At 38.4% G+C, this 1,026,071-nt stretch overlaps 4 protein-coding genes and 1 long non-coding RNA gene across 8 annotated transcripts; 3 read left to right on the top strand and 2 right to left on the bottom strand.

Moving 5' to 3' along the window:
- The first annotated feature begins 75,730 nt into the window (after positions 1–75,730).
- On the top strand, positions 75,731–501,397 carry STAG1 (stromal antigen 1). Its single transcript, XM_036851044.1, is given in 35 exon segments — positions 75,731–75,926; positions 196,073–196,183; positions 202,332–202,434; positions 219,598–219,762; positions 253,867–253,908; positions 253,910–253,964; positions 302,872–302,948; positions 334,792–334,996; positions 350,343–350,494; positions 352,728–352,801; positions 376,693–376,816; positions 401,103–401,201; positions 401,717–401,796; positions 407,229–407,336; positions 410,341–410,455; positions 424,569–424,686; positions 433,671–433,774; positions 448,861–448,953; positions 449,055–449,144; positions 449,308–449,511; positions 450,507–450,577; positions 452,011–452,098; positions 460,576–460,656; positions 475,244–475,336; positions 477,693–477,867; positions 479,586–479,725; positions 482,833–482,934; positions 485,603–485,751; positions 486,835–486,963; positions 490,638–490,843; positions 494,617–494,791; positions 496,995–497,105; positions 497,658–497,772; positions 499,263–499,343; positions 499,431–501,397. Coding segments are annotated over 34 exon segments (3,777 nt in total). The 5' UTR covers positions 75,731–75,926; positions 196,073–196,154; the 3' UTR covers positions 499,455–501,397.
- Positions 501,398–504,946: 3,549 nt separating this feature from the next.
- PCCB (propionyl-CoA carboxylase subunit beta) lies at positions 504,947–589,498 on the bottom strand. Its single transcript, XM_036851045.1, has 15 exons — positions 589,245–589,498; positions 586,650–586,769; positions 585,589–585,657; positions 582,775–582,831; positions 580,661–580,774; positions 566,967–567,077; positions 551,464–551,572; positions 550,069–550,189; positions 548,093–548,174; positions 527,422–527,545; positions 508,358–508,465; positions 508,014–508,114; positions 507,489–507,587; positions 506,574–506,673; positions 504,947–505,547 (listed from the first exon to the last, which is right to left on the bottom strand). The coding sequence occupies exons 1-15, from the start codon at positions 589,428–589,430 to the stop codon at positions 505,426–505,428; spliced, it is 1,623 nt and encodes a 540-aa protein (XP_036706940.1). The 5' UTR covers positions 589,431–589,498; the 3' UTR covers positions 504,947–505,425.
- A 29,140-nt stretch (positions 589,499–618,638) lies between these two features.
- MSL2 (MSL complex subunit 2) lies at positions 618,639–648,941 on the top strand. The gene is made up of 2 exons (XM_036850849.1): positions 618,639–618,994; positions 645,042–648,941. The coding sequence occupies exons 1-2, from the start codon at positions 618,853–618,855 to the stop codon at positions 646,631–646,633; spliced, it is 1,734 nt and encodes a 577-aa protein (XP_036706744.1). The 5' UTR covers positions 618,639–618,852; the 3' UTR covers positions 646,634–648,941.
- Positions 648,942–649,881: 940 nt separating this feature from the next.
- On the bottom strand, positions 649,882–860,853 carry PPP2R3A (protein phosphatase 2 regulatory subunit B''alpha). 4 transcript variants are annotated; one of them, XM_036850212.1, is made up of 15 exons: positions 860,734–860,853; positions 816,135–816,228; positions 808,529–810,991; positions 780,677–780,943; positions 772,682–772,785; positions 766,635–766,737; positions 732,724–732,798; positions 726,423–726,509; positions 722,606–722,762; positions 717,317–717,365; positions 716,768–716,857; positions 678,169–678,344; positions 676,766–676,884; positions 674,980–675,086; positions 651,645–652,525 (listed from the first exon to the last, which is right to left on the bottom strand). In XM_036850212.1, exons 3-15 carry the CDS (start codon positions 810,521–810,523, stop codon positions 652,399–652,401), a joined length of 3,456 nt encoding a protein of 1,151 aa, XP_036706107.1. In that variant the 5' UTR covers positions 810,524–810,991; positions 816,135–816,228; positions 860,734–860,853; the 3' UTR covers positions 651,645–652,398. The 4 variants fall into 4 exon arrangements, with proteins under 4 accessions (XP_036706108.1, XP_036706107.1, XP_036706106.1 ...); XM_036850211.1 differs by lacking the exon at positions 816,135–816,228 and adding an exon at positions 829,049–829,203 and having other exon boundaries at positions 860,734–860,850; XM_036850210.1 differs by lacking the exon at positions 816,135–816,228.
- A 69,549-nt stretch (positions 860,854–930,402) lies between these two features.
- Positions 930,403–934,983, top strand: LOC118894936. Its single transcript, XR_005019793.1, has 3 exons — positions 930,403–930,517; positions 930,738–930,814; positions 934,819–934,983. It is a non-coding gene; the product is annotated as an uncharacterized LOC118894936 (long non-coding RNA).
- Positions 934,984–1,026,071: the final 91,088 nt, after the last annotated feature.

Raw genomic sequence — 1,026,071 nt, 5'->3', positions numbered from 1 at the left:
AAGGTGCTAGCTGTGGGAAAAGATAGGAAGTGACTGCTGGTTTTTCCTCTGTCCTTCCAGATCCACTCACCACCCTGTTCTGTGACTCAGGGCTGACTTTTATGGGCGACATCAACTGTCCTCTGGCTTTTGCCTGGTTTTGGCCAATAGGAGGCATGTGCAGCAGGTCCATCACAGGGCAGAATGTTGATCACAGGGCAGGATGTTATTCAGGACCTCTCCCCTACATTCTCAGAGGGCCATTCTATTAGCAGTGGCTGCATTCTTTATCTGAACGCCATTACTCCAATCCTGTGGCCCTCTCCTACAGTTCATTCTTAGTTCTCTTTACCACTTGCTGCCCTTGCCCCTGCAGGCCTGGCTCCCAGATGTTTCCTTTAACCCTGCCCACACCTTTTTAAATAGTCTCTTCCTTAAATTCTCAACTATCCCCTGGATGTGCCATGCCATCTTTATCCTACCACTTTTTTCCTACCATTCCAGGACTCTATAATACTCCACTGCGGTTGGGAAGATTCATAAGAAAAAAAAATGTGTCAAAGAAAGATGGGACTTTTGGGACTTCCCTGGTGGTCCAGTGGTTAAGACTCCATGCTCCCAGTGCAGGGGGCCCTGGTCAGGGAACTAGATCCCGCATGCTGCAACTAAGAGCCCGCATGGTGCAACTAAAATATCCTGCATGCTGCAACTGAAGATCCCGCATGCCCCAACTAAAGATCCTGCATGCTGCTACGAAGATCCCACTTGCCACAACTAAGACCTGGTGCGGCCAAATAAATAAATAAATAAATGTTGGAAGGAAGGAAGGAAGAAAGAAAGAAAGAAGGGTCTTTTAAAAGGTGAGATGTCTCCCAGAGTCATCTTGATAGCTCCCAGGCTCCAGGCAGCCATCATGCTAGGTGATCTCCCCACCAAGTCCCCCAGCCTGAGGGCATTAAAGACAGTTTGAATAGACCCAAGAATGGGATTCAGACTACTCAGAATCAATGTGTTCCACAAAAGGGCTGGGGGTCATCTAAGTGTCCAGCACAATAGAACTTTTGGGTGCCTCTTGATGGGAAGAGACAATCTAGATCTTTATGGAGCAAGTGCTGGTGCTCTCCCAACTGCAGCTGGGCTGCTTTTGAATGAATTGATAGCCTTAGGACACTTAAAAGAGTCTTGGGCACAGTGTCTGAAAAATGTGTTTATGAAGGAGCTGCTGAGTGACGCAGTTGTTGATGAGAGTCTCCGGCTGTTTCAGTAGAAAACCCAAAGAATGTTCCCAAAGAGGGAGGAAATAAAAGGCAATAGAGTGAGTAACGATTGCCCCTAGCACTCCATGTCAGCTGGGTCTGAATCCAAGGCCTGACCATCTCTCTGGCTTGTAAAAACGATCAAACTGGTTTAACTAGTTCAATTCTTTCCCCATCCCACCCCTTCAAAAAGCACACAGACAAAAACAAAACAAAACACCGAGGCACTATCTTGGCAAGACTTACCCAAAGGTAACCCCAGGAGTAGCTGCTTGCAAACAGAATTAATATCTCCCCTATTTGTACTGAGTACAAATGAGACCAGAACAGAAAATTAACAAGTATCTTTGGCCTTTCATCGTTTTGAAGAGGAAGTATCCTTTGTTGTTCAGAAAGCAACCTGGGCATTAATTGTGCTGATCTAGGTAAGGAGTAGAGGAACAGAAGCAAAAGGAGCCTCAGAAGGCTAGACTCATCCACAAAGCTCAGCTAGATTTTATGTTTCTCTTGGAGGAAGTGGGGGAGAAAGAGAGCCAGAAAAGTTTTGAGGATGGGAGTGAGAAAAATGAAGATGTAGAGTGATCTGAATTTGAGAGGTTTGAGACTAGGAATTTAGCACAGCTGCCATTCTGAATGATACTGAGAGATACTGAGAAACAGGAAGAAGGATTTTTAGATGTTTTGTTATGTGTAATAAGTGGAATTCTTCTTTTGTGCTATAATATTGAGGACTTTTTCTGACAATTGTAAAAAACGCAAACTGATTTAACTGAAAAATCTATAAATAGATAGTTTCAGGTATGGCTGGATCCAGGGAGCAAACAATGTCATCAGGATACGGTCACTCCTTCTCTCTCTGAGGACTTCAAAGAGTTTATTCTCATGTAGTGATTTTTCCCCACCTCCCCACCTTTCCTCAGTGTTGAAACTATATCATCCTTATAGCTAATCATTCCAGTAGAAACAAAGCACATATTTCCAAGTAGTTCCAATAAAATCTTATTATGTCTCATTAGCAAATTCTGGATCATATACCCAACCATATGCTTTAGTCTGGGGACAAAAAATGGGGGAGGAGTCATTCTCCAAAGAAAAATCAAGGTTCTATTATCAGAAAAAAACCCATAAAGTGATGGGCAAATTTGGGTGTCACAAACTGTGATAACAATATGAAACAATTTCTAAGAATATACTGTTAACATAGGAAATACACAAACAAACAACAACAAAAAAAACAAGTACAGACCAGTGTGGAATGTAAGTTGCTGTTTGTGTAAAAGAGGGGGACTAGAGAGTGAGAAATGGACAAACAGACAGACCAATAGGCAGGTGGAAACATAGAAATGATAGGGACATACAAATATACATGTCTAGAGAGAATATCTCCAAAAGGATACACAAGAAAAAAAAAAGTGATGGGCAGATGAAAAAAGAACATGTCCATTATAGGTACCTCCCAAAGAAACTTCATTTAAGACTTATACTGATTTTCAAATTTTTAATACTAGACTAGTGTTTCTTTTGAAAATGACATCATGTTGACATGGAGAGCAAGGCAGCTGAAGTTCTTTCAACCTGAAAAATAAAGTGAAATATTTTGCTGTTCCTACAGAAAGAGGTGCCAGAAAAGATTTTTAAAATATATTTTGTTTTGAGTTTCCATATACATACAGACTTTAAGAGGTCTGTTTTCTGATCCCAAAAAATGTTTCAAATTCCTCAAAGCCTGAAGAATTTACTAGAGTTCCTGATTACCATTGTGAAAATACGTGTTTCCTCCATCAGCACCACCACCACTTCACTCTTGCAGTTAGACACAAAGCTCAGTTCTTGTAGCACTCTGGGCCAAACAACTAAGAACTCGTTTGTATATCCACGCAGGGAGGCACACAGTAACACCCCATTTTAGGAACATTCAGACTTTTATCAACCTCCAATACCTGGCACACCACAAATCTTGAAATAAGTGAGGCAACTTGGCTGTCTCAAAATTCAAGCACTTGCCTTAATCTTCAAATTGTGTACAAAACAAAGGGCACCAAAAATAAGCACAGTTATCAATTTTCCCCCAATCAATTCTTTCTTCATTATCATTTACTACTCTATTACCACATTTGCTCACTTCACCAATTACTAGTTCTGAGCTTCAGATTCCTTATCAGAAAAGGGGATAATAATAACCTACTATACAGGGCTGTTATGAGTATTAAATTAACTAATACATGTAAAGGGCTTAGGACAGTGTTGGGCACCTAGTAAGCACTAAATTAATGTTTGCTATTATGATTACAGGGTCCCAAAAGTAAATCCCTCTAGATAAGGAAAACGAGTAAAAGGTCTGTATGGAGATCATGTCTGAAGAGAATGCTGTATAAGGAGAGCAGCTCTTCATTGAGCTTCAGAGACCATAAGGAAATGTGAATCCAGTGTTGAAAGATCTTCTATTTTTTAAATATGGGGTAGAAATCTTGATTTTTTTTTTTTAATTCTTTCTGGGATGGATTTATTTGTTTATTTATTTATTTATTTTTGGCTGCATTGGGTCCTTGTTGCTGCGCAGGCTTTCTTTAGTTTCGGCGAGTCGGGGCTACTCTTCATTGCGGTGCACAGGCTTCTCATTGCGGTGGCTTCTCTTGTTGTGGAGCACGGGCTCTAGGCACACGGGCTTCAGTAGTTGTGGCAGGTGGGCTCAATAGTTGTGGCTCACGGACTCTAGAGCACAGGCTCAGTAGGTGTGGCACACGGGCTTAGTTACTCCACAGCATGTGGGATCCTCCCAGACCAGGGCTCAAACCCATGTCCCCTGCATTGGCAGGCAGATTCTTAATCACTGCACCACCACGGAAACCCTTGCTTGTGGTATCTTAGTTCCTGGACCAAGGATCGAACCTGGGCCCACAGCACTGAAAGTGCCGTGTCCTACCACTGGACTGCCAGGGAATTCCCAGAAATCTTGATTTTTAAATGAAATTTTCTGGTTATTAAAAATGCAAATGCATTCATGATTTTTTAAAACTCAACAAACTAGGAATAGAAGAAACTAACTCACCATAATAAAGTCTATATATGAAAAACCCACAGTTAACATTACACGCAATGGTGAAAGACTAAAAGCTTTTCCTCAGGAATAAGACAAGGATGCCCACTCTCACCACTTCTATTCAACATAGTACTACAGGTTCTAGCCAGAGCAAATAGGCAAGAAAAAGAAACAAATGACATTGAAATAGGAAAGGAAGAAGTAAAATGATTTCTGTTCACAGATGACATGAGTTTATATGTAGAAAACCCTAAATACTCAAAAAAAGACTGTTAATAAATTAATTCAGCAAAATTGAAGGATACATAACCAATGCTCAGAAATCAGTTGCATTTCTATACACTAACAATGAACACTCTTAAAAGGGAATTAAGAAAAAAATCCATTTACAATAGCATCCAAAAGAATAAAATACTTAGGAATAAACTTAACCAAGGGGATGAAAGACTTGCACAATGAAAACTAAAAAACTTGGCTGAAAGAAATTAAGACAAAAATAAACGGAAAGATACCTTGTGTTCATGGACCGTATGACTTTAAATTACTAAGATGTCAGTACAGCCCAAAGTGATCTACAGATTCAATGTAATCCCTGTCAAACCTCCAATGATGTTTTTTGCAGAAATGGAAAAATCCATCCCAAAACTCATACAGAACCTTAAAGCCAAAAAATCTTGAAAACAAAGAACAAGTTTGGAGGTCTCACACTTCCTAGTTTCAAAACTTACTGTAAAGCTACAGTAATCAAAATTGTGTGGTATTAGCACAAAGACAGCCATATAGACCAAAAGAATAGAACAGAGAGCCCAGAAATAAACACATATGTGGTCAAATGATTTTTGACAGGAGTGCCAAGACCATGCAGTAGGTAAAGGGCAGTCTTTTCAACATTTAATGTTGGGAAAACAGAATATCCACATGCAAAAGAATGAAGTTGGATTCTGCCCTTACACCATATACAAAAATTAACTCAAAATTGATCAAAGACATAAATGTAAGAGATAAAACTCTTAGAAGAAAACATATGGCAAAACTCCATGACATTGGATCTGGCAATAATTTTTTGGATGTAACACCAGAGGAACAAGCAAAAAGAGAAAAGATAGCTAAGTTGGACTTTATCAAAATTAAGTGTCTTTTGTGTGTCAAAAGACACTATCAACTGAGTGAAAAGGCAACCCATAGAATGGGAGAAAATATTTGCAAATCATGTATCTGATAAGGGATTGATATCCAGAATATATAAAGAATGCCTACAACTCAACAACAACAACAAAAGCAACTGATTAAAAAGTTATCAAGGACGTCCCCGGCAGTCCAGTGGTTAAGACTCCCCACTTCCACTGCAGGGGGCGTGAGTTCGAACCCTGGTCGGGGAACTAAGATCCCACATGTTGCACAGCACAGCCAAAAAAAAAAGTTATCAAAAGCCTTGAATAGACATTTCTCCAAAGAAAATATACAAATGGCCAATAAGCACATGAAAAGATGTTCAGTATCACTAACCATTAAGGTAATGCTAATCAAAACCACAATGAGATACCACTTCACACCTATTAGGGAGATTATTATCAAAAACAAAAACAGAAAATAATAAATGTTGGTGAGGATGTGGAGAAACTGGAACACTTGTGCATTCCTGGTAGGAATGTAAAATGGAATACTCACTACGGAAAACAGTATGACAATCCCTCAAAAAATTAAAAATAGAATTACCATATGATCTAGCAATTCTACTTCTAGGTATTAAATGTAGTGAAAGCAGGGACTTGAACAAACATTTGTAAACTCATGTTTGTAGCAGCCTTATTCACAATAGCCAAAATGTGGAAGCAATGCAAGTGTTGTCAGATGAATAAGCAAAATATAGAATGTACATAAAATGGAATATTATTCAACCTTTAAAAAGAAGGAAATTCTGTCATATGATACAGCATGGATGAACCCTAAGGACATTAGGCTAAGAGAAGTAAGCCAGTAACAAAACAATTAATGTCGTATGATTTATATGAGGTACCTAGAGTAGTCAAGTTCATAGAGACTGAAAGTAGAATAGTTGTACCTGGGACTGAGGGTGGGTGGGGGCTGAGGAACAGAGGATGGGGACTTAGTGTTTAATAGGTACAGAGTTTCAGTTGGAGAAGATGAAAAAATTCTGGAAATGAATGGTAGTGATGGTTGCACAACAATGTGAATACACTTTAGAACTGTATACTTTAAAATAGTTAAAATGGTAAATGTATGCTATGTATATTTGCCATAATTTTTAAAAAGTTAACTTAAAAAATACAGATACATAAACACTGTCAAGCACATCCACAACCACAAGTCACAGTACTCACAGAGGAAAATACGGGCTTACAAAAAAATTAAAAATCACATGAGGAATCACCAATAGAGAGAGTCAAGGAGATGCAGCAGGGAAGATTAATTCTGGTCCTGGTTGCTTCTTACTGGCACTATGGATCCCCTGATGTCTGGCTGTGACTCCCAGAGGATTCCCAGCCCAAGTAATTTGCAAGCATCTTTTGGCTGCGAAGTCACTTTGCTGCCACCATGGTGACAGACCAACTAGCACCATCAGCTACTTTCTATATCCCTCACAGTGCAGGCAGGAGCCTCTGGATCCCTTCCATACTACACAAGAGTATGAGTAGAATGATGAGAGTCACCTCGGCTCCTCCTTGTCTATGCCACACTGCACTTTTCCTCTGCTTTAGTCATCCTGTGTTGGTGCAGAGGCACCTTGGGGGGCTTCCTCCTCCCACATTCCCAACAGGGAGTAGAACAGAAGCCCCTTCTACTCTCAGCTTCCTCCACAGTCTATTCGATAGCCTTGGAATTTCTGCCTGGAAGGTTAAAGTCACAATACAAGGGTCTACCTCTTTACTCCCAATCTCTCTCACTTTCTTCTCCTTTCTGCACTCAAATAGCAAAATGAACTTGACTCTTTTTTTTTCTCATTAAACTCCTTTTTAGGAGTCCTAATCCTGCCCACCCTAACCTACTATGGTTAGTAGGTACCTTTGGCTGACTAGAGAGAAAGTCATATACATGGAAATATAAAGAGATGAACATGTTGTATATTATTTTAAATTAAGTAAAATGGACTGATTTGGGCAATAAAGGGATATAATTGCTCATATAACTGAACAGTCCAGAGTTTTAGGCCCAGCTTTAAGCAAATGCTGAAATGATGGGATTAAGACTCAGTTTCTCTCTGTTTTTCAAATCTACTTCTTCATTGTTGACTCCATTCTTGGCAGGCTTCTCCCCTCGTGGTTTCAAAATGACTATCAGAGGCTCCAGGACCCACATGCTTTCTTCTTCACATAAAAGGAAGAAGAGCACTTTCCCTCTTCCACTTTTTGAACCAAAGTCCTGAGCTTAGCCTGGTTGGATTTGTCCTTCCCTGATCCAATCATTGTGGTAATTGAGATGATGCCTGTTAGCTTAAGTTAAACACCACATCCCATCTGACATATTCCATTCCTAAAGCAGAAGAGGGGTATCAAGTTCCCCTGAAGCCCATGGATCTTGCAAATAAACATTAGATACCATTACCAGGAAAAAGGCGAATGTGTGTTGGGTGACCAAAGATAGCGATGTCTACTACCTCCAATGTCTACCAGATCTGATTTGACTTACTGCTCAACAAGACTTTATTAAACTAAACACTGAAAAAAAAATGCAAAACAGAATCAAGTTAATCTTAGCAACTCTTCCCCACAGTACACGTCCTTTCTGACTCCTGACTCCTGTTCTGGGAAATTTCTTTTAAAATAATATCCTAGTGTCTGCACTTGACACACCAAAATTTGCCTATCTATCTCCTGGGTGTCCTGGACCACTTCTCTCATCAGTGTCTGTCCTTGCCCTAGGACTTGGTTTGAACCCTAGGGGCTTTATGAGGAACAGGAGCCCGCCCATGTGGGCAGGCTGCCAGTCTATGTGTCCACACCTCCTTAAAGATCATTAAAGTGGTTCATAAACCACCTAACAGCCGAAGTAGAGTTTGCTCTAATTTTTATCACATTCATTATTATTATTTATTTATTTTTATATTTAATAATATCTGTAATATATGAATCTTTCTGCTTCAATTTGACTGTGAAAATACAAAGAAAAAGAAGGGGGCCTGCTGGGAGGTGGGGGGTCACCAGAACCAGGTCCAACAGAAGTACTAGGGGTAGAGGGGGCTCATCCCAGCTTCCTACCTTTGCGCCTCTGCCATTTCATTTTTTCTCCCCTCTGCACCCTCTCTAAACACAGGTGAAGAACAATAACCAGCCGGCCACCAAATTTTCTATATGCAAAATAACCTCTCTCTTCTCGCTCCATTAATCCTCAAAGACTTTTCCACTTTAGAACTTGAGATGTGATTGCTCACACTGGGTATTTAATATCATTTGTAATAATCAGTGTGATAAAAATTAGAGCAAACTCTGCTTCAGCTGTGAGGTGGTTTATGAACCACTTTTGCTTTGGCTGTGAGGTAGTTTATGAACCACTTTAGTGATCTTTAAGGAGACATGGTGGCGCAGATGGGCAGCCTGCCCGCGTGGCAGGTGGCGTTGGGCACGGGCTCCTGACTGCGGGGTGGGGGGGTGGAGGGGGAGGCCTGAAGGTGGAGGCCTGAGCTCTATTGTTAGCTCTGCTGCTCTGCAACTGTGTGACCTTGAGCAAATCAATTAACCCCTCTGGACCTACCAGTTCCTCAGCTCTAAATAGCAGGATTAAACTTGATGTTCTCTAAGCTCTTTTCACCTGCAGCATTCTAAAATGTTCAAAGAAATTGATTATGTTTTGTTTTGTTTTGTTTTTGGCTATGTTGGGTCTTCATTGCTGCGCGTGGGCTTTCTCTAGTTGTGGCGAGCGGGGGCTACTCTTCATTGCAGTGCGCGGGCTTCTCATTGCGGTGACTTCTCTTGTTGCGGAGCACGGCCTATAGGTACACAGGCTTCAGTAGCTGTGGCACGCGGGCTCAGTAGTTGTAGCTCACGGGCTCTATAGAGTGCAGGCTCAGTAGTCGTGGCGCACGGGCTTAGTTGCTCCACGGCATGTGGGATCTTCCCGGACCAGGGCTCGAACCCATGTCCCCTGCACTGGCAGGCGGATTCTTAGCCACTGTGCCACGAGGGAAGTCCCTGATTTTGTTTTTAACAGTTCACAAATGAGAAGTTACCAGTAAAGAGTTCTTATCTTTTCTAGAACTGGAAAGATTGCCAAGAGACACTCATTCAGGCTGAAAGGGGTTAAGGAGGAGGTGGAGTGTAAACAGTGAACTACAGGGTGATCAGATGGTGGAGGACAAGCTCCTGTGTGGGTCCTGACCCTCCTCTGAGTCTCCAGTGAGCCTCAGAGAGCACCCGCACAGCCTCGGGGGCTGTGTGCACTTAACCGCAAGAATCCCCATGCTCTTTGGCCTGGGGAGAGGTTGAATATTCTAGATTCATAGGATTCCCTTCTTCTGAAGCTCCTCCAGGGACCCAGTCCTCTCTCCCACTACCTCTGTTTCCCAGAGGAGGGCCCTAACTAGGGGGAACATCCAAGGTGTTGTCCCATGACACCTAAATTAGAATGACAATTGGAAAGCTTGAAGTAACCTCTGCTCTCTCTCAAAAATCTCACTAAAACAACTAGGAAGGGATTTTTTTAAAAAGACATATATCTACAAGGACCAAGAGAAAAGGAGACAACAACAACGGAATTTTGGAAGTTAGAAAATGATTGAACAAGCAGTAAATGGCTTAGCAGACTCTAGTAAATGGAATCCACAGTCAGTGATGGTGGAAGGTAAGAAGCAGCCCAATTTACACTGCAAAACCCAAAAGGTCATGAATTGGCAGCACCAGATACCACCGGAAGTGAGGTTGAAGTAAGGGATAGAGATAAAAGGGATGGATTGAAGGTTCTTTTAAGAAGCTGTCAGTTCCCCAGATGTCCCTCCCAATCCACACAGCAAAGAAACTACCTCACTCTCGTAGGAGACTGGAGGCCTTCCCTCTGAGAGCGAAGAGGACTGCTCTCTGGAGAAGGAAAATCTGAGGGTCTCTGCACTGGGGGACATCAGGCCCAACTGGGGATAGGGAGATCCACATGGAAAACAGGAGAGTGTGAATGTTCACATACTGAATGTTAAAACCACTAGTCCTCTTCTACCTCATACCTCCCAGAATAACGGCAGCCAGGCATGTACTCTCCAAGAGCCTGGAGGATCCTTCTCTGAGTATTCCAACAAGCTCAAGAGAGAGACTTGAAAATTCTGACATAGGGATTTGCTAACCACTGGCCCTGCTAGACCACTATACAGTGAAATCCACAACTGACAAGCCCAAACCCATGCTCTCAGAGCTCCTAATCAGCTTTTTATGCCCTATCTTTAAATATTAGCAGAGGCCAAAAATCACCACACATCTGAGGAAAGCCTCAGAGAGACCAAAACAAAGATAATTTTGAGGAAACAGAGCCTAACCTGGGAGAAAAAAAAATTTTTTGTAATAACCAAAATTCTCAGAGAGAGTGATATTACATCAGTGAAAGAGGAAAAGTGTATATTTATAAAAAGAATATTCAGAGAACACAAAGGGAGACTTGAAAATTTAAAACATGATAGTAGAAAGTTTTTTAGAGTTAGTAAAAAGATGGAAAGGGACAGTTTCCCATGATGTGAAACAGAAGGACAAAAAGATGGAACACTGGACAGAAAAAGTAAGACAAATAGAACACCTACTCAGGAAATCCAAATAAAGAGTCCAGAAAGATAGAACAGAGAAAATAGAAGGGAGGAAATAATCCTTGAAATAATTCAGGACAATATCTTAGAGTTTGCAGATCGAAAGGGCCTATAACCCCACATAGTTCTCAAAAACAGGCCCACATCAAGGCATATCTTAGTGAAATTTCAGAATCCTAGGGACAAGCAGAACATCTTCAAGCTTCTAGAAAGAAAATAAACAAAAACAAAAAAATTTTTAATAGGACATATAAAAAATTAAAGGCAACACAAACAGATGGAAAGATACACCGTGCTCTTGGATTGGAAGGATTAATATTGTTAAAATGACCATAGTACCCAAGGCAATCTACAGATTCAATGCAATCCCTATCAAAATATGAATGACATTTTTCACAAAAGTAGAACAAACAATTTTAAAATTTGTATGGGAACACGAAAGACCCCGAATAGCCAAAGCAATCTTGAGAAAGAAAAACAGAGCTGGAGGAATCAGGCTCCCTGACTTCAGACTATACTACAAAGCTACAGTAATCAAAACAGTATGCTACTGGTACAAAAACAGAGACAGATCAATAGAACAGAATAGAGAGCCCAGAAATAAACCCATACACTTACGGTCACCTAATCTATGACAGAGGAGGCAAGAATATACAATAGAGAAAAGACAGTCTCTTTAATAAGTGGTGCTGGGAAAACTGGACAGCCACATGTAAAAGAATGAAATTAGAACACTAACACCACATACAAAAAGAAACTCAAAGTGGATTAAAGACCTAAATGTAAACCATGTTTCCTAGAGGAAAACATAGGCAGAACAATTGTTGACATAAATCATAGCAATATTTTTTGGATCCATCACCTAAAGCAAAGGAAATAAAAGCAAAAATAAATAAAGAGGACCTAATTAAACTTAAAAGCTTTTGCACAGCAAAGGAAACCATTAACAAAACGAAAAGACAACCTACTGAATGGGAGAAACTATTTGCAACTGATATGACCGGTAGGGGTTAATATCCAACATATATAAATAGCTCATACAATGCAACATCAAAAAAACAACCTGATTTTAAAATTAGGTAGAAGAATTGAATAGACATTTTTCCGAAGAGGAAATGCAGATAGCCAACAGGCACATGAAAAGATGCTCAAGATCACTAAGCATCAGGGAAATGCAAATCAAAACCACAATGAGATGTCACACCTGTCAGAATGGCTATCATCAAAAAGAACACAAATAACAAATGTTGGCGAGGATGTGAAAAAAAGGGAACACTATTGTACGCTGTTTGTGGGAATGTAAATTGGTGCAGCCACTGTGAAAAACCTTCATACTGTTTTTCACAGTGGCTGCACCAATTTACATTCCCACCAATAGAACTACCGTATGACTCAGCAATTCCACTCCTGGGTATATATCTGAAAAAAACAAAAACACTAATTTGAAAAGATACATGCACCCCAGTGTTCAGAGCAGCATTATTTACAATTGCCAATATATGGAAGAAACCCAAGGGTCATCAAAATATTAATGGATAAAGAAGATATCGTACATACACACACACACACAAACGTATACAATGGAATACTACTCAGCCATAAACAAGAATGAAATGTTGACATTTGCAGCAATGTGGATGGACTTGGAGGGAATTATGCTAAGTGAGATAAGTCCGATAGAGAAAGACAAATGTTGTATGATATCACTTATGTGTGGAATCTTAAAAATACAGCAAACTAGTGAATAAAAAAAGAAGCAGACTCACAGGTATAGAGAACAAACTAGTGGTTACCAGTGGGGAGAGGGAAGGGGGGAGGGGCAATATAGGAGTAGGGGAGTAAGAGGTTGAAACTATTATGTATAAAATAAGCTACAAGGCTATATTGTAAAACATGGGGAATATAAGCCAATATTTTATAATAACTATAAATGGAGTGTAACCTTTAAAAATTGTGAATCACTCTTTTGTACACCTGTAACTTATGTAATATTGCACATGAACTATACTTTAATAATCAATCAATCAGTCAGGAATTAGAATTCTTAGGGCTTCTTGACAAAGCCCCTGCCATGTGCTCCAGGCAAATTTTCAGGACTCTACTTGTCTCTCTCTCTCTTTTTCTTTTCTTTTCTTTTTTTTTCTGGCCATGCTGCACAGCTTGTAGGATCTCAGATCCCTGACCAGGGATTGAACTCAGGCCATGGCTGTGAAAGCCCAGAATCCTAACCATTAGGCCACCAGGGAACTCCCTTCATTGCTCTACTCTTAAATATGAGTCAAAGACAGAGGCCAAAGGAAAATTATAAATGATGGTAGTAGAAGACTAAGTCCTGTTTAAAAGTTTAAAACTCCCTCCCCTCTCCACTACTCCTTGAGCAGCCAGTGGGATGGATAGAGCCAGCGCCAAGGACCTGTCTGCAAGCCATCTGTTTACTTTTCCCTCAGACTTCACCTCTGTCACCCAACCCTTCACTATTCACTGCCTCCACCTCTCTCTCTCTCTCACTCTCTCTCACATGCACACACACACGTGCACACGTGCTGGCTTGATTTGAGAACATGCATCATGCTGCTTTTCTTGATAGCAAACATTGTTAATTATGGCTCTGCCTAGGGAATAGGCAAAGATCCCAAGAGCTCAGGCCTTGACAGTAGGGAGCTGCACTTCTTTCTGGACAAAGAGTCAGACTAGATTTAGTGACAAATTCTAAATTGCTATGAGACTTTCCCATTTCCTTGAAGCATAATGCTCCATCGATTGATTGCAAGCTGAGTCATATACTGAATCTGCTTCTCACACTGTCAGCGGGAAGTGTAATTCCTGAATGACTCCCAGCAGACATTTATAGATTTTTCAGTCTGTTGAGTTATAAAAGATATCCAAAACCTTTTTTTTTCTGAAGACCTTTAAATAAATCTTGATCTCAACAGCTAAGTCATTGAACATAATTACATTCAACACACTGGGAGTAATCTGCATAGAAGCAAGAGTTAAGTTAATGAAGATAGAAAAACAATTAAATAAGTGTGTAAAGAAACAAAGAACAGAGGACTGAAGACTGGAGTTCTGCCTTGCAGTTTGCTCTTGTTTAAGAGGTAGAAGAAAGAACAATAACTATTTAAGGAGATAGGGCAAAGATGGGAATAGGGACTTGGTTAGGGTACCAGGACAGAAATCAAAGAAAAAGAATACTTCAAGAAAGTGCTGGGGAATTAGTGCTTCCCCATCCTCACTACAATGCAACAGCCCTTAATCAATGACTAACTGAAGTTGGTGTATAAATATCCCGGATCCCACACTCCTTAGGAAAACTCTGAGCCCATGTTCTACACTGACTCCCAGAGTTCCCCAGAAGCATTAAGTTCTAGTCACTCACATTGGTAATTGGCTTGATAGGGTGCCATTTATTGGCTTTCTTCCTTTTTCTTTCTCACTTTCCTACACCCCTACTGTTGCTTCCTGGCATCATCTCCAAAAGACTGAGATGAGAAAAGGCCACTGATAAGATAGCCTAAAGATTCTTGAGAGATCAAGATCTGTAGAATGGAAAAGGCAGAAGCCATACTGCTGGATTCTAAGGGGAGAGTTCGAGATGAGGAATAAGAGACAGGAATGGAAAACTCTTTCCAGAAGTTTAGCATTTAGAGGAAGGAAAGAAATGAGGGGGGGATATTAATGGGGCAATGGGACTGGGCAAAATTTTTTTGTTTACATCTATCTAGGAGAGATCCAATGCACATTTTTAGACATTTGACTCTAGGACCATTTATGTCTTTCTGGAAGCTCCCCTCCCTCTTTAGGCTCACCTTCTACCTCTCTCCTGTTTTTATCACCTCTTTGGCTAGCTTCTCTTCTTTGCCCAGACTTGAGTGTTTGTTTTTCTGAGGATACTGCACTTGACCCTCTCCTTATCTTTTTCTATACCCTCTTTCTGGGTAATCTAACCCTCTCCCATGACTTGAACTTCCACCTATACACTACTGATTTCTAAATTTGTATCTTCAACTAAGACTCCTTTCCTGGACTCTACACCCAACTGCCTACTTTATCTATCCAGCAAGCAGCTCAAAATAATCATGCAAAAATTGAACTTCCCATCTCCTCAAATTTATTTTTTCTTTGTATTTGATTGTTGAATGGTACTAACATTCATCCAGTTACCCATATTGGAAAAGTGGAACTCATCCTGAACCCTACCCTCTCTTTCATACCTTGTTCAGTCTCAGTCAGTAATTAAGTTGAATAAGTCTTTCCTTTTCTTTAACATTTCCCAAGTCCACCCATTCCTTCCATCTCCATGTTCCTGCCTGAGTTCAGGCCATTAGCATCTCCTTCCATGAACCATAAAGGTCTCATACTGGTCTCCACTGCTTTAGGTCTTACCCATTTAATATATTCTTCACACTCCTGCCAGATAGATTGCCTGCTGTTTAAAACCTCTCCAGTCTTTGTCACACGCATGTGTTGGGAGGGTGGGGTGGGGCAGGGGGTTTTGTATGATAGAGAGAGAGAGAGAAAGACTTTACAAGAATGTTCATGGACAGAGTTTGGGAAAATTGTGTCAAGGACCCCAGAATTCTGAGTCCGTTTCCATCTCCCTTTCTGTAGGTTCAAAACAAGACAACAACTCTACCAAAGGTAATTACTCCATTGGAATCTTTTTCTGGGTTTAGCCCCTGTGAATCAGGATAAAGATAGGAAAGACATCCCCTGGTATTTTTTATCTATGGATGATAGCCACCAGTGGAGGGCCCAAGGTTAAGAAGCAGAGCTGAAGGAAGGTCATGATCCAGAGACAGAAAGCTCAAGGCACAGGAGCCCTCCTAACACAAGCATCTTCAAGGCAAAGGCCAACATGCCAAGACACAAGAAGGGGATTTCTTTTTTCTTAGAGAACTCTTGTTTAGAAAGTTGGTTGTGGACTGGGGAGGGAGACACTCCCATCCTAGACCCCACATGGGTCGGCAACAACATCTCCTAAAACAGTGATCTTCAATCTGAAGCCTGTGCAGCGCTACAGGCACGTGAAGACTTTCTTATTTCTTTTTTTCTAAATGAGTGACGTGGGTTTGTATCCTGCAGGTTCTCCTATCCTACCTACTATTTTACAGTTATCCTTCTCCCTCTTTACAAAAGAAAGTCAGACCTGAATCTTACTATGGTGCACCAAACCAGGGTGTGCGTGTATTGGGGTAAAGGGGGTGCATGTTTGGGTGCTGGTGCTGAGAAAGTAAATAACTGGATAACAAAACTTTTTGTAAGCCAGGTGTTTCCTATTCTTTCTTCAATAAAATTGAAGGAGGATCTAAGCAAGTTATCAGCTGACAGCTCAAAGAAAATAAATTTTTATAATATATCATTCTGTTATTTTGTGGTGTATAACTTAAAAGGAGTTTGAAGCACTGAATGACATTTGTTTATAACAAGATGCCTTCCATTTCCATCATCTTATTTATATATATAAGATTTTCAGGGCTCACACATATATAAACAAACAAAAAAGGAATATGATTGATACTGGATGCTGTCTCATTCCAGCAATAAATAATTTTCATCTATGCATTCATGCACCAATTTTTAAAATAGCCCTCCACCTCATTAATAAACTTACTTCAATAAATTTTAATTTTGATATTTAGTATTACTTATCAAAGTTTGTGATATATTTATATTGTTTTAATCAAATATGTACTTATATTAATTGTAATGATAACTCAATCCAGAAGAAATATTTAAATAAAGTGTAATGGTCATAGCAAATGTTTTAAAATTCCATTTCAATTTATATACACAATTTTGTCACAAAGAAGTATGATAGTGTGATCAATAAAAGATTTTCAAGCATAAAAAATACTAATTTTGTGAAGGAAGTGCAATGGAAGTATAAGTTCAAGAAGAAAAAAAATGCAAATGCAATTTTGCAGTGCAAAATTTTCTACTGAAAAGAGGTTGCTCATGTATGTTTTAAATGGATATGGTTGGAGGATGGCATTGCATTGCTTGGATATTTAGATTCCACAGGATTCATTTAAAAGAGTGATATAACAGTTTACTTTTTTATTTATTTATTTTTAACTGCGTTGGGTCTTCATTACTGCGCGCGGGCTTCTCATTGCGGTGGCTCTTGTTGCAGAGCACAGGCTCTAGGCATGCGGGCTTCAGTAATTGTGGCACGCGGGCTCAGTAGTTGTGGCTCACAGGCTCTAGAGCGCAGGCTCAGTAGTTGTGGCGCACGGGCTTAGTTGCTCTGCGGCATGTGGGATCTTCCCAGACCAGGGCTCGAACCCGTGTCCCCTGCATTGGCAGGCGGATTCTTAACCACTGCGCCACCAGGGAAGCCCATAACAGTTTATTTTAAAATGCCAATATTTATAAAGTGCCAGAAATTATATCCTTTGCCATGATTAAACTTATGATAAACATGTTAAAGGTCAACTTTAAAATATGCAAAATATGCACAGTATACACAGTTTTCAAATAATTTTAGGGAATTTAAGAGCAAAACTGTTTGAAGCCCACGGAGTTAAGATTCTGTTTTGTTTTAAGTTAACCAAGACCAAAAAAGACCACCATCACCATAAAAGTGTTCCTGGTCCTGATAATGCTCTTATCACTGGGGATAAACTTCTTAGCATTGAGCCAGGATCATCAAGTTCTGCCCATTTCAGATTCCATCAGCTTCCTATTTGGCTAGCCACCTCTCTTTGCCTCATTTTCCACTCGGCATCCCCTGTCAACTCCAGACTAGAGCCACATGAGATCCTTACAACTCCCCCGCAGACCACCATCACATTCCATACCTCAGGCCTTTGCTCAAACTGCTCCTTCCGCCTGGGATGCCCCTCACCTCTCTCCTCAGTTCCCCTTCTCCATCCAACAGGGAATTTCTCCCTCAAACTGTCATTCATAACTGGCCCTTAATTTAGCATAACCAACCATGCCAGTTTTCCCAGGACTGAAAGGTTTCCTCGGGGGACTTTCCTGGAAGTCCAGTAGTTAAGACTTCACCTCCCAGTGCAGGGGGTGTGGGTTCAATCCCTGTTTGGGGAGCTGAGATCCCACATGCCTCATGGCCAAAAAACCAAAACATAAAACAGAAGCCATATTGTAACAAATTCAATAAAGACTTTAAAAATGGTCCACATCAAAAAAAAAAAAATCTTAAAAAAAAAAAAGAAAGATTTCCTTGGGATGAGGGACTTGCAGTGCTAAAACCAAAGTAGTCCCAGGCCAACCAAGATGGTTGGTCACCTCACTGTTCTACGTTCAAGGGACTCACAATTTGGCTTGGGAAAAGTGACCCCAACTTTAGGGTGTTAACTTCTGTCTTCTTCCTACTGACCAACTTTCACCTGTGGAAGACAATCAGTCTTCCATACTCTGAGAGCACTTTCTTAAGATAATACAATTCAAATGCTTTAAGCATTTAAGTCACCGTATTCCCAATTACCAGCTCACACTTCAAAGAGCAGTTACTCTGTCATCTCAAAAGAAACACTCTCTTCTAATTAATTAAACTCATTAAGCTTGCATATGCAACTCCTGCCAGGGCATGCCTAAGATTATCACTCCAAAATAATTTATCTACAAAGATTGGGGCTCTTAACCTCCTAAAAATAATTTTGAGAGAAGCATTATAAATTTCCTGTGACTGTATGAATGTGTGTGTGGGGACGTGGAAGATGGAAGGTTGATTCTAAACCACTGAAGAGTTTCCAGAATTTCCCAAGTTAGAATGTGGTCAGAAGGGAAGAAGCCGTAGAGACGTGTTACCTGACTGAACCTCAGTATCCAATCCAATAAGCCTAATAACACCTATTCTATTAAATTATTGAAAGGTTGAAAAGAGGCAGTGTAGCAACTTAGTTAGGAGCACACATTCTGGAGTCAGGCAGCCTGGGTTTGAATGTTGTCTCTATAGCTTACTAGCTATGTGACCTTGGGCAAGTCACTTAACATTTCTGTACCTCAATTTCGTCATCTGTAAAGTGGGGATAACAATAGAAGATGCCTCGTAAGCTTGTTATGAGAATTAAATGAATTAATACGTGCAAAGTGCTTAGAGCAGTGTGAGGCACATAGTAAGTGATATATGTGTTTGTCAACTGAGTGCACGGAAAGTGCCTGGAGCATTAATAGGAGCCCAGGAAATGGAAGCTATTATTGTTTTTATAGACATTCTTTCTTAGTGGCATCTCTAAACTTTCAGAGACTAACTGGATTCAACAGAAGTTCAACAAATTACTGAACCGTGAGAATAGATTTTCTAACTCTGCACTGAGAGTCCTTTGTTCAAATTATTTAGGGCTCACTGAGAAAAGACTTTGAGAGAAGAGGTTTTTCTGCATTGATAAGAAAGTCTGACAATTGACAACAGAATTATTTTAAATAAATTGTTTTATATTAGCAAGGGTATTGCTGAGGTTTTCATTCCAAGTATTTTATTTCCATCATTGTTCTGCCTGCCTGGGAAGGAAGCCAGCATTTGCAGCATGGTTCAGAGTCCAGGTCAGCAGGCAGCCTTCCTCAGCAGGGCTCCCCTTGGTACACAGGACTGTGAAACCAATTTGGGTTACCATGGTGACTAAGGAGCTTCCAGAAATTTTCCAAATGAACATTCATTCAGGACATCAACAGTCACGGCCTGGGGGGAGGAAAAAAATGCGCTGTCCCCGACCCCACCAAGTTCACAAGTCTATTGGAGAGTAAGAGTGTTTTCAAAATCATTATCTTAAAAAGATGATTTTAAAACATTTTAAAGCTTCTGAAATCAGACGTGTCAATGGATGAGTTCATTTAACGTTATGGGTTCCCCTGACCCAGATATCTATTGCTAAGTTAATAGATTAAAAGATATCTTACAATCTGTAACTTTTTGGAACTGAAGAAATTTGGTATACTAGTGTGCCCTTTGCTATGACTGAAGCACATACAAAGGACAGAAGGGGCCAAGCATTAGAGGGAGGGAGAAGCAGCATGAGTGTAGTTGAGCTCCCCAGGAAGCTTTCTGCAAATTTCTGCCTTGGTTCTTTTTTTTTTTTTTATAAATTTTTTTATTTATTTATTTTTGCCTGCCTTGGGTCTTCGTTGCACGGGCTTTCTATAGTTGCAGCGAGCGGGGGCTACTCTTCATTGCAGTGTGCGGGCTTCTCACTACAGTGGCTTCTCTTGTTGTGGAGCACGGGCTCTAGGTGCACGGGCTTCAGTAGTTGTGGCACGCATGCTCAGTAGTTGTGGCTCCTGGGCTCTAGAGCACAGACTCAGTACTTGTGGTGCACGGGCTTAGTTGCTCCGCAGTATGTAGGAGCTTCCCGGACCAGGGCTCGAACCCGTGTCCCCTGCATTGGCAGGCAGAGTCTTAACCACTGCGCCACCAGGGAAATCCTACTGCCTTGGTTCTGAATTATTTGGATACAGAAAAAGATACAAGACTCTACCAGCAGGATGCAAATCAAATTGCCATCTCTCTCTCTCTCTCTCCCTCTCTCTCCCTCAACATGGCACACCAGTCTTACCTTATGACAGAAAGATGAGAGGAACAGGACTTGGTGGTGGCACGGCTTGTGCCCACAGATGGCCAGCCTGTGAGCACTCATCCCTGGCTCTTGCAGCCCAGGCAGCAAGGAGCAGACCTCCTTGAGGAGACTCTGTAGCATCAGCTTTTAGCGTGCCGATCAGGGGCACCTCCAATCACACTAATAAGGAGCTCTACAATTAAGGCCCTACATATACCACAGAGTGCCAGCACTGTACTCTTTCTTGTGCACTGGAGGGATAGTACTGTCCAAAACCAAGAATAGCAAACACTTACATAGCCCTTCCTATGTAAAAACTCTGACACTGTTCTGAGAGCCTTACATAGCTAATTCATCTAATCTACACAACAACTTTATAGGTAGATACTATTACTATCCCCATTTTACCGATGAGAAGATAAAGGCATAGAGGTGAAGTAACCTGCTGGCAGCCCCACATTCTACAAGGTGCTGAGATTTGAACTTGGTCTGGCTTTAGAGTCCAAGTTCTCTACCTTCTGCTGCCTCTCAGCCTTGCTGTGAGTTAGACAAGCACACATGGGGAATCCAGGACCATGCACAGACAACTCTTTACTTTGACTTTCATGGTATATTCCCACCCTTAGAGAGTAGAGAGCAGGGAGAAGGAGTAAAGGTGGGAAAGGCTTCTGTTGAACTTCAATGTTTAGTAACTCCCACAGGTGTGGGATGAGGTGGGGCGAGGGTTCCTGACTCTCAGACCACCCCATGTGGCCAACTCCTCGTAGCTGAAAAAGAAACGTCTCCCCTTTGCATCCTTTCCAGCCCTCCATCCACAGCCCTTTCATTCATTTACCCAGAGGCCTTCAGGGGCCACGAATGTTAACATTAATAGAGAACTAAAGAACAAATTCTCAAATTTAAAAACATTAAAACATATGCCTGACAAAGAAAACACTTCTGGAGATAGAATGTAGACCGGGGAAGTTGCCACGTTGCAATCGCTGGTCTATTTCTTTGTTTCCTACTCATAGCCAGAGCCTCACCCCTTTCTGGTGCTCAGCCTCCAAGGAACTGTCACCTAGTCATCCTGCCCCATCCTAATCCCTTGCAGGATAGGCCAGATGAGGCTTCGTTGATCTGGGTCTTAAAGGATGGGTAGGAGTTTGTCAGGGAGGAGTCTGACAATGAAGAAAAATGTAGAAAGAAATAGCAAGAGCAAAGGCTGAGAGGTAGAAAACTTAAGAGACTGCTTGAGGGTCTGTGGGTATTTTATGTGACTGGAGAGTTTGGGCATCACATGAGGCTGGAGAGGGAGGCAGGGCCAGGTGTCAGCAGGATTCCAGCATCTACTGAAGAAACTTAGCTTTTACCCTGGAGTCGGTGAGAAGCCCTCAGAGCTTTTAAGTTGGAAAGTAAGATGCTCTGATTTCTGTTTAGAACCTTCACCCTGACAGCTGGGAGCTGCAAGCAGGCCAGGCTGTTTGAACCAAAGCAGAGGCTCTCCGGATAGAGTGCAGAGGTGCCAGAGATATTTAGCTTGTAGGAATGATAGTGTTCAGTGATAGGGGAGGAGAAGGGGAGAGAAAATTGCAGTGTGGATAATGTTAGAGCCGGCTCAGGAAAACAATCTAGAACATGATACTTGAATGTCTTCGTACAATCTGTACCATTTTGACTTAAACTTACCCTTGAATTGTCTCAACCTACTATGAGTAAATCCCTGTAGAACTGCTTAAAAGCTCATTCTTTCCAGTCCAGTTGTAATTGAGTGGTCTAGTAGAGGAAACAACACAGAACCGGTTGTGAGGAAATGTGGAGGTAACACAGGGAGTAACATGGCAGCAGCAGGTGGGCAGGTAGCCTGTGTGACCTCCATGATTCCTGGTGGCTCCCATGCTCTCTTGGTTTCTCTCTCTCTCTCTCTTTCAGAGCTTCCAACTGGCACTGCCCCTCTTCAGTCCTCTAGCCTTTAATTAACTGGATCCTCAGGGGCAGGCACCTCGGGACTATTTAGTCAATGCCCTGAAAGGGCAGAACAACACCTGGTCAGGGGGACTCCAATATCTCCAGATTCAGGACAATTATCAGAAGAGAGAAGGGCCAGATGGGTAACAGGGAAAACTGCTCTTTGAATCGAGGTCCCCCCTGGGGAGATGAGCTGTGGGTGACAGGACTCAAAGGTTTTGTTCAGAACGAACCATAAGGATTGGGAGGCATGACGGTCAGCTTTAAGCCACTTCACAAGGGACAGTGCCTGGGCACCAGAGAGATGAAATTCAGCAAATAAGAAAAGGCTGTGGCCTTTAGCTGCAGGGGTAGTGAATCCAACTGCCTACAGGGACCATGCAAGAGTGGGATGGGCTAGGGAAGACTGTGGCACCCTGCAGCCCGGGTGCCTCATCTAGAGGGGCCAACTCCTACTCAGATTCAGCCAAGACCACGTGGGAATGTGGGCCCAAGGAAGGGAGAGTTGCCAACTTCTCAAGAGGAGGGAGAACTTCAGAGTTTTATGAGCCATCTCCTGATTTGGGGATGCTGGCAATTAATTCAAAGTTTAAAAACACTGAGCAGGCCAAACAAAGCTCACTTGTGGGACAGATTTGGCCCAGCAGCTACCAAGTTGCAACCTCTGCTCAGAAACTTGTACATTAAGCTCTGAATTCCAACAATCTGGAGCTAGAGCAGGAAAGATGGTGGAGCTATTAGGAAGTTGGAATGAGGCAAATGGTTCATCAGACCTTAGGAGTCATTAGTCCAATTCCTAATTGCATAGATGGGGAAACTGAGGCTTGAGAAGACAAGTACTGAAGGGCACACAGTTTCAGGCAACCTATGGCATTTGCAGCAAGAACAAGGAGACTCAGATCAGGTTCCAGAAAAGCAGCACTGAGCCAGCCTGACTGGCATTTGCTCCTGTCCCCTCAGTCTCCTGTTTGCTTATTTGTTTCTGTTGCCTACTTTGCAGCTGTGACTGATACATATGTCCTCTCCTGAACTCTGCATTCTCCCCATTGGACTCCCGGAGACTGTCTTGAGCTTCATCTGGAGCCCTGCCCAGACCTCTCGGCCTGGAGCTGGTGCTATTTCTGAGTCTGTTGGCACTGTGGGCGCCACCCCCCACTGTCCCTGGGCTCCTCCCTGGGCCTGTGTGAGCCCCACCTGTGCTGGCTGTGACACACAGCTAGTAAGGGGCAAAAATATGGCTTGATCTCACTCTGCCTGAGTCCTATGTTCTGTCCACACAGACACACAGCTTCCCAGGCTTACTATCTCCCTGCAGAATGGAAAGGCAGGTTTGAATATCATTTTTGTGTGTGAACTATAAAGTGAGTTTGAGTACATTTCAGTTTTGCTCTTTCTTGCCCATTTTGCCCTCTCATAGTCAGGGACAACTTACCCGTTAGGCACAGCAAGCACAGCGTCGAGGGTCCATGGTACTCTAAAGGGACCACAAAATGTTTTCATCTTAATTTCTTTAAAACTCATAATAAAAATAAATACAATGAATATATAAAACCGAATCCGGTGTACTTAATGCCAGTGAACAGTACACTTCAAATGGTAAATTTTCTGTTATGCGTATTTTAACACAATAAAAAAAAAGTGAATGCAGCCTGGATTGTATTCATCTTTATACCAACACAGTCGTAAAATACAATTTTTAATATTTTTTATGGGAAAAGGGTCCACAAATTCAAAATTCCAGGACCCGTGAAAGTCAGAATTCAGCCCTTGCTAATAGTGAGTATTTGGCTAATTCATATCAAAGATAAGTTTCATACTTATGGACCAAACCATATGGACTGTCCCTTGTCCATGGCCTTGAGAGCCTAAGGTTACATGTGTGAAGGTTACACACCATGATCCAGGCTCCTAGCACCTGTCACCTGGTGGCAGCTACAGAGATTGTTCAGGTGAGATGCTGAGGACAGTGGCTATGAGAACTTTGTCAGTTCCAGTCTCCACTGTACAGGTTCCCCTTTCACACAGTGAAGCCGGATCCTTGGAGGTGATCAATTTTATTCCAAAGTTTGTTTTTTTTTTTGGCCGCACCGTGCAGCATGTGGGATCTTAGTTCCCAGACCAGGGATTGAACCTGTGCCCCCTGCAGTGGAAGCACGGAGTCCTAACCACTGGACTGCCAGGGAAGTCCCCCAAACTTCCTTTTGACGCTTTTTTAAAATTAGCAAATCTTTCTCTTGGTTTACCAGAACAGCCTTCTGGTGGCTCTCCCTGACTTGACTTTTGCTCCCATCCAACCCAGTATGACTTTTGTAAACTTTTATCTCCCTAAAATAAGATTATTCAGTGACTCCCAATATTTTCATTATTTCAAAAGCTTGATGGAAACCCCACTTTTACTCATGGCAAGTAAAATGAACTAACTCAAAGTTGCTTGAGTTTGGGCTAGAATTGTACCAGCACACTTGGTATAATTAATAAATTTTGAGAAAACAAATGGATTTTTTTCTTTCACACATGGGCCCTTGGGGAAAAGTTCATGAATGGGTCCTGGGAAGTGCAAAGGCCTGGGGTTCCCTGGAAATGTCTCAGCAGAGCTGGCCTGACCCTTCTGGGAGGGCAGCTGCTACTCCAGCCACAGAGAAATTACTGACTAGCTGACTACAGGAGAGGGGGAGGGGACGATGAGGAAACATCACATTAAAATTCAATGCAAAGTGAAAGCTTGTCTTGAGCAAGAGTGAATGACTCAGCAAGAAACCTTTTTCCAGGATTTGGTTACTGCTCTCTGCAATTCCTATATTAAATAACAAGCACATACTTATTATTTACTTGAGTAATTTCATTACTCACCAGATGGCAAATAAGCAACAAACACATTTCCTAGAATGTTTTTTAAATCCTAAAGTGAAAGGACTGCTTAGGGTCACAAATACTTGGTGCATCTTGTCATTGAGGGGAACTTGGCCTTAGGCACCGTGAAAGAGGTTTCGGTTTTTAAGTCTAGTTCTGCTTGTTTGTCTGTATAGTACATAGTTATCATCTCCCCCTCCCAATTTTGGGGGGAAATAATAAATACATACATACTCAGTTCACTCTTTTCTTTATTTAAGTAATACTTATTAGATACCTTCATTGTGCTATTCTGGACCTAGGGGCTGCAGCAGTGAACAAAATCAAGGTCCTTGATGAAACAAATTCAGGAATTCAGGTTTATGTGGTATAGGTGGGCATGTGACCTTGGTTATTCCTTAGCATAATCTCTCTCCTTAACCATCATTCAGTAACGGACTCAGAAATGTGCACGTGTCTCAGATGAGGTTCCCTAGAAGCAGAGCCTGAGGCAAGGATTCAGATGTAAGGAAGACAGGTGTGCTCTTAGGAGAAACATGTAAGGGAGTGAGGGAAGCAAGATAGAGAAGAGGAAGGAGACAAGAAGAGAGCTGGTGTCAGGTAAAGTCCAGATTTGACCTGATTTTGTTTCTGGAAGGAGAAGCTTGCCTCTGGAACACAAATTGCACTACAGAGTTGTTTCTGCCTGGAGGCAAGGGGCTGCCCTTTTGTACCTCCTTGTCTGTCAGTCACTGATCTAGAGATAGAGGCAGTGTAACCTCCCCGGCATCCTTGGGTTAGGAGGCTCTTATTAACCAAGGGCAACTCTCGTAAGTCAAGGTCACAGGTTTAAGCTGCTAGCCACAGCCTCAAACAGCTGTGGGTGGTGGGAAGAGGGATAAGGATGGGAAGGGTGTAACAGCTGATAGAGGGGATCTGGATGGAGCACCAAAAACATCTACTACTGCGTGTGTCTCAACCAGGCTAATCTTAGACTGTGAGATTCACTTCTGGAACTTCTGTGGGAAACATTGGGAAAATAACCACTCCTTTTGCTCATTGTGAAATTAGTAGGATGCATGCCTGCAGCTGCTTAAGCCCAGGAAGAGTCCACTGAAAGGAAATAAGTATAGAGAAATGTAGAGAGACAGAGTCCTGATGACACTGAGTCTCATGACCAGCTGTACAAACAGGCATGTGGCCTCGGCCACTAGTGATGTCCAGCTGGGCAGAGTGTAAAAGCTGAGTCCCAGGGGCACAAATATTTAAAGAGAGAACCAAAGAAGAAGCACTCATGGAGGATACTGGGGTGTCGGAGAAATGGGAACCTAAACTGAAGAAGACGTTTTGAGCCTGTGTCCGTAAGGTTTTGCATAAATTCCTTTAGGGAATTAGTTTAGTAGAATATTTCTGGGTAGCACATTCCCCCTTTTTCTAGATCTCCTGCGACTGTGAAATGAACATGTTCATTTTTGCCTCAACACCCTCTCTTGGAAATGATCCCTTGCATAGCTCCTGCTCAGCCTGGGATCCTGCCTCCTCTGGCCACATTTTATTAGAACCTATGGAAACCAATCCAAAGGCAACCAAATTCCCTAATTAAGCTAAGCTGAAAAGCCCAGTGATTGTCTCTGATGGATATTTTAATTAAAAAACCATACAGTGTGAGCCTAAATCAGCACAGGGACAAGCCAGCACCACAGCTAGTAGGAAGCTAAAATAATGAGAGAAGAGTCACCTTGGGAAGAAAAAAGAAACCAGTCCTCACAGAGAAACAGATTAATAAAGCAAATGCAAAAGAAGTGGAAACCAAGAGCCATACAACTTTGTGAGAACTGAAGGGGTAGCGTCACATCCTGACTTTCAGTTTTGAGTCCCATGTCACCAGCACAGCCTCATTTCCTGACCTCAGATGCTTAAGACACTGTCCATTGGCCTCTTATAATAATGTACACTTCACATAAGCTAACTCAAGTGACCTTCTGTTCTGTGACCAGTCCTTTCTGAATTATGAGGCAAAATGCCTATCACATCTATGTGGCCCATTAAACAGATGTGTATTACATTTAGACAGTATGGTGGATGGATTTATTGGCACCAGTTCTTCACTTTGTCTGCATCCACACCCTTTGCCATGTGACTTTACAGTTCCTCTCTTTAGAGGCAGGATATATTTCTCCTTACTATGTGCAAAGTTTTGTGATTCTGTTTGGTCAAAAGGATATTATCGGACACTATGCAAGGGAAAACTTGAAATATGCTTGTGCAATTGGGCTTGCCCTCTTGCATCTCTGCTATCACCATGAGAAGAACTGTCCCCAGGTAGCTACTGCCTCATCAGCCAGAGCCTTAGAATGAACACATATGGAACATGTCTGAGCCGTACTCTTAATGAAGACCCAAACACAGGTGAACCCACAGCTTGAAGCAGAGCCATCCAACCAAATCCAGTCTAGATCAGCCAACTCTCAGATACACAAGCAAGAATAAATGAGTTTGGGATTATTGTTACACAGAATTATTACAGCTATAGCTCACTGACACATACACTAACAATTCCTGGAATATTGCAGCCAAGCAATGCTATTACCACCTTTCTACACTTACTGAAATTTCCTTGGCCTTACCCTCAGTTCATAGCAGGATGGTGTGGTGGGCTCAGCTTTGTGCATCAGGCCTCATAGTATCCCAGCTGACATGAGGTTCCACTGGACACAGAACTTTCATTCTTTTCAGGGTCCACGCTAAAATCATCTTCTTCAAACTCATGGCTCAATCCTAGCAAGGCTGGTGGATCTTACCTATAGCGGGTGCTGAGTTTTGGAGCCTAACTGCAAAGCAGTGCCGACTATCTTCTTTCTGCCACAACCAGACCATGAGATAGTTAAATGAGAAGGCCACCAGACACTGGTAGGTAATTTACATAAATTCTTTTGTTTAATCCTCATAGTAAATTTTGACGTATTATTATAAAATGTTATGTTATCTCCACTTTTCTTTGGAGATTGAGAGAGTTTGAGCGATGTGCCCAAGGTCACCAGCTGGTTAACGGAAGAATGAATCAGGTCTCTGGTCTCCTAAATCCTAGTTGGTGTTTTTCCCTCTGCATACCAAGGTGTCCTCCACCCCGATGTGTCCAGTTCCCTTCAGCCCACATCAGCTTAACCCAGCAGGGAGGGAACTCAGTAGTCATGGAGTCAAATTCTCTTACTTCAGAAGAGAGATTAAGTGAGATTAAGGTGGCAGAAGATTGGGGATTAGAATTCAACCTCGTGACTGAAATTGAGGGCATGTTCAGGGCACTAAGCTGTCCCAGTTCTTGGAAGGGACTAACATTCTTTTGCCAAGGAAAGAGTATTTATTTTACAAGGTCAAACTGTAAAAGAAACACAAACACAAACTCTGCCTGGTGATTGTCCAGTGTATTCCAGTTTATGGAGCATTTTCACATCTAAGATATCCCTTGAGACTCCCACCAGCCCTGGAGGTCACCAAGTCCTATGCCCTCTGTCATGTCTCCCTGGAAACTCAGAGTGATCGAGTGTTCCACTCAAAACAGACTGGGACAGGATGAGGGCCAGCTTCTGTTCTGCCTCCTGGCTACATGCAAGCTGAGAGAGGCCCTTCCTGGAGGTTGCAGCTGCACACTGTGAATGCAGGCTGGCTGCACTCACCCTCAGCCTCTGTTGGCTCTGCATTTCTTGCATTGAAAGGTGCCAGCAGGCTGAGGGCCAGAAGAAGATCTCATTAAGGAGTATGAAACATATGCTTCACTGCTCCTTTGTTGCCGTCGGACAAGAAGACTGAAGAATTAAGCATGGATGAATTTCTGGAAGTGAACAAGGATAGTGCCAGAATCAAGAGTACAAGAGAAAACACCAACTTTTTTAAAATTACAAAATCCAAACTTGAAGAGACAGTAAGGTTTCAAGCTGCTGGCTAGTTGTCTACCTTGGAGCGATTCCTCTGCCCTTCTCCATGCTCCAAAGCTATGTTATTTCTGAAAAATATCCTCCAAGGATTAGCAATGCTTTTGTGGGACTAGTTAGTGATGCATCAGAAATCAGAATAGAACTTTTAAAACTTGAAGTTAGGATTCTCCAACTGTATTTGTACTTTTCTGAAATACAATGTGGAAGGCTACCTCCTTCCATCTGGACAGCTGGGCCATTCGGCTCTGGTGAGTTTCTCCTTGGTGAATGTCATGGACGTGGTAATCTGCCACTCAGATCCCTTTCATTGCAGGATTGCTGCCCCAACTACTAGGAGTGCTGTTAGCAGACAACCTTTGACCATCAGTTCCTTCAGGGGTTGTCTCATCTGTAGAGATTAGCTTCACCCAAGGTTAGTCTTTCAGGGCTGACCATTCACCCAAGGTCAGTCTCAGGACTGGCCATATCCAATGAAGAAAGATGGAGGAAATAAAGACCTAGCCACCTCAACCCGACTTGGGAAAACTTTGAAGGGCCATTCTCACTCTGAAACTCCATTTGAGGGAGCCAAGCCTACCGTTGGGCTTGCATCACAGTTTGATTTCTCGCTCTGTCAACTCCTGCTTCTTTCCCCTTCATTCAGCAAGAGTCGATCCCGAGGGCACTTCCCATAAATATCCAGCACACTAAACTCCATCTCAGATCTGCTTCCTGGAGAACATAATTTGAGATAAATTGTTTCAATATTTTTTTCAACTTTTAGATGATTTTTAGAACAGGTTTAGGGTCACAGCAAAACTGAGCAGAAGGTACAGAGATTTCTCATGTAACTCCCTGCCCACCATACACACAGCCTCCCCCAGTACCAAAATCCCACACCAGAGTGATTCATTTGTTACAATTGATAAGCCTACTCTGACACATCATTATCACCCAAAGTTCATAGTTTATATTAGAGTTTTATAGGTTTTGACAAATGCATTATGGTATGTGTCAACTATTATGGTGTCATACAGAGTAGTGTCATTGCTCTAAAAACCCTCTGTGCTCTGCCTGTTCATCCCTCCCTCCTTCCTTTATTCCTGGCAACTGGTGATCTTTTACTGCTTCCATAGTCTTGCCTTTTCTAGACTGTCATATGGTTGGAATCATACAGTAGGTAGCCTTTTCAGATTGGCTTCTCTCACTTAGTAATATGCATTTAAACCTCTTTCATGTCTTTTCATAGCCTGATGGCTCATTTCTTTATAATGAATAATAATGCATTGTCCAGATGGACCACAGTTTATTTACCCATTCACCTACTGAGGGACATGTTGGTTGCTTCCAAGTTTTGGCAATTATGAATAAAGCTGCTGTAAACATTCCCATGCAGGTCCTTGTGTGGACATAAGTTTTCAGCTCCTTTGGGTAAATACCAAGGAGTGTGATTGCTGGATTGTATAGTAAGAGTATTTTTAGCTTTGTAAGACACTGCCAAATTGTCTTCCAAATTGGCTGTACTCTTTCGCATTCCCACCAGCAATGTAAGAGAGTTCCTGTTGCTCCACATCCTCATCAGCATTTGGTGTTGTCAGTGTTCCAGATTCTGGCCATCCTAATATCTATATAGTGGTATCTCATTGTTGTTTTAATTTGCACTTCTCTGATGGCTTGTGCTGTAGAGCATCTTTTCATATGCATATTTGCCATTGTGTATCTTCTTTGGTGAGATGTCTGTTAAGGTCTTTGGTCCATTTATTTGGGTTGTTTATTTTCTTATGGTTAAGTTTTAAAAGTTCTTTGTATATTTTGGATAACAGCCCATTATCAGATGTGCCTTTTGCAAATATTTTCTCCCAGTCTGTGGCTTGTCTTCTGATTCTCTTGACATTGTTTTTGCAGAGCAGAAGATTTTAATTTTACTGAAATCTGGCTTATAAATTATTTCTTTCATGGATTGTATCTTTGTTGTAGCTAAAAAGGTATCACCTTACCCAAGGGCATCTAGGTTTTCTCCTATATTATCACCTAGGAATTTTACAATAAGTTTTGCATTTTACATTTAGGTCTATGATCCATTTTGATTTAATTTTTTTGTGAAGAATGTGAGATCTGTGTCTAGATTCTTTTTTTTTTTTCTGCATGTGGATGTCCAGTTGCTCCAGCACCATTTGTTGAAAATATATTTTTTCCATTTCCAGTATCATCTTAGCTCCTTTGTCAAAGATTAGTTGATTATATTTATTAGGGTCTATTTCTGTGCTCTCAGTTCTGTGCCATTAATCTATTTGCCTATTCTTTTGCCAATATTGCGCCATCCTTATTACTGTGGCTTTATAGTAAGTCTTGAATCTGAGTAATGTCAATCTTCTAACTTTGTTCTGCTCCTTCAATATTATATTTATCACTCTGGATTTTTTGCCTTTCTACATAAACTTTGTTTATTGTTTAAAATTCTTAATTTTATTTTTTCCGAGCTTTATTGTGATATAATTGATATATAAGATTGTGTAAGTGTAAGGTGTACAGTGACAATTTGATATATGTATATATTGTGAAATGTTTGCCACAATAAGGTTAGTTAACACATCCTTCACCTCACATAATTACCATTTTTGTTGTTCTTCTTCATATGGTGAGAGCATTTAAGATCTACTCTCATAGCAATTTTCAAGTATACAATAAGGTATTGTTATCGATAGTCACCATGCTATGCATTAGATCCCTGAAACTTATTCACATTATAATTGAAAGTTTGTAACCTTTGGCCAACATTTTCCCTTTTTCCCTACCCCCTATTCCCTGGTAACCATCAATCTGCTCTCTATTTCTATGACGTTAATGTTTTTAGATTCCACATATAAGTGAGATCATATGCTATTAGTCTTTCTCTGTCTCATTTTACTTAGCATAATGTCCTCCAGATTCATCCATGTTGTTGAGAATGGCAAGATTTTTTGTGACAGAATAATATCCCATGCAGCTATATATATATATATATATATATAATCACATTTATATATAAACAATCACATTTTCTTTACCCATTCATCCATGGATGGACACTTTGTTTTCTTGTCTTGACTACTGTGAATAATGCTGCAATGAACATGGAAGTGCAGATACCTCTTCAAAATAGTGATATCAGTTCCATTGGATATATACCCAGAAGTGGGAATACTGCATCATATGTAGTTCTATTTTCAATTTTTTAAGGAACCTCCATACTGTTTTCCATAGTGGCTGCACCAATTTACATTCTCACCAACAGTGCACGAGGGTTCCCTTTTCTCCACATCCTTGCCAGCCTTTGTTATTTATCTCTTTTCTTTTTGATAATAGCCTTTCTAACAGGTGTGAGGTGATATCATGTTGTGGTTTTGATTTTCATTTCCTTGATGGTTAGTGATTTTAAGCACCTTTTCATGTACTTGTTGACCATATGTATGTTTTCTTTGGGAAAATATGTATTCAGGTCCTTTACCCAAAACCAAATTAGATTATTTGGTTTTTTGCTATTGAGTTTGTATGAATTCCTTATATATTTTGGATGTTAACCCTTTATCGGATATATGGTTTGTAAACACTTTCTCCCATTCCTAGGTTACCTTTTCATTTCATTTCATTGATTGATTCTTTGGAGGTGTCTTTTTGTTTAATGTAGTCCAACTTACTTACTTTTGCTTTTTTTTTTTTTCTTTTCTCCTTTAACACCTTTATTGGAGTATAATTGCTTTACAATGTTGTGTTAGTTTCTGCTGTATAACAAAGTGAATCAGCTATATGCATACGCATATTCCCATATCCCCTCCCTCTTGCATCTCCCTCCCACCCTCCTTATCCCACCGCTCTAGGTGGTTGTAAAGCACCGAGCTGATATCCCTGTGCTATGCAGCTGCTTCCCACTAGCTATCTATTTTACATTTGGTAGTGTATATATGTCAACGTCACTCTCTCAATTCATCCCAGCTTACCCTTCCCCCTCCCTGTGTCCTCAAGTCCATTCTCTATGTCTGTGTCTTTATTCCTGTCCTGCCCCTAGGTTCATCAGAACCATTTTTTTTAGATTCCATATATATGTGTTAGCATACAGTATTTGTTTTTCTCGTTCTGACTTACTTCACTCTGTATGACCCACTCTAGGTCCATCCACTTCACTAGAAAGAACTCAATTTCGTTTCTTTTTATGGCTAAGTAATATTCCTTTGTATATATGTGCCACATCTTCTTTATTCATTCACCTGTTGATGGACACTTAGGTTGCTTCCATGTCCTGGCTATTGTAAATTGTGCTGCAATGAACATTGTGGTACATGTCTCTTTTTGAATTATGGTTTTCTCAGGGCATATGCCCAGTAGTGGGTTTGCTGGGTCATATGGTAGTTCTATTTTTAGTTTTTTGAGGAACCTCCATACTGTTCCCCATAGTGGCTGTATCAATTTACTTTCCCACCAACAGTGCAAGAAGGTCATTTTCTCCCCACACTCTCCAGCATTTATTGTTTGTAGATTTTTTGATCATGGCCATTCTGACCTCTGCATACAGGTCTTTTGTCTCCTTAGGTAGGTTTTTTCCTAGGTATTTTATTCTTTTTGTTGCAGTGGTAAACGGGAGTGTTTCCTTAATTTCTCTTTCAGATTTTTCATCATTAATGTATAGGAATGCAAGAGATTTCTGTGCATTAATTTTCTATCCTGCTACTCTACTAAATTCATTGATTAGCTCTCATAGTTTTCTGGTAGCATCTTTACGATTCTCCATGTATAGTATCATGTCATCTGCAACATTGACACTTTTACTTCTTCTTTTCCGATTTTTATTCCTTTTATTTCTTTTTCTTCTCTGATTGCCGTGGACAAAACCTCCAAAACTCTGTTGAATAATACTGGTGAGAGTGACCTTGTCTTGTTCTGATCTTAGAGTAAATGGTTTCAGTTTTTCACCATTGAGGATGATGTTGGCTGTGGGTTTGTCATATATGGCCTTTATTATGTTAAGGTAAGTTCCCTCTATGCCTACTTTCTGGAGAGTTTTTATCATAAATGGGTGTTGAATTTTGTTGAAAGCTTTTTCTGCATCTATTGAGATTATCATATGGTTTTTATCCTTCATTTTGTTAATATGGTGTATCACATTGATAGATTTGCGTATGTTGAAGAACGCTTGCATTCCTGGGTAAACCCCACTTGATCATGGTGTATGATCCTTTTAATGTGCTGTTGGATTCTGTTTGCTGGTATTTTGTTGAGGGTTTTTGCATCTATGTTCATCAGTGATTTTGCCTGTAGCTTTCTTTTTTTGTGACATCTTTGTCTGGTTTTGGTATCAGGGTGATGGTGGCCTCGTAGAAAGAGTTTGGGAGTGTTCCTCCTTCTCTTATATTTTGGAAGAGTTTGAGAAGGCTCTTCTCTAAATGTTTGATAGAATTCACCTGTGAAGCCATCTGGTCCTGGGTTTTTGTTTGTTGGAAGATTTTTAATCACAGTTTCAATTTCAGTGCTTGTGATTGGTCTCTTTATATTTTCTATTTCTTCCTGGTTCAGTCCCAGAAGGTTGTGCTTTTCTAAGACTGTGTTCATTTCTTCCAGGTTGTCCATTTTATTGGCATATAGTTGCTTGTAGTAATCTCTTATGATCCTTTGTATTTCTGCGGTGTCAGTTGTTACTTCTCCTTTTTCATTTCTAATTCTGTTGTCTTGAATCTTCTCCCTTTTTTTCTAGAAGAGTCTGGCTAACGGTTTATCAGTTTTGTTTATCTTCTCATAGAACCAGGTTTTAGTTTTATTGATCTTTGCTATTGTTTCCTTCATTTCTTTTTCATTTATTTCTGATCTGATCTTTATGATTTCTTTCCTTCTGCTAACTTTGGGGTTTTTTTGTTCTTCTTTCTCTAATTGCTTTAGGTGTAAGGTTAGATTGTTTATTTGAGATTTTTCTTGTTCTGTGCAGTAGGATTGTATTACTATAAACTTCCCTCTTAGAACTGCTTTTGCTGCATCCCATAGTTTTTGGTTTGTTATGTTTTCATTGTCATTTGTTTCTAGGTATTCTTTGATTTCCTCTTTGATTTCTTCAGTGATCTCTTGGTTATTTAGTAGCGTATTGTTTAGCCTCCATGTGTTTGTATTTTTTACAGTTTTTTTCCTGTAATTGATATCTAGTCTCACAGTGTTGTGGTCAGAAAGGATACTTGATATGATTTCAATTTTCATAAATTTACCAGGGCTTGATTTGTGACCCAAAATATGGTCTATCCTGGAGAATGTTCCATGAGCACTTGAGAAGAAAGTGTTTTCTGTTGTTTTTGGATGGAATGTCCTATAAATATCAATTAAGTCCTTCTTGTCTAATGTGTCATTTACAGCTTGTGTTTCCTTATTTATTTTCATTTTGGATGATCTGTCCATTGGTGAAAGTGGGGTGTTTAAGTCCCCTGCTATTACTGTGTTACTGTTGATTTCCCCTTTTATGGCTGTTAGCATTTGCCTTATGTATTGAGGTGCTCCTATGTTGGGTGCATAAATATTTACAATCGTTATATCTTCTTCTTGGATTGATCCCTTGATCATTATGTAGTGTCCTTCTTTGTCTCTTGTAATAGTCTTTATTTTAAAGTCTGTTTTGTCTGATTTGAGAATCACTACTCCAGCTTTCTTTTGATTTCTATTTGCATGAAATATCTTTTTCCATCCCCTCGCTTTCAGTCTGTATGTGTCCCTAGGTCTGAAGTGGGTCTCTTGTAGGCAGCATATCTATGGGTCTTGTTTTTGTATCCATTCAGCCAGTATATGTCTTTTGGTGGGAGCATTTATTCCATTTACATTTAAGGTAATTATCAATATGTATGTTCCTGTTACCATTTTCTTAATTGTTTTGGGTTTGTTATTGTAGGTCTTTTCCTTCTCTTGTGTTTCCTGCCTAGAGAAGTTCCTTTAACATTTGTTGTAAAGCTGGTTTTGTGGTGCTGAATTCTCTTAACTTTTGCTTATCTGAAAAGGTTTTAATTTCTCCATCAAATCTGAATGAGGTCCTTGCTGGGTAGAGTAATCTTGGTTGGAGGTGTTTCCCTTTCATCACTTTAAATATGTCCTGCCACTCCCTTCTGGCTTGCAGAGTTTCTGCTGAAAATCAGCTGTTCGCCTTTTGGCGATTCCCTTGTATGTTATTTGTTGCTTTTCCCTTGCTGCTTTTAATATTTTTTCTCTGTATTTACTTTTTGATAGTTTCATTAATATGTGTCTTGGAGTGTTTCTCTTTGGGTTTATCCTGTATGGGACTCTCCATGCTTCCTGGACTTAATTGACTATTTTCTTTCCCATGTTAGAGAAGTTTTTTACTATAATCTCTTCAAATATTTTCTCAGACCCTTTCTATTTCTCTTCTTCTTCTGGGGCCCCTATAATTCAAATGTTGGTGTGTTTAATGTTGTCCCAGAGGTCTATGAGACTGTCCTCAATTTTTTTCATTCTTTTTTCTTTGTTCTTCTCCCTGGCAGTTATTTCCACCATTTTATCTTCCAGCTTACTTATCCGTTCTTCTGCCTCAGTTATTCTGCTATTGAGTCCTTCTAGAGTATTTTTAATTTCAGTTTTTGTGTTCATTACTGTTTGTTTGCTCTTTAGTTCTTCTAGATCCTTGTTAAATATTTCTTGTATTTTCTCCATTCTGCTTCCGAGATTTTGGATCATCTTTACTATCATTATTCTGAATTCTTTTTCAGGTAGGTTGCCTATTTCGTCTTCATTTGTTTGGTCTTGTAGGTTTTTACCTTGTTCCTTCATCTGTAACATATTTTTTTGTCATTTCATTTTTTTTTTCTCTTTTTGATGGGTGGCACTGTATTCCTGTCTTACCGGTTGTTTGGCCTGAGACATCCAGCACTGGAGTGTGCGGGCAGTTGGATAGAGCCGGGTCTTGGTGCTGAGATGAGAACCTCTGGAGACCTCCCACCGATTTGTATTCCCTGGAGTCTGAGGTTCTCTGTTAATCCAGCAGTTTGGACTCGGAGGTACCACCACAGGAGCTCGGGCCCAACCTCCAGCCTGGGAACCAAGATCTCGCAAGCTTAGTGGCAAGGTAAAGAAAAGAAAGAAAAGAAAAGAAAGGGAAAAAATGAGCAGTAGAATATCAAAGAATAAAAAACAAAATAAAATTAGAAAGATACAAAATATATTAGGAAAAATAAAACTATAATTGAAACAACTGCAACATGGGAAAATAAAACCACAATAGAAAAAAGAAAAAAAAGGGGGAGTAGGGTGGGGAACAAGCCAAAAGGAGAGAACAATAACAAAGTATAAAAAGTAAAGTAAAATTAGAAAAATAAAAGATTTATTAGGAAAAATCAAAATATAAAACTATCAACAACAATGAATCAACAAGGTAAAACAGAACTCCAGTCTAAAAGAGGAAAAAAAAAAAGAAAGCCTTGGCTATGGGGGTGGAGTTTAGGTGGGGGTGGAACTTCGGCAGGGGTGGGGTTTAGGGTAGGGCGGGACCTAGGCTGGTGGGGGGCTGAAGTTTGAGCATGGGGTGGAACCTAGGCGGGCGATGTTCAAGTGTGGGGTGGGGCCTCTGCTTAGGACCTGCACGCTGAAGGAGAGAGGCAGCACATGGAAAGGAGGGCCTCTGGAGTGTGGAGTTCCAGAGTTTGGAGGTAGGGCCCTGAGTGAGGGTGTGTGGGTGTGGTTTAGGCCCAAGGCTTTGGAGGGGGTCTCCGAGTGTAGAGGTAGGGCCCTGGGTGGAGTGTAGGGGCGGGACTTGGGTTCTTCGTAGCAGGAGGGAGGCTCCGAGGGCAGAGGATTAGGCCCAGGATCCCAACAGACTCCCCAGTGCCTAAATGGACAGGGAAAGCACTGGCCACATTCTCTTCCATTCCTTCACGGCCCTCCCCCACCATCTCCTCCACGGTCTCCCCCGTCACCACTGGACCCCTAACCGTGGGTGGGTCCCTCTGGGTGTAAGAACTCCTCTCCTCCCCCAGCCACCCCTCAGGGGTGCTGGTCCTGGAGGTCCAGCCTTTACTTTTGCTCCCCCTTCCCTCCCTCCCACTCCCTCAGGACCCACATGGCTCAAGGGGGCCTCAGTGGGCAGAGGATCAGGCCTGGGATCTCAGCAGGTTCCTGGGGGCCCAAGTGGGCAGGGGAAACCTGGCCATGCTCCCTTTTGATCCTCTGCCCTCCCAATGGTTCCCCAATTTCCCCCTTCTGGCTTGGGATCCCTTCCCCTTCCCCAGCCACCTCTCCAGGGTGCCAGTCCCGTCGTGCCTCCACATCTCCTCCCCCTTCACTCCCCCCACACCCCACATCCTACCCAGTCGCTGGGGGTTCCTCCCATCCCCTTAGGTGTCCATGGTCCCCCACTGGTGCCTGGTAGGTGCCCTAGTTGTGAGAAGATGCGAATTCCATGTCCTCCTAGTATGCCATCTTGACTCCACCCCCACTTTTGCTTTTGTTGCTTGTGCTTTTAGTGTCATATCTAAAAAATCATTGCCGAGACTGATGGTAAGGTGTTTTTTCCCTGTTTTCTTCTAGAAATTTTATAGTTTTGGGTCTTATTTTTAAGTCTTTAATCCATTGTAGGTTAGTTTTTGTGAATGGTGTAAGATAAGGGTCTAAATTCATTCTTTTTAATGTGAATATCCTGTTTTCCAACACTATTTCTTGAAGAGAGTATATTATCTCCATTACATATTAGTTGACCACATATGTGTGGGTTTATTTTTGTGATCTCAATTCTCTTCCATTGGTCTACGTGTATGTTTCTGTGGCAATACCATGTTGTTTTCATCACTATAGCTTTGTAATAAAAGTGTGAAATCAGGAAGCGTGACGCCTCAAGCTCTGTTCTTTCTCAGAATTGCTTTGGCTATTTAGGGTCTTTTGGGGTGATTGCAAATGAATTTTACGATTGTGTTTTCTATTTCTGTGAAAAAAATGGTATTGGAATTTTAATAGTAACTGCTTTGAATCTATAGATGACTTTGAATAGTGTGGACACTTTAACAATATTAACTCTTCCAATCCATGAACATGAGAGATCTTTCCATTTTTTGTATCTTCCTCAATTTCTTTCACCAATATCTAACAGTTTTTGGTGTATAGACCTTTTACTTCCTTGGTTAAATTTATTCCTAAGTAGTTTATTGTTTTTGGTGTTATTCTAAGTAGAATTATTTTCTTTATTTCTTTTTCAGATAGTTCATTTTTCATGTAGTTCATTTATATTCATCAGGGATATTGGCTTGTAGTTTTCTTTTCTTGTAGTATCCTTATCTGGCTGTGGTAAAAAAGGTAATGTTGGCCTTGTAAAATGAGTTTGAGAGTGTTCCTTCCTCTTCAATTTTTTGGAAAAGTTTAAGAAGGAATGGCATTAGTTCTTTAAAAGTTTTGTTGTATTCACCCATGAAGCCACCTGGACTTTTGTTTGTTAGGAGGATTTGATTACTGATCAATCTCCTTACTTGTTGTTGGTTTGATTTTCTATTTCTTCATGATTCAGTCTTGGTAGGTCGAATGTTTCCAGGGACTTATCCATTTGTTCTAGGTTGTCCGTTTTGTTGACATATAATTGTTCACAGTAGTCTCTTATGATCCTTTGTATTTCTGTGATATCAGTTATAACATCTCCTCTTTCATCTATAATTTTATTCATTTGAGTTCTGTCTTTTTTTCTTGGTAAGTCTAGCTAAGTTTTGTCTATTGGTTATCTTTCAAAGCAAACTTTTAGCTTCATTGATCCTTTCTATTTTTTTCTATTCTTTATTTCATTTACTTTCGCTCTGATTTTTCTTATCTCCTTTCTACTAACTTTGCAATTAGTTTGTTTTTTCTTTTTCTAGTTCCTTGAGGTGTAAAATTAGGTTATTTGTTTGAGATATTTCTTTTTTTCTTAATGTAGATATTTATCACTCTACACTTTCCTCTTATCACAGCTTTTGCTGCATACCATAAGTTTTGGTATGTTGTGTTTCCATTTTCATTTGTCTCAAGATATTTTTTGATTTCATCTTTGACCTATTAGTTGTTCAGGAGTGTGTTGTTTAATTTCCACATATTTGTGAATTTTCCAGTTTCCCTCCTGTTATTGATTTCTAGTTTCATACCACTGTGGTCAGAAATGAGAGCTGGTATGATTTCAGTCTTTTTAAACTTGTTATGATTTCAGTCTTTTTAAACTTGTTAAGATTTATTTTGTGACCTAACATATGACCTATCCTGGAAAATGTCCCATGGGCTTTTGAGAAGAATATGTATTCTTCTACTGTTGGATGGAACGTTCTCTTTATGTCTGTTAGCTCCATTTGGTCTAAAGTATAGTTCAAGTCCAATATTTTCTTTATTAATTTTCTGTCTGGAAGATCTTTCCATTGCTGAAAATGGGGTATTGAATTTTCTTACAACTGTTGTGTTGCTACCTATTTCTGTCTTCAGATCTGTTAGCATTTGCTTAATATATTTAGGTGCTCTGATGCTGGGTGCATATGTATTTATAATAGTTATATTCTCTTGGTTAATTGACCCCTTTCTTTGCCTCTTATAGTTTGTGACTTAAAGTCTATTTTCTCTTTTGGTATTCAATTTGCATGGAGTATTTTTTTCTATTCCTCCACTTTGAGCCTACATATGACCTTGAAGCTAAAGTGGGTCTCTTGCAGCAGCATATAGTCTGGTTTTTTAAAAACTTTGTTCATCTATTTGATGCCTTTTTATTGTAGAATTTAATCTATTTAAATTTAAAGTAATTGTTGATAGATAAGGACTTACTATTCCCATCTTGTTAATTGTTTTCTAGCTGTTTTGTACCTCCTTTGTTTTTATTTCCTCTCTTGCTGTCTTCCTTTGTGAACTGATGATTTTTCATAGTGGTGTACTTTGATTCCCTCATCTTTATTTTGTTTGTACCTACTATAGGTTTTTGTTTTGTGGTTACCCTGTGGCTTACTTGAAACATCTATAACAATATGTTTTAATCTGATAACAACTTAACTTCAGTCACATACCTACCCTTTTACTCTACCCTTTTACTACTCCTCTCCTTCTTATGTTTTCAATGTCTCTATATTGTGTATCCATTAAGAAATTATTGTAGCTATAGCTATTTTTAATACTTTTGTTCTTTTACCTTTATTCTAGGGTTAAGTGGTTAACACACCTCCATGTTACAGTATTAGAGTTGTTTTTTTTGTTGTTGTTCTGGATGTGCCACATGGCTTGTGGGGTCTTAGTTCCCTGACCAGGGATTGAACCCCGGGCCCACAGCAGTGAAAGCACCAGCTCCTAAACACTGGACCCCAGGGAATTCCCTAGAGTATTCTTTTCTTTTCTTTTTTTTAAAAATAAATTTATTTTATTTATTTATTTTTGGCTGCGTTGGGTCTTCTTTGCTGCACGCAGGCTTTCTCTAGTTGCGGTGAGCGAGGGCTACTCTTCATTGCGGTGCGCAGGTTTATCATTGCAGTGGCTTCTCTTGTTGTGGAGCACGGGCTCTAGGCACGCGGGCTTCAGTAGTTGTGGTGCACGGGCTTAGTTGCTCTGGAGCATGTGGGGTCGTCCCGGATCAGGGCTCGAACTGGTGTCCACTGCATTGGCAGGCAGATTCTTAACCACTGTGCCACCAGGGAAGCCCATTAGAGTATTATTTTCTGATGTGTTGTGTTTTCATATGTTTTCATGTTACTAATTAGCATCCTTTTGTTTCAGTTTGAAGAATTCCTTTCATCATTTCTTGTAAGGCAGGACTAATGGTGATGAACTCTGAGTTTTTGTTTGTTTGGAACAGGCTTTATCTTGCTTTCATTTCTGACAGGTCAAGTATTCTTGATGGCAGTTTTTTTCTTTCAGCACTTTGAATATGTCATGTCCCTTCTCCAGGCCTGCAAGATTTCTGTTGAAAAACTCACTGGTAGCCGTATGGGGGTTCTCTTGTATGAAAGAAAGTTTTTTCTCTAGCTGCTTTAAAAATTCTCTCTTTGTCTTTGATTTTAGACTGTTTTATTATAATTTGTCAAGGGGAAGATCGTTTTGGATTGAAAGATGAAATTAGCTTCATGAACTTGGATTTCCAAATTTCTCCCCAGGTTTGGGAAGTTTTCAGCTGTTATTTCTTTAAATAAGCTTTCTACTTATTTCTCCCTCTCTTCTCCTTCTGGGACTCCAATGATGCATAGATTGTTTACCTTAATGGAGTCCCATAGGTCCCACAGCTTTCTTCTTTTCTTTTCATTCTTTCTGCTCTTCTAACTGAATATTTTCAAATGATCTGTCTTCAATCACATTCACTGATTCTTTCTTCTGCTTGGTCCAGTCTAGTGTGGAAGCTCTCTATTGAATTCTTCAGTTTAATTCTTTAATTTAATGCTTCAATTTAATTCTTCAACTCCAAAATTTCTGCTTGGTTCTTTTTTGTTATCTATCTCTTTGTTAAACTTCCCGTTTTGTTCTTATACTGTTTGCCTGATCTCATTAAATTGTTTATCTGTCTCCTTTTATAGCTTTTGGGCATCTTTAGACCAATTATTTTGAAAATTCATGTACTTCCACTTCTTTGTGGTCAGTTACTAGAAGCTTACTGTGTTCCTTTAGTGGTGTCATGTTGCCCTGATTCTTTGTCATCTTTGTAGCCTTTCATAGGTGTCTACACATTTGAGAAAGAAGTCACCTCTTCCAGACTTTATGAACTGACTTTGGTAAGGAAAGACATTCACCTGTGGGTGGGGTACACAGGAGCATGCTCTGACCCGGGGTCTAGTGGTGTAAGGTGTCATGTGCAGGGACATGTGGCAGCTCCAGGTCTATGGTGTGTGTGTTGACAATGGCTCAGGCTGATGGGGCCCACGACATTGACAAGTGTGTGGTCTTTTGTTGTGGGGAGTCTACAATGGTTGCAGTGGCTTTTGGGTCTAGCAGCTGGAGATCAGGGCAGGCACTGGTCGTGGCTGGAGCCAGTTGTGTGCACACACTTGGCTGTGGGAGCCAACTGCAGGTGTCTGTTTAGTGGCAGCGGATGTTGCAGACACACTTATAGTGGTATGTGGGAAAAGCTGCTGGCATCCCCTGAAAAGCTGGTCACTGGAAAATGCAGGGGCTCCCACCACATGGTTGATATTGCGAGCGCCTGTTCCTAGCTGTCTCTATATGTCTGTATGTCTCTATATCTCTATATGTCTACATAGCTCTATATGTCTCAGCTTTGCCAGTCTCTGGGTGGGGTAAAACTGAACCAGGTCCTTTGTGTATTGCCCCCAAAGGCTGGTTGTTCATCCTGCTCTCCCTTTACTGATGAGGAGAATTCTTTCTAGCTGGGGAATTCCCTCTTGGAGCTGAGCAGTGCTGACCTGGGGGATAGGATGATACAGGCAAAATGAAGCTGTTCTTTCTTCCCTTTTTGTGAGTTCGTCTCAGGTTTAAAAAAATTTTTTTTTCCTACTGTGTTCCTGAAGTTTCTTAAGTGGAATCCTGAGGTCTCCCAGGCTGTTTTTATTTGTGAATACCCATCTAATTGTTGATTTTTGTGGGAGGACAGAGACTGGTGTCTCCTACACTGCCATCTTGGTGACATCACCCCATATACAATTTAGAATCAGTTTGTAAATATCCACAAAATAACTTGCTGGAATTTTATTGGGATTGTGTTGAACCCATAGATGAAGTTGGGAAGAACTGACATCTTGACAATATTGAGTTTTTATCATGAATGGGTGTGGATTTTGTCAAATGCTTTTCCTCCATCTATAGCCATCTACAAACCAAGTTGAGAGGCTTCAGAAGAAAAAAACTTTGCTGACACCTTGATATCAGACTCTTAGCCACCAGAACTGTGAGAAAATAAATTTCTGTTGTTTAAGCCACCCACTCTGTGGTACTTTGTTATGGCAATCTTAGTAAACTAACACAAGGACTAATTTTAAACACGTTTTGAACTGATGATGCTCACTCATTAGTATGTTGTTAATGTTCCAGTTGTAGTAGCACATCTTGAGTTTTATATTGTCTTTGTCCATATCAATATGTGGCATCAAATCAGCCAGAAAGTTAAACACAGAAATCCTGACAAATTCTAGTTCATGGAAATCCCATCAAAAAAAGGTTAAGAATGTATTAAGTATTTATAGTTATAAATGTTGTGTCACTAAGAATAAGAATAGAATTACCTGCTTATAATTGTTCATGTGTAATGATTGCTAAAATATTCCACAGATTAACATCTGGATCTGTATATTTCAAACCATATTTCCACTCCTCATATACTTCCATTGCCAGGTTCTATGGACAACTTCCTAAGGCAATCCATCCTCTAACTTCATACCTTCACGTCATGATCCCAGGTAAATCAGTATATTGGACAATAGGAGTTCTCCTGGAAGGCATTTCTAACCCAGGACAGCAAGAAATAAATGACTATATATAGAATTGACTGATGAGTACATAAATACCCTTCACTAAATCCAAACTAAGTGTTTCTCCTACTTGAGTTCCCCTTAATCAGATTCCCAAAATGTTCATGGCCATTCCAATGCTATACAACTCAAGAGGTGTGACACAGGAGAATTATAAGTGGAAATCAATTTCTTATTTTTGCAAAGTTTACAAAAATATATCACTATTAGAAAATTCTTCTAGTGTCCTCCCTGAAGCTCTGGAAGAGGTGTGTGCATGTCAGATCCCTGAAGCTTAAGTTCTAATGATTTCATTCTAAATCTGACTCTGCCACTGTGAGACCCTTCACCCTAACACCAATCGGGAACTATTTACATGGTCCTCTGACCTGCCCACTCCTAGTGCTTACCTAATTTGCTGGTCTCATCCCTCTCAGATCAGTGTAAAATTCTGCCATAACAATATCAAAGTCAAAGGCTCCTTCAAGAATTTCTGCCCTATGTTCCTGTCCATAGCCCCATCCCGTTTAGGTTTATCATGGTCTTCTTCCTGAGTCTCTCTATTTTGTATTCTAATTATCCCTCAGTATTGTCACAATACAAAGTGACACCATTGCTTATCACCTCAGACACTTGAATAGACCCTGAAAGAGGAGGATCAAGGAGGAGGCAGAGTATGGGTGAGCAGGGATGGGGAACCATGACCAGAAACACAATGGCTTAAGTCAGGAGGAAGAGCTGTTTATTTTATTTTTATATTAAACATGTTCCTTGTGAAAAGTAAAAATAATATAGACAAGTTTAACATGAAAAGTAAGAATCCCCCCCACTGTGAAGCCCTAGTCCCTTACCCCATAGTTAATCAGTAACCATGGTTAATGATTTCCTCTGGGTATGTATCTGAAGGATTAATTTTAAGAGAGAGATAATAACTCTGGCTTGAGACACATTAAGTTGAGGATTATGATGTTACATCTTGGTGGCAATGTTCCAAGAAACAGCTGGATATTTTAAATAGGCAGCTGGAGAAGTGAGAACTAATGAGGTAGATCTGGAAATTTTTTTTTCCGCATTGTTAATGGTATGAGAGTGAAGGAACTATGAGGGAGAGAAATGAGAGGTAGAGGAAAAAAGAGCACAATTCACAACCCTAGGCAACATCCACATTTCCGAGGTAGCCAAGGAAAGCTAGCCCTTGAAGGAGACAAATGCAATAGTCAGTGAGGTAAGAAAAGTTGAGAAATGCTTCTGTATTTTAATGATATATAAACCCTGCTTCCCCGTGAAAATGCAATATAAATATACCTGGCAGCCAATATTTCTACTGACAAGAAAATTTATAGCAAACATAAATACATTTTATGCTGTATTCCACTGCAGAACTTTCTGTTGCTTGCTCTTATTCACCAGTCTCCTACTCTGAGTTTCTGTATGCTGGAGTTTGGGCCTCAAGTCCAACATAGACATGTGGGGACCACAGGCTCTCCCCGTGCCTCAGCTTTCTTTTCAGTTCTGCCCTCTAGCCATTGTGGAAAACTTCTCCTGTTTCACTGTGGTAAGCAGACTTCTAAGGTGGCCCCAAATGATCCCCCAACTCCTAGTATTCATGCCCTTGCATAATTCCCTCTCCTTGAGTGTGGGCTAGACCTAGTGAGTTGATTCTATGGAATAGGTGATGGGACATCATTTCCATGATTAAGTTATAAAATATTGTAACTTCTACGTTGCTAGCAGATATTCTCTATTGTCTCTGGGTTTGAACATTTTGAGGAGGTAAGCAATCATGTAGTAGAGGACCATGTGGCAAAGAACCGAGGGCAGCTTCTAGCTCATAGCCAGCAAGGAACTGAAGCCCTCTGTCCAACAGCCAATGAGTTGTTAGCTTGGAAGCTGATTCTTCTCCAGTTGAACCTTCAGATGAGATCACAGACCCTGGGCTAAAATCATGATTCCAGCCTTGTGAGATACTGTAGAGGACCCAGCTCAGCTGTGCCCAGATCCGTGACCCACAGAAACTGTAACATGATATATGTGTATGGTTTAAAGTCACTAAATTTTGGAGAAATTTTTACACAACAATAGATAACTAATAAACATACCAAACCCCTAATGCTGGTTGTCTCAGAGTGTCCCAAATCTCAAGTGTTGGGCTCCAGACATGCAGAAGGGCCAATCCAGAAGAGTGATGCAGAAGCCTGAACCAGGACAGTAACAAGGGGAATAGAGAGGGGTAGTGCGTAGGAAGAGTAGGAAGCAGGAGCAGCTAGATTTTATCAACTGGATGGTGGGGGATTCAGAGGAGGAGGCGACCTGGGCTTCCAGGGGGAGGATGGGGCTATTCACTAAGGAGTGGTATACAAAGGATGAGGTGATGGGGACACGGTTTTGCATATTATGATCTGTTCTCAAACTAGCAAAAAGAAGTTTAGTTTCAGACTTCTTTGACCTGCTTAAAAGCAAATCTGTTGGGAAAATGTGTAGGGGGTATATACACTGTATTTTTGAAGCTGGGTCATGGATATATGAAGGTATACTCTTCATTTTACAGTTTCCTCAAAATTTGTACATGTTTGAAATTTTCCATAGTAAAAAACATTTAATGGAAAAGGTTAATAGCTAGATGGATCACCTAAGTCTATCTAAAGGAAAAATGAAGAGAGAGAACGTATATTAAAGATAACAGGCAGAAGAAGAAAAATCGAATAAAAACAAGACAAGCAGCCTGGTGGGAATTCCCTGGTGGTTCAGTGGTTAGGACTCCCCACTTTCACTGCTGAGGGAACGGGTTCAATCCCTGATCAGGAAATTAAGATCCCACAAGGTGCACGGCACAGCCAAATTTTTAAAAATAAAAAAATAAAGCAGCCTGAGAAGTTCACTCAGCTGAAGAGGACGGTAGCTAGAGCTTTTAAGGGGACCTTATGACCTTGGCCACTGAAGGCCCAGAGTCAGCCTGACTCTGAGCTGCAAAAACAGTCCCACCCTTGGGCTTCCCTGGTGGTGCAGTGGTTACGAATCTGCCTGCCAATGCAGGGGACATGGATTTGAGCCCTGATCCGGGAAGACCCCCCTTGCCATGGAGCAACTAAGCCTGTGCACCACAACTACTGAGCCTGCAAGCCACAACTACTGAAGCCCGTGTACCTAGAGCCCGTGCTCCGCAACAAGAGAAGCCACTGCAATGAGAAGCCCGTGCACCACAACGAAGAGTAACCCCCACTCACTGCAACTAGAGAAAGCCTGCAGGCAGCTACACAGACCCAACACAGCCAAAAGTAAATAAAATTTTAAAAATGTTTAAAACGTATATTAAAAAAATGAATGTTTTAACAGTAAAAAACTAAAAATAACCTAAATGTCCACATGGTACATTGAAATGCTATTCAGCCATTAGAAAGAAAGTGGATGTATATAGATAAATAATCCCCAAACTCAGTTGTTAGAGAAAAAGGATGATGTAGAACAATGTTAATATTGATAGTATGCTCTCATCTGTGTAAAAAATTTTTAAATGTAAAAAGGGCAACATGGACACAAAATATTTCTTATGTCTGGATGCAGACATAAGAGATCTGTGAAAATATTTCCTCTGGGGAGGGATCTGGGGGATCTGGAATGTGAGGAAAGTTTAGTTTCCCTTGCATATACCTTTTTGCAGTGTAATTTTCTATTTTAATAATCATGTGCATGTATATTACCTTTTTTAATTAGAAAAGATTAAAGATTTTTAAAAGGACCAGCAATTCCAATATTCAGAAATATTTATTGTTAATATTTTGATATAATTTCTCCCAGTCTTTTCCTTTGTGAGAGTACATGTATGTGTGTGTAGGTACATATACATTCATGTGTATAGGCTGATAAGAAACAATCCCCAAGATAATGTCAAAATTATCAAACTGTACGTATAATCTTATATATTAATTTCTACCATTTATTAGCATTATATTGTGATATTTTTCATGTCAATGAATATTCTTTGAAAACAAACAGTATTTTGAATGGCTATAAAATGTATACACACAAACATATAACATGTACATGTGTGAATCATTTATGTTGTTTATTTTTTTTTAACATCTTTATTGGAGTATAAATGCTCTACAGTGTTGTGTTAGTTTCTGCTGTATAACAAAGTGAATCAGCTGCATGTATACATATATCCCCATATCTCCTCCCTCTTGCGCCTCTCTCCCACCCTCCCTATGCCTCCCCTCTAGGTGGTCACAAAGCATGGAGCTGATCTCCCTGTGCAATGTAGCTGCTTCCCACTACCCACCTATTTTACATTTGGTAGTGTGTATTTGTAAATGCCACTCTCTCACTTCGTCCCAGCTTACCCTTTCCCCCTCCCCATGTCCTCAAGTCCGTTCTCTACATCTGCGTCTTTATTCCTGTCCTGCCCCTAGGTTCTTCAGAACCATTTTCTTTTTCTTTTATTAGATTCCATATATGTGTTAGCATACGGTATTTGTTTTTCTCTTTCTGACTTACTGCACTCTGTATGACAGTCTCTAGGTCCATCCACCTCACTACAAATAACTCAATTTCATTTCTTTTTATGGCTAATATTCCATTGTATATATGTGCCACATCTTCTTTATTCATTCATCTGTCGATGGACACTTAGGTTGCTTCCATGTCCTGGCTATTGTAAATAGAGCTGCAATGAACATTTTGGTACATGACTCTTTTTGAATTATGGTTTTCTCAGGGTATAAGCCCAGTAGTGGGATTGCTGGGTCATATGGTAGTTCTATTTTTATTTTTTTAAGGAACCTCCATACTGTTCTCCATAGTGGCTGTATGAATTTACATTCCCACCAACAGTGCAAGAGGGCTCCCTTTTCTCCACACCCTCTGCAGCATTTATTGTTTGTAGATTTTTTGATGATGGCCATTCTGACAGGTGTGAGATGATACCTCACTGTGGTTTGAGTTGCATTTCTCTAATGATTAGTGATGCTGAGCATCTTTTTATGTGTTTGTTGGTGACCTGTATATCTTCTTTGGAGAAATGTCTATTTAGGTCTTCTGCCCATTTTTGGATTGTGTTGTTTGTTTCCTGGATGTTGAGCTGCATGAGCTGCTTGTATATTTTGGAGATTAATCCTTTGTCAGTTGCTTTGTTTGCAAATATTTTCTCCCATTTTGAGGGTTGTCTTTTCGTCTTGTTTATGGTTTCCTTTGCTGTTCAAAAGCTTTTAAGTTTCATTAGGTCCCATTTGTTTATTTTTGTTTTTACTTCCATTTCTCTAGGAAGTGGCTCAAAAAGGATCTTGCTGTGATTTATGTCATAGGGTGTTCTGCCTATGTTTTCCTCTAAGAGTTTTATAGTGTCTGGCCTTACATTTAGGTCTTTAATCCATTTTGAGTTTATTTTTGTGTATGGTGTTATGGAGTGTTCTAGTTTCATTGTTTTACATGTAGCTGTCCAGTTTTCCCAGAACCACTTATTGAAGAGGCTGTCTTTTCTCCATTGTACATTCTTGCCTCCTTTGTCAAAGATAAGGTGACCATATGTGCATAGGTTTATCTCTGGGCTTTCTATCCTGTTCCATTGATCTATATTACTGTTTTTGTGCCAGTACCATACTGTCTTGATTACTATAGCTTTGTAGTATACTCTGAAGTCAGGGAGCCTGATTCCTCCAGCTCCATTTTTCTTTCTCAAGATTGCTTTGGCTATTCGGAGTCTTTTGTGTTTCCATACAAATTGTGGAATATTTTGTTCTAGTTCTGTGAAAAATGCCATTGGTAGTTTGATAGGGATTGCTTTGAATCTGTAGATTGCTCTGAGTAGTATAGTCATTTTCACTATATTGATTCTTCCAATCCAGGAACATGGTATATCTTTTCATCTGTCTGTGTCATCTTTGATTTCTTTCATCAGTGTCTTATAGTTTTCCGAGTACAGTTTTTTTACCTCCTTAGGGAGGTTTATTCCTAGGTATTATATTCTTTTTGTTGCAATGGTAAATGGGAGTGTTTCCTTAATTTCTCTTTCAGATTTTTCATCATTAGTGTATAGGAATGCAAGAGATTTCTGTGCATTAATTTTGTATCCTGCTACTTCACCAAATTCATTGATTAGCTCTAGTAGCTTTCTGGTAGCATCTTTAGGATTCTCCATGTATAGTATCATGCCATCTGCAAATAGTGACAATTTTACTTCTTCTTTTCTGATTTGGATTCCTTTTATTTCTTTTTCTTCTCTGATTGCCATGGGCAAAACTTCCAAAACTAAGTTGAATAATAGTGGTGAGAATGGGCAACCTTGTCTTGTTCCTGATCTTAGAGGAAATGGTTTCAGTTTTTCACCATTGAGAACGATGTTGGCCTTGGGTTTGTCATATATGGCCTTTATTATGTTGAGGTAGGTTCCCTCTATGCCCACTTTCTGGAGAGTTTTTTTCTTTATTGTAAATGGGTGTTGAATTTTGTCAAAAGCTTTTTCTGCATCTATTGAGATTATCATGGTTTTTATCCCTCAATTTGCTAATATGGCGTATCACATTGATTGATTTGTGTATATTGAAGAATCCTTGCATTCCTGGGATAAACCTCACTTGATCATGGTGTATGATGTTTTAATGTGTTGTTGGATTCTGTTTGCTAATATTTTGTTGAGGATTTTTGTATCTATGTTCATCAGTGATTTGGCCTGTAGTTTTCTTTTTTCGTGCCGTCTTTGTCTGGTTTTGATATCAGGGTGATGGTGGCCTCCTAGAATGAGTTTGGGAGTGTTCCTCCCTCTGCTACATTTTTGCAAGAGTTTGAGAAGGATAGGTATTAGCTCTTCTCTAAATGTTTGATAGAATTCACCTGTGAAGCCATCTGGTCCTGGGCTTTTGTTTGTTGGAAGATTTTTAATCACAGTTTCAATTTCAGTGCTTGTGATTGGCCTGTTCATATTTTCTATTTCTTCCTGGTTCAGCCTTGGAATGTTGTGCTTTTCTAAGAATTTGCCCATTTCTTCCAGGTTGTCCATTTTATTGGAATATAGTTGCTTGTAGTAGTCTCTCATGATCCTTTGAATTTCCTTTTTTTAAAAAGTAAATTTATTTATTTATTTTTAGCTGTGTTGGGTCTTTGTTGTTGTACGTGAGCTTTCTCAAGTTGCGGCAAGAGGGGGCTACTCTTTGTTGCGGTGCATGGGCTTCTTATTGCTTTGGCTTTTCTTGTTGTGTAGCATGGGCTCTAGGTGCACAAGCTTCAGTAGTTGTGGCATGTGGGCTTAGTAGTTGTGGCTTGTGGGCTCTAGAGCACAGGCTCAGTAGTTGTGGCGCACAGGCTTAGTTGCTCTGCAGCATGTGGGATCTTCCCAGACCAGGGATTGAACCCATATTCCCTGCATTGGCAGGTGGATTCTTAACCACTGCACCAACAGGGAAGTCCCTGATCCTTTGCATTTCTGCAGTGTCAGTTGTTATTTCTCCTTTTCCATTTCTCATTCTGTTGATTTGAGTCTTCTCCCTTTTTTCCTTGATGAATCTGGCTAAACGTTTATCAATTTTGTTTATCTTCTCAATGAATCAGCTTTTAGTTTTATTGATGTTTGCTACTGTGTCCTTCATTTCTTTTTCATTTATTTCTGATCTGATCTTTATGATTTCTTACCTTCTGCTAACTTTAGGTTTATTTGTTCTTCTTTCTCTAATTGCTTTAGGTGTAAGGTTAGGTTGTTTATTAGAGATTTTTCTTGTTTCTTGAGGTAGGATTTTATTGTGATAAACTTCCATCTTAGAACTGCTTTTGCTGCATCCCAAGGCTTTTGGGTCATCGTGTTTTCATTGTCATTTGTTTCTAGCTATTTTTTGTTTCTTCTTTGATTTCTTCAGTGATCTCTTGGTTATTTAGTAGCATATTGTTTAGCCTTCCTGTGTTTGTATTTTTTACATTTTTTTCCTGTAATTGATATCTAGTCTCATAGCGTTGTGGTCGGCAAAAACACTTGATATGATTTCAATTTTCTTAAATTTACCAGGGCTTGATTTGTGACCCAAGATGTGATCTATCCTGGAGAATGTTACATGAGCATTTGAGAAGAAAGTGTATTCTGTTGTTTTTGCATGGAATGTCCTATAAATATCAATTAAGTCCATCTGCTCTTATGTGTCATTTAAAGCTTGTGTTTCCTTATTTATTTTCATTTTGGATGATCTGTCCATTGGTGAACCTGGGGGTGTTAAAGCCCCCTACTATTATTGTGTTACCATCAATTTCCCCTTTTATGGCTGTTAGCATTTGCCTTATGTATTGAGGTGCTCCTATGTTGGGTGCATAAATATTTACAATCGTTATATCTTCTTCTTGGATTGGTCCCTTGATCATTATGTAGTGTCCTTCTTTGTCTCCTGTAATAGTCTTTATTTTAAAGTCTATTTTGTCTGATATGAGGATTGCTACTCCAGCTTTCTTTTTTTTTTTTTTTAATCAATTTATTTATTTATTATTTTTGGCTGTGTTGGGTCTTCGTCTCTGTGCGAGGGCTTTCTCTAGTCGTGGCAAGTGGGGGCCACTCTTCATCGCGGTGCGCGGGCCTCTCACTATCGCGACCTCCCTTGTTGTGGAGCACAGGCTCCAGACGCGCAGGTTCAGTAGTTGTGACTCACGGGCCCAGTTGCTCCGCGGCATATGGGATCTTCCCAGACCAGGACTCGAACCTGTGTCCCCTGCATTGGCAGGCAGACTCTCAACCACTGCACAACCAGGGAAGCCCTCCAGCTTTCTTTTGATTTCCATTTGCATGGAATATCTTTTTCCATTCCTTCACTTTCAGTCTGTATGTGTCCCTAGGACTGAAGTCGGTCTGTTTTAGACAGCATATATATGGGTCTTGTTTTTGTATCCATTCAGCCAGTCTATGTCTTTTGATTGGAGCATTTAGTCCATTTACAATTAAGGTAATTATCGATATGTATGTTCCTATTACCATTTTCTTAATTGTTTTAGGTTTGTTTTTGTAGGTCTTTTCCTTCTCTTGTGTTTCCTGCCTAGAGAAGTTCCTTTAGCATTTGTTGTAGAGCTGGTTTGGTGATGCTGGATTCTCTTAACTTTTGCTTGTCTGTAAAGATTTTAATTTCTCTGTCAAATCTGAATGAGATCCTTGCTGGGTAAAGTAATCTTGGTTGTAGGTTTTTCCCTTTCATCACTTTAAACATGTCCTGCCAATCCCCTCTGACTTTCAGAGTTTCTGCTGAAAGATCAGCTGTTAAATTTATGGGGATTCCCTTGTATGTTACTTGTTGCTTTTCCCTTGCTGCTTTTAATATTTTTTTTTGTATTTACTTTTTGATAGTTTCATTAATATGTGTCTTGGCGTGTTTCTCCTTGAATTTATCCTGTATGGGACTCTCTGCACTTCCCGGACTTGATTGACTATTTCTTTTCCCATGTTAGGGAAGCTTTCAACTATAATCTCTTCAAATATTTTCTCAGACCTTTTCTTTTTCTCTTCTTCTTCTGGGACCCCTATAATGTGAATGTTGGTGCATTTAATGTTGTCCCAGCAGCCTCTGAGACTGTTCTCAATTCTTTTTCTTTTTTCTTTATTCTGCTCCCTGGCAGTTATTTCCACTGTTTTGTCTTCCAGGTTACTTAGCCATTCTTCTGCCTCAGTTATTCTGCTATTGATTCCTTCTAGTGTATTTTTAATTTCATTTATTGTGTTGTTCATCATTGTTTGTTTGCTCTTTAGTTCTTCTAGGTCCTTGTTAAACGTTTCTTGTATTTTCTCTATTCTATTTCTGAGATTTTGGATCATCTTTACTATCATTACTCTTAATTCTTTTTCAGGTAGACTGCCTATTTCATCTTCATTTGTTTGGGCGTGGTGTGTTTTTTACTTGCTCCTTCATCTGCTGCATATTTCTCTATCTTCTCGTTTTGTTTAATTTACTGTGTTTGGGGTCTCCTTTTTGCAGGCTGAAGGTTTGTAGTTCCCATTATTTTTGTGTCTGCTCCCAGTGGGTGAAGTTTGTTCAGTGGCTTGTGCAGGCTTCCTCATGGAGGGGACTTGTGCCTGTGTTCTGGTGGGTGGAGCTGGATCTTGTCCTTCTGGTGGGCAAGGCCACGTCCGGTGGTGTGTTTTGGGGTGTCTGTGAACTTAGTATGACTTTAGGCAGCCTCTGCTAATGCATGGGGTTGTGTTCCTGTCTTGCTAGTTGTTTCGTATGGGGTGTCCAACACTAGAGCTTGCTGGCCTTTGGATGGAGCTGGGTCTTAGTGTTGAGACAGAGATCTCTGGGAGAGCTCTTGCCGATTGGTGTCACATGGGGCTGGGAGGCCTCTGGTGGTCCAATGTCCTGGACTTGGCTCTCCCACCTTGGAGGCTCAGGCCCGACGCCCGGCTGGAGCACCAAGACCCTGCCAGCCACACAGCTTGGAAGAAAAACAAGGAAAAAAAAAACCAAACACGAACAGATAGAACCCCAAACTGAATGGTAAAAACAAAACTAAACAGACAAAATCACACAAAGAAACATACACACATTCATAAAAAGAAAACAAACAACAACAAACAACAGAAAACAAAACAGGCAGACCAGTAGGACAAAGGGTAAAAGCAAACTTAAACAGACAAAATCACACAAAGAAACACACACATACATACTCACAAAAAGAGAAAAAAGGAAAAAAAAATTTAAATTAAAATAAATAATAAAAAAATAAAAAATTTAAAAATGGAAGAGAGCAACCAAACCAATAAACAAATTCACCAGTTATAACAAGCACTAAAAACTAAACTATGATAAACAGAAAACCAGAAACAAATCAGATGCAGAAAGCAAACCCCAAGTCTACAGTTGCTCCCAAAGTCTACCGCCTCAATTTTGGGAACATTCGTTGTCTATTCAGGTATTCCACAGTTGCAGGGTTTATCAAGTTGATTGTGGGGATTTAATCTGCTGCTCCTGAGGCTGCACAGAGAAATTTCCCTTTGTCTTCTTTGCTTGCACAGCTTCTGGGGTTCAGATTTGGTTTTGGCCTCCCCTCAGTGTGTACACCACCCTCAGGAGTCTATTCCCCGCCCACACAGGAGGGGTTTAAGCAACAGCTGATTAGGGCTCTCTTGCTCACTCAGGCCAGGGAGAGTGAGGGGTATGGTAGTCATAATTGGAATGCAGGGTGAGCCTGTGGTGGTAGAGGCCGGCTTGATATTGCCACAGCCTGACGCGCTCAGTGTGTTCTCTCAGGGAAGTTGTCCCTGGTTCACGGGACCCTGGCAATGGTGGGCTGCTCAGGTTCCTGGCGGGGGGTGGGGGGGTGGTGTGGGTAGTGACCTGCGCTTGCACACAGGATTCTTGGTGGCAGCAGCTGCAGCATTAGCAGTTCATGCCCATCTCTGGAGTGTGAATGGATAGCTGCGGCTCACGCCAGTCTCTGGAGCTCGCTTAGGTGGTGCTCTGCCTTCTGTGGGTACACAGAGCAGGAATCCCCTCTTCTCACGTACCCCAAAACAATGGTCTCTTGCCTCTTAGGCAGGTCCAGACTTTTTCCCAGACTCCCTCCTGGCCAGCTGTGGCACACTAGCCCCTTTCAGGCTGTGTTCATGCAGCCAACCCCAGTCCTCTCCCTGGGATCTGACCTCCGAAGCCTGAGACTCAGCTCCCAGGCCCCACCCACCCCAGCGGGTGAGCAGACAAGCCTCTCAGGTTGGTGAGTGCTGGTTGGCACCAGTCCTCTGTGCGGCAATCTCTCCTTTTTGCCCTCTGCACCCCTGTTGCTGCACTCTCCTCTGTGGCTCTGAAGTGTCCCTGCCCACCCTGTCCCCCCCAGTGAAGAGGCTTCCTAGTGTGTGGAAACTTTTCCTCCTTCACAGCTCCCTCCCAGAGGTGCAGGTCTCATCCCTATTCTTTTGTCTCTGTTTTTTCTTTTTTCTTTCGCCTTACCCAGGTATGTGGGGATTTTCTTGCCTTTTGGGAAGTCTGAGGTCTTCTGCCAGCATTCAGTAGGTGTTCTGTAGGAGTTGTTCTACATGTAGATGTATTTTTGGTATATTTGTGGGGAGGGAGGTGATCTCCATGTCTTACTCCTCTGCCGTCTTGAAGGTCCCTCTCTATTTTTTTCTTTTTGACTAACATAAGTAAAGCTGTAATAAATATCTTTGTATATATTCAATTCCATTAATTTATTTAATTCCATTTTAAAGTAGTTTCTAAGAATAAATTCCTCAAAGTAGAATTACTGGGAATTAAGGGCCTTTATACATATGGTTAAATTAATTTCCAGAATGTTTACACCAGTTTACTGCCCCAGCTGTGGAAGAGATTGTCTATTTACGACAAAGTTGATTTTCCAAAATGAAAATAGCTTTGTTGCACTTTTTGATTATAAAATCAACGTATAATAAATAGAGAAATTCAGAAAATACAGGACAGTAATAAAAAGGAAAATAAAAATCACTATCCAGAGATACTCACCGTTAATACTAAGGCATACATCCAGATTTTTTCTCACTATATATTAACTTGATTTTGTTTAACTTAATGTTTCTTTCCAAGCTAATTGATCATATGGAGGTACAGTATCTTTTTAATAGGTACACAGTAATCTATTAGGAGGATATACTATAAATGGCTGTCTCAGAATATGTCCCCTGGGAAGCAGACTCTGAGGTGAATTTTAATAGGCAGGATATTTATTACGGAGTGCCCTTGGTATCAAAATCCATGGAAGGAAGGGGAAAGAAGCAGAATTGAACAGAGGGAAAAGTTAAACTGGGATGCAAACCAATGAGAGCCTCAGCTGACCTCACAAGGAGTTCTGGTGCAGAGTTATCCCAGATTAGACTGAGATGACCAGGACCCTGGCACTAACTAGTCACTGGATATGGGCCATCCTGGGAAGGGACATGCCTCTCCACAGCGGAGGCAATCCCCAAAGGAGCTAATAGAATTCCTGGAAGTCAGGGTAACAAATCCTTCACTGAACATGGATCTGGGCAGCATATCACATTGCCAACTGCAGTTGAAACCAAGCAGGACCCTGCAGGACCTTACTGGAGATGGGCCCCCATATCCCCCACCTTATTCATAGAAAAGCTTTAACCTCCTAGGCCTTCCCCAAGTTCCAAAGAGCAAATTTAATCAGAAAAGGAAGAAAATGCAGAAAGGAAGGAAAAAGTCAAGCAAGACAAAATAATAATAGTTTAGCCATAAAGCAAAGTTAAGGTCCTTTAATTCCTCCTCAAGGGCTATAGATATTATCCTGACCCATATCCTTGAGTTGTTTTGTTGATTGTGGGTATAAATTGGTACTATCCTTTTGAAGGGCAATTAAAATTAATGATACAATTTAAAATCCATATACCCATTGACCCAGCAATTCTACTTATCTTCCAGATGGAAGAAGTTAACTGCATAGTGACTGCTAGCACATAGACCCTAGACCAGTCAGAACCAAACTAGAAGGTTGATGATTGAGATTCCCAAAATACCACCCGGTCACCTCACCAGCAACGATCAGAAGAATGTCCCCTGGCTGATCAGGCACCATGGGACTCTCTCCCTCAACTTGCCTTTAAAAAACTTTCCCCCAAAACCATCAGAGAGTTCGAGTCTTTCGAGCATGAGCTGCCCATTCTCCTTGCATGGCCCCATGTTGGGCATCTTGCAATAAATGTTATACTTTCCCTCACTACAACCCAGTGTCAGTAGATTGGCTTTGCTGTGCATTTGGCAACTGAACCCGAGTTTGGTTAGGTAACACAGTCTACCCGTTGCTCTATTCAGATATACTTATTCATTTATGTTCTTGGAGCAGAAACACCACAATTAGGATGGGCCTCTTCTTCTGTGGGAAATACTAAAAAGGAAGGTTAATGGCACAAACTAAAACCCCTAACTGAAGCCAGCTAGTCTCTGGCTTCAACTGATACTCATTGTCTCTTTCTTTCTCCATCCATTCTGGGTTCCCCTTAACCTAAACTATCATACCTGCTGGGCTGGTGGCATGACCCAGACCCTCAACCTTGAATGGTATGAACCCTGTCACTATGTCCTTCTTGCTCTGAGATTGCTACACTAGTCCACTTATGGTCAAAATTGGGCAAGAGTTCACCAAGAGGTGTGCAATTGGATCACCTGAATGCTAAACATATTCCTCTCTACTTCCATATGTAATCTTCTGATGCCAGAATGGTGACTCCTCTTTTTCCCCAATGGTCCCTGGAGTCAAAGAACACAAAGAAGTTGGGTTAGCAGTCATAGCTTATAGTTCACTGAGAGTCTTGCTGTGTTCCCTGATAAAACTGTGTTGCCTTTGGAGACCTATACCTCCAACTCTGCAGAATTGGGAGACAATTTTCCATGGATCTCTCGTGTTTCTGCTCATCTTACATGCAGACACCAACAGCTTTTGTTCTGAACTATTTTTTCAAGGATGTTTGTATAGGAACAACCTTATAAGATAGAGATGGTATCTCTCTTCAGAACAAAAGACAACTTTTTTTTAAAAAAATTGAAATATAGCAGGGACTTCTGTAGCAGTCCAGTGGTTAAGACTCCACACTTCCACTGCAGAGGGTGCGGGTTCGATCCCTAGTCAGGGAACTAAGATCCTGCATACTGCACAGCACAGTGGAAAAAAAAATTAAAAATTAAAATAAAATTAAGTAAAAAATTGAAATATAGTTGATTTACAATATTGTTTCTAGTGTACAGCAAAGTGATTCAGTTACATATATTTTATTTCAGATTATTTTCCATTATAGGTTATTACAAGATATTGAATATAGTTCCCTGTGCTATACAGTAGATCCTTGTTGTTTATCATTTTTATATCTAGTAGTGTGTATCTGTTAATCCCAAACTCCTCATTTATCCCTCCCCCACTTTCCCCTTTGGTAACCATAAGTTTATTTTCTATGTCTGTGAGTCTGGTTTTATTTTGTAAATAAGTTCATTGGTGTCATTTTTCTGATTCCACTTATAAGTGATATCTTATGATTTTGCAAAAGACAGCTTTGTTTGGTGTTTGATATAATAAAGATAATACCTCCGTCTGGGGAAAAGTTTGGGCAGGTTGTTTGATAAAAGTTTCTCTAAACTCAGAGTATCTCAGCCATGAAGCAAACCCACTGCATGTACAGCTCTATCTAGACCACCCCACATCTTCCTCATGGTTCTTGGGGAACAAGGAAAACTAGTGCAAATGTAAGCCTCATGCTGCTTGCTGTGCTGTGAACAATAAAGTCTACTGACTGACCCAGGAGTCTCATGTCTTCTGCCAGCATCCTCAACAGTGGCAGGCTAACTTGTCAGCTTGCAAACTGGGTAAAATCTCAGACCCTTCACAGTTCTTGACAACTATGTTATTACTAAGGGTGGGAAAATTAACAGCCCTGGGGCAGAAATGTTATCCATTCCATGTATATGAGAACTGTTTCTGATTCTCTTTTCTGAGACAGATGGAAAAGAACATACTTGTCAGTTTAATGGTCGCATACCATGTACCTGCGTCTATGTTATTCTGCTTTAGCAAAGAATTGTATCTTGTATTTTTCTCCAGAATCAGTCTGGTTTTTGCAGGGACCAGACTGGTGAATAAAATGGAGGTATGGGGAATTCCCTGGCAGTCCAGTGGTTAGGACTCCATGCTGCCACCTTCAGGGGCCCGGTTCGATCCCTGGTCAGGGAATGGCCTTGTGGAGTGGTCTAAATAAATAAGTAAATAAATAAAATTCATCTTAAAAAAATGGAGGTATGATGGGGATCACTAACTTTGCATCTTGTAGATCTTTAGAAGTGGCAATAATTTCCATCATTCTCCCCAGCAATACTTTTTAAAATTTATGTCTACTAAGGGAGGGGTAAGTTTCAGAGGCTTCCAGTTGGCTTTCTCCATTATGATAGCTGTTACTTCATTGAGCAAGGACCCAATGTGGGAGTCGTGCCAACTGTGAAGTATATCTATTCTGCTTGTATATGTGACGACTGAAGAAATGACTAACATGTGAATCTATAGGCCATTTGGGCTCACTGTGACCTGGACCTTGGATAGGACTTCATTTTACCTGGCCCCCATGTGCACCTACTCTGAAAAGGAGACCATGATGATTCTCTGGATCTCCAAGTATAAATGTCAATCCAGACTCTATGATCAACAGTCCTTGAAATGTTTATGTATTCTCATTTTCCCAGTGCACAGTTATCTGAGTAAATGGCCTTAGGTCCAAGGGTTCTGGAACAAGCTTTGGCGAAAAACTGAGGAAATCATTACTGAGTACATTTGCAATGGTGTTACAGGTTTTCTTCCTCCTGGGGACCTGATCTCTTCTTAAGTTAGTGAGCTCCAGGTCTAAACACAGATTCATGTTTGGAAACATGGCAAGGAATCATGATTTTACCTGGGGCGATTATCTCAGTCTCCTGACTATGCAGTTTTGAATTCAACTGATGATACAAATTGAGTGGTACCCTTATTGACTGCCCATTTATTTTTCCCCTAGGGACATCATATTCTATTAATTGTCTGCATAATTCTGTGTAGGTCACTTCCCACTGGCTGCTTCTCTGAATTTATATTACAATAATTGTCCTACTTGGCTTCTGACCATTAAACAATACAACCTGACCTCTATCATTTGGGGGTCTTATTATCTCTGTTGCTATCAATAAACCTAGTTCCTTAATGGTTTCCTTTACCATCAGCTCTGGCTTATAGAAAGTCACCGTGGAGCCTCTTAATGAGACTGGTGCCCCTCACAACAGTACATTTCTTATGTCCTTACATATGGTGTAGCCTCCTGGCCTTCAGTAATCTGATCATCTGGTGGGTTTTCATCCTTACATAGTACATGGTCTGTAGCATGACCAATTGTCTGATTCTTTGAATTCTTTCTTCCACTGTCTGTCATGGCAATTATGGCATTTTAACCCAACTTCCTATGAGCCATCACTTTTTCCGTGCTTCTAGAAATCATCCTAGTAGCAAATTCACACTGTCTCCTGGGTTTTTTTTAATATGTATTTTATTCTTCAATTTGTTAATATGGTGTATCACACTGATTGATTTGCATATATCAAAGAGTCCTTGCATCCCTGGGATAAATCCCACTTGATCATGGTGTATGATCCTTTTAATGTGTTGTTGGATTCTGTTTGCTAATATTTTGTTGAGGATTTTTGCATCTATATTCATCAGTGATATCAATCTGTAATCTTCTTTTTTTGTAGTATCTTTGATTTTGGTATCAGGGAGATGGTGGCCTTGTAGAATGAGTTTGGGAGTATTCCTTCCTCTGCAATTTTTTGGAAGAGTTTGAGAAGTATGGGTGTTAGCTCTTCTCTAAATGGTAGAATTCACCTGTGAAGCCATCTGGTCCTGGACTTTTGTTTGTTGGAAGATTTTAAATCACAGTTTCAATTTCATTACTTGTGATTCGTTTGTTCATATTTTCTATTTCTTCCGGGTTCAGTCTTGGAAGGTTATACCTTTCTAAGAATTTGTCCATTTCCTCCAGGTTGTCCATTTTATTGGCATAGAGTTGCTTATAGTAGTCTCTTATGATGTTTTGTATTTCTGCAGTGTCCACTGTAACTTCTCCTTTTTCATTTCTAATTTTATTGATTTGAGCCCTCTCCCTCTTTTTCTTGATTAGTCTGGCTAAAGGTTTATCAATTTCGCTTATCTTCTCAAAGAACCAGCTTTTAGTTTTATTGATCTTTGTTATTGTTTCCTTCATTTCTTTTTCATTGATTTCTGCTCTGATCTTTATGATTTCTTTCCTTCTACTAACTTTGGGTTTTGTTTGTTCTTCTTTCTCTAGTTCCTTTAGGTGTAGTGTTAGATTGTTTGAGATTTTTCTTGTTTCTTGAGGTAGGATTGTATAGCTATAAACTTCCCTCTTAGAACTGCTTTTGCTGCATCCCATAGGTTTTGGATCATCGTGTTTTCATTGTCATTTGTCTCTAGGTATTTTTTGATTTCCTCTTTGATTTCTTCAGTGATCTCTTGGTTATTTAGTAATGTATTGTTTAGCCTCCATGTGTTTATGTTTTTTACGTGTTTTTCCCTGTAATTGACTCCTAATCTCATAGCTTTGTGGTTGGAAAAGATGCTTGATATGATTAATTTTCTTAAATTTACTGAGGCTTGATTTGTGATCTAAGATGTGATCTACCCTGGAGAATGTTCTCTGTGCCCTTGAGAAGAAAGTGTAATCTGCTGTTTTCAGATGTAATGTCTTACAAGTAGCAATTAAATCTATCTGGTCTATTGTGCCATTTAAAGCTGTGTTTCCCTATTAATTTTCTGTCTGGATGATCTATCTTTCCATTGGTGTAAGTGAGGTGTTAAAGTCCCCCACTATTATTGTGTTACTGTTGATTTCCTCTTTATAGCTGTTAGCAGTTGCCTTATGTATTGAGGTGCTCCTATGCTGTGTGCATATATATTTATAATTGTTATATCTTCTTCTTGGATTGATCCCTTGCTCATTATGTAGTGGCCTTCCTTGTCTCTTTTTTTTTTTTTAAACATCTTTATTGAAGTATAATTGCTTCACAATGGTGTGTTAGTTTCTGCTTTATAACAAAGTGAATCAGCTACACATATACACACGTTCCCATATCTCCTCCCTCCCGCGTCTCCCTCCCTCCCACCCTCCCCATCCCACCCCCCCCCCAGGTGGTCACAAAGCACCGAGCTGATCTCCCTGTGCTATGTGGCTGCTTCCCACTAGCTATCTATTTTACATTTGGTAGTGTATATATGTCCATGACACTCTCTCACCCTGTCACATCTCACCCCTCCCCCTCCCCATATCCTCAAGTCCATTCTTTAGTAGGTCTGTGTCTTTATTCCCATCTTGCCACTAGGTTCTTCATGACCTTTTTTTTTTTTTTTCCTTAGATTCCATATATATGTGTTAGCATACTGTATTTGCCTTGTCTCTTGTAACATTCTTTATTTTAAAATCTATTTTATGTGATATGAGTATTGCTGCTCCAGCTTACTTTTGATTTCCATTTGCATGGAATATCTTTTTCCATCTCCTCACTTTCAGTCTGTATGTGTCCCTAGGTCTGAAGTGGGTCTCTTGTAAACAGCATATACATGGGTCTTGTTTTTGTATCCATTCAGTGAGCCTGTGTCTTTTGGTTGGAGCATTTAATCTATTCACATTTAAGGTAATTATCGATATGTATGTTCCTATGACCATTTTCTTAATTGTTTTGGGTTTGTTTTTGTAGGTCCTTTTCTTCTCTTGTGTTTCCCACTTAGAGAAGCTCCTTTAGCATTTGTTGTAGAGCTGGTTTGGTGGTGCTGAATTCTTTTAGCTTTGGCTTGTCTGTAAAACTTTTGATTCCTCTGCCGAATCTGAATGAGATCCTTGCCGGGTAGAGTAATCTTGGTTTTAGGTTCTTCCCTTTCATCACTTTAAATATATCATGCCACTCCTTTCTGGCTTGTAGAGTTTCTGCTGAGAAATCAGCTGTTAACGTTATGGGAGTTGCTTTTATGTTATTTGTCATTTTCCCCTTGTTGCTTTTAATAATTTGTCTTTAATTTTTGTCAGTTTGATTACTATGCGTCTCAGTGTGTTTCTCCTTGGGTTTATCCTGCCTGGGACTCTCTGCGCTTCCTGGTCTTGGGTGGCTATTTCCTTCTCCATGTTAGGGAAATTTTCGACTATAATCTCTTCAAATATTTTCTCAGGTCCTTCTCTCTCATCTCCTTCTGGGACCCCTATAATGCGAATGTTGGTGACTTTAATGTTGTCCCAGAGGTCTCTTAGGCTGTCTTCATTTCTTTTCATTCTTTTTTCTTTATTCTGTTCCATGGCAGTGAATTCCACCATTCTGTCTTCCAGGTCACTTATCCGTTCTTCTGCCTCAGTCATTCTGCTACTGATTCCTTCTAGTGTATTTTTCATTTCAGTTATTGTATTGTTCATCTCTGTTTGTTTGTTCTTTATTTCTTCTAGGTCTTTGTTAAACATTTCTTGCATCTTCTCGATCTTTGCCTCCATTTTTTTCCCGAGGTCCTGGATTATCTTCACTCTCATTATTCTGAATTCTTTTTCTGGAAGGTTACCTATCTCCCTTCATTTAGTTGTTTTTCTGGGGTTTTATCTTATTCCTCCAGCTGGTACATATTCCTCTGCCTTTTCATTTTGTCTGTCTTTCTGTGAATGTGGTTTCGTTCCAGAAGCTGCAGGATTGTAGTTTTTCTTGCTCTGCTGTCTGCCCTTTGGTGGATGAGGCTAAGAGGCTTGTGCAAGCTTCCTGATGGGAGGGACTCTTGGGGTTTTTTTTATGATGTTAAATCCTTAGTACTAGGAGAGTGCTTCCAAATCTAATTTCTCCCTTATCCAACTTTATATTCCCTTCTTGTTTATCAAGCACCCTCAAAATTCAATCCTACATATAGTCTCTCAATTTATGCTGACTGGATTTTAAAGCTCCTTTTGGGTATAATCCCTTTCTTACATTATTATATCCAGCACATTGAGGCTTATCATCAGTTAAGGCCTACGGGACAGGAGACAACCTGAAAACTAATCTTGAGAGGGAGAGCACTTGTTGTCCTGATGCAAAGAGGTCTTTTCACCATTGCTGAACAATGGAGGGAAGTGATAGGTCTAAGTAGAGGAGGGCAGGCCTCTTCTGGGAATATCCTCATCTACTGTGTCAAGCCCCATTCTTTTCCAACCAGGCCCCTGACCTTGGCTTAGTATATCTGTCTTGGCTAAAAGTTTAATCTTTGGAGCTTAGCCACCCTGAGTTTATTCTGGTCTCCCACTGCAGGAGATGAGAGCCACTCTATGCACTACCAAAGAGACCCTGTAGTCTTCATTTTAGCTTTCAATTGGTGGTTAATCACTCAGCTTTTCATTATCTTTTTACAGTGCATTAATCTGGCTAAGGAATAGTCACCTGTTTTAGTCAGCTTGGACTGCCATAACAATATACCACAGACTGTGTGACTTAAACACCAGAAATTTATTTTTCAGATTTCTGGGAAGAGATCAAGGTGCCAGCCAATTCAGTTCCCAGTAAAAACTCCCTTCCTGGTGTGCAGACAGCAGCCTTCTGGCTATGTCTTCACATGACCTTTCCTTCCCTGTGTGTGGTGGGGAGAGAGGGGAAGAGGAGGGAGAGAGGAGAGGAAAAGGAAGGAGAGAGGGAGGGAGAGATAGAGAGAGAGAGAGAGAGGTGTCTTCCTCTTCTTATAAGACCACCAATCCTATCAGATCAGGATCCTACTCATAAGACTTCGTTTAACCTTAATTACCTCCTAAAAGCCCTATTTTTAAATGCAATCTCATAGGGGGTTAGGACTTCAACATATGAATTTGAGGGGAGGGGGACACAATTCAGTCTACAGGAACAATTAATTTAATTGTCCTTATAGTTACTATTTTCCCCATATTTCTCAAGTACCTGATACATCGTATCAGTTAATACATAGCCTTCCACTAGTGTACCAACCTGAAAAGTTTTAACAATTGGACTGTAATCGTGTGATGGGCTCCTTATTGTCAGGTGGGCAGCTAATGATCAAACTCCAAGACCCCATCTTAGGGCCTACTTTCTCAGATCTCACTCCTGACACTAACCATCACAGGTTGGTTCCTGGGAGGCAGACTATGAGATAGAGTTTAACAGGCAGGATATTTATTAAGGGGTGCCCTTGGAACTAACACTTGTGAACCAGAGAAGAAGGAAGCAGGATTGGGCAGAGGGAGAACTGAGCTGTATGCAGGTCCCATAGTGAGGTCAGGAGATTAGAATTGATCTTCAGAGTTGACCCAAGTTGGCTAAGATGGTCAGGCTCTTATACCCCAACTTTGTTCAGTAATTGAATGTGGGGCACCCTGGGAAGGGGCCTAACCTCAAGCGATGTAGCTTTCTGCAAATGTAGCAATCCTGAAGCTTCCAAAGACTCTGCCAACAGCACCCAGTACCTGGGACAAGTCCTTATAGTAGGGGGATCTGGGCAGTGCATCAAAATGCCCACCACAGGGGTGAAGCATTTAAATTTCTCACTCCTTTTGTTTTCATAGAGGGAAGAAATTTTCTACTCCCCAGGAGGAAAAAGAATGAGAAGAATTCAGCATCTTTCTCTTCCCAGAGAAGTAGGAATGACTTCTCTGATAGATGAGATTAGAAGGAATCAAGCTTAAAAGACTAAACCTTTTCTGGGCTTCCTCTGTTTCTGATTCTGTCTAACTTCCTTTCTGTTTCTCTTTATCCCCTGGCTTGTCAGTAGGATTCAACAAATTCTCTGCTCCTCAATGTTATAAGCTTATGGGGACGGCCTGAATCTCACGGAAAAGCTTGAGGTTGTCCAGTTTTGCTTATGACTGGGTGATGAATGTATTCCGCTGTGTGAGGGGACCATTAGCAAGCCCATTTGCCAACCCAAAGGTCTTTCTCTAATTAGCTTTATCCAAGCTAATTTTTATAAACTGTATTTATTATGAAAATTTCAAACATGAACAAAAAAGAGAGAGTAATACAATGAATAATCATATAATCAGTATCCAATTGAACAAATAGCAGGATTTTTATTCAAGTCAATATTTTGATTCCCTCCTGTCTTGATTCCTGAATTTTATTTTTCATTTGTTTCCATACTTGAAAAAAAAAATTAAGAAACTTCACATACAATCTGGATTTGTGACTGCCCTTGGGGAAAAGAAAAAGAAAAAAGGAAACCCTGGCCACACTGGACAGCCTGGCAACCACCAGCTGATTCTGAGAAGCTACCTGCTTTAAACTGGGTTCAAGCTCTCCCGTTTGTCATAATCTCCACCCATCCCAACATGGATACCAAGTGTCAGTTTGCCACTCACCATAAAGCTTAAACTGCTGATATTATTATGTCAAATTTTCCCCTCCTCCCTACTTATTTATATTATCTGTCTGGCTCCTGTAGGCATTTGAATTTTTGGTCCTTGCTCTATGGACGGCATTTTTAGTCTACCTACAAAAGATCAAATCCAGTAAAACATAATCACAGTGTTTGAGTGTTCATAACAGCTTTACTATAAGAAGAAAAAATTATGTACAAAATGTCCATCAGCATGTAAATGGACATATTGTAGTCTAATCATATGGTGGAATACTACAGCAGCACTAAAATGGAATGAATGATTGCTATACACAACCATATGGATGAATCTCAAAATAATTGTACTAAGTAAAGAAATAAAACAAAAAAGAATTTTATATAATGTATTATTCCATTTATGTAAAATTCTAGAAAATGCAGTTAACCTTTAGTGACAGAAAGCAGCAGTGGTTGCCTGAATGGATGAATAAAGGCAGGGAGGGATGGATTACAAAGGGCTATGAGGCAACTTTTGGAGTTGATGGATATATTTATTATCTTGATTATGGTGATGGCTCCATAGGTTTATATAAGTTACAGATCATTAAATCACACACTTTAAATATGTGTAGTTTATTATATGTCAGTCACACCTCAATACAACTGTAGCAAAATAAAACTAAGCCCTCAAAACAAAACAAACAAACAAAACACCAAGTATCTGCCATATATACTAGTAAGTGCTCAATGCATGTCTCCCTAAATACCATTGACAGAAGATGCTTATATTCATTAATTGTTTACATGGATTCAGAAAAAAAATTGCAGTTCTGGTCCTGGTAACTTGCTATTAAATTTTGATCCATAGAAATGTCATAACAGGACTTCCCTGGTGGTGCAGTGGTTAAGAATCTGCCTGCCAATGCAGGGGACATGGGTTTGAGCTCTGGTCTGGGAAGATCCCACATGCCACGAAGCAACTAAGCCTGTACGCCACAACTACTGAGCCTGCGCTCTAGAGCCCGTGAGCCACAACTATTGAGCCCACATGCCACAACTACTGAAGCCATCGCACCTAGAGCCCGTGCTCTGCAACAAGAGAAGCCACTGCAATGAAAAGCCCACACACTGCAATGAAGAGTAGCCCCCTGCTCACCGCAACTAGAGAAAGCCTGTGCACAGCAACAAAGACCAAACACAGCCAAAAATAAATAAATAAATAAGTTTTAAAAAAATAAAAAAAATAAAAAAAAAAAAGAAATGTCATAACACTAAGATTAAAGAGAAAGTCCAAAAGCTTCTGGAAATGGATAACAGTGGCTGCTTCTTGAGAGGAGAACTAAGAGGGTAGGGGAAAATGATAGGTAAGTAACTTTTTAAACTGGTCACATGCATGTAATATTTATATTTAAAAAGTTCTTTTTCTCAATGTAATAACAAGGGTTCTTATAAGGGGCAAGTCAGAGAGAAGATGTGACCACAGAAACAGAAGTTGGAGTGATCTGAGGAAGCAGCCATGAGCCAAGGAATGTGAGCAGCCTCTAGAAGCTGAAAAAGGCAAGGAAGTGGATTCTCACGTAGAGCCTCCAAGAGAACTCAGTCCTATGGACGCTGTTTAGAGCTTCTGACCTCCAGAACTGTAAGATAATAAACTTGTGTTGCTGTAAAGCCACTAAGTTTGTGGCAGTGTGTTACAACAGCAATAGGAAACTAATATTAGACCACAGTTCATCTCACAATCCAGATATCACTTATGTAAGTCTGATTAAATTAGTTTGAAACATGCAAAAAAAAAAGTTCTTTTTAAGAAATAATGATTTTCTTTAGGGCTTCCCTGGTGGCACAGTGGTTAAGAATCCGCCTGCCAATGCAGGGGACATGGGTTCGAGCCCTGGTCCGGGAAGATCCCACATGCTGCAGAGCAGCTAAGTCCGAGCACCATAACTACTGAGCCTGCGCGCCTAGAGACTGTGCTCCACAACGGCAATTTGAAACCCTACGAGAAATAAAGCCAAACAAAGCAGCTTACTGCCCAAGTGTGAAGCAAAAATATTTGGGCAGGGGATAATAAGGGAAGAGAATCCATTTGATCCTGATACTCTGCACATTTTCCTTTGAGTGGCTTTCTAGTGGATGTGACAGATGTCTTGAAGAGAAGAAAATGTAATCCTGGCACTCTTCATAGCCTGGAAGTTGGCTGTTAATTTTGAGTCAACTAATAGACAAAACACAAAAGATATTGACTGTGTTTAAGGGAGGTGAGTAGAAGGTGGGAAGGAAGAATGGTGGTATTAATATTGGAGAGTTGAAATACTATCTAAGGTTGAAATATTATCTAGAGTTTCACAGTGTACTATTGAAAGTTACAAAGATAACCAACAAAAGAGCTAAAATTAATGTAACTCTTAAATGTGGGAAGACTGGATGTTAACATAATCCTTATCTTTTGTACCAGGGAGTCGTTAGATATTGTCTAAAGCTGATGTAAGCATATTTAGAAATACTGAAGTAATCACAAACAAAAACATGCAAAAGAGGTTGTCCCTGGGGACTGGTCCTAGAGGTAGAAAGGATTAGCATGAGATTTGTTGCTTTTCATCATAAATTCTTTTGTGCTATCTGATTTGTTACAATTTAATTTGTTTCTTTTTATTTGTTGCCATATGTGCATTTCTTTGACTGAAAAAAGAAATTAGAGGCTGGTTGCTCTGTTTATATGGAAACAATATTTCGGACATCTACCTTTATCAAGGTTGACTCCCTAAAATATGTCAGGCATTATTCCAGATCTTTTAAAATGAAATTCCAAGGACACCAAGACACTTGGACTAAGCAAATGGTTGTTCTACTGATACTTTATTCTCTACCCTAAATGATATTTAAGAGCTCTTAACTCTACCTTCACTAGTTCCAGCCCTCTGCTTATGAGATTTCTTTTTTCTTTTTTGCTTATGAGTAGTTCTGTTCCTCCATTTTGGGGGGATAGAGTTTTGCCCAGGTTACTGATGCTGAAAGAGGAGGTCTTCTGGCTCTGTCTTATTACCAATCTTGGGACAGAATTAATTGCTCATGTTTAGAAGGAATTGAAAAAAAAATGGTATGGAAAAATCATGGTTTAATCTGATAGGTAGGACACTATGGCACATTACTGCCACCAGTTGGCAGCACAACTTAATTGCAAGAGTAGAAAAGAAGGGAAAACCATTTCTGATTTTTGTGAAAGTCTAGCTGATAAGCAACGGTAAATATCCTGTAGCCAAGTGAAAAATGCAAAGGAAGAATACTTGATTTTGGGAGAGTAAAATGGGACAGTGGTCATGATCCCCAAAATACTATGTTTTAGATATTCATGTGGTATGTGGAAGTAGTCAAAATGAAGTGTGAGAAAGCATAATCAGAAGATTTTTCTGTAGTCTAAATATCCAGTAGCTGTGTTTGGAACTCTGTAAAAGGCATGGAAAAGGGAATAATCATGAATCAAATGTTACTTTGAAAAGTTTTTCTTACAAGATCCATATGAGGAAAACTACAAAACTCTGATGAATGCAAACAGAAAAGAACTAAATAAATGAGGAGATGGATAGGAAGACTCAATATCATCAAGATGTCAGTTCTTCCTAACTTGATCAATAGGTTCAATGCAACCCAAATCAAAATCCCAGCAAGTTATTTTATGGATATCAACAAACTGATTCTTAAGTTTATATAGAGGGGCAAATGACCCAGAATAGCCAGCATAATACTGACAGAGAAGAACAAAGGTGGAGGACTAATGCTACCCGACTTCAAGACTTACTATTAAGCTACAGTAATCAAGACAGTTGTGATATTGGCAAAAGAATACACAAATAGATCAATGGAAAAGAATAGAGAGCCCAGAAGTAGACCGCCATAAATATAATCAATCCATCTTTGACAAAGGAGCAAAGGCAATACAGTGGAGTAAACATAGTCTTTTCAATAAATGTTGGTGAAAGAACTGGACACCCACATCCCAAAAAAAAAGAAAAAAAAAAGGAGAATCTAGATAGATTTTACATCCTTAACAAAAATTAACTCAAAATGGATCATAGACCTAAATGTAAAGTGCAAAACTATGAAACTCCTAGATGATAACTTAGGAGAAAACCTAGATGACCTTGGGTAGGGTGATACCTTTTTAGGTATCACCCAACACCAAAGACATAATCCATGAAAGAAATAATTGATAAACTGGACTTCAGTAAAATTAAAAACTTCTGCTCAGCAAAAGACAATGTTAAGAGAATCAGAAGACAAGCCACAGACTGGGAGAAAATATTTGCAAAAGCACATCTGATAAAGGACTGTTATCCAAGATAGACAAAGAGCACTTAAAACTCAATGGTAAGAAAACAAACAACCCAATTTAAAAATGGGCCAAAGACATTAACAGACATCTCACCAAAGAAGATATACAATGGCAAATACGCATATGAAAAGATGCTCTACAGCACAAGCCATCAGAGAAGTGCAGATTAAAACAACAGTGAGATACCACTACACACCTATTAGAATGGCCAGAAACTGGAATACTTTCAACACCAAATGCTGATGAGGATGTGGAGCAACAGAAACTCTCTTAATTGTCGGTGGGAATGCAAAATGGTACAGCCACTTTGGAAGATAATTTGGCAGTGTCTTAGAAAACTAAAGATACTCTTACCATATGATCCAGCAGTCACACTCCTTGGTATTTACTCAAAGGGGTTGAAAACTTATGTCTGCACAAAAACATGTATAGGAATGTTTATAGCAGCTTTATTTATAATTGCCAAAACTTGGAAGCAACCAGCATGTCCCTCAGTAGGTGAATGGATAAATAAACTGTGGTACATCTGGACAATGAATTATTATTCACTATAAAGAAATGAGCCGTCAAGCCATGAAAAGACATGAAAGAGGCTTAAATGCATATTACTAAGTGAGAGAAGCCAGTCTGAAAAGCCTACCTACCATATGACAATTAAAAAAATCAGTGGTTGCCAGGGATGAGGGAGGAGGAGGGAACAATACACAGAGCATGGAGGATTTTTAGGGCAATGAAAAAACTATTATGATATTATAATGATGGATGTATGTCATTATACATTTGTTCAAACCCATAGAACGTACAATACTAAGAGTGAACCCTAAGGAATCACCTACGGACTTTGGGTGATTATGATGTGTTAATATAGGTTCTTCCTCAGTAACAACTGTATCATTTTGGTGAGTGATGCTGATTACAGCAGAGGAGGCTATAATGTGTGTAGGTAGAGGGTATATGGGAAATCTCGGTTCCTTCCTCTCAATTTTGTTGTGAACCTAAAACTGCTCTAAAAAATAAAGTCATTAAAAAAAAAAAAGTTCTGTGAAAGGAATGCCATCATTATTGTCATGAAACAAGTTGGCTGATCGTTTTTTACTTTAAGCAGGACTCTAAGGTCAATGGAATAACTTTGAAATCTTCTTCATGCTAAAATTATCCAGAAAGGAAAAAGACATAAGTTCAGCCAAATTTTAAAAGGAGTTCTGCCATCTAAATAGTCACAAACTAGCTTTTTATGTTATAAGACAAAGATCTTCACGTTATTGGTTAATAAATGTTAGCCATTTAGTCTGTAATGCATTTATATTACATTTACATTAATGTGTAATTCTGTAAATGCAATTTTAAGTTTATAATATTAAATTTAATATTATATTTTTGGACCAGGTTGGCTAAAAGATTGAGTTGAAATAAAAGTTTAATGGGCATGTGCTTCTTTAGACATCTAACCTATCAACCTGAATCTTCAAAGTGGGCCAGGTCTCATTTCAGATCATTTGAAACGAACAATGAGGTAGAAATTCCAAAGGGCACCAAGAAACTTGGACTAAGCAAATGTTTGTTCTATTGATACTTTATTCCCTATCCCAAATAATACTTAAGAGCCCTTAGCACCTATCTACACTAGTTCCAGGTATTCTTTCTGACATTTTGTTCATACCTCTGACTTGAAGCTGTTAATGAAAACTGTGGTGTTTGAAAATCTTTGCCAAGAACTTTGGAATCTTGATTAAGAATTTCATGAAAGCAGAGGCTCCTGGGAAATGTGTGATTCTGCCACAAAGTTAACTTGTTATAGTACCTATTACTTTATCTTACCAAATAGCTAAAGCTTGAATGTATCTGAAATTACAATGCTATTAAGAGAAATCAGGAAACTTGAATAAGAAAGGTGCATTATTTTAAATGTTGAATTTTGGGCTGGAGCTGAATTTTGGGCAAGAAAGCTGAATATGAGGAATGTTAGTTAAGAGAAAATCAGGAACAGATAGTAATTTAAAGAGACTTTTGAAGAGAAAGGACAGTAGAGGAGAACAGAGAGCTAGGAGTTGAACTATGGATTGGAAAAAAGAGGAGGCGCTAGCCAAGGAATCAGAAGACCAGGAAACCAGGTAGGTTGTAGACGCCAGGATTGTCTTAAAAAAGGGGGAAATAAGGTTTCAAGGAGGGGATTAGGATTGGGTGTGCCAAGAAAAAGAGGATGTGGTTGTGACCTGAAAGTGTAAATTCAGTTTGTTGTTATCGGTGAGATTGATAAAAGCTAAGGAATAAGGTGGAAATGAAGGCGGGAGACTGCTTCTTTTGAGAAATGTGACAGTGAAAATAAGGTTGATAGTATTGTAACTGGAGGGAGTAGGAGTACTGAAATTTTAAAAATGACCATGGAAATTGCTGAAAAACAGAAGCCAATGGCAAGATGTTGAAGATATAAGACCCTAGGAAAGTGGTGGAAGGAGGAAATGGGAAGGGACGGCATACGTAGTCCAGGAAGAAAGACTAGCTTCGGAGGGAAGGGGAGAATGGGTTAATTTGGAGAGAATTTGAGAGGTCATGAACAGGGTGTGGTTACAGATATTTCAATACGGAGAGAATATCAAACCGGAATTGGAATTCCATAGCTTTGAACCCTGGAAACGATGATTTTATCTATTAGTATGGATTGGGACTGGCACCTTAACAAGGAAAGCTTCAATAGTCCTTGGGGAGAATACGATAGGAAGTCAACCAAAGATGAGTGAAAAAAATTCTAAGTGGGAGTGCAGTCACAAATTCATACCAACCAGGCAGAATTGTGACTTCCTCCAGTGAAAACCCACACACCTGTGACCCTTGGGAGAGAAATCAGAAATAGGGGTAATCTACTGGAGACTGGCCGTTAAGACTATTAAAAGAGTTGAGCGATTCTAAGGCAATACAGAAATAGAGCTGGGTATAGTAACAGAGATTTAGTCATAAATGGGGCTGATGACCTGGGAGACTAAGGATTCACTTTTGTATTCAAAGTTGTGAGTGGGTGAAAGGTAGCAGCCACGGCCACAGAGAGGCGGGTGGAGAGTAGGGAAGAGGCGACATTCAGCGGCATATTTTGGTCATGATCTCACGTTAGTCAACTGTTTCCCTTTTGGCAGCTAAAAGGCTAGGATTTTCACGTCCATTTCACAGCTACTGACAGTAGTCCTAGGCTGTGGAAGTTGAAATCTGATTCCAAAGCAGAGGCTATATTTTCCCAGTCTACCTACATTCTTGACTCACTAACTAGCCAATGCTGCCGCCTTATGCAAAGCCGGCACCACGGAGAAGATCTGCTTTACAGAGGCAGGGACGACGCCAATCGGCCTGCGGCGAGCAGTGTTGGGTCTAGATCGGCGGCGAGGGAGGTCCCAAACAGTTCTCGAAACCTTTTCACCCGCGCCGGGGGAAGCGCCTCGTCAACAATAAGTCGCTAGTACAATGCTAAACTCTGAGGCCCTCGTCAAACCTAAGAGAGGCGGGAGCACAGTTTTGTGCCGCCACCCACTCGCGTTTCCGCAGAGCTCGTCCCGGGCGGGGGATGGGGGTAGCAGGAGCCGGGCGGGGCTGCGGGGAAGCGCCAGTCCCGCGACCCGGGGAGGGGCCTCGGTGAAGGGGCCGAGGGCGGGTTTCCCTCCCAGGTCTCGGAAAAGCTCCAAAAATGGCGGGCAGCAGCTCAGCTAGCGGGGCGCGCAGGCGCTGCCGCAGCCATCCTTCCGCCCGCCTCGGGCGGCCACGAACCGTCCACACCGCCCTCACTGAGAGGTATCCGCCGCTCGCGATTGGCTGAGCTGGGCCAGCGCTCCGTGCGGGGGCCGGGCCGCCACGCAGCGGCCACGTTTCCCGCCCCGCTGGCGCGCGTGCGCCTAATCCCCACAGGAAAGCGTTTGCGCGCGTCCCCGCCGCGGCCGCCAGCTCGCGCCTCAGCTCCCTCCCCTTTCCGGGCAGGTCCGTCCCGTCAGCGAGGCAGTAAGCACGGCGGCCAGCAGAGGGCGGTCCGGACCCAAGTCTGCAGCGGCGCCATTGGCGTGTGGAAAATGCCACCAGATGGCGGGTTAGGATTGCAGCTCCGTTGAAGGCGCGGCCCCCGCTCCCGAACCCCCGGCGACCACCCCGTAACAACCCCCCCACATCGGGAATAACACACCGGAGACTTTTGGGGGGAAACTAGGTCGACGGCCGGCTGCGCCCGGATGGGCAGCTGAGGTGAGTGCGGGCGGCGGCGGCGGCGACGGCGGGGGGCGGGAAAGAGGGGGAATGCGGCGGCAGCGGCGCGGGGGCTGGAAGCGCCGATCCAAGATGGAGGCCGGGAGAGAGCGAGAGAGCGCGATCGGGGAGCGGGCGGGCCGGGCGCGGGCCCCGCGCGGGGGAGGGAGGCCGCGCGGGCCTGTGCGGGGCGCGGCGGTCGCCGGCCGTCCGGGAGCCGGGGGGAACGACTGTGGGCGCGGCGGGCGCCCCGGAGCCCTGGTCGCTCCGCACCCCTCTCGCGGGCCCCGAAAATTGTGCCCCCGCCCGTTCAGGCACTACGGCGACGGGCGCGGAAGCCTTTGTGGCGCGCTCGGGCCCGCCGCCAAGCCCGCCCTCCGCCCCCCCGCCTGGACTCTCGGGACTCGCCCGCGCCCGGCGGGGCCGGGCCGAGGCGGGCTGGTGCGAATGCCGCCCGCCGCCCTGCGTTTCTGCGGTGTTTTAGCGGCGGTGGCGGCGTCACATGACAACGAGCTCGCCTCGGCGGAGGGGCCGGGGGGTCGCTCGGCGTGGCGGCCGGCCCAGGCCTCTTCTCGGTGGGGTGGAGCGAGGGGCTGGCGCTTGGGGCAGAGGGGACGTCGAAGCCGGGCTTTCCCGCTGTCTGCCCTCCCCGCCCCCGACGGAGGCCTCCTTGTGAAACGTGTCCAGGCCGGAGCACTGCCCCGCTAGTTTGCCAGCCCCCCGGGAGACGAGGCCAATAAAAGTTGTTTTCCCTCCTTTCTCGGGGTGGGGGGGTGGTGGTGAAGAGCTGGGAAACTGGAGTGCCTGGAGTTGGACCTGGGCCTCGATTGGAGGGTGCAAACTGGGTGCTTCTTGTGTGCTGTAGGGACTAAGAAATTTTCAGGTTTTAGGATTGTCACGTCACCCCTTCCACCAACATTTGAAATTTTATCGATTTTCTTCACATTGCAGAGAATCGTGCCCCGGGCGTATAAATCATGGGATGGTTTTGGACGCTTATAGACTCAAAACGATGCTGTTTGTATGTGACGACAGCGAATTATTTGCTGTTAAAGTCGATGTTAAGATGATGAATATATGGTTTATTCCTTCTCGTGGTTGTGACTAGAAAGGACTTTATTTTGCATCTCTTAGCAAACATAGTGTTTATGAAAGTATTTGACTTGGCATAAAGAAAAGTTGTGTGATTTGTAACTTACGTGGAATTTGACTACACCTTTTAGATTTTCGTGTATCTTTTTAAGAAAATTGCAAATTCTGATGGTGAAGCACTTAGGAAAATACATATAACAGTGAAAATAAAAACCTGTGTATTGTATGATACATTGTACCACGTTCTCATATTTATAACGTACGAAATGTTCAGGCTAAAAAAATTTGCCCAACGGGGGAAATAGTGAAAGATTCGGAAAGGTTGTTTACTTGCTTTGTATTTTTGAGAATAGTTATAACACAAGTTGTTTGCTATCTAAATAAAGTACTAGAAAACCGACAAGCGTTTTGCTAAGGTTTTTTCATTACATTTCAAAATGTACATTAAGTTTATTCAAATGGTCTACCCATGGTCATTTTTACAACCAAACTACTTTTGAGTGGAAATTTCTCAGTATCCACTTTAGTTTTGACCTTCTGACAAAGCTAAGGGGTATTTAAATAGATGTGAAATACGGGAAATTGTTATGTTACTAGGAATGCTTCCCTTGAAGACAGTATACAGGTACTGTTGGTTTGAATGGCTCTTTTAAAGCCTTAAGGGGGCTGTGGTAGGGGAGAGAGAGCCCTGGACTGAAGTTACTTTAAACATACCCTAGGTTTGTGATCTTTGGGGTGTCACTCTTCCAGCCTTTCTTTCCTCATCACTAAAATGAAGGTAATAAATTATATGGTAGTTGTATAACAAGCAGTGTATGGAAAAGCCCTTCTTAATTATTAAAACTGTAAAAATTTATGTAATTTTATAGTTTTAATCTTTTCCCTTGATTCTAGATCTGTATATCTTCATAATCTGTATCTGTGAGGAGATACAGTGCACTCTGGAGAAAAAGATGTCTCTTCCCCCTTTTTATCCTTTTCTGCTTTGTCTTATGTTGATGGAGTGTATTAGTTTTCTTTTTATGTATAGCAAAGTACCACACATTTACTAGCTTAAACGGCACCCATTTATTAGCTCGCAGTTTCTGTAGGTGAGAAATCTGGGTACTTTGGGCTCTCTGTTCAGCATCTCACCAGGCTAAAATCAAGGTGTTAGCTGTGGCTGCAGTTCTCATCTGAGGCTCAGGACCTTCTTCCATGCTCACTACTTGTTGGCAGAATTTCCTTGTGGCTGTATGACTGATGTTGCCATCTTCTTTCTAGCTGTTGGCCAAGGACCTTTCTCAGTTCCTTACCACATGTTCATGTAGGCATTTCACATCATGGCTGTTTGCTTTCATCCAGGCAAGCAGAAGTCAGTTGCTCTGGCTTACTCTTTCTCTGTCCTTTGGACTACCTTTTAAGACCCCTTTTTAAAGCTGATCTGATTTGGTCAGACCCACTCAGGAAGATCTCCCTTTTGGTGAACTCAACTGATTAGGGAACTTAAATACATATGCAAAAGTCTATTTGCCATGTAACAGTCACAGGAGAGATGTTCTATTATATTTACAGGTCTCTCCCACACTCAAGGGGAGGGTTATATACTAGGGTGTGGGTCATTGTGGGTTGTTAGAATTTTGCTTGCCATGGGGAAAGAAGTATCTTTACAGTTGCTTCTTTAGAATCTGGATGTACAAGAAGAGCACATAGGCAGAGCAGTATAACCCCACCTGGTAAGTTTACTCATACTGGTTTTGTCTTCATGCTTTTTCCTTTTTGTATTTCATGGTACCTCAGTTAAAGTGCGTCCCTCTATAAAAGCATTTTATTGCATTTAGAGGAAATTAAAAATAAAAGTTAAAAAGTTAAGTAAAAAGAAAAAAGGCAATAGAGATTATCTAATTCTCATTATTGTTTGATATCTATTGTTTTACTCATTTTAGGGATGAGATTGAATCTCAGGGAAGTTAAGAAATTTAAATGCCTAAGATCACACTCTTATTAAGTGACAGGTAGATTCATAAACTCATTACACCAGACATTTGCTGTGGTGTGATTGGTCCAGCAACTTTTGAAGAGGGAATTATGAAAAAGAATAGTTATTTAAAATAGAGTAGGGATATTATTGGTGGACAAAGAGGGTAGCAGAAATTGGTCATGGTATGCGGGAGGTTTAACAGTCCAAGAAGCAAAATACCTTCAAGAGGAGGCAATTAGGACAGTTTTAGTTAAGAATAACAAGATTTAGAGACTATAACCAGGAGTTAAAATTGTTTGGGAGATACAGCTTAATTTCTTAATAAAGAGGTAATATAGTAAGCACTTGGAAAATCTTTGTTAGCTGAATTAAAATATGAATCTCTAGAATTTAGATGATTCTTTGTACTGTGACGCTCTGTAGGGAGGAGTAGGAAGCAGAGACCTAAGAGGATGCTCTTGCATAAGCCCAAGAAAGAGATGATTCTTGAGGTGGGAATTAGGATGTATCTACAGAGAAGGAGGGATCAGTTTTCTGTCATTTTGGTAGTCAAGAGGATAGGATCCCAACTTCCTATGTTCTAGTGCTGAGAGAAACCTTGTCTTATTGACAAATGTGATTCTTTTTAAGTGAGCTTTAAGTAGGTCATAGACCAGTTCATTTTATAGAATCCTTTTTTTGTTTCACTCCTTATTTCTTCTTTCAGGTTTCTTCTCCCTCTTCTAATTCTTTAAGCCAGTTAGTGCTTAATGGACATCTCAATCCTACCTTCTTTATAAGATACATCTTTAGTACTGTGGGCCTAAATGATGTACCAGTTAGTTGCCCAAATTTCTCTAAGGAGTTTTGCTGTAATTAAACAGCTCTAGAGGTGGCTTTTAACTTGCTAGAAGCTCAGAGTTACAAAAACATTTTATGTTGTGACCCAGTACAAACACACACACCATGGAAATAATGTCTAACCTTTATGTGGTACACGCTGAGTTTTTAATTTTTTCTTTTTTTAAAATTAAGAATGCTGGTTGCAACTCACCTATGTGGTATCATGACTTACAGCAACCCACAGCTGAATTATAATCTCATTGGTAATTGGGAGAGTGCAAAGTAGAACCATAAGAAGAAATCATTTCACTTCTATCAGATTGGCAAACATTAAAAATTCTGATAATATCAAGTGTTAATGAGAATGTGGGGAAATTAGACTCCCAGTTTTGGAGGGACATAGTCATTTTGCAAAAGAAAATGACTTTTGTAGTAAGTTGAAGAATACATGAACCATAAACCTAGCAATTATACTTATGTCTTTATATTTCTGATGAGAGATATTCTTGTATGTTGGGGTAGGTGAACAAAAATATTTGCAGTAGCCAAATTTAGCAGCAAAGTGCTCATCATTCTACCACAGGTTTTCAAACACCAGTGGTGGTTTTCAAATGTTCATCTTGATGCCTAGGATAACCTCACTTGATTATAGTATATTATCCTTTTTATGTTTAATATTTTGTTAGGGCTTGAGGATATTTCTTCATCAGGGATATTATTTTGTAGTTTTCTTTGGTTGTGATTTTTTTTCAGGTTTCAGTATTAGGATTATGATGGCCTCATAAGATAAGCTGGGGAGGTGTTCCCTCTACTGACTGAAAGACTTTGTGCAATATTCCTTGACTGTTTGGTAGAATTCATCAGTGATACCATTTGAACTTAATTTTTTTTTTTTTTGTGGGAAGACTTTTGGTAAATTCAAATTCAATTTTTTACTAGACATAGGGTTATTCAGATTTTGTTTCATCTTATGGTAGTTTTGTTGTATTTTTAAAGGAATTTGTTGACATTAGTTGTTTATACGATTCCCTTGTTATCCTTCGATTGCTTGTAGGATTTGTAGTGATATCTCTTTAATTTCTGGTGTTGTTAATGTGTTCTTTCTTTTTTTTCTTGACCAGTCTAATTCTTGGTTTATCTATTTGTATCTCTTTTTAAAAATAACATTACTAATTTTCTCCATTTGTCTTTTCTCTCTCGTTTGTTTCTGTTCTTTATAATTTTCTTTCCCCCATGTATTTTGCTTTTCTTTTTCTAGCTTATTAAAGTGGTCATAGATTTCAGACATTTCTTGTTTTCTAATGTAAGCATTCAAAGCTATAGATTTTCCTCCAAGCACTGCAATATCCCACAGATTTTGGTATTTTTATTATCTTTTAGTTTGAAATAGCTTCTGATTTGCTTTGTGATTTCTTTGTTGACCCACGGATTATTTAAAAGTGTGTTGTTTAATTTTCATGTATTTGGGATTATTTTAGATATCTTGTTATTGATTTCCAACTTAATTTTATTTTGAGGTCTTGAGATATATTCTGTATGATTTTAATCTCTTTAAATGTACTGAACCTTGTTTTATGGTTCATCATATGGTTTATCTTGGTAAATGTACCTTTCACACTTGAAAGAATATGTATTCTGCAGTTGATTAGATTAAGGTGCTTTGGTAGCATTTTTCAAATCATTTATGTCTTGGGTTTTGTTTTATTTGTTTGTTTTGTTTTTTTAGTATAGTTCTATTCAGTTGCTGAGAGGAATGTTAAAATATCCAACTGTGACTGTGGAATTATCTGTTTCTCCTTTAATTCTGTTAATTTTGGCCTCATGTATTTTGAAGCTCTGTTATTAGGCACATAGAATTTATGATTATTAGGTCTTTCTGATGAATTGGGCTTTATGAAATGTCCCTGTTTATCCCTGGTAATAGTCTTTGTCTTAAAATCTGCTTTTTCTGATATTAATATAGCCACTCCAACTTTCTTGAGCTTACTGTTTCTGTAGTGTATTTTCTTCCATCCATTTACTTAAAACTCTTTTTTCCTTTGTATTTAAAATGTGCCTCTTGAAGGCAGCATATAGTTGAGTTTTGCATTTTTTATCCTTTCTGACAGTATGGAAGTGGAATCTGTCAGTTATAATAAACATTGATTATGTGCTAATGCCTGTCAAGAACTGAAAGTTCTGAGATTTTACCCTACTTGCAGGCTAAGTTAATCTGCTACAGTTTAATGGAGTCATGAGACTCCTTGGTCAGAGATGAAGAACAGTGCATTACAGCAATAGCAGTAGCCACAGCTATTAGTGTCAAATCTTGGAGCCCCAGTTTGTACACGGTAGAGTGAAGATGTGACACTCGCACATGCATTGGGTTGTGTTAGAGGAGGGGAATCCCAAGCTTAGAGAAACTGGAATCTTTATAATGGGTTGTAAGCATACCCGCTCCTTTTCTCTGAGGGAGATGCTATTTCTCTTTTCCAAGATTCTACAAATATACTTGAAAAGATTGGATCAAAGGCAGTCGGTGCCTCTGTTTTCAAGATAGGCAGAAAAACAAGAGACCCATGGAGAATTGTCTTTCAAAACTGCCCAGTGAATTTTCTCAATTTCCTCTATGTTATTAGCTTAGATTTTTCTTTTATTTCTTACATGGCCCCAACCTAGCTTTCCAGCTCTATCTCTGCACTGTACTTCTCTGTAGGTTTTATGCTCTCACCAATTAGATTACATACTTATATTCCCCCCCCCACCCCCACCCCATGTCTTTGTTCTGGGGTATAATGTGTGTGTAAGAAACACTCATTGAGTGTTTACTGTGTACCAGTTAATATTTTACAGTAACCCTCTGAGGAAGTTGTTATTATTATGTTGCTGTTATCTGTTTTACAGGTTAGATTAAACTTATTTAATCTTAAATTAACTAAATTAAGTTTATTAGATTTGCTTAAACCTCTCAAGTTTGTGATGAGGGAGGGACACATTGTAGAGAAGTTTTTGGAGTACTCTGTTTCTTGATGTTAGTAGTAGTTACATGGAGTGTTCACTTGATAATTCTTTAAACTGTTATCTAGATTTTATGTATTATGCTGTATAATTGATATAGCTCACAAAGAAAAGAAAAACAGAAAAAACAAACACTGAGTTGTAGAATCTGTGTAAAATCTTTCCTGATAACTTCAGCCAACAGTTATCACTGTCTTTGTATTTTCACTTACTGCAAATGCATTATTGCATTTATTGTTGGCACCATAAGATTTGGTAAGTGGTGGTGTTCATAAGGCATGGTATTATGTAGACTAATTGTTCCAAGGCCAGACAACTAATAAATGAGAGAGCCAGGATTTAAACCCAGACTTACTTTCAGAACCCACACTCTAAATCTTTTAAAAGGGCATTTTTATCTCAGCCTTATTTATGCTTTTTGTAATCCTTTGCATTTTGAAGTTTATTTTACAGAGATTTGGTTTTCTTTCTTTTTCTATCATATAACAGTCATGAGGTCTTGAGTAGAACATTTAATTTCTAGAGGCCTTAGTTGTCTTATCTCTGTGATGGGAATCCAGTTAAGATTCTTTCAGCAAATATTAATATGAGTGCTTACTTCATGACTAGTAGTGAGTATACAAAGTTGTTAAATACATAGACTTTGCTTTTAAACAGCTTCTGTTTTACGGAGAGAGATTAAAAACCAAAACCAAACCCCAAAGCAACAAAACAAACAAATAGGGATACTACCTGAAATGTTGTGAGGGCGTTAGGTTCAGGATACTTTGGAAGCATAAAGTGCAGAGGTAAGAGGACAAGCCCTTCTCCTTGTCAGGTCCCCCCAAATGATAGATTATTTTTAATGGGTCAGGAAGAGTCGGAAGAGTTTTTCAGGGTAGTCCCTTTATTTTCTAATTGAGATAACAATACTTAAGTATTACCTGTATTATTTTTAGGCTCTCTGACAAGATTTCTCTTCATAATTGTTGAGTTGGTTTAAAGGTTCAGGTAGAGGTTTGAGACACCACTGCTTGTCTCCTCAATCTTAGGCAGAAAAAAAGTTTTATACATAGTCGAGCATAAACATGACCTGATTGTCTCTTTTGAGGTAACTGATTCCCTCTGTTATTCTAAAGCTCTGTCGATTCTATTATATCATGTTATTATTTTTTCTTATTTCATTTAGAGTACTGAGAGGTAGGCTTTCTCTGTTCTCCAGTAGAGATAGTACAAGGTAGCATATGTGCAGAAATTCTTACAACAGAATGCAAGATACAAAAGCTGAAGAATATCTTAAGCTGTGTTCTGCTTTATTTTTAAAGCATAAATTAACTTTCAGTAAGAAAATGCCTTACCTTGTACTGTTAGGGATAGTTAAAAAGTTTGTATGTTCACAGATGAAGGAAGCATTATCACATGATTAAGGGCTAAGAAAGCCATTATACATTGTCCAAGAGAGTTCCTGACACCTGAATTACACGGCCTGTGTCAAATTCTAACTCAGCTCCTTCCTAGGCATGTAAACTTGGGCAAATTCTTTAACCTCTCTAAATCTCAGTTTTCTCACCTGTATAATGGAAGTAATAAAAGCATGTCTCATGGATTGCTGTGTCAGTTAAAAAGTTAGCTCTTAACTATTAGACTATGTTGCATTGTATATAAATCCAAAAGACATTAATCTTAAATTTAAAAGGTGAATAAAATTATAATCCAGATAAGTCATAAGATTACTTTCCAGAAGCAAATAATTTTAATTAATTGGTTCTTATTAGCACATAAAGCTAGTTTAATAATAAACTATTAATGAGAGAGGTCAGAGGATGAGGTATTCAGGTTAATAGAGAGGTGAGAGTTATAGCCAGAGTTTTCTGCTTATTGTTAAACGTATTTTAAAAATCAGGCTCTTTTTTTCTTTAGAAAGTACTGTATCTTGGAAAGCCATTGTAATGCTTCCTTGGTAATTGAGAAAATTTGAAGACTGTATCAGGATTTTTATTTACGAATATTAGCTTTGCATGTATAATTTTGGAAACAAAGAGACTTAGGAATGAATCTTTACCAAAAGCAAAACGTAATCTTGAAGGTTACCTCTTCAAGTTCCTAGACAAAGTAAGATGGTTAGATAGCTGCTTTTCCTCTCATAAAAATGGGGTAGAGGGAACAAAACCTGGATTAATCTGAGTTTTTTAAAAAAGTTTTGGATATTTAATATTTTATTTTATAAATGTAAAGGGAGTGTGATATAGGAGAGAGAAAACTAGTATAGGGCCAGTGACTTGAGTTTTACTTACAGCTTTACCACTAACTGGCTGTGTGTCTTTGAGTCACTACTTCTCTGAGCCTCAATTTCTTCGTTGTAAAATTAGTTTCCAAGATTCCTGTAAATTTTTTAGTCTGTGTTGAAATAATCAGGAGATCAATTCTGAATCAGGTAATGCAAAGTTTTTGATTTTAAAGACTTTAGTTTTGAAAAACCTAAGTGTGTTATCAGCAGGCCCTTTTGTCTCATCTTCCAACAGGTTATTAGAATAATTCATGCTTTCCCCTAGCTGATTAGTGTACAGACCAAATATGTTAATATTTAGATAGTATTTATGGTTTTTGGTTCCAGCTATGGGTGTGTGTTTGCTTCTTTATTTGGTGAGAAAGAGATAGATTAGCAAGTGTCTTCATATAATTTTAGTCATTGTGAGTCATTCAAACGTTTATTGAACATCTACAGTGAGCCATACACTGTGGGTATAAAAACATTAAAGCACAGTTCTTCTTTTCCTGATGTACAGAGAAGGCGATTCAAGACTCAGAACTTAGGTGTGATAATAACCTTCTCCAAAAATCCTTTCCAGACAGCCTTATTGTCCCTTCCTCCCATCGTCTCTCCCTTTCTCAAATCCAGGATCGATCTAAGGGCTCTTCCTTTGTGTTTTAGTGGTAGGCTGTGCCAGGGCTGCCATGACTGGTTGTGGAATTGGTGGTGCTCTGCATAAAGGTGTCATGGCCAAGGGGCTAGGTGGGGGCTGAAATCCAGGTTTCATTCTGCTTGACCAACTGTCCATTTGCTTTTTCAGCATTTTCTAATTCGCCTGCCCAAAGGAGGCCTTTTCCCCCAGTTCTTGCAAAACAGTCTGTATATGGTAGCAGATATCTAACCTGTGCGTTAGTATACCATTAAGAATATTCTGTAGTGTGTTTTTTTTGGCAGATAAGTTTTATAGTAGGTAATAAATGCCTTGAGGTGGTTTGTTGAAGTGAGCAAATGCTTTCTGAAGGCAAATTCTTATATAAGTTTTGAAAGAAAAGTGAAAGTTAGCCAAGCAAGAGTGGGATGATGGAGATGGGAATGGCATTTCAGGTGAATATACAGGGACAATGTAGTGATGTAGTCTAGAACTCAGTGGTTCTTAAATTGTGCTCCCTGCCTCAGCAGTATTAACATTACCTGAGAACTTGTTAGAAATACAAGTTCTTGGTCCTCACCCCAGTCCAACTGAATCAGAAATTCTTGAGATAGAGACCAGCAATTTGTGTTTTAACAGTGATTCTAATACAGGCTGAAGTTTGAGAGCCACTACTATAGCCCACTTCTTGAGGAAGCATTATTTGAGTGTGTGTGAGGAGCTTGGGGTTACCTATAGAGGAGTGATTAAAATATAGAGCTGTAAGCAGTGACCAGAGTGCCTAGTGTGCCAAACTAGAGTTTGAACTTTGTCCTTAGGCCAGTGGCTGCACATTAGAATCACCTGGGAGCTTTAAAAATATACCAAAGAATGGTTGGGATCTACCCCAGACCAACTGACATCAAATCTCTGATTTTCTGATGCACAGAGGGTTCTGAAGTACATAACTGTCAGAACTTGGTTACTGATTATAATAGTACACATGTTTATTGAGAATGTGTCAAATACTATGTCGAGTAGCATGATAATAAACACAGCTATCTTACATAGGTATTACTCACATTTCACAGAGGACGTAAAGTACCTTTTCCCAATATTACCTAGCTAGGAAGCGGTGGATTTGAGTCCAGGTTTTTATAACTCTAAAGTCTAATCTCCTAAGCAACTTTTTTTTTAAACCTGGAGTTCATAAACTTAGATGGGAAAATAATATTTTCATTTTCCCTAACCTCTGAGATTTAGCATTTTCTTCAACTTTGAATGTAGGCAGCAAATCACAGTTGTATGAGCATTGCTGTAACTTTGTTACCAATAGAAATCAGAAATATTTTCATATTAAATTACAGATGTTGCAGATATCTCAAAATATCTTTTATCCTAATCAGTGCTTTAAAATTGGGCCGTTAGACCCCCCTCTAGATCTTTTGTTTACTGTGTTAAAGAAGCACATACAATACTGTATCACAAATTTTTTTTGATATGTTGATCATTATATTTGAATATAATTAATAACAAATTCCTTTTCTAAGTATGATAGCCTTTGCAGAGAGTGTTTAGTAGAGCAAGGTAGACAGGAAATAAAAAAATTGTTTTGTTATCTTGTCGAATAGAGATCCTTAAAAAAGTCTCTCTTTCCTTCACCACTTCTCTTTTATTTGACTTGTTAAATAGACCAAAACCCAAGTTCTTTGTTACCTGTCAAAGTTATTAGATTAAAAACTCCTTTGGGTTTAGAGTGTTTTTTTCCTAAGCACTTCTTAAAAAATTAGAGAAGATATGCATTATCTCATCAGGCATTCTAACTATCCTGTAGTCTGTTATAGTGCTGTTTAATAGAACTTTCTGCAATGATGGAAATGTTTTGTATATGTGCTATCCATTATGGCAGGTGTTAACCATAATGATGCAAAGAAGCAAAATAACAATAACATTAATAGTTAACATTAATAGCATTAATAGTTAACAGTATTGGTAACATTAATAGTTAACAGTATTCTCTATATACCAGGCACTGTTTAAGCATTTTACATACATTAACTTGTGTGATCCTTACAACAACCCCATGAGGTGGGTAGTATTGTTAAGTCTTAGTTTACAGATGAGGAAACTGAGGCATGGAGAAGTTAAGTGATTTTCCAGAGTTCACGTAGCTAATAATTAGCAGAACTGGGATTCAGACCCTGGCAGTCTGGCTGCCTTTATGTTTCCTTTATAATATATTGCTTTACCACTTTCCTCAGACCTCCCACCCCAAATGCATATACAGAATGCTGTCAGAAACAGTATATTAAAAAGGAATTTAAGATAAATCATTTTGTTCTAATTATTAGCTAAAAGTTGTGCAGTTTCCTATAAGGAGACTTGTATTTGTATTAGATGTATTAGGTATTTTTAGTAACCAACACTGATATTGTTAAACAGTAATTTATATTTTTCCTGAATTTAATTTAAAGCTGGGTTCAGAAATTGAATATTCATATGGTTATTTTGTTTACTGAAGCTAATTGAAGTATAATTCTGAAGTCATTTTATGATAAATTGGCTTTGCTTAACGGATATTTTGCTTTCCTCAGTCAACATACATATATGAATGACTAACCTGTGTTACACCTAGTATGGTATGTTATGTTCCTGGAGGCCTGGAAGGGGAGAGGTATCTCTTAGGTACAAAATTACATTCTTACTGTATTCAGGGCGAGCTGGTGGTAGAGTGATATTAAAAGGGGCAAGAGAACTGTCATTTTTCAGTTATCTGTATAGGTGTTGTGCTTGGTGCTTTACATACAAAGCCATCAGTTATTGAATACAGGTTGTTTACCACACCCATCCAAGTGCTTTAGATTCATTACATATGTCATTTAATCTGCACCCAGTGCTTCAGAGAACATGATGACGACAAAGATACTTTATGGATGAGGGCTTTGTTAGTCTCTTCCTCTCCCCTCCCCTCTCCTCCCTCCACTTCAAGGGAATGATCATAAATATAGGTGGGGAATGAGAGGGGGGTGGAGTTGAAGTTATTGATACCAACTTATCTAGTATTTAAGGTTCTCGAGTTAATAAATTTGTTCATTTCATTTTGCCTAGATGCTGGAAATAAGGCAGACAAGGTATTTGTCCTCATGTGAGAGACAGTCAATAATCAGGTAAACAAAATAACCATACACTGTGTTAAAAGCTGTAAAGGGAACAAGTGAGGTACTGTGATGGGTAATAATGAGATGCTAAACAGAGTCAGGAAAGGCATCTTCGAGGATGTTAAATTTAAGCTGAGCTTGCACATAACCTGGCAAGAATGATTCAGGCACAAGGAAGAGCAAAGGCAAAATCTATAGCAGAAATGCTGTGGTATTTTAGGAACTGAAAGGTCATTATGGAGGGAGCATAATGCAGGAAGAATATAGTGGCTTCACCTGAGGTTAGAGGGGTAGGCCAGAATCTGGATTACATAGGATACGTTTGGGTGAGCAAGGCTCTAAGGACTGCAGATTTTATTATAAGTAAAATGAGAAGTCACTGGAGAGTTCTAAGCAGAGAAACATTTAAGAAACATCCCTCTAGCTCGGTGATTCTCAACTGTGGGTTATATATTTTGTTTCCAAGGGGACATTTGGCAATCTGCAGACACTTTCAATTGCCACAGCTGGGGGTGATGGTGTATGCTACTGGCATTAGTGGGTAGAGACCAGGGTTGTGGCTAAATATTCTGCAATAGTACAGGACAGGGCTTCCCTGGTGGCGCAGTGGTTGAGAATCTGCCTGCTAATGCAGGGGACACGGGTTCGAGCCCTGGTCTGGGAAGATCCCACATGCCGTGGAGCAACTAGGCCCGTGAGCCAGAACTACTGAGCCTGCGTGTCTGGAGCCTGTGCTCCGCAACAAGAGAGGCCACGATAGTGAGAGGCCCATGCACCGCGATGAAGAGTGGCCCCCGCTTGCCACAACTAGAGAAAGCCCTCACACAGAAACGAAGACCCACCATAGCAATCAATCAATCAATCAATAAATCTTTAAAAAAAAAAAAGAAAAATACCCCCAGAGTTGTGGGTTTATTTATAATAGTACAGGACACGCTTCCTCCAGCAAAGTATCGTTGGCCCAGAATGTCAACGGTGCCAAGGTTGAGACACCTCTAGCTGAGGTGTGAATGTTGGATTGTGCTGGGGGTGGAATGGAAGAGGGGAGGGTTAGGTCGTTGCAGTGTTCAGGTGATGGTGCCTGGGCTGTGGTTGCAATAGAGGTAATAATGAGAAGTGTTGTGATCCTTTATGTGTTTTGGAAGTGACGAGTCAAGAATGATCTCCAGGTTTCTAACTTTAAAAACTGAGTGAATGGTGGTGCCATCCTAAGATGGTAAAGAGCAGGAATGAAGGGTTCTAATTTTTAAAATCTTATTTCATGGAACCTGAGTTGCCGTTAAGAGACGGCACAGCACTATTTTATGTACAATAAGAAGGAACATGCCGTATGCCTCTGCAGTCTATAATTGGTCATAGCAGCCACTCATTGCTTTGAAATCTTCTATCCCCAGAGACTTGACAGTTTCTTCTGCCTTCATTTGCATTGCTTGGCATGTGATAGGCTGTCCTTTGGCATGTGTCTCAGTAACAAAGCATAATACAACTTCATCTACTTGTGGCTGTTCTCATATCCCATAAATCACTTTATCGTTGCTTTGCGAGAAAACATGGAATTGGGATTATTACTAGCAATAATGAAATTTGATTTGCTAATCTCAATTTTTGTACCTTTTGTACACAGTAACTTTTCAATGTCAAGACATTTTAAAGGTAGTTAAACTCAACATGCATGAAACTAACAATGCAGATAACAGTTTATGACAAGGTGAACAGCTATGTCTGAGTTATGGATGAACAATGACAGCTAAGTTTAATTACTCTGTCCAGCACAATTACAAAATGCCATTGGTTGTGAGATGCATCTTTACCTCAGAAATGTTAAAATAGGGGAAAATGCATATATTAGAGTGGATGAAATACAGTAGATGGTGAGAGGCATCCCATACCAGCCCATTAAATGTATGATATGGGTTGAAATGGATTGATAGCACTACTGATGGTCCTAGTGTTAATAGTATAAATGGTTTCTGTGTATGGACGCTCACCTTTTAAAGATCACTGGCAGGTGAAAATTTGCATTTGCAATGAGCTGTTTAGACAGTGGTAGAATTTGTTGAAAGAATGGATACAGAGGGTGACAAGTAAGAAATAGTTCTTAGGCAATATTGTAGAAGCTAAGTGATGAAATTAAAGCAATGAAACTCCATGTGTATGTGTGTTTTGAGGCTGTATGCCAGTACTAGCAGCACAGTTTTACAGAGTAGAGGTATAGGCAAATACGTCTTAATTTTGGCTAGAGAACCTAGCTGCCGTTTTTTTCAAATTGCACTATAATTTCTAGTTTAACTTACATAGCTTTGGTAAACAGTTTGCTAACAGTTTTGCTGCATCGTATTAAGAGGACAGTAACTATCACCTAAAACAGATACTGAAAGTTTATTAACCAAAACAAAGTTCCTGTGTGTATAAATGGTGTGTGTGCACATGTATGTTAGTAATGTTTCTTTGACATGCAAAAACCAAATCTCTTACTACCACCACGCTTCACGAAAACAGCTGTGGCTCTTTAGTCCAAACTGTAGCCAGGCATCTCAGAAACATCAGGTATTCCTGTGAGGTCTGATAGTGATTCTCCGCCCCCCCCCCCCCCCCCCCCCCGCTAATAACCATATTGGTTAAGTTGCAAATACCCTACTATGACTTTATCTTACTTGTTTGGCACTTAATTAATACTGTTTGTATTGTGATAAACTGATAATTCACATGTGGCTTTCTTTTCTATACTGTGAAGTGTCTTCAGGGTAGGAACATGTTGCTTTTGTGTGCTCCATAGCAGCAGAGCAAGCACATTGCTGGGCAAAATAATAGACACTCAATAAATGGTACTTAAATTCAACCAAATTAAATAATTTAGATTCATATCATATACTAAGTTTGATTGTTATGATTTAAGCCTTTTTATTAGAGATTATTTCATTACAGCTTCAGATGTGCTGCAAACATCATTCTTTGCTGAGATTAATGCCTTTACTATGCTGTTTGTTCCTAAATCTTTCCAGCCACCTTTTTCCTGTTGACTTTGTTACTACATTCATTTATTACATATTGTTACTGACCAGTTTCACTTTAAGGTCAAGCTAGACAGAGCTTGGAAATAGAAAATAATTCTTTTGTCATATGACCTCACTTTAAACAGATACACACACACCATTAAAGGGTGGTATACTGATGTATGGGGTGAGCGATATGCTTACAGTTAAGAATTTTGGTAAAGGTTCATTGATTCACTAAGAAATTTGGAAACTTCCTTAGTTAAACTATCATTGGAAAACAAATCTTTGGATTTACATAGAAATGTTGAGGAACATATAAATTTGCAATTATAATACTTTAAGCATTTGACCTTTTCCATTTGGAACCTTTCTAGTTCCTCTAAAAAAGGAAATTTGAATTGTTAGGCAGGCATTCCATTTTCTAAAATAATAAGAAAAAATGGTGCTTTGCTGTAAAAGACCTATTCATGAATTTCTGCATATGTTGTTGAATTTTTTGATTTCTTTTTGAACATAGACATTGACAGTTTCTTTTCAATCTTATAGAGCCTTCTAGTCGTTTGACACCTCTTTTGTCCCCTTCCTGCCTTAATTTTCTTAGGTAGCTTGGAACCTTATGTAACTTTTGGAATATGCTGAGCTGCTTTGCACTTTTGTCTCTTCATTGCATCTGTCTAACCGATACTCAGCCACAGATCAGTTAATCTTTTTCATTTCTGTGTACCTGGCTCTGACCTGCTGAGCACATCTGGAGAAAACCTTAACTTTGCAGACTGGAGCCACTAAATATTCATGCTCACCAATCTTAATTGGACCCTCAACATTACCCAGTAATTCTTCTTTTTTTCCTAGTTAGTTCTTTCTCATTTCTCATAGCAGTTATTTAAAAATTTCTACTCTCTTGTAGCCCCCTTACCTAACCACTTACCCTCTCTTTCTCAGTAGACGACCTTATCTATTCATTGATAAACTTGGATTTAATTACTATTTTATTTTTGGAAGATGTTGAAATGATTGAAATGAGGCTAGGATAGAGATTACTCTGACATTTGTTTGCTATGCCCAACCCTTGAAAGCATACAGCAAACTAAGAAATTTTAGAACAAAATTTGAAATACGTATCTCTGTAATAATTTTGGTTGAATCTACTGTGGGCTAATTTTAGTATAAAATCACTTTTCCAGTTATACTTACATTCTTGGAGTAGTCTTATGTTTTGAAATTTAAGATTAAAAGACGTTCTTCTGTGTTGTGTTAAAGGTTCCAAATAAATATCTTATGCCAGCTTTAAAAATTGCCATGTAACTTGTTAATACATAAAGTACACTGCTCATAAGTTTGATGAAGTTTTACCATGTAACCACCTCCCAGATCAAGATCTAAAACATTTCTAGCACCCCCAAAAGGTTCTCTTCTCAGTTATTTCTCCCTCCCCTCCCCCAACCTATTCCAGCTTTTGTAGCCATCAGTTAATTGTGCTTTGGCTTCTTTTGCTCAACATGATGTTTGTGAGATTCATCCATATTGTGGCATGTACCCACAGTTCCTTTTTTATTGCTCTGTAGTTTTCTGCTCTATGAATATACCAAAACGTATATCCTTTTGTTTTTGGTGCATGGACAGTTGGGTTCTTTTCAGTTTTGGGCTGTTATGATAAAGCTACTGTGAACAATCTTGTACAAGTCTCTTGGTGAACATATGCCCTTATTTTTTTTGGATACATATACCTAGAGTGGAATTGCTGGGTCATAGTATACTTCTCAATACCTCTTTTGTAATGGAACCAAATCATTAACTTCACCCCTGTCTATCTATAAGTGATTTTATTTCTTTTGGTAAAGAATACAAAAAGAGCATTAGGTTTTCTAACAAGATTCTAATAGAAGGCACTTCCTTGTTTTTATTTACATATAAAATTAAAATTTTTCATTTGGTTCCAAATGGAACTGTTTTTGTTTCTGTTAGTACTTGCTTCAATATTGTTTATAAGTCTTTATTTTATTTATTTATTTTTGGCTGCATTGGGTCTTCTTTGCTGCACGCGGGCTTTCTCTAGTTGCGGCGAGCGGGGGCTACTGTTCGTTGCGCTGTGCATGATTCTTATTGCAGTGACTTCTCTTTCTGCAGAGCATGGGCTCTAGGCGCGCAGGCTTCCGTAGTTGTGGCACATGGGCTCAGTAGTTGTGGCACATGGGCTTAGTTGCTCCACGGCATGTGGGATCTTCCTGGACCAGGGCTCGAACCCGTGTCCCCTGCATTGGCAGGCAGATTCTTAACCACTGCACCACCAGGGAAGTCCCTGTTTATAATCCTTTGTTTATAAATTTCCTTCCTTTATTCAAATTTGAGCATTTCTCTCTACTATAGTTTATCTTAATCTCTGTAAGATTATGTATCTTATTTATTAAAGGGTTTCTGACTGCTTTTAAGACTGCAGAAAATAATCATTGATTTTTCTGGTAGAAGCACAGGCTTTCTTGGTTTTATTGGGTTGGCCTTTTAGACACTTGCAGTGTCTAAAGTGGAAGGAACAACTGGATTTGGAGACTGGAGACCTGAATTGTAATCCAGGTTAGTCCATTTATTAGCAGCATGTCTTTTTGTGAATAACTTTAACTCATGGACTCACTAGTATTGGGAATAAGCATGTGTGTCCTGGTCATCTCAGAGGATGCTGGATTAGTAAATGGGCTACTGTAACAGTGCTCTATGAACTATGAATATAAGCAGTTGTCTTTTGGGGGGGACATTTTTTATGTTTGCAGATTTCTGAGCAGCATTCATCTAGTTTGTAAAACAAACAAAATACAAATTGCAGTTTTCAGAGGCATGCAGCAGGGCAGAAGAGTGTCTCTAAGGAAGGCTGACTGCCTGATGCGTCAGTTCTTAAGTGTGGCAGGAACTGATGAACTATGTAGCAGACTCTGGTTCTCAGAATTGATATGGTTAGAAGTTCAATTTATTATTTAAATGTAGGAGTGATTTAGGTTGCAGGTGAAGTCTGAGGTATAAGTCAGGGTGTCAGGTTATTGATACACATTGAGAAATGTAATTTTCAAATGAAGTGGACTGTCCGTGCTCATCAGTCATTTCATTTTCCTCCTGTTGGAAAACCTATGTCAGACACAGATTATAATCTGAAGATTGACCAGTAAACCTGGAATTAACCCAAAGTGAGTTGGATCATCTTAGTTTTCAGTATTATTGAGCTGTGATAGCCTGATATATATGTCTGAACTACAGCAGATCTGGGTCAGAACACTATCCAGAGACAGTGTTGGAGACAAACTGCGAGATTTAATTTGTTTCAACACTCTTCACTATTCAGTTAATTTGGTTTCAGCTTTCATATAGTCATGGACAAGAGCTAGGTCCTGATTCCCATGCCACCTTGTTTGTATTTTGTGTATTTACTTTTTCATTCTACAGATGATTTATCTCTTGATGTTTGATTCTCTAATTTAATTCTCACTGTGACTTTACCTCAGTTTTAAAGGAGCCTTTTCTGTGTGTCCCATATACTGCTTCACTAGTGGATTTAATCTATCCTTGCAAAGTTGAGTAAGACATACGTTGCTTCTAGTGCCCCCTTACTTCTGGATATAGGAAGAATAAGGATTTTGTAGTCAAGCCTGGATTTCACTATTGGCTCTGACATCTATTTAGCTGAGATTTTGGTCAGGTTACTTCTTAAAGATCAATCTTTCCATTCATTCATCATCTCAGAGGCACTGTAGTCCCCCTGCTCCTCCTTCCTGTCTTTTCCCTTCTCCTTTACAGTTATATTGAGGTATAATTTACATAACAAAATACTCTTGTTTTTAAGTATATAATTCAGTGATTTTTAATTTACAAAGCTGTGCAACCATCACCACAGTCTAATTTTAGAATATTTCTTTTTTTTTTTAACATCTTTATTGGAGTATAATTGCTTTACAATGGTGTGTTAGTTTCTGCTTTATAACAAAGTGAATCAGCTATACATATACATATATCCCCATATCCTCTCCCTCTTGTGTCTCCCTCCCACCCTCCCTATCCCACCCTTCTAAGTGGTCACAAAGCACTGAGCTGATCTCCCTGTGCTATGCGGCTGCTTCCCACTAGTTATCTGTTTTACATTTGGTAGTATATATAAGTCCTTGCCACTCTCTCACTTCATCCCAGCTTACCCTTCCCTCTCCCCGTGTCCTCAAGTCCATTCTCTACGCCTGTGTCCTTATTCCTGTCCTGCCCCTAGGTTCTTCAGAACCTTTTTTTTTTTTTTAGATTCCATGTATATGTGTTAGCATATGGTATTTATTTTTCTCTTTCTGACTTACTTCACTGTGTATGACAGACTCTAGGTCCACCCACCTCACTACAAATAACTCAATTTCGTTTCTTTTTATGGCTGAGTAATATTCCATTGTATATATGTGCCACATTTTCTTTATCCATTCATCTGTCAATGGACACTTAGGTTAGATTAGAATATTTCTATCACCCGCAAAAGAAACTCCATAACCATTTGTAGTCACTTCCCATTTTCATCCCTAAACCTAGGAAACTACTAATCTATTTTCTGTATCTATAAATTTGCCTTTTTTGGATAATTCATATAAATGGAATCTTAAAATATGTGGTCTTCTGTGTTTGGCTTTTTATATTTAAGTGGTTTTGAAGGATGATCTATATTATAACACATTTCAGTGCTTGCCTTTTTATTGTTGAAGAGTATTCTTTCCATTTTGTTTATCCATTCACCAATTGATGGTCATTTGGGTTGTTTCCACTTTTTGGCTGTTGTGACCAATGCTGTTGTGAAATTTGTGTACAAGTCTTGGTGTAGATATTTTCATTTCTCTTCCACTGATACCTTGGAGTAGAATTGTTGGGTCATATAGTAAATTTATATTTAACATTTAAAGAGATTGGCAAACTGTTTTCCAAAATGGCTATACCACTTTCCATTTCTGCTTATCAATGTATGAGATTTCTGAATATTTTGGATGTCTTTTTGATTAGATTTTAATATCACACATGATATTAGCTGCCATAAGCAAACAAGAATCAGAGCATCACAGGATTTTACTACTCTAGCTAGAAAAAAATATTAAAATTATACTTACGTTAAATGCAAAAATATAGTGCCGAATGTTTAAATACCTAGACTTTTACTAGGTGAATGTAATTATTTGAAAAATTTCAACACAGCAAGACAAAGCATTCTGTAGAACTGTGGCCAAAATTTATTACTTTCTTAAAAATAACTTTTAATTATGGAAAAACCTAGAACATGCAGATGAAGACAGAGTAGTTCAGTGAATCCTCACATACTCATCACCCAGCTTCAAAACTGTTTTCTTGTCCAGTCTTTTTTCATCTATACCCATATCTGTTCCCCTCTCCCCCATATTATTATTATTTTTTTCCCCATATTATTTTGAAGCAAACCCTAGGCATCTTAAAGATAAAGCCATTGTCACACCTAAAGCCATTAGTAATAACTCTTTACCAAGAATTTACTGCTTTAGAAGAGAGATGCAGAAAGAAAAATTTAAGTATGTCTACATTTAAAAATGGAAATACTTAAAAATAGATTTCCAACTCAGGAATTGGAGTGAGAGAGAGAGAGTGAGTGTGTGTGTGTGTGTGTGTGTGTGTGTGTTTTAAAGAAATGTCTCCCTTTTTAGGGATTTTTCGGTCCTATGTTTTCCTCTTCTCCCCCCTAGAAAAAAGTCATAACAAAGTTTTGAGGGTGTAGAGACTGGGGTTGTTTTCATTTGGTCCATTTACATGAGGATAAGTATCTTTAGAATATAGAGTTAGGTTAGAAGGAATTTGCCACTTCTCATTGGATTCACTTTATTGCAGCTTTAGGGAAATTGTTTTTGTCATTTACATTCAAAATTGAACTCCTAAGTTTTAACTTTCTGTATTATGATTTCTGACTAGGATTATAGATCCACTGGATACTCCCAGATTCATAGTCTGTTTTTTGTTTTGTTTTCTGAAAAGACTACAATTTTTCTTTTCCTGGTACATAGAATTTTTTTCTTATTAGTACTGAAATACCTGTAACATCAAAGTCAGTGGTAACTTTATGATAAATGTGGGCTTTAAGATTGTCTAAGGGTTAAAATGAGGTTAAGTAAGTGCATGTGGATTTTTTGGGGGGTGTGGGTGTTGGGTAGGGTTGACAAGACTGTGTGGCATCATACTCCATGCATTTACAAAGGAGAGCAACGAGAAATGGAAAAACAGAGGGCAACTATTTTATTAAGTGCCTGTTATATACAATTCATTGTGATAATCCATTTACATAAATTCCTGCTTAATCCTTACGACAGTGCTGGAAGGGTTGTATGTATTACTATCTTCATTCCTAGCCAAGGCTCAGAAATGTGAAGTGTTTTGCAAAAGATATAGATTGTTATCCTTACTTTATAAGTGAGGCAACTAAGGCTTGCAAAAGTGTAGTAATTTGCAGAAAGTCTTACAACTAGTTACTGTTAGAATTTGAGTCTAGGGCAGTCTTAATTTGAAAGTTCATGCTTCTTTCTACTATGGGCAGTTGTATACCAGGGAGAGAATGCACAGACGTTTTTACTCTTTTTCTGTCTTAAGCATCGTAATGTTAAGAGCTGCTTTGGCCAATTAGTTAATTAGAATATTGTTGTAATATAGCCATGTTTGTGGGTTTGGTTAGTAATTCATTTAGGCTTTACAAAAAAGTAGAACTTGAGTTATTTTTTTTATCTGCATGGCTAAATTGGGTTTGTGGAATAAGCATCCCAGAAGCACATGGTCAAAGCAATGGGTCATTGACTTGTTTTCAGAACTTCACTTATTCAGGTACAAATGTCAGCAGTTTTGCCATTTGCCAGTTTTAGATTAAAAACTTTTGTTTAGTGTTGCACCTGGAACTATTCCTTAGCCACTGGTGGTTTGCGTATCACTCATTGGAAAACTCAGATTTGGAAGATTTAACCCTAAGGGTTTTATCTTTTTTCAAGATAAAATAAGCTGATAGAGAAAGATTGAGCTAAGGAAGGTGCAGGCATTCATACTAAGCAAGAGCAAGACCAGAGCAGAAAGCATATGAGACCAGGCCCAAAGTGACTTCTTTATCTAAGCGATACGATTCATATCAATTTATGTATACCTTTTATACCTTTTTTAGCTACAGTAATTGTCTAAGATGTCTAGTAGATTTTTGCCATTTATTTGCCTTTTGAAAAGAGCTTTCAATTGTGAAATAAAACACAAAGTGCATCAAACATAAATGTACTGCTTAGTTATTATAAAGTAAACATTGTGAAACTGATTTGGTCAGGACCCAGAACATTGTCAGCACTGGAGAAGCTCCTCCACTGCATGCCCATTTGCATTACAGCTCCATCCCTTTATCTTAAATGAACAGTTATCCTGATTTTCTTGGTTATAATTTTCTTGTTTTTAAAAATATTTCTGCCTCTTTAGTCTTTATCCCTAAATGTTATAGCTCGGCTTTGTCTATTTTATAGAGGTTCACATGGACAGAATCACACTATTTTTTTTGTGTCTTGCTTCTTTCAGTCGATAGTGCATTTGTGAAATTCCTCCAGGTCGTGTGGACCTATAGTTCTTTTTTTTTTTAAATTAATTTATTTATTTTTGGCTGCGTTGGGTTTCATTGCTGCACACGGTCTTTCTCTAGTTGCGGTGAGCGGGGGCTACTGTTCATTGAGATGCGCAGGCTTCTCATTGCAGTGGCTTCTCCTGTTGCGGAGCACGGGCTCTAGGCACGCGGGCTTCAGTAATTGTGGCACGCGGGCTCTAGAGTGCAAGCTCAGTAGTTGTGGCGCACGGGCTTAGCTGCTCTGCGGCATGTGGGACCTTCCCTGGACCAGGGATTGAACCCATGTCCCCTGCATTGGCAGGTGGATTCTTAACCACTGCGCCACCAGGGAAGCCCTGTAGTTCATTTATTCAGTATTCAATTGTGTGATTATGCCACAATTTATCCATTCTACTGTTGATGTACATTAGATTATTTTCAGTTTGGGGCCATTACAAATAACAAATAACGCTTCTAAGAACACTCCTGTATATATTTTTAATGCACACGTGTTACCATTTCTGTTGTGTCTATATCTAGGAGTGAAATCTCCTGGTCCTAATGCATGTCATCAGAAAATGCCAAGTTGTTTTCCAGAGTGGTTTTACCATACTTTATTTCTGCCAGCAGTATATGGGAATTCCCTTTCCTTTATTTTTCTCCCCAGCTCTTACTGCAGTCTTCTAAAGTTTTAGCCATTTTTGAGGGTTTTAATTTGTATTTTCACTGGGTACTAATGCTGTTAAGCACCTCAGTTTTGGCTCTTTTTACAAGCTATTTTGTGAAGTGATTGTTCTTGTCACTTGTCCGTTTTTCTATTGAATTGTCTCTGTTTTGATTCATAGGGCTTCTTTATATATTCTGAATATTGAGTCCTTTGTCAGTTTAAATAGATCCCTAGTATCTTCCATTTTGTAGTTGCCTAAGGTGCCATTTAAAATGGTGTCTTTTGGTGCCAAGAAGTTCTTATATAGTTACATTTATCAGTCTTTTCCTCTATGCTTAGTGCTTTTTGTGTCCTGTTTAGAAAAACCTTTCCTTGCTTGGAGGTTATGAAGTTATTTTTCTAAATCATCTAGAAGCTTTATTTACTTTTCTTATTTAGGCATATACTTTATCTGGAAATGATTTTTGTGTGTGTATTAGGTCAAGTTTTAATGTTTTTTTTTCTTAAATGAAATAAACTGGCTTTTATGAAATTTGGAGTTTTACCAGTGAATACTTATTCTATCTTGTTCTATTCTTTTTTTTTTAAAATTTATTTATTTTTATTTATTTATTTTTGGCTGTGTTGGTTCTTCGTTTCTGTGCGAGGGCTTTCTCCAGTTGTGGCGAGCGGGGGCCACTCTTCATCGCGGTGCACGGGCCTCACTGTCGCGGCCTCTCGTTGCGGAGCACAGCTCCAGACGCGCAGGCTCAGTAGTTGTGGCGCATGGGCTTAGTTGCTCCGCGGCATATGGGATCTTCCCGGACCAGGGCTCAAACCTGTGTTCCCTGCATTGGCAGGCAGACTCTCAACCACTGCGCCACTAGGGAAGCCCTTTAATGTTTTTTAATATGGATATTCAGTTGTCCTGTCACCACTTAGGAACAATCAAACAAAAAAATCTGAAATCTTTCCTATTGCTCTGCAGTGTCATCTTTTTATAATTCATGTTCATATAGGCATGCTTTGTCTCTGGGCCTCCATCCTGAGTCTGTTTGTCTATCTTTGCCCTAATATCATTGCCTTATTTATTGAGTTTAATGTTGATTCAGAATATTCTACAAAGCAAGTCTTCCCATTCCCAAGACTTCTTAGTCTATTTCTTTGCATTTCATGTGTATTTTAGAACTATCCTGTCAGTTTCTCCCTCCCCTCCCCGCAACAACAACAACAAAAATAAAACCCCCAGCCAAACCATAAAACCTGTTGGAATTTTGATTGGGATTGCATTGTTGCTTTAGATCAGTTTTGGGGTGGGGAGAAATGACATCCTTTATAGCTTTCTGGATAGAAGTTATGTATCTTTTGTTAGATTTATTATTAGGTATTTAAATTTTTTAATGCTATTATAAGTATTTAATTTTGCTTTTTTTTTAGGTGGACTCACAGAAATTGGGATACTTTAATCAGGAGGTTTTTTTTTTTTTTTTTTTACATCTTTATTGGAGCATAATTGCTTTACAATGGTGTGTTAGTTTCTGATTTACAACAAAGTGAATCAGTTATACATATACATATCTTCCCATATTTCTTCCCTCTTGCGTCTCCCTCCCTCCCACCCTCCCTATCCCACCCCTCTAGGTGGTCACAAAGCACGGAGCTGATCTCCCTGTGCTATGCAGCTGCTTCCCACTAGCTATCTATTTTACGTTTGGTAGTGTATATATGTCCATGCCACTCTCTCACTTCGTCCCAGCTTACCCTTCCCTCTCCCCGTGTCCTCAAGTCCATTCTCTCCATCTGCATCTGTATTCCTGTCCTGCTCCTAGGTTCTTCAGAACCATTTTTTTAAATATGTGTTAGCATATGGTATTTGTTTTTCTCTTTCTGACTTACTTCACTCTGTATGACAGACTCTAGGCCCATCCACCTCATTACAAATACCTCCATTTCATTTCTTTTTATGGCTGAGTAATATTCCATTGTATATATGTGCCACATCTTCTTTATCCATTCATCTGTCGATGGACATTTAGGTTGCTTCCATGTCCTGGCTATTGTAAATAGAGCTGCAATGAACATTTTGGTACATGACTCTTTTTGACCTATGGTTTTCTCAGGGTATATGCCCAGTATTGGGATTGCTGGGTCGTATGGTAGTTCTATTTGTAGTTTTTTAAGGAACCTCCATACTGTTCTCCATAGTGGCTGTATCAATTTACATTCCCACCAACAGTGCAAGAGTGTTCCCTTTCCTCCACACCCTCTCCAGCATTTATTGTTTCTAGATTTTTTGATGATGGCCATTCTGACTGGTGTGAGATGATATCTCATTGTAGTTTTGATTTGCATTTCTCTACTGATTAATGATGTTGAGCATTCTTTCATGTGTTTGTTGGCAATCTGTATATCTTCTTTGGAGAAATGTCTATTTAGGTCTTCTGCCCATTTTTGGATTGGGTTGTTTGTCTTTTTGATATTGAGCTGCATGAGCTGCTTGTAAATCTTGGAGATTAATCCTTTGTCAGTTGCTTCATTTGCAAATATTTTCTCCCATTCTGAGGGTTGTCTTTTCTTCTTGTTTATGGTTTCCTTTGCTGTGCAAAAGCTTTTAAGTTTCATTAGGTCCCATTTGTTTATTTTTGTTTTTACTTCCATTTCTCTAGGAAGTGGGTCAAAATGGTTCTTGCTGTGATTTATGTCACAGAGTGTTCTGCCTATGTTTTACTCTAAGAGTTTGATAGTGTCTGGCCTTATATTTAGGTCTTTAATCCATTTTGAGTTTATTTTAGTGTATGGTGTTAGGGAGTGTTCTAATTTCATACTTTTACATGTACCTGTCCAGTTTTCCCAGCACCACTTACTGAAGAGGCGGTCTTCTCTCCACTGTATATTCTTGCCTGCTTTATCAAAGATAAGGTGACCATATGTGTGTGGGTTTACCTCTGGGCTTTCTATCCTGTTCCACTGATCTATATTTCTGTTTTTGTGCCAGTACCATACTGTCCTGATTACTGTAGCTTTGTAGTATAGTCTGAAGTTAGGGAGCCTGATTCCTCTAGCTCCGTTTTTCTTTCTCAAGATTGCTTTGGCTATTCAGGGTCTTTTGTGTTTCCATACAAATTGTGAAGTTTTCTGTTCTAGTTCTGTGAAAAATGCCAGTGGTAGTTTGATAGGGATTGCATTGAATCTGTAGATTGCTTTGGGTAGTAGAGTCATTTTCACAATGTTGATTCTTCCAATCCAAGAACATGGTGTATGTCTCCATCTATTTGTGTCATCTTTAATTTCTTTCATCAGTGTCTTATAATTTTCTGCATACAGATCTTTTGTCTCCTTAGGTAGGTTTATTCCTAGATATTTTATTCTTTTTGTTGCAGTGGTAAATGGGAGTGTCTTCTTAATTCCACTTTCAGATTTTTCATCATTAGTGTATAGGAATGCTAGAGATTTCTGTGCATTAATTTTGTATCTTGCTACTTTACCAGATTCATTGATTAGCTCTAGTAGTTTTCTGGTAGCGTCTTTAGGATTCTCTATGTATAGTATCATGTCATCTGCAAACAGTGACAGCTTTACTTCTTTTCCGATTTGGATTCCTTTTATTTCTTTTTCTTCTCTGACTGCTGTGGCTAAAACTTCTAAAACTATGTTGAACAATAGTGGTGGGAGTGGGCAACCTTGTATTGTTCCTGATCTTAGAGGAAATGGTTTCAGTTTTTCACCATCAAGGATGATGTTGGCTGTGGGTTTGTCATATATGGCCTTTATTATGTTGAGGAAAGTTCCGTCTATGCCTCCTTTCTGGAGGGTTTTAATCATAAGTGGATGTTGAATTTTGTCAAAAGCTCTCTCTGCATCTATTGAGATGATCATATGGTTTTTCTCCTTCAATTTGTTAATATGGTGTTATCACATTGATTGATTTGCATATACTGAAGAATCCTTGCATTCCTGGGATAAATCCCACTTGATCATGGTGTATGATCCTTTCAATGTGCTGTTGGATTCTGTTTGGTAGTATTTTGTTGAGGATTTTTGCATCTATGTTTATCAGTGATATTGGCCTGTGGTTTTCTTTCTTTGTGACATCTTTGTCTGGTTTTGGTATCTGGGTGATGGTGGCCTCGTAGAATGAGTTTGGGAGTGTTCCTCCCTCTGCTATATTTTGGAAGAGTTTGAGAAGGATAGGTGTTAGCTCTTCTCTAAATGTTTGATAGAATTTGCCTGTGAAGCCATCTGGTCCTGGGCTTTTGTTTGTTGGAGGATTTTTAATCACAGTTTCAATTTCAGTGCTTGTGATTAGTCTGTTCATATTTTCTATTTCTTCCTGGTTCAGTCTCGGAAGGTTGTGCATTTCTAAGAATTTGTCCATTTCTTCCAGGTTGTCCATCTTATTGGTGTAGAGTTGCTTGTAGTAATCTCTCATGATCCTTTTTATTTCTGCAGTGTCAGTTGTTACTTCTCCATTTTCATTTCTAATTCTATTGATATGAGTCTTCTCTCTTTTTTCTTGATGAGTCTGGCTAATGGTTTATCAATTTTGTTTATCTTCTCAAAGAACTAGCTTTTAGTTTTATTGATCTTTGCTGTCGTTTCCTCCTTTTCTTTTTCATTTATTTCTGATCTGATCTTTATGATTTTTTTCCTTTTGCTAACTTTGGGGTTTTTTTTGTTTTTCTTTCTTTAATTGCTTTAGGTGTAAGGTTAGGTTGTTTATTTGAGATGTTTTTTGTTTCTTAAGGTAGGATTGTATTGCTATAAACTTCCCTCTTTGAACTGCTTTTGCTGCACCCCATAGATTTTGGGTTGTAAGCAGGAGTTTTATAGTAAATATTTTTTTTTTAAGTGCACCTTTTTAAAAAAAATTATTTTTTTGGTTTTGGCTGCATTGTGTCTTCGTTGCTGCATGCGGGCTTTCTGTAGTTGCGATGCGCAGGGGCTGCTTCATTGCGGTGCATGAGCTTCTCATTGTGGTGGCTTCTCTTGTTGTGGAGCACGGGCTCTAGGCACCAGGGCTTTAGTAGTTGTGGCTCATGGGCTTAGTTGCTGCGTGGCATGTGGGATCTTCCTGGGCCAGGGATCGAACCTGTGTCCCTGCATTGGCAGGTGGATTTTGAACCACTGTGCCACCAGGGAAGTCCCTAGTACAATTTTTTGTGAATAGAATTTCATTCTAGTTTTAAGTCAAAATTTCCAAAGCATCTCTAGCATTTTTAAAGCCTGAGAGAGTTCCAGATGCTACCCAAAATAATTGCTTCTGATAATGACATTTTCCTTTTGTTTTCAAAGAAGCTGGACAAAGTGATTATTGTGTGTTGTGATAAAAATATACTTCACATGATCATTTCACTTAACTCAGTTTGGTTGAGTGGATTGTATTTCTTTTTGTATTTGGCTTTTAGTTGGATTTACAGTTTTAAGCTACTCGTAAAAATAGTTGCTTAAATGGTTTATTTACTTTTTTAAAAATACATTTATTTGTTTATTTATTTATGGCTGCATTGGGTCTTTGTTGCTGTGCTTGGGATTTGTCTAGTTGCGGCGTGCAGGGGCTACTCTTCATTGTGGTGCACGGGCTTCTCATTGCGGTGGCTTCTTTTGTGGAGCACAGGCTCTAGGCACGAGGGTTTCAGTAGTTGTGGCTCTCGGGCTCTAGAGCGCAGGCTCAGTAGTTGTGGCGTGTGGGCTTAGTTGCTTTGCGGCACGTGGGATCTTCCCTGACCAGGGCTCAAACCCGTGTCCCCTGCGTTGGCAGGCGGTTCTTAAGCACTGCACCACCAGGGAAGCCCTTTACCATTTTTCAGTTTTAGATTTTTCTTCTTGGCAAACTTTACTTTGCATTAAATAGTTTCTTCTGGTCTCTGGTTGTAATGGGGTAGGGGCTGTGACCTAAGTAAACATTAACGTGAAGTCATTATGCAAATTACAACCTTGTTGCAATGAATATGAAATATAAAAAGACTTTTAAAAATTCTAGGACTATGGAAAGGAAACAAAATACAGTGTAGGTTTAATCCTGCATTGTGGTGTGTATGTGTGAGAGAGAGAAAAAATTAGACAGGAACCCTGGAATTGGAGCACTGGAATAGAGTGTACGAGAGAAAAGTATCAGAGAATAAAGGTGTAAAATAAAATATCTTGCAGAAGAGAATGGTAAAATAATATTTTAACAGCTTATACGTTTTTGGAAAACCATTATGAATTCAGACTTCAGTACTGTGGGAAAACTGATCTTCAGAAATAAACATTTTAATAAAAACTTATACATTGGAATTTTGGGTGGGTGCACTTTCCTAAACCCAGCATATTTCTAGGGGTAAATAGGCCAAAAAATGTTGTATTACATTTTATGAAAAAATTCTGTGATACTGTGATACTTACATGGAGTTCTCAAACTCTTCCTTAATTAGGGCAAAGTTCATTTAAGCTGGCAGAAATAACCATAGATTGTTTATGTAAGTCATACTGTAATCTGACTTTCTCAGATCATAAATTCTCCATCAGGGTTGGTTATAAAGTAGGTAATTGTAAACATTCACATACCTAAAATAATTGTAAGAATTTATCACACATTTAAAAGATTATGTGACTCTTTACTACATATTATTTTTTGGGGGGGTTGGAGGGTTGAACTAGGCACCTAACAATGGTACAAGCACCAATATAGTAAGCAGTGAAACTGTTTATTTCAAATTAGTGTTTCATAGTTCATACTGGTTTCCCATTATCCTTTACTTTTTTTAAAAATTGAGAAATTCATATACAATTAACTTTTTTTTTAAACTAATTTATTTATAGATATATATATATATATATATTTTGGCTGTGTTGGGTGTTCGTTTCTGTGCGAGGGCTTTCTCTAGTTGCGGCAAGCGGGAGCCACTGTTCATCGCGGTGCGCGGGCCTCTCACTATCGCGGCCTCTCTTGTTGCGGAGCACAGGCTCCAGACGCGCAGGCTCAGTAGTTGTGGCTCACGGGCCTAGTTGCTCCGCAGCATGTGGGATCTTCCCAGACCAGGGCTCGAACCCGTGTCCCCTGCATTAGCAGGCAGATTCTCAACCACTGCGCCACCAGGGAAGCCCCACAATTAACTATTTTAAAGTGTGCAATCCAGTGACATTTAGTGCAGTCATACTGTTGTACAGCCACAACTCTCTAGTTTCAAAACAGTTTCATAGCACCAGAACACTCCCCATATCCATTAAGTAATCACTCCCCACTCCCCCCGACACCTGTTAAAAATCAATCCCCCCGCAAGCCCTTATCTGCTTTCTTTCCCTATGAATTTGTTTATTCATGGTATTTCATATAAATGGAATCATTTAATATATGTTTGGCTTTCACTTAGCATAATGTTTCAAAGTTCATTCAAGTTGTAGCTTGTATCAGTACTTATTCCTTTTTATGGTTGAATGATAATTTTATTTTATGTGTGCCATTTTATATAAGGGACTTCATCTGTGGATTTTGGTATCCGTGGTGGGGTCCTGGAACCAATTCCCTGAGGATACCAAGGGACAGCTGTACCGCAATTTGTTTGTTCATCTGATGCGCATTTTGGCTGATTTGTCAATAATGCTGCTATAAATATTTGTGTACAAATTTCTGCGTGAACGTATGTTTTCATTTCTCTTGGGTGTATACCTAGGAGTGAAGTTGCTGGATCATGTGGTTAATTCTGTGTTTAGCCTTCTGAGGAATTGCCAAACTGTTCTTGATGGTGGCTGCACCGTTTTACATTTTCACCAGCAAGGTAGACTTCCTGTTAGTCCACATCCTTGTCAACACTTGTTATTTTTATTCTTATTGTTTTGATTAAAAAAATCAGTATCGATTACTGTAGCTTTGTAGAAGTTTTGAAATTGAGGTGTGGGAGCCCTCCTACTTGTTTTTCCTTTTCAATATTGTTTGACTGTTTGGGGCCCCTGCAATTCCATATGAATCTGAGGACTGGCTTTTCCATTTCCATATCCTACTAGGTGGGAAGTAGTATCTCATTGTAGCTTTGGCTTGAATTTTCTTAATGACCAGTGAAGTTTTTTGTTTGTTTGTTTTGTTTTCCCAATATGTTTGTTGGCCAGTTGTGTATTATCTTTGGAAAAATGTCTTTTCAAGTCCATTGTTGATTTTAAAAAATTAGGTTATCTTTTTGTTGTTATAAGAATTTTTTATATATTGTGAATACTAGACCTTTATCAGATGTATGATTTGCACATATTTTCTTTCAGTCTGTGAACTTTTAACTCACTTGATAGTGTCCAGAGTTTTTAAGTTTGATGAGGTACAATTTATTTTTTCCTTGAAGTACTTGTGCTTTTGGTGTTACCTCTAAGAAACCATTGCCAACTGCAAGGTCATAGGTTACTTCTAAGTTTTCTCTGAGAGTTTTATAGTTTTAGCCTTTATATTTAGGTCTTTGACCCATTTTTAGTTAACTTTTGTATGGTGTTAGTTAAGAGTGCAACTTCATTCTGTTCCATGTGGCTATCAAATTATCCCAACATCTTTTGAAGAGACTGTTTCTCCTTTATTGAATTGTTTTGCATCCTTGTCAAAAATCATTTGACCATAGAAGAGGTATGTTTATTTATAGATTCTCATTTTTTTCTCTTGGTTTATATATCTGTCCTTGTACCAGTACCACACTGCTTTGATTACAGTAGCTTTGTGGGAAGTTTTGAAATTAGGAGGTGTGAGCCATACAACTTTGTTTTTCGTTTTCAGTATTGTTCTGACTATTCAGGGCCCCTTGCAATTTCATATTAATTTGGGGGTTGACTTTTCCATTTCTGCAAAAAAGGCTGTGGGAATTTTGAAAGGGATTGCACTGAGTCTGTAGATCACTTTGGGCAGTAGTGCCACTTTAGCAATTTTAAACAGTGTTTCAGTCTGTGAATATGGGATGCCTTTCCATTTAATTAGGTTTTCTTAATTTCTTTCAGCAGTGTTTTGTAGTTTTTAGTTTACAGGTCTTTAACCCCCTTGGTTAAATTTACTTTGGGATGTTTTATTTTTTGGATGTTATTGTAAATGGAATTGTTTCTTAATTTGCTTTTTGGATTGTTCTTTGTGAGTAGAAACACAGTTGATTTTTTTATGTTGATCTTGCACCCTGCCCTTGGCTCAGTTTGTTTATTAGCTTAGTAATTTTTTTGTGGATTCTTTGGTATAGTTTATCTATCTATCTATATCTGTCTGATCATGTTATGTACAACTAGAGGTGGTTATACTTCTTCCTTTCCAATATGGATGCCTTTTAATTCTTTTTCTTGCCTAATTGCTCTAGTTAAGACTTTCAGTACAATGTTGAATAGCAGTGGGCTTCCTTGTCTTGTTTCTGATCTTAAGGGGAAAGCTTTGATGTTAACTGTGGGTTTTTCATAAATTTCTTTTATCACGTTAGGGAAGCTCCCTTCTATTCCTAGTTTTCTGAGTGTTGTTTTTAGCATGAAAGGGTGTTGAACTTTGTCAAATGCTTTTTGTGTGTGTCTGTTGAAATGATTGTGTTTTTTCCCTCCTAAGTTCTATTAATATGATTCATTACATTGATGAAATTGTGTGAGCCACCCTTGTGCATTCCTGGGATAATTCTCACGTGGTCATGGTGTACAGTCCTTTTAATGTGCTGTTGTATTGGGTTTGCTGATATTTTGTGAGGGTTTTTGCATGTATATTCGTAAAGAATATTGGTGTGTAGTTTTTTTTCCTTGTGGTATCTTTGTCTAGCTTTGGTGTTAGGGTAATATTGCGCTCATAGAATGTGTTAGGAAGTATTACAAGTAAATCTTGTAATTTTTGGAAGAGTTTGATAGTATTGGTGTTAATTCTTAAGAAATGTTTGGTAGAATTCACCAGTGAAGCTATCTGGATTAGGCTTTTCTTTGTCTGGAGGTTTTTGGTGATTGATTCTCTTGTTATAAATATATTGATTTTCTTCTTGAGTTAGTTTGGGTTTGTTTCATTTACATTATCTGATTTGTTGGCATCCAGTTGTTCATAGTGTTCTCTTATAGTCCTTTTATTTTCTGTGAGATCGGTAGTACTGTCATTTTAATTTCTGATTTTAGTTATTTGCATTTTGTCTTTTGTTCTTAATCTAGGTAAAGATCTGTCAGGTTTGTTGATTTTAATTGTTTTTCTGTTCTCTGTTTCATTTATCTCTGTTCTAGTCTTTATTATTTCTTTTCTGCTGGCTTTGGGTTTTGTTTTGCTCTTCTTTTTCTAGTTCCTTAATGTATAAAGTTAGGTTACTGATTTGAAATATTGCTTTTCAATGTAGGTGTTACTAGGTGCTATAAATTACCTTCTGAACACTGCTTTTGCTGTATACCAAGGTTTTGGTAACTTGTATTTTCATTTTCATTAGTCAAGTTATTTTCTAATTTTCCTTGTGATCTATTCTTTGACTTGTTTCTTGTTTAAGGGTGGGTTTATATTGCTATTTTCCAGTTTTCCTTCTGTTATGGATTTGTAGTTTCATTCCATTGTGGTCCAAGAAAATATGTTGTAGATTTCAGTCTCTTTAAATTTACTGAGGATTGTTTTGGTACCTCACGTGTGGCCTATCCCAGAGAATATTCCATGTGTATTTGAGAAGAGTGTATGTTTTTCTGTTAGGTGGAGTGTTCTGTATATGTCTGTTACATTTAGTTGATTTATAGTGTTACTCAGGTCCTCTATTTTCTTATTGATCTTCTGTCTAGATGTTCCAGCCGTTGTTGAAAGTAGGATTTTTAGAGTCTCCAACTATTATTATTCAACTGCCTGTTTTTCCTTTCAGTTCTCAGTGTTTGCATATTATTTTGGGGCTTTTTGCTTGCTTATAATCATTTTCAATTTTTTGACCGAAAATCAGTAACTGAACCTGGATAAATGAAGTGAATTATAACTGAATTTGTAGTTGAATTTATAAGTTATACCTGCTAACTTAATTTAGTAATTTAATTTAATTTAATGTTGGCCACTATTGGTTGTAAATAATTTTAACAATTAGTGATTTTCATTTAAAAAGATGTAAAAGAGTAGTTAAATTAGGTTTGAATCACTAATTAAAATCTAATTAACTTGTATAGTGAAACTGGGGGCAAAGAAATAGCTCTTCATATTTTACGATGTTAATTAGCAGACTTCATTTGAAGTTTCAGTGGTAGAAAGAATGGATTTGTTAAATGATTCTCACCAAAGTAATAGCTACCTTTTACTGAGTGATTCCTATATTCCTAGGACACTGAAAGATGCCATTATATGATCTATTTTAATCCTCAGAGCATCCCCATAAGATAGGTATTTTCTTTATCTTTTCATTTGGGAAAATTGATGCTCAGAGAGGCTAGGTGTATTTACACAGTGGGGTGGCTAGTACCAGTTATTAAGTGGCAGAGGTAGGAAGCAAGTTCAGGTCCTTCTGGGTCTGTTTCACTAAGCTGCTTTTGATTATGGGATACAGTGACTTCTAGGACTTCTCTGAAAAAGTAGAAAGAACACTACTTATTCTGGAGAGGTAATTTTCCTATAATGAGGTATTGGGTACTGATGTTTTCATTGAAGAAGAGGTTCTTTTTTAATAAGATTTTTTATAATTGTATACACATGTAGATATTTGAGGATAGAATAGTGGTGGGGGTGTGTAAGCTAGGGGTTAAGTTTTAATCAGGAACCAAAATATTCAAGGATAAAAGGCAGTTTTTTTTTAAAGTCCATTTTAATATATTGCAGGCAAATTGGATATTTTAAAAATAAAGTGTATTTAAAGTTTTTTGAAGATTCAGTAATTCAAGATCGGGATTGTTAAATCTACTTAAAATAGTTGAGAAAGCACATAAAATGTCCTTTTAAATTGTTCTTGAGAGACCTTGTGTTAAATTTCTTTCTAGCAATCCCATTATAAGTAACAGAATCATTGAATCATATATCCTGTAACTGGAAGGGACTTTTGAAATAATCTACTTGTGTATGTCCATCTAGTAGATGAGAAAACTGAGTTGGAAAGTTTCTAAGGTTAGAAACCCAGTTTAGTGATCCTTTTTCTTTAAGTCCCCTTGGTGCTTAGTTGCTCAGGATTAGGAATGGAGACTAGCATGAGCATCCAGAAATAATTTTCTGCAATTACCAGTTCTAGGCAAAGCTTTCTAGACAGGGAGGAAGAAATAATTTGGGAGGTATGGCAAAAAGGAGAGAAGCTGGAAGGACATTGTCGTATTTTAGGAGTGTAGAAGAACATAGCACATCAAAGAAAGGGAAGAATAAACTGTTCCTTTTCAACAAGTGGGCAATTTTGAATATTCTAAAGTAAATTTATAGGCATTAGCGGGCAAGAGGAAGAATTGGGGGCATATAACTTGGTAACAAGCTTAGAATTTTGAAGGTGGTGATATGTAGACATGATGTGGTTACTTGGTAGGGCCCTCCTTATTTCTTCGGATTAAATAAATCTATTGATTAATCTGTTAATTAACTCTTAACTTCTTGTTCCTCTGAAAGTATTTTTCTTTTATTAGAGAAACATGGATGTGAAGACTTAAAGGTTATGAATCACAACCTGTAGTATTTATTTTTTATATTTTAATTCATTGGTTGTCAGTATAGTGATCGGGGTTATATAGCATCAGAAGTGTCTAGGGAGGTTTTTTGGAAAGCATATATCTATTTATGACTCCCCCTGATAAATCAGAATGTGTAAATGTAGGGTCAGAGTAGAGAGGAAGATACTATTTATATTTTGGAAAAAACTACCCAAGTGATTATTCTGCATCATCCTCCTACCTCCTCTCTCAAAAGAGGGTTTGAAAAGTCAAACTAGGGCTTCCCTGGTGACGCAGTGGTTAAGAATCTGCCTGCCAATGCAGGGGACACAGGTTTGTGCCCTGGTCCGGGAAGATCCCACATGCCGTGGAGCAACTAAGCCGGTGCGCCACAACTACTGAGCCTGTGCTCTAGAGCCCGCGAGCCACAACTACTGAGCCCATGCACTATAACTACTGAAGCCTGTGCACATAGAGCCCGTGCTCGGCAACAAGAGAAGCCACCGCAATGAGAAGCCAGCTCACCGCAACGAAGAGTAGCCCCCACTCGCCGCAACTAGAGAAAGCTCGCGCGCAGCAACAAAGACCCAATGCAACCAAAAATAAATTAAAAAAAAAAAAAGTCAAACTAAAATCTTGTGTCAAAGACAGGAATTTGGAGGAGTCTGAATTTGGAGTTGATCAAGAGAACCTTAAAATAAGGATGAGTTTTAAAATATGTTTATTTAACTGAGAATGTTAAACTGAATTGATGTTTTGGATAGGAGATATGACACAGAATGATGTGTCACAGAGGAGGACTTGTTCAGTTATCTTTAGAAATAAAACTAGAAGAGGTCAGAGATAGATCATAGGTAGATAAACAGAAGTGAAATTTCGGTAGCAAATGAACTACAAATGTCAGCAGAATGAGGAATGGGTTTCTTATTTAAACTTTTTTTAAATTAAAAAATCAGTATAGTAAATATGTGAGTGTTCACCATGTGACAGGCTGTATTCCAGATAAATCAGTGAACAAAGAAGGCAAAGATCCCTATCCTAATGGAAGTTACATTTCAATTTGAGGAGGAGGGCACAGTATAAACAATAGCTAAACATAAGTAAATAAAGTGGTAAGTATTCTTGTAAAAGAAAAAAGTAGAGCAAAGTAAGAGCATTGAGAGTGTTGAGACGTAGAAGGTTGCAATTTTTATTAGAATGGTAAGAATAAAGCTATTGAGAACCAAAGACCTGAAGAAGTAAATATCTGCTGTAGATATTTGATGGTAGGGAAAGTTAGCTTCGCAGATACCTGGTGGTGATGTCAGTGTAGGGAGTCGCATAATACAAACCAAGAGCTTGGGAAAGATTTTTAGACTAAAGATAAAAAATTGAGATTATTAGTTTAGATGATCTTTAAAGCTGTAAGATTACATGTTGTCATCTGCAGGGACTGGGTATAGATAGAGAAGAGCCCATTGGGTTGTTTTGCACTGGGGTATGTACTCAAATCTTAAATAGTTGGGGAGGAGAGGAGGATCCAGTGAAGTTGTTACCAGCAAAGGAGGACAGGTAGAAGAGTAAGGTATTCTGGAAGACAACAGATGTTTTTAATTTTGACTGTGCTGCTGATGGGTCAAATTGAGGACTGAGTATTGACCATTGGGTTTACCAAAAGGGGTTAATGGTGACCTTGATTAGCTGTTTTGGTGGCATAGTGGGGAAGAAGTCTTGTAGGAGTGAGTTTAAGAAAGAATGGAATGAGAGATGTTGGAAATAGCAAGTATAGACAGTTAAAATGGGTTCCAGAGAAGATTTTTAAAAGAAATTGAGGGAGACTTCCCTGGTGGTGCAGTGGTTAAGAATCCGTCTGCCAATGCAGGGGATACGGGTTCAAGCCCTGGTCCGGGAAAGTCCCAGATGCCGTGGAGCAACTAAGCCCGTGAGCCACAGCTACTGAAGCCCGCATGCCTAGAGCCCATGCTCTGCAATAAGAGAAGCCACTGCAGTGAGAAGCCTGTACACCGCAAGGAAGAGTAACCCCCACTTGCCGCAACTAGAGAAAGCCCGTGTGCAGCATCGAAGATCCAACACAGGCAAAGATTAAATAAATAAATAAATACATTTATAATAAAATTTATAGAAAAAGAAATTGAAAATGTTTTTCTATGCTGAGGTGAATGATCAATTAATGTGTGAAAAATTGATGTAGGAAAAAAATTGAGGAATTGTGGGAATATAACCTTGACAAGTTCACTGGAGGGAGGCAAAGTATGTGGGTGCAGGTGCCGATGAGTGGGTAAATGTAGGGTTTTTAGTTTGTGGAAGTTTTGTGACAGTTTGTCTTTTCAGTGAAGGGGGAAGCTGAGCAAAGATGGGAAAAGATTTGTTGTAGGATTGAAGAGAGACTTAATGTGGGTGTGTGTGAAATGGTTGTCTAGGACAGTGGGAAAGTAAAGTGCTCATTATTTAATTTTTTTTCAGAACTATATAAAGTAGAATATGAGAATTCCCATTCACTTTATTATCTGCCTCCCCTTCCTGAGAGGTAATTACTGTTAATGGTTTTCTCTGTATCCTTTTGTTACCCCTTTTTTTCTAGCTACTTAAAAATGTATGCTCACACATGTATACAATTAACAAAATGTAACTGGGCTGGATAACGTTGAATAGACCCCCGTAAATGTCCATGTCCTCACCTCTGGAACCTGTGAATGTGACTTTTGGAGAAAGGGTCTTTGCAGATATAATTAAGGATCTTGAGGTAAGGTCATCTTGGATTAAGGTGGGATTTAAATCCAATAACAAATCTCCTTAGAAAAGAAGACAAGACACAGCGAAGCAGACCATGTGAAGTCAACAGATATGGGGAGAAGGTGATCTGAAGGTGGAAGCAGAGATTTGAATCCACAAGCCAAGGAACACCTGGAGCCAACAAAAACTGGAAGAGGCAAGGAAGGATTTTTCTCTAGAGCCTTTGTGGGGAGTAGGGCCCTGCCTACACCTTGAGGACTTCTGACCTCTAGAACTGTGAAGAATTTCTGTTCTTTTAAGCAATCAAATTTGTGATAATTTGTTATGGCAGACCAAGGAAACAAATATAATTCATATTATACATCTTTTTTTATAGCTTTTAACTTTTTATTGTGAGCATCTTTCATATTACTGCGTAAGGATAGATTTTGTTCTTTTATAGCAACTGCATTGTATTTCCATAGGATGAATCTACTATGCGTAGCATGTCCATGCATGGTATAGTATGGACATTTAGCTTATTTCCTATTTCTAGTTCTTTAATAAACAAATTTGTTTTTAGATCTTTGTTGTTTAAGTATATTTCTGTCAAATTCCTACAAGATCTGCCAAATATGCCCTCCTAAAAGATTGTTTTAATTTATATTCTCATCTTCAGTTTGAGTGTTGCTAACACTGAATATGATGAATCTTTAATTTCTCTTATTTGATGGGTACAAAATAGTATATTATTGTTTTTGTTTTGCTTTCCTTTAATTGCTAGTGAAATTAAATATTTTGTCATGCTTGACCATTTGTAAAGCTGCCTAAAAATGATACTCGTTGTTTAAAAGAAAATATCAAAGTATAATAAACTTTAAGTATATTTTTAAGAGACAAATGTATAATTTTCTTTTCTTTTCAGTTGACAGTTATCTTCCTTTATTAGTTTAATCAAGTTTAAGAATAAGCCTACCCTAACATAAAATGTTAAAAAAGGAGGGGAGGGCAGGGGGGGGCTTTGTAACCTTTGAAGACAAAAGTAGAATCTTGTGAATGTAGTTTGACATGTTGAACTTGTATAAAATACAGGTAATCCTGCATAATATGAAATTGTTCAACTCACAGAAAACTGGTATTTTGTAACTATTAGAAGACCACTTTTGTTATGAATTTTAACTCTTACCACTTAAAATCATGAGTTCTAGGTATAACTTCTCACACCATTCTTCTTTAAACCCTATGCCTAGATTTCTTTTCTCTTCTTCCCTCCCCTCCCCTCTTCTTTTCTTGTTTTTTCATGTAAACCATGACATAGACCTTTCATAGTAAAAAATTTTGGTATCTTGTGAAAATCAAAGAAATCATCATAATGATCCTAATTACTGAAATTAAATATATTCAGAGCATCTTAAGTTATTTTAAATGAAGATAAATAATCAGAGAAGAAAGATTTATTGCTCCTATTGTCATAAACAGAAAATATGGCTAGTGAATTAAATTGCAACTTGATCCCCAGTCTGAAGTTAAAAAATGAATTACTTAATCAAGAAACTCCTATATAAACTACCTCTTCCAACACTGAGGATTTGATTCATCCCTTGGCTCTTCCTTTAACTAAGTCTCCTTACTTATGATAGACTGGTGTCTGTTGATTCATAGGTCTGGGAAAGATGGCCCAGATTCAGTATGCTCTGTCTTAAGTTACTGTTCTAATATATTCATTTAATTCAGAATACTCTATAAATTTTGTGAATTTTGTTCAAATTTTGAAAAAATTTTAATCTTTATTTTTCTTTACTTTTTGCATTTAGCCAGAGGAGATAGGGTGAAAAATGACAAATTGTCATAAAATTAAGAAAGGCTAAACAGTTTGGGAATGGTGCATGATGAGGCAAGTCAGCAGCATTTAGGAATGAAAGTGAATGAAAGAGTTCTTGTCTTTTTGCTGTGAACATAGTTATGAAGGACACTGAAAAACATTGAAGGCAGTGAGGAGCACCAGGCCAGTATGGTCAAGTGATGATGAGAAAATGCAGTTGACTGATTCTCTAGTTTGGAAAAATTTTTGATTATCTGGATGAGTAAGAAAAACACTCCTGTATTTCTTTTCTTTACTACAATACTGAACACTCTGACCAAATGTGTCGGTTATCTGCACATCAAGCAATTCCATGTCACCAGCTGGGTATCCTAAAATTTTAATCAATTCTGACAGTGTTTACCTGGAGGTAGCATCAGATCACACAAGTAAAGACTTAATCCCACAAGACCAGAGCACCCGAATCCTCCCCCAACCCGCCCCCCGCCGACGGACACACATACACATATCTTCAGACACCAGTAGCTAGCCCAGGTTGTTTACTTGTCCTTCTGACCAACTGGTTGTAAATGGAGGTTCCCACGACTTCCTCCTTGGATTCAATTAATTTGCTAGAGTGGCTCATGGAACTCAGGAAAACAGTTTATTTGCTAGACTATAGGTTTATTATAAAAAGGATACAACTCAGGAACAGTCAGATGGAAGAGAGGCATAGAGCCAGGTGTGGGGGAAGGAGCGTGGCACCCCCTCCTCCACGAGTTCATCAACCCAGAAGCTCTCTGAACTTCTTCCTTTTGGGTTTTTATGGAGACTTCATTGCACAGGCATGATTGATTAAATTATTGATCATTGGTGATTAATTTAATCTTCATCCCTGCTCCTCTCCCCTCCCTGGAGGTCAGGGGATGGGGTTGAAAGGTCTGATCCTCTAACTACGTGGTTGGTTCCCTGGCAACCAGCCCCCATCCTTAGAGGCTTTCTAAAAATCATCTCATTAACATAAACTCAGGTGTGTGAAAGGGGCTTGTAACGAATAACAAAAGACATTATCGCTCTGATCCCTTAGGAAATTACACAGGTTTTAGGAACTCTGTGCCAGGAGGACCAAATATATATTTCTTATAAATTACAGTACAAAAATGGATAAACAGTCAAACACAGAATCCTTAAGTATGTGAATAAAGCAGTTATCTCAGCAGAGGCATTGTCTCCCTATAAAATTAAGTAGGCTGGTGGGACCTTAAAGGGAGATATTTTTAGTAGGATCAAAAAGATGGTTTGATCTCTCCAGTAAGACAGCTGGCTAGCAAATAGTACTAGTATCAAAGTATTTTCTAATGTGAGCAAAATAGGAAACTGTTTGATTCTTGACTATACAGCAAGTGTGGTTGAATTGTTACATACAGAAACTCAGGAATGAAGATTTTTGCTTAAGAGTCTCTGTGGGAACAGCATTCTGCCCTCATTTATTATTCTCATACCTTCTAAAATGATTTCTCATCACAGGAGATTTTTAGAAAGAGGAACTCCAGTTTTATAGGAAATTCTACATTCCTGAAGCAATGATTTCCCGTGCTTTTAAATATATAGATTAAAATAATAAGAAAACAAGAAAGTGTGTTCTCCACAAACTTGTTTACTATTTTATGATGTGAAATAGGATTCTAAGAAGAGAAAATGATACATTCAGGAAGTAAGGGATCATCTTAAGGAGAATTACTTTACACCTATTGTTTCAGGAATCAGTGGGTCTTAAGGTGGGGGTCAATCACTGGTTTTTAGCAATTAATCTAATAAAATAGCATTGAGAAGCAGAAGAATATAGGTTTACGTCTTGGCTTCTTATTTGATTTTTTGGGGTAAGTCATATACCTCCTTTAGTCACAGTTTCCTATTCTGTAAATTGATAATGATGCCTGTTAATGGGACTGAGAGAATGTATCTGAAAGTGATTTGTAAACTGTAAATATGATTTGTAAAACATATATATCTATATAGAGATATATATGTTTTGTTATATATATTCTGTTTTTAAAGATTGTAAATGGAAAGCCAGGGGAAGATGGGGGAAAAAAGGAAAAGAAATGTCAAAAGTGAAGTCTTATAGTATTAAAACTCAAATAAAATTTTATCTTAGTTTTTAAGTTTTACAGAGAGTATTTAATACTAAAATGAGTTTTTAATAGCAAAAGTAGACAGTTGGCTGACCTATAATTTACTTTTCTTCAACAAATGTTTAAAAATAATCCAAAACAAACAGAACCTATGTTAGTGCTCAAGTTTGATAAGCATCGGATTTTCTATAGTTGTAATGTGTATTTCAATAAAAAAAAAATGATTGTGGCTATCTCACTTGCACCAAATATACCTCGTTTATTTATTTAAATATTTGCTGTGTAGTCCAGTTTCTATAAATATATGCTCTAACTTCTCTATTAAACAAGATACAAATCTAGGGAATGCAGTCAGGCTGAGGAAATTTTGGTTTCTTCGTTTTCTATTCCTCTTAGTTGCACAACTCCAGATTTAAAAATGTCTGGGTTGTGTCTAACTTCAAAATGTTCAAGTAGATGAGTTTTACCAGTAATAAAAAAGTACAGTACATTGTGGTAGTAGGTTGTAGTCATTATTTGTGATTGCATGATTTTTTTTTTTTTTTAAATCAGAGATCCTTGGGCTACTGACATTAGAAATGACTGGGGTGCTTGTTAAAAATCTGACCTCTGATGCCAACCCAAGACTTACTGAATCAAAATAAACCTTGGTTACACATTAGAATTATCTGGGGAATTTAAAAAATACCGATGGCTGGACCCCACCCCAGAAAATCTGATTTAATTGATCTGGAGTTGTGGCTAGGGGTTCTTAAAACGGTGTTAGAATTACCTGTAAGGTTCTTCTGGGATTGTTGGGCCCCAAACTGAGAGTTTGTGATTCATTTGGTCATGTTTGGGGCCTGATACTTCGCAGTTCTAATAAGTTCCCAGGCAGTACTGATGTCAGTCCAGGGACCACACTTTGAGAACTGTACTCTGATTGAGGTTATGAACCACCTATTTTGGAGGATATGTAATATTAAATGAGGAAACTTAGTCCATAAGGAGTATAGGAATTATAATAGATTTCAAAGTGAAAAGTGTTGTATGGTAAGCTCTAAATTTTGATTTGTAAAGCAGAAAGGTTATTACTATATTCATTACATTTATAAGTCTAAAACCTTTAAAGTTTATTTACAATGAAAAAATCCCAAACATTATAAATAATAAGTTATCAAAAAGAATATCCTTAGAGATGTTGCAGAAAGCAAAGTTTTCTCTCTCATGTCAGGTTTATTGAGGTTTACATATAGTAGAAATTACTCTTTCATGAGTTTTGACAAATGCATCGGTTGTGAAACTATCAACAGAATCAAAATACAGAAGAGTTCTAACAGTTCTCTCATGCCCCTACGTGGTCAGCTCTTCCTCCAACCCCATATAGTTCTGTCTCTTTCAGAATGTCATATAAATGAAATCATCTAGCATGCAACCTTTCGATTCTGGTTTCTTTCACTAAGCAGAGTACATTTGAGATTCATCCATGTTGTTGCATTTATCAATACTTCATTTCTTTCTTTCCTTTTTTTTTTTTTTTTTGTAAGAGCATTTTAGGTTTACAGCAAAATTAAGCTGAAAATGTAGAGAGTTCTTGTATAGCCCTACCCTGCACACCTCCCACCATTCCCAGCCTCCCTCACTAGCAACAGAGTGGTTCAGTAGTTACAATTAGTGAACCTGCGTTGACACGTCTTTATCACTCAAAGTCCATAGTTTACATTAGGGTTCATTTTATTGTATATTTTTGAGTTTGACAAAAGTATAATGACATGTGTCAGCCATTATAGTATTATACAAAATAGTTTAACTGCCCTAAAAAAAATCTGTGCTTTGCCTGTTTATCCTTCCCATCCTCTTAACCCCTGGCAACCACTTTTTACTCCATAGCTTAGCCTTTTCCAGAATGCCATTTAGTTGAAATCATACAGTATGTAGTGTTTTCAGATTGGCTACATCACTTAAAAATATGCATTTGCTGTCATTTCCTGACTTGATAGCTCATTTCTTTTTATTGCTGAATAATATCACAGTTTATTCATTTACATGCTGAAGGACATCTTGGTTGCTTCTAAGTTTTAGCAATTATGAATAATGCTGCTATAAACATCTGTGTGTATGTTTTTATGTGAACACAGGTTTTCAGTTCATTTGGATAACTTTCAAGGAGTGCAGTTGCTGGATTGTATGGTAAGGGTATGTTAGTTTTGTAAGAAACCCCCCAGCTGTCTTCCAGGTGGCTATACCGTTTTGTATTCCTGCCAGCAATATAAGAGAGTTCTTTTTTTTTTTTTAATTTGTATTTATTTATTTATTTATGGCTGTGTTGGGTCTTCGTTTCTGTGCGAGGGCTTTCTCTAGTTGCGGCAAGTGGGGGCCACTCTTCATCACGGTGCACGGGCCTCTCACTATCGTGGCCTCTCGTTGCGGAGCACAGGCTCCAGACGTGCAGGCTCAGTAGTTGTGGCTCACGGGCCTAGTTGCTCCGCGGCATGTGGGATCTTCCCAGACCAGGGCTCGAACCCGTGTCCCCTGCATTGGCAGGCAGATTCTCAACCACTGCGCCCCCGTGTCCCCTGCATTGGCAGGCAGATTCTCAACCACTGCGCCACCAGGGAAGCCCTATAAGAGAGTTCTTGATGCTCTACATCCTCATCAGAATCTGATATTGTCAGTGTTCCAGACTTTGGCCATTTCGATAGATGTGTCTTCTTGAGTATCTTTTCATATGCTAATATGCCATCTGAATATCTTCTTTGGTGAGGTGTTCAAATCTTTTGCCCATTTTTAGATTGGATTGTTTGTCTATTTTACTGTTGAGTTTTAAGAGTCCTTTGTATATTTTAGATAACAGTCCTTTATCAGATACATTGTTTACATATTTTTTTTTCCAGTCTGTGACTTTGCTTATTCTCTTGAGAATGTCTTGCAGAGGAGAAGTTTTTAATTTATCAAAGTCCAACTTATCAATTTTTTCCTTTTATGAATTGTGCCTTTGGTGTGGTATCTAAAAAGTTCTCTCCAAACGCAAGATCATCTAAATTTTCTCCTATGTTATCTTCCAAGGGCTTTATACTTTGGCATTTTAGATATAGGCCTGTGATCTATTTTGAGTTAATTTTTGTGAAGAACATAAGATCTGTGTCTAGATTTATTTTTTATTTATTTTTAATTTTTTATTTGGCATGTGGAAGTCCATTTGTTCCAGCACCATTTGTTGAAAAGATTTACTTTTTTCTCCATTGTGTCACCCTTGCTCCTTTGTCAAAGATCAGTTGTGACTGTATTGGTGTGGGTCTATTTTTGGGCTCTCTGTAATATTTTCTTAATCTAGCTGTCTGTTCTTTTGCCAGTATCACACTATCTTGATTACTGTAGATTTAAAGCAGGTTTTAAAGTTGGGTGGTGTCAGTCACCCTGACTTTGTTCTTTTCCTTTAATACTGTGTTGGTTCTTCTGGGTCTTTTGCCTACCTGTTTAAGCTTTAATATGAGTTTGTGATATACATAGAGTAACTTGTTGGTTCTGATTGGGGTTGTGTTGAATCTATAGCTCAAGTTGGGAAGAACTGACATCTTGACAGTATTGAGTCTTCCTATCCATGAACGTGGAATAGCTCTCCATTTATTTAGTTCTTGGATTTCTTTCATCCGTTTCATCATGATTAGTTTTCCTCATATAGATCTTGTGTATAGCTTTTTAGATTTGTGCCTGAGTATTTCATTTTTTGGTGCTGATATAAATGGCATTATGTTTTTAATTTAAAATTCCACTTGTTCAGTGCTGGAATATAGGAAAGCAATTGACTTGTATATTAACCTTGTATCCTGCAACCTTGCTATAATTGCTTATTATATAGGAGTTTTTTGTCTATTCTTTCAGATTTTCTACATAGACAATCATTTCATCTGTGAATAAAGGCAGTTCTGTTTCTTCTTTCGCAATCCATATACCTTTTATTTCCTTTCCATGTTTTATTGCATTAGCCAGGGTTTCTAGAACAGTGTTAAAAAAGAGTGATGACAGGACATCTTTGCCTTGTTCCTGATCTTAGTGGGAAAGCTTCTGCTTTCTCAACATTAAGTATGAGATTAGCTGTAGGTTTTTTAAAAAAAATTGTGTTAAAGTACACATAACGTAAAATTTACCATCTTAATTTTTAAGTGCACATTTCAGTAGTGTTTGGTACTTCCATATTGTTGTACAACCAATCTCAGAATTCTTTCCATCTTGCAAAACTGAAACTCCATATTGGTTAAACAACAACCTCGTATTTCTCACTCTCCACAGACCTTGACAGCCACTGTTTTACTTTGTCTCTATGAATTTGATTACTCTAGGTATCTCATATAAGTGGAATCATATGCTATTTGTCTTTTTGTGACTAGTCTGTTTCACTTGGCATAATGTCCTCAGGGTTCATCCATGTTATAACATGTGTCAGAATTTTCTTCCTTTTTAAGGCTGAATAATATTCCATTACATGTATATATTGTGTCATTATCCATTCACCCATCAATGGACACTTGGATTGCTTCCAAGTGCTATTGTGAGTAATGCTGCTCTGAATGTGGGTATACATGTATCTCTTTGATAGCCTGCTTTTGTCTTTGGTGTATACTCAGAAGTAGAATTGCTGGATTGTTCATTTCTTCTTTAATTTCTTTCAACAACTTTTTGTAGTTTTTAGTATATAAGGCTTTTGCTTTCTTTGTTACATTTGTTGTTAAGTATTTTATTTATTTCTCGGTTTGCCAATTTTATTTTTTATTTAAAAATTTTTTTTATTGAGGGACTTCCCTGGTGGTGCAGTGGTTAAGAATCCTCCTACCAATGCAGGGGACATGGGTTTGAGCCCTGGTCCAGGAAGATCCCACATGCCATGGAGCACGTAAGCCCATGTGCCACAACTACTGAGCCTGCGCTCTAGAGCCCGCAAGCCACAACTATTAAAGCCCGCATGCCTAGAGCCCGTGCTCTGCAACAAGAAAAGCCACCGCAGTGAGAAGCCCACATACTGCAACAAAGAATAGCCCCCACTCACCACAACTAGAGAAAGCCTGTGCGCAGCAATGAAGACCCAATGCAGCCAAAAATAAATAAATAAATAAATAAATTTTTTAAATTGAAATATGATTAATTTACAATGTTGTGTTAATTTCTGGTGTACAGCAAAGTGATTCAGTTATACATATATAAATATGTAATTCATTTTTTACATTCTCTTCCATTATAGGTTATTACAAGATAATTGAGTGTAGTTCTCTGTGCTATACAGTAGGTCCTTGTTGGTTATCTACTTTATTTATAGAAGTGTGTATATTTTAATCCCAAACTCCTAATTTATCCCTCCCCCCTTCCCCTTTGGTAACCATAAGTTTGTTTTCTATGTCTGTGAGTCTATTTCTGTTATGTAAATTAGTTCATTTATATCATTATTTTTAGATTCCACATGTAAGCGTTATCATATGACATTTGCCTTTGTCTGTCTGGCTTACTTCACTTAGTATGATAATCTCTAGGTTCATCCATGTTGCTGCAAATGGCATTATTTCATTCTTTTTTTATGGCTGAGTAATATTCCATTTTGTGTGTGTGTGTGTGTGTGTGTGTGTGTATACACACACACACACACACACCACATCTTCTTTATGCATTCATCTGTCAGTGGACACTTAGGTTGCTTCCTGTCTTGGCTGTTATAAGTAGTGCTGCAGTGGACATTGGGGTGCATGTATCTTTTCAAATTATGTTTTTCTCCAGATATATGCCCAGGAGCGGGATTGCAGGTAGCTCTGATATTAGTTTTTTAAGGATTTTTAAATTTTTGATGATATTGTAGATGGAATTGTTCATTTTCAAATTGTTCATACTCAGTATATGGAAACACAGCTTATATTTGTGTGTTTATTTTGTATCATATAAGTTTGCTAAATCTTTAAAATTAGTACTGAAAGCTTTTATTGTGTGTGGAATCTTTAGGATTTTCTACATATAATATTATGTGATCTACAGACAGTTTTACCTCTTTTCCTATTTGGATGCCATTTATTTATTTTTCTTGCCTAATTGCTGTGGTTTCTAGTACTGTGTTGAATAGAAGTGGTGAAAGTAGGCATCCTTAACTCCTTCCAGATTTTAGAGAAAAGCTTTCAGCCTTTCACTATTAAGTATGATATTAGCTGTGGGTTTTTCATATATGGCCTTTATCATATTAAGATAGTTTCCATCTATTCCTCGTTTGTTGAGTGTTTCTAATCTGAAATGGTGTTGAATTTTGTTAAGTGCTTTTTCTATATCATTTGAGATCATCATGTAATTTTTCCCCTTCATTTGTTAATGTGGTGTATTACACTGATTGATTTTTTAAAATAAATTTTTAAATTTATATTTATTTTTAGCTGTGTTGGGTCTTCGTTGCTGCGCATGGGCTTTCTCTAGTTGCAGCAAGTGGGGGCTACTCTTCGTTGCAGTGCGCGGGCCTCTTATTGCGGTGGCTTCTCTTGTTGTGGAGCATGGGCTCTAGGCATGCTGGCTGCAGTAGCTGTGGCACGTGGGCTCAGCAGTTGTGGCTTGCGGGCTCTAGAGCTCAGGCTCAGTAGTTGTGACGCATGGGCTTAGTTGCTCTGTGGCATCTTCCCGGACCAGGGCTTGAACCCATGTCCCCTTCATTGGCAGGCAGATTCTTAACCACTGTGCTACCAGGGAAGTTCCACATTGATTGATTTTAATATGTTTATCCATCCTTGCTTTCTAGGAATAAATTCCATTTGGTTAAGGTGTATAATTCTTTCAGTATGCCATTGTTTAGCTGAGTCTTGAAACATTTTAAAAGATGAAGTTATCTTTGTTTATATAGTGCCAGTGTTAGTAAATGACAGAGGCTATATTCATTTTATAGAAAGTTTGTATAACCTGGTATTTCAGTTCGTATTTATGATCTCATGCCTATATACTGCCTTGCTTGGATAATGCTTGATTTAAGGGAGTATACTGTTCCCCTAAGACTACAGGCAGATCCATAGTATAACTGAATGGCTTAATTTCACATATGAAAGCTGCTCATTTAAATCATACAATTAAATATTGGTGAGTTTGATACACTTTTCAGTTCTAGCATAAAAGAGGCATATTTTGCAAGTAGGGCATGGGTAAAGTTGTCATTTTGTAGCATTTTGAACTATAATTCCCAGATTAATATATTTTTAGTCAGAGAGTTACAACTTTAAATGATTTTATTTTCTTCTGTAGAATTCAATTGATAGTTCTTATTCATATATTTTTACCATGTATAAATTATTGTGTGTTACAACAAGCAATGCTTAGTTTTCTTTATTATATGTAAGTGTAATTCTTTAATCCTTATATTGGACAAAATTTGTATCTTGACATATCTGCTTAAAATAAAAAATACTTACTTTATAATTTTTACATGAAGACAAATGAGAACTTATCCTCCTGTGCCATTCTTTTTGGCTTAGCTCTAAACTTTCCCTTCTCACTGCATCAGAACTACTTCCATCCTAACTGTGTATATAGCACAGTATAATATATTGGTTCATGTTTATGTGTCTCTTCATATAACTTATACAGATATTTGTATTCCCAATTACATATATAGGCTTGCTGTGATGATGAGTTTAAAAAGGTGCGATCATTATATATACTTTTCTGCATCTTTCCGTTTTCACTAATAGTACCTTAGAGAAATCCCCCATCTAAGGAATGACTCTGCTGTCTGTCTGTAACTTTTATTCATTATTTTCATAACTCCAAAAGACTGCTTCATGGTGTGTTATATAAAATTTATTTAGCCATTCCCACATTTATCCAATATTGTCTTCCTAGTTTTTTGCCACTTTAAGCAGTGTTGCATCTTTGAATATATGTCCTTACTTCCAGATGCTTTTATTTGTGTGGGATAGATTTCCAGAAGTAGAATTGCTGGGTTTAAGGGGTTTTATATTTTTTATTTAAGTAGATGTTGCCAAATTGCTTTCTACCAAAATTTTCCACTAGCAGTGTGTGAGAATACTTTCTCCTACTTCACTGCCAGGAATTGGGCTATAGCTTTTTAAACATTTGCCAGCCCAATAGGTGTAATGTTTATCCCATTGTTATTTTTAATTTGAATTTCCCTGAGTACTAATGAGATTGGGCATCTTTTCTTACATGTGAGGACATGTAATTTTCCTCTTTTGTGAATTGTTGTTTTGATATCCTTTGCCCGAATTCTATATGGGTTGTTTGTCTTTTACAGATTGTAAGAGCTCACTGTGTGTTAAAACATTAATACGTCATTACCTCTGTTGCAGATGTTTTTATTTCTCCCCAGGTACAAAAACTTTTTTATGTGAACCCCTTTATACTTTTTAGTTTTGAATTGTGAATAAGATGTTTCCCAGCTTTTTTTCCTGCAAGATTTTTATTTTTATTTTTTACATTTCACATTTGTCTTGAGTTTATTTTTGTATGTCTTATAACATTAGGGCACCCAGTTTTTCTTCAATATTACCAGCACTTTAAAAAAATTTAATTAAGCCATCCACTTCCCACTGACTTGAGTGATTGCCCTTATTTTATTCAAAATTTTCATTTTTATGGCACTCTTTCTCAGTTTATTATTTTATTGATATTGTTCTATTTCTATATCAATACTTTACTGAGTTGTTTTCTGTGACAATAATGTTTTCATATTTGAAGCACGTTCCAAGTTACCCTTGTTTTTCATCTTTGGTTTGCAGCATTAGTTCTTATATATAAATGTGGTCATTTCTTTCTTAAAAATATAATAATTTAAAACCCATTTGGATTCTAATTTGAATTACATGAAATTCATTACTTAATATAGGGGACAACTGACATGCCTATGATAGTGCTTTCTAAATATATGGTTGTGCTTATGATTTTGATAGGAATGTATAGTTTCCTTAAATTTAATTTAGTGCCAAATTATTTAATTCATTCAAAAGTATTGTATAGGTCTTGCTGCTGTTGTAATGAGAACATTTTAATCTCATTTCCATTTCTTTCTCCAGCACAAAAACTATTGATTTTTGTATACTGCTTTTGTCTCCAACCATCAGGTGGTAAATGGATAAAACAAAATATGGTATACAACAAAACATTATTTAGCCATAAAAAGGAATGAAGTACTGATTCATGCTTTAGATAATATAGATTAACCTTGAAAACATTATGCTAAGTAAAAAGAGCCAAACCCAGAAGTTCACATAGTGTATGATTCCATTTATATGAAAATGTTCAGAATAGGCAAATCCAGAGAGGCAGAAAGTAGATTAATGATTGTCAGGGGCTATGGATAGGAGAAGTTACTGCTAATGGGTGTAGGGTATCTTTTGCAGATGATGAAAATGTTCTGGAATTAGATAGTGGTGATGATTATACAACCTGGTGAATAAACTAAAAACTACTGAATTGTGTATTTAAAGTATACAAGGGTGAATTTTATGATGTGTGAATTATGTCTCAGTGTTTAAAAAGAAATATGACTGTATTTATTTGTATCAGTTAGCATTGAATTTGGTATTAGGTAACAGAAAACCAGACTACCCTGGCTTGATAAAATAAGGCTTCATTTTTCTTACATAACTGGCTTGTATTGCTTCACTGGTACATTGATATCAGAACAGGTATCTCCATGATTAATTTTTGGCTTCTTTTTCATGTTTGCATATGGTTGATATGGCTCCAAGCACTGGAAGATAGAGGAAGGGGGGAAGCAACAGTGATTGTATCAGTAACTCCAAAGCAGTCTTCAGATCTCAAGGCTGGACCTTGTTAAATGGTCACTCTTGGCTGGAAGTTGGTTGGGAAAAAGGAAGTGGTGGGGAGTGAGATTTGGGTCAGAAAGTTCCTGGCACATGAGCTTTCCCATCTAGATCCTTATTTAAACTAATATCATTTAGTGTTTCACAGTTCAAAAAGATATTTGTTGTTGCTTTCGTAGTCTCAATTATATTCAAGTTGTTTTCCCAGTTCACTTAGTTTTTTTCTTTTAAAGTAGTCTACATTTTCAGGGGTTGTTTGTAGCATTTGTTTATTATGGAAAGGGGAAGAGGGAACTAATTATTCAAGACTCCATTTAGCTTTGTTTTTAACAGCTTTATTGAATTAGAATTGACATACAATAAAGTGTACATATTAAATTGTACAATTTATTAAATTTTGACCTAAGTGTACACCTATGAAAACATCAGTCACCGCAATTAAGTATTTTTTATTAATGCCCCCTTTATTGAGATGTAATTGATGTGTAACATTATATTAGTTTCAGATATACAACATAATGATTTGATATTGTATATATTGCACAGTGATCACCAAAGTAAGTCTAGTAAACATCCATCAACACAAATAGTTACATTTTTTTTTTCTTGTGGTAAGAACTTTTAAAACTTTCAGTAACTTTCAAATATATAATACAACATTATTAACTGTAGTCACCATGCTGTATATTAAATCCCCTGGGCTTACTTATTTTATAACTGGAAGTTTGTACCTTTTGGTCACCTTCATCCATTTGCCCACCCTGACCCCTTGCCTCTGACAACCACCAATCCCCTCTCTGTATTTATGAGTTTGGTGTTCTGTTTTGTTTTGTTTTTAATTTTTTAGATTCCACATTTAAGAGATAGTGTAGTACTTGTCTTTCTCTGTCTGACTTATAATGCCCCACGGTCCATCCATTTTTCACAAATGACAAGATTTTCTTCTTTTTTATAGGTGAATAATATTTAATTGCATATATATAGTTAGATACATATGTGTGTGCACATATGTACATGCACACTTACATCTATATATAATATATCATGTTTTCTTTATGTAACGTGCAACCTAGTTGCTTCCTCCCATATCTTGGCTATTCTAAATAATGCTGCAATGAACATGGGAATGCAGATCTCTTCAAGACAGTGTTTTCGTTTCCTTTGGACAGATACCCAGAAGTGGAAGTGCTGGATCATGTGGTAGTTCTATTTTTAATATTTTGAGGAACCTTCATACTGTTTTCCATAGTGGTTGCACCAATTTATATACCTACCAACACTATACAAGGGTTCCCTTTTCTCTACATTCTCACCAAGACTTATTTTTTTGATAATAGCTGTTCTAACAGATGTGAAGTGATATCTCATTTTGGTTTGATTTGCATTTCCCTGATGGTTAGTTATGTTGAGTGTCTTTTCATGTACCTATTGGCCATGTGTATGTCTTTGGAAAAATATCTATTCAAATCTTCTGGCAATTTTTAAATGGGATTTTTTTTTTTTTTGCTATTGAGTGGTATGAATTCTTTATATATTTTGGATATTAACCCCTTATCAAGTATATGGTTTACAAATATTTTCTCCCATACAGTAGGTTGCCTTTTGTTGATGGTTTCCTTTGCTGTATAGAAGGTTTTTAGTTTGATATTGTCCCACTTGTTTGTTTTTGCTTTTGTTGCCTTTGCTTGTGGTATCAAATCCAAAAAAATCATTGCCAAGACTAATGTCAAGGATCTTACCACCTTTATTTTCTTCTAGGAGTTTTACAGTTGCAGGTCTTACATTCAATTCTTTAATCATTTTGAGCTAATTTTTGTGAATGATGTAAGATGGTGGTCCAGTTTCATTCTTTTGCATGCGGCTGTCCAGTTTTCTCAACACTATTTATTGAGATTGTTCTTTCCTCACTGCATATATTTGGCTCCTTTGTCATAAATTAATTGACCGTATATTCCTCAGTTTATTTCTGGGCTGTGTATTCTGTTTCGTTGATCTGTGTGTCTGTTTTGATGCAGGTGTCATACTGTTTTGAAATTAGGGAGTGTGATGCCTCCAGCTTTGTTATACTTTCTCAAGATTGCTCTGGCTATTCATGGTGTCCTATGGTTCCATACAAATTTTAGGATTGTTCTATTTCTGTGAAAAATGCCATTGGAATTTTGATAGGGATTACACTGAATCTGTAGATTGCGTTGAGTAGTATGGACATTTTAACAGTATTAATTCTTTTAATTCATGAGCATGGTATATCTTTCCATTTATTTGTGTCATCTTCCATTTCTCTCATCAGTGTCTTGTAGTTTAAAATGTACAAGTTTTTTTCTCTGTTAAATTTATTCCTTGGTATTTTATTCTTTTTGTTGCAATTGTGAATAGGATTTTTGTTGTTGTTACTTATTTCTTAAAATCAACTTTATTGTGGATAGTGTTTATAAATGTTTGAACTTTAAGTGCATGGTTTTAGTTTTGACAAATGTGTAGGTTTTTGTAACCACCACCACCACGATCAAGATGAAAAACATTTTTAGCCCTCCAGAAAGTTTTGTCATGTTCCCTCCCAATCATTTACACCACCACTCTTATCTCAGGCATCTACAGTTCAGCTTTCTGTCAGTATATGCGACAGAATTTTTAAATAGAATATATAGAATCATAAGTGTATATAATTTTGCTTCTGGCTTCTTTTGGTGAGGCATTGTCTTTTAAAAGTCATGCATGTTGTTGCATGTATCAGTAGTTCTCTCTTTTTTATTGGTGCATAGCATTCTGTTGTATGGGTATATTCAGTACATCTGTTCACCTGTTGTTGGACACTTAGGTTGTTACCGATTTTTGGCTATTAGAAATAAACTTCTTGAAAATTTGTCTAGAAGTCTTTCTGTGGACATAAGTTTTCATTGCCATAAATATGTCAGTCTACATTGCCTAAAAATGTCATTTCTGTATATGACTATACCATTATCATGTCTAAGAAAAATAAGAGTGATATTTTACTATGCTACTTAGTTCGTGTTCAGATTTACCCAGTTGATTCCAAAAGTCTTTCATAGTGTCTTTTCCTCCCCTTGTATGTATGAGTAATGGACCACGTCAAGGCCCATGGTTGTTATGTCTTTGTTCTCATGTAATCTAGAATACCTCATGCTCTTTTCCCTCTAAGATATTGACTTCTTTACTAGACAAGGCTGCTTATTTTTAAAACATCCCAACTTTTTTTTTCTTTAATTGTTTCAGAGATGTTCTTTAACTTGGTCCTCTCTTTTCTGTATTCCTTGTGAACTGAAAACATAGAATGACTGTGTTTGCTGAAAATCTTTAGTTATAATTAGTTTATACTGTAAAATCTCTTCATCTTCTGATAATGTCGAGTATATTCTGAGACCAGGATGAATAGACCTTTCATTTCTTATTTCATTTTGGGGAGGAAAAACGATGCTAATTATAATACATTATAATTATATAATTATTAGATAATACATTTTATAGTACATTAGAACACATGTGGTAAGATCTAAAAGGAGTAGAAGGTTAAACAAAGATGAATTTAGGTCATCAGAAATGACTGCTTGATGTAGGATTTAGAAAATTGTAATGTAATTGGGTCCCACAGCCCCTATTATAAGTTGTATGTATATGCTACAGTGCCACTACCTCAATATTTTAATCTCTTTTCATAACTAATATCTAAGGAGAAAGGGGGAAATTTTCCACTTCAAAGCCTGCCCATTAGATGACACAGTTCTTGGTCTCCAATTTTGTTTTCCCTGTGCATGAAAAAAACCCACTGGGTAAATTTGGAACAATTTTAACATCAAAAAGAATAACTGTAATTGATTATAGAAAATCTGTGGATCCACAGGGCTACTCGGAAAGACAGAAAGAGAGAGAAACTGACTTGCTACTCCAGGAATGTACATAGGAGAAACTCCTTATTCTGAAAAAACGGTTAAGTAAAGGTAAAGAATTAAGCATTTCTGCTGCATTTTTAGGCAGAGCTATAGTTTATCCTTGCTTGTAAGTAGAAGTTGTTTGTTTTTTTTTTAATAGAAAAATGCCAGTGAATAAATAGGGAAGAAATAAAAGAATTAGAAAATTACCATTTTGCAATCACTAATGAAATAACTGATTCAGAAACGGATCATCAATGGATTCTAACACCATTAAATGAAAGATATTTTGGGCAACAATATCACTCCACAAATTGTAAAGGGAAAGATCTGGTAAATCTTACCATCTTATTAACTAAATGATCAGATTCATCATCACTAACAGTGGAAAAAAAATTGAATTTATGTTCCCACTTCAGCGGGAACATATAAAGTACACAACATTGCTTATAAACTATCTGTGCAAAAAATGTTTAACCATAAATTAATGAAGCATTTAAGACAATTTTCATTTCACAAGACCTGAATACTCCATGTTGGTATGCTCTGTGTAGTCTGGTTTTCCTTTTATCGGAATTACTAGTTTAGGCAGCCTCTTCACTGGGGCCTTTGTCTGACAATGCTCTTGTATTCAGAATCTGAAGTTTATCTCCTTTGTCTAACAGTGCTCTTGTATCCAAAATCTGAAGTTTATCTGCTATACTAATTCTCTTTGTTTCTTCTTTTGACTAGGCGGGTGTGTATGTATGTTTTGGGGTGGAGTGGAGTGATTGGTACACTTGCTCAGTGCTTATCTTGTTCCAAGTTCTCCAGTTGTTGATTTTTACATGTTGGTGATAACACTTTTGTTAATTTCTGTGTTTCGTGGTAAAGTTTTAATGGAAGTATGTGGATGTCAAAAATACAAAATAGCAAAATTTTGTTATAATTTTTTTCTTTCTCTAAATTGCAGTGCTTAAGAAAAGTACATCTAATATATACATATATGTCTGTTTAGGCATATAATGCATCTGAAAAGATACTGACACAATTGGTTACAATTGTGGGTCCAGTTGCCTTTGGGATAAGGGGTTGTAGGAGTCTTTTCATTATGTATCCTTATTTACTTTTTAAACCCCACCCCCCAAATTTAAGATCTTCTTTTGTATTGAAACACATATATCTGTGTGTGCACATACATCCATTAAAAATGCTGTTTCCGTCTTAACTGATACGTTTAGCAGGAGCAATAATTTTCAGTTTGTGGGCTTCATTTTTGTGGACTAATCTGAACTCTCATGACATTTCTATTATTCTAGTTAAGCTCATGTATGTTGGCTAGAATGCCAACTCCAGGTCAGGGAAATCTTTGCTTTGGTAAGCAGTAACCAAAAAAAAAAGTGTTTCTGCATATTTATTTGAGTGAAATTATAGAAATGTGTTTTATTTGAATGGGTTACGTGGGTCAGCTCATGTTTCAGCAGCTCAACTTCCTCCCACCTCATAAAGCACTGGAGATGAGAATATTAATTTATTCCTTTATATCGTTTGTTCTGCACTTAACATCATTTGTATCTATTCATCATTTCAGTATATTACTTTCTCATTAAAATTCTTCTTCAATAGTCCTTCTATTTTTCAAGTATTTCTTAGTGTATCTTTACATTTTTCTTAGTGCTGTCAAAGGAGTTATCTAGAGATATGTTGGGTCCAGACATTACTTTTGTCCTTTACTTCCTATCCATCTGCATCAGTGAAGATAATAGTAGGCTGTATTGAGAACCAAATAGAGTATGAGATAGTACCTGTCATAGATATATAAAGCATCTGGAAGAGAAAAAACATGAGCTATAAGGTATATACACATTTTTGGTAATTTATTTTAAAGAGAAAAAAAATCCCATTAAAAACTTGAGCCTCTTTGTTTTTGTGCTGTTTCTGGCATAGTCTTTATAAATGCAAAACAAAAATAAACAGTTCACCAAGAGCTGGAAAATCCATCCATTATTGGAACTCTTTGTGGGGTCAGTTAACATTTATCCCAACATTTATCCCAACATGTATTGGGATACATGATTTTTCTTCAAAGTACAAGTTGATTAAAAAAAAAAGAAAAGAAAATCTAGAGTTCTAGCTCTTTAAAGTGAACGTATTTTTATTTGGGTAAATTAGAGTACTGGAGGAATGTGTGAATTTTGCAAGAGCCTTACCAGTGTAGTCTAAAAATCAATTATGAATCAGTGTTTTCCCCTGGCATTGCCACTTAATCGCTTGGTGACCTTGGCCTCATACACCAAATTCTGCATTTATTAAATGGGAATACTAGAATCTCTTTTGGCTACAGGGGTGGAAAAACCAAGAGAGTAATGTGAAATTATGTGCTTTTTACTACATACATTGCTGCTAATGTTGAATGAGTCTGTAAAATTGAAATGATTAGTGAATAATTTGACTGTAAATTGTTGCTGACACATATATTCAAATCATTGAAAATTTCCTGAAAATTACGTAATATGTCTTAGTTATTTGTGTGCTACCAATAAGTGCTATGATTTCACTAGTTGAACGTAAAGATGTTATTTGGAATAATTAAATGCATGTGTCGTTCCTTAATGGGTAGAGTGGTCTTTGAAGTGAATGTTATAATTTGTAAATGTGATTTATTTGGGGAGATAAGCATATTGCTTTCTTTTTTTTTAATTGAAGTATAGTTGATTTACAATATTGTGTTAGTTTTAGGTGTACAGAAGAGTGATTCAGTTATACATAGATATATATCTATTTTTTTCAGATTCTTTTCCCTTATTGGTTAAATATTGGGAAATATTTAAAATATTGAGTATAGTTCCCTGTGCTATACAGTAGGTCCTTGTTGGTTATCTATTTTATATATAGTATCAAGTTGGCCAAAAAGTTTGTTTGATTTTTTTCTGTAAGATGGCTCTAGTAGAGCTTAGTTGTTTTTAACTTCACTTGAAACAATTTTGTTAGGTTGTATGTGACAGCTGTCATATCAGTGTGCATTTAAAAAAAGACTTATCAAAATTGGTGAATTTTTGTGTAGCCATTTTAATATTGAAGATGGAAGAAAAAACAACATTTGCAGCATATTATGCTGTATTATTTCAAGAAAGGTAAAAAAACGCAACTGAAACAAAAAAAAGGTTTGTGCAGTGTATGGAGAAGGTGCTGTGATTGATCGAATGTGTCAAAAGTGGTTTGTGAAGTTTCGTGCTGGAGATTTCTTGCTGGACAATGCTCCAAGGTCGGGTAGACCAGTTGAAGTTGATGGCGATCAAATCAAGACATTAATTGAGAGCAGTCAATGTTATACCACGCGGGAGATAGCCAACATACTCAGAACATCCAAGTCAAGCGTTGAAAATCACTTGCACCAGCTTGGTTTTGTGAATCACTTTGATGTTTGGGTTCCACATAAGTGAAAAAGATCTTCTTGACCATATTTCCCCATGCAATTCTCTACTGACATGTGAACGTTCTGTTTTTAAAACAAATTGTAGTGGGCGATGAAAAGTGGATAGATACTGTGCAGTAATGTGGAATGGAAGAGATCACGGGGCAAGCAAAATGAAACACCACCAACCACAGCAAAGGCTGGTCTTCATCCAAAGAAGGTGATGTTTTGTATATGGTGGGATTGGAAAGGAGTCCTCTGTTATGAGCTCCTTCCAGAAAACCAAACAATTAATTCCAACTAGTACTGCTCCCAATTAGACCAGCTGAAAGCAGCACTTGACAAAAAGCATCCAGAATTAGTCAACAGAAAACGCATAATCTTCCATCAGGATAATGCAAGACCCTGTGTTTCTTTGATGACCGGGCAAAAACTGTTACAGCTGGGCTGGGGAGTTCTGATTCATGTGCCATATTCACCAGATGTTGCACCTTTGGATTTCCATTTATTTTGGTCTTTATAAAATTCTCTTAATGGAAAAAAATTTCAGTTTCCTGTAAGACTGTAAAAGGCACCTGTAACAGTTCTTGGCTCAAAAAGTTAAAAAGTTCTGGGAAGATGGAATTGTGAAGTTGCCTGAAAAATGGCAGAAGGTAATGGAACAAAACGGTGAATATACTGTTCAATAAAATTCTTGGTGAAAACGAAAAATGTGTCCTTTATTTTTACTTAAAAACCGAAGGAACTTTTTGGCCAACCCAATAGCGTGTATATGTTAATCCCAAACTCCTACTTTATCTACCACCCCCCCCACCCGCCCCTTCTCTTTGGTAACCATAAGTTTGTTTTCTAAGTCTGTGGGTCTGTTTCTTTTTTTGTATAGAGGTTCATTTGTTTTTTGTTTCTTTTTCTTTTCCAGATTCCACATATAAGCAATTTTGTCTTTCTCTGTCTAGCCTTGTAAATGTGATTTTTTTTGTTGTTAGTTTGTAAGAGGCCAAATAATTTTTTTTGGTAATATAGATCTGAAGTTGTGGGAAGAGACAAGTTTTCAGTTCAGGGCTTTTATTTAAACAAATTTTTAAGAGAGCTTACTCTTCCTGATTACCAAGATCTTGTAATGGGAATCGGAAAAAGTATAGAAAATACAAGTAAGCAAAAAAGGAAAAAGTTATAATCTCACTACCCAGTAGGTAACTTCTATTATAGCATTTTGATGTTTATCCTTCTAGTCTTTTTTGTTTGTGTTACAGGTTTACACACAAGCACAAGAGTTAATTCTAAACACACATTGGTTACTTTTTTCAATTAAAAGTAACTTTTTGTGACAGAGGCTGTTTTTTTTTTTTTTTTTTTTTTTTGGCTGCTTTGGGTCTTTGTTGCTGCATGCCGGCTTTCTCTAGTTGTGGCTACTCTTCATTGCGGCGCACGGGCTTCTCATCGCGGTGGCTTCTTTTGTTGCGGAGCACGGGCTCCAGGCCTGTGGGCTTCAGTAGTTGCAGCACGTGGGCTCTAGGGTGCATGGGCTTCAGTAGTTGTGGCGCACAGGCTCAGTAGTTGGGGCTCGCAGGCTCTAGAGCGCAGGCTCAGTAGTTGTGCATGTGGGATCTTCCCGGACCAGGTATTGAACCCATGTCCCCTGCACTGGAAGGTGGATTCTTAACCATTGCGCCACCAGGGAAGTCCCAAAGATGTTCTTTGAATTTTTTGGTTTTTTTGAATTCTTTTTAGCATTGCAGTCATTTGTTCAAACTGATTTTAGGGAGAAATGTAGTAAATAAAACTGATAAAAGTGGAGCTGCTTTGTTGAAAGTGGGATGGAAATCCAAAACTTCGGTATTTGGCTTTCTTCACTAGCCTGAACAGTCTGCCTTTGAGATACCTCTGAAGAACTCTAGGGCTTCTTATAGGAAGTATAATTGAAAATTAGCATTTGCTAATATTTTTAACGGCTGCAGAGTATTCCCTTATATGGCGTCTGTGACAGCCCTATAGGTGTTCTGCTTAGATCTCCCTGGGAAGAAACCTACCTTTAAGGAATATTGTTAATTGACAGCCTCCAGGCCACAGAGCCTTTGGGATATGCTGCAGCATTGAGCCATGGCCACATTCTTCCTGGGCAGCTCCCTGCCAGTAACTGAGCACAGCAGGATACTAGGGTCTAGCTGTTTCTTCCCAACGTGGGACTTCTCTAAGGCAGTCTTTGTGCCTAAGCTCCCTGTTGGGCTGGCAGACCGGAGCTGCACTGGTCTGAGGCTCAAACACTATAGTCAGACCTGCATTGCAGCCTGAAGGCTTTCTCTGCCTATTCAGCTCCTGCTCATTCTCCCCTTAATTCTTTTTTTTTTTTTTTTTTTGACTGTACAGCATGTGGGATCTTACTTCCCGGACCAGGGATCCAACCTGCGCCCCCTGCATTGGAAGTGCAGAGTCTTAACCACTGGACTGCCAGGGAAGTCCCTCCCCTTCATTCTTTTTTTTTTTTTAACAGATTCTTTTTTTAAAATTAATTAATTAATTAATTTATTGGCTGTGTTGAGTCTTCGTTTCTGTGCGAGGGCTTTCTCTAGTTGTGGCAAGCGGGGGTCACTCTTCATCGCGGTGCGCAGGCCTCTCTTGTTGCAGAGCACAGGCTCCGGACGCGCAGGCTCAGTAATCGTGGCTCATGGGCCCAGTTGCTCCGCGGCATATGGGATCTTCCCAGACCAGGGCCCGAACCCGTGTCTCCTGCATTGGCAGGCAGATTCTCAACCACTGCGCCACCAGGGAAGCCCCTCCCCTTCATTCTTAATAGGCATTTTTCATGATGAATTTCTTCACCTTCTAACTCGATCTTGGGTCTGATTCCCAGAGAACCTGACCTGATGCACATCCAGGCGTGTGTTTACTAAATATATTTAAGAGTTATAGATGTAATACATGTCCATGGTTTTAAAAAAAGCAGAGAAATGCACAAAATGAAAAGTAAACTATCTACCCCTTTCCAAAACCCTCAGAAAACCATCTTTACAAGTTAATTTTTATACCAATATCATGTTCTCACTTATATCATTATTTCTTGATTTATCAACTTTAGGTAGTATCTGTTATCTTACTGTTTTGAAAGATCAGGGAATTAGTGTATCTAACATTCCTTTTATCTTTCCTCCTCCATCTTTTAATTTTTGTTAACTCGTGATGTTATTATTTTTACCTCATCAAAGCTTTGTTTATATTTAGTTATATATCTGTAATTTAGACTGTTTTGACTATAAATTGATTTTAAAAGTGATTTTAAACAATAGCATCTGCTATATTATAATTATATAAGTATAATTTAGTTGTGAACCAAGTGATTTATTGAAACTATAAAGGAGGAATGTTGTTCTGTATATTTTAGCTTCTGCCAAAGAGTGTCTTCAAGTTTCATTCTAGATGCTCAGCTATCTCTGTTCCTTCTTGATCATGTTGTCTTCTTTATGGTTAAGAACACAAGCCACACTACTTGGGGTTGAATCTCAGCATCAGTAGTTACTGGTAATGTGATTTTGAGCAAGTTACTTAACGCTCTCTGTGCTTAAGATTTCTGATCTGCAAAATTGGTGTAGCAGTTCTTATGTTGGCTTTTGATTGCCAATTAAGAAATTACCACGGGCTTAGCATCTTACAGTTTCCATAGGTCAGAAATTCAGTGGGCTAGGCCGAGTCTGTGCAGAGTCTCACAAGGCCAAAATCTGTTGGCAGGGCTGGTTCCTTTCTGGAAGCTTTAGGAGAGAAACCATTTCCTTGATCATGCATATTGTTGGCAGAATTGATTTCCAAGTGGTTGTAAGGACTGAGGTCCCTTTTCCTCCTGGCTGTTGACTTGGGAAAGGGGAGTCATTCTCAGCTTTTAGAGGCCACTCACATTCTTTCGGTTATGGTCCACTTCATATCAGAAACAGCAATGGAAGGTCGAGTCCCTCTCAAGCTTTAAATCTCTCCTGCCTCTTCTGCTGATCCTTGACCTTCTGCCGTCTTCTTTTTTAAGGGCCCATGTTATTTGCATTTGTGCCTACCCGTATAATCTATGATAATCTCCCTGTTTTAAAGTTCCTAACTCGTTTCCCATATAGTGAGATGTGTGCAGGAGTAACTGCAGGGAGTAGAGATGATGGGGGCCAAAATCTTGCCTACTATAGTCCTCGTTCTGGCCTCTGTGATCCATATCCATCTCACATGTAAAATACATTAACCCCACCTCAAGGTCCCCAAAGGTCTCATCCTTCTTAGAGTATCAATTCAGAGTTCAGAGTCTCATCTAAATCTCATCAGCTCAGAAGTCCCATGTTTCATATCTATTGATAAATTGTATACATCATGTATGGATGAAGCTCTCTTGTTGTGGACCTGTGAAACCAAAAAAATCGTTATCTATTCCAAAAATACAGTGGTGGGACAGCCTTAGGATGACAGTTATTAGTCATTTCAGTTCAAAAGGGAGAAAATAGAAAGAAAAGAAAGCAGTCACAAGTAACTTTAAAAACCAGCTGGGGAAATACCACTAGATTTTAAGACCTGGGAATAATCCTCTGTGGTTGGGACCTTTACCCTCTGGGCTTGCATCTCTGCCCTCTCTTTGGTTATTTTTGTTGTTTGTTTTTTCATCTTTTGTTTTCCCTTAGATTTGTTGATTTTTGGCTGTCTATCCATACTCATGAAAGAAAGATTAAGTTGGTCAGTGAGGTTCTTTCCTGTAGGTTTGTTTCATTCATAGGTTCCTTCCTTAGACTGTGGCATGTGGTAGGCTTCTTTATTTACTCTAAGGCATGAATTCTCAAAGGGGTAAAAATTGATTATGGGGGTAAAAAAAAAGTGGCCCCTTTTAAGTATATATCACAGATATACATATAGTATACAAACAGATACACAGTATATCTGTGGTACTAAAATTTCATGGAGGGGGTGATCGGGGAAAATGTTTAAAAAGCTCCTTAGTGGGTTGATAATGGAAAGAAAGGTGGGAAAAGTGCTTTTTAAGGTATATATGGTTGAGGAGGAGGCAGACTGTTAGGTAGCCACAATTGCCAAACTCATCGTAGCTTACGTGGGGAGTGGAATGCTTTAGTGTTTCAACTGCTTCTCCGCTTTTTTTTTTTAGTCTTCAACACCCACCCTAGGAACCCTCCACAGACCTGCACACTTAATTTCGAGTAATAGCCTTCTGATTTTAAAAACTGTGATTCATAGTATAATTTACATTGAAACTTAGCACGCACACACACACACACACATATATATATAAATTTATAAATATATAACTGAGTAAAAGTTCCATGAAATGGTATATACCCTCACTTTGTATTTTCTGTTTTATTCATTATTGACTGTTAGAAATTGCTAGTTGTAACCCAACAAAATTATTTCAAACCTATTTGAAGAGCACTTTAGTGCCTGGGCTTAATCCTGAGGCTAACAGCCATTGCTCTCAGCTTTTTCTTTAAGCAGGGAGAGTTGACTGAATCATTTGGAATGCAGTTCATTAATTACTGATGTACTGATTTATATTCTGGATGATACCTCACCTTCACCTCCTGCTTTGTGTTTTAAGCTTGGAGCCTCTCTTTGACTTTGTTGGAAAGATGCAAACTGCTATCTTGGTTGTGGTTCCCTTTGCTCACTTTTTATTAATCTGATTTTTTTATTTTCCAGGTATCACCCAAAATTTCTGATATGATGATGGAATACTTTTTCTTCCATACGTTTGTGATTTGATTTATATTCTTAAGGCACATTTGTGTGCTCAGTCTGCCATCTTGAATTGGAAGTCCTTTAGTTTATTTAACAGGCCTCAAATGTTATATTTTGGTGTTTTCTAATTTTTCTAAAAGTTTATGATTGTTAAATCTGCGTGCATAGCCATGATTATTTTTAAGAATGTTTATAACATGTTGACTGCCTGTGTGACAGATCTACTTACCTGCAAAATCTTTAATTCCCCCTTTCACTGATGCTAACTGGTTGAGCCATGGATAAGATAGGTTGTCACTGGAGAAGCTGCCAGAGGTTTTTGAATTCCAGTTCTGTCACTTATTAGCTCTCTACCTTTGGGCAAATTACCTCATTTCTCTTTACCTGTTTGCTTATTCTAAAGCAAGGTTAGTAATATGTACCTCTTAGGGTGTTGTGATAATTAACTGTTAGGGCATATTTTAAAAAAATCTTTTAAGACAGTGCTTGGCATGTAGTAAGCATTTAATAATTGTTACTTGTCTATATCATCATCATAACCATACTCATCTATACATATGTGTCTTTTTGCATAAGAAGAAAGAAACGTCATTTTATTTTATCCTCTTGAACAGTTTTTAATCTAGGTTTCATAGATGAACAAGTTCCTCCTTTTTTGGGGGGGTTGTTTTCAACCTACTTGATTTTTATTTAAAAAATCTAATTCTTTTTTGCTTTGCTTGAATTATTAAGCTGGGAAATTGACATAGCTAAGAATGAGTTAACTAAACTAAGGAGAGAAAGGGTGAGAGGTGACTAGAGAACCATCAGTTAGGATGAAGGGTTGGAGATTGTAAACCATATTCACTTACTTGGGCCTTGTGGATATTAGATAAAGGTAGGGGATATAGAGTTGGATTGTCTGGGAAAGAACATTGATTCCACAACTTACTGGCTATGTGACTTGGGGTGAGTTGCTTAACTTTTCGGTGCCTCAGTTTCATCATCTGTGAAGTGGAGATAATAAGGGATGTTGTGAAGATCCTATGAATTGACACATATAAATTGCTTAGAAGAGTTAAGCTGTTAGTAGTTTTAATATGTTGCTGGGATTTTGAATTGTGTTTGGCGTTCAGGGTTTGTGTAAGTGTAAGAAATACAGGGTTGAAATAAGGGTGAGATTTTTATATTGAAAGGAGACATGTACTATGTTTTCTACTCTTTAGAAGTGAAATAGCATTTGGAACAAAGGAATTATCTAAGTTAATGAATATTTCATTAACACAATAATACTTTAATCATTGGGCCTTCTAGGGTTGTTCTTAGGTGTCTGGGGCCACACCTGGTCACTGCTATGGTGACTTGTTGCTAGTTGTCTCATTTAATAGATATTAAAATATTTCTCTTTCATTTTTGTTATGCCTTGTTTTTTGAATTTCTGCTTTAGTAATTAACAGTAATTAGCCCATTTATTTATTTATTTAGATTTTATTGACGTATAGTTGATTTACAATGTTGTGTTAATTTCTTCTGTACAGTGAAGGGGCTCAGTTATACATATATATATATTTTTTTATTGGCATATAATTGCTTTACAATGTTGTGTTAGTTTCTGCTGTACAACGAAGTGAATCAGCTATATGTATACATATATCCCCTCCCTCTTGAGCCTCCCTCCCGTCCCCCCTCCCAATCCCTCTCATCTAGGTCATCACAGAGCATGGAGCTGAGCTCCCTGTGCTATACCCAGGTTCCCACTAGCTATCTATTTTACACACGGTCATGTATTTATGTCAAACCTAATCTCCCAATTCATCCCGCCCTTCCCTTCCCACCCTGTGTCCATACCTTCGTTCTCTACACCTGCGTTTCTATTCCTGCCCTGGAAGTAGGTTCATCTGTACTATTTTTCTAGGTTCCACATATATGCATTAATACACGATATGTGTTTTTCTCTTTCTGACTTACTTCACTCTGTATGACAGACTCTAGGTCCATCCACATCTCTACAAATGACCCAATTTCGTTCCTTTTTATGGCTGAGTAATATTCCATTGTATATGTGTACCACATCTTCTTTGTCCATTCATCTGTCAGTGGGCATTTAGGTTGTTTCCATGACCTGGCTATTGTAAATAGTGCTGCAGCGAACATTGGGGTACATGAACATGGGGTACATAATCCAAAAGATTTTGGATTATGGTTTTCTCCGGGTATATGCCCAGTAGTGGCATTGCTGGGTCATATGGTGGTTCTATTTTCAATTTTTTAAGGAACTATTCTCCCTAGTGGCTGTATCAATTTACATTCCCACCAACAGCGCAAGAGGGTTCCCTTTTCTCCACACCCTCTCCAGCATTTATTGTTTGTAGATTTTTTGATGATGGCCATTCTGACTGGTGTGAGGTGATACCTCATTGTAGTTTTGATTTGCATTTCTCAGTAATTAGTGATATTGAGTATCCTTTCATGTGCCTCTTGGCCATCTGTATGTCTTCTTCGGAGAAATGTCTATTTAGGCCTTCCACCATTTTTTGATTGGGTTGTTGGTTTTTTTTGATATTGAGCTGCATGAGCTGTTTTTATATTTTGGAGATTAATCCTTTGTCTGTTGCTTTGTTTGCAAATATTTTCTCCCATTCTGAGGGTTGTCTTTCGTCTTGTTTATGGTTTCCTTTGCTGTGCAAAAGCTTTTAAGTTTCATTAGGTCCCATTTGTTTATTTTTGTTTTTATTTTCATTACTCTTGGAGGTGGGTCAAAAAAGATCTTGCTGTGATTTATGTCAAAGAGCATTCTTCCTGTGTTTTCCTCTAAGAGTTTTATAATGTCCGGTCTTACATTTAGGTGTTTAATCCATTTTGAGTTTATTTTTGTGTATGATGTTAGGTAGTGTTCTAATTTCATTCTTTTACATGTAGCTGTCCAGTTTTCCTAGCACCACTTATTGAAGAGGCTGTTTTTTCTCTATTGTATATTCTTTTTCATATTCTCTTCCATTATGGTTTGTTACAGGATATTGAATATAGTTCCCTGTGCTATACAGTAGGACCTTGTTGTTTATCCATCCTATGCTTAATAGTTTGCCTCTGCTAATGCCAGACTCCCATTCCTTCCCTCCCCTAGTTCCTATTAAAATTTTTTTTTTTCTTTGAAGTTGTACAAAGTTTAAAGTTAAAATATGTACAAAATAGAATCTTACATTACATTAATTTATAGTTTCTTTTTAGAGTATGTTACTCCAAATATTTTTTTTTCTAGTTTTTGAGTATTAGGTACTCAAAAGTATTAGATTTTTAGTAATTTCAGTATGATTTACCTAGTTATCCTATTTGTAGTAACTTTTTCCTGATTAAAAACGCTTTGGGTAATACTTTTTATGCATTCTGTTTATTTACATGAATTAGATGTTTGAGTATAATTTTAGAAATAGATTTTTCAAGACTGCTAAGTTTTGTGTCCTATTTTTTCCTTTAGTCATGTATATTCATTAAATATCAATTTTGAAGTTACTTTGCAGATACAAGTTTGTTTTTGAAAGTTTTTTATTGCAGAATTGCACACTATTCCATGACTTCGCTGGTTAACCCTGGCTAGCTGTGCATCTCTTTATGAGAATGAATTTCCCTAGTATAGTCTTTGAAGAAAAGATGTCTATCTCTGATGAATTGCCAAAAGAATGATTTTTCTTAAAAACAGTAGAATGTCTTTTGTATTTACTATGCCTGCACATCTTTATCTATGTAGTGTGTGTGACACGTACACACATGCATGTGCCATATGTGCACTGAAAAACGTTTTAATCTACCACATTTAGGGTCAACTGTTTTGTTAGTAAAATTGTGTGAAAATTTGGCAGTTTTTATTATAGCATATTATGTTCATTCATTACCCTTGATGGCCCATTGCTAAATGTAGTTCTGATTATTCTTATTTCCTTTCCTGTATCAGTTTTGTGCATTAATAAACAAGCTGTGCATCTATTCTTTGTATTCTGTGTTATTAATTATAAGCTTGATTTTGATATTTATAGAACACAATAACATTTTGATTCAAGAATATCAAATATTCCTTTTGTTACAGAGTAGTTACCCTGTTAAAGGTAGGTGAGTTTTTCATTTCATTTGGGTAATGTGCTCTGTTGAGCTTAGGTTGTTAATTGATAGATGTGGTATCCTCTCTGTGAGAGCTTTTAAAATGCATAACACGTATTTCGGAAAGCAGCTGTTGCTATGGCAACTCTCGGGTCACTTGCAGCTCAGCTTACATGATTGGCTGTTAATGGAGTCTAATATGCTTGAGAAGAGAATTGAGCAAATGAAAGAGGGTTTTGAAGGAATCCTCTTAAACCTCTTGAAGTTTAACAGACTAGCACACAAAAATTTAACACTTATATTACTGTTAAAGAATTTACTGGAAGTAGTTTTATGAATAATGAAAATGAGACAGGAAAAATATTTGAAAAAATAATTTTCCGAACCCTTTTAAAAAGCATGTTGGAAGCTTTTGTTGTCACTTTTCTTAATTTTACTATTGTTTAAAGAAACACTCTCAAAGCTATCAGTTACATTCTATATTCTACCCTCTGTAGCACCTATCTCAGAGGAGTTAATTAGATTGAGACATGGAAAGGTTGTTAATTGTGCAGGGTCAGAAAGAATGGTAAAACCAGGAATAAAGACTAAATTGACTGGGGTTAGATTAGAGGCTGCTCTCACTTGGATTCTTAAGGTAGTCTCATGAACCTGCCTCTCTTAGGGTTATAGGAATGGTGTGAAAAGGGAGGTGGTGGTGTGTACTTTGGATTTTGAGGCCTGTAAAGTAAGTAAAATCAAGTCTAATTAAGAACTACCATAATACAAATTAATAGAGCCATGCAAATTGGCACAATAATATCTGTCTTGTTACATGATGGAATTTTCATCAGTATCTACTTACCGCCTCTTTTGTAACTGTGGTGTTAGAATGAGGGCAGTTTTACTAATTTAAGTATCTGCTGTTTCTACTTTATGTTAGGGTTTAAAATTTTTTTGATTATGGTGGTAGTGCTGAAATTGATACACTAAATAAGTTATAGCTATGTTAGTTTGTATAGTTATATTAGATTTTCTAATTTTGCTAGCAAAAAATAACTTGTGATAAAAATTAATTAGCACTTAATAAATCAAAGGTAATTTAGGGTATTACTATTTCCTTTATTAAGGAAATACTTTGGGATATTAAAGAAAAACTTTTCATAATAGACTACATAGAAATGTAGGGTACCCCCATTAATTTTTTGACGAAACACTTTGGAAGTTCAATAAATGACTTCTAAATACTAAAATCTGTATGTCCATCATCAGTATGACCTTTGGAAATATTTTTAAAAATCATTTGTTTTTAAATGATAGTGACCATGTGACCTGATGACCATAGGTCCTGGTCTGCTTTGGGCTGTTCTGGTAGTACTGAATTATCCTGTTACCTAATGAAAATATTAATAGCACTCCTATTTTATGTTTAGTACAAGGAAATATAAAGAAAAGTACTGGAAATCACATATGAATCCGTAGCTCATAGATAGCCATTATTAACATTTTAGTGCATTTCCTTTTCAGTCTTTTTCTGTGTACATGACTGTATATAAAACATGCATAGTAGAGGTCATCCTTCATATATTTTCCTTCCATATAATATCATTAACATTTCATGTTTAATATTTTATAATCATTGTTTTAGTGGTATATAAAATATTTCATGAGTAACTGCTCTCCATTTGTAGGGCATTGTTGTTTCCAGTTTTATTTTTATTTTTTTATATTATAAATGGTTCAGGACAAGTGAACAGCTTTACGTGTAAAAATAGTTACATTTATTTTTATTTTAGGATAGATTCAGAGAATAAGAAATACTAAATCAAAGATTATTGATATTTTAAAGGTCTGAATATATGTTAGTTGCTTTCTAGAAGAATTTTTAAGTTTTTTGTCTTTTGAAGTTATTTTAAATATACTTGTTGAACCCCAGGTGCGGAGTATTGAATTAATCCTGTCCTCAGTTCATGGCACATGATAATTATTGACTCATTTAAGGTCTTGGTGTCATTTTATTTATTTCCTTTTATCTGCATTATCCATTCTTTTCCCTGTCTTTTCATAGGCATTTATTTAACATGATTGATATATATACATCTATTTGTGTGCATTCTTTTTTTAAAAAATTAATTATTTTTGGCTGTGTTGGGTCTTCGTTGCTGCAGGCGGGCTTTCTCTAGTTGCGGCGAGCGGGGGCTACTCTTTGTTGTGGTGCACGGGCTTCTCATTGCGGTGGCTTCTCTTGTTGTGGAGCACGGGCTCTAGGCCTGCGGGCTTCAGTAGTTGTGGCACGCAGGCTCAGTAGTTGTGGCGCTCGGGCTTAGTTGCTCCGCGGCATGTGGTATCTTCCTAGACCAGGGCTCGAACCCGTGTCCCCTGCATTGGCAGGTGGATTCCTAACCACTGAGCCACCAGGGAAGTCCCTTGTGTGCATTCTTGTGAAACATACATTGCTGTCTTGTGTGGATTTTTTCCAAGTCAGACATAAAGCAGAATTGGCATCATTTTATTCTTCGCTATTTTTCCCACCACTCAGCATTGTGTTTTAAAGATCTATTCATGTTGCTCTATGCCTATCTTGTCCATTGAATCTAATGGCTTCTTAGTATTCCATAGTGTTCATCTGCCATGTTTCACTTAACCATTATCTCAGTGCAGTGATGGACACTATAATTCCTCCAGCTCTCTGCTAACACAAACAGTGCTGAAAAAGAGCTTCCTTATACATGTCCACTTATGGATATATATTCAAGATCTGGATTCCTGGGTTATGTGTGCATATACTCAGTTTCACTAAATAGTGACAGATTACTCTTCTGAATACTTGCACCAGCCTGTACTCCCACCAGGAGTACATGAGGATTTCTGTTTTTCCACTGCAGATAAATTCCTGGTGTGCTCAGTTCTATCAAAATTAGTAGGAAAGAGCCAACTACTTCCAGGTTCCAGGAGTGTAATTGTTTTCTAGGCACTTCACTTCAGTCTTTCCAGGGTTGTCTTTGCATTGTTTTGCCAGGTAAGATAGTGAAGTGGTTTAAGAGTATGCATTCTGGACCCAGTCAGCTTGGGATGAATCCTGGCTCTGTCAGCTAGTAATTGTGTGACCTTGGGCTTGCTTAACCACTGGATGCTTCAGTTTTGTAATTTGTAAAATGAAGTTAAGAGAAATTTCCTGCCCTTGTGAGGATTAAATTTGTGAATATATGTGTAGTGTTAGAATAGTGGCTGGCACAGACTAGATGCTACATTAAGTGGGTTACTGTTAGTTACCAAAGTAAAAAAAAAAATCCAGCTGGAATTTAGAAGGGAATTGCATCAAATTGATACATTTGAGGGAGAAATCAAATGGTAAAAGAAATGGTAAGTTGCCTCATCCAAGAGCATGGAGTGGCTCTCCATTGATCAAAACTTTTTATGTATTTTAATAACAGATTTTCTTTTGTTTTTCCATAATATTCATTATTCTTGATCACTAATTTTTAATCAGGGTCATTTTGTGTCCCCCAGGGACCATTAGCATTGTCTGGGGACATTTTTGGTTGTCTTGGAGACAACTTGGGAGTTGCTACTGCATCTCGTGGGTAGAAGACAGGGATGCTGCTGAACATTGTACAATGCACAGACTAGCCCCCACAACAAAGTATGATCTAGCTCAATACGTCAGTAAATGCTGAGGTTGAGAAACCCTGTTTAGATATAATGTTTTTTGTTGTTGTTGTTGCCACTGTGAATTGTGTATTTTATTTTCTAATTGGAAATGTTATGAATTTTCTGTTACCTTGTATCTGGCAATACTGCTGGACTCTTTAGTTGTGTAGATTCGGGTTATTTGTCAGTGTTTGTGTAGATTCTGGTTATTTGTCGGTGTAGATGATCTGGTCTCTTCCTTTCTCTTTCTCTTTCCCCACTCCTCCCTCTCCCCCTTTTCTCCTTTTCTTTTTTCTTGTAGCATTGGCCAGGACCTTTACTATGGTTAAATGGTATCAGTGATAGTGGGCATCTTTGTAGTGTTCCCAACTTTGTAGAATGAGTTTAAAATTTCTTAACCTTAACTAACACCAGAAATACAAGAGGGTGTCAATCTCATTTTACGATGCCATTATTGAGTATTACCACTTAAAATATGTTTTTGAGGGGAGAATGCTTAACTTCACTATTGATCAAAGAAATATAATTTAAAGCAATAATGAAATGATGTTTTGTATGTCACTAGTGATGTCAAGAATTTTTCTACATGTGCATTAGCCAGTTTTCCTCTGTATCTTTGTCCTTTGCCAGTTTGCTTGCTTATTACTGGTTTCACTGTTTCTGTAAGTTACCACTTTTTCAGATGTTAATATTAACACTTTGTCTTTTTGTGGTTAGTTTTGTAGCTTGCTTGTTTGTTTTGATGTGCAGAGTTTTCATTTTTATGAAGTCATATCTACTTATCCTTCCTTATTAAGATCTTTTACTGCTTTGATGCACAAGATGACCCTTAATTTCCTGAAACTTTCTTCTGAGACCTTCCTGTGATCTTTCCACTTACATCTGTGATATTTTCCTGGTTAAACAGGGGTATTCTTATCAATCCTTTCCCTTTTGTTCTGAATCACTCACCTGACTTCAGGTGTTACTTCTCCTGAAGTGCCAGAATTGAAGGTGATCGTAAATATTCACTGTCCCCCTCACATGCTCTTCCCCCTCCCCGCTGGTTTCCATAGAGGTCAGCATTTTATGGAGGTATCTCGGGGGCCATTGGAACTTTGCACTGAGATGTGAGCTTGATAAATGGGCAGGGTTCAAGGCTTCCTACCTTCCTACTTCAGATGTATACATATATGTATATGTATATATCTGAAGCACTTTGCTGTACACTTGAAGCTAACACAACGTTGTAAATTAACTATATTATAATTTTAAAAAATCTTAGAGTTATCTTTTATTGCATGTGTAACAGTTGTTTATAGTAAGTACAGAGAAGCAAAAACAAGGAATAAACGTTGTTCATAACTTCACTCTTCAGAGATATTCATTAGTCAAATCTTTTAAAATGAACTTCGTAAGAGTCAACTATTTATTTTCATATTTATCCTGTGTATGTTCTGGTAAGTTTATACATAACTTTTAATTTTTGTGTTGTTATTATGAACTTTGGAATCTTTATTTTTTGTTATTTTTATTCAGGTTTTTTTTTTTTGTATAAAAACACGTTCATTTTTCTCTGTTTTATTGGCTTCCTTACTGAAGTCTTTATTAACTCAAACTGGAGTCTTTCAATAATACACAAACAAAATGAATAGAATGTTTGAGGGAGGAAATAGCATGAGCAAAGTCATGAAAGTGTAAAACAGAAAGGTGTTTGCAGTGAATGACAAGTAGTTTGGTATTACCAGAGACATAAATTAAAAGTCAGGGAGAGATTGGAAGTGAATCTAGGGAGGAGCCAGATCATTAAGATTTTTGTTTGCTATGCTTACGAACTTGAGTTTCATCCTAGAAACGATAGGGAGTTATTTGAAACTGATCTGGTGCGATTAAATTAATATTTTAAACAAACCAGTCTGGCTCTGGGATGGTGTATTGAATTGAGGGAAACAAGAAGAGTAGGAAACTATTGAGATATTCATGGGGACAGTGGGGGGCCTTTATTAGGGCAGTGTGAGAAGGATTAGAGAGGAAGAGGTGGATTTAAGATACATTTTGCTGGTAAAATGGGCAAGATTTTAAGGAGGAGTCAAGACTGATTTCAGGGTTTCTGATTTTCCAGCTTGGGTGACAAGATGATTCCACTAGATGAGATGAATAATTTGGAGGAAAAACAGAATTTTAAAATTTAATTTTATTAAGTTAATTTCTTTTTTTGAAAGACTGGGAGGTGGGGGTACTCTTGAGAAGAGAAGCTCAGTTTATGGACTGTCGTGACAAAAGTCACAATTTTGCAGCTAAGAAAAAGTATACAGGAAGAAGTAGTAAAATCAAATCTGAAATAAGATTTTGGAGTCATCAGGTACTTTAAAAATCGGCATAAACAACATTTAAACCTGTCCAACATGTCTAAAGGATGCATCACATCCCATAGGTTATTTTATTTGTTGTTGCATGAGGTCAAGGATTGGGGAATTTTGGGGAGGTTGTGGGAGGGGAATACTCCCCCAACCCAGGTGACTCAGTGACTTCTGTGGTAGTTAAAAATTATGCTGTAGTTGAAAAGGATACTATAATGTAGACCTGTATTTTTTATTATTATGAACTTTTTATTAAGGAACATTTCAAGCATATACAAAAGTAAATGGAATTATATAGTGAACCCATATGTAACTATTACCCAGCCTCAGCAGTTATAAACTCATGGCTAATAGTGTTTCATCTGTGTATCTCCAATCCTATATTCATTTGAAGCAAATCCCTGACATATTTCATCTGTAAATATTTTAGGATGTATTTATAAAAGATAATAACCTGAAGAAACATTTAAAATATTGATAATTTCATAATATCCTAGTGATTTTTTTGAAAGAGTAATTCAGCAGAGAATTAGGGCTAAAATAAGATTAAGAAAAAGCAAAACAAGAGGGGGGAATGAGAAGCAAGGAGATGGGAGCAATGAATATAAACTGCTTTTCTAGGAAGGAAAACAGAGACTGTGGTACCTACCAAGGATAGCGAGCTGCAGTCTTTCTCTTTTAAGTGATAAGGGGACACTTGAATGGTTTGTAGGCTTAGGGAAAGAGATAATAGAGAATGAAATAATGATACGAGGGGATAGAGCAAGAACAAGAAGAAGGATACCTTATTTTTCTGAGATAATATTAAAGAAGAGACAGTGAGGGAGAGGCAAAAAGTTGAGCAGATATTTCATTACTAATGACTGAATTTTTTTTTTTTAAATGAACTTCAGGGAGGGTGCAAGTTGGCCATGGGAAAGGGTCTAAAGATTAAAATTTGGAGTAGTTGTTGAAGAGAATTAGAGAGGGAGTCTATCATGGACAAATAAAAACATTGCTTTAGTGGAATTAAGATTCCACCAGAAATTGTAGACCACAGTTTAGAGTGGTATTAATTTTCATGACTCTGATCCTTTTTCCAACACTGCTCAATAGCTTGGATGTTTAAGAGAAGATAGTTTGTGGGTTTGTTTTAGGCTTAGACTTTTACATGACAGGTCCTACAGAAGGACCAGTGGTAAAAGGTGTTGGTGAGGAATTGGTTTAGGAGATCATTCACATGTAGGCTTAACAAGGAAAGAAAATGACAGAGGGACCAGGTAGACAATGGTTGGTACTAGGTTGTGTGTGTGAAGTTGAGGAGCAGATATAAGGAAAGAGTGGGCATGAGACAGCTGTGAATATGGGAAGATTGGGTCAGATTAATTAAGTGTTTGGCTGTGAAAATTGGTAGATAAAGTCCGAAGGCTGTGTGTGAAGGTCTTTGGAATTGAAAAGGTTCAGGAATCTTGAGACTTGGGTTTTAGATAGATGTTGCCCATGCTGGTAGGACATATAAGGGCAGACTTCTGACCAAGATGTAAACATCTTCAGTGAATGTGAAGAGCAGTGGTAGGTGATCAGGAAGTGAGTAGATGACACTGATGAGGAAGATTAGAGCCTTTACACACTTGGAGGGCAGGAGTGATAATGGTTTAGGAGAGACAGTGGGTAACTAAGAGAATTCAGATTGTGGGAGAATATTTGTCCTAGTTTTCAGCTGAGTTCTAGATAGCTAAGATATCTCTATACGAAGATATCCAAGATCTTGGCCTTACCATAAATTTCAAAATAGTCATGTATAAATATAAAACAAGGCAGTTTTATAAATAGGTGCCATGAATGCCATGGGCAATAATATTCTAGGAAACTTTTGAAAAAAAGATTTATCACTTCATTCTGTGAATGCAACATTTGAGATGTTAAGAGATACAGAAATATGGAAAAGGGGGTGGGGTGGTGGTGGTGTAGGTGAAATGGAGGTGGAGAGTGGTATGAGCACAGGCAATTGGGGCTGAAGACAACAAAACTTAACATTTTACCTATAATAGATCAGGGGGGTAGGGGTAGTTGGAGAGGAAAGGTAGTAGGTTTAGCACCAAAAAAATCCCACTTTCATATGTTTAGCCTTTTCACCAGATTCTCGCAACTAAAACCTAGTTCTTCTGTAAGAATATTCCTTATAGTCCTTTTGGGCGTGGGGAGAATAAAAGATACAGCTCTGAGCAGCGATATCAAGGGAGTGCTCAGTATAATTTATGTTTGCCATTCAACATGCTCAATAATTTTGGGATTTAATGCAAAACATTATTTGTCCAGATATGTGTCCCAGACATGAAATCATTCATACTGTACAGGTTCTAGTTAGTAGAGACTTTGCTGTAGTCTCTTGAGTACCCAGTGTAATAAGAGCATATGACAGAAATACTGCATGTTTGTGAGAACTGAGACATAAGAAATGAGTCTAGTAAACTGTTAATTAAATGTAACAGTCTGCATTAAACCTGATCATTGTATTAAACTGTATTAAGCTACCACAATGATAGTACCTTAGAATTCTGTACTTAGTACAGTAGTTTTTGCCTCTTCGCTAATTCCCTGAATCACTACCATTGAAGATAGTAAGCTTGGCAGTGGGGAACACTAGAGAAATAAAGAGGAGAAACCTGATCAGAGGCATTCCTGGAGTATATTTAATCCAGGTGATTGCCTGGGTAGCTGGCAGGCTTGGTGCTCCAGTGAGCAGTGATGAAAGGGTATGGTTATGATTATTCTGGGACTTTTATACATATACTTTACCTTACTTTTTGCTCCACCCCTAGTTTCAGTGGAATACCGAGAAGCCTTCTATTGGGGGAGTACTCTAGTCTGTTCTTCAATCTCTGCTGAAGTTTTTTCCTTCTTAAGTTAATTTTCTCCTAATTGTGGAGCGTAGTATTTATTAACAGTAAATATACAACTGTATAGGGCTTCCCTGGTGGTACAGTGGTTAAGAATCCGCCTGACAGTGCAGGGGGCACGGGTTCGAGCCCTGATCCGGGAAGATCCCACATGCCACCGAGCAACTAAGCCCGTGTGCCACAACTACTGAGCCTGCGCTCTAGAGCCCGCGTGCCCCAACTACTGAGCCTGTGAGCCACAACTACTGAAGCCCGTGCTCCACAACAAGAGAAGCCACCGCAATGAGAAGCCCACGCACCACAACGAAGAGTAGCCCCCGCTCACCGCAACTAGAGAAAGCCCGCACACAGCAACGAAGACCCAACGCAGCCAAAAAAAAAGTAATTAATTAAAAAAAAATACAACTGTATAACCTATAAGTTTGCATTAAAACAGCACGGCATCTTGACTTAACCTACAATTATTAAGTTAAATGTCCTTTGAAACTCACTATTTGTGATCATCAAACTCTCATGGTATGGTTGCAGGCTACGCAAATTTAAATTATCCAAAATTGAAATAGCATAATCTAAAAAATTAAGTGTCTGACATTTTGATGTACAGAATTTGATAGACGATTCTATTAAAGTAAGAATCATAATTTCAAAGTTGATATGCCTAATAAATTGTAAACTGTCCGCTCCATTGCCATATGGCCATAACACTTAAGTAAAGAAATACCTTCCCTGCGTTGTCAAGAATAGTCACTCTGTTCCAGCCTTTTACATTGGCCATTACACTTGCACATCCTTCAAGTCTTTGCTCAAATGTTATCCCCTCAGAAAGTCTAAAACCATCCTCTTAAAGTACTTTATCACCTCCTATCACTTTGCACAATCTGAAGTTATGTTTATCTCTTTTATTTTCTGATTCTATGAACTGGAAATACCAGCTTCTTAAAGAAAGGGATTTCATCTAATTTATTTACCCCTCTATGTTCAGCACTTATTTGGAGCATAAGGAGTTTGCATAGAATATAGGAGTTGCTCAGTAAACATTTATTAAAACGGTGTTGCATGAGTAACTTCTAAATGATACTTTTATGGAATAGAGGGGTGTTGTGGGCTGATTTGTGTCCCCCCTCAAAAGATACGTTGAGGTCCTAACCTCTACCTGAGAATGTGACTTTATTATTTAGAAATAGGGTCTTTGCAGATTTAATTCAGTTAACATGAGATCATACTCAATTAGGATGAGTCCTAATCCAGTTTGACTGGTGTCCTTATGAGAAGAGAGAACAGAGACAGAGGAAGGAGAATGCCATATGAAGGCACAAAGACTCATGGACACAGTGAAGAGAACCATGTGAAGATGGAGGCAGAGATTGGAGTTATACTGTAATAAGCCAAGGAACGTCTGGGGCTACCGGAAGCTGGAAGAGGCAAGGAAGGATCCTCACCTAGAGGCTTTGGAAGGGAGCATGGCCCTGTCAGCATCTTGATTGTGGACTTCTTGCCTCAAGAACAGTGAGAAAATAAATTTCTGTTGCTTATAGCCACCCCAGTTTATGGCACTTTGTTATAGCAGCCCTAGGAAAGTAATACAAGGGAAGAGCCTTGGAAGTGCAAAATATAAGCATAAAAGATAAAAGAACTTACTACCATTGTTGTAACCTCTGGCTTTTAGCATTCTTTGGTTAGTAATTTTCTTAATGGGATTGAACATTTATGGCATTTTGAGGCATGTAAAAATATCATTGGTTTTATCAGAAAGTTTTTTTTCCCTTTAAGGATTTATTGAAATTCCATTTGTTGCACAGTACAGTCCCATGGAACTCTATGGGATATGCAAATAGTTTAAGTGCAATTTGGTTATAATGAGTTAGAATAGTTACCATTGTCTCAATCTTCAAGAGACATAGATTATGTTGAGTAGCGGGAGGGGAGGGAGAACCTACTAGCACTCAGGCTCAGCTTTTGTAAATGAATTACTAAGAATGAAGGAATGTTTTGAACCCGTGGGAGAAAGTGGGAAGATTGAGAAAATACCTCACCGGTTTTTTCCTTCATGTTCTTAGATCTTTTAATGAGGTGTATTTTAGTGTACAGTTTGGGAGTTATTTTGGATTTTTCTCCTTCCCTCCTGAAATAATTTCAGTTAAGTTCCAAAAGTAATACAGAGGTTTATCCTCTATATCCTTCACCTAGCTTCCCCAAATGCCAATATCTTACATAATCACAGCACAATTATCAGAATTGGAAAATTAACTGATACCATATTATTAACTAATATGCAGACCTTATTCATATCTCATTAGTTGCCCTGCTAATGTCCATTTTCTGATCTAGGATCCAATCTAGGATCACACGTTGCATTTAGTTGTCATGCCTCTTCTCGACTGTGGCAGTTTCTCAACCTTTTAAAGTCTTTCATGACTTTGACACTTTTGAAGAATACTGGCCAGTTATTTTGTAGAATGTTGTAGAATGTCCTTCAGTTTGGGTTTATGTGATTATCCTCATGATTAAATTCAAGTTTTTCTTTTTTTGGCAAGAATACGGCGGAACTGAAATTGTACCCTTCTTTGTTCCTCATATCATGAGACCCCTGTTGAAATGTCTCATTATTAGCGGTGATAACTATGATCCCCTGGTTAAGGAGGGGCTTGCCTGGTTTCTCCACTATAATATTACTGTTTTCCTCTTTGTAATTAATTAGTGTCAATATCTTGTGGGGAGATACTTTGAGACTATACATAAGTTTCTCACTATACTTTTGCCTACCAGTTTTGGTATCCATTAATGATTCCTGCCTGAAAAAATAATTATGATGTTTATTAAGTGGTGATTTTTCTCCTTTTATCATTCCTTATACATTTATTTATTCTACTGTAAGGAAAAGCTTTCCCTTTCCCATTATTTACTTTTCATTCAATTTTTATTTATATCATTATGGACTCTTAGATGATTGCCTTATTTTGGGGGTTGTAATTCATTATAGTTCAGGTTTTTCTAATTATACCGGTGTTCAAGATGTAAAGAATTTTTCAGAATTTAAGATAAAATGTTACTTGCTGGTAGAGTAGTAGATTTGAGGAGAACTCACACATAGCTCTCTCTGGATTTAAAGTTAACAACACAAAATTAGATACTTTAATTATTGTTCAATAAACAATGTTCAGATTTTCCAGTTATGAAAGAACTTTTCCTAAACCAACCCACAAAGCAATGAGCCACTACAATTTTATATCTTTTATCTGGTTTGGACCTCATTCTTTTTTTTTTTTTTTTTTAATTGAAGTATATAGTTGATTTAAAATACTGTGTTAGTTTCAGGTGTACAGCATAGTGATTCAGTATTTTTGCAGATTATATTCCATTATAGGTTAGTACAAGATGATAGGTATAATTCACTGTGCTATACAGTATATCCTTGTTGCTTATCTATTTTATATACATAGTAGTTTGTATCTGTTAATCCTAAACCCCTAATGACTCTCTCCCCTTCCGTCTCCCTTGTAACCACAAGTTTTCTGTATTTGTGAGACTGTTTTCCATATACATTCATTTGTATTCGTTTTTAGATTCCACATATAAGTGATGTATAGTATTTATCTTTCTCTATCTTACGTAATTCACCGAGCATAATATTCTCTAGGTCCATCCATGTTGCTGCAGATGGCAGTAGTTTGTTCTTTTTTTTGTGGCTGAGTAATATGCCATTGTACATTTATACCACATCTTCTTAACCCAGTGTCTGTTGATAGGCACTTGGGTTGCTTCCATGTCTTGGCTATTATAAATAGTGTTGCTATGACCACTGGGGTGCCTGCATCTTTTCAAGTTCAAGTTTTCCTTTTTTTCCAGATATATACCCAGGAGTGGAATTGTTGGATCATATGGTAGTTCCTGTTTTTAGTTTTTTAAGGAACTGCCATACTGTTTTCATAGTGGTTGCAGTGATTTACATTCCCCCCAGCAGTGTACGAGGGTTCCCTTTTCTCTACATCTTCTCCAACTTTTGTTATTTATAGACTTTTTGATGACAGCCATTCTGACAGGTGGAAGGTGATACCACATTGTGGATTTGATTTGCATTTCTCTAATAATTAGCAGTGTTGAACATCTTTTCATGTGCCTGTTTGCCATCTGCGTGTCGTCTTTGGAAAGATTGGACCTCATTCTTTAAAGTTCATTTAGTCATAAGGATTTATTAAGAACCCATTTCTTCCTGATCATGGTCCCATAGAATCTTATTTTTCACTGCTTCATCAAACTTAATAGGCACATATTCTTCCCTCAAAAAACTAAGAACCTGTCATGGATTCTGTGTATTTTTTCTGTCTGACTGAATTTTAAGTTCCTTAAGAGCAGGCACCATAATTTAAACATTTTTGGATACCAACATTGTCTCACATTGCCTGGCATTTAGTAGATTTTAAATACCAGTGGGGGTATGGAATGGAGGGCTCCAGAAGACGATGGCCTTGGCTTTTTAAGTTTGTGGGATTTTTTCCCCTGTGAAACTAAGCATATAGAAAACTATTCTAGAATGCCTCCTGGAGACTACAGATTCATCCCTAACCCAGAGAACAGAAGTGTGCATGCTGCAGTGAGAAAAGTTTATTATGTTGTTCTTGTTTTGAAAATTAGAATTAGTATTAGAAAGCCAGTTTTGCAAATTAATATTGTATAAGCTGAGTTAGTGAAAGTTGGAACAGTGATTAATGTGGAAAGAGAGTTGATTAAATAAGACTTTAAACTTGAGCTATAAATTATGCATAAATTTAAAATTTTTCTTTATGAAAAGCTTTAATAATGGAGTAATACACATATTTTAGCACCGCCCGGCTAGCTCAGTCAGTAGAGCATGAGACTCTTAATACACATATTTTAAGGGGAATTGAAAAAAAGGTTGCCCTTTAGTGATGTTTTCTTAACCAGGTTAAAAAAAAATTACCCTATATGTTTTTGTTAAATTCCATAAATTTTTTCTTAGGATGGTGGTAAGGTGTGGTTGTTGTTTCCACACTTTTGAAATAATTTTTATATGAAAATCATAGGACTATATTCCCATAAGTATTTTTATTTTTTCAGAAACTCTTTTAACAGTAGATGTTTATTTACTTTAGCCAAAGGACATATTTGGAATGTTTTTATTAATCCTCATGTGCAGTTACTAAACTGGTGATCTGTTTTTCTTAATGAAGCTGTTAGTTGCCAGACGATTCTTATTTGTATGAGTAAGTATATCCATTAGGAAAATATTTAAAAGAATGTAGCGTTTAGCTGGGGAGAAGTTAAATGGTGGTGGTATTTGAATTTTGGGAAAATTTTAATTTTTAAAAATCACAATGTAGTTTTCATATAAAGCACATGGGAACATAAATTCCTGTAGTTCTGATAGATCAGTTATCTATTTGCAAGCATATTCTCTATTGTATATTTAGTATAGGATGATTCAGTGTAAGGAACTTAATTTCCTTGGGGTTCATTTTTACTTGTTTGCTATCTTAAAGGCTGATGGCATTTTTTTTTTTAAACTAGATCTATTTTTTAATTTTATTTTTTAAAATTTATTTATTTATTTTTGGCTGCGTTGGGTCTTCGTTGCTGTACACAGGCTTTTTCTCTAGTTGCGGCTAGCGGGGGCTACTCTTTGTTGTGGTGCACGGACTTCTCATTACAGTGGCTTCTCTCGTGGAGCATGGGCTCTAGGCGCACGGGCTTCAGTAGTTGTGGCATGCGGGCTCAGTAGTTGTGGCTCAGGGGCTCTAGAGCGCAGGCTCAGTAGTTGTGGCACATGGGCTTAGTTGTTCCGCGACATGTGGGATCTCCCCACACCAGGGATCGAACCCGTGTCCCCTGTGTTGGCAGGCGGATTCTTAACCACTGCCACCAGGGAAGTCCCTGCTGGCATTTTTAATGCTATTTAAATTTAGAGCAGGCCAATCAATAACATATTTATTTGTAGTCATTTAGTTGTATAATTTAATATGGTTTAAGATCATTTTGGAGGGCTTTATATTTAACTAAATTTATTTGAATTTAATTTTTTCTTAAAAATGATAATGGATACATATCTGTAAAGCTTTCTTAAATTTTGATTGTTAGATTAATAATAAAGATGAGTGAATGTCTTGATTCTGCCACAAATCCACGTATTATATCCCTGCAGTCTTTGAAGTTTTATGGTTTGTTTCTAATCTGCTTTGGTCTTGATATATAGTACTTTATATAAGATTCTTTTCTCTTGGTTCCACTTTGTGTGTATAATTTTACTCCTGTTTCTTAGATTTGTTATTTTGCATCTGACTTTGGATTCTGATTTCTTATCAAAGCTCTAGTTTGGATCTGTTCAATTGATGCCTTTAGATTTTTCTACCTTTTTCACATAGTACACCTGCCTGTTGAACTCATGAAACCTAACTCAGGAGGCCTCATTCTTCTCTAGAGAGCAACCAGAGGTGGAGCTTGCTGTATGTAATCTGACTTCCTTTCATAGCTCCAGTGCTGTACAGATTTCCAGAAATGAGAAATTTCAGTTAAACTAAAAGGTAATTTGTATGTTAACCAGTTCTATGTAAGTGGTTAGAAATTACAATGAGAAAAAGATACCATGCACAATAGCATTAAAAACAAACTTACTAATGAATTCGCTATTTATTTACCAGTTTATTAATGTTACGTCAGTGTCATGGTATATATTTATTTTTTACACTTGCTATATTTATGTTTTACACCCTTTCTGGGTGCCAGGTACAGGCATTTCCTTAGGAACAGGAAGAGAAGACAGTTCTTCCTAAAAGATGATAAAATCTCCTAAAGAGCTAGAAGTGCAACTGAATCACTTAAATTATGTGGCAAGTTGCTGTGAACTTAAAACTGCCCTAAAAAATGAAGTTTATTAATTAAAAAAAAAGACCAACATAGAGTGGGGTGACAAAAATAAGGAGCTGAAAGAAATTTGTGACACTTATTGTTTACAAAATAATACATGAACACACACACACACAAAATACAAGGCAAAAGTTACTCTCAGTGGTATGTACAAGGTGGTGTGAAGCTTATTACATCAGTAAGTGTGAGACCTAACCCTGCCTAGATTACAAGAAGGTTAGAGCTTTCCAGTTTGCTTCAGGAAGAGTGGAGTATTGGTCATGAGGTAGTATTTACACATACACAGAAGCAGAAGAGAATTGGTTTTATAAAAGAAATAACAAGCACTTTGGAATTAGGAGTAGAGTAATGGGAGAGGAGCAACGGAAGTTGCGATTGTAGGAGAGCGTTAAGATTCTTGGTGTTATCTCTTGGTTTTGGAATATAAGAACATAAAGTAATGGGAATACTAAAAGTAAAGGGAAAGTGTGACTAGATATGAAGAAGATATGGAGGCAGCGTTTTGGGAAATAGTTTGAGGTTTATTATGAAATTGCATTTTCAGAGGTTAACATGTAAAGCTTTGGCAGAGATTGGTAAAAACAGAAAAAGTTCAAAGTTCTCTGGATGTGACAAGAGTCTTATTTAGGCTTGTCATTTTCCTTTAGTTTAAGGACATTCATCTGTGTTGTAGGGTTGTATGTGTGTTTAAGATCATTTGTGGGGGTTTTTTCAAACAACTTTCTTCCATTCCTCATATACTCTATTCCTCCATCTTATCCCTTAACTCCTTGCTTGGCCTCCCGCCTTCCCCCTCCAACCATCTTAATGTTTAATGTCACTGCTGAATAAGTCACAGTTACTGAGAATGCAACCCTCAACTATTTTTGTGTTTTCTTTTAAAGAAAAAGCTGCTGATTTTGGTGTGTTAACTCGGAGAATTCTCCTCATGTTCAGTTTTGCATCATGTGCTTTCAATTATATTTACATAATATATATGCATACACACATACATTGTTAATTCAACAAATGTTTACTAGGTTTCAGGCATTAAGAATATAGTAGTGAGCAAAAAGAACAAATACTTGCCCTTGCAGAGCTGACATTCCTTTATATTTTTATCTGCTCCTTCTTTCCGTAGCTAGGTGTTAATATTTATTAAAGAGTTGCAGGCATTCTTCCAGTTACTCTTCTCAGCAACCATATGAAGTATGCTTTTTTAAAATGTTATTCCTGTTTGAGAGGTGGGAATACTGAGGCATAGTAAGCTGCAGAGTTAGAAAGCATATCATTCTAAAGGCCCTGACAGTCTGGCTCCAGAGCCCAAACTCTTAAAGCCCTCTGCTATATTTCCTTTTGATTTTAAGGCTCTGTTACCTAGCGATAGTAAAAGAAGGGGATAGTTTTTTAGAATACTTTATTAGAAGAGAAAAGAGGAATAACGAGCCAATTTGCTGTTACCAATGAACTTTTTATCTCTGTCGCATTGAGCACGTAATTCAGTTTTGGTGTAAATGATCTTGTCTCTTTAATATTTGAGATTTTCAGGATTAATGTTTTCTGAAGTTTATTACTTCCCCATTTCTTGTGTCATAACGTTGCATATTTCCTATTTGGGTCATCTTGTAGTAGGAATTGCTATGTAACTTGGAGGCTTGAATTCTATCTGGCATTCTTTTTATTCACTGAAAGAACTAGAAAATCTTTCTCATTTGTAGGCTAAATTTTACTGGGAAGAGAGATTGGTACTTTGTATTCTTGATTGGAATCTACTTAAATTCTCTATATTATGAAGTATACATTTATGTATGTTGTATTGGGCAAAAATTTTTCTCTTAATATCTTTTATTTGCTATTGTAAACATAGGTAACAAACATAATTCTGGTAAAAAGAGTAAATGAAATGAATGTAATACTTATATGTAGTTACAGAGTAGTACTTACCAAAATTATTAAAAAGCAGTTTTAGAAATATTATCATTTTAATCATTGTTTTGTTTTGCAAATCATGTTGCGCCCCACTACCACCTACCCATGTGAGTATGTGTGTACACATTCACTGCTAAGAGATTCTTTAAGACAACTCAGGTAAAATTTTAGGAATGATAAAAGAGGGGCCTGAAATAATTAGATTGTATTATATAAGTCTTTACTTAGAGAGTGAATTAGTTAACGAGAATTTATAAAACGGTGTTACTTGGGAAAGGTACAGTCTGGGAGTTATATTCTGCATTTTATTTTTCTTCCTCTCATCATTTGTGGCACAGTGCATGGCAAACAGGTAGGGGTACTGCATGTTTAAGTAGATGGGGCATTGTGCCTCTGTATCTGTTGTGTACACATGCACTCTTGCACAGATGTGCTTAAATCCATATGGGATCATAAAATTGACCAAGGATATGAATTAACATCTGCGGAAAACTTTAATCTGCTAATAAATTATTTACTGTTTCTTTAAAAAAGACTTTATTTTTAAGAGCAGTTTTAGGATCACAGCAAAATTGAGCAGAAGATATGGAGACTTCCCGTATATTCCTTGTCCCCATGTACATACATTCTCTCCCACTATCAACATCTTACACCATAGAGGTACATACATGTGTTTAATTGATGAACCTACATTGACATGTCCTTATCACCCAAAGTCCATAGTTGTATGTTACTGCTCAGTTTTGGTGTTGTATATTCTATGGGTTTTGAGTAATGTATAATGATATGTGTCCATCATTATAGTATCATACAGAAAAGTTTTACTGCCCTAAAAACCCTCTGTGCTCCACCTGTTATCTTTCCTGCCCCTTAACCCCTGGCAACCACTGATATTTTTCCTGTCTCATAGTCTTGCCTTTTCCAGAACGCTGTGTAGTTGAAATCATATAGTATGTAGCAGTTTCAGATTGGCTTCTTTCAGTTAGTAATATGCATTTGAGTTTCTTCTATGTCTTTTCATGTTGTTTTTTTTTTTTTTGGATTAGTGTTATCATACTATATTTTTTCCTACCCTTTTACTTTTTTTTATTTTTAATTTTTATTATTTATTTATTAATTTTTGTTTATTTTTCACACACACACACTGTATTTTATTTTTACAAGACATAAATAAACTGACACCAAGCATTGTAAATGGATGACCACAACAAAAGCAACAATGATTGCAATTACCAAACACGAAACACACTCATACTATGTCATAATATTGACATTCAGTCCAGTAATCCTCCACTGTAACAGTTCCTTTACTTTGCAGTGAAATTGATCTGTATATTTTTTGCCTCTGAGTCCTTGTGGGAATTTTTTTTTTAAATTCAGACAGAAAGTCACAAAAATTACACTCATCCTCATCAGTTCACTCAGTCCCATGTAATTAATTTTTTTTTTCATCTTGAACTTTTGTTAGCACTTATATGAATTCATCAGTTTTCCATTATAGTTCTGAAAATTCTTATTCATTCAGTTCAGGAGTATAGTCAGTTACCAGAAACCTTTACTTATCAGAGTCTTCTCCACGAATTCCTTGAAGATGAAACCCTTTTATAGGAACATTTTTGCAAAAGCATCAAAGTACACCCAGAACTCTCTGTAAATGACAAAAGAGTTAAAAATGACCTTGGTTAAAGATTTGATTAAAGTTCATAATAATGCAGTTGACAAGGAAATTTAGTTATTTCTGAGATATACATTTTAAAGTAATAACTAGAATTATGACTTATAATATTATACCAGAACGTATAAGATTTTTAGAAATTTCATGTAATGTCTGAAACATTTATTATAACATATTTCCATACAAATAACCAAAAGAAAGTTTAGTATTAGTTTTTGTTTGTTTGTTTTATACTGCAGGTTCTTATTAGTCATCAATTTTATACACATCAGTGTATACATGTCAATCCCAATTGCCCAATTCAGCACACAACCATCCCCACCCCACCGTGGTTTTCCCTCCTTGGTGTCCCTACGTTTGTTCTCTACATCTGTGTCTCATCTTCTGCCCTGCAAACCGGTTCATCTGTACCATTTTTCTAGGTTCCACATACATGCGTTAATATACGATATTTGTTTTTCTCTTTCTGACTTATTTCACTCTGTATGATAGTCTCTAGATCCATCCACGTCTCAACAAATGACTCAATTTCGTTCCTTTTTATGGCTGAGTAATATTCCATTGTATATATGTACCACCACTTCTTTATCCATTCGTCTATCGATGGGCATTCAGGTTGCTTCCATGACCTGGCTATTGTAAATAGTGCTGCAATGAACATTGGGGTGCACGTGTCTTATTTTTTTTTTAAAGTAAAGCCATTTCTTTTTTCTTTTTTTAAAATTTTATTTATTTATTTATTTATTTTGGCTGTGTTGAGTCTTCGTTTCTGTGCGAGGGCTTTCTCTAGTTGTGGCAAGTGGGGGCCACTCTTCATCGCGGTGCGCGGGCCTCTCACTATCGCAGCCTCTCTTGTTGCAGAGCACAGGCTCCAGACGCGCAGGCTCAGTAATTGTGGCTCACGGGCCTAGTTGCTCCGCGGCATGTGGGATCTTCCCAGACCAGGGCTTGAACCCGTGTCCCTTGCATTGGCAGCCAGATTCTCAACCACTGCGCCACCAGGGAAGCCTGCATGTGTCTTTTTGAATTATGGTTTTCTCTGGGTATATGCCCAGTAGTGGGATTGCTGGATCATATGGTAATTCTATTTTTAGTTTTTTAAGGAACCTCCTTACTGTTCTCCATAGTGGCTGTATCAATTTACATTCCCACCAACATTGCAAGAGGGTTCCCTTTTCTCCACACCCTCTCCAGCGTTTGTTGTTTGTAGATTTTCTGATGATGCCCATTCTGACCAGTGTGAGGTGATACCTCATTGTAGTTTTGATTTGCATTTCTCTAATAATTAGCGATGTTGAGCAGCTTTTCATGTGCTTCTTGGCCATCTGTATGTCTTCTTTGGAGAAATGTCTATTTAGGTCTTCTGCCCATTTTTGGATTGGGTTGTTTGTTTCTTTAATATTGAGCTGCATGAGCTGTTTATATATTTTGGAGATTAATCCTTTGTCTGTTGATTCGTTTGCAAATATTTTCTCCAATTCTGAGGGTTCTCTTTTAGTCTTGTTTATGGTTTCCTTTGCTGTGCAAAAGCTTTGAAGTTCCATTAGGTCCCACTTGTTTATTTTTGTTTTTATTTCCATTACTCTAGGAGGTGGATCAAAAGAGATCTTGCTGTGATTTATGTCAAAGAGTGTTCTTCCTATGTTTTCCTCTAAGAGTTTTATAGTGTCCGGTCTTACATTTAGGTGTCGAATCCATTTTGAGTTTATTTTTGTGTATGGTGTTAGGGAGTGTTCTAATTTCATTCTTTTACATGTAGCTGTCCAGTTTTCCCAGCACCACTTATTGAAGAGACTGTCTTTTCTCCATTGTATATCTTTGCCTCCTTTGTCATAGATTAGTTGACCATAGGAGCGTGGGTTTATCTCCAGGCTTTCTATGTTGTTCCATTGATCTATGTTTCTGTTTTTGTGCCAGTACCATATTGTCTTGATTACTCTAGCTTTGTAGTGTAGTCTGAAGTCAGGGAGTCTGATTCCTCCAGCTCCATTTTTTCCCCTCAAGACTGCTTTGGCTATTCGGGGTCTTTTGTGTCTCCATACCAATTTTAAGATGATTTGTTCTAGTTCTGTAAAAAATGCCATTGGTAATTTGATAGGGATTGCATTGAATCTGTAGATTGCTTTGGGTAGTGTAGTCATTTTCACAATATTGATTCTTCCAATCCAAGAACATGGTATATCTCTCCATCTGTTGGTATCATCTTTATAGTTTCTTTCATGAGTGTCTTATAGTTTTCTGCATACAGGTCTTTTGTCTACCTAGGTAGGTTTATTCCTAGGTATTTTATTCTTTTTGTTGCAATGGTAAGTGGGAGTGTTTCCATAATTTCTCTTCCAGATTTTTCATCATTAGTGTATAGGAATGCAAGAGATTTCTCTGCATTAATTTTGTATTCTGCAACTTTACCAAAATCATTGATTAGCTCTAGTAGTTTTCTGGTGGCATTTTTAGGATTCTCTATGTATAGTATCATGTCATCTGCAAACAGTGACAGTTTCACTTCTTCTTTTCCAATTTGTATTCCTTTTATTTCTTTTTCTTCTCTGATTGCCGTGGTTAGGACTTCCAAAATTATGTTGAATAATAGTGGTGAGAGTGGGCATCCTTGTCTCGTTCCTGATCTTAGAGGAAATGCTTTCATTTTTTCACCATTCAGAATGATGTTTGCTGTGGGTTTGTAGTATATGGCCTTTATTCTGTTGAGGTAGGTTCCCTTTATACCCACTTTCTGGAGAGTTTTTATCATAAATGGGTGTTGAATTTTGTCAAAAGCTTTTTCTGCATCTATTGAGATGATCATATGGTTTTTCTTCTTCAATTTGTTAATATGGTGTATCACACTGATTGATTTGCGTATATTGAAGAATCCTTGCATCCCTGGGATAAATCCCACTTGATCGTGGTGTATGATCCTTTTAATGTGCTGTTGGATTCTGTTTGCTGGTATTTTGTTGAGAATTTTTGCATCTATATTCATCAGTGATATTGGTCTGTAATTTTCTTTTTTTGTAGTATCTTTGTCTGGTTTCGGTATCAGGGTGATGGTGGCCTCATAGAATGAGTTTGGGAGTGTTCCTTCCTCTGCAATTTTTTTGGAAGAGTTTGAGAAGGATGGGTGTTAGCTCTTCTCTAAATGTTTGATAGAATTCACCTGTGAAGCCATCTGGTCCTGGACTTATTTGTTTAGACCATTTTGTCTTCCAGGTCACTTATCCGTTCTTCTGCCTCAGTTATTCTGCTATTGATTCCTCCCAGTGTAGTTTTCATTTCAGTTATTGTATTGTTCATCTCTGTTTGTTCTTTAATTCTTCTAGGTCTTTGTTAAACATTTCTTGCATCTTCTCGATCTTTGCCTCTATTCTTTTTCTGATGTCCTGGATCATCTTCAATATCATTATTCTGAATTCTTTTTCTGGAAGGTTGTCTATCTCCACTTCATTCAGTTGTTTTTCTGGGGTTTTATCTTGTTCCTTCATCTGGTATATAGCCCTCTGCCTTTTTCATCTTGTTTTTCTTTCTGTGAATGTGGTTTTTGTTCCACAGGCTGCAGGATTGTAGTTCTTCTTGCTTCTGCTGTCTGCTCTCTGGTGGATGAGGCTATCTAAGAGGCTTGACGGGAGGGACTGGTGGTGGGTAGAGCTGACTGTTGCTCTGGTGGGCAGAGCTCAGCAAAACTTTAATCCACTTGAGTGTTGATGGGTGGGGCTGGGTTCCCTCCCTGTTGTTTGTTTGGCCTGAGGCAACCCAACACTGGAGCCCTCCTGGGCTCTTTGGTGGGGCTAATGACAGACTCTGGGAGGGCTCTTGCCAAGGAGTGCTTCCCAGAACTTCTGCTGCCAGTGTCCTTGTCCCCACGGTGAAACAGAGCCACCCACAGCCTCTGCAGGAGACCCTGCAACACTAGCAGGTAGGTCTGGTTCAGTGTCCCCCGGGGTTACTGCCCCTTCCCCTGGGTCCCAGTGCACACACTACTTTGTGTGTGCTCTCCAAGAGTGGAGTGTCTGTTTCCCCCAGTCCTGTCGAAGTCCTGCAATCAATTCCCACTAGGCTTCAAAGTCTGATTCTCTAGGAATTACTCCTCCCGTTGTCAGATCCCCAGGTTGGGAAGCCTGACGTGGGACTCAGAACCTTCACTCCAGTGGGCGGTCTTCTGTGGTATAAGTTTTCACCAGTCTGTGAATCACCCACCCACCAGTTATGGGATTTCATTTTACTGTGATTGTGCTCCTCCTACCATCTCATTGTGGCTTCTCCTTTGTCTTTGGATGTGGGGTATCTTTTTTGGTGAGTTCCAGTGTCTTCCTGTCGATGATTGTCCAGCAGCTAGTTGTGATTCTGGTGTTCTTGCAAGAGGGAGTGAGAGCATGTCCTTCTAGTCCTCCATCTTGATTCCTCCTCCGTTTTTTCACGTTTTGGTAACTCATTCTTTTTCATGCTGAGTAATATTACATTGTCTGCATGTAACACAGTTTATTTATCCATTCACCTCCTGAAGAACATCTTGGTTCCTTCCAGGTTTTAGCAATTTTGAATAAAGGTGCTAAAACATTTATATGCAGATTTTTGTGTGGAGATGAGTTTTTACCTCCTTTGGTTATATACTTAGGAGCATGATTGCTGGATCATATGGTAAGAGTATGTTGAGTTTGTAGGAAACTGCCAAACTCATCCAAAGTTGCTGTACCATTTTACCTTCCCGCCAGCAGTGAATGAGAGTTCTTGTTGCTCCGCATCCTTGTCAGCATTTGGTTTTGTCAGTCTTCTGGATTTTCACCATTCTAATGGGTGTGTGGAGGTATCTTACTGTTTTTTTTAACTTGCAATTCCCTAATGACATATGATGTTAGGTATCTTTTCATATGCTTATATGCCAGCTGTGTGTCTTCTTTTGTGAGGTGTTCGTTCAAGTCTTATGCCCACATTTTAAGCAGGTTGTTTGTTTTCTTACTGAGTTTTAAGAATTCTTTGTGTATTTTGGATACTTCAAATATTAGAAAGACAAAAATATCTTGAAAATATTAGAAAGACAAATGTCTGGAAAGATATTATTTCCCAGTCTGTAACTTGTCTTTTCATTCTCTTGACAGTCTTTTGCTGAGCAGAAATTTTTAATTCTAATAAGTCCAGTTTATCAATCATTTTTTCCCCATAGCTTGTGCCTTTGAGGTTGTATCTAAAAAGTCATCACCATACTCAAGGTCATCTAGATTTTCTCCTGTGTTATCTTAAAAGTTTTACTTTTCAGTGTACCTTTTGGTCTTTGATCCATATTGAGTTAATTTTGTGAAGAGTGTAAGATCTGTGTTTAGATTCTCCTTTTTTTTTTCCCACATGGATATCCAGTTTCAGCACCATATTTTGAAAAGAATGTTTCTTCCATTACCTTTGCTCCTTTGTCAAAGATCAGTTGACTGTATTTGTGTGGGTCTACTTCTGGGCTCTCTGTATTATTTTATTAATTTAGTTGTCTATTCTTTTGCCACTATCACAGTCTTGTTTACTATAGACTTAAAGCAAATCTTATATTCAGATGATGTCAGTCATCCAACTTTGTTCTTGTTTATTAATAGTGTTTTGGCTATTCTGGATCTTTATTCTTCCATATCACCTTTAGCATCAGTTTTTGGTATACAGAAAATAACTTGTTAGGAAATTGATAGGGATTGTGTTGAATCTATAGACCAAGTTGGGAAGGACTGACATCTTGACAATATTGAGTCTTCCTATCTGTGTACATGAAATAGCTATCCACTTATTTAGTTCTTGGATTTCTTTCATTGGAGTTTTGGAGTTTTTCTTGTCTAGATCTTGTCCATATTTTGTTGGATTTATATCCAAATATTTCTCTTTTTTGTGGTGCTAATGTAAATGGTGTTGTATTAATTTCAAGTTTCACTTGTTCATTGTTTGTATATATGAAAGTTCATGACTTTTCTATTCTTTCAGATTTTCTTATAGACAGTCGTGTAATCTGCATACAGAGAACGTTTGATGTCTTCCTTCCCAGTCTGTATACCTTTTATTTCCTTTTTAGCTTGGACTTCTAGTACAGTGTTGAAAAGCAGTGGCAAGAAGAGACATCCTTGCTTTGTTCTTGTTCTTAGAGGGCTATTTTCTCACCATTATGTGTGTTGTTAGGTGTAGGAATTTTGTAGATGTTCTTTATCAAGTTGAGGAAGTTCCCCTTTGGTTTAGTTTGCTGAGAGTTCTTTTAAAAATTATGAATAGGTGTTGGATTTTATAAAATGTTTTTCCTGAATTTATTGATATGACCATGTGGTTTTACTTTGCCTCTTGATGTGATGGGTTACATTATTTGATTTTCAATTTTTAAGTAGCCTTGCATACTTGGGATAAATCCCACTTGCTTGTGGTGCATAATTCCTTTAATACATTTAAAATTTTTGATTTGCTAGTATTTTGTTGAGGATTTTTACATCTGGGTTGATGTGAGATATTAGTCTGCAATTTTCTTGCAATGTCTTTGTCTAGTTTTAGTTTTAGGGTAATACTGTTCTCCTAGAAGGAGATAGGAAGTATTCCCTCTACTTCTTTCCATCTTCTGGAAGACATTGTGGAGAATTGGTATAACTTCTTCCTTAAATGTTTGGTAGAATTTACTAGTAAACCCATTTGGATCTGGTGCTTTCTGTCTTGGCAGGTTTTAAAATATTGATTCAATTTATTTTATAGATATAGGTCTGTTTAGATTGTTTCTTTTTGTGAGTTTTGGCACATTATATCTTTCAAAGAATTGGTTCATTTCATCTAGGTTATCGAATTTGTGAGCATATTCATAGTATTCTTTTATTATCCTTTTAATGTCATGGTATTCTGTACTGATATTCTCTTTTTCATTTCCGATATCCATAATTTGTGTCCTTTTTTCTTAGTTAGCCTGGCTAGAGGTTTATTGATTTTATTGATCTTTTCAAAGAACCATCTTTTGGTTTTAGTCATTCCAGTCATGTTGTTGATTTACTGTTTTTTCAGCTTCTTCTCTAATTTTTATTATTTGTTTTCTAATACTTAGTTTTTATTTAATTTGCTCTTTTTTTTTCCAGTTTTCATAAGATGGAAGCTTAGATGATTGATTTTAGATGCTTTTTCTTTTCTAATGTATGCAGTCAATGCTATAAATTTCTAAGTGTTACTTTTGCTGCATCCTATAAAGTCTGATAAGTCGTATTTTCATATTCATTTAGTTGAAAATGTTTTTAAATTTCTATTGAGATTTCTTCTTTGACTTGTGTTATTTAGAAGTGTGTTGTCTAATCTCCAGGTGTTTTTGGATTTCCCAGCTATGTTTCTATTAATGATTTATAGTTTAATTCCGTTGTAGTCTGAGAGCTTACACTGTATGATTTCTGCTTTTTCAAATTTGTTAAGGAATGTATTATGGTACAGAATGTGATCTGTCCTGAGAATGTTCCATGTGAGCTTGAGAGGTATGTGAATTCTGCTATTGTTGGATGAAGTAGTTTATAGATGTCAATTATGTGCAGTTGATTGATGGTGTTATTGAATTCACCTGTGTCTTTATTGATTTTCTGCTTGCTTTTTACTAGTTTTGTTGCCATTTTTTACCCCTTAGAAGTTTGACAAAATGAGGGAAACAGCTCTTTTGCATTTTATTTTGAGTGTGAGAACTGATGGGAGAAGTGGAAGAGTCAGGAGCCCTGAGAAGTAATCAGGTCAGCTTAGAAGACAACATTGGTGATGATGAGAGGTGTACCTTAGGTATTAGAAAAACTTTCAGAGTGAGTGAGAGACATATATGTTCTTTTAGGTAGAGTATCTTCAAAACCAACATAACTCAAAGAATGGGGAGTTTTCATTCTTGAAAGTGAAAATTAGCACAATGTCTAGCATGTAGGTAGTACTTGGTAGGTACTTATTTAATGAATATTGGATGTTCTCAGTAAAGAAAAGAAAAGCAAAAGCAAGTTGGTTACAGAGTGATACCAATTTATGGAAGACTGCCTATAAAAATGGAATAGATGGATGTATGACCAATGATGAATTCCAAGATTTCTAGAACTATATGAACAATGTTTAGGATGGCTTATGAAAAATATACTAAGTACAAACAAGACTTTTAAAGCTATGATTAAGAACAAAAATAAAGGCTAAGGGATGGTAAAATGTTAAGTGAAAGATTGGTACTCATCATTTATTTATACCTTCTCCACCAAGGGAAATATTTTTAAAGCTGTAGAGAGTACCCAGAACAAAATGTACAGGTTTCTAAGACAAAGTTGGATGTGCTTAATAAAATGAGACTCAATTAAAAGAAAAAGCGAATAAGAAGGCACCAGATTATTTTATTTAAGTAAAATATCCATGAACTGAGATTCTCAAAATTTTGCAAGTGTCCTGAAACCATCACTAGACATCTTGGTATATGATCCGAAAACCTGGCAGTGGACTTTATTTTCAAAGCAAGAGGGTTAGAGGCAGGAAGGGTAAGCTGATGTGTTCTGCCTTTTAAAGTTGTACTGGTGTGAAATTAAAACTGTACTAGTTTAAATAAGTTTAAATATATAATAAGTATGTTTTTATATTTAATACAACATATATTAGTAAAAGGAGTATAATTAGTACAGTATTTTTAGAGGGTAATTTGGCAGTAAAAGATTGCATGAATGTGTTAAAAATGTTCATTACAAGGAATCCGTCCTACAAATATGTTTGTCTGATTGAGGAAGAATACATGACAGCATTGTTTACAGCAGTCAAAAATTAGAGACAGGCTAAATTTAACCCAAGGAATGGGTTAAATATACTTATGACACAAGTATTAAGAGATGATATAGAATGTCCATAGTGCTTTTACAAGTGAAAAATGTAAATTGTTTATGAATATGTAAAACATTTCATATTTGTGTTTCTTATTAAACTTGTGTAAGTTTGTATATAGGAATTAGGTATTATGAGTCTTCTGACTTTTTTCTATTTCAAAATTGTTTTGGCTATTGTAGTTCCTTTTTGTTTCCATATTTATTTGAGAATTATCTCAATTTCTGGAAAAGATCCTGGTTGGATTTAAAAGAAGAGTTTTAATTTGCATACGTAGTTCACCCGCCAGATTCTATTATGCTGTCTCTTTGTGGTCAATCCTTTTTTCCCCCAACCTCTAACAGCCACTGATCTGTTCTTTGTCTCTGTGGTTTTCCAGAATTACCTTATAAGTAGAATTCTACAGTAAGTACATAGTTTGTGTACTTGAGACTCATCAATATTGTGGCATACATCAATAGTCCATTCCTTTTAATTATTGAATAGTATTCCATTTTGTGGATATGCCAGTTGTATATTTATATAGTCATTCAATTAAGGACGGTTTTGGGGATGTTTCCAGTTTTTGGCAATTATGAATAAGGCTGCTATAAACATTTGAGTACATGTTTTTTGTAAGAACATAAGCTTCTTTGCACCTGGTAAATATCTAGGAATGGCATTACTCAGTCATATGGTTAGTGTGTGGTTAACTTTTAAAAGGATCGCCAAAATGTGTTTCAAAGGGATTGTGCTATTTTTGTATTCCCTCCAGCTATGTATGAGGTTTCCAGTTGTTCTGACTCCTCACCAACACTTGAAATGGTCTTTTTAATTTTAGTCATTCTAATAAGTATGTAGCAGTATCTCATTGTGGTTCTAATTTCCATTTCCCTAATGGTAAAGAGCATCCATTGGAATATTTGTCACCCTTTTATCTTCTTTGGTGAAGTGTCTGTTCAAATCTTTCACCCATTAAAAAAAAAAAGGAACTGTTTTCTTTCTTATATTTGAGTTTTGAGAGGTCTTTAAATATTCTTCCTACAAGTTCTTTGTCAGATATGTGATTTGGAAGTATTTTCTCTCAGTGTATGACTTGTTTTTTCAGTCTCTTAACAGTGTCTTTTGCAGAGGAAAAAAAAGTCCAGTTAACTGTTTTTTGTTTGTGTTTTTATGGATAATGCTTTTGGTGTCATATTTAAGAACTCATTACCTAACCCAAGATGACAGAGATTTTCTTAGATTTGTTATCTTCCATTTTGTGATTATAGCCATCCTAATGAGTGCAAAATGGTATCATATTGTGATTTTCATTTGCATTTCTCTAATGATGTTGAGCCTCAACCCTTTTTATGTGCTTCTTGGCCAATAATATATCTTCTTTGGAGAAGTGTCTGAGTCCTTTGACCATTTTTTTAATTGGAATATTTTGTCTTGTTGGATTGTAAGAAATTACAGTTGACCCTTGAACAACATGGGTTTTGAACTATGTGAGTCCACTTAAACACAGAATTTTTTCAGTAAATACATACTACAGTACTACACAATCTACAGTTGATTGAATCTGTGGCTGCAGAACTGTGGATATGGAAGGCCATCTGTAAAGTTATATGTGGATTTTCAGTGGTGTGGGGGGTTGGCGCTTCTAACCCCTATGTTGTTCAAGGGTCAACTGTGTATCCTGGATATTAGATTCTTGTCGTATATATGATATGCAGATTTTATTTTCTCCCATTCCTTGGTTGCCTTTTGACTCCATTGATAATGTCTTTTGATGCAGAAAAGTTTTCAATTTTGATGAAGTCCAACTTTTTTTTCTTTTGTTGCCTGTGCTTTTGGTGTTATATCCAAGAAATCATTGCCAAATCTAGTGTCATGAAGTTTTTGCCCTAGTTTTTCTTTAAAGAGTTTTATAGTTTTAGCTCTTACACTTAGGTGTTTGATCCATTTTCAGTTGATTTTTGTGTATGGTGTAAGGTCAGGGTTTAACTTCATTCTTTTATATGTGAATATCCACTTTTCCCAGCACCGTTTTTTTGAAAAGACAGTCTTGCCCCTATTGCATGATCTTGGCTCCCTTGCCAAAATTCATTTGACCTATTATGTGAGGATTTATTTCTGGGCTCTCTCTTCTTTTGGTCTGTATGTTTGTCTTTATGCTAGTATCACACTGTTTTGATTACTTTTACTTTGTGATAAATTTTGAACTCAGGGAGTATGAGACATCCAACTTTGGTCCTTTTTTTCAAGATTGTTTAGGTTTTTAAGGGTTCTTTTCTTGAGATTCCATAAGAATTTCAGATGGAATTTTCTGTTTCTACAAAAAACTAATTGAGATTTTGATGATGATTGTATTGAGACTGTAGATTGTTTTGGATAGTATTGATATCCTTATAATATTAAGTCTTCCCATCCATGAACAAATCTTTTACCTTGGTTAAGTTTCTGTTTAAGTATTTCGTTTATTCTGATGCAATTGTAAATGTAATTTTTTCTCTTCCTTTTTGGTTTCTTCATTGTCACTGTACAAAAATAGAGCCGATTTTTGTGTGTTGATTTTGTATCCTGTAACATTGTAAACTTATTCTAAAAAAACCCCACGATTTTTGTATGTTATGTTGTTATCTTGCACCTGCAACTTTTTTCTATTAGTATTTGGTTGTTGTTGATTCTTTGATATATTTGAAAAATAAAGTATTGTCTGTGAATAGTTTTATTTCTTTATCTATTTGGATGCAGTTTATGTCTCTTTATTGCCTAATTCTGCTTGAACATACAGTAATTTGTTGAAAGCTGTGGTGAAAATGGACATTGTTGACTTCTTGATTTTAGGGGGGAAGCTTTTATTTTAGTCATTCAACATTGAGTGTGACGTTACTTACGTGTTTTTCATGAATGCCCTTTATTATACTAAGAAAGTTCCTTTCTATTCGTAGTTTTTTGCATGTTTTTATCAGGAAAGCGTTTTGGCTCTTTGCTGTCCCTTGAGATTTTGTCAAATACTATTTGTCATAATTTGACATGATTATTAAAAAGAAGGAAGAAAGAACCATGTTATGTATTTTATTACATTGATTGGTTTTCTAATGTTGAACCACTGCCATGGTATACATATTACGTTTAATATGTGGTTGATTCTGTTTGCTAATAATATGTATATATATTTGAGGATTTTTGCATTTATATTTATAGGGAAAATTGGTTTGTAGTTTTTTTTTTTTCTTTTGATGTGGTGTGTTTGGCTTTTGTATAAAAGAAATGCCTCATAGATTGAGTTACAAAGTCTTTCTTCCTCATATTTTTAGGAAGACTTTGAGAAGGATCAGTGTTATTTCTTCTTTAAATTGCTTATAGAATTCACTAGTGAAGCCATCTGGTTCAGGACTTTTTTGTTGGGAGATTTTTGATAACTGATTCAATCTCTTTGCATATTATAGGTTTGTTCTGATTTTTTTATTTTTGCTTGAGCCATTTAATACAGGTTACGCAATTTATTGGCATGCAATTTTCTGTCCTATTCTTCCACAGTCTTTTTATTTCTGTAAGGTTGATAGTAATATTCCTGCTTTCATATATGATTGTAGTTATGTGCATTTTCTATCTGTTTTACTTACTGAGTCTATCTAAGTTTGTCAATACCATTGATACATTAAAAAAACCACAATTTTTGGTCTTACCAATTCTGTTTTTTCTCTAGTCTCTCTTGTTTATTTCTTCTTTTATTTTTATTATTTCTTAAATTTTGCTGCCTTTACATTTAGTTTGCTCTTGTTTTTCCTATTAAGGTACAGAGTTAGGTTATTGAATTCATTAAAAAACATTTTTTTAACACCTTTATTGGAGTATAATTGCTTCACAGTGGTGTGGCAGCCTGTGCTCTACAACAAAGTGAATCAGCTATACATATACATACATCCCCATATCTCCTCCCTCTTATGTCTCCCTCCCACCCTCCCCATCCCCCCCCCCACCACCAGGTGGTCACAAAGCACTGAGCTGATCTCCCTGTGCTATGCGGTTGCTTCCCACTAGTTACCTGTTTTACATTTGGTAGTGTATAGAAGTCCATGCCACTCTCTCACTTCATCCCAGCTTACCCTTCCCCCTCCCAGTGTCCTCAAGTCCATTCTCTATGTCTGCGTCTTTATTCCTGTCCTGCCCCTAGGTTCTTCAGAACCATTTTTTTTTTAAGACTCCATATATATGTGTTAGCATATGGTATTTGTTTTTCTCTTTCTGACTTGATTCACTCTGTATGACAAACTCTAGGTCCATCTGCCTCACAACAAATAACTCAATTTCGTTTCTTTATATGGCTGAGTAATATTTCATTGTATATATGTGCCACATCTTCTTTATCCATTCATCTGTTGATGGACACTTAGGTTGCTTCCATGTCCTGGCTATTGTAAATAGAACTGCAGTGAACATTGTGGTATGTGATTCTTTTTGAATTATGGTTTTCTCAGGGTAGGGTATATGCCTAGTAGTGGGATTGCTGGGTTGTATGGTAGATCTGTATTTAGTTTTCTAAGGAATCTCCGTACTGTTCTCCATAGTGGCTGTATCAATTTACAGTCCCACCAACAGTGCAAGAGGGTTCCTTTTTCTCCACACCCTCTCCAGCATTTATTGTTTGTAGATTTTTTGATGATGGCCATTCTGACCGGTGTGAGGTGATACCTCATTGTAGTTTTGAATTGCATTTCTCTACTGATTAATGATGTTGAGCATTCTTTCATGTGTTTGTTGGCAATCTGTATATCTTCTTTGGAGAAAGGTCTATTTAGGTTTTCTGCCCATTTTTGGATGGGGTTGTTTGTTTTTTTTGGTACTGAGCTGCTTGTAAATCTTGGAGATTAATCCTTTGTCAGTTGCTTCATTTGCAAATATTTACTCCCATTCTGAGGGTTGTCTTTTCATCTTGTTTATGGTTTCCTTTGCTGTGCAAAAGCTTTTAAGTTTCATTAGGTCCCATTTGTTTATTTTTGCTTTTATTTCCATTTCTCTAGGAGGTGGGTCAAAAAGGATCTTGCTGTGATTTATGTCATAGAGTGTTCTGCCTATGTTTTCCTCTAAGAGTTTAATAGTGTCTGGCCTTATATCCATTGGTCTTTAATCCATTTTGAGTTTATTTTTGTGTATGGTGTTAAGGAGTGTTCTAATTTCATTCTTTTACATGTAGCTGTCCGGTTTTCCCAGCACCACTTACTGAGGAGTCTGCCTTTTCTCCATTGTATATTCTTGCCTCCTTTATCAAAAATAAGGTGACCGTATGTGCGTGGGTTTATCTCTGGGCTTTCGATCCTGTTCCATTGATGTATATTTTTGTTTTTGTGCCAGTACCATACTGTCTTGATTACTGTAGCTTTGTAGTATAGTCTGAAATCAGGGAGCCTGATTCCTCCAGCTCCGTTTTTCTTTCTCAAGATTGCTTTGGCTATTCGGGATCTTTTGTGTTTCCATACAACTTGTGAAATTTTTTGTTCTAGTTCTGTGAAAAATGCCAGTGGTAGTTTGATAGGGATTGCATTGAATCTGTAGATTGCTTTGGGTAGTAGAGTCATTTTCACAATGTTGATTCTTCCAGTCCAAGAACATGGTAAATCTCTCCATCTGTTTGTATCATCTTTAATTCTTTCATCAGTGTCTTATAGTTTTCTGCATACAGGTCTTTTGACTCCCTAGGTAGGTTTATTCCTAGGTATTTTATTTTATTTTTTTCAATGGTGAATGGGATTGTTTCCTTAATTTCTCTTTCAGATTTTTCATCAGTGTATAGAAATGGAAGAGATTTCTGTACATTAATTTTGTATCCTGCAACTTTACCAAATTCATTGATTAGCTCTAGTAGTTTTCTGGTAGCATCTTTAGTATTCTCTATGTATAGTATCATGTAAACTGCAAACAGTGACAGCTTTACTTCTTGTTTTCCGATTTGGATCCCTTTTATTTCTTTTTCTTCTCTGATTGCTGTGGCTTAAACTTCCAAAACAATGTTGAATAATAGTGGTGAGAGTGGGCAACCTTGTCTTGTTCCTGATCTTAGAGGAAATGGTTTCAGTTTTTCACCATTGAGAACGATGTTGGCTGTGGGTTTGTCATATATGGCCTTTATTATGTTGAGATAAGTTCCCTCTATGCCTACTTTTTAGAGAATTTTTATCATAAATGGGTGTTGAATTTTGTCAGAAGCTTTTTCTGCATCTATTGAGATAATCATATGGTTTTTATTCTTCAGTTTGTTAATATGGTGTATCACATTGATTGATTTGCATACAGTGAAGAATCCTTGCATTCCTGGGATAAACCCCGCTTGATCATGGTGTATGATCCTTTTAATGTACTGTTGGATTTTGTTTGCTAGTATTTTGTTGAGGATTTTTGCATCTATGTTTATCAGTGATATTGGCCTGTAGTTTTTTTGTGTGTGATATCTTTATCTGGTTTTGATATCAGGGTGAAGGTGGCCTCGTAGAATGAGTTTAGGAGTGTTCATGCCTCTACTATATTTTGGAAGAGTTTGTGAAGGATAGATGCTAGCTCTTCTCTAAATGTTTGATAGAATTTGCCTGTGAAACCATCTGGTGCTGGGCTTTTGTTTGTTGGAAGATTTTTAATCACAGTATCAATTTCAGTGCTTGTGATTGGTCTGTTTATATTTTCTGTTTCTTCCTGGTTCAGTCTCGGAAGGTTTGCTTTTCTAAGAACGTGTTCATTTCTTCCAGGTTGTCCATTTTATTGGCATATAGTTGCTTGTAGTAATCTCTCATGATCCTTTTTATTTCTGCAGTGTCAGTTGTTACTTCTTTTTCATTTCTAATTCTGCTGCTTTGAGTTTTCTCCCTTTTTTTCTTGATGAGTCTGGCTAGTAGTTTATCAATTTTATCTTCTCAAAGAACTATTACTATTGTTTCCTTCATTTCTGTTTCATTTATTTTTGATCTGATCTTTATGATTTCTTTTGCTAACTTTGGGGTTTGTTTGTCTAGTTGCATTAGGTGTAAGGTTAGGTTGTTTATTTGAGATGTTTCTTGTTTCTTAAGGTATGGTTGTATTGCTATAAACTTCCCTCTTAGAATTGCTTTTGCTGCATCCCATAGGTTTTGGGTGGTTGTGTTTTCATTGTCATTTGTTTCTAGGTATGTTCTGATTTCCTCTTTGATTTCTTCAATGATCTCTTGGTTATTAAGTAGTGTATTGTTTAGTCTCCACGTGTTTGTATTTTTTACTGATTTTTTCCTGTAAGTGATATCTAGTCTGATCGCATTGTGGTCGGAATAGATACTTGATACGATTTCAATTTTCTTAATTTACCAAGGCTTGATTTGTGACCCAAGGTATGATCTATTCTGGAGAATGTTCAATGTGCACTTGAGAAGAAAGTGTATTCCGTTGTTTTTGGATGGAATGTCCTATAAATATCAATTAAGTGCACCTTGTTTAATGTATCATTTAAAGCTTGTGTTTCCTTATTTATTTTCATTTTGGATGATCTGTCCATTGGTGAAAGTGGGGTGTTAAAGTCCCCTACTATGATTGTGTTACTGTTGATTTCTCCTTCTATGGTTGTTAGCATTTGCCTTACGGACTAAGGTGCTCCTGTGTTCGGTGCATAAATATTTACAATTGTTACATTTTCTTGGATTGGTCCCTCCATCATTATGTAGTGTCCTTCTTTATCTCTTATATTAGTCTTTATTTTAAAGTCCATTTTGTCTGGTATCAGAATTGCTACTCCAGCTTTCTTTTGATTTCCATTTGCATGGAATATCTTTTTCCATCCCCTCACTTTCAGTCTGTATGTGTCCCTAGGGCTGAATTGGGTCTCTTGTAGAGAGCATATATATGGGTCTTGTTTTTGTATCCATTCAGCCAGTCTTTGTCTTTTGGTGGGAGCATTTAATCCATTTATATTTAAGGTAATTATTGATATGTATGTTCCTATTACCGTTTTCTTAATTGTTTTGGGTTTGTTACTGTAGGTCTTTTCCTTCTCTTGTGTTTCCTGCCTAGAGAAGTTCCTTTATCATTTGTTGTAAAGCTGGTTTGGTGGTGCTGAATTCTCTTAGCTTTTGCTTGTCTGTAAAGGTTTTTTTTTTTTAAACATCTTTATTGGAGTATAATTGATGTACAATGGTGTGTTAGTTTCTGCTTTATAACAAAGTGAATCAGTCATACATATACACATGTTCCCATATGTCCTCCTTCTTGCGTCTCCCTCCCTCCCACCCTCCCTATCCCACCTCTCTAGGTGGTCACAAACCACTGAGCTGATCTCCCTGTGCTATGCGGCCCCTTCCCACTAGCTATCTATTTTACGTTTGGTAGCGTATATATGTCCACACCACGCTCCCACTCCGTCACAGCTTACCCCTCCCCCTCCCCATATCCTCAAGTCCATTCTCTAGTAGGTCTGTGTCTTTATTCCCGTCTTACCCCTAGGTTCTTCATGACCCTTTTATACCGTATGTTAACACATGTATATGGAATCTAAGGAAAAAAAAAATGGTCATGTAAAGGTTTTAATTTCTCCGTCAAATCTGAATGAGATCCTTGCTGGGTATAGTAATCTTAGTTGTAGGTTTTTCCCTTTCATCCCTTTAAATATGTCCTGCCCCTCCCTTCTGGCTTGCAGAGTTTCTGCTGAAAGATCAACTGTTAACCTTATGCGGATTCCCTTATATGTTATTTGTTGTTTTTCCTTTGCTGCTTTTAATATTTTTTCTTTGTATTTAATTTTTGATGGTTTGATTAATATGTGTCTTGGCGTTGTTCTCCTTGGATTTATCCTGTATGGGGCTCTCTGCGCTTCCTGGACTTGAGTATTTCTTTTCCCATATTAGGGAAGTTTTCAACTATAATCTCTTCAAATATTTTCTCAGACCCTTTGTTTTTCTCTCCTTCTGGGACCCCTATAATTCGAATGTTGGTGCATTTAAAGTTGTCCCAGAGGTCTCTGAGACTGTCCTCAATTCTTTTCGTTATTTATTCTGCTCTGCAGTAGTTATTTCCACTATTTTATCTTCTAGGTTACTTAGCCATTTTTCTGCCTCAGTTATTCTGCTATTGATTCCTTCCAGAGAATTTTTAGTTTCATTTATTGTGTTGTTCATCACTGTTTGTTTGCTCTTTAGTTCTTCTAGGTCCTTTTTAAATGTTTCTTGTATTTTTCCATTCTCTTTCCAAGATTTTAGGTCTTTACTATCACTACTCTGAATTCTTTTTCAGGTAGACTGCCTGTTTCCTCTTCATTTGGTCTGGTGGGTTTTTACTTTGCTCCTTCATCTGCGTGTGTTTCTTTGTCTTCTCATTTTGCTTAACTTACTGTGTTTAGGGTCTCCTTTTCGCAGGCTGCAGGTTCGTAGTTCCCATTGTTTTTGGTGTCTGCCCCCAGTGGCTATGGTTGGTTCAGTGGGTCATGTATGCATCCTGGTGGAGGGGACTAGTGCCTGTATTCTGGTGGATGAGGCTGCATCTTGTCTTTCTGGTGGGCAGGTCCGTGTCCGGTGGTGTGTTTTGGGGTGTCTGTGACATTATTATTTTAGGCAGCCTCTCTGCTAATGGGTGGGGTTGTGTTCCTGTCTTGCTAGTTGTTTGGCCTAAGGTGTCCAGCACTGTAGCTTGCTGGTCATTTAGTGGAGCTGGGTCTTAGCGTTGAGAATGAGATGTCTGGGAGAGCTTTCGCTATTTGATATTACGTGGAGGTGGGAGGTCTCTGGTGGACCAATGTCCTGAACTCGGCTCTCCCACCTCAGAGGCACAGGCCTGACACCCGGTCGGAGCACCAAGACCCTGTCAGTCACAGAGGTCAGAAGGAAAGGGAAAAAAAAAGAAAAAAGGAAAGAAAAAAATAAAGTTATTTTAAAAAAAGAATAATTATTAAAAATAAAACAATTTAAAAGTGACAAAAGAAATGAGGAAGAGAGTAACCAAACCAAAAAACAAATCCACAAATGATAACAAGTTCTAAAAACTATACAAAAAAAAAAAAACAAAAAAAAAAACTGGACAGACAGAACTGTAGGACAAATGGTAAAAGCAAAGCTGTGCGGACAAAATCACACACAGAAGCATACACATACAAACGCACAAAAGGAGAAAAAGGAAAGAAATATATATATCGTTGCTCTCAAAGTCCACTGCCTCAGTTTTGGGATGATTTGTTGTCTATTCAGGTATTCCACAGATGCAGGGTACATCTAGTTGGTTGTGGAGATTTAATCCGCTGCTCCTGAGGCTGCTAGGGGAGATTTCCGTTTCTCTTCTTTGTCCGCACAGGTCCTGGGATTCAGCTTTGGATTTGTCTCCACCTGTGTGTGTAGGTTGCCTGAGGGCGTCTGTTCTTTGCTCAGACAGGATGGGGTTAAAGTAGCAGCTCATTAGGGGACTCTGGCTCACTCAGGCCGGGGGAGGGAGGGGTACAGAATGTGGGGCAAGCCTGCGACGCCAGAGGCCGGCATGACGTTGCAACACCCTGAGGTGCACCGAGTGTTCCCCCCGAGAAATTTTCCCTGGATCACAGAACCCTGGCAGTGGTGTGCTGCAGAGGTTCCCGGGAGGGGGTGTGGGTAGTGACCTGCACTTGCACACAGGATTCTTGGTGGCAGTGGCTGCAGCATTAGCGGTTCATGCCCGTCTCTGGGGTGCGAGCTGATAGCCGCAGTTCGCACCCATCTCTGGAGCTCGCTTAGGTGGTGCTCTACCTTCTGTGGGTACATGGAGCAGGAATCGCCTCTCCTCATGTACCCCACAACAATGGTCTCTTGCCTTTTCGGCAGGTCCAGACTTTTTCCCACACTCCCTCCTGGCCAACTGTGGCGCACTAGCCCCCTTCAGGCTGTGTTCTCGCAGCCAACTCCAGTCCTCTCCTTGGAAGCAAAGCTGTACAGACAAAATCTCACACAGAAGCATACACATACACACTCACAAAGAGAGGAAAAGGGGAAAAAATAATATATCTTGCTCCCAAAGTCCACTTCTTCAGTATGGAATGATTCGTTGTCTATTCAGGTATTCCACAGATGCAGGTACATCAAGTTGTTTGTGGAGTTTTAATCCGCTGCTTCTGAGGCTGCTGGGAGAAATTTCCCTTTCTCTTCTTTGTTCGCAGAGCTCCCGGGTTTCAGCTTTGGATTTGGACCCGCCTCTGCGTGTAGGTCGCCTGAGGGCGTCTGTTCTTTGCTCACACAGGACGGGGTTAAAGGAGCAGCTGCTTCGGGGGCTCTGGCTCACTCAGGCGGGGGGAGGGAGGGGTACGGCTGCGGGGCGAGCCTGCGGCGGCAGAGGCCGGTGTGACGTTGCAACAGCTTGAGGCGCGCTCTGCATTCTCCTGGGGAAGTTGTCCCTGGATCACGGGAGCCTGGCCGTGGCGGGCTGCACCGGCTCCCGGGAGGGGCGGTGTGGAGAGTGACCTGTGTTCGCACACAGGCTTCTTGGTGGTGGCAGCAGCAGCCTTAGCGTTTCATGCCCGTCTCTGGGGTCCGCGCTGATAGCCGCGGCTCGCGTCCGTCTCTGGAGCTCGTTTAGGCGGCGCTCTGAATCCCCTCTCCTTGCGCACCAGGAAACAAAGAGGCAAGAAAAAGTTTCTTGCCTGTTCGGCAGCTCCAGACCTTTTCCCAGACTCCCTCCCGGCTAGCTGTGGTGCACTAACCCCTCCAGGCTGTGTTCACGCCGCCAACCCCAGTCCTCTCCCTGCAATCTGACCGAAGCCCGAGCCTCAGCTCCCAGCTCCTGCCCGCCCCGGCGGGTGGCAGACAAGCCTCTCGGGCTGGTGAGTGCTGGTCAGCACCGCTCCTCTGTGCGGGAATCTCTCCGCTTTGCTCTCCGCACCCCTGTTGCTGCTCTCTCCTCCGTGGCTACGAAGCTTCCCCCCTCTGCCCCCTGCAGTCTCCGCCCACGAAGGGGCTTCCTAGTGTGTGGAAACCTTTCCTCCTTCACAGCTCCCTCCCACTGGTGCAGGTCCCGTCCCTATTCTTTTGTCTCTGTTGTTTCTTTTTACTTTTGCCCTACCCAGGTACATAGGGAGTTTCTTGCCTTTTGGGAGGTCTGACGTCTTCTGCCAGCGTTCAGTGGGTGTTCTATAGGAGCAGTTCCACGTGTAGATGTATTTCTGATGTATCTGTGGGGAGGAAGGTGATCTCCGCGTCTTACTCTTCCGCCATCTTTTCCTCTCTCCCAGTCCTCTCCTTGGGATCTGACCTTCGAAGCGCGAGCCTCAGCTCTCAGCTCCCACCCGCCCCAGCGGGTGAGCAGACAAGCGTCTCGGGCTGATAAGTGCTGGTCGGCACCGATCCTTTGTGCGGGAGTCTCTCTGCTTTGCCCTCTGCACCCCTATTGCTGCACTCTCCTCCGTGGCTCCGATGCTCCCCCCCACCCCCGCCTCTGCCAGTGAAGAGGCTTCCTAGTGTGTGGAAACTTTTCCTCCTTCACAGCTCCCTCCACTGGTGCAGGGTCCATCCCTATTCTTTTTTCTCTGTTTTTTCTTTCTTCTTTTGCCCTCCCCAGGTACGTGAGGAGTTTTTTGCATTTTGGGAGATCTGAGGTCTTTTGCCAGCGTTCAGTAGGTGTTCTGTAGGAGTTGTTCCACATGTAGATGTATTTCTGATGTATTTGTGGGGAGGAAGGTGATCTCCACGTCTTACTCTTCCACTATCTTGAAGGGCTCCCTCATTTTTTTTTTAATGTAAACATTTACAGCTGTATTTCCGTTTGAGCACTGCTTTTGTTGCGTCTCATAAATTTTGGTATGTGGTGGTGTTGTTTTCACTGGTCTCAAAGTATTCTAATTTGTCTTGTAATTTTTTCTTTAACTTCAGTAATTTAAGAGTGTGTTGTTTAATTTCCACGTATTTGCAAATTTTCCAGTTTTCCCTCCTGTTATTCATTTCCACTTCCTTTCCATTGTGCTCAAAGAAGACAGTTTCTATGACTCCAATCTTTTAAAAAAGTTACTGCGACTTTTTTGTGGCTTAGTCAGCTATCCTGGAGAATGTCATATGTGCCCTTGAGAATAATGTGTATACTGTTGTTGGGTGTAGTGTTCCATATATGTCTATTACGTCTGTTTGTTTTATGGTATTGTTCAAGTCCTCTGTTTCCTTATTGATCTTCTGTCTGCATCTTCTGTGTTTTTTTGAAAGTGGTATATTGAAATCACCAACTATTACTATAGTGATTATCTATTTCTGTTTTCGATTCTGTTAGTGTTTTTGTCATATATTTTGGGACTCTGCTGTGTGGTGTATATATCTTTTTAATTGTTATATCTTTCTGATGAATTGATCATTTTTACTCAGTGTATTTTGTCTGATATTAGCATAGCCACTCCAGCTTTCTTTTGGTTACCCTTTGTATAGAATACTTTTTTGTATCTTCTTGTTTTCAATCTCTGTGTATTTAAATTTAAAATGAATTTCTTATAGACAGCGTGTCATTGGATCATTTTATTTTTTTCAAAATTTATTTATTGGGCTTCCCTGGTGGCGCAGTGGTTGAGAATCTGCCTGCCAATGCAGGGGACACGGGTTCGAGCCCTGGTCTGGGAAGATCCCACATGCCACGAAGTGGCTAGGCCCGTGAGCCACAATTACTGAGCCTGCGTGTCTGGAGCCTGTGCTCCGCAACAAGAGAGGCCGCAATAGTGAGAGGCCCGCGCACCGTGATGAAGAGTGGCCCCCACTTGCCGCAACTAGAGAAAGCCCTCGCACAGAAACGAAGACCCAACACAGCCTTAATAAATAAATTAATTAATATTTTAAAAAAAAATTATTTATTTATTTTTGGCTGCTTTGGGTCTTCTTTGTTGCATGTGGGCTATCTCCAGTTGCAGCGAGAGGTGCAGAGTTGCGGTGCACGGGCCTCTCATTGCAGTGACTTTTCTCTTGTTGCGAAGCATGGGCTCTAGGCCCGCGGGCTTCAGTAGTTGTGGCACGTGGGCTCAGTAGTTGTGGCTCGCGGGCTCTAGAGCGCAAGCTCAGTAGTTGTGGCGCATGGGCTTAGTTGCTCCGTGGCATGTGGGATCTTTCTGGACCAGGGCTTGAACCCATGCCCCTGCATTGGCAGGCGAATTCTTAACCACTGCACCACCAGGGAAGTCCCTGGATCATTTTAAAACATTCCATTGTGCCAGTCTATCTCTTAATTGATTAGTTTAATACATTTATATTTAAGGAGATTGTTGATAAGGAAGGACTTTTACCATTTTGCTATTTTTCTTCTACTTGTTTTATATCTTTTTTGTTGCTCAGTTCCTCCATCACTGCCTTCGTTTGTGTTTGATTTTTTTCTAGTGTACGATTTTCATGTTTTAAATATTTTAAATTATCTTCGTAGTAATCATCCTGGTGATCAGAATTAATATCTCACGTTTATACCAATTTAGTTTGAAATGATAGTAACTTCGCTTTTTATTCATCTATTCAGGCATACCTCAAATGCATTGCGGGTTTGGTTCTAGACCACCGCAGTAAAGCAAACATCACAGTAAAGTGAGTCACTTGAGTTACTGTAGTCTGTTAAGTATTCATTACCTTTATGTCTTAAAAAGCTATGTACATACTTTTATGTACATACATAAAAAACACTTTATTGCTAAAACATGCTAACCATCATCTGAGCCTTCATCAACTTGTAGTCTTTTTGCTGGAGGAGGGTCATGCCTCAGTGTTGATGGCTGCTGTATGTTGGTGGTTGCTGAAGGCTGGAGTGACTGTGACAATTTCTTAAAATAAGACAACAGTGAAGTTTGCCACATTCGTGGACTCTTCATTCATGAATGAATTTCCTGTAGCATACAGTGCTGTTTGAGATCATTTTACCCATAATAGAACTTTTTTCAAAATTGGAGTCAGTCCTCTTAAACCCTGCCACTGCTTTATCAGTTAGGTTTGCATAATATTCTAAACTGTTTGTTGTCATTTCAGCAGTCTTGTCAGCATCTTCACCAGGAGTAGATTCCATCTCAAGAAACTATTCTCTTTGCTCATACATACGAAGCAATTCTCATTTGTAAAAGATTTTTTTTTTTTAGCAAAGAAAAGTAACTTTATTTTTTTTAATCAGTCATCGGTTTTATACATATCAGTGTATACATGTCGATCCCAATCATTTGTAAAAGTTTTTATCATGAGAATTGTAGTAATGCTGTCACATATTCAGACTGCACTTTTAATTCTAGTTCATTGCTATTTCACTACACCCACAGTTCTCTCCCCCACTGAAGACTTGAACCCCTCAAAGTCATCCATGAGGGTTGGAATCAACTTCTTGAATACTCCTGTTTATGTTCATGTTTTGACCTCTTTCCATGAATCACAAACGTCACTAATGGCATCTAGAATGCTGAATCTTTTCCATGTTTTCAACTGACCTTGTTCAGGTTCATCAGAGGAATCACTATCTGTGGCAGCTACAGCCTTACGAAATGTATTTCTTAACTAATGAAAGTTGAACAGTGAAATGACTCCTTGTGGTCTGCAGGATGGATGCTGTGTCAGGAGGTGTGAAAACAAAGTAACTCTCACTGTGCATTGTTAGCAGAGCTCTAGGTTGATCAGGTGCATTGTCAATGAGCAGTAATATTTTGAAAGGAATCTTCTTTTCTGAGCAGTAGATCTCAAGAGTAAGCTTAAAATATTCACTAAACCATGTTGTAAACAGATGTGCTGTCATCCAGGCTTTGTTTCCATTTCTAGAGCTCAGGCAGAATAGATATAGTGTAATTCTTAAGGGTCCTAGGATTTTTGGAATAATAAATGAGCACTGGCTTCAGTTTAAAGTCACTAGCTACCTTAGACCGTATAAAGAAGGCATGCTTGTTTTTTGAAGCTTTGAAGCCAGACACTGACTTCTCCTCTCTACCTATGAAAGTCCTAGACGGCATCTTCTTCCAAAATAATGCTGTTTTGTCTACATTGAAAATCTTTTGTTTAGTGTAGGCACCTTAATTACTTATTTTAGCTAGATCTTCTGCATAATTTGCTTCAGTTTCTACATCACCATTTGCTGCTTTACGTTGCACTTTTATGTTATGGAGACAGCTTCTTTCCTTAAGCCTCATGAACTAGCCTCTGCTAGTTTCATACTTTTTTCCTGCAGCTTCCTCACTTGTCTTAGCCTTTGTAGGGTCTTGCTCTGGATTAGACTTGGACTTAAGGGAATGTTGTAACTGATTTGATCTTCTATCTAGATTCCTAAGACTTTCTCATATCAGCAATAGGCTGTTTTGCTTTCTAATCATTCACATGTTCACTGGAGTAGCATTCTCAATTTTCTTTAAGAACTTTTTCTTTTCAGTTACAAGTTGGCGAACTGCTTAGTGCAAGAGGCCTTGCTTTTTATCTGTCTCAGCTTTTGACATGCCTTCTTCGCTAAGCTTAATCATGTCTAATTTTTGATTGAAAGTGAGAGACATACAATTCTTCCTTTGACTTGAACACGTAGCAGCCATTGTGGGTTTATTAGTAGGCCTAATTTCAATATTGTTATGTATCCAGGAATAGGGAGGGCCACGGAGAGGGAGAGAGACAGAGGAGTGGCCGATCAGTGGAGCAGTCATAACACACACAACATTTATCAATTATGTTTGCTGGCTTATGTGGGTGTCATTCTTGGCACCCTAAAACAATTATGATAGTAACATTGCTGATCACAGATTACCATAGGACACATAATAATAATTATGAAAAGTTTGAAATATTGGGAGAATTACCAAAATGTGACAAAGAGACATGAAATGAGCAAGTGCTATTGGAAGAATGACAGTGACAGACTAGCAGAGTTGCCACAAAACCTTAAATTTGTAAAAAATGCAATATCTTTGAAGCTCATAAAGCAAAGTGCAATAAGATGAAGTATACCTGTAATAACTTGTAAAATTTTGCTCCCATCCCCATCCCTCACTTATATTATTGTTATAAATTACATCTTTTGATTCAAAGAAATGGAAAGATGTCCATACTCTTGGATTGGAAGAATTAATATTGTTAAAATGCCCATACATTTTGGACAAAGAAATCTACAGATTTAATGCAGTTTGTATCAAAATATCCATGACATTTTTCATAGAGCTAGAACAAATAGTCCTAAAATTTATATGGAACTGCAAAAGACCCAGAATTGCCAAAGCAATCCTGAGTAAAAAGAACAAAGCATAACCTTTCCAGACTTCAGACTATACTACAAAGCTACGATATCTTATAATAACGTATAATGGAAAATAATCTGAAAAAATGGTATAACTGAATCACTTTGCTGTACACCTGAAACAAACACAATATTGTAAATCAACTATACTTCAATTAAAAACTAAACTATATCTTTATACATTGTGTATTCATTAACATAGTTAAATAAATACTATTTTATTATTTTTCTTTTAAATCATAAAGGAAACAAATACAGGAATTACAAACCAAAAATAAAATAATACTGGCTTCTATATTTACCTGTGTAGTTAATTTTTCCAACGTTCTCCTTTTTTTCTGTGGCTTCAAGTTATTGTTTATTCTTTATCTCTGCATGAAGGAGTTCCTTTGGCGTTTCTCGTAGGGCAGGGCAGGTCTAGCAACAAACTTCCTCAGTTTTTATTTTCCTAGGAATGTTTTAATTTCTCTGCCATTTTTGAGTGATAGTCTGCTAGGTATAGAATTCTTTTTTTTTTTAGAAATTCACATTCTTTTATTTATTTATTTATTTATTTATTTATGACTGTGTTGAGTCTTAGTTTCTTTGCGAGGGCTTTCTCTAGTTGTGGCAAGCGGGGGCCACTCTTCATTGCGGTGCGCGGGCCTCTCACCACCGCGGCCTCTCTTGTTGCGGAGCACAGGCTCCAGACGCGCAGGCTCAGTAGTTGTGGCTCACGGGCCTAGTTGCTCTGCGGCATGTGGGATCCTCCCAGACCAGGGCTCAAACCCGTGTCCCCTGCATTGGCAGGCAGACTCCCAACCACTGCGCCACCAGGGAAGCCCTAGAATTCTTGTTTGACAGTTTTCTTTCAGCATTTTAGATATGTCATCCTACTGTCTTCTGGCTTCCATGATATTTAATGAGAAATTGGCTGTTAGTCTTACTGTGGATTCTGTGGATTACTTGTATATGACGAGGTGGATTGTTTTTGTTTTTGTTCTTCCTTCAAGATTGTTTCATCTCTGGCTTTTACAGTTTGACTATACAGTTGACTTTTGAATCACACAAGTTTGAACTGCACCTGTCCACTCTTACACAGGTGTTTTTCAAAAAAAACTAAAATACTACACAGTCTGTGGTTAGTTGAGCGGTGATGTGGAACCACGAATACGGAAGGCTGACTATAAAGTTATATGCGGGTTTTTGACTGTGCAGGGAGTCATTGCCCCTAATCCTGGTGTTGTTCAAGGGTAAACTGTAGTTTGTATCTGTGTGACTCTTTAAAATTTTTTTTTAATTTTTGTACAATTTTTAAAGGTTACCTTCCATTTACAGTATTACAAAATGTTAGCTATATTCCTCATGTTGTATGATACATCCTTGAGCCTATCTTACACCGAATAGTTTGTACCTCCCACTCCCCCACCTCTATATTACTGACCCAAACCCCACCCCCATCCTCCCCACCCCCACCCACTGGTAACGACTAGCTTGTTCTCTATATCTCTGTGTGTGACTCACTTTTGAGTTTCTCCTACTTGGAGTTCATTTACCTTCTTGATTGTGTAGGTTTCTGTATTTAATTTTAAATTGCTAAGTTTTTTGCTGTTGTGTCTTCAGATACTCTTTCTACCTCTTTCTGTTGATATACTTTTGGAAGTCTGTCTTCTCTGGAAGTCTGACTTCAATATCTGGGCTTACATGGAGATGATTTGTTTGGAATTCTTTTTTTGTTGTTGTTAATGGGTCATATTTTCACATTTGTTTGTATGCCTTTTTATTTTTTTTGTTTTTTAAAAACTGGACATTTTGAATGTTAGTTTTGTAACACTAGATTCTCCTCTCCTCCCCATGCTTTACTGTTGTTGTCTTTTCAAGGGCTGCAGTCATTTCTTTATTTACTTTTTTCTAAACTGTTTTTGCAAGGACTGTATTCCCTGTCATGTGTGGTTACTGAAATTTTGTTGTCTGGGTGTTTAGCAGTGATCGTCCAGATTTCCTTAGTTAATGGGAATTGGAAAAATGTAATTTCTTGTTTTTTGCAGATTGTCTGTTAGCTGAGGTACTTCTTCAGAGGTTAGGCAGGCTACCTACAGCTTTGCCGTAGTATTCACCTTGTGCTTGCACAGAGAGCAAAGATCAGCTAGAGTTGCAAGCGTGTGCTCCTCAGGTCTTCTCTAAGAATTCATCCAGCCCTGGGCATTCAAGTAGCAGTCTACATTTCCTGGTATGTGCGATATCCCTTTAAAGTACTTATTCCTCAAATATCTTACTCCTCTGCCTTTTTATTTTGAGGCTTTTTAGATTGTCTGATATTTATGTAATCCACTGTCTTGCCCCTGGCAGCTACTTTTATTGTATGTCTTTAAATCCTTTTGAAAGATGATACTCTTTCAAAAAAAAAGGAAGCCCTTCAAAACACTCTGCCAGTTTTTGAGAATGGGTCCACGGTGTTCTCTTTGGCATCAGCAAGCCGTACTAGTAACTCTGTCTGCTGTCGCTGTGGGCACCATAGAGTTGGGGGAGGGGAGATGGCATACAGGTAAGCAAAAATACTACTGTGCTCTCTTATCAAATAAAATAGACTGTTAGGCACTTCTCTCTTTGTCATAAGTTTTTATTAGATTACAGATGTCCATAAAAGATGTCTTGTCATTTTTTTTTTTTTTTTTTTTTTTGCCAAGCTAAGAGTTGCTTCATTGGAGGGCCTAATTCTTGAGGTTTCTTACTCCTCCATTTTCCATGACATCATTTCTTTTTTTCATTTTTGAAAGATTGATAATTCAATGTTCATGTTTTTTTTCTCTCCACTCTTCAGTTTTATTCCATTGTCTTTCACCTTACATAGTTTCTACCAAAAAGTCTGATAAAATTTTTTGTTTTTCTGTGTGTGAGGAATTATGTTTTTTTAGTTTCCTTTTGAATTTTCTTTCATTTTTAGCAATATTATATTTTAGAGTATTCTTCTTGGGAATTCTCTGATCTTCCATCTGTGTTTTAATGTCTTAAATTATTTTTGGAAAGTTCTCCTCTGTTATCTCTTCAAATATTTATTTTGCTTTGATCTTTCTCTCTCCTTCTGGAATTCTAGTTATACCTATGTTATTCTATTAGGTATTGTGTCATGGCCTGTCTTGGATGCTCTCTTTTGTCCCACTTCCTCTGCTACTTTTTTTTTTTTTAAATAAACTTTATTTTTTAGAGAAGTTTTACGTTCACAGTAGAATTGAACAGAAGGTAGAGAGAGTCCCCCTATAACCCCTGTTCCCACATACGTATAGCCTCTCCCACTATTAACATCTCATATTACAGTGGTATGTCTGTTACAATCAATGAACCTATGTTGACATGTCATTATCACCCAGTGTCTGTAATTTACATTAGGGTTCACTCTTTGTGTTATACATTCTATGGGTTTTGATAAATGTACAGTTAGATGTACCCACCATTCTTGTATCATACAAAATATCTTCTCTGCCCTAAAAATCTTCTGTGCCCACTTAGTCATCTCTCCTACCCCATAACTTCTGGCAATCACTGATATTTTTACTGTCTCCATATTTTGCCCTTTCCAGAATGCCATATTGTTCAAATCATATGGTATGTAGTGGTTTCAGATTGGCTTCTTTCAGTTAGTAATATGCATTTGAGCTTTCTCTGTGTCTTTTCCTGGCTTGATAGCTCATTGCTTTTAAGTGTTAAATAGTATTCCATTGTCTGCATGTACCACAGTTTATTTATCCATTCACCTATTAAAGGACACCTTTCTTTCCTGTTTTGGCAATTTTGAATAAAACCGCTGTAAACATCTTTGTGCAGGCTTTTATGTAGACATAAATTTTCAATTCATTTGGGTAAATACCAAGGAGTGTGCTTGTTGGTAGTACTCGTTGATTGTAGTCTGTATATTCTGGCATATTCATTTTATTCTAAAGTAATTTTCAAAAGACCTAAATAGACATTTTTCTGAAGAAGGTATATAAATGACCAAAAGCTACATGAAAAGGTATTCAACATCACTAGTCTTCAGGGAAATGAAAATCAGAGCCATGATGTATCACTTCACACCTCTGTTAGGATGGCTTTTATCAAAAAGATAAGAGATATATTCTGGTTGAGGATGTGGACAAAACGGAACCCCTTCACTGTTTGTGCAAATGTAAACTGGGAAAGCCTCTGGAAAACAGTATGGAGGTTCCTCAGATAATTAAAAACTACCATATTACACAGCAATCCCACTTCTGGGTATATATCAAAAGAAATGAAATCATTATCCCAAAGAGATAGATGTACTCCCATGCTCATAGCACCATTATTCACCATAACCAAAATATGGAAACAACCTTATGTGACCATGGACATATGAATAAAGAAAACCTGGTGTGTGTATGTGTGTGGAATCACTTATATGTGGAATCTTGAAGTGGGGGTGGGGAATTCATAGAAAAGTGGTTGCCAGGGGCCAAGTGATAGGGGAAATAGGGAGAGGTTGGTGAAACGGTACAAACTTTGTTATAAATGAATACGGTCTGAGGATCTAATGTATAATATAGTGACTATAGTTGATAACACTGTTTTGTATAATTGAAATTTGCTAAGAGAGTAGAACTTATTGAATGTTGGGACCAAAAAAAAAGGAAAAGTAAATATGTGAGGTGGTGGATTTGTTAATTAACTCAATGGGGGAAGCCCTTCACAATGTATCCATATATCAAATCATCCCGCTGTAAGTATCTAACAGTTTTATTTGTCAGCTGTACCTCAGTAAAGCTGGAAAAAATCATTTCTTTCTTTTTTTTTTTTTAATTAACAGGATTACCTTTGAGGTTATTTTGGAAGTTTTGAATTGTACAGCACTTGATTCTTTGCTCCATTGTGGAAAGATCTTTACAGCAATGATTACTTCAGAGTTACCAGTGTTACAGTAAGTATTATAGCTTTCTTTTATTTTTTTTAAATGCATGTAACACTTTTTTGTATCAGAATGCTCTCATTAGTAAGACACATCAAATATGTTCTCTGATAGTTGGGCAATATGTTTGAAGTAAAAGAACTATTAGAGGGTGTAATTACTATATCCATCTATAGCCCTTGCATCATAATGTCAGCATGTTCTGTGTTACTGAACAAAAAACATGTTACGCTGTCTTATATTAGGAGTCAGCAAACTATGAACATGGGCCAATCTGGCATGCTGACTGTTTTTGTAAATAAAGTGTTATTGGAATAGAGTCACACTGATTCCTTTGCAGAATGTTTATGACTATAAGTTGTAATAGAGAGTGAATTAACCTGCAGAGCATAAATATTTTGTTTGGCTATTTACAGAGAAAGTTTGTAGACCTCTATCCTGTATCACACTGTGTGTCTAACCCTCTCACCCCCATGCCAGAGCTTCTTTTCCCTGAGATTGAGATTGTGATTGGTGAATCCTTCTTGGCATTTCTGGTGGCATCTCATTATTAGATTTTGTTAGGGTTGTAGGACAGATCTAGAATTTGATCTTAGTATGAATTCTCTGGGAGATGTGACTAGGGTAATGGCAGATACTTTTCTTTTTATAGGTGTCATTAAGCTACAAATTAGGAATCTGCATACTGTGATCCTATATGATAACAGTGCTTTAGATATAATGAAAGTGACCAACAGTTTATGTAATTATTTATATGTTTTTATAGTCCCAGATCATTTATATGTGTCTTCTCCAAGAGACTGTAGTCACCTTCCAGTTGGTCTCCTGGCCTACTGTTTTTCCTCTGGAGCTCTAAGACAAAAAGCTATCCAAATTAGTTTACGTGCTGAAAACCCATCAGTACCTACCCTCCTTTGTTTGTCCAAATATAGGAGATATAAGCCCTTTTTATTTACTTAACTACAAGCTTCTTTATTAGCCTTAACTTGAACATAATACCAAGTTTGGAGGTCTCCATATAGTATTTGTACTTTTGTTTTTCTTAATTCTGCCTGCAATGCCTATGTGTATCTTTCCTTACCTCGCCATCTTGGTAGTCCTGTGGGTCTTGGCTAAAGTATGCCTCCAGCAAAGCTCCTCTGACTCCTCAAAGTTGGGTAGGTTCCCTCCTGTGCTCCTGTCATACTCTACCCTTTTTTTTATAGCGTCATACTTAACATAATGTTTTATAACGCTTTCTTATTGTTTTTGCCTGAACTTTGTGCCTTTGTGCTTTATTTTTGTATGGCCAGCTCCTAGCACACTGCTGGGTATTAGGCAGACCCTTTGTAAAATATCTCTTTGATTAAATATGAAACACAGGTTGTATTTAAATAGATTATATTTAACAAGCGATTGCATGGGCATGATATTATTTAACATCATGTTTGTAGAAAACTTTTTTTCATAAAAATGTAAACTTTTAATACGATAATGGATAGTAGTGATCTGGGAGATAGGTAAATGAAATTTGCTTTTAATCTGTCAGCTGGAGATATACTCTTGGTCAAGTTGAGATCTAAACCATTTATTGAGCACATAAAACAATTTTCTGAGGATATTATCTTCATCAATCCATCTAACTATACCATGTCTACATTGTAGAGGAAAGGAAACATGATATGTCTCTTAGTATTGGTAAACTTCAGTTTCTGTCATTTGTAAAGTGAAGATAATATATTGGAAATTAATTTCTAAAGTCTCTTCAAAAACAGACAAATCTTTTGATCTCATGATCGTTAATGTTCAATTCAGTAGCGATTTTTCTAATGGAGACACTAGAAAGGTCACTCTAGTGAATGATCTTATTACTTCTTGGCTTGCTTAGTCATTATAATGACCAATGAATTTGTTACCTTAGTGTGTTTACTGTTGGGTTGGCCAAAAAGTTCGTTCATGCCTTTTTCCATTACATCGTTGGAAAACCCTGAATGAACTTTTTGGCCAGCCCAATATTAAGCATCATCAAATGTTGTCAATTACCACATATTATATATTCCACCAAATGTTGTAGTACAAGGAACTGTGTTAAGCTCTGGGGAGAAAGAGCAAGTGGAAAAGACTCAGTCCTTGTTGCCATGAAGCTTATATAGATAGATATTAACCAAATAGTCACAAATATATAGATTTAAACTGCCATTGGTACTATGAAGGTAAGCTAGAGGATTTTATTAGAATTTTAACACATGCCTTGATTTAGTCTACTTTTCTAAGGAAGAAACATGATTCTTAAACCTGAAGTGGAGGGAATTTGGGGGAAGAAGAAGGGATCAGGGTATTAATTCCAGACTGAAGGAATGGCATGTGCAAAGACCCTGAGGTAGGAGGAATCATGGTATGTTTGAGGGACTGAAATAAAGCTGTTATTTTTCTTTTTTCAGGATTGAGGATGGAGAGTGGTGTGAAATAAGGATTGCAAGTAGGGTAGGGCTGTATCATACAGGGACCTGCTAGGTCTTATATTAAGAATTTTGAGGTTTTTATCCCCTAGAAGCAGAAGGAAACCACTGTAGGGTTTTAAGCATGGGATAGACATAATAAGATATATACTTTGAAAATCACTGTTAGTACAGTATAGTGATTAGATTGGAAGTGGCAACAGAAGAAGCAAGGAGTCCTATTAGGAGAAAGGTGTTGCAGTGTCCAGGCCAGGGATGATAACAACTTGAACTAAAATGATTACAGAGGAAATGGAGAGAGGAAGACAGAATTTAGAGAGTTTTAGGGAGCAAAAAAAATCATTTATAAGGTTTGATCTGATTCTTCCATTCTCTTCATTTATGTCCGATAGTCTTATAAATGTGCTTTTTGTAGAGCAGTTGGTTGATGTTTGAATTTGCATACTCCTTGATCCAGCATTCTGTGTCTATTCTAGAGAGATATTTGTTGATGTGTAATAAGAATTAATGTGCAAGGACAGTTGTTACAGCTCTGTTTGTAATAGCTTAAAAGTAGAGACAATCTAAGTGCTCATAGATAGGGAACGTATTACGGAGTACCATTCAGGAATCCTATGTATTTGTATGGAAAATTCCTATTAATTTAAATTTTAAAAATTAAAATATATTGTTTTGTATTTATGTATATATATACCAGAACATAAATATTTATGACAGAGTATTGATGAAACTGTTAATAATCTTGTTCTGCAGATTGAGGTTCAGAGTTAGGGCATGGTGAAGTGAAACTCCTCCTTGTATTCTTATATCTTCTCTTGCTTGAAATTAAAAAACAAAAATTTATGTATCATATTCTAATAAACAAATAAATGTACATATATATACTAATTGGAGTATGTTAGTTATCTGTTGGTAATAGCTGTCACCTTCTAAGCTGGCTGAAGTTTGCGGAATTAGAAAACAATTGTACTTTTTTCTTTTGTCAGTAAACTATATTGCTCAAGGTTAAATTAATTTCACTGATGGGTCACATATTATATGATGGAACCAACCTGCTTTTGTAGTTGCCTGGAGATTTCTATAAGCATCAGAAGCACTAGTGTATTCTGTCCACGTAAGAGAAATACAAAACGTATTATTTGCATTCTAGTATCCTGCTGTGGAGATAGAGAATTCACGTTTACCTGGAGATCTAAGTGGACCCTGCCACTTGCTAGTTGTGTAAATATGGACAAGATGATCAGGTTTCCAGATCTTTTGTTTCCTCATCTGTAAAATTGGGACAAGAGTATGTTTTCTTACGAGGGTTTGTGCATATTTATTCTAGATAATGTATATAAACCGGCACACAGTATATGCTAAACAGTCTATTTGGACTGTAGTGAGGAGAAAAAGCAGAATGATTTATTGTTCTTTAGTAGAAATGAATAAGATCAACTAGATCAGTGATTGAAAAACTTACTGATAGTGGCTCAGAAGCCTGTTTTTATAAATATTATTGGACCACAGCAACATCCATTCATTTACGTATTATCTATGGCTGCATTCATGCTATGGTCCCAGAGTTGAGTAGTAGATACAGAGACCTTAAGACCCCTAAGCCTAAAATATTTATTATATAGCCCTTTAAGAAAATGTTTGCTGACCCTTGGACTAGATCAATATTACTTATAGTTTTAAATACCAGATTACCTTTGAAGATTTGCAAGCAGAGAAGGAACATGATATGAGAATATTAGTGACAGTAGTGTGTAGAGTGGCTTGGACAAGGGGAATAGTAGAAGCAGGGAGATAAGTTGCAATTAATTCAAGAAGTTGTGATTATGGTAATAATCATGAAAAGAATGAGAGACAGAGTTAGTACACAGAGGACAACTCAGGAGGACTTTAACTGATGGCACAAAAGGAAGACTGATGTGATTATAGGAATTTGAGTAGGACAATAACAAATTTATATAACAAAGCACACTTGGGCATTAACTTACTAAATCAGTTAACCAATGGTATTGCCATGAGCAGAAAGCTAGAAATAGTCAGAATTGGACTTAATTTTATATGTGTTATTTGGTGAATTTGAGGTGGCATGCAAAGAAGCATGTTACACATGCAGTTGAAAATCTTGAATTACAGATAGTCAGGTCTGTGATAATATACTGAAGTCATTTGCATAAAAGTTACACATCAAATGGATGAGCTCTCCAAGAGAGGGTAGTTTAAAGGGAGAAGAGCAAACAGTAATGAAATGAGCTTTGGGGAATCAACACAAGGAGAGAATGGAACTAAACCTTCAGTGGCGCAGTTTCAGTAAGTTGTGAGTTGAGCTTACCCTTCCTTCCATTTGCTTTGTACCCTTCCTGCTATTTGCAGTTTTATGCAGATCCTTTATACAGTTAGTAATGTAGAATTCAGTGGGGATGTTTTTGTTAATACTATCTGTACCTTTTTAGTGCCATGCTGGGGCCAGCCTGTACTGGCCTGGAGAGCTGAATATTAAATTTCCGGGAATTTTGTGACCTCGTTCAATATAACATAGCCATTATAAAAAGTTAAATTATGCAAACTTAAAATTAATTAAATCATGTTAAAAACAAAAGTAATAAATACTCAAAACTCATCATTTCCTAATTATTTTACATCCTACTATTTTCTGTGCTCTTGAGGTTTTTATTTACACCTATTATTGTATGTATGGTGGAAATACTTTTTAGTAGTGTACTGCTACTGTTAATTACTTCTCAACTCTGTATTTGGTGATGTCACTTTGGTAGTTTGAATTTGGCTGCGGTGGGAGCATTCACATTATAAAAATCAGCAAACACTACAAATCAGGGCTCAGTTTATTGTTTTGTTGTTTGTGGACTCAAAGTGATGGAGAAATTGTTAATAACAGATTAAACTTAAAGGTGTATCAAGTCTATAGTCATTACATTATGATACCACACAAAATTGAGGATGTATCCTTCTAGTGTTCGAGAGCTATTATGTATTCCGTTCGGTAAAAAAGTTGCTCCCAACGTTGACCAATGAGTGAAGTTCCCACAAATGTCTTTGTCATTTCATTTGCATTCTATTCATTAAAGTGAACAAAGATATCAACTGTCTTTCATGTCAAAACACTATTTGTTCATCAGTTGCAACCATAGGTGAGCTAGGGATACAAGAGTTTGGCAAAATTATCAAAATCATTTTATATGAATCAATTCGCTGGATAGAATTTACAATAAAGAATATTGTGCATTTTATTATTGTTTGTAAGTTGAGTGCTCTGCATCCTTTATATTGTTAACATTTCTAATAATTTATGCATGTATTTTTTGAAGAGCCAGTTGTTAAACATTTACCAGCACACTTTTATTATTTTATAAAATGTATAAAATTTCTCCCAAGCCTTTATCTTTTTTATATTGAAGAATTAGTCTTTTGCAATTGTTATTTTGCATTTATATGTTGTATAGCAGCTGCCATTTCCACAGTCATTTCCTTGTCTGTATTTCTCTATTTGGGGAATCATTTTATTCAGTGTTATGTGATATTAGCAGGGAGGGTAACATTTTCAATTTGCTAAAGATTTTTTCTGAAAGTGGAAGTATAAACCACTTCTAATCAGCCATATATGTACATATAGCAGGAGGTAAGGAAACCAGTGGAACAGAGCTGCATTGTATTATAAATAGGTATGTATTATTAATTTGTTCACTAAAATAATATATCATATTTTCTAGGGATTCAACTAATGAAACTACTGCCCATTCTGATGCTGGCAGTGAACTTGAAGAAACAGAGGTCAAAGGGAAAAGAAAAAGGGGTCGACCTGGCCGGCCTCCAGTATGTATATACTTGTCTTCTTTGTTCCTTTAACGGTTACCAAGTAAAGGGACTTGATATGAGCTATTTGTTAATTCTAGTATTGTTAACACTTTTTCAGATCTCACTGACACATCAGAAATTCTTGGAAACTTTGCTTCATAAATTGGCTTAGTAGTAGAAAAAGGAAATTAATTATAGTATCTTTTTTGCTTTCCATGCTTCTCTTGTAAATGAATGGTGGTCCATGTGAAGGCATTGAGAAGATGATCAACATGGAATGAGGTGTAGTTAGTTATGATTTCTTTGCCTTTTATTTTTAGATGCAACTCTGATTTCCTGTGAGCTCCTAAGTATGCATTTTGGTAGTATTTGGGTCCAGTCTCAGAATATATTCTCATTTATACATGATTGAGAAGTTTAGAAAAGCTCTAGGTATCCTTACTTTGAGGTATATCTTTATGTAATCTGAGTACACAAGTTGTCTTTTAATTGAAGGTGGTATAAACTGTCAGACAGTAGTATCAATGTGTCATTGGGTTACGGCTTGTACTATTTTACACTCACCTTTATGATGGGATTTGCTATTCATAGTTTTAAAATTTTATTTTATAAAATTTCTTATTATGGAAAATTTTAGCCTCCTTCTCTAGGAGGCATAATAGTGTAATAAACCCTCCATATAACTATTACCTAGCAGTTACCAAGTCATGGCCAGTCTTTCTTTCCCATGTTATTTTGAAGGTCATTCTAGACTTAATTCCATCTTTAAATATTTCAGAATGTATCTCTAAAAGATAAGGGCTTGCTTTCTCTCTCTCTTTTTTAAACATCACTCCAATATCATTATCATAATGCAAGATAACAGTATTTTAGTAACATCACTGATTAACACATTTAAAGTTTATAATCATTTCATAAATATTATCTTTTAAAAAATAGTTTGTTGTTTGAATCATGATCTACTTATTGCAATTGATGGTTATGTTTAACCAGTTATTATATATGTATGTCCTTTGTAGTGACTTAAAAATTTTTTTTATGTTATTGCTGTTCTATCAGTATTTATCTGTTTGCCACAGTTTTTAATTAGCTTCGGTGAAACTCCATAACTTTTACTTTTCCAGGACAATCTAACAACAACAAAAAAACGGATAGAAGGATGACTTCTACAGTTTTCTCTACACTTGCTTTTATCCTCCACCTTTATTTAAAGGGAGAAAAATAGTGGAGGAAAAGACATATATTATAGTCACTCTTTATAATCCTTCTTAATTTTTAGAAGTATTTGGTGGTACAGTGTTCCTTAAAAAAACGTTTTGGGAAAAGTGAAGAAGTCTTGTACTTAGAAGCTGGAGACTATTTTAGTTCCCCTTACTAGTATATGATTTTTCTAAGACTATAGGTGAGTTGCATTGCTTTCTCTAGGATTCATAGGTTATAGGTACCAAATTTGAAATAAGACTAAAGTTTCTTGAAGGTTGTAGAATAAACTGCCTACATGATTGCTTACTTGAATTTGTTCCCCTCCAATTAAAATTCTTTACTTGAAGATTCAGATTAAGTGCTGTCTTCTTGAAGAAAACCTTTTATTTTTTTTCCCTTAAAGAGAATTTATCACCCCTTCAGCAGGCTATTGTATTATTTTTTATAACCTATTTAATTTTGACTTGTCTACAGCTGTATCCCTGTAATATTTTGCTTTCCTGATGAAAAGGAGTCTGTGTATCCAAATGCTTAGCTCTTTTGTGGTTAGAAATTAGATTTTATTTTTAGTGAAATTGCTACTACATAATCTAGCAGGTAAATAGTACATGTTCATCCCATGTTTATAGAATTGAAAAAAAATCAGCCAGCATAGGATAGTAGCAGTCTAGAGACTTGTGTTAGACTTTAGTCCGTATTTTCACACTCCTTAGTTCACATGGCTAGCTATATACTTCCACCTGACTCAGACCCATTTCTTGATCTTGGAAACAACAGAACTTCCTGAGTTTCTGCTCTGGGGTTTGTACTGAACTGAAGCTTTTTATGTCATTTAATCTTCACACCAATACTAGGAAATAGGTCTTATATGCAGTTTACAAAGTAGAAAACAAAAATAGAAAGTGGTATTTTGCATAAGGTCACAACATTGCATAAGTAGCAAAGCTAGGATTTAAATTCATAACCTACCTCCCAAATTTTCCCTCAAGAATGCCAAAATGCCAAGCTGTTAATTAAAATTGAGAGGTATAATTGTCAGAATGATCATATTTGAGTTATTCTACAGTACCTGTTCTGAAGATTGCTTGGACATTTTCTATCGACTGGCTCCATTTTGAACAATTCTGAGTTTTGACTGATACACTCTTTGTTTAGCTATTTTAATACTGTTCATACTTGTTAAGAGGACTTCATGGATCTCTGGTTTTATTAATTTACTCAGTCAAATGAAAACAAATAATATAAGGACCTCTGTTTTGGACAGTATTATTTTCTTTATTTCTAAATTCTTAGGAGACATCTCATCTTTGGTATTTCTTTTCAGTATACTGTTAGTTCAGAGACGTTTGTTTCTTATTAAACCACTCGTATTTTGCAGATGTCCTAATTCATATTTGTTATTATTGTGGCTCTCTATCCAAGTGATTATTGATCTCTAAACAAACACTATATAGTATCATGTTTATTCTACCCCTGTGATTGTATTAGCAAATAATGGACATCATTTTCTCTGTCTTCACAGTACTCCCTTGGTGATGTCCCATCTCATGACTTTAAATACCATCTCTAAGCTTATGTCACCCAGATTTTGTCTCCAGCTTGGACTTTATCCCTGGACTCCAGACTCATATTCAGTGCCCATTGAGAATCTTCATTTAGATATTTAATGGGCCCAGGATGTTTAAAAAACCAAACTTTCAAGCTTCCTAGCCCCTGCTCACCCCTTTTCCATAATGGCAGCTTCGTGCTTCTGGCTGCTCAGCTATAAATCTTGTAGTCATCTTTGAGTCTTTCTTTCTCAGCCTACATCTAGACTATCAACACATCCTGTCTAATTGATTTGCAAATTGCATCAGTCATTTTTTTCTACCAACACTGGATTCAGCCACCATCATGTGCCTTTGCTGAAACTTACGAGGTGTGCTCCTTGTCTCAGGGCCCTGTGTCATCTTCTCAGTGGGGCCTCCCTATGGATGGTATCTAGAATTGCGTATCTTCCCTCCTACCCAAAGGGACTTACTGTCCCTTTCTTCCGTGTGTGTGTGTGTGTGTGTGTGTGTGTGTGTGTGTGTGTGTGTTTTCCCCTTTCTCTGTAGTACTTACTGCCATCTAACGTAGTATACCCTTTACTTATTTGGATTTTGTCTGTCTCCCCCTACTAGAAGGTAAGCTGCATGAAGGCAGGGATTTTTATCTGGTTTGTTTACTGCTGTATAGTAGTGTTCGACTTTCAGTAAGCGTTTATTGAATGAATGAATGGTGTTTAATTTTGTTAAATCATCACTCTTTTTTCCGTCAAGTGTTTAAAATTCTTTTTATTTTGAAATAATTTCAGACACAGAAGAATTCCAAGAATTCTGCAAAGAATTCCTATGCAGATTCTTCATGCAGATTGTCCAAATGTTAGCATGTTACTACATTTGCTTTATCATATTTTTTTCTATATATACACAGACACATAAATATAAATATATATTTATATATAAAAATGTATATTTGATACCAATTATTATTTTTGAAAGTTGCAGACATGAAGCCACTTTACTTTTAATGCTTTAGTATGCATTTTCATAAAATCAAAGATATTCTACACAACAACAGTACATGTTTGAAAATCAGGAAAATAATATTGATATAATACTGACCTTATGTACATACACTTCATTCAGATTTTGCCTGATGTCCTAATAATGCCCTAAGCAAAAGAAAAAATATTTTTTTTCCTTCATTTAGGATCCAGTCCAGGATTTCATGTTGCATTTAGTTGCCATGCAAATCAGCACATCTGTAAGCTAACCTATCTTTAGTCTCTGGTTTAATGTTTTATTAAGGGTTTTGTTCTCTTTATTCTATTTAAGTGAGAACCAGCACTTATATTCTCAACATTATTTAACTTTCATATTTACGTAGGCTGAGTAGGAAGGGTAAATAAAAAGAGATACATTTTTACTTTTATGTATATATATTCATACACATAGAAGATGGAGCATAGCATACACAACAAAATATTAACAATGAGTATCAGAAGGAGAGGTTAACAGGTGAATTTATTTATAAAAATTGGATATTCTAAATTACTTGGTACTTTTGTTTATAATCTTATGAATTTCATGATATCATTTATATATTTTACATAATTTTAATGGCTACATAGTATTGTGTGTAATTATTTATTTATATAGTCCCCATTGTTGAACATTTATGTTAAAAATTCTTCAGATTTAAACCATGCTGACATAAACTTATATCTCAAAAATAAATACTTTTTATCCTAAATTCTTAAAAGTAGAATTGATTACTCAAAAGATATGCCATATGTTTTAAAAGTTTTTTTTTTTTTAAAGCTTTTACTTTTTTTTTTTAATTTTTTTTTTTTCTTAATTTTTATTTATTTATGCCTGTGCTGGGTCTTCGTTTCCGTGCGAGGGCTTTCTCTAGTTGTGGCAAGTGGGGGCCACTGTTCATCGTGGTGCGTGGGCCTCTGACTGTCGCGGCCTCTCTTCTTGCGGAGCACAGGCTCCAGACGCGCAGGCTCAGTAATTGTGGCTCACGGGCCCAGTTGCTCCGCGGCATGTGGGATCTTCCCAGACCAGGGCTCGAACCCGTGTCCCCTGAATTGGCAGGCAGATTCTCAACCACTGCGCCACCAGGGAAGCCCTGAAAGTTTTTGATGTGTATTATTGGGTTGCCTTTCACGCAGCAAAATATATGGCGTTACCTGTCTTATAGTAAGTTGAGTTGAGTATACTGATTGTTAAATCTTTTCTAATTTTTAAGTACTGTAACATTTCATCAGTATGTTCTGAAATATTGGTCATTTGTGTTTCCGAATTGTCTGTTGGTCATTTTCCATACCACTTTTTCTATTTATTTTTCTAAGAAATAGAAATCTCTTTTTAAAATAATTTTTGTGGCTTAAGCCTACATACTTTTATGATCCCTTTTGGAAATGTATTTATCAGTTGGACTTGTATCTCCTCTTCTCTGTCAAATCAGCTTTGTTGTTTTATTTTGAAAATTTTTCATTTAATTAGAGTTTAGTTCTGACTTCCTTAATTTTGCTAAAAGATACCATAATTTTTCCAGGAATCTAGAATTAAAATGTGAGTCACCATTTAATTTCCTCATCCCAAGTCCCTTCCCCTCTCTCCTATATGTAATGAGATTCCGAATCTCATGAATTTTTATTTCAGTGTCTTGTACATCTGTCCCTTCTTTTACATTTCCCAAGCTCCTTTCTTTAGGCCTCACTTTATAGGAGTCTGTATTATTATGTTCCTGCTTTTTAGTCTTTTCCTTTTTCCATCCTATCCTTTTTAATACTGCCAGGTTGACCCTTTTTTTTAACTTGTTCCAATAGCAAGAAGCACCTTTATTTGGGGCATGTTCTTCTAACTGTTATTTTATTGTGTTTCCCAACTCATAACCTTTTATTCAGTCAGATACATCTCTTTTGTCCTTCTGTATGTGGCTTGTGCTTTTCCACTTCTATACTTTAGCTCATGGTGTTTTTTTCTTTCTGGAATCCTTGTTTCCTAAATTCTATTTATGCTCATCTTACTAATTTTACTAATCTTACTTAATTCACTAAGTCCCAACTTGCAGTTCATCTCTTTTGTGGAACTTTCCATGGTTACCAGTCATGGGAAGTTATTTTTCTTTTCATAGAACCCTTCCAACACTTATCTTAAACCAAATTTCCATGAAAAGTCTTTTTTTAATGTAATTTAGTTCACTGTAGTTATCTGTGTTTCTGTTTTGATTGTATGTTTTTAAAGATTTTACATTAAACTAGTCCAAATATGTTGATGTACATTATTTGTGAAAGGATAGAGGTTACTTTACATTCATAGCTTATGAATAAATTCAGGTAAGGCACAAAGGATTAAAAAAAAGGTGGTATATCTCTGTCTCTTAAAGTTTGTAGAAAACTTATTGCACATTTAGACTGCAGCTTATCTTATATAGAGCTTTTGGGATAGAGTAATTTTGGATAATCTTCCTGTAGAGCTATGCCAATTTTTACTTTAAAAAGTTTACCAGAAGTATAGATACACATTTCTTTTTTAAACATCTTTATTGAAGTATAATTGCTTTACGATACACATTTAAATTAAGTAGTATATAGTTGTAGTAAAGCATTTGTCCTAAAGATTGTTCTAAACTCTGACTTTAAATTGCATCATTTTCACAAAGTGAAGGTTGTATAGGTTTTTGAAACTCTGAGCGTATTTTCCATAAAATTCATAACTTGATACGTTGAGGCAGGGTTTGTTTCAGGTAGTTTTTTTTTTTTTCCCTGCAGATACTCGTTCGCGTCTTTTTTTCTTTCCCCCCACTGTGTCCCTTGAATTAGCTGCAGCAATGAATACCTGAACCCTAGTTTCTTTATTACAACCCTATGGACCATAGATACCTCACTTACACTGTGGTTTATGGGATTTGAAGCATGAGTGTTCGTCCTCCACCACCAATTGACAAAATTGTATTAGGATGTTGAAAAATAACATCTATCTTAAACACTATGAGTTCTTTGAAAGGTATGTGTGGTACTATATAGAAGGATCAACTTTTTAATATTTTTGGTACATAGTAACTGCATGATGAATGTAGAAATAAAAGAAAAGTTGTGTTGAATGAGTGAAAAAATTGTTTCCTAATATCTTATATTCTGTAGACTGAATCAATTTGATTTTGCTTGCTAATGATTAGATTAAGGTTATGCATATTTGACAATAATACCACATTGTCACTTGGGCTGTTGAGCATGAATTCTTAAAGGTGGAATAAATGAGACTCCATGAGATAAGACATTAGAAGCTAGACATGCACACTAGGTTGAGGCACATATTAGGGAAGAGATCCACTTTCTATTAGTGGAAGAAAGATTTCCTAGGCAGGTAGTAGTTGGGGTAGATGGAGTAAGCTGATCATGTTCTACCAGGGAGACTATATCTCTGGGATGAGTGAGCATGTAAAGATCTGTGCTGAGCTACATCTGGGCTAGAGCTAGCATCTGTGTGGTCTGGCAGCCTGTTGTGGGGGTCCCACCTAATGGCCTGGGATTCAAGGATAGGACTTCTGTCCCTGAGACAAACTGATAATGGACAGAACTCTAGCTCCAGAGGAACTGGGTTACTGGCTAGGTTACTAAGGCATTAGTAACCTACCAATTAAGGCAAAGGCTCAGTTTTTCTTTTTTTTTTGTTTTTTTGCTATTAATTTATTTACATTGAAGCATAGTTGATCTACACTATTGTGTTAGTTTGAGGTGTACAGCAAAGTGATTCAGATTCTGTATTTCAGATTATTTTCCATTATAGGTTATTATAAGATATTAAATATAGTTCCTTGTGCTGTGCAGTAAATCCTTGTTGTTTATCTGTTTTAGTAGTTTGTATCTGTTAATTCCATACTCCTAATTTATCCCTTCCCCCCTCCCTTTCCACTTTGGTAACCATGTTTGTTTTCTATGTCTGTGAGTCTGTTTCTGTTTTGTATATTGATGCATTTGTATTATTTTTTAGATTCCACATAGAAGTGATATCATATAATATTTGTCTGACTTATTTCACTAAATTTAATATTCTCTGGGTCCATCCATGTTGCTGCAAATGACAATATTGCATTCTTTGTATGGCTGAGTAATATTCCATTGTATATGTATACTACATCTTCTTAAGCCAGTCTGACTCTTGATGGATACTTGAGTTGTTTCCATGTCTTGGCTATTGTAAATAGTGCTGCTGTGAACATTGGGGTGCACGTATCTTTTCAAATTGGAGTTTTCATTTTTTCCTGATATATACCCAGGAGTGGGATTGCTGGATCATATGGTAGCTGTATTTTTAGTTTTCTTAAGGAACCGCCATACAGTTTTCCATGGTGGCTGTACCGATTTACATTCCCTTCAACAGTGTAGGAGCGTTCTCTTTTCTCTGGACCCTCTCCAGCATTTATTATTTCTAGACTTTTTGATGATAGCCATTCTGACCGGTGTGAGGTGTTGTGTTGCATTTCTTTACACTAAGAATGAAATGTCAGAAAGAGAAAGTAAAAAAACAATCCCATTTAAAATTGCATCAAAAAATACCTAGGAATAAACTTAACCAAGGAGTTGAAAGACCTATATGCTGAAAACGATAAGACATTGATGAAGGAAATTGAAGATGATTCAGATAAATTGAAAGATATCCATGCTTTTAGATTGGAAGACTTAATACTGTTAAAATGTCCATACTACCCAAAGCAATCTACAGATTTAATGTAATCCATATCAAAATGCCCATAACATTTTCATAGAACTAGAACAAATAGTCCTGAAATTTATATGGAACCACAAAAGGCCCAGAATCGCCAAAGCAGTCCTGAGGAAAAAGAACAAAGCTGGAGGCATAACCCTTCCAGACTTCAGACTATACTACAAAGCTACAGTAACCAAAACGGTGGGTATTGGCACAAAAACAGGCATTATAGATCAATGGAACAGAATAGAGAGCCCAAAAATAAATCCACATGCTTATGGTCAAGGAATCTATGACAAAGGAGGCAAGAATATACAACGGAAAAAAGATAAACTCCATCTCTTCAACAAGTGGTGTTGGGAAAGCTGGACAGCTATGTAAATCAATGAAATTAGAACATTCTCTTACACTGTGTGCAAGAATAAACTAAAAACTGTTTTAAAGACCTAAATATAAGACGTGACACCATAAATCTCCTAGAAGAAAACATAGACAAGACATTCTCTGACATAAATTGTTACAGTGTTTTCTTAGATCACTCTCCCAAGGCAAAAGAAATAAAAGGAAAGATAAACAAATGGGGCCTAATCAAACTTAAAAGCTTTTGCACAGCGAAGGAAACCATCAACAAAATGAAAAGACAACCTAGGAACAGGAGAAAATATTTGCAAATGATGTGACCAACAAGGGGTTAATACCCAAAATATACAAACAGCTCATACAACTCAATATTGTAAAAACAAACAGCTCAATCAAAAAAATGGACAGAAGACTTGAATAGATATTTTTCCAAAGAAGACATACAGATGGCCAACAGGCACATGAAAAGATGCTCAACGTCGCTAATTGTTAGAGAAATGCAAATCAAAACCACAAATGAGTTATTACTTCACACTGATCACTATGACTCAGTTCTTAAGATGGCACAAACTCAAAACTGGACCAACAAGCAAGTTTGATACAGAACATCACCCATTTCTTTCATTTGAGAGCACCATGGTTCCTTTGTCCAGGAAGGAGACTACATCAACAGGTGTCCTGACCTTTGTAGCACAAAAAAGTGTAGCGAAGGGAGCTTGGAAAGTCACAACTAAAGGGTAATGTATATATTTTTACCCTTTGAAATAACTGTCACAGTTCTTAGTTTTCAAATCCCCCTTAGAGCACTGCCCCCAATCTCTATACAAATGTGTTATTTTATTGAATGGAATAAGTATACCTGTGTTCTGAGACAAGAATTATTCTCAGGACTGCAAAATTGTGCCCCTTGGGTATAAGCTAAAGATTGCATATATCCTGTTATGCTGTGATCTTTCCTCTTCCTTACTCTTTTTATTGGGCACAGTTTTTCTGAACATCAGCTTTTTGGTTTATCTTTCAGCATCTTTACTGTATATTACTGTATGGGTCTGTAATAGGAAAAATCATTCTTGGATAATGGGATAAAATACAGATAGACCCTAGATAAGATCAAGTGGATTTTTTTACCTTCTTATTCACCCTTTATAACCAGTGCTAATAGGCTCCCAGGTTTAAAAATTATGGTTTATTTTCTCTTTATTCATGGAGTTTAGTTCCTGCTATATATGTACTAAATATGTGTAACGATGTATGTGTCTATGACACATGCAAACATTCCTACATGTGCACAAGCTTATTTGTTGCAGCATTATTTGTAATAGTAAATGATCCAAAACAAAATAAATGTTCATCAATAGGTTATTGGCTAAATAAGTTAATGTATATCTATGTAATGGAACACTGCAGCTTTCCGAAGAGTCAAGACATTCTCTAGGTCTTTGCTATAGATTAAGTATAAAATATGTTGATAGTGAAAATAGAATGGTGCAGAACTGTGCATACATAACATAAAATATACTAGATACATGGAAATGTATTTGCATTTTTTTTCAAAAAAAACTTTTTATTAGGTGAAATACACTTGTGATTTACCAAGTTACGTTTTTAAGTGTACAGTTCAATGGCGTTAAATATATTCATATGCAGTCATCACCACCACGCATCTCCATAACTTTCTTCATCTTTTAAAACTGAAACTGTACACGCATTAAACAGTAACTACTCATTCTCCACTCCCCGCAGCCCCTGGCAATCACCGTTCTAGTTTCTGTCTCTTGTGATTTTGACTAAGTACTTCATGTAAGTGGAATCATACAGTATTTGTCTTTTTTGTGACTAGCTTATTTCACGTAGCATAATGTTCTCGAGATCCGTTCACATTGCGGCATTTGTCAGAATTTCCTTCCTTTTTAAGGCTAAATGATATTCCATTGTATCTATATTCCACATTTGCTTATCCATTCATCCACCGATGGACACTTGGGTTGCTACCAAGTTTTAGCTATTGTGAACAGTGTTGCTGTGAATAAGGGTGTACAAATATCTTTGAGATCCTGCTTTCAGTTCTTTTGGGTACATATCTAGATGTGTTATTGGTGGTCATATGATTAATTCTATTTTTAATTTTTGAGGAACTGCCATACTGTTTTATACAACAGCTGTACCATTTTACATTCCTATCAACAGTGCATAAGAGTTCCAGTTTCTCCACAACCTTGCCTAGACTTTCCTCTTTATTTTTTTTTAAATTAATTTATTTATTATTTTTGGCTGTGCTGGGTCTTCGTTTCTGTGCGAGGACTTTCTCTCGTTGCGGCAAGCGAGGTCCACTCTTCATCGCGGTGCGCGGGCCTCTCACTATCGCGGCCTCTCGTTGCGGAGCACAGGCTCCAGACGCGCAGGCTCAGTAATTGTGGCTCACGGGCCTAGTTGCTCTGTGGCATGTGGGATCTTCCCAGACCAGGGCTCGAACCCGTGTCCCCTGCATTGGCAGGCAGATTCTCAACCACTGCGCCACCAGGGAAGCCCCTCCTCTTTCTTTTTGATAGTAGTCATCCTAATAGGTGTGAGATGGCATCTCGTAGTTTTGATTTGCATTTCTCCTAATTATTAGTGACGTTTAGCATCTTTTCACATGCTTATTGGCCATTTGCATATCTTCTTTGTAGAAATGTCTATTCAAGTCCTTTGCCCATTTTTTAAAAAAAGTTTATTTATTTTTGACTGCGTTGGGTCTTCGTTGCTGTGTGCGGGCTTTCTGTAGTTGCGGTGAGTGGAGGCTACTCTCTGTTGTGGTGTGTGGGCTTCTCACTGCGGTGGTTTCTCTTGTTGCAGAGCATGGGCTCTAGGCACACGGGCTTCAGTAGTTGCAGCGCGTGAGCTCTAGGGTGCATGAGATTCAGTAGTTGTGGCGCATGGTCTCAGTAGTTGTGGCGCACAGGCTTAGTTGCCCCGTGGCATGGGGGATCTTCCTGGGCCAGGGATCGAACCTGTGTCCCCTGTGTTGGCAGGCGGATTCTTAACCACTGCACCACCAGGGAAGTCCTCTTTGCCCATTTTTGAATTGGGTTGTTTTGTTGTTGTGTTTTAGTTCTCTGTATATTCTGGATATTAATATCTTATCAGATGTATGATTTACAAATATTTTCTCTCATTCTGTGGGTTGCATTTTTACTCTTTCCCCATTGAATGGTCTTGGTACCCTTGTCAAAAATTATTTAATCATATATGTGAGGGTTTATTTCTGGGCTCTGTATTCTGTTCCATTGGTCTGTGTATCTTTATGCCAGCACCACACTGTTTTGATTACTCTAGCTTTGTAGTAAGATTTGGAATCAGGAAGTGTGAGTCCTCCAACGTTGTTCTTTTTTCAAGATTATTTTGGGTATTTGGAGTCCTTTGAGATTCCCTATGAATTACAGAATGGATTTTTCTGTTTCTGCAGAAATGGTCATAGGCATTTTGATAGAGACTGCATTGAATCTGTAGAAGATCACTTTAGGTAGTATTAACATCTTAATGATATTAAGTCTTCCAACCCATGAACATGGGATGGGTTTCTCTTTATCTATGTCTTCTTTAATTTCTTTCATGTGTATTTTTAAAATATGTTTAAATGTCTCTGGAATGACATATAGGAATGAATAATTTTGGTTGAAAGAACCAATCTTCTTTCCTAAGGCTTGAGGGTAAGAGTGGGCAAGTTTTCATTGTGTAACGTTAATCACCTTTTGAATTTTTAGCCATGGGAATGCATTACTCAATAAAGAAAAATAACATTCCCCCCTCCCCTCTTCATATGCACACACAAGTGCTCATGCACATACCTGCCATAGGGAAGACACCTATTTTTCCAAAGAGTGAGCACAGAAACAAGACTTGTTAGGAGGAGCCAGGATCTATCAGCTAAAAGGGATGAATGCATGAAATAATTATATTTTCAAGCAATTTTAAATTGGTCGGTATGGCAAGATAGTAGCCTATAAATAGGGATCTGGTGTGGTAGAGGACTGAACAGGTAATAATTGATAGCATTACTTGCTGTGCTGAGGACTTTGGACTTTAACTTGATGGTTATGAGAGTCATTGGAGATTAGAGATCAAATAAAGAAGAAAATAAGTGTTGGAGTAAATTTGTAATATAAGGATTACTGTGGTTATAGTATTAGAATGGCATTGTCTAACAAATGTGATTTGAGCTACATCTGTAATTTAATATTTTCTAGTAAGTTATAAGAAGTGGGTGAAATTAACTTTAATAATATAATTTATTTAAGCTAGTATACCTAAAATATTATAATTTAATCATGTAATCAATATATGAATGAGATATTTTATATGCTGTTTTTCATACTAAATCTTCACAACCTTGTGGATAGTCAAAACATTGCTCATCTAAGTTTTGAGTAGCCATATTTCAAGTGCTCAGTTAGCTTTGTGAGGCTAGAGACCATGATATTGGGTAATGCAAGTATGGAGATTTTAATCAGGAGACAAATTCTCACTAGTAATTCAAACAGAAAAATTTACTGTGAAGAATTACTATTTATTGAAAAGTCTTTAATCATTTATCGCTCAGGAATTGCAAATTAATACAACAAGGAGATATCACTATATGCCTGTTAGAGTGGCTGAAATCTAAAAACCTGACAGTACCAATTTCCTGGCAAGAATGCAAAGCAGCAGAAGCTCTCATTCATTGCTGGTCAGAATGCAAAATGGTATTGCCACTTTGGAAGACAGTTTGGCAGGTTTGTACAAAGCTAAACATAGTTTTACCATATGATCCAGTAATCCTAGGTGTTTACACAACTGATTTAGAAGTGTTGTCCACACAAAACCCTGCATGTGAATGCCTATGCAGCTTTATTCCTAACTGCCAAAAATGGTGGCCAAGATGTCCATCGTTAGGTAAATGGATGACAAAACATGGTACATCCATACAGTGGAATATTGTTTAGAGATGAACAGAAATGAGCTATGCAACCACTAAAAGACATGGATCCATCTTAAATGCATTTTGTTAAAATGAAAGATACCAGTATGAGAACGCTATATGCTGTGCGATTCCAATTATATGACTCTCTGTAAAAGACAAAACTGTAGTGGTGATTAAAAAAAAATTTGGTGTTTGACAAGGCCAAGTGAGAGGGTTGAATGGATGTGAAGCACAGGCATTTTTTAAGGTAGTGAAACTTTTCTCTGTGATACCATAGTTGTGCATACATGACAGTATGCCTTTGTCAAAGCCCACCAAACTTTTCAGAAAAAGAGTGAATTTTATTAATACAGATGTTTAAAAAATCATTTATAAGGTAGGGGGAATACCAGGATGGAATGTAGAGTGTAACAGCGTAATCTCTTTTGCAGTGAAGGGAGGAGGGAGAGAGTTGCTGACTTAGGTAACTTTGGAAATGAGTCTGTAAGACTAAAGTCAGAGAAATTGTACACAGTGTATATAAGAACTGCAGTCTAGTTCATAAAGTTGTTTTCCATGGGGTAGGGCTTAAAATATTGCCCTACGTGTATACTGAGGAGAGCCAGATTTCTCATTGTTGGAGTGGGAGTTTGTCGATGAGCAAGGGGAAGAAGCATCCGTGTGGTAATGGATTAGAGTTGGAGATACCAGTTCCAACTTATGTTTAGCTTAATATAGATAACAGATCATTGCATACAGAAACATTTATAGTTATGTGTATATATATGGAACATACATTTCTTTGTTTTGTCTGCTTACGGGTCTAGAAGCAAGGGCACTTAGTATCAAGGAGCCAAACCTAGTGCCCAGATCTTCATCTCTAGTAAAATTCTCTAATAAAAGGAACCAGGGCTCCTTGGAGTATTACCTGATTCTAAAACTGGAAAAGAGAATATACAGCATGAGCCTGGAGAATGATGTGCTGCCAGAAAGTAACCAAGTGCTAAAAAAATAAAAAACAAAACGCACAGAATGATGGGAATATGTCAAATGGACACAGGAACCAACTGAAAGATATCTTAATGGCCAAAGCTGAAGCAAGTTGAACAACAAAATAAAATAGTATTGAATTATAATCCAAAAATATAAAATGAATGTCGATGAGTCTACATTAGTACAAATGATTGAGTGAATGGGTGAGAATAGACAGATCTCTCATACTGAAGAATTTCAAATGGTATGCGTAAATGCTCTACCTTCAAGGAGGTGGATCAAGGAGGTGGAGCATAACTCCCCACCCCTTAAATGTGGGATGCACATAGTGACTTTCTTCCAAAGTATGGAAAGGAGAGGAAAAGTAACTTTACAGTGGAGAAACCTGACAAATACCACCTCAGCCAACTGATTAACAGGTCAACATTAAGAGTGATAAATCATATTGTTAGTATATACCCTTGATATGAGGTGACAAAAATGATACTTCGTCTCTCACGTCTTCCTCTCCAAACCCATAATCCCAGTCTACTCATTAGAAAAACATCAGACAAACCCCAGTTGAAGAACATTATATAAAATATCAGTACAGTACAAAATCCCTGTACAAAATTCTTCAAAATTGTCAAGGTCACCAAAACCCAGGAAAGTATAAAAACTGTTGGAGCCAAGGGGAGCTTAAGGAGACATGATGTGAGTATGTCTAGGTGCCCTGGATGTTCTCCTGGAACAGAAGAGGTCATTAGACAAAAACTAAGAAAATCTGAATTAAGTATGGAGTTTTGTTAATGTATCAATTTTGGTTCATTAATTATAACAAATGTACCATACAAATAGTAAGGTGTTAATAATAGGTGTAATTAGACGTGATATATGTGGGAATTCCTTGTACTATCTTCACATTTTTTTTGTAAATCTAACACTGTTCTAAAAATAATTTATTTAAAAATAAGCAGTAAATTCATTATATATTAATCCACACACACAAATGGTTGTCAGGCTGTTAACTATTAAGAGGCGTGAAAGAGTACTGTGAAGAATACAGGAATAGAGAATGAAGGGAGCAGGTCCTGTGAGCAGGGAGAAAAGCCCCTCCACGTTATGCTTTGTAGTGTTCCTCCAAGGCCCTCTAGTTATAAGCCTACCAGTGCAGCATATGACAAAAGAGAAATGTTTACAGAGTGGGGCAAATTAGAATACATTTGGAGATGAGGAACAGTAAATTGATAACTGAAGCAGGCTATTATGAGAGTGAAGTAAACCACTCAAGAGAGACTATAAAGGTTGAGAAGATGCTCAGGAGAGACCTAAGGTAACACTGACAGGTAAGGAGTATAAGGAGGGAAAAGATATCTGAAAGACAAGGGGGATAACATGGCCTGTTGAGAGAGTTTCAAAAAATGTCTGTTGGGCTTCCCTGGTGGCACAGTGGTTGAGAATCTGCCTGCCAATGCAGGGGACACGGGTTCGAGCCCTGGTCTGGGAAGATCCCACATGCCGCGGAGCAACTAGGCCCGTGAGCCACAACTACTGAGCCTGCGCGTCTGGAGCCTGTGCTCCGCAACAAGAGACGCCGCGATAATGAGAGGCCCGCGCACCGCGATGAAGAGTGGCCCCCACTTGCCACAACTAGAGAAAGCCCTCGCACAGAAACGAAGACCCAACACAGCCATAAATAAATAAATAAATAAATAAACAAACAAACAAACAAACCCCCCCAAAAAAGTTTAAAAAAAAAGTCTATTATGTTTAGCAACATTACTTTTACTGGTGGGCTTGGTGAAGCAGCAACCCTGATGAGTTTATATATGAATGAAATTTATGGGAATAATAACAGTGACTGCAAGCAATTCTATCTTGACTCTAAAGGTGAGACACAGATCAGGTGATAACTAGTGTTGACTTCTTTTAAAAAATTGGGGGCGTGGGATGGGTTGTTAATTGAAGAATGTAAACTCTGTCAAGGCAGAAATGTTTGCTGTATTTCTAGTATCTAGAATGGTTCCAAATATGTTCAATATATATTTGTTGTATGACTGGATAAGAAATATTTGAGCACTTTAAGTCGAGGGAGAAGTTGAATATGCAGCTTTTTCCAAGTAATGTTTTATTGGACAAGGTTTCTGAGGAAATAGAATATTGAGGAAGTTAGGAAGAAGAAAATGTCAAGAAGGGGGCATGGTTGGGGCATGGTTAAAATGTTCAGCATTGGCATTATTGTACAAAATATTAAATCTTTTTCTTTTAACTTTATTTTCATGCCATGTATAAATTAACTTGTACTTTGCTGTTTGTACTTTGTTTTTATCAATGAAAACATTGTAAAGCTTCCTTTGGGATTATGTCTCTTATCTATAACAGTGCTAACTTCCCTTTCACAGGATCAGACATAATTTGAGATCATTCTGCATAAAGCAAAGTATGCTTGCATTTAATTTAACTTTTCCTCATCTTTTTATTCAGTCTACAAATAAGAAACCTCGAAAATCTCCAGGAGAGAAGAGCAGAATTGAAGCTGGAGTTAGAGGAACAGGCCGTGGAAGAGCTAATGGGCATCCTCAACAGAATGGTGAAGGGGAGCCTGTCACATTATTTGAAGTGGTGAAACTGGGGAAAAGTGCAATGCAGGTAAATTTTAAGTGTTTTTATCTTATTAATAAAGAAATACAGTCAATAACGTGGAACCTATTTGTGTATATATTGACATTTTATATACTCTTGTTGATTGTGTAATCAAGAAGTTTATTAACTTAAAGGTTTTTCTTTGCTTGTTTTGTAAAAAGTGTCAGGAAAGGCATTTTGTTTAATAGTGAGTTTAACATTACAAACTTTAGATTACATTGTGCTGAATAAAGTAACTTGCATGTAACAGGAGCTGCCTAAGAATTTTTATTACCTTAATAATATGTATTTTTTTAAATTTTTGAGTTAATATAAGTAACATATGTGTATTGAAGAATATTTGAAAGAAGAAAAGGTATAAAAAACATTCCTAAGAGTGAATTAGGAATAACCACAGTTAATACTTTATGGTTATTTGTGTGTGTGTGTGTGTGTGTGTGTGTGTGAGAGAGAGAGAGAGAGAGAGATCTGTTACAACCTTCTTACTCTCTTTTCTCTCTCCTCATTGACTCAACAAATATCATTAAATAGTTTAGAAGAGCATATCTTCATTGGCTTCTTACTAATTCATTACAAGGATAAACCATGATTATGTGTGTCTTTACATTTTTTTCCACTATTTTAAAACTTATCATTTGTATTTACTTCCCCACATCTTTTTTTCATTTTAAAGTACCAGAGGTAAAATTATTTCATTAAAGAATATTTCTTAACTGTGTGGTAATAAATACCATTTTACTCTCCAAAAAGTTGTACTAGTTTATCTTTCACCAGAAGTGTAGCTAGCAATTGGATATTTTATATTTAAGAATTATTTGACAACATAGGCAAAGATGGTAATTCATTATTTTAATTTGCGTTTTTTTGATTACTAATGATTATATGTTAAATCTTTTAATTTGATACCTGCTCATTTTTGATACTTCATTTTCAATTTAAGTTTTAAATTTAGGTAATTGATGAAACAGATTTATTTTTAGAACTAAAAGCAGGCAAGTTTTCATTAGTATACCTTCTATTTTTTAACCTGTACTTCCCTTTGAATTCCTTAAGGGAGTTTAGTGTTCACTGCTTTTTATGTATGTTACCAGATTGATGTGTTCAAGAATCCTGGAATTTGTATGGGAAGGGAGGGAGGTGGAGTGGTGGGATGATGCTAAATAGTAAAAGAAATACTGAATTCCCAGTTACCCAAAGCAATGGACAACTTTAGATTACATAAGTATAATTTTAAAATATATTAAGTGACTTTTAGCCCTTAAGCTTGATAGTTTCTTTATTATACTGTAATAGAAAAATTGTTAACAAGCTACAGAAATACTATTTTTGAGATGTGTTTATTGCCTCCCACCCTTACATGGAAACACAAGCAGAAAGATGAAGGAAATTAAATTAAAAAATTGCATTTCAGTATTCTGCTTTTCTTTTTTCATGCAAAACTTTATTTTTCCAACTTTTACCTAATAGGAACAAAATCTTCAATATTTAATATGAACAAAATCTAGTCATCTGTATTTGATACACACTAGTGAGTAGTGTACATTTTTTCTTTTTTGCCCAGTATCTTCTGTATTCTTCATTCACATTACTCTTCCCTGTTGCTGTTTCCATACTTTACTCTCTGCTTAAATTCTTTTGGATTCATGTTTTATGAAAGGTAAAGATTAGTAGTCAGAGCCTACTGCTACTTGCATAATTTGGTTTTAAGTCACTTTTTCAACTTTTTCTCACTATTCTTCTATTGAAGTTGACTCTAAGTATTTTCTACTTTGCTGTAATTTTTTATTATTCTTTTATGTTTTTCTTTCCTAGCTATATTCAAATTAATCTGCAAACTTCTGTAATTTTTTTTACTCAGCGTTCTATTGTGGGCATTTTTTCCCATGAATTAACCTTATAAATTTTAATAATTATATATCATTCCCTAACGTGGCTGGGCCGTGATTTATTTAACCAGTTTTCATTTGGGCTGCTTTATTGTTAAGGAAGAATAAGTATATTTAAGATAACTATTTAAGGGTAGTTCTATTAAAAATAGTACTTCTTTGAATATCCTTATATATCCCTCTGAAATGTGCACGTGGGAATCCTTTGTAACATAAATTCCTGAAAGTGGTTGCTGAGCAAAAGGAATGCATGTTTAAAAAACTCTGATGCAGGTCTTTTATTGAAGCTGGCACACTAATTTAAATGTTTATTACCCCTTCACTTCAAACATAAAGTAGTGAAAGATAAAATATTAAAAAGAGGGTAGACATTAATGAGTTTAGAAACTAAATGTTTAAGGTAGCAGAAGCAGGCACTTGTAGCCAAGAGTTTGGCTCTTGTGTGTTAAAAAGATGAAAGATGCTTCATGAAGGGTAGAGGAATAGAGTTAGGCTTAAAATACATGAAGCCAGGGCCTAACACGAGACTCCATACTTGTAAAGGAGACTGAAGAAAGCCGCTGAGAACTAACTGCTGCATAGGCTAAGGCTTATGTTTAGGGGGATTGTATATCTCAGGTTACCCCTGAGACTCTTGTTTATGCTTAGCATCCATGTAGTTATTAGTAGAGACTCCTTTAACACTCAAGAGGGTCCTAGTTTGGATAATAACTTATACTAAAACCCCACTTTTAGGAAATCATGGGCTGAAGGAAGGGAGAGGACAGACATAGTCCTTATAATCAGGTCCTGAATTAAAATGACTACTTTCTTGGTTGGAGACTGGGTCTGTAAAAATCCCCTGTATCATCTTAGACCAGGAAGTTCTTTCTAAGCCCACTATATGATCTAGTTGTGCAGTGGAGTGAGTAGAATGAGCAGAGATAATCACAAAAACATTGGCTAGGGAGGGATGAATAATAAAAGAAATAAGTATATTTAAGATTCTAGAGAGATGAAAGAAGAAATTCTAATACCAAAAAGGAAATAAACTTAGTAAATTGGTTTTACTGAAGATAAAAAGCTACGTTAGATGCCATCAAAGGGAGAATTGAGGAATTGGCATTCATTAGGCATTCATTTAGAATGTAGCCCAGAGAAATAAAAAAGTAAATATGAAAGAGCAGTTGAGTGACTTTGATGTGGATTGAAAGGGTTCCAAAATATGCAGGGGAAGAATTCTGAGGGAATAAAAGAGACATAGTTTTTGAAGAGGTACTTTTGTGGAAATTTACAGTCACATTTCCTCGGATCTAGAGTTTGTTCTCAGGAGTCAACAAGATAAGTGAAAATCATTACATAGCTAGTAATAGTACAGGCATTCCTTGTGTTTTTTTGTTTTTTGTTTTTTCCTGTGCTTCACAGATACTGCATTTTTTACAAATTGAAGGTTTGTGGCAACCCTTCGACAAACAAGTCTATCAGCACCATTTTTCCAACAGCATTATTTTTTAATTAAGGTATGTACAGTGTTTTTTTAGGCATAATGTTATTGCACACTTAATAGACCATAGTATAGTGTAAACATAACTTTTATATGCACTGAGACACCAAAAATTCACGTGACTCTCTGTATTGTGATGTTTGCTCTATTGCAGTGGTCTGAAACCAGACCTGCAATATGTCTAAGGTATGCCTGTATAGTATAACTAAAATATTGAGGATTGAAAGAAAGTCTTGAAATATTTCATTAAAGAATGCTTGACCCTTTTCTCTGACTACAATGCAATAAGGTTGAAATACACAAAATAAATTCCCCTTCTACATTACATTATACTCAAAAGTCTGGAAAGTCACTTTTAAATAATTCATGTGGTAAAGAGGAAATAAACAGTTGAAATGTGAATGTTAGTGAAAAATTGAGGCCAGCTAAAGCACTACTTGAATAAATATACAGTCTTAAATGTATTACTATTAGCAAAAGTAGTACAAACTTAGAGAAAGAAAAATAGGAAAACTAAAATAATTAGGAAGAAAGGAATAATAAAAGTAGAAATGGAAATTAAACAGAAAAAGAAATGGTAGAAAAGGTCCTCTAATTCAAAATATTGGCAATTTCAGTTCAGTGCATTTTTAAGACTTAGAGGTTTTATCTTAGGAATGCAAGAGTGGCTTAATGTTAGAAAATATTTTACTGTTATATAGCAGATAATCCTGGGGGGAAATTGATATAGAATGTTTAGAAAAATCATTTGATAAAATATAGCTGATATTCATAATGAACAATAACTCTTCATGAATAAACAAACAAGAGGGAAATTCCTTAGCTTGGTAAAGTTATCACACAAAAACCTTATAGCTGACATCACGGCACTTTTTTATTTTTTTATTTTTTATTTTTGGCTGCATTGGGTCTTCGTTGCTACGTGTGGGGTTTCTCTAGTTGCGGCAAGCGGGGCCTACTCTTCATTGCAGTGCGCGGGCTCCTCATTGTGGTGGCTTCTCTTTGTTGTGGAGCACGGGCTCTAGGCACATGAGCTTCAGTAGTTGTGGCACTCGGGCTCCATAGTTGTGGCTTGTGGGCTCTAGAGCGCAGGCTCAGTAGTTGTGGTGCACAGGCTTAGTTGCTCCGCGGCATGTGGGATCCTCCCAGACCGTCCCCTGCATTGGCAGGCGGATTCTTAACCACTACGCCACCAGGGAAGTCCCTCACATCACGGCATTTTAAAAAGGGAAATTTAGATGAATTCCCAGGAATAAGCACTAGAGTATAACAATTGAAAAGGAAAATACAAATTTTTCCGTATTTGCAGAATATACAATTGTCTATGTAAGAATTTCAACATAAACTAGAGTATTAGAGCTAATGAGTGATCAGCAAAACTCCTAGAGAGAAAATTAACACTAAAAAAAAAAAAAAATCATTCTGAACATGTTAGAGGAAACAATAGCCCATGTAAGAAAATAGTAAGGAAAAATGAATAAAATTTTGAGTGGAATAGAATAAAATTCTGTTTCATACTCTTCATATTGAGTGACATAAAAATGTCTGGAAGATAGTGAGAGTCAGTAAGGATGTAGAGTAACAACTAGTGGGAGTACAAATCTGTGTAACCCCTTTGGAGAAAAATTTGACAGTATTAAGAAAAGTTGAACGACCTATTCATTTTTCATTCATTTAGCAAATATTTAATGAGTGCCTACACTGTGGGCAACACCTTTTTCTCTTTTTTATGTCTTTCTTTTTTTAACTGAGGTACTTTGAAGAAAGGGAATTCAATTCCTAGATGTAACCTTTAGAGAAATTTTTGTGTATTTTTATAAATGAGGCAAATACAGGAATTTTTATTGCTACTTTGTAAAAGCAAAAAGAAAAAAAAGGAAGTAAAAAAAGTCTATGAACAGGACAATTGATAAATAAAATGTGGTATATTCAAACACTTCAAATGAGTGAGCTAGAGCTCTAGGTACCATTATAGATAAATTTCAGAAATGCATTTTAAGGGACAAAGCAAGCTACAGAATGATACATAATATATTGTACTGCTTATATAAACACATATCTAAGTTTATTTAACATCAAGTTTATGTTATTGGTTACTTACTGAGGAGATAGGAGAAGGAGAATGGGATCAGATGGGTGTATGTGGGGTACTACAGCAGTTACTGAAAAAAGAAGCAGAAAGAAACAAATATGGCTGTAAAGTATTAAATGTTGTTGAAGCTGGATACCTTCTTGTCTATCTTGTTTATTTTATTATTTGAAATAAAAATGGATAGCATTTCTGAAATGCCCCCCAAAAGGAGGGCTTATAATGTCCATATATTTGGAAAATGACTCTATCCCTTCCCCTTTGGAGAGGTATGAAATGTGAAGGTTGTGATAAGATTTGTGTTAAAGAACCTGGCGTCTTTTATTTATCCAGCATTCCAGAAACCTTTGATTCCTACAACTATTTATGACCATTTTCTCTTTTAAGTCTTTTCTCCTTATCAGAATTGTGAAGAATCAGTTTTACTAGCTTAATAGATACTTGTTACACACCTCCTGTAATCAGATGCTGTGCTAGATAGTTTCTGAATGTACAGAAAAACAACCACTGTTTTGCCCTCATGGGAAACAGGTGTTACAGAATACTTTAATACAACAGATATACTGAGTGGGTTGAAAACTCTGAAAATTCACTTGGGCACGTCTAGAGGACAGGGTTGTGGAAGGTTTGCCTGTATAGCTAAAACTTGACCTGAGACTTGAAAGATGAGTAGGAGTTAGCTAGGCAGTAGCAGAGGGCACTTCTTATAGCAGAAACAGGGCATGCAAAACTGAAATCTCTACCCCTACAAAGAGGGCGTAGATGGCCAGTAAAAATAGAGCTGAGAGAAGCTAGATTCTGAACATTGAACGTTTTGACTTTTTGTGAAATTGATGGCATTTTAGAAAGAAAATAACATCATATTTAGCATTTTAGAAATACCTTTCTGGAAGCAATACAGGTGATGATTTGGGGTGTGTAGGGCTGGAAGAAAGACCAATTAGGAAGCGCTTTTTTTTTTCCCCTCCCCCTCCAGTGATCCAATTGGGAAGTAATGAGAGTTTGCATTTATAGTGTCAGTGAGGGTGAAAAGGAAGAGGAAGTGACCGATTCTATAAATATTAAGGCTGTAGGATGCTTCTGAAGGATGAGAAAGAGGACAGAATCTAAGGTAATTCCTAGTTGTTTGACTTGGGGATATTCACTGAAAGGAAATTTTTAAGAGTATAGGTGTTAGTAGATGGGTATGGGAATAGTTTGGTTTGGACATTTTGACTTTTAGGTGCATGACACTGACTATATGTTGAATTTTGGAACATTCAAGCTATTAATCTGGTGTTTGTTGCTTTAATAGTTATGAGTTAGCATTTAAGTGAATTTCTATAATCCATTGGCATTTGCATTTTGTACCTCCAGACTTCAACTAAAAATGTTGGACTACAGTTCCTTCATTCAACAAAAATTCATTGAGAGCTCTTGTTTCAGGCATTGGGTTAGGTACAAGAGATACAATATGAACTAAACTTGCCTGACCCTCAGTCTGTGATTAGTCATTCTCTCTCTTTTAGGGAGGAAACTTTGTTCTGATGTTAAAGAAAAGTATGAACTTTTATAGGACATTCATTTCTTCTAGTTCCCAACTTACAAATGGGTTAGATGCCAAATCTCAAGGTATCAAATGCAGAGGAGTTCTCCCCTAAGATTTGTGTAGGTGAATTTTAATTACTCTATGTCGACACCAAGGAAAGTGAAAAAGCACCGATGAGTTTATTAAAATCTCACCTGTTAACTTGTGTTTGAACTGACAGTTTATTTAGTGACTGTATGAGAATTGAATGCTTTTCTGAGCTATTAATAGAATGGATAAATGTGTCTATAATACGTTTTGAATTTCTGAATGTTCATTGAAAAGCTTAAAAGTTTCAAGAAGTATTAAAATGGCTGAAGAATGTCTTAAGAAGTTTAATTATAGAAGAAATGGTACTGAAACGTTAGAGGGGAGAACAAATGTACTATTGACTGAAATGAAACTTTATAACAAAGATGGTCAAGAAATATTGAAGGAGGGAAATACTACAGTGAAGAGGAGTAAAACCTTATAGAACTAAGCAAATATAAGTACTTGAATAGAATCAATATATGAGTGTAATACAAGAAATATGTGCTTATAGCTGCAACCACTACAGTGCAGGATATTGGGTACGGGACTTAAAATCATGAAAAAAATATTAAAACATTTATTCAGATTTTTAACAACATCATAATAAAAAATTTAAATTTAACATAAAAACATTTAGATTAAGTTTAGCTGAAGGTAAATGTGGAAAACTGAAAATAACAGTAGTTTAAACAAGACAGTTTATTTCTCTCATACGTAAAAGATCTTGGATAGATGATCTTTTCCATGGCAGCAGGTAGACTGTCAAAGGATTGAAATTGTTAATACTTTAATACTTTAATAATCATTAAGGTATACATAATCATAACTTTAGCAACTGTACATTTTGATGTTTATCAGAAACGAATTTTACATAACAAAAAGGAAGAAGCTGCCAGGGCAGCACAATTGCAGTCTCTACCCCAGGCAGCAGACATTGGGTTCTGTTTTAAGCCCTATGAATATCTTTCTATCCTATTTCTCATTCCTCTGTCTTGACCCTTGTGGGAAGTCTGGGCCTAATGTTCCTACTAATGATAACAGCCAGCCACATTGCACATCACGTGTCCCATGAATAAGTTGATGTTTTAAGGGTGGGAGTGCTGCTGGTGCCAGGCACTGGGCTCTTGAGGCGAACTGCTTCATTTTAGACTTAGTTCCTGCAGATAAAGCCATGCACGAATGGCCACAAAAGTGGTCAAAGCCTGGTGAAGCCTAGCAAGCATACCTTTGTGGATGTTGATTGCTTACAGAGCCCCAAATGCGATAGAAATGGTGTTTGAAGGCCCACCAGTGCAGCATAGATGTCATCGTGCTGGTGGGTGAACCTCATGGGCATCCATCATGGCATCCATGATTTGGAAAAAGAAGACCTGAGTCTTCAGCACAACACTCTTGTTGCAAAAGCATCACTGCCAGGATGCCCGTGCCTTTTAAACTCAGATTGGGAAGCTGGGCTGCAGTGCCTCTTTTGTGACTGCTGCTGGCTCCATTCCAGGTACATGCCAGCACTACAAGCAGCCCACCATCTATATTAAGCAGTAACAGAACACCTCTTAGAAGACCCTAGATGAGATGGACACTGGATGAGATGGACATTGCTAGCTCTACCTATATTGAGAGGAGGGTAGGGTTGAATTACTCTTCTGTGGCTGTAGCAGTCTCAGTATGCTCTTCTGTGGAAGTCTCCTGCTGGTAATCTCTACATGGATAAGAAATCCACCCCAACCCCCATGAAGCTTTGACAGCTAGCTCCAGTATTGTCATTGTGGAGGTCCTGGTGGCCATTGTTGTTGGCATTGCAATCCTGGTGATCACCATCAGGTTTCCACCTGATGGGGAAGTACAAGAAGGCAGGAATGAAGGACTGGGGGAATTGAATATACAACCCAGCATAGGTCTGTAGTGGGGAGGGTCAGAGGACAGTGTCCAGGACCACTTCGGCGTGAAACTTAATTCTTGACTCAAGACAGATACTTTCTCCACCACCATCCCCTTCTGCTCTCCCTCCTCCCTCCATCCTAACAATTCTTGTCCTAGGGCTACCTTTCTTTCTGACTTTATCTCCCAACCTCTCTTGAAGAGCTGTTTCTATTATTATTCCTTCTTCCTCTTGGTCCATGGACAAGAAATCTCATTCTGTAAATGCAGACACAAGAATGTCATCTTTGATTATGTTTAAAATAAAAGGTTAAAATGACATCCTGGGATCATTTAAAAGTGGTGGAATACCTTTTGGAGGCTTAAATGACTTTAGGTGAGGAATAGTTCTATCTCATTATAAAGGAAAGAGTAGCATCTTCATCCTGAACTATCTACTAGTTTATCTACTGCTTATCGATGAGAAGAAAATTTGGCTTTATTTGGGCTTGCATAATGGCCGTATCGCTGTCTGTTACACCATGAACACATATGCTTCTCACTTAAAAGCTAATCTTATTTTAGTTGCCTAAACACATTTTTATTTGTTTGAGAAGAGACTGTCCAGATACTTTTGGGGTTTGTTCTTCAGCTCACCTCTATTATAGTTGATATTAGTAATGTTTTATTATGTAAAAATGTTTGTATATACTTTGTCATTGGTAATTTTTGTGACTTTCTTAATATTACAAACAGTGAAATTTAGTAAAATATGAGGGAGACATAAAGCAAGAGAGAGTTTGAATTTGTCAGAATTATGCCAATTTAAAAAGAAAACCTTAACTTTTTTTTTTTTTGGATCCTGTGGGAGGTTATACATAGGACGAAGGTGAAATAAATAGAACTTTACAAATACTAATTGGATAAATGAAATAGTTACATTAATCAAGGTATTATCACACCAGGGCCCTGTATCTTAGAATCACAGTATCTTTTTTTTTTTTTAAACATCTTTATTGGGGTATAATTGCTTTACAATGTTGTGTTAGTTTCTGCTGTATAACAAAGTGAATCAGCTATACATATACATATATCCCCATATCTCCTCCCTCTTGCATCTCGCTCCCACCCTCCCTACCCCACCCCTCTAGGTGGTCGCAAAGCACGGAGCTGATCTCCCTGTGCTATGAGGCTGCTTCCCACTAGCTAGCTATTTTACATTTGGTAGTGTATGTCAGTGCCACTCTCTCACTTCGTCCCAGCTTACCCTTCCCCATCCCCGAGAATGACAGTATCTTAATTTGAACTTCAGAAATGTTCAGATTTTATAGCCCAAGGTTTTCCCCACAAATGATTATATTTTTATAAAATAATCATTGTTGATCCCTTTTAGAGATTCAGCTGGATTACCTTTGAACTCCTTCACTGTTTAAGCTTCATGGTCACATCTCATCATCTTTTGCATCTCTTAAACATGTGGAACTGGTCCAGACTATTTCATAATCAGTTTAGTGCCTTAAAATTCTGAGGATTTTGAGAACAGTTGTAAGAAAGTTCTAAACATAAACTGTATTTCTTGCAGTTTTTGTGTTTAGTTACGTAGTATTTGAATTATTAAGTTGTTTACTGTTTCTCAAAGATAGATGTACATTTACATTTATCTACTGTTTACCAACCCCAGTAGAAAAATGAGCAAGTGAAGAGAGTCTTGTTTTGCTATTTGTTGAGCAATGTCAGTATTTTTGTGAGAAAAGACGTTAACATTAAAATGTTAAGTTTCTGATTCTTCCCTGAGTCTATCTTTAACTCTTGCTTTAACCTAATAACAACCTAATAACATGTGTGATTAACTGTAAGCTAATTTTTTAAAGTGCTTTAGCCCTGATATCCCCCATTTTCCTAGAATGAAAAGTAATATGTAAAATATACAGAATGTTTTAGGGCAGAAGATATAAATTGCTTTTTTCATTTCATAGGTATTTGAAAATCCTCAAATGATAGCTTAATATTTACTTAAGAGTGAGTTTTTGATTTTTTGTTTAGTTAGAAAGACTCTCTGAAATTTGTGGATGTTTTAACCTGTCCCCAACAATTCTAGCATCTACATAGTTAGAGTAATATACATACTGTAAAAAATAAACCTCAGATATTGGTGGCATATCATGATAGACATTAATTTCTCATATATGTAACCATTCGTATATATGTAACATAAGAATTAGTGGTAGGTGTCTTTCCTTCATATGGTGACTTAAGGATCCATGCTCCTTCCATTTTCTGGCTCCTCTTTCCCTTAGAGCCTCAATGTTGTTTGCATTCAGTGGCTGGAAGGGGAGAGAGAATGGAGCACTACCTACTTCTTAGATGCTTTTGGTCCCCCTGTTTACATTCCATTGATGGAAACTTACCAGTACTACAGTGAGCCAGGTAATGGAGTCAATGTCTGGGTAGTTGTTACCCAGTTTGGTATACACTGTGAAGGGGAGAACACATAATTGTCATACTCTGGTTACTTTTAGATAATTAGAGGGAAGGTATACAGTAAATATTTTGATTATGTTTAATGTCTTCAATACAGAGATTATAAAAGCTGCTGATTACTGCTAAGATAAGAGCATTAACTCCTTATAAGTTATTTAGAACTAAAGTCCTAAGTTGAAGTTAGGGACTCTAGGAATTTTCACAGCCTCTATTCAGTTACGTCCAAAGTTACCTACTGTTTTTCATGTATTTAGCTTTAGTAAACACATTGCTGTTGTTATTTTTTGTGTTGTTGCTGATGTCAAGCTTGTGGCTTTAACTTAGGTGTTTCAGATATTATTAGTCTTCTTCATGATATCCCCTAACCTTCCAGAGGTATCATCCACAAGTATATCACATTTTATATAGATGGTCTAGGACACATCAAGTAAATAGAGATATGACTGTTGCTGTATTTGTGATTATGATAGTGAAATATTTATAAAAGATTATGTATATAATGGGTTTACTTTATGAAGTCATTTCAAGGAAAAATAGCCTTTATTTTACATATTTATTTGTATTTATAAATTGTTTATAGATATTTGAATATATGGAATATGGTGCTTTCTACTAACTTTATTTTCACAGAGAGTACCTAACTTATTTTAATGCTTCTGGTCAAAATTCCTTACTTATAGCTTCAGTAAGAATTGAAATACAGAAAACATTATATGAATAAAGACATATTGAAGTATGAGACCTTTTTAGAATTTCTTCTTTTGTCCACCTCAGTAAATTTGGATTGAGTGTGCTTGTGCAGTTTCTTACCCTGTACACTAACTTTAATCATGTATAAAGCAGAACCCTTCAAAAATTTTTTTTCATGATTTGTGTCCAAACTGCTGAAGAAAACTATATATATATGTTGATATAATTCCTTATCATTTCCTGGGCTTTGGTCCTAAGCCTTTGAGATGGGAAGACAAAAAGGATTTTCCTCCCGATGAGGACTTTTGATCTAGTACAGGATTTCTTAACCTGGAGTCAATGCTAGAATTTTTGATAAGCATGAACAGAAATGAGGAGAGTGGTAAAAAAATTTGGAATTGATTTAAAAAAATAAGTGCAGAGAGAAAACTGATCTGGGACATTTAAAAGGATTGTTAATGGCATTGAAGACTAAATTTGTAACAGTATGACTTCATATAATTGTTTGATTTTCCTCCTGCAGCCCTGTAACCGGATATTAGAAACGTGAATTTACTGTTTACTAGAAGGAACAAAAATGTAGGTTTTGATCCGTGCCAGGAACTCCTTTTCAGTAGTTATAGTCCTTTGAGGGTTCTGAATTGCTTGAAACAAGACAAAGACTAATCGGACATGCACAGTCTTAGAAAGTGTATATAGATGTTGTGTTGTTTGCAGCATCATTGGGCTAGGATATGAATGTTTCCTAACTGGCTGCAGAAATTCTGGACTATGTGAACACACATTTTCAAGAAAGTTAAAAGCTACATATCCTCTATTAAAACTCCAGCTTTCACTCTTCACTCAGAGATACGTGCCTTGGTGTGTTTCTTGCTGGCTTCTCCTTGTGAACTCTGTTGTCTTATGACATTAAACTTGATCGTGCTTAGGTCTTTTCTTCCTGTCCGTTTTAAGTAGGTCTGACAAATATTAATCTGTATTTTTACTAAGATCCTATATTTTAACTGACAAGAGTGTGATTAACTGGACTAGACAGGGTTATTCTGGGCGATATGATAGGAAATCATTTACCTATAATATCCACAAGCCTAACTTTGTTTATGAAACACCATTATTTCATAATTTAGGTATCTTGATTTTAGAAGACACATTAGAGACAAATATTCTGTACTTTGAAAGAGTTGTTGCCAACTTTATGACAACTCACGCATTAACAGCAAAACAGGTGTATTTTCACTACAGTTATCTGTCTTAATAATCCATGTCATCATATCCACCCATGTATCTTAGATTTGTATGCTATGATATCACTTCCTGGTCATTCAGAACCAGCCATTTCACACCTTTCCCCACACTGCATACAATAGCAGATTATTCTTCAGTTATATTAAGCTCTGGCAAGGTTTTTTTTTTTAAAGATGTTATTTTAGAAATCCTTTTAGAACTATTCGGTTTATAAAATGTTGCTGATATTTAGTCATTTCATAAATTACAGCAGGAATTGATGAATCCCAGAGTAAAATGGAAGAGAGAAAAAAGAACTAGGATGACTTTAACTCCACTTTTCTGCTGCTTGTGCAGAAATTCCAGAATAACCTTCTATTAGTAGTTGAAGCCATCGTCAACACAAAGCAGTTGAGAGTCCTGGCAAGAGATTGAAAGGATGTATAATAGGATTTAGGACAGACTTTTCTAGCATAATTATTAATAGCACCCTCTTTCACCCTGTAAGTGTTGTAGTTTGTATGATAAATTGTAATGACACTGTAAGAATTGGTAAAGAAATGAATGCAAGATAAAGACGTTAGAGGACTAAAGTTCTTGATGAGGCTCAAAAGGCAAAGTGTGAGTGTAAGACATTCTGTACTAAATGGACAGAGATCATACCAGGTAGTATGGAAATTTAATGATTTCAAAGATGGAGTAGTTCTTAGATGTCTAGGATGTGAATGGAGAGTTTGAAGTAAAAACATTGATGGTTTTTTAGACCAACGGAAGTAAAAATTGTGTATCTTAAGATATCAGATATATCTTTATTAACATTGTTGAAATGGCTCTGGATGGCTTGATTGGGGTAGAGGGGAAGACTTTGAACCAAGAAACAAAGGTTCAGTGACTGGGGGTGGAGAGAGGGGTGACTCTAGAGGCTACTTAATGTATCACAAAAAGGAAAGTGGTGGTAGGACGGTAAGCCACCTGGCATGGGTCTTAAAGGCTGATGAGTTTCAAATGCTGATAGATATAGGGTGGCTCGGATATGACAGTAGTTAGGAGAGGCAGTTATCTTAAAGCACAAAAAAGGAAGTACTGTAGTATTCTGGCCATAGGGAAAACAGCCAAGTTTCAGATTGGGCCAAGGAGGTAGAGACAGATTTTGTGAATTGGTTGAATATGTAGAGGAATTTTACAGCGAACTGCTAGTTCCGGATGTTTTCAGAGGAAATAGTTGGGAAGGAAAATCAGTGGAAGAGTGAATTAAGAGAAAGAAACCAAGAACTGTGTAGTATTCTAGAGTAGGAAAAAAATGGGATAACTGTGTTTTTAATGGTTGTAGATGATACAGATTACATAGTCATTTTAAGAGATTTACTGACTTCAGGGTTCAGAATAAACTTGGCTTAAAATGGTTTGAAAATTCAGTGTATGCTGTCCAGGTGCTTTTAGCTTTGATTGACGTAAAATGGACACCTATTATTCAATAGTGGGGAAAATACTGCACTGTTAGAAGACAAAGTTGTCATTATTTAGCTGGGATGGTCTTGGGAAAGTCACCAAACATCTTTCACCTGTAGTTTCCTTATCAGTAATTGATGTTCTGCCATGAGGCTTCTTGTGAGAATAAAATGAGGCTGATTTATGTCAGTGTATTGTGATACAAAATATTTTAGTCATGCTTGGTTTATGATAAAATTCAAAGCTCACCTTTCAGTGAGGCTTAATGTGGTTTTGAATCCGTATTTTGTGTTTGTATTTTGTATTTGTAGATATTGTATGGAATTCTAGAATACATCATGTTAAAATTTAAGTTAAGGCTGGAGAAAGTTATAAGGAGAAGGATTCTGAGAGGTTACGTTTTGAGCCAAGAAAGACCTTGCCAAGCATATGTAATGTCCCTTACCACAAATTAATCATGTTCTTTTAAAATGTGTATTAGAGAATTTACCATAAGAAAATGCTGCTTAGAATAAAATGCTGAGGTTAATAAAAATAACTCATTTGGACATTTTTAGTTGATTTCTTTTGATATCAGTATCTCTTCTAGCTAGGGAGTAGTATGACCATGCAAAGAAGCATAGCAGTTCAGAATAGTTCCACATATTCTCTGACATAATTCACGCAAAAGAGAAAAATAAAGGCATGTAATGAGTGTCTCTTTCTCATTTTTTGTTGTTTCTTTTTTTACTATTAAATTGTTGGCAACTCTTTGCTTATCTCTCAAATTATATTTGCTGGTTCATGAAATACAAACCTCTTGAATCACTAATTTAACTTAAAGTCTGACATCATTAGGAAGTAGCAGACCACATTTGCTCTTCAGTTTTCCATTATCAGCTCCTGCTGATGGCTTACCGAAAAACAGGTGGTCAAAGTTAACTATTATTTGAAAAACATCTGTTCAATGTGAGGCAAACTCACTTAGCTTGCCTTAAAGTATGTACAGCTTCTTCCAATCATGTTTAATGCAGGAACTTCTCTCATACGAGATACTAGCTAGATACTTATGATAGGCTTGTTTCCCTCCCTGTCCCGCCCCCCCCCCCCACCAAAAAAACCCCCAAGATTAAATGTTTTTGGATATCAGGAACTGTGGCAAGCACTTTTTGTATCCACTATACCACCGTCCACAGTAAAATGCATATATTCAACATTTATTAAATAGTTGACAAATAATGTTAATCACCTCACACCAGTCAGAATAGCTATCCTCAGAAAGTCTACAAATAACAAGTCTTGGAGAGGATGTGGAGAAAAGGGAACCCTTGTACACTGTTGGTGGGAATGTAAATTGGTGCAGCCACTATGAGAAACAGTATGGAGTTCCTTAAAAAACTAAAAATAGAACTATCGTATGATCTGGCAATTCCACTCCCGGGTATATATGTGGAAAAAATGGAAACACTAATTTGAAAAGATACATGCCCCCCAGTGTTCTTAGCAGCAGTGTTTACAATAGCCAAGATATGAAAGCAACCCAAATGCCCAATGGATGAATGGATAAAGAAGATGTGGTATATATATACAATGAAATATTACTCGGCCACAAAAAAGTGAAATCCTGCCATTTGCAGTAATGTGGATGGACCTAGAGAATATTATGCTTAGTGAAATAAGTAAGACAAAGAAAGACGATACTGTATGATATCACTTGTAATGTGGAATCTAAACAGTAATACAAATGAATGTATATGCAAAACAGAAACAGACTCACAGATATAGAAAACAAACTAGTGCTTACCAAGGGGGGAGGGGCAAGGTAGGGCTATGGGATTAAGGGAAACAAACTACTATGTCTAAAATAGATAAGCAAGAAGGATATATTGTATAGCACAGGGAATTATAGCCATTATCTTGTAATAACTTTTAATGGAGACTTATCTGTAAAAATACTCGATGACTATGCTGTACACCTGAAACTAATGTAATACTGTAAATCAACTATATTTCAATAAAAATTTTTAAATAATACAAATGAATCTATATACAAAACAGAAACAGATTCACAGACAGAAAACAAACTTATGGTTACCAAAGGAGAGAAGGAGTGGGAGAGGGACAGGTTAGGAGTGTGTGACTAACAGATGCAAACTATTATACTGTATATAAAATAGATAAGCAACAAGGATTTACTGTATAGCACAAGGAATTATATCAAATATCTTGTAGTAACCTATAATGGAATATAATCTGAAAAAGAAAAACTAAATCACTATGCTGTACACCTGAAACTAATACAATATTGTAAATCAACTATACTTCAATTAAAAAAATTTTTTTTTTAATGGTAGAATTTTGAATCCCCAGGATTTTGTTTCTTTGATTAGAAGTAAATCAATATTTTTCTGAAATATTTATTGTTCATTAGTATTTCCTTTAAAAGTCTTAAAATTCATTTATGTATATAATGCAACACCATTCAAAATCTTAGGGATTAATTTTGAAATTGCTGAAGTGATTGAGAAGAACAAATTACACTTAGAAAATTCTGAAAATGAAAAGTAACAAGGGACTCACTCTACCAATTAATAGGCTGTACGTAAAGCTACAGAAAATATTAATGCACGTGATTGGCTCAACAACTGGCAAATGGATCAGTTGAACACAGACAGACCTAAGTATAGATGATAATTTAATTTGTTAAAAAACGTGTTGTGCCTGTTTCTTTCTCTTCATAATTGTCACTTGATTAACAACTTGAAAAAAATGCAGAACTTTAACTCCTATCATGCACCAAAGTCTAAATGTAGTAGAGAATTAAATATAAACAATGATGTCATAAAACTATTAGAAAAAAATTGTATGAAAAATTATTGGATTTGAGAATTATAAAAGTTAAAAAGCAAACTTAAAGCAAATATTTCACTTATTTAAAAGCCTTTAGTATTTAGCCTTTTACCATTATATAATATCTATTTTCTGTTTATTGCTTTTAATCTTAAATGCCAATTTTATGTTAATATTACCACTTCAGCATTTCTGGTTTTGTTTATTCACCTAGTATTTTCTTGATCCATATCTTTATTTTCTTCTTTTTATAAGCCAAATTTTATTTAAGTAATATATGTACATGATTTTTTAGAAAAATCAAAGAGTACAGTGACCAAATTGCAGTCGGTCATGTCTTTCCCTACCCATTCCCAGTCCTGCTCCTCAGAGTAATGTTTTTATTTCTTTTAGCTTTTTCTTCTGATATTTATTCTACATAATTATTTAGTGTCATTTTTGACAGCAGTTTGCTAATTGAATATGATGAACAGAAAGTATTAAGTACAAGCAAACCTTAGAAAGACATATACAAAATAGAGGGCAGTAACCCCCTAAAAACATTAGGGGCCCCATGGCCACCTCAGTTAAGTATTTGGGCATTCAGTGGTTGGGGCATGTCATCAAAATAGTGAACTAGTGTGATGTTTTATGGAATGTAAAGATGATCAAGATATCTGTGCACTGTTTTGGTGGTCAGACTCAAGTGTTGCCCCTGGTGGCCCCCACCTCCTGCTATTCATGTTCTTGACCCATCCCTTTGAGTGTGTTGAGACCTGTGACTTGCTTCTAACCACCAATTATAGCAAAGGTGATGGGAGGGCAATTCTGTGATTACACTATGTTATGCAAGACGCTATCTTGCTAGCAGGTTTGCTCTCAGGATTCTCCTTGTTGGCTTGACAGGTAATTGATCATGTTGGAGAAGCCCACGTGGCAAGGAACTTCTTGGCCCTGAGAGTTGTTTCCAGCCAGTAGCCAGCAGGAGGTCAAGGCCCTCAGTCGACAACCAACGGCAAGGAAAGAAATTCTCCCAACAACATAAGTGAGCTTAGAAGTAGATTCTTTCCCATTTGAGCCTCCAAATGAGAATGTAGCATAGTGAATATCTTGATTGCAGCCCTATGAGACCCTAAGCAGAAGATTCAGCTGTGCTGTATCTAGATTCCTGACTCTCACAGATTGTGAGATGTAGATAACCAAGACAACTGTTTATGACAAAGCAGGAAAATTAACACAGTGCTGAAGCAACACTGTGAAAGTTATACTTTTGTCCATTCCAGGTAAAAACAACTTACTTTGAGTGGTCCTTGTTAATTGGAGAAAAAGGCATTAGCCAGGTTAGTAGCTGCTTATGAAGTGCCAGGGTCTGCAACTGCCGTGAAGGTCACCACCTGATTAAGCTTATGATGATCCATAGTTGTTCTCCAGGATCCATCTGACTTCTCTGTTGGCCAAACTGGTGAGTTTAATAGGGGTATGCTAGGTTTCACCGCCTTTGCCTCTTTGAAGTTTTTGATTAAATTCTGTAATTCCCCTGGGGATGTAGTATTGCTTCTAGTTTATTATCTTGGTAAAGAGAGGAAGTTCCATGAACTTTGCTTTAGACATTCCTACCATAATGCCTCTTATCCCACGGGTCAGAAAGTTAATGTGGGGTCCTTTCAGTTGCCAAGTATGCCTCTTCCAAGTATATATTCAGGAACCAGGGAAATAGCCACAGGGTGAGTCCCTGGACCATTTGGGCTCACTTTCAGTCAGACTGGAGTTAAAACCCCATGTATCACCTGACCCATGTATCATGTATCACCATAAGCCTCTAATTTAACTTGTGGACCACAGTGCCAGGAAATAAGGGCGATTCAGAGACAGTGTCTATTAATAAGAGTATTTCCTTTTTACAGTACATAGTACCTCTGATTAATGGCTGCAAGTCTCTGGGGAAGGATTAGAGGAGGGTGTATGGTGTGACTTGCAATAGCTGTGCAGGGTCCTTTTTCAAGGGACCTGGTTTCCACTTTGTTCAACTGACTCTGGATCTGTGAGCTAACCCAGGTTTAGTAACTGGTGAGAAGGCTATATAACTCTCCAGTGTGTTGGAGACAAAGTTAGACTTCTGGCTACCAGACCTAGAGTTTTTCCTGTTATATAAATTAAACAGTATTCTACTAGGCTGCCCACCTGTTTTGTTCCTAGGGACACTGTAATCAGCTGCTGCCAAAAATTTCTGTGGGCCAAATCATTCTGGTGACAAGTACATCCCTGCCTCCCTTTACAGATAATGTACCCACCTTGTCTTTGATGATTAAGTATAGCCACTTGGGCTGTATTAGCTTGGCTCTCATCATCTCCATTGATGATCTTCTTAATGACCACATCCCCTACACTCATACCAGGCTCACAAAGGAGAGTAACCACAGACCTTTGTAAGAATGGGAGATGTAGCTCCTCCCTTCACTAATTGCTTTCTGGGCCCTTTTGTGTAACATAGTTGAGGAATAGCAGTATGAAATTCTCACGTGATAAATCCAGTCCAACTCCCTAAATCATTAGATTCTTTCCTCCCTCCATCCATATCAATGCCAGGAAAGCTCTGGCATCTCAACCTTTAAATCCAACTTTTAGTGCACCAACTAGATAATTAATAATTAGAGCCATTTTCAGGTGCATGGACTAATGTAGTAAATCTGATATCTCTACTAAGTGCACCCATGTCAATTAATTTGTCCTGATGTAGCATTATATTTCATCCTCTTTGGTCAAATACTTCAGGAATCTACTCCACACATGGTTCTCCAATTTCTGTTGGGTATGTAAGCTATTTCCTCTTGGGTCATAGTGTGTACCTGTACCCCTGGAGCATGCTGAGGTTTGACCGTAGTTATGGATCTAATGGCAAAAGGAGTTGGTTGTGGTGGGTCTTCAGGAGAATGAGCATCCTCCTTCAAGGCATCTGCCCGTGTGAGATCATCAGAAGGTTTTCAAGCCATGGCAGGCTAGTGTTCTTAGATGCTGGAAAGCAAGCTACTTCCACTGGTATGAGAGGCTCCCAATTAGTGGTGAGGGGCTAAGGGAGTGGGAAAGAGGTCAAAATTGTTAGTTTCATCTAAGACCAACTAGATATCTCCATTCTAATTTCAGGATCTCATTCTTTCCCGATCAAGGTTTTATTTTTCAAATGAGAAACTTGATGAGATTGAATTCAGCTGTTTTTGTAATTCAGCAACCTACACAATTAAATTTTTAGCTTGACTTTCGGCAATATCAGCCCCATACGTATAAGAAGAGATTCTTCCAGGGGAATCATGGAAGCTCTCTGGTTCTCACACTGTTACTTAAGCTGAGAGTTAATGGACTTGAGCTTGTCATTTTCTAAGTGCTCAGTTGTACACAGAAGTATCTATCTCATACTGTTGTCCTCACAGTTATCACTACTGCTGTAATAGCAAACATAGCAGCCACTTAAGTTCCCAAGGCATGTGCTTGAGTTGACACTTCATCACAATGAACCACAGGTGTTAGCTTCACTGATTTTCTGAAACTACTGTATGCCATAGATTACTAGCATCCCATTTCCTTGGCGAGCAGCTCAGCCCTGTGCTTAATCCCAAGGGCATGACCAAACCAGTCCCCAAATCTTATCTTTACTGGTTTATCATCTGGAACCACTCCTGGGACTAATTCTGTACCAGTCTGGATTCAATCAGAAGTCGAAACTACAGAGTAATTTGAATTGGTAATATGCATTATACATAATTGCTAAACTATGATAGAAGAGTTAACTATAAAGATGTAAAAATAACACTAAGTCTCCTAGGGCTGAAGGAGATTTCTCAAGGAAAGACAGCCTTGGAAGAGAGGGGTTCCCTTCCCCAGGCGGGGGTTCAGACCTTGTTGGAGAAAGTGGACTTAAAGCCTGTTGAATGACAGAGAAGTTCACTGGATTGCCTTAACCAGAGCTGGTTCACAGTTTCTGGGCAGCAGGAAACAATATTCTGAGGTACAGTCATGTTCAGCATGGTAGACAGTTGTACAGTGAAAGATGAGGCACTGCTGCCAGCATGAGACCTGAAGCATGCCAGTGTCTCTGTCAGTAGGGCTGCATCAGGAGGGTAATCACTAATCCCAGGCTGGAGTACAAGGTTGCCAAAGGACTGCATACCCTTGGCGTGAGCCTGGGACAAACACCACTGGATTTCCTTTTATGCACTTGCTGCTATTGGACTATGCAGCAAGAGCAAGAAAAGCTACACTCTGCCCTGTCGAAACCAGGAAGAGAAAACCCCTTTCCTTCTGCAGTGTCCTTCCAGAGCTCTATGCTAATAAAGCTTAAATAGTGCTTGCTGTGAAAGAGAAATGCTTATAAAGTCCAGTTCATTATTATAGAGCAGATACTGAAGGGTAGCTTTGGAGCCGAGGCACAGTAAATTGATAACTGATGAAGAGGCTTTCCTTAAATGTCTGGTGTTGGCAGCTATTTGCCTTCTTAAGAGAGAGGCATTGAATGCAGATTAGATGCTCTGTATGTTGAGGTGGAGTTTGTATAGATTATCTGACTTTAACTGTTGGTCCTGACATTTATGAGATTTTCTCTTTTTCCTTGGAATTTATGAATTTTATCTTGACTTGCTTATATGTGTCATTTTCCCATTAATTCTGGCAACAACTAGATAAGCTATGTTAATGTACAGATGTAAATCTTTCACTGATCAGGTGGTTTTTCCTCTTAAAATGATCAGTTTAATTGTATTCTCTTTTTTCCCCTTCTCAAACACCTGTACTTGTTAGTCTTAGATATATCTACCAAATCTTTTACCCCTTACCTCATGAATTCCATTTCTGTATTTTTATTTTGTGTTGAGATTTTTTTTTCCCCATTCAACTTCCAGGACGTTAAATTCATTCTCGGTAGTGATTATTCTTAGGTTGATCCAATGAATATTTAAATTTGATAGTCTTTTTTTTTTTTAGACTTCCAGAAAGTCTTTTTATGCTTTAAATCTCCCATCTGTTTCATATATACCCAATTTACTTTTTCTTTTCTCCTTCTTGATTGCTGAGTCTTTTAGGCATATTATTTTGCTTTGACTTCTTAAGGCTCTTTTCAATTTGGGTGGTCAAATCCAAATTATTAGGATCCCTCCATTGGCACAAATTCATATATAATAGGTGTTGCCATGGTCTCCATTCCTGTGAGTATCACACTAACCAACAGTTCTGTTAATTGGATAATGTTTTCCCAGGCTTAGGAGTAGGAGGCAACTCAGCTTATTGTAATAGTCCCCTGCAATTCCTCTGAGGCCAAGAATATAAAAACTTTACATTAAGAGAATTGATATTTAAAATGTCATTTTAATTTATCTGTACCATTTTATTTAGACATCGCTATTACAGTACTCAGCTTCAGACCTAGTTAGGTTATCAGATTAAACTGAAAAGTATACTTGTTGACAGAAGCTTTCTATTTCACAGGCTGAATAATACAAAACAAAAGAAAAACAAAACTAAGATTAGCATCAAGTAAAAGTATGAAATGGGAGTTATTTTTCTGAAAATGGCATTGAAATGATATTACAATCTGTGATTCCATTCGTAACTCTGGAATAAAATCTGGCCTGTCATGTGATGTCACACCATTTATCTGAGCTTAAAAACAAATTTCTCTAAGTTTAGGTGATAATATAGTTGTGTAAAAGGACAGTGATATGATCATATTGGCCAGAAACTGCAGTTAGTTAAAACACAAAAATCAACAAGAAGAAAAAGCAGCCTTTAGAGAACTCTGAAAACCAAGAACATTTAGCTCATATCTGAGGGTAAAATAACAGTCTAGTTTCATGGAGTAATAAAGAACTCTTAGTCTACCTATGTAGTATTTATTTTTTTATTTGCATTCACAGAAAGCATGTATATGATATTACTAAGGGCTATGGTGAAAAAAATCATCTAAATATTAATTTATTATATAGTGATTCTTGGTTGGGAAGAGGGAGGGCCCTTTATTCATTTAAGATTGCTAGTTAGGGTCTTTAGTTTATGAAGAAACTATATTGCCATCTGCTTGTATTTCTCCAAAGCAAATGAATCTACTCTTAAGCAACAGTATAGAATACTAATTCTCTATGACCTTGTCTGTTTAACCAAGGTCCTATCAAATGGTCTGCCGAAAGAAGTATATTTATCTAATAGAGTTTGAAGAATGTGCACTCAGTGTACTGTGTAGATATCCATATTGAATTGATTATCTTTTTTTTAGGTTTAGTTTATAAGAAGCTTAGAGGCAGATTTAAAACTCATTTTTAACCATGACATTGACTGTTCTGTTTCACATATTTCTATTTCCTCTTCTTATCCTTGACATTTTCTTTTGTTTTCTCTTTAGTTTTTCTTTCTCAGTTTTTAAAATATTATACTCCTAACTACTACAGATTTCTTCTTATACTGTAATATGATAAAATCATACAGCAAATGTCATTATATTTATCATTTGACTGTTATCTGTGATTCAGATGCTGGCTTATGGTTTCCCTTTAAGGATCTGTGGCTAAGTTCTCAGAGATTTTCATTTTAGTAAAGTCTTAGGTTTAAACTTCTTGGAATGAATCAAGGGCAAACCTGTCAGTGTCACAGTTTGAATTTTTGCATATCTGTTTGTATGCTACTATAAATGCATGTGTGTGATACCATTTACTTTAAAAGTAGAATCATACATTTCTCTTTTTACTTAATATGTCACAAATAACTTAACTGTATCATTAGTGCTAACGTATCAATACAGCTCATTTGTATAGTTACATTTTATTCTAGTTTGGTGAAACCTTCTTTTATAGACATTTAAATTGATAATATTTTTGCCGCAATAAACAGTACTTACAGTATCCATGCAGGTGAGTATTATTTCTGTGTAGGAAGAAGGCTGCATATAAATATTTATAGCCAGAGGGGCAGATTTTGGCAGAGATGACTGGCCACTTAGCAAAAATTTATTTTTCTTTTTTCATTGTGGAGAAAGTTCCAGGAGGGTACTGGCCAAAACAGACTTCATGTTTCTGCTCCCCTTTTATCTAGATGTGGCTAGTTTACAAGTTCTTGCCAATGAAGTATTAGAGAGAGTGATAAGTACTACTTCCAAAGCTGAATTACAGAAATCTGCCATGCTTTTCTGTGTTTACTTCTTCCATCAGCTGGATATTGACTTTTCAGGATCAACCTTAGAAACCTCTTAGGATAATAGAGCCTCTGTCAGCTTAGGTCCCAGAATGATTGTGTGACTATACCTTGTATTTTAGATGTTCTAAGGCTATGACCTTCTCTTTGAGAGGCTGTGGGTATGTTATTAGAAATGTTTCTTCTTGTAATCTTGGAGTAATATCTTTCCTTGCTCCCTAATTGAGGACAACCAACATTTAAATGTAATGTGTGTTTCTTAAGGTGGAAGCTTAAATCATTGATTTAGAACTTCTTTTATTATAAAGTATGTGAAGCTATAAACTTCCCTCTAAGCACTGTTTTACCTGCATTCTACAAATTTTGATATGTTGTATTTTCATTATCATTCACTTCAAAATATTCCATAATTACCAGAACATTTGGGGATATTTTAGGTAACGTTTTTGTTACTGATGTCTAATTTAAATCCATAATGGTCCGAGATTTTCCATCCTTAAAAACTCATAAAGACTTGCTTTTTGGTCTTTTGGTGCATGTTCAATGTGTACCTAAAATGAATGTGTATTCTCTAATTGTTGGTGTTGTGATTATACATGTTGATTAGGTCATGTTTATTAGCAGTGCTGTTCAGATCTTCTATATGTTTGCTATTTTTTGTTTGCGTGTTTGCTTCTGTTATCATTTACCAATAGACATACAGTAAAAATCTCAACTATGGTTATCGATTTGCATATTTTTCCTTTCAGTTCAGTTTTTGCTTTATGTATTTTGGGACTCTTGTTATTTGGTATATAAAAAATTATAATTGTTTTATCTTCCTGATGAATTTAGTACTTTATTATTATAAAGTATGTTTTTTTAGTAATGTAACACTGACATTTATTTATTATTTTATTTATTTATTTATTTATTTATGGCTGCATTAGGTCTTCGTTGCTGCGTGCGGACTTTCTCTAGTTGCAGTGAGCGGGGGCTGCTCTTCCTGTGATGCGTGGGCTTCCTCATTGAGGTGGCTCTCTTGTTGTGGAGCATGGGCTCTAGGCTCAGGCTTCAGTAGTCGTGGCTCGTGGGCCCGAGAGCACAGGCTCAGTAGTTGTGGCACACGGGCTTAGTTGCTCCATGGCATGTGGGATCTTCCCAGATCAGGGCTGGAAACCCGTGTCCCTGCATTGGCAGGCAGATTCTTAACCACTGTGCCACCCAGGGAAGTCCCATAAAATAGTTTTTTTTTATGTTTGTAATTCCTGTTTTGATTTCTTCGTCTGCTGTAAAACATAGTCATACAGCTTTTTTTATAGTTAATGTTGCATTGTATACATTTTTTTTCTCCCTTTAGTGCAACCTATCTGTGCTATTATATTTAAAGTGTGTCTCTTGTAAATATCATGTGATTGATTTTTATTCAGTCTGGGTAGTTTTCTTTCAAGAGGAGTGTTTATTAGTCTATCTGCTTGGTTTTGTTTTCTTTGAGAAGTTTTTATGTTGCTTTTATTTGAAAGATACCTTTTGGCCAGATACAAAATTCTAGATGGGCAGTTTCTTCTTTTTTATTTCCTCTACCTTTATTGAGATAAAATTGACTATAAGATTGTGTAAGTTTAAGGTGTACAGTGTGTTGATTTGATACATTTGTATGTTGCAAAATAATTACCACCATAGCTTTAACTGACATCTCCATCCCTTCACATTATTACCATTTGTTTTTTCTGGTGAGAACATTTAAGATGTACTCTTTTAGCAACATTCAAGTATATAATACAGTATTATTAGCTATAGTCACTGTTCTGTATGTTATATCCCCAGAATTTGTTAATCTTTCAACTGGAAATTTGTACCCTTTGACCAACTTCTCACCATTTCCCTTACCCCCAAGCCCAGGTAAATACTACTCTGTGTCTATTTCTCTTGAGTTTGGCTTTTTTTTTAGATTCCACGTATAAGTGATATCATATAGTATTTGTCTTTCTCTGACTTACTTCACCTAGTACAGTGCCTTCAGGGTTCATCCAAGTTGTTGCAAGTGGCAAGATTTCCTCCTTTCTCATGGACGAATTAGTATTCCATTGTGTATATACATACACCACATTTTCCTTATCCATTCATCTTTTAACAGACACTGAGGTTGTTTCCATATTTTGGCTATTGTGAATGCAGTGAACATGGAAGTGCAGATATTTTAATAAAATCCTGATTTTAATTCCTCTGCATATATACCCAGAAGTGGGATTTCTGGATCATATGGTAGTTCTATTTTTTAATTTTTTGAGGAACGTCTGTACTGTGTTATGTAGTGGCTGTACCAGTTGGCATTTCCACCAACAGTGCACGCCCTCACCAACACTTGTTATCTCTTATCTTTTTAATAGCCGTTCCAAACAAGTGTGACATTAATATCTCTTTGTGGTTTTGATTTGCATTTTCCTGATGATTAGTGATGTTGAGCATCTTTTCACGTATTTCTTGGCCATTTGTATTCCTTCTATGGAAAACTATTCAGTTTCTCTGCCAACTTTTATTTATTTATTTATTTATTTTTGGCTGTGTTGGGTCTTCGTTTCTGTGCGAGGGCTTTGTCCAGTTGCGGCAAGCGGGGGCCACTCTTCATCGCGGTGCGCGGGCCTCTCACTATCGCGGCCTCTCTTGTTGCGGAGCACAGGCTCCAGACGCGCAGGCTCAGTAGCTGTGGCTCACGGGCCCAGCCGCTCTGCGGCATGTGGGATCTTCCCAGACCAGGGCTCGAACCCGTGTCCCCTGCATTGGCAGGCAGACTCTCAACCACTGCGCCACCAGGGAAGCCCTCTGCCAACTTTTAAATTGGATTTTTTTGCTGCTAAATTTAGTGATTTATTAAATTTGATTTAATATAGAAATGCAATTTTATGTAGTATAGAAATGCAACTGTTTTCTGTTTGTTGATTTTGTATCCTGCAACTTAATAGGTTTATTTGTTCTAACAGTTTTTTGATGGAGTCTTTAAGATTTTCTGTATGGAAGGTCATATCATCTGAAAAAAAGAAAAGTTTTACTTCTTCCTTTTCTATTTGGATACCTTTTATTTTTCTTGACTGATTGCTCTGGCTAGGACTTCTAGTATTATGTTGAATAGGCGTGATGAGAGTGTTTGTTGACTCTGGTCTTTCCTGATCTCAGAGAAAATCTTTTCAGCCTTACACTATTGAGTACTGTTGGCTGTGGGTGTTATATATGGCCTTTATTGTGTTGAGGTTTGTTCTTTCTATACCCAGTTTGTTTTAGAGTTTTTATCATAAATGAATACTGTATTGTGTCAGAAGCTTTTCCTGCACTTATTGATAGGATCATGCAGTTTTTATCTTTTATTCTATTAATGTGGTGTATCACATTTATTTTTGCATCTTGAACCATCCTTGCATCACAGGACTAAATCCTGCTCTATCATGGTATATGATCCTATTAATGCATCGTCGAATTTGATTTGCTAATATTTGTTGAGGATTTTTGCATCTATGTTCATCAGGAATATTGGCCTTTTCTTGTGGCATTTTTTGTCTGGTTTTGGTATCAGGGTAGTACTGGCCTCATAAAATGTGTTTGGAAGACTTCCACACTCTTCCTTTTTTTGAAAGAGTTTGAGGAGGACTGGCATTAATTCTTAGAATGTTTGTTAGAAGTCACCAGTGAAACCTTCTAGTCCTGGACTTTTGTTTGTTGGGAGGCTTTTAATTACTGATTCAAACTCCTTGCTAGTAATTGGTCAGTTTAGATTTTCCATTTCATCGTGATAAAGTATTACTAGGTTGTATGTTTCTAGGCATTTACTCATTTTTTTCCTAGGTTGTCCAATTTGTTGGCATATGATTGTTCATAGTAGTCTTTTATAACCCTTCGCATTTTTGTGGAATCAATTGTAACATCTCTTTTGTTTCTGATTTTATTTTTTTGAGTTCTCTGTCTTTTTTTCTTGGTGAGTCTAGGTAAAGGTTTGTCAATTTTGTTTATTTTTTCAGAGAACCAGCTTTTAGTTTCATTGATCTTTTCTGTTGGCTTTTTAGTCTCTATTTCATTTATTTCTGCTCTAATGTTTATTATTTCCTTCCTGCCACTAACTTTGGGCTTCATTTATTCTTTTTTTTTTTTTCAAGTTCCTTGAGGTGTAAAGTTAGGTTGTTTATTTGAGATTTTTCTTGTTTCTTGAGGTAGGTATTTATCACAGTGAACTTCTCTCTTAGAACTGCTTTTGCTGCATCCCATAAACTTTGGTATGTTACATTGCCTTTTTCATTTGTTGCAAGAGAAGAAGAAAGGAATAGAGAGGAACTACAAAAACAGCTTGAAAACAATGAACAAAATGGCAATAAGCACATACCTATCAATAGTTACTTTAAATGTAAATTCACTAAGTTCTCCAATCAAAAGATACAGAATGGTCGAATGGGGAAATAAATAATAAATACATTCTGTATTGAATTCTTCACTACGGTCATTGTATTCTTGTTTCAAAATTTTCTGTTTGGTTCTTTCTTTTGTTTTCTGTCTCTTGTTGAACTTCTCATTTTGTTTCTTGTATTTTTTTCCCTGATACATTAATCTTTTATATGTGTTCTCTTATAGCTCTCTGACCATCTGCAGAACAATTATTTTGAATTCTTTGTCAGGCAATTCCTGGCTCTTCATTTCTTTGGGCCAGTTACTATAGGCTTACTGTATTCTTTGGTAGAGATATATTTCCCAAATTCTTCGTAATCCCTATTGCTTTGTTTTCCTGTTCATGCATTTGAAGAAGCTGTTACCCCTTCCAGACTTTATAGACTGAATTTGATAAGGGGAGGCCTTTCACCTGTGGGTGAGAGGACACTGGATCATGCTGTGACACTGGGTATAGTGATGCAGGGTGACAAATGTGGGGGCATGTGGCAGCTTGGGTCCATGTGGGCATGATGTGTCTTTAGCTCAGGCCACTGGGGTCCACACTGTTGACAACTGTGTGGTTCTTGATAAGCACTGTGGGGGATCTGCAGTAGTTCTAAGCAGTGCCTCTAGATTTGTCAGCTAGGGACCAAGGCAGGCTGTGGTAGAGGCCAGTCACAGGCACCCTTGTAGTGATGAGGGCCACTGCAGAGAGCAAGGATTGGGGCCAACTGTGGTCTCATTGGCTGAAGTGGAGTCCCTAGCCATCAGCTTCCTCTCCTATGGTTTTTCTACAGTCTCCCCACAGGTGTGCACACTGCATTGGAGGCTGGTGGTGGGCATTGGACAGGGGTATGCAATGCACAGCTTGGGGTGGCTAAGTTTAGGTGGGCATGCTGGTGCTGGCCAGTGACAGGAGGCAGGACCTGATCTGGGCCCACAAGAAGCTGTGGGGTGCCTTGGTTTTAGGTGGTGCTCACCGGTGGCTGCATATCCCTCCCTTCTGCCACATGCATGCTCGTTGCAGTGGAGGCCAATGATGGCTGTCAGGCTAGTAGTGCACAGTTGGAGGGGCAATCCCTGAGCATGGGCACAGTGGTGGGGTTCAGAGTGGGTGGGTGGTGTTAGGCTGGTATCTTGCATTTGTGCAGCTGCATCAGCCCTAGTTGGCTGCACGTGTGGCTCCCTGGCTCTGCTGTGGGTGGGTAGGGATTCAGGTGGCTGGCGTCTTATACTCTCGCAGCTGTAGAGAGCTATAATGTATATATTCTCTCTCTCTTTCTCTTTCTGTATTTATTTATTTATTTATAAAAGAGCATATAGTGGCTAATAGTGTAGGTCTTGGTATTGGTGGGGGAAGGGTGCAGAGAGGGACTCAGGAAGTTGGCATCAGTGAACACAAACACAAATACCTGTGGGGGAAAAGCTGGCAACATCTGTGGGGGTCTACAATGGCCTTTGACTTCCTCGTTGGTGAAATTTGCTGAGTTTGTCTGAAGAGCAGGTCTCTGTGAATTGTGATCCCTCTGGCAGCTTGTCTGCTAATAATAGCTTCTGCTTTTATTCCTTGTTCCTAGCCAGCTCAGTACATCTCAGGTTTGCTGGTCTAGGTGGGGCGAAACCAAAGCAGGACCACTGTACGTTGCGCTGTGAAGCTGGAGAAGCTGGTCAGTCACCCCACACTTCTTTTCTTGGCAAGAGGAACTCTTTCTAACTGGGAAGTTCCTTCTGAGCACTGAACAGTGCCAGTTTGGGGAATGGGATGATGCAGGCAAAATGGAGTTACCTTCCTTTTCTTCTAATGTGATTATTCTCAGTTTTGTTGTTCTTAAAACTTCGTAAGTGGACTATAGAGGTCTCCTGGATCTGGTTTTATTCTTGGATAGCTGTTCAGACGTTCATTTTTATGGGACGATGGAGAAGCTGGGTTTTATCCCCAACTGACGGACAGTTTTTTCTTTCTTTCTTTAAATATGTCATCCCATTATCCACTGACTTTTATTATTTTTAATGAGAAGTGTGCCATATATCTTATCCTTTTGTCTCCTGTATGTACCCTATGGATGCTTTAAATTTTTTTCTCTTTATTGAAGATTCCCAGCTATTTAGTTTTGATGTACCTTATGTAGTTTTTTGTTTTATCCTCTTCTTTTCCCCATCAGCCAAGGCCCTATATATTATGACAGGTTGTATCATCCATCCACCTGTGCCCATACTTGGCAGTGCCTCTAATACTCATCAGTCTCTGCCAGTCTAAGAAGGGCTTGTCTCTCTGGAGTTAGTTGTTTAGATTCCTTTGCCCCTACATGTCTCTGATAAAGGTATAACTTCGTTTCTTTCCAGGTGAATAACCAATTATATCAGTATTATTTATTAAATAAACCACCCTTTTCCATCTAAAATTGAAATATCTCTTCTGTTACAGCTTGTTTTAAATATACCTGGATCTGTTTCTGTGCTCTGTTGTCTTGTATTACTTTTCTAGGCGTACATTGTTTTCAATCTATATTGTTTTCAGTATTTTTGTATTGTTTTAATATTTCTAATGCAGGTCCCTCCTCGTTAGTCTTACTTATTCAGAATGTTTTGGGCTCTTCATATATAACTGGTGGGATTATAAATTAACATTTATGCTTTGGGAGCTAAAGAAAAATTTGGTCACCGTGTTCAGAGTGCGTTCACAATGCTGGGCCCCATATAGAAGTGGGGAGATGGCTTCCTTCTCTGCTGTGTGCCATACTTCATTACCTGGGTCACAAAGCATTTCTGCTTTGCTCCTGAGTCTCAAAGTCACTGCTAACCTGCTCTATCCATTCTTAGGCCTCACCATCATTTTTAGCCAAGAGGGCCTGTACACATTATGCAACAGAGGTGAACCCTGAACAGATACCATGCCGTTCTTTCTTTTTCTTTTTAGCCTCTCCTACCACCGTTGTATTTTCTTTGTACTTTTAAAACAAAATCTTCCAGACACTGATGTGATGAGACAGAGAAACAGTGTTATATACATCAGCAGTTAATAATAAAGTCCTCCCTTTCATATTAGAGAAGGAAATACAATTGCTCCTCAGTAGAAGAGATCATTAAAGAAGGGAAAGGGGTATGCTCCAGCAGAATGGGTTAAAATAAAAGGACTGACAACACCTGGTATTGGTGAGGATGTGGAGCACCTAATATCATACATTGCTGGAGGATGTATAATTTAATACATCTGTTTTGGAAAATTGGATGACATTGTGTACTGGCCCTCAATATATATGTATTCTGTTTGTTAATAAGTCTGCTACTAGGTATATATACAGCAGAAAAAATGTTTATGTCAAACAATGTGTACAGGTATGTTCATAACAATTTTATTTGTGATAGCCCTAAGATGGAAACGACTCTCATGTACATCAGTAGTAAAATGTGTTATAAAATATGCTATATTAATACAATGAAATACTATCCAGCAGTACAAACAAGGAATTACTGATAACACATACTATAACCTGACTGAATCTCACTGATAAAACATTGACTGGAAGAAATCAACACAAAGCAACAGTATTATATGAATTTCAAAAACATATCTACTGTAAAGGAATATCGTTAAACTATTGACATTTTGATGGTTACTGCTGAAGGGAACATGAGGCAGCCTGTTTCAGTTCTGAAATTTTTTTATATTTTCATTTTGGTTATGGTTATACAGGTGTATGTATATGTAAATTTTCATCAAGGAGTAACTTAAGATTTACGCACTTTACTGTATATAATTATACCTTATACCTAAATACAAAAACTAAAATTGATTTAAAATTTTTTTAAAAATTATTTTATTGGTTTCTCCTGTGCGTTTCCCCCACCTCCCACCCCCAGAAGAACCCGCAACAATTCTGCCTGGTAGTATGCTAAGTGAAATCACATTAAATTTTTCTAGCAATTTGGAAAGACTTTATTGATACAACACTAAACCTTTTTTTAAAAATTCAGTATATGAAACTTATTTAGGTCATTTTCTATATCCTGTAAGTTTTTTATAATTTTCATCATTAAAATTTATACAGTCTTTGAGTTTGTTTTTAGATGATTTTCATTGTGAACAGCCTTCTCAGTCTATTTATATTGCTTATATATTGCCAATATTAAAATTTTATTTTGTACATTTATCTTTTGTCAGTTGTCTTGTCAAATTTTTTAATTCATCTTTCAAGTCAGTTTGGTAGAGACTCAACTTTTCTTATCAACTATAGGAAAGGAGAATTGTGTTTACTAATATTTTACTAATTTTTGCACAAACTAAAAACTTTTAAAATCTGTGTTGAATGCTTAGGGATGCATCCTTGCCTCATTCTATTTTAGAGCTGAAAAGTGTTAAGGATTTCAACAGCAAATAGTTGTAGTCTTGTCTTTATGTTTCCAGCATATCACATAACACTAGTTTTTCTAGACATTTTTTATTAAGCTTGGCTGCAGGATTTTTATCAGATACCTTTTTGAGATCTAGTGTTAAAATCATTTATTTTTCTTTACGTTGTTGATAAATTGAATTGTTTGAGTTCTAATATTGAGTCATCCTTGTATTCCTGGGGAAAAAATGCATTTTATTAATATGGTGTGTATTCTTTTTAATGCTCTGCTGGGTTTTCTGATACTCAGAAAAGCTTATATCTATGTATAAGTGAAGTTACTTTTTTGTGTTATTTTCACAATATGGTTTGAATATTAGTAATCTATAGTTGTTTATAATTATTGGACTTCATATTGACTGGTAAGTCAGACTTATATTGTGCTCTATTTTGCACGAATTTCTGAAACCTAGTAATTTACCTTTGAATCGCCTTTCAACATGAGGGACTCTCTACTTTTATTTGGCTACAGAGAGATAATTTAGGTAAGTAGTTTTCTTGTTAAATAGATACACATGGAAAACAGGACTTTTTGAAAATTTATTTGCTATAATATAAATTTTTTAATTTTAATTTTAGGTTTTTTCCCCCCACAGTCTGTGGTCGATGCCTGGATTGAATCATATAAACAGGACAGGGGACATCGCACTTCTGGATTTAATCAACTTTTTTATCCAGTGTTCAGGATGTCGAGGTACAGAATGTTGGAATAAATGATGTACATTAAGACTGTCAGTCCAGCAGTGTCAAATTTACTTTACCTTGTGTTAGTCATTTTATAATTCATCCTGGAATTATGTGCTCATCTTTTTCTGATAAAATTATTTTTATTTAAGTATATATATTTTTTTCTGGTTTGGTTTTACTCAACAGACTTCTGAATTTTTTAATATTTTGAAGGAAATCTGAAATTAATGAATTTATGAATTGGCTTTTTAGGTCATAAGATTTTATAATTAATATTTACTGATATTATTTGTATCTGTGCTCCATATTGTAAACTGTACTAGTTGCTAAAATTCATTATTTTGAATCCTCATGTTATAGATGAAATGCTTGAAGCTTAAATAATTCAAGGTAACATAAGTATGAAAATCAGTTTTCTTAAGTTTGCAGTCATTTGGAATCCATAGACAATTTGTTAAAAGTAAAGTTTTATTTTTATCATATTAATAGATAACTGATAGATACTTTTCTTCTCTAGAATAAATATTAACAGGTTAAATTGTACTATATGGGGAAAATCAGTTGGTAAACACCGTTCTTTACTTATTAATACAGAAAGAATGGTTGTCTTTTATTGAGATCACTGATCAAATTGATTTCTTGAAGGCTTTCTTATTTCTGACCAAGTTATCGCTCACCATATTGACATAAGAAGTTTTATCAAATATTTACAGAGTACCTAAGTTATACTAAGCACTGTTCCAAAGTATACAGATATTATCAGAAGTCTCTGGCCCCAGTATTGAGTACGTTTAATTTTAAAGAAGGCTTTATCCTCAAGAAAAAGAGGGAAATATACCAATAGTTTACTAAAGTGCTCAGTGCCATGAAAGTGATAATAATAAAACTGGTTACAGTTTAATGACTAGTATGTGCCAAGCTGTGTGCTTTACATACATTAGCTCATTTAATATTGGTTTGACACTTCTATCAGCCAGATGTGATTTTATTCTGTAGTTCAGGAAACTGAGAATACAGGGCTTAGATTAGTTTTTGGACATCATACAGTTTGTAAGTGCCAAATTCACGATTTAGATTCAGGCTTGTCTCAATCTGAAGTCTATATGTCTAACCAGAGGGTAGTGTGGGGATAACGAGGAGGAGCTTCTGATCCATCCTAGGCTGTGTGTTTCTGTGTATGTGTGAATGTGGGGATATTTGTAAGAAAATGCATCTCAGAGGAAGAAACTCTACCCTGGGACTGAGGTTGAGTAAGAGAAAATTAAGGAGGAGGAGAAGGCCAAAGTTACAGATTGTGTAAAAATTCCGGAAGACAAGAAAATACAGCACACTCCAGGACATAAAGAGAGTTTATGGCTGAATCCTAGAGCATAGAGACAGGTGAGGATTGGCAAGAGATTAGTTTATTAGAAGGAAAGTGAGTTTGTTAATTTTACAGTCTTAAAATGGGAAAGGCAAGCACTGAGTGATGTGCTTTACATATGTTATCTTGTCTAAACTGTGAAGGGTCCTGTTAGATTGAGTTTTGATTTTAAAACAACCGGTAGTCTTAAAAAATTTTCCTTTTGTAATTCATTCCCATGGTTCAAAAAACCAAAAAAAAAAAAGATATGTAAAGGAAAGAGCCTTTACCACTTCTTGCCTTCCTATCTATGTCCACAGAGTTAATTGCTCTTAACTACTTTGTTGTATATTCATCTGTCTATCTATATAAATAGGAAATATATGCTCTTTCCGCCCCTCCCCCCCCCAAAAGATACTGGTGTATAGAGAGCTTTCTTGGTTTCCTTCCTTCCCTCCCTTCTCCCCTCCCCTCCCCTCCCTTCTTTTCCAGCATCATAGCATTCATTTCTTTGTGTGTATGTACAACAATTTATTTAACTAGTCTTCTGTTAACAGACCATTGCATTATCTGTAGTCTTTTGCTGTTACAATGAGTAATTTTGTGTGTACCTTATTTGCTCCTGGTGGAAGAATGTCTGTAGGTTAATATATTTGTAATTATATTAGATATTGCCAAATTTCCTGATACGGGAATTGTACCCATTTTTACTCCTATCAGTAATATATGAAAATGTCTGTTTCTTCTTGGTCTTTTCAACAAAGCGTTTTTATCAATTTTTGTATTGCTCTTAGGAATGATTTAAAATATGTCAGTATGATTTTTAAAAATTGAGGTGAAATCACTTAAACAATTAACAACCATTTTAAAGTGGGCAGTTCAGTAGTTTTTAGCACATTAACAGTGTTGTGCAACCACCTCTCTCTAGTATCAAAACTTTTCTTTTTATCACCCCAGAAGAATACCTAATATTCATTATGTAATCATTCCTCTTTCCCTTCTTCCCTGCAACCCTTGGCAATCACTGATCTGCTTTCTACTCCTATGGATTTGCCTGTTTTAGTCATTTTATGTAAAAGGAGTTGTCCAATATGTGACCTTTTGTTTCTGATGTCTTTCATTTAGCATAATGTCTTCGAGGTTTATCCAAGTAGTAGCATGTATTGATAGTTTATTTCATTTTATGTATATGTTACAATTTGTTTATCCATTCCTCTGTCGATGGACATTGGGTTGTTTTCACGTTTTGGTTGCTGTGAATATTGCTGTGAACATTCATGGACAGATATCTGCTTGAGTACTTATTTTTTAAATCTTTGGTGTAAATACCTAGGAGTGAAATTGCTGGATCATGTGGTAATTCTATTTTAACTTTTTGAGGATCTGCCAGACTGTTTTCACAGCAGCTGCACCATTTTAAATTCCAGAAATGTATGAAGATTCTTATTTCTCCACATCCTCTAAAACACTTTTATTTTCCGATTTTTAAATTTTACTGACCTAGGGGTTATGAAGTGGTTTCTTATTATGGTTTTGATTTGCATTTTCTTAACCACCAGTGATCTTGAGCATCTTTTCATGTACTTTTGGCAATTTGTATATCTTTTTTGAACAAATGTGTATTTGATCCTGTGCTTATTTTAAAATTAGATGGTTTTTATTTTTGTTGTGAGTTATTAGAGTTCTTTATACATTCTGAATATTAAATCCTTATCAGATATACAACATGCAACTGTTTATAACTTGCAACTATTGGCTTCCCGCTCTGTAGGTTGTTCTCTTCACTTTCTTAAAGATACTCTTTGATGAACAAAAGTTTTAAATTTTTATGAAGTCCAACTTACCTGTTTTTTAATTTTTTTGTTCATGCTTGTGGTGTCAAATCTAAGAATCCATTGCAAATTCTAAGAGCCTGAAGATTTATCTCTATGTTTTCTTCTAATAGTTTTATCATTTTAGATCTTATATGTAGGTCATTGATCCATGGTTAATTTTTGTATTTGGATGATTTAATTTGTATTTCTCTTACGAGTGTGGCTTGAGAGCCATTTCTATTTCTTTTTCTTGAATTCTCTGTTCTTATTCCTTGCCACTTCCTTTCAGCTGTTTTCATAGATCCTGAAAAAACATTTGACAAAATGGATTTTAAAACATTTTAATAAAACAGACGTAGATGCATATTTTCTTAATATGTTTAAGAGAGAAAACTTACTGTCTCTCACATCAGTGCAGTATAGTAAAAATCTAAAATAGACCCAAGTACCTGTGAAACTGTAGTAAGCAGATATTAAAACATATGAAAGAAGAGAACTACAAAATACAGCTACACCAAGATACCATTTTTGCCTATCAGATTGATAAAAATTAAAAGTCATAACAACACTCTGTTTTTTAGACTGTGAGGAAAGAGACACTATTACATTGTTTGTTGGAATACAAATTGATACAATTCTCATGGAAAGAAATTTGACATTATCTACCAAAATTACATATGTTTTTATCTTTTGACCTAGCCATCCTGTTTCTGGAATTTTGCCATGAAGATATACCTCCAGTTTTATAAAAACAAATTCACAGGGTTACTCAATACCATATTGTTTGTACTTGTAAAATATTGGAAACAACCTAAATGCTGAGATATAGGACAGTGATTGAATAAACTTTGGTACAACTTATACAATGGATTTTTTTGTCATTGCAAAAAATTATGAGGAAGATCTCTGTGGACTAATGCAGGGAGATTTTCAGGATACATTTTTAAAGTGCAAAGTGCAAAAGAGTGTCTAAAAGTATTCGAGTTTTTTTTTAGAAGAAAGAAAGGGAAATAATAGAATATACACATGTCTCTGGTCACTTGACCAAAAAAAAACAAAAAAAGATAAAATAGAATGATTGGCTGCCCATTGGGTGTGTGTGTGTATGTAAATGAAGTGGAAAGCTTAGAGGGAATTGGGGTAAAGGGATGACACTTACTGGAATATACTTTTTGAATAGTCTTGACTTTGGAGTTATCTTCATGTTTCGCATACTCAGAAAGAAAAAAAAAGAAAAATCAATAAAGATGGAGGGAAAATACTAAAACTGGATGCTATCAGAACAGATGAACCATGCCATGCCGTAGCATAAATAACATAACCACACTGACGAGTGTAAAAAGTATAAACTAAAGTAAATTTTGAGCTCAGTGCCCACACTGTAAAACTAGTGGGGGAAAGTGAAGAACACAGTATTTACCTCCTCAGATTGTCTCCTTACAAGATATTTATTATGGGTAAAATGGTATTGATACTTTACCTGTACAGACTTGGTAGACATCACCATAAACAAATGATGAAAGCAAACACTGCCAGTTATAGAACCAGTTAATAGCATGTACTTCGTGTTATGCACCTAGAAGAAGAACTCAACCTCACTTTTGTAGTATTCTTGCCAAAAGTTTAGAGTCTAAATCTACTCATGAGGAAACGTTGGATGAGCTCAAATTGAGATATATTTTTCACAATAACTATCCTGTACTCTTTAGAAGTGTCAGTATCATGAAATACAAAGAAATGACTCAGAGAACTGTTCCAGATTCGATACTAAAGGAACTGAATGCAGTGCACGATCTTAGATTTTTTTTTGGTAAAAAGAACATTATTGAGACAAATACTGAAATCCGAAATCAGTTCTGTGGGTTAGAACATACATATTAAATTGTTAATTTCATCGTTCTGATCATTGTACTGTAGTTGTATAACATTTTTGTTTTCGGGGGGAAATATACACAGGAGTATTGATGAATAAAGGGATATGTAAAGAGTGAAAGAAGGATAAAACAAATGTAAAATGTTTACATCTGAGAATTTGGTGATGGATATTCAGAAATCCCTTGTACTTTTCTTACAACTTTTCTGTAAAGTCTGGAAAGTAGAAAATGGAAGGAAAAAAAAAAGCCTTTTAACCCCAAAGCCAACATCATGCTCAAGGGAAACTAGTAGAGTCATTTTCACTGAAGTCAAACAAGGCAGGGATGTCCACTCTCACAACTCCTATTTAATATTGGCAATATAAGCTGACACATTTGGATAATAAAATGAAGTATGATTACTATTTAGGAGTAATATTGAAAGTTTAGAAATTTCAAGAGAAACTGTTTGCAAAACTAATAAAGGCAATATAATAATTCTGAAAGAGGGAGATCAAAATGGCAGAATATGAGGATGCTGAGCTCCCTTCCCCCCATAAACACCTCAGAAATACAGTACATGTGTACCTACTGTCGTTGAAACAAAGTGTAGGCTGGGAGAAAGGCTTTTCTATAACCAAGACTGTAAAGAAAGATCCACATGGAGTTGGATAGGAAGGGAGGAGAAATGATCAGGTCTGGACTTGCACCCTAGTGAGGAGAGGATGTCAGAAGCTCGGGGATCCTCCTTGGGGAATGAGAAGTTTGAACCACATACTGGTCTAGAGCTGGTTCTGACCTGGCCTTACTTCTGAACAGGGCAAGTGTGGTCCAGGACTGGATGGCTTCACAGGGGAATTCTACCAAACATATGAAGAATAGCTACTACCTATCCTTCTCAAACTTTTCCAAAAAATTGAAGAGGAGGGAACATTCCCAAATTCATTCTACGAGGCCACTATCACACAGATACCAAAACTAGACAAAGACTACAAATAAAAAAAAAAAGAAATTACAGACCAATGTCTCTGATGAATATAGCTGCAGAAAACCTCAAGAAAATATTAGTAAACCAAATTCAGCAATATATAAAAAGGACCGTACACAATGATCAAGTTGGGTTTAATATAGGGACCCAAGGATGGTTCAACATTCGTAAATCAATCAGTGTGATACGCCATATTCACAAAAAGAAGAATAAAAATCACACAATCATTTCAATTTGACAAAATTCAACATTCATTCGTGATAAAAACTCTCATCAAAGTGGGTATAGAGGAAACATGGCAACGTAATAAAGTCTGTTTATGACAAACTCACAGCTAACATCATACTCAGTAGTGGAAACCTGAAAGCTTTTCTTCTAAAATCAGAAATAAGACAAGTTATGCCCACTCTCACCCCTTCTATTTAACATAGTATTGGAAGTCTTAGCCACAGCAATCAGAGAAGAAAAAGAAATAAAGGAATCCAGATTTGAAGGGAAGAAATAAAACTGTCACTATTTGCAGATGATATGATACTATATATGGAAAACCCTGAAGTCTCCACCAAAATATTGTTAGAACTAATAAATGAATTTAGTAACATTGCAGGATACAAGATTAATATACAGATATCTGATGCTTTTCTAAACACTAGTAATGAACTGTCAGAGAAGACAAAACAATTCCATTTAAAATCTCATTGAAAAGAATAAAATACCTAGGAATAAACTTAACCAAGGAGGTGGAAAATCTATACTCATAAAACATTGTTGAAGGAAACTAAAGATGATACAAAAAAACAGATACCCCATGTTCATAGATTGAAAGAATAAATATTGTTAAAATGTCCGTAATACTCAAAGCTATCTACAGATTTAATAGAATCCGTATGAAAATACCCATGACGATTTTTACAGAACAAGAATAATTCTAAAAAGTATATGGAACCACAGAAGACCTTTAATGGCCAAAGCAATCTTGATTAAAAAGATTAAAGCTGGAGGAATCTTGCTCCCTGATTTCAGACTATGCTACAAAGCTATGGTAATCAAAACAGTATGGTACTGGCACAAAAACAGACAGATAGATCACTGGAACAGAATAGAAACCAGAAAGAAACCGACCCACATGTGGTCAATTAATGTACAAAAAGGAAGCAAGAATATATAATAGGAAAAAGACAGTCTCTTCAAAAAGTAGTGCTGGGAAAACTGGACAGCTACATGAAAAAGAATCAAACTGGACTGCTTTCTCACACCATATACAGAAACAAACTCAAAATGGATTGAACACTTATATGTTAAGACCTGAAACCATAAAACTTCTGGAAGAAGTCACAGTCCTCTCTTTGACAGCAGTCTTAGTAATATTTTTTTGGATGTTTCTCTTCAGGCAAGGGAAACAAAAGCAAAAATAAACAAATGGGACTACATCAAATTTAAAAGCTTTTGCACAGCAAAGGAAACTGTCAACAAAATGAAAAGGATGCCTACTGAATGGGAGAAATATTTGCAAACAATATATTTGACAAGGGGTTAATATCCAAAATACATAAAGAACTCATAAAACTCAACATCAAAGAAACAAACAATCCAATTAAAAATGGACAGAGGACCTGAGTAGGCATGTTTGCAAAGAAGACTTACAGATGGCCAACAGCCACATGAAAAGATGCTCAGCATCACTACTCATCATGGAAATGCAAACCAAAAGCACAGTGAGGTATCACTGAACACCTGTCAGAATGGCTATCATTAAAAAGACCCACATCCGTGGGAATGTACTTTGGTGTAGCCATTATGGAAAACTGTATGCAGGTTCTTCAAAAAAATGAAAATAGAACTACCATATGACTTAGCAATTCTACTCCTAGGTATATGTCCAAAGAAAATGAAAACACTATTTTGAAAAGATATATATACCCCAGTGTTCATAGCAGCATTATTTACAATGGCCAAGATATGGAAGCAACCTAAGTGTCCAATAATAGAGGAATGGATAAAGAAGATGTGGTATATATACACAGTGGAATATTACTGAGTCATAAAAAAGAATGAAATTTTGCCATTTGCAAGAACATGGATGGAACCAGGATTTATTTTGTCTAGTGAAATCATTCAGATGGAGACAGAAAACTATTCTATGTTATCACTGACATATGGACTCTAAAAAATAAATGAATAAATATAACAAAACAAACTGACTCATAGAGAACAAACTCAAGTTTACTAGTTGGAAGAGGGGTGGGGGAGGGGCAAAATAGGGGTAGGAGGAAACTACTATGTATAAAATAGATAAGATGCAACAGCATATTGTACAGCACAGGGAGTATAGCTAATATTTTATAACTTTAAATCCATAAAAATATTAAATCACAATGTTGTACACTTGAAAGTAATATAATATTGTAAACTACTATACTTTAATAAAAGTGTTACAAAACAATAAAGTAATTTGGTAAGTTATTGAGATGGAGATACTATAGATGAGTTAGTATGTTTGTTTTTTATTAGAGTAGGCAGTTAGAAGGGATAGAATAAAAGATCTTTTTAAGGGGCTTCCCTGTGGCGCAGTCGTTAAGAATCCGCCTGCCAATGCAGGGGACATGGGTTCGAGCCCTGGTCCGGGAAGATCCCATGTGCCGCGGAGCAACTAAGCCCGTGCACCACAACTACTGAGCCTGTGCTCTAGAGCCCGCAAGCCACAACTACTGAGCCCACGTGCCACAATAACTCAAGCCCGTGTGCCTAGAGCCCGTGCTCCACAACGAAGAACAGCCCCCTCTTGCCACAACTAGAGAAAGCCTGCGCACAGCAACGAAAACCCAACACAGCCAAAAATAAATAAAATTAAATCTTAAAAAAAAGATCTTTTTAAGATAACAAATGTGGAAAATGTTGGAAATTATTTCAGATCTACACCTTACTTGATAATGTGCGCCAAGATAAATTCCCAGTGCATCAGGAGTTTAAATATAAAAACAACAATAAATAGCAGAAACAAACTAAATTTTTTTTTACAAAAAGAACAAATAAATACGAGAAAGAAAGAAATAATAAAAGCACTAGAAGAAAACATGGAATAAATTTTTTATTACCTTGGAGTGGTAATAAAATGTGACTCAAAATTAAGTGTAAGTCAAAATCTGTAAGTTATAAAAGAAATGATTGATGGATTAAACTACAGTTCAAACAATATTGGAAACATTTGCATGGTGGCACATTACAGGGGAATTTCAGAAGGTGAAGGACACATGGGGAAATTTTTTTATATTATTTATTGAGATAAGGTTTGCATTTTATAAGGACTCCTTGTGTTGCAAAGTAATTTCCAGTATCTACATTGGTGTTCTTTCATATCAGCCCATTTTCCTCTAACACTACATAAGAATCAAGAACAAAAAGATGTTAAAATTTTTGGCTAAAGTGGGATGAGAAACAAGTAAGGGAGGAAAAAGTTACAAAACTTATTTTCCTACTTTTTGACTAGAAGGAACATCCCTCAAATGACACGACAAATTGGAACACCATGTTGTGAGTAGTTTCAGCAGCCCCTCTTCTATATTGCTCTCTTATTACTATTTTCTCATCTCGATCCTTGAGTCTAGGGTGTGGTATTGGTTTCCTACGTTAGCTATTTTAAGTTGCATCAGCAGACCTAGCTGTTTCCTTAACCTTTCTCACACATCTGTGTTCTCCTCATTAAAACCTCTTTATTTAAACCATCTGGAACGAATTCTTTTTACTGCTGGAACCCTTAGTTAAAATATACTACTGACTAAATCAATGTGTGATAATAGGGTATATTCAGTATCAAGTAGGAAAGATCGCAAAGGAGAAGTTCATTCAAACACTGTTCACTTACAGTTATGCATTTTAAAAGCTATGTAACTTCATAAATTTTCATAGAAATAAATTCTGAGGAAACTAAGAACACAATGATAATATTAATATTATGTATAACAAAATAAAGATATGTTATCTCTATATTCAAAGTATTATCATTGTTTAAAACACCACTGGTAAAGGCATATATATTTGGGTGTATTCTAGCACCAGTATATTCTAGCACCAGTATATAACAGATTTAAGAAATATATTCTTATTTCTTAAATCTGTTATATACTGCATTCTAGCACCAGTATATAACAGATTTAAGAAATATATATCAGAGGTATTGATAAATAGTTTTCAGTGACAATGTGATTTTTTTAGTTATTAAGGATGTGTTTCTTAAGCTTGTTTATTATGGGTTAGAAATACCTTCTTAGTTGGTTATAACAAGTAATGGTTCTGTGTTGCAGTGCTTGTTCCTAACAGTGGATTTCCAAATGCATGAGGGCTTTCTAGGAGGTTAGGATTGCTAGAGAATTGATCTCACCCAGGAACGGTGACATCAAGAGTTTCCTGAATTTCGCATCTCATGGGCTGATTACCGTCTCAGTAATTTTTTCATGGTGTCAATAGGCCAAAAAAAGCACCTAAAAGTTTCTTTTCAGAATAGTTAGTTCCAAACAATTTAATTACGTCCTAACAACTTACTATTAGTCAAAATGATAAACATAATTTTGGAAGAAAAATTAAAATTTCATTCTATTCTTAAATAATCACAATTACTTACTAATGGATATAGGTACGTGTTGGGCACTGTCCAGCCACCCCAACCTTCATTGTTCATATCTGGGTGGGGGCAGGGCAGAAGTTGAGAACCATTGCTGTACATCAGTGGGGGATGAATTTACATCTTTATAAAATCCACTCTTCCAGTTCATGATCACTGTATATATTGCTCCCTTTATTTAGGGCTTTATTTTCATTCAACATTTTAGAGGGTAGTTTTGTGTATGAGTGAAAAGGTGTTAATATATGTGTTACCAAAATTTTTATTTCTGGACTTTAGGCATTTAAAAAATTCATTATAAATAGTATCTTTTTTTTTCTTAAGTAGACTTAATTTTTTTTGTAAACCGCAAACTCCTATAAAAAATAAAGCAAAAATTACAGAGTTCCCACATACCCTTCTTTCCTCCCCACAGTGTCCCCTATTAACATCTTGTACATTTGTTAAAATTGATGAACCAATATTGATACATTATTATTAACTAAAGTTCATAGTTTACATTAGGGTTTGTCGACTGAAAAAAATGCACAACCTAAAAGTTGAGAATTATGTTTTATTTTGTGGACTTGCTGAGGACTTAAGCCCAGGAGATTAGCCTCTCAGATAGCTCTGAGGAACTGCTTCTAAGAGGTTAGGGAGGAACCAGGGTATATACGAGTTTTTGCAACAAAAACCAAGTAGTCAGCACATCAAAATATTACTGTTAATTAAAGAAAAACTAGACATCTCAAGTTAATGAATTTAGCACTTTCTTATCTATGGGAAGATGCAAGAGTCTAGGCTCCTTGAAATCATTCCTTTGATATGCACCTTACTGTCTTAGGCCAGTATCCTGTTTTTTTAATATCTTGATTCCCCTCAGGGTGCACAGTGGGGAGCCACGGCAGCACCTGATGGCTTGATGGCCATAACATCTTTGTTTACTAATATTGCAGGAGAATTTCTTAGTCTACAGGTGCACTGTAAATTTCTGTAGGTTTGGACAAATGCATGGGGAATCTATCTACTACTATGGTATTAAACAATAGTTTCACTGTCCTAAACATCCCTCCTATGTCCCTCCTATTTATCCCTTCCCCAACTCTCTACCCCTCATCCCTGGCTACCACTGACCCTTTAAAAAAATTTTATTTATTTATTTATTTATTTATTTGCACCAGGACTTAGTTGCGCAGGCAGGCTCCTTATTTGCGACTCGCGGGCTCCTTAGTTGCAGCAGGTGGGCTCCTTAGTTGCAGCTCCAGGGCTCCTTTAGTTGCAGCTCACCGGCTCCTTAGATGCAGCATGTGGGATCCTTAGTTGCGGCAGACGGGCTCCTTAGTTGCAGCTCACCAGCTCCTTAGTCGTGGCACGTGGGATCCTTAGTTGTGGAATGCGAACTCTTAGTTGTGGCAGGCATGTGGGATCTAGTTCCCTGACCAGGGATCAAACCCAGACCCCCTGCATTGGGAGCATGGAGTCTTATCCACTGCGCCTCTAGTGAAGTCCCTGATCTTTTAATGTTATATCTAATATGCATACTTGAAAGGAATTTAACTTGATCATGGTGTATTATGTATATGTTTTTTTACATCTTTATTGGAGTAAAATTGCTTTACAATGTTGTGTTAGTTTCTGTTGTACAACAAAGTGAATCAGCTATATGTATACATATATCCCCATATCCCCTCCCTCTGGAGCCTCCCTCCCACCCTCCCTATCCCACCCCTTTAGGTCATCACAAAGCATCGAGCTGATCTTCCTGTGCTATGCACCAGCTTCCCACTAGCCATCTATTTTACATTTGGTAGTGTATATATGTCAATGCTACTCTCACACTTCATCCCAGCTTCCCCTTCCCCATTCGTGTCCTCAAGTCCGTTCTCTACGTCTGTGTCTTTATTCCTGCCCTGTCACTAGGTTCATCAGTACAATTTTTTAAGATTCCATACATATGCGTTAGCATACAGTATTTGTTTTTGTCTTTCTGACTTACTTCACTCTGTGTGACAGACTCTAGATCCATCCACCTCACTACAAAATAACTCAATTTCGTTCATTTTTATGGCTGAGTAATATTCCATTGTATATATGTGCCACATCTTTTTTATCCATTCATCTATTGTTGGACTTTTAGGTTGCTTCCATGACCTGGCTATTGTAAATAGTGCTGCAGTGAACATTGGGGTACATAACTCTTTTTGAATTACGGTTTTCTCAGGGTATCTGCCCAGTAGCAGGATTGCTGGGTAATATTGTAGTTCTATTTTTAGTTTAGTTTTTTTTTTTTTTAATTGTTTATTTTTGGCTGTGTTGGGTCTTCGTTTCTGTGCGAGGGCTTTCTCCAGTTGTGGCAAGCGGGGGCCACTCTTCATCGCGGTGCGCGGGCCTCTCACTGTCGCGGCCTCTCCCGTTGCGGAGCACAGGCTCCAGACGCGCAGGCTCAGTAGTTGTGGCTCAGGGGCCTAGCCGCTGCGCGGCATGTGGGATCTTCCCGGACCGGGGCACGAACCCGTGTCTCCTGCATTGGCAGGCGGATTCCTAACCACTGCGCCACCAGGGAAGCCCTATTTTTAGTTTTTTAAGGAACCTCCATACTGTTCTCCATAGTGGCTGTATCAGTTTACATTCCCACCAACAGTGCAAAAGGGTTCCCTTTTCTCCACACCCTCTCCAGCATTTATTGTTTGTAGATTTTTTGATGATGGCCATTCTGAAAGGTGTGAGGTGATACCTCATTGTGGTTTTGATTTGCATTTCTCTAATGATTAGTGATGTTGAGCATCTTTTCATGTGTTTTTTGGCAGTCTGTATGTCTTCTTTGGCAAAATGGCTATTTAGGTCTTCCGCCCATTTTTGGATTGGGTTGTTTGCTTTTTTTTTATATTGATTTCCATGAGCTGCTTGTATATTTTGGAGACTAATCCTTTGTCAGTTGCTTCGTTTGAAAATTTTTTCTCCCATTCTGAGGGTTGTCTTTTCGTCTTGCTTATGGTTTCCTTTGCTGTGCAAAAGCTTTTAAGTTTCATTAGGTCCCATTTGTTTATTTTTGTTTTTATTTCCATTACTCTAGGAGGAGGGGCGAACAGGATCTTGGCTGTGAGTTATGTCATAGAGTGTTCTGCCTGTGTTTTCCTCTAAGCGTTTTATAGTGTCTGGCCTTACATTTAGGTCTTTAATCCATTTTGAGTTTATTTTTGTGTATGGTGTTAGGTAGTGTTCTAATTTCATTCTTTTACATGTAGCTGTCCAGTTTTCTCAGCACTGCTTATTGAAGGGACTGTCTTTCCTCCATTGTATATATTCTTGCTTCCTTTGTCAAAGATAAGGTGACCATAGGTACGTGGGTTTATCTCTGGGCTTTCTATCCTGTTCCATTGATCTGTATTTCTGTTTTTGTGCCAGTACCATGCGATCTTGATTACTGTAGCTTTGTAATATAATCTGAAGTCAAGGAGCATGATTCCTCTAACTCTGTTTTACTTTCTCAAGATTGCTTTGGCTCTTGGAGGTCTTTTGTGTTTCCATACAAATTGTAAAATTTTTTGTTCTAGTTCTGTGAAAAATGCCATTGGCAATTTGATAGGGATTGCATTGAATTGGTAGATTGCTTTGGGTAGTATAGTCATTTTCACAGTGTTGATTCTTCCAATCCAAGAATATGGTGTATCTCTCCATGTGTTTGTATTCTTTTTGATTTCTTTTATCAGTGTCTTACAGTTTTCTGAATACAGGTCTTTTGCCTCCTTAGGCAGTTTTATTCCTAGGTATTTTATTCTTTTTGTTGCAGTGGTAAATGGGAGTGTTTCCTTAATTTCTCCTTCTGATTTTTTGTTGTTAGTGTATAGGAATGCAAGAGATTTCTGTGCATTAATTTTGTATCCTGCTGCTTTACAAATTCATTGATTAGCTCTAGTAGTTTTCTGGTGGCATCTGTAGGATTTCCTATGTATAGTATCATGTCATCTGCAAACAGTGACAGTTTTACTTGTTTTCCAATTTGGATTCCTTTTATTTCTTTTTCTTCCCTGATCGCCATGGCTAAAACTTCCAGAACTATGTTGAATAATAGTGGTTGAGAGTGGGCACCCTTGTCTTGTTCCTGATCTTAGAGGAAATGCTTTCAGTTTTTCACCATTGGGAATGATTTTGGCTGTGGGTTTGTCATATATAGCTTTTATTATGTTGAGGTAGGCTTCCTCTGTGCCCACTTTTCTGGAGAGCTTTTCTCATAAATGGGTGTTGAATTTTGTTAGAAGCTTTTTCTGCGTCTATTGAGATGATCATACGGTTTTTATCCTTCAGTTTGTTAATATAGTGTATCACATTGATTGATATGGGTATATTGAAGAATCCTTGCATTCCTGGGATAAACCCCACTTGATCATGGTGTATGATCCTTTTAATGTGTTGTTGGATTCTGTTTGCTAGTATTTTGTTGAGGATTTTTACATCTATGTTCATCGATGATATTGACCTGTAATTTTCTTTTTTTGTGACATCTTTGGTTTTGGTATCAGGGTGATGGTGGCCTCGTAGAATGAGTTTTGGAGTGTTCCTCCCTCTGCTATATTTTGGAAGAGTTTGAGAAGGATGGGTGTTAGTTCTTCTCTAAACATTTGATAGAACTCGCCTGTGAAGTCATCTGGCCCTGGGGTTTTGTTTGTTGGAAGATTTGTAATCACAGTTTCAATTTCATTATTTGTCATTGGTATGTTCATATTTTCTGTTTCTTCCTGGTTCAGTCTTCGAAAATGTTATACTTTTCTAAGAATTTGTCCATTTCTTCCAGGTTGTCCATTTTTTGGCATATAGTTGCTTGTAGTAGTCTCTCATGATCCTTTGTATTTATGTGGTGTCAGTTGTTACTTCTCCTTTTTCTTTTCTAATTATGTTGATTTGAGTCTTCCTTTTTTCCTGATGAGTCTGGCTAATGGTTTATCAATTCTGTTTATCTTGTCAGAGAACCAGCTTTTAGCTTTATTGATCTTTGCTATTGTTTCCCTTGTTTCTTTTTCATTTATTTCCGATCTGATCTTTATGATTTCTTTCCTTCTGCTAACTTTAGGGTTTTTTTGTTCCTCTTTTTCTAATTGCTTTATTTGTAAGGTTAGGTTGTTTATTTGTGATTTTTCTTGTTTCTTGAGGTAGGATTTTATTGCTATAAACTTCCCTCTTAGAACTGCTTTTGCTGCATCCCGTAGGTTTTGGGTGGTCATGTTTTCATTGTCATTTGTTTTTAGGTAATTTTTGGGTTTCCTCTTTGATTTCTTTAGTGATCTCTTGGTTATTTAGTAGCATATTGTTTAGTCTCCAGTCATGGTGTATTATATTTTTAAAATTATTTCTAGCTTTAGTTTGCTAATATCTTGTTCAGAATCTTTTACATTTGTATTCACCAATTAGATTGGCCTGCTATTTTCCCTTTTTATTCGTTCCATTTCAGGTTATGTTATCAAGGCTTTGCTAACTACAAAAAGTGAATTATATGAAATATCTTCTTTTTCTGTTTTCTGGAAAACTAAATGAAGTTGGAATTGTTTACAAAACATTTGATAGAATTCACTATTGAAACTATATGTGCCTGAAATTTTTTTGTTGGAAGACTTTATTGATTCAATTTCTTTAACTGATTTAGCACTCTTCAGGTGTTTTATTATTTTGACAAGTTATATTTTTCTAGAAAATTGCCCATTTCATCTAAATTTTCAAATTTATTTAATAAAGTTGTTTGCAATATTCCCTTATATTTTTAATGTTTATATCTTCTTGTGATGTTTCCTTTCACTAGTTTAATTCCAGATGTATTTTAATTTTCCTTTTCTTTGACTCATGGATTACTTAAAAGCATATTTCTTAATTTTCAAACATGAGATCTTCTGGTTAACTTTTGTTATTGCTTACTTCTTGGCTTAATTGACTTGAGACCAGAGAAAATGTTCTGTATGATTTCAGTCCTTTCTTATTTGTGTAGTGTTGTTTTAAAGTTTTATGGTCAGTTTTTGCAAATATTCCATGTGTACTTGAAATTAATGTGTATTATGTATTTTCTAGGTACAGTTGTGTCTATTAGGTTAAGGTTGTTCAATAATAGTGTTAAAGTATTTTATACTTACTGTTTGCTTTTCTCGAAATCTCTGAGAGAGATATATTAAAATCCCATATCATGATTGTAGATTTATATATTTGTCCTTGAAGGCCTCCCCACTCCCTCACTCTCCCCTCCAGATCCTCTCCTTCACCCATCCCCATTATGTTTTTAGGCTCATACTAATATTGAAATAATTCTTATAACTCAAATATTTTATATTTACTTAATGCTCTTCTTTATCTCTGGCAGTGCTTTTTTCTAAAAGTCTGTTTATTTAAATTTTAATGAAGCCCACCACCTGTTATGGTTTTCTGGTCCCACCTTTTCTGCCTTTTTGATTTCATTGTTTCTGTGTATCTTTACCTCTTAGATACCTTTTGTAAACAACATAAACCTGAATTGTATGTTTTTATTCAGTCTAAAAACTGTTTTTTTTTTAATGGTATCACTTAATCCTTTTTTACATTTAATATAATCACTGGATATTTGGTTTATTTCTTTATTTTTCTCTTCTTTGTTGTCTTTAGGTCTTTCATTCTAAAAGAATTCCTTTTTTATCCTCTACTACATTGGAAAGTTTTTATATTCTTCACATTCACTTAATGGTTACCCTAGAAATTATAGAAGTAATACTTAACATATGCAAATCTAAAGGTAATTACCACCTTTATCCTTTTCCCAGACAGTAGAAGCACCTAGAATATCATAATTCTTTGATAAGAAAGAATTACTTTCTTTCTTGTGTTGTAATTTAAATCTTAGTTTTCCCATTGTAATTATTTTTTTTAATAAAATTATTATTTATTTAGTTTTACCCATGTTCATGCCACTTCATCTGTTTTTTTATTTTTTCTTCATTTCATATGTATCTGGGATCAATTCTGCCTGATGGGCACCATTTAGAAATCCCTTTGAAGTTCTGTTGGAGATTTTGTAGACTCTGTTGAACTTTGTCTGATATGTGTTTAAGTTGTCTTTATTTTTTAAAATATATTTTGATGGGTATATAATTTAATATTAACAATTATTTCCTTTCAGCACATTGAAGACTTTCACTGTCTTCTGGCTTGTATTGTTCTTGAGAACTTGGAATAATCATTTTTCTCTTTTTCAATATTTGTTTTTCCCAAAGTTTAAGATTTCTTTTTGTTTTTGGTATTCTGCAGTTTTAACTATATTATGTTCTAGGTACAGAATGTGTTTCTTTTGTTTGGTGATTTTCATCAGTTATCTCTTTAAATATTGCTTCTTCTTATTTTATTTCACTTCTCCCCTAGTAACTTTGTTTGAACTTTGCATACTGTTTTCTATTTACATTTCTGTATTTTAAAATTTCTGTGCTGATTTCTGCGTAATTTTTCCCATCTTCCACTTCAGTTTACTCTTTTTTCATCTGTGCCAATCTATTTTAGTTACTGTGTTGCCCATTTCTAGAAATTATAGCTACTTCGTTCTTTTTAAAGAAAAAGAAGTTCATGGAATTGTTCTCCATGTATATTCAGTCTTGTATTTTCCTTTTTTAACAAGTAAATTTATTTCTTTTATAATTTGTATCTGATAATTCTAATATTTAAGTATAATTCTAACTTATAATCTGTATTTGATAATGTAACTGAACCCAGGTTTGACTGCTCACTGCTCATAAGCCAATAATTTGAGAGACAGGTGTCAATAAAAAGGAAAGGTGCTTTAATCCGAAAAGCTGGCAATCTGGGGTGATGGTGGACTCGTCTCCAGAGACCAACTCCAAAGATTCTGCTCAGCCATGACAGTTTTTAAAGGGATAAATGGAGGCAGAAGAATCTCAGGGAATCATTGAGGCAGGAGGTTGTGTTCTGTATCATTCTCCATTGAGTGCGGGCTGGCTGACTCTTTCTTCAGATGTTATCTTGCCTGCATCATCTGCCTGCAGTATTCCTTAGGGGGCTATTTGGGATAGAGAGCTAATCATTCTTTAACTACTTAATTCTTTATTCTTACTACTTTTTATCTGGGAAAAGAATGAACAGGTTAGAAAAGGCATGGTGTGCATTCAGGAGAGCATAAGTCAGGAGTTTGTTTCAATTGCTTAGTGATCTCATTCCTATAATTAGGTTTTTAAGGTTAGAGGGGACAGAAATGGTTAAACAGGAAAGGGGCAAAACAGCTGCTTTCAATAATTCTAATATTTAAGTCTTAATTCTAATATTTCTGTCTATTTCTGTGGTGTATTTTGCTTGTCATTTTGTGTATTGCTCTTCTTCTTGATATGTTTAGTTACTTTTTATTTCAAACTCCATACTTTCTCTCAAATTTATTTAAGGCCTAGGGTAAAGGTACAATCCACTAGTGAGGATTTATCATTTACTTGACAGATGCCCAGGGATACTACCAGTCTAGGACCATTTGCAACTAGGTACACTTTACAGTTTCCTGATTCAGATTATGTGAATTCAGGATATTTGTGAGAACACCAGTTTTTGATTACTACCTCCCAGGTACATTTACCCCCTTGTACTTAGTATGAAGAAAACAACCAAACACAAGAAAAACCTTTCTTTGTACTCCCCAGAGTGTTAGATTTACTGCTAATTTAACCTTAATCTAGAGATGAAATTCTTTGAGCCCCCACTTCATGAAAGAGTTGTTTCTTCTAACCCTTCACCTCAGAATTCCCAGTTTGTGCTTTGTAGGCTCAGTAAGTGTTATCAGAGAAAGGTGATTTCAGTGCTCCTTGTGTATTTTGGGTTTCTACTTTTAGTTATTTATCCTAGTAATTTCATACAACTTCATAAGGTTTCAGATGCTTTTCAAATGTTTTACATATTTTAGTTAGCATTTCAGAAAGAGGATTTATATTATTAATATTGTTTACAGTATCACATAATCAGAACCTTTATATATCAATTTAAAGTGACTTCTTTCCTTGGATAATGGTAAGTAAGTGCATATGTGTATGCATGTGTGTATAAATGTAACATGTAATTTTGATACTTTCACACTTGCATTTCACGTTTTGCATATTTATCTTTTATATTGTTGTAAAGTAATTTCTACTTTTGTGGACTTTGAAATCTCTAAGGACTAATGAAAAATCTTAATTTCTTATTGCTCTCATGTTTTTGGAAGAGCTTTTGAATATAGATGTATACAGGTACTATTTTGGGTAGAGTGCATTGAAAACCACAGATAATTCTGACAGGCTTATCGTTTATGAGAAACTGTTGGATGTCCAGAGCACAGGATAAAAATTATTAAAATATGGAGAGAATGGAACATGAAATATTTTGGTATATATTTGTCTTTCTTTTTCCAATGGGTTCCTGGAGATAGGTATCAAATTTGTATACCAGAAATTATTCTTTTAAAATATTACAGAAATCACACAAATATAGTCAGCTGATTTCTTTAAAATATATATAACAATGCAAAGGCAATTAAATGAAGAAATATCTTTTCAGCAAATGGTGCTGGAACAATTGGATGTTTATATGGAAAAAATGAACTTAAACACAGAGTCCTTTACACTAAAAGTGACTCAAAATAAATCCTGTAAAATACAAAACTGTAAACTTCTAAAAGAAAACATAGAAGAAAGTCCACACAATCCTGAGTGTAGTGATGAGGTTTTTAGATACAACCACCAAGAACATGATCCATGAAAGAAAAATTTGGCAGGTTGGACTTTATTAAAAGTAAAATTTTTTTCCGATGCAAAAGATAATGGGAAGAAAATCAAAAGACAAGTCACAGAGTGGGAGGAAATATTTGCAAAACACATATATGATAAATGATTTGTATCCAAAATATACAGAGACCTTAAAAAATCAACAGTAACAAAATAAACAGTTCTTTAAAAAAGTGGGTAAAAGATCTGAACAGACATCTCACCAAAGAAAATATACAGATGGTAAATGAATGTAAGAAAAGACACTCAACATCAGTTGTCATTAGGGCAATGCAAATTAAAGTATCACTATACAAGAAAGGCTAAATTCAAAAAAAACTGATAAAACTAATTACTGCCAAGAATGTGAAGCAACAAGAATTCATTATTGGTGGGAATACAAAATGGTATAGCCACTTTGGAAGACAGTCTAAGATTTTCTTACAGAACTAAACACAGCCTTCCAGCAATCATGCTCTTAGGTATTTTCCCAACTGATTTGAAACTTATGTCCATACAAACACCTGAATGTCAGTGTTTATAGTAATTATAATTGCTAAAAGACTGGAAGCGACCAAGATGTCCTTCAGTAGATGAAATGGATAAACTGTAGTACATCTGTACAAGGAATACTACTTGACGATAAGAAGGAAATGAGTTCTCAAGCCATGCAGAAACATAATGAAATCTTAATGGGCATTGCCGAGTGAAAGAAGCCAGTCTGAAAAGGCTACATGCTGTATAATTCCAGTTTATGTGACATTTTGGAAAAGGCAAACTACAGAGATGGTAAACAGATCAGTGCCAGAGTTTTGGGGAAGAGTGTGTGTTGAGTAGGAGAATTAGGTTGATGGAACTATTCTGTATGGTACTGTAATGGTGGATACGTGATATACATTTTTCAAAACCCGTAGAACTTTATAGCACAAAGAATAAAAATCAGTGCCTGCAAATTAAAAAAAATTACTTATTAGGTCATCCCAGGATGAATGCAGACTATGACAAAAGGATCTAACTGTATTAAAAATACACGAAATAACCTCACTGAAGGGGTTTGGGGAAAAGGTGTTGTCCTAAGTAACTAAAGAAATGAGTGGAGATTCATGACTAATGGCAAAAGGAACTGTATATGATAAACAAGAAGGACTTACTGTATAGCACAGGAACTATAGTCACTGTCTTGCAATAAACTATAATGGAAAAGAATTGAGAAAAAAGAATACAGACATATACATACATATGTATAACTGAAATCACTTCAATGTACACCTGAAAGTATCACAGTATTGTAAATCAACTATACTTCAATTAAGAAAAAAAAAAAAGGAACCGTATATAAGCACTGTACTCTAAATGGCAAAGTTGTTTACCATGCGAGTATGGTTTACCAATTCTGAGGTCACTATACACGTATACTCAGGTTGGAAAATTAAGTAAATAGATGGTTAATGGTGGGAACTGGATTTTTCACTGTTGGAGGAGGAGATTTTATGGATAAGCAAGGGGAGGACGCTAGAATAATCCATTTGGTAACGCTGTTGAAGGCATTAGTATAACTCACATATAGCTTAGTATATATATGTTCTTTCAGCTAAGAGGGCCTAAGGGAAATGACATCCCACTAGTAATGAGCCAGTACCAACGAATACACCTATAGCCAAATCTCGCTTTTTAATTCCATTCTCCAATAAAATAAACCAGGGCTCCTTAAAGAAATGTTAGATTCTAGGACTGGGACAGGGAATATGTAAGATAAGCCTGGAACATTTCATAGTGTCAGAAAGTAAACAAGTGCTCAAAGAAAACAAAACAATGGTGAGGGTATGTCAGAAGGACATATTAGCCAACTGTGAAAGAGCCCTCAACACCAAACCTGGAACAGTTTGAGCAATAAAATAAATATCATAGAGTTGGATTATAACTCAACCTATAAAATGTTCATGAGTCCATGCTGATAATGATTGACTAATGAAACAAACAGGTGTGAATAAACAAATATTCTTCATAGAAGAATTTAAAATAATGTAGTTACTTACATAAACCTCAAGGAAATGGAGCATAATTCCCCACCCCTTAATGTGGGCTGTACATAGTGACTTTCTCCCAAAGAGTACGGTATGAAAAAAGGAAAAATGTGTAACTTTTACAGTAGAAAAACCTGACAGATACTACCTCAGCTAGATGATCATGATTTGTTTATCAGTATTGTTTGGTCATGTTGATAGCATGTACACTAGTTTTGATGTGATGAGTATGACACATTATCTCTTTGTTCTTCGTCTCAAAAACCTATAAACCAAGTCTAACCATGAGGAAAACATCAGACAAACCCAAAGTAAAAGATACTTCATAAAATATCTGACCATTGCTCCTTAAAACCATCAAAATCTCAAAAGTCTGAGAAAGTGTCACGGTGTAGAGGAGCCTAAGTAGATATGACAGCTACCATCTTTTGTGGTGTTCTGGATAAGATCCTGGAACACAAAAAGGATATTAGGTAAAAACTAAAAAAACCTGAATAAAGTATGACGTTAGTTAATAATAATGTTATCACGGTAGGTAGAGGGGGAATCTGAGGAAGCTGATGAAAAGGAATAAACTTTGAGTTATAAGATAAAAAAGTACTAGCCATGTAGTGTACAACATGATCAATATACTTAACGCTGCTGTATGATACATAGGAAAGTTGTTAAGAGAGTAGATCCTAAGAGTTCTCATCATAAGGAGAATTTTTTTTTCTTTTTTTTGTGTCTATATGAGATGATGGATGTTAACTAAACCTATTGTGGTAATCATTTCACAATATATATATATATGTCAAACCATCATGCTTTATACCTTAAACTTATATACAGTGATGTATGTCAATTATTTCTCAATAAAATAATAATCTTATCATTAATGGGAAAATAATAATGTTATCAATATTGGCTCATTAGTTGTTTCAGATGTACCATACTAATGTCAGATATTAACAGTAGTAGAAACTGGTTGAGGTGTATATGGGAACCTCTGTACTACGTTTGTAACTTTACTGTCAGCCTAAAACTATTCTGAAATAAAAAGTATATTTTAAAATACTGGGGAATTTAGTTTAAGAAAAATTCTTTGAGACTCTTTTATTAAGACTAGTTAGTTTTTTTTTTTTCTCTTTGATCACATACATAAAAGTTAGATAAAATAGAAAAAAAGACATTTTAGACAAAGATGGGTTGAGAAAGTCTTAGTGGCACATAAAAAAATTATAAGAGGATTTCACAAAACTATGCTTGAGATTATTTAGGACCTTCTGTTGACACAGCTTTCCAAAACAGGTTAAAGAAACAGGACTTGGTCATTTACATGCAGTTTGATAAGAAACTGCCAAATAATCCTAAATAATCTCAAATATTTAAATCCTAAATTATCTTACATATATTATGTAACTGGAGTGAAATGTATCACGTCTGTAAACAGGATGCTTGATAAACAAAAATTTTCACCAAGTAATTTATAGGTTCCTGTAACATTATGGGTAAGTTCCCTTGTGCTTTTTTCTTTGCCATTTAGGGATGAAACCTGGTTCTCCTTAAACGATACCATTTCACTCATGGCCTGATTTATTAGGATGGGAAAGAGTTCAGCCTTTTCTTCTCCCCATTTCCAAGTCCAGTCTTTGCTTTTCCATATCATGCTCTGAAGGATGAATCTTCTCTAGAGCTATGATTTACTGTCACAATTTTATTTCTCCCTTTATTTCCCTAAGATGAAAAATCTTTGGTTGCTATTTTTCCTATAATGTGTTAATTTTTACCTTTTGGGGTTCTCAAATTCCTTTAATAATGTCCTGAAAATTTGGGGCCTTTCTCCACAAAAGTACATAAACCCAAATTTTCATACAGTTTCAGAAAGTTCATAGATACTTCGGAATCCATGTGCCACAGATTAAGAAACCCTGAATTATATTAACAACAGTAAGAGGGCCTGAGGTAGCAGGCAGGCATTTTAAAAAACAAGTTTATTTTCCTTACTATCCTTTCCTCTAATTCTTGTCTGTGTGAACAGCATTAGCACTGAAGATGAGGTTTTTATAGTATCGATGAAGATTTGGTGAAAATAGTTTGAAAGGTTATAGCTCTAGGACATTGCTTGCTTTGGCCCTGGGCTATTCTAGCATGGCTCAACCAAGCTCCAAAATTTGAAATTCTAGTATTTAGTAAATAAACTCTATGCAGTTTTGAAAGACTTGATACTCAAAAATCATATGTGTGATTTTTCTTTTTGAGCATTTAGTTTGATGTTTCATTTACGTTTTATATTTACAGAGAAAGAAGTATATTAGCTTTTTTTTTTAAACAAAGAATGTTACAAAGTACAGGCTGCCATCTAGAGACAGACTTGTCACTGGAGATATAATCACAACAATTTTTATTTTTAAGGAATTCTAAAGGATTTATAAGTTTCTGAAACTATATGTTTATAGTAACGTGTGAGGTAAATTTTTTTCCATTTTTTTCATGTATTACCTAGACAGAACAAATACATCCCAAGATATTTATAATTAAGCTTGAAATGCTTATTAAAAGGCAAGCAAAGTGTCTGTCTCTCTTTGCCTTTTTCCCACTCCCTCTCCTTAAATCTTGAGAAAGACTTTACATATGGTCACTGGAATCCTAGGTAACCGGTAAGTCCTACATTTCTGATATGCAGATGTTTCTTTAGTGAATCTTTCTTCATTTTAGTAACCTCAGCATTACTTCCCCTCTTTTGACTCAGATTTTCTCTACTAATTTATCCATATTTATGTTCAGTCTTTCTCCATTTCATTTTGATTTACAACCTGCTGTCTATTGCATACAGTAAAAATGAAACAAAAAATAAAAGACAACCAAAACATCCTGTTATGTGCCTGGATTCTTTCTGGTCCATCACCAGATTAGATTTTATTTATTTAGACTCTATAATTCACTCTTTAAAAGTCTTAAAATTAAAAGTTTTTCAATACATGGAACAGTTACTTAGAAAACATCTACTGTTTGGAAGGCTGTCTGTTAAGTGCTGTCAGGCAGTGTTAGTGTCCTACTCCCAGGAAATCCCAACACCCAGGTTTAATTTTTGATTGAGCCAGAAAGTTACTATGTCATAAAAGCTATAAATCTTTAGTTATATTTAGGTAAATTGTTTTTCTCCTAAGTAAAGTTCTTGTCTGCCTTCAGTCTTCTCTTCCACGTGCTTCTGTACCTTGTTGGAAGGATACAAAGAAGGCTAGGGTTCCTGCTGTGGCTGGCATTATAGAAAAGAGGAGGGGTAGAATTGAAAAGGACTGAAGAATATAAGGTGAGACATTTCTTTAAGCCATGGGTTCATATATATGAAAATAAGACAGTTTGCTGGTTCCTGCTTGACTTCTCTAAGAATGACTTCTTTATTGCCTTAACTCATCCCTGTTGTGGATTCTAGGCTTTTGGGGCCCAAATGTCTAGTGCTGTTGTATCTGATCAGTTCCACTCTGGAGGTGGAGGCTATAAGTCTGGGTGATGGGAAAATTGCTAGAATGACTTTCCTTGGCTTTGGAATGAAAGAGGTGACTGATCTCATTCCCCAAAGAGCATTAACCTGGCAACATGCACAAGTAGGAATCTGGCGTCCAGTAGTACTCAAATAAGGAATTAGAGCTTTTGGCTTGCCTCCAAAATGGGCAGAATAATCTATCCAAAAATGAATGCTAAAAGTAGGAGAGCTTAATGTTGGGGTGGCCAAAAACTTCCTCCGGTTTTAAAGTAAAAAGACACATTTTTCATTTTCACCAACAACTCAATTGAACAACAGACTCACCATTTTGTTCCACTACTTTCTGCCATTTTTCAGGCAACTTCATAATTCCATCTTACCAAAACTTTTTATCTTTGTGACCAAAGAACTGTTCCAGGTGCCTTTTACAGTCTTCCAGGGGATTAAAATTTTTTCCATTAAGAGAATTTTGTAAAGACCAAAATAAATGGAATAAATGGTGAATACTGCGGGTGAATCAGAACTTCCCAGCCAAGCTGTAACCGTTTTTGCCTGGTCGTCAAAGAAACGCGCAGTCTTGTGGAAGTTATGCGTTTTCTGTTGATTGATTCTGGGCGCTTTTCATTGAGTGCTGCTTTCAGTTGGTCTCATTGGGAGTACTACTTGTTGGAATTAATTGTTTGGTTTTCTGGAAGGAGCTCATAATAGAGGACTCCCTTCCAATCCCACCATATACAAAACATCACCTTCTTTGGATAAAGACCAGCCTTTGGTGTGGTTGGTGGTGGTTTATTTTGCTTGCCCCACCATTTCTTCCACTCCACATTGTTGTCCGGTATCCACTTTTCATTGCCTGTCAAAAATAGTTTTAAAAACGAAATGTTTTCATTACATTTCAGTAGAGAAGCGCATGGGGAAATATGGTCAAGAAGGTTTTTTTCGCTTATGTGGAACCCAAACATCAAAGCAATTCACATACCCAAGCTGGTGCAAATGATTTTCACCGCTTGATTTGGATATTTTGAGTATGTCGGCGATCTCCCGCGTGGTATACCATTGATTGTTCTCATTTAATGTCTCAATTTGATCGCTGTCAACTTCAACTGGTCTACCTGACCATGGAGCATCGTCCAGCGAGAAATCTCCAGCACGAAACTTTGCAAACTGTTTTTGACATTTCAGTCAGTCACAGTACCGTCTCCATACACTGCAGAAATCTTTTTTTGTTTCAGTTGAATTTTTACCTTTCTTGAAATAATGAAGCATAATATGCCAGAAATGTTGCTTTTTCCCTTCCATCTTCAATATTAAAAGGGCTACACAAAAATTCACCAGTTTTGATAAGTTTTTAAAAAATGCACACTGATATGACAGCTGTCATCTACAATCTAACAAAATTGTTTTGAATGAAATTAAAGACATCTAAGCGCTACTAGAGCCACCTTACGGAAGAAAAGCGAATGAACCTTTTGGCCAACGCAGTACTAACTGAATATCTTATAGGCTACAGGTACTATACTAAGTACTTTATATTTAATATCTCATACCATCCTTAGTTGTTCGTTCAACATTTTTTGAATTTGTTTAGTAGTTCTAACAGTTTTTTGGGGTGGGGGGAGTCTTTAAGGTTTTCTGTATATCAGATCATGTCATCTGCAAACAGTGACAGTTTTACTTCTCCCTTTTGAGTTTGGATACATTTTAATTTGTTTATGTATTTATTTTTGATTAATTGATCCTGCTAGGACTTTCAGTACTATGTCAAAGTGGCGATAGTAGACCTTGTTGTCTTGTTCCTGATCGTAGAGAAAAGCTTTCAGCTGTGCACTGTTGAGTATAATTGTAGCTGTAGTGTTGTCATATATGGCCTTTATTATGTTGAGATAAGTTCCCTCTATGCCTGCTAAGTTGAGAGTTTTTATCATAAATCAATGTTGAATTTCATCAGATGCTTTTTCTGCATCTATTGAGATCATTTGATTTTTATCCTTCATTTCGTTAATGTGGTGTATCACATTGACTGATTTAACTATGTTGAACCATTTTTGCATCCCTAGAATAATTCCCACTTGATTATGGTGTATGATCCTTTTAATGTATTGTTGCATTTGTTTTGCTGTTGTTTGGCCATTTTTGCATATGTGTTCGTCAGGGATATTGGCCTGTAATTTTCTCTTTTTGTGGCATCCTTGTCTGCTTTTGGTATGAGGGTAATGTTGGCCTTGTAAAATGTGTTTGGAATAGTTCCCCGCTCCCCTCACCCCAGTTCTGTTTTTTGAAAGAGTTTGAGGAGGTTTGGCATTAATTCTTCTTTGAATGGTTGGTAGAATTCACCAGTGAAGCATTTGGTTCTGGATTTTGTTTGTTGAGAGGTCTTTGATTACTTGTATCTCTTTACTCTAGTAATCTATCTATTCAGATTTTCTGTTTTGTCATGATTGACTCTAATTAGATACTATGTTTCTAGGAATTTATCCATTTCTTCTAGGTCAGCAGTCCCCCAACCTTTTTGGCACAAGGGAACGGTTTCGTGGAAGATAATTTTTCCATTGATGGGGGTGGGGGGGATGGTTCAGGTGGTAATGTGAGTGATGGGGAGCGATGGCGAGCAGCAGAAGCTTTGCTCCCTCGCCGCTGCTCACCTCCTGCTGTGCGGGCCATTCCTAACAGGCCAAGGATTGGTACCCGTCTGCGACCTGGGGGTTAGGGACCCCTGTTCTAGGTTGTCCAATTTGTTGGCATATCTTTGGCCATAGTAGTTTCTTATGATCCTTTGTATTTTTGTAGAATCAGATATAACATCTCCTCTTCTGTTTCTTTTTTTAAAATTTGAGTTGTGTCTTTTTTTTTTTCCTTTGGTGAGTCTAGCTGAAGGCTTGTCAATTTTGTTTATTTTTTCAAAGAATCAGCTCTTAGTTTCATTAATCTTTCCTATTGTCTTTTTAGTATCTGTTTCATTAATTTCTGCCCCAATCTTTATTATTTCCTTCCTTCTACTAACTTCTGGCTCCATTTGTTTCTACTCTTTCTATTTCATTGAGGTGTAAAGTTAGGTTGTTTGAGATTTTTCTTGTTTCTTGAGGTAGGCATTTATCACAATGAACTTCCCTCTTAGAACTGCTTTTGCTGCATCCTATAAATTTTGGTATGTTACATTTCCATTTTCACTTGCCTCAGGTATTTTTAATTTCTTTTTTAATTTCTTCTTTGACCCATTGGTTGTTCAGGAGCATATGTTATTTAATCTCCACATATTTGTGAATTGTCCAGTTTTCTTTATGTAACTAATTAATACTTTTATACCATTGTGGTCACAAAATATGCTTAATATGATTTCTGTCCTCTTAAATTTTTTTTAATTTTAATTTTATATTGGAGCATAGTTGTTAACAATGTTGTATTAGTTTCAGTTGCGCAGCAAAGTGATTCAGTTATGTGTGTGTATGCATATTTATATGCATACACACACGTATCTATTCTTTTTCAAATTCTTTTCCATTTAGGTTATTACAGAATATTGAGCAGCGTTCCCTGTGCTATATAGTGGATCCTTGTTAGTTATCTATTTTAAATGTAGCAGTGTGTGCATGTCAGTCTCAAACTCCCTATCTGTCCCTCGTCCGACCCTTCCCCCGGGGAAGCAGAAGTTCCTTCTCGAAGTCTGTGAGTCTGTTCTCTTTTGTAAATAAGTTCATTTGTATCATTTTTTTAAGATTCGAGTTATAAGTGATATCGTATATTTCTCTTTCTCTGTCTGACTTCCTTCACTCATATGGTAATCTCCACGTCTGTCCATGTTGCTGCAACCACATTATTTCATTCTTTTTAATGGCTGAGTAATGTTCCATGGTATATATGTACCACATTTTCTGTATCCATTCCTCTTTCAATGGACATTTAGGTTGCTTCCATGTCTTGGATATTGTAAACAGTGCTGCAGTGAACGTTCGGGTGCATGTACCCTTTTGAACCATGTTTTTCTCCAGATATATGCCCAAGAGTGGGATTGCTGGATCATTTGGTAGTTCTATTTTTAGTTTCTTAAAGAACCACCATACTGTTCTCCATAGTAGCTGTATCAATTTACCTTCCCACCAACAGTGCAGGAGGGTTCCCTTTTCTCCACACCCTCTCCAGCATTTATTGTTTGTAGATTTTTTGATGATGGCCATTCTGACTGGTGTGAGTTGATATCTCCTTGTAGTTTTGATACGCATTTCTCTAATAATTAGCGATGTTGAGCATCTTTTCATGTGCCTGTTGGCCATCTGTATGTCTTCTTTGGAGAAAGAAATGTCTATTTAGGTCTGCCCAGTTTTTGATTGGGCGTTTTTTTTGTTGTTGTTTGTTTGTTCATTTGTTGTTGTTTTTGATGTTGACCCTCATGAGCTATTTGTGAATTTTGGAGACTAATCCCTTGTCAGTCACATCATTTGCAAATATTTTCTCCCATTCTGTGGGTTGTCTTTCCATTTTGTTTATGGTTTCCTTTGCTGTGCAAAAGCTTTTGAGTTTAACTAGGTCCCATTTGTTTATTTTTGTTTTATTTCCATTACTGTAGGAGACAACTAGGAAAAGATGTTACTGTGATTTATGTCAGATAGTGTTCTGCCTTTCTTTTTTCTCTAGGAGTTTTATACTATCTGGTCTTAAATTTAGGTCTCTAGTCCTTTTTTTCCCCCATGGCTTGGTATTTTTATTATTTATTTATTTCTTTATTTTTGTAACTTTAAATACCTAAACAATTTATTTTTCTTTCTGTGTAGGCAAAACTTAATCAATTTTCATGGCCTAAAAATTTCTTTCTTTTTTTTTTTTTGCATCTGCTAACTCCAAACTCCGAATGCATCCCTCCCCTACCCGCCCTCCCCTTTGGCAACCACAAGTCTGTTCTTTATTTCCGTGAGTCTGTTTCTGTTTTGTAGATAGGTTCATTTGTGTCATATTTTAGGTTGTACATATAAACAAGAAGGTCCTACTGTATACCACAGGGAACTATATTCACTATCCTGTGATAAACATAATGGAAAAGAATATTTAAAACATGTATATGTATGTATAACTGAATTACTTTGCTGTACAGCAGAAATCAACACAACACTGTAAGTCAGTTATACTTCAACAAAAAATTAAAATTTTTTTTCTGATATGGGTAGAAAAATTAAAACATTTCTGTAACCCTATTTTTTTTGCCTTGTGATTGTAAAAAATTTTTTTTTCATCTCCAGAATTCTTTTTTATTTCCCCATTGGACTAAAATTGCTTCACAATGTTCTGTTAGTCTCTGATGCATAACGAAGTAAATCAGCCATATGTATACCTACATGCCCTCCCTCTTGGAAATCCCTACCACCATCCCCACCCACCCACCCATCTAGGTCGTCACAGAGCACTGAGCTGTGCTCCCTGTGCTATACAGCAGGTTCCCACTAGCTATCTATTTTACATATGGTACTGTATTTATGTTAAACCTAATCTCCCAATTCGTCCCACCCTCCCCTTCCACCCCGTGTCCACATATCCATTCTCTACATCTGCATCTCTGTTCCTGCCCTGGAAGTAGGTTCATCTGTGCCATTTTTGTAGATTCCACATATATGTGTTAATATACGGTATTTGTTTTTCTCTTTCTGGCTTACTTCACTCTGTATGACAGACTCTAGGTTCATCCACATCTCTACAAATGACCCAATTTTGTCCCTTTTTATGGCTGAGTAATATTCCATTGTGTGTGTGTGTGTGTGTGTGTGTGTGTGTATACACACACACACACACACACACACACTCCACATCTTCTTTATCCATTCATCTGTGTGGACAGGTAGGTTGTTTCCATGACCTGGCTATTGTAAATAGTGCTGCAGTGAACATTGGGGTACGTGTGTCTTTTTGGATTATGGTTTCCTCCAGGTATATGCCCAGTAGTGGCATTATTGGGTCATATGGTAGTTCTACTTTTATTTTTTTAAGGAACCTCCATACTGTTCTCCATAGTGGCTGTATCAATTTACATTCCCACCAACAGTACAAAAGGGTTCCCTTTCCTCCACACTCTCTCCAGCATTTATTTTTGTAGATTTTTTGTTGATGCTGTTCTGACCTGTGTGAGGTGATACCTCATTGTAGTTTTCATTTGCATTTCTCTAATAATTAATGATGTTGAGCATCTTTTCATGTGCCTGTTGGCCATCTGTATGTTTTCTCTGGTGAAACGTCTGTTTTGTCTTCTGCCCCCTTTTTTTTTTTAAATTTTTATTTATTTATTTATTTATTTATGACTGTGTTGGGTCTTCGTTTCTGTGTGAGAGCTTTCTCCAGTTGCGGCAAGTGGGGGCACTCTTCATCGCGGTGCGTGGGCCTCTCATTATCGCGGCCTCTCTTGTTGCGGAGCACAGGCTCCAGACACGCAGGCTCAGTAATTGTGGCTCACGGGCCTAGTTGCTCCGTGGCATGTGGGATCTTCCCAGACCAGGGCTTGAACCCGTGTCCCCTGCATTGGCAGGCAGATTCTCAACCACTGCACCACCAGGCAAGTCCCTGCCCATTTTTTAATTGAGTTATTTGGTTTTTTTTTTTTTGATATTGAGCTCCATGAGCTGATTGTATATTTTGGAGATTAATCCTTTGTCCATTGTTTCATTTGCAAATATTTTCTCCCATTCTGAGGGTTGTCTTTTAGTTTTGTTTATCGTTTCCTTTGCTGTGCAAAAGCTTTCAAGCTTAATTAGGTCCCATTTGTTTAGTTTTGTTTTTATTTCCATTACTCCAGGAGGTGGGTCAAACAGGATCTTGGCTGTGGTTTATGTCAAAGAGTGTTTTTCCTGTGTTTTCCTCTAAGAGTTTTATGGTGTCTGGTCTTATACTTAGGTATTTAATCCATTTTGAGTTTATTTTTGTGTATGGTGTTAGGTAGCATTCTAATTTCATTCTTTCACATGTAGCTGTCCAGTTTTCCCAGCAGCACTTATTGAAGAGGCTGTCTTTTGTCCATTGTATATTCTTGCCTCCTTTGTCAGAGATAAGGTGACCATACGTACGTGGGTTTATCTGTGGGCTTTCTATCCTGTTCCCTTGATGTGTATTTCTGTTTTTGTGCCAGTACCATACTGTCTTTATTACTGTGGCTTGATAGTATAGTTTGTAGTTGGGAAGCCTGATTCCTCCAGCTCCGTTTTTCTTTCTCAAGATTGCTTTGGCTATTTGGGGTCTTTCGTGTTTCCATACAAACTGTAAAATTGTTTGTTCTAATTCTGTGAAGAATGCCATTAGTAGTTTGATAAGGATTGCGTTGAATCTATAAATTGCTTTGGGTAGTATAGTCATTTTCACAATATTGATTCTTCCAGTCCAAGAACATGGTATATTTTTCCATCTGTTTATGTCATCTTTGATTTCTTTCAGAGTGTTTTACAGTTTCCCGAGTACAAGTCTTGTTCCTCCTTTGGTTATGTTTATTCCTAGGCATTTTACTCTTTTTATTGTGGTGGTAAATGGGATTGTTTCCTTAATTTCTCTTTCTCATTTTTCATTGTTAGTGTATAGGAATGTCAGAGATTTCTGTGCATTGATTTTGTATCCTGTAACCTTACCAGATTCATTGATTAGCTTTAGTAGTTTTCTGTTGGCATCTTTACTGTTTTCTGTGTATATTATCATGTTATCTGCAGACAGTGACAGTTTTATTTCTTCTTTTCCAGTTTGTATTCCTTTTATTTCTTCTTATTCTCTGATTGCCGTGGCTAGAACTTCCAAAAGTATGTTGAACAAGAGTCGCGAGAGTGGACATCCTTGTCTTGTTCCTGATCTTAGTGGAAATGCTTTCATTTTTTCACCAATCAGTATGATGTTTGCTGTGGGTTTGTCATATATGGCCTTTATTATGTTAAGGTAGGTTCCCTCTATTCCCACTTTCTGGAGAGTTTTTATCACAAATGTGGTCCCCCCCACCTCCACCAGCTGCCTCACCTCCTCTTCCCCCCTCCTCCTTCCTTCCCACAGCCCTAGGACCCACGAGGCTGGAGGGGCCCCCAGAGAACGGAGGACCCGGCCTGGGAGCCCAGCAGCCTTCCCGGGGCCCGAGTGGGTGGGGGAAATGCCCTTCTCGCCTCCCGTGATCCTCCGTTCCCAGAGGGCCCCTTCCACCTGCTTCTTATCTTCTCCCCCCGCCCCCTGTCTCCCTCCTATGCCCCTATTACCAACACAGTCCAGAAGGGGCCTTGGAGGGCAGAGGACGCAGCCCAGGAGCCCCACAGCCTTCCTGGGTCCCAGTTGGGCAGGTGAGACAGTAGGCACTCTTCGCCCTGATCCTTCGAGCCCCCAAGGGTCCTCCAGGCATGGGAACCCCTCCTCCCTCCCAGACACCCCTCAGGGGCACCGGTCTTGTTCAGCCTCTCCACTTCTCTTTCCCCCTAATTCCTCCCTCGTCCTACTCGGTCACTTGGTGATTCCTCCTGTCTCCTTGGGTGTCGAGGTCCCCCACCAGCATCCTGCAGGTGCCCTAGTTGTGGGGAGATGCGAACTCCATGTCCTCCCCTGCTGCCATCTTGACTCCGCCCCCTGGCTTGGTATTTTTAAAAAGCAGCAAGATGTGAGACTGAAGTCAAAAATAACTTTGCTGTGGGTCTCTGATGCAAAACCACTGGCTGCCTGCCAGGCCCGGGCCCCTCTCTAATCCATTTTGATTTTATTTTTGTGTATGGTGTTAAAGAATGTTGTAATTTCATTTATTTACATTTAGCTGTCCAGTTTTCCCAGCACCATTTATTGAAGATACTGTGTTTTCTCCATTGTTTAGTCTTGCCCACTTTGTTGTAGGTTAATTGGCCATAGGTGTGTAGTTTTATTTCTGGGTTTTCTATCCTGTTATCATTGATCTATATTTCTGTTCTTCTGCCAGTACCATACTGTTTTCATGACTGTAGCTTTCTAATATAGTCTTAAGTCAGGGCACCTGATTTCTCCAGGTCCATTTTTCTTTCTCAAGATTGCTTTGGCTATTCGGGGTCTTTTGTGTTTCCATACAAATTTTAAGATTTTTTTGTTCTAGTTTATGTGAAAAATGCCATGGGTGATTTAATAGGAATTGCACTGAATCTGTAGATTGCCTTGGGTCGTTTTGACAATATTGATTCTTCCAATCCAAGAACATGGTATATCTTTCCATCTGTTTGTGTCATCCTCAATTCTATCATCAGCATCTTATAAGTTTCAGAATACAGGTCTTTTGTGTCCTTAGGTAGTTTTATTCCTAGGTATTTTATTATTTTTGATGCTATGGTAAATGGGATTGTTTCTTTAATTTCTTTTTCTGGTCTTTCATTGTTAATGTATAGAAATGCAACAGATTTCTGCATATTAATTTTGTATACTACAACTTTACTGAATTCATTGATGCCCTCTAATAGATTTCTGGTAGCATATTTAGGATATTCTATGTATAGGATCATGTCATCTGCAGACAGTTACGTTTTAAGTCTTCTTTTCCAATATGCATTCCTTTTACTTATTTTTTCTTGTCCGATTGCCATGCCTAGGACTTCCAAAACTGTTGAATAAAAGTGACAAGAGTGGACATCCTTGTTTTGTTCCTGATCTTAGAGGAAATGCTTTTAGCTTTTCACCATTGAGTATGATGTTAGCTGTAGATTGTCATATATGGCCTTTATTATATTGAGTTATGTTCCCTCTATGCCCCCTTTCTGGAGAGTTGGTGTTGAATTTTGTCAAAAGCTTTTTCTGCATCTATGGAGATGATCATATGGTTTTTTGTTTTTTTTTTTTTAAGACTTATTGATTGATTGATTGATTGCTATGTTGGGTATTCGTTTCTGTGCTAGTTCTTTCTCTAGTTGCGGCAAGCGGGAGCCACTCTTCATTGCGGTGCGCGGGCCTCTCACTATCGTGGCCTCTCTTGTTGCGGAACACAGGCCCCAGACGCGCAGGCTCAGTAGTTGTGGCTCACGGGCCTAGTTGCTCCGTGGCATGTGGGATCTTCCCAGACCAGGGCTCGAACCCGTGTCCCCTGCATTAGCAGGCAGACTGTCAACCACTGCGCCACCAGGGAAGCTGATCATATGGTTTTTATTCTTCAGTTTGTTGATGTAGTGTATCACGTTGCTTGATTTGAAGAGATAGCGAGAAATCCTTGCATTCCAGCTTTTAGTTTCATTGATCTTGTCTGTTGTTGTCTTCGTTTTTATTTCATTTATTTCTGCTCTGATCTTTATGATTTCTTTCCTTCTACTAACTCTGGATTTTGCTTGTTCTTCCTCTAATTCCTTTAGGTATAAGATTAAGTTGTTTATCTGATTTTTCTTATTTCCTGAGGTAAGATTGTATTCCCTCTTAGAACTGCTTTATGGCATCCCATAGGTTTTGGATCATCGTGCTTTCATTATCATTTGTCTTTATGTATCTTTTTATTTCCTGTTTGATTCTTCACTGATCCAATGGTTCTTTAGTAGCATATTGTTTAGCCTCCATGTGTTTGTGTTTTTTACAGTTTTTTCCTTATAACTGATTTCTAATCTCATAATCGTTGTAGTCAGAAAAGATGCTTGATATGATTTAAATTTTCTTAAATTTACCAAGGTTCGCTTTGTGACCTATCATGTGATCAGTCCTTGAGAATGTTCCATGTGCACTTGAGAAGAATGTGTATCTTGCTGCTTTTCGATGGAATTCTCTATAAATATCAATTTGGTCTAATGTGAAATTTAAGGCCTGTGTTTCCTTGTTGATCTTCTGTGTGGATGATCTGTCCATTCATGAAAGTGGGGTCTTATAGTCCCCCATTATTGTTGTATTACTGTCGATTTCTCCTTTTATGGTTGTTAGTATTTGCTTTCTATATTGTGGTGCTGCTGTGCTGGGTGCATATATTTTTACAAATTGTTATATCTTCTTGAACTGATCCTCTGATCATTATGTAGTATCCTTGTTTGTCTCTTGTAATAGTCTTTATTTTAAAGTCTATTTTGTCTGATATGAGTATTGCTACTCCAACTTTCTTTTGATTTTCATTTGCATGGAATACCTTTTTCCATCCCCTCACTTTTAGTCTGTATGTGTCCCTAGATTTGAAGTGGGTCTCTTGTAGACAGCATGTGTACAGGTCTTGTTTTTGTATCCATTCAGCTTGTCTGTGTCTTTTGCTTAGAGCATTTAATCCATTTACATGTAAGGTAATTATTGGTTTGTATGTTCCTATTGCCATTTTCTTAAATATTCTGGATTTCTTTTTGCAGGTCTTTTTTTCCCCTTCCTCTTTTGTTGTCTTCTGTTCCGATTTGATGACTAACTTCAGTGTTGTGTTTTGAATCTTTTTTCTTTTTTGTATGTGTATCTATTGTAGAGTTGCAGTTTGTGGTTACAGTGAGGTTTTGATATAACAGCCTATATATAAACAAGATTGTTTTAAGTTGCTGGTCTTTTAATTTCAAATGCATTTCCCGTATCCTGCATTTGTGTTCTCTTCTCACAGTTGCTGGTTTTGATACCATATTTGTGTGCAGATGATTTCCAACCTTTATTTTATGTTTGCCTTTACCAGTGAGCTTTTCTATTAGTAGTTTCGTTTGTAGTAGTGGCCTTTTCTTTTTCACTTTGAAAAGTTCCTTTAGCATTTATTGTAAAGGTGGTCTTGTGGTACTGAATTCTCTTAGCTTTTGCTTGTCTGTAAAGCTTTTGGTTTCTCCGTGGACTCTGAATGAGAGACTTGCAGGGTAGCATATTCTTGGTTGTAGGTTTTCCCCGTTCATCACTTTAAATATTGGGTTGGCCAAAAGTTTTGTTCAGTTTTTTCTGTAAGATGTCTCTAGTAGCACTTAGTTGGCTTTAACGTCATTCAAAACAGTTTTGTTAGATTGTATTTGACAGCTGTCATATCAGCGTGCATTTTAAAAAAGACATCAAAATTGGTGAATTTTTGTGTAGCATTTAATATTGAAGATGGAAGAAAAAAAGCAACGTTTTCTGCGTATTATGCTTTATTATTTCAAGAAAGGTAAAAACGCAACTGCAACACTCAAAAAATTTGTGCAGTGTATGGAGAAGACGCTGTGTCTGATTGAACATGTCAAAGGTGGTTTGCGAAGTTTTGTGCTGGAAATTTCAACGGTATACCACGCGGGAGGTCGCTGACATAGTCAAAATATCCAAATCAAGCATTGAAAATCATTTGCACCAGCTTGGTTATGTGAATTGCTTTGATGTTTGGGTTCCACGTAAGTTAAGCTGAAAAAACGTTCTTGACCCTATTTCCCCATGTGATTCTCTATTGCAATTTAATGAAAACGTTTCATTTTTAAAACTAATTTTGATGGGCAATGAAAATTGGATACTGGATAATAATGTGGAGTGGAAGAGATTGTCGGGCAAGTGAAATAAACCACCACCAACCACACCAAAGGCTGGTCTTCATGCAAAGAAGGTGATGTTGTGTATGTGGTGGGATTGGAAAGGAGTCCTCTATTATGAGCTCCTTCCAGAAAGCCAAACAATTAATTGCAACAAGTGCTACTCCCGATTAGACCAACTGAAAGCAGCACTCGATGAAAAGTGTTCAGAATTAGTCAACAGAAAACACATAATCTTCCATCAGGATAACGCAAGACCATGTGTGTCTTTGATGACCAGGCAAAAACTATTACAGCTTGGATGGGAAGTTCTGATTCATCCACTGTATTCACCAGACATTGCACCTTTGGATTAGTGCAAAATTCTCTTGATGGAAAAAATTCAATTCCCTGGAAGACTGTAAAAGGCACCTGGAACAGTTCTTTGCTCAAAAAGATAAAAAGTTTTGGGAAAGTGGAATTAAGTTGCCTGAAAAACGGCAGAAGGTAGTGGAACAAAGGGATGAATCCGTTGTTCAATAGAGTTGTTGGTGAAAATGAAAAATGTGTCTTTTATTTTTACTTAAAAACCAAAGGCACTTTTTGACCAACCCAATATATCGTGCCGCTCTCTTCTTGCCTGCAGAGTTTCTGCTGAGAAATCAGCTGATAACCTTATGGGAGTTCTTTTGTATGTTGTTTGTTGCTTTTCACATTTTGCTTTTAATAGTTTTTTTTTTGTCTTTAACTTTTGTCAATTTGGTTACTGTGTTTCTGGCGTATTCCTCCTTGGGTTTATCTTGCCTGGCACTCTCTGCGTTTCCTGGACTTAGGTGACTGTTTCCTTTCCCATGTTAGGGAAGTTTTCAGCTATTATCTCTTCAAATAGTTTCTCGTGTCCTTTCTCTCTCTCTCCTCCTTCTGGGCTCCTATAATATAATTCCAATGTTCGTGCGTTTAATGTTGTCCCAGAGATCTCTGAGACTGTCCTCGTTTCTTTTCATTTTTTTTTTTTTATTCTGTTCCACGGCAGTGATTTCCACCATTCTGTCTTTCAGCTCACTTCTGCCTCACTCTCCTGTTGATTTTTTCTCTTGTATTTTTCATTTCACTTATTGTATAGTTCATCTGTTTGTTCTGTACTTCTTCTAGGTTTTTGTTAAATATTTCTTGTATCTTCTCAATCTGTGCCTCCATTCTTTTTTTGAGATCTTGGAGCATTTTCAGTCTCATTACTCTGAATTCTTTTTCTGGTAGATTGCGTATCTCCACTTCACTTAATTGTTCTTCTGGGGTTTTATTTTGTTCCTTTATCTGGGACATATCCCTCTACCATCTCATTTTGTCTAACTTTCTGTGATTGCCGTTTCTGTTTCGCATGCTGCAGAATTGTAGTTCTTTTTGCTTCTGCTGTCTGCCCCTGTGGTGGATGAGGCTAAGACGCTCATGCACGCATCCCTGTGGGCCTCCTGCCCACTGGTGGGTGGAGCTGGGTATTGTTCCTCTGGTGGGAAGGGCTGAGCTCAGGAAGACTTTATGCAGACTGTCTGTGGGTGGGTGGGGCTGTGTTCCTGCCCTGTTGGTTGTTTGGCCTGAGGCCTCCCAGCAGTGGAGCCTATGGGCTTTTGGGTGGGGCTAGATCTTCGGGAGGAAATGGTGGCCTCCAGGAGGGCTGACGCCAATGAGTACTCGCCAGAACCACCACTCCCAGTGTCTTTGTCCCAGCAGTGAGCCACAGCCTCTCAACTCCACAGGAGATCATCTAATACTAACAGTTAGGTCTGGCCCAGTCTCTTATGAGGTCACTGCTTTTTTCCCTGGGTCCTGTTGCACACGGGACCTTGTGTGCACCCTCCAAGAGTGGAGTTTCTGTTTTCCCAGTATTATGGAATTTCTGTGATCAAACCCTGCTGGCCTTCAAAGCCAGATTCTCTGGGGGCTCCTCCTCTTTTTGCCAGGCACCAATGCTGGGAAGTCTGACATGGGCTCAGGACTTTTACTCCTGTGAGAGAACTTCTGTGGTATAATTATTTTCCAGTTTGTGGGCCGCCCACATGGCAGGTGTGAGATTTGATTTTATCGCGATTGTGCCCTTCCTACTGTCCCGTCACTTCTTCTTTGTCTTTGGATGTAGGGTATCTTTTTTGGCAGCTTCCAGTGTTCTGGGTTTTTTGTTTGTTTTTTTTTCTGGTTTTTTGTCAATGGTTATTCAGCATTTAGTTGTTATCTTGATGTTTTTGTCAGAAGGGGTGAGCTCACATCCTTCTACTCTGCCATCTTTTCAGCCAAAACTGAGTCCTCTTAAATTTATTAAGACTGTTTTATGGCCAAACATATGATCTTAGAAAATGTTCCTTGTGCACTAGAGAAAAATATATGTTTTGTTGATTTTGGATGGAATGTTTTATAAATATCTGTTAAGTCCATCTGGTCTAATGTCATTTAAGGCAGTTGTTTTCTTACTGATTTTCTGTCTGGATGATCTGTCTATTGGTTTAAGTAGGGTATGAAAGTTTTCTATAATTGTATTGCTTTCTCTTTCTCCCTTTGGTTCTTTTAATATTTGCTTTATATGTTTGGTTCATAAATATTTTCAAATGTTATATCCTTTTGTTGGACAACTCCTTTACTATTATTTTTTATTATATCTATACCATTAATTTTCTCTTAAGTCTGTTACGTGTGGTATATATGTATATATATATATATATATATATATATATATATATTTATCTACTGCAGCTTTCTTTTGGTTTCCGTTTGCATGGAATATCTTTTTTCCATTCCTTTACTTCAGTCTGTGTGTGTCCTTACATCTAAAGGGTGCCTCATGTTGGCAGCATATAGATGGGACTTGTTTTTTTTATTCACTTATCCACTCCATGTCTTTTGATTGGAGAATTTAGTCCTTTTACATTTAAAGTAGTTACTGATAGGTTTGTGTTTATTACTATTTTGTTAATTGTTTCCTGGTTGTTTTTATAGTTACTCTTTGTTCCTTTTTTCTTCTCTGCCTCTCCTGCTTTGTATTGGGTTGGCTGAAAAGTTCATTCAGGTTTTTCTGTAACATGTTAACATCTTCCGTAACATTTTTCCATAATGAACTTTTTGGCCAACCGAATAGTTTGATGACTTTCTTTAGTGATATGTATATATTTCTTTCTTTTTATCTTCTGTGTATTTATACTATAGGTTTTTGCTTTGGGTTGTCATGACACTTAAAACAGCATTTTAAGTTGGTAACAAGTTTCATCCATCCTGTTTTAAAGCTTAACGTTTTTACTCTCTTTGCAATGTCCACATTTTATATTTTTCATGTTATATTTAAAAAATCTTATGTATCCCTTAATTATTGTCATGCTTATTTTTATTACTTTTGCCTTTTAACCTTCATATTAGCTTCATAAGTCATTAATCCACTACTTTACTATATATTTACTTTTAAGTGGGATTTATTCTTTCATATGTGTTCTTATAACTAAGTAGTGCCCTTTCCTTTCAGCTTAAAGACATCCATTTAACATTTCTTGTAGGCTGGTTTAGTAGTGATGGACTCCTTTAGCTTTTGCATCTCTGAAAAGCTCTCCCTCCTTGAATTCTGAATGAGAACTCTGCCAGGTATAGTATTCTTGGTTGGAAGTTTTTTTATTTCAGCACTTTGAATATATCATGCATTCCCTTCTGGCCTGCAGAGTTTTTGCTAAAAAGTGTGCACATCGTGTCATGGGAGTTCCTTTTATATAGCTAGTTGTTTTTCTCGTTGTTTTTAATATTATCTTCTTGTCTTTAACTTTTGACATTTTATTTTTAATGTGTCTTACTGTGAGCCATTTTCAGTTCATCTTTTTTGGAGCTCTCTAGGCTTCCTGGACTTGAATGTCTGTTTTCTGCCCCTTTCTCTCCCTCTTCTTCTTCTGGGAGACCTAAAATGTGAATGTTAGTATGTTTGGTATCATCCCGTGCATCACGTAAGCTGTCTTTGACCTTTTTCTTTTTGCTGCTATGATTGGGTAAGTTCTAGTTCCTTGTCTTCAAGTTGATTGATTTTTTCTTTTGTTTCATTTAGTCTTGAACCCATCTAGTGTACTTTTCAATTCAGTTATTGTGTTCTTCATCTCTGTGAATTGTATCGGTGCTTTTTTATGTTTTCCGTCTCTTTGTTGAAGTTCTCACTGTATTTATCCATTACTCTCCCCATTTGATGGATATCAAATGACCATTACTTTATCAGGTAAAATATTTATCTCTATTTCATTAAAGTTTTTTTTTTTCCCCCTGAAGTTTTGTTGTTCTTTCATTTGGAACATATTCCTCTGTTTCTTCATTTTGCTTGACTCTCTCTATTGGTTTATATACAGTAGATGAAACAACCACCCCCTCCCAGTCTTGAAGGAGTGGAGTGGCCTTGTGTAGGAGATGAACCTTTTTGTTCAGCCTCGCCCCAACTATTGGTTGTCTCTCAAACCTCTTTGCTTGTCCAAGCATCCTAATATATTTTTAATAGCTCCCAGTAGTTGAGGATGTGCCAAGGCCTGTCACTGTCCCAAAGTGGAAGATTTCAGCACCTAGATTCAGTCTGACTAGAAGCCAGGCCATCAGCTAGCAGTTTTTAAAAGTATGTAGATATAATATATGCAGTCCTGAAAGGCTGCAAGCATAAGCCCCACTGGTTACCAGAGCCAGGCAATCTGGAAGTATACCTTGGGCAGCAGTCAGAAAAATCAGAGCTTCAGATGAGTGTATAACTTCTTTGTAGGAGATAACAGTGAGCTGGAGCAAGGCAAAAGGAGAGTGCCAAAATGACATCCACAGTCTATGTTCCTTTAGAGCTGCTCCATATGCCACTACATGTGTGTCAAACCTAAATCCTGTTGACATATATACACTACCAAATGTAAAATAGGTAGCTACTGGAAAGCAGCCGCATAGCACAGGAGATCAGCTTGGTGCTTTGTGACCACCTAGAGGGGTGGGATAGGGAGGGTGGGAGGAGAGATGCAAGAGGGAGGGGATATGGGGATATATGTATATGTATAGCTGATTCACTTTGTTATACAGCAGCAACTAGCACAACAATGTAAAGCAATTATACTCCAATAAAGATGTTAAAAAAAACCCTGAAGCCTGCTTCTCAATCCAAAGCTGCAGAAGAAGCAAAGTGGCCTCTTTCATAGACCGGGAAATGTGCTTCAGCCAGCTGTCTGTGCAGTGAGCAATGTGTGGTAACCTGCCCAGAACCATCCCTCTAATTGCCACAGTCCCATGGAACCCAGGTACCCAAGCCCCTTTTGCAACCAGACCCCGGTGATCAGGGGGCCCTGGGCTCCAGTTGCAAAATGTCCCAGGTATTAGACACAGAAACCAGGGTATCAGATGCATGTCAAGCTTCTCACCAGGAGACACTGGTGCTCTGGAACACTGCAGAGAGTGAGTGTGAAGATAGTGCCCACCCTCTGAAATCTTTGAAAAGGATTACAGTCAACCCCTAGATGCATGTTTAAAGAGAACCCTGCCCCTCAAGCCACAGTCACACAGTCATAATGTTTAGCTAATAGGTCTCTTTCACAGAAAGACTGAGTTCTTGGATCTGTTGCCTCTTGCTGTGCCCTGGAGGTGGTAGCTGGTTTAGAACTCTTTCTTCATTGGTTACAGTGTTGCAGTACCTACAGATGTCAGCCCCACTGGCCACCAAAGCCAGGTGAAGTAAAGATGATCCCTGGTAGCAGTCACAAAAATCAGGGCACCAGATGGGTATGAGCTCCATTCTGGGTGACACTGATTATTACAGTTGCATGTGATCAGGAATGCAAGCTCCCCTGGCCTCTAGAGCCAGGCGATCAAGAATCATGTCCTGGGCAGCAGCCGCAAAAATTAGGGCACCAGGCACATGTAGTCTCCCTTTCGGGAGATATTGGTGCTCTGGAGCACAGCAAAGGGAAAGTGTGAGATGGTGCCTGCCATTCTCCATCCCCAGAGAGTGTTTCAGCAGGCTCCTAGATGGGTGTGTTAAATTGGATGCCTGCCCCTTAGGCCATGGTTTTAATGTAAGCAGGTGATCCATATTCAGTTCAAGTTGAGTTGCCTTAGGCTGCCTCTGAGCTGGGCCCTGGGTGGATGAGTCCAAGTTGTGCAGGCCGTTTAAGAGCTTTCTGCCAGATTGGTGTTGTCTTGTGGGTCTCAGGATGTGAGGCTCTGTTGGTTTTCAAAATTAGATGTGTTGGCCGGGGTCGGGGTGGGGGGGGGTGGCTTATCTCTCAAGTGCATGTCTTTAAAATTTTTGGTGCCTGATGTGGGGTTTGAGCCCTTCAGTCCTCAGGGAGAAGCCCTGATTTTGAGTTCCCTCCTGCTTGTGGTTTCCTGTGCTGTAGGTCGGGTTTATTTTGTGCCATATTTGGTGAAATTTTGTGGCAGCCTCTCTTACCTGCTTTGATGTGGTTTTCTTCTCGTTTGCCTGATGTATAATTGTCATTCAGCCAGCCTTTATGTTTTTTTAAGAGAAAAATTTTCCATATGTAACTAGACTAATTCTGTCCATGGGAGAAGATGAGTGCAGGGTCGTCCTACATCACCATCTTGAACTGGAACCTATCCCTTCTTTTTTCAGGTGTTAATATAGCCTACAGGTCTTTTCGTATCAGTCATAGATAGCTTTATTGTTTTTTATGTCTCCGTGGCTTCCATTGACTTTAAGAGCCAATTAAAAGTAGTGGTTTTCATGGATCTATAGCCAGATTGCCTCCATGCAGGCCATGGATGTGCTGCTGGAAAACCTTTTTTACAAGTTGCTAAATCTCTAGGTGCCTCAATTTTCTCATCTGTAAAATGGGAGAAAAATTGTATTCTGAATAAGGTTGTTGGGAAGTTTTAGCACTTATTTAGCACAATGCCTGGCAGATGGTGAGCACCCAGATGTAGGCTGCCACCACCATTGTCGTTATCATCACCATTTTTACTTATTTAATCAGATTCTTATTTATGGGCATATGGGGTTTTTTCCTATTTTACTGTTACAGTGCTTCAGGGAATAACCTTGTATATTCATTATTTTGCACATGTGTGATTTTATGGATACTTTGTAACAAGTACAACATCAAGACAAAAGAGGATGTAAATTTGTAATTTTGGTAGACATTTGCCAAATTGCATACCACAGGGATTGTATCAATTTCTGCTGTTACCAGCATTTGACATAGTTTAAATGATTAAGAACTTGATGGTAGTTTTCTGATGTTACTTCCATTTCTAAAATAATTCATAGTTTAAAATGACAATTTTGAAAGTTCTTCCTTTTGCTTTATTAAAAGTACAGTCTTGTGAGGAGGGCCTGCTCAAGCGAACTTTTACTTTTTAATATAAAATATGTATGTTGGTGGCTTATTCTTTTAGGATTTTCATAGATAACTTGTTAGTATTTAAGAGAGTGGAAGATGATCTTTTCTCTCTTTTATTCTTTATTTTCAGATATTTATGTCTCCATGAATCTGAATCATTTCAGATTTTTTAATTTACCTTTACTATCCATAATCTTAGGATAATCTTCTATTAGAAATATGCATCTTTAAGAACCAAGAATCCAAAGATGAACTGAGATTAGCTTTTTAATTTATTTGAACATTTGTGTTGAATTAGGGCAAGAGTTTTTTCTTTGTCAAAGAAAGCTTAATAGGACAGAGGAGTTAACATGTCAGGCATTTTTCAAGGTTCATGGGGGAATACAAAGATCAGTAAGTAGTGGTCTCTGTCATACTTTATTCTAGTGGGTGAGCTAGATAGGTAGGGACCATCTCCGGGTTAGAAAATGTAAAAGGGCAAAGAAGAATGCTTGGATGGAGCTTTAGAATTACCTGTATGTACTCAGGTTAAATGACTAAAAGTAGGTGAAAGAAATAAAAATAAGTCATCAGAGAATATAGTGTAAATATATACTGCTGTGGGAACCAATAAAATAAACAAATTCTTTAAATACATTAGATAGATTATTACTAAGGAAAAACTGTTTGATGTAGCAGTTCGGAGACAGCTGGTGTGAGGAAGCAGTTTCTGTAGAGTTGTGGTACCCAATTGGAGAAGAATGAACAGTTGGAAAATAAGTAAATAGGCTAATCTTTGGAATAGTCATTGTCATTGGCAGGAGAAGGAATTTCTTCCTTAAAAGAAAAATCAGTAACAAGCTTCTGTTCATTTTCAAAATTATGGCTTTTAAGCATCTGATTTTATTTTATTAGTAATTGATATTTGTATATTGTAGTCATCTTTAAAGATGCTAAGCATGAGGTTGTTTTTTTCATATTGCTTTTAATGCTAGTTACTGTTTGGTTGCCCTTCACTTTACCACATTAAATTGATGCAGTGAAATAGTCCTCTCTTTATGAACTAACATAGCTATTTTATTGAAAGTATAGTTAAGACTCCACTGAATATGAAAACTGCCATGTCAATCATGGATATAGAGTAGTTGAACATTATTTACACTGGGAGTATTTTAAGAGTGATATGTGAAACTTATTAATGAAGTAGTAGAATTAGTGTTGTCCCTTTTCTTGAATTTTTAAAAAATCAACTTTACCAAGATCTAATTTCCATACATTAAAATTCACACACAGTATACAGATAGATGGTTTTTGACAAATGCGTACAACCATGTAATGACATTCCATTCAAAATATAAAATATTCCCATCTCCCTAAGAAGAAGAGTTAATTCTTCCCATGTTCAAAAATTTTAACATCTAATTTTACTTCTTTTGCTTTTTTTTTTTTAAAGAGATTCACGTTCTTTTATTTATTTATTTATTTATTTATTTATTTATTTATGACTGTGTTGAGTCTTCGTTTCTGTGCGAGGGCTTTCTCTAGTTGCGGCAAGTGGGGACCACTCTTCATCGCGGTGCGCGGGCCTCTCACCATCGCGGCCTCTCCCGTTGCGGAGCACAGGCTCCAGACGCGCAGGCTCAGTAATTGTGGCTCACGGGCCCAGCCGCTCTGCGGCATGTGGGATCTTCCCAGACCAGGGCTCGAACCCGTGTCCCCTGCATTGGCAGGCAGATTCTCAACCACTGCACCACCAGGGAAGCCCCTTCTTTTGCTTTTTTATTAGTACTTATGAACGTAATTTTACTTATCAAGAGTACCATGAATTAACCCCTGAAATTACATGCTTTTTATCTATGGGAATCTTATTTCAGATTGACAGAATATTTCATGACCCAAACAAGGTTAAATAGAAACAATTTTGTTTGAGTGATTTTAAGAACGTCTAACAGAAAGTTACTTTTATTTGAGATTAGTTAACAATTATCAGTTTAGCACATTTCTTGTTTATTTAATTTTTTAAAATCCTCTGAAAATAAAGGCTGTATTGTAGTACATAAGCAATCTGTCTTCAACACTGTTGAATACTCTCTACGTTACTGTTTTTCACATAAAAAAATAAAATCAGGATAAAAAGTTTCTCATTTTGTTTCAGAAATTGCATGTTGGGGAAGAACTCTTTAAAAATACTTTTCCTTTTCATCCACCTTCCAACCTAGACTGTCATCTCTAAAGTTGAATATTGGGAATATCCATTGGTGGTACTTAATTCATTATCCAGAAAATGAATGAGAGCTATGTATCAGTAAATAAACTGTGCTTTTAAATGATTCTGATTAAAAGATAGGGCAGATATCATTTTTCTCATTTTATAGATTTTAATTCAGTTAAATTAAGTTTAATAAGTGCCAAATGTTCCATTGTAGTTTTTGTTGGGACTCTGAATTAAGATCATACTTTGACTTTTAGTGGCTGTTCTACTGCTCCATGGTCTTTCCTATAAGAGTACAGTACATTTCAGAGACTCTTCCCACCTACATTCCTAATTGTGATTTGAGTTGGAGCTGGTAATCACTGGCAAGGAGCCTGTCAGAGGTTATAAAGTAATTATTTTCTTACTGATTCATTGAGTGTTATTCTTGTGATTTTTAACTTGAGTATTTTATACTTAAACAGTTGAAACTGAACCTCATTTAATTATTAGGCCGGAATTCTTTGTACCTAAGTTGATTTTTGAACCTTATTTCAATTTCTTTAAATGTTATTTTTAACACAGGTTTTCAGTATAAACCACTCATTCTCATAAGAGTGATAATATTTACATAACCATATTTGAGATAAAAATAAAGTAAGGTAAAAGTAGTATGAAAGAATGAGATGTTGAAAGAGGTTAACTTTTTCTTTGGTTGTTTGATCCTTATGTAGAAGTTACTGAGCAACTATTCATGTTCAAAAAAACAAATTTAACTGAAATGTGTTGTTAGATTATGGGACATGTAGTTTTAATTTATCAAAGAATATTCTGATGATTAAAAAATATCAGAGGGAGCCTTGAAGGGAGATAACACTCTCTATACTTGCATGTTTTTCAGACTAAGGCAGCCAGCTATATGTCTGGTTAGCACCAGTATATATTTAAGTCAATCTTTAGGGGCTTCTCTACTGTATAAATTCATTGTTTTATGTCTTTGTTTTTTCCTTCTTCAACACTTCTCTCAATATTTTTCCTTATACTTATCTAATTCATAGGATATTCAGAGGTTTTTTTTAATGTCTAAAGAACTTTTAAATTCTTAAACAAGGGATTCCTTTAGAATAGATAGAAGTTTGGGGGAAGTAAGAAAAACCCAAACACTTTCATATAAAACTTTTCAAATAGTGCTCAGGTTAAATTTAATTTTTAGCATGGGATAGAAAAAGATTAACTATAAAATCTGTTGTTCCACAGGTACTGTGAGAATAGAGATGTTTCGAAATATGCAGAATGCAGAAATCATCAGAAAAATGACTGAAGAATTTGATGAGGTATAGCATTTCAATATTTATACAAACTGCCTGCTTACACTTGTAAATGGTGAATATGTTATTTTAAGTTTTGTTTTGACTTGGTGTTTAGTATAAGAGAAGATACACTGTTTTCTCATTTATATGATAATCCATGCTATTAATTCCAAAATTAATCTCATTCATTTGGGAATTTTATTACATTGCATGGAGGTAGTAGCACTGATGGCTGATATGGATAAGAAAATTTATGGTGTGAAGTAGAAGTTGACTCTTGACATTCATTCTTGAAGACCATCTAAAATTCCTGAATTTATAAATACATCTCCAGCAATTTCATGTTCTGTGGAATACTAGTCTTGTTAAATGCTTTAAAGAAAAAAGGGTTGGAGGTCAAGGAAGTGTGAGCAGGCTGCCTATTATACCTACCTTAGAGATTGTGAAAGCATATTAACTTATTTAAGGTTCTTAGAAATCCTAATGGAGAAAAATCTCCTTAACTTAATTCAATCCAGAATTCCCAAAATTATTTTACATGGATCCCCACCACTGACATATCCACACACACACACCTCCACCCCCCCGCCCCTTTCCCATTTTCTGTGTGTGTGTGTGTGTGTGTGTGTGTGTGTGTGTGTAAAACTTGAACTTCTATTTGGGACACTCTACATGAGATAATCTGATTTCCATTAAGAATACAAGTTTTCTTTACTAGTCTTCACAAATTAATCATGCAGAAACTATTTTTTTCTTCATGATTTTCCATTTTCACTAAAATATTCACTCAAGCAGTTTTACACTGTAAATGTTGAGATACTTTTACAGTTTTATTTCTTTATTTTATTTATGGTGAACTCAATTCATGTCATGCTTTAGGCCACCATCAATTCCAGTTTTAACGTTCTGCCTTTGATTTAATTAAGATTTCTATTTTCTGAATTAGGTGTTCCTTTTTCTTGACTTTCAACACTAACAACGAAGATTGGTTTTCTTCTAGATCCACTCTTTTAGTAAGATGGGGTTAGGCTTTTTATTAGTAGTAGCAGTAGTGTTTATTTTTAATTAAAAAAGTACTATAAACACATGTCAAAGCAAACATTCAAACACAGGCTGTTCAATATATGTCTTTCTCATCAGGTGTTCACCTTTATTCTAGCAGCAGTATGAAAACGTTTTACAGAAACATTCTGTCAGTGGCTTTCAGACTATTTATTCACATTTTATGGGAGGTAGGGGAGACCTTAAATTGTCACCTATGCAGATATACTCCGTAATCACTTGTCTTCATTTCTGTAATCCAAAAAGCTCTGAAATTCCAAAACCTGGCCTAAAATAACATGAGGCTACTTACAATTTTTATTTATCACAGTCAGCATGAATATCTGTATGCATTGCTGTTAAATGTTAATGTTCTTGATTACAGGGGGCTGCCCCAGCTTCTTTTGGGGTATGATAAAATATAAGGTATATGCACTGTATTAACTTCCAAAATGCAAAAACTCCTAGATTCTGAAACATTTCTGTGGGACTACTGTTCACTAAAAAATAATTTTGTTGTTGTTACTACATGTGTTTTTATATGTTGCAAATAGAAGTTAAAGCCAGATAAGATATAAGTTAAGGTGCAAGTAGTAGGTTTACTCACCAGCTACTATACTAACTACTATGCCAGGCTTGCAATACAGGTGATTCAGATTGTAGATTTAAAAGTAGTATGTATCTTGGACCTTCACAGCACTAACACGTGATGGAATGATTATTAAGAGTTTAAGACAGTAGTTTCCAAACATTGCTGCACATTAACATCTCATGGGGATACTGATGCCTGGCTCCCTTCCACATCCCCCAGACATTTTGATTTACTTTGTAAGGCATGTGACCTGGATATAGAGATTTTTTTAAAGCTCACCAGGTGATATTCTAATGTATAAGAACTATTGAGAACTATTGTTCTAAGGCAAATAAAAAGAGGAAGCCAAGATTTGTTATAAAAACACTTCATATATGAAAACAGAATGAGGGGGAAACAACAATGAATAAAATGTAGCAAATGAAATTATTCAGAAAGCATTCATTTCATATTCCTAAACATTTTGTCCCAATATTTGAGATTGTTGACCTAATCAAAGAAGACTTTTAAAATCATCATTCTGTTATTTTTTTAAACAGTATATCTAATACAGTTTGGATTATTAGAATGTATTAATTTAAAGCACAATTTGATATCTTCTGAGGCTACTTAGAAATAAATAAATATAAATATAATTGTGATGATTAGAAGTTTTAATAAATACTGTCAGTTTCAATTTAAAATATCTATATAATGCTTTTAATTAGGTGGCTTAAAACAGTGTCATAAATAGGATGCTTACTGACTTTGCTTGAGACTTTATTGCATAACCAATTTGAAAAGTAAAAATTTAAACTCAAAATAAATAAATAAATAAACATACAAACAAACAAATAAATAAAAATTCCAGAGATGATGTTAGTGAGCAGGATGTGCCAGACCTGTTTGACACTGATAATTTAATTGTCTGCAAGTGTGACAAGATTCATCGAAGCAAGAACAAATGGAAATTCTATTTGAAAGATGGTATTACGTGTTTTGGAGGGACAGACTATGTATTTGCAAAAGCCATTGTTGATACGGAGTGGTAAAACTTACAAACTGAATACATCATAAACATATGCTGGGACTGTGTCACATATTGTTCACTGTATTGAATTTAATGAAATTATAATTCAGATGCAGATACAAAAAAATTTATCTTAAACTCTTTAGCAAGATATTGATCTTTTGCTACTCTGTATACACTCAAGAATGCATTTAAATGCTTTCATATTGTTAAATGTACAGTATTTTAAGTTTTTTTTTCTTCAAAATACTGTATAGGTTATTTAGTTCCTTGGGAGTGGGAGGAGGTTAATTTTGGTGAATTATATTTTGTGATAAAATTCTGAAATATCAAAGAACCATTAGATCCCAAGATCCTAGAAAAATGCCTAGTTAACAGGGAGTAGCCATTAAAACTCTTTTGAATGAATGAATATATTGTATTATAGCAAACTAAAGTAAAGGTGAGATGAGTTAGAAGTCATTTCAGTTGAAAGTGTTTAAATTGAATAAGGTAGTCCAAGAGTATGTTATTGACTGAAAAAGTAGTATACTGTAGCTTCTATTCCTTATTACAAATTGGTTATAACTACAGATCTGCACCTGGCCACATGTCCTTTGTAATTGTAATATCAGCCTAATTTAGAAATATAATATGTTAATTCCCAGAGCAGCCTATAGCTTTTTAAAGTCAGTAGATATACTTGGTTCCTGTTGGAGCCAGTTGCCAGGAGGTAAAGCACACTGTAATTGTATTTCTTCCCCAGATTATTACAATCAGATCTCCATGTATCAATTCTTAGATATGTTTCCCAAAGGTCAATTTGTGTAGTTTTCATATATTTCAGTATGACATCTATGTAGGGAAACCTTTGCAACACAACACATTTAATATTCAGCTGACCCTTGAACAACACGGGTGTTAGGTACTCTCAGCCCCCTGTAGCTGAAAATCCTCATATAATTTTTGACTCCCCCAAAACTTAACTACTAATACTCTACTGTTGACTGGAAGCCTTACCAATAACATTAACAGTCGATTAACACACATTTTGTATTTTATATGTATTATATGCTGTGTTCTTACAATAAAGTAAGCTAGAGAAAAACTGTTATTAAGAAAAGCATAGGGCTTCCCTGGTGGCGCAGTGGTTAAGAATCCGCCTGCCAATGCAGGGGACACGGGTTCGAACCCTGGTCCGGGAAGATCCCACATGCTGCGGAGCAACTAAGCCCGTACGCCACAACTACTGAACCTGTGCTCTAGAGCCTGCGAGTTACAACTACTAAGCCCGCGTGCCACAACTACTGAAGCCTGTGAGCCTAGAGCCCATGCTCTGCAACAAGAGAAGCCACTGCAATGAGAAACCCGTGCACTGCAATGAAGAGTAGCCCCCGTTCACCACAACTAGAGAAAGCCCACACGCAGCAACGAAGACCCAATGCAGCCAAAAATAAATAAATAAATAAAATAAAAAAAAAAAAAAAAATAAAAATAAAAAAAAAAAAAAAAAAAAAAAAAAAAAAAAAAAAAAAAAAAAAAAAAAAGAAAAGCATAAAAAGGGGAAAGCACATTTACAGTACTGTACTGTATCATTACTGTAAGTTTATGTCATCTGTCTATAAGCTAAGTCATCTGTCTGTTAGTACCTATATCAACATTGTCTTATATGATGCAAAACACCATAGATCTTATATGTATTATTAACACTAGACATCAAAAATGAAAAGATAATGTGAATAATTCATATTTTCTTACAGATATGATGATTTATGCATTGATAACGAAGAAGCCAGCAATCTGATTGCTTTTTGCTAGCCTAGTCTAACTGATACAATTGTTTCATGGTAGCGTAGCCTTTATACTAGTGAATGAATTGTTATAAAATTTTTATGGCATATAGTATTACTGTCATATTCATAATACAATATTGGAAACACTGTTACTTTTCTTAAGAAAAATCACTTACCTGTGATGATAAGCTGATATGCAGTTTCTCCAACTATGAGAGTGAGAGTGTGTCATACTGTACAGTAATGTAATTCTTTGAAAGCAAAGTTATAGAACAGTATATATTAAATATCACTCACCTTATGCCTATGTATGGGTAGGCTATCCACTTCAATACAAGTCTTGCATACGAAGCTCTACACAATGAATAGTTAGGCAATGATGATATGACACGAGTGTCTCATACAGTTCTTGCCATACAGTACTATTTTCACATGAAGACACACACATATACAACAGATATGTTTATTAAGTGTATGGCATGGTGATTATTAACTGTTCATTAAGTGGAAGTGGATCATCACAGAGGTCTTCATCCTCATCGTCTTCACATTGAGTAGGCTGAGGAAGAGGAGGGGTTTGCCTTGCTGTCTCGGGGATGGCAGAGGTGGAGGAGGTAGAAGGGTAAGCAGGAGAGGCAGGCATATTTGGTGTAATTTTATGGAAATACATCATAATTTCTGTTTGAATTTTGCTTTTTCATTTCTCTAACATAGTACCAGTCCTTCTTCCACCATTTGCTACAGTTTCAATGCCCATATCACAGAAGGGTTCATGTTGTAAAAGAAGTTAAAAGCAGTGTTGAATAAGCAGAACCCTTCTACCAGATTCTCTAATGTCATTTGTTTTCTGGCAATGCTTCTTCTATGTCTTCTTCCTCATTGTACGGCACTGGTTAGGAAGCACTCATCTTCATCAAGTCATCTTCTCTTAATTCCTTTGGTGTAGTGTCTATTAGCTCTTGAATTTCTTCAAGATTCATATCTTAAAACTCTTCACTGCCCCCCTGCCCCCCGCCCCAACCTTTTTTGCCATATCCACAGTCTCTTTCATGATTTCTTTGATCGGCTCTGTCCTTAGTCCTGTGAAGTCATGCACAACATCTGGGCAAAATTTATCTCCAGCAGGAATTCATTATTTCGGGCCTGGTAGCTTTCATGGCTTTTTCTGTAACAACAATGGCATCTTCAGCTTCAGTGGTGTAGTCCTTGCAGACTTTCATGATGTTCTCTCTATGGGGGTTCTCTTCCATAGCCCTGACAATCCTTTCCATAGAGTACTGTGTGTAATGAGCTTTAAAGGCCCTTATGACTCCCTGATCTATAGACTGAATTAGAGATACTGTGTTTGGGAGCAAGTTGATCACTTTGACACTTTTGGTGTTGAACTCATAGGGTTCTGGGTGGCCAGGGGTATTGTTCATTATAAAAAGAATTTTAAAAGTCAGTTCCTTACTGGCAAGGTACTTCCCAACTTCAAGGACAAAGCATCAATGGAACCAATCCAGAAAAGGGTTCTCATTGTCCATGCATTCTTGTTCTACAACCAAAAGACTGGTAACTGGTGTTATATTTTCCCTTCAAGGCCTGGGAGTTTGTAGCTTTACAGATAAGAGCAGTCCTGATCATAAACCTGACTTGCATGTGCACAAAAAGTAGAGTTAGCCTGTGCCTTCTTAGCTAAGTCCTGGTGCTCGCTTATCTTCCTTACTAATAATGTTGTTTGTGATGATTTTTTCCCGAGTAGGGCGCTTTCATCTGCATTAAAAACCTGTTGAGGCAGACTTACCTATCACTGAGCAACTCCCACGTGCAAGTGTAAATGTCTCTTCTCCTGTAAGTTTGTCAACTGTCAGTTAATTTGTAGGCTCTCTCTGCAGGACCCAAGCTGGAAAAGAAAAAAGTTTTTCTTTTCAGCAGTTTTGTTGACTAGGATGGGATGTTTGGGACTCCCGGCTCACACCAGAGACTGAGGCTGCAGCTGAGATCACCAGTCCAGCGAAGCTGAGCTCCTCGCCTGCCACCGGGATTTGTATAAAAACACCTGGCTGCAGGCAGCGAGGGATCTGCCGTGCTCCTGGAGAGCAGCTGCTGGCACTGCTGATGCCAAGCTGGGTGCTGCAGCTCTGCCTAGTCCCAGCCAGCACCCCATTCTGATCGGGCCAGGAGAGAAAACAAGATGGCAGAGTAGAAGAACTTGAGATCACATCCTCCCATGAGAACACCAAAATCACAACTAATTGCTGTACAACCATCAATAAAAAAGACTGGAACCTACGAAAAAGATATTCTACATTCAAAGACAGAGAAGCTGAGATGGTAGGAAGGGTGCACTCATGATATAATCAAATCCCATACACCCTGGGTGGGTGACCCAGAAGCTGGAGAATAATTATATCACAAAAGTTCTCCCACAGGAGTGAGAGTTCTGAGCCCCACATTAGGCTCCCCAGCTGGGGGGGTCTGGCATCAGGAGGAGGAGCCGCCAGAGCATTTGGCTTTAAAGGCCAGCATCTCCTGATCACAGGAGCTCCACAGAACTTGGGGAAACAGACTCCACTCTTGGATGATGCACATGAGGTCTTTTGATCACCAAGACGCAGGGAAAAAGCAGTGACTTCAAAGGAACATGGGCCGGAACTGCCCGCTGGTCTTGGAGGGCCTCTTGGGGAGACAGGGGGTGGCTGTGTCTCTCTTGGGGCATAAAAGTTGGTGGCGAACATATCTGGGAGAAATCATCTGAAGGCTGACATCTTGCTTGGAACATTAGTGCCAAGACCTGGCCCCACCCAACAGCCTGTAGGCTTCAGTGCTGGGACATGTCAGGCCAGATAACCAACAGGGCTGGAACACGATCCCACCCATCAACAGACAGGCTTCCTGAAGACTTCCTGAGCCCATAGCCACCTCTAGGCATGCCATTTGACATGGCCCTTCCCACCAGAGGGCCAAGACCCAACTCTACCCACCAGGGGGCAGGCACCGGTCCCTCCCACCAGGAAGCCCCCACAAGCCTCTAGACTAGCCTCACCCACCAGGGGGCAGACAGTAGAAGCAAATTCACAGTCCCAAAACCTGTGGAACTGAGTCCACAAACACAGGTCAGAACCTACCGTGGGACCAGCTGATAACTGGCCATTGAGTTACGAGAGGAGCTGTACTACTGGGACACATAGGACATCCCCTACGGAGGGCTACTTCTTCAAGGTCAAGACACATAACTAACCTTCCACATACATAAAAATACAAACAGAAGTTTAGACAAAATGAGACAGCAAAGGAATATGTTCCAGATGAAGGAATAAGGTAAAACCCCAAAACAACTAAATGATATGGAGATAAGCAATCTACCTGAGAAAGAGTTCAGAGTAATGATTGGAAGGATGATCCAGGAATTCGGGAAAAGAATGGAAGCACAGAGTGAGAAGTTACAAGAAGTTTTTAACAAAGGATTAGAAAAAATAAAGAACAACCAAACACAGTTAAAGAATACAATAACTGGGGCTTCCCTGGCAGCGCAGTGGTTAAGAATCTGCCTGCCAATGCAGGAGACACAGGTTCAAGCCCTGGTCTGGGAAGATCCCACATGCCGCGGAGCAACTGAGCCCATGCGCCACAGCTGCTGAGCCTGAGCTCTAGAGCCCACAAGCCGCAACTACTGAAACCCGCACACCTAGAGCCCGTGCTCCCAACAAGAGAAGTCACCACAATGAGAAGCCTGCGCACCGCGGGAAAGAGTGACCCCCGCTTGCCGCAACTAGAGAAAGCCCACGCACAGCAACAAAGACGCAATGCAGCCAAAAATAAAAATAAATTTAAAAAAAATACAGTAACTGAAATGAAAAATACACTAGAAGTAATCAATAGAATAAATGAGGCAAAAGAACAAATAAGTGAACTGGTAGACAGAGTGGTGGAAATCACTGCTGCGAAACAGAATAAAGAAAAAAAAATGGAAAGAAAAAAGGATAGTTTAAGAGACCTCTGGGACAATGTCAAATGTACCAACATTCGCATTATAGGAGTCCCAGGAGGAGAAAAAAGAGAGAAAGGGCCTGAGAAGATACTTGAAGAGATAATAGCTGAAAGCTTCCCTAACATGGGAAAGGAAGCAGTAACCCAAGTCTAGGAAGCAGAGAGTACCATACAGGATCAATCCAAGGAGGAACACAACCGAGATACATTGTATCAAATTGACAAAAATTAAAGATAAAAGAAAATATTAAAAAACAATGAGGGGAAAGCAACAAGTCACACACAAGGGAACCCCCATAAGGTTATCAGCTGATTTTTCAGCAGAAACTCTGCAGACCAGAAGGGAGTGGCATAATATATTTAAAGTGATGAACAGGAAAAACCTACAACCAAGAATGTGCTACCCAGAAAGGCTCTTGTTCAGATTCAATGAAGAAATCAAAAGCTTTACAGACAAGCAAAAGCTAAGAGAATTCAGCACCATCAAACCAGATTTACAACAAATGCTAATCAACTTCTCTAGGCAGAAAAGAACAGTCCACAGGTAGAAGAAAGAAAATTATGAAATGGGAAAGCTCACCAATAAAGGCATACAGTAAAGGTAGGAAATCATACACACACACAAATATGATATCTAAACCAATAATTGTGAAAGTAGGAGAGTGTAAATGCAGGATATTTCAAATGCATTAGAAGTTAAGAGATCGACAACTTAAAACAATCATTATATGTATAGATTGCTATATCAAAGTCTCATGGTAAACCAAAAATCTATAGTAGATAATACACAGAAATAAGAAGAAGGAATCCAAACACAATACTGAAGAAAGTCATCAAATCACAAGAGAGGAGAACAAAAGACAAAAGGAGAAAAAAAACTTACAAAAACAGATCCGAAACAACTACAAAATGGCAATAAGAACATACATATGGGTATTTGCCTTAAAGGTAAATGGATTAAATGCTCCAACCAAAAGACATAGGCTGGCTGAATGGATACAAAAACAAGACCCATATATATGCTGCCAAGAAGACAACCACATCAGATCTATAGGTACATACAGATTGAAAGTGAGGGGATGGAAAAAGGTATTCCATGGAAATGGAAATCAAAAGAAAGATGGAGTAGCAATACTCATATCAGACAAAATAGACCTTAAAATAAAGACTGTCACAAGAGACAAACAAGGATACCACATAATGATCAGAGGATCAGTCCAAGATGATATAACAATTGTAAATATATGCACCCAAAATAAGAGCACCTCAATGTATAAGGCAAATGTTAACAGACATAAAAGGAAAAATTGAGAGTAACACAATAATAGTGGTGTCCTCTAATACCCCACTAACGTCAGTGGACAGATTATCCTGACAGAAAATCAGTAAAGAAACACAGGCCTTAAATGACACCTTAGACTACATGGATTTGATTGAAATTCATAAAGCATTCCATCCAAAAGCAGCAGAATACACTTTTTTTTCAAGTGTACATGGAACATTCACCAGGGTAGGTCACATGCTGGGCCACAAAGCAAGCCTTAGTAAATTTAAGAAAATTGTAGTTTTATCAAGCATCTTTTCTGTCCATAACACGATGAGGCTAGAAACCAACTACAAGAAAAAGAACTGCAAAAAACACAAACGTATGGAGGTTAAACATATTGTAGTAAGCAACCAATGGATCACTGAAGAAATCAAAGAGGAAATCAGAAAATATACCTAAAGACAAATGAAAACAAAAACAGGACAATGCAAAACTTACGGTACACAGCAAAAGCAGTTTTAAGAGGGAAGTTTATAGCTATACAAACTTACCTCAGGAAACGAGAACAATCTCAAATAAACAACCTGACTTTACACCTAAAGCAACCAGAGGAAGAAGAACAAACAAACCCAAAGTTAGTAGAAGGAAAGTAAGTATAAAGGTCAGAGCAGAAATAAATGAAATAGAGACTATAAAAACAATAGAAAGGATCAACAAAACTAAAAGCTGATTCCTTGAAAATATTTTTAAAAATTGATAAAACTTTAGCCAAACTCATCAAGAAAAAAAGGGAGAGGGCCCAGATCAATAAAATTAGAAATTAAAAAGGAGAAGTTACAACTGACACCATAGAAATAAAGGACCATAAGAGACTACTACAAGCAACTGTATGCCAAAGAACTGGGCAACCTAGAAGAAATGGACAAATTCTTAGAAAGGTACAATCTCCCAAGCCTGAACCAGGAAGAAACAGAAAATAGGAACAGACCAATTACAAGTACTGAAATTGAATCTGTGATTTAAAAATTCCCAATAAACAAAAGTCTAGGACCAGATAACTTCACAGGCAAATTCTATCAGACACTTAAAGGAGAGTTAACACCTATCCTTTTGAAACTATTTCCAAAAATTGCAGAGGAAGGAATACTTACAAGCTCATCCTATGAGGCCACCATCAGCTTGATGCCAGACAAAGATGCGACAAAAAAATCTGCAGGCCTATATCACTGATGAACACAGACACAAAATTCCTCAAGAAAATACAAGCAAACTGAATCCAACAATACGTTAAAAAGATCATACACCATGATCAAGTGGGATTTATCCCAGAGATGCAAGGATGTTCCTGTATCTGCAAGTCAATCAGTGTGGTACACCACATTAACAAATTGAACAATAAAAACTATATGATCATCTCAATAGATGCAGAAAAAGCTTTTGATAAAATTCAACATCCATTTATGATAAAAACTCTCCAAAAAGTGAGCAGAGAGGGAACATACCTCAACATAATAAACTCCATATATGACAAACGCATAGCTACTGTCATACTCAGTGATGAAAAGCTGAAAGCATTTCCTCTAAGATCAGGAACAGGAGAAGGATGTCCACTCTCACCACTTTTATTCAGCGTAGTTTTGAAGTCGTAGCCAAGGTAATCAGAGAAGAAAAAGAAATAAAAGTAATCCAACTTGGAAAAGAAGATGTAAAACTGTAACTGCTTGCAGATCACATGATACTATACATAGAAAATCCTAAAGACATAACCAGAAATCTATTAGAGCTCATCAATGAACTTGGTAAAGTTGCAGTATACAAAATTAATACACAGAAATCTGTTGTATTTCTGTACATTAACAATGAAAATTTAGAAAGAGAAAATAAAGCACAATCCCATTTACCATTGCATCAAAAAAACCCCAAGAAACAAAAAAGCAAAAAGCCTAGGAATAAACCTAGAAAAGGAGGCAAATGACCTGTACTCCAAAAACTATAAAACGCTGATGGAAGAAATCAAAGATGACACAAACAGATGGAAAGCTATATCATTTTTTTGGATTGGAGGAATCAACATTGTCAAAATGACTATTTGCCCAAGGCCATCTGCAGATTCAGTGCAATTCCTATTAAGTTACCAATGGCATTTTTCACAGAACTAGAATAAAAAATTTTTTAATTTGTATGGAAACACAGAAGACCCCAAATAGCCAAAGCAATCTTGAGAAAGAACACCAGAACTGGAGAAATCAGGTTCCCTGTCTTCATATTATACTACAAAGCTACAATTACCAAAACAGTATGGTACTCGCAGAAAAAGAGACATACAGGTCAATGGAACACGATAGAAAGACCAAAAATAAAACCACGCACCTATGGTCAATTAATCTATGAGAAAGGATGCAAGAATATACAGTGGAGAAAGGACAGTCTCTTCAGTAAGTGGTGCTGGGAAAACTGGACAGTTATATGTAAATAAATAAAATTAGATCATTCTTTAACACCATACACAAAAATAAACTCCAAGTGGATTAAAGACCAAAATGTAGGACTTCCCTGGTGGTTAAGAATCCTCCTGCCAATGCAGGGGACACAGGTTGGAGCTCTGGTCTGGGAAGATCCCACATGCCGTGGAGCAACTAAGCCTGTGTGCCACAACTACTGAGCCTGCACTTTAGAGCCCGAGAGCCACAACTACTGAAGCCCACACGCCTACAGCCCGTGCTCCGCAACAAGAGAAGCCACCACAATGAGAAGCCTGTGCACTGCAGCGAAGAGTAGCCCCCTCTCACCACAACTAGAGAAAGCCCACATGCAGCAATGAAGACCCAATGCAGCCAAAAATAAAATAGATAAATTTAAAAAAATAAAAGACCAAAATGTAAGACTGGATACTATAAAGCTCCTAGATGAAAACATAGGCGGAACACTCTTTGACATAAATCATAGCAATATCTTTTTGGATCCATCTCCTAGAATCATGGAAATAAAAACAAAAATTAAAAACTGGGACCTAATTAAACTTAAAAGCTTTTACACAGCAAGGGAAACCATAAACAAAACAAAAAGACAACCTACAGAATGGTAGAAAATTGCAAATGATGCAACTGACAAGGGATTAATCCTCAAAATATACAAAGATTTCATACAGCTCAAGTTCAAAAAAACAAAACAACCAAATCAAAAAATGGGCAGAAGATGTAAAAAGCCATGTCTGCAAAGAAGACATACACATGGCACATGACAAGATGCTCAACATTGCTAATTATTAGAGAAATGCAAATCAGAACTATAATAAGGTATCAGCTCATACCAGTCAGAATGGCCAATATCAAAAAGTCTATAAATAATAAATGCTGGAGAAGGTATGGAGAAAAGGGAATCCTCCTACACTGTTGGTGGTAATGTAAATTGGTACAGCCACTATGGAGAACAGTATGGAGGTTCCTTAAAAAACTAAAAATAGAGCAAACCGTATGATCCTGCAATCCCACTCCTGGGATTATATCCAGAGGAAAACATAATTTGAAAAGATACATGCACCCCAATGTTCACAGCAGCACTATTTATAATAGCCAAGACATGGAAGCTATGTAAGTGTACACTGACAAATGAATGGATCAAGAAGAGTGGGGTGTGTGTGTGTGTGTGTGTGTGTGTGTGTGTGTGTGTGTGTGATGGAATATTACTCAGCCATAAAAAAGAATGAAATAATGCCATTTGCAGCAACATGGATGGACCTAGAGATTATCATACTAAGTGAAGTAAGCCAAAGACAAATATCATATGATATCACTTATATGTGAAACCTAAAAAAAAATGATACAAATGAACTTATGTACAAAACAGAAATAGACTCACAGACATAGAAAACAAACTTATGGTTACCAAAGGGAAAGGGGGGATGGATAAATTAGGGGTTTGGTATTAAAATATACACACTACTATTTATAAAATAGATAACCAAGAAGGACCTTGTGTATAGCAAAGGGAACCATACTCAATATCTTGTAATAACCTGTAATGGAAGAGAATGTAAAATAAGAAACAAATATATATATAAATAATAAATGCAGGTATATTTACATATATATAAATATATATACTGGAATCATTTTGCTGTACACCTGAAACTAACACAACATTGGAAATCAAGTATATTTCAATAAAAAATATAAAAAATAAAAACCTTTTTAGGCAGATATCCTTTCTACTCAATGATTTTCTTAATGGCGACTTGGAAGTTGTCTGCTGCCTCTTGGTCAGCAGAATTTTCTTTGCCCGTTATCTTGACATTTTTTAAAGCAAACTCTTTTTCTAAAATTATCAAACCATCCTTTGCAGGCATTAAATTCTCCAGCTTTAGACCCTTTACCTTGCTTTTGCTTTAAGTTTTCATATAATGACTGCATTTCCTCCACTCATATTAGAGTCTATAGGTATGCCTTTCTTCAAGCAGTCCAGCACCAACGTAAGAACTGGATTTAATATGCAATAAAAAGATATATCAGAAAAGTGCAAGGTTTTCATGCCTGCTGGTGTAGCTACAGTGATGACTTCACGAATTTTCTTTTCTTTTTAAAATGGTCGTTATGCTGGATTCATTTATTTTGAAATGGTGGGCAGCCACAGCTGCAGACCTCAATCTATGGCACATATCAAGCAACTCGACTTTTTCTTGGAACGTTATGACTTTTCTGTGCTTTGGGGGAGCACTTTCATCATCACTAGTAGCACTTCATGTGGGTCCCATGGTATTATTTAAGGTTTACAGTATTGCACTAAATATGATGTTAAATATGCAAGATCCTCAAGAGATCACTTTTTACTGCAATTATGCAATTTACTGAAGAAATAAACTGCTTACATGGAGATGATTAGTGTCACATAGCATTGTAAGCCGGTGCTCACTAAAAATAGGAATGGGAAGTGGCTACAAAATTATGACAGCAATACAGTATGTACTGTAGTTAATTTTACACAGTTATGTTTTAATATTGCATTTTTACGTTTGTTTACATTTCTCCCAACTGCAAATGGCGCCATGTGACAGTCTGTAAGTGTTTGTGTGGGTAAGTTTTGATACATTTTAACTTTTTATAACTTATGTATATTTTATGGTTGTGATAAAATAAATGGTATTCATGATATTCCTATTTTTCTTAATTTTTTTTTATTATGCAGGCTATGTGGTTTGCGAGTTTTTTCAAATCTTCGCAAATCTACAAAAAATTTCCCAATATATTTATTGAAAAAGTTTGCATGGATTTGCACAGTTCAAACCTGTATTGTTCATGAGTCAGCTGTATTCATTTAGTGCCTTTCATTCTTCTCTGTGTTATTTTGTTTTGCTCTGCCCACAATTATAAATAGAAATTTTGTTTATTGTGCTCTTTTATAATGATATGACTTATCTTGTAGCTTTTTTTCTCTTCTCATTTCTAATCATACGTGCTTCTGTGAATTTGTTTATTTAACCTTAAGTATAGAACTTTTCATTTGCTTATCCATTTGAGCCGTTATTAATCAAAGGATTAAAAATATTATGAAATGTAAAAATGGTTAAATAGTACAAACTGAGAAAATGTAAAGAGATGCCAAAATGTGGTAGAGGAAAGCTGAATTTACTTCTAGTCCCAAATTAAAGTCTCTAAATATTTTTGATTGTACATTCCATCAGTAAAGCATTTTTAGCCTAAATTCCTAATAGTGAAAACTTACGAAAAGGTTAAATTATTCTGTCCGTGTCTCCCTCTTCCCCATACTTTTTCTCAAAAGGCTTGAGTTCTTATCTTGTAAGGAAAGTGCTTAAGAAGTTGCTGTCTGGCGATTGTTGCAGACTTTTTAGTTCTGAACTAAATTTATTTCCTAAATACCTAATAAATAAAAATAAAGTTTTATTTTCTTTTCATCCTTTTATCAGTAGACTGAGTGTGTAGTCCTTGTTTATTACGTTTAGTGTTTGTTGAAGCATATATATATATATTTATAGAATTAATTGCATGTATGAGTAAGTCAGTTTCTAATGACGAATGTCATTAGCTCGTCATCAGTGGTCTAAGAACAGCTTGTGCAAGAAGTGTCAGTGCCTCCTCATTTCTGTTATTCACTTGTGATTACATATTCAGATATTCGTTTTTGTGTCTGTTTTCTCTAGAAATCTGTGCATTTCTATTTTGTGAAGAGTTAAAATAAATAGTATAAATCATAAATCTATTGCAGTGGTCATAAGTAACTTACAAAATGAACAAACCAGTGTAGAGTTCCATTTCTAATGTCAGTCCTTTAGAGCACTGATCTATTCTTATTCTCCTGGGATACATCAAATACCATCTGTGACAGAACAATCTGAAATATGAACCTAGCGAGGGCATACCAATCTTATTCTCTGTATTTAAATATTTTGTTTCTGATTTTTAGATAAAAATAGAAGTTCTAATATTTTTTGCAGTGCACTTCTCAGTTTGTGTTGTCTGTATCACTTTGGAGACTACTCCAAGTTGAGGAAGGTAAACAGAATATTAAAGAAAGGAAGCAAAGTTGGATATGAAAAATGCCAAGGCAAAAGAGTGATCATGTAGAAAACTAATGAAAACTCAAGAAATTGTAACCAATTTGTAATGTGAAAAGGAGTAAGACAGGAAATAGTATCACAGCTGTGAAGCTTGCAGTGTAATGTATTGGAGCCAGGAGGAAATATGTTGAACAGTAATAGTAGCAAATACAGATATCATATTTACTATGTGCCAGGCACCATTATAAGTACTTTACATATATGTAATTCTCAACATTTTTATGAGGTATGTCTTCTATATTATTGTTACCGCCTTTTCACAGATGAGAAAATTGAGGCAAAAAGGGTTAAGAAACTTGCCTGAGGTCACACAACTAGTAAATGGCAAAGCCAGGAATTGTACGCAGATCATCTAGCTCCTAAGTTCATACTGATAGCCACTACTGTATTCTGCCTGGTGTATAACTCTAAGTGTATAATCTGAAGTAGCTGGGGAAGGGTACTCAAGTAACAGTTGTGCTCTTTCCACTCACACCTTCAGTCATATAATAAATTTCTGGTGGTTTTTATTACCAGTGTCTTAGGACTGACTGAATGAGTTATGGAATTAAACTAGTATTTTTTAAAGGACCAGTTATATTCTGTTGATTAATATTAAATCTTTTTAGATTTTTTCTGAGGCATTACTCTTATTATGAGAAATGCTTAAATGAGATAGTCAAAAACCCAAGTATAACTCAACAATAACATTTGTATCAGTGGGGAGTAGATTAACTCCCCGTCTGGATTAGTCATGATCAACTGTATATTGAGGTTATTATTACCTCATGGTAATTTCAAACATTGTATCCTTCAGTTTTAAAACATACCTACAAAAACATTATTTTACTGTGACATAAATGGTGCACATTTATTGCACTTTCTATTTTAACGAGTCTTAAATAAATGAACTGTTTAATCTTTCAAACTTATTTATATGGGATTCATTTTTATTATTATTTGTTCAGTATACATTTATTGAATACTTAATGTATGTCCAGCTTTTAGGTAGGAACTATATATTTAGAGATCAACAAAGTTATAGCTCTAGACAGTGAGTTCATGTTCTAAATGAGGAAAGAACTTTGTAAACTAATAGCAGTAATACCTTGACAAGTTCAGTAGTTAAGAAATATAAGACCCTTTGAGAACCCAAAGGATGAGTTCGTTATCTGAGGTATGAGTGCTTCACAGATTATTTAGGTGTGAAATTAGATTTTCAAAGATAAATCGAAGTTCAGCAGTAAAACCAGGAAGGAACTTATAGAGAAGATGGAGTTTTGGATGTATAGAAGGAACAGCGAGATACAAAGCTGGAGAGAGTGAATAATAGCCTTGTAGACTAGACTAAGGAGATTGGATTTAATACTAATAAATGAGCCATGTCCAAAAACATTGTTTTCCTCCTAAGCACATGAGACAGTGTCCTAGATAAATGCTAGAGATACAGAGATAAGATTTTAGTGACATTTTTGTTGAATTGATTTGTAAAATTGTTCTTTCCAAATGTATTTTTATATTGTTTCTTAATTGGTGTACATATGTCTCTGTGGGCCAAGTGAATTTCCTGATACTTTAAAAAAGTCTGAGGTTTTGCCAGAATTGGGAATTAGTTTGGGCTTAATTCACAGAGGTCTGATAGTAAAGAGCAATTTTTCTTTAAGTGCATCATGGCAGTCAGCCAAAATAATCTATCTAAATAATTAATCTTTATAGTTATTTTTTGGTTGATTTTAAATGTACAATAGAACTTATTTTAGAAGTTTGAACGATATATTTAATGATAAAATTTATGTAAGCCACTCAGTTTTGTTTCATAAAAATGTTTTCTACTGGATCTTTCCAAAGATAAGAAGTATATCCTTTTCTTTGTTCCCCTGACACACAGTTATTATGCATTCTGACTTTCTGAGGAAAAATTAAAATGAAAAACTCTACTAATCACTGTGATATGTAAATTAACAGATGTTAAACAAGGACTGTAACGTTGTGATAATTCAGATAATTGTACTCCAGAATTTGGGATATCTTCTAGTGATTTCAGGAACTCGAAGATGTTAATGTGGATAATTTCAAATACTTTAATGCACCCACTTAAAAAAATTATATGTCATTTGCTACACATAAAAGAATGTATGTAACATGTAATACATGTAAATCTCCCACCGCCCTGCTTAAGAACTGAAATATTACTAATACTACTAAAATGCTTCACCTCAGAGGTAATCAATGTCTTGAATTTTGTAAACATTTTTTTCTTATAAACCCATTAATTTACCACTCTTCATGAAATGTTTGTGAAGATGCATGGTTGAGAGTAGAGGCCAGACATTTGGTAGCACTTCATGTAAATAATTGATGTCAGTTAGGAGTAGGACATATTTAAAAGGAGTGATATTGGTAGTCCCATTGCTGGTTTGACTTTACCTATTTTCCTCATTTCTGTCTGTGCCTAAAGAAACACAGATTGTCAAGATTTATGATTAAGGAAAAAAAATATCTGTAGGGATCATTTAGATATGCTTTTACCATTATTTTAGGCCCATTTTGACAGTATTGTTTTCGTGGTGATTCATTCATTTGACCAAGAAATACTTGACTGTCTGTTAACCATTCCAAGCATGGAGGATAGAGCACTGAATAAACCAAACGAAAATCCCAGCCCTCCTGGAATTTACATTTTAGTTCGGGGGAAAAGCTAATGAATAACTTACATAGGCAAACTATTGTAGTATGACAAATGATAAATGCTATGCAGAATAATAAAACAGAGAAGAATGAAGATATTGGGAAGAGAAGGATTATTTTAAATAGGACGGTCAGGAAAACCCTGTAAGAATGTGGCCTTAAATAAAGACTTGAAGGAGGTGATGGAGCATCCATGCATACATCCGGGGGAAGAGAAAACAACAAAGGCAAATGGTCCCTTGGTAGAAGCATACCTAGGATATTAGAGAGACAACAGAGAAGTAAAGCACACTGATTTACATATTGCTTTTTTTTTAATTAATTAATTTATTTTTTGGCTGGTTTGGGTTTTCGTTGCTGCACCTGTGCTTTCTCTAGTTGCAGTGAGCGGGGACTACTCTTTGTTGCGGTGCACAGGCTTCTCATTGCGGTGGCTTCTCTTGTTGCAGAGCACAGGCTCTAGAGCGCAGGCTCAGTAGTTGTGGCGCACAGGCTTAGTTGCTCTGTGGCATGTGGGATCTTCCCAGCCCAGGGATCGAACCCATTTCCCCTGCATTGGCAGGAGGATCCTTAACCACTGCGCCACCAGGGAAGTCCCTACATATCGCATTTGACTGTTGTGTTTTCAGGACTTTTTTGAAATATGAAACAGTTCCCCCACATTTTTTTGTTGTTTATTTGTATCACAGTAACTTTTGATGACAACCTAGTTGTCTTAAAAAATACCTCACATTTTTATTTATCTAATTTTTTTTTCCCCTCATACTATCATTTAACTTATCCCTATATCTCCTGTATTTTGTACCTGAAAGTTAGGTCTAATGACTTCATTAGGTTACATTTACATTTTTTGGCAAGATAATTTCGTAGGTGATGCTGTGTACTTTATATTTTGTCACAGTAGCTAGCTCATAATGTCAGGTCGTCCACTTATTAGTGATGCTAAGATTGATCATTGTTTAAGGTGATAGCTATTGAATTTTTGTAAAAGTACCTTTCCCTTTTCAAGTCTCAAGTAATTTGGCATTTTATTAACATTCTGCTTATGTCAACTTGCCACTTAAAGGTTTTGGTATCTGTTGATGATGTGTTCCTGAAATTTTGTATTTATTTTGAATGTAGATACCACTGTGGCCTGATGTCTGGAAATAGGATATTCTGTATCAATCATTTATGAATTAAAGGATGTCAGTCTCTTCTAATGGGACATTCTTTTTTTTTAATTAATTAATTTATTTAATTTTGGCTGCGTTGGGTCTTTGTTGCTGTGCAGGCTTTCTCGTTGTGGCGAGTGGGGGCTACTCTTCATTGCAGTGTGCGGACTTCTCATTGTGGTGGCTTCTCTTGTTGTGGAGCACGGGCTCTAGGCACGTGGGCTTCAGTAGTTGCAGTGCATGGGCTCAGTAGTTGTGGCTCTCGGGCTCTAGAGCACAGGCTCAGTAGTTGTGGCACACAGGCTTAGTTGCTCTGCGGCATGTGGGATCTTCCCGGACCAGGTTCGAACCCCTGCAATGTCCCCTGCATTGGCAGGCGGATTCTTAATCACTGCACCACCAGGGAAGTCCTAATTAAGCATTCTTAAACAAAAGAGTTATGCCTCCTACAGGAGTCAGGGGAAAAGAATTCTTTGCTTCCTGTTGTGAATAAACCCACCCAGACGACCACACCAGAAACAGAAGTCATTTTTGTCCATCAGTCACTTACTTCAGTAGATTTTATTTCTTTAACATTTGAATATTTATCACATACCTGCCATTTTGTCTATCATTATTGTTACTATCTTAAACTGTCTCTTCCCTCACCCTTCTGTTTTTGGATTGACTGCGGTGGTAAGTCACCTTTGCTCCATTTCTTTCACCTTTTCCTCTGACTATTTTTCATATTGGAACCAGAAATATTTTTTTAAAACTCATAGCTGTTGATGAAAATCCTTCAGTGACCATCTGCTGTCTCTAGAATAAAGTTTGGCTTCCTAAGCCTTTTTTGATCCAGCCCCATCTTTCTTCTTGGTTACAAAATCTGTTTTAGATTCCAAACTTAAAGTAGCTCTGTGCTCCCATTGTTGTACCTTTGTTTATAGGCTTTCGCTAATGCTACTGCCTAGAATGCTGTTGACCCTGTTTCCCCTTCCCAGTTGCTTTTGCAGAGAATTGACACTCCTTTCTAAGTACTACGTACGCTTGTCAAGTTCTTATCATTGTATTTAATTCACTTACTATTTTTTTACGTGTTCATCTTCTCAGTTAAAATCGAGTTTCTTTAGGGGATGGGAGAAATGGGGAGAAGTTGGTCAAAGAGTATAAATTTCCATTTATAAGATGAATAAGTTCTGGTGATCTAATGTACAGCAGTAGTACGTATTACATACTTGAAACTTGCTAAGAGAGTAGACCTTAAATGTTCTCACCAAAAAAAAAAAAAAAGCAATGTGATGGGATGGAGTGTTAGCTAATGCAGTGGTGGTAATCAGTTTGCAATATATGTGCATTAAATCAACATGTTGTATACCTTAAGCTTACACAATGTCATATATCAATTATATCTCAATAAAGCTGGAAAAAAAAATAGAGATTCTTAGAAGAAGACTCTTGTTCTGCTCATCTTTATGTGCCCAAGGACCTGGTGTAGTGCTACAGCATATTTGTTGCTTCATAAATGTATGAATAGATAAATGGGCGGGTAGATGTTTGGGTGGATGTATAGTTTCTTCAAAGAAGTGTTTGCAAATTACTGTTTTAAGCAATAGTGGTATATATCTTTGGGTAAGTCTATTGAAATTAGGGAACCAAAAGCCATGTTTCACCAAAAATAGGTAACTTTTTTTTTGTGACATTGCCCATCAGCTGGGTTAAAAATCAAGCCTCTTGGATTTATTCCTAGAGAGTGTTTTATCTCTTTAGATATCTACAGTTTGTGACCACATTGGGTTCCCAAATATCAAATGCTTAGGGATTAGGCAGTTAGCCTTCTACCTCTGTTAGCTGCATGAGCTCTACCTTGCAGTGCACCTCTTATAAGATTGTTATTCCCAGTCAGAGGCTCTCAGTCTTCTAGTTTTTGTTGTTGGCTCTTGTCTCTGAAGCTTGACACCCTTTATCCCACCCCCATCAGTGTTCCCAAAACTTCCAAAATAGACTTCTTCATTAGTTTCTTGTCTCTCCATTTGGGAGCAGAAACAAAGTGTTCCTCCCATGGAAGAATATTCACTAGACAACCTTTCTGTCCTCCAAGGTTACTGGAGTAAACCAGGTGAAGCTCCATTGTAGAGTAGAGAATACATGGATTTTACAATCCCAGAACCAGAACCCTGTAGCTCTATGATGTAGGACAGGTTCTTTAGAACTTATTTTTCTCATCTTTATACATACTAAGTCACCACAGTGTATGGATAGTACAAGATCATATATGTGAAAAACACATACCATATGAATACTAGCTGTATTATGTTATATTTTGCTGTAGATTTCTCCCCTTCTATTCTTCTGAACATACTTAGAGGAATTGCTTTCTTACTGGACCTTTTTTGTTTGCTCTATGTTATCCTTCTTGTATATTTCTGCCTGATATTCTTCCTACCCTAAGTTTCTTTCTGCTTTTCTATACCTGTTACTTATTTGATATGGTTTATGTTTTCATTAGTTTATCAATAAATTTCTTATGCAAAGCATTATAATGAGACTGTCCTCAAAGAACCTAAATATTAGTGTGAATAAGCCATTTAGGCTACTTGATTATTGTCTTCATTTTATTATTGTTATTTCATTTTCTTAGCTATATTGAGAAAAGAAATTATTGCTTTGTGAAGGATGCTAGTTTTCATTACCCTACTGCCCATCATTAACTAGACTCTTCTTTTTACATGGCATGTATAAGTGTACATAACAGGAAGAAATTTATAACTAGTATCAGAGTAAGGCAAGAAACTGCCTTTTGAAGTAGATATGGGAGATTTTCCTTTTCCCAAAATGTTTTTCCTTTTAATCACAATATTTGCACATGATATAAAAATTAAAAGGGACAAAACAGTATACATTTTCAGTGTGGTTAGGAAATGAGCTAGCTTTGTGTTCTATTATTGCTATCATTATCTTTAGTATACCACAGGCTTCAGATTTTTCTAGTTGTAGGCTGCTGTTGCCTTGTGCTTAGGCTACCAGAGGTATTTTTTCTCAGCGTTTATGCTGCACCCTCAGCTTTCAGCTCTCTCTGCACTCCTATGCCACAGAGTACTCTGGCTCTACACTCTTGAGTGGTGTGGCTTGTTGCCTGGTGCTATGATGAGGGCATGGGGATTCTCTTTTGTCCTAGTCCTGCCTAAAACTTAAGCAAGTCTTCTGTACCTGGAGCTACTTAAGGACCTTCTCAGCTTTCCTGACCCTCCTTCCTATGGCAGTTAAACTTTGCCTGTGTCTGTGGTTGGCCTTGGGTGGGAATTTCCTATCCATCTCCCAATGCCAGCAGACCTCTGTTTGGTATTGGTATAGGATTCAGGGTCCAGGACAGTGTTTTGTCTCCCTCTTTCCCATAGTTAAAGGATTTTTTCTTCTACCCTTCTCCTACCTGTAGTAGGTCTTTGCTGTGCCGTAGTGGTGACTCAGTGTACTGATCCTCCCCCATCAGATTAAGGTTTCTGGCTTTTAGGAGAGAAAGGTTTGGAGAAGTGAGCTGAGATTTTTACCTTTCCCCCAGCATTGAGGATCATCCCCTGTAGGCCTGCATTAATAAAGGTTTTGTGTTTTCTTCTGTCTAAAGCCTCAACCAGGCTTTAATTACCTGGTTGAAACCTGTGGTCACCTCAAAAAAGAGCTTTGGAGCGAGTGCAAATTCCTTGTTATTCCACACTGACACTTGGTCTTTGACAGTTTGTTAACATTTTGCCTGATTTCTCCTTACCTTTTTCTTCCTTGGTTCTGCCACAGATGACAAAGGTTGTATGTCTCATCTTTTCTTGCAAGGCTTATCATTCTTTGGAATTCAGGTTACTTCAATTCAAGATGGGCTTAAGAAAAGCTATGACTTTTCTTAAAGTCATAAAGTGCATGTGTCTTTTTGAATTATGGCTTTCTCTGGGTATATGCCCAGTAGTGGGATTGCTGGATCATATGGTAATTCTATTTTTAGGTTTTTAAGGAACCTCCATACTGTCCTCCATTGTGTTCTCAATTTACATTCCCACCAACAGTGCAAGAGGGTTCCCTTTTCTCCACACCCTCTCCAGCGTTTGTTGTTTGTAGATTTTCTGATGATGCCCATTCTGACCAGTGTGAGGTGATACCTCATTGTAGTTTTGATTTGCATTTCTCTAATAATTAGCGATGTTGAGCAGCTTTTCATGTGCTTCTTGGCCATCTGTTTGTCTTCTTTGGAGAAATGTCTATTTAGGTCTTCTGCCCATTTTTGGATTGGGTTGTTTGTTTCTTTAATATTGAGCTGCATGAGCTGTTTATATATTTTGGAGATTAATCCTTTGTCTGTTGATTCGTTTGCAAATATTTTCTCCAATTCTGAGGGTTCTCTTTTAGTCTTGTTTATGGTTTCCTTTGCTGTGCAAAAGCTTTGAAGTTCCATTAGGTCCCACTTGTTTATTTTTGTTTTTATTTCCATTACTCTAGGAGGTGGATCAAAAGAGATCTTGCTGTGATTTATGTCAAAGAGTGTTCTTCCTATGTTTTCCTCTAAGAGTTTTATAGTGTCCGGTCTTACATTTAGGTGTCGAATCCATTTTGAGTTTATTTTTGTGTATGGTGTTAGGGAGTGTTCTAATTTCATTCTTTTACATGTGGCTGTCCAGTTTTCCCAGCACCACTTATTGAAGAGACTGTCTTTTCTCCATTGTATATCTTTGCCTCCTTTGTCATAGATTAGTTGACCATAGGAGCGTGGGTTTATCTCCAGGCTTTCTATGTTGTTCCATTGATCTATGTTTCTGTTTTTGTGCCAGTACCATATTGTCTTGATTACTCTAGCTTTGTAGTGTAGTCTGAAGTCAGGGAGTCTGATTCCTCCGGCTCCATTTTTTTCCCTCAAGACTGCTTTGGCTATTCGGGGTCTTTTGTGTCTCCATACAGATTTTAAGATGATTTGTTCTAGTTCTGTAAAAAATGCCATTGGTAATTTGATAGTGATTGCATTGATTCTGTAGATTGCTTTGGGTAGTGTAGTCATTTTCACAATATTGATTCTTCCAATCCAAGAACATGGTATATCTCTCCATCTGTTGTTATCATCTTTATAGTTTCTTTCATGAGTGTCTTATAGTTTTCTGCATACAGGTCTTTTGTCTCCCTTGGTAGGTTTATTCCTAGGTATTTTATTCTTTTTGTTGCAATGGTAAATGGGAGTGTTTCCATAATTTCTCTTTCAGATTTTTCATCATTAGTGTATAGGAATGCAAGAGATTTCTCTGCATTAATTTTGTATCCTGCAACTTTACCAAATTCATTGATTAGCTCTAGTAGTTTTCTGGTGGCATTTTTAGGATTCTCTATGTATAGTATCATGTCATCTGCAAACAGTGACAGTTTTACTTCTTCTTTTCCAATTTGTATTCCTTTTATTTCTTTTTCTTCTCTGATTGCCGTGGCTAGGACTTCCAAAACTATGTTGAATAATAGTGGTGAGAGGGGATGTCCTTGTCTCATTCCTGATCTTAGAGGAAATGCTTTCAGTTTTTCACCATTGAGAATGATGTTTGCTGTGGGTTTGTCGTATATGGCCTTTATTTTGTTGAGGTAGCTTCCCTCTATGCCCACTTTCTGGAGAATTTTTATCATAAATGGGTGTTGAATTTTGTCAAAAGCTTTTTCTGCATTTACTGAGATGATCATATGGTTTTTATTCAATTTGTTAATATGGTGTATCACATAGATTGATTTGCGTATATTGAAGAATCCTTGCATCCCTGGGATAAATCCCACTTGATCATGGTGTATGATCCTTTTAATGTATTGTTGGATTCTGTTTGCTAGTATTTTGTTGGGGATTTTTGCATCTATATTCATCACTGATATTGGTCTGTAATTTTCTTTTTTTGTAGTATCTTTGTCTGGTTTTGGTATCAGGGTGATGGTGGCCTCATAGAATGAGTTTGGGAGTGTTCCTTCCTCTGCAATTTTTTGGAAGAGTTTGAGAAGGATGGGTGTTAGCTCTTTTCTAAATGTTTGATAGAATTCACCTTTGAAGCCATCTGGTCCTGGACTTTTGTTTGTTGGAAGATTTTTAATCACAGTTTCAATTTCATTACTTGTGATTGGTCTGTTCATATTTTGTGTTTCTTCCTGGTTCAGTCTTGGAAGGTTATACCTTTCTAAGAATTTGTCCATTTCTTCCAGTTTGTCCATTTTATTGGCATAGGGTTGCTTTTAGTCTCTTAGGATGCTTTGTATTTCTGCAGTGTCTGTTGTAACTTCTCCTTTTTCATTTCTAATTTTACTGATTTGAGTCCTCTCCCTCTTGTTCTTGATGAGTCTGGCTAATGGCTTATTAATTTTGTTTATCTTCTCAAAGAACCAGCTTTTAGTTTTATTGATATTTGCTATTGTTTTCTTTGTTTCTATTTCATTTATTTCCGCTCTGATCTTTATGATTTCTTTCCTTCTGCTAACTTTGGGTTTTGTTTGTTCTTCTTTCTCTAGTTCCTTTAGGTGTAAGGTTAGATTGTTTATTTGAGATTTTTCTTGTTTCTTGAGGTAGTCTTGTATAGCTATAAACTTCCCTCTTAGAACTGCTTTTGCTGCATCCCGTAGGTTTTGGATCGTTGTGTTTTCATTGTCATTTTTCTCTAGGTATTTTTTGATTTCCTCTTTGATTTATTCAGTGATCTCTTGGTTATTTAGTAACATATTGTTTAGCCTCCATGTGTTTGTGCTTTTTACGTTTTTTCCCCTGTAATTCATTTCTAATCTCATAGTGTTGTGGTCAGAAAAGTTGCTTGATATTATTTCAGTTTTCTTAAATTTACTGAGGCTTCAATTGTGACCCAAGGTGTGATCTATCCTGGAGAATGTTCCGTGTGCACTTGAGAATAAAGTGTAATCTGCTATTTTTGCATGGAATGTCCTATAAATATCAATTAAATCTATCTGGTCTATTGTGTCATTTAAAGCTTCTGTTTCCTTATTTATTTTCATTTTGGATGATCTGTCCATTTGTGTAAGTGAGGTGTTAAAGTCCCCCACTATTACTGTGTTACTGTCGATTTCCTCTTCTATAGCTCTTAGCAGTTGCCTTACGTATTGAGGTGCTCCTATGTTGGGTGCATATATATTTATAATTGTTATATCTTCTTCTTGGGTTGATCCCTTGATCATTATGTAGTGTCCTTCCTTGTCTCTTGTAACATTCTTTATTTTAAAGTCTATTTTATCTGATATGAGTATAGCTACTCCAGCTTTCTTTTGATTTCCATTTGCATGGAATATCTTTTTCCATCCCCTCACTTTCAGTCTGTATGTGTCCCTAGGTCTAAAGTGGGTCTCTTGTAGACAGCATATATATGGGTCTTGTTTTTGTATCCATTCAGCAAGCCTGTGTCTTTTGGTTGGAGCATTTAATCCATTCACATTTAAGGTAATTATCAATATGTATGTTCCTATGACCATTTTCTTAATTGCTTTGGGTTTGTTTTTGTAGGTCCTTTTCTTCTCTTGTGTTTCCCACTTAGAGAAGTTCCTTTAGCATTTGTTGTGGAGCTGGTTTGGTGGTGCTGAATTCTCCTAGCTTTTGCTTGTCTGTAAAGCTTTTGATTTCTCCATCGAATCTGAATGAGATCCTTGCCGGGTAGAGTAATCTTGGTTGTATTTTCTTCCCTTTCATCACTTTAAGTATATCATGCCACTCCCTTCTGGCTTGTAGAGTTTCTGCTGAGAAATCAGCTGTTAACCTTATGGGAGTTCCCTTGTATGTTATTTGTCGTTTTTCCTTTGCTGCTTTCAATAATTTTTCTTTGTATTTAATTTTTGCCAATTTGATTACTATGTGTCTCGGCGTGTTTCTCCTTGGGTTTGTTCTGTATGGGACTCTCTGCGCTTCCTGGACTTGGGTGGCTATTTCCTTTCCCATGTTTGGGAAGTTTTTGACTATAATCTCTTCAAATATTTTCTCAGGTGCTTTCTCTCTTCTCCTTCTGGGACCCCTATAATGTGAATGTTGTTGCGTTTAATGTTGTCCCAGAGGTCTCTTAGGCTGTCTTCATTTCTTTTCATTCTTCTTTCTTTATTCTGTTCTGCAGCAGTGAATTCCACCATTCTGTCTTCCAGGTCACTCATCTGTTCTTCTGCCTCAGTTATTCTGCTATTGATTCCTTCTAGTGTAGTTTTCATTTCAGTTATTGTATTGTTCATCTCTGTTTGTTTGTTCTTTAATTCTTCCAGGTCTTTGTTAAACATTTCTTGCATTTTTTCGATCTTTGCCTCCATTATTTTTCCGAGGTCCTGGATCATCTTCACTGTCATTATTCTGAATTCCTTTTCTGGAAGGTTGCCTATCTCCACTTCATTTAGTTGTTTTTGTGGGGTTTTATCTTGTTCCTTTATCTGGTACATAGCCCTCTGCCTTTTCATCTTGTCTGTCTTTCTGTGAATGTGGTTTCTGTTCCACAGGCTGCAGGATTGTAGTTCTTCTTGCTTCTGCTGTCTGCCCTCTGGTGGATGAGGCTATCTAAGAGGCTTGATGGGAGGTACTCTCTTCCAGGTTTTCTTTTTTTTTTTTTCACCCACACACACACACACAGTGTATTTTATTTTTACAAGAGATAAATAAACTGACACCAAGCATTGTAAATGAATGACCACAACAAAAGCAACAATGATTGCAATTACCAAACACGGAACACACTCATACTATGTCATAATATTGACATTCAGTCCAGTAATCCTCCACTGTAACAGCTCCTTTACTTTGCAGTGAAAATTGATTTGTATATATTTTGCCTCTGAGTCCTTGTGGGGTTTTTTTTTTTATTCAAACAGAAAGTCACAAAAGTTATAATCATCCTTATCAGGTTCACTCAGTCCCATGTAATTAATTTTTTTTTTCATCTTGATCTTTTGTTAGCACTTTTATGAATTCATCAGTTTTCCATTAGAATTCTGAAAATGCTTATTTATTCAGTTCAGCAGTATAATCAGTTACCAGAAACTTGTACTTGTCAGAGTCTTTTCCATGAATTCCTTGAAGATGAAACCCTTTTATAGGAACATTTTTGCAAAAGCATCAGAGTATACCCAGAACTGTCTGTAAATGACAAAAGACTTAAAAATGACCACGGTTCAAGATTCTTCCATGTTTTCTGCTATTTCTTTTTTTGGTTGAGTATTTTTAAGTGTTTTGATTTCATCAGGAATTTATTTTAGTGTATGGTGCAATACATATCTGATTTTTTTCTAATGAAAAACCAGTTGTACTGTACCAAAGTCTTTTACTGAATAATATGTCTTTTCCCACTGCTTGTAACTGTACTATAACAGGAATGGATTTGTTTGTGAGTAACAGAAAATCTGACCAACAGTGGCTTGAATTCACAGGAGTTTGTCTCACACAAAATAAATCTGGGAGTAGGCAGAACATGATTGATATTTATACTACACCTCAATAGAGCAAAGACCTACATTTTTTCCATCTCTCTCTGTACCATTCTTTATCTTCATACTGTCCCCTCATGGTTGCAAAATGGCTGTTGAACATCAGCACCACATGAGTTCCAAATCAGTGAAAAAGGAAAGGACAGAAGGTTGAAAAGGTCATATTAACCTACTTTGTCCATTTTAAAAGGTTTTTTCCACAGGCCTCATCTAGCGTGTTACGTGTTTTTTTCTCCGATATGTCTTGCACATTATTTTCTAGGCTACTAATGTGTCTCCTATCAGTAACCATCCTTTCCTTCAGTTCATCAACTGAGTTTTTTACGAAATAAATTATTTTAGATATATGCAACCTCATGTTAATGGCAGCATTATTTACAGTAGCCAAACATGGAAATAACCTAAGTGTCCATCAATGGATGAATGGGTGAAGGAAATGTGGTATGTACGCGCGCACACACACACACACACACACACACACACACTCAGAGGAATAGTATTCAGTCCTTAAAAAGAGGAAATCTTGCCATTTGTGACAACATGGACGGACCTTGAGGGCTTTACACTAAGTGAAATAAGTCAGAGAAGGACAATTATCATGTGATCTCACTTATATGTGAAATGAAAATAACAACAACAACAAAACAACACAAAAGAACACTGAGTGAGCTTATAGATACAGAGAACAGAGTGGTCGCCAGGGGTTGGGGGGAATGGGTAAAATGGGTGAAGTGGGACAAAAGGTACAAACTTCCAGTTGTAATATAAATAAGTCCTGGGGATGTAAAGCATGGTGACTATAGTTATTAATACTGTATTGCATATTGAAAAGTTGCTAAGAGTGTAGATCTTAATAGTTCTCATCACAAGAAAAGCAAAATAATTTGTAACTGTTTATGGTGACAGATGTCAACTACACTTATTGTGGTGATTATTTTTTAATATTTACAAATATTGAATCATTATATTTTATACCTGGAACTAATGTTATATGTGAATTATACCTCAAAAAGGTGTGTATTTCAGTTCCCTAGAGTTTTGTTTTGTTTTATGCTACATTTGAATCTTTGAAGTATACTTATTTTTTATTTAGGTTTTCCTAAATGCTGATTTTTCTGGCTTCCTCTCCTCTTGCTGTTGGGGCTGTTTAGATAGATTCTTTTCTTTGTACTTTCCTTGGGGCCCAGATCTGGTTGTGAGCACTAAATGGCTGAATCTCACAGTTGGTACAAAGGAAAAGAGGCTCTACCCTGGTGGGCTTTTGTGAAATGGAAGCAGCAGGCAGCCTTCAGAGATACCTTTGAGAAGCATCTCACCTCTCCATCCTGCTACCCTCTCCAGTCTGTGCTCCCACACCCCCAGTCTAAAGAGCAGGGAAGATTCAACCATCCCCTTCAGTTCCTTTTTGATGTCCTATAGAGCTTAGTAACCCACATAATACTCATGTAGCGCCAAAATTAACTTTCTTTGGGGGTATTTGACTGACTGCCAAGCTCTTCCCTATCTCTGCTTTCTGTTCCTTGCTCTTGGGATTTCTTGCTGTTCTAAGTATCACACTAGTTCTCTTTCCTGGGACACCAACAGAGCTCAAGACCTCATTTATAACCAGTTTTCCTAACAGCAGTTTGGCCTAGAAAAGACAAATAGCCACAAATTGAGAGTATTCAGATAACTATGTTCACAGAATTTCTCACTCTCTGCCTTGTGAATTTCCATTCCTCCACCAAAATGTTTTAGGCTAGAGTGGGAAACCTCTGCTGGGTTCAACTGTCAGTTTCGTGTTTTAAAGAATATAACACAATCTGGTGATACCAAGAGCCCATGCTAGATTTTTTTCTTTGAAAAATTAATAAATTCACTCCATGAAATAGAGTTAATTGAAAGTTCATAGTAAAATTGGAAGAAATAGGTTAGCAGTTTCAGATGTGAAAAGTTGGTTTTGGACTTCTTAATGAAGTGCTTATACTCTTGAAACTGTCAATTCTTTGAAGTATCTATTTAAAATAATTGAAAGATGCTATATGTCACAGGTATCATGATTAGTTTGATCTGAATTCAGTAGCAAATATCCTTTCTAGTCTAAACTTCAATTCTTTTTTTGTTTCCTACTTTAAATTATCTCAACTAGGACCCAAGTACAACAAAACTGGAACTATTATTTTGAATGAATGGCTTAGAATAATGGATTAAATACTGGTTGTAAATAATAATTTTGAGCACATTAACAATTATTTAGTTGTTGAAGATCAAAACAAGCAAAAAAGAGAAAGCCATCTTGTGCCCTTTGATTTCTGTTCATATCTACTTTGAGAAGAATGTTCCTTTTCCAGTAGGAGGAAAAAAAACTGATCAAACTTGATGTCATATTTAATATGTTCTTTTTTAATCCCTTTTAGGACAGTGGTGATTACCCCCTTACCATGCCTGGACCTCAGTGGAAAAAATTTCGTTCAAACTTTTGTGAATTTATTGGAGTCCTGATTCGACAATGTCAGTATAGCATAATTTATGATGAGTATATGATGGACACAGTAATCTCCCTTTTGACTGGTTTGTCAGACTCCCAGGTCAGAGCTTTTAGACATACAAGTACCCTTGCTGGTAAGTAACCAACATTTTATTTCCTTTTCAATTTAGTTTTGTTAAATATGTTCTATTCTAGTTAAGCTTTATTTAGATTAAATATTAAATTCATTACTTTGCTCTTGAAAAATACAGGTTTTCTCCAAAATTCACATGAATGGTTTGTATTCTCTAAGTAAAATGTGTGCCTATTTTGATAACTGGCATTTGATAGTCTTGAGAATGAAAATTGAAATTTTCTGGCGAATGTTAACCAAATCTCTTTCTGAACATGTGTTTTCCTGCATTTTTATTTTATAACCAAATAAATTTTAGGAGTCCACCAGGCCATGTTCTTTGGTAAACCCGAATAATAGTTGAAATTCCAAATTCATAGTATTTTTTCTACTTAATTACATTGCTTCATAGTTCATTGTTATTATACATAAATGTGTAAATTTTGTTTATATATATGTATTTTTATACAGTTCCATCCAATTGTAATAGGTAATTGTGACCTAGCTGGCATTCTTTCTATTCCTAGTGCTGTAATAACCTAAATGTAATGTCTCTAAAATCAGTTCAGATAGGTAGGCTGAGTCCTGAAGAACTGACAGATTATAGTTTTCACTTTTGCTTTTATTTTAGAATTATCTAGACAAATTCTGAGTCAAGTATGTTCTTTTTCCCCTTGTTTTTCCGTAACAAGGTAATTTTGTTAATTTAGCCATCATTCTCAATTCCTCAACGATTTTAACTGTGCTTACCTAAAATGACTAAATGATTGTTCTTTTTCTCCTGTAATACAGAGAGAGAGAGAGTGTGTGTGTGTATGTACATACACATATATTTAAATACTCCCAAATTACATCCTTTTTAATAGCAATAACTCTGGCTATATTCATCTTACACATTACCATGACAAAAAATGAGATTTAATTTAATTAATTGCATTTCATCTTGAATTTAAATTTAAATTTCTCATTTATCTAATTTATTGAATGCATTGACTCTTAAACTTTAGCATGCATCAGAATCACCTCCAGGCCTTACTGCAACAGATTGCGTGGCCTTGCCCCCAAGTTTAACAGGTTTCTAGCTGATGCTGACACTGATACTTTGGGGACTACACGTTGCAAACCCTGGATTTGAAATTTTATCATTTTCTGGTTTAACCTGTTGCCTAAAGCCAATGTGATAATTTTATATAGAGTCATCCATATTTTTTTCCACTTCTTTTTCCTTCCTTACTCAAGTGTGGTTAATCCATATTATTAGTGTCCAGTATTCCCTTAGTTGCAGTTCTATATGGAGTAAATATGACACACAGTTATTCTTTTGAGGGTGTCCTTTTTCTCACTGGGAAAAGAGGAAGATCTTTTACTTAATTTTATCTTTTTTAAAAAGGTAAAATCACACAATTTATTGTTGAAAAAATTTTCTATATAGAACAAACATCAAACACATTTTATTCTGTGTTTTGAGAGTATCCTCTTCCTCATTATTAGGAATAAAAAGAGATCTTGTACCCAGTTGTAACTTTTTGAAAAGGTACTGTAAATATACTATTTATTACTTAAAAGTTATCTGATACTATACAATTTTTCTTTCTAATTTCATCACTTTTAGAATCTTCTGCCCTTTATGTTTGCTTTTTTTCTTTTTTTATATTTTCTATTTACTTTTCATCTTTTATCTATGTACAGTAATTCCTGTTTAGCTGGTTTTCAGATGCATAGTAAATGCAGTGATTTGAAATAAACAAAACTTAAACATAAGATAGAAGTTACTTCTGAATAGCCAAAATTACCACCATAAACAGTTATTATCTAGTTTCCCAATGCCAAGAGAGAAAGAGAAGCAAGTGTTAGATTGGAGGGCAAGTGTTAGATTCTGTCCTGCTGACAGAATTGTGAAACGGTAATTTATAACAAAAAAGACAAAAAAAAATTTTGCTTATAGATATCAAGATACAGAGCAATCTGGGGCTTCTCTGTAGGGGCCAGCTACCTCTCTTTAATCCAGAAACCTGTGTGCATTTTATATAAAAGACTAAATATATGCCACATACTCTACTTATGAACACAAGAGAAGGAATAGTATATTATAGAAATATACAGAATATTTTGAGTTTTAAAACGTTTCAATTTCCTGAAAAATGCAGTTTAATTCATTTGCATTTGTCCTTCACTGCCATGTAAATGAAATATTACTGTATTTTACTGACTTTATGATCGTCCATTTCAGCTCTTCTTTCCATTGGCCCATTTTCAGTGACTTTTATTATTATCTTGTTTTTCATATATTTATCCCTTTGGTAATCTATACATGCTAATTTTACATATGCTTAAACATATTTTAATTATGGCTTTCCTCCTATTTCTTTTGAGTTGAGTTGCTCCCTCCTCCTTCCAGTGCCTTTCTGTCTTTCTTTTCTCACGATTTACCTGTGATCATGATAGCTTTTAAAACTGCCTGATAAATGCCATTTGGTTTTCTCCTAAGCTTTTTTTATATCATCTAGCCTATTTGTATTTGTTAATTACTTTTCAAAATCAGAAATCAAGAAAAATAGAAGGAGATCAACATTATGTTTATACTTACTTTTTAAAAGCTAACCTATTTTTCAACTTATTCTCAAATTTATTTCAAAATATTACTGTAATTTCTCTGTGTACATTAATGATCATGTCTTCCAAAGCTCAGTTGCATAAAAAGTGAGACATCAGTCACCTACCCTTCAACAAAGCACAGAGATCTTGCTGAGAACTTAATTCCAGGCTGGATAATAATTATCCATCTTTTCAAGGATTATTTTCTTTTCATCTTTGCCCTTTCTCTGGTACCCCCTCCCTTTTTTTCTTTTATGGTATGTGTATGAGGGGTAGTTTAAAAGATAATCATTTTTATTCACTTTGCAGGACGAGTCTTGGGGACTAGATAAAATGGGCAGGAACATTTAATCCTCTGCTTCAAAGACTATGTGCGTGGACAGTTACAAGGCAGTTATGGCCAGATATGATTATCGGCTTTGGAATAAAATGCTCCTTGACATTGCTTATATCTTAGCTAAGAAGAGAGACAATCAGGTTAGTTGTTTGGTAGGGTACAGACAAGACAAGTTTTAGAGCTTTATAAATCATCAGAGTGGTCTTATCAATAGTACTTTTAATCTATTTTCTAAATATCCCGTTTTCTTGTTATTAGTTAATAATATGTCCCAATTGTCAGTGTTTATGCATTGCATTTAATTGTATACTTTTGCCACATTTTTACTAAAATTTTTCATCATTTTGTAGTTCTTCAGGTTTGTTTATTCTCCAGGTAGAAGTAGTCTCATTTTTCCAGTAAACTGTGCTTTCTCCCTTCTTTTTGGAATTCTTTTTACCATTAAATTGAAACAGACTGTTAGCAATTACATTTTGTATTATATTTTCCTTATTTTTTTCTATTTTAATTGGAATTGTAAAGCATACTCTCCTGTATGTCTGACTCATCTTAATAAAGAAGCTTTACACTGTAGTAAAGTTTTCATTACCGATTAATCTTCAGAATTAAGTGCCTTTGTTGCTTTTCTAAATAGCTATCTCAGACGTATTAGAACATAGTTTGTGGATTTAATTTATATAAGTAGTATTTTGTCATTATTACTTTGGTGGATTTATAATCTGAGGCTGGCCATATTTTCTTTCTGCAATTTCATGGAATTTTCATGAAAAAATATTTTCCTCCTCCAGCTCAAAAACAAGTAGGATTTCCTTTGTTTTACCACTGTGTTGTTTGGTATTATAAAGATAATTCTACTCTCAAAGGATCTATTTTTAGATTTATAGTTAGATTATACATAGGCATTTGTTTTTAAAATGTATGCCAATACTTTAAAAGTTGGTGACTTCAAATTTTTGTTAGATGGCGAGATGAGTAATGTTGGTTTACCTTTTTTATTTTTTGCTATTTTCTCACCTGCATAATTTTCTATGTTACAAATAGATTGATACTGGCTACCTCTCACTTCTAAAGTGAAAATGCTAATTTGAACAAAGGGGGATTAAGACTACAAAATTTTATTAATAATAGCATGGTGATTGATTCTGTTCTATTTTTTTCTAAAGTGAATTATGAAAAAATTAGAAAATGTGGTCAAGATCATCATATGACAGTCAGGTGGCCTCATTATGCTGGGAGGCCGGTCTTTACCACTAGTTAACAATAATAGGTCACCCTCAGATTCTTGGGGAAGTAAACATTTCTTTGTATCTCATTGTTTAACATTATTATATTGGTAAATGGTTGATTTTATATTGACATATGATTTGTTGTTGATTAACATTTTTTTACCAAGTCAGCATCTCTGGACTTTTACTCTGAGAAGAGATAAGCTGTAAGAAATTTCTTTGTTCTCCCATCACAGACTGAAAATTACCTTGCCTCAGTAAATTGATGTCTTTTCTTTGGCTTTTGGTTGCTGAAACCATATAACATAGGGTTCATAGAATGGGTTCTGGACCAGACTGTCTGAATACATATCTCTTTCTGCCTTTTACTAATTGGGTAATTTGGACAAGTCCTTTTGGCCTCACTTTCTTCATATGCGAAGTGGGAAAGATAATGATAGCTACCTCATTAAAAGAAATTAAGAAAGCTTGAACTAGTGCCTGACATTTAGTAAACTGCTGCTGTTATTCTGTAATGACAGTGAGAGCCAGTAGTGTGTGCAGTGTTTCCCTTCACTCGTGTTTGTTTTTCCTCAGAATTTATTGAACACCTCCTATTTTCGTAGTAGAAGACATTGCAAATGGGGAAATCAGAACAAACAAGTAAATAAACAGATCTTTCAGAAACTGCTATTAAGAAAACTAACAGCATGCACTTTCATTTTTACTTATCTTTTGGTTCTCACATGCCAAATTCTATTTATTAAATTCAGTAGGTATTTTATAACTCTTAACCAGACTGAATATTTCTGGTTGCTATGGTTAGAACCTCACAATTTTAGGTCAATCTGGCATCATCAAAGGGCAGACTATAATCTCTCTTCCTTAATTTCTTTATATTTTATTTTCCTTTTATTCATTAAAGAAATTTTTACTTTCTCATTGCTTTGTATTTTCACCAGTGCATTTTTTTTTTAACTTTAATACCTTTGTGTTTCTCGTTGCTCCTCTAGATATAACACTCTTTTTTCACCTTTCTAGAATTTGTATGTAGTAGACTTTTGGTGTTCTCATGAGATTAATGCCCAATAATTGACCAAATTTGTGGGTGCCACTGTATCATATAACTGTACACATAAAATACAGTAAACTTTTTAAATGTAATTACTCTTTCAAATGTAAATATAGGTATCTAGAGTAATGTTTTACGTTTTCTAGTTACAGAAGTATCATTTTCATAGATTTATCTCCTTTCTATCATCAGGTATGAAAATTAGTTTTCTTTTGGGGGCTAGTTTTTGTAAAGAAATTAGGATTTTTAAAATCATTTTATAATCATGTCTTTTATGTATCAACTTGGTGACCTTGGACAAGTTACTTAACTTTGATGCCTCACTTTCCTCATCTGTATAGTATTGCTACTAATAGTCCCATTTTATAGGAGTGTTGTGAGGCTTAAATGAAATAATTTGTGTTAAATGTTTCACATATACAAGTTATTCAGTAAGTGTCTGATGTTATAACTGTGATAGAATGACAGAGCTTGCTTGGTTTGGCTCTAAAGAGGACAGAGAAATTGAGAAAATTTCTTGTAGATTTTTCATTAATACTTCCATGTTGTATGTTTAAACATTTTCTGTACATATAAAATTACATATACAACTTACAAAGAATTCAGAAAAGGAGAAAAGTACAAAAATAAAAATTAGCCATAATCATACCATTTCTTAATTTTGTCATGACATGTTGGTGTTTCCTTTTATGTGAGGATTTTTTATTTTATTTTTAAACAAATAATAGAATGTTATGATCAATTTTGTGGGGTACATTTTCTGTACTTTTAATTTTTTATGATTATGTTTGATAAGGCTGCGTTGTTTTCTAAAATCTATATGTCCTTTAAGTTATTTAACTTTTCTGCCATTATTTGGATCCTTTGTCTTTTGTTGAATCCCCTATCTCTGGCTTGCCTGGTTTTTTTTGTTTTTTTTTTTTAATTTATTCTCTCCTTTTTGGATAGCATGTTTTTTGATAGCTTCTTGAGAAAAAGAGTATTGGAAAAGTATATATTTGAGATTTTACATGCCTGAAAAATTATTATATTCTTATATTTAATTGAACCAATGTAGAACTTATTGAAAATTTTCTTCAGAATTTTTCCTCTTGTTTCCAGTATTGCTGTTGAGATGTCCAATCCTGTTTCAAAGTTCTGATTCTGATCCTGTTTCTTGTCTTCGGAAACTTTATGTTCTTTTTGTTCCTGATTTTCTGAAATATCATGGTGATATACCCTAATGTGTGTATATAATTTCCCATTCATTATGCTGGGCACTCTTTATAGCATACATATAACTTGGATGTTAATCTGTTGAATCAATCCTGAGTTTCTTGTTATTTCTCTTTTAGCTTCCATTCCTTAGTCTTTTTGTTCACTTTTCTTGTATTTCTTCAACTTTATTGAGCTTAATTTTCATTACCATTTTAAATATTCTAAGAGTTATTTTGCATTCTCCAAGTCTTTTTTTTTTTAACATCGTTTCATGGATGTAACATTTTCTTTTATCTCTCTTTGACAACGTTAATTATTAATCTAAAGTTTTTTTTTACACCCTACTTTGACGTCTTTTCCAATTCTCTGCTTTTATCAGTGTCTTTCATGTTGGAAACGTTCCTTAAGTATCTGTTCATTGGCTTTCTAGTCATTGCTGACAATGAGACACTGAAGAGCTGATTGCCAGAGAGGGTGGGGGTGGGGGGTGGCATGGGTGTGTTTGTGTGTGTGTGTTGTGTTTGACAGGGAGGGGCAATGGCTCTGGCCTCTTTGGTGAGCATCACTGTAGGGTGGTCCTGTGGCCACATACCGTTTTCACTGTGGACCCTAAACTCTTGGTATTGCTAATTATTTTTCCCTGGGGAAGTTTAGCTTCTTTGCAGAAGGATCTTTCAATCTCCTTAAGTCTGTTTGCTGTCCACCATTTGGGAGTTACACAGGGTGAAGGAGCATCCAGGGCACTCTGCACTTCACCTGTATCCCTCCTCTGTGTCTGATGAGTCCAAATCTCTGGTTTATATTCTTCAGGGAATAAACTTCCTGGACTTCCAAGATGAGTGTATGTTGGGGGAATTGCCTGACTGCCTAGGTTCGAGTGGAGATTTAATTACTTACTATACAAACTTTGAAATAATGCTCCTATTTTCAGACCTTATTTCACTGCATCTTCTGTGGACACCAATACTTCTCCAATTCCTTAATGCTTTTGGGTTCTACAGAGCAAAATTGTTTTTCTTTCTGTATTTCTTTAGATATAGTTGTCAAGCTTTTTCAACCATTTGGTTTGATTTGCATGCTTCATCCATCTGCTTTCCATATACATATATTGATACATTGTGGTTTGGGGGTGCAGGTAATTTTCTGGATTTATTGAAGATGAAAATTGTTTTCTCGTTATTTTGGTTGGGTTTTTAAGAGACAGGGATTGATTAAATGTTTATTATTTGGAAAGTGGAAGTTTGTTGTAAGCCTTTTTGTTTTTTTAAATAAGTTTTTTAAAACTAAAGAAGGAACATAATTGCAATGGAATACTACTCAGCCATAAAAAATAATGAAGTAATGCCATTTGCAGCAACATGGGTAGACCTAGAGATTATCATACTAAGTGAAGTAAGTCAGAAAGACAAAGGCCATGTGATATCATTTATATGTGGAATCTAAAATATGATACAAATGAACTTATTTACAAAACAGAAGTAGACTCAGACATAGAAAACAAACTTATGGTTACCAAAGGGGAAAGGGGGTGGGGGAGATAAATTAAGAGTTTGGGATTTGCAGATACCAACTACTATATATAAAACAGATAACAGTGTTGAACTGTATAGCACAGGGAACTATATTCAATGTCCTGTAATAAACCATTATGAAAAAAATATGTATATATGTATAACTGAATCTCTTTGCTGTACACCAGAAACTCACACAACATTGTAAGTCAACTATACTTCAATTTAAAAAAAAAAAAAGGAATATAATCATACCTCTCTTTAAAATTTAGTTTTGTCCCATTATCATATATATTTCCAGGGTTTATAGTAATAGTTTTCAAAAGTATAGTAGGTATCACTAAATATAAAGGCAGCTTTTTAGTTTTCATTTTTATGTTGAAGATGACATAAATGCAAATTGTTGAATAGTAAATAAAAGGGCCAGTGTCCATAATCTTAATTTTAACCATCCCATTTGCCAATAATCTCTTTTGTTCCAGTTTTTGTCTTATATGTTCCCAGCTCCAACATTGTTTTTCTTCTATTGGGGCTTTAAATTCTTTGATACTCTGTTTTTTAGTGTTCTTGATGTCCTCACTGCCTCCACTTTCCTAGCTTAGATTCTGTTATCCAGATTTATTATAATCATGTCCTTCTCATGAAGGACCCTCAACATCCTTGCCCTCCATTATACCCCCTAGGAAAACCTCATATTACTACCTGTTCCATACCTACACAAGTGGAGCTGAAAGTGGCTATAGAACAACACATAGTTATAATGGCTGGGCATTTTACATTTTTCTCTCAAGTGGACCTTTAGTGCTGCCTAGCAATCCTTTTACAGTATTCTATGCCATGGATATTCCTACTTTCTTATAAGATTATTTCACACCTTCTCAAACCTGTAGCATCTGCTATCCTCTTTTCTTCACAATTAGCTGATTATCTTGCTAGCTTTATAGAGACAGAAGAGAATCCTTCAGTGATTAAACCTACTTATCTAGGTGCATCAGTACACATATACTCTGCTTTTTCTCTTATTACAGTGCTATCTATCTAAGGTTAGTCCTTGCCCTTGTGCAGTGGATCCAATTCCTGTTCACCGCCTCAAGAACTTTACTCTTCAGGGTGTTTTTTCTCTTTGTCCTGCTTCAATTCCCCCATTCCCTTTATCATTATATTAATATGCTATAACAGCCTTTTATCTTTTAGAAACACTCTGTATCAGTTAGGGCTCTTCAGAAACACAGAACCATCAGGAGATATACTTAGTTACTTGCTTTCTTATTTGCATACATACATACACACACAAAGATATATATATTTGGGGAGAGGAAGATTTATTTTAGTGAATGGCTCACACAGTTTGGGAGCTGGCAGTTTTAAAATCTGTAGGGCAGGCCAGCAGGCTAGAAACTTAGGCAGGAAACTTGTACAGTCTTGAGGCAGAAATTGCTTTTCTAGGAAACCTCGGTTTTTGCTCTTAAGGCATTCAGCTGATTGGATGAGGCCACCACATTATTGAAGGTAGTCTCCTTTACTTACAGATGTTAATCTTATCTACAAAATACCTTCACAGTAACACCTGGATTAGTGCTTGATTAAATAACTGGATACTGTAGCCTAGCCAAGTTGACACATAAGACTGACCATCACACCCTCCCTTGTTTCCACATGCTCCTTAGCTACAGTCCTATTTTTCTCCTTTTCTTTATAGCAAATCTCAAAGAATTATTTCTATTTACTGTCTCTACTCACTCTCTTCTTATTCTCTTTAAACCCACTCCAGTCAGGTTTCTATCTACCTGTTCACTGCCTTTGCTCTTATTGAGGCCAGCAGTTACCTTCTTAGTGTCAGAAAGCACTGGGCAACTCCATTGTCATCTTTCTCTCTTGAAAGACATAACTACTTCTTCCTTCTTGAAGCACTGTTTTGGTGGATTGTAGAAAGCTAAACTGTAAATACTGAATTATCTCAGACTCAGTCTAAAGACCTTTTTATCTTTTCTATCTTTATTCACTCCTCAGTGAATAAAGTGAAAACCAATTCCATGTTTTTATTATTTCTATTAAAAAATAATGGTGGTGAAATCACAGCAAGATCTTTTTGACCCACCTCCTAGAGTAATGGAAATAAAAAGAAAAATAAATAAATGGGGCCTAATGAAACTTGAAAGCTTTTGCACAGCAAAGGAAACTATAAACAAAATGAAAAGACAACCCTCAGAATGGGAGAAAATATTTGCAAACAAATGAACAGACAAAGGATTAATCTCCAAAATATATAAACAGCTCATGCAGCTCAGTATTAAAAAACAGACAACCTGGGACTTCCCTGGTGGCGCAGTGTTTAAGAATCCACCTGCCAATGCAGGGAACAGAGGTTCAAGCCCTGGTCCGGGAAGATCCCACATGCCTTTGAGCAACTAAGCCCGCGTGCCACAACTACTGAAGCCTGCACGCCTAGAGCCCGTGCTCCGCAACAAGAGAAGCCACTGCAATAAGAAGCCCATGCGCCACAACTAGAGAAAGCCTGCGTGCAACAAGGAAGACCCAACACTGCCAAAAAAAAAAAAAAACAAGAAAAACAACCCAATCAAAAAATGGGCTGAAGACCTAAATAGACATCTCTCCAAAGAAGACATACACATGGCCAAGAGGCACATGAAAAGCTGCTCAACATCACTAATTACTAGAGAAATGCAAATCAAAACTACAATGAGGTATCACCTCACACCAGTTAGAATGGGCATCATCAGAAAATCTATAAACAACAAATGGAGTTTGTTGGGTGTGGAGAAAAGGGAACCCTCTTGCACTGTTGGTGGGAATATAAATTGATACAGCCACTATGGAGAACTGTATGGAGGTTCCTTAAAAACCTAAAAATAGAATTACCATATGACCTAGCAATCCCACTACTGGGCATATACCCAGAGAAAACCATAATTCAAAAAGACACATGCACCCCAGTGTTCATTGCAGCACTATTTACAATAGCCAGGTCATGGAAGTAACCTAAATGCCCATCAACAGACGAATGGATAAAGAAGTTGTGGTACATATATACAATGGAATATTGCTCAGCCATAAAAATGAACGAAATTGGGTCATTTGTAGAGACGTGGATGGACCTAGAGACTGTCATACAGAGTGAAGTAAGTCAGAAAGAGCAAAACAAATATCGTATATTAACGCATATATGTGGAATCTAGAAAAATGGTACAGATGAACCGGTTTGCAAGGCAGAAATAGAGACACAGATGTAGAGAACAAACAAATGGACACCAAGGGGGGAAAGTTGGGGGGGGCAGTGGGATGAATTGGGAGATTAGGATTTACATATATACACTAATACGTATAAAATAGATAACTAATAACCTGCTGTATAAAAATAAATAAATTAAATAAATTAAAAAAAATAATGATGGTGAGAGAGTAATGCTGTCATATGATTTAAAATTCCAGATTTAAAAATGTTATATGGTGAAATGTCAGTGTTCTACCCATGGCTCTCAGCCATCAAATTCCCTTCTCTGAATGCAACCAAAGTTGCCTGTTTCTTATATATCTTTCCAAAGATTTTATGAATATGATAGCACATACATATTCAGTGAGAGGCAGTATGGTATAGTGGTTAAAAACTTAGACTATGGAGCATGACGGCTGTAATCAAATTCTATCTCTGCCAGTTACTGGCTGTGTAATTGCCAAGTCTCTTAGCCAATCTGTACCTCAGTTTTCTCTTATGTATAAAAGAAATAATTATAGTACTTAACTTGATAGAGTTGTGAGGTATAAATGAATAAGTGTGTGTGAAGAGCTTCGAAGAGTGACTGGCACATAATAATAAATAATGCATTCCTTCTTCATGCGTAAATGATATTATAATATACACAGTGACAGGCATCTTGCCTTTTTTTCCCACCAAGAAGTATATTGGCAGACTTTTCTTTACAGCATATAAATCATGCCTCATTTTTTTCTAGTGGCTGAATAGTCATCCATTGAATCGATATGCTATCCAGTTTAATGGCTCTAAAAACCAATATTTTTATGATGATGTATATCTATTAACCATCTCCGCTTAGATAACTAATAAGCACAAGACGTTCTAATTACCCTTGCCTTTCCTATTTCTCTCATTTCCGGTATTATCATATTCTTTTAGCTCTACCTTGAAAATATATTTCAGATCTAACTTTCTCTCCACCTACTGCTACCACTTCAATCCAAGCTAGCATTGCTTTACTGAGTTGCTCAAGGCCAAAAACTTGAGAATCATTATTGTAAACTTTTGGCAAAATATGTTCAGTTCTCTTTCAGTGTTCTTCTATTTGGTCTCCCTTCTTTCACTTTTACTCTTCTATAGTCTGTTCACATAGCATTTAAAAATATAAATCAGACTATTTGTCACCCATACCAAAATTTCCAGTGGGTCTTATCTCATTTAGATTTAATTCTTGAGTCCTAACTAGATCCTAGTAAAACTCTTACAACCTGGCCTTTTGATTTCCTCCTCAACCTTGTCTCCTGCTTCTGCCTATTTCTGTGCTTCAGCCACACTAAGTACCTTGCTCTTTTATGAGTCCCCTCTCATAACAGTTTACCTCATAACCTTTGCACTTTTTATTCCCTCTCCTTGGGACACTTTCTGTCATATAATCATGCTCATTGCCTCATGCATGCTTAAATATGAGCTCTTCAGAGAGGCCTAGCCACCCCGTTTGCTCTCTGTCCTCTTTACCATACTTTACTTTTTTTAACCATATTTTTTTTTCTTTAACTGATATATTTTTTCATTTGTATATTATCTATTGATATATTATTTTCTCCTCACTAGAAGATAAAAATCATGGAAGCAGATACTCTGTCTCATTCACTTTTGTGCTTCTAGTACGCAAAACAATGCTCGGTACTTATGGATTGGTAAATGAATGAGGAAGCACTAATTAAGTGTTTTTTGAACTCTCTGTGGTGAAAGACTAGTTTTTAAATTATGATCTTAGTGTCATTTTATTACTAGATTCAGTAGACATAAGATTATTCTGTCAGATTGTTATAAAAATTCCTAAAAACTTACTTTCAAATTTATACTTTTGATGAACTGGTAACAAGCCATTTGTGGTCAGCACATATTTGTAGAACACATTCTTAGTAGCACAGCAGTAGAACAAGTTTGCCATTCTGTAGCCAACAGTTAAAATGTGAAGGCTAAATTAAGTGTTCTCCTTGGTAGACAAAGAGAAGGCACTTCAAAGCCCACATCACAGAAAACAGGCTGAATTACTGGATTTATAAAATTTATAAAATTCTGTTAGTAATACCAGTAAAACTTAATTAGTGCTCACTCTGTGCAGGAATGAGTCTTTTTTTCAGTGGACTCAATAATCCCTATCACAATCCCCATGTTGTATCTATATCGTTAAGTTAGAAGTCTCTCCTCAATAGCTGTTTATTTGCTTATATGTTAGTATGTAAAGTGAAAATTTCAGTGAAGTTTAAATTTTACAGGTTCATAAACATCTCAGTAAATACTGCTCTAGCACATCTAATATGTTTCTGAAAATGTATTGATCATTTTGCATTTTTTTTGTTTTAGTATGTTGATATATTTTGTTGTTTATATATACCTAGGATGGGAGGAGGGTCATTACACAATGAGATTACACAATGGGATCTGGGTTCCCAAGGAGATATATAGCTGAAGACAAAAAATGATTAAGTTCAAGAAAATTTGTATTTCAGCTTCCGCTGGTGAATTCCAGCCAGGGTTGGTGTTAATTTTAATGCTTTCCAACTTCTTGATCTTCAAGTCATTTTATTTTAGAGATCTAGAAGTATAAACTGAATTAAGGTCCATTTGGGTATGACTTTGTATGCTTAGGACAAGCTCTGTTAAACTGTTATCTGTTATCCCTGACTTGGGCAATTTGAATACACCAGATCCCTTCTGCCTTTGAGCTATTCTCCTTTTTTATACAGATTAATTTTAGAAGTACTTTTAACCTTCAGAGGTATTCTACTGACAATGTGTAAAATGCTGTAAAATCACTAGCCTATATTTTGAAACACAAGAAGATTTCTCAATTTATTATATTTAGATGCTGTATCTCAGGAAAAGGGAAACATTTTCATTTAAATGCATTTCTAACTACTCACTAACTTAAATACGTTTTGTTTTTAGGATTTTTGTCTTATATTTTGGTTTGAGGGCAGTAGCAATCGCTAGTAACGTGGATTTGACCAAAATGTAGATAGAGTTTCCGAATAACAAATTGTGTGTGTGTGTGTATGTGTAGATAGATAGATATAGTTACACTATTATGTATACATGTTTATATGTGTAATTAAAGGGAAATTTTAGAAGTTTTAAAAGAAATGCATGCTCATCTTTAGTTATGTATATGTTTGCAGATGTTTAGATTGGTTCTTCCAAAACACTCATTAATAACTGAACATTCGTATTTGCAGATAAATAAACTAAGTGAAAAAAAAGGGAGATCATTTTACCATCACAAACTTTTATTCCTTTACCAGAATTCCCTACACTCTTATCATCTCAATGATGAAAATAAATATGAATAGACAAAAGGTTAAGGTCTGTGTCATACCTGTTCCTCAGAGGACTTGAAAGAGAAGTTTGATAATATTTAATTAGATTTACAAATACAAGTGAGTGTTTAAAAATACGTTAACACTGTGACTGGGGAAACAGATCAGAAATTCACAGAATATATTTTTAATGAATTTAATGACTTTGGTAGGTTCAGTCTATTTTTCAGGGATTAGAGGTTATGCCATTCATTGAGGTGAGGAACACAGGGAAAGGACCATCTTTGGGAGTAAAAGTCATGAATTGATTGTAAGCAAATAAGACACCTTTGATGCATCTAAGTAAAGGTATTAAGGAAGCAATTGTATACACAGAATTGGTGGCCAGAAGAAAGGTCTAAAAGGTTTGGTTAGTATGCTCTTACTTAGGTTGTGTATGTTTGAAGGTGAGGGAAAGGGGTTGTTGAAGAGACTACATAAATCCTTCCTGCTGATAATTAGGATGGGTCCGTTTTGGGTTTTTTGGAGTTGTTTTTTTTTTTTTGGCTGCACCGAGCAGCTTTTGGGATCTTAGTTCCCTGACCTGGGATTGAACCCAGGGCCACAGCAGTGAAAGCACCAAGTCTTAATCACTGGACCACCAGGGAACTCCCAGGATGAGTCTGTTTTTCAGTGGGAATGTTAATGAGCCAAGCTTATAGGGACACTGAGGCAGAGAAAATTGTCACAGACTAAAATGGTGACTTTATTTCTGTAAAATAAGTTTTCATCTTTCTTATTTAAATTATGCCTAGATTGTAAAACGTAGAAGTTGACTAGTTTCCTTCCATCATCCATTTCTGTTATAAATTTGTAATCTTATGGATGAAATTCTGATTCACAGGTGAATACTATAATCTTACTTTATTTCATAGCCATGAAGCTCATGACTGCTCTGGTGAATGTTGCCTTAAACCTCAGTATTCATCAGGATAATACACAGAGACAATATGAGGCTGAGAGAAATAAAATGATTGGGAAGAGAGCCAACGAAAGGTTGGAGTTACTACTTCAGAAACGCAAAGAGGTAAGGTTCACAGTAACTGTGATTCTTATGTTCTGTAAATGTGTAGTAAATATATCATATGTGTTTTTATTCTCTCTAAAAAGGTTTGTGTGTATTTTTAAAAGTTGTTTTTTAAAGTTAGATTATTTGATCTCAAAGTTTTCAAATGAAACTGGAATTTGCTTCCAGCCAGTGATTGATTATCTGAGTGCTGTCTGAGGGCAGAAGAGAAACACAGAACAACCCTACTTTAGAAAGAAGGTGGTCTGGGAATTAGATAACTCAAAAAGATTATCAAGCTGTGGGCCCAGAAAGCACAGTAAATACTAACATCAGAACTAGGGGCCAGCAAAGATGCATTGCAGGAGAAAGCCAAAGACTGTGTATTAGTAGATGTATGAGACATTTCTGTGAATAATAAGATTGGTTCCAATTTTACAGTGAAATTTTCATATACATGTGTTGAAAGAGATTTTAAACTGGATTTTTAGTAGGCAACATTTTTATTCATCCAATCAGAAATTAAATTTTAGATGTACAGTGTTAGTCTGTATTTTAACTTGAAGAAAGAATAATATCTCAGTGCTCTAAATATATTGCTGTCAACAAATAATGGGTTATAACAGGCAGCAGGAAGCAACAAACTTATGATTAAATTATGGTCTGTGCTATATTGGAGTTCTAGGGCTGCTGTAGCATATACCACAAACTGATTTTTCTTTTTTTTTTAATTATTATTTTTTAAAATTTTATTTATTTTTGGCTGCATTGGGGGGGTCTTCATTGCTGCACGCGGGCTTTATCTAGTTGCGGAGAGCGGGGATTCTCATTGCAGTGGCTTTTCTTGTTGCGAAGCATGTGCTCTAGGCGCACCGGCTTTAGTAGTTGTGGCACATGGGCTTAGTTGCTCCGCGGCATGTGGGATCTTCCCAGACCAGGGCTCGAATCCATGTCCCCTGCATTGGCAGGCGGATTCTTAACCACTGCACCACCAGGGAAGTCCCTGATTTTTCTTTAGAATAGAAATTTATTGTCTCACAGTTGTATAGGCTAGAACTGGCAGATAACTCTAATCTTCACATGGCCTTCTCACTGTGTGTGTGTCTCTAAATTTCTCCATTATAAAAAGGAGACAGTCATATTTGATTTGGGGCCCATCCTACTCCAGTATGAACCCATCTTAACTAATTTCACTGCTACAACCCTATTTCCAAATAAGGTTTGAGGTTCTGGGAGTTAAGACTTCAGCATATGAAGTTTTGAGGAACACAGTACAACTCATAGCACATTCTATACTGGAAATAATAGTAAGTAAGTTTTGGAACTGTACTTTAGTAAGAACTGCTAACCAAACTGTATCTCTTATAAACTATTTAATTTTTTATATAATAAATGCAGCAAAAGTAGAACTTACAGTAAGTTTCAGTAATTTGAATGATTTACTATAAAAGTATTCCCAAAGTTATTTCAGTAAAACCCAAAACAAAGCATATAGCAAAAGAGAAAGTCTGAAGGAATTTTATTGTCACATTTGTATATGCAGTAAAAGCAAATGTTTCACTGCAGAACAAATTAAAATAAAAACTATCATCTTGAATGTGATTTTGTATCAGTGCTTTTGTTCCTTTTGAGTAGTAAACTCAATCTTTAATTCCGATGTGTAGTATTGCCTGAAATTTATTTATATTTTTTCTATAGTATTTTATTTTGTTGCTGCATTTCACCACTAATGGCTAGTGTCCTTGCTATCTTCTACTGTTCCTCCTATATTGGGAATTTGACCAATGCTCAGTTTGGTGCTAATCAGACGCAGAGTAATATTTGGATACTTTAGGTGGAATAGGAACTTTCTTACACAGTGGCAAATATGATAATTAAGGATGATCTGTTACCAAGAAATGTAAAACCAAGCAGGGGACCTGGTTTGGACAGGAGAGGTAAAGAAATTGAGGCCTATTCCCAAAGCAGATGATATTTTGTGGTAGTAATCTGGTCACACTTAGCCACACCACTCCTTTTTAGTTATTGTGTAATACATGTTGAGACAGAAAGAGGTTTTAAGCCAATGTAGAAAAGCTATAGAAATAATGAAAGAATACTGGTAATTTCGGACATCTGTTGCACAATACATGAGAAAAAAGATTGAAAATTACCCAGAATGAGAATAATCAGGAATTTAAAACAATTGGAACTCTTTATTGCAAATAAAATGATCAATATTTTAATTTATATTTTTATTTATTTTTCATTTCAGCTACAAGAAAATCAGGATGAAATCGAAAATATGATGAACTCTATTTTTAAGGGTATATTTGTTCATAGATACCGGTAAGGGATTTTAAAAATCATTTAGAACATTTTGAACTTAAATAATTTATTGCTTCTTTGTAGTCCTAGGCAATAAAAATATAAACTTTCTAATTATTTGTTTTGTTAGCTGGAAAACAGCTTTGGGTATAAAAGCTAAATAAATGTACTATTAACTGTGGTCAAAACTGTACCACCACCATCATTGCCACACTCTTCCAGATTCAGAACGTATACTGTTAGAGACATCCTATGTACTTGAATTTGTACTGATGTAATATTAATAAGATATCATTAAGTTAATGTGGCCTTAATAAGATTTGATTGTCTTCATATTTGAAAAAATTAAATTCCCTGCTTCCTGCCCTTTTGTACTCATCTTGTTATATGATCAAATTAACCAACAGTGTTTTAAAAATGTGTCGGTGAAGATGGGAGAAATGAGTATGGGAGAGGGCACCTCTGCAGATAATGCAGCATCTTTATAACATCACTCTTCTTTACCTTCAACTATACACAAGAAAATAGGATCAAAGTATTTCTGAAGTATTTTTGTCATGCCCCATTGCAAGTTTAATTTGCCTTTCTGTGAAACGTGTGACCTATTAAAATACTACATGAGCGTATTTCATGGAGAATTAATGAATCATATACATACGCTTGTTGCCTTCTGTTAATTAGGCGTGATTTGATATGTTTAGGCAGATAGACACAGATAATAGGTGCACTGTTTTTAGACACATCTGAGACTTTAATTGGCCAGTTAGTTTTAAAAGTTAATTAAAACAGGGAAATTATTTTTTTAAAAAAGGAAAAATTTGTAACTTTGATAATTTACCTTAAAACATTTTGTTTTAACTGAAAATGTAAAACTCTTTTGAAATAGAACCAAGGCTTTTACTTTGAGTATGAATTCTCTGAATGGAGTATCACATCCTCTTTCTGACATAAACCATGCATGTAATGAATTATCGACAAATTTATTTTCAAAAAAGCAAAAATTTCCATATACCTGCCGTGCAGTCTTTTTTTAAATTACAGCTTTATAGACGTATAATTAACATAAAATAAACAGCACATTGAAGTGCATGATTTGATGAGTTTTCACACACACACACAACACACACACCCCTACCTGTAAAACTACCACAGGCAAGATAATGAATATATCCATTATCCTCAAAAGCGTTCTCCTACCACTTTGTAATTCCTCCTTTGCTGCCACTCTCCCCCTTCCCCATCCTTAAGCAATCAATGATCTCCTTCCTAACTGATTTGTTTACATTTTCTAGAATTTTATAGAAATGGAATTTACATTTTGTACTCCTGATTTTTGTTCGTGTCTTGGTCTGGCTTCTTTCACTAATAAAATTAAGGTCTTTCATCCTTAAGACTTAACTGTAAGTTTTTTATAGATTAACTTTATCTGGTTGAGGAAGTTTCCTATCCCTAGTTTTCTGAGACTTTGTTAGGAATGGATATTGAATTTTGTCAAATACTTCTCTCCATCTTTTGAGATCATTATGTAGTTTTTCTTTTTTAAGAGCGTTGATGTGGTGAATTAAATTGGTTGATTTTTTAAACGTTAACTCAACCTGAACTCCTTGGGATAAAACCCACACACATAATCATGATATATTATTTTTCTTCATTTAAATCTTTTTATTGCTATTAAGTCATTTTTTTTGAAGTATAGATGATTTACAATGTCCTGTTAGTTTCGGGTATACAGCAAAGTGATTCAGATATATGTATAGATAGATATAGATATATGTATAGATATATAGATATATACAGTAAGTCCCCTACATACAAATGAGTTCCGTTCCGAGAGTGTGTTCATAAGTCGAATTTGTTAAGTCCAACAAAGTTAGCCTAGGTACCCAGCTAACACAATTGGTTATGCAATACAGTACTATACTGCAATAGGTTTATAATACTTTTCACACAAATAATGCATAAAAATCAAACACACGCAAACAATAAAACATTTTTCATCTTACAGTACAGTACCTTGAAAAGTACAGTAGTACAGTACAATAGGTGGCATACAGAGGCTGGCATCAAGTGAACAGGGAAGAAGAGTTACTGACTGGAGGAGGGAGAGGAGATGGGAGATGGTGGAGCTGAAGGATCGTCAGCAACAGGAGATGGAGGGCAAGCTGCAGTTTCACTCATGCCCGACATTGATGGCACAGGTTCTGGTTCCTTGCTGGATTCAGTTCTGTCTACCCTCTTGAAAAAATGATCCAGTGATGTCTGGGTAGTAGCTCTTTTTTTCTCGTCATAGATGACACGGTAGCACTGGATTGCATCCTGAATGGCTGCTGTAACCTTTGTGTACTGTTCCACATTCGGGTCCTGTGCCTCAAAAACTAACAGTGCCTCCTCAACTAAAGAAAATCCCCTTGCCATTTCCTGCATCATAAATCTCTTCAGTTCTTCAGATACTTGTTCTTCCTCTTGTCTCTCTTTGCTCTGGACCTCCAATTCTTGGTGCCTCTTAGCAGTACCAGCTCCATCACTGCTGCTTTTACACTTGCTTCTGGACATCCTGGGCTTGAAATAAAGATACTGTACTACTATATACATTACTGTACAGTAAAGTACACAAAAGCACAACCACTTGAAGAGGATGCATACACATCACAGTGTACGTCAGACACGTGAACTAACTTACATGATTAGACATGCGAACGCACGTTCGCAAATTTGAAAGTTGTCAACTTGAAGGTTCGTGTGTAGGGGACTTACTGTATATGAATGTATATCAATTTTTTTCAGATTCTTTACCCTTGTAGGTTATTAAAAAATATTGAGTATACTTCCCTGTGCTATACATTAGGTCCTTCTTGGTTATCTATTACATTTTATACACAGTAATGTGTATATGTTAATCCCATCCTCCTAATTTATCTCCTCCCTGCCCATCCCTTTTGGTAACCAAAACTTTGTTTTCTGTGTCGGTCACTCTACTTCTGTTTTGTAAGTAAGTTCATTTATATCTTTTTTTTTTATTGATTCTTCCAATATTGTAAAAATGACTCTACTACACAAGGCAATCTACAGATTCAAAGCAATCCCTATCTAATTACCAATGGCATTTCTCACAGAACTAGAACAAAAAAATATTTAGTTTGTATGGAAACACAAAAGACCCCAAACAGTCAAAGCAATCCTGAGAAAGAAAAACGGACCTGGAGGAATAAGGCTCCCTGATTTCAAATTATACTACAAAGCTACAGTCGTCAAAACAGTATGGTATTGCACAAAAACAGAAAAAAGATCAATGGAACAGGATAGAAAGCCCAGAAATAAACCCATGCACCTATAATCAATTAATCTACAACAAAGGATGCAAGAATATACAATGAAGAAAAGACAGTCTCTTCAAGAAGTGGTGCCGGGGGCTTCCCTGGTGGCGCGGTGGTTAAGACTCCATGCTCCCAATGCAGGGGGCCTAGGCTTGATCCCTGGTCAGGGAACTAGATCCCACATGCATGCCGCGACTAAGAGTTTGCATGCCACAACTAAGGAGCCCGCGAAATGTGACTAAGACCTGGCGCAACCAAATGAATAAACAAAATAAATTTATATAAAAAAATGAATCATTTAAAAAAAAACGAAGTGGTGCTGGTTAAACTGGACAGCTACATGTAAAAGAATGAAATTAGAACATTCTCTAACACCATATACAAAACTAAACTCAAATGGATTAAAGACCTAAATGTAAGACCAGATACTATAAAACTCCAGGAGGAAAATATAGGCAGAACACTCTTTGACATAATTCGCAGCAAGATTGTTTTAGATCTGTCTCCTAGAATCATGGAAATAAAAACAAATACTTTTTAAATGAGACCTAATTAAACTTAAAAGCTTTTGCACAGCAAAGGAAATAATAAACAAAATGAAAAGACAACCTACAGAATGGGAGAATATATTTACAAACAGTGCACCACCAAGGGATTAATCTCCAAAATATACAAACAGGTCATACAGCTCAATAAAACAAACAAACAAACAAAAAAACCCAATGGAAAAAAATGGGCAGAAGACCTACATAGACATTTTTCCGAAGAAGACATACAGACGGCAACAGGCACAAGAAAAGATGCTCAACATCATATTAGAGAAATGCAAATCAAAACTACAATGAGGTATCACCACACTCCAGTCAGAATGGCCATGATCAAAATGTCTACAAATAATAAATGCTGGAGAAGGTGTGGAGAAAAAGGAACCCTCCTAAACTGTTGGTGAGAATGTAAATTGGTGCAGCCACTATGGAGAACACCATGGAGGTTCCTTAAAAAACTAAACATAAAGTTACTATATGATCCTGGAATCCCACTCCTGGGCATATATTCAGAGGAAACTATAATTTAAAAAGATACATGCACCCCAGTGTTCATAGCAGCACTATTTACCATAGCCAAGACATGGAAGCAGCCTAAATGTCCATCGACAGATAGATGGAAGATACAAATGAAGTTAATTATAAAACAAATAGACCCACAGACATAGAAAACAAACTTATGGTTACCAAAGGGGGACGGAGGGGGAGAGAAATTAGGAGGTTGGGATTAACATATAAACACTACTATATATAAAATAGATAACCAATGAGGACCTACTGCATAGCACAGGGACCTATACTCAATATTTTGTAATAACTTACAAGGGTAAAGAATCTGAAAAAAATGAATATATGTGTGTGTGTGTGTATATAGCTGAATTATTGTGCTGTATACCTGAAACTAACACAACATTGTAAATAAACTATACTTCAATTTTTAAAAGATAAATTAAAAAAATTTTTTTAATTAAAAAGAAATATTGATTCTTCCAATCCAAGAGCATGGTATATCTTTCCATCTGTGTTGTCTTCAATTTCTTTTTGCCAGTGTCTTATAGTTTTCAGAGTACAGGTCTTTTGCCTCCTTTTGTAGGTTTATTCCTAGGTATTTTATTCTTTTTGATGCGATAATAAACGGGATTGTTTCTTTAATTTCTCTTTCTGATGTTTTGTTGCTAGTGTATAGAAATGCAACAGATTTCTGTATGTTTTGTATCCAGGAACTTTACCAAATTCATCGATGAGGACTAATAGTTTTCTGGTAGCATCTTTAGGATTTTCTATGTATAGCATCATGTCATGTGCAAACAGTTACAGTTTTACATCTTCTTTTCCAATTTGGATTACTTTTATTTCTTTTTCTTCTCTGATTACCTTGGCTAGGACTTCTAAAGCTATGTTGAATAAAAGTAGCGAGAGTGGCATTCTTGTCTTCTTCTTGAACTTTGAGGAAATGCTTTCAGTTTTTCACCGTTGAGTATGATGTTAGCTGTGGGTTTGTCATATATGGCCTTTATTATGTAGAGGTGTGTTGCCTCTATGCCCACCTTCTAAAGAGTTTTTATCATAAATGGATATTGAATTTTATCAGAAGCTTTTCTGCATCGATTGAGATGATCATATAGTTTTTATTCTTCAGTTTGTTAATGTGTCTCACATTGATTGATTTGAGGATATTGAAAAATCCTTGCATCTCTGGGATAAATCCCACTTGATCATGGTGTATGATCCTCTTAATGTATTGTTGGATTCAGATTGCTAGTATTTTGTTGAGGATTTTTGCATCTATATTCATCAGTGATACTGGCCTGTAATATTCTTTTTGTGTGATATTTTTGTCTGTTTTTGGTATCAGGGTGATGTAGCTTCATAGAATGAGCTCGGAAGTGTTCCTTCTCTGCAATTTTTTGAAATAGTTTCAGAAGGTTAGGTGTTAACTCCTCTCTAAATATTTGATAGAATTTGCCTGTGAAGCTATCTGGCCTGGACTTTTGTTTGATGGGAGTTTTTAAATCACAGATTCACTTCAGTGTTTGTAATTGGTCTGTTCCTATTTTCTGTTCCTGGTTCAGGCTTGGGAGATTGTACCTTTCTAAGAATTTGTCCCATTCTTCTAGGTTATCTATTTTTTTGGCATAGAGTTACTTGTAGTAGTCTCTTACGGTTCTGTGTATTTTTTTGGTGTCATTTGTCACTTCTCCTTTTTAATTTCTAATTTTGTTGATTTGGGCCCTCTCTTTTTTTTCTTGATGAGTCTGGCTAAAGGTTTATCAGTTTTGTTTATCTTTTAAGAGAACCAGCTTTTAGTTTCATTGATCTTGTCTATTGTTTTCTTCGTTTCTATTTCATTTATTTCTACTCTAATCTTTATGATTTCTTTCCTTCTACTAACTTTGGGTTTTGTTTTTTCTTCTTCCTCTAGTTGCTTTAGGTGTAAATTTAGGTTGTCTATTTGAGATTGTTCTTGTTTCCTGAGGTAAGTTTGTATTGCTATAAACTTCCCTCTTAGAACTGCTTTTCCTGTGTCCCATAAGTTTTGGATCGTTGTGTTTTTGTTTTCATTTGTCTCTGGGTAATTTTTGATTTCCTGTTTGATGTCTTCAGTGAACCATTGGTTGTTCAGTAGAATATTGTTCAGCCTCCACATGTTTGTGTATTTTACAGTTTTTTTCTTGAAGTTGGTTTCTAGCCTCATAGCGTTGTGGTCGGAAATGATGCTTGATCTGATTTCAGTTTTCTTAAATTTACCAAAGCTTGCTTTGTGACCCAGCATGTGATCTGTCCTGGAGTATGTTCCACGTACACTTGAAAAGAATGTGTATTCTGTTGCTTTCAGATGGAATACTCTCTGAATATCAATTAAGTCCATCTGAGGTGTCATTTAAGGCCTGTGTTTCTTTATTGATTTTCTTTCTGGATGATCTGTCCTTTGGTGTAAGTCAGGTGTTAAAGTCCCCAAATATTATTTGGTTACAGTCAGTTTCTCCTTTCGCATCTGTTATCATTTGCCTTATATATTTAGGTGCTCCTATGTTGGGTGCATATATATTTACAATTGTTATATCTTCTTCTTGGATTGATCCTTTGATCATCATGTAGTGTCCCTCTTCGTATCTTGTTACAGTCTTTATTTTAAAGTCTATTTTGTCTGATATGAGTATTGCTACTCCACCTTTCTTCTGATTTCCATTTGTGTGGAATAACTTTTTCCATCCACTTACTTTCAGTCTGTATGTGTCTCTAGATCTGAAGTGAGTCTCTTTGAAGGCAGCATACATATGGGTCCTGTTTTTTGCATCCATTCAGCCAGTCTGTGTCTTTTGGTTAGAGCATTTAATCCATTTACATTTAAGGTAATTATCAATGTGTATGTTCTTATTGCCATTTTGTTAATTCTTTTGGATTTGTTTTTGTAGGTCTTTTTTTTCTCCTTTCTTTTTTTGTTCTCTTCCCTTGTGACGTGATGACTGTCTTTAGTGTTATGTTTGGATTCCTTTTTCTTTTTTGTGTGTATATCACATGTTTTGGTTTGTGGTTACCATGAGGTTTTTGTATAGCAGTCTATATATATGTTTTTGTTTTAAGTTGTTGATATCTTAATTTCAAATGCATTTTAGATACCCTGCATTTGTACTCTCCTCCCCTCACAATAACTGTTTTTGATCTTATATTTTATATCTAATATTTTTATGTATCCCTTAACTGTTGTTGTTGTTTTTGGATACAAATGATTTTATTACTTTTGTCTTTTAACCTCCCTACCAGCTTTGTATATGGATGATTTCCTACCTCTATTATATGTTTCCCTTTACCAGTGAGCTTTTCAATTTTGTCCTTCTCTTGTTTCTAGTTGTGGCCTTTTTTTTCAGCCTAGTTCCTTTAGCATTTGTTGTAAAGCTAGTTTGGTAGTGCTAAATTCCTCTGGCATTTGCATGTCTGTAAAGCTTTTGATTTGTCCATCAGATCTGAACAGGAGCCTTGCTGGTAGAGTATTCTTGGTTATAGGTTTTTCTGTTTTATCACTTTAAGTAATATTGTGCCCCCTCCCTTCTGTCCTGCAGAGTTTCTGCTGGAAAAACAGCTGGTAGCCTTATCGTAGTTCCCTTGTATTTAATTTGTTGCTTTTCTCTTTTTGCTTTTAATACTCTCTCTTTATCTTTACCTTTGTTAATTGAGTACAGTGTGTCTAGGTGTGTTCCTCTGTGGGTTAATCCTGTATGGGACTCTCTCTACTTCCTGGACTTGGGTGACTGTTTTCTTTCCTAGGTTAGGGAAGTTTCCAGCTATTATCTCTTCAAATATTTTCTCAGGCTCTTTCTCTCTCTTTTCCTTCTGGGACCCCTATAATGTGAATATTAGCGTGCTTGAGTTCTCTTAAACGTCCTCATTTCATTTCATTCTCTTTTCTTTTTTCTATTCCATGACAGTGATTTTCACTACTCTGTCTTCCAGCTCACTGATACATTCTTCTGCCTCATTTAGTCTGCTATTGATTCCTTCTATTGTGTTTTTCATTTCAGTTATTGTATTCTTCAATTCTGTTTGGTTCTTCTTTATATTTTCTAATTCTTTGTTAAAAACTTCTAATTTCTCGCTCCATGCATCCATTCTCATCGCAGTACCTTTTATCATCTTTACAATCATTACTCTGAACTCTTCCTCAGGTAGATTGCCTGACTCCACGTCACTTAGTTGTTATTCAGTAGTTTTGTCTTGTTCCTTCATCTGAAACATATTCCTCTGTCATCTCATTTTGTCTAAATTGCTATTTGTATTTTTATGTGTGTGGTAAGTTGGTTACATTTCTCGACCTTGTTGAAGTGCCCCTCTGTAGGATACACCCTATGCTTCCCAGCAGTGCACGCCCCTCTCATAATCCAAGGACCAGGGGCTAGCTGGTCCCAGGGTAATGTCTGGCCTGCATTTCCAAATTCAGTCTGCAAGCTGTGTGACTGTAGTTTTCTTATTTCTGGTGTCTGCCCCTTGGTGGGTGAGACTGGTCTAGAGGCTTGTGCAGGCTTCCCAGTGGGAGGGGTAGAGCTGGGTTTTGGCCCTCTGATGGTCAGGGCCTTGTCTAAAGGCCTGTCTTTAGGTGGATGTTGGCTCAGGAAGTCTTAGGAATCCTGTCTGGTGATGGGTGGGGATGTGTCCCCATCCAGTTAGTTTTTTGGCCTGAGGCATCCCAGCACTGGAGTCTATAGGCTATTGGATGGGGCCAGCTTTTGTGCTGATGCCCCAAGCCAGATGTTAGCCTCCCCAAGCATTCATGCAAATGAATACTCCCTGATATGTCTATCACCAGTGTCTATGTCCCCAGGGTGAGCCACAGCTGCCCCCCCACCTCCACAGGAGACCCTCCAAGACCAGCAGGTAAGGTCTGGCCCAGGCTCCTATCAAATTACTGCTTTTGCCCTTTGCCCCAGTGCACGTGAGATTTTGTATGCACCCTTTAAGAGTGAAGTCTTTATTTTACCCAATCCTGTGGCCTTCCTGTAATCAAGCCCTCCTGGCCTTCAAAGCCAAATGCTCTGGGGGCTTCTCTTCCCAGTGCTGGACCCCCAACCTAGACAGCCTGATGTGGGGCTCATAACTCTCACTCCTGTGGGAGAACCTTTACAATACAATTATTCTCTAGTATGTGAGTTGCCCACCCGGGTATGGGATTTGTTTATATTGCGAGTCTGCCCCTCCTGCTGGTCTTATTGTGGTTCCTTCTTTATGTCTTTTGTTGTACAAAATCTTTTCTGGTAAGTTGCAGTCTTCAGTGATGTAAGTTTCATCTTACAACAATCAATGATGATTGTTCTGAAAATTATTGTGATTTTGGTGTGCTCGTGAGAGGAGGTGAGTTTAGCATCTTTCTACTCCTCCATCTTGGCCACTCCTCTCTCTATTATTCTTTCTTTTATCTTGTTGGATGTCATTTGCTGAAATTTCCCTAAGAATTTTTGTATCTGTGTTTAAGAGGGATATATATCTATAACTCTTTTATTTTACTGAGTGTCTCTGACTGCTTTTGGTACCAACGTGATGCTGGCTTTGTAGAATGAGTTGTGATGTATTCTCTCCTTTTTAATTTTCTGGAACAGTTGAATAAAATTGGTATTATTTCTTCCTCTGATAGGAATTAAACCATTGGGTCCTAGAGTTTTCTTTGTAAGGATGTTTTAAATTACAAATTAAATTTCTTTAGTAGATATAAGACTGTTCAGTTTGTCTTACAAAATAATGATAGATTCGTCTAAGTTGTTGAAGTATATTCAAGAAATATCAGCATAAAGTTGTTCATAGTATTGGTGGTTTCATCTCTCACATATCAGTCTGTCTAGAGCTAATCAACTATATTTATTTTTTCTTAGAAAATGAGATTTTGGTTAATTGTACTTCTCTATTTTTCTGTTTTCTGTTTCACTTGATTACTGTTCTTCTCCTTATTATATTCCTTCTTCTGCTTTCTTTGGGTTTCCTTCCTCTGCCCTTTAGTTTCTCAAGGGGGAAATGGAGAAATAAATTTCTTTCTTAGCTGTGCCATAGCTGTATCCCCTAAATTTGGATATGTTGTGTTTCCATTTTCATTTAGTTCAAAATACTTTCTAATTTCCATCTGGACTTGTTTCTTTGAGTCATGGATTATTTAGACGTTTGGTATATATTTGCAAATATCTCAAAACTTTCTGTTATTGTCTCCTAACTTAAGTTCATTTTAGTCAGAGAACATGCTTTATGTGACTTGAATGCTTTTAAGTTTATTGATATTTGTTTTATGGCCCACAGTATGTTCTATCTTGATAAAGTTTTTATTTGCATAGGAAAAGAGTATGTATCATGGTTTTGTTTTTATGTCAATTAGGTCAAACTTGGTTGATGGTTATTGTTGACGTCTTTTCTATCCGTACTGATTGTCTGTCTTTTTATTCTAACAATTATCAAGAGGGATTTTATAGGAGTACTTTTTGTATTCTTGATACAGGTGCATTATCACATAAATGATTTTCATATTTTTCCCCAGCCTTTGGCTTTCCTTTCATTTTCTTAATGATACCTTTTGAAGAACAAGTTTTCAGTTTGAATGCAGTAACATCAATTTTTCTTCTATGGTCATGCTTTTGATGTCATATCTGTGAACATTTTTCCTAACCCAAACTGTTCTTCTGTGTTTTATTCTAGAAGTTTAATCATTTAATCATTTAAGTTAATTTATATGAATGATTTTTTAAGTTAATTTTTGTTTATGGTGCGATATAAGGATATAAGGACACTTTTTGCATATAGATATTCATTTTTACTAGCATTATTGGTGAAAGGCTGTTCTTCAGCTGAATTGCTTTGGCACTTTTCTTGGGAATCAAATGACCATGAATGCAAAGTTTTTTTTCTGGATTTTCTAATTTGTCCGTAAACCCTTACCAGCTGTATTGATTACAGTACTTTTAAGGTGTTTTTTAAAAGCTTTGTTGAGATGTAATTGACATATAACATATGTAAGTTTAAGGTGTACAACAAGATCCTTTGAAACACATAATATATTGTGAAATGATTATCACAATAAGGTTAGTTAATACCTCCATCATCTCAAGTAATTACCTTTTTTTATTTAGGTGGTGATAACATTTAAGAATTACTCCCTTAGCAACTTTCAACTGTGTACTACAGTATTGTTAACTGTAGTCACCGTGGTGTACATTAGGTCCCTAGAACCTATTTATCTTATAACTAGAAGTTTGTACTCTTTGACCAACATCTCCCCAGTTTCCCCCCACCCCAGCATCTGGTGACCACCTTTCTACTCTCTATTTCTATTAGTTTAGCTTTTTTAGAGTCTATGTATAAGTGAGAGCATACAGTGTTTTTCCTTTAGAGTAAGTTTTTAAAATTAGGTAGTGTTATGTCCTTTTACTTTGTTTTTCAAAATTGTTATGACTAATAGATTTTTTACATTTCTATATAAATTCTATAATCAGATTGTCAATTTTTTCACAAAAGCTTGCTGGAATTTTGATAGAGAATATAATGAATCAGTACACCAATTTGGAGAGAATTTCCTTCCTCATTATATTGAATTTTCCATTCTGTGAATCTAGGTTGTATCTCCATTTATTTAGATATTCTTTAGTTTCTCTTAGCAATTTTTATTATTTTCAGTGTATGTCTTCTACTACTTTTGTTAAATTTATTTTGTTTTCATTTTTATTTCGTTATAAATGGAATTGTGTCCTTAATTTTTGTTCTAGACTCTTCCTTATTAATATGTAAAATATAATTCTTTTATTACTGCAAAATTATAAAATACTTTCATTAGTTCTGTAGTTTGGGGGTTTTGTTTTTGTAGATTCTTTAGAATTTTCTACATAAAGGATCATGCCATTTGTGAACAAAGGCACTTTTAATTTTTTTTATTGGCCTGTTGTACTGAATAGAATCTCCAGTACAATATTGAGTAAGACTGGTGAGAGAGGACAGCTTTACTTTTATTCCTGATCTTAATGGGAAAATAATTAGTCTTTAAAATTAAGTATAATGTCATTAGCTGTAAATTTTTTATGTCGATACCCTTTAGTAGGATGAGGAGATTCCCTTCTAACCTGGTTTTGTTAGGTGTTTCTATTGTGATTGATTGTTTGATTTCATTTTTTCTGTTTCAGTTGAGATAAAAATACAGGCTTTTTTATTGATATGAGGTATTATATTCATTCATTTTCAGATATTAGACCAATCTTGCAATCTGGGAAAATTCCACACGGTCGTGGTATATAATGTTTTTTCTATGCTACTGGATTTAGTTTGCTAATATTTTGTTAGGGATTTTTGTGTCTACTTTCATATGGGGTATTAATATGCTTACTAGCCTCAGAGAACTGGAAAATGTTCCCTCCTGCTCTATTTTCTGAAAGAGTTTATGGAAGATTGGTTTTTTTGGTTTTGTTTTGTTTTATTAATTTGATAGAATTCACCATGGAAGTCCTTTAAGCCTAGGTTTTCCTTTGTGTGAGGATTTTCATTTACTAATTAAACTTCTTATTATAGATCTATCCAAATTTTCTATTCCTTGTTGATTCATTATGGTAATTTGTCTCAGACAATACTTTATTTCATGCATATTGCACATTTGATTGTATAATGTTATTTATGATATTTCTTTATAATCATTTTTATTTCTGTAGGAAGTCTCCTTACTCATTCTTGATTTTGTAATTTGTATCTTCTCTCTTTTTTGTGTTGGTCAGTCAGCCTAGCTAAAGGTTTATCAGTTATATTGATCTTTTCAGAGAATAAACTTTTGCTTTCATTGACTTTATGTATTTTTTTATTTCATTGATTTTTGCTTCAACCTTAATATTTCCTTCCATGTGATTGCTTTAGTTTTAATTTACTTATCTTCTTTTAGTTTCCTAAGGTAGATTGTTGATTTGTATAGCCTTCTTCCTTTCTTATCTGGCATGCTAAGCTATAAATTTCCCTCAAAGTACCGCTTTAGTGACATACCATGACATTTTATACAACAAATATGTTGTATTTTAAATTTTATTCACAACTAAATATTTCCTTATTTTACTTGTCATTTCTTCTTTGACTCATGGGTTGTTAAGTTTTCTTGTTTAATTTCGAAATATTTGGAGGTTTTCCAAATTAATTTCTCTTCTTAATTTCTAGTTTAATTGCATTGTTGTTAGTAAACACACTTTCAGGTATTGATATTTGAATCATTTTATACTTTATGGACCTTGTTTTTTTCTTAATCAGTTGGATTATCCAAAAAAAAATACTACATGTGCATATAAAAAGAATATATTCTGCTGTTTTGTTACATCTTCCTGTAGACCTTTTTATCATTATGAAATGTCCTTTTTTAGTATGACTTTTTTTTTTTTTTTTGTCTCAAAGACTTCTTTGCCTGATAATAATATACCTCTAGTTCTTTTATGGTTACTTTTTGTATGATGTATCTTTTATCATCCTTTCACTGTTTGTGTCTTTGAATATGAAATATATCTCTTATAGAGAGCCTAGAGTTGGATCTTGTGTTTTTATCCATTGAACAATCTCTGTTATTTTCTTTATGGTTGCTACAGAAACTACATCCCATTAGCATGACTAAATGTAGCATCTTTGCTCCAGTATAGCCCCATTTTCTTGTTCTTCCTTTGTACTATTATTGTCAAATATCTTTTATCTCTATCTGGTATTATCCCAACATTACCATTTTAACTATTATCAGTATATACAATCTTATGATTTTCAATGAAATTAAACAAAGAAGTATTCATGCTATCTTCTCTTTTTACCCTGTTGTTGACATTTCCAGCATTCTTCATTTTCTTCTGTGAATTTGAGTTACTGTATAGAGTTATTTCCTTTCAGTTTGAAGGACTTTCTTTACAGTTTCTTATAAGGCAAGTGTCCTAGCAGTCTTTGTTTATCTGGAAATGTCATTATTTCATCTTCCATATTTGAAAGATAGTTTTGCTGGATATAGAATTCTTGGTGAACAGTTTTATTTTCCTTTAACACTTTAAGTGCCTCTCTACCACCTACTGGACTTCATTGTCTCTGAGTAAAAAATTAGTTGTTAATCTTGCTGTTCCCCTGTACATTATGAGTCACTTTTTTTGTAGCTTTTATTTTCTTTTCTTCTTTTTTCCCCCATTTTTCTTTGGCTTTCAACAGTTTGCTTATGTGTTTAGATATGGACCTCTTTGTGTTTATCCTACTAAGATTTTGTTGACCTTCTTGGATCTGTAGATTCATGTTTTTCATCAAATTTCATAAGCTTTTAGCCATTGATTCTTCAAGTATTTTTTACCCATATCTCTTTGTTTGGACTCCTTTCACACATATACTGGTATACATGATATTGTTTCCTAGGCTTTTGGAGCTTACATGCATGTGCGCTCTCTCTCTCTCTCTCTCTCTCTCTCTCTCTCGTTTTTCCTTCCTCAATGTTTTTCATCTCTATTCTTTGGGTAATTTCTGTTTACCTATCTTCAGGTTCAGTGTTTTTTTTCTGTCAACTCAAATATGCTGCTGAAACCATATGGTGAGTTTTTTATTTCTGTTATTGTACTTTTCAGTTGATCCTATTTTTATAGTTGCTGTTTCTTTATCATAATCCACTATTGGTTGAGGCCTTGTCATGTTCTCATCTAGTTCTTTGAATATAGCATCTTTCAATATAATCTGATTATATTTATTGGATCTGCTTTAAGATCGTTGCTAAATTTAACAGCTGGGCCCACTCGGAGACAGTTTCTTTAGACTGTTTCAATATCCAAGTATAGGTATTACTTCCCTTTTTCTTTGTACACCATATAATCTTTTGTTAAAAACTGCATTTGGGCTTCCCTGGTGGCGCAGTGGTTGAGAATCTGCCTGCCAATGCAGGGGACACGGGTTCGAGCCCTGGTCTGGGAGGATCCCACATGCTGCGGAGCAACTAGGTCCGTGAGCCACAACTACTGAGCCTGCGCGTCTGGAGCCTGTGCTCCGCAACAAGAGAGGCCACGATAGTGAGAGGCCCGCGCACCGCGATGAAGAGTGGCCCCCACTTGCCACAACTATAGAAAGCCCTCGCACAGAAATGAAGACCCAACACAGCCATAAATAAATAAATAAATAAATAAATAAATAATTTAAAAAAACTGTGCATTTTACAAAATATATCTTAGCAAATTTGGATTCTGATTTTTTTTCCCCTGAAGTTTGTTGTATTGTTGGGGATTTTGTTTTTGAATAATTTACTTGGACTTAATCTGAGGAATTTATCTCTCCTGGACTGTAGCTTTAGACTAGCAGAACTCTGGTATTTCCCCATACATTTCTTACAGAGTTTGCTCTTTTTATTGAAATCTTCCCTGGGTGTTGGTGTTTAGCATGTTGCTACCAATCAAGTCAGCTTCCTCAGCTTAAAACCGTGGTTTTCATGGGCATTCCCAATCCTGCTACCTCCACTACACCTGCTGCTCTGGGTTTTAGTGTGTTTGAAGGGGTTATGTCTATTCAAGAATGCCATAGATTTTTGCTGTTTTGGGCCCAAATTTCATCAGCTTTTTATGAGTAAATGCTTCTCAACTTTTTTGAATTTCTTTCCAGAAAACTAAAAAGATTGTTTTTGTATTTTGAGTTATTTGGGGGGATGGGAAGAAAGGTGTTTTCTCTTAGTATAGAATCGTAGGTTGACTTTTTTTTCAGTCTTTTAAAGGAATTGTTCCATTATCTCTGGTTTGGCTTGTTTCCAACTAGAACTGCTGTCATTCTTATCTTGTGTCCTTTGTAGTTAATTATCTTTTGCTCTGGTTGCATTTAAATTTTTTTGTTTTTGTAACTAGTTTAACCAATTTTGTCATGATGTTCTTCAGGGTTATTTTCTTCATTTTTCTTTTATTACCTCCAGGCTCTCCTCAAGTCTCTTGAACATACGTATTTTGTTGTAACTTTTAATGTTCTGTTTTACTAGTTTTATCATCTGTGTCATTTCTGATTCTGTTTGTTTTGATTACTTTTTCCCCTTATTATGGGTCATTTTCTTCTCTGAATGCCTGGCAATTTTTATTAGGTGCCAACCACTGTGGGTTTTGTTTTGATGTGTGCCAGACAATATATTCTTAAGATATTCATCCACTTTTCTCTGGGACATAATTAACGTTTGATCTTTTCAAGACTTTTTTTAAGGTTTGTTAAGTGGACCAGGGCAGCGTTTAGTCTAAGGTTAACTTTACCCAGATACTAAGATAAAACCATTCTTTGTACTTTTCTTGATGCCCTGTGAATTACAAGGTTTTCCTGCTCTGGCTCACTGGAACACAAAGTATTCCAAGCCCTATGTTTGCTCCAGAGATTGCCCTCTCTGCTCTTTCCATTCTTTCCCCAGCATTGGGTGGTTTGTTCACATGTACATGCTCTTTATACTCAGCTGAAGAGTTGTTACGGTCTTTCTGCAGATTTCCAGAGCTCACTCTCTCTGTGCATCTCTGGTACTGTGCCTTGTAAAATCTAGCCACCTTGTCCTCTAGAGTCCCAGCTCCTTTTCCTCAACTCAGGGAAATACCCAGGCTCTGTATAGGTTCCCCTGCCTATACCACTGCCCTGCTCTGTCTGATATCCAGCATCTAAAAAATATTATTTTATGTATTTTATGCAGTTTTTTCAAGTGGAAGAAGCATAAATCCTGTCCATCGTGGCTCAGCCACGCAATTTTGAATGCAGAATCCATATCATTTTTTATGATTTTACCTCAATCTTCAACACCAAAATAACATAGCCTTTATTTCATTTTAGTGACCCACCCTTTCTGAGTCTTGCCAAAATTTTCAACCTATTATTCTCATAAAAGCAACTTCGTTAATTTCCTTCTGTTACCTTATTGATTTTTTTATTTAATCAGACCTTGCATACTAGTATTGAATCTGTCATAACTCACTTTTGATACATTAAAATTTCAGTTCCTCTGGGCTTCCTTGGTGGCGCAGTGGTTAAGAATCTGTCTGCCAATGCAGGGAACACAGGTTTGAGCCCTGGGCCGGGAAGATCCCACATGCCGTGGAGCAGCTAAGCCCGTGTGCCACAACTACTGAGCCTGAGCTCTGGAGCCCAGGAGGCACAATTACTGAAGCCCACGCACTTAGAGCCCACGCTCCACAACAAGAAAAGCCACCACAATGAGAAGCCTGCACACTGCAATGAAGAGTAGCCCCTGCTCACTGCAACTAGAGAAAGCCCATGTGCAGCAACGAAGACCCAACGCAGCGAAAATAAACTAAATAAATAGATAAATTTATTTTAAAAAAATTTCAATTCCTCAAAAGAGGGTTGAAAATATAGGTGAGAGTATGACCTGCCTGCCAAAGTGATCAGCATGTCATGGATACCAATCATTGGTTTTTCCAGAAGTATCACTTAGTCCACTTTATTGATTAAGGGAAAATGTTACTGCATGTACATACTAGAAATAGAAGTGCTGTGGAGAGATGACACTTTCAGTTAATGCTTTTTCTCTCCTGCCGCCCCAACTTCAAAAATTTAAATATTAATTAATTAAAATTAAATTAAGATTAAATTAATTGTTAGATTTAACTACTAGTCCATAGGAAACACAGAAAATAGAAGAGCATTTTGTCTGACTGAATCCCTATGGTATCATTTTAGTCCAGAATGAGGGAAGTTGCATAGATCAAATGACCCAGTTTATTCAACAATTAAATGGCATATAATATGAACAAGTGGACTTAAAAACACAATTTTAAAATACCAGACATGAAAAATATATTAATGGATATATATTTAGTGAAGAAAATATGCTTTAGACTGTTGAAGGGACACTTAGTGAATTAGAATATAATATTGAGGAATTTACCTAGGCATAGAAGATAATAGAATGACATTTCTGAAAAATGGGGGATCATTTGAGAGGCCTCTTAAGTCCTTTACATAGGATTTCAAACAAAGAGAGAAGTATTGGAAAGAAGTAGTAAAATGAGAGAACTGAAATTTTACAAAATTGATTAAAAAATGGAATGTTCAAATTGAAAAAATTAAGAGTGTTGAGCAGGTTAAGAAAAATGTTTCACATATAGACCTACTGTAGTCAAAGTACAAAACATCAAAGACCATGAGAAAGTCTTAAAATCAAAAAAGAAAGACTTATTTTAGTGATAGTAAAAGAATTTAAAAGTTTGGTTCTTTTTATTAACAAATTTAATGAAAGAAGTGATAACAGAGGAAAGATTTCAACAATTTTGAGAAGATGAAACATGGATATTTTTTATATTCTCGTTGAGTCTTTCATCTTTTTATACAGTAGTGAAACATTTCAGAATCATGTTTTCAGAGCTATTCTTATATGATTTATTCTGAGTAAACTGTCATTCTATTATTTTAATCTTCTTACTTCCTAACATTTCACCCTTGACTTAACCTGTGGGTTAAGTTCATAGTTAGAATGTAAATATAAATTAAAGGTATTTTTCTTTGAAAGTTAATGTATCCTTGACATTCAGTTTTTAATGTTATGCCTAAATTTCTGTTAATAGTAGAATATTAAGGAGTAATGCATGATAGCAGATAGCTATGTCACCTGCTCTCTGGGAGACTCTTAGTGATAAAATGCCTTGTATATATTGTCAGTATTTTCTCTAATGGATAATGCAATGAAAGAGATGAAAAGTATTTTTAATTTCATAAACTTATTATGTTTCTGATGCACTTTAAATAATGCTGGTCATCCTGAAATAATTCAATGGAAGATTTGGATTTAGTAAGCAAACCAGGAGAGTTTCAGCTCTTTGGGTCTACACAAACATTACTGCCTCTCAGAAGCCTTCCTTGACCCCTTCTGTTTCCCTCCATCATTTTACATGCTTCTGTGTTCCTTCTACTGCCCTTTGCTAACATTTAATACTCTATAAGGTAGTAGTTATTTTAATCATCTTTCTGCAAGCTATCATCTCTATTCTCAAGTTCTTGTTCACAGTCTAATAAAGGATATAGTATGACTTTTCAGTAACTCCTTCAGCTATTCCTTTCTCCCTTAGGCTTTTTTTCCCCCAATCTCTAAGAGTTGTTCTATTTTGGAAAATGTAAATTTTTTTAGACAAACATTAGTGACAAAATTGGTTGAGTCATGAATTTATTGTGTTGTACAATTTAGATAGCAGCCCTTCTTAGCATTCGCAATTATTTCTTACTCTAGAGCTCTCATGAGATTTCTTGTGTAAGAGAGATAACTGTGTCAAAACATATATATTAACCAAGAATTAGTCTCTGAAATTTGTTTATCAGTCATTTTAATTTAGTCTTCTTCCTTACTGGGAAAGCATCTATAAGGGTAGTACACAAAACATTTAATTAAAATTCAGTAGCAGAAAACAATTTGAATTTCATTTACCAATAAAGTAATTCAAAACAAAAACTTAAGTCCAGATATTAAATTAAAGGCATACTAACTGAAGATCAGTAAATTAGGTAAGTTTTCCATAGAAATGAACATAATTATTCTTTTATGCTGTAAAAAAGAGCTACAGCAAAGGATTAATTGCCCCAGAATTATTCTTTTCTAGTTTTTTTCTTTCTTTGAGTTTGCAAGTAAAGTGTATTCTGACTTCATTTTTAGTTGTTCATTTCAAGGCCCCAGTACTAGAACTATGAAAATTAGTTCATCATGTGATTGTCTTTATACATTTCCTCTTGTCTTACTAACTTTTTTGCCCCCTACTTAATCTTTGCTTTGGAAACTTCCAAACACCTGCAGCTAAACGTTATCTTTCTAAATGGAGTGAGACCTTTGGAAATAAAGATTAAGGTGTTAAAAATAAATGTAACATAAAAATCAAAGACTGAAGATCTCTAAAATATGAGAAAAATATCTGTATATCAAAAAATATATTGTAATCAAGCCAGGGAATACTTAGAAATATACTGCATTTTCATTTTGTACTTCATTTACTTAAATAGAATGTTAGTTCCTAGAAGGCAAGAAGAAAGCTATCTGTGGTAATAAGAGGATGTGCCATGAATCATGGAGGAACTGAAAGTTTACTAGAGCTTGAAAGAATAATCATTGTAGGTAATCAGAGTGTAATGAGGGCACTGTGAGTGTAGAAATCACCACAGACATGTAATCTGTGCAGTTGAGCTATTTGGACTAAAGAACTCATTCATAGACCAAACTAAAAGAAGATTGGTTATGGCTCAGTTGGTAAAGGCCTTTAATAACAGTAAAACTAATAATATTGGTTATCTTTTGCCATATAACAACTTACCCCAAAACTTGGTACAGTATACGTTATCTCATTGTTACTATGGGTCAAGAATTTGGGAGTGGCCTAGCTAGGGGGTTCTGGCTTAAGTTCTCTCATCAGATTGCAATCAAGACTTTGGTTGAGGCTGCAGTCATTTGAAGGCTTGACTGTGGTTGGAGCATCTGCTTCTCGTATGGCTTACTCACATGGCTGGTGGAAGAATACCTAGTTACTCACCACATTGAGTTCTCTATAAGGCGGCTAGAATGTCCTTAAGACATGGCAGTTGGCTTTCCTGAGAGAGATTGATCCAAGAGAGAGAACAAAGGAGAAGTCAGTATGTCATTTTTGACCTAGCTTCAGATGCCAAAATTCATCATTTCCACTGAATTATATTTATTAGAAACAAGTTAATAAGTACACCCATATTCAAGAAAAGAAGCATGTGTCTCCACCAAAGGGAATAGTAACAGAAAATTTGTGGACATTTTAAGACCACCACAAAGAAATACTAATTTTACTGTATAGTCTGTAATTACATAATATAATTACATGTAGAGAATGATTAATAGGGTGGTATCAGCAAGCAAAGTAGATTAGAGCTCCAAAACCCAAATAGGAGAAAAATCACCTAGGGACTTTTAATAGTAGTAGAATGGGCTGTCTTACATACATAGTCAAATTCTAAGTCTAGAAAGGATATTTTAAAAATTTTAAGTTCAAGTGGGAGGCATCAGACTAGCATCTGAAGTAGACAAGGACTGGGATTCCAAGAAGATAAGCTGTATCAAAATGTTGGCACTGCTTACAGAGAAGAGCTGTGTTCCAAGAACATGAGCTTTTGGCAGTCTAATAAGTGAGAGAAAAAGGTATTAGAGGTTAGGCTTAGACATAGAAATGGTTATGAAAAAAGATTTTGAGCAATATTTTCCTACTGAAATAAATCTAAGCCTTTATATTCTCTAGCCTTGGGAATCAGCCACCCATAATCTCAATACCAGAGGTAATGGTAATACCAATGGTAATGAATGGAAGAACGATTGAGCTATGTATTATGAGTTACTGTACTTAGTAGTCACTATAGTTTTAATCAAAATACCATACCTATTCATTGTGTCCTTAGGCTACTTCCCTGAGCTTGTGTAATAAAAAACTCAGCCTGGTTTTGTTTAATTTTTTTGATTGGTTTGTACAAGCACATTTCAGCAGAGAGTAAGTGTAATTGATCTTTGGGATTTGGGTATTTTGTGGTTATGTTTTGGTTTTCGAGGGGAGCTATTTTATTTTGTTCTATTTTTGCTGTTGTTATTTTTTTTTTTTTAATTTGGACAGCCCAGTAGAAGACAAAGTATATGAACTTGTAGTTCTTAGAAGTGGAAATTTATATAAAATAGTAGAACAATACCAAGTGACAGGCAGGGATGAAAGCACTATATGGAGAAATTTGTTAATATCTAATTCAGGTGAAGACGTGTATTTCTTCTCACCCAGTAAATTTCACTTCTAAGTATAACAACAGTGTCTCACAGACTTCACTGACCATGTCCTACATCAAGTACACAGATGTTCCAAGAAAAAATACTTACTTGCTACCCCATGTGAAACATTTTAGTATTTTCTATCCCAAATACTTTTTTTTCCCCCACTCAGTGTGTATAAATTGCAAAACCTGGTTTGTTGAAAAATCTAATTGGAGAGGATACCTATAAGATATAATGTATGTAAAGTTTCAAAATATATAAAACAATATATATGAAGTTAAAGCATAATAACTTTGTAATGTCTGAAATTTTTCATATTTAGAAAAAAAGAAACACCCTTGAACCATTCACATTCATTATTTTAAAGGTCAAGGAACATTCTTTCACAGTTTTTAAGCTACTTTTTATATTGTATCATCTATGAATGTCTAGATTGATGACAGTTAAAAGATTATAATAATGAACATTGATGGAAGGTTTTAGTAGGTACCAGGCACAGTTCTAAGTATTTTATTGATACTTTTATTAAGTGAGTTCATTCTCACAGTAACTGTGAGGTCTAGGTTCAGTTATTATCCCTGTTTTACAGATGAGGAAATCTAAGAAAGAGGGAAATAACTTGCAGCTAGTAAATAACAGAATCAGGATTTGAACTCAGGATGTCTTGCTCCAAAGTCTGTATCATTAGCCTCTGTGCTATAGAATCTCTCCATGAGAAAAAGGTATAAACAACAACAAAAATGTAGGAAAACTAAAGACTGTAATTGATAGTATGGTTTTGAAAGAGAAAGTTTCTCACATTTTTATTCTTTAAGCAATGACATGGACTTAGAAGGAGCTAAGATTTACTAGAGCAGAGAATTAAATATTAGAATACTAGCACTCATTTTATCACGAAAGAGAAACTAAGGAAAGCTCCTTGACAGATGATTGCCTTGTGTAAATTGGAGAATTAAAAATTATTCATGTATGGTAACTCAGAAACCTTTAAGATTGATCTACAAAAGAAAGTTAGGATTTATCTTAATTGTATAATATGGGGTTTTTTTAGCCAGAGTTATTAACCTGTTGAAAGATAAGGTAAAAATACTAACACTGTATTTGTTCATGGTTCACAGATTTTAGAGTAGAAGTAATTCCAGGAGGGTTGTAGTAGATGCTTATGGTGAGGTGAAAAGCTCTGGGCACAGAGCCAGAGACCTGACTTTTGGGGTTTGTTCTGCTACCACTTCATAGTGTGGTCACCAGGATTGTTCTGTTGTGACTAAATGTGAATTATTCTTCTTCCCTGTGCAGTTACTTCAAGGTCTTGGTTTTGTAAACTACTATACATTTTCAAATAATACAGGCTGCTACAATTTTGCCTTATAGATACTAATTTTTTGTTCATGAAAATTATTTTCTTTTAATTCTTTAGATGTGTACTAGCTTAGAAAGAGTCACGGTTATTTAGAGAAACACGTTTTGAGTTCTCCATTATTCTGTATTTGGATGTTGATACTCTGGTTCCTCAGAAGTTTTAACATGTTTATTGATCCCATAATAATTGTGAGGCTTTCAGAAAGCTCCAAATGTCATTTCCTAGTCCACTGAAAATAGAGCAGTCGAGTCAAAATAAGATGATTTCCAGAAGCATTTTTTTTTCAGTTTGGTATTGGTGGTTTTTATTTTATAGAAGCCATATAAAAAATAGAAGATATTCAAGTTGGAGACCTTTGAGAGTGCAGATATAAAAACAGTATTTGGATAATATTGATATCTATTGCTTGCTGAAAATGAGTATGAAGTACTTTCTAGCTTTGGATATTAATCAGAGGTTTGTCTCTTTTATTCCTTCTCTAGTGATGCTATTGCTGAGATTAGAGCCATTTGTATTGAAGAAATTGGAGTATGGATGAAAATGTATAGTGATGCCTTCCTAAATGACAGTTACCTAAAATATGTTGGCTGGACTCTTCATGACAGGGTAAGTTACTCTGTTCTCGACTTTCATAGAAGATGTACTTGTCCTAATATTAATACTGGAAAGCTAGGAATTAAGATGGCATTGGCTGGTTTTTCTCAAGAGTTATAATAATATGGAAATTTAAGATGATACAGCTGAATACTGTTTACTTGTGGCCATGATGAAACTTGAGACATCAGCATATGTGTGAAAACCGTGTCTTACTTAGTTGTAATGCCTTCTTTTTTTTTTTTTTTTTAAATTTATTTATTTATTTATTTATTTTTGGCTGTGTTGGGTCTTCGTTTCTGTGCGAGGGCTTTCTCTAGTTGCGGCGAGTGGGGGCCACTCTTCATCGCGGTGCGCGGGCCTCATTATCGCAGCCTCTCTTGTTGCGGAGCACAGGCTCCAGACGCGCAGGCTCAGTAGTTGTGGCTCACGGGCCCAGTTGCTCCGTGGCATGTGGAGTCTTCCCAGACCAGGGCTCGAACCCATGTCCCCTGCATTGGCAGGCAGATTCTCAACCACTGCGCCACCAGGGAAGCCCCTGTAATGCTTTCTTAAACCAAGGTTGACAACCTGGTACATCTAAATTTTAAGAGAATGTAGTATCTCAAGAAGCTAATTATAATCTTTTTACTAGTTTGGAATCAAAAGTGATTTCTTGTTTCTCTTAATATATAGAAACTAAATAAGCTTTCTTATTTTGAATTCTCTAAGGTCATATCATAGTAGAATGTTTTAGCAGAGTTGAATAGATTTGTTGGATTCTAGAATCTGGTCTTAAAATCTGTCTCTACTTCCACTCTCTTAGAAAAGGCTCTGACTTAAAAGGAATCTCACATTATTAAGTCCTGAGTATGTAATCCTTAAATAACCAAGGATAGGAATGATAAATTGCTGGAATTTTTATAGTGAATGACCTGACATTCTATAACTTGAATTGCCAGGTTTTCACACACAAAAAAGAAATCTTAACAATGATTTCTTTTGAAAGATGTTATATTCCATTATTCGAATTGTTAAAAGTATCATAACTATTGGAAGACATTTTATCTTTTTTTTTATATTATCTTTTAAAATGCAATTATATTCTTAGACTTTTACAGTAATTTTGGTAATAGTCTAAGACTTATTTTCTATATATTACCATTATTAGCCTGTGGAGCATTTTTTACTTATTGATTGATTGATTGATTTTTTAGAGAGCTCAGAGCAATTTATTTTTTTTATAGGTTTGGCATTTTTTTTAATTTTTTTTTTTGATGTATAGTTGATTTACAGTGCTGTGCCAATCTCTGCTGTACAGTAAAGTGACTCAGTTATACACGTATATACATTCTTTTTTTATATTTTCTATTATGGTTTATCACAGGATATTCAATATAGTTCCCTGTGTTATACCTTAGAACCTTGTTGTTTATCCATTCTAAATGTAATAGTTTGCATCTACCAATCCCAAACTCCCAGTCCATCCTTCTCCCTGCCCAACTTGAGTCTGTTTCTGTTTTGTAGATAGGTTCATTTGTGCCATATTTTAGATTCCACATGTAAGTGGTATCATATATTTGTCTTTCTCTTTCTGACTTCACTTAATATGGCACTCTCTAGTTGCATCCATGTTGCTGCAAATGGTATTATTTTGTTCTTTTTGTGGCTGAATAGTATTCCATTGTATATATTTACTACATCCTCTTTATCCATTTCTCTGTCGATGGACATTTAAGTTGTTTCCATGTTTTGGCTATTGTGAACAGTGCTGCTATGAACATAGGGGTGCATGTATCTTTTCAATTATAGCTGTCCAGGTATATTCCCAGGAGGAGGATTGCTGGATCATGTGGTAAATCTGTTTTTAGTTTTCTGAGTAACCTGCATACTGTTCTCCATAGTGGTTGTACCAGCTTACATTCCCACCAACAGTATAGGAGTTCCCTTTTCTCCACATCCTCTCCAGCATTTATTTGTAGATTTTTTAATGATGGCCATTCTGACTGGTGTGAGGTGGTACCTCAGTGTAGTTTTGATTTGCATTTGTCTAATAATTAGTGATGTTGAGCATCTTTTCATGTGCCTATTGGCCATCTGTATGTCTTCTTTGGAGAAATGTCTATTAAGGTCTTCTGCCCATTTTTCAGTTGGGTTATTTGTTTTTTTGTTGATGAGTTTCATGAGTTTTTTGTATATTTTGGAGATTGAGCCTTGTCTGTTGCATCATTTGCAAATATTTTCTCCCATTCCGTAGGTTGTCTTGCGTTTTTTTTTTTTTTTATGGTTTCCTTTGCTGTGCAAAAGCTTGCAAGTTTGATTAGGTCCCATTTGTTTATTTTTGTTTTTATTTCTATTGCCTTGGGAGTCTGACCTAAGAAAACATTGGTACAATTTATGTCAGAGGATGTTTTGCCTATGCTCTCTTCTAGGAGTTTTATGGTATGTTGTCTTATGTTTAAGTCTTTAAGCCATTTTGAGTTTATTTTTGTGCATGGTGTGAGGGTGTGTTCTAACTTCATTGATTTACATCAGCTGTCCAACTTTCCCAGCACCATTTGCTGAAGAAACTGTCTTTTTCCCCTTGTATATTCTTACCTCCTTTGTCAAAGATTAATTGACCATAGGTGTGTGGTTTATTTCTGGGCTCTCTATTCTGTTCCATTGATCCGTATGCCTGTTTTTGTACCAGTACCACACTGTTTTGATTACTGTAGCTTTGTAGCATTGTCTGAAGTCTGGGGACTTATGCCTTTGTTTTTTTCCCTCAGGATGGCTCTAGCACTTCTGGGTCTTTTATGGTTCCGTATAAATTTTTGGATTATTTGTTCTAGTTTTGTGAAAAATGTCATGGGTAATTTGATAAGGATGGCATTAAATCTGTAGAATGCTTTGGGTAGTATTGCCATTTTAACAATGTTAATTCTTCCAATTCAAGAGCATGGGATATCTTTCCATTTCTTTGAATCCTCTTTTATTTCCTTTATTAATGTTTTATAGTTCTCAGCATATAAGTCTTTCACCTCCTTGGTCAGGTTTATTCCTAGATTTTTTTTTTTTTTTTGGGTGCAATTTTAAAAGGTGTTTACATTCCCTTTCTGATATTTCATTGTTAGTGTAAAGGAATGCAACTGATTTCTGAATGTTAATCTTCTATCCTGCTACTTTGCTGAATTTATTTGTTAGATCTCATAGTTTTTGTGTGGAGTCCTTAGGGTTTTCTGTATATAGTATCATGTCATCTGCATATAGTGACAATTTTACCTCTTCCCTTCCAATTTGGATACCTTTTATTTCTTTTTCTTGTCTGATTGCTGTGGCTAGGAATTCCAATACTATGTTGAAAAGAAATGGTGAGAGTGGGCATCCTTGTCTTGTTCCAGATTTTAGTGGGAAGGCTTTCAGCTTTTCATCCTTGATTATTATATTGGCTGTGGGTTTCTCATAAATGGCTTTAATTATGTTGAGATATGTTCCCTCTATTCCCACTTTGGTAAGAGTTTTTATCATGAGTGGAAGTTGAATTTTGTCAAATGCTTTTTCTGCATCTGTTGAGATGATCATATGGTTTTTGACTTTTCTTTTGTTAATGTGGTGTATTGCACTGATTGATTTGCATATGTTGAACCATCCTTGTGAACCTGGGATGAATCCCACTTGGTCATAGTGTATGATCTTTTGTATGTGTTGTTGGATTCTTTTTGCTAATATTTTGCTGAGGATTTTTGCATCTATATTCATCAGAGATATTGGCCTGGAATTTTCTTTTTTGGTGGTGTCTTTGTCTACTTTTGGTATCAGGGTGATGGTGGCTTCATAGAATGTCTTTGGGAGTGTTACCTCCTCTTCAGTCTTTTGGAAGGGTTTGAGAAGAATCAGTGTAAGTTCTTTGTATGTTTGGTAGAATTCACCTGTAAAGCCATCTGGTCCTGGACTTCTGTTTGTAGGAAGTATTTTTATTACAGATTCTATTTCACTTCTAGTGATTGATCTGTTCAAATTATCTATTTCTTATTGATTCAATTTTGGTGGTCTGTATGTTTCTAGAAAGTTATCCATTTCTTCTAAGTTGTCAAATTTGTTAGCATATAATGGTTCATAGTATTCTCTTATGTTTTTTGTATTTCTGAGGTATCAGTTGAGATTTCTTCCTTTTCATTTCTCATTTTGTTTATTTGGGTTCTCTCTCTTTTCCTTCTTGGTGAGCCTGGCTAGAGGTTTGTCAATTTTGTTTACCCTTTCAAAGAACCAGCTCTTGGTTTTGTTGATTTTTTCCTTTTTTTTTTAATCTCTATTTTATTTATTTCCTCCCTGATCTTTATTATTTCCTTCCTTCTGCTGACTTTAGGTTTTGTTTGTTCTTCTTTTTCTAATTCTTTTAGGTGATAGGTTAGGTTGTTTACTTGAGATTTTTCTTGTTTTTTGATGAAGGCCTATATCACTATAAACTTCCCTCTAAGAACTGCTTTTGCTGTGTCCCATAGATTTTATATGGTTGTGTTTTCATTGTTGTTTGTCTCAAGGTATATTTTAATTTCCTTTTTGATTTCCTCATTGACCCATTGGTTTTTTAGTAGCATGTTATTCAGTCTCCAGCTAATTGTTCTTTTCTCATTTCTTTTCCTGTGGTTGATTTCTAATTTCATGACATTGTGGTCAGAGAAGATGCTTAAAATAATTTCTGTACTCTTAAATTTGTTGAGGTTAGTTTTGTGCCCTAGGATGTGGTCAGCCCTAGAGAATGTTCTATATGCACTCAAAAAGAATGTATATTCTGTTTTTTTGTGGGGTGGTGTTATTGTTGTTGTTGTTTTTGGATGTAGTATCCTGAAACTATCAATTAAGTCTAACTGTTGTATCATTTAGGACCTCTGTTACCTTGTTTATTCTCTGTCTGGAAGACCTGTCCATTGATGTGAGTGGGGTGTTAAAGTCTCCTACTATTGTATTCCCATCAATTTCTCCCTTTATGTCTGTTAGTATTTGTTTTATGTATCGGGGGTGCTATATTAGGTGCATATCCTATATTAGATACATATATGTTGATAAGTATAAAGTCATCTTCTTGTATTGATTCTTTTATCATTATGTAGTGTCCTTCTTTATCTTTCTTTGTAACCTTTGCTTTAAAGTCTATTTTGTCTGATATGAGTATTGCAACTCCTGCTTTCTTGTCATTTCCGTTTGCATGAAATATCTTTTACCATCCCCTCTTTTTCAATCTCTGTGTATCCTTTGCCCTAAGGTGAGTCTCTTGTAGGCAGCATATTGTAGACTCTGGTTTTTTCTATCCAGTCTGCCACTCTATGTCTTTTGATTGGAGCATTCAGTCCATTGACAGTTAAGGTGATTACTGATATGTATATATTTATTGCCATTTAAAACCTTGTTTTCCAGTTGATTCTTTGTTTCTTCTTTGTTCCTTTCTTTTTCTGTTTTTCTTTTTGTGGTTTCATGATTTCCTTTTATTTTATGCTTAGGTTTTTGTGAATTTATTGTATGTTTTTCATTTGTGGTTGCCCTGTTTTTCAAGTATGTTAACCCCTTCCTATATATGCTTGCTTTAGACTGGTAGTCATATAGGCTCAAACACATTTTAAAAAAAGAAAAAGAATCTGCATTTCCTTACTCTCCTTCCCCACATTTTATGATTTTCATGTCCCTTTTTACATCTTCATGTTTATCCCTTCGCTGTTCCTTGTGTTTATCATTGCTTTCACAAATAAGGTTGTTTTTTTTTTCTTTTTGATCTGTATACTGGCTAATTCAAGTGATTTACTTTCCACTTGTGATTTCCTCCTTCCTATTTCTTCTTGCTGCTTCTTTTCTATTTAGAGATGACCTTTCAATATTTCTTTCAGGATAAGTTTAGTATTGCTGTTTTCTTTCAATTTTTGCTTGTCTGAGAAATTCTTTATTTCTCCTCCTATTCTACATGATAATCTTGCTGAGTAGAGTATTCTAGGTTGCAGATTTTTCTCTTTCAAGACTTTGAATATATTTTGTATGCCCTTCTGGCCTGCAGTGTTTCTGTAGAGAAATCAGCTGATAGTCTTATGGGGGTTCCCTTGTAAAGAACTCTTGGTTTTTCTCTTGCTGCCTTTAGAATCCTCTCTTTATCTTTAACTTCTGCCATTTTTATTATAATATGTCTTGGTGTAGGTCTGTTTGGCTTCATCTTCTTCGGGACCCTCTGTGCTTCCTGTATCTGGATATCTGTTTCCTTTTTTTAGTTTGGGAAATTTTCAGCCATAATTTCTTCAAATACATCTTCAATCCCCTTTTCTCTTTCTTCTCCTTCTGGAATCCCTATTATGCATAGATTGGCCTGCTTTATATTATCCCATAGGTCTCTTATATTGCTTTCATTTTTTTTTTTTCATTTGGCTTTCTGTCTTCTGTTTTGATTGGGTAATTTCCATTAGTCTATCTTCCAGGTCACTTATTCTTTCTTCTGCATTATTCATTCTGCTGTTCATTGACTTGAGCTCAGCTTTCGTCTCAGCAAATGAATTTTCTAACTTTTCTTGGCTCCTCCTTGTAGTTTCAAGTTTCTTTTTACAGTAATCTGCCTTCCTGTTGATAGCCTTTCTTAATTCCTTCAGTATTTTCATTACCTCCTTTTTTAACTCGGTGTCTATTAGACTGAGGAGGTCTTTTTCCTTGTTCCTGCAGGGGAATTTTTTTGGTCTTTTAACTGAGAATGGTTCCTCTGCTTTTTCATTTTGCTTCTATTTCTCTTACTCTGTGAGTTCAGGAGAAACAATTATCTACTGTGGTCTTGGAGGGCTATTTATAAGCAGGAGAATCCCTGTGTAGCTTGTGTGGGTTCAATATTTTTTTGACATGAGTGCTGTTTTTGGTTTGGATGCTTGCTGTCTTTTTCTTAGCGTGTGCTGGCTGTTATCCCCTTGATCGGGTTGTGCAGGTGCATGCTCCCAGGGAGGCGGGGGCAACAGTTGGCTCCTGGTCGCAGGTTTCTCCACAATGGCGGCAGCATGTCATGTGTCCCTGGGGAAGTTGGCCCTAGATCTTGGGACCCTAGGCGGCAGCGGTGTGTTGCACACCCCGTGGAGGTGGGGGCAATGGTTGGCACCAGGTTGCAGAGCCCTCATCAGCAGTGGTTGGCTGTGTACACTCCTGGGGAAGTTGGTCCCAGTTCATGGGACCCTCTGCAGTGGTGGGCCATGCTGGCTCCTGGGAAGGTGAGGGCAGTGATCTGCACCCCTGCTCACAGGATCCTTGGCAGTGGCAGCAGCAGTGGCAGCGTTCCGCACCTGCCTCTGTAGTCCAAGATGTCAGCCATGGCTCACACCCGCCCCTGGAGCTCATATAGGCAGTGCCATGCTGCCTGTGAGCATGCAGAGAAAGAAGCTCCTATGGCGGGCCCACCCCTCTCCTCTCATTCCCCCCAACAATGGTCCCTTGCCTCTGGTGGGCCCAGGCTTCTTCCCAGACTCCCTCAGTTGTGGCGCCCTGTACCCTAACCCCCTCAGGCTGTGTTCACACAGCCAACCCCAGTCCTCTCCCCGGGGTCTGACCTCCAAAGCCCGAGCCTCAGTACCCAGCCCCCACCTGCCCCAGCGGGCAAGCGGATAAGCGTCTCAGGCTGGGGAGTGCCGGTCAGCATCGACCTGTGCAGATCTGTCTCTGCTTTGCCCTCCACACACCTGTTGCTGTGCTCTCCTCCAAGGCTCTGAAGCTACCCCTCTGTCCCCGCCAATGGACAGAGGGACTGAGGGGACTTCCCAGTGTGCGGAAACCTTTCCTTTTTCACAGCTCCCTCCCAGAGGTGCAGGTCCATTCCCGATTCCTTTCTGTCTCTTTTTCTTTTGCCCTGCCCAGTTACATGGAGATTTTCTTGCCCTTTTGGAAGTCTGAAGTCTTCTGCCAGCATTCAGTAGACGTTCTGTGAGAGTCATTCCACACGTAGATGTATTTTTGATGTATCTGTGGGGAGAAGGTGAGCTCCACGTCCTACTCCTCCGCCATGTTGATCCGGTTCCCCGAGCATTTATTTTTTAAATAGTAGTGTGCTAAGTATTATCAAAGAAAACCACAAAATTACATAAATTATAATGAAAGTTCCCAAGGGAATTTTATAGGCCATTTTTGCTATAAAAGAGAGTTCAGGGTGTAGGGAGATCATCGTAAGTTGGTTGGTCAGTTTCAGTGACTAATTTTTAATTGAGGATTAAAAGGGATTCTTATTTCCCACCTCATTTGAAGGAAAATCCAGTTAGTATGTACATAGTGAATTTTTTCCTGAATATTTATTTTCCCTAGCAATTCAGATTCTTTTGTCTATAGTAATAAATCCCAAACTCGATTTTGTTTTCTTTTTCCAATCCTCATGTGGTACTGGGGACCTTTACATCTAAGCCTCATCTCAGATGCATCCAGTTACATTTTACTGGTGTGAGAGATACTAGAATTACACCTTGTGCCCTTGTGCAGTCATATCCACACTACTAAATCCAAGCAGACAAGCTTTTTAGTAGGAATAAGTTTAAAGTCTTTCATTTTTATTCCCTACTACTACCATACCAGTTTTCCTCCTCTCCTCACCTCCCTAATAGAGTAGTCTACTGAATTTCAATAACAGTAACAATTACCAGTTTTAACAGAACTTATGTATGTCCACAAATTCTGGGGAAAACACCGATTTGATGTGGCTTATCAAAAAATAAACAAACATCAATTTAAAACAAATCGCTAAACTGTGTGTGTCTGTAGAAATCCTCTGTCCAGATAAAGGAAGAGGTAGGTTTCTCTTATACATTGTTGATAAAATGATTTAAGGAGTAGTGTTTTCGATAGGATGATTTTATAAACCTCCTGTGATCTCCAATTGCTTTACTTAGAAAAGAGTGTATTAAATATTTATTTCTAAGCTTTCCTTTTTGTCATTCCCTTTCTGATCACCTTGTACTTTTTTACTCTGAAGACTAAAGTAATTTCCTTTCTCTCCTTTTAATCATCTGGTTGAAAGTGTTCATTGTATAGGCTGTAGCCTCTGTCTTCAGACTCATCCTGTGCATTTTCAAATGGGCTGATAAAATTTCTTCTCATTTTTAAAAAAATTACATTTTAATTATCAATTGCATTTTTCCATTTTTGTTGAGATATAATTGACATTAAACATTGTGTTAGTTTAAAGTATGTAACATAATGATTTGATATTCTTTCTGTCTTGATTTTAGAATATTAGAGGTTATAACCTAGTCTACCCTCCTATAAATAAGACAAACATTTTTCATACTGCCAATTTGTGTAAGTGCTAAAGTATTAAATTTTGGTCATTAGAAAGACAGACAGCTGTTAGCTCTAACAGCTAAAGGAGTTATTAGAAATTCAGTTTATCTTTCTGTTGACCAAAACTTACTTCTAAATTCCTACCCACTGGTTTTAGTTCTGACATTGAGGGTGACACAGAATAGGTCTAATTTAAATACAGCTTTAGTAATCTCTGTGCTCTGCACTAAGTATCTTACTCTCTTTTTGTATTTATGCTCATGACACTAGATTACCTTTCTTTGTCCTTTCCAGTTTGTAAATATGACTGTACTGTTCTTTGCTTTTAGCTTATGTGTACAGTTCTTCTACTTTCTTGCAAATGCTTGATTGCTTATATCAAAATCTCTGAGTGCTTGGGTGGGATTTATTTTCAGTTAGTCCATTTCATTTCCTCACCTTTGTGTTCACTCATCCCATATTCTGTTTCTCTTAAGTTTACCAAAAACCTTTTAGCTCTGTATATGTCAAGCAAATGACATCTGTTGCCTATCACTAGAAGTAGAAGTTCAAATTCTTTGCCCACTGCATACTGATCACCAAGGAAAACACAACACAGTCAAGCATTGGATGGAACAATGCTTTACTCACATGGAGAAGGGACAGAGCAAGATTAGCTTCAGTAGTGTCAGTCCCCCATGGTCCAGCAGTCAAGACAGAGCAGTTGCCCTGCATGCACCCCTCTTGTGCCACAGAACTAAGGATCCTATTCTGTCCTCTCAGGGGACAGATTTAATAGTGGGGTTGGCCAGGTGCCATATGATGCACACACTTAAGCAGAACAAAAGAAGACACATTGAGTCTAAAACGGGAATGATATTCCCACACAAAGTGATAAACCCAGCACAGTCCATGAAGACTCTTATCACTTGATAAGGAAGTATTCCAGACCCAGGGCCTCTTCCTGTGCAGCCAAGTGTGGGTCAAAACACTGTGTACAGGAGACTGCCTTTCCCAACAGTCTACCCCTCACCCCTGCTCGACCACTGACATGGTAGATAAAGCATGTCAAATCACCCACCCCAAACTTGAAGGCGGAATTGGGTTCACCAGTGTCCCAGAACAATCTGTTTGGATGTGGAGTGCCCATAGAGCCTCCCTGTCATTAGGAAACAGCACTTTACCAAGCCTGTTAGGAGAGCCAGACCCAGGAAGACAGTCAAGCCTCCCTAGAGGGTGGTCTTCAACGTGGATTAAGCCAGCTAAAGAGGTCAAATTGTGAGTTTGGGGAGACTGCGCATGTACAGCTGATAACCATCTCTCCTGAGCATGGATGTTCATCAGCTCAGTTTTCAACTTCCCCAAATTGTTGATGTATACACAGTAAGAAATGCTGACAATAACACAAACACCACCTTGTTCTGCCAGCAGGTAATTGAGGGCTATTTACTTATCCATCACCACCTTGACTAGTGAGTTCAGTGAGTCTCATTGGCTTGGATGGCTTGGGCAGTAGTGTTAGCTATTTCTGCCATGGTTGGGGACAGGCTGTACACCATTTTTTTCTAGGGCCTGCATACCTATTCCCAGTGTTAGAATTTGGATAGCAGAATGAAACCAGTGGTTAGTTTGTTTTCCCAGGAGGATACTGTGAGCCACTTTGTAGTACGTCAGCAGAAGGGGTCCTTTTCAGCCCTCTCTGCAGTTGCTGACATGGACAGTCAGCCTTAGAACCCTGAGGCAGCAATCCTTCCCCTGGAGGCAGACATTCTTTTGCCCATTGGGGTCCACAGAGAAATACATAACCCAGAGGGGTGCAGGGGACACATGTCAGGGATTTTGTTCTGATAATGCTGGCTAGTCCAGTTATATACAGACTTGGCTTGCTTTTACCATATGGTTGCAGGGAGAGAAAAGTTACATACTGGGCATCCAAGTCCAAAATGTTAGTGTAGATCAGTAATAAGCATTCTTGTACAGGGGTTTTTTTCTGTCACATCATAGGAAATATTAAAGTAAGGGACTCCAGAGCATGCCTGCATCTGGGCCTGTATCAAAGGAGTGACCCAGCTATTTGACCCATTGACAACTTGAAGTTCTGAGCAGTTTTGTGTCAGCCAGGCCATTACAGTGGGAATGTGGAACGAGAAGGAATTCATTCTGTGATGACAAATCCCAGCATTGTTTAAGTTTGCCTCCTCTGACTATGGCTGTTGTTGTAACAGGCACAGCAGATGATTCTGTAGGAATGAGAAGAGGAAAGATTAATGTTTCTACTCCTCTCCCACTTCATGAATCTTCTCAGGCCAGAGCTACTCTGGTCTACTGCTTGTGATACTAGCTGCCCTGGTATTGCAACTCAAGCCTGATGTTACCTCCTCTGTGGGCACCCAGTGCCTTTGTGGCTTGGCACAAACTTTTTGGCCTCAGTTGGCCAGTCTAGGGAAGGACTGCACAAACTTGACATGTCTGTTAACGTCACCCACCTGATTGAAAGGGTCAGTGTGCCCAGCACTACTAGAAGGACCCTGGCTAGCACCCTGATACTCTTTGATTTCATCTCCCACCTTTGTGGTATCCCATAGGAGGGAGGTTCCCCAAGGTAAGTATCACATCCAGACTAGAGTCAAGGGGCCCTGTCTGGGGTACAGTGGTAGGCAGAACTGCAGATCACCCCAAAGACGTACACTCCAATGGGAAAAAAGAAGAAGAAAGAATGACATGTTGAGATTGTGATTTTGCAGGCACAGCCTAAGCACATGGCTTCCACCACAACCAAACTCAGTATTTCCCAACGTGTGTTGCAGTGCCTGTTTTCCTTGCACTGGAGTGTTTAGTAGCCGTAGTCCCTGAGAGTGTGCCCATTGTTGTCTTGCTTGGGCAGTGAAGGATGTTCCTTGGTCAGAGTGAAGTCCCATGGGGTATCCAAAAATATGACATAAGTTTTATTCAAGGATAGCTATGGTAGTTTCAGCATCCACATGCCAGACTGGAGTAGCTATACAATAGCCTGACTAGGTGTTATGGTAGTGAGGCATCATCTTTGCCTGTGGCTGGTGGTCAGGGGTTTGATGTGAACAATCTGCCAGATCCAGGCGAGTCCCAGTCCTTGGTTAATATGTCCCAGTTCTTCTCTCTGGATGATTTGAGTATACTGACAAGAATCACAAGATTGTACTACATCCTTAGACTTCTGGGTTATCTCTTGGGCTCTGGCCCATTTTTGCATCTGAAGTGGACTCCTTTTTCCATAGATGTACCCACCAGGCAATTGTTGCAGCCCACGGGGCACAAACTTGATTGACACGAGTTCCATTTATGTTTTTATTTTAAAAGTTCCTTTGCAAACACAAGCATGTGGTCCTTCACAAAAACATGCTACTAAAAAAAGAACAAAAAAAGTCAATGAAGAAATTAAAGAGGAAATCAGAAAATACCTCAAGACAAATGAAAATAAAAATACAACTTGCCAAAATCTATGGGATGCAGAAATGCAGCTCTCAGAGGGAAGTTTATAGTGATACAGGCCTACAAGAAACAAGAAAAATCTCAAATAAACAACCTAACCTACCATCTGAAGGAGTTAGAACAAAGCCCAAAGTCAGCAGGAGGAAGGAAATAATAAAGATCAGAGAGGAAATATAAAAATAGAGACCCCCCCAAAAAAGACAATAGAAAAATCAATGAAATCAAGAGCTAGTTTTTTGCAAGCATAAACAAAATTGATAAGCCTTTAGCTAGGCTCGTTAAGAAAAAAAGAGAACCCAAATAAACAAAATAGGAAAAGAAAGAGAAGAAATTACAACCGATATTTCAGAGATACAAAAACCTCATAAGAGAATATTATGAACGGTTATATGCCAACAAATTGGAAACCTAGAAAAAAATGAGTAAATTTCTAGAAATGTACACTTTTCCAAGACTGAATCTGGAAGAAATAATCTGAGCAGACCAGTCACTAGTAGTGAAATTGAATTAGTAATAAAAAAAACTCCCAGCAAATAAAAGTCCAAGACCTCATGGCTTCACAGAGGAATTCTACCAAACATGTAAAGAAGAGCTACTATCTATCCTCAAACTATTCCAAAAAATTGAAGAACACTTCCGAATTCATTCCACGAGGCCACCATTACCCTGATACCAAAACCAGATGAAGATATTACAAAAAAAAAGAAAATTACAGACCAATATCTCTGATGAATATACATGCAGAAATTCTCAACAAAATATTAGCAAACCTAATTCAACAATATATAAAAAGGATCATACACCATGATCAACTGGGATTTACTATAGGTATACAAGGATGGTTTAATATCCACAGATCAGTCAATGTAATACACCACATTAACAAAATGGAGACTACAACCACATCATCATTTCAATAGACATAGAAAAGGCATTTGACAAATTTCAACACCTGTTCATGATAAACACTCTAATCAAAGTTGATCTCAAGGAAACATATGTAAACATAATAAAGGCCATTTATGACAAACCCACAGCTGACATCATGCTCGACGGTGAAAAGCTGAAAGCTTTTCCTTTAAAATCAGAAACAAGACAAGAATGCTCACTCTTGCCACTTCCATTTAACATAGTATTGGAAGTCCTAGCCATGGCAATAAGAGAAGAAAAAGAAATAAAAGACATCTAAATTGGAAAGGAAGAAGTAAAACTGTCACTGTTTGCAGATAACATGATACTATATATAGAAAACCCTAAAAGTCCACCATTATACTATTAGAACTAATAAATGAATTAAATAAAGTTGCAGGACACAAGATTAATATACAGGAATCTGTTGCTTTTCTATATACTAGTAATGAACTATCAGAAAGAGAAAGCAAAAAAACAATCCCATTTAAAATTGCATCAAATGGAACAGAGTAGAAAGTCCAGAGATAAACCCATGCACCTGTGGTCACCTAATCTATGACAAAGGAGGCAAGGATATACAATGGAGAAAAGACAATCTCTTCAATAAGTGGTGCTGGGAAAACTGGACAGCTACATGTAAACGAATGAAATTAGATACTATAAATCTCTTAGAGGAAAACAGGCAGAACACTCTTTGACATAAATCACAGCAACATCTTTTTCGATCTGCCTCCTAGAGTAATGAAAATAAAAACAAAAGTAAACAAATGGGACCTAATTAAACTTAAAAGCTTTTGCACAGCAAAGGCTGTGCAAAACCATAAACAAGATGAAAAGACAACCCTCAGAATGGGAGAAAATATTTGCAAACAAAACAACCGACAAGGGATTAATCTCCAAAATATACAAACAGCTCATGCAGCTCAATATCCAAAAAACAAACAACCCAGTCACAAAATGGAAGGAAGATGTAAATAGACATTTCTCCAAAGAAAACATACAGAGGGCTAAAAAGCACATGAAAAGATAGTCAAAATCACTAATAGAGAAATGCAATCAAAACTACAGTGAGGTATCACCTCACACTGGTCAGAATGTCCATCATCAAAAAATCTACAAACAGGGCTTCCCTGGTGGCGCAGTGGTTGAGGGTCTGCCTGCCAGTGCAGGGGACACGGGTTCGAGCCCTGGTCTGGGAAGATCCCACGTGCCACGGAGCAACTGGGCCCGTGAGCCACAATTGCTGAGCCTGCGTGTCTGGAGCCTGTGCTCCGCAACAAGAGAGCCGCGACAGTGAGAGGCCCGCGCAATGCGATGAAGAGTGGTCCCCGCTTGCCGCAACTGGAGAGAGCCCTCGCACAGAAACAAAGACCCAACACAGCAATCAATCAATCAATAAAATAAATAAATAAATAAGAACGTGAATTTCTTTAAAAAAAAAAAATCTACAAACAATAAATTCTGGAGAGAGAGAAAAGGGAACCCTCCTACACTGTTGGTGGGAATGTAAACTGGTACATCCACTGTGGAGAACAGTATGAAGGTTCCTTAAAAAACTAAAAATAGAGCTACCATATGATCCAGCAATCCCACTCCTGGGCATATATCCAGAGAAAACCATAATTTGAAAAGATACATGCACCCCAGTGTTCATTGCAGCACTATTTACAGTAATCAGGACATGGAAGCAACCTAAATGTCCATCGACAGAGGAATGGATAAAGAAGATGTGGTACATATATACAGTGGAATATTACTCAGCCATAAAAAAGAACAAAATAATGCCATTTGCAGCAACATAGACGGACCTAGAGATTGCCATACTGAGTGAAGTAAGTCAGACAGAGAAAGACAAGTATCATATGATATCATTTATATGTGGACTCTAAAAAAGGGTACAAATGAGCTTACCTACAAAACAGAAATAGAGTTACAGATGTAGAAAATAAACTTATGGTTACCAGGGGGTAAGGGGGGGGAGGGATAAATTGGAAGACTGGGATTGACATATACACACTACTATATATAAAATAGATAACTAATAATGACCTACTGTATAGTACAGGGAACTATACTCAATACTCTATAACGGACTATATGAGAAAAGAATCTAAAAACAGAGTGGATATATGTTTATAACATTCACTTTGTTCTACACCTGAAACTAACACAACATTGTAAATCAACTGTACTCGAATAAAAACTTTTTTAAATTGCATTAAAAAGAATAAGATACCTAGGAATAAGCTTAAGCAAGATGGAAGACCTATACTCTGAAAACTATAAAACATTGATGAAGATAATTGAAGATGATACAAAAAAATGAAAAGATATCCCTTGTTCTTGGATTGGAAAAATTAATATTGTTTAAATGGCTATACTACCCAAAACAATCTTCAGATTGCAGTCCCTATCAAAATACCCATGACATTTATCACATAACTAGAACAAATAATCCTAAAACATATATGGAATCACAGAAGACCCTGAATAGCCAAAGCAATCTTTAGAAAAAAGAACAAAGCTGGAGGTATCATGCCTCCTGACTTCAGACTACACTACAAAGCTACAGTAATCAAAACAGTATGGTACTAGCACAAAACCAGACACATAGATCAATGGGACAGAATAGAGAGCCCAAAAATAAGCCCATGCACATATAGTCAATCTACAACAAAGGAGGCAAGACTATACAATGGAGAAGATCCAGTCTCTTCAATAAGTGGTTTGGGAAAACTGGACAGCTACATGTAAAAGAATGAAATTAGAACATTTTTTCACACCGTATACAAAAATAAACTCAAAATTGGTTAAAGACCCAAATGTAAGACCTGAAACCATAGAACTCCTAGACGAAAACACAGGCAGGCAGGACACTCTTTGACATAAATTGTAGCAGTATTTTTTTGGATCTGTCTCCTAAGGCAAAGGAAACAAAAGCAAAAATAAACAAATGGGACCTAATTAAACTTAAAAGCTTTTGCAAATCTTTTAAGCAAAGGAAACCATCAACAGAATGAAAAGACAACCTACTGAATGGGAGAAAATATTTGCAAATGATATGGCAGATAAGGGGTTAATATCCAAAATATATAAACAGCTCATACAACTCAATATCAAAAAACCAAACAACCTGATTTTAAAATGAGCAGAAGAGCATGGGCAGACTATCTTTTCATGTGCTTTTTAGCCCTCTGTATGTTTTCTTTGGAGAAATGTCTATTTACATCTTCCACCCATTTTGTGACTGGGTTGTTTGTTTTTTGGATATTGAGCTGCATGAGCTGTTTGTATGCATTTTTCCAAAGAAGGCATACAGATGGCAAACAAGCACATGAAAGGATGCTCAACATTGCTAATCACCATAGAAATGCAAATCAAAACCACAGTGAGATATCACCTCACGCCTGTCAAAATGGATGTCATCAAAAATACCACAAGTAGCAAATGTTGTCAAGGATGTGGAGAAAATGAAACCCTTATACACTGTTGGTGGGAATGTAAATTGGTACAGTCACTATGAAAAACGGTATGAAGGTTTCTCAAAAAAACTAAAAATAGAACTACCATGTGATGTAGCAATTCTACTCCTAGTTTTATGTCAAAAGAAAATGAAAACACTAATTTGAAAAGATATGTGCATTCCAGTGTTCGTAACAGCATTCTCTGCAATAGCCAAGATATGGAAGAAACCTAAGTGTTCATCAACAGATGAATGGATACAGAAGATTTGGTATATATACATTGTATGTGTGTGTGTATATATATATATATATATATATATACACACACATATACATACATACATACAATGGAAGATTACTCAACCATATAATAGAATGATATTTTGCCATTTGCAACAACACGGATGGACCTGGAGGGTATTATGCTTAGTGAAATAAGTCAGACAGAGAAAGACAAATTCTGCATTTTCACCTTATATGTTATATCTAAAAAATGAAATGAATGAATATAACAAAACAAACAGACTTACAGATATAGGGAACAAACTAGTGGTTACCTGTGGGGAGGTCCAGGATAGGGGTAGGGATTAAGAGGTACAAAGTACTATGTATAAAATAAATAAGTTATAAGGATGTACTGTACAACATAGGAAATAGAGCCAATATTTTATAACTTTAAATGGTGGATAAATCTATAAAATGCTGAATCAGTATATTGTACACCTGAAAGTAATAATTATAAACCAATTTTACTTCAATAAAAATTTAAAAATAAAGAAAAGGTCCTTTGCCATGAGTATCTACATAAGTGACATATGTTTTTTTCTTCCCAGGGAGCAAGCTGCTGCCATAGTTCTTTTCCCCATATGGAGGATCCATTAATAGTCCAGTCTTTTAGTTGCCATTTGCCTGACCAGATGGCTAAGTCATTGGCAACAGCCCATTTGTTGGTGAAAAATGTATCAAGGAATGGTAGTAGAGGTGGCCTGCACTGCCATTACCACAGTGCAGAGCTTGACCTATTGGAATGCCCACACCTGATAGTCAAAAGATGGCCATTTACTGGTTCAGATGGTAGCTGCAACCCAGCAGACCTCATCTGCCTTTAGTTTCACAGAGCTGTCAGTAAACCATGCCATAATGTCATCTTTGAATCTTGGGCCTTAGGAATTGCACCTGCTGTACCTAGGGCGTGGACTTTATCTGGATTATAGTCACATTGGTACTAATCATTCTGTCAGTGACTAAGTGCAGCACTGTAGCCACCATGACATTAGCATTGTAGCCGTGTTGTTAATATAAGGGATGACTAAAATTTCTGTAGCACTTGAGCTTATTGAAGATCAAGCCCTGCCCTCTGGTAGCATATTACAGAAGAATTTAGGTATCCCTGCAGGAGTACAGTAAAAGTATATTGTAGGCTGTTCAGTGTGAACAAAAATTGGTCATGACCTCATTCTGCAGAGGGATCAACTAAAAGGCATTAGCCAGATCAGTCAACAGCATACTTGTTTTCCATATGGGTTGCACTGTCTCAGTGATGGTGATAATATCAGAAACTGCTAGGGCAAAAGCTGAAACTTCTACATTTATCCTTTGGTAATCTGTCAACCTCCAAACTCTGGAGGCCTTCCTTACTGGCCTGATTGGGCTGCTTGTGTTGTCTCGAATTAACAGAACGATGTCCTTTTCCCCACCGTAGATATAGTATTTTTGTTGAACAACGCTCCATGATTTGGCCAGCTCTGGAGCAGGCTACGAATGCAGCTAGCCCATTATGCTTGAATTTGTCCTTGTTGTGGTACATACCGCTTGAGGCAATGGTGGTTTTCAGTACCGTACACAGCCAAAATGTTAATGCCTATTACGTATTCAATAGTAGGAACCAGGATCATCAGTACCTGAAATGGTCCAAAGAGTCTCATCCACAAATACATGTGGACTTGTCTTCCATGGGTAACTACATTCTTCCCAGACCTACTATTTTAATTCTACCTCTATGGGGACCTGTCATTTGGGCACCAGTATCCAAAGGCCCCATAAAAGTTTGGCTCCCCTCTCCCCTTTCCCCTTCTATCTTGACAGAGGCATAGGGCCTCTGGTCCCCAACAGGGACCCAGAGACCTTGGCCCCATCCCTAACTGTGTTATTCAGCCCTAGACAGTTAAAGTCTGCAGTGCCCCTTCATCAAACAGATACACCAACCAGGCTGCATGAGACACCCCTGGCTCCTGTTCATATCCGTCCTTCAGTTTCCATATTTCACTTTCAAAGAAGGACTTCATTTCAACACTTTGTTTTCAGCAATGCCGTAGGTGGTTTTGCATTGAGTGAAACAGGTTTTATTTGAGGCCTGTAAGCCACCTGGATCAGGTAAAGTTTCCTGCATGGGACCCCTTTACTTCTCTCAGACATCATTTGTGACCCTTAAGACACCTTGAGAGTTGGGGGGTGAAATGGGAGCGCAAAGGTGACCAAGAGCCCAGATTATTGTTTCCCTACACTTTTTAGGACCCATTTCACATTTCCACCCTCATGCATTGCACCAGCTTTTCCCTGTTAACAGAGATATTATAAATATCCCTATTTATCCCCATATGGCCAGAGGGAGGCCAGCACATCAGCACATCACCACCACCCCACCCCCAGAGCCAGCTGCCTAGCCCTTTCACTCTACCATGCCATGGTGTTTTTTGTTGGCAACTGTATCTCTTGGTAAGGCAGTGTTCCAAGGCTAAGGCCTGTTCTTATGGAGCCAAGTGGAGGTCTAAAGACTACATGAACAAGACTCTCTTTCCTAATAGTACATAACAATGTCCCTCTCAAGACTTCTCTTCTTACCAAATGAAAAAGGGGGGGAGGTGTTAAAAGGAAACTTTTGGAAGTGATGAGTATGTTTATTGCCTTGATTTTAATAGTACCATGCATGTATGCCTGTGTCCAAATGCATCAAGCAAACGTGAAGTTCTTTGCATGTCAAGTATGTCTCAATACAATTGTCAAAATATAACAACAAAGACTATCTTCTCTGTACTCCCTTCACCCCACCACATACAAACACATCTACTCCTTGACAGGCCACCTGAATTTGGTTCATTTATTCCCATTGTGGTGTACACGTTATACATAGGCATTTTAATAACAATCAGCATTTTCTCCTAGAAGCATGAAAATTGTCCCTTTAAAATACAACTCATTATGAAATGATACCATTATGCTACACAATACTTTTTATAGCTCTTAACATTTTTTTCAAAAATAATTTTGCAAAAGTGCTGATAGGTTAGTGTCTCTGACAAATATGCCCAGCTCCCTCCCTCAACAAATTATTTTATTTTTCTGTGTTTCTTTTTGTTTGTTTGTTTTCTTATTTTTATATTATATAGTTATTCATTCAAAAAATATTTATTGAGCAGCAGCTATGGGTTAGGCACTGTGTTAAATAGCATTCAGATCTGAATAAGATTTTGTGTAATAGGAAAACAACAAAACATTTAGGTTTTGTAGTAGAAATACCTTCAGAGTATAGTAGAGCCCCCAAATAGAGAAATTAACAAAAATTCAAGTGGATTTTTCATCTAAGTTATTGTTAGATGTTATTATTAAGTTATTTAATTAAGTCCCTGTAATGTACCAAGATTTGGTACATTAAAGAACCAAGATTTGGGAGGAGAAGTAGTTGATTGGGAGACATCATTGGACAAGGTGTAGATAAAACTTGACTGATGTCTTTGTTGTTCTACCTATAATTTGCTGTGTGAACTTGAATGGATAGAGTAATTTCATCTTTTCTGGCCTTGTTTTTAAATTTAGAGCTACAAGTAAGGAAACTTCTTACATGCTGTCTTACATCTGGGGTTATGATTTTACTTTGGGTCAGCTATCTTTAGTCTTTTGCTTATCTGTTGTTGATCTCTTGTGATTATAGATACATAATATTTTTGTTGGCTTTCCACATCTTGCCTCCAGGAAGACCATATCTTGTGAGCCATCTCCATAGGTCCCCATGGGCTGCTCTTCAACAGTGCTGCCCATTATAATTATTATGCCCACCTTGCATCTACTAGTTAGGTGATGCTACCTTCTTTCTGCTATTTTGTGATCTCATCATCTTCATTGTACTGGAAGCCAAATTCTGTTTGAGTATCTCCTATTGCCAGCTCTAGCCTACAGAATACAGCTGTTATGGAGTTTCTCAGCAATGCCTGTTCCCCCATCACCAGTCTTTTCTTTATTGCCTTGGTAAACAATATTCTCTGGGCCCTCCTGAGGAACATACTCAACTAGTAGGTCTTCTGAGTTTATACAACAGATCCTTTATGGCATGCTTACTTCACTGTGTTTTAAATGCCTTTCTTCACAGTCTGCCACAACGATTCTTGGATCTCTTATTTCATTAATATGCACCGTTGCTTTTTCCAGGAGTCATCCAGCAATGCGTTAGGCCATTTCCATGGACCTTAAATCCTGAGGCAAGGGAGAGTGCCCTATATCCAAAAACTCTCTCGTATCCTGTTTGATATTCCCATTCCCCAGTCCAGTACCCTCAGCAGACACTCTTTTGGTTCTTACTGGTTCAAGTTGGCCCATTCCTGCAACACCTATAGCATATAATCCTTCTCCTCCTTTAGCAGACCCAGTACTTCCCCATTTGGGCTATGCTGAAATTTGACCTTAGCTTGGAGCTACAAGGGAAGGTTAGTATAGAGCATGAGGAGGGCTACTAGCATTGTCCTTAAGGTACTTGCTTCGCTTGAGGTTTCCATATATTCGAGGGGAGGGGTGGGTGGAGGAGGCATGCTACCCTCTAACATGAGACTTATTTGCAGACCCACAAGTTCATGGGAAACTTGGAGTTGAAGGTTCTCAGCTACATCCACCAGTTGTTCTTTGAACTTGCACTTCTTTCCTATATGGCCCTGATTTTGGCATAGACTTGCCTGGGATGCAAAGTCCCTTAAATTCTGCCACCCTTAAAATTGAGTTCTGGGTCTGGTCTTCAATATGTTCAGCTCTTTGTCTGCAGGAGATAAGGATCTCTTTAAATATTGCCAGTTGTTGATTTAAACTGGTGATTAATTAGCCTGTCATTTTCTCTCTTTAGCATCTCAGTGACAGCCATAGTCCTTAGTCCATAGTCCTTATAGTTATTAATTACCCTCATCCCTCAAATGCTTGGCATGTTGTACAAGCTAAGTGCACATCTCCATTCACCCGCAAGTGCATTAGCAAATGGCCGCTATTCTGTGTCAGAGACTATCGTTAACTTCACTTACAACCAGAAATTGAGTCCTTCCTCATAGTAGTCCTTCCTTTAAGTGATCCAACCTCAGAATCCCATCATTAAGGTCTGCTTCTTAGGACTACTCTTGGTACCAACTGTTCAGGTCACATTCCTTAGAAGCCCAGCCTTAGTCAGAGATTTTTGTGCTAGTGATACATTGAGGTTTGTAGTCCCCTGAGAAGCCTCTAAGAAAGTGAGGAGTATAGGATTAAGCAGGAGACACACTAACAGAAATGTGGTTTCAGAAGAAGTTTTGTCTGAGCATCATCTCAGAAGGAACTTTGAAAAATAAATTGCACCTCAGAGGTTGTACTGTCCTGAGGCAAGGAGGTTGGGCTCTTTTACCCTCCTATATCATTCCCCACTGGCTATGAGCCTCATCCTGAAGGAGGGAAAGGGTGTGGACAGGAGAGGCAAGGTAGAGCATAGGAATCTTTGTACCAGGTGGTTCTTTTCAGCCATGGTCAATTCTCCAGAGAAAGATGCAGAAAAGCGCCATTAGTTGTCAATACAGGAAGAAGCAGGAAGATTAACCTTGTATATTAGGATTTGGACATCTGGGCGGGACATCAACAGCATCTACCACAGGTACCTCCTATGTGCTAGAGACTTTACCAACAAGCATTATCTCATTCAGTGGTGTGCTCGAGCTACCTTGAATCAGCTTTCAAGAGAGTGATTATGCACATCCATTCACTTATATGAGTTCAGTATCATTGGTAGCTTGAAATTGACCATGGAGGGAGTAATCACATCACAGAAATCTGCAAATGCAACAATTCAGGGCCCCATCCCCCAGAGCTGGTTGTTAAAACTTTTACCAGCATTCAAATTTTATAACAACCTTATGAAGGTATCATATTTTATAAATGAGAACACTGAGTATCAGAGTGATTAATATACTTGCCATCTCTCGTGTAGCTACTAAGCTATAGAATTGGAAATCTAGCTTTGTCTGATTCCAAAACTTGGACTCCTACTGTTACAGCATATTGCTTTTTTTTTTTTTTTTTGACTACCCTGGGTCTTTGTTGGGGCATGCGGGAATCTTTAGTTGCGGCATGCAGACTCTTAGTTGGGGCATGTGGACTCTTAGTTGCGGCATGCAGGCTTCTTAGTTGCAGCATGCAGACTCCTAGTTGCAGCATGGGGCCTTCTTAGTTGCAGCACGTGGACTCAGTCCCAGCATGCGAACTCTTAGTTGCGGCATGTGGGATATAGTTCCCCGAACAAGGATCGAACCCAGGCCCCCTGCTTGGGAGCATGGAGTCTTACCCACTGGACCACCAGGGAAGTCCCCAACATGTTGCTTTTTGAACACAGAAACTTCGTTCTCTTTTTCATCATTTGAGAGTTGGCTAAATTTCTAGATGACCCGGAATGCACTTTGATCACCAACATCTTCTACTCCAAGTTAATGATTTTATTATATTTCCCTAGTAAATAGCAGCCCCAGGACACATCACTCTATCATTTTGCCTCTGTTTTTAAACATTCTTCCCTTTATCATGTTTTCTTAACTGCTCTTTCTGGAAAGTAAAAGGTATCCAGTAAATATTTGTGAAATGAATAAATGATGACCCTTTAATATGAAATTAGATTTTTCTACAGGACGGACAAATTAACATACCCTTCTTTAATTAAAATCGTAGGTCAAAAATTCTCTCGAAGTGCCACAGTATAATGTGGGAAGTATTTCATGTTGAACCAGAGTTGATACACATTTGAAAAAGGTGTAGCTTACTCTCAAGTAACGAAGGGATTTTTAATGCATTTTTAATTAAATGTAAGTGCAAATAGAATTGCTTGGTTCCACCTTATGTTGAATTACAAAATGAAGTAAATTGAATGATTAAGCTGAAAATGACTTTAGTCTTCATATAGACTTGAAAATCTTTTCAACTTTTGTGGCATGGAATTGACTGCTTCTGTTGTGTTTTTGTTTGTATTTCTGAAGCAAGGAGAAGTCAGGCTGAAGTGTTTGAAAGCTCTACAAAGTCTGTATACCAATAGAGAATTATTCCCCAAATTGGAGCTATTCACTAACCGATTCAAGGTAAGAATGCTTAGCTTATTTTCTTTTTCATTTTAAAAATGCTCGTTTTAGCTAGTTTAGCAAATGACATTACCATAACAAGTGTTTAGGTCATATTCTTTACAGCATATTGTTTAAATGAACCTGTATTAAATAGATGAATCTCTGCTTTACAAAAGATATTACCAACATGAGTTCTTATTCATTACCTTCAATAGAAGGCTCACCTGCTTAAAATAAGATTTTTTTCATAGACAGCTTTTTTATAGTTATATTAATTTTGCAAGGTAAGGTTTGTCTCTGTTAGAGAATGCCAGTTGATGAAAAAGATTTTATATTATAAACATTTATAACACCTCCTGTGTGTGCGTAGGACTCTGATAATATGGTTTCAATAGCAAAGCTTTCCATTTAATCTAATCATCATTAGACTAATCTATCATTAGTCTTCCATGAATTCCCCCAAAGACATTACCTCAGATCTGTCTCCACTTACTTTCTGTTCATGGTTGGTTTGATTTATAACTTTTCTGCAGGATCGCATTGTATCAATGACACTTGATAAGGAATATGATGTTGCTGTGGAAGCTATTCGATTGGTTACTCTGATACTTCAGTAAGTATAAAATTTTAATTTAATCTGCTAATATATTAATGTTTTTTCCCAGCATTATTGATGTACTTCACATATATAACCCTAATATATATTCTTATCACTTTAGGTTTTACTTTCACATTTTAAGGTTAGGTTTGAAACAAAATGTTTTGTTTTCTCTTTGTTTTTTATTTTGAATATTGTCTATTTCCTTTACATAAAAGTTCTTTTATGCAGTATCAGTGAAGTAACATACTTCTGTTTAAAGAGAGAGAAGGCTTCAAAGGGATAGGTTTTTCAAATAGGCTTCTTTGGAATGGTATAGAAGTAGGAGAAAGGAAATAAGGCATTTAAATTGTGTCATTAATATGATAGAGATTTAAAAATAGGAATAGTTAGTTTCATCTGTAGAGCTTTGACTAAAAACTAGGAAGAATCTAGGTGAGAGAATGCAAGTCCCGGCAAAATCATTACAAATCCTCCCCTCCCCGCTTTGTGATGCTATATCTGTCATACACCAAACATCATGTATGCCAGGGTCTGTTGTTGTTTTTATCTCTTTTTACCTCTTTCTGCTCTACTACCCTATTCTTTGTTATTGTGGCTTTATACTCTAGTATATGTTGTATGTTATAAATATGGCCTCTTAGTGGTTTGTTCCTTCTTCTTTGCCTTTCTTTTTAAAATCCACTTAGCTACTTGTGGATTTTTTTTTTCTTCTTTATGAATTTTTAAAGTACTTTTGTCTAATTCCTCAGAAACTTTGGTTGGGAGTTTAAATATTAGAACTCCATTGAGGGACTTCCCCGGCAGTCCAGTGGTTAAGACTCCACGCTTCCACTGCAGTGGGCATGGGTTCGATCCCTGGTTGGGGCAACTAAGATCCCATAGGCTGCACAGCATGGCCAAAACAAAGAACTGCATTTAATTTTATGAAAAATTTAGGAGAGAATGGAATTTTTTACAATTATGTATTGTTTATACATAAACATGATGTATTGCTTTATTCAGATCTCATTAGGTCTTTTATATGAGGTTTAAATTTTTTCGTAGAGGTATTGTACATTATTTACTAGGTTAATTCTTAAATACTGTATGGTTTTATTGTTATTTGATTAGTATTTACTGTTAAAAATATTTTCTAGTTAGTTATTGCTAAGGCAAGGAAACCTTTAATTTTTATGTTGGTCTTTTATGTGCAGCCTATTAGAACTTTTATCCATGTTGACGGTTTGATTGTATTGAATTTACTACATACATTATTATATGATCTGCAAACAATTTCAGTTCTGTCTTCCCCTTTTCTAACCTGAAAATTTTTGTTTCATTCTCTTGTCTAGTTCCATTAGCCAGGACTTTGAACACTATGGAAGTATCACTGATAGTGGATTTTTTTGTTCTTGTTCTAGGAAGGCATCTAAAGTTATTTCTGAGATAGGTTTTGGTATGATAAAAGTTCTTTTGTGTTCTCAGTTTTCTGGGATTTTCCTTTCATACATTGTTGAGCCTGAATAAAATTGGTAGATTTGTCTAATGGTAAAACACCCATGCATTTCTAGAATAAATCCTGTTTGAACATGACATATTTGTTTTCATTGTATTTTGCTTAAATGCAATGTTACATTTAATATCCTATTTAGGATTTTCACATCTGTGTTGTGTGTAAATTTGACATTTTTTCTGTTCCTTACCCAACTTTGAAATCAAGATATATACTGTTTGTAAAATATCTTCAGTAGTTTCTCATCCTTTTTCTGTTTTGAAATAAATTTGCTATGACAGATTAATTCCTCCTTGAAATTTTGAGAGAATTCTTTTGTTAAAGCCATGTCAGTTTTAAGTTTCTTTTGAGAGAAAGGTCTTTGATTACCATTTCTACTTCTTCAGTGGTTATCTATCTAAGTTAACCTTTACTTCCTCTTGTATTAATTTTGGCTTTTCATATGATTTTTATAGTATATCAGTTTTATCACAGTTTTCAACTTTATTATTTTATAGCTTATGATATTTTTATTCATAAAACTTTATTATTTCTTTTGTTATTTCTCATTTACATCGTTCATTTTATTTGTATCCTCTTCTTGATCAGTCATGGCAGAGGTTTGTCCATCCTAGTGTTCTTTTCAAAGAACTAGCTTCTTTTAGCTATTTCTTTCTTGTTTTTGAGCAATCATATTTAAAGTAACAAATATACCTTTAAGTACTACTTTACTAGTCTCCTAAAATTTGGACATAGAATATTTTCGTAGACAATCAATGATAAGTATTTTGATTACCTTTATGATTTTCAGTTTAATCAAAATTATTCAGTAGTAATTTTTGTTCTCGCTAGATCAGATTGTTTAAAGCTGTTCTTTCTATTTTATTGTATTATTTGAGAATGTGTTCTGAGTACCTTGGTCAATTTTCTGAATTTTCTAAGTATGTTTAAAAACAATACATATCTATGTTGTATATATAGTTATTTATATTCATTACTTTGAATTTATTTAGTGTCATTCAAATTATCTATACCTTTGCTTATTTTTGTCTACTTTTTCAGAAGGATGTGTTAAAGTCTTCAACTACTATTGTTCACTTATCTTTCCTTTTAGGTTGTTGCTTGGTATACTTCAGAGTATATATAGATCAGTACCTCTCTGTTCATGATTTGTACATCTTCTGATAATATTCACTTTATCCTTACATCTCATTCTTCCTTGTCATTTATGAAGAATTTTTTCCTTTTCAATTCTATTTTAAATTATTATGCCCCCTAGTTATAGTTTACTTGTAAATTTCACAAGCTTATCAATGTCTTTCCCTTGAACAAAAAATACCCACATTCCAACCACTTGTCTTTTTCATTGGAATTGTCTAGAGTTTAAAATCTATTGTTAAGGATTACTTTTTTACCCTTTTTTGGGGTTTTTTGCTTCCTTTTTTTATTTAGTTTCAGTAATTGTTCATTTAGATAAGAGTAAACTTTGCTTTGATATTACTTCTTCCCTTACTTCCAAGGAAGAGTAATTCTCTCATAGACTCCTCCAGTATTATCTTTTCTGGCTAGTTTACTTCCTCAAAGAGTATTTCCAAACCATCTAAGACCTTGTTTGGCTAAAAAAAATCATACTTTCATCATGAATTTAGAAAATGGTTTGGCTAGTTTTCAAAAGTCTATTTTTAAGGGTTTTTTCTATGTTTTCATTGGAGGAAATAAGTGCAAAACATGTCTTATATAAAAGTATAGTTAGGGCCCTCCAGCTGTGTCAGATGACCTAATTCATTAGGTACATTGGTCCTTTTATGGATTCCTCAGAGAGCTCTCCCTGTTGCAGGAGAGGGAGATGTCATCCTGGAACCTGCAGAAGTCCTTAGGATGGACCTCCAAGTGAGGGTCCTTGGCTTCCCACAGCAAAGAGTTCCGGAGCGAACCATAGTAAAGGGAAAGCAAGTTTATTTAGAGAGATACACATTCCATAGGCAGAATGACATCTGTCTCAGAAGGCAAGAGCGGCTCCAGGGCACAGGGTCTTCTGGGAAAGTGAGATCTGCCCAGGGGCATGGGGTCATAGGTTTTTATGGGTTAAGTAATTTCATAGGCTGAGTGGGAGGAATATTCTTGCTATTTTGGGGAAGAGTAGGGATTTCCCAAGAATTGGGCCACTGCCTACTTTTTGACCTTTTATGGTCCTCCTCGGAACTGTCACGGTATAAGAGGGAGTGACTTTTAGTATTTCAATGGAGGTATAATGAGCTAAAGGTCAATGACCCGACTATTCTCAGAGCCACCTTGGTTTGAGCTGGTTCTAGCCTATCTTAGCATCCCAACAGCTGCTCCCCTTCTTCATTATCTAGCATTTTGTGTCCTGTCCCTTTCCCTCTTGTCTCATCCCCACTCTAGGTATTTGTGACAATGGGAAGTTCCCCAGAGTGGACAGTGCCTCCTCTGGCTATTTACTGTGTGACTCAGTGCCTGACTTTCAGGTTTCCTCTGTTTGAGTTGCTTGCCCTATAGGTGTTCTTGTTGGGCAAAATGTCTTTTAAAACTATCCAGGCTGGCTCCCTTTAAGTATTCCATATCTGGCCTAAAGGAAACATGGAAGAAGTATGGATTTCTACTCATTATATTGTTCAATCTCCTAATGTCTACTTATATATTATTTTGGTGAGAAATGAGCTAAGGTTCACAAAACTAACTCTCCAGTCTCTTATAGCATTGCGTGAAATGATCTGGCCTTATTTTTCTTGACTTGTGGGCTCTCTACCAAAACTTCCCCAAAACAACAAGTTAAGTCACCTTTAACATCCTGTTATACCATCTTTAAATTCTTTTTCTCTGCATCTGTTAATTCTTCTTCTTTTGGTATAGATTACTTTCCTTTCACTTATGAGCTTAGATTACTGAGATATCTTGTTAAATTTTTTTCCTATGAGTTTAACTTTATCCTGAGGGTATTAGCTAATTGAGTTGATGATATACATGTAATTAAGTGAAGAGGTTAAAACTTAGGCCTTCTTGAGAGGGGGAAAAAAGTGTACTTTAAAAAATGCTTCTATCTGTCTCCCATCCTTGATATTCAGCTCTTTTTCATTCAGAACTAAAGTTTCTCTCTTATACTGTGATGCAGCTACCTTATTCTGCTGCAAAGGTCATTCTAATTTATATTTGTCAGATCCCTCAATCTCCTCCTAGCCTCTAGGCATCTCCAGGATTGAATTCTAGAGAATGAGTTTATACCCCTTCATCTTGTCAAGAACCTGTACAGCCCAAGAATTCTATAGTCATCTAGTCATTAATCTATAATCCTGTCAGACATTTTTTTATTTTCCTGTCAGACATTTTTAATCATGTTAATAATCAGGAAATAGATGTTCCCTCTTTGGGAAAAAAATACTTAAAGATACATTCCAGCAAACCAAGAAAAGGTTCAAACTTTAAGAATACATGAATAGAAAGGTGGGAAATTTGTGTTAGTAGAGGAGTGGTTATGACTAGTGAATCCATTTTATATAGAAAGAAGACTAAATAGTATTGTAAATATTGTGATAAACTATAATTTGAAATAGACAATTCTGGAAAGAGTTACATAGTACAATAATAATTTAACTCTGTGAAACAGGGGCAAATATATGACCAGTGCCTATTAACAAAAAACTTATGCACATTTAAAGAAATTGAGCTAAACTGGGCTAATATATATCCCAAGGTATTAATACTCATTGTCCATAGGTGTGTATGGGAAGAAATGTGGACATTTTATTTTCTTTTGTTATCTGTATTTTCTGAATTTTATATAACAATTAAGTGTCTTTTATAGTTAAAGAGAAATATTATTTTCAAAGTCAGACTAAAAAGAGAGGAAAATAAAGTCAGCATGCTTGAGCTTTTATAAAGAACCTTACAAAATTTTAATCAAGGTAGAACTGACAGTAAATATTTTTGGCTCAGTGTTACTTTCTGAATTTTTCAGTGGAAGTGAAGAAGCTCTTTCCAATGAAGACTGTGAAAATGTTTACCACTTGGTATACTCAGCACATCGCCCTGTTGCTGTGGCAGCTGGAGAATTCCTTCACAAAAAGTGAGTTAATTCTCTTTGAAACCAGGTTCCACTTTCATATGTTGTTTTGTCGTTGTTTTACAGTTAATGAAAGAAAGTAATAGTGACTGAAAACAGTGCTAGAAGTGGCCATTGCCCCAAGTTCTGGGGGCTGTAATATTCTCACAGCCTACGTGCACATCATGAATCACATCCCTGAGAATGATGTCCCTTGTGATATATTCCTTTGACCTGAAATCTAAAAGGATGGTTCTCAGCTAGTCAGCTTAGGCATGTGAGGGGAGAAAGGAGAAGTGCTTGAAGTTTATAAAGACTCCCCTAAGTAACTGATATTTTATTTCACCAAATTTTTTTCCCTTTTAAAATTCGAAGTTCTCAACTTATCTTCTCAACATTGGTAATCTAAAATTATCCTCAAAACACCTCCCAAATTTTCATTTTTTTCCATTCTGTCAGGATGAAGATTATTTTAATTAGTAATCCATAATGATGCTAAAAATTATATATGCAGTTACAGTTTAAAAGCAAAATCTCATCTATTTTTTGACATAGAGCATAGAGCTATTTTTTTGACATAGAGCATAAAGCATAGAGCTAGTGAGAGTTTATGAATGTAATTAAACATTCTTATGAAATATATTTTTGATCATGGTCTACTGTATATGTTATATAATTTATTAGTAGATTAATTCTTAAAATGTAAACATATTCTTGGGCAAGGGGATGTTTTGCTTTGTTTTTGTTTTTGTTCATAGATTTAACTTAGTGACTTTGACAGGTGAACCCAGAAGTCCATTGCATGTTGTGATTTGTAATTATGCTAAGCACAGATGTAAATCATGCACTGGGCAACTGTTGTATATGGATGATTAACTTTGATAATGAGCAGGCCTGGCCCTCCGTCCAGCATCAGCAACTCAGTGCTGCAGCCACAAACTGTTCTTTACTCACTGGTACCTCTCAAAGTGAGAAAAAGTTGTTTCTAAGTGAAAAATCTTTAAGAAGGAAGCTGGTTAGTAGGGCATGTTGGTAATGAAAGTGAGGAAGAAAGTCAGAATTTTTAGGCATGACTTTTAAAATAAGATATTGACTTTGCCAGTGACTCTGACATCATTGTCTAGTAAAGAATAATGCTATTTCCATATTTATCTTGAGGTGTTGTCTATCACAAATATCAAGGGTATACTGTAGTCTTCACTTGCCTTCCTTTTTTATTATATTCTAGTAATAAATTCTACTCTGTTCTCTATTTAACTTTTCAAAAAGCTTTGTGTTTTTTTAGAAAGAATTATTGCTTCTATAGTTTCAAAGAAAAGATAGACTAAAAAGGCTGGTCAGCTACAGAATAGAGGCCATAAACTGGCAGCACTGTAATCAGAAAGAGCCTTTGGATATATTTAATTTTATTTGTATTGTGTTTTTGTAAGTTTGAAACAGTTGCTAAAGATTTTTAAATTATAATATTTTACATAAAAATCGACAAATGCAAGCTGCCATTATTTTTTATTTCTTTGTGAAAAGGAAGTCAATTCCTATGCAAATGAAAGCTTTACTTCATAAGCTTGTTTTATGCCCCTGCCCTGAAGATATTCAGTTTGAGAACTTTTGATTCTTAATGATCTCTTTCAGCATTTTCCCACCATTTAATATTGTGATCTGTTAAAATCTTAACAAGTAAACTGTAGACTAGCCCCAGAATTCCATGATAAAGTTTAAAAAAAAAAAAATGTGTGCATGCACATAGACTTAGTCTGTTTTTTAGTCTAGTGTATTAAGCTATACCAAGCATCCAAAAAATGGTAAAATGTATCTGAAATGAATATTTTAATGTCATTGAAAATTCTACATTTTAATATTAGAAAAATTAAGCTAATTACTCAGTGCCTTATATACAGTGAATGCAATTATTTAAATTTGTACATTTTAGTGTAAAGGACCCTCTTATTTTCCATTTGCCCCCCACCTCTGAAAGCTACCCAAATAAACTTTCTCTTAAACCAGTCTGATGGCTGTGCAGATATAGCTTCAAGATAATACTCTAGTCTTCTATAGCCCCTGCCATATACTTTCCCCTTCCCTCCAAAAATACTGTTTCTCAATACTCACTTTCTGCTTGAAATTGGTTTATATTTTATGTCACATGAAGTTTTTCTTATTTTATTCAATTATTTAGCCTCTCATCTGAGAGGCCTACTATGACTTCCATGTCTAAACTAGCACTCTATATCCCTATTCCTAGACCGTTGTATTTCCTTGTAACACCTGAGGTGGTACATATTGATCTACTGTTTGTCTCCAGCCACTAGAGTGAGAGCTCAGTGAGAATAGGGATTTTGTCTTTGTTCAGTATTATATCCCTTTTACCTGGAGCAATACCTGGGAGTAAGGCACCTTGAGTAGTCCGTAAGTTTTGTTAGAGTAAGTCTTCTTAGCAAATTAAAATTTTCAAGTCATTTCTTTGCCATATTTTAGAAGTTTTGCCACTAAGTAGTATTTTCATAAATTTAATGTTTCTTTCATTTTACTCAATACTGTTGGGTTGGTGAATACTGTTTCTAGGTAATAGGTTAGTAAACAGAAAAATAGTAGAAGAAGTAAATCATGATTAAAAGTCTGAATTTTTACCATTATTGCTGGAGCCTTTGGTTAAATTCTATAATTACATGAGTGTAAAATGGATATTTAAGAAAATAGAACTCTATTTAAAATTACATACTTTAGTATCTATCATAGAGAATAAAAAGTTTGTTTTTCATAAAGATTTGAACATTGATTAGTCATCAGTAAAAAAAGCTTTCTTTTACACTTTATGTGTAGTTGAACTGTATGAAATTGTTTAGATCTAACCACTTTTTTGACCTGTAAAAACATCAGTTACATACTTGTGTTGAAACAAATCAATAACCTGATCTCTGATACTGTTTCCTTTTTTTTTAACACTGAAATAATTTATACGTTGAAGGAAAAGACTGAAATTCATATCCATGTAAATTTGTAAAGTTCTTGTTTTGTTACTTACTTCCAGGCTATTTAGCAGACATGACCCCCAAGCAGAAGAAGCATTAGCAAAGAGGAGGGGGAGGAACAGTCCAAATGGGAACCTTATTAGGATGCTGGTTCTTTTCTTTCTTGAAAGTGAGGTAAATTTTTAACATAATTCTTTATTTTGTTTTTGTTTTAACATTAGATTACATTTTAAATAAAATTGTTGTTTAATTCATTGTAATTAACAATATTTTTTAATCAAATGAAGACAAGCCTGTTTCTTACAAAACTGCCTCAATGGATATTTTCTTTGGTTTTTTTCTTTTTTTTTGGTTTTTTTTGGCTGTGCCACGTGGCTTGTGGGATCTTAGTTCCCCGACCGGGGATTGAACCAGGGTCCACGGCAGTGAAAGCCTGCATCCTAACCACTGGACCACCAGGGAATTCCCTGCCTCCATGGATTTGATTTTATGATTATGGAATCAGTACTCTGCCTTTTGTGGGAATATGTATGCAGGTGTGGATTAACACTGAATATAGGCTAGCAATTTTTAAAGTTTTATAGTATTGCATTGTAATACTGCATACTTTTTATTGTTGTTTTTTTTTTTCTTGAATTTTTGCCCATGCCTTTTAAATTATATTATTTAGGGAATTCCCTGACAGTTCTGTGGTTAGGACTCCGTGGTTTCACTGCCGAAGGCCCAGGTTCAATCCCTGGTCAGGGACTAAGATCCTGCAAGCCGTGTGGCGTGGCCAAAAAAAAAAAATTATATTATTTAAACAGTTCATGAATATTGTCAAGCTATTAAAACCATTAGTTCTATCTTGTTTGAAAATTATGTTATTTAAAGAGAAAGAAAAATATGAATTTAGATGTAAATTAGTAGTTGTACAAGTCCATAGCAGTAATTCCATGTGACATTTCCATGTCAGTTTATCAATTAAACAGTTAACATCCATAACATATTATCTATCTAAATCTGTTTGCACAAGTAAACTTTGGTTTGCCCACTTAAATGTTCTTTGATATTAGAACTGTGTTTCCTACTGTTGGTATGACATTGGGGGAATGGCAAACTAAACCTAAAGACCCCCGAATGAACAAACTTGTTGGCTTATAAGTGAGTGGGAACAGAGTTGCAAAAAAGGTGGCGAAAATCTGGAAATCTAGGACCCTGAACTTTACTTGGGGGAAGAGTATTTTTGGTTTGTATTGGAATGTCCAGGAAGAAGAAAAACTTGAGACTGTATGCTCAAGTTTGAAAGTGCTGGAGAAACCCTGTAGGAATGAGGAATAGAGAGACAAACAGGCAGTCTATAAGAAAATTAAAATCAGAGAGAGATGTAAGAACTTACTCAGTGGAAAGAGTGGCATTAGGGCAAAGCAGAGCCAGAGAAGTGGTGAAGGAATTCCCGGTATCTTTTAAGTGAGTTGGGAACAGATAGAGAAAGAATAAAGTCAGAAACAAAACCAGTTGGAGAGTTGCATTTGAGTAAAGGACGTGTTTAAGAATTTAAGAACAGTGTTTTAAATGTGTATACAAATTACGTGGGGTCTTGTTAAAATGCCAGTTCTGATTCAGTACCTCTGGGTTGGGGTCTGAGATGCTACCTTTCTAACAAGCTCCTAGGTGATGTTTATGCTTCTGGACCAGAAATCCAGGGACCACACTTTGCATAGTAAGGGTTTAAAGCATTATTTTCTTAACAAAGCAAGTGTGGATAGATTATGGAGTAAAATACAGATGTTTGTGAATGTTTAAGGTAAAACACTAAGTACTTAATAAATATCACACTTCTGGTAGACTATTCAAATTAAATCCTTAACCCTTTAGGTTTTAAAGAAATGGGATTAAAAGTATTTTGCAACAGTCAAGTCATATTTAAAAATTTGACTTTAACAGCAACAGTAATTTCAAAATTTGATAGGGATGAGACACGCATATACTATTTAAACTGCTGAAAAGTTCAGGGAATATGATGATCAGGCTACTTTAACTTGATTATTAATTGAAAGAAAATGTTTTGGATCTCTGAAAGCCCAAGGACTTTACTTTTTGATATATTAAAATCCATAAGTACTTAGTTTTACACAGTTTCATCTTCTGTATAAAGCAGTAATTTGTGATGTGTTATTACTGCTCTATATTTCAAATGGTACTGCTGTTTCGTGTGTTTGCTGCTGTTTACTAAAGTATTACAAGAACATTAAAATATATTTCCCAGTTCTCCTCTGTGGCATTCTTGTCAGCTGCAAAAACAACTGCAAATCATACTTAAGGGTTTCTTGTGTACACCTGGAGCTGAATGCTTATTAAAGCCATATTCTTATAATATGGTGGGCTTCTGATTGTCTTATTCTGAATTCCTCTTGTTTTACTGTAATGTGTGTTTCAGTAATATATTAGACACATAAAAAGTTGAATTGAAAGAGACCTTAGAAATCATAAAGTAGAATAAGTCCAGCTTATAGATGATTACTGATCAGTTAACTAGAATTAACTGAATTGAAAATCATTCCTATTCCTTTGTTTTACTCGGATGTTAAATAGTAACATTTTAGTAATAGAATTCTAAAATGTTGAATTGAGAGAGGTTTGTAGTCCATGGAGTAGTAGTCCTCTTTTATATGGGAATTATAGGTGAAATGATGGAGATTAAGAGATCTGCCTAAACTAGTTTTTCTTTCCTTTTTAGCAGTCACTGGTTTCAAGTGAAAAAATACCTTGTGTATTTGAGATACACGCCATATAGTAGGATAAATGGTACTTGCATATGATGAGTCCAGATTTCCCTATATGTAGTGTGACCATAATACTGTACAAACTGTGATGCTTTTCAGACTGACAAGGCTGCTATTAATAATTATTCCAAAGCACTAATCATAACCCAGAACATTTCTGGACAATCTAGAAGTATGGTAACTGTCCTTCTAGGCATATGGAATGATGAGGTGCATTATGACAGTAATTTAAGACAGAAAGTTAACAGACATATTATTGATATAACCAGGAAATCTCCCCAGAGTGATAACTTTTTGGAGTTCTTTTTTAATATGTTCTTCAAGCTTCACCAATAGCTGGCTCTGCTTCTGCAGAGAATAAAAGCCAATATAAGAGTATTTAGAAATTTTAGGCTTAATAATTTGGAATGGTTATTTGCACTGTAAATGATTTTTCATAAAAGGAATAAGTGTAAGATTCCATTATACAGTGCACTCCTTTAGTGTATTTAACTATTCGACAGAGAAGTGAGCAGGGCAGAAAAAACATGAGGTAAAATATTTATGAGTAACCTTGAAGCCAATTAAAGATAAATGGGAACACACCCAGAAAATTGTAATTAAAGTCACCAGGAGAATAAGATTAGTTTGTTATATACAGGATTAGAGGACACCTATAAACTAAATTATACTTAGATATAGCAAGGTAAAGTTCACCTAGACAATAAATATAATTTTAATTTATGTTATATAACTTATACATAAATTTTAATATAATTCTGATTATCTATTTGCTGTACAATGACTCTTTCTCCATTAATGAGCTACCTTTTTTGTTCATCTAATTCCCAAGGAGTACAAAGAATGCTTGCAGATGCCTGATTTTCATGCTGTTTTTATAAAATTATGTTACAAAAAACTGTGTTTAGAAAGTAAACTTTTGTGTCGTTGTTAGGGTTCCAGATCCTTTTTTTTTTTAAATAAATTTATTTTATGTATTTGTTTGTTTTTGGCTGCATTGCGTCTTCGTTGCTGCCGCAGGCTTTCTCTAGTTGCGTTGAGCAGGGGCTTCTCTTGTCGCGGAGCACGGGCTCCAGGCACAAGGTCTTCAGTAGTTGTGGCGCACGGGCTTAGTTGCGCTGTGGTGTGTCGGATCTTCCCAGACCAGGGCTGGAACCCATGTTGCCTGCGTTGGAAGGCGGATTTTTTTTTTTTTAACATCTTTATTGGGGTATAATTGCTTTACAATGTTGTGTTAGTTTCTGCTGTATAACAAAGTGAATCAGCTATACGTATACATATATCCCCATATCTCCTCCCTCTTGCATCTCCCTCCCACCTTCCCTATCCCACCCCTCTAGGTGGTCACAAAGCATGGAGCTGATCTCCCTGTGCTATGTGGTTGCTTCCCACTATCTGTTTTACATTTGGTATTGTATATATGTCCATGCCACTCTCTCACTTCGTCCCAGCATACCGTTTCCCCTCCCCGTGTCCTCAAGTCCACTCTCTACGTCTGCGTCTTTATTCCTGTCCTGCCCCTAGGTTCTTCAGAACCTTTTTTTTTTTTTTTTAGATTCCATATATATATATGTGTTAGCATACGGTATTTGTTTTTCTCATTCTGACTTACTTCACTCTGTATGACAGACTCTAGGTCCATCCACCTCACTACAAATAACTCAATTTCATTTCTTTTTTATGGCTGAGTAATATTTGATTGTATATATGTGCCACATCTTCTTTATCCATTCATCTGTCGATGGACAGTTAGGTTGCTTCCATGTCCTGGCTATTGTAAATAGAGCTGCAGTGAACATTGTGGTACATGACTCTTTTTGAGTTATGGTTTTCTCAGGGTATATGCCCAGTAGTGGCATTGCTCGGTCATATGGTAGTTCTATTTTTATTTTTTTAAGGAACCTCCAGACTGTTCTCCATAGTGGCTGTATCAATTTACATTCCCAGCAACAGTGCAAGAGCATTCCCTTTTCTCCACACCGTCTCCAGCATTTATTGTTTGTAGATTTTCTGCTGATGGCAATTCTGACCAGTGTGACGTGATACCTCATTATAGTTTTGATTTGCACTTCTCTAATGGTTAGTGATGTTGAGCATCCTTTCATATGTTTGTTGGCAATCTGTATATCTTTTTTGGAGAGAAGTCTATTAGATCTTCTGCCCATTTTTGGATTGGGTTGTTTGTTTTTTTGATATTGAGCTGCATGAGCTGCTGGTATATTTTGGAGATTAATCCTTTGTCAGTTGCTTCGTTTGCAAATATTTTCTCCCATTCTGAGGGTTGTCTTTTCGTCTTGTTTATGGTTTCCTTTGCTGTGCAATGGCTTTTAAGTTTCATTAGGTCCCATTTGTTTATTTTTGTTTTTATTTCCATTTCTCTAGGAGGTGGGTCAGAAAGGATCTTGCTGTGATTTATGTCATAGAGTGTTCTGCCTGTGTTTTCCTCTAAGAGTTTTATAGTGTCTGGCCTTACACTTAGGTCTTTAATCTATTTTGAGTTTATTTTTGTGTATGGTGTTAGGAAGTGTTCTAATTTCATTCTTTTACATGTAGCTGTCCAGTTTTCTCAGCACCACTTATTGAAGATGCTCTCTTTTCTCCATTGTATATTGTTGCCTCCTGTATCAAAGAGAAAATGACCATATGTGTGTGGGTTTATCTCTGGGCTTTCTATCCTGTTCCATTGATCTATATTTCTGTTTTTGTGCCAATACCATACTGTCTTGATTACTGTAGCTTTGTAGTATAATCTGAAGTCAGGGAGCCTGATTCCTCTAGCTCCATTCTTCTTTCTCAAGATTGCTTTGGCTATTTGGGGTCTTTTGTGTTTCCATATAAATTGTGAAATTTTTTATCCAGTTCTGTCAAAAATGCCATTGATAGTTTGATAGGAATTGCATTGAATCTATAGATTGCTTTGGGTAGTATAGTCATTTTCACAATGTTGATTCTTCCAATCCAAGACCATGGTGTATCTCTCCATCTGTTTGTATCATCTTTAATTTCTTTCATCAGTGTCTTATAGTTTTCTACGAACAGGTCTTCTGTCTCCTTAGCTAGGTTTATTCCTAGGTATTTTATTCTTTTTGTTGCAGTGGTAAACGGGAGTGTTTCCTTAATTTCTCTTTCAGATTTTTAATCATTAGTGTATAGGAATGCAAGAGATTTCTGTGCATTAACTTTGTATCCTGCTACTTTACCAAATTCATTGATTAGCTCTAGTAGTTTTCTGGTAGCATCTTTAGGATTCTCTATGTGTAGTATCATGTCATCTGAAAACAGTGACAGTTTTACTTTTCTTTTCTGATTTGGATTCCTTTAATTTCTTTTTTTTCTCTGATTGCTGTGGTTAAAACTTCCAAAACTATGTTGAATAATAGTGGTGAGAGTGGGCAGCCTTCTCTTGTTCCTGATCTTAGAGGAAATGGTTTCAGTTTTTCAACATTGAGAGCGATGTTGGCTGTGGGTTTGTCATATATGGCCTTTATTGTGTAGAGATAAGTTCCCTCTCTGCCTACTTTCTGGAGGGTTTTTATCATAAATGGGTGTTGAATTTTATCGAAAGCTTTTTCTGCATCTATTGAGATGATCATATGGTTTTTATCCTTCACTTTGTTAATATGGTGTATCACATAGATTGATTTGTGTATATTGAAGAATCCTTGCATTCCTGGGATAAACCCCACTTGATCGTGGTGTATGATCCTTTTAATGTGCTGTTGGATTCTGTTTGCTAGTATTTTGTTGAGGATTTTTGCATCTTATGTTTCTCAGTGATATTGGCCTGTAATTTTCTTTTTTTGTGCCATCTTTGTCTGGTTTTGATATCAGGGTGACAGTGGCTTCGTAGAATGAGTTTGGGAGTGTTCCTCCCTCTGCTATATTTTGGAAGAGTTTGAGCAGGATAGGTGTTAGCTCTTCTCCAGATGTTTGATAGAATTTGCCTGCGAAGCCATCTGGTCCTGGGCCTTTGTTTGTTGGAAGATTATTAATCGGAGTTTCAATTTCAGTGCTTGTGATTGGTCTGTTTATATTTTCTATTTCTTCCTGGTTCAGTCTCAGAAGGTTATACTTTTCTAAGAATTTGTCCATTTCTTCCACATTGTCCATTGTATTGGCATATAGTTGCTTGTAGTAATCTCTCATGATCCTTTGTACTTCTGCAGTGACATTTGTTACTTCTCCTTTTTCACTTCTAATTCTGTTGATTTGAGTCTTCTCCCATTTTATCGTTATGAGTCTGGCTAATGGTTTATCAATTTTGTTTATCTTCTCAAAGAACCAGCTTGTAGTTTTATTGATCTTTGCTATTATTTCCTTCATTTCTTTTTCATTTATTTCTGATCTGATCTTTATTTATTTATTTCTGCGAGCTTTGGGGGTTTTTTTGTTCTTCTTTCTCTAATTGTTTTAGGTATGAAGTTAGGTTGTTGACTTGAGATTCTTCTTGTTTCTTGAGGTGAGATTGTATTGCTATAAACCTCCCTCTTAGAACTTCTTTTGCTGCATTTGTTTATAGGTATTTTTTTATTTCCTCTTGGATTTCTTCAGTGATCTCTTGGTTATTTAGTAGCATATTGTTTAGCCTTCCTGTGTTTGTACTTTTTACTGTTTTTTTCCTGTAATTGATATCTGGTCTCATAGCAAAGTGCTTGGAAAAGATACTTGATACGATTTCAATTTTCTTAAATTTACCAAGGCTTGATTTGTGACCCAAAATATTGTCTATCCTGGAGAGTGTTCCATGAGCACTTGAGAAGAAAGTGTATTGGGTTGATTTTGGATAGAATGTCCTGTAAATAACAATTAAGTCCATCTTGTTTAATGTGTCATTTAAAGCTTCTGCTTTCCTTATTTATTTTCATTTTGGATGATCTGTCCATTGGTGAAAGTGGGGTGTTAAATTCCCCTACTATTATTGTGTTACTGTCGATTTCCCCTTTTATGGCTGTTAGCATTTGCCTTATGTATTGAGGTGCTCCTATGTTGAGTGCATAAATATTTATAATTGTTATATCTTCTTCTTGGATTGATCCCTTCATCATTATGTACTGTCCTTCTTTGTCTCTTGTAATAGTCTTTATTTTAAGTCTGTTTTGTCTGATATGAGAATTGCTACTCCAGCTTTCTTCTGTTTTCCATTTGTATGGAATATCTTTTTCCATGCCCTCACTTTCAGTTTGTATCTGTCGCTAGGTCTGAAGTGGGTCTCTTGTAGACAGCATATATACTGGTCTTATTTTTATATCCATTTAGCCAGTCTGTGTCTTTTGATGGGAGCATTTAATCCATTTACATTTAAGGTAATTATTGATATGTGTGTTCCTATTACCATTTTCTTAATTACTTTGGGTTTGTTATTGTAGGTCTTTTCCTTCTCTTGTGTTTCCTGCCTAGAGAAGTTCCTTTAGCATTTGTTGTAAAGCTGATTTTGTGGTGCTGAATTCTCATAGCATTGCTTGTCTGTAAAGGTGTTAATTTCTCTGTCGAATCTGAATGAGATTCTTGCTGGGTAGAATAATCTCAGTTGTAGGTTTTTCCCTTTCATCATTTTAAATATGTCCTCCCACTCCCTTCTGGCTTGCAGAGTTTCTGCTGAAAGATCAGCTGTTAACCTTATGGGGATTCTTTTGTATGTTATTTGTTGCTTTTCCCTTGCTGCTTTTAATATTTTTTCTTTGTATTTAATTTTTGACAGTTTGATTAATATGCATCTTGGCGTGTTCCTCGGATTTATCCTGTATGGGACTCTCTGTGCTTCCTGGACTTGATTGACTATTTCCTTTCCCATGTTAGGGAAGTTTTCCAGTATAATCTCTTCAAATATTTTCCTAGTCCCGTTTTGTCTTCTTCTGGGACCCCTATAATTCGAATATTGGTGCGTTTAATGTTGTCCCAGAGGTCTCTGAGACTGTCCTCAATTCTTTTCATTCTTTTTTCTTTATTCTGCTCTGCAGTAGTTATTTCCACTATTTTATCTTCCAGGGCATTTATCCGTTCTTCTGCCTCAGTTATTTGGCTATTGATTCCTTCTAGAGAATTTTTAATTTCATTTATTGTGTTGTTCATCATTGTTTGTTTGCTCTTTAGTTCTTCTAGGTCCTTGTTAAACGTTTCTTGTATTTTCTCCATTCTATTTCTAAGATTTTGGATCATCTTTACTATCATTACTCTGAATTCTTTTTCAAGTAGACTGCCTATTTCCTCTTCATTTGTTTGGTCTGGTGGGTTTTTTCTTTGCTCCTTCATCTGCTGCATATTTCTCTTTCTTCTCATTTTACTTAACTTACTGTGTTTGGGGTCTCCTTTTCACAGGCTGCATGTTCGTAGTTCTCATTGTTTTTGGTGTCTGCCCCCCGTGGGTAAGGTTGGTTCAGTGAGTTGTGTAGGTTTCCTGGTGGAGGGGAGTAGTGCCTGTGTTCTAGTGGATGAGGCTGGATCTTGTCTTTCTGGTGGGCAAGACCACGTCCCTTTGTGTGTTTTGGGGTGTCTGAACTTATTATGATTTTAGGCAGCCTCTCTGCTAATGGGTGGTGTTTTGTTCCTGTCTTGCTAGTTGTTTGGCATGGGGTGTCTAGCACTGGAGCTTGCTGGTCGTTGAGTGGAGCTGGGTCTTCACGTTGAGATGGAAGTCTCTTGGAGAGCTCTTGCCGATTGATATTACATGGGGCCGGGAGGTCTCTGGTGGTCCAATGTCCTGAACTTGGCTCTCCCACCTCAGAGGCTCAGGCCTGACACCCGGCCGGAGCACCAAGACCCTGTCAGCCACACGTACCTGTGGCAGGATGGTTGTCACGATTTCCACTACACACACCTAGACTGATGGTGAGCCCACCTCCTTCAGAGCGAAGTGCTGACCAATAGCACAGACCCCCAGGGGGATGTGGCAGGAGGTCAGGCTGAGTCAGTCCATTGACCTGAATATATCTGGAAACTGGGTGGCTAGTGTTGGAGCATCTCCTGCAGAGGCAGGGGGCAGCTGTGGCTCACCACGTGGACAAGGACACTGACAGCAGAAATTCTGGGAAGTACTCCTTGGCGTGAGCCCTCCCAGGGTCCACCATTAGCCCCACCAAAGAGCTTGGCAGGTGGATTCTTAGCCACTGTGTCACCAGGGAAGCCCTCCAGATCCTTTTGAATCCCAGGGTTTTTTTTATAGCCATCAAGAATGCTTCAAGGCCTTCCTTCTTATAGCTTCATCTTTTGCTACCAATAGAAGGTCCTTGGTATGAAGTGTCTGAAAGGCGATTGTAACCTTTTACCCTATTGGCCACGTTAAAATTTTTTTTTCTTGGACATGGATCTTTTCTTATAGAGATTTGAGAGTAGCAAGTTATGTGGCCATCACACATGCCCCAAGACAGGAAGACTGTATCATAAATATTATATCAAGCCAATTCCTGACAGACCATGTTATACTGATTGTTGTCGCTAATACTGGTGAATTTGAAACTCTTAATCAGAAAATGGGCCAACACATTATCATGTCCTGCTGGTATACACGTTGAGTTTGAAACTAAGTGGTTATTGGTGTTAACAGAATGCATTCTACTAAGCCACCGCCTTACAGTCAGAAAGAGGAAATGCTCAAAGAAGTTTGCATCTATATTGAGAATATACACACAAAAAATTTCTAGAATGATAACAACATTCTTGAGTTAAATTTTAATATGCCTTGGTTTAAGGCATAGAAAAGTCATCCTTAAAAATGCCAGTGCTAGTGAAATTATACTATTTAAAGCCTTGAATTGTGCCAGCAACTCATACAACTGAAAAACCTCATGATAAAAAAGTCAAAATGAATGAGATATCACCAGTTGACCAGGACAGTGAAGAATTTGTGGAAACTGTAAAGTAAATGACTGTGAATTCCAGTAGAGTTAAGTAACCCATACCCCCACAGGAGACGAAAAGAGGGAAAATCTTTTCGAGATTTTCTGGTAGAAATCTGAAATACATTAAAGATCAGAGCAACAAAGGCTGGTGAAAGGAGTAAGCTGTCAGTAGTAATTAAGTGTCTGCCCTTTAGAGGAGCTTATTCCTCACTTTAGAAATGCTGGTCCAGGCATTTGGGATGTGGGCACTGGTCTGAGAAGCAAAGTAGTGAATAAATACCCCAGATATGTATGGCCATCAGTAGGGAGAGGGAACTTCTGCACTCAAAATGCAAAGTGCATACCTACAATTAGAGGAAAAGCCTACCTGATTATAGATCCCCTTTTTCCACTTTCCTACACAACCAAGGAAGCCAGGACTTTGCAACCAGATTCAAGAAAAGGATTCTAGCTACCAGTATTCTTGAGTCTGGGCTCATTAATATATATGTACCGGCAACCAAGAAACACTGAAACTTGAAAAAAATCAATATCATGAAAAAGAAACACAAGGCTCAACATACTGATGAATTTTTTTTTTTTAATTTTAGGTATTTTAGGTATCTGTTTTTTATTTATTTACGATTTTTGGCTGAGTTGGGTCTTCGTTGCTGCGTGCAGGCTTTCTCTAGCTGCAACGAGCAGGGCCTACTCTTCATTGTGGTGCACGGGCTTCTCGTTGTGAAGCACAGGCTCTAGGCACGCAGGCTTCAGTAGTTGTGTCATGCAGACTAAGTAGTTGTGGCTCGCTGCTCTAGAGCTCAGGCTCAGTAGTTGTGGCGCACGGGCTTAGTTGCTCTGCGGCATGTGGGATCTTCCTGGACCAGGGCTTGAACCTGTGTCCCCTGCATTGGCAGGCGGATTCTTAACTATTGCACCACCAGGGAAGCCCCTGATGAAAATTTTTGATTAATGCCCCCAAATATAAGAAGAAGCAATTATGAAAGAGGAAGAGGCTTCTTAGAAATTAAAAACATGTATTCCAGAATGTAGGTGAGAGGTGGATTATTAAATGACCTGAATAGACATAACCAAAGATTGGGATTTTTGCAGGAAGTCGTGCAAAAGAGGAAAGAAATGAAAAGTATGAGAGATAAATTAAGAGACAGGGAGTACAGATTAAGAAAGTTTATTATATTATCTAGTAGAAACTCTGTAAAGAAAACAGAGAGAATGGAGGGGAGGAAGTAATCAAAGGATAGGCAATTAAAATGTTTACTACCTATGTACTCTATATGCAGGGTATTACTTGAGGGTGTTTTCTAGCAAAATGAAAAATGGATGCAATAACAGGAAAATAAGGAATATAAGAAGTATTGGTGAGCAAATAAATCTGAAAAAGATTAGAACTAAGCCTAAATAATATGGTTGTGAAGCTTAAGGCAGGTGTCTGAAAATTATTTTTGGTGATCTTGGTGATGGAAAAAATATAAGTTAGAAAATAAAACTCTGCAGGAAGCACAGCTTAAAAAAAAAGAAAATGTCATCAGGAGAGCACAGGGAAGCAGATGCCAACATCTGTAATCTCAATAAATGTAAATAGACTAACATGCTTTATTAAAAAGGCAGATTGTCATTTAGGGTTGAAATAAAGGAATTAAAATGTTTACAAATACACCTTAATCAAAAATTTAACACAGGAAGTAAACAAACTGGATAAATGCTGGATGTAGTTAACAAAGGCTTACAGAAAGCTGAAAGGACAATATCATATAAGATAAACCAGAATTGAGGGCCAAAAGCATTAAGAGGGGCAGAGAGGATATGTATAGAAGGTATAATCCACCAAAAAATATAATTGTGAACTTTTTTATACCTATTCTACAGACATGTTTAAGTATGTCAGGCATAAAAGCAAGTTTATTCAGCATAGGGTTTTTTTTTTTAATTTTGGTGAAATAACAGAATTTACCATTTTAACTATTATTAAGTGTACTCTTCATTGGCATTAAGTACATTCACATGGATGTGCAGCTGTCACTGCCATTGATATCCAGAACTTTTTCAATATTTTCCTACATTGAAAACTCTGTACCCACTAAATAATAACTCCATTTCAGCATAGGCTTAATAGCCTATTTTTTGGAAACTATTGGTTTTTCTGTTTTCTGCTGTTAATTTTCATTTTTGACACCAGATTGTGCACTACTTGTGCCTGTCACTGTTGGAATGATGTTACTTATGGTCTAGGGATATTTTCCTAGGATATGTGATTTAGAAAGTTTGAATAGACCTGGCTGCAAACCTTTGTCCATTTTCTTCCTTAAGCAGAGATGCTAATCAATAGTATCTACTCTGGCTTTGACAAAAAACATTGGGAAACTGTGGGGTGTTGTGTGTGTATGCGTGTGTACGTAGTTTTCCTAAGGCATTTCAGAAGCCAGAATGTGAGATTTGAAATGCAGTGGAAATGAAGTATAGAATGCAAGAGGTCAAATGAGGCAGAGCTTTAAATAGATCATCAAATTTTTCATAGAAGTTAAGAATAATGATAGAATTAGGAATGAGGAAGAAAAGCAACTCACGTGCCAAATGTGCCATGATATCAGTAGATAATCAGTAGGTCTACCAAGGTGACTTTCACACATTTTCAGGCCACTCCTCATGATGCAAAAACCATTTTCTCTCACAAATACAAGAACATATAACTGAAATATGAAATAGTACTTAACGTTCTATGTGCTATACACTCATTTTTACTGTGTTTCATTTCTTTGAAACGTTGGTCTCAATACATTAAATTATTTTAACAGCCAGTGAACGGGTTGCAATGTAAAGTTTGAAAAGTGGTTTAGCTGGTTGTCATGAGACTCAGAGGTGGTAGAATTTTATGCAAGGGTAGAGAAGTTAATTGTAAGTAGCAGAAACCAGAACATGGCCAACACTTCTACTTACCTTTTCTAAAGAACTTTACTAAAGTAATTAATATTCTTCACAGTTCAATGACTGACAGGTGGTAAAGCGTTCCATGTGAAATGTTTGTTGAGGAACTTGAGAGTGTTGTTTACTGTGGGAACATGGGTTCCAAAGAAAATTGTCAAGAGTAATGAGCAGCAAAAAGTGGAGGTGAGGTGAGATGTGGAATTCATTGAGTTAAGTGGAAATGAGAGTGGAAAAACAGAGAGATGGAGTAACTTACATTTTGACCTTAACCAAATAACAGAGATAAAAAGTAAGTAAGGCTGGTACCGAAGTGTCAAATGGAATTCTGAGAGGAAGTAATTGATTTTCTTTAAAAAAAAAAAAAAAGATCGTTGTAGAGAGAGACAAATAAAGAGTAATGAAAAGTACCCTAAATCCAGCTTATAACTTCAGGAAAATTGTTAACTAGCTGTACTCTCAGTTTCTTCATCTATATATGATGTCATTGAACTAGGAGATTCTTAACCTTACTACTATTTTAAAATGATTAAGTCTATATATTGCATCCCCATTATCAACAGTGGAATGCAAATGTGTGTGTATGTATGTATGTATGTGTGTGTATATATATATATATATATATATATATATAGTTCTGTAAGTGGCTCTTGGAAACATTGTGACCAAGCAGTTTTAATTATGAAGAAAATGACTTAATAACTCAATATATTATTACTGATTTCTTCATTAAATGTTCTTCAGTCACATTTGATTTGTTATTTTTAGTTACACGAACATGCTGCCTACTTGGTGGACAGTTTGTGGGAGAGCTCTCAAGAACTGTTGAAAGACTGGGAATGTATGACAGAATTGTTATTAGAAGAACCTGTTCAAGGAGAGGAAGGTATAGTATTTCGATAAGTTGATTTACATATTATTTTGGGTTTGCATTAATTATTATACCACCCTGTATAGATCACTTCTTACAAATGAGTATATGCAAGCGTACTGTGTGTCTTTTTTTGCAAAAAGAACAGTTTGTTTCCTGTAACAAGCAAGGATGTCTCAATAGTGTATAACATCTTTCTGTATTAGGACTACTACCATTCATGCCACACAAGTTTTTTAAATCCTATAAATGTCATGTAGCATTCAAAAAAGTTTTCTTTATGCTGATTTGAGACACAAAGTACTGACATACTTAATGTAAAAAAAAAAAAGGCACATGCAGAATCTTTTTGCTATATATGTGTACTTAACCTTTCACATACAATGATTTAATTAGACCACAATCATCCCCTCTTTTGTTATATCTTTTTAAAAATTAAAATAAAGAAATCAAAAATAAAGTCACTTACCTAGCTATTCAAGAAATAGGGAGAAATAACTGCTATATTGATAATTTCCGAAGTATGCATCTTATATTACACTTTGTGTAATAACATGAACAGCAAAATGGATATGTATACTTAATAAACCATTTATATTCTAAAAGCTTATATGAATATTAGCTCCTTAAAACTAGCAATGCTTTTTCCTCTGTATAGCTTGTTTTTCAGTCTAGCCCACAACAGTAGTTTAAAGAACTACTATTTCATTTAATCCATACAAAGTCCTAAAATGTAGATGATACCTTGATGTAAGTGAGGCTTGTAATGAACTAAACATGGACTTCAGAATCAAAAGAAACAGATTCAGATTTCTAACTCTGTCCTTTGTGACTTATGTCCTCATTTTTTCTGCTCCTTAGCTTCCTTTTCTTTATAATATAGGGATTCTTTTTCTTATTTACCTTATATAGTTGTTGTGAGAATTAAATGAAATAGTATACTATTGATTCCCTATTCTGTTTCCCCTGCTTTTCTATGTAGTTCAACCCTCTGGGATATAAGAGCAGAATGAGCCATCACCTGCAGTAGATTACCTAAACAGTATAGTGACCATCCCCCAGTGTTCTTTCCAAGCAGTGATGCTAATTGGTATTATCTGCTCTGGCTTTGACAAAATTCAGTGAGAGAAACAATAGCTATGCATCATACCCAAATACGCTCCAGTAAACTGGCTGAAATTGCTTCTTTTATATTCAAGATATTTACCTCACAACCTCATTCTTTTTTTTTTTTCCCCCTCATTCTTAATCTGTAACACAAATCCTTCCCCAAAATTTCCCAGACCTTCTTTCAAGGTAGAATTTATTATAGTATATTTGACTCCACCTCTGATTATTATTTACTATATTTGCATGTGCTTTTTTTCCCTCCATATCTTTGGTAAGAAGACGGGTCTCTTATTAAGTTGACAGGACCTTCTGCTCACTAGGTCAAACTCTCAACTGTACTCTGGATTCCTTTCACTTTTGAAGTAATCAGAGGAACATGAACATACATTCTACATTGTCTTTATTTTGCTCATACATGTTCCTGCTAAGTTCACTGACTTCATAAATCTATTTGTAACTAATCTTAATATTTTCTCTAGCAAAATCAATTTCCTTTCTAATCACTACAGCCCAGTCAACACTTGAGCAAAACGCTTGGCATAGTATTTAATAGTACATTTCATCCATTTTCCTTCCTTGCTTGTGGCCATAGAATCAGCAAATTGTCAGAGTAGGTTAGAGCTTCTTATTTATGATTCCAGGCCATTTTTCTTTTTGTCACGTATGCTCTATACGGTTATTTCCAAGGAGAAGGGAAGCAGGGGACTTAATAAATTAAGGGAAGAAGAGCCAAGGTGCTATGATTTGGTATTGTTAACTTTTTACTCTCATTTAAATAAGATGTGTCAGTCAGAAAATAGTAATTACTCTGTCCGTCAGTCATCAAGGTGTTCTAGATGGATCTGCCTTCTTAAAATAACTATGTATTATTAGGTTTTCTTTGTGGTTTAAATTTAGTTGACATTGGGTTTAACTTTCAGTCAAGAGATTGGTTAGGTTTGGTTTCGTTTGGTTTGGCTTGGTTTGGTTGGTTTGATTTTAGCTAGAAAAGTGAGTTGTAAAATGGGGAAAAAGTTTTAAGTCAACCACAGTTTTAGGGTATGATTGAATCTGGGAAGGCAAGGCTGGAGAATTTATGTGTAACAAGTCCAGGACTGTTTTGAAATCATGATTCAACTTTTTTTCATACATTTGTCCATATGTTTGCTGTGCCACATATAAGCTCTGGTATGGAATGGTATCCAAATCAATATTCTGAGCTACTATTTTGCTATATTTTATGATAACAAAATGCCATTAGTGATTTACTTATTTCCTTAAGACTAATTAGAAATTAAGTTATACTTTACGTAAGTGAAGTGTGATAGATATTCCAGTGGATGAAAGTCTAGTTAGCAGTTGCAAATATAGGAGTAAAATTTGGGAAAACAGACACATTGTCAGAGACTACCAATAGCAATTTAAATCACAACTGCTATATATCAGAACAAAACTATCACTCAAAAAGATACATGCACCCCTGTGTTCACAGCAGCACTATTTACAGTAGCCAAGACATGGAAACAACCTAAATGTCCATTAACAGCTGAATGGATAAAAAAGATGTGGTACATATATGCAGTGTACCACTCAGCCATAAAAAAGAATGACTTAATGCCATTCACAGCTACATGGATGGACCTAAAGATTATTATACTAAGCGAAGTAAGTCAGAAAGAGAAAAACAAATACCATATGATATTATATGTGGAATCTAAAATATGACACACATGAACTTATCTACGAAACAGAAATAGACTCACAGACATAGAGAATAGACTTGTGGTTGCTGGCCGGGGGAGGGGGTTGGATTGGGAGTTTGGGACTAGTAGATGCAAACTATTATATATAGAATGGATAAACAACAAGGTCCTATTGTGTAGCACAGGGAACTATATTCAATATCCTGTAATAAACCATGATGGAAAAGAAGAATAATAATAAATAAATCACAGCTGCTGTAAGACTGCCTTGCAGTGTTTTTAAGGGACAGGGTATTTTGGGGGTGTATGTGTATTCTACAGCAAAATCAAATTGCTGGATAAATTTTTAGTGTAATGTGAAGGTCTGGTTAACAAGTAATCAGGCAAAAACAGGGCCGTAACTAAGTCATTTAACTTCTCTGGGTCTTAGCTTCTTCATTTATAAAAAAGGCTCTTTGATTAGATAAACTTCTGTGATCATTTCTTTTTTTTTTTTTTAAACAGTTTTTGAAACATTTGATAGCTTGCAATGAAAGCTAATGATTTCTTTTTTTTAATATATTTATTTTTATTTATTTATCTTTGGCTGTGTTAGGTCTTCGTTGCTGCGCACGGGCTTTCTCTAGTTGGGGCGAGCAGGGGCTACTCATCATTGCAGTGCACGGGCTTCTCATGACGGTGACTTCTCTTGTTGCAAAGCACAGGCTCTAGGCATGTGGGCTTCGGTAGTTGTGGCACGTGGGCTCAGTAGTTGTGGCTCGCAGGCTCTAGAGCGCAGGCTCAGTAGTTGTGGCACATGGGCTTAGTTGCTGTGCGGCATGTGGAATCTTCCCGGACCAGGGTTCGAACCCGTGTCCCCTGCATTGGCAGGCAGATTCTTAACCACTGCGCCACCAGGGAAGCCCTGTGATCATTTCTAATGCTAGAATTCTGTGATCCAGTTGATGGGTGAAGTAATGTGTATAGTGGAATTCTTCAAGTAGGAAATCGTTAATTCACTTATAATTTTAAAATATTTATTGACCACCTTTTATGTGCTGTTATACTAAGCACTGAGGGTGCAATCTTAAACAAGGTCAGCTCACTGCCCATATGGAACTTACATTCAAGTGGGGAAGGCAGACCAAAACTAAGTGGTCAGAATAATTTCAAAAGTTAATAAGTATCTGTGATGGATAATAACAGTAAGAAGGGGTCCATCTTTAGATTGAATCCCAAAAGGAAGATCTCTCTAAAGAGGCCACCCGTGAGCCAAGAATCTAAAGGATATGGGGGATAGCCATGGGAAGTGTCAAAAAAGAGCTGCCTAGATAGAGGAAATAGCAATTGCAGAGTATCTGAAGCATGAATGATATTGTTATATTCCCGGAGCTGCAGTAGCTTGAGCACAGTGGGCCAGTGGCACTAGATGAGATAGAGGCAGAGCCCTGATGATGTAGAACATTTAAGTCCATAAGTGGATTTATTTAGTTCATTCTAAGTGTAAGAGGGAGCCACTGAAGGATTTTAAACAGGGGAGGGATGTGATCAAATTCGTATTAAAAAAAAAGTGCTTTTTGTCAACATGGTTTCGAGTGGTCTCTATGGGATATGATAAAAATGTAAAAGATGAAAATAGATTATAGAAAGAAAAAGCCCATGGTGAGTTCTAAAGATTGTGGATAGGAAGGGGACAAAAGCAGGAAGAGCAAGAAAGAGTGAGAGCAAGTTATATAAAAAGGATAGTAAGAGTTCATTGTATGCTATAGAAGGCCCAGTAAAGAGGGTGTTCAAGAGAGCTATGGTTAATAATATCACGTATTGCAGAGGAGAAAAAGGACTATGCAAAGACCATCAGCTTTAAGTGAAGATTTAGGTTGTTGATGACTTTTTAGTGTTTCTTTTCAGTGATATTAAGGAGAAAAGCCAGAGTTCAGGGTGATAAGACTGAAATCAATAATGAGAAAATGGAGATGATGTGTAAAGAGGTTTCTGAAGATTCAGAAAGTTGTGTAGGTATTTGGTAATTCATAATGCGAACAGCCACCCTTTCCTTTCTATCATTGTGGCTGTTTGGCTCTTGTCTGTGGCTTAAAGCTTGCTTTGTTTTCAGTTTTATTATTTGGTTTTGCTGTTTTATCCCCAAAGAGATTTCAGTTAAATTTCGAATGTTTTGAGTTTACCATATCTGAATGGATGGTTTCAAATTGTAAACTAATAAAATTGATGGCATTGGACACTGTATAAGGTTGAGTTTTTCTTCAACACTAATGTATGGATTTTAGTGTATAATAGTGGAATGTTTCTACACTATGTAAGTTTTTCTCTCCTCACTTTCCATAGAACTAGATTTTTTTTCATAAATAATAGAAAATGCATTTAGTTCATAGACAATCTTGTCATTCCTCTATCCCTAGCCAAACTGAAAAAAATATGAAATTCTAGAATCATAAAATAGAAACTTGATTGTTTTATTGGATCAGGGAGTATAAATGGAAAGCTTAAACTGTTTCTTGTGGTTTTCCTAAGACAAGCTAAAGTTCATGTGCTTTTCCTATCACAATTAATATGTGAAACCAAAAATGATTGAATTAAGCTGTACATACATATTCCTGTTCAGGATGATTTTGGTACAGAATAAGGGATAAGATGTTATGCCTTTGTTTGCCTTTTCATTGCTGTTGTCCCAGTGTATTTTCAAGTAATCAATACAAACTTCTCAATTTCTAAAGCTTAATATTTTTTTTCTTTTAATTTATGCCTAGTTCTGTCTCTATAATCCCCACATCTATTGGTCTTTTTTTTTTTAATTGGTCTTTAACATAAATAAGTATACAGAGAAAAGAACAGAGAGGAAGGAGGGAGGGAGACAGAAAGATAAAATTAAACTATTCAAATTAGTCTCAAAAATGTATCTTTAAAAATACATAGGAATGAATTCAACAAGAAAAGTACAGAATCAGTGTGAAGAAAATCATAATGTTTCATTAAATAATGTCAAATAAGATATCATAAATGAAGAGCTATATCATGTTCCTGGCTGAAAAGATTATTAAAATGTCAGTTCTTCCCAGTGTAATGTATAATTTTCTTAAAAATACCAGTTCAAATTCCAGTAGGTTTGAGAGAGTTCTGGGAGGTGAGAGAAGGAACTAAGCAAAATGATTTTAAAGTTTATATAGACTGGGACTTCCCTGGTGGCACAGTGGTTAAGAATCCACCTGCCAATGCAGGGGACACGGGTTCGAGCCCTGGTCCAGGAAGATCCCACATGCCGCGGAGCAACTAAGCCCGTGCGCCACAACTACTAAGCCTGCTCTCTAGAGCCCTTGAGCCACAACTACTGAGCCTGCGTGCCACAGCGACTGAAGCCTGTGTGCCTAGAGCCCACACTCCGCAACGAGAAGCCCACGCACCACAACGAAGAGTAGCCCCCACTTGCCGCAACTAGAGAAAGCCCGCGCGCAGCAACGAAGACCTAACGCAGCCAAAAAGAAAATAAATAAATAAATTTATTTTAAAAAAAAAAAGTTTATTACGTAGACTGAGTGAAGTAAGTCAGACAGAGAAAGACAAATATCATATGATATTGCTTATATGTGGAATCAAAAAAAAGGGTACAAATGAACTTATCTACAAAACAGAAAAAGAGTCACAGACATAGAAAACAAACTTATGGTTACCAGGGGGGTGGGTGGGGGAGGGATAAATTGGAAGATTGGGATTGACATATACACTCTACTATATATAAAATAGATAACTAATAAGGACCTACTGTATAGCACAGGGAACTCTACTCAGTACTCTGTAATGGCCTATATGTGAAAAGAATCTAAAAAAGAGTGCATATATGTATATGTATAACAGATTCACTTTGCTGTACACCTGAAACTAACACAACATTGCAAATCAACTATACTCTAATAAAAATTTAAAAATAAGAGTTTATGTAGAATTTCAAGCTTATTTTAAAAAGGTGGTATAGCATAGTGCTTAAGAGCATATAGACCTTGGAGTCAGACTACTGGGGTTCATATCTTGGCTCTACTACTGAGTGCTTTGAAAAGTTATTTAACGTCTCTGTGGCTCATTTTCCCAATCTGCAAAGTGTGAGGATATTAATTCCTATCTCTTGGAATTGTTTTGAGGATAAAACAAGTAAATATACATAAATCACTTATAACCATGCCTTACACATAGAAAATACTTAATTGTTTGCTACTAGCTTTATAGAAATTAGAAATTTTTTAGGAAAAGGACTAGATAAGGGAAATTTGTTCAACTAAATATTCCAATTAGTTGAATTAAGTTACACATTAAGGTATATTATAACATTATAAAGCTGTTATAATCAAAACAGTGTGTCCTTGTAATAGAAAAATAGATTAGTGAAACTAAATAAAGAATCCAGAAATAGATCTAAGTATATATAAGCACCTAACACATGTTTAAAGGTGACATTTCAAATAAACCAGGGAAAGCTGGTTTTATTTAATAATGGTAGAGGCATAATTGGCTGCTCATCTGGTGGGAATAAACAGACCCATATTTGATACTATCGGCAGAAATAAATTTCAGACAGATTAAAGATGTAAAAGCAAGCAACAGATGGAGACAGAAAAGAAAATATATATCTATAATCTCTAGGAGAAAGGAGATCTTTGAAAGCAATACAAGAAACCCAGAAGCCTTTTTTTTTTTATCAGTATGAGATGATAGATGTTAACTAAGCTTACTGGGATAATCATGTCACGATATATATAAGTTAAATCATTATGCTGTACAACTTAAACCTATATTGTATTGTATGTCAGTTATCTCAAAAAAACTGGAAAGAAAAGAGAGAAATCTGAAAGCCATAAAAAAAATAAGTACAGATATGACTTTGTAAAAGTTAATAATTTCTGGCAGAAGATACCATGAGGAGTCTAAAAACAAAAGAACAAACTGGGAGAAAATATTTGCATCATTTAAGACAAAGTTAGGGACTTCCCTGGTGATGCAGTGGTTAAGAATCCACGTGCCAATGCAGGAGACACGGGTTCAATCCCTGGTCCGGGAAGATCCCACATGCCGCCCATGCGCCACAACTACTGAGCCTGCACTCTAGAGCCCGTGCACCACAACTACTGAGCCTGCGCTCTAGAGCCCATGAGCCACAACTACTGAGCCTGCATGCCACAACTATTGAAGCCCGTGCGCCTAGAGCCCGTGCTCCGCAACAAGAGAAGCCACTGCAATGAGAAGCCCGCACACTGCAACGAAGAGTAGCCCCCACTTGCCGCAACTAGAGAAAGCCCACACACAGCAACAAAGACCCAATGCAGTCAAAAATAAATAAAAAATAAAGAATCCAAGAAAGGTGAATAACAATGGAAAAATTAGCAGAGAATAAACATTAAAAATCTCCAAATAAATTTTAAACTAATAAACAAGAAAATACACTCCACTAATTAGTAGTTAGGCAGGAGCAAAATAACATACCATTTTCAATCATTGGATTGGCAAACATTAAAGGGACTTTATAACATCCAGTGCTGGCAGGGATATGAGGAACCAAACATTCTCATCATTGCAGTTGGAGGTGTGGATTGCAGTAAGTAACCTTTTTGATTTGTCAGTACCAAGATTTTAACCTTTGAGTCATTGCTCCCCCTCTTGAAATGTATTCTTCAGAAATAAAAGTATCAGTTATATAAATATATGTGTACTTATGATATGTATTACTGCATTGTTTATAAACGTGACAAATTTGGGGGAAATTTGCATGTTAATGGAAGGATGAATAAATTGTGGAACACAAATTATGTAATAACTTGTAATTATTTAACATAATTATTTGTACATGTCATGTGACTTGAAAGATATTCAAAATCTATTGTTAATTTTTTAAAAAGATATAGCATGTTCGTTTTTTGCTAAAAAAAAAAAGATATATGAGCTTTGAAGTTATATAGAAGGAAAATTTTGGCATTGCCTAATTCAGAAGTATATTACAAGAGACCAAGTATTAGAAGAAACCAGAGTTTATTGTCTTTTTTACTTTGTATATCTCTTTCTTGTTTGACTTACGACCAGCACATATTATTCTTAAAACAAGAAAAAAGACAAAGAATAGAACTTTAGTCTTTAAGTAATAGACTACAGTTTTTTATAATTGTGCTCATTTTTGATACATGGCTATTGTAAAACTATCTACTCATACTAATGTGTTTTGTTTCACTTTAGCAATGTCTGACCGTCAGGAGAGTGCTCTTATAGAGCTAATGGTTTGTACGATTCGTCAAGCTGCTGAGGCACATCCTCCAGTGGGAAGGGGTACCGGCAAGAGAGTAAGTTATATTAGAAATCTACAAAAAAAAAAGAAAAAGAAAGCTTTTAATGTAATTAACTGTCTTAAATATTTGAATATTTTTTGTAAATGATATATGCTGTGGTAGTTCATCTTATATTCTGTCTACTCAGGTTCCAAAATAGATTCTTTGCATCCATGCTTCTATAGCACCTGTGCCTGCTTCTAGTCTAGTATCTTACGAATTTTCACATTCATGTTTGTTAAAGGTACAGAAAGGCTCTGAAGGCAAACTGCCTAGTTTTGGAAGCTCTTCCACTTAACATCTATGTAATCTTTGGACAGTTGATTATTTTCTTTGTTAATTTCCTTACCTATAGTATGGGGCTAATAATGCAGGTGTTATTGCTATTCAAGATGAACTGAGATAATCATGATGGAAAGACTGGCTCCAGTAGTGTGAAGAGGTAGGCAATTCCTCTCTGCCAAAAAAAAAAAAAGTGTTAAACTGGAAAAATTGTCAAAACCCTTATCAAGGCTCTGGAAATTAACCAAAGGTAAAACAACAAATTGAGAAACATTTATGGGCATATCTTGGAGATATTGTAGGTTCAGTTCCAGACCACTATAATAAAGCAAATACCGCAGTAAAGCTAGTCACATGAATTTTTTGGTTTCTTGATGCATAAAAAGTTGTGTTTACACTATACAATAGTCTATTAAGTGCACAATGCTTTATGCCTAGAAAAGCAATGTACATACCTAAATTTAAAACTAGTGTATTGCTAAAAAAATGCTGTTATCTGAGCCTTTAGCGAGTTGCAATCTTTTTGCTGGTGGCAGTTTCTTAAAATAAGACAAAAATGAGGTTTACCTCATTGATGGAGTTTTCCTTTCACAAACAATTTCTATGTAGCATGCAATGCTGTTTGATAGCATTTGACCCACAGTAGAACTTCTTTCAAAATTGGAGTCAGACCTCTCAAACCCTGCCACTGCTTTATCGACTAAGTTCATGTAATATTCTAAATCCTTTGTTGTCATTTCAACAATCATCACAGCATTTTCACCATGAGTAGATTACATCTCTAGAAACCACTTTCTTTGCTCATCCATAAGAAGCAACTCCTCATCTGTTAAAGTTTTTATCATGAGATTTATCACATATTCAGTCTCTGCTTTGAATTCTAGTTCTCTTGCTGTTTTCACCACATCTGCAGTTCCTTCCTCCGCTGAAATCTTGAACCCCTCAAAGTCATTCATGAGGATTGGAATCAACTTCTTCCAAATTCCTGTTAGTGTTGATATTTTGACCTCTTCCCCTTGAATCATGAATAGTCTTAGTGTCGTCTAGGACGCTGAATCCTTTCCAGAAAGTTTTCAATGGACTTTGCACAGATCCATCAAAGGAATCACTATCCATGGCAGCTATAGCCTTACAAAATCTCTTTCTTTACTAATGAAACTTGAAAGTCAGAATTATTCCTTGATCCATGGGCTGCAAAATGGATATTGTGTTAGGAGGCATGAAAACATTATTCTTATGGTTCATCTCCATCAGAGCTCTTGGGTGACCAGATGCCTTGTCAGTGAGCAGTCATGTTTTGAAAGGAATCTTTTCTTTGGGCAGTAGGTCTCAACAGTGGGCTTAAAATATTCACTAAACCATGTTGTAAACAGATGTGCTGTCACCCAGACTTTGTTGTTCCACTGATAGAGAACAGGCAGAGTAGATTGAGCATACTTCTAAGGGCCCTAGGACTTTCAGAATAGCGAATGAGCATTGGCTTCAACTTAAAGTCACCAACTGTATAGCTATGAAAATCCTACGTGGCATCTTCTTTTAATATAATGCTGTTCTGTCTATACTGCAAATCTTTAGTGTAGCCACCTTTATTAATTATGTTAGCTAGATCTTCTGGTTAACTTGCTGAAACTTCTACATCAGCAGTTGCTGCCTCACCTTGAACTCATGTTATAGAGATGGCTTCTTTTCTTAAATCTCATGAACTAGATTCAGCCTTTTCTTTTGCAGCTTCGTCACTTCTCTCAGCTTTCATAGAATTTAAGAGAGTGAGGGCCTTGCTGTGGATTAGGCTTTGGCTTAATGGAATGTTGTGGCTGGTTCAATCTTCTATCCAGATCACTAAAGCTTCTTCCATATCCGCAATAAGGCTGTTTTACTTTCTTATCATTCATGTATTCACTGGAGTAGCACTTTTAATTTCTTTCATGAACTTTTCCTTTGCATTCACAAGTTGGCTAACTGTTTGACTCAGGAGGCCTAGCTTTTGGCCTGTCTCAGCTTTCAACATGCCTTCCCCACTGAGCTTAATCATGTCTAGCTTTTGATTTAAAGTAAGAGATGTGTGGCTCTTCTTTTCACCTGAACACTTAGAGGCTTATTAGGGGTTAGTAAGGTTGTTAATTGGCCTGATTTCAATACTGTTGAGTCTCAGGAAATAGGGAGGCCTGACGAGGGGGAAAAGATGGGGGAACAGCTAGTTGGTGGAGCAGTGAGACACAACACTTATCAAGTAAGTTCCCCATTTTATATGGGTGCAGTTTCTGGCACCCCAAAACAATTAAATGGTAACATCAAAGATCATTGATCACAGATCACCATAACAGGTATAATAATAATGATGAAAAAGTTTGAAATATTGCAAGAATTACCAAAATGTGGCACAGAAACAGACACACAAACACAAAATGAGCAAATGCTGTTGGGAAAATGGTATCAATAGACTTGCTCAACACAGGGTTGTCACAAAGTTCCAATTTGTTTTCTTCAAAAAAGCAATATCTGCAAAGCATAATAATGAGGTGTGCTTGTATTTTTGAAAAACTGCTGAAGCTTCAGGTTAAAGCTGTAGGAGTCTACAGCCTTCCTGCCTAGGGTTACAGTATACACAGAACCCACAAACTTGATTGGTGACATCTGTAATTTTACCAGAGTGGCACCGTATGTAAAAACCAGCAACTTTGCTGTCAAAGGAAGCAGACTCAATATGGGACAAATGGGAAAAGTCCACAGCTTTGTCGACTAGAAATGGCAGAAACAAATAAGGAAAACCTGTACCTGTGATATTCAGAGATTGTGTCTGCAAGTTGGTAAGAATAGTGAACCAGCCAAGAATCTAACAAAAAAATGCTAGAAATGAGAAAGCCATAAAAGGATTAATAAACTCTTCATACATCCCTGGCTGACTGGGAAACCTGAGAGAACCCAGTGGAAAATAAAAGTCAAGCAAACTTACACAGTGGCTGAAGTTTGAATGTGCTCTCTATCCCACAAACAGATCAGGTCTCAGAGACTAGGAGCCCTGTAAATTTGGAGCATTTGAGCACCACCTCTACGCAAATCATTGGCTGACTAGTGATCTATTGAAACACAGAGGAGACTCCCAGGAAGACAGGCTGAAAAACAAAAATAAGAATAAAAATTCACAACAGAAGCCACTCATCATGGGAGAGACAAATTACACAGTTTAAGTTAAAGATTAATTTGTTAAAATGACACTTAGAAAAATAATTTTTAAATACATAGTTATTACAGGATATTATCCAAAAATGTCCACTCTTCCAGAAAAATTGAAACCATGCAAAAAACAAAAACACAGTAAAGTGTGACCAGACTCAGGGGAAAAAAGTAGACAGTAGAAATGGTTTCTCAGTAGGCGCAATTGTTGGGTTTAGCAAATACTTCAGAGCCCTTTTTTATAAATATGTTCAAAGAATTATAGGACAATAGGTTCAGAGAATTCCAGGAAAAGATGATAACAACAAATAAGGAATCTCAGTAATTCCAATTTTTCAAATGGAAATTCATGAGTTGAAAAGTACAGTAACAAAAATTTAAAATTTATTAGATAAGCTCAACAGATGTGAGATGACAGAAGAAACAGTGGACATGAAAGATTAATAGAAATTATTCATTCTGAAAAAAACAGGAAAAAAGATGAAGAGAAATGAACAGAGCCTAAGAAATGTGTGAAACAACATCAAGTCACCAAATTTGTGTAATGGAGTGCTACAAAGAAAGGAGTGAGAGAAAGAAACAGGAAGGAAAAACATTTTAAGAATTGCCAAAAACTTCCCAAATTTGATGAGAAATGTTAATCCACAGATCCAAGAAATTTAACAAAACCCAAATAGTATAAACACAAAATATCTACCTCTAGACACAGGGTAGTCACACTGTTAAAAGCTAAAGACATAAAATCTTGAAAGCTGCAAGAAAAAAAATAACTCATGTGGAGGACAACAGCAATAGATTAGCAGTTGACTTATCAGAAGTAGTTAAGGCCAGAAGACAGTAGAATGGCAATCACCGAAAGACAACAAAATTGCCAACCAAGAATTCTAAATCCAGTAAAATTATCTTTCAAGTATGAAAGTGAAATAAAAACATTCCCATATAAACAGAGATTGAGAGACATGTTAGAAGACCTGCCTTAGAAGAAATACTAAAACAAGTCCTTCCAGCTGTAAAGAATGGAAACTCTAATCCACAGGAGGAAATAGAGAGTACCAGAAATGGTAAATATGTGGGTGGATATAAAAGGCTGTGTATATTATAGTTTTTTTAATTTTTAAAGAGACATGAGATTATTTAAAGCAACAATTATAGCACTGTAGTGTTAAGATTATAATATATATAGATATATGAGAATAACACAAAGAAGGGTAAAGGAAGTAGAACTCTCTTGGAGTAAAATTGCTGTATTTTGCTATAATTAATTCATTATTAATCTGAAGTTAGTTGTAATAAGTTGAAGAAGTATATTGTAATCCCTAGAGTAACTACTCATACCTAAAAAAGGAAAATGAAACCAACAGATAAATTGTAATAGCACACTAAAAAATGTTTAACTGCAAAGAAGGCAGTAAAGGACGAAGAAAGGGGAGAAAAAAAGATGTAAGATATATAGATAACAAATAGCCCAATGGCTGACATAAATTTAACCATATTAAACATTACATTAAATACGAATATAGGAAAGACTCCAAAAAGTAGAGACTGAGAAAACTAAAGACTGGGTATGAAATGATAATAAGGAATTATTGTTTAATTTTGTTGGCGATGTAAAGCTTAATTATTCTTGCATCTTCATCTGTTAGAGACATAATTAAATATTAGGAGTGAAATGATATACAAAGAACTTGCCTTAAAATGCTACAGAAGACCATTGTTTCGGGGTGCACAAGGAGAGGGGATTCACAGCACCTCCTAAACCAGCTCCAGAGACGGGCGCAAGCCGCGGCTATCAGCGCGGACACCAGAGACAGGTATGAAACACTAAGGCTGCTGCTGCAGCCAGCAAGAAGCCTGTGTGCAAGCGCAGGTCACTATCGACACCTCCCCTCCCAAGAGCCTGTGCAGCCCGCCACGGCCAGGGTCCTGTGATCCAGGGACAACTTCCCCGGGAGAAGACACGGCGCACCTCAGGCTGTTGCAACATCATGCTGGCCTCTGATGCCGCAGGCTCGCCCCACATTCCGTACCCCTCCCTCCAACTGGCCTGAGTGAGCCAGACCCCCTGTCAGCTGCTACTTTAACCCAACCCTGTCTGAGCGAAGAACAGATGCCCTCGGGAGACCTATACACAGAGGCAGGGCCAAATCCAAAGCTGAACCCCAGGAGCTGTTCAAACAAAGAAGAGAAAGGGAAATCTCTCCCAGCAGCCTCAGGAGCAGTGGATTAAATCTCCACAGTCAACTTGATGTACCCTGCAACTGTGGAATACCTGAATAGACAACAGATCAGCCCAAAATTCAGGCGGTGGACTTTGGGAGCAATAATATATATTTTTTATTCCTTTTTCTCTTTTTCCGTGTGACTGACAGGGTCTTGGTCCTCCAACCAGGTGTCAGGCCTGTGCCTCTAAGGTTGGAGAGCCGAGTACAGGACATTGGTCCACCAGAGACCTCCCAGCTCCACATAATATCGAACAGCGAAAGCTCTCCCAGAGAGGTCCATCTCAACACTAAGACCTAGCTCCACTCAATGACCAGCAAGCTACAGTGCTAGACTCCCTATGCCAAACAACTAGCAAGACAGAAACACAACCGCACCCATTAGCAAAGAGGCTGCCTAAAATCATAATAGGGTCACAGACACCCCAAAACACACCACCAGACGCGGTCCTGCCCACCACAAAGACAAGATCCAGCCTCATCCACCAGAACACAGGCACTAGTCCCCTCCACCAGGAAGCCTACACAACCCACTGAACCAACCTTAGCCACTGGGGGCAGACACCAAAACAACGGGAACTACGAACCTGCAGCCTGCAAAAAGGAGACCCCAAACACAGTAAGTTAAGCAAAATGAGAAGACAGAGAAACACACAGCAGATGAAGGAGCAAGGTAAAAACCCACAGACCAAACAAATGAAGAGGAAATAGGCAGTTTACCTGAAAAAGAATTCAGAGAAATGATAGTAAAGATGATCCAAAATCTTGGAAATAGAATGGAAAAATACAAGAAACGTTTAACAAGGACCTAGAAGAACTAAAGAGCAAACAAACAGTAATGAACAACACAATAAATGAAATTAAAAATTCTCTAGAAGGGCTCAATAGCAGAATAACTGAGGCAGAAGAACAGATAAGTGACCTGGAAGATAAAACGGTGGAAATAACTACTGCAGAGCAGAATAAAGAAAAAAGAATGAAAAGAATTGAGGACAGTCTCAGAGACCTGTGGGGCAACATTAAATGTACCAACATTCGAATTATAGGGGTCCCAGAAGAAGAAGAGAAAAAGAAAGGGACTGAGAAAATATTTGAAGAGATTATAGTTGAAAACTTCCCTAATATTGGAAAGGAAATAGTTAATCAAGTCCAGGAAGCACAGAGAGTCCCATACAGGATAAATCCAAGGAGAAACATGCCAAAACACATATTAATCAAACTGTCAAAAATTAAATACAAAGACAAAATATTAAAAGCAGCAAGGGAAAAAACAACAAATAACGTACAAGGGAATCCCCATAAGGTTAACAGCGGATCTTTCAGCAGAAACTCTGCAAGCCAGAAGGGAGTGGCAGGACATATTTAAAGTGATGAAAGGGAAGAACCTACAACCAAAATTACTCTACCCAGCAAGGATCTTATTCAGATTCCACGGAGAAATTAACACCTTTACAGACAAGCAAAAGCTAAGAGAATTCAGCACCACCAAACCAGCTTTACAGCAAATGCTAAAGGAACTCCTCTAGGCAGGAAACACAAGAGAAGGAAAAGACCTACAATAACAAACCCAAAACAATTAAGAAAATGATAATAGGAACATACATATCCATAATTACCTTAAATGTAAATGGATTAAATGCTCCAAACAAAAAACATCGACTGGCTGAATGGATACAAAAACAACACCCGTATATATGCTGTCTACAAGAGACCCTCTTCAGACCTAGGGACACATACAGACTGAAAGTGAGGGCATGGAAAAAGATATTCCATGCAAATGGAAAACAGAAGAAAGCTGGAGTAGCAATCCTCATACCAGACAAAATAGACTTAAAATAAAGACTCTTACAAGAGACAAAGAAGGACACTACACACATTGATCAAGGGATCAATCCACGAAGAAGATATAACAATTGTAAATATTTATGCACCCAACATAGGAGCACCTCAATACATAAGGCAAATGCTCACAGCCATAAAAGGGGAATTCGACAGTAACACAAGCATAGCAGGGGACTTTAACACCCCACTTTCACCAATGGACAGATCATCCAAAATGAAAATAAGTAAGGAAACACAAGCTTTAAGTGATACATTAAACAAGATGGACGGGGGCTTCCCTGGTGGCGCAGTGGTTGAGAATCCGCCTGCTAATGCAGGGGACATGGGTTCAAGCCCTGCTCCGGGAAGATCCCACATGCCACAGAGCAACTAGGCCCGTGAGCCACAATTACTGAGCCTGTGCATCTGGAGCCCGTGCTCCGCAACAAGAGAGGCCGCGATAGTGAGAGGCCCGCGCACCGCGATGAAGAGTAGCCCCCGCTTGTCGCAACTAGAGAAAGCCCTCGCACAGAAACAGACCCAACACAACCATAAATAAATAAATAAACAAACAAACAGACAAACAAGGTGGACTTAATTGATATTTAATGTCGCAACTAGAGAAAGCCCTCGCACAGAAATGAAGACCTAACACAGCCATAAATAAATAAATAAAATTTAAAAAAAAATACCTAGAAACAAATGACAATGAAAACACGACGACCCAAAACCTATGGGTTGCAGCAAAAGCAGTTCTAAGAGGGAAGTTTATAGCTATACAAGCCTACCTCAAGAAACAAGAAAAATCTCAAGTAAACAATCTAACCTTACACCGAAAGCATTTAGAGGAAGAAGAACAAAAAAACCCAAAGTTAGCAGAAGGAAAGAAATCATAAGGATCAGATCAGAAATAAATGAAAAAGAAATGAAGGAAGCAATAGCAAAGATCAATAAAACTAAAAGCTGGTTCTTTGAGAAGATAAACAAAATTGATAAAGCATTAGCCAGACTCATCAAGAAAAAAAGGGAGAAGACTCAAATCAATAGAATTAGAAATGAAAAAGGAGAAGTAACAACTGACACTGCAGAAATACAAAGGATCATGAGAGATTACTACAGGCAACTATATGCCAGTAAAATGGATAACCTGGAAGAAATGGACAAAGGCTTAGAAAAGCACAACCTTCTGAGACTGAACCAGGAAGAAATAGAAAATATAAACAGACCAGTCACAAGCACTGAAGTTGAAACTGTGATTAAAAATCTTCCAGCAAACAAAAGCCCAGGACCAGATGGCTTCACAGGCAAATTCTATCAAACATCTGGAGAAGAGCTAACACCTATCCTTCTCAAACTCTTCCAAAATATAGCAGAGGGAGGAACACTCCCAAACTCATTCTACGAAGCCACCATCATCCTGATACCAAAACCAGACAAAGATGCCACAAAAAAAGAAAACTACAGGCCAATATCACTGATAAACATAGATGCAAAAATCCTCAACAAGATAGTAGCAAACAGATTCCAACAGCACATTAAAAGGATCATACACCATGATCAAGTGGGGTTTTTCCCAGGAATGCAAGGATTCTTCAATGTATGCAAATCAATCTATGTGATACACCATATTAACAAAGTGAAAGATAAAAACCATGTGATCATCTCAGTAGATGCAGGAAAAGCTTTTGACAAAATTCAACACCCATTTATGATAAAAACCCCCCAGAAAGTTTGCATAGAGAGAACTTACCTCAACATAATAAAGGCCATATATGACAAACCCACAGCCAACATCATTCTCAATGGTGAAACACTGAAACCATTTCCACTAAGATGAGGAACAAGACAAGGTTGCCCACTCTCACCACTATTATTCAACATAGTTTTGGAAGTTTTAACCACAGCAATCAGAGAAGAAAAAGAAATAAAATGAATCCAAATCAGAAAATAACAAGTAAAGCTGTCACTGTTTGCAGATGACATGATACTATACATAGAGAATCCTAAAGACGCTACCAGAAAACTACTAGAGCTAATCAGTGAATTTGGTAAAGTAGCAGGATACAAAATTAATGCACAGAAATCCCTTGCATTCCTATACAGCAATGATGAAAAATCTGAAAGAGCATTTAAGGAAACACTCCCATTTACCACTGCAACAAAAAGAATAAAATACCTAGGAATAAGCCTACCTAAGGAGACAAAAGACCTGTATGCAGAAAACTATAAGACACTGATGATAGAAATTTAAGGTGATACAAACAGATGGAGAGATATACCATGTTCTTGGATTGGAAGAATCAACATTGTGAAAATGACTATACTACCCAAAGCAATCTACAGATTCAGTGCAATTCCTATCAAACTACCAATGGCATTTTTCACAGAACTAGAACCAAAAATTTCACAATGTGTATGGAAACACAGAAGACACCGAATAACCAAAGCAATCTTCAGAAAGAAAAACGGAGCTGGATTAATCAGGCTCCCGGACTTCAGACTATACTACAAAGTTACAGAAATCAAGGCAGTATGGTACTGGCACAAAAACAGAAATATAGATCTATGGAACAGGATAGAAAGCCCAGAGATAAACCCATGCACATATGGTCACTTTATTTTTGGTAAAGGAGGAAAGAATATACAATGGAGAAAAGACAGTCTCTTCAGTAAGTGGTGCTGAGAAAACTGGACAGCTACATGTAAAAGAATGAAATTAGAACACTTCCTAACACCATACACAAAAATAAACTCAAAATAGATTAAAGACCTAAGTGTAAGGCCAGACACTATAAAACTCTTAGAGGAAAACATAGGCAGAACACTCTATGACATAAATCACAGCAAGATCATTTTTGACCCACTTCCTAGAGAAATGGAAATAAAAACAAAAATAAACAAATGGGACCTAATGAAACTTAAAAGCTTTTGCACAGCAAAGGAAACCATAAACAAGACGAAAAGACAACCCTCAGAATGGGAGAAAATATTTGCAAACAAAGCAACTGACAAAGGATTAATCTCCAAAATATACCAGCAGCTCATGCAGCTCAATATCAAAAAAACAAACAACCCAATCCAAAAATGGGCAGAAGATCTAATAGACTTCTCTCCAAAAAAGATATACAGATTGCCAACAAACATATGGAAGGATGCTCAACATCACTAACCATTAGAGAAGTGCAAATCAAAACTACAATGAGAAAAAAAAAAAAAAAAAAACTACAATGAGGTATCACGTCACACTGGTCAGAATTGCCATCAGCAGAAAATCTACAAACAATAAATGCTGGAGACGGTGTGGAGAAAAGGGAACGCTCTTGCACTGTTGCTGGGAATGTAAATTGATACAGCCACTATGGAGAACAGTCTGGAGGTTCCTTAAAAAAATAAAAATAGAACTACCATATGACCGAGCAATGCCACTACTGGGCATATACCCTGAGAAAACCATAACTCAAAAAGAGTCATGCACCAAAATGTTCATTTCAGCTCTATTTACAATAGCCAGGACATGGAAGCAACCTAAGTGACCATCGACAGATGAATGGATAAAGAAGATGTGGCACATACATTCAATGGAATATTACTCAGCCATAAAAAGAAACGAAATTGAGTTATTTGTAGTGAGGTGGATGGACCTAGAGTCTGTCATACAGAGTGAAGTAAGTCAGAAAGAGAAAAACAAATACCGTATGCTAACACATATACATGGAATCTAAAAAAAAAAATGGTCATGAAGAACGTAAAGGCAAGACGGGAATAAAGACGCAGACCTACTAGAGAATGGACTTGAGGACACGGATAGGGGGAAGGGTAAGCTGGGAGGAAGTGAGAGGGTGGCCTTGACATATATACACTACCAAGTGTAGAATAGATAGCTAGTGGGAAGCAGCCGCATAGCACAGGGAGATCAGCTCTGTGCTTTGTGACCACCTAGAGGGGTGGAATAGGGAGGGTGGGAGGGAGAAGATATGGGGATATAGGTATATGTATAGCTGACTCACTTTGTTATAAAGCAGAAACTAACACACCATTGTAAAGCAATTATACTCCAATAAAGACGTTTAAAATTAAAAAATGCTACAGAAGAAAAAAAAACTTTAGGGAAATTGATGAAACAATAATGACAAAATGAGTGTTTTTGAAATTTTCCAAAATAAAAGTTTTAAGAATATGTAATGTCCTAATTTTGAATGACAGCCCCTTCAGGCTCATTTCTTATTGTTTTGGCATGTCATCATTTTTTGAGTGCTTTCTTTCAGAGCAAAATGTCCCCGGCTCACTTTCTACCTTTATTGCTTATGTTAGTTATCTATTCCTACGTATAAGAAATTACAATAGTTGCCCCTTACCCATGTTTTGTCTTCCCACAGTTTCAGTTACCAGTCAGCTATGATCCAAAAATATTAAATGGAAAATTCCAAAAGTAATCTGTTGATAAGTTTGAAGTTGCATGCTGTTATGAGAAGCATGATGAAATCTCATGCCATCCAGCTTTGTCCCTCTCCATCCTGCCCGGGGCATTGAATCATACCATTGTCCAGTGTATCCCACCAGTTAGTCACTTAGTGGTTGTTGTAAGTCATCAGATTGACTGTCACAGTATTGCAGTGTTTGTGTTCAAGTAACCCTTATTTTACTTAATAATCGCCTGAATGCCCAAGAGTAGTGATGTTGGCAATTTGGATATGTCAAAGAGAAGCCGTAAGTTCTTCCTTTAAGTGAATAGGTGAAAGTTCTAGACTTAACAAGGAAAGAAAAAAATCATATGCTGAGTTTGCTAAGATCTTCGTTAAGAATAGATTTCTATCTGAAATTGTGAGGAAGGAAAAAGAAATTCCTATTAGTTTTGCTGTCACACCTCAAACTGCAAAAGTGATAGCCACAGTGCTTGATGAGTTCTTAGTTAAGATGGAAAAGGTGTTAAATTTATACAGGATATTTAGAGAGAGAGAGAGACCACATTCACATAACTGTTATTACAGTATATTGTTATAATTGTCCTATTTTATTAGTTATTTTTGTTAATCTCTTACTATGCCTAATTTATCAATTAAACTTTATCATAGGCATGTTTGTATCGGCAAGAAACATAGTATATAGAGGGTTCGGAATGATCCGCAGTTTCAGACATCTGCTGGGGGTCTTGGAATGTATCCCACATGGATTGAGGGGGACTACCATACTTCAAAACTTAGAGGCTTAAAGCAATAAGTATTCATGGTCTCATATAGTTTCTGTGGGTCAGAAATTTGTGAGTGGCTTAGCTGTTCATTTGGTTTAGATTCTCTCATAGGGTTGCAGTTAAGATGTTAGCCAGGGCTTTAACCTCTGAAGTCTTGATAGTAAATTTACTTCTTCCATAACGGTTCATTCACATGGTTGGCAAGTTAGTGTTGATTGTTGGTAAGAGGCCTTAGATCCTTACCATGTTGACCTCTCAGTAGGACTGTTTCAAGGCTGCCAGCCTCCCCCAGAATGAATGGTCCAAAAGAGAGTAAGGTGGACACTTGTGTGTGTTTTATGACCTCAAGAGTCATACAGTATAATTCCCGCAATATTCCTTAGATTACACGTCAGCCTTATTCATTTTCAGAAGAGATTCTATTAAGGGCATGAATACCAGGAGACAGTGGTCAATTGGGAGTCACCTTGTAGGCTGATACTACATTAGCCTAGCACAGGAATCTCCCACGAGCCCTTGTTCCTTTTGATATAGAGTAATATGTAAAGATCAAAATCTTGTTACTAGGGATACTCATTGTCAATTGGTTATCATTTCTGCTAGGCACCATTCGTACACAGAGCTAAGAAATATATGTATTTCTCTATATATACACATATGTTTAAATCATGCATTCATATTGATATTTCTGACTTAAATTTAGCATAACAGGGTTTTTACCTCTTTGCTTTTATGTTTTCCATTTTTATTTTTTGGAAATACGTAAAAAATTTACATAGTTAAAAAGTCAAAACCATGTAAAAAATATATATATATATTTAGAGAAGTCTTTCTTATATGCCTCCCTCTACAGCCCTTTGCTACCAGTAACCATTTGTATTTGATTTTTTCTATCCTTCCAGTGTTTCATTCTGCAAATATAGATAAATGCATGCACACATACAGATATGTGTATTCTTATTCTCCATTCTCCTCCCTCTCAATCTCCTATCTCCTACAAAGGATAGCATACTTTATATGGTGTTCTGTACCTTACATTTTAATTTAACAGTATATCCTGGGTATTACTCCATAACTTGATTTGGAGATCTTCATTTTCTTATGGCTATATATGATCTATTACGTGGATATAGTATTGAGAGTCTTTTGGGTCAGTCTTTTGCTGGAAATAATGTGCAGCAAATAATATTGTGTCATTTCGTACTTGTACCAGGTGTGTTGGTGGGGTAGATTGGTAAACTGGGACTGCTAGGGCAAAGGAAAAATATGTATATAATTTTGTTGAGTATTGGCAAATTCCCCTTCATAGATATTATGCCATTTTTGCTGTCCCATCGGAGATATTGTGAGGATTAAATGAGTTCATGTGTATAGAGTGCCTGACACGATGACCGTTTAATCAAAATAGCTGTTACCCTAAAGTCAACATCCTTAGACCTTTCCTACATTGTCAAATGAATTTCAAGACTTCTCAATATCCTGCATACATTTCTAGATATATATTTCACTTTACATGTAGCCCCTTTAATTGCTTTGTGCAGAACCAAACATGACACTTGGTGGTAGATCATTCCAAAATGTTATTTTATATGTTTAAGAGGTTGAAAAACAACCTGAAAGAAGAATCAGATAGGAGGCCCTATTACTTCTTTCATACATTCTCAAACATTGGGGTTTACATTTATAAAGTGGCAATTCACATTGGAATGTTTCTGTCCCATAAAACCATTCAACATTATGATGGTAAATTCCTTCAAGATAATAAACTGCAGAATACTTTGGGGAAATAATTATCCTAACTGAGCCTGCATTTTAATATTTTATTTTTGGAACCACCTATAGTTTAGCTAGTTGAATACAGGCTAAGGTGAAGGGCTCTAATCTGTTCAGTGATCACAGGCTGTACCCCTCTGTCTTGATTATTGCCTAACAGATTTATGGCTTAATTACAAGAACAATCAAATATAAATGAGTCCAGAGACATTGTTAGTATATGCTTTAAAAATAAGTGAAAATTTACTAGCTGCTGATGGTATTAAAAAAGGATTGCTTGCTAAAGTACTTTTAGAATAGTTTATTTAGCCTAGGGGAGATAACTTAATATTTTGAGATTAAAACTGTAGAAAAATTATTTCACCATTGGTTCCAGTATTTTTATATTCATAACTGGTTTTTTAGAAATGTTTTTGTTTTTATTTAAACAAGTAGTAACTTATCTAAAATAAGTAGCTATTTAATAAAGTAATAGTAATAAAGTAATTTGAATAAAACTAGATGCATTTATTTTAGTAGTTTGTTAAGCTTTTCTGAAAATTCTGTTATATTATCTGCCAGTGCTTCATCATCTTTGTAACATTCTAGATTTATAAATTAGTACATGACACTCTTATTCTTTGCCCATTTAAATTTATTTCTAGGTGCTAACTGCCAAAGAAAGGAAAACTCAAATTGATGATAGAAACAAATTGACTGAGCATTTTATCATCACACTGCCTATGTTGCTATCAAAGGTACAGTTTCATTTACAGTTTTGTGATAATATGCCACTGAGTTTGCTTATTACACTGTACTATTAAAGTAGTTACTTCGTTTTCTTTGCTTCTCCTTCTAGTATTCTGCAGATGCAGAGAAGGTAGCAAACTTGCTACAAATCCCACAGTATTTTGATCTAGAAATTTATAGCACAGGTAGAATGGAAAAGGTAAGACACTATAAAATTGAAATTCTGCTATTATAGTCAGTTTTATTAACTGGATTATTTTATTTTCATGTAATATATAGGCTTATTTGTTATTTGACAGATGCTTTTTTAAATTTTTGTTATTAATCTAAATATCATAATTTTTCTTTTTTTTCCTCCTCAGCATCTAGATGCTTTACTAAAACAGATTAAATTTGTTGTGGAGAAACACGTAGAATCAGATGTTCTAGAAGCCTGCAGTAAAACCTATAGCATCTTATGCAGTGAAGAATATACCATCCAGAACAGAGTTGACATAGCTCGAAGCCAACTGATTGATGAGTTTGTAGATCGATTCAATCATTCTGTGGAAGATCTGTTGCAAGAGGTCTGTTTTAAAGTTAATGTGTACATATAATGATTTTGGCTAATAATTTTTCAAGGTAGCTGAGTTTTAAATTGTTTCCATTTTAAAATAAAATCTAATAGAATTCTCTACTCCTTTCAAAACTTAGCAGCATTATTGCAGTTGTTCATTTTATGAAGATCAGCCTTAGTTACACTTCATTTTTATTTTAAAAACCTGTTTCATAAAAGACAGACTTTTTTTTTTCTCTTTTAAGAAAGGTCTGACTTTTCTTAAGTCATTTTTTCATTTTCTATTCCTGGGACCTAATTTGCATTTTAATATTACTGAACTATTATGATGTGCTCATGAATAGAACATAAAAATTGTGTGCTTATAAAGGATGGCTGCTTACCAGTGGTGTGCCCAAGATAGCAGCAAGCATCTCCAACTGGTTATTTTTATAATTATTTCTGTGATTCCTGCCTCTTGCCCTCTCCTTTCAATCTATGTAAGGCAATCTGGAATTCCCACAGCTTTGTATGTCCTGACGGCCAGGCTGATAGAATTTACTTTTAATCCATGTAATCAGTTTTCCCCTACTTTTCATTTTTAATTTTAACTTTTAATTTTTTCAACCATTTTTTGATTTTCATTGTGATTTTGAAGTTACAGATGTAACTGACAATCAGTAAAATCTTTGAAATAACCAATAAAATCTTTAAAGTACCTATCCTTTCACGCAGCAGTTTCAAGGAATTTATCCAAAGGTATTAATCAGAAAATTGTACAAAGTCACGTTTATGACATTGTTTAAAATGCAAAAGTGGTTATTTCTGGGTGTTGGGCTTATGGGTGTTTTTTACTTTTTGTTTTTTTGCTTATTTGTATTTTCTCATTTATCAACAGAGAATATATACTATTTATATAATAAAAAAGAATTTTTCTTTAGGCAGTAAGTATTAATAGACTTTCATGTGAATTTGAGGATGAGTAAATTTATGGTATTAAGGTACTGTCTGCTCTTTTTTTTATAGGGAGAAGAAGCTGATGATGATGATATTTACAATGTTCTTTCTACATTAAAGCGGTTAACCTCTTTCCACAAGTATGTCATTTTATTTAAAGTAGATTTAATGAATAACCTATATTAGTCAACATAAAACAAACTGATTGTAATGTTTAACATCCATGTAACAATGGGAAATTTTAGAGAAATACTGAGATGTTGTGATGTTTTCTTTTTATTGTTCAGATTTCCTCCAAATAAATATGAGTTTTTATTATAATTTGATTACTTAAGGAGTAAGATTTATCATTCAGTGTAATGAATGTACACTGTACACTGTAGAAGTTTAAGATAATCAGTATAATTAACAAATTATATGGGCTTATTCTGCAGCTAGAGTTTTTATAGGTATAATTTTCAGTTGATAGCTCTTAGAAATCATACTAAATAAAAATCACAGCTTTGGAGAAAGCCACAAAATTGTTTCTATAAGCTTTTTTTCCTGAATTGTTCTTGTTTGTCTAGTTTGTTTATTATTGTGTTCATACTATGTAGAAGAACTGTTAGATTTGAATAAGGAAAAAAGGCTCAGATCAGTGAAATAGGTGTCATTTTCAAATTGGAATTTGCATATTCCTTGTAATGAAACATGCTTATCTTCTCCATAGAGAAAGGAAAATAAAGAACTTTGTTGTGAAAAAGAATGTTTAGGTGTAGCCCTTACTTTAATGAATACTTCAGATTTCAAAAGCAGTGTCTAAAATCTAAGCCTTTTCTGTATACACAAGTACATTTTTGGAATTCCATGGAGAAACAAACTCTTATTTGAAAAAATATTTTGACATCTGAAAATAAAAGTTGACAACCAGTGTCAAAACGCCTATTTAAGAAAATATTTTGACGTTTGAAAATAAAAGTTGACAGTCAGTAATCATACTATTTTTAGTAGCAGAGCTCATGAGAATTTACACTGTCAGTGTTATCTCATTCAGAAGTCCTCAGCACATGTAAATAGCTACACTAAAGTTTTTGAACTGTGCCATATTTCCTTTACCCTGACTTTGTCTTTATTTATCTCCATCTCGTGAATACAAATCTCTTTTTCAAAAATACGCATGTATTTATACTTTGAAATTCTGAATGAATTTGTTTAAATGTGCTTTAAAACATACTAGAAAGAAATGGTAACCTTCACTTTAACATATGAAGTTTTATTGTTATTAATTTCTTTTAATGAATTCTTAATATCAGCTTCCACTCTGTCTTTCTCTACCCGTCTCCCTCTTCTCTTCTCCCCCTCTCATTCCCCCCTTCCTTCTTTTTTTCTTTCTCTCTTTCTTTGTTTTTTTCTCCCTCTCCCTCTCCCTCTTTCTCTTTTTCTAAGTTTGGGGACTTGAACATTTCCTTATGGAACTTTTACAATTCTACTAGAAAATGAAGTTACTTTATTCTTCCCCCATTGAAACTGAGCTCAACAAATTTAAACCTTCCTCCACTCTAGAATAAAGTTAATGCATTTTTGTTTATTTTAGCGCTCATGATCTCACAAAATGGGATCTGTTTGGTAATTGCTACAGATTATTGAAGACTGGAATTGAACATGGAGCTATGCCAGAACAGGTAGGAGTTTATTGATATTCTTCCTGTGTCATTTTAGAAAGTTTTTCTGATATCGTGTAGGATTATCAAAAGCCTTTCATGGAACATAGTTGATAATTCTTAAACGCAGCCACTTCCTTTGAGAATTATTGCCATAGTGATTCAGTGTTACAGATAGATATAGTATATCTTCAGATTTGAGCAGAAAAAAATAGAAAAAGTTTGCTATAATGTAGCAAAAGTTTAATATTTAATTTTGACATAAACATTATTACTCTTTTAGGGAAAATACCATTACTTACTATAGTAGCAATTTCAAAACTTCATCAGTTTAATATAATGAAAATTTCTGATCATGGCTGTATTTCAGGCACTGTTCTAGGTAATGATAATAGTAAGCCTTAGATATGGCTTAGTTTTTGTGGTGAATCATATTTACATAAGTTTGGAGGCCTTTAGCAGATTTTAGACTTTTTTGCATTCATACGTAAGTTGGAGTGAAAAGGGCAGGAATTCAACAAACTTTCTCCAGTCTGGAAGAGACTTGGAATAGTCAACTTAATTATCATACAGAGAATTAAGAATTTAATACTTCTGTATGAGAATTAACTTGTTAATTACTAATTAACAATTATAATTATTGCTAATTAACAGTAACAATCTGTTATTAAGAATTAAGGGTTATTTTATACATTGCAGACATTCATGTAGACCAGAACACCAACCCCATAAGTTAGGTATAAGGTGGTGTTTAGGTGTGAGCTCATCCATTCCTGTTTTGGTAATATGGGATGCTTAGATGACACTTCATTGTACTAAAGTAATCAATAGATATAACAAAATTATAATTCCATGTTAAAAGTTTATCATGGAAACAATGCTTTATTATTGCTATGATTAACTCTTAAATTGCCTTAATTCATGTCTTTGAGCTCTACTTTATAGCCACTGTTAATAACAAATGTCCCTGATGATGTTAGGTGTTTTATTATAGCTTGTGGGAAAATGCTGAAAATTTGACCCCTTGTTTTTCTTCATTTATTGTTTACTCTTCAGCTTTGATCCTCTTTTCATCTCAAACTTTTCAGTAGCCTAAATGCAATTCACTGAGATTCTAAGCTGTCCTTCAGAGTTGAAAGGGAATGATAGAGTTAAGATAATCTTTTTTTTTGGTTTTCACATTTTCCTCAAGAAGAGAATAAGAATAGCACTTCTCTGTTTTATCTGGAGATTATAACTATATCTAAATTTATTTTTAATTCTCCATACCATCATTTATTGTCTTAGACCTGACTTGTTACAGTCTCACAATGTTTTTCTGTGATTATGTTGGTTTTCTGTTATTTATTTTTTTATTTTTTATTTATTTATTTATTTATTTTATTTTGACTGCATATGCATTATCTACCCAATTTTGTTTTAATTTCTTTGAGTAAGAGAGCATTTATGTGACATTTGCTTTAACTTTGTTAACTTCTTAGACACATATTCTTTACTTGAAACGTGTATGAAGTTTGAGTACATCACTACTAGATTGTACACTTATTTATTTTAGCAATCAGAAATTATTTAGCATTTAGCACCTCTTAGAAACATCTCTTTAGATACCCAGTACTGAGAATCCAAAACCTGTATTCAGCCGTTTCTTCATAGGACCATGCAAGCTCACTTTTTAAAATTCCAACTCTGTTCCTTTTAATTAGAATCCAAGAAAATACTTTTAGAGCAAGGATATCAAAGAACTGCCAAAATGTTTGCTGTTTGTTAACCCTCAGTTATGCTTAACATTTTGAAGATACCTTAAAACTTTCTAGCTCTTTTGAGGGAGCTGTATTGTCCTTATATGCTTGACTGTGTGTTTTCCATGGTAACCATTTCAACTAGAAGTTTCACAGTCCCACCCTTCAGGATTAACTGAATTATTTTTCCTTCCTCTTTCTGTGATCTACCTTTTCTCATGTCAGTGCTATTTTAACTATTATAGTAGAATAGGTAAAACCAAAGTTTAAAAAATTTAGCTATTCTTAAAATACGTTTTTTAAAATTGAATTATAGAAAAGTTATAATCGAAAAATCAGCTCTCTTATTTCCTTCAATTCATCAATTGTCAATAATTTTTCCCATTTGTTCTCTTACATGCTTGCGCACCTCTCTCTCGCTCGCTCTCCCTCTTGCTCTTCCTCCCCATATAATATTAATATGCATGTGTACAATAAATATTAATAATGTTTTTATAGCAATTTTTCTCCAGCCCAGAATCCAAGCCATAATAGCACATTGTATTTCTTTCTTTTTAGAAAAATATTTTTAATAAATTTATTTATTTATTTTTGGCTGTTTTTGGTCTTCGTTGCTGCTCATGGGCTTTCTCAAGTTGGCGGCGAGTGGGGCCTGCTCTTCGTTGAGGTGCACAGGCTTCTCGCTGTGGTAGCTTCTCTTGTTGCGGAGCACAGGCTCTAGGCGCGTGGGCTTCAGTAGTTGTGGTGCATGGGCTCTAGTAGTTGTGGCGCTTGGGCTCAGTAGTTGTGGCTTATGGGCTCTAGAGCACAGGCTCAGTATTTGTGGCACACTGGCTTAGTTGCTCCATGGCATGTGGGATCTTCCCAACCAGGGCTCGAACCCATGTCCCCTGCATTGGCAGGTGGATTCTTAACCACTGCGCCACCAGGGAAGTCCCACATTGCATTTTTGTAATGTCTTTTTTTTGTTCTCCTTTAATCTGAATGGTTTTTCAGGCTTTGCCTTTCATGACATTGACATTTTGAAGAGTACAGACCAGTTATTTTATAGAATGTTCTCCATTTACTTTTGTCTGATCTACACATTTAGATTGAGATTATGCATTCATGGCAGGAATGCTACATAAATGATATTCTGTTTTCAGTGAATCACATCAGGAAGCACATGATGGCAGTTTGTTCAGTATTGGTGATAATTAATTTTGATCACTTTAGTAAGTGAGGTCTGCTAAGTATCTCTGGTGTAGAGTTACCATTTTCTTTTTAGATGAATAAGTAATCTGTGGGAATATTCTTTAAGACTACGTAAATAATCCTGTTTCTTATCAAACTTTGACATAATAATTTGAGCATTCTTTTGTGATTTTGCCTGGCTCGTTTATTATTATGATAGTCACAAAATGGTAACTTAAGTGGTGTTTTTCTAACTCTGTTATTTTATATTTATTTGTTGGTCCTCTGCTATAAGGAAGAACTTTCCCTTCTCCCTTTGGTTATTTATGTATTTATTCATTCGTTTACCTTTTTAAATTTTAAATTTATTTTTTAAAATTTAGTATCAGTATGGACTCATGGATTTCTGTTTTATTCCTATTCTGTTCATCTGGTTAAAACAGTACTATTGTTATTCATTTTGGTGCTGAAATTGTTGCAGATTTAGCCAGAGGGAATTTCTTTCCAGCCTGCTCCTATGTGCTTTAAATATTTTTTTGAGCACTTCCATACTTTCTGGCACAAGAATATGTTCCAGGGTCTGTTTACGCCTACCCCTATGCTAATGAATTCTTAACCTATGGAAAATATAAAACTTACTGCAGTTCCTTAACACAATAGTCATTAGTTTGTAAAGAACCCACATTTCAGAATTTATTGTAGTATTTCTTCATACATTTTTTTGTAAAATGAAGGCAAAAAATATTTAAATTCTCCTTATCCTGTTTTATGGCCTTTGTGCCAATTTCCTGTTGGTATATCTGTATATCTGAAAGTTTAAACCTTCTCTTAGGCAACATCTAAGAAAAATTAAATATTAAAATTCTGCTTCAATGCATAGTTCCAAGAATGTCTTTCCAGATTCTAAAAATTGAAAGCCAATAAAAAACAATTCATAAATTATTTTGGTAAATATATGCTATATAACAAATTAGTGTGATTAAACCCATAAAGAAGGAAATGTAATCATATCAGTAACTTTGGGCCTATCAAGCCATCGATAATAGAAAATTTAAGATTTGTACTTATTATGTACCAGGTACTATTTTAAGTCTTTATGTGCATACATTTCTTGAAGCCTCATGACAACCCTATGAAATATACATCGTTATTCTCATTTTATTGATTATGAAACTGAAACATAGAGATATTAAATAACTTGCCTAAAGTCTCATAGCTGTTACATACCCACTTTAACCAAGCTTTTAAATTCTTTTCATTGTCTCTTCAAATTTTCTACTGCTAATTTGCTACTACTGTTTATAGTATCCCATGCCTTCTGATGTTTGCCCCATGTCAAACTCTTATTATTTTGTATTTTTATATTTTCCAAACTTCTTTTGTATTGTATTGTTTCAGTGGGAATTGTGGGGAGAGATTAGATGCTGGTACTTAACCTATCATTGTGAACTGGAAATCAACACATTTCTTTAGACAGAACATAATACAGGAGTTAAGTTTAATGTTAGTCCAGTTTTTGCTTATGATTATATTAAGGCTTATTTGTTACTAGCTTCAGTGTTTGTGCTTTTCTTCGCATTTACTCAAAACTATTACTGCAAACTCTGCTCTTTGCCACACTGATTCTTATTTTTTTAATTATCATACAGTCAAACTGACTTGTCTTCCTTCCTATGTAAAGTTATGAATTTTAACATATGTATAGATGTACATAGTCACCACCACAATCAGGATACAAAACAGTTTCATCATCCCCAAAACTTCTTCATATTATCCCTTTATAGTCATATGATTGAGCTACTTACAACTCCTGAAAAACACCCATCTGTTTTCCATCACTATAGTTTTGTCTTTCTGAGATTTCCAAATAAATGGAATTGTACAGTATGTAAACCCTGAGCATAATGCCTTTGAGATTAATCCAAGTTGTTGTGTGAGTCTGTAGTTGGTTTGTTTTTACTGATCAGTTATATTCCATTGTGTAGATACACCACAGTTTGTTTTATTCATTCAACTGTTGAAAGATATTTGGGTTGTTTCCAACTTTTGGCTATCACAATAAAAAGTGCTATGAATATTTGTATACAGTCTTTCGTTTGAAAATAAATTTTCATTTCTCTAAAGTAAATGCCCAGGAGTATAATTGCTGGGTCTTATGATAAGTATATGTTTAACTTTATTAGAAACTGCCAAACCATTTTCCAGAGTGGCTGTACCATTCTGCATTTCTGCCAGCAATGTATGAGAGTTCCAGTTGTTCTGCATCCTCATCAGCACTTGATACTGTCAATATTTTTTTCTCTAGCCATCCGAGTAGATATGTAGTGGTGTTTCACTGTGCTTTTTAATATATATTTTCTTAATGCTAATGATGTTGAACATCTTTTCATGTACTTATTTACCAGGCTTATGCCCTTTTTGGTGAAACCATGTTGATTATTAATTTGTGCCTAAAGGCTCTTTTTAAAAGGGAATATTAATGTCACTTATGTTAACCAAGTCTAAATATGTTAAAAAGATCAGTTTTGGATATTAGAAGCAGACTAATATTAAGTTTAGTTCACTCTTTTGTCATGTACTTGTCCACTAAAAAATTTGAGCCTCCTTCCCCTTAAAGTCTCTTGCAAACAGAAAAGTAAAAGAGCCTAAATTTATCCCAGTCATTATGTGGATTTTCAGAATTTTAAACATGTCCTATATGTGTAGATAACCTATATCTACACATGCATTTATTAGTTTCCTGTCAGGTTTTATTTTCAGGCAAATTCAGTTTTTCTAAACTTTAAACACTCTAAGAGTTTATCTCTTGGTCTTAACTTAGATGTAATAATACAGTTCATCTTCATTTTCAAGATATATCATTAGCTGTAGGTTGAATGATTCTCATTGATTCAATCTGCTAATCAAAGGTAGAGAGAGCTAGCTCCTTTAAATAGATAAAAGTAATTATTAAGAAAAAAGGCTAATAAAAAATAATTTTTATGTTGGTTAAGGTAATGCTAGCTGCTATAATAGATTAATCTCAATATCTCAGAGGCTTAACACAATAGAAATTTATTTCTCACTTACATAACCATAAGGCACAATTAAAGGAAGCGGCATGTCACTGCACTGCCAAGTCATTCAGGGACCCATGGTCTCTTGGGTTATTGGTATCCTGCTGGCAGATAGGGAAGGAGAAGATGGAGAAGGCAGTCCTGCTTCTTAACTAATTTTTGCCCAGAAGTGTGCAATATACATTACTATGTTCTTCCAGGTACATCATTACCTTGTGGAAAAATGAGGTCGAAAGAGTAGGGTTGGAAGAAATTCTTAGTCATCAGAATAATTGGAATTATTTGAAGATCCTTTCCAGGGTCAGAGCAGTGTTAGTCAAGAAAAGGCAGAAGGACTGTGGTGCTAATAGGTTAGAATAATCTCTTTTGGCTTTTTCGGTTTTTTATTGCTTGTCCTTCTTGTTTTACCTGTACTACAGAAAGATGAAGTTGCTAAATAAACGACTTTTGACGAGTTAGGATAACATTGATAGTATGGGGGATAAAATCAATATGACTGATGTAAAGCCTGGAAGGAAGAGTTCTGAATTTCCTTTTGAAGTGTGATCAACTGTATTGTTATATAATTATACCTGTGAGAAAGCAAAATGTTTCCCAGTCAATAAGAGTGAGCTTTTTATTTTAAAATAATACAGTGGAGCCCTTTTAACGTAAATGTATGATGAATACCAATATATTGAAAATTAAAATGGAGATGCTCTATTGGAAATAGGTATTGAAGTGACCAATCTCTCTCTTCTCTTATAACCACATCTAAGAAACTTGTGCACAACTTTGGAACACACTTTGAATAATTCCTAGTATATAGGTCATAGAAATGTAGAAGGAAAGGAAATGATATTTGTAATGATTAGGATAGATATAACCAAAATCCAGCAGTTCTTCAACATTACTTTTTTCCATATCTTAATTTCCCATTGGTTAATGTTCATTTGTATATCACTCTTCTAGTAATTTAACAATGCAGATTGTTTCAAATTCAAGAAAAAGTTTTAAATCACACAAACCACTTTAGTACTTCTTATTATAAAGTAAAGGTTATCAAAAGGTGTCTCAGAACCAGAGGTGTACCATATTGAGTATCCCCTAAGTATAGTAAGATGATTTCTTTAGCATTAATGTTCATAAGTTGACAGTGTTTCAGTAGTCTTGTTTCTGGCATTCTGACATGAATCAATCATTTAATTATCATGTTTAATAAAACCCTGACATCTCATTAGTTTTGTGTAAAAAGCAGCACCACTCATCCCTCTAATTCTGATGAGTTATTTTCAGTGCTGAGTAGGTGCATTGGAGATATCTTTTACTTACGTGATCTGAAACCTGAAATTTTTAAAGTAAAACCAGCCAAAATTGTACTTCCTGAAGCATTCCACTTACTGATTTCTCTTTTGATTTTTTCTCTACATTTTCTTAGGGTTTTTAGTTTATCAAGAGGAGAAAATAATAGAGACACTATCATAATGGAATATCATATTATCAGACATGCTTTATTGCAATAAAGATGTACCATGTATTCAAACAAAAATGTAGTAAAAGACCTATCCAAAATGAAATTTTCTTTTTTATTATGATTCTTAGTCAGTTTTTATTTTCCTAAATTCTTCTATTTGTCTCTCTGAAAAATATGGATAAACATTTCACAGAACAGGAATTCAGGCCCAATGAAAACTGAAAAGGTGCTCATCTCCATTGGTAATTAGAAAAATGTAAATTAATACCACATTAAGATAATACTCATACATAATAAAATCACCAGATTTAAAACATCTGATGATATCAAATGTTGGTAAAAACATGGAGCCACAGGAACTGTTAAAGGCTATTAGATACAGCCACTGTGGACAAAAATTTGGTACTATCTACTGTAAAGTTAAATATACACATACTGTATGACCCAGCGATCCTGTTCCCCGAGCAGTGATTCTCAAAGTGTGGTCTAGGGAGCCTGGGGGAATTTCCAGGGCAGGCTCATAAGGTCAAACTATTTTCATAATAAGAGGAAGATGTCTTTTGCTTTCTCTCACAAATGTAAATTGGAGTATTGGTGTCATATCAAAGAATATCCACATTTTTCTACAAAGACTAATCTGTGACAGTATTTTCTTCATATACTTCAATCATTGTTTTGTATATGTTTTATGCACATTTCTGTATGTGTTGTATTTTATATTAAAAATGCTTTAAAACAAAATAAGTAATCATTTAGGTATAAAATTTGGATAAAAACAATTTCTTCAATCTCCCCTTAAAAATCTGACTGAGCAAAGTATTCTGACAGTGCAGTTTTGTTTAAAGCGTAGTATCATTTGGGTCCATATTTATCAAGATACATTATCTTTATTCTCTAGATTGATATGTTGGTTTTGTCTTTTTTTAACTAAATATTATTTTATACATTCTCATTAATTCTACAAATATTTGGACTTGAAACCTTATTGTAAGATAAAAACTATGATAAATATTGTTCTCTTAATATTGTACAAACGTAAATTATGTCTCATTTGTTTGAATTTTTTATTTGATACAGATAGTCGTACAGGCACTGCAGTGTTCCCATTACTCGATTCTTTGGCAGTTGGTGAAAATTACTGATGGTTCTCCTTCCAAAGTAAGTAAGAGTTTCTGTAGGCAGAAGGGGTACTACTAAAGCAAAATAACTTTGCTTAACTCATTTATTTAATAATTTATTTTTATCAGTTATTGTAACAAATTATAACTTTAATAAAATATATAATAATTATTGTTATCAATTCTTGCTTTATCCTATATATATATTTTACCTCTTTGGAAGATAAACAGTTTTTCGAGCAGTAGACACAGAGTTATATGTATATACAAAGTTTAAATTCTTAATAAGAGATAACTGTTGTTGAAACCACAAGAGCTCTGATAGGTGACATGCTATAAAAAAGAGAATAATATTGAAAGACAAAAGTATGTAGCTTTCAATTCTGGCATTATGGCACCTTGGGGCCCAAACTAAACAACTCTTTTATTTTTTAAGTTTACATCATTGGATAAAAATTTTTTTTTAAATTTTTAATCTACACATGACCATGCAAAACAAAAAGGAAAATACAAACCAGAAGTTAAGTGAAACTAGGATCCAAGAGAGTCAAGCATAGTACTAAAGCCTACTTAACCTTGAAGATATTTTCTAATCTAGGCGAATCCCAAGACCCTTGCGAGGAGGAAAGTCTAGTAGGTAGCATGTCTCCTTGATAAATTTGGGATCCTAAAGAGCTACATCCAGCATGAGGGTAAATTAGAAATAAATCCATACCAGTTCCATTCATGGGGGAATATAAGGAAAACAGCCTGTCTTAAAATTTGTCATTAATTAAAGTGGGGAAAATAGGTCACCCATGAAAGTTTATAACCATGAGCTAACTGTCACATAGGTTTGCACCCTAAATTCATACAATTTCTGTGGTCCATTAGAAAAACAAAAACAAAAACAAAATAAGATTTTGATTTAAAATGTTCTGTAGTGGTGGTATCCCCAAGCAACCTAAGACAATCAAATATAAATCCTTTCTGAAGGAACTTGCCTCAAAGAGTTTTCCACAAAGTTTTAAGAAAAATGAACTCATGGTAAAAAAAAAAAAAAAACTCTACTAAAAAGAACCATGAAGAGAATCAGACTAAAAAAGTATTTTATACATTGGAATTATCTGACTTAAATATAAAACAAATATGTTTCAATTGTTTTATGAAATCAGAGAGTCTTGAATATATGAGTAAAGAGCAAACACTTGATAATGAACCAAATAAAAACACTATGATGTTTACATATCCTCAGCTTAACAAAGCACAAGCTATTCAACCAGTAAAGAACGTAAATAATACATTTCCATATAGAACCAACTGCTTGATATGGAGCGTTCTTTTCTTGGAGAAAGAATTTCTTTTCTTTTTGTCCTTTCCAATGAATAATTTGAGGATTTCTTTGCCTTTGGAAGTAATTGGGGTTTTTTTTCTATTTTATTAACAGTTTCAGTCTTGAAAAGCAAAAATCAAAGTTAACCTCCTTTTATTGGAAACAAAAACCACTTTAAAACTATAGTTTTACATTAGTTTACATTACATTACATTTTCATGTTTTTTAAAATGTTCTTTTATATGGTAAGATTAAAGGAGATTGAATATATGTAAGTTAAAATTTGAAAGCAAGAGTTTATATATTATACACAATTACTTTTATTCTGATTTTTTCACCTGGTTGACTTTTATATTGTTTTTTTCCACTGACATCATTTTGGTTATCTGAGTTATTTGTATTTTAACTGAATGTTGATAACTACATTTTAGTAAATTTGGAATATACACTAGCCTAAAACTTTAGCATAATTAGTGGTTATTTCCTCCATTTAATTTAAATTCTGTCCCTTTACAACTATGTTCCATAATTAGAGTGAGAATCTCTATTCTTGGACCTACTTCTTTGAATATTTTCTATTTTTTTAATCCTGTTACAGCAGAATTATTTTGAGATTCCTTGCCTTTCTATTTAATTTTCATCTGATACATTCTCCTAATAAAAATAACTTCCTTTTTGTCATTAATCATTCTACAGATTTTGTTGTTGTCATTGCCACAGTGGCAATGCAGATTTTGCAGGCAACACTGATTTTCTTCATTCCAGAAAGAATGCCATAGCATCTTTTAGGTGCTTTATTGTTCAGTTGATTTCCATTTGTAGTTTTGTGTGCATTTATATCACATGTGAACTTCTCCTTAGTTAGGTGTCTCTCAAGTTGTTTCTTCTCACTTTGAAGTTGTTGATAATTTTTGTAAACCAAAGTATATTTAGTAATCGTGTATCGGTTGCATCTATAGTTTAAAAGTGGTTCTCTCAAAGAGATAATCTTGAAAAACATGAATCTTCAGGACACATACAAACTTGAAAAATTAATCTTTCGTTGCTAATATTCCTCCTTTTAAAATAATTATTTTAATGATTCTTACTTATAATAATCACAAGATCAGGAATTGCCAAACTTTCTAATCCCCTATATGATATAGGATATCTCTGAAAATGTAAGAGCCACATACATCAGCTATGTACACATGTAATCTATATCATTAACATCCCACTTGATAAGATATCAACTTCTTAAGTATAGTCTCAGCCACATCATTAACTTGTGTAAATAACCTTTAGGCAAGTCACTTAAATAATTTTAAAATAGATAATTTATATCAAAGCGTTTTATCAGTTGTAAAGGGCTTTCCAGGTACTAATAACAAGTGAAAAATCACTTATCTGTGTCTCAGGTTATATTTTATGAAATTTAAAGTTGTATTGGGCCAATTCTTTCTAGCTCTAGAATTCTGCAATCTATGCTAAGGTTAATAACTGCTATACTGAAGATGTCTGGATAAATATACAAGAATCTTAACAGTGGTTACCTCTGGGAAATAGAAGTTCTTTGGGGGCAAGCATACGAAGGAAAGAAATTTACTTTTCCCTTTATACCTTTTGATACTTTTTGAGGGATTGTTTTTGTTGTTGATATTTAAAGTGAATATTAATATCACAAAAATTAATTTTTAAAAACTACTACTACGAAAACTTCTTGATTCTCCATCTTCTAATCATAGGTTTTGGTTTATCACATATAACTCACTGAGTTGTTGGACCTGAATGAATACTAGAAAAGTGCTTAGTATGTTCTGTATCTTATTTGGTGTAGCAGCATTCTTCTGTTGTTTGTAAATGTAATATTAGAGCTATAAAGGAATTTGGAAATAATTTGATGAAACCTGTTTGTTTTAGGTAAGGCCTAAAAGGGGACATTGTTATTTTTACCTTGTTGATATTTTACATTTTGTTAATCACTTTAATATAAATGCTCTAATTTAATTAAATCTGCTTAATAATCCTATAAAGTGGATGTTATAATCCCATTTTACAGATAAGGAACCTAATACTTAACAAAAATTGAGACTTGTCTAAAATCACAGACTTACAGCACAAGTCTTTTGAATCTCAATCCTAGTGTCTTTCTGTTAGTACTCTTTAAAATCTTGTATTATGAAGCTTTTAATACAACTACGTTTATAGAGTTTTGTTGGTGGTGGTTTTCTTAAAAACAGATTTTCTAAGGACACACTGGGTGACTCCTCACTGAACACAAACTAGCAATATCAGTTATCAGTTAGTTGGGTATTGAAAAATTGTCACATGGCAGTTTTCTTTCATCATTCTGTATCCCTAAAGGTATTTAAATGAGAAGTTATGTGATTTTAAATGGCTGAGTTTGTAATGTCAGTGGCTTAGTTAAAGTATATGGAAGACTTTGCTAATGATGCACCCGAAATTCTCTATTCTTTTTTTCCCTTTAATTTGTTTCCTGAAATTTAAATGTAGTACAGCAGACCCTTGGGGTCTATATATTTAATATTTGTAATATTGATTTTGTAGAGACAACTTGAAAGTCTTATTACATGAATTAATTTTGGTTTTTTGTTGTGGAATAATTATGTTAATATAGAATGAGCCATTTATCTAGTGAGGGAGCTGGCCACCTGACTGCTCTGTTTTTCTCTACTCATTGTTACATTTATAGAAATTCATTTAAATCTCTGAAGAGGTCACTTACATTTTTAATTAATAAATTATGCTTATTTGTTTTTGGTGTAAAATACAAGGTAGAATGGTTTTCTTAAATTTGAGCTTTCTTACTTGAGTATGTGTTCATTGTAAAGACTATATACATAAAATAAAATTTCCAAATCTTACCACCTGTGGATAACCACTGTTAATATTTTGGTGTATTTTCTTTTAGTACTTTTTCTTACATATTTTTCAATCTTACTGAGATCATGATGTATTTATAATTTTGTCTCTTCTTCAATTAACATAACATTTTCTTCATTTATTAAATGTTTATAGATAATATTTTTAATGTATGCATGGTAGTGCCTAGTATAGCTATACCATAATTTATTTTACCACTCTCCTCTCTTGGATATTTAGGTTGTTTAAACATTTTAACTAATAAAATTAATTCTGTGGTGGACATTCTGGTGCAAAAGCTTGTTCTGTGTTTTGCATTGTTACATCTTATATTCTTAGAAATGGAATTGCTTGATCAAAGACTACATACTTTTAAGGCTTAATACATATTGCCAAATTGCTCTTTAGAGAGTACTTTCTAAAATTTATTTTTCTTCCCTGTTGTCATGAACACTGTCATTCGGGGTATTATGAATGGTAGTTATATTTGAAGTTTAAATTCAAATTATAATTTAACTCAACAGTAAACAGTATTCTATAAATTGAAGTATATGAGACGACTGTATCAAGAACAGGATTAGATCTTTATTTGAAATAGAAGTGCACTGGGTTTCACCAATGGGTATTTCCTCTGTTCCCCTAATTTCCAGAGTTGAAGCTCTTTGGCAGTCTCACAGGTCATGCTCAGTATACTTTGCTCCGGTGCCCCCTAGTGCTGGTCCTGTAGAAGCAGCCTTCAGTTTCTCTTCTCTGTAGCAGAAAACATCCTTCTTCCTTCAGCTCCTTCTGGACATATACAGAGACATTTAAAGAGCCAGGTAAATAAGAGTTAGGGCTAAACTAATGCCCCTATTGCCTTTTTTGGCCTGGGGATCTAGAATTTATCCTCAATTTTTTTTCCTCCTGGGAGGAGCTGTCCTACTCTCTGTAGTCTTAAATTTGTAGTGCTCTCTGCCTCACCCTGCTTGTTTCTATGCTAGACAGCAGTAGGAATGGCCTGGGGCAAACATCGCTGCATTCTGGACCCAGGCCTTATCCCTAAGTCTTTAAATTAAAGAAAATCTACATCCCCCAGAGAGCTACAAGTCAAATTATTATTGAGGAGTATAGCATGTTTACTGTGAAATTTGTTCCTCCATTACCCTCTTGACTGAAGGTTCTCCTCTGCAAATTTCAACTTGTTTACCTCCAAACAAACTGGGGAAAAGAGAAGTTTAGGGTGAAGATGGGACTAGTGGTGGCCAAGCCCCATGAAGAGACATGTTTAACCTTGCTGTGTATAAAAATCTACAGGCTGCTTTCTAGACCTCTTCCTCTCCCCTTCCCAGTCCTTTAGAATAACAATAAGAAAAGAGATAGCTCACTCAGTTCCTTCCCCCAAATTCCTGTAATAACAAAATATAGATAGTACCTCTCCATCTGCAGAGTTAACTGCTTTGAAGGGGAAGGGAATGGGGCCAAGTGTTGGAAATAATAGCTATCCCTCTAGGAATGAATTTTTAGTAGTTTATAACCATTTTACTTCATTCTTTTCTAGATCTTTTCCCCCTACCTTTTATTTCTTGAGAAGACTATCCTCAGTAACTATCTAGTTAGTTTTAAGCCTTTCTTTTTGATTGGTCCATGACTTCAGAGTCATTCTTTGATAGCTTTGTTTCTATTAATATATCCTATCTCAGGTGCCTGATTGGCTGGTCTAGGAAAGTTAGGAGAGAAAGATCCAGGACTTGTTTTTACATTCATTTCTTGTTCAGCTCTCAGAATGTTCTTTTTTTAAAATCTGGAATACGTAAGTAGATGGCTGTTTATACTGAACTCTGAACTTGTCCAAAGTTTTATCCAACTCTTAACATTCTAAAAACCTGTGGAAGTCAGAAGTAAATATGTTCAACTTAGAAGAGAACTTACAAGTCATGATTCCAACATTCTATTAAGAATTCTATGCTGTGTTTGCAACCCTATTCCTGGGCCTCTACTTTTGGAGCTTGCTATCTGTAAGGAATACCTTCCCACCCCTTGAAGGACAGCATAAGGCTTCCTCAGCTTCCCTAGCCTGTCCAGTTGGATGCTGTTTTTACTTACACAGGGACAGTGGTCTTTAAGGTACCACTTTATAAATACTCTTAACTCCTAAGATATTTAATAGCTCAGAATCTAAGTAATGAGCCAGGACTGAGAAGATCTATTCTAAATAACAATTATTATAATGTAAAAATGTGTTTTAACTGAGTTTATTAGAGGCCTAAAGCAACATTAAGAATATTTAAATGAAACGTTAACACTTCCCACATTTCAGTACAGAGATTGGAGATCTTTCTCCACCAAAATTAATGATAAAAGTTTACTTTCCTGTCAGGCCATTTATTTGAGTAAAAGGAAATAAGTGTTTTAACCTATTTAATATTCCCTGATAAAGTAATGCCTTTTCCTTTCCACAGTAGGTTTTTTATTTTGAAATTTTTTTTTCCAGTGGTCATTCCGTAATTACCAGGTATTTGTTTAAACGACTTATTGTTGCTCACCTAATTTATATATATAAGAAGCTCCCAGTTTATAAATAGGATATATTTCCAGCATTTTTTCTGTTGGAGCATGGTCTTTGGAATTAAATACGAGTTTGAATTTTGACTCCATTTCTTACCACCTATGACAAAGGTATGCAAGTTACTTCACATTTGAACTTCAGTTTCCTAATATGTGATATTCACTGCTGGATAGGGTTGTTGGGAAGATTAAATTAAAAGAAATGTTTCAGTCAACAATAATTATTGTTTTGATGGCATTAAACTGCAGTCCTAGTCTGTGCTTTCCTAATCTTCTCCCCTGCCAAAACCAAAAATTAATACTAAATGAACTATTATATAAGGTTATGGGAGCATGTAAACATGCTCAGTATCTACTGTAGGTTTGGAATATAGCATGGTAGATTTTGTCCTCCATCTATATTTTGAAAATCTGGGAATTCAAATCTCTCGCTTTGGTCCTAACAGTCACTACTTTTCCCCTGTTCCTCTGACTCCTTCTTTAGCTTCTTCATCTTTGTACACCACAGAAAAGAGAAATCAGAAGATGTTTTGGAACTACAGTAGGCAGCTTAAGGGTTCCTGGATCATAAGTGGATTAGCCTTTGAGGCAATGGCAGGAGTCAAGCAGGTGGGGATTCAGATCGCCAAGAACAGCAACAACATTGAAAACTAGGTATTACATTTGGGGTTTAAAAATCCAGTAGTTATTTTACTGTGTATTAACAAGAGTGGCACACTCACTCCTTAGCCTCAAAATAGAAGCTAGTAGCAGTTACTCATATAAGAAAGCAATTTCAAAGATATTCCATAGGGTTTACCCTACCACAATGGTGACACCGATGTATCCCAAGTGAATGAATTTAGTTACATGTGTTTCTATCATATTTACTATGATAGAATGACTTAGTTGAGCTGAAAAATAATTAAATGAGCCTCGTTATATGTTAGTAATGATGCTAAGTACAGATAAGCATAACACAGTTTATACCTCCAAAGAGCTTTATAGCCCAGTACAGACTGGACAAACTATAGCCCATGGGCCAAACCTGGCCAGACACCTGTTTTTGTAAGTAAAGTTCTAATGGAACGCAGTAATGCTCATTCATTTATGTACTGACTAGGGCTGCTTTCTTGCTCCAGTGGCAGAGTTAAGTAGTGCGAACAGAGACATTATGACCCACAAAGCCTAAAATATTTACTATCTGACCCTTTACACAAAAAGTTTGCCAGTCCCTGGCCTAGTAAGGTAATCCCTTGGTCTTGTTTGTAACTAGTTTAGTTTTGTGCCCCATTTTTATCATGAAAACTGATCACTAAATTCTTAACAGGCTTTATTTTCATATTCTAAGATCTTTGGCCTGATCTAGGTCCTTATTTCACACCTTTATCCTGTTTTATTTCTGCCTATTCTAAAAATGTGTATTTGTCAGATAATGTTGAAATAGTTTTATGTATTTACTGCTAGTTTTTCCATGGCTTCAGTTTCTGGCTATGATTATCTTAATGGTATTTCATAGTTGTGGATAAAAGGACAGCTAAATTTAGTCTTTCTCTAGACACATAAAATTGTGATACAAAATGAAAAGAAATCACCCATTTAAAATCTGCATGTTCTGTGTGTTTCAGAATTACACCCTTATCTTTCCTCACTGACTATAATCATATGGAGTACTTAGCTGTTAAGGGGCAATCTACATTTAAGATTTTTTTTTTTTTTTTATAACAGGATCTTGCATTTCATAGCTACTTTTATTTTTATTTATTTATTTATTTTTGGCTATGCTGGGTCTTCGGTTCATGCGAGGGCTTTCTCTAGTTGCGGCCAGTGGGGGCCACTCTTCTTCGCGGTGCGGGGACCGCTCTTCATCGCGGTGCGCGGGCCTTTCAGTATCGCGGCCCCTCCCGTTGCGGGGCACAGGCTCCAGACGCGCAGGCTCAGTAGCTGTGGCTCACGGGCCCAGCCGCTCCGTGGCATGTGGGATCTTCCCAGACCAGGGCTCGAACCCGTGTCCCCTGCATTAGCAGGCAGACTCTCAACCACTGCGCCACCAGGGAAGCCCAAGATCTTTTTTTTTCTTCCCAAGATGTTAGGGTATTTTGAGCCTTTGTACCTTTGAGAAAACTTCTAATATAGCTTATATGATAAATTCACCATCTTAATTGTGCCAGCCTTATTTGGGAGTCTTAATTGTTGAGATTTTGCTGGTCGGGGTGTACTTTTAAAACATCATCTTAACTCGTTAAGAGACATTTCTCTTATTTTTGTCAATAGATCACTGAAAAACTGAAACTATTTTAGCCCTTTCACATTAGAGCATATTAGGTTTCAGTCTTCTAATTCTTGGTTTCACTAGATCTACAGGGAAGCAAAAGAAATTTTAGCCAGGCTAGTGAAGCAACTTGCAAAAGGCATACAAAAGAATATAGCCAAGATATTATAATTTAAATTTCATTGTAATCTTCTCACCTGACCCATTTGAATTCCTTTCCATAGCTACTTTAGGAAAAAGTGCTCTTAACGCCAAGCTGCTTTCTGAAAATAAGAGAAAATGTTGGTTTCATCTAGGAAAACACATTTGAAAGGAAGCACCATATACTTAGTCTACATTCTCTTATATGGACTGAGAGAGGAGATTACTCTTCTACTCTTTGCCTTCAGTTTCATCCCTATAATTCAAGTACTCTGGCTAGAAAGAGTAAGTAGAATTTATTTAAGTAGAATTCCATTGTGTTAAAAGCGTTAGAGGCACTCCCTGAACATTCTAGTTGCTTAAAATTGCAGTCTAGATAATTAGCATACCTTGTTCTTGGGTTGTTCTTTTTCAGCGTCTTTTGGGTTGACTGGCATTTTTGTTTATATATAAATATATTTGACTAACTGGAGTTTCAAATTTCTTGCCTCCATAATGCTGCCTGTTTCTTCAATATGTTAATTTTCCCGCATTATAAAAAGAGTCATTATAGCAAAATGGTTAAGAGCACAGACTCTGGAAGCAGACTGCTCTGGTTAATTTACTACTCCACTTACTGTGTCTTTGGGCCTGCATTTAACATTTCTGTGCCTGTTTCTTCATATGTAGAATGGGAGTGATAATAGCAATACCCATCACAGTTGAGAGGATTAGTTGAGTTAATATGTGAAAAGCTTAGATTAGTAACTCGTACACAGTTAAGTGCCAAGTAAACGTTAACTTTATGTAGTGTAAGATGCCAGCATAATGAAGTTCGTAGGAAAATTGTGTTCTGAAATCCAAAAAAACCTAAATTCCGTTCCCAGCTGTTCAAAGGAATCTACTATATGAGATTAGCTAACTCTGTTAAATATACAGTAACTGTGCCTATTTACCTAAACCTATTGATTGGTACTTATATTTCTCTCAATGAATTCTAACTGATTACAATTAAGTTAACTTTCTTGAGCATTCAGTATTTAGGTTGCATCCAAATCTATGCTAAACTTATTGCTAAAGAAGGCCTTTAGCTCTCTCAGTATTTCCTTGATTACTTCCCATTTCCACTTTCTTCTTAAAATGCTACAATCAGTAGGTTGCTTACTTAGTTGTGATGTTAAATTTACAACTCCTCAGATGAATTGGCAAGTAATCATTTTACATAAGACACATTTGCTTTATGATTGACCTTTAAAGGAATCTTTTGCCTCCAACTCCAAAGATAGCTGATTCCCTAGACTGCTTCAAACTGCACACTAACCATGAAATTTAAGGGAATAAAGGAGCATTAATACCTCCTAGCATTTTTTAATCATATTTATTGTGTGATAAAATGAACACATTACATATTTCTCCCTAGGATTGTGGTATCATCTGTATTATGTGTACTTGGATTTCATTCAGCAAATATTTACTAAACATCTGCCCATGTGCCAAGCACTATTCTAGGTACTAGCAGGAACTGAACATTCATCCTTTGCATACTACGTTTACCAGTTAGCACCTGTATGTTCTCATTTGAGTGCCTAAATTAATTCAGCAGAATCACAGAATGCAATAGAACCTCAGAGAATACATAGTTCAACCCTCTTGTTTATAGATTTTTAAAATCTGTAATCCTGGGATATAAGATAATTTCTCTAAGGTCACATAGCTAGTTAGTAGCATGGCCTGCATTTTGTTTTTCTTTCAGTTATTTATTCAACAAATATTCTTAAATCTTTTATATTGAAAAAGTCAACAAAGACGCCAAAAGACCTCTAGCAGCCATCCTATTTTTCTCACTGTTTATTGTTTTTGTTTTTTGTTGTTGTTTTTAATAGATCTTTATTGGAGTATAACTGCTTCACAATACTGTGTTAGTTTCTGTTGTACACCAAAGTGAATCAGCCATATGCATACATATATCCCCATATCCTCTCCCTCTTGCGTCTCCCTCCCATCCTCCCTATCCCACCCCTCTAGGTGGTCGCAAAGCACTGAGCTGATCTCCCTGTGCTATGCTGCTGCTTCCCACTAGCTAATTATTTTACATTCGGTAGTGTATATATGTCAATGCTACTCTCACTTTGCCCCAGCTTCCCCCTCCCACCCTGTGTCCTCAAGTCCATTCTCTATGTCTACATCTTTATTCCTGCCCTGCAACTAGGTTCATCGGTGCCATTTTTAAAATTTTTTTTTAGATTCCATATATATGTGTTCACATACAGTATTCGTTTTTCTCTTTCTGACTTACTTCACTCTGTATGACAGACTCTAGGTCCATCCACCTCACTACAAATAACTCAGTTTCGTTTCTTTTTATGGCTGAGTAATATTCCATTGTATATATGTGCTACATCTTCTTTATCCATTTATCTGTCAGTGGACATTTAGGTTGGTTCCATGTCCTGGCTATTGTAAATAGTGCTGCAATGAACATTGTGGTACATGTCTCTTTTTGAATTATGGTTTTCTCAGGGTATATGCCCAGTAGTGGGGTTGCTGGGTCATATGGTAGTTCTGTTTTTAGTTTTTACAGTCAAACTTTTTTGAAAGAGTTGCCTTCTTTCTTATCTCCTTTCTACCCCTTGCAGTTTGACTTTAGCTCTTTTAATTACTTTGAGAGTGTTCAACCCAAGGTTACTCACAACCTTGAGTTGCTTTATCCTTGCAATACTTTCTAATCCTTATCTTGTCTTTTGGTAACATTTGTCATCGTTAAACTATTCCATTCTTTTTTCTTTTTTTCTTTTTTATTTTTTTGGCTGCATTGGGTCTTCATTGCTGCACGCAGGCTTTCTCTAGTTGTGGCGAGTGTGGACTACTCTTTGTCACAGTGCGTGGGCTTCTCATTGCGGTGGATTCTCTTGCTGCAGAGCATGGGCTCTAGGCACGCGGGCTTCAGTAGTGGTGGCTCATGGGCTTAGTTGCTCCACGGCATGTGGGATCTTCCCGGACCAGGGATCAAACCCGTGTCCCCTGCATTGGCAGGCGGATCCTTAACCACTGCACCACCAGGGAAGTCCTTCTATTCATTTTTAAATGTTTTCTTTCCTTACCTCTGGGATGCCATGTTCTGGTTTTGTTCTTACTTCTCAGACCATTTCTTAGATTTCTTCATATGCTTTTCTGTCTCATCCATCTGTTAAATATTGGTGTTCCCCAGGATACTTTTGTCAGCCCTCTTTATTTACATATTCTCCTTTAACAATCTCATCTACTTCCATTGCTTCTGCTGCCAGCTAAATACAGAGGACTCCCAAGTCTCTACTCTTGCTCAGATTCTTTACCATGGACTTTGAATTCATCCAACTGCCTACTAGACATCTCTAGTAGCATATCTTTCAGGGATCGTAGATCATCATCTCTAAAGCCAAACTTGTTACCTTAGCATTTGTTCCTGTGTTAACTATCTTGGTGACTTATACCGTAAGCCATTTAGTAGGCAACTACCTAGAAATTTAGGCGTAACATCAACATCCCCTGTTGTGATTAGTTCCGAAATTCTATCAATCCTGCTGCTTTAATTTCTTTTCACTCTATTTACATCTTTTCTGCCAACATTTCATTTTCAGGCCCTCATTTTAGATTATTCCCATGGCCTTTATGATGAACTGTAGAATAATGATTAGAAGCATGGGCTTTAGAGTCAGATAACCCTAGGTTTGGATCCTTACTCTATCACTTAGAATCTATATGTGCTCTGAACTTCAGTTTCCTCATCTGTAAAATAGGAGTATTAACCACTTACTTCGTAGAGTGATTGTGAGACTTCAATTTATGCCCCTTAGAACACAGTATTTGGTACATAATAAGCCCTCAACAGAAGATTGTATTTACTATTAACTAGCCTCCCTATTTTATATCTTTCTCCCTTCTGCTTAGAATATGATTCTTTAACATAAATTATTACAACTTCATGATAAAAATCCTATTCATTAGTTCCTTTATTGCCGACAGGATAATAGCCAAATAATTTAACATGGCATTTTAAGTACTTTCCATTTAAATGGAAAATGGGTCCTCTTTTTCTCTTCAGTTTTCTCTCACCACTCTCCTCCCTGTTTGTGCCTCAACTGCAATAAATTAGCAGTCTCTCAAAAGCACCTCTGGGCTTTTGAACATTCTGTGCCCTCTGGAACACCTTTCCCTATAGGTAGATAATTTTTAGTTGTTCAGAACTCAGCTTACATGTAGTCTTCTTTGAGAACCCTTCTGTGACTACTTTTGACTCTGGGTTAGGCTTTCCAACATAGCACTCCTTACATTCTGTTGCGGTTGCCTGTTCTCTTGTCTGTTTCCCCTAATGCTTTGTGAGTCTTTGAAATTAAAGGTCAAGGAATGTTGAGGTTTTGTTGTTGGATGTTCATCTGCAGGAACATTAAAGGTACTGGAGGCAGTGTCCTTTTTACTACTCTGCACAAGATGATCTTATTCCTTCTTCTGAATATTGCACTCATTTTAGCAAGAGGAAATATGTATATTTGGGATGTGAAGATCCCAAAAAGGAATAAGTACGGTCATCTGTACAAAATAGAGTAGTTTAAAGAATTTTAGTTTCACAGAGTACTTTTTAAAAGTGATTTCTACATCAGCCTATGCTCATTTAATTACTCTTCATTACTATTTTAAATATTGATATCATACTGAGTCATCTGCATGCGTCTTGCTCATTAGTCAGTGAAAAGAACGTGAACTCTGATATCAGACTGTCCTGGTTTCAAACACTTGCTAATAATAACTACTTCTTCTAATCAATATAAATATGAAATTATGTAACAGCCCTCATACCAGTGCCTGGCACATTATAGGTACTTGATAAATTTAAATTTCCTTTTATACTTTTTAAGTGTTTCATTTTGAATATTATATGGCCATCTGATTAAATCCTATTCACCCATCCAATCTTAGATTAAAGGCCATCTTTCTATGAAGCTGCCTCCAACTCAGCTCTTTCTGCTACAGTTAGAGTTAACACCAAAAAATTAAACACTTAATTACTCTCTAATTGGTCTAACTCCCTGCTAAGATGTTAACTCTTTGAGAACATGGACACTATCTTAAAGTTATCTTTTCCCCTTGACATTTTGCAGAGTCCTGAGAATATGGGAGTACATGTTTATTGCTTAATTGATTTTTTTCAGTATGCTGCTGCACTCTCTCACTTTACTACCAGCTAGTATTTGCTATAGGAATGGCTAAAAATTTTAATATCAGCCTGAGTAAACCATATTGATAAAGGAAAATATGTTGGAGGAAATCATACTGAGCATTCCAAAGCTAAATAGAACTGAGTATTCAGGATTATAAGTTTCGCTGACCCTTCCATTAAGATAACTAGGAAATAACTATATGATTTGGTTCCCAACAATAAATTTGGTTTTATGAATTTCCTTAACAATAAACTAGTTTGGCTATTTTCCATTTATTATTTCTTCTGGATCAGTTTTCTAGGATATTGTAATTCATGCTTGTAAATTTGAATGTGTCTTACAGGAGGATTTGTTGGTATTGAGGAAAACAGTGAAATCCTTTTTGGCTGTTTGCCAACAGTGCCTATCTAATGTTAATACTCCAGTGAAGGAACAGGTAAGAAATTGTCAGTTAAGAGCTCTCAATAAAAATAACTCAAATGAGTTACTGAAGAACAGTAAGAAGATGTAAATTTTTTTTAAGAAGATGTAATTTTTTTTTTTTTTAAAGACAGTGAAATAGAAAGTCTTTATTTATTTATTTATTTATCTATGGCTGTGTTGGGTCCCCGTTTCTGTGCGAGGGCCTTCTCCAGTTGTGGCAAGCGGGGGCCACTCCTCATCGCGGTGCGCGGGCCTCCCACCATCGCGGCCTCTCCCGTTGCGGAGCACAGGCTCCAGACGCACAGGCTCAGCAATTGTGGCCCATGGGCCCAGCCGCTCCGCGGCACATGGGATCCTCCCAGACCAGGGCCCGAACCCGCGTCCTCTGCATTGGCAGGCAGACTCCCAACCACTGCGCCACCAGGGAAGCCCCAGAAGATGTAATTTTTTATGACAGTTCTTAGCATGCAGGTTTATCCCTAACATTTGTGGCACCTGGGACAAGAATATAGATGTCTGAATATTTAAGTTATAAAGTAAGCTAACCCGTTACACATCTTTGTACCTTGACAAGTATACTGTCATAATGGCCTGGAAGGCCAGGTTCAAATTTAGAATTCTTGATTCCTAAGAGTTCTATACCAGAACTTGGAGGGTTGGGGAGCTGGCATAGGGTCCACCTTCTCTTCTCACCTTCAGCTCTTTCCCACACCAGGTAGAACTCCTCACACATGCATATGAACAATTCAGCCCCCATATCCAAACTATCAACATCACTTCCTCAAACAGCTGCTCCTTGATAACCCTGGGGCCTAGGAGTACACACTGGGGATGCAGTGTGTCTAGGAAAGATGCCTGTGCACCCCCTGGTAGCAGAATCAGGTCTGTGAGGGCAGGGAATTCCTGAATCCCTGTACCTGGGCAGTGATGTAAAGTAGGGGTGCAGGTGGGCATATCCCATTGGTCCAACAGACTCCTCACCCCTTGGGAAAGGTCGTAGACCAAAGAGGGTCAAAGTGGAGCCCAAGGCAATACCATTTTCACAAAGTGATTTTGTAATCTATTTAATTATACTGTTCTATTAGGAAATACTTTTATATAAAACAGATACACCTTTTCCATATCGTTTTTTATTATGATGTTGGGCTAGAAAACGAGTTTACATCTAAAAGAGTACAGCAGTACTTACCCTTTGCTATCTCTTCTTACAAATAGGTTATCCAGGTCTCTTCTATATTGAGTTATCAGCATCTAACGTAAATGGGAACAGAAATGGTCTTTCCTAAACCTTATTCTCTAAACCTTCTGAACTCAACCAGTGCTGTCTAAAAAGTACCTAGCTCAGGACATTTAAGCCAAAAATTCAGTGTTTCTGCATCCTCACTGTTTGGTGACATGCAAAAGTATGGCCTCAGTTAAAAATATATATTCTCCTGGATTCCTTTCATGTTCTCCTCTTTTCAAGTGACTCAAATAATGTATTTCATGGCTGTGTACTTAGAGCATGAACTGCCATGAGTCTTGCTGGAGGTAAACAACCAAGTATACAGCCATCTCCAGATACATTCCAAAATTATGTTTTCCCATAGAAGTCAATTTTTAGAAGGGGGTGAGTGGATTGTTTTGAGGTATCAGAGCCCTCAGTTATTCCATAACAAAATCTTTCAGTTTCAATAAACTGATAATACAAGTTTATTTTGTACCATCCATTAAATAGGATAAATGTGGCAACATAACTATAATACTTTCTCTATGGGGAAATATATTGAAAGTTTCTTTATGTGATTACATTTGTTGGGAAGCTTTCAGTCACTGGTTTTTATGTGAATGATCTTGAATTCAATTTTAACCTACTGTTAAAAATTTTATTTTACAATAGATTTTTTTAAAGAAGAATCCAAAATAGGAGCTTACAGATTTAGAGTACTACATTGTAATTTGTTGAATTATACAGTTTGTGTTAAGATTTATGCTTATTATTTGATTATGCAGTATAAGATTGATTTGTAACATCTGTCATTAATTTATTATATCAATTTTGTATTTCCAGAGTTGAGTTTAACTCATATTTTATGAGTTCAAGTCAAAAATCTCTTAATCAACTGTTTTGAGTTAATACAGCCAAGTAAAAGAAATAGGTTATATTTAGGGGGGTGGAGAGTCTTAAGTATGACTAGTATGTAATGAGACAGAATAATTTTATTCAGTTTGGAAATTAAAATTAAGTAGCTGCAATTTGAATACTCAGAATTTCTATTATGGTACTGTTATTGAGCTGTATTTAATTTAGTATATTTTCATTAACATTGATTTGTAGTTACAGCTACATTTGTACAATATTTTACTGATGAATTTCCTTTGCATTCCAGGCTTTCATGTTACTCTGTGATCTATTGATGATTTTCAGCCACCAATTAATGACAGGTGGCAGGGAGGGCCTTCAGCCTTTGGTGTTTAATCCAGATACTGGACTTCAGTCTGAACTCCTCAGTTTTGTGATGGATCATGTTTTCATTGACCAAGATGAGGAGAACCAGAGCATGGGTATTTGTAGCTATCATTTTGTCAATATTGATCTTGTTTTACCAACCCCAAAAGATATGAGAAAAAATTTCAAATTCAATCCTAAAAAATACTACAATTTCTCTCTTTAAAAAAAAAGTGAATACATTCATGTAGTTCAGAAACCAACAAGAATAAAAATATACACGGTGAGGTGTCCCTGCTTTAACTTTAACTTAGTACCTTAAAGATCTTTCCCCATCACTACATACAGAGCTTCCTTATTCTAATAGCTACATAGTATTTTATTATTTAAATATAGCATAATTTATATTATTCATCTCATATTGATTGACATTTGGCTAGTTTCCAATCTTCTATTATAATCTATGCTATAATGAATAATTGTGTACATTTGTCATTTCCCACATGTGTAAAATGTATATTTAGGATAGATGGTTTTTTTCTAATTGAACTGCTTCCAGGTTCACAATTTTTCTAAAGGAAAGCATCTGAGTTCCTTTCTGCTTCTGAGTAGTGATCATATATTACTTAAATTAACAAAATGTGACTCTAAGATACTAAGTGCTAAAAGAATGTTATCAAACCTCACCAGTCAAAATTGTGCTGAGCCTGCAGAATGAAAACTTAGTAAAATTAGACTGAATATAAATAATTATAAATAAATATTATATAGGTTATTTGTGAAATAGATAATCTCTAAGATCTGTGGCATATCAGATCCACAGATCTACCTGGTGCTATTAGAATGTTCTTTATTTAACAGAACATTTTAGAAAATACTGGGCTGTGAACAAAGGATCTTTATTTTGAGCTCATATTAATCTCAGGAGATAAAATTTACCTTCTACTTATCTTAAGCAAAAAGATTTCCAACTTCTCAAAGCATTGATGCTTCACAGCAGGACCAGTTAATAGAAAGGGAAGAGAAAAGTTGAGAGTAAGTTTTTTTATGAATATATACATGCAAAGAAGGGAAGGAAGAACACTGTTCCTAAATAAGGGCATGCCAAAACATGAGAGGGTCAGTACAGAGCCTGAAACAAATGTGTTAACTTTTATTGTCTGTGGCCTTGTGGAGAAATTTTTCTTGGGATTAGAAATAGATAAACCAATAGGGCCTTAGAATCTAAAAATTGAGGAATAAAGACTACTTGTTTGAAAGCATTTGGTAAGGTTTTGTTTAAAAAAATGCATATGTACATTAACATGGTTTGCAAAATATACTTTCTCAGCTTACAGTGTAATGATGTTTAGGACAAGAACTGAAAACTAACTCCTCCATATAATTTCCATTACTCCCCATATATTTTTCTAAAAGAAAACTTTTTCCCTGTGTCTTAAAATTTTCTAGAAATTTCTTCTCTGTAGAAATACATTAGCACATAAGGAATATTCAGATAAGAGAAGACAGCATTTTAAAGGTAAACAGAACAACAGTATTATTATGACGAAAGTATCAGAAAAAAAATCTATATGGTTTGTTTACCTTACTCAATCTTTGCTATGACAGTCTCCCAGAAGACAGAAACCTTAGTGCCTACTAAGTGTTTAATAAATGTTTAACTAAATATAGCATCCTAAAATAATGAGTATAACTAACAGTTTTTATCCTATCTAAAACTGAATTGTACCTATTTGTAAAGTTATAAGCTGGTTTTTTATTATGCAGATTGTCTACTTTGTTTTACCTTGGATAAAGGGCCAGAGTTCATAAGTAATTTATTTTCTGTGGTTAGAGGGTGATGAAGAAGATGAAGCTAATAAAATTGAGGCCTTACATAAGAGAAGGAATCTACTTGCTGCCTTCAGCAAACTTATCATCTACGATATTGTTGACATGCATGCAGCTGCAGACATCTTTAAACACTACATGAAGGTATAGTTTTACAGTCTTTTTTTAAACGGGTAAAAGGATATTTATTTATTAAGATAGTAGTTTCATATTCTTATTTTTCTCCTTCCACTTAAGTGGCAGAGAAGTTTGCAATTAAAAATGAAAGAATGATGAATAAGCTAAAATTGACAGCTTTTACCTAAATATTATTGATGATTTTCTGACATATTTAAAATTCCTCTCTTTTATATATGAGCTTTTTATCACTCTATACTATTATATCAATTCCATAAAGTAGGAGTTGCTTACATTTATATGAAAGAATGCCTTTTTATTTTCATGAGGCCATGGACTCTTACAGAAGAAAGCTAACTCTCTTGCCTTTGAAATCTCTTCACATATATTTATAAGTATGCCTACTACTGTGTTGCCAGGCACTCAAGTTACAAAGATTTTAAAATTCCTGCTCCAAAGTGGTCTAAAGCTGGGAATAGTCAAGTAATTAGACAGTTGCATTTATACAGTATAATAGAAGTACGTATAGGGGTTCCTGGAAATATATAAAACAGATACCCCACTCTTAAGAAATATGAGGGTTAACGAAAACTGCTTAGAAGTGCCTTCTGAACTAAGTCTGAGACGATAAGCATAAATCAGCCAGTCAAGCAAAAAAGTAGTGGGAGGACTTTTAGGCAGATTGGACTTCGTGTACAAAGCAAAGGAAATGAATTGTTTGGGGGAAATGCCAGTAATTTGATATAGCAACATAGATTGCTTATGAGAATGGAGCCAGAGGTAAGATTTAAAGAAACTGACAGGGTAGACCTTATATGCTGTGTGAGAACTTGGGATTTTTTTCCTGAGGGAGGTAAAGAGATGTCGAAGGGTTTTATACCATTCTTTATATGACAGGATTTTGATAGGTTGTCGCCCTCCTGGCTGCTCTCCTTTCCAGAAGCTGCATTTTGTTTCTGAACCACAAAAAAAGCAGTGCTCAAAAATCTTTGATACAGCCTAAGAGGCACACTTCTCAGTTTACGTATTTTGGCCTTGTTCTTATGTCAGAGACAGTATTTTATTTTGCCCATGTTCAGAATATTGTGTATTCCATTGAGTCACATGTTTATGTCCAATTCTAGTTATGACATAGTAACTAAGTCATCATATTTTGCTAAACAACTGCAATGTGATGAGCACTGTGTTTGTAGCCAGGGATTTAAATAAGACATGATTTCTGCACTAAGGAGGTTACAGATTAACAGAGAAACTGAAATGTAAACATAATATAACATGCTAATAATGAATAGCTGCCTGTGTTCTATGCCATTTATATTTGAGACACTGTTCTAAAGCTTTTACATTATCTTTGTTGATTACAGTAACTCTGTGAGTTAGGAAATAATATCATATTTACAGATAAGGAAATTAAGGCTCAGAGAGGGTAAATAACTTTCGAAGATCCACACAACGTTTTTTTATTATTTATTTATTTATTTACTTACTTACTTACTTACAGACTGCGTCGGGTCTTAGTTGCAGCATGCAGGATCTTTCGTTGCAGCATGCGGGTTCTTCATTGCAGTGCGTGGGCTTCTCTCTAGTTGTGGCACGCGGGCTCCAGAGTGCATTGGCTCAGTGGTTGCGGCACGAGGGCTCCAGAGCGCGTGGGCTCTGCAGTTGCGGCACGCGGGCTCTCTAGTTGTGGCGCATGGGCTCAGTAGTTGCGGTGTGCGGGCTTAGTTGTCCTGCGGCATGTGGGATCTTAGTTCCCTGACCAGGGATCGAACTGGTGTCCCTTGCATTGCAAGACCAATTTTAACCACTGGACAACCAGGGAAGTCCCCACAGAACGATCAAAGTAGCAAAAACTGGCATTCGATTTTAGGTTTGCCTAGCTTCAAAGCTTAGATCTTTCCACTAAACCATAAAGCCTCATCATGATTACTGTAGTGATAGATGTATAAATTACAAAGCAAGTACAAATAGAGACAAGTGAGCAACCAGAGAAGGCTTCCAAAAGTAATGTCGAAATGGGGTTTGGTTAGATGAATATGAGCTTAATATGGTTTTCCTTGTCATCCCATAGCAATACTGTCTTGGTTTCAAGAAATAAGCTTTATCATCCTTAGCAATTTTTACACTCCTCTGTTCTTTCTACGCTTTAATCTTTTTGTGAATATTCTAATAGTTGTTTGCTATTCTTTATTATACATCCTTGTCTATTTGGCTTTTTGCTTCATTTCTCTGTGTGATCGTTAAAAATCTGAATTTATTGTTAATCTACCTGTCGAACCACTTTAGTGTTCTCATATATCTTTCTCTTTTTATCTGCATTGAGATAATTTTTAATTGCACTGAAAGGATGATTCTTTCGAGACATTTCCCCTTTTTTTTGCACCTCACATCATGGAAGTATACCCATCTTCTTGAAGATTATAAAAATCCAGTTGTCAGGCTAATATACTCACTTCTTTACATAGGTTATAGGTTTTATGCTCTAGCTTGGAAGTAACATCCAGATTTAATGGTCTCAAAGTTTTTCCTAATTATTTACTCACAAGGAAAACTCTTTAAATCCTGTGTCCAAAAATTGAATTATAGAGAAATTAGTTGAATTTTTCTTAATCACTGTTGAAGAAGTCAGTGTTTTTATTTTTTATAATGGTAAAATATAGACATGTTATGGGGGATGATGAGTGCACAAAAGTATTCAGTGAAAACTTAAATCTATTACTGTAATCTACCCTTCCCTTTATTTAGGCCTACTCCCCAGAAGTAAGCAAGCAATTTTAACTGTTTTGATTTTAGCTCTTTAAGATGTTTCTGTCAGAGTTCTATTTCTTGATTTGTCACCTTTTAAATCTATTGAATCCATGTTGTAAAGAATGAGGAATTTTGCTCACCTATATCACTTCTTCTCCTCTTTGAATTCCCAATTTTTTAGTTTTATTATTATTAGTTATTTCATAATTTTAAATATCAAATGTGTATTCCTTTAACTTTAGACAATATCTTTTAACTCTCATTAGGTTTTTAAGATGAAAAATTAAACACCTCTGTACTCACCTTTCCATTTCTTTCATCAGCCTATTATTTATCTCATTAAATATCAACGGTTTTAAAACTATGTTTTTTTCTTTTTCTCACAGTATTACAATGACTATGGTGATATTATTAAGGAAACACTGAGTAAAACCAGGCAGATTGATAAAATTCAGTGTGCCAAGACCCTCATTCTCAGTTTACAGCAGGTAAGAAATTTGAAGGGAAAGAGATGAAGAGTAGAATTAATATTATTGAGCACTTCTATGTGCTTATTATTATGTGCTAGGTATCTTACCTCATTTAAATTAGGTCATTACATTAATACATTACTATGGATACTTTCTGGTACAAAGATGTGTTATGTGTCTTTTCTTTAGGAAGACAGTCCTATAGTTCACATTTCAAATAGATGAAATCCTAAGGTGATCTATTCTTAGACCAGATGAAATGCCAAATTGGATATTTTGAAAGTAATCATTTTTAAAGAAAAAATTTAAAAATACATTTTTAAAGTATTTAATAAGGGAAGGGGCAACAATAGTATCCAAAGAAGAAAATATGTCACATGTATTGCCTAACTAAGATTTCTAGTAAATGCCTAGTATTAACGTAGAGATGGGAGAGTTGGGGATGGCTGTAGGTATGTATGTATATATCTAGCCTATGATAAAGGTCAGTGGGGAAAGGATCGGGCCTATTCAATAGGTGATAGCCCTACATAACATGTACCCAAAATAACTACTAGGTGGATTACATATAAATATTAAAAATTAAAAGTTTATAAGAAAACAAAAGGATATTTTTATGTCCTGGAGTAGGGAATTCCTCAAGGAAAGAAGCCACAATGTAAAAAATTGATTATATATATATATATACTTACACAGATTTCTACATCAACCAGCACTCTGAACAAAATTAAAAGAACAGTGACAGATTGTGGGAAAATATTTTTAATCATACATAGCAAATCCTACAAATCAGTAACAAAGGTAGATAAATCCCGTAGAAAAGTGAGCAAATGAAAAGCCACTTTTCAGAAGAGGAAACTTTAAAAAGCAGTAAACACATGAAAAGAGGCATAACTTAATTAATAATTAATATAATACAGATTGAAACAAGGAGACATTTATCACTGCCAAATAGACTGGCATGAATCTAAATGATAGATAATACCAATGATTGTTAAAGATGTGGCAGGAAAAGGTCCCTTGTGAAAGCAATTGCTCTTACCTTCTTGGAATATAATTTTGCAGTATATTTCAAAATTTAAGGTATACATTCCTTTTAAACCAGCATTTTTGCTACTTAGGTATCTACGTAGATACATGCAGGTGTGCACAAAAACGTATATGTGAAAGATGTTGTACTGCAACAGTCTGTGTAATATTGCAAAATTGGAAATAGTCTAAATGTCCATCAACAGCGGAATGGTTAAATGAACTGATACTCTGAAGTAGCTAAACGATTTTTAAGACAAAATATTAAGTGAAAAATAGCAAGTTTCAGGATAAAATATATAGTACAGTACCATTTGTGTAAAAGTTAAAACTTTATATATGTAATATATTAATGTGTCTAAATTAGTCTAGAAAACTTTCAAACTTTAACATTGATTATCTTTGGAGAGAAGAATGATATATAATGGGAAAGAGAAAAGAGAACTTTTACTTTGATATTTGTACAGTGAAATATATTCTTTGTAATTTATTTTAAATGTAAATTTTAAAGTTAAAGGCTATTGTATACAATTATCTGTGAAAACATTTTAAAGTTTAAGAATTTATAAACAATTATCTATGTATAAATTTGAAAATCTCTGGAAGAACTGCTGTTTCTAGTCATGGCAGAGTAAGTAGTTTAAGCTGGTCTATTGCTAAAGAAACCTAAAATGGTAGACAACATAATTAATAGAAGATAAGAGCTATTTCAGTGAAATGGTGTGATTAAAGTGTATTGAGAGATTGGGAGATGAGGAAGTGAAGAAAACAAATGTAAACAATACTCAGAATCTTTGTGTAAAGAGAATGAGAAAAACGTGTTGGTAGCTGGCAGAAGAGATGGAATTAAGAAGTTAGGGTTGGTTGTTTGATTTTTAAGATGCATGCATCTAACAGAGAGGGAATAGTTAATGGATTCAGGAGAAAGCAGTAGCTCAGGACCAAACCACTAAGTAGGTAAAGGACAGGGAGATTCAGTACATAAGCAGGGAGTGGCTTTAGATGAAAGCTTGGGCTATCTGTCTCATAATAGAAGGGAAGGCAGATAATCTTAAGTGTCTGACTTTGATGACAGAATGATGATTGCTTTTATATTCTTTAGTACTCCAGAGTTTTGTTTCTGTTATTTTGATACAATATATGTAATGTTTATGTAATTATAAAACCTCTTAACTCAGTTTAAGAACTTTTTTGTATATTTTGTTATTGGGTGGGAAAAATCACCCCATATATTTTAATGGTCTTCTTTTACATAATGTTCTTGTCTAAGATGTAATAAGTGAAAAAACAAAGTTCTGAGCCCTGTATTTCATACATTACCATTCCTGTGAAAACAACAAAAAGAATACATAGATGTTTATGAATACATAGTATATTTTTGTAAACATATTTCCTTTTCCCAACCCAAAATGTGTTCCTTTTTGATAAAAAAGAAATTCCGGTTTGCATTTAATCACACAACTAGCATGAAAATGAGCTCAAGAAATAGTAGATGACTTGGAGAACAGGAACAGTGTGGCTACTGTTAGTACAAGGAGGGAAATATGTATTTTACCATATGGCTTTTAAATATTTTTAAATTATATTACTTATTCTAACAATAAATAAATATTTAACTATAGGTTTTTTCCTCTTTTTTTTTTTTTCTTTCTACCAGTTGTTTAATGAACTTGTTCAAGAGCAAGGTCCCAACCTAGATAGGACATCTGCCCATGTAAGTGGCATTAAAGAATTGGCACGTCGCTTTGCCCTTACGTTCGGATTGGACCAGATCAAGACACGAGAAGCAGTTGCCACGCTTCACAAGTGAGTGAGCTAAATAAACACTCTGTTATATACAGTCTGGTTTACTGGAGTTTACCGGAAACAACTATTATATGACCAATTTTTTAAGTGACAAATGTTAGAATTTTCAAGTTATGAGAACTTTAGAGGTTGTCTAATCTAGTGATTCTCAACCAGGAGGGTTTTTTTTTTTTTTTTTTTTTTTTTTATTTATTTATTTATTTATTTATGGCTGTGTTGGGTCTTCGTTTCTGTGCGAGGGCTTTCTCTAGTTGCGGCAAGTGGGGACCACTCTTCATCGCGGTGCGTGGGCCTCTCACTGTCGCGGCCTCTCTTGTTGCGGAGCACAGGCTCCAGACGTGCAGGCTCAGTCGTTGTGGCTCACGGGCCCAGTTGCTCTGCGGCATGTGGGATCTTCCCAGACCAGGGCTCGAACCCGTGTCCCCTGCATTGGCAGGCAGATTCTCAACCACCGCGCCACCAGGGAAGCCCCTGGAGGGTATTTTTAATTTGAAAAATAGTTACTTACTTCACACATTTTTTCATCTTATAAAGTATAGAAAGGAAAGTTTAACAAGATGTTCTTATCTGGTCTATTGGTGAGAAAATGTTGTGGGAGACATAGGTTTAAAAGCACTGTGCAACTTCATTTCATAATGGAAACCTCATTTCATAATGGAAAACTGAATGACAAAAAATTTTAAGTATCTTACAAAAACTCAGACACCTGCTTGGTACCATGACCAACTCTAAGAACCAAATTTTCTAACAATCTCAGTATCTTTCCAGGGTATTCTGTTATCTCTAAAAGCTACACAGGAATTTAGCTTTGTGGGTGTTTAGCTATTTCTTATTATTTTTCCCAATATAAGTTGTGAAATATATGTTCACAATATAAGTTGTTTTCCACTGTAAATAATAAAATTAAATATTATTATGCAACTGTGTCATACAAATTAACATTATTTTACCATTTGAATTTGTCAGGTTTTACTACCTTCAGTGATGATTTTGCTGCCTTCCCAACTATTTTTGAAATTCTAGCCCATTGAAGAATTATACTAGCTGTTTGGAAAAATAAGACAAAATTTTCTTTTATTTCAGGGATGGCATAGAATTTGCCTTTAAATACCAAAATCAGAAAGGACAAGAATATCCGCCTCCTAATCTGGCTTTCCTAGAAGTACTAAGTGAATTTTCATCTAAGCTTCTTCGACAAGACAAAAAGACTGTGTAAGTTGCACGTTGCAGGACAAGTGGCTTTTATCATGACACCATTATAATTTTAAATGTTTAATTTTTGAAAAAAATCATCTAGATATAATTACTCTTGGTAACTTAGGCTCTGATAGGTTGTTTTAGGACAGCGGTCCCCAACCTTTTTGGCACCAGGGACCGGTTTCGCAGAAGACAGTTTTTCTACGGATGGGGGATGGGGGTGGGGAATGGTTCAGGTGGTAATGTGAGAGATGGGGAGTGGCAGATGAAGCTTCGCTTGCTCACCCGCCGCGCACCTCCTGCTGTGCGGCCCGGTTCCTAACAGACCCGGGGGTTGGGGACCCCTATTTTAAGGGACTATAATTTTCTTTCAAACTTTTATATAGTTTTTCTTTGATTGCTTACCTTTCAGTACCCTAGAATTTGCAAGTGGAAATGACTTCTTATTCTCTAATTCAAAGATCTGTGAACACTGGCTTAACTATTGTGGAACACTTTCTTCTTTCCTTTTATATTAATTATATTTTAGTTTTATTTTGTTTTTGACTTGTTTCAAGAAGATTGAAGGTCCATTTCGCTTATAGTTTTTTTTAGGATGCTGTTCAAGTCTTCTATTTTCTTTTGTTCAGTTGTTCTATCCATTACTGTAAGTGGGGTATTAAAGTCTCCAAGTATTTTTACTGAATTGTTATTTCTCCTTTCAGTTCTCAGTTTTTGCTTCATGTGTATTTTGGGGCTCTGTTGTGTATATATGTTTATAATTGTTATGTCTTCCTGGTGGATTGACTCTTACTTATCACTATAAAACGTCCTCCTCTGTCCCTAGTAATTTTTCTCTTAAAGTCTATTTTGTCTGATACTAGTGTAACCACTCCAGCTCTATTTTTGTTACTATTTGCATGGTATAGCTTTCTTTCCATCCTTTCACTTTCTGCCTTTTTGCCTTTGAATCTAAAGTGTGTTTCTTGTAGACAGCATATACAGGCATACCTCAGAGATATTGCAGGTTCACTTCCAGACCACCACAAGAAAGCAAATATTGTAATAGATAAAGCAAGTCACATGAATTTTTTGGTGTCTCAGTGCATAGAAAAGTTATATTTACACTCCACTGTAGTCTGTTAAGTGTGCAATGGCATGATGTCTTAGAAACAGTGTCCATACCTTAATTAAAAAATACTTTATTGCTTAAAAATGCTAACCATCATCTGACAATGCAGAGTTACTGCAAACCTTCAATTTGTATAAAATGTAGTATCTGCAAAGCACAGTAAAGCAAAGCACAATAAAATGAGGCACGCCTGTAGTTAGATCATGTTTTTACTTTTGAAACAATCTCTGCCGTAATAATTTCTATTTTTTATATGTCTGTGCCTTTGTTTTTTCCCTCTTTTATTGCCTTCTTTTATATTAAATGGCTATTTTCTAGTGTAACATTTTAATTCCTTCAGAGATCTTTAATTATATTTTTTAGTTATTTTCATAGGTGTGGATATGAAATACCATCTGCTATCATTTCCTTACTCTAATACATCTTTGCTGTCACACACTTTTTTTGTGTACATTGTCAAATACACATTTCTATGTTATTGTCCCAGTGACAGAGCAGTGCATAGTTTTATACAATTGCTTTTTTAAATCAGTGAAAAGGACAAAAGATAAGTATATATGCAATTATATTGTCCTTTATGACTACCTGGTAATTACCCTTCAGCACTCTGTTTTTTCCTGTAAATTCAGATTACTCTCTGATTTGTTTTTAGCCTGAAGAACTTCCTTTAGTATTTCTTGTAAAGCAAGTAAGCCAGCAACAAATTCTCTAAGCTTTTGTTCATCTGAGAGTGTTTTTATTTCATCTTTAGCTTTGAAATATAGTTTTCTAGATACAAGATTTTGGGTTGATAGCGTTTTACTTTCAGCACATTGACTATGTTATCCTGCTGCCTTCTGGCCTTTACTGTGTCTGATGAGAAGTCAGCTTTTAAACTTATTGGGCGTTCCCTTGTGTGTAATGAGTTACTTTTCTCTTACTATTGATACTTTTCAAGATTTTTTAGTCTTTGGCATTCAGCATTTTCACTGTGATACATCTGGTTGTGGATCTCTTTGCATCTATCCTGCTTGGACTTTGTTGAGCTTTGAAAATGTGTAGATTCATGTTTTTCATCAAATTTGGAAGTGATTAGCCATATTTCTTCAAATTTATTTCTACACCTTTCTTCTCCTGGTACTCCCATTATACATGTCAGTGTGCTTAATGAATCCCACATTTCTCTCAGGCACTGTTCATTTTTCTTCATTTTTTTTTCTCTCTGCTCTTCAGATTACATAATCTCTATTGATACATGTTCAAGATTACTGATTTCTCTTCTGCCAGCTCAGATCTGTTGAGCACCTTTAGTGACTTTTTAATTTCCATTGTTGTACTGCAGAATTTCCATTTGATTCTTTTTTTTATATTTCTATCTTCTTATTCATGTTCCCTATTTAATGAGAGATAGTGTTATTATACTTTTAATTCTTTAGACATGGTTTTCTGTAGTTCTTTGAACATAAGTATAATAATTGCTTTGCAGTTGTTGTGGGCCAAGTTTCTATTGCTTGGGGTTTTTTTCCTACATATGGATTACATTTCTCTGTTTCTTTGTCTGTCTCATAATTTTTTGTTGCAAACTGACCATTTTAGATAATATATTGCGTATGTGATACATTGTAAAATAATAATTTAGCTACTCTTGATATTCATTCTTTATCCTCCTAGAGATTGATGTTGTTGGTTGCTTGGTCATTTATTGGGAGTAACAAACTCTGTGAGGTCTGTTCTCTTGCAGTATGCAGCCTCTGCTGTCCCTACTCAGATCTTTTTTTCCCTTGTTTTTTATCATTTAGCCTGTGTCTGCCCCTTATTAATCAAAGGTTGTGTTTAAACCTCCTTAGCAAGTTGGATTTTTACTGTTGGATGTGGGTGTGGCTTTTGAAAGCTGCTATCACAGTTCAGGGTGTTTACTTTGCCCCATGGTCAGCCAGAGGACCGGCAGCTTAGAAGGTCCCTCTCTGATTGCTCCTGAGAAGGGCAGTCTTGGGCCATGTACAGTCTTCCATACTAACAGGAAAACGTGATTTAATTTATTTATGTTATTTATTTTAACTTTAATTTTTTAGAGCAGTTTTAAGTTCATAGCAAACATGAGAAGAAGGTACAGAGAGTTGCCATCCCATAGACCCCCTGCCTCTACACGTGCATAGCCTCCCCCACTATCAACAACCAACACCAAAAAGGTTGTTTTGCCGGGGAGAGGGTATGCCAAGCTCCTCACGTCACCATTCTAGAAATCCTGCCCTGGCTTGAACACTTTAAAAGAAAATTCAATAACCTTTTTGAGCCAGACTTCTGATTTTTTTTTTTAAACATTGGTATTTAAAAACAAAGAAAGGAGTAAAGGAAGAAATACACATACACCCTTAGTAATACATTTGCTTGTTTAAAAGTATTCCAGGAATTTGTGAAGCAAAACCTTAAATTCTCAATCCCTCTCTTTCTAAAGGTAACCACTGTTAATAGTTTAATGTGTGTCCTTAAGGATTCCTCAGAACCTTCAGAGAGAGAGAGCCTCAGGTTATGAAAAAAAATGAAATAAGTGATGCATGAACTACTTCCATAAAAATGACTGCTGCTTTTGTTTTTCTAGTCACTCATACCTAGAAAAATTCCTAACGGAACAGATGATGGAAAGGAGGGAGGATGTATGGCTTCCACTCATCTCCTATAGAAATTCGTTAGTCACTGGAGGTGAAGATGATAGAATGTCCGTGAACAGTGGAAGTAGCAGCAGCAAAACCTCCTCAGTAAGGAATAAGAAAGGACGACCTCCACTTCACAAAAAACGAGTAGAAGGTACGTGTGCCTTTATACTATGAGGCAAATAGTGTGCCTGATAGTATCAAGATAAATAAAGTGGTAAATAATCCATTGAAGCAAGATAATACTGTTAAGCACATTATTTCCTTGTATGTTTCATATACACTGAGAGGTTCAGCCACAAAGGCTGTAACAGACAAAGTGGGACAGAAGCGGGTCAAGGAAAAGGAGCTTGAAAAAGCACTGAACACAGAGGAAGATAGGCACAGAGAAAAAGAGGAGACAGGAAGGTTTATAAAATTGATCCCCTTACCATAGATCTCTAATACATTAAAATTTAAAATAAGACAGTCATAATGTTATTCTATCAAAATGCATCCTAATATAGGAGAGATTTTGATAAGTTGAGGATGGAACTCTGCAGCACATTGAATATACCAGAAAACTTTCCATTTCCACCACTTGGTTGGATAATTTATTTTTGTATATTAAATTAGTGATGGCCAGATCTGGTTTTTTAACCCTCATAGGCTATGGGGAACAGGGAGTTGAACTGTCATGAAAATGTGATCAATAATAGATATTCCTATATCCAAAAAGACTAAAGATTGCTTTATTAAAACAAAGCATTAGTCTTAAACTAAGAAAACTCAAAGTGAAAATGCTTATTTCCTCAAATAATCTTGCTCCATCTCCATGCTTCTCCTAATAAAATCTCTCCAAAGCAGGAGAGGACAGTGATCTGAATCATGCCGTGGCCCCTTTTCTGTTTACCTCTGCTGCCTAAAAAATAGTGACCCATCAAAGACTTTGCTGAAATCTGTAGCAAAATTAATTAGAATTTAAGTCTAATGTTTCTTTCATCACTGGGGAGGCAGTATTAACTACTGATGAAGAGCACAAACTCTAAATTCAGAGTTCTAGGATTCAGACCTGGAATCTCGTTTTTCAGCTGTGTAACCTTGGAGCATGTTACTGAACCTCTCTAAGCCTCAATCACCGATCAGATGAAGGATGATCTGAGTATCTATCCTGTTAGCTATTGTGAATATTAAATTAGATACTTCCCCAAAAAAACTTAGCACACACACAGTAATTACTTAGCACAGTGCTTGGCACACAGGCAGCATTTGATAAATGTTAGCTGCTGTTGTCAGAATGTTGTCATCATATAGTAATGCCCCTTTTCTTGCATCAGTCAGTAGATTAGGCTGAATGTATATTTCAAAGAGAATAAAAGATTTGAAAATATTTACAGACTTGATGGTAAAGTTTAAGATTACCTTTCAAGTTTCAGCTTTGGGGCTTAAAATCTTTTTGGTTCAGAAAATGAAAATACAAAACCCTGTCTTTATAGTATAGGATCCTGAACTGTTCTCTAAAGAATGATGCCAGTCATTTCCTTTCGGAAATGTCTTCTAGAGCAGCCTTTTTATCAGGGCATCCCACATCTATTCCTCTATCTGTATTTTTTTTCTGCTCGCAGCTTTTCTTAGATGTAATAGTCATCTTAGCCAGCATTCATCAAATCCTTGCTATACCAAGAATGTGTTTTACATGCATTACATCACTTAATCATTTATTTGACTAATATTTGTAAAGCACTTAGGTCAGTCCGTGGCACATAATAAATGCTGTATAGATGTTTTATAAATCAATTCTGAGTTCAACAGTATTATCCAGGTTTTACACAGAAGAAACCAAAGGCTTAGAGAATTTAGATAACCATTTATCTATACATTAATGGAGCAGTTAGTATTATCGTCCTCAGGAGGGAGAAGCATATATGGACCAGATAACCTAATTTGGTAAATCATTAAATTGCAAAAAAGAAAACTTGCTCCATATCAGTTTCAAATTTACCAAGTAACTAAGGTAAGTTACATGTCCAGAACCCTTAGGCAACAGAGTTTCATCTGTTTGGAATGAAGATGAGAGAGCTTTGCAAGAAGTGTTTTCATTGAGGAATCTTGAGGGTTAGGAGGATCTCTTCAAGAAGAGTGAGTTCTTCCTGAAGTTACTCTTTTTTTCAGTAAGTCTTTACCAAGCACCTTCCTAAGAACTGTACTAGATGCTGGAGATTGGGTATTAATTCCCAGTGAAGAAAGGGAGACAGAGAAGCAGGCAATTTCAGTTCAGCATGGTGAGTTCTCTGATGGGCCAAAAAGGTTCTCTGGAAACATACAGGGAGTGACCAAACTCGTAATGAATCAGGGAAAATTTTTCTGGAAAAGATGACACGTAGTAGAAAGCTGAAAGATGGTTAACCAGGTTAAGAACCTAAATGAAACCATTCCTATGATCATAAAATTTTAAGTGCAGCAGAGAATAAAAGTTTTGAATTAAATGTTGAATGAAAAGTGTTATGAATAAAAGAAGATGTAACATATCTTTGCTGAAGAGATTCAGTAGTGAGCTTTAGATCAATGGAATGACCTTAACCAGACAATAGGTAGGTATTTCCAGGAACAGAAAAGCCTATCCGGAACATACATGCGTCTGACAAAATTTTAGAAACCGGAGAATACACTGAGAGAGAGAGAATACTTGATAGCAGAGGAGGAGCCTCACATGCACATGTCTCTGAGACTTATTGGGGGAGGAAAAACAATGGGATTCATACTACATTTTGTGATTAAAATTCTTCAGAAGGAAACACATAGCAGTAATACTATTTTTTAAGTCTTCCCACATCAAGAACTTGCAGTTGACCTAGAACAGTGGGGTGAGGGGGAGCATTAGGGGCACCAACCACCTACAGAGTTGAAAATCCATATCTAACTTTACAGTCCATGTACTTGGTTCCGCATCCGTGGATTCAGCCAACTGTGGATCGTGTAGTACTGGAGTACATACTTATTTTTAAAAATCTGCGTTTAAGTGGACCCATGCTGTTGAAACCGTATTGTTCAAAGGTCAACTGTAATTTAGCATTTTGTAGGTAGAACTTTATAATTATGTAGTATTTTATCAGGATTTAGATATGCAAATAATGCTATAAATAGTAGTTTAATCTGTTCAAATCTTTATAAATGATCTTTAGAAGAAGGAAAAAATAGTTCCTGATCTCTTGAAGAAACTCAAATCTAATTACAGAGATCACATATACACACGACAGATCACCTGCCAATGCAGGACAGTGTATAATTAAGCCCTAAGTGAGCAAGAATGATTTTGTTTCCTCTAGAAGCTAAAAAAGAATGGTAAGTGGGGGCTGAGTGGGGTGATCAGAGAAGACTTCCCTAAAGAGGTAGAAGTTAGAGGCATGAAATCAGTGAGTCCCTCAACCCAGCCCCGCAAGTATAACCTGGCCAAAGAGTTACTTCTCTGGTGACCAGTGCCTAATGGTGTAACAGGATTTGCTGATTTCTCAGTAAAGGCCAGCCAGATTTTAAGTGCTGCTGCCTGGGGCCCCTGTAAGACCCAGTAAATAGGCCTTTTATTGCTTGAGCAAAAGGAAGGTTAGAGGGGTCTCTCTGGCTGGCCACATTCTTCCCCTTCTATAGGGATGGAGGGACTTGGAAGAGATGATAATGTAGGATAGCTAACATTTGATGTTTACATACATTACCTTATTTAAGCCTTACAACTCAATGAGGTCAGTTACTGATATCCCCTTTTGTATATGAGCAGACTGAATTTTGGAAATTTCATAGCTTATACAAAGTCACACAAGTGAGTGGTGTAACTGGAATTCAAACCTAGGCAGTCTACTCCAGAGCCATGCTCTTTAAATCTATGCTATAACTTCTGCCAGAGTTTATTCCACCCATGACATTCTGTGACACTCATTAACTGGAATTTTACAGATGAAAGTCTGGATAATACGTGGCTGAACAGGACTGACACCATGATTCAGACTCCTGGCCCCCTGCCAGCACCACAGCTCACTTCCACTGTACTGCGAGAGAACAGCCGGCCCATGGGAGAGCAGATTCAGGAGCCTGAGTCTGAACATGGTTCTGAACCTGACTTTTTACACAAGTAAGTAGTAAAAAAACTGTTTTCTTGGCATAAAACCTGCAACTGTTAAAGTAAGAAAAATTATTTCATCCGAGCCTATTGTTTTCTCAGTTAATGAGAAAACAAAACCACAAATAGAGTTTAAATAACTTATATTAGAAGATGTATAATAAGTCTGCAAACACTTGTGGATCTCAGTTCCTTAAAGTCCAGAGACCGTTAAATGCATGGTGTCTTACTAAGCGCTGATTTCAGTTGGAGTTTGCAGATTCACTGGGCAGGTCTGTTTCTTCTCAGAGATTTGCCAAGAACACATGCAGGTTTACTTCCTTGGCGAGAGAGCCTAGAAGAGTCTCTGCTAAGGTTGTTCCTAGTCTGAACACCAAATAGACTTTACTTTTATCAGCCATTTAATTAATAGTACTTTGTCTTGGTTAAGTTTATATTTTAAACTTGAACTGTTCATAGATTAAGAATTGTTAAAGCAGTGATAAATTCTGAGAATAGCGGTCCTTTCTGTAGGAGAATCAAGCTCTTAACCTTTTACCGCACTAGCAATTAAACTGTTTTCTAGTACCACAGCTCTGAAAATCATGGAAAAGGCAGGGTGATGGCATGACTTTTGCTTTGAAAACCTTAACTGTTTCTTTGTTATTTTCCATTCAACTTTGAAAGTCTCTAAGCTCCTCACTTGCGTTTCTGTTCATATTAGAGTAATGCTGTGAATTACTCTGATGGATAAGAGAGAATTCTCATTAGAACTCAACAAATTTAGCAGGTTGAAAATAGAAAGGGGCAGTGTTAGAAGAATTCAGATCCTGGGTTTTCATAAGGAATCTTTGCTCTGAGGATCTGCCTTCTTCAAAGCTGAAAGGATCATCTTTGTCAGCCACTGCATAACTGGGCCATCTTAGAGGGTAGTTTGCCTTATGACCAGCACTCCCACTCCATTTCCTACTGGGGAAGGGGGCGTATCCTCCTTATTTGAGCCTTGCTTCCCTGAACTTACCATGTCAGTCCCTCCTGGCTGTGGTCTGTCGTCTTTTTCCTGCTATAGATTTATAAGTTGAATCAAGGTGGTAGCCTACCATGATATAAAGACAGCTGCTTCGAGAGAACTTTATGCGGCAGATTTTAGCTACCAAAAATCGTTCAAGTTTCCATCCTATAAAATTCCCAAGAGTCATGTTGATTTTATGCAAGTGTCCATGTGCCAGTAAGGATAGAGTGCAGGTGGAGATTTGGCTCAGCATGTACCTGACTCCAAACTTCCTCAGAAGGACTGAGAAAAAATGTGATCTACCCTCCCTTGTTCAACTCTGGAGAGCTCTGAGCCACGAAGCCAGCATCATTCCTGTCCCTTCGGGGACTGAGTGTGCAGCTAGGAACCCTTGTAAGTAGGGCAGCAGCTGGATACAGAAGTGTGAGAAGCGCTCTGGTTTAGCAGGGATTTGGGGAAAGAAGCTGATAATTTAAGCACCTGTGGGAGAGGAAAAAGTTTTCCTCAACCTTCTTAGGGCCCCTGGCTGGGTCTAAAGATTAAACTGACAAAGATTAACAGGAGAAAAGCATACAAATTTTATTAAATTTTTACATGTACATGGGAGCCTTCACAAGAGAATGAAGACCTAAAGAAGTGACCAGAGCAGGAAGCTTTTAAGCCTTTTAGACAAAGAAACAATAAATTTGTGAAGAAATGACAAGACAAACGAGTTTGGACTAGGGGTAGTCCAACTAGGGCTAGGTAGTCCTCATCTTAACTAGGAAGATAAGCATTAGTTTAACAGGGTTTGTTTGCACGTTCCTCTGGTGCCATCTCTGGGCTGATAAGAGTCTGTCTCCAGTAAAAGGAGAACTTATTTCCTGCCTTTAGGCAGAAAAGGGGGAACTTTTTCTGTGTTTTACTACTTCTTAATTGCCTTCAGCTCAAAACAATTTTAATCTCAAAGAAGCATATTTTGGGGTGACATATTCTGATTGCCTTCACACTTAACAACTAGCCTCCACAGCCAGCTTCTCTTGGAGACTTAGGGATCTCCAGTTTACTGCCATTTCTGCAAAGACAGGTCCTTTGATAATGATCTCAACCTTGACCCTGGAATAAATCCAGCTAACTCCCCTTACATGGGGATTAGGCCAACCAACTATGGCCTTTTTAGCATGGGCCTCATTGCCTAAATTCCTCATCTGCTGCCACAAAATGAATAATAGTACCCTCTCTTAGTCCTCAGATGCAGATCTCTTGGTTAGGCCAGCCGAAATTAGAAGACTTAAATCGGAAGGACAGAACAGGAATGAACTACATGAAAGTGAGAACCGGAGTAAGGCATGCCGTGTAAGTGTTACATCAAGTGTCACAAGAACATGATCACTGTGTGATGGTCATTTTGTGTAACGACTTGGGTTTCTCTCATGTTTGGTCTTAGGAGTTAAAATCATAATTCAGGATATGCTATGCAGCGTAGGATAGGAATGGAGGACATGGGTGCTTGAGGCTTTCAGCATTTAAATCCTTGTGTGCCACTTGCCAGCCGTGTGGCCTTGGATAAGCTCTAAAACCTCTGTGCCTCTGGTTCCCCATTTGTAAATTTGGGATAATAATGGCACCAATCACTTAGAGTTCTGTGGGAACTGACATGACACATAGCTAGCTAGTAATATTGTTATTGCATTTAAATTATACTTCCTTCTGATGAGTTAAGATGAAATCTTGAGTTAACCAAATGAATGATTCTTAATTACCTTAGAGTTCAGTATCATAATTTGTGCAGTCTATTGGTTGTAATTGGAAGGTGTGCTTTCATTGCTTAGAAGACCCAGTGTAAGAGCCAGAACTCCAGGTTCTATCAGTCTGAACAGCTTTCTGACTGTGCTTCTTCTGTATCAGTCGGGGTCTAATGGAAGAAGATGCTGAGCCCATCTTTGAAGATGTAATGATGTCATCCCGGAGTCAGTTAGAAGATATGAATGAAGAATTTGAAGATACTATGGTTATTGACCTGGTAAGGAAGTTCAATACATTTTTCTTCTGTTAAAATATGTGAAGGTGTTGGTGTAAGATGATGCTCTTGTTTTCAGAACCCTGTGAGAGGAAGAGGAGGAGGAGGCAACATTGACCAACAGTGGGCAGGGCCCGTGTAGCGCTTGTAGCACTGCTGGGCATTTGGATGAGCTTATGTTTTTCAAGCCTGTTTTCAAAGCAGTCAGATTTTCAGTTCTGGCAATAACAGGAACTGGCTCCTTCTTATTACCTTCATGAAAAACAGCTTACACTAGATCTGTCTTTCAGTATAGCATGTTCATCTGGCCTCTTGTACTTTAAATTGGAGTCTATGTACACTGCACTCCAACATAGCAACCAAATGCAGAATATGGACCTTATTTGTTCAATGTGAAGAGACATGTTTAAAATAAGGAAATCTGAATATGGACTAAGTGTAGGTGATATTAAGAAATTTTCTTTGTCAGAAATAGTAATACATGGTGGTTATGTTTTTTAAAAGTTTCCATCTGTTAAGAGATACATACTGAAGTAGTCATAGGTGAAATGACATGGAGAAGAAGAAAACAGGAATTCAATGGAAAAGGATTGGCCAAATGTTTGAAAATTGTTGAAGCTGGGTGATGGGTGTATGGGAGTTCATCATACTGCTTTCTCTGTGTATTAATTTGCTAGACTGCCATAACAAATACCATTGACGGGGTGGCTTCAACAGAAATGTATTTTCTCACAGTTCTGGAGGCTAGACGTCAGAGATAAGGTGTCAGCAGGATTGATTTCATTCTGAGGCCTCTCTCCTTGACTTGTAGATGGCCATCTTCTCCCTTTGTCTTCACATGATCTTTCCTCTGTGCGTGTCTCCTCTTCTTATAAGAACATGGGTCACATTGGATTAGAACCCACCCATATGATCTCCTTTTACTTACCTCTTTAAATGCCCTGTCTCCAAATACAGTCACATTCTGTGGTCTAGGGGTTAGGAGTTCAACATATTAATTTGGGGGGACATAATTTACCCCATAGCATTCTGCTTTGTATGTTCTGAATTTTCCATAATGAAAAGGTTTGGTAAGAAATGTAAATGAGACCATATCCAATCTGTAACCTCCCTCAACCCACCCATCAGTAGCTCTCCATCTACCTGCTTTGGGGAATTTAGTGAAGTTTTGTCACCTAGTGTTTGATCAATCTTATAATTATTCCATGATTGAGAGGTATGTTCTTTGTTTATAGGCCCAAAAATTATTTATATGCATTTACACATTCATTGTAATTTGAAAGCCTTTTTTTATCTAAGTGATAATTAAAAGCCAAATACTGTTACATTTTTCTTTAATGTATGCTCCTGTAAAAGACAGATTCTTTTCCTTTCAAATTGACCCTTAACAGTTCTTTATATTTATGGTACTATTAGAAATATTAGCTGATTATCACAGTTCATTGTCTTAATGTATCTCAGGAAAAAATTAAGTATCTGGCTTCTCTTTCCAGCCCCCATCAAGAAATCGGCGAGAGAGAGCTGAGCTGAGGCCAGATTTCTTTGATTCTGCAGCTATCATAGAAGACGATTCAGTAAATGTTAAATTATTACTGTTCTTTATTATGGTTTCTGGGTCTTGTTTATGCATGAATTTAATAATTGTGTTTCACTTTTTCTAGGGATTTGGAATGCCTATGTTCTGAAGTCTGAAGAAAATTTACAAATCTGGAACTCTATTATTTAGAGCTAGAGGCCTATATACTGTGATAGCTTGTATGGGGAAAAAAACACTTTTGATGTGATCTGATTTGTTTTTTAATCAAATGATTGAGGTCAATCCCTTTTTGCAGTGACAGAAGAGGAGCATGTAAATTACCCAAGAGAATGTTGGTGAATGTCACCTCAGAAAGACTGACCTGAAAAATCATTTGTGTCCTATTATTGGACTTATCCCAATACAGATGTGTGTGTTTTTCTGGAGGGAGGAAGAAATTTTAAATTTTTAAAACAGCTGTCAAGATAAACACTGTAATACACCTGTTTTATGAAAACTCAGCATTGAGTAAAAAAAAATATTTTTAACTTTATTTTCCTGTTGTACAATTTAAAAACCGTTTTAACATTTTGCCTTTTTATGTTTTAAAAGCTAACCATTTTTATTAAACCTATGAGTAAAGCAGCTCATCCTAATTGCCGAAGAGTGTTTTGGAGCTCACTGGATTTGGTTGGACCTTGTGGAATACAGAAATATGGAGGAGCAGAATACTGACAAGCTAAGATGAAACTCTGACAGTGCATCGCTGCCAAAAACCATACACCCTCTGTGGACATAGATATGAAATCCCCGATTTTATATACTCTTGAATAAAAAGGTTTATTTTTATTTATAAGGGGGCATAAAATAAGACATGTCCAAGCAGCCATTTTTCCAACAGATGCTGTACACCATTCATTTTATATAGATTAGGGAGATTCAAATACAGTACATTTTCTATTGGTATTTGTTCTGTGCATTTTTAGCAACTTCTACCAGCAAATAAAGTATTCTCAGTAAAACAAAAATGGTTCTCAAGTTATCAGTTTGCCGTTTTTACCACTTATTTCATGCCCTGCCAAATTCAAGTTACATGGACTTCCATTTTCCTAAAAAGATAATCATGAAGAACTCCTTCGCCATTCAAAAGTAATTTTAAGTGTAACATAACTGTGTCTACTTCCCATGCACTTAATAATACCCTTATGCACTAATTTTGTGAATTAAGTTTACCGATTATAGAAGTGTGTGCTGCATAGAAGTCTGTGCTTAGAGGGTGAAGTACTTAAGCTTACCTTGAAATACAGCAACATTTCAGTGTTAAATGTGCATATTAAGGATAATTCTTTGGGGGAAAGAAATTATGAATCTTCAGGACAGCCTTTAATGGTTTAGAGTTACATTCTGCTTAGACTTTTATGACTTGCTGCTACTGTTATTTTAAAAAGCCCACTTTCTTCCTTTCTGATTTTTAAAGTAAGCCTCAGAACTTCCAAACCAATCCATCCACAGCTGTTTCTGGGCTGGTTTTTAAAGTAGCTGCAACAGAGTGATGAGGCTTTCCCTTTTTACCAAAAAACAAAAGCATTAAAAAAAAAAAAAAATCTGTGCACCCAGTGACTATGTGGGAAAGCAGAATGGATTACTTTATTCATCCTTTTAGTAAACAGACAAAACAAACTTTTCTCAACATTTGTACAGTTCTGAAAAAAACTTCTTGGTCATCAAAAATGTTTTATCTGCTGATTGAGCAATTCCTGGGCTCCAGTTGGGGCTGGGGTCTCGCTTTCCTCCAGAAATGTGGGTTTCACTGGAAGTGAAGGGGCGGGGATGATTGATTGGACTGTCCACCACGCCAGCCCTGCCCGCCTGTGGTTCTGGCCAGGGAGCAGGCTGGGAAGTGCCCTGGCACCTGCACAGATTGATCCTTGGCTTGACAGTTTCACGTGGAAAACAAACAGATGCTGACTTAGAATTGTAGACTACCATGCAACAGAAAAGGCATAATATCGACTCCAATGGGTTTCCAGTTCAGTTTGAAGTCAATCGAATTTTTGTATTTTCAGTGTCTCCTTGATGATTGGTTTTGCTAGTAATTCTGTAAATTGTACATTTGCAATATGAGGTTTTTTTTCCTTTTGTACAATTTGAAACTGATGCTTCACCTTTCCTTTAATAAACTATTCAAAATCAGGCTTGTGGTAGTCATCCTATTGTTCCTACTAGGTAAAGCTTTAAAGAGGTGATTTCTTGTCCTGTCGACAGAATGATGAAGCTTTCCTTTTTTACCAAAAACTGAGAGTTTGCTCTTTCAGATCATTTGTTAAATGATGGCAAAATTCCTGTATCAATGAGGCTTTACTTCTTTAAGCAAGCATTATCTTAGGACTAGCTCATCAGTTTTCTTTCATTCTTTGTATTTCCTTGGAGAGAGTGAGAGACTAGCTAGGCCAAGTGGTCTGTGATTCAAGAGGAAGCCTCTCGTGGGCTGCGTTTTGGAGGAGGCATTCAGGGATTATCAACTGGTCTGAAGCCTGGGTGCTTCCCCCACCTGAGATCCAGACTCAGCACTTCTGCACGGTTGCCCCCTAGCAGTGCCCTGTAAAGATCACTTGTGTTCTGCATGGCTGCTGAAGTGAGGGTTTCTCTTGACATTGCTGCCAGGTGTCACTCTAAACAAAACTGTATCCTACACTTGATGGGCCTGACCGTGTTCTCTGGGCTGTGTTCATTAGATGGCCTAAGATGGCTGTGCAGAAGAGGCAGGAATGCAGGGGATAAATCGGCAGGTGAGCTCTCCAGGCAGCCCAGGAGGGAAGGTGATGAGGACGGATCTCTGTAGCAGCTCATCTTGAAGGTTACGTGCTTATGAGATTAGACCAGGGCTTTGCCCATGTGTGACTCTACCTTCGGACAAGCTTGCAAACCTCCCAGATGTGACTTGACTGTGACTCTCTATTGGCCCTGCTCTCAGAAAAGAATCTATCAAACAAGGAGCAGTGTCTTCATGGGAAACAAAGGCTTAGTGCCTGCTCAGGCTACACATATCAGACCAAACTCAGGTAAGGTTCCATCCATGCCCTCCTAAGTGCCTTGCTCTGTAGGGGTCTCCACTGGGCATCACGTCTTGAAGGATAACTTTCTGCTCCCAAGGACACATAAATGAGGCATTTCTCATCACCAGGACAGTAGGGACATGGTCAGTACATACCTACTAAGGCTGCCACATCTGCCCAATGTGCTGGCTGGAGTCCACACAGGCCCCAGACTGAGGCTCCGCCCACTGAGTAGCCACAGCTTCCGCTTGGAATGGTGGAGATCCCATGCTGACAGGGAAGCACGAGCATGAGGACCTGTAGTTTCACTAAAATATATATATAATAAAGCCACAGCTCTCCAGAAATCCTTTGAAACCAGAAGGACTTAAAGTTCACATCTGTCGAACAGGTGGAGTCTGGGTTGATTCAACAACTCCATCAAGGGTGTTAAGTCAGTGTACTGGGTGAGTGTCCTTCACAGGCTTCTCTGACTCTGGGCAAACCACATCTCAAGTGCCAGCAAAAAGCATCAGTGCATCCAGAAGCAGAGAATTGGGCTGGGGAGACCAAGACGTGGTCAGAAGAGAGGCTGGAAAGACTTCACACGACAGAAGCACTGGACGGCTGCTGGTGGATGTGCGTGCTCCCGTGATTCCAGCAGCTCAGAGGGATGCCGTCATGCATGAGGCGGGAAAGTTCTCCAAGTTTAGTAGCTCTTCAGGTTGATACAATCCCAAGTGGAGCAGACCACCACCTTTCTCACTCCAACCCTTTGGGATTCAGACAGTACTGCCTGGGTTCAAATCCCAGCTTCAACCCTCATTAGCTGTGTGGTTCAGGACAAATTGGTTTACATACTTAGGGCAGGGACAGTTACAGCAGGACACTCACAGAGCCTCCTACCTCCACCAAAACTCGCTGTATTATCTGCTCTCGGTCTAAACACGCATTTGCCAGCGCTCCACTCAGTACACCCAAGTCCTCTCTGGTTACAAGATTCAGCATTTTTCTCTGTCCCTTTAAGACGAGACCACAGTTGGGAATGGCATTCCTAAGAGCAGCTGATGAGAAAACTGACTGCTGCTCTGCAACACACACAGGCTGGTCTACTTGACAGAGCTTCCAAGGTCTTGCAGCTCTGTGTCTCCGCCACCAGCTTGGTTTTCAGATGGGCCAAATCCTAGCTTGGCAGACCCCAGAAATCGGATTGGCCAGGCAACTTTAAGCTACTGAGCCACATGCTAACCAACCTGTATGGTTCTCCCTCAGCCAGGAGGCCTCTAAAAGACCAGGAGTCTGCCACCACTCCTTTCCCAGCTCCAATGGCTTACAGTCTTACTGCTGGTGCCAAAGAGAAGTACAAGGAGCCTCTGGCCAAACATCTCTGCCCCCTAGGAACTAACCACCTAGTTAGGAAGACAAAAATATGTTTCAGGCCATATGTTTGCTTCTAAATTTCATCTCCTAAAAGAAACCAGGGCTCTTAGAGAAATCACTAAATCCGGAGCTGGGCGAGGAAAATATAAGATGAACCTGGTACATTACCCTGTGTCAAAAAATAAGGAAGTGCACAAAAAATTATTGTGACATATCAAAAGGACTGAGGAACCAGCTTGAAAGAGCACCCCTCTGGCTGTATCAGGAAATTCTGAGCATCAAAATGAGTAACATTAAATTTTTAAAGAACCCATGAGTCTCTATTTTTTCTTGATTGAATGACTGAATATATTCATTCACTAAAACATTTATGAAACACCTACTATGTACTAAGCCCAGATTTCAGTTATGAATATTAATATATGATTCTCAATAAACTAGTATAATGTGCATTTGAAAATCTGATAGGGTGATAGCATAGTAAGAAAAATATATTATTTCAAGAAAAAATGTTTAAAAATGAAAAAATAATTTATGCATCTAAATTGATACTAAAAACTTAAAGAAGAGAAAGCTCTTTCTTCCTTCCTTGTGGATATAATGATAGGGTTAGAAATACAGTATTTTACCACCAACATAGAACAGCTGATTGAGGCAAGAATCATAACGGATACTAAAAAGTAGTGGACGGAAGTGTGCTGACAGGCTTAAAGAATGCTGATCAGACTCAATTTCATCAATAATGGAAAAACCTAACGTGTTTCCTAATGTAATACAAGGAAAGAACACTCTTGTGTATTACTCCTACCTGGATCTAAATGTCTGTAAACAATCAGACAAACCCAAACTGAGGGACATTCTACAAAATAATTGGCGAACATGCTTCAAAAATGTCAATGTCATTAAAGACTATGTAAGACAATGAGCCTTGTTTCATATGAAATAAGCATTGACATTTGGGGGGACAAAGGGTCATGATTCTGCAACTTACTCTCAAATAGGTCAGTAAAAATAGTAATTATATATTTATATAAAAGATGAATCAAATATAGAAAATGTTAACTGGGTAATCTAGGTGAAGGGTATACAACTCTTCCAACATTTCCACAGGTTAGAAATTTTCCAAAATAAGTTTTTTAAAATGTGAGAACACGTTTCTGGAAAGAAGTTAATATAGGGTAAGAAATTAATATAGGGTATATGCCTTACTTAGCATCTATTCTGGTAGACACACACACACACACACACACAATTACAAACATCTCCTTTAATCCTCAACAATTCCTGAAGGAATTGAAAGGATAGGACATATCATTTAACTGTTATATTATTTAAAAGTAAGAAAACTAAAAGCCTAAGCAGACAAGTACTTCACCCTAAAAGCTCATTATCTCACCTTTAGAGAAAAAAATTAATTCTTGGGAAAAGAAAGGAAAACAATACACAGAGGTGTTAAATAAGGGTCAGCTCTAAGTGATAATACTATAGTGTTTTCTTTAGTTTTCTTCATTTTTCAGATTTTTACCACAAAAAAATAAGATTTGTGCTCAAAAAATATTAGTTAGGATTTTTAATAAAACAATTTTATAGGAAGGCACAAATGAAATCTTTCTAGAATTTAATAAACTTAGCCAAGTTATTACTGGTATTTAGATTGCCAGGTTTCATGACTGCAAAAGGCAGGGATGGGTGCAAATGGCCAGGCAGTAATTACCCTTGGTACATTTACAGTGGGATATTTGCATGTTTCCTCCATGGGCGCTGTACCTTCTTGCTGGCCAAGACACCCAGGTCACAGCAGATTCGGGCACGTGTAGAGGAAGGCTGGATGATGTCATCCACAAACCCTGGGGAAGCACAGAAAAGGAAGCAGATCATCTGCAGCCCCAGATGCTGCCACCCACCCAACACCCACATGGTGCTCAGCCAGGGCACTATCTTCTGCGGCCAACAGTGTGAGCAGGGCCCATCCTGACACAAGAGGAGCTGGCTCCTGTGAACCTTCCCCTGATCCCAGGAGCCCCCTGTTCCTCTGGCAGGTCCCAAACTTCTGGCCTAGGAACACTCGGCAAGAAAAGGAAAATGTGACCCCCTCCCTACCAAGATGAATTCAACAGGGAATCCAATTAAGAAAGTGCACTTCTATTTTTTTTAAATCACTACAACAACTCCTCCCATCCTGTACATAAACCCCTCTGCAATGTTACTGTGCCACTCCTCCCATCAGGAAGTGGACTGTATTTCTTCACCTGGCCTTGTAACTTGCCTTGGCCAACAGAATGTGGCAAAAGTAACACTGCAACTTCCAAACCTAGGCCTCAAGGCACCTTGCAGCTTCCCCGCTCTCCCTCTTGCCCTCAGGACACCACGTAAAGCAGTGTGGACTAGCCTCCCTAAGAATAAGAAGCCACATGGAGAGAGAGTCTACCTGACAGCCAGCACCAGCCATGTGAGTGAGGCCATCGTGGACTAGCCCCAGTCAGACCGCCAGATGACACAGCTGCATGACTGATCCCAGGCCCAGCCAGCAGAAGAACCACCCAGCTCAGCCCAGACCAAACTGCTGACCCTCAGAACTATGAGGGAAAACGAAACAAAACAAAAACGGTGGTGGTTTTAAGTCACTTTGTTTTGGGTAGATTTTTCACAGCACTAGGGTGACTGGAGCAACACTAAGAGACTCAGCCATTTCAGCAATGTTGTTTTGATTCTGGTGACAGAGCAGCGTCCTTAAGTGATGACTGCTCAGGGACAAGCCAGCCCTCACTGGTCTCCAGATTAAACTGGAAGGGCAAAGGCAGACTTCTGGAGTAAAATAAGAAGCAAGTGACCCAACAAACGAACGGAGCTGCCCTCCCCACCACAGGCCCTACCTCTCACGGCTGCAGGAAAAGGGTTGGCAAACTTCTCGATGTACTCTGCCTGAGCGGCCTCCACATTCTCGTGCCCTTTGAAGATGATCTCCACAGCGCCCTGTCACGAGAGGAGTTAGTGAACGCCCCTGGAGGCCCCTGGAGACCTGGGCAGGCCTCCCTCAGCTCATCATCGTGGGTGTGGTTGCCAGTGTCCTGGTAAATCAAAGTGTACCAGAGACAAGTGCCGGCTCCAGGTGCCTGGAGGTGACCTCCGTGACTCCGGGGGCTGTGATGGGTGCTCAGCTGCGGCCCCAGGGACGAGCAGCCCAGGCTAAGCCAGGTGTTTGCCTCCCCAGATTCTGTCCTGCTCTCTCCAACTGCATTTATCCTTCTCTGAGGCCAAGATATTTGGCCTAGGTTCCACTGTTAAATCCACAGTTCCCTCACTGAGGGAAGCAGAGTGCTGTTTTCCTTTTTCATGATTCTGAGCACACAATTCAATGGCCAGAGGTGGAAAGACTGAAATGCAAATGTAGAAAAATGAGGACTGAAAGATGAGCCTTCATGTGAGAACCCTTGAAAGTCAGCTTGGAGAGGCGGGGGCACGGGAGTTACCTGGATCAACCGCACCAGCTGTTTTGAAGCAGGAAAGGAGTGGGGAGCAGGCACAGCAACAGGAAGTACCTGCCCTAAGTCAGCAGCTGGGGGCTGGGGGAAATGTCCAGTCCTCCAAAGGCCAGTTCAGCCCCTTCCCCTTTACTGACGTCTCAAAACCCACTCTAGGCTCCTCCCACCTGGGCACGAAGACGGCGGCACACGCCTGAAGTGAGAGGGCAGGAGGCAGGCTTGCCAGGGTCTAGACCCCAACTCCCTGGAGCCCTGGCCCCTCTCCAACATTTCCCAGACGCAGAAGGGAAAGCCAGAGGGCCTCACCTTTGCTCCCATGACTGCAATCTCTGCTGTGGGCCAGGCGTAGTTGGTGTCACCACAAAGGTGCTTGGAGCTCATGACATCGTAAGCTCCACCATAGGCCTAGAACAGACCCAAATGTTGAATGTTAGTGCCTGAGTCACCCATGTCATGTCCCTGCAAGACCCCAGGAAGCCAAGCAAAATGAGGACAAAAAGCAAGTAGAGCCCTCCTGGGCTGCTAAAGGCCCAGTGTCTGTGAGGCCAGGGAGCCGGAGCACAAGGGCACAGCCCACAGGCCTTTCACAGTTCATGGTCACGGTCTTTCCCGGCTGCTTTTTCCCACTGCTGCTTTCAGTTCCCAGATGACCAGGGACACCTCTGCAGGGCGTGTCTGCAGGGCTGTCCACGCTGTGCTGTCCTCCAGAGCCTTTTAAGGGGAGCGAGGCGTAGTCTCCCTCCAGTGCTGCTGAACCTCTCGGCCAGACTTCCAGCCACGACCATGCTGTGGGAGTGAGTGAGCTCACAGCCTCCAGCGTGAGTTCCTCACCTTCCTGGTGATGACTGTCACTTTGGGCACAGTTGCCTCGGCAAACGCGTAGAGCAGCTTGGCGCCGTGCCGGATGATGCCCCCGTACTCCTGCGCGGTGCCTGGGTCACGAGGAAGAGTTACTGGATACCCACAGAATCCTCAGGAGGTCGGCCTCTGCTCTCAGCTGGGAGGTCTTCCCCCTCCCCAGAGGGCCACCCCTCACACAGCCGCACCATCCAGACACCCACAATATGGAGACGTCACAAATCCTGAGGGAATTTTGCAAGAAGATCTCCAAATAAAGTGGGTGCCTTGCTGGGCAAAACCGCCTCTCCTGGCCCCCACCTCTGTCAATGACTCACCAGGGAGAAAGCCAGGGACATCCACAAACGTGATGAGTGGAATATTGAACGCATCACAGAATCGGACAAAACGAGCCCCTTTCACGGATGAATTAATGTCCAAGCATCCTAGAAAAAGACAGATTATCCAGGCTGAGCTTCTGGGCAATTCCCAGTCCCATCCACACTGGGAATGTGCCCTCAGCAACCATTCAGAGCTGGTTACTAAGGAGGCACCAAAGTTACCTCCTCAGAAAACAGCTAAGGGGATCCTCACACTCCAGGAAAAACTGGGAAGACAGGAGAACCCACCTGGCACTTGCCAGAGGGCCAAGGAGTGGCGCCGCCCCTGAGGGTCTGGCAGCAAAGCCCAGGGCAGGCAGCCAGTCTCGGCCTCGTAAACTGAAGGGCTGCTTGCTGCCACCTGATGCACAGCCTGCCTCGCCCCTGCAGCCAGTCGTGGGAGGTGACATTCAGGGGCTGGTCTTAGAGAGTCCCTGTACCCTGGAATCGGATTCTGGCTTCACCAGCTATAGCCATGTGTCAGGTTAATTACTTCACTTTCTGAGCCTGAGATTCACCACCTGAAAGGCAGGGGTGTTACCCCTCTCCTACCACAGCTGTAAGGATTCCAGGAGACAGGATCTGTGAAAGGGCACAGAATGAGAGCTGTTACTAGTAAACCCTCTCCTAGCACAGCTGTAAGGATTAAAGGAGATGGGATCTGTGAAAGGGCACAGAATGAGAGCTCAGTTACTAGTAAACCCTCTCTTACCACACTTTGCAAAGTATTTTATAAAGCCAGCATTACCCCGATACCAAAACAAGAAAAGGACATTACAAGAAAATGCAGACCAAAATCCCTCAAGAACATAGATACAAACAGTCCTAAGATATTACCAAATCAAATCCAGCATTAGATAAAAACACTGATGCATCATGACCAAGTGCAGTTATACCCAGGAATTCGGACTTGATTTAATGTGTGAAAAGCAATGAAATTATTAAAGGAGAACAACCATATGGTCACTTCAATAGATATAAACATCTGAGAAAATCCAACATTCATAATTAAAAACTAGCAGTAAACTAGGAGTACAATTGAACTTCCATTGTCTGATAAAGAATATCTACAAAAAAACTTATATACTCATGGATTAGAAGAATAAATCCCCAAACTGATCTATACCAGTGCTGCCCGAAAGAGCTTTCTATGATGATGAAAATGTTCTCTGGCTTTGCTATTTGTCGACATAGTAGCCACTAGCCACATGTGGCTACCGAATACTTGAAACAGGACTAAAAAAGTGAGAGACTAAGTTCCTAATTGTAAAAGTGAGAGACTAAGTTCCTAATTGTATTTAATTTTAATTACTTATACTATTTTAATTATTTTAGATTTAAAGTTTAATAGCAAGTATAGTGGAGAAATCTGTATTTTTCAAGCAATTCCTATCAAAATCATAGGAATTTCTTTTGTAGAACTTGATAAGTGGATTCTAAGATTCACATGGTTAATACAAAGGAGAAAGAATGGTCAAAACGGTATTTTCTTTTTTAAAATATCAGTATAGGAAGACTTACACTAACTGACTTGAAGACTCACAAAAGCAGGGTTTCTCAGTCTTGGTATTATCAACAATTTGGACAGGATAATTCTTTGCTGTGGGTGTTTGACTTCTGCACGTAGGATGTAGAGCAGCATCTCTGGCCTGCACCCACTAGATGCCAGTAGCACACCCCTCCACCCCTCATCCCCACTGTGACAACCAAAAGTGTTTCCAACACTGCCACATGTTCCCAGGATATTGAAATTGTCCCTGGTGAGAACCACCAAGAACTACAAAGCTATAGTAATCAAGACAGTATGGCAGAGGCATAGAGGTAGGCAAAAACAGCAATGAAACAGGATAGATTGTGAAGAAACAGGCCCACACAACTGATTTTAGACCAGGCACCAAAACAATTCAGTGTGGAAAGTAAGTCTTGTTAACTAATGGTGATGGAACAATTAAATATCTGTATGGAAAAAAAAGGAAGTAGACTCCTGTTCCACTCTATACTCGACACACAAAAATTAGCCCAAAATGGATTGTAGACCTTAACATAATCCACAACTACAAAGCTCCTAAAAGATGATGTCGACTATCTTTGAAACCTTGTAGTAGGCAAAGATTTCCTGGAAAGGACACAAAAAGTTCTAATCAGAAGTAAAAACACTGATAAATGGGACTTTACCAAGTTTTTTAAATAATGTGAATCAAAAGACACCATTAATTAAATGAATAAATAAGTCACAGACCACGAAAAAAATATTTAAAATACACATATCTGACAAAGGATTCACATCCAGAATATATAAAGAACCCTACAAATCAACAATAAAAAGACAACTCAAAAAATAATAGCAATAGGCAAAACTTCCCTCTTGCCTAATGCATTTTCTGAGATGATAGAAATGTTCCATATCTTGTTTTGAATGGTGAATACAAGGTTGTATAAACTGCCAAAACCCATCCCAATGAACATGTAATTTACTGTGCCTAAACTGTAACTCAATAAAAGAAAAATCTATGTTAATGACTTGAAATAAAGAATGTGAGTGATGACTCCTGGGATGAAGACAATTCTAAATTAAGAAACCACAAGAAGTACAAAGAGGCCAGAATAAAAATCAAAATGAAGAAAAATACAAGCAATGACAACCAAAACAAGATAAAATCGTTGGGGAAATGAACACAGTCAGAAATGGAAAACCTGTGGCCCTGAGCTGCCAAGAGTGGGCCCCAGGTCCACTAAGATGATGGCCTCATCATCTTAGGCCCTAGTCCAGGCCTGACAGAGCACCTGGCACCCAGAGAGCCCAATGAGCCCTGGTTAATTCCTACAAGGAAGAAATGAGAACCAGTGTCAAGGGGGAGGAGGATTTGGGGAGGGAAGGATCGGGAGTTTGGGATTAGCAGATGCAAACTAGTATATATAGGTTGGATAAACAACAAGGTCCTAGGGTATAGCACAGGGAACTGTATTCAGTATCCAGTGATAAACCATAATGGAAAAGAATATATATATGTAGAACTAAGTCACTTTGCTGTAGAGCAGAAATTAACACAACACTGTAAATCAACTATCCTTCAATAAAAAAGAAAAAGGGGGCTTCCCTGGTGGCGCAGTGGTTAGGAATCCGCCTGCCAATGCAGGGGACACGGGTTCGTGCCCCGGTCCGGGAAGATCCCACATGCCACGGAGTGGTTATGCCCGTGAGCCACAACTACTGAGCCTGCGCATCTGGAGCCTGTGCTCCGCAACGAGAGAGGCTGCGACAGTGAGAGGCCCGCGCACCGCGATGAACAGTGGCCCCCGCTCGCTGCAACTGGAGAAAGCCCTTGCACAGAAATGAAGACCCAACACAGCCAAAATTAAATAAATAAATAAATAAATAAAAAGAGTCAGAATCTATCACACTTATAAAAAAATTTAAAAATAAATAAAAAAGAAAAAAAGAAAAAAGAAAAAGAAATGAGAACCAGAAAAGAGGCCTCCTCTGTGAGCCTCTAAAGCTGCTTTTTTTGACACCCCATAAACATCACAAAGAATTACTGAGTCAAGAAGGAGGGAAGCTGAGGAACCACAATGGAACCAAGTATTCAGACTCCAGCCAGGGCTAGGGCAGGCCCCTAGGATAGACATTCTAAGTATTTGTAGATAAAGTTTCCACAATGAGCCAAGCAGTTTCTTAAAAAGTGAGCTTGTGAAAGTGCACCTGTACTGGAGGGTGCCAGAACCTGCAGACATAGTCACGGGACAAGAAGTATCTTTGAGCAGACACAGAAAATCATGTGAAGTCCACACCAGGGACAGACACAGCGAAGAGGAGGAACTAAAGAGATACGTGAACAGCCGAGAACTTACTGTAGGAACAAAATGCATTTTCAGTATGTGTAAATTCCTAACTTTAAACACTATTTCTAGACAACAAAATGGTGGAATAGGCAGCTCCAAGCTCCTGTCTGCAAACAGAAACATCAAAACACAGGCAGAAACTGTCAGAACCAACTTTGTCAAAACTCTGGAACAGGAAAAAGTTTACAACTAAGTAAAAAGCTGAATCAGGAAAAAGGCAACTTAGAAACTGTAGGGAAGCTCTGTGGCGTTTTGAATTACACTTGCCCCACACTTCCCTGGTTCTAGAAGAAGCAAAGAAGACCTGAGGCACAAATCACCATGTAGCTCTGTTCTAACTTGTCTGGGGGCTACCTGAAAGATGGACGTAAGCCTTTCATCACTTCACCTAACTCAGAACTCACCCAGGCCAGAAAAGTGGCAGGCATTGCTCACTGTAAGACAAAGAACCACCTATAGACATCTGGGGTGAAAGATTACAGTTGAGATTCCCTAAGGCCTGGGAGGAAAAAAACAGGGAGAGAGGGGGTTTGGGGGGGAAATTAGGTCATTCAAGAGCACCTGTGTATACAAGGGACTTCAGAAAGACGCAGATATGCCTAGAGCCAGATGCATGCTCAGAAAAGACCTGAGAAGGGAAATTAGAAAATACCTTGAACGGATCAGTGGAATGGAATAGAGAGCCCAGAAATAAACCCACATACCTAGGGACAATTAATCTTTGACAAAGAAGGCAAGAATATACAATGGGAAAAGACAGTCTCTTCAGCAAGTAGCGTTAAGAAAGTTGTACAGCCACATATAAATCAATGAAGTTAGAACACACCCTCACACCATTCACAAAAATAATCTCAAAATGGCTTAAAGACTTCAATACACGACAAGACACCATAAATGTCCTAGAAGAGAACATAGGCAAAACATTCTCTGACATAAATTGTACCAATGTTTTCTTAGGTCAGTCTCCCAGGGCAACAGAAATAAAAGCAAAAATAAACAAATGGGACCTAATCAAGCTTATAAGCTTTCACACAGCAAAGGAAACCATAAACAAAATGAAAAGACAACCTACAGACTGGAAGAAAATATTTGCGAATGATGCAACCAACAAGGGCTTAATTTCCAAAATATACAAAGAGCTACAATTCAATAACAACAACACAAAAACCCAATCAAAAAATGGGCAGAAGACCTAAATAGACATTTCTCCAAAGAAGACATACAGATGGCCAATAGACACATGAATAGATGCTCATCATTGCTAATTATTAGAGAAATGCAAATCAAAACTATAATGAGGTACCACCTCACACCAGTCAGAATGGCCATCATTAAAAAGTCTACAAGTAATAAATGCTGGAGAGGGTTTGGAGAAAAGGGAATCCTCCTACACAGGTGGTTGCCATATGATCCAGCAATCCCACTCCTAGGCATACACCCAGACAAAATTATAATTCAAAAAGATGCATGCACCCCTATGTTCACAGAAGCACTATTTACAATAGCCAAGACATGGAAACAACCTAAATGTCCAGTGACAGATGAATGGATAAAGATGATGTGGTATATATATAATGGAATATTATTCAGTCACTAAAAAGAATGAAATAATGCCATTTGCAGCAACATGGATGGACCTAGAGATGATCATACTAAGTGAATTAAGTCAGGCAGAGAAAGACAAATACCATATGATATCACTTATATGTGGAATCTAAAATATGACACAAATGAACTTGTCTACAAAACAGAAACAGACTCATAGACAAGAAAACACACTTGTGGTTGCCAAGGGGGGGTGGGGGAGGATTGGGAGTTTGGGATTTGCAAATTATTATATATAGAATGGATAAACAACAAGGTCCTGCTGTATAGCACAGGGAACTAACAATATATTCAATATCCTGAGATAAACCAGAATGGAAAAGAATATGAAAAAGAATATATATGTGTATAACTGAGTCACTTTGCTGTACAGCAGAAATTAATACAACATTGTAAATCAACTATACTTCAATAAAAAATTTTTAAAAAAGAAAATACCTTGAGATGAATTAAAATGAAAACATAACATTACAAAAGACTTGAGAAGACCTTAAGCTTTAACCTTGGGCTGATACCTAAACTCAGTTTAAGTCTGGCTACATGTTGAAGAACAGCCTCAGTACAGAGCCAATTTGCAAAGACTAGGAGAGATGTTTTCTTATTTGTCTGTTTTGGCACCTGGTGTTCAAGGTAATCTCTGTTAAAACAATAGCTGGACACAAGCTAAGGAAAACAACAAGGAATATAGCCTCTGCAAAAATAGTTGGGAAAAGTCACTAGACAAATGGACTACTACAGCATTCAACAATCAAAAAAACAACAAACTCTGGAAAAAGGGGAGAATATGATTTCCAGAGTTACCGCATTATAATATTCAAATGTTCAGTTTCCAACAAAAAATAACAAAGCATACAAAGAAACAGGAAAGTACAGCCATTCAAATGAGCAAAATAAATTAAAAGAATCCATCCCGCAGAAGCCCAGACAATGAACTTACTAAACAAAGATTTTAAAACAACTGTCTTAAATATGCTCAAGGAGGTAAAGGAAAACACGAAGAACTAAAAAAATCATGAAAAAAAAAAGTATGAACAAAATGAGAATATCAATAAAGAGAAATTATAAAAAGAAACCAAACAGAAATTCTATGGCTGAAAAGTACAATAACTGAAATGAAAAGTTCACTACAGGGGTTCAACAACAGACCTGAGTAGACAAGAAGGGTAAGAAAACTTGAAGATAAGAAAACTTAAATAATCCAGTCTGAGGAGCAGAAAGAAAAGAAAAAATGAAGTGAACAGAGACTAAGGGACCTATGGAATATCATCAAGTGAACTGACATATACCACATGGCAGTACCAGAAGGAAGAGAGAGAGAGAAAGGGGCAGAGAGATTATTTGAAGAAATAATGTCCAAAAACTTCTCAATTTTGGCACAAGACATGAAGCTACAAATTCAAGAAACTCTAAGTAGGATAAACTCATACACACCCATACTGAGACACACTATAGTCAAATTATTAAAAGACAAAGACAGAATCTTGAAAGTAGCAAGAGAGAAGTGACTCATCATACACAAAGAATCTTCAATAAGCTTACCAAATGGGACACACATTTAAAGTGCTGAAAGTTCTATTTTTTATGGTAGTTCTATTTTTAGTTTTTTGAGAAACCTCCATACCGTTTTGCATAGTGGCTGCACCAATCTACATTCCCACCAGCAGTGTACAGGGTTCCCTTTTCTCCACATCCTTGCCAACATTTGTTATTTGTGTTCTTTTTGATGATAGCCATTCTGACAGGTGTGATGTGATATCTCATTGTGGTTTTGATTTGCATTTCCCTGATGATTAGCAAGGTTGAACATCTTTTCATATGCCTATTGGTTATATGCATTTCCTCTTTGGAAAAATGTCTATTCAGTTCTTCTGCCACAGTAATTCCACTCCTAGGAATATATCCAAAAAACCCAAAAACACTAATTTGAAAAAATACATGCACCCCAATGTTCATAGCAGCATTATTTATAATTGCCAAGATATGTAAGCAACCTAAGTGTCCATCAACAGATGAATGGATACAGAAGATGTGGTGTATATATACAATGGAATACTACTCAGACATAAAAAGAACAAAATTTTGCCATTTGCAGCAATATGGATGGACTTGGAAGGCATTATGCTAATTGAAATACAGTAAGTCCCCTACATACAAACAAGTTCCGTTCAAGCGCGGTCGTAAGTCCAATTTCCTCGTAAGTCCAGAAAAGTTAGCCTAGGTACCCAACTAACACTATCAGCTATATAGTAATTGTGGTAATAGGTTTATAATACTTTTCACACAAATAATACATAAAAAACAAACACAAAAACTAAAGAAAACATCTTTAATCTTATGGTACAGTACCTTGAAAAGCACAGTAGTACAGTACAACAGCTGGCATACGGGGCTGGCATCGAGTGAACATGCAAGAAGAGTTACTGACTGGAGGAGGAAGAGGAGGTGGGAGATGGTAGAGCTGAAGGATCGTCAGCAATAGGAGATGGAGGGCAAGCTGCAATTTCACTCACGTCTGACGTTGATGGCACAGATTCTAGTTCCTTGCTGGATTCAATTCTATCTACCCTTTTGAAACAACGATCCAGTGATGTCTGGGTAGTAGCTCTTTTTTTCTCGTGATAGATGACACAGTAGCACTGGATTGCATTCTTCACGGCTGCTGCAACCTTTGTGTACCATTCTACGTTCGGGTCCTGTGCCTCAAAAACTAACAGTGCCTTCTCAAATGAAGAATATTCCCTTGCTATTTCCTGCATCGTGAATCTCTTAGGTTCTTCAGTTACTTGTTCTTCTTCTTGTCTCTCTTCATCCTTTCTCTGGGCCTCCAATTCCATCAGGTCTTCATTAGTAAGCTCCCGCGTTGCAAAGCAAGGAGTTCAATGAAGTCGTCCTCTTGCAGATCTAGCTCCAGCTTCTCGCTGAGGATCACTAAGTTGCTGAAGACCTCTTTGGACTCCTCATCCACCTTCTCAAATCCATGAAAATTGTGAACAAACTGCGGGCAAACGTTCTTCCAAACCCCATTCACGGTGATGCCGTAACCTCATGCCACGCAAAGTCAATGTTTTTTATGGCCTTGTAGATGTTACAGTCCTTCCAAAATTGTCGCAAGTTTGTTCCTGATTCATCACTCGCCTTTACTGCCTGATGAAAAGTGTGACATACATAATATTTCTTGAAAGTCGCTATAACCCCTGGTCCACAGGTTGGATGAGCGACGTAGTATTCGGTGGCAGATGCACTACAGGACATTGGAATGAAAGTTGTCCATGAATGGGGGATGGCCCAGGGCATTGTCGAGCAGCAAAAGAATGTTGAATGGGACATCCTTCTCCAAGCAATATTTCTCCACATCTGGGATAAAGTGGTGGAAAAACCAGTCCTGGAAAATGGCCTGTGTAACCAGGCTTTGGGGTTACTCTTCCATACAACAGGAAGAGAGCCCTTGGCTATGTTTTTAAGGGCTCTTGGGTTCTCTGAATGATAAACTAAGAGAGGCTTCAGCTTTATATCACTGGAAGCATTGCCAGCAAACAACAGAGTTAGCTTATCCTTTGCTGCTTTATAGGCTGGCATCAACTTTTCCTACTTACTGATGTAACTTTGGTCTGGCCTCCTCTTCCAGTACAGTCCTGTCTCATCCACATTAAAAACCTGCTTGGGTGAATACACACCTTCATCAAGAATTTCTCAAAGCATTTCAGGAAATTCCTGGGCAGCTACCATATTGTGAAGGTTGGCTCTAGTCTTGAAGCAATGAAACCAGCCATGGCTGGCATTAAAAGATGCACCCTCTGATTCTTCGCCGTGTTTCTTCTTCAAGTTTTCATAACGGCTTTTAGCTTTCTCTTGAATCAGCATTAAGCTGAACAGGACTCAACACTGGTGCTGATCCTGCATCCACACACTGAGAAGTTACTCATCTCCTCCATCACTTTTCCACGCTTCTTCGACAGTATTGTTGACATCATCAGCACAGCAGACTTCATGTTCCATGATCTTGTCCTTGTTATTTAGAATTGTGCTGATGCTTGAACAATTCATGTTATAAGAATGAGTGATGTCTACCATCTTTTTGCCTTGCTCCACTCTCTCAATTATTTTCATTTTTCTTTCCACTGTTATCGCTTGGCACTTCTTAGCAGTACCCACTACATCACCGCTGCTTTTACGCTTACTTCCGGACATCCTGGGCTTGAAATAAAGATACTGTACTACTGTACTCTATACCGTACTGTACAGTAAAGTACACAAAAGCACAACCACTTGTAGAGGATGCACGCACGTGACAATGTACGCCAGGCACGTGAACTAACTTACGTGATTAGACAGGCGAACACACGTTCGCATCTTTGAAAGTTCACAACTTGAAGACTCGTATGTAGGGGACTTACTGTAAGTTAGAGAAAGACAAATACTGCATGGTATTACTTATATATGGAATTTTAAAAATACAACAAACTAGTGTATATAACAAAAAAGAAGTGGACTCACAGATATAGAGAACAAACTACAGGTTACCGGTGAGGAGCAATAAGGGGGGGAGGGGCAATATAGGGGTAGGGGAGTAAAGGACACAAACTACTAGGCACAAAATAAGATACAAAGATATATGTATAACATGGGGAATATAGCCAATATTTTATAATAACTATAAATAGAGTATAACCTTTAAAAATTCTGAATCATTATATTGTACACCTGTAATATATAATATTATACAGCAACTATACTTCAATTAAAAAATTAAAAAACAAGATGCTGAAAGAATAAAACGCAACCAAGAACTCTATACTTGGCAAACTGTCCTTCAAAAATGAGGGACAAATAAAGACATTCCTAGATAAACAAAAGCTGAGGAGTTCGTTACCACTAGGCCTGCCCTACAAGAAATGGTAAAGGGAGCCCATCATGTTGAAATAAAAGGGTAGTAGATGGTATCACAGAACTGTATGAAGAAGTAAAGATTTCCAGTACAGGTAACTACATGGGGAAATATAAAAAAGCCAGTATTATTGTATTTTTGGTTTGTAACACCACTTTTTATTTCTTACATGATTTACAAAACAAATGCAGGGAATTCCCTGGTGGTCCAGTGGTTAGGACTCCATGCTGTCACTGACAGGGCCTGGGTTCAATCCCTGGTTGGGAAACTAAGATCCTGCAAGCTGCGTGGCATGGCCAAAAAAAACCAAACCAAACAAAAAAAAATGAAGCCCACAAAGGTTCACTGGTGAATTCTACAAAACCTTTAAAAATGAAATTACACCAATTCTCTACAATCTCTTCTAGAAGATAGAATCAGAGGGAATACTTCCTAACTCATTCTATGAGGCCATCATCACCCTAATACCCAAACCAGGCAAAAACATCACAAGAAAACTATAGACCAGTGTCTCTCACAAACATAGATGCAATAATCCTCAACAAAACATTTAACAAATCAAACCCAGTAACATACAAAAATAATTATACACCACTTCCAAGTGGGATTTATCCCAGGTATGCAAGGCTGATTCAACATATGAAAAACAATTCAGGTACTCCATTACATCAACAGGCTAAAGAAGAAAAATCACATGAACGTATCAATAGATGCAGAAAAGCATTCACAAAATCCAACACCTACTCATGATAAAAACTCTCAGCAAACTAGAAATACAGGGGAACTTTCTCAGCTTCATAAAGAACATCTACAAAAACCTATAGCTAACATCATATGTAATGGTGAAAAACTAGAAGCTTTCCCACTAAGATCAGGTATAATGCAAGAAAAGTGCCCTCTCACCACTCCTTTTCAAAACTATGCTGGAAATCCTAGCTAATACAATGAAACAAGGAAAGGAAATATATAAAAGGCATACAGATTGGGAAGGAAGAAATCAAACTTTCTTTGTTTACAGATGACATGACCGTCTATGTAGAAAATCCTAAAGAACAAAAGTACTGCTGAAACTAATAATTATAGCAAAGCTGCAGAACACAAAGTGAATTTATTAAAGTCAATCGCTTTCCTGTATACCAGCAATGAATTTGAGACTAACAACAGAATACTGTTTACATTAGCACACCCCCACCCCCCCCAAAAAAATACATAGGCATAAATCTAACAAAACAAGATCTATATGAGGAAAATTACAAAACTCTGATGAACAAAATGAAAAAGCTAAATAAGTAGAGAGATATTCCATATTCATGGATAGAAAGACTCAATATCATCAAGAAGTATGGTATTGGTGAAATAAATCAATGGAACAGAATAAAGAGCCCAGAAATAGACCTACATAAATATAATCAACTGATCTTTGACAAAGGACCAAAAGTAATACAATGGAAGAAAAACAGTCTTTTAACAAATGATGCTGGAACTACTGGACATCCACATCCAAAAAAACTGATGTAGACAAACATTATACCTTTAACAAAAATTAACTCAAAATGGATCCACAGACCTAAATGTAAAACACAAAACTATAAAACTCATAGAAGATAACATGGGAGAATACCTAGGTGACCTTGGATATGGCAGTAACTTTTTAGATACACTACTTTCAAAGGCATGATCTATGAAAGAAATAATTGGTAAGCTGGACTTCACTAAAATTAAAAACTCCTCTGTGAAAGACACTGTCTAGAGAATGAGAAGACAACCACCAACTGGGAGAAAATATCTGCAAAACACACAATCTGATAAAGGACTGCTATCTAACATATACAAAGAACTCTCAAAACTTGTGAAAGAATTTCAATCTAAAATAGAACTGGAGGATGTAATTGGAAAATCTCACACATGTGCCCTCAGGAAGACAAAACTTAAGGACTAAGAAACTGATTTCCTTTAAAGGCCTGATTTACAGAACACTGATAGTGCCAAAATTTTCTCAGATGACAGGGGGTTGATCAGGGGTTATCTCATATCAACCTTGGGAAGTTTCATGAATGGGAGATGACCCAGGTCAGGATGGACTCACAAAGTGGGCTGAATTGAGTTTTGTTTCTGTGACTGGACTGATTTTATCTGCTCAGGAAGTTTTCAAGGCTGGTCTCCATTTGTTGTTTATTTTAACTGACTCTAACTGGACTCCCCCCCAACTCTTTACATTTCCTGTCCATAAATACAACCTGCCCCAAACCCTCAATGGACTCACCTGTAGCTTGCTACAGTTTGCTTGTCCTGAACTACAGTTCCTCTGCTATTCCTGAATAAACTCATCTTTTTGAGTTTACCTCTTTGTTTAGGTCAAACAAACACAACAATAAAAAAATGACCCAATTAAAAAATGGCCAAAGACCTGAACAGATACCTCACCAAAGAAAACACAGACAGGGCAAATAAGCATATGAAAAGATGCTCCACATCATACGTCATCAGGGAAATGCAAATTAAAATACACACTTATCAGAATAGCCAAAATGTAGAACACTGAGAACACCAAAAGCTGACAAGGATGTGGAGCAATAGGAACTCTCCTTCGCTGCTGGTGGGGATGCAAATTAGTACAGCCACTCTGGAAGACAGTTTGGCAGTTTCTTACAAACTAGACATACTCTTACCATTTGAGCCAGCAATCATGCTCCTCGGTATTTACCCAAATGAGTTGAAAACTTACATCCACATAAAAACCTGCACAAGAATGTTTTTAGCAGCTTTATTAATAACTGCCACAACTTAAAAGTAGCCAGGACGTCTTTCAGTAGGTGAATGGATAAATGAACTGTGATATATCCAGACAATGTAATATTAACACTAAAAAGAAATCAGCTATCAAGCCGTGAAAAGACACAGAGGAAACGTGAATCATAGAGTATGTGGCCTTATCAGACCAGCTTCCTCCATATAACTAACTGGAAGAGGCTGATCTGAAAAAGCTACATACTGTATGATTCCAACTATATGACATTTTGGAAAAAGAAAACTATGGAAACAGTAGAAGGATGAGCGGTTGCCAGGGGTTATCAGGCTAACAGGGTTAGGGGGAAGGGAGTGATGAATAGGTGGAGCACAGAGGATTTTTAGGGCAAGTGAAACTATTTTATATGATGCTGCAAATGGTGGATACATATCATTACACATTTATCCAAACCTACAGAATATCCAATGCCAAGAGTCAACCCTACAGTAAACCATGGACTTGTAATGATGTGTCAATGTACATTCCATAATTGTGACAGACGTACTGCTCTGGTTCAGAATACTGATAGTGGGGTAGGCTGTATATGTGTGAAAACAGAGTATATATGGGAATGCTCTGTTGTTTCCACTCAATTTTACTGTGAACCTAAAAGAAGCTCTAAAAAATAAAGTTTATTAAAAAAAAAAAAAGATTAGACACTATGACCAAATGGGATATATCCCAGGAATGCAAAAGTGGTTCAATATACAAAAAAATCAATCAGTATAATACACCACATTAATAGAACAAAGGACAAAAGCTACATGATCAACTCAACCAACACAGAAAAGCCATTTGGCAAAATCTATCACCTTTCGTGATAAAACACTCAGAAAACTACAAATAGAAGGAAATTTCCCCAACACGATGTAGACCATATATGAAAAACCCACAGCTAACATCATATTCTATAGTGAAACACAAAGTTCTCTCCCTAAGATCAGGAACAAGACAAGGATGCCCACTGGCACCATTGCTATTCAACACTGTGCTGGAAGTTCCAGCCAGAGCAATTATACAAGAAAAAATAATAATAAAAGGCATCTAAATTGGAGAAGAAGTAAAACTATCTTTATATGCATTAAGTATGATCTTATATGTAGAAAATTCCAGAGAATCTACAAGAAAGCTACTAAAGCTAATAAATTCAGCAAAGTTGCAGGTTACAAGATCAGCAAACAAAACGCAGTTGCATAGTTGTCTTTCTATATACCGATAATGAACAATCCAAAAAAGAAATTGAGAAAGGAATTCCATTTACAATAGCAACTAAAAGAATAAAACAAGAGTAAATTTAACCAAGATGTTAAAGACCTGTGCAGTAAAAACTACAAAACACTGCTGAAGAAATAAAAGAAGACCAAAATAAATGGAAAGGGGACTTCCCTTTTGGCACAGTGGTTAAGAATCCGCCTAACAATGCAGGGGCCGTGAGTTTGATCCCTGGGCTGGGAAGATTCCACATGCCACGGAGCAACTAAGCCTGTGCACCACGACTGCTGAGTCTGTGCTCTAAAGTCTGCAAGCCACAACTACTGAGCCCACGCACCACAACTATTGAAGCCTGCACACTCTGGGACCTGCATGTCGTAACTACTGAGCCCACGTGCTGCAACTACTGAAGCCCGTGCACCTACAGCCCGTGCTCAGCAACAAGAGAAGCCACTGCAATAAGAAGACCACACACCACAACAAAGAGTAGCCCCTGCTCATCACAACTAGAGAAAGCCCGAGCCTAGCAATGAAGACCCAACACAGCCAAAAATTTAAAATAAATAAATAAATTAATAATAAATGGAAAGACATCCTGTGTTCATGAGTTAGAAAACTTTACATTGTTAAAATGTCAATACTTCATAAAGTGATCAGCAGATTCAATGCAATTGCTACCAAAATTCCAACAACCTTTTTGCAGAAATGGAAAGGCCAATAATCAAATTCATATGGAATTGCAAGGGGCCCCAAAAAGCCAAAATAATCTGAAAAGGAAGAACATGAGAAGACTCACACTTCCCAATATTAAAACTTACTACAAACCTACCGTAATCAAAACAGTGTGATACTAGAACATGGATAGACTTGCAGACCAAAGGAATAGTATTGAGACCCCAGAAATAAACTCATACATCTACAGCCCACTGACGTCTAACAAAAATGCCAAGTCCATTCAATAGGGAAAGAATAGTCTACTCAACAAATGGTGCTGGGATAACTGAATTTCTGCGTGCAAAAGAATGAAGCTCACTACAAATGCTAATGCATATATATGGAATATTAAAAAAAAATGGTACTGATGAACCTAATTGCAGGGCAGGAATAAAGATATAGACATAGAGAATGGACTTGAAGACACAGGGTGGGAGGGGGAAGCTGGGGTGAAGTGAGAGTAGCATCAACATATATACACTACCAAATGTAAAATTATTAGCTAGTGGGAAGCATCAGCATAGCACAGGGAGATCAGCTCGGTGCTTTGCGATGACCTAGAGGGGTGGGATAGGGAGGGTGGGAGGGATGCTCAAGAGGGAGGGGATATGGGGACATACGTATGCATATGGCTGATTCACTTTGGTGTACAACAGAAACTAACACAATATCGTGAAGCAGTTATACTCCAATAAAGATTTATTAAAAAAAGAAGAAGAATGAAGCTGAACCCCTAACTTACACTATATGTAAAAATAACTCAAAACTGATCAAACCTAAATGTGAAAGCTAAAAGCATAAAACTCCTAAAAGAAGACATAGGGGAAAAGCTCTATGACATTGGATTTGCAAATAAGTTCTTATAATATGACTCCAAAAGCACAAGCAACCAAAAACAAAGAGAGAGAGAAAGAGAATTAGACTTCATCAAATTTTATAACTTTTGTATATCAAATGACGTTATCTAGAAAGTGTAAAGACAACCTGCAGAATGGAAGAAAATATTTGCAAATCATTTATCTGATAAGGGTTTAATATCCAGAATATACAAAGAATGCTTGTAACTCAACAACAACAAAAAAACTCTAAGTAATTAAAAATGGGCAAAGGACTTGAAGAGACATTTCTCCAAAGATATGCAAATAGCCAATAAGCCTAAGAAAAGATGCTCAAAATCCCTAATCATTAGGGAAATATAAATGAAAACCACAATGGGATAATACATCACACCCATTAGGACTGGCTATTATCAAAATATACCAGAAAATAACAAGTGTTGACGAGTATGAAGAAATTGGAACCCTGTCCATTGCTAATGAGAATGTAAAACAGTGCAGCCACTGTGGAAAACAGTGTGATGTTTCCCCAAAAAAGTAATCCTAAAATTACCATATTACTCAGTAATTCCACAACTAGGTATATACCCAAAAGAACTGAAAACAGGGTTTCAAACAAATACTTGTACACCAATGTTCACTGTGACATTATTCACAATAGCAAAAAGGTGGAAACAACCCAAGTGTCCATCAACAGATAAATGATTAAACAAAATGCAGTTATACACATGCAATGGAATATTATATAGACATGAAAAGTTAAAATGAAGTTCTGATACATGCTACAATATGAATGAACCTTGAAAACATTATGCTAAGTAAAACAAGCCAGACACAAAGGAACAAATATTGTATGATTCCACTTATATGGCATATCTAGAATAGGTAAATTCACAGAGAGTAGATTAAGATTACCAAGGGTGGGAGGTAGGATGGAAATGAAGTGTCTATTTGGGATGATTTGAAATTTTGGGGGGAAAGTTAGTGGTAATGGGCTCACACATTGTGAATGTAATTGATGCCACTGCACTGTACCCTTAAAAATGGTTAAAATAATATCAAAACAACAAACAACCCAATCAAAAAATGGGCAGAAGACCTAAATAGACATTTCTCCAAAGAAGACATACAGATGGCCAACAGGCACATGAAAAGATGCTTAACATCACTAATTATTAGAGAAATGCAAATCAAAACTACAATGAGGCATCATTTCACACCAGTCAGAATGGCCATCATCAAAAAGTCTACAAATAATAAATGCTGAAGAGGGTGTGGAGAAAAGGGAACCCTCTTGCACTGTTGGTGGGAATGTAAGTTGGTGCAGCCACTGTGGAAAACACTATGGAGGTTCCTAAGAAAACTAAAAATACAGCTACCATATGATCCAGCAACCCCACTCCTGGGTATATATACAGAAAAGACAAAAACTCTAATTCGAAAAGATACATGCACACCAATGTTCATAACAGCACTATTTACAATAGCCAAGATATGGAAGCAACCTAAGTGTCCATCGACAGATGAATGGATAAAGAAGATATGGTATATATATATATATATATATATACACATACATACACATATACATACAATGGAATATTACTCACCCATAAAAAAGAATGAAATATTGCCATCTGAAGCAACATGGATGGACCTAGAGATTATCATACTGAGTGAAGTAAGTCAGACAGAGAAAGACTAATATTATATGTTATCACTTATATGTGGAATCTAAAAAATAATACAAATGAACTTATTTACAAAACAAAAACAGATTCACAGACATAAAAAACAAACTTATGGTTACCAAAGAGGAAAGGGGAGGGGGTGAGGGATAAATTAGGAGTATGGGAATAACAGATACACACCACTATATATAAAATAAACAATAAGGATTTACTGTATAGCACAGGGAACTATATTCAATATCTTGTAATAACCTATAATGGAAAAGAATCTGAAGAATTTATATATATACACATATGGCTGAATCACTTTGCTGTACACCTGAAACTAACACTATATTGCAAATCAACCATAGTTTAGTAACAAAAAAAAAAGGTTAAATTGGCAAATTTTATGTTATATATATTTTACCACAATAAAAAACATTTTTACAAACCTTTTTCTAAAGACAAGGAGAAACTGCCACAGCAGAAATAAAAGATGAGGCTAGGTCAAAAAGGGAGGGTGTATGTGTCCACATAGGGATTCAAAGGAAACCTAAGAAGGAAAATAGTAAGGAGGGAAGCAGTATCCAGAGTCCCCAACCCCACTCAGAGCACAACCATGGAAGAGTCCCCACACCCTGGCTGTGACTCAAGTCTGACCATCTCACCAGAAAGCTGCGGGGTACAGACACAGCAAGATGCTGTTAACTTGTCATAGATCGGGGACTTCCCTGGTGGCGCAGTGGTTAAGAATCCGCCTGCCAATGCAGGGGACACAGGTTCAAGCCCTGGTCCGGGAAGATCCCACATGCCACGGAGCAACTAAGCCCGTGCGCCACAACTACTGAGCCCGCATGCCACAACTACTGAAGCCTGCATGCCTAGAGCCCGTGCTCCACAACAAGAGAAGCCACCAAAATGAGAAGCCCACGCACCACAACAAAGAGCAGCCCCTGCTCGCTGCAGCTAGAGAAAGCCTGTGTGCAGCAACGAAGACCCAACGCAGCCAAATTAATTAATTAATTAATTTTTTAAAAAGAGTATATAACTTGTCATGGACCAACTGTTCTCCTGGCACCATCAAAGGCACTAGAGAGAAAACTGTGAATAAGACACTAACACCCCTGGCCTCAGGGGGCTCATAGTTTAGTGGGTCAGTCATAATGTAATTAGGGGGACAGAAAGCAGGCCTCTGAAAAAGTAAAGACCTTAAAAGTCGAGGAGGAAAGTTATCTATAAATCCTTAAAAAATTAGAGAAGCATGAAAGAAGCATTTTCAGATGCTTATGTTAATTTTGAGAAATTAAGAGACAAAGGAGCTTTCACAACTTCAGCTATTGATATTTGAGTGTTTTTCTCTGGCCACAGAAGGCCATGTCTGAGGAAAAGGCAGAAGATGGGCACCTTGGGCCCAGGCAGCCCTGGCTCCCAACCACCCCCCAAGGTCTATGAGAGCGTCTCCCTCCTACCTGAAGCCACTTTAGGTTGGTTGCCAACAATTCCAACAGTCCTCCCATTCATTCTTGCAAAACCAACAATGATGTTCTTGGCATAACTGGGCATGATCTCAAAAAATTCTCGCTCATCAACAACCTGCAGGGATAAATTTACTCCTGAGCTCAAAATGATAAACAAGATCCAATTCCATTATAGAATGACAGACATTTACAGAATTACAGGCCGGATAGCTGCTCCCTACCACAGGTTCTACCAGGAAGCAGGACAACAGGCAGAGGCAGTACCTCCTCCCTGCTGGAAGGGAAAACAACCTCGTACACAACTGGAAGAGGATAAACCAGTACAGTCTTTTTTAAAGGTTCTATTTGAACTTGGCATATTTAATACACTTTTTTTTTTTTTACCTTACTTTGAAATCATTTCAAACTTCCATAAAAATTTCCAGAATAATACAAAAAAATTTAAATATCCTTCACCCAGATTCCCCATTTATTAATGTTTTACCATGTAAGCTTCATAGTTCCCTCTCCCAACCTGCCTACCCTGCTTTTCTCTCTGTCTCTTAAGTATGTGTCTGTATATATATTCTCTAACTATATATATGTCCATACACACGACTTTTTTCCTAAACTGTTTGAGAATAAGTTACAGACACGACACCTCTTTACCTCTAAGTACCTATCTAAGTGTCTATCTCCTAAGAACAGGACATTCTCTTATATAACTTCAGTGATATTATCAAAATCAGGAAATTAACATTAATATATTATTATCTATTATAAAACCTTATTCAAATTTCGCCAGTTATTCCAATAACATCCCTTATAGCAACAAAAATCTGTTTCTAGAACCTGACCCAAGATCACCTGGTACTCTGAGTGGTCATGTGGTCTCTTTAGCCTGCCTTGATTTTTTTCCCCTCAATCTTTGTCTTTCATGTTCATAACATCTTTGAAGACTACAGATCAGTTACTTGGTTATTTGGGTTTCATGTCTGTTCATGTTTAATTTCAGGTAAAGCGTTTTTGGCAGGATATCACAGAAGTGACCCTCTCAAGTGCATCACATCAAAAGGCACATGATGTCAATTTGTCCATTAATGGCGGTGATATATGTCAGGTTTCTCCCCTGTAAAGTTACTATTTTTCCACTTGTAATTAATAAGTATTTTGTGGGGAAATATTCTGAAATTATGTAAAAATCCTATGCTTCATCAAGCTTTTACCTAGTAGGTTTAGTTAGCATTTATGGATGATCCTTGCTTATTAACCCAATAACTGCCATGATAATTGCCAAACAATTTTTCTAACTCCATTTTTCCTTCTCCATTTATTACTTGGTATTCTACTGTCAAAAATGTCTTTGCCTTTCCCATTTACTTATGAGAAATCCACAGTATGAAGGTATAGATTTTTGTTTTATTATGTGGATTATAATCTTTACCACCAACATTATTTATTTTATGTTCAAATTGTCCCATATTTGACAGTGAGAGCTCATTCAAGGTGGATCCTATGCCCTTTTGATGATTCTCCATCATTCTTTGAGCATTACCTTACATTCTGGAATTACCTTACTTTCAGGTTCATCTTGTATTTTCTTCCTGCCCCTAGCCCTAGAATCAGCCATTTCTCCAAGGGAACCAGGTCCCAAGGGTGGGGGGTAGAATAAATGGCTGCTTCTAAGAAGCTAGCCCAGAGCACAGAGCTAGGAGATCTACATACATACACACACACACACACACACACACACACACTTATTTCTATAAGTAATATGAAAACCAGGAGTTCATACTGATAACTCCAATTCCAACTTCCAATTCAACTACAGGGTTCATTCTCGTATCCCCCTTTCCATACCATAACTCCTTTCTCCTACAGTGGACATCTAACTCCCATTATCCTCAAAACGTACTTATTATTCAATCCTCAAATGTAAATGAAATGGTTTCAGAATTGCTAACCCATATGACAGCAAAAAAAAAAAAAAAAAACCTAATATTCAGTATTTCTTTATAACTATTTCTGTCATTAGACTAAAGGTATATAGTCAAAATACTGTGTTCAAAAGTTATTCATTTGAAACACAGTCAGGTTCATTTGTTTTTATTTCAAAGGTTTACCCCCACCCCATCTTGATTTTATTTTTAGTATGTAAACATTAATATAGGTTAATAGTGTCACTCCCCATCCCTTCTACTCACCCTGTTTTTGTTTTGGGTTTTTTTTTGCAGTGCTGCACAGCTTTCGGGATCTTAGTTCCCTGACCAGGGATCGAACCCGGGCCCACAGCAGTGAAAGTGCTGAGTCCTAACCACTGGACCACGAGGGAACTCCCTCACCCTGTTATTAATGTCATCACTTTCTGAGTTATCCTTTGTGTGTGCCCTGCAAGAATGAGTAGATACATTTATAGCTTTTTAATTCCCCTTCCACCTTAGATGGAAAGTAACAAACTATAGATACTCTCTCACACTCTGGGTTTCTCTCTTGCACTCTGAGTTTCTTCACTTAACAATATATCCTAGAAATCACTCCATATCAGTTCATAGAGCTTTTCCTCACTCTTCTTCACTCCTGCATAGTACTCCATTGTGTGGACGTACCAAAGTTTATTCAACCAATCTCCTATGTGTTGTGTACATTATTTTGACACTTACATTCAGGTTGTTTAGAATACTTTGCAATTATAAATAACACTGTAACATTAGGAACCTTGTGCATCTATAATTGTGTAAAGTGGGAAGTGTATCTTCAGGGTAAATTCCTAGAAGTGGGACTGCCGGGGCAAACTCTCAGATATTACCATAACTCTTACCAGCAACGCATGACAGTGTCTGCTTCCCCATAGACTTACCATGGAAAGTATTTTCAAGTTTTGAATCACTGGCCAATCTGCCAAAGGAGAAATAACTCAGTATAATTTTAAGTTGCATTTCTAGCATTATGAGTAAAGCTGATCATCTTTCCAATATGTTTAAGGTCCATTTTATATCTTCTTTTGTGAGCTATTTATGATTTTTGCCTGCTTTTCTATCAGTTTTAGTCTTTATTCCTTCAATTTTTTAAAAAGCTCTTTACATATTAGGGATATTGGTCCTTTACTTGTGATATATGTTGCAAATATTTTCTCCCAGTTTGTTGGTTGTCTTTTTTGTTGTTGTTGTTGTTGTTGTTTTGGGGGGAGGCCACACCACGGGGCATATGGGATCTTAGTTCCCCAACCAGGGATTTAACCTGTGCCCCCTGCAGTAGAAGTATGGAGTCCTACCCACTGGACCACCAGGGAATTCCTGGTTGTCATTCATTCATTCATTCATTCATTTATGGCTGCGCTGGGTCTTCGTTGCTGTGTGCGGGCTTTCTCTAGTTGCAGCGAGCAGGGGCTACTCTTTGTTGCGGTGCATGGGCTTCTCACTGTGGTGGCTTCTCTTTGTTGCAGAGCACGGGCTCTAGGTGCTCAGGCTTCAGTAGTTGTGGCACGCGGGCTTCAGCAGTTGTGGCACGCAGGCTCAGTAGTTGTGGGTCTCAGGCTCTAGAGTGCAAGCTCAGTAGTCATGACGCACGGGCTTAGCTGCTCCGCAGCATGTCAGATCTTCCCGGACCAGGGCTCAAACCCATGTCCCTTGCAATGGCAGGTGGATTCTTAACCACAGTGCCACCAGGGAAGTCCCCGCGGTTGTCTTCTAACTTCATGTATTTTTTGCTATGCAGAGTGGAATTTTTAAATGTTTATACAGTCATATTTATCAATTTTTTAACTGAAACTGAATTTTAAATCACAGTTCAAAATCCTTTACCTTCTCCTAAAGTTAGAGAAATTCATCTATGCTTTCTTTAAATATTTCACTTATTATATTTAGTTCTCTGATCTATTTGTAGTTTATTTTTGTATATAGTATAAACTACAAATAAAATTTTATATTTTCCTAACCAGCTATCCAGTTGTCTAGCACCATTTTTTATTTATTTTTTTTGCAGGGCCACACTGCACGGCTTGTGGGATCTTAGTTCCCCAACCAGGGATTGAACCCGGGCCCTCGGCAGTGAGAGAGCAGAGTCCTAACCACTGGACTGCCAGGCAATTCCCTAGCACCATTTATTAAAAAACTAATCTTTGCCCCTGGAATTTGACATAATACCTTTATCATATGTACCAGAATTCTATATGTACTTGAATCAACTTCTAGCTTTTCTATTCTATTCCACTGATCTATTTATGTGCCAGGACTACACTGTTTTAACTATAGTATGCTTTAATAAAGGATATGGCCATAGCTTTTCTTTTGATGTTCTTATATTAACTCAATATCCAGGAACAAGGGATGTCTCTGCATCTGTTCAAGTCTATTTTCATGGTTTTCAGAAGTTTTAAAATTTGCCCCATAAGTTTATTACTAAATATTTTATCTCTATTGCTATGCAAAAGGAGTTTTTACATTACCACAACATAATTGGTTACTGTTTGTGTATATGAAGACTATTCCTAGGTTAATTTTATATCCTGTTCCCTATTTATTGTTTCAGTTTTATCACGCATTCCCTAGGATTTTTAGCATATTATGTCATACACAAGCATAGGTCAACTTTTGCAAAGCTTTTTGCCTCTAATTGATCTTCTTCTTTATCTAATTGTATTGGCTAATACCTCCAGTACAATGTTAAATAATAGTGGAGACAGAGAGCATCCTTGCCTTGTCCCAGATCTTAGTGTAAGTATTTCCATATTAAGTAAGATGCTTGGTTTTGAAAAAGTGTATATTAAACTCTATCGTGTTAAGTATTCATCAATTCCTACTTTCTTGAGTGTTCCTATTAGAAATGGGTGTTGAACTTTCTTAAAGCCCTTTCTCAGCATGTATGAAAACAACCATATAATCTTTCTCCTGTCTATCTATTAACGCAGTACATTATAGATTTTCTAGAACCAACCTTGCACTCCTACAATAAATCCCACTTGCTTATGGTATACAATTTTAACATGGTGTTGGAGTCTGTTAGCTAACATTTATTTGGTATTGTTGCATCAATATTGGTAAGTGATGCCAATCTGAAATCTTTTTCAGTTCTAGCTTTATCAGGTTCAGGTATCAATGTCATACTTGTTTCATAAAAAGAATTTGTAAAGGGTGTGTGTGTGTGTGTGTGTGTGTGTGTGTGTGTGTGTGTGTGTACTGTCTATGATCTGAAATAATTTATGTAGCACTGTGATTCTTTGGTCTTTGAAGGTTTCATAGAATTCCCACATGAAACTATCTGGGCCTAGTGCTATTTTTGTGAAATAACTACTATGTAATTTGGTCCACTTAGGCTTTCTACCTCTAATGGGGTCAATTTTGGGTAAAATGTATTTTCCAAATAAAATGTCCAATTCATCTAACCTCTTATGATTTTTAAATTTCTTCTATCTCTATCATTTCTCCTTTCCACTTTTTACTTGTGCCTTTTTTTTTAAGTTAGCTAGTAGTTACTCTATTCCATTAGTTACAGCTATTTTTCTATTTCTCAAGTCATAAAATTTCTGCTTTCATCCTTATTAAATCCTGTCTTGTTATTCTTTAGAATATTTTTCCCCAGCTTTTTGAGTGCAGAATTTAGTTTCTTTTCCTTCTTTCATTTTTTACTAAGCAATTAAGGCTATAAATTTTCCTCCTCTCATAGACAGTATTCCACAGATTTTGATATGTAGTGTTTTCATTATCTTTATTCTCTTAGAATTCTGTCATTTGGCTTATATTTTCTCCTTTTATTCAGGAATTAACAGAAGATTTATTTTTAAATGAGACAGTGCTTTTATTGTTGTAGCTATAAATTTCTAGTCTTAATCATTGTTTTTGTAATATTTTTGCTTTATGGACTGCTAGGATGCTTTCTTTCTGACCAAATATGTGATCAACTTTTGTGACTGTTCCATGTGCACTTGAGAATAAGATTCATTGCCTATTACCAGGCTGTAAAGTCTGAAACAGATCTTTAATATCTATCTGTGATGTTATTGAGGTCTTCTATATCTTACTTATTTTTGTCCATTTGACATACCTTGTACTAATTATGGTGCATTTAAATCTATTATTATTCATTTCTACCTATGTCTCCTTGGACATCCTATAGTTTCTCCTTTTTAAAGATGGTAGTTGTATCATTTAGGGCAAAGATCTTTTACATCATCACTGTGAATTATGGCTTTTAGCATCTGAAAATGTCTTTCCTTGTCACAGTAAATACTTGAATTTCACATCACCCAATATTAGGCTCACACACACTGCATTGTTTCTGTTCTCCTGACATACCTTTCCCCACCCCTTACGTTTAACTTTTCAGAATCACTTTGTCTCTTGTACACCACATATAGTTGGTCTTGCTTTATGAGGGAAATTGAACATCCTTTTCTTTAAATAAATGAGATAAACAAGTTTAATAAATAAGTTAGGCCATTCATATTTATTGCTATTTCAGATGTTTTTTATTCTTGTAATTATTCTGTATACCATGTTATATTTACTGTTCAAGTAATATGCTTTATGTTGCTGTTTACAAAGATTTATATTTTTGGTCTAGTGGTTACCTTTGTAATTATACCTTTTTAATGCCCTTAGTCTGTTTCCTCATTTAATGTCTTATTAATGGGGTTGTCTACTATTAATATCTGTTGAGTCACAACAATCAGTATACTTATTCTGTTATACTCTTTCACTCTTCCTTCTCTTCCATCTTTCAGTGGCATTTTTTTCTGCAACTGAAACATAGCATTTATACATTGTTCTCTACCCTCATTACCAACCTTATTTTAGTCTTATAATTAAATAAGCACCATCGATCCTTTTCCTAAAATTTGTCCAGTAATCTCTTGGTTGGATGAAACTCATCCTCTAGTAGCTTCCTCAAGAAGAGCCTGGGAACACAGAATTCCCTCAGTTTTAGCTGGTTTTCTTTAGTCTTAATACATGAACATCAGCTTGGCCAGATATAAAATCCTTAGTCTTTCCTGGAGTCTCCGGGAAGTGCTTCTCTATTGTTGCCTTGCTTTGTTGTTGCTCTTGAAAAGTCTGATGCTACTCTAATTCTCCCATCCTTGTAAGTTATTTGATCTTTTTGCCTCAAAGTCTTGAGGATTTTTCTTTTCAAAATCTAATAGTGGGACTTCCCTGGTGGTCCAGTGGGTAAGACTCCATGCTCCCAATGCAGGGGGCCTGGGTTCGATCCCTGGTCGGAGAACAAGATCCCGCATGCATGCTGCAATTAAGAGTCCACATGCCACAACTAAGAAGCCCACAAGCCACAACTAAGAGTCCACATGCCGCAACTAAGAAGTCTGCATGCCGCAACTAAAGGTCTCACATGCCACAACAAAGGTCCCACATGCTGCAGCAAAGACCTGGTGCAGCCAAAAAAAAAAAATCTAATAGTTATATGTGGATATTTACTCGAGTTTGATCATTCTTGGTTAATTTTCCCATACACTCAGTGAGCTATTTCATTATGTAGCTCTGGGTCTTTTTCTGGGATGTCTTCTTGGATTACAGTTTTAAACATTAATTCTCTTCCTGTTTGTCCTTCGCCAGACACTCCAGTTATATGTATGTTCAGTCTTCTTTGCCTATCTTCCATTTTAGTCACTTTTTTCTGATTTTTTTTACCTTTTTCTTTATGCTTTTGGTTGTTTTCCCACTTTTCTTCAACATTCCTTATTAAATTTCATTCAAATACACTCTCCCTAGAGCACTTTATAATTCTGTCTTCATTTCTGATATATGATTTTGTCCCCCCCCATTTTAATTCAGTTACCTCTAACTTTACTTCTTCCTATTTTATGTCCATTCTGTCATTAGTTTCTGAATTTGATTTTCATAACTCAGGTGATGATTTGAGGCTACTGAACTCAACTGCAGTGTGATCATCTGCTGAATGACTAACTTTTACAATGAAGGGAGTTTTGTCAAGTGAAGTTTTTTATTCTCATTTTTGGTTTTCTTATCTTAGTAGCTCTGTATAGATAAACTACTTGTATCTGCATTTTGTGGACAGGGTTGACAGTTTGGGATGGTGAACAAGATTCCCAGTTCAAGAGCACCCTCTTCTGTCAGTATAACAAAGTGCCACTTAGCTAATGGGTGTCTTGATATTAGAGAGGGTGGTAGGGAAAGGGGTAGTATGACCTTCAGTTTTTTGTTTTTATCTTGCAGACACATAAATTTACCTCTTTCTTCATTTTTCCTTCACTTCACAATTTCCAAAGGTGCCTCTCTCTTCCTTTTTAATCTTTCTTCGCTAGAAGGAATGCCCTTCCATGCTTTCTTGATTCTTGTGCATGTTTAAGTCCCTCCCCTTAAGTAACTCTTCTGACCTAACAGGACTCTTTTCCAGTATTTTCACTCTTACAGTGAAAAGAGTGAACTTTCTCTCCCTGAGTGATTTCTTCTAAATTCCCTTCTCTTTCTTCTGAGCAGTGTCTCAACACTTCTTCCAGCTCTCCACAGAGACTTGTTGCCAAAATTCAAGAAACAGTCCTACTAGAAAGTGGTGTTTAGGGACTTCCATGGTGGTCCAGTGGTTAAGACTCTGAGCTTCCAATGCAGGGGGCCTGGGTTCGATCCCTGGTCAGGGAACTAGATCCCTCATGCATGCCACAACTAAGAAGTCTGCATGACGCAACTAAGAGTCCACATGCTGCAACTAAAGATCCCGCATGCCACAACTAAGACCCAGCACAGCCAAAAATAAATAATAATAAATTTTTTTTAAAAAGTGGTATTTATTGTTCTACTTATTGTTATATGAAGTTTGTAGTTTCCTGTCTTACAATTATGATAAAGGAATGGAAATGGTAGTTTTATTTTTTCTTCTTATTGACGTACATATAGTTTTTCAAGTATGTGTAGAGTTTTGGATTCAGGAGACTTTGACTACCCAGAAATACCACCTTCCCCCTCTTTTTTTTTTTTTAAACAATTTTAAGAATTCATGCTCACTGACAAAATTCCATTATTGAGTTCTGATCCAATGGATATAGTCACAAAAACATACTAATACACAGATGTTTACTGCAGCACTGCTATAACAACAAAAACTGTAAAAGATCTAAATGTCCATCAGTACGGTAATGTTTAAATAATGTTCCATCCATACAATGGAGTACTATACAGTCATTATAATGAATAAGGTAGACCTGTATGCCATGATAGGGAAAGAAAGTGAAAAAAGAGTAAGGTGTGAAAGTGTCTATAATACAATCTTTTTTCAGTTAAAAGTAAATATATTGATATATATTTGACATATAAATAATTTTTTTTCTGGAAAGATACACAAGAAACTTAATAGTGCTTACCTCTGGGAAAGACTGATAAGAAGGAGAGAGAAAATATTTGCATTTCATTTTACATGTTTCTATACTTAAGTTTTTTCCTTTGTACATATTATTTGCTTTTATTTAAAAAGGATTTAGAGAGTGTAGCAGAGACTCCTAAGTATCCATCAAAAATCCAGCTTCTGTTTCTACCACTGTAAAAGAAACGATGGGCAAATGCCTATCATATTTCCTAACCTCCCCTGCAGTTAGATGTGGCTATTTGACTATGTTTTCTACAATGGACTTAAATACAGTATTAAAAATGAAACAGAGTTTAATAAAGTTTCAGTTTATTAAACTTCTAGCTCAAAAGTTCGAGAAGGAAAAAAAAATGATTAACTGAAAGAAAGCACAAAAGGAATTAATCAATAAAAAAGTAGAAAATACATAGCTTTAAAAAGAAACAAAAATTAAACAAAAAGTTGATTCTCTGAAACACCTCAATAAAATATTTCAACTACTAGGTAACTATCAAAAAAATATAAAACAAGAAATGTCAGAGAAAACCACTGAAACAGATTTTGCTAATCTTCTGAGACTATATAACCCTGCATAATCCTATGCAGGTAAAATTAAAAATATGGAATAGGTAATTCATAGAAAAAATATATATAGTTTACCAAAACTGGCTCAGTAGTTGTGGCACACGGGCTTAGGTGCTCCGCGGCATGTGGGATCTTCCGGGACCAGGGACTGAACCCATGTCGCCTGCATTGGCAGGCAGACTCCTAACCACTGCGCCACCAGGAAAATCCCTCCAGATCTTTAAAGAGCAGATAATCCCAATGCTACTTCAATTGTTCCAAAGCATAGAAAACTTGCAAATTCTCATTATGACACTTTATGAACTGAACGATGTACTCCCACCCCCAAAATTCATACATTGAAGCCTAACCCCCAATGTGATTATGTTTGGAGACAGAGCCTTTAAGGAGATAAAGTAAATGAGGTCAGAAAGGTTGGGGCCCTAATTTGAAAGGCCTGGTGTCCTTTTAAGAGGAAAAGACACCAGAGATCTCTCTTTCTTGCGCACAGAGAAGAAAGGCCACATCGGGACACAGTGGGAAGGCAGCCATCTGCAAACCAGAAGAGAGGGCTCACCAGAAACCAATTCTGCTGGCACCTCAATCCTGGACTTCTAGCCTCCAGAACCGCGAGAAAATTAATTTTTGTTTAAGCAATTCAGTCTGTGGTATTTTGTTATGGCAGCCCTAGCAAACTAATAAATGATGCAAGAGCACTGACACCAAAACCTGATTTTAAAATACACCACCTCCTCAAAGAAGGGACAGTCAGGGAGTTTGGGATCGACATGTAAATACTGCTATACTTAAAATGGATAACCAACAAGGCCCTACTGTATAGCACAGGGAACTCTGCTCAATGTTATGTGGCAGCCTGGGTGGTAGGGGACCTTGGGGGAGAATGGATACATGCATATGTATGGCTGAGTCCCTTTGCTGTGCACCTGAAACTATCAAAACATTGTTAATCGGCTATACTCCAATATAAAATAAAAAGTTTAAAATACCCCCAAAATCAGCTAACATTCCATGATATTGATGTAAACATTCAAAATAAAACATTTATAAAATATAACAAGTATTAAGATATATTTACAAATAGAACTAAGAAAAATCATGTGATTATCTCTATAAATGCTGAAAGGGCATTTAGCAATATTCAATACCCACCCGTGATTTAAAAAGAAAACAAGTAGGTAACAACAAAAATTAAAATAGGAACCAGTGTGGGATAGGGAGGGTGGGAGGGAGACGCAAGAGGGAGGGGACATGGGGATATATGTATACATATAGCTGATTCACTTTGTTATACAGCAGAAACCAACACAACATTGTAAAGCAACTATACTCCAGTAAAGATGTTAAAAAAAAATAGGAAGCAGTGGTAGCTTTCTTAACATGAGAAAAAGATATAAAATTAGGAAACACTAATGACAGTCTCTCTAAAGTTAGGAACAAAACAAAGATGCCCACTATGACAACTGCTGCTTATCACTGCATTTGATAATATATGGAGGTACAGTCAATGCAACTGAACAAGAGAAAGAAATGATATAACATAACTGGAAAGGAAAAGACAAAACTATTTGTATGTAGGCAATATACTAATATACTTGAAAAAGCCAAAAGAATTAACAGTGAAAAACTATAACAAATAATAAGAGAACTTAATAGGTAATTGGATATAAAATTGATAAACAGAATCTAAAGCTTTCATATATACCTAAAAAACAACAGAAGATAGAAAAGACCCCATCTACAATAAAAAGATACTTAGGAATAAGCAAGGAAATCTTTAAAACAGTCAAGGAGAAAAAAGTACAGTTTAACAAATAAAAATGCAAACTGTGTTTTTAGATTGTTTCAGATTCATAAGGATGTCAATTTTCCCTAGTTAGTGCATAAATTTAATGGGATCCCAATAAAAACAACAAAAGGATACCCTACTTCCACCCCCCACTTTCACCCTAAAACAAGACAAACTGACTTCTAAATTTCATATGGAAAAATAAACAAGACTAGGCAAGAAAATTCCAAGAAAAGAATAATCAAGAGGAACTATCTCTACCAGATGTGAAAGCGTACCATCAACTGAATAATTAAGGCAGTATGGTATTGGTCAAGTGTTGGTGACAATGTTAAGGCACCAGAACTCTCAAATGCTGCTGGCGGGAGTGCAAACTGACTCAGCCTTTGAAGAACCCTTGGGCAGGGTCCACTAAGGCTCCATGCATGCCTGGCTATGAGGCGGTACTTCCACTCCTCACTACAGATTCAACAGAAACGTGGAAGCTTGTTTATTCGTTTATTTACCAAAATCGCATAACAGAATGATCATATCAGAACTATCTGTAATAATCCCAAACTAGAAATTACCCAAATGCCCACCAACAGTAGATAAACCGTGGTCTGTTCATACAAAAGACTAAGGAGAGCAGAGGGCAGACAGCAGAAGCAAGAAGAACTACAATCCTGCAGCCTGTGGAACAAAAACCACATTTACTGAAAGACACACAAGATGAAAAGCCAGAGGGCTATGTACCAGATGAAGGAACAAGATAAAACCCCAGAAAAACAACTAAATGAAGTGGAGATAGGTAATCTTCCAGAAAAAGAATTCAGAATAATGATAGTGAAGAAGGTCCAAGACCTCAGAAAAAGAATGGCAGCAACGATCGAGAAGATGCAAGAAATGTTTAACAAAGACCTAGAAGAATTAAAGAACAAACAAACAGAGATGAACAACACAATAACTGAAATGAAAAATACTGTAGAAGGAATCAATACAAGAATAACTAAGGAAGAAGAACGGATAAGACACCTGGAAGACAGAATGGTGGAATTCACTGCCATGGAACAGAATAAAGAAAAAAGAAGGAAAAGAAATGAATACAGCTTAAGAGACCTCTGGGAGAATAAACACAACAACATTCACATTATAGGGGTCCCAGAAGGAGAAGACAAAGAGAAAGTACCCAAGAAAATATTTGAAGAGATTATAGTCAAAAACTTCCCTAACATGGGAAAGAAAATAGCCACCCAAGTCCATGAAGCACAGAGAGTCCCAGGCAGGATAAACCCAAGGAAAATCACGCCGAGACACACAGTAATCAAACTGACAAAAATTAAAGATAAAGAAAAATTATTGAAAGCAACAAGGGAAAAAAGACAAATAACATACAAGGGACTCCCATAACATTAACAGCTGATTTCTCAGCAGAAACTCTACAAGCCAGAAAGGAGTGGCATGATATATTTAAAGTGATGAAAGGGAAGAACCTACAACCAAGATTACTCTACCCGGCAAGGATCTCATTCAGATTCGATGGAGAAATCAAAAGCTTTACAGACAAGCAAAAGCTAAGAGAATTCAGCACCATCAAACCAGATCTACAACAAATGCTGAAGGAACTTCTTTCAGTGGGAAACACAAGAGAAGAAAGGGACCTACAGAAACAAACTCATAGGGCTTCCCTGGTGGCGCAGTGGTTAAGAATACGCCTGCCAGGGCAGGGGACATGGGTTCGAGCACTGGCCCAGGAAGATCCCATGTGCCAAAACTACTGAGTCTGTGCTCTACAGCCCGCAAGCCACAACTACTGAGCCCACATGCCACAACTACTGAAGCCCACGCGCCTAGAGCCCGTGCTCCACAACAAGAGAAGCCACGACAATGAGAAGCCCGTGCACCGCAACAGAGTACCCCTGCTCACAACTAGAGAAAGCCTGCACACAGCAACGAAGACCCAACACAGCCAAAAATAAATAAATAAATTTATTTTTTAAAAAACAAACAAACTCATAACAATTAAGAAAATGGTAATAGGAACATACATATCGATAATTACCTTAAACGTGAATGGATTAAATGCTCCAACCAAAAGACACAGGCCTGATGAATGGATACAAAAACAAGACCCATATATATGCTGTCTACAAGAGACCCACTTCAGACCTAGGGACACATACAGACTGAAAGTGAGGCAATGGAAAAAGATATTCCATGCAAATGGAAATCAAAAGGAACCTGGAGTAGCAATACTCCTATCAGATAAAATAGACTTTAAAATAAAGAATGTTACAAGAGACAAAGAAGGACACGACATAATGGTCAAGGGATCAATCCAAGAAGAAGATATAACAATTATAAATATATACGCACCCACCATACGAGCATCTCAATACATAAAGCAACTGCTAACAGCTATAAAAGAGGAAATCAGCAGTAACACAATAATAGTGGAGAACTTTAACACCTCACTTACACCAATGGACAGATCATCCAAACAGAAAATTAATTAGGAAACACAAGCTTTAAATGACACAAAAGACCAGATAGATTTAATTGATAGTTATAGAACATTCCATCCAAAAACAGCAGATTACACTTTCTTCTCAAGTGCACACGGAACATTCTCCAGGATACATCACATCTTGGGTCACAAATCAAGCCTCAGTAAATTTAAGAAAATTGAAATCATATCAAGCATCTCTTCTGACCATAATGCTATGAGATTAGAAATCAATTACAGGGGCTTCCCTGGTGGCGCAGTGGTTAAGAATCCGCCTGCCAATGCAGGAGACACGGGTTTGAGCCCTGGTCTGGGAGGATCCCACATGCCGCGGAGCAACTAAGTCCGTGCGCCACAACTACCAAGCCTGCGCTCTAGAGCCCGCGAGCCACAACTACTGAGCCAATGTGCCACAACTACTGAAGCCCGCACACCTAGAGCCCGTGCTCCGCAACAAGAGAAGCCACCGCAATGAGAAGCCTGCGCACCGCAACGAAGAGTAGCCCCCGCTCAGCGCAACTAGAGAAAGCCCACGCACAGCAACGAAGTCCCAACACAGCCAAAAATAAATAAATTTTTTAAAAAATCAATTACAGAGAAAAAAACGTAAAAAACACAAACGCATGGAGGCTAAACAATACGTTACTAAATAACCAAGAGATCACTGAAGAAATCAAAGAGGAAATCAAAAAATACCTAGAGACAAATGACAACGAAAACATGACGATCCAAAACCTATGGGATGCAGCAAAAGCAGTTCTAAGAGGGAAGTTTATAACAATACAAGCCTACCTGAAGAAACAAGAAAAATCTCAAATAAACAATCTAACCTTACACCTAACGGAACCTTACACCTAAAGAAGAACAAACAAAACCCAAAGTTAGCAGAAAGAAAGAATTCATAAAGATCAGAGCAGAAATAAATGAAATAGAAACAAAGGAAACAATAGCAAGATCAATAAAACTAAAAGCTGGTTCTTTGAGAAGATAAACAAAATTGATAAACCATTAGCCAGACTCATCAAGAGGGAGAGGACTCAAATCAAGAAAATTAGAAATGAAAAACGAGAAGTTACAACAGACACCGGAGAAATACAAAGCATCCTAAGAGATTACTACAAGCAACTCTATGCCAATAAAATGGACAACCTGGAAGAAATGGACAAATTCTTAGAAAGGTATAACCTTCCAAGACTGAACCAGGAAGAAACAGAAAATAGGAACAGACCAATCACAAGTAATGAAATTGAAACTGTGATTAAAAATCTTCCAACAAACAAAAGTCCAGGACCAGATGGCTTCATAGGTGAATTCTATCAAACATTTAGAGAAGAGCTAACACCCATCCTTCTCAAGCTCATCTAAAAAATTGCAGAGGAAGGAACACTCCCAAACTCATTCTATGAGGCCACCATCACCCTGATACCAAAACCAGACAAAGATACTACAAAAAAAGAAAATTACAGACCAATATCACTGATGAATATAGATACAAAGATCCTCAACAAAATACTAGCAAACAGAATCCAACAACACATTAAAAGAATCAAACACCATGATCAAGTGGGATTATCCCAGGGATGCAAGGATTCTTCAATATATGCAAAATCAAAGTGATACACCATATTAACAAATTGAAGAAGAAAAACCATAAGACCATCTCAATAGATGCAGAAAAAGCTTTTGACAAAATTCAACACCCATTTATGATAAAAACTCTCCAGAAAGTGGGCACACAGGGAACCTACCTCAACATAATAAAGGCTATATATATGACAAACCCACAGCAAACATCATTCTCAATGGTGAAAAACTGAAAGCATTTCCTCTAAGATCAGGAACAAGACAAGGTTGTCCACTCTCACCACTATTATTCAACATAGTTTTCGAAGTCCTAGCCACAGCAATCAGAGAATTAAAAGAAATAAAGGGAATACAAATTGGGAAAGAAGAAGTAAAACTGTCACTGTTTGCAGATGACATGATACTAGAGAATCCTAAAAATGCCACCAGAAAACTACTAGAGCTAATCAATGAATTTGGTAAAGTTGCAGGATACAAAATGAATGCACAGAAATCTCTTGCATTCCTATACACTAATGATGAAAAATCTGAAAGAGAAATTAAGGTAACATTCCCATTTACCACTGCAACAAAAAGAATAAAATACCTAGGAATAAACCTACCAAGGGAGACAAAAAACCTGTATGCAGAAAACTATAAGACACTCATGAGAGAAACGAAAGATGATACCAACAGATGGAGAGATATACCATGTTCTTGGATTGGAAGAATCAATATTGTGAAAATGACTATACTATCCAAAGCAATCTACAGATTCAGTGCAATCTCTATCAAATTACCAATGGCATTTTTTTACAGAACTAGAATAAAAAGTCTTAAAATTTGTATGGAGACACAAAAGACCCCGAATAGCCAAAGCAGTCTTGAGGGAAAAAAACGGAGCTGGAGGACTTCAGACTATACTACAAAGCTACAGTAATCAAGACAATATGGTACTGGCACAAAAACAGAAATATAAATCAATGGAACAGGATAGAAAGCCCAGAGATAAACCCACGTAGCTATGGTCAACTAATCTATGACAAAGGAGGCAAGGATATACAATGGAGAACAGACAGTCTCTTCAATAAGTGGTGCTGGGAAAACTGGACAGCTACACGTAAAAAATGAAATTAGAACACTCCCTAACACCATAAACAAAAATAAACTCAAAATGGATTAGAGACCTAAATGTAAGACCGGACACTATAAAACTCTTAGAGGAAAACATAGGAGGAACACTCTTTGACATAAATCACAGCAAGATCTCTTTTGATCCACCTCCTAGAGTAATGGAAATAAAAACAAAAATAAACAAATGGGACCTAATGAAACTTAAAAGCTTTGCAAAGCAAACTACAAACAAGACAAAAAGGCAACCCTCAGAATAGGAGAAAATATTTGCAAATGAATCAACGGACAAAGGATAAATCTCCAAAATATATAAACAGCTCATGCAGCTCAATATTTAAAAAACAAACAACCCAATCAAAAAATGGGCAGAAGACCTAAATAGACATTTCTCCAAAGAAGACATACAGATGGCCAAGAAGCACATCAAAAGCTGCTCAACATCATTAATTATTAGAGAAATGCAAATCAAAACTACAATGAGGTATCACCTCACACCAGTTAGAATGGGCATCATCAGAAAATCTACAAACAACAAATGCTGGAGAGGGTGTGGAGAAAAGGGACCCCTCTTGCACTGTTGGTGGGAATGTAAATTGATACAGCCACTATGGAGATTCCTTAAAAAACTACCATATGACCCAGCAATCCCACTACTGGGCATATACCCAGAGAAAACCATAATTCAAAAAGACACATGCACCGCAATGTTCACTGCAGCACTATTTACAATAGCCAGGTCATGGAAGCAACCTAAATGCCCATCGACAGGCAAATGTATAAAGAAGATGTGGTACATATATACAATGGAATATTACTCAGCCATAAAAAGGAACGAAATTGGGTCATTTGTAGAGACGTGGATAGATCTGGAGACTGTCATACAGAGTGAAGTAAGTCAGAAAGAGAAAAACAAACATCGTATATTAATGCAAATATGTGGAACCTAGAAAAATGGTACAGATGAACCAGTTTGCAGGGCAGAAATTGAGACACAGATGTAGAGAACAAACTTATGGACACCAAGGGGGGAAAGTGGTGGTGGGGGGTGTTGGTGGTGGGATGAATTGGGAGATTGGGATTGACATATATACACTAATACGTATAAAATGGATAACTAATAAGATCCTGCTGTATAAAAAAATAAATAAAATTCTAAAATTTTTTTTTAAAAGCATCAAAAAAAAAAAAAAGGCTAAGGAGAACCATGAGAATAACATGCATTGCAACAATATGGACGAATTTCAGTCATCTCATTGAATGAAAGCAGCCAGACGGAAAAGACCACACACTAAATGATTCCATTTATATAGTATACAAAACCAAGAAAAACTAATTTATGCTGTTAAAGGTCAAGATGGTGGTTTCCCTCAGGGGCTTGGTGGGAAAACAATGCCTGGAAGAGAACACTGGGGAGGCTTGTCTGTTTCTCTATGTGATGCATTTATTTGATCTATTCTATATAAATGTTTCTGTTATTTAGGAGGATTTATATTTATTTTAATAATGGTTACCTCTGTAACTATACCTCTTTAATGACCTTAGTTCCCTGGATTTAGCAATTTGGAGAGGCCATTAGGAGAGCTGTCATACAACAGAGGGAGAAAAGCAGAAACCAGATTCCAGAGAGGAATAAAGGAAGAAGAGACAAGAGGAGTTTAAGGAAAAAGGCAGAAAAGACTGTGGACATCAGTTAAACGGAGATTCAGGTTAAGAAGGGTTTGGTTTAGCAGACAAGAAGTCCATACATGTTCAAACACATTTATTGCCAAGAGGAAGGAGTTAAGAGAGGGAGAAGAAGTTAAACCAGTCAAGAAAGCAAGATGCCAGATAGGAAGCAATGGAGTGAGGAGCCCAGGTGAAGGCACCTCATTCTTTGAGCCTGGGGAGACACGGAGGGATGGTGGAGAGGGAGAAACAGGCACCTATGGAGAGTGATGAACCTGATGCTCTCAATTTTCTCCACGAAGGAAATGCTGATGTCATCTAATCAGAGTGGGGAATAGAGAAGGAAGTTAGGGTTTTGATCAGGGAAAGTGAAGAAGATAAAAACAGGAGCTGAGGGGAGGTTCACGGCACATATTCAAGCCAGAGACCAGAGAGGTGAACCGAGGGCCCAGCTCAGGCTGGAGCAAGGCTGTGGGGCTTTCCTCTGGCAGGCTCAGGCCCCACTGGCAACATGGGTGGGTGGATGAATAAGTGACCGGATGGATGGATGGGTGTGTGGATGTGGATGGATGGATGGATGGATGGATGGATGGATGGATGGATGGATGGATGGATGGATGGGTGTGTGGATGGATGGATGGATGGATGGATGGATGGATGGATGGATGGATGGATGGATGGGTGTGTGGATGAATGGATGGATGGATGGATGGATGGATGGATGGATGGATGGATGGATGGATGGATGGATGGATGGATGGATGGGTATGTGGATGGATGGATGGATGGGTGTGTGGATGGATGGATGGATGGATGGATGGATGGATGGATGGATGGATGGATGGATGGATGGATGGATGGGTGTGTGGATGGATGGATGGATGGGTGTGTGGATGGATGGATGGATGGATGGATGGATGGATGGATGGATGGATGGATGGATGGATGGATGGGTGTGTGGATGTGGATGGATGGATTGCTGCAGCCTTGAACCAGGGATGGGACTCCACAGGGCAAAAGGAGAATTGGAGCATGGATGACACAGACGCCATTTTACCTTCTTCACACTATTCTTGGACCTAAAACTACCCATGCCATGTGTGCTTTTGTTCTCTGAATCTCTCACCCAAATGTGAGGTTGCCGAGGCAGGGTTTCTGTCCATCACAGTGTCACACGGCACCAACACTGAGAACAGGGCCTGGCTGTTAACATCCGGCACAATGGCAGAGTCCAAGCTGGGCCAGGAAGGCAGAGGCCAGGAGGGGCAGAGGGCTCCAGAGGAGTGGGATGATCGAGGGCTGGAGAGCCCAGGAGCAGAGGTGGTGAGAGACGGACAGGACAACTGTGAGGGTGTAGAGTACTGAAGGCTAAGGTCAGAGGAGGACATGCTGGTAGAATCGGGCTCAGATGGTGCTCAGCAGGCTAAGAACCCAGCAACGAGGAGGGGCAGAGCCCGGCCACGGCTGCTGACTCACGCTGACTCCCCGCAGTACCGGGAGGAGGAACAGGTCACTGGGAGAGCCAGGGCCCCGGGAGAGGCCGTGCCCACAGAGCCGTCTGGGTTCAGTTAAGCGAGAAGAGCTAAGAGCACAGTGCGTGTAGGAAAGTGTGAGGGAGACAATGGCCATCGACAGATGCCCCCAGTTCACCCCAACACTGTCTCTTCACTTAATGGCCCAGCAACCTGCTACACCAAGAAAAAGGTTACAAACGACTCCCGTCCTCCTCCGACCTACACGCACACCCCTCAACCCTGTCACAGGACACCTTGTGTACTCTCCTTCCTCCAGAGGAAAAAAAAAATGCCCTCTGAGCAGGAGGCTCCAAACAGAGGTACATGAAGAGTCATCCTGCCTCAACTCCAGGCTCTGGAGACACGGCCCTTACTCTATGGGTCTCAGAGTGCCAGCTCAGGAGCCCTGAGCTCTGCGGACCCACCTGCCATGCCCCCAAGCCCATCCAAGCCAGTAGGGTGGCCACAGCCACTAGCTCTTCCCATAACACACTACTCAGTGCCCTTGTTCTGTGCCACCCCGTGCCCTGCCTGTGTTGCCCAATGGTAAGGCCTGTGGGTCCAGCACTTCCTCACTGAGCCAAAGCACAATGACACGCACATGGCTGAGCCAGCACAGACAAGACAGACAGATGTGGCACTTACAGAGTGTATGATGTCCACCATGTTGTAGGCTTTGGTAGATTCCAAAGGGACAATTGTATCAAGCTCAGGAACCAGACGGTCACTTTGGATAGAAAAAGAAGCAGATATAATCAACATGGAAGAGCCCATTGCCTTCTGTGGGTGGGGAATGGGAGAGGAAATGGGGGAGACACAGCACGGGGGTTGGACTGATTCTGTCCCTGCTGGGCTTGCAAAGCAGTCCCCAAAGACACATTCCTTTGTTACCACCATATTAAACTGAACCTGAGCTTGATATTAACCCAGAAGATCTTTCTGTTTTCATTCTGAGGAAAAAAAAATGAGCTTATTCCCCTGAATGTGGAGATTCCTTCATTTATCCTCTCTGAACACCTCCTACATTCTAGGTATTGTATGGAGCACCAAAGGACATTGTAGTAAACAAGCCACTGTACCATCAAGCCCAGCTTCCCAAAGAGCTCGGCACCAGCGTCTTGGGTACAGCCCCACCCAGTAACAAAGTCCTCCCTTACTTTTCATGTGCTGTTTACACATATGCATACAGCTTCCCTGGGACTGAATGAAGAGGAGGTATGGCTGGGCCAAAGCAGGCTGTTCAGACATGTCTGGGCCCTCGGACCATAACACCTTCAAATGATGTCCTAAACCTTTCAAGAACCCCAAACAGGGCTTCCCTGGTGGCGCAGTGGTTGAGAATCTGCCTGCCAATGCAGGGAACACGGGTTCGAGCCCTGGTCTGGGAAGATCCCACATGCCGCGGGGCAACTGGGCCCGTGAGCCACAACTACTGAGCCTGCGCGTCTGCAGCCTGTGCTCCGCAGCAAGAGAGGCCGGAATAGTGAGAGGCCCGCGCACCGCGATGAAGAGTGGCTCCCACTTGCCACAACTAGAGAAAGCCCTCGCACAGAAACGAAGACCCAACACAGCCATAAATAAATTCAAAAAAAAAAGAACCCCAAACAGTACAGCAGCTCAGAAAAGGAGGCTGTGCCCATCGCTTCTGGGCCTTGTGACCACCCTCCCTCTCATGACTACACACAGTGGGCCACTGATTTTATCCCCTGAGGAGTGAGGCCGAGGCAGACAAGGAGGGGCCCTGGGGACATGACTCTTCAGAGCATCCCTGGCCCAGACACGGCCCCATAGGTAGAAGCCCAGGGCAGCATCTGAAAACGGCTTCTTCCCGAGGGACACAATTTCAAGTCCTTCTGCAGAAGTACTGCAGGCCAAGTGAGTGCTTCAAAATCAGAGAGGAAACAAAATGGAGAAGACAGCAGCCAGCGGTCTGGAGCTATAGTTCCCCAGCTGGGCTTCTGGCTTAATCTGCGGTGCCCCCCACATCAAGCAGTGGCCGGAATAGCACGAAGGAAAGAAGGCCTTCACTAGGTGGTCAGCAACACACCCTTCCCCAGGAATGCCCCGGCTTCTGGCCACAAGCAGGTGTGCACAGCACATTTCCTAAAGGGCATGCTGTCTGAATCATTTCACATTTATTTATTTTATGTTAAGACCAAAAAAAAAAAAAAATCTCTCTCAATTCTGGACAAAGACTCAGAAATAATATTTTTTTTGGCCACTTTTTACTCCCAAGCTACTTGTCAGATATTACAGAGAGGAAAAACGTGAATAAAAATAAAATCTCTTGGGATTTCCCTGGCAGTCCAGTGGTTAAGACTCTGTCTGAGCTTCCACTGCAGGGGGCATGGATTTGATCCCTGGTGGAGGAACTAAGATCCTGCATGCCACACAGCGTGGTCAGAAAATTTTTTTTAAATTTCTTTTTAAATAAGTAAATAAAATCCTTCGTGGCTCCTATACCCAGACATGCCACCACCATGCCTACAACTGACTCCACTGCACAGTCTACTCCAAGCTGCCCACCAGGACAGACCCTGGAGGTCCCGCCAGGGCACAGGGGCCAGAGAAGGACAAGCCAACCTGCAAAACGAGAGAAAGAGCTCCGGCCTGCAACTCACCTGGGATCATGGCACTCACGGACGGGGGCCGGGTCCTGATTGCTGAGAGGCAAGTAGTTGAAGAACTCCCGGAGATTACACAAGGCGTCAACGTCGTTTTCAAAAGCTCTGTGGGCCACGCCTGAGAAAACAGGGAGTATATAATGGGCGAGGGCGCCTGTCAGCCCAGAGACGCAGCTTCATGCCCACCTGCCCCCTCTAGGGCGGATCTGCAGCAGACTGTGCCGACAGCCCTGTCGCCACCCCCTCCACTGAGGATGGTACCACACCACACACCTTCAGGCTGACCCTCAGTCCATGCAGCCTGTTCTCTCTGCAAGGGTCACTCCTTTCATCATCCAGGTCTTTGGCCTAGTGTCGCCTACTTGCCGAGGCTTTCCCTGCCCCTCTCCAGAGCACAACTTTCCCCACACCCCTCACTCTCCATCCCTGGACCAGGTGGGAATTCTCATCACACTTTTCCCTGCAGCACCTATTTCCCTGTTTACTGCCTTACATCTCCCCGAGAGTATCAGCTCCAACGGGGTAGAGGCCAGGCCTGTCTTATCACTGCAGCCCAGCAACTGGAATAATGCCTGGTTATATGTCCATTAACACTCAAGAAAGCTGGACAATAAAAAATAAAAGGAAAATGGCTGGCACATGTCATGGTACTCAGCAATGGCAGAACAAAGGAGGAAGGAAGGGGAACCACGTGGCCCTGGTAAGGAATCAAGCCATCATTCCTCAAGAACACTCTGAAATCACAGAAGAGCCAAACAGGGCCATAGACATGATAGAGGAAGTGGGGCAGGAAACTCCCTCTCAGGTTCACCCCACCAGACTCCCTGCTTCTACCGCTGCCCCCAGAGTCTCTTCTCTACCAGGCAGCCCAACTGAGCTTTTAAAGTCAGATCATGTCATGTGTCTAATCCAACCACCCTCCTTGCCACTCACCGAGCACACCAGCCCCTCTCCTTCCTCAGAAGCCTCTGCCTGTGATGCTTCTCCCCTAGGTATCCACGCAATACACTCCTTCAAATCTGCTCAAATCTATTGCCCAGGGAGGCCTGTCCTTACCACCCTCATTAAAACTGCAACAATCCCAATCCCCTTTACCCTGTGCTACTTTTTCCACAGCACACATACTTTTATGAATCATAATTCTTATAACCATCATTCTAGTTAGCTCAAAAATTTCAAAGACTATGAAAGCATTAGTAGTAGCCTGTAATTTAATTTAACGAATTTGAGATATAAATCCACCTTTATTACTATATCTGTAGACAATACATGACACTACAGTCTATTCAAAGAAATTCTGTCAATGAAGTGGTATCTGTAACAGACTGTCACTTCTAGCAATTCCTCTTCTCAGTGTCTGACAACAGTAAGGTAAGCTTCGAGGCCTCGAACCTGACATGGTGGTGTGGGTCCTGGCGCCCCCGAGCTCCTCCTGGGTAACGTCCTCATTGGTGACAGACTTCACAACATCAGGGCCAGTGATGAACAAGTAGGAGGTGTCCTGAAACCAGAGAATTCCAGAAAGTTCAATCTCAGAGCACCAGAACTCAATGGAGCCATAGAGTTCACACAGCCAAGATGACAAACGCAGAGAAGATAGTGACGTGGTGGCAAAACCAGGTTAGGACGCAGCTCACAGATGCGTATCCAAACTAAAGACCCACGTTTTCCCTGCCTCACTGTCTATCAAAAAACCTTCATTGCCTGGTTCTCTCTCAGCAAAATGGCCTGCAGTGTGGCTACCAATCATTCATCTGTAGAACACCCTAACAGGTGACCCTTATTCAGAGCTTGCTGCACACCAAGAATTTTTCTAAGCATTTCATGGGATTGTGTCATTAAAGCCTAGGTACTATTATCACCCCATTTACAGATCAGGAAACTGAGGCACTGTGATAGTGTGCAGCTTGCCTAAAATTAATCAGTCACTTTAAATGAAGCCATCTGGAGACAATGATAATCAATGTTTGGTGTTTTGAGAGAGTGACAGGCTTTAATTTTTAGTTTCTAACTTAAAGATGATAAAGACATATTGTAAAAAATTTAATCAGAATAGGAGATACAGTAGAAAGTAAGTCTACATGCAAGCCCTTATTTCCAGCCCTCTAATTTCCATCCCCAAAGGCGACCACTGTCAGTTTCTCTGACATCCATGCATATGAGCATTTATATATTTTTTCCCTTATTCTCTCTCTAGCACACTGTCCTACACACACTGTTCTCAAACTTCTTGAAGATTATTCCGTATCAGTATAGTAGGATATGTATCACAACTTACTTAACTGTCACCTACTGATGGTCCTTTAGACTGTTGCCAGTGTTTTACTTATAACAAGCAATGCTGCAATAAGTATCTTACTACAATCATCTCTGTCATCTCATTGTTCATGTTCTTTGCCCATTCTCCTACTAGATAGTTGTTTTTATATACTAAGGACATTAGTCCTTAGACTATTATCTGTGTTGTATCAGTCTTTATTTTATGGCTCCTTGGTTTGGAATCTTGTTAGAATGGCCTAGCTAGAGAGGTCTATCTTCCACACTCCACACAAAGACTCAAACAAACGTTCATAAGAGCATTACTTGTAACAATCAAAAACTAGAAACAGAGACTTCCCTGTGGTGGCGCAGTGGTTAAGAATCTGCTTGCCAATGCGGGGGACACGGGTTCAATCCCTGGTCTGGGAAGATCCCACATGCCTGAGCAACTAAGCCCGTGAGTCACAACTACTGAGCCTATACTCTAGAGCCTGCATGCCACAACTACTGAGCCCGAATGCTGCAACTACTGAAGCCCACGTGCCTGGAGCCTGTGCTCTGCAGCAAGAGAAGCCACCACAATGAGAAGACCACGCGCTACAACAAAGAGTAGCCCCCGCTCGCTGCAACTAGAGAAAGCGTGCATGCAGCAACAAAGACCTAACACAGCCAAAAACAAAAAAACTAGAAACAGCCCAATTCCATCAACAAGTTAATCTCAAAATAATTATCCTAAGTGAAAGAAACCAGCCCTGTCAAAAAAAAAAAAGAGTACATACTTTTTGTATATATTTTGTACATACAAAATGTCATTTTGTATGGTTCTGTTTATATGACATTCTAGAAAATTCAAATTAATCCTGTGTGATAAAAAGCAGATGAGGGCTTCCCTGGTGGCACAGTGGTTAAGAATCTGCCTGCCAATGCAGGGGACACAGGTTCGATCCCTGGTCCAGGAAGATCCCACATGCCGCGGAGCAACAAAGCCCATGCACCACAACTACTGAGCCCATGTTCTGCAACTACCGAAGCCCATGCGCCTAGAGCCCGTGCTCCGCAGCAAGAGAAGCCACTGCAATGAGAAGCCCGCGCACTGCAACAAAGAGTAGCCCCTGCTCGCCGCAACTACAGAAGCCCCCGCTCGCCACAGCAAGAGAAAGCCCGTGTGCAGCAACGAAGACCCAACACAGCCAAAAATAAATAAATAAAATTAAAAAAATTTTTTTAATTAGAAAAAAAAGCAGATGAACAGTTACCTAAAGACAAGGCTGGGAGGTAGGAAAGAATGAATTACAACAATACATGAGGAAACCTTGGGAAGTGATGGTTATGTTCATTATCTTAATTGTGGTCATGGCTTCATGGTTGTATACATGCATCAAAGCTCTAATTGCACAACTTAAAGTGTATGCAGTTCACCGTACATGAGTTATATCTCAAAGTTGTAAAAAAAAAAAAATTGTGGAAATGCAAAGGATCAAGAATATCCCATATCCATACCACTTAAAGAAAATACAGAAGGAAAACTTGCTGTACCAGGTATCAGCATTTGTCATAAAGCCATTGTAATTGAAAATATGGTACTGACTGGCACAGAGATAAGCAAACAGACCAAGAAAGCTCAGTGAAACACTCGATATATGGATGCTTGATTCACAATATAAATGACATCACAGAGCAGGAAAGATTGTTCTTTTCAATAAAAGGCTCTAGGTCAACTAGGTATCTATACTGGAAAAAAATTTTTTAAAAAATCAAACTAGCCTCTATTTCATACTATGTGTAAAAATCAACTCCAACTTTAGATGCAAACATAAAAGGCAAAATAATAAAACTTTTAGAAAACAGAAAGTATCTTCGTGACTTCAGGGTAGGAAAAAGTTCAAGAACTAAAACACACTACCCATAAAGTATACATATGACATTGGTTCTCCTAACAAAAGAGCACAGAAGCCAGCTTACAGGGACTCCCACTGGCTAAAGGAAGGACAATTTGAGCATCAAAATAATGATAGTACTGTAATGGAATATAAACCACAGAGTAAAATAGGAAATCCATGAACCCATATTAAGTCAATGAAATAAACAAATGCCCAAGAAAAGCAGGGCTCTTCCTTAGAGTAGATCACCAACTGATATGAAGCAAGTGGTGGAGCTGAAAAATAACCATCTTGTAAAGACTGGTTTGGACAAGAATCATCAAAAGATACTAAATCAAGGAAAAAAAGTATAATGTGGAACAGCATACTTGTATGGTCTCAAAGCATCTCCCCAGTGAGTATCAGTTACAAAGAAAAAACGGTAACTACACAGTGGAGAAACCAGACAACACCTCAACAATGATCAAATTAATGCACCAGTGAAGGGCAGACGGCCATCACTTGCCTCCAGATGTGATCATCTGAGCAGGATACAACGTCACTAATGTAGCAGACAGGCTGGGATACCTAATCTGAATCTGATCGTGAGGAAATACCAGATAAACCCAAACTGAGCAACAGTCTGTGAAATAATTCATCCTGTAGCCTTCAAAATGTCATGACAAAGAGTCTGAGGAACCATCACAGAGTAAAGGAAATTAATGCAACATGACAGCTAAAGGCAATATGTGATCCTGAAATGGATCCTGTACTGGAGAAAGAAAATGCCATTAAGGACATTTTGGGGACAAGTGACCAAACTGGAATCTAGATGGTAGAGTAGACAACAGTATTATATTGGATAGACTACATGTTAGGCATACGTGAAACAAGTCTTAATAAATTTTAAAACATTGAAATCATACAAACTATCTTGTTTGATCGCAATGGAATGAAACTAGAAACAAGAAAAACTGGAAACTTACAAATATGTGGAAATTAAACATCACACTTTTTTTTTAATAAATGTATTTATTTTTGTCTGTGTTGGGTCTTCCTTGCTGCGCACGGGCTTTCTCTACCTGCGGCAAGCGGGGGCTACTCTTCATTGCGGTGCACGGGCTCCTCATTGTGGTGGCTTCTCGTATTGCAGAGCACGGGCTCTAGGCACGTGGGCTTCAGTTGCTGTGGCACACAGGCTCAGTAGTTGTGGCTCGCAGGCTCTAGAGCCCAGGTTCAGTAGTTGCGGCGCATGGGCTTAGTTGCTCCACAGCATGTGGGATCTTCCCGGACCAGGGCTCGAACACATGTCCCCTGCACTGGCAGGCGGATTCTTAACCACTGTGCCACCAGGGAAGTCCCAAACATCACACTCTTAAAACAGCCAATGGACCAAAGATGAAATCAAGGGAAATTAGAAAATATTGAGAAATGAAAACGTACAAAAACTTACGAGATGCAGCAAAAACAGTGCTAAGAGGGGAATTTAAAGCTGTTAAACACACTAAGAAAGTCAGTTCTCAGGGCTTCCCTCGTGGCTCAGTGGTTAAGAATCCACCTGCCAATGCAGGGGACACGGGTTCGAGCCCTGGTCTGGGAAGATCCCACATGCCGCCGAGCAACTAAGCCCGTGCACCACAACTACTGAGCCTGCGAGCCACAACTACTGAGCCTATGTGCCACAACTTCTGAACCCCATGTGCCTAAAGCCCATGTTCTACAACAAGAGAAGCCACCAAAATGAGAAGCCCACGCACCGCAACGAAGAGTAGCCTGTGCTCACCGCAACTAGAGAAAGCCTGTTCATAGCAACGAAGACCCAATGCAGCCCAAAAAATCAACAAGCAAAAAAAAAAGAAAAAGAAAAAGAAATTAAGTTCTCAACCTAACTTTACACCTTAAGGAACTAAAAAAAGAAAAGAAAAGAAAAGAAAAGAAAAAACTAAACCCAAAGTTAGCAAAAGAAAGAAAATAAAGATTAGAGCCGAGATAAATGAAAAATAGAGGGAGAAAAAAAAAAATCAGTAAAACCAGAACTTGGTTCCTCAAAAAGATCAATAAAATTGACAAATATTTAGCTAGATGGACTAAGAAAAAATAGACTCAAATTACTAAGATCAGAAATGAAAGTGTGGACATCACTACCAATTCCACAGAAATAAAAAGATTATAGGAGTACTATGAACAGTTCTATACAACAAATTGGATAACCTGGATGATATGGACAAATTCCTAGAAACACACAACCTACCACCAAGACTGAATCATGAAAAAATAGAATATCTGAATAGACCTGTAACTAGTAAGGAGACTGAATCAGTAATCAAAAACCTCCCAAAGAAAAGCCCAAGACCAAATGGCTTCACCAGTGAATTCTACCAAACATTTTAAGAAAGATTAAACACCAATCCTTCTCAAGCTCTTCCCAAAAAATTAAGGAGAAGGAAATACCTCCTAATTCATTCTGAGACCCAGCATTACCTTAATACCAAAGCCAGACAAAGACACTACAAGAAAAGTACACATCAATATCCCATATAAATATTGCCGCAAAAATGCTCAACAAAATACTAGCAGATCTAATTCAACATTTTATAAGGAATTATACACCAAGACCAAGAGGAATTCTTTCCTGAAATGCAAGGATGGTTGAACACACCAATATCAATACACCACATTAAAATAACAAAGGGAAAAAATTACATGATCATCTTAATGCAGTTAAAGCATGACAAAATTCAATACTCTTTCATGATAAACATACTCAGAAAACTAGAAAGAAACTACTTCAACATGATTAAGGCCACATATGAAAAACCCACAGCTAACATTATACTCAATGGTTAAAGACTGGAAGCTTTTCCTCTAAGATCAGGGACAAGGCAAGGATGCCCGCTTTCTCCACTTCCATTCAACACAGTATTGGAAATCCTAGCCAGAGCAATTAGTCAAGAAAAAGAAAAAGGCACCCAAATCAGAAAGGAAGAAGTAAAATTATCTGTTTGCAGATGACATGGATTTTATATGTAGATAACCCCAAAGATTCCACACACGCACAAAGTTAGAATAAACAAATTAAGTTGCAGGATACAAAATTAACACACCAAAATCAGTTGCATTTCTGTACGCTAACAATGACCAATCTGAAAAGGAAGTTACAAAAACAATTTCATTTACAATAGTTTCTAAAAGGATAAAGTACTTAGGTATAACTTAGCCAAAAAAGCAAAAAAAACTTGTACAGTGAAAATTATAAAACATTTATGAAAGAAATTAAATAAGACATAATGGAAAAGATATCTTCTATTTATGGATTGAAAGACTCAATACTGTTAAGATGTAAAAACTACCAAAAGCAATGTACAGATTCAACATCATCCCTATGAAAATCTCAATGACATTTTTGCAGAAATAGAAAAATCCATCCTAAAGTTGATGTGGAATCTCAAGGGGCTCTGTGTACAGCCAAAACAATTCTGAAACAGAACAAGGTTGGAGGTCTCACACTTCCTGACTTCAAAACCTACTAAAAAGCTACAGAAATCAAAACAGTGTGGTACTGGCATAAAGACAGACATATAGACCAATGGAACAGAATACAGAGCCCAGAAATAAACCCTTCCATGCCTGGTCAAATGGTTTTCAACAATGATACTTAGACCATTCAATGGAGAAAGAACAGTCTTTTCAACAAATGGTGCCGGATCCCACTCCTGGGCATATATCCAGAGAAAACTCTAATTCAAAAAAGATAGGTGCACCTCAGTATTCATATTTATAGCACTATTTACAATAGCCAAGACATGGAACCAACCTAAATGTCCATCAACAGATGAATGGATAAAGATGTGGTATATATATATACAATGGAATACTACTCAGCCATAAAAAAGAATGAAATAATGCCATTTGCAGCAACATGGATGGACCTAGAGATTATCATACTAACTGAACCAAGTCAGAAAGAGAAAGACAAATATCATATGATATCACTTATATATGGAATCTAAAATATGATACAAATGAACTTATTTACAAAACAGAAACAGACTCCCAGACATAGAAAACAAACTTATGGTTATCAAAGAGGAAGGGGTGGAGAGAGGAATAAATTAGGAGTTTGGGATTGACAGATACACACTACTGTACATAAAATAGGACAACAAGGACCTACTGTATAGCACAGGGAATTATATTCAATATCTTGTAATAAACTATAATGGAAAAGAAAAAAAATAGTGCTAGGAAAACTGGATATCCACGTGCAAAAACATGAAGTTGGACCTTATGTTACATCATATACAAAAATTAACTCAAAATGGATCAAAGGACTAAACATAAGAGCTAAAACTACAAAACTTAGAAGGAAACATACAGGGAAAGTCTCGTGACACTGGATTTGGCAAGATTTCTTGGGTATGATAATAATAGCAGAGATTACAAAAGTAGACAAACTGGACTTCATCAAAATTAAAATTTTCTGTGCAAAGAACACTAACAGGATGAAAAGGCAGCCCACAGAATGGGAGAAAATATTTTCAAATCATGATCTGTTAAGGGGTTAATATCAGAATATATGAAGAACTCCTACAACTCAACAACAACAATAAAATGATCCAATCAAAAAATGAACAGAAGACTTGCATAGACACGTCTCCAAAAAAGATATATCAATGGCAAATAATATGAAAAGAGGCTCAACATCACTAATCATTTGGGAAATATAAATGAAAACCACAGTGAGATACCACTTCACACACATTAGGATAGCTATTATCAAAACAGAAAACAAATGCTGGCAAGGATGTAGAGAAACTGGAACCCTTTGTGCATTGCTGGTGGGAATGTAAAATGGTACAGCCACTGTGGAAAACAGTATGATGTTTCTTCAAAATATTAAACAGAATTACCATAATACCCAGTAACTCCACTCCTAGGTGTATGCCCAAAAGAACTGAAAACAGGGATTCAAACAGATACATGTACACCTACGTTTATTACAGCATTATTCACAGTAGCCAAAAGGTGGAAACAACTCAAGTGTTCACTGGCAGATGAATGAATAAACAAAATGTAGTATTACATACAAAGGTATATTAATCAGTCTAAAAAAGGAAGGCAGTTCTGAAACATGGTACCATATGGATGAACCTTGAAGACATTATGCTAAGTGAAATAAGCCAGTCACAAATGGACAAATATTGTATGAGTCCACAAATTCCGCAACAGAAAGGGCCTGGGGGTAGGGAATGGAGAACTAATGTTTAATGAGTACAGAGTTTCAACTGGGGTAGATGAAACAGTTCTGGAGATGACTGGTGATGATGGTTGCACAAACAGAACTGTAACTTAAATCTTACCACTTAACCATTTCTTATGTATATTCTACAATTTTTTTTAAAACGTACTGTATCAGTGTTAAACTTCTGGAATTTAACAACTGGTTATGTAAGAAAACATCCTAGTTCTTAATTATATACTGGGGACTTCCCTAGCGGCCCAGTGGCTAAGACTCCACACTACAATGCAGGGGGCCCAGGTTCGATCCCTGGTCATGGAACTAGATCCCACATGCTGCAACTAAGAGTTCGCATGCCACAACTAAGAGTTTGCATGCCACAACTAAAGATCCAGCATGCCACAGCAAAGATCCCACAAGCAGCAATGAAGATCCTGTGTGCCGCAACTAAGACCTGGCACAGCCAAATTAATTAATTAATTAATTTAAAAAAAAAGAATTATATACTGAAGCATTAAAAAGGTAAAGGAACATGATATATATAACCCACTCTCAAACAGTTAAGAATTCTGTAAATTTGAAATTTCAAGATAAAAAGATTTTTTAAAAATTCTGCTCAAAGGATAGCATTGAGAAGAAAAAACTGAAGTCACAGAGTGGGAGAAGACAGGTGCAATATATATAACTGATAAAGAACTTACATCCAAAATATACAAAGAACTGCTAAAAATCAGTAAGAAAAAAACAGAAACCTCAATTTTTAAAAATGGGTAAAATAGATGAACGGCCATGCCATGAAAGAAACATGAGGGAATTCCCTGGTGATCCAATGGTTAGGACTCAGCGCTTTCACTGCTGAGGCCCAGGTTCAATCCCTGGTCAGGGAGCTAAGATCCCGCAAGTTGCGCAGCACGACCAAAAAAAAAGAAAGAAAAAAGAAAAAAGAAACATATGAAAAGGTGTTCAACCTCATTAGTCATGGAAATGCAGATTAAAACAATGAGAGGGCTTCCCTGGTGGTGCAGTGGTTAAGAATCTGCCTGCCAATGCAGGAGACACGGGTTCGAGCCCTGGTCCGGGAAGATCCCACATGCCGCGGAGCAACTAAGCCAGTGCATCACAATGACTGAACCTGCGCACCACAACTACTGAGCCCACAAGCTACAACTACTGAAGCCTGCGTGCTTAGAGCCCATGCTCCGCAACAAGAGAAGCTACCGCAGTGACAAGCCCGCGCACTGCAACAAAGAGTAGCCCCCGCTCACCGCAACTAGAGAAAGCCCGCGCGCAGCAACAAAGACCCAATGCAGCCAAAAATAAATAAAATTAAAATTAAAAACAAAACAGAAAAAAAAAATGAGAGATCACACCACATGCAAACTGGCATAATTAAATTATGTCAATAAAAGTGCTGGCACGGATGTAGAACAAGTGAAATTCTCACACACTGCTAGTAGAAGTGTAAATTGCTGCAACTTCTTCAGCAAACAGGCATTACATAGAAAAGCTGAAGACATGTGTATCCCATGACCTAACATTGCTCCACCTTGAGAAACTGAAATATGTATGCGCCAAGATACATGTATAAGAATGCTTATATCAGAATCATTTGCAATAACAAAAATCTTGAAACACAAATATCCATCAACAGTAGAAAGGATGAGGATCTTAAGATAATATACTACACAGCTATTAAAATGAACTACATTTACAAAGAACATGGATAAATCTTATAAACATGCGTCACAGTCACACACAAAAGAATGCATATTATATGTTTCACTTTACATTAAAGGTCAAAATAGGCAGCATTAACCCCATTGTTTAGTGAGGCATAATTAAAATTTTAAACTGTAGAGCAAAGCAAATTTTAAAATTACCATAAAAGTTGAGACAAATACTTCTAGGCAGGATGGAAAGAGACAATACTGATTACGAGGGTAATGGGGGCAGGCTCCTGGAGGGCCATTTCTTGATCTGGGTATCATTTACATGGATCTGTACTTTATAATAATTGCTAAACTTCATGTATTTTATGTACTTCCCTGAGTATGTATTACATTAGAAATTTTAAATTGTTTAAAATTTTTTAATTAACTGGGAGAGGAGGCAGAGACAGAAGCAGGAAGACCAGTTAGAAGGATTATGCAATAATCCAGGTGAGGTGCTTGAATCAAAGTAATAGCAGTGTAAGTAATAAGAAAGTACATAGGAATTTTATTATATTTTAGATTATATCCTAAAATAGAGCAAATATGATTTTAGACTGATTGAACTCGGAATGTAACAGAAAAATGAGTCAATGTCTTTGACCTGAGCCACTGGAAGGCTGGTCTTGCCATTTATTGAGATGGGGAAGGCTATAAGAGAGCACTTTGGGAGGGGCTCATCAGAGATCAAAACCTATCAATTTTGAGAAACCCATTAAAGTCCAAATGGAAATGTTGATAGGCAACTGAATGTTTAATCCTGGAGTTCAGGAGACCGTTCCATCCTGAAGAAATAGGTTTGAGAGTTGTCAGCATATACATAGATGGATATTTAAAGTCTTGAGGTAGGATAAGATCACCAAGGAAATGAGAGAATTGCTAGGAGAAAACCAAGGGAGTATAGTGCCCTGATGTTTCAAAGAGGAAGAAGTGATGACATAGGTCAAATGCTGCTGGAAGGTCAAGTAAGATAGGACTGAGAAATGTCAATTGGATTTAATGATATAGAAATCGTTGGTGTCTTTGATACAAGAAACTGCCATTATCAGTGACCCTGAATAGAACAATATCCTTTCCATCATAAATTAAATGTCTAAATATATTTAGATCTATCTGTCAATTCTGTTCTGTTTCTCAATTCTGTTCTGTTCCCTGGTCTATTTATTTACAAATTGAACAAATAGTTTTAGTTATTTTAGCTTTATACATATTTTCTCACCTGGCAGGGCTAGCCCTTCACTGCACTTCCTTCATGGAATGTCTACTCTTACATTGTAGTTTTCTTGTTAATATGAACTTGTCTAGACCTTTAAGAAAGAATCTGTTAGCATTTTTATTGTACTCTCATTAAGCACATGGAATAGTTAAGATGTAGAATGGTTAAGGCTTAATGATTAGTTGCGGAGGACAAGAAAGAGGAGGTGGTGCCAATATGCAGGTATTAATTAAAGTTCTGCAAGTGGAGGATGGGATTGCTTAGGATGAAAACACAGGATTAAAAGATACAGCGTACAAAAAGTCAACATACAGACATCAGTTGTATTCCTATACACTATGTACAAAATATACACTATATAGAAAACATCTGAAAAAGAAATAACACCTGCCCATTCACGATAGCATCAAACATTACAAAATACCTATGTATAAATTTAACCAAGGAGGTGAAAGATCTAAACACTGAAAATTATAGGGCTTTGATGAAAAACACCAAAGATGACACAAGTAAGTGGGAAAAAAATCCCATGTTTATAAAAATATTGCTAAAATGTCTGTACTACCCAAAGCCATCTATAGATTCAATGCAACTCCTATCAAAATTCCAATGTCATTTTTCTACAGAAGTATGGTGTCACATAAAAAGAAACACAGACCAATGGAACAGAATCAAGAGCCCCGAAACAAACTCTCACGTATACAGTCAACGAATACTTGACAAGGAAGCCAAGAACACTAAATGGGGAAAAGATAGTCTCTTCAATAAATGATGGTGGGAAAACTGGATAACCACATGCGGAAGATGAAACTGGACACATATCCTACACCACTCACAAAAATTAACTTAAAATAGATTAAAGACTTAAAGACCCGACTCCGTAAAACTCCTAGAAAAAAACATAGGAGAAACACTCCCTGACACTGCTCTTGGCAATAATTTTATGGATGACACCAAAAGCAAACGCAATAGAAACAAAAATTAATAAGTGGGACTACTGCAAACTAAAAAGTTTCTACACAGCAAAAGCAACAATCAACAAAATGAAAAGGGAACCTACTGAATAGGAGAAAATATTTGCAAATCATATATCTGATAAGGGATTAATATCCAAAATAGATAGAGAACTCGTAAAACTTAACAGCAAAAAAAATTTTTTTTGATTAAAAAATGGGTAGAGGGGCTTCCCTGGTGGCACAGTGGTTGAGAATCTGCCTGCCAATGCAGGGGACACGGGTTCAAGCCCTGGTCTGGGAAGATCCCACATGCCACGGAGCATCTAGGCCCGTGAGCCACAACTACTGAGCCTGCGCGTCTGGAGCCTGTGCTCCGCAACAAGAGAGGCCATGACAGTGAGAGGCCTGTGCACCGCGATGAAGAGTGGCCCCCGCTCGCGGCAACTAGAGAAAGCCCTCGCACAGAAACGAAGACCCAACACAGCCAAAAATAAATAAATAAATACATTTAAAAAAAAAAAATGGGTAGAGGATCTGAATAGACATTTTTCCACAGAAAACATACAAATGGCTAATGAAAAGATGCTCAACATCACTCATCATCAGGGAAATGCAAATCAAAACCACAGTGAGGTTTTAGCCTCACACCTCTTAGAATGGCTATTATCAAAAAGACAAGAAATAACAAGTGCTAGTAAAGTTCTGGAGAAAAGGGAACACTTGTGCACTCTTGGTAGGAATATACATTGATACAGCCACTATAGAAAACAGTATGGAGGTTCCTCAGAAAACTAAAAATAGAACTACCAAATGATCCAGCAATCCCACTTCTGGCTATATATCCAAAGGAAATAAAATCAGGACCTCAAACAGATGACTGCATTCCCATTTCACTGCAGCATTATTCACAGTAGCCAAGATATGGAAACAACCTAAATGTCCATCAATGGATGAATGGATTGAAAAAAAATGTGAGGGCTTCCCTGGTGGCGCAGTGGTTGAGAATCTGCCTGCCAATGCAGGGGACACGGGTTCGAGCCCTGGTCTGGGAAGATCCCACATGCCGCGGAGCAACTGGGCCTGTGAGCCACAATTACTGAGCCTGCGCGTCTGGAGCCTGTGCTCCGCAACAAGAGAGGCCGCGATAGTGAGAGGCCCGCGCACCGCGATGAAGAGTGGCCCCCGCTTGACACAACTGGAGAAAGCCCTCGCGCAGAAACGAAGACCCAACACAGCCATAAATAAATAAATAAATAAATAAATAAAATTAAAAAAAAAAAAAATGTGACATACATACATACAAATACACATATACACACAGAATTATCCACTGGATATCCATATCAATAAAAAAAAGTGACACATACATACACACAGACAAAAACAGAGAAATATTATCCAGCCATAAGAAAGAAGGACATCCTGCCATTCGTGACATGAATGGATCTTTAGGGCATTTCACTTAGCGTATGCTAAGTAAAATAAGTCAGACAGAGGAAGAGAAATACTGTATGATCTCACTTATACGTGGAACCTAAAACAGCTGAACTCACAGAAAAAGAACAGTGGTTACTAAGAGCAGGGGCGGTGTTGGAGTGAGGGGAGATGTTGGTCAAAAGATACAAACTTCCAGTTATAAGATGAAGAAGTTCTGGGGATCTAATGTACAACATGGAGATTATAGTTAACAGTACTGTATCACATACTTGAAAACTGCTAAGACAGTAGATCTTAAACGTTAATCACCACAAAAAAGAAATGGTAATTATGAGAGCACTAAGGGGGTAATCATTTTACAATATGTAAGTATCAAATCAACATGTACACCTTAAGGGGGCTTCCCTGGTGGCACAGTGGTTAAGAATCTGCCTGCCAATGCAGGAGACATGGGTTCGAGCCCTGGTCCGGGAAGATCCCACATGCAGCGGAGCAACTAATACCATGTGCCACAACTACTGAGCCTACACTCTAGAGCCTTCGAGCCACAGCTACTGAAGCCTGCGCGCCTAGAGCCTGTGCTCCGCAACAAGAGAAGCCACCGCAATGAGAAGCCCATGCACTGCAACGAAGAGTAGCCCCTGCTCACCTCAACTAGAGAAAGCCTGCACACAGCAATGAAGACCCAACACAGCCAAAAATAAATAAATTAATAAATTAATTATTTTTAAAATGTACACCTTAAACTTAAACAATGTTATATGTCAATTATATCTCAATATAACTGGGAAAAAATGTTTTAAAAGTAAGACAAAGCAGGGCTTCCCTGGTGGTGCAGTGGTTAAGAATCCGCCTGCCAATGCAGGGAACACGGGTTCGAGCCCTGGTCCGGGTAGATCCCACATGCCGCGGAGCAACTAAGCCCATGCACCACAACTACTGAGACTGTGCTCTAGAGTCTGCAAGCCACAACTACTGAGCCCACATGCCACAACTACTGAAGCTCACGCGCCTAGAGCCCGTGCTCCGCAACGAGAAGCCACCGCAGTGAGAAGCCAGCACACTGCAATGAAGAGTATCCCCCACTCGTCTCAACTAGAGAAAGCCCACGCACAGCAATGAAGACCCAACACAGCCAAAAAAAAAAAGAATAAATTAATTAAAAAAAAAATAAGAGAAAGCAGTTTAGAATTTTCCAGCATGTATGTAGGGAGAGGAGGAAAGAATGGCCTTAGTCAGAGGAATTGATCCCACACCTCCATTCCTGCCAGGTAGGAAGACAACTGGGGTAGCACCACATAGGTATGGCATATATAGATTTAGTGGGCAAAGTTCAAGGAATCCTGCTTTGCTCAGAATATAAGAGATGTGGTCATCTTAATTTTTAAAGTCCACCCTAAACTGAACATTGAACATTTAGGTTGCTTTTAATCTGTCACCAAGAAAGAATAGTTGAGTCAAGGGGTAAGCACTTTGCTAAACTTTAATTCCTACTGCCAAAGAGAAAAGTGTTTCCTATTCACGCTTCCTCTATTTACACTGTTTTCATACTGGATGACTCTCTTTCCTTTTTGCCCCCTTATTTGTCTTGACATTTATTGCTCATTATGGTTAAAAATATTTAAGAGGAAAAGACTGATTTTTTTTTTAAGTATCAGGTTAAAGGTAATTACCCATGTATGATTTCAAATAGGCTTCTTTTAAAAATCATTTTAAAATATCATTTCATATAAATCATGTAATAAAGATATGTACCTCTTTACAATGAAGTTGGAGATCAGATTTACCATTACCATCACAGACAAAATGTAATAAAATGGCAAACAGCTAAAGAAATAAAGGTGGGACATAAGAAACAACCTCCTAGTGAAGCAGTTTACAGAAAAGCTTTCCATGAGAAACTTTCTGAATAGGATTCAGTAAACGATCATCTGTCTGGGTAGAGGATAGGACCTTTGATTACCTGAAAATCATTTGCAATTCAGATCAACAAGTAAAATCACCCACCAATGAAGGAGACAAGCACATTCTGCCACTGAACCCACACAAGCTACAGTCTTCATGCCAAAACCTTCTCTCCACCAAGACCTTATCAGCACTGCATTGAAATCCAATAATCGTGCAGATAACAACCCAGATCTGGGTCAGGAATTATTGTTATTTCAGGTGAGGTACTGCACAACTCTCAAAGGGCAGGAGAACCAGGTCCTTCTTTCTTACCTTTACCATGAACGTGAAGTCTGTTAGGGCCGGGGAGTAGACAGCCCCACCGGCACAAGGGCCCATGATCAGAGAAATCTGAGGGATGACTCCGGATGCCGTGACATTCCTCTGCCAAAAGAGAAAGGCAAAGGCATCTGGTTACAGAGGTGTTCAAGGCATTATCTGCAGAAAGACAGAGGCAACAATAAAAGCACATTTGGCTTTTATTCACAGAAATTCTATCCTAGAGACAAGAGGCCTAATCTGTACAGTTTCTTCCAGAATTGTATATGCAACTTTTCCCCATAACTGGTGGGATGGTTGGCATATTACTTTCTGGGGCAAGTAACCTCTTCTCTCCTTGGCAGGGCAGTAGTTCCCCCAAAGCTCCACCAGGACATGAGCTCAGAGAGAATCCTACCACTCTCATCCCAGCTCTAAACACACCTCAGGCCAGGACCCCTGTGTGTACAAAACTGGCTGGAAGAATCAATGAAAACCTTAGGTGGAATATACAGGGCCAACACTTACCCTGGATCCATGACCTCTACTTGCAGCCCCTTCACACTATCCACAGAGGATGCCCAACAGTTACAAGCCAAGGCTAAGAGGCAGGTGCTACTTTACTCAGTCTTCAATGTCTGCCCACCCCTACATAGGGCAGATGGGCAATAGGGAGGTGGCAGAAGGCAAAAAGGTTCCATAGGGACAAGGGTGTTGTGAAGAGCCAAGCCTCAGGCCACCTTCTAGGAAAAACAAGATTTCCCAGGGGGCTGGAAGACCCAGGCAAGATAAGAGCCCAATGACTCCTTGCCCATCCCCCAGCTTCTATCCTTCCCTGAACCCCATCAGCTTAAGAGAAGTATGTCCACTTTTAGCCCTGCCCTGGGTCTGAGACCAATTTCTATAATTCACAGGACATAGCTCAGGACAGCACAAAAAGGCATCCACAGAGAGGATTCTGAGAAGATGGTAGAATGGGAAGCACCAGGAATCTGTCTCCCCACCTGGACAAAATTACACTGGCAGAATCTCTCTGATGTAACTTTTTGGAACTCTGTTAAGCCTACTGAAGGCTTATCATCCACAGGAAGATTTGGAGGGCAAATCACGGTTAATTTCAATCAATTTCAACTGGTAGCACAGTAGCAGCTACCCCTACCCACTCCCTACCCCCAGCCATGAGGCATGCAGCTGTGCATGTGTTCCTGGAGTGGCTTACACAGAGGCAGACAAAAAGGACCCTGTCCTCCAAATATCGGAAATCTATGCTCCGACAGCCGGTTGTTGATTCTGATCAGAGGTGAAGCTAGGAAGTTAGGCAGCCATTGTTGTTGCACCTCACCCCACTGTTGCAAGCTCCTCCCCCTCCAGCTCAAAATCACTTGCATTAGGAAAATGCAAATCAAAACTAGAATGAGATACCACATCACACACATTAGGATGACTACTATCAAAAAAACAGAAAACAAGTGGTGTTGGTGAGGATGTGGAGAAAGTGGAACCCTTGTGCACTATTGGTAAGAATGTAAAATGGTACAGCCGCTGTGAAAAACAGCGTGGTGGTTCCTCAAAAAATTTTAAATAGAATTACCAAATGATCCAGAAATTCTACTTCTGGGGATATACCAAAAAGAATGGAAAACAGGGTCTCAAAGAGATAACTTGTACACCCACATTCATAGCAGCATTACTCACAATAGGTGAAATGTGGAATCAATCCAAATGCCCATCAACAGATAAATGGACAAACAAAATGTGGTATATCTATACAACGGAATATTATTCATCCTTAAAAAGGAAGGAAATCCTGTCACATGTTACAACATAGATGAAACTTGAGGACACTGTGCTAAGTGAAATAATAAGCCAGTCACAAAAAGACAAACACTGTACGATTTTACTTAAGTTATTTAGTCAAAATAATACAGACAAAGTAGAATGGTGGTTACCAGGGGCTGGCAGAGGGGATAATGGGGGGTGATTGTTTAATGGGTATAGAGTTTCAGTTTTTGCAAAACAAAAAGTTATGGAGATGGCCCCTGTCCACCTCCCTGCGGCTGCCCCGCTGGCTGAAAAGTTTCTCCAGGTGCGGAATTCCAGGCTACCACCAGCACAGAGCGTGCACACCAGTCAGGAACCAGCCCACCCAATGGCCCAGGGGCAACGGATATGTCAGAAACTGAAGCAAGAAAGAACTCAGCAGAGGAGGGAGTCAAGATGGCAGACTAGGAGGATGCAGAATTCATGTCTCTGCACAACTAGGGCACCTACTAGGCACCGGTGGGGGACCACAGACACCTAAGGGGATGGGAGGAACCCCCAGCGACAGGGTCCTAAGCAAAGGCCCCGCCCCATGCTCAGGCGTCACCCCCCCCCCTCGGGCCTAGGTCCCGCCCCACCCTAAACCCCGCCCCTGCCTATGTTCCACCCCTCCTAAACTCCACCCCCAGAGCCAAGGCTTTTTTTTTCTTTTTCTTTTTTCCTCTTTTAGATTGGGGTTCTGTTTTACCTTGTTGATTCACTGTTGTTGATTCATTTATATTTTTATTTTTCCTAATAAACTTTTTATTTTCTAATTTTATTTTATTCTTCATACTTTGTTACTGTTCTCTCCTTTTGGCTTATTCCCCCCGCCCCCCAACTTTTTTTCTCTTTTTTCTGTTGTGGTTTTATTTTACCTTGTTGCAGTTGTTTCAATTATATTTTTATTTTTCCTAATATATTTTTTATCTTTCTAATTTTATTTTGTTTTTTATTCTTTGATATTATACTCCTCCTTTTCTTTTTTTTTTTTTCTTTTTTTTTTGCCACACCACACAGTTTGCGGGATCTTGGTTCCCAGGCCAGAGGCTGGGCCCGAGCTCCTGTGGTGGGAGCTCTGAGTCCAAACTGCTGGACTAACAGAGAACCTCAAACCCCAGGGAATATTAATCGGAGTGAGGTCTCCTGGAGGTATTAATCTCAGCACCAAGACCCAGATTTATCCAACTGCCTGCAAACTCCAATGCTGGACGCCTCAAGCCAAACAACCAGTAAGACAGGAATACCGCCCCACCTATCCAAAAAGAAAAAACAAAAATGAAACAACAAAAAAATACGTTACAGACGAAGGAGCAAGGTAAAAAACTAAAAACCCAAATAAATGAAGACAAAATAGACAACCTACCTGAAAAAGAATTGAAAATAATGACAGTAAAGATGTTCAAAAATCTCGGGAACAGAATGAAGAAAATACAAGAAACATTTAACAAGGATCTAGAAGAACGAAAGAGCAAAGAAACTGATGAACACAATAACTGCAATTAATAATACTCTAGAAGGAATCAATAGCAAAATAACTGAGGCAGAAGAACGGATAAGTGACCTGGAAGATACAATAGTGGAAAGAACTGCCAAGGAGCAGAATGAAGAAAGAATAATGAAAAGAATTGAGGACAGTCTCAGAGACCTCTGGGACAACATTAAACACACCAACATTCGAATTATAACGGTCCCAGAAGAAGAATAGAAAAAGAAAGGGTCTGAGAAAATATTTGAAGAGATTATAGTCGAAAACTTCCCTAACATGGGAAAGGAAACAGTCAATTGAGTCCAGGAAGCAGAGAGTCCCATACAGGATAAACCCAAAGAGAAACACACCAAGACACATATTAATGAAACTATCAAAAACTGAATACAAAAAATATTAAAAGCAGCAATAGAAAAGCAACACGTAACATACAAGGCAATACCCATAAGGTTAACAGCTGATCTTTCAGCAGAAACTCCACAACGAAGAAGGGAGTGGCAGGACATATTTAAAGTGATGGAAGGGAAAAACCTACAAGCAAGATTACTCTACCCAGCAAGGATCTCATTCAGATTCGATGGAGAAATTAAAACCTTTACCAACAAGCAAAAGGTAAGAGAATTCAGTACCACCAAACCAGCTTTACAACAAATGCTAAAGGAACTTCTCTAGGCAGGAAACACAAGAGAAGGAAAAGACCTACAATAACAAACCCAAAACAATTAAGAAAATGGTAATAGGAACATACATATTGATAACTACCTTAAATATAAATGGATTAAATGCTCCAACCAAAAGACATAGACTGGCTGAATGGACACAAATACAAGACCCATAGATATGCTGCCTACAAGAGACCCACTTCAGACCTAGGGACACATACAGACTGAAAGTGAGGGCATGGAAAAACACATTCCATGCAAATGGAAATCAAAAGAAAGCTGGAGCAGCAATTCTCATATCAGACAAAATAGACTTTAAAATAAAGACTATTACAAGAGACAAAGAAGGACACTACATAATGATCAACAGATCAATCCAAAAGAAGATATAACAATTATAAATATTTATGCACCCAACATAGGAGCACCTCAATACATAGGGCAAATGCTAACAGCCATAAAAGGGGAAATTGACAGTAACACAGTCATAGTAGGGGACTTTAACACCACACTTTCACCAATGGACAGATCTTCCAAAATGAAAATAAATAAGGAAACACAAGCTTTAAATGATACATTAAACAAGATAGACTTAATTGATATTTATAGGACATTCCATCCAAAAACAACAGAATACACTTTCTTCTCAAGTGCTCATGGAACATTCTCCAGGATAAACCTATCTTGGGTCACAAATCAAGCCTTGGTAAATTTAAGAAAACTGAAATTGTATCAGGTATCTTTTCCAACCACAACACTATGAGACTAGATATCAATTACAGGAAAAAAAACTGTAAAAAATACAAACACATGGAGGTTAAACAACACAATACTAAATAACCAAGAGATCACTGAAGAAATCAAAGAGGAAATCAAAAAATACCTAGAAACAAATGACAATGAAAACACGACGAACCAAAATCTATGGGATGCAGCAAAAGCAATTCTAAGAGGGAAGTTTATAGCAATACAATCCTACCTCAAGAAACAAGAAAAGTCTCAAATAAACAACCTAACCTTACACCTAAAGCAATTAGAGAAAGAAGAACAAAAAAACCCCAAAGTTAGCAGAAGGAAAGAAATCATAAAAATCAGATCAGAAATAAATGAAAAAGAAATGAAGGAAACAATAGTAAAGATCAATAAAACTGAAAGCTGGTTCTTTGAGAAGATAAACAAAATTGATAAACCATTAGCCAGACTCATCAAGAAAAAAGACTCAAGTCAACAGAATTAGAAATGAAAAAGGTGAAGTAACAACTGACATTGCAGAAATACAAAGGATCATAAGAGATTACTACAAGCAACTATATGCCAATAAAATGGACAATCTGGAAGAAATGGACAAAGTCTTAGAAATGCACAACCTTCTGAGACTGAACCAGGAAGAAATAGAAAATATAAACAGACCAATCACAGGCACTGAAATTGAAACTGTGATTAAAAATCTTCCAACAAACAAAAGCCCAGGACCAGATGGCTTCACAGGCGAATTCTGTCAAACATTTAGAGAAGAGCTAACACCTATACTTCTCAAACTCCTCCAAAATATAGTAGAGGGAGGAACACTCCCAAACTCATTCTACGAGGCCACCATCACCCTGATACCAAAACCAGACAAAGATGTCACAAGAAAAGAAAACTACAGGCCAATATCACTGATGAACATAGATGCAAAAATACTCAACAAAATACTAGCAAACAGAATCCAACAGCACATTAAAAAGGTCATACACCATGATCAAGTGGGGTTTATTCCAGGAATGCAAGGATTCTTCAATATATGCAAATCAATCAATGTGATACACCAGATTAACAAATTGAAGGATAAAAACCATATGACAATCTCAATAAATTCAGAAAAAGCTTTCAACAAAATTCAACACCCGCTTATGATAAAAATTCTCCAGAAGCAGGCATAGAGGGAACCTACCACAACATAATAAAGGCCATTTAAGACAAACCCACAGCCAACATCGTCCTCAATGGTGAAAAACTGAAACCATTGCCTCTAAGATCAGGAACAAGACAAGGGTGCCCACTCTCACCACTATTATTCAACATAGTTTTAGAAGTTTTAGCCACAGCAATCACAGAAGAAAAAGAAATAAAAGGAATCCAAATCAGAAAAGAAGAAGTAAAGCTGTCACTGTTTGCAGATGACATGATACTATACATAGAGAATCCTAAAGAGGCTACCAGAAAACTACTAGAGCTGATCAATGAATTTGGTAAAGTAGCAAGACACAAAATTAATGCACAGAAATCTCTTGCATTCCTATACACTGATGATGAAAAATCTGAAAGAGAAATTAAGGAAACAATCCTATATACCATTACAACAAAAAGAATAAAATACCCAGGAATAAACCTACCTAAGGAGACAAAAAATCTGTATGCAGAAAACTATAAGACACTGATCAAAGAAATTAAACATGATACAAACAGATGGAGAGATATACCATGTTCTTGGATTGGAAGAATCAACATTGTGAAAATGACTCTACTACCCAAAGCAATCTACAGATTCAATGCAATCCCTATCAAACTACCACTGGCATTTTTCACAGAACTAGAACAAAAAATTTCACAATGTGTATGGAAACACAAAAGATCATGAATAGCCAAAGCAATCTTGAGAAAGAAAAACGGAGCTGGAGGAATCAGGCTCCCTGACTTCAGACTATACTACAAAGCTACAGTAATCAAGACAGTATGGTGCTGGCACAAAAACAGAAATATAGATCAATGGAACAGGATAGAAAGCCCAGAGATAAACCCATGCACATATGGTCACCTTATCTTTGATAAAGGAGGCAAGAGTATAAAATGGAGAAAAAACAGCCTCTTCAATAAGTGGTGCTGGGAAAACTGGACAGCTACATGTAAAAGAATGAAATTAAAAACTTCCTAACACCATACACAAAAATAAACTCAAAATGGATTAAAAACCTACATTTAAGGCCAGACACTATAAAACTCTTAGAGGAAAACACAGGCAGAACACTCTATGACATAAATCACAGCAAGATCCTTTTTGACCCAGCTCCTAGAGAAATGGAAATAAAAACAAAAATAAACAAATGGGACGTAATGAAACTTAAAAGCTTTTGCCCAGCAAAGGAAACCATAAACAAGACGAAAAGAAAACCCTCAGAATGGGAGAAAATATTTGTAAATGAAGCAACTGACAAAGGACTAATCTCCAAAATATAGAAGCAGCTCAGGTAGCTCAATATCAAAAAAAACAATCCAAAAATGCACAGAAGACCGAAATAGACATTTCTCCAAAGAAGATTGCCAACAAACACATGAAAGGATGCTCAACATCACTAATCATTAGAGAAATGCAAATCAAAACTACAATGAGGTATCACCTCACACCAGTCAGAATGGCCATCATCAAAAAATCTACAAACAATAAATGCTGGAGAGGGTGTGCAGAAAAGGGAACCCTCCTGCACTGTTGGTGGGAATGTAAATTGATACAGCCACTAGGGAGAACAGTATGGAGGTTCCTTAAAAAATAAAAATAGAACTACCATATGACCCAGCAATCCCACTATTGGGTATATACCCTGAGAAAACCATTATTCAAAAAGAGTCATGTACCACAATGTTCATTGCAGCACTATTTACAATAGCCAGAACATGGAAGCAACCTAAATGTCCATCGACAGATGAATGGATAAAGAAGATGTGGCACATATATACAATGGAATATTACTCAGCCATAAAAAGAAACGAAACTGAGTTATTTGTAGTGAGGTGGATGGACCTAGAGTCTGTCATACAGAGTGAAGTAAGTCAGAAAGAGAAAAACAAATACAGTATGCTAACACATATATATGGAATGTAAAAAAAAATGGTTCTGAAGAACCTAGGGGCAGGACAGGAATAAAGATGCAGATGTAGAGAATGGACTTGAGGACACGGGGAGGGGGAAGGGTAAGCTGGGATGAAGTGAGAGAATAGCATTGACATATACACACTACCAAATGTAAAATAGCTAGCTAGTGGGAAGAAGCTGCATAGTACAGGGAGATCACTTCGGTGCTTTGTGACCACCTAGAGGGGTGGGATAGGGAGGGTGGGAGGGAATGCAAGAGGGAGGGGATATGGGGATATATGTATGCATATGGCTAATTCACTTTGTTGTGCAGCGCAAACTAGCAAAACATTGTGAAGCAATTATACTCCAATAAAGATGTTAAAAAACATTAAAAAAAAAAAGAATTGACACTTAAAAAAAAAGTTACGGAGGTGGACAATGGTAGGTGCATAAAATTATGAATGCATTCAATTCCACTGAACTGTACATTTTAGAATGTCTAAGTTTAGGGACTTCCCTGGTGGCACAGTGGATAAGACTCTGTGGTCCCAATGCAGGGGGCCTGGGTTCGATCCCTGGTCAGGGAACTAGGTCCCACGTGCATGCCACAACTAGGAGTTCACATGCCACGACTAAGGAGCCCAGCGAGCCGCAACTAAGGAGCCCGCCTGCCACCACTAAGACCTGGTGCAACCAAATAAATAAACAAATATTAAAAAATAAATGTCAACTACAATTGGCACTTGCCATCTACCTCTACAAGGATTAAATCTTGTGCATTTGCAGCTGCTGACTTTCAACACCACCCCAAAAGGAGTTCAGGGTGGAGAGCTGAAATTAGGAACTCCGTGCTCTGGGAAAAACTGGCAGAACAGGTCTTCAGAATGTTAGATATTTTCAGGAGCCAATTTTATGAGCTCAATTCTTTTTTTTTTTTTTTTTTTTAATATTTATTTATTTATTTATAGCTGTGTTGGGTCTTCGTTTCTGTGCGAGGGCTTTCTCTAGTTGTGGCAAGTGGGGGCCACTCTTCATCGCGGTGTGCGGGCCTCTCACTATCGCGGCCTCTCTTGTTGCGGAGCACAGGCTCCAGACGCGCAGGCTCAGTAATTGTGGCTCATGGGCCCAGCTGCTCCTCGGCATGTGGGATCTTCCCAGACCAGGGCTCGAACCCGTGTCCCCTGCATTAGCAGGCAGATTCTCAACCACTGTGCCACCAGGGAAGCCCCTGAGCCCAATTCTTGCATCTCCTCATATCTAGAAAAACACTAAAATCCTTCATGGTGACATCTGCTCCTTGTGACTAGCAGTAACTTTCATGAGACTAGCAGAAAACTTCTACAAAAAATATTTGCTTGATTACATGTTTTCCCCCTTCACCAAAATCACATATATACAGACCTTCCCTCCTACCTCTTTGGAGCAGTTTCTCAGAGCTATCTGGGATGCTGTCTCCCAAGCTGCAGTCCTCATTTTGCCCCAAATAAAACTTAACTCGCAACTCTCACATTGTGCATTTTTTTTTAAGTTGACACAACTTTTAGTTTGTGAACAGTTTTTAAGTCCACAACTCTGAGGAACAGCAAAAAAAAAAAAAGGAAAAAAGAACAGAGGCTGAGGGACCTGTGGGAAATCAAATGTACCAACATACACATTATAAGACTATCAGAAGAGAAAGTGTGTTTCTGATGTAAGGATAAGCGTATACATCAATGGAAAAAAACTAAGTCCAGAAATAAACCCTTATATTTATGGTCAATTGATTTTCTTTCCACCAAAGTGCCAGGACCATTCAGTAGGGAAAGAATAGTCATGTCAGTTAATGGTGGTGGGACAAGGATGAATTTGGACCCGACCTCACACCATACTCAAAAATTAACTCAAAAGGGATCACAGACCTAATATAAGGCCAAAAACCTATAAAACCCCATGAAAAAAAAACTGAGACAGGCTGGGAGCTGGGGCCCTTTGCTGCAGTGCTGCAGTGCTTGCACCTGGACACACCTCTCCTCGAGCAACAAAATACAAGGAAACTACGTGGGACTAAAAATAACTGCATGCAGGTGCAATCAGGGCAAATTCTGGACAAAAGATACAAAGAGACCAAAAAACACAACTGCCACTTTTGAAGAGCCCGGAGCTAAAGCAGGGCACTGCACATGCCCCCTGCACACAACACCACCTAAAGGGTGGGCAGACCACCTAAGCCACCCCTCCAGCCCGACTCCCAGACACACCCCTACCCTCACCCCATGTAATGAAAAAGCTCGCCTGCACCCCCCTCAGTGAGCAAGCAAGCAAGGGAACCTGTTGTTTGTTCTCGCTCCCTCCTGCTGCAGCAGGGGCCCCAATAAAGCCTTGCCTGAATTTCCTGTCTGGCCTCTGACCAATTTCTATTGATTAAGGAGGCCAAGAACCCTGGTTGGTAACAAAACCACTAGACAAAATCTTCATGACTTTGTATTGGGCACAGTTCTTATATGAGAATAAAAGCATGACCTACAAAAGAAAAAAACTGATAAACTGGACTTTAAGATTTAAAACTTTTGCACTTAAAACGCCACCATTAAGAAATAAAAAGCCACAGGGACTTCCCTGGTGGCGCAGTGGTTAAGAATCCGCCTGCCAATGCAGGGGACACAGGTTCAAGCCCTGGTCCAGGAAGATCTCACACACCGTGTAGCAACTAAGCCCGTGTGCCACAACTACTAAGCCTGTGCTCTAGAGCCCGCGAGCTACAACTACTGAGCACACATGCCACAATTACTGAAGCCCGCGTGCCTAGAGCCCATGCTCCGCAACAAGAGAAGCCACCGCAGTGAGAAGCCTGCGCACCGCAACGAAGAGTAGCCCCCACTCCCTGAAACTAGAGAAAGCCCACACACAGCAATGAAGACCCAACACAGCCAAACATAAATGATAAATTAATTAATTTAAAAAAAAAATAAAAGAAATAAAAAGCCACAGACTAGTAAAAAATATTTGAAAATCATATATCTGATAGAGGACTTGTATCCTGAATGTATAAAGAACTCTTACCCAAAATCCAATTACAAAATGAGCAAAAGATCTGAACAAACATTTCAGCAAAGAAGATATACAAATGACTACCATGTACATAAAAAGATACTCAACAGGATTAGTCAGATGGGAAATGCAAATTAAAACCACAGAGAGATACCACTACTTACCACTGAAATGGCTATAATGGAAAAGATTGACAATACTACGTGTCAACAAGGATGGGGAAAACCTGAAACTCTCAATTACACTGCTTGTGGTAATATAAAAGGGTACAGTCACTTTGGGAAAAAATTTGGCAGTTTCTTAAAAAGTTATACATAAACTTACAATGAAACCGAGCAGGACCCTGTGAGGCCCTCCCAAGTACAAAAGCCTTTCTGTGTCCCCCATTTCTTGTTTGTAGGAAAAAGGTTTTAGCCTCCTAGACCTTCCCTGAGTTCCAAAGGACAGACTCAAATAGTTACTAATTAGGGGATTGAGGGAATGCAGAAAGAAATAATAGTGCGGCATGGGGCCTGGGCCTGGTTCCTCCTCAGAGGATGTGCATAACAATTTGATACATATCTCTTGAATTCTTCTACAGGAACTCAGGTCCCCTGAGCACAAGCATGCGGACCCCAGACTGGTTGGAACCGGAAGGCTGATGACTGAGATTCCTGAAACACCACTCTGCTACCTCACCACCAACCAATCAGACACACACACCCTGCTACTCCCCTCCCTCACCTTCCCCTTAAAAACTCTTCCCTGAAACCCATGGAGGAGTTCAGGTCTTTGCTTGGCCCTACAATAAACTTTTCTCCGCTCCAGTCTCCGACATTTCCATTTGTTTGGCTTCACTGTGCATTGGGCACAAGAACTTGGGTTCAATAATTTGATCCAACGATTTCACTCTTAGGAATCTACTCAAGGGCTATGAAAACATATGTCCACACAATGAGTTATATACAAATGTCCATAGCAGCATTATTTATGATATTCAAAATGTAAAAACTACCCAAATGTCCATCAACTAGTGGATGGATAAACAAAATATGGTATATGTATATAATATTATTCAGCAATAAAAACAAACCACTGATACACAGTACAATATGAATGAACCTCAAAAACATTATGTTAAGTGAAGAGAGATGAAAAAACTGTAGAGGCAGAAAGCTGATCAGTGGCTACCTAGGGCTGGGTAGGAATTGACTGAAAACAGGCAGGAAGGATCTTTTTGGAGGGAAACATTCTAAATTGTAGACTGCGGGGATGGTTGCACAAGTTCCTTAAAAATCGTTGAAATGTATGCTTACAATGGATGGATTTTATGCTTCGTAAATTATACCTCAATAAAGCTGTTTTTAAAAAAATCAAAAGTCATAGAAGACAAAGAGAAATTGAGCAAATGCTCCAGATTGAAGGAGATTAAAGATATATGACAACTAAAGGCAGTACTTAATCCTGGATTGGGGGGGGGAAGGGCTGGGAGGGGGGATAACTATAAAGGCCGTTATTAGGATCATTTGATGAAATATGAATAAGGACCACGAATAAGAATAATACTGATGAATCAATATGAAGTTTCCCAATTACTGTACTCTGTTTATATAAGAATGTCCTTGTTCTTAGAAAACATACAATGAAGGATTTAAGAGATAAAGGAGGCACAATCTCCAATTTACTCTCAAATGTTTCAGAAAAATATAACGTGCAAATATGTGCATACGGAGAGAAAATGATAGAGCAAACAGGCAAAATGTAAACAACTGGTGAATGTGGGTAAAAGACATAGGGGAGTGCCTTTACTCCCCAGTGGGCTATCCCCAGAGCTCAAGTTTAAAGATTAAAAAGTAGGTTTAAGATCTACAAAGTGGCTTCTCAACGAACACAAGTACTCCCACAACTACCAGAGTATCGTACACAAAGTAAACACACATTTTTCTGACTGATCACGAAGGGCAGTGGCAGGGAATAAAACCCTCATAAGCCTGCAGGCCAGGGGATGTGATGGCAAGAACAGCTGGCCTGATTAGAAACAATGTCTGCCTGTCTCTGTTCTTTCTTTCCTCCCCTCCCTGGACATGCTGATCTGTCCCTTCTCTCAAGTTTACACCTGGCAGTATCTCTCCCTCACCCCAACCTCCCTTACTATACTCTCACAATGCACTTCCTACTTCAAATAATGCATTTAATGTTTGTGTTTCTTTTCATTTCTTTCTCTTTCAGTTTGTAAGAAAGCAGATATCTGAAATGATGTTCACCAAATGCTTCTGAATGGTGGGATCTCGGGTGATGGTGGGATTTCTTTCTTCTTTGTACTACAGCTTGAACTTTGTATAATGATCTTGTAATGTCTTAACCAAAACAAAACAAAAAACAAAAAACATTGCTTTTTTTAAAACTGTTAATTCTATAGATACATGTATATGTATAACTGAATCACTTTGCTGTGCATCTGAAACTAACATAACATTGGTCATCAACTATACTCTGATATAAAGTAAAGTTAAAATAATAATAAAATTCCTAATTTTTAGCAAGTCAGTTCATTTTAATCTTTTATATTCCCTCCTCCTTGCTTTTGAAAAGAAAATATTTAAGTGACTTTCCCTTCTGAATAATCTTTAATTTTGTTTTCCCCTATAAGTATCAGTGGCCTCTATGAAAGAAAAAGAAAGATAACCCTCCCCACCTTATCAGTTCCCCCGACCAGGGATTGAACCGGGGCCACAGCAGAGTCCTAAACACTAGGCCACCAGGAACCCCCATCTCTCTTGCTTTCCATCCACCCTTCATGCCACCCCAATGACACAGGAAGGAGCTACAGGACACAGTGAGGTAAGATGGGGAAGCTCTGACCAGGACGCAGCTTAGAGAACTCTCTGTACTCTTCCATTCTCTATTAACGGTTTCTCACCAGAAAGATGTCTGCGTAGCCAGCCAAAGACTCTACTCCCTCTTGGATCCGTGCTCCTCCAGAGTCATTCAGTCCAATCACCGGAGCCCCCACTGTCATGGCTTGGTCCATGATCTGAGATAGCAGAAAAATCTTTTGTGAGACAACTGATCCTGTTATGAAAAACAGCATTTACAAAGCACCATGGTGGTTTTCTGGAAAATGTTCTGAGTGTACTTTTCAAAACAGGAGTCCATAACACTGGCTCCATTCCACATGATGATTGGGTACCTCATGGAAGACAGAAAATCAGATATTTAAACCACTGATTAAAGCCCCCCAAGCAGCCAAGAGCCAAAGCACTTCCCATTTGCAGGGGCGAAGACTGTTCATGGCAACCATTTCTAGAGCCTCAGGCCCAGGCTGTAATATTTTTTCAGCCTGGGCCTGAACAAAATATTTTGAACTGATAGACAGAATGGCAAAGCAGTATTTTTGTGAAAGTAAATGTGGACCCATCTATTAACTGGAGGCCAGGCCCAGGCCTTTTACTTCTAATAAGACAGATTTTCCTCATGGGTCAGTAGTTGACAGCCTAATGAGCAACATTTCTAACAGTCCTTGAGAATTTACAAAGCACTTTCACTTCCATTATCTCATTTAGCAATCACAATAGAGGCAATAAGAAGAGGAAATTAGGAAGGTTTAAAAGTTTAGTGACTGGCCCAAGGTCTCAGGAGTAACACATGACAGGACCACACCGAGAAGCCAGGTATTCCATTACACAGGGAAGCCCTGCCCAGCTACTAAAAGTCAACTCTACCTTTATTCCAAAACTCCCCAAATATGATCTACACTTTTATTCACCACCAGAGCATCTCATCTGTAGCAGCATTTTTTAAACACCATCATGTAATCCTTGCACTGCTTTTTTAGTACCTGGATTCTCCACCTAGACCATGGGTTCTTTACTTGGGGTCCTCAGAGCTGTAAGGAGCCTGTGAGTAGATTTCAAGGAGTCCATGAACTTGGAAAATTTTACATTTTATTAACCACAGCCGTATTAGAAATACCTGTGACTTTGTCATTAATAGAAGCCACAGATTTTTATGCCACATTAAAGTTGCTGCAAATATCTTTTTTTTTTTTTTGGCCACACCACACGGCATGTGGGATCTTAGTTAACCTCTGGACCACCAGGAAATTCCCACTTTCTGATGGGTCCCACTTTCTGGCAGATATCTTGAAATATCGTTTTCAACTCATGCCAACTTTGAAATTATAGCAGTTTATCCACTGCTAAATCTCGTTATTTAATTCATTAATAAGGAAGCATATATATTACAAATGTGATTTTTTAATTTTCAATCTCTTGTAATCCTACATTTTACTTTATGCATGTGTAAAAATGAGGGTCCAGGGACTTCCCCAGCAGTCCAGTGGTTAAGACTTCACCTTCCAACGCAAGGGGTGCAGGTTCAATCCCTGGTCGGGGAGCTGATATCCCACATGCCTCATGCCAAAATACCAAAACATAAAACAGAAGCAATACTGTAACAAATTCAATAAAGACTTTAAATTTTAAAAAAATATAAAAAATGCGGGTCCGGCTTCACCAGCCTGCCAAAGGGATCCATGCTACAAAAAATGTTAAGACCTCCTGCCCTGGACTGAAGGCACCTTCAGGTCAGCACCACATCCTGCACACCTCTGCCCCACCCCATGTGACTGATGAAAGTATTGAGTTTGTTTTCAATATTAAATACTTACTTTGGGGGCTTCCCTGGTGGTGCAGTGGTTAAGAATCTGCCTGCCAATGCAGGGGACACAGGTTCGAGCCCTGGTCCGGGAAGATCCCACATGCCGCGGAGCAACTAAGCCTGTGTGCCACAGCTACTGAGCCTGCGCTCTAGAGACCGGGAGCCACAACTACTGAAGCCCATGCGCCTAGAGCCCACGCTCTGCAACAAGAGAAGCCACCACATTGAGAAGCCCGCGCACCACAACGAAGAGTAGTCCCTGCTCACCGCAATTAGAGAAAGGCCGCACGCAACAACGAAGACCCAACACAGCCAAAAATAAAATAAAAATTTTTTTAAAAAAAGAAAATTTATAAAAAATAAATAAATACTTACTTTGCAGATCTTTTGGGCATGTGCTCCGGACAGGCTGCCTCCAAAAACTGTAAAATCCTAAAAAGAAAACAAATCAAAAAATAATATGGAGTGACTAGACAGAGATGAAGACCCAATAGGAGGAGGAAATGGAAAATTCATAGATAAAAGTTTTTAAAGGATTTTCAGAAGCTTAAAAGATTAGGGGAAAAGTGTGACATAAAGTATTCCATAGAATGAATAGTGAATAAAATGTCTTAAAAGGAGTTCATGTAATGTGAAGAGCAAAAGACCTAGTCTTTGTATACAAAAATAACTTGTAGCTCTGAGGGAAGGAAAACTTTTCTGGCAGAATTAACCCAAAAAAATCAGATTCTATGGAGGTCAAACAGACATTTCTATTACTAGGAAATATCTGCTGTTTTGACAAAGGAGGTGAAAGAAGTGAATCAGAGTCCTCACTGCTTCTTCTTGCTTCTGGATTTTCATTACCTTCTGATATAAAAAGCTTCTTGCAGGAATGACCTCCTTCCTAAACTCCCATCAAAAAGATAGTAGGGAATTAAAAACACATTCAGCCCATGAGGACAAAAAAAGGAAGAGGAAACAACAGCAGAAGAGAGTGAACAAATGAGGGAAGTGAAAGCACAAGAATATCTGACTTGGAGCAAATGGAAGCCTTTACACCTGCAGAGGGAGTAACCACAGGAGGGGACAGCCCAGGAACCACAGAAAGTGCGCTGGAAAGCAGACTGACAGGAAGTCTGTGTTGGGAGCAGTTAGACCCCACAGGGCCTCTTCTTCACCTGGAGAGGAGAAAGGAGGTTTACTCTCTAAAGAAACTTAACCAGAGGGCTTCTGGAGTCACAATCCCCAGGCACAAAAGGCAGCAAAGGCAAGGCTGAAAACAGGTGAGATGCCTAATCTGTACAGTGAATGATGAGCCACTGCTGGCCCTTCCTTCCTCCCACCCACCTCCCCCAGAACACATCTAAAGCCAATTATCACGCAAAAGACTGCGACTGCTTCTCTGGAAAAAACAGAAGCTCCCCGCAGAAAAAAATGCCTGCAGATGTTAACACTTGGGGGATCACTACAAAAAAGCTGACCCATCACTCCTCCCCCGCAGTATCCTTCAGGGCCTACTTCACATGCCCCATTTTCCCTAAAGCTTTCCTGGGTCTGGATGTGATCTTCCCTTGTCCTGAGCCCATGGCACTTGCCCAGAACCTCTCACCGGCTATCGGTAACTGTAGCCACTCCTGTTCTGCCCCATTCTACCTACAAAATGATTAGCTTCTCCAGGGCAAGAACTGTCTCAGTCATCTCCACCTCCCCCTCACTCCCACCCAAACCCACGGGCGTAAGAGGTGCTCCAAAGCATCAATTCAATGAATTTTTGTTATCTCCTTAATAGTTAAGGGAACATTGTGCCCAGAAAGCACAATAGCCTTCTTTGTTCTAGCTATCTTACTAATGGTTCCTTCTATACAATTCTTTGCCTAGCTCTCATAAATTACAAAAGAGAGATGATCCCTTCTAGTTAGGCATTCGGCAGACCCATTTAGAACACAGTTTTAAAATATTTTAAAAGTAATTCTATTAGCAAATGAGTACTGTCTAAATAACTCTTAAAATGATCAAGTATAATTATTTTACTCTCAAACCCGGAAAACATTCTAGGTTCCTAAATAAGCTCTATACCTTTAAGATCTGTAAAAGAAACTAAATATTTAGAATTATATACATATTTCCAACTCTTAGTGGAGAAAAAAAAATCAAACAAAAAATAGTATACAATATGTTCTTTGTGTTAGTTTTCTACTGCTGCTGTAACAAATTACCACAAATTCAGTGGCTTGAAACAACACACATTCATTATCTTACAGTTCTGTAATTTAGAAGTTCTACATGAGTCTCAGTGAGCTAAAATCAAGGTTAGCAGGGCTATGCTCCTTTCTGGAGGCTCCAGAGGAGAATCTGCTGTCTTATCTTTTCCAGCTTCCAGAGACCATCTATTTACATTCCTCACCTCATGACCCCCTTCCTCCCTCTTCTAAGCCAGCAACGGCAGACCAAGTCCTTCTCACATAGCATTACTCTGACCTCCCCTCCTGCCTCTCTCCCACTTTTAAGGGCCCTTGTGATTACACTGGGCCCACCTGGATAACCCAAGCTATTCTATTTTAAGGTCAACTGATTAGTAACATTAATTCCATCTGCAAGCTTAATTCCCCTTTGTCAGGTAAAATTACATATTCACGGGTTTCAGGGATTAGGATTTGGATATATTTGCAGGCCATTATTCTGCCTACTACATTCTGCCTACTACATACATCCTATGGTGTCCGTGTGAAGAAACTGTATGTCTTGATGCAGCTTAACAAAAATTGTTTGAACTCTTTCATGAAAAGCCTAAAACTCAAGGGGCCTGTGGCTCTGAGAGTCAAAATCCCCTCTGCCCAAGCTGCATCCGCTGCACTCCCTCAGGTCCACACAATCTGCCCAGGACACGGCTGCCCTCCCGGCACGCACCCAACATGCCAAGAGGAATCTCACTCACTTGGATGAACTCCTGGTTCCTGGGACTTCTTAGATGACTACTGCCCTGTGAGCCTCCCCCAAACCGACTAAGGAGTCTTTCTACCTAACTAAAAACACCCTATTACATTATCATAGTGTAATACGCTGGACATACGCACTAAGAAACAAAGTAATTCCCTCACCTGCCCCAACTACAGGCAAGTTTTCATTCCCCAGGACTGTTTTCTTCTCACATATTTTGTTCCTGGCTCTGCCCTCGAGGAAACCTCAGCCAATTAGAGTATGAAATACCTGACTGAAGACATAAACCAATCTTCCGTTGATTCGGCCCCGTCCAGTGACCACACTGTCTCCAGGAAACTACCAGAAAAACGGAAAAATAAAAGTTAAACAAACCAAATACTTCTCTTAATTAATTTTGCAGTTAGGCCCCAAGGAAAGACTCCCCCTAAAAAAAAACTACACCCCAAATTCCTGAAAATTCAATATGAATAAAGAACATGAAGGAATCCCCGCTTCCCCCGTCAGCTCTGCAACAGCAAGCACTGGGCTACTGCTTCACCAACAGAACACTGTAGTCGTGGGCCTTACCCTCCTTCCTAGAAGCAGAATAATCAGGGGGCCCCCCAGGGATGCCACTACCGAACGCCCACAGGAGGAAGGAGACTCTATAACAAAACATGGCAACTTCTGCAGAGCCACACATCCCACCCCCAAACCTTAAAAAGGCAAACCTATCATTTTGCTCGGAATTCTGACAGTCACTGTGTGGCCCATAATGGCTCAAATGGAGCCAGCAAGTTTAGTGCCAAGGTTACAAACCTTTGATCATAGTCTTGAAAATAAATGAACCAAAAGAGAGTCCAAAGAATTCTGTGCACCATGGAGAACACCCAACTAAAGGAACAAGTGTTGCTAACTCTGACCTCCAAAACTCCAAGGCATAAACTTAAAGTATGTCAAAAGAGGCGACTGATTAGCCTTTAGGGGTCCCTGGTGCCTAGGCAGACCAGAACACAATCAAAAAAAATTCTCAACTCTCCTTCTAAGTTTGTCATTCTATACCAGCGAGAACTGTGAACCCACACCGGAGCCCTGGGAGCTGGGCCAGAGTCACCCTGCACAAGGTATGAGTAGTGAACCCACATTCCTTCATCTGTAGACAAAGTTGAGTGGGGAACCTGGAGGCCCCAGCAGTGCTTCTCAAGAGGCACTTCTGCAATTCCAGGGCCCCACACTTGAAAATGTTTCAATGTATCCTGAAAGGACTTCATTAATCTAGCGTGTCGAACTGCAGGGCCACAGCTGGTAAGTGGAACCTGAAGGCTTGCACCACCACTGTGAACAGATACCTTATTCTTATCAGCAGCCATTCCAAAATCTGCACATCTGTGTTCCACAAACATGTCGCTCTCAACAAAACTGCCGGGGTCCAGCAAGAGACTGATCCGCTCTCTGGCCGTTAGCTTTCCCTAAAATGCAACAAAAATCGCTCGGTGATGTCATCATAGACAAAAGTCAGTAAGCGAGGAGTGCTCATCGGAGGGCCAGGAGGACTAGTTTTTGCCTTCACCCCATGTGAAAGCCTCTGTTCCATAAACCTGCCCAAGAGAAAGGTGTTATCAGTAGATTTCAGCCAGTAAGGAAATCAGGGCAGACCGGCTGTTCCAGGAGCCACTAACTGTGGAAGCAAATTAAGGGAGTAGGAGGAAAAGGCAGAGAGGAGAAGTGGGGGTAAGGAGAGCCTGACCCTGGAACAAGATAACGAGTTCTACAAACATTTACTGGAGACCCAAGGAGCAGTAAAAAGGAGAACGCAGAAGCAGGAGATAGAAAACTAAAGCAGGCTTCACGAAGGGTCTGAGGCTACACCCCCAGGTTCACAAGCTTCTTCTAAGGAACCCCACAGAAGCTCACCTCACTAGGGTCCAGCCCCAAGGACACTTCCTGGTTCTTCTCCTGCCTCCTCCAGGGTCTTCTCCTACATTGGGGGCCCTGCTTAGGGACCCTACCCCTGACAGTGACTCTGTGATACACAGACAACCCCACAGCAGAGAGTGGCTTAGTAGAAAAAGAGTGGGACAGAGAGTGCTAAAGAGCTCACTTGAGAGGAGTTAAAAAGTGGTTCTTGGAGGGGGTGAGGTTGGAGACCTCAACCTGTCAAGAGCCTCCATTGCTTGGGCTCCCAAGCCCTTAGACCAAGACCAATAACCAGGCCCATTGTCTATCCCCGACCCCTGTTAAAAAAAAAAAAAAAACACCTCTAACTAGCTATATTTTCCCCTTAAGAAGGAAGCCAATGCCAGTGAGGTGGTATTAAAACAAAAAGGTAATCCTCTACACTACTGTGTAAAATAAGTTTTCAAGAAAGCAATTTGGCAACATATATCAGTGTTAAAAATATTCGTATCTTTTGACCCAGTAATTCCATTTCTGGGAATCTATCCTATGGAAGTAGTCCAAATATTGTGTAAAAGGGTATGGAGTAGGAGATTTAAACCAAGTAAGCCTCCTGACTAAGTCAGCCTTGGCAAAAGAAAAACAGTTTCTGGAGGCTGCATCTAAATCCAGTAAGATCCATCTGGAAATGGGTGGGATGATGTTCCAGGGAGGGATTGAGCCATGGGCCCCAACAGAAAGAGTGCAGGGAGCACTGACAGGCCTTTCCAGAGGATAATCTAAAGTTCCCTCACAGAACTTCCCTGGAGGTCCAGTGGTTAAGAATCCCCGCTTCCACTGCAGGGGGCACCCGTTCGATCCCTGGTTGGGAAACTAAGATCCCGCATGCCAACTAAGATCTCGCATGCCGCTCAATGCGGCCAAAAAATAATAATAATAAAATTCCCTCACCCCAGACACTGCCACCCCAGGGACCTCAGGGGAGGGAGGAAAAGCACTCCGGGCACCAAATACTGCCAACCAAATTTACATCTCACTCCCAAATGGCAAAAAGGAACTGTCACCTTCAGGCTCTTGTCAAATGGGCATTTACAACATCTAAATTAACACTCAAATTAGAGTTAATAAAGGGCCAGTGCAAATGTCCTCACTAAAGACCCCACTACCCCCACGCCTGTAAATGTATGCCTCAGTGTCCTTCACCTCTAAAAATTTCACTTTTGCATCTTCCAGGTTGGTTATTTAACCCATCCAGCACATCAGGCCAGACTCACACGTGTCCGGGACGCACTGAGCAAGCCTCGTTTCAAGTCCCAAGTCACCGATTTGGGCCTCGCAGTACCCCGGGGAAGTGGGTGGCAGTGCCTCAGCTGCTCACTCCAGCCAAACTCTCAGAGTAACCTGAGCACCCCCAGGAAAAAACACCTGCTTCCGAAGGTTTCTTTCCTACCCAGCAAGAACGCTGATACCCTAAAGGAGGTTCGGCTGGCATTCGGGGGGCAGAGTTTCCACAAGTTCCCTGCGCACACCACACAGCCACCCCAGACGAATGTGAGTTTGCCCATGTAACTTCCCCTGCCAAACGCCTTGATTTTCCTGCTTCCATAATGGAGCAAGAACCTACCACCACTCTTTCATGGGGCATGAGAAGAACAAGGTTTTTTTTTTAATTAAGTGCCTATCATTGCTTCACTGTCTTATTCCAGTAAGGTTACAAGGGGAGAATTATTACCATCTTCTATTTAGAATAAATTGACTCCAAAGGAGTAACTTGTCCAAAAGTTCATAGTTGTTAACTGGTAAGCAGCTGGAGCCCAGCCAGACCCGTCTAAAATTCCAAAGGGAAAGCAGACACCGACAAAGCACAACCGTGCTTGTCCTGATTTTACCTGCCCCAGTGAAAGGCAACAGGTTCACAAGGTGAACATCCTCGGCTCCGCCCCGCCCCTCGCGGCATCGCGCGGATTGGCTGGGAGGCCCCGTACGCCGCGAGCCGCGCACGCTGTGATAGGCCGCGACCGCCGGAAGCGGGCTGGCCTAGGACTCACTCGCTTATGCTGCGCGTCGATGCGGCGCTGCCCTCCTCCCAGTAGTGCGGCTTGACGCTTGTTCTCGATGCGCTCATTAACAGAGACAGGCTGGGTGCACACGCTGCGCACCGCGGCCCGGAGACTTCTCACTACAGCACTGAGCCTGATTCCGGGTGCCGCCACGCGCATTGCCGCCGCCGCCATTTTTGCTTTACCAGCGCACCTGAGTGCGCATGTGCGTTGTGTGCGCACCGCGGAGTCTGCGCCTGCGCAGCGTCGGCGGAACGTAGGGAACCTGTGGGCTGGAACGCGGAGCGCGTTTAGCAGAAAGGCAGGAGAGTTCGAGACCCGAGGCTGCGCTAGGGCGTCACCCTGAGATGTGTGGGCCTGGTCAACCGACGTTGTGCCCGCCAGGCTGCACAGAAGAGCGACTTAGCCCTTGCTTTTCTCTGGCTACCTAGACCCCTAGTTTTGTCCTCCCACTTTGTTTAGAAAATAAAGTTAACCAACGTTAATTGAACACTGTACCAAGTGTTGCTTTAAGCATTTACCTGCATTAGCTTACTATCCTGATTTCACAGATGTAGCAAATGAAGCACAGAGAGGTAGAGTGATTTGATCAGCCAAGACTAGAGATGTAGTGGAACCAGGATTCAAACACAGATGTATTATGTACCACTTACTGAGCACCAGGCTTCAGCATCACCTGAAAGCGAGTTGGAAATGCAAACTTTCAAATTCTCAGGCTCCATCCAAGACCTACTGAATCAGAAATTCTGGGGGTGTTGCCAGCAATCTGTTTCAACAGATGGCCTGTAGGTGATTTTGATGCTTGCTCGAGTTTGAGAACCACTGCTCTAGGGATTTAGAACTGAACTGTTGGGAGCTTGTCCATCTGTTTCCCCAGCCAACAGTCAGCTCTTCAAAGCAAAGAACAAGGTGTATATTTCACATTCTTAGCCACAGAAAACTGCCAAAGTTGATCATTAACCCCGCCGAGCTCCAGCTCACAGCCAGGGCCTTTGTAAAGTCCAAACTCTGGCCTGAGACTTTAACGTTAATAGAACTCAATTTAGCAAACATTTTTGAGCAGCTGCTATGTGCCAAGAACTAACCACTAGTATTTATTACTTTCCTGGAGTAGGAACTGTTCACCTACATATGCAGTGAAGCTGAGGGTCTAAGGCTTGAAGGCATGTGGCTGGACAAAGCCCACCTGCATCTCTCTGACTCCGTAGTAGATGCTCTTGGCCCTGCATCTGGGTCCCTGCTTTAAGGACCTTTCCAATCTAGACAGGTAGACAAAGGACCAGCCTGGTAGCACAGGGGAGAATTTAGGCAAGGCTGGGTGTGTAAAGGAGAGTTATCTCTGAGAAGGTAGCTGCATGCCAGGAATAATGGCCTGTTCAGATTCACACACATGGTTGAGTCCCCAGCTTTTGGAGAATGGTGGTACATGAGCCTGAAAAGCAGGGATGTAGTTACAGTGCGAAGAATTTTGCCATATTCAGACATTGGGACTTGATTTGGGTTGGGGCATTGGAACTCCTTTGTCCTAAGATGCTTTGCAGATCCCTCTCCTGTGGCACATCTCACACGGTGTTAACATTGTTTAGAACTCTTCCCAACTAAATTCCCAAGCCAGAGGGCAGGGACTGTGGCAGCTTGCTCACCACTGTGGCCCTTGCACCTGGAACAAGGCGCAACACACAGGAGGCCTTCAGAATGTATTTGTGGAATTGAACTGAGCTAGCAAATAGACAATAGCATGTTTTCTTCTATGCCTATTCATCCTTCCAGGCTCTACTCAGGTATTTCCTCAAGGCAGTCTACACTGATCCTCCCTCTACCTGGGTTAGGGAAACTACCGGTCCCTCAGGAAGCAAGGAAGATTTTTTTCTTATTTAACTTTGAGTAACCAGCATTTAGCAGAAAGCCCAGCACAGAAGGGATCCAGAAACAACTGTTAGACTGAACCTAAGTGCTCCGTCCAGGTAGTTCTCTTTCCCTCCCCTTCTTTCTCCTCCCAGTCTTCTTTTTTGCTGTACTAGTGCCCCACCCATGGGTGCTCAATACAGAATTCTAAAGATCTATCATGTTATTTCTCCTACTTCAGATGCAAGACCCAGCCTAGGGTGGGTGGGAGGAGGAGGAGGAGGATTTATTTACCCAACAATTGCCCTTTGGAATCCTTGCATGCTCTGGCCTATTTTCCTGTCCCTAGTTCCCCTTCACTGAATTACTATGTCTGAGTTATTTCTACACTTCAAGACAGGAGTCACCCTGATCTGGCCATCCTATTCTTGTCAATGACCACTGTCAGCAAAAATGGGTGAAATAGAAGGAAGGAGTAAATTTGGAAGAGGTGCCATATTTGGGAGAGTGTGTTAGTCTGAATCTTCAGAGAAGCAGCTGCCAAGAGGGGAATTAAACATGTAAGAAATCAGTTAGGGGACCACCTGTGAGAGAAAATGGAGCAAAACCTGGGAGAGGCTGGGAGAACTATCAGTCAGGTTGCAATCCAACTCTGAACCCCAGTCAAGGAGAAAAAGAAGGAAGAAGGGTGACTAGGAGCTTTTTAGACTACTATGCAGTTTTAAGGAAAGTTCAGCAAGGCTGTTAAGTCCTGGAGCCAAAATATTTCTGCCCCTGATTGGATGGGAGCAGCCTGTGAGAGGCGTGGCCTCAGTGCAAATTCAGCAGTTAATTTCAGAATAAGGGCCAGAGCTCTCCATCAATTAGGTGTAGTGCAGTACCGGTGTCTTCTCACCTTAGTGAGGTTTGCGTGGTGGGAGTAAAGAGTGTTAGAGGAAATTTTGGAGAGCAGCTACCATCCACGTGGGGGGAGAGGATTTTTTAAATGTTTCTTGTGCATTATGTATGCACTTCTCCCTTAGTGTTTTATTTTAAAAACTGAAGGAAAAAAAAGAATTATTTTAAATTCACATTTTTTTCCCCTGAACTGTGTTTCTTTGGCTACTAAGATTGGGTTACAAGAGACCTGGCTTAAATTCCAGTTAAAATTGTTATCAACATGTGGAACCTGGTTTTCCCCAGACCACACACATTTTTCACACCATCTTGGAAAATCTTCGTCTTTTCTGGCTCCTTGGGCTCTGTGGGAAATGAACAGAACTGCCCTATCTTTTTTTCCAGAGGCAATTCCAGACATCCCTTCCACCCTTGCTGAGCTGCTCTTGCTTTGAAGGTTTTTTTTTTTTTGGCTGCATCGGGTCTAGTTGCGGCATGCAGGCTTCTCTCTAGTTGTGGCGCACGGGCTTCTCTCTAGTTGCGGCACATGGGCTTCTCTCTAGTTGTGGCATGCGGGCTTCTCTCTAGTTGTGGCGCATGGGCTCCAGAGCACATGGCCTCTGTAGTTGCGGCACGCAGGTTCTCTAGTTGTGTGTGGGCTCAGTAGTTGTGGTGCGTGGGCTTAGTTGCCCTGTGGCATGTGGGATCTTAGTTCCCTGACCAGGGATCGAATCCACGTCCCCTGCATTGGAAAGTGGATTCTTAACCACTGGACCACCAGGGAAGTCCCCCTTTGAAGTTTTTGCCATCTGTTGGTACCACCTTTCAGCATTCCCTGACCTCTACAACACACCCTCCTCTTCCTTCTCTCATGATGTCTGTGTCAGGCTCACTTTTTCCCTCTTTCCTGATGTGTTAGTCAGGATTAGGGTTCTCCAAAGAAACAGAACTTTTAGGTGATAAATGATAGATAGATAGATAGATAGATAGAGAGGTTTATTATAAGAATTGGCTCAAAACAACAATGAGGTACCACCTCACACCAGTCAGAATGGCCATCATTAAAAGTCTACAAATAACAAATGCTGGAAAGGGTGTGGAGAAAAAGGAACCCTCTTACACTGTTGATGGGAATGTGAGTTAGTGCAGCCACTATGGAGAACAGTTTGGAGGTTCCTCAAAAAACTAAAAATAGAGTTGCCATGTGATCCAACAATCCCACTCCTGGGCATATACCCAGACAAAACTATAATCTGAAAAGATACATGCACCCCTATGTTCATAGCGGCACTATTTACAGTAGCCAAGACATGGAAACAACCTAAATGTTTCGTGACAGATGAATGGATAAAGAAGATGTGGTGTATATATACACAATGGAATATTACTCAGCCATTAAAAAGAATGAAATAATGTCATTTGCAGCAAGAAGGATGGACCTAGAGATTATCACACTAAGTGATGTAAGTCACAAAGAGAAAGACAAATACCATATGATATCACTTATATGTGGAATCTAAAATATGACGCAAATGAACATATCTATGAAACAAAAACAGACTCACAAATATAGAGAACAGACTTGTGGTTGCCTAGGGTATGGGTGGCGGAGGGAAGGATTGGGAGTTTGAGATTAGCAAATGCAAACTATTATATATAGAATGGATAAACAACCAGGTCCTGCTGTATAGCACAGGGAACTATCAATATATTCAATATCCTGTGATAAACCATAATGGAAAAAAATATGAAAAAGAATACATATAGGCATAACTGAGTCACTTTAGTGTACAGCAGAAATTAAACATGACATTGTAAATCTACTATACTTCAATAAAATTAATTTAAAAAAAAAGAATTGGCTCATGTGGTTATGGAGGAGGAGAAGTCCCACTATCTACTGTCTGCAAGATGGACCAGAGCAATTAGGCAAGAAAAAAAAAAAAAAGGCATCCAAATTAGAAAGGAAGTAAAGCCGTCACTATTTGCAAATAAAATATTATATATGGAAAACACTAAAGACTCAACCAGAAATACTCAGTAAATAAATGAACTCAGTAAAGTTGCAAGGTACAAAATCAATGTGCAAAAATGTGTTGCATTTCTTTAAACTAATAACAAGTTATCAGAAAGAAAAATTAAGATAACAACCCATTTACAATTGCATCAAAAAGAATAAAATACCTGGAAATAGGATTTCCCTGGTGGTCCAGTGTTTAAGACTCTGTGCTTCTACTGCAGGGGGCACAAGTTTGATCCCAGGTCAGGGAAGATCCCACATGCTGCATGCTGCAGCCAATAAATAAATAAATAAATACGTACATACATACGTACATACATACATAGATACCTGGGAATAAATTTAACCAAGGAGGTAAAAGACCTGTACATTGAAAACGATAAGATATTAATGAAAGAAACTGAAGAAGACACAAATTAATGGAAAGATATTCCACACTCATAGACTGAAAGAATTAATGTTGTTAAAATATTCATACTACCCAAAGCAATCTATAGATTCAACACAATCCCTATCAAAATTCCAATGACATTTTTCACAGAAATAGAACAAACAATCCTAAAATTTGCGTGGAACCACAAAAGACCCCAGTAGACAAAGCAATCTTGAGAAAGAAGAGCAAAGCTGGAGGTACTGTGCTCCTGATTTCAAACTTTATTAAAAAGCTATAGTAATCAAAACAGTATAGTATTGACATAAAAACAAACGTGTAGATCAATGGAACAGAATCAAGAGCCAACAAATAAACCCCACATATGTGATCAATTAATTTATAACAAAGGAACCAATAATATGCAATGGGGAAAGAACAATCTCTTCAATAAACAGTGTTGGGAAAACTGGATATCCACATGCAAAAGAATGAAACTAGACCACTACCTTACACCACACACAAAAATTAACTCAGAATGGATTCAAGACTTCACTGTAAGAACTGAAACCACAATACTTCTAAAAGAAAACATAGGCAGTAAGCTCCTTGACATTGGTCTTGGCAATGATTTTTTGGATTTGACACCAAATACAAACACAACTAAAGCAAAAATAAACAGGTGGGGCTACATCAGACTAAAAAGCTTCTGCACAAAAAAAGAAACAATCAACAAAATGAAAAGGCAACCAACCGAATGAGAGAAAATATTTGCAAAACATATATCTGATAAGGGGTTAACATCCAAAATATATAGAAAGGGACTTCCCTGGTGGCACAGTGGTTAAGAATCCGCCTGCCAATGCAGGGGACACGGGTTTGATCCCTGTTCCAGGAAGATCCTACATGCTGCAGAGCAACTAAGCCCCTGAGCCACAATTACTGAGCCTGTGCTCTAGAGCCCGTGAGTCATAACTGCTGAAGCCCATGCACCTAGAGCCTGTGCTTCACAACAAAAGAAGCCACTGCAATGAGAAGCCCACGCACTGCAACAAAGAGCAGCCCCCGCTCGCCACAACTAGAGAAAGCCCGCGCACAACAACAAAGACCCAATGCAGCCAAAAATAAATAAATAAAATAAATAATTTTTTTAAAACATAGAGGAGTCAGCATTTGCAATAAATATTAAAGGATGGATGGAATTTTTAAACAATAAAATAACATGAATATTAAAAAAATAGAGAGCGAGAACTCATAAATCAACAGCAAAATAATAATAATAATCTGATTAAAAAATGGACAGAGGATCTGAATAGACATTTTTCCAAAGAAAACATACAAATGATTAATGGGTACATGGAAATATGCTCAACATCACTAATCATCAGGGAAATGCAAATCAAAACCACAATGAGGTTTTAGCCTCACACCTGTTAGAATGGCTATTGCCAAAAAGTTAAGAAATAACAAGTGTTAGTGAGGATGTGGAGAAAAGGGAACACTTGTGCACTCTTGGTAGGAATGTAAATTGATACAGCCACTATGGAAAACAGTATGGAGGTTCCTCAGAAAACTAAAAACAGAACTGCCATGTGATCTAGCAATTCCACTTCTGGGTATTTATCCAAAGAAAATGAAAACACTAATTTGAAAAGGTATATGTACCACCATGTTCACTGAAGCATTATTTACAATAGCCAAACTAGCTTAGGCAGATGGAAACTGCCTAAGTGTCTACCAATTGATAAATGGATAAATAAAATATTATATTATATATGTATATTATATATATATGAATATTATTCAGGCATGAGGAAGAATGAAATCTTGCAATGGGTGGACCTTAAGGGTTTTATGCTAAGTGAAATAAGTCAGTCAGAGAAAGACAAATACTGTATGATCTCATTTATATGTGGAATCTTAAAAAAAAAAAAAAAGAGCTCAGATTGGTGGTTGCCAGAGACAGAAGGGGGGGGCAAAATTGGTGAAGGGGATCAAAAGGTACAAATTTCCAGGAATAAAATAAATAAGTCATGGGGATGTAATGTACAGTATGGTGACTATAGTTAATAATACTGTATTTCATATTTGAAAGTTGCTAAGAGAGTAGATCTTAAAAGTTCTCATCACAAGGAAATAAATTTGTAATTATGTATGGTGATGTATGTTAACTAGATTTGTTGTGGTGACCATTCCACGATATATACAAATATAGAATCATTATGTTGTATACCTGAAACTAATATAATGTTATATGTCAATTATATCTCAATTAAAAAAGAAAACACTCTATAATATTCATAGTGAATTGCATGTTTACACATGTATCAATGAATATTAAAGATTATATGGTCTTATTTTAAAAAAAAGAAAGAAAGATGGAGAACCATGAAAGCCTGTTGTGCAATTCAGTTTGAGTCCAAAAGTCTTAGAAAAGGAGACTGGAGAGTGAATGATGTAAGTTTCCACCTGGGTCCAAAAGCCCTAGAATCAGGAACGCAGATGTCCTAGGGCAGGAGAAAATGGATGTCTCAGCTCAAGCAGAGACAGGGAATTTGGCCTTCCTCTGCCTTTTTGACCTACTCAGGCCGCCAATGGATTGGACGATGCTCACCCACATTGGTGAAGATGATCCTTTTTTACCCAGTATACTCAATCAAATACAAACCTCTTCTAGAGACACCTCACAGACACACCCAGAAATAATGTTTACCAGCTATCTGGGCATCCCTTAGCCTAAACATAATTAGTTTCACACATCAAATTAACCATCACACCTGCCTTTCACCACTATTCTCAGAGAGTTCATTCAGCCTTTATACCAATATCTTCTGGCTACCTGGCCTGAGAATGCCTCAGCTTCCTCAACAAGAAGGGTCTTCAGCTCTGTTCCACTTCAGCCACCCACAAGCTGGGCCTTGTAATCACCAAGAATTGCTCCACTTCCAGAACCTGGAACCCGGAGGTTCTCTCTACCACCCCTTTCATCCTACCTTCCCCCAATACCCATTCTTCATACTGAATCTGGTCCATTCCCTCAATAGAACCTTTTAATTCCCACAATATAACTATTTAAACTCTACCTACTCTAGCACTCTAGCCTCCCTCAACTCCTTTCCATCACGATCACCATGCCAGGACCTCCCTGGTGGTCCAGTGGCTAAGACTCTGCACTACCAATGCAGGGGACCAGGGTTCCATCCCTGATCAGGGAACTAGATCCCACATGCCGCAACTAAAGATCCTGCATGCTGCAATGAAGATCCCACCTGCCGCAACTAAGACACGGCACAGCAAAATACATAAATATTTACTTTAAAATTTAAGAAAAGATCACCATGCCAAGGCCCAACCCTGGGTCACCGCTTCCTTTGGATCACTCTGATTCTGCTCACAGACTGCCCACAGTTGCTGGAAGAAGTCAGAAAAATCATACCAGGTACATTAGTTTCCTAGAGCTGCCGCAACCTATTACCACAAAATTGGTGCCTTAAAACAACAGAAATTTATTTTCTCACAGTTGTGGAGGACAAGAGACCAAAATTATGGTGTCAGCAGGGACAATCTGCCTTCAAAGGCTCTAGAGGAGAATCTTTTCTTGTCTCTCCCAGCTTCTGGTGGTTCCTGGTTGTTCCACTTCCAGGACCTGGAACCCGGAGGTTCTCTCTACCACACCTTTCCTCCTACATTTCCCATACCCTTTCTTCATACTGAATCTGGTCCATGCCCTGGTGTTCCTAAGGTTGTGGTAGCATCACTCCAATCTCCATCTTCACGTGGGCTTCTTCCCTGTGCCTCCTTGTCTGTGATCTCCCTCTTCCTTTTCTTGTTAGGGTAACAGTCACTGGATTTAGGGCCCACCCTAAATCCAGGATGACTTCATCTCGAGATCAATAACAAGATTACATATGCACAGATCTATTTCCAAATAAGGTCACATTCACAGAGGTGCCAGGGGTTAGGGCTTGGACATACCTTTTGGGGGGACATCATTCCCAACACTACACTAGGTCACTGCAGATTCTTGCCTTGCTGTTCTCCTCAGTGCTATCTATGCATGTCCAAATCTAATGCTTCCAGTTTCAAGCACCATTTCTTCCGCAAAACATTTCTACAATTTCCCATTATAAGCAACCTCTTCTTTCTCTAAACTCCCATCTGTTTTTTGTTCCTAATTTATAGCTTTTATCAATTTCTACCTTCTATTGATGATATCTGTGTAAGAGAGCCTTACACTTTCTCTGGTTACCTGGGTTGCAGAAAGTGTCTCATTAGCAGACTTCAGTGTGGAATCTTAGCTCTGGCTTGAATCATTTATGTTGTTCCTGCCGCCATTGAACATGCTGCCCTGGCCCCTCTATCCTAAAGGTCCTTGTCTTTCTCAACAAAAAGAGGCTTATGATTCTTAGTGATTCTTATTCCCTAACCAGTTCTCTGTCTTCCTACCTCTTTGCTTCTGCTTTCCCTCAGTGCTCCGCTAAGCAACCTGTCCCTTTTCTACTTCCACCTCTCAATCTCCCACCTTGTTCAGCCCTATGAAGCAAAAATCTGCCACTTAGGCCGCTGATGGCTTTCCCTTTTCTCTCCTCTACCAGTTCAGTCCTTTGCTTGGGGCTTTCTCCTACCCCCTACACCTGGCCCACTAGATAGCCTTAACTTTCTTTAAGAACTCTCCCTTCCCCGTCTTGCTTTTCCTGATGGCCTTAGTTCCCTTCCTTCTAATATCCAACATGATTTCCATCCCACAAAGTTACTGCATTTTTCTTTTGTGTTCCCATGGTTTGTCCCTACTTCTCTGACAGTACCTTCTTGATCAGTTGCATTAAAATTACTTGTTCAGGTTTTGCTAACTTCGCCCTTCCCACCCACATTACACTCCAATTCTATCTGTATTTATACCTGGCAATGGGTTTGGGATGTATGTGTTCAGAACTATGGTATACTGGGTACAGACATCCAACTGAAATGGTAGAAGATAAGAAAAACGATGTGGATTCGAAGAAAGAGCCCTTGAGCTCACAAGAACAGTTCCAGTATTGCCTTCTGAGTATACTGATTCTACTACCCTTGAGGATGGCCTTTTCCATTTCAAACAAAAGAGTCTTAATGATTCTCCCCATTTCTTGATACTGGGTTGCATTTAACTTAAAATGCAGCCATGATACAAGAAATATTCTTTCATTTCCCCTCATCCTCCTCCTTTCTAGCCCTCTTCCAACTGTTCAGAAAATTCTAAGACAAGAGTCATGGTACTGGATTAAGAAATGTTTCTTTTAATTAGTGGCTTCTCCTCACTTCTTTTTCTTTTATAATTCCTGCTATAATTCTAACAGGTTATATGATCTATGCTAATTTCACAATTATTTCTATTATAATGGATGGTTTAAAGCATTTGGTATGAATTATGCTGTTCTAAAGCAATTAAAGTTAACATCTAGAAACTGGAAAAGATAACTATTAATATATGACTCTCCGCTGGACTATAAGGTTGTTTAGGGTAAGGATTCTATAATTTTTATTTCTATGTTTCTAGGACGAATGGTCCCTAATACAGGGGAGGTATTCAATCACTGAAAGACTTTGTCTCTCCCTACTCCAGTTTCTCTGGGAAAATGGAACTATCTGACCCTCAGCTCCATCATTAGAGGCAGTTTCTTTTTCGTGGAGCACAGGAAACCTATACAGTTTCCCAAGGGTGTTGTTGATATTTGAGACATACTTAGTGAGGAATATCAAAAGTAATAAAGATAATCACTTTCCATTAGGGTATGGTGCACCCAACCTTATGATTGATGCAAGTGTGAGTGACCCTAAGTGAATGAGAGAAACAAGGAAGGAAGGTTGGGAAGAAGCATCTTAGATTGCAGTGCATTCTAAGGAAAGTCAGCTCCCCTGGAGCTGACTGAAGTGATGCCACCATGTACTATCTGCTATCCCACATGATTTGTTGTTTTGTCAAGGAGGAAGGAAAGAAGGAAGGAAGGAAGGAAAGAAGGAAGGAAGGAAGGAGGGAAGGAAGGAAGGGAGGGAGGGAGGGAGGGAGGGAGGGAGAAAGGGAAGGAGGGAGGGTAAGAGAGAAAGAGAAAATAAGGAAGGATGAAAGGGAAGGGAAGGAAAAGGAAGAAAAGGGAAGGGAAGGACAAGAAAGGAAAAGAAGAACACATACTCTTTGAAACCTTAGAAAACAGCTGCAACAAGAAAATTTTCTTTACAACTGCTGCTATGTATAGGAAAGGATTAAGTAAATATTGATATTATTCCATACTTCCAGAATCAGATGATCGTAGGCTATAAGAGGCCCTAGAAAGAAGCACTGCAGTAATTAGGAGTTGGTGAAGGGTTTCTGGTGCAATGGAAAAACATGCTTTGATGCCATCAAAATTGAATTCCAAGTAACACTCACAAGCACTGAAAAAATCAGTTAATCTCTTTGAGCTGCAATTTTCCCATTTATTAACAGCAATAATAATAGTGACCCTATAGAAGAAATGGAAGGATTAAATTGTGGGACAGCATATTTAGAGTGTCTTTCACAGTGCTGGGTGCTTAATAAATGGTCATCCTGTTGACTCTAGCTTGGGAGGAGAGGCCAGTGTAGATAGGAAAGATAGTGTAGATGAAACAAATTCTGGAGCTTTGAAGAAGATAATTAATTATTGCAAGGAAGGAATTGTCAAGAAGGATGAAGAAAAGTGAAAAAGCAAGTGAATCTAGAAGCAGGAAAACACAGCAAAGGTCATGCCACAAGAACAGTCTTTTTAGGACTTTGACCTAAAAAACATTTTTGCCAGGCCTTGCTGCCACTGCCCTGGATTCTCAAGGCCATACCACTACTGTGAACGGTTTCTATACTGTCATGTATCTTTGCATTACTCCCACATTCAGAGTCTTGAGTGGGAATGTGTCAGATTGTCAGAGACTAAGTAACATGCCCACACCCTAGCATGAGAAGGATCTAATCCGTTTGTCCTCAAGAGTCCCATAAAAGGACACTCCCTCTAAGTAAAAGGGAGTTAAGATGGTGAGTGGCCAAGAAAAGGACAAATGATTTCTGTATTATTTAGAATAATGCTAGCAACTGTAAAAAACAACCCCCAAATTTCAGTGACCTAACATAATAGAAGCTTATTGTTCACTCATCCAACATTCCAGTGTAGGTGTTCCTCCACATGGTAGGCAGCTTTCCTCCACATGGTGATTCAGGGACCCAGGCCTCTTCCATCTTGTGACCTCACCATCCCTACCCGTATTCAACTGGAGAATGGGGAAGGAGACAAGTGGAAGAGGAGTCCTGCCTCTTAAAGATCCCAGCTACCCCTGGATACAGGAGCAAGCTTGGCAATGTGGCCCCTGCCTGGCCAGCCTCTTTTTAGCAACAACTCCACACTACAGAAAGGGGGTCACAAAAATTTGGTTGCCAGGTAGCTGTCTATGCCACATCCTCTACTGAGTCAATGTATGTGGTAAAATGTATGGGGTTTGGGGACAGGAAACTAAAGATAAAACCACCCTGAAAAGATGGGGAACTCTTTGAGTAGGGGATTTGGAGAGTGGAGAAAGATATAGTACACCAGGAACTTGAAGTAAGTGGGGAACATCAATCCTGGGGTGCAAGATAGTCTGAACAACCCAGCACCCCTGACAACCTCTTTCCTATGACCATTGCACTGAGTTCTTTCTCGGTATAGGGCACTTGGTAAAGTGCAGAGGTTGACAAGTGTGACATAATGGTAGCTATCTCCAAGAGACTTCTAAACTAATTGGGAAGATGTGGGCATGGAAGGATAAATTTTGTTTTCTAGGTAGCATTTGGGAAGTGTCAGGTGAGCGGTGGGGCAAGTGCTATAAAAGTTCAAATAGGAAGTTATCACGGACTGCTGAGGGCTTAGGGCAGGGGTTTAGTCCAAGTCCTCCAAGAAATTTACACCCAGACAGGATTGAATATGTAAGAAATGTATTAAGGTGATGCCTGTGAGAGAAAATGGGGAGAGAGCCAGGGGAGTCTGGGAGAGACTCTAGACTGTAAGCATAAGGTAAATCTGACCCTGAGTGAAGGAGAGAGGAAAGGACCAGAGGTGGGCTGGGTGGAAGCATCTTAAACTGCAGAGTAGGTTAAGGAAAGTGGAGCAAGACCATCAGGGAGTCCTTAAGCAAAGTCACCCTCAAGATGAGTCCCCCATCTCCCAGGAACTTCAGTTTCTCTGCCACACTCAGTCATTGGCTGGGAGCAGCCTGCAAGATGTGTGGCCTCAGAGTGAATCCAGCCATGGAATTCAGAGAGCAGTAGCTGAGGCCCTTGGTCAATTATACTCCTTGCAGTTGGAGATCTGAAAGGTACATTCTCACAGCCACCATAGTCTACCCTCAGCCTCACACGGATCTACCTCTTCCCACAGGTTTGGGAAGCTGTTCCTCTCTGTTCCTGTGGGCCCTTCTTCCTGAGAGGAAACTCACAAGAGGGCATTTAGTAGCACAAGCTATAGTCTGTGTCGCTAGAGTTGATCTCAGAGCCACAACTGGTATTCATCCTCTCCCTCCTTTACCATCCATTCACAAATCCCCTCATCCTCAGCAATCGCCTCGGCTGGTCTTGTTGACTTACCTGGTGATGTGACCCAAACTTTCATTCTGGAAGGGTCTGAACCATTGGTAATCATACGTTTCCCAGGCCGGGTTGCATTGTGTGTCCATTCATGGCTACAACAGACAGCACCAGGAGGCACCCAAGTGGATCGCTGGCTTCCACATGTGTTCCTGCTTGTCCCTTTTGTGTAAAAGCAGCCCCCATGCTGATCAAGGTCAACTACTCCTGATGGATAGTCATTCTTCTCGCTTGCTGGTGCCTGGACACACCGAACTCAAAGCGCCCTGGCAGCAGCTGCAGCTTGTAATTCAATGGGGTCCTTGTTATAGCCTCTGGCACAAGTGTGCCCTCTTTGGGGACTTGGACGTCTAACCTGCAGAATCAAGAGTTGTGGGTACAGGAAGCACAAAATTCCTCGGTGGGGCATTGGGTGTCATAGTAAGTGGGGTCACTTCTGCTTGGTTCCCAGACCCATGTATCCTTCCTAATGAGGACACAGCGCCATATAGAGGTCTCTGATTAATACATACACTGTGTCTTGAAGGCAGGCGCCCCATCCACCCAAACCCTATACTGTACTTGCTACCTCTATCCATTACTTCAGTGTCCTTGGAAGGCTATTGCAGACCTGCCTTAGCTGAGCATTTTAATGTCTCTAGAGCTCTGCTACTCTAACAATTAGGTCTTCATCCTGCCACTCAGCTGTGTATTCCCTTCCCCTGATGGAGATAAAGGTCTCTTTGTAAGCTATCCCAAAGGCCTATGGCTCTCTCACTTAACCAAAAATTGCTTGTTGTTAATGGCCTTCAGTCTCTCGTGATTTCTCTGCAGGCATCAATACAACTTGGTAGTAACTACCCAATTTTACTATCTTTGTAGGCATTGTTCCTTCCCATGTTTTTCAAATGCCTGTGTCATCACATCTGCCACAGCATTCCCCTCCACTGGGCCATTTTCCCAGGTTAACACTGGTGGAATCTTTAGCAACTGAGCTACCATCTTGTGCCAGGTCATTTTGTTTGCATTTATAAATTGTTTGCAAGACTTCCCTGGTGGTGCAGTGGTTAAGAATCCGTCTGCCAATGCGGGGGACACGGGTTTGATCCCTGGTCGGGGAAGATTCCACATGCCGCGGAGCAACTAAGCCCACGCGCCACCACTACTGAGCCTGCACTCTAGAGCCTGTGAGCCACAACTACTGAGTCCACATGCTGCAACTACTGAAGCCCGCGTGCCTAGAGCCCGTGTGCCACAACAACTGAGCCCGCGTGCTGCAACTACTGTAGCCGGCATGCCTAGAGCCTGTGTTCCACAACAAGAGAAGCCACCACAATGAGAAGCCCACGCACTGCAACAAAGAGTAGCCCTCACTCACTGCAACTAGAGAAACCCCGCACACAGCAATGAAGACCCAACACAGACAAATAAAATAAAATTTTTAAAAATTTTAAAAAATAATAAATTGTTTGCAGATGTATAACATCTGTAATAAGGGAGTTTGTTGTCGTTGCTTTTAATTTTTTTTATCGTGGTAAAACACACGTAACATTTACCAGCTTAACCATTTTTAAGTGTACAGTTCGGTGGTATTAAGTATATTCACATTGTTGTGCAACCATCACCACCATCCATCTTCATAACTCTTTTCATCTTGTAAAACTGAAACTCTATGCCCATTAAATATAATAATGCTCCATTATCCCCTGCCTCAGGCCCTGGCAACCACCATTATATTTTTGGTTTTTATGAGTTTGGCTATTCTAAGTACCCCATAAAAATAGAATCATAATAATCGTAATAAGCTGGTTTGTTATTGTTTTTAAGAAAAAGGGTTGATGAAACTTGTTGGGGGAAGTGGTAACCCCAAGGTTATAAGCTTTAGAGAAAGAGAGAACAATGGCATAATGAAAGAATAGAGAAGAGCAACGCGAGACCTGAATATTGGGGAAATGACATATTCAGTTTTGGATATATACACTTTAAGGTGACTACAGCACATCTAGGTGAAGAAGAAAGCAAGAAGCTAGAGATGTGAATCTGAAGCTCGAAGAGATGTAAAAGTAGAGATACAGATACAACAGTTATTCAAGAAGAAGGGGTCGCTTAATCCATTAGAGAGGATGAGTTGCCAGAGCGGGGATATGAAATAAGAAGAGCTAACAACTGTGGCCTGAATTCATTCATTCAACCACGCATGTGTCCATTCAAAAATAAATGAACTAATACTTCAGGCCCTCAAAAAACTTATGGTCTGATAAGTGAGAGATGTAAATAGCTGATTTCAATTTAAGGGTATCTCAAATGTCAAACTGAAATAGGAGGAAATAATCCACTAGTGAAAAAGAGAATACACAGACATAGGAACACTCAGACAGTGCAAAATCGCGGAACAATGGAGAAAGAATGTTTTCAGAAGGAAGATGTAATGAATGATAAAAAAATTTTTTCAGAGCGGTCAAGGAAAAGAAGGGTTAAGATTTAGTAAAGTAGATTGATATTGTTGAATTGTACCTTTCCTTTGTTCCAGAAGTGGGACTGAGGTCCCATAGCTGAGGATAATGAAGCACAGGACCTCAAATGTTGCAGCCATTTTCCTCAGGACTGAGGCAACAAAACCAGTCCTGCTACTACCAGACACCACCCCAACCTTCTCTCTCTTCCCAGTTCATAGGAAAAGAGAGAAGAAATAGGAGATCAGAGTCTAGTCTTGTGGTTGTGTGTTTATGGCAAGAGGCTTTTTGTTCCCCTCCCAGGGAAACATGCTTTTCCTCTATTCTCACCACCAGGTGAGATTGGAGTCAGGGTATGTGGGAAAGGGAAGCTGATTTCCTGGTTGAAAGTATTCTTGAGTAGGAGACAATGTAAGCAAAGGGAAAGGAACAGAAGAGAGATGTCAAATGGGCATTGGAGGTAGGCTATGGAGTAGTCTGAACTCCCACCATTTTTCATAGCAAGAATGAGTAATTCCTGTTAGATGGGCCCTGAGGAAAGTAGCCACGATTGAAACATTTTGGCTGTACCCCACTTCAGGAAGCTATCACCAGGCCAGGGGGTGCTGGCGGTAGGAGACTATGGGATAGAGTACTGGGAGTGTGAACCAAAGAGGTCCTGGAAGTGGCCAACCCAGAGATATTCTCCCATGAATATCTGGGCGCATGTGAGTGGACACCCAGAAGTAGTCCTAGAGAAATACAAACACATACCCAAGAGAGACCTTGAACTTAGATGCCTGCCACTCAGAACGTCAGTTGCCAGTTAATATTAGCCAGAGAAGTAGTGGCAACCATCAGGGTAAGAACTTCAATCCTTCCCAGTTGGGCAGACCCTTGTCCAGACCCACCCCAACCATTAGCAGGGCCCAGGACAAGAGTACACATGGCAGCTTACATACCATATGTCTAAATATTTACAAGTTATAAATCAAACTAACAAAAAACTTTTAAATAAAATATGTTTCATCTTCCTACTTTGACAAATATATTTTCAAAACAACATGGAAGGCGAGGTTACAACCTAGAATTTTTGAAGTCCTTGGCATTTCACACCAGAATGTGGCAGCACAGGTAGAGTTGGTCTCCCAAATATGACTCCTGGCCCACCTCCCTTTTCTTTTTACCTTGGCTCTTCCTCATTCTTCAAGGTTCCTAACATGCTCACCTCAATCCAAACATCCAATCTCTATTACCAACTGCTGTCCCTTGGTCATTTCTTAGACTCTTGGGAAAATCTCCTTGGCTCTGTGGATCCCTCTACCTGACAGGAGGAGAGGTTTCCCCAGAGTTGCCCTTGCTAATCTGGGTTTAAGGGTGCTACTGTCCTGTCCCTCTTTCTCTCCTATTTGTACCTACACACCAAGAGGAGCTAGATCTTGAGGAGTGAAGGGAGAGGAAGAGATAAGATTTTAAAACATTTTGAGATTATAGTTTGTGGCAGAAACTGCTAGTTGCCATCCAAAGTCTATTCTCTCCTTCTTCCTTGATAGTAGAACTTCCATTTTACTTGGCAAGTTCGTGCACCTACTAAAAGACTATTTCCAGACTCCCTTCCAACTGGGCATGGCAAAGTGACTAAGTTATGGCCAAAGAAACATAAGAGAAATGTAATACAGGCTGCTTAAAATTGGAGACTGCTTAAAAGGCTCTGACTCAGCTGCGAAGTGGGCCCTTTTGTTTTCCCTTCCTCCTTACTGTTTTCTGAAATGCTGAAGCTTCAGTAGCCATCTTGGACTATAAGATAATCTTGAAGGTAGATGTATTTGCATGGTAAGGTATAAAGACAGAGCCTGAGTCTCGGATGACAGTGGAACTACCATGTCAACTGTGCGTGGCCTACCTCTGGACTATTTTTAAACATGAAAGAAATAAATTTCTATGTTGTTTAACCATAGTTATTTTAGGTTTTCTGTGATTTCAGTCAAACCTACTCTTGATTCAAAGTTTTAAACTAGACTGAGCTTTATTAACCAGAAAGTTATGGGCTCTACTTAAGATGTAATACAAGGACAAGAAAGGACAATTTAATATAGCATTGTTGAAAGTAGTGATTGGACAATAAATAAGTCAAACAGTAGGGGCCCTCTGTGAATATAGCTTCATTAGAATGGTGGGGGCATAAATCTGATTTCAAGAGATGAAAAAATTAATGGTTAATGAAAAAATTGAAATAAGGTTGAATTCTACCAAAAGTTTGACAGATTAAAGGAAGAGAGAGAAGATGAGGTCAGAAAGATGGTCTGAAAGAAGCATATGGCATAGCTAGATAGAACTGAGAAATATAGCAATGAGGGACGGATGGCTGAAGAAGTAAAACTTGGGAAAACCATGGAGCAAAGTCCTGGAGGAAGCCAGAAAGAGAAGGTAAGAATGAATGATGGGGAATTATGGAGTATTTTGATGTAGAGAAGAAGGAGATCTTGATTTTCTCCTTAAAGTAGATGTAAGGCCTGCTGCTAAGAATTGGAAGGCAAGGAGGGATGAGAGTTCAAAGACATGAGAATGTGGAAAAGGTTTGGAACAGCCCATACTGTGGCTAAGAAAGAGCTAGAACTTTCAAATAAGACTTCAATAGTAAAAGGAGCTACCATTTGTGATGCCTACTGTATGCTGGTTGTTACGCTAGTATTTATATACACCACCTGACTAAAAATGAAAGATCTTTCCAGTTTGCTGCTTATCTCTATAACTACTCCTTCTCAGTCTTTTTTTGTGGGATGCTCTTCTCTACTCTTTGTTTAAATATTGGTGGTCCTCAGGGTTTCATTCTTAGCCCTTTTCTCTTCTTATTTCCCCTGTGTAATCTCTATCTCTCCCATGATTGCTCTTGCCATCTGACTCCCAAGTCTTTATCTACAACCCAGATCCTTCCCTCCTACACCCAGAGCACCAGACTCATTTATCCAACTGCCTATAGGACATTTAATTTGGAAGTTCCACAGCCACTTTAAACTGCATATGTCTAAAACCTGCATTCATCATTTCCCTCCAAACCCATTTTTCCTGCTGAGTTCCCTATTCTGAACTTATAGAATAATCTTAAGAGTAGAGACTGGGGAACCAGACAGCCTGGATTCAATTCTCACCTCATATTAACTGTGTGACCTTGAACAAATTACTGGACCTCTGTGCCTCAGCTTCCTCATATGTGAAACGGGGATGATAAAAATAATACTTCATAGGGTTGTTGAACAGATTAATGAGTTAATATACGTAAACGACTTAGATCAGTGCCCGGCGCATGGTAAGGCCATGTAAGTGTTTGTTATTATGGTTGGCAAAATAAGAGAACTTGGACATCACCTGTGACTGTTTCTCATTCTCACATTCCACCATTCACCAACTCCTATTGATTCAGTCTCCTAATATCTCTCATCCCTCTCTGACACCACCTTAGCTTAATGCCCAAGATCAAGGGTCAGTAAATTTTTAAAGTAAGAGGCTAGCTAGGGACTTCCCTGGTGGCCCAGTGGGTAAGACTCCGCGCTCCCAATGCAGGGGGCCCGGGTTCAATCCCTGGTCGGGAAACTAGATCCCACATGCATGCTGCAACTAAGAGTTCACGTGCCGCAACTAAGTCCGCACGCTGCAACTAAAAGATCCTGTATGCCGCAATTAAGACCCAGCGCAGGCCCCCCTCCCCCCCAAAAAAGAGGCCAGCTAGTAAATATTTCAGGCTTTGCAGGTCACAACTACTTAAATCTCCTGTAGCAGTGCAAAAGAAACTCTAGACAATTCATAAATGATTGAGTGTGGCTGTGTTCCAACAAGACTGTATTTATGGACACTGAAATTTTAATTTCATATAAATTTCATGTGTCATAAAATATTATTATTATTTTAAAAAATTTAAAAGAGTAAAAAAATTCTTAACTTGTAGGCCATACAAAAATAGGCCTTTGGCCTTCAGACCGTAATTGATGACCCCTGGGCAAGATCATCTTTTCGTGAAATACTGCAGTGACTTCTTAATTGGTCTCTCAGCTTCTAATCTTGCACCTCCACCCAAAATCTATTTTCTATGATGTCCCATTACTCTTAGGATGACCCTTAAAATGTCCATAAAATCCTTCATATCTCATCACTCTTCCTCTTATAATATATATGCTTTAGCCCTACTCAACTACATGAAATTTCCCAAATATGCAAGCTTTTTCCTCTAGGCCTTACTACATTCTCTTCCTTCTGCCTAGAGACTCTTCCTGCCCTTCCCCTGTTTCCCCTACTTGTCCTTCAGGTCACATTTTATATATCACTTCCTCTATATTTTCCTGAGCTTTGATGTCTGGTTAGGTGTCCCTTCTCATGTTTTTACAGCACCGTATTGAAATACTTGTCTCATTGTGTTATAACTGTATGTTCATTTCTGTCTTAGCTTGTAGACTGGAACTCCTTGAGACTGTTTTTTTCACCTGTGTACCCATAGTGCCTGTGTTAGAAACACATTTGATGAATATATGACTCTCCATGGTAACCCTTCAAGGAAAGTATTTTTATCCCCATTCTACAGTTGAGAAAACTAAGGCTCAGAAAACTTGAATATTTTCCCCAAATCTACATAGTAAGTATTGGAATAAAGATTTGTTCACACTAATTCCACTACTCCATGCTACCTCCCAAAGCTCAGGAATAACAAGAAGGACAACATGGCCCACAAAGTCTAGTTTGTTCAACTTCAGGTTAGAAGTATTTTTTAAACCATTTTTTAAAGTTGAAATATAGTTAATTTACAATGTTGTGTTAGTTTCAGGTATACAGCAAATATATATATATACATATATATATCAGGTTAGAAATCTTCATTCTTAGCTTGTAGTCTGTCTCTGAGTTGCAAATACCATGCTTTTCCAATTTTGTAGAGAAATAATTGACCCATATGACTGTATAAGTTTAAAGCATACAGCATGATGGTTTGATATACATACATTACAAAATGATTACAATAGGTTCAGCTATCATTCATCTTCTCATATAGATACAATAAGAAGAAAATAAAGAAAAGAAAAAAGGAAAATATTTTCTCCCTGTCATGAAAAATCTTAGGGTTTACTCTCTTAGTAACTTTCCTGTTTATCATATATCAGCGTTAGTTATAGTCATCATGTTGTACATTACATCCCTAGTACTTATTTATCTTATAACTGAAAGTTTGTACCTTTTGACCACCTTTCTCCAATACTTCCTTCCATCACCCATTGCCTCTAGTACCACAAATCTGATCTCTTTTTCTATGAGTTCATTTGTTTTTATTTTCAGGAATTCCACATATAAATGAGATCATATAGTATTTGTCTCTCTCTGACTTATTTCACTTAGCATAATGCCTTCAGGGTCTATCTATGTTGTCACAAATGGTAGGATTTCCTTGTTTATTTTTTTTAATGGTTGAATAACATTGCATTGTATACATATGCCACAACTTCTTTATCCATTTATCCATGGATGGACACTTAGGTTGTTTCCATGTCTTGGCTATTGTAATTAAAGCTGCAGTGAACATGGGGGTGCAGTTATCTTTTTGAGCTAGTGTTTTCATTTCCTTTGGATATATTCCCAGAAGTGGGATTGCTGGATCATATGGTAGTTCTAATTTTAATTTTTTGAGGATCCTCCATATTGTTTTCCACAGTGGCTGTACAAATTTAGAATCCCACCAACAGTGCATCAGGGTTTCCTTTTTTTCCCCACAACCACACACACCAGCATTTGTTATCTCTCATCTTTTTGTTGATGGCCATTCTAACAGATGTGAGGTGATATCTCATTGTGGTTTCAATTTGCATTTCTCTGACTAGTGATGTTGATCATCTTTTCATGTACCTCTTGGCTTTCTGTATATCTTCTTTGGAGAAATATCTATTCAGATCCTTTGACCATTTTTAAATTGGATTTTTTTCTATTGTGTTATATGAGTTCTTTTTATATTTTGGATATTAACCCCTTATCAGATATATGGTTTGCAAATACTTTTTCCCATTCCACAGGTTGTCTTTTCACTTTATGATGGTTTGGTGCAGAGGTTTTTAGTTTGGTATAGTCCCACTTGTTTATTTATTTTTATTATTATTATTTTTTAATATTTATTTATTTATTTATTTATTTATTTTTGGCTTAGTTAGGTCTTAGTTGTGTTAGGCGGGATCTTTCATTGCAGCATGCAGGCTCTTCATTGCAGCGTGCGGGCTTCTCTCTAGTTGTGGCACGTGGGCTCCAGAGCACATGGGCTCCAGAGGGCATGGTCTCTATAGCTGTGGCCCATGGGCTTAGTTGCCCCGTGGCATGTGGGATCTTAGTTCCCTGACCAGGGATCGAACCTGCATCCCCTGCATTGGAAGGTGGATTCTTAACCACTGGATCACCAAGGAAGTCCTCCCACTTGTTTATTTTTGATTTTGTTGCTTGTGACTTAAATGTCATATCCAAAAGATCATTGCTAAGACTCATGTCAAGGAGCTTTATTCCTATGTTTTCTTCTAGAGCTTCATGATTTCTGGTCTTACATTTAAGTCTTTAATCCATTTTGAGTTAATTTTTGTTAAGTGTTGTAAGATATGGGTTCAATTTCATTCTTTCACATGTGAATATCCAGTTATCTCAGCACCATTTGTTGAAGAGACTTGTCTTTTCTCTACTGAGTGTTCTTGGCTCCCTTGTCAAATATTAGTTGACCATATATGCTTAGGTTTATTTCTTGGTTCTCAATTCTGTTCCATTCATCTATTTGTCTGTTTTTATGCCAGTACCATACTGTTTTGATGACTATAGCTTTATAGTACAGCTTGAAATCAGGAAGTGTGATGCCTCCTGCTTTGTTCTTCTTCCTCAAGAGTTCTTTGGCTCATTGGGGTCTTTCGTGGTTCAAAGACCATTTTTTAAGCCTTTATTGTCCAGGAGTGTCTACTAAGATATCTTTACAGATCCTATTTATCCAAGAGGTATACCCTTTTGGACACCATTTTTGTAATCCCTTTTTCTGTCCCTAAGCAGTTCCTGCTCTCATTTCACATAGCAGTGATTCTAAACTCTCATCACTCTCTTGATGAACTTTTCTCACTACCTTCCCTAATAGTAAAATTTTGAACAGTCAAATTTAGGACTGAGGCTCTTTTAGTCCTACCTTTTTGACTCAACTTGCTTGACCAGAGAACTGTCTCAGTCATGTAGTGCTGAACCCTGTAGAGTAAGTTGATGGCCCTGAGACTAGCAACCTTCAGGTACTACCATAGGCCATATGGAACAGGTGGGAATTGTAAAGAGATACAAATTGTCCTAAGACAAATAGGGATCTTAGATAATGGCCACATAGACAGCCCCCAGGGACAAACAGGCTGTGTTCCAAAAATTCAATTTTAAATTGACTGTTTGGAATGCAGAACACATTTTCTCTTAGAAACAATGCTGTGAATAATTGCAGTTATTTTCCCAGGAAAGTCTACACAAGCTTGTTTAACCCATAGTGTAACAGAAATATCTACTAAGATACTTTAGATTTGCATCAAGTGCATCCCTAAATCCTTACCACTCTGAATTATAAATTAGCTGTTTACATAGCTGCCACTGCAACTAGACTGTGAACTCTTTGAGGGCTGGAAACTGTTGAATTATTCATTTTTGTATTCTGAATGCCTGGCATATAACTGGCAATAAATGTTGGTTGCATAAATGAATGGACAAATTTAATAGGCATTTGAATAGTGTTGAAAGTGTCTTAAGGAATAAGAACAGTAACATTTAGTAGGTACCTTAGTATGTGTCTGGCACTCTGCTAGGTGGATGACCAACAAAGCAGCTGCTTTATCTAGGCTGGAGTTAGGGATGAAAAAGCTGAAGGGAATTTTAATATTTGAGATATAAAATAAATAGGCGCTAGACTTGCTAAATAAATGTTTTGGATGAAATGAATGGATATATGTATGGATTTAGAAAAGAATTCATTGAAAAAATATGAACAGGAATTGATAGGCAAAGGGATATGGTTCTTTTGAGGGGCACCTTTTGAGGAGGAGATTGGTTTGGATTAGGCCCTCATTTAAGTTCATCTGGTTTGCTGTTCCCCATAAAGAGGTATTTGCTCTGGCCAGTCTTCAAAGATTTGTTGTAAGTTAGATTAAGCTATTATCACTCTCCATAGATTGAGGTTAATTGGATTGATTTCTTTCCAGATGACAGTAGATTAAGCACCTGTTAAAATTTGGTAGGGATGATGTCTTAGTGAGCCTGGGCAGCTATAACACAATACCATAAACTGAAACCGAGCAGCTTAGACAATAAATATTTATTTCTGCAATTCTGGATGCTGAAAGTGTGAGTCAAGGTGCCAGCATGATCACCTGGTGAGGGCCCTCTTTTGGGTTGCAGATGGCTGACTTCTTGTTGTATCCTCAGATGGCAGAGAGAGTGAGAGCTCTCTGGGGGCCTTTTTATAAGGGCACTAATCCCATTCTTAAGGGTTCCACCCGCATGACCTAATTATCTCCCAAAGCCCCACCTTGTAATACTATCATATTGGAGGTTAAGATTTCTATATACATATAGGGACTTCCCTGGTGGTCCAGTGGTTAAGACTGCACTTCCACTGTGGGGGGCACAGGTTCGATCCCTGGTCGGGGAACTAAGATCCCATATGCCAAGGGGCGCAGACAAAAAAAAAAAAAAGATTTCTACATATAAATTTGGGTTGGCGGGGACACAGACAACAGATGGTTATAATGGCAAAGGCACTGGAGTGGAGACCCTAGGTAGTGAGGGAGAATGCAACCTGGGAAGAGGGAACATTATTTCTAGGTAGATTTTGGTGTAGAAAGAAGAAGGAGGGGGCAGAGGAAGGAGGGTGAAAGAGGAAGAGAAAAGAAGGCAAACAAGTATTTCACAGTTTTGTAAAGGGCTTAACCCCTCAGAAAATCCCTTTGAGTTGCTGCCAGCCTGATCTTTGTTCTTTGAAAGTATAACTACAACTACTTCTGCATTTATTTTATTATCTCCAAAGTGCTAGAGTACAATCAATAAATATTTGTTGACTGATTATTTTGAGTGTTTGAAATCAATCCACACTTCTTGTTTTATTAAGGATCTTAGAATTGACGTTGATCTAGCTGATGTAAGAACCGTCTTTAAATTTGTAAGACATTTTATGTCTTTCCCCAAGGAGAAGCCAACATGTGTCCATGCCTATTATTCACCAAACACTGTACTGGGCTGTTTACTTACATTATCGCGTTTCTAGTAATTCACCATTATTTTATTTTTTAAAATTTTTACTGTTTTTTTTATCTTTTGGCCATGCCGCGGCATGTGGGATCTTAGTTCCCTGACCAGGGATCGAACCCGTGCCCCCTGCATTGGAAGCGCAGAGTCTTAACCACTGGACTGCCAGGGAAGTCCCCGTCATTATTTTAACAATTACCGAGTACCTGTTATATGTCAAACCCTGTGCTAGGCAATGACGATAAAAGGCAAAGAGGGAGAAGAGCAGAAAACTGCTCTTCAACAGTTATAGTATAATAGGGAGAAGACAGGGCTAAACCAACAACTGCCACTTAGTATGATAAGTGCAACGATAGAGGTAAGCACATGGAAATCTTGGAAGACAGAAAGGGAAGCTTTAATTCAAAATGGGTAGGAAAGATGATAATAAGAAGGAAACAAGTATTTGTTGTTTGTCTGAAATGAAAATTTAACTGAGTGCCAAGAGGAGCCTAAGGAAGCCATGACTCAATGTGATGTGCTATCCTGGATGGGATCCTGGATCAGGAAAAGGACATTAGGGAAAAACTGAACAAATATGAATAAAATATGGATTTTAGTTAATAATAATGTATTACTATTGGTTCATTAATTGTGACAAATGTACCATACTAAGGTAAGATGTTACTAATAGGGGAAATTGGGTGTAGAATATACTAGAACTGTCTGCACTATCTGTGCAATAATTCTGTAATTTCAAAACTGTTCTAAAATAAAAAGTTAAAAAAAATTTTTTAAATTGGCATTTCATATTTTTGTTAGATCTGGCAACCTTAACACTTTTACTTCCGAATAATAATTAAACACAAAATATGAAAAAAATTACCCTAGGTTGATAGTTTAAGGAATTTGAGTTATGTTTGATTTCTCCTATTTGATCCAAGCACTTTTTCTGTATAAACCGTTCTTTTGTTTTTTTAGGCAAACCTCAAGCGAGCCAATAGTTACTAGACAGGGAGTATACTTCAGTGTGGAGAGGCTTTGCCTCTAAGTGCCATAGTTTATCATCACCAGTTGCAACCAATTTCAGAAGCTATAAAAGAACTGTCTCCTCTCTCTCTCTCTTTCACACACGAACCATCAATAGAATTAATCTTAGTTTGATGTGCACATCTCAAGAGATTTTAAAAAATTAGTTTATGAGAAAATCAGCAAGGTTAAGGCCCTGCAAGTAATCACTTGCCTAGGGTGACTGCTAATTTATACTGTCTGAATGGAAACAGTGCTGATTATTTTACTCTCCGTGTTGGTCCTCTGGGGAAGAACAACCTGTGTGTTTTAGAAGAACTTAAGAGTCTGGAATAGAAATAGCACTGTATATTATAACAGTTTTATTTGAAAGTGAGCTTAGAAAAGATCTCTTATTTAAAAAAAAAAATGATGAGGCTTTTAAAAAAGAGTGAATTTTATAGACTGTCATTTTCTAGATAAAAGATGACCAAATATATTTTGCACAGCTTTGTTCGTTTTACAAAATTAGGAAAATAGATTGTTTTTGCTTAATATATACATACTGATAATATGCTAGGACTTGTAAAGAAAATAAACCTGTTCTCAAATGGTAATAGAAATTATATATCAGAGGTTACGTGGGTTCCCTTATCTTAACTCTTCATTTCTCCTCCAAGTGGCAAGCCTCTAAAACTAACAGGTATTTGTGCCGCTAAAGATTTACATACGTCATAAATCTTACTTTGCAAACATGTGTAGAGCATTTACTATGGGCAAAAAATTATGCTGAAGAGCTCTGGTGTATCCAGAGATAATGATTCCTACGCTGTTTCTATTTTTAAAGAAGGTTTTGTCCTTTTGGAGGGGAGGGGAATCAGACGTTAATTTAGGCTTTGCTTATTTATATCTGTGTCCTTGGTCTCCTGCAAAAACACAAGGCCAAAACTTGTTTAAAAAAAAGATAATACTTTCAAGGATTTGGGTTCTAAAGCAGGACCATGGGTTATTTAAGAGATCTGTTCACACAGAGGGGCTACGTCTGTTAAAGAAGCTAAAATAGAAGTTCGTTTTGTTTTTAAATTGTACTCTGTTCTCGTGGAGAGCTCTGTGCGGTCCCGACCGGTGCCCCTGGAAGGCCGGTCTGCCCGCGTCAGTCGGACTCAAGGACAGAGGCCGCAGGAAGAGCCGCTCGGACGGGCAGGAGAGGCAGGTGGGTCCGGGCACCGGCGCTTTAGACGGCTCGCCGGGCCTCAGAGGCCTCAGGCTGCCGTCGACGCGGCCGCGGCCCAACCAAGACCCTGAAGCTCGAACGCTCGCTGGGCGCACAGCCACGTCGCTCGCCGCCTCCCTTCTCGGCTGGCGAGTGTCGGCGAGCGGGGGGGCAGCGCCCTTTCGGCGGCCGGGAAGCGCGGTTTCTAGGAGAAAGGCCGCGAGGGCGGGGCTTGGGGCGGTGTGGGGCTTTCTCCCTCACCTTCGCGTCAGCCAGGGCGAGGAGAGGCCGCGTTGCGCCAGCGCAGAGAGCCACATGGCGCGACCCAACAGGGCCTCCGCGTTGGCGGACACCGAGGAAGCAGTGTAGTGCGAGAAGCCTACAGCCCACACTTGGGAAAGATGGGTCAACTAACGAATGTTTCACACACCCACACGCCTAAGAGGGAATTTGAGAGCGCATGGGGGAGGGGCGGAAAGAGCAGGCGGCTCGCCGGGAGCATGCTCTGTACAGAGAGCCGTAAGTGGAGAGCCAGGCATGCGCAGTAAGCTCAGGGTGGGTTTGGCAGCGGGGAGGGCTGGCGGTGAGCGGGCTGATGTGTTAATCCGAGTTTTCTGGTGGGCGGTCAAAGCGCACGCGTAAGGGCGAAAGGCGGTGGAGCTGGGTTGTGGAATGCGCATGCGCAGAGCGAGCCGGTAGCTCTGGGAGGGCGTGGAGGGGGCTCTTAGAGGAGAAGCAGGGGAAAAGGGAAGCGAAGGGAAAGCAAAGGGCGGGGGGAGGGGTGAGGAGTGTGGTCTGCGCATGCGTGCGAGCGCTAGCGACGACGGCGGCGGGGGAGTCTCCGGGATGACAGTGGCTTTGCCCGTTGGGGTAACGGTCGTCGTCGCCGGCAGGGCCTGAGGCGCCGCACAGCCCGCGGGATCCATTAAGGCCGCTGCAGCCCGGGCCCTACCGAGCTAGAGTGGCGCGTGGAGTCGGGGTAGGGCGGGCGAGGCACGGGGGAGGGGCCTGCGCGGGGCCTTCGCTGTGTGCGCTGGGCGCGGCGGGCCTGGCGGTGGTGCGCGCTCGCCTCAGCCTCTGCCGCGGCCGGGTGGGCGCCGTGGGCGGCGGCGACCGTGGTGCTTGACGGAGGAGGCGTCCGTGTGTGCCGCGCGGAGAAGATGGCCGGGCAGTGAGGGGGCGGCGCTTGCGCCTGGTGACCTCGGAGTAAGCGACTGAGGAGCGAGGGCCGCCGCCGCGGCCCGGCCGGGCCTGCTCCCCGCCCTCTCCCGCCGCCGCCGGCCCGCGCACTTCCTCCCCGGCCCTCCCCTCTCGGGCGGGGGCCTCTCCTGTCCGCTTCGCCACCTCAGGGAACTGCCGGGCTGTAATCGCCGGGGCGGAGAGCCAGGCGTGTCCGATATGGAGAGAGCGGCGGCGGCCTCCGCCAGCCGCAGCAGCCACGTTCGCCGCCGCCGCGGCTCGGTGCACTAGATCGAGGAATCCGACGACCGCACCGCAGTCCTTGCCGTCGCCGCTGCCTCCGCGCCGGGCGCTGTGATGGAGTAAGGGCCCTGCAGCCCGTGAGAAGCGTGCCCGCCCCTGGACCGGGCCGGGGCCTGCTCCCGCGACCGCCCAGCTCGACCACAGGAGGTGCCTTCGCGTCCCGAGATGCAGCTCGAGCGCAGGCCGCCCGCCGAGCCGCGGGGCTAGACTGAGCGCCGAAGCCGCCGCGTTCTGTGCCCCGCGGCCGCTCGGGACAAACTCGAACGCTGGTTTCTCTCTCTCTCTTTTTTTTTTCCCCTTGGTCTGCAAATCTCAGGGACGGAGGAGGGGCGCCAAGGCCCCATGTGTGGGAGGACTGCTACAGCTCTACAAACTTGTACGGATTTTGGTTACAACTTTGGCCAGTGGTTCTCCCCCGATTTCCTCCGAATTGTTGCAAATTCGCCATTGTTCCCTGGCTGCTTACAAAGTTGGATCCGGAATTTCTCTTCAGCCGAGAGCCAACAGTGTCGAAGTGTCTGCAATGAACCCCGTGAATGCTACTGCTCTCTACATTTCCGCGAGCCGCCTAGTGCTCAACTACGACCCCGGAGACCCCAAGGCGTTTACAGAGATTAACAGGCTCTTGCCTTACTTCCGACAGTCCCTCTCGTGCTGCGTTTGCGGTGAGGCGCTTTTTATTGTTCCCCTTTCAGTGCTTGTTTTAAAAAAACTCTGGGCGATGGTAGCAGAAATGGTTTGACGGCGGGGTAGTTTGTATTAAACTTTTATTATTTGTGCGGTACTTTGCGGTCTTTAGTTTTGAAACTCGGCAGAGCACTTTTTCCCGGCATTTCAGAAAGACAGAACCCTTCCAAACCGCTCTCTCTGTACAGCGGCCTCAATGTTCAAAACTGTTAAATTCGCCTTGGGTCATTTCTGCTGTTTTTTTTTTTTTTTAAGAGGTGAAATATGCATCTATGTTGCTGTCCCCCTTTTTCTTTTTTTGTTTTTTAAAGCTTTTGATACCAGAGCTGACTTAATACCTACCTTGGTTAAACGTGGTGAAACCTGGTTAAAACACCTACATGTGGCGTGTTTGCATTTCCCCAAACGTGTTGTGTGTGGGTGGTGGTGGTATAGCCGGTGAAGTCGGTGCGGAACTTTTCCCCCCAGGTTCTTCTAATGCTTTGACAGTTTGACGATAAACAGTGAGCCAGGGCAGACTGATGGTACTCAGTGCTTTTTAGCTGGTGGGATTTTTTTTACAGGATTACGTTTTTTTGTGGTTTTGCTATATTGTGGCCTGGTAGAGGGTTATTTTGGGTGTTTTTGTTCAAGAAGTATTACTTTGTGCTGGGCAGGATATTTTCAAGTTATTTTTGAGAGATGAAGATATGCTAAATTGTCTAATAAATCCATGTCTCAAAAGTGATAATAATTTGTGATTATTATCTCAGTGATTAACTGTATGCGTATAATAATAATTTATTTTTGAAAAAATTTAGACTGAAAACGTTAACATAAAGGAAAGGGTAACTGGCAAAACCAGAACAGTAATATTCCACTTCACATTGTTACTTCGCCAAAACTTTTGAGGTTTTGTTGATCCACTTACTTGTAGTCAGAATTTGAGAAATTCAGGCATTTCAGGCTTTCACTTTATCTTAAGAGAGATTTTGCGACTGTAGTGGCTGAAGGGAGAAATGGTATTCATTTGAGATTCAGCATTTTCCGTATAGCTCTGGGGCAAAGCCCTGAGGGGGTACAGAAGAGGTGTTTTTTTTTGCACATCGGGTTCTTAATCTCATAAACATTTAAGTAACTCTTACAAGCGATTAAGTGCTACTCTGACTGGTAACCGACACTTAACACCTTTATAGAGAAGCAGTTGCCCTGGTAAACCACTTAATTGCCCTGGGCCTCAGTTTCTTAACATGTAAAATGAGAGCTTTGGGCTAGATTCAAAGTTTCTTTTCCGCTTATATTTTACAAATATAGTATAAGAATTTGCTTAGTTTCAGCGTACTCCGCCACCCCACTCTCACTTTTTTTTTTAAATGGAGTGCTTTTTTTTTAACGTCTTCATGGCTTTTGATAGTTTGTGGAATGAGGAGATGGGGCTACTATAACTTCTTTCAACACAAACCTTTCTTTTGGTGGGGGAATTGCTACTGTGGTGATGTAGAGGGTGTAGACCAGCCCATCCTGGCCTGCTAGAACTGCAATAGAGAGTGATGTCATTATCCAGGTAACACTTGAAGATCTGGTAGGTCTGCTTTTTACATGGTGATGGGACTTAGCTCTCAAAGAGGGAAGTGGTAGTTTTGCAGATGTTTGGAATTTTAAGTTCTTAGCAGTAGCTTCAGGACAGTTGTGGTCTAATTGAACATTTTCCCAGAACCTAACTTGGATTTTAAAAACTGGTATTAAAGATAAAGCTACATTAGAAAGTCCAACTGTAGCTTTTTTTTTTTTTAAATCAGTCTTGACAACTCAAAGGAATTTTTCTGACATTGGGGCTTTTAATTATTCTTTCTTGTTCAAGCTTCTCTTCCCCACCATCCTATGCAAAAGATTTGTGGGTTCTACTTCTCCCTTATAATTGAGTAGCTGGCATAAAATTTCAGCAGTATGGATGTAGGTTCAGTTTTTTTCCTTCATCTCTTTGGACATAAGTCTGTGGTTATGAAGAGATGGGGGAAAATACCCAGTTATTTGAATTCAGATCCAACATTTTTCATCTTTGTGTCAGGTACTGTCCTGGACTCTTTTTCCTAGCTGGAAAGCATAAACTCTTTCCAGTTAATAGGGCATGTGCAGTCTTATTTCATTAGGATAATAGATATGTAAAAGTTAAGTTTTAATTCTATCTTGGCGCTGTAAATAGGAAGTTTGTTTCAACAGGTCCTCCAGTGTCTGACCCAAACCTCCCCTTTCAGCTTTGTATTTAACTGCCCTCTTAACTTCTAATAATTTCTCAGCTTAAGCCGGTTTGATATTTTTGTCTTTTCGAACATACATGCCTTATGTTTTCCTTCTCTTTTCCCCACCTTTGCTCTTTGTAGTTCCTTCTGCCTAAAATATATTCTTTTTGTGTATGGTCTAACTCATCAACTCCCTCCCTCCTCAGTGAATTCTTTGTTCTGTCACAGGTGCTTTTAACTTTCAAATTATTCTATCTTAGGGAAAATATTATTTTTTTGTACATTTCTGTGTTCCTTCTGCCTCATTCTCTCCTGTTCAGTGAATAGCATGTAGGTGTTTATGAAAGACTCAGAGAAAGAAAGTCAGAGGAGGTGAGGGAGGGAAAAAAGGTCTATGAACTTTGCAGTTAGGTACAAATCTTAACTCTTCTACTTTCTGTCTAGGCAAGTTACTTTAACTTTTTGTCTAAATGTCTTGTATCTACAAAAGGGGATAATATCTTCTTTAAGTTTGTTTTTCCAAATTTGTGTTATATGTGAGTTTATTTTTAAGTGGGAAAAACCTTTTGAACCCATGAGAACAAGTCTGTGGACTTTGTGGCACCCTTGCGCAGAGGTGGAGAAAGGTAGGGGGAAGTGAGAGAAGAGATTGAACTGTCCGTTCAAATATTGTCAAACCTAGATTATTCACTGGAACTACAGGTTTTGTTATCATTGTTCTTTGAAATGTTAATTAGCTGATTATCACTGCTTGTTTTTCAGTTGCTTTGTATGTTTAAACTTTCTGAAGTTTCTGGTGAATGGGATAGCAATGCTCCAGAGAGTTATTGTACTTTCTAGGCCACAGAAACAGTGACCAAGACAGTATTACTGTGGGTACTATTTCTGTGTCAGTTCTTTCCCCTTGTTCTTAACGTTGGACTTGCTTTATCATTTATCATGAAGTATGTAGAATGAATTTTCTTTTGATGGCATGAAACTCAATAAATTCTGCCCTAGGGATTTTAAGTTTCTTATTAAGCTTTTATATCCTCAAATGACATAACAAGTTTGATATGTAGAATCAAATACTGTTAGAACTGGAAGGACATGTTAAGTGGAAAAATAGTATTCTCTGAGATATTTGGAGTCCTGTAAATTAATCATGGTCAAATCTCAGGGACATGAATATTTCCCTGATGTTTTAAATTCTAGAAACAAAGTGGTTTTGGCTTTTACTGAAGAGTTGTGGAACTTTTGGATATCCAGTTTCTTATTTATAAAATAGGAAGGAGCTGGAGAATAGTGTTTCCCACTGACCTAGGCTGACCAAGTTTTTGTTTTGAATGTTAAGGACTTAAAAAAGCAAATCCTGTCATCTTTTCTTACTACTGCTACTCTCACATTCCACTACAAGGTACGTGGTTCCCTGAGGGTGAGAGTCTTGCTGGTCTTGTTCACTGTTGTAGCCCTGCACCTGACAGTTCCTGGCTGAACAAGCGTTGTTGAATGGATGAAACTGCCGTTAAAAAGAGCAAGGTTCAAAGTAGGAAGGATGTGCTCTCAGAATAAAGTATATGCCTTAAAATTAAATAGATTTAGCTTTGTGAAAGACTACTTTCATTTTCCTTATTTTTCTCATTTTGGCATTGTTTGTGGGCCCACTTTGGAATCAGTGCAGTAGATGATCTCAAGAATCTCTTCCAGTTCTGGAGTTCTGATTCTTTTAGCAGAAATACTTTGTTTTTGACTGAGCAAACAATTTATAAATAGCAAGAATCTTCTAAAATGAAATTTGAACATTTAGTGTGATTTATTTTAAACTACATACCTTTTAGAAGCTAAATTAAAAGGCCATTTGTTTAATTGTACTTAAGCGTTATACTGTTTTATACTTATATTTTTCTCAAGTGTGAGTTCATTTGATACTTAAGATTTTATTTTTCTTGTACTTAAAATCACTATAATTATTTTATTGTAGTAAGCATATAATGTAAAATTTATCATCTTAACCATTTTTAAGTGTACAGTTCAGTAGTGTTGAGTATATTTACATTATTGTGAAACAGGTTTCCAGAACTTTCTGATCTTGTAAATCTGAAACTCTGTACCCAGCAAGCAACCACCATTTTCTTCCTTCCCCCCAACCCCTTGTAACCACCATTCTGTTTTCTGTCTCTCTGAATTTGACTACTGTAGATTCCTCATATAAGTAGAATCATGCAATACTTGTCTTTGTTGACTGGCTTATTTCACTTAGCATAATGACTTAAAGGTTCATCCGTGTTGTAGCATGAGACAGGATTTCTTTCCTATTTAAGGCTGAATAATATTTTATTGTATGTATACACTATACTTAGTTTATTCATTCATCCAACGTTGGACATTTGAGTTGCTTCCACCTCTTGGCTGTTGTGAATAGTGTTAAGAACATGGGTGTGTAAACACTCTTTGAGACCCTGCTTTCAGTTCTTTTGAATATATACCCAGAAGTAGGATTGCAGGATTGTGTGGTATTTCTATTTTTATTGTTTGAGGAACTCCATACTGTTTTCCATAGTGGTTGCACCATTTTATCCTACCAGCAGAACAAGGTTTCCAGTTAGTTTTTCCATTTCTTTGCCAACACTTGTGTTTCCTGTTTTGTGTTTTGTTATTGGTGTGTGTATGTTTGTTTGCTTTTTGTTTTTTGGATAGTAGCCATCCTAATGGGTGTGAGAGGATATCTCATTGTGGTTTTGATTTTCATTTCTCTAATGATTAGTGATGTTGGTGATCTTTGCATATGCTTCTTGGCTGTTTGTATATCATCTTTGGAGAATCACTATCATTTTTTTATCTTGAAAAATATATATATTTTTTTCCTCACAAAATCTTTATTAATCACCAGTGATGTTCTCAGTGCTGGAATAAAAAGATGAATTAAGACACATGGCCCCTACCCATATGTTGCTCAGTGTTATGGGGAAGACATAAGTAAACCAGCATTTATTGTGTGTTAGAGGCACTTATGTTATTACCAATATTGATGTAATATTAACTTACTCGTAAGTTAACTTTGTCACATGTGTAAAAATTTCAGAAATTAACAGTAAGTGAGATTTTCCCCCCATGTAACTCGTTTTTGAATAACTGTTTGGGTCAGAGTTTGGGCAACCCTCACTGGGGTTAAAGCAGAGTTTGGTTTACCAGTTTTTTCTTGGGACTTAAGTTTACCTGTTCTCTCTGATCTGGGAAGAATTCTTTAGGGAACATTTATCTAGTAGGCTGGTTAAGGAAGAACAATATTTAGTACTGTGTTCTGGCAGATACTCTTATATCAGATATATTAATTTAACTGTTGGTTTCTTTTCCTAAGAAAAATCTCTTTTTCACAATTTCTCCTTTTAGTATTCCAAAATTAGTTCTAAAATATTAGTTCCTAGTTGGTTATGTTTATGTACAGTGAAATTGCCTTAGGGAAAGGACTCTAAATGCATTGTTCTGGATACTGAGAGAGAAGAAAAGAGCTTTGATCCATCAGCCTTTGTTATATGATAAAACCAACTGAAAAGTTAATAATACCAGTTTAAATAATGATTTAGGGCAGACAGTATGGTACTGTAAAATTAGGCAGCAGAAATTGTTGCAGTCTTGTGAGAACTAGGAAGTATGGTGCTTGAGCTAGGCCAGGAGGAATGGTGAAAAGTGAACATTTTCAGTAAGGCTTGAGGGAGAGAACATTGGCTTGTTTAGGCTGCAGAAAATCAAGTTTATCCCTAATGAAGAGTTCTTGTAGGAGAGTCCATCCATGCCCTATAGTGGTAACTCAGGGGCCTTTTTGCAGGGAACCTTGATGCCAGGCTGAGGAATTTGACATTTACCTCGTAGACCTGTTCTTTTTCGAAGTGTGCTCTATAGCCCACCTAAATCAAACCTAAAGGGATTGTTAAAATTCAGATTCCCAATTATCATATCAGGCTGATTGAATTGGAATCTCTGTGGGCAGGGCCTGGTAATGTGCATTTTATGCCCCCCCGATCCCCGTCTTGATATGGGTAGGGGAATTTGCAAATCCCTGTTGTGTTTGAGAAATATTTTAAGTAGGAGAGTGATGTTATATAGATTTTGTTTTAAAAAAGGTTAGTTTCGGGATAGAATATAGGATTGATTATTGGAGTGTGGTGAAACCCATTTAGGAAGGATATCAGATGTATCCATATTATAGAGGCCGGAATAGTGGTGGTAGTGAAAAGGAAACAACATAAGATAACGCAAAGGGAAAATTTTGTCCTCTTTATGGTTATCATAACAGCTTAATTTTTTGGTATACTGTATTACAATTTGTTTTTGGTTAGGTATATTTCACTGTGAATAGATTAAATATTTTCTATCCTTAAATTTATAAACATGTCTAGTATAGTGCTTTCACAGGGTATATACTTGATAGAAAGTACTGAATTGTATGGAAGATCCGATAAAACCTGGCTTATCAGGTGCTTGGGAGAGGATTCAGTTAAGGTAGGAAATAGACGGGATCTAGTGTGGGCCTGAGGAGAATGAAGAGAAGGATGAGACAGTGTTTAGTAATTTGATGGTGCCTGGGAGTTGGGATTAGTGAGGAAATGTTATTGGAAATATGTTTAGGAAAGGCTAAAATCTAAAAACTTTAATTTTGTGCCCCTCCCTGGAAACCTTGATTTTAAAATCATAAGATATACTGTTATATAAGATATAAGATATACTTATAATATAAGATATACTGTAAAACAAACAACATATCTTTTGAGTCTTGGGGTTGTGGGCTTTCAAATTAATTTGAACATTTAGTCCTCCTCCTGTGTTTGCACTCTTTGTTTTCATTGCATTGATAGCATACTATCACTAATTGGTTAATGCCTTATTGTATTATCTTCTCAGTTGACACCTTCCCTCAGAGTCCACCTGGCTACATTTTAATGTATGATTTAATCTGTTTTTGTGAGGTCTGATTAAATTTTATCTTCTAATTTAAAAGGTAGTATTTCAGAATCTTTATTTTAATTTATATTTTTCTCTTTGTCCATCACCTTTTTTTTTTTTTTTTTTAAAGGGGTATTTTTTTTTTTTTTTTAGAAATTCACGTTCTTTTATTTATTTATTTATTTATGACTGTGTTGGGTCTTTGTTTCTGTGCGAGGGCTTTCTCTAGTTGTGGCAAGTGGGGACCACTCTTCATCGCGGTGCGCGGGCCTCTCACCATCGCGGCCTCTCTTGTTGCGGAGCACAGGCTCCAGACGCGCAGGCTCAGTAACTGTGGCTCACAGGCCCAGTTGCTCCGTGGCATGTGGGATCTTCCCAGACCAGGGCTCGAACCCGTGTCCCCTGCATTGGCAGGCAGATTCTCAACCACTGCGCCACCAGGGAAGCCCTGTCCATCACCTTTGACTTTTTTTCTTATCCGTTTAGTTTCTGTTATTGGCTTTCCTCTTTTAAAGATTTCTTTTTGTTGTTCCCATGTCAGGAAATTAATTCAGATAATTTTTTTCACCTTAATTAGTGTATGGCCATTTTCCTCATTTTTTCCTTGTTCTGACTCCGTAATATTTTAACAGAATTATTCTAGTTCATTGCCTTTCTGTTCAGAAATCTTGAATCTTTGCAGATTTGGAATATCTGCCTATCTCAACCTGTTTTTAATCTAGTTTTATAGCCAGCATATTTTTTGTTTTGAATTTAGTTTGTCTTATCAATTAGCATTTGTCCATTTTTATTGTTATAATCCACAGAAAATGCGCACTTAAAATGTTGTCTGGCGTCAAATTTGGAAATAACTTAGGTTTTCTGGCAAAGTCAAGTAGTTTTAAAATTCTTTTTGCAACAATTAAAGGCATACCTAGGGACTTCCCTGGTGGTCCAGTGGTTAAGACTCCCACACTTCCGTTGCAGGGAGTGTGGGTTCAATTCCTGGTTGGGGAACTAAGATCCTGCATGCCCCGCGGGCAAAAAAAAAAAAAAAAAAAAAAAAGGCTTACCTAAAGTGGAGGTGGGTGGTCCGGGGTATAGCTTTTGACCTTCTCCCAATCCTGCTAAATGCCATTCCCTTGAAGTTTAAATCTCTGTCTGCTGTTCTGAAATTTGGGACTCTGGCCATATATAATATGGGATTCTAGGATTAGAAGGGAGCATTCCAATTCAGGTATCTTTGTGTTGGATTTCTGAATCCCCTCTACAGTTAATCAGTTGGTTGTCCAGCTTGTGAGTGAATTTATTCAAGATATGACATAGGATATGACTGGCATATTCTATCCACCAGAAGCTGTGAGCTGTTTCAGGGATCCTTTTATAGTGTCATTGAGCTTGCCAGCTCAATTTTTACATAGGTTTTACAAGGAAGGTATTACTAGGTTATTCTTCATGATGAGAATTTATAAAGCTTTAGACAGAAAGCACCATAAATCATACAGTCATTTTTTCACATCAAATGAATATTTTGTATTCTGTAATATTCTGTAATAGTCTTGAAAGTTCACCCAAGCCTTTTCCTTAATACCTCTGGGGTAGGGAGCTAAATTTTACTCTGCAAAATAGCCCTATCCATTTTTTTTTTTTTTTTAACGATGATGAAAGCTTGATGGTATTCACATTGCTAATTTGTGTCATGCTTTATTTATTTATCTATTTATTTATGGCTGTGTTGGGTCTTCGTTTCTGTGTAAGGGCTTTCTCTAGTTGTGGCAAGGGGGGGCCACTCTTCATCGCGGTGCGCAGGCCTCTCACTGTCGCGGCCTCTCTTGTTGCGGAGCACAGGCTTCAGACGCCCAGGCTCAGTAATTGTGGCTCACGGCCCAGCCTCCGCGGCACGTGGGATCTTCCAGACCAGGGCTCGAAGCCGTGTCCCCTGCATTGGCAGGCAGATTCTCAACCACTGCGCCACCAGGGAAGCCCAGCCCTATCTATTTTTAACCATAGAATTCTAATGTTGTTGGGATCTTGAATTATTTTGTGAAACCTTACCTGGATAAGAATCAGCGTTGCTTTATCTTGTTTGCAGTCAGAATAGTTACTGGTTCAGTGTTTATGGTCAGTTAAAACATTTTCATAATTTGGTTGATGGTGGTGTTTAGATCTTCTGTGTCATTACTGATTTTCTATTGTCAATTTTTGAGAGATGTTGAAATCTCTAACTGTAATTATGGATTTATCAGTTTCTCTTCGGAATTTCTATCACTTTTTGCTTCATGTATTTTGAAGTTGTGTTTTTAGGTGCATAAAATAATTCTGAACATATGGAATATAGTTAAAGTGTATAATGTAGTAGTCACATAATTTTTACTGTTCTGCTGTAATCCTGTAGAAGTTTTGTTGCTCTTTGGTTTTTCTTCTCTGCATGGGTCATATTTTCCTACTTTTTGCATACCTAGTTAATTTGATTGGATGCTAGATATTGTGAATTGTACCTTGTTGGTAAAATTTTACCTTGTGGATGGGTATTTTGTACTATAAGATTCTTGAGCTTTGTTCTTGGAATTTGGTTAAGTTACTTGCAGATAGTTTGATCCTTGATCCTTCAAGGCTTTTTTTTTTTTTTAATAAAGTTTTCACGAAATTGGATTTCTGTTAGTGGAAGGGATTGCTTTTTATTTATTTATTTAGGCTGTGTTGGGTCTTCGTTTCTGTGTGAGGGGCTTTCTCTAGTTGTGGCAAGCGGGGGGGTGGGGGGCACTCTTCATCGCGGTGCGCGGGCCTCTCACTGTCGGCGGCCTCTCTTGTTGCGGAGCACAGGCTCCAGATGTGCTGCTGCTCAGTAGTTGTGGCTCACCGGGCCCAGTTGCTCCACGGCATGTGGGATCTTCCCAGACCAGGGCTCGAACCCGTGTCTCCTGCATTGGCAGGCAGATTCTCAACCACTGCGCCACCAGGGAAGCCCTCAAGGCTTGTTTTAAGCTTTTTTAGTGTGAACCAGAGCAGCCTTTAGGGGCTAATTTTTCTGCATTACTTGAGGCAGAACCTTTTGGACTACTCTGTCTAATGCCTCGTGAATTATGAGGTTTCTCACACTAGGGGTGGAATAGGATTTGTTCTGCTGCCTCTGAGTTATAGGGATTGTTCTTTTTGTTCCTTTCTGGGGATTCTTTCTCCATCCTGGGGTAATTTCCTCATAAACATGTGCTGATCATTCAGTACTCAGCTGAAGATTTGAAAGAGACCATCTATAAATACGGCGTTCTTTCTCTGTGCGGCTCTGTCATCTCTAGTACTCTGCCCTGAGAAGTCCAGCTGCCTTGTCTTCGCGACTCTGTCTTCTCAACTCAGGGAGACTACTGGGCTTTGTCTTGGTTCTCCCTCCTTGTGCTGTGGCCTGAAGATTATCTCCAGACAGTAAGCTGGGGCAATTGTAGGGCTTAGCTCATTTGTTCCTCCATGCACGGATCACTGTTCTGTGGTGTCTGTTGCCCAGTATATCTGAAAACCATTGTTTTGTCCAGTTTTTGTTTCAGTTGGGAGAGTAAGTCTCCCAACTGAAACAAAAATGAAACAAAATGTAATTATTCCATTTTGTCTGGAAGCAGAATCAGATTATATTCTAAACCTACACTGTCCTATATAGCAGCCACTTAGCTGTTGTGACAATTTTAAAAACAGTTCTTTAGTTATACTGAGCTACCTCTTAAGTGCTCAGTAGCCACATGTGGGTAATAGCTACCTTACTGTAGATACAAAAGATTTCCATCATTGCATAAAAAAGTTCTACTGGACAGTGCTATAACAACTAAAGAACTTAGATTTGTTCCTGAAAGCTGTGGGAGCATTGAAAGATGCCTTCAGTATTTTTATCTGAGGTTTTGATTTTAAAACATTGAGCGGGATAGGGTTATGAACAGATCACTGGAGCTCACCACTATAGACTTAAAAAACAACTCCCCTAAATCAGTGTTAGTGAATTGGGTTCAAGAAGGTGTTCCATAGTGTTCATGTAGTAAAAGGTTTCCATTATTTAAAAAAGAGAAGATAATTTAACTATTTTTTTTCCCTCTAAAGTGAGGCAATTTGAGATGTCAAATGACTACTGGACCAAATCATGTGCCATACCAGTTAATAATTCTGCCAAATCCTTTCTGCCATGACGGTTTTAAATTGTTTTTATACTCAGTCACGTATTTTATTAATTCTTAGTCGTATTGTTTTAGTTCTCTCAATTCTTCATATATCCATTCATGGATCATTGGTTGGGGACAAGAAACATTAAGAAAATTAGGTTGCTATTGAAATACTAGGTAATGAGGAACATAAAAATACTAATGATTCCAAATATCTGGTTCATGATTATTATTACCCCTCTCTGTAAATTGTCTTTGTTCTCTTAATATCCTCCATATCAACAAGGTGTAGGTAATTATCCAAAAAGCAATGTTAGCAGGAGAATACATAGTGATATACAGTATGGCCTTTTATTTTTAGAGAATAAAGATTAACTACACTTGCTGTGTGTTATTTGAAGTGTTTGCAAATACTAGTCTAAAGCCACCCTTAGTTTATCATTTAGTAACAGAACACTAAAAATTTTTTTTTTGTAAAAGATACAAGAATTACAAATACCAAGTCACATTTACAGCTTTGTCCTTGCATAATATATTCAATTTTAGCCTATGTTTTTAACATTCATGAGTTTATAAACAAGAGAGGTCATTTAAAAACAGATATATTGCCAAAATGTGTTTTATTACATTATTTAAATAAAGCAAGATGTAGCCCTTGTTAGTGGGAAGTCAAAATTTGTCTTTGTATGTTTTATTAAAATGAACTTTATAGTATAATCTTTGATAATATGTTTATTTTAAAAATTTCTTAAAATCTTTTAATCACATTTCTTACTTAACTGATTAGAAAAAAGTCCCAGTTCCTCAAGGCAAAAAAGGTTGAAGTATCTTTAATCCCGGTTGTGGATCAGAATTTGTTGGGAAGCTTTTTAAAAATATACATTCCTGGGCAGTATCTGCAGTTATTGAGTCAGTCTGAAGCAGGCCATCTAGGTGATTCTAATACTAATCCATGGATGAGAGTAGTGCTGTCTTTGAATACTCCTTATGTGAGGTTTATAGGTGTACTTAAACGAAAATACATGTGCCAGTAAATTTAAGTAATGCTGTGTTAAGCAAGTTTCTTGACATTGGTAGTTTTCAGTTTTAAGACACTAATGTAAATTTGGGGATGACTTTCCAGGAGGGTATTAAAGCAAACCTGTTAATGCATTCTGGTACAGTGGAACACCAGTTTGGGAACTTTGGATCTAGCTTCATACTGATGTATTCAATTAACGTTTGTTGTTCAGCTGTGAATTGATTTAATTGTGCCTAATTGACTAGCCTGTTTTATCGTATTGGTAATAATTTAATGAGAGACCGTCATGGCTTTGCTAAAATATGAAAATAACAGAATATTACAGAAGTGCTCTGTAACCACAAAACACTCTATAAAATCTCGCCTGCATAATTATTAAGATAAATGGTGTCTGGCATTCTCTTTTAATTCTTACTAGAATGTGAAATGAGGCATGACTTGAGTTTATGAATGTGTTGTGGTTTATATATCATCCATTTAATAATGTATGGTCAGTGTTTGGTTTTTTAGTTATAATAGTACTTGACTGGTGAAGCTTACTTACTTTGTATAAACTGTTGATACATCCAAGAGTATCAGGAAGTATTTTTCATAGTTTTAGGTTGACCAAAGACATAAAAGTTAAAGAAACTCTGAAATTTAACCATTCATATGTTCAGTAAACAGCTTGGCTTGAGTAACATTCATACTTCTAATATTGCGATATTTAACAGTCGATTTCCATTTTTCATTTTTCTGCAGACTGGTTGTAATCCTTTTCCCAAACTGGAAACACAGATTTTGTCTTTTTTTCCACCGCCCACTCCCCTGGTATACATGTTTAGCTATCACTGGTCTCTCAGTATAGTAGTGTTTAGTTATTTGAAGTGATGCAGTGAACTTTAAAATAATTACTGGGTCACATGGTCAAAATACCTCTCTCTGTCACCATTTTTAGTGACCAATGCATATCTATCATAATATTCCCTTATTTTAAATTAAAATGCACATTTTCCTGTCATACTGCGAAATTATTTGTGCTAGATATTTTAAAGAGAAAAGTTTACAGGTTTGTGGAATCCAGATGATCAGGGGCTAATGGTGGTTTAGGACATAGCTGCTTGAATATTTAATTAGAGAACTAATAATTTCCTTGAAACTTTAGTTTGTTGTTTGGACCTGTTGATTTTTTGAGGCATGTATTTGCTTTTTGGTTTACTACTAAAATAAATTGTGTGAACGTTTAAAGGAACATATTCTGAGTGCTGCTTAGTCAAAAATTTAAAAAGAACGGACCTGGGTTAGGAAGCTCTGCCAAGGGGAAAATGGTGCTGTCTTCTTAAAAGGGTTCTCTAATTTCAAATTCATTTCTCTTTGATTTGAGTTTATTCTTTTTTTTTGAATTTTATTTTTTATATAGCAGTTTTTTATTAGTTATATATTTTATACATATTAGTGTATATATGTCAAACCCAATGAGTAGCGTTCATACTCATGAATTTCACCTAATGAAAAGATTTTTAAGAGGTTTAGACTTCAACATATGTCTGCAAAAAAGTATATTGGGCACAGGTTTTGTAAAACTAAAAACAAGCTTTAAAAAGGACAGTTTAAATTGTCTAAAACAGTTAATTCATCTATGCCCATTTGCTAAGTGATACATAAGATCTTTTTATGGTATTGTCATTTTTGTTCTTAGCTGAATCCAGATTATTATTCCCATGTGTTTATGTATCTAGGAGATTTCTTACTATTGTTTCAAGACATACTTTACATCTTTAATTTTGGGGTGTAATTTTGGTGCTGTAATTCAGTGATGTAAAAAAGGTCCAAGTATCCTTTGTTAAGTGCACAGTGCTTGGCATATAGCTGGGCCTCAGAAGTTACTCACTGAAGTGATTGAGGAAAGAGGAATATTTTCTTAAATGAAGATAGCCTAAACAATTCTTCATTTGGAAAAGTTGGAGAATGGGGATATTTATATCAGTGGATTGGATTATGGAAGGATTATTGTTCAGGTCCTATGTCAGACTTTTTTTTTTTTTTTCACACACACACACTGTATTTTATTTTTACAAGAGATAAATAGACTGACACCAAGCATTGTACATGGATGACCACAACAAAAGCAACAATGATTGCAATTACCAAACCTGAAACACACTCATACTATGTTATAATATTGACATTCAGTCCAGTAATCCTCCACTATGTCAGACTTTTGACATCAGTAGAAGTATATTCTCCCAGTCTTTATATGTGCCTTGATAATGCTGTTGGAGATTGATTGAATCTAAGCTGAATGGATATGACTCAGAGTCAGCATGGTTACTCTCACACCACAGGAAGAATAAGGTGTATGTATATATTGGGGTTGATCAGCATCAATTTAACGCTGCTACTATTAATAATGCTTTCTAAAGTGATACCACTTACGAAAACCAACTGTACCTATTTTACTAATTTTATACTTAATATTATATATATAACACCCATTTAATATATATATATACATATACATATATATGTGTGTGTGTATATATATATATATATATAAATATAAATATAAATAATACAGTCTTTAGCTAAGATTTCTCATGCTGTAAATTCATAGACTGATATGCGGGCTGAGGTTTTTTTTATTGGGCTGTCTTTACAGAGGAGGTAGTACAATGCTTTATAGTATATATGTTCACTTAAAACATTTAAGATTAACTTTAAAAATTGAGCTTGATGTGTAGAGAATCCAGGCAAGGCTCTTGTAGCTCCAATTTCTATGCAGTAAAGATTTCCTGACCCTCACAGAACTTACTGGTCATCCATTCTCCCCTTCGTTTCACTCTTCCTGACCCACTCACTATTTGTTACTGCCAGTACCTGTTCTTCTGTCTCCTTCCCCCAAAAGGTTTTGCATCTTGTGGTTAATATGTTGATTTCTGTTATGGCCCAATTTCAGTGACCATTCTTTTTGGTAAGTGAAAAGAAGCTAAAATTGTCTCAGTGGATGCCATGGACTTAGCGGAAGTAGGGATGCTGCTGGTTAAGTAGAAAGAATACTAGATTGGGAATCAATAGAGTAAGCTTCTATTTCTCATTGCTAGTAACTAGCTATGTAATCTTACGAAAGGCCATCTTGGTTAAAATGAGGCCATGGGACAAGTTTATTTCCAAGGTCACTCCCAACTCTAGTGTGCTTTTTATGATTCATTCATTGTACATTTATTAGGTGCTGGCTTATGTGCCAACACTGGTTTAAAGATACAGAGATAATTAAGTTTCTGGTCTTGAGTGAGACCCAGTGAATGGTGACAATATAATGTGATAAGTGCTATAATAGGAGAATGTGCATAGTGCTTTTTGAACAAACTGAGGGCTAGGAATTAAGGAAGGCTTCCTCTCCGAGGTCGTATTTGAGTCAATTCTCAAAGAGTAAATAGTTTAGTGAATTCCCTGGTGGCACAGTGGTTAAGAATCTGCCTGCCAATGCAGGGGACACGGGTTCAAGCCCTGGTCCGGGAAGATCCCACATGCAGCGGAGCCACTAAGCCCGTGCACCACAACTACTGAGCCTGTGCTCTAGAGCCCAGGAGCCACAACTACTGAACCTGCGTGCCACAACTACTGAAGCCCGCGAGCCTAGAGCCCGTGCTCCGCAACAAGAGAAGCCACTGCAGTGAGAAGCCTGCACACCGCAATGAAGAGTAGCCCCCGTGCACCACAACTAAAGCTCACGTGCAGCAACGAAGATCCAATGCAGCAAAAAAAAAAAAAAAGAGAAAATAGTTTACCATGCAAGGAAGGAAGAAGGACATTCTAGGAAGAGCAAATCACAGAGGAATGAGTAAGCAAGCATTGCTTGTTTTGGAATGGCCAGGTGAGAATGGAGTATGGAGTTTGTGGAGAAAGCTTAATGTTACAAAATTTTGGGGGGAGGGTGGGTGTGGGCTAGATTCTGAAAGGCCACATATGTCATTCCAAATGTTAAGTCGGTAAGTTTGAAATTATGGAAATATACGGAGAAGTGGAAATATGCAAGCTTTCATTGGATTTTATTTTGAAACTTTTATAGAAAATTTCAATATACAAGATAGAACTCTAATATATTGATAATACCTATCACCTAAACAGTTAATGGTATTCAAATGCAAGACTTCTGATACACTGTAGATCTTGCCATAAAATCTTAGCATCATCAAATTTTAGAGCTAGAAAGAACTTAGATATTTAGTCACTCTATAGCTTTAGGGAATGGAGGGCTAGTCATTTTTAAAGGTACATCATCATTATTACTTTTTTTTTTTTAACTTATATTCATCAGATTTGGACAGTTAAAATTACTAATTGTAGTGGATGCTATGTATACACTACCCAAATCCCCATTTCAGGACTGAAGGACTTCATTTTCTTAGTTACTGGGAGTGTTGCTGGGGTTGTCAGACTTCCCTGGGAATTGCTGTTGGCTGAAGAGAGCCACTCACCCAAGCTCACATCCCCTTCCTTGGAGTAGCCTGCATTCAAAGACTAGTCCATTAAAGACCTGGCTCCCGTGTCCCACCATAGGACAACCTTGAAGAGCCGTCCCAGCTTCAGAGCTCCCTGTGGGGTCATCTGAGGCCTTTGTTGTTATACATCCCAGCCTAATTTGTTCTTCTGCCCCTTCCTTCCTCACCTGATAAACTTTCAGCACGCTGACCTCTCTCCCAAGAATTTCACTGCCTAGGAACCTGACTTCCAACAATGATGAACTTTAAAACTTCTTTGATTTGTAACAGATTTGTAAAATTTAAAGCAGCGGTCCCCAACCCTTTTGGCACCAGGGACCAGCTTCACGGAGGACAATTTTTCCACGGTTGGGGGCAGGGGGGAATGGTTCAGATGATAATGCGAGCGATGGGGAGTGATGGGGAGCGATGGGGAGCGATGGGGAGTGGCAGATGAAGCTTCGCTCGCTCGCTGATCACCTCTTGCTGTGTGGCCAGGTTCCTAGCAGGCTGCGAACCCCTGCTTTAAAGGATTTAACATCTACCAGTTTTTCATGTTTATGAGAAATATTCAGGTAAAATGTTGAAAGACTCACGTAATAATATAATGAAAGAAAATGATCAATTTGTATAGTGCCAAACATACAGAAAAAAATTCTTATTAGAAAGAACATGTTTTGGAATGGAACAAAAAGGAACCTTCTCAAACATGTTGAACAAAGATCTTGGCATTTAATTGACCTCTCCCCCCCAGTCATTCATTACTAGTGTTTCTGCAGTCTCATTTTTATTACCTTTTGTAAATTAAAGGCCACCCCCTGCCCGCCCCCCTTTGAGATCAGGCTCACACGTTTTTATTGATTTTTTTGTTTGTTTTTTGGCCTTGCCATGTGGCATCTTAGTTCCCTGACCAGGAATTGAACCCATGCTCCCTGCAGTGGAAGCGTGGAGTCTTAACCACTGGACCACCAGGGAAGTCCCTTTATTGACTTTGAGAAAATTAAAAATCTGGACAAAGATTTTTTTTCTTTTTTGGTCATACTGTAGAAAATGGAAACATATGATGTATATTTGAAACAAATTGAGTCAGATTGAGTGTATAAAAAAAAAGTCTTGCCCTAATGGTACAGGAGAGATTTGCGTAGCAGAAGAATCCAAGACTGCGTTTCTGAACAAAATATTTGAAGTTTTTATGTCTGCAACATTTGAGAGTGCCTTTCCTAGACCAAGTGTGCCACTTGTCATCATTCAGTGAAATGTTTTGTCATTGCTTAAGTTACTGTCCTCTCTTGGATTCAGGAGTTTCACAGCAATGTGATTTGGCTGGCAACAAAATTCTTTTTGCTGCTAATAAAGCTTTTTTTCCCCCTCCCTCTTCTTTTTCTGTATTTCTTTCTGTCTGTGTGACTGTCTGTATTTAGGTGGTCAATACAGTTATTTAGGCCTTTTGGAAAGGAATGGCTGATGAAAAGTACGTTATCTTATTCAGTAGTGATTGCTGAGGAAATCGGCTTTAGAATCAGTAACATAAGTGAACCTAGAAAACTTCTTATTTAAGAATTCTACTTTTTTGAGTATTTTAAGATAACCAGTTAGTACTATTTTTTTTAAAGTTCCTTTACTTTAGTCATGATTTTAAGAAAATTTCATTGAATATAATTATTCTATTTTAGCAACTGAAATTTTTCATTTTTATTCTTTTCCTCCTTTTGCCTTAGAGCTTTAATATAAGTATCTGGTAACCTTTAATTTTGCTAATCAGTTTTGATGTGGGTCCATTTGTTGGAAAGCAAATTTAAGCTGTGATGGAAAGCATATTTTATTGAGTTAGTATGTAGAAATGTATCTTTTATGATATCCCTTCTGTTTCATGTTGCTTACATTATCAGTAAAAGCAGAAAACTGCTTTCTCTCTTTTGTAGGATACCACATATTTTACAGCTGTGGAGTTCTATACTGATTTTTTTCCCTCTTTCCAGATACTTTTCCATATGTACCATATATCTAAGTATCATAAGATTTATTTCTTTTTGTGAATTCCTTGACTGTTTAATACTCTAGTTTCCAAGAATGCTTCTTGGAGAAATGGTATGATGGTTTTAATTATTAACCGTGACCTGCCTGTGTGCATTTTTTGCTTTCTGATAGTGGTGTCAGGATTTGTTTATATGAGACTTGGCTAATTTTCCCTGATCCTGAAGTGTCATCTCATCAACAACAAATAAGGCTTATATAAAATTACTTGCATTAGCTGAGGTTTTTCATTAGGCATTCCTTGTTGCTGTAATAGAAGCATTACCAGGAGAAGGAATTCTGGACAAGGAGTGGTGGTAAATACAGAATGTTTTGATTCTGATAAATGCTCTTTTTGTGCCTGTTAGAATTATATAATGCTTTTTTTGGTCAAATGACAAAATTAAGCCATTGAGATAGTTTAATTCCTTAAACCATTTTCCACTTTTTCCAGTTTTCATTTTACTGAAATTATTTTCATTGGGATCATTTCTTTTCCATGTAAGCTTTAGAATGAGGAATTGATTTTGTAGTCTCTCTGTTGTTGTTCACATCTAATTTGTCCCTGTCAGATTTTAACCTATTGTAGCTTTTGTAGGTTTTATTTTATGATCATTATTATTGCCAGGTCCAGTGTTCACAAGATCGTTTTTTAGTCATTCACTAAGTTTTGCTAAGCATTTTAGCCATTATTGGTTTTATTTTTTCTTGTGTCCTCTCTCCGCACCTCTTAAACTTAATTTCCCCCATTCATCTGGTCAGAATATTAGTGGGGTTAAGCACCATCACTGTAAAAAGGAGAATAAAAGATCTTGTTTCAGAAGCAGTTAAGGCATAATTTACTTGGTAGTCTGCATGTCAGCATAACATTTATAGTATGGTCCACTTTTACCAATGGTATTCTGAAGTGAATGAATTACCAGTGGCTTTGTTCGAAGTTGGAATCAGTTATGTATTTAGAAGAGTTTGCCGAGACTAATCATATCTTTTTGTTTGCTTATACTAAGGAGTTGTACCTATCCCTTGTATGGAGAAAGGGGCAAGCTGATTTGAGACCTACTTATAGTTTGCTTATTTATTTTGGTGCTGTGGGTCTCTCAAACTTAGGCTGCTTTGAAATTCTTGATGCTGTCAGTGATTCTTCTCAGGGGTAAGGATAAAGTGCGTGGCAACCAGTCCAAGTGCTACCTTTGGTATTTTAATACTGTAAAGTAGTGATTTGATCTATGTTAAATCTGTTTAATAGAAGGAACTTTTTATGGCTAAAAAGTATGTTTACTGAGAAGAATATAACTTTTGAAATGTTTTTTTTTTTGATGCCAGAATTAAAGCCCTTTTCTAGGGCTTTAAGATTTTTTTCCCTTAAGTTAAACCTAAATTTGGTTTAAAATTTATTTAAATAATTGATTTTGTTAGGTGTGATAATGGCATTGCGATTACATAAGAAAATGTACTTTGTAGTGATATATACTGATGTATTTAGAGGTTTGCTGGGATTTGCTTTGAAATACTTAAGAACAAAAGATGGGTAGATGAAGCAAATGTGGCGTAATCTAGATAATTATTGAATCTGGTATACGTAGGTTTATGAAGATTAATTATACTACTTTCTGACTTCGTGAAACTACTATAATAAAAAGTTTCACCAAGTTAAGAGCATTAAAAAAATCTGATATTAAATATCTTAGCAAATTCCTTGCCAATAGTTATGTATTCCCAGAAATTCCCAGAATGACTGCTGTGGTCATCTAAAAAGAAATTTTAGTCTCAAGTTATAATTGGGTGATTTGGGGATGAGAAAAGTGAAGGAGAGAGAGAATAAAAAAGGAATTAGTAACTTCTATTAAAGTGAAGAGTAAAAATGAAATTTAGTCTTTAGTATTTTTAGGGTCAGTATAGCACCATTTAGTATTATTTAAACAGGGCACATAATATCAAATTCATTTAGTTATAAGACAACTTGTATTAATATTATATAAAGGAAGATAATTCCTGTAATATATTGCAGATTAAGGATTCAAGGCAGTGCAGTGAGAAAACTTTTTGTCATGAACTATAAATTTTTAAGCTCTGAATATGTGTTTTGAGCAAGTCTTTTTGTACTTGAGTGTGAAACTATAGGGAACATGATGTAAGCTAAAGCAAGTTAAACTTTTCCCCAAATACTACCCAGTTTTTATAGTACAGTCTGCCAGTAAGTGATGCACTTCTGCTTGACTAAGATTGCCCGTCCATTTTACTTTCTAGTATAAGATGTATATTTACAATTTTAAAAGTGTTATCTGACATTTCTTAATTTACAGGGAGGAGTTTCCTTAGGGACATGTAGTAAGTATATGGCTAACACTTATCCCAGCTCTAAGAAGCCCCTGAACTTTTTCTTTGTTCCTGTATCACTGGAGCTGCCTTTGTTGTGAGGTGTAAAGAGAACCCTCTGGGAAGCTTTTGAAGGTTAGGATACTTAGCTGAGTGCATAAAACAAGTTTGCCTATAGGCATCTTTAATGATAGATTAAAATTTCAAATATTTGTGTTGAGGAATGGTTGGGCAATCCAGTAGGTAATATGAGGCCACATAGTGGAAGTAGTTAGGAACTCAGTGGTGGTGGAATTATGAATCAATAAGTGATAGTTTTTGTGTTTTCTAGCCTATTTTCAGTTCTTAGTATTAGGCATAGTCTCCTAAAATCTCATAGAAGAATACAAAGATGTGGAGGGTGTAAGTCCTTTAAAGGTGTTTGGTACCCCAGGAGGTTTTGATTGACATGAATGGTGAAAAGAAAATCAGTGATGGAATGAAGGCCAGAAGAGGTAATCCTTACTTATCACTTAGCTTGTACAGTTTGCAAATCATTAGGGCTTATAAAATGATGACATTCAAATTATGTCATTCTTCATTTATTAGTTACATTATTCCCATAAAGAGAAACTTCTCATCTGTGATTTGGTTATTTGGTGATTTAGCTTATATATAGGTAAGGTAAATCAGAATAAATACTTGCTTCTTGCTCTTTATTTACCAGTTTTCAAACTAATGAGCTGGTTCACTAGCATCTGATTTTTTTCCCTTTTTTAAAATGAACTCTAGAGATTTGAACATTTTAGATATGCTTTATATTCCATTGCATTTATGCATGCTCAGATTTTCTCATCTTTGGTCACTGGAAACCTCTTAGGTTTGCTCCTGAGTCCCTTTAATGTTAATCCGGATCTTTGATAGTTTCCTTACTTTCCGGCATAAGAAGGTAATCAAAACTCATCTCGTCTAACTTATGCCACAGATCTAGAATCAGCCATTTGTCCAAGAAGCTCTGATTCGTTTGAACAAGAAATTGTTTTTCAACATGGTTATCTGAGTTCATTGCCACTGGGGTTGCTCCCTGTTTTCACGCCTTTTCAGTGTATAGTGAGTGCTAGGAAATATGTACTTTTAAGATGAAAACATGAGTTCATACTGATAAATCCAATTGAAATTCAGGACTACAGGATTTTTTACTTTTCACATCTTATGACTTCCTTCCTCCTACTAAAAAAAATATCTAGATTCTCAAGGACATCAGCATTTACTTTATCCTACAATTAGACACTAACACTTTATAATAACTATCAACACTACCACCAAAAAATGTAATTTCTGAAAACAAAACAAGGATGTAAGGTTAGAGTCAATTTTCTGTTTTAAAGTCATTTGAAGTAGTTAACTGAATAGTTATACCATCAATTTGATAAGAAATTACAGTTTTGGTACATTTTACTTTTGACTTTTAGGAATTTCCTTTAAATTTTTTGGTTTTGTTATATAATTATGTAAAATATTTACATGGTTTAAAAGTTAAAAGCTATCAAACACATTAAACCCAGAATAGTGTAGTGCTGTCCTTTTTCACTTTGTTCAATCTCTCCTTCCCAGTAGATAATGTATTTCTTTTTAACCTTACGGTTTATCCTTTTAAGCGTGTACACATCTCTCTGTATGTATTAATATCCCCTACAGCCTTCCTTAGATTAAGTCAAGGGTAGTTTAAGGGATTCCTGTATTGGGTAGAAAGAAGGTTGGACTCTGTAACTACTGGGGCCTTGTCTTAAGGCATTTTTATTTATTTTTTTTTAGAGTTGTACAAGCATCACCACGATATGATGTTAGAACATTTTAATCACCCCCAAAAGTTCCATTGTGCCCATTTACAATTAACCCCTGCTCCTGCCCCCAGACTTAGGCAATCACTATTTCTGCTTTTCTGTCATTTTTAGACATTTATATAAATGGGATAATACAATAATGTACTCTTTTGCATCTGGCTTTTCACTTAACACAGGGTTTCTGCACTTCATCATGATTTGGCATGTACCAATAGTTCTTTTAATTGCTGAGCAGTATTCTTTTGTATGAATATACTACATTTGTTTTTGTCTATTATGAATAATGCTGCTATGCGTATTCACAAACATCTCTTTATATGGATGTATATTTTCATTTGTCTTTGACTAGGCTCCTAGGAGTAGAGTTGCTGGTTTGTATGGTAAATGTATGTTTAACTTTTTTAAAAAATAAATTTATTTTATTTATTTATTTTTGGCTGCATTGGGTCTTTGTTGCTGTGCGTGGGCTTTCTCTGGTTGTGGCGGGCGAGGGCTACTCTTTGTTGCGATGCACGGGCTTCTCATTGCGGTGGCTTCTCTTGTTGTGGAGCATGGGCTCTAGGCACGCAGGCTTCAGTAGTTGTGGCACCCGGGCTCAGTAGTTGTGGCTCACGGGCTTAGTTGCTCTGCGGCATGTAGGATCTTCCCGGACCAGGGCTCGAACCAGTGTCCTCTGCATTGGTAGGCGGATTCTTAACCACTGCGCCACCAGGGAAGCCCTGTTTAACTTTTAAAGAAACTACCAAACTGTTTCCCAGTGTGATTTTCCATTTTACATTCTCACCAGTAATATAGAAGGGTTCTGATTTCTTCACATTTTTGCCAACTCTTGGTATTATCCCTCATTTTGAGTTTATCCATACTAGTAGGTGTGTAGCAGTATGCCATAGTTTCACTTTTCTTAATAACTAATTATACTGGCATATTTTCATGTGCTTATTATATATTTTCTTTGGTGGAATGTTCAAATCCTTTGTTCAATTTTTAAATTGAGTTTTTTAATTGATTTGCATAAAGTGTTTTTAATGTATCATGTTGGAAGTCCTTTATCAGATATACAGTTTGCAAATATTTTTTCTCCGTCTATGGATTATCTTCTCATTTTCTGAATGGTGACTTTTGAAGCACAAGTTTTTTATTTTGTGAATATCCATTTTACAATTTTCTTCCCCTTTTGTGCATTTGATGACGCATCTGATACTGCCCAACCCAAAGTCATGGTTTTTTTCCTGCATTTTGCTTTGCTTCTGAATTTTAGCTCTTAGATTTATGTGTGTATGATCTACTTAGAGTTAATATTTGTGTATATTGTATATGTTTATTTTTTGGCATTGGGATATCAAAGTGTCTCACAGTGTTGAAAATACTCTCTTTTCCCCTATTGAATTATTTGGACAATCTTGTCAAATAGATCAGTTGACCATAAATGTAAATTTCTTTCTGGACTCTATTCTGTTCCATTGATTTATGTACCTATCCTTTTGCCATTACCATACTGTCTTGATTACTGTGGTTATGGAAGATTGTAAAGTTAGTAGTGTAAGTCCTCCAACTTTTTTGTTCTTTTTCAAAATTGTTTTGGCTGTCCCAGGTCCTCTGTGATTCCATATGAATTTTCGAATCATTCTGTTAATTTCTTAAAAAAGAAAAAGCCACCTGGGATTCTCAAAGGGATTATATTGAATTTATAGATCAACTTAGGGGAAAATTGCCATCTTGTGTGAGGCCTCTCTGTCTAACCTGAGCTACTGTGTAACCTCAGGCTAGTAAGAGCTGAGCCGTTTGTCCTCCCCAACTGGCCAGCTTCTGACAAGTCACTTCCAGTGATAATGCCTCTATGTTTATGCATTGTCTTCTGTACTAAGTGGAATGAGTCCCCTTCCATCACAGCAGCTTCCGGTTCTCACAGGGTAACACTGATAGAGCTGGGTGGTAGGGGAGAACCTGGGTAGCCCCGGAGCAGAACACCACAGATTCCCACTGTCCTTACCTGAAATCCAGCAGTTTTTCAAACATAAATGCTTCTCAGATGGTTTTATGTCTTTGGTTGTGAAAATGATTCTCTTTGTCAAAAATTTTCAGGTTTATAGTTGCTTTTAAGGGAGAGGGTTTGCTGATTTCACTAGCTATAACCAGAAGTACTTTCTGGTTAAATTATGTAATGTATATGAGAAAACAGGTGGTGCGTTGAGTTAATTACTATTTGTCCTGAATTGGGAACCAATGAGCAGTTGCTTCTTTGGGGAGCTAGTTGTTTTCCCCTTTTTGATTCATATATATAGATCATTTATAGTTTAGGAGTTATATCAAGTTGGGGGATCACTTTCACTTTTATACTATATTGCTATACTTTGGGTACTTGTGGTTCATGACCACGGTCATTGTGTATTCTGTCAGAAGAATTTGAGCCCAGTATTATACCTGTTTTGTTTTTTTTTTTTAACTACATTTAAACATTTTTTTCCCATTGTCATTGTATTTTGATTTTCTATAAAATAATTTAGTAATATTTCCTTTTTAAATAAATGAATATAGTTCTTTTCCATCATAACTATATTTTGGTCTTCTCTTAGTTTGTGATTGGTATATACAATGAAATGGTTTGAAATTGTACTTTTTTCTGTGAAGATGCCTTTGTACTGAATGACTAATGCCCTCAAACGATGTTTAATGGGGGCAGGGACTAACTCTCTCTTGCTCTTATCTTTTTCCCCATGTCTAACACAAAATAAACAGTATGATTGTGCTCAGTATGTTGTGGCATTACCAACAGTTGCGTTAGGTTGAGGTCCCAAGGGTTTTAAGCCTAGTTTGTGCTTTCAGTGACTGATCATCACCACCTCTTTGTAGCCTTTGGAGAAGCGAATAAGAAAGTGGACCAGAACATACTGATTTAGGGGAGAAATGCAGACTGAGGAAGATTCTGTTTGAGATAAAGGAATGGGGAATATGGCATGGAAGTGAAGTGAGCTATTGAGTATTTTTCTGTTTCCTGTAAGATACATGTTTTGTTATCTGGTCTGGTGAGTTTAATCCATCTTAACTTTAATAGATTACTTATAATCTCAACTTCAGTATATGAAATTATAAATTTATCTTACTAAAATCTTTGCTTTCCTCCTTTTTCCCTCTTAGGACATTTGCTACAAGATCCTATTGCACCCACCAACTCCACCTGCCAACACTATGTCTGCAAAAGTTGTAAAGGCAAGAAAATGATGATGAAACCTTCATGTAGCTGGTGCAAAGACTATGAGCAGTTTGAGGAAAACAAGCAGTTAAGCATCCTAGTGAACTGCTACAAAAAACTATGTGAATATATAACACAGACTACATTGGCACGGGATATAATAGAAGCAGTCGACTGTTCTTCTGATATTTTGGCTTTGCTTAATGATGGATCATTGTTTTGTGAGGAGACGGAAAAACCCTCAGATTCATCCTTTACTTTGTGTTTGACACATTCCCCTTTACCTTCGACCTCAGAACCCACAACTGATCCTCAAGCTAGTTTATCCCCAGTATCTGAAAGCACCCTCAGCATTGCTATTGGCAGTTCTGTTATCAATGGTTTGCCTACTTATAATGGGCTTTCAATAGATAGATTTGGTATAAATATTCCTTCACCTGAACATTCAAATACAATTGATGTATGTAACACTGTTGACATAAAAACTGAGGATCTGTCTGACAGTTTGCCACCTGTCTGTGACACGGTAGCCACTGACTTATGCTCCACAGGCATTGATATTTGCAGTTTCAGTGAAGATATAAAACCTGGTGACTCTCTGTTACTGAGTGTTGAGGAAGTACTCCGCAGCTTAGAAACTGTTTCGAACACAGAAGTCTGTTGCCCTAATTTGCAGCCCAACTTGGAAGCCACTGTATCCAATGGACCTTTTCTGCAGCTTTCTTCCCAGTCTCTTAGCCATAATGTTTTCATGTCCACCAGTCCTGCACTTCATGGGTTATCATGTACAGCAGCAACTCCGAAGGTAGCAAAATTGAATAGAAAACGATCCAGATCAGAAAGCGACAGTGAGAAAGTTCAGCCACTTCCAATTTCTACCATTATCCGAGGCCCAACATTGGGGGCATCTGCTCCTGTGACAGTGAAACGGGAGAGCAAAATTTCTCTTCAGCCTATAGCAACTGTTCCCAATGGAGGCACAACACCCAAAATCAGCAAAACTGTACTTTTATCTGCTAAAAGCATGAAAAAGAGTCATGAACATGGATCCAAGAAATCTCACTCTAAAACCAAGCCAGGTATTCTTAAAAAAGACAAAACAGTAAAGGAAAAGATTCCTAGTCATCATTTTATGCCAGGAAGTCCTACCAAGACTGTGTATAAAAAACCCCAGGAAAAGAAAGGGTGTAAATGTGGGCGTGCTACTCAAAATCCAAGTGTTCTTACATGCCGCGGCCAACGCTGCCCTTGCTACTCTAACCGCAAAGCCTGCTTAGATTGTATATGTCGTGGCTGCCAAAACTCCTATATGGCCAATGGGGAGAAGAAGCTGGAGGCATTTGCTGTGCCAGAAAAGGCCTTGGAGCAGACCAGGCTCACTTTGGGCATTAACGTGACTAGCATTGCTGTGCGCAATGCTAGTACCAGCACCAGTGTAATTAATGTCACAGGGTCCCCAGTAACAACGTTTTTAGCTGCCAGTACACATGATGATAAAAGTTTGGATGAAGCTATAGACATGAGATTCGACTGTTAAATCAGTGGGTCTTTAAACCTACCTCTGGTAGGGAAATAGCTACAGTTTTACGGCAGCTATGGTTTTGTTGGTTTAACTTGCCGGAGCTCCTGCATATAGATCACTTGTATCAAGTGTTTTCATTGCTAAGTTATATGTGTTAGTGTCGGGGAAATAGTTTGCAGTTAATGGAGGAGTAACCCTACAACTATATGTCCTTAGTTCTTACAGAACCTCATAGTTTGAGAACAAATGCTGATGCAACTGATTTATACAAAATGAACTTTGGCAAGGAAAATAACATTAACCTCACTGTTTATGGTCATGCTTTGTGCATAATCAACGTTTATGATTAAATGTAAGGAAGTGGTATCTAGTCAGTCCATAAAGATTGTGCTCATATTTTGTGAAAAAGTAGCCATTAGTTTGTTCAGGAGACTCAGTGCTACCTTCAGATGCCATTGATGTTTCTCCTGTTGAAAAGCTGATGTGTCCAGCTCAACCTTTGTGCTGACATAATACCATTTCTGATCATGAAAATTGGCTACTGGTGTATGTAGCAGTTCTTAAATCAGCAGTATTATGAAAGAAAATTTGCCCCTCATTAGAATGTTGAAGAAATCTGTCTTTTAAAAGTGAACAAACTGAAATTCTGTCAGACTGCAGATGTTTAGCTGTTTATGCCACAAAACTCTTCTGAGTTGATCCCCATTTTTAGTTAAGTCTGACTCATTTCTAGGGAAAAAACCAAATCCTTCCTTCACTTTGAGCAATGTTCTAATCAGATAAATGAAGTGGAGAAGAACAGTTCTATTCTGAAGGTAATTGAATTTAGACTATGGTATGTGACAGAATTTTTTAAAAAAATATTTAAATGTTTTATTTAGAAATTGGGATTTATTTAAAATAATTTTGGAATAATGCTCCAAAAGTTACTCAGATTTATGCATTATACCTATTGCCATTGGCCACTTCAAAGTGATTTTTGTTTCCTCTGTTTGCCACAGACTTTATTTTGAATATGCTGTTTTTCTTTCTTTATTTTCTTTCTTTTTTTTTTTTTAGGGTGCTATTCGTTGTGGAGACTTCTTTATAGAGGCCTAATAAAAATGCCTTTTTATGAAGCCTGTGCATTTAGGTGGGTTTGAAGCTAGGAGGATATTCTTTAGAATACTCTTTTGCATGTAAAGCACAAACTATGTTTCAGTTTTAATGCACTTCTTCCCTGTAATTTTTATGGGGGAGATAAGTGAGTCACAACATTCTGTTGAAGGGAAATCTAGTCAGTTGCTTGAAAGAGCACAGCCCAGATAAAACAAGGACTGACTAGGTTGTAAAGAAATGACCTTATGATTTAAAAGAAGAGTTGCTGCTTTGACAGTGCTTATTTAAAGAAAAATACTGCTGGAAAATTTTCAGTTTCTACTACGTTCACCATCTCTCCTGAGATCTGACATATGTTGAAGTTATGTTTTGATTTGGCACACAGCATGTTCAATGATGGTTACTCACCTAGTACAAGACATGGAGAAGAAACCTTTGGACACAGAGCAGATGACACCTTCTGTTTTGTAGTGTATCCTGGTGTCATTTTCTGTGAATGTGGTCAGGTAGAGTTGTTTTTGTTGTTGTTGTTGGGCTTTTTTTTTTTTTTTTTTTTTTTTTTGTCTCTTTTGGTGGGGTGGGGGTGGGCTAAAGCCATAGGAAGAAAAATGTGATGTATGTGTCCAGTATGTACTATTTTGTTTTTGTTTTGCGAGAAGAGTTGAACTATTTTTGATAACAAGAGTAAATGGTGGAAAATGCTTCTTAGTTGTCTTGTCTTTATTTGCTTTCCAAGTTTCGGAATTTTATTTAATTCCTCTAAGTGTTAGCAGTGTCTTATGAAACATGTATTTGCCTAAAGTTTGTAACAATTTTGTGTTGGACGCAGATGCCCTGCTATATAAACTTGTAAATCTGTTCTTTATTCACTAATGATCACTGCAAAAATGACTAGAAATGAGATTGTACACATGGATGATTAGGATAAATTTTGCAAATCTCCCAAACTTTCCTAATATTATGATTTTAAAATTCCTTGAGTACTTTATTGCTTCCCAAGTTTGATAATCTTAGTTTTGTGTTTTTTGATGCATGGGAGGTTGGCAATATAGACAAATTGAAAATCATTAGTATGTGAGGGCCTTGATTGTTATGTAATATTGCCAATGATGAATTCAGGTTGTTTTTAGCACAAGTTTCTCTTTTTTATGCTGGTACTCTCACTGCCACACTTTTGGAAACCTGTATTACACCTTAAATCTATCAATAAATGTTAGTTTTCTAATTCTATGTTGTAGAATACTGAGGAGTTTGGGATAGCACGCTCTGAATGGCCTGTATTATATGCATTTGGGGAAGAGTATTAATTACAGTGCCTTGATTTTTACGTTGTTTTTCTTTATACCGTGAGTTATTTTAGGAATGCTGACCAATGGCTAACAAGGGATGATTGAGAAATTATTACTGAAGTAACTGGATTTACTTCAACAGGATTTGAAACCACCAAAACAATAACAGCATTTAATATGACTCATCTTCACTTGTTCTTTTGAGTCCTTGTAATTACCATAAATGATCCAGTGATCTTTCTTTCACCTTAGGTGACAGAAGTTTTAGAGCTGACAGTTTTAGAGCTAATCTTTTTGATTAGTTTCCATAGGTCTACATCTCTAAGCAGACGTGTAATACAGTTCTTAGGATAAAGAATTCCTTCACTGTGTTCTTAGTTTTCTTAAAATAACTCGTTGGTGACCTTGCTGAAGAAAAGTAAAAGTTTAACAACCGATGAAAAGTAAAATTTCTTTTCCCATATCATAGGCAACAAATATAAAATGCTTTAGAAAATACTAAGTTCAAAGTATAGAATGGGAACCTAATGTGTGGATGGTATTTTAATTTTTCCCCCTCATTTTTAAAAAATTAAGTTTTAGGTATCCAAATAACAATTACACATTCTTTTAAAAGAATATACTATATATAAGGCTAAAGTCTCCTTTGATCCCTGTGAACTTCTCACTTCCAAACCCAAATTCCTATCCCCAGAGGAAATCACTTTTCATTATGCGGTGTTATCCTTCCAGATCTTTCTTTATAAAGTTTTCCCAGGGGTTCAAAGAGTTATTCTCTTTAAAACTCAAGTTTGTTTATAATGCTACTCTTTCAAACATAAAAATGAATTGCAAGTGTGATTAAAACCAAAAGTGTGCAGTGATTATCTTAGTTCATATTTGACAACTTTATTTAGTTTTGCAAAAAGGGAAAAACAAAAACAAAAGTTAAATCATGCAGGCTTCTCCACCCAAACACACCGTAACATTTCCAAAAGTTGAGCAAATGACTTCTCTCATTTGATCAGTCTAGAGTTTTATAAACACTTTGAACAGTACACAATGACACAGATAAGATGCAGGGAAAATATACAGAATTTCATTAGTTTGATTACCTTGGCAATTAATGTTATGCTATGAAACTCATTTTTCATTGACTAGCATTAAGATCATACCCTCAATTTAACTTTTATCAAGAGTCTTGGATATTGTAATAACTTGAAATTTCCAGTTGGGCAGTAATGATTATATTCTGCATGATCTTTACCAGAAAGTCAAATACATACTATCTTAGTTCCTCAGAATTCACATTTCTTACATTCAATACTAAGAAGGGAGTACAGTGAAACACATTCTTATGTCTGAAAATGTGATACTTTGGGTAACCTAAATTAAAAAGCACTATCTTAAGTGGAATGATATTGTTAGCTGTACTTTTATAGTAACTGTAGACTTTTGAAACCAATTATTGACCAAAGTGAAAGCAAGAGGACTTCAGTAAGTAGAAACAAGGTCAAGTACAGCCATGTAGTAAAAAACCCAAAATCAAATGTATATTGGAAAACTGAATTTTTGCTGAGTCTTAGTAATAGTTTAGATCATTATGGCTAATAAAATCTTTAAACCATATCTGGCTTCTAAAAAAATTTACCTTTTTAGTATTTTTATCTGAAAATTAAAAAAAGTTGCTTTTGTTCCCTGGTAAAGGTTGGATGGTATAGATGGTAAATTTCATGTACCACATAAACACTTTTAATCCTAGTAATTTACCAGTGTGTTTAGATTATTGTATGTAGTGTTTCCTAAAAATTTAGTCACTTTTAAGCTTTTATTTCTTATTTGTGAACTGTTAGAAACTAAGTTTTAATACTTATCACTTTCTGTAATAGTTAAATGGAAGGTCAGTTCTGATCATGAAGGTAAAATAACAGGAAACTGGGAGGATACTGACAGGAAGGATTGCTAACTCTATTAATAACTGTACTAGTTGATGGTGCATTTCCTAAATTCTCCTTTTCTCCACTTTTTGCCTACCACAGCCCAAGGTTTGATTATTTCAAAGTCTGGCTGTCACACCAGCAATGTGTGACATTGTGGGGTGGAAAGGAAGCTATTCTGACATTTAGGACTTGAGGTTAAAACAAAAAATCCAGGGGAAAACTTGATGACTTTGACAGAAGTGGATATTAAAAAGTTTCTTGGGGGTTTCTTTTATAGTGTCAGAAAATTTCCATCCTTTTTAATAGTTTATTTTCAATTTTATCTTCAACAGTATTGCGGGGCTTGGCTGCATTGTGGCTTGCTGAAAAATGTATTCTGTGATGACCACATCTACCACTATAGTAAACATGAAGTTGCTTTCCTTTATGGGTGGCATCACTGTTTTCCATTTCTGTGATAAATACTGAAGTGGATGCAATATTTGAAATAGTTTCTTTTCAACATGAAGTTAAGGAATAATGTTTAGATTGAGGCCTTTACTGTTGGCCTAGTCTAATATTTAGTGATGAATATGTCTAGTAAGAATTTTCATATATAATTATTTAAGTCTTCAAGTAGGTCTTCTGATATGAAGTATAGATGGGACATCAACTAATTTTTAGATTAATCACTCAATAATTCTCTACAAATGTTAGATGAGTTAAAAGGAAACTTCCCCCCCCCCCCAAGTATGAGTCATATTCTGTACTTCAGTTAACAAGTTTTTCTTCAGATTTTACATAAGATCCACAGTCAGGATGGGGAGGGATTATTTAGAGCTTGCCAGCAAGGTTGGAAGGCCCAGTGGTTACAATACCTGAGGATGTAAAGTGACTAGCAGTTTGGCAGGTCATTGTGAAATTAGATTAAACTAAGTTCAAGATCTTTGAACTCCAGTACACATACAATTAAAAGAAGTCTCTGAGATGTTTTGGCAGTGCTTTTATTACCAGGGCTAATTCAGTTCTGGAGGCCCTGACTGCTTTTTCAAGTTCCAGAATTTTTTGACTCAAGTTTTCTGCAAGTGAAGGTTTCTTCTGGGCTCCATAGGAGCCCTGATGGGCCTCAGGGATGCTGGACAACAGAGGCAACTCCTGCTTTTGTGCAGAGAACTGTGCTTGGCACTGTCCCCAAGAGATCCTTGGTACATTCAGGGGTGAAGAGTGCTGATTCACAGACGTTGGAAGGTGATGTATATCTTACTTGCTTCTGAGGAAAAGCTCTGTAAGAGGTTTGAGGCAAATTGGAGGAGTCTCCCAAACTGGGTATGTGTATCCAGAGCTATTGCTCAAAAACGTTAAAAAATTCCTAGTGCTGCAGATAACGCACTTGCAGAAATCAAAGCCTTTAAAAAGCAATATGCAAACTACAGCATCTCTTCACAAGAAAAAAACATTTAAAATACATATCTCCCTTTCATGTAGACATTGGCAGCTATTCTTCATCCACTGATTGAAGCTTTCCACATTTCTCTGAAAGGCTTGAGGTCACTATTTTATTGCCTTTGTTTCCAATTTCAGAGGGAGAGGCAGGTTCCTCTGTTTCATAATCTTCAAAGGAGCTGAAAGAACAGCAAAAGTGAGTTACTGATTTTTTTAAAAGAAAGTTTTAATGTTTGGGTAGAAGTCAGTATAGCAAACTAGAGACAAGACCAGCTAGCGGAAATACCCCGAGTTGCTAAATGGGGGGGACAGTGCTCTGGAACAGAAAACACATTCTTCTCCCTGTTACTTACGTTGAAAACGGGCTGAATCAAGCTTTCCCTAGAGGCTTTGATGGGAATGAGAGCATTATGGATGAAGCTAGGTTAGGGAGGGTATGAGGTCTGTAAAGTATGAGTTTTACATGAATGCTTTCATTGAAGTGGCTTCCATGCAGAGTGGGGAACTTTCTCTCAAAGAGCTTTATAGCTTCCATGGCTTCCAAGAAATACGTTGAAGATGTACATCTATGTGTACATAGAGCAGACTAAAGTCCACTCATGGGTTTCCTTCCATTCTTTGCAGAACTCCACAGCATATTCCCTCTTTAGAGGTTACTTGTATTTCCTGAGTTCCATATCCTCCAGGCCACCCCTCCTGGCTATTCCAGGCAGGGATGACAAAATATTTTATCTCGGAATGATGGCTGCTTCATCTGTGCAGAAATTTCTGGATATATAGTCCTTTTATCAAAAAGGTACCAAGACTGCCTGGTGATGAAAAATATGCTGAGGCAGGAATACCTGGTAGGTGGCACCTATTCATAGAGAGTAGAGAATATTACATTTTTATTAAAAAGCTTATCTGATGTTTGGAAAACGTTGCCCTGAGTACCATTTATGATCCTGTCAGAAATTATTTACAACTGTCAATTTTGCAAAAATATTCCATACTTAATTTCTGTTTCCACTCCTCCTCCATCTCCTTGAGGCCTCAATAGTTATATGCCAGTTATGGCGTATGTTGAATAAGGAGGCAATAAGGAGAGTAACTTTGCTTTAATGGAACTGAAGCAGGGTTGATGGTAGAGGCTCCATTCCTGGGGGGAAAAACTCTCAAAAGTTAATTCTAGAAATGCAGTGTCAGACACTGGCTGCTTATTTCCTGTCAGAATGGAAGGCATTTTCTTCCTCTTGGTAACCTAACTTGCTGTCTGTGAGCTCTCAATGCAGATCTGGGAATGAGTTAGAGTTAAGTCTGAACTGAGACTCATTCACAGTAACTATTTGAGCTCCTGTTGCTAAGCATGAGCCAAATGCTAGGGATACAATGGTGAAAAAGACCGACCAGCCCCTTCCTCACAAAGCTTGTAGCCTAATGGAGGCCATCTGGAATAGTGGCTAAGTGGTTTAGCCTTAGACCATGGACTTTGGAAGTTGAGTTCTAATCTCAGGTCACTTAATGTGACATTGGGCATGTAACTTAACCCCCCTGCATCAGCCTCCTCGACTAATAGCAGTTCCTACCCCTTATAAGGGTTGAACAGAGATTAGGCGAGAGGGCCTACACATCATAAACTCTTGGAAAATATCACATATTATTCTCGTGATGGAGAAGTGCTGGGGCTTACTGAAGCAGGATGGTGATACCTCATCCTATACTGGGGGGCAGGGTCACAATTTTTTGTGTAATTTGTGAATAAAAAATCTTTTACAAAAGAGTATTTTTCCCCACTGTAGCCTCATACAGAAATGGGATTTCCAGCAATGGATTTGATCCAATCTAGTACCTAAAAGTATTCCAATGCTTTGCGGGTTGGATGTAGTAGAATGTCACCTGCATTTCTTTTGTACTTCCAAGGCAAGTTTGAGGGAGCTCATTCAGAACCTCTTGTCAGTGTCCTTTTGTCAGTGTCCTGGTGAGTCCTTTTACCGTAACTCAGTAGTTCTCAGCTGGCGGTGCTTCCCCCCACTCTGGGGGACTTTTGGCAGTGTCTGGAGCCATATTTGATTGTCCCAACTGGGTAGGTCTTATTGGCATCTAGTGGGTAGAGTCCAGGGGTGTTGCTAAACATCTTACAATGTGCCAGAAAGTGCCTCACAACAGAATTACCCAGCTTAAAATATCAGTGCTGTTGTTGAGAAACCCTGCTCTAACTCTTGCCCCATTAGGGTTAGTGCATCCCAGGGTTCTGGACTAAGCTCTTCTCATTTTGTACTTCCCTGAGCAATCAGTCTTTCTCATGGCTTTATCCACCACTTGTTCACCTGTGGTTTCTAAATGTACATGTCTAGCCTCAGCCTCTTTCTAAGTTGGAGACTGCCACGTATCCAACTGTCTATTATGTGGCTCTTCCCATATGGCAGCGTGTACAAACCTGGACTCGTCCTTCCCATACCCCTGGTTCTCCCTATTTTAGCAAATAGCACCATAATCTACCTACTCAAAGCCATAAACCTTGTTATTCCAAGCTCCTCTTCCCTCCTCTCCCCTCCCCTCTTCAAATCCAGCCACTCTCTCCTACCACTTTCAATACCACATGGATGCAGTCCTGCTGCTTCCTCTCCACTGCCGCTGATTTAGTTCAGGATGCTATACTTTCTTGCTTGGATTATTGCAGTAGTTTTCTAACAGTTGGTCTTCTTGCCTTCGCTCCTATCAGATACCCTTTGCTTTTGCCATACCAGACTGTTCACAGTGTCAGAATAGGTCTTGGGACCTAATGCCACGGTACAATACATGTTTTTCAGTGGCCTGCAGTGCCCTTCCCCCTTTGGTTAACTCGTGTTCATTTTTTAATCTGAGATGTCATTTAAAAGGTTCTTGATTCCCAGTGCCTGAGCTTCCACATCTCTTATTTAGATGTCTGTAATGGCTTCCTTATTTGTGTTCCTGCCTCTATTCTTGCCCCTCTACCAATCTAGCAGAGTAATCTTCAAAAAATGCAAGTGGTGTTACATTACTACCTTGTTTAACTTTTTTCAGTGTCTCCCCTAGGCCCTGCATGATCTGCCCCCTGCTAATCTTTCCAGCCACATTTCCCTCTGTTGCTCACTATACTCCAGCTACACTGGCCTTTTAAAATGTCCTCAACACAGTTTCCTGCCTCAGAGCCATTGCTTATATTTTTCCCTCTGCCTAGAACATTTTTGCTCCCTGCTTTTTGCATAACTTTCCTTCTCAAATATTAGGTTCTCATCGCCTCCCCAGGAGATTCTTCTTCCCTCAGCATCCTAAGTTGCAAGCCTCTCTCCATTGTCGGTTTACCCTGTTTATTTCTTTCGTAACTATATAATTAAATAAATGTCTGTCATCCCTACTCAACTGTAAAGTGTCCATTTTATAACTCACTAATTTTCTTGGGCTATGTAGTCTAGTGCCTGGTGCTAGGTGCTTAAAATGTACTGTTGAATGAAAAATGATGTCCTAACGCTTTTGTAAAACGATGTGTTGAGTTGTTGGGGAAGGCTGGAGTCAGTAAAATGGTGAGGGTGCAGAAGTCACCTTGAAGTCACTAAAATCAGAACTGCAAGAGCCTTATCTTTATCCTGCTCTCCAGGAATTCCTGAGGGAGAGAGAATGTTTACTGATTCCTTCTAAATGACCACTTCCAGGTTTACTTGTAGGTCACTGGGATTCCTCTGGGCTCAAATGAAATTATTTTATGAGGTATTCTCTGTTAATTGGCCATTTTTAAATGAGTAGTGTGGTCAGAGCATTAAAGCAGAACTCACAGAGTTCACAAACAGTTCAGTAAGAAACCCTAGATATCAAATTGAGAACAAATTCTTTAATTTAGTAACATAGTAGTAACTACTAGTAACTTCATAGTTAGCATAAGGGAAAATGACGGTTCATATACTTTTGCAATTTGCAAAATATCAAATATCATATTTTTGCTAGCAATATGATAGCCTTTAGAAACCTGTTTCCCTAAGTAAGTTTCCCCTTTCAGATGAGCAATTTCTGGGCAAAGGTATTAAGGCTAGTTCTGCAGATTCCTGGGATGGAAGTATAATAGCTGGAATGAGCAGAAATAATGACTGGCACATATGTGGTCTGACAAAGAATTTGTATGCAGTTTCAGGGTGTTGTCTGGGAGTTGTGGTTTGATTCCACTTCTGGGATTCTGACTACAGGGGCAAAGGGATAGAATATTTGATTCAGGGCTTGTCTGAGGAAATGTAAAATATATGCTGGCTATAAGTATAAAATAACTGTTAAATAGTTCTCTAATTTGGAGTCTATAACACTTTAGAAATAGGAGTGGATGAATTTTACCTTTATACTTTTAAGAACAGATAACCTAAGCCATTTATATAAAATGGATTACCTGAAATATCAATACTTTAGAAGTTGGATATTTGGTTCAGAGAATTTCCTTATTGACCCATTCAGTAACTATTATAGAAAATCTTTTGCTTCAACTTTTGTTAAAATTTCCTAATATGTACCACCTCCTTTCCTGCCTCAGAAAGTTGATCCTACTTCATTTTTTTTTCTTTATTTTTTTGGCTGCGTCAGGTCTTAGTTGCGGCACGTGGGGTCTTCGTGTGGGATCTTTCATTGAGGTGTGGGCTCTTCGTTGTGGCACCCGGGTTTTCTCTCTCTAGTTGTGGCATGTGGGCTCCAGGGCGCGTGGGCTCTGTAGTTTGCAGCACGCGGGCTCTCGTTGAGGCGCGCGAGCTCAGTAGTTGTGGTGCGTGAGATTAGTTGCCCCGCAGCATGTGGGATCTTAGTTCCCCGACCAGGGATCAAACCCGCGTCCCCTGCATTGGAACACGATTCTTTACCACTGGAGACCAGGGAGGTCCTGATACTACTTCATTTTTGATGGCTGAGGATCTCTTGCAGTTCTAGGGTCATGAGTCATCAGTTACTAATCCTTATTTATTTTGGATGTAGATAGTATAAAAATTTTAGATTAAAATTTGAACTTAGATTAAAAATTTTTTTGCTTTATAAATTTATTTATTTATTTATCTTTGGCTGCTTTGGGTCTTTGTTGCTGCACGTGGGCTTTCTCTAGTTGCGGCGAGCGGGGGCTACTCCTCGTTGCGATGCGTGGGCTTCTCATTGCAGTGGCTTCTCTTGTTGCGGAGCATGGGCTCTGGGCACTCGGGCTTCAGTAGTTCTGGCTCGCGGGCTCTAGAGCGCAGGCTCAGTAGTTGTGGCACATGGGCTTAGTTGCTACGCAGCATGTGGGATCTTCCCGGACCAGGGCTTGAACCCGTGTCCCCTTCGTTGGCAGGCGGATTCTTAACCACTGCGCCACCAGGGAAGTCCCTAGATTTAAAATTTAATCTAAAATTTAGATTTTAGATTTAGATTTAAATTTTAGATTTAAAATTAAATTATATGCTAATCATGAACTTGAAGGGAGGGACAGGGTTTAATTCATTTTTTATTACCAACTACAGTGCCTGGCATAAATTAGGTAGGTACCAGTGAATATTCAAATAAATTAAAATTGGGCTTTGTTTTGCTGAATGCAGAAAAAAATGAACACATTAACTTCAGGCTCATATAAAGGCTCTGTTTATTGAGCACTATGAAAATAATGACTCAGAACTATTGGACTTGTAAGATTATAACTCATGCCCCAATGTGTACACACATGTACCCCACCCGCCACGATCCCTGCTCTTCTGCTAAATTCTCCCACCTCACTCAGGACAGCCAGGCTCCACACAGCCCCTTACCCCAGACTTGACTCTCACCAGCTTACATTCCTGGAAGACTGCTCCAGTGGGTTTCTGACTGGCCTTCTTTGCCTACAGTGTCTTATTTTCCAGTGCTGAATGAAGTAAATGTAGATCTCATACAAGGTGTAAGTCAGTACATGTTTATATTTAATATAAAGGAGAAATCCACCTTTAAAAACATTCAGTAGAAAACAGTTCTTCTAAATTGTCTGAATGTCCGATGATAGGGAAAATGGATGTGTTATTGTTTGAGAGAATACTCTGAAACATTAAAAGTGATGTTTTTGAACACACTAGTAACATTAAGCATCAAAAAGAAATATACCAAAGTATAAATAATGGTTATCTCTGGATGACTGAACCAGGATGATTTTAATCTCTTTATATTTTGCAATTTTTCTGCAGTAAGCCTATCTTTCTCTACTAATCAGATAAAGACTCTCAGAATGAAAAAGAAAATTGTGTTTAATCTAAGTTAATCAAATGTAAAGCTGTTGGTGAAACACCAGGATATCCTGTAAGAAAGTATTTTTGAGATAATGTAAACGACTCTTAACTAAAAATCTGAAGTAATCAAGTATTTGTCAGATTGGCAGAGAATCTTGTTTCTAATTATTACAGGCTGCGGTTTAAGATAGCAACATAGAGGACCCTTTAGCCTGCTTTTCACAGTTTTTGTGGAGTTTTAAACTTCGTTGCAGAAACCATAAGAATGTTAACTATAAATAAGTTTGGTGTCATAACCTGTTATCTTCATATAGGTGACACAGTCATAGTCATAGTCATTTAGTTGACTAGGTATATATAACTGGTACCCTGTCTTTCTGGCTTCCCCTACGACCGTTCATTACTTTGATGCTAGATGGGATAATTCACAATGTTTGCAAACGCATACTTATGGAGACCCTTTACCCTCTTTCACCTCACTAAAATATGGAGTCATTACCAGATTACTTATTATTTTTTAATTACTAGGTTGCTTATTGAAGGCATTACCTAAGTACGAGCCTTGAATCAGGAGGTACAGGCACTTGGCCCAGAGGTTGACCGATGATGTTAGATGGTAAAGTAGATAGAGAATTTCAAGTTGATTTTGGAGGGTCAAGTTGTCTGGGCTCCTGCGTTATCCTTGTAGTGAGGGTGGCTGCCAGATTACTGCTGCCTTCTGTGCCACTCAGTAAACATTTGCTGAGGATCTCCTACATCCCTAACAGTTTGCCAGGTGCTGGTATTACAAGATGAATAAAACAAGGTGCTCTGCCCTGAAGGAGCCCATGTTCCAGTGGAAACACAAATAGGTCCATTTTCCCCAGCATTTATATGCCAGACACTGTTAGATACATTATATACATTATCTTTAATTCTCAGTACAGTCCTGTTGTTCATGCAACAGATATTTACTGTTGCCAACTGTATGCCATGTTCTGTGCCCTGGGAATGAAGGGAACAAGGTAGGCAGTGGAATGCTAATGTAATACCTGACTAAATTATAGTTCAGAGAGGTTATGTAATGTGGCCAAGATCACAGAAGTGGTAGTAATAATAGCCATTGTTTATTGATTACATAGGCACTACGCCTAAGGGCATAATACATTATGTACATTGTCTTATTTAATCCGGAAACAGCTTGGTGTGGCAGGTGGTATCCTCATTGTATAGGGGATGCTGAGGCTTGCTCTAGTGATTGATAGAGCAAGGCTTTGAACTTAACTAAATTTGTCTAAATCCAAATTCTGTGCTTTTAACCATGATGTTATATTGTATCTCGTCTCCTTCAGGGAGTAGTAATAGTAGTAATAGCTATTATTTGTCAGGTATCTACGATGTGCCAGGTGTTTATATGTATTATCTTTGATTCTCACAACCACCTTGGAAGGTGGTTGCTGGTATCTTCTGAAACTGAGCCTCAGGAGTCAGATAACCTGCCCAGCTGGTGAGTGGGAGGTAGAACCAGATCTGTCTGGCTCCTAAGCTTATGCTCTTTCCATGGCACTACCATGCCTCCTCCCTTTCTAATATTTGATTCTGGTAGTTTCTGTTTGGCAAACTCACCCTGATTTATTTGTAATTCCTCTTGAGATGAAGCCCTAGGTGATGTAGCCTTGGAATTCTGGGTCTGGCCTTGCTTTTGAACCATGTCAGTCAGTTATTAACAACTGTAATAAAGAGGCCTTTCTTTTCCTTTGTTGACATTCTAGTGCTCACCCTACAGGCCATGGCTGTTGTAAGGCTTCTCCTCTCCCCTTGAGATCTCATCACCCACATGTGCTCTGTGTACGCCTTATCTTATCTCCCACAACATGAGAAGATGGGTGTCCAGCAGAAGCCTCTCATATGCACTGGTCAAATTTCACTACAGCTGGTCTCCGCATCTCCTCTCATGACCCCTCGCCAGTATTTCTGTCTGCATCCCTTTGCTTCCCCTCTCTGCCCTCCACACACACTGGCACCTTCTTTGAGCACTACCACAACTCGAGAAAAACTTTTGCTTGAGCCAGTTACCTATTCTCTTTAGTTGCCATATATTTTCTCTTCTTTTTAGACTAATAAACTTCTAAGTGTTTAGACCTGCTATCTCTATTTTCTCCTTCCTCTAAAGCAGGTTACAAAACAATATGTAGTATAAAATTCCATTTCTGTAAAACAAATTACTTATCTATTTGCAAAGAAATGTCTAGAAGGATATACTCCTAAATGATAAGTCAGGCTATCTCTGGGTGGTAGATTTTAGGTGAAGATTTTTATCTACATTTCTAACTGTTCTGCAGTGAATACATATCACCTATGTAAACAGATAAAGGAGAAAAATAACTTCTTCCTGTTTATTAAAGTAGTACATGTTCATTATACAAACATTATAAATTATAGAACAGTATAAAAAACCAAAGTACTTGCAATGCCACAGCCCAGAGTTAACCACTCTTAATATTTTGGAGCCTTATCATTTAGCATGTTTATATAGATACACATTTTTAATATTGAGATTATATCACAATTTTGTAACCCTGATTTCTCCATGTTACATTTTTGTGCAACACATAATTTAAATGTCTGCAAAATATGACACATAGATACCATGACTTACTTAACTATTCTATTATCGTGCATTTGTGTTGCTTTGAATTTTTTAATTTTATAATTACCTGTGACCAATGCCAACTGTTTGGATAGAACAGTTCTATCTAAATTTCTGATTATTTACAATAGATACCCAGAATTAGAATTGGGAGTCAAAGGGTATGAATTCAGGCTTTTGCAGCATATTGTCAAATTGATTTCAAATTAATTCCAATTGGAGGTTGGGCCAATTTGCTTCTACCAGCAATATCTGTTACTACAATGTGCTGCTTCTATGAGAGAGCAGTTAAGACACTTTATTTTAATTGTACCTGCCTGTTTTTCCCTGCTAAGGCAGGGATCCTGTCTGTGTTCACCAATATCCAATAATGCTTAGTATACAGCAGGAATGCAAACATGTACTGAATTCATACCATCTCTTAAAAAATTCCTGCCAATTTAATAAGCTAAACTTTTTTGGGCGCTTGCTTTTTACAAATGTTTTATTTAAGTTTAATTTACATATCATAGAATTCACTGATCTTAAGTGTTTAATGTGTTTTAGTAATTGTGCAATCATCACCACAATTCAATTGTAGAATACTTTCATCTCCATCTGCCTTTCCTCTCCCTGTGCTTGTTTGCATTCACTTTGTACTCTCAATCCTGGAACTAGGCAACCACCGATCTGTTTTCTGGCTCTATAATTTTGCCTTTTCTAGAAATTTCATATAAATGGAATCATATAATATATAGTCTTTTAGTGTCCGGCTTCTTTCATGTAGAATGGTATTTTTTAGATTCATCTGTGTTGTTGCATGTATTAGTAGTTCTTTCCTTTTATTTATTGAGGTATATTTGACATAGAATAAATTGCTCATATTTAAAGTGTATAATTAATAAGTTTTGACTTTTGTATACACCTGTAAAAGCAACACCTCAAGATCATGTAAATACCCCCCCCCCGCCCTCACCCCCCCCCAACGAAAGTTTCCTCATGCCCCTTTAGAATCACTTTTGCCCTCCCCAGCTAACCACTGATTTGGTTTCTGTCATTCTAGAATTTAGAAAATTTTAAAAACTTGTGATATTTTCTTTTTTATTGAAATATAGTTGATTTGCAGTACTGTGTACTTCAGGTGTACAGCAAAGTGATTCAGTTATACATATATATTCTTTTTCAGATTCTTGTCCACTATAGGTCACCAGAAGATACTGAATGGAGTTCCCTATGCCACACAGTAAATCCTTGTTGGTCATCTACCCTACATACGGTAGTGTGTATCTGCTTATCCCAAACCCCAAATCCATCCTCCCCACCCCCCTTTCCCCTTTGGCAAGCCTGACTTTTTTTTTTTTTTTAAATTTTTGGCTGTGCTGTGTGGCATGCGGGATCTTAGTTCCCCAACCAGGGATTGAACCCGTGTCCTCTGCATTGGGAGCACGAAGTCTTAACCCCTGGACTGCCAGGGAAGTCCCTAGGATGCATTTTCTAGAATTTTACATAAATGGAATCATACAAGATTGGAATATACTCTTTTTGTCTAGCTTCTTTCACTTGGCTTGAGATTCATCAATGTTGTGTTTGTCAATGGTTCTTTTTTTTTTTTTATTGCTGAAGAGCATCCATTACATGGATATACTATATTTTATCAATTCACCAGTTTAGTGGATATTTGGATTATTTTCAGTTTTGGGCTACTAAGAATAATGCTGCTGTAAACATTCATGTACAAGTCTTGGGTAAACATTTCTCTTGGGTAGATTCCTAGGAGTGGAACTGCTGATTCATATGATAAATGTATGTTTAACTTTTTAAGAAATTGCCAAACATTTCTAAAGAGGCTACATAATTTTACATCCACATCAGTCCAATATATGAGGGTTCCAGCTTCTTCACATCATTGCCAACTGGTGATTTTAGATGTTCTAGTGGCTGTGTAGTGTATCACTGTGGTTTCAATTGACATTTTCCTAATGTCTAATGATGTAAAGCATCTTTTCATATATCTATCTGCTGTTTGTACCTCTAATTTAAATATTTATTCTAATTTTTGTTCACTTAAAAATTTAGGTTGTCTTTTTATTATTGAGCTGTAAGTTCTTTATATATTCTGGAAAGAATCCTTTATCAGGATGTTTTAGAAGTATTTTCCCCCACTGTGTCTTTTTCATTTTCTTAATGGTGTCTTTGAAGAGCAATAGTTTTTAATTTTGAAGGAAGTCCAATTTATCAATATTTTTATTGCTCTTGCCTAACCCAAGGTCACAAAGATTTTTCTCCTATGTTTTATTCTAGAAGCTTTAGGGTTTCAGCTCTTACATTTATTGAGATAATAATTAATTAATAATTATAATAATAATTATTTTGGCACTCCATGCAGCTTGCGGGATCTCAGTGCCCCGACCAGGGATTGAACCCAGGCCAAGGCAGTGAAAGTGCCAAATCCTAACCACTAGACCACCAGGGAACTCAAGATAATTATCTTTGTATATGGTGTGAGATACGGATTGAGGTTCTTGTTTTTGCATATGGACATCCAATTATTTCAGTGTCATTTCTGAAAAGACTACCCTTTCTCCTTTGGTTGAAAATTAATTGGCTGTATATATGAGGGTCTATTTCTAGAGTGTTTCATTGATTGTGTATACTTACCAATTCTACAATGCCGTGATGGTTGTTCGCTTTGTAGTAAGTTTTGAAATCAGGTAGCTTAAGTCCTTCAACTTTGTTCTTTTAAAAAAGTGTTCAGCTATTCTAGGTATTTTGCATTTCTATATAAATTTTAGGATCAGTTCGCCAATTTCTATAACAAAAGCCTGCAGGGATTTTGATAGGGAGTGGGTTAAATCTGTAGATCAATTTGGGGAGAACTGACATTTTAACAATACTGAGCTTTCTAATTCTATTTATTTGGGTCTTCTTTAATTTCTCTCAGCACTGTTTTGCAGTTTTCAGCGTGCAAGTATTATAGTTCTTTTGTTATATTTATTGTATTTTTTCTTTTTGATGCTGTTGTGAATAGAATTTTTTATTTGAATTTCACTATTTGATTGTTCATTGCTAGTACATGGAAATACAACTGATTTTTGTATACTGAGCTTTTGTATTCTGAGACCTTGCTAACTCATTTATTAGTTCTGGTAGCTTTTACACAGATTTCTTTGTATTTTCTACTTAAAGGATATATAATCTAGGAATAGATTTACTTTTTTCTTTCCAATCTGAATACTTTTAATGTTTTTTTTTCTTGTCTTACTGCACAGGATAGGACCCTCAGTTACAGTGTTGAGTAGAAATGGGGAGGGACAGAAACATCCTTGCCTTGTTCTTGATCTTAGTGGAAAGGCATTCAGTTTTTCACTATACGTATGATGTTAATTATAGATGCCTTTTATCAGGTTAAGGAAGTTCCTTTTTATCCTTACTGGGGTAAGAGTTACTGTGAATGGATGTTGGATTTTGTCAAATGCTTTTTTTGTGGCTATAGAAATGACTATGTGGTTTTTGTCCTTTATTATATGAATATGGTGTATTACATTAATAGATTTTCAGATGTTAAGACAGCCTTCCATTCCTGGGGTAAACCCCACTTAGAGTGTATAATCTTTTTTATATGTTGCTGGATTTGATATTTTAAATATTTTGTGAAAAGTTTTATATTGATGTTCATGAGGGATATTGGTTTGTAGTTTTCATTTCTCATGATCTCTTTGTCTGGCTTTGGTATAAGGGTAATATTGGCTTTCTAAAATAAATTTAGAACTGTTCCCTCCTACTGTTATTTTCTGAAAGTATTAATGAAAGATTGGTATTATTTTTTCCCTTAAATATTTGACAGAACTTGCCATTGGAACCATCTGGACCTGGACTTTTCTTTTGGGGAAAACTTAATAACTTATTTAGTATCTTGATGTAGTCTGTCCTGATTTTCCATTTCTTCTTGAGCCAGTTTTGGTAATTTGAGTTTTTTGAGGATTTTGTCCCATGTCATCTAAGATGTCAAATTTATTGGGATAAAGTTGTTCATAATATTCCTTTATAATTAAGTTCTATAGTGTCCATAGTGATGCAACCTCTTTCATCCTGATTTTAATTTATTCCTTTCTCTCTCTCTCTTTTGTTTTTTCTAAAGCTTTATCTCTTTTAAAATCTTTCCAAAGAACCAACTTTTGGTTTCATCAGTTCTTTCATATTGTTTTCCTATTTTCTATTTCATGGATTTCTACTCTGATCTTTATTATTTCCTTCTTTCTACTTATTTTGGGTCTATTTGGCTCTTCCTTTTTCTAGCTTCTTAAGATGGAAGCTTATATTATTGATGTTCGACCTTTCTGGGCCTTAAATATTCCTCTGAGCACTGCTTTAATTGCACCTCATACATTTTCATATGTTCTTTTATTTTCATTCGTTTCAAGATAATATTAAATTTCCCTGCAGTGTCTTCTTTGACCCATGCGTCTTTAGAAGTGTGTTATTTAATTTCCAAATGTTTTGGGGTTCCCAGATTTCCTTCTGTTATTGATTTTAATTTTATTCTATAATGGTCAGAAAACATACTTGATTTGAATTTACTGAATCTTGTTTTATTCACCTAACAGATGGTCTTTCCTGAAGAAGTTCCACGTGCATTTGAGAAAAAGGTGTATTTTGCTAGTTTTGTGGAGTGTATATATTGATTAGATCAAATACATTGACTGTGTTGTTCAAGTCTTCTGTATCCTTAGTGATTGTCTCTAGTTCTATCAGTTACTGTAAGAGGAGTGTTGAAATCTCCAGCTATAATTGTTGAATTGTCTGGCAATTTTTGTTTCATGTATTTTGGGGCTTTGTTGTTTACAGATAACACTTAAAATTGTTATATCTGGCTACTACGTTTTAACTGTTGGTGAAGTGGGAATTTTCTTTGATATTTCCTGGGTGAAATTTCTATCTTTTGATGTTGTAGAATTGGTTAATATTCATGTTCTTAACTATTGATTTTGAAGAATTCAATTTATGAAAGAGTATTCAACCCTATGTGTTTGCCTTTTGATTGTGATATAGAATTTGTCACTTTTAAAATATATTCAAATCTATAAATAATTTCCCTATAAATTTCTCCCATCACTTTTTTTGCTTTTAAACTCTTTATTTGCATGCAGATATTAGCTTAATATGTACTTTTTTCACTCCACCACAGAGAGCCAACATTTTACTGACTAGACTTTTCTTGACACACTATCTTTATCATATACTGTATTGCTTTGCATAAATCTTCTGTTTTGGCATGGATTCTAAAATGAGTTTAATTACTATGGCTTTATAGTACACGTCCCCTGTGCCCCACCATACCTTTGTTTCTTTTCAGAACTCACTGCAATTCTTTTGTATTTATTGTTCAGTATGAGTTTTAGAATTAGCTGATCAAGTTCTACAACATATTTGGGGGGATTATATCAAATTAATAAATTAATTTTAACATGGGGAATGATCTTTATAACTTTTAGTGAAATTTTATATTTTCTTCACATATATTTTCGAGTCACTTTTTTTGTTGATATCACAAATAGGATTTTTTTCTATTATATTTTTAGCTGGTTGTTTCTGGGGCATGGGATTAATACCCTTTACCCATTAAGGAGGTGCTCTTAAGTTTGCTTAGTTTTATGATTTTTTTCCAAACCAGAAAATATATTTTATCACATGCCTTCAAAGAATCAGTTTATATTTTGTTTCCTTTTTACTCCTTTCATCTGTTAATGACAGATTTTGTAAAGTTGAACCACTGTTGCAATCTTGGGATAAAACCCCCTTACTTATGATGTATTCTTTTATATATGTTGGTAGATTTGACAAATTAATCTTCTGTAGTTCAGTTTTTTTTTTTTTTTGTAGTTCAGTTTTAATATCTGTAAACTAGGGATAACAGCACCTACAAAATAGAGGTTTTATGAATTAAAATATTTAGAATAGTGCTTGGCACAGAATATGGGTATGTATGGATAAGTTAATAGATTTATTTTTGTTTGAAATACAGTTGTTGAACTTCTTCCTTTCATGTACTTTATTTGGGTCTATTTTGTCATCCTTTTTCATGCATCATCTAATTCATTTATTTCTGTCTACAGGTTACAAATTTTCCCCTGTCCATATCCCACAGATTTTAATAAATATAATACTTTCATTGCCTGATTCTAAAAGAAACTGTAATTGGTATTTTGATCTTCTCTTTAGCTTAACAATTATTTTAAGATATATTTAATTTTTCAAAATTTTAATTTTAACTCTCCAGATATGTGCATTTTTGTTGTTGTTAATTTCAGGTTACATTTTAAGTAACAAATGTGGCCTATATGCTAGTAATTTAAAAAAATGTTGCAGTTTCCTTCATGCCTTAATAAATAGGTACTTTATTGTGATGGTTCCATGTGTATTTGTTGGGTACCAAGTATACTTTTGAGTACCTCTATGAAAGTTTACTAATTCTATATTCTTTATGAATTTTTTAGCCTGTTTGATTTGTTGGTTTTTATATGACTATGGGATTGTCAATTTTTCCCTGTATTTCTATCAGATTTGTTTTATGTATTGCATAAAGTTTGTAACTTATTTTCATGGCCAGCTGCTGAAATACTGGTAAGTTTCTTTTAAAGGTTTCAATTATCTTTGTCTCATTAATATTGCTATACCTGATTTCCTCTTGTTTATTATTTATTTGACTGTTACCTCTGTGTTAGGTATGAATCTAAAAGAATAGTGTACAGTTGGATTTTTAATCCATTCTGAGTTTTGTGATTCATACTATATCTGGACTTACTTTGTCCATTTATTTTGTCTGTGTTTGTCTTTTTGTCTCCTTTCTTACCGTAGTGGACATCTGTTGTTCCTTTACCAGTATAGCATTTCCTTTTTTAGGGCCATATTTTCAAAATTCCCAAATTTTCCTTGGGAATACACATGGTTTGGATGAACTTGACTCCTGTCCAAGCTAAGTTCTAGGCCTAATTCCTTCAGGAGCTGGTTCAGGGACTAGACCCAAACCAAGCCAATCAGAGCCAACACAAGTCCTGGGCTTTTGTTGGATCTTGTGGGAAAGGGATTTTCTCTTTTATTTGAACTTGAAGGTATCATCTTGCCACCACATATAAAAAACTTGCTGAAGAGTGAAAGAATGAAAGCAAAGCATTATCTAAGAGATGAAAGAGATAAACTCAAAGTCTCTAAAGTCAGTACTATCCCTAGACTTTTCAGTTCTATAAGCCAATAATTTCCTTTTTGCTAATGCTTTTCCCCCCTTATGCCAATTTGAGTTAAAGTCACTTCTCACCAAAAGAATACTGATAAACACATTGTCTTTTAGTAGACTGAGTTTTCTTTATACAACTATTTTTCCAGTTAATAGTCTACTGTCTTTTTCTAAAAATGATTAGAAAGTTTTCCATTTAATATTTATTCTTTTAGTGATTTTCCTTAAACTTTTTTTTTTAATTTTTGGCTGCGTTGGGTCGTACTTGCTGCGCGCTCTTTCTCTAGTTGTGGTGAGCGGGGGCTACTCTTCGTTGCGGTGCGTGGGCTTCTCATTGCGGTGGCTTCTCTTGTTGCGGTGGCTTCTCTTGTTGCAGAGCACGGGCTCTAGAGCGCAGGCTCAGTAGTTGTGGTGCATGGGCTTAATTGCTCTGTGGCATGTGGGCTTTTCCTGGACCAGGGCTCGAACCCATGTCCCCTGCATTGGCAGGCAGATTCTTAACCACTGCATCACCAGGGAAGCCCCGTCCTTAAACGTTTTAACAGACATATATAAATAAATTTTAATTTATTTGCTTTATGTATTTATTTTTGGCTGCGTTGGGTCTTTGTTGCTACGTGCGGGCTTTTCTCCAGCTGCAGAGAGCAGGGGCTACTCGTTGCAGTGCACAGGCTTCTCATTGCGGTGGCTTCTCTTGTTGCGGAGTACGGGCTCTAGGCATGTGGGCTTCAGTAGCTGTGGCTCGCGGGCTCTAGAGCACAGGCTCAGTAGTTATGGCGCACGGACTTAGTTGCTCTGCGGCGTGTGGGATCTCCCTGGACCAGGGCTCGAACCCGTGTCCCCTGCATTGGCAGGCTGACTCTTAACCACTGCGTCACCAGGGAAGCCCAACAGACATACTTTAACTCTAGTCATTGTTAAATATAAATTTATCAGTGTCTATATTCTTCACTCTAATAAAGATTCATGGCATATTACCCTGACCTTCTTTTACTCTGTTAACAGTATCTATAATCAATACTTCCCTAATTCTAAGGATAAATTTTACTAATTTTGTTGTTTCTTGTATCCCACTATTCCTCTAGGATATATTTACCTTCTTGCTGAAGAATACCCTTTAAAATTTCTTTCAGAGATCATCTGTGGGTGGCAACCATTTTGCATCTTTGAATGTCTAAAAATGTCTTTATCTGGCCCTCACATTTAAATAGGAACAGAATTCAAGGTTCAAAGTTATTTTCTTTTCAGTATTTCAGTGAAATGCTCTATTTCTTTCTTCTTTTTTTTAAAATTGGGGTATAGTTGTTTTACAATGTTGTGTTAGTTTCTACTGTATAGTAAAGTGAAGTGGAGTTCCCTGTGCTATATAGCAGGTTCTTGTTAGTTATCTATTTTATACATATTAGTTAGTGTATCTGTTTCTTTTTGTGTTTAATTTGTGGGTAATCTTTTCTTTTCCCTCTCCGGTAGCTTTTCAGTTCTTCTTTATCTTTTATGTTCTGAAATTTCACTCTACTACAGGGATTGGGAAACTACAATCGGTGGGCCAGATCTGTCTCACCACCTGTTTTGGTACAGTCCATGAGCTAAGAATGGTTTTACCTTTTTAGATTTGAAAACAAAATCAAAAGAAGAATATTTCGCGATGTGAAAATGATCTGAAGTTAATATCTCAGTGTCTATTATTAAAATTTTATTGGAACACAGCCACATTCACTTGCTTACATATTATGGCTACTTTCACACCACTGTGGCAGAGCTAAGTAATTGTGACAGAGGACTTGCAAAGCCTAAAATATTTACTACCTGGCCAGAAAAAATTTGCTGATTCCTGTTTCTGTGTATATTTTTATTTGTTTAAACAGCTAAAATTCTGGGAATTATTTGGCTATTATTTCTACTGGCTTCTACAAGGATTTCTTACTCCTGTATCACAATCAATATTCCAAATCAACTTTTCAGATGTGTCCATTCTATTATTTAGCCCAATGATTGTGTTTTTTCATTAAGATTTTTTTTCTTTTCATTTCCAGATACTGGAAAGATACTGGCCGGTCTTGCTTGAAGAGTGTAATATTCTCTCTTATCTCTCTAAAAATAGTCAGACTTCCCTGGCGGTCTAGTGACTAAGACTCTGTGCTTCCACTGCAGGGGGCACAGGTTCGATCCCTGGTTGAGGACCTAAGATCCCACATGCTGTGCGGTGCAGGAAAAAAAAAAAAAAGTAAATATACCCATTTTGATGTCTTGTTCTGATTGTTGTAGTGAGTCTCCTTCCAGGGTTGAAAGTTCTTCCATTTGTTGAGTATTTTATTGGTTGACATTTGTCCACTTTACTATGTAGTAGAGAACAGACTGTTGCCTCTGCACTGGCTGCTTAGGAGAGAGCAATGTGGGGTTGCTAGTGTTTTAAATGGGAATAGGGGGATGGATGGGCCATGCTGCCCCAAGATCCCATACTCACTGCTTTTGTCTTTCCTTTACGGGTAGGATGGGATGTACAGGGTTCAACCTCCCTGGATGCTTCTTCTTCTGGTCTCCCTCTTGCTCTTGGTTTCAATCAAATTAAGGTATGAATCATCTGTAAGCGCTGCTCCCTTTATCTGTAGCAATTATCTTCCTCATCTTCCTGCATAGAACCTAAGCTCTGGCTCCCTCTTCAATCCGATTCCATCTGCTTTCCTTCTTTTAGTCCACTGAAAGTTTCTCCTATTACTTCAAGTGGTGCTCTGTATTTCTTATTTTTATATGGTATGAGAGACTGAAAACTACAGGATGCTTTGTTTACCTCCTGAAATGAGAAGCTAGTCTGTATTATTGTTACTTTTTAGAAGTCCACTGAAGTTTTGTTTGTGGCCTAATATGTATTTTGTAAATGGTCTCTGGACAATAAGCCACAAAGGTATCCATTTTCAGGGAATATTTTATTATGGCTGCAAATAACAGGTTTCAATTTCTCCTTTTTTTTCCTTTTGGAGTTTCTGCTTCAAGAATCTGATGTTATCAGGACAGCTTTTTTGGGGTGTTTAGTCTTTTTTAATTCAACTTTTGTTGTCATTCTATAATTGAATACTTTTCTTTTAATAAGTGAGTTTGTTCCATTTATATTCACTGACTTAAAAGTATTTGTTTTAGTTCTGTCATCTTTATGCTGCGTGGTCTGTGTTTTTCTTTTTTGTGTGTACATGTTTTCTGATTGAATTAGAATATTTAGAGTCTGGCTTTGGTTTTTCAAATGTTTATTTTAATTAATAGCCTTAAATCCTCAACTTGACTTATCAGCTTTAGAGGGTAGCTGTTGAGGCCCTGCTAATGAAACTTACACATATATTTCTTCCTCCTCTCTACATCCTACTTTTAGTTATATTATTTTTTCCGGAATATTATGTTCTGTCTCCATCCTTTTATATTTAAATGGATTGAACACTCACTATTATTTCTTTTCCACCATGGCCACTCCATTTCTGGGCTCTCTATTTTGGTTCATCTCTTGGTTTTATGATTATGTCCTCTTTAAAGAAGAGCTCATGGGTGCTTTATTCCTTTCAGTTCTTGTATGTTTGAAAATATCCATTTGTGTTTTCATGTTTGAATGCCATCTTGGGTTAGTATAAATATTGTCTTATGATCTTCTAGTATTCATTTTTACTGTGGAGGTACCTGAGGCAAGGCTGATTTTTTTTTCCCCCTCTTGTCTGGTGACTTGCATTTTTAAAAAATGGAAAAAGCCCCCAAAGTAAACTTTTATTTATCTTTGAATTCTGTTAAATTCACCACACATCTATGGGGCCAGTCATCATCAGTATTTCCTGGATATGGTGTGACTTCTGACCTTTCAGATTCAGGTCTTCTTTTATTTCAGAAAAGCTTTTCTGTTATCTTTGAATATTTTTTTCTATTTCGTTTGCTCCACTGTCTAGTATATATAAGTTAGATCCCTTTTGTTTTCCTTATATATACCTAATTTTCTTTCTGATAACTTTATTTTGTTCCTTTCTGTTCAGTTTTACTTGACCTTTCAAAGCCTTCTTTCACATCCCTATTTTTTCTTTGCTAGTTAAGAATTATACATCCACAAAATGATTTTTAATGGTTACATGGGCTTGCACTGTGTATATGTAGGATAATTTTATTAATCTTCTTATTAAATGCTTAGATTGTCTCCAGTTTTCACTATTATAAACATCTACACATCTTCTTAACAGTAGTGATATTGCTTCATAAGATCAGTACACTTACCCCAATTCCTACTAACGAAGCTCCCTGCCAAAAAACTAAATCATGCCTGTGAATCAACTTGCCTGTCTTTTCTGATGCACTCAGACTTAAGATAATCAATGAATGACGAATGATTTTAAGGGCTCCCTCTGGGTCTTTGACATAAGAATGAGGTCCCGGTTTTGTGGCTAAGCACACTGAGGAAACCTCTAGATTAAAGATGGTGGTTTGGTGACGGCTTCTTCAGTACTCTCAAAAAAGATACTCAAGACTTAATGGTAGGCGTGAGATGGTACAATCTCTATGGAGGGCTATTTGACATTATCTACTGAGCTGGGTATTTTCTGTTTATCCCTCTAGATCTACTCTTCCCCTAGCTCTGTGCCCCAGGAGGCTGACCCAAATGGACCACACCATTGGGCTCTCTTGTCTTCTGGTTTCTGGTTGGAAGCTAAAGGGAAAGCGCCTGCAGGATACTGAAGGATATGAGAATGAAACGGGATATTCTAGCAGCTGTCTCTCAGCTGGGTTGCCACAGGTTGGCTAAATCGCATTACTGAAGGTCACAAGTTCTGTCAGGTGACCTTCTCCATATAGCTTTTCTCTTTGGGTTCTGATGATGGTTTCACCTCCTTGTCCTTTTAGGCCTAGGGATGAAATGCTCCCACCATAGCTAGTTCTGGGTGTCTGCATCATTTCTTGTTGGTTTCTCTAAAATCCTCCTATGTCTCTGCAAGTTTGCTATCTGTTTGCGACACACTAGAAATTTATCCCGCATATGTATAAAATGACACATATAAGATTATTCACTGCTACATTATATCTCTAATATTTCACTATTTTCACTATAACGTTCGTGAACGGAGGAATGTAAAATAATGGTATAACTATATAGTGGAATGTTATGCAGTTATAAAAAACTTAGCACATTCATTAAATATATTTATGGAATAATCTCCAATTTACTGATTTGTTTTTTCTCCAACCTTCAGTTATTCTTTTATTAATTTTTTCATACACCTCAGGGCCCCCCAAATATTTGTGATGCCTCATTTATACCTCAATGATCATAAAATACAAGTATCTGGTTCACCATGCTGCTCTCACAATCTTTGTTGTTATCATTTTTAGCTTTATTGAAGTTTGATACAAAAGACTGTACACATTTAGTGAATACATCTTGATGATTTTGGATATATGCATATATCTGTGATATCATCACCACAACCAAGGCACTAAACATATCCATTACCTCCAAACATTTCCTTGTGTTCTCTTTTTTTTCTTTTGTAGGAACACTTAACATGAGATCTATCTTCTTAACATATTTTAAAGTGCACAATACCATATTTTAACTATAGATACTATGTTGTACAGCGGATCTCCAGAACTTATTCATCTTGTATAACAGAAACTTTATAAAAGTGTGGAAAAAGCAGGGAACTAAATAATGAGTATGCTACCATATGTGTAAGAGGAAGAAAGAAATAAAAGAATGTATATGTGTATTTGCTTTTATACATATACACATATGTATGTATATATGTTATGTGTGTGTGTATGTGTGTGTGTGTGTGTGTGTGTATGAGAGAGAGTGTGAGAACGTGTGGGAGGGAGTGGGACGGAGTGTCTTTGGAAGGGTACACAGAAAATGATAACAGTGGTTGCTTCCGGGGACAATTGGGTAGCAGGAAACTTACTATTTATTCTTTTATTTGAATATTAAATCAAATTAATATACTGCCTATTCAAAATGCATTACATTAATAATAAGGATTAATTGAGAGGCTTAGAGAAACAATGACTAAGGAAGAATCATAGGAACTGCTAAAGGAATCGCTAGATGAAAAGAGCCAGCAAATTATAGTTACTGAAATGTTCTAAGCAGTAAAAGTCTTGGATAATTTAATTTCTTACAACAGTCCCTTTATGGAATTATACCCTATTATAAATCCTTGGTAGAAGTTACTTCCTGTTCAGGGTTGAAAGCACAAAACCATGTCTGATAAAGATTTGTTTTAAACATGATGATCTTTACTACTTAAAAGAGCTTCAGTTCTTCTGGCCTCCTCCTGTATTTACAGGGTGTACTAACATCCCTAGCAAAGTAGTATGACTGCACAATGATCTCAGTTTTCAGTGAAAGGTACAACTCCATTAAAGGAAATGGCACATGAGAAGACTTTTCAGGAAATTAGTGAAGAAGGAAAGAGAAGACTGCTGGGGAAATATTCATTTAACTAAAGTTGGTTAAAATCACTCATTTTTATGATATTCAAAAATGGTAGAAATAGGAAAGGATTACTAGCTTGATTTTTTAAGGTGGTCCTAATGTGGTTACCCCTGTTAAAAAAAGTTCTACAAGACCAAGGGAGACTCACTCACCCTTCCTGGAACTGTGCTTGGGCAGACTCCTCTGCTACAAGGGTCTCATATTCCTCAGCAGCAAACCTGTCCCAGTCAGAGGGCTCAGGACTGTCATTCTCAACATCCTGATTGGGAAGAGGACAGCCACAGGAAACAAAATCAAAGACAAAGAATTGGAGATAGGTCATTACAAATGTTTTACATCACTGAAAAAAAACTATCTGAAAAATGTTTCATTTAAACATGTTAACAGTGGTGCTAAAGTAACATTCCTAAAGTGATTTTCTACACCTTGAATTACAAAATTATAAGGCTGTTCAGCAGCTGGACTGTTTAGGTCTAGATTCTTCAGCCTTGTTATCAGAGGCTCTTCTCTAGCCCCTTCTCCTCTGGCACTTTGCACAGCAGCTATCTGGAGTGACTTGTGGTTTGCTTATGCCCACCTGAAATGTACCAGCCCTTCCTCTGACAAATTTTTATTGCTTCTTTCAAAGCCAGCTCAGATACCGTGTTATCTGTGTTATCTTTTAGAAACAGCCCTTCTCCCCCCAATCATTTCCTTCACTATACTATGCTTGGTTGCCACCTTTTGCTCTTCTGTCTTTTTTCATCTCTATATACCCATTCTTTATATACTGAGTCATCTCTATATAACCAGTGTCTTTTCAACACAGTGCTTGGAATTTACTGCGCACTTTCTGCACTTTCAGAATGTTGATAATTACCACCTCTCAGAAAAAAGAGGAAAATTTAAAGGTAAAAAATTTAAAGTAGAATTTATAACACAAAAGAAATGAAGGGGGAAAAAGGGCATATATTTTCTTTTCCTTCTACAATACAGGCAGCATCTTGGATTATATGTTCTAGGTAAAATGATGTTTTTCCATGATGAAATTCAGTTAGCATTGCCCTAGGGTGTAAGGTTAGTTATGCCTAGAAGAATGCAAGTACCTAAATATTGACTACACAATGTCTTAATTACTATATTTAATCCATTTTAAGAACTTCACCCCACCCTTTTAACATCTCTGAAATTGGCATGCATCTCAGACTTACAATTGGCAATGATTTTTCTTGCTTAAAGGTATATAAAATAATGGGGCATCTTAAACTCAATGAAATATAATACTGACTTCAGGCTAGTGATAATGCATCTTGATATGCCCCAAGTTCCGGTACAGAGTATTTGTTTTTAGAAGCTGATCTTTGTATTCTTACAAGTACAGTTATGCAACATATGGAAGACAAAGAAAAGACTGAGAAAGTTTCCTGTACTTGTACTCCTATAGGACTCAACTGAAACAGTTCTTTTCCATCAATATAATTTTTACTCTTTAAACAGGGGATTAGAAGGAGAAGTGGTGATATTCTGCTCTTTGTTTGTTTGGTGTTTTTCTAGACATGGGTTTTCTGAGAGTCCACAGGTTTTTGTGTATGGGGAAGGCAGCTCACCCCTCTTCAGCTGTAGAATGTCTTCAAACTGATAGTCATGTACAGTGATCATTACCACTTGAAAAAGTGTTACATTATCTGAAGGTTGTCTTATTTTGGAGAGCATCTAGTTTTCATTACCTTGTCATCCCGAAATTGAATGGTACAGTTAAATCAAGCCCAATATACTTTCTAATACTATGGGAAGAGATGTGCTCTAGGTCCTTTATTCTCTCATTTCAGTATGTGATGAAATGTTTTAAATGTTACCTCTTTAAATACCAGAATTCCTGCAGGCACAGACCATTTTTATCTGTAGCACACAACCCCTGATACTGCAGCCCTCAAATAGAAGTTAAAACTATACTGGTACCTTCTGGACTGCAAAGGGATCTCTCTGTTCATGGTCTAAGTATTTCTCCAGATTAAAGAAAGTGTCATAAAAGATGTGAGCCATTCTGCATCTCTTCAGATCTCGTAGAGTTATTTTGCCTGTGTAAGAACAAATCCGGTAAATTTCAAGAGCTGTTTTGGCAAGTGAAAAAAACTTTTACTGAAGTTTAAAAGTATATGCATATGCTTATTTGATTATAAAAATCGATTTCTTTTTTTTTTGAGGTAAAGGTCACATAAAATTCACCATTTTAACCATTTTAAAGGGTACAACTTAGTGGCTTTTTGTACATTCACAATGCTGCACAACCATCACCACTATCACATTCCATAGCATTTTCTTCACCCCCAAAGGAAACTGTACCCATCAAGCAGTCCAACTCCATCTCCCCTCCCAAATCCTCAGCCCCTGGCAATCACTAATCTGCTTTCTGTTTCTATGGAAAAAGCCTATTTCTTTTTTTTTTCTTTAAACAATTTTTTTAATTTTAATATTTTTATTGAAGTATAGTTGATTTACAATGTTGTGTTAGTTTCAGGTGTACAGCAAAGTGATTCAGTTATACATACACACGTATTCATTCTTTTTTAGATTCTTTTCTCATATAGGCTATCACAGAATATTGGGTAGAGTTCCCCGTGCTATACAGTAGGTCCCCGTTCGTCATCTAGCTTAAATAGAGTAGCGTGCATGTGTTCATCCCAAGCTCCTGATTTATCCCTCCCCACCTTCCCCTTTGGTAACCATAAGTTTGTTTTTGATATCTATTAAGTCTGCTTCTGTTTTATAAATAAGTTCATTTGTATCTTTTTTAAAAAAAAAATTCGATTCCACATATAAGTGATATCATATATTTGTCTTTCTCTGTCTGACTTACTTCACTTAGTATGATAATCTCTAGGTTCATCCATGTTGCTGCAAATGGCATTATTTCATTCTTTTTTATGGCTGAGTAATATTCCATTCTATACACGTACCACAGCTTCTTTATTTATTCCTCTGTTGATGGGCATTTAGGATGCTTCCATGTCCTGGCTATTATAAATAGTGCTGCAATGAAAACTGGGGTGTCTGTATCCTTTCAACTTACGGTTTTCTCCGGATATATGCCCAGGAGTGGGATTGCTGGATCACATGGTAGTTCTATTTTAAGTTGAAAAAGCCTATTTCTTAAACAGAATTTGCCATCAATTGTTGGTTCTATGCTAACAATAAAGGAGAAACTTAAATACTTCTGTATTTGGAAAGCCTGTCTGGAAGACTCTGGGAAGTTAAATAATTTAGGACCATCCAGGATTATATCCCACACTCCGTTACAGTGCAACGGAGGCTGCATCGCACACCTAGGTGTACAACGCAAATGGCTCTTTATTCAATCTTACCATCGTTGGCTGGCTTCACCAGGTCAAGCATCTGGCACAGCAAATCATGGAATGGCAAGGGCTCAATGCCCATGGCTTCCATCCGTTCACACTGCTCCTCGTAGAAGTATTCCAGCTCGTACATGGAGAGCACACCATCCCCATCCACATCCATGCAGCGGAACCAGTACTCAATGCTAGGAGATAAGGACACTCATTAGCAATGGCCCGTTAAAGGTCCTTTATTCACTCAGATTTATTATTCTTCATGTTTCTTTTAAAAGTTACATATGTGTATACTTTAGACTTAGACATAGTTTTACAAACTTTATTAGAAAAAATGGCAGACCTTTATTTTCTCTTCCCCAGATCCAACCATTTTCAACACCTGATTATTTTGGTTTTTATCTTTACATTTCAGTTAAGATGCCTATATTGCTCCTTTCTCATATTTCTGTTTTAAGGAGTGGATTAATTTTGCACTGTGAAAGATGAGGTTTCAGCTCTTTTGCCATTCATTCCACCTTACCCACATGCCCTCCCCAGCCTCTTAATATATAGATAAATTACTCAACATTCAGAATTTATAGCTACATTTTCCTTTTCTCTTTTATTTGCTTAGTTTTTGGGGTACAGTACATGTTATTAATTCAACCCCCAAACCTCTACCAGTTTTCTACATCCATAATCAGTCCCATTCGGTATTCTATCAATTGCATTTCCTTGAAGTCTTTCTTGGTTCCTTCTGACGTACTCTCATCTAGACTGGTTGATCTCTAGGCCTGGTTCACAGTTTCACCCTAGGGATTCCCTTCACCTTTCTCCTGTTTCTTATATCTCACATTTTCCTCATTCTTGGTTTACTTCCTTGTTTGGTGTAACACATCCTTCAGTAGCTTCCTAAAAGCTACATTTTTAGATCTTGGATCATTGAAAATACCTTTTATCTACTCCCAATGTAGTTGGTATTTATAGAATTATAGCTTGGTGGTTCTTTTCCTTCAGAATTTTAAAGGCACGGATCCATTGTCTTCCATTTATCCATTGTTGTTGAGAAGTCTAAAGCCACTGATCCTTTGACTGTGACCTGTTTTTTTTTTTTTTTTTCCTTTGAAGCCTATAGAGGTTTCTGAGTCCCTAGTGGTCTGTATCTAATTCACTTATTTTGCTGGGCTCAGAGCCTGCTCAATTTGGAAACTAGTATTCTTTAGTTCTTGGACATTTTCTCAAATTATTTTGTTTCTTCCCTGCCTCTGTTTCCCCTTATCCATTCTCTTTTTCTGGCATTCTTGTAATTCAAATCTGCATGGTCCAATATGGTCACCACTAGCTATATGTGGCTAGTCCAATTTGAGATGTCTTTAAGTGCAAATACACAACAGATCTTGAAGACTTAGGAAGAAAAAAAATGGTAAAACATCAATACTTTTATATTGATTACATGTTGAAATAACATTTTAGATATATTGGGTTAAATAAGATACATAATTAATTTAAATCTTACGTTTCTTTTTACTTTTTTACTGTGGCTAATTTCACTAAAAAATGTAAAAACATTGTAACTAAAAATTGTATGTATTTAAAATATATAACAAAATAATGTGATATACACAGTGAAACGATTACTACAGTAAAGCCACTTAACATATCATCTCCTCACAATGTTACCATATTTTTGGGGGGGGGGTAGGGATGAGAGGACCTGAACTCTACCCTCTTTAAGTAAATTTCCAGTATTTAACACAATATTATATTAAATGTATAGTCATTATATTGTACATTACATCTCCAGATTTACTCATTCTACATAACTGCAACTTTGTACCCTTTGACCAGCATCACCCCATTTCCCTCACACCCCCAGCCCCTGGTAACCACCATTCTGCTCTCTGCTTCTATAAGTTTGACTTGTTTTTGATTCCCATATAAGTGAGATCATGCATTATTTGTCTTTCTGTGCCTGGCTTATTCCACTTAGCATAATGTCCTCCAGGTTCATCCATGTTGCAAATGATAGGATTTCCTTCTTTTTAAAGGCTGAGTAATATTCCACCGTGTATGTATACATATACCACATTTTCTTTATCCATTTATTCTTTGAGGAACATTTAGGTTGATTCCATATTTTGGCTATTGTGATAATGCTGTAATGAACAAGGGAGTACAGATACCTCTTCAAGAGACTGACTTCAGAGTTCTGGTTCAAGATGGTCAAGTAGAAAGATCCTGAACTCACCTCCTCCCAAGACATGCCAAATCTATAGCTACATATGGACCAATTTCCTCTGAAAAAACCTAAAAACTAGCTGAGTGACTCCTACATATTGGGCAAATGAGAAAAAACTCACACCTAAGCGGGTAGGAGATGCTGAGACACAATCTTGCTGTAAACCCCAACACAGCACAGTGACCCACAGTCAGGTAGAAACTCAAAATCCAGAGCTTCTCCCTGAGGAGCAAAGAGCTTGAACCCCACATTGTGCACCCAAACTTTTAAGACCTACAACCGAGACAACTGCCCCCAAGTCTAGCTTTTTTCCCCTCCTTTTTTTAAATTGAAGTATAGTTGATATGTAATATTATATTAGTTTCAGGTGTACAACATAGTGATTTGACATTTATACATATTATGAATTGATCACCACAGCAAATCTAGTAACCATCTGTCACCAAAGTTATTACCATATTTGACTATATTCCCTATGCAATACAGTACATCCACATGCCTTATTTATTTTATATCTGGAAGTTTGTACCTCTCAATTTCCCTTCATCTATTTCACCCAACCACCCCCTTACCCTCTGGTGACCACCACTGTGTTCTCCGTATTGGTGAGTATGTTTCTGTCTTATTTTGTTTGTTTGGTTTTTAAATTCCACATATAAATGAAATCATATGGTATTTGTCTTTCTCTGTCAGACGTATTTCACTTAGCATAATACCCTTAAAGCCCATCCATGTTGTTTCAAATGGCAAGATTTCATTCCTTTTTTATGGCTGAGTAAAATTCCATTGTGTGTGTGTGTGTGTGTGTGTGTGTGTGTGTGTGTGTGTGTGTATCACAGCATCTTTAGCCACTTATCTATCGATGGACACTTAGGTTACTTCCATATGTTGGTTATTGTGAATAATGCTTCAGTGAACATTGGAGTGCATGTATCTTTTCAAATTAGTGTTTTTGTTTTCTTTGGGTAAATACCTGGAAGTAAAATTGCTGGATCATATAGCAGTTCTATTTTTAATTTTTTGACGGACTTCTACAATGTTTTCTGTAGTGGCTGCACCAATTTACAGTCTCACCAACAGTGCATAAGAGTTCCCTTTTCTCCATATCCTCACCAACACTTGTTATTTGTTGTCTCTTTGATAACAAACAGCCATTCTGAAAGATGTGAGGATCTCATTGTGGTTTAGATTTGCATTCCCCTGATGATTAGTGATGTTGAAGATCATTTAATGTGTCTGTTGGCCACCTGTATGCCTTCCTTGGAAAAATGTTTATTCATGCCCTCTGCTCATTTTTTAATCAGACTGTTTGGTTTTTTTGATATTGTGTGAGTTTTAAAATATATTTTAGATATTAACCCCTTATCAGATATATCATCTACAAGTATTTCTATTCAGTAAGTTCCCTTTATGTTTTGTTGATAGTTTCCTTTGCTGAACAAAACCTTTTTAGATTGATGTCTCATTTGTTTATTTTTGTTTGTTGCCCTTGCCTGAAGAGACAGATCCAAAAAAATATATATTGCTAAGACCAATGTAAAAGAGTATACAGCCTATGTTTTCTTCTAGGAGTTTTATGGTTCCAGGTCTCACATTTAAGTCTTCAATCCATTTTGAGTTTATATTTTGTATATGGCATAAGAAAGTGATCCAGTTTCATTCTTTTGCATGTAGCTGTCAAGCTTCCCAACATCATTTATTGAAGAGACTGTCCTTTCCCCATTGTATATTCTTGGCTCCACTGTTGTACATTAATTGACCATGTAAGAGTGGGCTTCTTTCTGGGCTCTCCATTCTCTTCCATTGATCTATGTGTCTATTTTTGTGCCAAGACCATACAGTTTTGATGACTGCAGCTTTGTAGCATAGTTTGAAATCAGGGTGTATGATACCTCCAGCTTTGTTCTTTCTTAAAATTGCTTTGGTTTTCACAGTCTTTTGTGGTTCCAATACACATTTTAGGATTATTTGTCCCGATTCTGTGAAAAATGCCATTGATACTCTGATAGGGATTGCACTGAATCTGTAGATTGCTTTGGATAGTATGGACATTTTAACAGTATTAATTCTTATATCTTTCCATTCATTTATATTGTCTTCAATTTCTTTCATCAGTGTTTGATAGTTTTCAGAGTATAGGTCTTTCACCTTCTTGGCAAAATTTGTTCCTGGGTATTTTGTTCTTTTGGTTACAATTGTAAATATAATTGTTACACTAATTTCTTTCTGATAATTCATTATTTGTGTATAGAAATACAATAGATTTCTGTGTATTGATTTTGTATCCTGAAGTTTTACTGAATTCATTTATCAGTTCCAATAGTGTTTTGGTGGAGTCTTTAGGGTTTTCTATATATATTATCATGTCATCTGCAAATAGTGACAGTTTTACTACTTCCTTTCCAATGTGGATACCTTTTATCTCTTTTTTTGTGTGATTGCTGTGGCTAGCACTTCCAATACTATGTTGAATAAAAGTGTCAATGGTGGACATCTTTTTCGTGTTCCTGATGTTAGAGGAAAAGCATTCAGCTTTTCACCATTGAGTACTTTCTTAACTGCTGGTTTGTCATATATGGCCTTTATTATGTTGATACATGTTCCCTCTATATCCATTTTGTTGAGAGTTTTTATCAAAAATGGATACTGAATTTTGTCAAATGCTTTTTCTGCATCTAGTCACATGATCATGTGATTTTTATCCTTCACTTTGGTAATGTAGTATATCATGTTGATTGATTTGAGCATACAGAACCATCCTTGCATCTGTGGAATACACTTGATAATGGTGTATGGTTCTTTTACTATATGATTGAAATCAATTTGCTAATATTTTGTTGAGGATTTTTGCATTTTATGTTCATCAGACATATTGGCCTGTAATTTTTTTTTGTAGTGTCTTTATCTGGTTTTGATATCAGTATAATGAACTTAGAATTGTTCCTTCCTTTTCAATTTTTTGGAATAGTTTGAGAAGGATAGGTATTAACTCTTCCTTAAGTTTGTTTGAATTTACCGTTAAGTTGTCTGGTCCTGGGCTTGTTTGTTGGGATTTTTTTTTTTTAATTACTAATTCAGTTTCATTATTGGTAATCTGTCTGTTCAGATTTTCTATTTCTTCCTGATTCACTCTTGGAAGGTTGCATGTTTCTGGGAATTTATCTGTTTCTTCTAGGCTGTTCAATTTGTTGGCGAATAACTGTAGTAATCTTTTATGATCCTTTGTATTTCTGTTGTGTCAGTTGCAACTTGTCTTTCATTTAGTTTTTTTCACTGACATTTCTTTTTTCCCCAGTCTTTATTTCATTTATTTCCATTCTGATCTCTTCTTTCCTTCTACTAACTTTGGGTGTTGTTTGTTCTTTTTCTTGTTTCTTTAGGTATAAGGTTAAATTGTTTATTTGAGGTTTTCCTTGTTTACTAAGGTAGGCCTGTAGTGCTATAAACTTCCCTCTTAGAACTGCTTTGCTGTGCTCCAGTTTTTGGAACGTTGTGTTTCCATTTTCATTTGTCTTAAGGTATTTTTAAATTTCCTCTTTGATTTCTATATTGACTCATTGGTTGTTTAGAAGCATGTTTTTTAGCTTCTATGTGTCTGTGTTTTTCCCAGTTTTCTTCTTGTAATTGATTTCTACTTTCAGAAAAGGTCCTTGATATGATTTCAATCTTTCTAAATTTATTGAGACTTGTTTTGTGGCCTAACATGATCTACCCAAAGTATATTACATGTGCACTTGAAAAGAACGTGTATTATGCTATTTTTGGATGGAATGTTCTGTTAAGTGCACCTGTGTCACTTAAGGGCAATATTTCCGTATTGATTTTTCTGTCTGAATGATCTATCCATTGATGTAAGTGGGGTATTAAAGCCTCCTATTATTATTGTATTACTATCAGTTTCTCTCTTTATGTATGTTAATATTTGCTTTATGTATTTAGATGCTCCTATGTTGAGTGCAGAGATATCTGGAAGTGTTATATCCTCTTGTTTGATTGACCCCAAGGATCATTATGTAATGACCTTCTTTGTCTCTTGTTACAGTCTTTGCTTTCAAGTCTGTTTTGCCTGATATTAGTATTCTAATACTAATTCTAATATCATTAGTATTAGATTTCCATTTCCATCTAATACTAATATCATTAGTATTCATTTCCATTTGCATGAAATATTTTTCTATCCCTTCACTTCCATTTTTTAAAAAAATTATTTATTTATTTATTTAATTTATTTATTTTTGGCTGTGTTGGGTCTTCATTGCTGCACGTGGGCTTTCTCTAGTTGCATCGAGTGGGGGCTACTCTTCATTACGGTGTGTGGGCTTTTCACTGCAGTGGCTTCTCGTTGCAGAGCACGGGCTCTAGGTGCGTGGGCTTCAGTAGTTGTGGCATACGGGCTCGGTAGTTGTGGCTCATGGGCTTAGCTGCTCCGCGGCATGTGGGATCTTCCCAGACCAGGGCTCGAACCTGTGTCCCCTACATTGGCAGGTGGATTCTTAACCACTGTGCCACCAGGGAAGTCCCTATCTCTTTACTTTCATTCTGTGTGTGTGTCTTTAGATCTGAAGTGAGTCTTGTATGAACCATATAAATGGGTCTTGTTGTTTTAATCCATTCAGCCACGCTTTGTCTTTTGATTGGAGCATTTAGTCCATTTACATTTAATGTATTTTTAAAAAATATTTATTTTATTATTATTATTAATCTTTGGCTGTGTTGGGTCTTCATTGCCACGTGCGGGCTTTCTCTAGTTGCGGCAAGCGGGGGCTACTCTTTGTTGTGGTGCGCAGGCTTCTCATTGCGGTGGCTTCTCTTGTTGTGGAGCATGGCTTCAGCAGTTGTGGCACGTGGGCTCAGTAGTTGTGGCTCACAGGCTCAGTAGTTGTGGCTCGCAGGCTCTAGAGCACAGTCTCAGTAGTTGTGGTGCACGGGCTTAACTGCTCCGCAGCATGTGGGATCTTCCCGGACCAGGGCTTGAACCTGTGTCCCCTGTGGCAGCAGATTCTTAACCACTGTGCCACCAGGGAACCTCCTAATGTAATTATTGACAGGTATGTACTTACTGCCATTTTGTTGTTTTGTTTTTGTAGTTCTTCTCTGTTCCTTTCTTCTTTTCTTGTTCTCTTTCTTTCTGATTTGATGACTTTCTTTCATGTTATGTGTGTATTCCTTTCTCTTTATTTTTTGTGTATCTGTTATATGTTTTCGGTTTGTGGTTACCATGAGGTTCATATACAACAATCTATGTATACAGCAGTCTATTTAAATTGATGGTCATTTAAGTTTGAGTGCATTCTAAAAGCACTACATTCGCTGCCCCCGATATTTTATGTTTCTGACACATTTTGCATCTTTTTGTGTATTGCCTAACTAATTGTTTTATATATAGGTGCTTTTACTACTTTTGTCTTTTAACCTTCATACTAGCTTTGTAGGTGATTGACCTTTACTATATGTTTGCCTTTACCAATGAGATTTTTTCTTACATGATTTTCTTGTTTCTAGTTGCGGCCTTCATTTTTCTGCTTAAAGAAGTCCCTTTAACATTTCTTTTTTTTTTTTTTTTTTTTTTAATTAATTTATTTATTTATTTTTGGCTGTGTTGGGTCTTCGTTTGTGTGCCAGGGCTCCCCCTAGTTGCGGCGAGCGGGGGCCACTCTTCATCGCGGTGTGCAGACCTCTCACTGTCGCGGCCTCTCCCGTTGCGGAGCACAGGCTCCAGACGCGCAGGCTCAGCAATTGTGGCTCACGGGCCCAGTTGCTCTGCGGCATGTGGGATCCTCCCAGACCAGGGCTCGAACCCGTGTCTCCTGCATTGGCAGGCAGATTCTCAACCACTGCGCCACCAGGGAAGCCCCCTTTAACATTTCTTAATAAGGCTTATTTAGTGGTGATGAACTCCTTTAGCTTTTACTTGTCTGGGAAACCCTTTATCTCTACTTCAATTCTGAATAATAACCTTGCCAGGTAGAGTATTCTTGTTCGTAAGCTTTTTTTCTTTTAGTACTTTAAATATCATGTCAGTCCCTTCTGGCCTGTAAAGTTTCTGCTGACAAATCAGCTGATAGTCTTATGTGGGAGTCCCTTGTTGCTTTTCTCTTGTTGCCTTAAAGATTCTCTCTTTGTCTTTAACTTTTGAGATTTTAATTATAATGTATCTTGGTATGGGTGTCTTGGGTTCATCTTATATAGGACTCTCTATGCTTTCTGGACTTGGATGTCTGTTTTGTTAGCCAGGTTAGGAAAGTTTTCAGTCATTTTTCTTCAGATAGGTTTTGAGGAAAACTTACGCTCTCTTCTCCTTCTGAGACCCTGGTAATGTGAATGTTAGTACACTTGATGTTGTCTCACAGGTCCCTTAAATTATCCTTTTTTTTAAAAATTTTAATTTAGTTTAATTTATTATTATTATTCTTTTGGCCACACCACGTGGCATGGGGAACTTCCCCGACCAGGGATCAAACCTGGGCCCCCTGCAGTGGAAGTGTGGAGTCTTAACCACTGGACTACCAGGGAAGTCCCAAACTATCCTCATTTTACAAATTATTATTATTATATTTTTGCTGTTTTGATTTGGTGACTTCCACTACCCTGTCTCAGATTGCTGATCTATTCTTCTGCATCCTCTAGTCTGCTGATTCCCTCTGGTGTATTTTTCATTTCTGTTTTTGTATTCTTCAGTTCTGACTGGTTCTTTTCTGTGTTTTCTATCTTGTTACTGTTCTCACTGAGTTCATCTGTTCTTCTCCAGAGTCCAGTGAACAACTTTAAGACTAATGATTTGAACCCTTTATCTGGTTAATTGCTTATCTCCATTTTGTTTAATTTTTTTCTTTTGGTTTTGTCTTGTTTTCTCATTTGTATCCTCATTTTGCCTAACTGTCTGTGTTTGTTTCTACATAATATGTGTATCAGCTACATCTCCCAGTCTTGAAAGACTGGTCTTATGTAGGTGTCCTGTGGGGCTCAGTGGCAACATCACCCCTGGTCACCAGAGCGAGGTGCTCCTGGTTATCCCCTGTATGCGCTGTGTATGTTCTCTTGTTGTGGTTGGGCTGCAAGTGCTGTGGGTGCACTGGTAGATGGAGCTGGTCCCTGGCCTGGCTAGCTGAGTGGCTTGGCCACAACTGCTGTTGACACCCTGGTGGGCAGGGCTAGTCCCCAGCCTGGCCATTCATGAGGCCTGGCTGCGATTGCTGTGGGCACATTAGTGTGCAAGGATGGTCCCCTCTAGCAGGAGCCACTTTTGAGGGGCACTGGTGCTGGTTGGGGCCACCTGGCAGGTGGGGCAGGGTGGGAGTTGCTTTGGAGGGGATGGCTGAGGTTGGTGGGTTGGGTGGGGTGAGTTCTCAGAGGAATGCTGGGGATGGATGCCAGGTGTTAGGCAGGTTGATGGAGAATGACAGAAATGGTGCCTGCCAGACCCAGGCCAGCTTGGTGGAAGGAGAGCAAAAACAAAAAGGGAGCCCACCAGCACTTCTATCCCTGGAGAAAGTTTCACCAGAAACCTGCCTCTCTGGCACATGCCCTAAAATTAGTCAATGAATCTCCCTCTTGTATGATTCAGATGCTTTCCAAGCTGCTATCTCTGTGCTGGGACTCAGAGTGAGTTTGTGCAAGCTCTTCAAGAGTGGAGCCTTACTGGACAGCTACATGTAAAAGAATGAAATTAGAACACTCCCTAACACCATACACACACACACACACACACACACACACACACACACACACACACACAAAGAGTGGAGCCTTAATTTTCCCCCAGCCTTTAGGCTCTCCTGGACATAAGCCCAGCTGATTTTCAAAGCCAGACATTGCGGGGGCTCATCTTCCTTGAGCAGGCCTGTGGGCTGTGAAGCCCGACATGAGGCTGGGGCCCCTTGCTCCTCAGGGGAAACCTCCTTGGTTATGATATCCCTCCTGCTTGTGGGATTGCCACACCAGGGGTATGGGTTCTGCTGGACTGCATCTCTGCCTCTCCTACCTGTCTTGATGTGGCCTTTTATTTATACCTATGGTTGTAGAAAATCTGTCCTGCTAGTCTTCAGGCTGTTCTCAGAGACAGTTGTTCCATATGAAGTAGTTTAGTGGCTCTGTGGGAGGAGATAAGCTTAGATTTTCTTTCTCTGCCATCTTGATCTGGACTCTCTCCGAAACACTTAGCTTTGAAAACCAATGAGGCTCGAGTCCATGAGATCTACAATGCTCTAGTGAAGTGAGAAAAGGCTCTTAAAGGGCTTGCATGCTTGGACTCACCTGCCCCAGGGCCCAGTACGGAAGCAGCCGCTATAGAGGTGCCCAGATTTTCTGTTAAGGAGGCTAATTTCCTTATCTTAAAGCCTCGGCCTAAGGGGCAAACGTCTAATTTAACACCCATCTGGGGGCCTGCTGGGCTACTCTCACAGGACAGAGACTAGCAGGCACCCTCTTTACACTCTCCCTCTGCGCCTCACTCCAGCCAGAGGGCACCAGTTTCCCACTCTCCCTCTGCCTTACAGAGCACCAGTATCTCTCAGAGTGGAGCTTTTACATAAGTCTGGTGCTCCAGTTTTTGTTGCTGCCACCCACGGAATGCCACTTGATTGCCTGGCTCTGGAGGCCAGCAGGGCCTGTGTTTCTGGGTTTCATGGGACCATAGCAATTGGAGACAGTTCTTAGCAGGCCACTATATCAGGGCACAGCACACATAGCAGACTGAAACACACTCCTAGTCTTTCAGTGAGAGGCCTATTTGCTTGTCCAGGAACTTGGGCCTGAGGGGCAGGCTGCTGGTTTGGCACAGGTCTAGAGGCCTGTGGAGGAGCTCTCAGGGAATGAAGGCTGATGCATGCAGTCTTTGAGCTCCCCCTCTGTCATACTCTAGCTGGCCAGTTTCTCCCAGGAAGGAGCTTATAAACTTGTCTGACTCCTTGGTTATTGTGGCTGCCTCCAGGGACATCTCTAGATTGTCTGGCTCTGCTGGCCACCAGGGCTTATACTCACAGGTTCCACAGGACTGTAACCAATGGAGAAAGAATTCTTAAAGAGCTACCAATCCCAGGGCACAGCAAGAGGCAACACACCCAGGAGCCCAGTCTCTGTTAAAGAAGCCTATTAGCTTACCATCAAAGCTGCAGTCAGAGAGGTAGAATTCTTAATTAAACACAGATCTAAGGGTAATCCCTTCCAGAGACCTCAAAGTCCCTTCATACTCTCCCTCTGCTGCACTCCAGAGCGCCAGTATCTCCCGGAGGGGAGTTTTTATATATGTCTGGTGCCCTGGTTTTTACATCTGGAGCCCTGGTTTTTGTGGTTGCCACCCAGGGGACACCTTCTGATCACCTGGCTCTGGTGGCCAGGGAGGCTTGCATTCCCAGGTACCATGAGACTGTAACAACTGGAGAGACAGTTCATAGTAAGCTACCATGCTCAGAGCACTACACACACAGCAGAGTGAAATATAACCCCACTCAGTCTTTCTGTGAAAGAGGCCTAGTTGTGTGTGCTGGATCACTGGCCTCAGTCACAGGCCTCAGGTTTGGCTCACATCTAGGGCCCTATGGAGGTGCTTTCAGGGAACACAGGCTGATGGATGCCATCTCTGCACTCTTACTTTGCCTTGCTTCAGCCTGCTGGTATCTCCCGGAAAGGAGTTTATATAGTCGTCTGGCACCCCTGATTTTTTCGATTGCTGCCCAGGAATACCTCCCAATTACTTAGTTCTGATGGCCAGTGGGGCTTATATTTGTGGTTCCACAGGACTGTATATATTTGCATAATTTAAGAGCTGCTGATGAGAGTCTGGCTTGTAATCAGCCTGAATCTAGGTGCTGACTGAGATCCTTCCTTTTGGGACACTGACCGGTCTTTGCATACCCTCAACTACAGGGAACCATCAAACTTAAAATAGGATGCTTGGATAAGTACAGAGGTTTGAGAGACAACCACGAGCTAGGGCAGGCTTGAACCATAAGGTTCATCTCCTATGTGAGGCCACTACTTCAAGACTGGGAGAGGTGTTTGTTTTATCTAATGCTTAGAAACCAACACAAGAGAGTCAAGCAAAATGAAGAAAGAGAGGAATATGTTCCAAACTAAAGAATAAGAAAAAAAAAATCTCAGAAAATATCCTTAATGAAGTGGAGATAATTGACTTGCCTGATAAAGAGTTCAAAATAAGGGTCATAAAAATGCTCACCAAACTCAGAAGAAGAAAGAATGAATACAGTGAGAACTTCAATGAAGACAGAAAATATAAGAAAGTACTAAATAGAAGTCACAGAACTGAATACAATAACTGAACTGAAATACACTAGAGGGGTTCAACAGCAGACTAGATGAAGCAAAGAAAAGATCAGTGAACTCAAAGACAGGGTAGTGGAACTCACACAATCAGAGGAGCAAAAACAAAACAAAAATATTGAAAGAAGGTGAAGACTACTTAAAAGACTTATGGGACAGCAAACAGACCAACATTCGCATTACAGGGGTCTGAAAAGGAGAAGAGAAAGGAGCAGAAAACTTAACTGAAGAAATAATGGCTGAAAATATCCCTAACATGGGGAAAGAAACAGACATCTGGATCCAGGGAGCCCAGAGAGTTCCAAAAGAAAGTAGCCCAAAGAGATCCACAGGAACACATATTATAGTTAAAGTGTCAAAAATTAAAGACAAGGAGAGAATCTTAAAAGCAGTAAGAGGAAAACAAGTAGCTACATACAAGGAAACCCCTATAAGGCTATGAGTTGATTTTTTAGTAGAAAAATTGTCGACTGGAAGGGAGCAGCATGGTATATTCAAAGTACTGAAAGAAAAAACTTCTAGCCAGGAGTACTCTACCAGGCATCATTTTCATCAAGAATTACAGAAGAGATAAAGAGTTTTCCAGACAAGCAAAGCTAAGGGAGTTTATCACCACTAAACTTAAAAGAAATAAAAGAAAATTACTTTTTTTTAAACTGAAAAAAAAGAAAACAGTGCTGGACTTCCCTGGTGGCACAGTGGATAAGAATCTGCCCGTCAATGCAGGTAACATGGGTTCTATCCCTGGTCCGGGAAGATCCCACATGCCGTGGAGCAACTAAGCCCATGCACCACAACTAATGAGCCTGCGCTCTAGAGCCAACGAGCCACAACTACTGAGCCCGCGTGCCACAACTACTGAAGCCCATGTGCCTAGAGCCCGTGCTCTGCAACAAGAGAAGCCACCGCAAGGAGAAGCCCATGCACCACAATGAAGAGTAGCCCCCGCTCACCACAACTAGAGAAAGCCCGCGCACAGCAACGAAGACCCAACACAGCCAAAAATTTTAAAAAAATAAAAAATTTAAAAAAATGGTGCTAATTAGTAACAAGAAAACATATGAAAGTATAAATCTCACTGGTAGTGGCAAATATATAGTAAAGATGGTGAATTAATCACTTATAAAGCTAGTATGAAAGCTAAAAGACGAAAGTGGTAAAACTAACTATAACTATAATAATTAGTTAAGATATATACAAGATAAAAGATGTAAAATGTGACATCAAAAGCAAAACATGGCAGGAGACAGCAAAAATGTAGAGCTTTAGAATGCATTCAAGCTTAAGTTCTTATCAAGTTAAAATTGACTCAGTATAATTTGTTATATGTAAGCCTCATGGTACTCACAAAGCAATAACCCATAAAAGATACACCAAAGATAAACAGAAAGGAATCTAAGCATACCATGAAAGAAAGTCATCACACCATACAAAGAACATCAGAAGAAGAAACAGAGAACTACAGCAACAATCAGGAAACAGTTAACAAAATGGCCATAAGTACATACCTATCAACAATTTAAATGTAAATGGACTACATTCTCCAATCAAAAGACACAGAGTGGCTAAGTGGATAAGAAAACAAGACCTATCTATATGTTGCATACAAAAAACTCACTGACTGTAAAGACATGCCCAGACTAAAAGTCAAGGGATAGAAAAAGATTTCATGCAAATGGAAACAAAAGGAAAGCTGGGTTAGTTATACTTGTGTCAGACAAAAGACTTTATAATAAAGACTGTAATAAGAGAGAAAGAAGGGCATTACAGAATGATATAGAGATCAGTCCAACAGGAGGACATATCATTTGTAAATATTTATGCACATAAATATATAAAGCAAATATTACCAGACTTAAATGTACAAATAGGCAGCAATACAATAATAGTAAGATACTTAAGTACCACACTTTCATCAATGAATAGATCATCCAGACAGAAAATCATCAATAAGGAAACATCAGCCTTAAATGACATGTTAGATCAGATGAACTTAACAGATACATACGAAACGTTCTATACAAAAGCAACAAAATACACATTCTTCACAAGTGCATGTGAAACTTTCCCCAAGATAGATCATACGTTAGGCTATAAAACAAGTCAATATACTTAAGAAAATTGAAATCATATCAAGCATCTCTTCTGAGCACAACTGTATGAAACTATAAATTGATTACAAGAAGAAAACTGGAAAATTCTCAAATATGTAGTGATTAAACAACATGCTACTGAACAACTAATGTGTCAAAGAAGAAATAAAAGAAAGTAAAAAAATACCTTGAGACAAATCAAAATGGAAATACAACATACCAAAACTTAAAGGATACAGTGAAAGCTGTTCTAAGGGGAAAATTCATAGCAATAAATGTCTATATCAAAACCCAAGAAAAACCTCAAATAAACAACCTAACTTTACTCCACCAGCAATGAGAGAAAGCAGAACAAATGAAACCCAGAAGTAGTAGAAGGAAGGAAACAACAAAGATCAGAGTGGAAATAAATGAAAAAGAGACAATAAAAAGTCAATGAAACTAAGAACTGGTTCTTTGAAAAGATGAACAAAACTGACAAACCTGTAGCTATACTCCCAAACAGGAGAGAGAGAGAGAGGGAGACAGAACTCAAATAAAATCAGAAGTGAAAGAAAAAACAGTAATAGTGATACTACAGAAACATGAAGGATTATAGGAGACTACTATGAACAATTATACACCAACAAACTTGACAACCTAGAAAAAAAAGGATAAATTCTAGAAACATACAACCTACCAAGACTTGAATTATGAAAAAAAGGAAATCTGAACAGTCTAATTACTAGTAAGGAGATTGAATCAGTAATGAAAAACCTCCCAACAAACAAAAGCTTAGGACCAGACAGGTTTACTGGTGAATTCTATCAAGCATCTGAAAAGAATTAATACTAATCCTTCTCAAACTCTTCTAAAAAATAGGAGAGGAAGAAATATCCAAACTAATTTTGAGGTCAGCATTACCCCCAAATAACAAAACCAGACAAGGATGCCACAAGAAAAGAAAATTACAGGCCAATATTCCTGATGACTATAGATGAAAAAGTCCTCGACAAAATATTAGCAAACTAAATTCAACAATAATGTGAAAGGATCAGAAACCAAGATCAGGTGGGATTTATTCCAGGGATGCAAGAATGGTTCAACATCTGCAAATCAATCTACATGATACACCAAATCAACAAAATGAAGGGTAAAAAACACATGATCATTTGAATAGATATGGAAAAATCATTTGACAAAATCCAACATCCATTTATTATAAAAACTCTCAACAAAGTGGGTTTAGAGGGAACATACCTCAACATAATAAGGGCCATATATAACAAGTCTACAGCTAACATCATACTCAATGGTGAAAAGCTGAAAGCTTTTCCTCTAAGACCAAGAACAAGAAAAGGATACCCACTCTTGCTACTTTTATTCAATGTAGCACTGGAAGTCCTAGCCAGAGCAATTAGGCAAGAGAAAGAAATAAAAGCCATCCAAATTTGAAATGAAGAAGTAAAACTGTCACTATGTGCAGATGATATAATATTATATATAGAAAACCCTAAAGAATCCACCAAAGAACTGTAAGAAAACTAATAAATAAACTCAGTAAAAATGCTAGATACAAAATCAATATACAAAAATCTGTTGCATTTCTGTACAGTAACAATGAACTAACAGAAAGAGAAATTAACAACCCCATTTGCAACTGCATCAAAAATGAAATAAAATACTTGGGAATAAATTTAAACAAAGAGGTGAAAGATCTGTGCACTGAAAACCACAGGACACTGATGAATGAAACTGAAGATACATATAAATTGAGATATTTCATTCTCATGGACTAGAATAATTAATGTTGTTAAAATGTCCATACTACCTAAAGCAATCTACAGATTAAATGAAATCCCTATCAAAATTCCAATGGCATTTTCCACATAAATAAAACAAATAATCCTAAAATTTGTATGGAATTATAAAAGATCCCACATAGTCAAAGCAAACTTGAGCAAGAAGAACAAAACTGGAGCATCACACTACCTCATTTCAAAATATACTATGAAACTAAAATAATCAAAACAGTATGATTGTCATAAAAACAGACACATGGATCAGTGGAACAGAATAGGGCCCAGAAATAAACCCACACATATATGGTCAATTGATTTATAACAAAGGAACCAAGAATATACAATGGGGAAAGGACAGTCTCTTCAATAAAGGGTGTTGTGAAGAATGGACAGCTTCATGCAAAAAAATGAAACTGGACCACTGTCTTACATCATACACAAAAACCAACTCAAAATGGGTTAAAGACTTGAATGTAAGACCTGCAACTGTGAAACTTCTAGCTTCTAGGCTGTGAGCTCCTTGACACTGGTCTTGGCAATGAATTTTTTTGGATCTGACACCAAAAGCAAACCAACGAAATAAAATAAACAAGTAAGCTACATCAAACTAAAAAGTTCCTGCACAGCAAAGGAAACCATCAACAAAATAAAAAGGCAACCTACTGAATAAGAGAAAATATTTGCAAATTATATAGCTGATAAGGGGTTAATATTAAAAATATATAAAGAACTCATAAAACTCAACAGCAAGAAAACAAACTGAAAAAATGGCAGAGGATCTTAATAGACATTTTTCCAAGAAGACATACAAATGGCCAACAGGTACATGAAAATATGCTGAACATCACTAATTATCAGGGAAATGAAAATCAAAACCACAGTGAGATACCTCACACCTGTCAAAGTGACTGTTATCAAAAAGACAAGAAATAACAAATGTTGGCAAGGATGTGAAGAAAAGGGAACCCTTGTGTGCTGTGAAATGTAAATTAGTGCAGCACTATGGAACACAGCAGGGAGTTCCTTAAAAAATTGCAAATAGAACTACCATATGATCTAGCAGTTCCACTTCTGGGTATTTATCAAAAGAAAAAGCAATATCTCAAAAAGATGTATGCACCCCCATGTTCACTGTGCATTAATTATAATAGCCAAGATATGGAAACAACCTAAATTTCCATCAATGGATAAATAGGTAAAGAAAATGTGGTATATATACACAATGGAGTATTATTCAGCTATAAAAAAGAATGAAACCTTGCCATTTGTGACAACATGGATGGACCCTGAGGGCATTATGTAGGTAAGTCAGAGAAAGGCAAATCCTGTATGATCTCACTTACACATGGAATTTAAAAACTACCACCACCACCACCAAACCCCAAAACTGAGAGATCACGGATACAGAGAACGGATGGGTATTTGCCAGAGGAGGGTAGGGGGTGGGTGAAATGGGTTAAGAGGGTCAAATACTACAAACTTCCAATTATAAAATAAATAAGTCCTGGGATGTAATGTATGGCATGGTAATTATAGTTTATAATACTGTACTGCATATTTGAAAGTTGCTAAGAGAGTAGATCTTAGAAGTTCTCATCACAAGAAAAAAAAGCGTAACCATATATGGTGACAGATGTTAAGCAGACTTATTGCGGTGATCATTTTGCAATACATATGAACAGCAAATCCCGAAGTATACCTGAAACTAATATAATGTTAGTATAATGTTATATGTCAATTATATCTAAAAAAGGGAAAAAAAGGGTAAAAAGAGGTAGAAAAGGAAAAAGAAAAGACACAAGTTGCAACTGTAGTAATTTGAGAAGAGGCCAGTCTTTTTTCTTTGGGGGAGGTGGGCAAAGCGACTATTTTATTTATTTATCTATTTATTTAAATGGAAGTATAGTTGATTTACAATATTGTGTTAAAGTGATTCAGATATATACATTTTTTCAGATTATTTTCCTTTACAGGTTATTACAAATAACCTGTGAGTCTGTTTCTATATCTGTGAGTCTGTTTCTCTTTTGTATATAGATTCATTTGTATTATTTTTTAGGTTCCACATATACAATATTTGTGTTTTTCTGTCTGACTTACTTCACTTTTAGTATGATAATCTCTAGGTCCATCCATGTTGCTGCAAATGGCAATATTTCATTCTTTCTTTACGGCTAAGTCATATATATATATATATATGTATGTCACATCTCCTTAAACTAATTGTCTGTTGATGGGCACTTGGGTTGTTTCCATGTCTTGGCTAGTATAAACAGTGCTGCTATGAATATTGAGGTGCATGTATCTTTTTGAATTAGAGTTTTCATTGTTTCTGGATATATGCCCAGGAGTGCGATTGCAGGATCATATCACACGGTAGCTCTATTTTCAGTTTTTTAAGGAACCTCCAGACTGTTCTCTGTAGTGGCTGTACCAATTTACATTCCCACCAACAGTGGAGGAGGGTTCCTTTTTCTCCACACCCTCTCCAGCATTTACAGTTTGCAGACTTTTTGATGATAGCTATTCTGACCAGAGTGATGTGATACCTCACTGGAATTTTGATTTGCATTTCTCTAATAATTACGATGAGCATCTTTTCATGTGCTTGCTGGCCATCTGTATGTCTTCTTTGGAGAAATGTCTATTTAGGTCTTCTGCCCATTTTTGATTGGGTTTATTTATTTTTTTAATACTGAGCGGTATGAGCTGTTTGTATATTTTGGAAATTAATCCCTTGTTGGTTGCATCGTTTGCAAATATTTTCTCCCATTCTGTAGGTTGTCTTTTTGTTTTGTTTATGGTTTCCTTTGCTGTGCAAAAGCTTCTGAGTTTAATTAGGTCCCATTTGTTTATTGTTGTTTTTATTTCCATGACTCTAGCAGATGGATCCAAAAAGATATTGCTGCTATTTCTGTCAAACAGAGTTCTGCCCATGTTTTCCTCTGAGTTTTATGGTATATGGTCTTACATTTAGGTCTTTAATCCATTTTGAGTTTATTTTTGTTTATGGTGTTAGAGAATGTTCTCATTTCATTCTTTTACATGTAGCTGTCTAGTTTTCCCAGCACCACTTATTGAAGAGACTGTCTTTTCTCCATTGTATATTTTTGCCTCCTTTGTCATAGATTGACCATAGATGTGTGGGTTTATTTCTGGATCTACCCTTTTTTTCAGTGGGTTGTTTGTTGTTTTTATTTTGAGTTGTATGAGCTGTTTGTAAAATATATTTTGGAAATTAACCCTTTGTTAGTCCCATCTTTTCAAATATTTTCTCCCATTCCATAAGTTTTTTCATTTTGTTAATGGTTTCTTTTGCTGTGCAAAAGCTTTTAAGTTTGATTAAGTCCCATTTGATTATTTTTGCTTTCCTTTCTTTTGCCTTGGGAGACTATCTAAGAAAATATTGCTACGATTTATGTCAGAGAATATTTTGCTTAAGTTAAGGGGCTAGTCTTTGAAGCCTGTACTTTTAAGGGCTTGGAGTTAGAAACAAAAATTATCTTAATAATTTACTGTGGTTAAAAAGACCATTACATTTGCTTCTAAATCAGTCATCATTTGAGAAAGGAGAGTTTCTTTAGAGCCCAGAAAATGTCACATGCCACTAGCATATTTCCATTTATGCTCAGAAATAAAACAGTATTCAGTAAATGAAAGAAAGAAAAAAGACACTGATTTCATTTCCTTTGGATATATACCTAGAAGTAGATTTGCTGGATCATAAGTTAGTTTTATTTTTAATTTTTTGAGGAACCCTCCATACTCTTTTCTATAATGGCCGTACCGATTTACATTCCCATCAACAGTGTACCAGGGATCCCTTTTCTCTACATCCTCATTTGTTACCTTTTGTCTTCTTGATAAAAGCCACTCTAACAGGTCTGAGGTGAAATCTTGTTGTGGTTCCGATTTGTATTTCCCTGATGATTAGCGATATTCAGCATCTTTTCATTTATCTGTTGGCCATTTGTATGTCTCCTTTTGAGAAATGTCTATTCAGGTCCTCTGTCTATTTTTATTATTTATTTATTTATTTATTTTTATTATTTTGGCTCTGCCGGGTCTTAGTTGTGGCATGCAGGATCTTTAGTTGCAGCATGCGGACTTCTTAGTTGTGGCATGTGGACTTCTTAGTTGCATGTGCAGGCTTCTTAGTTGTGGCAGGCATGTGGGATCTAGTTCCCCAACCAGGGATTGAACCTGGACCCCCTGCATTGGGGGCATGGAATCTTACCCACTGGACCACCAGGGAAGTCCCCTCTTTGTCTATTTTTAAAATGAGTTGTTTTCTTGGTATTGTGTTGTTAGGGTTCCTTATAATATTTTCAATATCAGATGTATGGTTTGCAAATACTTTCTCCCATTCCATAGGTTCTCTCTTCACTCTGTTGATTGTTTCCTACTAGGAGCTTTTTAGTTTGATTCAATTCTATTTGTCTATTTTTGTTTTTGTTGCATGTGCTTTTGGGTTATATTCCCCCACCCCCACAAATCAATGTCAAGAAGCTTGTTCCCTATGTTTTCTTCTAGTAGTTTTATAGTTTCAGGTCTTACATTTAAGTCTTCAATCCATTTTGAGTTGATTTTTTATATGGAGTGAGATAATGGTCACATTTCATTCTTCTGCATATGGATAACCAGTTTTCCCAACATCTTTTATTATTTTTTTCCAACACCCTTTATTGAAGAGACTGTCCTTTCCTCATGTGTGTTCTTGGCACCTTTGAAAAAGATCAATTGACCAGGGACTTCACTGGTGGCGCAGTGGTTAAGAATCTGCCTGCCAATGCAGCGGACATGGGTTCAAGCCCTGGTCCGGGAATACCCCACATGCTGTGGAGCAACTAAGCCCGTGTGCCATAACTACTGAGCCTGTGCTCTAGAGCCTGCGTGCCACAACTACTGAGCCTGCATGCCGCAACTACTGAAGCCCTCACGCCTACAGCCTGTGTTCCACAACAAAAGAAGCCACCAAATTAGAAGCCTGTGCACCACAACAAAGAGTAGCGACTGCACGCAACAACAAAGACCCACACAGCCAAAAAAAAAAAGATCAATTGACCATAAATGTATGGATTTATTTCTGGGTTCTCTACTCTGTTCCATTAGTATATATGTCTGTTTTTATGCCAGTACTATGCTGTTTTATTATAGCTTTGTAGTATATTTTGAGATCAGGTAGTGTGATGCCTCCAGCTTTGTTTTTGTTAACATTGCTTCATGTTCTTTTCTAGTACCATATGAATTTTAGAATTGTTCTTCTATTTTTGTAAAAATGTCATTGGAATTTTGATAGTTATTACACTGACTCTGTAGATCACTTTGAGGAGCATGGATATTTTAACAATATTCTTCCAACTCATGAAGATGGGATATCTTTCCATTTTCTTCTGTCCTCTTCATATTCTTTCATTAAGATTTTATATATTTCAGTGTACAGATCTTTAATCTTCTTGGTTAAATGTATTCCTATGTGCTTTATTTCATTTGATGCTTTTGTACATGGGACGATTTTCTTAATTCCCTTTTCAGATACTTTGTTGTTAGTGTATAGGAATGCAACTAATTTTTGTAGGTTCATTTTGTATCCTGCAACTTTCTGAAATTCATTTATTTTTTCTAACAGTTTTTTGTGGTCTTTAAGGGTTTTCTATATATAATATTATGTCATTTGCAAAGAAAAAAATTTACTTCTTCCTTTCTGGTTTCCTTTTCTTGCCTAGTTATTCTGGCTAAGACTTCCACTTGAATAAAAGTGGCAAGAGTGGGGCATCCTTGTCTTGTTCCTGATCTTAGAGGAAAAGCTTTCACCTTTTTACTATTGAGTATTATATTAGCTGTGGACTTGTCATACATAGCATTTATTATGTTGAGGTACATTCCTTCTACACCTAACTTGATAAGAGTTTTTTTTTTTAAATCATGAAAGGGTGTTCAATTTTGTCAAATGCTTTTCTATATCTATTGGGTTGATCGTATAACTTTTATCCTTTATTCTTTTAATGTGGTATATGACATTTATAGATTGGCATGTCAAACCATCCTTGCATCCTAGGCATAAACCCCACTTAATCATGGTGTATGATCATTTTAATGTGTTGTTGAATTCAGTTTGCCAGTATTTTGTTGAGGATTTCTGTATCTATGTTTATCACAGATCTTGGCTTATAATTTTCTTCTCTTATAGTGTCCTTATCTGACTTTGGTACAAGAGTAATGCTGGTCTCATAAAATGAATTTGGGAGTATTCTCTCCTCTCCACTTTTTGGGAAGAGTTTGAGAATAATTTGAATTCATTCTTTCACTGATAGAATTCAACTGTGAAATCATTAGGTCTTGGACTTTTCTTTTTTGGGAGGTTTCTGATTACTGAGTCTATCTCCTTACTCATTATTGGTCTATTCAGGTTTCCTGTTCAGTCTTGGTAGGTTGTATGTTTCTAGGAGTTTATCCATTCTTCTAGGTTATCCAATTTGTTGGCATATAAGTACTTACAGTAGTCTTACATGACCTTTTGTGTTTCTGTATCAGTTGTAATGCTTCCTCTTCAATTATAATTTTATTTGAGTCTTCTCTTTTTCTTAGTCCAGCTAAATGTTTGTCAATTTTGTTTATCTTTTCAAAAAAACATCTCTTAGTTTCACTGATCTTTTCTAGTCTCTATTTCATTTATTTCTGCTCTGATCTTTATCACTTCCTTCCTTCTGCTAACTTCAGGTTTAGTCTGCTTTTTAACTTTTTTGAGGTGTTAAGTTAGGTTATTTGAGATCTTTCTTTTTTTCTTAATGTAGGCATTTATTGCTGTAAACTTCCTTCTTAGAACTGATTTTCCTTCATTGTATAAGTTTTGGCATGTTTCCATTCTTGTTTATCTCAAGATACTTTCTGGTTTCCCTTTTGATTTCTTCTTTGACTAACTGGTTATTCAGGAGTGTTTTTTACTTCCCACACATTTGTGAATTTTCCTTCTGTTATTGATCTCTAGTTTCACACCACTGTGGTCAGAAAAGATACTTGATATAACTCAATCTTTTAAAATTTAGTAAGACTTTTTTGTAGCCTAAAATATGATCTTAGGGAAAGTTCCATGTGCACTTGAAAATAATGTGTATCCTGTTGCTATTGGATGGAATGATCTGAATGACCTGTATAGGTCTGTAAGTTCCACTTGGTCTACATGTCGTTTAAGGCCGGTATTTCCTTTATTGACCCTCTGTCTGTATGATCTATGCATTGATGAAAGTGGGGTAGTAAAGAAACCTCCTGTTATTGTAGTACTGTTTATTTCTCCATTTAAGTCTGATAATATTTGCTTTATATATTTAGGTGCTCTTACATGTTGGGGTGCATAAATATTTACAACTGTTATATCCTCTGTTGGATTGATCTCTGTATCATTCTGCAATGTCCTTCTTTCTCTTTTATTAGTCTTTATTTTAAAGTCTTTTGTCTGATATAAGGATAGCTAACCCAGCTTTGTTTTTGTTTCCATTTGCATGGAATATCATTTTCCATCCCTTCACTTTTAGGCTATGTGTGTCCTTAAAGCTAAAACGAGTCTCCTGTAGGCAGAATACTGTACAATCTTGTTTGTAGTCACTTAGCCACTCTGTGTCTTTTGGTTGGTGATTTTGATCCATTTACATTTAAAGTAATTATTTATAGGTAAGGACTTACTATTGCCATTTTGTTAATTTGTTTCTGACTGTTTTGTAGTTCTGTTGTCTCTTTCTTCCTTTCTTGCTGTCTTCCTTTTTCAATGGATGATTTTTTTGTAGTGATGTACTTTGATTCCTTTCTCTTTCTCTTTTGTGTATCTACTACAGGTTTCTTATTTTTGGTTATCATGAGGCTTATATGAAACATCTTATAGTTGTAAAAGTCTATTTGAAGTTGACAACTGCTTAAATTTGACTGCATACAAAATCTGTTATGTTTTAACTTTTCCTCCTGTCACATTTTATGTTGTTGATGTCACAATTTATAACTCATGGATTGTGTATTCACTATAAAATTACTGTAGTTACAGTTAAATTCTTTTGCCTTTTAACTTTTATAGCAGAGTTAAAAGTGATTTATGCATCATCCTTATAGTATTAAAATATTCTGAACTTGACTATATTCTTACTTTTACAGTGAGTTTTATATTTCCTATGTTTTTATGTTAGTTGGCATCCTTTAAGGAAAGGCTGAAGAACTCTCTTTAGCATTTCTTGTAAGGCAGGTCTAGTGATGATGAACTCCCACAGATTTTGTCTGGGAAAGTTTTTATCTCTCCTTTATTTCTGAACTATAGCCTTGCCAAGCATAGCATTTTTGGTTGACAGTTTTTTCTTTCAGCAGTTTGAATATATCATGCCACTCTTTCCTGGTCTGCAAAGTGTATGCTAAGAAATACAGTGCTGATCTTGTAACAGTTCCCTTGTATGTGATGAGTTGGATTTCTCCTGCTGATTTCAAAATTGTCTTTGACTTGAGAATTTGATTGTAATGTGCTATAGTGAAGATCTCTTAATATTTTTATCTATTTGAGGTTCCTTGGGCTACATGGATTTGGATGTTCATTTCCCTCTCCAGATTAGGGAAGTTTTCTGTCATTATTTCTTTAAATAAGTTTTCTGCCCTTTTCTCTTTCTTTGTTCCCTCTGGGACTCCCATAATGCATATATTGTTTATTTGCATGGTCTTCTGTAAGTCCTGGAGGCTTTTCATTCTTTTTTCTCTGATTGGGTAATTTCAATTGACCTGTTTTCATGCTCACTGATTCTTTCTTTTGTTTAATTGCTCTGTTGTTGAAGCTTTCTATAGAATTTTTCAGTGCAGTAATTTTCTTTTGTTTTAGAATTTCTGTTTGGTTCATTTTTATGATTTCTCTTTGTTGAACTTCTCATTTTCTTCATGTATTGTTTCCCTGATTTTGCTTAGTTGTCTGTGTTCTTTTGTAGCTCACTGAGATCCTTTAAGATGATTATTTTGAATTCTTTGTCAGGCAATTCACAGATCTCAATTTCTTTAGGGTAAGTTATTCGTGTTTTATTTTGTTCCTTTGATTGTGTCATGCTTCCCTGATTATTTGTGATTCTTGTCACATTGCATTGGTGTTTCTGCCTCTGAAGAAGTAGGCATTTATTTCAGTATTTACAGACTGGCTTTGGCAGGGAAATCCTTTCACCAGTCTCCTTATTCAGAGATTTTGGACAGGCTGTCTAGTGGGGGTCTGTGAGCAGGTTTACTGCTGGAGTACTTGGGTAGGCTGCTCAAGTACCTGGGTCAGCAGGTGAGTGGGGCCTGTGCCTGGGTCCATGGGCGCTGACCTGGTAATAGGTGGATCTTGAGCCTGATCCTGTAGGGACTGGCCTAGTGCTGGGATGGGCCTGTGGTACCTGAAACCTGAATCTGCAAGGGTGAGTCTGGATCCTGGGTCTCTGGGGGTTGGCCAGTGTTGAGGTCTACTGGGGTTTGTTGGAACCTGGGTTTCCAGGGTTGGTTTGGCACTGGGATGAGTCTGAGGCCACAGGGGCTGGCTTGGTGCTGGGTGAGTCTGGAGGATGGGTCGGCAATATCCTACCTGGAGTCTGGGGTTGCAGGGGCTGGCCTGGTGCTGGGGTGAGCTTGGAACTCGAATACAGGGGTGAGTTTGGAGCCTGGGGACACAGGGGCTGAACTGGTGCTGAGGTGGGCCCAAAGGTTGGGTCTTTTGGTGCTGCCCTGGAATCCTTAGCTCTTGTGAAGGTATTTTTGTTCATGGATAGTTGTTCAATTGGTATTTCTGTTAGGGGATGAGCAATGGAAACTTATATCTCACCCTCTTGCTGCCATCACTCTCTTATGGCTGAATTTTAAAATTACCATGTAAATCTTATATTTCAATTTCTAGTTATGTTGGACTTTTTGGATTGGCTTTCTAATTTTCATATCTTGTCTCTATATTATATTACTTCAATTTTGGCGTTCTTTTTGGGAGGTCTACCTAGCTTTATCTTCTGAACATTGTTTTTTTTTTTCCTGCTATCATAATTTTGATTTTCCAGAGTTCTTTTTTGGTTCCATGAATGTTTCTTTTATAAAAAGTACCATTCTGTTCATGTTCTATGAATTTCATTTTTTCTCTTATCTCTGAGGCTACTAGTAACAGTGTATTTGTTGTTTTTGCTGAAGGTTTCTTCTCCCTGAATTCTGTTTCATCCAAGTTACTTTCCCCCCACTTCTATCTGTTTGGTCTCTATCTTTTATGTAAGAAGCTGTACTTAGGTATTTACTGATCCTTTGTTCTCTGCTCATATTTAAGAGTAGATGCTAAAAAGCTGACTGGAAGTTCTGGCTTATGGGTTTGTTGACTCTGAGCTTTACTGTAAAATGATCTGCCTGGGTTCCTTCCTTGGGGCTGAGCCAATGTCAAATTTTCAGGTGTTTATTCTTGGGCTGGCCAGATTCTCCAGAAAAGCATCTTTTTGTCTCCTGCCTAGAGGTTCAGGACAGGTTGCCTAGATTCTGAAAGTTGAGTAAGGAATGAAGACTGGGCATCTTAGCTTTCAGTAAGGATACACTCATTTCATCTGTTTTCAATATGGTAGCCCTACCTTCAATTGTGCCCAGTGCTCCCCAGTCCAGAGGCCCTCTATTTTATACTCTTGAGGAAATAAAGCACAGTCTCCCAGCAGCAGTCTCCTGCCTGGGTAGAGGAGATGATCTGGAGATCAGCTGTTTCCTTAAAGAAACTTTCTATAAACTCTCCTCATTTTTGGTTCTATCTTTATCCCACCCCTACTTCCAACGTTCCCGGTACCCCAAAGTCCTGACTGTTTGGAGGTTTTTGTGATATATCCAGTTGCTTCTTTGTCTTTTCCTATGGTGGCTTAGGTTTCAGGTAGTGTGCTAAATTTATTTACTTTCTGGTTTCCAAATCCTTATTTTTTTCTCCTTTTTTCCTTTGTTATTATGGATTTATTCCTTAAAAAAATCTCTGTACTGTCATTTTAGTGGAATTTCAAGAGGGACTAAAAGTACTATATGTGGGTAAGTTGCTATCTTCATTCAGAAGCTTACCCACACTTTACTATGGCCACTTTATCATATAGCAATGTCACTTATAGTAGCAAGTATAGCCATGCCACTAATTCATCATAGAATATGAAGCTAATAGCATTAGTTGGTAACAGGGAACAATATTTTTCTATAAAGAGCCACTGATTCATGGTAATTTAAAACTTCTCAAGAGAAGGTTCTAAGAGACTCTTGGTTAAATTACCATTTGTAGGCCTTAAGCTATACTGAGAAACTCTATACATTTAATGGTTTTAAAAAATCTCTTTTGAGGAGAAAAAGGTGAAAATAACTAAGGTATGACTATTAATTGTTTTCAAGTAAGTCACCCTAAGATCTGTAATGCACCTGTATTCCAAAAGATAAAGTTTACATTACTGCAACAAATTAAACTGTAATACTTGCAAAATTCTTTTCAGAAATCTATTTTTAAAATTGTACCAGCTTGATGTTTAACATTACCATCAAAGAACAGAGGAGACATTCACTGGAGCCAATGAACATGAGGTAATAGAGTTTGGCTGTCATACCACATCTACTCTCAGGGTTTTAATACTGCCCCACTTTGAAACATGATTTCATGATTTGTGATTGTGAGAAAAACCTTGAGGAAACAGACCTGATTTCTTGATTGTGAGAAAAACCTTGAGGGTACAGACTTCATGAGCAGAGGGCTACAATAAATGTGGTAATATGTGGCTCTTTTACCACTGTATCATTAGTCTGTAAGTAATAATGTTTTGAATAGTACAAAAAGAAGCAGTAGACTGTCCTCTGGTCTTTAAGGCCTCTTGGTGTCTTGAAATTCCTTCTTACTTATCTTAGGATAATAGAAATTAGGACAATAGGAAGGAAGTACCTCTTGATTTTGGCAATTATCTAATAGGACTTTAGTGAAAAGCAACTTATTTTACCGAGAAATATAAACTAAAGTCAGTTGCATTTTCAATTAAGAACTAAGATAAAAGAGTCTATAAAATAAATAAAGCTAAACCATATACTTCAGTTCTTTGTAATAGCTCATAAAAGAGAAACAAAACTAGAACACAAAGAAAGAGACAAATAAACTGCCTCAATATTTGCCAAAGTCACATAAGAGCTGCCTTTAAATATAATGTTTGAAAGAATATCGTGTAGTAGATGAATCTGATGTAATTCTGTGAGTATTAGAGAGCATAAAAAGGATCAATACACAAAGAAGAGAAAATGTTTTAAGGCTCAGAGCTGGAAAAATAAAATCATATACCTCAGTAGATAGCTATTTGTCCCCGGAAGTTTAGAAGCAGGGGCTACTGGATGGTTAAATACTTATAGGACATGTTCAGAGGGAATTTTCTTATTGAAAGTAATAGATACTCTCTAAAGTTTTTTTCCAATGCAGATTTAATTTTTTTTCTTTCCTCTGTTCTTTTTAACAAAGGTAATATTTTCTTAGGTCTAGAAGTAATGGCTATTCATTGCAAGAAAACTGGAAAACAGAAAAGCACACAAAAGGAGTAACTACCCAGAGAGAACCAGTGTTAAATTTTTGCTATATTTGCCACCAATTTTTGGTTTTAAAGCATAATTATATTCATTAAAGACTGTATTTGTACAATTATAGACATAAACAAGATTACCTTTTGGCCTTGTTCACAGGCTGAATGAAATTAACTTCTGGACCAGAAATGTCTTATCCCTGATATAAACTCCAATAAGCTATTGCAGAAACAAGTTACGGAGAACTTCGTTATTACTTAGGGATTAACTAAATGTATATTCCTTTGTATATTCAGTATACATATTTTAGCACCTACTACCTTCAAAGGCACTGGCCTAGTGTCCTCAGACATAAAGGTGAATGAGATAGTTGCTGGAGAGGACACCTAGTCAGAAGACCAAGGTAGAAGAAGAACGTGATAAACAGCCAGACCAGAGGGGTGGTTAAAGGACATACCAAAAGAGGGTTGGTTGCAAGAGCCTGTCCACAAAAAATAATCTATCCAAAGATGCTTTCCATATCTAACCCTGACAGGACCAGGCATAGGAAAGACTCAAGATCACAATTTTTTACGTAGTATTTTACACAGCACTTATCACACTTCAGTGAGTATATTACTTCCTTCATGAAATACATTTTTTTCTACCCATGTCATTCATAAGCCACAAATCTGATTTCTACTACGTTTTAAATAAGTGTTTGATTTTGATGTATAGATATTTTCTTCATTACTTTAAAACTGAGGTTTAACTGTCTTCTGATCACATTCTGCTTTTGTAAGATAATGTGAAGCACTGAGAACAAATACTCTGGGTGCCTAGTAAGTGCTAGTAGAAGCCAAGGAGACAAATTAGGCCAATGCCTAATTTTGAGTCTCTTAAGCAATAAGGAATTTCAGGACACCAAGAGAACGCTCTTTTAGGGATTCCATATCCTAGTTGGTAAGAAGACAGACATGCAAACATGCTGTCTCACATAATAGGCCATACATTATAGTGATAAACAGTCCAGAATTTGGAGTGATACAGACCTGGACTTGAATCCAAGCTAGGTCACTTTGTATGTGTGCAATCTCTCAGAGCGTCTGTTTCCTCAACTGTAAAATGGGAACACTGACACCTAAACTCATAGTGATATGAAGATTAAACAAGCCATTATATATGAAACAGTTGTTACCTGGCAAAGAATAAAGCCTCAGCAACATGTTAGCTGTTAGGTAGGAGAAAGGCAACATGCAAGGCAGAAAAGGGGCACAAAAGAAAGCTTCTGACTTAAAAACCTCTTTTGGCAATATTTCTATAAGTAAAGATACACTTATGTATCTCGAGATATGAAAAGTTGATCTGAAGGGTTCTGCTTCTGGTAATGATGAACTAAGTGTTTTGGATTAACCCTCCCACTGAGAAAATCTGCAGTAAAAATCCTTTTTGAAGGCACTGGACTATTAACAGGGCAGTGAAGAACTATGGTGTCCAGATGTAGAAGGAAATCCAGAAAGGAGGAGCCTAGCATTTGTGACTATCTTTCCCTTGGGGCATCTGCTGATTTTGGAAGAGGGGCCTGAGAGGTTGAGAAGTTGAGCTTTCACTTGCTAGTATTCTGTTAATGATTTTTGGGTCTATCTTCATGAGGGATGTTGGTCTGTAGTTTTATTTTCTTGTATGTGTCTGTCTGGTTTTGGTATCAAGGTAATGCTGGTTTCATAAAATAAGCTGGAAATTGTTCCCTCCTTTTCTATTTTCTGGAAGAAGTAGTACAGAATTTGATATTTCTTCTTCAGATGTTTGGAAGAATACAGTAGTGAAATTATCTGGGCTGAGAGGTATCTTTTTCAGAAAGTTTTAAACTATGAATTCAATTTTCTTTAATAGATACAAGACTATTCAGGTTATGTATTTCTCCTTGGACAACTTTTGTTAACTTGTGACTTTAATGGAATTGGTCCATTTCATTTAAGTCACCACATTTACGTGTGTTTATGTCATTCATAGTATTCCTTTATCTTTTGAATATCTAATTTCTCTTGATACATTCTTTTGGACCCAAGCATTATTTAGAATTGTGTTCTTTAATTTCCAGTCGTCCTTCTCTTATTGAGTTTTACATTAATTCCATTATGGTCAGAGAATATACTTTGTATTTTCTCAACTCTTCTTCTTTTTAAACAGCTTTATTGAGATATATTTCCCATATCATACAATTCATCCATCTAAAATGTATAGTCAAATGCTTTTTAGTATATCCATAGAGTTGTATAACCATCACCACAATTAACTTTTATCACATCCAAAAAGAAACTCCATACCTAGTAGCACTTATACGTCATTCCCTGCCCCACCCCTGCCTCTCCAGGTCCCTCATGGCCTAGGCAACTACTAACGTACCTTCTGTATCTATAGATTTACCTATTTTGGACAACTCACATAAATGTATTCATATAATATGTAGTCTTTTGTGATTGATGTCTTTTAATCTGCATAATGTTTTCAAGATTCAACTATGTTGTAGTATGTAGTACTTCATATTTTTTTATTGCTGAATATTAGATTATATGGATATATCACATTTGCTTTTCCATTCATTAATTGATAGACATTTGGGTGTTCCCGTATTTTGGCTACTGAAAATAGTGATGCTATGAAACTTGTATGGGTGTACAAGTTTTTGTGTGGATATGTTTTCATTTCTCTTGGGTATATTCCTAGCAGTGGAATTTCTGGGTCATATGGTATCACTATAACCATCTGAGGAACTGTCAGTGTTTTCCATAGTGGCTGCTGCATTTTACATTCCCAATAGCAGTGTATGAGGGTTCCCATTTCTCCACATCTTTGCCAACACTTGTTTATTATCTGACTTTTTATTCATAGCTATCCCAGTGGGTGTAAAGTGGTATCTCACTGCGGTTTTGATTTGCATTTCTTTGATGATAGTGATATCAAGAATCTTGTTATGTGCTTATTGGCTGTATAGATATCTTCTTTGGAGAAATGTCTATTCAGATCCTTTGCTCATTTTAAAATTGAGTAATCTGTCTTTTTATTATTGAGTTGTGTTATTTATATATTCTAGATACAAGTTATGTATCAGATATATCATCTAAAAATATTTTCTCCCATGCTGTGGGTTATCCTTTATGTTCTTGATGTTGTTTTTTGAAGCATAAATTTTTAAAATTTTGATGAAGTCCAATTCATTCATTTTTTTCTTTTGTTGTTTGTGGTTTTGGTGTCATCTAAGAAACTGCATCTAACGAAGGTCGTGAAAATTTACTCCTATACTTTCTTCTGAAAGTTTTTATAGTTTTAGCTCTTACTTTTAGGTCTATGATCCATTTGAGCTAATTCTTTTGTATAACATGAGGTAGGGGTCCAAATTCATTCTTTTGCATGTGGATATCCAGTGTCCAGCACCACTTGTTACAAGACATTTTTTCCCCCATTGAATTGTGTCTTAAGATCCTTGTTGAAAATCAGTTACCATAAATGTGAGGATTTACTTCTGGACTCCTAATTCAATTCCATTTATCTGTATGTCTGTCTTTATGCTAGTATTTTATATGGTCTTTACCTCAGCTTTGTGTATTTTGAAATCAGAAAGTATGAGTCCTATAATCTTATTCTTTTTCAAGAATGTTCTGGTTACCCTGATCCTTTTGTTTTTTCATATTAATTCAAGATACATTTCCATTATTGCAAAAACAACAACAAAAAAAGTAGCTGAGATTTTGTTAGGAATTGCTTTGAATCTACAGATCAGTTTGGGGAGTATTGCCATGCTAACAATATTAAGCCTTCTGATCCATGAACATGGGATATCTTTGTTTCATTTAGATCTTCCTTAGTTTCTTTCAACAATATTTTATAGTTCTCACAGTATAAGTTTTATGCTTCTTTTGTTAAATTTATTCCTAGATATTTTATTCTTTTTGCTGCTATTATAAATGGAATTATTTTCTTAATTTCATTTTTGGATTTTTCATTGTTCATGCACAGAAACAATTGACTTTTGTAAACATATTATGTATTATATCAATCTTGTAAACTGATTTTGTAAATTGAAATTAACCTTTACTATGTTCTAACAGTTTCTTGGTTGATTTCTTAGGATTTCCTGTATATAATATCATATTTAACTTTATAGTTTTTGGGACTTCCCTGGTGGCGCAGTGGTTAAGAATCCGCCTGCCAACACAGGGGACACAGGTTCAAACCCTGGTCCAGGAAGATCCTACATGCTGCGGAACAACTAAGCCCGCGTGCCACAACTACTGAGCCTGCGCTCTACAGCCCGCAAGCCACAACTACTGAGCCTGTGTGCCACCACTACTGAAGCTCACAAGCCTACAGCCCGTGCCCCGTAACGAGAAGCCCGCACACCGCAACAAAGAGTAGCCCCCGCTCGCCACAACTAGAGAAAGCCTGCGCACAGCAATGAAGACCCAACACAGCCAAAAATAAATAAATCAATTAATAAATTTAAAAAGTTACATTAAAAAATAATTTTCCTTCTTCCTTTCCAATTTGTAAGCTTTTTATTTCATTTTCTTGCCTGATAATCCTGTCTAGGATCCAGTGTTGAATAGAGCAGACATCCTTGTCTTTTTCCTGATCTTAGGAAAATAGCATTCAAACTTTCACCATTAACTAGTTGTTAGCTGTAGGTTTTTCATAGATATGCTTTATCTGGTCAAGGAAATTCCTGTCCATGTTTAATCTGTGTTTTTTTTGTTTTTTTAAAATCATGAAGCAATGTTGAACTTTTTCAACTGCTTTTTCTGAGACTACTGGGCTGATCATGTGGTTTTTATCCTTTGTTCTATTAATATGATGTGTGACATTGTTTGGTTTTTAGATGGTAAACTAACCTTGCATTTTTGGGATAAGTCTCACTTAGTCATGGTATATAATCTTTTTCATATTTTGCTAGATTAAGTTTCCTAATTTTGTTGAGTATTTTTGTATCTATATTCATAAAGGATAGTGGTTTACAGTTTTCTTGTAATGTTTTGTCTGGTTTTGGTATCTGGGTAACACTGGCCTTATAAAATGAATTTGTAAGTGTTTCTTCTTCTTTTATTTTTTCAAAGAGTTTGTAAAAAACTGTTATTTTTTTAAAAGTGTTTGGTAGCATCCTTTAGTGAAGCCACCTCAGCCCGGGACTGTTTTTCTTATTCAGATTTTTAATTTCTTCTTGAACCAGTTCAGCAGTTTGGCTCTCTCTAGGAATTTGTTCATTTTGTATAAGTTACCTAATTTGTTAGCATAAAGTTGTTATATATAATATATATATATATATATATATATATATATATATATATATATATATATATATATACTATAATCCTTTTCATTCCTTTATGGTCAGTAGTCATGTTCCCTCTTAATTCTGACCTTAATAATTTGTATGTTCTTTTTTTTTGATCAGTATAGCTAAAGCCTTATCAACATTACTGATATTTTCAAAACAACTGACTTTTGGCTCCACTGACTTTCTCTACTGTTTTCCTATTCTCTCATTTATCAATTTTAATCTTTATTTTTTTTTCTGTTTGCTATACTTCATTTGCTCTTGTTTCCCAGTGTCTAAAAGTGGAAGGTTAGGTTATTGATTTAAGACATTTCTTCTTTTTCAATAGATGGATTTACAGCTTCATCCCATAAGTCTTGGTATACTATGTTTTCCTTTTTGTTCATCTTAAAGTTTTGGTATGTTGTTCCTTCATTTTCCTTCATTTCAAATTATTTTCTAATTTCCTTTAGGTATGCTTCTTTGATCCATTGGTTATTTAAGCAGTGTGTTGTTTCTGCATATTTGTGAATCCTCAAATTTCTTTCTGTTAATTTTATTCCATTGTGGTCAGAGAACATAATTTGTGTAATTTCACTTATTATATTTTTTGAGGCTATTATATGGCCTACCACATACTCTATCCTGGAGAATGTTCCATGTGCACTTGAGAAGAATATATTGATATATTCGGCTGTTCTTAGGTGGGGAGTTCTATAGATATGTGTTAGGTCCAGTTGATTTATAGTTTTGTTTATAGTGTTATTCATGACTTTTATTTCCTTGTTGATCTTCTTCCTGACTGTCCATCACTGAAAGTGGGGTACTGAAGTCTCCAAATATTGTTGAATTATTTACTTCTCCTTGCAATTCTGTCAGTTTTTGTTTCATGTATTTTTAGGGTTCTGTGTTGTTACGTGCATATATGTTTGTAATGTCTTTCTGTTGGATTGACCCTTTTATGAAATAGAATGTCCTTGTCTCTAGTAACAATTTTTGTTTTGAAGTCTATGTCCTCTGATATTTATATAGCCACTCCAGGTTTCTTAGATTGTTGTTTGCATGGCATATCTTGATCCTTCCTTTTCCTTTTTCTCCCCCCCTTGTATCTTTAAATCTAATCTGTCTCATATAGACAGCACAGAATTGTATCCAAAAAACATTTTTTTTTGATCCAGTCTGAAAATCTCTGCGTTTTGATGAAACGATTAATCCATTCACATTTAATGTTATTATTGTTATAGTTGGACTTATGTCTGCCATTTTACTTTTTGTTTTTTATGTGTCTTGGAGTTTTTCCTCTATTTTTCCTTTATTGCTTTCTTTTACATTTAAGTGAATATTTTCTAAGTGGGACACTTTAACTCTTTTAATGATTTTTTTTTACTATGTATTTTTGAGTTAATTTCCTGCTGTTTGCTCTAGGGCTTACCATATACATTTTAACTTCTTAGAATTACTTCAGATTTATACTTAATTCCTGTGAGATACTGAAACACTCCTATATAACTATTCCCTCATCCCTCTTTTTTATGCTATTGTTATATATATCACATCTCTATATACTACAAACCCAATAATACATTGTCCTAATTATTACAGTATATAATTTATGTTTTTTAAAGAAGCTGATAGAAGAAAGGCAAGTAAGTATATATTCATGTTTGTTATATAAAGCTTCTTTATTATCATTTATATCATTTGTTCCTATGAGATAATAGGAGGAAAAGACGGGAAGTATTTGAGGAAAGCTTTTTCATAATTAAGTAAATATGAAAGATAAAAGACTGAAATTGAGAGGGTTAACAGAACACCAAAAAGGCAAGAAATGGAAAAATGCACAGCCTTCAAACCTTCGGAAATTTAGATAATTAAAACCATCTAAACATTCAAAATAATGGATTAATGGTAAATTATAAACATGCACACTTACTGGCATAGAAATATACTCTTACGTGAAGAAGTGTATCACAAAACTGTATACTAAATGATACAATGATTTCTCACTTGGTGCAGAGAGAAAGAGAGAGGAGGAGGAGTGAAAGGAGGGGATGGAGGGGAATGATGAGGGAGGAGGAGGATGAGGTAGGAGGACATATACCAAAATGTTAACTATGGGTCAAGGAATTATGAATGAATTTTATATTAAGGTTTCTGAATGTATGTATTTTTAAATTTTTAATACTTAATGTATATTTGTGATAAAACGATAAACTTAAAAAATTAATCCAGCAGAAATGAGCAAAAAACATGAAAAGGCAAGTCACCTAAGATGAAATAAAAATGGCCAAAAATGTATGAAAAAAATTCAGCCTTGGGACTTCCCTGGTGGCACAGTGGTTAAGAATCCTGCTGCTAATTCAGAGGACACGGGTTCAATCCCCAGTGTGGGAAGATCCCATGTTGCTTAGAGCAACTAAGCCTGTGTGCCACAACTACTGAGCCTGTGCACCACAACTACTGAAGCCTGCATGCCCTAGAGCCTGCGTGCTGCAACTACTGAGCCCATGTGCTGCAACTACTGAAGCCCGCGTTCTCTAGGGCCCACGTGCCACAACTACTGAGCCATCGTGCTGCAACTACTGAAGCCCGCGCACCCTAGGGCCTGTGCGCTGCAACTACTGAGCCTGCGTGCTGCAACTACTGAAGCCCACGTGCCTAGAGCCCGTGCTCTGCAACAAGAGAAGCCGTCACAATGAGAAGCCTGCACAGTGCAACAAAGAGTAGCCCCCGCTCACCACAACTAGAGAAAGCCCGCATGCAGCAACGAAGACCCAAGGCAGCCAAAAAAAAAAAAAAAATTCAGTATGTCTTAAAAAAAAAATTCAGCCTCACTAGCAATCAAAGAAATGCAAAAAAGATAATACTGAATTCTTATCAAATTCGAAAATATTTTTAAGAGGAAGATACCTAGTGTGAATAAGGGTTATAGGAAATATGCTCAATACTTTGTTGATAAAGGTATAAAATGATACAGTTTTTCTGAAAATCAATTTTAATAGTTTTTATAAATGCTCTTAAAAATGTCTACACCCTTTAACCTAGCAATTCCTTTCCTGGGGAATTTATTTTAAGGAAAAATATAGTGGATGTTACAACTATTTAGCTAAAACTACTAGAGGATATTAGGAGGTAACATTCCAAAGGATTAAATCTAATCCTACGGAATTAATTAACCTACATGTCCAAAGAGTATGTAAAACTTTATATGAAAAAGACTGTACAACACATACCAATTTTTTTTTTTTTTTTTTTTTTTTTTAATTTTTTTTTTTTTTTTTTTTTTTTTTGGCCGTGTTGGGTCTTCGCTGCTGCCCACGGACTTTCTCTAGTTGCGGTGAGCAGGGGCCACCCCTCGTTGCGGCGCGCGGGCTTCTCATTGCGGTGGCCTCTCTTGTTGCGGAGCACGGGCTCCAGGCGCGCGGGCTTCAGTAGTTGTGGCATGCGGGCTCAGTAGTTGTGGCTCACGGGCCTAGCCGCTCCGCGGCATGTGGGATCCTCCCGGACCAGGGATCGAACCCGTGTCCCCTGCATCGGCAGGCGGACCCCCAACCACTGCGGCACCAGGGAAGCCCCCACATACCAATTTTTAAGTGTCTTTTTCTGAGTGTTAGAATTATCAGTATTAAAATTTATTTTCTTCTGCTTTAGCCATGTTTTCTAAGTTGTCTACAATGAACAACAAATTACTATCTTTGAAATGGACAACATGCTGCCCATGAAATAGATTAGCTTTATTTCCATTTCAATGATTTCCAAACCATATATCCAACATTTAGATAACTTTTTGAACTAACATGCAGACAGCTGAGTCAGTAATACCAGCAAGCAGCATCAGGGACTGCAGACTCTCCCTCCCTTGGTACTGAGCAGAAGCTATGTGCAGGACACTGTGTTACGCAAGCTAGGAATAAAAAGAAGAGAAGGACACAAAAATCTATGTCCCTCTCTTCTTTTTATTCCTAGCTTGTGTAACACAGTGTTACAGAGGTGTAAGAAACAGATGGATAAACTCACAGCGACAAATCAAGGTATGCCAAGGAAACGGAGAGATGATTCTAACCGGGAGAATGAGGGCGTGTTCTCATATACTAGTCATCCACAATTTGCTCTTCTTTCCTCTCCAATTTACTACTAAACAAGGAAGATCATGAAACAACTAAAATCCACAGTATCTATCCCCATATTCCATATAAATGCTTAATATCCTTCAGGGCCAGCTCACATGTCACTTCACCTTTGTTTCCAGGGGTAAGAGCACTTCTCTTGATACATTGTGGCTGTGCATTCAGTCTGAGGGCAGAGACTAAATCAAACCCATCTTGGCACCCCTAGTTGAGCTGGCATTCACTAGGTATACATCATGAATTTTTCAAGCTTTGCTCATGTGTTTAACATCTTGGCAAAGGAAACTCAGAAGTCATACCTGGTGGGGTTCCTTTTGTCTTCCTCAGAAATCAGAAACCAAACAAAATCTGCATAGCTCATTCTTCCCTCCTTCTGTACTGTTTTTCCCCTGAAGAAAACACATGGTTATAAAGTTTCCTGAGCAATTACTCAGATAAATTTAGTACTATGAGAGACTAAGAAATAAAGTAACATTTCTTTGGAAATTAAGTTAAAAATAGATAGAATGCTGGAAACCTCACAAAGGGCAACCCCTTCCATTGCCTATCTTATTTTCAAATGCCTAGAGAATGAAATCAGAAAGCATTTGCAGATATGAAGAAAGAAATCTGGTTTCTAATTTGAATACAAATAATCAGCAGGTTAAATACTGTTACCTGTATTTAGATAAAGGACTAATGCCCATATATTAAAGAATTACCGCCATCTTGTATGAAGCCACAACTGCATGTTTTGTAGGGTATTATCTGACCTACAGCACTGACAAATCATGCAGGAAGCCTTACTAAAATGACATTGTTAAAGTATTACTTGCAGTTCATTTTAAAACTCAGATGCTTTTTCTTACCTTGTTACTGCCCCAGAGAATATCCTTTCAATAATCCTGTTTGATGAAGCTAAATGTAAATAAAAAGTACAAAACTAGTTAAAACATGCTCCAAAAGGCAATATTTTTGGCAAATTTATTTTCAATTAGCCACAAGCTAAAACTTAATAATCTTCCATGATGAGAATATGAGTAGTTAAATTTTTACTTATGTATAATTGATACTTTCTGAAAGTAGGAATTTGAGATGGCTTAATCAATCAATCATTTAAAAAAGAACAGGCAAATGGATGTGCCTGACAGCTGGGATATATTAATATAGTTGAGCGTCGAATTGGTTCTGAATATCCTGACAACTAAGACAAAAATATACAAAATTTGTATTGATTTTGTTATCTAATGAGACAAGACAACTTTCCCCTAAAACAAGACAGATTTTATCCTAGCATTAAATTCAAGGGGGGGAACTGATTGTTGGGGAATTTGAGTAAAACAATGGAGAACTGTTTTTCAGGTAGAATTTTATAGAAGATACCAAAACATACCACAAATACTTTTCTTATATTCTCATCCTATAAAAATCCAGGATATAACATGATATAACATACAATTTTTAAATAAATTCCATCAGTAAGTTTTATTCAGAGGGACGATTATATCTTAAGATAGTATGTTGCTTTTCATGATAGATCCCAGGTAATCTATATCAGTGTACCTCATTGTGAGTTCAAAGTAACCAAAAGCATTAGTTAAAAAAAAGGAGATAACAGTGGATCTCAGACCTATGGATGTAGTGAGGATAGGAATCTGTTCTTTCAACAAGTGCCCCAGGCAATGGCATGCACACTAAAACTTCAGAACTAGTGATGAGATCATTAGAGTTAGCAGCTACCAGCTCTAACTCTTCTGCACAGCGTTAGGTACAGTCAACATAAAGGTTAATTAATTTGGTTGAAGAATGTTGAGAATATGAGTGTCAGCGCTGCCATTCCTGGCCACATACCAAAGGTTGAATAAGGGCCCCCTAGAGTTTGTTGAGCAGTGGTTTATGGGGTTAATAATTTGAAAATAAGAGGAAATAAAACAAAACAGGGCTATATAGGAAAGGCAGTGGTATTTAATTCTGAAGCTAAAGTCTTTTTGAGAGTCTTTCTTTAGAGTTAGAAGGTTTAAGCTCCTAAAACTTAAGATCATGTTGTCCCATTAAGGACAGATTAGTGGGTGGGCAACTACACAGAGTTTCAGTGGCTCCTGCATTATGCAGGCCTAGATGCCTGCTTTTCTGGACTTCATTCCTTTAATATGCCTCTAATGAGTTAGTCTATGTGCATATACAATATTTTAGGGCTTAATGAGAACTATGGTTATACCAGCCAGAGAGGGCGCTTTAGAGCCCGCAGGGTTTTGTATGACCTCTGGAGACCAGCTCACGTTATACAGATGATCTGGCCATTGGTAATTAGAAGGTGCATAGCTAATAAGGTTGGCCTGATACCCCTATAAATATCTCCATCTTTATGCTATTCTTGTAATAGGAAGGTATGACTATAGTCATACCTCAGAGATATTGTGGGTTCAGTTCCAGGCCACCTCAATAAAGTGAATATCACAATAAGGTGAGTCACATGAATTTTTTGGTTTCCCACTGCATATGAGTTATGTTTATTCTATACTATAGTCTATTAAGTGTGCAACAGCATTATGTCTTAAAAAATCAATACATATAACTTAATTAAAAATACTTTATTGGGCTTCCCTGGTGGCGCAGTGGTTGAGAATCTGCCTGCCAATGCAGGGGACACGGGTTCGAGCTCTGGTCTGGGAAGATCCCACATGCCGCGGAGCGACTAGGCCCGTGAGCCACAACTACTGAGCCTGCGCGTCTGGAGCCTGTGCTCCGCAACAAGAGAGGCCGCGATGGTGAGAGGCCCGCGCACCGCGATGAAGAGTGGCCCCCACTTGCCGCAACTAGAGAAAGCCCTAGCACAGAAACGAAGACCCAACACAGCCATAAATAAATAAATAAATTAATTAATTAAAAAAAAATACTTTATTGCTAAAAAATGCTAACCATCATCTGAGCCTTCAGCAAACTGTAATCTCTTTGCTGGCGGAGGGTCTTGTCTCAGTGTCAATGGCTGCTGACTGATCAGGGTGCTGGCTGCTGAAGGCTGGGGTGACTGTGGCAATTTCTTAAAATAAGACGACAATGAAATCTGCCACATAGATCGACTCTTCCTTTCACAAATGATTTCTCTGTTACATGCAGTGCTGTTTGATAGCATTTTACCCACAGCAGAAGTTCTTTCAGAATTGGAGACAATCCTCTCAATCCTTGCTGCTGCTTTATCAACTAAGTTTATATAATATTTTAAATTTTTTGTTGTCATTTCAACAATCTTCACAGCATCTTTACCAGGAGTAGATTCCGTCTCCAGAAACTGCTCTTTGCTCATCCATGAGCAGCAACTCCTCGTCTGTTAGTTTTATCATGGGATTGCAGCAAGTCAGTCACATCTTCAGGCTCCTCTTCTAATTCTAGTTCTCTGGCTGTTTCTACCACATCTGCAGTTACTTCCTCCACTGAAGTCTTGAACCCCTCAAAGACATCCATGAGGACTGGAATCAACTTCTTCCAAACTCCTGTTCATGTTGATATTTTGACCTCTTCCCATGAATCATGAATGTTCTTAATGGCATCTAGAATGGTGATCCTTTACAGTAGGTTTTCAATGGACTTTGCCCAGATCCATCAAAGGAATCATTACCTATGGTAGCTATAGTCTTATGAAACGTATTTCTTGAGTAAGACTTGAAAGTTGAAACTACTCTTTGATCCATGGGCTGCAGAATGGATGTTGTGTCAGCAGGCATGTAAACAACATTAATCTCACTGTACATCTCCATCAGAGCTCTTGGGTGACCAGATGCATTGTCAATCAGGGTCATATTTTGAAAGGAATCTTTTTTTCCTGAGCAGTAGGTCTCAACAGTGGGCTTAAAATATTTAGAAAACCATGTTGTAATCAGATGTGCTGTCATCCAGGGTTTGTTGTTCCATTTGTAAAGCGCAGGCAGAAGAGATTTAGCATAATTCTTAAGGGCTCTAGGATTTTTGGAATGGTAAATGAGTGCTGGCTTCAACTTAAAGTCACCACCTGAATTGCATTAGCCCCTAACAAGAGAGTCAGCCTGTCCTTTGACGCTTTGAAGCCAGGCACTGACTTCTCCTCTCTAGCTATGAAAGTCCTAATGGCTTTTTCTTCCAATAGAAAGCTGTTTCATTTACATTGAACATCTGATGTTTAGTGTAGCCACCTTCATTATCTTAGCTAGATCTTCTGGATAACTTGCTGCTTCACCTTGTACTTTTGTATTATAGAGACGGCTTCTTTCCTTAAACCTCATGAATCAACCTCTGCTAGTTTCAAACTTTTCTCCGGAAGCTCCCTTACCTCTCTCAGCCTTCACAGAATTGAAGAGAGTTAGGGCCTTGCTCTGGATTAGGCTCTGGCTTAAGGGAATGTTGTAGCTGGTGTGGTCTTCTATCCAGACTACTAAAACTTTCTACATATCAGCAAACAAGGCGGTTTCACTTTTTTTTTTTTTCTTAACCACATCATGCAGCTTGTGGGATCTTAGTTCCCCAACCAGGGATTGAACCTGGGCAGTGAAAGCACCAAGTCCTAACCATTAGACAGCCAGGGAATTCCCAGTTTCACTTTCTTATTCATGTGTTCACTGGAATAGCACTTTTATTTTCCTTCAAGAACTTTTCCTTCACATTCATTCACTACTTGGCTAGCTGTTGGCACAAGAGGCCTAGCTTTCAGCCTGTCCTGGCTTTCAACGTGCCTTCCCCCCTAAGCTTTCTAGCTTTTGATTTAAAGTGAGAGATGTGCCACTCTCCTTTTCACCTGGACACTTAGAGGCCATTGTAAGGCTATTAATTTGTCTAATTTCAATATTGTTGTGTCTCAGGGAATATGGAGGCCCGAGGAGAGGGAGGGAGATGGGGAAACACTTGGTCGGTAGAGTACTTAGAACACAAACAACAGTTATCTATTAAGCTTGCTGTCATACAGGTGTGGTTCATGGTCCCCCAAAACTATTACAATAGTAACATCAAAGATCACTGACCACAGATCACCATAAAAAATATAACAATAATGAAAACGTTTTGAAATATTGTGAGAATTACCAAAATGTGACACAGAGACATGAAGTGAACAAATACTGCTGGAAAAATGGCACCGATAGACTTGCTCAATGCAGGGCTGCCCCAAACATTCAATTTGTAAAAAATGCTCTATCTGCAAAGTGCAATAAAGCAAAGTGTAATAAAATGAGGTACATCTGTACTTGAAGAAGGAAGGATACAATACTAAAATGCTTGTTTATCAAATAAGTACAATTTAGTATTTCCTCTTGATGCCTGGTTGGCACCTGAGTTTTGTGAGCTAGAGCTCTGTTTCTTAAAATGGAAAGTTCTATGAAAGCTGACATAGAGAATGAACCTTTTCTTAAGATGTATACTACTAGTCATAGATATACCAAATATCAGAAGCAAAATTCTAAGTATTTATTTAAGATTTGTACTTTGCTACATCTAAAAGGCTAAGGGCTTATTAAAAAAATCCACAGTGTCTGAGAAGACATTTAAGAACAGAACAGGGACAATCTTATGAGAGAAGAATGAATCAGTGTATCTTGGTGCTTGGTTAAGAATATTAAATCAGCAGGAAACAGGTTCTAAGTTTACTACTGATCAAAATGAAGTAAGAAGGGTAATATCATGTAATATGTAATTTTTTGTTTTCTGACAAAAGAAAGCACACAAAATTCACCTGCAGAGAAAATACCTTTTCTAGAACTAAATTCCAGAAAAGGTTTTATGAATCCTTGAAAACACTGGCAAGTTAGAAACATCATTTTCATCCTTGGTTGTTTATAAATACTGTAAAATGAGAATTTATAAAGGCGTATATACATTCTCTTTCAAATAAACTTTACATAGAAGTGGTTCCTATTCAGTTCATCATCAGAAAATAAGCATCACTATAAAGACTCACCCATTCATCAAAACTAAGACTCTAATTTCTTACTTACCTCCAAACCCCTTCTCCTAAACCTGGTTTCTAAATAAAAAATTAGTATCTTCACTCATTTCTACTTAAAAATTCTTGGCCCTTTCAAGAGGACTTGATTAGATACAGAATTTAAGAAATGGGAACTCCCCATAACGAGTGAGCACAATTTAACTCTTGCCTTCTTCAAAATAGTAAAGTCAACATCCATAGAAACACTCACCCTGGTCATTGTATCGAGACAGATCGGCCTGGCTGATGTAGAGGTCATGATCACTATCTAGTTCCCAGAATTTACAATAAATAACATAGAAGTGTTCATAGGAGAAATAATCTGTGATTTGGTTTATATCTTCCTCTTCTTCCAAAAGCGCTAGAGTCTGAAATGGTATGAATAGAAGGATTAATTTATTTTAAAAATACGAAGACCCAGCTTTAGCCATTATATAGATTCTAGTTAATTTTTATTCTAAACTGAATTAAAAATTTTGGTTTTGGTACCAAACCAGGAAATTTAGTAGGCAACCTCATCCTACCTTTTAATCAGTTGATCAACCTATAAGCATTTATGTGCTCTGTAATATTCTTAGCAAAGACTTAGATGCTACAGAGGATTTAAAAGCAGGGAAAGGGAAGAGCTATCACCAAGGGGACTGCAGCCTATCAGAGGTCCCCAGACTAGCAAGCACAGAACAATCAGACAACAGACTTTTAATTACATGGCCATAAACTCACATTGCTTTTAACTTTTCAAAGTTTTGAAGACTGATCTTCTATCTATTCTATTATGAAGAGTGGGCATCCACATGCAGGGTTTGGTTTTGTAATGGCATCAAGTTTACCATAAAGGTGACTTATTTATACCATTGTGATAGTGTGGGATAGCCTGGCATAGAAGGCATGGAGGGTAGAGCTGCAGGGCCCTGAGCTGGAAATAAGCCTGGGTCTCCCCTGACTCACTGTGTGCCCCTAGGGAAAACACCAGAAACAGTGATTTTTAAGCCCAGAATTCTTGTAATAAGCCAAATTATCATATAAGTGGGCAGATAAATGAAGATGTTTTTAGAAAGAGTCAGAAAAAAGATAAACCATAAGGAAACTTAGGAAATAGAAAAAACAAAGTGAGATGACAGAAATAAGACCAGATATATCAACAGTCACAACAAAGGTAAATGAGCTAAATCTCCCTATTAAAAGATTTTCAGAGAATAAAACCCAAACCCAAAAAGATTTAGGTATATGCTGTCCATCAGAGAGAAGTCCGAAGTAAAATTTAAAAGGAAGGTTAAAACATGTACTAGCTAAATCTTAAAAAGAAAATAAAATGGAATTTTGGATTTTCAGTATTTACATTTTAGAAAATAATTTTTATCAAAGTAATACACTTATATTATGAAATAGTCATCTTTCTTGTAATGTTTTTCACCTTGAATTCCAAATTATGGTAAAAGCCACTCAATGAAAGATTTTGCAGCCAGTAAAAATTATAAGGTCTATATAGAAACAAAGGAAAATCATGACATGGTAAGTACAAAATACAGGATATAAGATTGTACACATTAAGAACTATATTAAATTCTAAAATCCAAATATGCATATGAATGAGACTAGACGAACACATACAAGAATATTAGTTTAATTAGGGTGGTAAAATATGCTTTTTCTTCTGTTTTCCAAACTTGCTTGTAATGTTTTTTTTATAAAATGCTCTTTAATGTGTATAAAGCAGAATATGTACAATAAAACAAATATCTTGAGAAGCAGGGAGCTCTCATTTTCATCTACTAGACTGTCATAAAATGAAAAAAATGAATAACTTCTGCTGTTGGTGAGTATGTAAATTTAAGTATTAACTAGTGCAGGCGTTTAGTAGGGTAACTTGGCAGGATCTATCAAATTAAAAATGCACATGCCACCTGATCCAGGATTTTCCCTCCAGTACTCTATTTTAGAGAAATTCTTACTCATATACACACAAGAGGAAAGTATAAGGATGTTCACCGCATTATTGTAATAGGGAGATAATGAAAGCGACTTGAACATCTTCAGTAGAGAAGTATGTAATTACAGTACAGCCATGCCACAGATTACACAATAGTTAAAAGAATGAGATAGATTTATACGAATGGAAATGAAAAAACATCAAGACATACTGTTAAGTTAAAAAAAGTTAACAGAATAATAAGTATGGTCTCACATATTAAAAAAAATTCAAAAAAGCAGCCACACAGAATAAAACTATATACTCCACACATACAATATGTACTCCACACACACACACACACACACACACAGATACACACACACATATACAGAGGAATAAAACCACAGATAATATGGGTTCCCTCTGGTAAAGGGAGTGAAATGGCAGGGTGAAGAGATAGTGACTTCTGCTTATTATTCTATATATGTTTATGTTATTTGAATATTTTATGAGCATACCTTCATGTACTAAGAGGAAGACTAAGGAGAGGGGTAGGGGAGAAAATAGAGGGACGCAGAACACTTGAGTTCTATTTCCAGTTCAGCCACTTATTTTGTTGTGTGATCGTATCCAACTCATTCAACCATATGAATTTTATCATCAGTAAAAAAATATGGATTATAATAATGATCTAGAAATACAAACTCTAATGTGCTTCAGGAAAGTGAGGGATTATTATCATTTTTAAAAAATTAATTTATTTTTGGCTGCATTGGGTCTTTGTTGCTGCACGTGGGCTTTCTCTAGTTGTGGGTAGTGGGGGCTGCTCTTTGTTGCAGTGCGTGGGCTTCTCTTGCTGCGGAACACAGGCTCTAGGTGTGCGGGCTTCAGTAGTTGTGGCTCACGGGGCTCTAGAGCGCAGGCTCAGTAGTTGTGGTGCACGGGCTTAGTTGCTCTGTGGCATGTGGGATACTCCCGGACCAGGGCTCAAACCCGTGTACCCTGCATTGGCAGGCAGATTCTTAACCACTGTGCCACCAGGGAAGCCCCTATCATTCTTAAGGTGTAAGGCCTTTTTAATGGAATTCTTGCCATCTCAACCCATACCACATTACCTCTTGAGAGCCCAGGCAGACACCAGGTATTCAGTAAATATTAATAATGACCGTGATGATGACTTTTCATTTATTAGAATAAAAAGCGTTTGCATATTTATTATGGATTGCTAATTTTGCCAAGTCTTCATTACTTTGTCTGTCCCAGATGAAGATGGGAAAAAACAGAGTGTAAATAAGGTTGTATTATTTGCTTAAGCTTCACTTAGTATGATTTATTTAAAATAAAATATTTCATTTCCTTTCCAGTGTGACCAATTCTACTTTCTTTAGGTTAACAGAAGAGCTTGAACAATCAGGCATGAAGATTGCCTCGGTTAAAGGCTCCCACTAGTGGTCAATACTTTCTCATGTGGTAAAATAAATAAAATAATTGAATGAAATGCATTCTTTCTTAAAAGGAATTTTTAGTATTTTTCTCTAGCAGGAGATGGATATAGAGTCACTGCTAAAAGGAACAAGGTGAAATTCCTCCATTTCTTTTGCAAGGCTCTTCCCAACCTGGCCCTGTCTCACCCCTCAGGCCTCATCACTTGTCACTCTCCTTGGAGCCTGTGGCCACTTAAGACTGTTCTGCAGTTCCTGAACGGGACACTTTCATGCTTCTGGGCCTTTGCTTATGCTTCTTCCTCTATCTGGAATCCCCTTTTCTTTTGATTTCTTTATCTTGGTAAACTCCTGATATCTCTAAGGTCAAGATCACATGCCAGTCCTACTGTGAAGCCTTCACTGCATGTTTATGATACATTTCTGTGGAATTTTTCAAGTCAGGTGTGGCTGTCTGTGCCCTCTTCTCTTTTGCTCCACAGTGCATGCCCTGATGCGAAAATCTCTTGTTATTCATCTTTGTTCCCCCAACACATTCCAGGTATCTGATAACTGCTTAATGACTGAAAGTAGTGACAGGGCTTTGCACATAGTAAGCACTCAAATATTTGTTAAATGAAGTAAGATTATTATTTAAATTGCTCCTTATATATGAATTTCAATGAGAGGCATACTTGCAAAAAGTTGCTTTTTCTTATCTCTGTTGCAGTAATTTTTCCACTCCAAGATCTGTTGACTGTGTAGAATATTCTCTGAATAACCTGGTTCCAAAAGGAAAACAAAACCAAATAAAAACATTAAAGATATCTATTACTTTATCAAAGGCCATCTTATGAACATTCTTTGAACTAAGCTAAGTTTTGGCCTTTTGATTATATCAAGTGTAATTTCTAGTAAAAATTAATACTATATTAAAAAAAGTCTACATCCATACAGTTTGCATCTGCCCTTATAATTCTAAGAATAAAAAAATTCTTTGCTCACAAGTCTGCATTTCCCAGGTGCCTACATGTCACTTTCATTTTTACCTCTCATATAGTGATTCAAGTAGTGCTTATTAGGCTAGATGTTTCTGGAAGGCATATGAGGTGGGAAATCTGCACTGGGGTGGCTTAACAATTACTGGGTCAGAAGAATGGCTGCCAACATGGTATGATTCAAGAGGACATATTCTGGTTATCCTTTTCCATGGGAGTTTTGAAGGCTTCTGAACTCTCTCTGGAAACTCAGATACATCTGGGATAATTTATATCCCAAGTCCTTATTTAGGCATGAACAGTTTTGTTACTAACTAGTGTTTTATTAAGTTTAACAAAGGTGAAACTCTGGAGAAGACCCTGGACAAGATGGGAGAGAAGGAGGATGGGTAGCAAAGGTGTCTGAAATTGAGAATGTATGTGCTGTTGTGTAGGGGACGACTGGAGAAGGAAGACAGGCTGCAATCCTGGGGGTAGGAGGCCACAGTGCATTCTTAACAATTTTACCTGGGGTTATTCCCACCCATTTAATTTGCACTTGACCTATTAAGGTTTTTTTCTTTTTTTTTCTTTTCTTCTTTGAAAGGAAGCAAGGGTGAGAAGAGCAATTAAGCAGCTTTTTTGGTACTTTGGCTTTAGTTTTGATTATCTAATGATATGGAAATCCTGTATCCTTGGTGGTTTTTATCATAGAAGAGGTTAGATCCCTTTTTTAGGCTATTTTTAGTGCAAGAAGAACAAAAAAGAGAAGACATTTGGACATCTATCCTAAGAGTAGGCCTAATGAGGAACCAAACCACTATTCTGTTTCTGGATTCTTTATCAAAGAGAGTGATTCCCAAAAATAACAGGAAAAAACTAGCCTCAGGATGAAGGTCCAGACTTCTGCTGCCCAGCATTCCTCACCCCATCTCTGCTACCAGTGCTAACTCCTCCTGATCCTTCAGAATCTAGCTCAGTTACCAACTCCATAGGAAGCCCCAGCACAGGGACTTGGGTAGAGCTGTCTGTCCTCTGTGCTCCTGATGTCACCTGAGTCTCCTTCGGTCATCCTGTGGTTATATTCTAAACACAGGTACACCTGATTGTCATCACCTCCAAATTCTAAGGAACCTGATCTCTTTTCACTTGCATCCCAGTGCCTGATATGTTGCTCTGCCTATATCATCAGGTGGTCAATAACTGCATGATAATTTTAAGAACTGAGGTATAATTAACATACATTATATTAGTTTTTGGTGTACAACATAATGATTTGATATTTGTATATATTGTGAAATAATCACCACAATAAGTCTAGTGAACATCCATTTCCACAGTTACAGAATTTTTCTTTCTTGTGATGAGAACTTTTAAGATTTACTTTCTTAGTAACTTTCAAATATTCAGTACAGTATTATGAACTACAGTCACCATGCTGTAAATTACATCCCCATGACTAATTTATTTTACAACTGGAAGTTTATACCTTTTGATTCCCTTCACCCATTTTGCCCTCTCCCCACGCCCTGCCTCTGGCAGCTCCCAATCTGTTCTCTGTGTTTGTGAGCCTTCTTTTTTTTTTTTTAAAGATTTATATCCTACAGTATTTGTCTTTCTCTGACTTATTTCACTTAGCATAATGCCCTCAAGGTCCATCCATGGTGTTGCAAATGGCAAGATTTCACTCTTTTTTTATGGCTGAGCAATATTCCATTGTATTCCACATCTTCTTTATCCATTCATCTGTGGATGAACACTTAGGTTGTTTCCATTTATTGGCTATTGTAAATAATGACACAGTAACACAGGGGTGCATGTATCTTTTCAAGTTACTGTTTCCGTTTCCTTTGGATAAATACCCAGAAGCGGAATTGCTGGATCATACAGTAATTCTATTTTAAATTTTTTGAGGAACCTCCATTGGCTGCACCAATTTACATTCCCACCAAGAATGCACATGGGTTCCCTTTTTTCCACATCCTTGTTATTTCTTGTCTTTTTGATGATAGCCATTCTAACAAGTGTGAGGTGATATCTCACTTTAGTTTTGATTTGAATTTCCCTGATTAGTAATGTTGAACATCTTTTCATGTACCTGTTGGCCATCTGTATATCTTCTTTGGAAAACTGCTTGATAAATTAATGAGATTGGAAAGCTATGTAACAAAGAGTTTCATGTTATATTTGTGATAGAGGCATATGGGTTGGATTCATAGCTAATTGAATAAATCTATCCAGAGTTCTGAACAGCAGATGGATGCTAACCTAGGAAAGTTCTCTAATTAATATTTTACATAAAAGCAGTACTGTTGTCTATGATTTATAGATAGATTGCATATAAGATGTACAGGAAATATAAAATAGGGGACTGTATACAAAATTATTGTGAAAGATACTACTAACGTAGTTGTGTTTACTCTTGAGGAAAAAATAAGACTACAGTATAGATGTAACCATGATCTGAATGGTTATCAGGTGGAAGAAGAAGTTGATTTGTTTTGTACTGCATCAGAGGGTAGAACTAGAACTGGAACTACTAGAATTACTGGATAGAAATGCCCTTACTGGTTAGAAATGCTTCAATGTAAACAAGAGTTTCCTAACATTAGCCTTATGAAGCAATGGGTTGTATCAAGTAGTGAGGTTTCTTCTCACCACAATTATTTAGGCAGAAGCACACAGGATTCCCGTGTTAGGTGGGAGCTGGGACTAGCTGGTGTCTACAACTTCTCTACTGGCCCCAGTCACTCAGACTCTGAGTGAGGTGCTTCAGGGCAGAGAATGTGTTTTACTCAACACTGTATTTTTAGCACTAGCTTCACAAAAGTTCCTATAAAAAAGATGGAGGATTTTAGGCCAGAAATTATATATATGAAAATAAAAATTAAGAATATCTTTTATCATAGTTCCATGTCTTCTCTCTCAAGTTAAAGTCAATTTTAGTACATATTATTACACCAAACTTTTCTTTGTTGCGCATTATTAGACTTTTGTCCTTATTTCTTGATTTTGAATGTAAATTTATCTTAAAGTCTAAGTTTCCTGTCTATCTAAATTTTGTATTTATATACCCCTCAAATATTTTATATTACTTATGGAGGTACTATATAACACTTAAAATTATAAAACTTTAATCTGTAATTTTATTTTATTCTTTTCTTCATCTTTTGTTCTTTTGACAGAATTTTTAAAATTCATAAACATTTTGAATGTTAAGTAATTTCCTATTTTTTAGCTTCTGCTAACTTACTTGTCTCATACTGTAATAAAATGTACCCGTATTCCATTTTTCCATAGCCTAAATCTCCTTATTCAGTGGCCCCTTACATCAGCACATTTATTGGTTTCCACACAACTGATTCAGCATTTTAGCTTATCGAGGTAGGGGTACCATCTAGTGGTGAGAGCATGTAACTGCTGGTTCTACATTAATTACAGTTGTTTTTTTCCCCCTAACTTTTTTGGTCTACCAGTTTTAGGTTTTTAAAAAGAAATTAACCAAAAATTTAAAAATATCAAACAAAATGTAAAAATTAATAATAGTAAGAATAACTGTTTACTATCAGTGAGAGACATGAAATTTGATAATTTTTCACCAAGGGATCTCTAGTCAACTTGACAATTTGAATCATAAGTCAGTTCTTTTTCTTTATATCTATTGAATTGGAAACCTCTAATTCACAATTAGAGGTCACCAGGAATAGAAGTATGTGTTTGGTGGTTCTGTCAGAGTTTTTGATAAGCAGATCAAACGCAGACACAGAAATTACAGAGAGATTGCTCTTTGTGGATGACTTTAATGCAGATGAACAACTCAATGCTGGAAGCCTGGCTCTTCTATTAGGCAGTGTGTGCGTGTGTGTGTGTGTGTGTGTGTGTGTATGTGTGTGTATGTGTGTGAATGGGTTCCTGATCCACTCTAGTTACTATGGCTCTGAAAAGTATTTCTTCATGGTCTCCTGCAGAACTTGGACTTAAACAAAACTATCTAATAAAAATGATTTCTTTCTCTGTCAAGAGGAAACGTTCTCAAGGGGAAAGAGTTAAGCTATTAGTGATGAGCAGTTTCCACCAGTTTAGCCATTTTAGGAAATATCACTACCTTGTCCTCAACAATGAAAATCCTGACATTTCAGCCTGGAGTGATAGATTCAGGCCAATCAAGACACTGAATACACCACTAAGACACCATCTGAGCAAGCCACAGAAATATCTTTACTGCCAGCACCAATATCACAAAAAAGTATTTTCAATCTTATCACTTATTTTAAAACCTCACATGAGTACCTCTTTCCTCAAAAGTCATCATATGCCAGTAAGGATAAGCAGAGCCTTATTCACTGGCAATTTCTTTGCATGGTATGCAAACCTGCAAACTCAAGGGCTACAATTTGCTGGTATTTCCAATTCTCATTTTCATTCGATATCAAGAGGCTTATTTCTCACTTGCCAACTCTTCTCTGGAAATAAAGGAGAACGTGGAGTGACTCTGGGTATAATCTCTTATTTAGGTAGTGATGTCCTTTTTTGCTATATGTAAATTTGGTGTTCTGCCTTTCCATTCTAAAACAGCTGACAAAATAGTTAACTAAACAAATAAAAAAGTCTTTTCCTGTAGCATAGGTTTTCAGTGATAAATGGAAAATAAAAGTTGCCTAACTTTTCTTCATTGTATATGTGCCACACATAAGCTAATATTTGAGTCATACACAGTGTGAGCAGTTTCTTCCAACTGTAAAGTGAAATAACTGAATAACTCTACCATGCAAACAAAATATGTTAATTGTCCTATACTGTATGCCACTGAGATTATATATTCAATAGGGTCATATGATAAATTAATTTTGCTTTTTTTGAGATATCTGTCATTAATTCTGAGGCTGACCTTTGTAAGTTTCTTGGCAATACTGTTATCTTTGCCATGAGCAGGGTAGAGAATGACACTTCTCTAATTTGGTTACTTCTATGCCATTAGCAACAAAATTAATTTCATACTAGAAAGCTTATTTTATATTTTTTTATAGAAAAATTCACTGTACTCTGAAATAATGTAAAACTTCCAGTGATAGTAGAGTGTTGTGGTTAACAGGCAAAAATAACTTCTGAGATAGTCTTGGATGACAGTGACATCTTATGGTTCAAATAAAGTCTTACAAAGTTTTATGACAGAAGAGAACCAATGTAAAAGCAAATAATGAAGTTCCTACAGTAGAAAAAGAATGGTAGTATTCTGTAACTCAACAGAAACCAACAAATCCATAGCCAACAAAAAGTGCCCTAAGAATGAGAAGGCCTTCCTCAGAGGAGACTGCCCTATTTACCAGGGGATCAGAGCCAGAGGCAGGGATCATCTCCCCCAGGTATGGCTGTGAATGTGAGGTGTGCCCTGAGGTTGGTTCATCTGTGGAGTTCTCCCAAAGATAATCTGGAAGCTAGGGCAGAGAATGCCTGGTGTGGCTGCAGTGTGAGCTGTAGGCCTGTGTGCTCTCACTCATACTGCATGCCCTGCCTGTGACTGATCAAATGAGGCTGTGCATGAGAAATATGGAATGAGAACACCCCACAAAATAGGAGATTGTGATCATGTTATTTTAAATTCTTACATGATTTGTTTTCTGATTACACACAATCTATTTTTCATTACCATTTCAGTTCTAACTTTGAGGTACTATAGATACATCTTTTTTTGGAAAAGGCTGTTGAAAATTCTTTTCAGTATTATTTGCAAATGCTAAAGATCAACTCGGTATCAATATTAATGATACAGCAAAAGGTATACCTCACAATACCAGACAGAATGAGCATATCACTTAAATTTTATATACAAGAGACCTCTTAAGCTCTGGACACATATAAGAAGGCAAATAGATAGAAGTAATTAATTCAATTTTACTTCCTTCCATTTAAAATAATCATTATAGCCCATTTTGCATAAAGATCTGAAAGCCCGGATACTAGATAATGACAAAAAGGAGACTTATAGAGTTAAATTAAGACAAAAAGGGACTCGGCCTACCGTGGTGATGTAGCGGGAGTGGAATTCTGGAGCATCTTTCAGGAACGTGAGGCCAGGATGCGTATCTACCACATCCTGAAAAAGAACAAAACCAAACTAAATTAACAAACATACCAAAAATACCCCCAAGACACCTACAGAATTTTTTTCCCTCTTGTAGAATACTTGCCAGTTGAGCAAACTTGCTGTTTCAGAATATTGAACAATGTACTTAAAATGTAATTAGTACTTTATTAAATTCAAATATTTCACAAGCATACTTATGTGTGTTTTTGATATGCACAGTATATGGCAATAAAAAGTTAAAATTTTAATTTAGCAATATTTGGTGATTTATGAATCAAATGTCTTACAGGTACATACTATAATTCTAACATGCATGTCCGGGAAATTCATCCCACAGATCTTGGTAGGGATTGCTAAGTGAAATTTACACAGAAAGGATGATAGACACAAGTCCACTAGAACGATTCTTTCTCAAACTAGAGACATGGGAAATTTTTGGAAAAAAAAATAGCCTTGTAGCCAAATAGCTTTAAATCTATGTTAAGTTGTATGAACCAGCTTATGTTCATCAAAATAACTATGTTGACAAATTTGTTTTCCAATTTAGGATTTTATTTATTTTAAAATCTGATATTTTGTTCTCATGGAAGACTATTAGAATATTAAATTCTTGAAATACTGTTTTTATTTTCTAATTAGGTTTTAAAAGCACTTTGAATGAGCCTAGAGAACCTAATGGAGATAATTACTGTTAATTTAATAACCAGAGGCAACAGCAATGCTAACATAGATATAATCTATTAATTGGCTAGTCATGAATGGACAGACATCAGTTATATCGCTTTCCTTTGTTTCTTCAGAGCAGTTAGCTATTCATACCTACCAATACAGTCTAAAACCAATGGACCTAACTATTTCTTTAAATTTTATTTGGAAATAATTTTAGACTTACAGAAAATTGCAAAAATTTTATAGAGAGATTTCCTACATCTTTCTCCCAGCTTCCCATAATGGTAACAACTTACAAACCATAGTACAATTATCAAAACTAGGAAATGAACATTGATGTAATACTAACCTACAGACCTTATTCAAAAATTTCCAGCTTTTCCCCTAATACGTTTTTTCTGTTCCAGGATCCTAACTGCATTAGTTCTTGTGTCTCATTGGTCTCTCCCAATCTGTGGCAGTTCTTCAGTCTTTCCTTTTATTTCATGATTCTGACATTTTATGAGTTCTGGTTAGTTATTCTGTAGAATGTCTCTCAATGTGGCATTGTCTGGTATTTCCTCATCATTAAAGTTACACACTTTTAATGGGTATACCACAGAAGTGATGTTGTGTCCTTTTCAGTCTTACAAGGAGTCTGTGATGCTGATATGTCTTACAACTTGTGTTAATTTTTGAACACACTTGGTTAAAGTGGTAACTGCTGGGTTGCCACCATAAATTTATTATTACCCCTTAATAACTGATAAATATCATGGGGGAGATACTTTACGACTCTGCCAATATCCTGTTTCTCTGCAAACTTGTGCCCACAGATTTCAGCAGCCATTGATGGAAACTGATTGTGGCATTTATATAGTGGTGTTTACCTTATTTATTTATTTACTTATTTAACATCTTTATTGGAGTATAATTGCTTTACAATGGTGTGTTAGTTTCTGCTTTATAACAAAGTGAATCAGCTATACATAAACATATATCCCCGTATCTCTTCCCTCTTGCATCTTCCTCCCACCCTCCCTATCCCACCCCTCTAGGTGGTCACAAAGCACCGAGCTGATCTCCCTGTGCTATGCAGCTGCTTCCCACTAGCTATCTATTTTACATTTGGTAGTATATATAAGTCCATGCCACTCTCTCACTTCATCCCAGCTTACCCTTCCCCCTCCCCGTGTCCTCAAGTCCATTCTCTACATCTGCGTCTTTATTCCTGTCCTGCCCCTAGGTTCTTCATAACCATTTTTTTTTAAGATTCCATATATATGTGTTAGCGTACGGTATTTGTTTTTCTCTTTCTGACTTACTTCAGCCTGTATGACAGACTCTAGGTCCATCCACCTCACTACAAATAACTCAGTTTCATTACTTTTTATGGCTGAGTAATATTCCATTGTATATATGTGCCACATCTTCTTTATCCATTCAGCTGTTGATGGACACTTAGGTTGCTTCCATGTCCTGGCTATTGTAAATAGTGCTGCAATGAACATTGTGGTACATGTCTCTTTTTGAATTATGGTTTTCTCAGGGTATATGCCCAGTAGTGGGATTGCTGGGTCGTATGGTAGTTGAATTTTTATTTTTTTAAGGAACCTCCATACTGTTCTCCATAGTGGCTGTATCAATTTACATTTCCACCAACAGTGCAAGAGGGTTCCCTTTTCTCCACACCCTCTCCAGCATTTATTGTTTGTAGATTTTTTGATGATGGCCATTCTGACTGGTGTGAGGTGATACCTCATTGTAGTTTTGATTTGCATTTCTCTAATGATTAGTGACGTGGCGCATTCTTTCATGTGTCTGTTGGCAAGCTGTATATCTTCTTTGGAGAAATGTCTATTTAGGTCTTCTGCCCATTTCTGGATTGGGTTGTTTGTTTTTTTGATATTAAGCTGCATGAGCTACTTGTAAATTTTGGAGATGAATCTTTTGTCAGTTGCTCCATATGCAAATATTTTCTCCCATTCTGAGAGTTGTCTTTTCATCTTGTTTATGGTATCCTTTGCTGTGCAAAAGCTTTTAAGTTTCACTAGGTCCCATTTGTTTATTTTTGTTTTTATTTCCATTTCTCTAGGAGGTGGGTCAAAAAGGATCTTGCTGTGATTTATGTCATAGAGTGTTCTGCCTATGTTTTCCTCTAAGAGTTTGATAGTGTCTGGCCTTACATTTAGGTCTTTAACCCATTTTGAGTTTCTTTTTGTGTATGGTGTTAGGGAGTGTTCTAATTTCATTCTTTTACATGTAGCTGTCCAGTTTTCCCAGCACCACTTACTGAAGAAGCTGTCTTTCCTCCATTGTATATTCTTGCTTCCTTTATCAAAAATAAGGTGACCATACGTGTGTGGGTTTGTCTCTGGGCTTTCTATCCTGTTCCGTTGACCTGTATTTCTGTTTTTGTGCCAGTATCATACTGTCTTGATTACTGTAGCTTTGTAGTATAGTCTGAAGTCAGGGAGCCTGATACCTCCAGCTCCGTTTTTCTTTCTAAGGATTGCTTTGGCTATTCGGGGTCTTTTGTGTTTCCATACAAATTGTAAAATTTTTTGTTCTAGTTCTGTGAAAAATGCCAGTGGTAGTTTGATAGGGATTGCATTGAATCTGTAGATTGCTTTGGGTAGTAGAGTCATTTTCACAATGTTGATTCTTCCAATCTAAGAACATGGTATACCTCTCCATCTGTTTCTATCATCTTTAATTTCTTTCATCAGTGTCTTATAGTTTTCTGCATATAGGTCTTTTGTCTCTTAGGTAGATTTATTCCTGGGTATTTTATTCTTTTTGTTGCAATGGTAAATGGGAGTGTTTCCTTAATTTCTCTTTCAAATTTTTCATCATTAGCATATAGGAATGCAAGAGACTTCTGTGCATTAATTTTGTATCCTGCTACTTTACCAAATTCATTGATTAGCTCTAGTAGTTTTCTGGTAGCATTCTCTATGTATAGTATCATGTCATCTACAAACAGTGACAGCTTTACTTCTTTACCGATTTGGATTCCTTTTATTTCTTTTTCTTCTCTGATTGCTGTGGCTAACACTTCCAACACTATGTTGAATAATAGTGGTGAGAGTGGGCAACCTTGTCTTGTTCCTGATCTTAGAGGAAATGCTTTCAGTTTTTAACCATTGAGGACAATGCTGGCTGTGGGTTTGTCATATATGGCCTTCATTATGTTGAGATAAGTTCCCTCTATGCCTACTTTCTGGAGGGTTTTTATCATAAATGGGTGTTGAATTTTGTCGAAAGCTTTTTCTGCATCAACTGAGATGATCATATGGTTTTTATTCTTCAATTTGTTAATATGGTGTGTCACATTGACTGATGTGCACATACTGAAGAATTCTTGCATTCCTGGGATAAACCCCACTTGGTCATGGTATATGATCCTTTTAATGTGCTGTTGGATTCGGTTTGGTAGTATCTTGTTGAGGATTTTTGCATCTGTGTTCATCAGTGATATTGGCCTGTAGTTTTCTTTCTTTGTGACATCTTTGTCTGGTTTTGGTATCAGGGCGACGGTGGCCTCGTAGAATGAGTTGGGAAGTGTTCCTACCTCTGCTATATTTTGGAAGAGTTTGAGAAGGATAGGTGTTAGTTCATCTCTAAATGTCTGATAGAAATCGCCTGTGAAGCCAATTGGTCCTGGGCTTTTGTTTGTTGGAAGATTTTTTTTTTTTAAACATCTTTATTGAAGTATAATTGCTTTACAATGGTGTGTTAGTTTCTGCTTTATAACAAAGTGAATCAGTTATACACATACATATGTTCCCATATCTCTTCCCTCTTGCATCTCCCTCCCTCCCACCCTCCCTATCCCACCCCTCTAGGTGGTCACAAAGCACCGAGCTGATCTCCCTGTGCTATGCGGCTGCTTCCCACTAGCTATCTATTTTACATTTGGTAGGGTATATATGTCCATGACACTCTCTCACCCTGTCACAACTTACCCCTCCCCCTCCCCATATCCTTAAGTCCATTCTTTAGTAGGTCTGTGTCTTTATTCCCATCTTGCCACTAGGTTCTTCATGACCTTTTTTTTTCCCCTTAGATTCTATATATATGTGTTAGCATACTGTATTTGTTTTTCTCTTTCTGACTTACTTCACTCTGTATGACAGACTCTAACTCCATCCACCTCATTACAAATACCTCCATTTCATTTCTTTTTATGGCTGAGTAATATTCCATTGTATATATGTGCCACATCTTCTTTATCCATTCATCTGATGATGGACACTTAGGTTGCTTCCATGTCCTGGCTAGTGTAAATAGAGCTGCAATGAACATTTTGGTACATGACTCTTTTTGAATTATGGTTTTCTCAGGGTATATGCCCAGTAGTGGGATTGCTGGGTCGTATGGTAGTTCTATTTTTAGTTTTTTAAGGAACCTCCATACTGTTCTCCATAGTGGTTGTATCAATTTACATTCCCACCAACAGTGCAAGAGTGTTCCCTTTTCTCCACACCCTCTCCAGCATTTACTGTTTGTAGATTTTTTGATGATGGCCATTCTGACCAGTGTGAGATGATACCTCATTGTAGTTTTGATTTGCATTTCTCTAACAATTAATGATGTTGAGCATTCTTTCATGTGTCTGTTGGCAATCTGTATATCTTCTTTGGAGAAATGTCTATTTAGGTCTTCTGCCCATTTTTGGATTGGGTTGTTTGTTTTTTTGTTATTGAGCTGCATGAGCTGCTTGTAAATCTTGGAGGTTAATCCTTTGTCAGCTGCTTCATTTGCAAATATTTTCTCCCATTCTGACGGTTGTCTTTTGGTCTTGTTTATGGTATCCTTTGCTGTGCAAAAGCTTTTAAGTTTCATTAGGTCCCATTTGTTTGTGTTTTTATTTCCATTTCTCTAGGAGCTGGGTCAAAAAGGATCTTGCTGTGATTTATGTCATAGAGTGTTCTGCCTATGTTTTCCTCTAAGAGTTTGATAGTGTCTGGCCTTACACTTAGGTCTTTAATCCATTTTGAGTTTATTTTTGTGTATGGTGTCAGGAAGTGTTCTAATTTCATACTTTTACATGTACCCGTCCAATTTTCCCAGCACCACTTATTGAAGAGGCTGTCTTTTCTCCACTGTGTATGCTTGCCTCCTTTATCAAAGATAAGGTGACCATATGTGCGTGGGTTTATCTCTGGGCTTTCTATCCTGTTCCATTGATCTATATTTCTGTTTTTGTGCCAGTACCAAAGTGTCTTGATTACTGTAGCTTTGTAATATAGTCTGAAGTCAGGGAGCCTGATTCCTCCAGCTCCATTTTTCATTCTCAAGATTGCTTTGGCTACTCGGGGTCTTTTGTGTTTCCATACAAATTGTGAACTTTTTTGTTCTAGTTCTGTGAAAAATGCCAGTGGTAGTTTGATAGGGATTGCATTGAATCTGTAGATTGCTTTGGGTAGTAGAGTCATTTTCACAATGTTGATTCTTCCAATCCAAGAACATGGTATATCTCTCCATCTATTTGTATCATCTTTAATTTCTTTCATCAGTGTCTTATAGTTTTCTGCATACAGGTCTTTTGTCTCCTTAGGTAGGCTTATTCCTAGATATTTTATTCTTTTTGTTGCAATGGTAAACGGGAGTGTTTTCTTAATTTCACTTTCAGATTTTTCATCATTAGTATACAGGAATGCAAGAGATTTCTGTGCATTAATTTTGTATCCTGCTACTTTACCAAGTTCATTGATTAGCTCTAGTAGTTTTCTGGTAGCATCTTTAGGATTCTCTATGTATAGTATCATGTCATCTGCAAACAGTGACAGCTTTACTTCTTTTCCGATTTGGATTCCTTTTATTTCTTTTTCTTCTCTGACTGCTGTTCCTAACACTTCCAAAACTATGTTGAGTAATAGTGGTGAGAGTGGGCAACCTTGTCTTGTTCCTGATCTTAGTGGAAATGGTTTCAGTTTTTCACCATTGAGGACAATGCTGGCTGTGGGTTTGTCATATATGGCCTTTATTATGTTGAGGAAAGTTCCCTCTATGCCTACTTTCTGCAGGGCTTTTATCAGAAATGGGTGTTGAATTTTGTCGAAAGCTTTCTGTGCATCTATTGAGATGATCATATGGTTTTTCTCCTTCAATTTGTTAATATGATGTATCACGTTGATTGATTTGTGTATATTGAAGAAGCCTTGCATTACTGGAATAAACCCCACTTGATCATGGTGTATAATCCTTTTAATGTGCTGTTGGATTCTGTTTGCTAGTATTTTGTTGAGGATTTTTGCATCTATGTTCATCAGTGATATTGGTCTGTAGTTTTCTTTCTTTATGACATCTTTGTCTGGTTTTGGTATCAGGGTGATGGTGGCCTCGTAGAATGAGTTGGGGAGTGTTCCTCCCTCTGCAATATTTTCGAAGAGTTTGAGAAGGATAGGTGTTAGCTCTTCTCTAAATGTTTGATAGAATTCGCCTGTGAAGCCATCTGGTCCTGGGCTTTTGTTTGTTGGAAGATTTTTAATCACAGTCTCAATTTCAGTGCTTGTGGATGGTCTGTTTATATTTTCTATTTCTTCCTGGTTCAGTCTCGGAAGGTTGTGCTTTTCTAAGAATTTGTCCATTTCTTCCAGTTTGTCCATTTTATTGGCATATAGTTGCTTGTAGTAATCTCTCATGATCTTTTGTATTTCTGCAATGTCAGTTGTTACTTCTCCTTTTTCATTTCTATTTCTATTGATTTGAGTCCTCTCCCTCTTTTTCTTGGTGAGTCTGGCTAATGGTTTATCAATTTTGTTTATCTTCTCAAAGAACCAGCTTTTAGTTTTATTGATCTTCGCTATTGTTTTCTTTGTTTCTATTTCATTTATTTCTGCTCTGAACTTTATGTTTTCTTTCCTTCTACTAATTTTGGGTTTTGTCTGTTCTTCTTTCTCTAGTTCCTTTAGGTGTAAGGTTAGTTTATTTGAGATTTTTATTGTTTCTTGAGGTAGGATTGTATTGCTATAAACTTCCCTCTTAGAACTGCTTTTGCTGCATCCCATAGGTTTTGGATCATCATGTTTTTGTTGTCATTTGTCTCTAGGTTTTTTTAAATTTCCTCTTTGATTTCTACAGTGATCTCTTGGTTATTTAGTAATGTATTGTTTAGCCTTCATGTGTTTGTGATTTTTTACATTTGTTTTCCCTGTAACTGATTTCTAATCTCATAGTGTTGTGGTCAGAAAAGATGCTTGATATGATTTCAATTTTCTTAAATTTACTGAGGCTTGATTTGTGACCCAAGATGTGATCTATCCTGGAGAATGTTCCGTGTGCACTTGAGAAGAAAGTGTAATCTGCTGTTTTCTGATGGAATGGTCTATAAATATCAATTAAATCTATCTGGTCTATTGTGTCATTTAAAGCTTGTGTTTCCTTATTAATTTTCTGTTTGGATGATCTGTCCATTGGTGTAAGTGAGGTGTTAAAGTCCCCCACTATTACTGTGTTACTGTCGATTTTCTCTTTTATAGCTGTTAGCAGTTGCCTTATGTATCAAGGTGCTCCTATGTTGGGTGCATATATATTTATAATTGTTATATCTTCTTCTTGGAATGATCCCTTGATCATTATGTAGTGTCCTTCCTTGTCTTTTGTAACATTCTTTATTTTAAAGTCTATTTTATCTGATATGAGTATTGCTACTCCAGCTTTCTTTTGATTTCCATTTGCATGGAATATCTTTTTCCATCCCCTCACTCTCAGTCTGTATTTGTCCCTAGGTCTGAAGTGTGTCTCTTGTAGACAGCATATATACGGGTCTGGTTTTTGTATCCATTCAGCCAGTCTACGTCTTTTGGTGGGAGCATTTAATCCATTTACATTTAAGGTAACTATCAATATGTATGATTCTATTACCATTTTCTTAATTGTTTTGGGTTTGTTATTGTAGGTCTTTTCCTTCTCTTGTGTTTCCTGCCTAGAGAAGTTCCTTTAGCATTTGTTGTAAAGCTGTTTGGTGCTGCTGAATTCTCTTAACTTTTGCTTGTCTGTAAAGGTTTTAATTTCTCCATCGAATCTGAATGAGATCCTTGTTGGGTAGAGTAATCTTGCTTGTAGGTTTTTCTCTTTCATCACTTTAACTATGTCCTGCCACTCCCTTCTGGCTTGCAGAGTTTCTGCTGAAAGATCAGCTGTTAACCTTATTGGGATTCCCTTATATGTTATTTGTCGTCTTTCCGTTGCTGCTTTTAATATTTTTTCTTTGTATTTAATTTTTGATAGTTTGATTAATATGTGTCTTGGCGTGTTTCTCCTTGGATTTATCCTGTATGGGACTCTCTGTGCTTCCTGGACTTGGTTAACTATTTCCTTTCCCATATTAGGGAAGTTTTCAACTATAATCTCTCCTAATATTTTCTCAGTCCCTTTCTCTTTTTCTTCTTTTTCTGGGACCCCTATAATTCGAATGTTGGTGTGTTTAATGTTGTCCCAGAGGTCTCTGAGACTGTCCTCAAGTCTTTTCATTATTTTTTCTTTATTCTGCTCTGCAGTAGTTATTTCCACTATTTTATCTTCCAGGTCACATATCCGTTCTTCTGCCTCAGTTATTCTGCTATTGATTCATTCTAGAGAATTTAAAATTTCATTTATTGTATTGTTCATCATTGTTTCTTTACTCTTTAGTTCTTCTAGGTCCTTGTTAAACATTTCTTGTATTTTCTCCATTCTATTTCCAAGATTTTGGATCATGTTTACTATCATTACTCTGAATTCTTTTTCAGGTAGACTGCCTATTTCCTCTTCATTTATTTGGTCTGGTGGGTTTTTACCTTGCTCATTCATCTGCTGTGTGTTTTTCTGCCTTCTCATTTTGCTTAGTTTACTGTGTTTGGGGTCTCCTTTTCGCAGGCTGCAGGTTCGTAGTTCCTGTTGTTTTTGGTGTCTGCCCCCAGTGGCTAAGGTTGGTTCAGTGGGTTGTGTAGGCTTCCTGGTGGCGGGGACTAGTGCCCGTGTTCTGCTGGATGAGGCTGGATCTTGTCTTTCTGGTGGGCAGGTCCATGTCCAGTGGTGTGTTTTGGCACATCTGTAACCTTATTATGATTTTAGGCAGCCTCTGTGCTAATGGGTGGGGTTGTGTTCCTGTCTTGCTAGTTGTTTGGCATAGGGTGTCCAGCACTGTAGCTTGCTGGTCGTTGAGTGGAGCTGGGTCTTAGTGTTGAGACGGAGATCTCTGGGCGAGCTTTCGCCATTTGATATTATGTGGAGCTGGGAGATCTCTGGTAGACCAATGTCCTGAACTTGGCTCTCCCACCTCAGAGGCACAGGCCTGACACCTGGCCAGAGCACCAAGATCCTGTCAGACACACAGCTCAGAAGAAAAGGGAGAAAAAAAGAAGAAAAGAAAGAAAGAGAAAAAAAAGAAATACAATAAAATAAAGTTATTAAAATAAAAAATAATTATTAAAAATAAAAAAATTAAAAATAAATAAAAAAAAGGAAAACAGAAGGAAGAGAGCAACCAAACCAAAAAACAAATCCACCAATGATAACAAGCGCTAAAAACTATACTAAAAAAACAAAACAAAACAAAACAAAAAACGGACAGACAGAATCCTAGGACAAATGGTAAAAGCAAAGCTATACAGACAAAATCACACAGAAGCATACATATACACTCAAAAAAAGAAAAAAAGGAAAAAATATATATATCGTTGCTCCCAAAGTCCACCACCTCAATTTTGGGGTGATTCATTGTCTATTCACGTATTCCACAGATGCAGGGTACATCAAGTTGACTGTGGAGATTTAATCCGCTGCTCCTGAGGCTGCTGGGAGAAATTTCCCTTTCTCTTCTTTGTTTGCACAGCTCCTGGGGTTCAGCTTTGGATCTGCCCCACCTCTGCGTGTAGGTCGCCTGAGGGCGCCTGTTCCTGCCCAGACAGGACAGGGTTAAAAGTAGCAGCTGATTAGGGGGCTCTGGCTCACTCAGGCTTGGGGGAGGAAGGGGAACGGAATGCGGGGAGAACCTGCGGCAACAGAGGCCAGAATGACGTTGCAACAGCCTGAGGCGCACCGTGTGTTCTCCCGGGGAAGTTGTCTCTCCATCACGGGACCCTGGCAGTGGCGGGCTGCACAGGCTTCCGGGAGGGGAGGGGTGGACAATGACCTGTGCTTGCACACAGGCTTCTTGGTGGCGGCAGCAGCAGCCCTAGCATCTCATGCCCGTCTCTGGGGTCCGTGCTGATAGCTGCAGCTTGCGCCTGTCTCTGGCACTCGTCTGGGTGGTGCTCTGAATCCCCTCTCCTCGTGCACCCCGAAACAATGGTCTCTTGCCTCTTAGGCAGTTCCAGACTTTTTCCCGGACCTCCTCCTGGCTAGCTGTGGTGCACTAGCCCTCTCAGGCTGTGTTCATGCAACCAACCCCAGTCCTCTCCCTGGGATCTGACCTCTGAAGCTGGAGCCTCAGATCCCAGCCCCCACCCGTCCCAGCGGGTGAGCAGACAAGCCTCTCAGGCTGGTGAGTGCTGGTCGGCAGCAATCTTCTGTGCAGGAATCTCTCTGCTTTGCCCTCTGCACCCCTGTTGCTGCGCTCTCCTCTGTGGCTCCGAAGCTTCCCCCCTACCCACCCCCCATTTCCACGAGTGAAGGGGCTTCCTAGTGTGTGGAAACTTTTCAACCTTCACAGCTCCCTCCCACTGGTGCAGGTCCCGTCCCTATTCTTTCGTCTCTGTTTTTTCTTTTGCCCTACCCAGGTATGTGGGGAGTTTCTTGCCTTTTGGGAGGTCTGAGGTTTTCTGCCAGCATTCAGTAGGTGTTCTGTAGGAGTTGTTCCATATGTAGATGTATGTCTGATGTATTTGTGGGGAGGAAAGTGATCTCCACGTCTTACTCTTCTGCCATCTTGAAGGTCTCCCCCTACCTAATTTATATAGTGGTGTTTACTTTGTTTTTTCCCTCATTCCCTCTACATTTATTAACTGAAATTCTTCTATAAGGAAGAGCTGTCCTTTCTCTCCAGTATACTTGTTTGTTCAATTTATGAGCTAGCTTTGGCTCCTGTGTCCTCTTGACATGCCCCATCCTTTTGTAAGCACTTCTATATTTTTTGGTATCACAAGATGGTCCAGTCTCATCTTATATTTTCCATGCTCCAGCCCTAGAATCAACCTTTTCTCCAAGCAGCCCTGATTCCTTTTACTGCAGAATGGTATTGAGAAACCAAATCTGGGGGCTGCTTGTTACTACTAGGGTGTCATTGCTAGTGGACCCGCTTGGCAGACAGGACTAGATATATACATATGTATGTATATCAGTCCACGCATACACATATATTTCTTTCTCTTTCTATGTGTGAATATTAAAAACTATGTAATCATACAGATAACTGATTTCAATTCAATACCACAAGGTTCATTCTTGACTTCCCCCTTTCCTTTGTAACTTTAACAGACTTTCCAACACGTACCCCATTGAGAAAGTAATTTACTAACTAGACTACAGTATTTGTGTACAGTACCTTTTGTCTTTAGTCTTAAGAGTATCCAGTTAAAATATTGTTTCCAAGGTTACTTAGGTTAGCTCTTTCCTTATCTGCCTTTATCCTCTTTAATGTGGTTGTGTTATCCATGTGTAATACATTTCAGTTCATTTGTTACTGTTTATATTCCATTTTGGGTTTCTTGCCTACAGGTCTTGGTTGATTATAATTCATTATTTATTGCAGGGAGAGTATGCAAAACATTACTATGGTTCTAAGAGTCAAATCTAACGTAAAACTGACATCTTAATAATATCAAGTCTTCCCATCCATAAAGAAGACAATCTCTCCATTTATATAAATCTTAATTTCTCTCAGCAATGTTTTACTGTTTTCAGTACACATGTCTTGCACATCTAGTGTCAGATCTGCCTCTAAGTATTTGATATTTTTGGGTAGTATTATAAATGGTATTTAAAAGATTTCAATTTCCAATTATTTGCTGCTAGTATATAGAAAGAAAATTGAGTTTTGTACATTGATAATGTAACTGTAACCTTGCTAAACTCACTTATTAAATACAGCTTTAAAGTGATTGGCTCAAGATGGCGGAGTAGAAGGACGTGCACTCACTCCCTCTTGCAAGAGTGCTGGAATCACAACTAACTGCTGAACAATCATCCAGAGGAAGACACTGGAACTCACCAAAAATGATATCCCACATCCAAAGACAAAGGAGAAGCTGCAGTGAGACAGTAGGAGGGGCACAATCACAATAAAATCAAATCCCATAACTACTGGGTGGGTGACTCACAAACTGGAGAACAATTATACCACAGAAGTCCACCCACTGGAGTTAAGGTTCTGAGCCCCACGTCAGGCTTCCCAACCTGGGGGTCCGGCAACGGGAGGAGGAATTCCCAGAGAATCAGACTTTTCAGCCTAGAGGGATTTGATTCCAGGACTTCGACAGGACTGGGGGAAACAGACTCCACTCCTGGAGGGCACACACAAAGTAGTGTGCACATGAGGACCCAGGGGGAAGGAGCAGTGACCCCATAGGAGACTGAATCAGACCCACCTGCTAGTGTTGGAGGGTCTCTTGCAGAGGTGGGGGGTGGCTGTGGCTCACCGCGGGGACAAGGACACTGGCAGCAGAAGTTCTGGGGAGTACTCCTTGGCATGAGCCCTCCCGGAGTCCGCCATTAGCCCCACCAAAGAGGCTGTAGCCTCCAGTGCTGGGTTGCCTCAGGCCAAACAACCAACAGGGAGGGAACTCAGCCCTACCCATCAGCAGACAAGCAGATTAAAGTTTGACTGAGCTCTGCCCAGCAGAGCAACACCCAGCTCTACCCACCAACAGTCCCTCCCAACAGGAAGCTTGCATAAGCCTCTTAGATAGCCTCATCCACCAGAAGGCAGACAGCAGAAGCAAGAAGAACTACAATACTGCAGCCTGTGGAACGAAAACCACATTCACAGAAAGACAGACAAAATGAAAAGGCAGAGGACTATGTAACAGATAGAGGAACCAGATAAAACCCCAGAAAAACAACTAAAAGAAGTGGAGATATGCAACCTTCCAGAAAAAGAATTCAGAATAATGATAGTGAAGATGATCCAGGACCTCAGAAAAAGAATGGAGGCAAAGACTGAGAAGATGCAAGAAATGATTAACAAACACCTAGAAGAATTAAAGAACAAACAAACAGAGATGAACAATACAATAACTGAAATGGAAACTACACTAGAAGGAATCAATAGCAGAATAACTGAGGCAGAAGAACAGATAAGTGACTGGAAGACAGAATGGTGGAATTCACTGCTGCGGAACAGAATAAAGAAAAAAGAATGAAAAGAAATGAAGACAGCCTAAGAGACCTCTGGGACAACATTAAACGCAACAACATTCGCATTATAGGGGTCCCAGAAGGAGAAGAGAGAGAGAAAGGACCAGAGAAAATATCTGAAGAGATTATAGTTGAAAACTTCCATAACACGGGAAAGGAAATAGCCACCCAAGTCCAGGGAGCGCGGAGAGTCCCAGGCAGGATAAACCCAAGGAGAAACACGCTGAGACACACAGTAATCAAACAGACAAAAATTAAAGACAAACAAAAATTATTAAAAGCAACAAGGGAAAAATAACATACAAGGGAACTCCCATAAGGTTAACAGCTGATTTCTCAGCAGAAACTCTACAAGCCAGAAGGGACTGGCACCATATATTTAAAGTGATGAAAGGGAAGAACCTACAACCAAGATTACTCTAGCTGGCAAGGATCTCATTCAGATTCGACAGAGAAATCAAAAGCTTTACAGACAAGCAAAAGCTAAGAGAATTCAGCACCACCAAACCAGCTCTACAACAAATACTAAAGGAATTTCTCTAAATGGGAAACACAAGAGAAGAAAAGAACCTACAAAAACAAACCCATAACAATTAAGAAAATGGTCATAGGAACATACATATCGATAATTACCTTAAACGTGAATGGATTAAATACTCCAACCAAAAGACTCAGGCTCGCTGAATGGATACAAAAACAAGATCCACATATATGCTATCTACAAGAGACCCACTTCAGACCTAGGGACACATACAGACAGAAAGTGAAGAGATGGAAAAAGATATTCCATGCAAATGGAAATCAAAAGAAAGCTGGAGTAGCAATACTCGTATCAGATAAAATAGACTTTAAAATAAAGAATATTACAAAAGACAAGGAAGGACACTACATAATGATCAAGGGATCAATCCAAGAAGAAGATATAACAATTCTAAATATTTATGCACCCAACATAGGAGCACCTCAATACATAAGGCAAATACTAACAGCTATAAAAGAGGAAATCGACAGTAACACAGTAATAGTGGGGAACTTTAACACCTCACTTACACCAATGGACAGATCATCCAGACAGAAAATTAATAAGGAAACACAAGTTTAAATGACAAAATAGACCAGATAGATTTAATTGATATTTATAGACCATTCCATCAGAAAACAGCAGATTACACTTTCTTCTCAAGTGCACATGGAACATTCTCTAGGACAGATCACATCTTGGGTCAGAAATCAAGCCTCGATTAATTTAAGGGAACTGAAATCATATCAAGCATCTTTTCTGACGACAACGCCATTAGATTAGAAATCAATTACAGGGAAAAAAACCGTAAAAAACACAAACACATGGAGGCTAAACAATACGTTGCTAAATAACCAAGAGATCACTGAAGAAATCAAAGAGGAAATCAAAAAAAACCTAGAGACAAATGGTAGCAAAAACACAGCGATCCAAAACCTATGGGATGCAGCAAAAGCAGTTCTAAGAGGGAAGTTTATAGCAATACAATCCTACCTCAAGAAACAATAAAAATCTCAAATAAACTAACCTCACACCTAAAGGAACTAGAGAAAGAAGAACAAACAAAACCCAAAATTAGCAGGAGAGAAATCATAAAGTTCAGAGCAGAAATAAATGAAATAAAAACAAAGAAACAAAAGCAAAGATCAATAAAACTAAAAGCTGGTTCTTTGAGAAGATAAACAAAATTGATAAACCATTAGCCAGACTCATCAAGAAAAAGAGGGAGAGGACTCAAATCAATAAAATTAGAAATGAAATAGGAGAAGTTACAATGGACACTGCAGAAATACAAAGCATTATTAAGAGACTACTACAAGCAACTCTATGCCAGTAAAATGCACAACCTGGAAGAAATGGACAAATTCTTAGAAAGGTATAACCTTCCCAGACTGAACCAGGAAGAAATAGAAAATATGAACAGACTAATCACAAGTAATGAAATTGAAACTGTGATTAAAAATCTTCCAACAAACAAAAGTCCAGGACCAGATGGCTTCACAGGTGAATTCTACCAAACATTTAGAGAAGAGCTAACACCCATCCTACTCAAACTCTTCCAAACAACTGCAGAGGAAGGAACACTGCCAAACTCATCCTACGAGGCCACCATCACCCTGATACCAAAACCAGACAAAGATACGACAAAAAAAGAAAATTACAGACCAATATCACTGATGAATATAGATGCAAAAATCCTCAACAAAATACTAGCAAACAGAATCCAACAACACATTAAAAGGATCATACACCATGATCAAGTGGGATTTATCCCAGGGATGCAAGGATTCTTCAATATACACCAATCAGTCAATGTGATACATCACATGAACAAATTGAAGAATAAAAACCATATGATCATCTTAATAGATCCAGAAAAAGCTTTTGACAAAATTCAACACCCATTTATGATAAAAACTCTCCAGAAAGTGGGCATAAGAGGGAACCTACCTCAACATAATAAAGGCCATATATGACAAACTCACAGCAAACATCATTCTCAATGGTGAAAAACTGAAAGCATTTCCTCTAAGATCAGGAACAAGACAAGGATGTCCACTCTCACCACTATTATTTAACCTAGTTTTGGAAGTCCTAGCCATGGCAATCAGAGAATTAAAAGAAATAAAAGGAATACAAACTGGGAAAGAAAAAGTAAAACTGTCACTGTTTTACATGATAGTAAAACTATCATGCTGATGATATGCAACTATACATAGATAATCCTAAAGATGCCACCAGAAAACTACTAGAACTAATCAATGAATTTCGTAAAGTTTCAGGATACAAAATGAATGCACAGAAATCTCTTGCATTCCTATACACTAACAATGAAAGATCAGAAAGAGAAATTAAGGAAACAGTCCCATTCACTATTGCAACAAAAAGAATAAAATACCTAGGAATGAACCTCCCTATGGAGGTAAAAAACCTGTACTCAGAAAACTATAAGACACGGATGAAAGAAATCAAAGATGATAAGACAGATGGAGAGATATACCATGTTCCTGGATTGGAAGAATCAATATTGTGAAAATGATTATACTACCCAAAGCAATCTACAGATTCAATGCACTCCCTATCAAATTACCAATGACATTTTTTACAGAACTAGAACAAAAAATCTTAAAATTTGTATGGAGACACAAAAAACCCCGAATAGCCAAAGCTATCTTGAGGGCAAAAAACGGAGCTGGAGGAATCAGACTCCCCGGCTTCAGACTATACTACAAAGCTACAGTAATCAAGACAATATGGTACTGGCACAAAAACAGAAATATAGATCAATGGAACAGCATAGAAAGCCCAGAGATAAACCCATGCACCTATGGTCAACTAATGTATGACAAAGGAGGCAAGGATACCTTGCCTTGGAGAAAAGACAGTCTCTTCAATAAGTGGTGCTGGGAAAACTGGATAGCTACATGTAAAAGAATGAAATTAGAACACTCCCTAACACCATACACAAAAAGAAACTCAAAATGGGTTAAAGACCTAAATGTAAGACTGGACACCATAAAACGCTTAGAGGAAAACATAGGAAGAACAATCTGACATAAAACACAGTCAGATTCTTTTTGACCCACCTCGTAGAGTAATGGAAATAAAAACAAAAATCAATAAATGGGACCTAATGAAACCTAAAAGCTTTTGCACAGCAAAGGAAACTGTAAACAAGATGAAAAGACAACCCTGAGAATGAGAGAAAATATTTGCAAACGAATCAACAGACAAAGGATCAATCTCCAAAATTTACAAGTAGCTCATGCAGCTCAATATTTAAAAAACAAACAACCCAATTCAAAAATGGGCAGAAGACCTAAATAGACATTTCTCCAAACAAAACATACAGATGGCCAAGAGGCACATGAAAAGCTGCTCAACATTACTAATTATTAGAGAAATGCAAATCCAAACTACACTGCGGTTATCACCTCACACCAGTTAGAATGGGCATCATCAGAAAATCTACAAACAACAAATGCTGGAGAGGGTGTGGAGAAAAGGGAACCCTCTTGCACTGTTGGTGGAATGTAAATTGATACAGCCACTGTGGAACACAGTATAGAGGTGCCTTAAAAAACTAAAAATAGGGCTTCCCTGGTGGCGCAGTGGTTGAGAATCTGCCTGCCAATGCAGGGGACATGGGTTCGAGCCCTGGTCTGGGAGGATCCCACATGCTGCGGAGCAACTAGGCCTGTGAGCCACAACTACTGAGCCTGCACGTCTGGAGCCTGTGCTCCGCAACAAGAGAGCCCGTGATAGTGAGAGGCCCCCACTTGCCGCAACTAGAGAAAGCCCTTGCACAGAAATGAAGACCCAACACAGCCAAAAATAAATAAATAAATAAATAAAATAAATGAGTTTCTTTAAAAAAAACAAAATAACTAAAAATAGAGCTACCATATGACCCAGCAATCCCACTACTGGGCATATACCCAGAGAAAACCATAATTCAAAAAGGTACATGCACCCCAGTGTTCACTGCAGCACTATATACAATAGCCAGGTCATGGAAGCAACGCAAATGCCCATCGGCAGACGAAAGGATAAAGAAGATGTGGTACATATATACAGTGGAATATTACTCAGCCATAAAAAGGAACGAAACTGGGTCATTTGTAGAGATGTGGATGGACCTAGAGACTGTCATACAGAGTGAAGTAAGTCAGAAAGAGAAAAACAAATATTGTATATTAATGCATTTTTGTGAAATCTAGAAAAATGGTACAGTTGAACCGGTCTGCAAGGCAGAAATAGAGACACAGATGTAGAGAACAGACATATGGACACCAAGGGGGGAAAGCGTGGGGGTGGGTGAGTGGGATGAATTGGGAGATTGGGATTGACATATATACAGTAATATGTATAAAATAGATAACTAATAAGAACCTGCTATATAAAAATAATTTAAAAATTCAAAAAAAAAATACAATAGGAAGTAAAAAAATAAATAACTACAGCTTTAGCAGAATCCCATAAATTTTGATATGTTGTATTTTCATTTTCATTCATTTCAAAATACTTCCTAATTTTCCTTTTGATTTCTTCTTCTCTGACCCATAGGTTACTTAGTTATAAAATATTCAGGAATTTTTCACAGATCTGTTATTATTTCTAATTTAATTCCATTATGGCCAGAGAACATATTTTGTGAGCTGAGTATCTAAAATTTGTTGAGATTTGTTCTATGGCCCAGAATATGGTCTATTTTGGTAAATATTCTGTGTACATGTTAAAGGAATGTGTATTCTGTATGACAAAGGTATGTGTGAACCCACACCTTCTTACTTAGATTCCTAATACCCTTTCTGGTTTACAATATAAAGTAGAAAAGATAACATGTGGGGAAAAATATAATAAAATATATCAAGATTTCAGAGAAAAAAATAAAGGAATGTGTATTCTGCTGTTGTTGGGTGAAATGTAATACAAATGTCAATTAGGTCAGGTTGGTTGATAGTCTTGTTTAAGTGTTCTATATCCTTATTGATTTTTTCTCTACTTGTTCTATTCATTATTCACAGCAGTACGTGGAAATCTACAACTATAATTGTGCATTTATCCTTGCAGTTCTATCGGATATTGATTCATGCATTTTGAAGGTCTGTTATTAGGTGTATAAACATTTAGAATTGTTATATCCTCTTGATAAATTGATCCCTTTATCATTCCCTAGCAACATTATTTTCTCTAAAAACTACTTTGTCTGACATTAATATAGCCACCCTGCCTTTTCTTTTCTTTTTGTGGCAAAAAAAATACATAAGAGGGCTTCCCTGGTGGCGCAGTGGTTGAGAATCTGCCTGCCAATGCAGGGGACACGGGTTTGAGCCCTGGTCTGGGATGATCCCACATGCCGCGGGGCAACTGGGCCCGTGAGCCACAACTACTGAGCTTGCGCATCTGGAGCCTGTGCTCCGCAACAAGAGAGGCCACGACAGTGAGGGGCCCGCGCACTGCGATGAAGAGTGGCCCCCGCTTGCTGCAACTAGAGAAAGCCCTCGCACAGAAATGAAGACCCAACACAGCCAAAAATAAAAAAAAAATTTTAAAAATACATAAGATTCATCCTCCCAACAATTTCCAAGCATACAGTACAATACTGTCAACCACTTGCACATTGTTGGGCAACAGATCTCCAGATTCCCCCCACTCCCCACCCACTCAATCCCGGATGACTAAAACTCTACACTCATCACACAATGAATCCTTACCTCACCCTCCCTCAGCCACTGGCACCCACCAGTCTTCTTTCTATCTGTATGAATTTGACTTTAGATACCTCATATAAGTGGAGTCATGCAGTATACATCTTTGTGTGACTGGCTTATTTTCCTTAGCATAATGTTCTCAATGTTTATCTATGTTGCTGCATGTGACAGAATTTCCCTTTTTAAAAAAGGTGAACAATATTCCATTCCATGTATATACCACATTTTCTTTATCCATTCATCCACTGATGGACATTTATGTTACTTCCACCTCTTGGCTATTGTGAATAATGCTGCTATCAACGTGGGTGTACAAATATCTCTTTGAGATTCTGTTTTCAATTCTTTTGGATGTACACCCAGGAGTAGTATTGCTGATCATATGGAACTTCCATATTACTTTCCATAGTGGCTGTACCATTTTACATTCCTACCAGTATTCCAATTTCTCCACATCATTACCAACACTTAAAAAAAAAAAAAAAAGTAACCATCCTAATGGGTGTGAGGTGGTATCTCACTGTGGTTTTGCTTTGCATTCCCCTGCTTATTTAATGATGTTGAACATCTTTTCATATGCTCATTAGACATTTTATCTTTAGAGGAAATATCTACTCAAGTCCTTTGCCCATTTTAAATTCAGGTTGTTTGTTGTTGTTGTTATTGAGTCACAGGAGTTCTTTATATAGTCTGGATATAGTAACCTCATCAGATATGTTTGCAAATATTTTTCCATTCTGTAGGTTGCCTTTCACTGTGCTGTTTCTTTGCTGTGAAGGCTTAAAGTTTGATATAATCCCATTTGTCTATTTTTGCTTTTGTTGCCTGTGCTTTTGGTGTCATATCCATAAAATCATTGTCAAATCTAATATCGTGAAGTTTCCCTTATGTCTTCTTCTAGGAGTTTTATAGTTTCAGTTCTTATGTTTAGGTCTTTAATCCATTTTGAGTTAATTTTTCTATATGGTGTAAGATACGTTCTAACTTCTTTCCTTTGCATGTGGATATCCAGTTTTCCCAGTTCCATTTGTTGGGGACTGTTGTTTCCCCATTATTATTCTTGGCACCCATGTTGAAGATCATTTGACCATATAAGCAAGAATTTATTTCTGGGTTCTCTATTCTGTTCCATTGGTCTGTATATCTGTGTTTATGCCAGTACCATCCTGTTTTGATTGCTGTATCTTTGTAATATGTTTTGAAGTCATAAAGTGTGAGACTTCCAGCTTTGTTTCCCTTTCTCAGGATTGTTTTGGTTATTCCAAGTCCTAAAAATTCCATATGAATTTTAGAATTGTTTTTTCTATTTCTGCAAAAAATACCATTGGTATTTTTAAACAACTTTATTGAGGTGTAACTGATATACAGAAACTGCACCTATTTAATATACACAAAATTTGATGAGTTTGGACACATGCATACACCTAGGAAACCATCAGTGTAATCAAGGTAATAGACATATACTTCATCTCCAACACTTTCCCTGTGCTGTTTCTTTGTTTGTTTCTTTTGTTTGTTTTTTGGTAAGAATACTTAACATGAGATCTACCTTCTAACAAAATTTTAAGTGCACAATACAGTATTGTTAATGATAGGTGCTATGTTGTATAGCAGATCTCTAGAACTTACTTCTCTTGGATAACTGAAACTTTATATCCAATGAACAACATCTCCATGATTCCACTTATATGAGGTATCTAAAATAGTCAAACTCAGAGAAGCAGAGAACAGAAATGGTAGTTGCCAGGGAATGGGGGAATGGGACCATTGGGATTTTGATAGAGATTGCATCAATCTATAGATTGGTTTGGCTAGTATGGGTATTTAAAAATAGTAAGTCTTTCAATCCATGAACATGGAATGTCTTTCCATTTATTTGTAAGACTTTTTTTTTTTTTAAACAGGGGAAAAATTAAACAAAAGTTAAATGTGTATACATGGGAGAGACCCAGGAAAACTGAGTAACTAGCCAAAATGGCCAAAGCCCTTACCTTAAATACCATCTTCAGCTAAAGACACAAGTGGATGTTGGGAGTAGTGGTTTGGGACTTCAAAGAGGAGGAAGGCAATTCACATGAAGATGGAAAAGCAAATGTTTGATAAACAAATGTTCGCTGGGCTACACAGAGACAATAGGACACAGAGTGGACTCTGATTTCTAGGCCCTGCCCAGTTTCCCCCACCATACTTAGCCCATATTCTTTGCAGAGATCTCTGCTGATAGCTCTGTTCCAGGAACAGGCCCTCTATCTAAATTCTTTGAGGCAAATAGGGAGAAGGTCAAAGTTTTTTCCTGAGTCTTTTGGGCTTTGATTGTTTTCAGCCTGAAATAATCTACATGCCAAAGAGACATTTTGGGTTGGCAAATTTTGCTCTCCTACATGGGCTTCAGTGAGGAAGTCAAAATATGAATGGGCTACCTCACAAAAATAATTCTCACAGACTTGGAGGCTGGGGTCAAGGGCAGCTGAGATCTGGTGGCCTGCAGGAGAGCTAAGGGCTACTGCAATGAGGGAATTCCTGGGGACCTCATCCTTACTCCGCATCAGATAAAGCCTGGGACATTTGGTTATTAACAACGTAAGGGAGTAATATTATGAAGAAGCTTGCTTTAGTGGTCTCTCTGGCCCCTCCTGGCCCCTTCTGACTGAGTTCAGAGCCCTTGAAGTGCCTAAAAAACCCCCCAAGCCCCACCCCCAGGAAAATCTCTGCTGGGGTCTGCTTTCTTCCTGGAGATCCACGAGGAGAGAGGTCTGGGTATATAGGTGAGATCCTCCAAACAGTGCATGTGGATGGAAAAGAGAAGGTGTTAAAGGGCTCAGCTGTGGGAGTTCCAACATTTAGAAGTCAGGAGGATGAGGAGGGACCTTTCGGCTTTTGCCAAATTGTTTCTTTCTTAAGTTCTTAGTGGTAACATTTCTGGCTAAAGGGTGGGAACAATATGGCTGTAAGAATGTATGAGTCAATTTCTGGGCAACTTCACCATCACTGGATATAAACATTCAACTTTTTTGGGGGGTTCTTTTAGAATGTGTAAATTGTCATCTTCAGACTGCTTTCATTTACATTTCTTTGGTATCTAGTGAGAATTAACATTTTCCCACTGTTTGTCTACTATGTCCCTTATGGGATTGGTCCTGTATTTTACTTATTTATCGTTTGGAATATAGATATTTATTTTACAAATTTGAATAAATTATTTTTTTCATTTAATTTTTTATTGAAGTATAGTTGATTTACAATATTATGTTAGTTTCAAGTGTACAGCATAGTGATTCAGTATTTTTGCAGATTATATTACACTATAGGTTATTACAAGATAATGGCTATAATTCTCTGTGCTATACAGTATATCCTTGCTACTTATTTTATACATATATACTTTTTCAGATTGTTTTCCATTATAGGTTATTAGAAGATACTGAATATAGTTCCCTGTGCTATATAGTAGGTCCTTGTTGTGTATCTATTTTATATAGTGTACATCTGTTAACCCCAAGGTCCTAATTTATCCTCCCCCCCACCCCCACCTCCTTTCCCCCTTTGGTAACCATAAGTTTGTTTTCTATGTCCATGAGTCTGTTTCTGTTTTGTAAATAAGTTCATTTGTATCATTTTTTTAGACTCCACATATAAGTGATAGCATATGATATTTGTCTTTGTCTGATTTACTTCATTTAGTGTGATAGTCTCTAGGTCCATCTACGTTGCTGCAAATGGCATTATTTCGTTCTTTTTATGGCTGAGAAATATTCCATTATATACATCTTCTTTATCCATTCATCTATTGATGGACATTTAGGTTGCTTCCATGTCTTGGCTATTGTAAATAGTGCTGCTATGAACACTGGGGTGCATTTATCTTTTCAAGTTAGGGTTTTCGTCTTGTCTGGATACGTGCCCAGGAGTGGGATTGCTGGATCATATGGTAGCTCTATTTTTAGTTTTTTAAGGAACCTCTATACTGTGTTCCACAGTGGCTGCACCAATCTACATTCCCACCAACAGTGTAGGAGGGTTCCCTTTTCTCCACACCCTCTCCAGCGTTTGTTATTTGTAGACTTTTTGATAATAGCCATTCTGACTGGTGTGAGGTGATACCTCACTGTAGTTTTGATTTGCATTTCTGTAACAGCTTTCTTTTGATTAATATTAGCATGGTATATATATTTCCCTCCTTTTACTTTTAACCTATTTGTCTCTTTATATTTCTTTCAGGCAACATACTATATTTGGGTCTTGGTTTTTTGTCTAATCTTTGCTTTTGGGGGTATTCACACCACTTACATGTAATGCGACTACTGATATGGTTAGGTTTAAATCTATCATCTTGCTATCTGTCCCATCCATTTTTTGTTCCTTTTTTTTTCTTCCTTTTCTTCCTCCTTTTGTGTTAACTGAGTGTTCTTTATGATTCTTTCATTTTATTTCCTTTTTTGGCTTATTAGCTATAACTCTTATTTTAGAGGTGCATCAGAGGTTACAGCATACATCTTTAATTTACTACAATCTACTTTCAAGAGATGTTATACAACTTCATGGATTATATGCAAACCATAACAATATACCTCCATTTCTCTTCTCCCAGTCTTTATGCTATTGTTGTCAAATTGTACTTAAACATATGTTAGAAACACCATAATGCATTGTTGATAGTTTCATTTAAAGAGTTACTTTTCTTCTAAAGAGATGTGAATAATAAAATATCACATACATGTAGTTACCACTTCTGGAGTTCATTCCTTTGTGTAGATTTGCATTTCCATCTGGTATTACTTTCTTCCTTGCCTAAACAACTTTTAAAACAAACAAACAAATAAAAACAAACAAACAAAACACATCTCTTGTAGTGCATTTCTGCTGCTGATGAATTCTTTGAGCTTTTCTATGTCCAAAAAAATCTTTAATTCACCTTCATTTTTGAATGGTATTTTCACTGTGTATAGTATTCAAGGTTGATAGTTCTTTTCTTTCAGTACTTTAAAGATGTTGCTCCTCTGTCTTCTGGCTTGGACTTTTCCAACACGAAATCCGCTGTCATCTTCATCTTTGTTCCACTCTATGAAATGTGACTATTTTCTCTGGCTACTTTTCAAAGTTTCTTTTTATTACTGGTTTTGAGCCACTTTATTATGATGTGCCCTAGTATAGTTTTGTTTTTCTTGTGCTTTGGGCTTATTGAGCATCTTAGTTTCGTGGGTTTATAGTTTTTACCAAGTACAGAAAATTCTGGGCCATTATCTCTTCAAATAATTTTCTGTCCCCCTGGAATGCAATTTCAGCACTAACTATGCAGAGTTAGTGCAGATTTCACAGGTTAAGGGCACAGTCCCCCACAAGACTCCTCTGACTTCAGACACCAGCCATAACTCTGGGGTTCCCAGGCTACCCATACTTCTGACTAACTGGCCATGAATTTGGGGGTTTCCATTATCCCCTGAGGTTCAACAACTTGCCCAAATGACCCACAGAACTGGGGACAGTAATATATTATGATTACTATTCTATTATAAAGGATACAAATGAGGACCAGCCAAATAAGAGATGCACGGGGCAAGGTCTGGGAAGGTCTAAAATGTGGAGCTTCTGTGTCCTCAAGACATGTCACCCTCCTAGCACATTACTGTGTATCATTAACCAGGGGGAGCTCAATTGTGCTTCAGTGTCCAGAGTTTTTAATTGGGTTTCATTATGTAGACACGATTGATTGAATCACAGGCCACAAGACTGAATTCAATCTCCAGGCTCCCTGCCTCTTTGGAGGTCAGGCTGATATCACCTAGCTGGAAGTCTCAACCTCTAATCACATGGTCGGCCTTTCTGGCATGGGAAGCCCTCATCCTGGAACTATATAGGGGCCCACAATGAGTCACCTCATTAATATAAACTCAGGCATGGTCCCAGGAGCCCACCATGAAAAACAAAGACACTCATCATTCGGGAAATTCCGAGGCTTTAGAAGTTCTGTCCTAGGAACCTGAGACTAAGACCTGACAAATTCTTTATTTAACAACATCCTCTCTTCCATTTATAAGTATGTTAAGTTGCTTGAAGTTAGGCCCCACAGCTCACTGATGCTCTTTTCATTTTTCTTTCTTTTTTTATGTCTCCATGTCTCATTTTGGATAGTTTCTATTCTATGTCAAGTTCACTAGTCATTTAATTTGCAATGTTTAATCTGCTGTTAATCTAATCTGGTATATTTTTCACCCCAGACACCTTAGTTTTCATCTCTACAAGTTCAGCTTGGGTCTTTAAAAAAGTATTCAGTTTTTGATTTTTGTTTTAATATACTTATCTGCTAATTTTAACATCTGTGCCAGTTCTGAGTCAGTTTCAATTGATTGATTTTTCTCCTAATCATCAATTGTATTCTTGTTTCTTTGCATGCCTGATGTTGCCAGCCATTCTGAATTTTACCTTTTTGAGTGCTGGATATTTTTATATTCTTATATTCTCAAGTTCTGAATAGAATAAATATTTTATGTTCTGGGATGCTGTTAAGTTACTTTGAAAAACCCTTTCATCCTTCTAGATCTTGCTTTTCAGATCTGTTAGACAGGACTGAGTGCTATCTAATTTAGGGCTAATTATTCCCCACTACTGAGGCAAGACTCCTATGACTACTCTACCTAAAGTGCCATGTATTATGAAGTTTTCCAGTCTGGCTGGTAGAGACAGATATTATTCTTGGTTGGCCCTGTGTGACTTATGGGTACTGTTCCCTCTAATTTGGGGTAGCTCTTTCTTCAGCTTTGGTTACTTTCCTCACATATATCTGCTGATCAGTACCTCTGCTGAATACCCATGGAGGAGTTCTGAAGCTCTCTGGAGTTTTCTCTCTGTGCATTTCTTTCCTCTTTGGTGCTCTGTTCCAAGAATTCTAACTACTTTGGTCCTTCTAGATTCTCAGCTCTGTCTCCTAAACTCAGGGAGTTCGCTGAACTCTGCCTAGGGTCCCCATCAACACACTGTGGCTTGGAAACTCTCTCAAGGCAATCATAAGGATCACTTTGTTTGTTTACTGTTTCTCAGGAATCGCTATCTTTTGTTGCCAGATGTCTGGCACCTTGAAAACCATTATTTTGTATTTCTTGCCTGACGTTTTTTGTTGTTTCGGGTGAGACGGCAAATCCAGTCCCAGTTACTCCATTTTGGTCAGAAATGGAAGTTCTGTTCATTGTATATGTTAATTTTATTTCCTACTATTTTACTGAATTATTTTATTGTTTTGAGTTTTATCACTGATTCTCTTGGGTTTCCAGGTTTACTGTCACGTCATCTATGAATACTTTACTTCTTCAACCATTCTTATGCCTCTAATTGTTTTCTCTTGTACAATATAATTACTCTAGTACAATGCTGAACAGTAATGGATATTGTGACATCCTTGCCCTGTCTCTGATCTTAATGGAAATGCCTCTAATGTTTTTCTATATTGGCTTTAGCACTAGGTATATATATTATAATCATGTTAAGAAAGCATCTCAAATACTTACTTTCTTGAGCATTTTTTAATGAATGGGTGTTAAATTTTGTCCAAAGTTATTTCAGCATCTATTGAGACAATCATAATTTTTTTCTTAGATACAACATGTGATATTAAAAAAGATCCTAATATTGAAGCAATCTTGAATTCCTGGAATAAATCCCACCAGGTTGTATGCATCTGTTTAATATTTTATTTATTACTTTTTATTATTAATCATGAATTATCTTCATTTGCAATTTTCTTTTTTGTACTGTCTGTACTTGGTTTATGTATCAGTTGTTTCATAGAAGGAGCTATGGAGTTTTCCTTCCTTTTCAATTCTCTGGAATAATTTATTAAGCATTAGGACTATCTGGTCTTTGAGGGTTTTGTAGAATTCCCTTGTGAAACTACCTGGGCCTGGTGCTTTTTGTGGGGTAGTTCCTTAATAAAGATCTCTACTTCTTCTAAGGAAATTACTTTGTTAAGCTTTCTAAATAAAATGGGGTCGGGCTTCCCTGGTGGCGCAGTGGTTGAGAGTCTGCCTGCCAATGCAGGGGACATGGGTTCAAGCCCTGGTCCGGGAGGAGCCCACATGCCACGGAGCAGCTGGGCCCGTGCGTCACAACTACTGAGCCTGTGCTCTACAGCCCATGAGCCACAACTGCTAAGCCAATGCACCACAACTACTGAAGCCCGTGCACCTAGAGCCCGTGGTCCACGACAGGAGAGGCCACCGCAATGAGGAGCCCTAACGCTGCAGCGAGGAGCGGCCCCCACTCGCCGCAACTGGAGAAGGCCCGTGCGCAGCAACGAGGACCCAACACAGCCAAAAATAAATAAATAAAATAAATAAATAAATAAATAAAATGGGGTCAATTTTGGTCAGATGTATTTTCCTAGGAAATTTTCCATTTCAGCTAGGTTTTCAAATTTATTTCCAAATAAATTTGAGGCCTGCAAAATAGTCTTTTATGACTTTTAAAAAATTTCTTCTGTTCCTCCTTGTCATTTCTTATTTTGTCCATTAGTTCTTTCTCCTTTTTCTTGATGAAATTAGTTAATTGGTGGTCTATTTTGTTAATGTTCTCCCCATACCAAGATTTCAACTTACTGAAAGTGCTACTGTTTTTAAAATTCTCTATCTCTTTAGTTTCTGATAATTATTGGGGGTGGGTGATGGGTACATGGGGGTTCAGTAGATCACTCTGCCTGCATTTGTATATGCTCAAAATTCTCCATAATAAAAATAAGAGAAATTACATATACACATGGTATAAAATCAAGGAGTATATAAGAACTTATGATGGAAAGAACCATTCTACCAACCTACCCCATCCATGCACCTTTAGCCCCACTTCTTTTGAATCATTTATATCTTTATTTCTTTTGCTGCTTACCTCTATAATTAAACATAAAATTTAATTATTATTTAAGTATAATTAAATACTATGTTACAATTACTTTTTTTTAAATAGGCATCACTTTTTAAAATTAATTTATTTTTAAAAATTTATTTATTTTTGGCTGTGTTGGGTCTTCACTGCTGCACTCAGGCTTTCTCTAGTTGCGGAGAGCAGGGGTTACTCTTCATTGCAGTGTGCGGGTGTCTCATTGCGGTAGCTTCTCTTGTTGCAGAGCACAGGCTCTAGGCGTGTGGGCTTCAGTGGTTGTGGCATGCAGGCTCAGTAGTTGTGGCTCACGGGCTCTAGACCACAGGCTCAGTAGTTGTGGCACATGGGCTTAGGTACTCCGCAGCATGTGGGATCTTCCCAGACCAGGGCTCAAGCCCGTGTCCCCTGCGTTGGCAGGTGGGTTCTCAACCACTGCACCACCAGTGAAGTCCCTACAATTACTTTTCTTTGTAGTTCTATCAACTTTAGACAATATCTATTATTCTTTGCTAGGGAAGATGAGGATTTAGCTCATTTAAACTGTCCCACTTTACTCCCCTTACCCAATATTTGAGGTTATGATTTTTAGTTCTTGTATTGGTTATCTTTGTAAACTGTAAATAATCTATTTATACATTTAATTTTCACCCCATTCATCTTAGTGCCTTAATTTCCTTTTACAAAGGATGATGATTATAGCACCCTTACCCTTATTTTCTCTTCTCCCTCTTTTTCTCCTTCACATTTTGTTGGCAATATTTTGACTTTTACATTGTTCAGGCTGTTTAAATACTGTTCTGCAACCATAATAAAATTTTCTACAGTTAATCCATAGGGTGACTTTAGGTGTTATACATTAAAATATTTTATGACATTTTGACTATATAAATACTGTTGAATGCTAAGTTAAGTAGCATATAAGGAATGCATTTCATTTCTTATTGGTCCAACATCATGTCCCTTGGGGGCATTCAAAGGAGAATGTTCCAGGCATTGAGGTTAGATGAACTTCCTTTTCTTACCCTCCATCAGTTGTTTATAATCATGTCACATTTCAGTTTGCTCTGTGTTTATACATGACTGTCTTACAGTTTTTTCATTTTTCAAGGAGTTTCTAATTGCTTTTCTTTAGCTTGTTGATACACAATGTTGCATCTTCATCATACTCTCCAGTTTCCCTGTTCTCACATGTAACAACTATCCTCTTCTACCTCCCTTTCCAGAGAAATCCTCCACCTTCTCTATTCTGGACTGGCTGTTCTTCAGTTGCCAACCTGGGACTTAATTTCACTGCTTCTCTGGATTGAATCCACTGTTTCCTGGATCTCATGCATTTCTCCTTTTTGGTTTACTTAATTTGCTGTAGAATATATTCCAGTAACTCTCTAAGAAAACAGGAGATAAACTTTCTGAGTTTTTAAATGTCTTTATTCTAACCTCATATCCGATTGATAACTTGGCAGGATGTAGAAATCTGAATTCATATCCATTTCCCCAGAGTTGCCAATGAGAATCTAATACCACCCCGATTCTTATTCTTATTAAGGTGACCTGGTTTTTCTCTCTGGGGGATTCCAGTGGTTTTCTAAAATTTCAAGAGGACTTGTTTATGTATGTCTTTTTTTTATTCATTGTGTTTGGCACTCAGAGGCTCCTTTCAACCAGAAGATTTATATTCTGTATATTCTGGTTCTGTGGGCAGTGACTGGAGGCAACATGAGAGGCTGGGATGGGAGGGTCACATTCTGTTTTTGATCAGATGATGGTTACACAGGCATGTTGTATTTCCCCAAGAAAGGAAACAGGAATCCCAAGGAATCCCACTGGGTTCCTGCTCTCTGGACCCATCCTATCACTCCAGTCTTTCCAATTCTCTCCATCCTGTATTATTTCCTTGATGACTCTATATTATTTCTTTGACGATTTCCTTCTCTCCGTTTTTTCCCTTCTTTCTTCCTCAGATTCCAGTTAGTTAGATGTTGAAATTCTTGAATTGGTCCTTTATGTCTTCTCTTCTGTCTCTCTCTTTCTCCCCCATCTGTGAGTCTGTGTGTGCCAGAGATATCCTTAACTTTAGTTTCCAGGCCTTATGTTGAAATTTAAAATTTTGGCACTTACATTTTAAAATTCAAACAGCTCTTTCTTGTGTCAGCATCTATTCTTGTTTTATATAATCTCCCTGAATATAGTAATTATTTTTTAAAAATGCCTTTTTAGAACAGTTTTAGCCTTACAGAAAAATTGAGAAGACAGTATAAAGTTCCCATATATCTGCACCCAGGTCCCTAATTATTAACATCTTACATTAGCATTTGCTATAATTAATAAGCCAATATTGATACATTATTATTACTATTATTCAAGGACATACTTAATTCACATTCCCTTAGTTGTTACCTAATGTATTTTTTTCTGTTCTAGGATCTCATATTACATTTAGCTGTTGTGCCTCCTTACGCTCCTTCCGGCTAAGACAGTTTTTCAGACTTCCCTTCTGTCTGACGATCTTGACAGTTTTGATGAATACTGGCCAGACACTATCTAGGATGTTCCTCTACTGGAATTTGTCTTAACATGCTCTATTGTTTGTTTTGTTAATTTGTCAGGCTGCACTTTACATTTGGGAACCAGGTAAGGAGTCAACTGGTCAACTGCTCTGTACACCAGCCTTCAATGATTCCCCATTTCTAATACTTCTCATCAGCTCTGCCAACTCCGAGTTTACAGCCTCTCTGGGATCCTAATGAGCAGAGTGGAAAAGAGTAGCTCACTTCTCCACTGCAGCCCATACACAGCCCCTCGTTCCGGGCTGTGGTCTCCTTAGCCTGCTTCTGCTTTCTATCTTCAAGGAATATTACGTATCTTGTATACTGATTTTTTCCCTCCTCTGTTCCTCTGTGCCATTCTATTAACTTTCATGGGTTTATTCCTTTTAAATATCTATATTTTAACTGGAGGGGTTTGGAAAAGAATGGGAGGAGAATGTATCACTCTGTCATCTTTTACCAGAAGACTCCATATGTCCACTTCTTACATGAAAATAAAACTTCTCCTTACATTTAAGGGAAGGAAGTAAAAATGTCCACTAACTCATAATTTTGTTGTTTGTTCATAATTCTCTTGGTACAGCTTAATTTATATTCCTGTCAAAGCTTTTATTAAAGCTTCTGATAAAACTCAGTCAAGGTAGGTCCCCATAGGAAAAAGAATTCACCCATATGAACCTTTCACGAAGCAATTATGTGTAGAGTCGTGGGGAGGTTAAGGGAACAAACAAGGGAGTGGAAGGCACCAGGGATGAGCAACAGAAAGCTATTGTTACAATCCCTAGGGCCAAAGGGACAAGGGGAGGGACAGAGCTACAGGAGCCCAGTAGGCACTACAACTGTGGAGAAGCGGCCATCCAGCAGAAGCTGTATTATAGAGAAATACAGTTACTGTGCTGAAGCAAAGAGTTGGGAAGAAATGCTAACTTCTTTCTTTTCTGCCCTCCCACCTCCTGGCGGTGCTATCCATCTGCCAGACCCAACCAGAAGCTATTAGGGGAAGGGGGCCAAAAAGATGCAGTTTGTAAGAGACAGAGCACGGCTGCGAATGGATTGAGCTGGTGAGGGTGAGGCGTAGCTGGAGAACTTTCACAAAACATAAATAGGAACACATAATATTGGATATTATGTATGACGATCTTGATTAAATGTAAGAAACTATTAACAGTCCTCATTCCCATGAACACTTTTTAAAGGGGAACAAAAACATGTAGCAGATGAGTCTAAGGATAATCAAGGCTATCATGCAAATTAAGACAAGCTCAAAAACGCTGCACACAAAATAAATTATAACCAAACTTCATTTTCTGAACATGTAAAACTGTTCCAACAACTAGAAATCTATGTCATACAGTGTTAGAAGTCAGGATAGTGGTTCCCCTAGGGCAGCAGTGACTGGGAGGGAGCATGAAGAGCTTTGGGGGGTACTGGTAATTTTTGGTTATTCATCTGGGTGCTAGTTACACAGATGTGCTCACATTGTGAAAATTAATTGATGCACTGTGATTAGTGTGTCTTTTTGTGTATGTATGTTGCAATTCAACAAAAATCTATTAAAAAAAAATGATGGTAGCCACGAATACAACTTAAAAAAACCTGCACTACGTTAATGCATCTTTCTGCCCTTCTTTAGGTATCCTAACTAACAGTAAACAAGGATTTACTAGAACAACTAAAAAAATGATGTGCATTCAACAGAAATGAAAGGCAGGTCTCAGCTTCAAGTAACTTGTGAACTACTTAGAAAAATGTAATATTTAAATATGAAATTAAGAATATTAACAAGCAATGTATCAGGCTATGAAGAATGCTATAATAAAAACAGATCCAGTATTGGCATGCAATTGATTCTCATCAGAAGGCCTGGATATAAATATTCCCCAAGTGGGCTCTTTCTGTTGGAGATCTCTTTCTCTTTAACCTTAACAGAGGTCTACTCGACTAGGCCAATCGCCTAGTTTCAGAAGGTGCTTCTATGACTGCTGTGGGTGGGCAAGAGGAGAGGCTGAGTAAGGCCTCTCTCTTCTGCTTCAGTGGGAGTAGCCCTGTTTTATCTGTTTCATACTATTATCTGTTTATACTATTATCAGTGTTAATTTTCTCTAAACAAAAGGATTTTGCTGCTGAAACAAGCTTGGAAACAACTCGTCTAGAAATCTGACCTCTAAATTTGTATATCTCAGTTGACATATCTCACAGTTGAAAAAATTTTAAAAGCCTCTGAAACTCTAAAAATAAAACCCATTTTTAAAAGGAAATGAAAATTACCTGAAGTAAAGGAATAAAATCATCCTGTTCTAGATAGCTGCAGCTGGGCTTTGCAAGAAGACAAATAAACTTAGAGGCATCATCATGATGGTTACTCAGCAACCTAGAAAAGAAACAATTGCTTAGGAAGACTGGCTACTATGAACAATGACTACAACATCAATAGTTGGTAATTTCAGTCTGATCTGAAGGCCGTTTAGATCAAGAATCAAGTGCTCTCTTTTCAGTGACTAAAAAAAAGGAAAATTTTCCATGCTCTTGATTTTGTCGAAGGGCCATCTTAATAAAAGCTCAACAACAAGACGGTACATTATTTTTGTAGAATGCTTCTGAGACCACAGAGTCAACTGAACTAATGCATGTAAAAATACACTTGAAGGAGAATGTCTGTTCAGGTTAGCTCAGGGCATCTGGAACCAGAACTCCAGAGCTGCCCACTGGGAGGGAACACATCTGATGGACCACTACATACCATATAAGACATGAACTTCTGCTTGTCCAGGTTGGCAGACATATTCAGGACTAACCTGATAGGGGGCTTTTGAAATTAGACTTTGAAGGACCAGACTTAAGAAGAAAATGAAGGCCCTATTAAATCTTCAAGTTCTAAGAATTCCTCACATCCAATTAATTGCTCGACATTTCCATCTGGATGCTATACTCTGACAGCAAAGTCAAAATAGCGAAAACCAAATTTAAAATCTTCCTCTCTAAGTCATAGATGTCTATTTTTATTAATGGTGGTACCACTCCAAGTTATCTGGGCTTGAAAATTTGAAGTCATTTTAAACTTATTTCTCTTCCTTATTCTCCACATCCAATTAGTTTCCAACCTTTCTTGCTTTTCTTCCTTAATCATTTATTGAATGCTAATTGTGTGCCAGATACTGTGTCTGGCCTTGTGAATACTTGAAATACAAAGAAAATAAGACATGGTTTTGTGCCCTGTAAGGAGCTTACAGTCTAGTGAAAGAGCTACACCAATAAGATTATATGCCTGTATAATCTTATTACAGAAGTAATAAACTCAGGGTGTCATGGAAAGACACAGGAGGACCAGTGAAATTCCCTGAAGAGTTGTGAAGTAGGAAAGTGGGCTGTTGCAGATCAAGAGGGTTGCATGTACAAAGACCTGGTGTGAGACTGCACAGATTATTTGAGCAGCTGCAAGCACTGGGGTGGTAAGGGAAGGGGACATGAGCATGTAAGATTGGACCCTGGAGGCCCTTTTATGTTAGGTCAAGAAGCCTGGACTTTCGCCTACTCGCAGAAGAATTTTAACTTGGACTGTCACATGATCAGATGTGTTTTTCATAAATATCAAGCAGAAATCTTTCCAAGGGCCTGAGCATGGCTACTGGCAGTGGGAGACAAAGAGAAAGGGGCAAATATGGTTCAAGTGAAAGGAAATGGTAGTTGATAGGTGTGGAGGGGTAAAAGGGGGGAAGTCCATGATGACTCCCAGGTTTCTATCTTAGACCACTAGGTGCTTGGAATTTGGGATGGGAATACTAGAGTCCTGAGGAATATTTCCTCAAAAAATTTTAGACAACCATTCCTTCCTTCCTATTTCTGTTTTACCGTCAACTCCAGGGTCTTATTACTTCATGCTGAGACTTTTAGAAGGGAAGAGGGTCATAACAGGCTTCAGTGTCCATCCAACCTCACATCATGGACAATTCATCATTCTAAAACATTCTCTGATTATATAATTCCCTTTTCCAAAAATGTTCAACAGTTTTCTACCACTTATATGAGTAAGTCTAGATGTCTAAGTTGGGCATTTAAGGCCCTCTTTAATTAGGCTAGAGTCTGCCTATCTCACCACTTTGCTAAATGAAACGTCCACTCCGGGCAGCTGGCCTGACCCACTCTTCTCTGAGCGTGCTGTGTGCATTCTTGCCTCGGTGCCATTTCTCATGCTGTTTTACTCTCCTAGAATACCACCTCTCCCAACTTTGCTATCTGAACGCTGGCTATTCTTTAAGGTCCAGCTAATAAACTACCTCTTTCAAAAAGCCTTCTCTGACAACTAAATTCCTTACTGATCTTTGTACTATTTAATTTGTATGTATTACCATGAACTTTCTTTCATTTCTCTGGCACCTAAAGGGCAGGCAAAGTTATAGCTCTTTTTTTCCCTTAGCACTAGACATAGTGACTTTCACATTGAAGATTCTCAAAAAATGTTTGTGATCTAACAGATATACCCTTAACTGACTTCATTTGTGATTATTAAAGCCATAGAATGATCTTTATATTTATTTTCCTTATCATTCTTCAGCATGCTCAGGACCCCCAAAGTTAAATAAATATACATTTCAGAAAAAGATTAGTGAAATAGGTGTTGATGGGAATCACCTCTTAGGATAAGAAAATGGGTGGGATGATCACAACAAAAAGGCAGTGAGGTATAGCACCACCAAGTACAAACTGCACAGACGTGACAGATGAGAGATTCTCTAAGAGGGAAAAGTCAAATCAGGTAGGGCCTTTTGCTATCAGAAGCATGAATCAGAGAGAAAAGGTGAATTCTGATTCTCAGCCAATGCTAGTGGCTGGTGAACTCTATAAGGCAGGAGAAAAAGAGATTTAAAAAAGTCGTGAAAGCTGGAGAAAGAAGGTAAACATAGCTGTTCTAAACTATCTTCCAGAGCTCTTAGGACGAAATATTGTTTTGTTAGTGGACAAATGACACTTTGACATGAAAAGGTAAGAGGAAGTAAAGCATAAAAAAGCTGGGACAATATTACTGACTCAGTGTAAGAGGAGCTCTGTCACAAAGCTAGTAAACTGGGAACTCAAAAAGAAAAGCTGTGGAGCAATGCCTTTCCCCTAAAAATGTCTTGACTGTAAGAGAAACAGATGTCAAAGTACAGATATGAAATGGGCAGCAGAGCAGGGAAGGGAAGGGGAGCAGAGGCAGGGGAACAAGAGCCTGTTAAGGTGTTCATGCTCAAACCACTCAGAGGAGGGCTCAGAAGCTTCCACCCCATAAACACTGGGACAGGAGGCAAACTATTTCCCGTTTTGCTGTTAACTTTTGTATTTGACTTTCCCCCCAAGATTATATAGAGCCTATTATTGGAGCAAGTCAGCATGTGTATGTATATGCCAATATGTTTTAATTCTGTGTCATTATCTGCCAGTTGTTTTTTTTTAATTTTTAAAAATTTATTTTTTGGCTGCGCGCGGGCTTTCTCTAGTTGCGGTGAGCGGGGGCTACTCTTCGTTGTGGTGTGCAGGCTTCTCCTTGCGGTGGCTTTTCTTGTTGTAGAGTATGGGCTCTAGGCACGTGGGCCTCCGTAGTTGTGTCACGCGGGCCCTAGAGCGCACGGGCTTCAGTAGTTGTGGCGCACGGGCTTAGTTGCTCTGTGGCATGTGGGATTTTCTCGGACCAGGGATCGAACCCGTGTCCCCTGCACTGGCAGGTGGATTCTTAACCACTGCACCACCAGGGAAGTCCTGCCAGTTATTTTTTTGTACTTGAAAGTTTTATATACTATACTTGGACCCAAGTCACTTTATGCAAAGGGTACAGTTTGTAAAAAATTATAAAAATAAACACATGTCTTCTTTAAGGTCAGTGTGGTAATTCAAACCATCCTGCTTAGTTGCTTTGTCTCCCAAAATAGCCATACTTGGGTCTCCTTTAAAGCACCCTGGTTTTTAAAAGGCATTTTAAGTGCTGAGAAAGGAGCTCCCACTAGAGGGCGCTCCAGTCGTCACAGTATCTGGCCAGAAAATAAAGCTTTGATACAGAGACATCACAGGTTTCTGTTCATAGAATTTTTTTTTAAATTTTTTAATGAAAAAAGACAGGGACAGTTGCTCATGCTGTATAACTTCATAAGCAGTTTCCTGTAGTAACTGAAAATGAAGACTTGTGCTTCAAGTCTTTTTTTGCCTTTTGCCTTTGCAGAAATAATCTCTTTTCCTTAGAGATAAAATGAAAATGATTCATCTCAATAAAGGAATACAGCTGTTCGGGTGCTGCTGCTCTGTCCACCAACAGAAATGTCCACCCTATCCCGGTGACATGAAGTCTAAGACAAAAAAACTGGCTGTTACTTTCCTTAATATTATGCAGTTAACTGCCGATAAACAAGTTGATTACTAGCTTTTCTTTGATAGTCAGCCTCAGGCTCACAAACATACGGTCCTAGCATATTCAAAATAACTTAGAATGTAAGTAGTTATAGTTCTTCTCTCTGGCCCTAATTTTTTATAGAATGAACTACTTCCCCCACCCCCCCTGCTTTTTAATCTCCCAGCTTCTTCAACACTTTCTCTGAAATAATCATAACTCACTTCTTGCTGCTTTCCCAGATTGTTAGATGGCTTTTGCCAACAATGCTGAACTAAATGGCTGAAGATACCCAGGACAACAGCTGTGTAACATCCCTATTCTTTCTATCCCTTGTTCACACTCCACCTGAGGCATTTTTCAGGGCCTGGCACCTACCAGGGGGAGAGGAGCTAGCTCAATAAAAGCTAGAACATCTACACATTTCAACATCTTCAATTCTGCTACTGTTATACACTGATTTCTAATAACAACAATAATAATTAATAATAGACAAGCAGACCACACAGCTGGAGTCCTGGCTTTACTGGTGGGGAAAGGAGAGGGAATCCAAGCTGACCCCCCTATTGTTCAGGCCCTTGGCTCTATTTTCTTCCCTCAGGTTCTAGGGTGCCAGAGACAGCCAGAATGGCAAATGCCAATTCTTTTACTGGTTTACTCCTAATTAGTGCTTTTTTGCTAATTCTAGACCCCAAGGAATTCTTCTACTTTTATGACTGCACACACAAAAAAATTTTTTTAAGGTATTTATCTAGCTGTTTCCTATTTGCTATAGGAGAGGTGGAATGGTGACCATGGCCCTGACTTTGGAGGGTCATCCTGCTGGTATATAAGGAGTGGTTCTAGTCCTAGGGCCATTCTAGTCCTTGGTATTTGAACAACTTAGAACTATTCCCTGTAACAAAATGACTAAAATTCACCTGGAAAACATGAAGCATTTATAACTTTTAGCTTTGATGTCGTTCTTTAAAAGAAGTCCATTAACTGGTAGTCTTATATCCCCTGATCACTTTAGTTCTATTGTAATGAAAGAAGAACTTGGTGAACTCAACTTGCTGCTAGATTTTTCAAAATAAGAATACAGTTATTAATCACCTATTATGTTCTCAAGCATTATATTACTAAGGGCTTTGAGGTGGCATGAAAGAATCAGAAGAATCTGTAAGCTGAATTTTGCTGCTATTATATGTTGATTTTAAATAATGATGATGATGATAGTGACATCAGGTGAACAGCATTTCCTGATAGTTCATCAGGAAGGGTATCTAGCCCAGAAAAGGTGAGAAGAGCATATTTAAAGAAGGCTAAGGCTGATCAGTTAAAAGAGGTAGAAGGGGCATGCTATAACAGTCTCTTAAATTGATAAATATATCAAGAAATAATTTCTAAAGAAGAAAGAAGGGAGAAAAAAATAAAAGAGAGAAGAAAGTTGGATTTGAATTCAAGAAAACTTGTCAGGATGTTAAAATCCAGGAGTATCTTGATAGATGTACTATTCCTTTGTTCCTTAACTGGAGCTTTCAAAAAGTAATAACTAAAATCTACTAGAATTCAGCTATTTTTAAGAAATCAACTACATACAATTCTAAATTTGATCACATGAGAATGGAAGCATGTGACATGTGTGGTTTGCTCCCCTTAAAGGAGCATTTATGTCACTGCTGCAAGAGTCAAATCCTAAGACTCAAATTGTTAACAAGTGAAACTAAGAAACTACCAAACAGTTATTAAAGAAGTATTTCTGAAGATCTGTTTTACCGATTAGAGACATGTAAGATAAAGGCTTAGGGAAAGAATTTGTGTGTGGGCATAAAAAATTGTGAATCATTGAATTTTACTTGTTGAAACAAAGGATAAGGGGAAAATTAATAAATGAGTAAAATAAGTGACTTTTATAAAGCATGTCATGAGGACTGGACAATTCCTTGCCCAGCCCCAGAGTAACTGCTCTCATACTTACTTTCTCCACATGGCAATGAATGACTGTGCTGACACAAATCCTGTCCTCTCTCCCCCTGCAGCCCTGAACATGGGGGTTTTCCAATAAAGAGGACAGCCACAGACCTGCAAATAAAGCACAAATACAGTGTAAGCCAAGGGGCAGTGAAGAGATGACGTGGCCAAAGAAAGGGCCTTTGTGGCTTTTACCCTTCATGCCACAGTGGACAGAAGGGCCCTTGGAGGAGCAAAACTGGGGCAGAGGCAGATACATCAGCTGGGGTAGATTCAGCAAGACAGAGGGGAAACAAAGTAAGAAGATGACATGTTTAATGAAGAAAATGAAAATCCATTTGCCTTTTCTTCAAGTGCATTTATAGTGATGTTTCTTTCCCCTAACCTGAAAAAGCAACCAGTCTCCCTCCCTTCCTACCACTCTTACATCATATATTTTCTACCTTTGGAAAAAAAAAAGAAGTGACTGAACGTCATGGTTGTGTATGCCCTTCCTTCCTATGGCAGGAAAATACAGCCACCTTTATTGCTCACTCACTTGGTGTCAATACACTCTATCACCTCTCTCCCTCTCTCTCCTTTGCTTATTGTGTTATTAAGCCCCAGGTGCAAAAAGAACCAGAAAAGCCTGGACTGTTCAAGAAAACAGCTATAAATCTATTTAAATGGATACAATTCAGGTGAAAGCTGAAAGGCAAAAATTAAAATGCTATTATTTATTTAGAAGATACCACAAACGACTACATATTATAAAAGTCTTAGAAAGAACTAAAATACAGTACCCTAAAAGATAATGATTTTTTTCTCCTCAATAAAAAAGCTCTTCCAATTAAGAAAAATTATTCTTATACTCTTACAAGAGACAGTCTGTACCAAATTAACGTGCTTTTTTTCTAGAGGGAAAATTCTTCCAAGTAATAATAATATCTAAATATTAGCGGAGAAATAGTCTCTAAATGATCCCAATTTTGTATATACACATAAAATGTATTCCCAAATCTGAAGCTCTTCAAAGAGTCACATCTTGTCATTGGATAAAGATATTCTTATTATTCATATTAGATATAGGATCTGTTGAGCCTTATTCTACAAAGGGAAGCTTCCCCTCTGACAGATGACTGGATGTGAACCCACATCAGGTTGAAGTGAAGCTGCTCCTGATGTGAGGCCTCAGTGCATGGGGGATCCCCACAGAAGCCTGCATAGTACCTCATCTGAGATCAGTTATGCTGAGAGAATGCCCAGGGCTGCTGGGTTCATGTCAGAGATGAGGATGTGGATGGTGAGATTCAGGCCAAGGGAGGTAAGTACAGGGCAGAAATAAGAGATTGCTTCTGCCAGGGCCACTAAAGCATGTTCTGCAAGCAGGATGGAATTTAAGATTTCTTAAGTCCCAAGGTCAAATACCTCCACTGAGGTCAAGAATGAGGGAAAGGTGTTGCTTAGCAAACAAATGGATTTTGTTTATTGTATAAATTATGACTGCCAAGGTACAAAGCTTACAATTAACATACTTTGGGTGGTAACTGTCAAATCCACTTTCCCCAATCCCAATCCTTCCTTTCATGCAGAATGGTGGTTTGCCAAGAAAATGCTCTTAAATATGACAGGCTGTTGGTAACTGCTGGGAAAGTTGAAAGAATAGCCTGTATTATGGAGGTGGGGGGTGCAGAGCCACAAAAAGGGAGAAAATACAAGGAGAGACTGGAACTGGCTTGCCAAGGTGCTTGAAGCTCCCACCACTAGAGTCACTACAGATTTCTCAGAATTGGAAGGGATCACGAATCTTCTAGTTCATCCTTGGGAAGTGGTCACCAGCTCAGCGAAACACTTCCAGGGACTGTGCACTTACTATCTCCCGTGGGGCTACTTCCACTATTAAAAACTTTCATTTCCTTGGATTACGGTCTTTTATTCAGAAGACTCCGGTTAAAATGTGTACATGTCAGCTCATAAAGAGTAGTAAATCACTGGGCTTAACATTTACAAATTTTTTATGACCCAAAGGCAGAATCCTAAGAGATAAGGTACAGAATAGATATGTTTTGAAGTAGATGGGAAAGGGCTGACCTGTTTTTCTTGTAGTGGGTCACTCTGAGCAGCCAAGGGTTGGGCAACATGAGGGTATCGGGCCCTTGGAGAAAATGACAAAAGAAAAAACTGGAAGGGCAGTGGATGGCAAGGGCTGCAGACATTACACTTTGACCATTTTAAAAAAATGTATGGCTGGCCTGCATCTGCTTAAGAACAAAGGATTAAGATAAAGGGAGTGAGCGAATAGCCAAAGCAATCTTGAGAAAGAAAAATGGAGCTTGAGGAATCAGACTCCCTGACTTCAGACTATACTACAAAGCTACAGTAATCAAGACAGTACGGTACTGGCACAAAAACAGAAACATAGATCAACGGAACAGGATAGAAAGCCCAGAGATAAACCCACACACATATGGTCACCTTATTTTTGATAAAGGAGGCAAGAATATACAATGGAGAAAAGACAGCCTCTTCAATAAGTGGTGCTGGGAAAACTGGAAAACTACATGTAAAAGAATGAAATTAGAACACTCCCTAACACCATACACAAAAATAAACTCAAAATGGATTAAAGACCTAAATGTAAGGCCAGACACTATCAAACTCTTAGAGGAAAGCATAGGCAGAACACTCTATGACATAAATCACAGCAAGATCCTTTTTGACCCACCTCCTAGAGAAATGGAAATAAAAACAAAAATAAACAAATGGGACGTAATGAAACTTAAAAGCTTTTGCACAGCAAAGGAAACCATGAACAAGACGAAAAGACAACCCTCAGAATGGGAGAAAGTATTTGCAAATGAAGCAACTGACAAAGGATTAATCTCCAAAATTTACAAGCAACTCATGCAGCTCAGTATCAAAAAAAACAAACAACCCAATTCAAAAATGGGCAGAAGACCTAAACAGACATTTCTCCGAAGATATACAGATGGCCAAAAAACACATGAAAGGATGCTCAACATCACTAATCATTAGAGAAATGCAAATCAAAGCTACAGTGAGGTATCCCCTCACACTAGTCAGAATGGCCATCATCAAAAAAATCTACAAACGGTAAATGCTGGAGAGGGTGTTGTTGGTGGGAATGTATATTGATACAGCCAATAGGGAGAATAGTATGGAGGTTCCTTAAAAAACTAAAAATAGAACTACCATACGACCCAGCAATCCCACTACTGGGCATATACCCTGAGAAAACCATAATTCAAAAACAGTCATGTACCACAATGTTCACTGCAGCTCTATTTACAATAGCCAGGACATGGAAGCAACCTAAGTGTCCATCAACGGATGAATGGATAAAGAAGATGTGGCACATATATACAATGGAATATTACTCAGCCATAAAAGGAAACGAAATTGAGTCATTTGTAGTGAGGTGGATGGACCTAGAGTCTGTCATACAGAGTGAAGTAAGTCAGAAAGAGAAAAACAAATACCGTATGTTAACACATATATATGGAGTCTAAAAAAAAAGTTGTTCTGAAGAACCTAGGGACAGGACAGGAATAAAGATGCAGACATAGAGAATGGACTTGAGGACACGGGAACGGGGGAAGGGTAAGCTGGGATGAAGTGAGAGAGTGGCATTGACATATATACACCACCAAATGTAAAATAGATAGCTAGTGGGAAGCAGCCGCATAGCACAGGGAGATCAGCTCGGTGCTTTGTGACCACCTAGAGGGGTGGGATAGGGAGGGTGGGAGGGAGATGCAAGAGGGAGGGGATATGGGGATATATGTATACATATAGCTGATTCACTTTGTTATACAGCAGAAACTAACACACCATTGTAAAGCAATTATACTCCAATAAAGATGTTAAAAAAAATTAAAAAAAAAATTAAGTGGGTTCTTGCAGACAAAAAAAAAAAGATAAAGGGAGTCAGGAGATCAATAAGAACCTAAAAAAAAAGGTAAATGATATCAATCTGAGAGCAACAGAATAGAGACTTTTATAACAAAGGAGAGAACAAGCTCATGTCAAGGCTTTTTACAAAGGAAAAGACTGGATGACAAGTGAGGAGGTACAGGACGCGCTGAAGATGGGTTTAGAAAACTTCGGTTTAGAGGAGCAGGCAAGAGTCAGCGTTGCTGGAGCAAAGAAAACTTGATTGACACCTATAATTTGATCTAAAAATGGCCCAACAACATAAAGAACTGAAAGCAAGGTTGTCTAATGATACATAGGAAGAGATGATCGCCCAATATTTGTAATGTTCTTTAACATTTTAAAATGTCTCACACCTGTTATTTCATTTGGCCCTGACATGATCCCATACAGAAGAGGGCAGGTATTTTTATCCAGTTCTGCAGATGAAGAAAAAAAGGTAAAGAGAGGCTAGCTTACAGGCCACAGGCACGATGGGTCAAGATGGTACTGTATCAGCCAATGAGAGGAGCTGGAGGGCTTTGTACGGTTCAGAAGACTTTCATTCTTTTCCCTCGACTTTCTGTTAGAGGCTAAAACTCAGTGGTGACAAATACTTCCCTTGCTGTTCCTCAGTTTCTGTTCCTATGCTGCTTTTGTCCCTCTTAGATTCATTCTCTAGTCATTTCTTCTCCATCACTACTTAAAGCTGTGGAAAAAAGTACAAACTACACACTGAGAATTTAATCAGAAATGGACATTAATCTCTCCACACTGTTTGAGGTTGAAGATGAATGAACTAAACTTCACCAACAGATGCAGATTTCATAAACACAGAGTTTTCTTTGCACTTAAAAAACAGACCCCAGTCTCTACAGCTACACTTAAGCGTCACGGAGAGTAGATTGTAAACTCAAGCTGGACTTCCAAGTAGCTTTATAAGAGAGAGATTTTTTTTTTTTCTTTTGATGTGGACCACTTTTAAAGTCTTTATTGAATTTGTTACCATATTGCTTCTGTTTTATGTTTTGGTTTTTTGGCTGTGAGGCATGTGTGATCTTAGCTCCCTGACCAGGGATTGAACCCACACCTCCTGCATTGGAAGGCAAAGTCTCAACCACTGGACCACCAGGGAAGGTCCCCCAAGTAGCTTTATAAACTATAAGAATCCATAAGAACGTTCATTTATTGCTCTGACCACCTCCTCCTTCGTTGTCCCCCAGGGGTTGTCTTCTCCTTTCCTATAGCCAACCTGTCGTGAGAACACAAGCACACGAGGGCGAGTGATGCAGGCACTGCCAAAGGATGAGGACGGTCTGCAGAGCAAAGAATAGCGGAAAGTAAGACTGATTCAGTGAGTGCTAACAGACTGGCGTAGCCAAGGAAAAGCTGGATTACATGGCACTAGCTAACTGGAAGACATGATTAAATGAATTTTTAAAAAATAAATGATTTTAAGAATAAAGAGGCAAAATCCAATAAAATGAGCTGATACAGTACTTCTGGGGTCATTATACACACATCCTCATCTTTATATGCAATGTTAGTTTTAACTTTTTAAAAGTATGAGCAGTTCACCTTGCTATCTGAGCTGATAATTAAGGTCTAAGAGCAGTGAACACAAATGCTTGGCACCCCTGAATGGAATTTAGGGCTATAATCAAGTACAATTCAGACAAGTTAATCAGACATGTATGTGTATACTGGCTATTGTGCCACATGATAATTTGGTATAAACAGTAAATTGTCATGTAAATGCCTGTTACTATGGCTACTAAACAAAATAGTTTTCTATCTTTTTAAACTTCTCTATATTGTCAGCTTCAACACTGCCAGTTTTTCCTGATGCCACCTATAGATTGATCCTCACTGCCTGTAAATAGGAAAGTCCTCCCTCTGACTCCCCAGCATGTAAACCCCTTCCCTGACTTGACTACGCTCTTTCCTACACTTCTCGTGACCACGTGGAGTCCTCAGGCTCCCTGCTCTCCTCTCACTATGCATTCACCGTGGAGTGCTGGTGGCCACTGAGCCACAGGCAGGGCAGGGCTACCACCAGCCAGGTGGGAGAGCCAGAGCAGGAGGGTGGAGGCAGCACAGCAGGAAGGCTCCTCAGTCAGGCGCTGGGAATACTTAGAGGAGGAAGGTCGCCCCAGAGACCTTCAAGACAGAGCAGGCTGCAGGTCTCCGGCAGCGAGGCACTAGTCACTCTGATTGGCTCTCCAGATGTGGGGAGCCCAGCAGACCACCGGGGAGCTACCATGTCCCACAATGTGCAGGTTCTCCTGTTTGCCTGCCCGAAGTGGTCCATGAAACCTCATGTCTCTCTCACACAAATTGTTACCGTGTTAGACATACCCTGTTTGGCATTTATGCGATTAACATGTTATCTCCAAATTAGACTTCATTCATCCTTGCTGAATTCTATCTTTTGGATTTAGATTCATCATTCTAGCCCACTCAGATAATCTACCACTTGATTCATAAAATAGCCATCTCTCAAAGCTTGGGGTAAGAAAATGCCAATGTCCTGAAAGAACTTATAACTTATTTGGGTGAATGTAGCTTGGAAGTCAGCTGATGGTATGTTAGCATACGTTCAGGGGAGATAGGGTAGAAACAGCACGATGCAGGAGTCAGAGGACATGTCTCCTGACATGGACAAACTCTTTGACTTCAGGTACATACTTGTAGGACTTCAGTTTCCTCATATGTACAATAGAGGAGAAGCAGGTGAGCTCTTACTTCTGGAATGAAAGAGGTTGTTTTTCACTAGAAACATTCTAAGGGGTCAAAAAGCAAGTTCTAAGATTGGGGGGGTGACGAAAAAAGGAATAAAAAAAGAATTCTTTTTCACTTCCCTTAAAATCACTCTACTTACCAATTATTTAACAGCGGTAACAAATGTTCTGAGGCTAGAGGTAGGAGAGAGGATGGGACATGACAGGGCAGGGGTTCAGGGACGTCTCTCAGGACACAATGGAAGCTAGGTCTTAGAGGATGGGTGATGTGGGGGTGGCAGAGTGGAAGCCCATTTTGGAGGGGAGAACTATGAGAGCCCAAATGCAGAGGCGAGCCTGTGGGAGGGCAGGTGGGTCAGGCCCATGCAGGGAACAGTAGTTTGGGTTTTATCCTCAAAAGCGGTAGTTTTCAAACTTTCAAATATTATTCCTGAAAGCAGAGGAAGCGTTCCCAGTGGAAGGGTGCATGGGGTCTTGGGAACTCCCACTTGGTGTCTAGTTGTCCACATGCAGACCTTAGCCTACTAAAACCCCTCTGTCTCTTGAAGCACAGCTTGACACCACTGCTAAATCCTGAGGTATGATCTGACTCTTCAGTATACATGCATCATAAAAACAGAACCCAAACAAAACAAAGAACTCCTACAGATGGTAGGAATCCCTGAATATTGCTGAGCTGGGGAATGACATGATCAAATATAAACTGATGATTATGCTCAGTATTAACTGTTCTAGGAGGAGGCTGGAGGTGTAGAATCTGTTACTAAAGATGTTACAGTAGTCTTAGCATTAGGGACTAAGACCTTAAATTAGAAGCAGTTGGATATATTGAAAAGTATCACAGACTTGCTTCCTAGTGGCAAATCCATTTATTTCTGAGAAGAATTACAGTGTTGAGCTGGCCTAATTGTTCCTTGTCTGGCTTCAGGGCAAGGAGTTATGATCAATGAATGAGAACAAAAAAGAGAGATTTGTATTCAACACAAGGGAAATTTTTCTAACAAGGAAGGCTATTTAATGATGGAACAGGCTGCTTGACAAGGTAGTGAGTTTCCTGTCACTGAAGGCAAGATATTCAAGCAGATAATGAATTTATGTGTTGGTGATGCCATGGATGGAATTCCTATATTAAATGGGAGGATGGACCAGGAGACCACTAAGGCTTTTTTCAAACTTAAGAGTTCCTTGAAGTAGAACCACAGCTAATATATCAGTATCAAATACATTTTTTCAATATGGAAAAAAAGATCTATGTATGCTTACAAACAGAGAGCAAGGAGGCAATAAAGAGAGGGAGATTGGGATTGCTAGAGAAAGGGAGATTATACGTCATTTAGTAGTTATATTACCTTTGCAATTTTTCCCATTTCATAAATGTCTGCTTTCTGATCTTCAATATCCATGAAAGCAGTTTCAATTCTGCTTAGAGTCTGTTCATGATTACTGCAGGCATCGGGGAGTCCTTCAGGGAAGTAGAACCGTGGAATGTTTATGGATAATGTTGCATTCACAACATTATTCACATGAGGAACAGGGGAGAGAGGTTGGGGGCTACTTGCAAAGGTGGCTGGAGGTGGAAGTGGTGTTCCAGGTTTCTTTTCTGGTTTACTTTGAATCTGGAAAGAAAATATGATTATGAGACACAAATATTCTAAACAGTATATATTGCTGGAAAGTCCTCACCAGTAATAGGAAGTTGGGTATAAATACAAGAAACCACAATTAGAAGCAGTACAGATGAAGAGCTCACTCGACTATAGACAGGGGTAAGCATGCTCTGAGGGAATGCTTATCTACACTGAATCAATCAGTACGTTACTTATCTGTCAATACTAGAGTCTACATAGATTTGTGCTTAAAAAATCCTACGGTACATTTTCCCACCAGTGATGAGCGAGACATTTAAGAGCAAGGTCAGTTGACATATTAAGGACCTCAAGGTAAATTCTCAGTCTGTTGGACCTGGATTAGTAAATTCTTCTTGAAGACTGTTCTTGGTGTTTCTATGCATTTCTACCTGTCCTTCAGTAGGCAAACAGAATGAGTTCTTTTTAAATATGTAGATCTAAAATGTATTGTGGGGGCTGTCCTTCTACCTTCTTCCCTAGTTTGACTTTATCTAGGTAGAATCACTGCTAGTCCCTGATGCAAAGAAAGTCTTTGTTAAGAAAATTAAAGCATTTTAGTTTTAGAATGTCTTCTACCAGGCTGACTGACTTGCCACCAGGGGCATGCTATTTTTTCTGAGATACACATTTCTCTCATTTTTAGTATAGTCTAATAGACAAGGATCATGGTCATTAATTTCACCACAGCCAAACTCTCTTTATAGTTTATTAATTCATTAATAGTTTATATCATTCCTTTTTCCAAAAAGGATTTGATGTGGTGTACCATAAAGAGACATAGAAAGGACAGTATTAAAAGGTTGGGGGGCAACAGGGAGACTAAGAGTAACCATGATTTAGGGAAAGGGGAGGGGAGGTACACTAATATTCAGGTAGAAGTTTATTTTAGCAAAGAAGACTAAATTTAGTTCTGAGATTCCTAACAGAAAAAGCAAAAAAGATTCCATAAAGATTTTCAGAGTTTAATTTCTATTCTTAATTTTGACCAAATTATCTATCAAGGCTCATGAGCATGGCATTATTAAATGCTACATAAGGTATGAAAGATGGACATGACTGTTGACTAGCTAAATTTATTTTAAATTCACTGTGAACACAAAATATTACTCGAGTGTTCTTCTTTCTTAAATTATATCCTAACGCCATTCCTAAAGTTTGAACAATGATTTATCAGTATGAAGTAGATCTGAGTATCATATTCCCTTTTGACATATGGACTTATAACATGATTTTTAAATTCAGGGTAAAAATTTTAGCTACCTTTGAAAAGCATAAGTATTATAGGAAGACAAGCTTCATTCATATAAATATGTGATAAATACGATTTAACCTCCTACCTTTATTAAACACGGCCCATTTCTCATGTTAATATCTGACATTAATACAGAGTGGAGTCTGCTCATATATTAATACTAAGATACGAAGTCCAGTTGGTCACACCAAGCCTTTGCTGCAGTATCAGGATATCACCCATATAAAGCAATAGTCAAGGAAGACATGGCAGAGGGAAGTGATGCCAATGAAATATGAAAAACTTAACAAAAATCAGTGATGGCTTACTAGCTCTGTGACCTCAGGAAAGTTACTTAACCTTTTAGAATTTCAGTAATAAAACAGATTATAACCCCTTCTTCTTGGAAGGTTGTTGTGAGGATTAAAGGAAATTACAGGATGTAACATAGGGAAGAGGCTCAAAACTGTGCTGGGCAGAGATATGTCTTATTTAAGAAAATGAGCCAAAGGATGGGGTTCTCAAAAGATTAAACATAACTTGGTATGGCCCTTCAGATTCAATAATAAATAAAATAATCACTTACACTTGTCAGGCAATTTAAAGTTTACAAACTACTTTTGATTTAACAAACTGATAATCTCTTCTAAGTAAACAATTCTCTCTGCCTTAGTGTTAAATCTGCAATTATTATTACATAGTCCTATGAGTCAATAACAGTAGAAACTGTTCTTAAATTTCTAAAATAAAGCATATAATTCTTCAGGGGCTTTACTTAGGTCACTTGTATTAGTGTCATTTCCTTTCTATTATTCTATGCTGAAAGAGATTTGTGAGACTACAAATATACAGTTACCAAAATTCTTTTTTGTTTCCCCAAAATGTTTCCCATGGTGTGACATCCAGGGTAGTTATGGATAACTTCAGGGCAATTATAACCATAGGACTGAGACCACTGGTGTCACTGGGAATGAAACTCAATATTCTAGTGAACACACAATACTGGAGAAGGTTTAGAGCAAGCCCTTCAATGTTAACTCTACACTTTTGCTTTGACAGAAATAAATGACATTCAGAACAAACCCTGGCTATTTGTCAAAGTTTTAATTTGAATGGGAAAATATTCAGTTATATAATAGTTTACTTTGCTCTCCTCAGTGTACTTAACACAGAGCAGTTCACTAATAGGGAAGTATTTATTAATTCACTGTTTAAGTCCATATTTAATAAAACTGTTGTTAATACTTAAAAGGAAAATAAAAAGAATGCATTTACTTTGAACTTCTCAGGTGTACTGATTTACTTTCCACTGGGTTCAATAGGAGACATATAATTTAAGTCTTAAAGTAGTTTAATAAAACTGACGCTTTACAGCATTATAGAATAAAACAGTAATATAAAGTTTGTCAGATTTACCAAGTTTAGCATCTGCCCACTTTAAATAAAACTATTTCATTCAAATCTAGGAACAGCATTAAAACAGAATTAGCTGTGTAAAGTATCTCAATTCTCCATTACAGTCTTTCCCTATACAGTATCATTTAGATATTCATTCTGAACAGTACCCTTATGTTACTGTAGCATTTTCAATATTTGACCTTTTTTTTTTAAACATCTTTATTGGAGTATAATTGCTTTACAATGGTGTGAGTTTGACCATTTTTGACCTATTTTTAAAAACGCAATTTCGTATCATTCACTCAAATAATCTGAAATTACTCTAGGTCAGAATAACTACAAAACTATGGCTTCTTGCTGGATTCTGGATGTCCATCATTGATATGGCCCTTGATCTGTACTGTATTCAGTGCTAGGTAACTTGTTTGATGAGACACTGGCTCTACACTTGTAAGCAAATAAGCACGATCTCTGCAAGCAGCCACTGCAGGCAGAAATGACTCAAGCTCACAGCTGAGGGAAGACATTCTTTCACAACCCAGGAGTAACTGCCATCCTTCGCTCCCTACACACAGTATATCACACACACACAACTGCCTATAAGTGTAAAAACAGTTCTTTCAAAAAAAAAAAAAGACTATCAGGATCAATATTCTTTTTTAAAAAAGATTCATTACAGATGTATGTATGTTAATACAAATTTAGTCTACTGAGTCAAAGTGCAAACAAGGATTTTAACATGGAAATTCTAACTTCTCAAAGATATTTCTATGAAAAATTCTAAATTGTAAAATATTTGTTAAGTTGTATTTAATTGTCTCTAAAACTGGATTCCCTCTCTACAAGAGAAAAATGTGAGTACTGTACTTCAGGTCCAGAAGGTCTATTTTTAAACCTGTTGGACTCTTTCTACAAATAGCTTTCTGGAAATAGCTGAATAGAGGACACAGATTAATTCCTTGATCTAATATCAAGTGAGCTGTAAAATTATTTGTAAGTTAGTTCACTGGGTGGTTTTATTAGTAATAAAAATATTTTAAAAGAAACACCCAAGTTTCAAACCTGTGTCTGCTGAAATGACTTCAGCCGCTTCTTAAACCGTGACGGGAGAACAAAATCACAGCCCCTTGCCAGGAAAGCTAACTCTCCCCTTAAATCCGGGTCCCTTCGTAGAGATGTTTCCTTGATCATCATCTTTGAAAAGTGGATGTTTACTTAGCAAACTGTCCAGCACACTTCTGAAGATAGTCAGACTTAATAAGTTGTCAATCTCGTCAGGTAGAAAGGTATTTTTTTCTTCTTATCTCCCAAAGAAATTAAGTTCAAGCATTGTGCTCTCCCAGCCTCCAGGGACCACAATCCATGCTTGTACTGACATGCAGCTGGTTCCCAAATACAGCCTGTGGCTCCCAAGACCTGCTCATAATTTTCAAGTAAGAAACACGGGCTGCAATGGGCCTGCTGCTCCTTGTAGGTAGCTTTATGTCAAACTGACCTGCCCATGTGGAGAATACAGAGCCTTCTGGGAAAGGAAGCACCCACTACTCTGAGCACCAAAGTTAGAAACATTACAGCTGGACCTAAAAATAGTGACTTCTCAGATAATGCTAACTTCTTAAACTCAGAGTACATGAGGTGTCAATCCACATAAAACAGTTTCTCCTCAAGCTAGGAGAGAACATGTAGAGCATTTTTGATTTTGCTATTTAATATTTTATGAAAAAAAGAACATGCTGCACTTCAAATTTGAAACTATCATTTTAAGAATAATTTTTAAAAATTTCTTATTTGAAGGGAAGCAAATGTTTAAAACCTTCTAGATATAACCAGTCAAAATATGGAGAAAAACACTATCATCCTCAAACAGGAATATACAAAGAGATTTGATAGTCTCAGATTTTAAAATCAAATCTTTTTTTTTTTTTTTTTTTGGTTAGTTTGCAGAAGACTATCTAGTGATCAAGCATACTTTTTTGAAGTGATTCTGAATCTGGATACATTTGAAAATTTATTGTCAAAGCATTGGTTAAGAAAGTGGAACGATGGAATGCCAAAAGAAAGCAGATTTAGGTACACAGAAGTGAATGAAATTTGGTTATAAAAAAGGTACAAAAGATGGTCAAATAGCAATGACATAGTATATCTTGAATTTGTGAGACTCGTTTTTCTTAAGCTTTCAAGAAATCTCAGATTTAAAAAAAATTCTATTATTTTATCATATATTGAATAGCTGCCTCATAGTTATTTGCAAGCGAATCTTCAAGTATTATCTCATGTTTAATATTTAGAATTCAATATTTATTTTCAGTCATCCATATTATTCAATCTATACTGATTTTCTACTTCTAGAGAATATAAACCAAATATTACCAAATAAACCCCAAAACCAAAAACAGCTTACGATTCTCTTCTGCTGAACCTTTGTCTAATTTACTGGGAATTAAATTATTTGGTTTTCCATTGTTTCCTACAACTTAAGTTTTTTTCTTGATTTTAAGACATTCTGGTAACACTTTATAACTTGTATATTGGGCTTATATGCCTAAACCTGTAGTTTTCAAATTTCTTTTTAAGCTGTAGAATTCTCCACTCATACAAAATCTTACCTGAAAGCTCTCAATATATACTATGATTGAAAGAGGATTACATTGAAACCACTGGTCTAATGCTTCAGCCTGGGCCTTTCCTTTGTCTCCCCAATTTTCTCTCACTCAGGTTAACCCTTTGAGCTAGGTGGCCTTCCCTACACTCTTGCCTATAATGCTCTAATTCCTCCTTCATTATTTACCTCCAGATTAAAACATTTAAAAAGTTTGTTATGAATGAAACTGGGTTTTTAGACTTGTGATTTAATGCTTTTTCAATTTAGCCACACCTTAGTTGTATTTCTCCCCTTCCTACAACAACCCGTGGCTTCAGGGGTGTGACTTTTCATCCCCTTCCTGAGAATACTCCTTCTCCTCAAATTATACACACTTTAACCATCCTTCGAAATTCAACTCAAATTTTACCTATTTCATGAAGGATTAATCTATTTAAGCCCCCTTATTGCAATTCTCTTAATAAAATATTGTAGAATCTTTCTTGAATGACTTCCACTTAACTTATTCTCTGGACGAACCAATGCTCTCCATTTTACCTGTAAGAGAACCACCAATGCCCAGGACACACTGGTTCATGGCTAATAGTTTAGTTTCTGTTATGCTCTCATGTTTCTTATCTCAGTAGTTGAGTTCTATGCTTACTAAGAGTTGGTTGTATTTGTCCCCATCTGTTTATACTGGTTGCACTTTTTACAGTAATAATTCAATTCAATTACATAAACTAATGAAATATGAATGTGGAAAAAAAAAGAGTTGATATTTCTAAAACTGGGGAGAAAAACCCTAAGTTGAATATTTTATAAAGACTCAGTAAAGGCAAAAAACTACTAAAATTTTTCTGCTGTAAAATTAGTTATTGGTGAGATAAAGGAGAAAAATCATTAAAATCTAGAAGGTAACTACATTCAAATTGCTTCACTACTGACTTAAGTTCATGGAAATCAGTTAAATATACTGAGTGTGATTTACTAAAAAAAGATGTCATGAAGCTTCAATTTCCAATTATGACACTCATTTCCAAAGAAAAGGCTTGGCTCTACATTAAAAGATCTGAATAATTAATGTTCCAAGTTAAAATAAAATGTTTAAGATACACATTTTACAGAATACATGGATAGAGTTTACAATTCCCTACTGAGTAACTATCCATCCCAATCATGTTCAGGTAAAAGGGCTTCTACTGCAATATTTTATAATCTGGCAATATTTTCCAATAGTGTCTAAACTTTTCAGGGTAAGGTCACTTGTAAAGTCATTCAATCACTCAACAAATATATTTCTGACACTTATTATGTGCAGTTACTTTGCTGGGTGCTGAGGATATGAAGAAGATAAGAAGTGATCCCTTTTTTTCTTCATTGCACCTAGCACAATGTTGGTTTGGAGCAAAGGACAACAAATACTTTCATTTCACTTACTTCTTATAAATCTCTGGAGTTTCAAAGTCAGAACAGTGGTTAAGAGCCTGTCCTGCTACCCCTCTTAAGCAGGAAGAAAACATTTTTCCATGTCTTTTGATGGTGAAATAAGCTCTAAGTTTTTATTTATCCAACGGCTTTCCAAAAAATTCACAGGGAGAAAGGCCAGGTCCCCTAAAGGGGGTTAGGAAAGAACTGGTCTGTGGCAATGAGTTATTGATGGAGAAAGACTATTATGAAGTTTGTTTATTTGCTTTTTACATATTTACTTGTGTCTGTATGGAAGTATACCTGCTTGGTTCAAGAAAGAGTCTGAGAATGTGAGTTAGTTTCAAGAAGTATACGATAACTGAAACATAGCAGCAAAGAACATGGTTTTTAGAGTGACCTCTTCTTTACTGGAAAAAGATCAAACAAGGAATTTCACTGTTGACGCAAACACGGCCTATGATCTACTCTCTTCTCTCCTTACGTTAGTCACAGAGAAAGTGGTACAACCCTTGGGGCTGGGGGCTGGGGGCTGGAAGGGAAAAGCTGTTTCTAGGTGAGAGGTTTTCCAGGGAGGAACTAAACAGAATGAGGAAGAATAGAAAACTAAAAACATATAGTTTATAAATTCAATTTGCAAAGATGGAAAGTTTGTCAGTTATAATGGAAAGAGTCGATTGTAAGGGTCTTCCCAATGTCCTTCTGGAATAAACCATACGATACTCTCTCCTGCCCTCTGCAGCATACATGAAGTCCATCCTAACAAGACAGCTAGCCAATAGTAGGTGTTTCCTGCACAGCAACCTGCATCTCTTTTTGGCCTGCAGATCATTCATGCACATACACTGCCTGCAGACACAGGATGTCCTGTCTGGACCATGGGCCCAACTTGGTCTTCAGGGCAACTGTGTTAAGACAGCTTGACTAGAGGATGGAAAAGACTGGTGCTCTCTTGCTGTGGGAATGACTGGGATATATCAGTTGCTACCTAAAGATCCAGCTGCCTTGACTGGGGTTCCTTTCCTGTGTTACCATTCCGTATATGTTCCCCCAGAGCAAACGTGCTTGAGCAAGGAGGATAACCTTTCTCAAAGAGAACCAGCTCAGCGGTGGATTCCTGGGTTACAGGGTTTTACAGGTTCCCTGGCAGGGGTACATACAAGAGAGACTGGCCTCTCTGAAATGACTCTAAAAACTATAGAACTGTTTTAAGGATAGCCTCCAATATATCAAGCAAGAAAAGATATTCCCTTATCATGTCCTGAAATGACCTACAGAACTGAGGCGTGAGTCCAGAAAGAGTCTGTACCCTAAAGGAAGGTGACACTGGGAAGGAGATAGAAGGATAAAATTGTGTGTGACACCCAACATATTGTTTTTGTAGAATTCAGTCTTTGAAGTTTAGTTTGGAACTCAGAATGGATTTTCTTGAGCTTTCCAAATCCTCTCATAACTTCCTGCCCTTCCCCCTCTGAAAATGAAGACAGTGGTGATACACAATATTAATTCTCTCTCTTTGGAAAGCATCAGCTCTATGGGATGTTTTAAGGAAAAAATGGGTTGATTACACAGGATAGAGAAAATTTTGAACATTTGCTGAAGACGTGAATCACTTATTTTGACTTGTATAAAACTGCTAAACAGTTAATGTTGTATCGATATATGCAATGTGTTGTCCTAAAATAAGACTAGCCTTTATTTTATAAACGAACATGTAAAGTCATATCAGCCTCAGGTGACAATGACTTTGGAGACTGAGATAATAGCACTGATCAAGACCACAGAGTTAAGAAGACCTGTTGGGATAAACAAGGCAGCAAAACTGCAAAGATCTGAGTGAGTGACAGAAACACGTAGCATAGCAAGCCTGGGAAATCAGCTCAGCTGTGAGGACGTGTGTTGAGGTGAGAAGAATCAGGTCCAGAAAGACATGAGAGTCACTCTGAAGTGACATCAAAAGATTTTGCTCATAAGATGCTACAGGGAAAAAAAAGTTACGTATGAAAGAGGAAGTTCTGCTACATCAAGAGGGTACTTTTGATTTTAAAAAGGAAGCTGGCTGTTTTGAAAAAAAAAAACAGCTAAATCAAAAGCCTTTTTCTGTCTACACAAAAACTTGTACATGAATGTTCACAGCAGTGTTATTCACAGTAGCCAAAAAGTGGAAACTGAAATGTCCATCAGTTGATTAATGGATAAACAAAATGTGGTATATTCATACAGTGGGATATTATTTAACCATAAAAAGGAATGAAGTACTGATACATGCTACATGATAAATCTTTAAAGCATTATGCTAAGTGAAAGAAGCCAGACACAAAAGACCACGTATCGTATGATTCTGTTTACATGAAATGTCCAGAACAGGCAAATCTATGGAGACAGAAAGATTAGTGATTGCCAGGGGCTGGAGGGAGGGGGGAATGGGGAGTGACTGCTAATGAATACAGATTTTTTTGTGGGATGATGAAAACGTCCTGGAATTGGTGCTGAAGGTTACAAAATCTTGTTGAATATACTAAAACCTACTGAATTATGCACTTTTTGTGTGTGTGTGATTGTACTTTATTGATGTAGAAACATAAAGTGATACAATGAACATTATAGGGCATATAGTTTTTGTAACTGAGGTACAGTTGATGTACAATATTATATAAGTAACGGGTATACAATATAGTGATTCTGAATTAGGCACTTTAAAAAGGGTGAATTTTATATATTATATCTCAATTTAATAAAGCCTTTCTCATCTTGGCTCTAACTGGCAGAGCAGTTAAAAAAGCTAATAATAACTTGGAATCATAGACTTTGCTTAAAATATCACTGTAAGTAAGCTTTAATAGAGGAAATTGATTATAAGCTAATTACTCTTAATACTAAATTTTTATATCCTCCTTTATGCTCCAACTTGGTGTTTTCTCATCGTCTTATTAATAGCTTGCTTTGTGTTACGAATTTTATTTTACTTTTAGTAATGCAATACCGGAGTGGGGGAAGGAGGCTGGTGGTTGTTGTTGGTGGTGATCCATGGTTTCTTTGCTCCTCTAGCCTTAACTTCACTGGTTGTAGCAAAACAGGAGGACATCTAATTAAGCATTTTTGTGTCTTGCTTCAACTCCTCCAAACGACAGGAACACATTCCATGACCCATAGGAAAAAGAATCCATAAATCTAATATTTTTACCTCTCAGTGTTCCTAATACTTAGGGGTAGATGCTCTTCTAGGATCTGGGGCAGGCAGAGATAATTAAGAACCTAAAATTATTACATATTATAATTCTTGGAACACTGGAATTTCTGGTTCATAGAGTTCTGTACTTCTTAGTCTGCCTTTCTTCTTCCTTCAGTAATTACTTCAAGTAGAGACTGCTCATTATAGAGCATAAGAATTCAATTTTGGCCTATAAACATGTTAGACAACTCAAGTTAGAAGGAATAGAGGGTTTCCAATCCACCGACACTGCCATGTTGAATATCAATGAATGCATGGTGGCACTACTATAAAATCAATTGCCCCAATGTCTTTGTTGGCAGTTTACATGTGTGTGATGTCTCAGGAGTTTTGGGTGAGGGTTGAATTAAGAGATGTCAAAAAAGAAGGCTAATATATGACAAACCCACAGCCAACATCGTTCTCAATGGTGAAAAATGGAAACCATTTCCACTAAGATCAGGAACAAGACAAGGTTGCCCACTCTCACCACTATTATTCAACACAGTTTTGGAAGCATTAGCCACAGCAATCAGAGAAGAAAAAGAAATAAAAGGAATCCAAATTGGAAAAGAAGAGTAAAGCCATCACTGTTTGCAGATGACATGATATACATAGAGAATCCTAAAGATGCTACCAGAAAACTACTAGAGCTAATCAATGAATTTTGTAAAGTAGCAGGATACAAAAGTAATGCACAGAAATCTCTTGCATTCCTATACACTAATGATGAAAAATCTGAAAGAGAAATTAAGGAAACACTCCCATTTACCACTGCAACGAAAAGAATAAAATACCTAGAAATAAACCTCCCTAAGGAGGTAAAAAACCTGTACTCAGAAAACTATAAGACACTGATGATAGAAATCAAAGAAGACACAGACGGATGGAGAGATATACCATGTTCCTGGATTGGAAGAATCAATATTGTGAAAATGACTATATTATCTAAAGCAATCTACAGATTCAGTGTAATCCCTATCAAACTACCAATGGCATTTTCCACAGAACTAGAACAAAAAATTTTACAATTTGTATGGAAACACAAAAGACCCCGAATAGCCAAAGCAATCTTGAGAAAGAAAAACGGAGCTTGAGGAATCAGGCTCCCTGACTTCAGACTATACTACAAAGCTACAGTAATCAAGACAGTATGGTACTGGCACAAAAACAGAAATATAGATCAATGGAACAGGATAGAAAGCTCAGAGATAAACCCACACACATATGGTCACCTTAATTTTGATAAAGGAGGCAAGAATATACAACGGAGAAAAGACAGCCTCTTCAATAAGTGGTGTTGGGAAAACTGGACAGCTACATGTAAAAGAATGAAATTAGAACACTCCCTAACATCATACACAAAAATAAACTCAAAATGGATTAAAGACCTAAATGTAAGGCCAGACACTATAAAACTCTTAGAGGAAAACATAGGCAGAACACTCTATGATATAAATCACAGCAAGATCCTTTCTAACCCACCTCCTAGAGAAATGGAAATAAAAAAATAAACAAATGGGACCTAATGAAACATAAAAGCTTTTGCACAGCAAACCATAAGCAAGATGAAAAGACAACCCTCAGAATGGGAGAAAATATTTGCAAATGAAGCAACTGACAAAGGATTAATCTCCAAAATTTACAAGTAGCTCAGGCAGCTCAATATAAAAAAAAACACAACCCATCCAAAAATGGGCAGAAGACCTAAATAGACATTTCTCCAAAGAAGATATACAGATTGCCAACAGACACGTGAAAGAATGCTCAACATCACTTATCGTTACAGAAATGCACATCAAAACTACAATGAGGTATCACCTCACACCAGTCAGAATGGCCATCATCAAAAAATCTACAAACAATAAATGCTGGAGAGGGTGCAGAGAAAAGGGAACCCTCTTGCACTGTTGGTGGGAATGTAAATTGATACAGCCACTATGGAGAACAGTATGGAGGTTCCTTAAAAAACTAACAATACAACTACCATACAACCCAGCAATCCCACTACTGGGCATATACCCTGAGAAAACTATAATTCAAAAACAGTCATGTGAGAAGCAAGAAGAACTACAATCCTGCAGCCTGTGGAACAAAACCCACATTCACAGAAAGACAGACAAGATAAAAAGGCAGAGGGCTATGTACCAGATGAAGGAACAAGATAAAACCCCAGAAAAACAACTGAATAAAGTGGAGATAGGCAACCTTCCAGAAAAAGAATTCAGAATAATGATAGTGAAGATGATACAGGACCTCGGAAAAAGAATGGAGGCAAAGATCGAGAAGATGCAAGAAATGTTTAACAAAGACCTAGAAGAATTAAAGAACAAACACCTAGAAGAATTAAAGAACAAACAAACAGAGATGAATACAATAACTGAAATGAAAACTACACTAGAAGGAATCAATAGCAGAATAACTGAGGCAGAAGAATGGATAAGTGACGTGGAAGACAGAATGGTGGAATTCACTGCCATGGAACAGAATAAAGAAAAAAGAATGAAAAGAAATGAAGACAGCCTAAGAGGCCTCTGGGACAGCATTAAACGCAACAACATTCACATTATAGGGGTCCCAGAAGGAGAAGAGAGAAAGGACCAGAGAAAATATTTGAAGAGATGATAGTCGAAAACTTCCCTAACATGGGAAAGGAAATAGCCACCCAAGTCCAGGGAGTGCAGAGAGCCCCAGGCAGGATAAACCCAAGGAGAAACATGCCAAGACACACAGTAATCAAACTGACAAAAATTAAAGACAAAGAAAAATTATTAAAAGCAACAAGGGAAAAATAACATACAAGGTAACTCCCATAAGGTTAACAGCTGATTTCTCAGCAGGAACTCTACAAGCCAGAAGGGAGTGGCACGATGTATTTAAAGCGATGAAAGGGAAGAAGCTACAACCAAGATACTGTACCCGGCAAGGATCTCATTCAGATTTCATGGAGAAATCAAAAGCTTTAGACAAGCAAAAGCTAAGAGAATTTAGCACCACCAAACCAGCTCTACAACAGATGCTAAAGGAATTTCTCTAAGCGGGAAACACAAGAGAAGAAAAGGACCTACAAAAACAAACTCATAACAATTAAGAAAATTGTAATAGGAACTTACATATCAATAATTATCTTAAACAGGAATGGATTAAATGCTCCGACCAAAAGACAGAGGCTCGCTGAATGGATACAAAAACAAGACCCATATATATGCTGTCTACAATAGACCCACTTCAGTCCTAGGGACACATACAGACTGAAAGTGAGGGAATGGAAAAAGATATTCCATGCAAATGGAAATCAAAAGAAATATGTATTGTAATATGTATTAGTATTTCATTCCTTAAAAAAATGTTTTTGGTCATGTAATTGTTTGATATTTAATTGCTCCATTCCTTTTTATACTCATATCAGATAAAGTAGACTTTAAAATAAAGAATGTTACAAAAGACAAGGAAGGACACTATATAATGATCAAGGGATCAATCCAAGAAGAAGATATAACAATTATAAATATATATGCACCCAACATAGGAGCACCTCGATACATAAGGCAACTGCTAACAGCTATAAAAGAGGAAATAGACAGTAACACAATAATAGTGGGGGACTTTAACACCTCACTTACACCAACGGACAGATCATCCAAACAGAAAATTAATAAGGAAACACAGCTTTAAATGACACAATAGACCAGATAGATTTAATTGATATTTATAGGACATTCGATCCCAAAACAGCATATTACACTTTCTTCTCAAGTGCGCACAGAAGATTCTCCAGGATAGATCACATCTTGGGTCACAAATCAAGCCTCAGTAAATTTAAGAAAATTGAAATCATATCAAGCATCTTTTCTGACCATGACGCTATGAGATTACAAATCGATTACAGGGAAAAAAACGTAAAAAACACGAACACATGGAGGCTAAACAATACGTTACTAAATAACCAAGAGATCACTGAAGAAATCAAAGAGGAAATCAAAAAATACCTAGAGACAAATGACAGTGAAAACACGACGATCCAAAACCTATGTGATGTAGCAAAAGCAGTTCTAAGAGGGAAGTTTATAGCAATACAAGCCTACCTCAAGAAACAAGAAAAATCTCAAATAAACAATCTAACATCACACCTAAAGGAACTAGAGAAAGAAGAACAAATAAAACCCAAAGTTAGCAGAAGGAAAGAAATTATAAAGATCAAATAAATAAATAAAAATAAATGAAATAGAAACAAAGAAAACAATAGCAAAGATCAATAAAACTAAAAGCTGGTTCTTTGAGAAGATAAACAAAATTGAGAAGCCATTAGCCAGACTCATCAAGAGGGCGAGGACTCAAATCAAGAAAATCAGAAATGAAAATGGAGAAGTTACAACAGACACCGCAGACATACAAAGCATCCTAAGAGACTACTACAAGCAACTCTATGCCAATAAAATGGACAACCTGGAAGAAATGGACAAATTCTTAGAAATGTATAACCTTCCAAGACTGAACCAGGAAGAAATAGAAAATATAAACAGACCAATCACAAATAATGAAATTGAAACTGTGATTAAAAATCTTCCAACAAACAAAAGTCCAGGACCAGATGGCTTCACAGGTAAATTCTATCAAACATTTAGAGAAGAGCTAACACCCATCCTTCTCAAACTCTTCCAAAAAACTGCAGAGGAAGGAACACTCCCAAACTCATTCTACAAGGCCACCATCACCCTGATACCAAAACCAAAGATACGACAAAAAAAGAAAATTACAGACCAATATCACTGATGAATATAGATGCAAAAATCCTCAACAAAATACTCGCAAACAGAATCCAACAATGCATTAAAAGGATCATACACCATGATCAAGTGAGATTTACCCCAAGGATGCAAGGATTCTTCAATATACGCAAAATCAATGTGATACACCATATTAACAAACTGAAGAAGAAAAACCGTAAGACCATCTCAATAGATGCAGAAAAAGCTTTTGACAAAGTTCAACACCCATTTATGATAAAAACTCTCCAGAAAGTGGGCATAGAGGGAACCTACTTCAACACAATAAAGGCCATATACGAAAAACTCACAGCAAACATCATTCTCGACGGTGAAAAACTGAAAGCATTTCTTCTAAAATCAGGAACAAGGATGTCCACTCTCGCCACTATTCTTCAACATAGTTTTGCAAGTCCTAGCCACGGCAATCAGAGAAGAAAAAGAAATAAAAGGAATACAAACTGGAAAAGAAGAAGTCAAACTGTCACTGTTTGCAGATGACATGATACTATACATAGAGAAGCCTAAAGATGCTACCAGAAAACTACTAGAGCTAATCAATGAATTTGGTAAAGTTGCAGGATACAAAATTAATGCATAGAAATCTCTTGCTTTCCTATATAATAATCATGAAAAATCTGAAAGAGAAATTAAGGATAGACTCCCATTTACCATTGCAACAAAAAGAATAAAATACCTAGGAATAAATCTACCTAAGGAGACAAAAGACCTGTATGCAGAAAACTATAAGACACTGATGAAAGAAATTAAAGATGATACAAACAGATGGAGAGATGTACCATGTTCTTGGAATGGAAGAATCAATATTGTGAAATGACTATACTATCCAAAGCAATCTACAGATTCAATGCAATCCCTATCAAATTACCAATGTCATTTTTTACAGAACTAGAACAAAAAAGTCTTAAAATTTGTATGGAGACACAAAAGACCCCGAATAGCCAAAGCAGTCTCGAGGGTAAAAAATGGAGCTGGAGGAATCAGACTCCCTGACTTCAGACTATACTACAAAGCTACGGTAATCAAGACAGTATGGTACTGGCACAAAAACAGAAATATAGATCAATGAAACAGGACAGAAAGCCCAGAGATAAACCCACGCACCTGTGGTCTACTAATCTATGACAAAGAAGGCAAGGATATACAGTGGAGAAAAGACAGTCTCTTCTATAAGTGGTGCTGGGAAAACTGGACAGCTACGTGTAAGAGAATGAAATTAGAACACTCCCTAACACCATACACAAAAAGAAATTCAAAATGGATTAGAGACCTAAATGTAAGACTGGACAGTATAAAACTCTTACAGGAAAACATAGGAAAAGAAAAAAAAGAAAAAGAGTCATGTACCACAATGTTCACTGCAGCTCTATTTACAATAGCCCGGACATGAAAGCAACCTAAGTGTCCATCGACAGATGAATGGATAAAGATGATGTGGCACATATATACAATGGAATACTACTCAGCCATAAAAAGAAACGAAATTGAGTTATTTGTAGTGAGGTGGATGGACCTAGAGTCTGTCATACACAGTGAAGTAAGTCAGAAAGAGAAAAACAAATACTGTATGCTGACACATATATATGGAATCTAAAAAAAAAAAAGTTATGAAGAACCTAGGGGCAGGACAGGAATAAAGACACAGACACAGCTAGTGGGAAGCAGCTACATAGCACAGCTCAGTGCTTTGTGATCACCTAGAGGGGTGGGATAGGGAGGGTGGGAGGGAGACGCAAGAGGGAGGAGATATGGGGATGTACGTATAGCTGATTCACTTTGTTATAAAGCAGAAACTAACACACCATTGTAAAGCAATTATACTTCAATAAAGATGTAAAAAAAAAAAAAAAAAGAGAAGGCTAGAATTGATGGTCAAGGACCCTAGGGATGAGCATTATGGTGCAAATATAACAGCTGATGGAGCTGTGTCTCTTGGATGTCAAAGTGCCTTTTGGATGCCTGGTTTTAAAGAGGGCAGAATTGTTGCATGCTTATCTGCTGACAGAATGATCAAAGGGAAAAAACTGATGACTGCAGGGGAGAAAAGGGTCAATCACTGGAGGAGTGTCCCTGGGTTGATGCGAGAGGAGGGGATCTAGAGCACAAGTATAGAGGATGGCTTTAGAAAGGTGCCCAGACTGTAGATGCACAGCAACAGAAGGGAAAGAAAGTATATAGGTACTGATATGGCTAGGTGGGTGGCTACAGGTCTCCTCGTATTGCTTCAGTTTTCTCAGTAAAACAGGAACCAAAGTAATTCGCTGAGGGCAAGGATGGAAGAGGAGATGTTAGAGGACAGAGGAGAAACTACGAAAGAGTCATTTGCAGAGCGGGAAAGTGAGGGAGTAGGGAAACGTAGTAGGACTGCCAGAGTGCTAAAGGTACACTGTATGTTGGCAGTCATAAATTTAACGCAAGACCACTCAGTATGGTTGTGTGGTATTCTCCAGCCAAGGTCAGCTGCACAAATAAAAGCCCAGAGTAGACAGAGAACACATTTAACATGAGTTGGAGTTTTCCCAGATGAGTACCACAAAATGAAGGCAAGGCATGGAAACAGAGTATATTCAGAGAGTGATTTTAATGATGAACTATGACAGTGGTTCTCAAACAAGATCATGTATCAGAATCACCTAAAGGGCTTGTTAAAGCACAGGTTGCTGGGCCTCACCCTCAGAGTTTTAATTTAGTAGGCCTGGGCCGGGGCCTGAGAATATGCATTTCTATCCAGTTCCCAGGTGATGCTAATGCTGTTAGTTGGGAACCATACTTTTAAAGCCACTGACATAAACACAGGACCAGAGAATGAGTAGCTAAAGAAGGGCAGAGGACAAGCTCACTGGAGGAGAGATCAAAGAACTGAGAAGCCCATGTACTGAATGCCTCATCTACTGAAAACTCACAAGAATGTTAGCAAGTAGTATTGGAAAGTGTCATACAGCCAGGAGTTAAAATCTTCAAGAAATAAGGGAAGGGACCTGGGGGTGGTAGATGACTAAAATCAAGGAGGGGTAGTGGGTGGCAAGTCTGATGACATTAGCTCAAAGTTGGGGGAGGGTAGTTTCAGAGAGGTGGGAAAAAGTGTAGTCTGGAAGCTGCAATGAAACGTAAGAACATTTACTGCTCCCTCTAGATCCAGTGAGACAGGGGGTGGAGTGGGAAAGAAAAGTGCCATCATTTCACATGGCTATAGTACTCTTAGGGAGAACTGGGTTTCAGTTAGAACAAGAAGGTAAAGGGAATGTTTAGAAAAGAGTTTGATGACCTAGGACATTTTGCCAGTGGATGATCAAGAGGGCTTGGTGATAGGATTTCAGGGCCGGACTCAGAAAAGGGGATGTACAAGAGTAGGGTGAGGAGGAGAGTGATGATCTGGATTCCTAGACTTCCGTGGTGACTAATGTAAACAGGGATGAAGGGTATATCAGATTAGTCCTGATGGTCTTAAGGCAGAAATGGTGAGGGGAACCGAGGACTGCTTACCAGGAGCAATCTGAGCTCTGGGAGCTCCTTTTTGCTCCTGTTCTGGAGGCTGTAGGGGGGGGCTATACTTAGCAGGAGTACCTGGATATCTGGGTCTCGCATTTTACTTCTGAGGAACATGCATAATTGGGAGCATACTTACCCCCCATTTTTCTGTGTACACACAGACATATTAATAACAAAAAGGGATCACATTGGTACATCTGTTTTGCAATTTATATTTTTATCTATTTATCTTGACCATTTTTCTACATTAGTACATACATATCTACCATATTCTTTTGAATACAGGTGGGGACATATCTGAGATAAGTGATGTTGATTAATTAGAATGGGTGGAGATGCAAAAGGACCTGATCTCAGAAGACATTAAAGGTGGAGGGGGAACACTGGTTGAACTCATTCTGCAAATTTATATTTGCCCCTGGCCAGATCCCTTTTTACTTTTATTAATCTACATGGTGGTTAATGAAGTAGAAGGGAGAATGGTTTCCTATTTGAGTGTTTTGATTTCTAGTCAAACATTCCCAGCACTGAACTCAAGAAACCATCAGCACCTATAAAGCTGGGGGAGAAGAAACATTTTCCCTCAATGACATGGCTGGTTCATCTTAATGAAGGCATGGATACAAACCTAGAAAGTAAAAAGAGAAATGCTCCAGAAGAAACTTTTAATAAGGTTCCAAAAGTGTGCTTTGCTACAATTTTATTTATTTACATAATTATTCTGCATTTAAATATATGTATGAAATTATACAATATAATATCTAAACTTTGAAAAAACCCGTAATGTTAGATCATTAACCTAGGAAGGCCCATTATTGCCCCTGGAATGATATCTCAGACATATATTCCTGATCAGGGTCAGAAAAAACAAAGTGAGTTCTAGTAATAAGTGTAAATCCTTCCCACCTTAAAAGATTTCTCTGACCCTCTTGGGCATCCAAAAACAAACAAACAAAAACAAACAATTGTACTGAAATTAAGTGTCCAGAAAAGTTCTTTTCCAACCTAAATCCATGGGGATGAAGATGGGACTTCTGAGAATGGGGAAAAGGAATTTTCAGGATTTAAACAAACAGCTTGTATATGGAGGTACTACAGTAGGGCTTGAGGGTGCAATGGTGAATAAGGGAGCACCCTCTCCTCAAAATGCCTACAGTCCATAATCAAGAAATTTCCATCCTGCGATAAGGTAAAATGATCTACACTTTTAATGGGGTTCTCCCCTCTTGCCAGGGAAGGTGATGGGATTTTCTCCAGAACACCATAGGTTTTTAGGTGTTAAAAGCTAGAGGAATTAAGAGGCCAGAGGTCTGGGTGAGATACTTGAGTCTTGCTGAGCCACCACCCTCAAGTCCTAGAAGGGAACCTTATGTCAGGTCCTTTTGCATGCACCCTTGAGAAGCCAAGGGCCAGGAAAGAGATGGCCTTCAGGCAAGAGGGCAGAGTTTCCATTTGAGAAGGGGGCAAAGCAGACAAGCAAAAATCCCTTCATTTGATTATTCATTCGCTTTTTTGTTTATTCATTCAATAAATACTTATTTAATGTTACCATTTGCTAAATAAAGGCCAATAGAGGATAGTGGCCCAGGCAAAGAAACTTGAGAGGAATTCATAAATCTCTCTGCATGTGCTTATTTTAATATTTCATTTTTAACAGGGGTATGTTTGGGAGCTGGAGATTACAATTTTGGAGCCTGAAGTGGTAAAGAGAAGATAAGGTATGAATTAGGTTGTGAGATAGAATGTCTGCTTAAAGTCTGACTTAAAAACTGCAGAAAAATGATGGGAGATGGGTCCCACCCATTTAACCCTTTACTTTATTAGTGTGAATTCTACTAACTTGGAATTTGAAATAATATACTGCTGTGCTTATATTTCCCTTTATACTCTCTTGGAAGGAGAGTTCTGTTAAGCCCATTTCATTTGCCCTTGATCATCAAGATTAGACTACCAGAGAGCCTGAGTTTGAGAGAAACAATGGATTTATGATCTATCCATCTAGCCTCCCTTACTGGATTCCCCTAGGACCAAAGGCTTATATTTGTAAGATAGATGGAGAAGATTAAGGTACATTTTGATGTCTTGGAACAGTATGGAAATGGTCTAAGCCAATGTGAGAAATAAACCTCTACTCTTAGTATCATTAACACTGTAATAACACCAACATTTAGGACCTTAAGTAAATTAATTGGATAAGAGCAGGGTATCCATATCCAAATGCTATTTCCTCCAGAGAAACTTCCTTGAATTCCACAAGCTGGGATCTCTCTCTCCATCCTCTGAACTCTGCAGCACTTCACTTATCTCTCTCATGGAATCCATTCTTTCTACTTTGCATCACAATAAATAGCTCATCTCTCCTACTAGACTGTGAGTGCCACAAAGCTTATGATGTCTGATTTATCTTTATCCCCAACTGTGTGCTGTACTTAGTACATGCTTAAGCTATTTAGAAACTATCTTTTTAAAAGCATTTTAGCAACCTCCGTTTTGCATACCAATAATGTGTTAACTATGTTGAAATAAACTTCTAGGCTCAAGATGGAGCTGCTCCTGCCATGTCACCAAACCAAAACTTGGATAACTTATGTGTCCCTGTAAATGGTCCACTTGACCAAAAATGTTGTATATTCAGTCAGCTAATCCCCAAATGCCAAGCCAACTCTGGGCTTTCTCACCCCAAACAAGGTTGACTATGGGGCCCCAGCCAATCAGATATTTGCCTCTTCCTTTTTCTTTATTCTTTATCCTATAAAAGCTTCTTGCCTTCCACTCCATTTTGCCGTTCTCCAAAAGGAGATTCTACTTCATGAAGTGTTAAATAAAGTTTGTTTGATCACCTAAATTGTCTTCTTTAATCATTTTTTAACAACTATGAATGATCTTTACCACATTATTAAGATAGATCCAGCTAAAGTTCACACCTGGCAATACTCTGACAATAGTTTTACTCTTTAATCTTGAAATTAATAGTTTTTTTTTAAAAAATTAAACATTAAAATTTTAATTTGTACTTTCTAGTAATTCAGACAGGTTTCCCCCTCAAATAGTGAAATTTGTAAGGTTTCACTAGACTTAAATATTATAGTATAGCTTTAAAAAAAATCTTCCTCTTTCATTGAAGAATTCTTCCCCCTGCCCTCCACTCTTTCCATTGAGATAAGCAGTAATGGAAATTTTCCCCTGGCTTTGTTTTTACTAAAATTAAGTAAAAGTAAATAATTTTCAGGGGAGGCTAGGGTTTATTATTTTAACCTGTGAATAGCAGCCAACAGGTTATTGCCCCATAAGGCTAAAAACAGACCAGAAATGACTGTAATACCATCTGCTGGAGGTAATAAAACATGGAATTAAAATATCATTTATTACGTGAACTTCCAAAGCAGTACAATTTTTCTCAGTGTTTAAAAATTTTTTTAATGTCTCATGTCAAAACATGTCCTCAGTAATTCACCCATTTGTTATTATGAAACCCTTTGAAACCTCAGCCACACCTCCTTTCTCTCCTCTACAAGCTGTTCTTTTTATTTTTAAATTGAAGTACAGTTGATTTAAATATTAGTTTCAGGTGTACAACATAGTGATTTGGTATTTTTATAGATTATACTCCATTTAGTTATTATAAAATACTGGCTACATTCCCAATGCTGTACAATATATCCTTGTAGCTTCTTTATTTTCTCCTTAGTAGTTTGTACCTCTTAACCCCCTTCCCCTATCTTGCTCTATCTCCCACCCCTCAACCCACTGGTAACCACTAGTTTGTTCTCTATATCTGTGAGTCTGTTTCTGTTTTGTGATATTCATTCATTTGCTTTAATTTTTTAGATTCTACATATAAGTGAAAACATACTGTTCTCTTTTGTTTAACTCATTTCAGACCCATCTGAAAAACATCTCAGCTATTCTAGGACCTACAGGATTGTTTCCTGTCACTTAGAGTCTTTGTGAAAAAAGTATGTACAGAGGCAAACACTCATTTGTTGACCAATGATATAGATAACTTGACATAGTGAGAGAGTTCATGAGCAAAGAAAGGAAAAAAGAACAGGCAATAAGACAGGGGATGAAAAGGAATCTGTTTTGCCACATAGCACAGGGAGATCAGCTCCATGCTCTGTGACCACCTAGAGGGGTGGGATAGGGAGGGTGGGAGGGAGAGGCAAGAGGGAGGGGATATGTGGATATATGTGTATGTATAGCTGATTCACTTTGTTATACAGCAGAAACTAACACACCATTGTAAAGCAATTATACTCCAATAAAGATGTTTAAAAAAAAAAAAGGAATCTATCTTAAGCGGAAAAGTCAGAGATAGGTAGTGACTGGAGAGGAAAGGGGAGAAAGCTGTGTGGATCAGAACCCGTGATGAAGGATTCTGAAACTCTGGGCTTACTTACTTTTCTATTTCTACTGGTACACTGTTTTACTGCCATCCATCATTGGTAGTTTTTGCTACTGATATTTAATGATGTTTCCAAGATTTCCAATGTCTTTAACAAAATATCACAATGAACCTTATCAAAAGTCTGTTTTTAGAAAAAAATCAATAATAGTTTAAAATAATTTAAAATGAAAAAAAAAGTCTGTTTTGCTGATCTACTATGAAATAATATCTAGACTAAGAATTAGCAAACTTTTTCTGTAAATGGCCAGATTGTAAATATATTAGGCTTTAAGGTCTCTGTTGTAACTACTCAACTTAGTAGGCAGAGCACAAGAGCAGTCATAGACCATATGTAAGTGAAGGACTGTAGCTGTGTTCCAATAAAACTATTTACAAACACAAGTGGCAGGTCCCATTTGGCCCACGGGCCACAGGTTGCTGACCCCTGATTTAGACCAATATCCTCTTTATCAATCTCTCAACATCCTCCTAGTATTTTCTATTTGACTCCCTCTCCCAATATAGGTTTGAATTGTATTTCTGGACAACAAATACTGTTCCTTGTGAGAAATTATTTTGAAATACATATGTATTAAAATATTAATTACATATAATATTGTCAAGTCAATCTTTCTTCTCAGGGAATCATCAATGTCATATAAAAGCAATTCCTACATGCCCCTTATGTAAGCCTTTTACTTGAAATGTTTTGAACAACTGGAAAATTTTTGACTGTCCAAAATGTTGAAAAAATAAGAGGCTTAATTTAAAATTTATTATTCTTTAAAAAATTATTATTCTTAAAAAACTGTACTTGTGGGACTCCTCTGCTTTAAAGTCTTCTTTAGCTCCCCACTCCCCTAGAACAAACTCTTTTTTTAAAATTGAAGTATAGTTGCTGTACAATATTATGTAAGTTACAGGTGTATGATATAGTGATTCACAATTTTTAAAGGTTATGCTCCATTTATAGTTATTATAAAATATTGGCTATATTCCCCGTGTTGCACAATATATCCTTGTAGCTTATTTTATACCTAGTAGTTTATACCTCTTACTCCCCCAACACTATATTGCCCCTCCCCGCTTCCCTCTTCCCACTGGCAACCACTAGTTTGTTCTCTATATCTGTGAGTCTGCTTCTTTTTTGTAGAACAAACTCTTTAGCATAGCATACAAGGAAGGTCATTCGTAAGCTGGCCCCAACCTACCTCTCTGATTTTATTTTCTGCTACTTTCTGTTCATTTTTTTATACAAGAATAAAAACATGACCAACAATACTGTAACAACAAAACTTTCAGGATGGGACTTCCCTGGTGGCACAGTGGTTAAGAATCTGCCTGCCAATGCAGGGGACACAGGTTCGAGCCCGGTCCAGGAAGATCCCACATGCCACGGAGCAACTAATCCTGTGTGCCACGACTACTGAGCCTGCACTCTAGAGCCCGCGAGCCACAACTACTGAGCCCGTGCTCCACAACAAGAGAAGCCACCGCAATGAGAAGCCCGCGCACTGCAATGAAGAGTAGCCCTCGTTCACCGCAACTAGAGAAAGCCCGCGTGCAGCAACGAAGACCCAGTGCAGCCAAAAATAAATAAAATTTAAAAAATGTTTTAGGGGCTTCCCTGGTGGCGCAGTGGTTGAGAATCTGCCTGCCAATGCAGGGGACACGGGTTCGAGCCCTGGTCTGGGAAGATCCCACATGCCGCGGAGCAACTAGGCCCGTGAGCCACAGCTACTGAGCCTGCGCGTCTGGAGCTTGTGCTCCGCAACAAGAGAGGCCGCGACAGTGAGAGGCCCGCGCACCGCGATGAAGAGGGGCCCCCGCTCGCCGCAACTAGAGAAAGCCCTCGCACAGAAACGAAGACCCAACACAGCCAAAATAAATAAATAAATAGCGTTCCCTTTAAAAAAAAAAAAGTTAAAAAAAAAAACTTGCAGGAGATAAATATTGACACTTCAGGAAGTGGTTACTTCTGGAAAGGGGAGAGAATACTGGGGAGGGGAGCCCTAGGGATTTCAACTATATCTGAGATGACCTTTTTTTAAATGATGATAATAATATTAATGAAAATATTAAGTAAAACAAAGATCTGAAACAAAGCTATGGCAAAACGTTAAGATTTGACAAAGCTAAGTGGTGAGTAATAAGAATGCTTTTTCTATCATTCACAATACTTTTCTATTTGTTTAAAATAGGGGTTGAAAAACTACAGTCTGTGGGCCAAATCTGGCCCACTGCCCATTTTTTAAGACTTGGAGCTAAGAATGGTTTTACATTATTAAAAGGTTGTTTAAACAAACAAACAAACAACAAAGAAGACTATGTGACAGAGAACTTGTGACCTGCAAAGCCTAAGATATTTACTATTTGGCCCTTTATAGAAAACGTTTGCCATCTCCTGATTTAAAATATTTCATAAGAAGAAAAGAAAGATAAAAAAAATGAAAAGGTAGGAGGCAAGGAAGAATGGTTTTGTTTTCTTGCATTAAGTACCTTCCTGAATTAAACATTTTATATTACCTGTTTCTTTAAATTAGCTCTTCATGAATTACTTTTTCAACTTTCATTAAGAAGAAATCTCAACATCTCAACAAAGAAATAAAAATTGTAATGGTGATGGATGGTAATGAGACTTACTGTGGTGATTATTTCACAGCGCATACAAATATCAAGTCGTTATGCTGTACACCTGAAACTAATATAATATGTCAATTGTACCTCAATTAAAAAAAATTATGTACCTCTGGGGGGAAAAAAAGAAGAAATCTCATCAAATTTTATTCTATGCTATTGGAACTTATTTAAAAGACCTATGGGAGAGTCTTTTAATATGATTTTGACTTCAGTCCATACTTGTCAAAAAACTGGGGAGCTCATTAGAGGCCAGTGTGTCATTTTTAGGTAGCTGTATGTAGATTGGAGACCCACTTATGAGCTGTCAGCCAGGGACACAGGAGAGGTGCTGCATGGGACCTATTCTTGGCTTCAAGTTCACATTTTCTGCTTTCTGTAGCCCACCTCTCCTAGAAGAATTTTGTCTCCTTTTTTCACAGAAGATAATGGGGCAAGAGGGTTAAATAAAATTCAAAACACTGTATTACAGTAAGAGTTTCTGGCTAGAGTGGTTGTGAGACATTGGAATATGTCATCAGAGAAAGTAGACTTTCTTTTTTAATGGGGAAATAGTGAGATAATACATCTAAATATCTTGGCATGGCTCAGATCACAAAAACTGTTAGATCTTCTGTTATTACCATTTTGAGGTTGCTATATAGGCATTTTCTTTTCTTTATAAAGTATTAAGCACATCAGTATTGCCTGTGTACATGAAAGGATTTTTTTCTTATTTTTATACTTAATTTCCATAGTTCCTCCCACCAGCACTGACCCACGTTAACTATAGATATTACCATCTGTGAATCAATGAATGAGGAGGCTCACAAAGAGATTTCACAGAAATGCTCAGTGAACACTTGAGGATCTTTAGACCTAAATTATTTAATAACCTTAAGTAGGTATCGTTTTAAACTTTAGTGTCACTGGTAACTAAAAATGTGCACAGGAGAACAACAGCCACAAAACAAATACGAGGTAAAATTTATTCATCTGATCACAATATGCATTTTTTCCTGTTCCAATGAAAACATTAAAGCTAAAATAATAAGTAACTTGTTTTTTAACTTGGCCATATTTATGCCACCTCTAATATCCATTTGTTTTTCAAATTTACTACATTAAAGATATACAACATGGCATAAAATAATATGACAAAATACTTACGATCCATCACCAGATTATGAAATAGAACATTACTAATTTTACTGAGGCCCTGGGCGCCCTTCCTCAGTTCCATCTCTCTTCCTTCCTCTAGGGATTAAACATTGTTCTGAATATTGTATTTGGTGTATCCATGTATTTATTCATACTTTTTGGACAAATGTAAATATCTCTAAATAATTCATATCATTATTTTACAACTTGCTTTGTTGACTTGGCTTCATGTCTGAATTCATACATGTTGGCATGTATGGTATATTCATATGGTAGAGACAGTGCTCACCAAATATTCTATGTGCTCCCCTATGATTCTTAGACTTCAGGTTGGAATCACTGGATTGTGAGCAGATGGGAAGTGTGTCACGTGTGGGACAAGGCAGTTAAAAGCTCCATCCCTTTCTTCGCCTTCCTCAGTGAACTCACAGGCCACATATTCCAGATGGGGCAATGGGGCAGCTGTAGGAACATGGAGCATCCATCAGCCTGGGTCCCTGAGTGAGGTGGAGCAGAGCCTCTTAACAACTGCGTTGGACATGTAAAATGAACAAAAATAATCCTGTTGTGCTACGACACACACACATACCTACAAATGGGCAGATAACTCCCTTTCTGGGATTATTCAAAAACAGTGCTATCAGTGGCAGGGTAGATTCAAAGCCTTTTGAAAATACTTCTACCCTATGACTGTAGATGGATATTTATTCCCACTTGCATGATGAAGGAAATCTCACATCCTCTAGTCTTTACCTTCTTTGAAGACCTACTGCACTTACAAAACTTTCAGAGACATGCTTACATGTTCACATACTGCTTCTGGTACGTTAGCTTTGTTTCCCCAACTAGATTTTAAGTTCTACTCTGGCTTGCACTCTACACAGCATTCAGTAGTAAGTGGCCTACTGGTTGACTGAGGGTGAGAACTAATATTAAATGCCTACTTTGTGTAAGGCACCTTGCTTGTGCTTCACATATGTTATCTTCATCGTTATTATTTCCATTATATAGATGAGAATATTAAGGCTAAGTAACTTTCCTTTGGTCACAGAGCTAGGAAGATGATAAAGGATGTGGGGAAGGCAACTAAAACTAGTCTGATTGACTCTAAAGACTTTGCTTTTTGGCTTTCTCCACTGAACTTAGTGAGACCGTGCCTACTGCAGGGCAGGAGCTTTAGTAGAACATAAAATGAGTAATAAAAAAAGTTTTTGTTTATGAATTTTGCAAACATTAGAACATTTCTTTGGAGACATCTCAGAACTGAAGATTGTCGGGTCTTACCTTGATCACCTCTGGGGTCTGCTGAATCAAAACCACTGAGGAAGTGTCATTGGCTTTATCACCAACAGGACTTCTACAGACTGATAAACTGGCCTGCGAGGAAGTTGTCAAGGTTTCTTGTAGAATTTGCATCATCTCTTTTTCTTGTGATAGGCTCCCTCTGCCTGATTTGCATTCAACCAGTTCTTGAGCAAAGTCTTCAATGCTTTCTAGAATTCGCAGTAAGAGGGCTCGATCCTCTTCCTCTATTTTGTGTCCGTTGGTTTCAATAATCCTTGTTAGGCAGGAAGGTGAGACTTTTTCCGTGGGTGAAGAGACTTTAGATTTAGGCTCAAGATCTACAGGGAGCTGACCAGTCAACTGACTATGACTATTTAGAGAGACAGAGCTTTTACCTTTGGCAAGTGGCTCTCTTAGAGCGGTCTCCATTTTCTGTGAGAAAGATTCCAAATCCATTAACAATTTATCTATCTCTTCCTGACTGTTAGGATTCATAAAATCTCTGTGGTTTCCCTCTTCAAATTTAGGAACTTTTGATTTAAGATCTTCCTCAGGTAGATTAACAACTGGTTTCTCAAATATCTTACCAATTTCATTTTGCATTGAGGCAGGGCATTTTTTAAGATGAGTACCACGATCTGATAATTCTGCTCTATCTTCATTTACCTTTAACAACTCCTGACTGGGTCCATTTTCTGTCCTCTGTCCTTTATCTAATGCTTTCTTTCCATCTGACTCTTCCTCAATATAAAGGGTTTCCATTAGATTACCAGAAGAAACATTTTCTAAAGCGTTCATGGTTAATGACTGTGATTGAAGCTGGACATTTTTTAGAGGTCTGGGATCACTTATCTCTAAATTACACAAGGAATTTGTAGAGTTCTTTGGAATGGATTTTACAGTGTCTGTTTTCCTAGAACTGTGCTTGTCATCTTGCAATTCTATAGTTTGAAAGTGTCCAGAGTCAGGGGCTGAGAGCTGGACAACATCCTCATACTTAGGGGGCTGTTCAGTGCCAAATACTGGGGAGAAGGGAGTCAGTTGTAAACTAGGCATATTACTGACCAGTTCTGTTAAATCTATAGCCTCATTATTCCCAGACTGCATGAATTCAAATGGTAGCTTTTTCAGATAGGATGCTAACCTGGTCATTACATTCATATAGACAGTTTCAGAGCTAGAAATTGCATCATTACCATTTCCTTCATTGATGCTACTCCCTGACTTTTTCTTTATACATTGTTTTATGATGTCTGTGCATTTTTTCAAATCCTCAGAGCATTTTAGCAAGATATCTAAGCACATCTTTATGTCTGTTGCAGAAGAAAAATTATCTATTTTATGTTTTTCCAAAATCTGAGTAACCAGGTCTTCTTCAGAGAAGTTGTGAAGAAGCAATGAAGTCAGGTTCGTATCAAGTGAGTTTCTATGGGATAAAGATTTTTCCTCAACTGAGGAACTCCGGAGTAAACCAAAGGATGGGGAGTTCCCATCATGGTTATAATGGCCACAGAGCAAGTCAAAATCAACTGACCTCCTGTTAAATGAGTCAGACTTAACTTTCCTTCCCTTTCTGTAAGCTGCGTGGTTAGAGTTTTTGAGTTTTTCAAGGGAAAATTCTTTTATTTTCCCACTGGCAAAACTGATTGCTTCTCCTGCAATGTCCTTTAAGTTACAGGTGTTCTGAAATGTAGATCCTTTCCTGACCCTGGGTATGCCTGTGAGGGCCTGATGGGGATAGTCACCTTCAGCTGAGGAAAACCCATTTTCATGGGGTAGAAACAGAGAGTCCAGATCTGCATCTCTGAACTGAGACACAGGGATGTGTAAGAGGTCTGCACAAACACTATGATGGACCACAATGCAGTCAACTCCATGTGTGAAGGTGTGGCAGGTTCCAGTGCAATAATGTACAGCTTGCTCAAAACGCCGGTCTATCACCACACTGCTGTAGTGGTTCACAGTACTAACCACAAGTCTGTAAGTTGCTGCCATAATATCAAATCCACTTAGTGGTGGGGCGTGGAATTTTCTAGAACTTGTTTCAAGTAAATTCTCCTAAATGACACTCAGCTGAAAATATATTTGATGACAATGTTCAGTGGTTTCTTGTAAATATAATGACCTTTCCCACAAAGGGAAATCATCAAAATTTGAGGTTTGGTAACTGTCAGGATACAGTAGCCGTTGCACATGTGTGCTCTTATTAACAAGTCTAATAATTTAATAATTGTGCCTTCTAGTTTAATTTAGTAATATCATGATACTATAGGATTATTTTTAGGAATAAATTTTAAGAAGATTAAAGAATATTCTCTTTTAGTTCTTCAGCAGTTCTATGATGCAGACATTTATGGTCATAAATTTACTGTCATGAATCTCAGTTGGTAGTATAGAAGTATTGTGATAACTGAGTCCTCCAAAGGTTTAAATGATCCATTTTTCTGTGAATGACAGGAAAACCTATAATGAAAAAAGAAAATAATTAAAAGGGAATATGATCTCTAATACTGAGAGAACCTTTTATTTCCTCTCCCTTTGCATCCCATATGCAGTTAATCACCTCATTCTTCGCCACATCACGGACGGCTTATCTTTGATTCATGCCTTTGCTTCATACACTCCTTACTAACCTAGAGTAGTAATACCTCAACTCTGCCTTGTTACAACTGCCTCTCAATTGGTATTTCTTATCCTACCCTCCTTGCTATCTTACAAGACACTAACTAGCTTGGATTTAGAGAGCTTTCTCACCTCTCATAGTTCAAGAATTCACATTACTGAACTCTACCATGCATCATGGCAGGCCTAGCTCCTCTGACTCATTTTCAACACTTTTAACATCTATTCGTCACCTGTAGCCTTATTTTCTGCTACTGACCTGCATCAACATTTTGCTTCCATCAACCTAGTTTTCTTTTCTTTTTTTTTCCTTTTAATTTTTATTGGAGTATAGTTGCTTTACAATGTTTGTGTTAGTTTCTACTGTACAGCAAGGTGAATCAGCTAAATGTATATATATATATCCCCTCTTTTCTGGATTTCCTTCCTGTTTAGGTCACCACAGAGCACTGAGTAGACTTCCCTGAGCTATATAGTAGGTTCTCATTAGTTATCTATTTTATACATAGTATCAATAGTGTATATATGTCAATCCCAATCTCCCAATTCATCCCACTCCCCTCCTTTCCCCCTTGGTATCCGTACATTGGTTCTCTATGTGTCTCTATTTCTGCTTTGCAAATAAGATCATCTATACCATTTTTCTAGATTCCACATAAATGCGTTAATATACGATATTTGTTTTTCTCTAACTTACTTCACTCTGTATGACAGTCTCTAGGTCCATCCACGTCTCTACAAATGACCCAATTTTGTTCCTTTTTATGGCTGAGTAATATTCCATTATACACATGTACCACATCTTCTTTATCCATTCCTCTGCTGATGGACATTTAGGTTGCTTCCATGTCTTGGCTATTGTAAACAGTGCTGCAATAAACACTGGGGTGCATGTATCTTTTCGAATTATAGTTTTCTCTCGATATATGCCCAGGAGTGAGATTGCAGGATCATATGGTAGCTCTATTTTTAGTTTTTAAAGGAATCTCCATACTGTTATCCATAGTGGCTGTACCAATTTACATTCCCACCAACCGTGCAAGTGGGTTCCCTTTTCTCCACAACCTCTCCAGCATTTATTGTTTGTAGATTTTTTGATGATGGCCATTCTGACTGGTGTGAGGTGACACCTCATTGTAGTTTTGATTTGCATTTCTCTAATAATTAGTGATGATGAGCATTTCATCTGTTTGTTGGCCATCTGTATGTCTTCTTTGGTGAAATGTCTATTTAGGTCTTGTGCCCATTTTGTGATTGGGTTGTGTTTTTTTGATATTGAGCTGTATGAGCTGTTTGTATATTTTGGAGATTAATCCTTTGTCAGTTGCTTCGTTTCCAAATATTTTCTCCCATTCTGAGGGTTGTTTTTCGTCTTGTTTATGGTTTCCTTTGTTGTGCAAAAGCTTTTAAGTTTAATTAGGTCCCATTTGTTTATTTTTGTTTTTATTTTTATTACTCTAGGAGGTGGGTCAAAAAAGATCTTGCTTCGATTTATGTCAAAGAGTGTTCTGCCTATGTTTTCCTCTAAGAGTTTTATAGTGTCCGGCCTTATGTTCAGGTCTTTGATCCATTTTGAGTTGATTAAAGACGGCCAACACACAGTGCTTGTTCTTGATTGTACAACTTCCTCTATACTTGGAAATTATTACCCTACCATCATCTCTTTTCTTACTCTCTAAGAGAGAGAGAGAAAAACAACCTTTATTACTGCTCTTGATCTCATCCTCTCAGACCCTGCTACATGCAGACCTCTCTCTCTCTTGTCATCAATGGATAGAATTTAACATTCTCTTGCTTTAAAAAAAAAAAGGCTTTTAAACCATGCTGTAAGTTGCCGTCCAAAAAGGTTCAATCAACTTCTCCCTAGTAGTTCTATCCATTATTGAAAGTGGGGCTACTGAAGTCTCCAAATATTATTGTTGAGTTTTCTATTGCTCCCTTAACTTGTTTTGCTTTCTGTATTTTGATATTCTGTTGTTAGATGTGTATATGTTTCTAATTGTTGTATCTGCCAGTTGGAGGGACACAAACTATCATAAAATATGTATAACTTACTCACTGTGCTGTACAGCAGAGACTAACACAACATTGTAAATCAACTATACTCCAATAAAAAAATTAATTAAAAAAAGAAAAAAAAGAAAAGAAAAAAATTTTAAAAACAGAACAGAAAGGTTCAATCAATGTTCCTACTTAATCAATAAATACTGAGTGCCTACTATGTGCCAGGCACTTGCTAAGTGCTAGGGATACAGCAGTGAATAAAGTCCCTGTCCCTATTGAACTGAATCTAGCTGGAAAAAGAAAAACAACACATAAGTAAACATATAACTTAGATGGTGATATGTGCAATAGAGAAAAATGAAGTGGAGCAAGGGCTTAGAAAGGATGAGAGGGTGCTGTGTTACAAAGGCCAGTCAGGGAAGACCTCACTGACATCTGAACAGAGATCTGAAAGAAGAGAGGGAGCAGGTTGAGGAGGTATTCTGGGCTAAAACATCTCAGGCAGAATAACCATAAGTAAAAAGGCTCTGAGGTGTGAGTATGCTTGACTTACTACAAGAATGACAAGGAGGCTAACATGACCAGAGTATGGAAAGCAAGGGGGGCAGTGTGGGAGACGAGGTCAGAAAGGAAAGGTGGGACACTAAACCATGCAGGGTCTGTAGACTATTATGATGAATTTGGCTTTACTCTGAGTGAGCTGGGATACAACTGATGTCTACTGAGCATAGAAATGACATGATCAGACTGACTTTTTTTTTTTTTTTAGTTAGTTAGTTATGTAACATCTTTATTGGAGTATAATTGCTTTACAACGTTGTGTTAGTTTCTGCTGTATAACAAAGGGAATCAGCTATATGTATACGTATATCCTCATACCCCCTCCCTCTTGCATCTCCCTCCCACCCTCCCTATCCCACCCCTCTAGGTGGTCACAAAGCCCCGAGCTGATCTCCCTGTGCTAGGCAGCTGCTTCCCAGTAGCTAATTATTTTACATTCGGTAGTGTATATATGTTGATGCCACTCTCTCACTTCGTCCCAGCTTACCCTTCCCCATCCCTGTGTCAAGTCCATTCTCTACATCTGCGTCTTTATTCCTGTCCTGCCCCTAAGTTCATCAGAACCATTTTTTTTTTTTAGATTCCATATGTATGTGTTAGCATACAGTATTTGTTTTTCTCTTTCTGACTTACTTCACTCTGTATGACAGACTCTAGGTCCATCCACCTCACTATAAATAACTCAATTTCATTTCTTTTTATGGCTGAGTAATATTCCATTGTATATATGTGCCACATCGTCTTTACCCATTCATCTGTCGATGGACACTTAGGTTGCTTCCATGTCCTGGCTATCGTAAATAGTGCTGCAATGAACACCGTGGTACATGACTCTTTTTGAATTATGGTTTTCTCAGGGTATATGTCCAGTAGTGGGATTGCTGGCAGACTTACATTTTAAATTGGTAATTTTGGCTTCTGTGTTCAGAGGAGATTGCAGAGGAGCAAGATAAGAAGAAACAAGTCAGGGGCTATAGCAATAAATCAGGCAAGAAGGCTGGGGGCTTGAACCAGGAGAGGAACACTGGAGACATTTAAACGCTGTATATATTTCAAAGGTAGAGCTGATATGATTTGTTGAATGATAGAATGTGCAATACTACTGCACCAAGAAAGGTGCAGTAAGGCCACGATAGGAAGGAGATGATGACAGCAGAGGAGGAGAACATGAGTTTAACTGTACCATCAATTGCATCAGCATTTTAATGATAAAAACCTTTACCCATTTAATAATGAGAAACAGAACTTCATTGTTTTCATTTTTATTTCTTCAATCCTAGAAAATTCTGTTTATTTTCCTTATTTGTTATATTTCTTCTTTGGTAAATTTTCTATTCATATCCTTTGTTTATTTATATATTAGAGAAAGTGAAATCAGATACAATTTATACAATTAATTCAAGAAGAACCCTTTTTTTGTTGAATTCTTATACTGTTTAGGATATATTTCCTGGCTCTTTATTTATTTATTTATTTAAAATTTTTATTTATTATTTATTTATTATGTTTATTTTTGGCTGTGTTGGGTCTTCGTTTCTGTGTGAGGGCTTTCTCCAGTTGCGGCGAGTGGGGGCCCCTCTTCATCGCGGTGCGCGGGCCTGTCACTATCGCGGCCTCTCTTGTTGCGGAGCAGAGGCTCCAGACGCTCAGGCTCAGTAGTTGTGGCTCATGGGCCCAGTTGCTCCGCGGCATGTGGGATCTTCCCAGACCAGGGCTCGAACCCGTGTCCCCTGCATTGGCAGGCAGATTCTCAACCACTGCGCCACCAGGGAAGCCCTTCCTGGCTCTTTAGATTCAATGATTATTACTCTGTTTTTATGCCAAGCCTACACTATCATAATTACTGTTGTCTTATTAAGTTTTACTACCTGGCTTTTTTCCCTCATATTTCTAATTATGATTCTTTTTTACGCTTCAAATATTCTTTGATGGTCTTCCAGATGAGTTTCTGCATTGTCAAGTTTTAAGAAAAATCCTATAGGAATTTGATTATAATTGCAATAAACTTATGAATTATTTTGAAGGAACACTGACATCATTATAATATTCAGATTTTCCTTCCAGAAATGTATAAATCTTAATTCCAATATTCCTTTCTTTTTCTTTCTTTGTGGCTTTCTTCAGGTGAGTCACCCCATTCTTTTTTTTCCTTCAGTGTCTCAACTTTGTTGCTGTGTGAATGGATCTTGAGCTGTTGTTTCATCCTCTATTGCCTTGCCTTCAAATCCCAGATGGTGGCTCATATAAAACTATAAAGCTAAGTATCCTGCAGGGTGGATGAAGCTCAAGTATAAAGTTCCATAGTAAAGTTCCACAATAAAGTGGGCACCCATTAATTTTTAAGTGAAAATACAAAGGTGCCAAAGAGGAATAAGTGTTATGGGACAAAAGACTAGAACATGGCAATCGAAGGAATTACCTTTTCAAAAGATGTACATCCAGAAGACAGGGAAGAAACAGCACCAAACACGAAAAACTATGCACCTTTTCAGAAATCCAAGATTTTGAAAAAGCTTTTGGGTAAGGATAAAAGAGAAGGAAAATACAATGGATATTGTCAAGAAAGTATATTAGAATAACTGTATGAGAGCTTTTTTTTTTTTAATCTTTTTTTTTTTTTGGCCGCACCGTGCAGCATGCGGGATCTTAGTTCCCTGACCAGGGACCAAACCCATGCCCCCGGCAGTGGAAGCACGGAGTCCTAACCACTGGACTGCCAGGGAAGTCCCAGGACTATATCTTAATACAGGTGATAAAACTGGTCCAGAAGCAAAATGCAGAACTGTTAGAAAATTTAAATATCCAGATACCTATTAAAACCCATGTCAAATAAATTCCAAAATTGACATGAAATTTGAAGAACTAAAGAGAAGTATTTCTCTAGGTTTGAAAATAAGCAAAACAACAAGTTGATAAAGTAACATGACAGAAAATATAAGAAAGTATTCATGTGATATCAGAATCTGAAATAGTCAAGGAGGAGAGAACATTGGCCAGAGTCAGATGTATGCTTTTAGACCAGTGCTGTCTAATAAAACTTTCTGCATTGATGGAAACATTCCATATCTGCACTGATATGGCTGCCATTAGCCACATGGGACTGCTGAGTACTTAAAACGTGGCTGGTGTAACCGAAGCACTTAATTGTAACTTTAAAAATCTTAATTTTGAAATGTTGTAGACTCACATAGAAGTTACAAAAATAATATAGAGAGTTCCTGTGTACCCTTCCCCCAGTTTCCTCGAATGGTAACATCCTATATCACCACAGCACAGTGACCAAAACCAGGAAATTGACTATTAACAGAGCTTATTTGGATATCATCAGTTTTACATGAATCACTTCTTCCTTTTCTTTCCTTCTTCCCTTCCTTTTATAGTAAGTACCACCACAATCAGGATACATAACTACCCCATCGTCCCTCAAAACCCCTCATACTACCCTTTTGTAGTCATACAGTCAACAGACCACTGATCTGTTCTCCATCATTATGATTTTGTCATTTCAAGAATGTTTTATGTGTGGCATCACACAGTGTGTAAGCTTTTGAGATTGGCTTCTCTCACTGAACACAATGATTTTGAGAGTCATTCACTTTACTGCATTTATCAACAGTTCATTCCTTTTTATTGCTGAGTTTATTGTATGGATATACCACAACTTGTCTGCCCATTCACCTATTAAAGGATATTTATGTTGTTTGCAGTTTTGGTTATTACAAATAAAGCTGCTGTGAGTATTAGTGTGCAGGTTTTTGTGTGAACATGTTTTTCATTTCTCTGTGGTAATTAACCACAGGTTATTTACAAGTCTGATTGTTGGGTTGAACGTTAAGTGTATTTTTATAAGAAACTGCCAAACTGTTTACCAGAGTGGCTATACCATTTTACATTCCCACCAGTAATGTATGAGAGATATGGTTGATTCCACATCCTCTTCAACATTTGTGATTGTCAGTATTTTCTATTTTAGCCTTTCTAATAGTGTGTAGTGTTATCTCATTGGGGCTTTAACCTACATCTACATGGCTAATGATGTTGAACATCTTTTCCTGTGCTTACTGACCAGCCCCGTATCTCCCTGGAGAAGCACTGTTTAAATCTTTTGCCTATTCAAATTAATTTTGATTAATTTTAACTTAGAAAGCCACATATGGCTAGTGGCCATCATATTATTCAGTATAGTTCCAGATAATAGGAATGCAGCTTTCAGAAATTCTGAGACTTTAAAAGAAAATATGAAGAAAAAAAGAGAAGATATGGCAAAAATGAAGATTGATAGGTTTTAAAAATAAAATTTGATGAACTTCTCATAAGTAATCTTACTGAGAAAGAGAAGTGGTGGGAAGAAGAGTTAATGAACTAATTAAAAATTTAGGTCTTTAAGTTTTGAAGGAATATGAATAGCAGAGAGAGGGAACATATAACAAAGCTAAATCCCAAGGGGTGATACCAATTTCAATGAGAAGTTTACAGTCTAAAATGATTTGAGTTTTTTTTTTTAAAGGCCAAAGAAATGAAGATTACTTCCCTGGTATTTGGTTCAGATCTGTGGGTGTCAAATTCTGCCTTTTTATTTAGACCACGATTCAACTGATGCCCAATTGTCTGGCTGGAATCCTAGACATGGAATCTAATCCAACTATTCTCAATCAGAGATACAATCTAACTCAGAACCACGATGCTATCTTGTGTCACTAGTAAAAGCCAGTCTGCATGGGTTTGAATCCCAACCCTGCCGCTTACAGCTGTGTGGCCTTACAGAAGTTGGTTAACTTTTGTCAGCCTGTTTCACCTGCAAAACAGAGATAATAATAGTACCCATCTCATGAGGATGAGGTTAATATGTCAAATGCTTAGAACAATGCCCAAGACACAGGAAATGCTCAATAACTGTTAGCTGTTACTGGTATAACTCACTCATCCAGCATTTTCTACTCTGAGCCAGGTGCTGGTGGGATGATACTGAATAATTCATGGTGATAGCCCTCAGCACACTCACTGTTTAATGAGGGCAACAAGGGAGGAAAGCACAACAGGGTATCAGAAGCACTAGGGTGGGGCTTCTGTTTCCCCTGTTTTGCACTCACAATTAATACAAGTTCTTCTCAGAAAAGTTAGAAAAACACTTTAATTACTCATATTACCATTTAGAAATAACCACTGTTAATATTTTTATGAATGAACATCCTGAAATTTTTCTTGTTAAAATATGTTTTACCAAAAAGTTATTTTCTTAGGAAATATTGCAAGGAGGAGAATGCTGAGTCAAAAGGGGTGTATGTGTATGCATATACTTTTTAATGGTTCTTAGATAAATAGATATATACATCCGTTTTCTGCCCTCCAGAAAAATGGCAAATTTATACTTCCAATGTCAGTGTAGGAGTGGACCCATCTCCCCACGTTCTCCTTGAGTGATACCACTCTTTAAATCTTTGCCAATTTGATAGGTGAATAAATGAACTACATTGTTTTAATCTGAGCCTGAACACCTTTTTATTTACCTAGTAGGCATTTTGTGTTGTTCATTCACAAAGCCTTTCTTCACGCCCTTTGTCCATTTTGAAAGAGAGTATTTAAATCAGATCTAAGAGTCAGGAAAGGTTTCCCCAAATAAGGGATGTATATACCTAGTTTTGAGGGATTAATGAGAATTAGTTAGACAAAAAGGAAAGGAAGAATACTCTAGGCAGAGGGAGACATACATGTGAAGGCTCAGAGGCCTAACATGGCACAGTGAGTTCAGAACTATGATAGTTCCAGCTGATTTCACTGAAGGGAGTGTACAGACATGCAAGAGGGGAGGAAACCAGAGAGCAGCAGGAACTGGACCACAGACTGTCTTGTGTGCTAACCTAAGCAGTCTGAACTTTATTTGGAAAACTATGTGAAGAGAAACAAGACATTTAGGCTGGGAAGTAACATGATGAGGTTTATGTTTGAGGAAGACCACTCTAGTAGCTGAGTGGAAGCATGGAAATCAATTAGAAGGCTTTAAGAATCCATGCAAGAAGTGGTGAGACCCTAAACCAGGAAGGTGGCAGTAATTAACAAAGAGAAGGGCACTGATTAGATAGTGAGAAAGAATTCACAGAAAAGGAGGAGGAGAGAGTAAGAGAGAGGAACCTTGGGTTTCTCGCTTGGGTATTGGGGGACTAATGTTGTCACTTCCAACACAGACTTTTTGTTTTTGTTTTATGGGAGGTGGCCATAGAAAAGATGAAGAGTTTTATTCTGAATGTGTTGTTTGAAGAGGTACCTGTGGAACATCCAAGTGGTGATGACTGCACGAAATGTGAATATAAAAACCTGCAGGTCAGCAGCAAGATCTGGGTTGGAGAGGCAGCCCTGAGAGGTCACTCAGGGTGAGTGCATAAAGTGAGAAGGGCTCTGGGCTGAGGATCACTGACATTTCTGGGTTAAAGAGAAGAACAGAATTCTTAGAGGGATCCTAAGAAGCAATTTCAAGGATGCTGAAGGAGAAACTTTCAAAACGGAGGTCACTAGTGTTGGATGCTGCTGAGAGGTCAAGGAAAAACAAAAATTACCCACTGGCTTTGCCAATGTGAAGGTCACTGGTAACCTTGGCAAGTGAGATTTCAAAAAAAAATCCCAAAGACTATGGCATAGTCCCAAAGACTATGTATGCACAAGAGTTATGTATAAGTAAAAATATCTGTCTAAAAGATATCTGTGAAAAGAACTCTTCTAATAAGTAAAAAAGTTCTAAATGATAAGAAAGCATTTTATCATAGTTTTAATTTTTTCTTTCTTAATGGCACATGCAATGAGTGTTTTACAATCTTCAATTTGATGAAATATCGGTCTAAACATGTATATCAGGGGTAGAAAGCAGAAAGGGAAATTAGAGTTGATACTGTGAATGTTTACGGGACTTCCCTGGTGGTCCAGTGGTAAGGAATCGCCTTCCAATGCAGGAGATGCGGGTTTGATCCCTGGTTAGGAACTAAGATCCCACGAGCCATGGGGCAACTAAGCCCACGCGCCACAACTACTGAGCCCGCGTGCCTCAACTAGAGAGCCCGCGTGCTGCAAACTACAGAGCCCGCGTGCTGCAAACTACAGAGCCCACGTGCTCTGGAGCCCACACGCCACAACTAGAGAGAGAAAACCCACACGCCGCGACTAGAGAGAAGCCCGTGCCGCAATGAAAGATCCTGCACGCCTCAACGAAGATCCCACGTGCTGCAACTAAGACCCGATGCAGCCAAAAAAATAAAATAAAATAAATAAATATTGAATGTTTACATTTATTTCTCCTCCGGTCTTGCTGCACACTGCCCGCCCACCTCCCCCAAGGCTTTCATCTTCCCTGCTTCTTTCATCCCTGCAATGGGCCAGGGTCTGTTTTCCCAATTTCTGTCTAAGTGGTTCATATGCAATTTCAGAGTTCATTCAACACTTCCTATCACTTTCACTTTAATCAGTGTATGATTACTCTAACAAGTACTTTCCAGTGACTCCTGGTATTCCTCCAGAGTAAACTTCCTGATGAAGTGGATTTCTTGTGAAATAAAGGTACAGAGGCAGCCGACAAGAAAAGTTAGGAGGGAGAACTGGATTTTGAAAGATAAAAGCCTTAGCAGGTGAAGAAGAGATTAAACTGGACCTTATAAGCAAAAAGGAATTCTACAAAGGTACAGAGATATGAAAAAACCTTGTGTGTTTGGAGACTTAGCAGGAGTTTGGTATTGCTGAAGTTGAAAATGTACAGTATGGATTTTACAGTTCTAAGGTCCTCCTCCAAACAGTAAGAACAAAAATAGGAGTGTAAACTCCATCTTCAAAGAACCTAAGTGACACCTGTAACCCCAAATCACTGTATATGAAGATAGAAAACAGCAGCAGAATGGTCAATGACTTAGCAGAATAGAGGAGGAAGGGATACTAACGGCAAACAAACCAATTCTCCCTGCACAACCCCCAAAGGCCCAGGTTAGGAGGTACCAAGTACCACAGAAAATGGGCTAGGGTAGAGGACTGAACACAGGGGGACTGTTTGAAAGTCTGCAAAGGAATAGTTAGAGTTCTCCCCACTACTCCACAAACTCAGAAAATCATCCCTCCTTCATCCTGCTAAGACAGGAATCTTATTTGCTGGTGAAAAAAACTGAACCAGAAAAGCACCAACCCCAGGGCCATCACACACAGAGAGGGTGGTAAAGGACTTAAAGTTGAGTAAAAGTCTACTTTCTGAGTAAGTCCACCAGCCCCCTTTCCCCTGCTCAAGTCCAGGTCACCAGAAACCAGGCTTATTACCTCCAGCTCCCAGCCCCCACTATGGATTAAAGAATCCTTTTCTGGAGGAAATCCCATCTATCCACATGATCACCTTACATGAAGCCCACTAAGTGACAAATGCTACTCTAAAACAGAGAGCTTCCTCTCAGCTCTTCAGAGCCTCACTTTTATTTTAAATCAGCTTTACTAATGTATAATTTACATACAGTAAAAATGTTCATATTGTGTAGTAACCACTGTCCTAAAAAAGAAAGAACATTTACATCACCCTAAAACTATTCCTGTGCCCTTTCCCAATCAATTCTCCTATGCTGCAATACCTGACAACTGCTGACTGAGTCCTATCACGATAGATTCATTTTGCCAGTTCTAGATCTTCACATGAATGTGATCACATGAGATGTATACTTTTTAGTCTGGCTTCTCTCACTTCAAACAATGGTTCTGAGATTCATCCATGTTATTGCATGCATCATTTGTATATACCTTTTTACTGTTTAGTAGATATTCTATTGATATATAATTAAATATACCCAAATTTGTCTTATCTATTCAGTTAATGGACATCTGGGTTGTTTCTAGTTTGGACTATTATGAATTAAAACTGCTGTGAACCTTCAAGTAAAAGTCTTTTTGTGAATACGCGTTCATTTCTTTTGGGTAATTAACAATGGAAATACTGAGTCATGAGAAGTGTACTTTAATTTTATAAAAACCTGTAAAATAGTTTTCCAAAGTGGTTCTACCATCTTACGCTCTCATCAGCAACACCTGAGAGCTCTAGTGGCTCTACAACCTTTTGGATACTTGTCAGTTTCCTTAATTTTACCCATTTTAGCAGGTGTGAAGTGGTATCCCACTGTGGTTTTAATTTGCATCTCCCTGACAACTAATGATATTGAGCATTTTTCATATGCTTATTATTAGCAATTCATATGTATCATTTTTTGTGAAGTTTCTATTCAAATCTTTTGGGTTGTCTTTGACTGAGTTCTAAAAGTTCATTTACATATTTTAGATGTAGATATTATCTCTTGGTCTGTGGCTTCCCTTTCCATTTTCTTAGCAGTAGCTTTTGGTTTTAATTCTAATTTTATTAATCCAATTAATCAAATTATCTTTTATAGTTAATACATTTGTATCCTGTCTTAAGATGTCTGCCTATCTTAAGGACACAGATGTTTTCTCTTAAGGTTTTTTGTGGGTCTCAAGTTTTATGTTTAGGACTACAATCTATTTTGAATTATTTTTTATGTATGGTATGAGCTGAGTTTGACCATCATCCAGCACCACTTGTTCAAAAGACTATCCTGTCCCCAATGAATTATGTTGGAGCCTTTGTTGAAAAGCAAATTACCATATATATGGATTTATTTCTGGATTCTCTATTCTTTTGTCTTTATAAACACCAATGCCATTCTGTCATAATTATTGTAGCTTTATAGTAAGCCTTAAAATAATAATGTAAATCCTCCATTTTTTTCTTTTTGTTTTAGCTATTCTAGGTCCTCTGTACTTCCATATCAATGCTGGAACCCGTGTGCCAATTTTCACAAAGAAAACCTGCTGGGGTTTTGATTGGAATTTCATTGAATCTAAATCTCCATTTGGTAACAATGGAGACCTTAACAATATCAAGTCTCCAGTCATCACAATCCATGAATGTAGTGTATCTCTCCATTTATTTAGATGCTCTTTTATTTCTCTAAGCAATGTCTGTAGGCCTTTTATTAAATTTACTCCCACGTATTTCATATTTTTTGATGCTAATACAAATGGCACTGTTAGTTTAATTTCATTTTCCATTGTGTTTGTTGTTGGTATAGAGAAATACAGTTGACTTATGTGTATTGATCTTGTCACTTGCCATCTGGCTAAATTCACTTATAGTATTTGGGGGGTAAATTCCTTGGGGTTTTCTATATAGACAATCATATTGTCTGAGACTAGAGAGTTATTACTTTTTCCTTTCCAATATTTACTGCCTTACTGACTACTGCACTGGCTAGGATCTTCAGAACAATATTGAATAGAAGTGGTGAGTTTAGAAATCCTTGCCTTGTACCTGATCTTAGGGAAAAGTCTTTCACCATTAAATATGATGATAGTTGCAGGTTTTTTGGTAGATACCCTTTATCAGATTGAGAAAGTTCTCTTCTATTTCTAGTTTGTTCAGAGTTTAAAAAAAATCTCATAAGCTTTTTTTTTTTAAATATGTATCTTTGCTGGAGTATAACTGCTTTACAATGTTGTATTAGTTTCTGTTGTACAACAAAGTGAATCAACTATAAGTATACATATACCCCCATATCCCCTCCCTCTTGAGCCTCCCTCCCATCCTCCCTATCCCACCCCTCTAGGTCACAAAGCACTGAGCTGATCTCCCTGTGCTATGCAGCAGCTGCCCACTAGCCATCCATTTTACATTTGGTGGTGTATATATGTCAGTGCTACTCACTCACTTCATCCCAGCTTCCCCTCCCCCCGTGTCCTCAAGATCATTCTCTATGTCTGCGTCTTCATTCCTGCCCTGCCTGCCACTAGGTTCATCAGTACCGTTCTTTTAGATTCCATATATGTGCGTTAGCATATGGTATTTGTTTTTCTCTTTCTGACTTACTTCACTCTGTATGACAGACTCTAGGTCCATTCATGTCTCTACACATGACCCAATTTCATTCCTTTTTATGGCTGAGTAATATTCCATTGTATATATGTACCACATCTTCTTTACCCATTCCTCTGTTGATGGACATTTAGCTTCCTTCCATGTCCTGGCTATTGTAAATAGTGCTGCAGTGAACATTGGGGTGCATGTATCTTTTTGAATTATAGTTTTCTCTGGGTATATGCCCAGTAGTGGGATTGCTGGGTCATATGGTAGTTCTATTTTTGGTTTTTTAAGGAACCTCCATACTGTTCTCCATAGTGGCTGTATCAATTTACATTCCCACCAACAGTGCAAGTGGGTTCCCTTTTCTCCACAGCCTCTCCAGCATTTACTGTTTGTAGATTTTTTGATGATGGCCATTCTGACCAGTGTGAGGTGATACCTCATTGTGGTTTTGATTTGCATTTCTCTAATGATTAGTGATGTTGAGCATCCTTTCATGTGTTTGTTGGCAATCTGTATGTCTTCTTTGGAGAAATGTCTATTTAGGTCTTCTGCCCATTTTTGGGTTGGGTTGTTTGTTTTTTCGGTATTGAGCTGCATGAGCTGCTTGTGTATTTTGGAGAATAATCCTTTGTCAGTTGCTTCATTTGTAAATATTTTCTCCCATTCTGAGGTTGTCTTTTCATCTTGTTTATGGTTTCCTTTGCTGTGCAAGAGCTTTTAAGTTTCATTAGGTCCCATTTGTATATTTTTGATTTTCTTTCCATTACTCTAGGAGGTGGGTCAAAAAAGATCTTGCTGTGATTTAAGTCAAAGAGCGTTCTGCCTATGTTTTCTTCTAAGAGTTTTATAGTGTCTGGTCTTATATTTAGGTCTTTAATCCATTCATAAGGTGGTTTAATTCTGTTAAATATTTATTCTGCATCTGTTGATATGCTCACATAATTTTTACCCTTTATTTTGTTAATGTGGTGGAATAGGGGTGAGAGAACTGAAATTCATATCAGGAAAGCAAGACATAAGGTTTAAAATTAATTAATGATGAAGTTGCAATATATATGCATTTATAAATATGAAGGTAAATAATGGAAGAAATAGCTAAGAAAAATTGGCAGTGGTTGTCTCTGAGGAGCAGGCTTAGTTGGGAGGAGAAACTGATATTTTCAAAAGGTCTTTTAAGGATTGACACTTTAAATATGAGAATATGTAATATTTGATAACAAATTTTAAAAAATGGGTTCTAGGGATATGTAAAAATGAGGCTGCAGCTGATTATTGTGTGCTAAGGCTTGGGGGGCAAGGGTGTAGGGGAGACAGACTCAGCTGCAGGCATGTGTTATTTTGGCAGGGCATCCAGGAGACATATTTCCCATTCAGATGAATATACTGAATTCCCATTCAGTAGAGATAGGAGTTGAAAATAAAGACTTGGGAGTAAGCACCAGATAAAGGTTTTAAAGCCACAAGAGTGGACAAGACTGAACTTGCATAGGTGAGAAAAGAGTCAAGGACAAAAATCTGAGGAAAAATAAAAATAAACAAATGGGATCTAATTAAACTTAAAAGCTTTTGCACAGCAAAGGAAACCAGAAACAAAACAAAAAGACAACCCTCAGAATGGGAGAAAATATTTGCAAATGAAGCAACCGACAAGGGATTAATCTCCAAAATATACAACAGCTCATGCAGTTCAATATCAAAAAAAACAAATAACCCAATCAAAAAATGGGCAGAAGATCTAAAGACACTTCTCCAAAGAAGACATACAGATGGCCAAAAAAGCACATGAAAAGATGCACAACATCACTAATTATTAGAGAAATGCAAATCAAAACTACAGTGAGGTATCACCTCACACTGGTCAGAATGGCCATCATCAAAAAAATCTACAAACAATAAATGCTGGAGAGGGTGTGGAGAAAAGGGAACCCTCATGCATTGTTGGTGGGAATGTAAATTGATGCAGCCACTATGGAGAATAGTATGGAGATTCCTTAAAAAACCAAAAATAGAACTACCATATGACCCAGCAATCCCACTACTGGGCATATACCCAGAGAAAACCATAATTCAAAAAGATACATGCACCCCAATGTTCACTGCAGCACTATTTACAATAGCCAGGACATGGAAGGAAGCTAAATGTCCATCAACAGAGGAATGGGTAAAGAAGATGTGGTACATATATACAATGGAATATTACTCAGCCATAAAAAGGAATGAAATTGGGTCATTTGTAGACACATGGATGGACCTAGAGTCTGTCACACAGAGTGAAGTAAGTCAGAAAGAGAAAAACAAATATCGTATATTAATGTATATATGTGGAATCTGAAAAAATTGGTATAGATGATCTTATTTACAAAGCAGAAATAGAGACAGACACAGAGAACAAATGTACGGATACCAAGGTGGAAAGGCAGGGTGGGATGAATTGGGAGATTGGGATTGACATATATACACTACTGATACTATGTATAAAATAGGTAACTAATGAGAACCTACTGTATCACACAGGGAACTCTACTCAGTGCTCTGTGGTGACCTAAATGAGAAGGAAATCCAAAAAAGAGGGGATATATATGTATACATATAGCTGATTCACTTTGCTGTACAGTGTAAACTAACACAATATTGTAAAGCAGCTACACTCCAATAAAAAAAAATCTACAAACAATAAATGCTGGAGAGGGTGTGGAGAAAAGGGAACCCTCCTATGCTGTTGGTGGGAATGTAAATTGGTACAGCCACTATGGAGAACAGTATGGAGGTTCCTTAAAAAACTAAAAGTAAAACTACCATATGACCCAGCATCCCACTCCTGGGCATATACCTTGAGAAAACCATAATTCAAAAAGATACATGCACCCCAGTGTTCACTGCAGCACTATTTACAATAGCCAGGACATGGAAGCAACATAAATGTCCATCAACAGAAGAACAGATAAAGAAGATGTGGTACATATATACAATGGAATATTACTCAGCCATAAAAAAGAACAAAATAATGCCATTTGCAGAACATGGATGGACCTAGAGATTGTTGTACTGAGTGAAGTAAGTCAGACACAGAAAGACAAATATTATATGATATCGCTTATATGTAGAATCTAAAAAAAAAAAGGGTACAAGTGAACTTATTTACAAAACAGAAGTAGAGTCACAGATGTAGAAAGCAAATTTATAGTTACCAGGGGATGGGGGGTGGGAGGGATAAACTGGGAGATTGGGACTGACATATGCACACTACTATATATAAAATAGATAACTAATAAGAGCCTGCTATATAGCACAGGGAACTCTACTCAATACTCTGTAATGGCCTATATGGGAGAAGAATCTAAAAAAAAAAAAAAAAAAAAAAGAGTGGATATATGTATGTGTATTACTGATTCACTTTGCTGTACACCTGAAACTAATACAACGTTGTAAATCGACTATACTCCAATAAAATTAAAAAAAAAAAAAGAATATGAGAATAATGAGACAAAAAAAAAACCCAAAAAAAAACTCTGAGGAAGGCTGGTATGTATAGGGTGAGGAGAAGGATTCAAGGAAGAAGACAGAGAATGAATTTCCAAAGGACAGGAAGAGAACCAGCCAAATATGACATGGAAGTCAAGGGAGGAAAGTGCTACATTCTTCCAACATGCTGAATTCCAAAGATTTTGTGTACCAACAAACATTAAAGCTATACTTTTCTTTTACAGGTGTTTCTCCCTAAATTCATGTAGAAATTTGGGAAGTTAATAAAACCTTAAACAACATAAATATGATGGAAAACAGAGAATGATGTTACACATATTTTCATGTTGCTATTTATGTGTTCTATTTCAGGAAACATCTGGAGCAGAGGGTATGAGGTAAAGAACTTCCTCTGCTTATCTCAAATGATGAAAGGGTTCAAGAAGAAAATGATCCACATAAATCGTAGATGCAAGGGAAAACTGGTTGAATAGCCATGTCATTTAAATGGGACATTTTGAAGTCTGGAAGAAGAAAAATTGTAGAAAAGTGTCTAAAACTTTTTATTTAACAGAATACATAAGGTGTGATGATTCAGAAGGAATGAGTCATTTAGAAATAATAAAACAGTTTGCCTGGAAAACACGGGTGCTCAGTGGTGGATGACTCAGTATGGAAACTGATCCCAAGAGTACAATTTAGAGGAATACAAAAACATATACTATATGTATTTGCAGGATAAAAAAGGAGACCTGGAATATTTTATTTGTTGTGTTCACTTCAAAAATAGTTGAGAAAATAAATTAAGGAATCTCTTAGAAGGCAATATTTTTCTGGTGCTCAAAGAAATTATACATATGAACATGAAAGAACAATTAATGCTCTAGGTTTAGGGCTAATGTCTTAATGAGACTAAAAGTAAAATAAGAACATCTCAGCAGCAGGTCTAATTTGAGCATACAGGAATTAGGAAGTGCTTAAAAACTTACTTTTATCTTTACTCCAGTGGAGAAAGAGGAAATGTGCCTGAGGGGAAAAGCACCAGGTGGGCAGTCAGGGGCTCCTCCTCCCAGCTTCTGCTTCTGCACTGACCAGCTCAGTAAGATGGTCAAGTCACTTCCCTCACTGGGATTCGCCTTCTCTTCTGGAAAAATAGGACAAAAGATGGCTCTGGGGTCTAGGGAACACGAGAAAAGCAAAAAATTCTTTCTTGTTTTGAATTACAAAAAAGCTATATATTTACCAGAAAACTATTTTGTATTCTTTGATGTGGGAAGTACAATGAACTGGCTATTAATTTTTAATGCACGTAATTTGCAAAGCTACTAATTTCTTGGAGTACTGGCTCCAAAGGAAAATCAGGAGGTTAAACTTTGACCATTTTATAATTTAAAAAAATCCTCTATAATATATTCCAAAAAATAGTCATCTCTGACTGCTGGTAGTATTTTAAGTTACTTTAATTCATATATTTTCCTTTTCTAAGCCTTGTTCTTATTTTGGAGGAGATTATATAAAAATGAAATCACGGGCTTCCCTGGTGGCGCAGTGGTTGAGAGTCTGCCTGTCAATGCAGGGGACGCGGGTTCGAGCCCTGGTCTGGGAAGATCCCACATGCCGCGGAGCAACTGGGCCCGTGAGCCGCAACTACTGAGCCTGCGCGTCTGGAGCCTGTGCTCCGCAACAAGAGAGGCCGCGATAGTGAGAGGCCCGCGCACCGCGATGAAGAGTGGCCCCCGCTTGACACAACTGGAGAAAGCCCTCACGCAGAAACGAAGACCCAACACAGCCAAAAATAAATAAATAAATTAAAAAAAAATCATTTGGATGGTTTAGAAGAACATATATACAATACAGTTTAATAAACATTTGAATGCTGCCAGGTACTCTTCAAGACAAGGGAACTACAAATCCTATAATTTTGCCTCAAACAGCTTGCAGTGTGAGTGGGCAGAGAAACAGAATATCTTTTACATCAAGGAAGGCACCCCAGAGAGGAGGACTGCCAAGCCCAGTCTGGAGTTAAGCAGAAGCAGTGGCTGCAGAAAGAAAGGGAAGATGCCTTGTGGACAAATGGAGCAAGGCAGGAGGTGGCCCCGGGAGGCCTGGGAGGTGTGAGGAGCTACTGGGAGTTTGGTGTTATTCCAGTGGCAAGTTCTAGGTGCTACCGCTAAATGGTGGGGGTTGGGTGGGAGGCAATGTAGCATCAGAGAGTCCCTGAGAGATGTCAGTCGGGGGTGGTGGGGACCAGGTCAGATTTACACTGTGGGTGTATCACTGTGTAGCACTGCAGAGGACAGAGTTGGGGAAGCAAGACCAAAGCCAGGCAGACCAGGCAGAAGGCCTCTGCAAAGAGAGTCCAGAAGAGAATCAGTGAGGCTATAAATGAAGGAAGCTCAGAGGCTTATGTGACTACCCACGATCACAAATCTACGAGTACGAGCTGAATGTAAGTTATCTTTAAATCCTGTTCTTTTCTGTATCCCTGTGCAAGCACAAATTCTGGTCAAAGTTGACAACAGATCCTACATTCACTTTTATTAGGTAAATTATGGATCTTTAAAAAAAAAAGGACTATTCATTAATGTATATTAAGTACCCAAAATGTTTAGGGCATTATAGAAAACAAGCAAAGCTCCTGATTATAGGAACTTATAAAATAAATGAGACAAAAAAGAATAGATCAATTCATTCAACAGGTATATATTGGGGCACTTCTGGGCCTTGATCAAATTCTAGTGACAGTTCCTTTTAGAACATAATTTTTGCATCCTCCTTTCCTTTTCTGACAAGTTTATTTGGGTACAAGTGAACAGAGAATCTCTCCAGAGCCAAGTGTGCAATTCTAGGAGAGGACCAGGAACCTGGAGTAAAATAAATACAAGCCTGGGTCAGGGGAAAACTTGCTTGAATGGGACAGTAAGAGAACAGGGAAAAATCCCAACAGATGGCATGGATGGAGTAAGCAGAGGAGGAGCCTGGAATCGCCTTCAACGTAGCTTGGATTTGACAGATCAAAGTTATTATTGCTTATTTTTTTAAAAAACAGTTTTAATCTTTATAAAAGTAATGACTGTAGAAATAAGATACGACTGCTGGAAAAAAAAAAGAGAAATACAAAGAGGAAAATAAAGATCACACCCAGAGATAATATCAATATGAACATTTTTGCCTTTTTTGACTTTCAACACACACATAAACATTCACAGAAATAGACATGGGGATTTTTGTGAATATTAATTTTTTTAACAAAAGTGAGACAATTATAGTTTATTATTTGCTTTTTCCACTTAGCATAGGGAGACCTCTTTTCATGAAAATAAAAATCTACACCATACATCTTAGATACATTCTGTGGATATACCAAATTTACTTGTTCAGTTCTTTACAAAGGCACATTAAGGCTGTACGATAAATAAGGTGCAGAAAGGAAGCAAGCAGCAAGGAAATGATAAAACTGACTTCAGTTGTGGCAGCATTTTCAATATTCTAAAGGTGGAAAGAGGTAAGACATACGGAAGCTCATGAGATTTTAGTGTTCCAGACATAAGATGAATAATGTCTGATTCTGGAATTCTTTGTGGATGAAGAATTTCCAAATGGGAAACAAAAAAAGTCTGCAGCCCAACACACACTAAAAATGAAGTAATTTCAAATCTTCACATCTGCAGAACAGATAGAATGTCAAAGACAGCACTCAGACAACTAAAAACAGTGGGTGGACTGCCAGGGAAAAACCAAGTGCCATTCTAGTGATCATCCATAACCTCGGCTTTCCCAGGAAGTGACAGCTCCCCACACTGTGCTCTAACACAAAGCGCACTGAGCCTTTCTCATGAGATGCTAGGCCGCCTTAAGACTCCATGGATCCTCTTTGGGCCTCCGTTTCCTCCAGCACTTGGCTGGGCTCTGTGAATTACAAACTGCGCTTGTCACAGTTCCCTTGGAAGCTGCCAATACTAGCCATTTCCCACTGCAACTAGAATAGTTCTGCTGTTATCTGTTTTATATATTGGATGGATCTCTAAAGAATATTGCATTTGAAAAAACAAACTTATATAGCTAAAAAACATTCTTAAAAATCACACGATTAAAAAAATAACATTCACCCTTCAGATTGTTAATCACAAAGGTAAAAATGCAAATTTATAATAGAGGGATCTGAAAGTTACCACCTTAATACCTTGGTTAAACTTAGAATCACTAATGGTGGGATAATCAGATATGTACCTTCCAATTCGATGTAATATGAAGACTGAATATCATGTATGGACTTTTCTTGCCAAGAATATTTAGCTTTAATCAAACTTTCAGATTTAATGTCCAATTATAGGAAATACAGGCAGTAGAGAAATAAGCTACACACCACCATGAGTAAACAGAGAAATTCATTATATGGCTCACTATAAGACAATTGGCCTGGTCTCTTCAATAAGTCAGTATCATGAGGGAAAAAGCACATGTGTGGAGCTGCATTGGGGGGGGGAAGTGGTGGAAAGAACACCAACTCTAAAGGCTCTGAGGTGGGAGCATGTCTTGAATATTTTAGCATGAGTGAGAATGCCAGTGTGACTAGACTTTGACTTTTATTGAGTGAGATAGGAAGCTACTAAAGAATTCTGAGCAGAGAAATTCATGATCTGACTTAACTTTTTAAACAAGACCATTCTAGTTGCTCTTATGAGAACAGACTACAGGGGACAAGAGTAGAAGCAGGGAGACCAAAAAGGGGGCCAAATTTTCCTGGAATAATCCAGGTAAAAGATGATGTTGGCTTGGACCAGGTGGTAGCAGGGGAAGGGTGAAAAGTCAGATTCTGCATATATTTTGAAACAAGAGCCAATGGGACAGATGTGTCGGTTTTGTGGAAAAGAGGGAGGTCAAGGATGAATCTAAGGGTTGATTTTTTTAAAACTGTTGTTTGTTTGCTTGAACAACTGGAAGAAAAGAACTGACTTAATTCATACTGGGAAGACTGCAGGAAGAACAGATTTGTTGGTGGGAGAGGGAACAGCTGTGGCAAGAAGGTCAGTAGTTCAGTTTTGGCCGTTACTTCTGAGGTGCCTACTAGACATTCAGGTAAAGGTGTGCAGAATGCTATTAAAGAATTAAATCTGGACTTCTGGGGAGAGATTTAGGATTATACAAATTTGAGAGTCATATTTAAAGCCTTGAGACTAGATGAGATCACCAAGGGAGGGAATATAGAAAGAAAAGAGAGAGAAATATATATAAATATTTATTCTATAATAAATCTTATTCTACAAGATTCCACAGAAATCTCTATTTCTATATAGGAATAGAATACAGAAAGAAACATCCAAAGGCTGAGCTTAGGAGCACTCAAACATGCAGAGTAGCGCTAATAGAACTTTCTGAGATGATGAAATATTTATATATCTGTGCCATTCATGTGGCTATTAAGCACCTGTAATATGGCTAATGCAACTGAATAACTGAAAACTTAATTTAAATAGCTACATGAGCTAGTGGCTATAGTACTAGACAGCCCAGACCTAGAGTCTGGGGAAGTGAAGGAGAGGAGAGAGAAAAGAAGTGGTCAGAGAGGGAGGAATTGTGAGACAGTTCTCCATGGGTCTCTCATGTTTCTGTACACATTGCAAGCAAGGCACTGCCTGTCTTGATAGTCAGTGATATGATATTTTATATGATATGATAGTCCCGTATGGTCTTTTTCAAGAATGTCTGTATAGCAAACAGCCTTGGAAAACTTGGTACTATCTCCCTCTGGAGCAAAGAGAAGGCATGCTTATTGACCATTATAAAATATTTGGGTTCTCTAAGATCAGGTTTCCTTTCTAATAGCTCAACTCACCATGTGGGCAGGTGTAGTCTGGCCCCCTTCACATTGCCTCAGAGTAACTAGGGCTAAGGGAACCAGTACAAAAAGACTCCTACTCTGGCTACTGCTATTGCTGTAAGTAATAAACTGTCTTTCGTCTCTGATGCAGAAGTCCTGTGTCTTCTACCACCATTCATGAAACTGGCAAGCTAACTTGTTAGCTTACAAACAGGGTAAAATCTTAGATCTGCATAGTTCTTGACAAGTATTTTAAAATAAAGTGAAGAAGGTATTACAAGGAGGAGACAGTGGTTAACTCTGCTCCTGAATGTTAAGTCAGATAACTATAGAGAAATGTTTTGATGGAATTTTGGGAGCAGAAATATGACTGGCTTGGGTACAAAAAAAGAATGGGAAGACAAAAACCAGCAACAGACTACAGACAACTCTTCCAAGAAGTTTTGCTGTGAAGTTTAACTGAAACAAGACAATAGTGAGAGGGGAAAGTGGAGTCAAGGAGGATTATTTTTAAGATGGGGGAAATACAAGCATATTTTCATGTACAAGACAATGATTCAGAGAGGGTAAAACTGATATAAGAGAAAGAATTACAAAGTACTTATTAGGTTAGTTCTTTCACAGTAACAGGAAAGAAAGCAGAGTATACGGATACTACTACAAGTAGTAGGTAGGTATGGTTGTGAAAGCCTGTGAAAGCTCTTTTTCTTCTATTTCTTTTCTGTAACTAGGAAGCAAGGTCATCAGTTGAAAGTGACTTTTAGTCACTTTAAAAGTGAAAGTGAGGAGATGGTGAACATGTAAGGAGACTGAAGACATGCAATAATCATCTAGGAGGAAATGAAACAGAAAATGACTGGAGAAATCTAGTATGATTGCCAGGCAGCATTATGGGCCCACTTGAGGTTATGATCATTAATTTAATGCAAGCTCAGCATCATGATTTTACAGGCATGGAATAGGCAAAGAATTGGATTTAATCAGTGCTGTGGTTTAGCCAGGCAAGGCTGCTGAAGTGAGAGAGAGGCAAAGGAACTGAGGATGTATGCAAGGGAGAGATGATGATGATGATGATGGTGATGATGATGATGATGATGATGATGATGATGATGATGATGATGATGATGATGATGATGATGATGAAGAGGAGGAGGAGGAGGAGGAGGAACTCCAAGCCTCTATACCATCTCCAGAAATCCTAACCCTTCCACTGAGCCCTGTGGACTCATGGGTAGATAACAGCAAAATCCCCAGATCCTGGATCTCTTCTCTGAAGCTTTCTTCAACTTCCTTTACCTTCTTATTTAAATTGAAACTGTACTTTCCCCTGAGGATGCTGATTTCCCTGTAGCCCTCTTAGATGACAACTCTTTCTCTTCTACACCCTTCAAACATGAGGCCTGGTAGGTGCCCTTCTGGTTCCTCATTGCGACTTTCACACCATTCTCCACCTGCCCTCTCCCCAAATCCCCTGCTCTGAGTCACATAACATTAGATTTTACCACCCACCACCCTTATTGCAGGATTGAAGGCTCCCCAAAGTCACAATAGATAGTCCATCTGATACCCTGGCCTCTTAGGTTCTTGACCTTTTCTCCACAGTGTTAAATATGTTGATCTTGTTTTCTTCCCTGTCTCAGCCACTTTCTCCCATGATCCTACCCTACACCTTTAGAACATTTAAAAGTATATTTTAATAACCACACATCTAAAGGCTTATCATTCACCAAAAATTTATTGGTGAGTCACAGTAAGAATACCCTCCCTAGGCCTCCACTGGCAGAGTCAAGAAAATGGTCACACATCCGGCATAAGACCATCCTCTGCAGGAATTCATGCCAGCATCATCAGCAGATAATGAGAGCGCAAGAAGGAGAACTAGACATGTTTCCTCTCTGAGGACTCTTGGGCTTGTATTCCTTAGATGCAGGGGAGAGGTGTGTGTGAAGGACTGCGGGAGAGGCAGAGGCATGCTGCTATGCTGACTGATCCTTCTTGTACTGGGCTTGCAGAGGGAAGATTAGTATTACTACACCATCATTTTAAAAGTACTGATATGCTAGGTATTGTGCTGAGCACTTAAATGCATTATCTAATTTAATTTTTATGCCAGCATTGAGCACAGTGTTATCTCCATTTCAAAGATGAGGAAACTGAGGCTAAGGGAAGTTAAAAAAACACTTGCTCATATTACATACTTAGAAAGTGGAAAAAGTGATTTGAGCACAATTTTCTCTAACATGTAAGCCCCTCTGTCCATATTAAAGCCAAAGGAGCTGGGATAGACAGTACCTGAGTCCCTGCCATAATTCCATATTTCTCAACATCTAGAGAAGGAATTGTCTCAAATCTCAGTAGGCACAAGAAAAAGAAAGGAAGTATGGAAGGACAGAAGGAAGGAAGGACGGATGGATATAAATCTATAGAACAGTGAAGTTCTTTGTAGTAACCTGGACAGAAAGAACACAAAAGTTTTTTTTTTAACCCCAATTTTGTGTTTCAGAAACCTTGAAAACTTAATAAATTTATTAGTGAATGATTAAATTGTGACACATAAAATAGCCATATAAAATAAAATCATAACAGATAAGTTGAGTAAAATTTAGACCCTTAAAAACCAATGAATAATGTTAATGCTACTTATTTGAACGTCAGACAATAAGTATATTACCAAACTTTGTAAGCATAATTAAGACAATGAGCTTGTTCAATAATAAACCTGAGAAATAATTAAAAGCATATTCACAAATGGCATCATATCCAGAAATAGAACTATACACAAGACATGCCATAAAACCAAGCACAAAGCTTAACTTTTTTTTTTTTAGAACAAGTGACCTGGGGCTTCCCTGGTGGCGCAGTGGCTGAGAATCTGCCTGCCAATGCAGGGGACATGGGTTCGAGCCCTGGTCTGGGAAGATCCCACATGCCGCGGAGCAACTGGGCCCGTGAGCCACAACTACTGAGCCTGTGCGTCTGGAGCCCGTGCTCCGCAACAAGAGAGGCCCGTGCACCGCGATGAAGAGTAGCCCCTGCTTGCCACAACTAGAGAAAGCCCTCACACAGAAACGAAGACCCAACACAGCCAAAAATAAATAAATAAATAAATTCTAAAAAAAACAAAAAAACTCACTCACTTTAGAGCAAGTGACCTATGAGATTAAATCAACAGGAGGGAAGTAAAAAATGCAGAAGACTCTAAACATGGAAGAGCTGCAAACATCAGGGCAAGAAAAAAATTAATGTAAGTGTAAAATATGAGATTTGATTTGGAGGAAACATAAATACAAAGATTTAGTGCAAAGAGTCTCTGAACAAAAGGAACTTAGAAATAATTTCCATTTATTCATGAGGTATTTATTAAGCATTTATAGCACTGCTACAGTTTCTTAGGAAGGTAAATGATGGGATTCAGGTGGCAGTGGGATGGATCAGGGAAGCAGAAGCAGAGGTGAGTCAGAAAGCCACTGCAATTTACTCATCCTTATATCCCCAACGTGGAGCCAGTGCACAGCATAAGATAGGAATTCAGTGTTATTTTCTTAATGTATGAACTGTCAGATGCTGTGAAGCACCCCAAAATTCAACTGGTGTAGGGGAACAGGGCAAAAGCCCAATGGAAATATCTACAGGCAAGAAGGAAATGCAAACTATTTTGAGCTGACAACCTTCACAGTTTTCACATGTCCCTCAACAGAACGCACTGCTTCCCCATTTCTTTGTTTCTGCCCTGGATACAGCTTTGGTATCTTACTTATTGAGCCAACTGATCTCTTCTATTTAATCAACCTTGACATATCTTAGCTGAAGTTGTATCACAAATAAGATCATTGGTTCACTTTTGCCCCAATCCAGTGAATCTCTGAGCTTGCCCAATGGAAGAGTGTAGGAAGCACTTGTCTGTCTGTAAGACAATTTCAGGCAAAAGGCTGTGGTCCTGTGGGCTCAAGAGTAGTACCTAACTAAATAAAACAACCCTTGGGGCACAAGTCTGAGTCACCACCTCTAGTGGGGCTCTGTGGCCACAATTTCAGCAGAAAATTTTTCATTCAATATCATAATAGGTGTGTTTGGAAGAGCAGGGAGCTGGGAAAAAGGATGCTGAGATCAGACAGGAAAGCAGAACTGAGAACAAGGTTCAAAGGGTGACATGATGGGCATCCAAATCAAAAGGCTAGAAGCAGGTATGGAGGTTGAGCACAGAGTCAGAAATTTGAGAGCAGGAGAGCTGAGAATAAACAGAGAGTTATCTGCTATAAAAGAACAAGTGAGGTTGTTCATAACTTGCTTTGTACTTGCTGGTCATACATGTGGTATGTCAGACTGAGCTGACAGGTCCAAGTCTAGGGTCAGGGCAGCCACCAAGCCTGCCTCACCAACCTGTCATTCAGCCTCAAGTACCCTGAGGGATATGATGAGAACCCTGAGACACTCCCAAAGTTCTTCATTCAGTTGACATTCTGCATGTGGGACTAAGGGACCTCTGTGTTCCTGCAGATGAGGTCTAGCAAGGGTTTACTTGTTATTAATTACTTACTAGACAGACAGACAACCCAGTATAGCCTGGTATATACACAACCAGAGTACCTTATGCGGGCAATAGATCTTTTTACAGATACCTTGGTAGGTGTTTGTAAGGCCCCAAAAGTGGAATGGCCATCTGACATATTTGTAGGCCATACCCAGGATATAAACTCACTAAGGGCTATCAACCCTATCTCCAAAAATCTCTCTCAATTTTGACCACTTCTCATTAGAATCCTGCTACAATCTTGGCCCATATTATCCAGCTCTCTCACCTGCACTATCATCATGGCCTTTTAACTGGTCTCTCTGCTTCCACTCTAGCCTCTCCATACTCCAGTCATTTTCCAAACAGCACAACTAGAGGAAAGCAAATCAGAGTGAATCACTCTCCTATTTAAAATGCTCCAGTGCTTACCTACTCCATTTTGAACAAAATCTAAACTCCTCTACCATGGCCTAATATACCTCCAGAATCTGCCTACCACTTCCCTCACCTCATCTTGTACTGCTCTTCCTTGGCCTTTGTTTTGGTTCCTCCAATAGACTCTTCTCCCTTGACCAAGGCCCCGTTTCATTACTTTCTACCCCATTACCCAGTTTACTGTTTGTATCAGCACTTATCAGTACCTGTAATTGTTTTATTTATTGTTTACACATTTACTGTATTTTCCCTGCAATAGAATGTAGGCTCCACAAAGGCAAGGATCTTGTTTGCTTGTTCGTCACTGTATCCCAACACCAGTACAGTGCCTGGTATAAAGGAAGGAAGCAATTTGCTAATATACTACCATTTCTGATTCGTTAGATGAGACTAGACTAGGAAAAAAGTCACCTTTTAAAACTAGTTTCAGGACGGACTGACTGACACCATCTAGGATGAAGAGGCCCTCTTGGACATTTCTGATAACTGCTTAGCCTAACCTTCATTTCACTTAATGAGAAGGTTTAGCACATGCCTTGTACCTAAGACCAGCATCCCTGGCCCCTATCACAAATGCCCTAGCACTGAGAGGCAACATACAGAAGACGATCCACTAGAACTGCATGATCCCCTTCCAATACACACTGAGAAAGACTGCCTACCAAAGGAGGATTGATTATTTGTGTACTATGGCTAGGAAAGTTCTTTTATAAAAGTCTACTCATCAATATATCTCTGGTTCACCAGTAAGGGGGCTCTGTACTACCCTAATCTCCAAACTTAGCTGACACATGTCCAAATCCCTAGAGAATGTATTCCTGTATAGGCACTTGGTTACCAAAGCATCTGAGAACATTTTGTCAACCAGGTCTTAGTCTTTTAAGAAAAGTGACACATCCACACTGATAAATGGGGACCATTAAGAGCTTCTGCTGGTAGTACTGTCACTCAGTACATCTACCCCTAGTGGTGCTCCTCCTTATGAATGCCCTTGCTACTACTCACCTGTGCTACGCATGAATGGCTCAAGACAAACCCAACCCCACCACTTTGGAGTGGGAGGACTAGGCCATTTGAATGTTGGTGGTTACCAAGCTAGGTGAGCTGGATGGAACTTAATGGAGCTCCCCAGTCTGATTTGTCATCTGCCTAAACAGACTTTTGTCATGACTGTAGCTGGGAAACAGACTTCAGACCAAGGTATCTATCTATACCTTGATAGACATTACAGTACAGGTCTTAGGAAAAATTTTGGTTAAATTCCTAAAGTTTTAATCATTTACTTTATCTCATCTTCTAGGGCCCTCATTCTTGTTGGTTGGGAATCAGCTGTAAAGATTATTGGGGCAACAAAGTTGCCTAAGGTTATAGAATGGACAGTGGGTGGTTCACTTTGTAAACTGACCTGATTTTTTTAATTGAAGTGTAGTTGATTTACAATGTTGTATTTGTTTCAAGTGATTCAGTTATACATACATATATATATGTGTATATTCTTTTTCAGATTCTTTTCCCTTATAGGTTATTACAAAATATTGAGTACAGTTCTCTGTGCTATACAGTAGGTGCTTTTTGGTTATCTATTTTATATATAGTAGTGTGTATATGTTAATTCCAAACTCCTAATTTATCCCTCCCCCCACCTTTCCCCTTTGGTAACAGTTAAGTTTTTCTAAGTCTGTGGGTCTATTTCTGTTTTGTATATAAGTTCATTTGTATCATTTGTTTTTATTTATTTTCTTTCCTTTAAAAAATTTTAAAAATTTAAGTATAGTTGATTTACAATGTTGTGTTAGTTTTAGGTGTACAGCAAAGTGATTCAGTTTTTTTTTTTTCAGTTTTATATATATATTCATTTGTATCATTTTTCTTAGATTCCACGTATAAGTGCTATCATAGGATATTTGTCTTTCTCTGTCTGGCTTACTTCACTTAGGATAATCTCTAGATCCATCCATGTTGCTGCAAATGGCATTATTTCATTCTTTTTTATGGCTGAGTAATATTCCATTGTATGCATGTACCACATCTTCTTTACCCATTCCTCTGTTGAAGGACATTTAGGTTGCTTCCATGTCTTGGTTGTAAATAGTGCTGCAATGAACACGGGCGCGTGTATCTTTTCGAATTATAGTTTCCTCTGGATATATGCTCAGGAGTGCGATTGTCGGATCATATGGTAGCTCTATTTTTAGTTTTTTAAACAACCTCCATACTGTTCTCCATAGTGGCTGCACCAATTTACATTCCCACCAACAGTGCAGGAGGGTTCCTTTCTCTCCACACCCTCTCCAGCATTTATTATTTGCAGACTTTTTGATGGTGGCCATTCTGACTGGTGTGAGGTGATACCTCGTAGTTTTAATTTGCATTTCTGTAATAATTAGCGATGTTGAGCATCTTTTCATGTGCCTTTTGGCCATCTGGATGTCTTCTTTGGAGAAACATCTATTTAGATCTTCTGTCCATTTTTTTTTAGAAATTCATGTTCTTTTATTTATTTATTTATTTATTTATGACTGTGTTGAGTCTTCGTTTCTGTGCGAGGGCTTTCTCTAGTTGCGGCAAGTGGGGACCACTCTTCATCGCGGTGCGCAGGCCTCTCACCATCGCGGCCTCTCTTGTTGCGGAGCACAGGCTCCAGATGCGCAGGCTCAGTAATTGTGGCTCACGGGCCCAGTTGCTCCGCGGCATGTGGGATCTTCCCAGACCAGGGCTCGAACCCATGTCCCCTGCATTGGCAGGCAGATTCTCAACCACTGCGCCACCAGGGAAGCCCTTCTGTCCATTTTTTGACTGGGTTTTTTTTTTTTTATATTGAGCTGTATGAGCTGTTTGTATATTTTGGAGATTAATCCCTTGTCAGTTGCATAGTTTGCAAATATTTCCTCCCATTCTGTAGGTTGCCTTTTTGTTTTGTTTATGGTTTCCTTTGCTATGCAAAAGCTTTTAAGTTTAATTAGGTCCCATTTGTTTTTTTGTTTGTTCGTTTCGTTTTTATTCCCATTAATCTAGGAGATGGATCCAAAAAGACATTGTTGCGATTTATGTAAACTGACCTAATCTTCCTAGGGAGATTACATTTAGGAGACTATTACACTCTGTCTTTTTTTTGGGGGGGGGGCGGCGTACATATTTTATAATCTCCTCCTTTTTTTTCAGAGCTCAGGGCACCAATCCATTCCTTCTTAAACAAGTCTTCTCTCTTATGTACTGAACAAGAGATGTCCCTACTTCTTAGGGACCTGCCTTGTTCACAGGTTAGGTGGGACAACTATATGAGTCACAGCTGCTTTCCAATCCCTGGTCAAGTTTAGTTGAGACACCGACTCAAGGTAGGCCAATCATGTTTTCTCTCCCGGGAACTTGGAATTGAAGCAGTGGAACACTGTCAATTAGCTGAGAGCTCTGGGTCTTAAAGTTCTACAGAACTGATGGCTGAGACCACTGTTTTGGGGCATCCCACAATGAGCAACATGGCAGGAGAAGCTGGTGTTAAGAAAACAGAGCACATATAACACAGAGAGAAAGAGAGAGAGGAGTATGTTCAGTTTCTAAAATTGCAGTGAACTGATGTGCTCCCTGTGTATTTTTTCTACAAATAACCTTTTTACAAATATATCTTTAAGTGGATATTTATTCCTTACAACCAATCATTTTCTATGACATGAAAACATACACCTTCATTGATATTCTCTCTCCATTTTTCTTTCAGCTCTTGCTTTCATAATACTTTACTGCCTTCCCTCTCCTGGTCTTTCTTCATTTAATCTGTAACCAAAAAAACTTCACCATGTGTAATGGATACTTAATGTGTGTTTTTTTTTTTTTTTAGCAGCCTAGATAGACTCTTTTGGACATTCTAATCTTTGACTATAATGGGGCAGTTGAGCAATACATGTGTCCATCTGCCTACTTTTGAGACCAAAGCGACAACATATATTGAAAGGGGGAAATCATTACCCTTCTGAAAGTGAGTGGCAATTTTGTGCTCTTCAGTTAAAGGGCCTCATCCCATGACACATCCTGTCCCTACATTCTGAGGATGGTACCTGTCTTTTCCAGGCTGGCCATTCTGGATACAGGCCCAATCTGACATCAATCAGTACAATTTCAGTGATCAGGTCTACAATGCAGATCAGTGTTTCCCAACCTTTCTTGAACAATGAATGTTTTTTAAAAATAATACTGTGAACCTCCTTAGGAATTTAAAAAATTATTTTAAAAAATTTCTTATGACACAAGTAAAGGAGTTTTAAGTAAAAATATTTCATCTTAGTTCAGCATATTATTAAAGCTTTATTATAAAGCTCATGTGGCAAAGTTTTAATTATACTGATAATATTTAAGGACAAATTTTGACTTCTACTCACAGTAGATGAACTGTTTTATCATGTAAAGAAAATCACGTTGTCAAATAAAATTGTCAAAAATTAAAAGATGGATTTACAACCAATATCCTGAGATAACCATAGTTCGAAAAGGTACATGCAGCCCAATGTTCATTGCAGCACTATTTATAATAGTCAAGACATGGATGCAACCTAAATGTCCATCAACAGAGGAATGGATAAAGAAGATGTGGTACATATATACAATGGAATATTACTCAGCCATAAAAAAAGAATGAAATGCCATTTGCAGCTACATGGATGTACCTAGATATTATCATACTAAGTAAAGTAAGTCAGACAGAGAAAGACAAATATCCTATGATATCACTTATATGTGGAATTTAAAAAAAACATACAAATGAATTTATTTACAAAACAGAAACAGACTCACAGACTTCGAAAACAAACTTATGGTTACCAAAGGGGAAAGGTGCAGGGAGGGATAAATTAGGAGTTTGGGATTAACATACACACACTACTATATATAAAATAGATAATCACCAAGGACCTACTGTATAGCACAGGGAACTCTACTCAATATTTTTTAATAACCTGTATGGGAAAAGAATCTAAAAAAGAATGGATATATGTATATGTATAACGGCATCACTTTGCTGTAAAGCTGAAACTAACAGAACATTGTAAATCAACTGTACTCTAATATAAAATTAAATTAAAAAAATGGACTTGGCACCAAATGTATATTGAAATGTAGGCTGAAATTTAATCCACATTATAGCATCCAAAACAAACAAACGTTAAAAACCTGATATTTGGAATTCTTCCATTTTGAGCTTATAAAAATCAACTCTTATTTTGGTAATTTGGAGGTTTAGTTTTTTTTGTTTGTTTTTTAAATAAATTTATTTATTTATTTTTGTCTGACTTGGGTCTTTGTTGCTGTGTGCGGGCTTTCTCTAGTTGTGGCGAGTAGGGGCTACTCTTTGTTGCGGTGCGCGGGCTTCTCATTGCGGTGGCTTCTCTTGTTGCGGAGCACGGGCTCTAGGCGTGCAGGCTTCAATAGTCGTGGTCTGTGGGCTCTAGAGCGCAGGCTCAGTAGTTGCGGTGCCCGGCTTAGTTGCTCCGTGGCATGTGGGATCTTCCCGGACCAGGGCTCAAACCCATGTCCCCTGCATTGGCAGGCATATTCTTAGCCACTGCACCACCAGGGAAGCCCTGGAGGTTCAGTTTAATCAAGGTAGAAGAAATGGTTTCATGTTGCTCTTTGAGAGACGTTCTCAGCAAACATACACTGTAGATCTTTATCACCAATAAACAAAAAGCCAGTTGGACAGAATAACGCTGTATATTTTTTCTTTTTCATATTTTCAAGTATTTAAATCTTTCCTTTTTAGAATCTGAAGTACCTAAACAGAGTATGATCAATTATAATAAAATAAACATCCAGCTATCTATAACACTAGTTGTATAGTAAGTTGAAAATGAATTATTTTTAGAGCAAACCTCTTATTTCATACCACATGGAGCCTCTCAATTGACAATTCATTTTAGAAATGAAATCATCTGAATTTGATTAGACCCCTTCTTTGTTTCATGATATTCAGTACAGTATCTTTACCACCTTGCTATTTGTATTTGGTTAACCAACCTGAAATTATTTTCTCTAGAGTAGCTTTAAGAATAGGAAATAGCAAATGCCAATTATATGCATGTATGAATACACATGACTTTAAACTAAGGCATGCCTGGCTAATGTTTTTATATTTAAAATGATTAAAAAAAACCTTTTTATTTTGAGTTAATTATAGATTTCCAGAAGAACTGCAAAGAGAATACAGAGAATTCCCTTATACCCTTCACCCAGCTTCCTTTAATCATGTAGTTTTTTAAGTATTAGAAACATCTTGATATTTCATAAAAATTTTGATCAGATGAATGCAAATTAAGTATTTCATAAAGAGCATCTTGAAATAGTTTTGCAGAACTATCATTTTTCATGCTCCTCATTAATCTATGATATCTTGACATGTGTTTCACACATGTTCCATCTTTAACCAACAGTCCATTATGAGTACAAATTAAACTATACTTAAAACTAAGAACAACACTTAAAAACAGTATAATGGTCCTTCTTAAACTCTTCCAAACAGTAGAAGAGGAGGGAATACTTCCAAACTCATTTTATTTTATTATTTTTAAAAATTTTTATTAGAGTATAGTTGATTTACAATGTTGTGTTAGTTTCAGGTGTACAGCAAAGTGAATTAGTTATAAATATACATATATCCACTCTTTTTAAGATTCTTTTCCCATATAGGCCATTACAGATTATTGAGTAGAGTTCCCTGTGGTATAGAGTAGGTCGTTATTACTTATCTATTTTATATATGGTAGTGTATATATGTCAATCCCAATCTCCCAATTTATCCCTCCCCACCCCCACTCCCTGGTAACCATAATTTGTTCTCTACATCTGTGACTCTACTTCTGTTTTGTAAATAAGTTCATTTGTACCCTTTTTTTTTTAAAGATTCCACATATAAGTGGTATCATATATTTGTCTTTCTCTGTCTGACTTGCTTCACTCATTATGACAATTCTAGGTCCGTCCATGTTGCTGCAAATGGCATTATTTTGTTCTTTTTTATGGCTGAGTAATATTCCATTTTACAAATGTACCACATCTTCTTTACCCATTCCTCTGTTGATGGGCATTTAGGTTGCTTCCATGACCTGGCTATTGTAAACAGTGCTGCAATGAACACCGGGGTGGGGTGCATGTATCTTTTCGAATTATGGTTTTCTCCGGGTATATGCCCAGTAGTGGGATTGCTGGGTCATATGGTAGTTCTATTTTTAGTTTTTTAAACAACTTCCATACTGTTCTCCATAGTGGCTGTACCAATTTACATTCCCACCAACAGTGTAGGAGGGTTCTTTTCTCCACACCCTCTCCAGCATTTACTGTTTGTAGATATTTTTGATGATGGCCATTCTGACTGGTGTGAGGTGATACCTCATTGTAGTTTTGATGTGCATTTCTCTAATAATTAGTGATGTTGAGCATTGTTTCACGTGCTTTTAGGCCATCTGTATGTCTTTGGAGAAATGTCTATTTAGATCTTCCACCCATTTTTAAAAAAATTATTTACTTATTTATTTATTTATTATTTATGGCTGTGTTGGGTCTTCGTTTCTGTGAGAGGGCTTTCTCTAGTTGCGGCAAGTGGGGGCCACTCTTCATTGCGGTGCGCGGGCCTCTCATTATCGTGGCCTCTCTTGTTGCGGAGCACAGGCTCCAGACGCACAGGCTCAGTAATTGTGGCTCACGGGCCTAGTTGCTCCGCAGCATGTGGGATCTTCCCAGACCAGGGCTCAAACCCGTGTCCCCTGCATTGGCAGGCAGATTCTCAACCACTGCGCCACCAGGGAAGCCCCACCACCCATTTTTTGATTGGGTTATTTCCGTTTTTTGATATTGAGCTGCATGAGCTGTTTGTATGTTTTGGAGATTAATCCCTTGTCAGCTGCATTGTTTGCAAATATTTTCTCCCATTCTGAGGGTTGTCTTTTTGTTTTGTTTATGGTTTCCTTTGCTGTGCAAAAGCTTTTAAGTTTAATTAGATCCCATTTATTTTTGTTTTTATTTTCATTACTCTAGGAGTTGGATCAAAAAAGATCTTGCTGTCATTTATGTCAAAGAATGTTCTGCCTATGTTTTCCTCTAAGAGTTTTATAGTGTCTGGCCTTACATTTAGGTCTTTAATCCATTTTGAGTTTATTTTTGTGTATGGTGTTAGGGAGTGTTCTAATTTCATTCTTTTATATGTAGCTGTCCAGTTTTCCCAGCACCACTTGTTGAAGAGACTGTCTTTTCTCCATTGTATATTCTCGCCTCTTTTGTCATAAATTAGGGGACCATAGGTACGTGGGTCAAACTCATTTTATGAGGCCAGCATTACCCTTAATTCAACCAGACAACAACACTGTAAGAAAAGAAAATTACATGCCAATATCCTTGACGAACAAAGATGAGATGAAAATCCTTAACAAAATATCAGCAAATTGAAATCAACAATACAGTAAAAGAATCATATACCATGGTCAAGTGGAATCTATTCCAGGGATGCAAGGATGGCTCAACACCCACAAATCAATCAACATGACACACTGCATTAACAAAATGAAGGATAAAAAGCATATGATCATCTCAATAAATGCAGAAAAAGCATTTGCCAAAAATCACAATCCATTCATGATAAAAACTCTCAACAAACTGGGAATAGAGAAAATATACCTCAACATAAGAGAGGCCATATATGACAAGCTCACAGCTAGCATGAGATTCAACAGTGAAAAGCTGAAAGCTTTTCCTCTAATATTGGGAACAAGACAAGGAGACCCACTCTTACCACATTTATTCAACATAGTATTTGAAGTCCTAGCCAGAGTAATTAGGAAGAAAAAGAAATAAAGGAATCTAAATCAGAAAGGAAGAAATAAAATTATATTTACAGATGACATGGTATTACATATAGAAAACTCTAAAAACTCTACTAAAAAACTGTCAGGACTAATAAACAAATTCAGTAAACTTGTAGGATACAAAATCAATATACAAAAATCAGCTGCACTTCTATATGCTAATAATGAGCCATCAGAATGAGAAATTAAGAAAACAGTAGCATTTACACTTGCATTAAAAAGAATAAAATACCTAGGAATAAAAGGTGCTCAACATCACTCATCATCAGAGGAATATAAATCAAAACCACAATGAGTTATCACTTCACACCTGTTAGAATGGCTATTATCAGGAAGACAACAAGTAATAAGCATTGGCCAGGATGTGGAGAAAGGGGAACCCTTGTGCAAGGTAAAGTAAATTGGTGCAGCCCCTATGGAAAACAATATGAAGGTTCCTCAAAAGATTAAAAATAGAACTACCATATGATCCAGCAATTCCACTTCTGGGTATGTATCTGAAAGAAATGAAAACACGAACTTGAAAAGGTATCTGCACTCGCATGTTCACTGAAGCTTTATAATAGCTAAGACATGGAAACAACCCAAGTTGCTTTTTAAATGGGAAAAACATTTAAATAATTGGTTTATTAATTTCCAAAAAGCAATTACTGATACAGAAACTATTATTGCCTTCAATTATATGAATTGATTCTATGATCAATTTATAAGCTAATTCTAAAATTTCACAAGGAAGAGGAAATGTGAAAGAAGAGTCAAGAGAACCTTGGAGTGGGGGGGACAAAGACAAAGTAGTAGCAATATTTTTTCCTTAAACTGAGCAGTGGGTAACAAGTGTTCATTGTACTGCTATGCTTTACATCTTACATATGTTTTATAAATATTGTGCTGTAGATGCTTAATATTTTTAAAAAGAACAGAGAAAGAAGACCTTACCTACCAAAAATCACAATTTATTATCAAGCTATAGTAATTAAAAGTGTGTTAATGGCACAGAAGCAAAGATCAATGGAACTAAATAGAGTCCTAAAACCAAGACTCTATTAACTGATAATCTGACATGCCACTTATTAGAAAAATTATTATTCAAATGGATAGCCAACTGAACAAGATTCCTCCCTTACACTATTCACAAAAATAAATTCCAGATGAATTAAAGACTTAAATTTTATATAAAAGTATAAGAAAATGTAAGATACTATGTTTACATCTTAAGGCAGGAAAGACATCCATTAAAAAGTTAGTTAAAAAAAAGTTAGTAAAAAAAAAAAAAAAAAGTAAAGTCAAAAGCCATGAAAGCAAAGATAGGTAAATCTGACATCAAAATTAAAAACCATTACTAACAAAGGGAGAGGACTACAACAGATTGGAGGAAAATGTACCATTTTCATAAATAAAGAATGAGTATCTAGAAGCCAAAGAACTCCTATAAATAAATAAAAAGTATTTGCTATGCTGCATATAACAGGAAAAAACAAAACTAAGAGTGCTTAAACAAAACAGAAGTTAAATTTCTCTTATGCAAAAGAAGTTGAGGGCTGGTGCAGCAGCTTGACCAAATGCTCAGAGACCCAGACTTTCTGGCTCACTGAGCTACCACCATGGTCCTCATAGTCTAGGATGGCTGTTAGAGCTCAAGTCATTACATCTGTGTTCCAATAAATAGAATGTGTGAAGGGTTGAGGGAGAGCCTCCTCTCTTGAAGGAGACTTCAGAAAGTCATATCAAACCCTTCTGCTTATGTATTTTAGCTAAAACTTACATAGTTATACTTAGCTCCAAGGAAGCCAAAGAATATAGTCTTCTGGATGGGCAGCAATGGACCTGGCTAAAAGCTGGGGTTCCTATTACTAAAGATGAAGGAAGAATGGATCACAGGAGGTAACCAGCAGTCTTTGCTATGCAATCCAAATAGAAAAGAAAAAAAGAAATACAAATGGTCAAAAACTAGAAAAGATGCTCAACCACATGGAAATAAAAATTAAAACAAGGAGAGAGGAGTTTAAAAAACTTTTGAGAGAGGCAAAAATTTTCAAGTTGGTGAAGGCATGAGGATTTTTGTCCTCTGTTAAATTTTTTTTTTAACAAAGAGAATGTATTCTATATTCCTAGTGTAACTAAAAGTAATAAAGTAATAAAAATATTTTATTTATTAAAAAACATGAACACATTACTGCTTTTAATTATATTACATATTATATAGTTACATAATATTAGTATAGATACCTTGGGGATCAATTTGGCATTTTCTATTAAAATTTTGATTATATGACTATATGACCCAGTAATTGCATCTTTCAGTTGTTTAAACAATATAAACATTCACACATTTGCATAAGTACAAGGATGTTCATTGCAGTAATGTTTAAAAGAGGAAAAACTGGAAACAACTCAAGTGTTCATCATCAGGGGAATAGCCCTACTTAATTTTCTTCATAGCACTATTACCACTCTCTGAAATTACATTTTTTATTTATCTACTTATTTGTCATCTAGGAAAAGAGTAGAGGCAAGGAGAACATATTTATATAATACTTGTTTGGTTAAAAACTCATTAGAAATAATGCATTGTCTTTTAAAATAATGAATCAAAACAGACACCATTCCAGCCCTTAATAACATGATCCCGCCAGAATGCCCTCATGAAGGCCTGCAGGTTTATAGACAAGCTGAGAAACAATGACCCAGATGAAGCCTCTCAACCTGCTGCTATCCAGAGAGACCGTCATTGGACATGATCTGTTGCCCTTTTCTTTTCAGTATGAGGCATTTCACAGTAGAATCAACACACTCTCTTCATTATGTGGAACCCTCAACTGCCTTTAATACATGGATTCCAATACTGCTGCCAACACTGAGTGAACCTCCACTCACTGAGCAGGGCCTGCCATGGGAAAGAGGTACCAACTAGAATGTGAGGAGAATGCCAACATTGCTAAGATGTACCATGCTGAGAAAAGACAAAATGCTGACACCTGAGCCACAGTGCTTGGGGCTTGGCGTTGGCAGGAGTGCTGTGTTCATCGGTACTCATAGCAGGAGCATTCCAGGGCTCCACCCTCAAGGCTGTGAAACAGGGACTATGCCTGTGATCACGAAATGGAAGGGCTCAGTGTGCCTTTGCTATGATTTCTAAGTCCTTAATGACATACCCATTCACAGACACTAATCTCTTTTTATTTCTAACCTCACAGACAAGCAGTTTTCAAACTGCTTAAAACAAAACAAAACTGGAGGGACTCAGTTCAAAATAAAGCTTAAAGATGAATAAACATACGGGGGCACGGGAGAGAAACAGCCTCAGTGCTCAGTCTTGGGGGGGATGGGAGGAACACCCAGATTATTGAGAGATCTGGGAAGAAGAGTTTGAAAGGGAAGGGAGTGCTGGGGAAAATGAACTTTAACAAAGACCTGAGAGAAGGAGCTTTGTAGATATTAGGGGAAAGCAAAGGTCTTGAGGCAGGGATGTAGCTGCTTTGTTGAAGGAAGAACAAGAACCATTTGTGACTGGGACAAAGTAAGCACAGGGGAGAGTAGCAGGAGATGAGGTCAGGGAAGTAAAAGGGGGTTTAGATATGTAGGGCCTTGTAGGTAAGTGTAAAGCCTCTGATCAGAGAACTTACTTTTAACAGGGTCCCTCTAGCTGCTAGGAGAGCAAGGACAGAAGCAGGGAAAAAGAGGCGATGACAGTAATCTAGGTGAGATACAATGGTGGTCTGGACAAGGTAGAAGCAGTAGAGATATTGGGATGTGACCAATTCTGATACATTCTGAATGTAGAGCCAAGAGGGTTTGCTGATAGACTGAATGTGGGGTGAAAGAGAAAGAAGAGAGTCAAAGATGTTGCCAAGGTTTTTGGCCTGGGTTCCTGGAAGAATGGAGCTGCTATTTACCGAGATGGGACAGGCTGTGGGAAGAGTGGGTTTTAGAGGGGAAGAGGAGGAGTTCAGTTTTGAGATGTCTGTTAGATATCCAAGTGGAGAGGTCAAGTAGGCACTTTGATATCAGAGTATGAGATTCAGAGAAGAGGTCTAACTTGGAGAAAAAATTGGTAGTCCTTGGTGGTAGCAGTTGGTGTATATTTAAGGTCATGAGACTGGGTGAAATGACAAGGAAATAGGGTTGATAAGGAAGAATAGAGGTTTGAGGAATAAACAGCTCTCCAATTTTCAGAGGTCAGGAAGATGATGAAAACAAAAAGACTGAGAAAGAATCACCAGTAAGGTAGGAGGAAATGCAGAGAATGTAGTACTCTGGAAGCTAAGTGAAGAAAGCATTTCAAAGAAAGGAATAATCAACTGTGCAAAATGCTGTCGAAAGGTCAAGTAAGAAAAAGACTGAAAACTTACTCACTGGAGTTAGCAATGTGGAGGGTAAAGGCCTGACTCAAGAGAGAGGACTCAAGAGAGACTGGTGGAAAGGAACTGGACTGAGTGAGTTAGACAACAGAGAGGAACAGATTTGGAGGAGGATGCAGGGTCAAGAGAGAGTTTGGGCTTCTATCATAAGGCACTGTATCTCTAGTATCTAGCAAAGTGCCAGGCACATAGTGGTAACTCAATAAATATTTGTTGATTGAGGTGAATAAGATCACTAACCACTGAATCAGGAAATAGTCTTAGTTCTAGAAGTTTAAAGGCTGATACATTGAAATGTGAGAATTCTTGGTTCAATAAAAAGAACTGCCTTTATTCTCCTTCAAAGCCTGAAAACTCTTTAGTTTTGAAAACTATGACTCACACACCTAGAACAGCTATCCCTAGATTTGAGAAGAGGGACTTCCCTGATGGCGTGGTGGTTAAGAATCCAAGCAATGGTCCGGGAAGATCCCACGTGCCGCAGAGCCACTAAGCCCGTGCGCCACAACTACTGAGCCAGCGCTCTGGAGCCTGAGAGCCACAACTACTGAGCCCATGTGCCACAACTACTGAAGCCTGCGCACCTAGAGCCCGTGCTCTGCAAAAAGAGAAGCCACCACAATGAGAAGCCCGCGCACCACAACGAAGAGTAGCCCCCTCTCGCTGCAACTAGAGGAAGCCCGCATGCAGCAACGAAGACCCAACACAGCCAAAAAATAATAATAACAAATAAATAAATTTATTTAAAAAATAAATAAATTTGAGAGGAATAGCAACAGAATTTGACAAATGCATGCTCTACAAGAAAATATACCTTTAATTCTGGATGGGTACAACGTATCCAAATACCTTTTGTACCTGGGACTCTGTGACTGGCTGGATCCCAGCCCTCTAGTTATGTCATGACTCACTATGCACTAGAATGGAAGACTCTTGGTGGTTGCTGAAGGATCATACCACTCTTGGTGGTATCTGACAAGGGTCTAGTAATCAGAATATATAAAGAACTCTTAACTACTCAACAACAAAAAAGACAAACAGCCCAATTAAAAAACAGGCAAAGAACTTGAATAGACATCTCTCCAAAGATATACAAATGGCCAACAAACACATTAAAAGATGCACAACATCATTAGTCATTAGAGAAATGCAAATCAAAATCACAGTGCGATATCACTTCACATCCACGAGGATGGCCATAACCAAAACCAAAACAAAACCAGAAAATAACAAGTGTTGACGAGGACGTGGAGAAACTATAACTTTCAAACACTGATAGTGGAAATGTAAAATGGTGCAGTCGCTGTGGAAAACAGTTTGGTGGTTCCTCAAAAAGTTAAACATAGAATCACCATATGATCCAGCAATTCCACTCCTAGGTATATATACAAAAGAATTGAAACAAGTATTCAAGTAAAAACTTGCACACGAAAGCTCTTGGCAACACTATCTACAGTAGCCAGAAGGTGTAAACAACTGAAATGTCCATCAACTGATAAACGGATAAACAAAAGGTGGTATATCCTTTCAGTGGAATTATTATTCAGTCAAAGACAGGAATGAATATTATTCAAAGAAAGGAACACATGCTACAACATGAATGAACCTTGTAAACATCATGCTAAATGAAAGAAGCCAGACACAGGAAGTCACATTTTGTGTGATTCCATTTATATGAAATGTCCAAAATAAACAACTCCATAGAGAAAGAAAGCAAACTGGTGGTTTCCAGGAAATAGGGGGATAAAGGGATGGAGAGTAACTGCTTAATGGGTACATGGCTTCCTTCTGGGGTGATAAAAAATGTTCTGGAATTAGATAATGGTGATGGTTGCACAACACTGTGAATGTATTGAGATTCATTGATTGTACACTTTAAAATGATTTAAATGGTTAATTTTATGTTATGTGAATTTTAACTCAATAAAAACAATAAGTCACACAGCTCACACTTGACAGATCAAGGTCATGCACCCACGAACTGACTCTAAATCCTATTACCATGCAACCACTGTCTCCTTTACAAACCAAAGGAGCTCTGGACAACCTTGGCAGTGAACTTTTCCCTCCATCTATCACCATCAGGCATAGTACCTAACTATATTTGTGATAAAAGAATTCCTACAATTGCCTAAGCACATACAAGTTTCTAAACAAAATATTTTCTTACCATAAACTCCCAGTATAAACCTTAAACCAAAGTCTGCTATTCATGTCACAAAGTCATCCTTCATTTAGAAGTTAACCATCATGCACCTATCTGATGAACCAATGACAACTATGAAGGACAATCCCTTACAAGATGATACTCCTGTTTGCAAAAAGAGTACAGCAATGGGGCTTATGCCTTCAACTAATAAATACCATTCTTCACTAATAATCCTTGGCATTTTCCAACCCCTGTGGTTTCTGTTCTGCTGGTAGATCACAACTTTTAGAAACATGAAGTGTAAAAACTGACCTTTAAACCCTCCTGTGCCAGATTAAGGTTGCCAGTGAGGCAGAAATGGATAAATGACAGATTGGTAGTGAACATCTGCATTACAACCCACTCCAGAGAGTCAGTCTAATCCAAAGTCTTCAAGGTAACAGCATTCATACAACCTTTTGGAAACCAAAGTTTGTTTGGTGTTCTCTTCTTCTCCTTCTCTCTGAGCTCAATGAGGGCCTACTTCTCCAACTTATATCCATACCCTTTAATCACCATCAATGATAAAGATTTCAAAGTATGAGAAATGTTACATACACGCAACTGGAAAACCAAACTGCAATATCAAGTTAATTAGAAAAAAACACAGCTGCAAAAACTATCCCTAGGAATGACAGGGATACATATTCCCTGACATAGCCAAGTATTCCATTTTCAACATGCCAACAATCTGGTCTTTGTTCATCAGTTCACCGAAAGGATGATGTCAGGGTCACTGGAGCCCTGCTGGTCCTTAGGAGTTCTATGGCTTTCCAGATAAGAAAGAGACTAACGGCCTAATCACCAACATCTGAGTCTCAAGGGTCCTGGCAAAATATCTCCTCAGTGAAAAGCACAAAGTCTCCAAAACAAATATAAGCAAGACCCCTCTGAAATGGGGTAGACGGGTAATCAGGCACGACTGAGATACCTCCCTGAAAAGTCAGGAGAAGCGTTTGGGTAACCAACACAGACTAAGCACCTACCATAGAGACATGTAAGACACCTCCCCCTGCCTCATCACTCCCCTTTTGGGTAAACTTCTCAAAAGATTTTTCCAACATTCACCATTTCCATTTCCTTACTTTCTATCCACTTCAATCTGGCTTCTGCCTTTTTCAATCTAAAATGGTTGTTGCTAAGGTCAAAGACTCCATCTTGCTAAATTCAGTACATCATTTTAGGTCTACATCTTTACTTGATGACTCCTCTTTTTAAAATACTCTCTTCCCTTGACTTTCATGACACATCTTAAACTGGAATTAAATTTGAAAGTGAGCTTCTAAGACAAAAATCGAATGTAGTTTAAATTACTCTCAAAAATTCTTTAAATGGCCTATTAAGTAAAGCCTAACTGATTTTTGTATGCATAACTCTATACAGTTATGAACAGCATATATGTATGCATGCATGCATAAAAAAAAACACAACAGTACGTGTACCTGCAAAATAGAACACTTTCTTTCACCTAATTAGAAACACCTTCAAATATATTCGGTTAAGTTTGCATATCTTAAGGGCAAGCAAGGTGTCATTCCACTGTACCTCTGGCCACTTCTCATCCCTCTCCTGGGGTTACCCTCCTTGACCCAACTTTGAAATGCTGGGCCTGAGCCCTCATCTCTTCTTAATGTCTATTGTTGGTTCTTAATTTCCACTGCTCAGTGGAATCACCTGAGGACCTTTTAAAAATCCCAGGCTGCAATTCAGAGCAAGCAAACAGAAAGAGAAATTGAGGTAGGCCTCAGCATCAGTATTTTTTAACCATTCAATGTTTCCAATGTGTAGCCAAAATAAGAATCACTATTCTATACTCTCTCCCTACAGCAGGCATCACACACTCCTATGCCTACACAGTCAGAGAAGAAAATAAACAAAGCAGGCCAGGAATCAGTTTTAGGGAGTGGTAGGCTCTTTGGTGGACTAGAAAGCAGCTGGGATCAGCTGTGACAGAGCTCCAATCAACTGCTCCCACATGGGAAAGCCAGCTCAGTAGTGCCACATCTTCTCACTTTTAAAGAAAAGCTCCAAAATCTGGATTTTCATGTGAAATCTTCAGATTTTAAATTACTGGCAACTAACTCAAAATTAAACAACAACAACAAAAACCACTGTATGTGAAAAACAACACACATCTGTAAACCAGATTCAGCTCTGGGCTGTGGGTGTACAACCTCTGTGCAGGGTAATTCCATCTACACCCTTCAATTTACACCTAAATATTTATATCCCCAGTCCATCACACCCTTCTGGGCTCTGGATTTGAATTATCAAATGCTTATGTGACATCTCCACTTCTCATCAGTCCCAAAGTGAACTGTAATTTAAACCACCTCAACCATTTATCCTTCCAATGTTCTCTAGCTCAGGTAACACCATTCACCTGGCTGGGTAAGTGAGAACCCTGGGCTTTATCCTATACACGTATTTCTCCCTCACTGCTTGTACCGTGTCAATCATCAAATCCTATCAATTATGCCTCCTAAATATATCCCCTGCATCCATTTACTTCTCTCCATCTCCTCTGCTACCAACTTGGTCCCAGCTATCAGTTTTTCTCTACCTTTCCACAGTGTAGTTTTCCCTCTGTATCCATGGATGTAAACCTGCAGATATGGAGGGCTGACTGTACTACGCCATCTTATATAAGGGACTTGAGCATCCGTGGATTTTGGTATCCAGGGGGTCCTGGAACCAATCCCCAGCAGATACCAAAGGCTGACTGTATTAGCCAGCTCAGGTTGCCATAATAAAATACCATAGACTGGGTGGCTTAAACAACAGAAATTAATATTCTTACAGTTCTGGAGGATAGAAGTCCCAGATCAAGGTCCAGCAAGGTTGGTTTCTGGTAAGGACTCTCTTCCTGGCTTGTAAATGGCTATGTTCTCACTGTGTGCACATGGCCTTCCCTTCCTCCTCTTCTTATAAGGCCACCAATTTTATTGGATTAGGGCCCCAACCCTTATGACCTCATTTAACTTTAATTACCTCCTAAAGACTATCTTCAAATATAGTCACATTAGGGATTAGGGCTTCAAAAAGCAATTTTAGGGGGACACAATTCACTTTATAACACACTGTAATCTTAGTTAGAATCAGTTTTCTCCAACATCCACTCATTTCCAAGCCATTCTCTACAGTATGACCAGAGTAATCTTTTACAACCACAAATATTTACAAACGTGTATGTGTACATATTTGACCCAACAATTCCACTTCTAGGAATTTATCCTACAAATATATTCACACAAATGTGAACTAGCATATGCATAGTACGATTTGTTATAGTAAATTATTGGAAACAATTTAAATGTCCCTCAATAGAGGAACACAGTTTAAATGTCCCTCAATAGAGGATCCATTAAATAATCTGTGGTGTATCTATACAATGGAATACTATACAGTCGTTCAAAAGAACAAGAAAACTATATATTAGAATGGAAAGATTTCCAGGACATTGTTAAGTGAACAAAACAAGGAACAGAACAGTGTGTACAGTATGCTACCATTTGTGTAAACAACAGGAAGAAAGAATATGCATTTGCTTGAATGCCACAGAAAATGTCTAGAATGATAAATAAAATTACTAACAGTGGTTATCCCGCTGGAAGGTATGAAGAAAGTGGCAGCTGGGGGAGGAAATAAGACCCACTGCAGACATTCTGATCTAATGGGCCTGGAGCACGGCCCAGGCACTAGTATTGTTTTAAGTTCCTCTAGTGATTCTGATAAGCAGGCTGGACTGAGAACTGCTGCTCACCGTGCCTTCGCCTACTTTCCCAACTTCATTTTGTATCATCCGGCCCCTATCACTCTCCATCCTCCAGCCACACTGGCCTCTGAATTCCCAGAAAAGGTCCTGCTCCTTCTGCCTGGAATATAGTCGCCCTAAGCTTTACCTTGTAACTTCCATTTATTCTTCAGTCTACCTCTTTCCCAAAGAAACCTTCCCTAGTTTCCAAACTAGGTCAGTACCCCTTTTTTATGTACTCAGAGCACCCTGTACTGCTTACAGAATCTATCACAATTGTAACGAGGAACTGTATAATTAAATATACATGTATGTGTCTGTCACTCTCTTTAGACTGTAAGGTCCAGGAGTGCAGAGACCACATCCGTGGCTTTTACCACTGTAGTCCCAGACCTAAATTAAGGTCTGGCTGGCAAGGTAGGCTCTCTCTCAGATGCTTGTGAAATGAATGACTGCTCTTACCTTCAAACCCAGCAGAGTAGAAAAAATGACACAGAAGCAAATGAGGACAATGCAGTGTCATTAGTGTTAAGACAGCAGTCCCTTTAGAACAGTGGTTCTCAACTGGGGGTGATTTTGGCCCTCCCAGGGGACATCTGGCAATGTCTACAGGCATTTTTGAGTGTGGGTGGTGTGGGTGGTGTGGGTTGTGTGACTGTTTGACTGTCACAACTGTGTGTGTATGCAGGCGGACTACTGGTAACTATTAACTAGAGGTCAGGAATGCTGCTAAACATCCTATAGTGCACAGGATAGCCTCCACGAGAAGAATTATCTGGTCCAAAATGTCAATGGTACCTCTAATTTAGAGGACGGTCATACTCAAAAGGGTGATCAATTCTATTCCAGGCAGTGGGTTTTTTTTGGGGGGGAGGTGGGGTGAGGAGGATGTCAAGAAAAACTTCACAGAGGAAGTAAAGCTTTAAGCTGTGTGTTGAAGGGTGGCATGTACCATATCAGTGTAGACTGTTTGCCAGAAGTAATGCGAAGCCTCTGAAGAGTTTAAAAGCAAAGTTATGGTTTGAACAGGTACCCCCCTCAAGTAGCCCATACTCCAATATTACTCATCTCCTTTATTCCCTTCTTGCTGAAACAAACCTTTCATTCTCTTAGGGCAGTGGTTTCAGCTAAACATTAAGGCCAAATTAAGTCAGAATAAGATAAAGTCGTATAGCCCTTTCAATCTCCAGAATGTTAGCTGCATTTTAAAATATGCAAATACTTATGAATACAAATAAATCTTTAACTGCTTAAAGTTCAGATCATTTGTAGATAAAGCTATTTTTTGAACTCAACAGCCAGGTTGGTCCTGGTAAAGACTTCTCCAAAGCTTTCCATTTTTAAAAAAAACTTCTTTCCTCTGGCCTCAATTTCTGAGCTCCCAGAGTTAGAAAAGATTCAAGTTTTTCCACAAGTATCTCATGCTATAAGTTCTTCTGCCAGAGAGGACAGGATGCAATAAGTGTGACTAAACTGTATGTATAAATTAGTCTATAGATTTTTTAAAAGGTTTTCACTAAAAGTCATGGATACTCCTGGAAGAAATGAAATTGAGGTAATTTAAAATAGTATGACCAAGAAAGAAAACCGTGTTTTACTGTAACACAAGCCTGCTGCCTACTGAGCTGGAAACACACGCTCTGCTCTAGTATATAGCTATTCTTAGGGTCTCAGACTGGGTGCTCTCTCTATGAGAAACTGAGGCCTGAGACTAACGAAGAACAAAGAAAAATGCTTGGCACGGAAGGTTTGGGCGATGTTTTGTACATAAAAGATTTGAGGAGGAAGACTTCCTCAGATTTTGGAAGGCATACTAATCACTCTTTTTTTGCTTACGTGTTAAAAATGTTTATTTCGTGTTTCCAGACCATTTCCTAATAAGAAAATACCTTATAATTTACAAAGAGCAATTTATCCTCCCTTACATTTGCTGACCACTAAAACTGGATAGTTTCCTTAAGCTTTACCAGAGTCAGAGGATTGGGAATAATGTGAGCATAGCAGAGTTCAGATGCAACATCAGCTCCAAGGCCGGCCAGCTGGTTTCCATCGAGAGGTCCCCCAGGAGAAAGCCCCTCCGAGGCGGCGGCCAGGGTCGGCGCGGGAGTGAGACCCACCGGGGCGGCCCAGCGGCGGGCGCGGGGCAAGGCCGGGGTCAGCCCGACCCCTGTTTACCTTTGTTTCAGGTACTCCCGCTCCCAACCGGGCCCGGGATCCCGCCCGAGGCCGCGAGCTGGTGACACATCCTTCTTTGGCCAAGTCGGGCCGAGGTTGGTCAGGGGGCGGGGAAGGAAAATAAAGGCTCAGCGCCTAACGACGTGACTCTCAGTTCTTCCAAAACGTTGGCATTTGTTTCTCTGCCAAGCTTTCCTATTAACAAGTTCCCGAGGGTTGTACGGGCGAACTGGCCCCCCAGCCCCCGAAAGTGGGAGGGACCAGGACGTCCCCCGCCTTCCCTCCTCCGTGGGCGTCCCCGGGGCAGGCCGTTTCCACACCTCCCGGGCTGACAAGGCCCGGGACCGAGCCGGGCGTGCGACGGCGCCCGCACCGCCTCGAACCCCAACTTCCGCGGCTCAGCCAGCAGGGCCAGCGCCGCGCTGCCCTGCCGACCCCGCCGGCCCCTGGGGCCAGGCCGGTCCCCGCCCTCAGGCCCCGGCCCCGCCCGCCCGGGCCTCCGCGCACCGCCCCCCGCCCTCGCCACAACCCGCGGGCCGAACGCGGGGCGCGAGGGCTCCGGGCCGCGCGGCGGGCTGCCCCACGCTTACCTCAGCGTCCGCGGCTCCTCCTCTGGCTGCTGCCTCCGCTCGCGCACAGCGTTGGCCGCCAGGACTCCCGGCGGCGCGGGATGTGGGCTGGGAAAGCGGCGCGTGAGGAGCTGAGGCCCAAGCGCGCCCCGCCCAGCCGCCCGTCCACCCCCTCCCATCCCTCAGCCCCACCCTCTGCTGCGGGCTCGGCGCCCCTCCCCGCCCGCCAGGCTCCGCCCCTCCCAGCGGGCCCCGCCCACTCTGCCGGCCAGAGAGTGAAAGGGGGCAGTCAGGGGCGCCGCAAGAGCCGCCACGGCCGCTGTCCGTGCAGTCCCCTGTATGGCCGGCCTGCGGGGACGCGATTCGTAGTGCATACTACGATTTGGCGGATGAGAGTTTCACTCTCTGGTTTATTATTACTGTTATCGTTGTTGTTGTTATCTTCATTAGTTGTTTTGCCCTCCTGTAGCCGACTGGATGGTTCCATTGAGGCCAGAGGCGGTGGACAGGTAGCCCTCACCGCTGACCAGACATTCCCTGTAACTCCGATCCTACCTGTGGCCAGCACCTGCGCCACATGTCATTATAATATAGTGAACAAGTTGTGTGAATTTTGAAAGAAGAGATATTTATTTTTAACAGTTATTGTTAAATATAACACAAATATAGAAAGCCATATAAAACCAATGTACAACTTATGAATTATCCTGAGACATAACACCCTTATAACCACTCTTGAGATTTAACACCATGTGAAATGGTCTGGTTTAAAACATAAATCTCATCACTAGCTGGGGGGGACTCAGCTTGGGAAGGTCCTCCCAAAATTGCCTTCCTTGTAACAGACACAGGAACTCATAGGCCACCTGCCCACAATCATGTGCTAAGAGCACATATGAAAAATGTGAAAAAGTGAAATTCTTAATTAAAAAGATAAATCAATAAATACATAAAATGTAAACAACTTAATAAATAAGTCAATCAGGAGATTGAACAGCATGAGTAAGGAGCACCTAGGGGTGGGAGGTAGGTGGGTATGTGAAGGCTTAAAAATAGCCAGGGACTAGGTGGCCTGCAAGGATAGGTCCTGGACACCTAGCTGTCTTCACTCTGTGTCACTAGCACCTAGCACAGCACCAGGCATATAATAGGTGCTGTGTGTGTATTATAGTTCAAGGAAAGAAAAATATTATATATAAAAATATATAAATATAAAAATATATAAATATATATATATATATATATATATATATATATATATAAATATATATATATATATATATATATATATATATATATATATATATATATATACAGTTGACCCTTGAACAAAGTTGGGCAGGTTACGGGCGTCTACCATCCACCCACCTCCCTTGCAGTGGAAAGTCCTCTGTACTGCTATCTCTACCTCAAAAACAAAGGAATTGATAAATGACTCACCTAAGGGCAGGAAGCTGAAAAAGTGGATAGAATCAGGACTCAAAACCCTAGTTGTTTTGACTCCACACACTGCAATCTCTAATCAAACAAAACTTTTCCCCACATTTAAAGATCTGTAACATGAAAATCCAAGTACCATATTTATTGAAAAATATCTGCATATAAATGGACCTGCAAAGTCCAAACCCTTGTTGTTCAAGGGTCAACTGTATAATCACCCAAAACATGCTTTGCCTACTGAACAATTTCATCCAGGGTCAGATCTTCCAATAGCTAAAATGATGTGCTCTGTAAGATGCCTTCATGCCTTAGAAAGAGGTCATTATACTTTAAACCTTATACTGCTTTCCAGTTTAAAAAAAGTCCTTTCGTGTGCATTAGGGTATCTTACTTGATGCTTAGAGCAGTCATGTGAGAAAGGCAGGGCAGGACGGAAGGACTTTGCAAAAGTCACAGTGTAATGCATACCTGTAAGGAAGGGAAGTACACAATGAACTATACAACAATTTTAGTACTGCTGACCCTGCCAATCTCTGCTGGATTCCTGGTTTGCCTTGACAGTTTCATTACCTGAGTTTTTAACATTAGAGTTTTTGGGCTCCTTTGCCATACATTTATATGCAGTATGACTTGAATTTATAAAGGACACAACATCTAACTTGAAATTTAATTCAGTACGACAGAGTCGGCATCTTTATCGTAAACACCTTGGCAAATTAGGGTGGAGAGCTGCCAATTCGCCATCGTTTATTGAGCATCCCAGCTCTGTGGTTTGGTGATGGAAAAACAAAGAATAGAAAATGAGTAAGACATCATTTTCGCTCTCAAGGGGTTTATGGCCGAATAAGGGAGAACGATTTGAAAATAAATGAGAGTTTAATTTATTTGGATGGTAGGGGAACATTCCTGAGCACAATTAATTCTATTAGGTGTAGGGAGACAGTATGGCAAGTTTTTCAGAGAAGAGAACATCTGATTTTTTTTTAATTATGGAAAAAGATCAAATATTGCAAAAGCAGAGAGAATAATATGTGAACTACTATGCTCTCATTACTCAGCTTTAACAATTACCATCCCATGGCCAATTTGTTCCATCTGTATCCTCACCTTCTCTTTCCCTCCCTGGATTATTTTGAAGCAAGTCACAGCAGCGTATTATTTCACCCATAAATATTTTACTATGTATCTCTAAAAACTAAGGTCTATGTTTAAAACCAACAAAATCATTTATCTTTAAAAATTAATGATTTCTTAACATCTAGTCAGTATTCTGATTTCCCCAATTTTCTCATAAATGTTTTAAATAGTTTATTTCTTCAAGTCAGGATTCAGACAAGGTCCTCATATCGTATTTTTAAAAAATAATGCTTCTTTTTTATTTTTATTTATTTATTTTTAAATTTTAATTTAAATTAATTTTATTTTTTGGCTGCACCAAGCAGCTTGTGGGATCTTAGTTCCCCAACCAGGGATCAAACCTGGGCCCTTGGCAGTAAAAGAAAGGAGTCCTAACCACTGCACCTCCAGGGAATTCCCATCACATTGTATTTAGTGAAAACTCTTAAACGTTTTTCTTTCTGTGCACTTTATATACTGAAGAAATCAACAGTTGGTCCTGTGGATTTTTCCACATTCTGCACTTTACAGATTACACCCCTGAGGTGTTGTTTAACGTGTTCCTCTACCCCTGTATTTCTCATAAACAGATAATAGAACTAGCGACTTGATCAGATTTAGGAAAATACAATCCATAATAAAGAGAAAAGTCAATCAATCAAAAACAAACCCAGGACTGTCATAGATGTTAGTATTAGCACATAAAGACATTAAAACTGTTACTCTAATTGTGTTTTGAATGTTCAAAAAGTTAAGCAGAGACATGAGATTCATAAAAAGACCCAAATTGTACTTCTAGAGATGAAGACAACAATGTCTGAATAAAAATACACTGGATAGATTAGTGGCAAATTAGATATTGCCAAAGAAAAGATTAGTGAACTTGAAGTCACACCAATAGAAATTTCCAAAATGAAGCATACATAGGAAAAAAAAATTTTTGAAAAAATAAAGAGAATCAGTGAATTGTGGGACAATTTTAAGTGGCCTAACATATGTAAATGAAGTCTCCAAAGGAGAGAGATGGCGACAAAAAATATTTGGATAAATGATGGCCTAAAATTTTCAAAATTGATGAAAACTATATACTCACAGATCTAAGAATTTCAACACATCCAAACACAAAAAACCATAAAGAAAGCCACATGAAGGCACAGCAAAATCAAATTACTCAAAATCAGTAATAAGGAGAAAAATCTTAAAAGTAGCAGGAGAAAAGAGGCATGTTATATATAGAGGAACAAAGAAAGGATGACAGCAGATCTCTTGTTAGGAACAATGCAAGCAAGAAGATAGTGAAATAACATCTTTAAAGTACTGAAAAGAACTATCAATCTAGAATTATATTCTCATCTCAAAAATGAAGGCAAAATAAAGACTTTTTCAGATGTACAAAGTCTAAAAAAATTAATCATAGACCTGTACTACAATAAATGCTAAAGGAAGTCCTCCATGCATAAGGAAAAATGGCACCAAATGGAATTATGGATCTACAGAAAGGAAGGAAGAGCAAAAAATAGTAACTGCATTATAAATACATAAAATCTTAAAGTTATTATTAAAATCTCTTTAAAAGATGTTTTATTATTTAAACAAAAAATACAATGTATTATGGGTATGATTGCCAGATAAAATATGGGGTGCCCAGTTAACGCTGAATTTCAAATAATTGTTACCTTTTTAGTGTTTCAAAACATTGCATGGAACATTCTTATTTAATGAAGTTATTTGTTATTTATCTGAAATTTAGATTTTACTTGGTGTCATTCATTTTTATTTGCTATATCTGGCAACTCAATTTTGAGGTTTATAACGTATGACAAAAACAGCAAAAAGGCTAAGAGAGGAAATAAAAGTATGCTGCTGTAAGTTTCTTATACTGTATGGATACATGAAGTGGTACGATTTCACTCAAATTTAAATTTTGATAAGCTAAAGGTTCATACTATAAACCCTAAAGCAACTACTAAAATAACCAGACAATAAGAGCTAACAAAGCAACAAAGGAGTTAAGATGTAAACACAGAATTTTTAAATTAATCCAAAAGAACATACAAAAAGAGGAGAAAGCAACAAATAATCTATTGGAAAGGTAGAAAGCAATTAACAAGATGATAGACTTTAACCAAACCATATCAATAATCACATTAAATGTAAATGGATTGAACACCCCCAGTTAAAAGGAAGAGACTGGATTAAAAAGAAGACACAGCAGTATGCTGCTTACAAGGAATGCACTTTAAATACATAGACACAAATAGGTTAAAAGTAAAAGGATGGAAAAAGATTTACTATGCAAACAAAAGAAAAATTAATCAGAAGAAAAGATTTCAGAGCAAAGAATATTACCATAAGTAAAGAAGGTCATTTCATAATAACAAAGGGGTCAATTCATCAAGAGGACATAACAATTCTAATGTTTATATACTTAATATAATAGAGCTTTGAAATACATGAAGCAAACATAGAAATAGACAAATTCACAATCATAGTTGTAGATTTCAAACCCTTCTCCTAGTAATTGGTAGAACAAGTGGACAGAAAATTGGCAAAGATATAGAAGACTTGAATAACACTATCAAGCAGCTTCACCTAATTGACATTTGTAGGACACTCCATCCAATAAAATAATTCACATACTTTCTAGATACACATGGAATACTTACCAAGATAGACCAGATTTTGTACTGTAAAACAAAGCTCAATACATTTAAAAGTATTCAAGTCATACAAAGTATGTTCTCTGACCACAGTGGAATTATACCAGAAACCAGTAACATATCTAGAATTTAGTGTACTCCCTCCTCTTTCCCCTAACTCCCAAACCTGCTCTTCCCCCCATGTTTCTTGCTCATCTCCATCAAGGTCCCATTATCCACTCAGTTACATAAGCCAGAAAATTTTTTTTTTTTTAACATAAGCCAGAAATTCTTAATTCCTCCTGCTTCCTCATCTCTCTTGTGGAACAAATCTCCAAATTCTGCTGAGTTTTCTTTCAAACTGTTTCTCAAATCTGTTTGCTCCTCTCTGCCTCTATTACTGCTGCCTCAGCCATCAGTGGTTCAGATCATCTCCATCTCTCTTTGTGGGCCTGAACCAGCCACCTAACTGGTCCCTCTGCCTCCCACCTTGCCCTGCTTTAACTCACCTTCCACATACGGCTGAGCGTAGTGAACATTCTATCATATTCTTATAGTTTCTTAGCATCTGTGAATAGCTTTCCTTTATTTGGGCAATCTCCACCGTTAGGAGTTCTGACTCCCAGGTTGAAACCAGAACTCACTTTCCCCACTTTCTTTGCAGCTATGGGAGGGTATGACCTAGGCTCAGTCAGATATACCACACAAGATTTTAATTAGAAGAGCACAATATGAAGAAGCAGGACATCTACAACAGAATAAAGTCATTAGATATATGTGCAGAAGTTTCTTGAGACATTGTTTCCTTGCAGGGGGAATGTGATTACTTGGGGAAATCTGAAAAGTTTGAAGTTTGTGTTTGATTTTCTTTTTTGTTTTTCTTTTTGTTTTCTCCCTCCTTCCCACCCTCCTTCCCTCTCTTCCTTCCTGTGACAATTTTATTGAGACATAATTCACAAACCATATAATTCACCTATTTAAAATGTGAAATTCAGTATTTTTTGTATACTCACAGAGCTGTGCAATCATCATCGAAATTAATTTTATTTTTTTATTTTTTATTTATTTTAATATTTATTTATTTATTTTGGCCACACTGGGTCTTAGTTGCAGCATGTGGGATCTTTTCGTTGCAGCCTGTGGATTTCTTAGTTGCAGCATGCATGTGGGATCTAGTTCCCTGACCAGGGATCGAACCTGGGCCCTGCATTGGGAGCACAGAGTCTTACCCACTGGACCACCAGGGAAGTCCCCTGAGTTAGAATTGTTACATACAATAAAATCTACCCTTTTGAGTGTATAATCCTATGAGTTTTGACAAATGTTTGCAGTTGTGTAACCACCACTACAATGATCAAGGAATAGAATATTTCTATCAACCCTCCAAATGCCCTTGTGCCACTCCTTTATAGTCAATCCCTCTCCCACTGCCCACCCCGCCACTCAGCTCCAGCTCCCGGCAACCACTGACATCTGTGTAATTCCCTGGAGGGTCACCCAAATTGCTGTGTATGTCATTACTTTGTTCCTTTTTCTTGCTGAGTAGTATACCATGGTATGGATATACTCCAGTTTATTTGACTATTCACCTGTTGAATGACATCTGAGTTGTTTTCAGTTTGGGATTATTAAGCAAAAAGCTACTAGGAACATTCCTGTATAGGTTTTTGTGTGAGCATATGTTTTCATTTCTCTGTGTAGTGATATGTCTTTGTGATTTAAATTTTCATTTCCCTAATGGCTGATGACGTTGAGCATCTTTTCATATGCTTACTTACCATCTGTATATCCTTTTTGGTGAAACGTCTGTTCATGTCTTTTGCCCATTTTCTAATTAGATTGCTTATTTTTTCACTGTTGAGTTTGGGATTTTTTTGTATATTCTAGTTAGTAGTCCTTTGTTGGACATGAGGTTTGCAAATATTTTTCTCCCAGTCTGTAGTGGCTTGTTTTTTCTTTCTCTTAATAGAGTTTTGGGTTTTTTTAGAGCAAAAGTTTCTAATTTTATTGAGGTCTAATTTATCAATTTTTCTTTTTTGGATCATACTTTTGGTTTTAAGTCTAAGAACTATTCACCTAGTCCTAGATCCTGAAGATTTTGTATTGTCTTTCAAAAGTTTTATGGTTTTATGTTTTACATTACATCTATGATTCATTTTTAGTTAATTTTTACACAGAATGTGAATTTTAGGTTAAGGTTATTCCTGCCTGCCCCCCCCCACCCCCATGTATGTCCAATTGCTACAGCACCATTTGTTGAAATGGTTATCCTTCTTACACTGACTACCTTTTACATGTTTGTAAAAAATCAGTTGGGCATTCCAGTAACAAGGAGTACACCTAGTGTCCAGAATGTGGTTTCTAATATCATTCTCCAATAAAAGGAATAGGGCTCCTTAGAGAAATTGTTGATTCTAGGGCTGTGGCAGGAAATATATAAGATGATACTGGAGAATCTTATAGTATCAGAAAGTAAGGAAGTGATTAAAAAACAAAACAAAACACATTGATGGGGGTACGTCAAAGGTGCACAGGAACCAACTGGAAGAGTTCCCAGTGGCCAAAGTTGGAACAATTTGAGCAAGAAAATAAATAAAGTAGTATTGGATTAAAGCTCAAAGTACAAAATAAATACCCATGATTCCATACTGAGGTAAATGATTGAATAATAAATAAATAGGAGAGAATAGACAAATCCCCCATACAGAAGAATTCCAAATAATTGATGCAGATATTTTGACCTCAAGGAGGGGAACCTAACTCCTCACTCTTTGGGTGTGATCTGTGCATGGTGACTTCCTTTCAAAGAGTACAGTCTGGAAATAGGAGGAAAGCAACTTTACAGTGGAGAAATCTGACAAACACTAGCTCAGCCAGGTGATCAAACACAACATCAACAGTCATAAATCATGCTGATAATATGCACTTTTGATATGAGGTGATAAAAATAACACTTTACTTCTGTTATCTTCCTCCTAATAACCATTACCACAGTCTTATCGGGAGAAAAACATCAGACAAATTCCAATTTGGGGGCATCTTACAAAATATATGACCTGTACTCCTCAAAGCTGCCAGGGTTGTGAAAACAAGGAAAGTCTGCGAAACTGCCACAGCTAAGAACAGCCTAGGAAACATGACAACCAAAAACTAAGACAATCTGAATACACTATGACCATTAATTAATAATAATGTGTCAATATTGGTTTCCTCATTGTAACAAATGAACCATCCTAACGTAAGACATTAATTATAAGGGAAACTGGGTGCAGAGTATATGGGAACTCTTTGGACTATCTGCTTAATTTTTCTGTAAATCAATGGAGAAGTGAAACTTGGCTGTAAAAGCTTCTATTCTATTTATTTCTACATTCGTTCCAGGGTTGTAAGGACACCCAACTGAATTAACATCAGTTTCTTGGAGAAGATGTGGGTCTACCATATATTCCAGATTGGGGTTATCAGGACACAAGGCACTGGATCTAGGGTCACCTAGGTTATTCCTCCTGAACCATCTGTTTGTTTGTTTGTTTGTTTGTTTTTAACCGAGAGACTCTCTAAGCCCATGCCTTTAACCTGTTTCATACACTAGTGAATTGCATAGTCCCTAGGCATAGCTAAAGTTATATCTTTACCCCCTCCTCCTTTTTTTCACCAAAGTCTTTTTCAAACGTTTTTGAATTTGGGTTGATGGGAAGGAACCGTACCCTCCAACTACTCTGCAACTGCCTTATGAAAGGATTCTGCACCTTTTTCCCCTTTGGCAGTTTATGAAGCCTATGGATCTCTTCTGAGAATAGTGTTCTAAAATCTATTTCATAAAATACATAGAATCACAAAGGAAACCAAGTATTGAAATACGGTTATCAAAATATTAAAACAGATGTGCAGTATATTTCTATACACTTCTTTATTAACAGGTTAAATATTAAGATCTAGTGACAAATTTATTTGCCATCACAATTTCAAAGTAACAATGAACAAAAATGATATTTCAAGATACTGGCAACAGCCATAAAGCTAATTGAAGATATCTGTGAATTCTATTGGTGACAAAGTCATTGGTGGTGTGAAACTGCTCTGGTATATTGCCTCCATTCATTATTGAAGGAAATGCTAGATTTTCAGTTAGAAGTTGGTGAAAATAAAGAGGCAATTTTTTTTCCTTCCTCCGAGTTCATGGCTTAATGGAATCCCATTTCTGTTCTGTGAGATTCTTCACCCTTTTCACATTTTACTTTATTTGTCTCATCTACCAGCATTTTCTGTTCATTTTTATTAACCCCTCTGGGATGAGTTTCAGAAGGAGATTGAAGGGAGCGAGGGACATCAGTGAGTACAGACTTGCCTCCTGGAATGGATGCCTCCCCCCCCCAGCCCCCCACCCCCCAGCCTAGCCGGCTGCTGCAAGCAACTCCTCAGTCGTAAATACCAGCCCTAGTCACAGAGGGCTTGGACTCTGCGTTGGTTTCCCTATGTGCCTTGTTGACTTACCCACAAGACCTACCCACAGCAAGTTGTTCTCTCCTTATCCTCCTGAAACTTGTCCTGTTGGAAAAGTGTTTTGACTCAGACATCCTGAATCTGGGCAGGCCCTTTGAAATGTGTGAGAATGTGTTTTCCAGTTCCAGCCTCTGTAGATCCTAGAAGGCAAAATAGAACCACACATTTAAATACCACCAATAAAGCAGAACACTGAAGAATTTGCTATGGAAAATGAGCCCTCAAGGATATAAGTAATATATTGCCAGTACTGTGAAGTTAAACAATGAAGGCAATTATTTTATTAAAGTGGGGACAACTGTTTAGCCTCTGCAACATTCTTTTGTCTTCAGTTCCAGTGCCTGGAGACCAGCAGTACAGTGGGACTCTCAATGATGAGAATGAGATGTGTTTTCTGCCTTGGGTGACACTGCTGTTTTTACAGTGCTTTTCTTGCTCTGGGACTCTTGTTGATTTCTGCCCTAGAGGTCGAGGGCAGACATGTTCCAGCTCTCCTGACGAGTTGCCAGGGGACTGGGAGTGGACTGGATTCTGGCCACGGCCAGTTACTCTTGAAGAAATTAGAAACCAGCGGGATATGGCTCTGCTTATTCAGAAGGAGTAAGAAATAAACTAGCATGTGACAAGGGCAAGGAAGTTTATCTTCATCTAGACAAACTTTTATTTTTATAGGTCTATAGAGGGGATAAAAATGAAGACCAGGAGAGAAGATATGGCTGGTAGTAAAACAAGAGAGGAGGGGGAGAGAGAGAGAGGTAAGGCAAGTTTCTGTCCAGTAAAGGTTGTTTTTTATGTAGACTTAGTTTTCTTCCCCCTTATTCTCTCTCACAGTTCTTTTTTCTTAAATTAAGAAATTTTAGAATATATAAAGCATACAGAAGGGCAGAGTTCATTACATAATAAACATCCATGGAGTCACCACCAAGATGGGACAAATGTTACAGATACCTGAAAGGAGAGGGAAGCTCTGATGAGCCAAGAAAGACGCCCAAAGAGAAAAAGTCACCGTTAACCATCTTCCTGGCTCAGAGCGTGTGAAGCCACCCAGCCAGGTAAGAACTGTTCTATCCCCTTCCTCTCCTTGCTGCTAACCCCCTACCATATGGGAGGAGAACAAAACAGCAGATGTTTAGTGGGTGAAGAAGAAAGCTAGGGAGAGTGGAGAGCACAAGACCCTATTCCCCTTTCCTACTGCAGGCTGCCAGTCCCCGGGGCTGGTGGAGGGGAGAAGGTTTACCACTAAGTGAAGTTGTGAGTTTTGATTATTTCAGGAGATTATGTATTCTGATTGTTAAACTGAGACTGTGTTTGTGACTTAAAATGACTGTGGGATTGTTCATTATTTAAGAGGGAACAGAAAAGCCTTGGGACTCACAGAGTTTTTGTTCAGGAACAGGGAAGGTGACTTCCACTGGATAAATGTGTAAAGGAAACAGAGGGAAACAAAGCCAAGTTGAATTTCATTGCCAGGTGTCATACTTATTCCACATACCACATGGAAAGCATTTTACCAAATCTAAGGTGCCATTGATACTAAGGCAAACTATAATTTTATATGCCACTAAGAATGAAAAAAAAATTGCTACACATGATACATCAAAATTAAGGCAAAAGTCAATGATGAACAAAATACCAAGCATTAAATAGACAGGATCAGGAGTACTGATTTTTCCTTTTGCCTCAGGCTTCAATATGCCTTGGTATGGCATTGTGACTGACGTTTATCTAAAAATGTGATATTTTGTTCATCCTTTTTTGGCATTAATTTTATTTTTGAAAATATTCATTAAGATATATTTATCTTGATTTGTTTTTTTTTGGCCGTGCCTTGCGGCTTGCAGGATCTTAGTTCCCCGACCAGGGATCAAACCTGCAACCCCTGCGATAGAAGTGTGGAGTCTTAACCACTGGACCACCAGGGAAGTCCCTATGTTGATTTGTGAGGGTTTTGGCTCTCAGTTAAAATTTTCATCTGATGAATGGATAAAGAAGATGTGGTACATATATACAATGGAATATTACTCAGCCATAAAAAGGAATGAAATTGGGTCATTTGTAGAGACGTCAATGGATCTAGAGACTGTCATACAGAGTGAAGTAAGTCAGAAAGAGAAAAACAAATATCGTATATTAACGCATATATGCGGAACCTAGAAAAATGGTACAGATGAGCCAGTTTGCAGGGCAGGTATAGAGACACAGATGTAGAGAACATATGTATGGACACCAAGGGGGGAAAGTGGTGGTGGTGGTGTGATGAATTGGGAGATTGGGATTGACATATATACACTAATATGTATAAATTACTATATGTATATGTAATTAGTGTATTATGTATACACTAATATGATAACTAATAAGAACCTGCTGTATAAAAAATAAAATTAAATTAAAAAAAATTTTCATCTGAGACAAGTGCCTCACTCATCTTACCTGCTTCGCTCGGTTCCTCTGGGGTAGAAAACAAAGAAGAAGAAGGGAAGAAAGAAAGAAAAAAAAGAATGAAAGATCCTTTTGCTTATTTTCTTGCCCAAGTAATTATAAATGGGAGAAATAGTTTCATAAATTTCTCAAACAGACATCTCATTAAAATTCTGGCTGGAAAATATCAGAGATGGTCTAACTGATAGCCCCAGGTAACACTGAGGAGAGGAGCTCTAATCTCTTTGAGAAGACTCCAATTCACTGCCTGGATGACAAAAGTCCACAATAACCCACTAAACTGGTGCTTTCACTGCTGCTGATATTAAAGTAGGAAGCAAAGTTCTTGTGTTTATTTCCTCATTCCTGCTATTTAAGGAAATTCCCTCTAGTTCCAATGAAAGTGTAAGAAGAGATTTATGACACCTGTGTGTAATGATAATACCTGGTTTACAGGTCTCTACCATTTCCATCATCTCACTTAATTCTCGTAATATTTCTTATTCAATTCTCAAAAACTACCACAGGGGGTAGGCAGGGAAGGTATTGCCTTATTTTATGGACGAGGTATCAGTCTCATTTTTCAGGTGAGGCTGACCTAAATCACATGATGAACTGCTATGGAATGGGAACGAGTACCCTGATCTTTCTACTTCAAGGACAGTCCCTTTCTTTTAGTGTCGTATGTCCCTGAAGACACACGGAGAGACACTCTTAAGTGGCCGTGTTTGAGGGATTGCAGCTATAATCTGAGCTGGTTAGCAGCTGATCTCCCTGAGGCTATCTCCAGTCTCCTATTGCTGTTTCATATTAAACAGGTTTGGGAGTGAGTCATTTGGCTGGCACAAAGCAGCAAAGTGATTGCTTCAGCCCTGCTTAGAAACTCCCTTTGCCTGGGGGAAGCAAACTCAATGCAAACCACAGCTATAATATTGCAGCTGCTCTGGGGCTGACTTTGTGTTTCACTTACATAATTTCAGGCTCCGTTGAGCATTCACCCATTTTCTCCTTCCATGTTTACGTGATTTGGTACAGTGTTCTTTTATGCTAACACCCCGGTTTACACACGATTTCCTTTGTTTAGGTGATATTGGAGTAGAAAGGAAGACACGCCCTATCCACAGAGCTCTTAGTCAGAAAAGGAAAGGAAGCCCTCAATTAGCCCAAGTGAGCTGTTGGCTGCCTGACACCCAGGTAAGCCTTAGAGGTGACAGAATTTTGATCAGTCCGAGGAGGGAATTTGGATTTCTGCTTCTTCTTGTCCAGGACTGAGGCATAGGTTGCTCTTGGTAATCAATTTGGGAGCTAGAAAATATCCCCTCCTAAGCTCCATTGACCTTACTGATGAGAGAGCACATATCTTTCTTGAGCTAGAGGTAAACTAGGTGACCTCTTCCTCAGTTGCCACCCCCGTGCCCTACAGAGAGGTGTGACACAGCGCTCAGCAATGTTTTATTGTGTTATTTTATGTTAAATGACTGTTTTCCCTATCGGACTCTGAGCGTCTAGAGAGGAGGGGCCATGTCTTATACTGTAATCCCCTGAAAGCTGGGCCACCTTGCAGCCAGTTTTATCATTGTGCGGCATCCAAGAGTAAAACACGATTCCAACTGCAAAGAAGTTCATAAAATCTCCAAGAGACCATGGGCAGAAATTACAATCTCACACACACACACACACACACCCTGTGCTATTCTGGCCTTTGCAGGTCTGTCTCCCCAGGCCCATTCATTGACCCACCTGCTCCCAGTTTTCTCACCACCTCAACTCCAGCCTCATTCAGTTCCTTCTCTCTCTCTCTCTCTCTCCATCTCTCCTCTTACCCTTCCCTCTCCCTCCCTCCCTTCCTCAGCTCCTTTGGATCTCTGCTCTCCTCTCCTCTGATCATCTGTGGCTCAATTCTTTATTATATCATCTCCCCTCAATTCTTTCAGTCTTCTTTCTCACCCATTCTCCTGATCAACACAGCACAGCTCCAGAAGTGGAGTATGTGAACAGAAGCCTCCAAAAAAGAGCTGGGAGTGAAGGGGAGGAGGGGGCTGTGAATACACATATGTTAATATTTTTGTCCCTGTCATAGTCATCTTTGTCTCCTCAGCACTTAGCTCTGCATTTAGCACATATTAGGTTTTCAGTAAATGATCCATGAATGAATGAAAGATTATTAGCCTTTACCCCAATGTGCCATCAAAGCTGTTCATGAGCACCACCCCTTTCAAGGAGAGACTGAGAGACCAGTAGTTTTTGTCCCATAAATCAGTGGGATTTGGCTATAACTTTTTGGCTGTTTTTAATCTTGCTGGCAGAGGTGCCAGGCTCCCTGTAGCCATCCTCCATCAGGAGGGGGCTAATTCCTCCCAAGCCCTCTTGTGCTTGGGTGCCCAGGTCACTGGCTTCCTAGGTGGTGTGTGGCGGTAGAAAGCCTTCTCCTGGTGGGGCGATGAATTGGGAGACTGGGACTGACATGTATACACTAATATGTATAAAATGGATGACTAATAAGAACCTGCTGTATAAAAAAATAAATACAATTCTAAAATTTAAAAAAAAAAGTTAAAAAAAAGAAGAGAAAAAAAGAAAGAAACCCTTGCTGTGGCATGTCTGCCGGTATATGGGGCCTGCTTCACACCTTGATCCTGCCAGTCCTGTTTCCTAAGACTGGGCCCATGCTCCTATCTCCCCTGGGCCTCAGTGAACAGAATGCTTCAACACACCTCTTCTACCCGGTGCCCCTCACTCTTTTGACCCCAGTTCTTTGAGTGGGTTCTTCCTGTGGCCCCTCAACCCTAGCCTGTACCTGGGCTGAGTCTGTTGCTTTAGGCTCAGATTTCTGTCTTTTATTGTTGATCTCTGCCTGACTTACCTCTACATCCATCTCTGGATTTTTTGCCCTGCAATTTCTTTTCCTTTTTACAATCTCCTGGCAACCATTTTCCTAACCCTTTGATGGATGCGAACGTTGTCAGTCTTCTTATAAGATTGTGGGTCTCAACTCTAGAGAGCCATGGCTTGAAGTGGAGAAGGAAGAAGAAAACAGTGCCTGCTATCTGAAGAGTAAGGCCCACCTGTTATGGCCAAAGCTTCCTGCAGAGACTTGATTTGAAGGTTAGTATTAATACACTTTGGCAAGAATATTGGATATAAGTGACTTTTCATAGTTTGACGTTAAGAAGTGTTTCTACATTATGATAAAAGAAGAAAAGTGATATAAGATGCATGGAGAGTTAGGTTGAAATGGCAATAATTCCCTGAAGACATTATGACAATTCTTTAAAAAGACAAGGCACCAGGATAGTGCTGAGAGGGGAAACATTTGTTGGATAATAAAATTTTAATTTGTTCCTGGATAGAATCCTCTGAGTTCTACTGCTCCAACACTGCTCAAAATCCAACTGGGAGGTGAATTGGCTCTATTTAAATCCAAGTAGAGTTTACCTATAGGCCTCTGACTTTTGTTCAGACTTACTAGTCATTAAATATTAGCCAGAGCCCTGTGGAAAAGTTTAAGATTACCTGGATAATGTCAATCCTAGTAGAAGTGTTATTTTATTAATATTTATTTTACATAGAACACTGTTCATTGTTTTTAGTGTTTCATTTATAAATAAGCTTGCCTATTCTCAGGGGTTTCTATCTCTGAATGGACCGATAAAAGATAGTGGTAAAATACTGGTTTAATGGACAGCACATAGGGCCCAAGTAGGTGAGACAGATGGTTCTATAAAATAGAGGAACCCATGGGTTAGCACGCTAAAGGAGGTCAAAGAGAAGTTGTCTTAAAAGAGGGAACTGGAAAATGGACTGGTAATGGTTTTTGGTGGGATATTGGACTTTAAGTTGGCAGAATTGAAATAGCTCTGGATAATGATTACGTTCAGGGTGAAGCCACAGGAGTGGCTGGTGAAGAGAGAGGAGGTGAAAGTCACCTGTAACCTTGGCAAGACTTGGGGAAGAGAGTTAGACTGAGGTCCAGTGAATGTGGAGGGAGTGACCAAGAGAAGGATAGATGACAATGATGGCCACAACAAAGGGTAGAGAGTTTTTCTAACTGAATGAAGAACAAGTGTTTGGATATGGTCATAGGGAGCCAGAAGATATAAATATGTTCCTTTTCCCAAATAGCCATGGGGTGTGTGAAGAATGGAAAAGTAAAACATCCTCACTCCCGGGGGCCTGTGGGAAAGGCAGTATCCTTCAGCAAGTGTTGTGTTTCAGTTTAGGAAGGAGGGAAAAGGAGCCCAAGGAAAGGCTTACATTGTAGAGAAGGGAGTTTGTCAATGAATGAGGGTTCCAGAGGGCCAGTGGAAAAGGTGGGGTTGTGGGGAGGGAAAAGTAAGAGGATGAGCCAGGGGAGGTTGGAGGTAATAGTAACAGAAAAAGACAGGCCATCAGAGGGGCTAGTATTCAGGGTGGCAGCAAAGCTTGCCAGTAGTGGAGAGATAGGTAAAGCTGAATTAATTAGCCTGGAGCATCTGTTTGGGCCTCTGGCATAAGGGGTTTCTAAGCCCATGCAGAGAGGGTGCCAGGTGGTGTCCGAGGCTAGGTGCTGCCCACCCTCTTGGTCTTGTCAGCAACAAGAGGCCTCTGCCCAGGGCACCAAAGGGTTGCAACATGGCTGTACGGTTGTTTGTGTTTCTGCATGAACCAGCCTCAAATAAAGAGGGTAGAATTGTTAGACCTGAATCAAAGGAATAGAACTGTACATGCTCCCAGGCCTTTGAAGTGCCTCTAATCATGGGTCCTGACAAATTAGCTAAGCCTTTCCTCATGTTGGTGACACACCCTCAACCCTGGTGTCCCCTCAGAAGCCTTGGGCCTCAGCCACAGGGTCTTCAGGTTTAGTAGAGAGAAGAAATCAGCATCTAAACTCCTTGGTCAACCCAACTTGACCAGGTGACCAGAAAATAAAGCTACTCCCAAGAGTTTTCATCATGATAACACTGCTTCCCTTTGCTAGGGTGACCACACCTCACCCAACCCTGTACTGGGTAGGGGGCCAGTTGCTGGGGATTTAGGTATGAAGCTGGGAATTTGGTCCAAGAGGGAAAAACTGTAAATTCAGATTTTGGGAAAATTGATATTAAATTAAGACAGGAAAAGCAGCAAGATAAATGCAGTGCTGAATTGGTGAGTGGCTGATCTAATCTTTATGTAACTCAGATGTCAGCTGTAGTCACCCTGCCCCTTAGTATCTATTAGGATTGGCTCAAGCCCATCCTGGGGAAGTTCAGCGCCCTCCTCGGGTTTCTGCACAGCCCCTCCTGCTGTGATTCCCAACTTTGGCTGAGTTCTCCACCCCCAAGTGGACCTAGTCACGGGATCTAGCTCCTTTTCCTCGGTTCCCTCCTAAAGCACTACTCATAGAAGTTAGCAGCACGTTGGAGAGCTTCTGGTGGCCCACCATATCAGCGCTAGACAGTGGGTGACACAGAGTTAACATCAGATAGGCCTGTTTGAAAAATCCCCTTCGCCTTTTCTCCCAGCTCCCAGATTCCAGACTTCCTACTGCATTGCCTAAGCCTCTTTTTCCTCCCCTCTCTCTCCCATCTCCTTCCTCTTTCACTCTCTCCCACTCCAAGTCCCTTTTTTTTTTTTTAAGCAGAGATGTTTATCTGCTTCCTTGTTAACTCCTGCCAGCCCCTGTCCCAGGGCTCACCCTTTACCACCACCTGGATTTTCAAGGTATTTTCCTAAACAAGGTAGTTGCTTCTCTAAGAGGAATTCTGCAGAAAGCTGGCTAAAACATTTTCCTTACTTCTCTATTTTTATTGCCCCTATTGAAAGACACCTGGCTCCCAGAGTCTGCAATGGGGCTTAACGTACAGGTACATTTTAAGTGGTTCCTGATATGATGGGCAGAGGAGGGGTTATTAGCGCTGGGCTGTTCCAGTGACCTTCTCAACCAGGGCTTGGCTCTTACACGTTCTCAATTTTGGGCCCCCTTAGCGACTTCTCTCATGGGAACTTCCAGACCACCTGTGTGCTTACTCTTGGAAAATGCATCAGCTTGTCTTTTATTCACTCTCTTTCAGGTAGCAGACTGGTCCTCCCTCAGTTTTCTCTCTCTCTCTTTCTCTGAACTCCTAGCTCAATGATATCTTCCTCCTTTCTCTCCAGGAGGACAGACACAAAGCAGCTCTTTGTTTAAGGCTTGAAAACTCAGTGTCTCTTTTCACCTAATTGGAAGGAAGTATTTTTCCATTCACTTCATTTTCTCACTGGAAATTTTGCTAACTGGAGCTGAGGAGCTTAGTTTGCACACTGAGTTGTTCATTAATTAACAGCCTCCAGGCCAGGTTGTCCTTATCAGTACTTAATATCTAACTCAGCACTGGCTAAACCAGAAAGAGTGCTGGAAATTGCTGGTAGCTGCTGCTATGCTGGGAAAGGACCTCTAAGGTGGTAGCAGCTCTCTTTTCTGGGCTGGAAGCTATTCTGAAGACTGAGACTCTCCAAGGACTGTAAGCTGAAATGTTTGGGGATCCTTAACAGAGATCAGGGATGGCCACCACTTTGCCAGTTTCTTATAATGATGAAGTAAGACAAATACCTCAAGATTCTAAGAGACAGAAAATAGTCAAAAGAGGTTTTTAAAAATTATTTTTTCCAACAAGTCCTTTCTATTTTCTACTCAAGAAAGCACTAAGTAATTGCCAGCTATTGCCTCACTGGTTTCTCCATCCTCTGCTGTCTGGTTGTGATAGGCAGAATTTTGGCCCCCAGATTTTTGCTCCCTGCTATTACTCCTGTGGTTATGCTATATTAATTGGCCAAAGAGACTTTGCAGATGTAATTAAGGTTACTAATCAATTGACCTTAAAATAGGGATACTATCTGAGTAGGTTCAGTGTAATTATGTGAGCCCTTAAAAGCTGAAGGCAGAAGGGCAAGGCAGAGAGATTCCAAGCATGAGAAGGATTTAATGTGCTGTTGCTGGCTCTGAGATAGAGGGGCCATGTGCAAGGACCAGGGAGAGGCCTTTCAGAGCTAAGGGTAGCTGACAGTCAGAAGAGAAACCTTAGTCCTACAACAGCAAGAGACTGAATTTTGCCAACAACCTGAATGAGCTTGGAAGTGGATTCTTCCCCAGAGCCTCCAGAAAGGAATGCAGCCTGGCTGACACCTTAACTTAAGGCTTGTGAGACCCTAAGCAGAGAACTCGGTTGACTTATGCCATATGCAGACTTTTGACCTACAGAAACTGTGAGACATATATGTGTTGGCTTAACCTTCAAAGTTTGTGGAAATTTGTTGCAGAAATAGAAAATGATTACATGGGGTTTCTGTTTTTTTGTTCAAAAGCTGTGAGCAGTGGAGACTCTAATTTCTTAGGAGGAGCTGCCTAAGCAAGGGTCTTCATGGCAAGGTTCTGTGGGCAGACTTGGTTACCATGCTCAAAGGGGCGAGGTGGCTTGGCCTCTTGTTTTATAATCTAGATCTGTGCAGTCCAATATGGTAGTCACTAGCCATAGATGGCTTAAACTGAAATTTAAATGAATTGAAATTAAATAAAATTTAAAATTCAGTTCCTCAGTTGTATTAGCTGTGTTTTAAGTGTTCGATACCCCTATGTGGCTAATGGCTACTGAATTGGAAGTCACAAATACAGAACATTTCCTTTATTGCAGAAAGTTCTATTGGACGGTTCTGGTCTAGGTGATTAACAGTGATGACATTCAACTGCAACTGTTCTTTTTCTCATTTGGGGCACTGAGAAGTAGGGTTCCTCTCCTCTTTCGTAGAATTATCACAAAGTAGATGCATGCAAATTTCTCCCAACCGCAGCAAGAAATGGATGAAGTTTGTGAAAACTTTCATGTCTCTACTTTCCTTATCACTTGCATAAATTATCTCCTGGAGATAAAAAGCCCTGGACTTTCAGTAGAACACTTTAAGTATACCAACGACAGGGTATTAGGCATCACTTCTTTCCGGATGAAGGAGGGGTTACTGTGAGACAGACGGCCAGAAGGCCCCTGGCTCTGACTGCAGGATTTTCTAAGGGTCTCCTGTATAGTAAGACAAGGTAGCTGCTGGGGCAGGCCAATAAGGTACCCCCTGAAACAAATAAACCCCAAAAGGCTATAGCTGTTAGACTGTCCTCCTTCTGTTGGTTTCCAATGTCCCAAAATGACACTAACCTAAAGGGGAAAAAGAGCCTTATTCTCTCAGGAGACTGAAGCATCTTCTGCCTCAGGCTCAAACAACAAAAGCTGAGCCATAAGACTTCGTGGCAAAACACCCTTGTAACTGGTGGTTGTGGACTAAAGCTTGCAGGTGATGCAGTTGGAGAGGTATGGTACAAGCCAAGGGAAAGGACCTAGCTTTGGGGTTAGAAGACCTGACTCTGAATCCTGTATCCATATTGCTTGTTACCCTGAGCTAGTTAATGAACCTTTGTGAACCTCACTTTTTTCATCTGGGACACAGATGAAACAATTGGAGGATAACAACTTCTGATTCTTGGCGTTGTTGTAGGGTTATTGTGAGGATTAAAGGAGAGAATTGTATAGATTGTATGAGACATGGGAGTTGCTCAGGGAATAGTAGCCAATGTGGTTACTCACACGTGTGTCAGCCCCGGGTTACATCAGGAAAGACCTTTCATCCAATACCCTGGCCAGTTACATATGTGGTCTTGTCTCTGTTCCCACCTCAATCACTGCTCCTATGACCAGAGCCTCACATGAGGCAATCTGACAATTGTACTCCTCACCAAAAACCCTACAATTTCAAACACCCCACTCGCTCACCTCTACTCAATACATTCCTCTGAACATCTGATTCCCTATGGTCCTTGCATATCACTAATACCTCCAGTCCATTATTTCACTGGAAAAATAGAAGCAGCCAGAAAAGAGCTTCCACAAGTTCCTACCACCACATCTTCCCACCTTCTGGCATCTGTGCACATAGACTCTGCCTTTCCTCCTGTTGTGATGGGTGAACTGTGTGTGCTTCTATTTAAGTCAGCCTCACCACCTCTGCACTGGATCCAGCCCCTCTTCCCTACTCTAGAATTTCACTCCTGCAATTATCCTTCTCTCCTATATCTTTAAATTTTTTTCTTTTTCACTGGATCATTTCCATTGCATCAAATATACCTTAATATTTCTCATATTAAAAAAAAAATCCCTCCTAAGCAACCTAAATGTCCATCAACAGATGAATGGGTAAAGAAGATGTGGTATATATACACAATGGAATATTACTGAGACATGAAAAAGAAGGAAATAATGTCATTTGCAGTGACACGGATGGACCTAGAGATTATCAGGCTAAGTGAAGTCAGACAGAGAAAGACAAATATCATATGATATTGCTAGCATGTGGAATCTGAAAAAAAAAGATATAAATGAAGTTATTTACAAAACAGAAATAGATCCACAGACATAGAAAACAAACTTATGGCTACCAAAAGGGAAAGGATGGGAGGGATAAGTTAGAAGGTTGGGATTAACACATACACACCACTATACATAAAATAGATAACCAACAAGGACCTACTATATAGCACAGGGATCTATACTCAAAATTTTGTAATAAGCTATAAGGGAAAAGAATCTGAAGAAGAATCTATCTATCTATCCATCCATCCATACTGAATCACTGTGCTGTACGCCTGAAACTAACACAACATTGTAAATCAACTATACTTCAAAAAAAAAAATCCTTCCTAGATCCCTATCCTTCTTCAGCTGCTACCTCTTTTCTCTGCTTGTTTTATAGCGTTCTTCACTGGTGTTTCCTCATCCCCCTGAATTCTAAATGTCAGTGTCGCAGTGTTTGGCCCTCGGAACTCCACTCTTCTCTGCCTACACTCATTCCAGGGGAATGGACACAGTTCCATGACTTTAAACACCTTCCATGTGCTGCCGGATTTGTATGTACTGCCTGGACCTCTCCCCTGAACTGCAGACTCTTATGTCTAACTGCCTTCTTAACATCTCTACCGGATACCCATTAGGCATCTTAAATTTAATATGTTCAGAAATGAACTGTGGATATTCATCCCTCAACTCCCAAATCTACTCCTTCCATAGTTGTCCGTGACTCAATAAATGGAACTCCGTTCTTCCATTTGTGCATACTAAAAATCTCAGTTTCTCCTTGGTCCCTCTTTTTCTCTCTCATATCTCATCTAGTCCATTAGAAATCAAGGGGAGATCAAGAATCTGGAAAGGCTATTTCAACCAGGCCAGAGAAAAGTCCTGAGTCACCAGAGAATACTCCCCTCCAGTGATTAGAATTATTACATACATAACTTAGGTGTATTCAGCCTTAATTCAGCAAATATATTTGGAACATTTACCACATTCCAGGCAATGTTCTAGGTGATAGGGATTTAACAATGAACAAAAAATTTCATGGAGCTTAGCTTCTACTTCAGGGAGACAGAAAACTTGTCAGATGGTTAAGGAAAAATACTTCAGGGTAAGGGGACCTAAAGTGAAGTCAGGGTGCTGTTTCAGGTAGGGTGGTCATCTATGACTTCTGCAATAAGATTCCAGTTAGGCATAGATATTTAGGCATTCAGCATAGTGAGCCTTGCAAATATCTGGGAATAGATTATTCAAGCAGGAGGGGAATTTGCAGAGGTCCTTAGGCAAAAGCACTCTTCGGGTATCCCAGGAGCAGGATGAAAGAATCTGTGGAGTGAGTGAGGAGGGTAGTGGTGGGACACGACAAGATCAGAGAGAGAGTCGGGGTGAGAGCACGCAGGTGTAGCCCAAGAAAGACATCTGGGCTTTTATTCTAACAGGTAGGAAGCCAATGGAGTGTTTTGAGTGGAAATACATGATGATCTTTTACATTTAAAAGGATCAGCCTGACAGCCTGATCTGTGGCAGGGAGACAGTGGAAACCGGGAGACCAATTAGGGGGCCTAGTCCATTAATCCAGGTGCAGGAAGATGGTACTTGAATTAAATGGTTACTGTGGAGGTAGTAGGAAGTACTGGATTTAAATTTTATTTGAAGGTAGAGCTGACAGGGTTTGCTGAACACACGGTAGGTGCACAATTTATATTTGTTGAGTGATGGATACACACAGTGTATTCTGGGGTGAGGCAGGACTTTTCCCTGACCTGGTTGAAATATCCTGGCCATTGGCACCCACACCCTTTGCTCTCTCTCCATGATTATTTGCAGCCCTCTGATGACTACTTTGTTCCACATCCCCTGACTCTAGGGAGGGATGTCCTAAACATTGAACACTGGGATATTGTCACTGGAAAATATCTACAACTCTAACTTAGTAAATTGGGATTCTGTATATTTGCAATTCTCTTGCCAGTTTTCCTCAATTGGATCATCTCTCTTTATGCTGATAAAGTTGAGCTCCAAGTCTGAAAACTTGAAGCCCAAACTCTGGAGCATGGTGGTCCCACATGGTCCTTTTACACTGTCGGCCCATTCTGACCCATTAATTGGAATTCTTGTTGAGAGCCTTCTCTCATTTTAGCAATACATGCTTCTCATGACTCTTTGAATTCATATTGTTAAATTTCTAATAGGTAGAATAATATTACTGGGTAGAAACCCAGTTATCACTATCGGAGATTTATAGGGTTCTTCTTTACTTCCAAGCCCTTTTCTTCAGTTCCAAGGGCAGCAACAATGCCTACCGGGGCCAGGACAAGGGTGAGGTAAGTGAGGAGCCTAGAGTGCAACATTTAAGGAAGTGCTCACTCTCAAGGCCACGTAAGTGCAGGTGGGCACATGGGAATGAGGGCCACCTGAGACGTTGTGATCTGGGCACCTCAATTGCCTCACTCCAGTCCTGGCCCCTCTGCCTACAGAGAAGCATTTTGGTTTATTCACCAGGCAGCTGTAGCATCAAGAGCAAGACCAGTTCCCCACTGTTTGGCCATGACTGTGCAACAGAAATCTGCTCTCAGAGAAAGCAAATGGCATGGAGAGGAGCCATGTTCTGGGAAGCTCTGCCAATTTAGACATTAAAACCAGTGGGAAAATGGTGACAAACATTATGGAGTTTTGCTTTGTAATCCACTCAACAAGCCACTGGCATTCCATTTGTTGAGGGCTACCTGGATCTAGTCATTCTATCTATGGCATTTCTATCTTGTTAGCAATTCCTCAGATACAGCATTTAAAAAACGTTTATTCTCCACTATCTCTGTGCCTTCTTTTCACTTGTTACAGAAATTAGCAGAACAAATAATGGCTGCAGTGTAAATGCTTTGGACAGTCAGGTAAGGGCTTATTTTTAAGGTTGAGTTAACAACTTCCATTTTCAAAACAAGCCCAAACTGACTGAGTGATTCTAAATTAGCTCCATAGTTTTTACCCTTAGCCACTGATAATGCCACTATTAATTTCAATTATTTAGAGGCAACATTAATATGTGTGAAACAAGAACAGCAATAAAGACAGAAAGGAATAAATTACTCACTGCAAGACAGAATGACATTTTGACTGGCACAGAGATTTTTTTCCTTCACACACTTTGTGCTTTGACATTTCACTTGGCACAAACATTTCACAAATTCTTGACCTAATCTGATGTACTGTTGTTTAGCAATTGCTGACATGACATGTTCTAACCTCAAGCTCACTGGATTCCAAATGTTACCTTTTCCTGTCAATCAGGGTTGGATGACCTCCAAAAAACAGTCCAGGCAAAAGTCTGTGTACCTAGGAGGTTAAGTGTATTTGCTCAGAATGGAGAAAGAGTAGCTTGAAGTAGGATTTGGGGGAAAGGCAGGAAAGGAGGTGTCATTCAGGGAATTGTGGGGTGAAAAGAGGCCAAAGACTGATCCCTAGGGAACCTTAACCACTTGAGAGAGATAGCCCCAAACATAAAATACCTAGGAATAAACCTAACAAGAAATAGGTGGGGCACATACGACAAAAATATAAAAGTTAGGGATAGAAGAGGTTTAAATAATCGAGAGAAATACATTTTCTTCCAACAAAGGAAAACCGTATTGTAAAAAAATGTCACTTCTTCTCAAATTACACTTTAAGCATTACTTGACTGCTTCTAAGCCTCACCGCCTGTGGGTACTGGAAAGAGGTCACATTCTTATTATTACTCAGATTTGCTATCTCATTAGCTTCTGTTGACATCTTCTGCCTCCCAGGTCTTTACTGAAGAATAAACCAACTTACAATGCTCTGCTTGATCTCCTTTTTCAAGGGCTCTATCATTTAGAAATGCTTTCAGTAGCAAGTAATAAAACAACCCCACCAACGGTGGCTTAAATAATAAAGATTTTCATCATCTCCATCATTAGACCAGAGACAGGCAGTTCCAGGTGTGATGCATTGACTTACTGAACAAAATCATCAAGGACCTAGGCTTTTTCTATGTTTCCACACTTGCCAACCTGCGAAAATTGCTTTTGTTGGAAGAACCACAGCTCCAAGCAAAACGTCCACACGTAACTATGTTCAAGGCAGGAAGAAGGGTCAGGGGCCAAGGAATTTCTTTTTGCAAGCCTGTGTCTTTTTATCAGACATACACAATTTTCTAGAACCACTCCCAGCAGACTTCCCCTTACATCCAATTGCCTACAGCTGGGTCATGCTGCCCGTCAGACTAGACCAATCACTGGCCAATGTGGACTGCAATTGCTGTGATGCGCTTTGACCAAACATGATTCATTCATGGGTGCTGGGAGCATGGCTGCCGGAACAAAACTGTGGTTCTGTGAGCTATGAAGAAGGGGACGGGATGTGGCTGTTGGGTAGGCAGCCAACAGCATTTGCCCCAAGAAGCAATACCCACAGGCATTTAGAGAGGCCCCTCACAAGAGCACTGCTCTGCTGGCTTCTCCAGACTCTTCTTTGATCTGCAAGGCACACTCTCCCAAGTGGTTGCTCCCAGTCGGGAGTGTCCAGGCTGCATGGCCGCCTGCAGCAAGGTGGGGCAGGGTGGCCTTCTCAGCAGTGTGCAGTGTGTTGCTTGGATCCCACGGCAACACTGCTGGGACCAGTCTTGCACATGTGCTCCCAGAAACAGCTCCTGCAGCTCCTGCCTCTAATCCCTCTTCCATGGTGACTTCGTGGGAGTCCCTGCCGGTGGGCTCCCTCCTTTCTCATCTTCCTTCTCCCACCTCCATTTTAGAGGCTGGAACCTAAACATCATTTTGTAGCCTTCTTTTCAGGGGAGGGTAGTCATGTGTGTGACAGTTTTGCGTAATGCTATGGAAGTAGACATTTGCTGGGGGTTTCTGGAAAAATCTTTGCTTTCCTGATAAAGGCCTCAGCTTCACCTTGGATCATAGGGCTACTTAAGTGTAACATGACCTCAGGAAGCGTATTAATGGGATTTTTAATGTGTGGGGGGATGACAGCAAAATTTTTCTAAAGTTTACCTGGAAGAAGGCACAAGTGAGAATAGCTGGAAATATGAGCTTTATGAGGGCAGGGATTATACAAAAGTAATTTCCTTATTGTTTCTTCCAATGCTTTTATGATTTGAAGACTTCCTAATTCTGACATCCATGAAATATTATTCTCATTTTTTTCTGGTTTCATTTTTTATATTAAAAAAAGTATGCATCAGAAATCACTATAAGCAAATTTGTGAGGCAATCAACAAACTGGGAAAAGTCTCCCTGTCTCAGCATGGTGACACAGGAGCATGATATCAGGGGGTGGGGTGCAGGCTAGTGTTACTGGCGTCTGGGGTCTCCTTTCTACCACGGGCTGGTGGTAGTATCATCCCCCAATACTACTGTTGTCATTTATCTCCATTTTGTCAACAAGGAAATTAAGAAGTTAGGTAATTTGCCCAAGATCAAGTGGGAGGGACTGAAATCCAAATCCAGGTGTTGTTAATGATAAAAAGCCAAAGTCTGTGCTGTCTCTACTACACCTCACTGCCAATGAATACTTAACTGAGAAAAGTTAACTTTCCACTGAATTAGAAATAATCAGAGGAGTGCTGCAGAAGAGGGCGATTTGAGAGATATGGAGAACAGGAGGGATATATATTAACAGGGAAAGATGAAAATGAAAGTTATCTGCACACATAGTCCAAATTGGGTCTGGGATCATTGGGAACAGGCAAAGTAGGAAGGATGGACCCCAAATCCGTGTTGCTTGTGACCTGGATTGAATTCTTGGTCAAACATAGCCAAGGTAGTGTATGATGGAAAGTCCAGACCTTTTATATCTAACAGATCTTTGTTGAGCCCCTTTCATCGCTTACTAACCACAGGTCAAAGTGAGGATGAAACTGAATCCTTAAGTAATCCAACTACAGCCTCTACCAGATTGCAATTTTCTCTACTCCAAGGATCCTGAGGTTGGGGCTCTTGCTCCCAGTGTTCTGATTCCTGCTAGATTGCACTCCCAGACACCAGTGGTATGTCCCAGAGCTACATTTAAAGCTGTAGGTATGGAAGCTTTTGTTGCCAACAAGAACCCAATAAGCACAATTTAATTCTGGTTGCAAGTATCCATCAAAACTCCATGCATTTAATACTCCACACTGTTTTCCCTGGCTTGATATTGCATAAAGATTGCACAATTGTACCCACAGCCCTCCAGAGAATAGTATTTTTTATAAGTATATTATATTTAAACAGGAGTGGCCATTGTGTATTGACGAAGGTAAAATGTAATTAAATGAAAACGATTACGCTCACCATGGATAATTTCTATCAGCCCTATTCATATGGGTGAATAGTAAAATCCACGATGGGATAGTTCCATTTAAAACTAATGTTGCTCAATTGATGGCCAGCTTTTCAAAATCTTAACTTCAATCACTTTCTTACTCAACACAATTATAACCATAAGTAATTCAAATTGATTAAATTTGAAAATGAAAAATTCAATTTATGAAAGTTAATAAAGCACAGTAAAATGTGGCAAATTTATAAGTACAGATCAGATAACACATGGAAATTGGCTTATATAGTTTGCAAAGAAATTCTTAATACAAGTAATATGATATATATAATACCAGCTTATCAAACTGATCAGTAGACAGAACTGAAGATTATCACAATAATTTTTTTCATAAATAAAAGTGACTGATATGAGTATTTATATTATTTATCCTCTTCTTTTTTTAAAAAAATATTTATTTATTTATTTGGCTGCACCGGGTCTTAGTTGCCGCACACGGGATCTTCTCTGCGGCATGCGGGATCTTTTTTTTTTTTTCAGTTGTGGCATGCGGGCTCTTAGTTGCTGCATGTGGGATCTACTTCCCTGACCAGGGATCGAACCGGGGCCCCCTGCATTGGGAGCGCAGAGCCTTAGCCACTGGACCACCAGGGAAGTCCCTAACCTCTTCTCATATTTAATAATGAATAAGAACATGCAATTAAAAATGGCCATATTCTTTCCTAGTTTAGTGTATTTGCTTATTATTTTACAATCGCTGTGTTATTGCTTTGATGTCTGTAAAAGCTTTAATTTTGCTACAAACCTTGAAATTAATTTAGAAACAGTTTGATGTTCAATTTTTCAGTAAACAATTAAAGAAACAAGCCGGTAAAACTAATCATAATGCATCGGTATGAACATATTTAATGAGTGTGTATGGGTGGAAAAACATATTCTTGCTTCAGATGGTTCTTAAATATTTATAGTACCATATTTAAATATGAGCACACATATCCTGGTACATAATAGGTACTTAGGAAATGTTTGCTGATAAGGGATTAATACACTTTATCAAGCAAATAAGTGCACATTATCATGTCATACCCATACTCTCTAAAAATCATGGAATTTTAAACATTAAAAAAGTATTCTAATGATGTTGGCATATTTATTCAAGGGAATAAGGCACAAAGTCCTCAGACAAATGTGACCTCACATCTGTTTGTTGCACAGCATGTCAATTCTAACCACCTTTTCCAGACCCCCTCCCATTTCTGCACCTGTGAACTTAAATTCCAATATTATTAGAAAGGTTCCATCCTTCCCCTAGGGAAGCCACATTTTTCACTTCTTATTTTAGAAAGAATCTCTGTTGGATTAGATGCACTTGTACAATTTTCTCTGGCTTTTCAAAACTTCTTATAAAACTTCTTCCATCATGGGCTCCCAGACCTGAAAAAACCCTCTAAACTCAATTATACTTTCATCTCCCAGTTTGTCCTACTGCTTCTTAGTGGGTCATAACTTTTTCGTTTCCTACATTCATTTTAAGTCTCTCAAATCCATACAATTTTGACTCAGACTTCATTCGAAATGTTTAGTGACCATCCATCAATCCAACTGCATGTTGGTATTTTTAGAGTTAAAAAGGACTTCCTTGGGGCTTCCCTGGTGGCGCAGTGGTTGAGAATCTGCCTGCCAATGCAGGAGACACGGGTTCGAGCCCTGGTCTGGGAGGATCCCACATGCCACGGAGCGGCTGGGCCCGTGAGCCACAACTGCTGAGCCTGCGCGTCTGGGGCCTGTGCCCTGCGACGGGAGGGGCCGCGATAGTGAGGGGCCCGCGCACCGCGATGAAGAGCGGTCCCCGCACCGCGATGAGGAGTGGCCCCCACTTGCCTCGACTGGAGAAGGCCCTCGCATGGACCGAGGACCCAACACAGCAAAAAAATAAAAAAATAAAAATAAATAAATAAAGTAGCTATGAATGGAAGCCTGTGCTTTAAAAAAAAAAAAAAAAAAGGACTTCCTTTATTTAACTGGCACATTGGCCTAACATATGTTCGTGCTTGAGGACACAGAAAGCATCACTCCTGCAGGGCGTGTCACCAGGGACCACTACGGACCCCGAGCCAAAAGGGCTCCTGGTGGCTGGGGTAGGGATGGGGTACAATGAGCAGGGCTAGAGCATCTGAGGAGTCAGCCAGGAAGAGCTTACATCAATTTCTGAAATGTCAGTAGAATTTACTCAAGATTCTTACTTTGTTGGGGGGAGGGAGGGTGGTCATGGGACGTGCCACATTATGGAGCCCTTGGCTTCTGCCTCTCAGCTTCTCTCCTGAGGACCTTGGGAACACCCACGTAAGTGCCAGACAGTGTAGTTCTGTCCTACTCACAGCCCATGTACTAGATGCTGAATTGTCCATTCATTTCTTCCTTCCCCCTTCCCCACAGGCCCACTTTCATTTAGGCACCCATCTCTCCTTCCCCACTCCCCCGACAGCTCACTGCCTCAAGGAAGCTGACCCTCCTTCGGTTCCAGGGCTGCACCTGATTGGCCCAATGGGACTCTCATCCCCTTTGTCAGGAAGTGGGTAGTGAGCCAATGAGGCTTACTGTGACTTCTGGGGAAGGACTTCTTCGATTTCAGGAAGAGCTCCTAGCAGCAGTTGGCTTTCTCTTCCTACAGCTGTTGTTACTCACAGTTGGGAGGCCTCCAGCCTGAGGAGGAAGCCAAAGCACAGAGGAGCACACTGATGGAGGGCAGAGGAGGTGAAGGCATCCCTGCTTTTTCACCCATAATTTGGGAAGGCAGTCTTTGTCCTTTTCCTACCTCCTTTCCTCCATGAAGAGTGACTTAAAAAATTACCGTAAAATATACACAACGTAAAAATTTACCATGGTAACTATTTTTTTTTAAATTTTATTATTTATTTATTTATTTTTAAAACATCTTTATTGGAGTATCGTTGCTTTACAATGGTGTGTCAGTTTCTGCTTTATAACAAAGTGAATCAGTTATACATATACAATATGTTCCCATATCTCTTCCCTCTTGCATCTCCCTCCCTCCCACCCTCCCCATCCCACCCCTCTAGGTGGTCACAAAGCACTGAGCTGATCTCCCTGTGCTATGCGGCTGCTTCCCACTAGCTATCTATTTTACGTTTGGTAGTGTATATATGTCCATGCCACTCTCTCACTTTGTCCCAGCTTACCCTACCCTTCCCCCTCCCTGTATCCTCAAGTCCATTCTCTAGTCGGTCTGTATCTTTATTCCCGTCTTGCCCCTAGGTTTTTCTGACCATTTTCTTTTTTTTTTTTAGATTCCATATATATGTGTTAGCATATGGTGTTTGTTCTTCTCTTTCTGACTTACTTCACTCTGTATGACAGTCTCTAGGTCCATCCACCTCACTACAAATAAATCAGTTTTGTTCCTTTTTATGGCTGAGTAATATTCCATTGTATATGTGTGCCGCATCTTCTTTATCCACTCATCTGCTGATGGACTCTTAGGTTGCTTCCATGTCCTGGCTATTGTAAATAGAGCCACAATGAACATTTTGGTACATGACTCTTTTTGAATTATGGTTTTCTCAGGGTATATGCCCAGTAGTGGGATTGCTGTGTCGTATGGTAGTTCTATTTTTAGTTTTTTAAGGAACCTCCATACTGTTCTCCATAGTGGCTGTATCAATTTACATTCCCACCAACAGTGCAAGAGGGTTCCCTTTTCTCCCACGGTAACTATTTTAAGTGTACAATTCAATGCCATAAAGTTCATTTGCATTGTGGTGAAGCCATCACCATTACTCATCTCCAGAACTTTTCCATCATTCCAAACTGAAACTCTATACCTATTAAACATGAAAAGGGACTTTTATATAGTATGTGTGTATGTATGTATTTATTTATTTTAATTGAAGTATAGTTGATTTACAATGTTGTGTTAGTTTCTGGTGTACAGCAAAGTGATTCAGTTTTATATCTATCTATCTATCTATCTACCTATATAGATAAATATATAGATATATATAGTCTTTTCCATTATGGTTTATTACAAGATATTGATATCTTGTTCCCTGTGCTATACAGTAGGACCTTGTTGTTTATCTATTTTATATATAGTAGTGTGTATCTGCCAATCCCAAACTCCTAATTTACACCCCCTCCCCTTTTTCCCCTTTGATAACTATAAGTTTGTTTTCTCTGTCTGTGTCTGTTTCTGGATTGTAAATAAATTCATTTGTATCATATTTTAGATTCTACATATGAGTGATATCATATATTTCTCTTTCTTTGTCTGACTTCACTTAGTATGATAATCTCTAGGGCCATCCATGTTGCTGCAAATGGCATTATTTCATTTTGTTATGGCTGAGTAATATTCCATTGTATATATGTACCATATCATCTTTATCCATTCATCTTTCGATGGACATTTAGGTTGCTTCTGTGTCTTGGCTATTGTAAATAGTGCTGCTATGAACATTGGGGTGCATGTATCTTTTTGAATTAGAGTTTTCTCTGGATATATGCCCAGGAGTGGGATTGCTGGATCATATGGTAACTCTATTTTTAGTTTTTGAAAGAACTTCCATACTGTTTTCCATAGTGGCTGCACCAATTTACATTCCCACCAACAGTGTAGGAGGGTTCCTGAAAAGGGACTTTTAATCCCACTGGATTCCAGGGTATAGACTGGGCTCTTGCTTCCTGGAGGAGGAGGTCACAGTGTGTTTGAATGTCATACACAAAGGGGTGTTCTCTCTCTCTGGCTTTTCCTTCCACCCATCTAGCAAGAGGATGAGCTCAGTCAAGGCCCCCTCCCTGGAGGAGGCCTGGACATCTTGGTCCCTCCACTTCTACTTCTATGAGAAAGTACTGAGAGAAGGCTGGTGGTTAGTTGGACCAAAAAGAAAAAGAAAAAAAAAATTCATTGTTTACCTGAAATTCCACTTTAACTGGGCATCCTATATTTTTATTTGCTAAATCTGGCATCCCTAGGTAAGGAGAATGCAACCAATTGATTGTGGTGAGTGGAGGCCTTGAAGGACCCCTGGTGGCAGCAGTGGACCCCAGTGCATGGCAATAAGGATTGAGCAAGAAGCTGGCTATCTCAGCAGAGACCAGCATGGAGAGAGGATTGTGGGCCCAGCTGACCTTCTATATCCTCATTCCTGTTGTCAGGATGGGACATAAACTACACCTCACATCCCACCTGAACTTAGATTTTGGGGGGCGGGGATGGGGGAGGAGAACAGAGAGAGAATCCTTAACTGGTGGGTATTTTTTTTTTTTTTTTTTATAGAACAGATTTTTTTTTTAACACTATTTTTATTTATTTATTTTTATTCATTTATGGCTGTGTTGGGTCTTCGTTTCTGTGCGAGGGCTTTCTCTAGTTGTGGCAAGTGGGGGCCACTCTTCATCGCAGTGCGCGGGGACTCTCATTATCGCGGCCTCTCTTGTTGCGGAGCACAGGCTCCAGACGCGCAGGCTCAGTAATTGTGGCTCACGGGCCCAGTTGCTCCGCGGCATGTGGGATCTTCCCAGACCAGGGCTCGAACCCGTGTCCCCTGCATTGGCAGGCAGATTCTCAACCACTGCGCCACCAGGGAAGCCCTAACTGGTGGGTATTAAACCAAAAAGAACTGAGGGGGGAAAAACATGAAAGTGACTGAGTTATTCTGCATTGGCAAGATTGACTAGACATGAGAACTTAAGAAATAAGTTCATTTATAATGTAATCAAGTCACATTTTCACATCTAAGTCTGGGAGTGAAAATTTGTTCCTGCTACAGATTAAAAAATGGGACTGATGAGAATGTCTCCAAGGTCCCTTCTGCACTGACAATTCCATAGCTATAGAGATGAGGCTTGAGGCCCTGAAAGGAAAAGTAAGACACGAGTTAGACAAGGGTGGGAATATTTCAAAACCCCTATTGAGGGCCTGGTTACAGGAGACCCAGCAAATGAGCCTGGGTGGGAAGAGGCTTGAGGAAAATCATAACCATTGTGTGTTTAAGCTGTCCCTGTGTTTTGAGTTTGTTACTTCTTAAACATTTAAAGTTGAGAACTTGCTGGAGTTAATTATTATTAACAGTGAGAGGCAGCTGATTTATGCTGATTAAGCTGATTTAAGAGCTGTTTTCTTAAGAGAACTATGAACAGGCTTTCTAGGGAACCAACTGGTGAACAAGCATGTTTTTACACAGAGAGCCACATAGGACTCTTGACCCAGGAAGTCTGAAAGCCGAGGGAATTGCTGCAGAGTACACCATGTTCAGCTTCCTGCTTAAGCAAGCAGTATGTGCTGCAAGCACAGGGTGTTCCCCCTGCTTCCAGAGAAGGTGAAAGGCTTCATCTGGGGCTTCCCTATCCCTGCAGAGGAGAATGTTTACCTAGACAGTGGGGAAGACACATACCAGGCAGGAAGTCAGAAGGAAAACCTTCCTAAGAGAGACAGGGGTTTAGCCAGTTTCAGGAGGCTTGATAGAATAACAGTAATCAGGGACTTCCCTGGTGGCACAGTGGTTGAGAATCTGCCTGCCAGTGCAGGGGACAGGGGTTCGATCCCTGGTCCGGGAAGATCCCACATGCTGCGGAGCAACTAAGCCTGTGTACCACAGCTACTGAGCCTGTGCTCTAGAGCCTATGAGCCACAACTACTGAGCCCACGTGCCACAACTACTGAAGCCTGCACACCCTAGAGCCTGCCTGCTGCAACTACTGAGCCCACATGCTGCAACTACTGAAGCCTGCGTGTTCTAGAGCCTGTGTGCTGCAACTACTGAGCCCATGTGCTGCAACTACTGAAGTCCATGCACCTAGAGCCCGTGATCTGCAGCAATGAGAAGCCCGTGTGCTGAAACGAAGAGTAGGCCCCACTCGCCACAACTAGAGAAAGCCTGTGCACAGCAACGAAGACCTAACGCAGCCAAAAAAAAAAAAAAAAAGGAAAAGAAAAACAGTAATCCAGTGGAGGGGCTGGTGGAGGAGAAATATCTCTACCTGGGGCCAAAGAGGCAGTTTTGTGCTCCTGCCCAGCAGTGCTCCACACTTATCTGCCGTCAGACGGCAGGCCGTGCCCTGGCAGGAGCAGGAGTGAGCAAGGCTGTTCCTACCCAGTAAGGAAGAGATGAGTCACAGATGTTGGTGAACAACTCCCTTTGGGGCAACCCTGTGGCCTGACACAGACAGCAGGGGTGAACTGTCATGCTGGAGCATGCAGGCAAGCAGGACATGGCTGACACCCACCAGTATATATCAGTCCTACTGATCAATACTCATACCTACAGAGTTATATATAAAGGAGTGAGTGAGGTAGAAGAACTCTGCCATGTATATCTTTTTTTTTTTTTTTAAAGAGGGTGGGGGTGGGGAGGGGGAATGGGGAGGTTAGTGGTTTTTTGTTTTTTTTAAATTAATTAATTAATTAATTAATTAATTTTTGGCTGTGTTGGGTCTTAGTTTCTGTGCAAGGGCTTTCTTTAGTTGCGGCAAGTGGGGGCCACTCTTCATTGCGGTGCGCGGGCCTCTCACTATTGTGGCCTCTCGTTGCAGAGCACAGGCTCCAGATGCGCAGGCTCAGTAGTTGTGGCTCATGGACCCAGTTGCTCCGCGGCATGTGGGATCCTCCCAGACCAGGGCTCGAACCCGTGTCCCCTGCATTGGCAGGCGGATTCTCAACCACTGCACCACCAGGGAAGCCCTGCCATGTATATCTTTATTGGCTTTGAAGGCCCTTATAAAATCCATGGAAGGCTAAAGTAGAGGCAGGCAGAGGTCATAATCATGTCACACTGCATTTTAAAGGTTGCCACTTGTGAAGAATAATGAGGAGTGAAAACTGAAGTATTGGCTACTCCTGGTATTAAGTAGCAGGCTTTAGTTTTCTAGATTGTGGTTTTTGATACCAGAACTTCTGGCAGAGATTTTGAGTGCTTTGCACTAAATCTGGGAAGACCTGTTTGACAGGAAATGCCTACTTAATTGAGAGATTCCACCCAAAATTGGAAAGAGTGGGGAGAAATTGGTCTAATAACACCATGGAACCAAGTATCATGGAAGATAATCACTATAGCACAAAGGGAATATGAAATCAGAGAAATTTTCAGGCGGAAGTATCCAGTAAATGGGTTAGAAGCAGTGTCCATAGGCCTTGAGATCTAGTCTGTAAGGTGCAGAATCAGGGAAACAAACAAAATGTAGTTAACATTTTTACACAGTGAGGTAAACATAATCCCATAGATATGAGGTGCAGTGGGAACCAATGGCTAGTCCAGGCCTGTTATACCCATGAGAAGAGCGTCAGGAAGGCTAAAGCCAAGAAGGAGCCAAAACTTGTTGGAAAAAAAGACTAAAGACAAGCAAAATATTTAAAAAAAAACTATGTTTGGAACAAGAAGTACATAGAGGGCGTAGGCTTGCTGTTTGGGAAATTTAGTGCAATATTTGCAGACGAGAAAGACCAAGGGAAAATATATAATAAAGGTAGTGGATCAATAACTTATAAAGCAAGCACAAAGGTTAAAAGATGAAAGTAGCAAAATTAACTAAAATTACAATAATTAGTTAAGGGATGCATGAAATAAAAAGATGTAAAATATGTCATCTAAAGTATAAAATGTGGAGGGGGTAAAATGATAAAGCTTTGGAATGTGTTCAAATTTAAGTTGCTACCAGCTTAAAACAGGTGACTATTTACATAGAATGATATATGTGAACCATGCAGTAACCACAAGGAAAAAACTTAGAGTAGGTACACACAAAAAATGAGAAAGGAATCTAAACATAATGTTAAAGAAAATCACAAAAACACAAGGGAAGAGAAAAAGAGAAGAAGAAAAGGACAAAGAAGAACTACAAAACAGCCAGAAAACAATGAACAGAATGGCAATAAGCACATACCTATCAATAATTCTTTAAATGTAAATGGACTAAATTCACCAATCAAAATACATGGAGTGGGTGGCTAAATGGATAAGGAACAAGACCAACCTATATGCTGCCTCCAAGAGACTCACTTCAGAAGAAAAGACACACACAGTCTGAAAGTGAAGGGGTGGAAAAAGATATTCCATGCAAATGGAAATGTGGAGTAGCTATACTCATATCAGACAAAATAGACATTAAAAAAAGACTTAATGATAAAAGGGTTAATCCAGAAAGAAGGTATAACATTTACAAATGTATATGCAACTAACAGAAGAGCACCAAGATATATAAAGCAAATATTAATGGATTTAAAGGGAGGAATTGAAAGCAATAAATAACAGTTGAGGACTTTAACACCCTTCTGACACCAAATGGATAGATCATTCAGACAGAAAATCAATAATGAAACATGGAATTTAAATGACACGTTAAACCAGATTGACTTTATACACATGCATGCACACACACATGCACACATACACACACACACGACATTCTATCCAAAAGCAGCAGAATGCACATTCTTCTCAACTGCACATGCAACATTCTCCAGGGTAAACCACATGTTAGGTCACAAAATGAGTCTCAATAAATTCAAGAAGATTTGAATCATATCAAGTATTTTCTCTGACTACAATGGTATTAAATTAGAAATCAGTCACAAGAAAAAACAAAAAAACCCACAAAAATGTGGAGATTAAACAACATTTTACTGAATAACTAATGGGTCATTGAAGAAATCAAAGGAGAAATTAATCTCCTAAAAAACCTAGAGATAAATGAAAAAAACCCTAGAGATAAATGAAAAAAAACCTAGAGATAAATGAAAAAAAACCTAGAGATAAATGAAAAAAACCCTAGAGATAAATGAAAAAAAACCTAGAGATAAATGAAAATAGAAATATAGCATACCAAAATCTAAGTGATGCAGCAAAAGTGGTTCTAGGAGGGAAGTTCATAGCAATACAGGCCTACCTCAAGAAACAAGAAAAATCCCAAATAAACAATCTAACTTTACACCTAAAGGAACTAGAAAATGAAGAACAAATGAAGCCCAAAATTAGTAGAATTGACATATATACACTGCCAAATGTAAACTAGATAGCTAGTGGGAAGCAGCTGCATAGAACAGGGAGATCAGTTCAGTGCTTTGTGACCACCTAGAGGGGTGGGATAGGGAGGGTGGGAGGGAGACGTAAGAGGGAGGGGATATGGGGATATATGTATATGTATAGCTGATTCACTTTGTTATACAGCAGCAACTAACACAACAATGTAAAGCAATTATACCTCAATAAAGATGTTAAAAAAAAAAGATCAGAGTGGAAATAAGTGAAATAGAGACTAAGAAAACAAGAGAAGATAATCAATGAAAGTAAGAGCTGGTTCTTTGAAAAGATAAACAAAATTTACAAACCTTTAGCTATATTGAGAGGGAGAGAGAGAAAGAGAGAGAGAGAGAGAGAGAAGGGAAGGGAAGAGAAAAGGCAAGAGAAGACTCAAATAAATAAAATCAGAAATTAAAAAGAAGATACAACTGATACCACAGAAATGCAAAGGATCATAAGAGAGTACTATGAATTATATGTCAACAAATTGTACAACCCAGAAGTAGATAAATTCCTAGAAACATACAATCTTCCAAGACTGAATCATGAAGAAATAAAAAATCTGAATATACTGATTACTAGTAAGGATGTTGAAACAGTAATCAAAAATCTCCCAACAAACAAAAGCCCAGGACCATATGGATTTACTGGAGAATTCTACAAAACATTCAAAGAACATTTAATCCTTCTCAAACACTTCAAAAAAATTTAAAAGGAGAGAAAGCTTGTGCACTGAAAACTATGACACTGATGAGAGAAACTGAAGAAGACACAAATAAATGGAAGGATAATCTGTGTTCATGGATTGGAAGAATTAATATTGTTAAAATGTCCATACTACCCAAAGCAATCTACAGACTCAATGCAATCCCTATCAAAATTCCAATGGCATATTTAACAGAAATAGAACAAATAATTCTAAAATTTGTATGGAACCTCAAAAGATCCTGAATAGTCAAAACAATCTTCAGAAAGAAGAACAAAGCTGGAGGCATCATGCTCCTGATTTCAAACTATACAACAAAGCTATAGTAATCAAAACAGTATGCTACTGGCACAAAACCAGACACACAGACCAATTGAGAGCCCAGAAATAAACCTATGCACATATAGTCAATTAATTTACAAAAAAGGAGCAAAAGACATACAATGGAGAGAGGATATTCTCTTCAATAAATGGAGTTGGGAACACTGTACAGCCACGTACAAAAGAATGAAAATAGACCACTATCTTTCACCACACACAAAAATTAACTCAAAATGGATTAAATACTTGAATGCAAGTCCTGAAACCATAAAACTCCTAGACGAAAACATAGGTGGTAACCTCATTTATAATGGTCATAGAGATGTTTTTGTGGATATGACTCCAAAGGCAAGGGAAACAAAAGCAAAAATAAACAAGTGGGACTACATCAAACTAAAAAGCTTCTGCACAGCAAAGGAAACCATCATCAAGGCAAAAGGGCAACCTACAGAATGGGAGAAAACATTTGCAAACCATATATCCTATAAGGGATTAATATCCAAAATATAATGAACTCATACAACTCAGGAACAACAAAAAGCCAATTAAAAAATGGGCAGAGGGAGGCTTCCGTGGTGGCGCAGTGGTTGAGAATCTGCCTGCCAATGCAGGGGACACGGGTTCGAGCCCTGGTCTGGGAAGATCCCACATGCCACAGAGCAACTAGGCCCGTGAGCCACAACTACTGAGCCTGCACGTCTGGAGCCTGTGCTCTGTAACAAGAGAGGCCGCGATAATGAGAGGCCCGTGCACCACGATGAAGAGTGGCCCCCGCTTGCCGCAACTAGAGAAAGCCCTTGCACAGAAATGAAGACCCAACACAGCCAAAAATAAATAAATAATTTTAAAAAAATGGGCAGAGGATTTGAATAGACATTTTTCCAAAGAAGACACACAGATGGCCAACAGACACATGAAGATGTTCAACATCACTAATTATTAGTGAAATGCTAGTCAAAACCCAGTGAGTTACCACCTCACACATATTAGAATGGTTATCATCAAAAAGACAAGAAATAACAAATGTTGGAGAGGGTGTGGAGAAAAGAGAACCCTTGTACACTGTTGGTGAGACTGTAAATTTGTGCAGCCACTATGGGGAACAGTACAGAGATTCCTCAAAAACTTAAGAAAAAAAACTATCATATGACGCAGCTATTCTACTTCTGGGTATTTATTCAAAGGACATGAAAACACTAATTTGAAAAGATATACACACCTCTATGTTTATTGCAGCATTATTTACAATTGCCAAGATAGAGACACAACCTAAGTGTCTGTTAATAAATGAATGGGTAAAGAAGATGTGGTATATATATAATGGAATACTACTTAGCCATAAAAAGAATTAAATTCTGCCATTTGTGACAACGTGGATGGACTTTGAAGGTATTAGTGGTTACCAGAGGGGAAGGGGGTTGGGTGGGTGAAACAGGTGAAAGGGTCAACTGTAAGGTGACGGATGGTAACTAGACTTGTGGTGGTGATCACTTCGTAGTATATGCAGATGTCGAATTTTAATGCTGCACACCTGAAACTAATATAATAAAAAAGAGGTTAATCCCAGGGAGACAAGTTGAATTGGAAGGTGAAGGGTATGGGAAGGTTTTCACTTTACATATTTCTGTATTCTTTAATTTTTTTTTTTTTTTACAAGAATGTGTTTTATATATTACTTAACTGAAAGAAACATTTAAAAATACATTTTAGGTACTTCCCTGGTGGCGCAGTGGTTAAGAATCCTCCTGCCAACGCAGGGGACACGGGTTCGAGCCCTGGTCCAGGAAGATCCCATGTGCTTTGGAGCAACTAAGCCCGTGCGCCACAACTACTGAGTCTGCGCGCCTGGAGTCCGTGCTCCGCAACAAGAGAAGCCACCGCAATAAGCCCACGCACCACAACGAAGAGCGGCTCTTACTCGCCACATCTAGAGAAAGCCCGCATGCAGCAAAGAAGACCCAGCGCAGCCATAAATAAATAAATAAATAAATAAATAAATAAATAAATAAATAAATAAATAAATAAATAAATAAATAAATAAATAAATAAATAAACAAACACTTTAAAAACTGATCAGGCAAAGCAGAATGAGTTTAGTGGTTCGATTTAAAAATACTGAAATAAACTCATTCTTAGTTTAAAAAAACGACCAAGGAAGAATACACTGTCTGAGTGTTGCTTCTGTCTCCTCCAACAAGAGAATGCTTTTCAAGCTCCATAGAGCCCAACAATACACAGAGGAGAAGGAAAGATAAGTGATACAGGCTCCAAATACTTACCTGTCAGGGTTGTGCTTGCTGAAAAATTGTTGTTAATTAACTTGGTGCAAAAGATGAAGCATGGTGAGGAGATGAAAGAGACCTTTACACAAAGGGATTTGAGTACTTATTTTAGAAGATTCTCTTTATGTGGACTATCCTCTCCTAGAGCTCTGGGGAGTATCTGCCCAGCTTAATGGGTGTTCTTGCCCTCCCAACTGCAAACCCTCTTAGTGCCAGATTACAGAGAAAGAGCATAACAGAGTTAAAACTGCACATTACGATCAAGGTCAAAAGTCCTGCCAACTTCCCATTCTCAGAGGTAGGAGCAGAAACAGTGGGAGAGCGATAGGAGGTCCTCTGGTCCTGGGGGCAGGGGAGGGGGCTACCACGTCATTCTCTGCTAAGCTGACACCTGTTCTCAGCAGGTGACTTAATCACTAATCCCTTAAAATAGCAGCTTGTTCCCTAAGCATTCTGGGTTCCCGGTAAAAAAAAAGGTTCTTCAATGATTTGTTTTAAAGAGACATACATAGTCATAGTATGAAATTTGGGAAAACATTTTGGAAAACACACAGAATTAAAAAATCAAATTTGACCTCATTTTCTAGAAATAGACTCTTAATATTTTCTTTTATAATGTTTATTATTTTTCTCTGATAATAGTGGGGCATACATAGGATTCAAATTTGGAATATAGAGAAAAGCTTACAGAATAAAATAAAATTGCCTGTAATTCCACTACTACTGATATTTTGATCTTTTTCCTTCCAGTCTTTGCACACACACACACACACACACACGTAAATTTTAAATAAAATGTAAATCATATAGTATATGTAGTTTTGTATCCTATTTTTTGTACTTAATGTTGTATCATGAACATTTTCTTTATCATTAAGTGTTATTCAAGAGCATAATTATAATTGGTCATCTGCTATTTTACTAGATGCATTAGTCACAGTTCATCTAACCATTAGACGGAGTGTTGGAATTTGACTTCTTTCTACTTCTTTACCATTTGAAGATAATGCCATTATAAACATCCTTACGTGGAAATCTTCACTTAGGATCAGTTTCTAAAGGTTGAATTTCTAGGTCAAAGACCATGGACATTTTTAAGTCTTTCAATACATATTGCAGCCTTGTCCTTCAGGAAGGCTGTGTCCTTTCACACTCCCCCAATGGGCAAGCCAGTGCCCATTTCTTGTCAACTGCTATTAGATGTGTAGTTTCTGTCTGTGAGGCCTCCCTGCTTTGTGCAATCCCATCGCACCACTGCCATCTTGTGTTCTCCCTCTGTGGCTTTTCTAGGAGAGAGGAAACGTCTGGTCCCTGGACTATTTGAAATGTTCTCCCTATATTCCTCTGAAGATCTTAACTGCTCCGTAGTTATTTCTAAGTTTGCTTTGAGGTGATATGGGTCCCCCTTGTTTGACCAGCTGAGTAACCCTGTCCTGCACTCAGCTCACACCTTGTCTCCTCTGCAAAGCTTCCTCTGACATTCCAGGCTGGTTTAAGAACCTCTCCTTGTTACTCCCCTCAGTCCTTTCCCTGTCAAAGTTCTTGTCACATTGTACTGTGTGCTCTGCTGTCTCCCCTCCAGATGTAAGCTCCTTGAGGGTACGGGCATGTGCCTTTTCCCACTGTATCTTCAGTGCCTGATTCTGTACCTCGCAGATGTGGATATTCCATAGATGCTGAATACATGCTTTATTTTAAAAATTCTTGAATGTTCACCTCTATTTCCATACCATGTATTCTATCCTATTCCCCCTAAACATTTACTGAGAGTTTTTCTGATTACATAAGCATCTTGTAGTTCTATTTATTTATTTAATCTTATTTTTCTAGCTTTATTGAGGTATAATTGACATGACATTGTGTAAGTTTAAGGTGTACAGCATGATGATTTGATACATTTATATATTGTAAAATGATTATCACAATAAGCTTAGTTAACACATCTAACACCTCACATAGATATTATGGTGAGGTTTTTTTGTGGTGAGAACTTTTAAGATATATTGGGTTGGCCAAAAAGTTCATTTGGTTTCCATAAACTCTTACACAAAAACCTGAACGAACTTTTTGGTCAACCCAATAACAAGTGAGATCATACAGTGTTTGTCTTTCTCTGTCTGACTTATTTCACTTAGCACTATGCTCTCAGTTTTCATTCATGTTGTTGCAAATGGCAGCATTTGTTTCTTCCTTATGACAATAATATTCCATTATATACATACCTGTATATACTTTTTCTTTATCCATCCATTCATCAATAGGCCTTTAGGTTGCTTCTTTGTCTTGGCTATTGTAAATAATGCTGCAGTGAACATGGGAAAGTAGATATCTCTTTGAAATAGTGATTTCATTTCCTTCTGATATATACCCAGAAGTGGAAATGCTGGATCATACGGTAATTCTATTTGTAATTTTTTTGAGGAAACACCATACTGTTTTCCATAGTGGCTGCACCAATTTACATTCCCACCAACAGTGCACAAGAATTTCCTTTTTGCCACATCTTTACCAACACTTGTTATTGTCTCCTGGATAATAGCCATTCTGACAGGTGTAAGGTGTTATCTCATTGTGGTTTTGATTTGCATTTCCCTGATTATTAGTGATGGTGAGTACATTATAATGTGTCTGTTGACTATATTTGTTCTTTGGAAAAATGTCTACTCAGATCCTTTGCACATTTGAAAATTGGATTATGTGAGGGGTTTTTTTTTTTTTGCTATCAAGTTGTATGTATTCCTTATATATTTTAGATAGTAACCCCTTATCATACATATGATTTGCAAATGTTTCTTCCCATTCTGTAGATTACTTTTCATTTTGTCAATTGACCATTTCTTTTGCTGTGTGGAAGCTTTTAGTTTGATGTGGTCCCACTTGTTCATTTTTGCTTTTATTGCTTGTGCTTTAGATGTCATATCCAAAAAATCCTTGCCAAAACCAGTGTCGAGGAGTTTTTTCCCTATGTTTTCTTCTAGGAGTTTTATGGTTTCAGGTCTTACATTCAAGTCTTTAATCCATTTTCAGTTAATTTTTGTGTATGGTGCAAGATAGTGGTATAGTTTCATTCTTTTGCATGTGGCTGTCTAGTTTTCCCAACTCTATTTATTGAAGAGACTGTCCTTTCTCCACTGTACGTTCTTTGCTCATTTTTTATAAATTAATTAATCATATGTGCATGGGTTTATTTCTGGGCTCTCAATTCTCTTCCATTGGTCTGTGTGTCTTTTTTTGTACTAGTACTATACTGCTTTGATTGTTGTAGCTTTGTAGTATAGTTTGAAATCAGGAGATGTGATACCTCCAGCTTTGTTCTTCTTTCTCAAAATTGTTTTTGCTATTTAGGGTCTTTTGTGATTCTATAGGATTTTTAGGATTTTAGGATTGTTTTTTCTATTTCTGTAAAAGATGTCATTGAAATTTTGATAGAGATTGCATTGAATCTATAGGTGGGCTTGGGTATCTAGCAGTTCTTAATCATCTTTTGATAACCTAGAGTTGACCTTAGGGCACCAAAAAAGGAAGAAGGGAAGGAAAAAGAATGAGGAAAAGAAAGAGGGAGAGGAGATATATAATAGAATATAAAGTTTTTTTTGTGTGAATTGACAGTGGAGTCTTTTTATTTATTATTTATTTTAATATTTATTTATTTATTTGGTTGCACCGGGTCTTAGTTGCGGCAGGTGGGCTCCTTAGTTGGAGCAGGCAGGCTCCTTAGTTGTGGCTCACTGGCTCCTTAGTTGCAGCACATGGGCTCCTTAGTTGTGGCATGTGAACTCTTAGTTGTGGCTTGCGTGTGGGATCTATTTCCCTGACCAGGGATCGAACCTGGGCCCCCTCCATTGGGAGCTTGGAGTCTTAACCCCTGCACCACCAGGGAAGTCCCAGAATATAAATTATTATACTTTACATTTCTGTATGATTTTACAGTTTACAGTGTTCTTTCATACACTTGTGGAAATTCTAAGTCCCTTCCCAGAAAGGTTGGACCTTCATGCTGGATGCTGTGATAGTACACTGTATCTTCCATAGCACCTCTTGCGATTGTTGGCATATCATTATTAGTGTTCACTGATGTATCCCCAATAGCTACCAGAGTGCTTAATGCATTGTAGCTATTTAGTAAATATGAACTCTGAGAAAAAGCATTATTATCTCCATTCAAAGACTGACATTTTAATCTAGGGAGTTGGATTCCAAGTTTGGTGTTCTTTCCATGTCAGCTAATGTAGTGGACATTTTTTGCCCATGGGAAAAAATGGAAAGGGAGAATAATTGAGAGAAAGAAGAGAGGGAAGAGAGGAGGAGAAAATCATAGAGATGGAGAGAAGCGGTCTGAAGTTGACACCTGATGATGAAGGGAGGATAAATGCAGAGCTTTGATGCACATAGGATGTAGCATTTGTGGCTCCATCAAGCTTAGTAAACCAAGATTCCATTCAAAACTGAAGTATTTTTAAAACAAGTCAAACATGAAAATTCAATAGTACTTCCCCCCATTACAGCTTTTTATACTCTCAAGCTAATCAGTGATTGAATTTCCACAGCTTTGAGACTGCACCAAGTGGTAGTGGGAGAAAGGGTTCTCCCAGTGATGTCCTCCAGAGAATACATGGACAGGATCAAGCTGCTTCCTCCTGGCTTCATACACCTGAGTGTACAGGTTAGATGAAGCTTTTCTGGAGACAGGGAGATGTGCCCTCTGGAGTGGTACAGATGAAGACCAACAAATGCTATGACATAGATATCACTACTTTTCATCTGTAGCATTTTTGGAAGGCAGCAGAGCATAGAGGTTAAGAGCATGGGCTGTGGAGCCAGAGCTTGAGCTGGAATCTTGGTTCAATCACTTCCTTGTTGTGTAATCTCGGGCAAGTCCCTCAACCTGTCTATGATCTATTGATAGTTTCCTCATTTGTAAAGTGGGAATAATAAAAGTACCTAACCCATTGGGATGCTGTGAAGATATAATGGGATAATGCATGTAAAGGGCGTAGAACAGAGCCTGGTCCATGGCCAGCATTTAATAAATGTTGACTATCTTTTTTAAGATTGCCTTCCAATTGCAGACATGGAGGAAAATGTCTGCAGTTCTTTTCAGTAAGCAGTGAGCATTGGGCCATTTTCCATTGCCTGGGATCCTCTAAGAATTCCTAGGCACCTGAAAGCACACACAAGAACATACCTTATGGTATGTTCTAGGACTAGGGTAAGCTAGTCCTAGAAAATTCAGCAATTGGAGTTCAGTACTTTCTTAGACACACTAATTACAAATGATCTAAGTCAGAGCCAGTAAGTAGATTCTTTGGCCAGCATGTTATCCATTTGGTGGTATCTATCTTAACTATCTATCTATCTGAATTTCAATACTTTTAGTCAGGGCATGTACTACGCAATCTATTGACACATTTGTTACTTGCTGGAGCAGACAGATGCCCCTATTCTAGATTCAACTCACCAACAATTTCACCTACTACTGGCATTTATTTGTCATTGGTAAATTTTTTTTGTTACAGTGGGCTACATGCTCCTCTGCAACTCTTCTCTTACCCTAGGTCCCCATTGAATGCCTAATACTGTCTGAGTTTCTCACCAGTGCTTACCAGGTCCTCCATGACCTGGCCCATGATCACACTTCCATCTTCCTCTCTTGCCCCTGCCCACTCTTCCATCTATTCTAGCCTCAAAACTTTAAGTTCCAGCCATAGGAGCTAAGGTGGTTCATGGCACTCTTTATGCATATATTCACCTTCTTTGCTAATATTGTCTCTTCTCACATCATCTGCCTAATACCTCCTAATATTTTGGGACTTAGTTCAGGCCTTATATCTTTTTGGAATGTTTTCTGATCCCGTTGTGCTGGATCAGATTCTCCCTTCAGTTTTCCCGTAATACTCTGATCAAATGTCTATCCTAGTCCTTACATATTGTGTCATAATTTATGTACTGTGTTTTCACCCTTATACCTCCTTGACAATAGAAATTATGTCTTATCCACTTTCCAATGCCCACAGTAACTGATATATACTAGGCCCTCAATAAGCGTTGAATGAATTCCTGGATGATTATGACTAAAGATATAAAAACAAGCAACAAAAAACATGAGAAATTTATGAGACACTATTAAAAAGGCAGACAAAACCAAAAGGCAGAATTAAATACACTTTCTAGAAATGACATTATAGTTATTAAAATAAAAAACCTAACAGATGGAATAAACAGCAAATCAGACAGAATCAAAGGGAAATTGATGAACCAAATTGCAGCACAGAGAAGCTAAGACATAGAAAACATGAAAGAGAGCTTAAGACACACACAGACATATATACACACACGTGTGCACACAACAAGAAAGACTAAAGTAAAATGAATTGTAGAAAAAGAATATTTGAAGAGAATGGCTAACAATTTTCTAGTATTGATAAAAGACAGGAATTCTCTCATTCAGGAATCATGAGTCTTGACAAGATAAACAAAAAGAAAAATCCACACCTAGACATATGAAAATGAAAAACATTAGAGAGGAAAATGTCATAACTGCAGAAAGTAGACTTCACCTACAGAGAAATGATAATTAGAATGACAGCAGACTTCTCAACCATTACAATGGAAACTAGAACACAATGGTAGACTAACAGTTAACATGGCACAGGATTAAGTAACCAAGTACAGATCTGAGAGCCTGGGGCTATATTTAGAAGCAGAAAGTGATATGGTTATGGCTTCATCCATAACTTAGAGGAAGTCCTTAACTGGGCTCACATTTGGGGGAAAGAAGCAGATTATGATATCCACATCCAAGGACTCCCTCTCTCACCTCAGAGGCAGCTTAGGGTATGAACTAGAAATTGCATCCCTCTAATGTGCTGCTTATATGGCAGAATGGGCCACCAGCAGGATGGTGGCAGTAATTTTGCCTCTCTCTCCTGCTGTTTCAGGGCCCCAGTATGGGTGAGATGTAACCTAATGTTTGGCTATTAGGAGATGGCCTCACACTTGCTTCCTTTAAGGAAAACAAGGAAATCTTTTGATTGCTTATCTCCAGGCATACTGTCCTCTCCATAGTCCAGAGCCAAGCCCCTCTGCTGGAGATCACCTTATGTTAATTCCGATGTGACTCCAAATCCTCTCATTTTCCTCATGAACCATGATGTGCAAGAAGTTATGAAACATTACCTGAGCCAAGACTCTTTTAGGGAAGGAGGATTATGTATGAATATGTATATCTGCCTGGGAAATTTCCCATTACCTAGTATTAAGATTTATTAGAAGGGGCTGATCAATCCAGGCAAGTTCAGTTGGCGGCACCCCACAGGTACAAGAGAGTAATGGCACTCAACTCTGTTAGACTGGTGATTCCTAACACCTAGTGTGAAGACTCTCCTGGCAGGCACATTAAGACAGTTTTCTGGACCCTTTCCCCAGAGATTGTAATTCAGTAGATTGGAGTGGGGCTCATGAATTTGCATTTTTGACCAGCTCCCGGCAGTGCCGCTGGTCTGAGGATCCGACTTGGAAATTACCATAAAAAAAGATGGAAAAAAAAGTGGGAGGCTGGGGGTGGTGGTGGAGGAGGGAGATACTGAACTGCCAGAGTCCCTACAGCATGTATTTGTATATGAGAGAGCCTTTTCTTTTTTTGGGGGGGAGTGGGTGAATCTATGAAAATTCCCAACTTTTACTCTCCCTTGCCACATAAAGATTGTTCTGGCTTTGCATCCTGCTTCTTGCTATCCCCTGCACAATGAGGGGACTAGTTCCTTAGAGTTTAGAGGCGCAGAAATTGGAGACCAGGGGATGAAGAGAGAGCTGGAGAGGGAAAGGGTGGAGAGACAGGAGGCTCAGGGCTCAGTGATGGAGGACGAGTTTTCTAGGCAGTTTTGGGGAGAGATGTGGGAGTAGCTGTGGGGCATGAGGGAAGTGGATGAGAGAAGAAAGGAATTTCTTTGAGTTCCATAGTCCTCAGGGTGCCAGAGTGTGATCTGAGGCAGCCCACAGGTATTTGAGAAATGCAGGAAATAACTCAAGTTATTTTGAAGTTACTTTCTGATTGTTGGATGGCATGTCTTAGGGTGTGACACCGCTCTGAGTCTTTGGCTTCACTAGGGTTACAATAGCATGATAGTTCTGATGCATCACATTTGTGACACTGGGGGGCCCAGGTGGGACCACCCAGTCCCTCATCCTCATTAAGACCCTCCATGTTTCTCAATGGGCCAGCTGTTGCAATGGTTTCCTCTTGTTACCCCACCTTGAGACCCTCTTCCCTCTTCCTCCACACACAGCCATTAGGCTAATCAGCCTAAACTGGAATTCTGATAACAATAGCTAGCATTCATTGGCTTCTGCCATAGAGCCCTTGGTCCCCTGGAACCTCAGATTCCCTAGTGATATAGGCTCTCATGTTCCCTCCAAGCCTCTTTTAGTGGCAGGATTGTTAAATGTTCCATCGACTATAGATTTTAACCAAAATATCTTGCAAGGCATTCAAGGCTTCATAGTCCTTGTTTCAACCTACGCTTCTAGTGTACTTTCCAGCCACATGTACCTCATACTCCACACCTCTGTTCCTTGGACATTTACTTACAGTTTCCCATCTCTATGCCTTTGTACATGCAGTTCCTGCCACCTGGAATGATCTCCTTACCGCTTCTGTCTAATAAGATCAACCCATGTTTCAAGGCCAGCTCAAATGCCTCCCCTTTAGGAAACTTCTATGGTCATCTCTACTCATCCCTCCCACTATGGAACTTTATTTGTACTTCCCTGTACTACAAACTCTACTGATACTGTAGTTGTCTTAGTCTTATCTGTCTTTCAAGACCTGTGCTGTCCAATATGGTAGCCACTAGCCACTTGTGGCTATTTAAATTAATTAAAATGAAATAAAGTTTAAAATTTAGTTCATCACATTTCAAGTGCCCAATAGCCCATGTAGCTAGTAACCACTGTACTGGGCAATATGGATAGAGAACATTTCCACTATTGCAGAAAGTTCTAGTGGACAACACTGGGACCATATACCATTCACTCCCTCTTAGGTTTGTTTGTTTATTTATTTATTATTAGATTTTTTTGGATGTGGACCACCTTTAAAGTCTTTATTAAATTTGTTACAATATTGCTACTGTTTTATGTTTTTGGTTTTTTGGCCACGAGGCATGTGGCACCTTAGCTTCCGGACCGGGGATCAAACCCATACCCCCTGCATTGGAAGGCGAAGTCTTAACCGCAGGACCGCCAGGGATGTCCGTCCTTCTTATACTTATTGAATAAAAGTCAGTTACATTGAATCAACTAGAATTTTACTGGTTATTTTGTCTTGATTTCTCACCCAGAACTGGAGCTTTATATTTTCAGCTTCTAAAAAAGGCATGTGGGGCTTCCCTGGTGGCACAGTGGTTGAGAATCTGCCTGCTAATGCAGGGGACACGGGTTCAAGCCCTGGTCTGGGAAGATCCCACATGCCGCGGAGCAACTGGGCCCGTGAGCCACAACTACTGAGCCTGCGCGTCTGGAGCCTGTGCTCCGCAACAAGAGAGGCCGCGATAGTGAGAGGCCCGTGCACCGTGATGAAGAGTGGCCCCCGCTTGCCACAACTAGAGAAAGCCCTCGCACAGAAACGAAGACCCAACACAGCCAAAAATAAATAAATTAATTAATAAAATGTCTCTTTGCCTTTAAAAAAAAAAATTAAAAAAAGGAAAAAAAAAAAAAAGGCATGTGGTACTACCTGTTCCTTGCTGTCTTTTTTAAGGATGGTCTATGTTTTCCCTTTTTTTAAAAAATAAATTTATTTATTTATTTATTTTTGGCTGCATTGGGTCTTCGTTGCTGTGCGCGGCCTTTCTCTAGTTGCGGCGAGCAGGGGCTACTCTTCGTTGCGGTGCACAGTCTTCTCATTGCGGTGGCTTCTCTTGTTGCAGAGCACAAGCTCTAGGTGCATGGGCTTCAGTAGTTGTGGCATGCAGGCTCAGTAGCTGTGGCTCATGGGCTCTAGAGCGCAGGCTCAGTAGTTGTGGCGCACAGGCTTAGTTCCTCTGCGGCATGTGGGGTCTTCCCAGACCAAGGCTCAAACCCATATCCCCTGCATTGGCAGGCTGATTCTTAACCACTGTGCCACCAAGAAAGTCCCTATGTTCTCTTGAGATGAAGCCCTGTCTCCTCTTTCTGTGGGTTGCCTTCATTACAAGGCCTCTCCGAGAGTTGTTTGGTGCGCCATCTTCCTCGAGGTATGTCCCAGTTCACTTCCTGTGGCTTACCCGTTGGACAGTATTCTTTAGTAATGAGGCCTCTGCCTTGGAAGAAAGAGCAGAGGTCTGTAACCCTCATTGTTACACTGCCGCTCGAGAGAGTCTCCCTGTCCTTCTAGATAGACCCTCATGCCTGCAGGGGGCAAACGACACAGACACAAGGACACCAATGGCAATTAGCAATGGCATTTGGCTTTCTCATTACCTTCTTGGCAAAATCCGTTGTCTGTAGAATAGGCTTCTGGGAAGAAACCACAAGGCCATAATGACCACAAGAGGGCACCAGCGCACCTTCAACAGCCTTTACCTCCAAAAACCCTGGGAAGGTCTCCCGGTGCAAGGGTAGGATAGAATGAATACACATTGGATTGGAAAGGAATAGAAAAAGAAAAAAGAAAAAAATTTCATCATATTGTTATGTCTAACTGGAAGGCCTGCTTACCAGGCTTTTATTTATGCATCCAGAACCTCCTTAAATGTAGGAATAACAGGAACATTATACAATAATAGCCAGACAAGGGATTAGATTGAAAAATATTCTAAATAGGGATGTGAATAGGTCAGTAGACTTTAAAACAGAATAAACCTCACTTCGAAGCAAGGTAGCTATGGAAACATTACCAAAATCATTCTGTTACTTCATGGCTGCAGTGGTTTCTGCAGCCAGGAAATGCTGTCAAGGGAGGGCAGAATATTATTTTCTTATAAATAATACAACATAGGATCCTATATGGAAAGTTGCAAGAAATTAGATTTCAGAGGTAGAGATGTTTCAACAAAAATACCCAACAGCTTTAATTTGGTTTCTGATAAATTGGCCCTGGGTTTGCAGTTGTTAAGTTTTTCTCTATTTCTGTTTTCTGTTGCAGAAAGAAAGGGAGCCTGTGAGAGGATATATTTCCATGTCTCTGGATATATTATATACACACATATGCGTGCACATTTAGCATGGCTGATAGAAGTCACCTGTTCATCCCTGGTGTGACCCACCTGAGGGCAGGTGACCTATATTTAGCCCTTAGACAAGGGGCTTACTTTCTTGTAGGGCGTGGAGCCATGCTGCCTGAGGCCACAGGGTCCTGCCACTGACTCTCTGAGACCTTAGACCAACCGCCCATGCCCTTGAGCTTCCCAGCAAACCCCAATGAGCACATAAAGGCCATTATACACAGCTGTGCCCTGACCATGCTGATCATGTAAGTGGAGGTGTGGGTAAACAAAGTAGGTTGGTGTAAGAGGGGTAGATGTTTGGTAAGTAAAAGTGGTACTTGCCCTGCAGATATGGTCAATGTCATGCTGGTAGGTGCTCAGGACTAAGAGTGAAAATTTGATGCTATTATGAGGTCATTCATCCAGAGACCAGTCATGCCCCCATCCTGGCCTGACATGCATCCCTTATCCCCACAGAGTTTCAAGGGAGCTGTATTCGCAAAGAACAGTAACAAATTGGGACTCAAATACCCAATAACAACAATGCAGCATGCTTTGGTAAGAGACCAAGTTGTTCATGTGCTTGAGGTCTCAAGACTAAGAAGTGGGCTCTCCTAGCTCCCACTGAACCTAAATATTGGTTTGTTACTTATGGCCACATAGAGAAGGGAATTCCGAGAGGTGGGGGTGGGTAGCATCACACAGAGGAAGCCATGGCTTAACTGTATGTGTGGGAAAGAAGAGAGGAAAGGAGTAGAGTATCCCTGACTATTATTTAAAAAGAAAGTGTCCCATTCAATATCATGAGGGTGGAGGTGGGTAGGAATTTTGTACAGTCAAACTTTTCTCGGGACAAGAGATCTTAGGTTCCTCCTCTTCCAGAGAAGTGAGTTTAACACTTTAGTGACCATCAGAATCACCTAGGGGGCAAACACCTGTTGCTGGGCTCCACTTCAGTTTCTGATTCAGTAGGGCTGTAGTGAGGCCAAGGACTCTGCTGACAAATTACTGAGGATGCTGATGTCACTGGTTCAGGGACCATGCTTTTTGAACCACAGCTCTAGAACACTGTAAGTGGTTTAGGTCAAGTATCAACAATGTAGGTGTGACATGGATTTAATTCTGTCCCTGAAACAGAAAACTAGTTGAGGGCTCATTACTTAAAGAAAAACTTACAATTCACACAACATACAATTCCTCCAATTGAACGTGTGTAACTTAATAGGTTTTGGTATATTCACAGAGTTGTGTAACTTTCATCACCCCAAAAAGGAACCCCATACCTATTAGCAATCATTCCCTATTCCTCCCCACTCCTTGAGCCATAGGCCACCACTTAATACTTTCTTCTGGACACTTCATGTAAATGGAATCATACAATATGTTGTTTTTTGTGACTGGCTTCTTTCACTTAGCTTAATGTTTTCAAAGTTCATACATGTTGTAGCGTGTACCAGTACTCCATTTCTTTATATTGCCTAATAATATTTAATTGTATGTGTATATACCACATTTGATTTATCCATTCATTAGCTGATGGACATTTGGGTTGTTTCTACTTTTTGGCTATTATGATTAATGCCACTATGAACATTCATGTACAAATTTTTGTGTGGATAAATAATTTTATCTTTCTTGGGTATATACTTAGGAATGGATTTGCTGGGTTATATTATAAGCCTATATTTAGCATTTTGAGGAATTGCCAAATTGTTTTCCAAAGTGGCTGAAATTTTACATTTTACATTCCCATCAGCAGTGAGGGTTCAATTTCTCCACATCCTCACCAACTCTTGTCTTTTGATTAAAGCCATTCTAGTGGGCCTGAAGTGGTAGCTTATGTTATTTTCCTTTGTATTTCCATGATGGCTAATGATGTTGAGCATCTTTTCATGTGCTTATCAGCTATTTGTGTATCTTCTTTGGAGATATGTCTATTCTGATCCTTTGACCATTTTAAATTGGGTTACTAGTCTTTTTATTGTTGAGTTGTAAGAGTTCTTTATATTCTATAATATATAAAATCCTTTATCAGAGATACAACTCAAAAACATTTCTCACCCTATGTATGTGTTGTCTTTTCATTGTCCTAATGATGCCTTTTGAAGAACAAGGGTTTTTAAAATTTTTGATGATGTCCAGTGTATCCATTTTTTCTTTTATCACTTATGCTTTTGGTGTCATATCTAAGAAAGTATTCACTGCCTAATCCAATGTCATGAAGATTTATTTCTATGTTTTCTTCTAAGAGTTTTATCGTTTTAGCTCTTACATTTATGTCTATGATCAATTTGGAGTTAATTTTTGTGTATGGTGTAAGGAAGGGGTCCAACTTCATTCTTTTGCATGTGGGTATCCAGTTGTCACCCATTTAAAATATGGTAAATAAAAAAAAAGTAGAGCAACAAAAAAGCTCCTTTTTTTGTGGGAACTTTTGAATATTGATATGGTTTGAACAGTATTTATTTTTGTGGCTTTGCTCATACCTGATCAAGTACATTTATTCCTCCAATAAATACTTTCAGAGCATCTACTTTTTGCCAAGCATGTCTAAGTTCCTGGTGATACAGCAACAAATAAAGCAAAGATCTTGCCTACCTGTAGCTTACATGCTAGTGAGGAAGATGAGCATAAGCAAAATAAATGAATAAATATATAGTATACTGCAGTCATGATAAGCATTATGAAGAAAAAGCAGAGTGAAAGGATAGAAGTGATGTGAGGGCTGGGGAAAGAATGTTATTTTATATTGAGTAGGAAAGTCAGGGAATGCTTCTCCAAAGTGGCCACATTTTTCAGTGACCTGAATTACATAAGGAGGCAAGCCATGTAAATATCTGGAAGATGTGTTCCAAGCAGGGGAAGAGAAAATGCAAATGCCATGGAGCGAGAGTGTGCTTGGGTTCTTCTAGGAAGAGTAAGTAAGGCAGTGAGGCTAGAGTGTGATGCATGAGGGGAAGATGGGTGGAAAATAATGTTGGAGAGGTAGTCATGGGAAAACCAGACTTCCCCAAATTTCTGATCTTTTGCCTGAGAATGCATTTTCCCCTACAATATTTGTATTGGCCTTGAACAAAAATCAATACTATTCTTTTTTCCCCAATGAATCTAGTACCTGCCTCAAAACTTTTAGCAAAAAAGTTAAGAATAGGGACTTCCCTGGTGGTGCAGCAGATTAGACTCTGCACTCCCAATGCAGGGGACCTGGGTTTGATCTCTGGTCAGGGAACTAAATCCCATATGCATGCCACAACTAAGAGTTTGCATGCTACAACTAAGGAGCCTGTGTGCTGCAACTAAGGAGTCTGCCTGCCACACTAAGGAGCTGACGAGCTGCAACTAAGGAGCCCTGGAGCTGCAACTGAGGAGCCTGCGAGCTGCAACTAAGACCCGGTGCAAATAAATAAATATTTAAAAAAATTAAGAATAAAGAATACAAATAATTGTATGAACATAATTCTAAGGCATAGATTTCCTTGGAAATAAACAAACATCAAAATAATTCGAAAGAAAAAAGTAATTGAAATAAAGAAACTTTCAGAGTCCTTCTTTGTTTTCCAATGTGATTTCCATTAATCAAACCTTCCCCTTTTCTTTGTTTAAGGTCCATGGCCAGGTCTGCAGGCTGCCCAAAAAATCTCTCCTCTACAACAGGGTAATAAGGAGCTGCCCAGACAGGGACTGCAATTCCCATACCCTCTTGCAGTAGTTGGGGCCATGTGATCAGTTCTCAGCGATGGAATATGAGTGGAAGTGATGTGAACCACTTCTAAGCTGTGGCCTTTAAGAGGCAGGTGAAACTTCTCTAGGTTCTTTCCCTTTACACCAGCTGGATGCAGAGGTTGCAGAGAATGATGGGGCTCTAGAGCATGGTATAGCCACAAACTGGAAGGAGCCAGAATTCCCTGAGTCATTATGTGATGAAGAGCTTCCTGCTGACTCAGAAATGCTTGCCTTGGATTGTTATGTGATTTGAGCTATTACATTTGTGAATACATTTGCTAAGGCAACTTAGCCTACCATAACTACAGTAAATACCCTACATACTAACCTTCAAGTTGCAAACTTTCAAAGACAGAAATGTGTGTTTGCATGTCCAATCACGTAAGTTAGTTCACGTGTCTGGCGTATATTGTCATGTGCATGCATCCTCTACAAGTGGTTGTGCTTTTGTGTACTTTACTGTACAGTACTGTATAGAGGTACAGTAGTATGGCATCTTTATTTCAAGCCCAGGATGTTCGGAGCAAGAGTAAAAGCAGCAGTGATGTAGCTGCTACTGCTAAGAAGCACCAAGTGATAACGATGGAACTTGCTGTGCAACATGAGCTGCTTACTAATGAAGACCTGATGGAATTGGAGACGCAGAGAAAGATGAAGAGAGACAAGAGGAAGAAGTAACTGAAGAACTGAAGAGATTCATGATGCAGGAAATGGCAAGGGGATTTTCTTTATTTGAGGAGGCACTGTTAGTTTTTGAGGCACAGGACCCAAACATAGAACAGTAAACAAAGGTTGCAGCAGTCGTGAAGAAAGCAATCCAGTGCTACCGTGTCATCTATGACGAGAAAAAAAAGAGCTACTACCCAGACATCACTGGATCATTTTTTCAAGAAGGTAGATAGAATTGAATCCAGCAAGGAACCAGAACCTGTGCCATCAATGTCAGGCGTGAGTGAAATTGCATCTTGCGCTCCATCTCCTATGGCTCACGATCCTTCAGCTCTACCATCTCCCACCTCCTCTCCCTCCTCCAGTCAGTAACTCTTCCTGCCCGTTCACTCGATGCCAGCCCCTGTATGCCAGCTGTTGTACTGCAGTACTGTACTTTTCAAGGTACTGTACTGTAAGATTAAAAATGTTCTCTTTATTTTTTGTGTTTGTTTTTTATGTACTATTTGTGTGAAAATGTTATAAACCTATTACAGTACAGCACTATATAGCTGATCGTGTTAGTTGGGTACCTAGCCTAACTTAGTTGGACTTACGAACAAATTGGACTTACAAAAGCACTCTTGGAACGGAACTCATTCATATGCAGGGGACTTACTCTAATATAAATTCAACTTAGAAAGACAAAAAATAGACTACTTGGAAAGCCAGACTTAAGGGGATTAGGGTTGAGAACAATGTTAAATTGCGCTCTGAGAAAGAGGCATCTGGACTGAGGAGGTCTGGGATTGAATGGTTCCCCTCTCTGGTCATGTGCATTGGTGTTGCATGGCTAAAGATCTTTCCATTTTTTTCTGTGCCCTTGGCAGTAGAGGTGAAGGGGTAGGTGTGTGTGGTAGTGGGAGTGTGGCAGTGGTAATGGGGCAGGGGATGAGCCCTTGAATGTGTCTTTAGGAGCACCTGGACAAGTGGCTTGAGATGGGACCTGACCCAGCGAGGGTCACTGGGTCCTGAGTTCGTCCATCATCTCTGTTCTGCCAATGTGCTTAGGATTGCAGACCCCTCAGTAGACTGTAAATGGGAACTTATTGGTTCAATAGCATACTGACATTTTTTTAAACTAAAAGAATAAAGATTTTTATTAGGCATTGTAAGCAGCATTAAATAATTTTCAAATTCACCTCATCAAAATCAAGCCACAATCAATCAAACAGAACAGTAGTTCATTGTCGCACAATTCACAAGTTAGGGCAAAACTCCCATCACCTTACATTAGGACGTTAAGATAATTATTTAGCTCTTGAGGACAGGGAGTGAGGTGCTATACCTCATTCTTGATCACATAAACCAACTGTTATGGAAAGAGTGGTCATTTGTATGAGGCAGAGAATTCTGGGCTCATGACACTGGCCACAAAGGTCAAATGGTCACTAGTGAATCTGGGCCCAAACTTAGCTGAGAAAAATAGATGAAGGCACATTAACTTTGGGCAAGTCAAATATGTTAGAGCTGAGGTGAATTTAGATGAGTGTAGTAAATGATGACATCAACATTTTGACAAGTGTTTTGTAATTTAAAGATGAGAAATCTGCCGGTAACTTGTGTTTGTACTTGTGTTTTCTACTCTTTTTCTTTTTCCCTAGATATTTTTAAAGACAAAAATTCAAAAAACATTTTCACTTTTGTCTCAGCTAGACTAAGATGAAAAAGATACTTATTAAAATCTAAGCCAAGATTGGTAGGAAGAGTAAACTGCCACCAGAACAGTTATGGTGACAGTGGTCATCTCTCCTAGAGGAGGGAGGGGGATGGGGTAAGTGAGGACAGTGGTCCTCCCTGGGAGAATGTTAAGTAAGGATGGAGATGGTTTGTCCTCTTACTCTCCTTGAGTATTCCCTCACAAGATTTTTGTGTGTGAGTGTGTGTGTGTGTGTGTGTGGTTGTTAACTTTTTATTTGAAATCATTTAAAACTTATAGTAAAGTTGCAAGAATAAGGGGAGAACACAGAACACCCATATACCCTTTCCCCATATTCACGTATCTTAACATTTTGTTGGATTTGCTTTATCGCTTGTGAGTGCGCATGTGCTAACACGTAAATACACGTACATAAGTTCTTTTTTGAACAATTTGAATGAAGGTGGTATACCTCGGTGTGTATTTCCTAAGACTAAGAATAGCCTCTTAACCACAATACAGTTATCAATTTCATGACATTTAACATTGATACAATACTTTGATCTAATCTCTAATCTAATCTTTTTTCAGTTGACCCAGTAATGTCCCTTGTGGCATTTTCTCCCCACGGCTCTAGCATTCCAATTAGTTGTTATGTTTTTTAGTCTCTTTATCTGGAACATTTCTATAGCCTTTCTTTGTCTTTGAAGACTTTGTCCTTTTTGAAGAATTCAGTCCTTTTTAATATATGTATACAGAATGTTCTTCATTTTTACTTTGTCTGATGTTTCTTTTTTTTTTTTAAACTTTGGGTTTATTTATTTATTTATTTATTTATTTATTTATTTATGGCTGTGTTGGGTCTTCGTTTCTGTGCGAGGGCTTTCTCCAGTTGCAGCAAGCAGGGGCCACTCTTCATCGCGGTGCGCGGGCCTCTCACCATCGCGGCCTCTCCTGTTGTGGAGCACAGGCTCCAGATGCGCAGGCTCAGCAATTGTGGCTCACGGGCCTAGTTGCTCTGCGGCATGTGGGATCCTCCCAGACCAGGGCTCGAACCCGCGTCCCCTGCATTGGCAGGCAGGTTCTCAACCACTGCGCCACCAGGGAAGCCCTGTCTGATGTTTCTTGATGGTCAGCTTCAGGTTATAATACAGGCATAATCTTCAGATAGCATCACATCTGGAGGCACACAAAGTCCAGCTGCCTCCCATTGGTGATGCTAATTTTGTTCCCCATCCTCCTCTCAGGAGACCCTTTAAGGCCATGAAGACATTCTGTTCCTCCTCAACAATTCCCTCCAGATTTAGCAACCATCGATGATTCTTGCTTGGACCAATCTCTGGTGGTTGCAAGATGATGATTTCCCACCTCCAGCCCTCCCCTCATTTGCCAGTCAGCATTTGGCACACCCTGTGATTCTGATTCTGTTATAAGAGCACCTTTCTTTATAGACCTCAGAAGGAATTGATTCTCATGATGTACAAATTTGAATTCTATTTTTGTATATAGGAATAGGATGTTTTACCCTTATACCTGAAACCTACTAAAATAAGATATTAAAGAAAAACATCTCCATCTTGGTTTTAAAATATTATATTCTGCTTAAATATGGTTTAGGTAGAACAAGGATTGTGAGTGAATTGGAGGTCTTTAGCCCTTATTAGACAAGCAAGTAAGAAAACGAACATTTGACTCTCATGGACAGAAGGGCTGGTTGAAGAAGGGCTTCCTCTTTATGTGAAATCATACCCTTCTCACTAGATTAAAAGAAAAACTACTTGTGTGTGTGTGTGTGTGTGTGTGTGTATATGCTCCACACCATGGGTGGTAGTATGTGGCATGAATCTAACCACTTTCTCTTTTTGGCTGTTGGCAAATGGTGTGGAGTAGAAGATCAGTCTCTCACACAGAAGAGCAGAATGATTAGACAGCAAGACTGTTAATTAGAATGTTAGGACATAGCAGGGCACCACCTCAATGAGAAGCTGTATGAAGGCAGCTAAGATTGTGGAAAGCTGGAGAGAAACCATGTGAAATATTTATTGGTGCCCAAATCTCTAACGCCCTGAAGAAACAAAAAAAGCCAAGTACCAACCCTAAACAGGATTTAAACTCTCAGGAAAGACACAGGGTGAATTCTAGCTGAAGTTTTGGGCAAGTGCCAAGATTAGATTAAGCAGTGAATGATTGCTGTTAAAAGTAGCAATGAGGTATATGTATTTCTTTAATCTTGCTCTAAATGCTGTAATCAATTTTTATCTATAATAATTTGAGATGAATTGTCACGCTTTGTTAACATAATAAAGTATTCTATTTCTATAGAAAAAGCACAGAGGCATGGAAAAGCATGTTAACGTCTTTCTCCTGTGGGAAGCCTTTTGTTCCAATTTATGGTCACGGTCCAAGGCTGGGTCGGCCCAGGAGCAGCCAGCTCAGACTGTAGTCATGGTTGTAAGAGGGAAGGGTCCACATGTGCAAACTCCAAAACCCAAACCTGCAAATGAAGGTAGCAAACAAGTTCCTTGGAGGAATGAGAGATGATGCCAGGGGCCATGAAGGGGCCAGGAGCCCATGGAGCCAGAAATCCTGCCCTGCACCTGATGGGTGTGTGGGGCTCTGCAGTCAGGGAGATGACTTTTGGCATAGAGATCAGTTGAAAAGTTGGTGAGGCCTTGAATACGCCAGTCTCTTCTTCTAGATGTCGCCTATCCTCACAATGGGGCCAATCCGTTCCATTTTCCAAATCGCTTCCGCCATGTTCTTGTCCTTGCTGATGCCACACAGTCTAAACTACTAAGGACTGGGGCCCCGTTAAGAGAGTATTTTCCCCTAAGTGTTAGAAAAAGGTAAAGGGGCTTCCAGAAAGATGCCTTAGAAACCGTTGATATACAGTGCAAAGGGTAGAGGCAAAAGCCCTTCTTTTTTTTTTTCTTAAATTTTATTTATTTATTTTTGGCTGTGTTGGGTCTTTGTTGCTGTGCGCGGGCTTTCTCTAGTTGCGGTGAGCGGGACCACTCTTCGATGCGGTGCATGGGCTTCTCATTGTGGTGGCTTCTCTTGTTGCAGAGCATGGGCTCTAGGCGTGCGGGCTCAGTAGTTGTAGCACTCGGGCTCAGTAATTGTGGCTGGCGGGCTCTAGAGCGCAGGCTCAGTAGTTGTGGCGCACGGGCTTAGTTGCTCCGTGGCATGTGGGAGCTTCCCGGACCAGGATCGAACCTGTGTCCCCTGCATTGGCAGGAGGATTCTTAACCACTGCGCCAACAGGGAAGTCCCAAAAGCCCTTTTTAATTAAAAAGAAAGCTGTTTGGAAGCCAGGCAGGGGACAGGAAAGTGTAAGGTGGAAGCACTGGCCACAACAGCCATATTGTTTGAATTGTAGCCCACCATTTCCAAGCTGCGTGATCTCGGGTATTAGTTACCTAAACTCTCCAGTCATTGCTTTTGCCATTCTCATCATAGAGTTAATAGCACTTACCTCTTGGTGCTGTGAGGAGTAAATTTAATAATTTATGTAAATCTCTTAGTACAAAGCTTGAAACACAATAAGCATTAAAAAAGTGGTGGCCAGTGTTAGGAGATATTATTGTCCTGCCTAAATTACAGTGCCTGGTATTGAAATGCCTATGCAATCTGTCTCCAGCCTGCCTACTTATCTTGTTTCCTGCCATTCATCCATTCATTCCTGCTGTATTTGTTCATCGTGAACTTGCACCTGGCTCTAGCTAGACCTGTGCCCATTTCTTCTCCTTCTTCTCACCTTCGTTCTTACTATGGCTTCCGGATGAAAAGCCCCTTCTCATGCTTTCATCTCACCCTCTGAGGCTCAGCGTAAGTCCCATTTCCTCCCTGAAGCCCTTTACAGCTATTTCTGCTCACTGTAGGCTCTACTGTTCTCTAAATCACGGTTGTAATTACTGTTTGTGTCACAGAGTTTGGTGCTGGATTATATAGAGAAAAACTTTCTGTGATGGTGGAAATATTCTATAGTTGAATTGTCCAAAAAGTAGCCACTAACCTTATGTGGCTATTGAGCATTTTAAATGCAGCTAGTGTTATTAAAGGAGTTAATTTTAAATTCTTTTTCATTTTAATTAGTTCAACTTTATATTTTTTAAAATATATTTATTTATTTATTTTTGGTTGTGTTGGGTCTTCGTTTCTGTGCGAGGGCTTTCTCTAGTTGCAGCGAGTGGGAGCCACTCTTCATCGCGGTGCGTGGACCTCTCACTCTTCATCGCGGTGCGCGGGCCTCTCACTATCGTGGCCTCTCTTGTTGCAGAGCACAAGCTCCAGACGCGCAGGCTCAGTAGTTGTGGCACACGGGCCTAGTTGCTCCGCGGCATGTGGGATCTTCCCAGACCAGAGCTCGAACCCGTGTCCCCTGCATTGGCAGGCAGATTCTCATCCACTGCGCCACCAGGAAAGCCCTCAGTTTTACATTTTTAAGAAAATTTTTTATTGGAGTATAGTTGACATACAATGCTGTGTTAGTTTCAGGTGTACAGCAAAATGAATCAGTTATACATATACATAGATTCACTCTTTTTTAGATTCTTTTCCCATATAGGTCATTACAGAGTACTGAGTTGAGTTCCCTGTGCTATACAGTAGGTTCTTATTAGTTATCTATTTTATATATAGTGGGGTGTGTATGTCAATCCCAATCTCCCAGGTTATCCCTCCCCCTCTTCCCCCCTGGTAACCATACGTTTGTTTTTTACATCTGTGACTCTATTTCTGTTTTGTAAATACATTCATTTGTGCCATTTTTTTTAGATTCCACATATAAGCGATTTCATATGATATAATGCCATTTGCAGCAACATGGATGGACCTAGAGATTGTCATACTGAGTGAAGTAAGTCAACTTTACATTTGAATGGCACCTTTGCCCAATGTGTCCACCATCTACCCTGATAAAAGCTCTTGTAAGAGGTACTACTCATGTGTTCCCACTGGCCTCCTGGGGCCAAACCGATTTTCTCTTTCCATGGTGTCCCTTTTGCCCATAGAGAAATCAGGGGTGGATTTTGGAAAAAAAGGAAAACATGGGATAGAGGGGCAGTGCTCAATCAGAGGAGGTGGGTGTGAGCTAGACTGAAGCTGGGTTGAATGGGATGCAGTCTGATGCCTTCCATCTGTTTGTGAGTAATCCTGTAGAATTGTCTTCATTGTTCAGCAGGATTTACAGGAGCCCTGGTGACCTACTTGCCTTACTGCCTCACATGTGAGTGAAGTCTCTTGTGGTGGCCACTGAGTCATTGTGTCCGACCCGTGGACCTGACTCTTTCAGGGATCCCTGGAGATGGTGCTATAGCATCCCATTTGGCCTGGACCAAGCCTCTGCTTGGCTCTTCCTTCCAAACTTGACCTTTCTTAGAGAATCCTCAGATCTGGCTCTGATTTCAGACTCTTCAGAGCTGCCTCAGTCTCCTCCCTGTCTATCTTGAGTCTATTCTTCTGTATATCCCAATAGTTCATGAACCTTTAGAGATCACAGACCTCTTTGAGAAGCTGATGAATGCTATGGACACTCTTCTTAGGAAAATGCACATGGCCATATTCATTATGCAGTTTTGCTGACTGTTTTGGGAAGGTCACAGATCCCTTGAAGCCCAGGCCCAGGTCTGAGAGCCTTGGTTAAGAACACGTTCTTTAATCTGACCTTAGAGGTTTTTATATGCTATTCCTTCCTTTCTCAGCACCAGCTCAGCTCTAACTAATTCTGTACTTGTTGGGCAATGTTTGTATGACTGGTTGAGGGCTCTAGTTACCTCATGACAGGAACAGTCACTCTGAATAGCTAGGGGGAGTATTTCAGTTTCTATAAATATCTATCCTCATTTGTAGGTTAATAGATGAGCATTATGGCTTCTAAATCCTTTCCCCACCTTACAAAAGAGTTTTTAGAGACTCGTGATATCTAGGTGAAATGATGAAATTCATAAAACAGGAGTACTGAGCTGCAGTCTCGGGGCTGAGCATGCCCTCTCCACACACACCCTCATCACCTCCAGTTAATTAGAGGTTTCCAGCCCTGGATCTGTCATGTAGGATCATTCATATCCTCAGCTGAACTTTGAATGTGCACTTCTCTAACTTGGCTGGGCTTTCTTCTGATCTCGCCTGATCCTCTATCTCACAGACCACAAAACTTTAGAGTTAGAGGACATGTTGAGACCATTTCTTGCAGAGGCCCAGGGAGGGAAGGGGCTGGTCCAAGTTTCCACAGCTGGTGGTGACAAGGCAGGGCTAGAACCCAGCTGCCTTCTTTTTTTGTTTTTTTCTTTTAATTTTTTGGCCACGCAGCATGGCATGTGGGGTCTTAATTCCCCGACCAGGGTTCGAACCTGCGCCACCTGCACTGGGAGCATGGAGTCTTAACCACTGGTCTGCCAGGGAAGTCCCCAGCTGCCTTCTATACCAGCTCAGTCTCTCAGTTTCTCTATGCTTTATGAGTGATTTGTCCTTGAGTTTTGGCTAAAATGACTTAGGAAGTAGAGTCTGTATCATATGTGTAGAGACACCCCATTGCATGCCTTGGATATATTCTTGCAAATTTGATAATAAAGTGAATTTCAGTAAATTATATATTCTATCATATCTTTCAAAGATTAGAGATGTATTCCTTCTGTAAAAGCTTTCAGCCTTGGGTATACACACGGATATAATAGAAAAAACCTATGTGCTTAGAGGGAAAATAATTTTCTGATGAAATATTCAAATAATGTTCAGAATAAACCAACACATATTAACGTGTGAGATAACAATCTTTTTGTCTAGAGGAAGATATAGCCTATTTCTTTAAATTGAATATGCATTTTTCTCTATCCACAGGTAAATATTCCTTTTGAAAATCTTTCTGCTCTCTGAGGGGTTTATCTTGCATGATTACTTTTAATTGTTTATTTAACAGCCTGGATTAGCTTGCTGCAATGTTTGCTTAGTATCTTGTGTAAATTCTTTGTCATTAAAAGTCAGTTTTCCTGATAGCATTATTAAGATTTATTATTTCTATAAGTATGACTTTCTCTGCAGTGGGGTTTCTGTAAGTGGAATAGACAAAGAGGGAAGCAGTTATTTTGGTTTTTACTAGCCATGGGATAGTTTATTTTACAATTTAATTTAAAAAAACTCTAAAAGTTTATATGAGATAACATAAAGTTTTGGATGCTTTAGAAAGAAAGTCTGATGTCAGTTTTCCCTCAGTTGCTTGCCATGATTATCCTTCCCGGGGCCAAAATGATCATAGTAACTTTCTTAGCCTGGTCCTGCAGCCGGTACATTTTGTACTATAGATGATTACAAGAGGAAGGAAGAGCTTAAACAAACGAGCTGCAGATAAAATCCTCAAACTTTATATTAATTAATCATTTCAGCCTGCTCCTGCACTAAACTTTTAACTAGAGCAGCTAATAGGAAGCAAATGGATGGGTTTGAATTTCATCTCTTTTTGTTTTCCCTGCTCACTCTCTGGAAAAGGGGCTAATGAGCAGTGAAATGGCCAGGCATGAGCTGCAGAGGAGAGGACGCTCTGCCTGGGGAGCCTGCCGCTTTGTAATCGGCTCCTGAATTATCACAAGGTGCCCCATGGTTTTATGAAGGTGTCTGAAATGGCCAGGATCCAGCTTCAAGGGGAGTCAGGAGAAGAAAAGATGGTGTTCCAAAGGGAATGATGTCCACTCAGTCCATTGGATTGAAGCTGTACTCCCAAAGAAGGCTCCTCAGAGGAAAAACAGTGAAAGGCAAATATGGGTGTGCAAAGTATGTGTTTATGGTACAGATGCTGACACTGTTTAACCTAATAGCAAGCTGTTGCCTAAGCATCTTTCAGAGGGTAATTAAAAGGCTCCTACATGCACCGAAACCAATTATATTAAAATTTTATTTGTAGGGAGTTCTCAAGACTTAAGGTAAAAAAAATCAGAATTCATAACCCAGTGGAAGATGTCTTCCTGCCACGGGCAACAGGAATGCTGCCGAGGAGATCCCAGTTAAAGACCAGGGCTTGGTTACAAAGGCGGAGACCTCAAATCAGCTTTCCTCTGACCCAATCCAGGGCTACTTTAATGAGGGAAGGAAAAAGTTCACTACTGCAGCATTATTAAGTAGAAACTGGAAGAAAGAACTCGTTATTCCCTTGGAAAAAAAGACCAAAGAAATGATGTGGGCCTGCCTGAAGAAGTTTCAGTGGCAGAAGGGTTTGGAAAATCAATGTTGAGAGGCTTCTAAGAAGATGCTTTTTTTCTGGAGAGCTGCATTCTTTGGGCATAATAAATGGTTCATATTTGTTGTTTGTGTGTTTGTTCATTGTCAAAAAATCCAGCAGGTCAATCTTCATGCCCCAGCTGAATCCAGGAGAGAGGCATCCTTATTCAGATGCTGAATAAGGAGATTCAGCTCCTTTTTCTCAGACTGTCACTGACTGACTGTGTGATCTCAGAGAAGTCACTTTCCTGCTCTGAGCCTCAGTATCCTAGGATCTGTAAAATGGAAGGAACACTTCCAGCTCTAAAAAGCCTCAATCCTGCTGTAATAATACTCTGGATTCAGAAAATGTCTCCTCTTCTAACCCCTAAATAATTTGGAAAATGCTGCCAGCCTTTAAAACCCCTCTATAATTCACAGGTATTAGTTTCTTCTTATTGCAGTTGGAGTTATGGAGAGTCAGTGAAGTTAAGTGGCAGGCACAAGGTGACCTTGCCATCTTTCAGAGGAGCATAAAGAACTGTACTCCTGACTTCAGCCCAGAGCTTAAGACATTCAGGCCCAAACTGCATGGAAAATGATAAAGATTCTGATGGAATTTGATGTATGGTGTTTTCCTTAATTAACCACGTCACATCAACTCAGTCATATGGGTCTTTCCATTTCCTCATCAGGCCTCTCTGCCCTTTTTGTTCTTTGACCAGAGTCCATCAACAGTAGCTGTAGCTAAAGATACCAGGATGTGAGTGATGTCATCTTTTGCTGTATCTGTGGGGTGAGGGATGTGACGTGAGTGCCTGCGTATGTGGGGACAACTCATATATCACAAACTTCCTTCCCTGGAGGATGTTCTGACACCCATTCTCCACATTCCCAACCAGGGCTGTCTCCAAAGTCTGAGTGAAGAGACGTATTGGGCTGAAAACTTGGGGCCCTTTGCAAGGATGTATCTTTGGCTGGCAGCTCCCACCCATGTTTCTTGTCCCAACCAGTCAGCATTCTCTGCTCCAGGTCCCTGCCACAAGTCCTGTCAATGGCTCTGGGAGCTCCTGGGGGAGTTTCAGGTATGACTGGTACATGGGCATTTGATACTTTCACCACTTTCTCTCTCCAGCTCTGACTCATAGGATGCTGACTCTTGTCACTGCTGCTCTAGGTCTTGGTGTAAGTTGCTGGGCCTGGAGCTGAGGATGACTGAGAGTGTCATCTCTGGTTGTAGCCCATTACGCTTGAACCAAACTTCTGTACCTCCTTTCTCTCTTTTCTCAGGTAGGACTTACTTTATTTTATTTTTTATCATCCTTAATTATAGTTTACATTAATGTTTATATTGATTTTTAAAAAAATTCTTATTGGAGTATAGTTGATTTACAGTGTTGTGTTAGTTTCAGGTATACAGAAAAGTGAATCAGTTATACACATACATATATCCACTCTTTTTTAAGATTCTTTTCCCATATAGGCCATTACAGAGTATTGAGTAGAGTTCCCTGTGCTATACAGTAGGTTCTTATAGTTATCTATTTTATATATAGTAGGGTGTATATGCCAATCTCAATCTCCCAATTTATCCCTACCCCCTCTTACCCCCTGGTAACCATAAGTTTGTTTTCTACATCTGTGACTCTACTTCTGTTTTGTAAATAAATTCATCTGTACCCTTTTTTTAGATTCCACATGTAAGCAATAGCATATGATATGTCTTTCTCTGTCTGACTTACTTCACTCAGTATGACAATCGCTAGGATAGGACTTACTTTACAGCGGCCTTAGTTCTCCACATGAAGAGACCCCTCATATCTGAGTCTTCAGGCTCAAGCCGAAGTCCTCACCTCTGTGGATTCTAGATGTGGAGTCAAAGCTGCCCTCGAGCTCTTGATATCGGGGTCCATGATGCCCAAAGACAGTAAGGAGAACCCTCAGTTAGCTCGCTCTTCCCCCTGGTGGGAGAGCCTGTCTCTATGAGACAGGAGGGGAGGAAGGTATTTGGTCCCCACTTCTGTGGCTTGCTGCCCTCCCAGAACACACCCCAGGCTCCCTTTGACCAAAGAAAAAAGTGGAGAACTTGCCTCTGTAATGACCCTCTCATCTTTCTCTGCTTCTGAAATTCTTCAATGCCCGTTACTGGAAGTATGGTGTGTCCTTAAGCTCCACTTGCCTGCTAGGACTCTCCATCGTGCTGCCTATCTTGGCCTGGCCGCCATAGACAGGGCCTTGTGCTGGGAGCCTCTCCTCTTCCTTTCCTCCCCATCTGTCCAGGGTGCCACTCCATCAAGAGCTGATCTTTTCTGGAAAATGATAAGCTGAGATGTTGGATAATGATCATGACTATACCCTACCTCTTTAGCTGGCTGTTCCTGATGGAATGTGGTCAGAGCCGAGAGGTGATACCTACCTTTTGGGTTTCAGGACTGAAGACCAAGACCTTGCCATAAACATGAAGATGATAGCTCACCTGGGAATGGGTGGGGACTCTGCCTGTTGAGACAATCCATACAGGTGGCCCTTCACTTATCTCTTTGCCATCCTCCAGGGATCGTTATAACTAAAACTTATGGTTGGATGACTATTTATTTATTTATTTAATTTGGCTGCACCAGGTCTTTGTTATGGCATGTGGGATCTTCACTGAAGCATGTGGGATCTAGTTCCCTGACCAGGGATTGAACCCTGGCCCCCTGCATTGGGATTGCAGAGTCTTACCCACTGGACCACCAGGGAAGGCCCTGGATGACTGTTTAGACCCAGAGCGTGCTGCCTCTCTGGGAAGGCACTTGTGCCTGATGATATTTAAGATAATTCATGTAATCTGTCTGCTATAGAGTAAGGAAAGCTGACAGAAGAGATCAAGTCTGGGGCTTCATTCAGTAGGCAACAGAGGAGTTGAAGGTGGATATAATAGAATTAAAATGGTGACTAGTGGAAGTCATGGAGGCAAGAGAAGTGGGTGAGGATACAAATAGACAGAAGAGGGTATTGGAAACATTTGAGCCCAGTTATTTTAGGGAGATCTGGGTTATGGACACAGAGAGGTTTAAGGAGGAATAAGGCAAGTAGGTGGAGGGAAAGGTACTGAATAGATTGGAATGGACGTTCTCCTTGGAGGAATCAAGGTGAAGGTCATTGTTAGATTTAAGGACAAGGGCAAAGGGACTGCTCTGGAAGTTCCAGACACTCATGCTCCCAGCAGTCCTTGGTGAGCAGATGGGAGGGAGGATGACTGAAAGAATGAATGAACACTGCCAGTAGACTCTCTGAGCTTACGAAGACTTGTTGGGTGAGTCAGAGTTATTAATATAAATAGTTACGGTGGCAACAATATGTCCCAGTGACAGTCCTATTTTAAAAATTAAATTAAAAATCTATTTAAAAATGTTGTTCTAAATCCTATGTGCATTCTCTTTTGCATTCTTTTGAGGACTAGAGTCTGTTATTTACAGTGTTTATTACTTTTAAGCATATGGGAGTACATATGATGTCTGTCCACTTGTTTTTAGAGCTGGTAAACAGACTGGGATCAGGACCAATATAATCACGTTCATTCTGCCACTGACCTTGCGCAGTGCTCTCCAAGGTCAGTAATGGTGGTTGGATTTTTGTCAGAATTGACTTGTTTTCAGCAGGAGCTGGGTCTCCCGCCTACTAACATTTGTAATCTCTCCTTACTACCTAGCCGGCTGTAAAATTACTAGTACAATTCCACCAGACAATGACTTTGTGATTTTCTACTTTTTTATTGATTAATAAACAGTTTTAAACCAAAAAACTCTGCAGTGAGAATGGAAACTTATTTGGTACTTGTAACTACCTGCCTTGGAGAAGAGAGAGGGATTGGAAAGATAAGAGCCTTAGACTCCTGCTGCCTTCTTCTTCTTTTTTTTTAATAAATTTATTTATTTATTTATTTATTATTTATTTTTGGCTGTGTTGGGTCTTCGTTGCTGTGTGGGCTTCCTCTAGTTGCGGCAAGAGGGGGCTACTCTTTGTTGCGGTGCACGGGCTTCTCATTGCGGTGGCTTCTCTTGTTGTAAAACGCAGGCTCTAGGTGCATGGGCTCAGTACTTGTGGCTCGTGGGCTCTAGAGCACAGGCTCAGTAGTTGTGGCTCATGGGCTTAGTTGCTCTGCGGCATGTGGGACCTTCCTGGACCAGGACTCGAACCTGCGTCCCCTGCATTTGCAGGAGGATTCTTAACCACTGCACCACCAGGGAAATCCCTCCTGCTGCCCTCTTGATGGCAAAACCAATAGATGAAAATAGAAAAATGCAGTCATAGGTTAAAAAAACGGCTGACTACACTATGCTAAATAACCAATTGCTTTGCATGAAATTAACCCATTGTTTCCTTGTCCCCTGGATATATGTATCACCCTCTGTAAACTTCAAGAAGGCAGGCTTTGGCTGTTTGCCTTGTGCCAAACACAGTGCCTAGCCTAGAGTTAGTGTTAAGGAAAAAATAATAGAGCTATCAGGATTGACGATAAGAGGGTGAATTTATGTCTCTGTTATATTGAGACTTGTTTCTAGGAATTTCCTTGCATAACTTCGATCTCTCCAGCTACAGTTAAGGAGAGACCCTGGGCCCTGTGTGTTTTGTGTTTCCTATGGCAGCAAATTTAGTTTACGACCATGGAAATACCTCTAGGTAGTAATGACTGTGTTTCCAATGGTTATGGCTTCCCATCAACTTATTCATTTTCTTTTGGTTTTGTTTTTGGGTAAATAGAATTTTCTAAATAAGTTTAGAAAATAAGGCAATATTTTTTAGTAAAACCAAATCAGTAACCAGCTAAGGATAACAGAAAATTTGTGATTTGAATAGAAAACTGTTCACATGGGTGCATTTTGAAAGATGGCAGAGGTTTCTTCTCACATTTGTTGATATCATTTGTTTTAACCAAGGAGCATTTGGAGGTAGGTTGAAGTGAAAGTGTGTGTGTGTGTGTGTGTGTGTGTGTGTGTGTGTGTGTGTGTTGAGCAATGCTGAGTCATTTGCTTTTCTGATAAGAAATGTTGAGAAACAGTCGACTTTTGGTTTTCCTCTTTTCCATGGGGACATCACTGACAAACACCTGTTGTCTGTGTAATGCTTAGAATTCAGAAATGGCAAATACAGTGATGACACAGCAGGGTATCAAGGAAAAGGGAAGGATAGAAGAGCTAGTTTATAGTTCATCAAAGTAAGAATACTCTTATCTTCCTTGAATAAAACATGTGCTTTAACTCACCAAATATGGAATCACAGACATGGGGACCTGGAAGGGCCTTGGCAGCCTCTCTTTCAGTCTGCTCATTTACACACAAGGAAACAGATCCAGAGCAGCTCAGGACTGTTTGAAGTCACACAGTGAGTCAGTGACAGAGCCCTCCCACTCTGGACTCCAGCCACACGTTGTGAAGAGGGATCGCCACCCCCGATTGTCCTCTACCAGGACATCCGCAGGAAACAAATCTGTGTTCCAGTTACAGATGGGACTCAAGTGGCCTTTCCCTCCATGCCTTTGCTGGTCTGTTTTCTCCAAGTGGCTTCCTCAGGTTGCTGGGTACCTTGGGGGGCCCCTTTCCAGGACATTGACAAGAAGCCTGGGGATAGAGCCTGGAGGGAGGTTAATTGCCATGCGACACTCAACCCACTTCTCCACATTGAGAAGGTTGTCCAGTGCGCATGGGCTCTGTGTGTCACGGCTGCAGCCCAGCAGACCTAGTAGCAGTGAGGCATAAGGCCTTTCACTTAGCCAACTGATGAAAACTCTGTCCTTTTCAAAATGTCCCAGAAAGCTAAAATAACTCATATTTCCCACGCAACGTTAGAGCAGATTTATGCCCCTTTAAGAACACATGTGGTGCAAAAAGATGAAGGGAGAGAGGGCCTAAAGTTTTACATATGGCACCAAGGTAATCCTAGCCGAGTTGGCTCCTCTCTGGAGAGCGCCTGCAGGGTATAATTAGAACAGAGATAGCCATCCCCACAGATCTACACTTGAGCAAATTGTGGCTATGACAAAATTGGAACCAAGGCTAAATTTATCAATAATGGGGTTTAAAAAAAGAAGACAAATGAAGTTGAAATTTCTCCTTGTTTATTTTAATGTGCAGAAAATTTTCTAGCTGATTTATGCCACGGCTTCAGTGTATTTTTCATTTTTTATTTATTTTGCAGTTAATTGGATTTCCAGCTTTTGCAGCCAGCCACTGCAATTGATCCCTGCAAAGATGGATTTATTGCTTAGGCAGGCAGAACTCTGACAATCTTCAGAGGTTGGAAAATAAAAGAAAACAGCGCATACGGAGAGCACTGTGGGTCACCACTGGGTCAGATCAGCAAGATATGTTACAGCTGGCAGGTTTATGCTAGAACTTCAGCACAAGCAACCTTCCTAAATGAGCAGCACCAGGATCCAGTGGAGTATTTTGTAGGATATTGTCAGTGATCCACGCTTAGGAGGAAATGTAGCTTAAGTTGGAGACACCAAGGTAGATGTCAGATCCCAGACAGGTTGGACCCATGGTTGGAAAATTATTGATAGCTAAACTTGAATGTCACACCTTTGGTGGCTCAATAAGGAATGGGACCTTATTTTTGCTGTTAGGTGGCTTTGTTTGAATGGCGTAATGGCTCAGGGGGCAGAACCAATATGGAACTCATGCCTTCAGCTACTCTTTGCAGAAGGTTCTGGAAATTTGTCAGCTGATAAGCAGCAGAACATTGCCCTCAGCCTGCAAAGGTCAGACATCCATTCAACCATTCCCCTAGCCATGCATCCATGCAATAATTTTTTTTTATTGAGCCCCTACTATATGCTAAGCCCTTTGTTTGGTGCTGAGCATAGAAAATGAATAATAAAAAAATATAGTCCCTACCCTCATGGAGATTCTAACCTATTGGGCAAGTACTAATTACAAGTTTGCTGAGAATTAGTAAAGAGAAATTCAGGAAGCTGCAGTTACATATTACAGGTCGACCTACCCTGATCTGGGGGTTGGGGAAGTCTTCCAGGAGGAAATGCTGTGAGCTGAGAACTGAGAGACTGAATATACAAATAGACAATTGTCAGATCATATGTAAAATAGAACTCTGACACATCATCTGCAGCAATCAGCCCAGGAAACCAGCCTATTATCTACAGTAACCAGCCTGGGCGGCCAGCCTGCTATCTATGTCATACTTATAGGAAGTCAGACCACTCTCTCTAACAACCAGTCCAGGAAGCCAAACAATAACTCATATAACAATTGGCCCCAAATGGCCAGGACTTGATTAAGAACTGACAGCTTCCCTAATTTTTGTCCTTACTTCCAACTTAGGATCAACCAGAGAAAGCCAAATCTGTACTCCTAACCAATCACATAGAATGCCCTACTTCTAGTTTTCCCACCTACAGCTTTCCCTTGCCAACAGCCTCCAATAAAGGCACACGTGAAACCTTCCCTTTTTCTGTTATAAAGCTTTCCTACTCCTCTGCCTGCCTTTGAGACTGTCAAAACTCAAGAGGTAGTGGCTGACTCTCTTGCTATAGCAAGCTGTGGATATATAGCTTTTGCTTGTTCTCATTTGGTTGGGCTTTGTTTTTTTCCACAGACCTGAAAAATGAGCACGTGTGGGCCAGACCGTGGTAGGGAAAAGAGTGTTCCAGGAGATGGAACAGCACATGCAAAGACTCTAAGATAAGAAAGACTAAGGCGGGCTTCCCTGGTGGCGCAGTGGCTAAGAATCTACCTGCCAACACAGGGGTCACAGGTTCAATCCCTGGTCCAGGTAGATCCCACATGCCACGGAGCAACTAAGCCCGTGTGCCACAACTACTGAGCCTGCGCTCTAGAGCCCATGAACCACAGCTACTGAAGCCCATGCACCACAACTACTGAAGCCCACGCACCTACATCCCGTGCTCTGCAACAAGAGAAGCCACCTCAGTGTGAAGCCCGTGCACTGCAACAAAGAGTAGTCCCTGCTCACCGCAACTAGAGGAAATCCCACAGGCAGCAACAAAGACCCAACACAGCCAAAAATAAATAAAATAAGTAAATAAATTTATATATTAAAAAATGACTAAGGCACACTTTTCAAATTGACGAGTAGAACATGACTGAAATGTGGAGGGTGTGGGAGAGACTGGCTTGAGATGTGGCTGGACATAGGGTTTTTGGGGGGAGGGTTGGGATCCTGCAAGGCCTTGTGAGCTGTGTTGATGATTTTGGCCTTTTTCCTAACCAGAGCATCATTTATGGCTGATCCTTGGGAGTTTTCTTCTTAACTAGTGCATTTCCATTGTGACTGGTCTCCAGCTCCTGTCTGCTCCTCTTTATGTGAGCTGCTTACATCCTATCTGTGGGCCCACCTGCTTTGAGAACTCCTCGTTTTCCGTTGCCATTGTTTTTGTGAGGCAAATGTGTCTTGCTGTGTGAGTCCTGCTCTATGCCACGACCAGCTTCCCTGTCCTTCCGGGCAGTGATAAGGTGAGCCCTGGCTTGTCCAAGCTGCTCTCTGGGCCTGGGCCCAGCTGAGCCTAGGGGGAAAGGTCAGCGGAGCAGAGACTGGGACTTATCCCCATATCTGTTCTCACCTTCTTCTACGGTCATAGAACACACCGTCAACTAGATTAGAGGTATTTCCCAGTCTCCTTTGCAGTTCAGTAATAGGCTTTTGTCCAAGGTCTGGCCAATGGAATTTGAGGGGAAGTGATACATACAACATCTGTTTCTTTTTCTTTTTTTTTTTTGACCATGCCATGTGGCATGCAGGATCTTAGTTCTCCGACCAGGGATCGAACCCGTGCCCCCTGCCTTGGGAGAGTGGAGTCTTAACCACTGGACCGCCAGGGAAGTCCCTACAGTATCTGGACATGCACGTGAAAGACCAGGGAGTGCCCTCCCCTTCCTGCTGGCTGAAGTGTAGGGGTGGTACTGGGGAGTTGTTTTGGACCATGTATACCAGGGAGGGCAAAACAACCAGAAAGAGCATCATGACTGATGGGGACTGCTTACATGTGGAAAGTTAGGCAAGAGAGAAATATATTTTTATCTTATTCAAGTCACTGTTATTTTAGTCTCTGCAACAACAGATGACCTATACTGTATCTTAATTCAGTAGTTTTCAAAGTGTGGTTCCAGAACCTCTGGGGCAGGGGGTTGTGTCTCTGAGACTCTTTCATTAGACTCATCACAGTACTGACACTTTATTTGCCTTTTTTATTCTCATTTTCTCATGAGTATATAGCTGAGTTTTCCAGAGGCTACATGATGAGTGATATCACAACAGACTGAACGCAGAAGCCGATACGTGAATACAGCTGTCTTCTATTCAGCCAGATATTAAAGAGCTTTGCAAAAGTAAAAAAAAAAAAGTCACTCTTCTCAATAAAATTTTTCTGAAAATATAAAAATATTTATGTTTACATCTTTATTATTGCCATTTTAAAACAAATGCGTGAAGAAACAATTTTTTTTCCATTTTAATTTCTAATGGTAAATATGGAGAGATACAACCCACATGTATAAAAGCACTTTGGGATTGTTGCTAACAAAGTCCAAAGTGTGTGAGAACCACTGTCCTGACTAATCCAGACAGCCAGACATTCGCTGTTCATCAACAGTTAGCAGCTCCAGGTCCTGTGCACCTGTTGTTTTGGGGTCAGCTGGGGTGGTTGCCCCTCCTTCCGCTTTCTGCTCGCTGCTTCTGCTCTCTTCTCTCCTGGTGTCCTTTGATTTTCCAGGAATTGACTTCAGTTGACACAGAATCCACTGAGTATTTCTTCCCTCCTCCTCCATCCTTCATTGCTTCATCCATTCACTCAATAATGAAGCCCCTAAGACGGGCTAGGGCTGTGCTAGGTGTGGAGGTCAAGGATGACCAGAACACGGTGGCTACTTTGGTTTGGCTCACACTCGGACAGTGGAGAGAGGCTGGGAATGAGCAGTGGCAGCCCAGACAGCACAATAGTGGATTGTAGAGGGCGTGGAAGTGATGCAGAGAAGGGGACGATCAGCTTTGCCCGGGGGCGTGGGACGTGGGGTGGTGCATCAGGAAAGCTTTAAGGCAGAGGTGACTGTGCAGGAACCTGAAAAATAAATATTAATTAGCAAATTTCTGTGTAAGGAGTGCAAGGAGGGGGAAGGGCACACAGGCAGAGGAAAGCACAGGGGGAAGGGCACGGTGACTTCATAGGGCAAGGTGTTTTTTCAAAAGTCTAAGTGGTTCATTATGGGCTGAGAAGCTGGAAAGGGGCCAGGACCCATTACGTAAGGATAAACAATTTGGCTTTTACTCTTAAGGCAGCTGGAAATCACAGAATAATTTTAAGTGGAGAGCGATGTGATCATATTTGATTTTAACAACTGTAACGAAGGTTTTTTCACCTTGTTTAGGGGCTGTGTGCATTTGCTTCCAAGAGATGCTGCTATATTTCAGCATGACTAGTGGGTGGGGCCTCTCTGGAGAGAACCCTTTATTCAACTCATAGCAGGCAATTAAAGTCCCTCCATTTTTGAGGGGAGGAGAAGGACAAATGATTCTGAGTACTGATGGCAAAGTATGTGTCCTTTTGATTCCCCTGTTTGCATAGACCCCCCCAGGCATCAGTGTCTAAACTCTAGGGAGGGAGGGGTTATACAATAATTAGAAAGAACTGTTTTTGTCTGTAATTATGACTACTTAGCAGTTAAAGCTAATTATGCCTTTATAAGTTTGTGATTAATTATAAACCTTTTCGAGCACTTTAATATGTCTAGGCACCTTTTATGCTACATGTATTAGTGCATGTAATCCTCACAGCAGCCCTTTCAAGTAGGTCCTATATTATCTCCCTTTTTATGAATAGGGTATTGAGACACAGAGAATTTATGGGATTAAACGAACATTGCAGCCTGGACCCTGAGGCTGCACTCTTGACTGCCACCTTGCACTGCCTTCTGGTCCAGAGCAGGGGACTCCATGCAATAGGCTGGGGGATCTGCAGAGGCTGGAGGTCCTGCAGGGTAACTTCGTTACTGTCATAATTTTTCTTTACTCACCAAGACCAGAGTGACTGGAGAACATATGGCTTAGAAGTCTGACCAGCAGCTTCAACATCACCTGGGAACTTGTTAGAAAGGCAGATTCTGGGGCCCCGCCTCAGACCTATCGAATCAGACATGCTGGAGTTGGGGCCCAGCAAACTGTTTTTCACAATCCCCCTGGGTGATTCGGATGCATAGTAAAGTCTAGAATTATTGGATTTGAGATACATCCCGGGGTGCAGGTGTGTGTGGAGGAAGGGGTGGAGAACAGATCGGAGGGAAAGACTGGAAGCCAGCAGCCCATTTCTGAGGTTGTTGTCGTTGCCAGGATGAGAACTCAGAGCCTGAAATCAGATTCGCAACATGAGCTGCACTTTAGAATTATCTGGGGAGCTTTTAAAACATACCAGCACACTGGCTTCACCCCAGACCTATTAGATCAGAATCTCTGTGGGGGGGATAGAACCCTGGCATCAGTTTTTTAAGAAAAATTTCCCCTGGTGATACTTATGTGCCACTAGGGCTAAGAATCAGTGGTTCTCAAACTTGAAGATGCATCAAAATCTCCTGGGGAGCTTGTTAAACGGACGCTATTGAGCCCTACTTCCAGAGTTTTTGATTCAGCAGGTCCGGGCTGGAGTCTGAAAACCTGTATCTCCAAGTTCCCAGATGATGCTGAGGCTGCTGGTCCAGGGACCACACTTTGGGAATCACTGCCTTATAAGTTCACCAATAGCCCTAGCAGGTTAAGCAGAGTGAAGGCTGTGGAACCAAACCTGGAGGGGAGCTGGAGGGCCCCTCCCTCTGCAGTTAACTGGGTCGAGCTGATATATCAATGTGCCTATGACATGATTTATCTTGCTGAAGATGTGAAAAATTGTAGTTAATTGTCTAGATATTTTTACCTGCCAGACATGTTTATTACTTAAATTTTTAGACCTGAAATTTGCCTTTCCCCAGTACAGTGGCTGCTTGAGATTTGATAAAGAAAGCCTAATTTTCAGATATTTCTCAGTTTTGTCCTTTAAAGGATTTCTCCTACATATGAACTTGCAGCATGCAAGTATTCTGAGGGAAGTGCTAAGGTTTGAGTTATCATTTTAGATGTATAGTCAGAAATCAGGCTTTTAGAATGATCACAGTTATGGGGCTTCCAGTATAATACTCATTGCTCAAACAACTTATGAAAATAGTCCAAGGCAATTTAACTTTTATTTCCTCTATAGAGCTTGTCACCATTTATTAATCTTAATTCCCCTCAACATCACATATCAGATGAAAGAGCGATTTTTCTCCTTTGTTTCCATAGCATTAATATTTAAATGGCAGAGTATGATACTCATAAACAGCTACAGAGGGGAGGAATATTCCTAGGAAGGAAAACCTGGACTAAATGCCACCTCAAGGCTTCTTCCTTAAAAAACGCCCCAAACGAAGCCAAGAAAACATGCCCAGTACAACCTCCCAGTACAGGATAGAAAGATGAAGAAGCATCACTTGTGAAATGAATAACATTACGTAAAATGAATAACATTGTTTCAGAGATTTCCCTCATAAGACTGAAGAAACATTTGGGGAGGTGGAGGTGGAAGGCAGTGCAGGTGGCTACGCTGGCAGAAGTCCTTCTGCTTTGAACATGAGTGCAGCTCACAGAAGAATCCAAAGCACGTTCCGTACTTGTTTTGTGGCTCCAGGAGGGAATTCAGTTTTATTACTTTAGATATCTATCTGGCATCACTCATGTGCTAGGCTCTGGGCTATATGTGGCAGGAACACCGAGATAGATGAAGCACAACCTCAGCCTTCAAGCAGCTGGTAGAGAGGATCAGATAAAAGCCCAAGTCGGGTGGGACACACGCCAGGGAAAGATGTAGACAAAGTGGTGGGGTACATCATGGGGGCAGGGGGGGAGACTGGGAAGGCATTGGAAGATAGGATACTTGCAAATGGAGATCAGAAATTTGGGTAAAGGGAGCAGAACTGATTCACTATATGTTTTCAAATCATTCATTGAGCCCTTACCTTATGAAAGGCACTATGCTGGGTTCTGAGGATATAAACATGAGTAAGACTTTTTCCTGCTTTCAAGGAGTGGGGAAAACAGGCAAGGTAAATTACAGTGCAGCAAAGGCTTCCTGGAGGAAGTCCTAAGCTGGGTCCTAAAGAATGAGTGGGGCTTATTCAGAAAAAGATGGAAGGAAGTGGGGAAGGGAAAGCACACTATTGAGAGAGGAAACAGCAGGTACAAAAACCTTGAAGAGAGAGAGAACCAGGTGATTGTGGAACTGCAAAGGGCCCAGGATGGCAGAGGATAGAGTGTTAGGACAGGTAAAACAGGAGATGAGGCTGAGGTGTCATGGCGGCCAGGTCAAAAGGGGCCTAGCTTTTAGACATTTGCCCATGCAAAGGGTTTAGGCTTTTTCTACAAATTATGGGGAACCACTAAGGAATTTTAACATGGGTATTGTGTGAGAATATTTAAAGTTTAGACAGACTATTCTGGTTACGGCCTGGAAGAGGGTTCAATAGAAGGCAAGACTGGAATCAGGTGATGATTTAGGAACCTATGGCAGTAAGAGAGGTAAGAGAAGATGGGCCTTGGTAGAGTGGGTGGAAAGAAGGGTTGGGGTAAAGTTATATCAATGAGCTAGAATCAATAGGATTGATTGGCTGAGAGGGTGTGTGGTAGGAGAGAGAGGCTCAAAAATGACTCCACATTTTTTGGCTTGGGCCACATGATGGTGGTGTCATTTATAAAGTCAGAAAATAAAGGAGGAATGGGCATGAGTTGAGAGAGGAGACTAGATGATGAGTTTTGGATGTGCTGAGTTTGTGGAGCATTCAGATCAAAAGGTCCAACAACCACAGTTGGATACATGAGTCAGGATAGAGATCTAGACAGTGATTGAAGCCGTGGAACTAGAAGAGATCACCCAGGATGAGTGTAGAATGAAAAGAAATAAGAAAAGCATGCTTTCTACTACCACTTCTCTTTAACACTATGTTGATGGTTCTAGGTGGTTCAATAAGGGAAAAAAAAGTTATTAGAGGCACAGGGATTGGAAAGGAGAAAACAAAACAGTCTTTATTTGCAGATCATATAATAATTTACATAGAAAACCCAAATTACCCTAAAGACAAGTTATTAGAAGTAATAGGAGAGTTTAGTAACGTGGCTGGGTATAAGATTAATATAAAAATCAGTTGCATTTCTCTATACCAGTAAAAACTATAAAACAAAATTAAAGAGAAAACAAAATCTACAAAAATTATCATAGAATATCGAGTATCTAGGGGTAATCTAACATAAGATATGAAAGACCTCTGCAGGGAAAATTATAAAAGCTTGTTAAGAACAACTAAAAAAGACCTAAATAAGAGAGGAAGATATTATATTATGAATAAGACAATATTATAAATATTTCAATTATTATCTACAGATTCAGTGTATTTCCAAACAAAATCCCAGGTTTTTTCATGGTACTTGATAAAATTATTTCAAAATTCACATGAAGGGATAGAAGGCCAAAAGCAGTCAGGATATTTCTGAAAAAGGAAGAGTGGAGAGGAAGGATTGTGTGAATTGGTACAGGAATAGGCAAATAGACCAGAAGAATAGACTAGAGAAACACTGATGAAACTTTGCTTTCATGTGACAGAGGTGACATATCAGATCAGTAAGAAAGAAAGGGCAATCAATAAATGGAGTTGGGAAAAACTAGTTATCCATTATCCATGTGGAAAAACATAAAATTGGATCTTTGTCTCATGTTATATGAATTCCAAATGGATTAAAGATTTAAATATCCTTAAAGAAACTGATAGACAAGTTATAAGCTTAGGTAAATATTCATATATACAGAACTACAAAGGATTAACATCAAAATATGTAAAAAAACTCCTACATATCAGTAAGAAAAGCACAGACACACACACATCCCCTAGTAGAAAAAAGGAAAAAATATGCAAACAGAAAAATTACCACATGACCAATAAACTTGTGAAGAGATGCTCAGCATCATTAGTGATCAAGGAAATGCAAATCACAACCACTATGAGGCATCATTTTACATTCATTTAATTAGGTAAAAATTAAAATGTTTGATAATGCCAAGTTGGAGTACAATAACTTTGGAAAAGAGTTTGACATTATCTCCTAAAGTGGAACATGTGATCAGTTCAGAAAAGAGTGTAGAATTCTCTTCTAAAGTTGAATATTCACATTTCCTGTAGCCCCAGCGATTCAACTCATAGGTGTATACCCCAGAAAAACTCTCGTACATGTACAACAGGATACATGTAGAAGAATGATCATGGTGGCATTGTTTACAATAGGAAAAACCTGGAGACAACCTAAGTGTCTAACGTTAGGAGAGTGGGAGAACAAATGGTAATATATTCACACAACAGATTATTATCTGTTATTATCCCAAAATAAATGAACCATAGTAACTTGCAACAATATAGATGAATCTAAACAACATCACCTTAAGGAGAAAAAGTAATTCTCCAAAGGTTATTTACAGTATGATTCCTCCTTAAAAAAGTAAAGTAAAAATACTGATATATATGTATATATATATATTATATGTGTATATATATGCACAATGTGTATGTATAGTATACATTTTGCATATAATATCTATTATATATGTACATATATAATAAATATAAACGCAGTAAAACTATATACTAAGGAAGGGAAGGGAACGAACCTGGGATTCAAAAGGATGCTTATCTTAGGCAGGGAAAGGAAGCAGGAGGATGGAACAAGGGGAAAAGCACATGGTTAGAAGTAGATCTCTGTCAAGATTCTAGTTTTATTTTTTGGATGGTGCATTCATGAATGTTTAATACATTATTAAAAATAACTAAATAAAAGTAGCTCAGGCCTGGACCAGTGATGAGAGAATCATCAATCAAGGATTATGATGAATCCAATACTGTGCATCTGAGGTCCAATTAGAGAAAAATGATTTTCTTGAATGAATGAGTGAATAGAAAATCATCAGTGACAGTGATCAGAGAGAAACCTGATACAGGCAGATCTTTATCACACTACTGAATTCTATAATAGAATGTCCTTGTTACGGCATCTCTTTAGGGGACTATAAGTAAACTCGAGGAAATTTTGGAAAAACAAGTTATTAGGTAAGGTATGACTTGTCTAAAAATGTTCCTGGGTCATTCTTAAAAATGATACCATTTGTCATCCCTGTATAGCTTTAGGGATACAGTCCTTTTACACTTCCTCCTGTGTTTTTGCCCTGAAATTAAAGTGAACTGCTATTGGACGATTTGCAATTGAATTATATGATCTAAGTCATGTGGACCAAAGGAGACATATTTAAAACATGATCTTTCTATTTCTGATTGTTTAAAATAGTGAAAGCATCCAGAGAATTAACAAAACCCCAAATTTCTAATATGGTACTTTCAGAGTATTTTAAATTTTATACAAATCACTTTCCTTTACACCATAATTACCAACTAAAATTTAAACCAACTTAGATTCTACCCCTAGTGTTTTATTAGACTGTTTCTTTCTCTCTCCTCCTGAATCTTGTCATGTTGCAGTTAGGTTGCTTCATTTGAAACCCCCGCTGTGGCCTGCCCATTTCATGTGACCATCAGAGACCCCAGTAATGGGATTGTCTCAGCTCATGGAAGTACAGGCTAGCTATGGCTGACTGTTGACCCAACTTTATGAGAACAATTCAGAAATAGTTTTCTCATTACACAGCGATATCGGCCCTTTACTTGCCCTAATGAGTTGTTCAAAAGAATGAAGGACTAGAAAGGAAAATTCTTTAGAAGGAAACAGCCTTAAACATCCCTCCTGTCATTTTTCCCCACAGCTTCCTTTCAAGTAGGAACTTTTCTCCTTATGACTGAGATGCACTCTAATGAGTTTATTCACACACGTTTGCTCTCACCCTCCCATTTTGAGGCAGAAGTGTGCTGGGGGGTGGGGACCATGCTGTGTGTGTTGGGGGTCAGAACACCTTCCTGGGTCTGGACATTCTCATCGCCACACATTCATTGGTTCTGAACTCTTTTCTCCCATTAAAAAAAAAAAAAAAGCCAGCCAATCACCAGCTGGTAGTTTCCATTTCTCCAGAATTGTGCCTGGGCATTTTGGGCTTGAGGTAGAATTATATCCTTTAGTTGCCTATTTAATTTCTACCTGTTCACTAGTTAGTAAAGTTTCTGGGGCAGCACCAAAAAGCAAAAGAATCCTAACTGTGCATGACACAGGTGCCTGACCTCACTGTGGCAAATTCCCAAATTTCTTCAATGAAATCCCTTTTAAATCTTAGATTTCATTTTAAATGTTCTCTTGTAAAGGATAAATGTTTTTTTTCAGATAATGATAATGGAAATGCCATTTCCAAGGCAGATAAAATGCTCCACTAGATTGTAAGCCCTTGGAGGAGAGGGTTATGCTTTGTATGACTGTCTCATTGGCACCTAGCTCCAGTCATGATATGTAGTAAATTTTAGAGACTGGAGGTGAGATGGTTGAGTAATGTGATGATTTCATAGCCTGGATACTCAAGTCATACTCTGCCAGTCTTCCCTATCTTCCAAAGGTCTTCCTGGGGATGTTAATTGAAAGTACTATTCAGATAAGCAACCTAAGTCCCAATTTAGGACTCTGTGATAAAACTGGGAAGGAGAAAATGGGACCTCTCACCTCCCCAGCGCCCCCTAACCTGAATCTTAGGACTGTAATGCTCAGACATGCCCATGAAGAGATATAGACAAAGAGCAGAGAAAGGTGGCTTGTCCCAAGAGAGTCTCTGGGAACATTTCCCAGCCAGTTCTCAGAGTACAAGAGGAAGACTAATAAGGATGGCTGACCCACCTCTAGCACCAGGACCTACCTGGGTCTGAGGCAGAAAGGTAAATAGTATGCCTGGAAGCTGACTTTTAGAGCAAAGTAAATCTGCCTGCTAGAAAAAAGTGGCCCCACCGAATGTTCCGATCAATCAAGATTAGCAATTCCTCCTCTTTTAGGGGAGAGCTAATAAGAGGAGCAGTTGAATGGTAACAAAGATGGTAGAATCCCCACCCCCAGGTTGAGAACTCAGTAGTGTTTGTGAAAAGAACGAATGAAGTCAGGCAATGTTGCTAGGGAGTTGTTACTATGAGAAATACAATTTGCATGCAAATTTTTCATTATTAGCAGCTAGGAGCCTCTAGCAAGGAGCCTGATGGAAGGGCCGATATGTTGCTTTTCTTAATAAGACATGGATGGAGAGGAACACCGCTGGTATTCTGCAGAGCCTGAAGGAGAAGCTTGGCTTTAGTTATGTTACATTTAAGACTATAATGTCATGTAGATAAGTTCTGGAGGCACTATAGAAACAGGAATGAATTTCATGTGAAAGTTCAGAATATTGGATTTCCATTTCTCTTCTCCAATCTGGTCTCCTTTTCCCCACAAATGGAAGAAAGAAAATCTAGGCCCTAGTTCCTATGAGATGCCATACTGAGCCAGAACTAGTTGTGATGTTTGGCTTACGCATTTTAAAAGCTAATGGAAACTGGAGACAAATTAGGAAAAAATATGCAAATGATTAAAAAGTTCAGAAGTACTTGGAGTGGAAGTTATGCCATCCAAAGGAGATGGTGGGGACAGCTCTATTTATTTGGGGAAGTCTTTATTTCAGCTAAAACACAGCAGAGGAAAAGGTCTGAAATTGCATCAAGATAAATTTAGGATTGGGGGAACTTTCTGATAAGGATTATTAAAAAATCAGGAAATCCACTTGCATATCCTCACCCCAGAGTGTGGTGCCTATGTGGTGATAAAAAATGTTTTTTGAGATCAGGTCATGGAATCATTCTTGAAAACTTTTACAACCAACACACATTGCTTTGCATTTTTGATGTTTAGCAATCATGAAAATTGACCAAATGATTTCTCGCATCCCTTCCAGCTCTTTTATTCTAAAAATGGCCCAAATTGGTTGATTATTTACTCTACACCCTACAGAGTATCTAGAGGCCGCAAGTAATCTCATCTTTGCAGCACATATCCACACTCACACCCTGGTTTTCCACCAGAAACATTGAGACTTTTTCTCCATTGGTAAATTGCTGTCGTTGTTTCCTTTCTATAGTGCCATTATTTATTCTAATCACTGAGGCTGTGTTACTCAGGTCCCTCTGATACACATCAATGTGAGTTATACATGTGCTGTGAGGAGGGGAAAATGAACCTCTAAGCTGCAGTCATATTGGTTTCCTAAATGATGCTGCATGTTTTAACTGGAATTTCTGTAGTATTCTAGTGGAAAAAAGAAGGTGGGGGTGGAGGGAAGGGTTCCTTTGGTTTTCAGGCTGTTAACTGTAATTAGCCTGGTTTCTGAGATGTAATTATCTTGCAATCTCAAAGCAAACACCCTGGAGGAAACTGCACTGTTAAAGACAGCATGGCATTAGAAATAAATTATTACCCTGGTGCCTGCTATTGCTGCTTATGCTTTGTGATTTGTTGGGGTTTCTGTTAGCACGTGCTTGTTTAGAGCTGGAGTTGTGCAGCCATGTTCCCACTGTTTGTACTAGAGAGGCGGCCGGCGTGGTTTGCTTCATTGTAATAATGGTGTGAAAACTTAGCATTATGGTGGCAAAGGGTGGTGTGGTACCATCTGTGCTTTCCTTACCAATTCCCAATCACCAAAAGACCCAGGGGTCAAGGACAGAGCACACTGGGAGTCCTTTTTAGCAGCTGACATGAATGAATGAGTAGAGAGGAGCATCATAATCCAAAGCTCAGGCAATTCAAACTATCCACAAGGAAAAATTCAAGTTGTTTGGAAATGACTGAGTGGAAGCAAGAATCATCCACCTATTTCAGGGACAAACACTGAGGGATCATGAATCATCATCATTGACCGATCACAGAGGCTGGAAAGACCAAACTGTGGGGTTTGGAATCAGAGACTTGTGGGTTTGAACATATGATTGTGCAGCTTGTATACTGCACAAACGGTCCCCACTGAGGGGACAAGTGGAGGCTGACATCCCACCAGTGCCCCAGACCAAGCTGTGTGTTCACGGGGCTGCATCCACTCAGGGGAAGGGTACTTTTTTCCAACTTGTCTACTCCATGGGAATGATTTATAAAATTTATCTGCCCAGAATATTTTACAGAGATGCCATATAGGCCACTATTTATGCTCTGTGTGACTTTGATCAAATTACTTATTCTCTCCGAAACTCAGCTTTCCCATGTTAAAAAAGATACTCCTCCTCCTCCTTCTCAGGATTATTTTGTGGACTCAAAACTGAATCTGAAAAGCTTGTGCTCAATAGGTGGCAGGAGTTTTGATGATAATAATGATTATGACCAAGATGAACATTATCATCAATTATTCATCTAGACTGGAGCTTGTACCAAGTCCTGGGTCAGGCACAGGGACCTACAAGAGGCATGAGAACTTGGCCTCCTTTCTCACAGAGCTGAGGGTTTGGTTGGAGGAACAATACACAGACAGCAATAGGGAATTAATTGTGCCACAATTTTGCATGCGTTCTGTAGGGTAAAATTCCACAGCTCCATTGCAATTTATCTTTGCTCTTAATTCAGTGCTGAGGCTAGCTCTTTTAACATATCAGAGGGAAAAAAAGGGGGGAAACCCTATAGAATTTGGAGTTGAAGATATGATAGTGCAAAAAGGGAAGATATGGCTATAGTGAGGAATAGGAAGATGAAAGGGGAATGTGGGACCTATCGATAACTCAAAGAATGCTTTGACTAACTAGAATATTTTTCTTTTCTTCCAGTGGGCCAGGTTGATATGTATTATAAATAATTTGAATAACTGAAATCCACATATTTTTATTATAAGAACTTCATTTTTTCTCACATCACTACTTTTCCCTTAAATTTTATTTGCACTTTTGATGTTTCACTAAATGAATTATGAAATAGAAGACAAATTAAGTCCAACCAGGTTTATATCTCACCATCAAGAATATAAAGTTAAATTTGATCAGAGCTATTAATCATGGGTTATTAACAAAATATACAAAAAACCCTATCCTGGTTTTATGAGCTTTAATACTAGAATAGAATGTATACTCAAAGATCATTTCCTATGTTGCTTTAACTCCGAGAGTGACTTCACTGCACTGGCCCAATAGATACCTTGTTTGATTGTTAAAGAATAAAGAAAAGGAGGAAAGTTCACAATTTCCCTTTCAGAGAAATCTGTCAGTATTTAATGTAGTTTGAAAAGAACTTTTGGTGTCAAGACTAAAACAATTTTTGGTAGATTCTTAAAAAAGAGATGTACTTTGTGAATTAATAATGTCCTTACTCATTTAACTAACACTAATTAATAAATAATGTTGATGTCCAATAATATGAGCAACAGTATAAATTATAATCCATTCCTCCTAGAAGTTAGAAGGAATATGCATGGGGATTTCCTTTGATGGCAGGATGGTGAACTAATTACACTGAAAAGCCTCTTCTGACAATGACAACAACAAAACTAGAACAGTGAATAAAATGAAATGAAAATTCTTTTAAATGCATAGCAGAGCTTTCAGGAGGTTAGGAAAGAAAAGACTCAGGGACCAAAACATGAAAATAAAACTGAAAATCAGAGTGGCATGTAGGCACTCACTTCAGCTGCCCTAGGATGTGTTGCTAGTCTAAGTAAACAGGTGGCTTCTGTTTAAAGACCACAAGGAGTTGAGGCCTTGGACATTCCTGTGGCAGGAGGTTTGAACTGAGACCCTTCTCCCCCATATAAAGACCTCAAAGGGCTATATTCTCAGTGAAATGGTGGTTGAAAATATCCCCCTACTGGCAAAAAAAACAAAGCAAAGCAAAACAAAACAAAACCTTATAGGGATACTTGGTTTGCTTTGCCTAGGGAAAAAAATGTCCCATGAGAATTCATAAGGCCATCCTATTATCCTTACTTGCATGATCCAGGAAATTCAAGCAAAAGCATTAACATGAAGTTGATCCCAGACTAGTAAAACCTATGGGGCACCACTCTGGAAGGACATCCTTTAAATCCAAATTGCACAAGATTCCTACAGCTAAAGCCCTGCCAAACTTCAAGATCACAATTCAAAATTACAACATACACAAGGAACCAATGCACCACAAGTGGACAACCCACTACAAGGGACAAAAGAATTAAGTCCCTAAAGCTTCAGATAACAGAATTATTGGATACATTCTCTAAAAATTGAAGTTGTTTAAATTTGTTAAACACACAAAAGAAGAAATAAAAATATGATACATAAATCGTACCTATATAATTATCAGACAGTTTTGTAAAGAATAGAATAGGACTTCTAGAGGTTAAAACATAAAGTAATTGAAAATGAAAACTCAAAAGACAGGGTAAGTGCAGATTAGGCAGAGATGAATAGTAAACAAGTGAATTGGAAGATCTTTGAAGAGAGGTAAAAATACGAAAGAAAGATTAAGAGACATGGAGAATAGAATGAGAAAGACTGAGATGCATAATATAGAATTTTTTGAGAATGTAATAGAAAGAATGAGAGAAAAGTAATACTAGAAGGGATAATGCCTTGAGAATTTTCTAAAATGTTGAAAGACATGAATTTTCAGACTCAGGAAATACAGTAAATTCCAAACATTTTTATTTTATAGTAACTAATTCCTTATTTAGATACATATTAATGAAATTTGAAAACCTCAAAGACAAAGAGAAAATTGTAAAAGCAACCATAAAGTAAATAAAGATTACCTACTAAGAAAGGAAATTAGACTGACTGAAGACCTTACTATAGGGACTATAGAAACCAGAAGACAGTGGAATAATATATTCTATGTGTTAAAAGAAAGAAACTGCTTATCTAGAATTTTATGTTCAGCTTCATTATAATTTCATAATGAAGGCAAATATTTTTATAAACATTTTCAGACAAAAACATAAATGATTTACTGTTAAGAGAACTTTGCTGAAGGATTTTCTAAGATAAGTTGCCCAATCTGTTTGCATGTTAGCATCATCAGGAGAGACTTGCCTGTCTTATACCCACAGAGATTTATATGTAATTGTTCTGTGGTACAGACTGGGAATTGGGATTTTAAAACTATCCCTAGATGATTCTAGTGTGTATCATGTTTGAGAACCACTGGTATAAAAAGGATGCACTTCATGAAAAATGAATCCAAGAAGTAATGATGAACAAATATTTGTTAAGTATGTGGATAAATCCAAATGTTCATTAATTGAATAAAGAAATAATAATATTGGCTAGGAGAATATGAAAGCATCATCAAACTAGATTTCTGGACAGAAATAATATGTAAGAGAGAGGGAGGTAATTGGAAGTTCAGGGCATGTAAGGTCCTTTTATTACTCAGGAGGAGGGTAAGTATATTGATTAACTTTAAGTAACCATGTTAAAAATGTAAGGGTAATACTAAATGAATAGGACTGTAATATGTAATTTGTAAATTAGAAGAGGCATTAATTTGGCAGGATTATGAAAAGGGGATGTAGAATGTAGGGAGGTCTATAACAAATTGAATGACGTGTAGCAGGCACTTGGTGATAAGGGCAGTGGAAGTAGGAGGGGGTGGGACAGTTGCAGGAGATGCTACAAGTTAGGAACTAATGTGATCTGGTGACTAATTTGCTAAGGGTATGTATTTGGAATAACAGAGGGAGGACAACTCCACTCCAAACATAGCACTACAAGGTATTTAGTCAGGCCAACAAGGAAAATGAGGGTGAGAAAGTTCAAAGTCAAAGGGCTGGGCAGACTTTATGAGTAGTTGATAAACTGGTTTCACACATTTGGAGGTAGTGTTTAAGTAGTAATGTTTGGCAACTGACTGCTGAAAGTGGAAAGGAATCAGACCATCTACTAAGAAGAGGATAGAGAGAGCAGAAGAAAGAGCAGAGGACTGAATGTGGGTGTCCACGTTTGGGGAGCATGGGGAGGAAAGAGAGACTAACTCTGGGTCATATAGAGGGGATTGTTTGCATTTAGGCCATATTTAAAGTGAACCTTTAAGATGGAGAAGACGTAGAACTTCCTTCCAAAGACCTAGTTTACATCAGTCACTGCTTATCTTTTTATTGATGGATATAAATGCTTAGTGTGTCATCACTTATACTACTCTAACTTTATTTTCTAAATAAAAAAGGAGTTTTGAACTGTTATTAAAAAGAAAAAAAAGGCTACCATTATTTTTCTCCTCTACTTTAAATATCATATTCATCCAGACTCATGGTGGACTTGTGGTGGACGAAAAATGGCTGCCAATTTTTTTTTTTAACATCTTTATTGGAGTATAATTGCTTTACAACAGTGTGTTAGTTTCTGTTTTATAACAAAGTGAATCAGCTATACGTATACATATATCCCCATATCTCCTCCCTCTTGCGTCTCCCTCCCACCCTCCCTAACCCACCCCTCTAGGTGATCACAAAGCACTGAGCTGTGCTATGTAGCTGCTTCCCACTAGCTATCTATTTTACATTTGGTAGTATATATAAGTCCATGTCACTCTCTTACTTTGTCCCAGCTTACCCTTCCCCCTCCCTGTGTCCTCAAGTCCATTCTCTACATCTGTGTCTTTATTCCTGTCCTGCCTCTAGGTTCTTCATAACCATTTTTTCTTTTTTTTAGATTCCATATATACGTGTTAGCATATGGTATTTGTTTTTCTCTTTCTGACTTACTTCACTCTGTATGACAGACTCTAGGTCCATCCACCTCACTACAAATAACTCAATTTCATTTCTTTTTATGGCTGAGTAATATTCCATTGTATATATGTGCCACATCTTCTTTATCCACTCATCTGTCGATGGACACTTAGGTTGCTTCCATGTCCCGGCTATTGTAAATAGAGCTGCAATGAACATTGTGGTACATGACTCTTTTTGAGTTATGGTTTTCTCAGGGTATATGCCCAGTAGTGGGATTGCTGGGTTGTATGGTAGTTCTATCTTTAGTTTTTGCTCAATATCAGAAAAACAAACAACCCAACCAAAAATGGGCAGAAGACCTAAATAGACATTTCTCCAAAGAAGATATACAGATTGCCAACAAACACATGAAAGAATGCTCAACATCACTAACCATTAGAGAAATGCAAATTAAGGCTGCCAATTTTTTGATACTCCTCCATTAAGAGATGAGGTCCATTTCCTTCCCCTTGAATCTGGGCTTGTTTGTGACAACCTTGACCAATAGAGATGGGCATAAGAGACACTACACCAGTTCTAGGTCTAGAGCTTAAGGAGACTGGCAGTTTCTGCCTTGTTCTCTTGGAGCCCTGAGCCACCATGCAAGATGTCCAACTATCTGGAGGTCACTACGCTGTGAGAAGTTAAAACCAGGTCCATGGAGAGGACATGAAGGATGAAACTCCATATAGAGAGAGATGCCAAGGAGCAGAGAGGTGCCACCCATGTGAGTGAAGAAACTATCTTGTGATTCATTCTGTTCCAGGTGCCTCAGCTGAAAATAAGTGGACCAGAGGGGAATGGCCCAGCTTACTCTTCCTGTATTCCTCATCCACAATACTGAAAAAGAGGAGAATAAGAAGATTGTTTTAGGCCCCTCAATTTTGGGATAATTTGTTACCCAGCAATTAGAGAATCAGAACACAACTGCTTCTTTCAAAGACTAATCACTACAGGGACCCCAGAGCCTCTGTTAGGACCTCCCATCACCACTTAGTTTCCTTTGTCTTTTCTAGTATTTTAAAAATTCTCTCTCTCTTTATTATTCACACTTTTACCCTTAGATTACAAACACAGCTCAAAACATTTTCCCCATGGTTTTGCTTTTGCCTCAGTCTACTGAAATGTCTTTTATTCTTCTTATTGGAAGATTTACCTTTCTTATCACGTCTTATTTACTAAGATCTTATTACATGACCATAGTGGAATGAATCAGAATTTGTGAAAAATAAATTATAGTTTCTTGCTTATAATATAGACATTTTTAAAAGGATGCAGTTTTTACTTGCAGATAACAAAGCAATCCACACTAACGGCTAAGTGCTTTTAAGCTGACATTCATCTAAACCTGCTTTAATGAACAGATAACTCATTTATAATTAGCAGTGCCAATTAATTGGCATGCAAACAATTAAAATGATTAAAGTGCTAAAGTTCTTAAGAACAGTTTTTCCTAAGTAGGTTGTAGACAAACCCTCCCTGACCCTGCATCTTGTTTACATGATTAAATTGCTGAGGAAGGCTCTCTTTATAGATATCACATGAGGAAATTTAACTCAGCCTTGGTCGGATAGCCCTGATTTGGAATAAGTGAGCCCCATTTATGAAGAATTTATTATAATCTGATTTTCCAAGTCAACACTTTAAATAAATGTTTAAATTACGTATGTTTGTCGTCCTCCTGCCGTTATCCCCCATCCCTGACTTCAGCCACCACCCAGGACCTCAGTAGATTTGAAAATGTCAAAATCCCATCCAGATCACTTTTCTTTTCTAGTCATCTATCTCACAGCCTAGAAAACGGATAGAATGCTGTGGGTTTATTTTAAATGGCTGCGACTTCCTTCTAACCAATGAAATGTACCAGGAATGTTGCTGTGTGATTTCTGAGGCTAAAACAAAAGAGACGTTGCAGTTCCTGCCTTGTCCACTGGGACACCTGCTTTTCAGGCCCAGGGCTGCCTTGTAAAACTGTCAGCCCGCTTGAGGCCGCCACGCTGTGCGGAATCCCAGGTCACGTGGAGAGGCGAGTAGAGGTGCTCTGGTTGACAGCTCCAGCTGCGATCTCAGGTTGCAGCCAGCAACCACACCAGACATGAGTGAAAGTGCCCGAGGATGGTTCTAGACCCCAGGCACCGAGTCACCTCCAGCTTTCAAGTCTTCCCGGAGGAGGGCCCAGACATGCTGGAGTGGAGACAAGCCATCTCTGCTGTGCCCTTTCCAGATTTCTGACCCGCAAGAGCTGTGAGCATAATAAAATGGTTGCTGCTTTATTCCACTAAATTTGGTTTGGTTTATGATGTAGCAATAGTAATTGGAAGAAAGGCTTTTTCCTCCTTGCCTTAAGGATCTATACAATATCCACCTCCTATTTTTTTCCCTTTCGTATGCTTTTTCAGTTTCTATTTTATACTTAAATGTCTTACCCTACACTATTTGTGTTTACTGGTTTTTAATAAAATATCCCTCAATCTCAGTTGAAAGTGGCTGGGATTCAAATCCTCTCTGGCAAGTTATTAACCCTGAGTCTCAGCTGCCTTGATGATGAGAGTCAAATCTACCTTACAGGGTTGTTAAGAGGATTAGTGGTACTGTAGGAAAAGTACCTGGCACACAGGAAGACTCTCCTAGATAAATGGTAATTAGCGTTAGAAGTCTTCAGATTCAAGTTATTTAACCCCAAACCTCAGTTTCCCATTTGTCCAAAGCCCATTGCTCTGAGAGTAGCGTAGTGTTCTTAGAGGGAGTTTGGTGTGTATGTGGATGCACACATACTGTCTGTTCTCTGCTGGATAAATGACTGCATGTCCTTATGGCCCATCCATCACTGCATGAGGTTGGAAAACAACAGCAACAACCAAATCAAAGCAAACCAACCAAAACCAAATCCAAATTAGGGGTTGAAATTAGAAGGGAAATGGGAGTGGATATAAAAGGGTAACGTGAGGGATCCTTTTGGTGATGGAATGTTAAGTACCTTAACTGTATCCATGTCAGTGTTCTACTTGTGTTATTTTATTCTCATTTTGCAAGATGTGACCTTTGGGAAAACTGGGTAAAGGGTAAAAGGGATTTCTCTGTATTATGTCTTGCTACTGCATTTAAAGAAATAATTATCTAAAAATTTACAAAAAATAAAAAAGAAATACAGTAATTTAAAACAAACAAACAAAAAACAACTCCAAACTCTCACCATGGTTATATTTGTCTAAGGAAATTTGCAAAGCATAGAGACCAGATATTAAACAGAGAACCCACTGGGTGGGCTGGTTTGTGGCACAGCCTCAAGTCTGGAGAGAAAGGTCCATCCCTTCCCTGGTTGGAGGTGTCTTTGCTTTTTGGAAGGGACCTTATTTGTAGCAGAGACTCTGGGCATTTTGATGGATACTTTTAAAAGCAGTGGACCTCCTCTCCAGAAAAATGAACACACCCATTCTCCCACAACACTTTGCGTGCCATTTTAGAGTGTTCCTAGTTACTATAAACAATAGACATTGGAGTCTGTTAAAGAAGCCTGTGGGAATTCGAGTGCTTGGCTTTGTGACCCTGGGATGGTGACTTTAGTTCTAACTAAAACAGGGAGCGCTGCCCCGTGCGTGGTGCTCAAGCCATTGTCTGTTGAGCATCTACTGTGGGTCGGGGCTGCTCATTAGTTATCTAATCCTCAGGAGAGCCTGATAGGTGTTTTATCTCTACTTTATTATGAGACTGAGAGAAGTTAAGTGGCTTTTCCAATGTCCCACAGGTAATAAGTAGTGGGGCCCAGATTTGAGAGATGCCAACATCCAATGGTTTTCTGTTACTTTCTGTTTGTGTCTTGGGGTGCTGGCTGAGACCTGCTTCTCCAAACAGGTCATGACGGAGAACTTGCTAGCCCTGGGCTTGCTGTTTTACTTTCTACGTCCCCTACACCTCCTCTCCCATAGCTGCCTACCTCTGGCCCCTTTAACTGCTAGAGTATAGTGTGGGCTGTCAGTGGAGTGCATACTTTGTTGCTGGCAAGACTTAAGAGAAGCAGTAAAAGACAGTGATGTGAACCAGGGCCCCAGAGTCTGTGTGCTCGACCTGGAATCCATCGAGAGCTTCCCCAACATTTATTTAGCACATTTGTTTTACAAAGAGTTTTTTCATTTAATAATAACCTAGGCATGCAAGACATTTCTATGTCCGTTTACAACTGTGGACACAGAATTTTTTCAAGGAAAATTGTCTTACCAGGTCTTCCAGTTCTGGTACCCAGTCTCTTTCTATTACCTTCCAGCTGCCTCCTTTGGAGAACAAGGTTAAGCAATGCATCATTCTGGGAAACCGAAGCTATAAGAATGAAAACACGACGTCTTGGAGCAGTAAGCCATACGTCATTGTGATTGGGAAATGGCTTTCCTTGCTCATGTTCTGGGAAGGAACCACCACAAATGTAGCTAATGTAGAACAAGCAGTAATCTGGGAAATTGTAACATGAGATCACATAATGGCAGTGGCTTTTGAAAGATAAGGAAACTGAAAAGGAATATTGAGAAAGGAACACAGGAGACTAAGACTTTGAAAGATTTCCTCTAATGCTGCCCGAAGAGAGCGTGACCTGACTTCAGATGACCTGTACTGCTTCTTCAGACTGAAATATCCCTCCAGTGGAGAAAGGCAATTCATCAAGCAACCAGAGCTGGAAAGGAATTCTCTGAAAGAACATCCAGTTGCCCTGGCTCATGTTCTCTGCTCACCCAGCAGAGAACTTGCAATTTGGCGTCCTGAGTGCTGATGACCAGTGTAGGTTTTCTCAGTGAGAACCCTCCTTCTGGGAACTAATAAGGGATATTAGTCTATCAATCACTCTCTGGTGAGTTCGGCTCCCATGATTCAGTCTCTTGTTGTCTGATCCCCTCTGCTGGAACTGATAAGACCCTGAGTCTGCTCAGATATTGAGCAGATTTGGGGCTTTGGGTCCCTATTTTGGTGCAGCCATACTTGGGAGGCCCTCACCTGAAGAAAACTCATTATGTGGTCTTGGTAGCTTCTGGGGCCCATAATCTTGTTTTGTCCAGGCACTCAGCATGCCCATCTAGTCCTAAAGCTTCAAAGAATGTTTCGAAGAACATGGGTATGTGTTTGAACAAGAATCTTGCAGAAGCATTCCTAAACACAGCCTCCTGTGAGGGTCTCAAACTTACTCAGGTTAGTACCTCAGATAGAGATGGAGTAGCCTCCTTACTACCAGGAGAGGTGCCTGAGAGGTCCCTTTGGGCCTATGGTGTCCTGAGGCTTTAAAGGAAGCAATTCACATAGGTAGCTTGAAGGGACAGAGCAGCGTCTCAGGAAGCAACATGGAAGCATATCTTTTGGGCAACAGCTGGTCAGGGCCTGGGGCAGATGGAGAGGAGGCAGCACAGGGGGAGGAGAAGGGGAATCTCTTGCTGGTCTGGAGGCTGGGAAGTTGGCTGGTGAGGATGCCAGTCAGATTTGGCTCTGGGTGCTCCTTGTAGACATTCTTCCCATGGTCTACTCACCTAACCTTGGCAGGGCGCCTCCCCACTCCCACCCATGGTGGGCAACGCCCTGAGATAGATTGGGTTGGGGGAGTGGATCCCTACTCAGTGGATGGAGCTCTCTGAGATTCCATCATGAAGAGGTCACTAAGTGAGCCAGTGAGTGGACCCAGGATTCTGGCTTGCTGGCACTCGGTAACCCAGACAGGTGGGGAAGGGGTAGAAGCTGGATGGCCTGGCTTTTAAGGCAGTGCATTATATAGTGTCCTGTTGGCATGGCAGGGTTTGGTGAGCCCTGGTAGAGTGGAGGGAGGGAGTTTTTCACCTGGTGTCTGAAGTTGGGTGAAAGTATGTGACACCTAAGTCAGATGGTATCTGTGTCAGGGCTCCACACCATTTAGCAGGAGCAAACAAGATAATATACAGTGCAGCCTTTATACTCTGCCTGGTAAGTGCTTAACAGTGGCAACCGCTACCATCCTCCTCCTCCTCATCATCATTGTCATCTTGCATAGTACTTTACACCTATGTTCACGTTGCTTTCAGAAAATCTGATTGTTGGCTATAGAAATTACAGTAACTTGTTCTATAATTGTACTCAGTCTACTGTTGGTCCATAGTAGAGGCTGGGCCGTTAGTGGCTTCCCAGAGTAGGAAGAGCCCATGAAGGACTGGGGGACATATACTCAAGATCAGGGCCAGGCAAGTAGGGCTCAGGTGTTACTTAGGTTGGTGTAGAATAATAGGGAAGGCTGGGGACTGTGGGGCCATATGCCAGGTCTAAGGACAGTGGCTCTTCAACTCTAGTTGGTTGTTGCCAGGCAGAGATGTGGGCCCAGGGATTCTAGCTCTTCTGATCATTTATGAAAGACAGAAGTCCAGATTTTAAGGTAAAATTTTATAGTTTCAAAAATACGGTGAGCCAGTGACAATATTCTAATATAATTTCTTCTCTAATGTTCTATTAAAATGATTGATGTCAAATTAAACCTTTGGAATGGTGGCTGATTATGTGAAAGTGTGACAGTTGGCCAGTTTGCATTCTGACTGACTGAATGACAATCCCATACCATCCAGTATTATGTGTGTACATTTACCCCAATTTGCATACCTAAAAAATGTTCTTTAATGAATAAACTGGCTTATGACAGCTAAAAAAAAAAAAATACAGTGAGCCAAACAAAATGTGTCTGTAGGCTGTATGGGATCTGTTCAGTGTCAGTCTGGGATGCTCTTCTCTGAAGCAAGAATGCCTTCTAGGGCCCTCCTGCCCCATGGTCATCCAGTGAAACCCCTGCAGGATGGCCTGATTGTCCTTTCTAAGTCCTACCTGTATGGAAGTGTTACAAGTCTCTGAAGTTGCAAATCTGAAACAGGGCCAAGTCAATAGGTGTGTAACTGTACCCACCTGCTATTGCTTACCTGCTGTTTCAACAATAACTGGGTTGGACACAGATTCTTATCCTCTACCCAGCATCAGTACCCCAGGTTTGGACTCACGCTGGAGCAACTGGGGGGTTAGTGTTCCTCTTGTTTACAACCTAGCTGCTGACACAAGCTGGGGTTTAACCTCTTAAAAGCTGCAGAAAACAGGAGTCAACTTGAAGAAGCAAACCCTGGGTGTTGCTAAAACGTAAATGTAGGACCGGCTGCCTGGTAATGTAACCTATGCATTTGCACAGGGCCATGCGCTAAGAAGGGCCCACACTTGGTTTAATGCTCTGCTCTTGTTGTCTTGAAATTCTTAACATTTTTTTGAACAATGGTCCTGTGTTTCCATTTTGCACAGGGCCCCACAAATTATATAGCCATCCTGCACAAATGTGATCAGAGTTGGAACCAGACCACATAAGTGGAATTCTTCTTCTGCAGGGTGGGGGTGGGAGAGGTGGAGGGGTAGGTCAGAACCTGCTACAAGTAGATAAGTTTGCACTTTTATGTGAGTTGAGGAAATACCCACGAAAATCAGGGAGCAGGAACATGCTTTCCTGACCATCATAAAAGATGAGGATGCTCTCCTCTGCTTTGTGTTGAGTAGAGAGGGTGGGGAAAGGGTCAATTTTCCACGACGTGTCCACTTCCCAGGGCTTTTCTCTCTTGTCTCAGGTGCTGGATCAGCATTAGCTTTTAGGCAAAGGACAAGCAGGTGGGCATGGCATGAACTGTGGGGACAGCTGCTGTGTTAGCATGAGAGGATTCTGGAGAATAGACAACATCCCATGGGTAGGAGACCCACAGGACTCAAATGTTTCCCTGATCATATTCAGGTCAGCAAACTCTGGAGTTGCTGAGGAGTTGGGTGTGCACTGGGCATCGGAACAGTTTTACAGATGCGTTTCATTTGGGGCTACAAGATCAGAACAGAGGATGCTGCAAAGCTACTAAAAGGGCCACATTGAACCTCTGAGAGAGATTCATTGGTGCTGGAACCATAATTAATTCCATTTCTATTGCTCCTTTATTCATTATAAATACGGTCTGCTGCAGAGGTCTCAACTGTGGGACTCTGGGTACAGTGGGAGAGTCCCATAGAGCAAGCTTTAAAAATTAGGGCTTTGTCTTTGCACTTTGGCTTTGGCCTTTTAGCAAAGGATTCAGAGACTGCAGCTATGGAACTTGCTCTTAGTGGGAGAGGAAGCAGAACTCAAGGGAATCTATTGTATTAATGTCCACTCTAAGTCACAGAGATTTGTAGATCAAGAAATTGCTCTGCAAACTCAGCAAACTAGATAGGATGGCCAACTAATGATTAAAACAACCCATCAATCTAGGACTCAAGCAACAAAAGCAAGTGTTTCCCCTGGATAATCACCCCTTCCTTCTGCAAACTCTAACACCCAAATCTTTGGGACAAGAATTGCATTAACTGTATAAATGAATTTTGGGGGGAATTGACATTTTTATTATAGCAAATTCTCCTACCCAGGGACACAGGATGCCTCTCAGCTGATTCAATTCTAAGTTTTATGTCCTTTAGTGAAAATTTATGGCCCTTTTTATCTTGTCCTGCACATTTCTTATTAACTTTGTCTCTGGATAGTTCATATTTTTCAGTGCTATTTTGAATGTCATCTTTTTTACTATAATTTCCAACTAGTTAACTAGTTCTTACTGGTATATTAGATAGCTAATTTTTAAAAATTGAATGATTCTTTAAATTCCGTAGTGCTTTACAATTTTCAAAAGTTTCCCATGATTTCATATATACTGATTTTGTATATTACCGCTGAACTCTCTTATAGTTCTTATAGTTTTATATCTTTTTTGGTAACTAATTATGTAATGTGCAATATACTTATACAAATATACATATACAAATATGTAATGTGCATAAATGCTGCAAGTACTTTCTCCAGGGTCAGTGTCAGAAGTCATTAATTGGTCGTCCGATCGAGGCTGGGTACAGTAATCCTTAATCTGCATCTGTTGGGAGCCAATTCCCTACGGCTCTGTCATGTGCCTGCACATATTCTGAGTGAGGCACTCACTGCCCATTGTTCTGAACTATCTTTTCAAGGTTGTTTGTATAGCAAACAGCCTTGGAAGATAGAGATAGTGTCTCCCTTATGATCCAAGGGAAGATTTGCTAGGAAGGATAAAAGACAGATTCTTTAAGGTCAGAGTTCTTCTGTAACACATCTCATTGCATCTGCTGGTGTCCTCTGGCTCTCTTCACATTACCTGGAAATTGGGATCCAGGAGCTGGTGTAAAAATGCTGATGCTCTGGCCACTGCTACTGATGTGAGTAATAAATGGTCTTTTATCTCTGACCCAGGAGTCTCTTGTTTTCTACCAGCATCTATGAAACTGTGTTAAGCTAACTTGTTAGCTTATAAGTAGGGTAAAATCTCAGACTCTCTTGTTTCTTGACAGTTTTGGTGATGAGGATGGGATGTTCCAGAAACATGGTTTTCTGGAAGAGGAAAGATGAGAGTCTTATGGGTTTAAGACTGGGATCTGAGGAAAGTCCATGGAATTGGTAGCAAACGTGTTCACTTAAATCGTATGGTCAACTGGACAATAAATATCTTCCATTAGGGAAAATTGGGGCGGTGGTTGCAGACTAAGTACCAGGAAATAAGTTCAAAGATACCAGCCCGAATGGTGTCTGGTTGTTCCTAATTCTCCCCCAGGACTTTGTCACTAAACCAGTGGTCAGCCTGACATCCACCTCACTTAACAGCTAAGGTTTGAGTGGGGAGAGGTTTCATGTCTTTCAGAGAACAGTTATAGAGATGCACATCTACACTGAGCATTAAAGGAGGGAAATTTATGATTGCTATGGGCAGAAATCATTAAAATTTTGGCTGGTCACTTTGGAGAGGAGGGTTGGTGTGTATTAGGAAGAATGGCAATAGCGGAGACCCTTATGGCTCAAGCTCTCCTGCTGGCTATATGTCAAACAGATCCACTGGAGACAAGAGTGAAAGGTCTCAGAGGTTTTTATTGTTTGCTTGTTTGTTCATTTTTGTTTTGTTTTGTTTTGTTTTGCAGTGGGTTCTGGCTGCTATAAGGGAGCTTTCACCCTCTTAGGGAGATTTCCCTGAGAAAGACAAATTGCTGTGGAAAACCATAGTTGAGACATTGACTAGTATTTGAGCTCTTACTGCCCTGATTTGGGTTTACAATGCTAATAAAGATGACCCATTGGAGAATGAGAAACTGAACCAGAGAAATCTAGATAGATTCTTGTGACCAGCTCCAGCACCCTGGAAAAATCTCCCTAGCCCTTTTGTTGAAACTGGGCAAGATCTTCAGGGATGTTATCCTGGTAATGGTGTAACACAGGGATCAGCAAACTGTTTCTGTAAAGGGCCAAACAGTAAATATTTTAGGCTTTGTGGGCGATAGTGTCTCTGCTGCAACTACTCTACTCTTCCACTATAGCACAAAAGCAGCTATGGGCTATATGTAAACAATTGGATGTGATTTTGTTCCAATAAAACCTTATTTACAAAGCAGACAGCAGGCTGGATTTGATCCACAGTCGGTTGCTGACCTCTAGTATATCAGATGCCTCAGATAAAGGTGGCATCTTCAAAGGAAGTTGCTTCTGTGCTAGCCAAGCCCGAGTCAGCAAGAGGGTGCAAACCCTGTGACTCCAGCCAAAAAGCAAAGTCAAAAAGAAACTTCTAGGGACTTCCCTGGTGGTGCAGTGGTTAAGAATTCGCCTGCCAATGCAGGGGACACAGGTTCGAGCTCTGGTCCGGGAAGATCCTACATGACATGGAGCAACTAAACCCGTGCGCCACAACTACTGGGCCTGCGCTCTAGAGCCCGATGAGCCTCAACTACTGAGGCTGTATGCCACAACTACTGAAGCCTGTGCGCCTAGAGCCTGTGCTCCGCAACAAGGGAAGCCACCGTAATGATCAGCCCACGCACCACAACGAAGAGTAGCCCCTGCTCACTGCAACTAGAGAAAGCCAGCGTGCAGCAATGAAGACCCAATGCAGCCAAAAATAAATAAATGAATGAATGAATGAATGAATAAATAAATAAAAGAAGCTTCTCAGTGAGGAGGTTCCGAATACTGATATGGATGATGTCAGCCATGAGGACCTGGCTGCCTGACACAGAGGTGTTAGGTGGGCAGAACACATTGGAAGTTCATTTGGTGGAGCCATGAGCTGCTGCCATGATGCACAAAACCAAAAGTAAGTAAGAAACCTTATTTAATGGCATGGAGTCATTCTCTCCCTCCATTCTCCCTGATCCCCTCTCCCTATCACCCCTGACCTCATCTGCTTTAAGGAGAAAGATGATTAAAGGTAGGGCCGAAATCTCTCTGTCTTCAAGGGGGATCAAAGGTCATACACACCCACGTGAGCAAGCCAGGGAATTTCAGGAAGAGGAAGGACTCAAGATTAACTGAGATTGCTAAAGGTGATGGTGGACTAGAACAAAAGTGGTCCTGTAAATTCTTCTGCCCTGGTTTAGAATGAACATACCACGGGCAAAGGGGTAGAGGTTATTAAAGTGAATGAGGCCGTTGCCTTTTACACGTCGATGGCACCCTTTCATTTTGCAGCAGCAGGTAAGAGAGAGGAGGAGAACTCTTCCTTGCCTTCACATTCGGATTATATAGTGCATTTTCTAATGTAATATGAAATATCATCCTAATGAATTCGTCTTAAATACGATGCCTATCAGAGTAATGAACAGAGTGGCTGGAAGTGCAGGATCGCTCCTGCCAGTGACTTCAGAAACCATCCAGGGAAAGCAGTTATCATCCAATGCCTCATCTCCGAGGATTTAATGGCTCTGAAAGACGTGGGGACGAATGAGTTCAGACCTTAATAAGAAATGCCTCTGAAACTACTGAATCTTTATTTTTGATTGTGAAGCAAAAAATATTGTGCGCTGGCCTTTAAAAGCTCTCAGACCTTTTAGCCTGTAGTAATGGATCCTGGAACAACGCAGGGACTGGGTCTTTCTAGCTGAACGAGACCCTCAGATCATACAGTACCGGGGACAGTGTCCGAGGGACAGGCTTGTGAGGAATCAGTTCCCACTCTGGCCTCCTGCCCTGAATGAATATTTCAGAAAGGGTTTTGTTCCTCTGCAGTGACTTTACAGAAGGAGCATGCTCCAATGGGGAGAGACATCTTTCCCTGGCTCTCTTCACATCCTTGGATTGCTTGGGAGTGGTTCCACATGCATCCCTTGACTTATGACAGAACTGATTTTGTTTAGGTGTCCAGTTATCACGCACTGGGCCTCATCTCAGCCCCAGGAGGTAAATCTCTATCAGTACACATTGACCAGACATTCTGCTTACCAGTGACAGAATTCTGGCCAATGAGTTAGAAGTGAATGAGGGTGGTGGTGTTTCTGGGAATGTTTTCCTTACTCTTAAAAGCTGACACAAGGAAAGGATGTTCTCACTAGGCCTTTAGACATTTTTGTGTGAGGACATGATGCTTGGAGCTGCTGCAGCCATTTTGCCACCATGAGAGTTCAAGCCTGAAGACAAAGGGCAATGAGCTGAGGATGTCTGAGCCAAAAGATAGAAAGAACCTGGATCCCCAGTGACATGATTGAGCCACTGAATTAAACTGAATTTTCCCCAGTTCCAAACTTCATGTTATGTGATATAACACCCTTGTTTGATTTGCTTTTATTTATTCAAAAGACTTTTTGAGTTGTGTCTTCTATTACATGTGGCTGAAAGGATTCCAAACTTTGCCTCCACCATCTTTGCCTCCCCTTTCCTCATCTTACCCTCTTTTATGAAGACTTCTTTCTTTTATTTTAAATTTATTTTATTGAAGTATAGTTAATTTACAATGTTGTATTAATTTGTGCTGTACAGCAAAGTGATTCAGTTATACATATATATACATTCATTTTCATATTCTTTTCCATTATGTTTTATCACAGGATATTGAATATAGTTCCCTGTGCTATATCCCAGGACCCTGTTGTTTATACCTTCTATATATAATAGTTTGCATCTGCTAATCCCAAACTCCTAATCCATCCCTCCCCCATACCCCCTTGGCAACCACAAGTCTGTTCTATATGTCTGTGAGTCTGCTTCTGTTTCATATGTAAGTTCATTTGTGTCATATTTTAGATTTCACATATAAGCGATATCATATGATATTTGTCTTTCTCAGTCTGACTTACTTCACTTAGTGTGATAATCTCTAGGTCCATCCATGTTGCTGTATATGAAGACTTATTTCTTAATAGACAGTTGTGGCTTACAAGCTCAGGCATCCACATAGATTCCACAACAGCTGGTCCCCTCTGAGTACCTGTATGGGACAGGGGTTCTCCGAACCTTCTGTGAAACTTCCTCAATGGCTTAGAAAGGAACGCCTTTAAAGCAGCAACCTGATAAATGCCAGATCCATTCTTCCTTTAGGGTGGAGTGGACATTCATGAAACGTCAGAAAAATGACAAGGACTTGGGCTCTTTGGCAGAGCTCTTCATGGTGGCCCATTTTCGCTTGTCTACCCATCTGATCCTCTGAATGGGGACACATTGTCTCACGCTGCAGTATTTTGCTTGCCTGGGAAAGGGGAGTTAGGTCACTGTAAGAATGAGACGACCTAAAGAATTTTTGTTTCTTAGAACTTTTTGCTTTTTCTTCCCCAAACTGAAAATAAACAGGAAAATAAATCCCCCGCATATTTCTGAATTTCTTTTCTTCCCCAGTCCTCACATCTCTAAATATATGGATCATGATAAATTTTATGAGCAACCAAGTTATACATAATACATTTTATGTTCTTAAATGTATCAAGTGATTTTAGATCTGTACAGGATGCTAAAAAACAAGAACAGACAGTGCCCAATTTGTACAATTAATTTTGGGGTGTAACTTCTTTAAGTGGGTTGCTTGAACTCAGAATGTTTTTTCTTACGGAAACAATGGTGGCTGAGTTCCAAGTCTAGACTACAAAAGCCCCCACGCTTCATAATGTGCTGCAGACTTGTCATTTACTAACCATACTAATACAATTAAAAGCTCGCTGAGCCACTACTGTGTGGCTGCCTCTTTACTCCATCCTTACATAAGTTAGCTTGATCTAATTCTCACAACAACTCTGTGTCTAAGGGAACCAAAGCTCAGATAGCTTAAGTAACTTGCCCAAGGACACACAGCGTGTATGTGGTTAAAAAAAAAAGGACCCTGTGGTCTCTCTGGCCCTAGAATTTGTTGTTTTCACACTCACTTTGCCCTCCTGATGGGTCTCAATCACCATCTGCATCAGTGTTTCTATGAAAAAAATGCATTCCAAATTCTAATGGCAATGCCAAGATCACATCTCTCAGCCCTGGCAGCTAAAGTCCCCCTTTGCCCTTCCAATTTCTCTAATTTTCTTTTCAATAGCAGAGGGAGAGACAGAGAGAGAGAGAGAGAGAGAGAGAGAGAGGGAGAAGGAGAGAGATTGGTAGGTCGGCCTGGCATGAAAGCCTCATACTGTCATTGGCCAGACAGCCTGTCTCCACCTCTGGCCTCGAGCATCCACTGACGCCCCCATCCCCATCAGGTAGCTGACCTGGAGACAGTGCACACGCTCTTCCTTATATTTCTGTTACTTTTACCAACTCTTTACTCTGACACAGGTTTGATAAAAGGGCTTGGTGATCATTCAAAACCCAGCTTGAACCAGAACTTAACTTTGAAAGCATTCAATAAAATGTGGATTTAAAACAAACAGAGTGAGATTTCTGCCCCCAACATCTCTCATTGGTATCTCACCCAGTGAGGACCATCATAATCTTCTTTATGCCTCATCTCTATCTAGACCTGCCATCCCTCTTCCCACCAGGTTAATCTCTTCTTTCTCTAGTGCTTCTGAAAGTGTTGGGGATCTTGTAAAATCAGTCAAGCTGTCTCAAGGCCTCCAGTGGGCCTGCATCTCATCCAATGTCCTATCACTTTATTTCTTATATTAAAAAATGTTTCCCGGGCTTCCCTGGTGGCGCAGTGGTTGAGAATCTGCCTGCCAGTGCAGGGGACACGGGTTCGAGCCCTGGTCTGGGAAGATCCCACATGCCGCGGAGCAACTGGGCCCGTGAGCCACAATTACTGAGCCTGCGCGTCTGGAGCCTGTGCTCCGCAATGGGAGAGGCCGCGATTTTGAGAGGCCCGCGCACCGCGATGAAGAGTGGCCCCCGCTTGCCACAACTAGAGAAAGCCCTTGCACAGAAATGAAGACCCAACACAGCCATAAAAATTAATTAATTAATTAATTAAAAACTTAAAAAAAAAAAAAGAAAATGGAAAGCTTTGACTTTAAAAAAAAGTTTCCCAATCAAGTTTTGTAGACTTCCTTAATAGCAAGTTCCACCCCACCCCTTTTCCTTAAAAGCAAGTTCTCATTTCTCCTGTTACCCTGTAACTATCTCCCTGTGTGCCCTTTACTGCTCTTAGGAAGACCTTAAACTATGCTTCTTGCCTTTGGTTATTATTAATACTATATTGAGGATTCATAACTTAGTGTGTGGAGTATTTTGGACCTGGCTCCCTGATTCTTTTCCTTGTGTTTCCTGCATTCCCCCTGTGATTTCCCTGCTCCTGGTTGCTCCTACCCAAGGAGAAAGAGAAGCCAGGCAAGAGACATAGCACAAAGCCTCAGCCAAGGGGAAGTTGTTGCCTCTGACTGGCTAAAATGAGGTGTTTCCATTCTCTGTGGAATCACATTCTTCTGTCTACACAGATAATTGGGAGTTGGCTATATAAAGTGGAAATGACAAGAATAACAAAATAGCATTTAACATGTTAGCAAAATAACATTATCCACATAATCGACATTGAAAATATGCAGTTCTTGGCTAAGAAATTATCCAGGATTATTAGGAAATAAAGAATGATTAAAAATTATCACCAATATGAGTGAAAAGTGTTCCCTTTGGGAGCTGAGCCTCCATGATCTCCCAAGACCTTCGCTGCCATTAGTTGATTAATTAATTCATTAACACCTAGTAGAGCACAGGATATTGACTCCATATGGCACTGAGCAGGCAGTTTGATTTCTTTAGAAAATTTCTCTTACATGAAAGCACAGAAATAGTAAATAATTAAGCTCTAAGCTACCTCATTGTGATCTTTTATTGATCAAGGCAGAGATTTGAGAGGAAGAAGGCTTCAGGCACTCACTCCAACCAGACCATGTTTGTCCCATGATGACATGTTACCACGAGACACTTGTTCCTATTATAAAGCCTTTAAGGAACAAAACAAGCTCACGATGTGTCTATGGCTCGCAGTACTTCTGTCCGAGGTTAATCACCCCAGTCTTGAAGATGGAAGCATTTTCTGGTGGACTCCCAAGAGGCCAGAGGAAGCGAGAGATGAGAGTGGGCTGCCTGCTGCCTTCCTAGTCTTCTCTTCATTAAGCTAGATTTTAATGCTTTCTTTTTTTTTTTTCTAATAAAGCTATTAGAAAAATGACTTATGATTGTGAGGCTCAGTGACACCTCCAGGGAGCGAAGGCGGGGGCATGAGCAGAAGCGCTGAGCTTGGATCAATGACAGAGAAAGTGGTCTGAGCCATTCTGCCGGTGGGATTTTTGCTTCTCCTGACTCCTATCCCCACTCACCAGCCAGCCAACTGCTCCCTCCCCCAAGGTCTCCAGGTGGACACAGGTTGGGGGGGAGAGCCATCAAGATGGGATGAGTAGCTGCCTCAGTGTCCCAAACCTTTCCCATTTCTCGTCCTGCCCCAGTCCCCTTCCCTGCCATGTGTTCCTTCAGGTACCACCCCCTTTCTCTCCGTCTCTTCTCCGCAGAGCTCCTTGGAGGAATCATCTACACCCACCATCTCTACCTCCCCTCCTATGTCCTGACACCTCCCAGTCCGGGCTTTCATGCTTCACTTGTAGCTGTTCCTTGGTGACAAAGCTCATCTCACTACTCTGGGGGGTAAATCTAATCCACAATCACGTGATACAACTTCCTGCCAGGAAGCTTTGGAAATTGTCCATAACTCCTTCCTTCATGTCGTCTCCTTTGGCTTTTGTGACAACTCTTTTTTTAAAAAACTTTTTATTTTATACTGGAGTACAGTTGATTTATAATGTTGTGTTAGTTTCAGGTGTACAGCAAAGTGATCCAGTTATACATATACATATATCCATTCTTTTCCAGATTCTTTTCCCATATAGGTTATTACAGAGTATTGAGTAGAATTCCCTGTGCTATACAGTAGTTCCTTGTTGGTTATCTATTTTATATAGAGTAGTGTGTGTATGTTAATCCCAACCTCCTAATTTATCCCTCTCCCCCACTTTCCCTTTGGTCACCGTTAAGTGTGTTTCCAGGTCTGTGAGTCTGCTTCTGTTTTGTAAGTAAGTTCATTAACTCCCTCCTTCATATCGCCTCCTTTGGCTTTTGTGACAGCTCTTGATAGTTGCTTTCCCACTTACTCCTTGTGGCAGTTATGGAGATGCAACACTCAGACCGCCCCTTTGAGAAAGGACTTCCTGCCTAATTGAGGCTCCCTCAGGATTCCCCTCGTCTGTGGGTCAAGGTCTTCTTGGGCGGCCCCTGGCCAATGACGGAGCAAAGCTGTGGAAGGGCCCAGCCACTGGGCTGCAACCTGGGACCCTCTAACAGGAATCTTTGCCTCGCAGCTCCCAGCTGGGTGGTGGAGACTTAGGTCTGCACCGATCTGACCACACCCCTGCCCAATCCTGCCTCTTCCCTTCCCCTTTCACAGGTGTTGCTCCCAGTAAACCTTTTGTTCTCTAACTCTGTCTCAGTGTTTGTTTCCTGGAGGACCCAAATGACACAATCCTTCTACTCCTCTGTTGCATTCCTGTTTGCCAGCCTCTTAAATGATATTTCAAAGGTGCTGGTATAGGCCCTTTTCCCTTCTCAATTTACCCACTATTCTTGGGTCACTGTCTTATTCTCCTCCCTGTTTTTCACTCTCTCTCTCACCCCCCAACTAGTGAAGAAATTCACATCTCTCTCTCAGATCATATTACTCTCCAGTCTTCAAGTCTGTGTATCTCTGCTTTGCCAATATCTCCATTTGGATGTCTTGTAGGCATCTCAAACTTAACATGTGCAAAAATCCCACATCAACCCCAAATCCTTACCTCCCCCCACCCCCCCAGATTTGTCCTCTTGTATTTTCTGTCTTAGGGCATGGTACCTAACTGTGGATTAAATCTCTGTGCCAGAAACTTTGGTTTTGTTCTTGATTCTTCTGTTGCCCTCTGTGGCCTACCACCCACAGCCAATCTCCAGTCTCATGTGACCACTGTCCCCATTCTTGCTGGAGCTGCCTTTGTTCTGGCCTGGGTCACTGCAGTCGCCTCCTGACTGGTCTTTCTGTTCCTAATCCCACCACATTCAATCCATCCTTGAACCCGTTGTCAGGGTGATTCTGAAATACAAATCGGTATCATTCTCCTGACCAGCCCCTTTTAATAGCTTTCCCTCTACCCTTCAATCCAAACATCTCAGAATGGTTTGGGGAAGAGGAGTCCCTGGAACGGCAGCATCAGCATCACCTGGGAACTTATTCGAAATGCAAATTCTCAGGCACCAGCCCAGACCTGAATCAGAAACTCTGGGGGTGGGGCCTAGCAATCTGCTTAACAAGCTTTCCAGGTGATGCGGGCTAAAATGTGAGTATCAGTGGCTTAGGAAGCCATTCACATCTCTAGTTCCCTCAATTGTCCTGATAGCACATCTGCCTCCTGCCCTGCTCTGCTCACCCTGGGCAACTTTTCTGGTCATTACAGGACTCCCTCTGCTAACTCCTGAACCAGTGCATCACCTCCTCCAGGAAGCCTTCCTTGACACTTCTCTAGCTGAGATAGGCACCCCCTCCTCTGTGCTCTCAAATCCCCTGTGCTTCGCTCTATCACAGCTCTTATCTCGCTGTGTTGTAATTGCCTTTTTACCAGGCTGCATCTCCCGCTAGACTGCGAGCTTGTTCAAAAGACAGATTGCCTTTCATCTCTGACTCTCTGGGGCCTGGCTCACTGCCAGGCCTGGAGAAGGGGCGTAGTCATGACGTCCTGATGGGGGAGAATCAGCTCTGCCTTTGCTGGGGTTGCTGGGCTACAGTGACACTGTCAGCTGTCTGGAGCAGGTGTATTCTGCCTCTTCATGTGCATCTGGACATCTACTCTACAAGTAGTGGGACTGGGGTTTGATCTCATCCTGCTTGTTTCATTTCAGCCTTGGGGAGCTGGATGCTGGCATGTGCTAATTGGATGACGGCACTGGGTCTGACTGGCCTTGTAAATGTGTGCACAGGCAGTGAGCGGAGCACAGTTCAAACAGAATCATCTTGAAAATGCTTTGATTCCCCCAGCTAAGCAGTCTGACCCTGCACTCCTGGGAACTTGGCAGAACTCTGCCATGCCGCTATTGGTGAGAGCCTGCCGGGGGGATCAGCTCTGCCGGGAGACTGTTGCATCCAGACTAGTCACGTGTTGTGCCGAGTGCTCCAGGTACAAGCCTTTCCCAGTGAGTGACATCCAGGTGAGTCAGTGGTCCTGACTTGAAAGCACAGAGCATTAGCTATGCACCTGGAAATGCATCAAAGCAGAGGGAGAGGCTGAGGGGCACACTGGTCTTTAGGCAACTGGGGGCCCACTTGCAGATGCTAAGAGAAAACAGAGCAAAGAAAGGTTACTGTATGACCTGAAAAGAATTACACTTCTCCCCCTCCCTGCCTCCTGTAGTTGCAGCTCCTGCCCCGTCCAGGATGCATCAGGAAGGGGAGGCCCAGGAGAAAGACGGGGAAAAGTTTGAGCTTCCTGGAGCAGTTGTGTGGACACTGATCCCTTGTGAAGCCAGATCCCCACGTTGCACCTGTCGAAGGGTCCGCTTTCTCCCATCAGCCACCCCTCAGACCAAATGCATCACTTTAGGGCAGTGGTCCTTCATCTATTTTGGGTGATCAGGGACCCTTTTGGGAATCCTAGAAAATGATAGTAATTCTCCCCAGAAAAAGGAACAGTTCCCATAGATGCATAATTTTTGGTCTCATTTCAGGTGCTTTATGAAATTACCGAGGTTTATCCATTAACCCATAGGAGCCTATGGACTGCTGAGAAGGAATCCCCACTTCTAGTCGCTCCTGGTCCTTCCTGCACCAAAGTCGCCTCCTGGATCAGCCTCACCCTGGAAGCCCTGGGAGGAATGGCTCCCTTCCCAGCGCTCACATGCACGGAGCCTGGCTGCACAGCAAAGCACGGCAGGTGACACAGCCTTAGTCTCCGGAGTCAGGAGTGCAGTTGCTGCCCGGCTTCCTGTCCTGGTTCCCCACCTACTTGCCGTGTGACCTTGTGGACTGATGGATGAGCCATGCTGAGCTTCAGTTTCCTTGCTGATGAAGTGAGTGTGATCACAGGATCTGCCCCACAGGGTTGCTGCGAGACTTCAGTGACAACCTGCCCGTCAGGCCCTACGCGGGGACTGGTACGGAGGGGAATGCAGGGGCGGGGCCTTTTGTTCTCTGTGTCCTGGGTGCCTGGCACAGGGTCTGCGCACAGTAGGTATTCAATTGATGTTAGTGAAAGAGGAGAAGGAATCACTAGACTGAGATAGAGATAATTGCACCCATGGGAATCGGCTAAATGTGACCAGTAAAGGGGCAGTGGCCTTGCCTTTAGTGTCCCCATCCTGCTTAGGCTCATGGATTGCCCCCCCAAGTTGGAGAGCTGGGCACTCAACCTAGGACTTGGCAGGTATGGATTAAATGAGATAATGTGAAAAGTGAAGCATGATGTAGAAGCTCTGGCTTTGGAGTCAGAACTGGGTTCAAAACTAGCTTCTGACTCTCATCTGCCTTTGGGCAGACTTATCTCTCAGAGCCTGAGTTTCCTCAAATGACATGTGAAACTATTGATGTCTATCTATCTCATAAGATTCTTGTGCAGGGCTTCCCTGGTGGTGCAGTGGTTAAGAATCCACATGCCAATGCTGGGGACACGGGTTTGAGCCCTGGTTCGGGAAGATCCCACATACCGCGGAGCAACTAAGCCCCTGCGCCACAGCTACTGAGCCTGCGCTCTAGAGCCCACGAGCCACAACTACTGAGCCTGTGCGCCACAACTACTGAAGTCTGTGCACCTAGAGCCCGTGCTCCGCAACAAGAGAAGCTACCGCAATGAGAAACACACGCACCGCAATGAAGAGTAGCCCCCGCTTGCCGCAACTAGAGGAAGCCTGCGCGCAGCAATGAAAACCCAACGCAACCAAAAATAAATAAATAAAATAAATAAATTTATATAAAAAAAAGTTTCCTGTGCAGATCAGATTGTATCAAGTATATAAAATGTTGAGCACGTAAAGATGCTGCAGAAGTGGAATCTGTGGTCTTATTGGAAACAGTGGAGGGCTGAACTGACGTGAGGTCTGAAGATGGGTGAGCCGTTGTTCATTTTTGGATTAAGATCAGCCTAACTCTAGACACAGAGACCTAGGAACATGCCTGATGCTGGGCTTTAAGTTAGGTGCTTGAAATCAAATCATGGCTTATCTCTTACTAGCTGGGTAACATTGAGCAAGTCAATTAACCTCTCTGAGCTCCAGTTTCTTCATCCTGAAATGGAAATAATAATACTACCCACCACAAAGAGTTGTTTTTTTTGTGATGCTCAAGTGAGAGAATGTATAATTGCACTTAGTGCAATGTCTGGCCCATAGCAAGCACTCAGTAAATGGTAGCTTTATTACTACCATTATCTGAGGGAGGGTAAGAGGGGCGTCCCTACCCTAAACCCTACCCCAACCTGTAGAGCTCACCAGGTAGCAGGGGTCAGCCTGCTAACTTCTTGAGGAATTGTTTTGTTTTGTTTTTGCTTTATAGCTAAGTTTGGACAATGTAATGGCAGTCTGCAGGTCACCTGGCCTGGGCTGGGCCAGGAGAAAGACCAAGGCCCCATAGATTCCAGGGGCCATGGAGACCCTGAATTGTCCCTGAATGCATGCTACTTAGAGCTTACTCTGTTTGAGATGCTCTGTGCATGTTTCCTGGACAACTGGTTCCTCTCCTTCCTGGGCCCTGGGACCCCTGCCAGCTGAGTTTTCCAGGAATACACCCACATTATCCTAGGTAGAAGAAATTCATCTCAGGCTACCTGAAGCAGAGGCCACATGGATCCAGTGCTCCCTGCAAACCAGCTCCTCCAGGAGAGCCCCCCAGGCCCAGGGAGGCTGCTGAGCTTCGTTCATATTCATCATCACTTGGAGCTGCACCTTTTCTCCAGGCTGTGTGGGGATGTGCATCACCATGGAAACGCTAGAGGTGAAATCACTCAAGTGTTGGCAAGCAGAGTTTCTCTCTGGAGCTTGGAAAAATGGAGATCAGGCTCACCGTGTCACAGAAAGGAAAGATGCCCTCAAAACAACTTGCACACTCTCAATTCTATTTGGGGACTTTCTCTTTAAATAAAAACTGAACCATAAATGAAAGAGAAATGTTTTCGGTTTCTAGATTGGCTGCCCCAGAGAGTCCACTTGGAATGGACATGCCAATCCTTTCTGGCTTTCCTAATCTGCTACATCTTGTAGAGTGGATAACACATTCTGTCTGAAAAGAAATGGGGTGACATCTCGGAGTTGATATTTCAAATCAATGAAGCTGGAGCCCAGAAGTGTGGACTCTTGTGCTTCTTGGCCACTTCTGGTCCTTTGCCTGATTTTTGTGCCCAGGACACATTTTCTAAATGAGGATCTGATAGGCTCCTGGTGGCTAAGTTCCTGAAGGATATATTTGCTCACCTGGGCAGGCTCCAAGATCACTGTGTTCATACCTACTCACAGGTCACCCTGCCCTCAGACAGGAGCAAACAGGGCTCTACGCCTGCTCTTTGGGGGCTAATTTTGGCAGTGAGAGACCACACAGCTCTGGCTGCCTGGCTGGGGCAGGGGAGGAGAAGCAGGAAATGGAGAGAGTGCAGGGGGTGCTGGAGTGCAGTTGGGCACTAGGGTAGCTTACAGGAGACTTTGGCTAGTGGGGGGATCTGAGCACATCCATGGTTTGAAGGAGGCCATCAGTGTGGACCACTTGAATTCTAGTTAGTCTCAGAGTACAGCAATCTTTCCTGTCTTTTTTTTCTCCATTGGGTAACAAGAGCACTGATAATTCCTTTCCATCCATCAAGGGCAGGTTTTGACACATCATGTAAAAGATTGGCTTCACTTGTTCACTCATTCGTCAAAAATATGTGTCAGGCACTTATTAAGAGCCCTGAGCATGTTCCCTGACATACAGTAGGCACCCAAATTTGTTGAATAAATGGCTATCCTAAGACTAAAAAGAAAAAAAAAAATGTGTCAAGCACTATGGTAGGGCCGGAGGATACAGCCTTCTTGCAAATAGTCATGGACCAGGATGGCAGAATGAATATATGGTCACAGATAAAGACACAGGTAAAGTAAGTGCTTTCAGCAAATGACTCTATTGTAGCAGTTATAACTTTTGTATTTTTATCAGGGACTTTGATTACTATGTCAAAGGCGGTTAAGACAGACAGACAGACACCCATAGCAACTGGTCTTGAAACTAAGGTCAGTGTTTCACTTTCCCAGGTGAGAACAGACAGGTCAATTGAAATGCAGTCTAGCGGAGGGATCAATTAGGAGCTTAGAATTAACATACACCCACTACTATACATAAAATAGATAATCAACAAGGACCTACTGTATAGCACAGGGAACTATGCTCAATGTTCTGTAATAACCTATATGGGAAAAGAATCTGAAAAAGAATATATGTATATGTATAACTGAATCACTCTGCTATACACCTGAAACTAACACAACATTGTAAATCAACTATACTCCAATAAAATTTTTTTAAAAAAGAAATGCAATCTAATCTATTCCATTCCATGCTTTTAAGGTTGTGCCTTAGTTTCTCCATATTAAACTTCAGTCAAAACAATTAGAATATTCTATGTTTTTCAGAGACCCTAATGTAGCAAGAGCTAAGGTTTGAAGATGTTGGCACGTGAGGCTGGTGATTCCTCTCCTGGTATCTGACTTAGGGCTGCCCAGGGCACAACTCAGGGGGCGTCATTTACATAGATTACATTGTGGGTGGTGCTTCTGAGCTGTGCAATTAGGCAGCCCTGGTGCAGGTGGCTCTGAGGGTGGTGTTTGGAGGCGAGTGGGGACTAAACTCTAGGAGGCAGGCAGGAGGTGAAGAGATGCTCCGAGGGGTATAGGAGGTCCAGAATGAGTCAGTGCAGGGGGGTGGGTGGTGTGCTGTTGACATGGCAGAATGGCATTGCCAGACGTTAATATGACAAGCAGGGTGATGGTGGACAGTAGCCAACAGGAGAATGAGCAAGAACTCATGGAGATAAGACAGACCAGTTCCTTTGGGAGGCTTCTAGAAAAGCACCAAAATAGAGACATCTGAAGTGCTACTATTTTGTAAGTGGAGGCCTATTGGTCTACAGTCTTGGGGACAAACTTGTAAAATGGCCATATGTATGATTCACTATTTAGTGGGGCCCTGGGTCATATGGGCTTCCTGTTTGGTACATAGCTCTCAGGAGGATTATTGTTTTCAGAAAAGGAACACTTGTTTCCTTCTTCAGGGCCTCAGGGAGAGAATTACAAAAGTGTGAGAGGACCGTAAATACTGTTGCAGCTGTACCTCGGCTGAGCACCTGGCTTCTCTCTCCTCCTAGCAGAGGCCAATTTCCTCTTCTTCCTGGGCACACGCCTAGACTACATCTCCCAGCCTCCCTTGCAGTTAGGTGTAACCATGTGACCAAGTTTCTGCCAATGGAATGTGAACTGAGATGATGTGTACCGTTTCCAAGCCTGGCATAAAACATCCCAAGTACAGTGCTCCATGATCTTTCCCTTTCTGTTGGCTTGATATAGATCAGCACGGCGATCTTGGAAGCCACATGTTGAAGGTAGGGAAACACAAGGTGGAAACAGCCTGGGTCCCTAAATCACCACTCAAAGCAGATCTGCTTGCCAATTAGGAACCTCCACTTGGGGCTTTACACAAGTAAGAATAAGTCTATATCAGGTCTGAACCATCATACTTGTTCGGGTTTGTTTGTTGCAGCAGCAAGTAGTACCTTAACTGAAACACTGTTAGTCTTGAGTTTCTCCCCTGGTCAGGTCTGACTGTTCTGAATCAGGAGTCTACTTCTGATCCAGACAGTGTGGTAATGGAGCTGCATAGAGCAAACCATGGTTATCTCTGAAGAAATAGCCTAACTCTCAGCAGGAGCTTCAGTGGGGAAATTTTTCTTGGAAGGGGACCGAGAGCATGGCAGTTACCGTGACTTACTGTCTAATGCTGTTGGGAAAAAAAACAAAGCAAACAAAATACAGGGGAAAAAAAACAAAGCAAACAAAGTACAGCAAAAAAAACCCTCTATATAACTGAAATCTGCCTTCTAGTAACTTCCCTTCTTAGACCCCGTTCTTCTCTTTGCAGCAATAGTTTAGTCTCTTCTCTGTTGTCATGTTTCCAGGGGTTCTCTTCTCCCAGCTCTTCCCCAGTTCTGACTTGGTTCCTTTGATGGCCTAGTCCCTGAAGCACAGGCTTTGGAGTTACACGACATCAGCTCAAATTCAACCATCTCCACATACTGGCCTTGTAATAATGAACACATTCTCTCTCTGAATCCCAACCTCTTCATCTGTCCAGTGGAGATGGAGGTGCTTCACAGGGTTGTTGTTGTGAGTAGTTAATGAGATCCAGTGCCTGAAGCACCCAACAATGTGCCTGGTAGAGTCGGCGTCTCCTCAGCTGTAGCTGTGATTTCTGTTGTGTTTGCTGTTGTGATTTCAGGCCTTTCACCAACTTGGTGAGTGGCTCTGAATATACTGAGGTTGGTTCAAATCCCGTGGAACTTGGTTTGAACACAGTTCTGTAGCTGGTATCCAACTGACATCAGTGCATGGGACGTCTGCTTCTTGTGAAGTGGGTACTGTATTCATGCTCCTTTCCTCTGGTTAGCAGGCCTGTCAAGGAGCTTGTTCTCAGCTGGACCCTTAGACCATCAGGGCAGTAGCATTGTACCAACACACCTGGTCCACTTAAGACATCACTGTTTGTCCTAGGTCTTGACAACTCAGGGTACCTCCCATGGCACTGCCAGCTGGGAGGTGTTTTGGGGAGTCTGGCACATTCTAAAGGATTTTTGAAAGGATTTTATAGAAGAAGCATTCTTTACCTTTCTTGGATCTTGGGTCTTCTGGAGAATTTGATGGAAGTTCTGGATCTTCTTTCTACTAAGATATCAAGACACCTATAGACACAGTGCTTTGCATACTATTTGGAAGGCCTCAGAAGAGAATCAGCCCTTGGCTGGCAGGGTTGGGCTGGGAGCATGCCTGCTCTTCCTGGGGAGCTGTGGACTCTTCCTTGAGAAGATGCTTCAGGCAACCTCCCTGCCCGTGGCCTTAGCAAAGTGAGGAGGATCCAAGCACTTTTCTCATCAAGCTCAAATCAGCTGTGTAAACCTCAGAGGGGACTTTTCTGTGGCCTCCTAGTCATCTCTGTCTGAGCAACCCTGCAGGTTCAGAACGTTCATCAGTGTCAATGGGAGTCTGCCGATGTTATGTGGCACTTAATTCGTTCTTTGGAGGAAAGTGAGTCACCACCTAGGAGGGTAGGCTGGGGGGCAGGAATGCACAGAGGGAAGGGAAAATGACACTGCACATGGAAAAGATCAAGTGTGCCCTTACTGCTTCTCTGAGATTGCAACCTGAGAGGAGCCCACTTTTGCTGATGGGGCTTGAAGAGGTTTTCCAAAGCACTGAGACAAAGGACGCCGCCTCTCCTCCCCCATCTTTGTTGCTCTCACTCCTTTTCTGTGTGTGGAACCACATCCAGTGGAGGGGGAAGGGGACAGGCCATCCACCTGACTGTCAGAGCTGATCACTGCTGACCTTATCAAAACACAGAATCAATACACTCTCCTCCCAGCAGCCCAGACAAAATCACAAGGAGTTTGAACCAAAGCAGTTTGAAGTGCAGAATCGTCTGAAGCAGAAGACAAGTCAGTAAACAGTTGGGTCTCTGAATCCTCCCAGACTCAGAGTCAAGCGAGACCAGTAGCCTCACTAGAATATTTGTGCAGGATGGGCGCCTGATGAGGGGAGAAATCCAAAGCAGCCTTTGTTGGCTGTTGCCCCTTCTTGGCTGGCCCTCTGGGCTCAGAATGTCACCTGTACTGGGAAGGAGGCCTGTGGGCCTGGGGGATAGAACCCAGGGCAGTGACCTTGGTCCTCCCCAGGACCTTTCAGCAGGCTCTTGGGAAGACCCTCTCCTGGCCTGACCCTGGAGCAGAGGCCTCTAGGCTCCACTGTACCCTTGGAAAAGCCAAGCTGTGTCACTGATTTAATGCCAAGGGGTCTTCACGATGCTTCCACCTCCCACCCACCCTTGTTTCTTTCTCCTCTTTCTCTTTTCTTCAGTCTTGCTTTCTAGTCCTTATCTCTTTCTACTTTGCCTCTTTTTTCAGGAGGAAGAAGACTAGAAGGAAGGAATGGAGTAGAAGCCATCGTGGGTAGAAGGGAAGGGGAGTTAGACGAGGTTACCCAGTGCCCGCAGAAGTACCTGCCTTCCTGCATAAGCCGTATTCTGCAGGTCACCCACTGTGGCAGGTTTTGGGTTGGGGTGCAGACCCTCTGGAACACCAGAGGCTATTCCCTGGTGGCAGTGGGACCTGAGCTAGATGTAGTCCATCCTTTCTCTGGCCTTCTCAATCCTTCTAACAACAAACCAGTGTCTTGAGTATATTCCCTCAAGACATCGACTCCCTAACCATGTCTCCATCTCCCATTTCTGGCCATTCCCACCATCTCAGAGCTCATAGCAGCTGGTGCCCAGGGCCCACAGAACCATCAGGCTTTACTGTACTACATACTGTGTATGACAATTGCTCACCCTGTCTCTCTCCATCACTCTGCACTCACTTCCTTGAGGTCAGCAACTGGTCTGATTCATCCTGGTGTCGCCAGAGCCTATCCCAGGAGACTGCACAGAGCAGAGCCCAGGGACTGGTATTCCTGAGGAGCCCGGTGCTCATCAGGAAGGCAGGCCTACCTTCACCGGGGCCCACATGGACCCCTGCATAGAGGCATCAAGGTCAGCCCTTCTGTGGCTTCATAGCTTTGCTGTTGAGCAAGAACATGGACAGCAGAGCTGGCCACCTCGCCAGCCTCACGACACTAATGCATTTTCATTTCTTTGCACGTCCGGTGGCCTCTGCCTGGAATGCATCCTACCCAGGCAGAATTAATTGCTCTCTTTTCTGAGTTCCCAAAGGACGTGGTACTCAGATTTTTATAGCACTGATTACATTGTGCTTTATTGGCTGTTTGCATGACTGTCTCCTCCTATGTAGGCATTCATCCCACATATACTCATTGAGCATCTTTGCCAGGTGTGGGAATGTGTGAAGAAAGGCCATCATGGAGCCAAGTGGGAGGATGAATGGCCTTGACAATGCCAGGCACAGAGTAGGCTCGCATCAAAAGTTCATTGAGTGGAATTGAGGGTGGGGCATTTGGAGAGGCTGGGCAGAGAAGGGGGCCAGGAACAGGAGATGGAGGCACATTTAGGGAGTTGATGTCTTATTGTTAACGTCCAGAGAGTTTAGTACTGGGAGGGGAGAAAAGTGAGCAGAAACAAGGAAATCTTGTTGGCTGAGGTGGGCTGGAGCTGGGGTCCAACAGGTTAGGCTGCTTCAAAGACAGCATTAACCAGGAGCCTGCACCCTGCAGGGCTCACCCAAGGGTGTGGCCGCAAGTGTCCTGCCAGCCGTTTATACCAGCCAGCGCTGTGCACAGACACAGGTCTCTGGATGCTGGGGGAGGGAGAATGATGATCAGGAGGGCACACACGGAGCAGCAGTGGCAAGTAGGCCCTGGTGTCGACTTTACTAATTGAGGGGAGTGTAATGCACTGGATTTTTTAATATCACATTGGTAAATGGAGGGAAACCACCACTGAGCATACAATTAAACAGTAGGGATGAAGCGTCACAGGTTTGCATCCTCCCCTCAAGGGAAGGAGAAAGTAAGGTGGGGGGCAGATGGGAGTGGTACCCTAGGCCTCTTGGGTCCCTGGCGTGCAGAGCCCTTGCCTGTAGCTGGTGCTGAGCGAGGCTTCCCGTTCCCTGTGCAGCTTAACATGCCCAGAAGCAGGTGAGGCCGCCAGCCTGCTAGCTGTCAGGATCTCCCGACAGAGCAGCCCGGAGCCCTTTGGAGCAGAGGAGCGCTGGTGCCCGACCTTTCTTCCCAGCGAATCCCTTCCCACACAACTGGGCATCCAGGGAAATTCCCAGAAGCCCCAGAAGCTCATCCCCCTGCGGGCAGGGAGCAGAAATGAGCACAGGAGCACCAGCCGCAGATGACCACAGCTTCTAAATTAGCATTTCATTAGTTTGGAACCTGGGGAAAACACGGTTCAAGTCATATGGAAAAATAAATGAGTAAGGGGAGCCTGATTTTAAATCCTGCTGGTTGTGTTCAGCACGTCCATGCCATGACGGTAAGCAGAGCTCTGTTTTTAAAGGGGTCACTGTTGATTAGCTGCAGTGCCCTTTTGAGCACTTTGTGTAGTTACAGCGTGGTTATGCCGTGCTGGGGAGGAAACATCCAGTTCCACATAGCTTTTTTTTTTTTTTTTTAATATTTATTGGAGTATAATTGCTTTACAATGGTGTGTTAGTTTCTGCTTTATAACAAAGTGAATCAGTTATACATATACATATGTTCCCATATCTCTTCCCTCTTGCATCTCCCTCCCTCCCACCCTCCCTATCCCACCCCTCTAGGTGGTCACAAAGCACCGAGCTGATCTCCCTGTGCTATGCGGCTGCTTCCCACTAGCTATCTATTTTACCTTTGGTAGTGTATATATGTCTATGCCACTCTCTCACCCTGTCACATCTTACCCCTCCCCCTCCCCATATCCTCAAGCCCATTCTCTACATCTGCGTCTTTATTCCTGTCTTGCTCCTTTATGCCTCCTCCTGTCAGGCTGAAATTGGCTCCCTTGCTCTGTGACTGTGCTTTATGTCGGAGCTGAGCGGGTGGAGAGGTCTGGGTGTTTACGCTTGCTGCCTGCCCCACGGCAGGCCGATTCTTCCTCATTCCACCATCCTGAGATTGGTACTCTATCCCTATCGGAGTGGACACCCGATTCCATTTCCACAAGCTGTGTGTTCTAGTTCTCTTCCTCTTTAGCCATTAAGCGATGCCTGGGAGTGCTTTTTATGTCCTCTAACTGCTGACGGCTTGTTCTGATTCTTCATCCTCCGTGGGAATAGCAGGAGTCTGCTGCCCACTCCCCGGAGACCAGGAGTCTCGTCTCATTTCCTCTAGCAGACAGGCTTGTCCTGCCCAAGGAGGGTTGTTCTTTTTTTTTAAAAGTTAAAAAAAAATTTTTATTGGAGTATAGTTGATGTACAATATTGTGTTAGTTTCAGGTGTACAGCAAAGTGAATCAGTTACACATATACATATATCCACTCTCTTTTAGATTCTTATTCCATATAGGTCATTACAGAGTATTGAGTAGAGTTTCCTGTGCTATACAGTAGGTCCTTGTTAGTTATCTATTTTATATATAGTAGTGTGTATATGTCAGTCCCAATCTCCCAATTTATCCCTCCCTACTGCTTCTGCCCAGTAACCATAGGTTTGTTTTCTATGTCTGTGACTCTATTTCTGTTTTGTAGATAAGTTCATTTGTACCCTTTTTTTAGATTCCACATATAAGCGATATCACATATTTGTCTTTCTCTGTCTGACTTACTTCACTCAGTATGACAATCTCTAGGTCCATCCACGTTGCTGCAAGTGGCATTATTTTGTTCTTTTTTATGGCTGAGTAATATTCCATTGTATATATGTACCACATCTTCTTCATTCATTCCTCTGTTGACAGACATTTTGGTTGCTTCCATATCCTGACGATTGTAAATAGTGCTGCAATGAACATTGGGGTGCATGCACATTTTCGAATTATGGTTTTCTCTGGATATATGTCCAGGAGTGGTATTGCTGGGTCATATGTTCGCCCACGGAGGGGATCAGGCTGAGTTTCACAAAGCCTCCTGAATATGCCACTGTCATAAGACATTTTAGCAGGTGGCAGGGGAGGTGTGGGGCACTTGAGACCTGGGTTTGAGTCCCAAGCTGCACCAATGATAACCTTGCTGAACCCCAGTTCCCCATCTACAGAATGGGGACAAGAGGCTATGCTGTGGGGAGGGATGACAGCTACAGAGCTCTAGGCATCTTCAAACCTGCTTCTTTCAGTGTGCATGTGCTTGGGCTTTTATTAGGTTTGAGACCACGTGACCTTACAAAAACCTTGCAAAAAGCCAGAGAACCTCTTAGTTTTTAGCTGATCCTGGGTGCCAAGGGTCTTGGTTTCTGAGTAGGTCTGGTTGGTTAGGATATTCTGAGATGTTCTTAGAATGATCCCGCGGATCCTCATTAGTATGATAGCTACTGCTTTTTGAGCGCCTACTGGAGTAAACACTGATCTATTGCATTCTTTGTGTCCTGTAATTTTTATCGTGACACTACGAGGCAGATATTCTTATTCCCATTTGATGGATAAGGAAACTGAGACTCAGGGAGGTTAATAATGGGTCCAAAATCTCACATTTGATAAATGTGAGAGTTGAGTTTCAACTGGCCTTCTGACTTCCAATTCCATCTTTCCACCATGCATTGCTGTCCCTGCAGAAATCAAAGAATCCAAGTTAAGCGATTCCCTAGAGCAGCGCTGTCTATTAGAAAGTTTTCTACGATGATGGAAAATTCTTACTCTGCTCTGTCTAATACGATAACCATTAGCCACCTGAAATGTGGCTAATGTGACAGAGCTGAGTTTTACATTTTATTTCATTTTAATTTCTAAATTTAAATAGCTCACGTGGGTAGTGGTTGCCATATTAGACAGTGCAGTGCTAGATTCTGCATTTTGCTCATGTGAGTCTTCAGGAGACCCCAGGAGCTTGTAATCTATGGCCTCCACTCAAGCTCCTCCCAACTCACCACCACGTATACACACTGAGTGGCTACCTTCTTACAGTTCTGTAGTAAACTGTATGTCATCTTCTGTTCATAGTGATATGGCCAGGACCCTGGGGTCTTTTGCTGGACTGGATGGTTCTCCATCTGGTAGTTTCTTTTCCCAGCTCCCCTTTAACTTTTGGTTTCTGGTCTTCAATCTCAGTCTCCAGTTTGCCAGCTCACTTCTATCTGTAGCTATGATTGGTGGTCCTATTAGCCTTCTAGAAGTCACTGGCACTTAGGTACACAGCCTCTTTCACATTCTTGGCAATTGGAGCATCACATCTTTTTCTTTCTCTTTGAAATATCTTTTTTTTTTCTGATTATAGAAGTAGTGCATATTGATAATAGAAAATGTAGAAAATATGGAAAAAATAAGTAAAAACTGAGAGCAATGCCAGTATTCAGACATTATCACCTTTATAATTTGAGATGTTTTCTTCCAGATACATGTAGTTTTAACACAAGGAAGATACCATTTGTAATCTCAACTTTTATTTACCAATAGGTCATGAATATTTTGTCATCAAATATACTTCAAAAACATAATTTTAAACAGGTGTAAAGTAGTTTCTTGAGTGAATATATTAAAGCTTATTTAACCAATCTCTCAGTGGAACATTTAGGTTATTTCCAGTGTTTTGCTATTTTGTTCATTTTGTACTGAATGAACATCTGTACAGCTGATTCAGATAATTCCTTGTGTATATCTGTAATCATGTCACTAGAGCAGAGTCCTAAATTGCAGTTGAGAGGTCAAAGGACATGTGTGTTTTAAAGCTCTCCCTGGGGCGATTGGGACTGACATATATACACTACCGTGTATAAAATAGATAATTAATGAGAACCAACTGTACAGCACAGGGAATGCTACTCAGTGCTCTGTGGTGACCTAAATGGGAAGGAAATCTAAAAAAGAGTGGGTATATGTATACGTATGACTGATTCACTTTGCTGTACAGCAAGAAACTAACACAACATTGTAAAGCAACTATACTCCAATAAAAATTTTAAAAATATGACAAAATTTACCATCTTAAAAAAAATAAAAAAACAAAGCTCTCGCTGGGTGTTGCCAAAATTGCTTCCGGGAAGTTCACCAACTTTTATTTCCATCCATGGAGTATAAGACTGCCTACCTGTGATGGGATCAAGCAACCCGAGCAAATGTCCACCTCTCATGTTCACCACCGTATTGTTTAAAAATTGGAATTAGAAGGTGTTTCACTTTGTAGCAACTTACTCCAAAACTTAGCAATCTGAAACCACCACTTAATTTTGTTCACAATTTTGTGAGGCAGGAATTCAGGAAGGGCTTGGCTGGGCGTTTCTTCCACGGGGTCTTTGAAGTGATTACTGTCAGAAGCTGGCTGGGGCTGGAATCACCGATGTCTTGATAAGGCTGGACGTTCAAAATGGCTCACTCACATGGCTGTTCTTGGCGCTCGCTGCTGCCTAGGAGCTCACCTGGGGCTGTCAACTGGAGTCCCACCTGGGATCGCTCCAGCGTGGTGATCTCAGGGTAGTTGGGCTTCTTGTATGGCATCTGGCTTCCACCAGAGTGAGTATTCCAAGAGATCCAAGTCGAAGCTGTATGGCCTTTTCTGACCAAAACTGGGAGTCATACAGCATCACTTGTACCATTCTCTACTGGTTGAAGCACTCATACATTTGGGCAGATCCACGTGGAGGGGACATAGACTCTACTTTTTAATGGGAGAAATGTCAAAGATTTGGGGCCTTTTTTGAAAACTGCCAAGGAGATATTTTACATGTGAGCATGGTCTGCATGATATTAGTGACAAATCACCATCAATGATACTCAAGTGTTCAAGGGACCTGTGTCTGAGACGGTGTCTAAAGACCCTGATGGATAAACATGATGGCTGCTAAGGGCCTTGTGTTGGGTTGATGCATATGTGAATATGGGCGACCACGAGCAAGCTGGGGGTTTATTAGTCAATATGAACAACAGTCAAGGGTCCAGAGTCTGGGGTTGGCTGGTTGCTGAGCCCCGGGCATCTCTGACATAAGGAGGGGGTTCAGAGAGCCCAGTCATATAGGAGGATGGGGCAGTGTGGATCAAAGAATCTTCTGTGGACCTTTCCAGAATACATATGGCCAGAGAGAGGAAGGGATTTTGGCATGTCTATTTTGAAACAATTCTCTGACAATTACAATGCCACCCTCCCCAAAGACCCCTGGTTTACAAGTGTTTTATTTTGCATCTGTCACCTCAGTTGATTCTTGCAAAGGGCAAGGTAGGTGTTAGTACACTTGTTTCACAGAGAAGGAATCCGAAGCACAGAGAGGTTAAGTAACTAGGCAGACAGACTCACTTCGAACCAGGAATTTCTGACTGCTCTAGAAATCATTAGGCAGGTTCCTTTCTGTGAAGATCTCATGGCCACTCCCTTCACTGTGGCATTCTTGAGGCTGTGTCTGGCATATGTTTGGTTGGACTGTGTTGGTAGCTTTATGGTCCAGAGAGTCTGGGACAGGGAGATTCTGGGGCTTGGACCTTCTGTGTACATAGGGACATTGTCCTGTCTGATTAGCTTGTAAGTTTCAGCTGAATTTGGGTTGTGAAGGTGACACATCATCTGGTGGGAATGCTGAGGCCATTAAGGATGCACAGCACATCTCCAAATGCAACAGCTTGGCTCCATTCATCCAAATGTAGGTCAGTGGTGAAAAAACAACAAAACAAACCTTCATTTTACATTTCAAAAGTGCTGCCCAGGGAGGAAGGCTGGCCTGCTGCTTGGAAGTGAATCTGGCTGGAGCCAACTTTTAAAGCCCAGGATGTGTCTTTCTTTTCTTTTTTTTTTTTAAACATCTTTATTGGAGTATAATTGCTTTACAATGGTGTGTTAGTTTCTGCTTTATAACAAAGTGAATCAGCTATACATGTACATATATCTCCATATCTCCTCCTTCTTGTGTCTCCCTCCCACCCTCCCTATCCCACCCCTCTAGGTGGTCACAAAACACTGAGCTGAACTCCCTGTGCTATGTGGCTGCTTCCCACTAGCTATATTACATTTGGTAGTGTATATAAGTACATGCCACTCTCTCACTTCGTCCCAGCTTACCTTTCCCCCTCCCCGTGTCCTCAAGTCCATTCTCTACATCTGCGTCTTTATTCCTGTCCTGTCCCTAGGTTATTCATAACCATTTTTTTTTTTTTTAGATTCCATATATATGTGTTAGCATACGGTATTTGTTCTTCTCTTTCTGACTCACTTCACTCTGTATGACAGACTCTAGGTCCATCCACCTCACTACAAGTAACTCAATTTCGTTTCATTTTATGGCTGAGTAATATTCCACTGTATATATGTGTCACATCTTCTTTATCCATTCACATGTCGATGGACACTTAGGTTGCTTCCACGTCCTGGCTATTGTAAATAGAGCTGCAGTGAACATTGTGGTACATGAGTCTTTTTGAATTATGGTTTTCTCAGGGAATGTGCCCAGTAGTGGGATTGCTGGATGGTATGGTAGTTCTATTTTTGGTTTTTTAAAGAACCTCCATACTGTTCTCCATAGTGGTTGTATCAATTTACATTTTTCAGTATATGTAAATCAGTCAATCTGATACACTTTATTAACAAATTGAAGGATAAAAACCATATGATCATCTCAATAGATGCAGAAAAAGCTTTTGACAAAATTCAACACCCATTTATGATAAAAACCCACCAGAAAGTAGGCATAGAGGGAACTTACCTCAACATAATAAAGGTCATATATGACAAACCCACAGCCAACATTGTTCACAATGGTGAAACACTGAAACCATTTCCACTGAGATCAGGAACAAGAAAAGGCTGCCCACTATCACTGCTATTATTCAACAGAGTTTTGGAAGTTTTATCCACAGCAATCAGAGAAGAAAAAGAAATAAAAGGAATCCAAATAGGAAAAGAAGAACTAAAGCTGTCACTGTTTGCAGATGACATGATACTATACATAGAGAATGCTACCAGAAAACTACTAGAGCTAATCAATGAATTTGGTAAAGCAGCAGGATACAAAATTAATGCACAGAAATCTCTTGCATTCCTATACACTAATGATGAAAAATCTGAAAGAGAAATTAAGGAAACACTCCCATTTACCATTGCAACAAAAAGAATAAAATACCCAGGAATAAACCTACCTAAGGACACAAAAGACCTATATGCAGAAAATTATAAGACACTGATGAAAGAAGTTAAAGATGATACAAATAGATGGAGAGATATACCATGTTCTTGGATTGGAAGAATCAATATTGTGAAAATGACTATACTACCCAAAGCAATCTACAGATTCAATGCAATCCCTATCAAACTACCAAGGCATTTTTCACAGAACTAGAATGAAAAATTTCACAATTTGTATGGAAACACAAAAGACCCAGAATAGCCAAAGCAATCTTGAGAAAGAAAAATGGAGCTGGAGGAATCAGGCTCCCTGGCTTTAGACTATACTACAAAGCTACAGTAATCAAGACAGTATGGTACTGGCACAAAAACAGAAATATAGATCAATGGAACAGGATAGAAAGCCCAGAGATAAACCCACACACATATGGTCACTTTATCTTTGATAAAGGAGGCAAGAATATACAGTGGAGAAAAGACAGCCTCTTCAATAAGTGGTGCTGGGAAAACTGGACAGCTACAGGTAAAAGAATGAAATTAGAACACACCCTAACACCATACACAAAAATAAACTCAAAATGGATTAAAGACCTAAATGTAAGGCCAGACACTATAAAACTCTCAGAGGAAAACATAGGCAGAATACTCTATGACATAAATCACAGCAAGATCCTTTTTGACCTACCTACTAGAGAAATGGAAATAAAAACAAAAGCAAACAAATGGGACCTAGTGAAACTTCAAAGCTTTTGCACAGCAAAGGAAACCATAAACAAGATGAAAAGACAACCCTCAGAATGGGAGAAAATATTTGCAAACGAAGCAACTGACAGAGGATTAATCTCCAAAATTTACAAACAGCTCATGCAGCTCAATATCACAAAAACAAAGAACCCAATCCAAAAATGGGCAGAAGACCTAAACAGACGTTTCTCCAAAGAAGATATACAGATTGCCAACAAACTCATGAAAGAATGCTCAACATCACTAATCATTAGAGTAATGCAAATCAAAACTACAATGAGGTATCACCTCACACCAGTCAGAATGGCCATCATCAAAAAATCTACAAACAATAAATGCTGGAGAGGGTGTGGAGAACAGGATGTGTCTTTTTTTTTAAATTTAAAACAAATTTTTTAAAATTTATTTTATTTTATTTATTTATTTATTGGCTATGTGGGGTCTTCGTTGCTGCACGCGGGCTTCCTCTAGTTGCGGTGAGTGGGGGTTATTCTTTGTTGCGGTGCGTGGGCTTCTCATTGCAGTGGCTTCTCTTGTTGTGGAGCACAGGCTCTAGGCACACAGGCTTCAGTAGTTGTGGCACTCGGGCTCAGTAGCTGTGGCTCACGGGCCCTAGAGCACAGGCTCTGTAGTTCTGGCTCACGGGCTTAGTTACTCCGCGGCATGTGGGATCTTCCCGGACCAGGGCTCGAACCTATGTCCCCTGCATTGGTAGGTGGATTCTTAACCACTGCACCACCAGGGAAGCCCAGGATGTGTCTTTTTGATAGAAAGGACAAGGGGATCTCTGGAGTGACAGATTTCATCCTCAGCCAGCAGGAAAAGTGACTGCTAACGGAGTATTCCCCAGTCCTGCAGCCCTTTGATGATAACTGACAGTATAAGCTCTTCACGAGGGAGGAGGCAAGTGAAGGTGAGAACACAACTTGTAAGAGTTAAGAAACCCCTCTGGTCCACCCCCATGATCTGCAACATAAAAGCCAGGCTCTGAGGGAAGAGACTTGTCTGGCATCACTCAGTGCATAAATGACAGCAATTGAATTAGAACCCAGGGCTCCTCCTGTTCAGTCTGGGCTTGTGCCATCATGCCACCTTGCAGCTCCCTGGAACATGGGACCCAGAATGCAAATAGAGGTTAGGCATTTTCTCACTTCTAATGTGACAAGTTTTCAATTTTAAACCTCTTTTTTTAATCCCATCCCATCCTGCTTCCATTGGTGGGAGGATGAGGTGTTAGTTAAAATAGGACGTCTTACAATTGGGCTGGTGAGCTTTGAGTGCTTGGAGAAACACCCAAACCATTTTCCTGCCAAATAGCTAAAATGACCTCTGTTTATAAGGTCTCAGTGTTCCCAGTTATGATGTAAAGCAATAAGCTATATTGGCCATATATATTTCCAATTTTGTTTTCTTGATGAATTTGAATCAACAAGCAGATCTTCTGATAGGGATAGAGGACAGGTAAGTTTGATGGCTGGAGGGGGATTGTGAAATATGTGAGTAGTGAATATTGCCTGGAGAAGACTTACTTACTTGGGAGTTTTATGGGCCATCAGAGGTCATATAAAGGCACCAAGAGCCTGAAGTGAGAAGGAGGAGGGAGAGAACCACCAAAAAATGGACATGGCAAGGAATAGCAGCACCAAAGACTTTCACTGCCTAGTTCAAAATTTTGCTGGGGTTCATCCCTGCTGCCATTCTTGGCTAAATCCGTGGGGTGTCTCAGCAGGCATTATGGCCATTAGGCTTTTAGGTCAATGGTCAGAGAATCTGGTTCTCCTTTGGTCTAAGAGTGTGTCTGCCATGTCTGTGTCCTAAGGACCTGGTATCAGGCAGAGCCACTCTCTGGAAGGACTCTCTGAGGTCAGCTAGTCAAGTCTCTTCATTGGACAGGTGAGATCCTGAGAGACTCTGTGACCTGCTCCAGGCAGCCAATGGGTCACTGAGCCTGAGACCCCATTGCCTTGACTTTTATCTTCCTCTTTCATAAAAAACTCCCAAAAGGTGCCACAAACTGCTGTCTGTGGTTAGTGATTGGAACTTGGGGCTCTGGTCTTGGCTTCTCGCATCCCTGAATTGGACACTAGGTTTTGGGGCAAGGTAAAGATGTCTCACATCTTCCCTGGGTCAATGATCAGGTGTGTTCTAAGGTAACTTCTCTCCGAATGAATATTTCCTGGACAGATGTATTACCTGGTGAACCAAAGGAATAAGTGAGAAAAGGGAAGGAAGAAGGGACAAATGGCTTAACTTGGCAAATTAGATGAGGATAAGGATAATCTTTACATTTCCTGTTCTCAGAGGGAGTTCTCCATGAGTGGGATATCGTGCTCGGAGGGAGAACCCAACCTGTCCCCTCATCCTCATGCCTGGTCATCTGACACCTTGTTAGAGACCAACAGTAATAGTTCACATTTACTTAGCACGCACTGCCAAGAAACTCAAAAGCATATTATAAATGTCATGTGCTGTGACAGGCACTTTTATCCTATGGGAGATATTGCAACAAACCATTCAATAAGTAATTTACAAATACCAGAAAACCAGAGGGTACTGGATGAAAACCAGCGTGACTGTGGAAGGGACCAATCACATCAGAACAATTTAATTTCCTCCAATATCACAATGACAGGTCTGGAAGATAAGGCAAAAGTGATAGACGTAAAATATCCTGACTTCAGTCAGCCCTTTAGCTCTGTTCCATATGATGTCCTCATCAACATGCTGTGAAAATATGGTCTAGCCTCTGCTACTGTTATTTAGTCTTGATTTATCATGGCTCCCTTTCCCTAAAGAGTTTGAGTGGAGTGCTTGGCAGAAAACTGTCTGCCTCCCCGGAAAGCACTGGGAGGGCCTGGCTCAGGACCCAGGCCTGGAATGAGTCTGGCTCAGTAATATGATTACAGAGATAATTCATGGTGACATACGCACTTTAACACTTACAAAATGCTTAGAGTTGGATCTCAGACCCGAGTCTTTTGATTCCAAGCTCAGATCACTTCCTGCTCTCCCCGTAACTGCCTTTAAAGGAACTATTCATGCAGCCATCCCAGAGGAATTCTGGTTTCTTCCAGGACAGTGATGAGGAGGTCTTGGAATAGTAATACTTACAATGGAGGTTGGGAAAGCTGCTTTCCTGAGGATAGCCTCCAGCCCTGTGGCCCGCAGGCCCTTTCCATAGCGATTCCCTCCGTGGCCTAAAGGAGCGGCGGGTGGGCTTGCTGGTGAGCCCAAGCAGGTGTGACAATGGGTATCTGGCTTAGGTGAGGGCAGAGTGACCAGGGTAGAGAAGGCCCTCTATTCTCAGGGTGAAGACAGAAGATTTCACAAATCTCTGACAGGCCCAACTGCTAGTAGGACCCGAGGGACCTGCAGAGAGCTACTTGTACTGGTTGCTAGATTTGTGTGGTCCTTGGAAATGTTGCCTGAGACTGCTGAGCAGTGGTGCGGGGTAGGAGAGGACCACTACTCTGTCCTGTAAGGGGAGACATGTGGGCAAGGCTGCTTCCTACCCCCACTGCGGAGAGGGAGCTGGTCATCATTTGACAACTCATTCACTGCCAGCCCACTAGGAGGCAAAAATCCACCATCTTTCTGATTCTAGAGACCCTCAACAGCTACAACTGTCTGAATGCCCAGGGAACATATAATCATGAGTAGAAAAAGAAAACTCATCACCCACTTACGGGAATTTAGTAAACAACCAGAACAGGTGGCTTTTACTGAGGTAGAACAAAATGATGAGGCTTTAGTAGAATAGAAGCTTTAGCAGAATAGAAGTAGAGAGCTTTCGTAGAATAGAAGGAAGAACTCTCAAGGAAAACTAGGGAAAACATTGATTTTCTAAAACAACAAAAAGCAATTTCTGGATTTAAAAAATTGATAGGCAAACTGTAAAAGAGACTGGTCACTGCTGGGAACCTAATTTGTGTTCTGGATGAATATGGGAGAAATGGATCACAAACAAAATAAAACCACGAAGATGTGGAGATCAGGAACAAAAAAGCTAAGAAATATAACCAAGTAATATAATATGAAAAAAAACCCCAAAAAACCAGGGGTTCTAGAAGGGTAGATGGAGGAATAATAATTAAAGAAATCACAGAAGAAACATATCCTGACTAAAGAAAAACAAGGTCTTGAGTGTGGAAGGGCTCACAGAAAGTTCCAGGATAGTTGCAAACAGATGTACCCTACGACATCGTCAGGTGGCATCACTGTGTACCGAAGAAAAAGAGAAAATTTTACAGGCTGTTGATGGAAGAAGTGGGTAATTTCCACAGGAAAGGCCTTTAGACTCATTCACAAAACAGGAAGCCAGAAGACCGTGGAACAATATTTACCAACATTGAAAGAAAAGGATTATGATCTAAGAATTCTATTTCCAGTGAAGGTAATGATCACCTCTCAGGGCATTTTTGGACACACAAGGTACCAGTGAGCATTCTACCCACATTCTACATGCAAGGTCAAAAACTGGAAGGGAACTTAGAGATTATTGTAGCCACTTCTCTCCTCCCCATTCATCGTATTTATTTTTCCTCGGTGTGTGTTCCTGGTGTGATAAAAGCAGGGATTGTAAGGGCAGGGAGTGGAGAGAAAGTCAGGAAGACTGTTAAAACCACTATATGGGATTTAATGCTTATTCGCATTTAGAAGTGTTTACTGAAGAATCGAGTTGGCCATAATAAACATAATCCCAAGTCTGTACAAGAGGCCCCAGGGAAACCAATTTGGTCACAGTGGAATTTCCCAGTGGGAGAAATGAGACAGCGCTGCATGGCTGGAGGTTCCTGAGAAGTTCCCAGACTTCTACGGTTGCCAGGCTTAGCAAATAGAAATACAAGATGCCCTGTTAAATTTGAATTCATGTAAACAATGACTTCTTTTAGTATAAATATGTTCCCAGTATTGCATGAACACCCTGTGTTTTACCTGGCAACTCTATTCTCACCTCCACGCTCAGCCTGGACCCATAGAGTGCTACAGTTGTCAGGGAGCTTGGGACATGGGCTATAGACGGATGCTTAAGACCAGAGTTTCAATGGAAGCAAAAAAATGGAAAACCTGAAGTGAAAGATGGAGTGAGTGCCAATGTGGGAGCCAGAGGAGTAGTTTCTGAAAGATAACTTGTCTCTCTAGAGATTTGAAATGTACTTGATCAGGTCCTTGCCTTTGTGGCATTTAGAATTTCATTATAAAGAGAGAGAGTGTGTGTGTGTGTGTGATAATAAAGGTCAATTTTTATTGAGCTTTTCCTACACCAGGTACTGTGCTAAGCACTTTAGCTCACTTATTTTTCAGAAAAATAACCCCCATTTTACAGATGCGGAAAAAGGTGCAGAGAGCTTAAGTTACTTGCTTAAGGTCATACAGCCAGCAAGTGGCAGAGCCAGGACTTGAACCCAGTGTCGCCTGACTCTGGCAGCTGTGCTCCTGCCCTCTATGCCATGCTACCTCACAGCAAGCAAAACCCAAAAATAAGCAAAGCAAAACTAAAAAAGCTGACGCTGTGTGCAGGCGTTGAGGCACTGGAGGTGGTCAGGGAGGAGACAGCGTTGGCCACATCAACCAGGGAAACTTCCTGGAAAAAGAAACTGAGAAACTGGGTTCTCCCTGGTGGGTTTGGACTTGGGATGGTGAAAGGAGTGAGTGGTGAGACCATCAGCCTGGGCTAGTGGGAGCAGGGAGCCTGGTGGGGTGGGCAGTAGGGGTAGGAGCGGGGTGGGTTGTGAGCTGGTGCCCCAACAGGTCTGAAGAGACAGGAGAGTTGAGTCGCCTAGCAGGAGAGAGTGTTTGTGTCCAGTTTGGCTCACAGAGTCACCAAGAGAGAGGTGCACCGTAAGGCCAAAGAGAAGGGCGGGGGCCACGTCACGGGTGAGAGGATGGGTGAATTGTCATGATTTGACAATGCATGGGTCGGGGTGCATGGCTTATCGTCTTGTGTCGGCTTTTGGTCTTTGTCTCAAGGTCAATGGGAAGCCATGAAAGGGTTTGAGATGAGGAGTGAAGGGGGTGGGTTTGGAGTGGGTGGGTTCTAGCAACGTTTAGAAGGTAACTAGACAGGACTCGGCGACTCGGCGACAGATGTGGGGAGGGGATGATGGAAGCATGCCCAGCAGGGTCATGGGGCAACGCCCCCGAGTGGAGGGAACCCGGGAAGTGAACTGGAACGGGGACAAAAGGAGGAGCCTTGATGGCGTCGATGTTGGGGACGCTATTGCCCTCGGGAGAGGAGGGGGCGTGGTGTCTCTCCTCGTGCAGGGCACAGACAGGCGGCGGGTTAGACACGGGGCTCCACGCCAGCCTTGAGAGTCCACTCACAGCAGTGACAGGCAGTGACAGCGTGGCTCTGGGTGCCTCAGGATCTCCCGGCCAGCCCTGGAGCCTGTGAGCTGACCTCCCCAGAGGCTTCTCCTGCTCCTGGGTGGTGCAGGAGCCATACAGAGACCTGACGCGGGCCAGGCAGGTTCAGGACCGGCTGCCTTTGAGGGCAACACATGTGACATTATGTCTCTCAGGCGGTGTCTGCCCCATGTCCTGGTTTTACATAAAACCCACACAGCCTTTCCGATCACCCACCACCGCGGGCCGGGCACTGCCTTCAATGCTGAGTACGGGCAAGCCAAGCCGTCGCCATGCGAGACGGCTGAAATAAAATGTGTAATTGTGCTCCAAGACACCTTAATTGTTTACTAATTACTCCATAAATCATCGTGACACCTGTGTTTGTGCTCCTGTTAATCCGCTCTCACAAGGTGGGGGATGGCGCTCACAGCCAAAGAATAACTGGGCTCGTAGCTGTGGGACGGAGGGACCTGAAATGGGACGGGGACACCAGGGCTCGCGGTGCTTCTCCCTCGCCGTCCTCGTCGGCCTCGGCTGCAGTCTCATCCTGAAAGGGGCTGCTGGTAATGGGTACTCATCACACTCGTTAAAGGGGCCTTGGTGGGGCAGGGGTGGGGCTAAGCACTTCATCTCTTCCATCCAGAAGCCAGTGGAGACAGGGGTTATCGTATTCATTTTACAAGTGGGAAACTGAGGCTTAGAGATTGTAGGTAAGTCCCAAGATCACACAGCTGGTTAAGTGGCCTCGCTGGAGTTTGAACCTGGGTTAGAATCACTCCCATTAAGATGTAGCCTTTGTGGGAGAGTCAGAGAACAACAGCCTGGGGAGGAGGAGGGAGCTTTCCTCTTAATTATCCCTGACACCTCATATATGTCTTTCACATTTATTCAAGGAAAGGCAAGCTGTTTTCTAAATAATAATACCCCTAATGTTCCTAGAGGATCATATCTAAAATAGAAACAATTCATCCAGGGGTTTTGGCCGGGGTATTCTGGTGCCCTGCTGCTCAGACTGGCCACGGCTGGCGTCCCCCTCTAACTGACCTCCATCCCAGACAGTCACCCGCCCCTGTGCCTCAGAGCCCCTCTCTGCCCACATCTGTCGGCAGCCATAGGCGACCCAGAGCTGGCCCTGGAGAGAGCGCCATTGCTCCAGATGGCTAATAGAACTTTACTGCCACAATCATCCTTAATGTGACCATTCCAAAGCCCCTGTCTGGAAGCTCAGCTCCTGCGATGGGGCAGGAGTCCCTAGATGTGGTGAGCAGGGCCACTGGCGTCTAGCCCTCCCTCCTGGGCCCGACAGCGCACTTCTGCGGGTGCCACAGACTGGCTCTTTAGAAGACAAGTAATGCCATAAAACCCACTTTGAAGGTGATCCTTTTCCCCTGGGTTGAGATCAGGACTTTGGGGGGAGTGGGGAGTTCTCCAGGCAGTGGCTGTAGGAGGCTGCCTGCTCTGGGTCCTGAGTGCCATGGAAGAAGGGAGCTTGCCGGGCCTGGGGGGGAGAGGTCAGGTGTGCAGGGGGGAGGCCACCCCATTCTGTCCCCGTCAGCCCTGCTCCTCCCTTGGATCTCAGCTGCAAGAGATCTTCCCTGACCCTCCAGCCCTGTTACTCTCTCTCTCTCTCTCAACCCGTTATTTTCCTTCCCAGCACTTTTCTCCATTTGTGATGATAAACTTATTTATGGGTCTATTTGTTTAATGTCTCTCTCAGACCCGAGACTACACAGGGGTGATATTTGTTTTGTGTGGCAGTATTCCAGGCGTCAGCACAGTGCCTGGCACATAACAAATACCCAATAACTATTTGCTGAGTGAACAAATGAATGAATATCATTACTGAGCGATGGTCACTATCTCCTCAAGAACAATTCCCTCAGGCTCTATTGAAAGGGTGTCTCATGAAGGGTTTGCTAGCTGGTGATTTAAGTTTGGAAAGAGGGAGGAAGGACCCCAAAATGCTTTCAGAGGCCAACAGAATAGATTCTGGGCCCTGAAGCCCAGATGGCCAACTCCGTGCTGGGCACACGGTGGACACTGAACACTTACATAATAAGTGAATGAGAAAAGGTTAGAAAGGCTAGGATGTTTCTGTGGACAGCAAAGTAGGTGAGGCTGGGAGGAGAGCTGCCAGGGCCTGCCGAAAAGGGAGCGGGAGAGTTTGATCACTGCCCCCATGTTCACAAGGTCATTTCACCACCTCAGGAAGTGGAGCATTCAACTCCCTAGCCTGCCTTCTCCTTCCTGTGCTCTGGCCTGAGGCGACCAGCTAATGGCTCAGAACCTTCCAGAAGGAAGCAGCCAGGGTGTCTGGCCATCGCTCTGGGCTCCAGGTGTTGTGGGACTGGACAGCATGACAAGTCAGTACTGGGGTGTGGAGAGGGAAACTCTTGGAGGAGCCACTGGCAGAACTACCTTCCCTCCAGAAAAGGAGCTTACAGGGAGTTTATGGGCAGGAAAGCCTCCTCTGTCCCCTGGACCATTCCTCCACTGGGGCCAGCTGCACCCATGGTCTCGGTGGGCAGGGCCTCAGTTGGAGAGAAGCCTACTGGGAGTCTAGGAAACATAGGTGTGGGTGGCAGAGAAACTGCCCAGGGGGATGTGTGGCCTACAAAGGAGGGCTTGGCGGAGTTTGCTGGGCTGGATCTGTTGTATTCCATCACCATGGCTGTTTTGGGTGTGGGGAAGCCCTCAAGAGGAGGGATGGGGCTTGATCTGGGCCCTGAGAGGAGCCTGGAGGATCAGAGGGGCAGGGGAGCTTGGAAGGGGAGAGCAGACTGTAAGGACGGGATGGAGGAGGGGCCACAGGGGCTCAGGTGAAAGGAGACAGAGAGAAGATTCATTAAGACCAGGTCTGTTGTACCTGAGGAAGGGCTGTGGAGATGGGCTGTGATTCCAGAGGCTTGGAACTGGGCAGTCCTCCCTGTGGGCTGGAGATGCAGGACCATGAAGAGGAAGGTATGAAGCTGGCACTGAGGACTGGGGGTTAAGGAGGTGGTGGGAGCCTGCAGCCAGGACAAACTCCGCACGCCCTGCAGAGAGTGCGGGGAGATGTGAACTAAGGCCACAGACTCAGAAGCCAGAAAAACATCCTACAAAAAAGTATAAGACATTTGGTTTATTAAAACTTAGAAAAGATGTTGTGATCATTTGAACTTATTATGGATTCACTGTGTTTTGTCAATTAACCTCATATTTTGGCCAGAGCTAGTTGGGCCATCTTCCAGATAGATCAGGGGAAATGACATCCCGACGTGACCTTGTCTTGAGCAAGTCCGAGGCCTTGCGTTCTCCTGTTAGATCTGTGGTTAAGATGATAAAATGTGTGCTGTACGTGATTGTATCATTGGGGGAGCCATGACGGTTGAAGCAGGGGGTGGGGGGAAAAGTCAAGGCGAGCCCGTCATCTAAATGGGTTCACTTTTGAAAGTGAAAGAGGACTTGAGTCAGCTGGTTCTCTGAGAAGCAGACATTGAGGAGTTAGGAAGGCAAACGGTTTATTCGGGAGGAACACCTGTGAAAGGAGAAAGGAGAAGGAAGTAGGATTGGATAGAGGGAGCTGGGAAACCATGATGCAGACCTGCCAGAGTCTGTCAGCCCAACGGGGAGACAATGTTGACCATTAGAGGGGTCCTATGTTGGGTAGAGATGGCTGCACCGTTGTACCACCGCCTGCTTCAGGCATCAGCTGGGATGACTTTGGCTCAAAAGCTGAAGTGGTCCTGAGGACGTAAGGGATGTAGGCTGTCAGGTAACCACAGTCCTCTCAGGGGGACAGCGTGTCCTTCCATGAGTGGGCACCTAAGGAGCATGCCACTGTGGCTGGCTCAGGGCACTGTTAATGATTATGCTGGGACCATAGGAGTAAACCAGGATCTTCCCTCCAAAACCAGGACATCGGCCATTGTATTTCCAGAGAAATTCTATAGGATTCAGTCTTTGATTGTTATTCTATCCTGGTTCTTTCCTGTTAAGTTTTTTTTCTGTAACTAATTGCTTGTCTTGAATAAACTAGCTAACGTGCACTGAGCACTTGTTAACAGGCCAGCCATGAGCTGAGCACTTTACATGAATCCATTCATTTACTTCTCCTAACAACCTCATGAGGTAGATACTACTATTGTAATTATAATATACTTTATGCTTATTATTTATTATAAAAAATACCTGTATATAGTATAGAAGTATATAATATATACTTACATAGTATAATTATGTGCTTATATAATTATAATATACTGATATTATAATGTCTCCCTTTGTATAGGTGAGGGAACTGACCTGTCCACAGGGGGTTATGTGGCTTGTTCAAGGTCATACATTATATAAGTGGCAAACCTGGGCTTTAAACCAAGAAGTTTGCTTCCAGGGCTAGAACTCTTAACTATTTCACTAGCTGTAGGATTTAGAGCTAGCAGGGACTATAGAGGTCATCTTACTGAGATCCAGAGAAGTAGCAGAACTTTCCTACAGTCATGTCCAACGTTAGGACTCATGTCTAGCTCCCTGACTCCTGATTCTGTGCTTTTTTCCCTGCTGCATGTCTCAGACAGGCTTATTGAATTTGTAGATAATAGAAAGTTGGAAAGGAAAATTCCACAATTGAAGATACAATAGTGGTTCAAAGTGATTTTGACAGGTTAGAATGCTGGTTGAAACCAATAAGATGAAAGTTAATAGAGATGTATGTAAGCTTTTATATTTAGGTTTGAAAGCATCAACTGCACAAGTGCCAGGTGGGGAAGACCTTGCCTGAATGCAGTTTATTGGTAATAAGATCAATCAGAGGTGACAGGAGGTGGGAACAAGGGGACACAATTTAGGCTGCATTGATAAGATGGCATTCAGATCACAGGAAGTGAGGGTCCTCCTTATGGATCCCTTTACCCTTATCTGGGAAGTAGAATATTGAACTTTCTTCTGGTCACCATATTTGAACAGAGATGGAGACTGTAATGGGTTGAATTGTGTCCCCCAAAAGATATGTCCAAGTCCTCACCTCTAGTGCCTGTGAATGTGATCCTGCATGGAGATAGGATCATTGTGGATGTAATTAAGTTACGAATCTTAAGACAAGATCCTCTTGGGTTTAGGGTGAGCTCTAAATCCAATGACTGGTATCCTTATAAGAGAAAGGAAAGGCAGATTTGAGAGACAGACAAGGGAAGAAGGCCATGTGAAGAGGGAGGCAGGGATTCAAGTTGTGCCACCACATCTAAGAAAGGCCAGGAGCCACCAGATCTGGAAGAAGCAAGCAAGGATTCTCTCCTAGAGCCTTCGGAGGGTATGTGGCCTGGCAGAGACCTCGATTTCCAAAACAGTGAGATAATAAATTTGTGTTGCTTTAAGCCACCTTGTTTGTGTACTTTGTTACAACAACCTTAGGAAGCAAATACAGAGACTAAGTCAAGGACCCTAGAGAAGGGAGCCCCGAGGATGGACCTCTAACCATGTGCGTGAAGAGCAGTGAGAGGTCCTGGCTGGAACTAGGGCCACTTAACTGACACTGCTGCTGCTCAGAGTTGCCAGGGGCTGGGCTGGTGGGGCCACCTGCAGGCCACCCTCAGAAATCCCACAGAGCCAGGGAGTCTGAGCTCAGCACTGGCTGTACCGTATCAGGAAGTATGATTAAGTTAAAGAAAGTTGTCGTTGCCAACTTCCCCCAAAGTATCCTGGGACCCTTCCACTCTCCCATCCAATGACCTTTTGATTTGTCATCACCCTGAGCTGTGACAGAGCCCCCCAGGGCTTGAAAGAGCACACGCAAGGCCTCTTGTGGCAACCCCCCAAATAAAAGAGAGGGGATGCTTTGCAGGGGGCTGGAGTTCCCAGGTAAGGGAATGGGGCCAGTGCCTGAGCATTTGGGTTGCCCTTTTTGGGTAATGTCTTCTTAAAACGTTGTCCTACTTTGGCTTCAGGACACGGTCTTGCTTGGTTTGGATGACTCAACTGACTCATTGAGACAGTGAACACAGAAGGTAGGTAGAACTTTGGGAGGGTGGACAGGACAAGGTCAGTTTGGGAAGCGTTGAGTCTGAGGCTTGGGTGGGGCCTTCAGCTGGAAATCTTTCTTACAGGCTAGGAGCTCAAGATGGGGGTGGGGTGGGGTGGCTAGATGTGGTGGGTGTTACTAACACACAGGTGGTAGTTGAAGCTGGCAGTCCAAGGAGCCTGGGAAGGTAGACCCTCCTTACAGACCTCCAAGTGCGGTCTGTGGACCAGCATCACTGACATCTCCTTATTAGAAAAGCAGAATCGTGGGCCCCAGCCAGGCCTGGGGCATCACAATCTGCATTTTAACAAGGCCCCAGGGGGTTCCTTTGCACATTAAAGCCACTGCTCTAGGCCAGATTTGTGGTCTTTAAAATCCTCTGTCCCTGGGCTGTGAGTCAATTGGCCTGTGGTGTGGCCCAGACTTTATTATTATTTTTTAAACAGCTTCCCGGGTGATTCTAATGTGCAGCCAGGGTTAGTATGAATCAGTCCTCAAATGTGAATGAGCTCTAGAATCACCTGGAGGGTTGGTAAACACAGATGGCTGGGTCCCACACCTAGAGTTTCTGATTCAGTAGGCCTGGGGTAGGACCTACAACTTTTACATTTCTAACAGGTTCCCAGCTGCTGTTGCCCGTCCCAGGCCCACACTTTGAGAACCACTGGCCAGGCTAGAATCCCAACGAAACCCAACAGTTAGAGGTCAGCAGAGGGAGCAAGGAAAGGGAAGGAAAGGCTTCAGATATAGGAGGCAAACCAGGAAAGTGGTATTGACAAAAAAATTTAATCAATAGTCAACCTAAGAAAGAAATGGAAGATTTTATTCGCGCCAACCTGAGGATTATAACCAGGGAGGCAGTCTCACAGGGAGCTCTGAGGACTGTTCTGAACAGGAGTGGGGAGGCCAGTACATATGTGATTTTGGAGAAGGGGGCATGTGCGATCAAGCACACATCTTGGTAGAAGGTTACTGTGACCCACGAGGAACAGATATATTAGTTAATGGTTTTAGTGCTCTTCTGAGTATGGGAAGATGCAAGAAACTGGATTAAAATTTTCTCCTGAATATGTCAGACTATCTGAGGGCCAGTTCTATCAGTTTCCCCAGAGCACCAAGTGCCACACCCCGATCTTCGCCCTGGTGTGTTATAGGTCAGCGACTGCAGCGGCTGGTGACTTGATTCTTATAGAACTGGATGGTGGGCAACACTGTTTATTGTACAATCCCTTCCCTTTTGGTCTTAATTTTGACCAAGGTTTGGGAGGCATTTTGTGACTGATTTGTCCCATGATGCTAGGAATGCTCATTCCCAGGTCAGGTGAGGATTTCATTGATAGGCCACTCAATGTGCTATTACTGGACTAGGCCCTGTTAACAGTAGCCCAAAGCCTCTGGACCACCTGTCTTACTAGTCTGTTTTGGTCCAGGAATTGGTTCCCTCTTGTTGCGTCTTCCCATATCTAGAGTTACACTATTACAATCATTGGTCTTACAGAACTATGTATTTGGTCGATCGTTTCAAGTCACCTAGTCATCATTAATTTTATCAGAGGCTCAGTCACACATTTGGTAATGCAGGAAACAATAATCTTGTAAAATAGACAGAATACAAGTAATAGAGCTAGGAACATTAATAAGGCCATAAGGAAGTATTTAAGCTAAGAACTTCCATTAGGTGCGGCCCCCTATCTCTCCAGGCCGTCTGACTCAGTTCTGCACCAATCTCTGCACCAATCTCTCTCTTTAAAGGAAATGATACATTGGCATTGTACATAAAGTTCACCAAAGATGTCTGCATGTACAAGGCGAGTGGCGGGTCATCATGACCCCTTACAGGACTGAGAAAGACTGTTGTCTTCTATGGAGTTGCATGGCTGGCGCCAGGGAAAAAAAATTGATCTTTATGGTCGAGCAGGTATTTCTGCCACTGGGGAGGTCTGGTTAACATGTAATGCAGATACACAATGCATGCTAGAGGGGAGGGAGGAGGCCCAAAGGGGCAGAGAAAAATTTTATTTTTAAAGTTTTCTTGTCTTGCCTTAAAATACGAATTTTTATTTCATCAGTGGGTTCTTCCTGGGGTCTTTCCCCCAGATTATTAACACCTGGAGGGTTTATCTCATCCTGTTCCTGTCTCCCTCTTTGGTGAAGAAATCAGCACCCCTGATTCTCAACAACCACTGCTTGGAAATTTTATATCTGATCATCCACATGCACCCTCCCCTGCATTCAGGATGAAGCCCCCAAATGCCTTAGCTCAGCACACAAGGCCCTGCGGGGTAGGGGCAGAGCGGCTGGCCTCCTTCCCTCCCCTCTCCCGTGGGAAACTTTGCTCCAGGCATCACAGCCTACTTGCTGATCCTCAGTTAATTTTGCTGTCTTGTACCTCCCTGCCTCTGCTAGGAGTCTGAGCCCTCCTCCTCTTCCTCATTTCACAGCTCCTACTCAGCAAGATTAGATTAGAATTCCCTCAGGGAAGGAGTCTCTTTTTATTTATTTTTTATCTCTTTCTGCTCCACCCTTTTCTACTTCTGGCTTTGTTCAAACCTTACCTCCCTCCCCAAGCCTCCCAAGCCCGTCCTGAATCCCTGAGGCTAGAGTAGCCCTCCGCCCCCCCTATCCCCCACCCCTCCCAGGTTCCTACTTTCTGATCCCATCACTCCACAGTTGTTGATTGAATTATCTGCCTCCCTCACTATATATGGATTTTCTTGGAAGAGAGAACCAGGTCTTATTTGATTTTGTACTCCAATCTCCTAGGACAATGCCAGCACAGAGCAGGCACCCGAGTAGATACTCGTTTGTTGAGTGAAAAGATACAGGAACCAGTGAGTGATGGTCGTGAATGCAGACACAGTTGAGAACCAGGGCCCCTTCTTCTAGCCCAGGGGATCAGCCACACCCTTCCTGGAGGTGGTCTTCTCCTCCCCCAGAAGGGAGACAAAGGACTCCCCTCTGGTCACTCTTCCATGGGAGAGCACTGCTGGTCACTTCCTTAATACCCCCAACAGGTCATTGGTGTCTCTATCTCCCTGGCCGGCAACATGAGAACCTCACTCCAGATAAAAGTCACAGGGAACACGCGCTCTCTTCACGTGGACAATTCCTATTTTCTTCATGGAGAGCTAGCAAGGTGAAGGGCAGAAGGCGGAAGTGTCTCTTTCCGGTTCCTGTGTGTTTTCCACGCTCCAAGGACCCAACCCTAACAGGTTTTGAGAGGGAAGCTCAGCCTTCCAACTCCACCTGGTGGCCGGGAGTCAGCAGCTCCCTGGGCCCTCCCAGCTCACAGAGTGTGGTGGTTTGAGCCAGCTCCTGACCAGGCAGCCTCCTGACGGGGCCCTGCAATACAGCAACAGAGGAAAGTGCCTGGAGAGGGCCAGGGTGAAGGAGTTGGGAGAGAGCCCGGAGGAGGTGCCAGTCCTGCCACACAGCCGCACTCTCGCCCGTCCTCACCACTGACACGGCAGCTCTGCTGTTTGACAAGAGCTTCCACGCCTTTTCTTTCTTTTCTGGTAGGAAGCTCAGGAGGATGGAGGGTGGGAAGTGGTCAGATCATCCTGCCCACAGATGAGGGACCCCAAGGATCAGAGCATGGGTGTAACTTGCCCAAGTTCCCAGAGCGTGAGATGGTGCGGTTGGATTTGAACCCTCTTCAACCCCCTCAACATGCTGCCTCTAAAATAATGTTAAAATATGTATCAATGATACAGGGTGCAAGTGCAAATTATTCCTTCTGTGGAAGTGCAGAATAGCCAAGTGGTGACAGGAACTTGGCAGGATGGAGTGGGATGAGTCAGGGACAGCTTTCTGAGGTGGGAGGGCTGCTCTGTGGGGCTGAGAGAGGGAGGCACAGCAGGCAGGGGAGCAATGGGGGCAGAACTCCAGGGGGAGAACTGCAGGCCTGGTGGGGGGCACACCATGCGGCCCCTGCAGTGCTGGGCTGTAGACAGGAGCAACGAGATGGAGCAGGAGGGAACTGGAGAGGGAGGCCTTGACCTGATTAACTGTCTCCAGGGCCAGAGCTCTGTGTGTGTGTGTGTGTGTGTGTGTGTGTGTGTTTGGAGTGTGGGTTTATGTGGTATATGTGTGTGTGTATGCGATGTATGTGTGTGAGTGTGTGTGTACATGTGGGGTCTGGGTGTGTATGTATAGTATGTATATGGTGTGTGTGTGTATGTGGTGTATGTGTGTATGGTGTGTGTGTATGTGGTGTATGTGTGTGAGTGTGTGTGTACATGTGGGGTCTGGGTGTGTATGTATAGTATGTATATGGTGTGTGTGTATGGGGTGTATGTGTGTGTATGTGTGTATGTGGTGTATGTGTGTATGGTGTGTGTGTGTGAGTGTGTGTGTACATGGGGGTCTGGGTGTATATGTGTGTGGTGTGTATGTGGGATGAGGGTGTGGTATTTGTGGCTGAGGGTGTGTGTAATGTGCGATGTACGTGTGTATGTTCAGATAGGGTACTAGGCACATCAGAAAATTGCTAGCTGCAGGTTTATGATATTCTGTCTTTTCTTACCTGTGGAAAGGCACAGTCCACTCCCCCCCTCCCTCAATACACCCTGTCCCATGTTAACCCTTTTAGTCTTAGATATGTAGGATCATGGATTTATTTAACCAAGTTAAATAAAAACAGACATGTTAACACACACTTTTAACTCAGAACCAGGTATAGCTGCATTCAGGAACTCACACAGTGCTGTTGGGATGTTGCCTTTTTGGTCTTCCAGCTCTGTCATCGTGCTATCGGATCACACGCAGGCTCTGTCCGCGTGGTGGTGTGTGACGGTTTTTAGGAGGATAGGCCCAGGTTTGTAACTTCCCAGCCTCAAGCCCAGTAGAAGGAGAACTTCTTTGTACCTATAGTTTCAACACAAAACCCAACATGAATCTCACTGGCTGGGTTTGGGTCGTGTGTCTGTCTCTGAACCAACCACTCACTGTAGCCTTGAGATAGAAAGCTTTGGTTGGCTGCCCAGGTCACACGCTCAGCTGCCAGCCAAGGGTGTGAGGCCCAGCGCCGCTGAGAGTGGACCATTCCCAAAGGACCTCTGGGGTGCTGGCGCCAGAGGGGCCAGTGGAGGGTGAGCAGACACAGCCAATGCCTCCTCCTCTTGACTGAGGGCTTCCCGTTTGTGTGTGGCCTTGACTCAGAGAGGGAATGAAGCTGTGCATGATTACTTTCTGTGTATGTCAGGTCCCGGGCCAAGGGCAGTCCTGAAATTATCTCCTTAATCTTCACAACCTCCTTATGAGTTGGGTACCAGCACACCTATCTTACGGATGAGGACTGAAAGGACTTACTGTATTTAGATCACACAACTAGAAAGTGGGGCCAAACTGCATACCCCTCGGGCCCGCTGCTACCTATAAGGTGATGATAATGCCCTTGGGGCTGGGAGAAACCTCAGTATTGTGGCAATACCGTGAGCACTCGATTCAGACTTCATTTCCAGAACCAATTCTTTTACTCACCAGTTGAGTCCCAGCCTCCTCATCTGCAAAATGAGGATGATGAATCCTCCTGCTGAGATCCCAGAGTTGTCCTGTCAGTCAAATGACATCAAGAAGGAATGGGCTTTGGAAATGGTAGAGACCTGAAGATGTGCAAAATGTGATGGTCACCAGGGCTGGTTATTAAAATAGTGATGCATTTATTTCCATACTGGGTGGTAAATTGCTTCCACCTCTGCCCACCTTACCACCTCTCTGGTTCCTCCTCACAGCCCTTGGGCCTGGAACTTCTGGGACCTCCCCTCAATCCAGCAAGCAGAGGAGCAATGCCTGACCCTGGGCACAGGAAAGAAGGTCACCTAGGGAAATGATTGCAGCTCCAGCTGCCCCCATCTCCCACCTCTTCCAATGGGCCCAGAATTGCCCTCCTCTCCCCCATTACCTGTCTTCCCCCTCCCTAACTCCCAGTGTTCACCAGGAGGCGGCCTGCCCCGGGGTGGGGGGAGGGGCAAAGGTAATATCTCCTGCTGCTCTTATTGGTGCCTCATGGGGTTGTTCACATCCTCAGCCGCCCCAAGGCTCCCTCGATCTCCTTTGTTTCACAGCTGCTGTGGGAAGGAGGGAGGAAGAATGGGTGACAGACTCTGGGAAGGGAAACTGTTGAATTTTGTTTAAACGGGTGTTTCTAAACTGTGACAGGTGGTATAGCCTGATGGTTAGGAGCACAGGGTTGGGAGCCAGACTCCTTGGAATAAACTGTGCTCCTTCATAGTGATCTTGGGCAAGTTACTAACACTACCTGCACTTTAGTTTTTTCTACTGTGAAATGGAATGTTAATGGGACTTACCTCATGGTTTGCTGAGAGGATTAAATAAAGGATGTTTGTGGATCACTTAAAATAGTGTCTGGCTTGTAGTTTGCTATTGTTAATTTTTCTGTTTTTTGATAATACCTATTTTCATTCTCTGGAATGAGTATTATGTAAATGCTACTTTTGGAAATGCCAATGTGGAGGAATCCTGAAAAGAGAAGGAAGTATAGGATGTGTTCAATATACACTTCCATAATTTCAAATAGTTCTCCTTGTGATTAGTTCATTCACCTTGGGTTTTGGCTCAGACATTTTGATCGTCATCCATTTAGGACATGAATAACTCTTAGTCTTCCTTCTAGGTGATTCTTCTCAAGCTATTCCTTCTCTCAAGAACCTGCTGTGGCTGTCTATTCCCTTTTCTGCTGAGCCTCCCTCCTGCATTCAGTTCCCCCATCTGCCTCTTGCCAGGCTTGTGTCATCAAGATTCTTTCATATCCAGCACCAGCACAGACTCTCTGTTACATCCCAGAATAGGGTCCAGGTCTTGTCTTTATTTGTCTCATTCCCATTTCCACCTGTGATGTCCTCCCACCTGTCCTCACCAAAGCCAGGTTCTCACCTTCAAAAGTAGACTCAGAGCTCCTCTGTAGAGCATCACCCAGGTGTTCTGGGAAGGACACAACTTAGCCTTGTGGACACCACTTGGAGTGTGTTCACAAGCAGCCAGGTGATCTTGCAGCGTCTTCTGTGGATGTTCTTCTCTCATTTAGACAATAAGTCCTTTACGGCCCCTCCTCCCCACCAGAGCAGGGTCCAGGTGTTCTGCTGCTTTTGCAGCTAGCTCAGCTCTTTGCACCCAGTAGGTACTCTCAGGGCAGGTATGAGGAGCTGCTGCAGAGTTGAGGATGCAGGCCCAGAATCAGATGAGTTTTCCAAGGCCAGAACCCATCAGGCCTGTCATCAGAAAGCCTATAAAGCAACCAGAAATTGCTTTTTTTGTAGGATACGCAGTGAGGCTGTTTAGAAAGCATCTCTTTTATCTTCTTGCTCTGTAGGAGCAGACAGTGAAGCCTAGAAAAATTGGCCCTGACATCACACAGTGGGAACTCAGGGACAGGGTTGGCCCTGCACTTGGTGTCCCCTCCCTGCAGCGCGTCTGGCCACAACCCCCCTGCTGCCTAGACTCTTGGCAGGGACCACACCTGGCTTCATGGGCTGCCTCAGTGCACCCATTCTTTCCTCAGTCTCTAGGAGCTGCCGCCGGGGGATTAGGGTGATGGGGCAGTGGTTTCTGGCAAAGGTTGTCTTTAGATCCTAGCTTTGTCATCCAGCTGTGTGCCCTTGGGCAGTTACTCAACCTCTTTAAACCTCAGTTCCGCATCCGGAAAAGAAAGGGAGCCGACGATAATGGTACCCACCTGATAAGGATGTTGAATTCAGCTGTATCATCTGTATGGAGCCCGGAGCACAGTGCCTGGCAGTAAGGGCTCATCACAGGGGCCATTATTATTTTACGTATGACTGGACTCAAGGCCATGGATTCTGGTAAGATCTCAGCCTCTGTGAAGCCTCTCACACTTCTCTACGTGCAGAATCTTTCCTGTCCTCCTTGGGGCCTGTGCAGCGTGTTATACTCACATGTATGGACGTTTATCACCTGTCCGTGGGCCTGCTCCTGCATGGTCATGTCAGGGACTAGAGAGCCGGAATCTGCTCTTTCGCATTCAGTGAATGCTTGAAATAAGTATATTGAAAATGGCTTCTCCTGCGCTGCTCCTCTATTTTTAAATTTAAATTTAATTTATTCATATTTAAAACAGGCACTGCCTTCCTGTGGTTCAAACTCCACAGTAAATATACAGTAAAAATTCTCCCTTCTTTGCCTTTCTCTTCCCCAGAGGCAAAAGATGTTATAATTTTTAAATTGTGTTTCCTTCCAGAACTATTATTCGTGTGTGAGTGCGCAAAGATATATAAATAGTCTGTCAATATTCTTTTTGCTCCTCCATTTTTGATGACTTGTCTGCGTTGTCGATGTAGTTGTGTAGCTCAGGTTCTGGAGCCAGATGGCCTGGGTGCAGGCCCTGGCTCGACCACTTATCACCTGTGTGATCTTGGGCATGTTACTTAACTTCTCTGTGCCTTGTTTCCTCATTTGTAAAATGGTTATGTAGCAGTAACTGTCCCGTAGGATTGTTATGAGGAAATGCGTATAAAGCATTGAGAATGCTGCTTGCATAGAGGAAGGGCACAGTGATGTCAGCTATTATTATAGGCTGCCATTCATTCAGTGCTAACGCTCATTATCTCCTTGATCACCCAATAATCCTGTAAAGCAAGGACGATCCCATTGCATATCAGATGTAGGGCTTGTCACTGACATGTGGCCCCAGGTTCCTTGGACAGTAAATGTCAGAGATGAGATTTAAGGCTGAACAGCCAGAGCCTATTCTGTCTCTTGAAGCTTCTTGTTTATATCTCTTTCCTGGGGCTATATTCTACACACAGTAGGTTCTCAGAAAAAGCTTGGATCTTTCCTTCTCCATGCCTTTGGTTTGTATTTTCAGGGTATCATTTCCAAGAAGGCTCTTTGAGTTTCTAGATATGTCCTGGTTTGACCCTCAGATCAGCTCAGGGCCTTATGCTTAGAATCTGCGGTTCCTGCCCTGCCACGTCTCTAAGGGAATCTGCATCCCAATTACCTTTTTCTTTTTTTCTCATGTTTATATCAGCAGAAATGAAGGAGAGAAAAACCAGCCTTTAACTAAGATTTTATTACCCATTGACCTCAGCCATCTCCATCTATCTCTCCCAAACTCTGCCCATTAGTTGTCAGGGCAACGTGGTGTAACTCCCGGCCTGCTGCAGTTGGCTGAGTTTAATTCTCCCCTGCTGCCCCCGCTGGCTGGGCATGGTCACCCCGAGTACTTGTTTCGGAAGCAATGTCGGGCATGGCCCTGGAAAAGTAAGTCAGGAGAATGAGACGTGTTTGAGGGAAGAGATGGAAAACTGCCTAGCTCTTTATTCTCAGAGAGTAATCGCAGCTTCTAGTGTGGTTCATGGGTCATTGCCGGAAATCATGAGGTAGAACATGGTACAGAAGCATACATGTGGGAAAGGCTGACTTTGAAGATGCTCAGTTGGGCCGAAGGTTTGCTCTATCCTCTCTGGAACCCCTGTAGCTCCTCTGGATCTGATGTCCTGATTCCAGCCCCTCGCCTCTGTCTCCCTCTCCCTGTCTCTGACTTCCCTGGAAGGAGGGGGCACAATTTTTTTGCATTTACTCCCTCCTCACCTTGGCATATTTTTGTTTCCATGCCCAGATAAATTCTCATCATTCCTTTCCAAATTGCCCATCTTGCCTCTTCCTACTGTCTCTCCTAACCTCTGAAGCACCTTGCTTCCTTCCTTTTCCAAAGTTTGAGAATGTTTCCTAATATTTTCCTCTCCATTAGCAACTCCTCTGCCTTCAGATATATACAGGCTTCCTCCACCTTCACTTGGCTCTGTTGCCACTAGAGCTACCTTCCTCATTCTACGCATATTCCTGACACCTTCTGGAAGTCCAGCCCTGAGGAGACAAGGATGAAGCAGACATAGTTTCCGTCCTTGAGGAGCTCACACTTGAGCACTGGGACAAAAAATGTGACCAGCAGATATGATGCACAGGCTGTGTGCTGGGAAAGAAGTAAACACGGACTCGGAGGGGCAGAGGTGAGGTTGGTGGGAGGACAGATCAGTTGAGAAAACCCAACGAGGACAAGTGGGCTTTGTCATTCAGGACATGGAGACTTTTGCACTGTGTCCTGTCAAGGTAAGGCAACTTCTTATAGCGACCACCCTATATCCAGTTCTGCCCTCAGGACTTGGAGATGTGACACAGTTTACTCTGAGTCTGTCCATATTTTCTCCACTCTGTGTTCGGTGACTTCATGTTGGTAGCTTGAAATTAGCCATCATGGAAATATTTACATCATGGAAATGAGCACATGCTACAAAAACTGAGTTTTTTGTTTTGTTTTGTTGTGTTTTTTTGAAAGCCAGTTTACCAGCACACCTCTAGGGCATCACAGAGAAAATAACATTTTCATAACAGGAACTTGAAAGATAGGCAGCAGACTTCTAGGTAATGAAAGTGGGGAGAGGAAACTGTGGAGGACATTTGTTTGCTGGGGCTTTTTCAGTTGCAAGTGATATAAACTTAATTCAAACTAACTCAAGGAAAAAAAGGATGGTATTAGCTCATGACATAAGGAAGGGGGGTGGTTGCAGGCATGGCTGGAACAAGGGGTTCAACTAATGTTATTGAGAATCTCTATCTGTCTTTTAAAAGTGTCTCTGACTCTATCTCCATCTTGATCCTCTCTCTCTCTCTTCATCTCATCTCCTTCTCTGTCTTGGCTCTACTTCCAGTCTCACAAGGTGAGATACACTCTTCCAGATTCAATCCATCTGCCAGTTGACTCTATATATCCATGTGCCCATCCCTGGACACCTACTCTGTCCAGTAGGATGGATGTGTGATAAGAAAAAAAGATTCAGTACTCGGAAGGGGAAAGGATTACTAAGCAGGGGAAGAACTTCATTTTCTCATAAGATTACAGGCAGTGGGAAGAGAGCGAGAAGTGAAAGGACCTGATGGGTTTAAGGACTGATGAAATGCTTGGTGTGTTTGGCATGCAGGATTCTTCCATGCCTTGTCAAACTTCCAGGATGGATTACCCACACCTGTGGCTCCAATCCTCTTGTACTAAGCCCTCTGCATTCTAGAGTTCTTCTCACCACTCTGTTGAGACTGATCTCCTGAAAGGACACAAATAAACTCTTTGGTCCCAAAGCCAATAGTTTTCTCTACCCTCATTTTCTTGATGTGTTATTTGATACTGACCCACACATTGCTCAATTTTTTTTCTTGAAACTCTTGCCTTTCTCTTTAGCTTTCACCATAACACAATCTGCATGCCTTCTACCTCCTTACAGCTTCGTCTTTGACTGCAGCTGTGGTTGGACACCTTTATCCTTGACCCATTTCTCTCCTCTCCCTATTGTTTTTCCTCTGGGCCATCCCTTGTTCCCAGAGCTTAAACCACACTAGTAACTTTCAAATCTAAAATTCTAGACCTCATCTCTGAGTCTCTAGTTGCATACCTCTAGCAGTCTGTTTACTTCCTTTCAGAGATTTCATGATTACTCAGACTCAACCTGACTCATATGGGAGTTATCTATTCTCAAACTCCTCATAATTTCCCTGCCCCTCTGGATAACACCCTAATTATAGGTTTCCAGTCACTAGTCACCACAGTGATCTCTGGTGAGCATTTCCTTTTCAGCATTCCCACTCTAGCCCTTGACCTCAGGACACACTATTTTTCTTGGCAGGCATACTGAATAATGACACAAAGATTTCTAATTTAATTCCAGTATGTTCAGACAACATACTTTGTATAAGTCTAATCTTTTAAAAGGTTTTGAGGCCTGTCTATGATCTATCTTGGTAATTTTATTGTGTGCACTCAAAAAGTATATCCTCTGCTGTTGCTTGGAGAGTTCTATAAATGTCAATTAGGTCAGGTTTGTTGATAATGTTCAAGTCTTGTATATCCTTACTGACTTTTTTGTCCACTGCTCTATCAACTATTGAAACAGAGCTGTTAAAATCTTTGACTCTAATTGTGGATTTATCTATTTCTCTTTGCTTTTCTATCATTTTTTGCTTTATATATTTTGAAGCTATGTTATCAGGTGCATAAATGTTTAGGCTTGTTAATTCTTCTTGATGAATTGACCCTTTTGCCATTATAAAATGATTGTATTCACCTCTGGTTATATTATTGGCTCTAAAATATGTTTTATGGATATAGTTACTCCAGCTTTTTTTTTTTAATTAGTTTTAGTATAGTATATCCTTTTCCTTGAAAAAAACTTTTTAAACCTATTTGTGTCTTTACATTTAAAGTGGATTTCTTGTAGGCAGTTACGTGTCAGTCTTGATATTTTTATCTGATCTCACAATCTTTGCCTTTTATTTGGGATTTTCAGCCCATTTACATTTAATATGATTAGTGAAATAGGTTTTCTTTCTGGGTTTCATTTTGGATAGTTTTTATTTCAACATCTTCAAGTTAGCTAATATTTTCTCCTGCCACATCTAATCTGCCATTGAGCCCATCCAGCATTATTATTTTTAAAAATCTCAGACACTGATGTTTTTATCTCTAGAAGTTTTATTTGGGTCTTTTAAAATATCTTCCATACTTAATCTTTTCTTTAGCTTTTTGAATATATGGAATACTGTTATAACAACTGTTTTAATGACCCTCTAAGTTAATTCAGTTCTGTTTTAGTTCTAGGCCATTTCAATTAACTGTTTTTCCTCATTATTATAAGTCATATTTTCCTGCTTCTTTGCATGCATACTTATTTTTTATTGGATTTTAGACATTGTAAATTTTACCTTCTTAAGGTGTTGGTATTTTTATGCTTCTGTAAATATTCTTATCTTTATCTGAGATGCAGTTAAATCACTTGGAAACAGTTTGATCATTCTCACTTTTAAGATTTGTCAGGCAAAATCAGAGCATCATTTAACCGAGGGCTAATCCCTCCCCACTTCCCCACCCCCACTGAGGCAAGATATTTCTGAGTACTCTACCAAATATTTCAGGAACGATGAGGTTTTCCAGTCTGACTGGTGGGAACAGGCACTATTCCTGGCTCTGTGTGACCACCAAATAGTGCCCCTTCTAATCTTTTTGAAAGGTTCTTTTCCTGGCCTCAGATAGTTTTTTTCACATGCACGTGCTGATTAGTACTCTGGTGAACACTCACAGGGGAACTTCTGAATATCTCCAGTGTTTTCTTTTTTTGCTGCTCTTTCCTCTCTGATACTGTAAACTCTCACTGCCTTGGTCTCCTGAACTTTCAACTCTGTGTCCTCAACTTAAGTAGTCTGGCCGACTCTGCCTGTATTCTCTTGCATGTTCATAATTATGTTTCCCTGCTCCATCTACCCAACTTGGGTGACCTATAGGCAATTTGAAGTAGTCATCTCCATAAGGTGATCTCTCCCTAGGTGGTGAAGGTCTTAAAGTCCTCCTCAAGCCCTGGCTACTGCATATCAGTTAGAGGTACTCTTTGGTTTTATATGTTGAAAAAAAGAAGAGTGAATAACTATAAATTAAACAATAGTTATATGAGGCATACTTGGCATGAAATACCATGCAGGAATTAGAAACCATCAATTTCTGCACTTTTGTCATGTTATCTCCTCAACACACTGGCTCTCTATTTGGCCTTTAACTATGTTTGCCAACCTGAGTTAAATTCTTCTTCCCCTGCTTCCCCCAGCCTTAACACACACATTCAAAAGTCAGGAGTCTTCAAAGGCTCTCCTCATGCATTTTCGTCTTCTCTTTTGGCTCTTTAATTAGCCAGAAATGAAGTATACTGGTTCAATGTCCTTTAAATACACTCTCTTCTTTGCCTAGCTGACCTCTCAGGGGGAATTCTCCCATCCCATACAGAGGGAGAGGGAGCAAAACCTTTTCCTTCAGACTTTCCGAGGTTTGGCAACCCACCTACACACACACACACACACACACACACACACACACGAAAAAAAAAGTAAAATCTGGCAAGTCTCCAGTCCTGCTCCTCTGTTGTAAAACCTCCCATTCAGTGAAAGTGGGGCTGAGTACAGGTGAATCTGCCTGACTTTGGGTTTGTCTCCAAATGCTGGGGCTACCCAGATGATGACAATCTAATTTCTTCTTCCTCTTTTCTGAAATTCATGGCCAAAGGAGAGAGCAGCACTTCTCAACAGCTCCACTTTCTGTACTAGGTGGGTTCTAGAAGGATGTCTCCATAGAAGGGATGCTAATTCTTCCAGATCATGTATTTAAAAACATATAGAAGAGATAACACAACTTTAAAGCAAATTCATAGTGTGTTCCAAACAGTGACTCCTTCCAGCTATCTGAGCATTACAGAATAGACCTCTGGTTGAGTTTGAAACTTGTCATTTATTTTCTTGTCCAAGGATCATCTGCTCAGCTCCCAAGTAAGGCTGAATTTCTCTTTGGTGTTTAAAATCATTCCTTTAGTGTTCTTTTCATTCATTGGAAAATGGTTTCTTTTCCCTCCAGATTTTGAAGGTAAAGGCGTGGGTGGGACAGTGATGCGAGGCTGTCAGTTGAGAGGCAATAAGAATTCCAGAGAGGAGCACGAGTTGGATTCAATCAGATATTGATTTTTCAGCTCAGTAAATTGTGGCTGCTTCATAGCAAGGGTAACAAGTACACTGTGCGTTTCAGAAAGAGATGTGATCAGCTTTTAAACAATAAAGAGGAGCACTGTTGGGTAGAGTGATTCAATTTAAATCCACATGAAAGCCAGTTGTGAGTTTAAAAAAAACAAAGCAACATTAAAAGCCACCGCCACACCCAGAACCCCATGTCAATAGTAAAACAGATGTGGGAATTTAAGCCATCCAAGGTGAATTTTAAAGAAATCGAATTCCTTTGAGGATAACAAACTAGGTTTAGCTGAAATATCTCAGTGGCTATGCATTTAGTCATCCCTTTTCCAGGCATGTGGGAAGAATTCAGTACCCAAAAGGCCCTCTGATGGGCAGCCATGGGCCACTGTGGGCAGGAGGCCTCCTTCTCTTCTAGTAAGAGTGCTCTTAGGGACCAAAGAGGCATAAGATTTTCTGGCTGGGGCTCCCTCCCTCCTGACCCTGTGCCTTGCCTCCTATATCCTAGCTGCTCCTCATCGGTACTCTCCTTTGCGGGGTTCTAATGCTGTGTGTTGCAGCTAAAACCTCACTCTTTCTGACCAGAGGAGCTGAGTTCACACCCCTGAGATCTCTATGTGGCTATCTCTGCTGCTGGTGATGCTCTTGGGAGAACCTGACTGTGTACTCCCAGCCCCAGGGGTCAGTGTTGTGTGTTTTGTGTTCTATCCATTGATGATGGAGAGCTCTGAGCCTCCCATTATTTGTGGGTCCAAGACTGCCTTGGAATCACCCTGCTGAAATACACCTCTGGCCACTGCTGGACTGGGCAGGCAGAAGGGCAGATGGCACATACTCATTGTCTCCGAAGACCAAGGCTGACCTGTGGTGCAGTGCTTCTCTTTTTCAAGCCCAGGAAGGTGCTATTTGTGTGTACAGATAAGATTTTGAGGCTCTAATTTATGTTTTTTTTTTCCTTCTTGTATTTTTCCCCTATCTCTTCTCTTTATTCATACTAGCTCTATGTTTATTGCCTCAAGGAAGGCTTAGGGCAGAGTAAAAGGCAGATGGCGGCAAAACAACTCTTCTAGGACGTTGTTCTAGAAACTAACTCTTAAAGGGAGAGAGTAGATTAAAAAGTCTCTTGAAAAAAACAAAAGGGGAGAAGCTCCTTGCCCCAAGTCTTAGTCTAGAACTTATTTCCTCAGTCTGGAGAGTAGGAGGGGAAAGAGGCTGATGGAGCGCAGAAGGACATAGAGCTGGGCCCAACTTCTTGGCCATGCCTTGGTGAGATGTCTCAGTGAAAGCAGCCATGTGATACTTAGGGGATCATTGGCCACATTTAAGGAAGAGGCTCATGTACCACACGTGGAATAGAAATAGGGAGCTGTGAATCATGAAGGGGCCACACGAACAGGGCTAATAGCCATCTTGCTGCTGACCAATGTATACAGATGATCAAGGGCCAATGCGAATCTCCCTCTTCAATATCTTGGCACAGGGTAAGAAATGAAATATAAATGTGTCACAATCTATGTTTGAAATAGTCCCAGGGCCTGAGGTGTGCTTAGCGTTTGAGAGACTGAGTCCTGTCTCATTCCCTCCCAAGCACATAGGACGACCACACTTCCTTCCACTCTTGTGTTTAAGGCTGGACAAATGATTAGTTCTGATCAAAGAGTTGTGAGTGGAAGTGGAGTGAATCACTTCTGTGCGAAGGCTGTGGAAAGCCCCTATGTTACATCTTCTGGCTTCTTACTTCTCCCATCACATGTTGAGATGACAAGGTCACGTGACATAGCTTTCCATAGCCTGGGTCCCCAAGTGACTGTGGAAAGCACACTCTCCAGCTGACCTGTGCTGGTCCTGTAACATAAAGGAGAAATAAGACAATGGTGGGTTGAGTCACTGAGATTTCAGGCTTAATTTGTTCATTGCAGCTAAACCCAACCTGGAAAAGTTAGAAATTAAGTCACACTGTGGAAAATAGAGTATGATTTCCAATAACCCCAAATTTGTGGACTAGATTCATACCTGCCAGAAGGGTATTTGCTGTCTGTGCATCTTCTTTGGTCGTGCTGCAGGTTTTAAGCTTCTCTAGGTGTCGGGCTGTAATGAAGCCATTGGTCACACGTCCCTTCACCCTGGCATGGAGCAAGATAAAGTGTGTGATAGCATAAAGTAAGTACAGGTCTTGCCTATGCATGGACAACCAAAATGCTAGTTCTCCTTCCTCTTCTGAAACCTTCACCTTCCTCTGGTGTGATGACTAGGGAAACAGGTGGGAAGCAGGACAGGCTCAAGAAAAAGCATCTCCTTCAAGTGTTGAACCCTGTGTTGGGCCTGAGACTCAGAGAAGAACCAGGAGCTGCCCTTGACCTTAAGTCTAAGGGCCCCAAAGGGGAAACTGGTGCTGTCACAACAGTAGTATGACACACAAGAATAGAAGACCAAGAGTGCTGGGATGAGCAGAGGAGGGAATTGGAGAAAGTGTGTCATGGAAATGAAGTTGGAAAGGAAATGATCCGAGCTAATGTTTATTGATCATTCACAATGGGTGTGATGCTTTGCACACAGTATCTCATTTAACCTTCACTATGATTCTATGAGGCAAGTGCTAGTGACGCTGTGATATAATTCAAGGTCCTTTCCTCTCCAGAGTCCAGGTGCCTAGAGGGGATGGGAATGAGGCCACCTGAGAGTTGTTCTGAGCATTCAGCCCAGGAAGACATGAGAAATTCAACTTGTAGCTGCCATATTGGAGGTCCCACCAACCTCCTCAATCCCTATATTCTCAGAAAGGTCTCAGCTCAGCTTCTGTGGCCAGTTTCTACTTGTCAACTCATAACCAGTGATGAGCCCTGAGATGGGGCACAGAAAAAGGTGTTCAGTCTCCAAAATGTGGAGGTCTGAGAAAGGACCAGACATGAAAGGGGCACCTGTAATATATCAGGAATTATAGAAATAGTATCTCATTCCAATTTATAGGTGAGAAGTCTGAGGCTCAGAGTGGGGCAGTGACTTGCCTAGGCTCAGAAACAGGGAATAAGAGGCAGCATCAGGATTAGAACTCAAGTCCTCTGACTGCCCCCTGGCCCCCAGCCCGTGTTCCCCAGTCTTGAAGGCCTTGTTGGATTCTTTGTGGTGAGAGCACCTCTGACCGTTGCTGCATCTGACCTCAGGAGCATCCCTACCAGGGACAAGCAGATAAGGGTGTATGGATAAGAGATGGTGGCCAAATGGCTATTTCAACTACCCATTCACTCACTAGGCATTTATTTAGGTTCCAGTAGGTGCCGGTCCCTGAGCCAAGGTCTGAAACTACTGCCAGGAATTGGCTGGGTCTTGCAGCTCCTGCTAGAGAGGTGACCATGGGCACATTGCAAGAAGGGCCCTGGAACTTGACAGGTGGCTTCTAATGAAATGGCAGCCTCATGTCAGGGATCTTGCAGGGGCCTAACCAGGGGGAGGTGAGGCAGATGAGGCTGGGGGCTCTGCAGTGAGACAGCTGTTTTGAACCCATTCTCACTTCCAGGGCTGAAGATGCTGTTAACCTGTGACTCATTTCATGGAGCACTCAGGGTTCAAGGTTTCTTTCCCTTCGTACCCCAGGGAAGGCTGGTGCATGCTACTCCAGGCCTTCTGCCGCTACATTCTGACCTGGGTGCAGCCATCCCTATGGGATCAGTGTGCTTCGAAGGGCTGATATTTCTGACCGCAATTGATTCTGCTGCCCAGCTGGCGCTGTGGGACCATTGGTAGGGTCTGCAGTGCATTTTCTGGAGCCCCAGAGCTCACCAAAGAGGATAGCTCTTCTGGAATTGGGAATTCTGGAACTGTAAAACCTTCTCTCTGGTTGGCCTCCAACTTCCCGGAGGATCCTGGAGGGGATGAGCAGACCCAGCCTAAAGTGATGTGATGCCCTGGCCTTAGGAGATGGCCCCGTCCAGAACGCAGGCTGCTTCTCTCAGTTTCTTACAGATCCAGTGCAAATCCTGGGACAGATTTTTAAAGAGCCATGAGATTCAGCATCGACTCACAAGGCTGCTGTCTGAAAGCATAAGGCCGGTACAAATTTGAAAGTTTAGAATGGCAGTGGGGGTCCTAGTCCTACACAGTCTCAGGTTCCTCTTTGAATTCAGACACCAAAGAGATCCGTGAGACCCTGAATTGGGAGAAAGCCTGCAAGGGTTGGTCACCTAAGCCGTGTCAACAGCCCAGATGTCTGGATCCTTTCTGACCTGATAGGGCGGGGCCTGGGTAGGCTGAGAGAACCAGGTGGGGACCAAACCCAAGGCAGAGGACCTGGCTCTGTGACCCGAACAAGAGTTGGATCAGTCTGGCCTCAGTTTCTCATCTCCAAGATGTGAACTGAAACATTTGTTAAGCTATCACTGTTACCACTAAAACAATGTGATGTGACCTTGGGCAGCTTCTCTTATGCAAACATGTTCACAAATTTTTATTAAGTTATGTCCTCATGTGTAAAGTAAGGAAGTGGGATGGACAGGCTCGAAGCTTCCTTCCACCTTGACATCCTAGGATTCTGGGTTGAACTGAAGCTTGAGACATTCTCTGTTACGGTTTCCACCCACAAGCTGCCACTGGTGCAGCCCCAGACAGAGCTTTGCCTGGGAGTCATAAATCTGGGTGGCTGAACCTGGTGGGGAAGTAAACATAGTATCAACACTCCAATTTGCATATAATCATATCTGTTTGCATTGAGCCATCACATTCATTTTCTTGCAGTGGGATAAGACTTGTTTGAGAAAAGAGCAGTGCATCTCTAGACCTCATCTCCCCCACCTGCCCTTCTGTGGGGGTCGATGTCCACTCCAGTGTGTGCTCCTCTGGCCCCTGCACTCATGCTATTGATCAGGTCAGGGGCAAAAGTGAGGAGGGCGTGACCAGCGGTGTGGTGCTAGTGGGGGTGGGGCGGGGTAAGGAGTGCCCAGATGCCGGCTGCTCAGAGGGGAAGCCCATCAGAACTGCGCCAGTGAAATTCAGTGGAGGGGTAGCTTCAAGGGAGAGGCACTGTCTGCTAGGCAGAATGAAGAAGTTTCTCCTCTGGTACTAAACATTTCCTTCCCTTGGTTATTTGTCATGGAGAGATCTCAGTGGGTCATTATCGTGTTACCACTTAGCCATCAATTAACAAAAGTCTACCCCTTTGGGTCGTTTCTCATAAATCAATCTCCCCACTCCTCTCATTATTTGGTTGTTTTCTTTTAACAGCCTCTCCTGCACTGTAATTTATGGTACCCCATCGTCCAAGGGCGAGCACCACTTCTGCTCTGAATCCCAGGAAAGCCTTTTGTGGAATTTTAAAGGACCAGTGAAAGAAAATTGCACAAGTGAGGAATACTTTGTTAGATTAAACCTTTCTGAATTAGGGTTGTATTCTTTTCCTCCACTGCTGCATCCACAAATGCAAGGGGCAAAGAGTTCTGGGGTGGGAGTGGGCGAGTCACTGAACTGGGCATGCTTTGCATTTTCTCACTTGAATCTCATTGTGTTGTTTCCTCTTCATATTTATTACCACTTAAGGTTCATTTACATTCCCTCTCAGTCCACAGTGATCGGAGCAACACCTCCCAAATTAGCATCATTTGCAAGTTTCATTAACATGCTGTTTACTCTACTTCTTTTAGATTATTAATAAAGATGACCCCCTGTGTACCTTACCCGCCCCCCCCCCCCCCAACTCCATACATTTCCATTTGTCATCACCTTTTGTTTGCAGACTTGGAGCCAGTTTTAAATTTATGTGGCAGCACTCCTTACTAAGCCAATTTGAATTAATTTTGAGTGTAACACTTTATACTACTATATCAAATGCTTTTCTTATAGCTTCATGCATTTCATCAATAGTGTCCCACTACGTTTCTATTTGGTATTCAGGTTGAAAGCTCTCAATTTTGTCTGGCATTTTAGTTCTTTAAAAGTCACTGTATCCTCTGTACTGACTAGGGACTTTCTCCTAATTTTTTGCTTATTTTGAAATGATTGATGTTATGAAAGAAAGAATTTAGAGAGCTATTTATGGCAATCGATAGCTTTCATCTTTCTCACATCTGCTATTGTGGTTGAGTAAGTAATTTTGGTGAAATCCCTTCACATTCCAGGATGCATGAGATCTGAACCTTCTATTTGGAAGGCTATGGATTCCCCAAATATTCCTTCCTCTTGTTTGAAACCATCTGAGTATTTTTTTAAACCTGTGCACACATTTTGAAGATATTTTAAATGCCTGGTATATCATGGGTTCTGAAGAAATTTTTTGTTATTGTTGTTGGTGAAATGAATACAATATATAAATCTATCAGTCATTCATGCTTTCCCCTAATCTGCACCATTGCTTCATTCTGTGAAGTAGTGAACAGGCAGAAAAAAAATCAAGGCTGCTAATGGAAGATACTATTATCATACATTCATTTCTTCCAAATATATTTATTGAGACTTTACTTTGACCAGACACTGTTCTAGGCTCTGAGGCTATTGAAATGAACAGAAAGAATATTTTTCTTTCTACACAGTTTGAAAGATGGACAATGAGCAAATATACAGATGATGCAGATGTATCAGATTTTGATGAGTGTCATGAAGAAAAATAAAGAGGAATAAATAAAGATGCTGAGATTTTGTAGCATTCAGAGCTTTTTTTGCTTTTTTAATGACTGATCTATTTTTCGGCTCTGAATGTCGTATCTGGGAAGATGTAGAGTTTCTAGAAGCTCCATGGGTAGAAATAATGACTACCACAGAACTTAGAATTTCATTATAACAAGCGGTTAACCATGTTCTATTTGAGACCTATTGTGTGTGCATCTGAAGATGTGTCCCTGCTGGGCCAGAATTTTGACTCTTATAGCTCCTGGGACCCTCCCAGTTCAGGTGTCTTTGACAGGACTCAAGGAGTGTTATCTTTCTGAATTTTATGAAGATAGGCTAAGAATTGGTGGAGAACACTGAATGCGCCCTATGGACAGCACCAGGAACAGATTACCAAGTGGTCAACTAGGTATGAAGATACATGCCAGAGACCACAGTATCTAGACCCAGCAAAGGATATCCAAGCATGAGTCTTCAGTGGATCTGCAGTGGCCATTGGGGCTGAGGATGGAAGTGCTAGGAGGACCTCAGCTTCTTCCCCAGTCCAGAGTTATTCTCTGGGCCACTATTAACAGGGATCATTGTCCTTAAGTGAGGTCACTTGTGTAGTAAATTTCATGATGGCTGTTTATTATTTTTATATTAATCTCTATTTCCTCTATTTATTTCATTTTATCTTCATAACATTCTTTGGTGGAGAAATGATTGTTCCAAAATGCCAAAATGACTGAGTCACTTTCATATTGGAAACTCTAAGATGGTGCTCCTCCACCCACAGGATCCAGTACAAATGCTGAGCCCAGCTCTCACAGCCTCCCGGTCTGCTGCCTTCCCAGCTGTCGAGCCTTATGGCCTGCCCCGCTCTGCTCTGCCCTTGGGTTCTAAGAGGCTCAAATTACCTATGCTACTTTCTTGCACTAGATTATGTCTTACCTCTCTGTCCTCCTGATGTTCCTTCTGAGTGGGATGTCCTCCTCCCTTGTCTTCACCTTCCAACTATTTTTAGGCCTTAGACTTGTCTCAGGTGTTGCTTCCTCCAAGGCTCAGGCGGGGTGCCTTACTTCAGCACCCTGGACATCTCCCTAGCCTCCCTCTTACATATTCCTGGTGGGATTCCAGCATGACAGGAACAATGTCTTACTCGGTTTCGTATCTATACCACCTAGTACAGTCCCAGGCACAGAGCAGGCATTCAGGAAGTATGTTAAACTAAACTGAATTGAAGATGGGGAGAAATGAGGCATCATCAACCTCATTTTGCTGTTGAGGAGACCAAGGCAGGTAAGAGGAGGGCATGCTGGGGAGGATGGGTGGCATGACTAATGTTATCCGGGGAGAGCTGAGTGAGGCTGATACCAGAGTGCAAGGTACTGGGCACCTAATCCCCCTGATCTAGACTGATTTCAAAGCACTCTGAACTTTCAGTGCTCAGCCAGTCTCTCAGCCCACAGGCATCATTTTTGTTCAAAATACTTCTGATTTGCAGCTAATGATTTTTGGTGGTTATCACAGTTATCAGATGGCCTATTTTTGTTGGTGGAGTTTATTATTTCTGTGAAAGTTCTTATTTGTTTTCAAGTTAAATAAGATCTGACTTTTATCCCCGAAAGAACTTATATTTCAAACCCCTGATTTGAGCAGGATTTTGGTTTGAGTTTAGGTTTGACTCATCTCTTTGATTAAAGGCTTATCTTCTAAATAACATGTCTTAATAGTTACTCTTTCCCTTTCTAGACCTTCTAAATTTAGATAAATGAGACCAATTATCGCGTCCAGAATGTTCAGTTTCTACTCTGGTCCTAGAATTTGGTCTCTAAGAGATGTTGATTTTCTTCCTGTGGGATCATTTAAATTCTTCAGTTTCCCAGTTGATGCCCTTACTCGAGGGGAGAAAGGCTATGGGCGGGGCCTGTTGGCTGCTGGTTCACCAGAAGCTGCAAAGGATGGCCATTTGGTCTCCTGGGAGCCTGGACATGACCCACAGGGACCTTGCTAGCTGTGGGCAGAGGGCTGTCCTGCGGCAAGTCAGCGGGTGCATGAACGAGCCCACTAGAGCTCTGTGTCTGTGGACACCCAGGTAAGGGAGAGGAGCCTTTGAAGATGTGCTGTGTTGACATGTAAGCTGCAAGGGGAGGAGAGGTTTTTTTCAATTCCTTTTCTTCTTTGTCACTTCCAGAGATGATCTTGCATCAATGACAGGGAGATATGGAACATCATTCATACATCACTTCAGTATATATTTAGTAAGTACCTGATGTGGGCCAGGTACCAAGCCATACTTTGCAAATGGGGTGGGCAGGAAGATGTGCCCCTGCCCTGACCCTGCAGTCAGGGTGAGGAGGAGGATTTGCTGCTAGTCATCAGGGGTGACGGGGAGAGACTGTTACACTCAAAATTTTTAGATTACACTCAAAATTCTCTTTTGCTGCTAAGAGAGTTTTCCCTGCACGGTCTCAGAGCTTGGGAGATCAGCCTGGGAACTGATCACAATATTATAAGACCTAGAAGTGGGGAGAAGGAACTAAGGGGCTTCTTTCCTCAGATGCCCACCTGCCTCTCTCACAGAGTTCCAGCCCTGTCAACACTGATTTCTTATTTCTTCTTACCCAGACCCCCACCCCCCTCAAACTGTGAGCCTGGAACTCTGGATCCCCAGGACCCCTGTAGACAGAATCCATTTTGGGCAGACACAGTCAGCATAAGATATGAGCCCCTCCGTCCAAGTCTTGTTGAATCTGAGATCGTTCAGATGTTGCAGGGCTGAAGGTTTCCTCAGCTTGATCCACGGACACCAGGCTCACAAGCACTAGTGTAAACAGCTTTACAAGAGCAGTAACCCTTTACCTGCTTGAAAGTAGAATCATCAGGGTGACTCAGAAGTCTGCACTGACCTACAAACAAGGTAGGGTGATTACAGTGTAAGCACAGACTAGCTCTGTTCAGAGAAGAAGGTTTTAACTGGGATCCTTGGGCTGATCCCAGCTTTAGAGGGTTTGTGAGTGCCATCCAATTGCACGTGAATTTTCTTTTTGTGAGTGTGAGTATATGTGCATTTTTTTTTTGGAGAAGAGGGTCTGTGGTTATCATAAGATTCCTGACAGGTGCAGAGTCTGGAGTGCAGGGGACTTGATTCCATTCCTTGCTCCCTCTCTTCGTCAGCTGGGGTGGGGGAGACACTTGAGCTCTGTCTTCATCTATAATGGGCTGTTCTGAAGCCAAAATGAGAAATATAGGTAAACTATAAGGTTTGCAAACTACAGACTACTATGTGGGCCCATCGCATCCCGTCTCCCTTCCCCCCTCCTCTTACCTCCCTGCTTCCTGGCTGATTTCTTTTTTTTTTTTTTAATTTTATAGCTACTTTTATTTTTATTTATTTATTTATTTTTGGCTGTGCTGGGTCTTCGGTTCGTGCGACGGCTTTCTCTAGTTGCGGCAAGTGGGGGCCACTCTTCATCGCGGTGCGGGGACCGCTCTTCATCGCGGTGCGCGGGCCTTTCACTATCGCGGCCCCTCCCGTTGCGGGGCACAGGCTCCAGAGGCGCAGGCTCAGTAGTTGTGGCTCATGGGCCCAACCGCTCCGTGGCATGTGGGATCTTCCCAGACCAGGGCTCGAACCTGTGTCCCCTGCATTAGCAGGCAGATTCTCAACCACTGCGCCACCAGGGAAGCCCTTCCTGGCTGATTTCTAACTGTTCTTCAAGACCCCATTCCAGGAGCACTTCCAAAAAGTCTTCCCTGGCTGCCCAGCTTGCTACCTCTGGTTAAGGTGTCCCT

The sequence above is a fragment of the Balaenoptera musculus genome, chromosome 4, assembly GCF_009873245.2.
Source record: "Balaenoptera musculus isolate JJ_BM4_2016_0621 chromosome 4, mBalMus1.pri.v3, whole genome shotgun sequence".
NCBI lineage: Eukaryota > Metazoa > Chordata > Mammalia > Artiodactyla > Balaenopteridae > Balaenoptera > Balaenoptera musculus.
Note: the sequence above shows the minus strand (reverse complement) of the source record. Positions and strands in the feature narration are given on the sequence as shown.

Bases quoted from the DNA above. Each gene is read 5' to 3' on its own strand.
- PCCB (XM_036851045.1), bottom strand. From the start codon at position 589,430: ATGGCGGCGGCGGCAATGCGCGTGGCGGCACCCGGAATCAGGCTCAGT. The intron at 527,546-548,092 runs GTAAGTGCCACA...TTATCCCTGCAG, and splicing joins TGGTGGACATCATACACTCT to GTTGTTGATGAGCGAGAATT. The intron at 507,588-508,013 runs GTGAGGAACTCA...GGTCTGTTCTAG, and splicing joins TGACAGTCATCACCAGGAAG to GCCTATGGTGGAGCTTACGA.
- MSL2 (XM_036850849.1), top strand. From the start codon at position 618,853: ATGAACCCCGTGAATGCTACTGCTCTCTACATTTCCGCGAGCCGCCTA. The intron at 618,995-645,041 runs GTGAGGCGCTTT...TTTCCCTCTTAG, and splicing joins CCTCTCGTGCTGCGTTTGCG to GACATTTGCTACAAGATCCT.
- PPP2R3A (XM_036850212.1), bottom strand. From the start codon at position 810,523: ATGGCAGCAACTTACAGACTTGTGGTTAGTACTGTGAACCACTACAGC. The intron at 678,345-716,767 runs GTATGACTTCTG...CTTATCTCCTAG, and splicing joins GACAAAAGGAACCCCACCAG to CATTGAGTACTGGTTCCGCT. The intron at 675,087-676,765 runs GTACCAGTATAG...CTTCCCAATCAG, and splicing joins ATCCCTTTGCAGTCCAGAAG to GATGTTGAGAATGACAGTCC.